Source organism: Podarcis tiliguerta (assembly GCF_965153285.1).
Source record: "Podarcis tiliguerta genome assembly, chromosome: 6".
Taxonomy (NCBI): Eukaryota; Metazoa; Chordata; class Lepidosauria; order Squamata; family Lacertidae; genus Podarcis; species Podarcis tiliguerta.
In genome coordinates, this window is record NC_139539.1 from 75,139,245 (window position 1) to 76,154,244 (window position 1,015,000).

Consider the following 1,015,000-nt stretch of genomic DNA (forward strand, 5'->3'; position numbering starts at 1 on the left):
GGATCACACTAGCTCACTCTTTGATCACCATCTGGGCTGCTGTAAACAGTCTCACTCCTCATCTTCCTGCTGCCTCTATCCTCCTTTTTGTGACACTGTTGAGGTCTTCCTCCTCGCTGCCCTTTCTCTCTCCTCCTGCTTCTTTTCTCCTCCTTCTGCACGAGCTGTAGCAGTATCAACAGTTTTCCCACTGGCCCATCCAACTCCTTCTCCTGCCCTAGTGTCTCCTGCTGTGGAAGAGTTAAGGGGGAGTCAACATCCTTTCAGCAAACAGAATCAAACCCCAACTGCCTTTGGTGGCATGGAGGGAAATTTGTAACTTGTGACCAGGTCCCCAGTGGTGAAAGTTTAGCTTGTGGATTTGAAGGGAAACCTTTGTTTACAGAGGAGTAAACTGCTTCTTGGGAGAAAAGCAATGACAAACCTAGACAGCACCTTAAAAAGTAGAGACATCACCTTGCCAACAAAGGTCCGTATAGTTAAAGCTATGGTTTTCACAGTAGTGATGTATGGAAGTGAGAGCTGGACCATAAAGAAGGCCAAATAATTGATGCTTTTGAATTATGGTGCTGGAGGAGACTCTTGAGAGTCCCATGGACTGCAAGAAGATCAAACCACTCCATTCTCAAGGAAATCAGCCCTGGGTGCTCACTGGAAGGACAGATCCTGAAGCCTGGGCTCCATTACTTTGGCCACCTCATGAGAAGAGAAGACTCCCTGGAAAAGACCCTGATGTTGGGAAAGATGGAGGGCACAAGGAGAAGGGGACGACAGAGGACGAGATGGTTGGACAGTGTTCTTGAAGCTACCAGCATGAGTTTGACCAAACTGCGGGAGGCAGTGGAAGTCAGGAGTGCCTGGCGTGCTCTGGTCCATGGGGTCACAAAGAGTCGGACACGACTAAATGACTAAACAACAACAAACTGGGCCAGTGAAAATGTGGGCTTAGAAATAAATGGAAGGGGGGCAGATTGGAGGGTCATCCTGTTTGAAGAATCAAATAAAATCCCTTTCATCCGTTGCCCCAACCTGCCTGCCCTCCTTGCATAGATGGCCGTGGCTGTATAATTGATGCTGCAGTGTAGTCTGAAGGATTCTGTCAAGACTGGCAGGACGGATGCCACTCAGCCCTAGCTTTTGGGCCATTGCCTCATTGTCAGAAGTGACACTTTCACGAGCTCATTTATTGCATTGTTGCTCCCCTAAGTGATTGCCAATGATGGGATTTATAGGTGCGCGTTCAGAGTGGCTAGATGAGATGGGCTTTCTTTTCTCTTCTCTTCTCCACCCCCCCGCCACCTCCACCTTCACTCGTATTAATTCCAAAGTTACTGCCAATGAATAGTTGTATCCAGATTGATGGGCAGCGTACTATAATTACCTGTCAGAGACATGGACCACTTGATGCTGGAAGCTGGACTTTGATGGAGGCGCTACAGGGGAGGCGAGGAGGGCGAAACTTAAATTGACAACACTGCAGCTCTGCTTGCATCTGCTTATTTCTTTGCAGATAAGCTGTTTGTGTTAACCTGAGCATTATTTTTTTAATGGAAAAAACAAAAAACCCAGCACCTTACATTTTGCTATCTACAATTCCCCCACCGCCGGACTTAATTATAGGATTATAATTGCCAATTAAGCGATAAGTCTTGTATTCCTGGGTCACTGTGCATGAATCAGATGCAATGTGCATGGGGGGGGGGGGGGAAAGAGAATCAGACCGAATGCACTCTCCAATATTTCTAAGTCATTCTCAGCTAATCTAGTTTTTAGTTGAGAGCCGGTGTGGTTAGATGATCTGACTAAGATGGAGGAAACTCAGCCATTGCACTTGTTGGGTGATTTTGGGTGAATCGCCATTGTTCACAGGGTTGTTGGGAGGGTAAAATGGAATGTGGAAGAACCATCTTTGGTGCCTTGAGATCCTTGAAAGAAAAGTGGAATATAAAATGTGCTACATAAATAAATACAAGGGCTGTGCATGGAACCCTCAATCAACCTTGTATCTATACTCCCCCCCCCATCCAGGGGTAGCGTATCCTGTTTTGCCACCAGCAGAGAAGCAAAGCTGGCACCAGCACCTATTTCAGGTGAGATTCCTGAGGTCTCAGTGCTCCACAAGATGTTGCATGATTTTGGCGAGATCTTGATGGTAATCAGCACGATCATGTCCAAAACTGGCTCTACTGCCAGCACTGCTTCCCCATGGGTGGTGGAGGTGGCAGGGCAGGTGGGGCACCCATGGGGGGGGGGCTCATCCCACCTAATGGCTGCACTGCCCCCCTCCATCTGTTAATTTCCAATCTCTTTCTTTGTTGTTCTCTCTGCTTCGATTTGTGATCCGCATTTTGAGGCACTCGTCGTAAAATGAAGCTGTTTGTTGCCTATTCAATCTTACAAGGAATCCTTAAAATTACTATCATTTCCCTCCTTTTGCCAGAATCAGAAGCTTACAGGCTCAGGAGCCCCTCCAGAGTGGATTAAAGCTGCCAAATTGCAGGTTCAGGGATTTATTTATTTTGGGGAGGGAGGAGAAGTAAAAGGAAGCCACTTTCCTCCATAACCTATATTAAGGCAATACTTTTATTAAGCCGACTGAAAGTCCAAACTCCATATTAGTTTCATACTTTTAAGGGGAGGAGTGAGGGTTCTCTCTTGCTCTTCTATGCCTTAGAAATAATTTAAAAGTCTTTGCGTGTACTTAAATAAGACAAAACATTAGCAGCTTCTCACTTGCTGGCTTAGAATTTTGGTATTTGCTGTGATAGGGAGGCATACCCTCCAAAAGGCATTGCAATTGGAGGCTCCACTTAGTATTGCCTTCAAAATGTTGAAGAGCTCTGGAGTTTTTCTTTTTTCTCAAATAGAGCGGTCATCTTTAACAGGGGTGGGGTGAGGAATCATCCAATGCTTTTCAGAATTTTGCTAAATCCGCTCCATCTCACTGTGGGGCGAATTTGCAGTGGACCGCATGGCCACCTCCTCTCTCTGGGGGCGGGGGACGAAGTCCCGCGTTGCCCAGGGATCCCAGCCACGTCAGCCACCAACTGGCCAATCCGCTGGCTGCTGGGGGCGTGGTCGGGACTGTTAAAATCTCAGGCGTGAGCCAGGGGGCTTCCTCTTGGCTCGCTTCTTCCATATCCCATCCTATTTGCAGGTTTTCTTCCTTGGCCTTGCTATGGACCTCGGTTGGTCGCCGTTGAGGGACCTGGTAGGAATTTTTCCACTTGGCAAAATTGGTATGGGACCATTTAGTTTTCGCCTACCTCGTAGCAATCGTCACAATTTTGTAAGGTTGGCGGATACGCATTGTTTGACCTTATGAAGGGGAGGGGAGGTGTGGCCATCACCTGCCCCTCCAAGCTTAAGGGTATTCCATTAAAGGAATCCGGGGGTGTCAATCCTGTCTGAAGTCTGGGGCGGGGCTAGGGCCAAGACACAACCCCATCGGGAACACCTGGGGGAGCTCAAGTTGGTCTGCATCGACGGGGCTCCCCCTTCTGGTGGTTTACCCTTACCAGACTCCCTGAGCAACGGGCAGGAGTCAGATATGGTCGGGTCCATTCAATGCCTAAGCCAATACCGTTCACATTCTGTAATCAATAAAGTTGTGGCCAAAATTTGCCCAATAACAATTAACCTCATTTCTGTGTCCTAGTGTGTTGATTTGCTTATAGCTCAATGAGGGGGTGGTTGCGGGGTCTAGACATGCAAGAGTATTTCAATAGCTTCACTGTCAGGGACTGGCTGGATGAAGAGGAGCGATACCAGGCACCAGCCGGAGACCCCCCCCCCCAGGGAAGCCTCAGAGGAAGACCCAGAGCCCGGGGAGTGGTGGTGGGACACCGAGGACAGGTCAGAGGATGAAAGAGGGGGGCAGAATGGTGGGAGGCTGAAGAAGCAACAGGTTTGAGTGAGAGAGAAGAGCCAGATGCAGAAAGCAGTGCAGACTCAAGACATGAAGCAGAGAAGGAGGAGGCAGAGGTTATAGAAACATCCACAGAGCTTGCCTTTCCTACTGTAGCAAGCTTCGCTCCCCTTTGTCTCCAAGAGCACAGAGAGCTTTCCATATAACAGAACAAACAGCCCGTGTGGCCCCTCCCTGTGTAGTTTAAGGCTGCTTGGAAGACATCTGGCTGGGGAGGAGACTTAATGGGAAGTAGAAGGCAAAGACCTTCAGTATGGCAACTGTTTCACTGGGGCCAGTCCTCTTTGCAGGCATTGCTGCCTGGTATGCTGTTTCTTTGAAGAAAGAGCTGACTTTTCTGCTTGTCTCTGCATCTCGAGTGCTGACCTGCATCTGAACCAGCCGTGACATTCACTTCTTGCAAAGTCCATGGATTACGAGCACAGAAACACAGAGACATAGAACCGACAGGGCTATGATACAGAAAACCAGAGCAACACAGTGGCAGACGACTTTGTGGGGGCCTTGATCTGATTAGGGGCGTTTTGTTGACCACAGGAGCATAAACATCATTCCTCATCACCATAGCTGTCAACTTTTCCCTTTTCTTGCGAGGAATCCTATTCGGAATAAGGGAATTTCCCTTTAAAATAGGGAAACGTTGACAGCTATGCTCATCACCCCAACTTGCCTCATTATTTGACCCCAGCACAGAGCAATTGCACATGCCTAGGGAATATATTTTGTGGGAAAACCCTGCCCCTCCAAGAAAGGGTTTGGGGGTTCAAAATGCAGAGTACTATAGCTCCACTATATTACTTTCCCTGTGAACACAAAACTCCATCCTAATCTTTGCAGAGATCTTATTTTCATTAATGACCACACTTTTTTAAAACTGTGGTTTTAGCATGATGTTTATTTTGCAGCACCTTGGAGCTTTAGTCACAGACACAATTAAAACACGAATTAAGTAGGATGCAAACTGAGCATGATTGCCGATTTATGCCAAGCTCGCTGTCAGAGTCCAGCTGTGTATCTTTCTGAACTTTCCTTGCACTTGGGGTTGTAGTACCATGGGGGAAAAAAAGCTGTGAAGTGTTCAGAACCTTTTAGATTTCTTTTGGAATTTCAGCAGCCGTAGCACTAAGAGTTTGCCTTTTAGCCTTTGCTGAATGAATCAACCTTTCTGCTGGAAGTTCAAGTGCGGGAGACGTAATCTTTTACAAAATGTATTCCTTTTGCGAGAGAAAGTCAAGGGAACATTATGTACGGCCAGTCCCACTGTTTCACTTTGCTAAGTGCATTCCAGAATTCTTGCTGTATTTATCAGAAGACACCAGCGATGCATTGCTTTTTGTAGCAAAATGGCAGGCTGCCGATCTTCTGCTTTTTTGGTTTTATTGTTTTAACATCTGGGAATCTCTGCAGAACCCTGCAAAGCATTTCAAAAGAAAACATTACCAAAGGAAATTAAGTATATTGAAAACAGCATGGTTAGCAAGAGAATAAAATATTTTCATAAGTATTGAACGTATCTGCTGCTGTTGCTGCCAGTGGTTCTCATCCTGCCATCCTTCCCAGCCTGCCATGATGGGTGGTAGCTGTGGATGATGACCTGGGTCTGCCCTAAGAGACAGCCTAGTGTAGGAAGGAAACACTAAGGAAATGGGACACCATGATGCATGGAATTTGCATGCCAGTTTGCATACACCTCCACCGGGCAAACATCTGCCATGGCAGGGTTTCCCAAACTTGAGTTTCCAACTGCTTGGGGACTACAATTCCCATCATCCCTGACCACTGGTCCTGCTAGCTAACGATGATGGGAATTGTAGTCCAAGAACAGCTAGAGACCTAAGTCTGGAAAACCCTATCCTATGGTAAGGCTGGGGATAGCCCAGGTGTCATACAGCTCTGTCTCTGTCTCATATTTTGTGTGTGTGTGTGTGTGTGTATGTAGTAGGTGCTGATTCAGCTCATTTAAGACCCAGTGTCCTCCTTCTCCATGTAAAGCCAATCTACAACGTCTCGGTGGCTACTCAAAACCCTTGAGCATGTTGCAGCATGAATTTAATGGGCAGTTACTGATCCACATCAGCAGAACTGGGCATGGTGATCACAGCAGATGCTTTTGGTAGCAGCAGCTATGGATGATGTCACTCAAGTTGCAGCTTGATGGGATATGTATGAGGAAGCAATTCGGACACATTTTCCCCAGTACATTGGCCTGTAACTTTTTATTTTACTGGATGTGGTTGACTAAGGTTTACCTGATGCCCTTTAAAATGAATGAATATACAGTAATAAAAAGCAAGACTCACTACGTCTTTCCTTTTCCCAGCAATTGACAGTCACCTTGTTTATAACACAAATGGCACACAGAACGAAAAGAGTCACGATATCCCTTTTGGCTACACTAACAGTATTAAGAATGGGATAAAAGTCATTGCCTGTAAGGGAAAGGGCGGATCAAGGAGATAACCCAAATGTTTCTCGCTACAATCATGGCACAGTTATTGAGTTAGACGGGCAGCAAATCTGTTACGGAAGAGAAGTAGGTTGTCAAAAATACAACACCTAGACTCCAGGTGCCATTGTTAGTTAACTCATTCGCTTTGCCATATTTCGTAGTTTTGAAGGTGTAAATGCCACAATTGATTGCCTCTTGTCTCAACTTGCTTATCAAGAACTGCCTTGAATGGGTTTTATTAAGCAAAGGTAGAAGTGAAAGATAGGATAAAGAGAGGGGGTCATGGCACCCTAATCTCTGCACCTTGCTTCCCCTGAATATAAATAGGCAGGTATCTACGTACAGAGCAGAAGTACTGAAAGCCCTTTAAAGATAAGGAACCAGTTCTTTTGCTATCTTCTCCAGGTGCAGGTAGGAGATCTGATAATGATTCTATGCATGGCTCCAAATTGGAGGGCTTTCATGTGAGGTTTTTTTTTTTGGCCTTGGTTTTCAAAGCTAACTGATTAACCACCTGCCCTTTTTAATGGATGGATTTAGGTGCAGTGCAATGGAGTTCAATGGGACTTGCTTCCTGGGCAAGCGTGTGTAGAAATTGAAACTTAAATAGAAATGCATTTGCTTCTTCCCAGTATAGATGCAGTTTTGACATACTGAGGAAGTGCCACTTAATAAAATGAAAGAGGCAAAACATCGCTATAGGGAAAGCCACATCCTAATGTGTTTGTGCATCTATTCCTTGTTATAGTCATACAATTATACTCCACAACCAACAGAGCCTCAAAGCAATAATGTGTGTGTGGAAAGTTTTTACTGATCAGATGAACGCACCAGTAATAGAAATTATATATAGCATAGGTTCGCCTTTCCTTTTTAAAAAAATAATATTTTATTAAGATTTTCACAAAATGACAGAAAAAACGAACAAAAGAGAAAAAGATAAATACAAAAATACAAAAAATAGAATAAAAACAATTAAAAACAATTCCATCTTTCAGAACATATCTTACATTTGCTTGTTTCTCGGACTTCCCCACACCTCCCCTCTTTGTATTCCAATTCAATTGTTTGTTCAGCAAATCCTTTCCCTCTTTACCTTCCTCTTAATTTTGATCTTAATAAATTTTTACTTTACCTTTCCATCTGATAACGTTCCATTTTTACATATTCTTTCAAACATTACTGCTAAAAACCCCTTATCCTCAATCCAGACATCATTCTATCATTCATTAATTTTGCAGTGTTTCTGTAAATAATCTTTAAATTTCTTCCAATCTTCTTCCACCAACTCTTCTCCCTGGTCTCGGATTCTACCAGTCATTTCTGCTAGTTCCATATAGTCCATAGGTTCGCCTTTCCTGTTGCATACTGTGGAATGTGCTTAACCCACATCCCTCATGTCCCCTTACCCTTTCCCTTGCATGGGAAGATAGGCTACAGAGGATTGAGTGGATGAGACCAATAGTTGTTCCAATGGTCAAGAAGGCAGTTTCTGCACATGCTGTTGAGGAAATGAGGGGCAGGTGGAGCTTGTCTGCCCCAGAAGGCTAAGGAGTAAACCCTACACATATCTGGAGTGGATTCCCTAAGAACAGTTGGATGGTGTCTTGCACGCCTCCTTCCAACCAAGATGATGCTCTGCTTTCCTTTTAATCACATCAGTGAGGCCAAGGGGTTGTGGTCTTGTCATCTGGGCAGCTCAGGACCTCAATATGGCTCAGGGCCTTCTCTGCAGTGGCTCCCCATCTGTGGAATGCTCTCCCCAGGGAAGTTCGCCTGGCGCCTTCATTATACACCTTTAGCCACCAGGCAAAAACAAGCCTTGGGCTGACCTGATCAACATCCTATACCTTTTTAAAATGTGGCTCTTTGGAGGGGGGGTATTATTGGGTTTTTGTTTTTATTTTATATATTGCAATCTTTTTTGTGAACCTCTCTGAGACCTCCGCATATAGGGTGGTATATAAATTCAATAAAAATAAATTTTAAAAGAACTTGATTAAAAGGATGCCAACCTGCCCTGATAATGCTCTGGGAAACTGCAGCAATTCCCAGGGACTCAAGTTGTCGATGCAGCACAGATTTTGTGTGTGACTATTTAGAAATTGCTTGCCTAGCATGCAGCACATGGACAAATGTGCTCCATGAAGATACATGCCCGTGCCACATGTAATACAAGTAGAACCCAACTGCGGAGGACTTGATGAAGGATTCCTGTTGAAAGCCCTCCCAGCAACATAGGAATTTTTGCAATAGCTTTCCACTTAAGCAAGCTGTCGGGTCCATGCACAAGGGTGTTGATCGATGGATATTCACAAGGCACCAATTCATTATAAAACTCTTGTGCTTAGAAGTAGTTGCCATTTGTAAATGGCATTCAGCTTTCTCTCTCTCTCTCTCTCTCTCTCTCTCTCTCTCTCTCTCTGTTTCTTAAAGGTATGGGGCATTTATCAAGCAGACATTTTCTCATGAACAAACCAGCAAAAGAAATTCTATATACTGTGTAATGTACTTCTGAAAGGAACACGAGCAGCAAGGAAACAGATGGCCCCAACTTGGTCAGGTGAACAGCACCATAATAGGTAGCCTGAGGCAACGAAAGAGAGGGGGGCACGTGGGTGGGGTGGGTGGTTGAAAAGCAGTAGATGCTGCTCTATTTTTCAGAGATTCATTTCCCCATTGTCCTGTTACATTGCCTCAAATGGCCAGCTGTTTTACCATTGCTTGCCTGAGCAAAAACTGGGTTATAATGAGCCTGAAATGTCTGGATAATATATAGGCTTTAGCTATATAGTGCTTTGGGACGCAGGTGGCGCTGTGGGTAAAACCTCAGCGCCTAGGACTTGCCAATCGCATGGTCGGCGGTTCGAATCCCCGCAGCAGGGTGCGCTCCTGTCGTTCGGTCCCAGCACCTGCCAACCTAGCAGTTCGAAAGCACCTCCGGGTGCAAGTAGATAAATAGGGACCGCTTACCAGCGGGAAGGTAAACGGCGTTCCGTGTGCTGCGCTGGCTCGCCAGATGCAGCTTGTCACGCTGGCCACGTGAAGCGGAAGTGTCTGCGGACAGCGCTGGCTCCCGGCCTATAGAGTGAGATGAGCGCACAACCCTAGAGTCTGGCAAGACTGGCCTGTACGGGCAGGGGTACCTTTACCTTTATATAGTGCTTTGCGTCTAGGAGGTCTAAGGTTCAGAGTTGGGCATCTCCAGTCAAAAGATCTTGAAGGCAGCAAGGTTAAACCCTGAAAGGTCCTGCCAGTGAGGGCAAACAGATACCCTGCTTACGATGCCAGTTCTGATCAGCAGATGCCCCTCCTGGTTTCACTTCTCTGGTTTTTGGAAAAGAGCAAAATGAATTTATTCTGCTCTGCGAAAATTCACATTTCCACAAAATTCACTTGGATCTGGGTAAAGGCAACATGCTGGACCAGGTGTTTGGGTGTGTGCTGTGTGTCCTGGAAAGCAGACACAAAGTTGAAGGTTGGTGCAGCTCAGAGATCTGAACTTCATTTCTACCCTGCTTCACCCTGTCCAAGGCCTCTAAGCTAGCAAGAAGCAAAGGAAAAGATCTCTCCGTCCCAATTTTGGAAACCTCCCTCTACTTCTGGAGTGGGCTCGGAACCTGTTGGAAAGGAGAACGTCCTGGGCCTGTTCTGGAAATGCTTTGGCAGCCATGGTTCTTGCACAGATGGGGGAGAACGCTGCTTCCGTTCTATGTTTGAGCTGCCAGCAATATCTGTGGCAGGCTGCTGTGTCAGAAAGAGTGTTGGACTAGGTGGACCTTTCCCTCTGTGTGTTCCAACAAGACAATTCGTAGGGTTTTAAATTAGGACTCTAAATGAAGTGTACACAGAATAGAAAGATGGTAATGGAACATTACTATTTTCATTTATCATCCTTTTCATTCGCACCACCCAATATTTCAGCAAGCAGAGGTTTAGGCAAGTGCTAAATGAAAACTTTCATCAGAGCATAAGAGCTGTCTTGCTACATCACACCTAACATCCATTACACCAAAAGTCAGCTATGGCCCAGCAGATGCCCTGTGGTAGTTCAAATATCTGCTGAAATGTTGACTGGAGTGAATAAAATGGGTGGAAAATGAAAAAAGAGAGGTTATGTTCCATTAACATGTTTCTATTTTCTTCATACTTTGGGGGGGGGGGGGAGGAATCCTAAAATAAGACCCTACAAATAATGGCAATAATCATTCTTTAATGTTTGCATCAACATTACTGACTACGTGATTTGGTTTGGATCTTGAATCAGAAAATAAGAATAAGCTATAACCATTTTTCCTTTTGGCAGAAGTGCATGAAATTTGCAGGTGTATCATCCCCTCCAGAGTGAATAAAGCATGGCAAAAAAAGGTCTAGGGACTTTGGGACTGGCTACATTTAAAGTTAGGTTGTAGTTTTTTTAAGCAAATGTCTATAACTTTTAACAAAAAGTTATTTTGAGGCAAGATATTATGAAATTTGCAGGCAATGTCACCTCTTCTAACACCTTAAATCCTAGTCAATTTCAGAAAGATAGCTGTAACAGTTTTTTTAACAAGGGCCATGATTACAGTTTTGGGGTAAAGGTAAAGGTAAAGGTACCCCTGCCCGTACGGGCCAGTCTTGCCAGACTCTAGGGTTGTGCGCTCATCTCACTCTAGAGGCCGGGAGCCAGCGCTGTCCGCAGACACTTCCGGGTCACGTGGCCAGCATGACAAGCTGCATCTGGCGAGCCAGCGCAGCACACGGAACACCGTTTACCTTCCCGCTGGTAAGCGGTCCCTATTTATCTACTTGCACTTAGGGGTGCTTTTGAACTGCTAGGTTGGCAGGCGCCAGGACCAAACGACGGGAGCGCACTCCGCCGCAGGGATTCGAATCGCCGACCTTTCGATTGGCAAGTCCTAGGTGCTGAGGCTTTAACCCACAGCGCCACCCGCGTCCCAGTTTTGGGGTAGGTAAAAACAAAAACAACCTTAATCACCATTGATTTATGGGCAATTGTTCTGCAGCTATGAATAAGGTGAGCCTGGGTAAGAAATTTGTCAAATTGTGGTCAAATAAATCCAGACGCTTTTGAGCTAGGTAGCTTTAATGGGTCCCCCCCGGGGGGGGGGCCAAGAAGAGAACCAAAGGGATTCACTTTCTAGGTAAAACCATTCCCTCTGATTACTTTTATTTGCTGTGCCTTGCAAAAGATCTGACTTTACCTGCTCAACTTGAGGCTCGGTTAAACAAATTCTCTCTTCAGATATTCCGTGCATCTGAAAAGATCTGATTCAGTGGATAAGATCAGATTTTTGCAAGGCATAGCCATGGAACAACGGTGAAAGCTCTTGGACCTTGGGGAATTAATTGGCACACAATACAATCAAAATATGGATTGAGCAAAAGTGTGGAGGATCCTTTAATTGCTTGAATTCTTTATGTGGGTAGCACGAACAACAGAACCAGGTAATGAAGCACAATGTTTATTTTGATATATTTCTAAATGTATCTTGGGGAGAAATGAACTGAATCCCAGATACTTCTTTCTGTGAGCACCTATTTATGTGCTACAATGACTTCCTTTTCAGTGCCCCCTCCCTCTGGAGACGAGGCTGGGTGCCCCCTCCTTCCTTCTTTTGGTCAATTGAGTATGGCACAAGGGTAATAAGCAGTCTAATAGATGCTGTAAACCACCCCTTTTTAATGCATAATGTAATTGAGTCAGAAAATAGTGCCTATGCTGATAGTATCCCTGGTGCTTTAACGGCTGGAATTATGATTAGACAGAAGCAGATAATGCTGACTTCTAATACATTAAGCTGCAACATTATACAATTTGCCTTCCGCGGTGCAGTCGCTTTTCACTGCTTTTGAATTATGTAGCGCCATCTTAAACGAGTTTATTATTGTACTGCAACAGAATGCTAAATCCAAGTGAGGGCTCTGCCATTGTCGTCAGGTGAACCGTACACAGGCTATGTTTCTAGGAGCCATTTGCGATGCTTAGATATTTCTGCCAACCTTGGGCTGCATTTGAAACACGGGGTGTGGGGTACGTGGGCAGAAGGTGCCACCAAGGGGGTGATTTGGAGCGGGGAAATGCCATTGACGATTCCCTTCTCCCCACACTTCTCCATTCTAAACCACCTCTGCCACAAAGTAGCAGTACAGTGGTACCCCACAAGACGAATGCCTCGGAAGACGAAAAACCCACTAGACGAAAGGGTTTTTCGTTTTCTGAGGTGCTTCGCAAGACGGATTTTCCTAAGGGCTTGCTTCGCTAGACGAAACAGCCCTGCCTCTCCTGTCATGGCGACGATCGCACGCTCGCTTCCCCGCTCCTCCGGCTCCCTCCCACCTTCCTGCAGACGGCTCCTCCGGCTCCCTCCCACCTTCCGGCCGACCTTCCGACCTTCCAGCTGCCTCGCGCCGCTGCCCACCGCCCTCGCTCGCTCCCCTCAGGAGCCGTTGCCGCCAGCAGCCAGCGTTGCAGCCGGAGTCATGCTCCTGAGCCCCACCGCCCTCCAGCAGCCACGTCGCGCGGTGTCCACAAGGCGCGGGTGAGTCCAAGGACCGGCTGCGGCAGCTGCCCTGCTTCTCCCCACCCCTCCCCGCCGTGGTGCTTCGCAAGACGAAAAAACTCGCAGAACGAATTAATTTCGTCTTGCGAGGCACCACTGTAATGGCTATTGCCTATTGTGGCTGGTCGGAAGGGAAGGAAGGAGGCCAGCAGTAGGCGGAGTTAGAGCTCATCATGGGCGGAGCCAAGAAATTATAGCTTTGTCCCCAACCTTCTCTCTGATGAGTTCTACAAAAGCAACACGGAGGCTGAGGAGGAGGAAGCCGGTGACACCCCAATGGGGGCTGTTTCAGAGACAGGTGGGGTCTGGATGAGGGCAGACTGAGGTTTGTGAGGCAGTGCCCCATTTGCCCTAATGGACCATCCTTTACCGCAAAACAGATTTTTTTTTTTTTAAATGCCGACACTGTAACACACGTTAATGAGAGTAACATGTAGTTCTCCTTCCATCTGCAGCTGTGATCCAGACAATTAGCTGTGTGACTAAGGGGAGGGGACCTGCGTTTTTCAAACAGCAACCCTTGATGCCAGAGGAACCTTATAGCTGACTTTCACAAACATTTTAGGATTGCTGAAGGCCATTGGAGGAGAAGCTGAAGCCAGGCAGCCCCACCCCAACAAGTGTCCATTTTGAGTTCCAGCGGAGAACTGCTTCTCCTGCAGACTCAGGATGAGTGCTGTCATGATGGCAACTAGGCAGCTACATAGGGGCAGATCTCAGAGGGGCAGAGTACTGACCTTTGAGGGATTTTTTTTGTATACAGATTAGTTTTTGTTCTATCTTATACGTTTCTGATAATATTTTACTTTTATTTTGCCGGCACTGCTTGCAGTTGGCTACTCCCATTGCTGGAGGAAAGACACCACCGTGTCTGGATCCGACCCCAGTTGAGAACCCCCCAGCATTCCAGATGCTATTTATGCATCGCATAAACGCACTGCGTTGCATTTTAAGTGCTGTTTATGTCGGACTTTAATTGCTGTGAACTGCTCTGGGAGTGACGTTTTGGCTGGAAACAGGATATTTGAATACCGGCGATCCTAATTGGAAGTTTGCTTTCCAAAGAAAAAATAAAAATTAAATCCTACCAGGCATACCCAAGCCCTTGGATGCATCTCAAGCAGGTCTTTGGATCTCAGCCGGTATGTGCATTGCAGTGGGATGCAATCTGGAGATGTTGTTCCCAGTCTAGCAAAGGGATTCATGCATAAAAGAACCTTCTATGCCAGGACATCTCTTGCTGGATTAGGGTGTTTGCTTAAAGCTTTTTCTCTCTTTTTTTGCCAGTGGCCGAATTGGAGAGACAATATTGGCGAGGCAACAGCTCCCGAACGGAATAGCAATCAGAGGTGGTTGTGCGTGTATGTTCACCTACGCTCTCCCTCCCCAGATGGTATGATTACTCTGCCCTCTTGTTTTCCCTTTGCTTTATCAAGAGTGCAAAGTCAGGAGACTCTCCGCAGATAGCAGTGGATTGTGGAAGTTACTCGGAAAAAGACTGAAAGCCCCATAACTCATAGACGCAGTGAGGTGTGAGTGAAAGATGTTCTGCACTCACACTTAGGAATTCAGCTCATCAATTACAGCCGACTGTCAAGATACTTTCAGGAGACATTCCAATGGGTAATCTAGAAAATATGTTAGGATTTTTTTTTAATTTTCTTTTTCCAACCCAGCTACATTATGAATATATATATATATATATATATATATATATATATATATATACATACACACAGTGGTACCTCGGGTTAAGTACTTAATTTGTTCCGGAGGTTTGTACTTAACTGAAACTGTTCTTAACCTGAAGCACCACTTTAGCTAAAGGGGCCTCCTGCTGCCGCCGCGCCGGCGGAGCCTGATTTCTGTTCTCAACCTGAAGCAAAGTTCTTAACCTGAGGTACTATTTCTGGGTTAGCGGAGTCTGTAACCTGAAGCGTATGTCACTTTAGCTAATGGGGCCTTCTGCTGCCGCTGCGCCGCCGGAGCACGATTTCTGTTCTCATCCTGAAGCAAAGTTTTTAACCTGAAGCACTATTTCTGGGTTAGCGGAGTCTGTAACCTGAAGCGTATGTAACCTGAAGCATATGTAACTTGAGGTACCACTGTGTATGTGTGTGTGTGTGTGTGTGTGTGTGTGTGTGTGTGTATATATATATATATATATATATATATATATATATATCTCCACTGATGGTTTTCTTACTATCCAGATGGCTTCTGCATAGTACATAGGATAGAGTCATTCAGAGGGGCTTTAAAAATGATGGTTAGAGAGCTTTTCCCCCTCCTCTTGCTTCTCTTCTTCTCTTCTGACAAAATGACCACAAATATTTTTATGGCATTTTGGTTGCACCGTCGATATCTAGATGTTATTGTAATCTAAAAGCAATCTAATAATTAGGGCTGCCACTCCACCCCATTATAGGAGTCTTAGTCAATTAATTGCATGAGTTGGCTATTCCATTAATTTGATAGTCCAATCTGCATAAATTCATGTGGGAGAATCAACAATGTGTTCTAAAGCAAAAAAAAATAAAAATAAAAAATAAAATAAAATTTTAAAGCCTTTCTTTGGGTTGTAGCCAATGGTGGTCCTTATGCAGATGGTAGAAGTCTTTCTGTTTGCAGAAGAGTCTTTGATCTTTGCTTATAGGAGGTGAGGTGATTTTCACTCATTTCTCCTGCAATTCCCCCACCAGCTTCCAGGCTATTTTTGGAGGGTCTCTGAACTCTTGAGGAAAGATTTTTAGGGGGCACTGGAAGAATGGGGAATGGGGGCGATGCCTTCCCTCTGCTTTCATTAGTGGGGGCAACTACTGGTTCAAAAGCCTGTTTGCAAATGGAAAGGCTCTGTTTAATCCAACCCATTGTTTTCAGGTAAGGAACATTGTTTGGATGTGCATTTTTAGCTTATTAAGCTGAGATGTGCATGAGTATTGTGCATGTGTTCTCTGCCTTCCCTTCCTCCCTTCTTTGCAGGCCAGTTAGTCCAGGAAGTCTTCAGCTAACCATAGTTTTCCTGTTGTGTCTCAGCCAGTAAACCATGGCTGGAAGGATCTTAAAATGGCCATTTGAAGTTGGAGGAGAGGAGGGGCAGCATGAAGGTGGAGCGAATGGGCAAAAAGCTCATGCATAACTTGGCTTAATAAGTCAAGATGTGTACATCCAAGACCGTTGTTTTGCATCTTGTAGAAGCCGCTTTTTAATATGCAGAATGATTTCTTGCCTCAAGATTGACACTTCTTTCATTTCAAAAGCCCTGTAAAACAGGCTTTCTTTTTTTATCTCTCTTCTTTATTTTTCTTCTTTTTATTTTTTTCTTTGGAGTCCTATGTCTGGGGCCTTTCTTCAGGTCCAGACATTGTATATGTCGGTGATATGTCAAGATGCTATGATGTCAATAATAATAATAATAATAATAATAATAATAATAATTTATTACTTATACCCCGCATATCTGGCTGAGTTCCCCCAGCCACTCTGGGCAGCTTCCAATCGAGTGTTAAAAACAATACAGCATTAAATATTAAAAACTTCCCTAAACAGGGCTGCCTTCAGATGTCTTTTAAAGAGAAGATAGCGGCTTCTTTCCTTGACATCTGAAGAGAGGGCGTTCTACAGGGCAGGTGCCACTACTGAGAAGGCCCTCTGTCCAGTTCCCTGTAACCTCACTTATCGCAATGATGAAACCGCCAGAAGGCCCTCGGCACTGGATCTCAGTGTCCGGGCTGAACAATGGGGATGTAGACGCTCCTTCAGGTATACAGGACCGAGGCCGTTTAGGGCTTTAAAGGTCAGCACCAACACTTTGAATTGTGCTCGGAAACGTACTGGGAGCCAATGCAGATCTCTCAGGACTGGTGTTATGTGCTTCAGCAGCCACTCCCAGTCACCAGTCTAGCTGCCGCATTCTGGATTAATTGCAGTTTCCAGGTCACCTTCAAAGTTAGCCCCACATAGAGCGCATTGCAGTAGTCCAAGCCATTCAAAGCAAATGAATGCAGTGCGTCTCAGATTTTACCCCTGAAGAAGAGGGTGTGTCCTGGAAAAAGAGGACACACGTGGCAACCCTGCTTTTAAGGGAGGACTTCATAGTCAGCTTATTCCATTTGCATTTTGGGTAGCTGCTATTTTATTGCATTATGAAAAAGTTTAATAAAAATTGCATTATATATATAAAAAAGCAGACTTTATGCTCTGAAATAAAGTTAGCTCCTCCCCACCCTTTCCTGTCATCAAAACATTGCTACATTTGTATGTTCACCGAGCAACTGAAGCAGCCATTTTGTCAGGATGGCAGCGGCGGCTGGGGTGGTGGAATTAATTCTGAAAATGTTACATCTGTATGTAGCCAAAGATGCCTCTGCTCTTTATGGAGCCATTGTAACTTTCCCATTGTAGTTTAATGAGTATGATATATGTGCCTGGCCTAGGTAGCGTTTTATAACACCCAAACTGCACTTTTGTTCTGAGCTTTTGTGCTGAGAGGGAGAGTGATCAATTCCATAGACCTACTGGACCGGCTGCTGAGTGATCTATGATGAAATGAGCAGGGAGAATACCCTTTTGCAGTGCCGCCAAAACTTCTTCTTTATTACCTCAGTTTCTCTGGATTCTAGTGTGAAACGGTTCCACAAATAAAGGGGAGATATAAGTCGAGGAACAAAATTCTCAGCTCAAGTTCTCTGAATTCCCAGAGATGAAAAGCATGGGATATGCATCCTAATTTTGAATGAGAATACTCTGAAATTATGTGTGTGTGTACACGTATACTAGGGGCTACTGCCCCAGCTTGCTCCACTCAAGAATACTGATCCCAGCACAGTTAAAATATCTTCGGTTATGAATATCTTCCATCCTTTCCAAACAGCCTCCATTAGCCTGAGGCTGTCTGCCTGGAGAGAGAATGAGCTTATCCTTTCTTTTCAGTAGCTTCAGAACAAAGAGCTAACACACCCAAGATGCAGACCTGCAGATTAGCATATGCATAGACTTTTAACAGTACATTTTTTCGTGTGATTGAGCCAGCATAGATACAGCCCCACTTAATCATTAACTGTTAGGCTCTCTGCAACTCTTGTTTCCGTGCCTGCTGCGCTGTCTACAAACAGGCACATACAGAGTTATTTTCCATTTCAATGTACAATTAAACAATTACTGTATACTTAGCAGCTGTGGTAGAGTCCTACTGCTCTGTGTTCAGTAGGCGATGGTAGCTCTGTACTGGGCTATTCAGTTGTGGGTTTAATACTGGCCTCAAAGGTGGGGCATTTAGATGTCAGCAAACCAGTCTTTTCAGGAACTGCTGGGGGTTGCCAGGCATATGGACTCTGTTACAGACCCCCCATCACATCTACCGAAGAGTGGGAAAGGCCACGATAACACCAGTCTGCACCTCAGGATTTGAATATTTTGCTGGCAAGAGAGCCATCGCTTCCATATCAATTGGACAGCCTGACGACAGGGCTGGAAGGCATTTGACCTATGTCAGGGACAATTAGAGAAGCTGTTCCATGCTGTGCTGGTAAATTGTCCTTGCGGGCTGCAGTGAAGGTCTAAATGAGACTTTAACTGGTGGACAATCTTAATTTGTTGCAAACTAAGTGGATACAGGTGTGTTGACAGCATTGCACATTCATTGCACAAAAGCATGGGACATCCATAATGATTTGTGTGTGGACAACTTGATTCAATTCACTGTTTAGTACATCTGGGGCTGCAAATTGCCTCTCTATTTGTGTTCAGCATCCGCATCCCAGTGCAGATGGCATTTTCAGGCTCCCCCCCGCCCCTGAAGGTTTCTTGTACTTTAAGGAATATTTTGACTCATCGTCTCTGCCCCAAAAGATTTCCTTTGTAAATCCTTGCTATTTCTCCCCCGCATCTTCATCTTAGCAGCTTTTGTTTATTTGTGGCAAGGAATTCTCCTGATGAAAATGATCGTTTCTTCATTTTTTAAAAAAAACTAATCTACCAGCATTATAGCCAGGCCAGATTGACAGGTAGGCTTTTCCCTGGACTCCAAAAGATCTTAAAATGCTATATAGCTAAAACACAATGATGGAAACAAGTGTCAGGAAAGCAAAACAGCATGGAGAAACCTGCAATGGCTGAAATAAATTGTAATGTTTTCATAGGAGGGAGCTAGTAAAGGGGTGGGGGCAGGGGGCATCTATGGATGCTATCCAGCCAAAAATATATAGCTTTATATCAGGGTGGTAACCTCAGGTTTTCAGAGCATCTTTACATAGCTTTGGGACTTCTCCAGGGCAAACCCCTTTCTCAACCACACAGCCTACTGAACCTTGTGTCAGGAACTGGCTGGATGAAAAGGAGTGGTAGGAGGCATCAGCCAGAGAACCCCCTAGGGAAGCCTCAGGGGACAAAGGCTCAGCGCTTGGGGAGTGGTGGGTGGTGAGACAGCTCAAAGGATGAAGGGAGGGGGTGGGCAGAATGGTTGGATGCTGAACAAGCAACAGGCTTGAGCGAGAGAGAGGAGCCAGATGCAGAAAGCAATGCAGACCCAGGACATGAAGCAGAAAAGGCTGCAACAGATTCACAGAAGCTTGCAGGTCTTTCGGTAATCAGCTCTCCAAGAGCACAGAGGGCTTTGCATGTGGCAGAGAGCATAGAGTTTAAGACTGCTGGACGGGGAGGAGATTTAGTGGAAAGGAGGAAACACAGATCGTCAGTTCTGGCAATTGTTTTACTGGGACCTTTCTTGCTACAAACCAAGGTTTCTTGGTTTGTATTTTGTTTCCTTGAATAAAGAATGAAATTTACTCCTTGTCTGGCACCCTGCTTTACATCTTCCTTGAGTGTTTCTGCCTGGCTGGAATGTACCCTTGAACTCTGATAATATCTCTTTCTTCCCTGAATGGAGAGTTGAGAGGGTGTGTGTTTGGATTTGATATCCCGCCTTTCACTCCCCTTCAGGAGTCTCAAAGCGGCTAACACTCACCTTTCCCTTCCTCCCCCACAACAAACACTCTGTGAGGTGAGTGGGGCTGAGAGACTTCAGAGAAGTGTGACTAGCCCAAGGTCACCCAGAAGCTGCATGTGGAGGAGCGGAGACGCGAACCCGGTTCCCCAGATTACGAGACTTAACCACTACACCACACTCTGTGTGTGTGTGTTTGTAGAAACAAGCCTTGTCAACAAAGGTAAACTTTGCCACCCACATTTGCCTCTGGCCCTGCCCACCACTGGAATGTGGCCCCCAGAATATTTCCTAGAAGCACACGTAGTCCTTAGGCTGGAAAAAAGTACCTCATGTCATACGTTCCATTGATTCCAGTGACTCCTGTTAAAATAAATGGGGCTCAACTTTGGCTCAAACATGGCCTATATTTATAACTGGTAAATGTAAAGCAATGGCCTTCCCACTTTCTACCTGCATTGATGAAGCCCTTGTGCCCTGTAGAAGATTCTGCAGAGTGTTTTAGACTGAACGCTTGGTCCATGCAAAGTCTCATTGTCGTTTCCAACTGACCTGACTGTGTCCTAGTACTCCTGAATGCTCTCCTGGGGGCTGCACATTGTGATGGAGGGTTAAGCTGTCATTCTGGGAAGCTTTTATGTTATTCCTGCTCTTGAGGTGTTGTTGTTTAGTCGTTTAGTCATGTCCGACTCTTCGTGACCCCCTGGACCAGAGCACGCCAGGCACTTCTGTCTTCCACTGCCTCCCACAGTTTGGTCAAACTCATGCTGGTAGCTTCAAGAACACTATCCAACCATCTCGTCCTCTGTTGTCCCCTTCTCCTTGTGTCCTCCATCTTTCCCAACATCAGGGTCTTTTCCAGGGAGTCTTCTCTTCTCATGAGGTGGCCAAAATATTGGAGTCTCAGCTTCAGGATCTGTCCTTCCAGTGAGCACTCAGGGCTGATTTCCTTAAGAATGGATAGGTTTGATCTTCTTGCAGTCCATGGGACTCTCAAGAGTTTCCTCCAGCACCATAATTCAAAAGCATCAATTCTTTGGCGATCAGCCCTCTTTATGGTCCAGCTCTCACTTCCATACATCACTACTGGGAAAACCATGGCTTTAACTATACGGACCTTTGTTGGCAAGGTGATGTCTTAAGGTATCTGTGAGCTCTCAGGGTTCTTTCATAGTATAAATACAGGGTCAGTCCTTCCATTAGACTGAATGAGGGAGGTGGCTCAGGCAGTTGGTGTTAGGGAGGTGGCAGAAGTCCTCACACATAAGCTGAGTTCCCTAAGCTCATTTGCTATGAAACTTCTAAGGTAACCTGCTGTCCGCATGGCGGAGAATTTTGTCCTATTTCTAACATTGAAGTAGGATTCAGCTGCCAGTCTGGTTGGATTCTATGTGTGGAACAGGGCGGGCGCCATTTTGCCTTTCACCTCAGGCACCAAAATGTCTTGGTCCAGCTCCATATTGACATGTAAAACCAAAACCCCCAAACCATCAACATTGTTTCTGATATAATGAATTGGCCTTGCTTTGCGCCAGCTATTTTCCATGCCTCTTTCCAGGCTTCCTCTTTTGCTCAGCCTTGGGCTCTGGCTGCTCCTATAACTGTGCTGGCAAGCTCCGATACGTGATAAACCACCCTGCAACAATCTGGATTTGTTGAAAGAGGATTCCTGTGGCCTGCATTGTTCCACTTAGTGCCAGAATGAATAAGTTGCTATTGGACTCCACCTCCTGTCAGCTGTAGCCAGCATGGTGAATGGCTGGGAATGAAGGGAGCCATAGTTCAATACCATTTGGAGGGCTACATCTTCAGCACCTTCATTCACATAACCACCTGTCTCCACCTCAACAGGTGCTCATGGCTGTGTGTGCAGAACGTGTGATCCAGGGCAGGTAATGGAGCCAGGAGTCTGTTCACTAAAGCTCATGTTACTTGATGAAACCCAGCTGGGCCATTGGGAACTATGTGTAGCCCTACCATTAGCTGGTACAGGGACGCAGGTGGTGCTGTGGGTTAAATCACAGAGCCTAGGGCTTGCTGATCAGAAGGTCGGCGGTTCAAATCCCTGTGACGGGGTGAGCTCCTGCTGCTCGGTCCCAGCTCCTGGCCACCTAGCAGTTTGAAAGCACGTCAAAGTGCAAGTAGATAAATAGGTACCGCTCCGGCGGGAAGGTAAACAGTGTTTCTGTGCGCTGCTCTGGTTCGCCAGAAGCGGCTTAGTCATGCTGGCCACATGACCTGGAAGCTGTACGCCGGCTCCCTCGGCCAATAAAGCGAGATGAGCGCCACAACCCCAGAGTCAGCCACGACTGGACCTAGTGATCAGGGGTCCCTTTACCATTAGCTGGAGGTGCTATTTGCACCTGTAGCCATGGTTGTACACTGAGCGGGGGGAAAGACACTGCTGTTAAGCAGTATGGGACTGGATCTACACTGACTTATTTAATGTTATTTCCCTCCTCTTAGAACGATATTAGATATGTTGCTCTAAAAGTCATAGGACATACTTGTTAACTAAAATGTTAACAATGGCTTTTCCCATCAAATGTATGTAATACCCAGCCACACCACTTTCCAAAATGCTGTTTCTTTCTTGCTGCTGGTTGCTCTGCTCCACCCTCTGGTGTCTCGTTTTAATACTTCCTCCCTCCCTTCCTACCTGAACACAGCCCCTCAAATACCATTGGAGGGGGGTTGGAGTTAGAATGCAGTAAAGAAAAGTAAGACGCTACTTAGGGTCATATGAGCAGTGTTTCACCAATATAGCAGCATAAAATGATTAAAAATTAAGTGATGAAAAAGACAAGGTAATAACGCATCATGAACATTAAAAGGAGGACGTCATATGTCCATCTACGTTATCAAAACCCTTTTTTAACATTAAAAACCATGAGTGTAGATCTGCCCTGGGATTCTTCTGGAGAACCTGGCCAAGGGAGTTGATGGCTCACCCAACAGGATTTATTTCCAGTGTGTCTAGAAGACGAGCGGCACTCAGGTAAAGGTAAAAAAAGGTAAAGGACCTCTGGACGGTTAAGTCCAGTCAAAGGCGACTATGGGGTGTGGCGCTCATCTTGCTTCAGGCCGAGGGAGCCAGTGTTTGCCCACAGACAGCTTTCCGGGTCAAGTGGCCAGCATGACTAAACCGCTTGTGATGCAACGGAACACCGTGAAGAGTGCCAGAGCTCACGGAAATGCTGTTTACCTTCCCACCCCAGTGGTACCTATTTATCTACTTGCACTGGTATGTTTTCGAACTGCTAGTTTGGCAGGAGCTGGGACAGAGCAATGGGAGCTCACCCTGTCACGGGGATTCGAACCGCTGACCTTCCGATCGGCAAGCCCAAGAGGCTCAGTGGTTTATACCACAGCGCCACCTGCGTCCTTAGCACTCAGGGTGGCTATTTGAAAGGCTGTTTGAAAGGCTATTTGAAAGGACAACTCTCTTGGGACAGGTCCTCTGTTTGAAGGATTGCCCAACCTAAGCCTGGCTTAACAATAACTATGCAGAAGGAGGGAGAGCAGGAGGGGCCTTGAAGTCGTTCACCCAGAGCAGACTCAGGTCGCCCGGCCACAGTCTTCTCCACTTCCAATTCAATTACAGCAGTTATTTCTAAGTGTGCATCGTGACGTATAAATGAGCATGTAAATCTGTGCTCTCTTTTTGCCCTCTTTTTTTCCTGGCACTGTGTAACTGTCCTAATGGCACTGCCAACGCATTGTCTGATACGACGATAAGGTCATGTAGAAGCCCTTTCTTAAGGGTGCAGAGCCGTGTCCCGCTTTTAATATACGCTTTGCACCGGAAACCTTTTCAAAACACATTTAATTAAAACGGGGGGCTTGGGAGATCTCAGGCTCTTCTCCTGCTCATCCTGCTTTCTTTCTTGCCCACAGCAGAGAGACACAATGGCTTGTCCTGATTTATGACAGCCGAACGAGGCATCCAAAGAGGAAGCTCCCTTTTTATAGCTTGTTTAAGGGTCGCCTTCTCTAAAGTCAACGCATGTTCCCAAGCATGAAAAAGAGAATGTGGCGGCGGTGGTGGTGAGGAGGAGGAGGGGACGGAGTCGGGAATATGGGAGGGGAAAAAAACAAATAAAAGAATTGTGCACCATTTTCCTTTTATTGTTTGTTGCTGTGTTCCCTCAGGGCACACAAAGCTTATTTCACTGTAAGATTAGAAGACTTGCTGAGTGCAAAGATGTCTGCCTGGCAGGAAGTTGCGAGGCAGGATTTCTTCAGTCGTTCCACAGTGCCACACCAGGGATTCCTTCCTTGCCTTTGTGCTGCTTCGCTTTGGCGGCTGTGGTCTCCTCTGATGTTTCGGCACAGCGCAGAGGTGATTCATTTGGCTAGGTGGTAACCCTCAAGCTCTTAGCTCTCGGCAGTTTCTCATTAGTGTGCCAAAGTTTGCGGAAGAACTTGTGTGCTTCCTTCCGCCTATTGCTCTCTTCTGAGGAACATACAATGCCATCTTTCTATATTTTTCATGACGCACACAGATACTTGCAATGACAGACGCAGTTAAGCACTTTAAAGTCTCCTTGATTTCAGTGGCATGTTCTTTACTCCCCAGTTGCTACGGATGGGATTTCACAGGGCTTAATTTGGGCTAGATTGGGCCCATTTCTGCACTTTTATGCAGTGTGGTGTAGTGGTTAAGAGCAGTGGACTCGTAATCTGGTGAACTGGGTTCGATTCCCCTCTCTTCCACATGCAGTTGCTGGATGACCTTGGGCTAGTCACACTTCTCTGAAGTCTCTCAGCCCCACTCACCTCACAGAGTGTTTGTTGTGGGGGAGGAAGGGAAAGGAGAATGTTAGCCGCTTTGAGACTCCTTAGGGTAGATAAAGTGGGATATCAAATCCAAAACTCTCTAAAAGCTCCCTGGTTCCATTCCCAGCATCTTCAGCTTGGACTTGGAGAGACCCCTGTAGCTCAGTGGTGTTGCATCCTTTCCTGGTGCAGAAGGTCAACAGAACCCACCACACCAGTCCCGTCCTTGCTGCCAACGCAGCTGGAGTGTGGAGGGTTTATGGAGCTTGCCTGCCAGCTCAGTCCTGGCCACAGGAACCTTACTGCACCCCTGCCCACCGTGCGGCGAACAACTTGGCCGGCCAATGCTGCCCTTTGTGGGCAAATCTCTCCCCTCCCAATGCTGGCCAGGCGGCTATTCAGTGAGGGGGCTGGAGATGCGGCAGTGAGGCCAGGCCAGGCTTCGGGGCCCAGACCCCTGGTGGCAGAATGGGGATCCCTGCATGATGGTTGGCCCGTGCCCCCTAAAATTTGTGTGTCCGAGGCTACGGCCCCCAGACTTTCTCCAGCTTTGTTCCTGCTGTAGCTGCAACCCTTGGGAGCTACTTCCAGCCAGTGTTGACAAGCTTCCGTGGTTTGGAGTTGGCTTCTATGGATCTCTCTGCCTTAACTACACAATATGTTGTGCCTGCTTAAAACGTTTTTGTTTAGGCATGCCAACCCAGACTTGCATAAGTTTTATGAGCTTTTAACTTGATTTTAATTAGTTTTTAAATGTGTGCGTTTTTTTTAAAAATAATAATACAGTGGGGATTATGGAATAGCTCACAAAATGCCGCTCCGCTTGCCATGCTGGCATTTCTCCGTGGGTCAGAGCACTGACCTGGCACACTGACCATAATGTCCACCCCAATTGCTTATTGGGTAGCCTTCTGGCCCACAGAACTGGCCTTTCACTATTTCCATGGGTAGATCTGGAAATTATTTTAAACACCACCGACTGTTGATAAGCTAATGGCTATTAGCAACGGCAAATAAATTGGCTAGGTGTTTCGTGTTGTTTTAACAGCTTCGCCAGACAGCTGCCTTGGATTGAGACAATATTCCGTAACTCTGTTTACCAGGTTACTCTTTCAGCTTGCCATTTACTTTATGTCTGTGTCAGGAGAGCAAATTTTTATTGACTCTGATCCACGGCTCAGGGACTCAATTCCCCATTGTTATTAGAAATGCAGAGGGCTGTTCCTTTAAAAACACACACCATTGAAAGACGTATTTGTTTGGCTTGGCTTATTAATATTTGATTCCAGTTATTTTCTACTGTGACTTTGTTCGGTGCCCTGGAATGTCTGCACAAAGGACACTTTATAATGCAAATGTTGATTTGATTGAAAGTTCTCAGGGAAACCAGATGCGGGCGTTTTTGTTTTTTGTTTTGGAATTGATTGCAGTGCCATGCGTCCTTAAGGAAAGCTACAATAGGCAAAACAATGAGAAAGGTTGTTGTTCTGGAGATTCTATCGTTGCTTTTGTTTGGGAGTTCTATCATGCGAATAGAAGCTGATTCTCATTCATCCCCCCATTTCTTCCCATTGTGTGGGCCTGTTGTACCCTTCATTTATCTACTTGCCTCAGAGATTAGCTACTTCATTTTGCTACAGGTGCTTCCCAGTGTCATGGCGAGAAGCAACCATAGCAAGACAACCCTAAAACAATAGGTGCTCCATTAAAAAAAAAAGTACTTCCTATTGCAAGGGTTTTTGAACTACCGCTGCTGTGATCTATGCATGAAATCTCCCCGCTGCGCAAATCTTAGTAGCCCAGGTAGATTTGCAATGGTTGCAATTGCCTTCTCCCAATTCTGCCAGATGAAAGTATTGTTGATAGAGTGATCGGTTCACAGAATCTGCACACCTGTCATCACACCTGGTGGAAGCAAACATTCGGAAGCAATGGAAAGCAGCACAGTCAATGTACTCTTACTGAAGAAACTTTCCCGAATAAATTAATTGGTGGAACTAAAAAGTAAATAAAAATCCATGTCTTAGTCTTGAAGTTGAGAATTAGGTCTCATCACTTCAGTGTTGTTGTTTAGTCGTTTAGTCATGTCCGACTCTTCATGACCCCATGGACCAGAGCACGCCAGGCTCTCCTGTCTTCCACTGCCTCCCGCAGTTTGGTCAGACTCATGCTGGTAGCTTCGAGAACATCGTCCAACCATCTCGTCCTCTTGTCATCCCCTTCTCCTTGTGCCCTCCATCTTTCCCAACATCAGGGTCTTTTCCAGGGAGTCTTCTCTTCTCATGAGGTGGCCAAAGTATTGGAGCCTCAGCTTCACGATCTGTCCTTCCAGTGAGCACTCAGGGCTGATTTCCATCAGAATGGATAGGTTTGATGTTCTTGCAGTCCACGGGACTCTCAAGAGTCTCCTCCAGCACCATAATTCAAAAGCATCAATTCTTCGGCGATCAGCCAAACTCTCCACTATGACCTGTTCATCTTGGGTGCCCTGCATGGCATAGTTCATAGCTTCTCTGAGTTATTCATGTCCCTTCGCCACGGCAAGGCAGTGATCCATGAAGGGGGTCACTTCAATAATGGAAGCTTAATGGAAGTTTTTCCCAACCCAAGCTCAGGCAAGAAGTTCAGTACCTGGGCTTGGGTTTTGTTGGTATTAATATTACTTCTGCATTGAGTGATCGTCCTTTCTCAGGAATGGGAAGACAATGTTGGCTTATACATAGTTGGCTTACATCAAGGTGGATCACTGCTCCATCTAGCAATTGTGGTGCTCTCCAACTGTTTGTTGGATTCCAGCATTCATCATCCCTTGCCATCGGTCATGCTGGCTGAGGCTGATGGCAGCAGAGTCCAGTGATATCCAGTGGGCACCACATTGGCCACCCCTTCCCTACACAGACTGGCAGTGGCTCTTCATGATTTCAGACAAGTGGCCTCTCTCGGCTCTACCGGGAGATGTCAGGATTGAAGCTGGGCCTCTGCACACAAACAGACTCTCCAAATGTCCCTATTTTCCAGGGATAGTCCCGGATTTACAGACGCTGTTCCAGTTTCCGATTTGATCCTGGAAATCTCCCACCTTTCCTTAGGACGTCCCCATTTTCATTGCAGAAATGTTGGAGGGTATGGAGTTACGCGACCCCTGAGCCAAGAAGATAAGTAATTATACAACTGTTAGAAGACATCTCAAGGCAGCCCTGTATAGGGAAGGTTTTTATAAAAAAAAGTTTAATGTATTATTATGTGTTTATATATATCGGAAGCCACCCAGAGTGAGTGGGACAATCCAGTCAGATGGGTGGGGTATAAATAATGAAATTACTGTTGCTATTGCTATTACTATTGAATAAAAGGTACCCCTGCCCGTACGGGCCAGTCGTGTCCGACTCTGGGGTTGCGTGCTCATCTCGCTCTAGAGGCCGTGAGCCGGCGCGTCCTAAGACACTTCCGGGTCACGTGGCCAGTGTGACGGAGCTGCAGCTGGTGAGCCAGCACCAGTGCAGCACACGGAAACGCCGTTTACCTTCCCGCTATAAAGCGGTACCTATTTATCTACTTGCACTTAAGAGTGCTTTCGAACTGCTAGGTGGGCAGGAGCTGGGACCGAACGACGGGAGCTCACCCCGCCGCGGGGATTTGAACCACCAACCATACGATCGGCAAGTCCTAGGCACTGAGGTTTTACCCACAGCGCCACCCGCGTCCCTACTATTGAATAGAATGCCCCTATTTTCATAGGATAAATGTTGGAGGGTATGTGTAAAGCAAATGCTCTACCTGCTCTAATACTGAGCTATGGCCCTTTCTGTTAAGGATTCCAGGTTAGATCTCTCCTAGATAGCACAGTTGGTTGGAGTGTGGTGCTGATAATGCCAATGTTGTGGGTTCAATCCCCGTATGGGACAGCTGCATATTCCTGCATTGCAGGGGGTTGGACTAGATGATCCTCAGGGTCCCTTCCAACTCTACAATTCTATGATTCTATATCAGACAGGTAACATCTCAACAGAATATTAACCAGGGGTTCCATGCTTTCCTTGCACAATAGCTGAAGGCTGCCAGTTCTTGTCTCTGTCAAATTGGATGTAAACTCTATTTCTCTTCCACCTCAAAATGCAGCAATTCTCACACTGAACGGTGACAGTTACAGAAACTGTCTCGACTCCTTTTAACACAGCAATCTGAGGAGGTAGGTTTTTTCCTAGGTCAGGCTACTTTGGAATGAGTTTCTTCTCTAGGGCTGCAATGGGTCTTGCGATGTTTCTTCCCATTAGCAACTCTGCCGGGCTATGTAACTAGTAGCTATCAGCAGTGTTGACCTGTAACTTAAAAGGGCAACTATGTAGGTCACTCTTCCTCAAGATTTCCTTTGCTGTCTGTCTCCACTCTGCCTGCATGCTCGCTGAAGGTAGTGAGGGCTAGTGGTAATCTGGTGGAAATAGAGGTCCGGGACAACTGCTGTAAAATTGAGTTGCATTGTCTGTCTTTGAGTTCATCTGTTGCTCTTTAAAAGGCCACCCAACACGAAACTTCGTTCACAGTAATATCTTCTTTGAGCAAGCTGAGCGCCAGTGTCATAGGGAATGGGTAGAGGGGGAAAATGCCTTGGGGAATGATTGCTTCACTGCCTTTTTTTTTACTAATAGGATTAGAAACAGCTTATGGCCTGAAAATGAAAAGATAAAGCATCACCAAGTTGAGGAAGAAGAAGAAAAAGCCCTAACTACTTACCAAATGCCCAGGTTTTACAAGCGATTTCCTGTTGAAGGTTTTTGTTAAGTTTGCCATGGTAACATGTTGTGTCATAAATAAGTGTTAATCTTTAAAGCTACTTAAGGAGGACAGGAGAGCCGCTGTAATCCTTTCCTTGCCACCACATTTCTCAATTTCCCTAACTCCTCAGGAGAGTCTTAACTTGAAGGAGGTAATGGCTGCGCTGTTAGATTCCCCAGGCAGAGCCTGCTTGCAAAGCTTCTGCAGCCATTATATTACGTGGATCTGCATTAATGCCATTCTGCCACAAATTGTGAGCCGCATCACCCGTGAGAAATACTATTCTTTATAAGGGAAGGGCCACGGAACCCTGCTAGAGCATCTGCTTTGCAATGCAGGAGGTTCCAGGTTAACCCCCAGCAACTGGGAGCAGAGGCGCTGAATTGTGTCCAACAGTGGGGTGTGTGTGTGTTTCCTGCCGTGTGTGTGTCTGTGAGATGTTACACACACGCCGCCCCCCTGAGGCTGTCTCCTCCCCCTCCAAAAGGCCTGCTGAGGCACTTTGGCAGTTTCCTTTGAGATCGCCTTCCTGGAAGGTGCCCTGGCAATCGTGAAAAAGACGCACCGAGGCAAAGACGCTTCGCCCCATCGTGTCCCTGCCAGAGGATGTACCGTATTTTTTGCTCTATAAGACTCACTTTTTCCCTCCTAAAAAGTAAGGGGAAATGAGTGTGCGTCTTAAGGAGCGAATGCAGGCTGTGCAGCTATCCCTGAAGCCAGAACAGCAAGAGGAATTGCTGCTTTCGCTGCGCAGCGATCCCTCTTGCTGTTGTGGCTTCTGGGATTCAGAATATTTCTTTTCTTGTTTTCCTCCTCCAAAAACTAGGTGAGCCTTATGGTCTGGTGCGTCTTATAGAGCGAAAAATATGGTATTAAGGCACCTTCAGTGTGCATGGTTGTCACAGAATTTTGAGGGGGCCCAGTACTCTCCTAGAAAATTGTGGGTGCTCCTTTGCTCCCCCCCCCCAGATGGTACCCCTGACTGGGATGCCATCTGACTATGCCATCCCTCTGTTTCCCTTTCCCTCCAGTGAAATCCCCATGGAGAATGAATCACGAGCAACAGGTTGCAAACAAACTTTATTATAACAGATGTAAACAAGGAGATTTGGTTCTTCTTCTTCCACAGAAATGTAACAAACAGTGAGGTTATTCACGGCGCAGTGCTGTTGCTTTTTACTAAAACGTATACTGCTTCAAGTTATAGGCTGTATGCTGTTCAGGCTTAAGGTTTCTTTCTTTTACACATCTTTCATACATCAGACTTCTCCACACACACGTCAGGAACTTAGGATTTTAACTGGACTGTTTCCTTACAGACCCCCAAATCATCCTTGGCCTCGGAATCACTCCTGCCCTTTCCTGTCAGAGTATTCCCTCTGAGGACCCCTTTTTCCTGTAAACACCGTGTGGGACTAAGTCCTTTCTATTTTAACAGTGTTCTACGATCCAGAACCTTACAGCATATGCTGAGAGTTCTCAGCTCTGCTCAGCTCTACCACCTGTCAGAACGAACTCTCCTGACAGAATCCAACTCATAGACCAAATGAATCTCTCACATAGTCTCTCACTCCACCCCAAGTGCCTCCCTTTGAACTCTGGCCAATCAGGAGTCATTGCTAGATAACTGTAACACCCACACTTTCCAAAATGAAATTTAGAACTGTATAACAAAGCTCATTAACTGTTTTATTAGAAATGAGGATTGAGTTGACTTCTTCGTGAGTTTTGATTTCTTTCTTTCTTGGGAACAAGCTCAAGAGAGTTGTTTTTTTTTTTTTGCAAAGCTCCTGTCGATCTAGGACTTGAACAAAAAACCCAGCATTTTTCTTCTGGGACATTCTGCAAACACATTTAAAAAGGTATTTTTTTAATAACAATGAAACCAAAAATATAATAATAATTATGCCTCACCTTACTTTGGAGTGACTGTGGCAGACTTTTCAACATCATGCCCATGTAGTACCAGCAGTGGGTTACATTGTTCATTTCAGTGGAGGGAGCCAATCTGAGCATGCTGAGGAGCATGGTATCTCCAAATATTCCCACAGTAATCAGTGTTCAACCATGCATGTGCATATTACAACTCATCCAGTTCCCAGCTGTCCATTTTTACATTCGTCTCTTCCTCATTGCACGGTTTCATTCAGATTGCAAAAGCTGGTGTGTGGGTTAAGAACAAGTTTTAACGTGCTTTGCATTAAGTTTTCATCCATGTGTCATGTCTTATATTTTTACAGAGATAAGTAATCCCCCTACAACACACGATGACAAATAAACATTTAAAGCCATAGCGTCGTTTCTGATTGGTATAGGCAGGGGCGACATGCCATGTTTTGCTGCCTGAGGTGCAGTGGAAATGTGTTGTGGAGCTGTACCACTGTCTCTCCTACCTGGGCTGTGTGGTGGCTGCCTCACATTGCCTCAATGTGGGCCGGCTCTGGGATAGGGATAGTGAATACGCAGACTTTCAGGTGTTGTTGAACTACAACTCTCATCTGCCCTGACAACTGACCATTGTGCTGAAGCTGATGGGAGGTAGATTCCAGCAATAGCTGAAAGGCACCATGTGGTCTACCCCTGAGTAAAGGAACGTCCTACGGATCACACCGATTCAGAACAGAAGAAGAGAATTGCAATGTTTACTGCCGTTATTCTGAGAAAGCAAGCGTGAGCCTGTCCATCTCAGTTCTCAGAATGAGCACGGACATTATCTGGAAGCAATTAATTCCTGTGGTATGAAAAGCATTTGCAAAAGACAAGAAGATGAGGCTGCCATTACACATTATGTTCTTGAGAGGTGAAGCTAATTTGAGGTAAACTATGAATAGATTGTCTTTTCTATCTCTGGCGAGCCCACTCTAGAAGACAACAAAAGAAGTGGGTCACTCTGAGAATCTAAAAATATTGCACAGGGAAAGCATGGGTTTTGCAGTCAGAGCTTTTTGTCGTACTGAATTGCTTTTCATATTAGGAGGGGTTAAGAAAGTACGTTCAGGTGTAACATTAGCGTGCTAAAATAAGTAAAGGGTACAAATGGCGGAGTCCCCCAAGTACCCTTGTGGCAGTTATATGCTGGAGATGTAGTAGTTCTTTGTAGTGAAAATTAACATCTTATCAAATTTAACTGATTCAAACTACTGGGTCTGTATGCACACCATATATTTAAAGCACCCCTTCTAAAAGAATCCTAGAAACTGTAGTTCATTCTTCACAGATGTATAATTCCTAGCACCCTTAACAAACTATAGTTATCAGGGTTCTTTGTGTGGTGTGGGTGCTTTAAATTTGTGGCATTGTATGCAGCCTAAAGGACACGGGTGGTGCTGTGGTCTAAACCACTGAGCCTAGGGCTTGCCAATCAGAAGGTTGGCGGTGAGCTCCATTGCTCGGTCCCAGCTCCTGCCAACCTAGCAGTTCAAAAGCACGTCAAAGTGCAAGGAGATAAATAGATAGTGCTCCAGTGGAAAGGTAAATGGCGTTTCCGTGCACTGCTCTGGTTTCACCAGAAGCAGCTTAGTCATGCTGGCCACATGACCTGGAAAAACTGTCTGCAGACAAACATCGTCTCTCTCGGCCAGTAAAGCGAGATGAGTGCCGCAACTCCAGAGTCATCCGCGACTGGACTTAACTGTCAGGGGTCCTTTACCTTTACCTTTTTATGCAGCCTAAGACAGTTTAATTTTGTCTCGACTGAAAAGCTATGTGTGAGAGGGCTCAACCTGACCCTCTGAAAACTAAAGGGGCAATTTCCCTGGAACTCTGAAGCACTCCAAACCCTCTGAATGCATATAGTTGTCCTGGTCATCTGTGTTGCCCTGCTAAGTCAGATTTGGAGAACCTGTGTGACTTCCAGATGTTGTTAATCTCCAACTCCCATTGGCCCCAGTCAATGTTGGCTAATGTTATGGGATGATCACTCTAAACCAGTGTTTCCCTAACTTAGGCCTCCGGCTGTTTTTGGACTACAACTCCCACCACTCCCATCATCCTTAGCTAGCAGGACCAGTGGTGTCAGGCTTCAGGGAATCCTATCCCTCCAACGGTGGGATGCTAAGAAGCAGATAAACAAGAAGAGTTCTTACCAAGTAGTTTATTCAATATTCACAGAGAGTCTCTCTTAGATAATGGCATTGCTCTAAGTAAAGTCCCACCCACTCAGTCCCTCCTATTCTACGTCATCCCTTCATTGGCTGATCTGTGCTTTCTACCTCTAAGCTTTCTGTTCTACTACTCTCAATGCACACCTGGTCCTGGGGTGGGGTCAGGAATGCTTTCTAGAGACACTGAGTCTGTCAGCTGTCTCTCCCCGGTGCTTCTTCTTCCTGCTGTTCCTCTCCCAATATTTCCCAGCTTTCCCCTCTGCAACCTCTGAACTATGACCTTCTACAAACCACTGTTCTAAATCTATACTGTCTTCCTCTTCTCAGGAATGTGCAGAAAGGGGGGGGGGGGAGGTCCCCACCATCCCTTCTCAGTCCAGCCCCTGACAAGTGGTCAGGGACAATGGGAATTGTAATCCAAAAACAGCCGGAGACACAAGTTTGGGAAACGCTGCTCTAAACAGAGCCTATCAGAAGCTGAGCTGGGGAGGGCAGCCATTTGTATGTATCTTCCTTTCCTGCTCCTTTCCTGCTGCTTCTTGCTAAACTGTACAACTTGGGAATAATCCCAATTGTTTGGACATGCAGTATGCACAGATGACGGCAGTTGCCAGGGACAAACAGCAGAAAAGGTCTATTTCCTTCATGTCCAGCTTGTGAGCTTACAGAGTCAGGATTCTGGATGATGAGCCTTTGGTCTGATGCCGAAAGTTTCTTCTTATGATTCCCATCACTCTCTCCTGGGTTAAGACTAGAGGAAGTCAAACCAGTGGGGATTCAGAGATGAGAAGGAGTGGCAAACCCACAGGAATGAGGGATGGATTAGCAGGCCATATTTCCTGGCAGGGGTGCTGTTAGGGGCTGGGCAGAGGAGGGGGAGGAATGGTCAGCCTGAACCTTCCAGAGAAGAGGGAGGCAGTATAGATTTAGAACAGTGGTTTGTGGAAGGTCAGAGGCTGCAGAGGGGAGATGCTGGGAAATATTGGGAGAGGAGCAGGAACAAGAAGAAGCACCGGGGAGAGACAGCTGACAGACCCAGTGTCTTTAGAAAGCATCCCAGACCCTCCCTCTCCCAGAGCCTGGTGATCATTGAAAGTATGAGAACAGAGGCAGAAAGCACAGATCGGCCAGTGTAGGGATGATGTATAATAGGAAAGGTGGAGGGGGTGGGGTTTTACTTGGAACAACACCATTACTGCAAGAGAGTCACCTTTTCTAAGCCTCTGTGAATATTGAATAAAAGACTTGGTAAGAACTCTTGTTTATCTAATTCTTGGCTGCCAACTGTGGGATGGATCAGATTCTCTGAAGCTAGACATGTGCCAACTTGAATAAAATATTTGAGGGGCCAGATAAGCCCTGCCCCTTGTAATTAATCACAAGATGTAGCATGCATGCATGCACGCACGCACGCACGCACACACACACACACACCATTTGAATACCAATGCCCATTACCTTTGGGGCCTCCACCCCCTCAAATAATTTATGGGGGGGGGGGTCCCACAGTGACCTTGGCCCCTAGGATGCTCAATGCTGCACACCACCTGACTGAGGCAGCAGCTTGTTTTGCATTATCAGAGGATTCATCCCCCCCCCATAATTTCTAACTTTAGGCATATAAATCAGCATATGCAGACGTCTATGCAAATGTATGTCCTCTTTTGGAGCGATGCTTTCCTTCTCCTTTTCGATGATGTGTAAGTGGCTTCCTTTGTTAGGAGGGAAGGGTCCAGGTATGTTAGTTTGGATGGAAATAACTATTGCCCACTCCCTGCGATGTTAACAACAGGTGATGGCAAAAGGAGGGGCACCATTTTTTGTCTCCATCTGACTTCCTGTCAGGTTTAGCGCTTCTCCCACACAAGACACGGAACGCTGGCAGTTTAAGTAAGGTAAAGGTAAAGGGACCCCTGACCATTAGGTCCAGTCGTGACTGACTCTGGGGTTACAGTACTCATCTCGCTTTATTGGCCAAGGGAGCCGGCGTACATGTGGCCAGCATGTCTAAGCTGCTTCTGGTGAACCAGAGCAGCACATGGAAATGCCATTTACCTTCCCGCCAGAGCGGTACCTATTTATCTACTTGCACTTTGAGGTGCTTTCGAACTGCTAGGTTGGCAGGAGCAGGGACTGAACAACGGGAGCTCACCCCGTTGCTGGGATTCGAACTGCCAACCTTCCAAACGGCAAGCCCTAGGCTCAGTAGTTTAGACCACAGCGCCACCAGTGTCCCCTTTAGGTAGTTTAACTGTCCAGTTTAAGTAGCTGAGGTTTATTTCTCAACAACAGGCTTACAGCAGTCTAAGCTTCCACAACTCATCCTTCACTGTTGGAGTCAGTTGACTTGACTGGGTTCTGACCCTTCCCAAGACCAGATATACACCACGCCCTCCCCTGCCTCCTGCTGGCCCGCCTCTGCTCTAATCACTTGCTCTGCCTCCTACTTCTTGGCGACTCAGCCAATTGCAGCCAATTCCTCCTCCTCTGAAGGTGGAGACTCAGGTGCAGCCAATTCCTCTGTCTCTGAAGATTCCTCTCTGCTGGGCTTGTCTCTGACACTTTCATTTCTCACCCATCTCAAAATAAGCATGGCTCCACACTTCTTACATTTCTCAATTGACAATGAACTTCCCTTTCATCTGACTCCAGGCTAGTGGCCTGACATTTGGCAGTACAAAGTCAAGGACACAACTCCCCTCCTGTTTTTGCTTTCTTTCCTGTTTGAATTTTGCCGTTATTCAACTTCGCTGCTGCTTTTCTCAATCAAAAGGAGTTCTTTGTAGTTTATAAGGCACATTCTTAAGACGCTTGCTTCTTTCAGAAAGGGAATGGTTTCTGAGGCTGGGGGAAAAGCTCTCCTGTGAGTTTGTTAAATATAACATATTAAATGACTTTACGGCGGTTAATAAAAGGAAACATGAGTGTTTTGCTTCTCAAAAAGGAATTCATGCCTCATCAATGGACACCTACAGATGATCTGTCAAAAGTGCTGCTGATGCTGAGGTCTAAGAGTATATTCTGGCCCATAATGTGTATAGGAGGCACTTAGCTCCCTGCGATGCTGCATTTTCCTGATCTAAGTGGATTAATTCCTGGAGGAATCCTAAACGCTGGATAAATGATCTCAGTGTGTGCATATTAAGTAACTTTGTTAAAATGCCATTGAGGGACTGATCTTGCTGTTTTTTTTATAATGCAATTGGGCATAACATGGCCAGAAACAGCAATGAAGCAATGACAGCTTATTGTCTGGCCCTATTAAACCAACATTGATTGAACAGTAAACAGAGCTAAGGCAAAACAGGGCAGGGAGGGGGGTGGTACTCCTGCAATTTAATCTGAAGCTGTCAAGCAAGGAATGTTTTGAAGGTCTTGTGCATTCCACAGTTCTATGTCCTCTTTCCCCCCTGCAGGGGGAGCCCTAGAGCTGAGGAAGGGATGGAAGCTGGACGGTATTGGTCCCCCAATATGAGACTGTGAGCGGGTAGCTCACTGGAGTCGTATCATGGTCCTTTCTCCCTACCTCTAAAGGTTATGGTCATGGGATTTCCAGCCAGAATCACAAACGCATGATTGCTAGACAGGCACATGAGTGGTTGACACTCATAGAGTTCCCGAATCAATATGGAAGGGACTGGATGAGGTCACTTCCTTAATGCTTTGACGGGAATTTCCAACATCCCAATTGCATTTGGTGCCCATGATGATGGTTGAATTTGCAGTGGGAGTAGGCAGAAATTTAGTTCTCATTAAAAAGCAAACCTACAATTCACACTTTCCCAAACAATATGTGAACAAAAACACAGCCATCCATCGAAATCCACACTTTGTAGATACAGAGGTGGTTTTAGGGTAGTGCGATTGGTTCAGGTGCACTGGGCACTGGGCTGCAGGGGGTACCGCAACAGTGCTCTAGAACCGAGTGCGAGAGGCGAGGGGGTGCACTGAAAAGGGGGCCACTGAAATTTGAGAGCCCCACATCTGTCACTGGTAGATAGATCAGTCTTAGCATGTTTTTGAAGAAAGCCCTGCCTCTTTCAGCGTAAGGCTTTACTGTTGCAGGATCAGCAAGCACGTGTTTAAAAAAATAAAAACCTCCTAATATCCTCATCCGTAAAAGAAACACCGCATAAATAAAAAAATTAATAAGTTTATTTTACAAACAAGAGACTCACAGTGTGTCCAGTAGTGGTCCTTCGCACAAAAAGGCAACGGGCATGAAGCAAACAACAGGGAACAATCCTGCTCTTGGGACCTGTCTGTGCAGGTGTGGCCTTCAAGGAAACAGATCCAAGCATGCTCAGAACAGATGTCTAGTGGTACCTTGGGTTAATTCGTTCCGGAGGTCCGTTCTTAACCTAAAACTGTTCTTAACCTGAAGCACCACTTTAGCTAATGGGGCCTCCTGCTGCTGCTGCGCCACCGGAGCATGATTTCTCTTCTCATCCTGAAGCAAAGTTCTTAACCCGAGTACTATTTCTGGGTCAGTGGAGTCTGTAACCTGAAGTGTCTGTAACCCGAGGTACCACTGTATTGGCTCTTGGGTCTCCCCTACCAGTATACCTGGTAAAGTTAGATTTAATGGCTAGATTGCCAACATGACGACAGGAGGAAAAACTTTACAACCGCAGCTAAGAGTCAGTAGCTCTAAAAAGATTTTTTTAAAAAACAAAACAAAACAATCATATACTTTTTCTGCTTGGTGGGGACCTTCTGGCCATAGCATCACTTTTGGATGGGGATTGGCTAAGCAGTGCTGAAAACTAATGGGAGATTGGCAGAAAGGGCCTCTCTCAGTTAACTGGATGTGTGGGACAGAAAAGGAATATGACATTGAGATTTTGGAGAAAACATTAGAAAAACTTGTTGGTGTTTCGCTTGCCCTAGCAGGCCAGTCTCCACTGATCAGCTTCCACACCAAACTTGTAAGAAGGGCATGAGCTGGCTCTGGTAACTTTAACAGAGACTGCAGCAGATTCCTTCCTCCTGTGCCATTTCTCCCTAAACTCTCCATGGGAAAAAAAAGCTACGGCTTGTATAGACAATTTATCATATTTGACAAACAGATTTTTTTTTTAAAAAAAAAATGATGTCAGGCAGACTGCACTTGTGAAAAGGATATTGATAACAGGTTGTTATGTTCTTTAATAAGGTCACCCCACAAGATTTTGTCGATCACTGAAGCAGTGCAAGCCTTGATTATGATTGCCTAGGCTAACCTATGGCTACCTCTAATTTCATTTTAATTAAAGTTTACAAAGACCCACCATTTGGTATTCCCACAAGAAGTCCATGTTTCTTAAATTACCCCATGATGATAAATGTAATCAATCAATGGAGAACGTGCCCCTAGGAATTAATTGTTGTCAGCCAACGTGCTTAATGGGATATCACACTTCATTAGCTCAGCTAACTCATTAAGATAGTAAAGGGGGGGGTAAGTTACTGAACAAAGTTAAAAAGACTAAAATGTCAAATTCCTCCATTTCCACAAGAGGCCTTGCTCTTGGCACTGCCGGACTGATTTTTATATGGATGTAAGAATCCCACTGACGTCGCTGGAGCCACGCCAGAATCCATGACTGCCACAGCCTGCAGAATCAGGACCACAAATTAGCATTTACACAGCATTGATTTAGGGCATTATTTATAGCAAGAGACAGAAGGCTACAGTTTTCTGCTCTTTACACTTGTGCCAAGCCACGAAACTCTCATGGGGCTGTATTGGCCATAAATCAGATAAAGTAAAAATTGCCTGTAGAGTCTTGTGCAAAGGGAGAAAATATTAGATCTCTCCAGAGCAAAGAGCAAGTACAATATTTCACAGAAAGAAAGCAATATGTTTTGTGGGCGTTATGACCCAACACAATCAGTAAATTGCTGAAGTAAATGGCAAAATACTATATAATTCCAGCATGAGCAGAAGAAGGTTGCATTCTCATCACGTATTCCCGAAACCACAGGATAATCCCGGTTTTGGTCTCGGAGCTGCCATTTCAGATTTCAGAAGGCAGGTAGGGTGGAAAAAGATTTCAGCAAGGGAAGGGAGAAGGCTCAGCAAGTTGGGACAAAAGTTTGAAAGAAAATTCATAGAATCATAGAATCATAGAGTTGGAAGAGACCACAAGGGCCATCGAGTCCAACCCCCTGCCAAGCAGCGGACACCATCAGAGCACTCCTGACATATGGTTGTCAAGCCTTTGCTTAAAGACCTCCAAAGAAGGAGACTCCACCACACTCCTTGGCAGCAAATTCCACTGTCAAACAGCTCTTACTGTCAGGAAGTTCTTCCTAATGTTTAGGTGGAATCTTCTTGTAGTTTGGATCCATTGCTCCGTGTCCGCTTCTCTGGAGCAGCAGAAAACAACCTTTCTCCCTCCTCTATGTGACATCCTTTTATATATTCGAACATGGCTATCATATCACCCCTTAACCTCCTCTTCTCCAAGCTAAACATGCCCAGCTCCCTTAGCCGTTCCTCATAAGGCATCGTTTCCAGGCCTTTGACCATTTTGGTTGCCCTCCTCTGGACACGTTCCAGTTTGTCAGTGTCCTTCTTGAACTGTGGTGCCCAGAACTGGACACAGTACTCCAGGTGAGGTCTGACCAGAGCAGAATACAGTGGCACTATTACTTCCCTTGATCTAGATGCTATACTCCTATTGATGCAGCCCAGAATTGCATTGGCTTTTTTAGCTGCCGCGTCACATTGTGGTTACTTTGTTGTTAACCTAGTTAGTAGGTTACTAGGTTTGGATATTGTTTAGGGGGGTTGTTGGGGGTTCTGTTACTGTTATTATCAGGGCTTTCCCCCCCCCCAGAAAATGAGGTGTTGGAACCAAAGCTGTTGAGTTCTTAAGGTGCTGTGAGTTCTGGCTGAACCCCCCCCCCCGGTTATTATTGCCCTAATTGTTTAAACTCTTTGAAATTCTTATAGCTGCTTTTAAAGTTTCTAAATATCATGCGAAAGGCTGGGCTGGATGAATCCCAAGCTGGAATTAAGATTGCTGGAAGAAATATCAACAACCTCAGATATGCAGATGACACAACCTTAATGGCAGAAAATGAGGAGGAATTAAAGAATCTTTTAATGAGGGTGAAAGAGGAGAGCACAAAATATGATCTGAAGCTCAACATCAAAAAAACGAAGATCATGGCCACTGGTCCCATCACCTCCTGGCAAACAGAAGGGGAAGAAATGGAGGCAGTGAGAGATTTTACTTTCTTGGGCTCCATGATCACTGCAGATGGTGACAGCAGTCACGAAATTAAGAGACGCCTGCTTCTTGGGAGGAAAGCAATGACAAACCTAGACAGCATCTTAAAAAGCAGAGACATCACCTTGCCAACAAAGGTCCATATAGTTAAAGCCATGGTTTTCCCGTAGTGATGTATGGAAGTGAGAGCCGGACCATAAAGAAGGATGATTGCTGAAGAATTGATGCTTTTGAATTATGGTGCTGGAGGAGACTCTTGAGAGTCCCATGGACTGCAAGAAGATCAAACCTATCCATTCTGATGGAAATCAGCCCTGAGTGCTCACTGGAAGGACAGATCCTGAAGCTGAGGCTCCAATACTTTGGCCACCTCATGAGAAGAGAAGACTCCCTGGAAAAGACCCTGATGTTGGGAAAGATGGAGGACACAAGGAGAAGGGGACGACAGAGGATGAGATTGTTGGACAGTGTTCTCGAAGCTACCAGCATGAGTTTGACCAAACTGCGGGAGGCAGTGGAAGACAGGAGTGTCTGGTGTGCTCTGGTCCATGGGGTCACAAAGAGTCGGACACGACTAAACAACTAAACAACAACAACATATGTGATTTCAGAAGCTGTAGGACAGTTTCAAATAAAGATGTGCTCTCCCAAGCCCACATTCCCAGCATGTTCACACTCCTGTCTCAGTGACATCTATGCTGGCTTGGTCATGTTCACGGAATGGAAGATGGAAGGATCTGCAAGGACGTGATCCAGAATTGCGTGCTGCAGAGACCTGGCTACTACCTCCATCTTAAGGATGCTGGGAGTTGTAGTCCGACAACGTTTGCATATCACTATGTTGGCTATCTCTGAACGGGGGGTGGGGGGTATTCTTTCAGCTTCAACTTCCCAGCTCACATTCTTAGGCAGCACTCGAGACTATGCTATAAATATATGATTATTTTATATTGTGGGCATCTGCGCATCACAAATGGTAACACTATTATGTGAAATGAGTTATGTTATGGCACTGGTGTGGCTGCTGTGGCTGAATGTCTGGTCACCTCTGAGTAAGACTTCCCTCATCCATGATCTGATTAGGGATGATGCTGATCTGACCTGCATCACTGAGACCTGGGTGGGTGAGCATGGTGGAGTTGGTCTCACACAGTTGTGACCACCTGGGTATTCGGTGCAGCATCAAGGCAGACTTGAAGGTGAGGAAGAGGGATTTGCTGTCATCTATAGAGATTTCATCTCTCTCTCTCCAGGCACTCAGTTGGAGGGAAATCTAGAGTGTGTGTTCCTGGTGTTGGGCAATCTGGACAGATTAGGGATTCTGCTGGTTTACCACCCGCCTCACTGCCCAGTTGTCTCCTTGTCTGAGCTGACACAGCTGGTCTCGAGAACTCCCAGAAGGTTGGTTTTGGGAGAACTTGACCTCCCTGCTGAGACCACTGGCTCTGGGGCAGCTTAGGACTTCATGGCTGCCATGATGACCATGGGGCTGTCCCAACATCTCACCAGCCCAAGACATGTGACAGGCTACACTCTGGACTTTGTTTTCTCAACTGGGCAGGAAGAGGGTGGTCTGAAAGTTGGGGGAGGTATTGACATCAGTCCCTTGTCATGCTCAGATCACTTTCTGTGGAGATTTAGACTTTCCACACCTTTTCCCTCTGCAGAGGTAGGGGATGGTATGCCCTCATGGAGATCTTCCATTGCCTTGCAAGGAAGTTTCATGTCCATGCCACCTGAGTCTTTTGCTAAATGCGTCATAAGAGCATGAAGTTACTTTATGCAATTCTGGGTGGGTGGGTGGAAAAATACATAACCTGTGCCCATCACTGATATTTGCTAGAACGTGAAAACATGATTTTATTAAAAGTCATATTTAATGTGACAAGCTTGGGGGTTACTATCTGCTGTCATTAGCTGGCTTACCAACCTTTAGTGATATTTACAAATTTGGTGTTACTTTGACTTGTGGCCTTCTGGGTCATTTTACATGAGATGATTTAGAGTCCAAGTGACGGACATGAAAATGAGTAGGAAATACTATTACCATTGAGGAAGAAGGAGCATTTGTTAATCAATCTGGGGGGAAAAACTACACCAGACCCTCCAAATGTCCCTATTTCCCAGGGACAGATTTACAGAAGCTGTTCTGGTTTCTGGTCCCGGAATGTCCCGCTTTTCCTTAGGATGTCCCTATTTTCACTGGAGAAATCTTGGAGGGTATGGAATTATGCGACCCCAAGCCAAGGAGATAAGAAACTATACATCCTTCAGAAGACATTTGAAAGCAGCCCTGTATGGGGAAGCTTTTTAATGTTTAATTTTTTATTATATATGTTGGCAGCTGTCCAGAGTGGCTGGGGCAACCCAGTCAGATGGACAGCGTATAAATAATAACAGGCAGTGTACTACTGTTGCTGCTGCTGCTGCTGCTACTACTACTACTAATGGAATAGAATGTCCCTATTTTCCTTGCACAAATGTTGGAGGGACTGCTATATAGGCACTGTGATGCAGAAAGAAGATTGGCCTCCCATTCAACAAAAATTCTTCAGGCAGAGTAGTTGTTCCAGCTGGTTGAAAACAGAGAATGAACACACACACACACACACACACACACAGTCAGTCCACCCATGAGGCAGACTGAAGCAGCTGCCTCAGGTGGTGAAATCCCATAGGGCAGTGCCAGGCACCTTGCCCAGTCCCCCCTACTATTGGTGGAACTTTCATGAGATCTCATGCAGTGGCATAGCTAATTGCTTGGGTGCCCAGGACAGTGTGCACACCCTGTGCGCATGTGCCATGCACAGGAGCAGGGCAAGCTGCTCCAGGTAGCAGGAGTGGGGCAGGGCACGCTGCTGGAATCACGCTGCTCAAGCACAGTTTGAAAGCACACCAGTGCAGGTAGACAAATAGGTACCGGTGCAGTGGTTTCCGTCACGGTGTCTCATTGCACCAGAAGGGGTTTAGTCCTGCTGGCCACATGACCTGGAAAGCTGTCTGCAGACAAACGCCGGCCCTCAGCCTGAAAAGTGAGATAGCTCCGCACCCCATAGTTGCCTTGCACTGGACGTAACCATCCAGGGGTCCTTTACCTTTAGCTTACCTTTACATGTACCCACAGAACTTAGCTTTCACTGTCACCTAACCATAACTGGTCAGTTTCACGATCTTCAATACCAGAATCACATCCAGCACCGGCTTGCGGCTGCAAACTTCCAATGTGAATTACTGAGCTCTGAATTTGTGCCATCATGACCACACACACATAGATCCAGACAGGCCAGAGCAAGATACAGGTTTCTGAAATAACCTGTTACTTAGCCTCTGCCTAATGAAATGATGTGAAGGAGATGTCTGTGATGAATGACTGCAATGGTGCAAATTCAGCATAAAGATTAAATGTGGGTGGCTTTTTTGGTCTTATAAAAACAAACTACCATCATTGCTATGGATTACAGTCGTACCTCCACTTACGTATCCCTCCGCTTACGTAAACTTCGGGATACGTGAGCGGCAAACCCGGAAGTATATTTCTGGGTTTTTGCTGCGCGTGCATGCGCAGAAGTGCTCTACCGCTGCATGCACTCACACAGAAGTGAAGTGGCCCCTCCGGTTGTGGAAACCTCAGGATCTGACCAGAGTTCTGGAACAGATTCCGTCTGTAACCGGAGGTACCACTGTACAGGTTTGTTCGTGATAAATGTGCTGTGTACTGAAGACGACACAAGCTCTCCTCTGAGACTGTAATTCACAGAAATGTCACAATTCCACTTTTTGCTTTTGCTCAGCTTCTGCAGAGTTGTTTGCTTGTTTCCCCATCCTCGTAATTGGCTGTGTTCCCATTTTTTTTGTCATTTCCGATGAATCTTTCACCAATTCTTATACAGATTTTTATCACTTTGTACTTTTTTCTCCTATTCTGAACTTGACGGTTTCTCATATTTCATTCTCTTGCATTTCCTTTTTGACACATCAGATTCCTTTTGCAAGGAATTCCTTTTACGGCAGGTATTATTATTATTATTATTATTATTATTATTATTATTATTATTATTATTAAAAAGCCTGTTGCTGCTAGGGATGACCCGATGGACATCTTTGATGGTATTTGAGTCATTTCAAGTTGTTTTTATGTAACTCGATAGGAGTATGTTAGTCTATGAATGTATTTATATCTAGTTATATTATTAAGTAATTTAAAAACAACAACCTGGTCTGTTTGAGGTTCGCTTTTGTTTTCTTGCATGCCTGTAAAAATACTGCTATTCTTGCATGCTTGTAAAAATACCACCACCCCACTTTGTTACTGAAATTATGTCAAATACATCAGAAGCATTGATTATCTGCTGAGCAACAGAATATTGAATAGGCAGTTAATATTGAATAGGCAGTTAATATTGAATAGGCAGTTTTAGATCAAGTGGTGTAAACTGTAGTCTGTACCATTGCAACTCAATGCAACAATTCCATACTCCCTGGCTTCCTGGGAAGGTGGCTGAGGGGGTCATAGGATGCTGCAGGCCTCATATTCTGTAGAGGGACATCTGTGGGCAGAGAATTCAGTGCAGCAAAAGAAAGCGCCACCGCTATTGCTGTTCTACTGGTAATGCTCTGAGGGCAGTAGTGCCATAAGTTGGCCGTTATGGGTGGGTGGTCCGAGTGGAATCTTGGGAGGCACAGAATCCCAAGCTCCCTTATTCTGTTGACACACCCCTGGAAATGCAAAACAAACAAACAAACAAACAAACAACACTAGGGCAAATGAAAAGGTTGTACAGGGAGATTGAAAATCCTGGTGGAACTTCTACCCTGACTGGTGTGAGATGGCAGGATAGCAGGCTTTGGGGACTTGGCTTCCTTTGGCCGTAGATAAGCAGGACAAAGTGAAAAGAGTTGCTTACCATTTAAAGAGTCTTTAATGATCACAGCAAAAGAACAAAGCATCCATTCTTGGAACAAAGGTGTTCTCACTTAAGGTTTCCCCCCCCTTCCCCCCATGTCACTTCCAAGTCTTGCAACCTGATCTCACAACCACCATGCCTTTTGTGTCGCCACCTTATCTGCTCTACCTGACCTTGGGCTGATAGGCTGGACCCTTTCCAGTGAGAGAGTCTGTTAGCTCTCTCTCTTCCAGTTCTTCTTCACTTTGCTGTTCACAACCCAGTTCTTCCCAACTTTTGTCTTCAGAACTATGCCCCTCTGCAAACCACTGTTCCAAATCTATACCGCTCCACTGCTCCTGGGTAGCTTGAGGATCCTGTTCAGGAGCAGGGGGATGGGGAGGCTCCCACCATTCCTCATCAGAGCAGTACTCCTCAGCCTGGTCTCTGACACAGGCCTTAGGAAGCAGAATTTTCCTTGTCATGGAATCCAACCTGGTGGTTCCTGACACCTGTGATGTTTGGTTGCCCCCCACTAGGGACTGAGTTTTTAGTGTAGGAGGCCATGCCCTGGCTGCAGAACTTTAGCATACCCTCCAACATTTCTGCAATGAAAATAGGGACGTTCTATTCCTCAACAACAACAAGAAGAACAATTTTATTATTTATACCCTTTCCATATGACTGGGTTGCCCCAGCCACTCTGGTTGGCTTCCAACATATATAAAAATATAATAAACATCAAACATTTTTTTAAAAAAACTTCCCTGCCTTCAGATGTCTTCTAAAATTGTATAGTTACTTATCTCCTTGGCTCAGAGGGTTGATGATGTAGCATAACTCCATGACTGATGAAAATAGGGACTTCCTACCATACCCTCCCATGGCGCTGTGGGTTAAACCACAGAGCCTAGGACTTGCCGATCAGAAGGTCGGCGGTTCGAATCCCCGTGATGGGGTGAGCTCCCATTGCTCAGTCCCTACTCCTGCCAACCTAGCAGTTCAAAAGCACATCAAAGCGCAAGTAGATAAATAGGTACCACTCCAGTGGGAAGGTAAACAGTGTTTCCGTGCGCTGCTCTGGTTCATTAGAAGCAGCTTAGTCATGCTGGCCACATGACCCGGAAGCTGTACGCCGGCTCCCTCGGCCAATAAAGCGAGATGAGTGCTGCAACCCCAGAGTCGGCCACGACTGGACCTAATGGTCAGGGGTCCCTTTACCTTTACCTTTAAGGAAAAGAGGGGCATTCTGAGATCAAATAAAAAACCAGGACAGCTTCCTTAAATCCAGGACTGTCCCCGGAAAATAGGGACACTTGGAGGATCTGCTTTAGCAGAGACAGACTGATGTCTTCTGAAACCTGTACTATTTAGACAGGCCTTCACGATAGATTTCTCTCTCTAAAACAACCCATATCTGCTGCTGTTTTAAATTGCATTTTATATAGATTTATAGATTGATATTATTGTATTTTATTTGTAAGCCATCTTGTTATGTTTCAGAAAAGAGCAGATCAAACTTTGAAATAAATAAGTAGAATAAATCTTTTATCCCACTCTTAAGTTGAAGAAATAGAGGCTCCCACAGCGACTTACATATATCAGTGATCTGACTGCTCCTGCCCTCAGGCTTAAATCTAAGATGCACCACACAAAAGGAAATGGAACTGGGAGGGTGGAGGGTGGGAAAACAACCTCAGGCACTGTTGGTTACAGAGTCCTTGTAGTGACCACCAGCTGGGATGGAAAGGTTTGGTGAGAAAGAGCCAAACATTGCTGGAATCACTTGCAAGATTTTCAAGCTCCCTCCATACAAAGGATCCTGAGGCCGGCTGCAAACAGCTATAAAAAGAAGATGATGTTGTTTGCTAAGGAATCTTATGCCTTAAGAGCAGGGCAGGTAACACATACCTTATTTCTGTCAACTGCTTGCTTGTTGGGCAAAGAGGTTTTAGTGAGTGTTTCAGAACCCCCTCCCCAGTCCTGCAAAAAAACAAAAGCAAAACCACCCCTCCTATATAATACATAAGAAATGTGTTTGTACTGAGGGAAGTGAAATCTCTCAAAGCATTTTCAGTCATCTTGGAAACTGTTGCTAATGAGTAAGGATGGATGAACTTGTCTAGTTTGGGTTCTCTCCGTTTTCCCAAACTGAAGTTCGCTTCACATTTCTGCACCAATCCGCGTTGTTTTTTTTTTATTTAATTCTTTTTATTAGGTTCTTCTTTAAGACAAAACCATACAAAAAACAAAACAAAAACAGGAACACACAAACAAACAATAAATACAAAGAGAATAAAGAGAAAATAAGAAGAAAGAGAAAACAACATATCACAAACAAACCAAGATCAATTCATAGCCACACATTGATTGACTTCCCTTCATCTCAGTTTCGGCTATATAACCACACTACCTTTCTGCGGTATCGTATTTCACCCTCTATCTATACATCACAAGTTTTATGTTACACCTACTGTGATTTTGATATTTCCTAAATTTGTTTCTATATATGTTATGAATTTATTCCAATCGTTAATAAATTTTTCACTTTTTTGATGCCTGATTTTTTGTGTCATCTTTGCTAATTCAATATACTCGAATAATTTGATTTGCCATTGTCTAACCGTTGGGATATTAGAGGTTTTCCAGTTTTGCGCTAGCAATATCCTGGCTGCTACTGTTGAGTATTGGAACATTATTTGGTCTTCTTTTTTGATCTCCTCTCCAACCATTCCCAGCAAAAAGGCTTCGGGTTTTTTGGAGAAAGTATATTTCAAGATTTTTTTTAATTCATCATAAATAAGTCCCCAAAACCTTTTCACTTTTTCACAGGTCCACGACATGTGGTAGAAATCACCCTCTTTTGTTTTGCATTTCCAGCATGTTTTGTCTCCGGTCTTATACATTTTTTCCAATTTCACAGGGGTGATGTACCAACGTTTTTTTTTTTTTTAATATAAAAATTAAAAAGTCCTCATGAGAATCCCACATTTTCCCAAAGATCTAAATTTTGTATGCAATTTTGCCTAATGCGCAGATTTTGGCAAGCAATTTCCCGTAACAGAATGCGCTTTCGCCTGTCATTTTTGTGAACAGATGCCTAATGTACACTCTCCTCTAATGCACAGATTGGGAGTTTCAAAGGATAACTGCATTTTGGTTTGTGTATTGGGTTTTTTTTTTGGGGGGGGGAGTGTAGATGTGTGACGTGCTCCATTTGAATGTCTTAGGATTCTCGGTAGATCATCAAGAGGTATTTGTTCCTGTTTTGATGAAGTTTTCTCTTTGGGCGAGAAAAGAAAAAGTGGGTCTGTTGGAGTTCATTTTTCACATTAATATTGAGAGCTGTAAGTACAAAACTGCCAGAGGGGTCAGGAAAACCAACAAAGTGTACTATTTTGGGCTGAGCGCAGCTCGTCTCCAGCCCTCTGCAGATCCACTGAGACACATTTTTGATCTTGAAGGAGGTTAATTACTAATTCTGTCTAATCCCTTTGCAGCAGTATCCTTATTATAATGTGAGATCATATACTCGTGTGTCCCTTATCTAATGTGACTGGCTAATTATTAAAATCCTCCATTTTTCTCCAGCTGTTGTCTTCGCGGGTAAACAAATTGCTAAGTTCAATTGGCTTCCATTTGCACTTCATTGCTTCTTGACAGCAAACACTCTGCAAAAACGAGCTGCCTGGGGGTGTTCAAAATCTCCATTGGCAGGAGAAACAAATTTATGCATAATTTCTCTAGATATTTTTTTTTAAATACTAGCTTACTCAAAACATAGCTGTTAAGAAGTCCTTTGCACATTAAAAAAGCCTTTGTTCCTTGCAAGGAGTGACGTTGAAGGACAAGCAGGTCCCAGTTTCTCTGTGGTGCAGGAATCCCGAGGGCTGGTGGAGCATGTTCTACAAATTGCCTTGCAGAAAGGCTGAGATTCTATAAAGGTCAGAACAAGGGCAAAGAGCACAAGGAAGAACCATAGCTCAGTGGCAGAACATCTGTCTTGCATGCAGAACGTCTCAGGTTCAATCCTCAACATCTCCAGGTACAGCTGGAAGAGGTAAAGGTAAAGGACCCCTGGATGCTTATGTCCAGTCAAAGGCAACTACAGTGGTACCTCGGGTTAAGTACTTAATTCGTTCCGGAGGTCTGTACTTAACCTGAAACCGTTCTTAACCTGAAGCACCACTTTAGCTAGTGGGGCCTCCTGCCACTGCTGCGCCGCCAGAGCACAATTTCTGTTCTCATCCTGAAGCAAAGTTCTTAACCTGAAGCACTATTTCTGGGTTAGCGGAGTCTGTAACCTGAAGCGTATGTAACCTGAAACGTATGTAACCTTAGGTACCATTGTATGGGATTGTGGCACTTATCTCACTTTCAGGCCGAGGGAGCTGACATTTGTCCATGGACGGCTTTCTGGGTCATGTGGTCAGCATGACTAAATTGCTTCTGGCGCAACAGAACACCGTGATGGAAGCCAGAGCACACAGAAACGTCACTTACCTTCCCGCCACAGTGGTACCTCTTTATCTACTTGCACAGGTGTGCTTTTGAACTGCTAGGTTGGCAGGAGCTGGGACAGAGCAATGGGAACTCACCCCATCGCGGGGATTCGAACCGCCAACCTTCTGATAGGCAAGCCCAAGAGACTCAGTGGTTTAGACCACAGCGCCACCCATGTTCTATGGCTGAAAGAAACCCTTTTGGAAACCCCAGGGAACCACTGAGCTAGATGAACGAGCAATCTGACTTGATATATGATAGCTTCCTATTTTCCTATGAGGTGCGATTTGAAATTTGCCAAATGATCCTTCCCCCCCTTTTAAGGGACAACTAGATCAGATTTGGGTTGATGTCTCTCCGTTGCAGCATGCTGGCCATTTGGCAGAAGGGAAAAGCATGGTTGGTAAAGAGATGACCTTTCTTTCTGTGGCCATATTGAATGATATCGAAGATGTAGACAACTGTGATACAAGTCTATGCAAGATTAACAGCTGCTTTTCCCAAGTGTCAAGGAGCTGCCAACGAGCCAGGTCATCCATAGGGCAGGCACACACACGGAAGGCATGGAATGCAATTAGCTTTTTATCAGCAGAAAAGCAACAAGACAGCAATGCCTGTGGTTTGTCTTAACTCAATGAAGGTGTTGCTGAAATGAAGCTCTAGTTTTGCTCCTCCCTTCTAGCCTCTCACTCTGGATCCCTCCCAAGGAGATGAAGGCTGCATGTTGGGGGTGAGCTCTTCCTCTGGGCCTGTCTGGCTTGTTGATCAGCAATGTGCAGGATCCTCTTTGAGTCTCAGATCAGAGGGGGAGGAGGGTCAGCAGGACAGAAAGTATCTGTGTGCACACTGTGACTCCCAGCTTCTAATCCTGTCCTGGAAGACCTCTGGCTCCTGAACACCTCCTTGATCACTCAAGTCTCCTACTTGTAACAGCTCCCAGTTCATCTCTTCTGCTGACTGCTCCTCAATGTCCCACCACCAGGCTCCAGGTTCTGTGTCATCTTCCTTTGTGTGTGTGTGTGTGGGGTTGTCTTGGGAGGAAGGCTCCCATCACTCTTCTTCATCCAACCAGTCCCTGACACCAAAGAACCTTGAGAGTTGTTGTGACGTTCGTCCGGAGCCCCCGGTCGTCTCACAGACTATTGACCCGTACACCACTAATCCGCTGCCACCAACCAGGTCCTCCCTGGTAAAATCACTTCAGTCTCAGTCAGGTTCTCAAGTAAATAAAGAAGAGTGTAGTTTATTGCAGACACAAACAATCTTTAACTGCATTCCAAACGTTGTTACTCTTTACCTTCTTAGTCTTATTTTATCCTGTCTTTATCTCTTCTACCTCCCCTCACACAAGAAGCCACTGCACTAACAGTCTCTCTATTGCCAACTGCCTGCCAACTGCTTCTACAACTGCCTTTCCCAACCAGCCAACCCACTAAAACCAACCAACTACCCACCAACAACTAACTCAAACGTCGGGCTAAGCCCTTTTATACACAGGTAGGCTCCGCCTCCAGCTTTCCTATTGGTCTCTCCCCCCTGTCCAAACATTTTCTAAACGAACAGGCAAATGCCACATCTGTAATGCAGGGAAAGGGCTTAAGAGCATTCTCAACAACTCTGCAAAATTCGAGTTCCAGAGTCCATTTAGGCGAAGGGTGGTGAAACCTTTTCAGCCTGAGGGTCTCATTCTTGTATTGGTAACCTCTTGAGGGCCATATTCTGGTAGTGCCCAATGCTTTGGTTGTACATTTTTGGAGATGATTAGATATGTGTGTGTGTGTGTGTGTGTGTGTAGCTAAGCCTTTCATGGAAACTTATTTTGTCATTACGAATCTACTAGGTTTCCCAGAACACAGTCTGAAAACTTCTGCCACAGGAACAGTAAGCACAAAGGTGAACATGGAAGTCCTTTGTTATATAGTCTTATGAGCCGCCAACATGAAAGCTGGCTGGCTTCTCGGATTGCTGTATTCTTGGGGCTAAGCATATGTAGCTGAAGCGAGAGCTAGGAACTTTTTCTCTCAGTTCTGTCTCGCCTTTTCCATTTTTGAACAAGCTGTCATAATAAGGGCATGGTACATGCTCAGCCTTATGTTAACAAATTTCTGGAGCTGAAATACTATTCCCTCAGGGTGGCCCGCATGCCAGCATTTGGCATATGCACAAAAAAAAGCAATCGAGGAAAGGAGGACATTTCTGTGATGTGGGCCTACATTTCGAAAAGAACATGACAGCATTTCCTATGAACACAATAGAATGACATTTTTTCAAAAAAATGCAAAGGTAGTCCAACACATTTTTCTGTTTTTACCTCTCTGCCTCGAACGCAGCATCTTTTTATTTATTTATTTTAAAACCCTGACATGATAAGTATAAGAGCCCTCTAACTTGAGCTGTCTCAGTAAGGTTTTTATTCTGAAATCTTCTATGAAATTGTGACTTGCTTTGAGGCTATTGAATCTTAGCACGCTGTGCATTGTAAGTGAAATGTGCATTCGGTTATGTATTTGGGCTGGCATCAAGAGGCTGATCCTTCAACAGGAATAATAATTTATTCATTTGACAAAATTTCTATGCCACTAAGTTGTAAATAAAATCTCTAAGCAGTTTACAAAGAAGATAAAACATGCTTTAAAATCGTCGATGAAAATCAAAGTTACAAGAATTTTTAAAGAAATCAAGACACAAATAAAATCCCTTAGTTAGAAATATACAGTATAAGCTAAAATTACATAAAATACACAACAACTTTATGTTTGGCTAGCCTAAGGTTACCAGATGTCCCCGTTTCCTGGGGACAGTCCCCGGATTTACAAATCAGTCCCCATACAAAATCCTATCATTCCTACTGAAGTTGAAAAGTGTCCCCAGAATCATTGAAAAAAATCTGGTAAACTTAGGGTAAAGGTAAAGGAACCCCTGCCTGTACGGGCCAGTCTTGCCAGACTCTAGGGTTGTGCGCTCATCTCACTCTAGAGGCCGGGAGCCAGCGCTGTCCGCAGACACTTCCGGGTCACGTGGCCAGCGTGACATCGCTGCTCTGGCGAGCCAGAGCCGCACACGGAAACGCCGTTTACCTTCCCACTAGTAAGCGGTCCCTATTTATCTACTTGCACCCGAGAGTGCTTTCGAACTGCTAGGTAGGCAGGAGCTGGGACCAAACAACGGGAGCGCACCCCGCCGCGGGGATTCGAACCGCCGACCTTTCGATCGGCAAGCCCTAGGCGCTGAGGCTTTTACCCACAGCACCACCCGCGTCCCATAAACTTAGGGTAGCCTTGCCAAAAAACAGGCACCAAAAGGAATACAGTGAAGATGCCTGAGCAGACAATTCAAGAGTGTAGGAACTGCCACTCTAAAAGACTGTTTCCTTACAAGGGCAGAATGAACATTTTATGGGACTTGTCAAAACGCCAGTTTTTCAGACTGAAGTGGTCAAATGGGCATATATGGGGTAAGGTGATCCTTCAAGCAAACTGGTTCCAGGCTGTTAAAGGCTTTTGACAATGATGATGGTGATGATATTAGCTGAAACAAATTCAGAACATTGATTTATTTTTATTTTTACATAAAGGCTGTACAGATCTGAATGTGTGTACAGTCTTCATCTTCCGCTCAGGGAGATGAAAGATAAGGTGTTGCCTCACAGTGCACCAGACTGCCGATAAGTAACAACAACAACAACAATTTATTTATATGCCACCCACCTGACTGGGTTACCCCAGCCACTATGGGCGGCTTCCAACAAATGAAAACACAGTAAGACATCAAACATTAAAAACTTCCTGATACAGGGCTGCCTTCAGATGTCTTCCAAAAGTCAGATAGTTGTTCATTTCCTTGACATCTGATGGGAGGGCATTCCACAGGTTGGGTGCCACTACCGAGAAGGCCTGGTTCCCTGTAGCTTCACGTTTCACTGTGTGGGAACCACCAGAAGACCCTCAGAGCTGGATCTCAATGTCCAGGCTGAACGATGAGATTGGTGATGCTCCTGCAGGTATATAGGGTCAAGGGCATTTAGGGCTTTAAAGGTCAGCACCGACACTGACTTAGACTCAGAAATGTACTGGGAGCCAATGTAGATCCTTTAAGATTGGTGTCATATGGTCCTGGCAGCCGCTCCCAGTCACCCATCTGGCAGCTGCATAGTGGATTACTTGTAGTTTCTAAGTTACCTTCAAAGATAGCCCCACTTAGAGCGCATCTCAGTAGTCCAATGACTACACTGGCTGGCATTTGCTCTCCAAAATTGAACCTGTAACCTTCACTTTGCAAAACAGTAGCCCTATTAGAAAAGCAGCAGTAAAAAGCTAGGTTTAAGTCCTCTTGCCTCTTATCAACAAACAGCTGGCTGGGGCGCTTGCTGATTGTTTGACATAGCTACAAACACAGACACAATCCTGGTTGCTAGCCTAAGGCCCATGGAATATAGAATTTATAGAGTCAGACCAATGTTCCACCAAGCTGAGACTTTCTATCTGAGTGGCAGTGACTTTCCAGAATACCATCCCCAGCTGGAGAGATTACACTAGGGATCTCCTGCATGTACAGCATATGGTCCCCTCTTGTGTAGACAGGATCTCCCACTATCACTGTTGGAACTGGCCCTAGGGAAGCACAGAACTAAGGGATTTATTTAAAAAAATAAAATAAAATAAATTCCAGAAGAAGTCTTTATAGCGCAGCTTCTTTGCCAATGGTAATAACGGCACTTCAAAATGCTCGACAAGCACTACTGCAGTGAACCGTAGCAAAAGCTGTGAAAAACAGGTGAGCCTTTTGATTTATTAATTTATTTTAATCCATTTATATCCCACTTAAAAAAAATTAATTGGCTCCAAAGTGGCTAACAAATCAAGAGCGGCCATAACGATAGGACAACAATGGAAATCAATCACGCATCTGCATGCGTCAGCATAAAACTGGCAAAACCAATATAAAAAGTGCATAAATCAGGCATTGGAAAAAGTCTTCCAGAAAAGAAAAGTTTCCAAAGTCCGTCTAAAAATGAAGTCAGAGGGTTTGGTGGATTGCAGGAACCGGGGTGGGGCGCTTAGTTTGAGAGAAGAGCCCCCCAGATCAGGGACAGCCTGTGTTTATGTGTGTGTATTTGTGTATATGCCACTGGTCCCATCACCTCCTGGCAAACAGAAGGGGAAGAAATGGAGGCAGTGAGAGATTCTACTTTCTTGGGCTCCATGATCACTGCAGATGGTGACAGCAGTCACAAAATTAAAAGATGCCTTCTCCTTGGGAGAAAGGCGATGGCAAACCTAGACAGCATCTTAAAAAGCAAAGACATCACCTTACCAACAAAGGTCCGTATAGTTAAAGCCATGGTTTTCCCAGTAGTGATGTATGGACATGAGAGCTGGACCATAAAGAAGGCTGATCGCCAAATAATTGATGCTTTTGAATTATGGTGCTGGAGGAGACTCTTGAGAGTCCCATGGACTGCAAGAAGATCAAACCTCTCCATTCTTAAGGAAATCAGCCCTGAGTGCTCACTGGAAGGACAGATCCTGAAGCTGAAGCTCCAATTCTTTGGCCACCTCATGAGAAGAGAAGACTCCCTGGAAAAGACCCTAATGTTGGGAAAGATGGAGGGCACAAGGAGAAGGGGACGACAGAGGACGAGATGGTTAGACAGTGTTCTTGAAGCTACAAACATGAATCTGACCAAACTGCGGGAGGCAGTGGAAGACAGGAGTGCCTGGTGTGCTCTGGTCCATGGGGTCACGAAGAGTCGGACACGACTAAATGACTAAACCACCACAACAACATATGTGACTTCAGAAGCTGTAGGACAATTTCAAACAAGATGTGCTCTCCCAAGCCCACATACCCAGCATGTTCACACTCCTGTCTCAGTGACATCTATGCTGGCTTGGTCATGTTCACGGAATGGAAGATGGAAGGATCCGCAAGGACGTGATCCAGAATTGCGTGCTGCAGAGACCTGGCTACTATCTCCGTCTTAAGGATGATGGGAGTTGTAGTCCAACAACATTTGCATATTGGCTATCTCTGAATGGGGGTGGGGGATATTCTTTCATCTTCAACTTCCCAGCTCACAGTCTTAGGCAGCACTCGAGCCTATGCTATAAATATATGATTATTTTGTATCGTGGGCACCTGCGCATCACAAACGGTAACACTATTATGTGAAATGAGTTATGTTAGAAGGTAAGTGTCCTGATTTCTAAGACCGAACTTTAAGTACAAAGACACTTACGTTCAGAATGGCAAACACTCTGGTTAACGCAGCAGCTCTCATGTGTGACCAGATTACTCCGAAGGGCACTTGAAAATTGGTGCTTGTTAGTGGGATTCAAGCCTCCCATACTAAAAAGAGAAACCAGAGGAAGATCTCAGAAAGTGCAGCTCTGCCGAGAATTAATAAGAGACAGGGTGTTGTGGCCGAGTTTATTGTGTTAACAAGGTGACCTTCACAAAAGCACATCTAATTGTTAATTGCGGAGAGAAACCATACACATATACCCCCATTGAAATTAATTACGTGGCCCCCCCTCATCGCTTGATTGTTCTGTGTCATGGGCATCTCCACAAATAATCAATGATACGATCGGCTGATATGAATAAGTTGTGTAGAGGTTTCCAAGATTGTCACTTTTGTTATCTTTCCTTAGGGTAGGGTATTAGCTCACCCCTTCCTACTGCATAATGATTTATTTATTTTAAAAGAAATGATTAGAGGCAAGGATCAGCAGAATAAGAGTTGGGGGGGGGATATATCTGGGAAGACAGATTCCAGAATAAAATATTATCTTCTCACACAGGAGGGTTAGTCTTGGAGGAGTGGCAAATTTGGCAGAGTTGAAGATGATACAACATAGCATTTGTGTGTGTCTGGAGGGAAGGGGTTAGTTTCAGGTCCAACTCTATCCTGCAGTAGGCTATCTTAGGGTCCAGATTAGGGGACACTATTAAAGGGCAGCTGATTCTTTACTTTATTATCACAACTTTGCCACCATGAGGGGAAGGTCTATTTAGATTTCCTGCCTCAGGTGCCAAAACTCCTTGGACCATTTCCTAGTTAGCAGTGGACATGTCTCTCTCCACCAGAAATCAGTAGTTGCTTCAGACTTTACTTCTGATTTTCTGAGTTCCTCCCCCTCCAGTTGGCACAGAGGACCACTGTGGGTTTAAGGGTTATGAATCCACTAAATCGAGACTGCGGACTCATCATGCCAGGGGTGGGGGCCGTAATATAACCTAGATCTGCTGCTGGGTTCCAATTCTTTCCTGCCAAGTAAGACTTCATGGAATTGTCATTTGAGGGTTTTATTAGCCCTAGTCATATGCTCACCTCTTTGCTTAGACCAAACACATGGAGGGCTAACAGGGGATTAGGACCATATGAGAGCCAAAATACATTATGGCATTATCTTTCACCATTGGTCATGCTGGGTGGAGCTGATGGGAGTTGTAGTTCAACAACTACTGCAGGGCCACAGGTTTCCCATTCATCTTCCATTACCAAATTTAAGCTTAAATCTCCTCTACATTGCTTCCCCTGCTGTTCGCTGTCCAAGGTGCTGATTTACAATGATACTGAATCAGGAGAGAAAGATCAAGTGCTCAGATGGTCTTTCACAGAAAGAAGCTCTCCTCTAAATTCAAGGAGTGTCAACAAGTAGGAACCAAGGATTCTGGAGTGACACATTATGGGCAAACACAGATAACCATTTGCCAATGACTAACTTCCCACAGTGTGTGTGGTAGCAGTTGTTAGGCCGCTTGCCTGTAAGTGGAAGAATGAATTTTGCCATTTACACTGGTCAGAAATCGGGGTGAAGTAGTGGAGAGGTTAAAGAAATATGTTAAGGGAGGCAAGAGCAAGATATAACAGGTATTAGGACCCGTGTGTGTGTGTGTGTGGTTTCATAGGGCTGTCTGTTATTAAAACTTCAGGTGTCAGTGGGAGAGAAGTATATAAGGCGGAGGAAGCAACCATTGTCCTATGCTGGGACAAGAAGAGACTGTGAACTTCAGTTGAGAGTGATGCACTGCTGAGTCCTTGGTTCAAGAGGACTCAGAAACCCTGAATGTAGGATAGCAGGATAGAATGCTCCTGACGGAAACAGGTCTCCCTGTTTCAGGTTGTAAATATAGTCTCACTGCTGGCTAGACCAGCCTTTCCATAGCTGCTGCCCTCCAAGTATTGCTAGATTACAACTACCATCAGCCACACAGTCAGAACAGTCAATTGCCAGGGATGATGGGAGTTGCAATGCCCATCAGTAGGGCACGAGAGTATAAATGATAAGTAATTGTCAGGCTTCGAGAAATTCTATCCCTCCCCTGGTGGCAGCAAGAAGCAGAGAAAAACAAAGAAGAGTTCTTACTGAGTTTATTCAATCATCACGGAGAGAGACAAAGGAATGCCATCTGTATCCCATTAATGACGTCTGTATCCCATTAATGCCATCTGTATCCCATTAATGACCCTAACCCTAACCCCCCTCCCTTCCTAGCAACGACACTTCCCCTTACGGTGGCCACCAGGGGCTATTTGTCTCTGAGTCCTTTGCTCTTGTACTCTCAGGGAACACCGAGTTCTGCTCTGACTCTGTCTCTGCCTTCTCTTCTCCCACACCTTCCAACTCTTCTGTTCTCCTGTCTCTGAGCTGTGACCTTCCTCAAGCCACTGCTATAATTCAATACTGCCTTCCTCTTCTCTGGAAGCATCAAAAGGTGTGTGTGTTTGATGTCCACCATTTCTCCTCCATCTCGTCCCCTTCAGTCCAGTCCCTGACAGTAGCTTAGCATGTAAAAGGTCACCTATATTCATCAGGAAAAAAGAAAACCTCCGTTTGTTATTGTGCTGTACATCATTTCCATTTCTTGTTCTGCAGCAGCAAATACTATACAAGGTTTGAGACGGAGGGGATGGAGCGAACTTCTAGCCCGTCCTCTAGACATCAGCTGACAAAGTCAAGCCTTTTCTTCTCATATCCGCCATATTTGCACTTCCAGAAATAGAAATGACCCCCATCACCAAAGACTTCCTTGAACGCCTCTCTCCCCGACAACCAGCCTCTGTAATGTAATGCAATCATCTCTTACAACTGTTCTTCAACTTTCAAACAGCTTGAAGTAACAATTTCACTTAGGTGGACAGTATATATTATCAAGTGCTCCTCTTGCTGTTTGTCTCAGTGTGAATCTTCCTGTCTGAGGAGTGTGTAAAATAGAGAACAGGGGAACAGATGGGTCTTGCCATAAATATGAAAATCCTTTTTTAAACACACACACACAAACCAAAAACCTAGAAATGAAAAGTTTCATGAGAATGTGGAACCAAATCCTGTATAGCTCATGCTGATAATTCTCATCCCTTCATCCTGTGCAAAGTCCCACTGCTTTGTACAGCTCTCGCAAACCTGAGCGTGGAGAACATATATGAGGAAGGCTTAGAGGATCATGCTGGCATAGGAAGGGATGCAAAGAGAAGAAGGAAAAAAGTCAACAAGGAGGCAACAGGATCCTATTTGCAATTCAAATCTGATGCTGTGTTTGTAATGTCGCAGCTACAGACATCCTACATTGGCAGGGAATGAAATCTCATGAAAATGCAAATTCTTTTGACACAGTGATAGTGCTGAAACCTACCTCTATTGTAGGAAGGGAAAAAGAATGCACAATGCAATATCTCTGGTATACAAATACCAAATGTCCCATCCCTACCTGCCTCAGTAGAGCCATTTAATTTCATAACCTGCTTCCTTAAAAGAAAAAAGAAGTCCAGGTGCCATTCTCTTCATGGAAACATAATGGTCTGCCATTATTATTATTATTATTATTATTATTATTATTATTATTATTATTTCTGAATTGTTTCCTCTGAGGCTTATTGCAGTGATTTACATTGCTATAAACTTTGGATAAAACAATGACATTTCTAAAATAAATTTCAAATCCAGTACTGTTACCACCTGGGATAGCAAGGCTTGTTTTAGTGCCAATTGATCCTGTTGCATTAACAACAACAACAACAACAACAACAACAACAATTTATTTATACCCCGCCCTTTCCAGTTCAAAAACTGGGCTCAGGGTGGCTAACAACAAATTTAAAACACTTTAAAACACTTAATTATAAAAAGCAGCATAAAATACAGTATAAAAACATGAATAACAATAAAATTCAAAATTCAAAAATCGATTAGATAATCCCCAGGGCTAGCTGGCTGAATTGGTCCTACTTAGGCCAGCGAGGAGGTCAGGGGAGAATTAGCTGTGGGGTCTCAGAGTGGGTGATCTTCATAAAAAGGGAGGGGGAGGGACGAGAAGGGAAATAAAAGATCAGGCTGAATTCAAATTAAAGGACAGGCAGAATAGCTCTGTCTTAAAGGAGGAGGTAAAATCCTGAAGGGCTCTAGTCTCATAGGACAGAGCATTCCGCCAGGTCAGAGCCATCACTGAAAAGGCCCTGGCCCTGGCGGAGGATAGTCTGACTTCCTTAGGGCCCGGGACTTCTAAACTATGGTTATTCATGGACCTTAAGGTCCTCTGTGGGGCATACCAGGAGAGGCGGTTCCGTAGATACGGTGGCCCTAAGCCACAAAGGGCTTTAAAGATCAAGACCAGCACATCGAACCTGACCCATTAGGGGAAGCTCCTTAGTTAAATCCCTCCCACAGAGCTTGAAAACATAAGGCCAATGCCTTGTTTCATGCCAGTTTGGTCCTTGGCCAATCATCCACTTCAACCAGGCTGCTATAATGGCTCCTTGGGTGGCTTAAGACCTAGGTCAGGGGTGGAGAACCTGCAGCCCTTCAGTTGTTGCTGAATCTCAGCATGCATCACCCTCGTCCGTTTGTCATGCCACCTATGGCTGATGGGAACTGGAGGTTCCCTTTCCTTATCCAGTTGTGGGTTTTAGCAGGCTGTCCTTTTAACCCACCCCCATTTTTATCTGTTGACTTTTGTTATATTATTTGCAATGGTACATTTCTGCTTTTCGTCTCATTGAGTGCTCAACGAAGAAAGGCAAGATGCATATTTATATATTAAAAAAATACATAGGTGAATGTTGCTGCTAGGAACCCATAGCAGAGCTTATACCCAGTGGTGCTGATGGTCCGATTTGCATTCAGGTCTTCCGGAATTGTCTGTTATGCCGACGGGATTGAAAGGTCACTTCTGAGCAAATGAAAGACATTGTCTTTTTAAAAACCAGCATCCTCTGTTCTCAAGGCCTTGAGTCCCTGAAGATATTCATACTGAATGCAACACTTCCTGAATAATAAATAGCTGTGCTGTTCCCAGAGGGGGTGGGGAGGGGGGAGAAACCAAATGGCAAAAAATTGGACTGTTTCCATGTTTTTCTCTTCTCTCTGTGATTCCAGCTGAGAGTTCTTAAAAAGATGCAGTGTACTTTCTGTCTCCCTGCTCCATTCCCCTAAATCTAATACTTGCCATCTCGGGACCTTTGGACACCATGCAGGGCTAGTTCAGGTCAGCCACTGCTTTCTTCTGTCTACAGGAAGTGTGAAGAACCTTTGACCCTCCAGATGTTGCTGAACTCCCCCAACCAATGGCCAGGGAAGATGGACACCATAGTTTAGCAACATCTGGAGGGTCAAAGGTTCCTCACACCTGCTCCACAAGGTGCATGTTTGCTATCAAATGCGATGGAAAATTCCCTGTTGACCAAGAATAAGGTGGTGCCCACCATTCTATCACCACTGGGTCCTATAAGGAACAGTCTTTATGAGAGGGGCAGCTTGAAGAACATAAGAGCAGCACACCTAGATCAAGTCAAAGGCTCATTTACTCCAATATTGCATTCTCACAGTGGCCACCTAGATGCCTCTTATGTTCTTATGATTAAATTTTATTGAGAAACCAACTGCCAAGAACTTTATTATACTTGTACAATTTAAGGGGGATGCACAGGAATGATGATTTAAAAAACCCCGATCTTTGGCTTCTAAATGGAATATTTAATTTTAAGAACATAACATGTATTTCTCCACATAGTTAACAGGAACTTCATCTGACCTCGGTGACTAATGCCCTGACTTGTATTGCACCACACTCCATCTTGAGGAATGGCAGAGGTATGGAGAGGGGCCCAGAGCAAATCTAGGTGCTCTCTCCAATTTTGAAACAGGGCAGTGTGGTCCTTGGTGTCCATCATGGCTCTGTGCTGTTATCCACCGGCTATGTACCTCTCCCAACATCCTTGGTCCAGCTTTTCTGCTTATGGCAATGTTTCAAGCCAGTCCGTGGCATTTGCTGGAACACTCAATTTTCCCTTTTCCCTTTTTATTGACAAGCTGTGAACATCAGGGCAGTCAATGTCTAAAAACGAGCTAGCGGTACTTTGGCCATCTTCCTTATACATCCATGACATGCTGGCTTGGGTCAAGCTATGGATCTCACTAGGTTCTCAATCTATCAAACTTTATCCTCATCCTCACGATTGCGAAGTCCTTACGCAAATCATCCTCTCAACTGGATGCCTTGGTAATAGTGGGTTGTAGCCACTGTTAGTTCCACTCAGAGTGGGACAACTCCGAATGGAACAAAACAGGATACAACCCACATTTTGCTTTCCTCATTAAGAAAGTTATAGTCTCCTTTGTAGTTTCTTGATATTTACAATACGGCATCTATTTATTTTTTAAAAAGCAAACTCAAAACCAGCTTTGCTAATGTATTGTATTTATGGTAACAACTCACAATGAATGCAGAATTGTACGTGCGCTCTCTCCTAAGACGAACTAAAATGAGAAATAAATAAACATGCTCTCCTTTAATTTCCATTCATCTCACTTTTCTGTGAGAAGGTCCTGGTGGGTTATGTCCACAATACCGTTTCATCGCATGAAGAATACCTGCTTCATGCTTTCAATTCTTGCCACTCTTTAAAAGTTTTTGTTCCAAGAACTGTAATTTACTATGTTTTATTGTTGCATGTAGCGGGAGCAGACTTTTGTTCTTCACACTAAAGGTAAAGGTAAAGGTACCCCTGCCCATACGGGCCAGTCTTGACAGACTCTAGGGTTGTGCGCCCATCTCACTCAAGAGGCCGGGGGCCAGCGCTGTCCGGAGACACTTCCGGGTCACGTGGCCAGCGTGACATCGCTGCTCTGGCGAGCCAGAGCCGCACACAGAAACGCTGTTTACCTTCCCGCTAGTAAGCGGTCCCTATTTATCTACTTGCACCCGGGAGTGCTTTTGAACTGCTAGGTTGGCAGGCGCTGGGACCGAACAACGGGAGCGCACCCCGCCGCGGGGATTCGAACCGCCGACCTTTCGATTGGCAAGCCCTAGGCACTGAGGCTTTTACCCACAGCGCCACCCGCGTCCCGTTCTTCACACTAGGGGTATGAAAAATGAAGCAGGTGATATCATGAACCCTAAAAATAGAGGACGTGACTGGATGCAGACAGGACTTAATTTAGACAGTGTGGCTTAGACTGAACTATGACACGTAGAAATATGGGTGGAGGAAATAGCCTGTGACCTGCCCACCTGCAGCATCTTGCAGACAAGCACCTGAAACTCAGAGTCCATAGGTAGCAATTACGGATCAGAAGCATGAGGGATGATATCATATAACTCACCCGTCAGATCTTCCTGCTCTTCCTGTCTCTTCTGATTTTATGAAACAATAATCTAACTAAAACTCAGCTGAACCTACTGACTGTTTTCTGAACACTTTCAGCAGTCCAAAAAACCACCTCCTTTCCCCAACATTTATTTTTTGGGGGGAACAATTCCTTTGTGAACATGTTCACTTAGTAACCTCCCTGCTTCCCCCCTCCTTCTCTCAGTTGATGTCATGAGACAGACACATCTGATTGGCTACTTGGTCTTATGACATCATTCCATTTGCTATGTGATTCCTTACTGGCAAGATCAACCACGTGACTGAGCTAGAAAGCAAGAGGAAATGGTATCTGTGGCGAAATGTAATTAAAGCAGCAACATGACCCCAATAGCATGAAACAGGATAAAGATATAAAAACATTATTTAATATTACTAAGGCAAGCAATACACATAGAACAGCCCACACAATTAATAAATCAGAAGCAGTACTTTTGTGTACCGTGTTGCTCATCACATGGTCACATCATCATAAGTACAATCTCTGCTACTGTTGCTTTTGAACTGTATTTTAATGTTGCATATTTTTAAATTTTTAATACGTCATATAGCATTGTGTTTCAAAATTGTCGTAAGCTGCAAGAGCACTAGAAAGGCAGGAAATAATGTTTTCACACAAGTAAATTCAGATAAAGCCATCAAGCACTTTTTTGGAGGGCTGCAAACTGGTAGCGAGGTTCTGAGGAGAATATAATGGCAGCCAATTCTGGGCTAATCTGATGAAATCTCAGGTAAGACATAACCCCTCAATGTTCAAAATGCCAAGCTACAGCAAAGGACAAGGGTGCCAACTCTATGTGGCTAAGGTGTTTTAAAGGTAAAGGGACCCCTGACCATTAGGTCCAGTCGTGGCCGACTGTGGGGTGGCAGCGCTCATCTCGCTTTATTGGCCGAGGGAGCCGGGATTTGTCTGCAGACAGCTTCCGGGTCATGTGGCCAGCATGACTAAGCTGTTTCTGGCTAACCAGAGCAGCACACGGAAATGCTGTTTATCTTCCCACCGGAGTGCTACCTATTTATCTACTTGCACTTTGATGTGCTTTCAAACTGCTAGGTTGGCAGGAGCAGGGACTGAGCAGCGGGAGCTCACCGCATCGTGGAGATTTGAACCGCTGACCTTCTGATAGGCAAGTCCTAGCATCTGTGGTTTAACCCACAGCGCCACCAGTGTCCCAAGGTGTTTTAGGGCTCCCCAATATCTGTTGGGAAGGGACTGGGCCCCCTCAGTGTTGAGGGGGATGGAACAGGCTAAGTGTGGAGCAGAGCACAATGTGGCTTCTGTGGCTGGCTCCTCCTGAGCATGAGAGAGGAGGAGCTCCACGCTCAGCCCCCTCCTGATAATGCGATGTTGCGCATGCTGGGCGCATGACATCACACACACACACACAATGCGCATTGCACACGATATCATGCATGCACATTGTGCACCAGGCCCCCTCAATCTTGGGTGCAAGTTGCGCCTCTCGTAAAGGATAAGGGCCTGCCTGGCCTTTGAATTTGGTCTCCACTGGGCTCCACGGCCAACTTGCTCAAATGTTCATCACGGATTGACTGATTAAGATGTTGTAAGCTTTGCAGAGACCTAGGAGAAAACCCAAACTGTGCACTGTGAGGAGATAGTGCCACAAAAACAGATGGGGGAGTAAGGAAGGGCAGGGTGAATGGGGAAAACACCTTGTTTATGTACTACCACAGATTTTAAGTGGCGTTGAAGAGGGATATACCATAGAATCAGTTAAAATTAACCATAAAATGAGAAAAAATAACTGGAAATGCCTGTTGAAATTTAAAAAGTCTGCAATAAGTGCTGGAATTTCAAGAGGGTAGGGGTCTGTCCAATCTCAACCAAGAGAGAGTTCCTCAGAATTGGGCCACAATCAGTGCTGGATTTACGTATAAGCTAAACAAGCTATAACTTAGGGCCCCACTCTCTTGCCCCCCCCCCCAATATACTTCTTAATTGTATTTCACTGTTAATATACTTCTTCCTTAAATGTATTTCAGGTCGGTGATTTGAATCTCACGACGGGGTGAGCTCCCATTGCTTAGTCCCTGCTCCTGCCAACCTAGCAGTTCAAAAGCATGTCAAAGGGCAAGTAGATAAATAGGTACCACCCCGGCGGGAAGGTAAACGGCGTTTCCATGCGCTGCTCTGGTTTGCCAGAAGCGGCTTAGTCATGCTGGCCACATGACCTGGAAGCTGTACGCTGGCTCCCTCGGCCAATAAAGCGAGATGAGCACTGCCACCCCAGAGTCGGCCACGACTGGACCTAATGGTCAGGGGTCCCTTTACCCTTTACCTTATAAGGAATCAGGCAGCCAAGATCTTGGATCCAAGTTGTTAAGGCCCTTGTAAATTAATACAACACTCTTAAACTTGCCCAGGTATCACAAACTGGCACTGGCTGCCCCCCTCCCTCCCTCCCTCCCTCCCTCCCTCCCTCCCTCCCTCCCTCCCTCTATAACTTTCACTCCACTTTGATTTGAAATGGCCCAAGTGTAACTCTCCAGAATTGGATCTAAAACTGTTAAAGGGTGATAGAGAAAATGTGACATCGCTGCAATTGAGCGGTGATGAAAAGTACCGGGTGCTTTTTTATCTCATATTTTTTGCTTTCAACAGTAAAGTACTCCTGTTGATGTTGCCACAAACTGAAGACAATTATTCTTTAATGCCATGTATTTGCTAGACCGGGACAGGAGAAGAATTCATAGCCTATTTCACTCAATTACTGCTCCCAGCAATATTCTTATCAGGATATTGCTTTGCAGCCACTAAAGCAAACCGAAATAAGATTGGGTTGTTTGCGAGGTGGATAGTAAAGGGGAAAAAATAGTTATTAGGTGTGTGGGTGTGGGTATATATATATATATATAGAAATATATATAACCAAACAAACCTGTAAACGGACAACATAATGCTTTCTTTCTGAAAGGCTGCTTCACAAACTAGTTAAGCTAGAATACTTGGGTTTTACTTGATAGGTACTTCATCATAAATGTTGGCTTTAGCGTTCTTGCCATAAACATTGACTCTGCTGCTTCTGTCTGTCATAGTGCTTGTGAGATCACATTGGAAAGCTGGCATCCTGTCATGTTTTGTGACGTCTCTCTTGTGCATGCCATCTTAAGTGAACTCTGAGGAACTGGTGAACTACCCAGCTTTAATTTATTAGGACCCCTGTTTGTGCAGAAGATTGTGGTAAGTCAAGAATGGCTGGTGGTCTTTGTGGGTCAGGACAGTTAAATATAATTGATTTAATTCACACAATAATGAAAAATGTATGTATATTAATAAAGGTTTAAAATGGAAAATGGCTAAATGTGTATTGCTAACATTGGGGGTTTTCCACAATTGTTTTCTAAAGAACTCCGAGCGTCTAAATGGGTTAATGATTACCTGTTGATTGCTTTCTGTTACTCTAAACTGCGTGTAACTTTTGATCACTTGACGAGGGTATTGAGTTACAAATTCGCCATCCTGAAAGGGTGGTGGCTGTCAATCTTTCTCTGAACATGACAGAGAACAGAAAGATGTAAATGAAGCTCTCCTGAAGGGAGAATAAACAGCCTAAGGCCAATGGAATCTGGAATGCAGTCTGTGGGAAGAGATGATCCTCTGCTTCTAGGTCTGTTTGGATTATTTCATATCTTCTAAGATGCTGAGCCTGTGCCAGGTAGCACAAGACATTGTATAGATATTTTGGTTGTATCTTTGATACTTACATTTTGTTTTGAAAAGTTCTCCCAGCAAAAGTTTGAATAATATTTTTATGGGCCTGGACAATGAAGCGTCTCAACAGCAGTTATTTAAAATTACTTTCTTTTGAACCTAGACACTTAGAAAAATCTGAAAATCTTTAGTCATTTGAAAACTAATAAGTTAATTTAAAAAACAAACAAACACTGAGGTGTACCTTTCATGCGGTTAATGAGTATTTTCCCCCCAAAATTACAAAGAAGGCACCTTTTCCATCTTATTTTTAAAAAAATCTAAACTAAAACAAGTTTTCTTGGATTTGCTGAAAACCTTTTTAGCACCTCTTTCTCAAATTCCTACTTTTTTCCAGTGCAGTTTTGCTGTGCACACTCAGTAAGCATAGCTCATTGATAGCTGACTGAGCATTCAATTTCAAATGTTCTGATTATTTCTACTTTTAGTTAAGTATTTTTATTTATTTACAGTCATACCTTGGTTCTCAAATGCCTTGGTGCTAGTACATTTTGGCTCCTGAAGCCGAACGTCCGACGTGGCTTCCACTTGAGTGCAGTAAACTCCTGGAGCCAATCAGAAGCTGCGCCTTGGTTTTCGAACAGTTTCGGGAGTCAAATGGACTTCCGGAATGGATTAAGTTCAAGAACCAAAGAACCACTGTACTTGGCTATGCTCTTGATGGAGCTCCTATCCTCCAGGATCACCAGCACCAAGCTAAGCATTACGTTTCAGAGGAACCATGGGACCGTCAGGTTTATTGATTGCTAACCACTGGGATATAGAACTGGTTCTTGAAACGCTCAATTTCAAGCTGGTTTAGGCTTGACCTGCGCTTACAGTGGAGTGAGGTGGTAGAGTTGAGGTGAATCAGCAGTACCATTTCAGATTATAGCCTAACATCAAAAACACTCTCTCTCGTGTGCTAATTAATTTTGTTCTTTCTGCTTTGCCAGGAATTTTCAATCTCAAGGTGCACTACAAAATGGCACCTCCCACCTGTATGGTATAGCCCAGGGGTCTGCAACCTTTAAGACAAAAAGAGCCACTTGGACCCATTTCCGAAGAAAAAAACAAACTGGGAGCCACAAAACTCGTCATTATAAAAATAACTTTTTTGTCACTTTTTTATTATTTCTTTGTTTGACCGCTCAGAATTACTCCTCCTCATAGAAATAAACGTTAAATTAACAAGATACCTTTTTGTGTGTGTGTGTGTTCTTCACTCCCCTTCAAAACAGTGACCAGCATACATGCCCCCTTTCAATGCAGTGACCAGCGTACATGCCCCTTACAATGTAGCGGGCGGGCGGGAAGGTGACGTCGGGACGGTGCGTGACTAACACACGCACCGCCCCCATGCGACGTCACAGCCAGTACAGTGCCCGCCACAGTGGGGAGTGTCGGGACACACAATGCGCCTCCTCCCCTCGCTAGTACCCGCCCCGGAGCTGCGGCAAAGGTGTAAAAGAGCCACATGCGGCTCCGGAGCCGCGGGTTGCTGACCCCTGGTATAGCCCTCTCGTCCCATGTTAGCATTCGTTCATCTCATTCTGCTGTATGTGTAGACTTGATCCCTAGCTCAACTTGATTGTAGATTGAACACATTTGCTGATTTGATGGGCTGCCTCCAACGATGCTACTTGAGAACACTTGTGCAATGTTAGACTCATTAAACTGCACAGAAGCAGCTTTTTATGTATTTCAAAACACAGATGTGTTTTTTTTAGATTAAGAACAAATTAATCCCATTTGTTCTTAAGTACCACAGAAACCCCTGGGTAACAAGCAAACAAAAGTCTACATCTGCCACGATTTACATTAATTTCCGCTGCAGAGATTGTACACATTGGCTTCTTACTGTTAAGAAAACAATACTCCCTTCTAAGATGAAAAATGCAAATAAGATTTTATCAGCATCACATGCTGACAGTGCCTGTAACATATTTGCCTGAAAAGCCTGTAGATCTCCAATGAGACTATTGCAGTTCATCATACATTAAAAATTCAATGTCCAGCCATAAAAAACAGCAGGGAATATAAAGTCTTTATAAATCCTTGTGGCTTTAAATTGAATGGTTAATGTTATAGATTCTGAAATCCAGTGGAGTGGATGGGAATGTGCCATTTGATTACACCAGGCAGGGCTGATGATAAGGAGCTACACACAAACTCAGCTCCAGTTCAACAGAGGCCCTAGTCTTTTAGCTTTCCGTTGTTGTTTTTTTAAATAAATAAGGGCCTCTTTATCCTGGCTTTTCACACTTGAGGTGTATGTCTTTAGGACCCAGCTAATGTTTATGGTTGTAAATTGTTTCAAATGGCTTTTAAGACTGTAACCTGCTCTGGAACCTTAAGACGAAGGCTGAGTAATCCATAAATAAATAGTCAATGAGTCCTGTCCTTCTCATCAGAATTTGGACAGGCAGTGAAAGTGGTGATCTGGGGTCTGGAGGCAGTTTTTATTTTACGATTGGACACTGCACTTGAAGCCATGGGAAAAAGAGTGGCCTAGAAGAGCTTTAAAATAAGCAAAAATCAAAACAGCAGCAGCTTAATCCAGCTATAAAAAATTGCACGAAGAGAAACAATGTGCGTTTGTATTAATCATGGCAGCTACAGTAACCATAACACACAGGAGAGAGAGAGAAATAGTGAAGACAGGGAGAGCGAAAGAGATTGTGAGGAAGCAGAGAGAGATACAAGGAGAGAGGGAGAGGAGGAGAAAGAGAGTCGTTTTATCAGTTAGGGAGCCATTTGATTAGTTAGGAGGTTATTGTGTTAGCTTGGGGGTTAGAGAGTGTTAGAGACAAATGGGATCCTCTTTAGTGAGGGTCCTGGTTGAGCACGGGCCCCTAAGGCACCCCCGCTGGGAGAATTGTTGGTGGGTGTGGCCCAAGCCTTAACTGTTAGGTCCCAGGATCATGCCAGGCTGTTTGGGCCAATCAGGGCGGTTGGCGCGATTCCTGGGGCCTATAAAAGCGGCAGCGCAATGTAACTGGGGGCGCTTGCTTCGCTCTGCCGAACACCCACCCTCCCTCCCTAATTTTAGGTGCTGCTGCTTTGGCCTTGCTTTGGATTGGGTCACCTGCTTTGGAGCAGGGGCTGGGTAGGATTTTTTTCCATTTGGCAGATTGGCTGTAGCTTCTTGGTTTTTGCCTACCCCTTTAGCAATCGTCACAACTTTGTAAGGTTTGGCGGTTAGGCATTGGCTTGTTGAAGTGTGTGGGAGGGGAGGTGTGGCCATCACCTGCCCCTCCATGAATAAGGGTATTCCAGTAAAGGAATCTGGGGGTCTTGGATCTTGTCCGAAGTCCTCTTGAGGGGCTAGGGCCATGCCAGGACTACAGGAACCCCAGGGTGAGCTTCGATGTTGCTCCCTTGTTTGGTGTTTACCCTTCAGACTTTCAGCCAGAGAGGCAGGAGTCAGTTATAGTCTGTTGCCCATGCCTAAGCCAATACCGCTCACTTTGCTGTAATCAATAAAGTTGTGGCCTAAATTTTGCCCAATAACTTAAACTAAAATTACGTGTCAGTATGAAGTTATTTTCAGAGAAGGGCTTGGGGGCCTCGAAGCGCAATGCCATTTTCTTAGCTAAAGAGTCATTTTATTAGTTAGGGGGTTATAGTGCTGTGGAGGAGTAAGTAGGATTTCTTAGTACTTTTTACTAGTGAAATTACTATCAAGCATAAGAGCTCTTTGGGACAACCCAGCCACAGTCATGGCTTGATTATTCTCAAATGGTTATGTTCAGGACCAGTTTAAATGCTTCAAGTGGCTTGCCTTTTCCTCTTGTGGGTTATGATTACAAGAAGGCCGTCTCCAGGTTTTGGAGAGTTGTTTGACAGTATTTACACACTGGGTCCTACGCTTGCCCACAAGATGCTCATGATAGCAATTTCTTGCCAAGTGGAGGTCAGAAACCTCAGGTTTCATGCAGGTGCTACAACCCAGCAAATCTGCCATTTTCAGTCTCTCTCCATGTCCCTAGAGTTCAGTTCTTAACAGTTAAGAACGGAACTCTAGAGTTCAGTGATTTTAAAATAGTCCTCCTGAAAATTCACCAGCATTTAAATGCAAATTTCTCATAATATTTGTGTATGGAATTTTGCCTAATATGCACATTGGTGAAAATCCATTGTCCCTCATTGATAGCATTTTTGCATTTACCTTCCCCTATATGTGTATTTTAGTTGGCTGAATAATTGCCTTGCAAAATTCAGAGAAGTGACGATTTCAAAGGTTTTCTCTGTTTTAGTTTGTGTATTGTTTCGGAACATGCAGATTAGGTAGTTTAGGTAGATTCACCTTTAGATGAGAACTCAGTCAACTTTCTTCCCCATCCCTATGCTCAACGCAGCAAGTGTCTTGTCTAAACTGTCCTGAGTTGGATGTGGTTTGTAATGGTTTCATGGCAAACCCCCCTCCACCTACCCACACATATTTATCCATTGACTGAAGGGGTTAGTTTTGTGTAGAATATCAGATCCAGAGAACCATTAATGAGTGAGCACAGTAGAAGTGGAAAGTAAAATTGCAGTGAGTGGGAAGATGACTGTTCTGTACATCTCTGTGATGAAATGTGTTTATCCTTCTGCTGTCTATTTACTTAGCAACTTCTCCTGTTCACTAGATAATGGCATGGATTTACTTTAAGCTACTCTAATATGGGTTTAACACATTCCCAGTAGTGACTCAAATTGCTTCTCAGAATATAATATAGCAATCCAGGGAGGCTATGTTGAACTGCATGGCATTGGTGCCCTTTTTTGACTCGCTTCAGTGATAGTCACTTTGCTGGGCAGTAATAACTTAAAATGGCTTGGATAATCACAGGCGTTCCAGCCAGCATCAACATGACATCATAAATCTGTCGCATTTGCAGTATATAGGCTGGCCAAAGTATTTCCACTTTCTTGTGGAGTGGGGTCAGAAACTATGGAAAATGAGGCCGTCCAAATTTGGAAACTGTATGCAGTTGAGGATCTGCTCAGAAGAACATAGAAGCAGCATTCTGAAGTGAGAAGGACCATATCTTAATGATACAGCCCATCATTTGTACCCCCAACCCCACCAGTTTCTGGACAGGGACAACCTGATTGCAGTACTGGTAACCTCAAGACAGGACTTCTGCTCTAAGCTCTATGTGGGATGTCAGGGAACTGCCATCAGAGCTGGAGGCGGAGAGGAGGCTCCAGAGGGATGCCGGAGAGAGTCCCAGTAGGGAGAGAGGTAGCCCATCCGCTGGGGAAGGATATCAGTGTAACACCAGTGGAGAAGGGGGGCAGATGGGGGAATCAGAGAGGTGGCTCCAGGACTCTTCGCCGGAGACCAGCGGAGAGGGCACGAGTACTCCTCTGCCCACACCCACTTTGCGCAGAAGACTTCCGCGCAGGCAGAGTAGGAGGAGACTGGGTGTCAAACAGCTTCTATGCTGGAAGAGGTTCAAGAAACGCCCACTGACGGATTCTGCCAGCGACTGAGGCAGCCACGGAACTTGAGGCTGTACAGACAAGAAGGGTTCAACCAGGCAACCTAGCCAGGAGTAACGGCAACTTACGCACGAGCAACCCCTAGAACCATTACATGGGGTTACCTTTAGGTCTAATCTGGAAGCTTCAGCTACTGCAAGTTGTCTGGTGATGGGAACAGGGTACCGCCAACAAATAACATCAATGTCAAAAGGCCTGCATTGGCCTCCCATCTACCACCAAATAAGGTTCAGGGTCCTTGTATTAGTGTACAAAGCTCTGAACAACTTAGGCCCAGGATATTGCCCCTTACATCCCAAGCAAATCAGTGATTGGGGGGGCACTATTTGTTGTCCGCCATGGTCCAGAAACACAACTTGGATCACCAAGGAGTCATGTTAGTGGACCAAACTCTAGGGAACTCCTTCCCAGTAGAAACCAGGCAGGCATCTTCACTGAAAAGATTCAGATGTCAGGTCAAAACAGTTTTATTTCAGGAGGACTTGACTCCAGGAGGATTTTGCTCTAGTATTCTTATTTTCTGAAGTTTAAATCTATGTTTCAAATTATGTACGCATTGTGTAAGCCGCATTGACAAGTGTTTCAAATTCTGTGCACGTCATGTAAGTATATTTTGTGAAAAAAGAAAGGAAATAGATAGGATTAGACAGCAGGTAATGAGAAAGTCCTCTGTCTGAGGCAATGAATGTTTGATGTATCACAGTATTTTAATATTCTTTTGGAAGCCGCCCAGAGTGGCTGGGGAAACCCAGCCAGATGGGCGGGGTATAAATAATAAATTATTATTATTATTATTATTATTATTATTATTATTATTATTATTATTAAGACAGCTACTAGTCACAGGATACAATACTGAACCGACCTGGTTCAAGACAGCTTTCTATGTATCTTAAGTGGAGCTTGGTTGTGCAATAGCACAACCCTGATGCTTACTTCCTGGGAAGCCCAGCATTGCCTTTTCAACACAGGTGGAACTTATTTCCATGGAGTTTATAAAAGGAGACAGCAACAGAAATGAAAGGAAGCAAAGCAAAGCAGAAGGCAAAGCTTTAAGAATGTACTGGACAATCTTTTTGGGCCTTTGGTCTCTCACAGTACTTTGCTAGTCTGGCACAGGAGCCCATGGATCCAATGAGACGCACACATCTTCAGTCCAAAGGGTTGACTCTTTAAGAGAATCTACTGGTCCACTCAAGGGGACAGAGCATAGAAGAGATAGACTGGAGGCAGTGGCTCAAAAGTCCCAGCTTTACTTCCAGCCAGCACGAGGAGCTCTCCTTGGTGCTGTGAGAACCAACCCACCTTGGCTCATGGGCTCCTCCTTGGGACCAGAACTAAGGAGTTATCCTTGGTTTAAACTAGGGTTTGTTTGGGGGGGGGGACCATGTTAAGGAACCATTGTTTGATACTGGCTATAATGGGCCACAGTTTAAACTAACTGCAGTTTGTTGTAGTTAGCTGTAACCACAAATAACGGTTAGTGTAACCCTGGAAGCACTGCTTCTGATCTCTTTGTCATGGCTGCATCAGAAGAAAGGGAAGAAGTCAGTGTCCAAGCCTGCAATTCACCCAAGCGCCTTCCTATCCCGCTAAATCAGACATAGGCAAACTCGGCCCTCCAGATGTTTTGGGACTACAACTCCCATCATCCCTAGCTAACAGGACCAGTGGTCAGTGATGATGGGAATTGTAGTTTGCCTATGCCTGCACTAAATCACGTCCTTGAGAAATATAAGCTTTGTGAATTCCAGTATGAACTAACCTGATCCATAGCTCTCACACTAACATGCAATTGGAATGTAACTATTCATTAGATTTCACTCTGTGTGTGAATGGAAAGACGTGTTTTGATGGGCTGTGTAGATGTGAATGGATGGATTGCATGGCGAGTTCCCGCCCTCCCCCAGTGGAAATGAAGACACATGACACAATTAATTAAGGTTAATGGGCTAAATAAGGCCACAACTTTATTGGTTACAGGTGATGAACGGTATAAGCTTAGGCATTGGCCCTAACCGACTATCCGCTTCAGCCCATTTGCTTGAAATCCAAGAAGGGTTAACCACCCGCAGGGGGAGTCCTGCTGATGCACATCAACTAAGATCTCCCCTGGGGTCCCCGCTCGGGGGCGTGCCTTAGGCCCACACCTCCATAGGCTTTGGACAGGGCCACGCCCCCTAGAATCCTTTATCGGACTACCCTTCAATATGCGGGGAAGGTGATAGCGCTTCCTCCCCCCTTCATCTACACAACAATACCAATACCAATGCCTAACCGCCAATACCAAGGACATTGTGACGATTTGCTACGAGGTTGGTGAAAAACCAAGTGGCTGCTGCCAATTTGCCAAGTGGAAAAAAATCCTACCAGGCCCCTTAATGGCAACCAACCACGGTCCATAGCAATGTCAAAGACGAAACCTTAAAGGGTGGGTGGGTGGGAAACCGGAGCAGTTGGAGGCGGCAATAGAGGGAGATCCCCGGCCGCCCTTGTGTTAAATTGGGCAGGCCACCCCCCCCGAGCCAGCCGATTGGCTGTCCAAAGGAAGATGCGGCCGAGGATTCCCTCAATCGCATGGAGGCTGAGAGGCAGCCAGCGTGCTTGTGGTGGGGGCGTGCAGCCCGCAATCCCACCTCCTCTGAAGGTGGAAGTGGCTTTGTGTAACTGAGTTGTGTATGAGTGTGTGTGAACAGATGAAATATTTATATGGCTTTGACTCCACCTACTTTTGATCCCACCCACTTTTTGATTGGGTCACTCCCACTGTTGGCATGCAGCCCTCAGAAAGTTACACAAAGGGGAATGTGGCCTTTGGTTTGAAAACTTTCCTCGCCTCTGATCTCACCAGAGAAACTAGACTTACAAGCCAGGATACAACATGTCAAGAGCCTGAAGCAACCTTCCACCTCTGTGCATTCTAGATTTAATCAGGTTTCACAAGCAGGTATACAAGCAATTTACCTGTAGTACATTTAAGACATGGGGTATTGTTTGTAATATGTTGTTAAATATTCTTCCCCCCTTTACCTTTTATTTCCTTAGGCAAAACATTTATCCTGAGGTTTGCAGCTATTCTCATAAAATGAGCATCTAACATTTCATTCAGCTATGCAAACGAAGAAGGGATGAATAAACATTGCATATGAATGCAAAAGATACTTTGCATTATCACATTAGACATGGAGGAGGCATAAAACGTTCCCATAATTATTGTCGGCATCTGTGAATTTATAGGAAAGATGCAAATTGGAGGAAATGAGAAAGCACCAACAAGAGAGTCTGTTGCTTTTTATTTTTAAAAGAATTGTTGGCTGTGAATTCTTTGAACGCTTAAAAAATACATCCATACCTATAGTCCTACAACTAATAGTCCCCCCTCCCACTGTGAAACAAACAAAAGGAAAGGTCTAAATTAATGAAACTATTGTGCATTTGAATTTTTACACTGCCATTGGAGAGAGGGGAAAAAAATCATTGGCGGGCATCCCAGTATTGAAGAAATAATCATACTCAACGTGCTGAATTATTGTTAGCTAAATGCTCTGAAGGACTTTGGAGTAAATTAGAAGTTGTTAAATTAAGAGAGTCACAGTGCAAGCCTATGCATGTTTACTCAGAAGTAAGTCTTATTTAATTCAATAGGACTTACTCCTCTATTGTGGCTTCAGAAATTCTTATAGCAGCCATTTCTAGATTTTTTTTTCAGTTTCCATTTTTCCAAAGGACAAGTATTCAATCGAATGGCGTGGTGGGGAGGAAAGGATAATTACATTGTCAAGTTTATCCTCTAATGACAACGATGTTTAGTTCGGCCAGATAGATACCCCGGTTGTGAATATATTGGGACTATTTAATTAGTTTAGGACTGCAACCTTTAATTGGTGGGATCAGTAGATAAATCAGGTAAAGCTCTCTTGATCTTTTGGGAAACAATTATCTTGGCGGAGCTGAAGAAAGGGCACACTTGTTTATTTTTTGAGGCTGTTTTGATCCTGGTAAAGCAGGCTGCCAGGTGTGGATTCAAACACATTCCATGGAAAGTAAACTATAAAGTACAATAAATAACTGAGATAATTGTCCCTATGAATATCTAATGTGAATATGCCTCAGACCATCTCAATGAAGGCTGTGGACCATTGGCAGTCTACAGACCAGTTTGGGTACCTACTGAGTTCAATGTGGTTGTCTTCTAGGCTTAGGGAGTGGCAAGGAACTCTGTATGGCACTGAAACGTCCCCCTTCTAGCCACAGGAAATCTTGTTTAACAACTGTGGGGTGTTCTGAAATTTCTCTAGGCATTGACACACACACAGAGAGAAACAAACAAACACACTTACATATAAGAAGGAAGGGGATTCCCATTGCACAAGCAGGATTTCCATTGTGCAAATGGGGAGGGCATTATAGATGATTTTCTTCCCTTACAGCCACATACATGTTTAAAATGTGCATTCTAAAAAGTACTCACAGATTTACTCAAGGGTGAACCATAAGAAATGAGGTACTGTAAAAATTAATTTATTTAGAATATGTGGAAAGGATATGCTGTAGTCTATCTTCATTTTTGTCTTCCTTGAACCAAAACGAGAAAAGGAACTTCACATCACTAAAAAAAACACGTGCCTTGATTTAAAAAGTTCTTGTAGAAAACTATTTGGGGGGAGAAACTATCATATTCCATTGATATAATAAAACTGTATTCAGGCTACATACATAATAAAAAAGCTGGTCTTTCTTGATTTTCCAAATCAGGCATTTAAACATTGTACTGGAGCATTTATAATTAGTTTTTTCCCCATAGTGTGCAATTTTGTGGACTCTTGTTTTCTTTTGACATAATTTGAAGCATTTTTAAAAAATAAAAAACCGTCTGCAGTCTTGAGTCTCTGTAAAAAGACAATCAAACAGCAGCTTTAGTTTGTCAGTGGAAAAAAACCCTATATATTTTGACTCTACATGTTGATACTTTGGAAACTAAGCCTCAATTACAATGATACATGTCAGAGGAAAATCCCAATACAGTCACTATTTTATCTAAAGGAAATCCATTTCTAATTAACTGGATTTTCCTGCAATCTAGTCTGTCATTGCAAATTTGTTTTCCTCAATGGAAAGATGTTGCACCAGAATCCTTGTGGGTTTAAGTACATGCATATCCAGAGAGAGATATTTTTCATAGTGGGCGAGAAGGATGAAGAGTAAAACTCTGCCAGAGTAAAAGTTACCGGTATGGCTGTTTGTATGCTGCAATTTGGTACAAACACAGGGTGAGGTGTGACATTACATACAGAATTCAGTTATCGGGAACAAATGCCTGTTCACATTACATTGGTCCTCACCTCAAGTTTTCTGTAATCATCACAAATTATTTTCTCCCCAAGTTATAGATTTTACTAGATTTCAAAGCCAATTCACCACACTGTCAGGACAGTGCAACCTTGCTTGTTTTCCTTGTACTCTTGGCAGCTGACCACTGTGCTTCAGGTTTTCCACTCCTCTCTCCAAACCCACTTCTAAAAACGGACCAACCTGGTAGTTCCATTGCCCTCAGAAATTCAGGAGTGGTGGTAGTGGCCAGGGAAAGGGCATTCTCTGTATTTAATGCCTAGCATTCTGGAATTCTAATCTTGTGGAAATATAACAGATTAGAAGGGGAATTCTTGTGGTGACCCTGGTTACCATGAAGAAATTTCATCTGCTTTCTAATGTTTGCTGTCATGGGCAATGCTTTGACTTAATGCTACTGTTTCTATCTGCTGTATCTCTCTAAACTGAGCTCACATACTGACAACTTGCACCGGTCAGAGGCAAGTGGCCCAAACAAAGCCCACCAACCCCCACTCCCTACACAGTGAAACTGGGACACGCCACCAAGGGCGTTGTGTCCTGTTTCACTGCCTGAGGCAAAACGGGGAGGTTCTGTGCTGCCTTGCCTGGCTGAAAACTTCCCTTGCCTGAGTTACACAGTGGTGCCCGCGAAGTGGCATCAGCAGGTTCCTACGAGATCTCACGAGATTTCTGTCATGGAATTCTACTCAATATTGATCCAGAGCAGATTCCAATGTACAGTTAGCAGAGTAAAAACTTAAATACGTTGCAGGATCCCCCCAAAATAGACCAGAGGCAATTATAATAAATAATAATAATATTTTTTTATTTATACCCCGCCCTTCCCGGTTCAAAAACCGGGCTCAGGGCGGCTAACAACAAATTTAAAACACTTAATTGTAAAAGTAGCATAAAATACAGTATAAAAACATGAATAACAATAAAATTCAAAGTTCAGAAATCAATTTAGGGGAAATCCATCTCATAAGCATTTGATAATCACCAGGGCTAGCTGGCTGAATTTGTCCTACTTGGGCCAGCAAGGAGGCCAGGGGGTCTCAGAGAGGGTAATCTTGATACATGGGGAGAGCGGTAGAGAAGAGAGGGGAAATAAAAGATCAGGAAGAATTCAAATTAAAGGCCAGGTAGAATAGCTCTGTCTTACAGGCTCAATGGAAGGAGGTTAAACCCTGAAGGGCCCTAGTCTCATGGGACAGAGCATTCCACCAGGTCAGAGCCATCACTGAGAAGGCTCTGGCCCTGGTGGAGGATAGTCTGACTTCCTTAGGGCCCGGGACCTCTAAACTATGGTTATTCATGGACCTTAAGGTAATATTTCATCCAGCAGAGCTTTGCTGCTACTGAAGGCAAATGAGCATAATGGTCACAAATCCAATACATTCAGGATTGGCACAGTCCATAAGATATCCAGTTGCAGCAGACTTACCGTACTTTTCCATCTATAAGACACCTCCTTGTATAAGACTCCCCTCCATTTTGGGGGACTAAATTTAAAGAAAATGAGGGGAGATGACCCAAAGTTGTTGAGCCTCTCCCCCCACGCAGCTGCGGGCAGAAAACACTCCCTAGATCGTTTCCCGCATGCAGTGACACTGGGTAAATTTGGACACCCTCCAGCCATCTAGTTTGAAGAGCTCAACCTCCCCTGATACTGCCATGCACGGGAAACGATCCATGCTTCCCAGGCATCGGGTGAATGCGTGCTCCCCCCAAAAAGCTGGCTGGTGGCATGCAGCTTCTCCCCCCCCCCAGCTGTGGGCAGGAAACACCCCCCAGATCGCTCCCCACTCGCTATGGCATTTAGGGAAGTCGTGCTCCCGCCAACTCAATGGCTGGTGGCGCGGTGCTTCTCCGCCCCCCCATACTGCTATCCGTGTATTAGACGAGCCCAGTTTTCTGAGGTGATTTTTGAGTCAAAAAACCTCGTACAATACACGAACAAATGTGGTAATTGAAACTTACAATAACTTATAAGACTAAATCTTAACACTATACACAGAACACCACGCCAGAAGGAAAAGAGGTAGAAAAAGAAAGTGAAACCCAGGCTTCTTCTGGCCTTACTTCTATCGTCAGTATGACCTTGACAGAAAGAGATAAGAGAACCAGTTTAAACCAGCTCTATTCAGCTTCTGTGAAGGAATAACCCAAACATCATGAACCTTCTGCTTGTTTCTTTCATACAGAGAAGCTTCCAGAACTCTTTTGAATTAATTAGAATAGGAAAGAGCTCTACACATCAAATCAATACTTTCTGTACTAAGAAATGCAGACTGACAATTTCAGCAAGATCTTGCATATTTTGGCAAAATCTCATGAGATCTCACTGGAAACTGCCACCGCTATCAGTGGCAGAGGCAGTGGGATGGAAAGAGTGCCTGCAGGGGTGCTGCCTCATGGGCTTCCACCGCCTGAGGCAGCAGCCTCCACCTGCCTCATGGACTGGCCGGCCTTGCATGGCACATAAATTAATATACTGAGGATCCATTCTGGATCTTTCACAAAAGTCAGATTGTTTTGTGGTAGAATAAAAACATTAATATTTAAAGTGCATCCTTCCAGAATACTAGCTGAATAATGGCAACATTGTGTGGAAGCATGCCATTTTTTTAATTAAAAAAACCCTAGCAACTAAGTGTATCAATGGCAAGTATAGAAAGCCCCCAAATCGCAATAAAAGTGGGACAAAAATGGGCCCAGAACATTTGTGATAGAAAAAGTTGCAGGATTCCAGCAGGAAGCTATGGGAGAGGCACTCTGTGGTAATGAAGCAATACGTTCACCACAAAACCTTTTGCAGGTGTAGTATTAAAAACAGTATTGCCTATAGCCATCTCAGAATCACCAGGAGCACAAATCCTCATGAATGAATAACAAAAAGTATATCTGGAAGGGTCTACGGTGAAAGAAGCTACACTGTTTGTTTTAGGAGGAAAACACATCTAAGGCCCAAAGCCTTCAACTTCAGTCAGCCATCTAAACCACAAGAGCTCTCTTCCTCACACTTGGGAGGCAGACAGAGAGTAACTCTCTGCTCATCATAGTACTGTTTGCATAGGGGTGCCATATTCCCCAAAGTGAAAATCCAGACAAAGTTGATGAGCTTTTTTTTTTTGACATTTTGCTGACTTGACGAAAATCTGCCCAGATGCCATTTTCCGGCCAAATTCCTGGACATGTCCAGGGAATGTATGGCAGCCCCGGTTTTTATGTACCGCATTTTTCAGTCTATAAGACGCACTTTCCCCCTCCTAATAAGTAAGGGGAAATGTGTGTGCGTCTTATGGAGTGAATGCAGGCTGCGCAGCTATCCCAGAAGCTATCCCAGCTATTCTGGCTTTTGGGATAGCCATGCGAAGCCTCTTCGGGGCAGGGGGAGCGTTCCTCCTGCTGCCCTGAAGAGGCTTTGTGTTGCTTTCGCTGAAGCCAGAACAGCAAGAGGGATCACTGTGCAGCAATCCCTCTTGCTGTTCTGGCTTCTGGGATTCAGAGGATTTTTTTCTTGTTTTCCTCCTCCAAAAATTAGGTGCGTCTTATGGTCTGGTGCATCTTATAGAGCGAAAAATATAGTACTTCCCTGCATTTAATTGAGCTTCCTGTTGCTTGCTTTGGAATAAATATGCTTAGGATTGGGCTTCCAGTTTGCACATTTAAGCAGTAGCCCCTCCAACTTTTTAAACACAGTTTGATCCTGCTAAAATTCTTCTGTAAGGCATTAGCACGAACTTTTTTTGAAAAAGCTGCTTTGTCAATATCCTCTTGACTCAGGAAGCTTAAAGCGAACTTTTCAAAGAATCAGCAAGTTCTTTTGCTGGTAACGGATGAAGTGACGAGGCTAGCTTAGGCTCCTTTCCCCCAGCATAATCCCTTATAGCATTATTTCTGTCTATATATGCACAGAGCTACTGATGACTGAGTGAAAATAGGATTTAGCAGGATTTAGTGACACTTTCAATAAAAGGCTTGAACTTAATGCAAGAATTCTAGGGGGAATTTCTTTCCGAAAGACATTTCCAGCAAGCATTTACACTTGAAATCTCTGGCATATAGGAAAATAAAGTGAGGCCTGGCTCCAGGCTGAGTAGACGAAACCCAGAAATGTATGCCACAAATTAATTGTTATGTATACCTTTGTAAAAGTTCATGTTCTGAATACAGAGTGAGCATATGCATGCACCGAGGTGCCCGTGGCCTTTGAAGTTCTTCTATTCTCCCCCACCCCATATCGACTTTTCAAAAATATGTTCTGTGAATTTACGCTTGAAGGACCTGGCAAAGCAGAGCACAATTAACCACTGCTTAGGTCAGCTGTCAAGAAGGATAGAACGTCTGTCAGGTGTAAGGCGTTCGGAACCCACCAAGGACCAGTCTTCTTCAAGTCTTTACAGTCTACATTTTCTGTTCAACGGTGGGTACATTGACTTCATTTAGAAGGTGATTTCCCAGCCACGCTCCATCTGCTTTCCTCTAAATGAATGCTTTGAAGTGAGGAGGTAAACCGGGGGCATGCCAGAATTTCACAGTCAGGAGAAACCAAACCTGCTTTCGGTTTTTCTGCCACGAGAAAGGTGGAATGCCACAAACTTAAATTCTCCACCTTTCTCTTTTAAAAATCTGGTGACAAGGATAACAATGAGAGGCACTGATGCATAATAGGGTCACCCAATTTTTCTCAAAGGGCCCCTGCAGAACTATATGACAAAGAGAAATACAAGAGACAGGAGGAGGAAATAGAGTCTGATCTTATTTAAAGGCAAAGCTACCTAATTCCCACTTTCTGAAACAATATATATAGCGAAACACAGAATTTCCACTTCTATGAATTTTGCAATGCAGTTCTCCCACCAAATAATGTATATGAAAACTGCGTATACTGAGGTACTGTGTCCATAGATGTGCACATGTTGGTGAAAATGGCTTTAATTAAAGACACAGTAGCCCTAGAAAGCCTCAGCGCTCCTTATGAGTCTTCAGCAGACAGGTTGGAACTGCTACTGTGTTTTACATTAAAAAAATGAATAAATCACAACAAAACAAAAAGTAAGGAGAGCAAAACAGGTAAGCGCTGGAATGCAAGGACATCGTCTGAATTCTCTATCAAAAGTAAGTGAACAAGGATGTCAATTCCAGACTAAACAACTAGTCTAGTAGCATCCCCAGAAATATTCTTTGGAGTTGACAAAAATCCTCTTGCTGCTAGAATGCACCTGAGATCCATTAACGTATGGCAATGTATGCATCTTGTAAAAATGGGTGTCAGCCCTTTTGTGTTTCTTCCTTGTCACTTTATGCCCATGAAAAGTTTCCCTTGCTCTGCATCTGTACGTCAGACTGCAGTCAGACACAGGAACAATTAGACAGCTGGCAGCTCCAGATAGAGAGACCTTCATTTTGGAATAGCAGGGGATGTCACTAAACCAAACTCCACAAATCATACATTTCCCCCAAAGCTTCACACTTTACAGCTTTCCCATGCCTTGCTACTAACCAGAACATAATGTATCTTTCTGCTTAATAGACGAATGGCTTGTTTGCCGCCCTAAGTGTTTGTAATCGTGATTCATGCCGCGCTTGTAAACAAGAGTTACTGACAGGAGGCGACTCTGCTTTTAATTATCCCAAGTAGGTTATTTGGCTGAGAAATTTCAAAAGCTTAATCGCCAGTGGCTTGTGTGGAAAGGCCAAATGGTGAGGAAGTGATTAGCTATTGAAACCCTACCCTCATAATCAAAAAGACAGACCATAAAATAACCATTTGCTTTGAATCAGGAGCACCTGACTTTTGAATAATGCTAAGTGACGAATATTTCTTTAGCAAAGGTCCCACAAACAAGGCCTGATCAACTTTGAACAGCAGTATGACTATCCTGTAATTAGAGAAGGGTCCATATTAATTTTGTTTTTAATCTTTGGAGCTCTTCTTTTTCTCCTTTAAAGGTTGCGTGGAATAATATTGGGAAATGGGGAGGCAGGATCTAAGGATTGAAGTTTTCACAACTTCTGAAAGTTGGAACACAGCTCTCTTCTGTCAGGAATAAAACTGAAGATTCGGTTTACATCAGGACTGGCTAATCCCCAGTCTGCAGGCCAGAGCAGGCCTCCCAAGCAACGTTTTTGTCCCTCCCCTCCAAGACCCCTCTCATGGGAGTTTATAAAACTAGGGCGAGATGGGGCAGAGCCCTGCCAGTTTTTTTTCCTTCAGCCCCAAATCCAGCAGTCCTATTCACAATTGTGGTTGTTGTTTAGTCGTTTAGTCGTGTCCGACTCTTTGTGAGCCCATGGACCAGAGCACGCCAGGCACTTCTGTCTTCCACTGCCTCCCGCAGTTTGGTCAAATTCATGCTGGTAGCCTCGAGAATACTATCCAACCATCTCGTCCTCTGTCGTCCCCTTCTCCTTGTGCCCTCCATCTTTCCCAACATCAGGGTCTTTTCCAGGGAGTCTTCTCTTCTCATGAGGTGGCCAAAATATTGGAGTCTCAGCTTCAGGATCTGTCCTTCCAGTGAGCACTCAGGGCTGATTTCCTTAAGAATGGATAGGTTTGATCTTCTTGCAGTCCATGGCACACTCAAGAGTCTCCATCAGCACCATAATTCAAAAGCATCAATTCTTCGGCGATCAGCCTTCTTTATGGTCCAGCTCTCACTTCCATACATCACTACTGGGAAAACCATAGTTTCAACTATACGGTCATTTGTTGGCAAGGTGATGTCTCTGCTTTTTAAGATGCTGTCTAGGTTTGTCATTGCTTTTCTCCCAAGAAGCAGGCGTCTTTTAATTTCGTGGCTGCTGTCACCACCTGCAGTGATCATGGAGCCCAAGAAAGTAAAATCTCTCACTGCCTCCATTTCATCCCCTTCTATTTGCCAGGAGGTGATGGGACCAGTGGCCATGATCTTCGTTTTTTTGATATTGTGAATTGTACCACCATCCAAAGACTCCCTGAAGTCTTTTCTGTTCTTCTCTGCTAAAAAAATATGTATGATCACATTTAGCTCTAGAATGCAAACAGGGGCTGAAGATGAATGCATTTCGGGACCAAACTGTACATCATATTCAATGCATCACTGTATTTAATTTAATTACAACCCGGGTGGTTCTAAAACTAAAGACAGCTGCTGCAAGGTCCTTTGCCCCATCTTGATCAGGAATGTGGTGCAAAGGGAGTTTTCTCAAAATATTGCACTCTCACCTATTCATGCCTTTCAGGAGATTTGACTGGATGACCCACAGGGCACCTTCTAGCTTGACAACTCTATGATTCTACCCCAATATTGATAAAAATGCAGCAAATCATCTCAGGAGAGAATCTGCTAACCAAGGCTTACAGAGCTACAGATGCTTGATATAGTTCATAATTTTTGTAGGTTCCATCTTCACTATACATTTAAAGCAGTACCATGCTACTGTAAACAGTCATAGCTTCCCTCAAAGAATTATGGGAACTTCATTTAGTGGGAATAATTAACCCTTCCTAAAACAGTTGTTCAGGAATGAGAATTCGGATGGTTAAGTCTAGTGAATTCAGCCTAGAGAATTGGAGTGCTTAAGCCATTTGATTCATTAGCCTTGGATATTTGCCTTGCTCTGGTGTCAAGGAAGACCAAAGCGAGCTGCTCCTGCTGCTCACTGGAGTTGGAGAAGATCCTACGCCAGCCTGCCAGTGTGACCAATTTGTGTGTCAATGTATGTCAACGTATCCTAATTTGAAAAGAGTGGCTTGGCAGGCCACAGGAAAACCGGTTTAGCAGTAAATGAGCAATGACTCTCATCAATACAAACTTGGATAAAATTACACAACTGCCTGCTTCCCCCCCAAGTAGGCTTGCCATGGCCACTTGCTTGTTTATCTCACTTGTTATTGGGATCAGTTGTCTTGCTCCTCATCCTCCTAATCTGCTGATATGCCTTATGACAAGCATTTGCGGTCTTAGCCAGGAGGACAACTACACTAGAGCATTCCAATAGAGAAATGAACTGAATCTTTGGTATGTGTGGTGGTTCACCTGAGCAGGAGCTGATACAGAAGAGAATTGAGGTTACTAGCTGCGAGTAGGGATGGATAAGGGACGCAGGTGATGCTGTGGTCTAAACCACTGAGCCTCTTGGGCTTGCTGATCAGAAGGTTGGCGGTTCGAATCCCCGCAATGGGGTGAGCTCCCTTTGCTGTGTCCCAGCTCCTGCCAACCTAGCAGTTCAAAAGCACACCAGTGTGAGTAGATAAATAGGTACTGCTGCAGCAGGAAGGTAAACGGCGTTCCTGTGCACTCTGGTTTCTGTCATGGTGTCCCGTTGTACCAGAAGCAGTTTCGTCCTGCTGGCCACATGACCTGGAAAGCTGTCTGTGGACAAACCCCAACCCCATAGTTGCCTTTGACTAGACTTAACTGTCCAAAGGTCCTTTACTTTTACCTTTAGGGGGTGGATAGTAGTAGTAGTAGTACTAATAATAATAGTACCCCACCCATCTGACTGGGTTGCCTTGGCCACTCTGGGAAGCTTCCAACAAATTAAAACACAATACGACATCAAACATTAAAAACTTCCCTATACACGGCTGCCTTCAGACGTCTTCTAAAAGTCAGATAGTTTTTTATTTCCTTGACATCTGATGGGAGGGCGTTCCACAGGGCAGGCACAACTACCGAGAAGGCCCTCTGTAAATTCAGTATTATGGCTCTGTTACCTTGTTTGCCTTGTGCACTTTTTTAAAAGTATTCTAACACATCTGCCAGTTTTTGCCTTGAAGAATCGACTCAGGATTTTTGCACCCTTTTTGTTTCTAGGGTGATTATAGTTTTGACCACATCAGGATTGATCTGCACCACTTTCCCCGATATTTTCACCTGAATTATTTCTCTCGTTCTGAGCTTACCCTTTTGCCTGTTCAGTTTTCTCCCTTTTATTCTGTCTCTTCCCGGTGCTCCCCCCCCCATTTCTGATCATGTTCTTCAATGGTCTTTCCTCAGGCCAGTTTATCATCGACGTATGCCGTAGCCCATGGAAACATGCAGTCACATATTTGTTGAACTTTCCTGTGAAAGACTTCAAATGCATTCTGCAAACCAAAGGGAAGCCTTTGGAAGTATTGCCTTCCCAACGAGATGTGTTGAAGGTGCATCCCTTTATACTATTCTGCTCTGAGTTAACTTCCCAGGACCCTGAACAGGCATCAAAAGTTGAAAAGAATCTGGCTTCTGCCACATCTTTAGAGATCTCTTTTGTCGCAGCAACTGGGAAGTTTTTAATGCACTATTTATTTTATTTTACAAAGGATCTAAATACAGTCTTACAGACCCAGTCTTTCCTACAATAAATAGTGAATTGACCCTCCTGGCTCTTCTGTTCCCCCCTCCCCATAATGTCTACAGCTGCCAGCTTTATCTTTTTTTCCATTTTCTCATGTGAAAATTATACAGTGATGTGCAGTCAGTAGGCTAGGGGGACTAGGCTAAAGGTAAACGTAAAGGGACCCCTGACCGTTAAGTCCAGTCGTGGATGACTCTGGGGTTGCGGCGCTCATTTCGCTTTATTGGCCGAGGGAGCCGGCGTACAGCTTCCGGGTCATGTGGCCAGCATGACTAGGCCACTTCTGGTGAACCAGAGCAGCGCACAGAAACGCCGTTTACCTTCCTGCTGGAGCGGTACCTATTTATCTACTTGCACTTTGACATGCTTTCGAACTGCTAGGTTGGCAGGATCAGGGACCAAGCAACGGGAGTTCACCCCGTCATGGGGATTCGATCCACCGACCTTCTGATCGTCAAGCCCTAGGCTCTGTGGTTCAGACCACAGTGCCACCTGTGTCCCACAGGGGTACTAGGCTAGTCCCCCAATATTCCCTTGGTGCCCAAAGCCCAGGAAGCTTCTGCCTGGCTTAGGGAGGGAGCTGTGATACTCTGGTGGGTCTAAGAGTTTTCCCACCAGCTTCCCAGAGTCCAGGAAGCTTCTACCAAGCTTAGTGAGGCAGGGCATGATGCTCACAAGCACATCGCCCTCACAAGCTTGTATCTCTAGCACTAAGTGTTCCCCCATGAAAAATTTCACCACATATCACCATAGATATACCTCCAGCACTCTCCCTTATTTTTGGAATACGGTATTCTTCAAACTTTTCCTTTGCTATATTTAAAAGTTTGCTCTTCTTTTCCTGAGGGCTGCAAACTATTGCAAATGCAGCCTTGCAGTGCTGAAAAAGATGATTTTAAACCTTCTTTTTTGGCTGTCCCTTGGCCAGCATTTACATTTCATCCCGTGTTCACGACATTGATTAGCTCAGCTCTTTGCATGTTTTTCTGTGTTCCTCTTTTTTCTTCCTTTTCTTCAGATCCTTCTAAGATTCCCCTTTCTGCATATCATGCACTCGGTAATAAGTAATGTGGGGTTCATAAAGAGCTAACAAGTGAAGATTTATTTAACATAATATTGAGAGGAAGGAATTAAGTTAACCATAAAGCCATGTTAATAGTTCCAAATGGACTCCTCATATTCAGTAATATAACAAGCCTCCACTTCCTCCCAAACCCCAGGTAAATGTATATATAGGAGCACATTAATAAAGCTGTATCAGTGCTGCAGCGGCAACAGCTTTGCCAGACTGAACCAAATTAGAGTGTAGTGCCAGAACAAAGTGGAGTTATTAAAATGTTAGGCCTAAAATTCCTCCAGGGGTTGATTTTGAGATCCTGAAACTGGAAGGGGCCTATTTTGGATATGGGGTGTGGGCAAAAATTTCAAGTGGTTTGAAAAAAAATAATTAAAAATATTATCATTTTTTAAACTGTATTTTTCTCCCCCCACCCCGTTTTTAGTGTTGTTTACAGTTTATAAAAAGGAATGGGGGGCATATTGGAAGAATGAAAACTGCTGTTTTTAGCCCCCTCACAAATGTTTGCCTCACCCCTGAAAACTGACCATGCTTTCCAAATATGGTAAGAAATTGGGAGTGGGTGCATGCCAGATCTCGTTTTTTAATCCATCTATGAATTTTCTTGGCCATTTCCCAGTTCTATGGCCTGTGAGGGCTATCAAACTGACAGGTCAATAGCTTCCTTGTGGGCTACATCCTGCCCCTTACAAAGCTACTTAATTTTCCTATAGGGCCAAATACTTTAACCTGGACTTTGTTACTTTTGGTGGGATGGGGAGAGAGAAAACCGCCCCTTGAACATTAGATTAATCTTCATGGGTGAGCAAAATCTAGATACTTTTGGGTGGTTGGAAGGCTAATGCTTCTGTCCTGGTTTCTGATTACCTGTAGTGTTATGGAAAAGTGTTTCTCCCCCATCAACACACCATGTTGTGCTAAATTGCATTCACACCAATGGCCGTGGTGTGACACAACAGCAGATGTCATTGGGCATGTCACCACCCGCCACATGGCATCATCTTCCTTCCTTCCTTCCTTCCTTCCTTCCTTCCTTCCTTCCTTCTTGCCTGCCTGCCTGCCTGCCTGCAAGCAATTAACATGGAATGAACACTAAACTCCTGCTAGATTACACTAGAGTCCCAGAAGTGGCTTTTACATTGTGTAAAATATCACATAAAACACAGAAATTATAAGGTAAGGTAGCACTGGAGAAATAGAATAAAGTGCTGTCTGTATGAAGCCTAGATGTGAGAGGGTTTTTGTTTGTTTGTTTGTTTTTAGGGGGTGTAGTTTTTTTTAAAGAAAGTTTTGCCACAGCTTCAAACAACAGCTTTGCTGCCCCCCAGCAGGCAATCACCATTCCCTTTATAATTAAAATCAGAAAGTCCCATGGGATCAACACTATTTCCCTCATGAGCCAATGGGTAAAGTATCAAGGGCAGAGTGTTTTGCTTTTTAGGAAGCTTACTCATACAAGGCCAGATTATTTGCCCTTCTAATTCAGTATTTGACCTGCAGCAACTTTCCTGAGTCTTAAGCAGAGAGAGATCTTTAATCTCCAAGCGGTGTGAAATTTCAGAAGTTCCAGGGGCCTACCTGGGATTCACTATTCCTTTGGAAATGAGGCACAGTGGAGACTGTCTTTAGGATATATGGTTTATTTACACATATATACAACCTGAGCCTACAATGGAAGAGTCCACAACATTACACTCCAGACGATTCTTGCTTCTCCCGTAGCTGCAGCCTTGGATCTAAAGCAACCTCAGCCATGGCTCTGAGTCTCTCCCTCCTACTTGCCACTTACAGACGGAAATTATTTTCCCCCAGCCCACATCATGCTATGACCCCCTTTCTCCAGTTTGCCGCATTTAACTGACTGACACCTTTTTCTTTGGCTTGCATCATCTCCAAGTGAAAGCCAAAAACTCTGCTCTCCTTTTGTCTCTCCTAGTGGAAGGAGGGGCTCACACCACTCTGCTGTCTGGCACAGAGGAACTGCTTTGTTAATCACCTGTTACTTTTCCTTTCTTCTACATGATGGTTCTTCTCCCAGACGGTCTCCTAGGCTCCAGCAAACTGGTTCGGCCAGTATTTTGACACTGCTAAATTTAGCATCTGGCACCCAGGAATTAGAAGGGGGAGGTCCATAAATTAGAAGGGGAGTCTAGGCACCCCACAAACATAACAATATCAGCCACATTTAAATAAATATCAGCCACATTTTCTGGGGGTACTCAAGGGTAGGCAGTACTGGCACCTTTTTTTCCTAGAAGAAAAGCACTGGATATGCTGGGAATCTAACCTGTGGCTTCTGTATTCAAGGCATGTATACAGCCCCTGAGCTGTACTCCCTCCTCACCCACAAATGTTATGGTCGATACAGATTTCAAGCAGCCTCCTTGTTTTTCCACGATCTCCTGCAGATGGGTATTCAGGTAAATGCCAGCAGAGAGGGGAATATAGGTTCCCCTATTTAAAATGTTGGTGATGTATTAACTGTCCTAATTGGCATGACTCATTTTCTTAGAGTACAGCGGTAATCGGAACCTACCAGCGACTATCAATAGGATCGTTCATAGATCTCACAATGCTTTCAATTTTAAGTCTGTTATCGATCCGATCGTTTTCCCCACCCCACCGAACTCCTCTAGATATCGATTTCCCTGGGGCTGCATCGACGGCACTGAAATGGCAGGTGTTATGCATTGATTTCTGTAAAGCCCTTCGCTCTGAGTGCAGCTGCAGTGTTCTTTGCTGCAAAATGAATTGCTCGTGCAGAAACCAAATCGGTGGATTCTATACATACGGCTGTATCATTCAGGTGAGCAGGCTTTTCACCACTTACTCCAGTACAACCTCACTGGGTATAGTTGCAAATCCTGAGGCTAAGAAGAACCTTGAAATGATGTAGACAAGAGTCCCGTTATTGGTGCAATCCATGAGAGTTCAGCGAGCAGTTGTCTATATCGAACAAAATCTGGAAATAATTTGCCACAATTTTTCTGAAAATAGGACGTAGGGTTTAGAAACATGGGAAGTTTCTTATACCAAGTCAGACTATTGGTCTATATGACTGGCAGTAATTCTCCAGGGTTTCAGATAGGGCACATTCTCAGCCCTACCTGGAGATTCCAGGATTGATCCTGCTGCTATTATTAAAGGTAAAAAGGTAAAGGACCCCTGGGTGGAGAGCCAGTGTGGTGTAGCGGTTAAGAGCAGTGGACTCGTAATCTGGTGAACCAGGTTCGTGTCCCCGCTCCTCCACATGCAGCTGCTGGGCTAGTCACACTTCTTTGAAGTCTCTCAGCCTCACTCACCTCACAGGGGTGTTTGTTGTGGGGGAGGAAGGAAAAGGAGATTGTTAGCTGCTTTGAGACTCCTTAGGGTAGTGATAAAGAAGGATATCAAATCTGAACTCCTCCTCCTCCTCCTCCTCCTCCACTTCTTCTCCTTCTTCTTCTGTACAATCAAAGGCAACTATGGGGTTGTGGTGCTCATCTTGCTTTCAAGCCGAGGGAGCCGGCGTTTGTCCATAGACAGCTTTTTGGGTCATGTGGCTGGCATGACTAAACTGCTTCTGGTGCAATGGGACACCGTGACAGAAACCAGAGCACACAGAAACACATTTACCTTCCCACCTCAGTGGTACCTATTTATCTACTTGCACTGGTGTGCTTTCGAACTGCTAGGTTGGGAGGAGCTGGGACAGAGCAACGGGAGCTCACTCCGTCGAAGGGATTCGAACAGCTGACCTTCCAATTGGGAAGCCCAAGAGGCTCAGTGGTTTAGACCACAGCGCCACTTGCACCCCTACCTATTATTATTAGTATTTGTATTAGCATTACAGTGGTGCCTCGCAAGACGAAAAGAATCCGTTCCGCGAGTCTCTTCGTCTAGCGGTTTTTTTGTCTTGCAAAGCAACCCCATTAGTGGATTAGCGGATTAGCGCTATTAGCGGTTTAGTGGCTATTAGCAGCTATTAAAGGCTTAAGGGATTAGTGGATTAGCTGCTAAAAGACTATTAGCAGCTTAGTGCCTTAGAAAAAGGGGGTGGGGAGCGAAAAAAAATCGCAAGAATTGCAAGACATTTTCGTCTTGCGAAGCAAGCCCATAGAGAAATTCATCCTGCGAAGCGCATTGAAAAATGGAAAACCCTTTCGTCTAGCGGGTTTTCCGTCTTGCGAGGCATATTTACATTTGTTAGACACCTTACTCAAAGATAGCCTCAAAATGACTTAAAGAGATAAAATATAGCAAATGAAATCAATAAGAAGTCAAACATTTCAAAAAAATGTACAGCGTGAAATTCCTTAACTAGGCTGGGTAAATGAACCCAGGACTTTTTGAATGCAAAGCAGATGAATTGTCACTGAGCTACTACCCTTTCCTTTGCAAAAGCAGTGGGCAGCCCCATTCTTATCTGAAAGGTTGATGGCTTATCTTAATGCGGATCTCCGACAGGAGACAAGAGGCATATTGTTCAGCTCCTCTTGAATGGCATCACTCGAGAGTGCAAGCGGGTGATTGCACATTTGAATGCTCCTCTACGTAAAAACTAAACAAAACACAACTCAATTACCTGTCTGTGACAAGCAAACATACTGTAGGGAGCTGTTCCAGTCGAGTTCCTAAGCTTTATACTTGTGATGTGAGAATGTGGGTGTTTATGGTGGTTTTGTTTTTTTAGGTATTCAAATATGTAATGACCTTACTTGCACTTGAAGTGGCACAGTCACTGCACCTTGTAATTTTTCTGAAAGTGTTGATCAGGAATAAGAACATCTCGGAATCTTAATTTGAAGAAAGATTAGCGCATTGAGCGCTTCAACACATGTTCTGTGGAGGACCCTTTTCCTGGGCACTGCTAACTGGTCAATTAATGCAGTACATGGCTGTCACTCAATTGCTGGTTTCTTGTGGCTGGATCACAAGAACATAAGAAGAGACTTGCTGGCAGGGACGTACGATCATGTCTCAAAATCTTTCATTGGCCCTTTCATCTGCTATTTTCCTTTTCACTGCAGTTGGCTTCTTTTCCCCGAATCAGTCTTCTGTTTTTTTTGGTCTGTTAATACGGAAATATATGTATTTTTATGTACATGGTAGCACATGATAGGCATGCATATCTCAGCTGCCAACATATATCTACAAATCAATTGCCTCCCCTAAGTTAGTGCATTTCTAGAAGGGCAGCCCTATTATTCTTTTGTAGTAAAACCAACACAGCTTGTGGTACCTTGCTGGCATCCATCTATGTCGGGAGACAATGGAGGAGTGTGCCTTTGGGGGTGAGGTCAAGCTGTTAGAAGGTTGCAGCACTTGCTGTGGCTGTAGAGACCGATGCGGGAGAGACATGTTTTGTTGCAGCCGGGGCAGATGAAGGCATCCAGTTGTGCAGATGTAGATGCACCATGGCATTTCTTCTTCTCTCTGCGTTCCTCCCAGTGGTCATTTCTCCTCTGGCCAGTGCTGTGGATACACAGCTTGAAGACAAAGTTAATGAAGTGACTAATGGTCCATCACAAAACTATAGCTATATATGAATGTCATACTATGTCCTTTCAGGGGTTAGTTTTGTTAAATTCAATTGGGCGTACTCCTAAGTAAGTGGGGGATGCAGGTGGCGCTGTGGGTTAAACCACAGAGCCTAGGACTTGCTGATCAGAAGGTCGGTGGTTTGAATCACCGCGACGGGGTGCTCAGTCCCTGCTCCTGACAACCTAGCAGTTCGAAAGCACGTCAAAGTGCAAGTAGATAAATAGGTACTGCTCCAGCGGGAAGGTAAACGGTGTTTCCGTGCGCTGCTCTGGTTCGCCAGAAGTGGCTTGGGCATGCTGGCCACATGACCCAGAAGCTGTACGCTGGCTCCCTTGGCCGATAAAGCGAAATGAGCGCCACAACCCCAGAGTAGGTCACGACTAGACCTAATGGTCAGGGGTCCCTTTACCTTTTTTTACCCAAGTAAGTGGAGTGAGGATGGCCGTCAATCTCACTGGTTTGTTTTTGCAGTTCAGTATGAACTTGCCATCCATCCTGTCTCATTTCTCTCACTTAGGCATCAGGGAAGGATGGCTTAACACTCTCTCTATATTTTGCACTTTGTGTCCTGTGGTCTATGAATTCCTGTGGTCATATTAAACATTTTATAGGCAGCCTAATGCCACTCATAAAAGGCATTTTTGTAATGCAGCGTTTTATTTCCCAAATGCATATTTTATACAGAGAATGGTTATGCATGTGCATTTGCTGAAACATCACGTTCAATCTAATGTATGTTTTTAAACATTTGTAGTAAACATGTTATCATGTTTGACAGCTTGAATTCCTCAAACCTTCAAGTGAGGAGCGCAGATGAAGACATTCCATGTGAAAAGAACAATAATGAACAATGTGTTCCACTGGTTTTTACAATTCACGGTAGGAAGCACATTATGTCTACTATCACAGCCCCACTGAACTGAGTAGACACGATTAGGATTGGTGCCTATAAGCTGACTACAGTAGCAAACAAGTTATTCACACACAAAGTCAAGAAAAAACACTTCAGGAAAAAAGAAAGAAAAACAATGAGGCTCCCAGATTGAATTCAAGCCACAGTGTGTATTTGTGTGTGTGTGTGTGTTTGTGTGTGTGTGTGTTCTTTTGCATCCTTGGCTTGAAATCAAGTCAGGGTTGCAAAGGAGGAATCAGGATTGCATTCTAAGTGTGCTCCAGGTATTTCCTTTGCTGCCAAAAATTGGCGCCTGCAATTGGCACCTTTTTCTGTTAACTGTGCAGGGCAACAAAAAAAGAGGCCAAAAGGAAAAAGGAAAAGGAAAAGGAAAGAAAGCACCAATTTTTGGCTCAGCTCAGAACAGAACTGCACTTTGATTATGCTTCCCCTTCTTCCTCCTTTTAGCTGCAGCTTGAAATTTCAATCTGTGGCTCAAACATTCCTGTATCCAATATATTATGCATTGTCAGGACAAGGAAAGGTGGGCATGGTTTGGCATCACGTTCTGGCTGACTCACCTCTGAAGCCTGGTGGGCTTAATTAGGCCCACGAACCAGAGGTTCCCCACCACCGATTTATTCTTACTCTCTGCTTCCTGTTCCTTAACCAGTTATGGATCCTTCCTGCCAATGCTTGGCTAACTGAATAATCCATGCCTAGGTCACAGGCAAAGTTCCCATGTCTATACTGTATTGCTAGACGGCTGGCGATGTGAACGTTTCTTGCACCATTCACTCTATGGTTCAGTTTTCAGGAAGTGGCAACAATGAGCTACTAGTACCTAGGTTTGGTGTTAGCACCTGACATGGTGGGGCAAATGTCAGAGCCCATGAGCATGGGGCTGATGCTGCCATCCCATTTTTGTTTCTTTTTCCAGCAGAGAAGAGATACAGTCTCCACCCCCCTTTACTATGCAATGCCCTCTCTGTCCACCCCCAGGGTAATGAGAGTAGTGAAAGTGGCTACAGCTGCTTTGCCCAATGCTTCTCTTCTCATTTCTAGGCTGAGCACTGCTGCTTGTCTGCCCTGCTGCCTCCCAGAAGGCCGGGCTACAGAGGAGCCAGATGGTGATCCTTAGCTTGGCCTGGTGTCCTGGACTTCCTGGATGCAGAGGGGTGGTGGGAGGCTGGGAAACCCACAAGAGAAGAAGGCTCAGAGCCCAGGGAGTGGTGGTGGAATGTCAATGAGGGAGGAGAGGGGGCAGACTGGGGGGGAAGAAGCGTCAGAAGCTGGAGAGGCAACAGGTTTTCATGAGCGGGAAGAATCTGTGGCAGAGAGCAGTTCAGAATCAGAGGCAGAAGTGGAGGCTGGAGAAGCCAGGAGGTCTCCCCCTCCTGCTGTGATCAGCTCCCCTCCTCACTGGTCTACCAGAACTCAGAGAGGTATGAAGAGGGCAGAGCAAAGACAGATAAGCCGAAGGAGCCTCAGGTTGCTCAGAAAGGACCTAGGGGAAGAGGAGACTTAGAGAGTTGTGGGAAGGCAGAGACTGTCATTGAAATTCTACTCAGTATTGATCCAAAGTAGATTTCAATGTATAGTTAGCAGAGTAATAACTTAAACACATTGCAGGATTCCTCAAAAATAGACCAGAGGCATTTCATCCAGCAGAGCTTTATTTCTACTGAAGGCAAATGAGCATAATGGTCACAAAATCAATACAAAAAAATAATAATATTTCTACCAGTAGCACCTTAGAGACCAACTAAGTTTGTTTTTGGTATGAGCTTTCGTGTGATGCACACTTCTTCAGATACGACAAATCCAATACATTCAGGACTGGCACTGTCCATAAAAAATCCAGTTCTAGCAGGCTTAACTTAAACTTACAACTTATAGGAGGCTAAACCTTAACATTACATACAGAACATCACACCAGAAAGAAAGAGAGACAGAGAGAATGAGACCCAGGCTCCTTCTGGCCTCACTATTATAGTCAGCATGACCTTGACAAAAAGAAATAACAAAACCAGTTTAAACCAGCTCTACTCAGCTTCTCAGAAAGAATAACCCAAACATCATGAAGTTTCTTCCACACAGAGAAGCTTTCAGAACCCCCTTGTATTAAGTAGAATAGAAAAGATCTGTACACATCAGATCAATACTTTCTGTACAGTGGTACCTCGGGTTACAGATGCTTCAGGTTACAGACTCTGCTAACCCAGAAATAGTACCTCGGGTTAAGAACTTTGCTTCAGGATGAGAACAGAAATCGTGTGGCGGCAGCGGGAGGCCCCATTAGCTAAAGTGGTACCTCAGGTTAAGAATAGTTTCAGGTTAAGAATGGACCTCCAGAACGATTTAAGTTCTTAACCCAAGGTACCACTGTACTAAGAAATGCAAACTGACAGAGACCCTCAGACATTGCAACTGCCTCATTGGGGTAAGACCTACCACGAAAGTTGCTGTACTCACTAGGCCTGAGCTGTTTTGTTCCTTTGAATAAAAAAATAACTTTACAGGCACCTTGTGAGTTATTGAGGAGGGCCCCGAGGGCACGGTGTGCCCTCTCCAATAGCCAATGAACTGGCTCTGTGTTCCTGGCATCACAGATGAGAGCCTGACATGTGAATCATGGCCAGATACCACCTGCTTATTAAGCAACTGTGTTTTGCCATGCAACACCATTCTTCCTCAAAGCAAATCAGCACAAGGCACAAATGATGAGAGAAAGGTGTTGGGAGTCTCCCACACCTGCTCAGTATGCAGCGCCAATTGCTGAAACGTGAAGGAAGAGAAGGGAAACTGCAGGCAAAGTGGAAAGTGCTAGGGCGGCTGGGGGTGGGAAGAGCATGATGTTTCTTGATTGAATTGGAGAGGAGGACAATGATACAGCTCCTTGTTTATAAAGTCTGTTAGTGGCGCATGACTGCAGTGCGCGAGATGACGGCTTGCCGTTCCCCCATCCTTCTGTATTTTCAGAGCACCAATTAATGGGGACTGTGTAGCAAGTCTTTAATGAGCAGGGAGAAATCCATAGCCGGTTCAGGCATACTTAATGGGCTGAAACACATCTGGCTATTTTGTAAAATGTTCCCTAAAAATATGATGCTGGCAATCTTCTTCTTTTTTTTTAAGACTTCTTATGATTTCCCTGTTTCAAATGCAGGAAGTGACATTCATAATTTTTTCATGGCTAGATCGCTAAGTAATTCCTGACACACCACTTAGGCTGCCCTCCTAAACATGCTCACTGGGAAGTAAAGCCCACTGAACACTGTAGACACACTTCTGAGTCACTATGCGCAATACGGAGGGCTCTATAAGGACTGTGGGTCTTTGCTGCTGCCCAGTGAGGGACTCACCTGCTCCTGAGGGCCTGAAGGGCCTTGCCAGGCTCCTTCCATCTGGGCAGTGAGGGCTCTGTGTTTTTTTTAAATTGCTTTTGTTTTTTATCTATGTCATTTTAAATTATAATTGATATCAATGCTGTATTCTTAGTTTTAGATTTTATGATTTATGTGGAAATTGTTTTCCATTTGGTTGTGTTTTTTTTATTGCTTATGACTTTTATTACCTTGCTTATTATGTAAATCTTGTCATGTTGTAAGCAGTCTTGGGCATTGTTTTAACTATGGAAAGGCGCCATACAAATAAAATGATGATGATATTTCATACTCTTTGTTTGAGCATGGTCAGCTGCTCAAAAACTGCCTGCTGTTAAAAAACCCATATACCAGGGATGTCCAACAGGTCGATCACGATCTACTGGTTGATCCCTGCGAGGTTTTGGTTGATCGTGATTGATCGCTGGCCCCCTTCCAGCCCTGCCCTCTCACCTCACCCCACCCCACCCTCCATTGTTGGAGAACGGAAGACAGAGTTTACAAATCAAGGCTGTTTCCCCCCCAGCAATCCTTGGATGAGTTGCTGTTCCTCTTTGACCCCCAAATAATGTAAAAACATTGCCCCTCCTCACAAAGCTAAGCAACTTATGCTTCCCGAAGCCCCTTAAAATGGGGCTTTCCCCCACCCAACTTTGACCTAAACCCCTAAAAAACGAGGGTAGATCACTGCCAGTTTTTAATTCTGTGAGTAGATCACAGTCTCTCTTGGAAGTTGGCCACCCCTGCCACATACCATCATCTGGAATGCCAAAATTCATTAAAAGTCTGAGTTAACTAATGGTATGAGAAGAGTAGGATATCTTTGTTGAAAAAATTCAGCAGTGGTAATGGAATTTGAGAAAACAGAACAATTGCATCCCCCCTCTCCGATTTTCAGAAATTACACATCCTGGAGGGAGGACAAGGTATTATTGTTTTTTAAAGTGATAAATTGGAGCAAAGCTTTACTTTGCTGTCCAGTTTTATGTCTGCCTGGATCAGTGCTATTTTTCTAGAAAAAGAGATGCCAGAACTCATGAATGCCTCCCTTGTTCTCCTATAATGGCAAGGTGCCCACCTCATACCCTCCAACATTTCTCCAATGAAAATAGGGACGTCCCATTCTATAATGATAATTTTACTATTTATACCCCGCACAGCTTACTGGGTTGCCCAGCTACTCTGGGCAGTTTCCAACATATATAAATCATAAGAAAGCATTAAACATTCAAAAAATACTTCCCTAAACAGGATTGCCTTCAGACGGCTTGGGGAGTCAGATAACTCCATACCCTCCAATGAAAACAGGGACATCCTACCATACCCTCCAACATTTCTCCAATGAAAATAGGGACATTCTAAGGAAAAGTGGGACATTCTGGGATCAAATCAGAAACTGCGACGGCTTCTCTTAACCAGGGATGCCCCTGGAAAATAGGGACACTTGAAGGGTCTGCCACCTGAGAGGCGCTGGAACTGAGTTCTGGTGAGTTCCAGCTGGAAAAAAAAAGCCCTGGCCTGTATTAGACACTTCTGAGCAGGACCCTGTTAATTATTGCTATATTATAGCTTTATGGTTTTAAGTGCTCTAGAAATAATCTCTGATAATGCTGAGAACCTATGAAGTTGCCTTAATAGAAGGACAATGGACAAACTGAAACTCTAGAATGACAGAAAGCTGCAATACCAACTTAGCCTATTTATTGGTCTATTTACCTCAGTATGACGCAGGTGGCGCTGTGGGTTAAACCACAGAGCCTAGGATTTGCTGATCAGAAGGTCAGCGGTTCGAATCCCCGCGACGGGGTGAGCTCCCGTTGCTCGGTCCCTGCTCCTGCCAACCTAGCAGTTCGAAAGCACGTCAAAGTGCAAGTAGATAAATAGGTACCGCTCTGGCGGGAAGGTAAGCAGCATTTCCGTGCGCTGCTCTGGTTCGCCAGAAGCGGCGTAGTCATGCTGGCCACATGACCCGGAAGCTATACGCCGCGTCCCTTGGCCAATAAAGCGAGATGAGCGCCGCAACCCCAGAGTCAGTCATGACTGGACCTAATGGTCAAGGGTCCCTTTACCTTTTTTTTACCTCAGTATACAACTCTCAACACCCTGAACAATATACAGTTCTGAGATATATATATATATTTGCGTAACTGTTTAAAGTGGTAAGATACTGCTTTAAATGAAGGTTGCAGATGGGGTCTCAAACAAAGGCTTCCCTCGACTCTGATGCTTGAGATCCTTTCAACTAGAAACTTCAGGGAGAAGGATGGTGGTAATAAAATGCTTGGCAAGATGTTACAAATGTGTGACTTACCAACTGTTGTGAAGGACCAAACGGTTCAGCAACAAGAAGACATGATAAAGGAAAGGGAATGAAAGGAAAGGGAAGACGATAGGCACGCCTTTTCCAGCCTCCTGTGGAGAGAAAGCAGGGAACATTACTGGACCAAGATATTTTTTTTTGCAAGACATTTTTGTGGCTCCAGACCACAATCAGAGTAATACAACCCCAAATCCCTTGCTACATATAACAGTTTGTGCAAACTGACAGTTGTAAAACATAGTTGAAGGTATACATTGCAGCATCTCCTACTTAGAATCATAGAATCATAGAGTTGGAAGAGACCACAACTTGAGGACAGGGGAGGCTTCCTAGAAACATCTGGCGGACCGCTCTGTGAAAGAGGATGGGGCAAAAAGGCCTTTGGTCTTTTCCGACAGAACCATTCTTAAGTGAGATGTTTCAGTTACATGCTGGGACGTTCCCCTTATATCATGTGTAATATTGGCACATTTATTGAGTGCTGCATTAGGGAAACTATTACCAGCGGAAGGTTTTGTGACTGAAGATAGTTTGGGAATAGGACCCCTATTCATTTGAGGTGAGAGGCAGACATTCGCTACCCCCCTTTGTGGACTGCGTTACTGCTGAAAGCAGCTAACCTCGCTCAGCAATTATTCTGCTTTTCTTTTTTGTTTATTGGTTAAATTCACAAGAACGTAATTGTATATAATTGTGTGCAGTTAGGTAGGTAGTTGCGTGCCATAATAATAGAATATAATTATATGGGATAATAATAATAATAATAGGCCTGTGGATCAGCTCCAAGTTCCTTCTAGCATAGGGGCAGGGCAAAACACTCCAAACCAAGCCTCCCTCATTATTTGTTCCTCAGGAGAAAGGAAGAAAAACCATTGTGTTAAAAACAACAACCAGGAATTTTCCAAACCTAAATGTGCTTTCTTAGCAATTGATGGAGTCTCCATACAGTTTTTCATTACCATATGTTTTTTGTTCTTTGTTTTTACTTTGCTATGTGTAGCCTGGCACAAAAAGGTGAAAATTAGCTTTGCGTCAATTTTATGTCATTAAACCCAGCCATGTCGTCCTTTCTGTTGCCCAGTTCCACTGCACAGAACCCACTTTCTAAAAAAAGGCAGTGAATATTATCCCTCCCCCTGTCAGGAGACAAAATCCTTCCTAACAAAAGATTACCTGCAGGGCAGGGGGTTCTATTTGTCCCACCTGACAGGTGTGACCCATCATGTGGGAAACTGGAGCAGGGCTTTCTTTGTGGTGGCTCCCCCACCTGTAGAACCCTCTCTCCTTGAAGTCCTGGAGGATGGCTCTGACACTGAAAGATTTCTGGCACATGGGGAAGTCTCACCTGATTCCCCAGTGCCTTTGGAGGCCATGTTTAGAAGGTAATGTTTAGATTAGTATGTCATTAGTGTTTTACTCTTGGCTTTAATTTGTAGTTTATCGTTTCCTATAAATCTTATTGTTATGTTTAGGTGCACTGGCTTGAAGTCAAAAAGTGGTAAACAAGAAGTCCAAATAGATAAAAATATAAATGAATAAATTGACTGAGTTTTCTAACGAGCTTGTTGGAAAGGAGCCATAGCTTACTTTTCCTGGATTTTAAAACACACAATTTTATTATAACCCAGACAAAGCAAAAATAAAATATTGTAATTTGTCCATTGTTAATTAGTGAATACATGTGCCTTCATGTGGTGAGACCATGAATTTCAGCCATTTACTGCATGAATGCTGTGGCTTACCTCTGGTGTATTGTAGTATGTATACACCCGGGATGTGGGTGGCGCTGTGGTCTAAACCACTGAGCCTCTTGGGCCTGCCAATCAGAAGGTTGGCGGTTCAAATCCCCATGACAGGGTGAGCTCCCATTGCTCTGTCCCAGCTCCTGCCAACCTAGCAGTTCGAAAGCACACCAGTGCAAGCAGATAAATAGTTACCACTGTGGCGGGAAGGTAAGTGGCGTTTCTGTGCACTCTGGTTTCCGTCACAGTGTTCTGTTGCACCAGAAGCAGTTTAGTCATGCTGGCCACATGACCCAGAAAGCTGTCTGTGGACAAATGCCAGCTCCCTTGGCCTGAAGCAAGATGAGCACAACACCCTTAGTCTTCTTTGACTGGACTTAACCAGGAGTCCTTTAGCTTACCTTTACCTAGTATGTATAAAAGCATTAACCATGGAAGAACCTCAGAATGCTTTTAAGCTCTTGCACAGAAGCACCCAATGAAAATGATGATGCCAGCTCCCCCAAAGACTTGGTCCAACGAGGTTTGCAAAAACAATTTGATGTCCTTAGGTGGCAGACTCTGCCCAGGAGTCTGTGCTGCTGTTGTTTTCTCTCCCTCTTCCTTTTAGCATCACAGAATGAATTAACACTTGTTTCCTCAGAAATGTTTCCTGGCCTTTCAAGTGGGGCTGTGCAACAGTGATGCTTCCAAGCAACTGCTAATCAATAATGTTCTTCAAGGTTACGATAAGTCCCGCGTGCTTGGATGAGGCACGCCGGAATAATTGGCTTGTCTGCGTGGCCTGACACACAGCAGTGACTTAACTAGAGAGAAAGACTCTTGACAGGACACCCAGGCTGCAGTCCAGTAAAGTTCATTGTGACAAGTGAATGACTGATGGAGTTTATTTGTGGAGCAATCATATGGATCGCAGTAGAGTCATAATTCTAACAAGGCACGTATGCCACAAATATAGTGCAAAGAGCCATAAAATATATCAGAATTAATCATCCAAACAATATATCACATGTGCAGTTAAAACATTTAAACATACTCTTGTTGCGGCAATAATAATGATCAGCTTTTTTCCTGGTTTGCCCAATAGTTCATCGGCTGGAACTGAAGGAATATGAATGCACAAATGCTAATGGAATGCTCAATAAGTTCTGAATGAAATCATTTCGAGCTGTGGTATAATAATAATAATAATAATAATAATAATAATAATAATAATAATAAATAATAATAATAATAATACTCCACCCATCTGGCTGTGTTTCCCCGGCCACTCTAATTGTTAGACTAAGTGTAGACACCCACACCCAAACTCTCTATTGGTCACAAGGCTCAGTGCATAACTGTGAGCTAGTCACCATGTCTCAGTCGAATCTACTTCACAGAATTGTTGCGAGGATAAAATGGGGGGGGGCACCCACCCACTAGGTATGCCACTTTGAATGCCTTGAAGGACAGATGAGATCATGGCAGAATTCCATCACAATACCAGGATGTCAATTTCACACATTTAAGAACTGCATTTTGTAGCATTGCGCTTCTAATTTCAGTGAACCGCACTAATCAGGTCCCATGCTGGGATATCAAATCTGGGCAGCCCAATTTCCATATCATGCCCGTTGTCTGATAATTATGCAAATATTACTTTGACTTTGTGTGAAGCAGTGGACTTTGTGAGCTAATAAACAAGCAAAAATGCAATGGTGTGAAATGGGACTTACCTTTTGCTAGGAGTAACTGCTTTCGGAATATTAGAATTGTAGATTTGGAAGGGACCCCCAAGGGCCAAATGCTTCTGTTCCCCACAATGCAGCAACTCCTTGCAATGCACAAGCAACTTGGTGCTGTGCATGTTTACTCTCAAGCAGTGCAATCCTATAAATGACTGCTCAGATGTAAGTCCCATTAAGTTCAGTGGGGCTTACTTCCAAGTAAGTGGGTACAGCAGGGCTGGAAAACCTCAGACATGTGTGGAAGAATGCAGCCCTCAAGTCTCTCTTTTTGACCCTTGGGTGTCTCCCCACACCAGGCCCCTGCCTCATCTACACATGGATCATGTTCTTAAACCCTGAGGATGCCATTTGCTTGCCTGGAGGAAGGGGGCGGGAGAGAGTAAATGTATGTATAGAAACTAATCTATTGCAGAAGGGCAAAATTTACCTTCACTTTTATCTTTGGCCTTGCTTTCCACTTGCATGAGATATTGCAGATATTAATATTGTACAGTTTGAAGCAACTGGATGCATAAAAGACTGTTCCTTTTGGAAATAAAGCATTGTCCAGAACCCATAAAAATTTTAATCAAAGTTTTACTTGCAGAACTCTTCAAAAACAAAACAGAAACAGTAACGATGCACCCAAAATATCCAAGCATAGACTCAGCAGCTTACAAAATACGAAATAATCCCAACAGACCTAGAAGTGGAGGTCTGTCTCTTCCCACATCATCGGTTTCCCCTGAAGCTGTTTCCCTCCCTTCCAGAGAGACTTTTACATGAGTTTGCTCCTGTGGCCATCTAAGAAAAACTAACAGCCACCACCCTTTCAAGCTGGCGAATTTGCAACTCAATATCTTCGTCACCTGATCTAAGGTTACAATCCTCACAGGTAACAATTAGTTAGTTATCAACTCAGCAAGAGCTCAGAGAGCACTCAGAAAACTACTGTGGAAAACCCCCAGTGTTAGCAATACACATTTAGCCATTTTCCATGTTAAACTTTCATTAATACACACAGGCATTTCTGAGTGAATTATATCAATTACATTTAACACCCCAGACGGTTGCTCAGAAAAATGATGGGGCCTTTGGGCTAAAGGAAGGTTCCCCACCAACTCAATTGCAGCAGTAGACTCCTGAATTTCAATCCCAAGCAGCCTTTGCCAGACTGGGATTTCCACTTGCTGTTGTCATCGACAAGGAGCTGCTGTAGACCATTCTGTGACATTGCTGGGTGGGTGGCACGATTCCAGAAGTGGGAAATTAATGGCAGCCACCCCAGCTCCAGTGAAAGATGATCCTAATCTAATTTTGTGCTGCCAGTGGAACAAAATATTTCCTTAAAAAAAAATTAAATACAAGAGAGTGGGGTGGGGGGAGCCCTCTCAAACCTGCCTTAAATCATTCCTATGGAGCAGGCAGTGAAATACATCCATTGTTGCTTCCAGGCAGTTTTACAGGCACGCGAGAGCTAAATTTTACATAACTGGGAAAATAAATTAAGTCCTCCTCTGAGCCACGCTCCCTTGTGTTATAAATCTCCTTTGTGGTTTCTAATTCTACCCAGAGAAGCCCCGCGTTAAAATTCATTTGGCAAGATAAGCCGGGCAAGAGCAGGTGTAAGCGGTGATCAGGAAGATTAACACGGAAAGAAAGGAAGAAAAGCAAAAACTAATGAAAATCAGAAGGAAGTATCGGTGCCTCTTTGCAGGAGACGCAGTGTGGGAGAAAGGAGGGCCATGATTTATTCAAAGAGTTAAGTGAATCGGAAGGAGTTACGGAAAAGTGCTGATGGTACAGCAGGGCGCATTTTGGTTCCAGGTCACTTAAGCGCACACTTCTTTGGGAAAAACGTTGAAGGTCAGATCCACACTAGGGGCTTGAAATGGACTCAGCGGTTATCCCCTCTTCTCTCACTTGGAACTGCCCTACCATTAGGCAGAGTGAGGCGGGTGCCTCAGGCGGCAGATGCGGAGGGACCCAACGCCAGTAAAGTTAGCTAAAATGTATAGAAAAAGAGAAAGGAAATGTTGGAAATGTAAAAAAGTAGATGGGGATTATTTCCGTTTGTGGTGGACCTGTGACAAGGTTAAAAAATTTTGGGAATTTATAGTGAACTTAAAAAAATATTTAGGTATATTTTCCCCAAAAGACCGGAAGCGTGTCTATTAGGTTTGATAGGAATGGAAATCAAAATGGGAGACCAAAATCTGTTCATGTATTCTACGGCCGCCGCAAGACCCCTCCTGGCCCAAAGATGGAAAACACAAGACATACCAACCATCCAGGAGTGGCAGGTGAAGTTGACAGAATACACAGAACTTGCCAAATTGTCAGGGAGGATCTGGGACCAGGAAGACCAAAGATACCAAAATAACTGGAGCAAATTTATTGAATATTTAAAGGAGAATTGTAAAGAGGTCAAGACACTAGCAGGATTGACATAATACCTTCATTGTATAATAGTACTATTGTGAGAATGATGTGCGCGATAGAAAGGGGTTAAATATACCAATTGCAGGGAGGGGGGGAGTCGCAACTCAGCAGAGTCAAAGCAAATGTATGGCATTAATATGGTTTGTTGGAAAAGATTATGTATGAACTGAAATGAACTCAGCAGTTGTTCCCTCTTCTCTCACCGGGAACTGCCCTACCATTAGGCAGAGTGAGGCGGGTGCCTCAGGCGGCAGATGCAGAGGAACCCAAGCAAGACAGAGCAGTGGGAGCCACACAACCTGCACAACCTTTGCCCCCTAGGCTAGCCTGAGATACTCAGGTGAAACAGAGGATGCTGTCCTGTTGGCAGTATTTATGTAAGACTCAGCTGCCAATCTGGTCAACTTTTGTACATGGAATGGAGAAAGGCCTCATCTTGTGTTTCATTTCAGGCACCCAAACGACTCAGGCCAGTTCTGCTATTCATCCCAGGAATTGCAGTTCTGTGAGGAGGAAAAGCTATAAGTACTTTAATATGAAATGAACATGGTGATTTGGGAGGGAGGGGGGGGACCCCCTAATCCCTATAAATTAATAATTGGTAGGATTTCGATTATTCGGAATGAGAAGGGAGAAATACAAGCTGCAGAGGAATTCCTGGGCTAGTCTATGCAGAATGACTTGGCCAAGCTGGGGCCTTGAAGGAACAATATAGGGCCATTGAGAGCCATCAGCAATGCAAGAGAACTGTCCTTTCCCCTGCCTTTGGGGGTGAACAGAGGGAGGGGATTTGGAAGGTTGCCAGGGGAGCTGGGTGTGAGGTGACAGGAAAAGAGTGTATTTAGCAAGGTGTTCTGGAAAGAGGAAGGGAGATCCATCTTGGGCAGGTTGGCTGAAGGCAGGTGGGGAGAGATGCCTTGGACTCCAGCACTGCACTGCTATGGAGAACAAGACCCTCTTGTGATAACCAAGCTGTAAGATCTGGACTCCCTCCATCTAAATCAGGCATAAATATGTGAATAAATCACATTTCTTAAAGCTATGGCAGCCTCTGCTATCTCTTCAATTCTCCAAAGGAACACAGACCCTAGTTGAGGGCCATGACCCCTGGAATCCCAATGTATAGATTACCTAGGAAGATTAAAAATTGGAGAAGTATTGATATGCAGCTGAAAATAGGATTTATAAGACCCATGGAAGGGATGTGGGGGGGGGGAGTCAGGAGATTCAGAGTAATCTCGATAATTAGATTTGGAATTGGTTTTGTTGTATGTTTATGATTTTGAAAAATCAATTTTTTTTAAAAAAAAAGACCCCTGGAATCCTGTGAGTAGCTCAGCAGGGATGGGGGAGGGGGGCTGGCAACACTAATTTAATATAAAAACAATTGAAAGCATTCCAACCGTGAACTTCCTAGGCATGGAAGGCATTGAGCTGGTTGCACACGGTGCCCTGAAATAAACTTATGTTCAGTGGAGCAACACTAGGATTTAGGAACCACACAGACCTTGGGGGATTAGGACTCAAAACCCCTTTTGTATGATTGAGGGTGACCAAGTGATCAAGTAGAGCAGGCACAACCCAACTCTAAAACAATGTTTAGGCTCTTTGGGTCCTTAAACTAAAATGGGGGTTAGCAGCCACACCCTTTCTTAGGATCAGGGTGAAGGAGATAAACATGCAGATGGTGTATCATCTCAAGGGTTAGAGGGCTAGGGCAGCAGACAAGGAGGCAGACCTATTGACCAGAGAGAAGGCTATCAAGAAGTGACACAGCACATACCAGTAAAATAGCAAAAATGTATAAAACAGGGTCAAATATATGTTGGAAATGTAAGGAAGAAGAAGGCACCTTTTATCATATGTGGTGGACATGTAAGGTAGTAAAAGAATGTTGGTAAATGATATACAATGAACTGAAAAAAATGTATAAAATAACTTTTTCTTTAAAACCCCGCAGCCTTTCTTTTAGGAATTCTAGGTGCTAAAATCCCAAGGGAGCAGAAAAGACTATTTATTTATGTGACCATTGCCGCACAGATACTACTAGCCCAGAGATGGGAAGGAGATCAAGTCCCTACCAGAGAAGAATGGCAGTTTAAGGTTTTTTTTAAAAAAAATTAATCATTATTCATTTTCGTTCTTTACATACATCTCAAATTCTTAACATTTGCTATGTATTCCTCCCTCCCTCCCCTCCAAGACTTCCCCCAACTTGCGTTTCTGGTTTGTTTCTATTTTCACCCTCTTTGCTGTCTCTCAACAGAAAAAGTTATTAATAACATAACATCAAACCTTAAAAACATAAAAATAAAATTAAATACATCATCTTATTTCACTATCTTCCAAATGTTTTCTGATGCTAATAATGTGAATGTTTCTTTAAATCCTAGAATGGCAGTTGATGGACTATGCCGAAATGTCAAAAACAATTGGAAGAATCAGAAATCAGGAAGATCAAAACTTTAATAAGGAATGGGGGAAATTTATAATTTATCTTAAAAACCATTCTAAACAGTTAAAACTTGTAGAGTATTCCCTGTCCTGTGTGACTAGAATGTGGCCTTCCTGTGTTCTCTTCTCTACAAAAACTGTTAGCAGGACTGGAATAACACTTACAGTTTAATGGTGGATTTTGGACATAAGGGTGATGTAAAAGATTGGATTATTATGAAAGATGCAGGAGGAAATGATTAACAATAGGATCCACAAAGGGGACAAGGGAAGTCCAGGAGATTCCTTGGAATCTTGTTTTTATGTTATACATTGGATATGTGATTGTAAAACTCTGATTTGAAAACCATATATATATATATATGAGAGACACAGCACAAACATGACAGGTGGAAACCATTTTGCATGGGGGTCTCATTCCTGCTCCCAGTGCACACTGGCAGAGAGTGCATAAGCCCCCCCCCCCCATTCCAGATCCTCAATCATCTTGGTCACCCTCCTCTGCACAAGTATATGAACAATTCAATACCAAAAAGGAAGAATCCTAAATCTGTGATGACTCAATTAGTGCCAACAATTTCTCTCCAGTGATTATATAAATGAATTGAGGAACTCGAGTAAATAAAAGATCCTATCATATTCATTAGCGAAGCTACAGTTCTTGCAGAGGAACACCTAATCAAACATTAATTGGGACTGTTTATGATGAAGTGATTCAATTCATTGGTTCAAAGCAGTTTAATTCAATCGAAAGCAATTCAATTCCTTAATTTAAGATGCTAATAAATCATTAAATTGAATTATAGCTATTTGTTGGAGAATTATTTGTTGGAGTTTGTGCCTATCTTTATGGAACCCAGAACTGTGTATCATGTTGCTTAAGTAGGGACTCAACAGTCATTTATAAATTACAGATAAAATACAAAAGGTGTTCCCAAGAAAGTGATGCAATTAAGTCCAGCCTGAAGATTATATGATCACTTATTGCAATTTGCTAGCTATCTAAATTCCAGGCTTTCCCCTCTTGCTGGGGGTTCCCTTTTAGCTTTTGACATTTCATTGAGTTTGTGGGCAGTGGTGCATGGTACCCTTTGGTGATTGGTAGAGCAAAGTGAATGAGACTAACGGTAGGTTGACATACCTGCCAAGTGTCCCCATTTTCCAGGGACACTCCTGGAATTTCAAAAGCTACCCCAGCTTCTGATTTGAGCCTGCCATGTCCTCATTTCCCCCATCAGCACCACCGCGACTGAGCTCAGAGAGGAGAATGGGTGTCCACATCTAATCTTGCTCCTTTCTAAAATTTGTTTATCGGTGTGTGTTTTTCTTTTTGCAAATCTACCAAATAATAAAATAAAATTGGGAATAAGGGGTTTTCTCAGCATGGTGGATGTTGTGTGTGCTGTGTCCCATTGGTGGAGTGGTGGTGGCCCTTGCCCTTCTTCTAATTGGAAATGCTCTGGGGGGGGGGGGACGACGACCAAAAAGGGGGGATTGAGGAGGGTCAGTTGGGTAGGGGAGGGAGCTATTCTAAGTCCCTATTTTCACCTGAGGAATGTCGGAGGGTATGGGTTGAACCAGAGCCAATGACATAGTCTCCTTAGGCTTTTCCTCCATAGTATCTGAATTGCCTCTTGTAGGATGGAGACAAAACAATAATTAATTGGCTCTGCCTGTCATTGGCATTAAATTGATTAGAAAAAGCCTTCCTCTATCTCTAGTCACAAGCAATGTGTTTGTGGGACCTGGTGGTTCCAGGTTTGTGGTGTGCTTCTTCATCAGCATCAACAAATGAATGCATCCTGTCAGGTTAGAAGTTTCCAGTTTCTCAGAGGGAGAAAGCTTTCTCCAAGGGAATTTAATTCCCCAAGCAGTGAATCTAATAGAAGAGAGCAAGAGGAACAACAGGGAGGGACAGGATGTTCCCAGGAAAGGCAAGGGTTAAGTTCTAGCTCAGATTCGGAGGAGGGGAGATACAAGCCAGCTCTAGTGAGGAGGTTAGAAAAAAGAGCGGGAAAGAAGAAGAAGAAGAAGAAGAAGAAGAAGAAGAAGAGTTTGGATTTGATATCCTGCCTTTCACTCCCTTTAAGGAGTCTCAAAGCGGCTAACATTCTCCTTTCCCTTCCTCCCCCACAACAAACACTCTGTGAGGTGAGTGGGGCTGAGAGACTTCAAGGAAGTGTGACTGGCCCAAGGTCACCCAGCAGCTGCATGTGGAGGAGCGGAGACGTGAACCCGGTTCCCCAGATTACAAGACTACCGCTCTCAACCACTACACCACAGCGAGGGGAAGGGGGCATTCGCCATTTTGAGAGTGGCTGGTCACGGAGAAGCAGAGCTCAGAAGGTATCTGAAATAAGTGACTCTGCGGAATAGTAGTTAAAGATAAGAACCATTTATAAGTTTCTTAATATGCAAGTTATAAAAAGTTATAAAAGAACAAGAAGCGTTTGTGTGGTGATCTGAAGAGGACAACGACCAGTCCTGACACATCCATCCTGTGTTTCTTGTGTATGTGGATGACTGCTTCCACCTGCAACTCTTCCACAGCTGGACTGAATGGGTTTACAGCTATAAGATGGCAAAGGCAACATCATGTGAACTAAAAACCTTCTATGAACCGTTCATCTGCATCTCTTTCCCCCAATTCTTCTTTGGACTTGTGAGCATCTGTTATCCAGTGTTCTGTTTTAGCTAGTGATTGCCGCATGAACTTAGCGGATCTGGCCTAGTGAGCTGAAAAGCATTTAGCACCACCAAGCTGGCCTGGAAATAAATATTATCCGGGAGAGAGTGAAGCGACTCGGGGATTAAGCTGCTGCATTATCCTGCCACACTCATCTCTTGGGGGAATTGATTATTGTCTTCAACTTGGAGTCACTTCAGTGCCAAGAAGACACTCAAGCAAGCTGCTCTTCCCATGGTTGGCTTGGCATGCTGTGACAGATGACATCCGTGGAGCAACAATCATAATCTTAAGTGTCTCGAGCAAGAACTGCCAAAAAGGAGTTATGCTAAAAGGATGGGGGGGGGGAGAAGAAAGCATTTTGAGTTCACAAACAGAATCTGCAGACATCGTGATCCCTGATATGGTTGTGTGGCTTTGGATTACCACAAACAGCTGGAGATCTGTTTATATTATTAGGAATCTTGTTGGGAAGCTTCCTTATGTGTATAGATGTGCATGCATGTGCCCTCACGCATGTGTCCATGTGCACACATGCACACACACACCCTTTCCATGCTACAGGTGAAGAGATGGAGGCGATATTTGATTCAGTTCACGTTTCAAGGCGTACTTACCTAATCAACGCTTTCTGAGTCAAGATATGAACAGAGACGCAAACCCTCCTTTGCAATCTGCACTTACCAAAAATTTTGTAATGCAGTTCTCTGGTCAAGTAATGGGTTAAAAAATGTGTGTATTAGGGTAAAGTGTGCATAGAAATGCATGTATAAGTAAAAGTTATATACACAAATGCTTTTTTAAAAAAAAAGTTTTGCAAAATTGTATAGGCAAAATTGTTACATAAGGAAGAGTTCAGGCTGAAATGCTGCTGAATTTTCATGTGGTCTTTTTTAAAAATAAATCACATACTGATGTGGAGATTTGAATTTCAGATTGGAAAAATAAGAAGCAGGGAGAAAATAAAATCAATATATTCAGCCATCCCTAGTACACCATTGTGGTGTTCTTGAGATATTGTGGACTACACCTCCCATCATCTCAGACTAACCATGCATTCTTTGGTTCAAGGATTGTGAATAATGCAAGGCTGTGGATGTTTTGCTAATTGGAAAAAGAAGTAATAGAGGACGGATATCTGGCCATTCTTTGCTGAAGTCAATGGTAAAAGACCCCACCTCTCTCTCTTTCCCGCCCTCTCTCCCTGCTCTTGTCTCTGTGTTCTTGGCAATATTCTCTGACCCTTTGGAAATAAATAAGATAGAACGCATTACTATTCCATTATTGAGAATAACCCCCCCCCCCCAATGCTGAGAATGTTTCAGAAATCTGCAAGATGGGCACAATTCAAAGTGTTGGTGCTGACCTTTAAAGCCCTAAACAGCCTCGGTCCAGTATACCAGAAGGAGCGTCTCCACCCCCACCATTTTACCTGGACACTGAGGTCCAGCGCTGAGGGCCTTCTGGTGATTCCCTCACTGCGAGAAGCCAAGTTACAGGGAAGCAGGCAGAGGGCCTTTTCGGTAGTGGCACCCACCCTGTGGAATGCCCTCCCACCAGATGTCAAAGAGAACAACAACTACCAGACATCTGAAGGCAGCCCTGTTTAGGGAAGCTTTTAATGTTTGATGCATTACTGCATTTTAATATTGTGTTGAAAGCCACCCAGAGTGGCTGGGGAAGCCCAGCCAGATGGGCGGTGTATTAATACTAAATTATTATTATTATAAATTATATTGGTCTTCTGACTGCCGTCGTCACAGAAGCCTTTCTTTCTGCATTTACAGAGTCCTGCTGGGTCTAGTAGGAAATGGCATTTGAGTCCCTTCCCACCAATGGGTGCCAAGAGGAAATTGTAGGGCTGTGGAGCCAGAGTCAATGACAGGCAGAACCAAAAAGTTCTATTTTTGTGTCCATCCTGCTCCCAGCTGAATTATACAAGGGACAGCCCTGAGACTAAGGAGAAGGCCCTGCCACCCTCTGGACTGGCTGTCAGAAAGCAGGTTCAGGCGTGGGGTTATTGAGAGCAGGCTAAGGTTGGTGGGGCAGTGCCCCAATTTGCCTTCCCCATTTACTTTTCTTGTGTCATCACCATTTTGCTGTTTTGATGAAACAGTTCAGGAGATGGAAGCAGCTCTCCCCAGCACTCATGTGTTTATAGACAATCATCTGGGACATTATTACTGAGATTTCCTTTATGCTCATTATATGCAATAGACACATTTTGACTTCAAAGGTGCAATAGGGCATCTTTATAACTGTAATGCGAGAGACAGGTGAAGTGTGCACAGATGTGCCTTAGGGCTGGCTTATCACATGATATCTTTACTTTTGGGTTATGTACACTTGCAGACTGGCGACTAAATGTGTGCCCTGACTCCCATTCATTGACTAGGAAGGCAGATGACTGCTTCCACCAATATTCATGAGTGCAACACAGAACCGTGAATTCCCTCCAACTTTCCTCCGATGAAAATAGGGATGTCTTATTTCATACTTTCCAACATTTCTCCAATGAAAATAGGGAGGTCCTATTTCATATCCTCCAGCGTTTCTCCAATGAAAATAGGTATGTCCTATTCCATGCCCTCCAGCATTTCTCCGATGAAAATAGGGACGTCCTAAAGAAAAGTGGGACATTCCAGGGTCAAATCATAACCCAGGATGGCTTCTGTAAATCTGGGACTGTCCCTGGAAAATAAGGACACTTGGAGGGTCTGGGAACCATAGATGGGAGTCGCTGTATTTCAAATCTACTGCATTTTCCAAGGACTGCAAACATGATGCTCTCCAAAGGTTGTTGAGCTACAACTCCCATCATCCCAAGTCAGTTTGGCCAACCAGGGATGATGGGAGCTGCAGTCCAATACAGCTGTATTGGAATACACAGAAGAGAATTGCACGACGAGGAGTTAGATTGATGTCCAGCAGTTTCCCCCTTCTAACGCCCCTGGCTTACCAAGTTTGCATTTATCATGGCCGGCTACTCTCATCAACACGATGAGAGTTAATATGATTTCTTTGTACTCAGCATTCCTTCAGTAGAAATGCTTAAGGCTCTAAAAAGGATCAAAGGCTTGTGATCTGTTACAGATAAGCCAAGACAGGGTCTCATACCCTCCGACTAGGGAATGCAGCAGCTTTCTGTCTGCGTTAGCATTTCTTTTCCCGTACTTGAAAGCGTAAGGAAGGTATAGACCAGGCACGTCCAACTCCCAAGAGACTGCGATCTACTCAAAGTATAAAAAGGCTGACTGTGACCTACCCATTGTCATTGCTAGGGGACGGTTGACCAAAGTTGTTGAGTGGGGAGGGGGGTGGAACACAAAGGCAATCACTAACTTAATACCCCAATCGACCTGAGACACTCCCACGATCGACCGGTCATGTTGGACATGCCTGGTATAGACCATGGGAATGCCACAGTTTGGTTAATCTCCTTTTTAATAGTGCATGTTGTTAGGGCCAATAACGTACAACCCAGGTGGGTGTGATTAATATACACTTTGCCCTCCCCAGTTTAAGACAACTGCATAAACCTGAGGGAGGAAGGCACTGCCCTGAGAATCCAGTGTAAGACCAGCCCAGGGCAGCGCTGCCCATCATCCAGCTTCAGCTATGAGCCCACTGCTATGTCTATATGGGTTTCCAAGCAGCAGCAAGAGCCTGAGTTATGCAATTTAGGTGGTCTCCTTGAGTTCTGTCTGGCTGTAATGTGCCTGCTGAAAACGTTTTTGTTGAGTAGGCTTGCCTACTCAACAGTGTATGGTTGACATGCATTCTATTAATTACCGTATTTTTCGCTCTATAAGACGCACCAGACCATAAGACACACCTAGTTTTTGGAAGCGGAAAAGAAAAGAAATATTCTGAATCCCAGAAGCCAGGACAGCCAGCAGGATCGCAGTGCAGCGATCCCGCTGGCTGTTCTGGCTTATGGGATAGCCGTGCGCAGCCTCTCCCAGGCAAGGGGAGCCTTCATCCCCTGCCCAGGAGAGGCTGTGCATGGCTAAGGCTCCCCCAAGAGCCACGCTCCCTTTAAAGAGCGCTTGGAGTGTGTGTGTGGCTCTTGGGGGCTTTTCCTCAGGGAAAAGCCCCCAAGAGCCACACACACACTCCACGTGGCTCTTTAAAGGGAGCGCTGAGCAGAGCCTCCTGTCTGCATTCACTCCATAAGACACACATACATTTCCCCTTACTTTTTGGGAGGGGAAAAGTGTGACTTATAGAGCGAAAAATACGGTACTTTTCTTGTTTTCAAATGATGCATATTTTTAACTATTGGTTTTATGTGTACTTTGAATTTTTTCTTAGGTCTTGTTTTTACCTTCTACCTTCAATGGGTAATTTTGATGTATATTTTATGTTTTATGTAGACCATGGTTTTGCCAGTTAAGCAGTATTTACATTTTTAAAACGGGCAAACAAATAAATTCATGTATGTAGTTCGGAATTGAGGACCTTGATGACTGCAGAATTTTCATATCCACACCATTCCAAAATGGACCCATCAGACCATCAAACTTCAATATATTTTATAAAAAATAGTTGACTTTCACAGAAGTGAAGAGATACAATTGCACAATGGTGGACACAATGGTATAAATACATATCACTGAGAAATTGCTTGCAAGAAGTTTAAAAACAGACTGTACAGCACCGCATCTGAAATTGTGTAACAGCCAATAGAATTTTACTTCTTTTCACCTCTAAAGAAATCTGATTCTTAAGTATTTGACTTTAGAAGAGAGTGTGGTTGTTGTTGTTTTAAAGAGAAACCCAAATAATATTGATGCACATTCTATTTCAGATTACTGTCCAAATATATTTTGATGTTGAGCAATTAGACAGATTGCTTTTGTTTAAAAAAATGATATATGGTAGAAAAAGACATTCATGCAGTTAAGCCACCATTAGTCTCTGACTCTAATATAAGGCAGATCATTAATCTTTTTTATTTTATTTTTTTAAACAATGTCTTTAGCCACTGAAATAAACTTTAGTGCTTTCCATGACAAAGTCATGGCAGGCCTGGTGTAGAGTTAAGAAAGTTACCTCTAATCCCATCCAGATAATTTTAAATAAAGGCTCCGCCATATTTGGAATACATTATACTGTAGAAAAAAGCTTCCCCCCCCCAATTTCCTTTTCTTAATTCTTACTGGAAAAAAGAGAACTTAAGAGAAACCCAGTAGAATGCTTTTGAGTTCAGCACAAATGACACTGCTTTCAGGTGGCCGGAATATCAAGGTTGAGTTTATGTGTCATCCTCAGTCTTAATTATGTGGAAAAGAGTGACATTGAACAGGACTTGGTGCCCATTATTCCAGGCATACAGAGCTCGATCTCTGGCATTGTAGTCAAGCATGGATATATGAAAATATTGATTATGAAAGGGGATATCCGTGTATTCGTACGTGGAGGTTTTCGTGGAATAGGAGTAGTACACCTTGGCTCCAGTTAAGTGAGAATTGGTGACGTACAAGGTGCCACAGATCATGAAGGATTCGCCAGCACTTCTCTTTGGGTAGCCAGTGCTCCAGCTTTTCATCACTTCCAACGTGTCCTGGTTCAGCTGGCTGATGACGATGTTGCCCGCGTTCTGATTGGTTGCGTAGACGGCCCACAAGCCAATTTCGTCTGCCATCAGGTCGATATCCGAGAAGCCGCCCCAAGTGTATGGGTAGACGTTGTGGAAGCCGGCGTACTCCAGGCTACGCTGAGCCAGCACCCGACCCGTATCAAAGCTGTACTTGATGATGATGTTGCTCTGGTATTTGTTGAAGAAGAGGGAGCCGTTGTAGACAACGTGGTTGGTTCCTGCCCACTTGAAAGGGAGGTTGTATGTCCTCGACTCGGCTCCGCTGACAAAGTCTGCTATCGATTTGTATTCACGGACTATTTTGTTGTTGGTGTAACTGTCCATATACCAGACCTGAAAGCAAGCAAGAAAGAAAGAAAGAAAGAAAGAAAGGAAGGAAGGAAGGAAGGAAGGATAAGCTGTGAACTTTGGACAGAAGCATAATTTGCAAGTCGGCCTATCATTTTAAATACATTTGCTATTTACCCTTTCACTGGAGTCTTTCCATTTGCCACGCAGATCGAGCAAAGGAAAATCACATCTGATCGGGTTTTGTTGATTGCTGGGTTTAGAAAAAGGGGAGAGGCCCATCTGCACACACCAGGGCTCTGCATTTCTCAGACTACCATTTCTCAGACTATGTTCCACAGAACCCCGAGGTTCCGTGAAGCGGTCCAAGGGGGTTCCTCTGAGAAAAGAACGGTATTGGCAGGCAAGCACACACAATGTGTGAATTCTGTTGAGCTGTCACCATGGGAATTAAATGCACCATTCAAGCAATTTCCCTGGGATTTCCTTCCCTTTCCCCCCTTCCCTTGCTGGGCTCTCCAAGGTTTAAGTCAGTAGAAGAATTTGGATTTGATATCCCACTTTATCACTACCCGAAGGAGTCTCAAAGTGGCTAACAATCTCCTTTCCCTTCCTCCCCCACAACAAACACTCTGTGAGGTGAGTGGGGCTGAGAGACTTCAGAGAAGTGTGACTAGCCCAAGGTCGCCCAGCAACTGCATGTGGAGGAATGGGGAAGCGAACCCGGTTCACCAGACTATGAGACTACCGCTCTTAACCACTACATCACACTGGCTAAAGTGCAGGAGTGCCGGCTTCTAGGGGCGGAGTCCTTTTGAGTCCTTCTTGGCTAGTGATTTAAATCATGATTTAAATTGATTTATATCAAATCTACTCTGGTCTCAAACTTGCTGCGTTTAAAAGTTGCGCCTCTGTTGTGAGCTCTCCTAATAATCAACTCTGCCCCCTTTTAATTCATTTAAATATATTCTACCATAAGTGTTCTGCTGAAGTTTTCTTTAAAGTAAAGGGTTCCACCGCAAGCAAAAAGATTGAGATCCACTGCTTTGGACAATAAGGAGAATGATGTCTAGGTCATGGCAATATTAGACCCTTCACTGACATGGCTGTCATGTCTCCATGTTGATCCACCCCATGTGGTTTGCCCTGATTTCATGTTTATTAAAAGGGAAGGGTTGTGTACTGCATTCAGATAGACCCCAAACTAAATTGGGCTGATTTGGGGGGAATCTGGACATAGCTAAGTCAGGTTGAGACAGCCCTGCATAGGGCTGGGCAGGCCAGAGAGATCCAGGGCTGTCATGGGGCAGGGCATGGGAAGTAGAGGCAGGCATAGGTGGGAAGGCAAAACCGTAGAAAGGTGGGACCGAACAGCTGGCTGCACCTCTGCGGCAGAAGGTAGGGGTGGGTGTGAGTGGATGCCGTTCTGGCCTCATCTCTCCTTCCTGCCTCCTGAAGCAGCACCGCACAGGATTGAATCCTAAGCAAAAGATTCGATTCTGCATTATGCTGGTTGCTACTCCTTCCCATGGGGCAGCAGCACCCTGCAGGATCCAGTCCTTCCACTTGTAAGCAGATGATGATGATAATAATAATAATAATAATAATAATAATAATAATAATATATTATTTGTACCCCGCCCATCTGGCTGGGTTTCCCCAGCTACTATGGGTGGCTTCCAACAAAGATTAAAAATACATCAAAATGTCACACATTAAAAACTTCCCTAAACAGGGCTGCCTTCAGATGTTTTCTAAATGTCAGGTAGTTGTTTATCTCTTTAACATCTGATGAGAGGGCGTTCCACAGGGCGGGCGCCACTACCGAGAAGGCCCTCTGCCCGGTTCCCTGTAGCTTAGCTTCTCGCAATGAGGGAACTGCCAGAAGGCCCTCAGCACTGGACCTCGGCGTCCGGACAGAATGATGGGGGTGGAGACGCTCCTTCAGGTATACTGGGCCGAGTTGTAGAGCAGATGTATTGCATTTAGAAGACCCTAAGTTTAGTCCCCAACATGTCCAGCCAAAACATTCTCAGGTAGTAGGTGCTCAGAAAGACTTCTGCCTGACGCCTTGGAGAGAGCTGATAACTGGGCTGAATGGACCTACGCTGTGACCCAAGTATAAGGCAGCTTCACATCTTTCATTGACCAACTGGTAGAATTCCTGCCCGGCTCCCAGCAAGAAATAATAAAAGTTACGTACTCTGTTATTTTTCTCGGGTGCTAATGGATCCGTCATCCAAGCGCCAAACCGGGTTCCCGATGTCTTGACTGTAATAGGGCCAGTGATCTTCATCAATTTGCCACAAGCTGAAATGATAAGAAACCAAAATGACTCTATGAAAATCCCTTCCAAACCACAAGGTTGGCTGACTGTGCTCTTCTTCCAGATATAAGTGCTGTGAAAGAAGACTGAGTAAGAAATAAAAACAAACAAACGCTGGTGATGCCCGAGTGCTTTTGGTGCCGTCCAAAAAAGGATACTTTGTTCAAGTTCTTTAAATGAAGAGTTAGGTTATTTGAAGGATGCAAAGAAGACATGGTGTAAGGATTTGAAATAAATAGCACTTCAGTGGTATATCATTCTTTCTTATTGTTTTATGTAGAATGCATGTAATAAAACCAACACATGAAACACTGCTTTTTCAGGGAACATTTAGGTTGATTAAAAAGTAGCATATGGGATACAGGTGGTGTTGTGGGCTAAACCATTGAGCCTCTTGGGCTTGCTGATCAGAAGGCTGGCGGTTTGAATCCCCGCGATGGGGTGAGCTCCTGTTGCTCGGTCCCTGCACCAGCCAACCTAGCAGGTCAAAAGCACGCCAAAAAGTGCAAGTAGATAAATAGGTACCGCTCCAGCAGGAAGGTAAACGGCGTTTCCGTGTGCTGCTCTGGTTTCGCCAGAAGTGGCTTAGTCATGCTAAGGACCCGGAAAATCTGTCTGCGGACAAATGTCAGCTCCCTCAGCCAGTAAAGTGAGATGAGAACCGCAACCCCAGAGCCTTCTGTGACTGGATTTAACTGTCAGGGGTCCTTTAAAGGTAAAGGTAAAGGGACACCTGACCATTAGGTCCAGTCGTGACCAACTGTGGGGTTGTGGCGCTCATCTCGCTTTATTGGCTGAGGGAGCCAGCATACAGCTTCCGGGTCATGTGGCCAGCATGACTAAGCCACTTCTGGCGAACCAGAGTAGGACACAGAAATGCCGTTTACCTTCCCACCGGAGCAGTACCTATTTATCGACTTGCACGTTGATGTGCTTTTGAACTGCTAGTTTGTCAGGAGCAGGGACTGTACAACGAGAGCTCACCCCGTTGCGGGGATTCAAACCGCCGACCTTCTGATCGGCAAGTCCTAGGCTCTGTGGTTTAACCCACAGCGCCACCCGCGTCCTGTTACCTTTACCTTTAAAAAGTAGCATATAATGTTGCTGGTTCTTCGCTATTGTTGTGTTGCAACTTTTTAATGCATTGTCTTATTTGATTGGTGTTTTATTACATATTGAGATTTTACCTTACCGCTAGTGATCTATATGGCTCAAAAGAAAGGATACAAATATATGATATACACATATATACAGTGGTACCTCTGGTTGCGAACGGGATCTGTTCCAGAGGCCCGTTTGCAACATGAAAGGAACGCAACCTGCAGTGGTGTGTCTGCGCATGCACGGGTTGTGATCTGCCACTTTTGTGCATGCGCTTGACGCCATTTTGCGCATCTGTGCATGCGCGAGCGGCGAAACCCGGAAGTAACCCTTTCCGGTACTTCCGAGTCACCTTAGGACACAACCTGAAGAAACGTATCATGAAGCAAACATAACATGAGGAATGACTGTATGTGTGTATATATTTGTATGTGGTATCATGCCTGAACGCATGGGCCCATACCCAGGAAGCCTGTACAGCTATCATTGGGTTTTTCTACTTGTAAGAGACTCTGCTTCCACCCAAAAATAAGGTTCTGGCCTTTGGACCACTGGCTGAAGAATAGTATGCATCTTCTTCTTCCCCCTGCCTCCTGATCACACGTTTATACCCTTATTACATACCTAAATCCTAAGTAGAGGTTTACATCCTAGTTAAGAAACAATGCAAGGCCCCTTTCTCAGGGGCCAGATCCAGGATCATCCTGGGTGAGATTTAATTTTTATTGTTTTGTATTTATTTATTAAATGGGAAGAAACAAGTGCGGTCCTCCTCTGAGGGTACTGCAAGATGCTATCACAGAGGGTTTTTCCTCTGATCATAGCTATCAACTTTTCCCTTTTCTTGCGAGGAATCCTATTCAGAATAAGAGAATTTCCCTTAGAAAAAGGGAAACATTGACAGCTATGTGCTAGATCAGGCCTTGGATCAGGGAGCCATCTACAGCCCTAGAATTCATGGATTTCCTTTTTTGGGTGAAGTATGTAAAAAATGCACCTTATTTTCATCAAAGTGACTAGGATTCCGTTGGGCGAATTTGAACAAGGTTGAGTGATTTGTAGACGACAAGACGACAAGTTGCCCTTCCACGTGAATGAAAATGCTTAAATGGAAGTTAGTTTTAGGAATGCTTTGTTCAATCTGCATATAAGTAAGTAGGTCAGATTGGAGACAAGCAGAACAGGCTGTGTGTTCTGACTGCACCGGCCAAGTTATGACTTCATTTCCTACACTTAAGTTACTGGAAATGAATGAGCTATATCATCCGAGCCTATTCTCATTCTGTTATAATGGGGCAAGTGCTTTGATAAGCTGCCTTGAGGCACTGAATCCATTGCTGGGCTAAATGGATATAATGGAAATATGTACAAAGTGAATAGGCACTCAAGTCAATCAACTACATTGGACGAAAGTAGATGTTGCAGGAGCATCCGTCCTGTGTGTGTGTGTCTCTCCCTTCTCCCTGGAAACATCTAGTATAGGGATGGGGAATCTGTGGCAGTCCAGATGTAGCTGGATTTTATCTCCTTCCCATTTGAAGCTAGGCCAGTAGTGAGAGAGAAGAGGGAGTTCTCAGTCACAACACTCCATTTGTGGAGTTCTTGTTATCTAGATGTTCCCCTCAATCCATCTTTTGGGAGATGTTTCTTTATGACTATTTTCTTGGATTAGGTCGGGTTAAAATATATATGGCATAATAACAACATTTTACTTAATCGGAAGCGGTTTGTAAAATTAAATCAAATAGTCCTGTTTTCCTCCATTTCAGAGCAAGTCGGTAGGCTTGCCCAGAAATATAGGTCTTTTCGAGAATCAACAGGTGCACAAAATATGGGGGGAAATGTAACTTTCGATGTAAATAGGGAATTGATTTCAGCATCACAATCTCTACAACAGAGAGGACTTGGATGTATCAGAACATAGCAAAAAGACTGTATCTGCCACTCTTAAATCTTTCATAAAATGAGATCTTGAGGGTACCTATTCTCTCTCTCTCTCTCTCTCTCTCTCTCTCTCTCTCTCTCTGCAGGGGGTGGGGATTACAGAAGGAAAAGTACTGGAAGTGTTAAACCCAACGGGGAGCTTTAATACATATATTTTGGGTTCTGCCCTCCTGTCAAACCATTTTGGAAAGAAGTTATGGAAGTAATAAAAAAGATGAACAGACATGGTATAATGTTAAATCCTGAAATATTGCTTTGGGGTTATCTGAAGGATCGCATCTTGCAGGGGGACTTAGAAAAGGTGAACAGTTTACTTAAAGTAGCAATACATAAGTGATGGCAGCGACAAGAATTTCTTTAATATCCTCCTGGACTGAGCAAATTTTGACTGACTCTAACCAAAATTGGCGTATTATGTGAGGTTTAAAGAAGACTGTTTGGAATAATAGTTCATTGAAAAGTGAAGTTTTTTTTAAAAAAAATCAGTAGAATATGAAATAGCAATATAATATTCAACCACATATATTACTTGTCACATATGAAGACAAGAACGAGCCGTCTTAAGAACAGCTTCTTCTCCAGAGCGGTCTCAGCCCTGAATGGGAAACCCGGACTTTGAAAGTCATCTAATCTCTGTTGCTGTATTATACTGTATTGTTTAATTAGTGTTTTTATGGAGCAATCAAGTAATTTCGTTGTCCCCGAAGGGGGCAATGACAATAAAGATGATATTATTATTATTATTATTATTATTATTATTATTATTATTATTATTATTATTATTATTTTAATTGCAGCTTTGATCTTGCCAGTGGTAGGGTGGAAGGCAGGGAGGCCAACAGTAGGTGGAGCTAGAGCCAATAAGAGGCAGCACCAACTCCTTCTAATTCTACCTCCTTCCTCCTCCTGGCTGAGTTTTACAAGGTGCAACACTGAGACTAAGAAGGAGGAAGCTTCTTAGTAAGGAAAGATAATAAGAATATATAGATGATTTGAGAAGGTTGTAGAATGCAAAGATTATTGTAAATTGTATAATGTGGAGGAAATCGAGTGGAGGCGGAGTGAAGTGGGAAGAAGGAGAAAAGAATAATATGATAGATTGAGGAAATAGAAATGTAAATGTATGGGTGGGTGTGGAGGAAATAGTGTTGGCTTCGGTATATATGTATTGTAAAGTAATATGTGAAAACCAATTTATAAAAAAGGGGGGGGGGGAGAATAAAGCAGGAGGACTATAGGTCTGGAAATCCTGTTTTCCTTATCTTCAATATCCTCAAACCAATGTCCTCATACAAATGTCAGCTTGCATTTGCAAAGCATGCAGTTTAAGATAAATGTGGTGGTTTGAAAAAATAAAACACTCTTTGTCAAACTCAAAAAAGAAAAAGAAAAAAAAGAAGAAGAACGAAGGAGGAAGGAGGAAGGTGACAGGCCACGCCACCCCCTGGACTTGTTGCAAGTAGGAGGGTAGGTAGTCAAGCGGGCATTTGCTGAAGCACATTGCGCATGCTGTAGTGGTGCCTGGGAGCCCAAGAAGTCATGTCCAAGGCCCCATGGTGCAGGGGCTGAGCACCCACCACAATTTTTGGGTGGGTGCCCAGGCCCCTAGGACCTCCTGGTGCTGGCGCCAGTGTGTTTGTGGGTGGACATTACTACTTTGTTATAAACGGCTCCTGATGGCCTGCATGAAATGGTTTCAAATTTTATTTACAGTGGTACCTCAGGTTCCATACGCGTCAGGTTCCATACGCTTCAGGTTACAGACTCTGCTAACCCAGAAATAGTGCTTCAGGTTAAGTACTTTGCTTCAGAATGAGAACAGAAACCGTGCTCTGGTGGCGCAGCAGCAGCAGGAGGCCCCATTAGCTAAAGTGGTGCTTCAGGTTAAGCACAGTTTTAGGTTAAGTACGGACCTCCGGAACGAATGAAGCACGTAACCTGAGGTACCACTGTATTTAATTTAAATACACTGCACTTCCAGTTACACACAGATACAAGCACCAAAACCCCTGCAAAGCCATCTTCTGAAGTGGCTATGATGCCTCTCCCACTGAGGCATCTGATCAAAGATCTGTATTTTAAAATAAGCTTAAAAATATATTTGTAGATGCTTGCTCCAAATGCTTGCTCCAGGCCAGGCAGAAGCCAGCTGGCTGAGAACCTTTTGTTTATTCTCCTGAATAAGGGCCCCTCATTGATTTGTTGCAGTACCTCAAAGTTGTAAAAAGGAGCAAAAGCTGGGAACAAAAGGTCATACGAATTACAGAATACAATCCAAGCTGCAAAAACACTAATTAGAGTTGGTAAATAATGCCTCCCGTCAAACATGGTTTAAGGTATCCTGAGAAGGTTAAAAGGCAAAGATGCCTCCCGTCAAACATGGTTTAAGGTATCCTGAGAAGGTTAAAAGGCAAAGAGCTAAAAGCAACAACAGCTGGCGGGGGGGGTGTAAATTGAAGGGTTTGCTTTAGAAACTGCTTAAGTTCTTTATTCTTCTAAAAATCTATGTGCTATATGTACTGACTTTAATGTATATTTAATGTATAATGTACTTTAAGTATATATGTACTGACTTTAATATAACTATACAAAAGAATGTAAAAAGTAAGAAATGTTAGATTCTTATGTTAGATTCTTATTTCATTGATGGTGTGTGAGAAGGTGAACCCAAGACCTCTGTTTATATGACAAAATTTGAAACCATGAGCCATCTGTTTTAGCCATTTGCCCCTGTTGCCAAGGGCAGAAGAGCAAAGAGCAGAAGAGCAAAGGGCATAGGGTGATCTGATATTTAAGATGGCTTGTCAAGGCAAATGTAAGATATTGATAGAAGGAAATATAGCTCTTTGTCTCCCATAAAAGGTAATAGGAAATGGGTGTATCTTTTATGATTGGTTCTAGCAAACAGCCAATAGGAATTTCAATCAGGCTGATTGGACAGAGGCAGCCAAAGGAGGAGTAAGGAGGCTGGGCTGAGGGAATATAAGTGCTGGTCACCAGGGCTGGAGTGTGCAGAGCTTTTGGTAAATATACCACTGTGCCAATCATTTATTTGTCTGACAAATAAATTATTATTTTAATTTCTCTATTGCTGCGTTGAATATTTCATTCCAGCTAAGCGTTAACCACAAGCAGGGTGCTACATTTTATGGTGCCTCTGTGACTCGGATAAGTGGTCTGCTGGAACGCAGCCCCTTCGCCTTAGTGGGCAGGGTACCAGAGGGAGGACACTAACTGTTTACCCAGCGCGCACTGGAACCTTTTTTTCTCCAGGGGAACGCAGCAGTCTCGTCTGTCTACTACCCTGCTCACTGAACGGCGACGGAACCGGGGGGAACCAGAGAAATTAACAGGGAACCAGCTAAGGGTAAGTGCACAAAAGGGATTGTGGCCCTCCAATTAATTGGGAGGAAGAGAAGTCTTGATCAAACTTCTGCGTCTCAGTAAAGGGGAACTGAGTACGCTAGGTGGTTGGGTACATCAGATGCTGGTCTGGTGGAGGGAAAGGGAAATATTGGGAGGTAGAGTGTGGTGAAGTATCCAGTGCATTGTATGTGTGAGAAAGTACTATTTGTAGCTGACCTGAGTGTGGAGTGGGTAGTACTTCGTTTCCCAGTAAGGCGACTTCACTGGGCAAGGAACCCCACGAAGCGAGTGTGTGAGTGACTGAGTGGATACTTCACAGGGCCATACAATGGGAGTTGGAGGTTCAAAGGGGGGAAATACACCTCTTGAATGTATGTTAAATAACTTTAAGAAAGCCTTCTCAGGAGCATATGGAGTCAAAATGACCCCAGAGCGCTTGAGAACGTTATGTGAATTAGACTGGCCGAAACAAAATACTGGATGGCCGTCTCAAGGAACTTTTGATATAAATTTAGCAAGCAAACTTTGGTCTAACATCACCAAAGAAACTGGAGGGTGCCCAGAACAATTTTCATATATAGACTCTTGGCTGAGCACATTAAATAATAATCCTCCATGGATAAGGGAATGCAAAGTCCAACAATGCAAATTATTGGCTGTAAAAGCCGAAGCTAGGAAAGGAATCTTGCCAAATAAACTCAAACCCATTTTTGAGGGACCAGAGGAAGAGGTGCTTTCACCTCCACCCTATGCTCCACGTCGGGGGGAGCCTAATCCAAACACTCCACCAGTTGTAACCCCAAGGCAAGAAAGTGGAATGAGTAATGGAGCTGAAGTCACAGACCTTGATTCCTTGATAGATTATGATAAATATCTTCAGGAGGCATTGGAGTCCTATAATAAAGCCCAAGCAGAAGTGGTTGTTCCACCTGTGAGTCCCAGTAGAACTCCATCTACAGTCTCCTTTAGTGGAACAACTGATTGCCCACCCCAAACCCCTGTACATCCAAGTCCTAGAGAATTATTACAGAAGTTACAGGGAGACCTTGAACGGTCAGCAAGCAATACAGCCAGGCGTATAAAGCTGCTAAAAGAACGCCTTGGGACAGATACCATCCCCTATGATTTGAGGCCCCTAGAGCAAAGTGAAGAGAAAGGTCACGTAGTAGCCCCTCTTAGAAGAGTATTTGATGCACTTGAGGAGCCTGTGCTGGTTAACGGGCAACCCGGACCACGGCCACCTCGAACTTCGACCCTCCAATACATTCCATTCACGACTACGGATCTGATGAATTGGAAAACACACACCCCGACTTTTGCAGAAAAACCTCAGGCTATGATGGACTTGGTGACTTCAATAGTAAATACTCATAGTCCTACTTGGACAGATTGCCGCCAGCTCCTCAATACTCTTTTCACCACTGAGGAAAGGAGAGACATAATTGAAAAAGCACAGATATATTTGCGTGAGCAGGCCAGAGTGGGAAATATTTTTAATATTGACCGTCATCTCCAGGACAACTTCCCCTTGGAAGATCCTAATTGGGATCCAAACAATGCAATTCACCTGGCCAGGCTTACTACCTACCGCCAGACGCTTGTGCAAGGTATCCGCAGGGCATGCCAGAAGCCCACTAATATGTCTAAAGTTTCAGAAGTAGAACAGAAACCAAATGAGAGTCCAGGAGACTTTTTAGAGAGGCTGCAGGAAGCCTATCGTATATGGACTCCTTTTGACCCTGAAGCCCCTGAAAACAGCAGAATGATTACTGCTACATTTGTGGCCCAGTGCGCTTCTGACATTCGTAAGAAAATTCAGAAATCAGAAGGATGGGAAGGGATGCTGATGAGCCAAATCATGGCCATTGCACGCCGAGTTTATCGGAATAGGGATGAGGCTGAGAAACAAGAGAAGAAGAAGTGGCAGAAGGAAAAGATGGTAATGCTGGCCACAGCAGTGAAACAAGAGTACCGCCCCTTAAATGGAGGGAGAGGGCGGGGAAGGAATCCACCCCTGGGAAGGAATCAATGTGCGAATTGCAAGAAGGAGGGTCATTGGAAGCGAGAGTGTCCTGAACCCCTGAGGTTGGAAGAAGTACGCCCAGGCCCAGGCCCAGGCTCAGGCTCCGGCCCAAGAAACCAGGGACGAGGACGGGGAATGATCCGAGATGGAAGATATCAGAGACCGGGACAAGGACGGAGTAGAGACAATTTTATTGGACTGGCAGAGGAGGATTTTACCCAAGACTAGGAACGACCGGACTCCATAAAGTTAGGCTTCCAGGAGCCCACGGTCACGATTCAATTAGGGAGCCATTTAATAGACTTTATGATAGATACTGGGGCTGAATACTCAGTACTCCCAGAACTATTGCAGAAAAAGGCATCCAAAAGTGTAGTCATTAAAAGTGCCACTGGTCAGTCAGCTAAGAGGTCTTTCCTCCAACCTTTGGAATGCCAGATTGGGGGACATCGTTTAACCCATCAGTTTTTGTATATACCTGAGTGTCCAATACCTCTCTTGGGTAGAGATATGCTGTCCAAATTGCAGGCCCAAATTACCTTCACTCCTCGAGGTCCAGAAATGAAATTGCCATCAAAGGCAGCAGGAATAATTACCCTCTCAGTACCTAAGGAACAATCATGGCGCCTAATGTCAGCCCTGCAAGTCCAACCTACATTGGATACAGAATTAAACAAGCTCCTCCGAACCCTACAGGTGCCACCAGGAGTATGGGCCGAAAATAGCCCACCAGGAATGGCTAAGAATATAGCTCCAATTGTAGTAACCCTAAAACCTATGGCTACCCCTGTATCTGTAAAGCAATATCCTTTACCCCGGCGAGCAGCGGAGGGCATCCAGAAACATTTGGACCGCCTATTAAAATATGGTCTGCTTAAGCCCTGCCAATCAGAATGGAACACACCCCTTTTGCCTGTTCGGAAACCTGGGACAGATGACTACAGGCCAGTACAGGACTTGAGGCTCGTAAACCAGGCTATTGAAACCTTGCACCCAAATGTACCAAACCCATATACCCTGCTGAGTTTGATCCCACCAGAAGCAACATTTTTTACTGTATTGGACTTGAAAGATGCATTCTTCTGTTGCCGGTTGGCACCACAGAGCCAACCTATATTTGCCTTCCAGTGGGAAAACCCTTTGACAGGAACAAAAGGCCAGCTAACCTGGACAAGATTGCCCCAGGGATTCAAAAATTCCCCAACTTTATTTGGCACTGCCTTGGCGAAGGATCTAACAAGCTACCCCTCAATACCTGGAGAAAAGGTGGTTCTGCAATATGTAGATGACCTTATACTAGCGGCAAAGGATTTTGATACCTGTAAAGAAGGGACAGAGGAACTGCTCCACTTGCTCTGGGAAGCTGGCTACCGAGTTTCCCAGAAAAAGGCACAGTTATGTTTAGAAAAGGTCAAATATTTGGGCTTTGACATCTCACACCAACAACGAGCATTGAGACCAGAGAGGAAAGAAGCTATTTGCCTTATCAAGGAACCTACCACAAGGAAACAACTCAGAGGATTCCTGGGAACAGCAGGGTTTTGTAGACTATGGATACCTGATTTCAGCAGTCTGGCCAAGCCCTTACATGAAAGCACTCGAGGTGCAGAAAAGGACCCATTTGTATGGGGACCTGAGCAGCAACAAGCCTTTTTAGTTATCAAACAACGACTTATGGAGGCCCCAGCCCTTGGACTGCCTAATTCGGAAAAACCCTTTCAGCTGTATGTACATGAACAGAATGGGATTGCAGCGGCAGTCCTGACCCAGAGATTAGGGAGTTGGAACCGTCCAGTAGCTTATTTGTCTAAACAATTGGACTCAGTAGCAAAAGGATGGCCTCCATGCCTAAGGGCAGTAGCGGCCACTGCAAGCCTTGTCAAAGAAGCTGATAAATTTACCTTCGGCCAGACGATGTATGTGAATGTACCTCATGCTGTTCTGACACTCATGGAATATAAGGGTAGTTATTGGCTAACAAACCCAAGGATGGCTAGATACCAAGGCCTATTGTGTGAAAATCCCAGGATTCATCTACGAGTAGTGAATATGCTCAATCCAGCAACTTTGCTGCCCCTACCAGAGGTAGATGATGAGGAATCACATGATTGTCTCCAAATAATGGATGAAGTTTATTCCAGTAGACCTGATCTGAAAGATGAACCATTGAAAAATCCAGATGTTGTATATTATACTGATGGTAGCAGTTACCTGCATGAAGGTGCCAGACGAGCAGGATATGCTGTGGTCACCAATGAGGAAGTTGTGGAAGCTGAAGCTTTGCCTGCTGGAACCTCAGCACAAAAAGCTGAACTTATAGGTTTAACTAGAGCTTTGCAGTTGGCAGCCGGATGTAAGGCAAATATCTATACTGACTCTAAATATGCCTTCTTAACCCTGCATGCACATGGAGCTCTATGGAAAGAAAGAGGTCTAATCGGAGCCCACGGGAAGGCCTTGAAATATGGACCTGAAGTAGAAATCCTGTTGGAAGCAGTATGGGCTCCAGAACAGATTGCTGTAATGCACTGCAAAGGTCATGGACGTGGAAGGGATCCAATAACCAGAGGAAATCATGCTGCTGACAAAGCAGCCCGAGAGGCAGCCCAAAAGCCTGTGGGAGGCTTTATAGCAGCCCTCATACCAGAGGTAGTTCCAGAAGAAGTTAAACCTCACTATACCCCAGAAGAGAGGAAGTGGGCTGAACAGGAAGGAGCGGTTGTGAAGGACGGTTGGATGATCCTGCCGGACAATAGGATTTATGTACCTCATCACCTAGCAGGCACAATTGTAAGAAATTATCATGAATCTACTCATCTTGGCGGTACTGCAACCAGAGAGAGTCTCAGTCGGAAGTTGTATATTATTAACCTATCACAATTAGCAACTCGCATTTCACAGAAATGTGTTCTTTGTGCTAAAAACAATCCTAGGCAGGGACCGGTACAACCTCCTGGAATCCAACATGTGGGATACGTCCCCATGGAAAGCCTAATTGTGGACTTCACAGAGCTAGTCCCTTCTAAGGGATTCAAGTATCTCCTTGTGTTTGTAGATACTCTTACCGGATGGGTTGAAGCTTTTCCCACCCGAACTGAAAAGGCGCGAGAGGTAACTAAGAGACTCCTCACTGAATTGATCCCAAGGTTTGGATTACCTAGATGCATTGGAAGTGATAATGGGCCAGCGTTCATTGATCAAGTAGTACAAGAAGTATGTCGAGTCCTACAAGTGAAATGGAGACTGCATGCAGCATATAGGCCTCAGAGTTCAGGGAAAACTGAAAGAATGAATCGGACTCTGAAAACCCAATTGGCAAAGTTAACCCAGGAAACAGGATTGGGATGGGTAGATGTGCTACCCATAACACTGTTTCGTGTTCGGTGTGCACCCACAAAAAGACTTAAGTTGTCACCTTTTGAGCTCCTGTATGGGAGGCCACCCTCCTTTGTTCAGGATATTCCAGCTGACCTCAAACAAATAGGAGACCATGTGACACAGGGACAAGTGCAATCTCTCTCCCGTGTTTTTGTTTCTCTTAACAGGTGGGCCCTCGAGCGCACGCCGTGCAGCATTGCCGAGCCGATTCATCAGTTCCAGGCTGGCGATAGCGTATGGGTGAAAGAGTGGAAACGTGATCCACTTGCACCTAAGTGGCGTGGGCCTTACACCGTCTTGCTCTCTACTCCAACAGCGGTGAAGGTAGCTGAGGTGACCCCCTGGATTCATCACTCCCGTTTGAAGAAGTCCGAAGGCAGTTGGACGTGCAAAGGTGACCCCTCTAATCCTTTAAAACTGACTCTCTCCAAAAACCCCTGTATCTAGCCCTACGGGGAACGGGCTAGGTCACGGGCAACATTGAGACGACCGGCCTGCTGCAGCCACAACCTGGAAGCTGGCTGACCTGCGCACGCCTGAAGCTTGAGGAGCGTCTAAACCAGCGATTGTGAACGGGAAGATTCTCTGACTGCCCCCCCCCCTTGTGGAACAATTATCAGGGATATTACTCATTGGGGATCCTCGGGATATATGTTTTGGTCTTGGTGGTTTCCCATTTCTGTCACTGGGGGAATTATATTGGGGCTAATATTTTTTTGCTATCACAATAAGGTAATCTTTTGTGGGAGGAATGCATATACTAGACATCAACATGATTTTATTATTAATCCTGATCCCTTGGGAAGGGGAAGGGTCCTTGAATCTGACCAAATTTGCTAAATATGGATTCCGCCATGACCACAATATGTGGGTAGGCTTAGCTGAAATGGTAGCCAATGCTACAAATAAGACTAATTGCCTTGTTTGCTCTCTTGGGCCAGATGATTCAGAGGGAGGTATGCCCTTATTACCGATACCATTAAATGCCATTGGTATGGTAAGCGAAATGCCACATCAAACAGAAGTACAGAATTTCCCTGGATGGAACTCACCTAAACCAATACGAGTTATACCTGTACAAGGGGAATTCTGTGTACATAAATCATCAGATACAGCTGATTCTACCATGGTAGGCTCTTCTCGTTGCCACTATACTTGGAATTATATTGAGAATAATCAAACCTGGGCAGACGGTACTTCCTATCGAACTCGGAATACCTTGCCCTGTGCACCTCCTTTTATTCATGCATGGAAAATGGTGTGGAACAAAACTGTGACAGCAAAAGGCAATCTAACATACTGTATTGTGAACTCTTTACCCCTTGTGATATTTCGCCATATGCACTCCACGTTCCAAAAATCTCAGACCCGATGGTTGTGGTGGATATGTGGAGAATGGGCATACAAGCAACTCCCTTCTAAATGGAGTGGGACTTGTTTCCTGGGATGGGTATTACCACCAATGTGGGTTATGCCCACTAGTTCAGTCAAACGTACACGAAGAAATGCTGATATTTCTCATATAGCAGGAGGAAGTACCCAGAGTTGGAGCGATACTAACGATTGGCCACCAGAGCGCATTATAGCCTATTATGATCCTGCCTCCTGGAATCCTGATGAGCTGATACAAGGGGCACGGGATCCTATTTATAATCTAAACAGAATAATTCGATTGCAAGCAGTAGTGGAACTTGTAACCAATGCAACGGCCCAGAGTTTGAGACTTATTGCAAAACAGTTGGATGAAAGTAGAGCCGCTATTTTGCAGCTAAAATTGGGAATGGATTATGTACTTGCCAGGCAAGGAGGCCTATGTGGAGTCTTGAACTTGACGGGGAATGCCTGTTGCTTTAACATTTCTGATAATGGTGAGGCAATCCGTGTGTTGGCCACAAAGATGGAGAGTATAGCACATGTCCCAGTACAAACATGGGAAGGATGGGATATGGGATGGCTCACCAATTGGTTACCAAATGTTGCAGGACTCAAAGGGATACTATTGTCTTGCTTGTTTTTCTTGACGGTAGTAGTCATGGTTTTATGTATGGTGCCATGTATCTTTTCATGTTTTAGAAGTACAATTAGCAAGATGATTTCAAATGAAACTCTACCTCATATCATGGCCCTATACAGAGCTTTACCTCAGGAATATGATGAAGGTCAAGCTATCAAGGACACTTGGGATGAAGGTCCTTGAGCTTGAAAGGGGGGAATGAGGCATCTGATCAAAGATCTGTATTTTAAAATAAGCTTAAAAATATATTTGTAGATGCTTGCTCCAAATGCTTGCTCCAGGCCAGGCAGAAGCCAGCTGGCTGAGAACCTTTTGTTTATTCTCCTGAATAAGGGCCCCTCATTGATTTGTTGCAGTACCTCAAAGTTGTAAAAAGGAGCAAAAGCTGGGAACAAAAGGTCATACGAATTACAGAATACAATCCAAGCTGCAAAAACACTAATTAGAGTTGGTAAATAATGCCTCCCGTCAAACATGGTTTAAGGTATCCTGAGAAGGTTAAAAGGCAAAGATGCCTCCCGTCAAACATGGTTTAAGGTATCCTGAGAAGGTTAAAAGGCAAAGAGCTAAAAGCAACAACAGCTGGCGGGGGGGGTGTAAATTGAAGGGTTTGCTTTAGAAACTGCTTAAGTTCTTTATTCTTCTAAAAATCTATGTGCTATATGTACTGACTTTAATGTATATTTAATGTATAATGTACTTTAAGTATATATGTACTGACTTTAATATAACTATACAAAAGAATGTAAAAAGTAAGAAATGTTAGATTCTTATGTTAGATTCTTATTTCATTGATGGTGTGTGAGAAGGTGAACCCAAGACCTCTGTTTATATGACAAAATTTGAAACCATGAGCCATCTGTTTTAGCCATTTGCCCCTGTTGCCAAGGGCAGAAGAGCAAAGAGCAGAAGAGCAAAGGGCATAGGGTGATCTGATATTTAAGATGGCTTGTCAAGGCAAATGTAAGATATTGATAGAAGGAAATATAGCTCTTTGTCTCCCATAAAAGGTAATAGGAAATGGGTGTATCTTTTATGATTGGTTCTAGCAAACAGCCAATAGGAATTTCAATCAGGCTGATTGGACAGAGGCAGCCAAAGGAGGAGTAAGGAGGCTGGGCTGAGGGAATATAAGTGCTGGTCACCAGGGCTGGAGTGTGCAGAGCTTTTGGTAAATATACCACTGTGCCAATCATTTATTTGTCTGACAAATAAATTATTATTTTAATTTCTCTATTGCTGCGTTGAATATTTCATTCCAGCTAAGCGTTAACCACAAGCAGGGTGCTACACCACAACAAAGGCTTTGAAAAGAACCAACTCTTTAAAAAAAACCCAAAAACTTTGTCAGGAGCCAATTCTTCCAAACTGCTTGGGTTGATAATCAAGGGGGGGAATCGCAGAAAAGAAAGTGAGCTTGATTAATGAGCCTTCACAGCACTCTGAGTTTCGGCAGCTGCGGACCCTGCATTTGCATGCAGGGAACGGCTCAGGATGACAAGGTAGGCCCTGAAGCACGTCTCTTTGTGAGTGGTGAGAATGATGGATCAGCCTGTACTATTTTGAGCCGCTTAAGACCTACACTGGAAACTGCTGGGAGAGAAAATGACTTGGAGAAGAACACCCAGTGATTGACCCACGAAATACTTGACCTTGGGAACATATCAAGGGATGGATCGGCACTGATGGATGAATCAGGCAGGAACTGTAAGTTCAGGGCAGGAAAGAAACGGAGGAATTGCAGGGTCCCAGTTGATTCTTGCTGAAATTCTCCCCAATGATTGACTTCTTCCTCAAGAGTCAACCCACCCAGAATTCCACGTCAAATGTCTTTTTCGCTCACTATTGCACGCACCAAGAAGCTGATCAATGTGACTTAAGGGGAAATTAAAACTAAGTCGATCACTTCTTACAGAGAAACCCTAGTAATCCCCCTCTCCAGTTTATAACAGTAATAATGTGCACACAATTCTTCCCCTGTCCCTGACTGTCTAGATTTCTTACTATTTGCACCAAGGTAAGTACAAATTAAAGGTCCGTATAGCTAAAGGTATGGTTTTCCCACTAGTGATGTATGGAAGTGAGAGCTGGACCATAAAGAAGGCTGATCGCCGAAGAATTGATGCCTTTGAATTATGGTGCTGGAGGAGACTCTTGAGAGTCCCATGGATGCAAGAAGATCAAACCTATCCATTCTTAAGGAAATCGGCCCTGAGTGCTCACTGGAAGGACAGATCCTGAAGCTGAGGCTTCAATACTTTGGCCACCTCATGAGAAGAGAAGACTCCCTGGAAAAGACCCTGATGTTGGGAAAGATGGAGGGCACAAGGAGAAGGGGACGACAGAGGATGAGATGGTTGGACAGTGTTCTCGAAGCTACCAGCATGAGTTTGACCAAACTGTGGGAGGCAGTGGAAGACAGGAGTGCCTGGCGTGCTCTGGTCCATGGGGTCACGAAGAGTCAGACATGACTAAACGCCTAAACAACAACAACAAGTACAAGTGTGTTTGTATGGATGTTCACAGAGTGTAACATCCATATACTCCTATAGTTATCTTAGCCAAGCCACTCATAATTGCCCATGTGGTACTGGTAGGACCTTAATTCTTTCACCGTTTCAAATAAACTGAACCAATTAGTGTTGTCGTCCAACAAAGTCCTTGGATCCTGTGTTGTTCTCCGTTGCCTTTAGCTGTTTCATTAATTTCCCCACAAGTGCCAGTTTTAAAATGGCTTTTTAGAACGAGACGTACTTAAAAACAAGCCGCACAGTGCAAATGATTCCTCTGTGGAAAAGGAACCCAGTCTTCAAACTGTTCTGTGTGTGGAACCTTTCTGAACAGAGTGGTCAAACATGAGCTGTGAATTATTGGGGCTTGAAATTGCACCTCAGCCACGAACTCATTCACATCTGGCATCCTTGGGCAGATGCCAGGGCCCCAGCACCCAAGTGGGTCCCACTACTAATAAGAGTTGGAAGGGACCCCAGGGGTCATCTAGTCCAACCCCCTGTAATGCAGGAATCTCGACTAAAGCATCCATGACAGATGACCACCCAACCTCTGCTTAAAAACCTACAAGGAAGGAGAGACTACAATCTCCCAAGGGAGACTGTTCCACTGTCAAACAGCTGCTACTGTCAGAATTCCACCCCCCCCCCCATGTTTAGTCAGAATCTCCTTTCTTGTAACACTGGTTCAAGTCCAACCCTCCAGAGCAGGAGAAAACAAGCTTGTACCCTCTTCCATGCGACAGCCCTTGGAATATTTGAAGATATTTAATACAGTGGTACATTGGTTCTCAAACTTAACCCGTTCTGGAAGTCCGTTCCAAAACCAAAGCATTCCAAAACCAAGGTGCGATTTCCCATAGCAAGTAATGCAAAATGGATAATCCGTTCCAGACTTTTAAAAACAACTCCTAAAACAGCAATTAAACATGAATTTTACTCTCTAACGAGACCACCGATCCATAAAACGAAAACAATAAACAATGTACTGCAGTCACACACACAAACAATCAATCAGTAGCTGAACTGGGCTCCACACAGTCACAAAAACAAAACAAAAAGAGCCGCAAAAACAAAACCACCAAATAAATAGCAAAAAACCAGACAGACCTCAGTGTAACACTCAAAACGGAAGTGTGCCACTCAAACCGGAGCATGTTTGGCTTCCGAAAAAAGTTTGCAAACTGGAACACTTACTTCCGGTTTGGGTTTGCAGTGTTTGGGTTCTAAGTTCTTTGAGAACCAAGGCGTTTGAGAACCAAGGTACCACTGTACCTGCCCTAGGCCCTCTTAACTTTCCCCCAAGCTTCAAACTCTTGAGCAGCACCTGGGGGCTGGATCTAGCCATTTCCCACAATATCCCTGACTGAGCCTCACTTTAGGGCTTTGCGGGGAATTTCAAGGATGGCCACCACAGGCAGGTAAGCCCAAGTCTCACTGAAAGAGGAAGGGTCCCACCAGAGAGAATGTTGCTGAGGTACCTCTGCTGAGGTACTTCTACAGAGATATTTAGTTGTAAAGTAATACTACTGTTGCTGTTGCTAACACAATTCCTCTGGAAAACAGATAGAAAGAGATCATTTTTAAAAGCTGCACAAGGCTGCCATGCTAGCAGGGGTGAAGGCAGTAGAGGAAATGAAGGAATCCTCCCCTGCTATGCCCTTCTGTCACCTCTGAAATGAACGGCAAATATTAGCAATTCTGAATGCATTAGTAACAGGTCGGCTTTCTTCTGACTCTCCTGCTAGCTGAAAGGGACTCCTTTAACATCACTAATATGCGACTCATACCAATGTTTGGGTAGCAAAGGACTGTCAGGAAGACAAATGCCTTTGCTGCCTGTGCCTATTAGGGACATAATTCGGGATGTGCAGCTACAGTTTTGAGGAAGAGCAGTGTGGGCTGTAAAAGCCAGCTGCCCAGTACATTTTCTACAAGAGCAGAGATGGTCAGACTTTAATTGGAAACAAGAGCTGAGCCCCACATCTTGCAGCAGAGAAAACGCTGGTCCACCCTCTGTGGGCATATTTGACAGGTGGGGTGGGGCTCACCTGACGTAATATGATGTCAGGTGATTACACTTCAAAGGAAAAAGCAGCTGTATGGTTGTGCTGCTTTCCTTGGCAAAAGCGGAGCTTGTTTTTGATGGTGAATTCAGTGCCAAATGCAATACCCCCTTGCGCCAGGGATGGATGGCGCTCGAGAATGCTGTAAGAACATGCTAGCTCTGACTGGGAGATCCTAAATGCAGCTGATACTGGGGGGGGGGGTGTGCATTTGGTGCTGAGTTTAAAAATGGGGCAGGAGCAAGCATTCAAGTACTAGCTGCACTTCATATCTTCCTGTTCTGATGGAGTCCCCATTCATGATGAGGTTTTTATGTGCATTTACACGTGGGTGGCACTGTGGGTTAAACCGCAGAGCCTAGGACTTGCCGATCAGAAGGTTGGCGGTTCGAATCCCCGTGACGGGGTGAGCTCCCATTGTTCGGTCCCTGCTCCTGCCAACCTAGCAGTTCAAAAGCACGTCAAAGTGCAACTAGATAAATGGGTACCGCTGCGGTGGGAAGGTAAACGGCGTTTCCGTGCACTGCTCTGGTTCGCCACAAGCGGCTTAGTCATGCTGGCCACATGACCCAGAAGCTGTCTGTGGACAAATGCCGGCTCCCTCGGCCAATAAAGCGAGATGAGTGCCGCAACCCCAGAGTCGGCCACGACTGGACCTAATGGTCAGGGGTCCCTTTACCTTACTCAAACACAATCGACCAACTCTGCTTCAGGCCTTCCCTGTTGATGCAGACAAGTCTGAAGTGGAGCTGGCGTATTCGGTGTTGGAAGTGAGGCTTGCATATTCACACCTGTCCTCTTCCCACTTCATGCATTCAGGCAAACACCAAAATGGAGCAGAAGCCCTAAAGAGGTATTACTTATGATTACAGTGGTACCTCCGGTTGCGCACAGGATCCATTCCGGAGCACCGGTCGGATCCTGAGGTTTGCTTATCCAGAGGTGTTGCTTCTGTGCATGTGCACAGCGCGTAGAGTGCTCCTGCGCATGCGCGCAAGGGCAAAACCTGGAAAAAGACTTCTGGGTTTGCCGTGCACGTATCCCGAAGGATACGTAACCAGAGGTGAACGTAAGTAGAGGTACCACTGTATATTCATATCTTACTTTTCTTCCAGCTCATCCCTTTCCCCGTTTTATCCTCACAGCTCTGTGAGGTAGGTGGTTATCATCATCATCTTCATCTATAAGATTTATATACCACCCTTCAGGCCGGTTCACAAGATGAAAATACAAGATAAAACAGAAACGAGAAAACAACAACCTCTCCTCTCACCTCCTTGAGAGGCGTTGACTGGCCCAAGGTCAGCCAGTGAGCTTCCTGGCTGAGTCAGGATTTGATCAGTCCTTAGTCTAGCACTCTGATCACTTGCATGCTGGTTAGATTTCCACTAGACAATTCCTTTCTGTTCATGTGTTGTTGTTTTTTTTGCTTTCTCTCTTTCACTGTGTTATTTCTAGTTTCAAAGGAAGACTCTGAGAATGAATTATTGAAAGGATAACTCAATCTAGAGATCATCTTTTATCTCAGACCCAGTTCATTTGCCTCCAGGATCCTCTAGGATTCATGATATTGAGAAATATCTATACAGTTTTTCAGTTACTACGCAGTTTACTGCAGCAGATTCCACTTGGTAGGAGAGTGACACAATCTAGAAGACAGTGATGTGGATAATCCTGCTATTCCCCATCTTTGACTAATTATTTCTTTCAGCTAATTGGGCTCTTTCTAAAGATGCACGGTTGACAGAAATGAAGGGTGAATGTTCTTCTTCAGAAACTTTGTAAGTTAATTCTTTTTTTATATATATAATTAATTTTTATTCAGTTTCCAATAATCATTTTATCCAAATTTAACATTCGCTTTGTACATAGACATCTTTTGGACTTCCCTCAGCCTATCTGACAATTCTCCATATTCTCACTACATCTCACATTTCTTGAATTTATATTGCACTTTACCACTCTTAATCTTAACCTATCTTTCAAACAACATTTCAATCAGTCTTTTTCACAAAGCTTCTTGAAAGCCAGCAAGCGTTAGTTGCTCCTCACATACATTTTTGATATATTCTGTGAATTTGTTCCAGTCCTTGGAAAATCTCTGATCGTGTTGGTTCCTTATTTTCCCAGTCAATTTGTCCATCTTTGCTTTGTAAGTTAATTCTTATGCACTTGCAGTTCTTGTGAAGTTAGTTCAAGTGATCTTCCTTCCCCCCTTTCATTAACTTACTAAGTTCACCGAACTTTAAAATTCATGCTGCTTTTTATCTTGGATAGGACTGATCAATATGATGCAATGGAGTGCTTGCATGAATGGGAGAGAGGCCCCCTTTGAGGAAACAAGGCAGACTTCACCAACCCTTGTTTGGGGCTATAACTCCTACCAGCCCCAGCCAGGCTGAAATAAGGGGTGAGCCTTTACATAAGAGAAGTGGCGGACATGGAGACGGCTCAGGCAGCAGTCCCAAGACGATGCTTACTTGTAATTAAGTTCCACAGGAATCAGTGAGATTTACAAGAAAAATGTGTTTGGGGTTAGAGCCATAACTTCCAGCCTATTTTCAGGAGCAATCCTGTTGAATTTAACAGAACTACCCTAGTACATAAGGGTGTCGTAGTTTTACATCGTGGAAATTTGGCATATCGATTCCTTAAACACAGTGGTACCTTGGTTTGCAAACAGTCTGGTTTGCATACGTTTTGGATTACAAACACGTCAAACCCGGAAGTGATGTGTCCCGGTTTGTGAACCTTTTTTGAATTACAACCCCCCTTTTTTCGGATTACAAACAATTTTTGGGGGGTGAAAGTGCGCCTTGGGTTACAACTTGTTTTGGTTTATGAACGGACCTCCGGAACGGATTATGGTTGTAAAGCAAGGTACCACTGTAAATGAAAGTGAAGGAAACAGAAACTAAGCCACAAATCAGAATCTAGAAATACCTGGATTTAAGCCATTTTGAGGAAGGTTCAGACATTAAAAGATGCGCCGATAAGTGGAACTGCTGTGTCCCACACTTCAGCATTCAGCTTTCACCTCCTAACAAGCGGAATCATTTAATGGGCACAGAAGTCTTACTGTGTTGGAACTGAAGATGGATGAACTACCTTTTCCAGTGCATGTGTGTGTGTGTGTGTGTGTGTGTAAACGAGCAATGGTTTCCCACAGCAATCTGGACACAAAAACCGAAAATGTAAAAATGTATGAAGGCTTGGCATCAGAGAGCAAATAATTTGCACTAGGGGGATAAAATGTGGGACTAGAACTGATGGGAACAAAGGGGAAGTATTGAGGAACAGCTGATAGAATGGACTGATACGTGAGCAGTCCTGTATATTCCCACTTCAAAAGAGAGCATTGCATAGCGGTAGAACATGAGACTCTTAATCTCAGGGTTATGGGTTTGAGCCCCATGTTGGGCAAAAGATTCCAGCATTGCCGGGGGTTGGACTAGATAACCCTCGTGGTCCCTCCTAACTCTACAATTCAATTCAACTCTACAATTCTACTCCATCTCCTCAGACTATTGCGAAAGAACAATGTCAATCAACATTTGATTATCTCCTTCTACCGGTCCACAGTAGAAAGTGTCCTTTCATACTGCATCACAGTGTTGTATGCTGGTTTGACATCAACGGATAGGAAGTGCCTACAGAGGGTGGTGAATACAGCACAAGATATTATGGGCTGTCCCGTGAATCCACTGGATGAAATAGCGGAAGAACGTTGCCTCAGGAGAGTGAGGAAAATTCTCAGGGATGATTCATACCCTGGCCAGCACTTTCTTGATCTCCTGCCCTCAGGCAGAAGATATAGAAACATGACTAGTCGCACCAACAGGGTAAAGAACAGCTTCTATTTGTGGGCTGTTAGGCTGCTGAATCAAAAGATAACAACAGGGCAACTGACTTTTGGGTTTGGTGGGTGTGCGTCAGTAAACGAGGGGAATTAAGACTAAGAGAGTTGAGTGGGGGGTGTTCGTGTAATCTCACTGTATACAAGTTGTACAAGTGACAATAAAGTATTTCAAATGCATGCTTAATGTGTCAGTGGGATTTTGCTGCATGCACATGCAATAAAACAGAGGTGTATAGATGGGCCATTACTATTTGAAATTGTGCTTACCCACCAAGCAGGTGGTGTTCCGAGTACGTGTATTTACATGAAAAATTGTCTTTGGCTGAAAGAGGAAGAGCCGAGACCCTTGGATTTTGCAAGGGGATCTATTGAATCAAAGTACATTTTAGCATCTGATTCCCTCTTAGAAAGTAAACGAAAAATAAAAATGCCAAAGATAAGCTACAAAGCAAAGGAAATTGGACTATAAGACTATTGCTTTTCCCGAGCTGAGCTCCATGCCCTTCCCACTCCTAGTCTGTGGGAAAGCACTGCGATCAGAGGCCATGTTCATCTATTGCCACAGGAGTGTGCAGCAGGATGCCAACCTGTGCCCCTCACCCGGTGTGTCGGATTACAACTCTGCAATTCCAGATGGCTTGAAACCGCATTCACACCCACATGCAGCGGGACGAAATGGGCCATGAAATTGTGAACTTACTAAGCTTTTTCATGCAGTCTCGAAGCCTGGTTTCCAAACTGAGCACTCGCTGGTGGAGTTCCTCATAATCATAGGCGCCAATTTCCTCCTGGATCCCGGTGAGGACTGAAGACAGATTTCTAATTTCCTCTTTGAACTGGGTGATTAACTTAGCATCAGTTTTGTACTGTTCCAGGACTGGTATCAGTGGCAGGAGCTCATCCATCTTTTCTTTCAGCTCCTGCGAAAAAAGCGGCGAAGTGCGCATTAGGGAAGTCTAAAAATGTTACGTCCTCTAAGTTCTTTAATAAAATTCTTTTATGCTTCTTATCAAATCTATGCCTGAAATTCCTATTGATCGTAGTATCAAAATGAGTGTCCCACGAGAGGTTTAGAAGCCCCGAGATGAATGGCTTTAAAGCTTTGGATAAATTGTATGTTCTTAAATAATGTTCTTAAAGAGAAACCATTTTCTTTTAAATCAAACCTTTCCCAGTATAGAATAAGAAGAACAGGAATATTATTTTTAAAGCTAGTTTGGTCAGAAACATACATCCATTTAGTCCAAATAATGACAGAACGCTTAGCTATATACATGCATTCCACTATTATCATTGTGGTGTGTGAGAAAGCTAGTGAATTGATTTGATTTTTCTATTTAGAAGAGGCGATTGGTTGATCCGTACAGAACTAAGAGCATCCTGGGCACTTCAATAAGTGTTCAACACTGTCAAAGGTGACATCCTTGTCCACATGAAGACCCCTGAATCTAGGCTGGTGTGTTGATAAACAACCCCTCCTACCTGACTGATTCTTTTGCCAATATTTTAACCATGTACAAAACTGGCTATACCTGCCATTTGGCCAATCAAGACATGTATCAATAAAATGATTATTCCTCTAAAACTCCTCACAAAGCAGTTTCCCAGAGGAAAGGCTTTTGATTACACCCAAGTGTGTGGTTTGACCTTTATGCTAAAACATTTGGATTCTTCACCCACAGATAGTTTGTTTCTTCCAGATTTCTGTTAAGTACAGGCCTCCCCAGACCCCAAACTGATTCCGAAACTGTTTCCTTAGCCCACTGTACTAGTTTGGTCAATACTTTAACCTTGCGTTAAACGAGTTCCATCAATCATTTTGCCTATCACCTGGTTTTGAAAGGTGATTTGGAAACACATACACCCCTTCTCCAATCCATTAAGAAAAGGTCTCAGCTTCTAAATCTGCAACAACAAAAATGGACTGGCCAGTTCATCTGCGTAGGAGGCAAATGCAGAAGAATGGAAAGATAACACGGAAGTATGAAAATGGTAGGTGGGTCCTAAGCGAACAATAATATTGGGGTTGTATCCAATGCAAGTCCTCCTCAGATGAGACCCATTGAAATTAATGAACACAGCTAACTTAGGTCTAGGGATGCGGGTGGTGTTGTGGGTTAAACCACAAAGCCTAGGGCTTGGTGATCAGAAGGTCGGTGGTTCGAATCCCTGCGACGGGGTGAGCTCCAGTTGCTTGGCCCTTGCTCCTGCCAACCTAGCAGTTTGAAAGCACGTTAAAGTGCAAGTAGATAAATAGGTACGGCTCCGGCGGGAAGGTAAACGGCATTTCCGTGCGCTGCCCTGGTTCACCAGAAGCGGCTTAGTCATGCTGGCCATATGACCCGGAAACTGTACGCCGGCTCCCTCGGCCAATAAAGCGAGATGAATGCCGCAACCCCAGAGTCGTCCGTGACTGGACCTAATGGTCAGGGGTCCCTTTACCCTTTACCTTAGGTCTATTAATTTCAATGATTTTACTCAAAGTGAATCTTGGTTTGCGGCAACCAATAAGCAAGCAAGCTCACAAAAAAGGATAATCTGGATAGGACATGACTTGGTTCCACTGACTCCAGCAGAAATCATTGCCTGCCTGCCTGCCTGCCTGCCTGCCTGCCTGCCTGCATTGGGTTTTGGCATTTGCTCATTTGGAATAAAGAGAATCGCTACATTTCATGATACATTACTAAAGTGGTTCTAATAAGAAAGCTTTGCCTATGATGGTTGAGAAATGCCCTCATGATGTTGAGAGAAATGAGCTGATATTGTAAAATCAGTCTTCAGCTCAGTGAATGGGTTTATCCCTTGAGGTGTTTTTGTTAGCACTGTACCATGTTGCATAATAATGATGATAGTGGTTCCAGTGTTTCGACAAAAGTACATTTAAATTAATTGTATCAACCATTTCAATTTAATGAATTTTTTAAGGGGGGGGGGGATATCACCTGGGAAATATTAATTCCGGTGATGAGGTGGGGTAAAAATCCACAGGCAATGTCAAAAGGCATGTTTTACATATAGCTAATTTAAATAGATGTAAATTGCATTTTTAAATTACATGCAGAAATGTTATTACCATAAATGCATTAGAGTAACTAGAGCCCCCTTTGCAGTTCTCTTATATAATGGTATACTCATGAGGAAAATTCCACTTTTTGTTGATGCCCAGAAATCTTGAAATGATATCCGCTCGGAAAGGATGAATCGAGGGAGTGTTTTGTTAGACACAGAACCATAAACTCACACAGACCTTCACAAATGGGACATTAAATCCTCTTTCTGTTCCAGAGATATTAATTTATGAACACAGTGACATGACTATGCACATTGTTGGGCTTCGTTTCAATAGTGGTTTCGATATGGGCAAAAGGAAAGAACTATAGACCTCAGACTCCATTTCCTGAAGCAACTTACAGCAGTCCCTTACTCTATGAGGCAAATGGGCTTAATTTGTTCACGGTTGTTCTTCCTTTAACAAAACTTGAACAATATATATGTCAAGGGAGACATAAGATGGGCAGTTCATGTGCGTAACAACCAGCCATTGTGCATTATTCACCTGGCCTCTTGGAACAGGGGTCAGCAAACTTTTTCAGCAGGGGACCAGTCCACTGTCCCTCAGACCTTGTGGGGTGTTGAACTATTTTGAAACAATATATGAACGAATTCCTATGCCCCATAAATAACCCCACAAATTCCTATGCCCCACAAATAAAAGCACACATTATACTCATGTAAAAACATCAGGCACGCTCCACAAATAACCCAGAGACCCATTTTAAATAAAAGGACACATTCTACTCATGTAAAAACACGCTGATTCCCGGACTGTCTGCGGGCTGGATTTAGAAGGTGATTGGGCCGGATCTGGCCCCCAGGCCTTAGGTTGCCTACCCATGTCTTGGAAGGATTCTCCATGAAGTCCAGTGAATGTTTACAATGGCTGGCTGATATGCACACTAACTGCTCAATTTATAATCCTCTTAACATATGCATGAACACTCATCTTTAAACATTTGTGTACATGCAGATAGGTGCTCTGGTCCATGGGGTCACGAAGAGTCGGACACGATTAAACAACTAAACAACAACTCTGGTCCAGGGTCTTTTACAGCATAGTGTGGCAGCAATCAGACTCGGGAGGAGTGCTGTGGCTGTGAATTTTGCTCTGGGAAGCTGCATGTTTGCTTATTTGCACCAAGCCATGATTTGGCACCTGGGCCAAAGTAGTACTTATTGCCTGCAGTTAGATGAGCATGAAGGCTGTGGTTTAAGATCTGAAGATTGTATTTTTTAAAGAAAAGAAAAGAAAAGGAACCGAATGGACTGGTACACTTTTATGCCTGAGAATTTTTTTTACAAAGATCCAAAATGATCCAAATGCAGCCTTGTATTTCATCCTGGTAGCCAAAGCCAAGCGAATGGGATCCTGTGCAGTTGAGCGAGTGGACTGGCAAAGGAGGAATGGAGCAATCTCTCCCTCCTTTATGCCCCAAACAGAACCATGTAGGCTGCCAGAAGAAATGAAAATATCTGCATTCAGCAGGCTACTGAAGAAGGGGCAGCACTCTTCATCCCTCTGCTGTCAGCTCACAGCAGGTTGGTGTTGGGTTGTTGTTTTTTTTGGTTTTTTTTGCAGCTAATAACTTTCATGGCGCTAATAACTTTCCTGGACGTGGGTGGCGCCGTGGGTTAAACCACAGAGCCTAGGACTTGTTGATCAGAAGGTCGGCGGTTCAAATCCTAGTGACGGGGTGAGCTCCCGTTGCTCGGTCCCTGCTCCTGCCAACCTAGCAGTTCAAAAGCACATCAAAGTGCAAGTAGATAAATAGGTACCGCTCCGGCGGGAAGGTAAACGGCGTTTCTGTGCGCTGCTCTGGTTCTCCAGAAGTCGCTTAGTCATGCTTGCCACATGACCCGGAAGCTGTACGCCGGCTCCCTCGGCCAGTATAGCGAGATGAGCGCCGCAACCCCAGAGTCGGTCACGACTGGACCTAATGGTCAGGGGTCCCTTTACCTTTACCTTTATTTTTTGTGGGCATCCCTACAGATGAGGAATGTCTACCCAGTGTACTCGATTCTGCTCTCCAGTTCAGGAACTGCAATTCTCAGTTGGATGCACAGACTCAATGGCAAAGCTGACATCACTTAGCAGGGAAAGCTTCATAAGTAGGGAACACATGAGTGCTCAGATTGTCTGTAATAATCAATGGGTAGAAATGCATTTTCTAAAAGATCCTCCCATTTCCTGCACACACTCTAAGAGGCAGATCAGCCTTTTCAGAATGTGAACGAGATAAAAACACCGTAATGTGAATATGATATCCACAGGGCGACAGATTGCTTCTTTTTCTCCACAAGTGAAATAGGCTTTTTATAAAAAAACAACCCACCTCTTGATTGAAATTTGTTTGAGCTAATTCAGTTGCTTAAGATGTCTGATCAAGCATATGCCAGTAAAAGGAAAACTGAACCTCTATTTTACAAGTTTTCAAAAGTGGGCCATATTGGTGACTGATAAGAAATGTGTTCACTGCATTCTAACACAACTAGGAAGCATATAAATTGCACTTTGGTCATTGTGCATACAAAGCCTGCTCTGTACCATTGTGCTCAGTCCCCAGTTTAAGCATGAAGTGCAATGAGCAATCTCACAGATTGCTCTTCCAAAAGAAAGAAGCACGGCCTGTTATTCTGACCTTTTAAAATTACTGAGTAATATGATTGCTTTGCACTCCTTTTAAAATGCCAGTCAAAGGACCCAATGAAAGCTGAAGGTCCAGCCAATCCAAATATCGGGTCTTTTAAAAGGTTACAGTGTTCAGAACATGATGTTGCCCTTGACAGCTCTCATTGGAACTGCTGGATGCTGACCTTAACGCTAGGGCCACGAAAAGTGTAATGACAATACAAAATACTTGAATGGCACAATACAAGCTTCCCATTATTGCCAATGATGATAGGAATCGTTTTTGAGTCTTGGACATATCCTATAGTTACACCATTCTGAACCTTTCTTGGGCAGGAAAAGAACATCTTAAAGGGAGCGTTTCTCCAACCGAGACAACCTGGTTTTGTTTTTGAATTGCTCTCGTCCTTAGGTTAGATAGTGGGGAGCATTTCTGAAAGCTACCTGTCAGAGCAGGTGGGTGAGAGGAGGTGAAGCAAGGCAGCCAGAGGAGTCTAGAAGAAAGGTGAGTTGACTTGTTGACAGAATGGGGAGCCATGAATGGCAACTTGGCTTTTGTTGGAAAGTCAAGTTGCTCTGACTGAGCAGGAGCCAGACTCATTGTAGAGCCATGTAAAATGCTATTGGCTCCGTTGTGTCATTTGATCTCTTTTCTGGCCCTCTGCAGTACTGGCACAATGCATTGCAGAGAGTAGGCCAGAAGGTCCCTCTTCTGCCAAGTTACCATATTGGTGCAGTGAGAAAGGAGCTGGGGTCTAATGGCCCTGGTTAGGGATGAGCTAGTTGTCTCCTCTAGTGACCTATAACCTCACTCTATTCTGGTGAAACCTGTATAAACTCTAAAATTGGTTCCAGTCTAGATTTCAGAACTGGAGCATGTGCAGTTTGTCCTAGTTTTCCATTTCTTTGGTTCATTTGTAGCTTCTCTGACTCTCCTGCCTTGGCAAAGTGCACAACTGCATTGCTGTTTGTTTGTTTTAACTCTTCCAAAAAGAAATCAGAAGCCAGCTTGGATTGTTACTTATTGCTCGCTTTCGTTCCTCTACATTAGAACACCACACAAAAAGAATCAAAAGGTGCAATCACAAATTACAAGCATATCAAAACACTTTTTTGCAGAGGGTTGTGGTGTCTTTTCCACTGTGCACATGCATGTAAACTAGACAAGGGAGAGAGAGAAGACGGATACAGATTGCAGCACTCCGTACAAATGTCAGGGGAAAAAATGGATTTGAAATGTAAAGATCTTTCATTCTGCAGAATTATCTTCTTCAGCAATTGTATATAGTGACAAAGTTGTGTGTGGTATGTAATTGGAAGTCTCCAAAGCAATCAGAATGGTTTGTATTCAGCGCTGTCTTTAGCATATGTGCTGCCAGGGTGCAAAGATCCGCCCAGCGCCCCCAAATTAACTTTTATTATGCTTATGTCAGACACCACGCTTAGGCCTTATCTCTTGTTTACAAAAGAAGGGAGGAAAAAGAAACAAACTTTTTAATTTGCTCGTTCATTTATACACAACACCACCACACTTAAACTTGTAAGTATTGTTTAGGCACCTACTTAGGAGAAACATCAAGGGACGCGGGTGGCGCTGTGGGTTAAAGCCTCAGCGCCTAGGGCTTGCCGATCGAAAGGTCGGCGGTTCGAATCCCCGCCACGGGGTGCGCTCCCGTTGTTCGGTCCCAGCGCCTGCCAACCTAGCAGTTCGAAAGCACCCTCGGGTGCAAGTAGATAGATAGGGACCGCTTACTAGCGGGAAGGTAAACGGCGTTTCCGTGTGCGGCTCTGGCTCGCCAGAGCAGCGATGTCACGCTGGCCACGTGACCCGGAAGTGTCTTCGGACAGCGCTGGCCCTTGGCCTCTTTGAGTGAGATGGGCGCACAACCCTAGAGTCTGTCAAGACTGGCCCGTACGGGCAGGGGTACCTTTACCTTTAGGAGAAACATCAGTCGTGTCAAAGGTGCCATTGACCCTGCTGCCGCATAGCAGCTCAACACGATACGTAACATAATATTTTGATGTAAGAGTTAATTTCGTGTGCATGGCACAGTTGTGAATGACAAGCGCCAACATTGTGAATGACAAGCGCTGCCGCGTGTCTTTGGTAAATTCCCATCATCCCTGACCACTGGTCCTGTTAGCTAGGGATGATGGGAATTGTAGTCCCAAACATCTGGAGGACCGGAGTTTGCCTATGCCTGAATTAAAGCAACATGAACTTCTCTCCTTATAAACTTTCCCACCCTGGAAAGTACAGAATGTCAGAGTTTAAAGGGACACTATGGCTCCTTGCTCTTTTCTTATTAATTCTGCCGGGTGTGCTTCATTTATCACAAGCAGAGGCTGTTTTGCATCTAAATCTCCTGGTGGGAACCCCATCATGGATGCCGCGAAAATAGGATTCTGTTCTGCAGTGGTGACATTCCCCCCCCCCACTATTGTGTCAGTAATTAATGGTCACTTCCCATCACAGCGAAACGCTGCAGCGAGAGGGATGATCACGGCAGAAACAAGGGGGTTCATTATGCGCTTACCGACAAACGTTTCAAGTCGACAGCTTTGCCGGCCGCACATTGTTTCTCACAAGCACATCACTTCTGGCAGTCATTCAAGTGATCATTAAAAGAAGAGAAAAGTCAAACATACTTGAAAATGCTTTGTCATTAGTGTCTTCCGGTCATCTTCAATTTGCCGGAACTTGGCCTTCAGCCCTTTCATTTGTGTTTCCATCCTTAAAACGTACTGGAAATCTCTCTGAGTCCGTAGGTTTAAAACTTCAATGGACTGGGACATATTCTGAACCTGTTAAGGAAGAACATCAATTATGCTCTCAGAATATACCGTCTATCTATATACTTAAGTTTCTGTTCTCACACATAAAAATGCTGTTATATCAAACGCTGAATGATACGCTGGCATGTGTCAGCATTCAGATTTGCTAGGCATTTTGCTGAGCTCTGAAATTCACAAGAACAGAGAATTGGAAACACAGTCTCGTTTTGTACAGGTACGACCCCTTCTAAAATTAATGAGACTGTGGAGGTACAGAATTTGAACCTGTCCCTTTACCCCATCAAACAATGCCTGCAAAAAAAGAACATATTGTGGTAACTCAGCAAAAGAGGAACATCGATGCTGAGGCAGAGCTGCATATTTTTGCACATATATATATTAAATACTGTAGTAGCCTGAAGCAAGGTGTGTGTGTTGCTTTTAGGTCAGTTCAGGACAATGCTGGGGATTAGTAATAACCACAGGCTGATATGGAAGCAGTCTCTTATGGCTGCTTCATACATGACATAGTTTAAAGTGCACACCTAAGTAGGTGTGAGTGTATGGCTAAAAGATGTAAATGCTGTGAACACACACACACACACACACACACACACACGTGTGCGTGTGTGTGTCTATCTGTCTATCATCTATCTATATCTATCTATCTATCTATCATCTATCTATCTATCTATCTATCATCTATCTATCTATCTATCTATCTATCTATCTATCATCATCATCTATCTATCTATCTATCATCTATCTATAACATTGGCTTAAGCTCCTGCTTCGGGATGCTTGAGGATTACATGCAGTCTGTATTTTTAAATAAAATGACTGGACTCACATCTCCCAGACTGATAGGGATATCCAAATGCAGTTACCTTTGGTATTGATACTTAAAAGTCATACCGAAATGCATATAAAAGCCAGAGTAAAGGTAAAGGGACCCCTGACCATTAGGTCCACTCGTGACCAACTCTGGGGTTGCGGCGCTCATCTTGCTTTATTGGCCAAGGGAGCCGGCGTACAGCTTAGCCAGCATGACTAAGCCGCTTCTGGTGAACCAGAGCAGCACGCGGAAACACTGTTTACCTTCCCGCAGGAACGGTACCTATTTATCAACTTGCACTTTGACGTGCTTTCGAACTGCTAGGTTGGCAGGAGCAGGGACCGAGCAACGGGAGCTCACCCCGTCGCGGGGATTCAAACTGCCGACCTTCTGATCGGCAAGTCCTAGGCTCTGTGATTTAACCCACAGTGCCACCCGCGTCCCTATAAAAGTCATACTTTAGTGTAAAATGCCAAAGTAATGCATATTTCATGAAAAATATGTACAAAAATAATGCACTTTTAAAAGTTCCCAGGCTGATACAGAAACAAAATGGAATGGGTTTAAGAACAGATGTGAAAGCAACGCAGATCAAAAATAGACTGACCCATCCATCTCTGTTCCTGGTCAAATAAGCACCTGGCAAACTTTGTTTGCTGTCATCAGTGGTATGGCTCTGTCACTCTCCCGATCTCCAATTGGTTGCATTGCTGCATACCAGGTGGTACTTTGGTTGCCACAGTGCAAACGCACCTGCAGGAGCATTGCCTTGCCTCTGCCACTGTGTTTGCACCCTGTCAACCTCCCCTTCCCAGTAAGCGGAAGCGGTCAGGTGAGTGCCACTGCTGTCATACACATCTTCTGGGTGTGCCTCAAGCTTTTCATGTTTTAGCTCCTGCCTCTTTCCCACTGTATAATTGCTAAATGTTCCCCTTTCCCCGAGCTTCAGATACATGTAGGTTGTTGAGGAATGCAGGATGGAGGGGAAGGCGGAGCCTCTGCTGTTCTCACAGAGCTTGCTGGGCAGCCTTTGGGCATCATCTATAGTGGTTAACTGAGGAATGAAGACCAAAGAGTTCAGGGGTCTAGAACCAGATACAGCCTCAGAAATACAAAAACAAAATAAAACAGGGTGGCATATGAATGTGGAATTTTCAGGTGCACCAAAGAGAAGAGTAACTGCTTTTTTGAGTACAACACTTGACTTTGGATGGATGTTTTCTCGTGCTAATTTGAAGTCACTCAAGAACTCAGGGCTCTCAGCAACCAATTCGTCACTTTCAGTGTGCTTTCTTGATTGCATCAGGACACTGGGCCTTTGCTCAACCAAGAACTCTTTAGCCTAGGGAATCAATTGGATTGTACACTTCAAATTCTGTGATGCAGTTTTGGTTCAAACAAAAACACACTATTTTATGGGGGAAATGTGCGCACAAAATGAATAGTTTAAAGGGAAATGTATTGAAACACAAAACATGCATTTTAAGGCTGGAATGTGTACCAAAACGCATAAGATGTGGATAATAAATTCTAATAATAATAATAATAATAATAATAGCACATTTTTGTGCATTAAAAAATCCAAAATAATGGGATGGAAGGGACCTATGATTGAGAGAAAATGACATGGAACAGAAACAGGCTTCCCTATTTAGCTGCCACTGTTTTAAAAGAGAGTACATATCAGATGGTTTCCGTGTGCGGCTCTGGCTTGCCAGAGCAGCGATGTCATGCTGGCCACGTGACCCGGAAGTGTCTTCGGACAGCGCTGGCCCCCGGCCTCTTGAGTGAGATGGGCGCACAACCCTAGAGTCTGTCAAGACTGGCCCGTACGGGCAGGGGTACCTTTACCTTTACCTTTTATATATCAAGGGACGCAGGTGGCGCTGTGGGTTAAAGCCTCAGCGCCTAGGGCTTGCCGATCGAAAGGTCGGCGGTTCGAATCCCCGCGGCGGGGTGCGCTCCCGTTGTTCAGTCCCAGCGCCTGCCAACCTAGCAGTTCGAAAGCACTCCCGGGTGCAAGTAGATATATAGGGACCACTTATTAGCGGGAAGGTAAACGGTGTTTCTGTGTGCGGCTCTGGCTCGCCAGAGCAGCGATGTCACGCTGGCCACGTGACCCGGAAGTGTCTTCGGACAGCGCTGGCCCCCGGCCTCTTTGAGTGAGATGGGCGCACAACCCTAGAGTCTGTCAAGACTGGCCTGTACGGGCAGGGGTAGCTTTACCTTTACCTTTTATATATCAGATGACACAAAAATGTTAAGTATTCTAGTTCAGGAATTGGCAAATTTGATTTCATTACTTCTCAATTCATAATCCCAAAATACTGTGCAAAAGAAATGTCTAGATGGGATTTTCAATAGGGGAGAAAATAAAACGAAGTAGGGAGGCTGAAAAGACCAGAAATGTGGGGGTTGGGGGGGGGAATAAAATATAGCATGCTTCTGCTAATGTTTCAGGTGCTGTGAACCATATTAAGTGGCTTCTCAGAAGTATGGCATCTTCTTGATGGGGGGGTTGCCACCATCCTTTGAAAGGATGTATTGTGAGGGTGGTTCCATCAATATTCAGACCTCAGGGGCCTTAGAACCACTAAAAGAAAAAAAAAAGAAAAAAGGATGACCATAAGTGCAACCACCTTCTTTGCTGAGGAGCAGAACTGCTGACATAAATGGCTATTCTGCATCAAGTTCACCCCCACCTATCCTATCAATTCTGGGCGATCTTAGTGCTGGTGTGACATCACCACATCACGTACTTCCCCACTCTGCCAGATTTGTTGAAACACTGGGATCAGGGTCTTTGATGTGGGGTCAGGGTTTTAGTTCAGCCCTGACTCTTGATACATTGGAGTGCATTTATTTATTTTTCTTTCAAAGTCCCCGATTTCTATACTTTCCTGATACTTTCCTTTTTGATGTGTCTGTGCTTTGGAAGATGCAAGACAGCGATATTTGTTCAAGTACAAAGCGTCTCATCCCCCGCCTTCCCTGAACTATGCTAGTGTTTTCTTCTGCAAATACTTGGAAGTGCAACCTGCACATTGGATCTCCTTCTCACTGAAATAAAAGGAGAAACAAGAAGAAGAAGAAGAAGAAGAAGAAGAAGAAGAAGAAGAAGAAGAAGAAGAAGAAGAAGAAGAAACAGAAGCAGCAGCAGCAAGCCCTGGTGTCCAGACATATACCCACAAATGTCTCAACATTTCCTTTTGCAATCAGCCTTCCTCACACTGTACTGGAAGCAGCTTCCTCCAGCCCCTTGAGACTGGGTGCACTCTTCCCACCTTGGATCAAATCTATGCTTCCAGGTGTCATAAGAAAGCTGCAGAGATAGTGCAGGATAGCGCGCACCCCAGAAATGATCTCTTTTAGCTTCTGCCTTCTGGAAGAAGGTACAGGGTTATAAAGACTAGGACTAGCCACCTGAGAAACAGTTTCTATCCAAATGCAATTTTGGTTTTAAACGCAGTGTAAGGTAGTCTCTATGGGAGTATATTGTATTTAATTATGGGGTATCAGAGTTTTTAGGGGGATAACCAGGCAGGGATAGTGGGGATAGTAGGCTTGTTGGTTTTTGAATGTCCAATGTAGATTTTTTCAATTTCATTGTTCCAGTGGCGTAGCGTGGGTTGTCAGCACCCGGGGCAAGGCAAGTAATTTGCGCCCCCTAACCCGTGGATTTTAGCACTCGAGTCTCTTCTTCGTGCCCCCCCCCAGATGTTGCACCTGGTGCGGCCGGCCCCCCCTGCACCCCCACGCTATGCCACTGCATTGTTCTGTATGGGACAATGACAATAAAGATTATCGTATCGTATTGTATCGTATTCAAGAGTGAATTGTTGTGGTATAAACTGCAGAGTGCAGAGCCATGGTGCCCACATGGAAGTCTGTCCATGGTGCTTTAGTTCCAACCTTTGCCAACTGACTCCCTGGCTTCATCTTCACAAATGGCTGTTTTATCAGGAGAAAGCTCCATATTGAAATGCATAATACCTTGGAATACTTTCATAGTCTGCTTGTGAGCTTCCAGTGGCATCTTTCAGTGCTAGAACAAGATGCAGATGGCCATCAGCAATTAGAAGCTGGACAGCAGGTAAAGGTAAAGAAAGGAAAAGGTGTGGGCATGTTGAGGGTGGCAAGGAGAGGATATATTGATTATTAATATCCTTCCTAACTTGCGCTAGGAGGTTTCTTCACTCCCCCCCCTTACGCAGCAGAAAACCGGTTGTAGACTTGTGTGAACCTTTTAAGACAACAAACAATTCAATCTGGCTTGCCTAGATTGAGATATGTTCTATTATTCCTGGTAAGACCCCTTTGATCCCTCCTAAAAGAATAAAGACATAAGTAACAAAAAGTAGTTTTACTCATGATCAGGCAGAGCACAGTGTGATCCCTGAAGGCAAACTTTAGGCTGTACAAACAGGTTTACCCTATATGGGAGATAACCTGGGGGACTGCTGGCTTGCAGCAGTCCAGGCCAGGTGAATCAGGAATTTGGCAGGATGAAAAAGAAGACCGAAGAGAGGGAGGTGGCTGAGTGACTTGGCCTTTCCCAAGGTCTGGAAAGGTCACACCCACCTACTAGTCACATGCGAAGAAGGATGCTCCAGGTCAGGAGGAACAGGATGTTTCGACTGGCTGGACTAACATTCCCTGCATGACCACTCTAGCAAAACAGGTAATGTTGTACTTGACTGCTCCCAGTGGATTACATCCCACAAAAGGACCCCTGGATGGTTAAGTCCAGTCAAAGGCGACTATGGGGTTGTGGTGCTCATCACACTTTCAGGCTGAGGGAGCCAATGTTTGTCCACAGACAGCTTTATGAGTCATGTGGCCAGCATGACTTAACTGCTTCTGGTGCAACGGAACTCCATGGCGGAAACCAGAGCGCATGGAAATGCTGTTTATGTTCCCGCTGCAGCGGTACCTATTTATCTACTTGCACTGGTGTGCTTTCGATCTGCGAGGTTGGCAGGAGCTGGGACCAGAGTGACAGGAGCTCACCCTGTTATGGGGATCCGAACCACCGACCTTCTGATCAGCAAGCCCAAGGGGCTCAGTGGTTTAGACCATAGCACCACCCGTGCCCTATAGGACAGCAGGACTGAGCAAGCACACAGCTCACCCAGTCACAGTCTTCTCCATTGGGGTAAGGTATATGTTATTTCTGTTTAAGTTATAGCAATGAATCCATGTGCAAATTGTATGCAGGTGGGTGCCTTCTTCTTTGGTAGGTGTAGAGAGCCAGTGTGGTGTAGTGGTTAAGAGCGGTAGATTCGTAATCTGGGGAACCGGGTTCGCGTCTCCGCTCCTCCACATGCAGCTGCTGGGTGACCTTGGGCCAGTCACACTTCTTTGAAGTCTCTCAGCCCCACTCACCCCACAGAGTGTTTGTTGTGGGGGAGGAAGGGAAAGGAGAATGTTAGCCGCTTTGAGACTCCTTCGGGTAGTGATAAAGCGGGATATCAAATCCAAACTCTTCTTCTTCTTCTTCTTCTTCTTCTTCTTCTTCTTCTTCGGTAATGCATTTCCTCATTTTTGGTGCTGCTTAAATGACCAGCCTAGAGTAGGTGGACCTCTGACCTGATGCAGCAAGGCGTACTTTAAACTTTTAAATTTGTAAACCAACTCAGCCCTGAGGGATAGGTTGGGTCAGAAGTTCCCACAGATGCAGACAACAATGCTATGGATTTGTGATTACTTAATCTTCTGTAACTCTGCTCCTAGTTTAAAAAGACTGCAAAGCTGGTATTTCATCAAAATGCAGATTTGCTACTTATCTAGCTCTTAGCGCTTTTTGAGAAACTGCCAGTGATAATAGCAAATCCACAACTTTTATTATCCTTGTCGCTATGCAAGTCAAGCAAATAAAACACCCCTTAGAACTGTGACAAAACTAGGGCTGTTTGTTTTGCTAGAGTTGCTGTTAATCTGAATCTGTAAGAAGATTCAATGCGACATAAAAGGGAAATTCCTTGCATACTCAATGTGATTAAATTAAAATAATTTTATTAGGGCTGTACTCAATATCATTCAGATTTGCTTTTGTGGCTGAAAATACTATGGGGAAGAAATAGTTCCAGAAACACTGACTGTGTGAATAGTATTTTTTCTGAATATTGTTCAGAAAAACTGAGTAATAGTCATTATTCTACCCCCCTGAGCTTAAGGAGCATTAATTCCAAAGGGCCTACTTTGAGTAAAATTTAGTTGAATACAACCCACTGTTTCCCATCATTGCTGCCACTACTTTGGCGCCATTTTGTTTCCCAGGCCGTTCCTTCTGCCTACTTCCTAGATTAGTCACATGATTGATTCCTCACAATCTGGGATCATACAGGGAATAGGATAATGTCACATGGCTAAGTAGCCAATCAGATTTGCCTACATGATGTTGTCACTGAGAGCAAGCAAAGTCAATGAAGAGTGAGAGCAAGCTAGTATGTTTTTTTGTGAGGAGTGCCAAAATATACTGTTGAAAAGGGGAGGGTTGGGGGTTTTTTTGCCACTACACGTTCATAAAAATACAGGAGCAGTCTGAGTTTGTGCAGAATATTTTGGGGTTTTTAAGCAAGACCTGTGGCAAGGGTGGGGCTTATGGTAAAAATCACAAAACACACTACAATTTGATTTAATGTCTGGACTCGACAAATTCATGGAGAAAAGGTCAGGTTTTAACTAATGGGCAGTTAATCCTTTAAAAACTGTATTGATTACAGTCACAGACCAATATAATTTGTTACACTCGAATAATATGCATTAAAAAGATATGGATGAATTTACCGAAGAACCAAAAAATGAACTTCTCACTTTACCATCTGCTTCCACATTTATATTAAAGAGACAAGGAATTTAGCTACCTTATACGTAACATAAATAGAATTGACGATTACGCAAAAAGATATCACAGTTTCAGTGGATCTTCTTGTTGAGTTCTTAATAAAGGGGGTGGAGACACAGGCTCTTTGGGCTCCGTATACAAATTGCAGTGTCTTTCTGATTTCACAAAGATGAAGTCACTCACCAAGAAGAGTCTTATTGAACTGGAGGGCAGAGCCAAGAAAAACTACATGGCCAGAGGCTGAACAGCTCTGAGAACTAGTTTCTGGGAGATAAATAATGGTGAAGCACTGTTGCCTTTCTGCCTTTCCAGAGAAGCAGCCTAGAGATGTCTGACTGGCTACTCTACCAACAGGAAATACTGGGTGAGGTAGATTCAGAAGGCCCCATATTATGCTTTTGTTATTCTGGAAGGGATCTCCTTTACTTCAATAGGTTGTCTATCAAGGATGCGGTTTATAGCTACGGCTATGGAAAACATCAGTGCTGCGAAATTGCCGGAAAGCCTTGAGAGCATTTTAGTGCAAGAGTGTAAATGGCATGGTCCCTTTGTTAACAAACAAACCCGGAACAGGAGCAGCTACACAAATATTCCCTTATTATTTTAAAACTGAAGTCTATAACCCCACCCTCCACAACCGTGCTCATGAATTCTTTTATTCTGGAAGACAGTTTGCTTTTATTTCACAATGCCTGAGCCAATGTAACATCTGAAACTTCGAGGAACAGCAGCACGACAACCCAGCTGTTTTCAAAAGCCTTGTGGCTCTGTGTGCCTATTGATGTGGAATATTGCCTTTCTCCTGGTTTGCCCTCATGTTGTGATTTCTTAGAACTGGTCCACACATATGGATCCCTTGCCTACTTTTCTGCACTTGATTACTGCACAATTGATGACTAGCCTTGAATCACACCTTATCTCTGGAGCCAGTTGTGGGTTTCTCTGTGGAGAAACTCTACTGTGGAGAGAAGGATTCCATGCTTTGATGTATCATATGAAAACAAACACTGCATTCATTCATTCATTTGATCGTTTGTTTGTTGGTAGTAGGCCACTCTCTTTATTCTGCATAAATTTACTGCCACTCCTACCCATAATCTTATTAATTGGGTGTATGAAAGAGAAACGTTAAAAAACCTGCAGAAACAGTTCAATAATATCAGATTCCAGATATTCAACAGGGATAGCCTACCATGTTAGGTAAAGGTAAAGGTACCCCTGACCATTAGGTCCAGTCGTGACCGACTCTGGGGTTGCGGCGCTCATCTCGCTCTATGGGCCGAGGGAGCCGGCGTACAGCTTCCAGGTCATGTGGCCAGCATGACTAAGCCACTTCTGGCGAATCAGAGCAGCGCACGGAAACGGCGTTTACCTTCCCGCCGGAGCGGTACCTATTTATCTACTTGCACTTGGATGTGCTTTCGAACTGCTAGGTTGGCAGGAGCAGGGACTGAGCAACGGGAGCTCACCCCGTCGCGGTGATTCAAACCACCGACCTTCTGATCAGCAAGTCCTAGGCTCTGTGGTTTAACCCACAGCGCCACCCGCGTGTAGGCTATTTCAAGAGCATTTCTTTAAGCTGAATTGATGAGGGTTTCTCATTTCCTGAGTGTAGACACTAGCCACCAAAACAAGGACTTTTGACTTGTAAAAAGGTATTACAGAAAGGTCATAGGGTTGCCAACTTTTCACATGGCAAATTGTGGACAATTCAGACTGCAGCCTTAAGCTCACTTACCTGGGAGTAAGTCCCACTGAAAACTCTGGGACTTACTACTGAGCACTTATGTGTAAGTCTGTCAGGAACCATGTCAGTCAGCACAACAAGAAGAACATCAAGGGGCTTATTATTTATCAGCAAGTATTATAATAACAGAAGTACAGAGTTGACAAAACATCTAAAATACCTGCCTGCAAAGGGGTGGGGAGCTCTTGCTGCCTGGAAGCAGTGGCTCATGAAGAGATACAATATGTAGCCTCCTCTACAGGTTATTTTTCTCTCTGCCATGCCCCAACATTTCATTCTGTCAGGACTAACTCAGAATGAGAGACCACTTCCTCTGACAGTATCCCTGACTCTCACCTAGGGCCATTGGTTATAGACAACTGAGCCTGAGACCAAAAGCCCAGGAAATTTTAAAATAAAAAATAATTTAAAAAATAGTCCAGGAAATGATGGCCCATCAGAGCTGGCAGCCAATCTGGGGTATAACAATAAAATAATGAACAGGGTGGTGATACAATGACCACTGCAATCAACACAAGATAACATCACCAAGGCAACTATCTGTAAACAAACAATGAACATGCATAAAAATGGATGAACTCTTTATTTACTGTGTTTGCTATTGTTTAAGATAAAAACTCTCCTTCATGGATCAATGTATGGAAGTGAGAGCTGGACCATAAAGAAGGCTGATCGCCAAAGAATTGATGTTTTTGAATTATGGTGCTGGAGGAGACTCTTGAGGGTCCCATGGACTGCAAGAAGATCCAACCTATCCATTCTTAAGGAAATCAGCCCTGAGTGCTCACTGGAAGGACAGATCCTGAAGCTGAGACTCCAATACTTTGGCCACCTCATGAGAAGACTCCCTGGAAAAGACCCTGATGCTGGGAAAGATGGAGGGCACAAGGAGAAGGGGACGACAGAGGACGAGATGGTTGGACAGTGTTACAGAAGCTACCAGCATGAATTTGATGAAACTCTGGGAGACAGGAGTGTCTGGTCCATGGGGTCACGAAGAGTCGGACATGACTAAACGACTAAACAACAGCAAAGATAAAAACTAGTTGGGAAATAAACTACTTTGCCATTTTTATGCACATTTATTGTTTGTTTACAGATAGTTGGCTTGGTGATATTACCTTGTGTTGACTGCCAATCTGGGGGGCAGTGTACCCTTGACCACTCTTCAGCACCACCTCCATACCCTCTAATATCTCCCCTAAAAAATTACTCTGTGCAGAAGCCCAGAGCCAAAGGGATAATGACCATGTAGCAGCAGGAAGCGTCATATTCTGGAGACTGTTTGGAGGGAGGAAGACAGAGCCACATGCTCCAGAGCAAGCTTAACACTCCAAAAAAAGGGATAGGCAGCAGAGTGAGTAATAAAATGGCACAATTTGTGCTTAGCAGTCACAGGTGCAACATCTACTTCTCCTCAGCAATTAGAGATCCTTTAGATCTGCTGGACAGCTCCCTGTCATCAGTAAGAAGACAGGCATCTGAGCCAAACAACAGTGGTGTCCAGGGTTGAGTTCTTTCCACATCAGTAAGGATTGAATGACCCCAAACACCACCTTAGACAGAGATGTGGGTGACTGGAAGCAAACAAGGTCTAGTGAATCAGTCAAAGATATGGCAGGCAAGATGTCACTATGATGTTGAGCTGGGGTACAGAATGGGTGCTTCATTATAAATTCATTTCTCACAGCAGTTCTTTCATGGCACTCAGTCTGCGAATTACTAAGTTGGCTGAGGCAATTATGTAGCAGGGAGCATCACCATTTGTCTTTAGATTATTAAAAGCTAAAATTGGAAAACCGGCCACTAATGCCTGATTATCTTTAGAACTCTTTATTATCTAGTGCAACAATTTCTGTTTTCAGCATGGCACACAAAATTATAATATAAATTGCAAATCTACAAAAGAGATTACGGTGATTATTAAAAAGTTCTTTTTTTGTTGCCCACAGAAGCTCTTTTTCTCAAAACACTTATTTGGGACACTGTCAGCACCACTAATTGCAATTTGTGAGGAAACATAAATGCTGCTTTTGCAGAAATTATGGGCAGACTTTGTCTCTGTAGTATGTTTGCTACATATTGTCACCCTCTGTGTCAGGTGCTCATTGCCCTGTGTTGTTTAACATTAAGAAGAGAAAGTGGATGTCAATAACTTTTAAAATGGAAAATAAAAATATTATTTAAAAGGGAGTGAAAGAACATATTTTCATGAGCATCTTAATAGGCAAAAGGAAGGTTGACCATACTCACCTTTTCCAGTAGTTGTCTAAGCTGCTTGCTTTTGGCATCTCTGGAGCAAAGGTTTTGTTCTGGAGCAACCACAGTGCAAATACATCTTCCATCTGGGTCTTGGGCGGAACTATAGACTTGCCAGCCTTCTTTGGGGCTGATTTGAGTCTGTGAACAAGAAATAATGGGACACTATAATAAACAAGCAGAGAACGTAGAGAAAGTGAAATGGGGTTTCATTTGCAGATGACCATTTACCGTATTTTTTGCTCCATAAGATGCACCTAGTTTTTAGAGGGGGAATGCAAGGAAAAAAAAATTCTTTAAACGGAGCGCTGAGCAGAGCGTGACGGGCTGCCCTTCTCCCTCCTTGGGGAAAAGCCTCTGTACGGCTCCGTGCGGCTCTTTAAAGGGAGCGTGGCTCTTGCTGACTTTTGCGGGAGGTGGGGGAAGGGACAGAGCGCGGCTAAGCCAGAAGCTAGAACAGTGAGAGGGAGCTCAGCGATCCCTCTCTGTACAGCTGTACAGCCTCTTCAGGGCAACGGGATGAAGGCTCCCCCTCTGCCCTGAAGAGGCTGCGTGTGGCTAAGCCAGAAGCTAGAACAGTGAGAGGGAGTGCTGTTCTGGCTTCTGGGATAGCTGCGCAGCCTGCATTTGCTCCATAACACACACACACATTTCCCCTTACTTTTTAGGAGGGAAAAAGTGCGTCTTATAGAGTGAAAAATATGGTATTTATTAATTAAATAAATAGAATCTGTACAGTGTTCCATTGCACAAAATCTCTTAAGTAGTTTGCATAAAATTGGATTGACCAAAGTTGTTGAACTTTTTTTGTGGGAAGACCCAAAGTTGTATTGACCTGTTGGACAGCCCTGACTTAGTGGGTACTTTGCTGCATTCAGCAAGAGGATGTTCTGATGTCAGAGGCATGGCAAAGAGGCACCAGTTGTGCCTCTTGTGCCTCATTAGTGCTGTGGTTGGCAGGGCTTGAAGCTGGGACCTTGTGTTTGCAAAGCATTTATTCTCCCACCAAGCTATGGTGTCTCCTTACTTCCATCAGAGGAACCAGATGACCATAGATGACCTAGAAGAGCAGAGATACGAAGCTTTCACATGGAATGGAAATCTCTAAAATCTTTACACCCCAACACCTATAAAAAGAAAATGAAACAATCCACCCTTTGTGCCTTTTTAATTTCTTTTCAGAAAGGGCAGAGGTCCTGATCCAGCAAGGATATCTGAATGCACACAGCTTACTTATAGTCTGTTTATGTGGGCTAAGATATGAGAGGTTACTGTTTCTCCTCTCACTGCTCACTAAGGGCCAAAGCAGACCTTACTTTAATTGTGTTAGTAATCATGCTTCACCCTGATTTTGACCCTGGGGATGGAGCCACGGTGAACAGGGCAGTTTTTCATTGGATGGGACTGGATATTCCACTATGTGAATATCTGTGCAAGGATTTGGACACTAAACCCTGTTTTGCTGGATACGTTTGCAGAGCACAATTTACCCCAAGTGGAATGATGGCTGGATCAGAACTTTACTTCAACTTGGCCAATGGAGCTTATCTGCTGAAAGGCACAGTGCAAAGCTGATAATAAATAAAGAATAAAATAAAATAAATGGCAGGCCATGCATGTCATGCAAAGCTAATCCTGACTTTGGCCTATGATTGACATTCATGCCCACACAAGATGCAAGGCGTGATGTTTTTCTAACTGCAGAAGAGGAACCACAACCTCACAAGTGTCTTCTTCTGTGATGTTACCACGTTAACTACTGATGGATAATTATTCTCTGGTAACTTTGGCATCACTCCCGGACATACAAGAAATGCAGACTAAGTTGCAGCCTTCACAACTACCAACTGTCCACAGACACAAAAGTGACAGCACAACACAGACCCAGAACAAATTGCCTAATAAAAGCATTAGAGAAAACCATTCAACACATCCAAGACACAACAGCGAAAGCATGCATTGGGCTAGAAGTTAGCTTTTAAGTGACACAGTACAGTATTTCTAGCACAGATGTGCAGTTATGTTTTAATTGTTTTAGCAAAAAGATAGCATTGACATCTTTTGTTTTAAAAAAACGAAGAAGAAAGGTTTATATGTCTACAATTATTGAATTGCACACTGCTTGGCTTTTCTCTAGGGTTAATCTCATGCAGCCCTCCCCAGACACAAGGTAGCAAAGGCTTTGAACGAGATGCAAGAGAGTTAATAATTTTTTTAAAAAAATAATCGCAGAAATATGAAGAAACAAGACTGCAAGGCATTTTTCTACCTCCAAAACCTTTCAAGCCTCAGAGGACTTTGTGAGGTAGAGAGTAGATATTGCAAAGCAGACTAGTCATTAGCAGAGCTGAAAATAGATCTGGGAAGCACGCTGGTTTTGAAAAAGTCAGTGTCAAATTAAAATGTCTCACCTAGACTGGATATGCAGAGGCAGCAGAAAGTGAGGCTAGAATCCTAGTGGCAGTGGAACAGATGGAACGACTCTGGACTGTGGTGATAACAACAGCTTTTAATGTTCCTCTACAATTAAAACCAAACTCCCTCACTGCGCAGTAGTTGGAGGGAGAGGCAAGCTCCTCCTTCCTGATGTGCTAGATATCTACTTGCAGGGAGCTTTTACATGAGGGAACATGCAAAACCTGCACCCTTCACCTCCAGTCTGAAATGCCACAGCGCATTACACCACCGTTGGGCTTTACCACCCAATTCCTACCCATATGCAAAGCCAGTAGGTCCTCTAAGGATGTGCTCTGTCTTTACTTTATAGGTGGAGGGGAGTAAGAGGAGCAGGCAACACTTTCAAGCCCTATGCTTTGTGGATATCCATGGTACTGGACATATGACATAAATCGAGAATATACATACTGACAATTACAACCAAGGAAATAGGGTGGCTCCTAAAATACATATCTCAGGTGTCAACAGCCAATGTTAAAAGGTGCATCTTCAGCCAGAGCCGCACACGGAAACGCCGTTTACCTTCCCGCTAGTAAGCGGTCCCTATTTATCTACTTGCACCCGAGAGTGCTTTCGAACTGCTAGGTTGGCAGGCGCTGGGACCGAACAACGGGAGCGCACCCCGCCATGGGGATTCGAACCGCTGCCCTTCGATCGGCAAGCCCTAGGCGCTGAGGCTTTAACCCACAGCGCCACCCGTGTCCCTGACACAGCATAATTTTCATTTATTGTCATTCCGTCCTTAAGCTATTGCTTATGTAGCCAAAATGGCAAGAACCACACACAGAAGGGAGGTATCAGCAGACTTGGGTTAACCTTGTTTGCAGAAGTACTTTTTTCTTTTTAAGAAAAAAACTACCCTTGGGATTGGGGATCCCCCAAAACAGCCCCATGAGCCCCCTCACTGTCCATGGAATTCTGCCATACTGCTGAGAGAGGAAAAACAGAAAACTATGTGGAAGGGAAATGGAATGGGCTACTTAGAAAAGGAGGACATAGATATTTAAAGGTGGAGAGAACAATCCCATTGTCTGAATTGGTCATTTCCTGGTCACAATGTAAAGCTATTTTTATAGGTCCCCAGGGAAGGGAAGTGAGACCTGCCAAAGATTAAATCAATGGAGAAATCAAAGATTTTAATTTAGTTATTACAGATGTCGGAAAATTCTGCCAAAAATGGAAAAGGAAGCAGAAATGGCTGCAACTTACAGCAATAGTCAGGAACAGAAAACTGTCAAATGAATACAGTGGGTATTCATTCGCACTGTTGTTTCAAGTCTGCAAATAGTGCATAATTAGTAACTTTTTTTTTTACGGTGCCCTGACACTTTTTTTACATTGAAATGAATGTAAGTCACATAAGTCATGTAAATAGTTATGTAACTTACATTGAACAGCAGACATTGAGACCTATAACATAGTGTTTGGTAGAAACCAAACTGCAGTGGAATGAAAATGGTGCTAATTGTGACAAATACAGGTCAGAATGGATAATGCTGCCTTATGTAGTAGTTATGACTGAGTACTAACGTGTCTACCCCACCCAATTCCTCTGAGGCAGACTGGATTGAAGTGCCTGGAACCCTGAACAGAAACAACATTTTGTTTCAGGGCTTTACCTAAGACATTAAAAAATAAGATTGACTTATAATTTTCTAAAATAATTCAAATGCTGAAAAGGTAACAAATACAATCTATTTTGTCACATTTTTTTTTATTAAATACACGTTGCAAAGGGGGATTCAAACCATAGCATGCACGACAATCACGTTAACTCAAAATGCATTTTCTGGAGCAAGAAAAGCTGCAGTTTCCCAGTAGCAAAATACTTCAGCACAAAGGCTGGGAAATTGCAACACTCCCACCGCAGAAAAGTGCAGCCTCAAAGAAAGATGTCTGGATCCTCCATAAAAAAGGAATAAGAAAGGTGTATTTATTATTTGGAAAGGTCTGTGGAAAGACTTGCCTTAGGGCTTTCTGGAAAAAAAGGTTTAGTGCTGAATTATATGAAGTCCACAATGCTCTTTTATCCATTGGGTTTATTATTGTTATGGCGGAGGGCATGTGGTATAACAAGAACAATAAAAGCAAAACAAAACAGAGCCAAAGGGACCAATTTTGATGGGTTTTGAATAGCTAGAAGCATTGGAAGCTGGAATAAGCCCAGCTTATCAAAGCTACAACTGTTTGTAACATAAATAAAATGTGGGCCAGTGACATCTCCATTCCGTTACCTCCTGGTATATTAAAGCTGATGTCTTGCAGTAAGAAGACACTGTTGCTGGTCTGTACAACCTACCAAGTCACATGCAGCCCAGTGGTCATCTATGGTGGCTGGGCAACCGGCCCTATCATTAGGCAGAATGAGGTAGCTGCCTCAGGTGGAAGATGCGGAGGTGTACAGAGCAGCAGAGTACAGGTTGTACTACAGAGGTGTATGAGCCATGCGGCTTCCCCACTAAGCTAGCTTGGTGCCATCAGGTGCAGGGGAATATGTTTCCCCATTTACAGCATTGAAAGGACTCAGCTGCCAGTATGGTTGGTTTTTGCACATGTAATGGAAGAGAGGCAACATCTTTGCCTAGGGTAGTAAAACACCTTGGGCTGCTACTGCCTATCAAATACTTGACAATCCCACAGCTCCTCCTCCCTGCTAGGGTTTTGTAGTCCTTTGCTGTTGTTGTTGTTTAGTCGTTTAGTCATTTAGCCGTGTCCGACTCTTCGTGACCCCATGGACCAGAGCAAGCCAGGCACTCCTGTCTTCTGCTGCCTCCCGCAATTTAGTCAAACTCATGTTGGTAGCTTCGAGAACACTGTCCAACCATCTCGTCCTCTGTTGTCCCCTTCTCCTTGTGCCCTCAATCTTTCCCAACATCAGGGTCTTTTCCAGGGAGTCTTCTCTTCTCAGGAGGTGGCCAAAGTATTGGAGCCTCAGCTTCACGATCTGTCCTTCCAGTGAGCACTCAGGGCTGATTTCCTTAAGAATGGATAGGTTTGATCTTCCGGGTCTGAACGCGATCTGAAGATGGCTGCTTTCCTCTGATGTCTCAGAGGAAGAGCTCTGAGAAGGACGGGGTTTTACTGCTTCGACGACGCAGAAACTCCATAAAACCGCAGGCGGGGAAAGCCTACGGCCGTGGGACTCAGCGGGCACCGAAAGCGCAGCTCCAGATCGTCTCCGGGTCGTAAATAGCCCCGGGGAACGGAGGGGGGGCCGGCGTGGTGCTGTGAGGCTATCGCTACCTTCTCAGAGCGACGTCGCACTGCCAATCAGAAAGCGTTCGACCTCTTCTTGTTACAATTTGGATTACAAAACAGAATAATCGTGAGTAAACTACAGTAAATTTGAAGGACTTTAATTTGGAAAACCTGAATTGGAAAAGAATCGGGACTTTAAATTTCTTTAAGAATGATCGGAACAGAGGCGGGAAGGTCTAAACAGGAAGTCAGCCTTCCGCTTTGTATATAGTAGAAAGTAAAGACTATGCTTTTAACATTCTAAAATAAGAGATTGAAAAAGCTACTCTGAAGCCATAGAAAGGATTGCAACCCCCCTCCCAAGAACTGGAAGGAGGGGGAGTATTTTGGGAAAGACTAAATCCCCCGGAGAAAGAGGCTGCGGTAACAAAAACATCGCTCTGACTCCCAGGTCCTGAGCTGTCGAATTTGAAGATACTAGCCTCATAAAGGGGATAGTGGACGGCGCTTGACTAATGAGAGTTAAAGGTGCTATAAAACTGTTATAAAGGTGTTAGAACCATAAAACTGTCGCCAAAAGGATTGATGATACAATTCGGTCTTGACTGTAAACCAAAGGACATTTTGTTTCTTCTGATCGTGGAATCTTAGAGTCCCCCTAGTGGGCATTGACATCGTTACAAGTCTATTGGTAATTTTCCACTGTAATATCTTACTGCAATTTCTTATCGGACTGTCGGTTTGTGCCACAAGCCTAGCTGCAGCTGCAGTCTGACCGTGGGAAAGCTTGGCTTATGGCTGAGAAAGAGAGTTACCAGAGTTATCAGGAAAAGACAACAAGATCGGGCAAATCCTTTCTTCCAGGAAGAAGAGGCTCTCTAGACCCTACAGGAGGCATTGCCTTACAGCAGAAAGGGAAAGGAATGTCTACTACAGATGAACTGATAAGTTCTGGCTTTTCAAAACTACAAGGGGCCATTGATAAACTTACAGCTGAGGTGTCAGGGACGAAGAAGGAGATTGCAGAAATCAAAAATCAGGTGGTAGAAACGAACAGAGGGATTGCAGATGCATCTTCAAAAACAGATCAAAATACGCTGAGCATCCGGCAAAATACAGCTGCAATAGAGAAATTATTGGGCGACTCCGATAAAACGCGAAAGATTGCAGAAGAAGCTCGACAGGTCGCAGCTGCCACGGAGGAGAAATTACCATCGATGACCAGACAGCTGGAGGACTACAAGGTTAAGTTTTCTCTATTGGACTTGAAAGAACGAGAGGCAAATCTCAGGATTAGAGGTTTGCCTGAAATTGAGAAGGAGAGCCTGCGGGACTACCTGTCACAAGAGTTTGTGAAATTTTGGGAATTAGATCCAGAAAAGGAAGAAATAAAAATTTTGAGTGCCTTCCGACTGGGAAGAGCAAGTAAAAAGATTAAAACCAGAGATTGTCTGATCACATTAAGATCCAAGGAGGAGAGGGATAAGATCCTAGGTCTGCATTTTCACAAACCTTTGGAAATTTCTCAATCGAGAGCTGAAATTTTTAAAGACATCCCCAAACTTTTGCTCGATCTCAGAGCCAGATATAAAGACTTGGTGACCTTGCTGAGAAGAAATAATATCATCTTCAGGTGGGAATTCCCAGAAGGACTCTCCTTTAGTTTCAAAGGACGAAAGATTAAAATAAAGTCAGTGGAAGACAGAGACAGTTTTTTGGAGGCCTGCGGGGAGGACCTACAGAAAGGGACAGCAGACCTACTAGAGGAAAGAAGGAAGAAGACAGCAGAGGCAATATTGAATCTAAATCTAAATTTGGATGGAAAGACTCCACCAGGAGCAGAAGAAGACAAGTTATCAGAAGCAACGGGAGGAACAGAATAACAATAATACAACATGTCTCTGCAGCTTTTGAGTTGGAATTGTAATGGTTTGAACATTTCTCGGAAGAGGAAATCCATTTTTCACATATTAAAAAAAGAACATGTGGATTTGATTTGCTTGCAAGAAACACATGTGACCAGGCTTCACAGAAAAATTTTAATTAACAAAAAGTTGGGACAAGAATTTATCTCATCGGACAAAGTTAAAAAAAGAGGAGTTGTAATTTATGCTAAAGAAGGCCTGGCGCCAAAATTTGTCTTTAAAGATGAGCAAGGAAGATACTTGGCTATTGAAATACAGTATCATGGACAGAAATATTTGATGGTGGGCGTATACGCGCCCAATGAAGGAAAATCAGAATTTTTTAAAAGACTGCATGAGACATTGTTGGATTATATGGAGTACAATGTGATTCTAATGGGAGATATGAACGGAGTAGTCTCAACGAATATGGATAAGGCACAAAGACAGGTAGTTACCAAAGATGGGAGACTACCGAAAACCTTTTTTGAAATGACTGATAACTTGGATTTGATTGACATTTGGAGAACGAAACATCCCCTGGAAAGAGAGGGAACCTTCTTTTCTGAAGCCCAAAAGACTTGGACTAGAATTGACCAAATTTGGACCACTAGAGAACTGGCCCCAAAGATAAATAAGGTGGAAATCTGCCCAAAGACTTGCTCCGACCATAACGCTATTAAGATGGTAATGAACTTACAACCAACTGGATCCTTCAGATGGAGGATGAATGACTCTCTTTTTAGAGATGCGGAATTTGTGAAGAAAGCCCAGAAAACTCTGAAAGATTATTTTGAAATAAATTTGAACACTACGGTGGAGAAAAGAATTATATGGGACGCAAGTAAGGCTGTTATGAGAGGTTTTTTGATCCAACAAAATGCACTCAAGAGAAGATTACAACAGGAAAAAAGAGAAAAGATTTTGGATAAGATCAAGGAAGGTGAAAAGAGATTGAGAACAAACCCAAAATCACAGGAAATATTAAGAGAGATAAAGTTGTATCAAGTACAATACATGCAACTAATAAACCAAGAGATTGAATGGAAAATCAAACAGATGAGACAAAGAACATTTGATTCGGCAAATAAGTGTGGAAAGTTATTGGCATGGCAAATAAAGAAGAGACAAAAAATGAACACTATTACAAGTGTGGAGGTTGAAGGAAGAATGTTGCAATATCCCAACGAGATCAGGAGTGCTTTTCAAAAATATTTTAAAAAGCTCTACTCTCAACAACCACAGAAAGAAACAGAGATAGAAGAATTTTTGAAAGTGAATGGGCTACCAAAAATATCGCAAGAAAACAAACTTAAACTGAGCAGTAGGATAACAGAACAAGAGATAGAGAGTGCCATCCAAAATATGCAACTAGGCAAAGCTCCGGGACCTGATGGGCTGACTGCAAGATATTATAAATCATTGAAAGACTGGCTAACTCAACCCTTAAAAGAAATATGTAATGAAATACTTCAGGGGAAAAAGGCTCCAGAATCGTGGAAAGAAGCTTTTGTGACTCTTATACCAAAGACAGACGTTGAAAAACATCAACTTAGGAATTACCGGCCTATATCATTGTTAAATGTGGATTACAAAATATTTGCGGATATCTTGGCGAGAAGATTGAAGAAGGTACTAACAGAGGAGATTCATAAAGATCAAGCAGGCTTTCTCCCAGGAAGACATCTATCAGAGAACGTAAGAAATATAATTGATATTTTGGAACTTTTACAGGAAAATATAAATACAAAAGCGGCGCTGATATTTGTGGATGCGGAGAAAGCCTTTGACAATATCTCTTGGAGTTTTATGAAGAAGAATCTCCAAGGCATGGGGGTAGGCCAAGAATTTGAAAATGGTATAGGGGCAATCTATTCTGAACAAAAAGCTAAATTAATAGTAAATAATGTTTTGACAGAAGAGTTCAGAATAGAAAAAGGAACACGACAAGGGTGCCCAATTTCCCCACTACTTTTTATATCGGTCCTGGAGGTGTTGCTGAATACGATCAGAAAGGACCAATTGGTCAAAGGGATACAGGTCGGAGCTAAACAATATAAATTAAGAGCTTTTGCAGATGACCTGGTTTTGACGTTGCAGGAGCCAGAATCTAGTGGAAAAAAAGTTTTAGAACTGATTCAAGAATTTGGCCAATTGGCAGGCTTTAAATTAAATAAAACAAAAACTAAGGTTTTGACAAAAAATCTGACAGAAATTGAAAATGAAAGGTTTCAGAAAGAAACAGGTTTAACAGTAGTGAAGAAAGTTAAATATTTGGGAATAACTATGACAGCAAAAAATGGGAACTTATTTAAAGACAACTATGAGAAATGCTGGACGGAGATAAAAAAGGATCTAGATACGTGGTCTAGCTTGAAACTCTCACTACTGGGGCGCATTGCTGTAATTAAGATGAATGTATTGCCAAGAATGCTGTTTTTGTTTCATACACTGCAGATTATTGATAAAACTGACTGTTTCAAGAAGTGGCAAAAAGATCTATCTAAATTTGTCTGGCAGGGCAAAAAGCCAAGGATAAAATTTAAAATATTAACAGACGTTAAAGAAAGAGGGGGCTTTGCCCTGCCAGACCTAAAACTCTATTATGAAGCAGCAGCTTTCTGCTGGTTGAAGGAATGGCTACTTCTTGAAAACACAGATATATTGGATTTAGAAGGGTTCAATAATGCATTTGGCTGGCATGCATATCTATGGTATGACAAAGTTAAAGTGCATAGAATGTTCAAAATTCACATTGTCAGAAAAGCACTGTTCAATGTCTGGATTAGATATAAAGATCTTTTGGAAAACAAAACTCCAAGGTGGTTGTCTTCAATGGAAGCTAAGGCAGTAAAGAGACTCAATATGGAGGCAAATTGGCCGAAGTATTGGGAGATTTTAGAACAGGATGGTGACAAACTGAAACTGCAGAGTTTTGATAAACTAAAAAGTAAAGTCCGAGATTGGCTTCATTATTATCAAATAATGGAGGTATTTAAAATGGACAGAAAAATTGGCTTCCAGGTGGAAAAATCAAAATTGGAAACAGAACTATTAGAACCTAAAACAAAAATATTATCTAGAATGTATAATTTGCTGCTGAAATGGAACACACAGGATGAGGAAGTGAAATCGGCTATGATTAAATGGGCTCAAGACGTTGGCCATAACATAATGTTTGCTGACTGGGAAAGGTTGTGGACCACTGGAATAAAGTTTACGGCATGTAATGCCTTAAGAGAGAACATAATGAAAATGATATATAGGTGGTACATGACACCAGTCAAGCTTGCAAAAATGTATCATATGCCTGATAACAAATGCTGGAAATGTAAAGAAGCAGAAGGTACCTTTTTTCACCTTTGGTGGACGTGCCCAAGGATTAAGGTTTTCTGGGAAATGATTTATAATGAATTGAAAAAAATATTTAAATACACATTTAGAAAGACCCCAGAAGCCTTTCTCCTGGGTATGGTAAACCAACAGGTTCAAGTGAAGGATAGAACTTTTTTTATGTACGCTACAACAGCAGCAAGAATACTCATCGCGCAATATTGGAAGACGCAAGATCTACCCATGCTGGAAGAATGGCAAACGAAGCTCATCGACTATATGGAACTTGCAGAAATGACCGGCAGAATCAGAGACCAGGGAGAAGAGATGGTGAAGGAAGACTGGAGGAAATTTAAAGACTATTTACAGAAGCATTATAAAATTACGAACGTTTGAGGTTATCAGATTGAATGTAAAAGAATGTTATTATAAAAATGACAATGTTAAAGAAAGCATATTTAATAAGACATAGGGAAATGTAAGGATAAATAAGACAATAATATTAATCTGAACCAAAGATACGCCAGAGGGAAAGAGTTTACTACCAGAATATAAGACCTAGAATACAGAGTGGGAAGGCATGGGGAAGTCGCAGACCTAAGTTAATGCTGAAGAATATAATGATATAATATTTGTTTTTAACTCTTTTATTCTTACCGTTTTCATTTTTCTTTATGTTTTTGTATAATGTATGTATTGTTTTTCTTTTGCTTTTTTCCTTTTGATGTGTTTGTCGATTTGTTCTTTTTTTTGTTTATTGAATGTGGAAAATAAAATATTATATATATATAAAAAAAGAATGGATAGGTTTGATCTTCTTGCAGTCCGTGAGACTCTCAAGAGTTTCCTCCAGCACCATAATTCAAAAGCATCAATTCTTCGGTGATCAGCCTTCTTTATGGTCCAGCTCTCACTTCCATACATCACTACTGGGAAAACCATAGCTTTAACTATAGGCAAGCAGTAAAGGAAGGAACTTTCTCAAGCCGGTAGAAGGCCACCGTAAATGTACAGTGGACTGTGTTCACATTTGGGAATTGCAAATGGTGCAGGTTACACAAATATATCAGTTAGTAGCCAAATGGTGCTGTGGGAAGACTGTGATTTGGGGCCTGCCTCCATTTTGCTTTCAGCGGTGTTATATTTAAGTCATCCAAAAGTCCCGATGTGGTGGTGTAAATAATGGTGGGGATGAGCACTATTTTGCAGAACTGATTATGGTTCTGCTAGCCACAGAGAGAAGGAACACACAGGTTGCCACCCCTGGCCACTAGAAGCTGGGCTTCCTGCTCAGCACCCTTTTAGCTTCTGAAGTTCTGCCAGGAACCTTGTCGGTACTTTACAGCCACATCGGCAAGAGAACAAATTCTGAGCAAGCGCTGTTTTGGAAGTGTGCTCATACACAGCAGTTAAGCAGGTAAGTAGAGCCCCTACCCCACCCTCAAAGCCACCTCACGTGTGACATTTTCAAAAGGTGCACGGAAGACATTGTTGTTTGATATGTACACCCACAAAAGTAATGTGTGAATGCAATAAAAAACCTGTTTGCAATATGCAGGTGCGTCAATCAGGGAGCCTTGTTTGGCTGCAGGTCCCTGTTGAGTGCATGTTTGGTGGCAACCCTGGGTTTGCTGCCATGTCATGTATGAAATATCACCGGAGAGAAAGGAATCGGCTGCAAAACCCCTGTACTCTGACTAGCAGCAGCTGAAAGGGGGGCTGTGCCACTCAGCTGCCTCAAGCCACCCAGAGTGGCTGGGGAAACCCAGCCAGATGGGCAGGGTATAATAATAATAATAATAATAATAATAATAATAATAATAATAATAACAACAACAATAATAAACTGGAGGTGCCAGATATTGATATGTGGACCTTCTTCAGGCAGAGCTTGTGTTCTGCAACTGGGCTCTGCCTCCTCCCCAGCTCCGCTGCTGAGTAATCAAGGGATGATCAATCAGGTGATAAACACGAATTTGTGACCAATCCCAACATATGCTCATGTTGTATCCATGTCTCATTCACATTTGCGCCATTCTCCGAGCTATTAAAATGTGGGTTGCTTATTTATTTATGACACTTATCTACCACCTTGCTGCCAAAGCACTTAAGGCAGTTTATATTTTATAATAATGACTCAGTAATGGATCACAAGCTTGCTGTGGCATTGGCACATCTGAGGCACGAGATGGGGAGCTGTGGTGCTGGTTCCCGCACAGAACGAATAAGCAAACAGTTTGAGGGCGAGTAACAAACTCAACTGCAGATGTAAAGTTACTGAAAAGCTAACGAGGGGGGAAAGAATTCTCACAGGTCTAAGCTAGACTTATTCTTGCTAAGCAACAGCTTTGGACCCAGGAACTATGGGTAAAAATTCTTGCTCAGCATTAGACTCAGTTGGGCATCTTTTAGCCTCAGTTCCACATTTGGAAACTGGGTCACCATTATTGTACAGATGAGGCTAAGAGATAGGACAGCTACATATCACATACAAATCATAGAACATACTGTGATGATGTTTATTCAATCCAAAACGAATATTCATATCACAATCCTATACAAGTCTATTCAGAAGTAAATTCCATGGAGGTCAGAGAGACTTATTCCCAGTTTATGGAGCAATCCGAACTCTGGGAAGCCAGCATAATTTAAAGTGGCTTAAGATACGACAGCATAAAGTATACCAGATCCAAACTCCATTCAGATATGAGGCTATTGCTAACTGAGCTGGTGTAAGCCCAGCAGAGGGAAAACTGAAATAGAATTTGACTTATGCCACCCATTTTGCTGGATTATCAGGTCATGCGATTGAGCTAGGAATTAGGATCCAGCATAAGTGTATCCCTGCCCCCAGTTTGACGCCTGTGACACTGCAGAATGCCTCTTTTTTTGGGGGGGGGGAGGGGAGACTAATACAAGCCTCAGCTGAGCTAGCTTCAGATGAGCCAGGGTTGGGGGGGTCAGTCTTACAGTGAACCAGAGATTCACTACATCCTAACTCACTTATTCCTCAGAGAACCTTGGGTTTGGATTGCCTCCTAAGTGGGTATAGGATTGCAGCTTTCTTATTAATTTATACAGGGTAATCTATGTAGCTAATGGAGTGAACCCCCATCGTTCAGCCCAGATACTGAGATCCAGCTCTGGGGGCCTTCTGGCAATTTCCTCACTGCAAAAAGTGAGGTGACAGGGAACCAGGAAGAGGGCCTTCTCAGCAGCTGTGTCTGCCCTGTGGAACACCCTCCTATCATATGTTAAGGAAATAAACAACTTTTAGAAGACATCTGAAGACAGCCCTGTAGAAGGAAGTTTTCAATATTTTGATGTCTTGCTGTGTGTTAATTTGTTGGAAGCTGCCCAGAGTGGCTGGGGCAACAGTCAGAAGGGTGGCATAGTAGTAGTAGTAGTAGTAGTAGTAGTAGTAGTAATAATAACGCTGAACAGGATAGCATAAGCAGAATGGGAAAGTTCCTTTCCCTGAAGGTATGACAATCTACATTTAGACAGTGAGGGAGACAATAAATAGGACGAGAAGAAGGATGGATTCTCAAAACCTTCCCTAAACCCAAAGGACATCAAGCATATTATGTATGAGATATGATGTGCTGGAAGAGTCCTCAGCATGTTGCATGCTGAACTAGTGCTATTCTAAAAGTAATCACTACAAGACATTTTTAAAAATATCTTCCTGTTCATCTGATGCATATTTAGCACAAAGAAAATTCCTTAGGCACAGTGGAAGGGCATTGTGATTGGCTACCCAGGCTTAAATGATTGATGATATTAGGCTATATTTAGGCCACAGTGCTCTTGTGCCTTCTGTTTTTCCTTTATTATTTCCGGCATCTTTTGTGATTTTAGAAGGGCTGTCGTTTCTAGGAGAAATGGCACAGCAACAAACAGGTAAAGCTGGATTTTCATTTTCGAAAAGCATTGATGCACTTGTTTTGCATCAAAGAGCCATGGCTCATTGGCAGAGCATCTTGTTTGCATGCAGAAGATATTCAGGTTGAATACCTGGCATGTACAGGTGGGACTGCCCGAAACCCTGCAGAACTTCTGCCAGTCTGGGTAGACAATACTGAGCTAGCTGCCCTCATCACCACACCTAACAAAAACTAACAAAAGCCACAGGTGTGTCTCCTGCAAATGCAGGTTTGCTGCTTGCTGGTCTGATAAAAATCAAGGAAGCTGGGGGAAATCTCTCTTCATGCAAAGGAAAAAGGATGCCTGCAAATCTTTAGGGCTGGACACACTGCAGGAAACAGAGTTATGAACAAGTAGGTCCCTGCCCCCAAATAGATTACATTCTAAAGGTAGAATAAGAACTGCTAAAGGTAGTAAGTGATGAATGAGAACAAATGGGTGAGCTTCCTCTCCATGCAAGTTCATGTTGGATTACCAACAGAGCCAAATTATTTCTGAACTAGGCTGATTTCCTGAGCAAATCCAACATTTCGAAAAGCAGAATACCATTCCCTCTCAAATCTCCAGAAAGGCCCTCCGTGCTAGCTGAGACCTTCCAAACAACTTATTCCTTCCCCTTATATTAACAGCTAGTTGTGGGAGTTGTGGACATCAGGGAAAGTGCCAGGACATCAGGGAAAGGAAGGAGGAACTTGTCTCCCTTTCCCTCCTTTCTTCATGTGATGCTATGCTGCTGCCAACCACTATGTCTTTAAGGGAGGATGGGGGAAGAGTGTTTTGGTTATCAGGATAAGGTGGAGGAGGATGGAGATCAGGGCTGGGTATTCTTCTCAGGCTTAGATTTCAGCCAGATCTGGAGCTTGCAATCTCACTTCTCTTTTGAGATGATATTTATGAAACTGCAGGTCCCAGATATGACATTCTCTTTAGAGCTGACATAAAATGAAGGGGTTACACCAAAACAGGCAGGTTTTGAAGAAAGATCTGAAAGAAGACAGAAAGACTGCCATGTATATGTAGATATTATGGTGATGACTGTTATGTTTATTTCTGCAGTGCTGTCCATGCCCTTGATGCTTTGCCAGGAACTAAAGGAAGACTGAGAAGTGGGGCATGAAAGATAAACTTCAGAGGGAAGTGGGGGAGGAGAGACAAGGGAAACAAACTAGCAGACGGAGGGGAAGAGAGTTGAGACGAGGGCAACATGAGATGAATGGGGGTGAATGAAGTTACTTTGCCTTTGTTTGAAGGGGTTTGGGGTTGCTGGTACAATGGATTAATAAAGCAGAATGCAGTATCAAAACTCACTGAAATATAAGTGAGAAGGACAAGAAGCCAAGAACAATTAAGATGCACCAGACCACAAGACGCACCTAGTTTTTGGAGGAGGAAAACAAGAAAAAAAATATTCTGAATCTCAGAAGCCAGAACAGCACGAGGGATTGCTGCGCAGTGAAAGCAGCAATCCCTCTTGCTGTTCAGTCTTCTGGGATAGCTGGGCAGCCTGCATTTGCTCCATAAGACGCACACACATTTCCCCTTACTTTTTAGGAGGGAAAAAGTGAGTCTTATAGAGCAAAAAATACGGTATTTATCTGAAACACGAGTACGATTCAGAATGCATGTAAAGCAATCTTGCTGCTAATTATATATCAAGTTGTTGTCATGGTTATTTAATTAAAGTTTGTATACTGCCCTATACTCACAGGATAAAATCGCAATATAAAAACACAAAATACACAATCAAAATAAAAACAAGAACAACCCAATAACCCCCTGCAACACATTTTAAAAAGGGCATTGAATGTCAGTCAACCCAAGGCCTGGTTAAAGAGGAACATTTTTGCCTGGTGCCTAAAGATTTACAATGGGCCTATGGACCGTAAGAAAGCTGTGTGTGTATAATGAAGGCGCCAGGCGAACTTCCCTGGGGAGAGCATTTCACAAGTTATGATTCATAGATGCAATGGTGAAGGGTTATACGTTGATCTATTCAAATGGTGAATATGTGAGTACATTCTATATGTTGCATGTTTGTAATATAGATGCCAATGTACGTGTGTTGAGTGTGTGTGTGTGTGTGTGTGTGTGTAGATATAAATACATAGTTGCGGAATAGCTGTACTCCAGCCAAGCTGTTTATGTTTCTCATTGTCTGATGATAACACGGTAACATGTTTTTAGTTGCAATTGCTGGAGTTCAGATCTCTAAGTGGAAAAATTTCCTGCACAGATTCCACTGAATTGAAAGCAGGAGGGATGACAACAATGAATGCAAAATTTCTATTGAAACAGCCTAATTTGTTTCAATAGAAGACTGGCTACTCAATATATACTGGCCAGGTTTTTTGGGGGTGGGGGTGGGCATCAAATTCCATCAAGTTCAATAAAAGCAGCAACTGAAAAAAGGGAAAAAGAGGATATTTCTCCAGCCCAGTTGGGGAAATAATAAAGGAAAGTGGATTTACTGCTCTTCCTTTATGATACAGTATGTGCAGCAAAATATCTGAAAAGGTACCAAGCTTCATAAAAAGACAACTCTCCGCTTCACATTTGATAGTTTACTTCGAGTTTATCTATGGCGGATTCATAATCACCACCCAGTGCCTTCTACATACAGAGAACATATTGCTAACTGGTCCACAGTAAGACAGACATGCTATTATTTCCTTATCATTCGCCTGAAGTATGAGGATTCCATTACTGTTGTAGGGGCTGCTTCTGCAGGGATTGCTGAAAGGATGGAGGCGAAGTGTGTTGGAATGTGCCAAACAAATGCTAGCTGTGAGCACAGATTATTTCTTGGGTCATAAGGTTTAGGACAGAGCGGTACAGAGCGGGATGTGTGATATCTGGAGATATTGTGTGCCGGACACCCTACACAGACACACAATCAAATACAAGCTGCTGAAAAAAGAAGGAAAGAAAAAAGAAGAGAGTGAGAAAAGAGTGACTAAGGGGTGGGATCCAAACTTTGTTTCTATCTGGGGAATGGAAACTCACCAGCCTACTCTAAAGTATATTGGCCCAGGTTCTGATCAGGTTGTCCTGACTTCTGTCTCTACATTTGTCTCTTAGATTCATCACAGGAGTTCTCTCACACAGTGGTACACAGTAGGACATTTTAGACTCAACTTAATGGTCCCTTTAGATGGCAAGGTATATCACTTTGCTTCCTTTACATGATCTCACACAGCCACCCTCTCTTTAAAGAGGAAGGAGTTTTGCTAGACTTACTTCAAAAGCCAACCTGCTGTGCTCTGTGGCCCTCTGTGCTCATTCTGTTGAATTTCTGCCCCCAACTACTTTCCTGATGCTACCACTGCTTTTAGGGTCTGGGAACAAGGCCTGCCCTTGGATCAAATTCCAAAAATTTTAAATTTTGAAATGAAGACAAATCATATATTAAAGCTAATTTATTGTAGGTTCTACCCTCTTCCTGGCTTCATATGTCTCCCAGTTTCTTTTTTTTGGGGGGGGGGGGACCCTGATAAATCATCTGGATCTATTAATCTATCTAACACCCATCCTCAAATATGTTTGGACAACGCATATCACATCAACCTTGCAAGGCTGGTTGGGCTGAGATTGGTTCAAGGCCAGCCAGTTACTTTTGTGGCTAAGAAAGAATTTGAACTCAGATACTCTCTGTCTTCCGACGTATCCTTTACACCACACAGGTTTTCCAAATTTGCAAAAATTAATAATCTTAATCTTAATCTTAATCATTCAACATATAACTGAGAGAAACAGTGACACTTCGTCCTCGTCCTTCTAGCTGTAACCTTAACTAAACCCAATTAGTTTTTTTCATCTTACTGCAGTCAAACATAAGGACACACACACACACACACAATGTATAGCCTCAATCCTTAGCTCGATACAGCTCATTTGAGGTCTAAAGAGCTACATACACTAGTTTACCTTAGGTGAAGAGCTGATCCATCAAGTTTAGTAAGTCAAACTGGGTGCACGGTTCAGATAAACTCACATCTTCCCAGAGCCCCAGTAGGTACAAAGGTGGGCAATAATTCAGTTGTATTTCTTGAAAATAATCAGAATTGTCTCCCTTCTACCCACAGTCTCCCTGAAATCAATAGGGCTACATTAGAAGGTCTTTAAAAATAGCAAAACAAGGAGTCTAAATGAACAGCACTGGAAGCTAACTACTATAATTATCTTCCTCTGTTCACAGGCTTTTGGCAAATTCAACATCGATCAGTAAATTAATCACATCTTTTAGTTTTTAAGTGAAATTTAGCCCCAAGCTGTTCTTGCCCTGATATTTGATTGCAATTACACTGCATGTTAGCACAGGTATGGAGGAATGATTCCTCACAGATATTTAGTTTAAGTGCCCTCTCTTCAAACTTTCATTAGCTCCTCTCTCATCAAATGAGATGGCAAAGAACCCAGGGTTCACCCCTTCCACCAAGCTATTAAGCCAATATTAAGACCACAGAACGAGACAGATAAAAGCAATTTTGAGCTGGCTGCTTATGCTGGAACAAAATTTCCTGGCATGCATCATATATGAACTGCAAGTAGTCATAAACGGGAGATTAAATCCATAAGGAAAAGTAGCAGAACATCAATAGCTGGTAAACTGGGAATAAGAATTGGCATTCTTTCCTCACCGAATTGCTTGCAAGTATGTGTTTGTTTTCTGGCCAACCGGTAAAACTCCTACTTTTAAAATATTATTTTGTGGTATTTACATGCTGCATTGAAACCTGGCAGAAGCAGGAAGGGGGTGAGGAGGGAGAAATTATTCTGCTCTGCTGCATATGATAGTTTTTACAATAAAATAAACATAAAAATAAACAACTCTGACAGTCTAATCTATTTTACTCCACATAACCACGACAAGATTTTTTTGTTTGTTTTTGGAATAATAATAATCCTGCATAGGAAAACAACCCCAAACTCAACATCTAGAAACATCTTGCATATTGCATACAACACCCAGGGTTTTAAACAAGTATTCGACAAGCCCACTTCAAAACCTTCTCCTGCAAAGATCCTTTCCAGATGTTCTGAGGTTCTAGGGTCCAGCTCGCAACATACATCCATTAAGAGCCTGGGGAGGTTTCCTACTTAAAACAGATTTAAAAGAGGAGATGAAAAACTTTACGAAGAAGGACTTCCCAGTCTCTTAAAAAAGAAATTGCTGAATGTCTCTCCCCCCTCCCTAGCCCTCCTCCAAACGAAGCCTTTCAAGAGATTGCAGTTACTTACTAGAGTATTGGAAGTGGACAGCCTGGTGGTGTTTAGTCCTACCAGTGATGGGAGCGTTTGGGACATCCAGTTAGAAATCATTGCCATGGTACTAAGGACAGCACCAAGCTTGAGCAGTGGAGGACTCATTGCTGTGGAGGCTAATGAGTTTTCATAGTGACTGATTATCATCCTAGTGCAGGCTGGCAGGGAGAGGCGTTTCTGCAGCTCACAACATCCTCAGCATGAAAGGGGATCAGCCTCCCCAGATTTAATCATCCACTAAAACACACATCCAGGCAGCCTCTCTCTCTCTCTCTCTCTTCCCCCCTCCAGTGCAGCTCCTAGTCTCCTTTCTTATATCACCACACACTAAAGCAGGCTGGCCACAGACACACAATCCTTTTTATATGCCTGTAATTATTACAGCTTCCCTGTGGAGCGAAGGAAAGGGAGAGGGAGTGGGGGATGAGAGTGGAAGGTTCTAAGGAATCTGTTAAAATCTAGTTAGCTCAACCAGTGGGAGATGACTAATGGTGGCTAATAAAGCTGCCGCACTCAGGACAGGCACCGGAAAAATAACCCGATACAGCTAGCTGATGGATATGCAAGGAAGCCTCTTCTGATTCACAGACAATTATTTGGGTGGGCATATAACCACTGGAGAAACTGTGAACTTATGGTCGAAAGTGGTCCCGAATGCTTGCCTGTGTAATCATTTAAGGGTGCTGGGTTCTGTGGCTCTGATTTCCAAATAAACAGGAATAGGGTCAGGCTGCATATTTGGCTCTGCCAATGATGGCAGATTTCATATGTGCACAAATGGATAATGTGCATATACAAACCCATGATGGAGAAGGGATGGAAGGAGGAAGACCTGTACACCTAGGGTCCAATGAATCACACACCTGCAACACTTGTTGGCAGTTGACATTGGGCAAGTTGGACTCTTTATGCTGGTTTTAAATACAGGATGGGAAATGTAATGTACATAATTTCAAATGAGGACAAAGGGGTTACTGTAAAACCGGCTACCAAAACTTCTGCTTGTGATGTGGTGGAATAAGTGTTGTAACTTCCTTGCTATCTAGGACAGTCATAAATACTTGTATCTTTAGTCCTCACAGATAGCAATGAAGTCTAGGTATATGTAACTGCTTTCCCAATATTCTTTCCTTGCCTCTTCTATCGATATTTAGATGGTTTAGATTGTTATCTCCCTGGGGCAGAGATGCTATTTAGTTACATTTGTCTGTAAAATATTGTCTATCCAATGGCAACGTACAAATAAAACACATCATCATTGGCAACAACAACCCCATAATCAACCACAGTTTCCCATGATTTCCACAATTTTCTGTTGTGACTCATGATATCGCAATTTATCTAAGGAAACTATTGTACAAATAAAGAAGTTACCTAAGAACAATATTATAGATTTCTTATTTCCTAAGGGTGTAATAGGTTGGTCCCTGCGTATGAGAAAGTATTTCCTGCTAGCTGATCAGGACTCGCTTTTCCTCAGTCTTAGAATGAAGGCTCACCTGAGGCCACCTGGGCTAGAACAACCCTTTAAAAAGATGCTGTTGGCAGGTAAAGGTTTTGAAATATCTACAGCTGAAACTTCCATTGAGCTCAGTAGCAAAGCATGTGCCGAAGGCCTTGGGTTCAACCCCATGTGTCTCCAGGTAAGCCTCCTGTCTGAAACCCTGGAGAACTTCTGCCATTCAGTGCTGAGAGAGCTAAGCAAAGAAGACCAATGGTTTGACTTGGTATTTTGTCTCTGCTTTTATTTTGGCTGTGCCGCTCTTTGCTAATAGGTTTTCAGCTCCTATGAGATTTTTTCAGCTGCCCATGTGACCACATGAATTCGAGGGGGGTTGCAGTTAGCTTGTTTATCTGTGCTGTTTTTGGATTTTATTATGTGGGTTTATTTTTTTAGTGTATCTCTGCCTTTTATAAAGCGTGTTAAGCTATTAATTGGACATTGCCCAGGGAACCATGCCATGGAGTGATGAAGAAATAAAAATAAGGCAGTTGCCTATGACCTTCTCTATCTCTTTGGTATCCCAGAATATTATCACCACATGAAATGCCTTAGTAACCAGCAGTATGTATGGGCTTGGATCTTAAACACCCTTAATTGGCAAAGAGTTCCATTTTAATAACGGATTGGATGTAAGTTGCTTCTGGGAAACTTTGTATGAAATTCAAGTAACTTTTCCATATGCTCTATTTACCTTAGAGAAAGTAAAAGATAAAACACAAAAAGCTTGCTTCTGGCTCCAATTTGCTGCAGCCATCATCCAACCTGTTCACCAAGGCTCAGGTGAACACTACTACGACTTGGGCAGGGATGTCCATGTGATGAACATCTGAAGCATCCAGTGTGTGTGGAAGGCCATTTACAGGCATCACATGGCTGCTTATGCATGCAGATCTTTCTTGCTGGCAAGTAGAGCCCACTGGAACTGGTAGGGCAGGAGGAAGGAAGACCAACAATATGTTGAGCCAGTGCCAATGGCAGGCAGAGACACCCCCTGGCTGGTTGTGGGAGGAAAGGCAGGCAGGAGTTGGCTGAAGATAGACTAAGGTTGGTAGGGAAGTGCCCCATTTGCCCTCATGGACTAGCCTCCATCATTTGTTACGAGTGGGACATTTGTTACCGAGAGCAATGAGGTCTGAAGGTAGGAGATTGGATATCACACAATGCTAAATAAATGGGATGAGTTGACAAAGTAAGATTGTGTGTGTGTGTGTGTGTGCACACGCATCACATATGCTACTTTCAAAGTGAATATAAAAATGAGAGAATATTTGGCACAACCATCCTACGCATCCCCCTGAATCTGTGCTCCAAATGCAAACCAAAGCTCCTCTTTCCCCTTATGCATTTCAAATTATTTCAGCCTATCTCTTTGATTTAGCCAAGATGTACAGAAAAATCAATCAATGCCTATTTCAAAACACAGTGTGATCTGCTGTATAATTTTATGAGGGACTTGGAGGCTTGGCCACATATATACAAAAGAGATCCCTCGCTTCTAAATATTGAATTATTTCTTGGAAATACTGAGTTTAACGGAATATTATTTTGCAGAACTATTCCTGTGAAGTATGCCCTTGAAAATTGGCTAAGTTTTAGTCCACAGGCAAATGAGGGAAACCAAAATTCCATTTGAAATTTGTAGCTCTCTGCTCCATGGAAAATCACCAGCCAGTAGTTAATATAAAATATATGAACTAGAATATGCCTCGTAGCTACCTTACTACATGAAGAATGGCACTGGAAAGGCGGGCACTGCCACACAGTAAAATGTGCTGTAGTCAATATAAGGAAACAGTGCATTTCCAATTGATTATAGGTGGATGCAGATATCTGTTTATCAAATAGTAATTTATCACAGGGAGCATGTGGCCTCTTTCTAAGATATATTCCTGGTTTAGTTCAAAGCAGCAGCAGAAGACATAGCTAGACTGTTCCTGGACTGCATCACTCCAGACTGCAAGTGGGGCAAATCACATTATTGAATACAAGGATGGGGAATCGTTGGCCCTCTTGGTGTTGCTGTACTGCAACTCCCATCATCCCCATCCAGCATGGCCAATAGTCAGGGATGATGGGAATTGGAGTTCAACAACAGGTGCCGAGCCACAGCTTCCCCACCCCAGATTTTGCATTTCCACGTTTAACAAGTTCTCCCCAAATCTACAAGCCTAGCCTTCTCACTGACAGGTACCTTTTGTATGTGCAGCAGGAATTTTAATTTAGTTTATGTATAACATGGAGGAGAACATCAATCACATGAGCCCCACAAGTGCTGTCTGAAACGCTACAGTCCAGGCACAATTTCACTGCCTCATCTGAGTCTTCTTCAGCCCTCTTGCCAAGGATAAGGAGAATTTTACTTCTCATCAGATGCAGGTGTCTAAATAAAATGTGGAGCAAGGTGCTCTTCCCATATCTGTCCTCTGATTTCCATTGCTGAAGTTTCTCTTCGGACTTACTGTGGTGAGCATGGAATGGCTTGATAAGCTGGCTTTCTGTATCAACTTACCAAGGGTCGAGTAGGACCCTCGTACCTAAGGGACTGCCTCTCCTTGTATGTCCCACTGAGGACCTAACGGTCTTCAAATAAAAACATCTTGGAGATCCTGGGCCACAGGGAGGTTGGGTTGGCCTCAACCAGAGCCAGGGCTTTTCTGGCCATGGCCCTGATCTGGTGGAACGCTCTGTCACAAGAGACTAGGGCCCTGCGGGACTTGACATCTTTCCACAGGGCCTGCAAGACAGAGCTGTTCCACCAGGCCTTTGACCAAGGCAAAGTCTGACCCCCTCTCTCCTTCTGTAATCTTCATAGAATTCTAGCCCAATGGTTGCCATTAATTTGATTTTAGAATGTATTTCAATTAATTGATTGTGATTTTATGTAAATTGTGCTATTTTTACTGTTGTTAGCCGCTCTGAGCCCTGCTTTGGCTGGGGAGGGCGGGATATAAATAAATTATTATTATTATTATTATTATTATTATTATTATTAATAATAATAATTGCTGGTGCAGAAGTGTGAGAAAACAGTTCTTCAGGTCCACTAAACCAGAACCAGCACCTGTTTTGGCTCCTCCTTGATTCCCACCCCTTCTGGCCCAGCATTCCAAGCCACACCAGGTGGCTGAGTCTAGCTGCCATTCTGATTTCAGACAATGCCCCTAGAGTGGCATCATTCCTGGACATTGGTGATACCCAGCCACCTTCTACTGCCTGCTCCTTCCTGTACTGCTTCCAGGAAGCCTACTAGAGGAAGGGCCCCATCAGCAGGTGGACACTGTGCTCAGGGCCCTTGCAGACTGGAGGCAACCCTGAAACCAACTTTCCAGCCATCCAGCGATGTGAATGAACACATGTGGCTATTATTGAAGTGATAACTTGGTACTGGTTGCAGGTGGGGGCATCAGGGCTCACCCGGGCTCCAGGGAGTTGAGTCACTGCCTCTTGCCAGAATGGAGAAGCAAAGTCGCAGGGAAGTTGGCCTGGTGAAGGTATTGTGGCAGGAGCACCAGATTAGCTCTGCCAGTGAACCTCTAAGCTCTGGAGATGTCACCAGAAAATGGTCCGCTTCTTTTCAAGCCTAGAGGGGCTAGAAATTTGTTTCTTTAAAAGTAAAGACAAGCTTTGGCGGTTGCTGTGTGCTACATCCAATGGCCACAAGCTGCCTTAATTGAAACTGCTCTCTTTCCAGAAGCTCTGGTTTAGCTCTACCTGTGTTTTTGGGCTTCATTTCTTCTGATAATCTCAAGCCACACAAAGGAACAGGTGTAGAAATACTGTGATGCTTTGAGATATAACTAAACTCCTCCTCCAGTGTTGTCCTCAAACCACTTAAGAACCTAAGAAGAGCTTTCTGGAACAGGACAATGACCCCTCTAGTTCAGCATCCCATAGTCAAGGAAGTGGCCAAAATCATCCCTCAGGTTCCTCTCAGGCAGGGAATACAATAAGAAACGCAACCAAGATTCCAGAAAGACAATACCCTTTAACTAACTTCACTGCAGTAAAGGACAGTCCCGTAAGTGATGGGTACTGCAACGATCACAGGTTTCACACGGTTTATGTACCTTTTACAAACAGCATAAAAGGTAAAGGGACCCCTGACTGTTAGGTCCAGTCATGGATGTCTCTGGGGTTGTGGTGCTCATTTCGCTTTACTGGCCTCCGAATCATCTGGCCAGCATGACTAAGCCACTTCTGGTGAACCAGAGCAGCGCACGGAAATGCCACTTAGCTTCCCGCTGGAGTGGTACCTATTTATCTACTTGCACTTTGACGTGCTTTCAAACTGCTAGGTTGGCAGGAGCAGGGACCGAGTAATGGGAGCTCACCCTGTTGCGGGGATTCGAACTGCAGACCTTCTGATTGGCAAGCCCTAGACCACAGCGCCACCCGCGTCCCTACAAACAGCATACATCAGGCTAATTACACAGCTACTTTCACATTGTTAATTCCATGTCAGCCAACAACATTACAAGTCATCCCAGTACAATAAATTAACAATAGTAACAGTAACAACAAAGAAAAGCACAAAGGTTAATCATCAAACTTAAACATACAGAACCTTCAACTTCCTTGCCTCTAATATGCATAGTACAAAATTAGTGAAGGCCTCTATACCTCTTCTATAATCAGGTTCAAGCTAACTAAGACTTAGCAAATATCAATGCAGACAGAGCTTTTTATTTTTGCTGGAACTCAACAGAACTCAGTTCTGACACCTCTCAAGTAGGTGCCATTGCCATTCTAAGAGAACAAGGGTGAGTTTCAGTTCCTCTTTTTCTAGAAAAATAGCACTGTACGAATGAAAGTATTTCAAGCAACAAGAATATATGCTCGTGCATTGTACCTGAAATATCAACATCCCTTAATGACTTTTATTGCTAGGCCTATTCACTACCTTATTAGCTCATTCACTACCATTTGCCCATCGCGTTGTATCTGCAGTATACAGGGAACTGAATCAACAACTCTTTACCCATCAGTGCATCAGCATAAGAGCAAAAGAAAAAAAGCAAACATCCTCAGACTTTGTCCTGAGCAAGGTCAATCCAATACTTTTCGTTGCTTGTGTTTCATGTGTACACTATCCTAGGGGCTTTTAAGGTAAGTTGGGGAGCAATAACAAAGGGTAAAGCATGTTTTCCTTTTCTCACAGCCTACCAAGTTTTGTTGTTTGGTTGTTCAGTCGTGTCCGACTCTTCGTGACCCCATGGACCAGAGCACGCCAGGCACCCCTGTCTTCCACTGCCACCTGCAGTTTGGTCAGATTCATGTTTGTAGCTTCGAGAATACTGTCTAACCATCTCCTCCTCTGTCGTCCCCTTCTCCTTGTGCCCTCCATCTTTCCCAACATCGGGGTCTTTTCCAGGGAGTCTTCTCTTCTCATGAGGTGGCCAAAGTATTGGAGCCTCAGCTTCACGATCTGTCCTTCCAGTGAGCACTCAGGGCTGATTTCCTTAAGAATGGATGCGTTTGATCTTCTTGCAGTCCATGGGACTCTCAAGAGTCTCCTCCAGCACCATAATTCAAAAGCGTCAATTCTTCAGCAATCAGCCTTCTTTATGGTCCAGCTCTCACTTCCATACGTCACTACTGGGAAAACCATAGCTTTTACTATACGGACCTTTGTTGGCAAGGTGATGTCTCTACTTTTTACCAAGTACCCATGGGAAATCCACAAGCAGAATATGAGTGCAACATCCTGCACCTCTCAGCAACTGGTATTCAGAGGCATAATAATAATAATAATAATAATAATAATAATAATAATAATTTATACCCCGCCTATCTGGCTGGGCTTCCCCAGCCACTCTGGGCAGCTTCCAATAAAATATTAAAATACAGTAATGCATCAAACATTAAAAGCTTCCCTAAACATGGCTGCCTTCAGATGTCTTCTAAAAGTCTGGTAGTTGTTGTTCTCTTTGAGATCTGGTGGGAGGGCGTTCCACAGGGTGGGTGCCACTACCGAGAAGGCCCTCTGCCTGGTTCCCTGTAACTTGGCTTCTCTCAGTGAGGGAACCACCAGAAGGCCCTCAGCACTGGACCTCAGTGTCCAGGTAGAATGATGGGGGTGGAGACACTCCTTCAGACATACTGGACCATAAAGGTCAGCACCAACACTTTAAAGGCTATCAACACTTTAAGGCCATCAACTCAGTGCTGAGAAGATGAGAGGAAATCTATCTCTCAAGGAGGGTATTGCCACAAGCAGAACAATGCCATCAGAACAGCCCTATCCCTAAAATGGTGGTGGGTAGGGAAACCTGGAGAAGGAGATGATGAAGGAACGGACAAGTCCCCATGGCAGTAGGCAGTCTTCCTTCAGACACTGCAGCCTCAAGTAACTCATAGCTTTCTAGACCCTAGTAGACAGCATCTTTTAGTCTACTAAGAAATGAACTGGGGACCAACTGGAATTCTTTAGATACTGGAAGAACGTTTCCTGGCTGGACATAGCCCCATTTAACAACCAGGCTGCATATTCTGGAAATGGCTGGGGAAAAACAACAACGGCACACAAACAAAAAAATCTGAGGTGGAGGAAGTACAAAAAAAGGCGTTGGAACGTAATTTGAAATCTAAAAAGCCATGGGCAAATGGTGTGATTTGGCCTGGAAGCCTCTGTGGTGATTAGCTCAAGATATATTACCCAAGGGTGTGTTCTGGTAGCCCCCAGGAGCAAGCAGCTATTTCGACATTACTGGGAGATGGAATGCTTTAAATTCTGCCCTGCCACCGACTCCCTCAGTGATCTCTGTAGGAGGGCTAACCTTATAAAATGTGGTAGAAGCAGCACATCCAACTCAGTCTGAATGCCGGGAGGATTAATTAGTCAGTGTTTGTAAAGACTATTGAAGATGAAAAGAGCCATATATCTGTACTAACCTGGGGCTATATGAGTGGTATGAAGCCAAATTAGAATTTGGGCCTCTTTTGTCAGGCATTTGTTTGAGTTGGAGAGGTTTAAAAAGTTGCTGTAACTTATTTTAAAAGAGAAAAAGAAAAGATCGGTGTCTCTGCTCACTCCCTCTGACAAAGGATTTATGGTGAGCCAGAGCCTTGCTCTGAGGGGAAATGGGGAAGCTGGCAGCAGTAAAATGAGAAAAAATGCCTCAACATGTAAAACTATATTACATTTATATATATATCACATTCGCAGCTGAAGCAAAATAAATAACCGGGAGCCGTTGGTGCAATACACAAAGTGAGCTTTAATAACTCGCTACTGTTGCTGACATGCATCCACCTTTTCTTTTCTAACCTGTCAGTGTGTCTGCTCAGTGTTACAGATGGAAATTTCCACACAGGCAGAGTCTGATGTGCTGCAGAATAAAGAGAGTTCGCCTAGGCCTGGTGGATTGATTCTCCTGCAGACAAAGCAGGCAACTGGGGTTTTGCTTTCTTGAGAAAAACAACAGTTTCCTAAACCACCAGGGACAATAACCAACGGATGTGCTGCAGAACCATGCGAGAGCATAAGCAAATCATATCCCTGCGAGCGACAGGCAAAACTCAGCCGGCTCTTTTGTTCAGATGAAAGGCAAACAAGTTCCACATCATCTGGGCCAGTCTGGGACCTCTACTTGAGCCACTATTGTGTGAGTGGACCCATCTCCACGTTCATGAGATAAGACATGACTGAAGCCTTGAGCATCTCATTATATATTATGCAGTCAGACCTAGTTGAGACTGGGCAAAATATCCCATTCCAACAACCTTCTGGCCTCACCTCTCTAGTTAACTCTCTCTGTGCCCTTGAGGTGGTTCCTTCAGGTTGCTGCCCTGAGTGAAGGATCCACCAGCAGATGTATTTTGGAGTGTCTAAAAGGGGAGCGTCTACCTCCGAAGAGTCTCCAATCTCAATATATGGAGATGCTTCTTGACTCACATGTAATCTCCTCCTCAATTTGAGTCCCACTTGACCCTCTTTGTATCCCTCCCTCCACTCCAATGACACAGTCAAGGATCTGCTCCTCACTCCTCACCTTCCAAGGCATTCTCCCCATAGGCTCAACTTACAGCCTATGGATGCTCCTGAATGGCATCGTGCTCAGATGTATCCCGCTGCAGCCAAAGGTAGAGATGCATGGTAAAAGATTGTTGAGTTGGCTGCTGGAAGTTAGTGACACAAGCACATTGACATTCTCTGTTTTGCCTGGATTAGCTTTCCATGTTGCTTTAGGTGAGCTTTGCAGACAAATCTGACTTCTATTGACTTTTATCTGGGGCGGTGGAGGAGCAAGTAAGCGTAAAACACTCATCTGACCTCACACCAGATATAAACCTGGGGTTCGAGGCTCAAGTGCAAAGGTTCTTTGGTTTACATGGTTTGAATATTATTTTGCTTTTGCTTTTTGGTTTACATTGGTGTGTCTCCTTGCATTATGTCATGAAGAGAAGGAAGGAAAAGAAGGAAGGAAAGAAGGAAGGAAGGGAAAGAAGGAAGAAGGAAGGAAGGGGCTTAACAATTAAAATGCTTAGTTCACTAGCTAAAGCAAAGGAAGGTGCTTCCCAGGTTAATTGGAAACTAAGAAGCCTCAGACAGACAATCTTTGGACTTTACTAAGACAGAGCTGAAGATTTCAGTGCTATGCAAATGGGCTAGAGGAGCTATACAGTATCCCCTAGAGTATTCTGCATGAACACACACCGCTAATTATCCAGGAGACCAGTTGCAAAAGCACATGCACAAAACTAATTATAAAACTTTATAAAAGATTGTTCTATGAAAGACATGCCAGCAAAAGGAGAGAGTGTTACAGCTAGGTAAGTGGGTGGGTGGGGAAATGTTTCTTGGGACACATTTTGCTGCAAACCTACCTAACAGGCACTTCTAGAGACAATAAGCAAACCGAAATACAGTTATTCTATGAAATTCACACTTCTCTGAATTTTGTGACGGCCATGCATACAAAATGCATTCATTAGCGAAAGTAGCATTAAAAAAAGGCATTGTGTCAGGGGAAATTGCTTGCAAAAAAGGTGTGTAGTAGGAAAAAATCACATATAAAAATGTTCATGTTAGGAGAAATGTGCACATAAATGCTGACAAATTTACATGAGAACTAAAAAAAAAAAAAGTTTGCCAATTGATGCAGAAAGTGGCAAATGGAACTTTGGGTTGGAACAAATAAGAAACAGAAATGGGCATATTTGCTCACTCAGCTGCAGAGCAATCCTATGCATATCTACTAAAAAACTGGACCATCTAAGTTTATTGAGGTTGACTCCCAGGCAAGTGTGCAGAGAACTGCAGCCTTATTGCATATATGAACCTTGAATCTGGACAAGTTCTAACAAAGCTGTAATGGGGAGAGAAAGTATTGAGTTCTCATCGCTAATGGATATTGCTATGGTTTGGGGGAAACATAAACTTTGGAGGAGTCTTGGGTCTCTAGATTCCCAGAACTAATAATCTTACAGGGTGATGCTTAAAGAGGTAACTGGGTTTTGCAAAGCTATTTTGAGCACTATCCACAATCTGTATGTTTTGATGTAATAAAGATGTAGGCTACGCCGCTAGAAAGCTTTGCATGCCTTATTGCAAAGCAGGGCCATTCTAAACTTGGCAGAAGAAGAAATAAAGGGTGGGATGGTAGCACTGATTGTGCTCTTAAAACGATGAAGGTCTAAAGATAAATGGCCAGGAATGGGGAGAGGAGGATTGAGAGAACCATGGATGTGGTTCTGTAAGCACAAGGCAGTTTTAGATTTGTTTTCCTTGAACAGTAGCCTTAAGAACATAAGAAGTCTCCTGCTGGATCAGCTCAATGGTCCATCTAGTCCGGCATTCTGTTATCACAGCGGCCAACCAAATGCTTGTGGGAAAACCATTGGCAGGACCAGTGCTTCAGGGTTAGCAAACCTGGGTAGTCCCAGCACCTCAGAAAGTCCCCCTGCTGCTGACTTGAGACTCCACCAGTGCTGCTGCTCCATGGCAAGCTGATGAAGAAGAAGAGTTTGGATTTGATATCCCACTTTATCACTACCTGAAGGAGTTTCAAAGCGGCTAACATTCTCCTTTCCCTTCCTCCCCCACAACAAACACTGTGTGAGGTGAGTGGGGCTGAGAGACTTCAGAGAAGTGTGACTAGCCCAAGGTCACCCAGCAGCTGCATGTGGAGGAGCGGGGATGCGAACCCGGTTCACCAGATTACGAGTCTACCACTCTTAACCACTATACCACACTGGCGTAGAGGAGGAAAAGAAAGGGTGAGGGTTGGCACTGGAGTGGGAGCTCATTGCTTGTCTGGGTCCCCCCAAACCTGGAGGTGGCCGCATGGTGCTCCAAGAAGAAAACAAAGCCAGTCATTCCATTGGGCTAGCTAGCTCATGTCTTTCATGTGAATCTGAGTCGTTCCATGGATCCTGGCCAATTAAGTTTTTCTTCGTTTTTAGAAATATAATTAAAGTGAGAAAGACTCCTACATACATGGAGGCTTGTTTCAGGAAAGGAGGGAGAGCTTCTTAAGTGTACAAGCAGCCCAACAGTGCGACTCTGCTCTGAGAAGGCTTGTCAGGATTAACTCCCATTTCAGCAGCTGGAATGAAGCAGCCTTGGTGAAAAGCTTCTTGATCTGTTCTGCCCATTAAGCAAAGGGGTGCTTCTCCCCTGCAGTGCCACTTCCAAACATTTGTGGTGACTGAGGAGCTCAGAATCACGCTGCAGCCTTCAGTAATTGGCACAGGCTGGAGTTGTGAAAACAGTGTGCAAGTGGAAGGTCAGTGTACAGAGTGCTCTAACAACCACATCTGCTTCAAATGTTTGGAGGCACCTTGATGGAGTGCTCAGCAAGACGTGACATTAACCATGCAATTAAGTGACTGCATGAATGGATTTTTAAAAGCCATGGTGGCAGTGAACCCTTTGCTCCCTCAGCAGATCTGATCTCTGTTGGGTCCTCACAGCTGGTATTTGCACTGAGAGGAAAGATTCCATTGCCATTATTAGTTTCAATTGGCATCAGAACCCCGGTTTATAAGTTGAGAGAGACCAAGAACTGGCTTGCACACAACAGTAAGCCCAAGTATGGCTTAGTGCAAATGAATGAGCAGGCAGGGTATCGAAGAGGAGATTGTGGGCACTGTGATCCTCTCCTGATCCTCCTCCTGCTGCTATGAGCCACACCTAGAATGCTGGCCAAACCCAGGCCCATGGTTTGTCTCACTCCAGACAAACCACAAGCTGTGATCCATGTTGGTCTTTAGTTTACATTGCATAGTTTGTCTAATGGAGGCAAACTCCAGACTCAGACAACACACTAAGCCACTCTATGGCTTATCTCACATCAGAGCTTGGAGGAGGAGTGCAGCAACATGTGTTTTAAATCAGGGCTTGGCTTTTTGACTCATCTCCCTGCTCAAAAACATAGTGAGCCAATTTCCCCTTGATAAATAAATGTAAAACGATTGAAGAGAAGCCCTTTCCAAGGGGGTAGGTCTTGAACAAACCCAACAAAGGCCATTTTTAGTGCCCTTGTCAAGTACCAGATGACATATATTTACAAAATGTGAATTTATGTGTGATAGTGATACGGTTTACACTGCACCTTGGCGGAAATGACTGGCAGAATCCAAGACCAGGGAGAAGAGTCGGTGGAAGAAGACTGGAAAAAATTCAAAGTATATTTACAGAAATACCGCAAAATTAATGAATGTTAGAAGAATGCTGGAATGAAGTTATATGGTTTTAGCAGAAATGTTATAAAGAATTAAGCAAAAACTGATTGTTAATGGGCCAAAGTGGAAAATTTAAAGTTAGATTGTGTTAAGATAAATTATAGAACAAAAAATTGAGAAAGATGGAAAGGATTTGCTGAAATAGCTAACTGAACTAGAATACAAAAAAGGGATGTGTGAGGAGGTCGATGAAACAAGTAAATGAAAGGTAAAGCTATGGAAATATTGGATTTGTTTTTTAAATGTTTTTGTTTTTCTTGTTGTTTTGATGTATTGTTTGTTAATTTTTTTATTCCCCCCTTTTTTCCCTGTAACTACTAAACTTCTAATAAATATTATTTTTAAAAAAATACACTGCACCTGACTAGGTAAGGAAGAGTTCAAGGGCAAATTCCAGCCAGGCAGAAAGCACTGCAGGAGGGTGTGAGGTATGGCTGGTAAGGGATTTGGCCTGGGGAAGAGAGTGGCCTCTGGAGAGTCTCAAGGGCCAGATAGACTATAAGATTTGCGGTTATTACTTATGTATCTGGGACATAGGTAAAGGTAAAGGGACCCCTGACCATTAGGTCCAGTCGTGACCGACTCTGGGGTTGCGGTGCTCATCTTGCTTTATTGGCCGAAGGAGACGACATACAGCTTCTGGGTCATGTGGCCAGCATGACTAAGCCGCTTCTGGAGAACCAGAGCAGCGCACGGAAACACCATTTACCTTCCCGCTGGAGCGGTACCTATTTATCTACTCGCACTTTGATGTGCTTTTCGAACTGCTAGGTAGGCAGGAGCACGGACCGAGCAATAGGAGCTCACCCCATCGCGGGGATTCGAACCACCGACCTTCTGATCGGCAAGCCCTAGGCTCTGTGGTTTAACCCACAGCGCCACCCGTGTCCCATCTGGGACATAGCCTACCCAAAATGGCACACTGAACCATAAATACACACAGACAATCTAAAAACTATCTAAAATTAACAAAGGACGGATCATTTAGAAAAAGGTCCAGTTGAACCAAATAACAATGAGTAAGATAGCACTTACTACAGCTTTATTGGGCATAAAGTGAAAAGCAAACTGGACAATAAGTTACCAACATAAAACAACAAAACCACAAACTTTAAGGGCATTCCATCAATCTGCCAGTAAGACTTTCCCCAATTCATTCCCAACTTGAGCTGCTTTTTTTATTATTATTTCAATACCTGGAAAACATATTTGGAGGCTAGCTCTGTATTTCTGAGGCTCAGGCTGAAATCAATGGGATTTACTACTATATAAATTTGTTGACGCTTGAAATGAAAAAGGCAGAATTGTTAACCGTAAGTCCCCCGCAAAAGAAATAGGAAACAAATAAAGGACAAGTTCATGCATACTGTGGTCTCTATGAGATCAGCTCCAGACTACATGTGGCCATTGCTGAGATTGTGAAGAGCAGGGGTCAGCAAACTTTTTCAGCAGGGGACCAGTCCACTGTCCCTCAGACCTTTGGGGGGGGGGGAGAATGAATTCCTTTGCCCCACAAATAACCCAGAGATGCATTTTAAATAAAAGCACACAATCTACTCATGTCAAAACACCAGGAGGGTCCACAAATAACCCAGAGATGCATTTTAAATAAAAGGGCACATTCTACTCATGTAAAAACACACTGATTCCTGGACTGTCCACAGGCCAGATTTGGAAGGCGATTGGTCCGAATCCGGCCCCTGGGCCTTAGTTTGCCTACGGTGAAGATTAATCACAGAGAAGAACATACGAAGCTATCGTAAAATGAATCAGACCATTGGTTCATCTAGCCCAGAGTCCTGCCTGCTTTGATTAGCAGGAACTCTCTGGCACGGATCCATCTCAGGAGATTTTGAGTGCTGGACCTCCTTCATGCAAAGCAGGTGCCCTCCTATGTCTGAGCTGGGGGAAGGAGCTAGGATTCTTGCTCCCCTTTCAAAAACAGCGTGAGGGACAATGAGGAGAACCTCCCTCCCCCAACTCCAGTTCCTGCCAATCAGATGCCCCTCTGTTTCTGCCGCCTCCTCCAGTTCCCAACCCAAGCCTGATTCTGACAGCGCTTTGGGGATGATGTCTCTCCACCCACCCTCCTTTCAATTAAACTTACCTAGGACTGTCTGGTACTCAGCAAGGTGTAACTGCTAAGAGTTCAAACACATGGTGCATTCAGGCATGGGGAATATCGCATTGGGCTTCCTGCTAGCACTTCTGTTCTTGTTTTCTATTGCTCCTTTCACACTGGGGCATTATAGAACTGTGGCCTTATGACCGGCAGCTCATGCTAACTTTCTTTCATACCAGTGAGCATGGTGCGACCCAACGAGGAATGCCATTGAACAATGTTGCTATCCCCTCCCACCCGCCATTCCGCACATGCGTGCTTTTGTACCCCCACAATTCCCCCACAAAAGCAGCAGGAAAAAACTCTATGCCGGTATACCGCCCCAAATTTAATCATTTTTACTCCCACAATTTTCAGGGTCACGTGGTCTGCAAACAGATCCCCCCCCCGGAATAAAATAGAATGGAAATGAACACTGAACATGTGCTATGTTCCATTAGTTTTCATGAACTGGCTTTTACGTCGCATGAAAGCTGAAATATAATGCAGAAATTAACTGTCCGGGGAGCGTTGAGGAAAGGGAATAAGATGCCGTGCGAACGCAGCCACGTATAGAATAATGGTTTCTCTCCCATGCTCTATTTAATATCCAATTTCCGATCCAATAACTTACTCTGTGTGTTTTTAACCTTATCTTAGCCAGTCGTTACTTCAGTAGTTGACAGTATTACCAGTTCAGCCCGAACTACTCATTGCACAGGAACACACGAAGCTGTCTTATACTGAGTCAGACCTTTGGTCCATTTTGCTTCATATGGTCTACACTGATTAGAAGCAGCTGTCTAGGAATTTAAGTAGGGAGATGCAAAGGATTGAACTTCAGACCTTTTGCTTGAAAAGGCAGACACTCTACCACTGAGCCACAGTCCTTCCCTTAATTGCACTTTGGGTTAATTTGTTCCCCCACCTTCCTTCCAGACCCTTTTGGCTGCAGTCCTCATTTTTACATAGAGCTCTGCTGGTTTCAAATGCATCGCAGGTCCGATTTAAATGTGATGGCATTTAAAAATAAATCATTACCCATACAGGGGTTCCATATGGACACTGTCACGTCTAATCCAAGTTGCTGGCACCGAGGTGTGCAGCATTTGCACACCACGTATCTGTGGTCCACGAGTACCCTGTCACTTGCATGCTGCTATTAAACAAGTAGACATGGCAACCAAATTTAGATGTCATGATTCCCACACCAGGAAGCTTTGTATACCTGCCTAGCTTGAGATTTAAACTGGGTCTCAGTTTTCAAATTATATACAGCAGCTCTGATTCACATTCCAGTATTATATGCAATGTCTATGTGATGGCAAGGGGGGGGGGTAGCTTTGATCTAGAGCCCTGGGAAATGGAAGCCTTCTTGCCAAGCATACCTGTAACTAGGAATGGGGTAAATCTGTTGATTCGGGTACTTTTGGGTTCCTTATTTTTCCAGTGTGACGTTCTGTTTTCCATATTTTTTTTAAAAAAAATGCTGAAGAAAATCACAAGCATTTTGTGCTGATAGATCCTAATCTTCACAATTGCTCCTAGTATAATGCATTTCGGTATGTTATTTTTGCCAATGTATACATCCTTATACACACTTTATCCTAGTGTATGCGTTCAGAGAAGGACGCAGGTGGCGCTGTGGGTTAAACCACAGAGCCTAGGGCTTGCCGATCAGAAGGTTGGCGGTTCGAATCCCCACCACGGAGTGAGCTCCCGTTGCTCAGTCCCTGCTCCTGCCAACCTAGCAGTTCAAAAGCACATCAAAGTGCAAGTAGATAAATAGGTACCGCTCCAGCGGGAAGGTAAACGGTGTTTCTGTGCGCTGCTCTGGTTCTCCAGAAGCGGCTTAGTCATGCTGGCCACATGACCCAAAAGCTGTACGCCGGCTCCCTCCGTCAATAAAGCGAGATGAGCGCCGCAACCCCAGAGTTGTCCGTGACTGGACCTAATGGTCAGGGGTCCCTTTACCTTTATGCACTCAGGGGCATATTATTTGGCCATGCAGGGTGAATGGGGTGTTAGGGGAGGGGGGGGCATGTCACGCTCCTTCTGGGGTAGTTTGTCCACTTTTGATCCCCACCAGCACTTAGCTCTCACCTGTGGCTCCTAGAAGCTGTAACAGTGCCTACATCCTGGGAACGGCTTTGATTGGCCAGCTAAATCAGGTGAGGATAGCCAGTGTGTCTCAATAGGGGCTTTCTCTATTGGGCTCTGGTGGATTGAGTAGGCGAGACCAATAGTGGGTCCAACAGTCAAGAAGGTGGTTTCTGCATGTGCTGTAGAGGCAAGTGAGGAGCAGATGGGACTCATCAACCTGGGAAGGTTGCCCACCTAGGAGAAGGAGAACTCTTGATCCTAAACCTCCGCTGCCTACAGTAAACTACATTTTTGTGGCCAATGGGATTTTATAGAGGTGTTCCTTGGCCAGTACAAACTTCTTGTGCAATCTCTGAGGGGGACAGTGGTTGGATTTCTCTTGGGTAACTTCTAAAAGGTACAAGAGAGCCTTCAGAAAAGCGGAGATATTTAGGGGGCAACTGTGTGGTTCTGCGTGGTTCATCTGCCAATTTCCCTCGTTTTCTATTGCAACCTTTAATGGCTAGACTTGCCAGTTGACCTGAAAAGCCCGTTTGGCCTTTTTTTGTGCCTTTCAAAATCATGCAGTGTGCAAAACTAAGTCAGGGCAATTGTCAAGCATGAAAACCAACGTGACCCCCTCCAAATTGCCAAAAGAACCAATGGTTATAGGCAGAGAAGCAGAAAGTTAGTAAAATATGGCAACCCTTTTAAAGACACAGGGGTCTGGTGGGGGGTGGAATGGGAGCCCTTATTTCTAGGCTCATTTCACTTAATAAATTAGCCGCTTAATAAGGTTAAGATAATTCTTATGTGGATTCTTGCCCTTCTAAATGGTACATGGTTTCTTCTTAATGATATATCTGCCTTTCTTCTTCTGTTGAGTTTCTCACTTTCAGTTGCAAGCATAGCCTTCTCCAAAAGTAATTAAATTCCATTAATGAAAAAACCTTTCATTGTAACATGTTGCATCAAGGGATTTTCATGTGCACTCAGGCTCCAAAATACTGGGAATTACTGCTAGGGGTCAAACCCTTAACATATGTGTTATTTTGGCAATGTTGATACAGTATAGAATCCTATCCTGTGGGTAGTTCCAGTTTTTCCACTGGCTGCCAATTAGTTACCAGCCTTAACTTAAAGCTGCTGTTTTTGTTGTATAAAAGCCCTACACATTCTGGGAACAAGTTACCTGCACATGGCCTCCTGCAGGTACCATTTTATCAGGAGGTCTGTTCCACAGAATAGGGCCTGTAGTGCCCAGCTAAATATTAGACTCTTTTGCCTTACTGGAACTTACTTTCCTCTTCTAACAAGCCTTTTAGGGACAGATTTCCCCAGTCTGCATCTGCATTGAAATGGCTTTTATGATTTTTTTTAGCTGCTTCTTGTTTGTGCGTTTGCCACCCTGGGCTCCTTCGGGAGGAAGGGCAGGATATAAATTTAATAAATAATACAATAATGCATTGGAGTTTGATGGCCACAGGCAGCAGAATGGTCCCAGATTTGTATGGTCAAATCAAATGGATATACTGAGTCTACGGAATTTAAGCTATCATGCAACAGAGGCTACCATTTCACATCACACAGTTGTCAATTGATGCCATCAAGACAAAATAACAGCCAAGATAATGCATGTGAACTGATTTGGACACGTTAGAAATATGTCGCCTTATTACCGATGGCAGCTAATCATGAACAAAGCCTCTTTTCTGTGCTCCCTTCTGTGACATCACCTGAATGTTTTAGAAATTGTATTTTCACAGCGCAATCCTATACTTGCCTACTGGGATATAAGTCCCATTGATTTCAATGAGCCCTACTACCAGATAAGTGGGTCTAGGATTGCAGCCTAAATGTCTTTTTGAACTCTATCCAACTACTAGCCTTTTCGTTCTGCTGGTTTTGAAAACTTCAGCTGGATAGCTAAGCTATTTTTTTTCCAGATCGTGTGTTTACACTGTGTTGGGGTCACTGGCAAGAAACTGTACTTTCAGGCATTTAAATAAAGTACATAATTCATTCTGCAAACACTACATTCAATTTGTTCTTCACTTCAGTCTGCTAGGAAATTTATCTGGGTTACATAAATTTCAGATCTATATTACCATTTAAATAATTCAATGGGCAAATGATAATTTGTGCCTTCCATTGCAAAACGAGCAGTCCTTGTGAACTGCTCTTACGTAGACCGTGCCACACTTGCGTAATGAACTTCCTTTAATGCATTCATTCATTATGTAGACATATTAATATTCCACCACTAGAGAGCACTTCAACAGAAACAATATGCATGGAAATTAGAATCTGGCTTCCATTATGGACCTATACATTTTCTTCTCTGTGGACTTTTCTCAGGATTGAGCAAACGACAACCCCCATCCCCAACTCTCTCATTGAATGTTGGTAGAACACACAGTGCTGTGTGACTGAATGGATGTCCAGAAACAATGAGGGAACTGGTACATTTGTATTAGCAGCACAGGTCCCCCCCCCTCCCCTGCTCACTGAAGAAGAAGAAGAAGAAGAAGAAGAAGAAGAAGAAGAAGAAGAAGAAGAAGAGTTTGGATTTGATATCCCGCCTTTCACTACCTGAAGGAGTCTCAAAGCGGCTAACATTCTCCTTTCCCTTCCTCCCCCACAACAAACACTCTGTGAGGTGAGTGGGGCTGAGAGACTTCAAAGAAGTGTGACTGGCCCAAGGTCACCCAGCAGCTGCATGTGGAGGAGCGGAGACGCGAACCCGGTTCCCTAGATTACAAGACTACCGCTCTTAACCACTACACCACACTGGCTCTCTGAAGGAATCACCCAAGGGGTTGCTACTGAGTGCATCTCTAACTGCTGCAAGGATCGTGCTTGACTAATGGGAGTCCAGTACTGAATTATCCCTGATACATTTACAAGTAATTTCAGGAATCTCAATAAAAGAAGAGGTCAATGGGGATGGTTCTGAGCTAGAGAATAGGATTGAACAACTCTATACACATTCCCCCAAGACTAAGTCCCATTGTAATCAGTGGGGCTGATTTCTAAGTAGACATGTATAGGGCTGCGTAGTTAGTCAATAAAATATTCTGCACTATCTCTAGGAATTCCTGGGAACTGTAGTTGGGTGTGCGAGGGATCTTTACCAGTGAACACGCAGCACAAAATTACATTTCTTAGTATTGCTGGAGTGAGCCAGGACAGTTAAAATAATATCAGAGCTACAGTATTCTTACAGGACACAACCCATCCAAGTACAGTGGTGCCTCGCAAGACGAAATTAATGCGTTCCGCGAGTCTCTTCGTCTAGAGTTTTTTTCGTCTTGCGAAGCAACCCTATTAGCAGCTTAGCGGATTAGCGCTATTAGCGGTTTAGCGGCTATTAGCGGCTATTAAAGGCTTAAGGGATTAGCGGATTAGCGGCTAAAAGGCTATTAGCGGTTTAGCGGCTTAAAAAAGGGGTTGGGGAGTGAAAAAAAATCTCAAGACTCGCAAGACATTTTCGTCTTGCGAAGCAAGCCCATAGGGAAATTCGTCCTGCGAAGCGCATTGAAAAACGGGAAACCCTTTTGTCTAGCGGGTTTTCCGTCTTGCGAGGCATTCGTCTTGCGGGGCACCACTGTAGTAGTGTGCCCAACATAGGGATAGGTGACATCTTGTTTTCAACATCATGACATATCACCAGCTAAATATCACGATATACCAATATATCACGATATCTGAAATAAGGATGGGGCTGCGTAGAGGCAACTGGCTGGCTTCATGGTTTTCCCCACATTGTGATTTTTGCTGGCGTCTGTTCGTGATTCACTGCCCCTTGCAGGAGGCAGGGGGAAGAGCCGGGCCAGCAGAGATAACAAGGGCTGCAGGAATCAAGAGAATCATTGGCTGGCTTCATAGTTTCCCCCACATTTAGATTTTTGCATAGCACATGCACACACACACACACACACACACACCATGATTCATGATATATTGCCAGGTCAAAAATTATGAAACTGATACCACAATAGGAACCGCAACCGGTTTTGGCCGATATACCAATATACCTCGGGTTAAGAACTTAATTCATTCTGCAGGTCTGTTTTTAACCTGAAACGGTTCTTAACCTAACAGCCTCGGCCCAGTATACCTGAAGGAGCGTCTCCACCCCCATCGTTCTGCCCAGACACTGAGGTCCAGCTCCGAGGGCCTTCTGGCGGTTCCCTCATTGCGAGAAGCAAAGCTACAGGGAACCAGGCAGAGGGCCTTCTCGGTAGTGGCGCCCACCCTGTGGAACGCTCTCCCATCAGATGTCAAAGCGATAAATAACTACCTGACATTTAGAAGACATCTTAAGGCAGCCCTGTTCAGGGAAGTTTTTAATCTGTGATATTTTACTGTATTTTTTGTTTCTATGGAAGCTGCCCAGAGTGGCTGGGGAAACCCAGCCAGATGGGCGGGGTACAAATAATAAATTATTATTATTATTATTATTAACCTGAGGTACCACTTTAGCTAATGGGGCCTTCTGCTGCTGCCGCGCCACCACCACATGATTTCTGTTCTCATCCTGAAGCAAAGTTCTTAACCTGAGGTACTATTTCTGGGTTAGCGGAGTCTGTAACCTGAAGCGTCTGTAACCTGAAGCATCTGTAACCCGAGGTACCACTGTATCTCCCAGCCCTAGTGCAGACCATATATCCAAAGAGGCCCCTGTTTTCTCCCTCTCCCTATTACACAGGCACCCAGCATGCTGGGCCATTATAGTGATTAGGTAGTCCATATGCAGTTTCCATATGTTCAAACATATCACCTTTTGCTTAACTAGTGGAAGGTCAGCTACAAGGCTGAACAACCCTGCTCCCCCAAAATCTCTCTCTCTCTCTGTGTCACACCTATTTTCATATGCACCCCCCTCCCAAGTGTTGACTAATGTGATCCTTGCCTGCCAAAAATTAGCCACTCTTGTTCTACAGAATACAAATCCATTGTGCTAGGGATCAGAGTACTTAGAACCTGGAGTGTGTGTCTGGGTAGGGGATACTCTGAGGAAAACAACCCTGCTGACATGCTATACACAAGGCAGTTGTTGTTGCTGTTGTTGTGATGCAGACTGACGAGAGGGTCTTCTGTCTTTGAAATGTGACCCTCTCTGTGTTGCATTACCATTTGTCTGACATGATGCCAAGTCTATTTCAATTAGCGAGTCGAACCATGACATTATGTACAAGAGAGAAGCTGTAAAACGTTTTAACGAGATGTTGAGGTTTCTGTATGCTGGCTTCTAGGGTGATAGGAGGGTTAGGTTTGTGAAGGTGAAAAAAGAATATATATATATATATATATATATATATATATATATATATATATATATTCTTCGATCCCTACAAAGTAGAACCCACTGTTCTGGGAGAGAAAGAAAGAAATGAATGTAGTGAGTCTTTTAAACCTGTCTACAAACAATTATTTTACTGAACCAAGATGGTCCCCAAGTGATGCACCTGGAAAATTCAGAGAAAGGGCCAGTGAAGCAATTTGACAAGCCTCCCGAGACAATAAACTGATTTTTTTCTTATTTCTTCCCATCTCCTAATAGGTTGTGAGAGACTTGCAATAACCACTGCTTGTGGTTACCAGATGCTTCTCGGGGTTTTTTTTAGAAGCATGTAACGCGCCTCAAAAGTTATTGCTTTGTGTGTGTTCTGTTACCATCAATCTAACTTCAAATAGAATTGACTTTTCAAAAAGGAAAGGAAAACAAAACTGCAACTTCTTTTTCAAGCAATGCTTTGTTATAGAAATAGCTGAACCCACACCCACACCCTTGGTTCAGTTCTGAGTCATCTCACTATTTGTGAAGCTTTCTGGTTCATTTTTCTTATGGCATTTGTATCCCACCTTTCCTCCAAGAAATTCAAGGGGGGCTTACACAATCCCCTTCCTTCCTGTTTTGTCCTCACAACAACCCTGTGAGGTACGTTAGGCTGAGAGGCTGTGAAATTACCTATGTCCAAGGTTAGCAGTGAGCATCATGGCTTCCATGGGGATTTGAGCCTTGGCCTCCCAGGTCATCTTCAAAGAATTCTGGGAGTTGTAGTTTGTTAAGGGTACTGAGAGTTGTTAAAGGTAAAGGTAAAGGGACCCCGGACCATTAGGTCCAGTCATGACTGACTCTGGGGTTGTGGCGCTCATCTCACTTTATTGGCCGAGGGAGCTGGCGTACAGCTTCCGGGTCATGAGGCCAGCATGACAAAGCTGCTTCTGGTGAACCAGAGCAGCGCACGGAAATGCCGTTTACCTTCCCGCCGGAGCGGTACCTATTTATCTACTTGCACTTTGATGTGCTTTCGAACTGCTAGGTTGGCAGGAGCAGGGACTGAGCAATGGGAGCTCACCCTGTCATGGGGATTCGAACCGCCGACCTTCTGATCGGCAAGTCCTAGGCTCTGTGGTTTAACCCACAGCGCCACTTAGGAGACCTCTATTTCCCACACAGAGCTGCAGTGCCTAGCTGGTTTAACTGTCAAGCCCTTGCCTCAGGCAAAGGAGCTGATTTTTTTTTTTAAGGGTGTATAAAAGAAATGGAAGGCAGGGCAGGTCCCTATGGACAAGTAGAGTTGAGAAGCTCAGACAGTGTCAGGAAAGCTGAAGCTTAGAACACACAGAGGATGGTGAGAGATGCTACAAGCATTTTCCAAGGTTTTCAGCCTTTGATTGATATGTTTTCTTCCAATGATTGTTGATATTATTTCTATGCTGCTTTTATTGACATGCTGTTTCTTATTTTTATGGATTAGCAGGGACAGCTGGAGGGGCAGGGTGGTGACACTCATCTGGCCGCCACCTGGCAACAGTGACCCAATGGCTTATGGGGAGGGAGAGGTGGCTGGGAGCTTGGATGCATTGGCGAGAGCAACAGATTGGCTCCAGTGGGGCCTCTGCACCATACTGACCTCTTTGCCCCCTTCTCCCTCTTCCTTCCGGTAAGCTGCAGCAATACTGGTGCTGGGATGTAAGTACTATTGCCCCTTTCCACCTATTGCTTCTGTGTATTAGTTATTTTACAGTGTGTTTTCTAGTAGGGTAATTTGTCCTGGTAATGATCTGGAAAGGTAGAGAGAGATATATAGGTATATACAACAAAACATTAACCAAGTAATACAAGACAGGGTAAAACAATATAAGACTGTAGAAAGCTGAATATACAATAAGCTTGCAAGCACTGCTTACTTATGCCCATAGTTCTAGTTACAGGTAGGTAGCCAGGTATCTGAAGAAGTGTGCATGCACAAGAAAGCTCAACCCAATAACAAACTTAGTTGGTCTCTAAGGTGCTACTGGAAGGATTTTTTTTATTACAAATAATTTTTTTTTTTTTTTTACAAATGCTGGCACCATTCACATCGTTCGTTAAGCCCTTCCAAAATCTTAAGAATGAATGAAATTCTTTAGAAGTGCCAGAAGCCACCAAACAAGATGACAGAAAGGATTTCTAATTCAGCCTGTAATTTGGTCCTGCTAGCTCCTTGATTAGAAAACCGCCTACTGGAAGTTCAAACCAATAACCCTTTAAAGCATGATCATACCACTTTAAGCAGTCATGGTTTCCCACTGCAAAGAATCCTGGGAACTGTGGTTGTTAAGGGTGCTGAAAGTTGTTAGGAAATCTCTGCCCCCCCCCCAAGCTACAATTTTCAGAGGACTTAACGATTAATCCATCTTCCAGTGAACTGGGAATTGTAGCTAGGAGATCAAGGAAGACTAAATATGGCATTTAACTGGCCAAACATTAATTGGGCTTCAGCTTCCTGAAGACAAATCAAAGCTATGTCATGAACAGGTCTGAAATCAGGCGTCATGTCTTGGAGCAGCCCACCACCACTGAAGTGCTGAAGTTAAGAGATCAGCTACTTCCACTGCCACCTGCCTGCTCTCTTTCTGGTTTGGGTCCCTGGGGAGGATCCTTTCCACCCCCATCCCTGCATTGAACTGTGCTGATCCTTGCAGAAGGGACTCCTCCTTTCTAGCTTATGAACACATTCAGATGACAGCTGCTGGTGGCAGCTCTTTCTCTTTAGCACTACCATTCCCACTTGGTTGCTTTTCTGTGAGCAAAAGAGAGGCAACAGTGACAACAAACTGGCCACATGCAGAAGAGGACAGCACTCCCGTGCTAGCAGACATTGCAGCTTATGTGAATTGGAGTGAAAAAAATCACTTACATTTTTCTGGAGTTCAAAGGCTTTATTCATGCAGGAATTATTTACAGGATGAGTGGTTATGAGAGAAAGAACATTGTGTCTCAACAAGTTGGGAGAGAGCAATAAACAAAATGACTCAGCTTTTAGGGGTGGAGTTACCTTAGAAAAGCAAAGATTATAAACAAGTGGTGGCTAGATTGCTAGACAAATAGTGCCCTCATGTGGTTTAAAGTAACACATGCATTAATTCAAGTTCAGGAAAAGGAAATGTATTTGCTTTTCTCCAAATCCTGCGTCTTTAATAGCTACACAGAAGAGGAGCCCTGTCCTCTTTAGCATCTGGGTTCTTTAAGTTAGCTCCTGCCACCTGCTCACCTGTTCAAGTGGCAGTGGTGATAAAGAGCCTTAGGCTACCTTACCCTTCTTTGCAGCAAGAATCAGTAGAATCCCAGGACCCTGACAGGGGAAACAGCATTTTCAACTTTCAATTGTTGAAAACAAGGTAGCTTTTGCCCTGGCTTTTCTTTTGCAAAAGAACACCATTTGACATTTGAATCGGCAAAAGCTGATGGATATGACATTTCTCTGCAAATATACAGCGTGCCTATAAGTTTACTTCAAAGCTGCCAACCTTCATTGGCTGAAACGTGCAGCAGTCTGAATAAACCAGGGAAAAGAAACATTTTAAATTTATTTTTCTTTTGTTCTCTCTGAAGGTGTCAAAAATAATAAATGTTTCATGCCCCTAATAGCCCACTTCAGCTTCTGATTATATCTCATTGAAATCGAAAGCTTGACTATAAGCATAATGTCATGAGGATTAGAATTTATTTTCTCTCTCATACCCACATCAAAGTTGCTTGTGAAAGTATTTTTAAATAGTCAAAATTGCTTAAAAAAACAACAGCCAACCAAACCAATTTCTTTGGCTTTTTGAATATTACCGGGTCTCATATACACTTTGCATTTAAAGCCACATTTAAAGCAATATTGTTCCATTTCAAACAGATCTCCAATTCTGCGCACTGAGCTACAATTCCCACAGTATTCCTAGTGTGGTTGCAGCTACATTATGACTGAACAAGAACTGAACAAGGATTGAATCCTGTCATATGAAGCATATTCTCACTGAGCTATGGTCTTTCACCAAACATATATCCATGAATTTGAAAAGGAAAGCCAAGTTCCTCAGGATTTCATTTTAGGTAAATTTTTGGAGGATTAGCTTTCAATGATTACTTGGTGACTACATTTACTGCCAATAAGGGAACGGGTGGTGCTGTGGTCTAAACCACTGAGCCTCTTGGACTTGCTGATCAGAAGGTCGGTGGTTCAAATCCATGCAACGGGTCAGCTCCTGTTGCTCTGTCCCGGCTCCTGCCAACCTAACAGTTCGAAAGCATGCCGGTGCAAGTAGATAAATAGGTATTGCTGCAGAGGGAAGGTAAACAGTGTTTCTGTGCTCTCTGGCACTCGTCATGGTGTCCTGTTGCACCAGAAGCGGTTTAGTCATGCTGGCCACATGACCCGGAAAGCTGTTTGTGGACAAACACTGGCTCCCTTGGCCTGAAAAACGAGATGAGTGCTGCATCCCATAGTCGCCGTTGACGGGACTTAACCATCCAGGGGTCCTTTACCTTTACTGCCAATATCAGAGGCAGTATACCTCTGAATATCAATTTCTGGCAATCATGAGTGGAAGAGAGCTATTATGCTCATGTGCTGTTAGTGGGCTTCCTAGAGACATCAGATTGATGATGGTGAAAATGGAATGCTGGAATAGATGGGCCTTTATTCTGAACCAGCACAGTTCTTCTTATGATCTTATAGTCATCTCAGTCTAATGGAAGAGATATGGAAGAAATCCTATACAGTGGTAACTTGGGTTAAGAACTTAATTCATTCTGGAGGTCCATTCTTAACCTGAAACTGTTCTTAACCTGAGGTACCACTTTAGCTAATGGGGCCTCCTGATGCTCCCGCCGTTTGATTTCTGTTCTCATCCTGAAGCAAAGTTCTTAACCCGAGGTACTATTTCTGGGTTAGCAGAGTCTGTAACCTGAAGCATCTGCAACCTGAAGCATCTGTAACCCGAGGTACCACTGCATTCAGATCCACTTCAGGTTCAGGATCCCATCAGCAGACAGGGCTAGACAGAGCCATTTTGCTCCACATCCTGCTCCGAGTAGCGCAACAATATCTTCATTGCCTCTCTTCCCAAAGCTCAGAAAAAAGTGTGAGTTCTTATACAGCCAAAATGGCTGCCTTCGTGCACATGAGGGAACCCAAAGGTTTGCAGAATAGCAAGAGTGCACTTTTTTTTTTAAAGGAGGGGGGAACCCTATGATGATTGAACCACAGAATGTTGACTGGCCATGAGTATGGGAGGAAGGGTGGAAAACTGTCAGGGTGGAGAAATGCCATAGAGCAGTGGTGTCCAAACTTGGCATTCCAGCTGTTTTGGGACAACAGTTCCCATCATCCCTGACCACTGGTCCTGTTAGCTAGGGATGATGGGAGTTGTAGTCCAAAAACAGCTGGAAGGCCAAGTTTGGCCACCACTGGCATAGAGGAACCTGGCAGAAGGTATAACTGGCTGAATGGAATGCTGCACACTGCAACGTTTTGTTATGTTCTATCTGCCACGTTAAGCTTTCGAGGGTTAACAGGTGGGGTGCTATATTCTTAATACAGCTTGGGACCAGGATACCTGGAAGATCATCTCACTCCCTATATACCCAGTTGATCACTGTGTTCTGCAGGTGAGGGCCTCTTGCAGATACCATCTTATCAGCAGGTGCATTCCACACAATAAAGGAATCAGCCCTATCGTGTCATGGCACCTACCCTTTGGAATTCCCTCCTGTTAAATATAAGGTAGGGGCTGTCTCTGTTGTCTTTTCAGCACTTACTGAAAATCTTCCTCTTCCATCAAGCCTTTTAAGCAGAGATCTTCCCAAGCCTGTACTCGATTGGGAATTGTTTTAGAGACATTTTTTGTTGTTCTTTACGCCTTTGACACCCTGGGATTCCTTTGAGATGAAGGCCAGGATTTAAATTTAGTAAGTACAAATAAAAGAATACATTGGAGCTTGAGGACAGTCAGCGGCAGAGTGGTCCCAGATTTGTGCGGTCACTGAAATGGACACATGGAGTCTACCCAACTGAAGCTACCATTTCATGTTAGGTAAAGGTAAAGGTAAAGGTACCCCTGCCCGTACGGGCCAGTCTTGACAGACTCTAGGGTTGTGCGCCCATCTCACTCAAAGAGGCCGAGGGCCAGCGCTGTCCGGAGTCACTTCCGGGTCACGTGGCCAGCGTGACATCGCTGCTCTGGCGAGCCAGAGCCGCACATGGAAATGCCGTTTGCCTTCCTGCTGGTAAGCGGTCCCTATTTATCTACTTGCACCCGGGAGTGCTTTCGAACTGCTAGGTTGGCAGGCGCTGGGACCGAACAGCGGGAGTGCACCCCGCCGTGGGGATTCGAACCGCCGACCTTTCGATCGGCAAGCCCTAGGCGCTGAGGCTTTAACCCACAGCGCCACCCGCGTACCATTTCATGTTGCAAGTACGCAAATGTCAATCAGGGGTTTAATCTTGTGGAACCCTTTGGAGTTCCTTCCCATTAAATATTAGATAGGCATCATCACTGTTGTCTTTTAGGTGCCTACTGAAGACTATCCTCTGACTCAGGGGATGAGAACCATTTTCTGCTTTGCCTTGGGCAGCAGAATGACCTGGAACAACTCTGCCAGCACCCAGAGCTATGGATTGTCCCTGCCAAATCAGGATTGCCTGCACCTTATTTTATGGCTTTGCCCCCTTCTCTGGCCCTCCAGAGAAGGAGAAATCAAATGCAGTTCCCACCTGCTCCTCCAAACATTCGGCCGTGATGGATGGCCAAATGAATGGTGCTGACTAGAGGGAAAAATAATAATTTTTAAGTCCAACTGCAACAGCCCTAAATTTAAGCGCTGGCTTCTTAACCTGCCCATTTGCATGTAAACAGTACACCGCCGAATTAGCAGAATCCTATCCCTTTGCCAGCTTTCAGAATTACACCAGCAAAACCAAATTCATTGCCGTAATTTGGGTAAGTGCTGCAAAATTGATTTTATTTGCATAGCAAAATGATTTAGCTTGGTTTGAAGCACAATTCATCAACCACTCTATAAGGCATTTGCATAAATGACTGCATTTCACACAGGCAGAAACCAAATCTATCAGAATCCAACACAGCAGAGAATTGTTCCGTTGAATTTATTTCAAAGAAAGGTCTAAATAGGAGGGTGGTGTATGAAGATTCTCTAACAGCTTAAGTTCAAACGGTCTCTCTTCTTTTCCATCTCCTCAATCTTCCCCAGGAAAATAAAAATATCAAAAGCAACTCACTGTTAATTTAGAAACATTTTAGCACAGCCAGATATTAATTCACTTTGGGGCAGTTTTCAGCACTCTGAGTTATGTTTTCCTTTTCTTCTTTTATTATTGTATTGTCAGATTCGTAGCCAATTCTTCAGCTTGGAGGTCCCCTTCCATTGCCTTCCTTTGCCCTCTCTCTCAAATGTCCTCACTTGCCTACGGTAATGTCATAATGTGGCTTAATCAGACTGGATGCAGCAGTCAAAGCACCTTACTAGCACCTTACAGGATAAAGATGAATATTTGCACAGTTTAGGTGTGTGGGTAGTTCTTTCGGAGAGTCTTTTGGGGGGCAAAAAATGCCCACTCACTAAATATTGCAAGTTTCTATTGGCAAAACCTATTGGTGTTTCGCAACTTTCTGACTAGTTGCAGGACCTTAGCCAGACCTAGCAGAGGACACGCAGAATCCACGGAAGCAATTGGCGACTTGGCTGCAGACAGGATAGTCGAAGCAGGAACCAAGAACTTGTAGTTAGGTGTTTATTATATACAGTGGACTATTTACGGGAACAGAACACAGATCTTATGCTAGCTCTCTCTGACACGACTCTCAACTCCCACACTGACACAGAATTCTGAACTCAAACTCTGAACACTGAACCAACAGGTTAGTAGGCCATTAATTATCACTCCCTTGAGAGAGCTTGACCAATCAGGGAACGGTCTCCATGTCTCTGTTATCTCCAGGCAGACTTACTCCTTCAGATTGCCTTCTGGCTGTCTGCCAAACCTTAATTGACTCTGTGTGAGTAGCTGCACGTACACAGTTTCCCAACAGTTTCTACCCCAAAATCAAAACTGGAGAATATTTGGCATAGCCCAGCACATCGGCTGAAACTCTGATGCAGACGTCCAGCGTATTAAGTTCAACAAGAAGTATTTTAAGTTCCTACTATATGTAGATGCTGCTGCATCATTTCCCCAGACTTGAACAAAGATATCCACTTCTAAACTACTTACATGTATCAAATAGTGCTGCTCCTTTTAGAATGTGATGTAAAAGGGATGCCCAATCAGTGGTTCTCCAGAAAATGTTGACCTACCAACTCCCACTATTCTGACCACTGGACTGTGCTGGCTTGGTAACAAATGAGCCTCACTCCAGCGACATCTGAAGGACCACAGATTCCTCCCTGGTGTTCACTCAAACTCAGTTCCGTCACCTTTTTTTCTAGAAAAATAGCATTGATTCTAAACATGGCATTTTTACTGTCAACCATTCCAAATTCCTAGGGTTTCAAGCTTTAACTAATTCATTCCATAACTGACACTTTGATTAATTGTTAAGACTGAAATAGAATGGCACAGTTGTGAATTTTTCGGGGGCTACTATGGCTCTCCTGATGTCACTGTAATAGATAATCTTCCTTTCCAACCATGTGTGGCAGTTTTACTTCTCAGCAAGAGACTTGTATTGAGGAGTTGAAGCTATGCAAATTTATTTAAATAGAATCAATCAGTTAGAATGATGCTTAACCACCCCGAGTTTCTTTATTTGGTTGGCAGCCTTACAAATTGTCTATCTTGGTATGTAGGTTTCTTTGAAAACTAAATCTGTGGTTAAGAGTAATCGATGATATCCTGCTTCAAATCATCCTAGACACGGATAAATCTTTCAGAGCACGAACATATCAGTGTTATAAAAAATGAATGTTCTACCATGGCCATTTATCTCCTTCACAATCTACCTCCATCCATCTTTCCAGTCTATTTTAAAAGATTGGGTCAATTATTTAAAGCTTTTTTTATGGGGCTGAAACAGCAGGTCAAAGATGCACTTGCCAAGCTTTAAAGGAGCTTTAAAACCCCCACGGACCATTCTTTAATCTTAGGTCTCTCAAACTAACCTGTTGAAAGGGGAGGACCTGGTCAGGGATTGATCACCTAACTGGACTGAGTGCTACTCAAGCATCTAGCAGGCCAGTCAATTTTAAGTTATACTTTTCATAGCTCTGAAATGTTAACGCCTCCCTGGTCATTGTCAGCTGCTCTTCAGCTGTATAACTGTAGGCTGCAGGTGATAATCTCAAAGCTCAGTGCATAATGCATACCTCCTTGCACATAGAAAACTGGGTGCCAATGAGAATAAACATAGTATTGCTTTCTCCCCAATATGCCAGCTTTGTGTGTACATGTAATGCTCCCCCACCTCCCAAATGGGGAAGCATTCAGCAATTAAGACTTCGACCTGCAGCCTGCAGGAACCATTTTAACATCTTATTTGCTTTAGGTAGATTATCTGCAGAGACGCAGGTGGCGCCGTGGTCTAAACCACTGAGCCTCTTGGGCTTGCTGATCAGAAGGTTGGCGGTTCGAATCTCTGCGACAGGGTGAGCTCCCATTGCTCTGTCCCAGCTCCTGCCAACCTAGCAGATCGGCCTGAAAGCGAGATGAGCACCGCAACCCCATAGTCGCCTTTGACTGGACTTAACCATCCAGGGGTCCTTTACCTTTACCTTTTAGATTATTTGCCTTGCATGCAAAACGTCCCAGGTTCAATCTGTTGGTATCTCCAGGTAGGGAAGGGAGAGAACCCTGCCTGAAATCTTGGACAGCTCCTGTCAGTCAGGATAGACAATACTGAGACAGATAGCCCAATGGTCTGACTCTGTATAAGACAGCTTCCTCTACTCCTGTCAGCATGCTGGGCGAATCCCAAGGTTACAGAATTACAACAAATTTGTTTTTAATTTTTTTTTAACTTAAGGGAGCAACTGTCCCCTCAAAATAGCTCACTTTCTCCATGCCAGGCCTAATTTTATATGCTTCTATGATTTTGTCTCTTACCTTTGCTCTAAAATAAAAAAGGCTCTAATTTTGTAACCTTTGTTGCCCATTTCTGAACCTTTTCTAATTCTCCTGTGTCCAGTTGTGTGCTTGGTGGCAGTGCAATGTTGACTATCCACTGGAAAAGAAAAACACACAGGGAGAACTCTAGTTGGTTGGGGAAGAGAATGGCCTGATTTCCTCCCAGTTTATCATATTCTGGAGGACACCAGAAGAGCCCACTGAGGACTGAGCATGCTCAGTTGCCTCAGAATGCTGACTGTTAGGTGGCATGGCTGATGGAAAACCCGGCAACAGCTGAAATGGCTTGCTGGCAGGCAGGCAGGCACCCTGAACAGAGACACCCCTTTGAGGAACTGAGGATGTACTGCAACATTTTCTTGCACGTCCCACTATTGCAGAAATATGTGCCTGCTGCATATCTTTGTGTCTAGTTGGGAGAGAGAATTACCACCTCTTTCACGTGATGGACCTGTGAAGTGAGTCCCAGACTCAAAGCTGCATGGCAGGTCAGTGCAAGCTGGTAGCTCTGTTCTCAGAGAAGGTATGTAAACTGTGTCCTTAGAGCTGTGGCTCAGCGGCAGAAGGTCCTAGGTTTAATCCCCAGCATCTCCAGGTAGAGCTGGGGAGAGACTCTATGCCTGAAATCCTGGCGGTCAGTGTAGACAGCTAGATAGACCCAAGGATCTTACTCAGTATAAAGCAGCTTAAGGTAAAGGGACCCCTGACCATTAGGTCCAGTCGTGGCCGACTCTGGGGTTGCGGCGCTCATCTCACTGGCCAAGGGAGCCGGCGTGCAGCTTCCGGGTCATGTGGCCAGCATGACTAAGCCGCTTCTGGCGAACCAGAGCAGTGCACGGAAACACTGTTTACCTTCCCGCTGGAGCGGTACCTATTTATCTACTTGCACTTTGATGTGCTTTCGAACTGCTAGGTGGGCAGGAGCAGGGACCGAGCAACGGGAGCTCACCCCGTCGTGGGGATTCGAACCACTGACCTTCTGATCGGCAAGTCCTAGGCTCTGTGGTTTAACCCACAGCGCCACCCGTGTCCCATAAAGCAGCTTACTAAGCTCCTAATAATGCTTTGTAACTTAACTTTTGCATAGTAAAACGATAGGTTACCCTCCCTGATTTATGCTGGCTCTGAAAACCACCAGAAGGTATGTATTTTCAGCATTTTGCTGGGCTGCCAAATACCTTTAATTGTGTACATGGAAGGAGGCCATGCCAGCCAATGTAGGCATGCTGGCTGCCTTCTTCTGCAGCCCACAAGTAAGTGATGTGTAAGAAAGAGACTTGGTGAACTGATTAGAACAGAAGCAATCTGACATCTCTTCCTGGCTTGCTATCCCTTGTAATATAATCTGGGTCGTGCAGAATGAGGAATTGGACAGGGGAAAGGGAGTGATTGCTCACCTCTCCCGTATTATTTTAATGTTTTGCTTCCCGTTCCCTTGAGATAGAACTAAGAATCGAATTTGAGCTAGGGGCTAGGGGAGGAAGACACAATGTTATTAAGGATTTCAACAAGACTTTATATGCAAGTGATTTTCTCCTGTGTTGAATGACAGAAGCCTCAATGAAATTGATGGGAGAAAAGGGCATGTCTATCAACAAACTGACTGCGTCAATTTTTAACCAAGTCAATGGTTTGTAAGTGATTATCTAGGTAGGTCATACATTTGCAAAATCTTTAGATTCAGGGTAAATAACAATCATTTGTAAAACTTCTTTTACGATAAAGTCATAGCAAAAGAAAGGCATAAATCAGTGGTTCTCAAACTTTTTTCCCTGGGCCACACTTTCAGAATAAAAATTTGCTTGTGCCACACCAATTTTTTTATCAATAAGAAATACATTGGAAAACAAAAAGAAGCTACTCCTGGAAGTGCTTGATTTATAACACAGAACACGACTACTTTATAATATGATCATGAGACCATCCAGGAAGTATAAAAAATGCAGCTACATGAGAACATGAATCATTCCCAAAATATATTTATAAACGAGCCTCTTACATATGTACCTTAAGTATGTATACAACCTTAATAAGAGGTGTGGGCACAATAGCTGGGTAAGCTATTGTAAGTAGATCGAATCTGAAACAAACTCTCATCTCCTCGTTGATGCAAAGAATCCCTTCTCTTTTTTGATCTTTCATATTTGTCAGAGTTGGAAATCCCTGTTCACAACAATATGTCATGGAGACCCGTAGAAGAATGGCCAATGCTCTTGAAAGGAGGCAGGGATGTTGTATCTGGTTGTGTGTGTATATATAATGTTTAAATGTTTCTTTGATTGTCCTTGAATCTTCCCACTCCACTTCCCACCCTCTCCTGCCACACCGGAGTGATGTGCTGCACCCTTCCAGAATCGTTGGCAAAAATCATTCTATTTCTGATCAATGTTTCTGCAGCAAAAATGGTACTACCATCGCAAAACTCTAAGCTGACCCATTAGAATCGATGGGTGTGACTAACTCATCTCCTTTTAAGTAGTAACACTGGATACAGCCCAGTGTGCATGTATACTACTTGCATCCCAGCCTTTTTGTTGAAACTCGAAAGGTTTCAACACCTTTTTAATAAAGAAGGCCATGATAGCAGGAAGTGAAATGTTCGTTGAGTATGGATGGAAGCAGTTCTGAGAACCTTCCCAAGGTGAAACCTAACGTGGCAGTAGCCATACTGACATCAGCAGCCACAGCCCAAGCCGCACAATGTTAAGTAGGGTTTGTTTGATCCACACTTTGGTCTCCCGTGGAATCATTAAAAAATAAAAATAAAATAAAGTATTGTTAGCCCAGAAATGGAAACAAGAAGAAATTCCGACGAAAAAAGAATGGCAGACGAAATTAATGGACTATGCAGAATTGGACAAAATGACAGGAAGGATTCGAAACCTGCGGGACTAGAGATTTACAGAAGATTGGAAGAAGTATATGAATTATTTGAAGAGTAACTGTAATCAGCAAATTACGCTAGTAGGACTACAAGAAGTTTTGTAAGGAGAACTATACGAAGTGTTACAAAGTAGAAAAAGATAGAGATATTGGTTATGAGTTTGAAATGTAATAGGGAAGATAGGAAATGCATACTGAGAGATTAGATTGGAAAATTTCCAGACAGGATTGATGGAAGTCAAAAATTTGAATAAGATGTAAAAGTATGTTTAATTACTGTGATGGGATGAAGAGCTGCTTGTGCGTAAACTGCCAGTCCCTCAGAGTTTGATCAAGTTCTCAAACCTCTGCCTGTGACGGAGCCCCTCCAGCATGGCTGCGTCAATCGCTAGCAGAATCCGAAAGTGGTTGCTTTCGGAATCGTTTCCAACATAAAAGCTCCTTAACGGAAACACGTCTTCTGGACTCTCGGCGTGACAGTTTCCGGCGAGGAATAGGTGTCCCTATAGGAGGTCCTGAGACCTCCCCGCTGTTTTCGCTGGAAGCGTCTCTGAGCCATTCCTCCGACTCATCTTCCCTTGAAGTTCCTGCTCTCCCCCTACTGGTTCCCTCTTCCGCTGCTGCGTCTCTCTCAGCCTCAGAGAGCCCTTGCACCTCCTGTCCTTCCGATGGCAGTTCCCTGACAATTACTGTTGAAAATGATATGTTAAAAAAACTAATAAAAATTATATATATAAAATAAAATAAATAAAATAAAAAGGCTGCTGCAGCAAATCTTGCACAGAGCATCCTCTGTGGCCATTAGGCCCACAATGGATCAGCTTATGAATGAATTGGAAGCGGGGGCTTCACTACTCCAGGAACTGCTTGAAGCTAATGGAAACATAATTCAAAGGGGAACCGGAGCTGCAACGAGCCAAAGGAAAAAGCTTTTGTTTTCCATTAGGTCCTGTAGCTTCCCTTTCTCATTACATGCTACATCAGAGTCTCAATGAACTCCCCAACTCTATTTCCTATTCTAGCAGGTCCGTTTAAATCAACGAGCAAAATGACCCACTAATCCTCCTAATTGGAGAAATTCCATTTAGCAGACGTATCCTATTTCTACCACCAAAGCTGTCTTTCCTTGACAAAATTTACAGTCAGCTCAACCTGTCTTAATAACGTTATTTCACTGAAGCAAGATGCGTGCCTTGTAAAAGCTGGGTGTCATTTACAAGCTTTTTAAAGCTTACGCTATAAAAAAAACCTCGGCCAAGTCAATGCAAACTTGTCAGGTTTCCCAAAAGGTCGCCTCGGAGCGAGGTGCTCCCAGTCGGTTTTTCTGCTATACAACATAGAATGCGGACTGGAATATAAAAGGGGTGCACTCGGTCATTTCCACCTAGTCCAATATAGCCGGTGAATTCTTTTAACCAGGCTGACTCGTAACTGGGCGTGACCTGCTGTTTCACAACAAGCCCTGTTTATTGTCATGAACAAGCACCGGATCATGGATTGCTTGAAGGTTCACTGCATCATTCAAAACTAATAATGCATGGCATGTGAATTCAGCAGTCACAGAACCAGGGTGTACGAGGCATGTTTTTCCATAAGGGTGGCAATTTATGCATTGTCAAAACAGGGATGAAATGCACCCACTGATCCCCCGACTATGACCAGGTGATGTGTGTGCCTGCTTGGTCTGTTGCCCAGGTGTCAAATGCAGAGGGGCCACTGCAGAAGGACCCCTGATCTCACTTCATAGGGTTCTTTTTGCTTTCAACTAGACTTGTTCAAAAGGGCCCTCCAGATGTTGTTTGACTTCAGCTCCCATCAGCCTCAATCAGCATTACCACTGGTCAGGAATGATGGGAATTGTAATCCAGCAACATTGGGATGGTGGGGCATATGTTCTCCACTCCACTTCAACAGCTTAAATGTAATTTCACAGTTATCTTACTGCACACAGAAGAACTCACATTACAAATTTATCATATTGCCATTATCAATAATTAAAAGTTCATCTAACATATATAAATATTTACTCAAGTGTAGAGTTTACTGATAGAAGAAGTCAAGTCCAAGCTATCTCTTGAATAAGTAATGGTATTTCATAAGCCTAGCCAGACAGGACTCATGTTGTGGTGATAGCAGTGAATTTGAATGGCTCTATAAATGACTATTAGACAGGGTGGCTAAATGGAACTTTCATCTTAAGATGAAAATACCTGTGAATACCAGATATTGGGATAGGCAATGGGGAGAATGATGCTCCCATGACCTACCTGAATTTTTTCCATTGTTCCATTGGATTGAGCCTCATTCTGAACCATGATATTTAGTTTGAAGGAAGGAAGGAAGCATTGTAATGTGTCCTGCATTCCAAATAGTATGAACCAAGTATGCACATGCCATGTTTATTCACAAAGGATTGTTTCGTATGAAATACCCTTGCTTGGGGAAGACATGATATCTTTAATATAGATCTGTCACCCAGCTGAAGAAATCTGAGCTGATTAATTGTGTGAGTTGTAGTTGGCCGATTGGTTGGTTCATGTTAAATCTGCTTATCTCAACATATATTGACAACCAGCAGTTCTGAATTGGCCTGGGGGAAATATCATTTCTGCATCACGGTTCTGTGATGGAAATCCTACTGATTTCAAGGGGGCCTAACCCCAAATACAACTGTTAAAGAGCGGAGCCTCACACTCTGTTTGGAAATGCCCTGTGCAAAATCTTGGCTTTGTGTCATGGGGAGATAAACTTAATTTCCCCTTGCTAAATTAACTTCTGTAAGAGTTGTGGTAAGGATTGGTCACAGAACAGGCATGTGAGAGAACTCTGACCTTCTGTGCCTTCCAGTGGCATAGCGTGGGGGGTGCAGGGGGGGGCGGCCGCACTGGGCGCAACATCTGGGGGGGGGCGCTCGCACTCGCAGTGCTAAAATCAGTGCTAAAATCCACGGGTTAGGGGGCGCAAATTATTTGCCTTGCCCTGGGTGCTGACAACCCACGCTACGCCACTGGTGCCTTCATCAATCTTACTTTCCTTTTCACCCAAATGTGTTGGGGAAGAGTAAGGGGAGATAATAGGAGACCCAACCGAAAGTGAAGAAGATGAGATGCTCCTCTAAAATGGCACTCAATTAACTGAGGGGAGGAACAGCATTTTTAATTGTTTGGAAGATCTTTAATGAACAATTTCATTTGATTAATCGGTTAAACATTGCAGCTTTGCCAAGTTTTCTCTGGATCCACACCTAATGGCATAAATCTATGACTGACTGCAAAGTCAGCTCCCAATGAAACAGTCTTCCTGGATGAAGCAAGGTGAGGTGGAAATGCAACCATTCTTTTTTGATCCTGAATTTCAAAAATTGTCATCTTGGGAGACTTGCTTTGTCCAAAGCAAAGCACAACCACTATTGAGACAGCTCTTCATTAAGAATAACAAGCATTCCCCAGAGATGTTAATCATTACCAACAACTGTGATTCCCCAACTGCATAAATGCATTATCGCCCCTTTATACATCTCCCAGACAATAATGAGACAATATCCTTCCAGCGTAAGACCTTGGACCTCCAATGGATAATAAGTGATTCTTCAATGATTACCAGAATCCAGGCTACTGCAGAAGTGGTACAGGCACACAGAAATGATGTGATTAGGCTTTGTGCTGCTCAGCAGAGCCTTGGCTAGGTCTCCAATATTTTAAGCTATTGTAATGGAGCAGAGCAAGCCTTTTATATCACAGTAAACAGTTCTGACATCAAGCTGATGGATCATTCTCCCCCCCCCCCCTCTGCAAAAGGGCTCACAGCTTTCAAATGCAAACGAGTCTAGAAACCTTGGTGCACATTATGTCATATTAGAAGTATTCATCCGAAGTAACATCTTATAACCAAGGGAAGGGAAAAAGCTATTTTCTTCTTACAGAGGGTTGCTTTTGGAAGACTTTGGTAAGCCTAGAAAAAGCTTAGAATCCAATGCAGACTTGCAGCAGACTGACCTATAGTCCTTCACTAATCTTTTGAAGGCTGAAGGTCCAACGATATGTACAGATTGTAACATTATTATGTCCTTTAAGCAAGTTCTCAAATAGATGAAGGACTGCAATACTTATTTATTATTTATCTATTTCCAGTATGGATAGACAGCTATGCTCCAGGGATGGTCAGAAAGAAGTTTACACGACCAATAGGAAAAAGAGTTCATAAACCAAAATAATGCAGTCTTTAAGGCAAACAGCTGCCACAAAGTAAGTTCAGTAAATAGGCAAAGTATAACTTGCTTAAACAGAAATGTATTTTTCAAGTGCCCAAAATTCCAAGGGTTAAGCAGCTCAGTTCCTAATCTCTCCACTACAAAGCAGCTTTTCGTGTTTTTTAAAAAAGGGTTATTAGGAAACGCAGACAGTCTAAAAATGTAAGTGGTACCAAACTACACGTCATATGGCCCACAGGACCTAGGTTTGTGTGTAATATGTAGCTTAGCCCACTTCTATGCAGGCAACCTAAATTTCCAGACTTAACTACAAAAGGCAGTAGGACTTTAAATGGATTGAAACCTGATTTGATTGCAAATAATGGAATTCACAGCTTCCTATAGTCAATTTGTAATGTGCTCTTCCAGACTTAATGTTAAAGCCGTTATTGTTATATGATAAGCCCCGAAGTCGTTTACTAGAGCAAAGGATCTTTTTACCAGGCTTTCCTGCATGAGTTCAGGTTTTACAATAACAATTTGCTATGGCACCATTAGAAAATGGAGAAGGAAATTTATCCCTCTAAAATTCTACAAATCCTGTGTGGCTTATTTTGGTTTCTCAACTAATCCAGTGGCACAGAAAAGAGAATGAGTCTGAGGACTGTCAGATGCCATTTTAGATATAAATGTTAGGCAGAAATCTCCTGAAAGGATCTAAACTCGGTATCTAAAAGGCAAGGTGAGGGGTTCCTGCTGTCAAAAATCATGCTGTGCTTTGAAAGGAGTGGAAACTCACTGCTTGCTTCAGATGAGTTACTGACACAAGCCGAGAGATAATTTATTTCTGCTGAGATAATAGAAGAGGGCTATCTAATTTCTTTGTGCATATGAGTACACCTGTCACATAAACTGAATTCCTCATGAGTAATCCATTTGTAATCCATGCATAGGGGAGCACCTGGGGGCTTAGGGTGAAGGGCAGGAAAAAATAAAAAAATAATGTGCTATAACCATCATCTAGCAAAAGACACCCTCCGTCTATTTTGATTATTAATGCACATTGATGTTTTCTTTGAGAAACATGTAGGAATGAACAGACTGCACCTCCTTCTCCAAAGTTTCTTTCAAACTCTTTTTTTAAATCTCTGCATTTGCTTTGAAACTTTACTTCAAAAAGTAAAGTTGAAATTTGGGGGTAACTGCAGTCATACCATGGCCCTCCTTATTTTGCCCTACTCTCATGGGCAATGGCTGAAGCATTGACAATTGGGCAGGTTAAGAGGTGGCAATTCTACCTAAATCATTGCTGTCCATCTTGTGTCAAACTGGTGCCAGCAAGTCCAGAGCAATGTAAGTTAGGAAAGTTAGAAAACTCCAGGAGTGCCCCTGAGTTTCACGTCAGGTAGAACGTAAAATGAAATGCCATGTGCTGCTTGGATTTTGCAGTGAGAACAGGACCCATCTCCTTACACACATACATGGATTCTAACCCCTTCTGAAAATGCCTGGGATATCAAGCACTGTGAGCAGTCAATGCCGGCCGTTAATTTGGCTAGCTCCTACAGCTTCCCAGCACATCCCAGGGATACTCTGGAAGGCTGCCTCATGTGCCCTGATCACATCCACTGCAGCCAGTGGGTTGGTATAACACGGTCCATTCACTACACTGAAAGCTTGACACATGTGAGATGGTCACCAGGCATGACATCCCAAGAAGACCTGGAAGCCATTTCACAAAGTGGGACAAGATGATCACATCATCTAGGGACCATGATGCTCAGGACTTGCGAGACAGCCTCCAATATTCCCTTTGGGATGCCCTTCGATTCCATAGGACGTCACCTTGCACGACCCAACTGCACGCAATAAAATGAGAAGAGTGTGTGTCCACTACCATTGGCTGCACCAGAGGCTGGAGCATGCCAGGTGGACTTACGGAGTGGTCATGCGCAAACAGGTGATATGCAAACAGGGCATGTGGATATATCCAAGTTAAACTACAGAAGCAATTCTGACATCCACAAATCCACACTGGTACGATGGGGGTGCACTCATCCCTTGTAATTGCTTGTGTCAGGAAGTCAAAAAAATATATAGCCACCTGATCCATGAGCTGAAGATTGTTAGAGCCATTAAAAAATAACGGGGTGAAATTTAACAACCCTCCATTCATTTAATCTGTGCAGACATTTCCAGATGGAATGATCCTCTCTCTCCTAACACCATGCGCTGTTCTGGGGGTTCTCACGAGAGAGGTAAGGAAAGCCCCATTGTGCAAGCAGAAGTTATTGAACAGGGCTTCCACTGAAGGGGCTGGTTTAGCGTATCCCGTCATATAAAACAATAATTATCATTGTCACATCATCAAGGATGGAGATCGGTTTGAGATATGGAGATGTTGTAGTGTAAAAGCTGCAGAAGGCCAGGTGGTCTGAAATACTAAGAACTCAAGAAAATAATGCAGAGTTCAAAAATGAAAATATTTTCAGAGAAATTTATTCTCCTGCTTTTCTCTGCTGCTGCTGACAGGAAAACGTAATTGTGACTTGCTTCACTGTTGAGAGTTACAATGCTTGAGTCAGGAAGCTGGACAGAGCTTGACTACTGTGTATCAAAAGGAATGAAAGCCGCATTTTGCTGGGAGTGCATTCAATAAATACATTTCCATGGACCGTTTTGATTCTCTCTACTTTAAAACTATGAGCTACCTTTCTCTACTTCGTTTTTGATTTGATCAGTTCTTCAGTAAGGTCGCTTTCTCATCTAGCCCAGTATTATTATCATTATTTTCCTGCCTGGAGATCCCTAAGGTTGAACCTGAGATCTTCTACATGAAAAGCTCATGAAAAGGTCTTAGCACTGAGCCACAGCCCATCCCAAGGGAGAATGTGTGATCATGTCATTTACATGTACATTGACTTACTTGCAATTGGGTGTTGGGAAATGTGTGCTTTGAGAAGGAAGGAAGGAAGGAAGGAAGGAAGGAAGGAATTCTACAGAGGTAATCTGCTCCAGAAGGCTCCAGAGCAGGTGTGTGGGGCCCACAGGAGAAGGAGAGGAAGGGGAAGTCCCATTGCAGGAGCAGACTTCCACTTCAGCAGGATTGTATTATATTACAGTGGTACCTTGGGTTACAAACACCTCAGGTTACAAACACTTCAGGTTACAGACTCCACTAACCCGGAAGTAGTACCTAGGGTTCTGTTCTCAGGCTGAGAACAGAAATTGTGCAGTGGCAGCGGGAGGCCCCATTAGCTAAAGCGGTACCTCAGGTTAAGAATGGTTTCAGGTTAAGAACAGATCTCCGGAACGAATTAAGTTCTTAACCAGAGGAACCACTGTATACTCCTCCTGTCCACTCCTGGTTGTTTTTCATGTTTAACTTCAAAACTTTCCATAGTCTTGATCCCTCTTACCACTTCACGCCTATATCCTATCCCATTTCCCCTTGTGACTTTTCTGCCTTCAGCTCCACCACCTCAGTCATCCAAAAGCCCCCATTTTCCCCAAACACCACAACCTGTTTCTCCCTCACTTCCCCACCACCGCACTACCACCGATGATGTTGATCACAGCAGGCATGGAGGAGGAAAGGGTTAAATTCACACACACACACACACACACACACACACAATCCCATTTTCATTAAACAAGACATCCCTGGCACATTAAATGCAAAGATAAAGGGTGGTCTTCAACTAAGTTTTGTTCAAGGTAAAGGTAAAGGTAAAGGTACCCCTGCCCGTACGGGCCAGTCTTGACAGACTCTAGGGTTGTGCGCCCATCTCACTCAAAGAGGCCGGGGGCCAGCGCTGTCCAAAGACACTTCCGGGTCACGTGGCCAGCGCGACAACGCTGCTCTGGCGAGCCAGAGCCGCACACGGAAACGCCGTTTACCTTCCCGCTAGTAAGCGGTCCCTATTTATCTACTTGCACCCGAGAGTGCTTTCGAACTGCTAGGTTGGCAGACGCTGGGACCGAACAACGGGAGCGCACCCCGCCGCGGGGATTCGAACCGCCGACCTTTCGATCGGCAAGCCCTAGGTGCTGAGGCTTTAACCCACAGCGCCACCCGCGTCCCTCTTGTTCAAGGTAGGCCCACTGCAATTAATGGGCCTAACTAATTTCAGTGGACCTACTCTGTGTAAAATGGAATGCTACCCACTGTTTGTGCTGAAGAGATAAGTTCTACTCAAAGGGAATATCTCTCTCTCTCTCACTCACTCACTCTCTCTCTCTCTCAAACACACGTTCTGCACTTCTGAAATATGAGCAAAGCACTGCTCCTCAATATTCTGCAAGAACGTTAAATTAGATTGCATACATTATCGGTGCCTTGCCTTTTTCCCATGGCTATGGATTTTTCATAAGCCTTGAAGATTTTCAAACTTGACAAGTGGGAAACTAATGGGGAATTGGCAGAGTAACAATCGAGCCGCCAAGTTAAAGCAGGCAAGTTGTAATACAAGCTAACTCCCCCCCCCCCTTTTCCCAAGAAGGACTGTTCATTGTGTTGTTCTCAAATTTCCCCCACTGGGAGACCCTTTTGCTCCTCCACCCACACAAGCCTATTTCCACCCCCCTCTCCTGCATATGGTGTTTCTCTTGCTGCAGAAGGCTTCGACAAAGCTCAAGCCGTCACATCTGTGCAGCACTTATTTCTTTTTGGAAAGATGTTGCCTGAATGTTAAGTTAATGGGCCAAATTCGTCGGCGATGCAAATCCCTTCAGAGTCGCCCGTTAACTTCAACAGAACTGAGTCCGGGGGAAACGTGGTTATTTATATTTAAATAACCAGATTCCATTGGTATGCAAGCAGAGACTTGCGTCAAAGGAGAAATTAGCAGATTTTCGGTTGTGTCAGCTGAACGACTCTGCTTCCCCTCCCTCTGCTGATGAGCAAAAAGAAAAGAGGGAGAAGAGAACATTCGCTGTGGACCACAGAAACCTTCGTTCATATCTAATTGGCATTCACACGCAGAACACGCTGCCATTTAAGCAAATTTGTAGGGTGCTGAAGGTTTGAAGTGGGCAACAATTTTAAACATGCATAAATAAACAATCGGCATCACGTGGTAAATTGCCCCTCCCACGCTTTAAGCTCCCTGCCTTATGATTGATGCCGTTCTACAATGTAACATAGGCAAGGTAAAGTTAAGGGTTTTACTTCAAAGACTCGAGTTCTGGAGTCCTCAGTCGAGTGACTGTGAGCACGAGAGATCCCTCAAACAAACCCCTCCGTGTACTGGCACTGTATCCGGTGCCACACAGAACTCAAGCTTTTAGTGTGGGATGTGGGTGGCGCTGTGGGTTAAACCACAGAGCCTAGGGCTTGCCGATCAGAAGGTCAGCGGTTCGAATCCCCGCGACGAGGTGGGCTCCCATTGCTCGGTCCCTGCTCCTGCCAACCTAGCAGTTCGAAAGCACGTCAAAGTGTAAGTAGATAAATAGGTACCGCTCCGGCGGGAAGGTCAACGGCGTTTCTGTGCACAACTCTGGCTCGCCAGAAGCGGCTTAGTCATGCTGGCCACATGATCCGGAAGCTGTACGCCGGCTCCCTTTGCCAATAAAGCGAGATGAGCGCCGCAACCCCAGAGTTGGCCACGACTGGACCTGATGGTCAGGGGTCCCTTTACCTTTACCTTACCTTCATTTTGAAACTCCCTGCCTACTGATATGAGGCAAGCATCCTAAAAGCATGTTTGCTGAGACAAGACTTTCCAGATGTTTAGAAAGTTTTAATCTAGTTTTAGTTTCAATTTCTGGGAATGGAGTTGAGACATGACCTAATCTGGGGAGAAAACAGCAAAGACCTGGTGAAGAGAGCACAGCAGAAGTTATATTTTCTGAGAATCCTCCAGAAAAACAATCTCTCAGGACCTGTTGATGGCATTTTACCATTGTACTGTTGAGAGTGTATTAACTTATGGTCTGTGTGTGTGGTTTGGGAGCTGCATGGTCAGGGGAAAAAACAATGCTGTCCAGGGTTGTAAAGATTGCGGAGACAATAATTGGGTGCACTTTTCTCACCTTGGATCAAATCTATGCTTCCAGGTGCCATAAGAAAGCTGCAGAGATAGCGTAGAATAGTGCGCACCCCGGAAATTATCTCTTTCAGCTTCTGCCTTCTGGAACAAGGTACAGGGTTATAAAGACTAGGACTAGCCACCTGAGAAACAGTTTCTATCCAAATGCAATTTTGGTTTTAAACGCAGTGTAAGGGGTCTCTTTGGGAGTATATTGTATTTTAAAAATGGGGTATCAGAGTTTTTAGGGGGCTAACCAGGTTGGGATAGCAGGCTTGCTGGTTTTGAATGTCTTATGTAGATTTTTTTTCAATTTTCTTGTTCTGTATGGGACAATGACAAAAAAGATTATCATATCGTATCGTACTATTGATAACTTTATAGGTTTCCCCCCCTGTAAACTGCTTTGAGGCTTTTCTTCTTAACAATCAAACAGTGTACTCATTTTATGAAACAAACAAATTGTAGCCCCTTTCCCATTTTCTTTAGTTGTGTATTTTGTTGATTTTTGGTTGGGAGGGTTGACTGTTTTTCCCCCTTCTTTGACAGGGGACTGTTTTTTTGTCTCCATTTTATTTCTTGGGGGGGCGGGGTAGGTGATTGCCTGATTGATGGGGCCTCACCAGTTTTTCTTCCGTGAAATGGGCATTTTGAAGTGTTCATGACAGATTTCCAAACGTATCCCAGGCTTCCCAAATGGAATGGCTTTGTCAAACAACACCATCAGTACAAGTCATTTTGTGTCTACAGACTGTCAAATACTTATTTTAGTTGTTCAATGTGACTGTTAGTTTGGGAGGGTTTTTCTTTTTTCTTTTTTTTAAGCTGACTTCTCTCTTTTAATCATAAAATATTTCCATGCTGCCTTTTGGTTCCAAAAAGAGCTCCCGATATAATTTCAAATGTCAAATAAGAATCAAATATCAAAGCAATTAAAAGGAGTTTTCAAAGCCAAAAACAGATAAATAAAAACCATAATGAGGTAAAATGAAAGAGCATTAAAAAGTGCAGGGGAACAAAAATGTCTAACTGCTTTTCTACAGGACATCGAAGAGGGAGGGAGTTCCACAGTTGGGACTCTTGAAAAGGCCTTGTCCTACAACCCAAGTAACACCTAGGATTGAAACCCCCCCTTCCAAAATGGGTCTCTTGCCTCTCCTTCCTGCCCAGTGATTCACCCCTGGGTCTCTGGACCTGACTCAGGGCTGTCTTGACCCAACTCAGTGTTGGGCTATTACCAGGGAGACAAAGGCCATCATGTAGCCTACACGTCGTCTCCAGACGTTCCATCGATCTCCCATAAAACAGCATCAGTCAATTAGCGACACAAGCATCAGACACATTCCAAGACTCAGGCCCTTTTCAGCAGACTCCACAACAGAAGATGCACCCAGAAGAGCATAACTGCAGCTTTATTCAACATTGGTCAGAACAAAAGAAAAACATGACTGCCTGCCTTTGTGTCGAGGCAACAGACAGAAACAAAAGCTATATACAAAACGGAAACTCCCTGTGAGCAGGAAGTACGCAGGCTTGTGACACACAACAGCCTACTCCCTTTTTAAGGAGGAATGGAAATATCCTAACATCCTCCCCCTTTCCGTGTAACCTGTCGTACCTGTGGTTCAACCCAATGGCAACCTCTGTACATAAACCATAAGTTGTTCTCTGTTAACAACCTAAGACAACAGATCAGCAGGAATTTCATTTCCTGGCATGTAGGACACCTGAATGAGTCCTTTCTGAATACACTCTCTTGCACGATGTAGCTTAATCTGCAAGTACTTGGTTCTTTGCTTGCAACTCTCTGAGTTCAGCAAAGCCAAACAGGATCTATAGTCTTAATACACTTGTATAGGACATTTCACAGAAACTCTGATGTCCTGAAACAGTTGCATCAACCATTCACAATCCATGAGTGAAAATGACAGAGCATTGAGTTCTGCTTCACAGGAACTTAGGCTTACTGTCGTCTGCTTCTTGCACAACCAGTCAAACAGACAGTGGTTGTACATGTAGCATACTCCAGAAGTGCTTGTACCATCCGTGGTGTCACTTCCAAAACTAGCATCTGCAAAGATTTTAAGACCTCCAGTCTTCTGACTGGTGAACCTCAGCCTGTAGTGCAAAGTCCCTTTCAAAAGGCGGGTTATGCGCTTCAGAGCTTTCCAATCCTGAACAGTAGAATTGTTGGCATGTCTGCTAAGCAGGTTAGTGCTTACAGCTATGTCAGGTCTTGAACAGCTAGCAATGAAATTCAGCTTGCCTAGAATGCACCTGTACAGTGTGGTATCAGAAAACGCTTCAGCAGTACTATCTACCTGGTAACCTGTCACCATTGGTGTGTCTGCCAGACATAGCCCATGTCCTTCCCTCCACCAAATCGACCCGATTCAATTTGGTATCCATGCTTCAGCTGAATTCGGTGCAGAGCCCGAGTAACCACACCTGATAGGCAGCATCTTGTAGGAAGAGGTGGTCCTCCCAATTTCAGGGCCAGAAGCCATTCAGGGCTTTCCCCCCAGGTTAGATGCTGATTTGCATTAAAAATACATAACCTTGTTTGATGTTTGAGGAACGGTCATGTATTAATATATTTATTTTAGGCAATTTCTGCCCTGCCTGCCTACCCAAAGTGTACTCAGAGACAGCCTGAGATAAAACAAGAGTGACAGATTGTAAAATAAAAAGCCATAAACACAAACCAGCAGTAACGCAGTAAGCAGTATCAGATTTCTCTTTGGAGAACTGTTTTGGTTTTTTTATCTGATGTTACTTGTCGGATTTTTAGTGGTGTCGCGCACCGCTATGGTGTTTTGTAATGCTCAGTGGCTTAGGCGGAACAACAACCAAGAAGGAAATAAATCCCGACCATCTGCAGATGTGATAAAGAAAAGTAATTGGGATCAAAAAGTTGGCTATTACAAACTGATGTAAACTGATCAGACAGATAAATAAGTTTTACATGGAATCTAAAACAATTTTTAAAAAAGATTTGATTTGATTAATTATATTTCTATGCCACTTTTCATAGGATCAAAGAATTGTAGAGTTGGTTGGGACCCGAGGGTCATCTAGTCCAACCCCTGCAATTCATTTCCATTCAAATGAATCCCAGAGTGGTTTACAAACAATAAATAACAGATACGTAATAGAATATCACAAATATGGCATCTATCATACATTATAATTATAAAAATGCACTAAATTGTTTCAAAAATATATGAAGGGCGACAGTGCGTATTGACAAAATGTAAACTAAACCCACAACCTTGTGAACAGTTATGACTCACAAGATATTAACAGAAGCCCCTTGCATTTTTACTTTAGTCTTCTTCAGTGAGGTAGGTTAGACTGAAAGACAGTGAATGGCCCAAGTTCACCCAGCAAGAAACTGGAATCCTGGTTTCCTAGGTCCTAGTCCAGCACTCTGACTACTACACCACACATAAATTAAAAATACAACATTGAAATCACTCAAAACAATTTTTTATAAAGTGAATAGGGCAAATCTTTAAAAACATCCAACGATAGCTCAGCTAGTTACAGGTTCCAAGGTTACAGGTTTGTTCCTCTGTAGGACAGCTGCATATTCCTGTATTGGACTAGATCATGGGTAGGCAAACTAAGGCCTGGGGGCCTAATCCGGGCCAATCGCCTTCTAAATCCGGCCCGTGGACGGTCTGGGAATCAGTGTGTTTTTACATGAGTAGAATGTGTGCTTTTATTTAAAATGCATCTCTGGGTTATTTGTGGGGCACAGGAATTTGTTCATCCCCCCCCCAAAAAAAATATAGTCCGGCCCCCCACAAGTTCTGAGGGACAGTGGACCGGCCCCCTGCTGAAAAAGGGTCATTTTCGAATCTACGATTCTGTGATCTCAGGTTTCAAAGGCCAGGGTAAAGAGCTGTGTCTTCAGCAGGTGTAATAATGTCAATTCGAAATGTGTATGTATTAATTAATATATTAATTACGATTACACGTAAATAGCAAATATAAATAATGATTTGGGATGAATTAAACCATCTCAGGAGTCACTTTGCAGCTAGCGGGAGAAATATAGGCCAGCCAATTTGGTGGCAATATAAAAGGGGGAATCCTCATTCAAATCGGGTCTCTGTAATTGACCATTCTTACATAGCATTTGATGTGGAATTGCATTCCAAATTAACAACGGAGATATGAAAATGAAACTTTAGAAGGACTATTTCACAGGCTTAACTTCCAAGGATATGCAAACTATGTTTTAATAAGCCCTTCTTACAATCAAGGGTGAGGACTGGGAATAGACGTACTACTTTTCAAAGGAGACACAGATACCGGCACCATTTTATATGGGGGATTTGTATTGCAGAAGGAAAATCCAATTAAAATTAAAGTGTCATAAATGTACATCTTGCAAATGTCAGAGATACAGATGTGGAAGTGGACAAAGCATTGCATTAACTAGCTCAATAAACTTCCAATGAGAGGACAAGCACCAGCTATGATTTTGACTTAATCCAGCCTGAAGATAAAATAGCATATTGCCAGACAGTGGCGTAGCGTGGGTTGTCAGCACCCGGGGCAAGGCAAGTAATTTGCGCCCCCTAACCCGTGGATTTGCGCCCCCTAACCCGTGGATTTGAGCCCCCTAACCCGTGGATTTGCGCCCCCTAACCCGTGGATTTGCGCCCCCTAACCCGTGGATTTGAGCCCCCTAATCCTAACCCCCAGATGTTGCGCCTGGTGTGGCTGGCCCCCCCTGCACCCCCCACGCTACGCCACTGTTGGCAGAGTGTGTTCTGAGAGTGGATTCTGATCACACAGAAGAGGAATGAGTATTTCTTTTCACCGAAGACTATTGCTAAATATATTGTTTAAGGCAGATTTAATAATAGAAAAAATATGTTTCCAAAAAGCTACCTTTTCATTGTTAATACACATTTTGAAGAGGCAATCATCGCAGTTTGATGTTCAGAAGGGCTGCAAGTCAGAGCGTGACAGTAATCAGAATGGATCTTTGGGGCTGCAAAGCTGATTTTCCATTCAAAGGTTTTAGGATAAAAACCTGTTTGTCCAGACATCTTAATTGTTTGCGGTGAACTTTTTAATGACTTGGAACAAGCTTAGCTAATTGCTAACCAATGTGCTGAGTCTTGGATGCTTCCAGGCTTTGAGAACAGACAGGAATCGATAGCAAACTGATTTAGGATCTCAAGTGTCCAGGCTATAAAAGCTGCGGTCAAATGGGGAAATGAGAAGCAATTTTATTAGATCATAGAATCATAGAACTGTAGAGTTGGAAGGGACCCAGAGGGTCATCTAGTCCAACACCCTGCAGTGCAAGAGTCTCAGCTAAAGCATTCATGGCAGATGGCCATCCAACCTCTGCTTAAAAGCCTCCAAAGAAGGAGAGTCCACCTCCTCTCATGGAAGTCTGTTCCATGGTCAAACAGCTCTTAGTGTCAGAAACATCTTCCTGATGTTCTGCCAGAATCTCCTTTCTTGTAACTTGAAGCCATTGGTTCAGTTCCAACCCTCCAGAACAGAAGAAAACAAGCTAGACCTATTTCCCATGTGATAGCCCTTTAGATATTTGAAGCTGGGTCCCTGGAGAAGACCCTGATGTTGGGAAAGATTGAGGGCACAAGGAGAAGGGGACGACAGAGGACGAGATGGTTGGACAGTGTTCTTGAAGCTACCAGCATGAGTTTGACCAAACTGCGGGAGGCAGTGGAAGACAGGATTGCCTGGCGTGCTCTGGTCCATGGGGTCACGAAGAGTCAGACACGACTAAACGACTAAACAACAACAACAACAAAAATCAGATCTCCTCTCAGTCTCCTGTTTTCCAGGCTAAACATGCCCAGCTCCCTTAGCTGTTCCTCGTAAGGCTTGGTGTCCAAATCCTTGATAATCTTGGCCACCCTCCTCTGCACACGTTCCAGCTTGTCAATGCCCTTCTTAAACTGTGGTGCCAGAACTAGACACAGTATTCCAGGTGTGGTTTGACCAAGGCAGAATACAGCAGCAGTATTGCTATTACTTCCGTTGATGCAGCCTAGAATAACATTATCTAGTATACAGTGGTACCTCGGGTTACCTACGCTTCAGGTTACAGACGCTTCAGGTTACGACTCCGCTAATCCAGAAATAGTACCTCGGGTTAAGAACTTTGCTTCAGGATGAGAACAGAAACCGTGCTTTGGCGGCGCGGCAGCAGCGGGAGGCCCCATTAGCTAAAGTGGTGCTTCAGGTTAAGAACAGTTTCAGGTTAAGAACGGACCTCCAGAACGAATTAAGTTATCAACCTGAGGTACCACTGTACATTATAGTTTTATCCTGTTATTCTTCTAAGGAACCATGGTGTGAGATATATTATTTCTAAAGCTGCTTCTACACATATAAATTATTAGCATATTACAAGGGCATGCAAATTTGGCAACCTCTTGCATCCCCTGCTCTTCCTATTTAGGGTTCTTAAACCTGAAATGGGAGAGTCCCTCAAACAGAGAACTATCTGACAGTCCTTCAAATAGAGAATTGCCCTCCACAAACAAGGGCATGCGTCCACCCTAGTTCTGTATGGCAGACTTGCAGGTGGAGCATTATGTTGTGGGTGGAGCCAGTAATTTCTGCTTCCCTTAAACTCTGGATGATTGGGTATAATTCAGTAATATGGATTCAGTGCTGGCCAAATGTCAAAATGACATCTTTATAAAAAAATAAAATAAAAAAATTACAGAAAGGCAGAAGGGAAACACTCATCCCTTTAGAAATGTCTAGAATCCCAAAGCAGTGGTGTCACCTTGCTCCATGGCAAGGCTTGTCCTGCCTGGGTGTACCTTCCAATGCAGTACAGTGGTACCTCGGGTTACATACATTTCAGGTTACATACGCTTCAGGTTACAGACTCCACTAACCCAGAAATAGTACCTCGGGTTAAGAACTTTGCTTCAGGATGAGAACAGAAATCGTGCTCCGGTGGTGCGGCAGCAGCAGGAGGCCCCGTTAGCTAAAGTGGTGCTTCAGGTTAAGAACAGTTTCAGGTTAAGTACAGACCTCCAGAACGAATTAAGTACAGTGGTACCTCGCAAGACGAATGCCTCGCAAGACGAAAAACTCGCAAGACAAAAGAGTTTTTTGTTTTTTGAGTTGCTTCGCAAGACGAATTTCCCTATGGGCTTGCTTCGCAAGATGAAAACGTCTTGCGCCTTTTTCAATTCATTCCTATGGGAAACCATCAATGCATTTCCTATGGGAAACTGCTTCGCAAGACAAAAAATTCACAAGATGAAAAAACTCGCAGAACGAATTAATTTCGTCTTGCGAGGCATCACTGTACTTAACCCGAGGTACCACTGTACTCTGATATCTCACTTGGTCACCATGGCTATTGTCAAATACCTGAACTCCCCCCCCACCCCAAGCCTTGTGAGGATCAGCACATTGTTTCATGTTGCTTCAGGACATTTCCCAAACATCGGCCCCCCAATAAATAACTCAATGTGACAAGGCAACGAAAGATCTCCCTATTAACATCTAGCCCCATGTGCAAATTTTCCTGCTCCTCCAAAATCCTACCAATTTTTGGTGACTGTGGCCAAAAGGAAAATAAATAATAATGTAGATGGTTGTAGGGTGGCCAGAAAGGTTTAGACCTGATGCAAATCATTCCCCACCCCAGCTCATTAAAACAGCCATTTGAGGAGTGGTGAGGAGATAACAAATTAGCTTGGGGGCACTATGTGTGGTGTATGTGTACATAGGTAGCCACACACACCTCAATGGATGTCTTGATCATGTGGGTGGGGTGTTCCCGTGTAGCAATGTAAGAGTGTTTGCATCTGACTGCACACCATGTTCTACAAATGAGAAAGCACATGAAAGTCTTTGACATGCTCCTGATTCCCAAGGTGTGAGGAATTGATCATGTGCACGAGCAGACTGTAGGCTTGAAGGAACTTTTCCTCATCTCTCCTTGAGTGGGGTGAAGTTACAGAGGCACCCAGAGGAGGAGATTGTCAAACACGGTCAGGGGCTGCAGTTGAAATGTCCACCATTTTTCTCCTCTCCCTGACTTCCCCCTTGAGAAGGCCTGACTTGATAAGAAGGAGTTCCATGCGTGTTCACTGGTCCAGCCTGACGTTTATTTTACAAGGCATTACAAATGGCTCAGAAGGAAATTAGATGGGATGAAACTGCCCTCTGACAGTGAATGAGAAGGATACTATCTCGGAAAACAGCAAATACCCCTGTGGGGGAAAGTGGCACGTCAAGACGCTGATGAGCAGGTGAAAAATTCAAGATTACCTTGCTCAAGGCTGTTCTGTATAATAGGAAGGCTGGAACTTCCTCACACAAACACATCAGGATGCAAATAAAAACAGGGGAAGTCAAAATAAGCATCAATAGCCATAATGGATTGCTTTTGGACTTCCTAGCAGCTAAAACAGATTGACTTAGCACATTAGAGTAGCTGCCTGTATTTGACTCTGGAAGCAATCAGCCAATATAAAGTAATTGCAGCTCGCCGTAGTTTTACAGATCTCTATTTCAGAAAGTAGTAAAGAAAGGCAGGCAAGAGATTTGGTATGCCTCTCTTTCCCTGAATGTGTCTGTGTGAGAGACGGCTAGAGGTTGTTTCTGTTAAGTTGTGGGTGAACATATCAGATGACACTGCGATTCTCCAAACAGCTCTTGTTTATTCACAGGTCAGAACGGAACTGAACTGAAGGGTTCAGCCAGCCTGCTTATATAGAGCTCCAGTACAACGTAACTGTAACAACTTTCTGTAACTATCCAATCACTGAACGTCACTTTCGATCGCTTATTTGCATATGTGGACCTGAACTATCTACAGTATCCCCCTGCTGGCCCAGGGTGAGAACTTCAGTACATAACAGCTTCGACCAGTAAGCACATCTGCCCAGAACAGTGCACTAACTCTCCTGTAAACATCTATTCTCTGTGAAGCTTTTGGCTCAGCCCTTAACCTATATACACAAACAATAACCAAAGTATTTGGTTATCCCACCTTAGGGCCATTCAGAAATGCCTGCACTCATTTTACAAACATGTGGAAGTGGAGCATGCTAGCAAAACGGAATGCCTTATGAGTGTTTGACCCAAGGTCTGGACAGCAAGCCAGTACTCATACAAGCTCTAGTTTCCGCCATGTGAACTGGGAGCCTCAGACATGCAGCTTTCCTGATCATGTGGAAGGAGAACTCATGGGCATGTGGGGTACAGGGCTAGTGGGGTGTAGTCACCCCCCCCCACACACACTTGACACACGCAATGGAGAGGTGGAGGGCACTTCTGAATTCCTCTTTTGTGTCTTCCCTCTCTCTCTTCTCAGTGTTGCCTTACCCACTGCCAAAATGTAGACTATAGACTCCTTGGAGGCAGGAGCTATCCCTGTCCCATATGCACAAACAATGTGCCTCAACCAGAGCCAGGGCTTTTTCAGCCATGGCCCCGATCTGGTGGAACGCTCTGTCACAAGAGACTAGGGCCCTGCGGGACTTGACATCTTTCTTGCAAGACAGAGCTGTTCCACCAGGCCTTAGGCCAAGGCACAGCCTGACCCCCTTCTTCTGTAATCCTCATGGAACTCTGTGGCCCAATGGTTCCCATTAATTTGACTCTGAATTGATTTTAGAATTGAATTGATTTTAGAATGTATTTCAATTAACTGATTGTGATTTTATGTAAACTGTGTTATTTTTACTGTTGTTAGTTTTTACTGTTTTTTGTTTTTTTTTTACTGTTTTACTGTCTGAGCCCAGCTTCGGCTGGGGAGGGCGGGATATAACTAAAATTTTATTTATTTATTATTATTCACTGGTGGCTGTTAGCAGAATGCCATCATAGTACACCACGTTATAGTGAACGTGTCCCTCCTGAAAACCATGGATCTCAGTGAATCAACCATGCAAGGCCTTAGTATCCAACAGAGCCTCATATGCAATGGTAATCTGATGTACCGTATTCACTCATTGCTTCTATTAGTATCCTTCTGTTTAAGCAGTAAAAGAACAGAATGATGCCATCTGCTGGCTGGAGGTACTATATACCTAAGAATCGGGGTAGAATTTGTTTGCTCCCACTGTCTTTCTGGGGAACATCGCTGCAATCTTGGCTGATTTGGTGTGATTTCCTTTGCTGTGGGCATTTTTGAATCATTTGCTTACAAGCTGGACTGCAGATAGCTTTCTGTTCCTTTGTAGCCCTCACACTTTCAAAACAAATCAAATGTTTGTCACCTACATAAATCAAAACTACATATCCTGAAGATCACCGAGACCCAAGCATGGTAGGTTGAAAGACTAATGTCAATTTCCATTAAATGTGTGGATGGATTTTTCTTTTTCTTAAAAAAAAATTAAACACACTTATCTGGGAAATATGACTCATTCAGAAGCTGTCCGTCTCTTAGCTATTAAAGCAATTTGATTTTTCCTGAGTGGTATTGACAATCAATTAAGAGCTATTTCTGCTTTTCTTCCACCTTTCAGCAATGCTATCAACTAAAATTATTTCCTCTCCTGTACATTTCCATTCTCATTTGGTCAAAAAAATATATATATTGATCAAGCCCTCAAAGCCTACCAGACATTATATGCTCTTGAAGAGCTGACTTTTTTCTTCTTCTAAACGCTAGCTTGGATAGTTAAGAGATTCTTATAACTGAGCTGCAGTATTTGAAATATTTCTGTTCTGCCTTTCAGCTCCCCATGGGATGCTGAGGTGGCTCACAACAAACATTTAAAAACAATATGCAAGGCAAACAATTTTTTTCAAGTGTCAAATCACAAATCAGAGTTAATATGCATCAAGTAAAGACAGAAGGATAGTTTTACAGTGGTACCTCGGGTTACATACGTTTCAGGTTACATACGCTTCAGGTTACAGACTCCGCTAACCCAGAAATAGTGCTTCAGGTTAAGAACTTTGCTTCAGAATGAGAACAGAAATCATGCTCCGGCGGTGCGGCAGCAGCAGGAGGCCCCATTAGCTAAAGTGGTGCTTCAGGTTAAGAACAGTTTCAGGTTAAGAACGGCCCTCCAGAACGAATTAAGTACTTAACCCGAGGTACCACTGTATTTACCATTCACAGGCCATGTTCACACAATACATTTAATGTAATATCAAACAGTCATGGCTTCCCCCAGAGAATTCTGGGAGCTATAGTTTGCTAAGGGTGCTGAGAATTGTTAGGAGACCAACTATTCCCCTCCCAAAGCTACAGTTCCTGTAGAATTGTAACTCTAGGATGGGAAGAGGGGTCTCCTAACGACTCTCAGCTCCCAGAATTTTGGGGGGGTGGGAGCCAGGGGTGTTTAAAGTGGTATTGTAGTGCTTTAAAAGTATGGTGTCAATGTGGAGACACCAAGGCCTATGACATCCTCATTACATTTTGAAGATGGGATACTTGGACCACCATCCTATAGAAACCCATTTACCTGTGAACTGAATGTGACAGGACTTCTGAGAAGATATGTAAAAGACAGTACTGCTTGCGCTGTTTTAAATCTGATGTCCTCAGAAGCAGATGAGGATGCAATGGCATTGCCAGACTGTAGAATTGAAGTGTGGAGGGCAGGATCCTTCACATCAGGCAGCAAAATGGGTTGGGTTAACCTTGAGTTTACAGGAAAATATAAAAGTTTTTGGGGTGATGTGGGGTTAGAAGGGGAAATTCAGAAACATCTGGCTAGGCCACTGTTGGAAGCCTAACTTTTGGCCCAAAACTGAGAGGATCCCTGGACTATTGATGGATTGATCCAGCAAGGCATTGCTGTTGTTTTGAAGGAGATCTCAGCTGGCTGAAAGTGGCATAGAAAAGAATCTGTTTGTTATAGCTGCACTGCTGAGTTATCTGGGGAAATTAATTAGGCTTTCTTATTTCACATTCACCCAACTCTCCCTGAGGCCTTACCCCAAGCAGAGAGATGGCGAGGGAGTGCATTGTTTTACGAATCTTTTTGGAGCATCTTCAGAGAAAACAAAGGAAAGAAAAGAAAATGCTTGATTAAAAAAAGAAAGGAAGGAAGATTAAGCTGAATGGAGATTTGCCAACCTCTCGAAGCATACAAGGCAGTGTTGTCTCCCTATTGTGCTAGGAAAGTATCTTCTGATCTTGTCTCAATAATGGAGTGGCTTCTTTGTGGCTTTGTGTGGAAAGGTATTGTGTCTACCATCACCCCAATGTGACAGCCAGTGGGTGGGGGAAAGAAGTCAGGCAAGAGCACCCTATTGTCTCATTCATGGCTGCTAGAACTCGAAGGCATGAATCAAAGTAAGAAAGGAAGGGATGCTTTTGAACATAAAGATATGATTCCCCTCCGCATCTCATTTCAGCTTGGCAATGCCTGCAAATCGAAGACCATTAAGAATATTCAATACAATCATACTGTTGGAGGAATTCGGGGGAAATCTTATTATTCCCATCTCAGCTCCTTCCGCTCTGCCCTGACTGCTAATCTTTTGGCATAATACGGTCATATCTGAACAATCTTTTAATTAATCAGTTGTTCTTAATTATAGCTATAGGGATAGGGATGTGTAAGTCTTGGGCCACTTACCCATCTTCACGAGCCAAATCAGATGACAAGAAAAACACCTCAATACCATGAAACCAAAACCGTATGATATGGGTGTCCACGTGTTCTACATAAGCAGCCTCTTTCACCTCAGTCCTCCACTCAAACAGGCACCTCCCCATGGCTGATTTTCAGTTAGTAAAAACAACAACATCTTAAAAAGCAGAGACATCACCTTGCCAACAAAGGTCCGTATAGTTAAACCTATGGTTTTCCCAGTAGTGATGTATGGATGTGAGAGCTGGACCATAAAGAAGGCTGATCACCGAAGAATTGATGCTTTTGAATTATGGTGCTGGAGGAGACTCTTGAGAGTCCCATGGACTGCAAGAAGATCAAACCTCTCCATTCTGAAGGAAATCAGCCCTGAGTGCTCACTGGAAGGACAGATCCTGAAGCTGAGGCTCCAATACTTTGGCCACATCATGAGAAGAGAAGACTCCCTGGAAAAGACCCTGATGCTGGGAAAGATGGAGGGCACAAGGAGAAGGGGACGACAGAGGACGAGATGGTTGGACAGTGTTCTCGAAGCTACCAGCATGAGTTTGACTAAACTGCGGGAGGCAGTGGAAGACAGAAGTGCCTGGCGTGCTCTGGTCCATGGGGTCACGAAGAGTCGGACACGACTAAACAACAGCAACAAAAACAAACAAGCCTTTAAGACTATAGGGAGACTGATCATTCACCTGTCTGATGCCATCAGTAAGTAATGCAAGTGAACTAGCCAGGAAAAGATGAACTTTCGAGGATGTGAGGTGAGCGATGCCTTCATTTTTTAACCTGTACACATTTTTGCATGCTTTTTTTCAATGCCTTTCATGATATTCCTAAAATATACATTTTAAATCACACATTTTCCAATGCTGCGCAACACATTTTTCATATTATTTTTTTAAGGAAAAGCACACTTTTCCCTCCAATGCTTTCCCAAATATTTTCCTCATAAAGTATTTTGCATGCCTGTCTGTGTAAAATAAGTATTTTTTTTTGCACCACCTTTTGGTGCACACTGCAAAATCCAAGGAAATGTGTGACCCAAATGGGGCCTTCTGTTCTGATCCACAAGCAAGTTCAAAAGTGTCAGGCCTGGTTGGTCTGCTGTGAAAAGGAGACCAGATCAATTCTTTCTTCATTCCTACCGGCAGATCCCTAGGTAGCAAGCCCATATATTCCTTACAATAATAATTACATCTCAGGAAGGGCTTGCTGGTCATGCTCTAGTAAATAGATGCCCTGGGAAGAAAGAGCCACAATCACTGTGGGAAGTGACCTAAGGAAGCCAGTTTCTCTACTTCCTGCCTGGGGTCTCAAGAGCATTTATATAGTTGCCTCCCGGGTCCCAAGGCAGCTTCCTCCACCTCTTAACAGATTGGTTCATATTAGAGCCATTAAACTGAGCCATAAGCTTGATTCACAAGATGCACAAGACTGAAAGGTGCATTATTTCAATGGTGCCTGGGAGACAGGAAATAAGAAATGAATGCAGAAGGCTCAAGCACACTGTTAATTAAGCCATGTTTCATATTACAGGGGAAGACCCACAAATAGCTTGATATAGACTTCAGCTTGCCGTAACATTAATGTATGTGAATGAATGAGCAATGGCCCTTTTTAAAATGGATCCCTAAATCACACTAAATTATTTCCCCCAAAAAAATTAATCATAAGGGCATCAGTTCGTTCTTGGCATTCCACGATACCCTTTAAAGCTGTCATGTTTCTTTACTCCTGGGACGCCTTTAAGTTTATGTGCTGTGATGTGCTCAGTATTTTGACAAGGGAAGATAAAAAAGAAGGATTGGCTACTCTCCACCAGCTACTCTTTCAAGTTTCGCTATCAGATTTATAGAGATGCCTTTTCACCTTTCTCTGCTAGCTCTGCAACATTTCATACGCTCAGCCCTTTCGATTCCATCAGTGCGTCTCGAGTACCAGGTCAGAGTTTGTCAAACTTTCTTTTTCTCTTGCCATTCTGGTGAGAATAGAAATGAGGACCAATGTGACAAGCATAGGAACTACCCCTCATTTTATCCCACAAGCCTGCGTGTAGATTAGGTCAAGAGATACTGATTTGCCCAAGGCCACCATATGGTTTCAGGGTACAGGGGAGATTTGAAACCTTGTCGGATGCTTCATCCATTTCACCACACTGTTTTCTCAGATCTACATGCTTAATGTTTGGCAGTGGTTAGTTTTAAGGCTAGTTATTAAAATGTACACACAGTACACCAAGATGATTGCATCCTATGTGCTTTCTACTGGATGAGAGTGTCACGGTCTGGTCTACGGGTAATCAAAGTCCCAGCTGAGGACGTCGGGACCGGGGGCAAGATGGCGGGGTGGGAGCAGGAACAAGAATCCAGAAGCCAGAAGTCCAAGGGTCAGGAAGCAAGAAGTCAAGGGTCCGAGGATCAAGAAGCAGGGAGTCAAGAAGCTGAGGTCCGAGGATCAGGAAGCAAGAAGCCAAAAGCAGCAAGGCAGGAAGTGTGTTGCTGTGGCAAAGAGCCGAAGGGAGATGCTGACCTTATATCCCTTCCCGGCTCTTGCCACCAGCTGCACTGAGTTACCAAGCAGCCTCACCTGTGCGGCCGCACCTTGCCTCTCCAGAACAAACTTAGGAAGGCCCCAGTCCTGCAAAGCCCAACTGGTCATGGGGCCTGGCTCCTGCACACACTCCTGACAGCGAGTAAGGTAGATAAGATGATGGTAGGAGACAGAGAATATACTATGTCATGTATTCAGTCCCCAGCCTTTTGAGGTATGCCTGGGAAAGAGCTCTGATTGAAACCATGGGGAATGGCCACCCTTCAGTGAAGACAACATTGAGTTGGATAGATCAGTGGTCTGACTCCACATAGAATCGAAGAATTGGAAGGGACACCAAGGGCCCAGTGTTTCCCAACCTTTTTCCAACCATGGCCCACTTCCAAGCTTCTTTCCTGCCTGTGGCCCACCCCCAGGCATGGCCCGGGGGGCAAGGGGGCAGCTGCCCCCCAAATAATTGAAAATCAATACAAATCTGAGATTCTGCCCCCCTAACAAAAGCCTGGCTACGCCCATGCCTCCCCCTGTCCCACCGGCAGAAAGGTAGCTATTTAAATGTGTGTGTTTTTGTAAACAGAACATGTTTTATTTACATATTTTTTTATAATTTATACAAAATACAATTACATAAAATGATAGAAACATAATGAAAGATTGTTGAAGCAGAAAAACATAGGATCATAGAGCTGGAAGGGACCCAAATGGTATTTTTTTTGGTAGGAAATAAATGTAGGAAACTCAGCTAAAGTATCAATGACAGAAGGTCACCCAACCTCTGCTTAGAAACCTCCAAGGAAGGAACGTCCAGAACCTTCTGAGAGAGATCCATCTTCCATGTGTTATAAAAAGTAAACGGCACTTATTTGACGCTAGTTATTTGACACAGAGGGAGAAACCTACAGATACAGTCCCAAAGGTGCACAGATAGTTCTCTCCCCCCGCCGTTTTTACTTTCTTATTCCACTCTGAGTGGTAGTCAGGACATTGGTTTTCGATGAATAGTGCTCCTCGAGGAACAATTTCTTTCTTTTCTTTTCTTCAAAGATCATTATTGAAACTTAACATATATACATAATAATAATAATAATAATAATAATAATAATAATAATAATAATGGGGTTGTTTTTTTTAGGTAGCTCTGTATATATGGGAGAATTTAAAAAAGCAAGTGGTCCTCACTGACCTGGTGCAAAAAGATATTGTCATCCAGAGGAGCTCTGGCTGCCTAGATAAAACACTATAGCCCCCCCCCCCTTACAGTGGGAGTAAGGCCCACTGAACTCAGTGCTCCTTTCTACTGAGTAAACACTTACAGTGGTACCTCAGGTTACAGACGCTTCAGGTTACAGACTCCGCTAACCCAGAAATAGTACCTTGGGTTAAGAACTTTGCTTCAGGATGAGAACAGAAATCAGGCAGTGGCGGCGCGGTGGCAGCAGGAGGCCCCATTAACTAAAGTGTTACCTCAGGTTAAGAACAGTTTCATGTTAAGAATGGAACTCCAGAATGAATTAAGTTCGTAACCCGAGGTACCACTTTAGTCAGCATCTGATCCACTAGGTGCTGGGGTGGACTGCACCTTGTGCCTTGCAGAATCAGGCCCAGGCTGCCACTGGGCCCAGCACTGGCGGCAGCAACAAGCAGCTCCAGCTCACCCAGCCTTACTCATTGCCACCCCACCACTACACTTAACTGACCTGGGGGTTCTGGATCACAGGCTCTACTGGTCAAAACAGGAGCCTCAGTGATCACCCTGTACCACCGGAAACAAACCAGGATTGCTCCAAGAAAATGCACGTGGCAAAAAGGAGCGCTAGGCCCTAGTGGGCTACCCCCTTACCCGCTTGTGATTGGCCAAATGGATAGTAAGCCAATCAGGTTTTTTTTTTTTTTTTAGGATTTTCTTCTTCAGTTCTCACTTCCCTTTGTGCCCCCCTATCCTCATGTTGTGGCCCCCATTTATGCATTTTTCACCTGTGGCCCCCTTGGAATATCCTGAGGTGGGGGGCATATGGCCCCTGGTTGGGAAACACTGATCTAGTCCAATCACTTGCAATGCAGGAATCTCAACTAAAGCATCCATGACAGATGGCCATCCCACCTCTGATAATTTTGTGTGGATAATTATATGGATATCTGGAGGGCTTCTATTAAATGATAGGTCTACCTTAAGATGTATGTGAAAATGGTTGTTGCATTCACATTGCAAACGGATAATGGCTTTTTTTGTTACTCTCAGGACTATTTATGTACTCCCCCTCCCTTTTTGAATTTTATTGGCTTCATTTCCCCCCCTCTTCTCTCTTTTATTTTCTTTGTTAACTTTGCAAATAGAAAAGACACGAAGGAGGGGACTGTCATATTAGTTAAAATGAAGAATGAGTTGCAAAATACACAAACAGACATCTGGAAATAGTGTTTTCAAATTCCAGTTTGCATATTAGTGGTGGAAAGTTTGTGCAGAGAGAATCAGAAATATGATATTCTACAGCGAAGTATGGCTTTTGAAGAACCAAACACTGTCTTCACAACAAAGAAAATAAGTTTGGTGACTTTTTCCTGACCTCCATGGAATCTGTATCACAGCTACATGCCCAATGATGCTCTCTTTGATATTATTTTATCTTTGGTGCTGTCTGATCTTTACAGCTGAGTCTATGGATTCAATCAATATCTTTGTGCCAGACATCTTCTACCAATACCTGTACCAAGGATAACACAGGCTGGCCTATATCAATGATAAAAAACACACACAAAGCAGAGGGTGTTCAAAGTGTAGGAATAACCCTCAAAGAATGCCAACCTTTCAGGCATTTCAGTGAAGTATGTATGAATGAATACAGTTATTTATAATATTTCTAACCATTCCTTCATCATCAGTAATATCAGGGTAGAGGGAAATTCAATTAAAACCCATTCAATCTTTTTCTAAGGGAAGTTAAAAATCTTGATTATTAACAAGAGCAAGTAAGACAAATATGATTATAATGAACAATCCATAATATAAAGGTAAAGGGACCCCTGACCATTAGGTCCAGTTGTGGCCGACTCTGGGGTTGCAGTGCTCATCTCACTTTATTGGCCGAGGGAGCCGGCGTGCAGCTTCCGGGTCATGTGGCCAGCATGACTAAGCCGCTTCTGGCAAACCAGAGCAGTGCACGGAAACGCCGTTTACCTTCCCGCCGGAGCGGTACCTATTGATATACTTGCACTTTGAGGTGCTTTCGAACTGCTAGGTTGGCAGGAGCTGGGACCGAGCAATGGGAGCTCACCCCGTGGCAGGGATTCGAACTACCGACCTCCTGATTGGCAAGTCCTAGGCTCTGTGGTTTAACCCACAGTGCCACCCGCGTCCCTGTATAAAGCTTACATGTCTGCAAATTGTCCACATGTAAATGCACAGTCAGAGATCATGCATAGGGGACTGCCACATATTCAGCTTCTACATGAATAGGCTCTGTGCAGTAGAGATTGATCAGTGACAAATGGAGTTCAAAGACAAAGGGGAGCCAGTGTAGACAATCTTGAACATCCACACACCCACACCCCATTTTGAAAGTGTTCCAACTTCTTGAATTCAAACCTTCCCTACACAGGAATCAGATTTAATTTACATTTAGTTTGGAGTCCAAAACAATCTGTCCTCAATTACAGCTTGTCCTTCTTAATGCAAAGCATATTGTATTTATGCCTAAAACATTACCTGCGGGAACTGGCATTCACAGTATAATTTATAATGTACCTGGTGCCATTTTCATATTTTTATACTTAAACGTGTAGTAGAGAGCTTCCAACTGGCATTGATGTGGTGCTACAATATAAGCATATAACTTGATTGCATATTAATGGCACAGTATTAGGAAAAACAACAACCACGGCCTTCTTCCTCCATTAGAAGTTGACTGCAGGTCACTGCTGAGTTGGAGTTTAAGCAACAGCTGGCCTCAAGCATTTGAAAACATCTGGGAACTGCTCTAGGCACTGCCAAACATTGCGTTTTCATTATAGAGGTTGAACTGCACTGAAGAAGGGAAATGTATGCTATGGGTCAACAAGGCATTGCCTGTGGGTTCACAGTCTCACAGGTGTCACCCCTGCTGCCCATAGGATCCTGCCCCCACTTCAGGGAGCTTAAAACTGGGGAGGGAAAAAAATGTAACTCTCCTTCCTCAGTTGTGACCACCCTACCAAAAACACCCACCCACACCACAATTAGGTTTGGAGGGAAGCAGGTTTAGAGCAAATAAGGGTGGATTTGATTTAAATCAGATTGATTTCAATCACGATTTCAATCACTAGTCAGTAAGACTTGATTTAAATCAATTTTTTTTAAAAAAAGAGAAATCCATTTTTTTATTTTTTAAAAAATCATCATTGATTTTTATCCACCTTGAACAAATAGAAGGCTTTTTTCAAGCCTATTAGCTTTGCATGTGTGTTCTCTCTGGAGAATGTAGTTGGAAAGGAAATGTTAACTCTTGCCTCCCCAGCTGCACTCTCCAGGTAGATCAAACCCACCTCCTCCAATTTCCTCAAGCCTAACTGCTGATGTGTGTGTAGCACAAACAACCACATCTCCAACTCACAGATGATCCCACAAGCCTGAAAAGGTTTGGCGGCTCAATGCATGAAGAAGGGCATTGATTTAACTGTATTATTTCTCAATACAATGCCTGAATTTTCACGGAATGAGTTTGCCTTTGGGTTTTCCTTGCGCGGCTAGTTCTTCTATGTGGCTGAACGGAGTGGCAGGCTTTCAGGTGCCACAGAAGGTCAGTACATTGTGAATAAGGTCATCAACTCTTATGTTATTTCCAATGGAGTGTAATCCAAATGCACGATAGAGAAGCTCATTACTTTGTCAACACAATAAGCAGAGAAAATGACTTTGCCAGGGGTAGCTTTCTTGGAGGTTTATATAACAGCCCCCCAATATACTGCAAAAGATGCTATAAGTCAAAGGGGTAGGATTTGTGGTCTTCCCGATGTTCCCATTATCCCTAACCATTCCTTGGCCATGCTAGCTGGAGCTGATGGAATGTAAAAGTCCAATAACATCTGGAGGGGCAGAGCCTGACATTTTCCTGTAATATTTTTTTTTTAAAAAAGGTAAAGGACACCTGACGGTTAAGCGCAGTCACAGACGACTCTGGGGTTGTGGCGCTTATCTCAATTTACAGGCCGAGGGAGCTGGCGTTTGTCCACAGACAGCTTTTCTGGGTCATGTGGCTAGCATGACTAAGCTGCTTCTGGTGCAACGGAACACCAAAACAAGAGCAGAGCACAGAAATGCTGTTTACCTTCCCGCCGGAGCAGTACCTATATATCTACTTGCACTTTTTGGTGTGCTTTGAACTGCTAGGTTGACAGTAGCTGGGAACGAGCAATGGGAGCTCACCCCGTCGCAGTGATTCGAACCTGTAAGATTGGAAGAGTTAACAAACATGGGGAGGGAGGTGGGGAGGTGCAGACGCAAACATCCTGGAAACTGAACTACTAGGATGCAAATTTAAACCTAGAATGGAATTCTCCCAGTAATGTTTAGTGGGCTTGTAAAGGGCGGGGAATGGTTTGTCCAGTGACTATGGATAGCTAAAGGGCCTGAGAACAAAGTGGGAACCCTACAGTTCAGGGTCAATGTAATGCGGGGTAGCTGTTGCTGGAATATAACCAGTGAAGGTAGGCCTGTTACTACTGTGCTCTGCTTTAGAGTTTCCAGGAGGGATTTTGATAGGCCATGTCGAAAATAGCACCATGGGCTAAGACGAATGGCGGGGGGGGGGGAGTCCCTGCTAGATGAGGCATCTCCCATCTAGCTGGGACCCCCACCACCAATTCTGTTTTGAGAGCATATCTTTCCCAAGCTGGTGCCCTCCAGAGCTTTTGGACTCCCATAAGCCCCAGCATCTTAAAAAGCAGAGACATCACCTTGCCAACAAAGGTCTGTATAGTTAAAGCTATGGTTTTCCCAGTAGTGATATATGGAAGTAAGAGCTGGACCATAAAGAAGGCTGATCGCTGAAGAATTGATGCTTTTGAATTATGGTGCTGGAGGAGACTCTTGAGAGTCCCATGGACTGCGAGAAGATCAGACCTATCCATTCTGAAGGAAATCAGCCCTGAGTGCTCACTGGAAGGACAGATCCAGAAGCTGAGGCTCCAATACTTTAGCCACCTCATGAGAAGAGAAGACTCCCTGGAAAAGACCCTGATGTTGGGAAAGATTGAGGGCACAAGGAGAAGGGGATGGCAGAGGACGAGATGGTTGGACAGTGTTCTCAAAGCTACCAGCATGAGTTTGACTAAACTGCGGGAGGCAGTGGAAGACAGGAGTGCCTGGCGTGCTCTGGTCCATGGGGTCACGAAGAGTCGGACACGACTAAACAACAGCAACAAAAACAAACAAGCCTTTAAGACTATAGGGAGACTGATCATTCACCTGTCTGATGCCATCAGTAAGTAATGCAAGTGAACTAGCCAGGAAAAGATGAACTTTTGAGGATGTGAGGTTAGTGATGCCTTCATCTTTTAACCTGTACACATTTTTGCATGCCTTTTTTCAATGCCTTTCATGCTATTCCTAAAATATACATTTTAATGTAAATCACACATTTTCCAATGCTGTGCAATCATTTTTCAGATTATTTTTGTGTGCTCTGGTCCATGGGGCCACGAAGAGTCGGACACGACTAAACAACAACAAAGCCCCAGCCAGCATGGCCCAAAGGTCAGGGACGATGCGAGTTGTAGCCCAAAACAACTGAATGGAGTCAGGTTGGAGAAAGGCTGCAATAGATGACTCATTAACCTTGAGTAGCCCTGGAGTACTTTTGAACGAAGGTTGGCATACACGGCTGTGGGTTTTAGCCTTAATGCACTCTTCAAGTTAAGAGTGCACTCTGCAGTCTGTTGAAGTGCATTTCAAACATCTCATTGATTTTTATAGATGTGTACACACAGAGCAGTAAACAAATAAATACATTGGAGTAGCTTAGTCCTATTGAAATCAATGGGCTGTACAGAATGTTTACTCAGAAGGAAACAGCACGCAATTACAAGTTCGTCCAGGCTTGCAGCCTCAGAGTACGTAACACGCTGAATTCAGTAGTAGCTATTTTGGAATTGATATGCATGTCCCTTTTGCAATCCCAGGTTTGCAGAAGCAGGTGTACTGAGCCCCCAGTGGCCCTTGCTCTGTATGTGGCTTGCCTTTGTCTTATTGGGGTTAAAGTCATTCACACATACCTGCTACCTCTACTGAAATGAATGGTACAGTCTGAGCACAACAGCTGCATGCAGGCTTTGTGATGAGCATGCTAAAGCTCTGTTGAAATTCAGCCCTTTAGTTAAGGACTCTCTTATAGAAGGCTTCTTCTCCCTAAAATGTAAATGAAAGTTCATATTCCCCTTTATAGCGCAGACGAGTTAATGAGTCCAATACTTGATTTGACTTGCCCCACCACCACACACCTGCTTCTTCCCCTTCTCTCCTGCGACTACAAAGATGTGAAAAACTGGAACATTGCCATGCAGCGAACGGTAAAGTGAAAGTTAATGGAGCTCTGAGATTGAGGTAATTCACATGAATTAGAAATAACACACTGAAGCGCTGCAGTTTCAACAAAAAATCACTTCTAAAATATTCTGCGCAGAGTTCAGGACAGGCTAAATCAGACTTCCGAAAGGTCTTGAGAAATAGCTTGATATGCTGAAATGAAATATATTGCATGCAAGTGCCAAGTAACAAGAAAGGAGGGGGCATCTAGCATTCCCAATGTTTTAAAAATTGAGATACATTTCTAGTAACAGTTTGGGCTGCTGAAGTTTAACACCACAAATGCTGAACAAGAAATGAGAACTTCATATTATGCACGTACCTTCCTGGATATAATATAAGGATTCCTGTTAGGAACGGGCCAGGAGTCAGTGTAATAAAATCCAAAACTGTGGTGCGTGCGCTCTAGCTTATGGTCTTTGCAATCAGGTAGGGGGTAGCAATCAGAATGCATTAAAGAGAAGGTACTGCCCTACCCAGAAAATGAGGAGGAATTAAAGAACCTCTTAATGAGAGTGAAAGAGGAGAGCGCAAAATATGGTCTGAAGCTCAACATCAAAAACCAGTCTGTGAACGCTCTTATGGACCCCAACGTCCAACAGGCTGGGCATCCGCAGCTTCTGAATGGCTGCAGGAGCTTCCTGCGGCCAATTGGAAGTCGCGCTTTGGTTTCCAAACATTTTGGAAGTTGAACGGCCTTCCAGAACGGATTCCGTACAGCTTCTGATGTATGACTGTACAGTACCTTTGGGAGCCAATGTTGGGGTCTGTGGAAACATGAATTGAGAAGCGGGTAACAGAGGAAGCCACTGGGCACTTGTTTGAAAACATGCTCACCTGTGTGTGTCATAGCTGCCACATTAGATGACAGTATTGCTAAGGTGTGTACAATTGCAAACCGCTGCACACTGTGAAAAGGCAACTCTTCCACATTTCAAAAGCCACATGGGTTCACAGTGACAGTCACTTGGGTATCTTCAGCTTGCTGAGCAGGTCACGAAGGCTGCAAGCTGGTCCACGCCTTGCCTGGAAGCAAGCCCCACTGAATTCAACAGGGCTGACTTCTGAGTACATGCAGTCAGGGTTGCGCTGTAAATTGATAAAATATAACCTCGTGGTGGCAATTTATCCTTGCTGAATTATAACAGCTCTGTTTATTGTTTCAGGGAAAGGAAAACATTTTACAAGCTTGGTCACCTCAGAGCAAATCATAATAACGGACAAGTGTTTGTCAGAGTATGTTGATTTTATTCCAGTATGAAGGGCCTGCTGTAATGAAATATTTATGTGGCGTTTTTATTTAACTGATGATGAATGGGGTATAAACAGCAACACGGTCGCCTTTCTTAAAGATCTCTCAGGCAGAAAAGAGACGTGATCCCTTGATCTTCCTGTTGGCGGCTCACCTGGGCAGCTCTTCAGTATCAGGATTTGGGGCAGAACTCTCTGGGAGCACAGCAATTAGGAATTGGACCCAGCATAAAAGTTATCCATCTAAATGCAGGCATTGGGATCCTGAGACCTTCTGGCACCTCCTGCCATCTTTCACACTTGGTGTGGGCTCATGGGAGTTGGAGTCCAGCAATATCTAGAGGGCCATAGGTTAGCCACCCCTGATGTATTGTACTACCAACCTTACTGTATGCTTGTGAAACATGAACCACTTATAAACACCAACTCCTTGAAAGATTCCATCAATGGTGTCTCTGAAAAATTCTACACATCATCTACACTAATGCCAGTGTACTGGAAGAAGCAAAGATCACCAGTGTCAAAGTGATAATTTTTCAACATCAACTTGTTGGACTGGTCATGTGGTGCAGATGCCTGATTATCGTCTTCCAAAGTGGTACCTCGGGTTACATATGCTTCAGGTTACAGACTCCGTTAACCCAGAAATAATACATCAGGTTAAGAACTTTGCTTCAGGATGAGAACAGAAATCGTGCTCTGGCGGTGCGGCAGCAGCAGGAGGCCCCATTAGCTAAAGTGGTGCTTCAGGTTACGAACAGTTTCAGGTTAAGAATGGACCTCTGGAACAAATTAAGTACTTAACCCGAGGTACCACTGTACTCTATTCCGAATTTAAAAATGGAAAGCGTAATGCTGGTGGTCAACAAAAGAGGTTTAAAGACTCTCTCAAGGCCAACCTAAAAAAATGTAGTATAAACACCGACAACTGGGAAACACTGGCATGCGAGCGCTCCAACTGGAGAACAGTCTTTACCAAAGGTGTCATGGGCTTTGAAGACTCTCGAACTCAGGATGAAAGGGAGAATTATGCTAAGAGGAAGGCACGTTTGGCAAACCCTCACTGTGATCAACTCCCACCCGGAAACCAATGTCACCAGTGTGGATCCAGAACTGGCCTCCGCAGTCACTTATGGACTCACTTTTAAAACCATGTTTATGGAAGACAATCTTACTTGGCTACAAGTGATCGCCAAAGAAGAAAGAAGAAGAAGAAAGTATACAGCTTTTTAAAAAGCGAGAGGAGTCAGATATATTTGCCCTTTGCTCTGCTAGCCATAGGCCCCAAAACAAGAAAAACCCCACAAAACGCTATGACTGCAATTCAACAGTGTGCTGTTATAACTGTTCTATCAGTGCAAGCATTATTGTTTGCAAATTGGAACAATCTCCCCTCTCCTCCTTTCCCAATGTGCTACTTTTTTTTTGGGGGGGGAGGTTTCTCTCGACTCTCCAGTTGGTTTGCAATCCTGTACATCAATGGCATCAGAATACTGCCTGATCTCTTTGTACAGCAGTGTTGTAATATATGGGGCAAATGAAAGAAAGATCTTGGGTGTCATTTACAGGCATATTTGTTTAATAAAAAAATGGAACTATGGTAGCTCATATCAAGATTAGGAGATTAGTACTTGGTTTGTTATAGGGACGTGGGTGGCGCTGTGGGTTAAACCACAGAGCCTAGGACTTGCCGATCAGAAGGTCGGCGGTTCGAATCCCCATGACTGGGTGAGCTCCCGTTGCTCGGTCCCTGCTCCTGCCAACCTAGCAGTTCGAAAGCACGCCAAAGTGCAAGTAGATAAATAGGTACCGCTCCGGCGGGAAGGTAAACGGCGTTTCCGTGCGCTGCTCTGGTTCACCAGAAGCCGCTTAGCCATGCTGGCCACATGACCCGGAAGCTTCCTCGGCCAATAAAGCGAGATGAGTGCTGCAACCCCAGAGTCAGTCACGACTAGACATAATGGTCAGGGGTCCCTTTACCTTTACTTGGTTTGTAGCTCCATCAGAGATTGGGGACCTGGTTCTGCTTGCGAGTGCTGGATCCTTACCTCCCCGCCACCAAGCCAATTTTGACAGGTGGGGTTTTGTTTTGTTTTGATGAAAAGGAAAATGCTTTCAAATGTATATGCATTTATTATAAATTGCTGTATTCTCTCTGGGAGCTTTTTGGGAGTTCAATGCAGATTTTTCAGACAGAAAATGAATATGGCCTTGTTACTTGGCAGCATGAATAAATAAAAGGGGCAAAATAGCTGAGGCTCTCACTCCCCTCGGGCTGATTGCTCTTTTAAGAACACATTCATTTGTGATAGAGGCTGATCATCCTACCAAGACTCTCCTGCTGCCTTGCTCTGCCTGTGCTGCTGTGTTGAAAACAACTGAGCGATAGCTGTGTTGAGCTAAGAAAAGGCAAGAGAGATTTTTAGGCTGTGTAATTGTTTAATTTGCCTTCATCACACAATAGTGCCGAAGAAAACGGCGCCTTTGCCCCAAGTCAAAGAGATGGGTTGTGACCTTAAAGGGTATGCGTGTGATGAGGATTGCTGAGTTTTTATTGCTTCTGTGGCAGGGAATCTGTTTCCGTAGTGAGCTGTATTTATTGAAAGAAAAATGAAAGAAAAAATAATTGGAGTAGGAGACGGCACAGGGACGTTCCTTTCTCCAGAAGGTCAAGAGTGTTTGCAAAGGTTTCTTCAAAGCTTTAGTTGAATACTCATCACCACCACAATGGCTGGTACACATGCATCTATATGGAAGGAAGGTTCTGTATATTGCGAGAATACTGAGCAGGATGTATGTTGTGGTGCCTCTCTGCAAGCTAAGCAAGACATGAAATTAATTATGTGATTGCAGTTATGTGACTTGGTTTTTGGTTACTTAAATAGCAGGCACAAGGGGAGGCTGAATAAAACTTGGACTGTGGCACACAGGGAGAGGGTTAACTCTTTCCTCCAGTAATATCACCCCCTCCCCACCTTGGCATTACCCCACCCAGGATGGGAAGCTACGGTTGGTGCCAATGGAAGCTTCTACCTTAGGGTGATTAGTAGTTTAAGTCAGGGACAATTATCCTCAGGCCCATGGCACACAGGTACCATAGCCACACACCACAGTCATGACCACCCTTAATTATTTTTTTAAAAAATGAGATATGTTGATTGCAACCATCCAATTGACATCATGTCTAGTTTGGCCCTGTGTGCCCAAAGATATTTTTCTCTGAGTGCCTGGGTGGAAGGCGCATCTTTCCCCACAAGTGGAGCACATTGATTTTCTCCACAGATGTGAATTCCAGCCTTTCACTTGTATGGGAGAAGGTGCAGCAGTGTGCTTAGAGAGCATCATGAAAGCAATGGCTTCCCTGTGATCTCTGCTCCTGGCAGCCCCAACCGTTAATACAGTGGTAAGGTAAAGGTAAAGGTACCCCTGCCCATATGGGCCAGTCTTGCCAGACTCTAGGGTTGTGCGCCCATCTCACTCAAGAGGCCGGGGGCCAGCGCTGTCCGCAGACACTTCCGGGTCACGTGGCCAGCGTGACATCGCTGCTCTGGCGAGCCAGAGCCGCACACGGAAACGCCGTTTACCTTCCCGCTAGTAAGCGGTCCCTATTTATCTACTTGCACCCGAGGGTGCTTTCGAACTGCTAGGTTGGCAGGCACTGGGACCGAACGACGGGAGCACACCCCGCCGCGGGGATTCGAACCGCTGACCTTTCGATTGGCAAGTCCTAGGTGCTGAGGCTTTAACCCACAGCGCCACCCGCGTACCAGTACAGTGGTACCTCGGGTTAAAAACTTAATTCGTTCTGGTGGTCCGTTCTTAACCTGAAACTGTTCTTAACCTGAGGTACCACTTTAGCTAATGGGGCCTCCCGCTGCTACCACGCCGTCGCCAGCCGATTTCTGTTCTCATCCTGAAGCAAAGTTCTTAACCCGAGGTACTATTTCTGGGTTAGGGGAGTCTGTAACCTGAAGCGTCTGTAACCTGAAGCGTCTGTAACCTGAAGCATCTGTAACCCGAGGTACCACTGTATCAAAAATGGCTCCTATCTGCATAGCTCCATCTTGAAATTATGTTTCGTGGTCACTCTGCATTGTGCCAGAATGTCAGGACGGTGACATAGAAGGCCAGCGACTGGCTTTCATACATAGATGATTGTTTTCATTTATTTACTCTCGCTTCTGCAGTGCCGTGAAAGGCAATTTCAGCAAAGCCTGTGAGGGGGCAGGCAGCATACAGGAAGGATATTAATCATCTTCTTCTTAACAGGCAATCCAGCCAGGCTAATTCAGAGGCCGTTTAGCATTCAAGGGAACACACTCCTGAACTTCTGCTTCCTTCTAGTTTCCAAAACGCCCTCCTGCCAATTCGGTACATCATTGCTGCTCTTATTCATTTCACAACTTCTCGACTCCTTCTGATGTCAACCATCAAGCGGCTTGATCCTGCCATGTTATCAGTGTCAGGCCTGAGGTCTCTCAGCAGGGAAGTGACAGCCGGCAGGTATGCTGCACTTATCTCACAGTCTCCTGAAAATGCCACCCTCAAATCAGTCCATGAGAAATCTGATGAACTAAGAGACTTCTTTAAACTTGCTCCTTTGACTCTGAGCACTTTCTTGGGGGGTGGGTGGCGTGGACCATGCTCTCAACTTTATCATTACCTCCATGAGGACTAAAAGCACACAAACACAAAAAGGTAATCAGGATTCCACCTGTGGGCAGTGTCACTGCTTATGAGCAAGGACTGAGGCCACATTCACAAGTTCCTTTTAAAGCACCATGATACCATTTTAAACCACCATTGCTTCCTCCAAAAGATTTATGGGAGCTGTAGTTTGTTAATGGTGCCAAGAATTGTTAGGAGACCCCTATTCCCCCCCCCCCCAAGCTACAATCTCTGAGTTCCCTGTGAAAAAGGATTGGCTGAGGAACTCTGCCAAGAAATATAGGGGGCATTGTGACAACTTTCAATACCCTTATCAAAGTGTATCCGTTACACCTCCAAAATTGAAAATCTCAAGAAAAGAAAACAAGAACATGGGGAAAGCGTCCAGGGTGCAAGGACCTCCTGAAATAAAACACTTTTGGCCAAGCATCTCAGCAGGGACAGTGCCTGTCTAATTTCTTGTGGGAAGGCATTCCAAAGAGTTGGCCCCACAATGCTGAAGGCACAATTGCTCATTGGCATGAGTTGTGCTTCTAACCCATAAGGGACCCCTGACCATTACGTCCAGTCGTGGCTGACTCTGGGGTTGCAGCGCTCATTTCGCTTTATTGGCCGAGGGAGCCAGTGTACAGCTTCTGGGTCATGTGGCCAGCATGACTAAGCCGCTTCTGGTGAACCAGAGCAGCACATGGAAATGCTGTTTACCTTCCTGCTGGAGCGGTACCTATTTATCTACTTGCACTTTGATGTGCATTCAAACTGCTAGGTTGGCAGGAGCAGGGACCGAGCAATGGGAGCTCACCCCGTTGCGGGGATTCGAACCACCGACCTTCTGATCGACAAGTCCTAGGCTCTGTGGTTTAACCCACAGCGCCACCCGAGTCCCTCTTCTAACCCATGTTGTTGTTGTTTAGTCGTTTAGTCGTGTCCGACTCTTTGTGACCCCATGAACCAGAGCAAGCCAGGCAACACCCTGGCGTGCTTCTAACCCATAGGGAACCACTAATAGTGCTCCTGTTGCCCAGATAATATCAATGAGGGTATCCAGGGTAAGACCTAAGGTATACATGTTAACTCAGAAGGAAGACTCAGTGCATAAGATGCTCAGTATATTGGGTGTGACCTGACAACCTATGTGCCTTCTCAGTCTGCTGCCCAAGTGCTGCTACCTACTGGGGGTCAACTTCAAGGCCCCTTTGCTTCCCCTTCTTGGGATGCTTTTCTTTTAAACTGGACAAATAGAAGACTCTCCTATGAAAAGTAGGATGCATACGAACCCTCCAAGCTTCTCTCACAATAGAGTGGAGTGGTTGTACCGAAGGACCCTGTGAGTTGCTAGCAATCCAGACCTTGCTATATCTAGGTCCATGCCTGAAATGCTGGTGGTTGATGTTCTTGAGCACCAGGCAACTTTCCCACTTACACCCCAAGAGTGTGTGTGTGTGTGTGTGTGTGTGTAGCCTTCAGGTATGTTGAAACAGTCCTTTGGGCCTGACCAGTTTCTCATGGCACCTCTAAGTCCATTTTTAAAGTTAGACAAACACTGAGCAGTACCGTACTGAGCTGCTTGAAGGAAGAATGGGATATGCAACATGTAAACAGCAACTGTGCACAGCGGGCTGGCATCCTACAGTGTAAGCAGCAGAAGTAGCTTATTTTGTTAATTCTAGTTGCAAAAAAAATGTGGAGTGAATGGCAGCCCTGTGGGGAGCCATGCGGCTTTCAAATAGCTATACTTCCAAATTAAGAAAAGTAGCACAATGGCTTATTTTACCCGCTGACATGCTTCTCAGGTACACGTCGCAAAAGCGTATTTGTCACAGTCTCTTTGCCTTTTCCTCCACTCCCTGTCCCTGAAATCTGCTGTGAAACTCTTGGGCCAAAGGTCTGTTGGCCGATTACCTCCCTTCATTTGCCACCTCCTAGGTAAAGGTAAAGGTAAAGGGACCCCTGACCATTAGGTCCAGTCGTGGCCAACTCTGGGGTTGCTTTATGGTTGCTTTCTGAAGAGTAAGAGCCATTTATCTCAATCTCTCATTCATCTGAGATGGAGGATGTTGGTATTAATCCATTAGTGGTTGCAGTACACCTAGCAAAATCTCTTTAGAAGCATATACCTTATTCTTAAAGGTAAAGGGACCCCTGACTATTAGGTCCAGTCGTGACCGACTCTGGGGTTGCGGCGCTCATCTCTCTTTATTGGCCGAGGGAGCCGGCGTACAGCTTCCAGGTCATGTGGCCTGCATGACTAAGCCGCTTCTGGCGAACCAGAGCAGCACATGGAAACGCCGTTTACCTTCCTGCCAGAGTGGTACCTATTTATCTACTTGCACTTTGACATGCTTTCAAACTGCTAGGTTGGGAGGAGCAGTGACTGAGCTAAGGGAGCTCACCCCGTCGTGGGGATTCGAACCACTGACCTCCTGATCGGCAAGCCCTAGGCTCTGCAGTTTAACCCACAGCGCCACCCGCGTCCCTTAGGCCTCAGCTACATTGGTCAAAAAACGACGTTTTGAATGAGTTATCAACATGCAACACCAGATGGCGACGGAGAGCAAATAAATTCTATGCAATTTTTACACAGCGTTCTCTCTCTCTCCCCCCCCTTTTGTTATAATGATTTAATTTCTGCAGATGGGCCATACAGTCACCCATTAGGAATCAGCCATGCAGTCATGTTTGGATGTGCTAGGGTTGGGTAATATGTTGATATAGCAACCAAAACCTGTTTGAAGTCCGTATCATGATATCAGTTTCATAACTTTTGTCCTGGCAATATATAGCGAACCATGATGTGTATGTGTGTGGACTATGCAAAAAATCACCATGTGGAAAAAACTGTTAAACCAGACAATGTTTCTCTCAAATCTTGTTAACTCTGCCGGCTCAGCTCTCCCCTGCCTCATGCAGGAAAAACTGTGGAGACAGCAATAGCTCCATCGTTATTTCAGACATCGTATATCGCAATGTTTGGCTGGTGATACATTGCGATGTTGAAAACCAGATATCAACCAGGCCTACTGCATGCACACGCACACACACACACACCTGTAGGGCAACATGGAATTTCACCATGGTTAAGTAGCTCCCATTCAAAATGTGACTTTGAACGTGATATGGGAGTCATTTCTCCATGCCTTCACCCTACACCATCATGAAAACGGGTGGTAGCCCGAGGGCAAACCCTAACTCAGGGTGACCATTTGCCGTACCTTACAGAAGAAAGCCCTTTATTTCAAGGAGTCTTTTTCAAGGAGTGGTCCATGTCCTGTTTAAAGATACAATACAGTGGTACCTCAGGTTAAGTACTTAATTCATTCTGGAGGTCCGTTCTTAACCTGAAACTGTTCTTAACCTGAAGCACCACTTTAGCTAATGGGGCCTCCTGCTGCTGCTGCGCCGCCGGAGCACGATTTCTGTTCTCACCCTGAAGCAAAGTTCTTAACCCGAGGTAGGGTTAGCGAAGTGTATGTAACCTGAGGTACCACTGTAACTCTAATAAGGGAGAGAGACCCATGCAGTTCAACTGGTCAGTCTTCCTCAATGTAGTGAAATCTACTGTATTTCTGTTTAAATTATTATTATATATGAATAATCTCTGTGTCTCTGTCTGTTTGTCTGTCTCAGATGTGGAGGAACCTTTGGCCCTCCAGTTATTGCTGAACTACAACTCCCATCATCCCTTGCCATTGACCATGCTTGCTCCGGCTGATGGGAGATGTAGTTCAGCAACATCTGGAGAGCCAAAGGTTCTGCACATATTACCACACACAATTGCATGCAACTCTACATCCTCCGTTCTCTTCTTTTTTGGGAAACGGCTAAATACCCACCCTAATTCCAGCCACAGCTAAGTTTGAGAGCCCTTCTGAAGAAGAGGAACCTAAGACCCTAAAGCAAGAAAACCCTGTTAAAGAAAGAAGAATCTCTGTAAAGCAACAAAATATTGAGAGGGACCAAAATAAATAAGAATTTGGTGCTAAATTAAATTGGCATGGTCGTTTTTTAAAAAAAGTCAAATAAATCAAATAACACCTAAACTAGAAAAGTTTGGATTACAGAAGCACAAGTATATGCCAGATGAATACTTTCAAACTTTGCAGGGCTGGAGTTTAAAGAGATTGGATTTGCTCATATCTGCCTTTAAAAAATGGGAAAATGGCATTTGAATAAGCTTCAGTCTCAAGGGAATGTAGCTGGGTAATTAGGAAGTGAATGGATAACATCTTTTGGTTCTTTAAACGTTGCAGACCATTAAAACTGACAAATCACCAGGTTCCAACAGCACACATATCACAGCTAAGGGAAGGCAGAGAGAAAAGATTTGCTGATAGCTTCTTGACTGCCAATCCTCTGTGTGTGTGTGAGAGAGTGAGTGTGTGAGTGTGTGTGTGTGTTGGAGAGTTGGGGAGAAGGGGGGGGGGACAGCATAACGTTTCTATGAACTAAAATGGCTGGTCACTTAGTATTCATCAGGAAGCTGTTCAAGAACAACAAAGTCCAGAAAATTATCCATGTGGTCCATTGAAAACACATTGATGTACACTCTCTTTCTTGGCAAGGAGAATTAGATGGCTACAGTCAGATATTTTTCATCTATACTTGTAATTAAGCCTACTTTGCAATGTAGTGGGGAGGCGAGATTTGCACATAAGAAATATTCAGAATGAATAGGAGCGGGTTTCGGGGTTTTGTTTTGTTTTTTAAAAAGAAAAGTCATCAGTTACTAACATTTTACCAGCGGTCAGCCACTGAACATATCTGAAGTCCCCATCTATTTGGCAGAAGGTATGTTAGGGGTGGGGAAGGAAAGCCTTAATTGAAAATGCAGAGGTGTGGGGGAACAGGGAGAAGTCAATCTATGTTTTTGTTAACGCAGACTTTAAATATGCAGGATTTATCAGCAATGAAGGGAAATCAAAGTGGAGAAACCTCAGTTGTTAATGATTGCTGGAAAGATGAAGAAATCATCTTTGTATGTATTAACCACTCTGAATTTTACAGGTGGACTGCCATCTGTCCAGATTTTAATTTGCTCTGAACTAATTTTAAGATGTATTTCAATTAATTGATTGCCTGTTTTTATGTTCTTTGTATACTGTGTTAGTTTTATGATGTTAGCCGCCCTGAGCCCGGCTCTGGCCAGGGTGCAAATATATTATTATTATTATTACTACTACTACTACTACTACTACTACTACTACTACTACTACTGCAGTGCTAAGAGTTCATCCTATGCCACCATGAAAATGGGTGGTATCTTCGGAGTAAACCCAGTGTTCTCTCTCTGTATGTGTGTGGTTCCTTGCCATTTCATTGCACCTTCTGCTACTCCCTCTGGAAGATGTGCAGGGAAACAAATCACAAAAGGGATGAAGTTATGGTGAGTGGCGAGCATTTGGGGGAAGCATAACACTGCCTGGGGACCATCTGTCAATCTAAACATTCTCCTTAAGTGCCATACTGGAAGTAGTCAGCATGGAGAGAATCCTCATTGTCATGGATTTGCCTGTCTTGGAACCGGGATGGCAGATAGATGAAGCTATTCAGCTACTGGATTTAAGAGCAGTTCAGTCATCTGCCATTGCATTTGTCTGATGGGCTGATGCTTTTGTGCCAAGATCCATTCTCTGGGCTGAACAGCAATATGTATATAACCTGAAATAGGTTGGGTTTCCACAATGCAAGCTTTGGTTCAATTAGAGGTGGCCACACTTCAGTTCTAGAGAAACCTCTGGGACAAATTAGGCACAACCAACCATTGGGAAGGACGGTAGTAGTAGTAGTAGTAGTAGTAGTAGTAATAATAATAATAATAATAATAATAATAATAATAATAATTTATTATTTATACCCCGCCTATCTGGCTGAGTTTCGACAGCCACTCTGGGCGGCTTCCAATCAAGCGTTAAAAACAATACAGCATTAAATATTAAAAACTTCCCTAAACAGGGCTGCCTTCAGATGTCTTTTAAAAAGAAGATAGCTGCTTATTTCCTTCACATCTGAAGGGAGGGTGTTCCACAGGGCAGACGCCACTACCAAGAAGGCCCTCTGTCTAGTTCCCTGTAACCTTACTTCTCGCAATGAGGGAACTGCCAGAAGGCCCTCGGCGCTGGATCTGAATGTGTCCGGGCTGAATGATGGGGTGGAGACGCTCCTTCAGGTATACAGGACCGAGGCCATTTAGGGATTTACAGGTCAGCACCAACCCTTTGAATTGTGCTCGGAAACGTACTGGGAGCCAATGCAGATCTCTCAGGACCGGTGTTATGTGGTCCCGGCGGCCAGTCCCAATCACCAGTCTAGCTGCCACATTCTGGATTAATTGCAGTTTCTGGGTCACCTTCAAAGGTAGCCCCATGTAGAGCGCATTGCAGTAGTCCAAGTACTACCATAGCTCACTGGTAGAGCATCAGCTTTTTATGCAGGTTCCAGGTTCAATACCTGGCCTCTGTGGAAATGGTTGGGAGAGACCCATGCCTGGAGAGCTGCTGCTGATATTGAGCTAGATGGATCAATGGTCTGACTCAGTATAAAGCAACTTCCCTTATTTCAATGATTTCAGTGGGGCTTGAGCAAGACTTATTTTAGCTGGATTTGGACCACTATTTCTTTTTTATAATTATTAAAGATTTCTTTAATTTACAAAAGTGTGTACAATGTCTCTCTCTCGTATTTTTCCCCCATGTAATATTTTTACAAATCAGTTTCACTTGTTGAGACATTAGGAAGAAAAGGGGGGGAAAGGTGGAGGGGGGGGAAATGGATGGGGGTGGGGTCGGGTGGCAATGTTTCTATTTTACTTACTATATGTATGGTTTGGTGTCAGCGTTGCTTGTGCAGGTTCTTTGCTGTTCATTTGTGTTCCTTAGGTGGTGAGAGAGGCTGGGGTTGGCCTAGGGTGTGGTTGTTCATTTGTGGTTGGCTGTGGTGGTCTTTGTTTTCATGTGTGAGTGAGGTGAGTGGGTGTTTTGGATCAGGTTAGCCATATTGATTTGTATTTTTGTCGTTGTCCTATTGGGCTGTGTATGTGATAAAGCCCCTTCATGGATGACTGCCTTGCCGTGGCGAAGATTTTACTTTCTTGGGCTCCATGATCATTGCAGATGGTGACAGCAGCCACGAAATTAAAAAATGCCTGCTTCTTGGGAGAAAAGCAATGACAAACCTAGACAGCATCTTAAAAAGTAGAGACATCACCTTGCCAACAAAGGTCCGTATAGTAAAAGCTATGGTTTTCCCAGTAGTGATGTATGGAAGTGAGAGCTGGACCATAAAGAAGGCTGATCGCCGAAGAATTGATGCTTTTGAATTATGGTGCTGGAGGAGACTCTTGAGAGTCCCATGGACTGCAAGAAGATCAAACCTCTCCATTCTTAAGGAAATCAGCCCTGAGTGCTCACTGGAAGGACAGATCCTGAAGCTGAGGCTCCAATACTTTGGCCACCTCATGAGAAGAGAAAACTCCCTGGAAAAGACCCTGATGTTGGGAAAGATTGAGGGCACAAGGAGAAGGGGATGACAGAGAATGAGATGGTTGGACAGTGTTCTCGAAGCTACCAGCATGAGTTTGACCAAACTGCGGGAGGCAGTGGAAGACAGAAGTGCCTGGCGTGCTCTGGTCCATGGGGTCACGAAGCGTCGGACACGACTAAACGACTAAACAACAACAACATGTGATAAAGGGGAGCCAGACCAGGGCGAAGGTGTCTTCTTCTATTTGTCCCCATGTCAGTTTCAGTTTATTGGTTAATTTTTCTAGTAGGGCTGTTTCCCAGACTATTTGGTACCATTGGTCCCTGCTTACTCCTGACAGGTATTATTTCTGATAGCAGAATTCATATTCATACTCAGTTGCTGACTGTGGGTTATACCCAATGCTGTTGTTGTTCTGCTTGTGCAGAACAGACTTCCATTTGACCAATGGAGCTTCCCTATCCTCTCTCCTGTAACCCCCTCACGCACACCCTCAAAATCTGTTCCAGGGGGTTGGAGGGACCCTTCAGAGCAGAGCTTGGGGACATGTTGGGAGAGGAAGAGAAGCCCACTACACAAGTGGAGCTCTGTGCACACAGTGTTGGCTTCAACCATATGCCTTTACTCTAGCATCAATCATGTGGATGGAACAACCTCCTCCAGCCTGGCTTCCCTTCCTAGCCACTCTCTGCAGAACTGGGCAAGCCACACGTGTGGCAATCTGTCCAAGCCACATGCAGCTTGAGGGGACCTGATGTACGTTGTGCCAGCCATTTGTTGAAGGTTGCATCCAACACGGAAAATATATTTGCTCAAATATTAGTTGGCACTGGTGACTTGAATGTGTGTGGCTCATGAACCATGGGAAGCTCTTTAAAAGCTGAAGAAAACCTCAAAAGAGAATTCTGAAAAATTTAGTGGTATCTCTAATCCTTTGAAGAAGGAGGGGGGTAGCAATTCTTGAGAGGCCACTGGGGTGCCATAGTGGGATATAAGCCTGGTAATTGGAATCTATCCCGTTGCATTTTTTCCCATTAATAGCTATATAGATATGTATCTTCAAATGCGCTATCTGTACATGTAATGGAATATGTGCATGGCCTAATAGGAAAATAAGTCTGGTGAGGGGAAATACATCAGCAAAGAATTGTGCCTTAGGCACATAAATGTGGACCCAGGATGCATGCAGGAAATACGGAAGGGTGGTTTTCAGTATCCATCAGAAAATACTATTCATTTTGTGGATCCATTATTTATAATAAAATGTCTATCCCGCCTTTCTCTGCAATGCAGGCGCAAGGCAGCAATGAAGTAATTTAGACCGCCATAACAGCAAAAAGAAGCAAAAATAGAAATAAGATTTTTTTCCTGCCTTTCATCCATCATGGAAATCATAGACAATCTCCACACCCAAGCACTGACCAGACCCAAACCTGCTTAGCTGCATCATGCCCTGCTATAAAGAGAGAGAGATTGGAGCACTAATAACTATCCCAAATGGTATTAACTAATTTTGCCCATTGAATCAGAACTGTCAGAAGTGTTGGGTACTTTTTAGATGTGGGAACAAACAACAGGGATGTTGTGAGCATCAGATGCATCTGGTAGGCAGCTTTTGAAAAGAGACCTGTTGGACTAGCTATTAGTTTGGTCTGCTCCAAGAAGACTATACTTCCATTCTTTCAATCTGTACCCTCAATTACTAGTACTGTACACTGGCAGTGCAAAGTTTAAAAGCCCTCAATACATTTTTCAAGTGATCATTTAGACTTATCTCTTTAGAATTTTTTATTCTTTGTTTTTTTGTTTTAATATTTATACCATTTTGTTTCATGGATGTTGTTTAATGGCTGCTGTCATAATCTTTTAAAGATGTTTTGAGTGCTTCATAGATTGTAGTTTTATGGTCTGAAATACGTTAAGAATGAATGCAATGCTTTTAAATATTTGTGAGCCACCTTGCAAGAGTTAACTCTGAAAGGCGGCCTAGAAATACTGGAATGAATGAATGAATTCCATTGTTTCCAATGGAACCTTGCTCCCAGCAAAGGTATCTATTATTGTGGCATAACCCTTAATCATCCCAAATGCTCGATCTCATGATAATATCTTGTGATTAGCACTCTCAATAGTGCAGAGCAAATTGGGAAATACAAATTAATCTCCTAATGGCTATAGGATAAGAGTTTCTAAAGTAGAAAAATCAATAGGAGCACTTCAAGGCTCTGATAATGAAACAAATAATAAGATTATGTCTCCCAAGTCTCAGCTGTCTGCTGTTATTCACAACAGCGTGGCACTGCGCTGACATGTAGAAAATTCAGAAAATGACTTTTAAGTGCTTATATTTCCATACCGAAAACTTCATAATATTTCTTCACGGAGAAGTCAATTGCCTATTATTTCTGAATGTTTAAGGCATATCTGAAGGAATTATGAGAACAAAGTTGAAAGTATTTCCAAACCCAGCAAAAATTGTGTTAGTTACTAGTGAGAGTCTAATGTTAATATATCCTCTTTTGTCATAAATGTCCTTTTAGTGCCTATTCCAAGGCCTCGGTCAAAGGCCCTAATCCTGGGATTAGGAGCAGGTGCGCTGTGGTCTAAACCACTGAGCCTCTTGGGCTTGCTGATCAAAAGGTCAGCGGTTCAAATCCCTGCAACGGGGTGAGTTCCCGTTGTGCTGTCCCAGCTCCTGCCAACCTAGCAGTTCAAAAGCACACCATTGCAAGTAGATAAATAGTTATGGCTGCAGAGGGAAGGTAAACGGTGTTTCTGTGCACTTTGGCTTCCATCATGGTGCCCTGTTGCACCAGAAGCGGTTTAGTCATGCTGGCCACATGACCCAGAAAGCTGTCTGTGGACAAAGATCAGCTTTCTCGCCCTGAAACAAGCTGAGCGCAGCAACTCCATAGTCACCTTTGACTGGACTTAACCGTCCAGGCGTCCTTTACCTTTTTTTAAAAAAAAAAACACCTTTATTTTCCAGCATGGCATCCATGAGCACCATATCACCCCCAGGCACCCCCTTGATACCCCCTGCCCTGTTCAGTTTTTTATATATATATAAAAAATTGAAGTTGCAATTGGCTTTTCAAAATTGTTATTTGGTTTGGGGTTGTCTCTTTTGATGGTGAGCATTTCCTGAGTTTTTGCATTTGGGGAGTATGAGTGTTTTGCTAGTTTGTGGTGTATGTATGTGTGGGAGAGAACCATCAGTCGTGCCCCCCTGCCCGTGAAATGGGTACATTGTGATGCCCACTGTGATTTCTTAGGTTTCCAAATGTGTTGCTGGGACACAGAAAAGGTTGGGAACTCATGATAATCAATTTACTGCAAATGCCGCAGACTGAAGTAACATGACCCTAATATAGTGGAAGAGACTGCACCACCATTAGAAGAATGGCATTTTTAAATGTTCCACGTTCTGAAACAACTCCCTGCAAATTAGATGAAACAACAGCAGCACATTAGGAACCAGGCAGAGGGCCTTCTCGGTAGTGGCGCCTGCCCTGTGGAACGCCCTCCCATCAGATGTCAAAGAGATAAACAACTACCTGACATTTAGAAGACATCTGAAGGCTGTTCAGGGAAGTTTTTAATGTGTGACATATTAGTGTATTTTTAATCTTTGTTGGAAGCCGCCCAGAGTGGCTGGGGAAGCCCAGCCAGATGGGTGGGGTACAAATAAATTATTATTATTTAGTAGTAGTAGTAGTAGTAGTAGTAGTAGTAGTAGTAGTAGTAGAGAAATTAAAAATCCCCTTTAAAAACATTAACAAGTGTCAAAATGAAAATATACAGTGTTCAGGTGTGATGTTGTCTGCAGCCCACATTCAGTACCATGGACAGAGCCCTGGCTGCTGCTAGTGGGCTCCTACAAAAGCAGTAAAGGATTCAGAGAGATTTTCAATGAGTTAGCAACTGCAGCAGCAAAAAAATTAAGGGTCTGCTACAACGGTAGAAAGGCAACTTTCCACATTATGAAACAGCATCACTGTCTGAAGTTTGATTGAATAGCTGACTGATTATAATGTTTGATGATACTCAGCTTAGTAAATAGCAGTTGAAATGAAGTGCTTTGGTTTGGGCTTTTTAAAAGATGAAGGTTGTTGAGCAAAAATAAATCAGGAATCAAAGTACTCCATCTTAACTGGGCTGTGGATTGTGCTGCTAATGCTCATTTGTGATCAGCCAATTAAATCCAGGAAGAAGCCATTAATATGAGGAAGTTATAGAGGACATGTGGTACAGTCAACCCGAAACCCAAAATAAATTTCTTGTTTCAAAGCAAATATACTTCTCACCATCTTTGGTGCATTTGAATAGTAATAATCAATAATTTCACATCCTCCCCCCAAGAGCTTTTGTGTGCATGTCTCTTGAGTTTTCAAAAGGTTTATGGTATCAGAAAGAGCATTTGATCTTTTTCAAAGATTGTCATTTTATGGTTGCTTTCTGAAGAGTAAGAGCCATTTATCTCAATCTCTCATTCATCTGAGATGGAGGATGTTGGCATTAATCCATTAGTGGTTGATGCACACCAAGCAAAATCTCTTTAGAAGCATATACCGTATTCTTAAAGGTAAAGGTAAAGGGACCCCTGACTATTAGATCCAGTCGTGACCAACTCTGGGGTTGCGGCGCTCATCTCACTTTATTGGCCAAGGGAGCCGCGTACAGCTTCCGGGTTATGTAGCCAGCATGACTTAGCCGCTTCTGGTGAACCAGAGCAGCACACGGAAATGCCGTCCCTTCCCGCCGGAGTGGTACCTATTTATCTACTTGCACTTTGACATGCTTTAGAACTGCTAGGGTGGCAGGAGCAGGGACTGAGCAACAGGAGCTCACTCCATGGTGGGGATTCGAACCGCTGACCTTCTGATCAGCAAGTCCTAGGCTCTGTGGTTTAACCCACAGCGCCACCCGCATCCACCTTATTCTTAAGTAGATGTCAATTACACACATACGAGTGTCAGCATTGCCCTTGAGCCAGTGCCACCAACTGGACTCATCCACTTCAGCCCCGACTGGGCTAGGTGAGCTGGGTAGCACTTCCAGAGACCACCTTCTGCACAGGAACAGGTCAAAGTGCTGTGGACTCACAGCTTAGAGTTGTGAGCACCGGATTCACTTCCACAAGAAGACAGTCGTCGCACAGCAGAGTATAACAGAGTACAGCAGAGCATAAACGACTCGGAGAGCAGCTCTGTAGAATATCTTCTATATTCTATCTACAACTATAATACACAACTATGTACAGAGCTAAATGAGGTCTAAGCAAAAATGCTGAACTGCACTGAGTGTCTGCAGCTGCTCTTAGCAGCAACCTTATCTATACACACGATCACTCTCTAACACTCAGTCTCCCTCTCTCTGACACTTTGATGTGAGGCTGGAGCGGAATAAGTAGAGAGCAGAAACCGCCCCCTCCTCTCTGGAGAATCAGCAGAGAACATCAGCAGATTCTTGGATATGGGAGGAGTGAAATCTCCTCAACACGCATATTGTGTGTGTGTGTGTGTGTGTGTGTGTGTGTCTGTGTGTGTCTGTGTCCGTGTCCATGTCCATGTCCACTAGTTATATGTCAAGGATAGGAGCAGAACCTGTGTATTATAGGACAACATAAGGGCAAATATGCGGAGAATAGTATGACATTAGAACAAACTATGACATGTGCTAGATAACATTTGGTTGTTTTTTAATTTTCACATTGGCTTCCACCAATGGCATTCTAATCCTTTTAAAAAATTGCTCCAGCTTACCTGAAAGGGCATAGTTGGACTACATTCCCAGTGAGTGAAACATCATATCTGGTCACATTATTTAAAGGATTTCCTTCACCCATACAAGCTTGTCTCTGGAGGCCCTACATGTTGCTTGCTATGAAGGTTAGCTAGTTTGGTGAGCACAAGGGATGGGATCTTCTCAGTGTTGGCTCTTAACAATATGGAACTCTTTCACTAGGGATATATGAATTACAGCAGCCTTTTTAAACAAACAAACAAATAAATAAATATATATATAAATAAGCCTTAAAACTCCACATGTTCTAGCTGGCTTTTAGTCAGGATGATTTTCAAGTCACTGCTGTTTTAGAAAATTAGTTTCAATCCACTGGTTTTAGATTTTATGCTGGTTTACATATTGTTTCAATTTGTGGTTAATGCTCTTTGGTTGCAAAATCTGTAGGTTTTTAGCTGTGTTTTTACTTTTGTAAGCCCCGTAGAGAGGACATTTGCCCATAAAGCTGTCTAGAAATAGTTCAAATAATCAAGCAAAATAATTATCCTAATTTGAATAGTGAGAGTTCCTTAATTTCTAATATTATTATTTATTGTTACTGATACTGAAACAGAAGCTTCAATACATTTCTGAGTGAGAAAAAAAAGTCTGTTGACTCTGTTTTAATGTCAATGTTGGCATGCTCAAGCCAAATTCTGACAAGCACACGACAGCCCATAGCATCTTTCTCTCCCTCAAGCTACATCACTCCCTGCTTCTGAAATGCCCCAAAGTTTCAAACGTAGATTATTCTGAAGCATGGAAAGGTTGCTGTTCAAGAAACACAACTTCTAAGATGCCACGGGCATGGGGAACTGGTTGCATGGTTAACTTCGCATCCAAAAAAATCACAGAGCACCCCCCCCCATAAATAAATAAATAAATTAAAACCACTATTTTGAACAGAATTGCTGATACCTTACATCTTATTAAACCAACTTGCATCTTATTACAGACTTTTGCTCATTTCCCATGAATGGCTGCACAGTCAAACCTCATGCACAGAAGCGGTCCTCAGGTTGTGGAAACCTCGGGATCCGACCGGACCTCTGGAACAGATCCTGTCCACAACCAGAGGTACCACTGTAATTTGGGAAGAGGGGAGGAGCAAAACAGGAAAGCTGAGAGAGTCAGCCAGTTAGCTTCAATCATTGTTACGGCCACATTTTCATACACATCCCTGCCATTTGATGGACACCTGGCTAGTAAATCATCACACATGAAAAAGTGTCATATAGTAGTCTGAAGATACAGGGGAATTCTCCTTAAGAGAATCACATGATACTACATGAATGAGCAAGCATTGGTGTAAGTAACTGTAAAATGAGCAAACTATAAAGAACTGTTTCCAGAGAGTTGACAGAAACTAAAACAAATGCCCCACAGCCGTTGATGCAATATTAAATAATAATTTGCTATTAAATCTTTTTTATTATTTATGCCAAGGGGGGGGGCTTTTTTTTATAAAAAAGAATTCCCAAATGCACCATAAAAGCCTTTTGAAATTAAAACATTGGTTGTAAAATTACGATGCTAAATGCCCCTGAATGAGCCTAGCCAGCCATGATTCAAGAAAAAGTCATTACCAAGGACAGCACTTGAAGAGATGCCAAGAGCAAGTATATATCTGAAGAGCTGTCCTCGATTGCTGTGGACCTAAATGCAAAGGGCCTCCCTTTCAAGTGCTTTTAAAAAGCATCCTCATGAATTTTTATGTGGAGATGCTTTTATTTATCTGCAAAATGTATTAGTCATTTTTCTACCATCATCTGGACATTTATACATCAGTAGAGTCCTGGAGTAGGGGATGTGGGTGGTGCTGTGGGTTAAACCACAGAGCCTAGGGCTTGCCGATCAGAAGGTTAGCAGTTCAAAGCCCCACAATGGGGTGAGCTCCTGTTGCTCGGTCCCTGCTCCTAGCAGTTCGAAAGCACAACAAGTACAAGTAGATAAATAGGTACCGCTCTGGCAGGAAGGTAAACGGCGTTTCTGTGCGCTGCTCTGGCTTGCCAGAAGCGGTTTAGTCATGCTGGCCACATGACCTGGAAGCTGTACGCTGGATCCCTCAGCCAATAAAGCGAGATGAGCGCCGCAACCCCAGAGTCGGTCACGACTGGGCCTAACGTTCAGGGGTCCCTTTACCTTTAGAGTCCTGGAGTAATGAGGCTGCAAGACAATCACTTCCACACCATACATTGAAAACACTCTTACACCACTTTAACAGCCACAGCATCCCTCAAATAATCATGGGAACTGTTGTCAAGAGACCCCCTCGCAGATCTATAATTCCCAGCAACCTTAAAGGTAAAGGTAAAGGTACCCCTGCCCGTACGGGCCAGTTGTGTCCGACTCTAGGGTTGTGCGCCCATCTCACTTAATAGGCCGGGGGCCAGCGCTGTCCGGAGACACTTCCGGGTCACGTGGCTAGCGTGCCGAAGCTGCTCTGGCGAGCCAGCACCAGTGCAGCACACGGAAACGCCATTTACCTTCCCTCTATAAAGCGGTACCTATTTATCTACTTGCACTTAAGGGTGCTTTCGAACTGCTAGGTGGGCAGGAGCTGGGACCGAAAGACGGGAGCTCACCCCACCGCGGGGATTCGAACTGCCGACCATGCGATCGGCAAGCCCTAGGCACTGAGGTTTTACCCACAGCGCCACCCGCGTCCCTTTCCAGCAACCTTAATGAACTACAATTCCCAGGATTCTCTAGGAGGAGGCTAGGAGAGGTCGGGATACATGGTGTAGATGTGAGCCATCTCAGCAAGCAACTCCTGGGACAACCTTGCTGCCAGGATTTGCACAGATTTTCTGCTCAGAAAATATTGCAGCTCTGGGTTTCTGACCTTCTTCACCACATCAGGCAACAGAAGATACCAAAGATCTAAGGCAAGGGTGAGCAGAAGTTAGCTTGGGCTCTCTGTCTGAAACTCTGGAGGGCTGCTGGTGGTCCCTGTAGACAATACTGTATGGTGCTAGATGGACTAAGGGTCTGACTCAATATAAGGCAGTTTCCTATTGACAAATCTCTGGGTTATTTGAAGTAGATCAGCAAGGATTTCTGTACAAAAAGTACACACCCAAGGTGCAAAGTTTATCCTTCAAGGACAACGCAATCCCATTCCAAACAAGCAATCCCACTACAGTGGTACCTCTGGTTAAGAACTTAATTTGTTCCGGAGGCCAGCTCTTAACCTGAAACTGTTCTTATCCTGAGGTACCACTTTAGCTAATGGGGCCTCCCGCTGCCGCCACCACCGCGTGATTTCTGTTCTCATCCTGAAGCAAAGTTCTTAACTTGGGGTACTATTTCTGGGTTTGTAGAGTCTGTAACATGAAGCGTCCGTAACCTGAAGCATCTCTAACCCAAGGTACCACTGTATCCTCAAATGGCCAGATCTGCTGACCACCCATCCTGTCATGTCAATTCAGTTTCTGTTTCTCCGCACTGAACATATAAATGTCGTTTTAGTGCTGTCACTCTCCCCAAACCTTCAGGATGGTGCCAGTTAGAAATATGGCAAAATTAAAATGAACATAGAACAAGATACTTCATTTCTGCTTGAAAACTGTACCTATACAAATACAGTGGTACCTCGGGTTACATACACTTCAGGTTACATACGCTTCAGGTTACAGACTCCGCTAAAGCAGAAATAATGCTTCAGGTTAAGAACTTTGCTTCAGGATGAGAACAGAAATCATGCTCTGGAGGCACAGCAGCAGCAGGAGGCCCCATTAGCTAAAGTGCTGCTTCAGGTTAAGAACAGTTTCAGATTAAGTACGGACCTCCAGAACGAATTAAGTACTTAACCTGAGGTAACACTGTATGAAACCATGTATAATTCATGAGATGTGCTCTGTGTTAGTTCTTTTGGAACTTATGGAAACAATTCAAAAGAAAGTCAACACCAACAAGTGCACAATAAGATCCGAAGTGTATATTCCAAGCCCTGTTTTGCCAGTGACAGGAAGGAATCACATGGTGCTCAAAACCCCTTTTTCATGAAATGAGCATAGATGCGTCTCCAGACATGCATCAGTGTCACAAAATCTGTCATCTTTTCTGACACCTTGGTTGGCTGTCCTGGCAGAGACTGAATAGACACAGACAGTGAATTATTTTCTCATGTTTTCCAGTGACCTCTCAAAGTCAGCCATGTGATATGGAGAAGCCTAGAATACTCTTTCTCTCACTATAGTACTACTGTGCATGAATAAAACCAGGGGTCAGCAAACTTTTTCAGCAGGGGGCCGGTCCACTGTCCCTCAGACCTTGTGGGGGGCTGGACTATATTTTGAAGAAGAAAAATGAACGAATTCCTATGCCCCACAAATAACCCAGAGATACTGTTATGTACTGAGTTGAATAGGATCCAAAATGCAACAGTCTGATTGGTCCTAGAAGAATAGGATCCAAAATGCAGCAGTCTGATTGGTCCTAGAACAATGCAGCAGTATGATTGGTCTGCAGAAGTCACCCAATCCAGCTCCAGATGGAAGTGAATCCACAACCTGATTGGCCTACAGGAAAATTCCAGAATTAGCCAATCACATGCAGCCCATTGTGTAAATAATGTATATAAATCAGATACTTTGGGGGAACTTTCATTCCTCCTCCCACTATGAGCTGAATAAAGAGCATAAAATCCACTCTCGACTCTGAGTATATTTCAGATGCATTTTAAATAAAAGGACACATTCTGCTCATGTAAAAACACACTGATTCCCAGACTGTCTGTGGGCCGGATTTAGAAGGCGATTGGGCCAGCTCCAGCTCCTGGGCCTTAGTTTGCCTACCCATGAATAAAACACTCTCACGTATAACTCTCATGTGTTGCAACACATTGGAGATAGTCATTTTATGGTATTTGCCTATCACCATCTAGTAATGGATGCATTTTAAGTTTGTGTGTGTGTGTGTGTGTGTGTGTGTGTGGCCAATGATGTGGCTGCTTGTTACATCAGTATTAGGATCACTTTCCTATGCCAAGTCAACTAGCAACAGCCTTCTACCACTCTATAGACTCCACTACTGAGCTTTGGCCCATTCCTATTTAGTCCTTCTACAGATCAGCTACTGATCTGGTTTTCCCAGTAGTGATGTATGGAAGTGAAAGCTGGACCATAAAGAAGGCTGATCGCCGAAGAATTGATGCTTTTGAATTATGGTGCTGGAGGAGACTCTTGAGAGTCCCATGGACTGCAAGAAGATCAAACCTTTCCATTCTGAAGGAAATCAGCCCTGAGTGCTCACTGGAAGGACAGATCCTGAAGCTGAGGCTCCAATACTTTGGCCACCTCATGAGAAGAGAAGACTCCCTGGAAAAGATGCTGATGTTGGGAAAGATGGAGGGCACAAGGAGACGGGGACAATAGAGGGTGAGATGGTTGGATAGTGCTTTCGGAGCTACCAACATGAGTTTGACCAAACTGCGGGAGGCAGTGGAAGACAGAAGTGCCTGGTGTGCTTTGGTCCATGGGGTCACAAAGAGTCAGACACGATTAAACGACTAAACAACAACAACAGATCAGCCTGGCTTCTCTAACAGAAGCACAGCAGTGCATAGTTAACAGGAAAGATCATGAGAATTCACATCCTGTGACTCCGGAGCTGTCATGGAACTAAATCTAAGGTAGAGATACAGCTTAAACAGAACACCTTAAGTCAAAGGATGCTACAGGTTTCTGTGGGAGGACATGTCGTTAGTTTTGAAACAGCTTCACTTCTTTCTTGTTCATCTCAGCACACAATTCAAACAGCTGGTCTTAACCTTTAAAACATTTTACAGCTTTGGGCATGGATACTGCCCAGAGTGGCTGGGGCAACCTAGTCAGATGGGTGACATATAAGTAAATAGTCACCAATGAAGCAACTGCTCTGATGCCCAGGGTTCCTCCAGCAAAGCAGAATGAAGCCTAGCCAGTGGCGTAGCGTGGGTTGTCAGCACCCGGGGCAAGGCAAGTAATTTGCGCCCCCTAACCCGTGGATTTGCGCCCCCTAACCCTAACCCCCAGATGTTGCGCCCGGTGCGGCCGGCCCCCCCTGCACCCCCCACGCTACGCCACTGAGCCTAGCCAATGTTTTAATTAAAGGTAACCTGGTTCCATGCCACTGCTAGAGATTCTCTGTGTTAAACTTTTCATATCTGCATATCTGCATGAGACAACCACAAGCATACAAAGCAGCCTTAGAACGACTTCATCTAGATAGCGATGAGGATAAATTTTTTCAGTCTGCATTTTAGAGGAAACTGGCCTATTTAAGGATCCTGGACTTATACATGGATCGGAACAAACACAGTTATAAATTACACACATCTCCAAATTCTGAAGCTCCAGTTCTAAAAATGCACACAAAAATGCATATTTTAAAAGGAATAATATGGGGGGGGGGATGCAATGAAAAACCAAGAAACATGCATATTTTAGGGGAAGAAAAAATTAACACAGATTGGGATGGAACAGACCTGTGGATGAATATGTGCAGAAAACAACAACACAGCAATAGAACGGAATTAGGCTGATCCACCCATCCCTATATTTATCCCAGAATAGTCTTTTCTGACTGGCAGTTGTGCTACCTGAGATCCTTTCCCCTGTAGATTTCAGGGACTTAACCTGGGACCCTTCCTGCATGACAAACATGTGCTCTGTCCTTGAATCCCTTAACTTCACAGGGGCCCCCTCTGTCTCCTTGTTCAGCTGCACTGCTAGAGACTGTCCCTCAGGGGCTCAGAGTAAGCACTGCCTTCTTCTTTGGTCATGGCATAAGTAAGTAAAGGTAAAGGGACCCCTGACCATTAGGTCCAGTCATGACCGACTCTGGGGTTGCGGCGCTCATCTCACTTTATTAGCTGAGGGAGCCGGCATGCAGCTTCCGGGTCATTTGGCCAGCATGACTAAGCTGCTTCTGGCGAACCAGAGCAACGCATGGAAATGCCGTTTACCTTCCAGCCGGAGCGGTACATATTTATCTACTTGCACTTTGACGTGCTTTCGAACTGCTAGGTTGGCAGGAGCAGGGACTGAGCAACGGGAGCTCAGCCCGTCGCGGGGATTCAAACTGCTGACCTTCTCATCGGCAAGTCCTAGGCTCTGTGGTTTAACCCACAGCGCCACCCGCGTCCCTTCTTTACTTACTTACCAAATCAAATCCCTCCTAACAAGACCACAGGAGACACTGATAAAAAATGGTCTACAACAGGCCTTCTCAAGCTGTGACCCACTAAGCCCAACACAGACCACCAGTCAAATATTGTGATCTATCATACACCATTTTCACCACCACCCCAGGTAGCAAAAACAATTTTTTATACTGAACTCCTAGTGGCTGGTAGACTCTGTTCATGTTATGCAAAGGCACAACAGAAATATAGACATGTATTAGAAATAGGGTAGAGCCAAATTTTGAGCTGCTTTTAATAAAATCTTAATAATAATAATAATAATAATAATAATAATAATTACTACAGTGGTACATCGGGTTAAGTACTTAATTCGTTCCAGAGGTCTGTTCTTAACCTGAAACTGCTCTTAACCTGAAGCACCACTTTAGCTAATGGGGCCTCCCGCTGCCACCGCGCCGCCAGAGCATGATTTCTGTTCTCATCCTGAAGCAAAGTTCTTAACCCGAGGTACTATTTATGGGTTAGCAGAGTCTGTAACCTGAAGCTTATGTAACCTGAAGCATATGTAACCCGAGGTACCACTGTAATAATAATACGTTTTATTTATACCCCGCCCTCCCCAGCCAAGGGCGGCTGGGGAGGGCGGGGGTTGCAAAAAGCGTTGCCCTCACTCCGAACTGGCATTAGAGTGTGGTCACTATAGCCAGATCTGATTGGTTACATGGTATCCTGAATTTATCACACACACACAATGTGATCCCCAATTGTCTGCAACTGCTACTCTCAGGAAGAAGGCACAGGGTGGGGGCAGGGAAGGAGCAATTAATGCAACTGGTAGATTCATCTGTTGTTTGCATTGCAATTACAGAATTACTCCCATGCATATGTTGTAATAGCTGACTTATGAGGTTTTTTAATCATCAGGGGTAATGTGTGACAATTGCAATTGCTGCATTATAAACATAGCCACACACATCCACTGCATAGGCAACATCCATTAAAAAAAAGAATAAAAAGGTAACATTTTAAACTTATTGGGGTGGAGGAGATGTTTCTCGGGCTCCTGTATTAAAAGATGCTTGTACTGTTGTGTCTGTTTGTCATAGTTAAGTTATTCAGTGGCTGATGGGGGCACAATATTCTGACAAGATGAATTGAAGACACCTATTTTGAAAAACAGTCCAGTGCAACTCTGTAAGCCTATCTTAGCAAGGAGCCACCTGACTCTCAAATAGAATGGTCTCATACGTTATGCATTGACAACCTAACCAGACATTATCTCATATCGCTCAACAAACACGCTCCTGCAGCACGGCACAAAATGTTCAGTAGCCAGCAGCTCTGTGGCCTCCCTAGCACCCCATTGGGAATGTAAGGCAAGCGAGCCAAATTAAAATACATCCTCCAGTCTTACTACTTCTGGGCATCTAGACTCAATGCCTCCATGTTAGCAGTGAGAAATAGGTAAAAATAACCCAAGTGCCAATTTTGGTGTGTGGCGGCCATGTTTCTAATAATACCAATAATAATGCTTTATGCAGCATTTTCCAAGTGTTCAAAGAGCTTCATGTGCATTTTTAAAAGATGTAAAAGTGAGGGGTTATGGGTGTGTTTTGTTTCTGTTATTGTTCTTATTGTGTATTTTAATTTTGTATTTATATGTTGTGAACCACCCTGAGATCTTCAGGTGAAGTTTAATCAATAAAATAAGACAAATAATCCCTGGCAACAACCTGGTAAGCAAAGTTGGCGTCCTTGTTGCCCATTCTGCAGATGGAAGGGCTGAGGCTGAGAGAGAAGTACCTATTGATGGCAGATTCAAACCAGCAACTTCCCAGTCAATCGTTCAAGCTCTTAGACACCACATCAGTTTTCAGTTCAACTTTGCTTAACAAAGGTAATTGTTTCACAGCCATCATAGGGGAGAGCTGGATGCAAGTTAAACAAAACATTTGGCCCAAGAAAAGGAAAAGGGCATTAGTAATCTCTGGCGCTCCATCACTTTCCTTATACTAGGTTCAAGCTGAGGCACAAAGCTGAAATGGTTGTAGAGTATGTGCTTTGAAAGCAGAAAGTCTCAGGTCTCCATGCTACAATCCCTAGAAGGAAGGATGGGAAAGCTCAGCAACAGGGAAGGGGTGTTTCTAAGACTAGGGTGAAACTGTGAAGCTCTCTTGTTATTTTTGCTATTGCTACATGTTTAAACTAGGGACGCGGGTGGCACTGTGGGTTAAACCACAGAGCCTAGGACTTGCTGATCAGAAGGTTGGCGGTTTGAATCCCCGCCACGGGGTGAGCTCCCGTTGCTCGGTCTCTGCTCCTGCCAAACCTAGCAGTTCGAAAGCACATCAAAGTGCAAGTAGATAAATAGGTACCGCTCCAGCGGGAAGGTAAACGGTGTATCCGTGCACTGCTTTGGTTCGCCAGAAGCGGCTTAGTCGTGCTTGCCACATGACCTGAAAGCTGTACGCCGGCTCCCTCGGCCAATAAAGCGAGATGAGCACCGCAACCCCAGAGTCGGCCACGACTGGACCTAATGGTCAGGGGTCCCTTTACCTTTACATATTTAAACTAGTTATATTTATAATACTGAAGTGTGGAGGGGGGGTTTGGTATGTTATTATAGTTTTGTTTTGCCATGTTATCATGAAATGTTACAATTTTACTGTTTTGCCATGCTGCTATGAAATTGTTACTACGTTACTATTGTTTTGCTAAGTTATACTGACACTGTTACTAAGTGACTATCGTTTTGCCAAGTTATTATGAAATTGTCACTAGGTTACTGTGTTGCCATGCTATTATGGAATTGCTTTTGTCGTGTTTGTTTCAAACACATCCCTGTTTCTTTGTTGTAAGCCGTTTTGAGCAGGATTTATTTTTTTTGCCGGGGGGGGGGGGAGCGGCATACAATTAAAATGAATGAATGAGAGGTTCTTGCATGAGACTAGGACGCAAGCCTGCCATTTAGAGTAGTTGATGACACTGGTGTGACTTCATACCTTTAAGTACCTGTATGAGCTTTAATACTGGCAGCCCTGTATAGGGAATTTTTTTATGATGGATGTTTGACTGTTTTGGATATTTTTGGTTACTGTTTGCTCTAGTTATCTCCCGCTTGGACTACTGCAATACGCTCTACGTGGGGCTACCTTTGAAGGTGACCCGGAAACTGCAATTAATCCAGAATGTGGCAGCTAGACTGGTGACTGGGAGTGGCCACTGGGACCACATAACACCGGTCCTGAGAGATCTACATTGGCTCCCAGCACGTTTCCGAGCACAAGTCAAAGTGTTGGTGCTGACCTTTAAAGCCCTAAACGGCCTTAGTCCTGTATACCTGAAGGAGCATCTCCACCCCCATCGTTCAGCCCAGACACTGAGGTCCAGCTCTGAGGGCCTTCTGGCGGTTCCCTCATTGCGAGAAGTGAGGTTACAGGGAACCAGACAGAGGGTCTTCTTGGTAGTGGTGCCTGCCCTGTAGAAAGCCCTCCCACCAGATGTCAAGGAAATAAGCAGCTATCCTATTTTTAAAAGACATCTGAAGGCAGCCCTGTTTAGGGAAGTTTTCAATATTTAATGCTGTATTGTTTTTAACACTCAACTGGGAGCCGCCCAGAGTGGCTGGGGAAACTCAGCCAGATGGGCGGGGTATAAATAAAAAATTATTATTATTATTATTATTATTATTATTCAATTGTGAATCCCACTCCATGGTGTTAAATGGGCACAGGCTTTGTCAAGCATCTACCCATATGTTTATCATGGTATGTTTACCTATAGGTCCCAACATTCAAGTTGTGCTACTCAAGATCTGAGCAGGGAGCCTGCTAAGTAGTTCTGAGTAAAGGGGAAAAAGCATGTGTACCATTCCTCAGCATTAATATTCATCCCTACAAACAAACTGCAAGATAACAGCCTCACTTAATCACTACGATAGGAAGCTGGAACAATCTAGTGTCACACACCATCATTGCTTGGTTTAGGGGAAATGAGACTTTTATTTCCCCAAAGACAAATCTTACTTTGTTATTTTCTGGCCTTAAAACCCCCAAATCACATTGTCACACATTTTATATCAGTTTGCTCATAGATCTGCTCTATTTGATTATACTTAGCACACTAACAGCGCAGTCCTATACACAGTGCGGTCCTGTACTCAGAAGCAAGTTCTATGAAATGCAATGGGTTTTATTCCAGGTAAATGGGCAACTGAGAGAACGATTCACTGTGCAGAGTAGGTCTGCATAAAAGTGCACAGGATTGCCCTGCATGTCACGGTTTATTCCAGACCTGTACACTTTATGACTCACCAGGCCAAATGCTGTCCAAAAGCCATTTGTTGATTTAGTGTTCTTGTACACTGCTAGGGGGAAAGCTGTAGTTCAGAGGGTCTCAGGTTCAATCTCTGGTGTCAGGCTTCGGGGAATCAGCTTCTCCCCCTCCCCCCCAGATCAAACAAAAGGAAAGTCTTATCAGTTAGTTTCTTTAATAAACACAGTGAGAGACAAAAAAAAAAAAAAGCATCTACCCAGAATGGTGGTGCTCCCAATTAAGGCTTAAAGGTAAAGGGACTCCTGACCATTAGGTCCATTTGTGGCTGTCTCTGGGGTTACGGCGCTCATCTCGCTTTATTGGCTGAGGGAGCAGGTGTACAGCGTCCGGGTCATGTGGCCAACATGACTAAGCCACTTCTGCTGAACCAAAGCAGCGCACAGAAACGCCATTTACCTTCCCGCCAGAGTGATACCTATTTATCTACTTGCACTTTGACGTGCTTTGGAACTGCTAGGTTGGCAGGAGCAACTGAGCAATGGGAGGTCACCCCGTCGTGGGATTCGAACCATTGATCCTCTGATCGACAAGTCCTGGGCTCTGTGGTTTAACCCACAGCACCACCCACGTTCCAATTAAGGCTTACCCCCATTAAACTACGTCTTGTCATCTGAATTTATACCGTCTGTGCTTTCTGTTCTGAGACTTCCTGAGCTCTTCTTGACCTTGGGGAGAGTGGTTGAGGAATGCAGTCAAATGACTGTGAATCTGTTAACCCCCTCTCTCCCAGTGTTGTTTCTTCTAGCAGTTCCCCATCCAGTATTTCCTAGCTTCTGCTTTCTGAACTATGCCCCTCTGCAAACCACTGTTCCAAATCTATATTGTCCTCCTGCTCCTGGGAAGATGCAGAAGCAGGGGAGGGGGTAGCTCCCACTATTCCTCCTCAGTGCAGCCCTCCTCAGCACGGTCCCTGACACCTGGCAGGTCCAGCTAAGATTAAAACTCTTGGTTTGAAGCTCTGGAGAGCCTCTGTCAATCAGTGTAGACAATACTGAGCTAGATAGACCAATAGTCTGACTCAGTACAAGGCTGCTCCTCATATTCCCTTACTCAAAGAAGCTAATGACGCACATACTCCTGAAACATTTTATTTGCATGTTGTTGTTGGACTACAACTTCCATCAGTCTGAAAGAACATGGCCGATGGTCAGGGATGATGGAAGATGCAGTCCAATAACATCTGGGGAGTCAAAGTTTCCCACCCTTGTTTTAAAGGAACAGTACTAGATGTGGTCAAAGATGCAAAGATGTAAGCAAGAAGTTTGCACACTGGAATAAATAGGAGCTATACAAGATCTACTAGTTATCTGAGTTGACTCGCTCATGTTAAACAAGCCTATGGAGGCTTATGCAAATTCAGTTAACTCAGGTAACTAGTAGAACCCTTGAATAAAAGGTAAAGGGACCCCTGACCATTAGGTCCAGTCGTGGCCGACTCTGGGGTTGCGGTGCTCATCTCGCTTTACTGGCCAAGGGAGCCGGCATACAGCTTCCGGGTCAAGTGGCCAGCATGACTAAGCCGCTTCTGGTGAACCAGAGCAGCGCATGGAAATGCCGTTTACCTTCCTGCCGGAAGGTATTTATTTACTTGCACTTTGACGTGTTTTCAAACTGCTAGGTTGGCAGGAGCAGGGACGGAGCAACGGGAGCTCACCCCATCGTGGGGATTCGACCTTCTGACCTTCTGATTGGCAAGTCCTAGGCTCTGTGGTTTAACCCACAGCGCCACCCGCATCCCTGAACTCTTGAATAGCTCCTATTTATTTCTGTATGTACAAATGGTTGCCAGTAAGGGAAGTCCCATAGTGGCACCATTTAGGGAGAAGAGAGAGGTCAGTTCCCATTCACTGTGTTTCAGACCATGGTGTGATTATTCTTCAGAAGAACCTAACATCAGATCCTTATGAAGCATACAAACAACCACAGCAAAGTATCTTAAATGCATGGGGTTGGTTTCAGACTAGGTCAATTAAATTTAGGTTCCATTGGGACATGCTTGGTATGACTCATATCCCATTGACTTTTAGTGGGATCCCAGTTCAACTAACTTAGTCTGGATCCAAGGTGATCCAAAGCTTTTCGTAATGCTATCCTGTCCATATCTAAGACCATATCCAAGTCACTCAAAGGCTTTTTGCAATGTAATCTTGACTGTTTTGAAACTTGCTGAGGGTCCTAGCCTCTCCTCACTTACTAATCATGAGCCGAGAAGGATGCAGGCAATCAAAGCAGATTTAGAAAGCCAGCTGTGATAGAAACAAAAATGTAAAATTAAACCTTTCAGGGTCTTCAACTGTGAGTCTTTCTCATGTGCTTCAACATGGGTAGCTGATGGGTCAGGTGACATTGAAAGAGACAAAGCTGGTGGCTAGCTCTGATTTAGGACATTGGGCCATGCTAATCCAAATACTATGCACTTGGGTTCTTAACTGCACCTAGCAGTTAATGCAGGAATACATACAAGATATGTCAACACTGGCCTGGAGCAACTGCTAGGGTTTATAGGCTGGCATGGAGAGTCAGTCTCAAAACTCCATTAATTCAAGTTCTGCATCTGCCCATCTTATGGGGCCAGTAACATTTTAGAAAAAGGGTAAAGTTTGGAGTTATGGTGACTTCATTAAGGAACATTCTTCAGGGCTTTCCCATTCCTTGGAGAAGTCTAAAGCATGTTCCTCAAGAGTCTGAGGGGTAGCAGTACTTCCCTGAGATTCAGGGGGCAGGGTGTAGAATCTAGGGTGAGCTTCCCTATTCAGGAAAGACTGGAGAGTGAGTTGAACTTTTCCTTGGAAATCAGTCACTTTGAGGAACCACCTCCAAAGGGTCTCCAAATGGAGCCAATGTGGTGTAGTGGTTAAGAGCGGTGGACTCATAATCTGGCAATCCAGGTTCACTACCCCACTCCTCCACATGCAGCTGCTGGGTGACCTTGGGCCAGTCACACTTCTCTGAAGTCTCTCAACCTCACTCACCTCAGAGTGTTTGTTGTGGGGGAGGAAGGGAAGGAAGATTGTTGGCCGCTTTGAGACTCCTTAAGGAGAGTGAAAGGTGAGATATCAAGTCCAAACTCCTCCTCCCCCTCCCCCTCCCCCTCCTCTTCCTCTTCTCTTGGTTGAGGCCCATGATACCAGGTGGGTCAACCTTCTACATTCATTGAGCCATAAATAAAACTTGAAGTGGCACTATTCATAAAAACTGAAGACATGGAGTAGATTTCACATGCCCATGCACACACCACTATGGAATGGAAGGGGCCGCTGCACGCTCATTTGTTTCCCCCTTCTCTCTGAGAAAAGGTATAGACTAAACCCAGAGAAAAATGAGAGTGACTGTAAAGATGGGAAGAGGTGCCTGCCCACTAAGGATCTCTTGCAAGGCTCCCTCTAAAACCTGGAGCTGGTCCTGTTTCCAGGACAGAGTTTTGCCATCTGCCTTGGAAGTCCCTAGCTACTAGTGCCCAGATTAATATTTTGCAAAGAAGGCTACCACCTAGTCCCGGAAGTTTGGTGGTGTTTCAGCGTTGTATACTGAAGAGGTGCAGGCCTCGTTCATTCACTTCAAAGGAAGCAGTGTCTCTGTACACACACATCCACTTGTGTACATGCAACAACCCTTCGACTGAAATGCATGGAAAACCTCTCGCAGGCAGAGGAATTAAGCACTGGAAAACTCCTCACTTGCAAGGGCTGGGAAGACTGTAATAACCCTTCTACATGGCAATATTTCCCTTTGCAGCTTGGTGTTACTCAACTTAGAAACGTTTCCTTCTGTTTGCCCAGAGTGACGAATTGGTTATGATTGAATGATGGCTTGCCTTGAGTGATCTCCGTAGCTCGAGCCTATGTACTGTACCAAGGTCAGAAGTAGCATTCTGCTTTCCAAAAAATAGCACAGAGATGCCATCTAGCAGTGACACTTAGGAATTTCCAGATCTTGAACATTTCCTTCCTTCGATATATATCAAATCATTGTGTAAAAGACTAGCATCCCCACCTCCAATCTCAGTATCCCACCCCTTCCAGTATCTCAACAGCATGTAGGGGAGGGGAATGAGTCCCTGAAGTGCATCATCAAATGAGAAATATATATATACTTCCATATATATTATTCTAAAAATGGAAATTCTAATCAGTGGCTAATTAATACACACTGCATTTCAGCCGGAGTATCGAAATAAAACTGGTGCGCATTCATCAGCATTAAAAAAACCTGCAGAATTAATTAGTGCTTCTTTTTCATTAATGTCTAAGTGCAGTCAATAGTTTGCTGTGCTGAAATAGGTGATTTAACCTAGCCCTGAAATCACACCTCTCTAGAAAATAAGTTAACTCAATAAAAATGGAGCCAGTGTGCAAAGACCTTAATTAGGGTCCCCCCCTCACCCGCCCCAGTAACATAGATCACCATGAGGTGGCGATACACAAACACTTTCCTACTGTTTAACCTTAAAGGACCTAAAACTTTGCCAGCACTGAAGCATTTAGACACCTTATTCTGCTGACTTCTTGGAAATTATTGCAGGGTTCTAAGAATCCAGCTGATGCCTCTTGATGAAGAACAACGATGGATTCAGAGTGATGATTCTTGATGCACCTTCAAAGAGCAATGCCATCCAACAAAGCACACACGTTCTCTGATGTGACACGCATCTGGGTAAGGCTGCAAGTGGATTATGTCAGGCAGTGAGTTAGGCATAGATACTATTTGCAGATAAGTGCAAGTTTATCTGATGATCTGACACTGTCTTTGGGGGATTTGTGTATCACTGTCACTACTTCCCCTTATCTCCCACGGTGCTGTAAAGTATTGTTATGAGTATAGGAGGCAGGGGGTGGGGGCTTGAGAGAAGCTGTATGTGAGATCCTTCTAACCCTTAAGTGTCAAAATGTAAACCAGACAGTGTTAGAAACTCAGATATATAAGATAGGTGCCAAGGTAAAGGTAAAGGTAAAGGTACCCCTGCCCGTACGGGCCAGTCTTGACAGACTCTAGGGTTGTGCGCCCATCTCACTCAAGAGGCCGGGGGCCAGCGCTGTCCGAAGACACTTCCGGGTCACGTGGCCAGCGTGACATCGCTGCTCTGGCGAGCCAGAGCCGCACACGGAAACGCCGTTTACCTTCCCGCTAGTAAGCGGTCCCTATTTATCTACTTGCACCCAGGGGTGCTTTCGAACTGCTAGGTTGGCAGGCGCCGGGACCGAACAGCGGGAAGGTACCCCGCCGCGGGGATTCGAACCGCCGACCTTTCGATTGGCAAGCCCTAGGCACTGAGGCTTTAACCCGCAGCACCACCCGCGTCCCAAAGGGCTCCTTAAACCCAGGTTACAGTCACCAAAATGGAATGTCTAGCTGCCATTTTGAGACAAAATGGCCCTAAAGTCTTATTTTTCAAATGATGGACTGACTGTGATTGATTCTCAGTTCAACATGTGGTTAGTTCAGATTACAAAATTGAGCTAGGTTGAGAGCTTTGAGGACTTAAAGGAGAAAAGTCTCTTGATCCAGGGGCAGTTGGAATATTGGCCCATTCTAACCTCTTTTTCTTAATGGTGACTGCTCCTGCTCAGGCTGCACAGAGAGAAAGCATTTTGGTTCCAGAAATCCATTCCGGTTTTCCAGATAAAATACAATTGATAGAATTACACAGGATGGGGCATTAGTGTACAAAAACGGTCCAGATCCAACAATCTCCAGGCATGCACCTTGGAATGGTGGAGATGTCAGGGGCCATTCTGGCTCCCAGGTATCTTCACTTGGTTGCACTGAAGCCAGGCTATATCCCTATGCTGAAATGAAGGGCAATTAAGAAAACAAAGCAAAGGGGGCTCTGTGCGAGATGGGAAATGGGTGTGGCCCCTCCCTCAACTCAGAGAGAATTAGAAGGACAAAGTCTTGAGTTGAGAGTTGAGAGTTTGCAGTGATGTGAGAGAGTCAGAGCAACACCTGAGGCCGGTTTGACTTCTGTTTGAATCCCATTGTATATATGTGTAAATAAACCATGTATCATTAGGACACCACAGTCTCCGCTGTGTCTCATTGCAAAAGGAAACACAAACTCTGGTTTAGCGCCTGGAATCTCGCACTGCTCAGAGATTGGGGTGGCATGCAACAGTATAATAATTCTAAAGGGAGAAGATTTGCACCCAGGAAAAGAAAGTGATTTGATAAGCGTTGCTGACTTAGAAAGAAAGAAAGAAAGAAAGAAAGAAAGAAAGAAAGAAAGAAGAAAAGCAAACTCTTTCTCAACTCTGTCCATTTGACGTCTGAGATGTCTCTCTTGGAAACTCACTGGAAAACTTGCATTCACGAATTCAGTAAGAAACTTGAGAAAGGCATTTTGCTTCAAGAAGCTTGCAAATTACATATATATCTAGGTTTCCTGCATTGCAGGGGGTGGACTGGATGATCCTCAGGGTCCCTTCCAACACTACACTTCTATGATTCTATGTATTTTCTCTACTTCGGTTCAGAAAATTCCAGGAGAGCTATGTTAAAGTGAAAACTTTAATCTTAGAGAATCTTATTTTTGTATTAGGATTCCATTTCACCATTTGCATCCAGAAGGATCCTCAAGGCACGATGTTCAGACTGATATTCCCCTTCTGGCATGTAAAAATAGTTTTCACCTAAGTCGTCGTCTTCTTCTTCTTCTTCTTCTTCTTCTTCTGATACCCCCCTAAAGCCCCTGTGTACAGAACGGAAAGTCGTTGCCATCACCTCCGCGTGGCAAGAAAATGCTACCACAAAGGTTTGAAACAGTCCGAAAAGTTTGTCCTGACCTCCCACTTCCAGTCTCATTTTGGCTCATCGAAACAGGTGGCTTACTAACATAGGCGTGGAGACTTTTTGCCAATGGCCACACTAGACATTGTAAGAGAAATGTTAAATAAACAAATACACGCAGCTGCAGGAGGCTGCCCTCAGGATGCAAATGTGGCAGGTGGGAAGGATCTAGCACTTATCCTCCGGCTTTTCTGCTCAAAATGGCAAAAGCTGGTTTTTCACTTGTGGGGAGGGGGCAGAGCTGCATTCCAGTCTCTTTTCCCCTGTGGGTGCAAAAGTAGCAGAGAGGAGGCAATTTTTAGTAACCCCCCCCAAAAAAGCATGCAGTGAAGCAGTCCCTCCCTCCACCATTCCTCTGCATAAACTTGCAACCTGCAGTAGGAATTGGTTTTCAGTTAGAAATGAAACATTAGGAGACTGTTCCATGCATGTCGACACTGACCTTGAGTTTTGCTGAAACAAACAAACAAACCTGATCTGACTGCATCTTGAATCCACTGGTGTTCTGCACGGATCAGGTCACGCCTGTTCCTAACTGTTGCAGTTCCTTTGTTTTTCAGCCTCCTCTCCCTCCCTCCCTCTCCTCTCCCATATTTTGGGGGTGGGGAACAGGGAGCAAAAGATTTTCTGTCCACTTAATTTGTTTGATGAAATGGGCAGCAGCTCCTGAAAGCTCATGCCAAAATAACTGTATCAATTTCAAGATGCCACAGAACTCTTGAGGTTGGGGTTTTGTTGTTGTTTACTAAAACAGACTCAGCACAGTTTCTAGAGGTAACTTTGGAAGATTTGGTTCTGCCCTAGCTCTCAGACCTCATATTCTGGAGCAATCCTGTACTTTGTTGTTAATCGTATTCACTTTTAGAAAATATTGATTTGCCACCTGAAGAACTGTGTGAAATAGAGAACATTAAGTGCCATTTTACCATAGCTGTCAACTTTTCCCTTTTCTTGCGAGGAATCCTATTCGGAATAAAGGAATTTCCCTTTAAAAAAGGGAAAAGTTGACAGCTATGCATTTTACAGGTGAGGAAAGTGAGGACAACCAGTTGTACTGGGCATTTAAGCTCTTCCCCTCCTTTCCTTTCCTTTTTTTTTTTGAGGGGGAGGGGGCCCTGATCAGAAACACACTTGACATTATTAATATCATCATCGGGATCATTAGCATTTCACCTTTTACGTATGTCGCTAACAAGAGCAAAAATAAAAAAGTTTTTCAAACAGTTCAGGAAAAACCCTAAAGATAACCTTAAAAACAAGACAAGGCAAAGACACCAGCTGACTGTGGAACTTCTCCAAAGAAAATAAGTTTATGTTTGTGGCCCAACGACTAATCTTCTAAAAGGGGGGGGGGGTCCAGTCCAGTTTTGCCTCTAACTCTTCTTTTAAAGGAACACATTGATTGGAAGGAAAACAGGATGGCTTTCTTCCATATATATATATATCTTACAGAGATGTAACTCAACACAGGCATCTGAGAAGCTGTGGGCACAATTTCTGCCCATTCACCCAGAGGCTAAGTCTATTGATAAAATGTTCACCAGGTTGGAATCCCTAAACTCTTTTTCAGTATACCGAGACTCAACACACATGAAGAGATCCTAAAAGTACAACTAGAGAGAGTACGATCAAGACAATCCTGAGCTGCTCTTCGTTTTAACCTTAAACATAGAATGAATCAATAGTCACTTTTATCAAAACTGTTTCTACAAATTGCTTGCAAAAGGACTCCATGCTTTCATAAAATCAGCACTACTGCAAACACACATTTTCTACAAGAAACGTTTGTGCGGTATTTACAATTCATGGCTTTTCCCATGCCCCCATACCTAAATCGTGTTCCCCCCAGTAAACCAATCTGAAGTTTCAGCTCAATCGCCAGTTTGAAGATTGTTTCTATATTTAAGCTGAACACCCTAGATTACATGCTTTTGATGTGAGCAATTCTGACATCCATCAAAACACAAAATGCTGTTTACAAGCCCCGAAAATAGTCCACACTCCTTGTTTGGCACTTCAATGCCTCCGTAAAGCATTCGCCGGCATGCAGTGTGGAGACCACACACACCACGGAAGGCCCACAATGGGTATTTTATATCAGCAGATAGGCATCAAGTCATCCAGAGGTGGCACACAATGCAAATCTTCCACTCCATGGCTTCAGGTTTGTGCTGAACAGCACATGCAGTCTCCAGGCCTACTGGACTTCACTCATCTCTTACTAATGGCTTTCGACAAGTCTCATTTTCAAGGTCTGATGGAATGGTTTTTCAAATTCCCAGCCCAAGCCAGGCAGCATTGTTTTTTGTGTGTGTTTTAAGGGGCTGTCATTCAACTGCAGAGCAAAGCTTATTTGCTCTCACAAATGTAACTGGGGGAAAATAATGGTGATGATGATGCTTCTCTGCAACCTGAGGGCAATTGCAATTGCACATGACTAGTGGAAGGGAGAAGCCCAACCTTCCCCCCCCCTTCCTCTTCTGCAATATAAAGGCACGTGCCTTTATTCTTCCTCTGGAGGGATGCTTCTCCCCATGATTCCACAGATTTTATGCATCCCCTGATCGCTATGAATAAACCCATCCCTTGTCCACGGCTAGGCTGTTCTGGTGTCATTTCCAGCTAAGGCTGGGACAGCTTCCAGAGTTCAACAGATAAGACATTGTCCATGGGGAAAGCCAATCGCAGCATTCCTGGTGTTCTAACCTATACCCATCACCCGTCTCCTTTCCATGTGGGTGATCGTCAACAAAACTTGTATAGTAAGATTTGGGGGAGGGGGAGGGAGAGGGAGGGGTACCCAACAACGCAACCAGAGCAAGTCATCCAGGAAGAAAGGGTGCAAGCCAACATTAGCCGTATTCGCGGGAGACCCTCTGAATCCAAGGGGCTTCCTTCAAGGGGTCTCCTCTGAGCAGGATTGGGCTGGGTACCACCCAGTGTCCGCTTTGTTATTAGACTGGATAGGATGTTTGTCTCTGTGTGTGTGTGAGAGAGAGAGAGAGAGAGAGAGAGAGAACGCACATCCTCATCCTTCCAACTGTTTGGGGGAAGGCAGCCTGCAGTGCCCCTCTGCTGTTTGCCTTATTGACCACTTTCCAACATTGCAAGGTGAACGCGCGCGTACACACACACACACACACACACACTGCCTTTTCAAACAAGACGGAAAAAAGCAGCCCCGGCTGTGTTTGCGGAAAGCCCCGCTCCATCCATTCCCCTCCCCTTCTGGCAAAAACTACAGCGCACCCATGGCTAGGAAGACAAAAAGGATGCGCTGGGAAGCAAAGAAGCAGGAATATATACAGTATATACAATCCCCTTCCTCCCCCAAATCCCCCATTGCCTGCCCCATGAAAACAGTGGGGGTATGGTTATGATTTTAAGAACTTAAGGAAATATCGCAGGAAGGGGGTCAACTAGTAGTTCCAGAAGCGAGAAAGAGAAGGGGCAATGTTTGCGGAGGGTCCTTCCTCCTGCATCTCCTACCTTGGAAGGGTCCAAGCCGGCCAAGAGAGCCACGAGCAAGAGGTTGAGGATGCTGGCGGAGGGCTGCATGCTGCTCCCGGGGCTGCTGGGCTGCTGCTGCTGCTGCTCTTCCTCTTCTTCCTCTTCTTCTTCTCCTCCTCCTCCTCCCTGCTCAGCCTCTCCTTCATCAGTCACTGCAGGGACCCCTCTCGTCAGTGCCACTTTCTGCACGCCCGCCTGCCACAGCCAGGAGAAGGCGGCAGCGGGAGGCGGCGGCAGCAGCAGCAGCAGCAGCAGCCCGGGGGACGCTCATTCATTCCGCAGGCATCCTTCTCGGAGCGAGGAGGGAGCGCGGCGGCGGGAGGGGGCGCCCAGTCCAGGCGGAGGGAGAGAGATGGAGAGAGCCAGCCGGCGAGAGGGCAGGGGGAAGCGGGCGGGCCGCGTCGCGCACGCCCCGCCACAGCCGCCTCTCCGCCGCCTCCTCCCTCCGCCGTCACAGCGGCCAGCCCACCCTGCCAGGGGGAGAAAGAGGAGGGAGAAGAAAAGTTTGCCGGTCCCCTCCTGACTCCGAAGAGCGCGGAGCCAGGCGGGCGCTGCGCAGGGCTGACCGGCGGATGTGACATCACCGAGCCCTGGGGGCGGGGGTGGGGGTCAGGGAGGCAGCCGGTCAGCGCCAGAGGCCGTGGTTAGGGGGGGGGTGCGCAGAGGGACGGTGTGGGGTGGGCGCTGAGGGGTCAGCCCTGACTTCTTAGCCCACCCACAACCCCTCTGGAGACCTCGAGGTGCCTTCCAACATTTCTCCCATGCAAATAGGGATGTCCTAAGGAAAAGTGGGACGTTCTGGGATCAAGTCAGAAAACGGGATGGCTTATGCGGATCCAGAACTCCCTAGAAAATTGGGACACTCCAACATCTCCCCGATGAAAGTAGGGACGTTCCATTACATTCCCTCCAATCTTTATCCCATGAAAATAGGGATGTCCATATCCACTCTTGCCAATCCTTGCTACAATTTCAGGGTCTCCCTACCATTAGGCAGAACAGAGGGCAGTCATTCCAGGTAGGAGATGCTGCGAAGATGAGGGTAGTAGTGAGATGTTGGATGACAGGTAAATTTAAATGAGGATTAGACACATTCATGCATACCCTCCAACATCTCCCCGATGAAAATAGGGACTTTCCATTCCATTCCCTCCAACATTTTCCTGATGAAAACAGGGACGCCCTATTCCATCTCCTCCAACATTTCTCCCATGAAAATAGGGGTGTCCTATGCTGCTGCTGCTGCTGCTTCTGTTTTATTCATACCCTGCCCATTTGACTGGGTTGCCCCCAGTGGTGTAGCGTGGGTTGTCAGCACCCGGGGCAAGGCAAGTAATTTGCGCCCCCTAACCCATGGATTTGCGCCCCCTAACCCTAACCCCCAGATGTTGCGCCCAGTGCGGCCGGCCCCCCCTGCACCCCCCACACTACACCACTGGTTGCCCCAACCACTCGAGGCAGCTTCCAACATATATAAAAACACAACAAAACATTAAACATTAAAAAACCCCATCCCTATACAGGGCTGCCTTCAAATGTATTCTAAAGTTTGTATAGTTACCTATCTCCTTGGCTGAGGGGTCACATAACTCGATAACCCCCACTATTTCTCCAATGAAAACAGGGGCATCCTCCAACATTTCTCTGATGAAAATAGGGACATTCTAAGGAAAAGCGGGTCATTTCAGGATCAAGTCAGAAAACTGGACGGCTTCTGTAGATCTGGGACTGTCCCTAGAAAATAGGGACACATGTAGGATCTGCTCATCATGTGCAGGGAGAGGGGTCAGTTTCAATCACACTTGTGATTTCAGCAAAAGTGCTGGGCCCCACTAAGTGCTGCCCCCTGAGAGATACGTTTCCTCATGCTCTTTGTTTTCCATATGGATTTCTCGCTCCACAACTGTAACAAGAACAAAATCTGAGGTATTTATTGCTACATACTATCCAGCAAATGCCTTGTTTGGCCCTGAGGTGGTCAACTTTAGTCCCAGGTGTAACATTTCAGACCACATGTGCTTTCTTGGCTGAATCCAGTTCCACAGGGAGAGGAAACAAATATCTCCAAACAAATATCTGGATGGTTTGGGGTGAGGCGCCCACATTTTCTTTGCGGGAAGATTCTTTCTTTCTTGAGGAGTATTCAGTCATTCAGCTATGCTCTGAAGTTGTACAGTCAAGAAACACATCTTCCACCTCAGTGAGAACTAGGCCCTTAGGTACAAGCTGAACAAGTGAAAAGGAAGAGATGGAACTAAGGTATATCAGTATCAGTGAGAAGTGTGGGATAAGGTTATTTATGTTGTCTTCTGTGTCCTGAAATGAATTCATTGAATGTAAGATGGAGCCACAAGAGAGAGATCACTGGTGTCCACAATTTGCCATGCAAAGAATTGCTTAGATAAGTTGGTTATCCACAGCATTCTGCCAAGTGGTGAAATTTCAATGGGTACAAAAGATTTCTGGGGATCCATCCTAGTGTTGACCCTCCTGGTGAGGTTGCACCATGCAGAAGAATCATGTGTATTATTGCAGTGTGAAGGAAAAAATCTCTTCCCACTTGCGATTTCAGCAAAAGCACTGTGCCCTACAAAGTGCTGTCCTGGGTGGATTTTCATGTGGGGTTGCTTGGCTGATAAGCCTCTGTTTACCAGCAAGTTGCAAAGGATTCTGGGCAGTGTTTTAGGGCACAACACTCAGTTCTCTTACCCAACCTGTTGCCCTCCAGATGTTTTGGACTGCAACTGCTATCATCTCCATGACCAATGGTCCAAAACTCACTGTTGTTTCCTAAGCACATGAAACTATTTGCTGACTCTCTGCATTTTAGGGGCTATTCATTTGGTGTGGAAAAACTGTTTCTCTTGAATGCTAGTCTGTCACTGTGTGTCCACTCATTGAGGAATCCCCAATAATTTCATCGAGGACCTCCCCCCCCCCCACTGCTGCCCAACAAATGTGAAAAACATTGATCTAGTTGGAATCTTGGTTTTGTTCTATTATTCAGAAATGGCACTTTTCAAAAAATTGGATATGACAACATCTCCTGGCCAATTTTAAGGTGCTGTCAGCAGGACAAGTAAAATGTTTAGCCCTGGGCATCAGACTGAACACAGAAAACAAATTATCAACTCATGGCTAGTTTTCAAAATTTGATTTTAAAGCTTCAAAACTCTGTTAGTGTTTGGGATATGTGCCCAAATACCTACCATTGAAGAAACCAACTTGTTTAAATTGCATGGGCATATTAAGTAAAAGAAATACAGTGAGTTAAATACAGGGAAGGTTTTTTTAATGTTTGAGGTTTTATTATGCATTTATTATTTTGCTGGGAGCAGCCCAGAGTGGCTGGGGAAACCAAGTCCGATGGGCAGCGTATAAATAATAAAAAACATTGTTTATTATTATTAAATATGAATGAAATGATTCTTTAAAATGAGAATATTATTTAGGCAGCAAAATCTTGTGATTTGTTTCATGAACGTACGTTTTTACCTTCCTAGTCAAATAGGACCATAATGATCAATCCCTGGAAAAATAATAAAACTGGCAAAGGAACAGGGGTCAAGATGTTGTATGATAAAATACAAGTGGGAGATCTAGTGTGCCTTTGGAATCTTAAAGTGGAGAATAACTGCTATTCCCAATGAGATAGGCTGTGAGCAAAGAAGTTCTTCTGAAGGAATGGCGAAATAATGGGCAAGGGGCACAAAAGGAAGACTTTCCAGAGAGGTAGCCATATTTTCTTGCAGGAAAAAATACCACTAGCAGCCCATGTAGCAGGATGGAGCTGTGGAGCTGTTCTCCTGACCTCACTGAAGATTACCTGGATGGGTTTACACAGATGGGGTCAAGACAAGAGTCCAAGAACATCTTGAGGTCACCACCCTGACTGCACCTGACTTAGAGGCATGTGATTTGCCACTGCTGGAAGTACAAAGCTGAACTAAATGGACCCAAATCTTTACTCAGTTGCACCATGCGTGGGATCCACTTAGTGGCTGCAGAATGACATTTGATCCAGCAGATTCCTCTGGTAATGGAAGAGTGGGGAAGCAACTTTCGCTGATTTTCTATTCCTCCCTGCGGCAACCAGTGCCCTCCAAAACTCAGCTCATGAGAGTTTCCACCCAGAAAAGGGTGGAAGGTGGCCTGGGGGTATGCAGTAGAAAAGAGGAATAGGCAGAACTCCACTCCACTCCTCTTCTGTCAGCTCAGAAGCCCTTTCATGAGTGCAGGGGCACCTATTAGATTCTGCACAATTATTACAATCCTACGCAGGAGTGGTTATTTCCCCCACAACAATGTAGTGCTGTGATGGGCAAAGCTTCATTTGATAGTTGAGCTGCAGTTATTAAGAAGAGGGAAGAAAGCAAACTTCCCTACAGGCCAGGAGATGGCAACCCTAGTAAACGGGAATAACTTCTTTGAAACAGCACATAAATCAATTCTTTCAGTTCTCAAATTGGTTAGCATTGCATAAAGCACGCTGTTTAAGCCATAATGGTTGATATTTTACAGCTGGAGTATATACTCCTAGAGATAAACTAAACTATTGTGATGATAATGTATCTGAGACATTATTAGCATTTCAGTGTCAGTAAATAGCTAATCTGGAGAGAAAAAAATTGGCATGGCAGATGCTTATTCTTTTGCCCCCTTGATAGATGGGTGCATTGTGTGGAATTCTGAATGCTGATGTGAGATTACAGCTGTCAAGGCTCATATGAAAGTGTACTTTCTGAAATCAATGTAAGCAAGGGGACGTGAGAAGGAACCTTTGTTCTGTAAGCAGGGAACCATTTCTGGAGAACACCAGCAGATACCTGAACCTAATGGACATATTGGCTGTAGTAAGCATTCCACAAGTAAAATTCTGCATGCAGAACCTCATGTCTCTGCAGCTGCTGCCAGTGGCAAGTCCAATCATCCCATGCTGGCTGAAGATGGAGTGCAACACCTGAGTTCTCCATGCTTGCAGTAATGGGTAGGGGGCAGCTTTCCCCCTCTCCTATCCCTTTCAGCAGGTGTGAGAAATCTGTGGCCCCCCAGAAGCTGCTGAATTACAACTCCCTTTGCTGGGGCTCATGGGTGTTCAGCAACATTTGGAGGGCCAGAGGTTGTCCAGAGACATCCCTCCTCAAACATCCTCCCATCTCCATCAATGAGAAGGGACAAAGCATGTAGGACTTGGTCCAGTAAATGTCCTATAGAAGTGAAGCAATTAGAGACCATCCCCCGGGGCTTCAGCATACCTGCAAATTTTCACACATCCTTTGCTTCTGATTGGATGCTGAACACACACACCCCTCCCATATCCTGGCAAGCAGCTTTAAAAGTGATAGCTTTCATATATGCTTCTGTTTTCAGAGGATCACTGCTACACTAATCTACAAAGAAGTCACAATCCCCTTGCTCATTAATGAAAGCCATCAGAGGGGGTGGCGGGAGAGGGTTGTTTTGTTCTTGTTTTATTGTGTATTATGCATTATGCATTTATTTTTATTTAAGAACTTTCCAAAATTTAAATGCATACAAATTTAAATACCTTTGTCTGTCTAATGTAAGGTTACTAGATGTCCCCGTTACCTGGGGACAGTCCCCGGATTTACAAATAAGTCCACATACAAAATCAATTGAAGTTGAAGTTTGTCCGCGGATTCATTGAAAAAAATCTGGTAATCTTAGTCTAATGCCTCTAGGCTTCCCATCCCATCCCTCCATGGCTTCCCATTTCTTCCTTGTTGTACTGCATATCCTCTTAAACCACTCACTTTCACTTTATTTGTTGTTTAGTTGTTTCGTTGTGTCCGACTCTTCGTGACCCAATGGTCCAGAGCACGCCAGGCACTCCTGTCTTCCACTGCAATATGCAACTGTCCCTTATGGGCATCGAACCTGCAACCTTGATGTTATCTAAACCAACTGAGCTAACCCCTTTGCTCTCTCATTGTGGAAGTGAAGAAGACAGGACAGTAAGTGATATTTTCACCAACTGAGAATAAAGATATGGCGGTGGGATGAGGTGGGAGAGAATCAAGCTTTGATCAGTAAATCTGAAACACACCAGCCTGACTGAAGCCAGCTGCTGGCAGAGTAGGATTGGGAAGTTGTGTGAACCAGCCATTAAAGATTGACTAGCATGTGGCAGCCTGTGAAGTTGTGCGCCAGATTGCTGAGAAACACCAAAGGTCAAATTACATGTCACAATTAGCAAGCTGTGTTTTTTAAAAAAACACACCCTGCACTTAAACAGTGTAGACCATTATTTTGAAGAAAAAGAAGCTATGGGCTCCAATCCAGAATGGGCATTTGGAACTCACACCAGCAGGACAGGAAACTTGAGAAGTCAGCAATAGGCTAGTAGTAGCATCAGCATCAGATGAAGCTAAGCTCTACCATGATGAACAAGCTTAGGATCTTTTTCTGGGACCAGAAAGAAGAAAGTTTGTTGAACTGCGTGAAGCATTTTAAGGACTGAACTGCATTGCCTGCTACTTGAGTGCAGTGGCGTAGAGTGGGGGGTGCAGGGGGGGCCGGCCGCATCGGGCGCAACATCTGGGCGGGGCGCGCTCGCACTCGCAGCTCTCTGCCCCTACCTGGCTCACTCACTCTCTCTCACTGCAGTGCTGGCTGTGCGAATCCGATCCGAGCCGCCGGGTCGCCGCCCACTGTGGAGGGGAGGGTGCCAGGCGTGCGGTGCGGTGCGGAGAGAGAGCGAGGGACTATCTGGGGGAGGGACAGTGCAGCACGGGGGGGGGCGCAAATTACTTGCCTTGCCCCGGGTTAGGGGGCGCAAATTACTTGCCTTGCCCCGGGTGCTGACAACCCACGCTACGCCACTGCTTGAGTGCAATGTGTTACTTTGTTTCTTCGTAACATTTATTTTTTCTAACCAGCATTTAAGACTGTTCTGCAGTAAAGCTTTGAAACTCATTCTTCTGGCGTGAAACTCTTTTATTTCTACACAAGATCCAGATCAGCGATTCTGCCGAAGGCCATCTGTCATGGATGCTTTAGCTGAGATTCCTGCATTGCAGGGGCCTGGATTAGATGACCCCTGGCGTCCCTTCCAATTCCATGATTCTGTGAAATGGGTCCATTTCCCAGGCATAAGATCCAGCTGCATGACAAATCCCAGGGCTGCTGCCACGCTGCAGCTTCTTGTAAGCTGCTCGGCAGACAACGAGAAAAGTTCTTCAATAATGCCAAAAAGGAAACACAATAAATGGAATATTCATCATCTGAGACAACACATCTTGCTCAAATTGCCAATACATTGTTGAGCAGGGGTAATCGATGCATGTTTATGGATGTTAGGCACTGCCTTTTACTATGACATCATAAAAAGAAAACGAGGATACATTGACAGGGAAAGTGGATTTCTCTGTGATTTGTGTTTCACACCAGACTCATTTGATTGAGGAAACAATGCAGTAACGTGTGGCTTTATTCTAGCTCTGCTAATTGACCAGAAAAAAATCGGGCTCATCCTCTTTTGGTGCTTTTTAACCACAGTTTGATTGGCAGAAATCTGCGGTATGTGAAGCAATGTTACATTAAGTCAGATCACTGGTCTATGAGGCATAAGATTTCCTCCCCACTATGACTGACAGTGACTGTCTAAGGGTTCAGGCAGGGAGATTTTCCCCAGCATGTCTCCTTGTGATCCTTTTAGGCAGCCATGTCAAGGACCGAACCTGATATCAATATTTAAAGCCTATGCTTTGCCACAGAGTAGCAGCTTCTCTCTGTGAGACTTTGCACAGCATAGAGGTAAGCATCATCTCCTCATGTCTGAAGATCAAGCTCCTGTTAGAATCAGAGGAGCAAAGGAGAGGTGAAAAAGTTGACATCCTATTTAATGAAGTCTCCACAAATGACAGGAAGGAGGGATTATACCAGGGGTAGGCAACCTAAGGCCCAGGGGCTGGATGCGGCCCAATCACCTTCTCAATCTACCCCATGGACAGTCTGGGAATCAGCATGTTTTTACATGAGTAGAATGTGTGCTTTTATTTAAAATCTCTGTGTTATTTGTGGGGCATAGGAATTCGTTCATCCCGCCCCCCCAAAAAAAATATAGTCCGGCCCCCCACAAGGTCTGAGGGACTGTGGACTGGCCCCCTGCTGAAAAAGTTTGCTGACCCCTGGATTATACTTTTCTTCCTGTTTAAACATGAGAGAGAGAGATTATAATTTAAGAAACTCTTTAGGTTTCGAATGTGCCTGAAATCTAAATGTTCCCATCAGGTTTAAAATAAACATGACAATGTGCTATTAAGGCAACTGAAATAAATATAATATAAGACAGGGGCAGAAGCAGTAGGTAGTCTTTTCAAACAGCACATGCTCTATTATAGTAAGGCAAAAAATAACTGTAATAGCGGCAAAACCAAGAAGTCTGACAAAATGAAGCATATTGTCATTTTAAAAACCACCAACTTAGAGGCTCCATTCCAAAGATCCATAGGAGTTCGAACAAACACAGTTATGACCAGATAATACTGAAAATAAATTAAAATTAACTCATATAATTATGTTAGTGTATCAAAAGTATACATAGCTATATTGTGGTTAAGTTATTATTCTGCCACTCAACCTGAGGCTCTGATTTTTTAAAAAAAGAAAGAAAGAAGAAGAAACTCTATTTCTAGAATGAGGAGGAACCTTGTCAGTGAACAGGATATTTGTTTGAATCCTCCACAAAACACAAAAAAGCAAAAATAGAAATGTAGAACTTTTTCAGGAATTGTGTGCAAGGATTTACCTACCTTTACATGCCCCAATCTCTTAATGAACTCTGAACTTCTCATTCTAGATTATATCATCACAAAAAATAATAATTTAAAAAAGACTTGAGTATTATAATTAATAACTACCCACCGTTCACCCCAATGTCCCAGGGTGGGTTATACAATTAAAACACAATATTAAAAACAACTTGCAATCACAGAAATAAGTGCTATATGACATCTCAATGGAAACCCAGTTTCATTTTGGATCCATTGACATTTTCAAGTCATCTTCAAGGGCAGCCCCACATAGCAGGGGTGAACTGAGGCACTTCAGCACCTGAGGTGAAATGCTCCACTGCCGCCCCCTGCGAGGGCAGTGCAAATTCTGTAAAGGGTCTCTCCCACTGGAGGGGGGGGATCTCCTTTCTGGATCTGCCTTCCCCTATATAATCCAGAAGTCTGATTTAATTCCTCATTTAGTCCACGAGGCACCAGAGTCTTCAGGGGGGAGGAGATCCAGAAGAGTTCTCTTCTCAACTTTGCTTCCGGTTGTTTTCCAGATCCCATTATTTCCTCAACAGCCCACAATTTTAAATCCTTTTATGTATGCCCAGAATTCACAAAGTGTTTCACTACAGGGGCAGGAAGTCTCTTGTTTCTTTTTATGTTTGCATATTCTCTTCTTTAATTTTTCTAGTAGTCATGCCAACACGCATGAGATTACTTGGGCAATGTGCCACATATATTCCTCCTTTGCTATTGCTGTTATAAACATTTTCCAGGACATACTTCCTTTTTACCAACCTGACTGAGCAAGTCCTTAAGCTTCGCGCAATTCATACACGCGCTACATTGCTTACAGGGAAAATTACCTTTGGCTTTCTTGAACAGAGCCAAATGGGTTGTTACAACCTTAGTTTTTCTTAAGTTACTGTGCACTAGAAGGTCCCTCAAATTCTGAGCATGTTTAAATACCAACAGGCTTCTTCTCACACCTAGGGAAATCTGCTAGTAGACCCCAATATTTTAATCTCACTTGCTGAATCTGCCAATTGAACCCATCAAACACTGAGGGTGCCATCTTTCTACAGTAGTTTCAATTGTCTTACTCCTGTAGGGTTTCAGCAAGAAACCCTATCTTTAAACAAAGCCTGTTTAAGAACCCTTGTTTCTGCAATTGTGTTTTTTTTTAATCATTTGGCTTGTTTGTGGAAGCCCAGCAGATCACTCCTTAATCGAGACCGCAGTATCTCAGGGACTGCCTCTTTCCATGTGAACTTACCTGGACCCAGCAATCATCTTCAGAGGCCCTTCTTCATGTGCCTCCTCCATGAGAAGTCCAGAAAGTAGCAACACAAGCAAGGGCCTTTTCTGTGGAAGCTCTCAATTTGTGGAATATCCACTCCTGGGAGTTCTGCCTGGTGCCTTCATTATACACCTTTAAGTGCCCAGCAAAAACAATCCTCTTCAACCAGGTCTTTGGTTGCTGTGGAAGGAGGGATTATTGGGTTGTCTATGTTTTTGTTGTGTATCCTGTTTCCCCCCCCTATTGTGATTTAGTCCTGTTGAATCACCCTGAGATTTATGGGTATAGGATGGAATACAAAATTAAACAAACTTACTTACTTGCCAGTGTGGTTGAAATCTCCTTGTGTAAAGTGAGAATGAACACAAATGGCCAGAGCATAATGTAAGAACACAGGAAGAGTTTCTTATCGTCCTTTTTCATTTCAAGCTTTACAGAGAAAGGCTGTAGAACACAGCCTCTTGGAGAATGGCGTTGTCCCGAGTGAGTCTCCACCTCCCCATATCATTCATCATTCTCATCATCTCCTTTACAGGTGCTGCTACATGCCCTCTGTCTTTGAGCTCTTTGCTCTCCTACTTTTAAGGCTCGCCGGGTTCTGGGAGATGGAGGGTCTGGAATGCTTTCTAATGATGTGTCGGCCGGGTGTTGCTCTGGCTCTCCCATGATTTCCCAGCTTTCCCCCTCATCTGCCTCTGAGCTGCTACCTCCTTCAAACCCCTGTTGTCAAGCTATACTGTCTTCCTCTTCCTCCTCCCTGGAAGGGTCAGGATGAGGAGGCGGTCTCCACCATTCCTCCTTTGCCCAGTCCCTGACAATGCCCCTCTATCTGGCCTTCCCTAGGCCACAGCCCTCCCTGGCCCTGTTTTGTACCCGGAGTGTTTGTGCCTGACTGGAATGTGTCTTTGAACTCTGATAATGCCTCTTGCTTACCTGGAGAGAGGAAAGAGGAATGTGTGTGTGTGTGTGTGTGTGTGTGTGTGTGTGTAGAAACAGGCTTGTTGTACAAAGGTAAAATTAACTTCCATTGCTCTTCTCACTTCTGTTTCTGACGCCACTCACTATTTGCCTGTGGCCCTCAAAAGGCTGTCCAGAATTTGTCTTCCTAGCTAGCTGGAAAAGGGTCCCCATCTCTGTTTTTCGGAATGGTCAACATATTTTCTGCTGCTCCTGGAATAAATATTTCAGTTCATTTTGAAAGTTAATAATGGGCAGAGTAGCCATGTTGTATTTTGAATCAAGTAATGAATAAACCACTGCTTCCTTTTCCTTCTGAATTCATTGCTCTCTTTTCTTCATAAATTCATGATGTTCTTCCTCTGTGTCCTTAAAAAAAAAAGCGCTGCAGAAATTACTACAGGCAGACAAATATTCTGAGGCACATTTCCATTTGTATAAAGTAGTCATATATATTTAAGCAGCCAGATTCAGAATGAATCCTTCATCCAAGCTGAAAAAGCAATAAGCTTCCTCGACGTTGCTGGCTGTTTCTTAATTGGCAATTCAATATTTGTTCACATCATTATTGATTCAGCCATTCATTACTTTATTTTTAAAATCCCATACGGCATTTCATATTTGACACATGATGGGAATGGTGTGAGAAATCAACAAAATGGAGTACTGTCACATAAAATACTAAATTATTACATACCACCGTGATGAAGTGTAAGGGTTGACTAACAGTGCATTCCTATATGTATACACTTAGAAGTAAGCCCAAATGAGTTCACTGGGACTTACTCCCAGGAAAATGATTATGGGCCAACAGCCTTGAGCACACAAATGCCACGAGATAATTGACTAATCTGCTCATTTATTTTCAAAAAAAGGTTTATCTTGCCCACTATTTAATTAGGCATGTTCAATTATTTTCAGAAAAAATTCCTTCCTGGTGCAGAGAGGTTACAGTAAGAGCTCTGAGGAACGTTGAGCACAGATCTCTTTGATTTTAATTCCAGTTATGGTGATTTTAAATTGGTAACATCGTAAGGCCCCTATGCACCCTCCTCTGAGAACCGAACATGACTTTTTAAGGAAGAATGGCAGATGTTTATTGCATACATACAGAAGCAATGTACACAGCTTAATACATTACCAGGGTTTTTAAGATTACTTGTAATTTTGTTATGAATGGATAACAGGGATTTAAATAGGTTAAAAATTTAATAATACACATGCAGTATGTTGATAAATAATAGAACCAAGGAAGGGATTAGAGGGAAGTCAATTTGTTTTATTTTGTTTTTGTGTTGTTGTTGTTTTTATTTTGCAAAATAAAAAAATGTTATATATAAAATGTTATATATAAAAGCGTTTTGCAGTTGTACCTTGGTTCTGGAACGCCTTGTGACTTGAACATTTTGGCTCCTGAACACCACAAACCCAGAAGTAAGTGTTCCGGTTTGCAAATGTTTTTTGGAAGCCGAACATCTGACGTGGCTTCCGAGGCTTCCAGTTGGGTGCAGGAAGCTCCTGCAGCCAATCAGAAGCCATGCCTTGATTTTCGAATGTTTTCGGAAGTCGAACGGACTTTCCATTCGAGAACCAAGGTACGACTGTATATGCATTGTATGTGCGATATAGCATTGTGCCACCAGATGATGACATGGAGTCCTGTTTTTCCTCTACCTGTTTTCATTGTTTAAATTTACAGCGCTTTTATACTGAAACGCTTCTTTGAAGTGTCTAGATCCAGCCATGGTTAGGGGAGCAGGGTATGTTTAGTCTGAGAAGAGGAGGCTGAGAGGAGATACAAGAGACATCTTCTGATATGTAAAGGGCTGTCACATGGAAGATGGAGCAAGCTTGTTTTCTGCTGCTCTGGAGGGTAGGCCCTGAACCAATGGCTTCAGGTTAGAAGAAAAAAATATTCTGAGTAAACATCAGGAAGAACCTTCTGACCATAAGAGCTGATCGATCTGCAGTGGAACAGACTCCCTTGGGAGGTGGTGGACTCTCCTTCATTGGAGGTTTTCAAGCAGAGATTGGACAGCCTTCTGACATGGATGCTTTAGTTGAGATTCCTGCATTGCAGTGGGTTGGACTAGATGACCCTCAGGGTCCCTTCCAACTCTATGATTACCTGATTCTACCATTCTTTAATCTGTGCACCATCCTCAACACCACCCATTGACATAAGGTAGAATCATAGAATCATAGAGTTGGAAGAGACCACAAGGGCCATTGAGTCCAACCCCCTGCCAAGCAGGAAACACCATCAGAGCACTCCTGACATATGGTTGTCTAGCCTCTGCTTAAAGACCTCCAAAGAAGGAGACTCCACCACACTCCTTGGCAGCAAATTCCACTGTCGAACAGCTCTTACTGTCAGGAAGGTCTTCCTAATGTTTAGGTGGAATCTTCTTTCTTGTAGTTTGGATCCATTGCTCCGTGTCCGCTTCTCTGGAGCAGCAGAAAACAACCTTTCTCCCTCCTCTATGTGACATATTTTTATATATTTGAACATGGCTATCATATAACCCCTTAACCTCCTCTTCTCCAGGCTAAACATGCCCAGCTCCCTTAGCCGTTCCTCATAAGGCATCGTTTCCAGGCCTTTGACCATTTTGGTTGCCCTCCTATTGATGCAGCCCAGAATTGAATTGGCTTTTTTAGCTGCCGCGTCACAATGTTGGCTCATGTCAAGTTTGTGGTCAACCAAGACTCCTAGATCCTTTTCACATGTACTGCTCTCAAGCCAGGTGTCACCCATCTTGTATTTGTGCCTCTCATTTTTTTTGCCCAAGTGCAATACTTTACATTTCTCCCTGTTAAAATTCATCTTGTTTGTTTTGGCCCAGTTCTCTAATCTGTCAAGGTCGTTTTGAAGTGTGATCCTGTCCTCTGGGGTGTTAGCCACCCCTCCCAGTTTGGTGTCATCTGCAAATTTGATCAGGATGCCCTTGAGTCCATCATCCAAGTCGTTGATAAAGATGTTGAATAAGACCGGGCCCAAGACAGAACCCTGTGGCACCCCACTAGTCACTCTTCTCCAGGATGAAGAGGAAGAGGTGTGGAAGGCCAGTTAGGACTAGACTCTAAAACCTCCTTTTCTAAAGGAATAGTAGCACAGTGGTACCTCGGGTTAAGTACTTAATTCATTCTGGAGGTCCATTCTTAACCTGAAACTGTTCTTAACCTGAAGCACCACTTTAGCAAATGGGGCCTCCTGCTGCCGCTGCACCACCGGAGCACGATTTCTGTTCTTATCCTGAAGCAAAGTTCTTAACCTGAAGCACTATTCCTGGGTTAGCGGAGTCTGTAACCTGAAGCGTATGTAACCTGAAGTGAATGTAACCCGAGGTACCACTGTACTGTGATTTAGTGTAATAAACAAAAATCTGCCCTTATTCCCTTATTGGGAACACAAGAGCCCTTATAGAGTCCTTTGTAGGTTCTCCATTGGTCGGAGAAAATAACAGAGGCCAACCAGAGAATGTTGAGAAGCAAAGCAGCTCGTAAGCCTGATCTTTATTGAACTGTTGCAACAGGGTGCTCCCCTCACATGCAGTAAAGGAGGAAGACCCCGAACAAAGGTGTGCCCGCCCTTATATAGACATTTTAAATTGCCTGTCCTGGAGTCCAAGACCACCCCCCAGATACATCATATCTACATCACAGAAAAGGCGGTCTACAACACAAATCTGAGTGTGTAGTTTATCTCCTGTCTGGCAGTTTACCTGTTAATGGTCACTTGATTGGATACCCTGGGGAGCCTGGCCAGTCTTTTGTAATGACAAATACTTAGTCCCTGAGTCTCAGCCTATTCATACACAGACATACCCTTAAGACAGGATTTGTGAACAAAAAGACAATGGGGAGGCTTTTCCATTTTCCTTCTACCTTGCAGAGAAATATTTGAGGTCAATTTGGGAGGGACAAAATGGTTTCAGGACGTTTTCTGTGGGGTTTCAGACATGTGGTTTATATATGCAGTTATGAACTTTTATCCTATATATAAAAGACCTTAATTTTTTTTATTTCATTAGTAATTGGGTTTTGGTCATACCCCTTGTCCTGTTCAAAATCACACATAACGATAGAGGAAATGTTCACCAAACTATAATGTAACAAAACTTGTCTCTCTCCCGTTACCCTCTACCAAATATTGTTCTTTGTGAAAAGCTCAGGGAATGAGATTGGATCGCAAGAAGCATTATTTTGAAAATCTTATTAATCTTGTCCCCAAATGAATGGATTTGCATCCAGCACACATCTCATTACAGAAGAGAGATTAAACTTTTGCAATACTATTCCTATATGAAAAATGCAAAGGTTATAACGAGCAAAGGTACTGAACCTCACCTTAATCAGAAATAGACCTGGAAATAGGCGCTGGATTTAATTAGATCACCATCATCGCCATACACAAGGAATGGACATTTTTCGCTTACTGGTGGTTCAGAAATAAAAACTTAACTAGCGCAGGAATGGGGAACCTGAGGGCCTCTAGGAGTGTTGGACTACAACTTCCATCAGCTCTAGCCAGCATAGCTAAATCAGGAAGGATGGAAGTTGTGTTACAGCTACATCTGGAGGGCCACCATCCCTGATCAAGAGCAGTGTTTCCCAAATTTGAGTCTCCAGTTGTTTTTGGACTACAGTTCCCACGATCACTGCCCACTGCTTGTGCTAGCTAGGGATGATGGGAGTTGTAGTCCAAAATCAGTTGGAGACCCAAGTTTGGGAAACACTATTCTAGAGGATGATTTTTTTTAAAGAATAAAAGGCTTAGGCCTTCTAGAGATAACATTCCCTTCACCTGGAAGCTCTATTTCCCTAAACCTGGATGGATTTACATGCATTTTCATGCCACGGTTACTTGGTTTGGGGGTGAATTCATCATGCACACAGTCAAATTGAAATGTGTCTTTCATTTCATAGGTTCCAGAGCCACACCCTGACATTTAATACATACCCCAGGTTGGAAAAATAAAGATTTTATTGGAAAAATAAAGATATGGTACCCTTCAATCAATGGACTAATGATATGATATCATTGGCAAATTTATAAATTGACTGCTTACAGGCACAGATTCTGCATGGAAAGAGATGATAACATTTGGAATGAGTTTGTAGAAAATTTGGTAGGTCATTAGCATTTACATAAGCACTAGGACAATAACACTATACCAATTTATACATGAATGTATGGAAATACTGTATATTGCTTTTCTTTTGTATATTTTTGTTTTTATATGTATCTTTGTTGTTTTTCACCTTCTCACTTTTCCTTCTTTTTTCCTGTTATCACTTTATTTCTTTTAACTGAAATATAAATCTTTTTTTTAAAAAAAACCCATCCCAGGTCTGGATCCTGTATTGATGAGTTGATTTATATTTATTTGTACAGTCTTTCCTTGGATTAGAGTAATTTCATATGCCATAAAATAGTAAGTGCATCATGTACCCCTCCCCCAGTATTTCTTATAGGGCCTGAGAATCCCTCTCCCCATCTCTTACGGACTAGGGGACTATACAGTCACAAATGACTGTAGGTCTGATGAAAATAGGGATTTCCCATTCCATAAGAATAGTTTTACTATTTATACCCCACCCATCTGACTGGGTTACCCCAGCCAATCTGGGCAGCTTCCAACATATATAAAGGTAAAGGTACCCCTGCCCGTACGGGCCAGTCTTGACAGACTCTAGGGTTGTGCGCTCATCTCACTCAAGAGGCCAGGGGCCAGCGCTGTCCGGAGACACTTCCGGGTCACGTGGCCAGCGTGACATCGCTGCTCTGGCAAGCCAGAGCCGCACATGGAAACGCCGTTTACCTTCCCGCTAGTAAGCGGTCCCTATTTATCTACTTGCACCCGGGGGTGCTTTCGAACTGCTAGGTTGACAGGCGCTGGGACCAAACAGCGGGAGCGCACCCCGCCGCGGGGATTCGAACCGCCGACCTTTCGATCGGCAAGCCCTAGGCGCTGAGGCTTTAACCCACAGCGCCACCCGCGTCCCAGTCCAACATATATAAAAACATAATAAAACATTAAACATTTAAAAAAACCTTCCTTATACAGGGCTGCCTTCAGATGGCTCAGGTGTTGGATAACTCCATACCCTCCAACATTTCTCCGATAAAAATAGGGACACCCTACCACATGTTCCGATATTTCTCTGATTAAAATATGGACATCCTAAGGAAAAGTGGGACGTTCCGGGGTCAAACCAGAAACCAGGATAGTTTCTCTAAATCGGGGACTGTCCCTGGAAAATGGGGGCACTTGGAGTTCTGCCCATGGTTAAAAGAAAATATGGCTCTCACAAATTTACAGGGAACCCTGGAATCAAGGTGGTATGCAGACTGACTCATTCCCCAAGTGTACCACATTTAGGGCCAAAAAAACTGTATTTGACAGTCACATTACACTATTGCTTTTTCTGAGTCCTCGGGACAGGTTGCGGTACGAGTCAAAACAGGGACAATTTAAACGTCAGGTACCAAGCCAAATCAACTTTGTCCAAGATATATGCTCATGTCTCTTTGAATATCAGCTCTCCGAGTGGTTCTGTTTAAATTGCACGGTGGACTTGACAGTTGTGACAGATGCCGAGGAACCCTCAGTGCTTGCAATTAATGACTTCAAGGAATAGCTTTAATCATGTAGAAGATCTATGCAGGCTTAAGATAAGTAAGCCAGGTTTGGAGGATGTCTGGTGTGTGCGTTCGGTCGGTGCTGATGAATTTCCTGGCAGCCATCCAGTAGGGATGCCTGAGGAATTTGATCTTAGAGAATCCCTGTACAAAAATGACCTCCCGGATTCACGCGCAGATCAAAACTTACCTCCCCACTCAGTTTTGTGCTGATCCAAATGTTGTGACACAGTTTAAATGTATCAAAATGACATTTCAATGTGTATTTCAAGAGGGAAAGAAACATTTCAACATTTGTTTAAAAATCTTGAAATCAATAATGTACATAATACCTTGGAATTTGCTGTTGCTGTGCATTGCATCCCACTGTCATTTGTTGTTGTTGTTGCTGCTACTATTATTTCAATTTCTTACTCATCCTACAACAAAAGATCCCAGGATGGTTTACAGCAATTTACAGTTTTTTACAGTCAAGAGAATAGGGTAGGTTGTAAAAATATATGTCCAAATGTTAGGCTATGGTAAAGGTACTCATACTCTAAGTAGACTCATTGAAATAAATGGCTAACTAAAATCCATTGCTCTCAATGAATCTACTCTGAGTAGGAATTAGTTGGCTAGAGCCTTGCTTTATTTCTCTTGCTTTTTCATGATTTTAATTGTTTTACTCTTTCAAAACCCCAGTTTTGAGTACAGTGGTACCTCTGGTTACGTACTTAATTCGTTCCGGAGGTCCATTCTTAACCTGAAACTGTTCTTAACCTGAAGCACCACTTTAGCTAATGGGGCCTCCCACTGCTGCCGCGCTGCTGGAGCACGATTTCTGTTCTTATCCTGAAGCAAAGTTCTCAACCCAAGGTACTATTTCTGGGTTAGCGGAGTCTGTAACTTGAAGCATATGTAATCTGAAGCATATGTAACCCGAGGTACCACTGTACATGGCTCTGTGTGAGAGCCTCTTCCTCATATGAAAAATCTCTCAGGTGCAACCCTGAGGAGTCACTGCTAGCCCATGTCAGCATTTTGGAGCTCAAATGAAACAATTATCTGATTTGGTGTAAGGCAGTATCCTCTGTTCTACGCCTGGGTAGCCAACATGGTGCTTTAAAAATGTTGCTGGATTACAATTCCCACCATCCTTTGCTGACTTATGATGATGGGAGTTGTAGTCTAACAAATTTCTGGAAGGCATCAAGCTGGTAACCCATGTTCTATGCACAGCTGTTTGGGAGCAAGTCCTTCTGAAGTCCATGGGACTTTCTTAAGAACCTAAGAAGAACCCAGTGGATCAGGGAATGGCCCATCTAGTCCAGCATTGTGTTCTCACAGTGGTCAACCAGATATGCTTCTCTGAATGCCCATGGTGAGGTTGTATGCATTGGATACTAGTGGTTTATAAAGATAAAGGGACCTTTGACTGTTAGGTCCAGTCACAGACAACTCTGGGGTTGCGGCGCTCCTCTTGCTTTACTGGCTGAGGGAGCCAGCATACAGCTTCCGGGTCATGTGGCCAGCATGACTAAGCCACTTCTAGCGAACCAGAGCAGTGCACGGAAACGTCGTTTACCTTCCCGCCAGAACGGTACCTATTTATCTACTTGCACTTTGACGTTCTTTCGAACTGCTAGGTTAGCAGGAGCAGGGACCGAGCAACGGGAGCTCACCCCGTGGCGGGGATTCGAACGCCAACCTTCTGATCGGCAAGCCCTAGGCTCTGTGGTTTAGACCACAGCCCCACCTGCACCCCACTAGTGGTTATAGTCAGTACTTAATTTCTAAAATGTGAGACTTTGGGGCTCAAAGTTGAAATTTTAACATGCTTTTTTTGAGGGGATTGCTTCAAAGGTTATGCAGAAACACCAGTGAAAGTTAAAGGAGAGATTGTTGCCTAAAACTTTATTACCTGTGTGGTGTGATGGATTGGGTGTCAGACAAGGCCTAGAGAGACCCAAGTTCAAACCCTCATCCATCCTTGGGTCAATCTCTATCTCTCAGTCAAACCTGAGCCAGTGTGGTGTAGTGGTTAAGAGCGGTAGTCTCATAATCTGGGGAACCGGGTTCGTGTCTCCGCCCCTCCACATGCAGCTGCTGGGTGACCTTGGGCCAGTCACACTTCTGTGAAGTCTCTCAGCCTCACTCACCTCACAGAGTGTTTGTTGTGGGGGAGGAAGGGAAAGGAGAATGTTAGCCGCTTTGAGACTCCTTAAAGGGAGTGAAAGGCGGGATATCAAATCCAAAAAACTCTTCTACCTACTTTACAGGGTTCTTATGAAGATAAGGTGGTGGTTGGAGTACTGTTGCCCTGGTTGACTGATGCCCTGGTTACATGGAAGAAAGGTGGGATGTACTGTAAATGTTAAAATAAATCAAAGTCTTATTCCTTACAAGGCCCTGGTTCATGTGCTCCTGCTACGCTTTGATGACCCTGAAAGGATGTGTAGAAATACAAATTTCACTTCATTGTCACAGGCTATCCTTGCCCCTCCATTCAGCAGACAAAAGGAATTCTATCACACTCAAGTGAGAAGTGGAAACTATGGAGGGCTGGTAATATAGGAAGGCTAAGCATTTTCCTCATTTGATTAAAGACATTTGTAATCCACTGTCTTAGAGAGTAATTGTAGCGATCTCAGAGGAGTAAGAGGAATATCTGGGAGGAATAAGACAATTTGGGGTTTTTTTGCTTCCAAGTGAATGGAATCACTGAAAATGTAATTAAATTACACTGTAAAACTGAAAAATTAGACTTGATGGGAACAAGCAATCCTTCTTCGGAGAGGTGAAAGTCACACAGAGCGTGCGGCATGGAAATGTCCCTGAAAAAGGACTGTGATGTAATAAAGGTGTGAGGTTTTTCACCAGCCTGACATGTGGCTCAGTAGCTGGTGAAGCTTATCATAGGATGATGTCATGCAATGGGGGCAGGGGATGAGATGACATTTTGGCAGCATGCCTGTGACATGTGTAATGTTGCAGCCTGAGAATGTCCTGGAAATAACTAAAGGAGGGTCCATGGCACAGTAATATAGCATATGTTTTTCATACAGAAGGTCTTCGATTCAATCCCTGGTAGATCCAGGTGTGTGTTTTTTTAAGTACAGTGGTACCATGATTCTCAAATGCCTCAGTTCTCAAACGCCTTGGTTCCCAAACACCGAAAACCCAGAAGGAAGTGTTCCAGTTTTTAAACGTTTTTCAGAAGCCGAATGTCCGATGTGGCTGTTGGCTATTGTTTCCAGGGCGCCTGGACCAATTAGAAGCTGCGCCTTGGTTTTTGAACATGTCAGAAGTCAAACGGACTTCCTGAATGGATTAAGTTCGACGCTTTTGTTTTTGCTATTTATTTTGCGTTTTATTTTTTGAGGCTTTTTCGGTTAATTTGTTTTTGTGACTGTGTGGAACCCAGTTCAGCTACTGATTGACTGTGACTGCAGAAATGGATAAAAGCCCCCTTTCCAAACAATGACTATCATCAGTGCAGGTAAGAAAATAAACAATAATTTTAATTTTTATCATCTAAATACTGTCTTATTTATTTCATAGTACAGTACATTGATCATTGCTTTCATTTTATGGATCAATGGTCTTCTTAGATAGTAAAATTCATGTTAAATTGCTGTTTTAGGGGTTGTTTTTAAAAGTCTGGAACGGATTGATCCATTTTGCATTACTTTCTATGGGAAAGCGCGCCTTGGTTTTGGAACGCTTTGGTTTTGGAAAGGACTTCCGGAATGGATTAAGTCTGACAACCAAGGTACCACTGTATCAGGTAGCAGGTGATGTGAAAAACTATCTGCCTAGGACACTGCTATCCTCTACCCGTGAGAGTCAGCGATAATGGACTGGGTTGACAAATTCTCTGACCTGGTATAAAGGAGCTTCTAACATCCAGTCACTTTTACTTTGTAGGCTTCCCTCCATGGAGTAGCTCCATGGGTGGCTGAGCTATTTCCAAGGCAATCTGGGAAGTGTCAATGCTGCGTATTTCAATTTCGCCATTTTAAAATGGCTTCCTACTGCTCTGTCACAAGAGCCTGTGATTGAAAGCCATTTTGAATCGGATTGAGGCAGCCTTTGTGTTTCCTCCCTGGGGGGTGGGGGTGGAGGAAATTAAGCTTTATATCTTTTTGTCTGAAAATTACACATTGCTTTTAGCACCGTGTCAAATGTAGTGCAATCCAATATGAGGTTGGGATGCTAAGTGTCCTCTTTGTGTCTTGTCCGTAGCATACAAACTGGCTGGCTACAGGAAGCTGGGGAGCCTAGTTGGCTGTTTAGCTCATACTGGTGCTGTGAGATACAGCTGCCCCCTTCTCTCTCCAGCTTGCCAATCAGGTGGCAGCTATCACCGTGACAATATAATTTGTGGCTTTTCCCTTTGCCTGATGATATACAAGATATTTCAAGTCACCGCTTGCCATAGCCTGCGCCTGTTTCCGAGATTTAGATCTCACAACCAGTATACTAGCTGGCTCTCCTGGAAAGGAAAAACACTTTTGGCGTATGCCGTTACAGGGAGAAGTCACAGCTTATTGTGAGCAGATTAATTGCTGATTCATACAGCTCTGCAAGTGGGCTGAAATATGGAGGAATAACGATGAATAAATGTGGCATGTTTGGGATAATGTAACTTCACTGTGCTCTTAAATCCATTTTCTCCTGAATGCATACCTTCCAGAATTTCTCTGATGAAAACTGGAACGTCCTATTCAACAACAACAACAACAACAACAACAACAAGAACTGTTTATTTATACCCCACCCATCTGACTGGGTTGCCCCAGCCACTTTGGGCAGCTTCCATCATATATAAAAGCATTATAAAGCAATGAACATGATAAAGCTTCCCTATACAGCCAGTATGGTGTAGTGGTTAAGAGCGGTAGTCTCGTAATCTGGGGAACCGGGTTCGCGTCTCCGCTCCTCCACATGCAGCTGCTGGGTGACCTTGGGCCAGTCACACTTCTTTGAAGTCTCTCAGCCCCACTCACCTCACAGAGTGTTTGTTGTGGGGGAGGAAGGGAAAGGAGAATGTTAGCCGCTTTGAGACTCCTTAAAGGGAGTGAAAGGCGGGATATCAAATCCAAACTCTTCTTCTTCTTCTTCTGCTTTCAGATGTCTTCTAAAGGTTGCATAGTTACTTATATCCTTGGCTTGGGAGTTGCATAACTCCAAACCCTCCAACATTTCTCTGATGATAAAAGGGATGTCTTAAGGAAAAGGGACATTCTGGGATCAAATCAGAAACCAGAATGGCTTTCGGGACTGTCCCTGGAAAATAGGGACACTTGGCGGGTCTGTGATTGTGGACTGCTTCTTTGCTGTGACTATTGGCCAACTCTTGTTACTAGTAAAAGGGCAAAAAAATTAGCTGGCGTCAGAATTTGGACGTAGGGTTGGCTTACAAGGGCATGTTCACTACGATGCCAGTCACCTTGAGCAATGGTTTGCATGTGTGAATGAGCCATCATGGATCAAACACCACCTGACCTCCAACACAGTGCCTTTTCAAGTGAGTCAGTTTGCACATCTCATATCCACCTACTAAGTGATGGGAATTGATGTATGCAAAGTGGCCCTTGAACATGTGGCAAAGCAATTACATGTCAACAACACCGTTCGTATACTTTCAGAGACAAGCTCTGCAAGCGGCTCCTTCCTGCCTGTTTTATACTTGAGTAAAAAGTGTTCAGGGACGCGGGTGGCACTGTGGGTTGAACCACAGAGCCTAGGACTTGCCGATCAGAAGGTCGGCTGTTCGAATCCCTGAGATGGAGTGAACTCACATTGCTCGGTCCCTGCTCCTGCCAACCTAGCAGTTAGAAAGCACGTCAAGTACAAGTAGATAAATAGGTACCACTCCGGTGGGAAGGTAAACGGTGTTTCTGTGCGCTGCTCTGGTTCACCAGAAGTGGCTTAGTCATGCTGGCCACATGACCCAGAAGCTGTACGCCAGCTCCCTTGGCCAATCAAGTGAGATGAGCGCCACAACCCCAGAGTCGGTCATGACTGGACCTAATGGTCAGGGGTCCCTTTACCTTTACCTAAAAAGTGGTCAGCCAAGCTTCAAGACAAGCCATGTGACTGAAGATTTTGTTGGTCCTTCTCAGAACCAGCCTGAGGCTATGAAGTCTGTACTGTCCAACTCTGGGGCCCTGAGGTTCATTGCTGGCACTTGAGGGTAGGGCCAAAACTAGAGCCTGGATCTGTTCCAGTAACTCGAAGGGCCGATATTCAGAGCTTTTAAATTTTAAGCAAGACCTAACAAATCCAGAGGCTTCATATAGGCTACCAAGCACAGGGCCCAATGTTGCATAAACAGCTGGGAACAAGCTCTGGAACTCTCAAAAGCTTGACTCATCATTATAGGGAGCCCTGCACCAAAAGAGGGAGAGGGAAGTGGGAAATGATATATAATGAAATGAAAAGGTTGTTTAAAATAACCTTTGTAAAAAACAAACAAAGCAGAAGATTTACTTTTGGGAATTATAGGGACAGAACTACATAAAATGTACAGAAATTTATTTATGTATGCTACTACAGTGGCAAGAATGTTACTTGCCCCAAATGGAAAGAAACAGAAGTCCCAGTAAAGGAAGAATGGATACAAAAACTTATGGAATATGAAGAAATGGCGAAACTTACCAGAAGAATAAGAAATCAAGATTACCATTTCTTAAAATAAAAAAATGGAAATGGTTTATTGAATATTTCCAGGTAAGTTATAAACAGATAAAAACATTGTCAGGATTATTGTAACAACGTGCAGTTTTATAAGAGTATATATTTAAATAAGATGAATAAATGAGCAAATTTAGTTAATTTGGATATGCAGAAGATATTAAAAACAAATTTAAGGAACCGCGGAAACGGGGATGGAAGTCAAGTTTTGAAATGTCAAAATGAATGTAAAATTAGTGAAATGTATAAAACTTTTGAAATGTATAAACTTGAAAATTATAAATAAATAAATGAGAAAAGTAAAAAGAAGAGGGAGAGGGAACTGCTTGCCCTCTTTCTCATTCCAGGTAGGTATGTGTGTGTGCCAGTTTTGAGGGCATAGACATTTTGAAGGGAGCATTTATTAATTTAGCTACTGAGGGCTTGTTTGCAAAGGTGTGGCTGATGTTTCGTTTGGCAATGGCACAATGCAGTGGATGGGACTGAAGGATAAACGGAAGATGGAGGAAGCAGGATAAAGACTACAGTGGGCAGGGAGGGAGGTTAACCATTTCCCCTCCATACCACGATCCCAATGAAAATTATCTCCTGCTCCCATCCTCACCTTCTCTTAACCAGAAAAGGGTTATTGAAGCTGGGGGTGGGATTTCACTGAGATCATGGTGTGTGCTAGGGAAAGGGTTAACCTCTCTCCATCAACTAAATACTGAATGTGCACACCCCTCCTATGGTGACAATTTATGTTATCAAAAAGCCAAAAACCAAAACAGGAGCATCAATTGCTTTCACACAATTAATGCTAAGTTTAGTCTGGCCTTTATCTAGATCCCAGCGTGAAGCAGCTGATATTTCAGTAATCGGTGGCGTTCAGCTGATAAATCCAAAAGGACCAGGCAGCATGTTACTTTCTTATTTTCTTACCCATGGGAAGGTGTACTTAAAGTCGCAAGTAAATAAGCGAGTAATAACTCACGTTTCACACATTAACAATATAAAAGAGTTATTCCCTATCTAGCAGAAGAGTCGTGTTGTGCTAGGGGCTGCAATAAACTGTCTCATTAGTCTTTTTCTTTCCTGAGAAATGTGCTCAATTTTGAATCGTTCCCCCCTTCACCCCGCAAGCCCACAAACGAAGGAAAACAGTTATTTCTAAGAGGGGAAAGACCTAGTGCCGGCAAAGTCACGACAAGTCTGTTTGGAAGAAAAATATTTTATTAGTATTTTATTAGTAATTTTGTATTAGTAAAAGATCACACTGTTTAAATGGATTTGCTTGAGTTTCAGCCCTACACACACTAACCTGAGAGTAAACTCCATTGAACTGCACTGGGCTGAAACCTACCTTTGGAATAATTACCTGAGTGCGGACGCGGCAGGAAATTTACCTTTCATGTGCTGTACTGGAAAGGTCAACTGAATAAAGTTCTTTTCACAAGCACCACCAATGGCTGGTAAATCATGTATTTGTGCGCTCATAAAAGAAGACAGAAACTACCCCAGCTTCCTTGTTAGACTTTATGGGATTGAATGGGAAGCCGTGGACTCCTGTGTTATTAGATGCTATGAAAATTTTTGCAAGTGCTGCATGCAGTAACAGTAAATACTACATCTGCTCCACAGTGAGACAATATGAATGCACTTGTCTGAGAAAAGTGTCCTTTTAAAGGATCTTAAAAGTGTATGTGTGGGTGGGGGGATATATCTAGTGTGAGTGTCTATTTCTTTAGAAATTGCTTTTATTTTCTGTTAGTATAGGGTTAGTATAGGTAAAGGACCCCTGACCATTAGGTCCAGTCGTGGCCGACTCTGGGGTTGCGGTGCTCATCTCACTTTATTGGCCGAGGGAGCTGGTGTACAGCTTCCGGGTCATGTGGCCAGCATGACTAAGCCGCTTCTGGCGAACTAGAGCAGAGCACGGAAATGCCGTTTACCTTCCCACCGGAGTGGTACCTATTTATCTACTTGCACATTGACATGCTTTCGAACTGCTAGGTTGGCAGGAGCAGGGACTGAGCAATGGGAGCTCACTCCGTCATGGGGATTTGAACAGCCGACCTTCTGATCGGCAAGCCCTAGGCTCTGTGGTTTATCCCACAGCGCGACCCGTGTCCAGGGTTAGTATAGGGTTGTGCTTTTTTGGTCTGGTTTTGACTCATGGCAAGTCTGGAACATACTACACTGAAGTGGGATACCACACTACATTGAGGTGGGATAAACTGGCAATGTATCACTGATGTCTACTTTTCCAATCTGTCCAAACTTCAGCTGGGGCAGATGCTTCAGCCTGGTGGCATTCTTGACAAAGAATAAAATCTAGATGATGGAGGCCACGGGTGGAGAACCTGTATGCCCTCCAGATGTGGCTGAACTCCAGCTCCCATCAGCCCCAGCTGGTATAATCAATGGTCAGGGATGATGGGAATTATAGTTTTCTTGTGACAGAATTAAAAGGACGCTGGTCGGCTACAAGATCTTGGAGGAGGAGTCTGGAAGGGCAAGAGTTAGCATCCACCTGACCTTAAGGTTTAATCAATTTAAACCTTTTGTAAATTTATAAAGTTTAATAAACTGTTCTGTGCACGCTGTGAACAATGTTCACGAAATTGTAAACATGAGCCCAAATACTTTCATGTGGCAAGTGAGGGAGCAGTGTGTATTATTCTTTTGTTGTTGAAAGTTAAAACATTGCTCCTAGCAATATATCGCAGCTTCTATAGCCTACATATAGTAGGGGTATTTAAACTGAGAGTCGTCATAGCGATCCGTAGTTAGAAGTTGTTGTTGTTTAGTCGTTTAGTCGTGTCCGACTCTTCGTGACCCCACGGACCAGAGCATGCCAGGCACTCCTGTCTTCCACTGCCTCCCGCAGTTTGGTCAAACTCATGCTGGTAGCTTCGAGAACACTGTCCAACCATCTCACACTTGCCCTCCCAACATCAGGGTCTTTTCCAGGGAGTCTTCTCTTCTCATGAAGCGGCCAAAGTATTGGAGTCTCAGCTTCAGAATCTATCCTTCCAGTGAGCACTCAGGGCTGATTTCCTTAAGAATGGATAGGTTTGATCTTCTTGCATCCATGGGACTCTCAAGAGTCTCCTCCAGCACCATAATTCAAAAGCATCAATTCTTCGGCGACCAGCCTTCTTTATGGTCCAGCTCTCACTTCCATACATCACTACTGGGAGAACCATAGCCTTAACTATACGGACCTTTGTTGGCAAGATGATGTCTCTGCTTTTTAAGATGCTGTCTAGGTTTGTCATTGCTTTTCTCCCAAGAAGCAGGCATAGTTAGAAGTAGAAGTCTGCAAATGTGTCCTCTTTTCTCCTCTTCAGACTATGGCAGCCGTAGGTTTTGTGATATTTTTGATGATGATGATACAGCGAAAGTATTTCCCTAATGTGGATTTTGGTTCCCCACCCCCAGTTATGGGTCAACACGACTACCTTTATTTTATCTGTTTCTAAAAATATTTTTATTTGTTCAAGTGGGGCAAGTCTCACTCTGAAGCTGACTGAGCGCATAATTGTGCCTAACCCTGTGGCAGCATCTTCTGTGAAGAAGGCTCATTTTGCAGCTTGCATCGCATCCTCTGGAATCTGGCCGGTGGAGTAATTTCAGGTCTTCCGCTGGGACCTCTGGAGCATTCAGCTCGGTTATTATGTCCTTAGGCGATTATTGCATACAAAGGTGGTCTTTCTCCACATGGAAACGTGTTAAGTTGCTTGAAATATCTTTATCCCTCCCCCACACCACACCACACACTTAAAAAAAAAATTTCACTTGTCCAGTGTGGTGTTATTTTTAAAAATAAAATACAAAGTGACCATTTTGTTAACTTTTGCTGAACTTGTCATTGCCAAAGGGGGGGAAACGTTACTGAAAATCGTCCTCCGCAGTGCTAGCAATGCCAACACCAGCATGTCCTATGCTATACATTTTTTCACCTCTAAAAATAGTATGATAATCTCACAATGCTCTCTTCCCCATCCCTGCAACTTTCTTGGCAGTAGTTAGCCTACATGAGTTGTATTTGCCAAAGGTATTATCTATGGTAATCGTGGCTTATTCCTTTCCTCCCACTATAGGCCCATGCCCTCCAACATTTCTCTGATGAAAATTGGGATGTCCTGTTCCATAATAATAATTTTACTGGGTTGCCCCAGCCGCTCTGGGTGGCCTCCAACACATATAAAATTATAATAAAACATTAAACATTTTAAAACTTCCGTATACAGGACTGCCTTCAGATAGTTTGAGAGTCAGATAACTCCAGACCCTGTGAACCACCCTGAGATCCTGTGAACTGCCCTGAGTAGTTATATAAATTTAATAAATAATAATAACAATACCCGCCAACATTTCTCCAATGAAAATCCTTAGGGAATCCTAAGGAAAAGTGGGATGTTCCGGGATCAAATCAGAAACTGGGATGGCTTCTGTAAATCTGGAAAATAGGGACACTTGGAGGGTCTGTAGGCCTATCAGGAGACACCTGAGCTGGCTCATCAGTTCTACCCAGCATGCACCAGGAGTATTGTTTTGGGAGAGGAAGGTGAGCTGCCTTCCCTATGTCAGCTCATACCGAAGCATTTGGATTTTTCTTCTGGCAATGGGAACATAGGTAGATGCCTCCCTATACTGAATCAGAATGTTGGTTTAACTAGCTCGGTATGGCCCCCACTGACCGGTTTCAAATAGGGGCTATTCCCAGCCCTATCTCACACTGCCTTCCCAAAGGTGAGTAAGGAGGCACCAGGCTTTGGGAAGGAGGTGCATGGGCTCTGGCAGGGTCCTAAATAATAATAATAATAATAATAATAATAATAATAATAATAATATATTATTTGTACCTCGCCCATCTGGCTGGGTTTCTCCAGCCACTCTGGGTGGCTTCCAACAAAGATTAAAAATACATTAAAATGTCACACATTAAAAACTTCCCTGAACAGGGCTCCCACCTCCTTCCCAAAGCTGGGATAGCACTAACTAGGCTTTGGGAATGAGGTAGGAGGATTCTAGGACTCTGTCACAGCCTCCCGCCTCCTTCCCTAAACCCAGTGCTTTGCTTACTGGAATTTGAGATGGCATCCCCTTGGCTCATCACTGAGTGTGTCCATACCACTCACTTAGCCCTAAATCCATCCCTGCCCTTCGCCGTTATTCCAAAGAAGTCATTCCTTTATTGTGAGGCATAAGAAGGAAGACATAATCAATGCACTTGGAATGCACAGGTTTACTAACAACCGTACATACATCTAAAGAGCAGTCTATTGAGCTTTACTGCAGATATCCGCCACCAATACCTTTTTCACTTTTCTGCCACTGTGCTGCCTGGTAGGGCAGATAGTAGGTAGAGCAAGGATCGGCAGAGTGAAATAACTCTACTTTTGTTGTCCTTCTCCTCCTCCTCCCTTCTGAGTTCTACAAGCACAATTAAAAAACCAGTGCTATTTTTTCTAGAAAAAGAGGTGTCGGAACTCACCACGAACACCTCCTTCATTCTCTTACAATGGCAATGGCAGCCACCTGAGAGGTGCTGGAACTGAGTTCCAGTGAGTTCTGGCTGAGAAAAATGCCCTGGAAAACTATGATGTTTTGAACTGAAATCGAGCGGCTGTCAATATCTCCAAGTTGAGAATTGGATTCAATGATTCTTTGGTTCCCTGAAGGAGACAAAAGTGGGGGTGGATAGAGAAAAAGGAGAGGAACAGCCTAAAGTACTTAGCAGTTGAGTGCAAAAACTGTGGGGTGAAAGAGGCGTCCCATGTGTACAATTTGGGTGGAGATTCCTCAACCAGATGGATGCAATTCAAGTACCTATGTTGCATTTACTGGTGCCCCTGAAAGGACTCTAATCAGGTCAAATCAGGGTGTGCCTTGGATGGCTTCATTAAGTTTGAGGCCAGGCAAAGTTGAAGGCATTTGCATACTATTATGGAAAACTGGCAAGAGTCCCACCTGCTGATTAAAGTAAATAGAGGTCAGCAAGTACGCCCTGCAATTTTTTTTGGCCTTGTGTGCTTTGGATAATTCAGTGGGAAAGTTGGCGATTCTGCTAGGAACACACTGGAAACGACGCTTTGATTTCGGTTACCATTTTGAGTTGTACAGTGGTACCTTGGTTCTCAAACTTAATTCGCTCTGGAAGTCCATTCCAAAACCAAAGCGTTCCAAAACCAAGGCGTGCTTTCCCATAGAAAGCAATGCAAAATGGATTAATCTGTTCCATACTTTTAAAAACAACCCCTAAAACAGCAATTTAACATGAATTTTACTATCTAATGAGACCATTGATTCATAAAATGAAAGCAATGTACTGCAGTCACACAATCAATCAATCAGTAGCTGAACTGGGTTGCACACTGTCACAAAAACAAAACAAAAAAAAGCCACAAAAACGCAAAAGAAATATCAAAAACATACAGACCTCAGTGTAACACTCAAAATGGAAGTGTGGCACTCAAAACGGAAGTGTGGCACTCAAAATGGAAGCGTAACACTCAAAACGGAAGTGTGGCACTCAAAATGGAAGTGTAACACTCAAAACAGAGCACGTTCGGCTTCCGGAAAAAGTTTGCAAAGCGGAACACTGACTTCCAGGTTTGCAGTGTTTGGGTTCCAAGTTGTTTGAGTACCAAGGCGTTTGAGAACCAAGGTACCACTGTACTGTATTGTATTGTGGGTGGGGGCAGGAGTGCACCTGCAAGTCCTGCATCCACATATATGCCAAGTTGCCTTTCTGACATTTGCACAATTAGTGTGAAGGCCTGTTAGAGAGCTTTAGGTGCATTTGATTGAAGATGCTGAGAAACGTTCTCCACATCAGGGGACCCTGCTAAGACAAGGGCTCCTGATCATGGATGAGGGCTTGGTGAGTAGCATTGTATAAGTCTTGCATTTTGTGTATCGCTATGAAGCTCCAGTGTGTGTACTTGTTGAGGTTGAGAATCGCCCTTTGAGCTATAGGCACTGGCTAAATTGTGCTGTAAAATTTGCGACAGCCTGTGGTTTGAAGCCAATAAACCTGAACTGAATACTGCACAAATGTTTGGAATGGTGTGGCCTGGAAATTCAAAGAAAAATAAATAGCAACAAAGGTACTGGTAAACGTTGATTCCAGGCAATTTAAAGCTTTTCCAGCTCAATGCAAAGCTGTTTAAATGCAATGGGATTGGGGAATAGCCATTTAAGAGAAGTAACAGAAATATAAAAGAGAAATATTGCATGCTCTAATATTTGATGGTTAAAATAAAAAATGAGCCGACCCAAATTGCTCCAAATGGAATTGTATTTATGAAGGAAACACACAAAGCAGCTACAGTGGCTCTCTGGTTTGAGAACACTCTAATTAGTTTTATACTTGCATATGTTGTGATGTTATGATTCTGTCCTCCAGACCTCTGTTCACTTTATCAGAGCTTTTCAGAATACAGTAGCTGTTCACCACAAAGCAGCAGAAAACAAAATGGCTGGAATATCAGAAAACATTATTATTTTTATTATTTATTAAATTTGTATACTGCCCTAGATCCCCAGCAGGTCTCAGGGTGGTTCACAACATAAAATCACAACATAAAACCACAAATTGCATAATAAAAACAAGAACAAGAACAACCCAATAACCCCCAACCCACTCCACAAAACATGGCTGCGATACTGGCTTGGCTCCCAAGCACTACCTTAGATGAATGAACATTATGTATTCATTGAGAGCCAGTGTGGTGTAGTGGTTAAGAGTGGTAGACTCGTAATCTGGTGAACTGGGTTCGATTCCCCGCTTCTCCACATGCAGCTGCTGGGTGACCTTGAGCTAGTCACACTTCTCTGAAGTCTCTCACCTCACAAAGTGTTTGTTGTGGGGGAGGAAGGGAAAGAAGATTGTTGGCCGCTTTGAGACTCCTTAGGGTAGTGATAAAGCGGGATATCAAATCCAAACTCCTCTTCTTCTTATGTCAGTGTAACAATGGCTCAGGGCTGGTGTCAGAGGTTGGCATCACTGAGGACCATTGCAGAGGTAGTTATTTCAAGGTCTGCTGCTGTTTGCATGTCAATTCTAGGGAGACTTGTTTATTGTGTTACATTTATATCTCATTCTCCTTCTGCCTTGGGGACCAAGGTGGTTTTGATGTGGTTCCACCTAACTGTATGGAATTGGCTTCTAAAGTCTGTTAACACTGATTGGCTATATCAAGTTCAAACTTACCATTGGATGGTGTCAACAATGGCAAAGATCCTGCACTGGAAGTTTACAGTTTTGCCTGCATTTCTCTCCTCCCTCCCCCATTGCAGCAATCCTAAGGCCACTCCTTCAGGATGTAGTTGTATCATCACAACCTTCCACTGCAAGCAAATTGAAATGTGTTTGAAGTATCCTCTGAAGAAAGTACAAAGGGAGCTCCCATTTCAGAGCTCCTATCTGTCTCTCTCTCTCTCTCTTTCTCTTTTTAAAAAGACAGAAGACATTTATTAGCAATTCCATAAGAAAGCAAATTCTTGTAGGGGAGCTGAGATTACCCTACAGGCTTAACCTTTTACAATTAATTAACATACTATTATCTAGGCAATAACCCCCTTCTGCCTTCTTCCATTCCATGGACTTGCCTCACTAATTTAATATAAATCTCTCATTCGTCATTACCAATGCTCTGTTTAAATAAGAAGTGGGGTCCATAAATGACATGATTTGCATAGTTCAGCTCCGAGGAGCCAGGGTCCATTTGTCCCCCTTCAGTATAATGCTGAAGTGGAAATGGCCGGTTCTGTATTATTCTGGCCCTTTTATCCTGGGAATTCTGAAGCCAAGCTTTCTCCTGACAGGTATTGTCTGTCTTAAAGACAAGTAGCAATTTCCTGAACAAGAAGTTGTGAAGTAATTACTCCGTAAAATTCTCCAGCTAAAAAAGTGGAGATAGAGAAACCTATTCACACGGGCCATTTCTGTGGTCTCCATGCGGTGAGATCCATATAGAAAGAGATGAAATGGTTTTGCCTTCAATGTAATCTTGGCTGAGGCAGGAGTTTCATGGCAATTTATTCCTCCCCATCCAAACTGCCATGCGCATCAGGGACATTTTGTAAGGCGTTCTTGTTATTTTAACTCCCCTAATGTGATGAATTCCCTGTGGTAAGTTTTCAAAGAAATGTTTGAGGAGGGTGGGGGTTCAAATGCAACTGAGACCCACAGCCTTGGATAGGAAGACTCTGCTCCTAACTTTGGAGATGTAGCTCTCTGGAATCAGGGCCTCTGAGATGAATTTGATCAGGGGCTACAAAGCTTCTTTGGGGCACCTTCTTGTCATCATCATCATCATCATCATCATCATCATCATAATTTATTTATATACCACCCATCTGGCTGGGCTTCCCCAGCCACTCTGGGCGGCTTCCAACAAAGTATTAAAATGCAGTAATGCATCAAACATTAAAAGCTTCCCTAAACATTCTGCCAGGGACGCGGGTGGCGCTGTGGGTTAAAGCCTCAGTGCCTAGGGCTTGCTGATCGAAAGGTCGGCGGTTCGAATCCCCGCAGCGGGGTGCGCTCCCGCTCTTCGGTCCCAGCGCCTGCCAACCTAGCAGTTCGAAAGCACCCCTGGGTGCAAGTAGATAAATAGGGACCGCTTACTAGCGGGAAGGTAAACGGCGTTTCCGTGTGCGGCTCTGGCTCGCCAGAGCAGCGATGTCACGCTGGCCACGTGACCTGGAAGTGTCTTCCAACAGCGCTGGCCCCTGGCCTCTTTGAGTGAGATGGGTGCACAACCCTAGAGTCTGTCAAGACTGGCCCGTACGGGCAGGGGTACCTTTACCTTTACCTTTAAACATTCTGCCATGGCATTTTAAGTAGGCTTGAACAAGATGTAAATGCTAGTCTTCACACAATATATGCAAATGTTTTCTGAGGTCCCACAAAATTTCTGGCTCCCCTCCTTTGGCTCCTGGGCCCCCCTTTTGACCCTGTGGAATATATCTCCTGCACCCCCCTCCTGTGGGCCCTGGCGGTAATGGTCAAATGATAAAGATTATTTGTGGTATTACCTTTGTCACTGCTTACAGTATTTGAAATTTACATATGCTGCAGCTAAGTAGTTACAGGTTGGATTTACATGTGCAGCAGAGTGAGGTAGAAATGATGTGATGGGGAAGAATAGATGATGCTGTCTCAGACTGAAGATGTAAAATGAGTTGCACAGAGGGCTTATGAATGTGCCTCACCTGCCATCCAAAGTAGTACTGTCCACGGTAGCATTTAAGGATTCTACAACTTGTTCAGCTGGGTTTGTAGATTGGGGCACAGTCAAAATAGGTTATTGGACCAAATCTCCATGGATTCTGGTACTGTGTCAGGGCTGTGGCAGAAATCCAAAAAAAGCCTGCACAATTAGATTAATTCCAAGAGGGTTTTGGCCTCGAACTCTTTGAACACCTTCTCCATGCTGAACAGTAACCTACATTTGAAACTAAGAAGACTTTCAAAAGCTGTTGTTCTTTTGACATGAGTCTCCTGCTCAAAGTAAAAGAGAGAAACACATGTCACTAGGTATGCCCAAGCCCAAGAGTATTCCTTATGAAGTTTTAACAACCACTCGTGGTGCATAATGGCCTCAATATTCACTTTGTATCTGTACGTTTTTAAAAGTCTGATCTGTTTCTGAGTCACACGGTGCTCTCTCTACATCAGTCCATGATTTGGGTTTCAAGCCACTCTGTATGAAATGAATCTCTGCGCTCCCCATTTACTATAATGAGGAATCTAAAAATGTCTATAACCTTTGGCCAAAGTGGATGAAATTTGCAGGCACGGGAGCCCATGCAGAGTGAATTAAGCCATCCAAATTGCACACAGGTCATTCCAGATGATGTTGTACATGACACGGTTTTTGCTTATACATTTTTTAAAACTTTGCAGCTTCACACTGGACTTCCTTTCTTTGCAAAACTTTGCAGCTTCATATTGGACAAGACAAAGTATTAATCTGAACTTTGAAAAAAAAATGAAGCTTTCGTCTTAAGAAAGAAAAGTATTTCTCTGCCACTGTGCATTAACAACCCCCCCTCAACACTCTTCAATGTTCTATAGACAATATGTGCTGGTCCTGAGGGTTAACTGTGCGGCGAGATCCGAGTCCAATCCGAGGTCAAGGGTGTGGTATGGAGGCTGTCCGTCAAAGCTGAAGCTGGGTCCAAGGCAGGGAGTCGGGTGAGGAAGTCTGGCCGAAGAGCAGAACAGGGTGCAGGCAGGAAAAGGCTACCAACAATGTTGCTCCCACAACCCGGGACTGGGGCTGGCTGGCTTTTATCTGCCCGAGGCATAGGGCAGCTCCGGTCCACAGGTGAGTCGCCTCTCCTGGCCTGGAGGCGAGCACTCCTCCTGTGGGAACTTAGTTCCCTCTGCCTCTCTGCCCTGAGCCTCTGCAGCTCAGGAGAGGCTGGAGGGTTACCGGACCCAGAGGCAACCTCAGCCTCCCCTGACGGGGCTGAGAGTGGAGCACCTGCAGGCAATGGGTCCTCCATCACCTCAGGAGCCAGAGCAGACTCAGCTGATGCCTGCACCTGAGGACCCAGCACAGGTGAGGACCCTTCAGGCTCAAGCCCCAGCCCTGGCTCAGCTGGTTCTGGAGGCGGGGGATCCTGTGCAGGCTGGGATTCCTCAGGTTCAGCCCCCGAGTCCAAATCCCAGGCCATCACACAATATTTTAGACAGCTCCTGTTTTTGTAGAACCCATGGACCCAGAGAAACAAAAAAATACTGGCGGCTCCCCACTAGTGTGTGATCAGCACACATGCGGCCACTGAAATGCACACTGTTTTCAGAGCCAAAAGGGGGTGGGGCAGGGATGGAACGGGGTGGAACGGGACAGATGCCCCTGTATAAGCAACACATTTAGCTTTAAGGCATAGAAGCAAGAGAGCAACACAAGGCATTGTGGAGGCCCTGATCTGATTTGGGGTGTTGACAAGGCACTTGGCCTCATTTTCATTGCTAGTATTTGCTGGGGATGTACAGCAGCTTTATGCATTGGCAAAATTATGAGACAAAGTGGGATGGTTTGGAGTGCTTTCCTTTCTGAGGAGAGCACCTCAAATCATCCCAATTTATCTCATTATCTGACAGACAGGGCCACTGCACACCCCTAAATAACGGACTGTGAAACCAGCATCAAATTGCATGAGGGCTTAGTTTGAAAATTTTATAATGCTCCCAGTCTTAAGCATCATGCATCGCCTTGGTTTTTATCTTCCCCAGTTTTCTTGGCACTTCTAGTTAGTTTCTGCCATCTCCCAAGCTTCCCCTAACTGGACTATTTATATTTATTGCCCATTTTATGCTTATTACTGATATTAATTTTATTTTAATGTATTGCTCTCTGGTGAGTTTATGTTTAGATTTTACCTTGGTTTAATTATTAGTGCATTCCATCCTGAAGAGGTTGTACTACACATCAGCAGAACTCAAATTATTGCAACAGAGGAAGAGAGAGAGAGAGAGAGAGAATGGACCTAGAATCCTGACTTTTTGTGACAGCCTTCTTAGCTTCTGCTTTTATAAATCTATGGGGGATTTTTGGTTAAAATTGGAGGAAGTCAGAGGATGGGGATTGCACATTTATTTTCTTTAAGGGTCAACTATATTTTCCCTGAAAATTGAAGCACTGTACTATATACCTGGCTAGGAAATGGTTTGTGTCCCCCCCCCCCCCATAGGTTGAAATTAAGGAAAAAAACAAACTAACGTGTGATGTCCTCTGAGCTGAACTAAATGTTTGTTATCATCACTTCACAAGATGGTCTGGCTAGAAAATGCAGATGAATGAGTTACAGACTGTTACACTGTCAAGGGTTTTTGCCATGACTGCAATAAAGTGGCAGTGGTGCAAAGAGCTCTCTTTGGTCACCTCAACCACAATGCCTTGCACTGAGGGAGGATCCCTACTTCAGAGTGAGCAGTGGTGGCCTGAACAACTCTCTTAGACTGCAGTTTCTTTCCTTCAGTGGCCACAGAAGGAATCCATAGCCTGTGGTGGAAGCTGCCATCCCAGCATCCATAATAACAGCAGCTGCAACGAGTTGGTGGATGATGGGCTGGCTGCTGGCCTACAGTGGCAGATAGACCTGTGGCCAGCCACCACCACTTGTGATCCACCACCTGAGGCATGTATTGCACCGTGCCTCAACACAGGGCTGGCCCTGACCAGCTTGTTCAAGAGTAACAAGCCGTTGGCTGTCTCCTATCCTGTAGCAGCTAGAAGAAACATTACTTGCGGAAAGTGAAATGCCTCATAAAATATAATTCAGTACAACACAGACTATCATAACCAGGATCCCACACTTTGCATCATTTGAATGTATGCAATTAAAGTGGCTAATTTACAGGACTAGCTTTTATCATGCATCACGTCTTGCATAATACAACAAACACCACTAAAACCCAGTAGGTAAACAGATAGATCTTACTAGGCATGGTGCGTGACAGTGCCTCAAATGCATTGCCAGAAATAATTTCCTGACAAAAAGCTTTCTTAAAAATAACACACCAATATTATTAAAATGTTAGGCTGTTAAATAACACACTGATCCAGGGTTAGCTAATTTGGTACTCAGCCCAGATGTGAGTCTTGAAATCATTCTTGAGCATTGCCCGCACTGGCTGTGCTATTTTCCTAGAAAAATAGATGCTGGAACTCACCAAGAACATCTGCCTCGTGAAGGCCACCTGAGAGGTTCTGTAACTGAGTTCTGGCGAATTCTGGCTGAAAACCAAACCAAACCCTGGTTGTGGTCCAAAACATAAGGAAGGCATCAAACTGGAGAGGGCTACTATGGTCTATGGACACATACCTGCACATATATTAGAAGCTATGTGTGTGGCCTATTGACTGACCCAGGACTACTGATGCTGACTCATCAACAAATATGCTGATCCACTACAGCAGGAATAAGAATAAAAATAAGATATTTATATGCCACCCATCTGACTGGTTTTCCCCAGCCACTCTGGGCAGCTTCCAACAAATTAAAACTCAATTGAAACACAGGATGGTAACCTGTGGCAGTCAAGATGTGGCTGGACTACAACTCCTGTCAACCCTGACCATTGGCTGTGCTGACTAGGGCTGATGGGAGCTGTAGTCTAACAACATTGGGAGGGCCAAAGGATCCTCTCCTTGCACTACAGGCTTGCAGGATGCATGGGCCCCTAAGAAATTGATTTCTTTGAATCCAAGCCTTGAGACTGAGAAGTTCAAAAGGCATATAGTGTATCATGGACCTGCGGTTTGCAAGAAGGCCTTTGGAAGTTCTCTGGAACCCAACTGACATTTACGGGCAGCATATTCTGGGCAAGAGTCACAGTTCCATTATACAAAATGGAGCTTTCCCTGCTTAATTGAGCAAAACCTAGATCGAATTCCAGCCTCTCTGAAAAGTATGCATATTACAGTAACGGCTTCATTTAGGGAAGAGATTGAAATTGGCAGAACAATCCCAAGCCCTGATGAACTAAAGGGCAGTTTCCATAGAATTAAAGGGCTGTATGGGGCATACTATGGGTAATCTGACATAGGCGGTTTAATTAATGGACACTACTGTAGTGTGTTTACTGTAGTGTGTTTACTGCATATATCTATTGCATTAGCAATTAAGGGGGGGGGGGGAATCACACCACATTGTCCATCAGTAGCAGATATTACCTTTATTTGAGGAACATATTTAAGCTGCCTGTCCTGAACTGCATGACAGGGATGTGGTAGGTTAACTAAATCTTGAGTCAATTAATCAGCAGAGTCCCATTTCCATTGTTTGAATCATAACTTGTTAATTTGAGGTTCTTTTGTTAACATAATAGAACAGCCATTGCCCTCCAGATATTCTTTACTACAACTCCCATCAGTCAATGCTGTGTTAGACAGGGTGATGGAAGTTGTTGTCCAAAACATTTGGAGGCGGCCATGTTGCTACAGGGTGCAATAGGGAATGAAAAAGTAAATATGCATCTGCATGTTAAAAAGTCTATTCTCCCTCTGAGACAGGAATGCGCATTTCTTCAGGCTGAAGGGACAGATCATCCCAGTGTTCATGTGCTATGAACACTGTGTGCTTGGATTTCACCACAAATCTCCTTTTTGACACTTTGAATAGGCATCTTCTCAACCTCTAGGCTAGTGAAGACTCCTTACACTGCCAGACCCTCCCAGTGTCCCTATTGTCCAGGGACAATTCAGGATTTACAGAAGCTGTCCCTGTTTCTGATTTGATCCCAGAATGCCTGACTTTTCCTCAGGACATCCCTATTTTCACTGGAGAAATGTTGGAGGGTATGGACTTATGCGACCCCCAAGCCAAGGAGATAAGTAATTATACAACCTTTAGAAGACATCTGAGGGTAGTTGTGTACAAAGGTAAAGGGTAAAGGGTCCAGTCGTGACCGACTCTGGGGTTGCGGCGCTCATCTCGCTTTATTGGCCGAGGGAGCTGGCATACAGCTTCTGGGTCATGTGGCCAGCATGACAAAGCCACTTCTGGAGAACCAGATCAGCGCACGGAAACGCTGTTTACCTTCCCTCTGGAGTGGTACCTATTTATCTACTTGCACTTTGATGTGCTTTCGAACTGCTAGGTTGGCAGGAGCAGGGACCGAGCAATGGGAGCTCACCCCATCGCAGGGATTCAAACCGCTGACCTTCTGATCGGCAAGTCCTAGGCTCTGTGGTTTAACCCACAGCACCATCTGCGTCCCTAGTTGTGTACAGGGAAGTTTTTAAATGTTTAATGTTTTATTATATTTTTATATATGTTGGAAGCTGCCCAGAGTGGCTGGGGCAACTCAGTCAGATGGGCATAATAATAATAATAGTAATAATAGTAATAATAAATTTATATGCCACCTAACTGACTGGGTTCCCTCAGCCACTCTGGACAGCTTCCAACAAATTAAAACACAAATTAAAGCACAGGAACCACACTATAGATTGTACTGCATATTTTAGTTCAGTCTAGACCACACAAGCTATCAAGTAGTGGATCATTTTTCACTGTTCAGTGATGCCATATTAAAATAGTATTCAGACAAAGATGGGTGGGGGGGGGCAGGGGAGACATGCAAGTGACTTCTGAAAGCTCTATTTGAATAGACATCTTCAAAGCCTGAATCACATAATAGGACTCTGCGTTCTCCAGGCTACTCAGAGCACAAAATGGAACTGTGAGGAGCTGTCATTTTCCTGCCCCTAAACGTCTGTTAGACTCACACCCCCAACTTTGTCTAGCAGGGATCAAATAATTAGAAGAGAATGTTGTCACAGGATTAAATGGCCTTGCATTAGAAGGGAAGCTTTTCTAGGAAGCACATTGATGCATACTGTACTGTTATTTTAACATGGTTGACTACATTATGTAAACGATAGGTTGGATGCGCTGACAATTGTAGCTCTGTGAGGAGAAAAGGGGTCTTTTAAGAGCTCTCAACACCCTTAAAAAAAAACCCAGCAGTTTCCCAGGATTCATTTGGGGAAAACCATGATGGTTTAAAGTAGGGCTGCCATATTTCAAGAGGTAAAATCCAGACACAAAAAGTTGTTGAGCTTTTTTAGGACAATCGCCTAATAGACCCTCTGCCGACAGAGCCACCCGCACACAAATGTGCGTGCGTGTGTGTGACAACTAACTTAAGTCCAAATAATTTCAATGGATCTACATGAAACATGTCTAATTCTGCATCAAACCCAGTGTTTAACCATTTAGGTATGTATGTGTTTGCATTAGAGGGCCAAGTTTGCTCCTTAGCTGGGGGAACCTCAATGAGCTTGCAAACTTTTTAAAAAAAGTTTAATATAAAACCGCTGTGATAGGTACTGGACTTAAGAACATAATAAGAGCTTGCTGGATCAGGCCAATGGCCTATCTAGTCCAGCATCCTGTTCTCACAGTTGTCAACATGTAGGAAAATGGCAAGCCTGACTGAGATCATAGCTGCTCACTGTACAATTACAGCTCCCAGTCCTTTGGCTCCCAGTCTTCTGTTCTGCTAATACAGTGGTACATCGAGGTACAAACACCTCAGGTTACAAACGCTTCAGGTTACAAACTCTGCTAACCTGGAAGAGTTACCTCGAGTTGAGAACTTTGCCCCAGGATGAGAATGGAAATCATGTCCCGGCGGCGCAGCGGCAGCAAGAGGCCCCATTAGCGAAAGCACGCCTCTAGTTCAGAACAGTTTCAGGTTAAGAACGGACCTCCAAAACTAATTAAGTTCGTAACTAGAGGTACCACTGTACTGAGTTTGTCACTCAAAGGTCTACACACACACACACGCACACACACACACACACACACACAGGATTGATACAACTAAAGACCACCATACTGAAGCACACATTTTGTTCTTGTACTGATGGCAAGTAGAGTTAAATAAACAAGTTTCAACAGATTTATCGATCAATCCTGTTCATGTTTCCTTGGCCCTAAATAAATATGCATAAGTCTTCCAGCCCAGATTTTGTTGCAGTTAAAGCATGAATGTTCACAGGGACCTGATCATTATACTTGCAAGTAGAAGCAACAGAGACTGGTTGGTGAATATTTGGGAAGGATCAGTCTGGGAAAGCGGGAGAACAGTTTCGACTCAGCCTGCCTTGTTCCAAATGGGGTCTTTTATCTCCTGGTGCAAAATCTGCAAAGCTGTAGCATCATAATGCACAGCACCAGATGCTCTAGTATACAAAAGCAAGACACAGGTAATGAACAATCGTCGCCTCAAGAAAATTGCTTTATTCCTCTCTGGAGAGTGGGGGAAAGTGGAAACATTAATAGCAACATTATCTACCAGGCCTTGCCAAATTGCTGTCACTTGGTAAATATGCAAGAGAATTAGGTAATAAAAGCTTCATTAATCAAAGTTCAGAGGTATCATTAAATCGGAATCTTGCATTCATCATTCAGGAGCAACATGCAGGTATCAAAGGGGGACGGGCCTTCTGTTCTTATTTGCACAGATGTAAGTCCACTGTGAATGGTATTCCACTCAGTAACTTTACCCACTATGTAAAAATGATGTACCTGAGAAGAGAATCTGAGCAAATGGAAGAATTACATAATGTCTCAAGGACTGGCTGCATACACCAAACACACACATTGTGTGTGTGTGTGTGTCACGAGTTTTTGTGGCATTATGTAATTCTTTGTTCCATATGTACAGTATCTGTGTGCTTGTGTGTGTGTACTCTCTCTTTCTTTCTCTCCCTCCCTCTCTCTACACCCCCTATGTGTGCATACACACACAAACACCACACACAAATATGTACATATATATGCACACACGTGTGTGTCCATATATTTGTTGTTGTTTAGTCGTTTAGTCATGTCCGACTCTTCGTGACCCCATGGACCAGAGCACGCCAGGCACTTCTGTCCTCCACTGCCTCCCACAGTTTAGTCAAACTCATGCTGGTAGCTTCAAGAACACTATCCAACCATCTCGTCCTCTGTCGTCCCCTTCTCCTTGTGCCTTCCATCTTTCCCAACATCAGGGTCTTTTCCAGGGAGTCTTCTCTTCTCATGAGGTGGCCAAAGTATTGGAGTCTCAGCTTCACAATCTGTCCATATATACCCTCAGGCAATTCATGTTCAGCTAAGTCTAAATTTAAAATGGTCAAAATGTGCAGCAAACTACATCTCTGAAGGGCTGTACAGTACTCTTTTATAAAAGTTATTTCAAGACCTGTATGTGTAGGAGTTTGGATAACAATGAGGATTAAAATCCACAGAGAAATGAATCACAAAGACAAAAACCTTTTTTTTAAAAAAAAAAACATTGATTGCAACTTTGCTACCGACATTAAAATTAATGAGGTACTACCAGCATCCTTTATATTAAAAATACTTCAAAATACTTGTTCACACAGGAGAATGAGTTAAGATGCCTCTGAAGCTGGCCATTTCACAGGGCTGGGTGGTCACAGCAAAGAGACACTGCAGTTGCAGTGGAAGTTTCAGGCAAAGGTAAAAAAGGCTGATGAAGAGAAATTGAGTCAGCAACTGTGTGTATGTGTTTGTTTTAAAAGATGAACACGCAGACACACAGCCATAGGAGTGGAGAAATCTACCTTATATTTGTTGCAGATATTAATACCGTGCAGTTTGAAGCAACTGGAAGCATAGGAGTCCAGGCCCATATAAGTATTATTCAAAGTTTCACTGGCAGAATGCTTCAAAATAAAACAGAAACATCAAATGATACATCCAAAAATATACATACAATGTCTTATGCTGTCCAGCACAGGCTCAGCATCTTACAACATATGAAATAATCCAAAGAGATTTAGAAGCAGAGGTCTGTCTCTTTCCACAGTCTGCTTTCCATTGGCCTTAGGCTGTTTAGTCTCCCTTCAGGAGAGCTTCATTTACATCTTTACTTCATGGAGTTCGGGAAACAAAAGACTAAAGGCAGCTCCCTTTCAAAATTGAGGTTTGCAACTCAATACCTTCATCACAAGATCTAAGATTACAACCAGAGCTCTTTTTCAGCTGGAACTCACTGGAACTCAGTTCTGGCACTCCTCAGGTGGGCGCCATTGCCATTATAACAGAACAAGGGAGGCGCTCATGGTGAGTTACAGCACCTTTCCCCCCAGAAAAATATCACTGGTTACAACACTCACATGTTAGCTACCAGAGAACAACAAAGAGATAACCATTAACTCAGTAAGAGCTCTTAGAAAACTCTTAGAAAACTACTACGTAAAACCCCCAGTGTTAGCATTTAGCCACTTTCCATTTTAAACCTTCACAATACATATACATTTTTCATTTCTGTGTGAATTAAATCAATTATACTTAACAATATTGAGACAGGCCATTGGTCCATCTAACTTGGTACTGTCAGTGGCTTTCAAAGGTTTCTCACGCATATGCAGATCAGGTGCTCATTCAGTGAGCTATGGTCCATCATCTATCAGTCTTGGTGAAAGCCAACACCAGCTAGATTTCCTGTTAAGTATAGTTTAAAACCTAGAGTCTGTCAAGACTGGCCCGTACGGGCAGGGGTACCTTTACCTTTACCTTATAGTTTAAAATGGGGAAAAAATGGCTAAATATGTATTGCTGACATGGGTTTTTCCCCACAGTAGTTTTCTAAGGGTCTCTAAGCTCCTAAGTTGGTTAATTGTTGATTGTTTTCTGTTACTCTAAATGGAATGTAACCTTTGATCATGTGATGAGGCTATTGAGTTGCAAATTCACCATCTTGAAAGGGTGGCTGTAAGTCTTTCTCTGGATGCCACAGAGAACAAAAGGATGTGGTGATAGCTCTCCAAGAAGCCTTTAATTTTGGAGTTATCTTTTATTTCTAAGAGCCTGTGCTGGACATCTCAAGACATTGTATACGGTATATGTTTGGGATGTATCATTTGATGTTTCTGTTTTGTTGCAAAGAAAGTTCTGCAAGTAAACTTTGAATAATATTTTTATAGGTCTGGACAATGTTTTCTTCCAAAAGGAGTCAGTTCTCACGCATCTAGTCACTTCAAACTGCACAATATCAATACCTGCAATACTTCCTGTCACACAACGCTTCTTTCCTCTGCATTTGGCAACTTGCATGGCATAAAGAGATAACATAAGGCCCATGATAACACAACAAGTTTGCCACATTTCTGGCCTTTTTCCAGTGGCTGCCAAACAGAATCTTAAACAGTGAACGCTTTCCTAGAATCTAAATAAAGGGTCAAATGTTTATTTTCTGCATGTCAGGCTGCTCAAGAAGGAGCAAATTTCCTCGTAGGGAATTTTAGCAGTTGCCTACCTATCCTCATAATCAGCCCTCAGCTACAACGCTCACATAGATGGTATAAAGTGCAAACTCTTCCTTTGGAAGAAATTTATGGCACTTAGGTGAACAAAACGAGTGAATGGAAACCAGAGAATCATATTAAGACAAATTGTGCCTTGAAGTAACCTAACATGCTCCCATATGTTATTGCTTTTGATGAAGATAATGACTTTAAAGCTGAATCGTGGCTCCCACCGTAACACTCTTATTAGTGAACTGCCTGGATCTAGGAAGGCATACAAATGATAATTCTACACACATGCCATTCACAGTGTATAAGAGAATAGGCTGTGGGACAACAAGATTTTGGATGCCGCAAGCCAAATGGGGAAGTAATGGATGTTGTGTTGCTTTATTCCACCTCTCTCTCTCTCTCTCTCTCCCGTATCTGTTAGGCATATATATGTAGTGACCTTGCTGAATGACTGCAGTGGGTGGTGAATAATGTATGAAATGCAAAGCTGCGGCCCAGTGCAGAGAGAATACAGATTGTGAGGGGACTTCCTGCTGGTGTTTGGCTGCATCTCGCTGTACATTGATTGCCGTCTTGCCCTCTAGCGCAGGGCAACCTGAGTTAGTCTACAACCAGAGGTGAGAAGATCAAAATAGTCATTAACATCTTAAAATGTTATTTCTGCGGGCAACTTTCTGTGTAAAAGAACTTGGAAAACTGACCACCTTTTCCCTTTCATAGCATTCACGGTTAAGCAGTCACTAATCCTTTTAAACAATATTGAAATATTTCTTATTTATTTAAGCAAGAACATGTACTTCAGTAACACACAAGCATAAAGAATGAAGACGACAACAGAACTGAATGGAAATGGAAATTAAACGCAAAATGCAAATTTATGTAGCTTCATTCAGAATCCCGAGGAGCGGGATATTATCAGTGTTAGGAGGGCAGTACATTTTTTTAAAAAATATTTGTTTTATTTATAAATATAGGGATATTATGATATTCTCACATAAAGTTGAAAAGTTACTAAGAATTCCAAATTGTAGCATATTTCACAGGAGGAATTTAACCCTATGATTCTACACACACACACACACACACGGTGTATATATATATATTCTACTGCCTTGCAGCCAAAGTTGTAAATCTGAATCTAAATATATCTCTACAAAGGGTATTACAAATCTGGTGCCATTTAATTGACTTTAGACAGGTTTCACGTGAATAAGCAATTGTAAGTATGGACTACGAGATGGATTGGTCTTGGGAGGCCTGTGCCTTTACGAACTGGCAACACTCCCGTTTATTAATGAAATAATCAAACAGTTATGTCTATTAAAGATTGCTTTGGCCTAGAAACCAAATATTGGATTCAGAAAGTAAACTTTAAGTATAATCCATAGTTAACATTGTTTGCGGGGGGAGGTGGGAACCCTCCAAGACGACATGCTCTAGAGGGGATGCATTCTGATTAAAATTCATACAGAGCGAGGCCACCGGAAAGAAAAAAGAAGAAGAATCTTTGATAATAGCAGGACTGCTACACATACATTGCAGCTAAAACCTCCTCTCTTGCTCTCTAGCATTTACATTCTGGGCATTATATATTGAATTTAAGAGACTTCATAAGTAGAACGTTCAATATGGTTGGAACACTAATAGGAACAATATTTGCTTTTTTAAAAAAAACACCACACACACACACAAACCCACAGTGTGGTAATCTGTTTTAAATTCAAAGTGCACACAGCCAGCCCAAGTCATTTTGCTGCCTGTGGGGAAAGATAAGATGGTGCCCTCCTCAGTCCACATTTCACATTCAAAGCTGACTGGGCTTGCAAATCTGCTCCACTTCACCATGGGGAGGTGTTGCAGTGGACCACGTGGCCACCCACTCCCCTCCAGGGGCGGGGACGAAGTCCCACGTTGCCTGGAGGATCCTGGCTACATCAGCCACTGGCCAGCCAATCTGCTGGCTGGTGGTGGGCGTGGCCAGGACTGTTTAAATCTGTGGCATGAGCCAGAGGGCTTCCTCTGGGGGAGCTTGAGTTGGTCTGCATCGATGGGGCTCCCCCTTCTGGTGGTTTACCCTTACCGGATTCTCTGCGCAACCGGCAGGAGTCAGGTCCATTCAATGCCTAAGCCAATACTGCTCACATTCTGTAATCAATAAAGTTGTGGCCAAAATTTGCCCAATAACAATTAACCTAATATCTATGACCTAGTGTGTTTTATTTTCCAAAGAGGGGTGGTTGTGGTGTCTAGACACGCAATTCAATCTTGCTTTATCACAGGCAACAGGGCAATGCTTTCCACCACACCCAAGAGCAGCAGGTAGGCTTACAGATGTGTGGTGGACACAGGCCTATGTCAGAACATAAGAAGGGCCTGCTGCACCAGGCGCCTGGCTCATCCAGGCCAGCATTCTGCTCTCACAGTGGCCAAGCGGATGTCTGTGGGAAGTCCATAAGCAGGAACTTGGCACAACAGCACTCCCACTTCCTGCAGTTTACAGCCACTGGTATTCAGAAGTACATTGCCTCCAAAGGTGGAGCTAGAACACAGCCATTGGTGTTAGCAGCTGTCTTCAATAAAGATGACATCCCTATTTTAATGGGAGATATGTTGGAGGGGATGGAATAGAATGACCCCATTTTCATCAAAGAAATGTTGGAGGGAATGGAATAGGACATCCCTATTTTCATGGGATAAATGTTGGAGGGAATGGAATAGAATGTCCCTATTTTCATGGGAGAACTATTGGAGGGGATGGAATAGGAAGTCCCCATTTTCATGGGAGAAATGTTGGAGGAGATGGAATAGGATGTCCCTATTTTCATGAGAGAAATGTTGGAGGGAATGGAATAGAACGTCCCCAGTTTCATCAGAGAAATGTTGGGGGGTATGCATGAATGTGTCTAATCCTCATTTAAATTTACCTTTCATTCAACATCTCACTATTACCCTCATCTTCGCAGCATCTACTGCCTGGAACGACTGCCCTCTGTTCTGCCTAATGGTAGGGAGCGTCTCCTCCCCCATCGTTTTGCCCGGACACTGAGGTCCAGCTCCGAGGGCCTTCTGGCGGTTCCCTCACTGCGAAAGGCCAAGTTACAGGGAACCAGGCAGAGGGCCTTCTCGGTAGTGGCGCCCGCCCTGTGGAACGCCCTCCCATCAGATGTCAAAGCGATAAACAACTACCTGACATTCAGAAGACATCTGAAGGCAGCCCTGTTCAGGGAAGTTTTTAATATGTGACATTTTAGTGTATTTTTCATCTTTGTTGGAAGCCGCCCAGAGTGGCTGGGGAAACCCAGCCAGATGGGTGGGGTACAAATAATAAATTATTATTATTATTATTATTATTATTATTATTATTATTATTATACCCTGAAATTGTAGCAAGGATTGGCAAGAGTGGAGAAATCACTGACGTGACGACGACACAAGGACACAGGACAAGCTTTACTAGAAGGGGAGAACTTGACACAGGGGTGTTAATTTTAGTGGCAGCCCCATGTTCCTTGTAATGCAGAGTTCCGCCATAGTGGCCAGAGATTCAACCTGAGCACATATCAGTTACAGCGGTTTCATGCCACATCTTCTGCAAAGTGAGTGGCACGTAATAGCCTATCAAAGATGCACAAATTGCTGCCATAGGCTCTGGATATTCAGGACCCCTTTGAACTCATTCAGAAACAACTAAAATGGCATTCTTCTGTTGCAGAGATGTAACACTATAACCTTAGGCTTTATGGCTAATGAAACAACTTCAAATTAGTCCATCTCCTGCCGTTCCAATATTTCTACTGACAATATCACAGTTTTGATTTCTTTTAGCAGTGATCACACTGCACCAGGCCTCCCTTTTAATGCTGCTTCAAAGGGACTTCTTCCATTTATCAGGGCAGTGAACTGCAAAATCTGAAGACTTTTAAAAAAGTCTGATTTTTTTTTTAACCTATTGCTGGAAATCACAAAAAGCTAAATAATAATGTCCTTTGCTATCACTATCAGAATGTCCCTGCCACTATTTACCACTTTGCTGTTTCTTCTTTTTTTGACTACTATATCATGGGTAGGCAAACTAAGGCCCAGGGGCTGGATCCGGCCCAATCGCCTTCTAAATCTGGCCTGTGGATGGTCTGGGAATTAGAGTGGTTTTTATATGAGTGGAATGTGCCCTTTTATCTAAAATGCATCTCTGGGTTATTTGTGGGACATAGGAATTCATTCACCCCCCCCCCCCAATATAGTCCAGCCCCCCACAAGGTCTGAGGAACAGTAGTAGTAGTAGTAGTAGTAGTAGTAGTAGTAGTAAACCTTTTATTGGCATCACATACAACATCCAAAACAAATCAATACAGAATTACCACTTCCCCAGTGGCATAAAAAACATTTGCTAAAAGAAAGAAGGCAGAGCATTCTATCATCACATCTCTTGGTCTCCAGGGAGATCAGACGTCTGCAGTGTATTTCGACGACAAAAAACCAAATAGAGATATTTAGCCACTAACTTGGTGAGCTCCTGATCATACCCCAGTAATAGAAAATATATGACCTCTGACTCTGGTTTCCTTTTGGGGTACAGAGTTGATCTACAAATTGCTGCTGGAGATCAGCATATAGTTTACACTGAGGGACGGTGGACCGGCTCCCTGCTGAAAAAGTTTGCTGACCCCTGTACTATACTGATATTCTGTAACATCAGAAATGGTGCGGTCACATGGAAGGACAGTACCACCCCCAAAACTCCATATTTGAATTGGCTCTTAACTGTATAGTTAAAAGCTTCTCAGGACCTTATTGTGCTCTGTTGAATAACGAGGCGAAAGGTGAATAGGACAGAAGACAATAGTGCAAACTCTGGAATAGCCATGTACAACTTGTAATCTGGCAAGCTGAATGTGGTCCATGAGTAATGTGCTCTATTATGGACTCCATGTGGAATGGAGGCTCGAAATACACACACACACACACACACACACACACACACACAAAACCCCCTCAAATCTTGTTCGTACTGCCTGCCAGATACTGCAAAATTTTTAGGGCAACAGTGGCACTGCCAGATTTGAAGGAACCTGCCATTACAGCCACTCAGCCTCATCACTTGCTCCCCTCCCCCTGTGTCACCAGGCAGGGGAAAGGAAAAGGGTTCTGTTCATTCCCTTTCCTCTAACCTCTGTAAAATATTTTGATGAAGGAAAACTCTTTGCACTGACAGGTCAGTCTTTGGTCTTCAATCTTCTCCCTCCACATACCAGGTGGTCTTCAAAGCTGTTGCCATATCTTTCTTCTTAAACTGTTTGCCTGTTTACAGAGTGGGCACACTGCTATGGAGCAAAGCTTTCAAGGTTTATGCCTGCCATCTTCTTTTTCCCAGAGTGCCCCTGGGCCCATGAGAAGAACCCACATGAAATCTCCTTACGCCGCTCCCAGCTAAGTATGGATTCAGCCTTGAACTCACCCTGCAGCCTTTCTACATTGCTAACATTATTTCTTTAGATCGCTTTTATATTATTCCTCAGTTAAAATGCATTTTAGGGCTTATACATACAGTGAGATACAAATCTGGTGAATATAGAGAATTAGATTTTAACAAAACAAAACTATCATGTTTTCAGGTAGCTGAAAACGAACTTTGACCCATCAAAGATTTAAGATATACAAATACTATTCAGGAACCTTTGTTTTCAAACATCAGTTCTGTTACACAACTCCTCAAAGTGCTGTTCTGAAAGAAACTGTTGAAAACCACGGGGTCTTTGTACCAATTTTGTGTTTTTATGATGGCAATTATTTTAAAAAATGTTAGCTACAGAGATGTACATGGGAAATGTATTTGGCTCTAATTCAAAATCCACCTAATCGAAGCTGTACCGCTGATTTTAATGGGACTTCTCTACAGAGTAAATGAACTGTGGATTGCAGCTTTTTAAAAAGTGAAGGTCAGTTAATTGCTGTTCCTAGAAATTGTTGTGAGCACCAGCTTAAATAAAATAGTCTTGCCACTGCTGTTTATCCTCTGCTCGGCACTAGGAAAGTTATATAGTTGTCTTGCTCCCTAATATACCTACTAACGAAGCTGAACAAGAACTAAAGGAAAAAAAGATCTTCAAATACAACATGTGGTAAATTGATTTAGTTTTAAGTTGGATAGTTAAAAAAAAGAAGTTAGGGTATATATAGCCCATAGCTTGTCCCCAGTTCTCCAAATCATTTGATTTGTACCTATTTTCTGTCTCTTGAAGGGCCCTTCTTCCTTCCCTTTCCATTCTGTGATCGAAAATAGTGCTTGAGGGTTGCATGTGGAAATTTGAACCCTTCTCTGCAGGGATCCCTGAGGACCGGAGATAGTGGAGCTGTTGCTGGCTTTGCCACTGTAGCTCATTGAGCTACATTGACATTTTCATTTTGTCTGTTGTGTGTGTGTTGATGGCAGGGAGATAGACTGTGGAGGGGGGAGGGATGTCCCCATTTGACTTTGCTTTGCTGGCTTCCTCCATATGCAGGCGGCACATGGGTGTCACTGCTGGCCAAGCCCTGATACGTGGGTTTTGCCTGTGTTTCCATGGAAGTGAAGGTGTGGCTGCCATTGTTGCATCATTTTTGGATTCCCCCCCCCCCACCGCAAGTAGTGTGTTTTCCCCTTTCCTCTGAGATGAGCACCTCTAAGATACAGCAGCTGTTTCTGTGTTGCAGTGGTGGCATAGCTCTGCTTACCCCCCCCCCCCATGTAATTAAAGTTTAGGATTGCCTGGTAAAGCACTTTGAAGCCTGGGATGAAGGGAGGGTACTCTGGAGGCTCTGAAAGTTATTACTGATGCAGAAACTCTTTGGTAAAATTGATTGGGGTTGGCATAATTCCCAGGTCTTCCAATTTATCCCTTGTATGTGGTCTTATTTTAATTTGAATCCGAAGTGACAGAAGGTGAAGCTGGGTTTTTTAAAAAAGAAATATAGGAAGTTGCCTTTTCTCAAGGCAGACCATGGGTCTATCTCATTCAGAGTAGACACTGACCAGCAGAAACTCCCCAGGCGATATTTGCAGCCCTATCTGGAAAATGTGGAGACTGAACCTGGGACGTTCTGCGTGCAGAATGTGGAATGTGAAACACAAGAGCAGTCAAGTACAACATTCCTAGAGTGAACATGTTTACACATGGGGAGGAATGTTTGTCCAGCCAGCAGGTAAACTTCCTGTTTCCTTCTGGACTGGGACAGACTTCCTCTGCATGTGACTGGAGGTGGGTGTGGCCTCACCTGTGCAGGTAATGACAAAAGCACAGGGCAGGGCAGCCATCTCTCTCTCTTTCACCACATGCAACGAAGAAACAACATCTACTAAGCCAAAGATGCCCTCTTGGCTTCCAGCCAAGAGAGGACAGAGGGACTGTCTTCTTATGAGATTCCAAGTGTATGTTACTTCATTAAGCTAAGTCTGCCTTCTGGGATCTGATTGTGAACAGAGTGTGAGTAAACTCTTTTTATACTTTTGTAAAAGACTGTGTCGTCTCTTCTATTTTATGAGGGAATAAGGGGAAAATACCAGAACAGTTATTATAGAGGCTTTAGCGAGCCTGAGCAAACACATCCGTTGCAAAGTTTAAAATTAAGGGGAATGTTACTCTGCTGAAATTGTGGAACTTGTTAACACAAGTTGGATAAGGATATAATCAGACAATATATCCTCTCCTGCATTCCTGAACATTCCCACACAGAACATGGGCTCTACCACTGAGCTACAGACCCCTTTCTGACTCAGAAGGAAAAATCAGGAAACAAACAAATGGCAGGAAACCGTATAGTTTTACTGTGTTTGCACAAGTGTGGAAATGTCACTGACGCTTTTTAACTTGGCTGACTTTAATAAAAGGTGCTTCAGAACTGAGTAAAAATAATTTATTTAGCTCTGTTTTCATTTTGTTACTGTTGTTGAGAAATGGAAGCATATGACAAAGCACCGGAAAGCGGAAGAGTTAACATCACGTTCTCATTGTGCCAGAGACCTCTGGGTATAGGGAATGAGCATGTTGTGGCTGAGGGACAGCCTGGGCACCATTCAGTCCTGTCCCATGACAGCCCAGAACCTCTGTAGAAAGTGGCAGGGGTTCGATAGGCCTGTTGTAGAAGAGCTTCTGGCCCTGGCATCAGCCCAAAGTCCATTTAGGGTTGAACTCTCTTCCTTTCCTTTTTACGGAACCTGAACAATGACCAATTGACTGGAGCGTTCATCAGAAGCTTGAACTTTTCACCTGCAGTTCTCATAGTAGTGAAGTGAAAACTTCAGCCTCTTCAACAATCGTTATATCCAGAATATGTCAGAGATGATAAAAAAGTCATCCAAATTTACTCCTTTTATAAGAACACAAAAAGAGCCTTGCTAGAACAAGCCAAAGCCCAACTAGTTCAGCATTCTGTTCCCACAGTGGTCAGCCAAATGTGTATCGGAACCCCATAAGTAGGACCTGAGTGGAGCAGTATTCAAGCCACTTGTGATCCCCATAAATTGGTATTCAGAGGCTAGTAGTCATTGATAGCCTTCTCCTCCATGAATTTGTCTAATCCCATTTCAAAGCCATCCAGGTTGATACCCATCACAGCCCCCTATCGGAGTGTGTTCCATAGTTTAAGGATGCACTGCCAAGGAGCTGTCAACGAGCCAGGTCATCCACAGGGCAGGCACACACACAGAAAGGCACAGAATGCAATTAGCTTTTTATTAGCAGAAAAACAACAACAATATAGCAATGTCACTGGTCCGTCTTAACTCAACAAAGGCATTGCAGAAACGGAGCTCTAGGCATGCCCTTCCCCTTCTAACCTCTCACTCTGGATGCTTCCCAAGCAGACAAAGGTTGCATTAGGGTGGGTGTGGGTGGTCTTCTTCTCTGGGCATGTCTGGTGCATTGCTCAGCAATGTGCAGGATCCTCCGTAAGCGGGGAGTCAGAGGGGGAGGAGAGTCAGCAGGACTGATACTGTCTGTGCACATGCTGTGACTCTCAGCTTCTAATCCTGTCCTAGAAGGCCCTCTGTCTCCTGAGCACCCCCTTGATCACTCCAGTCTCCTGCTTCTATCAGCTCCAAGCTCATGCCTTCTGCTGACTGCTTCTCAGTGTCCCACTAAAGGTAAAGATAAAGGTACCCCTGCCCGTACGGGCCAGTCTTGACAGACTCTAGGGTTGTGCGCCCATCTCACTCAAAGAGGCTGGAGGCCAGCGCTGTCCGAAGACACTTCCGGGTCACGTGGCCAGTGTGACATCGCTGCTCTGGCGAGCCAGCGCAGCACACGGAACGCCATTTACCTTCCCGCTAGTAAGCGGTCCCTATTTATCTACTTGCACCCGAGAGTGCTTTCAAACTGCTAGGTTGGCAGGCGCTGGGACCGAACAACGGGAGCGCACCCCGCCGCGGGGATTCGAACCGCCAACCTTTCGATCGGCAAGCCCTAGGCACTGAGGCTTTTACCCACAGCGCCACCCGCGTCCCTTTTCAGTGTCCCACTACCAGGATCCAAACTCTAAGTTGTTATCTTCTGAGCCCTCTCTGGGGGGGCTCATGGGCTCTGACCACTCCTCCTCATCCAGCTTATCTCTAACATGCACCGTGTGAAGAATTACTCCCTTTTGTCTTTCTTGACTCTTCGGTTGTTCTGCTCCACTGGATGTCTTCATGTATTATGTATGAGTGATGGGGGAAAAAGACATCCATGTTCTAAACACCATACATAATCATAAAATCATATAATCTTAGAATCTTAGAGTTGGAAGGGACCCAAGGGTCATCTAGTCGAACGCAAGATTTTCAGCTAAAGCATCCATGACAGATGGCCATCAGACCTCTGCTTCTATCATGTCCCACTTTGTATTCATTTACTGCTAAACTAAGAAGCGCAAAACATTGGAACTTTGCCCCATGAGGGATTTATTCCAGCTCCTTGATAAAATAACAACAACAGCAATTTTATTATTTATACCCTGCCCATCTGGCTGGGTTTCCCCAGCCATTCTGGGTGGCTTACAGCACATTAAAAATGGTAAAACATTAAGAATGGAAAAAAATCCCTAAACAGGGTTGCCTTCAGATGTCTTCTAAAAGTCAGATAGTTGTTTATTTCCTTGACATCGGATGCGAGGGCGTTCCATAGGGTGGGCGCCACTACTGAGAAGGCCCTCTGCCCAGTTCCCTGTAACCTCACTTCTCGCAGGGAGGGAACTGCCAGAAGGCCCTCGGAGCTGGATCTCAGTGTCTGGGCTAAACAATGGGGGTGGAGATGCTCCTTCAGGTATACTGGGCTGAGGCTCTTTAGGGCTTTAAAGATCAGAACCAACACTTTGAATTGTGCTCGGAAATGTCCCAGAAGTCTTTCAGGACCAGTGTTATATGGTCTCGGCGGCCACTCCCGGTCACCAGTCTAGCTGCCGTATTCTGGATTAGTTGTAGTTTCTGGGTCACCTTCAAAAGTAGCCCCACATAGAGCACATTGCAGTTGTCCAAGCGGGAGATAACTAGAGCATGCACCACTCTGTGGGCTGATCGTTTTAGCTACCCTTTTCTGAAGGTACTTCAAGCTCTGCAATTTACTTTTTGAGGTGAGGTTTTTCCATACAAACAATCTCACTTGCAAACCTCTCCGTTCTACAACGCCTTAATCTGCTACTACTGTGATTGGCTGTCCCCTTGAACTACGCTGACCTATGTCAACAAGAGTGGGGCAGGGAATCTCCCCTGTAGTCAAATTATATGACAAATCCTCAGTCCACAAGACTGAAATGACTTAAGCCAGAAGACTACTTGAGTTCAATTGTTTTGGCCAAACTGAAAATGAGACAAAGGCATAAGATTTAAATGAGCAAATGCAGTTCGAAATGGACAGCTTGCATAGCTGGTTATAAGTGCCGGGGATCTCAAAATTCTAGATCTTCAATGGAAGCTGAGGCCATTGCATATTTTCCAGACTGTTTTCTACTTTGCATTGAAAATGCAGGAGGCTATAATTCTAACAGGCATATATCAGCAAAACTATGACAAACAGGAAAACAGAAATCTTGATTTATGGCCATTTTGTACTCAAATACGCTACTGGAGAAGTTCATTCCTTATATCCATGATTATGCATCACATATATTATTCTCAAAATCGCAAACCTTTGGCATATATTTAACATCAAGGGGGAAAGATCAAATGCCCCTTAGAGAACTGGCAGTGACTATGCCATACATCAGCTGTTCCGTTTTGAACTTATTCCTACTTATTAAGATAGGATTATGACAGATCCCATCAGTTGTGTCTCATACACATGCCATGCCATGAATTGTGAAGATAGAAGAAGATGTAGGAGCGAACCATATTTTGAATGGCAGTTTCCAATTTTATAGGGGTGGGCACAGGTACTTAAGAGGTCAGCAATTTTGTGAAGCCAGTGAACTACAAATCAATGTCACCCTCTAAGTAATCTTGGAAGAGGTTTGCATCTTGATCAATGGGGTGAATCTTAGGGCAGGCTACAAGAAGTTCTTGCTTGTGCCATACTGAGCCATTCACTGCTGGACTTTTTGAAGCCCCCCTTTTGGATTATGATCCTTGAAGTCACAGAGGTGGATCGCATGATGAAGTTAGTAAGCTACATCAGGAATGGGGTGCAGAGATCCCCCAAAGCAAAAATGGGGGGGGGGGAATTGTAAAGCTTTCAAATGAAAACCAGTCTAAACAATTGGAGTGCCTCCAAGTACGTTAGAGATGGGGAAGAAATTAGAGCCAGAACATCTTTAAAGGTGAACCTACCTAATTCACACTTTTTGATACAATTTCAGAACTGAAACACAGCCATCCTTTCATATTTGCACTTCTCTGAATTTTGCAATTCAGTTCTCCTGCCATGTAATATACAGTGGTACCTCGGGTTAAGTACTTAATTCATTCTAGAGGTCTGTTCTTAACCTGAAACTGTTCTTAACCTGAAACACCACTTTAGTTAACGGGGCTTCCTGCTGCTGCTGCGCCACCGGAGCATGATTTCTGTTCTCATCCTGGAGCAAAGTTCTTAACCCGAGGTAATATTTCTGGGTTAGCGGAGTCTGTAACCTGAAGCGTATGTAACCTGAAGCGTATGTAACTCGAGGTACCACTGTATATAAAAATGCACGTGCTAGGGTTAATTGTGCATATAGAGGCAAAAATGTTCATTGTAGGAAAAATTGCACACGAACATTCGGAGAAATTGGCACTAAAACACTGACGAGTTTTCACATGAGAACTTAAAAGAAAAACTGGTATGTAAATGTAAAGAAGAACTTCAGATTGGAAAAATGAGAAACTGAGAGAAACTGAAAGTGACAGATTTGATTTTTAATGGGAATGTGTAGATGAATAGATGGTAAAACGAGCTTCCAAAAGTAATTTATTGATATGTTTAGACTGAAATCCACAAAGTTATGGTAAAAGAGGCCCCCCTTTTTTTGGTTAACATGCAAAGAATATTGATTAATCACAGAGTAAAGGATAATGTAAATAATTTAATGATGCCAAACACAGGTGGAGGGAGGTCACAGGGACACAAAAGGGTGAAAATGAACAATGATATTTGGATACATGTATATAGAAAGCTTTGTAAAACGTTAAAATGTGTTTTTATTTTGATTGAAGTATTGTAATAATGTAAGAACTAATTAAAATTTGAAAAAAGAGAAAGTGATAGATTTGACCAACCCGATGTATACAGTAAGCCCGCAACTTGCGCACATTTAACTTGTGTGCATTCAGTTTTATGTGTTCGGCAAAACATTTATTTTAAAAATTAAAATTAGGGCGGAAAGGGGGCAGGTGTCAGAGAAAAAAAGATGCTGGCAATTCCATGCACAACTGAACACAATATGTTTTGACTATACACAATTTTGGCTTTAGGTGTGATCCCTGGAATGTAACCCCTGTGTAAGTTGCAGGCTTATTATAAATAGGGTGGGTCCAGAGACCCCACCATGACTGTCAATGTCAGTGAGAAGATATGCCCTATTTTCTGCTTCCCAAACAAAACAGAGCAATAATAACACTCTTTGGACATGTGTTTTCTGGGAAGACTAGAAAGTTTCCAGATTAATAATAATAATAATAATAATAATAATAATTTTTATTTATACTCCGCCCTCCCTAGCCAAGGCCGGGCTCAGGGCAGCTAACAAGCAATAATAAAAACAAGTTGAATGAATACAACTTAAAAACAAGATTAAAATACAACAGTTAAAATATTGAAACATTAAAATATTAACATGCAGCCTCATCACAGGAGGAGAGAGGAAAAAGGAAAAAGAAAGAGGGGGAGGGAATCAAATTGGTTCCAAGCCAAAGACCAGGCAGAACAACTCTGTCTTACAGGCCCTGCGGAAAGAAATCAGACCCTGCAGGGCCCTGGTCTCATGAGGCAGAGCGTTCCACCAGGCTGGAGCCAGAGCTGAAAAGGCCCTGGCTCTGGTTGAAGCTAATCTAACTTCCTTAGGGCCCGGGACCACTAGGGTGTTGCTATTTATGGACCTTGAGGCTCTCCGTGGGGCATACCGGGAGAGGCGGAAATATGTGGGTTATGCTTTTTATGGTGGCAATGATGTTTTATTTAATTACCTTGGGTACAGGGGGAAAAATTACCAGCCTTAAAAATGATCCATATGACAGAAAAGTGGCTGCATTTCATTACTTATTATGAAAGAAGGGGCATGTTTAGAAGGTCAATGCTCTTGGTGAACTTTTCCAATATTCTGTGTGCTTTCGTTTGCTACAGATGATGTATGCCTTACGATATGCACTTGGCAGTTTGACCTCAGTGACTGCCGCATTGTCTGCTTTGTCCTTGTCACACTCTTGAGCGTTCCTCCTGGAACTGTACAGTTTTTGCATTGCCCTGAAAATATAACCATCAAGTGTGGTTTAGATGCACTATCTGGAAATAATGCACCGAAGGACTTCAGCATCAATTTCTTATAGTGCTTTGTATCCATTAAGATATGGGTGAATTTTATAGGAGTAGAACTTGTGTGGCAAAGAAGCTCAAGGTTCACATCCCTGCTGAGCCATGAAGATCACCAGGTGGCCTTAGGCAATCCAGAGCCTTTGTTTACATGCAGTTTCAAGGTGGTATCATTCAACTTGTCACAATGTCTGAAATAAGGATGGAGCTATGCAAAAGCATTGGCTGGCTTCACAGTTTCCCCCCACATTGTGATTTTTGCACAGCACACACACAAACAAAAACATCACGATTCACAGTATATTGCCAGGTCAAAAATTATGAAACCAATATCATGATTTGGACTTGAAACCAGTTTGGGACGATATACCACCCAGCCCTAACACACATCATGATTTGCGATATATTGTCAGGTCAAAAACTATGAAACTGATATCACAATGGGGACTTCAAACCTGTTTTGGATGATATATTGATATATGGCCCAGCCCTAGTTGTGAGCAGATAAAATGGTGGGGAGGATGGGACAAATTCACTGAATTTCTCCAATCATGCTGGGTTCTTGATCATAGGGCGGCTCATAAGCACACGAGACAAACTGTTTTCCAACCTACAAGCCCTATTCAGAACTTACCAGCATGCCTTGATCCATGCCTCCTACACACTTGGACAACTAAAGCGGGCTTTTACATGGGTGTTAGGTGCATTGAGCACCATTGGGTAGAAAGGTGGAATATACGGTAAATGTGGCAAATAAAGAAACACGATGTTCAGTGAAGGTCTTCGGCCTTGTACTTCATCTTCAATAATAATAATAATAATAATAATAATAATAATAATAATTTTTATACCCCACCCTCCGCAGCCAAGGCTGGGCTCAGGGTGGCTAACAAGCAATAATAAAAACAAGTTGAATGAATACAAGATTAAACAAGATTAAAATACAACAATTAAAATATTGAAACATTAAAATATTAAAATGCAGCCTCATCACAGGAGGAGAAAGGAAAAAGAAAAAAGAAAGAGGTTGAGGGAATCAAATTGGCTCCAAGCCAATGGCCAGGCAGAACAACTCTGTCTTACAGGCCCTGCGGAAAGAAATCAGATCCTGCAGGGCCCTGGTCTCATGAGGCAGAGCATTCCACCAGGCCGGAGCCAGTGTTGAAAAGACCCTGGCTCTGGTTAAAGCTAATCTAACTTCCTTAGGGCCCGGGACCACTAGGGTGTTGCTGTTTATGGACCTTGAGGCTTTCCGTGGGGCATACCGGGAGAGGCGGTACGAGGTATGAGGGTCCTAGGCCGTGAAGGGCTTTAAAGGTCAAAAGCAGCACCTTAAATCTGACCCTGTACTCCACCGGGCACCAGTGCACCTGGAAAAGCACTGGGTGAATATGCTCCCATGGCAGAGACCCTGTGAGGAGCCTCGCTGCAGCATTCTGCACCCGCTGGAGTTTCTGGGACAGCTTCAAGGGCAGCCCCGCGTAGAGCGAATTACAGTAGTCAAGCCTGGAGGTGACCGTTGCATGGATCACTGTAGTGGCTAAGCGTCTGAGATACATGTTTATAAAATTATGCATTGCGCGCGCGCACACACACACACACACAAACACACACACAGAGGATAGACAAAAGAAAGCACTTCCCCAAGCAGCACATAACCCTCCAGGATTACAGGCCCTGAAGCTTAAGTTTCATTAGTTTCATAGTGAATCTGCCCCTGGGCTATGGGTTGCCCATAAGTAGGACAGGAGCACAGTAGGCACACTGCCTTTTATACTGAAGGCAACATATAACCATAATGACTAGTTGCCCCTGAAAGCCTTATCCACCATGGGGATGTGCCAACAATGGCATGATTTGGTATAACTTAGCTTCTTATATCATCACCATCGCTTTGTAGAGGTATAATAGCAAAATCCCATTTTCTTTCCCTTCAACAACCTCTGCATGAATTGACTTTCAAATTGCTGACTCATGTCAACCTAAATATGACACAATTACTGTTGTCAGTAACCACCGGGTACAATGGAGGTTTTTCAGAGTGACAGCCTTTTAAAAAATCCCATTGTTGTGCTAATGGAACGAACGCATGGTTCATGAGTCAGGGGCTGATGTGTAACTAAAAAAGAAAGAATAGAAAGTTAATAATTTGTAAATAAGAGAGTATTATACCCACATGAAACATAGCGTGAACTCTCTAACTCTCTCTCTCCCTCTCTCTTTCTTTTAATGAAGGTTCATTTTCGCTTGTGTCACTCTAGAAGAGAATGCATGACATCTTATTATCTAGTCAATCATGTGGGGAATAATGAAGCCAAGAGAATTCTGCAAAGCTCAAAAATGACACCGATGTATAGGAAATGGAGATGCAGCAAGGCTATCTGTACACAGCACTGCATGTGGAATAGCACATTGTTCACTGCTGGAGCCTCAGAAGAAGATGGTTCCAAATGTTTGAAACTCGTCAGAGAATCAGTTCTCCATCCCCTCCACCCCCCAAATCACCCTTTGGTGTTGGCCAAAGGCTCTGCTGTTTCAGAGGGCAGCGGAGAGCCCCTTAATTGGTTCTGCTTCTTTCTTGGATGCTGACTATTTGTTCTCTGACAATTTCTTTTTTTCAGCTGTTTAATTGATTTCTCGGTTGTTTGCACTTTTGTGGTTTATGCTCCACGTTAATACGTATTTGATTTTAACGTTTTGTTTGCCTGCTCAGAGATCCCTGTTGGTTCTAAAGGCATTTAAAGAATGCAGCTCTTCAGAGCTTCAGGCTGCTTGGCAGCAAGTCTCCTGTAACTCAGTGGGCCTTACTTCTGAGTAGACATGCACAGAATTGTGTTGTTAGTGGGAGTTTTTTTTTTAAAGAATATTTCTAGTTCCCATACTTATGGAGATACATTTGAAAATAGGTTTTGAAAATTTTGCTTTTAAAAAAGTACAATATCTTGCAGGGAGCACATGGTAGACCACCGCAAAAGTACACAAGGGAGGAGAAGGAGGTTGCTCCATCTGGCAAGCAGAAACGCTTGCAACGACACAACAATGTCAGGAGAAGGTGTCAGGTACAGGTCAGCAAAGAATCACATGGGATCAGTGAAGTTAACTCTTTCTTCAAGGAAACAAGGCCAACTCAGGAGGCCAGGTCTGGTGAGCACAGCAACTAGTCCCAGTAGATCTTGCCCATGTGAAGCAGTTGTGGGGACTGAAGGTCCCCAGCCTTTCCAAGGTTGTATAAGTCTCCTCTTCCCCATGGTCCTTCCCAATCAATCTGAGACTTCGTCACCATGCCTGTCTTTGCTCTTCTCTCTTCATTCGTCTTCTGGTTCTGAGAGACCAGGGGAGCTGGTCACAGCAGGCTGAAGAGACACCCTGGTTTCTTCAGCAACTTACCTGATCACTGTTTCTTGGCCCTGCTCCTCTCCAGCCTCCACTTCTGCCTCAGATTCTGAACTTCTCTCTGCCACGGACTCTTCCTGCTCACTAAACCCGGTTGCCTCTTCAGCTTCTAACACCTCCTCCGCTCAGTCTTCTCCTGCTGACCACTCATCATCATTCAACCACCAGTCTGCAGCCTGTGAGCCTTCTGCCCTTCTTCCCCAGCTAGTGCCTCCCACCCCTCCTCAGCATCCAGTCAGGCCACAACAGCAATGATCACAGTGTTGAATTCCTGCCTTTGTGTGGATGTGATGTTGCCTTATGTACTGAGGCAAGAGTCACATTGATATTGTTCCGAACACATTTGCTTGGGTTTGTGGCCCCTGGAAGGTTCCCCATGAAGAAATGTTGCCCTTTGGCTGAAAAGGGCTTCCCACTTCTGAAAGAAACAAACTGCCCAAGCGTAGGTTTTTGAGACTAGAAATTGTTAATCAGGGAAGCCCATGAAAGCAAACCACGCATCCCTGTGATAATCATTTAGGTGAAGAGAGAAGCTTCCCACTGAAGCCAACACACTTATGTTTTATGTCTGTTTTATGGCTGCAAGGATTTTCATTTGTGTAAAATTAGCTTCTTGGCCACCTCAGTAACATCTCATCATCCATCTTTCATCATCCGTGTTCAGATAGCTTTGTGTTGAGAGTGACTTGCTTGGATAAATGGTGCCGGGTCATGAAGAGGAGTAAATCCTAGCACTAAGTGGATTCCTTCAGTTTTCACTTCCCAGAAATATTTAATCTTGTCACACAATCCCAGATAATATGTAACGGCCTCGGTGATTCAACACCTCAAACTTTTGTTGTTGTTATAGTTTTTATAGAAACGCATAATCAGAAGATGTTTATGGGTTCTGTTATGGTGCCCATCACATATTCTTTATTTTCCCTCAGATTCAAAACCAGTCCCTTCCGTACCTACAAGACCACAGGGCACTTTACATTGTGTGTGCAACAACCATCCTGTGAGATAAGGCTGCACTTTGCCAACAGCAATTTTCACAGGGATACCCAATTTTTGCCTGAGGAAGTTTCTGAATGTTGATCTCTCAGGACCCCCAGCCAAACTCTCAATGTTTTTATATTTCTCAATAGCTGTGTCTATCAAACTAGACATTAGACCTCAAATGGGTCCTGAATAATGAATGTCATATTGTGAGGTCATGACATGCAACATTTTCCCCACTCCTGGCCAATCTTATGAGTGAGTAAGGTAAAAAAAGAAAAGAAAAGGTAAAGGACCCCTGGACAGTTAAGTCTAGTCAAAGGTGACTATGGGGTTGCGGCACTCATCTTGCTTTCAGGCTGAGGGAACCGGTGTTTGTCCACAGACAGCTTTCCAGGTCATGTGGCCAGCATGATTGAACCACTTCTGGTGTAACGGGACACCGTGATGAAGCCAGAGTGCGCGGAAACACCATTTACCATCCCGCTGCAGCAGTACCTATTTATCTACTTGCACTGGTGTGCTTTTGAACAGCTAGGATGGCAGGAGCTGGGACAGAGCAATGGGAGCTCATTCCATCACAGGGATTCAAACTGCCGACCTTCTGATCAGCAAGCCCAAGAGGCTCTGTGGCTCAGAGCACCACCCGCGCCACATTAGATATGGGTGAACTTTTCTCATGATGTGGTACAGAAATTCAGCCAATAAAGAATGAACAAATCAACCAGGTGTTTAGCTGGCATTTTGAGGAGGACCCTGGTGTGTATGAACTGGGAGCATCAACCATGCAAAAATGCCTTTCCATAAAACAATACCTTCATGGGATTCAGAACAGGCAGCAAGCACACCTGATGAGGTGCACAATCTGAATAAGATGGCTCCATCTAACAGAAAGGGGTTCACAAATATGGAAGCCACAGTGGTGTTGGACCAGGTCCTGGGAAACCAGGGTTGAAATCCCCACTCATCTTTGAAGCTTGATGGGTGACTTTGGGCCAGCATGCTGTCTCTCTCAGCCTAACCTACCTCACAGGGTTGTTGTGAGTATAAAATGGAGAGGGGTAGAACCAGGCAGACCACCTTGAGCTCCTTGGAAGAAAGGTGGGGTATAAAAGTAGGGCTGTATGCATCCAATGTTAGACTTAGCCAGAATACACTCAGATTAATCAACATGACTAACTTAAAGGCAAAGGTACCCCTGACCGTTAGGTCCAGTCGCGGACGACACTGGGGTTGCATGCTCATTTCACTCTATAGGCCGAGGGAGCTGGCATTTGTCCTCAGATAGCTTCTGGGTCACGTGGCCAGCATGACTAAGCCGCTTCTGGCGAACCAGAGCAGCGCACGGAAACACTGTTTACCTTCCTGCCGGAGTGGTACCTATTTATCTACTTGCGCTTGACGTGCTTTTGAATTGCTAGGTGGACAGGAGCTGGGACCAAACAACAGGAGTTCACCCCATTGCGGGGATTCGAACCGGGACCTTCTGATCGGCAAGCCCTAGGCTCTGTGGTTTAGACCACAACACCACCCATGTCCCTATGACTAACTTAGGTCCATTCATTTCAGTAGGTCCCTTCCTGCCAGAGTGGTACCTATTTATCTACTTGCGCTTGACGTGCTTTTGAATTGCTAGGTGGGCAGGAGCTGGGACCAAACAACAGGAGCTCACCCCATTGCGGGGATTCGAACCGTGACCTTCTGATCGGCAAGCCCTAGGCTCTGTGGTTTAGACCACAGCATCACCCATGTCCCTATGACTAACTTAAAGGTAAAGGTAAAGGTACCCCTGCCAGTACGGGCCAGTCTTGACAGACTCTAGGGTTGTGCGCCCATCTCACTCAAAGAGGCCGAGGGCCAGCGCTGTCCGAAGACACTTCCGGGTCACGTGGCCAGCGTGACATCGCTTCTCTGGAGAGCCAGAGCCGCACACGGAAATGCCGTTTACCTTCCCGCTAGTAAGCGGTCCCTATTTATCTACTTGCACCCGAGAGTGCTTTCGAACTGCTAGGTTGACAGGCGCTGGGACCGAACAGCGGGAGCGCACCCCGCCGCGGGGATTCGAACCGCCAACCTTTCGATCGGCAAGCCCTAGGCGCTGAGGCTTTAACCCACAGCGCCACCCGCGTCCCTGTATGACTAACTTAGGTCCATTCATTTCAGTAGGTCCCTTTAATTTTTTTGGCTACAACTCCCAATATATAAAAAAGAGGTTTGGGTCATCAGTTGTAACTAAGGCATTACATATAAAATCAACATGTGGGATAAGTCTTCTCAAATGGGGATATAGCTCATAGGTCAAGAGCTCAATAGTAAGACTTGAAGCTCACCACAATTACTGTGTGGTTCTTTCATTTTAGTTTCAGGACTGCAATACCTCAAGGACTACCTCTTTCCATATGAACCTACCCTTAGATCATCTTCTGAGGCCCTCCTTCATGTGGCTTTTTCATGAGAGGTCCAGAGGGTGGCAAAATGAGAATGGGACTTTTCTGTAGTGGCTCCCCATTTGAGGAATACTCTCCCCAGGGAAGTTCATCAGGTGCCCTCATTATACAACTTTAGGCACCAGGCAGAAACATTCCTTTTTAACTAGGCTTTGGCTGATTGACACCCAATGCCCTTTTAAAATGTGTTGTGGAGGGGGGATTAGTTGGTTGTTCTTGTCCTTATTTTTATTACGCATTTTGTGTTTTTATATTGTGTTTTTATGTTGTGAACCACCCCGAGACCAGCGAGGATAGGGTGGCATACATTTTTAAATCATCATCATCACCTTGATTAAAAAATGTGGTAGTTTCCCAGGTAGCATTACTTTGTGGGTCACAACCACTGCCAAATTTTCCATTCCTGTGTTGTAATAATGATCTCCGTAGCCTGTCGCTCTGTCTTTGGCTGCCTGATGCTGCAGGGGGAAAATCACAAGCACTGGTAAGAAACATTTTGTTCCCACTTGCAAGGGAATATTTGTTTGGCCGTCACTTTGATTGGAAGCCATACTTGCCCTGAATCCATATAAATATGAGTGGGCATATGGGGAAGAGACACGTTGTTCTAAGATCACGGAAGTGAATGTGTTAACTTCCAATAGGATCAGCTCTATCTTGGCTTCTTCCAAAAACCACTTCAGCTGATTAGATTGACCCAAGAATGTTTTCAAGCCAATGCTGTTTTTAGAAACTTTATCATTCTGGAGGAAAAATAAACTGATTTGACAGGGATGCTATTGCGTGGCATCTTCATATCTTAATGTCGTGATGATATATTGCAACGGTGGTGTGTTTTTCCCTCCTCTTCCCCTCAGCAAATCTAAAAGAGGGGGAAAATGTTGTTAAATATAAGACCATTGGGATAAACAGAAGAAAGAGGTAAACTCTGGATTGGCTACCTAATTTTTGCATAAAGCAATTCAGATCTAACCAGATCAGTTGTGTCAAAGCTGCCACAGTAATGCCTTAAACTTTTGAAAGCTGCCACAGCATTGCTTCAGTAATAACTTTTCTGCAGTTTAAATGTAGTAGAGCAGGAGATTCTTAATCTCAGGGTAATGAGTTGAAGCCCCACGGTGAACAAAAGATTCCTGCATTGCAGGAGGTTGGACTAGACTTGTAGTCTGATTCAGTATAAGGTATGTTCCTGAATCTTGAAGAACTTGAAGAACTTGAAGAACTACCGTATTTTTCGCTCTATAAGACGCACCAGACCACAAGACGCACCTAGTTTTTGGAGGAGGAAAACAAGAAAAAAAATATTCTGAATCTCAGAAGCCAGAACAGCAAGAGGGATCGCTAGGCAGTGAAAGCAGCAATCCCTCTTGCTGTTCTGGCTACTGGGATAGCTGCGCAGCCTGGGCTACTGGGATAGCTGCATTCGCTCCATAAGAGGAGGGGAAAAGTGAGTCTTATAGAGCAAAAAATACGGTACATAGAATTTCAACAGCATCTCCAGTGACTCCTTCAGAGGCTAAGGATTCCTTCTTTCTTTCTGGATGTGGCCTTCTCAGAGGAGAGAGACTTGAGTTTGAATCTTTAAACTGGACTCCCAAATATCTTTCACTGTAACACTAAACGTCCCCCCGTATTCATCCCTGTGCGGTGACCTTTCGAAAAATATTAGTCGCATAAAAAAGAGCATAATGTCAGATGGAGAGAGGATATTTCAAATGGCAAATCCAAGGAGCCTCATGCTTCTGGTGGAAACTTACCCTGGTTGACTGTGCAGAGGGGTGCAGGGAAAGATGATAATGAGGTAGACAAAGTAGCCAATTTGAATCCATAAAGCAGAAAAGAGAGAGAATAATGTGAGCAGGAAGCAGACAACTGTGTGGAGGAGGAAGCAATGTTTAATTTAAGAAAACTGTTTTCAAGCACTATGTGGGAAGTGAAAGACAATTGAACAGAAGAGTTGGTTTTTACGATCTGTAATTGAAGAGGCGGAAGCTCACATTCTGCTCATCTCTGCCTGACTGTGTAGGGAAAGAAACTTAGCAAAACTATTTACAGCTATGAATGACTGGGCAGCAGCCAGAAAGGACCATCTCTGTGCCGTCCCTGCACCTGTGCCTTTAACAGTCACTTGAGGTGCAAACATTAAGGTAAAGATAAAGATAAAGGACCCCTGGATGGTTAAGTCCAGTCAAAGGTGACTATGGGGTTGCGGTACTTTCAGGCCAAGGGAGCCGGTCTTTGTCCACAGACAGCTTTTCCAGGTCACGTGGCACAACGGGACACTGTGATGGAAACCAGAGTGCACAGAAACTTTGTTTATCTTCCCGCCACAGTGGTACCTATTTATTTACTTGCATTGGTGTGCTTTTGAACTGCTAGGTTGGCAGAAGCTGGGACAAAGCAACGGGAGCTCACTCCATTACTGGTATTCGCAACGCCTTCTGATTGGCAAGCCCAAGAGGCTCAGTGGTTTAGACCACAGCACCACTCATGTCCCATTATCAACTGATCATACTTTTCTCCATGCTGTGAAAATGTCAACCTACTGATTTATACAGATGAAGGAATAAGAGAAGGATGGGCTACGTTTTCCTTACAGGTTGGTTGGCAAACACCTCACAATCGTTGGATATTAGCACTGACTTTTTCTGTTGCAGCTACAATAAAACTGAGTCTGAGACTAGAGACAACAAGAGCTTGACAGAGCCATCACCTTTTGTGCTACACCTGCTCACCCCACACTTGTACACCATGGGCACAGGTGGTTTTGCTCTAGACTGCAACCTTCAACCAGAGGCACCGACTTCAGCCCCAGACTGTGGGTGCCCGGTGGCACATTCACACGACATGACATCATGACGTCACGTTATCATGTATTGTGGTAAGGCAGCGGGCAGAGGCAGAGGTGGTGTGCGGAGGCCAGGCACCCACAGTGAAAATACTGTGGGTGTCCAGGCACCCAGGGCCCCCTGAAGTTGGCCTCAACTCTTAAAAAGCAAGGTCTACCCAGTTCCATATACCAATCAGCCCTTTCCCCTCTGTTGACGTGCATCTGATACAAAGCTGTCTTACAGCAGGATAGGCTCTCAATGGGCTCAGGCAATGAGGTGGGGGCATCTTTCCCACAACATGGCCAGATTCAAAATTGGGCAGGGCTCCTGTACCTTCAATAGTTGGACAGAACAGGGGATTTCAGCAGGACACAACTATTAAAGATACAAGAGTGTTCTCCCCTCTTCTGCCACCTACCTGAGCACCTTGATATTCTTGTTGATTAAATTTAGATACCACCTTTCAGCGGAAGATGGATATACTTCTAGATAAACTTGTGTAGAAATGGGAAGAAGCTGGAAAATCTCATGACTTCCCAGCTGTATAGCCCTAGACAACTTTTCCAGTTCTGTCAACTTTTATGCAATGCAAAAATTACACCCAGTACTCAAGCCAGAGGCAATGTTGGCAGCTTTGATTTAAACAAGGTCATGAATTGTACCAGTAACTGGCTCCCCTGTGAGCAAACTTAGGATAGAGCTAGACAGTGTGGCATCTTGGATAGCGTGTTGAACCTCAGTTGGTTAAACTTGGATATGATTCCCAACTCACTCATAAATCTTAGGGGATGATCTTGGGCCAGTATCATCTCTCAGCTGGCCTATCTCACCAGTATTGTGAAGATTAAATGGGGAACACTGCCCAAAACTTGTAGGAAGAATGGCTTAATAAAAATGTAAACTAAAAAAAAGACATGAAACATAGCCGCACCACCATATTTCCCCGCCTTTCTCCATGTGATGTGACATTAAAATGCTATAATCTTCCTTCTCCTGCTAGCCAGTTCTGCAAAGCAACAACATGGCCAGTGCAGTTACATCATCTCATATGTGTTATAAAGGTAAAGGGACCCCTGACCATTAGGTCCAGTCGTGGCCGACTCTAGGGTTGCGGCACTCATCTTGCTTTATTGGCCGAGGGAGCCAGCGTATAGCTTCCGGGTCATGTGGCCAGCATGACTAAGCCGTTTCTGGCGAACCACAGCAGTGCACGGAAATGCCGTTTACCTTCCCGCCAGAGCGGTACCTATTTATCTACTTGCACTTTGACGTGCTTTTGAACTGCTAGATTGGCAGGAGCAGGGACTGAGCAATGGGAGCTCACTCCGTCGCGGGGATTCGAGCCATTGACCTTCTGATCAGCAAGTCCTAGGCTCTGTGGTTTAACCCACAGCACCACACGCATTCCTTATACCCTTATAGGTAGACCCTATAAGGAATGGTTGGAGCAAGAAAGATGGAGCTGTGGCTGCTGTTTTTCTCTGGTTGCAAGAGCTTTGGCTATGCATGCAGTAGGTGCCAGGTTCAATTCTTGGTGTCTCTGGGTTGGGTTAAGAAAAGGTCCTGTCTGAAACCTTTCTGTTGCCACTCTGTATAGGCAATATTGAGCTAGATGGACTGAGTAAAAGCCAGCTTCCTGTGTTCCTGTAATGTCCATTTCTGCCTTGTGATTTCAGAACCTCCAAAGAACAAAAGGTTGCTGCTGACTAGACTGTGGAGAAACTCCCCCCTCCCGCTCCACAGTTCCTAAAGATAATCTCTCACCTAGTCATGAAGGCCACAAACCTGCCCTTTTGTATTATATTGCTCACTGTCTAATTCCCCTGGGGAAAGGTTCTTGAAAGAGATTCTTTCCGACAGTTTCCTTTTTGAATAGTAAGGAGAACATCTTTTTCCAACCAGTTGATAGGGGTAAATATGCTACATATAAGTTTCCTAGGTTTTCTCTAGCAGCCCAATGGCTCAAACAAAAAAACAAACGAACAAAATGGGGTCCAGTAGTCCGCAAATCATCTATGTTTGGAGGTCACCAGCTTTTTTAGGCCCATAAACACGTTTGGATAACACCCCTTCTGGTCATTACTTCCCCCCAAAGTACAGTGGTACCTTGGGTTAAGAACTTAATTCGTTCTGGAGGTCTGTTCTTAACCTGAAACTGTTCTTAACCTGAGGTACCACTTTAGCTAATGGGGCCTCCCGCTGCCGCCACACGATTTCTGTTCTCATCCTGAAGCAAAGTCCTTAACACGAGGTACTATTTCTGGGTTGGCGGAGTCTGTAACCTGAAGCGTCTGTAACCTGAAGTATCTGTAACCCGAGGTACCACTGGAATGTGATCAGCTCAATGTGTTTTTCAAAGATGCAGAAAGGATCCATCTCATGACCAACAGGCAGTGTGTGTGTGTGTGTGTGTGTGTGTATTCAGAGGCTTTGTGGACATTCAGGAAAGACCTCAAGAGCACCCTTGCACCCATGGGTGCAATGTTGGCAGCCCCAATCTATGTTAAAATGTACCTCTCAGCTTGATTGCGGTTTTGTAATTACCCTTGGTTTTTCACAGATATATGTGACTAAAGTACTATCCTTTTGTTAGCTATGTGGGAAGAAGGAAGTACAAGGCAGAGCGGGTTGGGGAGCATATCTGGTAAATGCTACAGTATGAGTGCTTTACTCCTATCTGAGATCAAGGAAGTAGATTGCCTGCTTTTTGCTTGTTCTCCCCCCCTTAACAGTAGCTTGTTGATGGAGTCTGGCAGGGGGTCTGGAGGCAATTAACTATCTTGCTTTTGCTTGCTGTTGAAATGGCAATTTATAAGAGAAGAAAATTTAAAGCCCGTGGAACAAAGTCCCCAAATGAGGATTTCTTATTTTTCAATGGGAATGATGGAAAGTCTCATTCAGAGCTTGGTGAATTTTAACATGTTTATTTCAGGGTTAAGATTAGGGATGGAGGAATTGACCTGTTTCCTATCTGTGCCATCTAAACCAGTTTTTAGCCATAGTCCTATTCCATCATGCTTCTGCATTCATCTGAGAACTTCGAAAAACAAAACCTCCCCAAACACATACTTAAAATATGTGCATTTCCTTGCAGGAGGTGGGCTTAAACCTGCATTTCTTTCACTAAAATACATATTTGAATGCATACTTTGATAGGTTTAAACCTCTGAGAACTGCAGCTCAAGATTTGGATAAGAGGGGAAACTTATGGTAGGCTCCGAAAATCAGCTTCAATATGAAAAGTGAAGATCAGGTTGTTCCATTCAGGAATTTGCATCCCACCCCCAAGGCACTTGCTGCTTTCAAAACTGGATAGGGCAGGACAATTCCACAAGTATAATATGTTTTATATGTGGAACACCCTCCCATCAGATGTTAAGGAAATGAATAACTATCTGAGTGGAAAACTAGGAACCTTGGAGAACTGAAATTAGCAGTTCCTTCCATCCCTAGTGCTGTTCACCCCGAATTTAGAATGGGGAAACCTTCCAGTTGGTGAACTACACATCCCATCATCCTTGATCATAGGCCATAGTGGCTGGGGCTGAAGGCAGCTGGTGGCCAAAAACATGTGGAGGACCCTGACCTCTTCATCCCTTCCAAAACTGAAGCACCCAGCTAGATGAAAAGGTATTTGCCTTAGATGTTCATTTAATATGGTGTTTTAACCCATCTTCAGTTATTTTTGCCCTGAAAGACCTACATTGGCTCCCAGTGTTGGTGCTGACCTTTAAAGCCCTAAACGGCCTTGGCCCAGTATACCTGAAGGAGTGACTCCACCCCCATCGTTCAGTGGTCCAGCGGTGAGGGCCTTCTGGCGGTTCCCTCACTCCGAGAAGCGAAGCTATAGGAAACCAGGCAGAGGGCCTTCTCGGTAGTGGCGGCCGCATGGTGGAATGCCCTCGCATCAGATGTCAAAGAAATAAACAACTATCTGACTTTTAGAAGACATCTGAAGGCAGACCTGTTTAGGGAAGTTTTTAATGTTTTGTTTGATGTTTTATTCTGTTTTTTATCTGTTGGGAGCTGCCCAGAGTGGCGGGGGAAACCAAGCCAGATGGGCAGGGTATAAATAATAATAATAATAATAATAATAATAATAATAATAATAATAATAATTATCACCATCATCATCATTTTAAAAATGAGAGTATTTTTATCTGCTTTAATGCTATTTATTAATCACTTGGACACACATGGAAAAGGCAATGTATACATTAATAATAATAATAAGAAACACTTTTTTTGCATATTTCTCTTTTGCAGAATGGCTCATTTTGCAACATCGAATGACTTTCTTTGCATCCTGGTCTCGTTCTGCAATTCATTAACCACCTTGTGAACAAGAAAAGCCTGCCCTATATAAGGAAGCTCAGGTATATAGACTGTCTCAGTACAATTCTTTCCCCTCCTGGCTCCTGGGGCTTTTATCTTCTTCTTCTTTTGCTCATTGACTAGGATGTGGAATTGGCTTTTTTTTTTTGCTTCTCATGTCTAAGCTGCTGCCAGAGTGTGATAACTTCATTACATCTTACAGCACTTTTTCACACATGCTTCACTGCAGGCTCAAGAATTTCCCACATTAAAATTGCACTGAAGCATTACCCAGAGTGGTGGAAACAGCCACACTGCTTGCTGGTGGAAAGTATGAAAAATATTATTCCCCTCATGACCTTCACTATCCTTACAAAAGAAGGAAGGGATCACTGGTTGTGGCTACCCAACAGAGTCCTGTAAAAGAACAGAAGTAATTCTGTTCCTGCCTCATCCTGAATAAAAACCAGCTCCCTGAAAGCAGACCCTCCAAGCAAGGTGGATAAAAATCAATGATTTAAATAAAAAAAATTTAAAAAATCAGATTATTTATTTATTTAAATCTGATTTTTTAAAATTTAAATTGGATTTTTAAAATAAAATTCTTTTGTAGGGAAATTCTTTCTAAAGATAGTTTTCTATTTAAGTTACATTATAGTCCGAAGGCTATTCATCAGGAAATAAGGATTTGTTTTAAGTTTTTCATGTGTGCTAAAACTCAGTCTAAGGTTTTTTTGTTTTTTTAAATCGTTTAACCACATGAGTTAACAAACATGGATACATGTGCTATAATGTTATTGCTTTAGTTAAATAAATTGTTTAACTTGTTATTAAGGAAATGATTATTTTTCTCCATCCAATAAAGTACAGCAGAAAAGTTGTGCAAATATAAACAGTTAACAGTTATTAAACCTCACAATAATTCCGTAATTATCTGTCAATGTATTTCTAATAGTATAACCAAATCAGTAATTTTTCATCTATCTGTAAAAACTACTCTGAAAATTTATTATTCCAAAAATGAAACCTTCATCTGGTTGTAAATATTAAGATTATACCAGCAAGAATGTATCTTTCTGTAAATTAATGATTTAAATCAAGCTTTACTGACTAGTGATTTAAATCAAGTCTTACTGACTAGTGATTTAGATTGTGATTTAAATCAATTTGATTTTAATCAAATCCACCCTGCCTCCAAGTGTCTCCATTTTCCAGGGACAGTCCTGGATTTACAGAAGCCTGTCCTGTTTCTGATTTGATCCCGGAATGTCCCACTTTTCCTTAGAAAGTCCCTATTTTCATTGGAGAAATGTTGTTGGGTATGGAGTTATGTGACTCCTGAGCCAAGGAAATACGTAACTATACAACCTTTAGAAGACATCTGAAGGCAGCCCTGTATAGGGATGTTTTTAAATGTTTAATGGGTGGCATAGAAATAATAAAATTATTATTTCTATTATTATGGAACAGGGCATCCTTACTTCTATCGGAGGGTATGTGAAAGTAAGAACTAACTTTTCAGAGGAAGCAAGCAGTTTGCTCTAAGTGATGTTGGAGTGGAGTGTTTCACTGCGTCTATGAGCATTATATTTCAATTTGTGACTCCTACCCTGCCCACAACGCTCTAACCACTACATAACACTGCCCCTGAGATTTCAAGTCTGAGACTTTTACAACACATTTACTGAACTCCTACTGAAGGAATATTATCCACGCCATAATTCCTCTCCGTATTTCACAAGTGGTTACTTTGAAGTAATATCAAATTGCGTGTGGCACAATTCTCCCCTCCCCCTCCACATCTTTTAAGAGAGTCATGTAATGCAGTGAGCTTCCCCTTCATAGTACTTTCAGGCGCAAGATGCATAATTCATCGAAAAAGGACAGAGGAAGTGGCCCTCTGGTGCTGTAAAGTCTGTTTGATTACATGCCTTCCAACTGCTCAAAGATCTACAAGCCCTTCTCCCCTTATTGTTAAATCTAAGATGTTCCAAATGCTTTCCCTTATGGCTTGATCCACAGCATTGGTTAAAGGAAAGGAGCCATGACCTATATTCATTACAAAGGAAATTCCAATCACTAAGGAAACAGCCACCAAACGTTGGGAAGGTGTAGAAGGAAATGGGACAATGCAGAAGGACTGTACCTGAATTCCTGAATTAAGGTGGTCACTGATGCCCTAAAAAGAGGATAAAATAGGACAAAAAACGATAGTGGATTTGCATAATATTTGCATGCAGCAATTGATATTCATACACACACATTTAGAAATACAGTGGATGCTCGGGTTGCGAACGTGATCTCTGTGGGATGCACGTTCGCAACCCGCAGCGTTCCCAACCCGCGTCTGCGAACCTGCGGGTTGCGATTCAGCGCTTCTGCACATGCATAAAGTGCGATTTAGCGCTTCTGCGCATGTGTGAGCGCCGAAACCCAGAAGTCACCCATTGAGGTACTTCTGGGTTTCGGCGGTCCGTAACCCAAAAAAACGCAACTTGAAGCATCTGTAACCCGAGGTATGATTGTAATTACTATAAACAGTAAAAAACAATACAGGTGACTTGTGTCACATCCACACCATAGTTTTAAAGAACTTGTATGTGATTTTAGCAGTCATGGCACCTCCCAAGGAATCTTGGGAACTTTCATTAGTTAAGTGTGCTAACAACTGTAGCCCTGTGAGGAGTCTCACAACAACACTCAATATCCTTAACAAACTACAGTTCCCAGAATCCTTTGGCAGAAGCCATGACCATTAAAGTGGTATAAGATTGCTTTAAATGTATGGTGTGGATGTGCTTAACTGCTGATGGCCAACTTTAAGGCCCCTTGTGCAGTGATGGCTTTTTACTGAATGATTATTTGCTGTCTGCATATTTGCAAACCTGCTGTCTAAAGCAGCACCCATATGCTCTGTCCCTTTCGATTCTGTGTAAGAAACCGATCTTTCCCTGGTGTGACAAGTTCTTTAATAGGTAAGGTAAAGGTAAAGGACCCCTGGACAGTTAAGTCCAGTCAAAGATGACTATGGCGTTGCAACGCTCATCTCGCTTTCAGGCCGAGGCAGCCAGCATTTGTCCACAGACAGCTTTCCGGGTCATGTGGTCAGCATGGCTAAACCGCTTCTGGCACAATGGGACACCGTGACAGAAGCCAGAGTGTGCGGAAACACTGTTTGCCTTCCCGTCAGAGTGGTACCTATTTATCTACTTGCACTGGTATACTTTTGAATTGCTAGGCTGGCAGGAGCTGGGACAGAGTGACGGAAGCTCACCCCGTCGCGCGCATTCGAACCGCCGACCTTCCGATCGGCAAGCCCAAGAGGCTCAGTGGTTTAGACCACAGCTCCACCCACGTCCCATATTAGGTATAAGGCTCCACACAAAAGTTTCCATTCTTCTTAGTAGTGTACGTTGTTCAGCCTACACTCGAGTAGGACCCTGGCAGAAACACATGCCTGACCGGCATGTTCTCTCTCTCCTGGTCGATCCTTCAGGAGCTTCAAAAGTTTTCTTCAGCCTGAACATCACAGTGACCGATGCCGACCAACACCGGCACACTTCGGGATCCGCAGGGTTTGAGCAGTTGCGTAACAGACCTCAGCAACTCAGCATTTTGGCTAATCTACTTTATTTACATATAAACACACCCGGAGCACCGCAACATGGCTCCCTCTCTCTCTAGCATCAGACAGCAAAGAGAAAAAGAACAAAGGACAATAGTCCCACTTCACGGAACACAAACATCCTGTTTCCGTCACTTCACACTCTGTGGAGTCAAAACACATACTGTCATGTGAAAGATAACAATCCAATTACTGCAATCATGGAGCAGGAATTCTAACACATAGTGGGAACACATGTTGTTTCAGACATATACCTGCTGCTCCTTCTTAGAGTTATTTCTCTTTGGACTGGACAGCTCTTCAGACGGAGGACAACTTCAGAGAGAGGTCTGTCCTCCACAAAGCAGGACACACAGCCATCCTGAGCTGAGTGGGTAAGTGCTGGTTGCTGCTCACCTGTGTGAGCCCAGATTCATTCTCTGTGCTGTTTCCAGACCTGTTTTAGTTTTTCTAAATCTACAATATGTTCGCACTGCATTCCACGAAAACTTCTTGAGATGGCTTTAAGCAGCAATTTGGAAACACCACCACACACAAACAAAATCTTTAAGCAGCCCAGCCCCCCCAGTAATAAATAAATATTAGAAACAGCATAAAATGAATATTCATCTTCCAAAAGTTTGGTAGAATAATTTTATTTTATTTTTTACTTGCTTACATAGGGAAACATGATAAGAAGATGAATGGGCTGCCTCTCACCAGCAGTCATTTGTGTGTGTGTGTGTGTGTGCCATTGCCATTTCCCCTCCGAAAATGACATAGTGAGGGGAAAGCAGACTGCTTCTGGCAGGAGAGTTTGGCAGTTCAAAAGTTTTGAACTGGGGCTCGCAACCAGTGAAGTTGTTTTAAACCTCCTGGTACAATCTATTTGTGGTGTACTATTCCAATTGATCACCAGGGAGCTACATAGTGGACCAGCTGGAGTTGCCTAGCTGTCTTACAAGATTTGAAGTTATGCAGGCCATTATTATATAAGGCGTCTTCCAGGATTAATTTAAAGAGGGGAGCCAGGTGTGTAGTGTAAAGTCTCTTTCAATATGCAGCATTATCTCGTGTTAAGTAGTCAGTCACCTTGTATTGTCCTTGTATCTGACCAAGTAATGAGTCAGTAAGAAGGTCGCCTTTTAATTTTCTGCGAGTGTATGTCTTTGCTTCAGCGAAAGTTAGAAAACAGCCACTTTTTCATAGTTGCTGCTGGAGATTTCAGTCAGCAGGCTGGGCACAATTCTCTCTTTTTTATTCTGAGTATTAAAAGGTGAAATGTCTTTAACCCTAGCTGCATTTCCTAAATGCATCAAATCCATCTTCTGGCCACAACATATACACCCCATTGACTTTTTCCTGAGAGTTTCATAGGTACATTTTAATGGCACAACTGGACTCCCAAACTGCCCATTCCATATTTGTAAAACCTTTCTGGGCTTTTTCAGAGGCAGGTAACGCAGCCTTAGCTGACAGCAGAGTCCATCTTTTGCCATCGAATGAAGTAGAGATTTAGAAGACTAGGAAAGAGAACTGGGCTACAGTTCTGTACACATTTAATTGGAAGTAAACACCATTAAGAGGGTAAGAATAGCCTGTTGGATCAGCCCAAATGCCCATCTAGTCCAGCAGTCTATTCCAGTTTAATAAAGCTAACATGGGGAGGCACCTCTGCTCTGGAGAACCAAGCTGCCTCCCCCCTTCAAAAAACAACAACAAAAAACACCTTACCACTCTAGGAAGCTGTCTCTGTAACTTAACCCTTAGAAGGCCAAGCAGCACAAATAGATAACCATCTGGGAATTTAAGCTTGCACAAACCTTTGCTGTTTTGAAATGTTGTTATCTCTCTCTCTCTCTCTCTCTCTCTCTCTGTACTTCTTTTTGTAACTCTGTAAAGTACTTATTTGGAAACTTTTTTATTGTATGGTATATAAGTTGTCTAAAGAAGTGTTTTCTTAATTTTAGTTTATTTTTTAAAATGATATAAACTGCTTGGGGACTGATTTTCATTGCACAGTACATACATTCGTTTTATGTTTTGACTACTACGTTCTGTAAAATATGTTTTTAGTGCTGTACACGACTCAGATCTTTTGATAAAGGGCAGTATAGAAATCAATCAATCAAACAAACAAATAAATAAAACCACAACATTAGTAGGTATGCAGCTACACAAGCAATTAACGCTGAGCTCCTTTTGAGTGAATAGGCAGAGTATAAATCCAATAAACAACAACAACATAGACAATTTAATGTGGGCAGAACTCTTTCCCACAATACCAGGTATGAGAATATTCATTCACCTGGGTTTCTTATGTAATAAATGAAGATTTATGATCCGGTGGTGAAGAGCTCTGCGAGAAAGCTTTGCTTTTGATGTCTTGATGAGAAGCCACTGGGCAATTTTCACATGACATCAGTGTAACAGTCACAGGCCTGATGAGGGAAAGTGCCTTTTGTCTGCTGCTCATGATGCTAATTAAAATCTGATATCCTATTTTGAACTGACCTCGCAGACACAAATCTCAAACAATAGGAAAAAGATGAATGATTTGATATCCCTGGCGGAGAAATGTACAGCTTCTGATGTAGACTAACCCTGCGAGAAGCTTCCCTCTTCTTCTTACAACTGGTCCTTTGTGAAAGCTGAACTAATTATAAAGGAAAGCTAGAGCTTTGAGATTGGAGGCAGGGATCCTTATAGCTTTTGGCTAGTCTCAGCGTTTCCATGCAATTCCGATAACCAATTAATCATACTGACAGGTAGGCTTCCAATGATTTAAGTAGCTGCAAAAATCTCACCCCCATCTGCAAATATCTCAGGTTGGGCCAACACAGACAGGAGAAGGAAGCAGAAGAATGGGCTGCACCATTTCTGACCACAGGCGTGGGGAGAGATACCGGGGTTTTTTGTTTTTTAAAGTACCCTCATATTTAAAAAGTCCTTGCATGCAACTAGAAATCTAGCACACAAGGGAGATGTTCTCCATCCCACCCCTTTTTTTGGCTGGGAACATTTCCTATTTGCAAGGAGTTGTGATCATAGTCAAGTATTTGAAAATGTGGCCTCCTCTCAAAGTGGTACAGTCCATTTTGTCACCTCATTCTACCCCAAGCACATCTCAGGTATTACTCTTGCTCTTCATTTTTTAGATTTGGAAAGCCTGATCATGCGCACATTTATTTTGGGCAGTTTGTTGCGTAGGACTGGGTGGTGGTGGAGGCCATGATGCTCTTTAAGGAAAAGAAACTTCAGGTTCACTATCCCTGACTTAGAACTTACCGTATGTTGGTTTGTACATCACCTTTGAGGCCTCATTAGAATAGGAAACAAAGGATAACTGAGAAATAACATCAATCTCAGGGCCAGGAATCTGTCAGAGGATAGGGGATGAGTGACAGGCAGGCTAGAACCCAGAATTACTCATTGTAGTAATTATGTGCTGAGATCTAGCCTGGTAAGTAACAATCATGCTATCACACTGTTGACACTGGGTGAACATTAATAATATTTATTTTAAACAAATTCATGGAGGTTTGGTAAAATGATTAGGTTTCTTCTTTTTTAATTCTTGAGATATGATGATTACAGTACATATTAATGGAAAATGTTGCTTGCAGGTAATTATCGCATTCAGGCAGGCGAGGAAATGAATATGTGTAATTATCTTATCGGCTCCTGTTCAAGATGTACTTCAGAAAATGGTCCTTCTGGGTCAGAGAAGGCCCCATGCCCTGTGGTTAAAAAAGTAATTTGTGAATGTCTTGTAAAAACTTAGAGCTTGTGTGCACATTATGTTTTAGTGCCTTCACATTTAGGTTAGAACAGTGGTTCTTAAAACTTTTATTGCATTGAGGACCATCCTTCTGGTTTGCTCGTGGATTACCATGTTTTCTTCTTTTATGGCCAGAAAACAGGAAAACACATTTACGGCTATCCAGTTTTTGTGTGTGTGTTTTTTTAAATCAACAATTGTGTTGTCTGTGTCAAAGAAGGGTCTTCAGAATTTCTGGTACAACTACCTAAGCTGCTCAGAAGACAAAGCATTTTCATTTTATCTTGACAACCAGCATGCCCATGGAGACTTATTATTCCTCTGCTGGGAATGCGTTGGTTGAGCTACAATGCCCATGCTGGGTTAAGACATTTTTCTGACTGTACCATTGTTTAAATTGTGGTTTTTATTGTAATTGAATGGGATTTTAAACCAGGAATAGGCAAACCTGGCCCTCCAGATGTTTTGGGACTACAACTCCCATCATCCCTGACCACTGGTCCTGTTAGCTAGGGATGATGGGAGTTGTAGTCCCAAAACATCTGGAGGGCCGCGTTTGCCTATGCCTGTTTTAAACCATCCAGAGAGCTGTGTTGTAGGCAGGGGTGCCAACTTGAATAAAATATTGAGGTGGCCCAGGGAAGCCCCGCCCTGCATAATCAATCACAAGATGTGGCACATGCACACCAATTGAATGACGATAGTAATCAACTTGGGGGGGGGGGGAGAGGCTCGGCCCTCTCAAATATTTTATTGGGGCATGGGGACCTCAGCCCCAGGAGCTGGCTCCTATGGAACGTGCTAGCTGGGGCTGGTGTGTTTTGTGTTACAGAAATTTCTGGTGGGTGCCAGATTGCCCAAAGCCAATGTAACTAGTTAGGACTGGGGGCACAATGCTAGCCTAGAAATTTCATCCACTATCGAAAAGGATATTGTAGAGTTGGAAAAGGTTCAGGAAAGGACAACGAACATGATCAAGAGGGTGGAACACGTCAGCTATGAAGAAAGGTGGCAGAATTTGGGACTCCTAGGGGGCTGAGGTCCCTTTAAAGGTAAAGCGACCCCTGACCATTAGGTCCAGGCGTGGCTGACCCTGGGGTTGGGCCACTCATCTCGCTTTATTGGCCGAGGGAGCCGGCGTACAGTTTCTGGGTCATGTGGCCAGCATGACTAAGCTGTTTCTGGCGAACCAGAGCAGCGCACGGAAACGCCGTTTACCTCCCCCCGGAGCGGTGCCTATTTATCTACTTGCACTTTGACGTGCTTTCGAACTGCTAGGTTGGCAGGAGCTGGGCCCGAGCAATGGGAGTTCACCCCGTCACTAGGATTTGAACCGCCGACCTTCTGATCAGCAAGTCCTAGGCTCTGTGGTTTTACCCACAGCGCCACCCGTGTCCCTTTACCCCCCCCCCATAAAATATTTGAGGGGGCACCTTCAAATGGTGCCATTAAGATGGTGTGTGTGTACTTCATATTGTGATCGATTATGTGGGGAAGGGTTTACCTGTTCCCCCCAATATTTTATTCAAGTTAGCACCCTTGGCACAGTCAATGGGCTGATGGGAGTCCACCAATATCTGGATTATACCAGGTCTCTGGAACCTGAGTTACACACCTACAAGCAGACCAGGAAAGCAAATAGGCATCCCTCCTGCTGTCTCCAGCGTACGGTAGACTCAGAGGTTTTTGCTGTCAGTAGAGACTATTCCGCCAGTCTAACACAAGAACAGGTCCTAACATGGCTACTCTTCTGTAATATTCCAGAAGGAATTTAATAATGCGTGTGATATAGTTTCACAGTTAGAAAAGTTCAGTCCTCTGTCAAGAAAAGAAGCCGTGTACAGGATTCAGAAAGGAAAGGATGAAACAGAAAGCAGAGCACATTGTCCTCCTCAGTTCGTGTAAGGTGAAAGATGAAAATATATTAATACAGACAGGGAGTGTATCGCAGACAAGGACAGAGTGGGCTTTCAAGCAACAAGTAGAGTGAGGCATGGATATGAGAGCACTGCCAGAAAAGCACTGTGGCTGCAAGGCTTAATTAGGGGATATACCTGATCATCTACGTGCTGCTTTGGTTTCTTCTGTCCTGCAAGAGAATGGCAGAATGGGGGAGGGAGGGAGGGGGAAGGGAGAAGGCATAGAGCACCCTCCCACACCTGAGTTGATTAGAGGAGCAGGCTAACTACACCCAAGGAAGCAATTCACTGCAAAGGAAAGATTCCCTGCTGCTAGAGACTTACTTCTCTCAGAGAATCTCACTCCACTTCCTCAAGCTTATGTGAAATAGCAAAGCTGGTATAATGGAGAGGGCATCAAATGTGACTTGGCCGTGATGCCTCGGACAACCCAAGGCTGATTCTACTTTATAAGGCTCAGGATAAAATAGAATATCCTCATTTAGGCACCCCAAGCTCTTTGGAAGAAGGAATGCAATACAACATAAATGAGAACGTACAGCTGGGCGCATGAGTCTCATCCCATTTATAGTGATAGCCAAAAAGCAAGTCTCTTGCAAGAACTGGGATTTCATGCACACTCTCTCCAGATTTTAAAATAATGGTTTTAGTTTACTTAATCACTTTATTTATTTTAAAGCATTTATATGCTCAGTGCCATTTTTCTAGAGAAAGAGGTGCCGGAACTCACCATGAACGCCTCCCTTGTTCTCTTATAATGGCAATGACTCCCACCTGAGAGGTGCCGGAACTGAGTTCTGGTGAGTTCTTGCTGGAATTTTTTTTCTGTATACAGTAATACCTCCGTGAACGTCTGCCTTGTCTGGCGTCCATTCTGGCGAATGTCTGCAGCAAACCCGGAAGTACCGGAACGGGTTACTTCCGGGTTTGCCACTCACGCATGTGCAGAAGCGCCAACCGCTCCGTGTGCATGCGCAGACGTGGCACTTTGCCCTGCGTCCTTTTCAGCTAGCGGCTGGGACTCCGGAACAGATCCCGTCCGCAAAACGAGGTACGACTGTATACCGCTTACTATTTCAAAAATCTCAAAGTGACATGCAGCCTAAAAAGAAACTTGTTAAAGCTCAGAACATACCTCCGCTTTTCTCTCTCGTTTTCTCTCACACAATCTCCCCTTCCTTCTCCCCCCCACAAATCTCTCACACTACAAATGCGAAAACATTTGTGAAAATAACTCATCTCCTCTTTCCCCACCTACTGTTAAGAAGCAGAAATACGGAGACCCAAGGGATTCAAGGCAGATTTCATACTCGGCCCTGGAATCGCGGCAGTCTCATCAACAACAGTGAGGAAGAAGAGAGAGCTCAGATAGTATGTGTGTATTACATCTTTAGAGTAAAGGTGTGGGGTAGGTCTATCCCAATACTAGATACAATGGTGCCTCGCAAGACGAAATTAATTCGTTCCGCGAGTTCTTTCGTTGAGCGAGTTTTTTTATCTTGCGAAGCACCACTGCAGTTAAACACTAACAACGGCGGGGAGGGGCGGGGAGAAGCAGGACAGCTGCCGCAGTCGGTACCTCAGACTCACCTGCGCGTTGTGGCCACCGTGCGACATGGCTGCTGGAGGGCGGCGGGTCTCAGGAGCACGGCTCCAGGGAGAGAGAGGCGCTGGCGGCAACGGCTCTCTGAGGGGAGCGCGCGAGGGGGGTGAGCAGCGGCGCAAGGCACTAACCATCAGCCGGAAGGTGGGAGGGAGCCGGAGGAGCCGTCAGCAGGAAGGTGGAAGGAGCCGGAGGAGCGGGGAAGCGAGCGTGCGTGCGTGCAGTGACCGTTGCCATGACAGGAGAGGCAGGGCTGTTTCGTCTAGCGAAGCAAGCCCTTAGGAAAATCCGTCTTGCGAAGCACCTCAGAAAATGAAAAACCCTTTCGTCTAGCGAGTTTTTCGTCTTCCGAGGCATTCGTCTTGTGGGGTACCACTGTACTTAAACGTTATGTGCTGTCTTTGTTCTAGCATTACATTGCAATAACAAGTAGAGTATTGGGTGTGGGGGGCTGTAGGGGTTAAGTACACTCCCCTTGTCATAAACATGGGTGCAGCCAGGGTTTATGGTAGTGGGGCAGGACACCCTCCTAACGCCATCCTCTGTCTGGCTCTGTCTAGCGGATTTGGAATGAAATGTCCCAGCAACAGTTGTTTTAAATTACTTTCTTTGGACCCCAAGTGTTCAGAAAAATCTGTCAAAATCTTTCTACAATTTCTACTTTTAAGTATTTATATTTATTTACTTGATGGGGAGGAGTAGCCCTCCTCTGCCCCCTGGCTATGCCCATGGTCATAAATAACTCTGCCAATTCCCACCTCCTTGTCTTCCTCTCCCCCATTCTCCCTCCTTCCCTTCCTTCTTCTCTTTCCTTTATACCTGGTCCTGCCTCCCCCTTTTATTTTATTTTATTTAATAATGACAGAAACCACCACAAAGAAAAATAACATGCTTTACAAAGCAGCAGATGCAGATATATCACAGAATAAAAGGTTAGACAATGTGCGTAATGCATTTCTGTGCCAATGCAGATCTCTGTTTCTCTCTCTCTCTCTCTCTCTCTCTCTCTCTCTCTCTCTTTCTCAGGTGTTCATCAGAGTTTACCAAGGATCAATGTTGCCTGCGGATGTTCTGAGTGGCAAAACAAACCTTGTAACACAAACCTGCTATGAATATGAAATCATGACTTCCCCGTCTGAATCAGAAGTTTCAAATACTGGTCTCTCTTGTTAACAAGACTAATAAAGACATACCAGAATGCCACAGATTTATTTGTTTTGCCTCTGGTCTGTTTTGCCTCTTTCTTCATTCAAAGCCCATCTTTCTGTGAAGCCTTTGACTGACTCTTGTAATCATCACCCCATGCCCTGCTCTGCAACCAAAAGGAAACCTAATGTTTGTGCAACATTTCCCCACATTCAGACCTCATTCCCCTTACTTCTCCCATTCCGCTTTCTTATTAAAGAATTAATTGCAAGGGTTTCTGCCTCATCTTTCTGCAACAAGCGCACCCAATTTGTCACCCTTATCTCTGCCCATGGGTGTCTGCAGAAATAATTTTGGTGGGCGGGATGGAAGGGTTATGGCATATTTACTCTTTCTATGACTCAGCCCCACACAACATAACATGGTGCTGATGAGAAGCAATGAGAAACGTTAGTGGGCTGTGTCTATTTGTGATTTACTGTATTATGTGGGATTACACCTTTCAGGACCAACTCCTAGCAAATTGCCTTATTTGCCCATTTAACCATAACAGAGTAAACCACAAGAAAAACATACAGCTTCAATTTGTCCATTGAACAGTATTGGAGGTCCCTGAACCTAATTTAAAAAACCTCAAGGATAAGTTTCATACCTTTTACACAGAATCTGCTTTGTATGTAGTGAATGCCAGACATTTTTGCTAATGCTTGCTTATTGGTAACATAAAGGAAAGTATGATATGATGTGGATCATTCTTTAAACAAGAACTGGAGTTGTTGAGGGTCTTGGTCTCAATGTTCAATCATGTCTTTTATAAATTTCCCCATAGGATAGGCCATCATCTTTTCTCCATGGGCACTCAACAAACACAAGCTAGACAATCAATCTCCGTTCATTGTTGAACAGGGCCATGTCTTCACCCTGTACAAAGTGCTAAAGCGCCGTTCAATTATGCATGTTGTAGCTGGAAGTGAAAGTGCTGTAACAGTGGGAAAGTAGCAGGAAACAATTGGGTGTGTTCCAATAGTTCAGTAAGGTTCTCCTTGCATATGTCACACAATCATGGCTGTATTTATTTGGTATTTTTGGCCACAACTCATGCCAAGCAACAGATCCATCTCCAAAGCTTTCAAAGACTGGATAGCTCAGTTGCTTAGAGCATGGTGCTGATAATGCCAAGGTCACAGGTTTGATCCCCTCATGGGACAACTGCATATTCCTGCATTGCAGGGAGTTGGATGAGATGATCCTCAGGATCCCTTCCAACTCCACAATTCTATGATTCTGTGAACTTTGCAAAATTCTTGAAGAGAATTGGCACAGCCTTGAAAGCGCATCAGTGTGGTACATCTGAGACAGATGTAGTTTCAGCAAACTGTAAACATGTTGGTCTTCTTCCCGGGAACAAGACTTAAGCAAACCCAAATAGGGAATGTAGAGGACTGCAGGGTGAACTCTTCTGTGGGTTGGTTGGCACTTTCCCCCCTGTTTTGGGTTTGTCTGGGTGCTTCAACTTCAACATCATCTGCCAGTTTCTTGCTCTTCTATATTATTGTGCTAAAAGTCCCTCCTTTGCTTCCCTGAGTTGTTCCATTATCCACAACAATTCATACATGTGAAAATTTGAGCTGCTTACATCCCTACAGAAAGTTATGACTTCAGGCATGATAATACAGGTCTAAGAGCATTTCACTATACACAGTTTTCTAAAATATTCTCATTGGTTAGTATACACTGATATTTTTTGAAAGGACTTGTATATTGTTCTCTTCTCTGGCCACTAATATGAGGGGTACAGGACAATGAGGCCTGCCAACTCCTATTTAATTCTCACAGTAGCCCTGTGAGATATAGCACCTGCCTGAGACCCTGAAGTCTGCCCTATTTTGGAATCTCCTGGTATAGACTAAAACCCTCGCAGTTGTTGCTTGCATCGTTCTGAACCATTGCCCAGCGGAGAAAGGTAAAATTGGCAACATGACTTAAAAGGCTATCCATTAGGATCATCAAGTGGAATGCAGGCAGGATTAATAAGGTATGATCCATTACAGTAATATGACAAGGGAAGATGGAATATATTGTGTAATGCTCTGTACATGAATTATACACTGTTCATTAGGGGACCGGTCTAAAGCTATGAAGTCAATGGAAAGACTCATTGACCTCTTTGGGAGTCTGGACAAGTTCTGTAACATCACTAGATTCATAGCTACTGGGGGAAGTGTGTCTAGAGTTATACAATGGAAGCAGTGTTTTTAAAATGTATGATCATTGCTTTTAAATCACTGGGATATAATTAGGTAGTCTGGCTAAATGCTTTCAATACTGTATTGATTTTAAATTTCCTGCAAGACATTTTTACTATGCTACATACAATTATACAGCTAGATATCGTCATTCTCTCAGGTTAACTGTGTTGAGTACCTGAGGTTCCCCTGTTTTCCCTTAGTTAAATCTATGAGTAGGTTTGGTTTAGTTATGGATCTATTATATTTGCATCTCAACCTTCCATCCAAGATCGAGTATCTTGCAGAAACCGTATACTTCCAGATGTTGTTGGACTACAACTTCCATCACCTCTGACCATTAGCCATGCTGACTGCATCTGATGGGAGCTGGAGTCCAGTAGCATCTGAAGGGCTGTAATATCCTCACCTCTGGTATATGGTTGTCTCATTTTATCTGATGATGACAACCCTGTGAGATCGCTGAAGGCCAACCTTGAACCTTGTCTCCCAGTTTAGCACTCCAAACACTAAACTGAACTAGTTTTCTGGATGTAAAGTCTTGGAAAAGACTTGTGTATAGATGTTGTTTCTGTTGGGAGTCAAGCAGCAACACTTATAATAAGTTACACAAACCAGTCAGGGTGATAGGCAGAAAGACAGCCTATTCTTTCCTCACAAATTCCTTCATAAGTAACTTCATGTTTTTATACCCTGCCTTTTTCCCTGACGAGACTCAAGATATGCCAAACTCTTGACAGTTTCTGTATGAGGTATGATGTGAACACCAATTGGTTCATCTGCGAGTGATGGCTGTTCTGAGTATAATGTCATTTAGCTACCTTCTTGCATGGGCCCATGTGGGGCATTGGGAGCGGGCAAGACATTGCAGAATCAAATCCCACCTCTTCCTTCATTTTGCAATGACATTCCACAGAACATTCTACAGCTAAATCGCAAGCATGTTTTACTCTTAAGTAAATAGCACCAAGTACAACAGGACAAGTGTCCTTACAGATAAATCTGTTTGTGACATGTCAACCAGGTTTTTTGTTGCTTGCTTGCTTGGTTTTTGATTCCTAGAACTGGGATTTTACTTCATTTATTTACTGAATGCTCCACTAGAATGTTGAATGGCAGCCTGTCTCATTCTCTGGCACAGATAAGAAGGAGGGACAGATATTCCCAAATCCCATTAAGGAACCGAGTCTACTTTTCCTCCCAAAGTATTTAGCTAGTCCATGGAATCAAGACTGCACATCTTGCAGCACCATGATCTGCCTTGTGTCTATTAAGCTAATCTCAGCTCTTATGATTTTCTTGCCTGCAGCAGCCTTGATGCATTCATTATATTTGGGGGCTGTGTAGAGTCCATGCTAAAAATAAATTAGTGCATCCAAATCCTACACCAACACCCCCCACAAGAATCCCGCTTTTAAAAAATTATGCAGTCAAGCAAACGTGGTGCATGTATTTGCTTATCTTACATAAATCTTTTTCTGCCCTTTTTGCTCCTGTGCATAAAACTCTGAAAATCTAATAACAAGAGAAACCTTTTTTAACAGATCTGTCTTTCCAGCAGAAAATCACCTACTGTGACAGGGAACAGATTTCTAGGTCCTCCAGCAGAAGGTGTCCAACATCACCTCATAGCTGGAGATACCAGCGACTGTACTGGGGCCCTTTGCATACAAAATGTGCTCCACTACTAAGCTATGGTCTCTCCCCTAGTTAACTACACCTCTTGCCCCAGTCACTGAAAATGCTAAGGAAGGATTGTGTTTTCATGGAAAAGGTCCCAGTTAAAAATGGAAGAAGAAGAAGAAGAAGAAGAAGAAGAAGAAGAAGAAGAGGAGGAGGAGGAGGAGGAGTTTGGATTTGATATCCCGCTTTATCACTACCCGAAGGAGTCTCAAAGTGGCTAACATTCTCCTTTCCCTTCCTCCCCCACAACAAACATTCTGTGAGGTGAGTGAGGCTGAGAGACTTCAGAGAAGTGTGACTGGCCCAAAGTCACCCAGCAGCTGCATGTGGAGGAGCGGGGACGCGAACCCGGTTCACCAGATTATGAGTCCACTGCTCTTAACCACTACACCGCACTGGATCTCCAGGACAAACTGGAACAGACCCCTATCTGAGAGTAGCTGCCAGAGAGAGTAGGCAATAGTGAGTTAAATAGATGAATGGTCTGACTTAGTTGAATACAGACTCATGTCCTTATGTGCTACTCAGTCACTGCCCCCTGTCCAGGCCTTTGTAGGTGGATGTAGTATTTCAACCACCAACTCAGTTTTTGCCAGTTTTTTAACATTCCTCAGATAAAAATAAGGACATTTCCAGCTCCCCCCCCATAACTGACCCTCCTTGACCCTTGTTATGTATTCGGTGGTCTGTGTTTGCCTGAGCTTGAGTCTGGACCGAGGATTCTGAGCCCCTGTGTTCTGATTTGGTACATGATATCCAATCACAGAACATTTTAGGATTTGGCCCTCTGCCATGGGCCCTGAACCTGAGAGTCTTGGAAGTTTAGACAGCCAATCAGCTTGGGAGTAAGAGTGGCCCAGGCCTTCGGAAATGTATATAAGCAGTTGCTTTGTCCCTGTTGTTCAGTTCTGTTAATTCAAATCAGTGGTACCTCAGGTTAAGTACTTAATTCATTCCGAAGGTCCATTCTTAACCTGAAACTGTTCTTAACCTGAAGCACCACTTTAGCTAATGGGGCCTCCCGCTGCCTCTGTGCCGCCGGAGCACGATTTCTGTTCTCATCCTGAAGCAAAGTTTTTAACCTGAAGCACTATTTCTGGGTTAGCGGAGTCTGTAACCTGAAGCGTATGTAACCTGAGGTACCACTGTAAACGTTCTTGCTGTTATCACTGTGTCTTGCCTCATGGGAACCCACCTACACTTAAACAAAAAACACCCCGTTTTTGTGTGTGTCCCCCAAGCACGGTAAATGCCACTGCCACTGCTCTAAGGGGACACAGCACACACGTCCTCCACTGTCCTGAGAAAACCCATTAATCCCAATTTCATTTCATTTTATTCTTTGGTAGATTTACAAAAAACAAAAACAGATAACAATAAATAAATTTTAGAAAGCAGCAAAATTAGATGCGGATGCACAAAGCTTTTTTTATTATTATCAAGTTTTCCACTCTGCTCCCCCTTTCTTCCTGTCCCGGGTGGCACTGCCCTCTGCCTGCCCCTCAAAGCTGGCACATCCCATAGGCCTGGGCTGCAGCTCCTCCTTTTCTTCTCCCACTCTGCAACAGCTGCTACTAGCTGCCCAAGGGAGGAGCACTCACGGAAAGGCCATGGTGTTGGAGTTGATGGAGTCAACGGAATCAGTTCACTGTCTTATCCATCTCCAAGCAACTCCCTGGATGTGTGTGCGAATGTTCTTTGCTGGCAGGAGGCAACGTTCAAGTCATGCCAGTGGCACTGAGACAGGCTTTGCCCCTGACACTTGGCTCTTTCCCTCCCCTGGATCTGGCTCAATGCCTGTAGGACTCTCCTCAGGATCAAATCCTCCGCTTCCAGATTCTCATCCCAATCCTCTCCCCCCTCTGACCGATCCTAGCATGGAAGTCACAACACTTTCCTTCTTTTGAGATTTCACCAGGTATTGCTCACTCTCATGCTTATCTCTTCAATCTTAGAAGCTGGAAACTTACACCAATGTTGGGATTCTGAAGATGCTGAACGCCACACCAGACTTGTATTCTCCTCTCTGTGCAGCAGGGCTGAAGAACTGTGGAACAGAGATAGCCTTGCTTCTATATAAAAAAAGCACACAGTTGAACACTGCCCTTTTGTGCTTGTTCACAATCCCATTCTTTAGGGAGGAAATGTGTTTTAAAGCCTCAAATAATTATGTTCCTCTAATTGCCCCGTTTCAGCATTATGCATTTTCTCATGACACCCTGTTATTAAATTAAGAGCGCACTTGACAGTATTCAGACAATGCCTCTAATTTGCACAGAAAGTCTTCTGCAAGGTAGTCCTTTTTTAAAAAACAACGGATGAAGAAGTCTTTCATACAAATGAACTTTTAGCAGCCTCTGGACAATAAGCAGGGGCAAGGCTCATATCTTACTGTTCTCAGCCAATCAGTCAAGAGACATGGAAAACAACCTGATGCAAATTAACAGTTCCAGAAATAAAGGGAATAGGTTTAGAGGCATACTTTCCTTTTGGAGAAAAATCAGTTGCAAAGCATGCTGCTGCCGTGTTTAGGAAACACGCCTGCAGTATCATAAGTTGGGACTAGTCTTTCTGGATCAGAACGAAGGTCCATTCTGTTTCCAAACAGATGCCCCTCAGGACTTAGCATGCAGCAATGTGTTAAAACAGGGGTTGCCAAACTTTTCAGGCCCGGGGCACATTTGCAAACTGTTGAAAATTCTATGGATACTACACCCATCAACACCACAACTAAGTGCACATCTCAACTTTATTGGACACAATAGAATATCTCTGTGAGCATGGGAGCCAACTCCTAGCAGCTGAGGTCCCTTCGCACCCCCCATCAAATATTTGAGAGATCTGGGCTTCCTCAGAATTGATGGGCATTGCTATTCAAGTGGTGTGTGTGCACTGTGTCTTGTGATTGATTTTGTGGGGTGGGGCATACTTGCCCCTCCTCCAATATTTTTTTCAAGCTGGCCCCCTGTCCTTCAGGCATAATTGCAGCAGGGGTAGGGGGACCCTGTGGTTGCCACATGAGATCTCCTTGGGCACAGATGCATCCCTGGGCAGTGCTAAGGCAACATGACACTAGGCATCTGGTATGCTGTTGTACTGTTATGTACTGAGCCTGGATCCTAGAACAATAGGGAGGTAGGATCCTAGAAGGCAGCAACCTGATTGGTCTGCAGGAGCCGCCCAATCTGGCTCCAGGAGGGGAGTTGAATCAGCCAATCACGCGGGACCCATTGTGTAAATAATGTATATATAGCCAGAGGTTTTTGGGGAAAACACACTCACTCACTGTTTACCATGAGCTGAAATAAAGAGCATGAAATCAACACGCAACTCCAAGTATACTTCATGTACCAAACATTTATTCTGCTTTTTTATTATTCTACAAAAGATAATGAGAATAATTTGTTTTTAGAAATGGTGTTTGGAAATTATTAAAGAGGAGAGGAAATGTGGGTAATATCCTCCTGGGTGGGTTTGTCTTAATTTCAAGGTATCATTTTAGCAGCCTCACCTCACAGAGCATTTCAGAATGTTAAAATGTGGACAAAGATGAGGAAGCATAAGAGAAAATGGAAGATAAGCTAGGAAGGACAAATTAGAAGGGAGGGACAGGCCGGAGAGGCTGGAAAACCACCTAGGAAAGCCTCAGAAGAGGATGGCTCTGAGCCAGGAGATGGTGGTGTGACATGGAAGATAAGTCAGAGGAGGGTTGGGGGAAGAATGGCTGGATGCTGAATAAGCAACAGGCTTGAGTGAGAGAGAGGAAGAAGAGGCAGAAAACCCTGCAGATGTAGGCCAGGCAGCTGAGGAGGTGAGGGCTGAGGCTGCAGCAGATTCACAGGAGCCTGGCAGTCCTACTGTATTCAGCTCCCCTTGTCTCCAAGGACTCAGAGTCTTTTGCATGTAGCAGAACAATGAGCCCAGAGGTCTCAGGGCTCCCCTCCCCGATGGAGTTTAAGACTGCGGGGGAAACAGCCAGACAGGGAGGAGACTTAGGGGAAAGTGGGCGGCTCAGATCATCAGTTCTGGCAACTGCCTTACTGCTGTCAGTCTTATCGTAGATTTCTATGTTGGTATTCTGTTTCCTTGAATAAAGAACCAACTTATCTGCTCGTCTCTGAGTCTCCATGCTGACCTGCAGCTGAACCAGCCCTGTCAGTCAGGCAGACTAGATGAGAGCTTTAAAATATATTTTTCCACTGCCTGACCTTTTACTTTTGGCCGTGTTCTTCACCTGAACCCATGGAGTCCTCATCTTCATCTCAGCAATTCAAGTTGGATCAAATGATCCAACTTGATGATAGGAAGATATTTGCTATATCCATCCATCAGCTGGATTTTTTTTTAATGTCAAATGTGTTGATTAGAATGATTTCTGGTGCTATTTGGTGGCAGCAGAAAGTCGTGATGGCACTCTGTATTTCCTTAGGTGGTAATTCTGGGCACTCTTAGGGATCTCATCGAGGTTTTTATTCATTCATTCATTCATTCATTCATTCATTCATTAAAGCACCCTTACAGTACTCACAACTGAAACTTTGACTCCGGGAAGTATTTGTGGAATGTCTGCTACTGCAGAAACTGATTTCCCACCAGGCAGCTGAGACTGTAACACAGACTGACTTTGAGTAGGTGCTAATGGAGCACAACACGTCCTCTCTTATGGTAAGGGAAGCTGAAGGATTTCATTTGATCTACATTTTGATGTGGGCCAAACTGATTTGCTCCCTTGAAAAGTATGGTGTGGAATTTATTACAGAAATCTGTCAGATACCACATTATGTGATGTGGTTCACAATGAAAAAATGCACAGGCATACATTAATATATGCACTGACTTGCATTAAAATATAAAAAATGCATAGAATATATATATATATATATATATATATATATATATATATATATATATATGTAATTGGTGTTTAGTGCAGGAAAAGGATAGGACTGATTAATGAAAGGTGATGTAAGAAACAGTATGGTGCCCTACATGTGGTGCCCTGCTATGAACATGTATGTGTGAACTGACAACAGAAATGCCACAAAGAAGCTTGCCATTTCTCTGGCTAAGAGGTTCATTTCCCTGAGATCTTCTGATCTGTAATTCTATGGCGGTGAGGTAATGAATGCATTACATAGATTCCGTCCCTGTCTAAGTGCCAATGATAATCTATAGCCTAATAATTAGGCGAATGATCCCCAGTCAGTTGAAGTTCTATCAACTTCAGGAGATAATAAAAGCGCCCGAGAGGGAACAGTACCCATGTGACTAAATTAGGGCTAATGATCACGAGCACTTTGCCTGTGATGAGCTGTTTTGTATCCCCACTCCCAACCAAAACTAGAGCATTCCTATATGCAGTTTGTGGCGAGGAAGCCATGTGGTAATTCACCATGGAATCAGACCTTGATCTTGTCACCACACCGGTCAAAAATGGCAGAGTGGGGAGAGTAGGGTGTTCCAAATAATAATGAAGTATAAGGATGGAAACCCCCCCAAATAAGTTGCCGACCACTTTATATAATTAAGAAGTATTCTATATATAACTGACGGTGATTAAATATATCATGTAATCCTCTACAGTTAGAATTATGAAGGATAGACAGTCACCGCATGAAAGGTTTTAGAGTTCAGTTTATTAATTACAGCAAATTTGTGACAGACTAATAGAGACTTATGGATATATACGAGTTGTGAAGGATCACAGTAGATACTTGAGGCATTTTTGGACTTCCTACATTGAATGCTTGCCATAGTCTATACAATGAGTGGCATCCGTCTAAGCCATATTCAGAGTAGACCCACTGAAATCAATAATCTTTAATTAATTACTTACCACTAATTTTGGTGGATCCTGCCCTTGAGTATCTAAGCAAGGTCCATCAGACCCAGTCAGAATGGCCAATGGTCAGGAATGGTGGGGTCTGAAGTTCAACAACATCTGAAGGGCATTTTGCTCCATCACAGATTACTGATTCCATGTGTCTAATGTTCATATGCAAGCGCGTGCACACACACACACTGTATATATTTGTTGTTTGGAAATCTTTCAGCTTCCCTTACCATAAGAGAGGACAGAATAAGCAACTGACTCTTCCTTCCCGACCAACATAGTGCATTTGCCTCTGTGGAATACACCATTTAGGAAGGAGAAACATTTCTAATACTCTTCTGCCTACTCCCAAATAAAACAAAATACAGTTAAAAACATTGATTTTTAACTGGGATGGCAAAATAGAGTGAGCCAGTCTCCTAGGACTTCCATGAAGGAATTTGTTGCCCTTAATGTTAGCGAAGTCACTCAAATAATGTTGCTCAGAGAGAAAAGTTCTAATAACACTTTTGTCTTTCTGCTTAGCAAGGAGACATGAGACCAAACATACAGAGAAAAAACTCCCTCAGAACTACACAGCCAATTAAAGCATGTGCCACCTCAGTGAAGACTGTGCTAATTTGCTTGGTTGCTAAGCAACACGTCTGCTTGCCCACATCTTGGCTAGTTGACACTAACAGAATTAACTCTTACATTACAAACTGAATGAACCTTGCTGTTGCATCTACAGCATTTCATTCTGCTTCTAGGGCCTTTATTTGCGGTCCAGTGTATCGAATTCAGCCATTAAGTTCACATTTTCTTCTCGAGATGGAACAAACACCTACATGACTAAACCTAAACACAATGGGGTAGCGTGGCCCTCCAGATGTTGTTGAACTCCAACAGTCCGTGTGTGTTGTGAAGAATGTTCCAAAATCATGATTCCATTCCTAATTCAATTACCGGGCATGCCAGAGAACATTGTTGAACTACGTGTGTAGGGTAAATGCTTGAGCAGACCTCAACTATAATGGTGCCTTTAGGGGGTTTTCTTAGCTTAAAATATTCAGAATCAGTTGCCACTCTGAGCCATTTTAATGACTGAACATATAGATAATTACAGCGAAATGTGACAAGCCCCTTGCTTAAGTGTTATAAACGGCCCCCCATGAGAAACAATAAAAAATGAGGGTGGTGTTGTACAATACAAAAGGCAAAGTGAGTAAAAAATAGATTCAGCTCCTCATTTAGAGGAAATTGCCCATACTCAACTCTGGGCAAGTGCCAGAGCCTTGGTCCGCTTACACAAACGACATTGAGAGAATAGCTGGAGAAGCAATTAGTGACAGGGTTCCTTTGCAAATACAATGGGTTCTTAATGGAGGTTACAACCTTAATGATGTTTGACTTTAATTATTCAAGAGCATCAACAGTTGTGTGAGCAAAAAGAAAAAGGGGAAAAAAGCACACCCCACCACCTTTCGGTTTTTTTGGACAACGCTTTCTGATCTGGATGCAAAAGTGCTCTTACAGTTCATGAGATAGCTTTTGTTTGGATGAGATCAATGATCAGAGCAATCAAAGCTGGGGTTATAGCCAATTTTCGAGATGCTGGATTCGGGCATCAAATTCTGAAGCGGAAGCATTGTTTCGCCAACGCAAACCATTTGGAAAGCTGATCTTTTAACTGTTCTGCTTCATTTTACAAAAGAATGCTTTTTCCCTACTGCCATCCTCCAATGGGGTCGTAGAAACAATGAAATATTAGTGACTTCTGGTGGCCAGGCCCCCAAATGAGGCAACCAAAGACTGAGCACAATAGAGATTTGGGGTTGGGAGATCTATCCCTTGTTCGATATTATCCTGCGTGAGGGCTGTGGATTTCCTCAAACAAAAGTATATGCCTCTATGTCCCGATCTGATGAATGCAAGGTGATGATTACGGACTTTATAAGGGCTGCCTGTGAAGACGGTTTGGAAACTTCAGTTGGTGCAGAATTCAGCAGCCAGGTTGCTCACCAGAGCAAGACAGTTTGAGCATAGTACACCGATCCTGGTACAACTGCATTGGATACCAGTTCATTTCTGGGCCCAATTCAAAGTGCTGGTTTTGACCTATAAAGCCTTAAACAGCAATACCTAAAGGACTGCCTCTTTCCATATGAACCTACCCGGACCCTGAGATCATCTTCTGAGGCCCTTCTTCATGTGCCTCCTCTTCGAGGGTGGCAACACGAGAACAGGCCTTGTCTGCAGTGGCTCCCTATCTGTGGAATGCCCTCCCCAGGGAAGTTCGCCTGGCGCCTTCATTATACACCTTTAGACACCAGGCAAAAACATTCCTTTTTAACCAGGCCTTTGGTTGATCTGATTTACATCCTATGCCCTTTTAAAATGAGTTTCGGGGGGGGGGGCTATTGGGTTGCTGTTTTTATTTTATTATGTATTTTGTGGTTTTATATCTTGATTTTATTCTGTGAACTGCCCTGAGACCTCCAGGTATAGGGTGGTATATAAATTATTATTATTATTATTATTATTATTATTATTATTATTATTATTAAATGAGTCACTTCTCTAGGTTTCACTGTTGCTGCTATCAGTTTCCCCCCCACCTACCGGTCTAAATTTGCTTGTGGCTGTGTTAGTAGCAGTATCCACAGAGCAAGAATGTCCGGGAAGCTTTCAAGTCGGTCACTCATATGCCTGTGTCTCTGGGTGTGCAAATCCATATGATTTTATTTGTCACGCCTGATCTACATTATCTTCAGTAGTAAGTAATGTGGTGCCCTACAAATGTTGTTGAACTACAACTCCCATCATCCTTGATCACTGGGTGTGGCAGCTGGAGTTGATGGCAATTGTAACCCAGCAACACAGGAAAGGAATGAGGTTAGCTATTCATGGTATAGAGATTTGTGTAGATCCCTGTGATCCAAGGCGGTAACACCCATGGTGTGAACTTTTTAGGAGAAACTGGACTGCTTCCTAGGGAGAGTATACCGTATTTCTCCATGTATAAGACGACCCCCTATTTTATTTTGTTTTTGAGCTTTTGGGGGGCAATTGTTCTCTCAAAATTGTCAAGCTTTTTTGGGTTGAATGACCCCCTCCCAACCTGGACATTTGCTAAAAAATGGGGAAAACAACAACCGGCAGTCAGCCAGCAATGGTTGGTGGAGCCACAGCAGCCACAGGAAGGTAAGTTCTTCTTCTTCTTCTTCTTCTTCTTCTTCTTCTTCTTCATCTTCATCTTCATCTTCATCTTCTTCTTCTCCCCTGTGCATTCAGCATGTGTGTATAAGACGACCCCCAATTTTTGACTAAATTTTTAAAGAAAAAACATCATCTTATACACGGAAAAATACAGTATTTCAGGGGAACTGCTCTTGGCCTCCTCTTTATTTTAAGCTTTTGTTGATGCCTGTGGTGAGGCTAAAGTGTTTTGACCCTTGAGTGAGGACATGATACACTGTAAAGAGAGAGACTCTGGAGTGAGTCCTTGAACTCTTTTTTCCATGCTGTGTTAGTGCTATTACCTTGGAGCGGCGAAAGAGCACAGGTGTGTCACAGCCAAGTTTTGGCATTCCTTTTTGAGTTCTTCTGCTGAGGTTAGAAATATAACAAATTCCAGAAGGATAGGTGCAGCAGGGACAGTTGTTGCTCTAGGTAAAGCTGATTTTGGGTAGAGGGATTCAGTTCTCTCCCTGTTGTTTTATGAACAATGATTTCAGTAGGAAAATATATACATATATTGTAGAGGTGCCCCTAGGAAAGCAACCTGAGAAATTTCAAATAGAGGACATATCAGATATTAAACTGATAAGAACAGATACTACACTTGATTTTAGCCAAAAGGCCGAGAAATTTCAGAAGGATGGCTGTAGGGACTAGCAAATAGAAATTAATGAAGAAATTATTCAGGCTCATTTTCTGCTCAGTTGGCACCAAATGCCACAGAAAGTGCAAAGCTGAACTGACAGGAGTGGGTGTATGGACATGGGTTACAGCTACAGAAGGGTTTGAATATCCAGCAAGCACCATTAGCAGACCTAGCAATGGTCACATGCACAGAACACATAGGGACAAGATGATACACTACAGTGGTGCCCCGCAGGATGAATGCCTCGCAAGATGGAAAACCCGCTAGACGAAAGGGTTTTCCGTTTTGGAGGTGGTTCGCAAAACGAATTTGCTATGGGCTTGCTTCGCAAGACGAAAATGTTTTGCAAGTTCCTGCGATTTTTTTTCGCTCCCCAACCCCTTTTTCTAAGGCACTAAGCTGCTAATAGCCTTTTAGCAGCTAATCCGCTAATCCCTTAAGCCTTTAATAGCCGCTAATAGCCGCTAAACCGCTAATAGCGCTAATCCGCTAATCCGCTAATGGGGTTGCTTCGCAAGACGAAAAAACTGCTAGACGAAGAGACCCGCGGAACTGATTCTTTTCGTCTTGTGAGGCACCACTGTACTTCAACATCCCTTCCTCAAAGCAGTGAGACTGGAGAGCCCAATTCTATTCATTTCCTCAGATTAGAAGCGAGACCTGCCAGCCACACCCACTCACAAAACCCCTTTCCACACCCTTCCAAACTTAAGAATAAAGGATTCGCTTTTGGCAAAAACATTGGCTGCAGTGGTTTTTTTAGCATCCACATCTCTAAGCATCCCAAATTCTTTCAGTGGTCCATTATTTTCCCTCTGAGGTTTTCAGGATGATACCATTTTGGTTCAGACAAGCCCAAATCTTTCATGAGCAGCCAGCTTCAGCTAAGGATTTGGAATTCACCTGAATCCAACACGCAGCCTTAAATTCAAAGTACAGTGGTACCTCTGGTTATGGACTTAATTCGTTCCGGAGGTCTGTTCTTAACCTGAAACTGTTCTTAACCTGAGGTACCACTTTAGCTAATGGGGCATCCCGCTGCTGCTGTGCCCCCGGTGCACAGTTTCTGCTCTCATCCTGAGGTAAAGTTCTTAAACTGAGGCACTACTTATGGGTCTGTAACATGAAGTGTTTGTAACCCGAGGTGTTTGTAACCCAAGGTACCACTGTACGTTCCATCTTTTTCTCATGTGATGCTTTCTTTCTCTGACACTCTGTGGGATGAAATGTGAAGCAATTCCCAGGTCCCCCTCCACATGTTGGAACACAGAGAGCAAAAAAGAGAGGTCTCTGTGGATTCATGTCTTCCTTTACATCCTCCAATTGCATCAGGCAAACTGTTAGTGTCTGAAACAGACCTGTGTCTGGACTTTTCCCCTTAGGAGATTGATTCCAGTGTTCTCTTTTCACACACACACACACACACACACACACACACAAAACAGCACGACACAACACAATACATGGTTGTACAAAAGGTGAGAGCAGTGCTTCTATTCTGGGGGTACACAGGGGTACACATACCCCTTAGCATTTTGTGAATCTAAGTTTGGCCTCACTGAAGGGCAGTATTTCAATATGAGTAGGAAAATGAGAGTACCCCTAAACATTTTTTTTTAGGAAAAAAAGCACTGGGTGGGTGGGAGTGAGACTGGTGGCTTATTTGTTCAGAAATTCACATTTTGCCACATAAAGAAAAGGCAAGAGTGTTTTTATTCTCTAGTATGTTTGTTAACAAAGAGACAGCAAAAGACATTTTCAGTGGTGCAAAATCCAAATTGAAGAAATACCCGAGATTCCTTTGAGGTAAAGTGCAGAAAGCTTAGAGGCTCCTTTTCCTCATTCGCTTTATCCTTGCTTCCACCCAGTTGTTCGACCTCCACTTCTTCCATACAGGACAACTGGCTGATACAACCTGAATACAATACATCAGCTGAAGGCCATCAGTGATGTTTTGATGAAGTATTATAACATAGCTCATTAAATCTCTATTGCTCTGATGATGCATTTGTCATATTCTCTTGAATTGATGGGATTTCATACATATTCCAAGGAGCCTCGGGGAATGAAGATGAGAGAAAAAAATGGAGGCCTGGAAAGTTAGTAAGCTGAAAAGTCGCATAATTTTAAAAAGAATTTTAAGACTTATGGTGATTATAAAGGATTCTTCTCTTGAGAAAGGGGAAGAATTAGGTTACTTAATATTGCCTGAAATGTTGTATTAGTGGGCATCATGATGATAATAATAAGCAGGTATATTCTATTAAGAATTAGAAAAGATCAATGCTAACAAAATAGGAGGGGTATGACTGTTAAGAAATGCAATGAGGCTTTAACTGCATGACAATTAAATAGAAGTCTCCTAGTCCATCTAGGAAAATTGCTGAAACGTAAATTGCCATTCTGTTTTCAAACTTGAATTTTCCCCAAGACTGAATTAAAAATGTTTGCCTCTTATGGACAGGCTGTTGTAGGAAAAAATGTGGAAGAGAGATTCTTATTCTCTTGTAGCAGAGTTGGCACAATGATGATTGCTCCAAGCACATTAAAACTTGGTTAGATTTACATCTGGCCTCACCCACCCTTAAACAAATGTTCCCCATGTAAATACTAAGGCTAGAATAACTCACAGGCACTTAGCTTTCCAAATAAGCGGAGATTTTACTCACAGAGTTTCCAGAAGTTACATCAAACAGGTCTCCTTCCATTGGCATTAAAACAAAGATGTAAGAAGATTCCAGACAAGGAGAAGAAGAGCTTGGTTTCCTTGGAAAAGGAACCATGCAATCTTTAGGTTAGCAAAGATGCAGGCTTTAAAACCTCCTTTTAGAACAGATTCAGTTCATTTAGTTTTTCTTGCAGCTGGGAGCCATTGGCCACATGGCTCCTTCTTTGCTTGCTCCAGGAAGCAGGAAGAGAAAAAGACTGAGAAGATGAGGGAGCAGAGGCTGCTGAGAGACTGCTGAGTCACAGCCACTTGCAACCTGAGCTCAGGTTAACACTTTCATGCACACAAGTGTGAGTCAGTAACTGCGTATTACAACATATTTGTCTGGGTGTGAACCTTTCCCTTTTGCCCTCATTTGTGACCTTTAAGCAAGGTAAATATTGTTCTGGCTTAAAATCATGCTCTACCTGAGACTGCAGTCCCATACCTAAAGGTAAAGGGACCCCTAACCGTTAAGTCCAGTCGCAGACGACTGGGGTTGCAGTGCTCATCATCCCCTATGCAACGTTGTGTTAAGAATATAGAAATGTTTCTGATTCCTGAATCAGAACATGCTGCATGCCTCAGCAGGACACAGGTACAAAATGAACACTGTTGGCAACCTGCCATTTTGAACGTGATTAATCTTTCAATGGGAGTCAGATATGAATGGATCGTGTACACATCTCCATCTCTTCTGCCTCACCCTTACACTCACACTTCTTCAGTTGTAAGTCACAGATCTCTGCAACTTGCAATTATTTTTACCTGACATTGTCAATTATGGCAGCAACACTGATGAGAAAGGGGTAAGTTGCACTGAGATGCCAAACCCCATTATTTTAACTTTATTTAGAGCTGTCAAGCGCTAATAATTTCAGAGCCATTATAGGGCAAAGAAGCACGAAGGAGGTCTTCATAGCAATCTAAAAACCATTATAGCCTGTCACAATGTAAATGGGTTATGAATTAGCAAATGCCTAATTTTTATAACTTTTGCTTTTAAATTATATGTCCCACTCATCTAATGACACAACAAATGCCAGAAAACTCTTACGCAGCATGTTGAAAATTCTAATTATGGGCTGCTCTGTTGTACAGTTGTGACTTACGGAAGTACTTAACCTGGGATGCTTGTGTTAAGCTTAATGGGTTGACAGCAACGTGCCTCAATTTATTGCTTTATCCTCTTACAGAAATCTGTGATGGAAACTCACATCACTTTTGAAGAACAGTAGCCTGTACTGGACATTTCTGAGTGTACATCTATATCTGTATATCATAGTTTCATGAAACCCAACATATATACATACTAATCCTTAGATGCTGACCCTTTTAGAGAAGATGGGTTTTGTCTAAATAAAAATAGCCTGTGCAAAATTGCTCATTTACAGTGCTATTTCACCCTCTTTTTGTTATGGGTGGACCAATGAACAATAATAATCTTCCTAGCAAGACTCTGATTCTCCATATTCAGAAGAAGAATATCTGTGGATTCCACAGATATGCTTCCTTTTCTGAACATGGAGATTCCAGATGTTGAGGGGTTAACATTGGCTCCCAGTATGTTTCCGAACACAATTCAAAGTGTTGATGCTAACCTTTAAAGCCATGAATGGCCTTGGCCTAGTATAACTGAAGGAGCGTCTCCACCCCCAATTGTTCAGCCCGGACACTGAGGTCCAGCTCCGAGGGCCTTATGGCAGTTCCCTCACTGCGAAAAGTGAAGCTACAGGGAACCAGGCAGAGGGCCTTCTCGGTAGTGGCACCTGTCCTGTGGAACGCCCTCCCATCAAGGAAATAAACAACTATTTGACTTTTAGAAGACATCTGAAGGCAGCTCTGTTTAGGGAAGTTTTTAATGTTTGATGTTTTGTTGCTGATTACGATTATGATTATGATGATGTTGGGAGCCACCCAGAGTGGCCGGGGAAACTCTGCAAGATGGATGGTGTTTAAACAAATTTATTATTATTATTATTATTATTATTATTATTATTATTATTATTATTATTAACAGCAGGAAAAATCCATTGCTGGTACAGCCTGCTGTTACAGTTTTTGGTGGCATCTAGCAGCACATTGTCGGAAACAGAATGCTGAACCAGTTGGACCTTTACTTTGAGCACTCTGGAGTCATCTTGAGGCAACTAGGTTTTATACCAGAGAAGGGGAACCTTCAATGAGGCATAGAAAGCTACCCTATACTGAGTCAAGCAGATGCTCCATTCAACTCAATATAATCTACACAAGGGGTGAGAATCTCTTGTCTGAGGACCAGATTTGGCCCACCAGAGGCTGTAATATGATTCATAATTTGACTTCCCCAAACCACTCCCATCTGCTACTTAAAAAGGTAAAGGGACCCCTGACCATTAGGTCCAGTCGTGGCCGACTCTGGGGTTGCGGTGCTCATCTCGCTTTATTGGCCGAGGGAGCCGGCGTACAGCTTCCGGGTCATGTGGCCAGCATGACTAAGCTGCTTCTGGCGAACCAGAGCAGCACACGGAAACGCCGTTTACCTTCCCACCAGAGCGGTACCTATTTATCTACTTGCACTTCGACAGGCTTTCAAACTGCTAGGTTGGCAGGAGCAGAGACCGAGCAACGGGAGCTCACCCCATCACGGGGATTTGAACCACCAACCCTCTGATCGGCAAGCCCTAGGCTCAGTGGTTTAACCCATAGCGCCACCCGTGTCCCCTTTTATATGCTACTTACCTGATGCCATATGTAACATCAGGTGCAGTACAGGTAGAAATGTGGATGGCAATGCATAATGGGGAGCTTTGAAGTGTGTCCCCAATAGTGTATTGCCAAGGGTGAGCAGACTTTGGCTCACCTCGATTGGGTTGTTGGGTGTATGCACCATGGAAACTTAGTCCAGCAGTTGAGCTCACCACAAAAGAACCCAGCCATTTAGCAGAGTTGTCTTTAGTAGGCCAACACAAACACACAACACTATACATACGAGACACGATTTCACAGATATTATAAGTAGTCTTCTCTCTCTGAGCCCACAGAGGGTTAGAATCGTAGAGTTGGAAGGAACCAGTAGGATAATGGGACTTGAACCCAATACGTTTCCGAACACAATTCAAAATGTCGGTGCTGACCTTTAAAGCCCTAAACGGCCTCGGTCCAGTATATCTGAAGGAGTGTTTCCACCCCCATCGTTCTACCCGGACACTGAGGTCCAGCACTGAGGGCCTTCTGGTGGTTCCCTCACTGCGAGAAGCCAAGTTATAGGGAACCAGGCAGAGGGCCTTCTCGGCAGTGGCGCCCGCCCTGTGGAATGCCCTCCCACCAGATGTCAAAGAGAACAACTACCAGACTTTTAGAAGACATCTGAAGGCAGCCCTGTTTAGGGAAGCTTTTAATGTTTGATGTAGTATAGTATTTTAATATTTTTTTGGAAGCTGCCCAGAGTGGCTGGGGAGGCCCAGCCAGATGGGCGGGGTATAAATAAATTATATTATTATTATTATTATTATTATTATTATTATTATTATTAAACCCACAACTCTGAGACTAAGAGTCTCATGTTCTACCAGCTGACAGAGTTCTCTGACTTCTGACAATTTCCCAACTCCTTCCTCAGTCAATCTCTTCACAAAGTCTTCACTCAAATCCACAGTTCCAACAGACGGCCTCTAAAAATTCATGCAATCTCCTACATTGACCCACACATCATGCTGGAACCCACACTCTTTAATACACAAAGTAACTTGCCAGTAACACAGATAAGAGAGTCACAAGATGCCTGCAGGTGCATTTTTGGTCATCTCTGCTGACTCATGGAGAAGTAACCCATTAGCTGCATTCCTTAACATCCTGCCCATTGGCTGATGGATGGCAAAACTGAGGCCTACTGGATTGGCTGTGCAAGTGAGCTCCTCACAGGGAACTCACTCACATAATCAGTGCCTGAAAAAAGGCAAGCCTGGTGAGCGGGAGAACCAGAGCCGGCAGAATCAGTTGTGCAGGGCTTGCAATGCACTTTGTGCAAAGGTCCTCAAACGACCATACTGGAGGTGGTTGTAATAATCAACCCTCCGAAGGCACATAAGCCATGCACTATTGCGCAATGTTCTTTGTAGTGACCTGTCGATTAATCCTAGGGCAGTCATTGTCTAAAGATGGCAGAGGTGAATAGGTTTGTTTCTATTAGTGGAAATCTCGCTTGATATTTTGGCTCTTTGCTGAAACAGCAGGCTTTCTTTTGTCGGCATTGATTTCCTTGCTCAAAAATAACGAAGCCAAATAGGACCCTTTATCTGCTGACTACTTGGTTGAATGGTAAATGGCCCAAAGAAAGAAAGTGATCAATAAAATAAATGATTTGGGTATCCTTTTAATAACAAAATCAGCATTGTGTATTTCTACCGGGGGCGGGGAGTATTTGTCCAACACGTGCTGGTTCAGCAACATATTTTTGTTCATTTCTAGGTAGGGACCTGGCCTTTGAATGGAATTCATTGGGGAGGCTGGGCTGGTTTAGTTGGTTAGAGCATAGTGCTAATAATGCCAAGGTCAAAGGTTTGATCCCTGTATGGGCCAGCTGTGTATTCCTGCATTGCACGGGGTTGGACTAGATGATTCTCAGGATCATCTTCCAACTCTACAATTCTACGATTCTTCTTCCTGAGGTGGAGCAGCAAAAGTCAAGGTGTATTAGCCTTTATATTTTGCACCTACGACAAGAGCCCCACAAAGGCCTCTCCTCTTCTCTGGGAGAAAACAACAACAACCCTACAACGATCTTGCCATACTTTCATGACATCCAGAATTGGCTGCCTAAAGTGCCCCCTTGCCTCATGGTAGGGCTGGGCCTGATTCAGCACCAATCATGCCCACCAGTTAAGCATTTAAAGCTAGCAGTGGTGTAGCGTGGGGGGTGCAGGGGGGGGCCGGCCGCACCGGGCGCAACATCTGGGGGTTAGGGTTAGGGGGCGCAAATCCACAGGTTAGGGGGCGCAAATTACCTGCCTTGCCTCGGGTGCTGACAACCCACGCTACGCCACTGAAAGCTAGGAGCTGTCAGAAATACAGGTGCACCTGAAGAATAATCGCTTGCAATCTGAAACACACAATGGGAGGCTGCCCCTAAACAAACATGGTCTCCTCCTGCAAACGTGCAGCGCAGATAGTAGAGGAAACCCAACTCTTAATATAGTGTGTGTATATAAAACAGGAAAGTAAGAAATTTCACGGCGTATTCAGAATTGCAGTTGAAAAGCAAAGGCTAATCAATATTGCTTCATCACCTTTCGGTTTGCAAAACAAGCAAGCCAGAGCAAGGTTTCCAAGTGAACAAATAACACAATTTCTTACAGTGCACAGTACAGCAGGAGAATTAAGTATAGTGTGTCACGCTTGTGGATGCGATACTCAGAGGGAAAGGTCTTGCGAGAGGACAGATCTGATGTTGAAATGAAGTCTGGTGTCCCACGCTCTAGGCCTGACTTACTCTTCTCATTCTAGACTGGATTGCTTCCAATCCAATGTGTGAGAGTCGGTGTAAACCCAAAAGAACACAGATTTGAATCAAATTGTGTGTTTCTCACTCAGTTATTCTGCGTTTCAGGGAATTGGGATTTGACCCTTTTTCCCTTCCAGGAAGAGAAAGTGTGGGTATGATGAGATAGGAGGAGATTGCTGTCCAATCCTCTTCAGACAGCATAATTAGAGTTTTTATAAGGAAGGTAGAAGATATACTGCAGGGCTCGATATATATGGAGTGACGTGACATTGGAGCTTATGGGACTGTACTCTGCAACTGCAGAGGGATTTGCCTCAGTTTGCATTACTGTCAGACCCCTGCCTATCCCATGCATTCCCCCCCTCCAGTTTCTCATTAATAGTTATTTTTATCTTCAATTTGTCAAGAAGCAAAGCTGGCACTCTTCTCTGGCCCTCCTGACAACTCTGCATCTTTCACCCATCTCAGTGTCTTGCTTTGCTTCTGGGCTCGCTAGAAATGATTGCTTTGCGGCTGACTGTTGCTGTTTTGCTTAGAATTTTCAGCCAGCTAACTCCTCTGCCAGCTTCCCAGTAATTTGTTGCCATGACTGTTGGATAATATCCCTTGCTTTGTGTGTGTTCTAATGAGCTCAATGGTTCAATTTGAGCTTCTGCATCTGGTACAGATAATAAGCATGACAACTCCCTTAGTCACATCCATGACTGAATGAGTGGGGTACAGGAGGCTCAATGGTTTAAAATAGATCTCTGTAGACTGTGCCTGCTTCAGACCCGGAGCAAAATAGCTAAACAATATGTTCTTACACCGCAAATAAATTCTACCTGGGCAAATGACAACTCTTAAGAGACGGATGGTATTTCAACACAAAATGTATTTCTAAGTATGGAGCTGCTTTATTCCCTGGCAGTAAGTGGGACTTACTTTCTTATTAGGTAGCTATTTGTTTCTGTGTCTGCAAATCCTAAAAAGATTTGCATTGGGCTCCTCTGATTCCGAAACAATTTCCAACGTGACAAAACTTTCTCAAAAGTTTTCTTCTGCTGTGAGAGAGTCTTCTGGCTCCTCTGCCTCATTTGCACGGCATATTGAACTGGTTAAGGGCTCGACAGACAATAAAAGGAGGCAGAGTTATAAAGATAGTTATAAAACTGCTCACCTTTGCTAAGCAGGGTGCCCACAGGGGAATAATATTGATAATATACTCCCTACTTTTACATTTGCAATTTTCAGCCAACGATTGACTTAGGTAGGTATGGGGGTCAGATCTTGAGGACCAACCTGATGTGTCTCAGTGGACAAAGCTCTGGTCCACTCACCCTTTTAAGACCAGTTTCTGCCACCACAAGGGATAATTCTTTAAAGGTCATCCATTGGTGATATTTTACCCAAATAGGTCTGGCTTATATTACAAGATCAGGATCGCTTTTGCACTGGTGGATCTAGAGGTAGTGGAGATCCTATTGGCATATGTGTTGGAGTTGTGACAAAGTTCATAAATTCTGGAAATAAGTGATTGCAAAAGCTAGTATACTTATGGGTAAAAATGTGATCTTGGATCCTAGACCATGTATTTCATCTCTTTTTAATCAAGGTAATTGTATATCTCCTGGTAGCCCCTCAATTAGTAATCCTTCAAGGATGGAAAGATGTCTCATGTTATACCCTAGATAACTGGTTCAAGAAAGTTATGTCCATTGCTATCTCAGAGAAACTGACCCATACTCTTCGTAAGGCTAGGGGTGATGCTGATTCTTCTCACTTTAGCTCTGTTTGGGGGCTATATGACAACACAATCACCCGGGTGGCAAATCCCCTCGAAATATAATAATAATAATAATAATAATAATAATAATAATAATAATAATAATTTATACCCCGTCCATCTGGCTGGGTTTCTCCAGCCACTCTGGGCGGCTTCCAACAGAATATTAAAATACAATAACCTATTAACCATTAAAAGCTTCCCTAAATATGATTTCACTTGGCAGTATCTATAAACCGGCAAGACCTTTATCATAGAATCATAGAACTGTAGAGTTGGAAGCGACCTCAACCCATTACAATGCAGGAATCTTAACTGAAGCATCTACGAAAAGATGGCCATCCAACCTCTGTTTCAGAAAGTGCAGAATAGTTTTATTTGTCTTTAAATATGAATGAATCAAATTTCTCTTGCATCCTTCCATTGCCTTAATCTAGCTGGCATCCTCAGCTTTATCAAGTTCTCGTGGCTTATCCTTTGCAAGGACCCAGCATTCTATGCCTTGAAGCCATGCCCTGGGAATATCTCTGATGAAGAATGGCTACATGAGAGACATGGGGGATTTGTGTATGTTTTACATTCTGAAGAGAAAATGCGTCACAGAGTGAACTATTATGGGTCATATTTCTTTTTGCTTACTTTGTTGTTCCCAAGAGATCCATAGAGAACAGCTGTCTCTTTTTCTATTTCTTGAAAGTGCTCTATGTGTGTGTGTGTGTGTGTGTGTGTGTGTGAGAGAGAGAGAGAGAGAGAGAGAAAGAGCGAGGGAACAAAAACTGCCTAAAGTAGTATTTTGTCAAAGCTCTCCTTTGGCTTGAGATTTCTACACAGCAGAATGTGTCTTAATAAATAAAATCTTTAATTTACTGCAAAACTTATTTTTATTTTTTTAATATAAAATTTATATGTATAGTACTATTGCCCTTACTTTCACCATTTATCTTGAAATTCAAGGCATTCACTTATGTAGCAACATAGAAATATATACTACCCAGATTTTATATGCTGCATTTTGGCTTAACTGGCAATGTTAGAGAGTTAACAAAGCTGTGTAGTGGAATGTATGTCAAACCTGGAATGTCTAAAACTGGTAAATTAAAAACTAAGTAACTCCTTCAAAAACATACTTCTCAGATTTGAAAATGGTGAATAAAAATGTCACAGACTTGAGAAGTGCGAATAATGTCTGTCATGCATGAAAAGCAGAAGCTCTAGTCTTCAGTCTACTAAAAAGATCAAGACAATAGCCTTGCTATTTATTCCATTATATTTGATTTTCACAATCTCAGGCTGGAATATGGCAACTGATTGTCCTGTATATTTTAGCAGATGTACAAACATTATATTAGAGGTTACTGTCCACACACTTTTGTTTGCAGATACCGGTGGTTAGGTAAACCTCTTTCTAATCTGTTTAGCAGAGCTTTTCTTTCTCTCCCGCGTGTGCAGAAGTGGTGAACAATGATGAAGTTGTTTTAAAGATGACTCACCAAACTGTGAAGTCTCGGTCAAGACATTTTATTCCCAGACTGGGTACAGGCATAAAGGTTGCAAAAGAAATATTTCAACTGTTAACATAAAGAGTACACTATCAAACGAAAGTCATATCTCTAGCATGTTGTAAATCACAGCAACAGTCTTTCACAGGCAGCACTCTTTGGTCAGACAGCTGCCACCTAACATCAGCAAACATGAGGCTGAGTGGTCTTCTTTTTATTAGCACTTCAGCTGACTCTGATTAAGCTCAGAGTGCCACTCCCAAATTTAAGGGAAAAAACTCTGGAACCTTCTCAGAAACTTCTACTTGTTTCTTTGCAGAATGATTGTGGTTCGAGGACCCGAGCCCCGCAAAGTGGAATGAATACACAAGGACACGTGATATAAGGTTTAGGGGCAAGGAAAGGCCACAACTTTATTGGTTACAGCAGTGAAAAGGTATTGGCTTAGGCATTGGATGTCCACAACAGAGGGGGTTTATTCACCAGTAGGTGGAGCCTGTTGATGCCAATCCAACTATAGGCTCTCCCCTGATGTCACCGAGGGTCGTGCCATGGCCTCCCGCCAAGCAGGCATCGGACAGAATACACGACCGCCAGATTCCTTTAACGGAATACCCAAAAATTGAAGGCATAGGCGATGGCCACACCTAGCCCTTCAACACACCACAACACATTAATCCAATGCTTAACCTACCCACCAATACCACGAAAGTTGTGACAATTGCTATGAGGTAGGCGAAAAAACCAAAAGGCCTAATGCCAAATGGAAAAATTCCTACCAGCCCCCCCCCCCCGGACAACCAGGTACGATGGAGAATGAGGCTGAGGGGAGGGCTGGCGCTGCAGCATATAGGCTGCAGAACACGCCCCCTCGGCGGCACCTGGTTGGGTGCCCGCCGATGGGCGTGGGCGCCAGCCAGGTGAATGGGAGAGGCAGGGGGCTGACGCCCCCTGCTAGGGGCGGTGCTTGGGCTCCCGCCCACAACCACTCCCCTCTCTTCCAGGGAGGAGAGTCTTTCCCTGACACATTAGGTAAAAATTCATTTGAAAATACTGAAGACTAGAGTGATTCAGAGGACAGTAGAAGAGTTCACTAGAACTGTTTAGCTTACAAGACCAGGGTGAAGGCTAAACTAGAACTCTTTTGCCCGACCTCTAGTTTTGCGCTGAAGACCAGTAACAAGACAGTCCCTGCTTGCTATCTAAAAGAAAAGGGAGTACAAGGGAAAGAGAGACAGAGCAGCAATGGTGGTGGCAGCAGCAGGGGGGCAAGTGCCCTCCAAGCAAGGAGCTCCCCCTGTACTCACTCCCCCACTGCTGGGCTCCCGTCATGTACCATATTTCCCTGTGTATAAGACAATGCTTTTTGCTTAAAAAGTAAGGCAAAAATTGCGTGTCATCTATAGACTGATAGTGAATGCGGGGTGGGGGAAGACAAGTGATTAATGGCAGCAGCAAGCAGGAGATTGGCAGCTGCGACTGGACAGGTGATTGGTGGCTGCGGCAAGGCCTGCTGGTGATTGGCTGTGGCCGCAGCAATTGGGCAGGCGACTGGCAGCTGCGGCGTGTGCGATCGGCAGTATTGGGCAGGCAGGTGAGTGATTGGCGGAAGTGACCACCCCCACTCCCAAAAAAGCTAAACAACTTCATTTCTTAAATCTGGGTTAAAAAAAAATAGGGGTCGTCTTACACATGGGGGCGTCTTATACACGGAAAAATACGGTATGTTTATTTTTCTTTCAGTGATCTTATCAAGAGCAGTACAACTCACTCACATTGAAATATGCTGTGCATGTTCTGTGTCCCACATCCTGGATGTGCCACTAATTGAAAGGAAATGTGTAGACAAATTCTTACCAAAAATTGTATAATAGCTGGATGGAGTAGACTTAAGGTGCGGAGGACAAGCCCAAAGGAAATGATGTAACGGCCCTGCTTTCCATTCTCTCTCTTTGATGACATGGCAGATGATAGTAACTATGAAACCTTTAGAAGACATCTGAAGACAGGCCCCTATAGGGAAGGGTTTTTTTAATATATATTTTTTAATGTATTAGTATATGCTGGAAGCTATCCAGAGTGTCTGGGGCAACCCAGTCAGATAGGCAAGGAACAAAATTCCAAAAATCTCTTCCCAAGTAGAAACAAAAATAAAGCAGATCACTAGCATGGAAAGATTCAAGTTCACAAGGATCATGGGCTTCTTAAAAATGAAAGCTTTTTTTAAAAAATACAGACTCGGTTAACAGGAGACAGATGTTCTATGCACTAATCTTCCTACATGGGCATGGATATCCAGGGAGAAAGCTACAAGAATAAACTCACTTAAATGAACATACAAAATGATTTGGCTTTATAATGGATTAGCAGCCATCGGCACAATGCCCATTTCTTTCAGGAAGCTGAATAATCTTTGTAAAAATAACTCTCAGAAATGCAATCCTCTTTTGTTTGCCTTGGACTCTGTGCTCCCAGTAACCCAAAATGGTCTCCGTGAGACTTAGAGAATAGGGTAAATTGTCTGACTACTATGAACAAGGCCCAAATAATTACTGGCAACTTGACTAGGCTGTTGCCAGAAGTATCGTCAGGAAAATGGCCCTGCTGGTTCTTTGCTTGCCAAACCATCATGTGAGATGGGAGATCTATGATCAGACTGAGGGTCATCTCCGTCTAAGGCTGGGAAAAATAAAGTGAAAGAAAACATTCTTTTCCTGTAGCATCTGCATTGTGGCGAAGAGGCAGAAAGCATTAATCAAAGCTGCATTAAATACAGAACATGGTATAATCACCAGATTACCAACCTGAATGGATTAATATCATCATGCTTTGTCTTTTAAAGGCTTTTACGATTGAAATGAAATGACCTTTCCATCCCCACCACCTGGCGGCCCACCATTTTGAGAGCATTTCTCTTAGAATTTGCCCAAGACATAAATAAAAAATTAAAAAATGAAATAACATGCTGTCTTCTCTCCATTTTTGAACACAATCGTTTATTTTTCTTCCACTTCTAATCCCCCCCCCCCCCGCCGGCGATTTACAGCTACCCTGAGAAAGAAGCAGAATCTGATTGCTCCATATATATATATATATATATATATATATCCCGCCCTCCCCAGCTGAAGCCGGGCTCAGGGCGGCTAACAACAATAAAATAGTACAACATTCTAAGATCATTTCATTATAAAATTAATTCAACTCAAATTGATGGCAACCATTAGGCTAAAGTTCTGTGAAGATTGCCAAAGGAGGGAGTCAGGCTGTGCCCTGACCAAAGGCCTGGTGGAACAGCTCTGTCTTGCAAGCCTTGTGGAAAGATGTCAAGTCCCGCAGGGCCCTAGTCTCTTGTGACAGAGCGTTCCACCAGATTGGAGCCACAGCCGAAAAAGCCCTGGCTCTAGTTGAGGTCAGCCTAAGCTCCCTGTGGCCTGGGACCTTCAGGATGTTTTTGTTTGAAGACTGTAAGTTCCTCTGTGGGACATACCAGGAGAGGCGGTCCTGTAGGTATGAGGGTCCTAGGCCGTATAGGTTATAAAGGTTAAAACCAGCACCTTAAACCTGATCCTGTACCCCACCGGGAGCCAGTGCAGCTGGTATAGTACCGGATGAATGTGATCTCGCAGCGAAGACCCCGTAAGGAGTCTCGCCGCGGCATTCTGCACCCGCTGGAGTTTCTGGGTCAGTCTCAAGGGCAGCCCCACGTAAAGTGAGTTACAATAATCCAGTCTGGAGGTGACCGTCGCGTGGATCACAGTGCTAGGTCAGGGCGAGAAAGGTCATACCAGCAGAAATGTTTTCTCAAGGTGTAAGTCCCTAACAGCTTTCATTTTTATCTCTACCCTATCCCAGTGGCATAGCATATGCGGGTGTGGGTGTGCAGGGGCAGTTGCCTCAGCACAAAATTGTTAGCGCCCAGTGCTTCCTCAATGCAGCTGCTTGCTTTTGTTGCTGAGCTCTCTTGAAAACTGCTTCTCCATGCGGACCAGGAAGTGAGCTCTTCAGGAAACAGAACAACTCATCTTTTCTTATCTCGGCAGCTGCAATATCCAGGGTGATGTGGGACAGCATTAAGCAGTTGAATGCATGTGCGTATTCTATCCATTTTCTTCCCTCCCATCCACCTTCTCCGCATGGCCCTAGGTACTGGCAACCCACGTTACGCCACTGCATTATCCAAATATGAAAGGGTTTACTATGCAAAGAGAAGGCAAAAAATAGACTTAATAAGCTCTGTAAATCTGTCAGAAGTGGACAGGCAATGGCTTTCTCCTTATTTAGTTTTTCACTGCTTAAGAAATGGAGATTTCTGCCATGTGGAACTTCTGCAGGCTGGTGTCAAATACCTTCCTCCCAAAAAATGCTGAAAGAATATGAAAATGCAAAGCCATTAGGAGACGTAGAGCCTTTTGCAATCCTTTAGTACTTTCTAAGGTTTTTCATTCTGGGTCTCCTAAATTGGATGCAATGGAGTAGGCGAAACGAAAGAAGCATTTGTCTTCTTGGGTTATCATTGAAGACTATTGACTTTTCCCTCTCACTTATGGACCATTAGTGGTGATCCCTACAGAGGAGACATTCAATAAACAGACACTTGTATTGAACACAGAGATTTTAGCTTCATCACCAGCTTTTGCAATGACAGTGTTATTTACCGCTTGCTTCTGCCATTGAAAATAGTAATAAGGAATGTTTCCTGCTGCGTACCAGCCCTGTGTGTTATTTCAACCATTTAAGAACGTGAGGAGGTTTGGGGAAGGAATAGACTATTGAACAGGGACAATGACCTAAATGCAACACAGTTCAAGAAGACAACCATGGAAGTAATCCATTTGACACTCAGAATGGCACGTGACTGTTAGAAAGCACTATCCATTAGCACACACACCCCCGGTGTGTGTGTGTGTGTGTGTGTGTGTGTGTGAAATATATATATTGTCAAAATATATCCGGTATCAAAATATGTCCAGTACAGGTTAGAGAAAATATGCTGAAGCTAGCTCACAGGTGGTATATAACCCAAAGGCAACTTCCATTCTCTCAGTAGCTTCATGAAGAAGAAGAAGAAGAAGAAGAAGAAGAAGAAGAAGAAGAAGAAGAAGAAGAAGAAGAAGAATTTGGATTTGATATCCTGCTTTATCACTACTCGAAGGAGTCTCAAAGCGGCTAACATTCTCCTTTCCCTTCCTCCCCCACAACAAACACTCTGTGAGGTGAGTGGGGCTGAGAGACTTCAAAGAAGTGTGACTGGCCCAAGGTCACCCAGCAGCTGCATGTGGAGGAGCGGAGACGCGAACCCTGTTCCCCAGATTATGAGTCTACCGCTCTTAACCACTACACCACACTGGCTTTAGGCTTTAACTTAGGCATAGTTCCCACTGAAGAGCGAACATTGCACTTCATTGCAGGTGGGGACTTCCATGGCTGCATGCACCTCCATACAAAGGGCGTGCGGGGAGGGGGAATGCTTGAACATGGAAAAAAGAGTGTCTAGACTAGGCTAGAACCCTCCTCCAGTCATCTCCTACATGTACTCAGAGGGAAATTCGAACCATGTCAGACCCCACCTACAGTCTGAGGTCATATAATCAAAACCAGGGATGGGGAACCTCTGAGCCTTCAGATGTTAGATTCGAAATCCCATCAGCACCAGCAGACCTCACCAGAAGTCAGGGATGATGGGAGTTATAGTTCAACAACATCTGGAGGTCCACAGTATCCCTATCCCTTGCAAAGACACTGCTATACGCAGTGAGGACTAGGCCTAAACGTGTGAGATGTTGAGCTACCACCACTCCTTGCCTCTTTTGCCCTCAGTCTAATAGGCCTCACAGTGCATGACATGATGTTATCTTGCTGTGCATTGCTCCATCTCATAACAGAGAGCTAATGCTGAGGGAAGGCAGGGGGTGATGATGTTATACCAAACATTGTGTTTATATAAGTGAATGTTATGATGAAGAGCTGGAGATGTGGGAGTAAAAATGCGAACTTAGTACATATGATGATAAGATCATTTTGGTGCCAGGTGAGGATATTTATAGCAAGAATAATAAAAAGAAATTGTCGTTTAAGGGAATTGAATTTAATTCTAAATTATATTCCGGAAACGTAGGAGGTTACAAGGGGTAAAAAAAAAAAAAGGATGTACTGTGCTATATTAGAAACAAAAAACCTTGTTTTGATGAACTGGAAGAGCCGCAAAAAGATTCCATGGAGCACATGGATTGATAATATGGACAGATTACCTACATACGAATGAATTACATGTCGATGCAAATTAAGAATGGATAAATATAAAGAAATCTGGAAGGAATATTTAAGCGATAAGGCGGATAGTGGTGGGAAGTGAGGGGAGGAGAGAGAGGTGGGAAAATATTGTTTAAAATAGGGATATCAGTGTATTCAAATCTGAATTGTCAAATTGTGTTATTAGTGTTATGGTTTTCGTTGTATGTGTTTTTTTTGCAGTTGTTGTTTGTATTGAAAAAATAATTAAATAAATTTTAAAAAATAAAAATGTTATGATGAAGAGCAGAAAAGAGACATGGACTGGCAGTAGATCTGTACCTTTATGAATGCCCAGTAAGGCCTCTTTCACATGCTTTGGCCTAGGCTCCCCTCTTTCTTTCAGTTAATTCAATTTATTCATCATCCTGTTCACTAAGGTCTTCCAGGAAAATAAAAGGACTGGTTTTATATTCCTTCTATTATCTCTAATAAATATCATATTGAAAAGGGTTGGACCAGATTGGACATAATCTACCACATTATGAACAGGCAAGGTATTCTTTTAATTTCTTCGTTTACCTGGGCATGATCTCTAATGAACAAAATGGGATTTATTTTGTAGTAGATTTGTACAGGATTGTGCTGTCAGATACAGTGGTGCCCCACAAGACGAATGCCTCGCAAGACGGAAAACCCGCTAGACGAAAGGGTTTTCCGTTTTGGAGGTGCTTCGCAGAACGAATTTGCTATGGGCTTGCTTCGCAAGACGAAAATGTCTTGCGATTCCTGGGGTTTTTTTCCCCGCTCCCCACCCCCTTTTTCTAAGGCACTAAGCTGCTAATAGCAGCTAATCCACTAATCCCTTAAGCCTTTAATAGCCGCTAATCCGCTAATAGCGCTAATCCGCTAATCCGCTAATGGGGTTGCTTCGCAAGACGAAAAAACTGCTAGACGAAGAGACTCACGGAATGGATTCTTTTCGTCTTGCGAGGCACCACTGTACCTGAGTCTCAAGACTGTATTCCTCAAAAGCTCGCCTTCTGGTTTTTCAAAGTCTTATTTGTCCATTGCAAGTTACTGCCTTGCTTCCTCTGTGTCGCTCATGAAATATTTCTTGTTAAATGTTAACTTCATGTAGGTTCGATTAGATCCCTTTTACATATCATACGCATCAGAGCTATTCTCTTGTCAAGCTTCCTGCTTTTCTGTTCTACTGTTTTTCTGTATTGTCTCCTTTGTGTTTTCAACAGCACATGTAAACAAACTTATTCTAGCCTTGCAGCCATTGATGTAAATTTCTTGTGACTACTGATTCCTAAAATTGCATACTCTTCCTATAAATTCCAGGTTTTTCCACCTTGTGACTGTAATTGAAACTGACAGGGGAAAGAGAGAGAGAGAGAATAGAGGAGAGACAGAGAAAGATCAAGTATCATTTTCCTGCCTGTGAGCACTTTGGCTGAAAACCAGGCTGTTTATATATATATATATATGTTTTAAAAATCTATTTGTCTGCATATTCTTTTGTAAAGCTCTGAATTGCCTGTGACATTGTAAATGGCTTTGGTGATAGTTGTGGCTTGAGATGTTTTCAATGTACTGCTGTGAATTGCCATTATAGTTCTTCCCCTATTCTGCAAAAAGCCTGCATTGCAAATGGAAACGAATGGACAGGAAATGTGCAGCGGGTCTGGTTCACACATACATGCTCATCACTCATGATCAGTGGCTACTGTTGGGGGCAGAATGCCTTTGAATGCTGGGAATCATAACCGGGGAGAGTCCTGTTGCAGGCTTCTCATATGTAGCTGGTTGGCATTGCAAGAACAAGATACTGGACTACATGGGTCTTGGGTCTGATCCAGTAGACTCTTCTTTGGTTCTCAGAACATCAGGTATGCTATATATTTTCTTCTCTTGTTGCTAAGGTTGCACCACTGGTATTCCATAATTTCAATATTTCCTTCAAAGATAGCATGCAGCCAAACTTTGGGGAGCCTACTGCTGTGCTCAGATTCTGTTTGTGGGCTTCCAACGTTGGCCAGGGTGCATTCTTATATTCTTCTGCTCACACAATGGACCCTCCATCTATCTCCTTCCCTGACATGCCCTGGCAAGCCCCACTCATCTCTGTTTCCCAAACTGCAAAGTCTCCAGCTGTTTTCGGACTGCAACTCCCATCAACCCTAGCTAGCAAGACCAGTGGTCAGGGATGAAGGGAACTGTAGTCTGAAAAACAGTTCCAGATGAAGATCTCAGAGTCAACTTAGGTGGGTCTGCAGGGTGTTGTATGAAGGCTGGGGAGGAAGTCTGGTTGTGCAAGCAGAAGTGGTCCATACAATCCTGGACCTCAGTGTGCCCCGCACACCCCAAAAGGAGCCCCTGGACTGCGTGTGCTGGGAGGATCTTCAGAAGTAGAAAATATTTAATTATTTGTTAGAGTTATATGCAATTTGTCAATTCAGCTATTCAAAGTGGCTCATGACATTTTGTTTGTTTGTTTGATTGATTGATTAATATGCCGCTCTTCATCATGAGATTTTAGGGCAGTTCACAGAAAAAGATAGAGGATGAAAACATGTAAATAAGTAAAACAAAACAAAGAAATGCCTACAAAAATGTCTACAAATGTCTACAAAAATGTCTACAATGTCTACAAAAGAGAAAATCATTTTGATTAGCCAATGACATAACAGTTACATGTACTTTTTAAATGTCATGTATTTCTTTTTTAAAAAAAATGATGATGATGATGTTTTATGTTTTAGCAGTGCCCACCATCTTGATATTTTATGATGCAGTGGTCTAGAAATGCTGCTATAAATAAACCAACCAATTGCAATGGATGCACCAAGAACCATTCCCTAAAAAAATAAAAAATAAAATAAAAAAATCAATACCACTTACAGATATTGCTGGACTTCAGCTCTCATAAGGCCCAGCCAGCATGGCCAGTGAACAGGGATGATAGGAATTATATTCTCACAGTAGGACCATTTGGTTTTGTTCTTGTGGGGATGTGTGAGGTAGACGAAAGTTGCATCTCTTTGAAAGGGTGGCCTGTCTTTCATATTATGCTGCTTTCTCCTTCTGTCTGCCTTTAAGGTTTTCTGCTTCTAAATTGCATTAAAGAGAGAGTCGCGGGAAGCCGTATTTTGCATATACACGAGGCCTAACCCCATTAGGCTCTCTCTGGTAATTCGCATAAAAAGTGCATACAAATTCACTGCACTGATGCTCTGAGCTTTGAAAATACCTAGAGTGTGTGTCAACGCAGCAGCTGAAATAATAATAAGTATGGATTTTCCTTTCTGAATAATGAAGTCAGTAAAGCACTCATAAACTCCTGAATATAAATTACCACTGCCTAAGGCTACTGTGGCTTAATCTCTTTTATATAAAAAGGATCCTTTGTGTTGTGTGTGTGTTTTTCCTTTTGGTTTTTTTATTGTTTAGGAGCTTCGTAGGCAGAAGTTGGGGTTCCATGTGTCACTTTTCTTTTTTCATACACCCAGGAGTCACTTAGGCTGGCCATGTGTCCAGTTCTGGGAACCACAGTTCAAGAAGGACACTGACAAACTGGAACGTGTCCAGAGGAGGGCAACCAAAATGGTCAAAGGCCTGGAAACGATGCCTTATGAGGAACGGCTAAGGGAGCTGGGCATGTTTAGCCTGGAGAAGAGGAGGTTAAGGGGTGATATGATAGCCATGTTCAAATATATAAAAGGATGTCACATAGAGGAGGGAGAAAGTTTGTTTTCTGCTGCTCCAGAGAAGCGGACACGGAGCAATGGATCCAAACTACAAGAAAGAAGATTCCACCTAAACATTAGGAAGAACTTCCTGACAGTAAGAGCTGTTCGACAGTGGAATTTGCTGCCAGGGAGTGTGGTGGAGTCTCCTTCTTTGGAGGTCTTTAAGCAGAGGCTTGACAACCATATGTCAGGAGTGCTCTGATGGTGTTTCCTGCTTGGCAGGGGATTGGACTCGATGGCCCTTGTGGTCTCTTCCAACTCTATGATTCTATGATATCACTCTCATGCACTTTATATTGTGCCTTAGGCTTCAATAGACCCATCTTAGAAGTGTGGCATGTAAGGGACGCGGGTGGCGCTGTGGGTAAAACCTCAATGCCTAGGACCTGCTGATCGTATGGTCGGCGGTTCGAATCCCTGCGGCGGGGTGAGCTCCCGTCTTCGGTCCCAGCTCCTGCCCACCTAGCAGCTCGAAAGCACAATTAAGTGCAAGTAGATAAATAGGTACCGCTTTCTAGCGGGAAGGTAAACAGCGTTTCTTTGTCACGCTGGCCACGTGACCCGTAAGTGTCTCTGGACAGCGCTGGCCCCTGGCCTCTTAAGTGAGATGGGCGCACAACCCTAGAGTCTGTCAAGACTGGCCCGTAAGGGCAGGGGTACCTTTACCTTTAGAAGTGTGGCATAGGAAGCCAGACTAGAACCCAGGAAACTCAAATCTCCACTCAATAAGTGAAGCTCACTGGGTAGTGTCTAGTCACTGTCTTTCAGCCTACCAGTGCTATTTCTCTAGAAAAAGAGGTGACAGATCTCATTGTGAATGCTTCCCTTAATCTCTTACATTGGCAATGATGCCCCCCTGAGAGGGGCTGGAACTGAGTTTGGCTGGGGGGGAAAGCACTGCCTACATCACATGGTTGTTGGGAAGATAAAATGGGGAGGGGAGAAGTAGGTGATGTCATTGGAGGAAAAGTGGTATATAAAATTAATATTTCCAAAAAATAATAATTAACCTATAAAAAAACACAGAACACCCCATTGGGCAAAAGAGAGTGGAAGAATTCCAGTTAAGCAAGAGGAACCACTGAGGACCAAGCCAGACATTATGGAGGTAGTGTGGCCATCTCCATCACCCACATGTGGTGCCTCCCTAGATCAGCCTCCTCCAATCTGCTACCCTCCAGATGTTCAGGGCTACAATTCCCATCAGTCACAGCGAGCTCTGTGCATGCTGGCATGGATAGGTGCTGTAGTCCAAAATCTGACAGGGCACCGGGTTAGGGAAGAAAACTCTATATTTACAACTGATAGACAATATACATGGCAAACAACACTAGGACATTTGGTATTTCCCTAACACTTGCAAAAAAAGCTGGAGTTTCAATAAGGAGCACTGGACATGACATAATATCACATATTTCTTTTACCACATGTATGTACTACTTTTTTTTTTTACTGCATGTGAATGGGCAGGCACAGGTTAGGCCTAAGCATGAGAAGACTTCTATTCCATTCGTTTCCTGTTCCCTTTGTCCTATATTCCCCCTGAATTCCAGGCTAGTGAGAAATTCCTCGCATTAATTCCAGATCTGGAGCATGTGCACATTGCAACAACTTTCAGTTCATTTGCACCGTTTAGGAATGAGCATGTGTGCACTGATAAAACAGGACAAGGAAGCATTCTGTCTATGTAATTGCATGCATTTTTGTATCAATATACTTTTTGTGCTGAGTGTTACTGGTGCATGCATGCATTCCTCCACTCTTTATAAATACCACATTTAAAGAACCTTGATACAACCATATCACATATATGATCAAATCAAGTTAGCTTTGAATTTTGCATGAGGGTTTTAGAAACATCTGTATACATATCCCAACGTGTCTTTGCAAATGTGTATGTAAGTCCTGTTGGGACTTGGACTTCTAACATCTCCATAGGATAGGGTAAAAGGTAAAGGTAAAGGATTCCTTGATGGCTAAGTCCAGTCAAAGGCAACTATGGGGTGCAGCACTCTTCCTCTTTCCAGGACATGTGGCCAGCATGCCTGGCACAACGGGATACCATGACAGAAGCCAGAGCATGTAAAATGCTGTTTACCTTCCTGCTGCAGCAGTACCTATTTATCTACTCGTGCTGGTGTGCTTTCAAGCTGCTGGCTTGGCAGGAGCTGGGACAGAGCAGCAGGAGGTCAAACCACCAACCTTGCAATTGGCAATCCCAAGAGGCTCAATGGTTTAGACCACAGTGCCACCTGTGTCCCTTCTATCGGATAGGAGACTGGTTTGGACGAAATGGTAAACCATAGTTTAGCATTATGAGAATGAAGATGTGTGAATGCTCAGTAAATAGCGGCCATCATCTAACCTCCCAGCAAACACTGTGCAAAGAAATCAGGATGAATGCTCACTAAACAGGTGACCTGGAAGTGACCTGGCATTATGGTGAATTAGATTGAGCCTCTTCACAAATGAGATCAGGCTCCACTTTCACCCTATTTCTGCTTTTTTAAGAAATTGGTCTTCCCAGGTCACACAATTGATGTTCAGCCACATAACACAAACAAGAAGCCATGTAATTTATGTGTCCTCTTCTTACAATGAACTCGAAATCTGGTCCTGCAAAACCCTGGGCAAATAGGAAAGGACAGTTAGGAAGGCAATACAGGAAATCTTGATAGGAATATGATATAGAACCGTTCCCAGGAGGAACGCAAAGGTTTTGCACAGTGATCAGTAATGCAAACTCCTCTCCTGGGAGCGAAAGGAAGGCAATTTGGGGAGAAGTAAAGTCCTCATTTTAAGGCAAAGCTGGATTATTGCAGAGGCACAGTCAGTCTCATTATGTTCGGCCCAATGACCACACATATTTCTGGCAGGGTTTGTTGTGAAAACTCCTTCAGCCACCCCAAAGTATTGCTTCGCCAAAGTGTGCAGAAGGGCTGACCTTAATAGAAGGAGAGTGGAGGACCTATCATGAGGCCTAGCTGCTTGTGCAGAAAATGCTTCTGACAGTTCATAGCCCCTGCCAGATACATGCTGGGATATTTATATTAAGACACACATCCAGTAAAGCATATTGCCTGGCCGGCCAGTGCACTGACCCTGCACTCTGGTAACCTCAGCTTCTAAGTAAACCAAGCACAGTGGAATGTGAAACTCTCACCCGCTTCCTACAATAACCTTTGGGAAATTTTAATAGGGTCTTTTGCTTAAAAATCAATGTCCTGTTCACCTAAGGCAGGGATAGGAAGCCTATGACAGACCTTCCAAGTGCCCCTGTTTTCCAGGAACAGTCCCGGATTTACAGAAGCCATCCTGGTTGTTGATTTGATCCTATAATGCCCCTCTTTTCCTTAGGACAACCCTATTTTCATCATAGAAATGTTGGAGGATATGGGGTTTAATGTTTTATTAAGTTTTTATATATGTTGGGAGCCACCCAAAGTGGCTGGGGCAACCCTGTCAGATGGGCAGGGTATAAATAATAAAGTTGTTGTTGTTGAAAATAGGATGTCCCTATTTTCATCAGAGAAATATTGGAGGGTATGCTATGACTCTCCAGATGTTGCTAAACCACAATTCCCATCATCCTTAGAGCCAGTCACCAGCTCTCAGCCTAATGTACTTCACATGTCTCATCTTAATCTAGAGTGATAATTGACTATTTGCTTAGATCAGGGGTTGGGTGGGGAATGTACAGGCTGCAGGCCAAATTAGGTTGGCTGGCTGCCTCATTTGCCCTGTCTTTGATGTGCTGCAGGGGCTTGCTAGTCCTTTGCAGCACTTGACCTTTCAGTAGAGGCTGATCGTCACTTCCAAGCACCAACCAGGCAGTGGCTCCTAAGAGGAACATATTTGAGCAATGCCTGAACACTCTGCCTGTGCTTGAAGGAATGGGGCAGGGCCCTCTTGCCCAAGGGAAGGTGTACAGCTGCAGGGAATGAAGGCTGGGGAAACCTGGAGATTACAAAGAGCCTCCAAAAGGGAGAAGAGAGGCAATGGGAGCTTAGAGAACAGGTAGGAATTTCTAGGCATATAACCCTTAAATACCTGTTGGTAGAGCATGAGACTCTCAGGGTTGTGGTTTCAAGTCCCACGTTGGGCAAAAGATTCCTGCATTGCAAGGGGTTGAACTAGGTGACCTTGTGGTTGCTTCCAGCTCTACAATTCTATGATTCTAAGTGCATACCCTCCAACATTTGGCTGATGAAAATTGGGATACCCGTCTTTTGGCTCCTGGCACCAAAGGTAAAAGCCCCCTGACCGTTAAGTCCAGTCACGGATGACTCTGGGATTGTGGAGCTCATCTCACTTTACTGGCAGAGGGAGCCAACGTTTGTCCGCAGACAGTTTTTCCGGGTCATGTGGCCAGCATGACTAAGCCGCTTCTGGCAAAACCAGAGCAGCACACGGAAACACTGTTTACCTTCCCGCCGGAGTGGTACCTATTTTCTTGCACTTTGACGTGCTTTTGAACTGTGAGGTTGGCAAGAGCAGGAACCAAGCAACAGGAGCTCACCCCGTTGGGGGGATTCGAACCACTGACCTTCCAATCTGCAAGCCCTAGGCTCAGTGGTTTAGACCACAGCACAACCGCATCCCTCAGCACCAAAAGATGCATGTTAATTTTCAGGTGGCATTTGACTCCCTCACCTCGGCCCTAGCCAACTCCAATCCCTGCACCATCCTCGTAGCACAGCAGACTTGAGTCTGTTCCTCCTCCTATCCCTTAGTCAGGTATGGACCCATATGGAGCATCACCCCTGGGGTGATGTGTGGAACAGGTAGAGATGCAGCTTGATCAGCTGCCCCTGCAGTGAATCCCTGCAGAAACAGGACTGAATGCTCTGCACATCAGGCAAAGGAGCCTTTGACATATGGTAACACTTTGTTGTTGATTTTGTGTTTTCTTAAAAACCTGTATCCCGTGAAGTTATTGTTAGGATATTTCCATTCCACCTTAAAAGGGAGCAGGCTTTGTGTCACAGCTTGCGTATTTCCTGTTTCACAGGATGTTTATGTTGTGTCTTTTCTTTCGTTTTTCGTCTCTCTCGGAGCCAGAACACTGAAGCAGGCAGTCATGTTTTTCTTTGTTCTGATCAACGCAGAAATAAACTTGTAAATAATGCTCTCCTAAGTGCATCTTTCGCTGTGCATTATCTGCTGATAGAGTGTGCACGGCTCTGGAATGTGGCAAGCTATTTCTGGAGCTCATGTCACTAATTGCTGATACTGCGTGTCTACGGGAGATCAATGGACGTCCGGAGACGACGTGGAGTCAAGATGGACTTTGTCTCCCTGGCAGTATCCCAACAGTTATTGTACACATAACTTCAGTGCATGCACACACATGCATGTGCACTCACGCAAACACACACAGCTCTGCTCTGGGGTCCCCCCCCAACCCTTTGGAGCAGAACTGGGACAAATGGGGAAGGGCAGGGAATTGATTGCAGGAGCAGAAGTCATTCGGCTCACTCAATTACTTCATTGGATTCGACCTATAGGTTCTCATTAGCTGCGCTTCAACACACGGTTTTGTTTTACAGTTTATATGTGCTCATCATGACAATACTGAAGTACTTATAGCTCATTGTGACAAATTGCAAGGACACCAACTTTTAAATCTTCCTTTAATCATGTGGTTATAGGTAGGCAGGCAGGCCTAGTTACCTGCCTCGTTCCTTCTATTAATGTGGGTTATATTATCTTTCCAAAAGTCTTGAGAGAATTGAACTTTCTATGAAGATTAATGCCACATTCACTTCACTGCACATTGATGTAGAAGACACTATTACTTTGAGCTCCAGGAATCCCCAGTGGCAAAGGGTATTAAGTCAAAACATCTACGGAGAGCCTCACCATCTATCCTAACATGTTAGCCTCTGCGCTGCTGCAAATTCACCAGTGACATTACGTTGCAACTTCATGCCTGCAGTCTGATGAGATTTTCTATTTTTTGTAAAGTTTTCTTGGGGGGGAAATACATGTTTCCCCCCGATTTCATTATAGTGTTTCTATGGAAACCCTAGAGAAATCAAAATACTTCATTTTGGATGGCAATCAAGACAAAATTACGAGGGTTACATTCGCTTCTTATTTTGACATACGACTAATGTTTCTTGTTATAGTATATTCATCCAATTAAAAAACAACCCACTTGATATTGAGGGGCACTAATGTTTAATCTGTTAAATCTTTCATTCTCCTGAAATTATCAAGTTATATACTGAGCATCACCATAGATTCTGGCTAGCACAGAGAAACAGGGAGATATAGAGAGATTTCATCATTAGCATTGGTTTTAAAACTGGGGTATGAGGAAAGCCTCGGCTTCTTATGACCATGAATGGCATTTCTAATTCATCATTTCCATAGTTCTTTTTGGTGTGCAAAGCACTTTATAGTTCTTATCTCATCTACCCTCACAAGCTTTTAAACAAATTTGTAATGTTATCAGCATTCCCCCTGAGAGTCGTAGTACCTTGCCACTTTATCTAATCTATGCTTGATGGGATAGAGCGGTGGGGGTCGAATCAAACAAAACAGCCAAGCATTTCTTCCTGAAGTAGCATACTATAAAATGTCACACAGATAACTGTTTGTAAAAAGCGATAATTCATATATTCTGCTAAAGGTCTTGTGACCTCTATCTTCTCAGTAGCCATTACTCTGTACAAATATTCTCCTTTGTGAAAATAGATACTCTGGCTTGTGTTGCCAATAATCCACTTGACGATTTGGAGGTGAATTTGAAAGACACAATCTATTCTGAAAACTGACAGGCTCAGTCTTGCGATTGTTTCCAGCTCTAATCTACTTGGGAAAAGCCTGGAATTGTATTGTAACTCATGTCATCTTTGTGGTCCTTAAAAAAAAAAAAGCTGAAAAGGTAAACTTGGAAGTTGCTATGAAGCTTAAAATTTCTCTTATTAAGTGGAAATGAGGATCAGATTGGGTTGGGCCATCACATTAGACTGGTTCACAAGGCTATTCAGTAAATTATTATTATTTGTATTATTCAGTATTATTCTTCTTATTATTTATATATTCCATTTAAATCCTACCCTTGCTTCAAGGGGTTTTGGCTGTTTACAGACAATATCTTTAAAGCACATTCAGCCAAAATTTCCCACCCATCCCTTGAAAAAAACTGCAGTTTCCCCCTCACAATCCCCAGCACTTTTAACAAACTGTCGTGCCCAGAATGCTTTGAGGGAGAAAATGTGATTCGAATGTGCTTTAAAGGTATATTGCATAGACAGCCTAAGACATGGTTCCTCTCCTCCATTTTTCTTCACAACAGCCCTGTGAGATACTTAGCTTGAGAGATGGTGAGTGGCCCAAGTTAAGCCAGTGAACTTCATGACTGAATGGGGATATGAGCCCAAGTCTTCCTGGTACCAGTTGAAAACTCTTAACAACTACACCAAGGACAGGAAGCCAGTGACCTTCACATAATGTTGGACTGCAGTTCAAATCAGCTTTAGCCAGCATGACCAACAGTCAGGGAAGATGAGAACTATAATCCAACAACATTTGGAGGACCACAGGCCCCCATCCCTGCTTTTGTATTCCATCTTTCTTCCAAGGAAATCGGGGCAACATGCCATGATTCTCCCCTCCTTTGATCCTCACAAGAACCCTGTGAGGTAAATTAGACCCAAGGTTGCCCAATGAGCTTCATGGTTGAGCAAGGATTTGAATCTGGGTTTTCCTGGTTCTAGGCTAACAGTAGCCAATACACCACGCTGGCCCTCCTGTGCTATTAATGTCAGAGTTTCTAACCAAGCCTTTGTATGAGTAGCTCTGGCTGATGGATTGATCCCTATTCACTTAAGAATACATGTGAGCAGGGCTTTTTTTCAGCTGGAACTCATTGGCACCTTCAGGTGGGCGCCATTGCCATTGTAAGAGACAAAGGGAGGCATTCATGCTGAATTGTGGCACCTGTTTTTGTGTGTGTGTGGTTTTTTAAAGAAAAAATAGCACTGCATGTGAGGAAATGTTCTACATGGGTTAACTCCACTTCTCTCCCAAGCTTGACTCAGTGCACTTTAATAATGCTCTGTTTCAGGGAGCGGGAACCTGAGTCTTTCCAGATGTTACGGGACTATATATAACTTCCATCATCCTTGACTATTGGTTGCATTGGATTGGGCTGATGGGAGTAATAATCCAACAGCATCCGAAGACTTTCAAGTTTTCCTGGTTTATTTCCAGGTCAGAATAGCTAGTAAAATGCAGAAACTGCTGATCATTTAATTTGTTCTCTGATATGCAGGCGTGAGATTGACACTGCATATTTATGATTCTATGGTCACACTCTCTCTATTTTATTTTATTTTACTTTTTTTGGAGACACAACCTTACATCTTTCCCAGGGAGTATTTTTCCTTATTTGGGCAATCATTTTCACAAGGAACAGATTGCTGATGATTATTTACAGTTCATTCATCACACAGAGAAAGCAGAATGTATGGCCTGGTAGGAGTAATTGAATCAGTTCCTCATCTTGATGCAAAATTTTGATCCCCAGGAGGATAAAATTGTTTGAATAGCATTGGAGCATGCTATGAAGTGGAGATGTAATAGTTTCAGATTAAAAATTAAGTCAGAGAGACTTTACACCTAATATCATAAAGCAAATTGGTGACCTGGTTAATTATTTCCAGAAGTTATGGGGGGGCATCAAATAATTTGATGGGATCAAAGTCTTTTAGCAGTTGTTAAGTACAATGATTAGAAAAAGTGTTGAAGAAACAAGTTTATAGATACCGAGGAAAGAAAATGGAAGAACAGCTAATATTAGGTAGGCCTCAATCCAGAAAGTGCATCCAATCTCCAAATCACTTTTCAAACTGCAAAAAGTTTTTTTTTCTTCAAAAAGAAGAAGTGGGTTTCTTGTGTTATATGTTAATCCACTTCGACTGCAGATGCTTAAAGTTCCAGGAGGTGCTTAGCTTTCTCCCAGAAAATAGTGACAGTCTGGAGGCATCCATAGAGTATTTCTTCTGGTGCAGTTAAAATAACGAAAAATTGCATGCAGGGTGATAAAAAAACACTAACACAATACAGAGCCTAGGCAATTAGTTACAGAATGTGACTATCTCTGAGAATCCTTCTGCAGCTTCATATTTCCATGCTTTACTTTGTACAATGTCTGGTGAGTAATTATTTACTTAATTGAGTTGTTGATGATGATAATGACCCGTTTCCCATACGTTGCCCAGTAACCAGCAGGCAAATCAGATGCTCAAGTTACTTTCAAATCTTTAATCCTAGATTGAGTCTTCTTAAATGAGAGTGAATGATGCAGACAGGGGACAAATCCTCAGACTGTTTCCTTTCTTCTGAAGATTTTCTGCAGGAGACAAGTCAAAGAGGTCCAGTGATTGGAGAGGGAATTGAGCTTTAACGCTACCACTTCTAGGGACACCCACCCACCCCTGTGGTTCCTGTATGGTGAGGCTAATACATTTTGTATGCATCCAAAACCTCTGTCTTGAGAATAAACTCAATGATTCAGAGTAAAGATTCAGGTGCATAAATGTTTGGATAAAATGGAAGTCCTATGTCTTATTTTGAAAGCATCCTAGATCATTTGAGAGTTCTGAGCTCATGATCAAATTATTGGAGTTATCCATGGTTTACAGACAACCCACTGATGGAGTTGTATTGCTTTCTTGCTTTCAGTTTGGTTTCTGACTCCCACCCCCCAATTCCAGTTTGTTGTGCAAGCCAATCTCAATACTTGTGGCAAGCAGGCTGCCCACACCTACCTACTTGATGCTAGGAGTCAATGGTGACACCTGGGGGCTGTCATGAGCATAAAAAATGACAACTCTCCATCTGTTTCTTCAAACAAAACTGTAGGTCAAGAGTGGGGAATCAGTGACCTGCCCCCAGATATTGCGAGGTCACCCTCCCATCAACCCCAACCAGGATGCCCAATAGGCAGGGATGGTGGAGTTAAAGTCCAGCAACATTTGGAGGACCACAATGAATGCAGGTGGCAATAGATAAAGTTGTTATCCCTAAAATTTCTGCCCATTCAGAATAGTTGACTTTAACATTAACAGAACTAACCATTAAGGTGCACAATGAATTATCCCTGCCGTTGCACCTTTAACAGTAACTGTGTTAGTCTTTTGCAACAAAAATGACAGAGCTTTGTAGCACATAAAGACTAACACATTTATTATGAAATAAGCTTTCATAGAATACAGTTCACTTCATCAGAGGTGCATCCATTTAGGAATATTCAATTTTGGTATATTGACATCCGAAAGCCTCAGTTCTTCCTTAAAAATTGAGCAGCATCCTAGCTCCTTTAAAATCAATGCAGTTTTGCCTTTGATTCAAAGGGATGCTCTTCAAAGAGAAAACCAAAAATATTTTGCAACTAGGAAGAGGAAAGCATGCTCTGAATGTAAACAAAGTATCAGATACATAATGTAGTCAATGAAACCCCACTTAAAGGAAAGAGCAAGTTATGACCCTGGGATAGAAAACAGTTGAAATGCATGACCTGATTTCATGTGATCAACCTCTTTTGGCAATTGTACCTCAAGACAAATATGTTGCAAATGGTGGGAATGTGCATAAAATATGCTCACAGAGATGTACATGAGTGCAGGTTTCTGACTTGTGCACTCAACTCACAGCTCAGCTTTGATTGGTGGGCCTGTAAATAGGTGATCAACCTCTTTTGGCAATTGTACCTCAAGACAAATATGTTGCAAATGGTGGGAATGTGCATAAAATATGCTCACAAATAGGTTGGAGTTGAAGGATGGGGTTGTTGCAATGGCTGTCAATGTCACATCCACTGATGTTCCGTAGGTGATGCTCTCATCAAGACATTCTTACAGGATAGAAGTTTTTGTTGTTTTTGCTATTGTTTTAATGTGGACACTTGCTCCTAAAAGAAAGGTTGTAGATTCTCCAAAGACAATGTCATGTTTGCTTTACTTAAGCTTAAAACCATAGAAGCACATTCCTGCACTTCTAGCTTTGTAGTGGCACATGTTCCACCCAAACCAGTACTCAGGAGGAGAAGGTGGACAATACAGACAGACACTTGTAGCTTGCAGGACATTGGTGTCAGTGATTATAATATGAAAGTGCTAACTTAACCAATTAAGCTCTGCAAAACTAAACAAAAAATATATTGAAGGTGTATTGACTGAAATAATGGTATCCTTGTCAATGAAGAGTGGTGAAATAGAGCAGGCATTTACGTATCTGAAATTGTGTGCACCCCCCATGCTTGGGAGAGGAGAGCAATAATACACTGTGCATCAGCTCTGGATCTGCATGTGTATATTTGCTAGTTTAGGATTAGGTGGAGTAGTATTATCAGGATTTGACATTTGCGACATTTGCAATGTTTCCCTTTCTTCCCATCTATTTCCTTGACAGCATGTGCCAGGCGACTGTGCTCTTCTGTTAAAACAGATTTATAAATTTTATACCTCATTACTTCTGTGCAAGGACCTTGACTTTCGATATGACTTTTGTGTTTTGCAGTATAAATCATGTTATGTGTAATGGTTTTATTGTTGAGTTCTTTTCCTTTTATTTTATTTTGGCGTACCTTTGTTAGCATTCTGTGGGAAGCCAAAATGATATCCTGCTCTCTCGTTGCTGGAAATAGAGATTGGGTGACAGGGGGAGCCCTTTCATCAGATCTGTTTCATAGTAACATAGCCCTTTAAACAAGCAGAATGTTTCCTTAGCATTGGGCTCCTGGGCCCATATTTCATTGGTGTTGTTTGGGCAGCACACTATGTACCAACAGCTGCATTCTCACCGTGGCCACAACAACAACCAAAAACAGGTCTGAGGATGAAGCAGATGGGTGAGAAGGAGAAACACCTTCTTTACACCTTGAAAGATCCATGAATTCAATTTCCATAGGCAATTACTCAATTGCCATAGGCATAAAGCATAGGCTTTAGAACTTAAGTCTAGATCTCTGTCCAGGGTCCTGAAAAGCTTTGGTCTCTGAATGTCTGATACAACACCCGGTGTTGACATCAGCAGAAGCCATTTTTTGGAGTATGCACATCCAAAGAAAGGGTTTTCTTATAGGTGGTGAATATTTCATCAGAATAACAGACAAGGAGGCAAATAAAAAACCCAACCTCCTCTTTTCCAATTTAAACTCTGTGCTGCCTGCTGATACCCCACGGAACTGCTTGTGATTCTCACCTGTGCAGCTGAAGTCAGTGAAAACTTTCTACCGCGATGGGCATAGGATTTTGCTGCCTATAAGTTTTATTACAGGATTTAATCTTCAGATCTAAGGGATGGAGCCAAGAGGGAGCTTCCTACATAAAGCATTCTAACCACATATTTATTAAGACAGTTATAGTGATTATTTGTTTCAAAGGTTTGCTGAGCCTCTGCAAAATGCAAAATCAATGAGGGGACCTCAGTGATTCTGACCTCTTTCTAATTACCACTGGGGTTACCTTTACTGACTGCTCAGAGATCTGTCAATGTAACTTAATTTATTTCTCTGTTAAACCAAGGCTGACCTTAGGAATCTTTGTTTTAAATGCCATTCATTACTGTGCCAAGAGCACTCTTCAGGGCAGTTCTTGCGAGCTATCTAATGAAAGTGTCAGCTTTGTTCTATAATCATTGTACAAATTAAGTGAGAAAATTTTACATGTGTAAATTAGCAGAAGGTTAGATGGCACCTTTAAAAAAATATGGCACTAATAATTCCCATGGGGGGGGGGGCTATAAAACCAGTTGTAATCACATCTGTTTACAAGTCAAAAAGGTTTCACTTCAATATAGCATCACAGCCAATATATAGGAAAAGAGATATTATCAAATGATGATCTGCATGTCTTTTTTTGTTTTGTTTTTCTGCTCTGCATAATATGTTTTCCTGTAAGTTCAACTAATGCAGTTAGTCAAGGATGCTGCATCACAATGATTGACAAGAGTGAGATTATGTCAGCATCTTCCACCTGTGTTCAAAGATCTGCAACAGGGCTGCGCAAGATCCCTCAGTCTGATTTGGGGCCCAGTTCAGTAATTTGGATCCGGCCACCATCAGACACAAAGCATTCAGAAACACAAAACTTTGGTATGCCATTTCATTTGCATTGGGAAACAAAATCACCACAGCATTTTTACTTTTTCATATATGTGCATGAAATGTGGAGGTATGATAGCCGCTAAGAGAAGAATAAATATGCCAAATGTTAGACACGTAGATCCTGGGAGGTTTGTGTTAGTTCTCTTTAAAATGTCTCTGCCCACCCAAAAAAAAGTGAATTCTTTTTACAAAGTCAGTTGAGTGCTCGGTCTTGTCGGTTCGCATGCTCCTATTTGGCCTGTTCGGTTGCGTTTCAGGCCCCATCTGCATTATACATTTAAAGCTGTATCATACCACTTTAAATAGGCATGACTTCCCAGAAAGAACTACAATTCCCAGAGTTCCCTGGGAAGAGGGATTGATTATTCAACCCTCCAAGAATTGTAGTTCTGTGTGGGGGTGGGGATAGGAATCTCTTAACAAAGGCTAAAGCCATTAACAAACTACACACCCCGTGATTCTTTGAGGCAAGCCATGACTATTTAAAGTGGTATCATCCTGCTTTAAATACATAGTGCAGATGGGACTTCCATAGTTCAATTCTCCTTACTGTTTCACCACCACCACATATGGTCTGCTTGTGCCAGCCTGGCAAGGGTATTTTTCCTGCTTGTCTGCCTGCCTGCCTCTCTCTGCCACTGTTTCCCTGCCTGCCTGGGGCTGGCTGACTGCCCAAAGTTTTTGATATGATACATTTATCCCACAAGACTTATTGGCAGACACATCAGACAAACTGCTCATGAAGACAGACACAGGAAACAGAACACAGTGTATATTCCTCTCTCCCAACACTGTTATTGGATGGTATTTTGTAAGAGTCCATCCTTGGATCAGACTGAAGGAGTCCCAACGAGCGAAGTCCACCGTACAATTAAGGAGGAGGCTATACAGTGGTACCTCGGGTTACAGACGCTTCAGGTTACAGACTCCGCTAACCCAGAAATAGTACCTCGGGTTAAGAATTTTGTTTCAGGATGAGAACAGAAATCGCGGCACCGCGGCAGCAGGAGGCCCCATTAGTTAAAGTGGTACCTCAGATTAAGAACAGTTTCAGGTTAAGAACAGACCTCCAGAATGAATTAAGTTCTTAACCTGAGGTACCACTGTAGCTCCCTTTTAGAGCAATGTTTTGTATGGAGAAAGGCCACAAATTCAGTCCCTGGGAAAGATTTCTGTCTGAGACCCTGAAGAGCTATGGCTGGACAGTTTTGGCAGTACAGTGTTACCTCGGGTTAAGTACTTCATTTGCTCCGGAGGTCCGTTCTTAACCTGAAACTGTTCTTAACCTGAAGCACCACTTTAGCTAATGGGGCCTCCTGCTGCCGCCATGCCACCCCCGGAGCACAATTTCTGTTCTTATCCTGAAGCAGAGTTCTTAACCTGAAGCACTATTTCTGGGTTAGCGGAGTCTGTAACCTGAAGCGTATGTAACCTGAAGTGTATGTAACCCGAGGTACCACTGTACTGGGCGGGACCAGCTGAAGAATGGTCTGACTGATTTTAAAGCCCTTCCTGTGTTCCAATGAAACTGACTTGGTTTCCCTTGAATTTGCTTAGAAGCTTCTTCTGAGGAGGAATGGTCTCGGCCCTGTATACCTGAAGGAGCGTCTCTGCCCCCATTGGGCAGCCCTGACACTGAGATCCAGCTCTGAGGGCCTTCTAGTAGTTCCCTCATTGTGAGGTTACAGTACAGGGAACCAAGCAGAGAGTTTTCTTGGTAGTGGTGCCCACCCTGTGGAATGCCCTCCCATCATATATCAAAGAGATGAATAATTATACGACCTTCTGTACACAGCTGAAAACAGCCCTGTATTGGAAAGCTTTTAATGTGTGGTGTTTTGTTGTGTTTTTGTATATTCTGCTGCAAGCTGCCCAGAGTGACTGGGTGGGGTCAGTCAGATGGGTGGGGTACAAAAAATAAATCATTATCATCATCATCTTTATCTGCTCCCAGTTTTGGATGTCAATATGTGACAACCTGAGGAGTCCTAATGTACCTTTTGAACAATTGATTTGAAGCATTTTGTCATCTTTTTGCCATGTGCAGATCTCAGAAAAAGGAGGCAAAGAACCAATACAAAAAGAAACAATAGATTAGAAACAATAGTGATGGGATTTATTCTCGTTGTGTTAATTTCAGTCCTGCATTAACCAACCATTTCTTGTTTCTTCTTCTGTTCTGTTAGAGATTACAAACCTGCCTTTTTCTTTCCCCTGGAGTCAATTATTTGACCATGTCCATTCCTCTACAGTCCATGCTTTTGATATTTTAAATCAATGCTATTTATGCATGCCTTTCTTTAATATGCACGGTGCTTTAAACTATATTACGGAAAACTGAAAAGGCTATTATGTCCAGCTGTTATTACTCAATAAATGATTTGCATTGCTTTGAAAACGCAGGTTTTTGTTGTGCAATTCTTTGTGGCCAAATGATAGCATTGTATTGGTAATGAAATTAGACTTTCCGATATTGCACTGTATTTAATTTATATTTTTACTTCTCGGTTGTTGCATAAGCACAAAAAGGAATATTTATTGTAAACATATTAAAAGGTTTAAAACATATTAAAATATTTATGCGTTTCTTGAAATGTTAGGATCCTTGAAGTGGGTATGGCATGGTAATTTCCTGTCTCAAAATGGGCTGCTACCCATCAGATTAGCCCTTCACAGATTCTGGTGCACAAATGTAACTATTGCCTGCCAGCTATTCCTTCTTGTGTTCTATGTCTATCTATATTATTTGATTACATTAATATCCCACCTTCTCCTGAAGAAGTTCAAGATGGTATGCATTGTTCCCCCCTCTCATCCTTATCCTCAAAGCATCCCTGCAAGGTAGGTTAGACTAAGAAACAGTGACTGTTTCAAAGTCAGTTCATGAGCTTCATGAGTGAGTGGTGATTTGAACTCAGGTCTCCCAGCTTCTAGTCCAACATTCCAACCACTCTACTGACTCTTCATAGGGAAGTCTTTTGGTTTTTCTAGCCTGGTTGGGCACCCATGTTAGCATCTGTTTAAATTAGTTCTGCACAATGTATGAACCACCAAGTTAGATGCAATCATGTATAGTGGCCCTGAATCACCCCTTCTCCCCATCGGTGTTCTGTACCTAAATTCAGGGTACCTCAGTCACGGGACCTTGCAGAAAAACCAAGTAAAGTACATTTTGTTATTTATTTTATTTCCTGTAGCAGGATCAATTGCAGATTTCATGCCTCCTTTCCCCTGGTCCTTCAATTTGTAAAAAATTCAAGAAGCATCAATTAGTTTAGTGGCACCTTCTGGAGTGATTCCATTTCAACATGTCCAAATGCATCCTGTACTCTAAAAGAATTTGAATCCCTTCAGTTTTGCAGCCACTATTTGCTTTTGTGCATCCACAAGTTCTTACAAGTCAGGAAAGGAAAACAGGAACCTAAAAAGCATCCAAATTAGAACTGACACACTTAGCATAATTATGCAGCCTTGATATTGTGCTATGTCTAGTGAGTATTCAGATATCTCCTCTTACTGCAATGGGCATTAATGATACCCAATATTCAGGAAGTCCTCCTATATTCTTATTTAATCTGGCAATTTGCACAAATGTACTATTTTCCTACTGACAGACCTGTTCTGGACTAAATCAAAGTTCTAATGGGGGGGGGGGGGACTAGGGAAATAAGCTTAGCCTGCAAGCTTAGCTTAGCTATACCCAATCACTTGGCAGTAAGTCCATTTGGACTTGTTCCCTTCCAAGGATTGCAGAGTTGTGTGTCAAGCCCCCATGACCCACAGTTCACTAGTAGATAAATAAACACATGGATGAATGGATTTTGTTTTATGGGTTTGAATAGGCCACAACTTTATTGGCTATAGATGTGAGCGGTTTGGCTTAGACCAGGGGTTGGCAACCTAAGGCCCATAGGCTACAAGTGGCCCATGGGGGTCGTTTAATTGACCCACAAGCCGCCCCCAAACTGAGCGGCCTGCTCAGCGATTCCCATGTGCTGTGCTTAACCGGCACAGCGTGGCGCAGGGACTCGCTTCTGCAGCGCCGGAAATTGCATCTGCACAGACGCAGACACAGGAAATCGCAGATGAAGACACAGGAAATTGCAGGTGCCAGTGCTCATGCGCACGCACGGTCCAGCCCACAGAGCGATCTCCGCTGGGGTGAACCAGCCCAGGTGAGATAAACCTTGCTGACCTCTGGGCTTAGGCATTGGGTGAAGCCAACTGCAGGGAGTCCAACTAAGGGTAAACCACCAATAGGGGTAACCCTATGACTTACATCAAATAGGGGCCCCCCAAGGGGTCCCTGTTGGGGTCATGGCATGGTCCTGGCCCACGTCTGGGCATCAGACAGAATTCACACCCCCAGATCCCTTTAACAGGATACCCTTAATGAGGAGGGGCAGGCGGAGGCTACAACCTCCCCTCCATCTGAACAAAGGCCTACCCAACGCCTAACTGCCCACCAGAAAAGATAAGCGGACTTACCAAAATCAACAATAGAAAAATACATTGAAAAGCCTTGACTTATATATGCTACACAATGCTATTTTTCTAGAAAAGAGGTGCAAGAACTCACCAGGAACACCTCCCTTTTTCTCTTCTAATGGAGATGGTGCCCACCTGAGAGGCACTGGAACTGAGTTCTGGTGAGTTCCGGCTGAAAAAAGAATCCCAGATTTTACATATAAATATATAAGAAGAAAAGAAACACTACCATTACAAAGGCTGTACATTATTTAACAGGATCTTTGCCTTCACATGTGTATATTACATGCTTTCAAAACAGTCACAAATGTCAAAACAAATTCAGGAAATCCAAATGTTGATGTATCATGACAGTGGTGTTGCATCATTATCAGATTTGGTAACATGCTAAGATGAAGTCTATCCACCCCATGTCAAATTTATCTTTCTTTCTCATTCCCCTAGCTAAGAGTATTTTAATCACCAGGTTTTCTATCATCACAATTGTTGTTGTTGATGATTTATTAATCACATTCTAAACAACCATCTCAGGTTGACCTTCACTGAAGATAATTAAAAACAGTGAAAACACACACACACAAAAACCAGCAAATACATTAAAAACAAAATGGAAACCATATGAGGTAGATGCTCACGGCAAAACCAACTTGTCCAGGTGAGAAAGCCTGTTGAAACAAAAATATATTCCAGATAGTGGGTACCTCTCGTATATGAACAGGAATGCTATTCCACTAGTGCTATGCTCTAGATCAGTGTTTCCCAGAGTAGACAATACCACCCCCTGGGGGGTGCTGGAACATTCCAGGGGGCAGTAGTAGCCTCAGGTACAATGGGGGGGGGCATTGAATAAAAATAAGGGGGCAGTGGAAGAAGAAATAAGAGAAGATTTTTTTGAAAACTGTTTGTACAAGTTTTATCTTTTGTGTAATGACATTTACCACTAGGTTGGGCACCATTGCGGGATGGCGACATCGCGGAGGTTGTGCTGCAGGCAAGGGGTTTCCCTGGGCTCTGGTGAACCTTTTTGGCTTCACCCAGACCTGGGAAGTGAATCGCAGTTAGCCTGCCTATTTATAATTTCAAGCTTCAAGGGGTCTTACAGTGGTACCTAGGGTTATAGGTACCTACGCTTCAGGTTACATACGCTTCAGGTTACAGACTCCGCTAACCCAGAAATAGTACCTCGGGTTAAGAACTTTGCTTCAGGATGAGAACAGAAATTGTGCTCCGGCGGCACGGCAGCAGCAGGAGGCCCCATTAGCTAAAGGGGTGCTTCAGGTTAAGAACAGTTTCAGGTTAAGAACAGACCTCTGGAATGAATTAAGTACTTAACCCAAGGTAACACTGTATTTACAACATCTTTCTTTACTATGTTGTAGGATGTAGGTAGAAATATAGATTCAGTCGTACCTCAGAAGTCGAACGCCTTGTAACTCGAACGTTTTGGCTCCCGAATGCTGCAAATCCGGTACAGTGGTACTTCGTGTTACAGACACTTCAGGTTACAGACTCCGCTAACCCAGAAATAGTACCTTGGGTTAAGAACTTTACTTCAGGATGGGAAAAGAAATCGCATAGCAGCAGCGGGAGGCCCCATTAGCTAAAATGCGCCTCAGGTTAAGAACAGTTTCAGGTTAAGAACGAACCTCCAGAACGAATTCAGTTCTTAACCCGAGGTACCACTGTAGTGAGTGTTCCGGTTTGTGAACATTCTTTGGAACCCAAACGTCCAGTGTGGGTTCCATGGCTTCTGATTGGCTGCGTGAGCCGTGCCTTGGTTTCCAAATGTTTTGGAAGTTGAACAGACTTTGGGAATGGATTCCGTTCAATTTCCGAGGTACAACTTTACATAAATTTGTCACTGCATCTTTTTGTTTTTTTGTTTAAAGACTGTAGATTTCCAAGTGGGCACTGAGTATTTGCTTTTTTCTGAAGAGGGGGTGGTAGGCCAAACAAGTTTGCGAAACTCTGCTCCAGATCTTTTTGAACCTATGGTCTTTTTTCTTTTAAAAGCAATTCTCTGTCACTGGAGACCTTTGCTAGCTTTTTTCTGCATTTTTCTTATTTTCTTATTTTTCAGCATTTGCTACACATTCTCCCCCCCAACCCCCCCAACCCTCATTGCATTTTCACTGAAGTAAGATAAATATTACCTGATATCTGAAGTGACACTCAGTATATATGGAATATTGTCTAAAAAGCAGCCCCCTGTTAATCTGTGTGGCAGTAGTATGATGAAATGGCAACAAAGCAGGTTTCAACAGCCCAGAGACCTAGCGCTTGTCAGAAACAAGTGTGTCAATGTACTATGACAGCCTTTGATTAAAAATATTGATTAATCCTGCATCTTACTTCCAGGGCCCAAGGATCATGGGAAATTGCTGAAAACCCACCACGATCCTTGTTTGTAATTCATCAAGGCATCCACCACACTCTGAAAACCCAAGCCAATGCAGCTGCCCTAAAAAGTAAGCATGTGAACCACTGAACTGAATAGAATAATACCAGGAATAAGATTCAGCAGTGCCTAAATTCTGAAGCTGACGTCCAAAAGCAATGAGCTGGCAAACAATAAAAATCTGCAACAACACCTCTTTGTTTCAACAGTTGAGGCTGCTATGTGGATTTTTAAAAAGAGGGATCTGAACTCAAGTAAAAATAATAAATAAATACAAGGAAGTGAGTGTTCAGCATGCAGATCATATTTGCATAAAATTGTCCAGCACTGCGAAAGTCCTCCCATCTAGTTTCAAAAGACTGAACAAGCAGACCCAGTCCCCAAGGGTTTGGGGGTATTTTTCGTATGGGGGGTGGTGGAAATTGGACATGCTACTTTCAGTGGACCCTCTTGAAGCTTGCTTTGCTGCCCCCAGGCTGGTTAACTTCCAAGGTGCCTGCTGATTGCAATCGCACAACAATAGCCCTGCTGTCTTAATGATGGCAGCCCCACCCCTGACATAGTCTGCTACTAACAGTAGCAGAATTAAAATGATGGGACTAAAGTGTTTGGGCATGCAGCCCCTAGCTCTGATGAGTGCCAGGCTGCACTTCCACTATCTACCACTGGTGGGCAGTATCTCTACCTGCCCCATAGAGGCAGCAGCAATGGTGTCTCACCCTTGGTGCTGATTTGAGATCCAGACCAAGCACACGGGCTCAGACTCTGCCATCTTAATCACCCCATCCTTTATGTATGCTGGCTGTGTCTGAGCCAGCATCATTAAGAAGGCAGGCCTAGCAAGTTTCGGCAGCCGGCTCAGAGCTGCAGTCAACATCTGTTCTTCATCCTTGCCAGTTACAATTCTGGCAAGCCAAACCGTTGGGTGAATACCATGAAAGTGGGCCTGACAGCAACAGTGTTTGCCTCACTGTACCACATGTTGAACTTGGACTACTAACAAGTAGACTCTATTTGTATCCAACAAAGTAGTTCTGTTCTTCCCTCTCATCTCTCTACATGCCCCCTGAGCCCCTTACCCCAATCTGATCCAGTTGTTTTTTGAGGAAACCTAGAACATGGAGTGGGAGAGAGGGAGGGGAAATTGGTTGCACAGCTGGAAGTCTTTGTATGAATGGAACAATGTCATTGGATGCAACCCTCAGTTATAATAAGCCACGTGGAATGAGTGGGGATATTATGAATTAACTGGGATTTTATGTATCCTACTGCACACTCCATGCAGCAGATATTAAATATTGCACGGTTTGAAGTGACTGGAAGCAAAATAACTGACTCCTTTGCAAATGAAGCATTGTCCAGACCCATGAAATATTATTTAAACTTATTCTGGCAGAACTTTCTTCAAAACAGAATTTAAACATCAAAAATATCCATACAATATTTTGTGCTGTCCAGGTTTATAACCCTCACGTGTTAACCACCAGAGAACAACAATCAGTTAGTTACTCATTAACTGTTCAAAGAGTTCAGAGTCCTTCAGAAAAACTCTTGTGGGAAAACCCCAGTGTTAGCAAGGCACATTTAGCCATTTTGCATTTTAAAACCTTCATTGATACATTTACATCCTTCATTTCTGTGTGAATTAAACCGTTATAATTAACACTCCACAATCAGAACTTTCCCCACTACTGAAAGGAACTCTCTGTGTTCATTGTCCCTCTGTCATTTTACGAAAGTTGCTGTCCGTCCTTTCACCCCTCAGATGGAAATGAACCCTGTTAGCCCTTTCAGTAAGACAGGGGGAAATCTATGCTAAGGCGGCTAACAGAGAATCCCTCCAGTGCAGTCCACACCTTACCACAAATGTTAACAATATGTTAGCATGGCATTCCTGAGTGTTGGAACCTCCTCACCTACATTGCCTTGCTACAATTTTTTTCAACAACACCGTGAAGTCAATCAGGATCATAATATACCCCTGTGTCAAGATGCTGTCAGTGGCCCCCGGCTGGTTGCCCAGGAAAGTATAAAGACAAGAAAAGTTTTTTACAGTCCTTTTTTTCTTCCAAACTTTACAGAGAGAGGCTATAGAACCCAGCCTCTTGGATAATGGTGTTCTCCCGAGTGAATCTCCACCCCACATCTTTCCCCCTTCCTCATTCATCATCCTTATTACCTCCTCTACAGGTGCTGCTAGGTGCCCTCTGTCTTTGAGCTCTTTGCTCTCCTACTTTTAAGGCTCACCGGGTTCTGGGAGATGATGGGTCTGGAATGCTTTCTAGTGACACCATGTCAGCCACTGCTGTTCCGACTCTGCCTGCTCCTCCTCTCCCATTATTTCCCAACTTTCCCCCTCATCTGCCTCTGAGCTGTTACCTCCCACAAACCACTGTTGTCAATTTATACTGTCTTCCTCTTCCTCCTCCCTGGAAGGGTCAGGACGGGGAGGCAGTCTCCACCACTCTTCCTCCTCTGCCCAGCCATAACACCCTATTGCAGATGAGGGTGGGGGTGAGAAAAATGCCTTGCCTAAGTCCACCAATGAGTTTATAGCAAAGGCAAGATCTGAACAGGCGGCTTCCCGATTCTTAGCTCTGCCTCCTTAGCTGCCACTCTTTTACTTTTTTAATTGCTTGCTAACTGCAACATCAAGGCATGACTTGCATTAGTGAAAAGAGCCACTACAGATCAAACAACATTATTTTGACCTGGCACCTCCACCAATATACATATCCCGGGGAGTCAGTTATATTCATTGGGGGAGCTGCTCCAGATGCTACATTTGCCAAAGGTATCAGCAACCCGATGGCAAATGCATTTGCACTAATGATTAACACATCATTGTAATGTCAATACTTCTTGAAAACATATGGAGAATCAGTAGGTATTTGTACGAAAATATTTTTTTAAAGATAAAACAAGGCAACAGCCTCAGAAATCTTTTAGATTGCCTAGATGCCATTTGCAGCATGAGTGAATGTTGAACATGGGTTTATGTTCTTGGGATATTCTTGATCACAAAAAGTAGCTTGGGGAAATGAGCCAATTTTTTTTTTTTTTTTACTTTGGTATGATTTGAAATGAGAATCTTATTTCATTTTCTTCTTCTTCTGTGTTCCTTTTGGAAAACAAAATGCCCTGGGATGAATCAATCCAAAGAAGGAAATCTAGAGGTGTTTGATGAAGTGGTTTGTGAGCACAGAATAGGTGAGTCTATTACTGATTGTAATGAAGGCCGAAAAATCACTTCAAATTCCTGATGGATCTCTAGCTCCAATTGCTTTCAACTCTTGAGAATTTACCAAAGGAGAATTGTGATGATCACATCCCATTAGTCTTTGTAGGAAAGTGTTGCAAATCACTAAGTTTACACAAGTGGGGGGGGGGGGAGACTGTGATATCTTTCTGTACTCCAAGTGCTCACCCCAAAGTTTTGTGCTGCCTTATCTATCTCTGAAGGGACGCGGGTGGCGCTGTGGGTTAAAGCCTCAGCGCCTAGGGCTTGCTGATCGAAAGGTCGGCGGTTCGAATCCCCGCGGCGGGGTGCGCTCCCGTTGTTCGGTCCCAGCGCCTGCCAACCTAGCAGTTCGAAAGCACTCTCGGGTGCAAGTAGATAAATAGGGACCTCTTACTAGCGGGAAGGTAAACGGTGTTTCCGTGTGCGGCTCTGGCTCGCCAGAGCAGCGTTGTCACGCTGGCCACGTGACCTGGAAGTGTCTTTGGACAGCGCTGGCCCCCGGCCTCTTTGAGTGAGATGGGCGCACAACCCTAGAGTCTGTCAAGACTGGCCCGTACGGGCAGGGGTACCTTTACCTTTATCTTATCTATCTCTGAGGCAGGACCTGCATAATAATAGGCAACCACAGAGCATTCAACCTCATGCTTTCATCCTATTACATAAGGCAGAATGGGAGGGGGCATTATTTGTGCAGGAGAATCTGTGGGTGGGGAAAATTGGCCTACGGTGCATTTGTAGAGAGGGTTCGGTTGACAAGGGAGATGTTAAACACCCCTCTGTCCCACTTGCCTCCCAGTTGCCTCCCACACATTCTCTTGCACTTGTGTTACCTTAGCAAGTGCTGGTTTGGGAACGTGTAGTCCTAGTCTCTTCACATACCAAATATAACAAACATAACAGAGCAATGTTGCCATTGTCCACAGATCTCGACAGGCTGGTTGATATAATTATTACCTGCCGAGTAAAAGATGAACAAAGCAGGCACATTTTAAGTAAAGTTAGCGCAGTTCAGTTTTTCCCCTCAGTAGTCAACAGGTAGAAATTTGCTTGTTAAATTTCTCATCCAGCATTCCTCCAAGGAGCTCAAGACCAAACATGTGGGAGTTTCCCCACTCTTACCCTCTGCAAACTAGACTAGGAGATGAAGTGACCAGCCAAAGGCCACCCAATCAGCTTCATGGATGAATGAGGATCTGAACCTGGGTCTCATCGCACTGGAACTCAAATTTAGGAAGGATAGTTGCTAAGTTGCATGAGCAAAATGAAATCTGCTTGCACAACAGGACCTCCTCCTCTTGTACTCCACCCCCCCATGCCTTCTGTGCCCCCAAAATCTGCTCTGAAGCATTGGAGGAAAACCTGGAACAAGTTTAAGGGCCTATGGGGGGGCATGTGGAGATGAGGGGAGCCATTTTCCTCACAGGATTGCTTTTTCTCTTTTTGAATTACATGTGGTTTTTAATAAAATTCTGACCATAAAAAGAGAGAATATGAAAAAAATGAATATTGCATCACTTGCGTCGTGCCGAAAACCTACAACAACAATGTGATAAATTTCATGAAAACAATACTTCTAGGTGTCTTGTCCTAATAATGTTAGGTGTCTTGTCCTCACAATGTTAGCATTGCTGCTGCATGCTGGATTTAACTGTTATTTGATTGATGGAGTGCTAGGTTCTCTAGAATGTTAACCTTGACTTATTAATAAACATTCACGTAGAAGTGGTAAGGCTGATATGTGGCCTTACATGGATTTTCATTCTGGATAGGGATTGCATGGTGTGGATCCAGGTATGCACCTGCTTTGTGACAAATGGCTATAGGTAAGGCACCCAATGTCTCTCATTTGCTATGCAGTGCTACCTTGGTTTTCAAACGTAATCCATTCTGGAAGTTTGTTCTAAAATCAAGGTGTGATTTCCCATAGAAAGTAATTCAAAACGGATTAATCTGTTCCAAAACAACCCCTAAAACAGCAACTTAACATAGATTTTACTATCTAATGAGACCATTGATGCATAAAATGAAAGTAATAATCAATATACTGTACTATAAAATAAATATGACAGTACTGTAGATGATAAAAATTAAAATTAATTTTTTATTACCTGCACTGATGATAGTCATTGTTTGGATGGGGGCCTTTTATCCATTTCCGCAGTCACACAATCAATCAGTCAGTAGCTGAACTAGGTTCCACACAGTCACAAAAACAAATTAACCGAAAAAGCCTCAAAAACAAACAACTCAAAATAAAAAGCAAAAACAAAAGCGCCATACTTAATCCGTTCCGGAAATGTTTGAAAACCAAGGCGCACCTTCTGATTGGTGCAGGCACCCCGAAAACAATAGTCGATGGCTGCATTGGATGTTTGCCTTCCGAAAAACGTTCGAAAACTGGAACACTTACTTCCGAGTTTTCGGAATTTGGGAACCAAGGCGTTTGAGAACCAAGGTACCACTGTACTGTATTGAGAGGGAAGCACATTTTCACCCCCATTTCAATGCAAATAAGAATGTATGTCCACATTTATTGCACTGGGCTGAGCACTCATCATTGTTCATAATTATATTTGGACCCAGGGCTCCTTATGACAACACTTTTAATGTTTTAAACATTATTTATACTATGATTTTCAAAAATCTCCATATACACTATAGTGAGATTTTGCAATTTTGCAAATTAGTATGGACACATACTCTCACTGTATAATCTGAAGACGATGCTGAACAATATCTATTACTACATTTATCTTTGCACGGATACATGTCTAGGTTTGTGTGTACACACATTCCAGATACGGAGAGTGTGTGCATTTATTGGAGAAAAGGGGAAGGTCAAAAATAACACACATACACACGCATTTATATTTCCAACTTTTGCTCTGACTTATCCTGTGTGCATTCATTTCCTGGTGGCTGCTTAAGTGCTTCTAACATGAATTTATGCATTTGTTCCAGGAGTCAAATAATTTTTCCAGATTGCCATCTAGACTTCTAGAGGCCTAAAGAGACTGTTTGACCGATATGTCACTATTATAAAAACATATCTTTATTATTTAGGAAGCTGGAGTTTAAGCTAAAATATTGCAAGTGAAAGGTCAGCCGTCAGACTTTAAAAGGAGAAGGAAGAAATCACATCTCTCTATGGTTTAAATTTTTTTTATGGAGGAAATTTATGTTGTAAGAACACATATCAGCGGGATTTCCATAGATGGCTTGGTAGCCGAAGTTTATTCATTACATGTATTCAGTTGATGAAACAGGACAAGATTATTTGGCTGGTATCCTAAAACTGACATTGATCCATTAACTCACAGGTATGCAAACAGATTTTTAAGTTTTTAAGTAGGATCTCTCTGGTCAGACTGAATATTAAATACATTGCAAAAGCTGTGTGAAATTTTACAAGATGATGATGATGATGATTATTATTTAATCTTTCCTGCACAAACCTGCAATCTCAGACAGTCAAGAGAAACCTTTGACCAGATGTTGCTGAACTACATATCCATAAACTGTCCCAAACTGATCAGGACATCCAGGAATTACAGAAGCCATCCTGGCCCCTGATTGAATCATAGAATCATAGAGTTGGAAGAGACCAAGGCCTTTGACTATTTTGGTTGCCCTCCTCTGGACACATTCCAGTTTATCAGTGTCCTTCTTGAACTGTGGTGCCCAGAACTGGACACAGTACTCCAGGTGAGGTCTGACCAGAGCAGAATACAGTGGCACTATTACTTCCCTTGATCTAGATGCTAGATCAAGTCCGGGCCCAAGACAGAACCCTGTGGCACCCCACTAGTCACTCTTCTCCAGGATGAAGAGGAACCATTGGATTCCAGGATGTCCTGTTTTTGCTCCCAGAAGAGCATGGCTCCAAAAGATGCCTTTTGTATTTTTGGGGGGTGCTCTTGTGTGAGTCACCTGGCTCCTATGACAGCATGGCACCAAAGGATGCATGCCCCCCCAAAAAACATCAATTTTCTTCTGCTACATGTTGGAGGGTATGGAACTAAGACTCTGATCATCCATGGCCATTGGCCACATTTGCTGGGGCTCATGGAAGTTCAGCATCCTCTGGAGAGCTGAAGGTTCTCTTAAACCTGCTCCAAGACATGATTTAAGAGCACATGAGGTAACCATCATACTGAAACTTAACTTGTTTGGGGCTGTTGAGAGCCTAGATGGATCTAGGAGCGCCATGTATGCCATCTTGAATACAATAATGAAGAAAGACTGGGTGTGAATGTGCTAGATAAAAATGGAAATTTGATAGGAGCAGCAGAACAGGCACAATGAAGAAGAAAGAGGGGATATCTGTCAAAATCTGGGACACAGGAAGGCTCATATCTTATACTCTGCCATCTTGGTAGGATCACTGTGAGATGCAGTTCATAGGTTATGTGGGAGTGTTGTCACAGCTAGAAAAAATGCACTACCCCAATTGCACCCCATGTTGATAATGTGTGGAAGGCTAAAAATCTGGAAGTCACCCTGCTGACACTGATACTTTCCAGTGGATTATTGTGGCAGGTGCTGGTGGCATGGGAAAATCACCCCTAGATAGGCAGGGCACCATGTGATCTCACTTTCAATACATCACAATGTGAAGCTTTGAGTGACACTTCACTGTGGTTCTTAGTAATCACACAAAGTAATCATACAAAGAAAAGCATGGTTAGTTTATTGTTGGGTTCTGATATTTCAGACTGTGCTCTAGGAAGTGCTTAAACCATAACGAGCCTGCTTTATAGGCATTGTAGTTGATGAGCTGTGCCTGTGTGCATCATACGGCTCTGATTCTAGAGAGAGAGGGGAATATCCCATTTATTTTTGCTTGGCAAATGAAGACTGTTCATCCATCAACAATGACTTTTCCGTGACATTTTCCTGCTATTTTCAGCTGCAGAAGCTCCTGTGTGACCTGCTGCAACAGCTGCTTACCCTCAGGAAAATTAACATATGGGGCACAGCCTTTTCTCAAATTGTGAGAATCCAGTGTAGCTTGGCTGAAAACCATTGCCTACTCTGGATTATGTCACTTGATGAAGCATTTGTCTTTCGCAATGCTGGTCTGGAATCTCCTCATTTGTTCCTCCTTGTTAAGTAGACCACTTCCTTCCAGGCTTTCCTTCCTTCCTGCTTCTTTTCCCAGTTCAGTCAGTATCAGTATGAGCTAGCATTTGCCAGTGTTTACTTCTTGGCTCCGTCGTGGCCACAGGTGAAACCTCTACTCAAAATGACCTTTGTGTTCCACGAGTAATAAACCTTATGTTTTCTTCATCCCTTCACCCGGCAGTCTTGCCAGACTATTTCTCTCTGCACATTGCTGCAATGTTTTTTTTTAATAATATTTTTATTAAGATTTTTACATAAAAAGAAGAAACAACAGAAAAATACAAAAATACAAAACGACAAAAACAACAACACAAAAAAGAAACAAATAAAAACAATTCCATTTTCATAATATTCCTTGTGTTTACTTATTTCCCAGACTTCCCCACACCTCCCTTCACCGTATTCCAGTTCATATATTTAATCAGCAAATCCCTTCCCTCTATCTTAACTTAATCTTTATCTTAATCTTAATATCTTACTATATCTTGGTCTTTTCTTAATATCTTAATATGTTGAACCTTTTGATTTTACACCTTTTAACCTTCGAGTTTTCTATACTCCTTCACCACTTTGTCACTAATAACCTTTTACACTCCATCCGATGTCATTCTAACATTCATTAATCTTATAATATTTCTGTAGGTAGTCTTTAAATTTCTTCCAATCTTCTTCCACCATCTCTTCTCCCTGGTCTCTGATTCTGCCAGTCATTTCTGCCAATTCCATGTAGTCCATCACCTTCATCTGCCATTCTTCCAGTGGGTAGTTCTTGCGTCTTCCAATACTGTGCGATGAGTGTTCTTGCTGCTGTTGTGGCATATATAAAGAAAGTTCTATCCTTCTTTCGCACCCGTTGGCCAACCATGCCCAGGAGAAAGGCCTCTGGTTTCTTTGGGAAGGTGTATTTAAACACCTTTTTCATTTCATTGCTGCAATATTTTTACCGAACTCCAACAACCCCCAAAATCAGGTGCAAGAACCCTTACCCCCCCCCCCATGGGTGGAACCCATCCATCTAAAGAATCATGTCAGTGCAATGATTTCTGCTCATGCAACAGGACGTCCCCCTCTCCTTCCCCTGCATGTGCCCCATACCTACTTCAATTCTGCTTCAGAGTGTTAGGGAACCCCCAGAACAAATTTAGGGGTGCGCAGTGGAAGGAGCGAGGGGGTGTCTCAGTGCAGAAGCAAAAATCCTTGCAGTGGCAGAACACATTACTCATCACTACCCTGGATACAAACCTAGTAGCTAGGACCATTTCCATTACAGTGGTACCTCAGGTTAAGTACTTAATTCGTTCCGGAGGTCCATTCTTAACCTGAAGCACGACTTTAGCTAATAGGGCCTCCTGCTGCTGCCGCGCTGCCGGAGCCCGATTTTTGTTCTCATCCTGAAGCAAAGTTCTTAACCTGAAGCACTATTTCTGGGTTAGCGGAGTCTGTAACCTGAAGCGTCTCTAAACGGAGGTACCACTGTATACACATAGCTTGTTTCCTTTGTAATGCTCCAGTACAGTGTACCTCGGGTTACATTCACTTCAGGTTACATACGCTTCAGGTTACAGACTCCGCTAACCCAGAAATAGTGCTTCAGGTTAAGAACTTTGCTTCAGGACGAGAACAAAAATTGTGCGGCGGCAGCGGGAGGCCCCATTAGCTAAAGTGGTACCTCAGGTTAAGAACAGTTTCAGGTTAAGAATGGACCTCTGGAACAAATTAAGTTCTTAACTCGAGGTACTACTGTATATGAGTACGCACATGCTCGTGCGCACACAAACACAAACACACACACACACTCATGCCATAAATTACTGTGCTTAGCAACAGTGTGACTGTTCCTTCAGCTAATTATTTTTTAACAAGCTTTTTATTTGATTTATAACTTCAAGATTCCTGCATGGCAGAAAAGAGCGTGGTGCTTTCTGGGAACGTTCAGAACGTTCAGCGTCTTTGACTACAATACTATGATGGGGGAAGCCACTCAGAATAATTCTGTTATTAGATTAATGCCTGATAGTTACTTCAGAACCTCCTGATGAGATATTAAAATATGGCGACAATAAATATCTTTTTTCCCAAATATACGGCTTCTTTTCAAATATACGGCTTCAATTTCGTTCTGAATGCACTCGAGAGAATATCCCTTCTGAACCATGCTGTGATCCTTGCTTCATCGAAACCTGAAATAGCACCCCTGTTCATGTTCCCCAGACCAATGGAGCTATTGATGAGAAAGAGGGGCACCGGCTCACAGATTCCTTTGGGTCCTTTGCAGGGATGCAGGGGGATTTTGTTCAGTCAGCATTTTTTAAGCAAAGCAACCTCATTTGCACTTCTGCAACTTATATGCTATCACCCTTCAGATGGCATGCTTCTTTGAATTGTATGATGCACTGCTTTGGCTCAAAACAGTGAATATTTTAGCAGGGAAATGCATACAGTTTAAAAGCATTTTTTAAAAGCATTAATGAAACAAAAGCATTAATGTAACAAAATTAAAAAATTCCTTCCAGTAGCACCTTAGAGACCTTTTTTTAAAATTTTGTTTCGACTATATCAGACCAACACGGCTACCTACCTGTAACTATTAAAGATTAATGGCTCATTATTGAAATGCTGTGTTTCTTTATCACTTTTTATCTTTCCTCTTCTTCAAAGGAGCTTTGAGCAGCATATATCGTGTTACTTTGGGCTAGAAACGATGGCTGCCCCCATGGTTAGGTCTGTCAGAAGGCATCAGTTTCCATTCTAACTTGTGTTCACTGTATGCAGTGCTGTTTCTGTTCCACTGCAGTTCAGCTTCTGACAAAAACTGGGCTATTTGCCTCGCTGTCTGCTGTGGCAGGATTGTGCATACGTAATTATTCCTTTTATTACAGTGGTACCTCAGGTTACATACGCTTCAGGTTACATACGCTTCAGGTTACAGACTCCGCTGACCCAGAAATAGTGCTTCAGGTTAAGAACTTTGCTTCAGGATGAGAACAGAAATTGTGCTCTGGCAAGGCAGCAGCAGCAGGAGGCCCCATTAGCTAAAGTGGTGCTTCAGGTTAAGAACAGTTTCAGGTTAAGAACAGACCTCCGGAACGAATTAAGTACTTAACCCGAGGTACCACTGTATTATGCCATTCCACTCCATTCATTTCAATTCAAAGGAAACACAATTCAAATGGAGAGTGAGTGATCAGTTTGGTCACCCGTATATTTTCTGGATTTATTTCTATTCCAGATTTGGGACAAATAAGCAACATCAGCAATTCTCAACCCCATTTCCAGCAGAATTCTGTGACATTCCTACCCACAGTTAAGTTTCATGACTAAGGAGTGATTTCAACTCAACTGGCTCAGGTATAACATTTTATCTATTACACTGTACTGGTTCTCTCTAGCTGATGGGTTATTTAAATACATGGTTGGCCAACCGGTGAAACCATTGTCAAATGTACTGCACTGTTAAGGTACTGTTCCTGATAGGAGCCAGAGAGATATGTGATTCTGTTTTAAACACAGAGCCAGTTTTAAACACCTGCCACCACCTCCTTAACTCTGCTGTTCACTACTCTAGAGGTAAAATCCCATCAAGATCCTTGAGTAGAACTAATAATAATAATAATAATAATAATAATAATAATAATTTCCCAGCCACTTTGGGTGGCTCCCAACAGAACATTAAAAACACAGTAAAAGATCAAACATTAAAAACTTCCCTAAACAGAGCTGCTTTCAGATGTCTTCTAAAAGTCAGATAGTTGCTTATTTCCTTGACATCTGATGGGAGTGTGTTCCACAGGGCAGGTGCCACCACCAAGAAGGCCCTCTGCCTGGTTCCCTGTCACCTCACTTCTTGCAGGGAGGGAACTGCCAGAAGGCCCTTGGTGCTGGACCTCAGCGTCCAGGCTGAACGATGGAGGTGGAGATGCTCCTTCAAGTATACTGGGCCGAGGCCAGTTAGGGCTTTAAAGGTCAGCACCAAGATTTTGAATTGTGCTCGGAAACGTACTGGGAGCCAATGTAGGTCTTTCAGGAACGGTGTTATATGGTCTCAGCTTTGCACTTAACTTGTGAAACACTCACAGAAATTCTGTGCTACCACTAGCATAATACATTATTTCAATAGAGGAAGCAGACCCTGTCATGGCTAAATTACATAGCCATCCTCCCACAGTGCCTAGCTCAATATTTGCACATAGGCTGTGCGCTGAAATTCATCTTCCTTCTTCCAAGTCATTAGCAATTATGTTAATGGATCCTAACACTGACCTTTTTTAGTTGTCTGCAATTTTCCTGTCGCTGACTCCCGCCCCCCACCCTGCCATAATTCCTATGCAATTCGCCCAGTGATATGTTGCCGTGCACTCCAAATCTCCAGAGTTATTTTATTCACTTTCTAGTTCCTTGGTGTAGAAACTATATTGGGAATATGCATTTGAGTCACTATTTTGCCTTTGCATATGACCCCTTGTTTCATGGAGTTGACTGCTCAGACTTCAGTAACATTTTATGGAGTTGACTGCTCAGACTTGAGTAACCTGGGAGGACTTCTGAAAACAGCTTGGCAGGGTGGAGCCAGGGCAGTAGGCTCCCAGCAGCACAGAATTGCTGTCATTTATGGACAGTGATATGTGTAAGGTGGTGGTGAGGCTGGAGCTGCATGTCTACCCAAGCCGGACTGCTGGATTGACTTTGCCAATGCACCAATGCAATGCTGACCTCGCCTCCATCTCTTTGCCCCTCTGCTAAGTGGAGCAACTCTGCTACCAGGAGGCTATCTCTGTGTCTTTGTCCCACAAGGCAAACTATTGGGAACCAGATCCTGTTAGGCCTTGCACTGCGGGTTGTTTACACATGAGGATGAATAGTGTATTGAGGTTGCCATCCCATACCCACCTTCCTGGGGTTCCATAAGGATTTCGTTTTGCCCGGACACTGAGGTCCAGCTCCGAGGGCCTTCTGGCAGTTCCCTCACTGCAAGAGGCCAAGTTACAGGGAACCAGGCAGAGGGACTTCTCGGTAGTGGCGCCCGCCCTGTGGAACGCCCTCCCACCAGATGTCAAAGAGATAAACAACTACCTGACATTCAGAAGACATCTGAAGGCAGCTCTGTTCATGGAAGGTTTTAATATGTGACATTTTAGTGTATTTTTCATCTTTGTTAGAAGCCGCCCAGAGTGGCTGGGGAAATCCCAGCCAGATGGGGGGGTACACATAATAAATTATTATTATTATTATTATTTATGGTCCATAGCTGTAATTCCTTTCTCCAGGGATTGTGATTGCAACAACCCAAGTTTGTATCTTATGCATATCCTTAATTTTAATTTCCATTCAGTTGTCTTTTATTTCCTTATTCTTTATTTTATTGAATTATATGTGTGTGACTGAACTTCCCCCCGCCCCTCAGCTTTTGTTAGAGGAAGATATTTTAACATACCCAGAAATGATAGACATTGTGGATGTTCTTTGAATGTGCCGGACACTGTAGAACATATCCTTTCCTACTGTCCAATGTATATCCAGCTACGCAAACATGTGCCACCCCCATTTTTTGGTAGACTAACATCACAGCACAATGAAAATATCAGATTCTATCTGTCTGACATTAACCCAGAAGTATCTGCAAAGGTGCTGAGTTTTTGTCAATAGTATTTCTTAGAGTGGTGAATGGCACTATTTAGCGGGAAGAAATCCCAATGAAAACCCTCATTATATATATTACATGGCCGTATGTGTGTGTGTGTGTGTATATATATATATATATATATATATATATGCAGGTTTTGGTGTCCTCGGGTGTCTTCCCGTGTAAAAGTTGGGGTGTCTAGGCGACGTTTCGACGAGGTCTCACTCGTCATCTTCAGGCTGGTGCTTTCGGCTTCTTGTTACTGGAACAGAGCAGGATCTCAGTGTTTGAGTTCCTATAAATACTGTTGAGGAGGTGTGGTGTATAGCCTCCAATGTTCTGGGCAGAGAGGAGGTTCCCAGGCTAGTGTGCCTTTTCTTCTTTTGTTCCTTAATTACTTGAGGGATATCTTGAGTGATTTCTTGAGTGATTTCCTGAATCCCACTTAGGTGGGTCATTAGGTGTGGATTAGTTGCTAAAGCCTTCGTGTCTTGAACTCTTGAACTTTGTGAAGAGTTTTTCTGAGAAGATGGCTGTACTGCACTTGGTTGTGCTCTGGCTTGGCTTCGTGTATAGATCTGGCTGGCACAGATCTACACAGATCTGGCTGGCACAGGCCACAAAACCACAGCTCGCCCCTATACACGAAGCCAAGCCAGAGCACAACCAAGTGCAGTACAGCCATCTTCTCAGAAAAACTCTTCACAAAGTTCAAGAGTTCAAGACACGAAGGCTTTAGCAACTAATCCACACCTAATGACCCACCTAAGTGGGATTCAGGAAATCACTCAAGAAATCACTCAAGATATCCCTCAAGTAATTAAGGAACAAAAGAAGAAAAGGCACACTAGCCTGGGAACCTCCTCTCTGCCCAGAACATTGGAGGCTATACACCACACCTCCTCAACAGTATTTATAGGAACTCAAACACTGAGATCCTGCTCTGTTCCAGTAACAAGAAGCCGAAAGCACCAGCCTGAAGATGACGAGTGAGACCTCGTCGAAACGTCGCCTAGACACCCCAACTTTTACACGGGAAGACACCCGAGGACACCAAAACCTGCATTCCTGTACCCGTGAAAATCTACGAAAGCATATATATATATATATATATATATATATGGATGTTTTATGATGTTTAATGACGGCCTATACTTGTAATGCATAATAAAGGTTGGGCGAAGTAAATAAGTAGTAAAGGTAAAGGGACCCCTGACTGTTAAGTCCAGTCGCGGACGACTCTGGGGTTGGGGCGCTCATCTCGCTTTAGGCTGCAGACAGCTTCCGGGTCATGTAGCCAGTATGACTAAGCCACTTCTGGCGAAGCAGAGCAGCGCACAGAAATGCCGTTTACCTTCCCACTGGAGTGGTACCTATTTATCTACTTGCACTTTGATGTGCTTTCAAACTGCTAGGTGGGCAGGAGCTGGGACAGAGCAACGGGAACTCACCGTCACGGGGATTCGAACCACCAGTGCCACCCGCGTCCCTAAGTAAGTAGCAAGTAAAACTAAAAAAAGAGGAATATTTACATAATAACACAAATATGTCAGCACTTTAGCATGCCTTTCTCCTATACCTATTTTGTATGCAGTTTTACTTATTGTACATATTGCACAATTTTACATTTTATTTCACATATTCCTGCAAGCAATTCCCTGCCATTATAACACATTTCTGTATGTTATTTTCACTTGTATATGCATTTTTTATCTGCCCATTCCCCTAATACATAGATTTTTGTAAGAGAACTGCCTCACAAAACTCAGAATTCCAACGGATAGCTTTGTGCATGCATTGTTTAGGGAAGAACAAATTGGGTAGCTTGTGTTAAAACATGTGCTGAACCATTTCCCCTTCCATCCTTAGTGGCAGCATCAGAAACACTCACACATTTCCCGAAACACTCTAGGACGAGGATTTCCACGGAATCTGGAAATCCTCATCCAGTTAGAAAATGTAGAACAGGGAGCCCACTTAAGTCATAAAAAGCTTTTAAGATGCCTTGAATCAAATTGGGTTTCAATATATTATTAAGAAATGATCATAAGAGTCATCATAGGGGAAAATGATACAGAAAGGTTCTTATCAAAGAATGAGCCAGTCAAGCTGAACGTAGAGGCCTGCTCAATGTGATTGCTTTCCAGCTTAGCAGATCAGCTGAGAAAGTCCTCCGCTGTCACATACAGCTCAAATGTCAAGCTGATTGCTACAGCCTTCATGTCAATTTACATAAATTATCCATAATACTCATATTTTATTTCTAAAAATGATGTTTGCCCGTATTCATAATCTAATTAAAGGAAGACTACAGTAGCGGTTACAGTTGATTGCATCTTTCGGAAGCCTATCAGTTCTTCATGACAATGCCAGACAGTCATTCTCCTTATTTCCACGGGTCCCCCCGCCTCCCGCCCTGCTTTCAGTAGATGAAATCCAAGCAGGAGATGCCTGGGAGTGTGACACAGTTTCTCCCATTTTTAACGCATTTTAAAACAGTCCCCAGCATTCATTAACTGCAGAAATTCGTTAGCCATTTAGAGATTGGGAGGAATAATGACCCACAGACTCCAAAAAGATTAAATTCTCAATCGGTTGATTATTAACCTTCATTAGTAGTAAAGAACTAGCTAATTGAGAATGCAACTCTATGCAGACTTGCTTGGCAGTAAATGCCATTGAACTCGATAGAATTTTTAAATGAGTGGTATTCAATGGTTCTGTGATGTCAGCGGAACAAGGGAAGTAGGCCATTTCCCACAATTCCCCCTTGCAACAGAACCTCCCAATGGCTCCTCAAAATCTGCTGTGATGCATTGGTGGGTCCTTCAGAGCACATTTGGAGTTAGCATGCAAGGAGGATAAAGGAGAGGGAGGATAATCAATAAATTCTCCCTTGTTTCACTGACAGATATCTTCAATCAGTGGAGGAAAAGCACTGGACAATACTCTGCTGCTATTACTACTATTTCAACCCCCCCAAATAAAGGGTGGACACAATGGCGGAGGAAGGGGGTGCAGGGGGGTATGGGCCACCCCAGGTGTCATCAATGAGGGGGATGACAAAATGAGAAAAATATGAGTTGACAATAATAATATTGGGCTCACGAAACTGTTTACAGTGGTACCTCGCAAGACGAATGCCTCGCAAGACGAAAAACTCGCAAGAAGAAAGAGTTTTTCATTTTTTGAGTTGCTTCGCAAGACGAATTTCCCTATGGGCTTGCTTCGCAAGACGAAAACGTCTTGCGCCTTTTTCTTAAAACCGTCAGTGCATTCCTATGGGAAACCATCAATGCATTTCCTATGGGAAACTGTGCTTCACAAGACAAAAAATTCACAAGACGAAAAAACTCGCAGAACGAATTAATTTCGTCTTGCGGGGGCCGGCACTCCTCGCATTTCTCCTGGGAGTGATGTGGTGGCTTGGGCACTTGTAGGCTCTGCGCTGCCTGAAACAGCAGTGTGGGACTTGTGTCTGCCCTTTGCCTCTCCCTCAGCCACCCTACAGCTAAGGGGGAGGCAGCAGAGAGGTCCCATGCAGTGCGCCCTGCCCCGCCCCCATGGGTGGCATGCCCCTCCCCCGACTGCAGGACACTTGTACCGCACCTGGCGCCCAAGCGGTGAGCTACGCCGCTGGGTGGACAGACTTCAGGCTTGCAGGATCTGGTTTGTGTTTTATTATAACCTTGAGATCCACCAACTGGAGCAAGCTGCAAAATACATAGACTGAAAGCTGGGAAACCCTGAGCATAGGAATTTGTTCTGAGTCCTTGAACTGAATGTCATTAAGTAGACAGTTATTATTATTTATTAAATTTATATACCGCCCTTCATCAAAAGATCTCAGGGCAGTTCACATAATAAAATAAAGGATAAAACATAGTAAGTAATTAAACCAAAACAGCAATACAATACTCCCCCCCTTCCCACAGATACATCTAAAAGGCTGTAGGATATTAATCAGCCAAAGGCTGATTTCACCTGGCGCCTAAAAATATATAATGAAGGCGCCAGGCGAACTTCCTTGAGGAGTGCATCTCACAAATGGGGGGCCACTATAGAAAAGGCCAGTTCTTGTGTTGTCACCCTCCAAACCTCACGTGGGCCTGTGATGATGAACACAGAGCCTGGTTTATATGGAGAAAGGCAGCCCTTGAGGTATTGCGGTCCTAGGCAATATTCTACAACCAAGCAGTATATAAAAAAACCCCAGGACATCCCAGTTGACATTGGTTGCTGAGGAAATGTTCAATCTATGTCTTGAAAGAGTTTGGATAGTTTCCACCCAAAAGGAACACCAGCCCTGGAACAGTTAACTGGCAAAGGAGAAAGACACTTGAAATTCTCAATTATTCTACTTTGGTATATATCAGTACTTCTCTTGTTTAATAGCAACTGTCATCTTGCTGGTGTTTCTTGTGTTTCCTTCATGTGGGCTATTACAGCCAAGCTATCGAATGGAAAGAGTAAAGCTATTGAAAGAAAAGAGTAAGTGACCAATTTGCAACAGTGAAGTATGGAAGTAATAACCTGCTAATGTTATCTTCCTGCTATTCATGCTGATTTATCAAGCTTTAGAGAAAACGAAGAGAACTTTGCTTAATGGATTTGCTACTCTCTCTGTTGGAAAAGTCAGCACACTCGAAAGTGATAAGTTTCTCCAGCACAAACGTATCACAGTCTTAAGGGGGTGACTAGCACTTACCTTCCTATAGTACAGTGCGGATTAATCAAAGTACATTTCAAGTCGGTGAGGTTGGGGATGGGTAGATCAGGCTATTTCCGGTCTGTATCAATTTCTCATGCATTTCTTTCATAAATCCATTAAGCATTAAGCAGTGTGAAAATTCATACTTAATAATGCATTTGAAAGTAAATTTTAACACAAAATGCAAGCCTTAAAGCACAATGTATGCCTTTCTAAACCTATTTTATCCCAAAATACACATTTTGTAGTTGTTGGGGTTGGGTTTTTTTTTGGGGGGGGGGTGTTTTTGAGCTGATGAATGTATCAGCTCAAAATTTACAAAATTCAGAGAAGTGCAATGTCCAAGGAATAATTGCTTTCAAGTACATGTATTAGTATGGGAGGTGCTAATTAGGCTGGTTCACTTCAAAATGCAGGCAAATGAAACTCTCCACCATCCTTATAGTGCCGTGAATTCATGGAGCCAGAGCCAGCATGAGATAGCCTGTAAAATGGGCAGGTTTTTTGAAATGCAAAAGAAGATGTCTTAGCAGCCTAAGACACATCAACTAACTGGACCCTGAAGATTGAGGGGCCTCCCCACCCCTCCTCTTCCCAGACCTGTAGTAGAAAACTGATCAAAATGTTCCTGCATGAAGCAAATAGATTTCTGCAGTATCTTTCCAGTTCTATAGTGCTATGTAATACTGGCAAAGGTAAAGGGACACGGGTGGTGCTGTGGTGTAAACCACTGAGCCTCTTGGGCTTGCTGATCGGAAGGTCGGTGGTTCAAATCCCTGCAGTGGGGTGAGTTCCCATTGCTCAGTCCCAGCTCCTGCCAACCTAGCAGTTCGAAAGCATGTCAGTGCAAGTAGATTAATAGGTACCGCTCCAGTGGGAAGGTAAACGACGTTTCTGTGCACTCTGGTTTCTGTCATGGTGATCTGTTGTGCCAGAGGTGGCTTAGTCATGCTGGCCACATGACCCAGAAAGCTGTCTGTGAACAAACACCGGCTCCCTCGGCCTGAAAAGCAAGATGAGCTCCGCACCCCATACTTGCCTTTGAGTGGACTTAACTGCAGAACTGGCTAAATTGACATACAAATTGCGAGACAAGGACAACTGTGACTTCAAGGAGTAATGGGAACTTTACACAAATTATTTAAAAACACAACAAAATGAACTGGACTCCTTGGCAGGTTTTGAATAAACATACACAAATTTATTGTTGATAACATGATGGACAGATATGTAAGGATATATACAATTGTATAATATGCAGCAAAAATATGTGCAGTGAAATCAGGGAGAGGAGCTGAGGGAAGTCCTTGGTGAGGGAGGAGGGAGGGTAGGGGAAAAATAAAAGGGGGGGGGATTATGTAGATGATTATATGATTTGATAATTTGTTATGTGGAAATGAGCAATATTTTTTTTTTAAAGGTACCACTATGACAGGAAGGTAAATGGCGTTTCCATGTGCTCTGGCACTTGTCATGGAGTAGCAGTAGCAGTTTAGCTATGCTGGCCAGTAGCAGTTTAGCTATGCTGGCCACATGACCCGGAAAACTGTCTGTGGACAAACGCCGGCCCCCTCAGCCTGAAAGTGAGATGAGCGCCACAACCCCAGAGTCACCTTTGACTGGACTTAACCACCCAGGAGTCCTTTACCTTTACCTTTATGTGATATTGGTAGGGTGGTGGGATGTGCTAGACATTTTCTAAATGCTAAAAAACATTTCTACCAGAAGTAGGTCCATGGTATACACAGAGGATAAAATATGAAGTGATCGGTTTACAAACGTAGGAAAGGGAATCAAGCCATCTATGGGACTGCGTCTGTGACTGTGAGCAACATTAGGACTCAATAAAATTGAAGCAAGGGGGGAAAATGGCCTCCCTGTTAGAGGGCTCGCTGAACGGAGAACAATGTTTAGCAAAGCGTGAGGGATTTATAGTTAGCCTCCGAGGCAAAATGTTGGTCATGAATTGCTATAACAAATTTATCACCACGAACACAAATGCTGACAAATGTCAGGCTGTATCTGCTACTGAACTGTCCAAATGTCAGTTGCTCACATCAAGTAGCAAAAAAATTAGCACCTCAAACAAATTTGCTCAACAATGAAAGCTTAAATCTGAAAGGACTTAATCTCAATATAAATCACAACCTGCTTTGGAAATGATATGGTTCACACTCTGACAATAAAACAGACAGAAATATGTGTTTGGCTATTTATATCTATTAACAAAATGGAGGGAAAGCGAAAGTAAAACGATGGGCATTCTACATTTTCAAAACATCCTGCAAGTGGCCAGCCACACAACCCATTTCACACACAATCTTTTTCTGAAGTATAAAAATAAGCAGGCACAAACAGGGCTGGCTCTTCAGATTTCAGTACCACAGGGGTGGGGGGATACATAGAAAGAACTTTCTAACATGTGAAGATCATTGGCAGGTGCAAAGATTTGATTGTAACTATGGTCAAAATTTAAATTTCAACGAAACAATGGGTTGGATTAGACTAAATAGGACTCTGTGAACAGTGCCTTTGGACAAACTTTTGATGACTTACTTAAACTTGTTGGTTTCAATGAATCTACTCTGAGTGTAACTCAGTTGGATATCACTCAACCTTTTTCTTTATTTCAGAATTTATAAACTACTCTGCTTTCATGGAAATCCCAAATGGTTTACCGAAGTACAGAAAAACAACTATTGTCCCATACAATAATTTATTTTATTTATTTTATTACATTTATAATTCCCCCTCCTCATTTCATCCCCACAACAACCTTGTGAGATAGGTTGGACTGGGAGGCAGTGACTGGCCCCAGTAAACTTCAAATGCCAAATGCATATTTGAACCCTGGTCTCCAGGGTCCTAGTCTGACACTCTAACAACCACTGATCAGATTCCCCAAGCATCCCTTGGGGGTGACTCCAATGTGCTGACTCCAATCATAAGTTTTGTTCTTCACATTGGTGAATTTAGTTTTGTTTTTAAAATGCTCATGAAAATTCACCAGCTTTTACATGTAAATTTCTCCTAATGTACAAAATTTTAAATGAAATTTCTGCCAGTTTTCCCCACGTAATTTTTGTATGCTCTTTTCACTAATATATACATTTTTATGCATGCTTTGTCCTAGTACATGCACTATCGTGGAGATCACTCGGCTGAAGAACTACATAACAAAATTCACAACGTGCGAATTTTGAAGGATTGCTGTGTTTCAGGTCTTGCATTCTTTTGGAAAGTTCAAATTAGGCAAGTTCCCCTTTAAATGTAACCTGAACTGAATTTCTTCCCCATCCCCAACTCCAAGTAGCATAAAGTAGTGGGCACATGCATCTTGAAGAAGAAGAAGAAGAGGAGTTTGGATTTGATATCCCGCCTTTCACTCCCCTTCAGGAGTCTCAAAGCGGCTAACATTCTCCTTTCCCTTCCTCCCCCACAACAAACACTCTGTGAGGTGAGTGGGGCTGAGAGACTTCAAAGAAGTGTGACTGGCCCAAGGTCACCCAGCAGCTGCATGTGGAGGAGCGGGGAATCGAACCCGGTTCCCCAGATTACGAGACTACCGCTCTTAACCACTACACCACACTGGCTCTCTCCACACTCTTGGACTCTTCGTTTCTTCAAGACATGCTCTTTTGTGGTGTATGTGTATTTTGGTGCACAAATTGGGCACCACTGAAATGAGAGCAGCACAGTTCTTCGCCTTTTTGTGACCCAGTTAACTGAACACACACCTGCAGATGGTGTATTGGCAGACCACCTGTTTTTGCTGCCTGCCTAGGACTGAAGAAACAAGTAGCAATGCCCAACACCTGTAAGGCATGGCTGTCTTTAGCCTACTGGGGCACAAACAGTTCAAGCAGCAGCAACCAGTATAGGCTAAATGCTGAGCGTCTTCAGAAACAGCAAGCCGTACTATGCAAGATTGTGGCAAGCTTAAAGGTAAAGGTAAAGGTACCCCTGCCCGTACGGGCCAGTCTTGACAGACTCTAGGGTTGTGCGCCCATCTCACTCAAGAGGCCGGGGGCCAGCGCTGTCCGAAGACCCTTCCGGGTCACGTGGCCAGCGTGACATCGCTGCTCTGGCGAGCCAGAGCCGCACACGGAAACGCCGTTTACCTTCCCGCTAGTAAGCGGTCCCTATTTATCTACTCGTACCCGAGAGTGCTTTCGAACTGCTAGGTTGGCAGGCGCTGGGACCGAACAACGGGAGCGCACCCCGCCGCGGGGATTCGAACCGCCGACCTTTCGATCGGCAAGCCCTAGGCACTGAGGCTTTTACCCACAGCGCCACCCGCGTCCCCGTGGCAAGCTTAGGTTACAGCACATTCCACCCTGCACATCTCACATTAGAAGTCACTGTGTACGAGAAATTCCTTAATGCTGTATCTATCATGTAGTCGAATCCCCTTTCTGCTAACAGGGGTGGGAGAAGAGAGAGGGCTCCCTGTTTTCAAAATAGCACAGCGATCCTGGTGACAGCATCACGCCCCTCGGGAGAACTGCCACCTCAGAATGCGGCCCAGGGGAAGCCAAATCAAATTGCCCCATATTTTGTGCATGAAGTGGGCATGTGGCAGGCGTGACTGAATGTTTTCTGACAGCTCCGTTAATTCAGGGCCCATCAGATGACAGAGAGAATGATTTCTGTAATTATTTTTAGGCCTAAGATCCATAGTCAGCTCTGTTAGTGCGTGCTTTTGTAACTGCTTGACATGAAATACTGTTAGGAGTTTGAGGAGGGGGGGAAGTAGGTTGCATGTGAGATTCTCCTAACTTCTGGATCCAGCAGGTGTTAAAATATAAGCCCAGCTGGCTTCCTGTGTTGAGGTGAAGCAGCAAGATGGAGAGAGAGAGAGAGAGAGAGAGAGAGAGAGAGAGAGAAATGTTTGATTTCTGTTTGAATCCAAGGCTGTAGTTATGGGGAAAACAGGACCCTTTGTGAACCCCTCCATTGTAGGCTCAGGTTGTGTGTGTGTGTATATATATATATATATATATATATATACACCATATGTCCTAAGGACATCACAATCTCTGATGTGCATTTCCAAAAGGAAACACGAACCCTAGGTAAGTGGAACCCCCAGAATCTCGCACTATTCAGAGATCAGGTTGGTGTGCAGCAATACACATGGATAGTTTATGTGCTACCCCTCTGGATAAAGCCTTTGAAAGACAACATGTCTGACTGCATGAACTTCTACTGTATTATTGTGGGGTGGGAATGAGGCAAAGATATGCAACTGGCTGATTCTCATCCAAGACATCTCACTGGAGTGCAATCTCAGTCAAAGCCTTGCATAAGCAGGCTTTCTCTTCCCTGTAGCTAAATCGAGTCTGTCTTGGATTTGCTTCGGTGTTAAAACTTTGATCGGTTGCTTTTGTAAACCAAGATACAGTCAAAGATTCCAGGAACATGTGCTAGCAGAAACTCTATCTATCTATCTATCTATCTATCATCTATCTATCTATCATCTATCTATCATCTATATCTATCATCTATATCTATCATCTATCTATCTATCTATCATCTATCTATCTATCTATCTATCATCTATCATCTATCATCTATCATCTATCTATATCTATCATCTATCTAGCTATCTATCTATCTATCTATCATCTATCATCTATATCTATCATCTATCTATCTATCATCTATCATCTATATCATCTATCTATCTATCTATCTATCTATCTATCTATCTATCATCTATCTATCATCTATCTATCTATCCCTGTCCATGCTAAAATATTTCTTGATCTGCTGTTGATGGGGCGTTATATTTCTGGGTGGCAGGCTGAGAGGAGCACCCCTTCTCCATTCATGATATTTGACCTTATCCTTATATGCTGCTTGCTTCAGCATTTAATTGCTCATTTACTAAACACAGCATCACCCCAACTTTCCCTTCTTTCTTAACTTGCCATGCCATCCACTTTGGGATCTGGCATTGGAACAGAACATGACCCAAGCAGTCCTTCTGACTCCCATTCACCCTTGTCTATGCAAGGTGATACCTTCACTCCAACCAGATAGTAAGCCTTTGAAAATAAAATGCTCCGGCAGCGTTGCGATGAATTCGAAGCTACCAGGAACTAGCTACAATTGATAAATTAGCTGTTCCTTCATTGGTGGCATATCTGGAAAACAAAACTGTAGATCACTTCCTGATGTCGGCATTCCCAGAGATGATAGTTACAGACCTGGAAGCAAAATGCATAATACAGTTTCAGTGGGGTGGGGGTACATTTGTAGCAGAGCCGACAGAAACCTTTTACAGATGCAGCTGTCTACTCTGATTGAGGAGCTTCTTAGAACATCGTAAGACAAATTCAGAGGCTATGTAGTTTCATTTTTCTCAAGTCTCAGAAATGTTTTGATGCTTGCCCATCTGTCCCTGGAGCCTTAAAAATCCCCCTTAGGTATGAATGCCTAGCCCTGTTTGAGCTGAAATTAGCGCCTGGGACTTGGACTAACAAAGGTTGGCTTTTTACTAATGTTAAAAAGCAAGGTCTGAGCATGTGCAGAACCTTTTAAGAGCTAGTGTTTAATTCATATTGAATCTGAGTAGGGTGAGCTGAATTATTCATTCGTTAGTTCGTTCAAAACATTTCATCCCACCTTTCCAAAATCCAAGGCAGACTACATAAAACTTGTAAAACAACAGAAGAAAATGTAAATGATATAAAAAGAAGACACTTTTTTTAAAAAAATCACAAAATAGCAAAAGCAGCCACTGTGAAAGTGGGCTCCTAGTCCTTATGCCTGCAAAGATACTATTGGGAAAGAGACACAGTAGTAAAGGTGCAATTGTGTGAACACTTTCTTGGCAGTAAGCCTGATTGTACTGGATGGGACCTAGTAACTATACCGTATTTTTTTGCTCTATAGGACACACTTTTTCCCCTCCCAAAATGAAGGGGAAATGTGTGCGCGTCCTATGGAGCGAATGCAGGGGGGAGGCAGGCAGGAAAAGCCCCCAAAAGCCGCACACAAGCTCTGTGCGGCTCTTGCGGGTTTTTCCTCAGTCCCTTCTCTCTCCTGGTAGAAAAGCCCACAAGAGCTGCATGCTCCTTAAAGGGTGCATGGCTCCTGTGGGCTTTTGTGGGAGGTGGGGGTATTGCCATAGCCACGCGCAGCCTCTCCTGGCTGGAGAGGTTGTGCGCGGCTATGGCAGAAGCCTCTTTAGCCGTGCGCAACCTCTCCAGCCGGGAGAGGGTGTGCGTGGCTAAAGAAGCCATAGCCCCGTTCAGCCTCTCCCGGCTGGAGAGGTTGTACGCAGGTATGGCAGAAGCCTCTTTAGCCGCGCACAATCTCTCCAGCCGGGAGAGGGTGCGCGGGGCTAAAGAAGCCATAGCCCTGCTCAGGCTCTCCCGGCTGGAGGGGCTGCACAGAGCTATGGCAGAAGCTAAAACAGCGAGTGGGATGCGTTCCACTCGCTGTCTTGGCTTCTTTGCTCTTTGGGGCTGGCAGTGGGGGAAAGCAGCGCCTCCCCCCACCGCCAGCCCCACAAGCTCGGGGAGCAGCGGAAGGCTGCACGCCTTTCCACTGCTCCCTGACCTGCTCTTTGGGGCTGGCGGTGGGCTTCCCCCCACCAGCCCCAAAGAGCAGGTCGAAAGGAACCCAAAGCCTCCGGAGCGCACCGACCCCTCTCGCTCTCCAGGCTTCCAAGGTAGCCGCCTGAAGGCGACTGAATGCACCTTGAATGGCACCTTGTTTTAGAGGGGGAGAACAAGGGGAAAAATTCTCCCCCTCTCTGTGCAGCGCCTCCTGCCGCTTTGCTGAAGGGGCGCTGGGCAGAGAGGGGGAAAATTTTTTTTCTTGTTCTCCCCCTCTAAAACAAGGTGCGTCCTATGGTCGGCTGCGTCCTATAGAGTGAAATATACGGTACATAAGATTGTGTTGTCAGTATCTTTCTGGGTGTCAGATGTTTCAGCACAGAGGCACCAGCTTGCCAGGGTGATAGGGCACAACGTTGTGTGTGTGATGTCACGTGTGACATCAGGACAGTGGGAGAAACCAGGGGCAGAGCTGAAAGTGGTGGCCACACGGCTTCAATGGGTGACAACCCCTCCTTCTCCTCCTGGTGCCACCACCGGCAGGAGGAGGAGGAGGAGAAGGATCCATTGTTGTTATTGGGGTGTAGGGGGTGTTAGAGGAGAGGTGGGGAACACAACCCTGCTCCTTCTGGGGTAGCTTGCCCACCTTTGGTCCAGAAACTGTCAGCATGAGACAGAAGCCACACCTTGGGGATGGTTTCAACTGGCCGACTAAACCAGGTGAAGGTACTCAATGGGTCTTAAAGCCTTGGTGAGTTAGGGACTTCCCCTGTGTGCAAAGAGAGGCTCTGGTGCAGTGACCAGACAAGACCTACCGTGATAATCTCTGCTTCTGATTAAAAGATATTCCATGTTGCTACAGAATATTGATACTTTTGCAAAAGTTTTTTATCCTTCCCCAGTTACTCTATACGTATGCCAGAACAACAGATGGCATCTAGCATAAACCTCACATTGTAGACAGAGAGAAAAGTGAGGCTGAGGGCTGCTTTGATGTATCATGGCTCAAGTAGAGTTATCACATGAAAAGGCCTGTTTGAGAATCCTCATCATATCTATATCTATATCTATATCTATATCTATATCTATATCTATATCTATATCTATATCTATATCTATATCTATCATCTATCTATCTATCTATCTATCTATCTATCTATCTATCTATCTATCTATCTATCATCTATCTATCCATTTTTGTTTATTTGTCAGAAGCCTGACATTCCGGGCTCCTTCTGATGGGCCTGTCTAGTTGCATTCCTTTGAGCAGGCAGGGTTTTGAAGAGAGAGTTTTGGAATGGGTAGCAAATGCCAAACGTAGTTTCAAAAATGCATACGGGAAAGTGTTTGCATACAGTTGGGAAGAAACAGGGGATCCTGGTGTGGTCTTACGGCACCAGCCACATTCAGAGAAAATGTGGTGGCTCTGCATCTGTGGAATTCTTTAGCCAGAAAAACATGATTGGCCCTTCAATTTGAGGTTTTGTTTTTTTTAAGAGAGGAGCTTTAAAACCTCATTTATTCTTATTTCCTTTTTCTTGATGGTTTTATGATGCTGCTTTTGACATTATTTTAAATCTTGTAGCTGAGGTATAATGAAAAGATGTCAGTTTGTTGCGTTTTGAAACAGTTGTTTTTATTCTGTCTCCTTTATGATACTTTTTTTTTAAAAAAGTATTGTCATCTGCCTTGGGATGACAGCCTAAAAATACTATAATGAACCAATAAATAAACAGATTTGTAACAAAACAGATGCCCCAATCAGCTCTATATTGGATTCTAACAACAACACTCATTTTCAGAATATATATCTATCCTTGGTTGTTTCAGCATTATGGAAAAATCAGGAAGTTATTTTACCAAAGAGCAACTGTAATTACTGTGCTAGAGATGCCTACTCTACTGCCTCTTTGGTAGCACTTAGATTCGTCTACTTTAAAAACTGCATTTTGAGAGTCAAACTGAGATCCAATCCGCATATATCACATTTGAGCTGCATATTTTACTCACAGGACTCATACCCACACAAGTCAATGGAAATAATTCTTCAGCAGGCTGTTGCTGTTGTTGAAACAATAATCAGGACTTGGGGGATACCACAGTGCTTCCATCTGTGCTTAACAGATGCTGATTTCTACAGGAGTCTTGCATTTTAGGGAACTCCTGCAGAAACAAAACCTGGGATCTTGAAAGCCTGTGAAGGCTCCCTTGTCTGGGATTTTGCATCACACCTAATTGGGATGCTGAGGAATACTAAGAAAGGATATTATCTACTCTTCGTATTTATTCCCTGGTTAAGCAATGGAGGGAGTGTGTGGCAGTTGCCAGGATCTGCTGAATTTGTTCGTCTGAGGTTGATTTCTCCCCTGTTGTCACAAGTTTTTATGGAATTATTTTTTCAGTCATTTCATTCCTTAAAAAAAAAAAAGCCCAAAGTTTCTTCTTGTTTTTTGTTGCTCTCAAAGAGTAAATCCAAGCAACTTGCACTGCCAGCCTGACAGATGGGAGTGATTGTTGGCGTTTACAAAAATTTGCAAAATATAAGACTCCAGTGTATCTCGTTGGAACAAGAGAAATACTCCCCACTGCAATCTGGAAGGCTGGGGGAGTGGCTAGCAGATGGTGAACTCATGTGATACATGCATCACCTATGGGGTTGGACAGGTTTTGCCCAAATTTAAGCCATCCCATCCAATACCCATTTACAGCATTGCTTGACCCGAAATTCCTGCCTTCATTTCTAAAAGTCTCTAGCCCTTGTAGAACCAGGAATCTGAGGCAAGAGGCACAGGAACTATTCTTCAATGAAAACACTTGTGTTTATAGGGCTTCCTGTGGTGGAGGAGATTGCAAAATATCTTGCTCTTAACACTTAACACTATGCAGACAGGAGCACGGAAATTCAGAGTGACTGTGGTTGTTTGCTAGGCAAACAAACAAAGCAGTTAGCTTTTGCCTTATTCCGCGTTCTTTCCCAAGCTGGAGACCATGTTTCTAAGCACGCCTCGTTTGCCAGGTGAAAAAGAGAAGCAGCTATGATACATCCGGCACTTCATGGTAAAGTCTGGCCATTTCACGGTCAAAGTTTCTGCTCAAACTCCTGGCTCAGTTTTGTGAATTTCTAATTGAATTGTGTCTCACCAGACATCTCCCACCATCAGGAAAGCAGTGAAGACCAGACAAGCTGCCTCTCCACCACCCTGGCAGGCAGCTTCCCCCTTTTCACCTCAAAGCAAGTCGTGGTCTTTGTAGCTTGTTGCCAGTCAGCAGCCCAGTAGGCAACACCTCTTGCTCTGCATTCCAAATTGGCTAGGTAAAGGAAACAGGTCTCTCTGCCCCACACTACAAAGTCTAATAGGCTTTGAAACCAGGATTTGTCCATATGAAGGCAGACAAGTCCATCAAGTCCAGCGTGCTGTTTTCACAATTTCTTACAGGATGACTATGAGAAGCACACAAGAAGGACTTGAGTAGAACAGCAACTGGCATTCAGAAGTAAAGGGCCTCCAGCAGTGGTGGTAGCGCATAGCCATTGTGGCTAGTAATCCATGAATTCATCCAGTCCTCTTTCAAAGTCCTCTTTTTCTTTCCTTTGTCCTTTTGTTCCTCCTCTCCTTTTTGGTGCTAACCATGCTTCGTGTCATAGCTGCACAGTGTTGTTGTTTAGTCATTTAGTTGTGTCTGACTCTTTGTGATCCCATGGACCAGAGCACGCCAGGCACTCCTGTCTTCCACTGCCTTCCACAGTTTGGTCAAATTCATGCTGGTAGCTTCAAGAACACTGTCCAAACATCTTGTCCTCTGTCGTCCCCTTCTCCTTGTGCCCTCCATCTTTCCCAACATCAGGGTCTTTTCCAGGGAGGAAAAGACTCTTCTCATGAGGTGGCCAAAGTAGTGGAGCCTCAGCTTCAGGATCTGTCCTTCCAGTGAGCACTCAGGGCTGATTTCCTTAAGAATGGATAGGTTTGATCTTCTTGCAGTCCATGGGACTCTCAAGAGTCTCCTCCAGCACCATAATTAAAAAGGATCAATTCTTCGGCGATCAGCCTTCTTTATGGTCCAGCTCTCTGCACAGTACTTTAGCTAAAACCACACTTGACAAGCCTTCTTCTTCTTCTTCTTCTTCTTCTTCTTCTTCTTCTTCTTCTTCTTCTTCTTCTTCTTCTTATGTTTGAGAACCATCATTTGTCATTAACCCTGGCCAGCTAAAATGCTAGCGCAGATACACAAACGGTCATGGTTAGCTGTGAGAGATGGAAAGGGGCATAGAATTTGCATACAGGAGTGGAGGAGGAGACAAGGCGTATGTACTACAAGGCCACTTTGATTAGGTGATCAAGCAGCCTTACATCCCCGTTGGGCTTGTGACATCTTCCTACCTTGGCAAAAGGATACCGCTGGCGAGTTATGTGTTAAGCAAGAGTGTTTCTAATCCGTTTTAATCATGTAGGCATTCCCTCCTCAACGCCTGAAGCTATTAGGTAAGGCAAGAACAATGCTTCTTTTAAATTAAGATGGTTTCATTTCAGACTGCGTTAAGCCCCGAGATCTGATGGGCTATAAATAGAGACAGGCAAGCCATTAGATAACAAGCAGAAATGACATTCATAGCAGGCAGTTCCACATCCTCATCAAAAATGTGCTGAAATGACAACAGCGAATGTGTATTAGGAATTTAATGTAACTTGCTAGTGAATTGTTATTGACCTTGGCCTTAAGGTCCGAGCTGCCTCTGAGTTTGCATTTTATTCTGCCTCTCGAGCATGCGGTGCAATGCCTGGAGCTGAAGAGGGGGGGGGGGGAGTCTCAAGCCCACAATCCCCTTAAGGAGAACAATGTGAATGTAAAAGGGGACGGAGGAGATAAGGTCACCTGTGATTTCAAATTTAATTTTCTAATTTTAAGGCACAGTTAAGTCAGAGGCTTAGCTCTTCCTGCTGAGGGGCAAACCTTTGTCTGAGCTGCATACTCTTGGAAAAAAAGAAATCCCTTTTACAAAGACAAGAAGATGTTGGGCAGAAGAGCTCTGTTTTAGCCTTTCCCCCCAACATGCTGGCTTTTTGTATGTGAAGGGATTTTTATCCACACTGAAGAGAATTCAAAGTTGCAGACAGAGTTAACAGTGACTTGAGATGAAATCCTACCCCAGGCAGACATTTCATTGCAGAATTTAACTGCAAGGAAACTTACAACATAATCCTTCTAGGACAGGGGGTCTATAACCTTTTGGCCTCATGGCACATTTGAAAACTGGAGGAACTGTCACGAGTGACACACACATGCAGATGCCACAGCCAGGCACACACAACAACCACTTCTGTTGATTGCTTATCTCAAGTTTAATGTCAACAAGAGGAGATGAAGCCTATGAGCACCAAAGCAGGTCTCTGTGGTAACACGAGCAGGCATGGACACCACACTGATAAACTCTGTTCTGTGATATTGTCACTAGTAAACAATGTCCCCCAAATCTAGCTACTTACTTTTTCCATAGTTGCCCCCTTCTATATACAAGAAAAAGGCTCGGGCAAAAAAAAAAAAAAATACCCATAGGCACATACCTCAAATCCCAACTGAATCTGGTTTTGAAGTATTTTTGTCCTGATCAATGTAGCTACTTGGGTTAACTCCCCACCAAAAATATGTAACAAATATTCCATAGGGAAGCACCTTTCACCAAAAAGAGGCTGGGATAAAACATATCCCAAAATTTTTTAACTGATTTCTGTGGCTGGGACACTTTTTTCTCTCAATAGAAAGTACTGAGGGGTTTTTTTATTATTAAAAAAAGTTCCAATGGTTTTTTCAGACACAATTGACCCACAGTAATAAACTTAAGTGCCTTTCAAACACAGGTTGTTTGAAGACATGGAATTTGCCTTTGGGTAGGAAAATGTCTTCCAGTAAACACCATCTGTTGGTTAAAAGAAAGTGGAGTGTTTTTTTTTACATATACAACACAAAGTTTATAACTGATGTCAATTTGTTTAGATGGCTTTGTGAAGGATTGGTCAACAGATACTTCTAAACTTCTGTGTTTGGAGATAGTATACCTTTGTGTTTCAGATGTAGGCAATGGGCAATAGGGCAGTGATGGTTCTCCATATGTTCTTGGACTCGCTGGTGGCTGGTGCCCATTGGGGTTGGTAGGGCTGAAGGCAAGGAGACCAATAACCAGTGGTACCTGAGTCACTGACAAGCAGAGCCTGGGCCAATCATAGGTGGAGACTGAATCAAGTAATTCTAGACCTGCCCCCATCCGTCTCCCTAAGGAGGAGAAAACTTACAGGCAGTCCCAGTGAGGCAGATTGAGGGTGGTGGGGCAATGTCCAGTGGTTCAGGGATGTTTGGAGTTCTAGTAATGCAATATCTAGAGGGCCACAGCTTTCCCATCCCCACAAGAGAGGATGGCTCTCCCTGATACATTCTCCTCCTCTCCTGGTTTTTTAGAAGTATTTGGCTGGCCATTACTGGAGACAGTCTAATGTCATATGAGATGGGCCTTCATCTGTCCCAGCAAGGCTGTTATTACACTTATGCAGTTTATCCAAAGAAACGAAGAAGAAGAAGAAGAAGAAGAAGAAGAAGAAGAAGAAGAAAGTTTTATGGGCCTCAAGACTTTCTCCCATTTTAGAAATGTAAGCATTTTGGGGAGACAATTGCAATAGGTGGAGCTGTGTTTTTTTAAAATTTCTTATTATTGATCATTTCTAGAAACGCTATTACAGCTCATAATCTATTCTCTATTTGGTATGGCCCAATCTACTGGGTATTACACACATTCTTTCAACAGTAGAATGGTAAGGCTTTGTTTTTCCCCCTTGAAATTATGCACAGTTCCCAGGTGTGGCTCTGTATTCTCTTACAGCTAAAACAAAGGAGAAGCAAATTTCAACTTCCTGTCCTTTTGCTTTTGCTTTAGAAATGGCAGAGAAGTGCCAATAGGTTTATGGGCCTCTGAGGATCTGGGAAACAATGGGGGCGGGGGACAAGAATTTCATTTTCGCTGAAGCAGAATGGAACTGTTTATTTCATATAGAGAAACTCGTATTGAGTTTTGATTTAAAGGGAGGCCTTCCAAAAAGTACAGAGTGCAATCAGAGGCTGGAAACAATCAATAGTTCCAATTACCCCACCCAAATAAGTGTTATGATGGAAGCACAGTAGCAGAGGTGGGGAACCCTTGGCTTTCCAGATGATGCTGAACTTCAGGCATCACCATCCCTGGCCATTGGTCATGCTTGCTAGGGTTGATGGGAGTTCTAGCTCAGCAATGACTGAAGGACCAAAGGTTCCACACTGCTGGCCTACAATGTATCTTTTCATCTGGTGATTCATAGGGGCGATGCCACCCTGTATGCAGCCCTAAACTTCTGTTTCCATAAGACTCAGCCCTGGTCTGCCTTCTCATGTGGCAATTCTGTGAAAGATGTCTGAGGAAGAATTATTTCACCTCTTCACAACCTGCTTGCCTCCTGGTCTTCTTCAGCATCCATTCTGAACAGTGTCCCTTTCACCTCTAGAGATGGACAGGTCACGAGTTTCTTTATTTGGGGGCAGATTTTGTGTGTGAGGGACACAATGGAACAGATACACCATATGACATCTGTCCCACCTATGCATCTTTCTGATCATGCCACAGGAGCACAGGTAAGATGTTTTGCAGGGGTTCAAAAGCACGTGAGTTCAATTCTCTTTATTGTCATCTTGAAGTTATATAGTGAAGGGGTATGCGTGGGAGGTGAGTGATAATGTCAATGGTCCAATCTTTAACTTAAACATATTCTAGCATAGGTGTCCAACATTTTGACAGGTCTTCTTTCCAGGCAGAATCCTCCAATCACAGTGGCCTGGGGGAGGGGCTTGTGGAAACATGAAAGAGAGGGACAGGGAGTCGCCATTTGCCTGTGCTTGCTCTTTTCTGTTCGGAAACAGAACACATGCAGGTTTCTCTGTGTTTTGCCATTCTGCAGAACAGCAGCAAAAACACACACCATCTTCTCAGCCATCTGACAGTTCCTTTAAGTATTTTAAATATATTCTACACTGTTTCTACCAAACCCACCTTCTCCCTCTTAGATTAGATAGGAGTCAGGCTGTGTCCATAGGCCTTTTAATTGCCCACAAAGCAAGAATGCTTCCCCCCCCCCATCTGTCTGAAATTTGGCAAAGCCTGAATATGTCATGCCAAATTGGATGGAAAACACAAAAGGTAGAGGCAGCAGAAGAGCAGCTGGGTCTCTGTTGAAATCCATGGTAAACAAAAACAAATAACAATGTGCATAAGGATAATTAACAGGATTTGTTATGAAAAAAATTCAATTCCAACAAATTGGACTAGGGAACCCAGTCAGATGGGCAGGGTACAAATAAAATAAGAATAAGAATAAGAATAAGAATGAAACAAATGAAGTAATAAAACAACTGCACTCCCTTTGATTTTTTTTTTATAATATTTTATTAAGATTTTCACAAAATAACAAAGAAAGCAAACAAGCAAAAAAGAAAAAGAAAAATATCAAAAAATACAAAAAATAGTAACAATTAAAAACAATTCCATATTTCAGAACATATCTTACATTAGCTTGTTTCTCGGACTTCCCCACACCTCCCCCCATTGTATTCCAGTTCAATTGTTTGTTCAGCAAATCCTTTCCCTCTTTACCTTTATCTTAATTTTGGCCTTAATATTTTTGGCTTTACCTTTCCCTCTATTAACATTCCATTTTTCCTAATCTTTCAAACATTATTGCTAAAAACCCCTTAGCCTCAATCCAACATCATTCCATCGTTCAATAATTTTACAGTGTTTCTGTAGATAATCTTTAAATTTCTTCCAATCTTCTTCCACCAACTCTTCTCCCTGGTCTCGGATTCTGCCGGTCATTTCTGCTAATTCCATATAGTCCATCACCTTCATCTGCCATTCTTCCAGAGTGGGTAGTTCTTGTGTCTTCCACAACTGCACTCCCTTTGAATACCCCTTCAAAGAGTGGGTATTCCATGGGCAATCATAGCTTTATTGCAGCCTTTTCCACTTTGTTGTCCTCTGCCTCCTAGTGTTTTTGGAGTACAGGCTCCTATTATCCCTGCTCATTGGCCATGCTTGCTGGGATGGATGTGAGTTAGAGGCCACCATGAGAAGAGCCTGCTGGATCAGGCCAATGGCCCATCTAGTCCCCATCCTGTTCTCACAGTGACCCACCAGATGCCATTGAGAAACCTGTAAGAAGGATTTGAGCACAGGAGCACTCTTACTTGCTGCCATTTCCAGCAACCAGTACTCAGAAGCTTTGCACCTCTGTTTACAATGGAGGAGCAATGTGCCAGGAAGCATACAGTGCCAACATTTTGATGTTTTGTGCCAAGGAAATTCCCATTTTGTGGAATGGGGCTATAGAGGGGTTTGGAGCTCCGGTCCTTCGGCATCAGGCATATACAAATACTTTATATTCTCGAAGCAAGTGATCTCCTTAATGCTGCAACTGCCCAATTCCTGAGGAAATGACATCCTCTGACAGAGCGTCAGTGATAACCATTTCTATTTCTCAGTTTCCCACTAGGATTTAAATTAGAATCTGTTTTGCAGATAGCTGCTTCGGAGCCGACATTCCTAAGGCAAGCTCAGTCCTGCAGTAATTGCACTGGCTCGGATTTGTTTCTCTGTACCACCTGCCACTCTGGCTCCTTCTTTATTTATTTTTCCTGGTGGTGGTGGGAGAGATGGCAGATTATTTCCTCTCTGACATCAGCTATCTTATGAAATACCCCCAGTGTGTGCCTAAGCACGAGGTCCTTCAGGCAAGCAAACTCGCACAAGTTAAGCAAACAGGAAGCGCGATGAAAGGGAACTGTGTGATCGCGTCTCATTACAGCGAACTAGCTATTTCATTCATAGACACCACTTCACTTTTTAAAAAGTAGCCAGCTTTTGCGCTGGCTTTTTGTAAAGAGGCATGTAGTGCCCAGATGCTCTGCAAATGTGGGTGTATCCAGCTCTTTCTGTGTTAGTCAAAAGAGCAAAATGAGCAGCATTTGACCACATCAAAACCATCTGAGTGCTTGTATCGAGGAGGAACTAAGAGACTGAGCTGTGACTCAGGAAGCCTTTGATTCAAAGCTCAAACACTTCCAGGAGCTCACTAGCACCTAAAAGGTAAAGGTACCCCTGCCCGTAGGGGCCAGTCTTGACAGACTCTAGGGTTGTGCGCCCATCTCACTCAAAGAGGCCAAGGGCCAGCGCTGTCCGAAGACACGTCCGGGTCACGTGGCCAGCGTGACATTGCTGCTCTGGCAAGCCAGAGCTGCACACGGAAACGCTGTTTACCTTCCCGCTAGTAAGCGGTCCCTATTTATCTACTTGCACCCAAGAGTGCTTTCAAACTGCTAGGTTGGCAGGCGCTGGGACCGAACAGCGGGAGCGCACCCCGCCGCGGGGATTCGAACCGCCGACCTTTCGATCGGCAAGCCCTAGGTGCTGAGGCTTTAACCCACAGCGCCACCCGCGTCCTAGTAACTAGCTAGTAAGCAAATCCCTCTCAGCTTCAGCCCCCATCAGCAATATTGGGAATAATAACACTGATCTACCATAGAGGTAGATCAAAGGTTCATTGGCCAGGAATGACTGCATGTGTGGAGTCATTAAGAAGCTGGAACCAGGCCAGACAGTAGTTTTCTGGCTGCCCAGCAAAAATGGAAGCCACGGAAGACCACTGCCAATCTGTTCTCCCAACTGGAAAAGTTTGGCATAATCCCCAGCATTTCATAAGCTTCAAAAGAATTGCACAGATCCCATTGTATAGGTCCGTAGCTCATGCCTTCTCTTCTCACTTGCAGGAAATTGTTGCAATACTTACTAGTGCAAGCGCAAGAGAGCAAGCTTTGCTTAGAAACAGTGTGGTATGTTTATAGACATTGGCAAAGTCTTTTCCTTTTCTGCCTGTGTGAAGACTAGAAACCAAAATGTTCTGAAAGTATGCATGTAGACATGGTAAAACCACTTATTTCCAACATGGGTGGGAAGACGAGAAGCCCCCACCCCCGCAATGCACTGTGCCCAGGTTTTATCCAAGAGCATCTATACACTCACAAAGGTTTATGAGCTCTTTACTGCTGCCACGATCAATCAGTGCGGGTGCTTAAGGACATACATGGCACTTTAATGAAGCATATAATTGTACCGGTCATCTGGGCAGAGATGATTTTTCCATACGCAATGAATTATGTTAAAGTAGGGGAACATACTACATTTAATTTCAGAAGATCATCAATCAATGGGGTTTAATGTTATTCATTCGTGTTTTTTTCCCTGGAAGGAGGAAAAGTTGTCTGAGTTGACTGACTGTGCCAGCAAAATCCAGACTAAGCCAGCCAAACATAGAAAATCATGACACTCAGAGGTCACACCAGAGCACTGAAGGCCCAGCACTCTCATGCAACCCTCTGATGAACCCAGACTGCCAGTGCAGGACAAGGAGGTCCCCTGGGCTCAAAAACAGGATTGTGCCAGAGGTCTAGCACTCTGGCACAACCCTTTGAGGAGCCCAGCGTGCCAGTGTTGTGTGTATGTGATGTCATACACATGTGACATCACACACACACGGCGACGACCCCCCCCCCCCATGTTGGGTGCAATTCAGCGTCTCTGTGCTCCACCCACTTTTGCCTCAATTGCATAAATGATGACAAAAATACTTATAGCTGCAAAGAGACTGTAAACAGATAAGCCGCCGGGTTCTCTGCAGGCCTCCTCAGAAGTCAATCTCACTGCACTTAACAGGGACTCTAATCAGCCTTCGCTAACCTCATGCCCTCTAGATGTGTTTGACCGCAGCTCCCATGTTGGCTAGGCCTGAGAGGAATTGCAGTACATTCACAGGACACCAGAAGGCTGGCTTAAGTTTACAGTATGAATGTGTTTTTCGCAGCCCATATTCTGCCAATTATGCCAGTTCTTTTTTTTTGAAAAAAAGAAGTGTATATGAAACTGTATTCCTGTGGCTAAAAGCTGGCTTTTGACACAGTTGAATTACCATCGAAGACATCTCCTTGGAGAGAGAAGCAGAAGATGGCATGTCAAGTATGAGGGCATTTCGTAGTGTGCATTATAGATGAGCACTTATGGCGAGCAGGTCGAAAGGGCACCATTATAATGTACTGCGTTCCATACCATCTTTTCAGAGCTTTTGCTTTCGGGCTTTTCTTTATATTATCTACCTGCGCCTGCTCTAACACAAAGGCGGCTGCCAGGCCATTTCCTTGCACGTGTTACTGACTCAAAGCTGACTTCCACCATATTTCCTCATCTGTAGGGGTGAGCTGTCATGGCACTCAATGGTGCGGGAGGCAGAGAGCCTCTGGAACATGAGGCAAAAGGCCATAAGCTGACATTTTACTGGGCATCTATCCCACCTCCTCAGTTCACATAGAATTTTCTCCGAAGGGCTACATTGCTCGACTCACCTTGCATTTTGATGGCTTGGGTACCTCTGACCTCAGACGAGCAACCTGTTATTAGCTAGCTGTCTGAGAGCTGCAGAGTCGCTGTTCTTCACTATTTTCCCTTCAATATGTTTCAAAGCCTGCAGGGAACGAATAAGGTTGAGAGTCACTGTTGTATTTTCAAGTAGCTTAATGAGGTTAGTGACAGACTTGGGAAGAGGTCACTCGACTGGAGCTTTCTTTTCTTTTTAATAATCTTTTCATTTTGTACCAAAATATCCAATGCTGTTCACACCCAAGAATGAATGGGCACTTAAACCAAGTATTAAGATACCCCTTCTATCTCAGAGATGGGGGAGGGGGGAACCTTCTTTTTGCAGACTTGGAAAGCGGTCACTTGACTAATAATAATAATTGAAATTGAAACTGGCATTGAAATACTTTATTGTCACTTGTACAACTTGTATACAGTGAGATTACATGAGTACTCCCCACTCAGCTCTCTTAGTCTTAATTCCCCTCGTCTACTGACGCACACCCACCAAACCCAAAAGTCAGTTGCCATGTTGCTATCTTTTCATTCAGCAGCCTAACAGCACATGGATAGAAGCTGTTCTTTACCCTGTTGGTGCGACTAATCATGCTTCTGTATCTTCTGCCTGAGGGCAGGAGATCAAGAAAGTGCCGGCCAGGGTGTGAATCATCCCTGAGAATTTTCCTCACTCTCCTGTGGCAACGATCTTCTGCAATGCCATCCAGTGGATTCACGGGACAGCCCATAATATCTTGTGCTGTATTCACCACCCTCTGTAGGCACTTCCTATCAGTTGATGTCAAACCGGCGTACCACACCGTGATGCAGTATGAAAGGACACTTTCTATTGTGGACCGGTAGAAGGAGATAATCAAATGTTGATTGACATCGTTCTTTTGCAATACTCTGAGGAGATGGAGTCACTGTTGGGCTTTCTTAAACAACTGGGTTGTATTGATCTTCCAAGTAAGGTCTTCACTGAGATAAACTCCTAGGAATTAAAGGAAGACTCTCCACACAGCCCTCCCCGATGTACAGAATAAATCATCATCATCATCATCATCATCATCATCATATTTATATACTGCCCATCGGACCAGGTTGCCCTGATCACTCTCATTAAAAAGGTAAAGGTACCCCTGCCCGTACGGGCCAGTCTTGACAGACTCTAGGGTTGTGCGCCCATCTCACTTAAAGAGGCCAAGGGCCAGCGCTGTCCGAAGACACTTCCAGGTCACGTGGCCAGCGTGACATTGCTGCTCTGGCGAGCCAGAGCTGCACACGGAAACGCCGTTTACCTTCCCGCTAGTAAGCGGTCCCTATTTATCTACTTGCACCCGGGGGTGCTTTCAAACTGCTAGGTTGGCAGGCGCTGGGACCGAACAGCGGGAGCGCACCCCGCCGCGGGGATTCGAACCGCCGACCTTTCGATCGGCAAGCCCTAGGCACTGAGGCTTTAACCCACAGCGCCACCCGCGTCCCATCACTCTCATTGGCTGCCAGCAAATTAAAGCATCAAACCCACTAAAGGGTTCTTTTCTTTTTAGTAAGCTTTTGGTTTTGTATCAGTCGTGTATCAACAAATACCGGTGAAATATCCAATACTATTCATTTTGAAGTATGATCTGGCCCTTAAGCACAATAATAAATAGTCCCTTCTCTCTCAGCAGTGGAGAAGCATGTTTTCCCTCTGCAGAGGGGCATATTCCCTCAGTGTTAATCTGTCTGGAGTTGCATGCTGGCAGTGGGTGGGGCCAGAACCCAAAATGGTCTCCCTCTCTTTCTGCCACTCACTCTCTGCCGCATCTTGACAGCCACATGCAGTTAACCCAAAGCTGCCTATATAGAGAAAGAGAACTATGAAAACTACCAAACCCAAACTGTTTGTGTGCAGTGCCAAAGCTTTCAGTGAGGGTGGAGGGGGAAGGGGAAAGCACATTCTTTATAAAAAGAAACAAATTGTATACTATTTTTGTTGTCTCTCTTAACTGTGTCTGTTTTATAGATATTGATCCTCCCAAAGGGCAATGAAATTTCTCAGTTGCTCCATAACAACTCACAAAAAGGCTGTCGCTAGGGTCAAATATAATTGTTTTCTGACTTATGGTTTTCTGTTTCAGCCACCAAGTTCTTCAAATATTGTAGCTTAAATATCCTAAAGGGACTTGAAGGTCTCCTCCTTGATAAGCATGATATTTTTCATGACGCATTTTTGAAGCAGTGCATTTCAGGGGCTGTCTTTGAATTTTTCCAGTAGTGTATTCTTTCGATAAAAGTCAGTGTAAATATATGTTATATGCTTCCCAACATGTATTGGCCAGTCCCACAGGCACGTTTACACTCTATAACTCATTTCAAAGACAATTTCAGCATGATGTGCTATCTATTTAGGAGTTTTTATAAAGCTGCATGAGAGCTTACTTTCCTTTAGGTTGCTTTGTGTAGACCATAGCAGAACAAAATTTGGGGACATGTCAAGGCTTGAGAATAATCGAATAACACAACTAAGAAATGGTTAAATCAAAATAAAACATACTTAGGAAAAACAAAATATACATTTAAGAAAACATGAAAATGGGAGAAAGATGATTGAGGCTCAAATCCTAGGCCAACTTATGGGAAGCAAGCCGCTCTAAACTCAGTGGGTCTTCTGAGACGTCTAACAATTCTCAGCACCCTTAACAAACTATAGTCCTCAGATATGATACTGCTTAAAATTCATAGTGCACATAGGGCCTTAATACAGTGATCCACCCAGTGGTGTAGCATTGGGGGGGGGGGAGCTAACAGGGGGTGATTACCCCGTTCTCAAAATTGTTAGGGGGCACAAAATTTCAAACCTGCTGCTGCCTTAATACAGATGCATACAGTGGTACCTCTGGTTACGTTCTGCGAGTTTTTTCGTCTTGTGAATTTTTTCGTCTTGCGAAGCACCAATGTGTATTGACAGTTTCCCATAGGAATGCATTGGCGAAGCAAGCCCATAGGGAAATCCGTCTTGCGAAGCAACTCAGAAAATGAAAAACTCCTTCGTCTTGCGAGTTTTTCATCTTCCGAGGCATTCGTCTTGCGAGGTACCACTGTACGTGGCAAACCTGAAAGTATTTTTCCGGGTTTCGTCGCACGCGCATGCGCAGAAGCACTCTTTGCGCTGTGCGCATGCACAGAAATGGCACCTCTGGTTGCGAATTCCTCGGGATGCAACCGGAGCTCCGGAACGGATCCTGTTCGCAACCGGAGGTACCACTGTACTTCAGTTGCTGGGCTCTGTTGAAAACTACTTCTTCATGCGAACCAATAAGTGACATCTCCAGACAACATGTGCACATACTCCATCCATTTCTTTCCCACCCTCTACACATGGCCTCGGGTGTGAGCAACCCATGCTACGCCACTGGACCCACCCATTCCCTAGTCAATGAGACTTGTTCCCATCAAACCATGTATAGGATCCCAGCTTTACTTATTTACCTGCATTGCGTGGTCTCAAAGAAGGAGATTCTCTGTTTGGTCCTCTTGCTCCACCAGTGCAGCTATCTTTGCAAAGTGGATACAGGTAGTTTGCTTGGGCAGCAACCAATTAGGGAGCAGCAGCTGCTGGAACAGATGACAAATGGTTTATTTGCAAAGAGTGCTGCAGCAGCTGATGACCAGATGAATCAATGGTGGAAGAGATCAGTGGTGCCTTCTTGTTCATTTCTCTTCTGGAAAGCTAGCAAGGCAGGTGCAAGTCACTCTGTATCACATGGGAGTAAGCCTCACTGAATAGCCAAGTTTCTCTCATAAAGGCCTCCATCTCCCTCTTCCTAGGCTGTCACATGCACTGTTTTGGAGTGAGGCTTTACTGCCATGGAAGATGCTGTGGACTGGTGTGTTCCTGCTAAATTTCATAAGCAGAAAACTTTGATTGGTAGATCCTTTTTTTCAAGCTATTTAAATGTAGCAGAAACCTTGCATTTTGCAATATGCAATTCAATAGCAACTGAAATCTGGATTATTATTTTTAAAAATAGTTCAATGTAAGAAGATGAGCTGTAGATTATTTTGTTGATGATATAATGTCTTTTTGTATTTTTGATACATACTTATTTATGCAGATCTACTATTCTATTTTTTAAATACAGAAGAACTCACTATCAGCACCATGTTCACATTTACAACATTCCGGTTTTAGTGACTGAAACAGAATGACCGTTGCATGTGTGCCAGGGGTATGGGAACTGGTACAAACTGATATGTTGGAGAGTTATCTTTTTCTAGGGTTGGATGGTGTTCAATTAGCAATTACCAGCTCCAAAATAGTTTCATTGCACAATCACACCTTACAAATGCCAACTCAGTGTGCCACAGCCATCAAAAAGATAAAAGAGAATCCTCTGATTTATTATGGAAAATAATAGTGCAAAGCTTCTAATTACATGAAATGTTGAGTGCTTTCATAACTGAAGAGGACATATTCCTAGGATTTATGAACAACTTCAATGTTACTTCTTCTTTTTTTAGTTTACAAAGTCCCCCCCCCCCTGTTTTCTGCAGTGCCATTTGTTCTCAGAAAAGAGTCCTATGAGGTAGGTCATAATCACCATTTTCCAGATGGAGAACTGACAGTAGCTAGCAATGATTTTCACATGGATACTTAACAATATGATGAATAAATTGGAAATTGAGCCCATCTTTCCCAATCCTGTGTCCAATAATCTAACCAATAGGGGGCTTGTGGCACATATGGCTGACTGCTGCCAGGAGCCTTGCAAGATACTGACTTCCCTTACCTCATCGGTTCTTGGATCCACCCGCTGCCAGCAAAAATCTGACTTCACTGCTTCCAGCCTTGGCTGTTTCTGAGTTTGTTGTGTAGATGTTAACATCTCTTTGGTTAATGCACTGAAGCTTAAGACGCAGCAGCTGCTGCTTCTGGTAAGGTCAGGCTCTGAGCCAAGGGTTTCAACGGCAACCGCAGCAGCATTAAGACAGAACAGCTTCCATAACCTGACACTCAGTGATGATGATCTATGCCTGCAGTCACAAGAGATGCTGAAGGAAGGAAGGAAAGCTCAGTGAAGCTGAGAGAGGCAACAAAGACTAGACATCACAGGATCCAGGTATGCTCAATACTCAGATTCAAATTCCAGACTTGCTTTCCTGGAAGCAAGTCCCCTTAAACCTAATGAGACGTGTAGGGTTGTGCTGACAGCCATTCATCTTGCCTCTAGCACAGCCTTCCTCTACTTGATGTCTCCCAGATGTCTTGGACTTCAACTCCCATCAGCCCCAACCAGCATAGACAATGGTCAGGGTTGATGCGAGCTGTGGTCTCACAGCAGGTGAAGGACACCAGGTTGGGAAGGCTGCTCTAGCACAGAAGGAAGTAAGTACCTGAAGATACACATGGAAATGGATTTGGTTCCCTTATGGTTGGCAAGAATTGCTCTTCTACAGCCCTGGAACACTCCCCAAGGCTGCAGAAACCACAGAATTCTGGATGGTGACATAGCATGGGTTGCCCACGTCCAGGACTGTGCAGAGTGGTGGGTGAGAGGGAGGGAAACAGACAGAGTACACATGTGCATTTGACTGTCAACAGCATCCACGTCACCCAGGAGATCACAGCTGCAGATGTAAGAAAAGAAGTTGTTTCATTTGTCTGGAGAGGTCACTTCCTGGTTTGCATGGAAAAGCCATTTTCAATGGAGCCCAGTGATGGCAGTGTGCAGCTGCTTTGAGGTAGTACTGGATGTTGAAATTTTGCACTGAAAGGGGTGGTAGTGCGAGGGGAAAACTGCTCAGACCCATGCCTAGAAAGTCCGGGACAAGCAGAAGTATGGGTGTGCCCATGGACGCGGGTGGCGCTGTGGGTTAAACCACAGAGCCTAGGGCTTGCCGATCAGAAGGTCGGCGGTTCAAAACCCCGCGATGGGGTGAGCTCCCATTTCTCAGTCCCTGCTCCTGCCAACCTAGCAGTTCAAAGTGCAAGTAGATAAATAGGTACTGCTCCAGCAGGAAGGTAAACGGCGTTTTCGTGTGCTGCTCTGGCTTGCCAGAAGCGGCTTAGTCATGCTGGCCACATGACCCAGAAGCTGTACGCCGGCTCCCTCAGCCAATAAAGCGAGATGAGTGCGGCAACCCCAGAGTCATCCGTGACTGGACCTAACGGTCAGGGGTCCCTTTACCCTTTACCTTTATGATCAAGGTGAGCTGGCATGCTTGAGGTGGCATGTGTGCTTGCCTCCATTCTGCTTGCAATGATTCTAATGTTGCTGAGCACCTCTGCTCAACTTTGTGTTCCCTCTCTACTTCCTTGTAACATGTAAAGCTGGGCATTTTAACAATTTTTTCTGAGCTTTTGTCATTGCCATCCTTGAAGTTCCACATGCCCCAGTTTACCTTGATGGACCGTGGCTTTCATGAAATAAATAACAGAATAATCAAAGATGGGTTTGTTTGTTTTTGCCTTGAATTAGCTGCAGTTTGAAGATTCAGAGCTGCTTAAGCATTTCTTCCATGGGAACTAATTAAAAAGGAGCGAAAATGACTGCTTAACATATGTGCACAGCCACAAATCCAAATGGCTTCTTGATCCTTAGCTCCTTCTAAATGTCCTTTGTGGAAATTAGATCTAACAAAAGTATGGATCCACTTTATATTGGAGCTGCTAAATCCATCAAATGCTCTAAGCCAAGCCAGTTTTCATCTGCTCAGTGGCAAAGCTAATTGATGGATGCTACAATATGCATTTAGGCATGCTGCTTTTGCAGTGTTGAAGGCTTTGAGTATCATACTAAGCTGAATGCCAATGTTATTATCCAAAATTCAGTATAAAATATGAAGGAATGGCAGAACATATAGGCCAAATACTAAATAGCATATTGACAAGCAATTCAACTTGTTATTGTTTATGATGAGAAATAGCTTGAAGCTTATTTGCATTATCCTGTTCTGCTGATGCAATGGATATCAAGAAAAGCTCTCTCTTTTTTTGCATGGAGACCGCGCTGTGGATAGGAATGCAAAATTACCTTCTTATAACAGAAGATTTGTGTGCCCTCATTTGCAAGAGTTCCTTTAGTGACAGAAGAGCTACAGCAGAGTGGCTTCATGTCTGCTAGTTAATGCAGCAGCCTCTAGGAGTCCAAGCTGTGGCTCTTTCCTACCAAAGCATAGGGCAGGGATGGGAAATGTGTGGGACTTCAGATGCTGATGGATGTCAACTCCCGTCAGCCCCACTCAGCATGGTCAGTGGTCAAGGATTATGAGATATATAGTCCAGCAACAACTGGAGGGTCACAGGTTCTCCATTCATTCCTGACATAAGGGTTGGGCTGGGAAAACACTGTGACATGGATTCCTCCTACATGACCTCAGAACATATGGAGAGCAGGGATAGATCAGCCCAAAGGTCCATTTAGTCCAGAATCCTTTCTCCCACGGTGGCCAAAGAAGGTAATAGTCCTCTTCCATTCAGGGCTGTCTTAAGCATATGTGGTGCCGGAGTGCAAAGATCCCCCCCCCCAGGTTGCCCAGTCGCAGGTGCGCAGAAGGGCGGAGCTGGCCGGCCGCATCAGCATCTCTGTGATGGCCTGGGATTCGGACTCGGAGGCTGAACCTGAGGAATCCCAGCCGCACAGGAGGCAGAACCAGCTGAGCCAGGGCTGGGGCATGAGCTTGAAGGGTCCTCACCTGTGCTGGATCCTCAGGTGCAGGCACCAGCTGAGTCTGCTCTGGCTCCTGAGGTGATGGAGGACCCATTGCCTGCAGGTGCTCCACTCTTAGCCCTGTCAGAGGAAGCTGGGGTTGCCTCTGGATCCGGTAACCCTCCAGCCTCTCCTGAGCTGCAGAGGCTCAGGGCAGAGAGGCGGAGGGAACTAAGTTCCCACAGGAGGGGTGCTCGCCTCCAGGCCAGGAGAGTCGAGTCACCTGTGGACCGGGGCCGCCCTATGCCTCGGGGCAGATAAAGCCAGCCAGCCCCAGTCCCAAGTTGCGGGAGCAACGTTGTTGCTAGCCTATTCCTGCCTGCACCCTGTTCTGCTCTTCTGCCAGAGTTCCTGACCTTACCCGACTCCCTGCCTTGGACCCTGCTTCAGCTTTGACGGACTGCCTCCATATCGCACCCTTGACCTCAGACTGGACTCGGACCTCGCCTCATGGTTAACCCTCGGCACCAGCACAATCTCGCTGGCTTAGTCGCCCCTGAACTCACGGCGCAGAGCTGCCTGCAGCAGAAGAGCCCATCACGGCACTCCGACCGATGGGTGGGCTCTTCCCCAGACTCAGCTCTCAGGCCTGGTGCCCCTGAGAGCCCGGCACCCAGGTGCCCAGCACTTGTAGCTCCTATGGGTAAGAAGGCCCTGCTTCCATTATCCCCTGTCCTTTTGGCCACGATGGCTGAAGCTGATGGAAATTGCAGCCACTGAAGGCTAGTTCATTAGGGCAAACAGAGCATTGCCCCACCAACCTCAGTCTGCCCTTAGATAGACCCACCATGCCTGCCTGCTTACTTACTTACAACACTGACGGTCAACTTCCTTCTCTTTCATCTCAGATTTGTCCCTATTAGAATTCAGCAGGGAGAAGGATGGGGACAAAACTTGAATTAGTTGGCTCTGCCAGTCATTGGCTCTGGTGCCACCCACTGTTGGTCTTCCAGTGTGGTGTAGTGGTTAAGAGCAGTAGACTCGTAATCTGGGGAACCGGGTTCGCGTCCCCGCTCCTCCACATGCAGCTGCTGGGTGACCTTGGGCCAGTCACACTTCTCTGAAGTCTCTCAACCCCACTCCCCTCACAGAGTGTTTGTTGTGGGGGAGGAAGGGAAAGGAGAATGTTAGCCGCTTTGAAACTCCTTCGGGTAGTGATAAAGCGGGATTTCAAATCCAAACTCTTCTTCCTACTTTTGGCTCTACCAGTCTCAATAGGCACCAGCCACCACTGGTTGCAGTTCACCAACATCTGAAGGACAATATGTTGGCTATTCCTGCCCTATGCCCATATATTCTCTACTTCTTTTAAAGCTCATCATCTGAGCTGGGGAGAAAACATTACATTTCTGGCTCAATTGTATAACGTTATAATACAAAGAGAAGGTCAAGGTTTCAGTTTGAGTGATGTGCTTCATAACTTCTTCCTTGGACTTAAAAGGTTTTTCTAAAATGGCAGTACCTGTTGACTGAACTGTTTCAAAGCATTCTGAGAACATTAAACATAAGGCAAGAGTGCTCATTTGATTTAGTAAGTAATGAGTTCAGTAAAGCCACCTTTTTGTATGTATTTTTCTTTTAAGTACATGACATAAAATGAAAATTTTTTATTGCCGTACCAAATTAGATTACCTAAGGTAGTCTGTTAATAAAACAATGCGAGACAATACGTGGTGCATTCCTTAGACGCAATATAGAGAAAATGTCTGAAAATCTATGGGACTGCCAGTGCCACATCCATAAATACATATGTGGTTATAATAACAATAATAATTTATTATTCATACCCCATCCATCTAGCTGGGTTTCCCCAGCCACTATGGGTAGCTCCCAACAGAATATTTAAAACACGATAAAACATCAAACATTAACAACTTCCCTAAACCGGGCAGCCTTCAGATGTCTTCTATAAGTCAGATAGTTGTTTATTTCCTTGACATCTGATGGGAGGGCGTTCCAAAGGGCGGGTGCCACTACTGAGAAGGCCCTCTGCCCAGTGGCATAGCGTGGGTTGTCAGCACCCGGGGCAAGGCAAGTAATTTGCGCCCCCTAACCCGGGGCAAGGCAAGTAATTTGCGCCCCCCCCCGCTGCACTGTCCCTCCCTCGATAGTCCCTCGCTCTCTCTCTGCTCCGCACCGCACCGCACGCCTGGCACCCTCCCCTCCACAGTGGGCGGCGACCCGGCGGCTCGGATCGGATTCACACAGCCAGCACTGCAGTGAGAGAGAGTGAGTGAGCCAGGTAGGGGCAGAGAGCTGCGAGTGCGAGCACGCCCCCACCCAGATGTTGCGCCCGGTGCGGCCGGCCCCCGGGCACCCCCCACGCTACGCCACTGCCTCTGCCTGGTTCCCTGTAGCCTCACTTCTCACAGCGAAGGAACCGCCAGAAGGCCCTCAGAGCTGGACCTCAGTGGTTCAACTGGTAAAGGAAACCTGTAACACCAGCAGCTCCTGCCTCTCCCTACTAGATAACAAAACGCCTGTGTCTTGGAAAGGTGCTACCTGAAGGCAAAGAGCTCGATTTCTGGTTTGCAAAATGGTCAAGATATGATAATCAGTATAATTAATCACCTGCCTAACATTATACTACATTTTATATTGCCTTCTGGCTATATACAGCTAGTACAGTATGGTGTGGTTTGATCCAAAGTATTCTCTCCTTGGTCTGAATTGGACTCCAAACCCTTTTTAAAAAAAGTCTTTCTTCCTTGTATTTCCTTTCACCTAGATTTTCTTCCCCTTTTATGATCTCTCATCCATTTAATTATACATGCCATAATCACACCCAGCAGCCTTATAATTCAGCATTGCCATCTATTTCCTGCTCTTTAACTTTATACTAAAATGATTTTTGTTTTTGTTTTGTTTAAGGGTTGGTACATTAGAACTGCTTATGATTTCTGTCGCACTTATTTATTGCCACGCTTTGATCATACATTTGGATCTGAATATCAGCCTTTTTCATAACTGAGCTTTCCAGACACTTCAATCAAGGGCTGAATATTCCTCCCTCCCTAACAAGAGATATCTTTTTATTAAATTTCTAAATTTAATTGTAAACGAATGCGCCAATTTCACCACAAACTGCAATTCGTTCCGTAAAGAAGGGTTTCTGGGAGTTTTGAATGCTGATTGGGGGCCGGGCAGGGATGAAGTGGGTTAGTTATTGTTGTTGTTTTTTGCTCTTTCTTTGGATCTTTTAATTGACAGATGAAAACTGCACTAGAAGATGCAAATGACTCCATATAGGAATACTCCTGGGAGAATGCTGTCTCCTGGGTGTTATCTACTGAGAGCCACTTTGCATAGCAATCAGGTATGAAATGGCTATACTGGTTCTGCAGTGCTGTCTCCCACAGCATACATGGAAATTAAAACAGAGGCTGTACTTTGCTCCCCATGCCCTGCTCTTAAAGTAATTACAGTCAAGGGACTGAGCCTCATTTGGTATGACCTAATGGCAGGAGTTTAGGCCGGTGGTCCCCAGGCATGGGAACAGCTTGCCTTCCAACATGAGATAGAGCCCGTCTCTGCCTATTTTCCATTAGGGCTATTTCTTTCTATATTTCAGCAAGGATTTGATTTCATTAATAGCATGGGGAGCATTTTCATAACTAATGCTGGATGTTTTGTTTTATTGTATTATCTTAATATGTTGACTTTGAATAGCATACACCATTTCAAACAGGTGGGAAAGGAATCTACAAATATTTAAAGTAATAAAAGAAATAAAAGAAAAGAAAGATGGAAATATTACATGTGGTTTAAGGGTGCTTAATGACTTCATTACTGAGTCATTTGCAGTTCAACAGATCACTCTCCTTTCCAGGCTGAGAGGGAAAATGGCAAAAACAGGTTATTTATTGGAACAGTGTGATTTTTGCAGCTGCAAAACAAAGAAGCATGGGACAGAGCAAAGGAGAATTTCTGGAACAACAATGGGATATTAGCTCCGCCTAATGTATGATGGAGAACAGCAACAAAGCTAGACATAACATTTTACAGGGACAGGAAAAAAGATCACAGAAAGAATAATTGCCACACATAGGAAGAATAAGGATATAGTTTGAGTGCCTCACCTGTAGTTTTGTGAATCATTTAATGTGTTAATATGAATGGATGTTGTGAATATTGCAGTTGTTGTATAAGGAATTGTTATCTTGACTGGAGTGTAATTGAAATGAATAAGATGATGGAACGCAGAAATAAAGAAAATCATCAAACCATCAATTCTAGCACACGGGGGGGGGGTGTCACCTAAATTATGTAATTTGGTATCTGAATGATTGGTATTTGTAATTGTGTTATAATTTGGCATTGCTGTAATGAGACTATTATTGGACTGTAATTGAAAACAAATAAACATTATTATCAAAAACCAAAAAAGGATGCTACTAGTAGTGTCAATAGTGATGATAATACTGATGGTAATAATAGTGATCTGAATACTATTTACAATGACTACTGGTAGTAATAATAATGATAGCTGTATTAGTGGCACAGCACCGTGACCTAAGTACTCCTGAAAACACTACACACTGCAATAAACCCTGCAAAGAGGACTTAGGTTGGTCAATGCAGGTGTGGAGCTGATAGGGACTCAAAAATGAGCTTTCAAGATAGTTTGGGGGGAAAACAGAGGCGATAGAGGAACACAAAAAGTGACGCTCAGAGAAAGAAAGAAAAAGGAAGGGTAAGAGGTGTCTGATATGGATAGAATATAGGAAAATATGTTTATACTACACATCAAACATTTATTAGTTTTCTACACCTACAGAGGGGCATTCATTTTATGAGCTTATTAAATTGCTCTGGCTATATATGAGGTCTGTATACCCAGATGATTAAAATATGGCTCTTTTCATTTTCCAGGTGATTTAAAAGAATTAACAATGCAAGTTTATTTTCTTCTGAATAAGAAGATGAAGATCATCGTAACACATTAAAAATGAATAAATAAGAGTTAATGTGCAGCTGATTGGATTTGCAGGGACTTAATGACTAGCTCAAATGCCCAAGGTCATAGATTTAAAAGGGAAGCTAATATACTGTCTGCCTTATGCTTTCACACAAACTGGTTCAGTCCACTGCAGTTCTCAAAGAAGGGGGGCATCACAGATTGGGAATGAAATCTGAAAATGTTCCTTTTGTAACAGTAAATGCTTGTCATTTGATGAATAAACACAGAATGTGACATCCTTCCATAATGTGTTTGCTGATTTCTGTGGAACTGCTATGTTAAATGAGTCGGGAACAAAAAAAGTAGTCCAATAGCATTTGTTAAAATCACACGAGGAGAATGGATACATTTAGATTTTTCAGAGCCAACTGATGTCAGAAGAACTTGCTCTCAGGTTGCCCTCCAAAAATCCTGCCACTTTGAGATACTAAACAGAAGGTGGGACTACACAATTCAACTCTTTTGTGTAAAGTGCCTGAAACATCTAAAACATGGCAGGTACAGTACGCTGCAGTTGTGATGTATAAGGAACCACCAAATGTTCTTGGTTGTTATTGTTCCTGATTTACAACCAATTTTTGCCCCTGGAAAGACTCCTTGTTCCATGCTGTCATATGATGCCTGATTTGTCCCTGCTGAACCATTTGCCCTGGTCAACTGTCCCAAACTGGCCTTATCTTAGTAATTATATGTATACATAAAAGTACACAGAAAGGACTATTATGATGAAAATGTAAGAAGTAACCTAATTGAAATTAGGGGGCTTCAAGTGACTTGCCCATCAACACAAATTGTTGACTTGCCAAACTGACAAACAACCACACCTATCAACAGGTGCCTGTTTTGAGAGGAACCTGGGCAATGCCACCCTTGTGAGTCTCCCAGGCATGGCAGGTGGCAGCAGTGTGGGCAGTGCCACTACAGTGAGCAGCAGTCAGAACAGGTGGAAGTGCACAGTATGGCCCTCTGAAGAGAGGCCCAGAGGAATTGTGGGAAAATCAAGGTGGCATCACTGCCATCTTGCCTGCTTCTTTTCTTTGGAATGCTGGACCATTATAAGAAGAAGGCTGGCACTGGCAGCTATGGGCCCTGCAGGACCCATGGCATTTGGCATTTGCCATCTTATCTTTTTTTAGGTACTGATGCTGAGTCTGTGAGTAATGAATCAATCTGAAGCACACACATGATTATCCATGTAACCAAGTTGGCTCGCAGGATTTTGATCACTGGGCCGTTTTAGGTTGAGTTTTCTTTTGGAACGTCTTGAAATATCTATAGCAGCTCCTGCTTGCACTGACCCACATTTATTTTACTTTAGCAAAAATAGAAAAGAGATGGGCTTTTGGAAACAATAGAAAACTATAACGTACAATCCACTACCCCTTCTCTTCCTTTTTGTTCTCCATGGCAATAGTTAAGCATCTGTTGGTGACATAAATGGATGACTTTTGTGTGCAACAGTGCTTTGACATGATTGGTTGGAAGATGAAAGGTGAAGGACGGTTGTTGCTGAGCAGTACAGATTTGGGGGTGGGGGAGGGAACTTTTAACTTATGGCCAACTGAGAAGAACAAAGGCTTAGGTGGGAAGGGAGACTATATAAAATATTGATACAAGGAGGAAGCCTATATTTTACTTACTTATCTCCCTCTTCCTATTATATAAGGCTTCCCAGTTATAGAATAAAGCATAATAGATGCCCTTGAACTGAAGGTGTATATGGGAAAAGGGTATTAATCCATCATCTTCCATTAGGATTGCAATCAATTTCCACCTAACATGAAATTTGAGGTAAATTTGCAGGGTCCTGGCTGGACAACATTCCAAAGGAATTATGAAGGAAGCTAAATATGGGGGCAGGGTTTGAAAACAAAGTGGGTTTTCAAACTTAGGCTGCTACTGAATTGTCCTGAAAGCAAAATTCAATTTGAATGTTAGAGGTTCCTGCTTCAGCAAAAGCGCTAGTGGAATTTATCAGAATGCTTCCATACTTTCTTAGTTGTCATACGCGTGAGGAAACAGAAAACTAGAGAGTTATGCTTACAGTCGCAGCAGAGAGCATTAGAGGTTTTCAGTTGTAATAACACCACCAGAAACATGGACATAATCATGTTACACTTAGGTGATTTACAAACTGACATAACCTAATGACTGGGATGCAAGGAGCTACCAGTACTTAGGCTCACACGAGAGTATTGCATCTTGAACTTATTTGTTTTGTTTAACAGAGGAGCCCTCTGTCACCTCCCAAACAGCTTTTGAAGCATTCTCCAGTTTCATGGAGCGTACCACACCACATTTTGTGGGGGTGTGTGGCTGCTGCTTGAGAAAACACATCCAAGGCCTTATTGGACTCATGGAACTGGTTTCACAATTCTTTGGCTCCTGGGCAATGTCAACAATACACACTTTAATTTGATTGTGCTTGTTTAATTTCTAAGATTAAATCACTGAATGGGTTATTGGGAATAATGGAAGAAATAAATGCATGGCATTATGACATCTTCATATAAGAAATTAAAGATTGTTTATTTCTTCTCTTTGCTGTGTTTGGAAGTTCATACTGCTGATTGCTGACAGTCATATCAGGAGTGGGGGAGAGAGAGAGAATATATGTCTATGTATATGTGTAGATAGAGAGATGATAAATAGATAGATGATAGATAGATAGATGATAGATAGATAGATATAGATAGATAGATAGATAGATGATATAGATAGATCTTCATTAAGTTTGCTGTGTGGTGCCAAAACCAGGCATAGGGCAATAAAAAACCATCATCTAAATATAACAGACCGAGTGTGCATATAGTTCAAATACCCGTTTAATCACATCAGATTGGAGAGAAACTACAAAGACAATGACAGTGAGCCAAGCTGCGAGCTTCAGCTTGGAGACTGAGAACAGCGATAAGTTCAAGATGTAAAGTTTATGAAAAGGTTGGTATCAAAGACTGTGATCCCTTGCATGTAAGACAGGGGATTGGTTTCTGCATGAGCCTGCAAGCTTTGATGGAGTTTGCTCTTTTGCTCACTTTTAATGAACTTTGTCACCATCCCTAATGAGGAAAGCTTACAGCATTTGAGGCTTTGTGGTTTGGAACAAAAGTGGAGTAAAAGGGGACATGTTAGAAGGATATAAATTATACATATTGTGAAGAAAGTGGCCAGAATTTTTCTCCCTCTTTCATAATATTAGAATCTGGGACTCACTTGCTCCTTGTGAGTTTCCCATACACATCAGGTTGGTCACTATGAGAAAAGGATGATGGATTAGATGAGTGATGCAGCAGGGCTCTTATTATGTTGTGATTCAAATATTTCATGCCACAAATACTACACCAGCATAATTGGGACTAAACCCCATTGAACTTAATGGGACTTATTTCTGAGTCAACATTATTCCATTGATTTCAAATTTCTTCAATCTCACCCACTAAAATGCTTAGACTTAAAAAGTGCTTAAGTTTGGTTAAGTGGTGCCAATTTTTAAAGACTCCTCTTCTTCTGTTAAATTAAAAATGACCTCCAAATCAATAGAAAACACAAGCAGCTCGTAAGTAACACTAGGCTGCGGGCACTGATGGATGCTAAAGAAGAAGAAGAAGAAGAAGAAGAAGAAGAAGAAAAAGAAGAAGAAGAAGAAGAAGAAGAACCCAACAGGAAACTCCTGCTGAGGATTTTATTATTTGAACTGGAACACGCATAGAGAGACATGGACACACCCACATGATCCCCCCACCCTTTTTAGAGTATTTTTTATTTTATTTAAAAGCACAAATGCAAAATTTCAGAAAGAAGATGAATTGAGAACAAATAAAAGTTATTTATTCTCTCCCTCAAAGACTGGAGGTAGACATTCTGGGATCCACATGACCGCTAACATGAAGCAACAGCCAAATCTTCTTCCTCTCCCCTTGGCATCCCATAATATCGAATGCTACACCATGTGTGACACACAGGACATCACCATACTTGATTTCCCAGTGGGAATCAAACGCTCTCATAGGAGGGGAAAGGACCTGCTCTGAATCACACTGGGCAGGTTCAGAGCCCAGGAGACCCCTGAGGGCAGCCCCCATCATTTCCTCCCTAGGGGTGAGAGGTGAGCAACAGCACCCCCAATTCACTGAGAGGCCACTGTAGAGGCGATATTATGGGAGCTGCCGAGGAGGCATTGCGGTTGTCACTGCCACCACAACAGTAATGCATTCCTTGGAAGCTGAATCTTCTGCCCATGTGGATCCTGCCACCTGAGGCAGTCACTTCACCTTGCCTTACAGGTGGGCCGGTCTCGAGCCTTAGGTAGATGCTGCAAGGTGCAGCTCTGGAGCTCACCACAAGGTGAAGCCACAAGCAAACCTGAAGGCTGCTAGTCTGACCTGTCAAGCAAGGAGTTTGTATTGAAACTAATAAGTATATAGCAGCAAAGTGATAGCGTCAAGCTTTAATCGAAGGCAAATGCCCACAAAAGCACTTCAGTAAGGGAAAATATGATACCTTTGGTCCACAAGTGGGCAAACAATCAATTATAGTACTGGGAAGCTGAACTGAAGCCTATCTTTGTGCTAAACCACATGTTTATTTAAATCTAAAGTTAACTTTTAAAGGACATCCCCATGTTGCTTCAACTGATGGCAATAATAGGAAGAACCACATGAGTTTTGGCAAGAATCAAGAAAAGGATGACCCAGCAGAGAGATGCCTGCTGGAAGGAAACCCTGGAAGAACTGAGTTAACAATTGCTTCCTGTGGATGAGGAACAAAGGCTGGAAGTTCATTTTTTTGTGCTGGCTATTATTTGAATTTAGAACTTCCTCCTGATGCCCTCAAAATAAGAATGAGTTATTTGTAAATGCTTTCTGGGCTATTTAATTAATGATGACAAGCTCCAAATGGCAGAGCAGAAGACAGTTTTTCAATCTAATCCTGGCATGGTCCATTCAACCAGGAACATGTCACTTTGTGGCTGGAACAACACAACCTATTTGTTTCTGGACCCAATTCAAAGTGCTGGTTTTGACCTTTAAAGAGTTTAATGGCTTGAAGGACACCCTTACCCCACATGAGCTGCCAGCATATTAAGATGATCTATGGAGGTTGTCCTCTCAGATTGGAACCAATTTCTGGTTAGTCTGAGGAAGAGGGTCTTTTCTGTTGACCTGCTCAACTTTGGACTCAACCTTATTGATCTTCCATTGTATTGTCAAAAACTTTTTGTTTTGAAAGGCTTTAAAGACTGGACTTTACCACCTGGCTTTTGTTACTCCCTTGGGGAATGACGACAACAATGATTTAGGAAATATTGATTGCTGGTTTCTTAATTGTTTTTATTTCTTGGTCTGCTCTCCTGTTTTGTGGTTTTGTTGTATTTTATGGTTCTTGTGGTGAGTCTCCTTGAGGTTTTGTAAGGAAACGAGCAGTGGAGACTTCTTGATTCAGGCAAATGAGGCACTGCCCCACCAACTTCAGTCTGGCCTTGGCCAGCCCCCATGTTCCTGCCTTCTTAATGACAACTAGTCCAGGCAGGGACAATGGCTGTCAGCTTCCTTCTCCTTAGTCTCAGGTCTTGCCCTGGTACCACTTAGCAGGGAGGAGGATGGGAACAAAACTAGAAATAGTTTCTGCCTATCATTGGTTTTGACTCCACCTTCTGCCCCTCTAGTCCCAAAGGGCACCAGCCACCACCGAAAACGGATTAAAACAAATAAAAGTGCACTACTCAAATAAGCAACTTCCACCTATGTGAGGATGGAGAATAAGGGTTTTGGATGCAGAAAGAGGAACACATCTACAAAAGAAAACAAGCCATTTACTTAGAAGGAGTGGGACTCATTCAAGAGCGGGCAGCATAGTGGAAGATGCCCTCCCAAGAGCGGCGTTGCTGCTGCTTACCTTGATACTGCAAAGACGTGGTGGGAAAGTGGCAAATTTGAGCTTGCCAGGTTCACTGGCAGAGACAGTCTGGCACTGCCACAAGCACACAGACACAGCCCTGAACTAACCATCACCCTGCTCCCTCCCGGCACTGTCCAACTAAGCTGCAGTGGTGCTGCCATTGGGATAGCTTCCCCCGAGAGCAACAAATGTCATCCTACAACACACCTTTCCATTGAGTGAAGATGCAGGGCTTAAAGTTGGGTTGGATGCCACCCCACTCATTTTCAGGTAGACCTACAAGCATACTAGAGGGACATGGGTGGCGCTGTGGTCTAAACCACTGAGCCTAGGGCTTGCTGATCAGAAGGTTGGCAGTTCAAATCCCCACGATGGGGTGAGCTCCTCTTACTCGGTCCCAGCTCCTGCCAACCTAGCAGTTTGAAAGCATGTCAAAGTGCAAGTAGATAAATAGGTACTGCTCCGGTGGGAAGGTAATGCCGTTTCCGTGCACTGCTCTGGTTCACCAGAAGCGGCTTAGTCATGCTGGCCACATGACCCGGAAGCTGTCAGCGGACAAACGCTGGCTCCCTCAGCCTATAGAGCAAGATGAGCGCCGCAACCCCAGAGTCAGCCACAACTGGACCTAATGGTCAGGGGTCCCTTTACCTTTACAACCATACTGCACCTTTCCAGGTAGAGAGAATTATGTCTGGCCAGAACATCCCATGCCCTCTTCTGTCTCTCACTTTGTAACCCTCCCGCTTCTCTTTTTCTCCCGCTTCAGGCACGGTGGGGTTGTGCAGTTGTGTGGTGCGGCTGAGAAAAGAAAGGCTTGAGATCACAAGCCCCAAAGCTTCAAATACATGAGTTCTAGACTAGTGAACCCATTTCTCCCTTGGTTGGTTAAATCTTACTAAAACCCACGAGCATGATTGAAGTTCATGCATATTTGCACAAGTTTGTATTGCTTCGACAAACAATTCTTCTATCAGAAAGGGTTAGAAACAAAAACGGGGAGAGAACCAGCCTGGAGATATTTATGAGCTTGCAAAGCTAAAGGGGGAAAAATAATTATATACATCTTTTAGCAAAATGAACAAAAAAATTAATCACCTCTTTTTCCTGCTGACAAACATTGATGAATTCTTAAGCAAGGTTGCTTCTGACTATTTTTTATGTTTGATATTGAACATTATGTCCCCTGCTCCTACAAATGGTTTCCCTCCACTCTTTCCCCAGGCTTTTCTGATACGCTTGTTTGAATGAGTGTATGTTCTTCTGACATGTCGCTACTTTAAAGGGGAAATAAAATTTCAGTGACTAGACAGCTAGGTGAGGCAAAAATAATACATTTTTGGGGTTTGTGCATATCTGTTGTTATTAGAGAAAAAACTACATGCAGACTTTATGACTGACCTGCTGGTTATTAGAGAAAACCTGAAACGCAACCATCTATATTAGATTTTTTAAAGACAGACTTACATACAGGGCTGGCATGATTGTGAGGCATGCTCACACAGATGCTAGGACCTATGTGTCCTTGGAGGATCAGCTTTTGATACCCATATCTGGGCCACCTTTAAACTAAAATAGTACAGTACCTTTAAAAATATTCAGAACCAAGGTGCTGGACAGCTCCCAGATTGGAATCACCCTTTATGCTTCAGAGGTTGAGTCACTTGAGAGCAATGTGTGAGAGATGGGGGGAGATGGTGAACACAGACAGGCACCCAGAAAATATAGTGCCCATCATTTTATCAATTGCAAACAAATGCAGCAATGGCCATCTTTCCTCCACTACCATGGGACAAAACAAAGCTAGCAGTGGAAGCTTCTTAGCAGCAAAACTCTTCTCTTTTTTTCTTTTTACAAGTTTTGTGAGTTGAGGAACCTAACCTGTGTGATGGTAAATAAGAGACAAGTACGCAAGAATTTAGGTTAATAGGCTGAAAAAGGCCACAACTTTTATTGGTTACAGCATGTGAGTGGTATTGGCTTAGGCATTGGATAAAACAACCTATACATGACCCCACCCGTGCAGCTGGGGGTCTTTTTAAGGTTAACAAACAGTGGGAGGAGCTTGTTGATGCAAATACAACTGAAAATTTCCCCTGATGTCACCGGAGGTTGTGCCATGGCCCTAGCCACCGACAGGGCATCGGACATGATCCACAACTGTTGGATTCCTTTAACAGAATACCCTACAAGGGGCGGGGTAGGTGATGGCCAAACCCCGCCCACCAACGCACAACACATATTCCAATGCCTAGCCACCAATACCAGAAAAGTGGTGATGAATTGCTACGAGGTAGACGAAAAACCAAGAGGCTGGTGCCAATTAGCCAAATGGATAAAAACTCCTATCAGGCCCCCTGGACAACCAAGGCGACCAACCAAAGTCCATAGCAATGTCAGAAACATTAACCTAGCCTAAAGGGCGGGTGGGTGGGTGATCTGTCATCTTCTGAGGGCTGAATGAGGCGTGGAGGCTGCTGCGGCCGTTTGAATGCGGCTAAGCCCCTCCCCCAGACCAGCCCTATTGGCTGGCCAGCCAAGGGGGCGGCACAGCAGCCGGGAGATGACTCAGGGGGCCGAACACCCCCCCCTGCTGCCGTGGGAATGGTTCCTTCTTACAATACCTCCCCTCTGTGAGGAGGAGAGGCTTTCCCCACCTCTCTTTCTTTCTACAAATGTGGGGTAGTGGGCGGGCATTAACAATGGCATAGTGCTCTTTTGTAAACCCTCTCACATAGTGCTACTAAATCATATCCTGATGCTACTTGTTTAATAAGACTGCATATGATCATTTGGCAACAGCTCAGTTGGTAGAGCATGAGACTATTAATTTGAGGGTCATGGGTTCAAGCCCCACGTTGGGCAAAATATTCCTGCATCGCTGAAGTGAAGGACATGAGGCAGGAGTTGAAAATGCAGGTGAGCTCCGCACAGGTGAGCTGCCGGCCAGCTCTGTGGAGGCTCCTTTTATTGACACAATAAGCAAACCCAGGCAGATACACATCTTCCAGTCCCGAGATCGTGGGGTGGTACAAAGCTATTTTGGCACCTGTTTCACCGCATCATTTCCCCCTTGCATAGTGTATGATGAAGGAGACAAAGGTCTCAGAGACAAAGGTTACAGATAGGACACCGCAGACTACTGAGACTGCAAAAGGTTAGGCAGAGGGCAAAATGTTCAGATAGCTGTGGCTTTATCTGTGAGAGGTCACGTGTGCAGGCAGCTGAGGCTGCCTGCGGGTGGGGAGTGTGCTCCACACCCAGCAATCATCCCTACACATTGCATAAGCTTTGACTAGCTGACCCTTGTGGTCCCTTCCAGCTCTGTAATTCTATGATTCTATGAATAGCCTTTTGGTGTTCCTTTAACCTCCAGAGAAAGAAGAACCGAGTTTAAAGAAAATAGCATTAATATATTTCTGTGTTTCACTTGTATTAATGTGCACTTTTATTATTATTAGTTGTTATAAAATGTTATAAGTCTCCGTTGATTGCAAATAAATTATCTACCAGTGACCACACACAATACAACAGGCCACTAACAACAATTAACAGTATATTTAGCATAACTCAAAATTTAAGCATAAGGCTCACCAATCGGTTGGGGGAAATATCCAATAAGTTAGCATCCCCAAATAGCCCCAGGGCTGATGACATTAGTACCTAGTAACTCCTTCCCCAATTGTTAAAACCTTAACCCCAAAGGCCAGGACACCCCTTAGAGAGTTCTTCTGGAAGTAGCTCCCTTGTGAAGGCTCTCAGGGATGAAGGGTGGGGCAAGGAAGTAGAACACGAGAATATGTTTTGAAATCACACATAGTTTGTGTACAGTATGCAACCACTATTCTTACGTTAAATAAACTATTTTTCCGAGAGCAAAAACACCTCCCATGCACCATCTTCAAACTCCACTTTGTTCTGGGTGTAAACAAGGAGACAAATGAACTATATACAGTAGGAATTCTTGTGAAAATATGTGCTTCCAACCCTTGCATGGAGCTGAATTGTTCCCATTAAATCTGGATATACCAAGTTCGATTTTCTTAGGAAATCTGTTTTTCCTGCTTTATCTCTGCAATGTTGGTTCTAGTTGGAGATAGGAGTTTGATTTTTTCTTTTATTTCTTTGCTGCATTTATATCTCACCTCTTTCTCTAAGGAGCTCAAGGTGGCATAAATAGTCCCCCCCCCATAACTTAACCCCACAACAATCCTGAGAGACTGTGACTGGCCTCAGGTGAGCTTCATGGCTGAGTGGGGTTTGAACCTTGGTCTCCCCGGATCTAGTCCAAAATTCTAACCCAGTGGTTCTCAACCTGTGGGTCCCCAGATGTTGTTGGTCTACAACTCCCATCATCCCTGAGCTCTGGCCTTGCTAGTTAGGAGTGATGGGAGTTGCAGTTCAACAACATCTGGGGACCCACAGGTTGAGAAAGGCTGCTCTAACCACTACAGTGAAGATCTAGCTACCTATAGGAGTAGCAAAGTCCCTTCTTGCCTCTCCACTGTCTCTCCATGTGTGTTTGTAGTTCTGTAAGCTCATATTAGGAAGCGCTGCAGGTGTCTGTAATACAATAAAGGGGAGAATGGCTCTTGCAAAGTCTACAGTTGCTCAATTATGCACATCACCAGTTTTCAATTGGAGGATCTCTACAAAGGAGAGATGTTAAGTTGGCATGTAAAATCTGCTGCCAATTTAGTTCCCCTCTGTGAAGGACGGAGGGGGAGGGAGATGAATAAGGTGCTACAGGCTAGCAGCTTGTCAAAATATCTCTTGAAACGGTAGGTTCCAAGCCATTAAATCCCAGCTTATGCTATACCCCAGAGATTCCTGAAATAGCTCCACAGTATGCATGAGTAGGTATGAAAGATAAAAAAAAGACAGATGCTGTATTGACCTCCGCTCATTGGAACCTGGTCTGCTACAATATTAGTGGCATAAAAGACAGTGCTAGAGCTTTTCTTTGGACCACGCTATGTCTGACAGTGTGTGTGTGTGTGGAATTTATTAGAGTAATATTGCCCAATGTGTGTTTTCACAGGGAAAATTAATGCCATAATCCCACTGGGACGTTGAATTTCCTTTCTAGAAACCAGTTCACGGAGCCAATTAATATTGATCAAGTCACTCTCCTGGACAAGAGAATTCTTCCTAAGAATTCCTAAAATGAAGAAATTGATGTTCATAAATTATCAGGCAGGTGCAATTCAAGCAACGTTGAATAATTTGTGTATTCCCACAAAGAAAAGTGAGAGAAAACTAATAAGGCATTCACATGCATTGAAATCTGGGGATGAAACAGCTAATATATAGTTAATGCTGTGCAGCTTTACTAAATGTTGGCTCAAATAAAACATGCACAGTATGAATTTGACCTGATATAGTAGTTTACATTGCCACCACTGTGTACTTTGGTTGGTGTTGAGCTGTGACAGGGCCTTCTCAGTTGTGGTTCCTCATTTGCGGAATGCCTTGCCAGGAGGAAGTTAAAAACATCTCTATTCACCAATGCTTTCAATGGCTGATAAAGATTGCTCCTGGGAGCCTTGAAAGTATCAACTCTGAGAGTATGCAACTGTTGTTAGATCTTCTTAATGTTTATAAACGTTTTAAATATGGGGAAGGGCAGGTTATAAATTTAACAAATATATAAACATCTTGTCCAAGGAAACTAGTACGCTATTTCTCAATTTGTTTTTCAAATCAAAAATAGCTATTTAACGAGACAGAAATGCTTCCTGTAGCACTTAAATTGCACAAATAGTCACACTGGGAGCCAGTGTGGTGTAGTGGTTAAGAGCGGTAGTCTTGTAATCTGGGGAACAGGGTTCGATTCCCTGCTCCTCCACATGCAGCTGCTGGGTGACCTTGGGCCAGTCACACTTCTTTGAAGTCCCTCAGCCCCACTCACCTCACAGAGTGTTTGTTGTGGGGGAGGAAGGGAAAGGAGAATGTTAGCTGCTTTGAGATTCCTGAAGGGGAGTGAAAGGCGGTAATATCAAATCCAAACTCTTCTTCTTCTTCTTCTTCTTCTTCTTCTTCTTCTTCATCTTTTCTTTATTTCTTTTTAACCCTGTTTAATAACAGTGTTTCTCCTGGCTGTTGTATCTGCATCCTTTTCTTTCTTGAATTTTAGCCCTAATCGACCCTGCCCCCTCTCCCTCCCTCCCTTTCTTACTTTGCAGGGCTGGGAAATAGATTCTCAAAAAAATGGCAACTAATTTCAGCTTAGTTCTGCTACACTACTATAGGTGTAAGGTCTGTAGGTTTGAACCCAGGATCCTCTGGTGCCTTAAATACATTGGAGGGGGGCATTCAGCACTCATTTGTCTCCTATCCCTGAATACTTAGCCCATTCTCTCCCAACCCTGCCTATCTCCCAACACTGTTGTAAAACTCTCATCAATAGCAAACTCTAGACGGTTGCAACATGGAACTTTTCAGCTAACTTACAGTCCCTTCAAATCCTTCCAATTCTGCAAAGGCTGATGTGATCCTCTGTTATACCTGGGTAGATTAAAATATAAATATTTTTTGTCATTTTTTTTTGCTACCCAGTCACAGGAGATTTTGGTCCTAGGATACTGTCAAATTATCCTAATTAATGTTGTGCAAAGTGCTTTGCTTGCTGAATGGGGCTCCAAATGCCCTGTCAACCTCTTCAGGGAAAGCCGAGAAACAGAAAACTAATGGCAATGCAGCAAACAAAGCAAATGTTGCTTCTCTTTTATTTTCCAACATGCGTCCCAGTTTTATGATAATCAACAATTGCTCTGACTCAAGGATTTTCCAGTTTAATCCACAATTGTTTTCTGGCTTGTTTGGCCGCCTCCCACCACCCCCACCCCGGCAACCCACTCTGTCCCTGCTCTGGTGTTTTTCTGAAGACACCTCTCACTGTGGGCATGCCATATGGCATATACCATCTGGGGTACCTATTCAGCAGTGGTAGATGATCATTAGCCTTAATTAAACCAATTATACCTACATCACATGAATGCCACGAATGATGAATTGGAGCCCAAGTGTAGGTTGTCTTACATATACAATATGCACAAACATCTTGAGGGAGCGGGAAGGAACTTTGAGAATTTTTCTGAATAAAAAATACTCTAAGAAACCAGGTAGAATGCTGGGAGGGCAAAGGTAAGCAACAGTACTACATATACCTGTTAGTATCTGTAGAATAGATGGCATTAGGGAAAAGAGGTGGCAGTTGGCAATTGGCAGTAGGCAATTGACAGTTAGGAGTTGGTTGCAGGGATGCCAACAGGAATAAAATATTGGGGAGGCCCAGGTTTAAAAAAAAAAAAGGTAAAGGACCCCTGGATGGTTAAGTCCAGTCAAAGGTGACTATGGGGTTGTGGTTCTCATCTTTCAGGCCAAGGGAGCCGGCATTTGTCCACAGACAGCTTTCTGGGTCATGTGGCCATGACTAAACTGCTTCTGGCACAACAGAACACTGTAACGGAAACCAGAGCGCATGGAAATGCTGTTTACCTTCCCGCCACAGCGGTGCCTAATTATCTACTTGCACTTTGACATGCTTTCGAACTGCTAGGTTGGCAGGAGTTGGGACAGAGCAACAGGAGCTCACCCCATCACATGGATTCAAACCACCGACCTTCCGATTGGCAATCCCAAGAAGCTCAGCGCCATCCACATCCCCTCTGTAGGGCCAGGTAAGACCCACCCTACATAATTGTTCACATGACACAGTGCACCCACCCACCATTTAAATAGCAATGCCCACCAACTTTGGGGAGCCCAGCCCCCTCAGATATTTTATTGGGGGGCTGAAGTCCTCTCAGCCCCCAAGAGTTGGCTCCTGTGGTTGGCTGGCTATATTCTGTGCCTTCTGCCTTGACTGTTAATGTGAGAGGTGTGGGGACTTCCTGCAGATGTTGTCTGGAGGAGTTTGTAAATTACACCTGTTGCCAGCCTGACAAGTAAACAGAAAACTATTTCTGTAAGGCATATATGTTTGTCAGGTTTAGCGCTTCTTCCAAACAAGACATGAAACGCTGGCAGTTTAAGCAGCTGAGGTTTATTTCTCAATAACAGACTTACAGCAAGCTTCTACAACTCATCCTTTGCTGCCAGTCAGTTGACTCGACTGGCTTCTGACCCCTCCCAAGGCCAGATATACGCCACATCTTCCCCCACCTCTGCTCTAATCACTTGCTCCGTGTGGCGTTTGCCTCCTAGGTGGGTCATAAGGAAAGGGTTAAAATGAGTGTGATGTGATTGGCCAGTGGAAACTAATAGGAGGAGTTAGGGTTACAGGGAGAGTTGTGTGAGAGTCAGTTGAGAGTTGGGAGTTGAAGAAGGAGGAGGGAGGAATAGTCTGTGGGTTGGTCGAGTTGTGTGATGAGAGAGTGAGAGGAATTGTTAGGTGGAGTCAGATAGATAGTTGGAATGATCAGTTTGAAGTTGTTAGGAACAAATAAGACAGTTAAGGAACTAAGATTAAGAAACTGCCAAGAAAAATTAACTGAAACCATAAGCTTGTTCATGCCTATAAAAAACTTGATTATGTGTTAATGTTACCAACTGACTGGACTCCGTGAGAAACGGGTTGGTGGCAGCGAAGAACGCAATTACAGTGGTGGCACAGGGTCAATAGACCGTCAAACGTCTGGGGGCCCTGTGTGATCACCTCCTACTTCTTGGAGACTCAGGTGCAGATGTCACGGTCTGGTTCACGGGCGATAAAAATCCCGACAGGGGACGTCAGGACCAGGGGCAAGATGGCAGGGTGGGAGCAGGAACGGGGGTCCAGAAGCCAGGAGTCAGGAAGTCAAGGGTCTGAGGATCAAGAAGCAAGGAGTCATGAAGCTGAGGTTCAAGGATCAGGAAGCAAGAAGCCAAACGCAGCAAGGCAGGAAACAAGTTGCTGTGGCAAAGAGCCGAAGGGAAATGCTGACCTTATATCCCTTCCCAGCTCTTGCCACCATGTGCTGTGAGTTACCAATCAGCCTCACCTGTGAGGCTGCACCTTGCCTCTTCAGAACAAACTTAGGAAGGCCCCAGTCCTGCAAAGTCCTATTGGTCACAGGGCCTGGCTCCTGCACGCACACCTGACAGCAGCCAATTTCTCCTCCTCTGGAGATGGAGACTCAGGTGCAGCCAATTCCTCTTCCTCTGGAGATTCCTCTCTGCTGGACGTGTCCCTGACAAGGTTCCTCACAAATAGCTAACAATACCTTCCTACAGATAAGGAAGTTAGATTGGCTTCAACCAGAGCCAGGGCCTTTTCAACTCTGGCTCCGGCCTGGTGGAACGCTCTGCCTCATGAGACCAGGGCCCTGCAGGATCTGATTTCTTTCCGCAGGGTCTGTAAGACAGAGTTGTTCCGCCCGGCCTTTGGCTTGGAGCCAACTTGATTCCCTCCCTCTCTTTCTTTTTTCCTTTCCTTCTCCTCCTGCGATGAGGCTACATTTTAATATTTTAATGTTCCATTATTTTAATGTTGTATTTTATTTTTGTTTTTAAGTTGTAATCATTCATCTTGTTTTTATTATTGCTTGTAAGCTGCTCTGAGCCCGGCCTTGGCTGGGGAGGGCGGGGTATAAATAAAATATTATTATTATTATTATTATTATTATTACAGATAATGGGATGGATCCAGTGTTCCTTTCATTCAGAGAAGGAACTGAAATCCTGCAGAGGCCCCTATCATAGGGAAGGAGGGGTGATTTTAATCAGTTCCTCCTTTTCCCTATAGCCCCTCCGTTCTGGGTGGTCCCACAACCTTCCAGAGTAGCTTTGCTGCAGGAGATAGCAAAAGATGGCAAACCCCCTCATTTTCCTCCACCAGGAATGTCTCGTGACCTTCTCCTGAACCCCATTCAATGCAGCAGCCACACATCTCATGGGAGGACGGGACCCATCGCTCAATATCCGAGGAGCGCATGCTTTGCCTCCAGAAACATTTGATCAAAATGCACCTCAGAAGGGCCATTAGCATATTTGTTTATCTCTTTTAGCCACAAGTCGGTAACGAAAACGCTTGTTAAAGACGCTCACTTTGATTTATATTGCACCCAATAAATTCACCTACAAGTGGATTGTCTTGGAAATATAATTACACATTTATTTCCTCTACAGTGCACTTTTGGGTGGAAAGCAAGACATTAACGGTGCTGTGGAAAGCCTGGAGGTGCCAGAGCTCTTTGCAGGCTCTTGGCTTGCCCGCCTGGCTTCCTTCTTCCTTCTTTTAGTCAAAGAGCCAGCTTCTCCGTAGAAGGAACAGCATGTGCCACAGATAGGAAGATGCCCAGAATGGCAAACTTAATTTTGAGAGTGAGAAATCCCTCAAACTTTGTGCAGTTTGATTAAAAAAGAAGAAAATATAAACTAACAGAGCTAACTTGCCGCCTTTCAGTTTATTCCCCCCCCCCCCCATGGAAAGCAGATTAATTTAGCTTTCCATCATTTCCCCCCAAGAAACTTGTAACATTGACATTATACATTAATTATTGTGTTTTCTCTGAAATAGCTGTTGAGGGTGTTCTATGCAGACACTGCTCCCAGCTTTGCCATGAGTCGTCTTCTGCTTGTAGGCATGAGCCAGCCAAAATAGAGCACTAAGTTTTCAATAACTTTACTCATCTGCAAATCTATGCACACTTACTTTTGTTGTTGGTTTTCCTTCTCTTGGCCTCTTCTCACTATCGTGGGAGTCACTCTGGATATTCACTGGATGCTGAAGCAGCCCAGTGTCCACCTCTCTACTTGTCCTTGTCCTGCTCCCCAGATATGGTCTCGTTCTTATGGTTAAGGGCCATAAAGACTGAAAGCCACACACTTGCATAGAGATCCAACCAATGCCAAACTGGGCCTTGCATATGATGAAGGGCATGAACAGTTTGCAGGAATGGGCTTTGAGTGCCAGGAACCAGAATAGTTAAGAATAAGGGTTTTTGAAGGGTTTTGATGGGAAAATGTGCAGCTCTTACATATATGTGTGTGTGTGTGTGTGTGTGTGTGTGTGTGTTTTACATAACAAATTTAAATTCAAATACACCATTCACCTCTTCATTTAGGATTCTCCATATCCTTTGACCGCCCTTCCATGGTTACCATTATCAATCTTCCCCACCCCCACCCCCGAACTGCTTATCTTATTTTCTCTAATTTGTAAAAAAAGAAAGAAAAAGTAATCCATTTTTCCATGGTTTTTCATACATTACAAGCATGACTCAAATCCTGCCAAAGTTTTTAGTTGTTTACAGTGTTCTCTTAAATACATTATAAATTTTCCCCATTCCTGCTTAAAATTCTCCTCGTCCTGGTCTCTGATTTTCCCAGCCGATTTCGCCATTTCGGTATAGTCCATCATCTTCATTAGCCATTCGTCTCTGGTTGGAACCTTGTCTTCTTTCCATCTCTGGGCCAGTGGTATTGTTGCTGCTGTTGTCGCGTACATGAATAGTCAGAAGGTGTGCAGCTCTAATCCCATGCCATTTTAGCCACTTGAATGACTGCAGTGACCATCCTCATAAGGCCACTGTCTGTGGAGACTGGATTGTTAGGGCATCATCCACCCAACTTTTATCCTTCTCCTCCCTATGCACACCCACATAATCTGTTCTGGGTCAATTCCCCTCCACCCTGCTCCAGTCCTCTGGAGCAGATTTGAAGAGGGGAATACAGAGGGACTGGAGGGCCTGTTCCATTGCACAAGCTGAGGGAATGAGTTATTTCATGCTACATTTGATACTTCTCTTTTAACAGACCCCCGAACCGCTCCACATAATACTCTTCTCTATTCTCTAGCACACATATCCCAGTCCAAAGTGGTCACAGATTCAACAAGTCTCTGAGAACGATTTCTTCATCCCTCTGCAAAGCTCACAACACAGCTGCCTGGGGGCTTCAGAAGAGTAAAGGTGAGGAAGTATTGGTTGGTTTTATTACCCCAATTTTGATTGGTCGGTTAATATCACCAGGGTGAAAACACATGGCATGTTTACTGAAGAAATCCCACGAGTTCATTGGCAGCCATAACTGACACGGACAGATCCACAGCAAAACATGATCAGCCTTCGTGATGTTCCCATTGAAACACCTTTTGAAAAAGGTACAACACATATAACAATACGCGACTTACCCTCTGCTCTGTGAAGTCAGGGAAACAGGAAGGATGGCCAATGGCGATGACTGCCACAACAGGCTCAAATCAAAATATCCTTTCATCTGTTTTGAATCTGACACTTTTGACATTATTTAATGTTGGCTTTTCCCCGATATCAAAAGTTCCCGATCCACCTTCTTAATGTCATTTGCTGCTTTGTGTGCACTTTGATCACATCTCCTCCTCCTCTCCTCCCTCCGTCTAAAGCAAACTATTCCAATCTGTTTGTTCTGTCACCATGCAAAACCCTTTTATCCATGGCCTTCATAATTGATTGTTGTTTTTTTCACTGAAACTCCTGCAGCAGTATGCTTGCCGGCAATGGACAGAAAGAAAAGCAGACTTTTAAATTCTGCAGAGCATTGAAAGATAAACTCAGAACTGTGAGTCTAGTGTGGAGCTTCAGACTGCAGTTTTGAGAGCACACAGGAAGTGAGAACAGACCTGAGAGACCTCTCAAAAAATGGAAGACCCTTTTGAGTATGCTTTCATTCTAGGTAAAGCAATCATAGAGGGCCTTTCAGATGATGATAGATTACAGTTCCCATCAGCTCCACCTTTCTCTTTCTCTCTCTTTCCCTTTCCAGTAGCCTGCCATGGGAGGCACAGGCTGCTCTGGCCTCAAGTCTGAACTGATCACGTGTAGAAGGCTTTTGAAATTAAGCCGCAGGCTACAGAAAATTAGGCTGATGGTTGCAGAAGGCCCTAGAGCCACAGGCTGTCCAGCTCTGCTTCATACAACGGTCTAGCTGTTAAACTGAAAGCAGGGTACCACTTCCAACCTGCACATCCCATGCAAATTTTTGCCTGCCACCTGCACAGTCAGCTTCTCAAAAAGAAAAAGAAAAATCTAAATAAGCCGATATACTCAACCCTGTGCTCTTTAGGGGTGTCTTGTGATGGATTAGATACAAATGTGTAATAAGTAATTAATTTAGAAAGGTGGAGGCCACAATTGGGAGGAGGGATCATATTCTGATCTGATATGCCTAGAGTCACACAGTTGGATTTGGGTTTCACTGGACCAAGGCCAAGACTCAGTTCCAATTGACTATTTCAGAGAAAGCGATGCTGTGGCTGAATGTTTGTGGATTTGAATGTGTGTGCATTTCTTTCCCGGGTTTTTTCTTTCAGCTCTGTGATTAATACACCCATATGTAAGTATTTCTTACATGTGAAGGTTGTGATCTTCTGGAAGGAAGCACCGTAGTTTAATCTAACCTTGGGTTATGACATGCCGTTAAATCCAGAGCTATCGTTCATAGAATCACAGAACTGGAGAGTTGAAGGCACTGTGAGAGTCATCTGGTCCAGCCCCCTGCCATTCAAGAACCTTTTTGCCCAACGTGGGGCTTGAACTCATGACTTTGAGATTAAGAGTCTCACGCTCTACCAACTGAGCATTGCTTAACTAGAATGAGGGATTGCTTAAAGGAGAAAAACCTGGACTTGTAGCAGTTTTTATTGCCATAAGATTGCCAGGATTGAAATGACTAGTAAATGGAAAGTATGGACAGGAGTCATATTTGATTCCAAATAATAATAATAAAAATAATAAAAATGATTCAGTTATGTACAAATGAAATTGACAAATTTAATTAGATTTAGAGAAGTATGAAAGATACATGATCTAATCTATATGAAATGGTCTCTGTTCACTTTTGGGATTTATATTAGCATCCATATGGTAAGAACTGGAATGCCCAGTCCGGGGCAAAGAGCAGAAAGAGCTGCATGCTTATAACCTTGCATACTGTCCAAGTGTCCCGACTTTCCAGGAACAGTCCTGGAATTATGAAAGCTATCCCAGCTTCTAATTTGATCCCGAAATGTCCCTATTTCCCCTGCCAGTGCCGCCACTGCCAACCTCAGAGAGGAGGAGGTGCTTGTTCCGAGCAGCAGCTGCGACTGCGAGGAAGCATCCCATTGCATCTCCATGGCTGCCGCTGCTGGCCTCCTCCCTTGGGCAGTTCATAGCTGCTGCTGGAGTGTGAGCAAGGGGGAGGAGAGGTTCCTGCCAGCCCTATGTTATACACTGGCTCTGAGGGACAGAGCTGCCCTGGGCAGAAAGAAAGGGGTAGCAGAGCAGAGTGCAAGGGGTCTTGGTTATGGGGGGTGGGAATTACTTTGTGCATCTGTGTCTAATCTTCCCCCTTTTCTACAATTTATTTCTTGGTGTGTGTTTTTCTTTTTGTATTTCTGCCAAAGAATAAAATAGAATAAATTTGGGATTAAGAGGTTTTCTCAGGCCGTGTCCCATCGGTGAAGTGGTCATGGCACTTACCCTTCTTTCAATAGGAGATGCTCTGTGGAGAGGGGAACAAAAAATGGGGAGTCAAGGAGGGTTAGTTGGGGGGGGGATGAGAAATGTCCCTATTTTCACCTGAGGAATTTTGGGGGGTATGTTCAGCAGTGTAGCATGGGTTGCTGGTGCCTGGGACAGGCAAGCTGCTGACATGACTGGAGCACCCCACCACCACAAGAGTCAAGTGGGGCCATGCTGCACTGGCTGCATGGGGGGGGGGGGAATGAGAAACGTCCCTATTTTCACCTGAGGAATTTTGGAGGGTATGTTCAGCAGTGTAGCATAGGTTGCTAGTGCCCGGGGCAGGCAAGCTGCTGACACCACTGCAGCACCCCACCACCACAAGAGCCAAGTGAGGCCATGCTGCACCACCTGCCTGCCTGCCTGTGCAGGGGGGGAGCCTGGCCAGCTGACACAACCCTTGGTGAGCAAATCCCCCCCCCCATGCCCACAAAGAGGAGCACCATTCCATGCTGTGCTGGGGTCGCTCTTTGCTCACATACCTCTGTATGTGCTTGTTCACCGTGGGCCTGGGCTGTTCTGCCACCTTTGCCGGGGTGGGGCAGGCCAGTGGCGTAGCGTGGGGGGTGCAGGGGGTCCCGGCCGCACCGGGTGCAACATCTGGGGGGGGGCGCTCGCACTCACAGCTCTCTGCCCCTACCTGGCTCACTCACTCTCTCTCACTGCAGTGCTGGCTGTGCGAATCTGATCTGAGCCGCCGGGTCGCCGCCCACTGTGGAGGGGGGGTGCCAGGCGTGCGGTGCGGTGCGGTGCGGAGAGAGAGCGAGGGACTATCTGGGGGAGGGACAGTGCAGCGGGGGGGGGTGTGTGTGCAAATTACTTGCCTTGCCCTGGGTTAGGGGGCGCAAATTACTTGCCTTGCCCCGGGTGCTGACAACTCACGCTACGCCACTGGGGCAGGCATCCCCATGGAAGCTGGCTCCTGCATGGGGGTGCCTGGTTGCACAACCTCAGAATTTTGTGCCTGAGGCCATGGCCCCCTGGCCCCCCCCACAAATAGCATTAGTCCACTTCGTGGAGGCGGAAAGAATTGGGAGGAACGATTAGTGCTGCTTCCCCATTCTTTCCTCTGAAAGCTGGTTGAAGCTACGATTAATTTTCTAACTGGGTTTCTATGTGCATAGCCCCAACAGCCAGACAGGGCTGAGGATAACCCACACATGAGGTTTTTCATTTACGGTTTCTAAGGAACAGGCTCAGCATATCTGAATCAGGGTCATGGGTTTAAATTTAGATACTATTTTGTTACATTGCTGAACTTTATTGCTTTGTGTCAACTGACCAATAATTATACTAGTTAGAGGTTTCTTAAAAGGTGTTTAAAAAGTGTACTCTCAGACTACGCAAATGCACTTCCCTGAGGATAGCGATAACTACTTAATGCGACCAAATCTTTTTTCCTCCTTTTATTGATGATGCTTTCTTTAATGTACTTACTCACAGAAAACCACATGCAGGGGAGAAAATATATGGTTCCCTCCCCCCATAATATCTGTTAATATAGAGAGAAAATTATATATATCACTACCGTGGGTCTTTTGTGCACTTTTAAACAAAATACTGAGCACTTTAATCTTTCCAAAATCAACTGAGCTTAATATTCATCAATCATCCCTGCTAAAGAATAGCATTTGTTTCACACAAGAGGAGTCATTAAAACTTGCAATTAATTGCCCGTGACCCAAATTCCTACTGTGTCCCAGCTGGCATGAAAAACACTACGGTTTGCAAACAATCTTTTCCCTTTCTTTAACCTTTGGCACGCAAAATGTATTACCCAAGTGTTATTAATTAAACCAGGTCAGCAACGCCAGAGCACTGCCCGCTGTTCATCACAGTGGGGAAGAGTGATCCATAGCATTCTTAATCCGCAGCACCGAAGTGCGCGAGCTTAGAAAATTTACACCAGAGCCTCTCAAAGCATAGTTAATTTGTTCACATTTTCCTAAGATCAATTAACAGCAGGGAGGCATTTTAATGAAATAAAGTTGTGATTCCCACAGGGACTATTTGGAAAGAACATTACAAAGCAGCGTGTGCGTTACGCTTTTACATTAAGACATGATTAATAACACCGCTGTTAAGCTCCACATCAGCTTACATATAGCAGGGAGTTAATAGATGCCGCTAATTAAGTAATCATATTCTTTAGCATATACCCCCGCCAAAATGTCTTCCTCCCATCGCTTAAGTTCGTCCTTCAGGACCAGTAGAAATGGGCATCAGTAAAAGAAGCCATTAGGTTTTCTTCTGTGTTGTGGTTTCCCAATAAAAGCTAAAATCCCCTCAGAACATTACAGAAGCGTTAATCGATGGAGGCAGTTCTTCGCTGAAACATCCAAAGGCAACACAAAGCATCTATAAAGGAATGAATCCAGGACACTCCAGAATGGGGGACCAATGAGCCCCACAACCACACACCTCTGTATTTGGTGCTTGAGACTCTCACTAGGTGAGCCTCCCTCTCCAGGCCACACCCCTTATTCATCCTGCTCTGCACCCTTCTTAGCTTCTTAGCTGCTTTCATCTGGCTGGAACATTTCTTTGGGATGCTTTCCTAGATGGAATATACAGAGCTATGTGTGTGTGCGCACGCAGGAACCTCTGAATTTCACGTGGGCGGAAGGTAGACCACTTTATTTATTTATTTATTTATTTATTTATTTATTTTATTGGTTTTCACATATTACATGACAATACAGATGTACCAAAGCCAACCCCATTTCTTTCCCATCCCTCCATACGTTTACATTTATATTTTCTCAATCCATCATATTATTCTTTTCTCCTTCCTCCCACTTCCCTCCGCCCCCACTCGATTTCCTCGGCATTATACAATTTACAATAATCTTGGCATTCCACAATCTTCTCAAATCATCTACATGTTCTTATTAGCTTTCCTTACTAATTTTCTTCCATCCAGTACGTCATATTTTAATCTAGACATATTAGCGTATCATTTTTTGAACAATATTTTGCCATATATTCATCAAAACATTTCCACTACTTTTTTAAATTTTTGATTCGGCTGATTTCTTATTACAGGAGTTAATTTTGCCAAAATTAAGTATTCATTTAGTTTACAAATCCATTTCTGAAGGTAGACCACTATAAAAAGGTAAGAGCAACACCTATTGGTTCCATCTACTTTGTCAGTGGTTGGCAGGGCCAGAGGCAAAAAAAAGTAGATGGAATAAAAGGTAAGAGCAACACCAATTGGTACCATCTAGAAGAAGAAGAAGAAGAAGAGTTTGGATTTGATATCCCGCCTTTCACTCCCTTTTTAAGGAGTCTCAAAGCGGCTAACATTCTCCTTTCCCTTCCTCCCCCACAACAAACACTCTGTGAGATGAGTGAAGCTGAGAGACTTCAGAGAAGTGTGATTAGCCCAAGGTCACCCAGCAGCTGCATGTGGAGGAGCGGGGAAGCGAACCCGGTTCCCCAGATTAGGAGTCTACCGCTCTTAACCACTACACCACACTGGCTACTTTTTTTACATCTGGCCCTGCCAACCACTGACATGTGCCCCCTCTCCCTAGGACACTGGCCACAAGGGAATTTGGACCTCTGGCTGAAATTCATTCTCAACCCTGAAATAAATTATATTTAGGGCAGAGTTAACCTAGAACATATTGGCCCAGTATAAAACTTGAAAATAATGCAACATAATATTACCTAATGAGAACCTGTGATCACATACAAACTGCATGATTCTGTGGGTAAGGAGGATTAGAGATTGAAGTGTATAATAATAATAATAATAATAATAATAATATCCTGCCCATCTGGCCGGCTTGCCCGCTGGCATCCCCCACACTACACCCCTGATCAGAGTTCCCTGGAAAGAGGGATTGATTGTTAAACTACTTTAATAATTTTAGCTCTGTGGGGGGGAATAGAGGTTTCTCAACAATAGGCATAGGCAAACTCGGCCCTCCAGATGTTTTGGGACTACAACTCCCATTATCCCTGACCACTGGTCCTGTTAGCTAGGGATGATGGGAGCTGTAGTCCCTAAACAACTGGAGGGCTGAGTTTGCCTATGCCTGTTCAACAACCTTCAGCACCCTTAACAAGCTATAGTTCCCAGGATTCTTTGGGGGAAGCCGTACTGTTTGGCCTCACCTTCAGCCAAGACCTGATGGAGACTTGGAGAACAGCAGGAAGCACAGTCCTGCAACCTTAGGAGAAACCTGAATCTTGTGTCTCTGGTGCAGGTTTTGATCAACCAAAATGCACTGAGCACTTTTCTCCCATTTAGACTACAGTTACGGACAGAGATAGCTTTCAGCACCTTTCTGAGGTTTTGCCTGTTCTTCTGTTCCCTCTGGTCATTTGGTGCTACCTCCTTTATATCCCTTTCTTGTTTCAGTATAAGGGAGCTTCATGTGTTATTAAATTAATTGTTCAATTCTGAAAGAGTTTTCAATGCGGTTTTATGATAAGTTAAAGTCTAATATATACAGCCCCAACTAGATTGTATGTATTATGCATTTCATGCATTATGCATCTAATCATCTAATGACCTCTTAAGTAAGGTGGCCTATGCTCAGTCAGATATGCACCTTAGTTTAAATTCAGTGCCACGTTGAGGTACCAGAATGGGCAAGGGGTGCAGAACTTAATGTTAAAGAGAGCAAACGGGTCATCTGTGCCACCACATCTATAGGCAACCCAGCCTACCAACTAGGCTCCTAACACCTGTGGGTTTTTCTTTGGTGATTCATACAGTCATGTGTCTTTTTAGACCATAAATACCATGGTTGACCATAAATACCATGGTTAACCATGGTTTAACTGTTAATTTGTGAATGCTTCACCCCTCCCCTGCTCCTGCTGCTGCATTATGTCCTAACTCTGGCCCCTGGCTTCTTTCTGTCAGTGACAAACTACAAGCTGTAATGAAGCTTAGAGCACTGGCTCATCGCTCATGGTTTGTTGGGTGGGGGGGTGGGGAATGAACCACAAGTCTTGGTTTGGACTTAATGCATCTTTAAACCATAGTTTAGTGCAACTAGGGTTTAAACTGGCACATGAACAAAGCAAGTGAGCGACTAAATCTTGGTTGCAATCCAAAAGGTAAGGTTTAGCTAGGGAAAGTTAGAATGGAGGTGTCTGAGAAAGGTGTACCATTCGTTGGGTCAGATAGAGAGAGAAAAGGAATATTCTGTGCTAATCAGGGATCATCTTTCTTGACTTTGCTCCATGTTTGTTTGTTTTAGTAGGGAAGGCTGTCTGTCCTGTGGTGACCTTTCCTCTCTGCCATTATCTCACCATCCCTTCCACCTGCCTCTCGTTCATTTCAGAGGGCCAGTGTGGTGCAGTGGTTAAGAGCGGTAGACTCATAATCTGGTGAACCGGGTTCGCTTCCCCGCTCCTCCAAAAGCAGCTGCTGAGTGACCTTGGGCCAGTCACACTTCTTTGAAGTCTCTCAGCCCCACTCACCTCACAGAGTGTTTGTTGTGGGGGAGGAAGGGAAAGGAGAATGTTAGCCACTTTGAGACTCCTTTGGGTAGTGATAAAGCAGGATATCAAATCCAAACTCTTCTTCTTCTTCTTCAAGTCTAGCTGAGCATGCCCCAGGAATGTTTCAGGGATTCAGCCTTTACAAATTCCTGAATGAAACATCCACACCTCTCTGACTAATGTGTCACTCGGAACCCAACATCTTTTCAACCTTATTCAGATATTGTGAAACTGCACTTTGTGGTTCAAACCTGTCAAACTAAATGTTTAAAAAGGATCTTGAGAGAAGCTGGGGCATATAAAATATCAGAAATCAGGAATTCCTTATTTTAATAAGGAATGGGGGAAATTTATAAATTATCTTAAAGACCATTGTAAACAGTTAAAATCGTTAGTAGGATTGGAATATCACTTGTAGTTTAAAGGTGAATTTTGGATACAATGGAGAGATTAAAGATTTGGATTATTATAAAAGATTCAGGAGGAAATGATTAACAATAGGACCCACAAAGGGGAGGAGGGAAGAGATTAATTGGAATGTTGTTTTTATGTTGTATGTTGAGCATGTGACTGTAAAATTTTAATCCAAATAAATAAATTTATTTTTAAAAATAAAATAAAATATGTATATTTAAATATGAAGAAAGGACTCTGTTTGCAGTTGTTCATCTCTGGGATGAGATTTTTAAATGGCACTATTACAGACATGCAAGGCTGGCTCTAGACATTTTGCCACCTAAGGCAGAAGAGCAAATGACACCCCCTCCCCCATCAGAACTAAAGACTGAGCATATTATTTTGGCACCTGAGGCAGAAAATCTTACAAATGCCTCATCCCTTTTTAATCAATAAATTAAATAACTAGCAACATCCTGTTCTACAGCAACACATAAAATCAGCTGCCAGAGGCAGCCGATACGTTTGACCTAATAGTGGGCACATAAACTTTTGTCTCCTTCTTAGATAACCATGCATAAGACTGTGGGTATCAGTGAGCTTACGTGTTTACCCACCCCATCATGTCACACAGGTATTTCAAAATAGTTTCAAAACAAACTAGGGTTAGTACTACATGTGCCACTGTGTTTTCACCAAGCGTACTTGGGATCAGATGAAAGGCTGCTACCATGGTTTGAAATGGGTTTGCCTATTGTGCCTTGCTTGGGGGTTAAATGGCCCACATGTTATAGTAACCATTGTTATTGTTTAGTCGTTTAGTCATGTCCGACTTCATGACCCCATGGACCAGAGCACGCCAGGCACTCCTGTCTTCCACTGCCTCCCACAGTTTGGTAAAACTCATGCTGGCAGCTTCGAGAACACTGTCCAACCATCTCGTCCTCTGTCGTCCCCTTCTCCTTGTGCCCTCCATCTTTCCCAACATCAGGGTCTTTTCCAGGGAGTCTTCTCTTCTCATGAGGTGGCCAAATTATTGGAGCCTCAACTTCAGGATCTGACCTTCCAGTGAGCACCCAGAGTTGATTTCCTTCAGAATGGAGAGGTTTGATCTTCTTGCAGTCCATGGGACTCTCAAGAGTCTCCTCCAGCACCATAATTCAAAAGCATCAATTCTTCGGCGATCAGCCTTCTTTATGGTCCAGCTCTCACTTCCATACATCACTACTGGGAAAACCATAGCTTTAACTATACGGACCTTTGTTGGCAAGGTGATCTCTGCTTTTTAAGATGCTGTCTAGTATCTTAAAAGGTGATGTCTCTGCTTTTAAAGATGCTGTCTATAGTAACCATAGTTAGCTCCAAAACTGAAAAAGAGCGAGAAATGCCCACACAATTTATTCCTTGCACGATTTCTGTGCCACATCTTCAGCGGCCATTTTGTGTTCCCAGGGAGGCTCTGTTCCCATGGGATACTCCCTATCCCTTAACCATGGATGGTTAAGCAACTGAGCAATGTTATGTCTGCAGCAGGACATTAAAGCCAGGGGAGAACATCTCATTGACTGTAGTGAATAAAAGCAGCAGTCAAATGTAATGGGGGCTACAGTAAAATACCCTGTGGGCAAGGTGATAGGAAGAAAAAAGTATGACAATTTGGTTCACGTAAAGCGTGGGTGGTGCTGTGGTCTAAACCACTGAGCCTAGGGCTTGCTGATCGGAAGGTCAGTGATTCGAATCCCCACAATGGGGTGAGCTCCCATTGCTCAGTCCCAGCTACTGCCAACCTAGCAGTTCGAAAGCACGGCAACGTGCAAGTAGATAAATAGGTACCGCTCCGGCGGGAAGGTAAATGGTGTTTCTGTGCGCTGCTCTGGTTTTGCCAGAAGCGGCTTAGTCATGCTGGCCACATGACCCAGAAAAACTGTCTGCGGACAAACGTTGGCTCCCTCGGCCAGTAAAGTGAGATGAGCGCCGCAACCCCAGAGTCGTTCGCAACTGGACTTAACTGTCAGGGCTGCTTTACCTTTTTAAAGTTAAATAACAAAGAGCAGAATGTTTTGAAATTGGAAGCCAGATCCTTCTTTTTGTTGGGATGATGGAATGTAGTTCTGGGAAGATTCATGGCCTAAGAAGTGCTTTTTCTTTAAACCTTAACTGTACTGTCTTTTCATCCATTGAATGATGGCTTGGTCATGCTTTGAAACACATTCTCCCTTTTGCAGTATGGTCAATTGACAGAAGCTTGGCTTCATTCAAGAAATCCTGATATCAAGATTTAGTTTCAGAGATGCAGTATTTTTTTCTCTGATACCTCGAATATATTCTTGTATGGTTAGACCTGTTTTACTTATCTTTGATACTGCATTTTTAATTTGTTGTAAACCACGCTGGAGTGGTGTTGTTAAGGGTGGCAGGGAATCTAACTTATAAGAATGAAAATAATAGTATAAAGAAAACATCACTTGTTAATAAATATGCAATCCACCAACGAAGATGGCAATATTGTTATTTTTATCATTATCGTCATCTTCCTCATCATCAGTGGATGGCTTCATTCTATTGTACATTTATTAAGAGATGTTATCATTCACCTATGGTTTATATGACTTTTTGTTATGTTAGTGAATTATATATAAACTTTTATTGTGAGTCAAATAGAGCAGGGTTTACCATGGGAAAATAGCATCACCCTCCAGAACCCAGCTGTCACATTGCACACACACACACAAAACAGGTGTTCTACCTGTCACATTCCACCCTCAGCCAATCAGCATACAACACATAAGACACACAGCAACATTCCATCCTTCTCTCACTCCCCACTTTGCACTCATGTCAGTGACACATTTCCAAATGGGGTAGTCAGTTATCATGGTACCTAAGCAAACAATCTAACTTAATCCTATGAATGGAAGTTTACAAATGTTACCGGGAGTGGTACAGGGAACGCCTGAGGGATCTCTTATGCAGAATAATAATAATAATAATAATAATAATAATAATAATAATAATAATAATAATTTATATCCCGCCCTCCCCAACCGAAGCCAGGCTCAGGGCGGCTAACAACAATAAAATAGTACAACATTCTAAAATCATTTCATTATAAAATTAATTCATCTCAAATTGATGGCAACCATTAGTCTAAAGTTCTGTGAGGATTGCCAGAGGAGGGAGTCAGGCTGTGCCCTGACCAAAGGCCTGGTGGAACAGCTCTGTCTTGCAGGCCCTGCGGAAAGATGTCAAGTCCCGAAAGATTCTCAAGATCCCTTTAAAAGGAGCACAAACACAAAGGGTTGTATCCAACACTGCAAAGGCAGAATTCTATTTGTGTAATGGGACTTCTTCTCCCCTCACACCCCAAAAATCTTCTCTAGAGGGTCCCCCAGGGCTTAGTTTTGAGGGTGCAGTAGGGGGCTAGAGGGGAAAGGAGAAAAGGAAGGGGAAAGGAAGATGTACACATAGAAGTCTGCTGAGTGAGTGGAGCTGCAGCGTTGGATATAGCCAAGAGTTTTCCATTTTTTTTTATCCTCATTGGGCTGTTCTTTATTTTTATGGTGTGTGTTGTTTTTTTAATGTAGTGTCATATGCACCCCAACCTCCAAGCCATAAGAGACTCCAGGGGTGCCAGCGCTTACCCAGGGTTCACTTTTCTTGGAATGAAGGTCATTGGAGACTGTGGTGTCTTTTGGATATAGGGCTTTATGCACACATATGTTCAACCACAGCACAGGATGGAAGGGCTCACAGCATTAACACTCCAACAGCTTTTGCTTCCCATTAGGTTTCTAATGGGGTGGTCCTTCAATTGCTTTGGATTCAAGCCTCAGTGTCCCCTTCCAGCTTCATCCCATACTAAAAACCAAGACTAGCTCTACCTACCTACAAGATGATGTGGTCTCCAGCCACCAGCCAGTTGTTCCCATGGCAACACATCTATACTTGGTTGTCAGGATGCTGTCAGAGGCTCCCATCTGGTTGCACAGAAATTAAAAAGACAAAAGTTTCTTACTGTCCTTTTTTATTTCAATACAGGTATTTCAATACCCAATACCTTGGGTTAAGTACTTAATTCGTTCCGGAGGTCTGTTCTTAACCTGAAACACCACTTTAGCTAACGGGGCCTCCTGCTGCCGCCGCGCCACCGGAACACAATTTCTGTTCTCATCCTGAAGCAGAGTTCTTAACCCGAGGTACTATTTCTGGGTTAGCAGAGTCTGTAACCTGAAGCGTATGTAACCCGAGGTACCACTGTATTTACAGAGGGAGGCTATAGAACTCAGCCTCTTGGATAATGGTGTTGTCCCAAGTGAATCCCACCCCCCCGTCTCTCCCACTTCCTCATTTGTCTCCTCTACGGGTGCTGCTACGTGCCCTCTGTCTTCAAGCTCTTTGCTCTCCTACTTTTAATGCTCACCGGCTTCTGGGAGATGGAGGGTCCAGAATGCTTTCTAATGACAATGCATCAGTCAGGTGTTGCTCTGGCTCTTCCATGATTTCCCAGCTTTCCCCCTCATCTGCCTCTAAGCTGCGACCTCCCTCAAAGTATAGTTGTAAATCTATACTGCCTTCCTCTTCCTCCTCCCTGGAAGGGTCAGGATGGGGAGGCGGTCTCCACCATTCCTCCTCTGCCCACCCCCTGACATCGGCCAACCTTTTAGACATGTAAATAGGGTGCTTAACAGGCCCAGCTGGGTCCATTAATTTAACAAAGAAAGTGATCTGACCATTTCAGCAGCTCCTTTTACTGCACACTACAATTTTACAGATACTAAATCGCAGGCTTGGCTGGAAGCTATAGGCATCATACAAATCAACCCTCAGTACTTTTGCAAACCTTGGTGATCCCCCAGGCATGCTGATTCCTTCCCCTTGCTTTTTGCTGGCACCACTTCCATCTGCCTGCCCCACCTGAGTTCACTGCTAAAGGGAGTGATGAATACATGCTTATTTTTCAGTAGCTTCACATGCTTAGTATCATAGCCTCATAAATCAGAGCGGGTGGGTTATACCCTAATCTAATATTCATGTTCAGGTCATTCATGCCCATAATATCCACTTTATTCTTTTCTGGCTTTTGATTAACTTCAAAAAAATTAATAAATGATAAAGTAAGTCAAGAACAATTCTGAGGAGACAAGGTTAAATCATAAACATTCAGATTTACATAACTGTTGAAATATTTAAAACATCATTTCTAATGAACTCATGTCAGTGCAATTAAGCACAAAGTCTCTGCAAAGAATAAATATGGGTTTTTATTATTATCAGCGCTGCTAAGCCTTTAGCACATCTGTGGCTCCATTTTGAATTCCTTCCTTATAAAATTGTGGGAGCCAACATGCCTTCTGATTAGCCCATTTCCATTATATACATATTCAACACATAATTAGAACATTTCAAAACTATTCTATAGAACACACAATAAAAGGCGAGCAAAATTAGAAATGGAACGTGCATATTATGAGTTTTCAAATGCCTTCTGTGTGGAACTATCTACCAATATTATTACAAGACATTTTTCCTAGAAGTAATTTTGTTGTACAATGTACTGACATGGGCTGTGATCCTCAGCTCCCATGGTGAAATGTGGATCTTCAGACCTCCCAGTTTGTCCCTCAGGTCCCTCACTAAACCACACTCCCTTCCCAGGCTGTACTAGGCCTCTCCAGGCCACATTTGTCCATACTCTCCTTGAGTGCTGTTGCTTGATGAAAAGTGAAAGATAGAGAGATGTTTGCATGTATGGGGTGTATGAGATAAACAAATGGTAAGAAGATGAGGTGCCAGGATTCATAATGTGCTAAAACTGCCATGGGTGCCAGCACAAAATGGCCATCAGAAAAAAATAAAGGTGATGGTACTGTACCATCTCTTTCACACACAAAGATTTGTCTGTGATTGGAATGTGCCAAGGTAAGAATCATAGCAAATGCATATCCTCCAACATTTCTTCAATGAAAATAGAGACATCCTATTCCATCATCACCATTTTATTATTTATACCCTACTCATCTGACTCTGGATAGCTTCCAACCTATATAAAAACATTAAAAAAAATGTTAAACATAAAAAAACACCTTTCCTATACAGAGCAGCCTTCAGATGTCTTCTAAAGATTGTATAGTTAGTTATCTTCTTGGTTTAGGGGTAGCATAACTCCACACCCTCCAACATTTATCCGATGAAAATAGGGACGTCCTAAGGAAAAGTGGAACATTCCAGGATCAAATCAGAAACAGGGGTGGCTTCTGTAAATCCGGGGATGTCTTTGGAAAACAGGGACACTTGGAGGGTCTGCAGTTATTCCACCCACTTGTGCCTGTGGCCTTATCTAACACTGCCCTGTGGCCCTGGTTGGTAGCCCACAAGGGAACACAGCTTTCAAACTGGAACAAAATCTCCTGCTCCGCCTTCAGAACCTATAAAATGGAACCTCATTTTTATACCTTTAAAATAATGTTTATCATTTAAAATAATTCATTTCATTCCACCGTACATGCTTATAAGGGTTGCTGCTAAAATCGGACAAAGTATATAACCTACATATAGCAGTAAGATGAATTGCCTAATTCAGGAAGGGACCTCTGCACCTGAATAGATGTGAAATGCTGGGAAATTGTCAAAAAGAAGGAGCATAGCACCACTAAATTGCCGTAGATCAGTTCGTGAGTATCAATATTTTTACGAGTGTATTTTAATAACTTGAAGGCACTGAGGTATCGGTGTTGCCAAAAGCATTTGTGAAAAACTGCGAACAGTTTCAGGACCATGCTTATTTTATTATTTATTCCTTAAACTTATTTTTAACTTGCCTTTCAGGATACAAATAGCTCCATGGTACCTTACAAGAAACACTAAACCACATTTTCTAAACTCTTCCCACATAAATAAAACCACCAGGATCCTTTACACAAGGCAGTTGGTGGGATAATAACCCTCTGGTGGGGAAGGGATAGTCCCAGTAATGCAGACTCTGAGGTGGTCTCTGCTTGCCTCCCATTTTCTTCTGGAATCCATCCCACAGGACAGTTGATGGCAGCTCCCCCTGTGGGTGGGAGGACAGGAAACTCTTGCAGAAACAGGCCCCGAGGAGGCTTTCTTCAATGCTTTTTGACATTCTTCCAGAGCTTCAGTACCTGCTCTGGAAAATGGCATACATTTATTAAAACACGCTGAAACAAAATATTACTTATTGGCATTGATACTTATGAAGTGATTTAGTGGTGCCATGTTCTTTCAGTGGGAACAGTGTTAATGGAATCCTTTGTTAAAAGAGTTTACTTGGATCACAAGCCATGATTTACATTGTTTAAAATTGTTCAGGACAGCAGATTTAAATCTAAGAAAGCATTAAGTGAGCCCCTGCTCCTCTTGCCAGCTTGTTTAAATTACATGCATGGCAACAATTTTCCATCTCTTGTGTTATTATGTTGAAATTCTCTTCCAAAACAATTCTGCATTTTCTCTAGAAACCTCAGCTGTGCTCAGTTCACTATGAAGTGAGATTCTCCTTGGTTTTCTGATCATGTAAGGAAGGGCTGTCTGTCAGCAACAAATGCAAATTTTGGAGGGAAGTTAAACAAGTAAGCAACCTATTGATCCCATTGGCAGCCCTTGGCCTGACCTTCAATACTAAAAACAAACAAACACTGAAAGCACCTTCTAATGGACAATATGCACTGAAATCTCAAAAGACAATTATAGACGTTTTGTGAGCATGCTATCTACCACATGGTGAGGCTCATTTACCCCAGGAAAGTGCATGAACCTTAATTGGCTGAATTCTGCTAATTGCCATAGTTAATAACGCTAATAATGTGGGTTTTTCTTTTGATGCTGTGACTTCTTCAAGAATGAAGCACTTACCTGCAACAACAAAAAATAAAAAATAAAACTGTGTAAGTGGTATTTATAAGCCTGTAGTAGAATGAACATTTGCATTAGTAGAAAGCAGATGATTGGGCAAAGCTCAGAGTAAGGATGAGGGAGAGATTTGCTTACTTCACTTTAATGCAGACATACTTAGTTCTTTAATGAGTATGTGAACTGAAAATTCAGGTATTATTTGAAATTTGCACTTTGCATGAATTTTGCAATGTAGTTCTCTGACCAAAAAAAGTGTAGGAAAAGCATATGTTAGGGGACAGTGTCCACAAAATATGCATAGTACACAAATCCTTTATATTAGGGGAAATTGTTTGTGAAAATGCATGTTTGGAGAAATGCAAACAAACATGTATGTGAATTTTTACGCAGACTTTGAAAGTCATTAAACAATTCTACTACATGATCTAAAAATGGAACAAACAGAGGACTAGAAAAGTGAGAAATGGAGGGAAGCCAAAAATAGACAGATTTATCCATCCTTAGCCCAGACCTCAGCATTGCAATGCCCTTCTTAAAATGGATTGTAGGGCTTGGCACACGTGCTCAAGACACACCGTATACATGGGGAGGAGGGAATTGACTGAAATGGGCAATCAACAGTATTATGTGTCTGGAGAACCTTTCCTACAAAGGCTGGCCAGAAACATTTGAGGATTTCTAATTCAGATGTATAGGGTGTTTCAGTTTCTAAAAAGGCAAGGAAGAGGATGAAAGTAGAGCCGTATAAAGTAACTCTGAAAGTGGATAAATAAATGCTTTCCTCCCTCTCAAAATACTAGAATCTGGACTTATCCAATGAATCTGAATGTTGGAAGATTCAGGAAAGGCAAAAGAAAGTGCTTCTTCAATTTTATAGCTGAACTATAAAATTCATTCCCACAAGATGTAAGGATGACCACCAAACTGAATGGCTTTTGGAGGGAATTAGACAAATTAAGAGGAAAAGGCTAGCAATGGCTTACAGGTATGATGGCTATACAGTGGTACCTCGGGTTACATACGCTTCGGGTTACATACGCTTCAGGTTACAGACTCCGCTAACTCAGAAATAGTGCCTCGGGTTAAGAACTTTGTTTCAGGAATGACTGTGCAGCAGTGGCACAGTGGCAGCAGGAGGCCCCATTAGCTAAAGAGGTGCTTCAGGTTAACAACAGTTTCAGGTTAAGAACAGACTTCTGGAACGAATCTAGTACTTAACCCGAGGTACTACTGTATTACCTCCAACATCCACATGCCTCTGAATACCAATTCCTGGGGATTTCAAGCGCGAAGGGTGCTGTTGAATTCATTTCTGCTGTTGAGCTGCTGATAGGCATCTGCTTGGCTATTGCAAGGTTCGAATGCTAAATCTGATGGGCCTTGGGTATGCTTTGGCAGGGCTCATCTTATGTCCTTGAATGTACTGAATAAAATCAATGAACAAAAAGTTCCAATTACTTAGAACGTTTACTGTTGACAAGGCAACAGTGTTTGCTAGAAACATTTTTTCATCATGAGAATTAGCACAGGTTCATTGGGGATTCAAGACCTCAAACGTAACATGACTTGGCCAATAGTGAAATCCGTAACTGGGGGAGGGGGGGGGGGAGAAGGGAGAGCATTTGTTTCATTAAAACCCTCTTCCAAGTAAGGCTGAAACAAGGTATTTTGGTGAAACACTAGTGTTTCCCAAACTTAGGTCTCCAGCTGTTTTTTTTTTACTACAACTCCCATCATCCCTACTTAAGCAAGACCATCGGTGAGGGATGATGGGAATGTTGAATGGTCGCTTTAAAATGTGAAGGTTCATTATTGTTTCACAAGTTGTGTATGCCTTTAAGGGCCAGGGCCAGGGCAAATAACGAGACCCAGTCTTACAGCTGTGAAACATAGCAGGTGCTGCTGAGTTGTGCTAATCAAACTGTGTCAGCAATTGGGTATAGTATATAAGGAGCAGCACCTAGCTCTCCCATCACCCTGGGGGATGGGTTGGTGGTTGGGTCATGGTTGTTTGTTGTTATCTTTAGTGTAAATGGAGTTTTTGTTTTTGTTATTAAAACCTTGTTTAAGTACTTTTTGAGTCCCTTTTTAATGCATGGTCTCCCCATCAAGCTCTCTGCAGCGCTACTAAACTGCAAACAGCCAACAGGGAATTGTAGACCAAAAACAGCTGGAGACCCAAGTTTGGGAAACACTGGTCTGCACCAAAAGCAGCAGCTTCATATCTTCTCCTCTTCCCTCCCAGCCCCTCCAGTATCAAGTAATCTGACTCAGCTCCACTCCATTGGCTACCATGTGCAACAGTATCCAATGTTTCCGTCTATTAGATATTACTGGAGGAGGAGGGAGATACTTTCAGCAGCGGCCTCACAATCTCCTTAATGTCTGTTCCATCCAATGCATGCATGGCACAGCAGCCTAAGCAAATATATTTTAAATTATTTCCCTAGGGGGATTTCTCTCTTTTTCTTTTTTGCATTGCTCATATTTGCCCTTTAGACACTTGGAAGCCCTGCAAGCCAGCTTGCTGTGCTTTGTGTGCTCCTAATGATTAAGGCAGAATAAAAAAAGCCTGCAGATGGAACGTGGTTGGACCTGACATTTCAACTCCGGATCTGACGAGGGAATTCATCTATCCTAAGTAAACCTTTTCTCCTACAGTGGGAGCTCCTCCATTTGAGCCTGCATGAACTTGACTAAAGCTTTGTTAGACGTCCCCTCGGACAATGCTGACACTCTCTCAGGTTGCTGACAGCAAAACCCTGCAGATTGCTCCAGGGCTTTTCTGCATCGCTTCATCTGCTGCTATGATCAGGTTTTTTAAAGTTCGCCTTGAAGTTTTTGCCTGTGAGGCTCTGAAAGGCAAATACTTCTAAAAGCATATTCGGCAGTTTTGATGGAAAATCGCACTGATAGCCTTAATGAGGAGGGGGTGAAGCACTCGAATCAACTACAAAGCAGATTTTGAAAGAGTTATATGGTGCTTCATTACATTAAAAGGTAGCGCAGTGCATTCTCGAATGATTGGTTTACTGCTCGATAGGACGTCTTACTCCTTCTGCAGCCAATGGCCTTGGTTCAAAGCTACATAGCTAAGCCTTGCCTGGAGCACCTACTGAGCACATCAGCTGTTTGACAGGCAGGGGGCAGCAGGTAAGGAATAAATGCAGCACCCTCTTTCAGACAGCTGATTGGTGCTACTCAGAGGCTCTGACGGGGCGTATATTTGCACCACACTGCTGAGAATCTCAGTGACAGCAGCCATTTTGTATACACAAGGCCTACTTATGATTGTGGATAATAATTGCATAATGCCCCCTAGCTCCATCAGGGTGCATAGATAATAACTTCAGTTACATATTCTGGTAAATATATTATAGCAGGTATAGTCAACATGGTGTCCCCAAGATGTTGTTGGACTCCAACTCCCATCAGCCCCAGTCAGCATAGCCAATGGCCAGGGGCAGCGGGAGTTGTAGTCCAACAACCCTGAGACAGCAATACCTCTCAATGGCTACCTCTTCTTTATAGAGTTACTCACTAGAGCTTGATTCCTCCCAGGTCCTGAGTTGTATTTGCGTTGCAGTTGTGTGAATGTATCGCTGTAGCCTGAAATATACAATCAAATATTCCTTCTGCTAATATGAAGGTAAGGGAGGTATTTACTTACAGTATCTATAATAAGAAAATCCAACTTCCACTCCAATGCTTTTCCTAAACCCATGTCACGGCCATCTTTAAATCTCACTTTTTCCTGTTAAAACCCTAACTTTCCAACATCCCGGTAACTGTGGGGTATAGAAGTGGTACAAAGTCAGTCAGATACATATATTATATCTAACAATGGCTTACATTTATTTATGACAAGATAATTAAGTGTGTAAGCTTATCTGGCTACTTTAAAATAGCAATATGTCCTTAAATGAGTGTGCACTTTATCAACTTGTGGCTGTCACTATTTATTATTTAACAAAATTTATATACTGCTTGATGGTATTAAACTATTTAGGTGGTTTAAAAGATATATTGAAATTGGCAATAAAAAACAGCAAAAATCATAATTAATATTAACTGTAAACAAGACTAAAACACATCAACATCTGCATATACTATTATACTAAAGGAGCTTTAATGAAGCAGTTAATTAAAATCCTTTAACCAAATTGCCCTTTTTATTCTCTCTGTCTCAGTTAAGTTTCATTAACACTATAACTGAAAACTATGCTGGAAGCCCCTTGTTCCAACCCTTTGCTGGCCCACTGCAGTGCAAGTTTGCCTTCCTGTCCTGGCCTGGAAATCTTCCTTCTGGTATTCTGCTGTCATCTTCTTCTGGCTGACTCCATAGATACCAAGAACCAACAACTCTAATTCATTCCAGTCAACTAGCCAACTCCAACACTCCTCTGATGACCAGCACCCAATCAGCACCACTTCTTCTGGCCTCACTAATCCAGCTCTAGCCAATCATATTGTCTAACCGAGCATTCTAAACCTGCACCTACCAATCAAAATACGCATATTGTCTGTCTCTCTTTGGCATACTGAGAATTCTAACTCACCCCTGCCAGTTACAGCCCCACATTAACAGTTAAACTAACTCTCAACAAACCAAACAGAAAATGTTCCTCATCAAACACATTGCAATGTACATTATAATTCATATGTCACAACACATTGCACAATACCCGTTACAACGCAATTCAGGTAAACAGGATTCTTTTCACAGTTACAAGCTTAGAAATATCCGATCAGCAACTTGGAAAAAAATTTTGCAGAATATTTTTCCTCATAGGAAAACACAAGAACCAGCCATTAGTCCATCCAATGCCTATATTAAAAGCCCACCTGGGTTTCAGATGGGGGTATTTCACATGGAGAGGTCTTCTGCATTGAAAGCAAGGGATGGATAAACTGTTGCCCTTCAGATGTTACTGGACTACAACTCCCATCTTCTCTGACACAGGCCATTCTGGCTGTGGATGATAGCAGTTGGAGTCTATAAAGACTCTAAGCAGTATTAGTAGGAAATATATGGCACTGGGTGGTTTTCCTGTTGGACTTAGCAAAGGCTGTAGATGTGCTTCCTGTTCAAACAGAAGTTCCTAAAACATTCACCATGAAATCCCCCTTTAAAAAAAATTAGTGGACAAATATTTTCTGAATATTCTCTGGGTGCATGGAAATTCGCCTAATGCTCATATTAATTGCACTCTTGTATATGTTTTTCTCTTCTCTCTCCCCAGTATTGCTTTTGCAAAGTAAAAGCTACAGTAGATTCCTCCACTGCAGCTACCCAGGGGATATGTTCCTTCCTATTCAAAACAACAGGCCTTTTCCTGTAATCTATACAGGATTCACATTCACAAGTAGCCATCATCAAAGCAAGAAAATTCGGCTGAAAAGGCTAATGTTCTGGATGTTCTGTATGCTTCTCACCATGCTATAGAATTTCTGCTTCTTCAATTAGCAATCATTCCCCGTAGAAATTGATAGCTGAAGGACTGATGGCCAATAATGTCCCAGAGAATGCAATACCCATTTGATTCTTGAATGAAAGAACTTATCAGCTGGAATGATCCCACATGTCATCTTTACAGCTGCCGAGAGAGCATGACTGTAAAGAGTCTGGTGTGGCAGTAACAATATTCATTGCACTAATGGAAGAGTTGGAGTTTGTATTTCGGTGTGACTCATCAGCACTCATCACACTACTTATTCATTTCAATATATACATATGTGCATTTCTGTATCTACACACACATAGTGGAAAAGATTGGTGGCTTGGTGAGCTGCAGCGGGGAGGATACGTTCCTGAAAATGGCCCTCCCTCCAGTTTCCCTGATGGGTGCCTTCATTCAGTAGAGGGGGCATCATTGGTAACCATCTACAGTGATACTTTGGGTTACAGATGCTTCAGGTTACAGACTCCGCTAACCCAGAAATAGCACCTCGGGTTAAGAACTTTGTTTCAGGATGAGAACAGAAATTGCAAGGTGGCAGCAGCGGGAGGCCCCATTAGCTAAAGTGGTACCTCAGGTTAAGAACAGTTTCAGGTTAAGAACGGACCTCCAGAACGAATTAAGTTCTTAACCTGAGGTACCACTGTACTATTTCTCAGTAACATGGGTTCAATAGCATGACAGCAGGATGTGTGGTAGAGCAGAGCTGCTCTCCCAATCCTGGGGCCATTGCTACTTACCTGGATGGTAAGAAGCCCGAGCAGTGTGGATGTACCTATAGGACCTAGGGGAGCAGGTGGCTCAGTGGCTTGCTGATCAGAAGGTTGGCAGTTCAAATCCACGTGATGGGGTGATCTCCCGTTGCTCTGTCCCAGCTCCTGCCAACCTAGCAGTTCGAAAGCACACCAGTGCAAATAGATAAATAGGTACCACTGTGGTAGGAAGGTAAACGGCATTTCCGTGCGCTCCAGGGGTCCTTTACCGTCCAGGGGTCCCTTACCTTTACCTTTTTTTTAACCTACCTATAGGACCACCACCATCAATCCAGGACTCCCACTGGTAATGGGGTGCAAACACAAATAATGGTATGGATCCAGGTAAGCAGCAGTGTCACCAGTGGTGAGGGGGTGGCTCTGCAGCTGTACCCAACCACATGTGCCACTGCTAGTCTTGAATATGAAGACCAGGAACCAGATCGTTCCTGAGCTCTCAGAATGCTGCCGACACAACAGGCCAATTTAGCTCAACAGTGGAGAAGTGCATGTTTAGTAGCTCAGGATCTGCCTCTTGATGTCAGGATTCAAAGAATCCGATCCCTCCCATGGTGACAGCCAAGAAGCAGATAAACAAGAAGAGTTATTGCCAAGTAGTTTATTCAGTATTCACAGAGACGAAGGAATGTAGTCTCTATTAAATAATGGCGTTGCTCTGAGTAAAGTCCCATCCCCTCTGTCTCATCTATTCTAGGTCATGCCTGTGTTGGCTGATCTGAGCTTTCTGCTTCTGACCTCTCTGTTCTACTACTTTCAATGCCTGCCTGGTCCCAGGAGAGGGGGGGTCAGGAATGCTTTCCAAAGACACTGAGTCTGTCAGCTGTCTCTCTCCTGGTGATTCTTCTTCCTGCTGTTCCTCTCCCAATATTTCCCAGCTTCTCCCCTCTGCAGCCTCTGAACTATGACCTTCTGCAAACCACTGTTCTAAATCTATACTGTCCTCCTGTTCTCAGGAAGGTTCAGGAGAAGGGGGGCGGTCCCCACCATTCCTCCTCGGTCCAGCCCCTGACACTTGAACAAGCTACAATATCTGCATGTCCTAGAGCATTGCTGATGCCACTCCCCAACCCACAATCATCAGATGACGCTGGGAAAGAGAGGTGCCAATTTCTCCCCCCTTAGCCCTTATTTGGAACCTTCTTCAGAACTCTTGTTCTTCAGCTGCTAGAGCATTTTGATCCAGAACACCCCGTGGACCTCAGTGCTGCACCTGCCCAGTGTTCAACAATGCCAAAGCGGCCCTCCTCTTTTCACAGATGGAGAATTGTAAAAATCAAAACAAATTTGCACATCATAGCATCATGGTGCTAACACAGAGAAGTATGACGGTTGCTATCCACTGTGAACCACAGGAGTACTTCCAGATGGAGGTTTATTGTGGAATCAGTGCTGCTCTTGCAGGCAAGCCTTTCATACCATCCGCATGATGTCGTGATCATCAAAATGCCTACTCCTACTTAATTGAAATAATAATTTTAAAATCCTGATTTCCTCTTACTACAGAAAATCTATTAAGTAAAAATAAAACTCTTAAGCCTCTGGATCATTGCTGTGTGGAAGCTCTTTAACCCTTTTTTTTGGGGGGGGGAGGTGATTTCAACAAGCCAGTTTGGAGCAGCTTTTCTCTTAAGATCTCAAAGCATGTGGAGAATTACAATGAAATTCCATCCAGACCGAAATAAAAATGCAAAAGGCTTTCACAATACCTCTTTATTTTAATTTTGCTATACCTAAGGTTGTGCACACATGGCCAATGGAGCCTATGTCATCCACACAGAAGCTAGATCTGTTGCATTTTTTTTCTGCCCCTGAAAAGTGCTTCTTGAGAAACTGGTTTCATTCGAAAAGCAAAATATCTTAGCTGATTGATTCTGCATTACCTTACAGCGTGTCTCTTTAAAAACAGATGAAAACTGGTGTAGGTGGTCCTAGCAATGAGGGCTGTATCTTTCAGGAACTCATCCTACTCTCGAGTAGGACCCTGGCAGAGACACATGCCTGACTGGCATGTTCCCTCCCTCCTGGTCGATCATTCGGGAGCTTCAAAAGCTTTCTTCAGCCTGAACATTACAGCGACCAATTCCAACAGGCATTGGCACACTTAGGGATCCACAGAGTTTGCGCAGCTTGCATAACAGACCTCAGCAACTCAGCATTTTGGCTAATCCACTTTATTGACATATAAACACACACGGAGCACTGCAACATGGCTCCCTCTCTCTCTAGCATCAGACAGCAAAGAGAAAGAACAAAGGACAATGGCCCCACTTCATGGAACACAGTAACACAAACATCCTGTCTCTGTCACTTCCCACTCTGTGGAGTCAAAACATACACCATCATGTGATAGACAAAAATCCCATGACCTCAATCACGGAGCAGGAATTCTAACAGTATCCACACCTGACCAAAGACATTGTGGGTGGTCATATACCAAGATCACAATAATCATTCACCTGGGGCATGCGAAGGGGGGAGAGGCAGGGATAACCTAAGCAAGGAGAGGTTTTTCAATGTGTGTCAAGTAAGTACACCCAGCCTTCTGGATAGCAGGATCTGGACTGAAAGGAATATGCTGAGGATGAGTACAAATGGCTCCAGGTTGTTGGGAACAAACCCATACATTTTTGCACAATAGCCTATATATCAATGTTTCACAACTTTCTGGTGGCGGCGTTTTCAAAAAGCCTCTCCAAAAGCACAAAGCTCTGTTTGCCCCTTGTGATACATGATAACTAGGCACTGGCAGTGGTAACATATGCTCTTGAACTCTTGTATCCCTTCCTGTGGGGGAAGAAGAAAACATTTTAAAAGATGTGCCTGCAGAGGTATAGAAATACCTGTGTGCTTGGTCCAGATTGGGGGAAAGGGAGTGGAGGGCGGTTGAGTAGTGATTGATGGGAGAGGCAGAAAACACAGGACAGGAACATTTCATCAAGGACTGTCCAGTGATGTGGATGGGGAATAACTGGAGTACCTCTGAAAAATCTAAAGCTAATAAACAGAGTTTGTGGATGACTGAGTATGAATCGTGCGCAGAGAAAAACCAGAGATGAATGATTCATTTGCAATGTAAAACTGTTGAGGCGCCCTTAGTCTAGCTACATGTCTGGTGTATTCTTATCAAGTTGACAATTTTCATTTTAAAATGCTGGGTTCTCAGTGCAACCTGTTGACCTTTTCACTTATTTAATATGTGTTGAGTGTAAATTTGCTTCTCCCTACAATCCAGGCAACCCTTTACTAGTCCAACTCCCCACTGCAATCCACACAACCTTGACTAGTTTTGATATTACTCAGGCAACCCTTTATTATAATGTATATATGTTCTAGAATGCAAAGCATTTGCACTTTCTATCATTCCCCTATTTCTAATGTGCTCCTTCACAAAGATACTTAGCCATATTAAAAAACAAGGCTGTGTGCTTAGCAAACCTGCATCCTTCAGATCAAGGGTATTATTACTGCAGCCTGACTGCATCACATTCCTATTTTCTCCGCAGTGCTATTACTGACGGGTGTTTCTTCAGAGCCTGCTAAAATTACTTTCTTTTAATGTGTGATAGTGAGAAAACTTTTGACATTTTATATCTAGTATGACCTGGTATCTCAGAGAATAGATTTACGGACTCGTTTCCCCACCCCACCATTCCTCCCACCCCCTCCAAACTTCCTGTGGTCATCTATAAAGATTTCCCTCCAAAAAATTCTCCATCCCTGGAGATTTCAATGCGCCTAATTATCCAGTTTCCAAAACGCAATCAGAGCATTGGAAATTCTTTACTGTTCATGGTTTGTTTGTTTTTAACTTCCAACCTGGGCTCATGCCCAGTTTTGTGTTTTCAGTTATCCTAGGTAATTCAAATCTACTCTCTCATCCATTACAAATATACAACACTCCTTCTGACAATAAGTTACACTTAAAAAAATTGCACAGGAATTGGGTGGCCTCTGTCCTGCTTCATTATTTCGTATTGTTGTTGCCTCTCAATTTTGTTGTCATCTTACGAATACTGCGTTGTTTTGCTACATCCCATTTTTATAACAGACAATACACTGAAAGTCTTTAGATGAAGTGTTCTAGAATGTGTTTAAATCACAATTAAAAAATTTAACTTATTGAGAGCTATAAAAATTAGCATGAAGAAGAACAATGTGCACTGTTGACCAAAACTGCTATGGTAACAGTGACATGCCTGGCATTGTGACACGTCCCCCTGCTGGGTTAGCTACCAGGGAACTTTGGCAACTGCAAGTATGGGAAGTGTAAGACAAGGAGAGAGAGGGAGATGAGAGAAGGAAAGCAAGAAAAGTGTGTTTTATTAGCTAGGGAGACATTTTATTGGTTAGGGGCTATAGGATTCAGTTGGGTGTTAAAGAGGGAGCTATGTTATTAGCTAGGGTGATATAGCTTCAAGGAGTTACTATGAAAGAGGAAATCTTTTAAAATGTAAGTTGGATTTCCAAGTGGCTCCCCCCCCCCCCCCAGTTCTATAATTAACCATCAAGATTTAGAACCCTCCAGTCATGGCTGGATTATCCCCAAATGACTGTGCTCTGGGACAGTTTAAATGCTTTAGACTTGCCTTATTCCTTTGTGGGTATAATTACAGCAAGGCCATCTCCATGTTTTGGAGGGTCTTTTGGCAAGATTTTCTTGTTGAGACCTACTCCTCTCCACAAGATGCTTATGGCAACAAATTCATCTTTCTCTTGGAAGTGTCAGGGGGCCCTAAATTCAGTTTTTTAACTTTCCCCCATTCTATCTTTGGCTGAAAAGGGTACACAGTCAGTTCAGGATATGCTGCAGGCGATGCAAAGTCTATCCCTTTGCTTCCAAGAAGGAACCAGAAATCAAAGTATCCAAGGCCTGGTGACCAAAGGATGGACACAACTTCTTGACTGTGAGTCCTGTTTCCTGTTTTGTAGGCCTTTCCTATCTGGCCTGGGAGGGTGAGGCCATGACTAATTCCAGCTACAAAACTGAGGCTGAACAAACTATTGGGCTAGGGTGTTTTTGTTGCTGGGGGGTGCTCTTGGTTTTTCATATCTTTATTTTGGAACTGGTAATTTATGTGGAAATTGTTCAGTTTGGTTGTGTACTTTTTGATGTTTAATTTATTGTTCACGACTACTTCTGTTATGTTTGTAATTAAGTATTTTTCATGTTATCTGCTGCCTTGAGCATGGTTTCAACTATGGAAAGGTGGCATACATAAACCATGTTATTTGTATGATATATGTAACTTCATCAGATAATTCAGGTGAGCAAATGTGAGGTCAGTGAGAATCTCACTACTTGGATAAGAAGGAGGCAGTTGTCTGATTCAAGAAAATTTTTGGAGGGGTGCCTTTGTAAGAAGGAAGATGAGAATTATTTTTCTTTTCTTCTTACCTTTCTTGTTGTTTCAGTAACAATCTCTATGAAGATAATACACTTTCTGAAGCAATAGGAAAGTGTTGACAACTTAAAGCCACAACACCTTGGATGTTAGAGCAGGGGTCAGCAAACTTTTTCAGACCTTGTGGGGGGCCAGACTATATTTTGAAAAAAATAAAAAAAGAACGAATTCCTATGGCCCCACAAATAACCCAGAGATGCATTTTAAATAAAAGGACACGTTCTACTCATGTAAAAACACGCTGATTCCTGGACCGTCCGCGTGCCGGATTTAGAAGGTGATTGGGCCAGATCTGGCCCCTGGGCCTTAGTTTGCCTACCCATGTGTTAGAGCATCTTCATAGGGTCGCCAGTTCGGGTCAGAATCCACCCATTTCTCCATTCATGACTGAGAATTAAACAAAAACACCCATAAACCCTTGGCCTCATCACAAGCTAAGCTGAATCCTGCACCCTCAGAAATTCTAAATAAATTCTAGAGCTCCTTGTGAATGAGGCAGAAAAACAAAATGTTCCTTTATGAGGGGAAATGTTGGAAAACTGGCAGACAGGGATCAGTACAACACTACTTCCAAGCTGCAGCTTTAATTGTGCTTACCTTGTGCTTGCCTGATAATAGTATTTTATCTTCTTTCTTTAAAAAAAATGTATCTTATCGTTTCCATTACTACATCAAAGACAATGGTGTTAGGTAAGATGTAGCAGCAAAACATAAACAGAAATTATCACTGCCATCAGAAAGAAATGTGTACTGCTATAAAACTTAGGAGTGGAAATGTCACTTTTGGTATATTGTGGAGAAATAACTGCTGTCTTCTTTAATTCTAAAAATGGGAGGCTCAGGGGAATATATCTTTTTGCTTGTTGGGACAAAAGAAGAGGTTATGAAAACTATCAGATGCAAGGAAATGAGCCCCACTTCTGTGGCATCATCACAGAAGTACACTTGATCAACATTCACCAGCAAAGGGTGTACTGGGAAGCCCTGGGACCCACACGCATGTCAGAGACAACAGGAAATGGGAACACACAGAGAAAGCTGGTCCAGCATAGGAGAAATGTTGCACATTCAAGGTCATTGACTGACTCGAGAGAGCATTCACTGATGAAGGAAGATCGAAGGACAGCTTGAGGGGGGATACTGGTTTGGTTCAACTGCATGGTGACACATCTCTGGGAACAGCTGTGGGAAAACAAGTCCTCTGCATCAAAGAGGCAAAATAAAGTAGGTGAAGCGACTGTGAGCGGACGGCTGGGATTTTATACCAACTCAGCAGAACGCGGATGAAAGATTAATGATTTAAAAGCAAGGACAGGGGGAAGGAATGTGACGAGGAAGGTCTTCTGTAGCTGTAGAAGAGGATGCTCAGCGAGGGGAGTGACAGTTAATAATTGAAGAGATTAGGAGTTTCATAATGCAATGAGGAAAGTTCCTGGAGGAGCCTAAAGCCCAAGGGCCTGCGACAGAAAAGCACAAACACCTTATGGTTTTCTTTTGGGTAGCATACTGGCCATGATCCAAAGGCTTCCAGTACTTGTTAAGTATAGTGATTTAATTTACTGAAATTGGGAATGCTGAGATGCATTACTGTGTGTTTAATTCTGGAATGTTCCCCAGTAACTCTCACGTGACTGGTTAGCTTTGGTCACATGACAAGTATCTTACTACATTCTCCATTTTGTTTTGTGTGCGAGTGACTTGGCCGTAATGGCTGCATCTCCATGAACACTGATGAAGAGACGGTGTTAGTTAAGTCTCTCTCTAAATGCAATAGAGGAGAGGAGTGCTAATGTTTCTGTGTGAGAGTGTGTGGCGAAAGAAGCACAAAAGTCGATGATCTCCCAAAGAAGCAGTAAGGAGAAGGAAACCTCTCCGAAAGAATTGCATGGCCCAGCTGGGTATTTCACAGAAGGCTGAGTGCAAGTACTGAGAGAAAAACACAGTTTGTTTGAATGTTTAAGGAAGAAGCTGTAATCTTCAACTAAGCCCATGCCTGGATGAGCATGTGAATGTAAAGACTTTGCATATATTCTTCTTTATCTATATGTTCCGCAAGCAAAAGCTTTCTGAATATCTTAACAAGTGTTTGGACATTCTTTTAATTTCAAGAAAAGAGTCAGCATTGCACATGATTTGGCTTCCCAACTACGATTTAGCTACTCTACCAACATTGTTCGCATGGAGTTTTTCAACAGCTGTGAGTTTTTCCTCAATTTAATTGAGTAGCCGTTACACATTCAGGATGCTCTGTGTCCAGGTAAGCCTTTGCATGTGTGAAAGGACAGCAGAATCAGAGCTTTTGAAGCTTTCAGAAGGTTCTGACTGTTTAGCATCTCCTGGCTTTCCCAGTGATTATTTCTTTTTCACATTTTCGGATTTCTCACGTAAGAAATTCCAACAGCCCTTATGGTATTGGTTTCTTTGGAAGAGGACCACCTTTATTGCCTTTGCAAAAACCTGCTTATTTACAAATGATTATCACATGGTGTGTGATCAAGCACACAGGCAAGCAGATTCAGATCAACATCACTCCTTTGAAATGGTTAGAGCCAGCTGGTTTGTTTTTTTTAGCTGCCTCTATTTCTGTTTATTTATGTGTGGCATTACTCTTTATGTACAAAGTTGGTTCTTTTGCTTTGTAGTTTAGTTTTTGTTATGCCTTGTCCAGTATTATAAATCTTTTAAATGAAAGAATGAATATAATACACTCTGTAAGCCAACTCCAAAGCACAACAGCCACTTGTCGTTCCAAGCAATCAAACCTACATGATATACAAAAGTGGCTTACCAGGTTGGGCAGAGCTGCTGCACTAGCTTTCTGGCAGGTGGAACTGCAATTTACCAGGAGAGTATAGTGGTAGGGAGGGACGTGGGTGGCGCTGTGGGTTAAATCACAGAGCCTAGGACTTGCCGACCAGAAAGTCGGCAGTTTGAATCCCCGCGACGGGGTGAGCATCCGTTGATCGGTCCCTGCTCCCGCCAACCTAGCAGTTCGAAAGCACATCAAAGTGCAAGTAGATAAATAGGTAGCGCTCTGGAGGGAAGGTAAATGGCATTTGCGTGTGCTGCTCTGGTTCACCAGAAGCAGCTTTGTCATGCTGGCCACATGCCCCGGAAGCTGTACGCCGGCTCCCTCGGCCAATAAAGCGAGATGAGTGCCGCAACCCCAGAGTCGGTTACAACTGGACCTAATGGTCAGGGGTCCCTTTACCTTTACCTTTAAAGTGGTGGGGAAGTTGGCATGTTGTAAACACACCAGACACCTGATCCGGCATTCCTGCCAATGCATTTGCACCTTGCCAACCTCCCCACCCCCTCGCCCCTTTCCCCCTTCCTACCAGTAAGCAACAGTGACCTAATTGCTGGGAAACTAGCATAGGGGCTCTGCCACACTTGGTGAGCTGCTTCTCATGTATTACATGGGGAAATATGTAGAATAGTGGAAACATCTTCCAAGGTATTGTCATGTTCACACTTGTAAGAATCTGTAACTGATGAGAGAATGAAAATTCAGGGGACGAACTCACTGAAATTAAGCACTTTTCAGTCCCATTGATTCCAATGGTAGAATTAAGTACATGTTTAAATCTTTTCTGCTGAAATCAATGCGACTTAAAAGTGCTTAACCTTGGCTGAATCATGTCCTAATACATTTGCCAGAAACTGCTATGCGACGTTCCATTTAAATGTGCAATAAATCTCTCTCCCCCGCCCCTTAGCGTCCCAGTAAAATGAACTGCAATGAAAAAACCACAAATAAATTATGCATGTAATTACATTTTTATCTGGTCATCATAATTTAGCAAATAAGACTTGAAAATATCATCACGGGAAGAAAACACAAGTCAAAGTTCAAAACTCATTATCATTTTTCCAGCCCTCAATTAAAATTAGCATTTGCTTTCCACATGTAGAACCCCTATATATATATCCTGGTTTTTTTTCGATATTTCCTTCTAGAAACACATATCTTTGTTGATGCTTGAGTGGCTGGGTTTATTTGTGGGGGGAGGCCAAAGTAAGGAAGAGAATACTTATCTTTATTTAAAAGTTGTTGTATTTTTCTACTTTAGGGCTTTCAGAAGCCTCCAATGTCAATATACCTTTCTGCTGATAAAATGGGATTTTGTTTACTAGACGTTTTTACAGCCAAGTAATAAAAACCCGAATATCAGGAGAGGCAGGCGCACATGCATTTAAACAGTGATATGTTCAAATGCTTGGCACTGGCATTCAGAAGCATATTTTATTGTGACACGGCAAAATGCCAGCCGTTACGACAGGTAGACTGTGTCAGGAAAGAGGAGTTGCATATTGGAAGGGAAAATGGGAAACTGTCCAGTTTGAGGCCAGGCTATCAGAGGCACGCCAGAATCGCAAGGAGGAGTTTGTTTTAGGGTTGTTGGCTTTTTGCATCATTTGCTGCAGGATCTTTTAAAACTAGATTTGCCAGAGATTGAACCATCTGACATTGAGGCATCCCTTGGAAAGATGCTATGTACTAATACCCACTGTGAAATCTCTTGCCAGGGATAGTGAAGCGTCCCAAGGGTAGAGGCTAAGTTCTGCCCTCCTTTTACTAGTGCCCATCAGTATAATTCCATACAGGGCAAATTTTATACATGCCTATTCAAGTGCCCCCACTTTGCCTGAGTATGCTGGGAGTTCCATTAAACTCAAAGTTGCCCCCATTTGAGTTTAACGAAACTCCCAATGAAGACATCCTGCTTATTTGAACTGAGCTATAATGGGTAATGGGTAACGCATTCTGACACCTGTGTTGTAATGTATATCATCGTGTATTTGATGGGCAAAGTTTTCTCTCTGGTCAGGCGAAAGTCGGTTTAACTGTCATGTGGAGCTTTAACTAGTGGCGGTGAGTTAGAATTCTCAGTATGCAAAAGATAGAAGGTATGCATATTTTGATTGGTGGGTGCAGTTTTAGAATATTCAATTAGACAGTGTGATTGGCTGGGGCTGGACTAGTCGGAATAAAAGTATACATGTGGCTGGGTGCTTGCCAGCAGTAAGTCAGTTTGAATTGTGAATTGCGGTTAATGGGTCTTTTAGTTTTGGGTCATGTGGGAATAACAAGGCAGATCACATGCCTAAGAAAAGCTTTGAGACTTAGTGACATTGTCTTTGTGTTGCTACTGTCCATTTTCAAACTGAAACTTAGACCTTTCAGAGTTTTGAATGGGACACTGGGCTCTTCAGAATGGTTTAGGAGCAATGACTGAGGTGTTTATGGGGTGGAGTAAGCAGTTGATCATGTTGTTGATCATGTTGATCAACCTGACACTTTTCCACGCCAAGACAAAAAGTGTGTGAGATGTTGTTTGCAGATTATGTAGTATTGACAGCGTACTCCAAGGAAACTCTACAGAGACTCATCAACCATTTTGCCCAAGTCTGCATGGAGTTCGGCCTTAGCATCAGCCAGATGAAGACTAACATCCTGGTCCATTATGTTGCCAAGGAGCTCTAGGGAAACTGGCTTCAGGCACCAGAGTCGTTGGCAGACCAATTCTGCATTACAAAGCTGTGGGAATCCCTTGCAGATGACTGCAGTGCTTGGAGACAATCAGTCAGGCTGTGTATCACCAGCAGTGACCAGAGGACGAATGACCACTGGGAGGAGGGCAGAAAGAGGAAATGCCATGGTCCAGTCTCCACAACCACAGCAGACACTGTCACTCTCCAAAGGTTTAACTTCACCCTTGAAGGTATATTCTTCCATTGCCTCCCAAGACAGATGGGTGGCAACCATAGCCTCATCCTGGCAAGTCTTTCTTGGACACATAATAGCATAATTTAACATTGGAAGCTGTGTTTGCTTCAAATATCTTTAACAATGCTACAAATGCCTAACATCATGCAGTGGCTCTCAATTATTGCAGGCATGTCCTTTAAGAATAAATGCTTCAAGCAGAAAAAAACAACTGCCTTTTCAATGGGGGAAACAAATTATATTGGCATCTAACGCTGAGACCAAATTATAGCTAAGGAGTAAGAAGAAGAATTTTCCCAGTGGTGAAAAGCCACAATCATTGATAGGTACCCATTGAAAATATGGGCGACGAAAGAGAAGATTCAGACATATTGTGGTTGCTGTGGAAACCTCTGGCTTTCAGACTGGAAGAATATGCCCAACAAGAATAGGGAGGGACAAAAAGGTAAATTTTGGGTTCTTTCGCTTGCTTCCCCAGTCTTTCATTCAGTTGGCCTCATTTCCACATCAGCTTCTGGGGATGAGGATTAAAAGCCCACATAAATATTTTCATGCATTTCTGCGACATTTCTCCTAATATATACAATTAGTATGCCTTCATAGCCTATAATTTCTTTTTTGCCGAACTAATGTCCATAATACAGTGCCTTTTTGTATGTTGTTTTCCCTTTCTCCTAATACATACCTTTTAAAATGTGAACTGCATGGGAGTACAAATGGCAAATGATGGCTGGATTTTTATTCATGGTTTAATTGAGGAAATACACATTAGGTGAGTTTGCATTAAAATGCAACCCAAATGAATTCTTCCCCATCTTTAAAGGAGTGTCGGGCTGCTGGGCACACCACACCATCAAAACATGATGGTGGTCTTCTCCAAAGAGCTGAGGGCTGTGTATATTGGGGTTGTGAATTTGTGGCCTTCCAGCTGTTGTTGGACTCTTCCATCCAAGCAAGCCAGCATGTCTAGTGGATAGGGATGCTGGGAATTGTAGTTCGTCAACATCTGGAAGGCCACATGTTCCTGGTGTATATGATCTATGTGTTCATCTGTGAATAGACAAAACTTACATTTACACAGTAGAGTTCAGATTTCTAACTGAGCACAAAAATCAGCTTGATGAGAATAAAGAAAATGTTTCATAGCAAAGGACACAAAAGACCCACAACTGTTTGAATGGCTCAGTTTTTTAAGCTGCCAAATAGGCAATGGCACCTCCCATTTTGTGGAGGAAATCAATATGACGCCTCTAAGTAAAATCTGCAAGCAGAAAAAGAGTTCAGGCACCTTACAGGGTTGCCATTGTTTCTAGTTGCTGTAGCAGTTAATGAGTAAATCATCCCATTGTCATGAAGTTTGCAAGAAGTAGAAGGGATATGTCAAAGATAAAAGGGAAAAAGTAGTATGTGTGGCATGTTTACTATCTAGATTTCTCTTAACGGGAAGAGAGGCACCCTGTTGCTATGACTTCTTTGTATCCCGTCAAGCTAGATGTACACGGCACATTATTTTCACACCACCAGTTCTTTCTTGTCCAAAATGCACTGCAGCCCCTCCCCCCGGCATTCAGAATGGAAAACCACACTGGACTTCTAATTAGATTGCCACTCATTTCTGCAAGCACTAACTCGAAACCAGAAGTGTTTGTCAAATGACCACCACACAACTCTGAAAGTAATTGCTAGAGATTGGAATGGTGTCTTTTTTCGAGAAATCAAAAACTCGGCACACTATGACAGTGTGGGCCTTCTATCCCATTCTCATGTGCCAGTGTGGTGTAGTGGTTAAGAGCGGTAGTTTCGTAATCTGGGGAACCGGGTTCGCGTCTCCGCTCTTCCACATGCAATTGCTGGGTGACCTTGGGCCAGTCACACTTCTTTGAAGTCTCTCAGCCCCACTCACCACACAGAGTGTTTGTTGTGGGGGAGGAAGGGAAAGGAGAATGTTAGCCGCTTTGAGACTCCTGAAGGGGAGTGAAAGGCGGGATATCAAATCCAAACTCTTCTTCTTCATGTTCTAACCTGCATGTTTGAGGCCACTAGAAATGCTTCAATTTAGTGGACTCTGAGGTCCAGCTCCAAAGGCCTTCTGGTGGTTCCCTTGCTGTGAGAAGTGAAGTTATAGGGAACCAGACAGAAGGCCTTCTTGGTAGTGGCGCCCACACTGTGGAATGCCCTCCCACCAGATGTCAAGGAAATAAACATCTTACTTTTAGAAGACATCTGAAGGCAACTCTGTATAGGGAGGCTTTTAGTGTTTGGTGTTTTATTGTGTTTTAATATTCTATTGAGAGCCACCCAGAGTGCCTGGGTTGGCATATTAATCTTATTCTTATTCTTATAATATGGGTTTCCATAGGCATCAGGCTGGCCACTGTGAGAACAGGACACTAGACTGGATCGGCCTTTGTCTTGATCGACCAGGGCTCTTATCTTCTTATGTTCAATGTGTCCATACTGTAAACAGGAACTTGAAAGAGCTGCTCATCATCTGATTTCACCCCAGAGAGCCAGTGTGGTGTAGTGGTTGAGAGCGGTAGTCTTGTAATCTGGGAAACCGGGTTCGTGTCTCCGCTCCTCCACACGCAGCTGCTGGGTGACCTTGGGCCAGTCACACTTCTCTGAAGTCTCTCAGCCCCACTCACCTCACAGAGTGTTTGTTGTGGGGGAGGAAGGGAAAGGAGAATGTTAGCCGCTTTGAGACTCCTGAAGGGGAGTGAAAGGCGGGATATCAAATCCAAACTCTTCTTCTTCTTCTTCATTACCTGAAGGTCACTGGCACTATTAGGAAGAATCACAAATGGTCATGAGGACTGGTGGCAGCGTGGCTTCTTCCTCTCTGGTGCTCAGCTTCCTCCTCCTCCTGCCACTGACCAGGGACTGCTTCCTCTGTCTTTCCCTTACACGGCAGGAGGCGAAGGAGCTGTTGGCCACTGAAACTGTGTCATACTCTGCTCGACTCCACAATTGGACTCTCTTCCTCCTCCTGCCACCACCACAGGACGTGATGCTGGACAGAACACTGGTTGATGAGAGGTAGAATGGGTGGTCCTTTCTGGACAGTGTGCTACAGCCTCTGCAGGCCAGGAAGGATCCTTGCAACAGACCTTCCAAGTATCCCTATTTTAGAGAAACTACCCCGGTTTCTGATTTGATCCCAGAATGTGCCGTTGTTCCTTAGGATGTCCCTATTTTCATTGGAAAATTTTTGGAGAGTATGGTAGGATGTCCCTATTTTCATTGTAGAAATGTTGGAGGGTATAGTGTTCTTCAACCCCTGAGCCAACTGAAGGCAATCCTGTACAGGCAAGTTTTTTTAAATGTTTAATGTTTTATTATGATTTTATATATGTTGGAAGCTGCCCAGAGTGGCTGGGGCATCCCAGTAAAATGTGTAGGGTATAGATACTGTAGTAAAAATATCATTATGGAATGGGATGTCCCTATTTTCATTGGAGAAAGTTGGAGGGTATGTTGCATATCCCTGAACCATAAAGTCTGCAATCCTAGCTACATATTAACACAGAGTTTGAAATTTGGATTAAGACTCCCACTTCACAGCATCCTCATGTAAATCATGCTTGGGCACCTCACATAGCTCCTGTATACTAACTACAGCACAGGGGAATTCTCAGTTGGTAGAGCATGAAACTCTTAATCTCAGGCTAATGAGTTTGAGCCCTATGTTGGGTAAAAGATTCCTGCATTGCAGAGGAATGGACTAGATAACCCTCGTGGTCCCTTCTAACTATGATTCTATGATTAATTCTATGATTTGAATGGTACAAAAGTGTATGCCACAAATATTTGTTTATTAGTCTCATGGCCACCAGGGGGCATTGCTTACTGGGATCAATATATATATATGTCCGGCATGGGTTAATATAGGAGTGTGTCAAGTTTCATTTTTAAGCACAAAGTACATTATTTTCGGCTGAACCTTCTCCTTTTGCTTTCTTAATTGCATGATTCAGATTTGAACCCCAAGAATACATGAGGCTATTTCTCAAAGGTTGATTCCTGGCAATGCTTCTGAAATTGGGCACATAGCTCAATATCAGACCTTATTATGCTGCGTATGTATAGAAGATACATTGGAGGAAGGACTTAATTAATTGACTTGCTAACATGCCCTTCTAAAAATAAATAAATACTTCAGAGTCCAACTTTCATTCTCATTAAGAAATGCCATTATGACAAACAAGAAAAATCGATCATTTGTGGTAGCAGAGCAACAATTACAGTTTTTGGTTTCGACAAAAGATGCCCTTTTTCTGTGCACCTTTGATCTGTTTTTAAAAATCCCCATTCAGTCCAAAGAGATTTAAGCAGTCTGACTGTGGGCAGGACAGCAGTGCAAATCGCTAAGAATATTTTGGCATTCATCTATACCTGAAGATTTAAAGAAGTCGAGAATATATGATTTAATTGAAAACCAAGTTTCTCTGAATGATGCAGACAATAGGATTAGATAAAGGTGAAATCTGAGCTTTCTCCACCTCAAGTCTTAGTGGTGTAGGTTTTATGCTGCAAAAGCGTCTTAAGAGTGACAAAAATAAAAAGCCAGCTTACCTTAAGTAGGTTCTCTCCTGAATGACGTGCTTTCCTTGATAGATATATATTGCACATCTTCCCCTCCTGTTGCAGTGCTCATTTTTGACATCTTCTTTGAAGTCATTGGATATAAGGACACTACAGCCAAAAGCAGACTTTAATCCCTACAAAAGAAACTTATGGTGAAGTCAAAATGCAGTTGTGTATTGGTACTGCATTTAGTAGATGGAGACGGTGTAAATAAGATAAGGTAGACAGAAGAGAGGGCAAAAAGGACAACTGAATAAGGCCAAAGATAAGAGGCAAGCTTCTGAAGTTTAGCCCAGTTGAGTCTTGATCAGTCAAGCTGGGCCTCTTGACAAAGTACTAAGGATTGTGGCAAAATCGTTTTGTCTTCTGGGTGCATCACATCCTGGCCACATTTGGGGGGGGGGGTGACAATATGTACTACTTTTCACTCCCTGATACTGGGGGTGATAGCTTCATTGATGCACAGGAAACTGAGGTAGTGCTACAGAAACCTGCTAAAGGGCAGAAACTACAAGAAGAAAGCAGCTGCAGGTTTCAGTTGTCTCTAAACTAATGCGCACAGTATGGGAAACAAGCAAGATGAATTGGAGCTCTTAATACAGGGTGACAAATATGACCTAATAGGCATTACTGAAACCTGGTAGGATGAGACTCCTAACTAGAATGTAGAAACCGAGGGATATAACCTCTGCAAAAGGAATAGACCAAACAGGAAGGGGGGAGTAGTAGCATAATATGTGGGGAGATCCATGACTTGGAGCATGGAGGGCAGATTGAGAGTATATGGATAAAAACTGTAGGAGAAGGAAAGAACAGTGACCTTACTGTGGGTATCTGCTATAGACTTTCAAGCCAGACTGTTGTTCAAAGTCTTTATAAACAACAAGGAAGAAGGAATTGAGGGGATGCTCATCAAATCTGCAGATGACATCAAACTGGTAGGGGTAGCTAATGCTGCAGAAGACAGAATGTAACAGGATGGAGAACTGGGCCCAAACCAACAAAATGAATTTAAATAGGGACAAAATCCTTGGGCAGGAATGACCAGCTGCACAAATATAAAACAGAGGACACCTGGCTTGCCAGTAGTACATATGAAAAGGAAACATGAGTCAACAATGTGATGCAGCAGCAGAAAGAGCTAATGCTATTCAAGGCTACATCAACAGAGGTACAGGGTCCAGATCAAGGGAAGTCATAGTACTACTCTATTCTGCCTTGGTTAGACCACATCTGGTCTGTGTCCAGTTCTGGTACCACAGTTGAAGAAGGATTTTGATAAGCTGGAACATGTGTAGAGGAGGGTGATCAAGATGATCAAGGATCTGGAAACCCAGCCTTATGAGGAACTGTTGAGGGACTTGGGTATGTTTAGCCTGGAAAAGAGAAGACTGAGAGGAGAAATGATAACCATACTCAGATATGCTAAAGAGCTCTCACATGGAAGATGGAGCAAGCTTGTTTTCTCCTGCTCCGGAGGGTAGGACCCGAACCAATAGATTCAAGTTACAAGGAAAAGAGATTGCAACTAAATATCAGGAAGAGCTTTTTGACAGTGAGAGTTTGACAGTGGAATGGACTCCCCCAGGAAGCTGTGGACTCTCCTTACTTGGAGGTTTTTAAGCAAAGGTTGGATGGCCATCTCTCATGAATGCCTTGTTTGAGATTCCCACATTAGGGGGGTTAGACAAGATGACCCATGGGGTCCCTTCCAACTCTATGATACTTTCCCCCACACCAATGGGAGCTTTTTAAAAGTAACCGTTGTAGCCACATGCGAGGCTATATTTGTGAAAGGCCAACATTTGTGAGAGGCAACACCCTTTCTATTGTATTAGTGAAATACTCACTTTGTTGTTGTTGTTTAGTTGTTTAGTCATGTCCGACTCTTCGTGACCCCATGGACCAGAGCACGCCAGGCACTTCTGTCTTCCACCGCCTCCCGCAGCTTGGTCAAACTCATGCTGGTAGCTTCAAGAACACTGTCCAACCATCTCATCCTCTGTCATCCCCTTCTCCTTGTGCCCTCCATCTTTCCCAACATCAGGGTCTTTTCCAGGAGTCTTCTCTTCTCATGAGGTGGCCAAAGTATTGGAGCCTCAGCTTCACGACCTGTCCTTCCAGTGAGCACTCAGGGCTGATTACCTTAAAAATGGATAGGTTTGATCTTCTTGCAATCCATGGGACTCTCAAGAGTCTCCTCCAGCACCATAGTTCAAAAGCATCAATTCTTCGGCGATCAGCCTTCTTTATGGTCCAGCTCTCACTTCCATACATCACTACTGGGAAAAGCATAGCTGGAACTGGTTTTATGTGTGCACTTTTGTGTATGTGCATATATATGTGTATGTGTGTGTATTGTTTTTTATATACAAGTGTGTGTGTAAATTTTAAACATAGGCTTCTGTTGTTGTTTAGTCGTTTAGTCATGTCCGACTCTTTGTGACCCCATGGACCAGAGCATGCCAGGCACTCCTGTCTTCCACTGCCTCCCACAGTTTGGTCAAGCTCATGTTCGTAGCTTCGAGAACACTGTCCAACCATCTGGTCCTCTGTCGGCCCCTTCTCCTTGTGCCCAAAGTATTGGAGCCTCAGCTTCAGGATCTATCCTTCCAGTGATCACTCAGGGCTGATTTCCTTAAGAATGGATAGGGGTCACATAACTCTATACCCTCCAACATTTCTCCAATGAAAATAGGGATGTTCTAAGGAAAAGCGGGACTTTCCAGGATCAAATCAGAAACCAGGATCGCCTCTGTAAATTTGAGACTGTCCCTTGAAAATAGGGACACTTGGCAGGTCTGCAGTCTGTTCCTAGGAATTTTACAGATAACAAGATGGCTGTTCCCATTTACTTATGCTGGCAGCCATATTTTTCCCTGTACAATGTGTCTGGTAGTCTTAGTGGAGATATGGGGATATAGCCGTTTATGCTAAGAAAGCCTTTCCCTTGCTGTCTTTCAGTATTCTTCATGTTAAATGTTTCCAACTGGCAACACACACACCCTCTCTGGTGTGAGTGTTTGCACATAAGTAATCTGAACCCCCGAATAGGGCAAGTCCCTGTTTGAATAAATTATGCAATTGAACACAGGTTGGAGGAGAAGAGAGGGGGGAAGTCGCCTGCCGCAGGCTTTCGTACAAGAGCACAGCAGACCTAACAGCTCAAATCAGAGTGAATACATAAAAATGTCAATACCTTTGCAGGGAGATTTTGACAACACTGCTCTTGGGAGGAGTGTGCAGCCTTCAAGGCCCCTCGGATTCTGCTGTTGCTGAATAAGTCTTCCCCACCACCTTCCAAGCTGGGCCACCTTCTTGATGAGGTGAAGAGCCCCGGAAGAAGCCGACCCCAGTTCTTTATTTCATTTATTATTTACTTACCTAAAACATTTATGGGACGCGGGTGGCGCTGTGGGTAAAGGCCTCAGCGCCTAGGGCTTGCTGATTGAAAGGTCGGTGGTTCGAATCCCCGCAGCGGGGTGCGCTCCCGTTGCTCGGTCCCAGCGCCTGCCAACCTAGCAGTTCGAAAGCACTCCCGGGTGCAAGTAGATAAATAGGGACCGCTTACTAGCGGGAAGGTAAACGGCGTTTCCGTGTGCGGCTCTGGCTCGCCAGAGCAGCGATGTCACGCTGGCCACGTGACCCGGAAGTGTCTTCGGACAGCGCTGGCCCCCGGCCTCTTGAGTGAGATGGGCGCACAACCCTAGAGTCTGTCAAGACTGGCCGTACGGGCAGGGGTACCTTTACCTTTACCTTTTAAAACATTTATATCCCACCTTTCCAAAAACGGCAAGGCAGCTAACCATGAGAAAGGAATACAATACCTGGAGTTCTTGTTGTTGCTGTTTTTTGTTTGCTTGTTTGTTTTAAAAGCCATTCAAAGCAATCAAGATACAGTGGTACCTCGGATTAAAGAAACATCAGGTTACAGACGCTTCAGGTTACAGACTCTTCTAACCCAGAAATAGTACCTCGGGTTAAGAACTTTACCTCAGGATGAGAACAGAAATTGCACGCCAGCGGCTTGGTGGCAGCAGGAGGCCCCATTAGCTCAAGTGGTACCTCAGGTTAAGAACAGTTTCAGGTTAAGAACAGACCTCTGGAACGAATTACGTTCTTAACGTTCTTAACCCAAGGTACCACTGTACAGTGGTACCTCCGCTTATGGAAACTTCGGGACACGTAAGCAGCAAACCCGGAAGTATTTTTCTGGGTTTTTGCTGCGCGTGTGCAGAAGCGGTCTCTTCAGTTGTGAAAACCTAAGGATCCAGCCGTACCTCTGGAACGGATCCTGTCCACAACTAGAGGTACCACTGTATAGTTGAACACTAAAGGCTGCAGGCATAAGGTGAAGTAAGGTGGAGGTGGTTTAATCATCAGATTCAAAGCCCTCATTGACTTGAGCAATGTTGTGGAACTCTCCGCTTTGACATTTGTTGTGTAGTGGAAAACTATAACCAGGCAATAGGGAGCAAAGCAAGAAAAGGATTTCTTCTTATAAAGACTGATGTCTCATTCACCTCATGGTGCAGAAAAGAGCCAGGTTAAGCAAATACTTTCATAGTTCTCTACAAGCAGCCTGATAGCTGTGCCACTTATTCTAGCAGCCCCCATTTCACCCCATGGCAAATGTCCTCACCCCCCAACTTGTAGTAGTTATAAGTAACCTTACCTATGCATTCAGGGGACTTTCCGTTACTCCTCTCTGCTCCCACTTAGTTTTCCCTAACTTCTTTTGTTCTTCTAACTTGTCATTAGCACAATCTACTTAATGCCTAGCTCACCCGCAAGCTTGATCCCTTACCTTGTGGTTAAGCAAGTGTCCTGATGTTACCTGGAACAAGGTGTTCAGAGATGCAACTGCTAGCAGCTTACAAGCAAACATTACTGCATTTCCTAGAAACAGGTCCTAAATTTAGCCTAAGGTGCTTTCTTAAAACGAGAAAAGAAACTATTGTTTCTGCTTTAGCTTATTTCTCTTGACCAGAGTGCCTCCACTTCCCAACACAAATCCAGCACAGCAGGCAGGGCAGAAGTGAAGGCTGGGAAACCATCCTCAGTTCTTCCATTTCCTTGCTGTTGTTGTTTTGTTGTTACCACTTCTACTGCCATCACCACGTAACATATGGGCACCTTCCCTGCCCCCTGGCACCTGCTAAAGATGGTCTTCTTTCAGCAAGCCTTCTAAATGGAGATCTTTATCCCAGTTGACATCTGCATCAGATTTGAACTGGTTTTATGTGTGCACTTTTGTGTATGTGCATATATATGTGTATGTGTGTGTATTGTTTTTTATATACAAGTGTGTGTGTAAATTTTAAACATAGGCTTCTGTTGTTGTTTAGTCGTTTAGTCATGTCCGACTCTTTGTGACCCCATGGACCAGAGTATGCTGTCTTCCACTGCCTCCCGCAGTTTGGTCAAACTCATGCTGGTAACTTCGAGAACACTGTCCAACCATCTGGTCCTCTGTCGGCCCCTTCTCCTTGTGCCCTCCATCTTTCCCAACATCAGGGTCTTTTTCAAGGAGTCTTCTCTTCTCATGAGGTGGCCAAAGTATTGGAGCCCCAGCTTCACGACCTGTCCTTCCACTGAGCACTCAGGGCTGATTTCCTTAAGAATGGATAGGTCTGATCTTCTTGCAGTCCATGAGACTATCAAGAGTCTCCTCCAGCACCATAATTCAAAAGCATCAATTCTTTGGCGATCAACCTTCTTTATGGTCTAGCTCTCACTTCCATACATCACTACTGGGGAAAACCATAGCTTTAACTATACGGACCTTTGTTGGCAAGGTGATGTCTCTGCTTTTTAAGATGCTGTCTAGGTTTGTCATTGCTTTTCTCCCAAGAAGCAGGCGTCTTTTAATTTTGTGACTGCTGTCACCATCTGCAGTGATCATGGAACCCAAGAAAGTAAAATCTCTCACTGCCTCCATTTCTTCCCCTTGTATTTGCCAGGAGGTGATGGGACCAGTGGCCATGATCTTCATTTTTTTATGTTGAGCTTCAGACCATATTTTGCACTCTCCTCTTTCACCCTCATTAAAAGGTTCTTTAATTCCTCCTCACTTTCTGCCATCAAGGTTGTGTCATCTGCATATCTGAGGTTGTTGATATGCTTCTATTATATTGCAAAATGCTTCAGGAGGCCTCATGGAAAGTGATTCATAAATGACAACACATTTTACCTCCTAATGGAAGCATGTCTAAATTTCTTCCTGGTTTAGGGCTTGCCCAGTTTGTTGTCCACCCTGGCACATTTCCCCATTGCGCCCAGGACACACCTGTTATTTGCCATACAAATGCTAGACTTGCAACTTTAGTTGGGCAAGGAGTACAGAAGCTTCAGTGAGGAACCTTACGTCACATCTCTTCTCCAGTGTAGGAGTTCTGCCTCCAACTTTGAAGAGGAATGTTTTCCCCCTTCCTAGGATTCCTTCTTAGCAGACCACAGAAGTGTACTATAAATCACCATTACTTAAAAGAAGAAACCAGGCAATTTTCCAGTCACTGATAGTGATAATCTGAGGAGTCCCTCCCGGGTTTTTTTCTGCCAAGAAAGGCTTCTAAAGCACTAAACATGTTAATACAAGACCAAATCAACAACTAGGCTTTGCTTAGCTGTGGGATTTAATTCAGGCAGAAAAGTAAACCAGCAGGCCCCAAGTCTATTAATATATTTCTGGCCTAACAACAGCCCAGCTTGTTCCATCTGCCACCAAGATCTAAAAATTAATGTATTTTAATTAAAGAGGGGACTGGAGGTCAGTAAGTATTTCCTCCCATTGAAGAAGTTGCCAGTTCCCATGTGAGTTATTTAGACAAAGCATTGGGAGGGAGTCTAAGCTCATTCACATGAGAACAGACCTTGACTAAATTACGCCGGCACAGAATGAGGGATAGGTTTGGGAGATAAAGAGGCTAGCAAAAGTGGAACGCAATCATCTTCACTCAAACCCAATGAACATCTTTAAAGAAGAAAAGGGGGTTGGTATATGAAATAAAGGAATAATAATGAGAAAACTCCCTATAGGCTCTGCCTTTTTTTAATGGGCTTCATCAGAAAAGTCTCGCTATCTAGATAACACATTCCCATCCCAACTCGCTTCAGTATTATTTTATGAATCCGTCATGTCTCTAATGTCTAAATTAGCAGCATTTCAAACTTTACTTTCTAGTTACAGAATAGAATGCCAATTTTCTTCTTAAATTATTTATTCTTGCATAATGTACCATTAAGCCTGCGGAAAGTGCCCTTTGCCACTGTGAAATACATTTTGAAATGATCTGACAAGAGACGGCTTGATTCTAGCCTTACACCTTCAGTAATGATCTCTGGGTGATATTTTTTTCTCTTTCTAAATGCCACAAAGCAGGTTCCTTTTGTAAAGTCTGTGACAGACTTGTAATAATTTTTCAGTTCATCACACACACACAAATGGGTGGGGGATATATTTTGCATAAAAGAAGTCAACTGACTGCACTAAAAAAAACAAAACCCAGGCTCTTAAAATATAAACCACATGCTAGAAAATGAAAACATTAACGTGAGTATATGGCTAGTGTTTTCAGCTGATGTTTTACATTTTATAAATGCCATCATGAAATTGAAGCTGTCCATCTAAGGCTGTTTCATCCATGGTTAACAGTATAATCTCATGGCCACTTCACTCAATACAGTCATCACAAAGATATATTTTGAAACTGCCTCCGGCCAGGGAAATTCAGATGTGGAAACCTGTTTCCAGGATTTCTGTCATTCATCTGGAACAATTATTGTGCTTGCCTTCAGAACAACCTTGGAAGATACCTCTGTGTTATTCTTACGGGGATGCAGAATAAGTTCGTAATTGGGTATGGTGATGCTTCAGAAACAAAGTCCCCCAGTTCAGAAACAAACGGATCTGCATTCCTCTCAAAATTTCACCTTGGTTCCTAATGAGCACCAGTATGCTATACACTCCAACAATTTTCCGATGAAAATAGGGACATCCTATTCAATTATCTATCTATATCTATCTATCTACCTATCTATCTATCTATCTATCTATCTATCTATCTATCTATCTATCTATCATCTATCTATCTATATCTATCTATCTATCTATCTATCTATCTATCTATCTATCTATACCCCACCCATCTGACTGGGCAGCTTCCAACATATATAAAACATAATAAAACATTAAATATTAAAGAACATCACTATACAGGGCTGCCTTCAGATGTCTTCTAAAGATTGTATAGTTACCTATCTCCTTGGCTTGGAGGTCACATAACTCCATACTGTTCAACATTTCTACCATGAAAATGGGGACATTCTAAGGACGTCTAAACCACAGAGCCTAGGGCTTGCTGATCAGAAGGTCGGCGGTTCGAATCCCCGCAACAGGGTGAGCACCCGTTGCTCGGTCCCTGCTCCTGCCAACCTAGCAGTTCAAAAGCACGTCAAGTGCAAGTAGATAAATAGGTACCGCTCCAGCGGGAAGGTAAACAGTGTTTCCGTGTGCTGCTCTGGTTCGCCAGAAGCGGCTTAGTCATGCTGGCCACATGACCCGGAAGCTGTACGCTGGCTCCCTCGGCCAATAAAGCGAGATGAGCGCCGCAACCCCAGAGTCATCCACGACTGGACCTAATGGTCAGGGGTCCCTTTACCTTTAAGGAAAAGTGGGACATTCCAGCTCAAATCGGAAACTGGGATGACTTCTGTTAATCCAGGACTGTCCATGGAAGCAGGGACTGTCATGATATTATCATGTCTATTAAACAGTTGAGGAGTAGTGATTGAGTAATAGCAAAACAGTAAAACAAAGTACTTTGTTCAGCTGCATATGCAAGCCTCATTAATGTGACACCACAAGACATACGAATTACAGTACCCCTGGAGGCATGCAAATAGGAACTTGGTGACGAGCAGCGATTAAAAGTGGCAGTATTTTAAAGAGCCATATCCACTGGGTAAGTGCAGCACTGTCAGGAGGACTGAAAACAATAACACTGTTTTCACAAATGGTAATCAGGTGGAGATCGTGTAAGTTTAATGAAATGCGAACGGCAACTGGGTTTCCGTTACAATAACACGATAAAAAAATGCACCATCAAACTCCATCCCTAACATGAAATGACAAATGTTGAGTCCAGGCCCAGCGCAACTGTTGAAATACCTTTAATATACTGACCGTTAAAATGGTCTGCCTAGGTCAAGCCATCCTAGTCTGTAGACAGAGATTGCAACCATGTGAGATGCAGCCCTTAGCTTTTCTGTATGGTTCATCTCAAGGATATATGACTTCATGACTTCTTACTGGCTGACACAAAGACTACCTGAAGTCTCCAGGTATGTATTCAGTGAAAGAACACCTGCAACAATTGAGGCAATATGTTCTCTCTTATGTTTCAGTCTCCCAGCAGACCCTCCAGAAGGAAACAGGAAATACCGTATATTTTTTGCTCTGTAAGACTCACTTTTTCCCTCCTAAAAATTAAGGGGAAATGTGTGTGCGTCTTATGGAGCGAATGCAGACTGCACAGCTATCACAGAAGCCAGAACAGCAAGAGGGATTGCTGCTTTCACAAGCGATCCCTCTTGCTGTTCTGGCTTCTGAGATTCAGAATATTTTTCTTTCTTTTATTCCTCCTCCAAAAACTTGTATTCCTCCAGTCTTGTGGTCTGGTGCGTCTTTTAGAGCGAAAAATACGGTAACTGTTTACAGGTTGGTCAACAGCATCAGTTTAGAACTCATTAGCTGTGCTTCACCTTAAGGGTGTACCTTGAACCTGCAGGTTTCGTCTTCTCTTTCCGTTCCTTCCTCTGTCCCAACCTTCCCTAAAAATATACAGTCCCCGAATCCAACTTGTCTGTTTGACTGTTCCTTGCTCCCTTAGTTTTTCCTCATCTTTCCTGAGCTTCTTTTTACATCCCCTTTAAACTGGCTATGCAGTCCACATTATGACTTGTCCCCATAATGGCACCTATGTCCCTCTGTTCCCGATCCTTAATAAATATGCTAAATAACAATAAACCTGTTTATTGTGAATAAACCTGTTAAATAATGGTGCCTGGATTGACATCTCAGAGCAATCCGCACTTTCCTTGGCTGACTCTTAAGACCATTAACACCATCTATTAAACATTCATGTGGGTCTTAGTGCTTAATTCTTCTCTTTGATTTTTAAAGCGGGCAGAGGAAAGGAATCAAAGTGCCTGTGTTTAATAATGTCAACACTGCAGTGGTTCCAATTACATTCTGAAGTTGACAGTTAATGCTGAATTGAGAGCAGTGGTCTTTTAATTAGGTGCCATGTTCTAGGTTCACACGCTACCCTGTTATCTCCTTCCCAGGGGAATCAGCCAGGATTTGTTGAATTAGGGATAAAAAGATTCAATATCTTTAATGGTGCAACTGAAATGAATTTTCCGCCATGTAACATGATGGCCGCAGCAAAGCTTGGTGGCTGCTACTTTGAAATGCTATACAGAGCTACAATTTTGTTTTTATGTTTTGCTCCACTTAGAGGAGACTTCACTACAGAGGATCTTCAGAGGAGGCTTGACGGTCGTGGGGGAATGATTGGTTGGGATGCAGGAGAGGGTTTTCTCTCTAGACGTGTCCAAAGAATGGAATTCACTTTCCTACGCAGTCTAGTTGCCCCCTTCTTCCTTGACTTTCTGCCGTGTGGTTAAGACACATGGCAGAAGGTCTAGCAGACATTTTCACTGTCAGGCTGATTGTCCCATGTATATATGTATATATGTATATATGTATATATAGGTTGTCCCATGTATATATGTGTACACACATACAGTGGTACCTCGGGTTAAGAACCGTTTTTAACCTGAGGTACCACTTTAGCTAACGGGGCCTCCTGCTGCCACCGTGCCACCACCACACGATTTCTGTTCTCATCCTGAAGCAAAGTTCTTAACCTGAGGTACTATTTCTGGGTTAGCGGAGTCTGTAACCTGAAGCGTCTGTAACCCGAGGTACCACTGTATATGGAAAACCAACAGTACCATAGAGCAAGTAAGGCCTAATTGTCTCTTTCAGACTCAAGCTCCAACACTACCAGTCATTCATTCATCCTCTTTCACACAGAGACCCCCTTTGATGACATCACTTCCAGCCAGGGAATGGAGTGGGGAGAATGACATATTGTCTTTCAGAAGGCTCTCCAACCATTAGCTCCTACGACAATACTTCATCTGTCCTTGGCCATCATGTTAGTTATGCAAAGGCCCAACAAAGGGGCATTCATGAGCCTGCTTGTTATACTAGTTTGACCTCTTTAGCAGCCTCTTTCTACAACAAGAGTTTAGAGAGTTAGGAGCCATCCAAACATAGATGAAAATCTGCTCTATTTTAAAATCATTTCAAAATGCCTCCCTCCAAAAAAATGATGATGTTTATTATTATTTTTTAAAAAAGCAAAAACAAAACTTGATTCTCCCTCCTTCATTCCCCACCTAAGTTCATTTTAGATCATTTTTGCCTGTGGACAAAGGGTGTTTTAAGGAATTCATTAGAAATTAAGTTAGCCCTCTGAAATTCTGAAAATAGCCTGGGAAAACTCAGTTAATCCTCATATTAATGTATTTTGGGATCTGTGACTAAATATTGTATTCTGGGATAATCTCAGTTGTGTGCCAACACTGAATATTGAAATGCCTAAGCACTGGAACAGTATCAACACGTTTTTGTTTCTTTTTCTACATTACTTTGCACATTAAACAGATTGATTGCACAAACCTTTCCCAAAGACAGTGTGAAAACAGAGTGGTGGTTCTCAGCCATATAGCTGTGGACAGCAGCACAATGCAAAGCCAAGATTTTCGAGTATGAGAGAGTTTAGATTGGGTGGATCTTGTGCTTTCCTGATTTATTCTATGCCTATGTAAGCCCCTCACCCTGAATGAGCCAGAAATATGGTGGCATAAGTTTCTGACCCTAGCTCAATCAGGGCTCAGCTGGTGGAACTTAGGCTGGTGGAATTTACAGTGGTGTAAGTAATCCAGCTCCTGCCAACCTAGCAGTTCGAAAGCACGTCAAAGTGCAAGTAGATAAATAGGTACCGCTCTGGTGGGAAGGTAAACAGCGTTTCCGTGCGCTGCTCTGGTTTCTTAGTCATGCTGGCCACATGACCTGGAAAAAACTGTCTGCAGACAAACATCGGCTCCCTCAGCCAGTAAAACGAGATGAGCGCTGCAACCCCAGAGTCGTTCGCAACTGGACCTAACTGTCAGGGGTCCTTTACCTTTTTAAGTAATCCAAAGCATTGTGTGGCAGGAGCGGGACATTCAGGACCCTGATATTGGGTTATGTTGTGGGGCACATGGTCAGTGCAGGGCCAAGGTTTGTCTGTGGAAACCCACTACCTTGGATAAAGGGCAGCATATAAATAAAATGGGACGCGGGTGGCACTGTGGATTAAACCACAGAGCCTAGGACTTGCCTAGGACTTGCCAATCAGAAGGTCGGCCGTTCAAATCCCCGCAACGGGGTGAGCTCCTGTTGCTCGGTCCCTGCTCCTGCCAACCTAGCAGTTCGAAAGCACCTCAAAGTGCAAGTAGATAAATAGGAAAGTAAACGGCGTTTCCGTGCGCTGCTCTGGTTCGCCAGAAGCGGCTTAGTCATGCTGGCCACATGACCCAGAAGATGTATGCCGGCTCCCTCGGCCAATAAAGCGAGATGAGCACCGCAGCCCCAGAGTCGGTTACGACTGGACCTAATGGTCAGGGGTCCCTTTACCTTTTATAAATAAAATAGATGAATAAATACCTCCAACACACCTTCTTCCAATGTATGTTGGGATTCAGCTCCTCATCACTGCTCAAGTGATGGACAAAGCTGAAGAGGCCTGGAACAAGATCTGTTCTCAAAAGTGAAACCTCACAACTCCAAACAGGAGGCTTTGCTTTGAGTGAAATAGCCAAACAATTTCTCAGGAAGCAAACAGAGGTTGGATAAGACAATGACCATTTTGCAGAGGCTCTAAATACAATCACGACTTTTCAGCATTCCACAGGGGTTTCGTGCGGCTGTCACAAATGCATTCGTTTAATTCATTACTCCGATCTGACAATATTACAGTATGTTCTTGAGATAATATGCTACTACTGATCCTTCTCTTGCCCTGCAATAGCATTTTTTTAAAAAGACTTCTGTGGAAATTCAAGGGGGATTTTGTCCTATTCCAGTCAGGCAGCACGAGGCAACTCAGAAAGTCATGCTAATTAAGTTTCCTGCCACTGTTTTAGACCTAGCTCCCAATACACACCAAAAATAAATCTTAAAGCCTTGCTAAAATCACTGTGGTCACTGATTGGGTCAGTTAGATGTGTGCAGAATGAAGGCCTAAAATTGCAACTACGTATATTAACAAGGTCAGAGGCTATGTTCACATATTAGCATTGATAGAAGAACCAGTATTAGATGACATGATGATGTGGCAGTGTGACGCAGTCTTTTAATGTGAGCTATATACAAGTATTTACAAAAGCAGTTCATACAGAGTACCTTAAGGCAAACAAATACTCTCCACCACCACACCACAACCACCACAGTTGCTGTTGAACAGGCTTTCCTTTTAAAACAGGTGATAGCCAATCACATTCCTGCTGAGTCACTCTGACCCAGCACTTCACAGAGTATTGCATCAGCCTGTTGAAGCCTGCAGACTGCGAATCCCAATACCGTGCTCCTGATAGCTGAGTCACTGCTGCTGACCAGGAAGGAGATGGGGAGTGAGGAGGCAGCAGGGAAGTCAGGATGGTGCAAACACACTGGCAGATCCATTCCAGTGGTCCTGCAGTGTGTTTTCACTATGTTGAGCTCCTTGCTATCTCAACCTGCCCCCTCTCGTTCCTGGTCAGTAGCAGTGACTCAGCTGTCAGGAGGTCAGGTGAATACCACACCATGCCTTCTGCTACTGAGAATAATCTAGTTTTTAGTAACACACACCAAAAAATGCCAGCCCAACAATTCATCTTTCTTTCTTTTCTTTCTGTTACCTTGGATTCCTAATGATATTTTGGGACAAAGATGACATAGTTAGAGCGTAGAAGTTTTGTGACATAAAGAAAGAAAATGCTTTGGAAATGAGTTTGTTATTATCTTTTAAGCCAAATGAAGTATAGCTTCACATTAACATGTTTCTCTGCCGCAGAAGAGAAATGAGTTTGCTTGCTTTTAATAACTTATCATGGCAAAGAAATAGAGCAAAGTTAAAAAAACAACAACCTTGTGTTAAGGCAGTGCAAATTAGCATGGTGGTTCCCTGCTTTTGTAAAGTAAAAAATAAAAACGAACCAGTTCCCACATGTCATCATTAAACAGCGATATTTCAATGCAGTGAAAGAAAGCAAAACCCTTGAATATCAATTGAGTCCTAACTGTTGCAAGCACAGTGCAGAAGATATGTAGTCAGTCCCACTTACGGCAGTTACAGAAACAAGCAAAGAATATTATGGTGAGGTGTCTGAAGAATGACGTGGGCAAGAAATCAAAGGATCGTGTGAGAATTTAACAAAGTATCAAGTATTATTATGGGTGTCAAGTTGACGGACGTCCACATAAGGAACTGCCCACAAATAGGAAAAATGGATCTAGGTGAAGTACAGCACGACAAAAAGGCCCAGGTAAATCTACTTATTGTTTTGTATGCCTTCTGAGGCCAACAATAGGTTTAACCCAGTATAAAGATGCAATCATGAAGCATTGAACATGATTTGAAGCCAGCCAGGTGGAATGTATTAACGTTGTGGACTAGTTATTATGACATTCCATAAAACTGTCCCAAGTAGTTTTGCTTTCCTGAGGGAAATAAAGTATGACCTGGGTATCTCGGAATTAGTATCCCTCCAGTTACACTTGGGTCATAAATTACTGCCCAAACCTTTCTTTTAAAAACAGTGCTAGAAATTGTCTTGAGTTGTATTTCAGGAGGCAGAGCAGCTGGAAGGCTCCGCGCCTCCATGCATAACACCTGCCAGATCAAGTTGCCAGATGTTATTTTTGCAACATATTTTCCCCGCACAGTTGGACGGAGGTTTGCTTGGTTTTGTTTTCTTCCAGTTGGCATTAGCTTGTCGGCATTGCAACCTGCAATTTTATCATAACACTCTTCATGTAGCTTTGGAAGGAGCTGCAGCAGAGCCCGGAGCAACCACCCTAGAACAAGGGATCCCCAAGTCCCATTTACTTTTTGTAGCACTTGCAAAATATTGTATTGCATTCACAAGAGAAACACCTGCCAACAGCTCATGATGGAGAGAAAAACAGAAGGTGTGTCTGCGCATACGTGTATGGGGTGGCCAATGTGGTGCCATTTATAACAACAACAACAACAACAGTAGTAATAGTAATAATGATGATGATGATGCTGGTGGCACTGTGGTCTAAACCACTGAGCCTCTTGGGCTTGCTAATCAGAAGGTTGGTGGTTCGAATTCCTTGACGGGGTGAGCTTACATTGCTCTCTCCCAGCTCCTGCCAACCTAGCAGTTTGAAAGCACAGCAGTGCAAGTAGATAAATAAGTACTGTTGCCGCCGGAAGGTAAACAGTGTTTCCGTGCACTCTGGTTTCTGTCACGGTTTTCCGTTGCACCAGAAGTGGTTTAGTCATTCTGGCCACATAACTTGGAAAGTTGTCTGTGGACAAATGCCGGCTCCCTCGGCTGAAAGTGAGATGAGCACCACAACCCCATAATCACCTTTGACTGGACTTAATCATCCAGGGATCCTTTATCTTTACCTTTACCATCTTTAATAACATGATCCCATGTCTGTCTGTTCAGAAGTCTCCTTGAGTTTAGAGAGAGTTATTGCCAGCTAAGTGTGTTTAAGAGTGCAGTGTAAATATCCTGTCTCTGTGGAGTTGGTTCCCTCCAACAGATAGCTGAAGAGCGAAAAGTCAAGGGATTCTGCAGAGAACTCCACAACCTTTTATGGAGGAGACGGGACTCTAGTTTCAGTTTCAGTCCTGGGATTCATGAAATAAACCATGGGTAGGCAAACTAAGGCCCGGGGCCCAGAACCGGCCCAATTGCCTTCTAAATCCGGCCCGTGGATGGTCCGGGAATCAGCATGTTTTCACATGAGTAGAATGTGTCCTTTTATTTAAAATGCATCTCTGGGTTATTTGTGGGGCATAGGAATTCGTTCATCCCCCCAAAAAAAATATAGTCCGGCCACCCACAAGGTCTTAGGGACAGTGGACCGGCCCCCTGCTGAAAAAGTTTGCTGACTCCTGAAATAAACCATGGTACGATGTACCCCTGGTGGGGGCAGAGAATTTGTCCGTGGAGGAATAAGAAGGCAGTGTTTCAGGTCCTTAAAAGGGGTATAAATATAACGTTGCAACAAATATACAGAATTAAATGGCCACCTTTTTTTAAAAAAGGGTATTCTATCCAGATATGGCCAGAGAACTTTGCTTCAGTATGGGGGCATGTGGCTAGCTTGCAATCCCAAGGCTACTCAACTAGGTCAGGGAGGCTCTCTGAGATTCTTTTTAAACTCGGTGACATCCACATTTTAGCATCAAACTTTAGATGTCTTCAGATGAATGCAGGAAATGCGGACTGGGGCAGGGGTGCTCAAGCAGGATCCACCCCTTATGTCGTGATCTACACCGCATGCCCAAGCAGGAACACATCAGTCCTCATCCTCTCCAGTGTTGAGTAAACACCTTGCAGACCATTCTTGCACAACACAAGAAAGGTCAGGGACACGCAGCGCAAATGAGGGGAGGTCTGCAGGCAGCTTCCATTTACATTCACATAAAAGAGAGTAGAGCTCTCTACATTTGGAAGGAAACACGTGTGGTTCCCCTGCAGACCTTTCCAGCACCACACAGGAAAGGTCACAAACTGAGGCAGATGCAACACCTAAGAGGATGTTGTGGGTTCGGCTTGCATCTGTACCCCGGTCCCCACCCACACGTTCACTGTTCATGCGAAAAATTTAGAGCATGAAATTGCTCTAAATTTGCACATTAGCCCTTCCCATAAATACATCACTTTAATCCCTATGGATTTATCATTTAGGCTAAGTTGAACTGTAGCTAATATGGGCCAAATATGATACAACATAAAATGCATCCTTGTTTTTAACATTCAAGTTTTTGAAAAGACAGAGAGCACCAGCTGATAATTATGAGGCTCACAGTGGGTGTGGAGGAGTAAATTAACCAGGGTTGCCAGAATACGGCAGTTGAAAACAGTGTCTGGGCCGGAAATCACTGAAATAACTGGGGAAATCCAGGCGTATGGCAACCCAAAACTACAAAAAAGCTGAACAACTTTGTCCCCCCCCCAAAAAAAGAAACCCTAAAATTAACTATTTCTGTTCCAGGTGTGGTCCCTGAGGTAAACTGTTCCTCTGAAGCTGGTTATTTGCCTTGGAAGAAAATCCTCTGCTGGTACCAACAAGGGATTTGCTTTCAGTGCAAATTTCAGCTGCAGGGGAGCAATTTCCTTCAGGATCGCAACAGGGGAGGAATGGATTAAATTCTCCTACCACACTTGTTCTGATCCCAACAGAGATAAGCTTCTCAGCTGATGCCATTTGCATCTTCATGTTGTTAGCTGCTCTGAGCCCAGCTTCGGCTGGGGAGGGCGGGATATAAATAATTTATTATTATTATTATTATTATTATTCATCAATCTGCACAGTTAAATGCAAAATTGCAGTTAGTGCTAAGGCCAAATTGGCCTTCAGACTTAGCAGCCACCAGCAGAGCTACCTGTGGATTGGAAAGCTGAACCTGAGTGAAACTTCCCCAGTGCCAGAATGATTGCAGAGCTAAGGAGATCTTATCTTGTACTTTCCTGGGTCTGTGCAGGTTAAACAGAGTAGAAAAATCAACAGTCTGGAAATGATAGATGCCAAAGGAAACGTGATGTGTTCTTTTTGTCCTTTGCTGTCCTGTCCTCCCCCACCCTCACTTCCTTTTATTCTCAATTTTCAGTCAATTGACTTGAACTTCTTTCTGTCAGCTACAAACCGCTTTATCTGTTTGTGATCTCTCTTGCTTAGTAAATTAAAAGATAATTTGTTCCACAAGACTGTTTTCACTGCACTATTTCTGTATTTTCTCCTTTGGCCACTCCTGCGGCCGTTAAACACCAACTAGATACATGGCAAGGGATCATTAGAAGGTGCTTTTAAGATTGAGTTTGTGATCTTCCCAGAAACTGTCTTTGCTGCGTTAGGAAACCACTTATCATTGAATGAATATTGCTGTCCTCAAATTAATAAGAAATATGAGTAAGCAGAGCCTACACATACGCACACACACACACGTCACATCAACCTTGTAAAATATAGTTTTGGGTTTCCCCCCTTTATTTTCCCTTCTACGTGGGTTCTGTTTCTCTTTTTCTTTCTCTCTCTTTTATTTACATCTCACTGTGTTTAATGAACATATAATTATGTACTTTTTGAATTTTCAAGTTTTTTTAAAAAAAACACATTATTTGTGGTTTATTTGTTTTCTATACCGCCCTATACCCAAAGGTCTCAGGGTGGTTCAGATTGTTCTGTCAACACTGGTGGAAGAAGATTGAAAGAAATTTAAAGACTATTTACAGAAATATTGCAAAATTAATGAATGTTACAATGATGTTGGATTGAGGTTAAGGGGTTTTTAGCAATAATGTTATGAAAGAATATGCAAAAATGGAATGTTAACAGGTGAAAAGTTAAAGCTATAATATGTTAAGACCAAGATAAGGATAAAAGTAAAGAGGGAAAGGATTTGCTGAATAAATAAATTGAACTGGAATACAAAGAGGGGAGGTGTGGGGAGGTCCGGGAAACAAGCAAATGCAAGATATGTTATGAAAGATCTAACTGTTTTTAATTGTTTTTTATTATTTTTTTCATTTTTTTTTCTTTGTGATGCTAAGTAAAATCTTAATAAAATATTATTAAAAAACAACAACCAGATTCTTCTGTCAACTCAACTGACACCCCTCCCCCCAATAGTGGATCAATACTTGCTTAGTGAATTGCCCCAGCAATTGTGAATTATACCCAGTCTTGGTACAAGCAGAGGTCCTTGTAGAATTGCTTTATTCTGTCTCCAAGACCCATTTGCAAGTGCTTCCTTTAACCCACAGTTTGGCCCCTTCTTGTAACCAATTCACATAACAAGTGGGAGTGAAGTGGGCTCAGGAAAAGCTGAGGTGTGACGGGCGGGCCTTGGGTCAGCCTCCTGGAGCTGCAGAAGCCAACCATAGCTGGGTGGTGCAACATCCAATTAGAGTGGAGAATTTCAAGTTAAACTCCCAAACAGGGCTTGACTGCCAGATAGGGATTAAATTAGAGCCTGGAAAGAAGTTTGGTTAGGAGTTAGCTAGGCAAGGCAACCCAAATTATTTCCTTGAGGGGATGGAAAAGATCTTAAGTACTTAGAAGTGGTCTGTCTAGTCTAGCTCAAGGTTTTCCATAAAACTTAGATATACAGGCTTGACTCTGCACATCAATAATTACACATTCAGATACTCCTTTAATCATGGGTAATGTGTTCCTTGATTAACTAATATTGCCAAATATTGGTTAATGAATGCATACATCATTAAGAAGATGGAGAGTCTGTACTTGAAGTCTATTGGGAAGCAGCTCAGCAGGTTGCAAAACAGCATCTTCAGCAATCAACCTTGACCTGAAGTTTGAGCACTTATTAGTTGCCATGACAATAAGAGCACTACGATGATAGGAAAGAGAAATTAGCTAGATTCCATTTAAAATTACTCCGGGAGAGGCAATGTTTGGGAGAAGATTTATAGAGCAGGCAAAGATGGATAGCGCTTGCTTTTGTTAGAGCTCAGTGTTTTGAAAAATCAGTCTGTATGATGAATGTGAGTTTCTTATTATCTAATATAGTTTTATCTAACTTTGTATTTGCCAGAAGAGTCACATGGATTGAAAAAATCTTGTGGTTTTTTTTTAAAAAGTACCACCGAGTAGTAAAATCACATATCAATCAAATTAAATGTGAATTCTCCCCAGCTCCTGGTAAGGGGGGAAAATATAAGAAATTGTAAGGAAAAAAGAGAAAGAATAAGAAAGCCAAGGGAGATTAAAGTATGAATGCTGCTGGAAATATTTCTTCTAAGGGAACGGTGAAAGTAAGGGTTACTTAGTCTACATAAGACACTACTTCATGCCAAGATTGAATAAGCAATGCAAAATTGTTTACACAGACTAGAGGAGCTCCCAGGATTTTCAGACATCAGCTCTACCTGGAACAGCTACAGGATGAACCTGAGCCATGGTTCTTCCATATAGCCTGGAGGATCTAAGCCAAACGGATTTAACACTACTGTGATTAGCTGCTTCAACTGATCTGCAAGCCCTGAGATGCCCCTGTGCATTGAAATATCACAGACACAGAAACGAAGCATGGAGAAAAGTAAAAGCGCAAGGTGAGTGAGCCACCTGTCTCAGAAGAAGGCAAGTTTCTATCTTATCAAGAGAAAGCAAGAGTGTTCCATAGGAAAGGCATTTTGTAACAATTCCCAGTCTCATACTATATTCCTATATTTTAAAGATAGATTGTAGACTTTTATAGACACCATCTGAGTAGTCTGTCAAATTAGACTCCTTCTGGTTTACTTTAGATTTTTGGAATACTGGTGAAGAATTGGGCCCCTGGTTTTCTTCTCCTAGTAAAAGTGACACATGTAGCACAGCTCCCTATGAGGGACTGTGGAAGTTGTTGTCCCATTCACATCCTCTGAAGGGAATGATGCTCTGCTGGGGCCTCCTTGCCTCTTCCCCATGCCTCAAGGTGAGCTACTGAACCCTGGGGCAGGGAAAGGAAGAAGCACTTGTGGTGGCATTCTGAGGAGCAAGCACATAGCCCACTTATCTCAGTCTGGCTCATAAGCATTCAAGTGTGGACCATCACTTTTGCAAGCATATTTACTTGGACGCTCACAAAACACCTAAAATCCACATGTGCCAAAGAAAGACATGCACTAGGAGCAGATAACTGGTTTGTTGTTGTTGTTGTTGTTGTTATGTATTTTGTGTTATTTTATCTTGTATTTTTGTGTTGTGAACCGTTCTGAGATCTACAGATGGATGGCAGTATACAATTTTTAATAATAATAATAATAATAATAATAATAATAATAATAATAATAATAATAATAATAATAATAATATGTTTGGGTGGTCCATCATAACACTGTACAGATTACTACAGGGTGTTGAGAGGGGTTATTTTTAACTATTAAGTGGAAAAAAGCAGTTGTAGTCTAGGCCAGAAGTGTTTTCCCTTGGTGACCCCGCCATGTTGAAAAGTGTGTGTGTTTGCAAGGTGTTTCCTGTCCTGTCCAGAAATGCACTGTGCAGGATGAAGCCAGCTTTAGATCTTTTCTAAATAAATTGAATAAAACCGCTTAACTCACTGAAAGATACATTTGAAAAACGAATGTTAAGGGGAACAATGCCAATTGTTAAGCAAGATAGCTAAAGTAACGGGGTCATGTCCTCCATTGCGACTTGCCCTCCTCACAGTGGTGATGCTGCCACGTATCAGGATAGAGGGGCAGGGTGGAGACAGGGTTGCAGCTGTGTGGTCACATGGGCAGGAATACCACATTGGGAGACCACACGGCCTTGATGTTGCTGCCATCTTGCCCCATCTCAATAGCTGTGGTGCCACCGCTGTCAGGCAGCATCAGCATGGCAGAGACCCCCTGTGCCCACCACTCCTGCCACTCCTGGAGCTGCCACTACCAGTCAAGATATGTGGTTCCTGTCCATGATGTGGATGAACATCAGCCACTAAGAGGAAAACAAGCTCTAATATAGGGAAGTAAATCACAGTGAATGGTATTGTTAGCATAATGTGCACTAGGCACATTGCCCTGTAGACCTACAATTTGTATAAATGCCTACTGGATAAGATCTCAGTTTGGGGTAGGGAAGTTGTGGATCTTCAGATGTAGATGGATAGGAAGTCACATGACCTCTTCCTATTTGCTCTGCTGGCAGGGGCTGATGGGGCTTGGAGTCCAGCAACATCCATAGGCTCACAGAGGGTTTCCATCCCTGCTCTTAGGTGAATCTATCCTATTACAATGGTACCTCAGGTTAAGAACTTAATTCATTCCAGAGGTCTATTCTTAACCTAAAATGGTTCTTAACCTGAGGCGTGCTTTTGCTAATGGGGCCTCCTGCTGCTGCTGCACTGCTGGCGCACAATTTCCATTCTTATCCTGGAGCAAAGTTCTTAACCTGGAGCAACCACTTCCTGGTTAGCGGAGTTTGTAACCCAAAGTGTCTGTAACCCAAGGTACCACTGTAATATCTTTGAACTTGTTCCTTTGTGCATTTTGTTTTAAGATGAGCAGGAAATTATTTTGGGGAGTTTTATCATGAAGAGGAAGAAATCAAAGTGAAGTTGAAACTGTGATAAGAAATCCTTTTTTACAAAGAAAACAGGAACTAAGGCTTAGTGACAAGACAGCAGGCTACATGACTAGCAAGCAGGTTCATTGTAAAGTTGGGCAAAACGAAGTGGGTGAGATCTCTAGAGGAGAAAGAGAGAAAGAGAGAGAAGGAAAAATAACTATTGCATGGATAGACTGGAAATCTTATTAGACCAGCTAAAAGGATAGAGAAATGGAGCAGATAGCACAAGGAAGAGCTAATATCTTGAGGTTTATGAGTAGAAGGAGACATGTCAGTAGTTAAAATAAGCACACAATGAGAAAGAAATCTTTGTACCAGGGAAATGAAAATGATTAGCACACAGAAAAAGAAGTTTAATTTACCTGCCAGAGGTGGAGAAGAGGTGGGAGGGTGGCAACGTGGACATCAAAGAAATATAAAAGTGTAGCCAGTAGCAAAGAAAATGCTCATTAGATCTAGAAACATGATATTGCCTTTTGAATGGAAGATAAAATTAATTTCTTAATTAATAAATAATATTCTTTAGATGGCTGCAAGGGTAGACCTGCTTGTAATTATAAATTGGGTTTGGTTAGAGACTTTTTGCCAATAAGATCCTTCTGCCCCTTCTGCCATAAATTCCATTCATTTCCACAGGGATTAATAGCAGCAGTAAAGAGCTTTGAAGAACTGAACAACATAGGTATAGTTTCTGTCAAGGTATGACCCTGGCTGGAAACTTTTGAGGGGGAAAGGGTGTAAATTTGTTTAGCTTCTCAATTTTGATATTAGCATGGCCATCAAAATTCACCAGCATCAAATATTTGGATGAAATCTTTGGGGTTGTCAGTATCAAAGTGGGCCTGAGGATCCTCCCCAGCCCTGTGTAGCAACAAGTATTGTAATAATAAAGGAAATAGTGGATGCAGCTCTTTTGAATAGCAGCAGACACTTCCTAGCTGTGGTTGCCACAATTTTAAATATAGCTGTCTCCCTTTGGAGTGGCAAAATAGTTTGAAGCATCATGTGGTGGGGGAAAATAAATAACTGTGACCAGTTCCTCTGTAGTTCCATTGTAGAATAATTGCCTTGAAGTATAAAGGAAGCCTCTGTGTGTTTCACATAGATTATATAGACCTGAAAATAAGAGGGAAAGCAACAGTCAAGTAATTCCAAACACAAGCAAATCAACACGTTGTTTCCTTCGTTCTGGAAACATCAGTGAGATAAATTTAATGGATGCAGGTTTTCTTAAGAAGGTTTTAGTTCAACTGTTGTCCCAGGAGGTGCAAGTATCCTCTACTGCTGGTACAAGGCCTCCCTACCTCTTCAGTCTTTCTTCATAAACTGAAAAGCACATCCTTAGGCAATATCCCTTGATGTACAAATGAAAATGTCTCATTCCCACAGTAGACTTCTGTGTCTCAAGCTTCACCAAGAGAGCTCCAGGCAAACACTGGAAGAGAGAGTATTGATCATGAGGGATTTTGGTCCTAATGACCAGCAAGCCCAGGGTCCAATGGAGCCTCATTAAAAAGCTTCCTGTATCTGCTGGGTATGTGACTGCAGAACATTGCGTTTGTTTCAGCAGATCCCGGAAATAAGGCATTCAGCAGTATGATGGGGAAAACATCTGTGTGTCAATTAGTGAGCTGCCGTTCAATAGCTCGCCTGCTGATGGTTACAAACAGCTATTGCTTAGCTCTTGGGGTCACTCCCAAGGGCTGTTGAGTCTTGTTTATGAAGCTGGAAGAACTTTTTGTATCATGAAGAGATTCCCCACAACAGGGCAGTTAAGATTCAGGGAAGGAATAACTACCAGATGGTTGTATTGTCTGTTTTGGGATGGTGTTAGTTGATAGTTGGGGATGTTTGTTTTGTTTTGTTGTTGTTTTTTTGCTAGGTAGCAAATAGCCAACCATTCTTTTGCAGTATTGAAAATATATTGTGGTATTTGAAGGTCTTCATTACTCCGTTCTTGACTCCTATCAAAACATGATAATGTTGTCATCCTTTTCTGGTCTCCATCGAGACCAGAGTTCCCAAACTTGGGTGGATCTCCAGCTGTTTTTGGACTATAACTTCTATCACCCCTCGCTAACAGGACCAGTAGTCAGGAATAATGGGAACTGTAGTCCAAACACAGCTGGAGATCCACCCAAGTTTGGGAAACCCTGATCTAGACAGTAATTGGGTCCACATTTAAGTCCTGTTTTTCAGGTGACAGAACACGTGGAAGGAAATGCTGGTTCCACTTCAACATTTTGTGCCTCATGTCAACTCAGCTCTGCCTGGGAATGCACAGTAATAAAGTTATTATGTAACTAATTATATAAGATTCTGCCACAGCAAACATCAATACAAATAACAGGGGTTTTTTTTTTTTTGTTGGAAGCAGAACTGCAGCAGAACAGAAACAGCACTACATGCAGCAAACATGGGTTGGAATGGAAATGGATTCCTTCTTACATCCCTAAACATCAACTAGACTTGCTCTCATTTAATTCATGACAAGTCATTGTTTCTCACTCCATTGGGGGATTTTCCTGTGTCACTAGTGACCTTTGCAAGCTCTTGCAGTGGCACAGGAAGTCTTCCTATGCTTGAAAATGAAAATTTACCTCTGCAGTGAAGCAATCTCATGACAGAAATGGAATCATTCATCTACCCTGCAAGTCTCTGGTAATATTGCTGTGGAGGTGGAGGAAGGCATTTCTGTGAAGTTACAATCTATTTCAGCTTTGCAGAGATTGTATGCACAAAAGTTTACAGGGTCTGAGTAGTGAGAAGTCATGCAACTAAAAGATTGTTGCATCAAACTGTGTTTTGGTTTTTTGGGGAGAAAGAGTGTGTATACTATAAAAGAGCAGTATCAATGGTGAGGAATGTTTTCTGTCCAATGTAAGCAGGAAGCAAACAGATTTAAGTTTACAAATGGAAAAGGAAACAACGAGGAAGTAAATTTCATCAAAATGAAAAGGATTCAGATCATATCTTTCCTAACATTGTATGCCAATAAATCATCTTGCTGTGCACCCAAAATATTAAGGCTGATAAAACTGTCCAGTTTTCAGGAAAAAAATAGATATATTTTTGTTTGTGTTTGCTTTATGAAGATTTTTGAACTTTCTGTTAAGAACTTTCTAAGCACTTCTTTTTTTTAAAAGGAAAGTAAAATAACAATTCAGTCAACAGTCTTGCTAAGGTAACAACAGTTGTGTTGTGAATCTGTATCATTCTCAAGTTACATGTCAAGGCAGCCACCTTTGAAGTTCCTTCAGGAGATCCCAGATAAGTCAACAGTCTTGAGAGAGGAGGAGGGGGTAAGAAAATTATTAAGCTGAACCCTCCTCTTCCTTTCCCACACTCCACAGCCTGCTGAATCAGAGAGGAGTTTCCACCTTAGCCTCTTGCCTTACTCCCAATAAAGTAGGTGGACCAAATATATTTGAGGCTGCCAAGGAGGGAGGGATGAGTTTGCCAATTTGTTATTTTTCCAATCTTAAATTCCATTCTTCACACTTCCACATCAATTTGCAATTTTTTAAAAAGTCCTTATATTTATTTATTTATTGCTTCCCATGCAACAACCATTAAAAAAAAAATCAACAATGCAAACATAAAACAATTTGAAATTCAACATAGATGCAGATTGGGGGGGGGGGAGAAAACCAATCAGCATTTTTTTAAAAAATGCACATTTATCTTAGCATACATATTTGTGTATGCACTTTGGCCCAATCTATTTTTCGAAAGCAGCTTCCTCTAATATAATGCACTTTTGCATGCGATTTTCAGTAATATTTGCATTTGTGTGCTCACTTTCCCCTCATATATACAGTTTTAGACTAAGTTAGGTCCCACTGATTTCACATTTGGTGTTATTGAGTCTGGATCCAACCCATTGCCTCTGCACTTGCTTCAAATATGGAAACAGAAGAGGCTCACCAGGTGGTGGGCTGCACAGGACTAGCTGCCCGGTAGGTTGCTTGCTGTTGCTTACTGGGAGGGTGAGGGGCAAGGAGCTTGTCCTACACTCGAGTAGGACCCTGGTAGAGTCACATGCCCAACTGGCATGTTCTCTCCCTCCTGATCGTTCGGGAGCTTCAAAAGCTTTCTTCAGCCCGAACATCACAGTGATCGATCGCAACCGACATTGGAATACTTAGGGATCTGCAGAGTCTTTGTAGCTTGTGTAACAGACCTCAGCAACTCAGCATTTTGGCTAATCTACTTTATTTACATATAAACACACACGGAGCACTGCAACATGGCTCCCTCTCTCTCTCTCTAGCATCAGACAGCAAAGAGAAAAAGAACAAAGGACAATAGTCCCACTTCATGGAACACAGTAACACAAACATCCTGTCCCTGTCACTTCCCACTCTGTGGAGTCAAAACATACACCGTCACGTGAAAGACAACAATCCCATGACTGCAATCTTGGAGAAGGAATTCTAACAGGTAGCAGGGAGGTCTGTGTGGTGCAAACGAACCAGCAGGAACACCACATTTTGTGCCACTGGAGTGTTTGCACCATGCCAAACTCCCCGCCACCACCTTACCAATCCTCCCCATCTTTCCCAGTAAGCAACAGTGACCCGCTGTCAGAGAATACTATGAAGACGAGGATTGGGGAAGGCAGGGAGATCAGCTTCTAACAGAAGAGTAGGGGGACTATTCGCCCCCATTGCTTTCACTGTTTCTGGAAGCAGAGAGACAGGCAGACACAGAGCTACGCAGCTTTGAGATAGTTGCTGAGCACCCAGAAGGGAGGGAGTAGCTGGGTGATACATCAGTAGAGAGTGGGGAGAACCCTCTCCTTCCTCCCAAAGTAGGAGGTCTGAGCATGTCAGAGAACAAAAGAGACACAGGGGAAGACAGACATCCCACTGGCGTTCTACTTGCTGCGGAAAGGGGGGGGGGAGTCAGAGTGAGCAACCCCGATCCTTGCAGAGAGATGCCGATCTGTGATCGCAACATCATACTGTAATAAAAATACTATAAATCTACCAGATGCTCATTAATTCTTATTGGTGAGCTACCAGAAGGGAGAGGCGAACTCCCGTACTTGACACCCACCTGCTGGGAAGCTAGCATAGTGGCTCTGCTAGGAGTCGCCATATGTCTGGGAATTCCCAGACATGGCCTCTTTTGGGGGTACTACATGACCGTTCGGGGGGAATTTTACAAGCAAATGTCCTGGGTTTAGGGTTTATAATTTTTGTGCGTGTGCGTGCACACAGGCGGCTCTGGTTCAGGCTCTGGTGCTGTTGCCGGCGACTAACGCTGTGGCTCGGTTGTAGCAACATGGCTATCAGGCAATTGCCCTCAAAAAGTTCAACAGCTTTTTGTGTCCAGCATTTTGCCTTTTGAAATATGGCAACCCTAGGCCGCACCCAGTGAGTTGTAATTAACTGCTAATATGAGAAGCTAAAGCTGATAACTTTTCATAATAACTTCTGAAAGCTTTCCAAGGGAAGGGAGGATACCTATTGATCTTGTCTTGGGCTCAGAGGTGCTTCTTTTGGGAGAACTGAGCTCTTATCACCCACCACAGGTTGTTGATTAATGAGGCAAGGTGTGAGATTCCGACTTCTGAAGATAATTAAATGCCAAGATGCCATTCAAACGAGTGGACATAGTGGAAAGAAGCTTCAAAAAGAGTCACAACCCTCCCCAGCTTTGAGAGGCAGTTTCGCCATCATCACAGGAAAGCAGATGACGTCCCCCCAAGGTGCCAAATGCCATCAAAATTTAAACAAAGAGATGCCAGATTGTTCCGCATCCTGGCAGTCTTCCCTCCTTCCATGAGAAATGGCTTGCCCCCCCACCCCCGCACTTCTAATGTTCAAATATGCCTCATACTGCCTTTTATCTCTCCTCCCCTTTCAGTATCACAGATTTAAGACAAGTCTGACTTGATACGGAATAAAAACAGGCACAAAGAAAACTTAGTCATGCCAAAATTCTCAAGGTCAGGGAAAAATCCATTTCAAAGAGGTATTGCTGTAATTCTGTCAAAGCAGCCCCTTCATTTGTCTTCAGGCCTACAGATCGTGTGCCGTCGTCTACTCAACTGTAGGTAAGGGCCGGGGAAGAAGATTTCTCTTTCAGTATTTATTGCCTTTCCTTTATAGTGATTGATTAGCTGGGAGTCCAAGAAACAGCAGACTATTCACCTGCGGCGCTACTTAAAAAGCTAACGACTTGTGCAGTCAGTGGGATTACGCCAGCCCAGGTGATGCTAAACGCTGTCAGGTGGAACATTCCATTTTGAACTAGACCTTTTGGAATTACCGTAAAGGGTTTACAGGCTGGCACCAGTTTAGGTTTAGCGTTTGGCAGTTCCTGGCTCGTTCTGTCCTGACGGCCCCTCTTTTCTGGATGATTGCGTGGAAGCTGGCGTTTTTAAGCGAGCACTTCAATCAGAAGAGCAGCTGTCACTCGACACTTGTGGCTCTTCTAAAGACCAGCTGGATGGGGCACATTTGTTTTATGCCGCTGCGTGCTGTGGCCAGTTTGACAAATTCTCCTCGTCCCTTGCTTTGACCTGCAATGAATATTCTGCTCTCTCCCTCTTCCCTTCACTTCCACTTCACATCTGGCCCGTGTGTCCTCATTTGTTCACTTAGTGTTGCCCTTCTGCTTTAGAAGAAATAAAAGTGCACATGTTGACACAGCTTCAAAATGAAACCTAAAAAAAAGAAAAAAGAAAAAAGAAAAAAACATTGGAAATGTGAGGACAACTCTGGAGCAGAAGGAATATGGAGGCTGAGGCCAGTTTGGCAGCATATACAGTGTTGCAGGGTCTCAAGAACTGAGGATGAGGACCAAGAGTCACACTAAGCAATGATGCTACATGCATCTGTATCGAGTATTCATATCTATCTATCTAGCTGCATCTTTGAAGTTATTTATTTAATATATATATTATAATCAGAGAAATATAAGAGACTTCCTATATTTATTTTTCATGGTTTGGATCCAAACAGTCATGCACAGACGAGACCCATTGAAATGAATTGGACTTAGTTGGGGATAAATTAATTCCCACTGATTTCAAATAGGTCTATTCTAAGTCTGAATTTACAGAAATGGGGGAGGGGGGTTCCCTCCCTAGGGGTGGTTAGTTTAAACAAGTGAGGAAGTGGAAAATACAATGCATGGATCAGGGCCTGCTCCAGGTTTGAGGCAATCCTCTGATAGTCCTCCAGCAGTCTTAGCTAGTGGCAGCAGTTAGTAGCCAGCATTACAATCAGTGCAACCTTTTACATTTCCAAGAATGTGTCAAGTATAGTGGAGTTCTTGGGCATTCTGGGAAAGTTAACATGATTGTTCCAAGATGGAGGGAAGCAGGTGGGCCTCCACAGAGTGGCGGACTATATTGGGATCTTTGGGAACCAGCAACTGCCAAAGGATGCTATGTGTTCTTGCTAACTCTGCATGGAATTTTGAAGAGGTGATGAATATATCATCCAATTTGATGATGTCTATCTCCCTCTCTCTCCTGTCAAAGCCTTCCGTGTCTCATCTTCCTGATGAGGAACCCAGGGAACTCTGAACCTATTTGCTGGGCTCTTTCCCTTGCATTCCTCCAGAGTTTGAGCTGTTTTCCCCCCTACCTGAGTCTTGTGAATCTGACCATGCATACCCTGCTTTTCTCAATCCTGAGTGTACCCAACCTGGGCTTGAAATTGCACCCTTATGCAGCTTGGGCTATGCTTCCATGGCAGCAAGTCTCCACTTCAATGGAAGAGGACGTCATAATTCTGGAAAGGGATGTGGGCACTGCTCTTCCTCTCCTTGCAGACATGAGAGGGGCAACCCACCTGTGTGAGAGAGCTGTGAAAGCATCATAGATGCTGGCAAACACTGAAGTGGGGGTGTTTGTGTGAAAGGGAGAAGGGTGAACCGCAGGTGAAAAGGGAATTACAGTTCCAAGGGTCTTAGATCAAAGTTTTATACATTTCAATTTCATAGCGTTTTATTTTAATTGTTCTTATTTCACCTGACCTTTGTAGTCTGCAGCTTCTGCTGACCTGCATTTTTCATTTTGTCTTCAGCTAGTTTGCAGTGTTTTCATACCAAGCCAGAGAATTTCGAATGAGGAACATTCACTGTTCCGCAGCCTCTCTCATGGACTCATTTACGTTAAACAACAAGCAGTGCTCCATTGTGCGAGAAGCCGCAATTATAAAGACGAAGCACTTTGATAAAATAATTATCAGGAATCCATAACAAAGGCGGTGTCGCTTTCAGTTACAAAGTTTCTTCAGGCAATGCAAACATGTGCGGAAGGGTATTAGTTATTTATGAAGATTTTGTAAAAGCAAAGCCAAAGTTAGGGGACGATGATTGTAGGTGGCATCTCAAAAGCAGCAACAGAGAGAAATATCTTTTCTTTCTTTCTTTCTTTCTTTCTTTCTTTCTTTCTTTCTTTCTTTACTCAGCATTTGGAGACGGCAGCCATTATGAAAACAGAGATTGTTAAATTGGGCCATGTGTGTGTGGAGAGTAATGGAAGCAGACTCATGACTTTAGTTGCCCTAACCCAGCAAAACTGACCTAGAATTATATCAGCTTCAGATTCACAGAAGGCAAAGCATTATACATATCTGCCCTTTGCTGTGCAGCCTTAAACGGGGCATGGCTGTTTGGTGGAGTAGCGGGGACGTTGTCATGAAGTGTTCATGCACTGCCAAATTTACTACTACTGTGTCACTGGAAAAGACACTCATTTGTTTTCTTTTCCTTTCCTTTTTAATTTTTTAAAATTCATTCTCAGAATCCCCAAACTTCCCTCTACCCCTCCATGGTTTCTCCAGATATTCTTTTCAAACCTCATGGTATCATATTCTCCATATTTTCTTAAATCTCAATTCTTATCATAATTCTCGCTTCATTACAAGTGTTTTGAAAATCTTGCCAATGTTTTCAATTGTTTACAGTACAGTGTTCTTTCAAGTAACTTAATAAATTTCACCATTCTTTATTAAATTTATTGTCCTCTTGATCTCTAATTTCCCCAGTCATTTTCGCCAGTTCGGCATGGTCCATCATCTTTATCAGCCATTCTTCTTTTGTAGGTAAATTGTTCTCCTTCCATCTTTGGGCAAGTAGCATCCACACAGCTGTTGTAGCATACATAAATAGTCTCTTCTGATCCTTAGGTATTTCTGGACGTAAAATTCCTAGTAAGAAAGCTTCAGGGTTGTTTTTTTTTTTTTTTACAAAAGTTATTTTAACATTGTTTTCAAATCATCATAAATCATTTCCCAATATGCTCTTTTTTTGCACTTCCACCACATGTGGTAAAATGTGCCTTCCTTCTCTTTACACTTCCAACATCTATCTGTAACAGTTCTCTACATTTTTGCTAGTTTAGTAGGAGTTAGGTACCAGTTACACTCATTTGTTTTTCATGCTCAATTTCAGTGGTGTGCAGTCAGTGGACTAGGCAGACTAGGCTAGTACCCTAAATGTTCCTCTAGCATCTTCTTTCCTAAGCTGGGGAAGCTCTGCCTGGCTTGGGGGGGGGGCACGATGCTCACACCAGCTTCCCCCCTCCAATCACCCTTGCAAGCTGGCGATTTCACCACATGCCACTGCTCAGTTCTATCCCATTGTGATTATCCCAGTGTTGGGGAAAGCACGACAGTCAGTAACAGTCCATCCATCTCCTATCCTACCCGCCTCATTGTAGATCCCTTGTTTTCTGTATCATCTCAACATGGATTACAACTCCCTCAGAATCAAACCATATATTATCGAGATTAAATAACTCATTTTTGTCTTACAGGTAGAACAAAGATAAAGATATACGGGGCAGCACATCGTTCTTAATTAACTCAGCCTGGATAATTAGGAATCTTTTGTCACAAGCCTGTTAATAAATTGTAGTTTGACAGCTTTAAGAGAGTGTAGCTTCATTACCACCAGGCAAGATGCAAATAGTTGGCTGTTCTGCGTACTCGAAGGAGATGGATAATACATATTGAAGAAGGCAACAAAAATATAACCGATGTACAAAATTTTGTGAGCAACTTTCATTTACTACCCCAGCAGTCTAAAAAGTGAGCAGATTCTAATGTGGAATGTTAATTATCACAAAAGCCTAGTCTGGTGAGGGGAAATGCTGAAATATTGATCTTCATCATAAGATGTTTCTTATGTAGTTGATTCTTTCCCCTAATGTGACATATTGATAGTAAATGTTCAAAGAGCCGATCTATTAAAAACACCTACCTTCATAAGTAGCTCTCAATTAACATTCATTCTGTAGTCTTCAGTACAGTATTGTTCTCCAGGGTTTCTTTAGTATGAAGATGCAGTTGTTATACAAAAACAACACTAACAAATGGTTGCGATAAATCCATCAACAGGAATTCCTATGGGGCTGGTAGGATGAGTAGATCTGCCCTTGTGAATTGCTCTTCATTGTTCTTTGGTGTGTGTCTGCTAGAGGGCTGCATATTTACAAGGCTATAAATACAGGCGGTGGGATAATTCTTTCAGCAGCTGGGAAACAGCCATTAGACTTAAAAACTTTTGGCAAGAAAGCTGCTACAGGCCTTCAAAAATACGGCTCTGTTGATTTGAATGTTGGGTTTAAAAAAAACAAATGCCAAGAAAGGGGTAAAAACACGGCAGGAAAAGGCACAGAATGAACCTGATGTGGAATCTAATCCATTTTGAACATGAAATTGACTTCATTTCTGGATAAATAAAGCATATCTATTTGGATGGCCTATCCTTATTATTGTCCCACCAGCAGGCACGACTCATCGTGCAGTGGTACAGAACACTTGTGTGTCAACACTGAATGGATCCTGCGCTGGTCCTAAACAATGCTTAAAGTTTGAGCTGTGTCTGATCTGCTGCCTTTTTGCGTCTAAAGGTTTAATATTTGATTCCCCTTTGGTATTTGCAATTGCTTGGTTTTAGGCTGAATTACGTTTCGTATGTTTACGTTGGAAAGCACTTTGCAATGACTATGCAATGAAGGGCAGTCTATAAATCTGGTGAACAAACAAACAATGCTTGGGTGTTTTGTGTTTAAGAATTTCCACTTCTGGAGAACTTAAACTCAATATTTATTAGCTTTGACCTTTTTCAGTATATTATAATTCTATTATCTTTCGGGCATAAGCCAGCTAAAATAGATTAAGTAAAAAGATCACAGATCGGTTGATGTGACAGTGAGTAATAAATTCTACGATGTACTCCATACTAAATATTGGAGTTGTGAGGTATCTACCTCTGCTCAAATACAGGCATTGATTACACATTACATGGGAGATCTGTGACTGGATTGATTGATGCTTTCTTTCTTTTAATGAAATGCAGTGATGGAGGGCTTCCATTTTTTAAAAAAGAAGCTCTTGGTGTGTGAGAGGGAGAGAAAGAGAAAGCGAGGGACACTGGCGGAGGAACAGGGGGCGGGAGAGCACATCGCCCCTGGCACCATTGGGGGGTACCATCACGGCTGCCCCCCCCAACCAGCACCACACACACACACACCCCGCCCCGGGTGCCAAGCTCCTGCGACAGGCACACCATGCCCAGGGGATGCACACCATGCCCCATGGGCGGCATGCCGCATCCTTGGGATGCATGCCAGCCACACCCCCACCTGCTCTCTGCCCCCCCCTGCTGGAGCATGCAGCTTCACCACTGGTGAGGGACACCCTTTCCCATCATGCCAATTTCAAAATCACTTCCCAAACTGATGTTTTACCTATGAGCCTTCAGAGCTTAGCTGCAGGCTAACTGGATTGCCTGAGTTTAGTCTACACATGAGCAGGTTCCTCTTACTCCCAATGAGTTCTTTTTCTTCAGATTGACATTTCATCATCAGGCAGTTGACTGGACCTGCACTGCTGCTCCCTCGGACTCTGGTGTTTCTCTTCCTCTACTTAAAATGCCATACAGAAGCCATCTGTGTTTTGCGAAGGAGATTGAGGTGTCATGACCCCCGAATGCTCTGAATCCCCCTGTTCTGTCTTACTCTCCTCCTTTGAAGATGATCCCTAAAGCAGGGGCATGACAGTTACAGTATCTTAAGAGGTATCCAAACCAGCAGAGCTTGAAACAATTTGGCCTGCCATCTTGATTCAAAATGGTGTCCCATAGTTTCCAAACACAGACCAAAATCAAATCTGGTGATGAGATAGCCAGAGATGGGAGACTTCTGGTCTTCCAGCAGCTGCTGGAGTACAATTCCCATCATCCCTGACCACCAGCCTTTTCAAAAAGAGTGAAGTGCCTTTTCAAGGTTGGAGCTGACCTATTTGGTTGAGCATTGTCATTGCATGGTTCCTTCAGGGGCCAACAAGAAGAAGATTCATGAAACAGAGATTGAAATCCAGTTATCTCATTGTCAGAGTTCCATCAGAATCGCACCAGCAACAAGCTGTGGTCTAAACCACTGAGCCTCTTGGGCTTGCCGATCACAAGGTTGGTGGTTCGAATCCCTTCAACAGGGTGAGCTCCCATTGCTCTGTCCAAGCTCCTGCCAACCTAGCAGTTCGAAAGCATGCTACTTTGAGTAGATAAATAGGTACCACTGCAGCAGGAAGGTAAACGGTATTTCCATGTGCTCTGGTTTCTCTCACAGTGTTCTGTTGCGCCAGAAGTGGTTTAGTCATGCTGGCCACATAACCCAGAAAGCTGTCTATGGACAAACGCTGGCTCCCTCAGCCTGGAAGCGAGATGAGTGCCGCAACCATAGTCGCCTTTGACTGGACTTAACCATCCAGGGGTCGTTTACCTTTTCCATTATACACATAGAGAGTTATTCTCTTGGACTCATTGCAGGAATATCTGGACTGTTTGGCTTTGAGATATGGTGTTGTGTTTGTCATTATTTTGGCATTGTAAATATCATTTCAGACACTAAAGTATCAGAAGGTGTTGAATTTTTGTACATTGCTGTTAATGAATTTTTGTAAACCACATACAGAGTTCTTTAGTTTGTGGAGTACAACTCCCATCATCCCTGACCATTGGTCATGCTAGCAGGTGCTGATGAGTGCTGAAGTCTAGCAATATCTAGGCATTAATTCAGTTACGATTGCATGGTTGATAAGTAATTGCCAAGGCATTAACTTATCATATTTCCCGGCAGAAGAATGGCACTCAAAAATAGTTGAAAAATACAAAAAGTGGAGTCCTGTATCTTATTTTACATGGATTGTAGTATTATTATTCTTGGATGGAAGGACAAAAGGCATTTATCTGTCGAGCAAAAATGAAGATATATATTCAGATTACATAACATTTTATCCCATTCGGCTGAGGGTTGTCACATTTGAGGTGAAGGTCAAATCTCTTTCTCTCTGATGGATTCTACAATGCTGAGGATAATAAGATGGAAAATTCTACCTGTCATATGTGGTGAAGCTCTGACTCAAAAGTACTTGGCACAAAGCAAATCTTCACCTTTGCTAGACGGAACAGTTCCTTTCTCATATATAAAAGAACATTTTTAAAGACTATTGACTGACATCTCTGGAATGGTTCTTTGTTTATCCATGAACAGGACGCCAAATTTATGCAAACTTTATTCAGATAGGAATTGAATGGGTGGTCTTGTCTGTGTGTTTTACAGTATCCTCCAACAGGAAACCTTTCCACATTTTGCCAGGGATAGCATCTCTTTTTTCTTGACTGACAATTAAGGGTTGGGCTTCATGTTTACCATGACAGATCACATAACAGATCTGTGTGGGAAGCAGGGTTGAAGTCACCACTCACCAGCTGATGGGCAATGTCTTCAAGGCTACCAGATCAGCTGTGTGACAGAGTCCCCCATGGGGAACTCAATTGGGCAACCAGTCCCTGCAGAGGGCAACTTTGCCAGCCCTATGCTCAGCATTTAGGAAGCACCGAGCATAGGGCTTGCACAACATTTTATACAATGCTTCCGAAACATTGGGAAGCACTGTGGAAGGGACTTTGACTAGTGGATGAGGTGCCTGTCAATCACCGGGTGCAAAAATAATGCCAGCTGATTGACAGTGAGATTGAGGGCAGATATGGATCTGGCCCACCATTCCAAAAATGTTCCTGTTATACATATACAATTGCAGTGCTATCAGGGAAGGAGCAGAGATGAGGATCCTGGGACAGCAGTTTCCACCTTTCCAAGTTTCAGATCATACAAATGTGTTTGATTATAACACAGTTTCTTTTTCTTTTCTTTTTCAATCGCAGAAATGCTGGGAAAATATGCAGTTTTTTCAACTATTCTTTAAAGTAAAAATTTAAATCAGAATAATAGATTATTTATTTACAAAAAGAACTCAAAACACATATTTATCTAACTCTAAATGAACTTATTTGACCTACTCTATATTGGTTAATGAGACGCAAGTGGTGCTGTGGTCTAAACCACTGAGCCTAGGGCTTGCTAATCAGAAGGTGGGCGGTTCGAATCCCCATGGCAGGGTGAGCTCCCATTGCTTGGTCCCTGCTCCTGCCGACCTAGCAGTTCGAAAGCACGTCAAAGTGCAAGTATATAAATAGGTACCAGTCAGGCAGGAAGGTAAACGGTGTTTCCGTGCACTGCTCTGGTTCGCCAGAAGCGGCTTAGTCATGCTGGCCACATGACCTGGAAGCTGTACACCGACTCCCTCGGCCAGTAAAGCGTTATGAGCGCTGCAACCCCAGAGTCGTCTGTGACTGGACCTAACGGTCAGGGGTCCCTTTACCTTTACCTATATTGGTTAATATTACCAGATTTTGTATCCCTGGTATAACAGTGCAGAAATCAGGCATTGAAATCACTGCAGTTTTGAAAGATTTTGTCTTCCATATTGATTAAAAATGGTATCCAATGGTAGGTGAACATATTCCAAAACCTGCTTCTTCATCTCAGGAAACCCAATCAGAACTGGGTTACGGCATCTTGACAGGTATCCAAATCAATGCTCCTTTAACAGATTTGGCCCACTACCTTGATTCAAAATGGTGCGTGATGCTATCCAGACATAGACCAAAACCTACACCTCAATCTCAGGAACCACCATGCCACATTTGGTTAGAATCTCTTAAGAGGCGTCTCAATGCTTAGAGAACTCATAGACAACTTTCCAAAAAGACAGATAATTATTCGCGCAATATGCGATGAAAAGATTCCAATTCACTCCAAAGATATCCTACCTCTGTGTTGTTGCTGCTTTCAATTAAATTTGCCCTCCATCAGGTAAACCTTCCTTCCACAATAGCACTGTGCCCATGAGAGAGAACAGACTAAACTGCTACACCTGCAATATGCTTGGACCCCATGCCCCCTTATAGCCATTCTGTCATCGAACACTCTACAAATCAATCCCACAAATTTGTGTAAAGCTGGCTACAATGTGCATAATGTACCTAGTCTTACTCCGATGCAAGTAACCCTGAATTAGGACACAGGACTTTATTCCAGGGTGGCGGTGTGTATGTGTGTGATCAGTGGAAGAAAGGAGATTTTAAAGATGTCAATGCATAGCTGCAGGAATTTGGGATTATGCTCCCAACGTCTGCAGTATATAGCATAATAGCCCACGAAAAGGCAGGCGCAGGATGGATACTACTTCTGTGGCTGTAATCAGTTCCTGCTGCAATCACTGAGTGGCAGAGGGCCTTGTCAGGCGCTAATGAGAGAGACAGAAGGTGCTAAAATTGAACACGAAGGCTTCTCGGCCTATTAGTATCTCCGCCAAGTGAACAACTTTACTGCCCAAGCTTTTAAGAGGCTCATGTAGTTAAATGGCTCTGTCACATAATCCTCGTCTTGAGAGCCCCAGCAGAGGACGATTCGTTGGCTGTGAAAATTTCAGACACATTCCTTGCTGTTTTAGAGTCGCTTTTCACTTGAAAATTTTGTATGTACGTGTGTGTGTGCGCGCACGCTGCATGAATATGCATATCAATCACCACTTTCCTCAGTAAAATGCACAGGGTTGGAATCTATAGGACTACATGTGCTGTTCCATGTATGGATCATCACCAGTGATAGAAATCACCCCAAATAATTAACACACCCATCTTTCATTTTATCACTGCTTGCTTTTGTCCCCTTCTCCCCCCCAACCCCCCCCCCCAAACACACTCCTGAATGTTAGGGGAGAGACTCTTTGAAACACCTTGTCCACTTTGCAGCAATAATCTTGATTACATGCTGAGTGTTCATTTCAGCTCCTTCCCATCGTATCATTTGCTCACTTGTGTTACTCATCCTAGTGAGCAACATTTGGATACAAAAACAGGATGCCAATTTTAGATATATATTTTTAAAAAATTCTCATGCCTTCATGCTATTTGCCTTGCGGTAAGAACCTAAAACAAACCGAGGGGAATCCAGATGATTGCTCCATCTTGTCCAGCGCTCTGTCTGTCAGTCACATGCATCTGAGAAACCTTACAAACAGAGCCTGAAAGCAGTTGCCCACCGTCATTCTTTGGATGTGGTACGGAGAGTTGGAGAATCCATTTTGCTTGGCCACAGGTAGAGCCATCACCCATATATTTGTCCAAGCACTTGTTAAAGCTATCAAAGCTGGGCGAATGTTGACCAACAGTTTTGTGTGGTAAGTGAAGTCTACAAGTTCATTACACCTGACGTGAAATGGTACTTTGTTTTGTCCATTCTCCCAGTCAGTTTCATTAGGCAAACTCAGCCCTCCAGATGTTTGGGGACTATAATTCCCATCATCCCTGACCACTGCTCCTGTTAGCTAGGGATGGTGGGAGTTGTAGTCCCAAAACATCTGGAGGGCCGAGTTTGCCTATGCCTGCATTAGGTAACTCTGAGTTTGGGTATTAGTCTGCCGCAGGAATAGGGAACTCGTGGCCCTCCAGATGTTGTTGGAACTCTCATCAACCCAGTCATCATGGCCAATGGCCAGGGATTATGGGAGATGTTGTTGAATGTTATGGGAGATGTCGAAGTATGCATACATGGTGAGTCCCTGCAGACATGTATAACACAGGGTCTTCCATACAACTCTTGGCAACTTGAGAATCAAGAGGACTTTTTCAATAACAGCTCATGAGAAGGCAATCTCTTGTACAGTGGTGCCCCGCAAGACGAATGCCTCGCAAGACGGAAAACCCGCTAGACGAAAGGGTTTTCCGTTTTGGAGGTGCTTCGCAGGACGAATTTCTCTATGGGCTTGCTTCGCAAGACGAAAATGTCTTGCGATTCCTGGGGTTTTTTCCCGCTCCCCACCCCCTTTTTCTAAGGCACTAACCTGCTAATAGCCTTTTAGCAGCTAATCCGCTAATCCCTTAAGCCTTTAATAGCCGCTAATAGCGCTAATCCGCTAATCCGCTAATGGGCTTGCTTCGCAAGACGAAAAAACCGCAAGACGAAGAGACTCACGGAACGGATTCTTTTCGTCTTGCGAGGCACCACTGTATTACATTTTAAAATGCAGATTCTTAAAAATATGTGCCCAAAGATATGGAATGTCCAAAATGGTCAGAAAACTGTTTCTGGATTAAGGAGGAAAATTAATATACAGATGCCCCCAACAACAAAAATCATTTATCTGTTTCCTTGCCCTTTAACTGATTTAGGTTAAGTAAGGTAAAGGGACCCCTGACCATTAGGTCCAGTTGCGACCGACTCTGGGGTTGCGGCGCTCATCTTGCTTTATTGGCCAAGGGAGCTGGCATACAGTTTCTGGGTCATGTGGCCAGCATGACTAAGCCACTTCTGGTGAACCAGAGCAGTGCACAGTTTACCTTCCCGCCAGAGCGGTACTTATTTATCTAATTGCACTTTGATGTGCTTTCGAATTGCTAGGTTGGCAGGAGCTGGGACCAAACAACAGAAGCTCACCCCTCCATGGGGATTCAAACCACCAACCTTCTGATCAGCAAGTCCTAAGCCCTGTGGTTTAACCCACATCACCACCCGTGTCCCATTAGGTTAAGTACCTGGCTACATATTGCAAAGCCACAATGGAGATGTAATTTGAAGTATGCTGATTGAAGGGAGCTGATTTAGTTAATATGAGATATGACACAATGTAATAAAACAAAAGATCTTCTGACTGTTAGAAAGGAAGAGTGGTTTTTTTTTTTGGGGGGGGCATTATTTCTGATTCTCAATAAATGTAGGAGTCTGGAATGCATCATATTGCATTTACTCACCAGAGCCAAACTAGCTTTAAAAATAGACAGGTTTTGTAGAAGATCCAGATTGAAAGGTTAATTGTTTTCAGCTGAGCCATTTCAGCTTCTGTTGCCTGTGGTTCTTATGAATATTGACACTGCCTTCTATCGACTCAACCCAGTACTTTCTATTTATGACTGACAGGGACTCTCTGAGGTCTCGGGCTGAGGTCTTGCACAGTCCTATTATTCAAGTTTTCACAAGACAGACCAAGAATTGGACCCCAGATCTTCAGTAGGCAGAACACGTATTCTTAAACCGAGCTAGGGGTCTTCCTCTCCCCCTTCTGTCATGGAAAGCCAGAGGATTTAAGCCCTGGGAGGAAAAAGCCTGATAGTCTGGGATACAAAGTAAAAGGAAAAATCCATTTTCAGGGAGCTATTTTTAAAAAAATAAAAATTAAAAAATCAATTTTGGCAGCAGCAGATGCGCTAGCCATCTGTACAGCTTTCAAGGCAGTTAGTTCTTTTTAGAGGTTGCAGCCCCAAAGTCTCTACAACCCATCAACTCAGAAGGCCAGTTCCAATCTGAGGGATTTTTCTGCCCAGTTGGTGCCCACCTGCACAAGGGAAAACAAATAGTCTTGCCGCACCAATCAGCTACCAATTCTTGCTTGAATCTGTCCTACTTCCACACATACTGCAGGCCAGCTGAGTCAGAGAGGCTGAATTTTGACCTGGTCCATTCAACCTCGCAGATCTAGACCCTAAGATGCATCAAGCACCCTGATCACAAGGGCTGCTTGGATTATACACAAAGACGGGGTGGCTGGTGCTGGTTGGGATTGGTAGGGTGGAATGCAGGGAGCCCAACAGTAGGTGGCGCCAAAACCAATGTCTGACAAATGCTAGATTCATCTCCATCCTTCTTCCTGTCAGGAACTAAGGAAGAAGAGGAAGCTGATATGGAGTGCCACCACCTTCTGGACTGGTAGTAAGCAGGCAGGAAGACTGAGGTTGGTGGGGCAGTGCCACCTTTGCCCTTATTCAGCAGCCTCCACTGGCAGGGATGCAATAGATTGCACAACTAGTTCATTGTGCATCCAAGGGAGATTTGGATTTGGGTTTAGCCACATAAGGTGGATATTCAGAAAGTTTCCCCCTGCCACAACAGAAGTAGCTTGCTGGGTTGGGGGGGGGAATTACTACGCCAGTGTTTCCCAAGCTTGGGTCTCCAAGGCTGTTTTTGGACTACAACTCCCATGATCCCTAGCTAGCAAGACCAGTGGTCAGGGATGGTGGGAATTGTAGTCCAAAAGCAGCTGGAGACCCAAGCTTGGGAAACAATGCACTATGCAAACTTCCAGGCAGGTGGGTCACGTTTCCTTATGGGGAAGAAGAAGAAGAAGAGTTTGGATTTGATATCCCACTTTATCACTACCTAAAGGAGTCTCAAAGTGGCTAACAATCTCCTTTCCCTTCCTCCCCCACAACAAACACTTTGTGAGGTGAGTGGGGCTGAGAGACTTCAGAGAAGTGTGACTAGCCCAAGGTCACCCAGCAGCTGCATGTGGAGGAGCAGGGAATCGAACCCAGTTCACCAGATTACGAGTCCACCGCTCTTAACCACCAAACCATGCTGGGAGAGAAGAGGTGCTGGGGAGGTTTTTTTCAGTGTAAACATATGGGGGGCACCAATGGTGGATTGAGATTCATTCTGGGTCCTGCCCAACATTCACACATTGAACTCCCATGTTTGCAAAAACCCACCTGTATGAATACCAGTGTATCTAGGTAGGTCTCATACACACCATGTCTGTAGACTCCCATGAACACCTGAAGTCCAATATGTCCAGTCTGATTCTGTTAACTTGATGCTGCTGAAACACCAACGGACAACAGCTCCAGTTTCTCCTACACACTCTACCCAGCCCAGGCCAGCTTTGTAACAGAGTGGCTTTCACTGAAGTCATTAATGAGAAGACTTAAGCATCATCTAGTGCAGCATTCTCTTTTCCGAGCCTCCAGGAATGTCTCAGGAATGGCACAGAGGCTATAGCTCTCCCATCCTGTTGCCAACGCCTACCCAACATCTGATACCCAGTGACATTTAACCATTGAACATGTCGACTCCATGCTACCATTATGACTAACAGCTAGCCTAGCCAAGCCTCCGTAAAAGTATCCCTTCAGTTTCTTGAGCCACAGTTCACTACTGAAATGGAAGGGACTTTCAGAAGCACCTTGTGGAACAGCACGGGAGATACTGTTCAAACTGAAGAGGTCAAAAGCTGCAGTGGGCATGTTTGAAGTCTTCACTTTAGTGTCTACAGTTAAGTAGCTCTTTGGCAAAGGAAAAAAGGCTTCCTTAGAAGTCGAGACTCTGCTTCTGAGAAAGGAACTCTGAGGAAGGAACAGGAGCTAGCTAGAGCTACCTATCGTACCATTACTTCCCTAAGAACCGAACAGTGAAAGGTTCATTGCATCCAATAGCATTACACAGCACTCATGCCTGTAAAAACCTAATTTGACTCTTGGGTAATCACTCAGACTAACTCAGTCAAATTTATTTTATTGCCGTATGTTTAGTGAGGGGACACGGCGTGGGCATCACATTTGGCCTAGAAGAGACCAATAATATTGGCTTCCCAATAATATTTAAAAACAAAAAAACAGACTCTCAGAATTCCCTAGAAGCAGAAATAGCAGATAAGAGAAGGAAGATTTAGCTAAATAGGCCCGGCTTCCCCATATGTTTATGAAGCCCATAGCCTCTCTCGCTTCATTTCCACAAGTGTAATTCTAAAAGATTTGGAACACTGTTAAGGAATACATCTGCTTACCTTCTGAAGTTTGGTAGGAAATAATTAGTTTCATTCCTGCCTCCGTTTTATCTATTTATTTTGGAACCTGCATCACTACAAATTCATTAAAGTTGTAAACCTACGCAGGACATATTAACGATGTGATTAGTAGTCACATTGTGTGTCGTTTTTCTTTTTTTAAAAAAAATAATAAATCCCAGGCACGGTAGGGTGGGGCAGTTTTATTATCAGAGCGGCAATGGGAGGGGAGGTTTCACTGCTGTTAATTACATCATATAGTCAATTAGTACAATTAGAGCAGCAGCTGCTGCTTTCGCTGTTTCTCAGTTTGTTGCTTCTGGCCTCTGTTTTTGAGTTTCATTCCTCTTCACTGGCTGAAAACCGGCCCCTGCTTCTTTTCTGGGGCCACACCCACATCAGACATCCAAGGTACTGGGATGGAACATTCTCCCTAGCACCGTGGTGAATACAACCCAATGTCCTTGTTCAGATGTTCCAATAAACGCAGGTATAAGTTGTCATAGAATGGTAGAGTTTGAAGGGACCCAGAGCATAATCTAGTCCCACCCCCTGCAATGCAGGAATATACAACTGTCCAATATAGGACTCTGAACTGCAACCTTGGTATTATCAGCACCACACTCTAATCAACTGAGCTATCCACTTGTGTTTGTGTGAAAGAGTGCACATTTGTTGATTTGTACAGTTCAACTATCATGTACATTATGGTTACCAGATTTTTTTTCAATGAATCCGGGAACACTTTTTTTTTTTTTTTAATTAAGCTGAGTAGCAACAGGGAGTCAGTAGTGGGGATGGTGATTCAAAAGACACTGGGCCCAAGCACACATGCATATTGTATAAAGGTGTGTCAGGGAACTGCCATCGGAGCTGGAAGCGGAGAGGAGGCTCCAGAGGGATGGCGGTGAGGGTCCCAGTAGGGAGAGAGGTAGCCCATCTGCTGGGGAAGGAAATCAGCGTAACCCCAGTGGAGAAGGGGGGCAGATGGGGGAATCGGAGAGGTGGCTCCAGGACTCTTCGCCGGAGACCAGCGGAGAGGGCACAAGTACTCCGCTGCCCACACCCACTTTGCGCAGAAGACTTCCGCACAGGCAAAGTAGGAGGAGACTGGGCATCAAACAGCTTCTATGCTGGAAGAGGTTCAAGAAACGCCCACTGACGGATTCTGCCAGCGACTGAGGCAGCCACAGAACTTGAGGCTGTCCGGACAGAAAGGGTTCAACCAGGCAACCTAGCCAGGAGTAACGGCAACTTACGCACGAGCAACCCCTAGAACCTTTACAAGGTGCAAAGCCCTTCTTTCACACCCTGTGAAACATAAATGCGCAGAGTTCTTTTAAAAACTGGGCAACGGCATGCTGCCCACCCATGACTCCCGAGCCTCCCCCCAATCTCCTGCCCCCTTCCCCCTTTGTTTTGATAGATCAGTGGAGGCTCGGGAGTCAGAAGTGGACAGCTGTTGCCCAGGAGGGGCGCAAGGCACACTGTTTCTCTGCCAGGCAAGGTGCAAAGCCCTTCCTTCGCACCCTGTGAAACATAAATGCACAGAGTTTTTAAAAAATTGGGCAATGGCCGGCCGGCCATGACTTCCGAGCCTGCTTTGATCAGTCAAAACAAAGGGGGAAGGGGGCAGGAGATCTGTACCGCCAGACGCCCCCGGTTCCCCTTCAGCAGTGTCAGCAGCAGGTCAGCAGCCCGGACCTAGCCTGGTAGTGCAGTTGGCTCTGGTTTCAGGAGCTGCTCGCTGCCATGGCGCCCGCCATTTTTCCTCACTGGAAGTCCCCATATAATGTGTCTTGTGTGCAACACATCATATGGGAAATTCCAGTGAGGAAAAGTGCCACGGCAGCGAGCAGCTCCTGAAGCCAGCCAGAGCCAACTGCGCTACCAGGCTGGCTCCAGGCTGCTGAGGCTGCCACTGCCACGTTTCCCCGGGACAGATTTGCAAATCCGGGGACTGGGACGTCTAGTAACCCTAATGTACATAGGTAGAAAAGGATGCGCATGGCGCTGTGGTATAAACCACCGAGCCTCTTGGGCTTGCCGATCAGAAGGTCAGCGGTTCAAATCCCCACGATGGGTGAGCTCAGTCCCAGCTCCTGCCAACCTAGCAGTTCAAAAGCACACCAGAGCAAGTAGATAAATAGGTACCACTGGGGCAGGAAGGTAAATGGCATTTTTGTGCACTCTGGTTTCTGTCATGGTGTTCTGTAGCACCAGAAGCAGTTCAGTCATGCTAGCCACATGACCCGGAAAGCGGTCTGTGGACAAACGGCAGCTCCCTTGGCCTGAAAATCAAGATGAGCTCCACACCCCATACTCGCCTTTGAGTGGACTTAACTGTCCAGGGGTCCTTTACCTTTTTTTACCTTTTACACAGGTAGACAGATGGTACCCTCATTAATTGTTACATCTGAATCACTGGATGAGTGTGCAGCTCAACTGCTTGGGTACACAGATGGTTTGTTCATTTGCAGAATGGAATGTGTGCTGGAAAAGGGGAGCCTTTTCTCACTGCAGCGATAAAACACAAGCCAAAGGGTGGGTGGCAGGGAATGAGGTGAAACTGATGCATGTGGGAGAATGGGATGGATTTGTGTTTTCACAACTTCTCCTCAAGCCAGCTATGAAAGAGTAGAGTAAACAGCATAAAATTTAAACAGGATAAGAAAATATATTTGAATTTTGTATTTATTGTCAAGTTCAGCTTCTGTTCTTTGGCATCAGCAATTTCCCCTTTAATAGTTATCTTAATGAATATATGCATTTTCATGTACCCTTTCCCATGATGTCTGAGTTTTATTTTATTTTTACACAAATTCTGTGTTTGGAGAACTGTCTCACATAATTGGTTGATGTGCAAATTTGGAAGGATAACTGCAGACACAGCTACACAGCTGCAAACAGAATGTTTTAAGCACGTTTTAAGTGCATTATACAAACGTGACACTAGATGGCGATGGTGAGCTTATGACAAACTCAAGATATTTTTAAAAACTTTTTTCTTAAAAACAGCATTTTCACTGCATTTTAAAAAATGTGTCTAGATTCCACCTGCATCTCAGTTTGTGTACTGGTTTAGCATCATAGAATCATAGTGGGCGGGAACCTAAGGGCCATCTAGTCCACCCCTGCAATGCAGGAATCTTTTGCCCAAGGTAGGGCTTGAACCCACGACCCTGAGATTAGCCATCTTATGCTCTACTGACTGAGAAGTGCAAATTAGGCAGGTCTGCAATAAAAAACGAATATGATGAAGAAGGGGGGGGGGGACTGAACTGTGTTCCTGTTGCTAGCACTAACCAATTTCTGATTCATAGCTTCTGAGTCAATGTTTTTGTTGTTGCTGCTGTTGTTTAAAAGAAACAAAACTAATCAAAGCTGTTAGTATGGCTTGAGAAGCTGCCTCGGCAAAACAAAAACATCACATTAGCTTCTTCTGTACAGTGAACACAAGTCTCAGCGTGCCTCCCCCCCCCCTTCTAACAAGCAGCTGCCTCTTGACATCTTTGACAACACACTCAGAATGACTACAACATGTGCTAATGATGGAGAACTGTGGCAAACCCACAAACTAATGATTGTAACAGATTTTGGGATTCCCCACAAGGGCCCCTTCACACACCAACCCATTGCCCCTTCCTGGACATACTCGGCTTCGCTTTAAAAGTGATTGTGGGAGATGCCGGTGACATGGTTCATGTTGCTCTGCTGGTTGGCTGGACCATTTCCTCCTCCTGCCTGCAGAATCATGTAGGGCACTAACCCAGCCAGCAGGCAGTCCTTAGCTCTTAGCATCTGTTTTGCGTGCAAAAAGTCCCCATCTTCAGGCAGGGCTGGGAATGCCCCTTACCTGAAGCCCTGGAGAAATGCTACCAGGCAGTGTGGGTAATACCAAGCTAGACTTGGCCTAATGGTCTGACTTGGCCTAATGGTCCGACAAGGAAGCTTTCTGGGCTCCAAGTTGGGGAGATGAGTGGAGACAAAGGGAGACAAAAAGATGGAGACAAGGAGAGCAGCAAAGGAAGTTTTTAATGGCTGGTGTTTTATTGTGTTTTTAATACAGTGGTACCTCGGGTTACATCTGCTTCAGGTTACAGACTCCTCTAACCCAGAAATAGTACCTCGGGTTAAGAACTTTGCTTCAGGATGAGAAAAGAAATTGTGCGGCGGCAGCAGCAGCAGGAGGCCCCATTAGCTAAAGTGGTGCTTCAGGTTAAGAACAGTTTCGGGTTAAGAACGGACCTCCGGAACGAATTAAGTACTTAACCCGAGGTACCACTGTATTTTGTTGGGAGCTGCCCAGCGTGGCTGGGACAACCTAGTCAAATGGGTGGCATATAAAATATAACAACAACAACAACAACAACAACAACAACAACAACAACAGAATATGTTTTCTGGAACGCTCTGAAAAAATGCTATCTTAATGGGAGGATGAAATTCCCCAATGAAGAAACAACAAAATCTAAGTACCCAAGTAGCTCGCTCAGTACAGTGGTACCTCGGGTTACATACGCTTCAGGTTAAAGACTCCGCTAACACAGAAATAGTGCTTCAGGTTAAGAACTTTGCTTCAGGATGAGAACAGAAATTGTGCTCCGGCGGCACGGCAGCAGCAGGAGGCCCCATTAGCTAAAGTGGTGCTTCAGGTTAAGAACAGTTTCAGGTTAAGTACGGACCTCCGGAACAAATTAAGTACTTAACCCGAGGTACCACTGTACAGCATGAGACTCATAATCTCAGGTTCATGGATTCGAGCCCCACCTTGGGTACAAGATTCCTGCATTGCAGGGGTTTGGGCTAAATGACCCTCACGGTCTCTTTCAGCTCTACAATTCTATGATTCTGTAACCTGTTTGGCATTCCTTACCTATGACTTTTGGCGGCAGGAGTTTCCAAATTTCAGTACAGTGGTGCCTCGCAAGACGAAATTAATTCGTTCTGTGAGTTTTTTCGTCTTGTGAATTTTTTCGTCTTGCGAAGCACCACTGTGTATTGACGGTTTCCCATAGGAATGCATTGACGGCTTTAAAAAAAGGCGCAAGACGTTTTCGTCTTGCGAAGCAAGCCCATAGGGAAATTCTTCTTGTGAAGCAACTCAGAAAACGAAAAACTGTTTCGTCTTGCGAGTTTTTCGTCTTGCAAGGCATTCGTCTTGCGAGGTACCACTGTATTAGGGACCATTCTTGGTATTGGAGCACTAGGGAATATGGAAAGAAGAAATAAATATCACTTATTCATGTAGCTAACAGCATCTGTGTGCATGGCCCTTTAAAGAGTCCAAGAGCACAGGTCTTGCCCCAAAGAGCTTAAATATATTGCCCCTCCTCTGCAGCTGTGGTCATGAAAAGCATTATATCTGCCCACTTCTCCTTTGTCGTTTAGTTAATGACATAGACTTCATCTGAGATGAGGGTCTGGAGACCTGGAAAGGTAAGGTGTTTCCTCACCACTGTCTTTATTCATTATTATTATTCAGAAGTTATCTTCAATGCACAAGGCAACAAAGTAGCTAAGACATGCTACATAAAGAAGGCTAAGGCTACAACTACTTCCCAGTTAACTAAGGGAGAATCACATCCAATGTGGGATATTTACAATGCAGTCAAACCAACAGTGCATGTTTGCTAGATAGGCGCCTGAGAGGAGCTGAAGCTCACAGACTTTTCCGGTAACCTCGCTAGAGAGAACTCTGAGAGCCACTCCTGCTGTGCCCTGACAGGGAGTGTGTAGCCATATATAATTTCCTCACCTGGCCAGGCACTTGCTCTTTGCTCTTTCACCTCATTTCAGTAACGCAGAACACCTGCTAAGCCTGAGCCACAGACTCCATTTTAAACTAGTCTAAAGTATGCCTCTGTAACCGGGTTGCCATTTTAAGCCTGCCTGAACAAAGCTGCTGTTGTCTGTTATTTCCACTTCAACAAGAAATTCTGAGTGAGTAAATGTCATTTTGACCTTTTACAAGACTGTTTCTGGGGCAGGGAGGGAGAACAGGGGGGACCAGGAAAATCCAGTCTACTTTAAAACAAATCCTGGATTACTTAAACTAAAAGGCTAAAACTAGCCTATCTAAACTTCCCTTTTAAGCTGCAAATGGATGGCACTCTGCTGAACTCACAAACATGAGAAAGGAACGAAGGGTAATATCTAATAAATTTATAATCTCCTAGCATCTATTCCTACAGAGGGGACATACCAGGTATGTCTCTTAAAGAGACAGGCCCCACAAACTACAACCATAACTACTGATGCCCACACATACCGAGTGGTACCTCAGGTTAAGTACATAATTCGTTCCGGTGGTCTGTTCTTAACCTGAAAGTGTTCTTAACCTGAAGCACTGCGCCGCGCCGCCAGAGCCCGATTTCTGTTCTCATCCTGAAGCAAAATTCTTAACCTGAAGCACTATTTCTGTGTTAGCAGAGTCTGTAACCTGAAGCGTATGTAACCTGAAGCGTATGTAACCTGAGGTACCACTGTATCTGCAAAATGACAAGTGGTTTTCAGACAGTTGCCCAACCACAACGATGTCCAAACTGGAGCTAGGGAAACAGTACCATTGTGATTAAGTTTGCTTTTTAAATGAGCCCTTTTCTATTACTGTTCAGCATATGGTGTAAATATTTCATTTGGATGTTTGTGAGTGCATGTAAGGTGTGCCCTCTTAAGCTCCTAAAATGTACAGCATCGACTGCTGTCCTCACGGTGACATTTCTGCCCCCAAAGTTAATCCTTGGAGAGCAAAAACACAAGACTGCCCAGAATGTTTCTCTTCCTTTCCACAGACGTCAGGCTCACGGGAGGAACACTTGTCCAAAGGCTTTATTTAGCCTCTGGGGTCAATTCCCCATATGATCTATGGGGCTTAGTCTCTCGGATGTGTGCCTCTGATCTAGAGGTGTTGAAAGAAAGATAGAGAGAGAGGTTGCATCTGTCTTCCGTTTAACTCGCAGGAATTTGGGATGCAGCAGGAACCTCTTTAAAATTAGTGCACACAGGAATGCATGGATGCCAATTGGATTCAATTTATCCCGACTTAATTTGAATGAACGTGATGGGTCTTTTGACACAAGCTGTACTGACTAATTGTTGCCTGTTTGGTGCACTAAATCAGCCGGCGCAGCAATCACGAGAAGGGAGCCAGATGTTTGGAGTTTCTTTGATTGCCCACAGCCTTAAGGTTGGGAAGAAGATGTGTTCTGCTGATTGACTTTATTAGCATCTGTCAAGGCACCGCGTGCATCCGAGACACAACTGTCAAAATAAGCAGTCTGGCTCGTATTCTCCCCTCATGCTCCGTTTCCCCTAAGATGGAGCGAAGTGGAGGAAGCGCAACAGCATAAGCTAAGATTCCCAGAGAACATTGAAACCCTGTGCTGTTCTGAGCACCTGAAATTGCCCTGCGGAGGGGAAAGAATGTCTATTTATTTACACCCAGTGGTTCTCCTTGCTAGTGATTTGTAAGAACAATCACAGCACCAAGTCCACTCATCCAGAAAAGCAAATGGCTTTGTTTTCCATTGTTATTGCACATTGATATGGATTTCCCTGGTGGAGGGGTTGTACTGGCACAGAAAATTTGAGGGTCAGAAAAATAAACCACCAGTAATCCACAAACCTGGGTCTCCATCTGTTTCTGGACTACAATTCCTGTCATCTCTGACCACTGGTCCTGCTAGCTAGGGATGATGGGAGTTGTAGTCCAAAAACAGCATTGGAGACCCAGGTTTGGGAAACCCCTGCTGTAAGGTTTGCCAGGACAATGCACAGAAAGTATAAAACAGCAAAATCATTCTTCTTTCAGTGACAGTCTAGTAAAGTCTCAGCTTGGAAGACACAAGCATGAGCAAGAATGATACCATGGTTTTTCTCCAGTGTGTATGTCTATAAGCACACAGGGATATCATGGTACAAGTGCTTAGCGCCCTTGCAGGAAGAAATCTTGCTCATTGATCCTAGATGAGTGACTATGTGGTTGTTCTTGCTTAACACAGAACAGCAAAATACTCTCGCTATGCTCAAAGGCACAACATCCAGCATAATCTTTTTCATAGAGCCTTCTAAGTGCTTATCACAGTCTGTTATTTGTATTGGATTTGAAATGGTTTTTATTTGTGTTTCGTGGGAGCGATTCCATGGGAAGCTGCTGCTCCCAAGTAAGTGTGTGCAGAGTTACAGCCTTAATAGTAGCCAGCCGCATTAAGGCGTGAGGTTCAGTTGCATACCACATAATTGATTTAACTCACACTGAAATGAAAAATGTATTAATGAAGGTTTAAAATGGAAAATGGCTAAACATGTGTTGCTAACATCGGGGTTTCCCCACAGCAGTTTTTCTAAGAGACTCTGAGCTCTTGTTGATGGTTATTTAATTGTTGTTCTCTGGTATCTAACATGTAACCTTAGATCATGTGGTGAAGGTATGGAGTTGCAAATTTCCATTTTCAAAGGGAGTTAGTTGCCTTTTGTCCTTTTTTCTCTCCCAAACTCCATGGAGTGAGGATGTAAAGGAAGCTCTCCTGAAGGGAGAGGGAGCAGCCTGGAGGCTGGACTGCAGGCTGGGGAGACAGAGAAAGAGAGAGAGGGGGGGACCTTTGCTTATAGATTTGTTTGGATTATTTCTTATTTTCTAAGACGATGAGCCTGTTCTGGACAGCACAAGACATTGCATGGTTATTTTTGGATGTATCATTTGATGTTTCTGTTTTATTTTGAAGAGTTCTGCTTGTAAAATTTGAATAATAATTTCATGGGTCTGGACAATGCTTTGTTTCCAAAAGGAGTCAGTTCTTATGCTTCCATTCACTTCAAACTGTGCAATATTAATATCTGCAAGAGTGTTGTGGGAGCAGCTTTTGCTGAGTTCATCAGATGAAACTGCTATAACATGTGAAAGCCCACAGTCATTTGACAGCGCCAGTCCCAAAGATCAGTGCAATTGGCTTTATTCACATGGCTCATTTTGTTTATCGACAGCATAATCCTAACCAAGTTTACCCAGAAGTAAGTCCTGTTGAATTCAACAGGGCATTTAAGTGAGGCTAGGATTGTTTTGAGGGACGCGGGTGGCGCTGTGGGTTAAACCACAGAGCCTAGGACTTGCCGATCAGAAGGTCGGCGGTTCGAATCCCCGTGACAGGGTGAGCTCCCATTGCTTGGTCCCAGCACCTGCCAACCTAGCAGTTTGAAAGTACGTCAAAGTGCAAGTAAATAGGTACCGCTCCGGCGGGAAGGTAAACGGGGTTTCCGTGCGCTGCTCTGGTTCGCCAGAAGCAGCTTAGTCATGCTGGCCATATGACCTGGAAGCTGTACGCCGGCTCCCTCAGCCAATAAAGCGAGATGGGCACGCAACCCCAGAGTCAGCCATGACTGGACCTAACGGTCAGGGGAACTTTTACCTAGGATTGTTTTGAGGATATTTAACCTTCTTTTCAATACAGCAGGTTTTCTCAAAGAGAGAGTATGTTCTCCTTGTGTGTATACACACATGTACATACATTAAATGTGCTTGAGGAGTTCAATTTTTTCCAGATTCCAGCTTGAACTGGCCTGATCCACACCTCCCAGATGCAGATCAAAGCTCAGCTATTTATCATGTTTTACATTCCTCTGCATGCTGCAAGCAGTTCTCAGCTCAAGGAATGTCTCAAACTGTGCTTTAAAATGCATACTTTCAAAGATACATTTATAAATGCACATTTTGAAAGGAAAATATGTTCAAAATACTATTCGGAAATTGGATGAACCACTCTGTAGTGAAACCTTGGTGGAGGAGAATACAAATGAAATCAGTAGCGTTAGATCAGCCGTAGCACAACTGTACGGCAAAAGCTTCCTAATCCCTGGTCTAGACACAGCTGCAGAGATGGTTCTCTCCTGCTTCGTAGCCAATTAGCTATGATACAACTTATCTAGCAAACCCTAATGAGTGCACAGGCTCATGTGCGGTCCTTTAGATGTCCTGGTCCCTGGCTGTTCAGGGATTGAAAGGCAAATATCAACATTTGGAACTGGGCCCAGAAACAGACTAGAAACCAGAGAGGCTAGAGCAAGTAAGGTTACAAGCTTCCAAAACCTAGCTCCCATCAGAACTCTAGCTGCCAGATTTTGAAGAAGCATTGTCTGTGACAGCCGCTCAATTGTGGAACTGCCTCCCTGCACCTTCATTGTACAGTAAATACTGAAGATGCACCCCTATGCCCTGGCTTTTGACACCTACGCTGTAAATTTTTATTGCCCACCTTATTTCTGTGATTGTCAGTTGTTTCAAACTGTTTCTAATGTATTTTAATTGTGTGTTGAGGTCCCCAAGCCACCCCACAAAATAACTCACAACTCACACATAATTTTTGTTTAAGGTTTTTGGCATAATTTTGGCCACAACTTTATTAAATTACATACCTGTGAGTGGTTGCTTAGGCATTGGTTAAGAATATCTGTCCCCCCGCCTGGGACAGAACTGACTTCCGAACTCCCTCAGAAGCCAGTAAAGGGAAAACAATATTGGGGAGCAATGGAGCTGAGTCGCAAGCCTTCACCGCTCACCCACATGCTCCCCAGGGCTTGCCGGCCCTAGCCCCATTTCAGGGGTTCGGACGAAATCGTGGCAAGCCCCTGGATTCCTTTAACAGAATTCTCTTCTGCACCAGCACTGGAGGGGCAGGCCCAGCCAATGCTTACCCCTCCTCCAACCAATTTATAACCAATGCCTAAACGCAACCTTACAAGTTGTGACGATTTGCTGCGTAGTAGGCAAAAACCAAATGGCTCAACCAATCAGCCATATGGACAAAATTCCTACCAGGCCCCTGCCCCAACGGCAGATGACCCCATGACAGGCATAGCAAGGTCAACCAAAACATCCTGAACTCAGGGCGGGCAGGCGGGTGATCCGATGCACTCAGCGAAAGAGAAAGCAATATGCTGAGTGCCCCAGTATTTAAAACCTTTGATCCCACCCACCACATTGCAACATGCAATTTGCCCCAGCAACCCAGCAATCCAATCAATTGCCCCAGGTCAGCATATTCAACCCTGCCTTGCAACAAAGGGATGGCTCGGCGGACCCCACCGCAACATGCGCTCTCATTTTAGGGAGAACACGCTTTGTTTTAATCCATTCTGAGACCTTAGGGTGAAGGCTGGGTAAATGGTGAGGATGTTACTAGGTGCAGCTGGTTGGGTGTGGGATTATTGCCATGCATTTGATTTTGTTCTTAAACAGGCATAGGCAAACTCGGCCCTCCAGATGTTTTGGGACTACAACTCCCAGCATCCCTAGCTAACAGGACCGGTGGTCATGGATGGTGGGAATTGTAGTCTCAAAACTTCTGGAGGGCCAAGTTTGCCTATGCCTATTCTTAAACTACCAGAATAAGTATGCTTAATTTTATGGTTGAGAATATGGCACTTCACATCTGCTCTAATATCCTTCCCCCAAAACCTTTCTCCCTCTTAGCCTTCAAACCCCACATGATTCTTAATTCAGTGTTATCATTTCTCAACACTAATTCTGCTCCTTTTTTCAACAAACAAAAATTTAGCTTTTTGTGGTGGTGAAGAAGTCCACACAAGCTCCCTATCACCCCAAATTAAACTCGCAACTAGGGATGAACGGTTGTGGCAGGTGATGTCACCCTCATTTTCACTGGGAGATGGAATTGTTACATACAAAATGTGGCATATATTAGCAGGGTCATGTTCTGTCGTTTCAGTTCTTGTATTAGGCGGCAGTCCCTTGTCATGTTGCTTCTAAAGTGATTTCTGGAAGCAAAATGTCTTGTGTCTGTGTGTGTTCGAGTTGGGGAATCGTTAATTCCTCCTAAAATTTCATTAGCACTTAGCCAAATAAAAAGTTGACTCTTATTTTCAGGAAAGCCATTGACTGCTTTCATGGCAAAACAACCTACAATGACTGAAATGCAGAGAGAATCAGAACCATTAAACGTAATAGTGTGGCTCCCCTCCCTCCCTCTGGCTAATGTAGCTCCTGTTCTTCTCTTCTTACACTGTTTAGCAACTCCAATGTCGAAAAGATAAATTTAACTTGACAGCGCAAGATAATGGGGGAAGGATTCTGGAAACATTACTATGGGTGATGAGCTGTAACATCAATTAATTTGGGAATTAAGTTTACTGAACTAAACTTCTACCATACCATATTATGTATACCTCCAATCTTCAGGGAAAGCTGTTTGGAGATAAAGATTCACTGGAAGTGGTTCCACCATAAAATAGTTTGCATGTTTATGAGAGAGAGAGAGAGAGAGAGAGAGAGAGAGAGAGAGAGAGAGAGAGAACTATAAGGGATCAGAAGTAAATGAAAAGCTTCTTCTCACCAACCAGGGATTTAAACCGGAGTGGGAATGAAGGTACTAGTAGGATACCCCACAGGCATCTGTTTGGTGACTGTGAGAACAATGTTTTGCTAGATGGACCATTGGTCGGATCCAGCAAGTTTTTATTAGGTTTCCAATGTGTCTACAAAAGCCCAGAGTCAGCTCTGTATAATACCATCTAAATCGGGGCTTCCCAAGCTTAGGTCACCAGCTATTTTTGGACTACAATCCCCATAATCTCTGACCACTGGTCCTGCTAGCTAGGGTTGATGGGAGTTGTAGTCTAACAACAGCTGGAGACCCAAGTTTGGGAAACTCTGATTTAATTGGTGGGTAGGGGGAAATGTAAAACCGTTAAGTACAGAATCTAAACTTACCAAACCCATCAACAGAGAAAAAGGAGGTAGAATGAAAATTGATGTTTCTTCGAGTTGTTTTCCAAAACATCTGGAAGGCAGCAGGGCAGCGAAGACTGATCAAAGAGATCCCGCGACAGGGCCTTCTTAGTGGTGGGTTTGTAACTGCAGATTTATCTCCCAGTTGGCGTTCTTCTGGCCCCTTCAGTTCTGGCATTCAGGAAGGCCTTGAAAGCTTAGCTTTTGCCATTTCTTAAGCGTTTGGATGATCCAATTCACTCTTGCTTACATGTTTATTTTTCCGTATCCCTTCAGTGTTTCATACTCTGCCTCATGTCATTTTGATTTCTGCGTGTACGTTGCTCTTGTGAGGGTGTAGCCCTGAGAAGCCATTGATAAATAACTGGAATGAATAAATTAAATAACCTTTTAAAAAATACTGACGCTGCATTCACACTGTACCTTTCAAAGCACATTTGAAATACATCTATCCCCTAAATAATTCTGGGCACTGTAGTTTATCTGTCCCAGAATTACAATTACCAGCAACGCTTAACAAAATACAGTACCCAGGGGACTTTGAAGGGGAAAATGTGTTTCGAATGTGCTTTAAAAGTATAGTGTGTACGCAGCCCCAAACTCTCCACAGAAAGCAAAATACGGAAGAAATCAGGACTGTAATTAACTAGGAATGGTTATCTGATACCCAGGATAACACATACAAGAAACATCAAAACATATGTGAATCCACAAAGTAGAATATATTCACGGCTTTAGAGTTAAATGTATCATTTCTTCCACAATTGCCATTGTGTTTCACTTGAGTAACATGCCTGGAAGTCTCCTGCGGATTCCCCAATTTGTCTTTAGCCACCATGAAACTGTTCACAGGTCATTATGTGACTAATTGGTCTTGCATATGTTTCATTCAACTTCCAGCACAGTTTTCAAAGGTGTGATTTTTGCTTTCATCTTATTTTCCAGAGTAGCTAATTCTAACCTGCTCGTTAAATTTAATGAGCAATCACACCAGCTAGCTGCTGTTTTCTCACCGAGACCTTTGTGTCGCGGGCGCCAGAAAGATTACGCAGAGCATGAAAGCAAGGCACATGCGCAAACCTACAAACACATTTAATCCTCTGAAATGCTGGGAAATTATTGAATCAAGGCCAGGCTATGTCTGGCAGTTTAATCTTCCCTTTATCATTCCTCTGTAAATATTCTGGGGATGGAACAGGAAGCACGGATGTGTGATGCTTCCTGTTTCCTGGCATATTCATCCATCTCTCCTTACTTGGGAAATGTGAAAATTCTTGATGGAGTGGGGTGCAGGAAATTTGTACATCTCCCTTGGTGGGAGATACACACTTTCTCTGAGTTGTCATGCTGTTCTAATGCCATAGAGAGAGGATAACAAACAGGGAAAAAAATCACAACAGCTAAAGGCAGGAATATAAAGGCAGTCTAGTTCACAAACTTTGAAATGGACACCCATGGGGCACAAAGCATGCTGCCAGCGGCATGCAGTGATTTTTTTCTTAAGGCAATAGTTAGGGCTGAATGTAGAGTTGGGAACCCCAAGAATCACCTAGTCCAACTGCCTGCAAGGTAGGAATCTCCACTCAAGCGTTTCTTGTTGTTGTTGTTTAGTCGTTCAGTCATGTCCGACTCTTCGTGACCCCATGGACCAGAGCATGCCAGGCACTCCTGTCTTCCACTGCCACCCGCAGTTTGGTCAGATTCATGTTTGTAGCTTCGAGAACACTGTCTAACCATCTCGTCCTCTGTCGTCCCCTTCTCCTTGTGCCCTCCATCTTTCCCAACATCAGGGTCTTTTCCAGGGAGTCTTCTCTTCTCATGAGGTGGCCAAAGTATTGGAGCCTCAGCTTCACAATCTGTCCTTCCAGTGAGCACTCAGGGCTGATTTCCTTAAGAATGGATGCGTTTGATCTTCTTGCAGTCCATGGGACTCTCAAGAGTCTCCTCCAGCACCATAATTCAAAAGCGTCAATTCTTCGGCGATCAGCCTTCTTTATGGTCCAGCTCTCACTTCCATACATCACTTTTGCAGCTTGCAAAAAGAAGAAAAGTTTGGCTTTGCTTTGTTTTTGTTTGTTAGACATCTCCAGGTGGAAGTGTGGATTCCACCCCCCCCCCAATTAAAAAACAACAACATTTTAAACACCCCTCCCTTTCTTCACCATTTCCCTTTCTATGATTGTGTTGTTGTTGGTTGGTGCGTATTGCTGTTGATCCTTCAGGAAAATTGAAATAACACACACACCAGATTTCCCCCCATTTTCCTCATTTTTCCCAAAGCTGTTTCCACCCCAGAAAAATCGGGAAAAAACCCCAGTTTGATATAGTCTGAATATTCCACACACTCCCTCCCCCCATTTGCTTTGGGGAAAAACGGGGGCGGACCTGCCCCCCCCAATTTTTTCAGTTTTTTCCAGGCCTCCCCATCTCTGCCTGGGGGTTTATTATATTAAAATACCGTACTTTCAAAACACTCACACACAGTGGCTGAAAGAGAGGAGGGAGGAACTGAGATATTCAGGTTGCACAGATCTTGTCTTCCACCCCACTGTTGGGATACTGCCAGGGAGACAAAGTCCATCTTGACCTCCACGTCGTCTCCAGACATCCATTGATCTCCCGTAGACACGCAGTATCAGCAATTAGCGACATGAGCTCTAGAAATAGCTTCCCACATTCTAGAACTGATGCACGCTCTATCAGCAGATATGCACAGCAAAAGATGCACCCAGGAGAGCATTATATAGAAGTTTATTCAGCGTTGATCAGAACAAAGAAAAACCATGACTGCCTGCTTGAGAGTTTCCGGCAGTGAGAGAGAAATGAAAGCAAAAGACACAACAGAAACATGCTGTAAAAACAGGAAATACGCAGGCTGTGACACAAACATCCTGCTCCTTTTTAAGGTGGAACGGAAATATCCTAACACCCACCCCATAGGAACTTCAGGCTTTCCGACTGCTCCTCCTTAAAAATTTAAAGAGAAGGGGCTGCAGTTCTGATTGAAGCAGCCACTTCCTGCTCATGTGTGTGTATTGCTCTACAGGGTCCTGCAGTTTTGCAGCCTTCACGGAGGTACTCAGAGAGAGAGAGAGAGAGAGAGAGAGAGATGTGCATGCACACACACATACATGGAGCCTGGAGACACAGGCTAAGCAGGTACACGGAAATGTCTTGCCAGGAACATTAAGGGGACTAGGCTCGTCCCACTAGCCATGGACGACTTGCCACTGCACGCTGCCCATTGTGCAACAGAGATGTGTGGATCTGCAACTTTTGATTTTTTGCAATCTTACGTTACAATCTCCAGACTTCTGCATCAGTTCATTTTTAAAATAAAAAGTCCTCACAAAAAATTGCCGTCACTTTATTTTTATTTTTTAAATATATCTTTATTAATTTAAAATAAATACATGTATGAGAAAACAGACGTACATACAAGTAAACAAACATACATACAAACAAACAAACAAATAACAGAAAAATCAAACAAACCACCATACTATAAGATACAAGAAGATTAATATAATTATCATCATATATACTCCTGATACTGAACACAATTATAAAACTTACAGAGAAGAAATTTAAAACTGACTTCCAGTTAACCTCACTGTACTTTATTTATCCATTACTTTAGTTTGTATTTCTCCTCAGACGATTTTTGCAAACACATTTCCCTAATACAATGCACTATATGTTCTTTTCACTAATGTATGGGTTTTAAGTACACTCCCCTTTAGCATCCATATCTTTTGTACACTTTTTTTTTAAAAAAAGAACTCCTTTGTAAAATGGGAGGATTTGGAAGGCTTAAACCAATCTGGCTGTGCTCAAATTGTCAATCTCCTATGGAGATGTCATCTACTGTGACCAAAAAGGGAGAAGTTAAAGCATGTTTAGATTCCCCAATATATTGAACACAGAGCTTTATTTTATATGTAATGGCTCAGTAAACGAGACATAGATTAAAGTGGGGAGAGAACAGTGTGGAGCAGATCAGAATTTTTTTTAACTACACAAGCACAAATACAAGGTAAATTTTTTGGGGCCTGAGCACACCTAAGGTTTTTAGACTCAGTCATATTCCATATAATGTAATTGGGAGTGCAGCAGGATCCAAATTTTGGAATTGGACTCAGGAGAAATAAAGCTGTTTTCCCATTTATTTGGAAGATACCTCCTTTTCCCAAGCCCAATTCCAAATCAAGCCATGGGGTGGCATTTAGCAGTTACTAGATAAAGTATTGTATTTGTATTTCACGTTGGTTTGATTGAATCAGGTTTCCTGCAAAATGCAATTGCTCATAGTAAACAATGAACGGGCAATTTTAAGTGTAATTTTTCATGAGCTCTTAGACGCCTGTGATAGAGGCAGGTTTGGGATGTGAGGGGATTACATGGAAGAAAAGCAATAATATAATACCAAATTGTCGGTTTTAATGAATATGAGCAGAGGAACGCCTGCAGCAGCCAGTATTTCTTTACCAAAATAAATACAGAAAGGGGTACTGAAATATGAAAATAAATAGGAAAGTGCATTTTGAATCATACACATACAAATGTACTTAGGCCTTCCTGGTGTGTGAGTCTGTGAATTCCTTTCAGCAACACCGAAGCAATGCTGAACCACACTTTCAGATGAACTGTCTTTGAGAAATCTAATCTAACAAGAATGAGGCTTCTGAAGCTGTAGCAGGATGGGGTTGCAAAGCCTCCTGTAGCTCAGTAATTGTTATCTTATCAGGATAAGTTTCAGAGAATGTACTATTCACTCTGAATCTTCCCATTCTGTGGGCCAGCTCAGTCTGAAGTGGCTGAGAAGGAAAGGCTGAAGGTAATGGACCATTGCACCATCGGTTTTTTATTGTGTTTTTTTTTTGGGGGGGGTTGCTATAAAAGGCCACTAATCATGGTGGCCATGTGTCCAACCCCAGTACTCCAGCAATTTCCCTCTGAATAGCAAGAGCTGGAGATCATGAGTAGAGAGGGCTATCCTACTCACTGTCTGCTTATGTCATTCCCATAGGCACCGAGGGAACAGAATTCTGGACTAGGCTGCCGTTTGCCTTATCTGGAAAGGCACTTATTAGGTTCAGGTCATGGGAATAAAAGTGTGTCGTCACATCTGGCTTGCCTGTGATCAGAGTACTGGTCTGGCATCAGAGTGACAAGCAGTGGGACTGGGGGAGGGGCACCAATTCCCCCCCCCTGCCCACCATTTGAGATTTTTGCATCATTTTGCCCAATGGCAGGGCCGGCCCTGGTCAAGGGCCCTCAGACCATGTCCTATTGTATGCCTCTGGAGTCAGGTTGGGCAACGGGTCCACGGGTACGTGATTGTGGATGTTGCATGGGGACCATAATTAGTTAGCTGAATGTGGGGAGGAAATGAATATACAAATTGGTCTGTATAACGTAATCAGGAAAGCTGTGCTGTGGTTCCTTAAGGCCTTATTTAAAGCTTTTTAAAAAAGAAAATCTGTATTTGAGTACAGGAGGACTCTTGTCTAATTCAGTGGTTTCTGGATAATTTCTTTTGGGCATTTCACATGCAACATAGAAAACGGAGCTGCTGATAAATATTCAATCACTCTTGTTCACATGCTATCAAATTTTCACATGCTATCAAAGGTTATGTACCTTTGCGGGTGCACATATAAAATACATGCACCAGATTCACACTCTTTTGCAGCAGTCTACCATCTCTTTTGAGGGATGTTGGTGGCACTGTGGGTTAAACCACAGAGCCTAGGACTTGCTGATCAGAAGGTCGGCGGTTCAAATCCCCGCGACGGGGTGAGCTCCCGTTGCTCAGTCCCTGCTCTTGCCAACCTAGCAGTTCGAAAGCACTTCAAAGTGCAAGTAGATAAATAGGTACCACTCCGGCGGGAAGGTAAACGGCATTTCCGTGTGCTGCTCTGCTTCGCCAGAAGTGGCTTAGTCATGCTGGCCACATGACCCGGAAGCTGTACGCCGGCTCCCTCGGCCAATAAAGCGAGATGAGCGCCGCAACCCCAGAGTTGGCCACGACTGGACCTAATGGTCAGGGGTCCCTTTACCTTTACCATCTCTTTAGGATACTCCTGGGATCATTTTATTTTTGTATCGGTGAGGCATGTGGCGATTCCTCTGTTGAGCTATCCAAGACTCTTGTGGAGTCCTAGGAGTCAGTCTCACTGAATTCAATGAGTCTACTCTCCCAAAACAGTGCCTAGGAATACAACCCTACTGTTGGCAAGGATGATCTGCAAGAGCTTTCTATTTCTAGGCAATTTTGCACTTGGAGCAAGCAAGCTTCCTTCTTTAAATTGGCAGGCAATTTACCTTCCATGCCCTGGTCCCTCCCCCACTGAGATGGTAATACCTTAGCTTCCTCTCTCAGTGACAGCTCTGCTTTCACTGTTATTTAAGGACCCAGGCTGGCTGCCTTCTGCAGGAAGCATCAATTTGATGACTCCTGGGTGCTCCAAGTCGTTTAGGCTACTGCAGTATCCAGAGCGAAGGGCATCATTTTAGCAAAAGAAAGCCGGATCATTTCCCTTTGCCACATTTAATTGGCAAAACGGAAGGCTAGTATTTGAGAACCAATGAAAACTTTATTTTATTCTCTTTCTTTATTAGAAAGGGGTAGGGAATACTGGGAAAGTAATTAAGCTCACTCTCCCCTAAAGTAAGCAGGAGGCAGAATGGTGATAAATGTTCTACCCAGCCTTGTGTTTACAGTATACTTAGGCAAGTGATTAATTTCTCATTTTTGTGTTATCTGACTACAGCTTCTCAGCACAGATGTTTTTGTTTTAAAATCACGAAGAAGCTGGAATGATTATCCTCCCCCTGCTTGGCGCTATGCAGAAAATACAAGATGAGTCTGAGCAACATCCCCCCCCCCCAGCCACCAGGGAGTGTAATGTCTGGCAATCAGAATGTTATTTTTTTAAAAAAGCAGCTAAGTCAGTATATAAATGGTGACACTGCATGAAATATAATCCGAGCTTTCCAAAGCTTGACATTAGTCAGTATCAATCACTTGCGCAGAATGTGACAAAAGCTGCAGTGCCGAATCCCTCTCTTGAATTCAGTGCCTCTGAATTAAGTTGGACTCCTGATTAGACTGGGTTAGGATTGTGGCTAAGGTAATTCCTATTGAACTCAATAGGTCTGGCTGTTTAATAGGATTGTTTAGGATCCTGTGTATACATGTGGCACTGTGGGTTAAACCACAGAGCCCAGGACTTGCCGATCAGAAGGTCGGCGGTTCGAATCCCTGCGACGGGGTGAGCTCCCGTTGCTCGGTCCCAGCTCCTGCCAACCTAGCAGTTCGAAAGCATGTCAAGGTGCAAGTAGATAAATAAGTACTGCTCTGGCGGGAAGGTAAACGGCGTTTCTGTGTGCTGCTCTGGTTCACCAGAAGCGGCTTAGTCATGCTGGCCACATGACCCGGAAGCTGTATGCTGGCTCCCTCGGCCAATAAAGCGAGATGAGCACCGCAACCCCAGAGTTGGCCACGACTGGACCTAATGGTCAGGGGTCCCTTTACCTTTACCTTTAATTCAGTGCTACATAATTCCCCCCCCCATGCGCCACATGAAAATTGCTGAGGGTCTTGACAGACCACTTAATCATTTTTCTGCCTTATTTAGCCATTGTAATGTGCTAGAAACTGTATGATTTTTTTTTTTAAAAAAAGTGATATTTTTATTGCTTCGTTTATTTCACCTGTTGTGCTTTATTGTACTGCAAATTGAATTCAAGCTGAAAGTGTTCTTCAGACATGTGATACACCACCTTATTGAGGACAACAGTCTGGGAATGCCTGGCGTAGTGTTTGTGTGTGGAGAGGTGAGAGGATTGCACTGAAAACTAAAATGAATGATTAAAATGAATGGAAATTGATGCTGTTGTTTAATATGGCTGCTACTCCTGCAGCTACTTATATTCATAAAACAGGAATATAAGAAGCTGCTCATACTAGGTCAGACTATCGATCCCCCAAGCCCTGAATTCTCTATTTTGACTGACTGGTCTCAGGCAAAGAGGGGTCTTTGACACCATCTGCTTCCTGATTATTACTTTAAAATAGAGTTTCCAGGGACCTTATGTGTGCAGTGAAGCATGTGCTCTATCACTGAGCTATTTTCCCAGAAGAATGTGGTTTCTGCCTAGTTTAGGCACTGGTTAAAGGATGGGTGGGGAGGCAGACCTTGGATTACATTGGGAACCCCCCCCCCCCAAAAAAAAAAAATCTGTTTTGCAAGGAGATAAATTTGGGGAGTCCCTCATCCAGTCCAAGCGGGATTCTTTATTATGGATGATTTTGCATTTCTTCTCAAACTCTCAGAATACTTATATCAAGGACCCTTATAATCACCAGTCAGAACTAGCCATGCTTTGTGCTTTTGTGGGAGGTAGTTTGAACTGAACTATAATTATCCTAAGACATCTGTGTTGAATTCCAGGCTGTGGTGACAAACCCAAGTGTAGTTTTCCAGCAGGACTTCTGATTTTGACAGAACCTTGGACAGCTCCAAGTGAAGCTCAGGCTGGCAACTCACATGTAAACCCAAGAAGCTCATACCTGTTTTCAGCAGGATAGACCTCTAGATAGATTCATAATTAGGGCTGAATGGCTAGCCCCACCTGAACTTGGAGAAATCTCTTGTGGTTGAAAGCCTTGCTCAATTTAGTAACTGTTTGCTTGGACATCATGGGTGAGGGTGTGTGGCTTTGTTGTGGTTCAACAGGAGTCAGTCACCGCCCTTCCAGATCCTTGGTTGTTAGTGCTCTTGCAGGAACCCTGGCATCCCGCCAAGATGTTTGAGATAGTGATAGCACAATACACTGTGGTTTCTTATGGAGATAGATAATTGAGGGTTGGTGTTGAGGGACAGCTCCATCGCTCACTACATCGCCTCCTCATAGCTCATGGGCTTAGCCCCTAAAGGTGAGGAGTGCAGCCCTAGGTCCACTAGAGCCCAGGTCACAAATTCATGGATGCTTTCTGGATACAATGCTAAAAAAACTATACAGCGTTACCTCGAGTTAAGTACTTAATTCGTTCCGGAGGTCCGTTCTTAACCTGAAACTGTTCTTAACCTGAAGCACCACTTTAGCTAATGGGGCCTCCTGCTGCTGCCACGCTGCCGGAGCATGATTTCTGTTCTCATTCTGAAGCAGAGTTCTTAATCCGAGGTATTATTTTTGGGTTAGCGGAGTCTGTAACCTGAAGCATATGTAACCTGAAGCGTATGTAACCCGAGGTACCACTGTACTTGAGATTCCCTGAGTATCAGGTTAAACAATGAACTTTTTATTAATATGACACCACTGAGCCAATCCTAAGTACCTTTAAGCTATTGGGCTTCAATATTGGGTCAAATCCATTTACAGTGATACCTCGGGTTAAGAACTTAATTCGTTCTGCAGCTCCGCTCTTAACCTGAAACTGTTCTTAACCTGAGGTACCACTTTAACTAATGGGGCCTCTCACTGCTGCCGCTCCGCCACGCGATTTCTTTTCTCATCCTGAAGCAAAGTTCTTAACCTGAGGTACTATTTCTGGGTTAGCGGAGTCTGTAACCTGAAGCGTCTGTAACCCGAGGTACCACTGTAAATCGTACTCAGGGTAAACTTAATGTGATTTACTTGGATTCACCCCATTCTTGTCCCATCCCCCCTCCTATTTATGTTGGAATCTTTTGCTGTTTGTAGTCGTAATCATTACCATTCTGTAATGCACAGGAAAAGTTACCTCAAGTCTCTTGAGTTTTTATAGTGTGTTCTGCATTTGACGTTCTGTGGTTTGTTTAAATTTGTAAAGCTTTGTAATTCTACTCTCTCTGTGTTTGCTACTATCTAAATTTAATGAACTGTAACCAAACTTCAAATTGGGGTATTGTTTAATCCTTAAAATATTGGTCTCAGCTGGGGTTTACCATTTCAGAGCAATAAATGCAAATTAGAGTATTGCAAATATATTCCGAACATTGACTACAATATCCCCATGTTTACACGGTCTCCTTTGATTCTAGAAGGGAACAGAAACATATACATAAAAGAGCAGAGGAAGTCCCCATATACAGGATGATCTGTATACAATTCAAAGCCATTAGACTGAAGCCAACCTAGTGATATGTACATATCTACTTTTGTTTCAAATGGGAAACACACATGTTAATCAGAAATATAAACACAGAACCTCAGCCTTGGGTTCAGCTTTGCCAGTCACCATATCATCTGGACCAAATCAACATTACCCAGGGAGGAGCTCCATTGTCAATATGGAGCTCCCTCACCCTGAAAGATCATTACACCCACTTTAGTGGAAATAGCATTCAATGTTGCTTAAGGGATGTGTGTTTGGAGATGCTCTCCTTGGGGATGGTTCAGGGATTCAGACTTTGAAAATCCCAGTACAAAATGTCCCATTCTCTATCTGTTGGGTGAATCTGCAGATCAGACCATGGCTGTTTTGTACTTCTCTGAATCTTCTGACCAGCTCAGGATTGCAAGCCAATGTTCCCAGGGCAATGGGGTCATTCCAGGAGCCATAGGATAAATTGAACACCCCTCTCCAGCACTGGAAATAGCATTCTCACACTGGAGAGGGAGATCCAATATCTGATTTCCCCCTCTTAACTGCTAACCTCCAAAATATTGGCTCAGCAGATGTTTGGCATGGGCAGATCCCCAAAGGAGGGACAGTTTGGTGGAGTATCATGGAGGAGTGGGAAATGGCTGGAATCCAAAGCTATCCTGATCCCCTGATATGCCCCCAAACAAAATCTCTCTTTCTACCCTACTATTTTTAAGTGGAAGGCTAAATGTTTTTTTTTTTTGGGGGGGGGGGGGGGAGAAACCCAGCCTAGAAGTGGATGGAAATACATTTTTTTTTTCTTAGAACCTCCCGTTTGGCCATCTTGAACCTGACAAAGATTTGGATATCATGGCTGAACCATCTTCAGATTCTGCCCCCATAATAGGACTGCAGCCTAAATGTGTCAAAATTTGTGTTTTGGTAACCCCCCCCCCCCCAAAAAAAAACAACTTGCATATTTATGTGGAAACGAAGGGTAGTAGCCAAGTAATGCATCCCAACAGCCCAAGGAATTTCTGCTTGGGTAAAATAACTTTCCCCTCTCTTTTCCCCACCTGAGTACCACCCACCCTCCCCAAATCATCTCTGGAAGCTTGAGAGGACATCTAAAAAAAAAGATTGTGGCGATGGTGTGGGAGAGAGGTAGGAAGTCCTGTTGCCCAAGCAGAAATGCTTGTAATGATGGAACCCTGACTTATTGCTACTTTGCTACTCATAAGTAAAGGTGCTATGGGTAAAAGTGTGAAATAGATCCATCCGGTCCTACCCTTCTCCCCCACTGCAGTAAATCCAGAATCATCCTTTCAGAAGAACACCAGGCACACATTGGAGTGCACAGGGTTCTGAATTGGAGAGAGTGAGTTAATAAAATATGTAAGGTGATATAAAAATGGCATTAATGATTTTTCTTCTGCTACACAGCTGAAAATGCTTCTCTGCCCCCTCTAATAATTGTGAAAATCTTAATTACAGTCATTGTGAAAAGGTTAGGGATTAAGCTCCATCTAACTCTGGAAAAGTCAATTTAATTTTGACACAGTATTTCATGAAGCCAGGATTTCTCAATAAGAATTAACAATTCCACTTTGAAGCCTTTTTTTTTAAAAAAAACAACAACCCAAACTAGTATCTCTTTTTGGCAAGTGAAACAGTTCTGCTGACACTTTCAGGTTTAGTCAATACAATTTTGTTTTCCAGACTGTGACCAAAAGCTATGTTTGCAACCAAGCTTGCTGAAATTTAATGATGACCACCCTTATGGCGGACAAAATCAATAAATTGGGTTTTTTTTATTATGAAAAAAATCAGTTGATTATCATCATGACCAGGAACATTGTTTAATTGATTTGTTTAGGTTTTAAACAGAGAAAAAATATACTAATATAGGTGTGTAGATGGAGAACACAGTCCCCTTCACAAAATAATGAGGATGTGTGTATGGGCCATTTAGTTCAGTCTATGCCAACCTGGTGCCTTCCATATTTTTGGACTACAGCTCCCATCATTCCTGGCTATTGCCCATGCTGGCTTGGGCTGTTGTCCAAAACATCTAGAGGGCTCTAGGTTGGTGAAGTTTGACCTAATCTCCACAGCATTTTGACCAGCCAGACTATCTCAGCAGCTTTTTGCATCTAGGGAGCTGTCCCCTCAACAGTGGAATGAATATGAAGTAGAGGTTGGATGGCCACCTATCATGGATTGTTTAGTTGAGATTCCTACATTGCAGGGGTTAAACTAGATAACCGCCAGGGTCCTTTCCAACTCTATGATTTTAAGTAATCTAGGTGTATCTAAGCACTGGTGGACCTCTGGATCATGGGCAGAATATGTAGCTCTTGTACTTGCAGTAAGTATGCTGGTAGCTGTCATAATGAAACCGCCTCACTGAAAATCGAGGGTTGTAGCCAACAAAGCTGTACTCAGAGTAGACCTGTTGAATATAATGACCCTAAGTTAGCCATGCTCATTAACCCTAAATCAACCCATGCTCGATGGGTTGACTCTGTAGGACTAACAGTGCATAAAGCCCACATTTTTGGCTTGGAAGGTGAATTACATGCAGAAAATTGTATGAATTTATTGTATAGTTTTACTCAGTGTACAAATGGCTTAAAAGCCGCAACCCGCTAAAGAGGAAGAATCTGTGTAGGCCATGTTGAGTAACTTGGGAGACTGGTGCAAGGAGGAGACAGCAGATAGAATCAGATGGAATAAAATAAAGACCCAAACTCCAGTTTTGAAGCTGAGAATTTGGAGATTTTGAGGGTTGTTGTTTTTTTAATTGCCTTTGCTGTGGTATTTAGGAATGTTTTTGATCTGTATTCCTTGGTACATGTGATGGATTATCTAGAACCAGAATATTACTGTGTTACTGAAGTAGAGATAACATTTCCTATATGTCTAAGAAACAGAATGATCAGTCCAGGTAGACAAGACTTGATTTTATTAATAAAATGTATATTTTTCCCTCTTTGAGGTGAAAGTTACAAACTTTGGTTTTTTTAAAAAAAGGAATTCTGAACAGCAAACTGTTGACTTTAAAATCTGTTGTACATATAAAATGTATGCATGATTTAAAAAAAACAGCTGAAAACGAGCTAGTTGAATCTGATATCAATTAATTTAAACAAATTTATATAAGAAATAGTAACAAACATTTATTTTTCAAGTCTTACATATATTATGAAAAATAAGTACAAAAGGATTTGCGTTTTTAAGTTAATATCTATGTCTGACTACCTGGAGAGAGAAAAATGTGTTGAGGCCAGGGCAGATTAGCCACGGGGTGGTTGTGGGGTGGGGGATGCATTGCAAATTATGACTGTTAGGGTCAGAAAATAAGTTCTATAGCTAGCTGTTTCCTCATTGGTTGCTTGGCAGCTAGGTAGAATCACATGACCTGGACTTAATTTGCCACAGTCCAGCAAAGGGTATTCATGAGTAGACCCATATTTCTACTCCTGCATCTCCTTTACTGAGGGGGTAACAGATTCTAGGACTACATATCCAGAACATGGAGCATGTGCATGGGGTGGTCTTCCTCCTCTTCCTGCAAACCACTGAAAGGATGATCAGTACTGACAGTATTCAGCACCAATTGGCCAAAACAACCCCACAAGCAATAACTTGAACTGGTCTACTAGCACCTTTAACAAGCAGCTGGGTCTGCAGAAATCAACAGGTGAAGCTTTTCATGCTAATATCTGCTCATCAAGCTCATCAACGTCTTAAAAGACACATCTACTGGAGCTGGTATAAATATTGGCAATCCTACACACACCTGTGAGATGACTCTCACCATCTTACTTTCTTGATAAACAGCTTTCTTTTGGGCTCCAATATTCCTCGACTGGGACTCAAGAAAATAAATACTGATGGGGATGAGATGATAGAATCTGAGACTTCTTATATTGAATGATGTCCAGGGCAGGAAATATTAATCTTGGCTCACATATAATGGTGTAATTCCATCAGACAACTGATGGGGACACAATCCATAAATAATGGTTTAGAATCTGGTTTCAGTATCTATGCGACAAAATCCAGGTGAGGTACAAGAAACGGAACGGCCATAGGCTTCTCCGAGTATTCAAAAATAATGCATGTGGGCTCAGTTGGGGTGGGTTAGACATGCACACTGGCTGTTTCCCTGATGTTCCTATTTGCATTGGAAATACATGCTCCCCCTCTCAGCTTTCTTGCATTTTCAGGGTTCCACGTTGCAAGGAGTCTGCTAAGCATGTACACACTTAGAAGGCCCCTTCAGAAAGCTTGGAGGTGGATCCACATGCACCTAATGCCCACATCCTGCCCCAGTTTGAGCCTCATATATTCTTTCTGAATGTCTGAAGATGACTCCCATGACAGGTTATTTGAGGGCCTCTTTTTGATGCTGCCTGTAGGGCATGGCAGGCAGAGCATGCATGCTTCTCCACCTAGCTCTGGTAACATCTCTCCACGTGAGAGGAGATCATGGGGCAGTTCCTCTACATAGCCATGTTGCTCCAGTTTGGGGGATGAGCAGTAACACTGATGTAGCAAGGAGCCACAGAAAAGACTCCTCCTACATGGCCACAGCCTCCCAATATTACCAGAGAGGAACAAGAAGATCTCATGCACCAACAGCTCCCACACCAGCGGTTCTCAACCTGTGGGTCCCCAGATGTTGTTGGACTACCTCCCATCATCCCTGAGCTCTGGCCTTGCTAGATAGGGGTGATGGGAGTTGTAGTTCAACAACATCCGGGGACCCACAGGTTGAGAAAGGCTGTCCCACACCCTAAAAGTAGCATCAGAAGAGGCCCTGCATCACAATTTCATTTTAACCATACATGTTTCCCATTCCCAAACATAAAACTTGCTTATTTTAGGCATATATCAATATATATATTCTTGAAATTCCCTGGCATCAGAAAAGGAAAAGGGAAAAAGTCTGAGGTATAGCACCACGGAACAGCACCTCAATTGGTACTTTCCTTCTTGGAGTTCTTTATCACAAAGCAGTAACAGTAGAGACGTGTGTTACTAAAATGTTTCCAGTTCTGCCACCTGAGCTTTTCCTGGTGACTACAAATAACAGAGCTCTTGAACAGCAATATATACAAAGGGTTTTTTTATTATTAATATTATTATTATTAATCAGGAAAAAAATATGGGATTGGATTCACTGGAAATTACAACTTTATTTTTTCATAATACATACGCAGTATTGACAACATAGTTTTGAAATCATTATAACAGAAGAGCCAGTTGCGATTCAGGGACACATGCAAGTTTTGGAAATGGACACAGAAAGGACAGCGTTGTACTGTACATAGAATAATTACAGTTTATTAAACATACCTTCTTAGCACCTCTTATGTTGTAATGGAAGGAGCACCATGACATTCAATTTTACAGCACCAAAATATCAAGGGAGGGGCAGGTGGCTTGGGGCGGAATGGAAGGTTGGAGGATTTTCAGATAATTTACCCCCGTTGTCTGTCTCTGCCGCAGGATCCTTCATAATGGGCCAAACAAGTTTAAGTCATGTGAATCTGGTCCTACTGGGGCAACAGGTGTTTTCTAGAGAAGACATACATACATGGTGAGACATATTTTTCTATTCCAATCTTATTCAAAACTTGCATGTGGCATCAAGTGGGGTTGGTGGGTAGCACCAAGGTGCATTTTTTCTTTGTTGACGATCTTCTCTTTGTTTCTAAGCTTAACCAAGGAAACAGACGGGGCCAATTTCAAATCCAAACTTCTGATTCTGATCACCAAAGTCATTAATCATCACATCAAAAATAGGCACTTGGTCAATTTTGGGAGTATCAATTTCCAGAACAGTCTTTGCATAGCCTTTTCGTGTCTGTAAAAAAACACACAAACCAAAATGAAAGTAAGTTGTCAGTTAATGCAGTAAAGACCTGTAAATTTCTCCTAGCTTGTCTGTAATAGGGCTGGGGAACCTTCCTTATGTCAAGGGCTATATGCAGTGCTCCCTTGCTTCTCAAACTTAAGCCGTTTCGGAAGTCCATTCTAAAACCAAAGCGTTCCAAAACCAAGGCGTGCTTTTCCATAGAAAGTAATGCGAAATGAATTAATCCGTTCCAGACTTTTAAAAACAACCTCTAAAACAGCAATTTAACATGAATTTTACTATCTAACAAGACCATTTCTGGGTTAGGGTTAACTTTTTGGATTGGGTTAGTGTTAGGGTAAGGATTAGAATTAGGGTTCGGGTCAGTGATGTTTTCTTGTGATTTTGATTCATTTGTGGTTGGTTTCCTTTTTTCAATTTGTTGTGTTGCTGCCTTTTCATGAGTTGCAAGTTTGTTGGCTTTGTGGTTTTCTGGATAGTTTCAGTTTTAATTTTAAATGCTCAGCTGAGAGATCCCTGCCCCTGCTCCTGCTTGCACACGAGTAGGAGCTGGATGGGGCAGCTCAGCTGGGGAGGTGCAGGCTCCATCACACTTTCCATTGAGGGGTTCGCGGCTGGGCCTCAGCATCAGAGCCCCTGCACCACCTGAAGGCAGCCAGGTGGAATAGTTGCTGGGTTGGCGAAGGTGGAGGCAGCCTGGCAGCTGCATCTGAGAGCCCCTAAACTGCCACTGAGGCAGCCTCCACATTGCCACCCGATGCTCCTTTAAACTTCTCTGTTGAGGTGAACACAGCCATGCACCCCTCAATGGAAAAGTGTGACGGAGCCTCGACCTCTCCAAGTGAGCAGCCCCAATCCAGCTCCTACTCGCATGCAAGCAGGAGCGGGACTGGGAAGTGGAGGCTTCGTATTCCCCAGCTGAGCTGCCCCAATCCCGCTACCACTCCCGTGCAAGAAGGAGCAGGGGCACTCAAAATGGAACAGTTCGGATTCCGAAAAAGTTCGCAAACCGGAACCCCTACTTCCAGGTTTGCGGCATTCGAATTCCAAGTTGTTCATGAACTAAGCTGTTCAAAAACCGAGGTACCACTGTACATGGAATGGGTGGGCCTGGTGGTTTGGGTTAGAACCAGCAGAGAACAGGACCATCACCATTTTCTTGGTGAAAATCAAGGCATTAATGGTGATTAGACTTAGGGAAAAAGCTCCCATGGCACCAAACTGCTGTGTGCATATGGGTCTTTTTAAAGGGGGCTCACAGCAGGGGAAGGACGGATTCAGCCTCCCCTCCCCATGCACTATGATCTCCTCAGATTGCTCCACATATGGTAATTAGTCTTACAGAAAAGCTTCCTTTACTGCCAATGGGATGCGGGTGGCGCTGTGGGTTAAAGCCTCAGTGCCTAGGGCTTGCCGATCGAAAGGTCGGCGGTTCGAATCCCCGCGGCGGGGTGCGCTCCCGCTGTTCGGTCCCAGCGCCTGCCAACCTAGCAGTTCGAAAGCACCCCTGGGTGCAAGTAGATAAATAGGGACCGCTTACTAGCGGGAAGGTAAACGGCGTTTCCGTGTGCGGCTCTGGCTCGCCAGAGCAGCGATGTCACGCTGGCCACGTGACCTGGAAGTGTCTTCGGACAGCGCTGGCCCTTGGCCTCTTTGAGTGAGATGGGCGCACATCCCTAAAGTCTGTCAAGACTGGCCCGTACGGGCAGGGGTACCTTTACCTTTACCTTTACTGCCAATGGGAGCTTCTCCACCTCACTCCCATACCCAAGCCTAATTGCTGCCAAGGTTGGATCTGAAGGCACTATGAGCTGGCAATTTCCATGGTCTAGAATCAAGTAGGCTATGGGTTACAGTGAAAGAGACCAGAAAGCAAACCTGGAGATTATCCTCGTTGAGTACCAACACCAAGAATGTAGGCGTTGACCATCTGGCAAAGAGACACAGCTGCAACTTGGTAATGGAAAAGCAGGTAGGACTTTCAGGTGCCTCAGACAGTTAAGTCCAGTTGCGGATGACTCTGGGGTTGCGGCGCTCATCTCGCTTTACTGGCCGAGGGAGCCGGCATTTGTCCGCAGACAGCTTCCGGGTCAAGAGGCCAGCATGACTAAGCCACTTCTGGCGAAACCAGAGCAGCGCATGGAAATGCTGTTTGCCTTCGCACCGGAGTGGTACTTATTTATCTACTTGTACTTTGACATGCTTTCGAACTGCTAGGTTGGCAGGAGCTGGGACTGAGCAATGCGAGCTCACCCCGTCGCAGAGATTCAAACTGCTGACCTTCTGATCGGCAAGCCCTAGGCTCAGTGGTTTAGACCACAGCGCCACCTGCATCCCATACACATTTAATAAGCTGATGCATAAAATGCTACTTTTTTGCACATCTTAATGCTCAAATGACAGCCTGCATTTTGATTGAAAAACACTGCCACTATGGAAAATTTTTCAAGTGGCTATCACTAGTATCTATTTATCACACCCAGTCTTTCTCTGAGCAATGTGGTGCATTAGATAATGTTCTAGACTCATTTTGTGGGGGAAGCCAATGTGCTGGAGATGAATTGCCTTCTCACCCAACCATGGTCTAATGTGGAGGGACAGAAAAGGAAGGATGACGTCTTGCGTCCTCCAGGAACCATGATGCCATGTCTGGCTGGAGTTCCCACCAAATGCAGGCACTGCTGCAGCTAACAATGCAAATTATGGGAGCTGGGGAAACAGGATGGGCAGAGGAAGGACTGTGGGTGACAGGGGCAGTGTAGTCATGGGTAAGGACAAAGGAAGAGCCCATCTAGTCCAGCATTCTCTTCTCATAGTGACCAACCAGTTTCCTAGGGTGAAGCCCAGAAGCCAAACATTAGGGTAATAACTACAGCAATGGCATTCTTCCATGGGGTGAGGGAGGCAGATTGGTGGAGCGGGTGGGTTGTGGGATCATCAGAGATGGTAAAGAAGGTAAGGACACATTTAAAAAGGGAATTGCTTTGAATAAATAGAACCAGGGGTCAAGGAGAAGCAAATCACAAGGGTGGCCATCAAGCCAATGTTATGAAACCCACAGGCTTCTTGAGGTTACGTCAGTAACGTCTCAATACTTGTGAAACTTCTCAGACACACTTTCCTTAATACCATTCTATCCGTATCAGATTTCAGTGCCACTTCAAACGGCAGCTCGTCGGATAAGAAGAGGAGGAGATAAAAAAAAGAAAGAAAGCTTCGGTATTGCTTTCACTTGGCATTTTCTGCTTTAGGGAGAAATTATATTAAAATGGTAGAAGGGGGCCTTCCATTTGCAGCATTATTCTTATTCATCTTTTTCTGCAGCACACTGTAGAGTACAAATGCTTTCCCATTACTATCTTATATCTCAATCCTCTTTCTCCAGTGACTTGGCTTGTCAGTGCATATAGAACAGCTTACTGTCTGATTTTATTTTATTCTTTTGGTCTTTCCTTAAGTTATGGGCTAACATTACTTTCCCATCTTCCAAAGTTTAAAAGTGTTCTAATTATTGCTATTTTAAAAAGAGACGACACTGCGTAGGTGAAGAACTAACTACAGAAACGAAATATGGTTTTGTTTTTTGTTTTTAAAGAAAGGTCTTGGGAGACATGCATGATAGCATTAAACTGAACTCATTTGATTAAGGTGGCAGGTTAGCTTAGGAAAGCAGAAAAGCGTATCGAGGGCTTATACTTACCGCACAGCCATCGTGAAGAACTTTGATGTAAGGACTGTTGTCATAAGACATCTCTTCATCGTTTGAGCCTAAGAACCTCAGTGCTTTGTCATAGCTGTCAGAAGACACGTCATGCCATGCCACTGACTGATGGCAGTTATAAGTGAAGTTCTGTCGGGCAGAGGCACTCAGTAGTTTAAGGAATGTCATTTGGACCATATTAATGGAATTGCCTTCAGCATCCACGTAGGAAAGCTGAGGAGTAAAAACAAAGGAAAATATAGACCCCATGAAACAGGCGCATAAACATGTGGTCGGTTCTCCTTTTAAAGTGCAAAACAAGATTACACTTGACACAAAAACACATTAACTGGCTTCTCTATAAATCAACTGACACAATCCTGTTTGCTGTCCCATTAAGAATGCAGTCAAGCTATGAATCAGTAAACAGAGCCTCTTTGGGCAGCGCTACATGATTACGCATTTGGGCCACAAACTATTACCAGAAGCCGAAAACCACCGCAAATGGTGACCTGCAACCTTGCAACAAACAAACAAACGTCATTCTGCAGACACAACTTCAGTTTGCTACAACTCTGTGGCCTGGTTTAGATGCTTCCCCAAGTCAAAGGTGCAGCTGTGTGCTTCCTTCCAACACCAGTCATGCCATTGCTGGTTCCAACAATGAATTTTGTAATAATGCTTTTCTAGCCTTCTATAACTGTGAGAATGTATCACATTTAGGTCCAATGTGCAGAAAAACAAGCTGGGAAACTTATCAAATGCTAAAAACTTAACAAGTGTCAAAATCCTAGGCTCTCCTCTTTGGTCCTGCTTTCTCCTTGACATTTTAGCTGTCTTCATGCAAGGAGATTCTGAGGTAAATTTACTTAGTCCTTAACTTGTGCCTACTAGTGCCCTTCTGAATTCCCTGTATCTGGAAGATTTTAATGTCTGGTGTTTTATTATGTTTTTATATGTGCTGGAAACCCTCCAGAGTGGCTGGGGTATAAATAACAATATTATTATTACATACTTGACCATGCTAACTGAAGTTTTGCAACCTGAAGCTAGAGTAACGGCTGAAAAGAAGTTTAAATCTGAACATCTTTTTTCATCTTCAGCAACATGCTGTTCTGTATGTGTCACACACACAAAACTCCTGCTTATCATAAAATAGTTTTGTTCTCAAAAGACTTTTTTCATTAGCACTTCAGATCAGTTACAGGTTTTTGTACATCACTTTAGCTGAACTTAGCATCTGAAGAAAAGAAAAAGGATTTTACTTGTACTGTATTTCTTTTACCCGTACTACGTTTTCAATAACTTAACTTTCGTAGTGGGAATGTGTTTTGATAGTCAGCAACACATTCTCCAGCAAGGACATGGTGAAAATAAAGTCCTCACCAGAATACCTATTTGGAATTTAATAATATTGCTTCTTACGCTGAGAGAATAAGTGGGGAAAAAACTCATGAAAACAAAACAGTTGCTTTTTGTTGGGAATAAGATGAAAATTGTTTTATGCAATATAAAATATTTTTGGTCTCCCCCCCCCAAAAAAATAAAGAAATCCAAATTTGCCTTCATTTTAAAATATGCTTCCTCATTCCATTTAAGCGATTGACATTTGCATTCAGAGTTGACTGCTAAATTGAGAATTTATATCATGTGTTGGAAACTAACTTCGAATGCATCTTTGTAGCTACTGAAGTTAGTAAAATATGTCCATTTTTCTATTAATTGTTTAGGACATAACAATGAAAACATTATCAAGAATTCAACCTACTACTACATGACATAATATTAAAGAACAGGTCCAGCTGAGGGCCGGATTTAGGTTTGACGAGGCCCTAAGCTACTGAAGGTAATGGGGCCCTTTATACCGTATTTTTCACTCTATTGGACGCAGTTTTTCCCCTCCAAAAATTGAGGGGAAATGTGTGTGCGTCCTATGGAGCAAATGCAGGCTTGTGCCATAGCCACGCGCAACCCCTCCGGCAGGGAGAGGCTGCACGGGGCTAAAGGGGAAGGCCTTGCCTTCTTCCATAGCTGCGTGCAACCCCTCCGGCAAGGAGAGGCTGCACGGGGCTATGGCTTCTTTAGCCCCACGCAGCGTCTCCCAGCAAGGAGAGGCTGCACGGGGCTAAAGGGGAAGGCAAAACAGCGAGCAGGATCCATCCCGCTCGCTGCTTTGGCTTGTTCCATAGCTGCACGCAACCCCTCTGGCAGGGAGAGGTTGTGTGCAGCCTGTACGCTGCTCTTTGGGGCTGGGGGGGGGGAATTTTTTTTCTTGATTCCCCCCCCCCCCTCAAAACTGGGTGTGCCCTATGGTCCGGTGCGCCCAATGGTGCGAAAAATACGGTATGTCCAGCTGTCCTTTGTCAACAACAAATTGTCGCTGTTTTTTGTGTTGAATATATGCTATATGGTAATTTATGGAACTAATAGGTATCTAAAGCCATTTGCACATGCAGAATGTAGGCACCATATATACAGAAATGAGCAAACCAGTGATATTTTAGGGAGCAGGCTAGCAGGCGGGGCCCATTACTTACATCATAGGAGCCTATACAACACAAAACACTGTTGCTGTATGTAGGTTTTACTTTATCTGTTTTTATCTTATATTTTGGAAATGTACATCCAGGTTTTTTTCCCTTTAATTTTTTGGGGGGCTATAGCTTGTTTAGCTCATACAGTTGTACCTCTGGTTAAGAGGTCCGTTCTTAACCTGAAATTGTTCTTAACCTGAATTACCACTTTAGCTAATGGGGCCTCCCGCTGCCGCCGCGCAATTTTGTTCTCATCCTGAAGCAAAGTTCTTAACCCGAGGTACTATTTCTGGGTTAGCGGAGTCTGTAACCTGAAGCGTCTGTAACCCGAGGTACCACTGTATGTAAATCCAGCATTGGTCTAGCTGGAACCTTATTCAGTCAGCTTTGGGTTTACATGCAGTCGCCACCAGGTTTGCAGACTGAGGCATCCACAGATAACACGATGAGGTGCTGACTAACACTAAAAAGGGTTCATCCACTTGATACCAGAGTCTGAAAGCTTTGTGAATGCACTCTTCTGGAAACAAATGAAAGCAAATGAATGTATGAGCCAGTGCATGCAAAAAATGTATAGGGGTGTCTTTAGTGCAAACTGAAGCTCCAACGCTAGAGTCTCTGCAGCAGTGTTGCTGCTGCGTAGTGGAAGGCCAAACATGGCAGGGAAGTTAGTGTGGTGTGGGCATGACTGCAGTTCCAACCCAGTGCTCCCACTGCTATGCTTGCACTGCGACCCACCTACACATTGCCTCACTCCTCTCCCTTCCAGTAAGTTGTCACAACAACACTGACAGGAAGCCAGCATTTTTGGATAAGTTCTCAGCAACAACTTATTAAGAAATCCTTCCCACTGCTCTTTTTCAATGCCTCTAGCTTAGACACGCTCCGGATTTTGCCATCTGTATATCAAGGATGCACAGAGAGATTCTCCCAGGAGCTGTCCCTCAACTGTGGAATTTGTTTCCTCCAAAGATACAGCAAAGCTTGAGCCTGATGATCTGTCATCTGCCCCAAGTCCTGGAGATGGAGTGGACTATAATATAAACCAGCTGCAACGACGAGCAAGGGAAAGAAGAGGCCTTGCAGGCAGCAGAGAGCTGCTTGCGTACACTTTGGTCCTGACCCCTGAGCACCAGAAAGGAAACTACGGGCAAATGACTGACTGTGGCGATGAAAGTCGCTCAGAACAAACTTGCACGCAGATTGCCCATGGTGGGGATCAAAAGGGATGCAGTCAAAATGTCAAATACGTTGCTGGCGTGTTGTATCTTGTGTAATTCCCAGAAAAGTAAACCTACATGCAGAGACCATGTTTTTTGCACACTGATTGAGATTAATTTTGTGCTATGCTTTCAGAGCCCCACCTCCACAGAGGGTTTGTGCGTCCTGAGTTCAATTCATTTTTGTGTGTCTCGTTCTTGAGTGTGGTTGCAAAAGGCCAATTGTCTTTTGCGCCAGACCCAGAAAAAGTAAACCTGCATGTTTTTCACTCACCGACTGATTTTGCTGGATCTGGGCACGCGAGTATGGACTCAGTTGCCTATTAATTCCAGAGTAAAGAAATTATGACTTACCAGCTTGCCTCTCTTAAATTCACTAAACCAGGTTCCTGGATTCTCCTTTGGCCATGATGAAATCCTTACCTGCAAGAGAAGATCAGATACGGCAAGTGTTAATTATGTCAGCAAGAAATGAGTGGGAATTAACAGAGTTTTACATAAACACTGCTAAATTAATCTCCCTTTTTTAAAAAAAAGAAGACGACAACGCCTGGGCTCTGTGCCTAGTTCTAATCATATTTGCAGTTCTGCAGATAGAAATTTATATCCAATTCTCAGATTACATATTAAATAACCAGATACATTAATTGGATTGTTCAGACAGATCTGTGGAAAACCAGTTGCAAGTACTTTGTCTCTTGGCAGAGGGTCTGCCCAGATGGTCTTGGGCTCCCTTCAAATGTTATATAGTCTTGTGATCCTAATTGAAACAGTTATGTCTTCCTGCAAGGTAGAGGGATGGACCATTAAAAGCTAACATAGATTTCAGCTGTACAGTCTGATCAGTGCCTGGTAGGGAAGATGTCCTGGGTCCTCATGGAAGATGCTTAGAGCTTTCCTTTGGAGTTTAAATGGAATTTCCTCCTTCAGCTTCTCCTCTGTGAATTGAACTGCCCATATCCTCTGAATATTTATCAGGGACAGGCAGGAATCCTAGGGGTGGGCAGAGGAGCAGGAGGATGATCCAGGGGAAGGGGGCGGCAATATGTGGGGTTCTGTGCCACCCATGAGGCTGCCGGTAGAATAAGAGGAAGAATCTAGGCAGTCAGAGATGGGGGAAGAGCTGTAGGAAGGCACAGAGCTGGAAGGGACAGTCCCTAAGAGAGTTGGGCCATTAGAATCTCCTCCATCCTCCTCCCCCCATCTCTGAGGATGGGCTTAAAGCACATGAGCTGCTGGAGCTGCCACACAGCAGAAATTGACAGTTTCTGAGCACAATTCAAAGTGTTGGTGCTGACCTTTAAAGCCCTAAACAGCCTCGGTCCATTATACCTGAAGGAGCGTCTCCACCCCCATCGTTCTGCCCGGACACTGAGGTCCAGCACCGAGGGCCTTCTGGCGGTTCTCTCACTGTGAGAAGCCAAGTTACAGGGAACCAGAATCTGATTTCAATACATATTTCGTAGTAGGAGAAGAACAGCCCTGTTGGATATGGCCAAAGTTGTCTATCCTGCCCAACAGTCCTTTGGGCACACATTTAATTTGTGCTCATGGCTCTCCATCCAAGAAGAATGTCAGATTTGGAGAAAAGATAACTTTAGAAATATGTAACTCAAAATCATTTCTCATGCATATTCTCCATCTTACCTTAATGACACATGTTAATGTATCATTAATAGAATTTATACTGTTAAAATGGAAAGGGGTCAAGCCATTGCAAGAGGTGTTCAAATTTGGGGAGGTTGGATAGTTACAATGGAATGGCCCTCATTGGTGGGGTGCACATTTTTATTTTTATTTATTTATGGTTATTAGTTTGTCAAAATAAATAATAATATATAAAAATGTGCATTCTGAGATAAACTTAAAATTCTGTATTTAAATACAGATTAAAATGTGAACTTTCATGTAGATTTTAAAAAATAAAAAATAGTAATTATGGAATAGTGTAGGAACAGGACAGAGCAGAACCAGAACGAGTGAACGCATTGGACCAGAAATAAAATTAGCTTTCCACCCTTAGCAAAGTAATGCAGAGATCTGATTCTGTGCCTGAATCCCTTCAGCAGGATTTGGGCTTGAGTGTGGAGATGCCCCATGTAAACTGTAGTCAGACAAGGAGATCGAGCGAGAAGAGTTGTCGCCTGCTTTCTGTGAGAAGGAGCAAGAAGCAGCTCGCACGCACACACTGAAATGGTCCTCCAGAAAGGGTTAAGAAAAATAAAAACTGAAAGAAAAACATGACTTTATTTTCCAGGATGGAGCCTGAGCTTCATGCCCTCGTTAGAAATGGCTACACAGCTGTGGTGTGAGAAGGAAAAGAAATGTTGCTGGCAAGCAGGTGCAGTCAGCTTACATCTGCGCTGCATGAGGGACTGGGGAGGGCCTCCGATCTCTGCTAACACTGTATTATCACTTCACTGCTTTGTTCAAATTTATGTAAATGTAATGGAGTAATTATCCTGCAAGGAAAGGCACATGAACAAAAATGTGACAGGATTCCCCCCCCCCCCTGTTTTAGTCACAATCTTGAAGCAACACAGTAGGAACCATCAACAACAAATGCGGGGAAGATGGGTACTTACTCCTTCTGACTTCTTATCTGGATATATGCAAGTTTCTCCTCCTGCTGTGAAATTACAGTACACTTTGAAAGAGTCCCCGGAACAGCCCTGGTTAGGATCAATCCAATACTCTCCTGTGAAATGAAGAAGAAGGGGAATTACTTCCAATAATTCATTAAGCCGATGCTCAGCCTTTACTGCCATCTAAATAAGGTTGTAAAAAAAATAGGCAGTGATGAGATTAGACATTTTGTACCTTTGCACAGAATAAAATGCCCTCCCTATTATTTTCTGTTCTCGCAATATAGGCTTGCACATTTATCTTGTGCTTCAGAAAACACAGGCAACAATTTTTGAAGGACTTTACAGCGACACTGCGTGGGAGTCAGAACCACAGCAGACAAACACACTGGTCAACAAAGACTTTTTCCTCAGGGGCACAACACCCGTGGAGTGAGAAACCGGCTAAGTAGGTTGAACAGCAGGTCCAGAATCGAACCTCTATCAGGCATACAGTCGGGGGGGGGGGGGAGGGAGATCTGTGATACACACATAAATCAGCACCACTGTAATGAGCAAGAATTGCTTTACACATTTATAAATATGGTTTGCTCTCCCAGGACTGTGCTACTTTAGAATGTAAAGGAGGAATCACATTCTTGAATAGTTCTCATGTATTTGAATGCTCCCTGTATGTAGAAAACCAGCATGTCAGGAAGGAGGCTAGATGCTCCCTGATGTGCTAGCTTTCTATGGACAAGGGATTTTTGACACGGGTAAATAAGCAACCATATGATATCCTTAACAAGAAGTGGTGCAGTTCCAACAGAAAGATACAAAGAGTAAAGTGGAAGAGGGGGGAAGCTGAGTCTGAAGGAAATATCACCCTTCAGGTGATATTTATTGACACAATAAAAACAATATTGCCTTTGAGGATATCAAAACCTAAGACTGGGTCAATAAGCAATAAAATATAACTGTTATAAACTGTTTGAATTTTTGTGTGGTGATTATTATGAACTGCTGGCTCTGTTCACCTTATGCAGCCTCTCATAAGACCTGCTTAATTCCTCCTCAAGACCACATCTCTTTTTTCTTTGCAATGAAACGAACATGTTCTATACAGTAACTAAAATATACTTGATAAAAGGGGGGAAAAGGAATATGAAAGCAGAAAGACAGCGTGAATGCTAGTCTCTTCATTTAAGCCTTGCCATAGGGTTAAAGAAAATTCCAGCTAAGACAGAGAATTATAAATCAGATTCCTCTTGAACAACATGGCCTGTTTTCTATTGCTCTACAACCTACTGCAGCCGAACGTAGTAAATATTAGGGATATAAATGCTATTTAAATGCAAGTATATATTTGCTGTTTAATGTGGGGCTGTCGTTAGGTCTGGAAGCTTCAGCTATAGCTGGTGCAGAAATCTGAGGGTGGACTGGAGATGGGAACAGACTACTGCCAGCACATTTTACTGCTTTTAGAGACCTGCACTAGCTTCCAAACTGCTTCTTGAACCAGGTTCAAAGTTCCTGTACTAGTGTACAAAGCCTTGAACAACTTGGGCTCAGGATACCTTAAAGACTGCCCTTGCCTGACTGTCCCACATCAATCACAGAGATGATCTGGGGTAGAACCATGAGTTGGTCCCTCATAGACCAGAAGTATGAATCATGTCAAGAAGGAGACACACAATACCTTAGTATAGGAGACCCTACTCTATGCAATTCCTTCCCACTAGAAATCAGGCAGACACCGTCTCTGCTAAGTTTCAGACCTCAGGTTAAAACAGCATTATTTCAGGAAACCTTTCCATCATGAATGTTGCTCTAGAGTTCTACTATGCATTTTAAATTCAGTATGTTTTCTTCTTTCTGTAAGCTGCTTTGGGACATATGCCACTGCCTGACCCCTGCATGTCAATCCTGGCCCACTCAGCCATTTTTTCTGTTATATTTTATTACATTTTCACATATACACTCCAATACAGAATATTTCTTTTCTTTTGCTGACTTCCTACCTCATTCTCCATGGTGTTTTCCATTTCTCCCCCTTTGCCACACCCTATCTTCTATCTCTTGGACCATAACAACAATTCAATAGTCTCTAATTCCTTCCGTTGCTCATAGTTGAAATCCTGCTTACGAGATCATCATTATATAGTATTTCTTTAAGTGGTCCCCCCCAAAGGCTTCCATTCTCCCACAAAACAATCCTCATTAGGTTTTCTTCTTTTGGCTGCTAACTTTGCCAACTGTGCATAGTCTACCATCTTTCTTATCCATTCTTCCTACTCAGCCATTTTAGTGGTTCCAGGGAAATAAAAGGCTGAGTTTAGGGGGTTGCACACCCTATTCAGTTTGTTAATGCCCTTCTCTTGGGCCCAACAAAACCATCGCCTCAGCTGAAGCAGGAACAAAGCTGAGTCAGGTGACTTATTCATGCGGTAATTATTTCATCATCGCCACCACTACCACCAATCTCCCACCATCAATACCACCATTGGCTGGTCTCGGAAGACCTCTCTGCAGATGCCCCATGATAATGTCTGGACAATCAATGGCAACAATCCCTGGTAAGTACGCAATCCCCTTTCCTCTTCTGAAATTGCTCTTCAGCCATGCTGCCAAGTTTTGCATTCTCCTCCTTTATCACCATTGTGTGAAGTTATAATCCCTGAACACTTGGAGTGTCTGTCTTTGATCATGCTATTTAAAACAAATTGATATTCACAGTACCACGTAGCACTTTTCCTGCACAGTAAAGGTGAATTATTTTTACTTCTTCAGCAAATATTTCATAAGGGGAGATGCCATCCTCCCTCGTCCACTCATAAACAAGCTAACAGTCCCGTCCCGTCCCCCCCGCTCAGAAACAAAGTTTCTTCAGGTGGTGCTAAAGTACTAAGGGCTTTTTTAAAAAAAAAACCCCTGCATGAATGGATTTAATAGGCATTTTATTTAGTTCTTTTTAGAGGCTTTATTAGCCATATAACTAGAATAAATGACCTGACATTATAGTTTAGCAAATCACAACTTCAGCGCATTTGCCTTTTGTCATGTAACATTAACATACCATCTGGGAAGTCTGGGTGACAAAGCTGGAGATCCTTGCATGTTCGGGCTGGGTTGTTCTGAGTCCCCATTGGGTATTTCATGTGCTCAATGTCCTGCTTCAGAGAGTTAAGTGAGCCAAAGATCTCCTCCATGCCGTCAGTGTAATCCAGGATGCTGTCGGCTGCATCAGACATCATGGCATCTGAAGATCTTCTGGTCTTTTGGGGTGACTGGATTGGCAAAGGTTGAATCACCTCACCCGGAGGGCCCTGGGGAAAGCAAAAGCAATGACCTTTCTCTGCCACTTTTTTTTTTAGAAAGTCACACAAGATTGGGTAAAAAGCCTAAGGGATATTAAGCTAGTCACTTGGATCCAGGGTGTGAAAACAAAATCCTCTTAAAAGCAAGACTGCGGCATCAAGGTGGCAATTGGAAGCCCACACATCACAGGGGATTTCCAGGGTTTCTCTGCAGGGGATTGGCTTCCCCCTTCTGATTTTTGGCCCTTCAAACTTCCACATTCAGTTGGCAAAAGAAGTACATTTGTCTCATTCCGGGCCATGTTGAGCCTTTGACAGCCAAGGGAAGGGGGAGGCCTCAAAACCTCCACTTTCTCTGTTGGTCAACAGCTTTGCGTAGCTAGAGGGTGCAGCTTTGAATGTGGACTCATTCAGAACAGGATCAAGCTACTTTCTGGTGGTTTAGTATTTTTCTTGCTACTAAAAAATAAATAAAATGCTTTGGCTTATTTCCGAGCTATAATGGCTCACTCATTTATACTTGTGGCCCACTGAGCTGCCTTCAGTCCTATCAGGGAAAAAGGTGCGGTAAAAAATAAATATAGGAGGAGGAGGAAAGGAGAAGGAAAACCCAACAGCTACATATTGTGGCCTGGCAACTCCCTTGTATTTGCAGAGACAGACAGACAGAGAGACAGACAGACAGGAGTTTTACTGAGCCACTGTTTGGCTTCCATAGCTAATACTTATGATTATTAAAATTATAATAACTGACAGCTGAGTTGCATTTGGTCTGTGTCACACATTAGGCCCATAGACAAAGAGCTGATGAGGGTAATTGCTGTTTTGTATTTACAAACAAGTTGCACTTAAAAATCAGGCCAGAGTCAATGCTGCGTATCAGAAAATCAGTGCGTTCTTTATTTCACACCAATTTGATAACTTAGCCTGATATTACTGCTGCAGCATTTGACTATGAAGTATGTGCTTCAAGTAGGCCTGATCAAATATTCACACACGGAAATGTGGACATTGACAGATTACCTATTAGTGTAACTTATAAAAGCCAATTTAAATGTTGGGTTTAAAATGTCAATAATTGCAAAGAGGGAGAGGGAGAAATCTTATGAGACTGCAAGCTCCGCGTGAAACTCTAGCCAATCCCTTCTATTTGATGTGTATCTAGTGTTCCCTGATTAAGCAAGTAAAGTTTTCCACCCAGGCAATCCTAAAAATAAACAATAAATTTGGGTGACCTGTACGAATCAGGGAAATTTTCACCATTTCACTATTTTTTTCCATAAGTTGTTTACTGTTTTGCTATTTGTAGAAAGGGGCAAGGAGCTATAGATACACAGAACATGAATCCTCATCAAGAGGATGTGGCTTTCACCCAATAACTAGCATAACACTTGCAAAATTCATTAGGTAAGTATCCATTTTACTTACAGGAGGTCCAGGGGGTCCAGGTAAGCCGCCATCACCCTTCTGACCACCAGGACCCTATGAAGGAGTACAAGGGACACCGTATTAGTGGTCATTTTGTAACCAAGTGGAAGAAATAACAATCAGAAAGATGAATTTGAGAACAAAGTGACTTACTGTTGAGCCTTTAGAGCCTTTGGGTCCTTGGGGTCCCTAAAAGAAAAAAGAAAAAGGTAGATATCATTAACACGATGTTGCATTTGCCAAGGTGCAAATGTCAAAACTGATGGGCATGGCAGGAGACATGCTGGGTGCGGCTACTTACAGGTAAGCCAGGTGGACCAGGAGGACCAAGTGGGCCAGCAGCACCAGGAATTCCCTTGAAAAAGAAGATGTACAAAGTCAAGTTATTCTAGACACCCTCTGAAAGCTGAGAACCTGACTATTGGTGCTAAAAATTACATAGACAGCAAGTTGCAAGTGAAACTGCTGGAGTTCTATCAAGCCAAGAATGCAGGCTTGCTTGCTTGTTTTGTTTTGCATAATATGGATGAGAAATATTGAAAAACAGGGTGGTTGTTTTCTGTAAGTATCAAAAGGATCGTAAGAACTGAGATTTCATTTAACCCACAAATCTCTTAAACAATTTGAAGGGTTGCACGAGAAAGCAAGCAGAAATTTGTTGGGTGTCGTTAGCAACATTGTGGCAAATGAGTGGGAAAATAAAGAGATATCTTCAAAACAGGCATAGGGTTAGGAAAAATTGGTATGTCACACTAATGAATAAGCCAATAGCGTTTAATCAGACAGAAATAATTAACACAGGCTCCCAATTACTGGCTTATGGGGATGAGGGATGCTCCTAAATCTACTGTGATGATATGAGATCACTATTACTATTAAGGCTTTAATTTAACGGAAGGTACATTTGCAAACATCTTGTATACTAGTCTTCTGTGTTTTGAGCTCACAGTTTTCTTTTTCTCTCTGTTGGTGTGGTCTTCTACAATTATTTTTGAACTATGTTTTCCAAAGTGGTTGTTTTCCCCCCTCAGTAACTGCACAAAAAAGTAGACACAACCCAAAAGGAAATTCTCCCATGCAAGCCCTGCAGAAATGAAAAAGAGCTGAGCTGCCCCTGAGTATTTAACTGACATCTTTTAAAAGGAAAATGGCTCAGTAGTAAAATATAGGAGCTCACATTTCCCTGCTTTCCTTATTTAAAGAGTTTCCATTGTCAGAGCAGATTGTGGTTCTGCTATTCATCTGCCCTCATAAATCTAATTTTTCCCCCCAGTGCTGAACAGATTTGTTCTATATACCCAGAACCATGCAAGAAAATGCTAGTTTGGAGAGAGGCTGGTCGGTTAACAGGAACGAAACCAATAAGAAAAGTGTGTGTGTGTTTTACTAACTCCATCTCCTTTTGCTCCAGTTGCTCCCTGGGGGCCCGGCAGACCCCTGTCACCCTTTTCTCCCTGTTCTCCTGGAGGTCCGATCAGACCAATCAAACCAGGATGCCCCTGGAAAATATCCAAATTAAAGATTGCAGTTAATTTCATATTATTTTTAAAAAAAACAGCTTTAAAAAAATGAATGAGCTACATCAAATTTAAAACAAACAAATCACTACATTATGAGAGTTAATGGATGCATCAAGTACTTTTTGTTTGGGTTGCATATAATAATAATAATAATAATAATAATAATAATAATAATAATTTATTTATACCCCGCCCTCCCCAGCCAAGGCTGGGCTCAGAGCGGCTTACAAGCAATAATAAAAACATATAAAAGACAAATTTTCACACACCTTTTCACCCTTGGAACCGGGATCTCCTTTCAAGCCAGGCAAGCCAGGTGGACCCTACGGATATCAAGGACAAGCACGTTAAATGGAGGCATGACTTTATTTTGTAATTTTGTGATATTTACCTGAACCACGAAAAGGCCCTGCTGTGCAAGCAGAATCGCATCTTGCAGCATTCAATGGGCAATGTTGGAGCACGCACCTCAGGGCAAAAGGTGACCTTAAGCAAAGTGACCTTACAATGAGCGCAGATCGGAGTAGTTCATTGCACTAATGGCGTACACCAATTTGAACCCACCTTAAATGGCATTTAAAGGTCCCAGTCTGGTTCTGAAGAGAGACTCACTGATGCACAAACCATTTGAACAAGTTTTCGATGTTCCTGTTTGCTTAGTTTTGCTTTTGGGCAGTTTTACCCACCCACCAACCGAGTGAATGGGGTGCATATTCAATGCTCCTCAACCCTGAGAGCAGAACTCAACATTAAGGGCAGTGACAGGATTTAAGCAGTGGAAATAGGATATGGGATGCCCTACAGAGGAACCTACGGTCTGCAAATAAAAACATCCTGAAGGTCCCAGGCCTCAGAGAGGTTAGGCTGGCCTCAACTAGAGCCAGGGCTTTCTCGGCTGCGGCTCCAATCTGGTGGAACGCTCCGTCACAAGAGACTAGGGCCCTGCAGGACCTGACATCTTTCCGCAAGGCCTGCAAGACAGAGTTGTTCCACCAGGCCTTTGGTCAGGGCCCAGCCTGACTCCCTCCTCTGGCAACCTGCACAGAATTTTGCGTAACGGTTGCCATTAATTTGATTTTAATTAATTTTTATAATGAAATGTTTTTAGAATGTTGGATTATTTTATTGTTTGATTATTTGATTGTTGCTAGCCACCCTGAGCCCAGCTTCGGCTGGGGAGGGCGGGATATAAATAAAATTTATTATTATTATTATTATTATTATTATTATTATTATTATTAAATATGGGAAATCGGCAAAATGTCCAGGATCTCTTGATCGATTTCTGCAAAAAAGCTCAACCACCTTTGTGCCCTGAATTTTAGAAATAGGAATTTTAGAAACAAAATCCATGTTCTCATCTCTGGCAATGCTGATTGCCTGCCAGGGAAATGGAATCCAGTTGCAAACTCCCTCCCAGGGTCTCCTCCAACAGGTGATCAGCATTGTTGGATGACAGCATTGATCAAATGTTCATCGAGGTGAAAAGAGGGAGACTGTTGAGTGTAACAGTGTGTGTATGCAACTTGATCTAAGACATCGAAGTCTGCATAAGTTCCCTCTAAGGATAGATGGTTTGAGACGTTGTGGGACATTGCTTTGTCTGAAAATTTAAACCATCGTAAGATGGTTCTAAGAGGGGTTACAAAATGAGTCTATTTGGATGTTTTATGGTTTCCATTTATATCTACTATTTGTTTTGGAAAATGGTTTGTCTGTACGTTTGTTTACTACAGGTTTTGCTGCCTCCTGAGATATTGTCACCAAACTTGGCATGAGGGTTCTAGAGGTGGGAGCAGTGGCCATCAATGTTTGGATGCTGCCTGCCATTTTGAATCAAGATGAGGATTGAAAACTAACTTTGGTGTGATTTTACCCCCCTTTTTTGGCATTGGTTTGGCTGCCTCTCAAGATATCATTCCCAAACTTGCCAGACGGGTTCCCAAGGTGGAGGTGGGGACCTACATTAAGATTTGGTTGCTGGCTGTCATTTTGAATCAAGATGGTGGACCAAAACATGACTTTGGTGTGACTTTACCCAATTTTTGGCATGGCTTCAACTGCCTCTCAAGACGTTCCTGACACGAAAGTTTGTGGGGAGAGGGTGGAGAACAGTCTTTGTTCATGTTTGGTCACCAAGAACCATTTTGATTCAAGAAAGCAGGCTGATGGCAGGCTTTGGTGTGACTTCGTCCATTTTTTTGGCTAAGGTTTGGCCGACTCTCAAGTTATTGTTGTCAAATTTCCCACAAAGGTTCCCAAAGTGGGGATGGAGGCCTGCCTCAACCTGGACCAAAATATAACTATGGATTGACTTCACCTGCTCTTTGATGGGATAGGCCCAAACTCATCATCCATTTAAATACCACAATAGTTTTTGGTTTCTAAACATACCCAGGAAGCACTAATGCTTTATAAATAGAAACCATGTCCTGCATGTACCCCCAATGACACATGTCTCTATAATAATAAATTTCATTTATACCCCACGCTCCCCAGCCAAGGCTGGGCTCAGGGCAGCTAACAAGCAATTATAAAAACAAGTTGAATGAATACAACTTAAAAACAAGATTAAAATACAACATTAAGACGTTGAGACATTCTAAAATGTCCCTTCAAAGAATCTATTTTATTATGAGGTCTGCAAAAATGTATTGAACCTTTTGTTAATTTTATTCCCACCGCACTAATGTGTTCCACACAGTTATTGTTCATTGTTTCACTGTTGTTTGTCTTGCTTGTTGTCTTCGAAAACTTAATAAATGCATCTTAATTTTTTCCTCAGTCTGTAGAAGGAATGCTATTGATATTATTTGTATGGAATAATATTGGGGAAAGCCAAACTCAGGTCTACTAAGCTGCAACCCTAGACACACTTATAAGAATGTATGATAAGGACTCATTGAGCACCTGCTTGTAGAGATCTGAGGGACTGGGGATAGGGATCTGAAATGACTTGGGCTGCAATCATATACAAGCTTACCTGGAAGTAACCCCACTGAATTCAGTGGGACTTACTTCAAAGTAAGCATACATAGGGTTGGGCTCTCAGTGCATTCTGACTGCTGGTTGCCTGCTGGCAGCAGACATCTGTGAAATCATTGTATGGTTAGGAATGGTAAGTGACCCCTTCAACCAAGTGCAGATTGAAAACAGCCCTAACTCTTCATGTGCAAAAACATTATTCAGTGTGTATCTTTTCCATTTCTTCTTTAGGATATCATTAGATGCAGAAAGCCCAGGCAAATACATAATTCATGGACAAAAAGTGAAATAGCGATGGTACATTTTCTTTTTTTAAAGGCTTCTGAGATGCAGAACACAATTTTCACCTGCAGCATGTTCTGTCCTCCTACTTTATCTTAGGTTTGGTATTCCCCTCACAGATGCAGTCCATTGGAAATAGCATGGAGTCAGCATCTACGGCAAAGTTCAATCTGAACTTTAAGAGCAACCAAAGTTTAAATTTTTCAGGATGTGTGACAAATCATTAATACTTCTCCCCTCGCCGTTTCCAGCTACAAAATCCAGCAGAAATGCCCAACTTGGTCTGTAACAGTTAGCATCCCTAAGGACACTTTGTTTAATCAAAAGCCCCATAAGGACAGGTGCTCACCATGGGACCTGGAGGACCATCTTGACCTGGTGCTCCAGGTAGACCTTGTTCTCCCTATAGGAAAGACAAATTAGAATTTTTTAGGTAAGAGCATATCATAGAATGCAAGAAGCGAGAGATGCTAACATGTTGCAGTCAGTGTACTCACCACGGGGCCAGGAATACCCCGAAGACCTTCTGGGCCAGGTTTCCCTGAAGGGCCTTGAGGTCCAACTGGGCCTGTTTTTCCTGGAGCACCTTCTGAACCAGGTTCCCCCTACAAAACAGGTAAAGTGATGTCAATGGATTGTTTGGCCATTGCATTTAAAGATGAAAAAACAGAGTGTGAGAAGAGAGTAAAGGGATTGGTCAGCCTGTGTTCTTAGGCGTTCAAAGGATCAGGGTACAATGTATTGGCCCAGTTTCTTTCCATTTTTCTGTCCAAATTCTCTGCCCTAGGTAACCTTGCTTGTCCCAAATGTAACTGGAAGGAAGCCCCATTGTATAAGTTCTCTTTAAACTTCAGAAGAACTGTGACTGGGCAAAACAGGTACAGTGGTACCTCGGGTTAAGTACTTAATTCGTTCTGGAGGTCCGTTCTTAACCTGAAACTGTTCTTAACCTGAAGCACCACTTTAGCTAATGGGGCCTCCTGCTGCCACCGCCGGAACACGATTTCTGTTCTCATCCTGAAGCAAAGTTCTTAATCCGAGGTACTATTTCTGGGTTAGCGGAGTCTGTAACCTGAAGCATATGTAACCTGAAGCATATGTAACCCGAGGTACCACTGTATTTGAAAACATGTATCTCCTGTGCACACTTTCAATGTGTCCATGACTGGCTGTGGTTCAAATGCATCTAGAGCCATGCATCTTAAAGTATGGTGCACTTTTCAAACAAAAGGAAGGGCACTGGGCATTCTTTCATGGCCGCTCCTCCCCATTCCTCAATTTGTATGCATTTTTAGATCAAAACAAGATGGGTGTGAATATGGAGGATTTCCTGCCAGTTACAATGATCTTTTGAGTTACTGCCTTTGTGGAACTGCTGCAGGAAGGAGCTTTCTTCTCTGTGTTGTGGAGGTGCAGAAATGCTGTGTGTCAGTCCACATAGTCCTGCTCTTTTTATTTTCTTCTAGCATGCCTAGCCCAAGATGTGGGTTAACTGTGAACACCGCCAGTCAGGTGTCAATCTTTATTTTGTCGCCAGAACCCTGTTTATGATTTGGTAATTGCAAATTCAATTGCAAATACAGTGTGGAACATGGATACAATGTGCGCAGGCTTCTTATCATGTGGCCACTAATAAGGGGCAAACTGACACTGCAATAAGCCTCTGGCTTTATAATTACCAGCTCATCTTTTCATGTGCATTGGCCCCGTGCACAGTTAGAAAAGAAAGTAAGCAAATATCATTTACACTTGACTTAGGATGCTAAGGGGCAGAAGCTAGGAGCATGAAAAGAAAAGGCAATTTCTCTGCAGCTGACACCAACCACAGCATGCACTTTGGAGGAAAAAACAACACACTATTTTTGTAGCATAAAATGCATCAATTTTACCTTTGCTCCTTTTTCACCCTGCCTTCCTTCGGCACCAGCTGCTCCTGGAGGTCCCTGTCACAACAGGATAAAAGTTATGTGTGTAGGATATCTGCCGGCTCACAAATAGAGTTGGTTATAAAACATACATCAAACTGAAGAAAAGTATGAGCAGAAGATTTGTTTAGACTTGGTAAAACACTAGTGAATGATAAAAGTAAGGAAATGAATCAACTGCAAAACTGAGCTGGTCGCTTTGCTAAAAATCCAAATTACAATTGTTGCTGGAAGTTCAAAGGCTTGATAAAATTATAAATACTTCTCTTTGTACATTTTTAAATAATCCACTTTCCTATAAAACACACAGACCCAAAGTGCATTACAAGAAAGGTACTGGATAAAATAAGTAGTTGTAGCAGTAGTAAAAAAAATAAAATAAGATCTCAAGCTTACACTTCAGTTTAAAGCAACCACAATCAACAAACAGAGGTGGAGGAGCAGATAAAACAAACATAAAATCAGTAATTAAAAACCCCAGACAGCCTACTATGGCTCCCATTGCAGTGGCAAATTAAAATCCTACAAAGGGTTAAGCAAACAGTTAAGTTTTTATTTGATGCTGAAATGCTAGCCATATCTGTGCCAGTCATGCTTCCAGAAGGAGGGCATTCTGTAATCAGGGTGCCACCATGCAGAAGACACTGCCTCATGTTATCACTTGATGTGACCCCATGGATAGCATCCTTCTAGAACTATGAGCCCAGGGAGGCTAACCCTGGAAGAGGCTTTGCTTCAGATAACTGGGTCCCAAGTTGTTTACGGCTAATTAAAGGTTGATACCTGCACTTTAAATTCCACCCAGAAACATATAGGTAGCCAATGGAGATCTTTCAGAAAGAACTGAAGGCAGTTCTTCATTCCAAATTCTATCCTTCCTTCTGAGCAATTGTACAGTGGTATTGAATGGAGCCTGACGAAGGCTGTGTGATAATTCCTGGTCCACGTTTTTCAGCCTGGGAAATTTGCTTGCCGCGCTTTACACACAAATCTCCCAAGGAGGCATTATCTGATCAGGTACGAGCCTGTATCTCCTCGGGGAAGCAGCCAACCCCGGGCACATTAGGGCAGCCCACTGCCAACCCCTGGACCTGCTGTCAATCCTCACCATGCTTGCTTGACTGTAAGCGGGAAAGAAAGTGAGAGGCAGAAGTATTGCCTGCTCACTTGTCTACTATGTCCCTCTGAGCAGCAATGATAACTTTGGGTGCCTGAATGGAGGGGTGGCTGCAGAGGGAGGAGGAGATGCTTCTGTCAATGCCACATTTGGCAAGGCGCTGGAGGGCAGCAGGTCCCACTAAGGAAATCGCCAAAACCTTTGTTGTACTATCCCACATAGTTAAATTCTAGAAAACCAACACAACCAGTCTTTGTCGGCAAAAACACGAAACAGTGCTGGGGTGTCTTAAAGACGAATTGATGGATAACATTGCAGCATGCATTATTTTATTTTATTTTTTTTGCAGGGAACAGCTTGCTCCACACACAATGAATTTAAAATATGTAAAGGAAGTAAGACGATCTCCGCAGCACAAATGAAATGAAAAGCGGCTCTTTCGTAAGGAAGGAGAAAACAGCCGTCCATCCATCTTCAAATGGAAAATACACGGGGGTGCCATCGCAGCGAATGAGCAAACACATTTAAAATAAGGGACCACTTCTAAGAGTATGACTTTTAGAATGGATGTCCAATAATTGCCTATTCTTATCATGACAATGTCAGCCAGGGCCGGATTTAGGTTTGATGAGGCCCTGAGCTACTGAAGGTAATGGGGCCCTTTATATGTCCAGCTGTCCTTTGTCAACAACAAATTGTCGCTGTTTTTTGCGTTGAATATATGCTATATGGTAATTTATGGACCTAAGAGGTATCTAAAGCCATTTGCACATAACAAAATATGGATTTCATCAAAGTAATTGTTGAACTGAAATATAATTAAGAACTATATTAATAGTGAAATGCGATAATTATTAAGCTCCAACTGTATGTAGGTTTTATTTCTTTTTTATCTTATATTTTGGAAATGTACATCCAGTTTTTTCCCCTTTAATTTTTTTTGGGGGGGCCCCAAGAGAGTGGGGCCCTAAGCTATAGCTTGTTTAGCTTATCCATAAATCCAGCACTGATGTCACCGCTGATGCCGGTGCTGAGTTCAATGAGATTTTGCAATCTCTAAAGTCTTCTCCCTTGGATGCATGCATGCATCTGGACAGCTGGATAGAGCTAGTGGCACTGCAGTTCTTAAAAGACTTCAAAGAGTGGGATTGTTTCATTCCTTCCATGATGCATACACTGTAGTAAAGCTGACGAGTCCAACATCTTATCAATAAGATCACTTTTAATGAGCAGTGGCTGCATCGGGGCCTTTCGTCTTTGATACTCCTGAAAGGTTACACTGAGCAATTGGTGAAGAAGGCCATAGGACATGTGATATGACATCAACAATAGCCCCTTCTTAAAATTAAACGAATTCTTGTCCGCCATGCTGTATCTAAAGCCTGGTTCACACAAGCAAGCATTGGTGTCGTGAATCCCTTTAAATGCAGCCACATGAAAACTGTTCCATGCAACAACAACAACAACAACAACAACAATAATTAATAATAATTATTTATACCCCGCCCATCTGGCTGGGTTTCCCCAGCCACTCTGGGCAGCTTCCAACAACTGTTCATGTGTAACATTTTAATGGTTTCAGCTGCTGCATAAGAATGGAGCTCCCACACTTCTGCATTTAATGTGTCCATCAATCTGCCGCTGATTTGTATGAATCAGGTGCCTTCATTATCATTGTTTCTATGCTGAATTGATCTAAATGCATTCCCCTTCTGAAATTCAGAATTCCTCCCACTACAAGACATGCTTCACACATTACAGCAGGACAACAGGTCCTCACTTTAACCCTAATTCTCTTGTCAGTTTCTCAGATTGCTTTGCACCGTCCATAGTCACGCCTCACACTACATCAGAAAGGTCTGGTGATCTGCATTGCAAAAATTGCTTAGATCATGTGGAAACTTTCCATGTAAGCCCCACCACAGCAGATGCCAGGATGAAAAGAACCTACAGGATCCTAGAGACCTATGTCAGACATTAGTCATGTAATTTGGGAACCATGACCAAGACCTGCATGTGAGAGGCTGCTGGTTTCCCATGTTGCATGTACCTTCATTGGAAAGCTGAGGTTGGCTAAAGATCCTTGGTGTACATCCAGCAGCAAAACCCAGCAAACAAATGCGATACCAATAATCCAGATCTCCTGAGTGTGTGTTTCTCTGTCTGCAGCATGTACTGCGAATGGCTCTATATAAAGTTGCCCATGAAACAGAACCACCACCACCCAACATTGTAGTCAATGTCTTTAGCATATGTGCCGCTGGGGTGCAAAGATCCGCCCAGCAACCCCAAATTTAGTTTAGCCTCCAAATTAACTTTTACTATGCCTTATGTCACTATTATCATTTGATGAATAGCACTCACGCCTGCACGGCTCCAAAAGGAGTTTTCTCTGTGTGTTTTGTTTAAAACCAGCTTTTCCAAAGAAGACAAAGAACACATTGGGAGTCGGTGTAAAGACTCCAAGCATGTGCTTACGGTCGTAGGGGGGTGTCTGAAAGATGAGATGAGCGGGCATTGTGAGCATGTCCCGTGGAGGACCTTAAGGTCCATAAATAGCAACACCCTAGAGGTCCCAGGCCCTATGGAAGTCAGATTAGCCTCAACCAGAGCCAGGGCCTTTTCAACACTGGCTCCGGTCTGGTGGAACGCTCTGTCTCATGAGACCAGGGCCCTGCGGGATCTGATTTCTTTCTGCAGGGCCTGTAAGACAGAGTTGTTCTGAAGGCCTTTGGCTTGGAACCAGCCTGATCCCCTCCCTCTCTTTCCCTTTCCTTCTGTGATGGAACCCCTATTTGGGGACTTCCCTGGCTTTTCTGGCCCACGTAGGACCAGTCTAGATAGTTGGCCTTGGTGAAGATCTGACTTTTTTCTCCCCAGTTTTTGATCTGGGCTTCCACTGAAATGGGGATGCATTTTAGGTAGTATTTTAATCTTGTTTTTAAGTTCTATTTTAATCAATTGTTTTTATACCTGATGTTAGCTGCCCTGAGCCCAGTCTTGGCCAGGGAGAGCGGGGTATAAATAAAATAAAATAATAAATAAATAATAATAATAATAATGTGTGGGACAGCTGTCTTGGGCAGCCTTTCATTGTGGGGGCAACCTTATTTCTAGAGGAGCTGGGAGGGCCCTCGTGAGCACGCATATACAAGTTCTTCTTCCATAGCCTGTGCGTGCTCCCATCGCTAGAAAGACGCATTCTCTTTCTGTCTGTCTCTCCCTCTTTCCTGTCACTCCCCCTCCTCCTGGCTTTGGTGAGCGAGACTTTCCAGAGAGCTCTCCCTGCAGCAGCATTAGCAGGCAGGCGGTGCAAGATCAGTCGTGTCCAAGGTGCCACTGACCCCACTGGCGCGTAGCAGCTCAACACAATACGCTTAGGCGGCTTCAGCTGCGGGTGCCTGGCGCCCGCCAGATTTCGACACCCAGGTGCCCCCCACCCCTTGTACCCCCAGGTAAAGACGGCCCTGGTCAATGGAGAAGCCTTGGCTCCCCCCAACTCCAGACTCACAATGGGTGGTCAGTAGGATTTAATAAGAGCTTAGCAAAAAAATAATTCCTTTAATGCACTGACCATTCCAATTGCATTTGCTTACCAAGAGCAACAACGTAAATCTCCCCAAATTGGATTAACCCATATAGGGATACCCTGGGGGCAATAATAAGGGGACATAGGAGTCAACTCCCAGGGGATGTGGGGGCTTTGACCCCCACAATAAAATATTTGAGGAGGCTGAGCCCCCACAAACTTTGTGGGCATTCCCATTCAAATGTTGTGTATACACTGCGTTATGTAATCAATTGCATTGGGCGGGGCCTACCTGGGCCCCCATAATATTTTATTCAAGTTGGCACCCCTGCAAGAGGGAGAACATTTTCTCTTAAGGCTTTGCCACATATTTAGTTACTTAGGCATCTATTTTTTAAAAAAAATGTAAACTTAACAATGTAAAGTGTGACTATGGAAAATGGAAGTGTACAGTATGTGCACCGTGCGCATACATGCACACTTGTCAGATGGCTAGCAAGAGGTGCCCTCTGTCTTTGTGGTCCTCTGGGAGCAAACCCAGATTTGTTAGTGTGTAACACACAAAAGGTCCCTTTGTGAGAAGGCAATTAATGAGTTCTATTACTACACAGGACCCACTCCGAGCAAGCTTGTAAAATGGTTAAAACCAATTCTCTTCTGGTGGGAGAAGCTGTGAAAGAACTTCATTATAACTAGAAATATGTTTCTTGCATAATCTCGGAATGCAGCTGCAACATTAATTAGCAGAGCTTAAGAACACTGTGATCGCTAAATTATAAGCACAATGAATCGTGATTGCTAAACAAAAGGGGTGCATTCGTTATCAAACAGTGCCAATTCTGCATTGAATGCAAAGTGGGTAAATGAACGGCTCTCGTTAACACCCTGTGATTGCCGGCATTGCACAGATGGTGCTTCTACAAAGAAAAGATGGCTAATTGTTATTTATCTTACTTTCCTCGGCTTGAGTTTTGTAGTATTGCAGGCTTAAAAAAACACAAAAAAACTGGCACAAAAGATCTCAGCAACAAGAAGGACACGGAATTAATGTATGTCCTCCACCCCCAGGCTCTGATTTAGCTGCAGTTGAAGCTCACTGGGTCACCCTGGGCTTGTTTCTCCTCTCGCTCTCTCTCTCTGAGACAGAGAGAAAAAGGGAGGTGGAGAAACATTAATTCCTTGGAAGTGTGGTGGAATAAAAATGTGATGAAATAAATACATGAATAGAAAGCTACAGGCAACTAGTCTGGCATAACAACCCATGTCTTCCAATATGCATTGCCCTTTGCCTCAAAAGAGGCATCTGGAAACTCCATGGGATGTTGCCATATGAATCCAGATGTGAACGTGCAGTTTTCCCATTGCCAGGGGCTGCTTACACATCTGGATCACTCTCGCCGAGCCCAGCCACTGTTTCATTGCCTATTTATGATTTTATCTTACGCTCTGAAGGGAACGCATTTATCAAATGCAAATAATTCCATGAGTCGACAAAGTGGCCAAAGAGGCAACTTTTCTCAGTCTGCCTGATTGCCGGCAAACGTTGGGTAGCAGTTTATCTTCATTTCATTCCTCAACCTGAAGGCTTCCCTTTGAAAAACATGTTCGAAACGCTATTTGGAGTCATCAGTCAGCTGATGGAAAATATGCTTGTTTGTCTTTTAAGCAAAGTGCCATTCATTATTTATCAGGCACATAAACATGACGTGGCCGTTTGTTAGGATGAAAAAAGCAGCCACACCTGTTTGCTATACTACTAGCCTTTCTGTGTAGATGTGCTCAGAGGGGAAGAAAGGAATTCCACCCTCATTTACAAGTCCACGGGGAATCCTGCCGAGAAAGCGAAATGCTTTGCCCATAATGGGAAAACAAAGGCAGCATAAATCATTGTTAGATTCCAGCTCTCGTCCCCCTTTTTTTTTTAAAAAAAATTGTTTTACATGACATTTAAAGAAGCCTCACAGTTACCTGGTCAAGCATTTTACCTTTACGGTGGGAAGGCCCATTCTACATATGGATGTGAATGTCTTTGTGTAAAGTAGCTGATTCTGGCAACCCAGTCAGATAGCCAGCTAATAATAATAATAATAATAATAATAATATAATGTCTCCACCAAGTATAAATGGCCAGCTCCATGTTTAAGGAGACCCCTGCCAAAATACTCTCCCTTGGCTCCCACCTAGCCACTGTTTTTTTAAAAAAATCCCACAACATCCCAGAGCTGGACCCTTGTGGTGCTGGGGAAAATTCAAAATGGTGGCTTGTAGCAGGGCAGGGCATCAGCCTTCATGGGACTCAATATTCCTGATCACATGACAGCTTCTAAGTACCTTCAGCTGGAAGTCTATGAGAAAGTCTGAGAGGAACCTTAGAGGAGCCAACACTGGGGCAGGGCTTCTGTACCCCCAACTCTTCTTCAGACTTTGAATCCTTATTTGTTCAGGCATATAGGGTCTAAGTAACATTAGAGTCATGGTAAAAGAATGAGAGGCTCTCCTTCATTAAACAAAAAACAAAAAAAACCTCATGATCGATGACAGCTGATTCACATGCTACTTTTTTAGATGGTGAAGTCACCATGAAGTAGTTTTAGCAGATCAATTTTTGCCTGGCAAATAGATTGTGGAAAGGAATCCTCTTACGACAAGAGCTGGAATTTCACATTGTGGTGCAAAGCACAGATGATTAGCATTTTGGCTAAAACAACAAGATTCTTGAGCTTGAATTGGTGCATACAACAGGTCAGGTTGGGGATGGTGCTGAAAGCTTTAAGCCAACTGTTTTACAGAGAGAATTTCATGGGGAAAGATACTATTTCCTCACCCCCCAGCATTTTTTGTTAGTTGGATAGAAACACTAACAAATTCTTGAAGTTTTGAGGAGACAGAATTTAATTGCCGAATGCAGCACCGTTGATTTAAAGTCTTCCTGGAATGACCAATTGACTGTTGTGGTGGAAGAAGAAACTAATTTGGAAAGACACTCCAGAGTGTGAATGAGAAAAAAGGGAAGGGAGGAGGGCTTCTGCCTGGGAAAATGTGAGGGGTGAAATAAGGTGAAAACACACACCAGAGATGGGAGTGCAAGAGTGAAAGGAGAAAGGGCAACGGATATGTTAGTCAACATGATTGTGGAGCCCAGGGGGCTTCTGCTTCCAAGCAATGAATCTGCACTCAATCTCCCTGTTACTGTGTAGGTGGAAATATAAATTCATAGTGGCATTGCTTTCCAGAAGGGTTCTGGAGTCACAGCACCATAAGAAAAACCAGCAGTGTCGCTTGTGAAATGTAGCTTGTACCACAGAATTGTCACTGCAGCTTCTAGGAGAAACACGTACTGCTCTTTTGAGAAATGATCCCACCGAAAGTCAAACATTTTTTTTATGCCACCAGTGTCAACAGGAGAGGTTTAGAACACACGCCTAACTGTGTCTAAAGGTAAAGGGACCCCTGACCATTAGGTCCAGTCGTGGACGACTCTGGGGTTGCGGTGCTCATCTCGCTTTATTGGCCAAGGGAGCCGGCGTACAGCTCTGGCAAACCAGAGCAGTGCACGGAAACGCCGTATACCTTCCAACCAGAGTAGCTATTTATCTACTTGCACTTTGATGTGCTTTTGAACTGCTTGGTTGGCAGGAGCTGGGACTGAATAACGGGAGCTCACCCCGTTGTGGGGATTCGAACTGCTGCCCTTCTGATTGGCAAGTCCTAGGCTCTGTGGTTTAACCCACAGCGCCATCCGCTACTGAGGCATAAATGCTATTGAATTCTATGGGGCTTACTACCAGGTAAGTAGAAATGGGGCTGCAGCCTTAGTCAGGGGAAGAGCTCAATGGCAGAACACCTGCTTTGCATGCAGAAGGTCCTAAATTTAATCCCTGTGCATCTCCAGTTACCACTGAGAAACTTCTGTGTCTGAAACGCTGGACAGCTACCAGTCTGTGTAGATATTGAGCTAGATCATCCAGTGGTCTGATTCAGTATGAGGTAGCTTTCTATGCTTCTCAGTTTCCCAGGGATATCGCTAGAGACCGTAGCTGAGTGTTAGGACAGATGTTTTGCATGGAGAAGATCCAGGTTTCATCTCCAGCACCTCCTGTTTTAATAAAGGATCTGATAGTAGGTGATAGTGATGACCTTGGTCTTAGAATCTGGAGAGCCGCTGCTGGTCATACCTTGGTTGTCAAACAGAATCCGTTCCCAAAGTCTGTTTGACTTCCGAAAATGTTCTACAACCAAGGTGTGGCTTCCGATTGGCCGCAGGAGCTTCCTGCACTCAATCAGAAGCCATGTTGGATGTTCAGGTTCCAAACAACGTTTGCAAACCGGAACACTCACTTCCGAGTTTGTGGCATTCAGGAGCCAAAACGTTCGACTTGCAAGGCGTTCAGGATCCAAGGTACGACTGTATATACAAAACTGAGTTTGGTGGATAAACAGTAGACGGACAAATGGTATGAGGCTGCTTCCTATGATGTTAGCATGTTAAGCCCAATTCCACACATAGGCTTACGCAAGTAATTTGTGATGGACTGATGATCTAGGAGTGGGGGGAGGACCAACATTCTTTCATTTCCCAAAGGGTTTCCCAAAAAAGTTTGTTTGGGAAAGTGTGGATTTGGTAGGTTCATATTTAATGGGAACCTAAATTTCTTCCTCATCCCTAAATAAGATTAAACTACCATTCTAGATAGCATTTGGACTAGGGAGGGGTGGCCACCATCTTGTACTTCAGCTGATGGGACAAAATGACCAAAATGAGTGAGTGAGCTTCCCCGGGCTTGGGGAGCTTATGTCTATGACATGTAAAGCTCCTTTGCTCCCAAGGATTAGAACTGTCTACTCATTCCCCCCCCCCCTTTTTAAAGCCTCTGGGAGGTATTGCACACTTGCTTCAAGTGTGTTGTGCTTGGATGAAACAAAGTTACAATGGCAAAAAGCCTTTCCCCTCAGCTCTAATAAACTTATTCATTGTTGAATCTTCGACCGAGTCACACCCCACTTCTAGTGGAAAGATTACTAATGCCACAGTAATCGTTTTCAGCATTATAAATGTGCAGTAAGTTGGTGGAACAAATAGATTATTGTGTAAAATAGATAAAACTAATTAAGCATGTCAGCTCACTCAAGCCTATTATATAGAACAGTTTATCTCATTTTGTTAAATAGATTATGGCTTACATTTAATGCTGCTGTATGTTTAAAAAACTGTTAAAAATTCAACTAATTAGTTGAGAAAGAGGGTTTAGATGATCATACATCTGCATAGATTATTGTGTATCTGCAAAGCATCAAAAGACTAATGATAGTAGGATAATTACAGACCTATCAACTTTTTGAAGGTTACTAAAACATTGCTATTTTTTTTCTGAAGACACTGCTTTTTATTTGACACTGAACATTATTCTATCTTAAAACGTATTACTTGGGAGTAAGCTTCACTCAATGAATTTAGAACTATAGTGTTTTCTAAGCAACAGAATATAAAGTAGTGATATGTGGTTGTTTTCTGAGCAAGGCCAAATCGAATTATTGCCACAGACAATCAACTTACTTTTTAAAAATAGAAAAGAAAGAGTATTTTTATTTAATTTAAGTTATTATTATTATTATTGGCAGGCATTTATGCAGGCTTATGGATATACAAACGAAACAGAAAAAAATAAAATATCTTGGCCATTCTTGCTGTTCCATGATAAAACTCCTCTGAAAAATGCATTTTTGTTTTGGCTGTCACCGAATCAAATAATTTTTAGTTCATTAACCTGCCTTTTCAACCAGTTAACCAATTTAATTTCAATGAATTTGTATTTTACCAACACTTCCATAACTTTCTGGTACATTGAAAAGGGGCATGATAATAAACTGAGAAATAAGAGCTAGAGGTGACTCCTGAGAATGATGCAGATAATTCATAGCATTGCAAACCTCAGAATTGCTTTTCTTAATAGCTCTGTGTATATGTAGAATGTGATATAGGCAAACAGGAGTCGCACAATAATTTGGTAGCAATTTTGTTGTTGTTGTTGTTGTTGTTGTTGTTGTTGTTGTTGTTGTAAAGAAGTAGAAGTAGAAGGCTCATTTTACCATATGTGGTGAACATGGAGAATAGCTTTTGGGAGATGATTTATAATTAGTTGAAAAAGATATTTAAAGGAACTTTCCTAAAAAGACCAGAAGCTTTATTACTAGGGATAACTGGAGCCGATATCCATCCCCAAAGATAAATATTTTTCTTTACGAAACGATGGCAAAACAAATACTATGCACACAAAAATGGCGCAGTGAGGTGGCACCTACCAAGGAAGAATGGCAGCTGAAACTGATAAAATATGTAGAATTGGCAAGTTTGACATGTAAAATTAGAGATCAGAGAGAGACTGGTTTTTCAAAAGATTGGGAAATGTTTTCAGAATACTTAAAAACTCAGTGTAAATATGTTAAAACACAAATAGGTTTTGAGTAAGAACAGCAGTGGGGGTGAACTTTTTGTTTTTCTTTTGTAAAAAGGTGAAAGTATAGTGTAACGATAATATGCAGCATAAATTGAAATTTTGGGGGGACCATGAAGGGAGGGAGGGGAAGCCATAGGTGGAATGATTGTTAAATTTGAAATGTTGTTGAATTGTTTATTTGTTTAAAAATCTATAAATTATAGAAAATAAAGAAATTTGGATGTAATAAACTGTGGTTTAACGGGGATTATAGTTTCTTTGGACATTTAAAAATTTCAGAATACTACTACTGATAAAACAACAGGATTCCCATCCTATTTAACCGACTCTCAATCTTGCTTTCCCTAGTTCCAGCTCAGCCAACTGAAGCAGTTGGTTGTCAGCTACAAAAGCTGATGTCATTTTGTAATAAAAAGGTGATTAAAAGTTAGTCTCAAGGTGCCATCAAACACATTTCTTTCATCACGGAAGACTAGCACATGGCTTTTATATTGTATTAATATTTTAGCTTTCACTCTCTGTTGCTGGAACACACCAGAACAAAAACAGCCCTAAAAAAACCCAAGCTACTGTGCCCTTAAGCCACAGGCTTGCTGATTAAAATTTGTCCCAATTAAATTGATCAAAGCTTGCTGCACTAGTTTCAATGAATTAGCATATAATAATGAGCAATGGAGGGTTTTTTTTTCCTTTTGGAAAAATGGCAATTCTAGGGGAAAAAAACAACAGAATCGGAAGAGCTGAATAATGCATTTGCACTAGGGTCTCTTAAAATAATAATAATAATAAAAATGACCACGCACTCATTACAAAATGCACTCAAGATGTATTATAGCCATTCTGACCCTGTTCTAACATACAGTAATTGCTTATCATCACCAACTCTATGATCCACAACTCAGGTACAATGATGAACTTAAGTCTATTTATACCCCTAAAGGTCATTGGTCTCTGTAAGTAAGGAAACAACATATCTTTCCAAATATGGTACATTTCTGTTTAAACTGTTTACTGTGTACAAGTTGGATCTTGAAGCTACACAGAGAGAGAAAATATCATATCAATGGATTACCATCAGTGGCGTAGCGTGGGGGGTGCAGGGGGGCTGGCCGCACCGGGCGCAACATCTGGGGGGGGGCGTGCTTGCACTTGCAGCTCTCTGCCCCTACCTGGCTCACTCACTCTCTCTCACTGCAGTGCTGGCTGTGCGAATCCGATCCGAGCCGCCGGGTCGCCGCCCACTGTGGAGGGGGGGGGTGCCAGGCGTGCGGTGCGGTGTGGTGCGGAGAGAGAGCGAGGGACTATCTGGGGGAGGGACAGTGCAGCGGGGGGGGGGCGCAAATTACTTGCCTTGCCCCGGGTGCTGACAACCCACGCTACGCCACTGATTACCATAAACTTGATCTTTGACATTATTATGCCTTCCTATGAGACTGATCCCAGATTGTGGATGTGTAAGACAAATCAACTTAATTACTTCACTGAAGCATTGCAGAAAAAGTTGCAGTCAAAACTCCACCTTTAGAGGTCAAACCTTGGTCATTGGTCTTAATCCGCTCCAGAAGCATGTTCGACTTCCAAAATGTTTGACAACCAAGCCGTGGCTTTTGATTGGTTGCAGGAGCATCCAATCAAAAGCTGCATTGGACACTCAGCTTCCGAAAAATATTTGAAAACCGGAGCATTTACTTCCCGGTTTTTGGCGTTCAGGAGCCGAAATGTTTCAGACAGTGGAATTTGCTGCCAAGGAGTGTGGTGGAGTCTCCTTCTTTGGAGGTCTTTAAGCAGAGGCTTGACAACCATATGTCAGGAGTGCTCTGATGGTGTTTCCTGCTTGGCAGGGGGTTGGACTCGATGGCCCTTGTGGTCTCTTCCAACTCTATGATTCTATGATTCAAAATGGAGGCATTCGGGATCCAAGGTTTGATTGTAACTTGAAGTTGAAATGTGCTATACCAGAAGTATCCATGAATTATGGCAGAAAAGACTTCAGCTTGTGTGGTGGGAATTTTCCCCTACCTTTCCACATGCACCTTGCTCTAACCCCCAAAACTGTCTTGGGGTGGTTTGGGGGTCAGGATAGTCCCCAGAACAGCACATGGGGGAAGGAAGGAAGGAGGAGAAGGGGCAATTGGGTTCTTTATGCTATTTTTTAATAGGAAAACAAGCCCACACAAACCTGAACTTGGAGCGGGGGGCACAATGTTAGGGAAATGATGTTGAGGTAAAATGCCAGAGAAAAACTTGCATAGAGAAACATGACTTACTCTCTTCCCAGGAGGGCCAGGGGGTCCTGCTTCACCTGAAGGACCTGGTGGGCCCTGGAAAAATAAAAATATATGTATGAATACCCTTGGTGCGTGCCACTGAAGATCAGGAAGTATTGTATTGACACAGAACAGTCCTTGACACTTTCAGATATATTTGATCAGGGATCCTTTGTGGTGACAGTTGTACGAATGGACAGCTCTCAAACAGTTTCTGCATCAATTACCATTAAAAAAAAAAAAATGTCCGCATGAAAATTCGTATGAATTTACATGTGCATTACTCCTAATATACACATTTCTGTATGGACGTTTTCCTAATATATGCTCTTTTTTGTGCAAACGATTCTCCCCTGATGTAATGCACTTTGCATTTTATTTCTCTAAATATGTGCATTTTTGTGTGCACCGTCCCCTAATATTTTCACTCAAGAAGTGCATCACCCCCCCCCCCCAATTCCTAGATAGTAATTACTCATTCACCTCTATTATAAATGAATAACTGGAAAGGCCAGCAAGCTTTTACCTCAGGATGCCCCTGTCTTTTCACATCTAGGTTCTGTTATCAGTGGAATTAATAAAGTTTAAACACTTATTTAAAAACCTATTACAGAGGCACCACTGGACATTCTTCTGGAACTTCTTTGTATTGTTATTTTAGATCTAATGCGGAAATTGTTCAATTTGGTTGTGTACTTCTGTTTGTTTTAAATTTTTGTCTGTGATTATTTGCAATTATGCAATTATGTGATTTTGATATGTTGTAAGCTGCCTTGAGCACGGTTTTAACTTTGGAAAGGCCGCTCACAAATAAAATTATTGTTTGACTGATATTGGAAAGATGTTTTGATCTGATGTGGTGAGCTGGAATTCAGGCATGCCTAAAATTCCCAGTCCCCACTAACTTTGTCCAAAGTAGCTCTTTAAATTCCTGGTAGCTGCCTGTCCACATAACCATTTTATATATCACTTTCTTCATAGGGTCTGCCTTGCTGCTCATTCAAAGAATACACACAACATAAATTCATTCCCAAATGGCCATGTCATGCAGTTGGTCTTAGGACAGCCCTGTGTAAGTCCAAGCAAAGTTTAATTTGGAAGTACTGTATTTTTCCGTGTATAAGACTAGGTTTTTCTTACCAATTTTAAGTTTTAGGTTTAAAATTGGGGCTCATCTTATACATGGGTAGTACTGAGGGGTGTTTTCTTAATTTGGGTTCCCCAAAATAAGGGGCATCTTATACATGGGGGCGCCTTATACACGGAAAAATACGGTAACCTATTAATTGTTCTGGATCTCAGCTAATTACTTCCTCTGGTCCTTATTCATCCACTTCCAGCACTTGTTTCCCACTGAGAAAAGATTGAAATTTGAGAAGAAAAGGAATCTATGGTTGCATTATTTTGCTTTCATTTGGTGTGTGTGTCCTCATATGGTCTAGGAATGCAACCTGCAATTTTTCAGTGAAAATTCCACATTCCAAATACTACAGGGCTATTAGAGATATTTTACTTACGGGTTGGCCTGGGTCACCATCTTCACCTTTCTCCCCTCCTGTGCCATCAGTCCCCTAGGATGAAAAAGACAATGTTAACCCTGCCTGAATTTTGTATCCTGTACAGAAAAATGACGTTCGTTTAGAAGAATTACTACAGACTTGCAGAAAAGATTGCTCATGTAAATCCCACATTTCATCTAATTGCTCTCAAGAGGGACTTGCATATGGTTCTCGGGCAGCCTCTCCTATAGGCAGTTTTGCAGGGCCAATCCTAATTAGCTGTAGCAGCATTCATTCTCAGACACTTGCTTGGGCTGGGCAAAGTAACCAACTAGAACAAAAATTCAATGTATAATAGTTCGAATATTGGACTAAGGGTGTGGAGATCCAGATTCCAATCCTCAGTCATTGAGTTCCTGGTTCACCTTGGGCCACCCTCACAGGGTTGTTGTGAGCGTAACCTGTGACCTCCTTGGTAGGATTCATATAAAATGGACATAAAACAATTGTCCAGATGAAATGATCTACTTATGTTTAGAACTGCATGCAAAGAATATGGCTTCTCTTCCATTAAAAGCAAAATTGGGCCAGTCCCTGAATCAGAGCTTTTTGCTCAAAGCATATCTTCACAAACAAGACTCTCCAACCACAGGCCTCTACCAAGCCACATCCAACATCGGTTGAAGCCGCAGGAATGTCACTTAGGTGTGAAAATAAATGCAGCCCGGTTAGAGCATGGTGCTGATAATGCCAAGGCTGCAGGTTCAATCCCCACATGGCACAGCTACATATTCCTGCTTTGAGAGCCAGTGTGGTGTAGTGGTTAAGAGCGGTGGACTTGTAATCCGGGGAACCGGGTTCGCTTCCCCGCTCCTCCACATGCAGCTGCTGGGTGACCTTGGGCCAGTCACACTCCTCTGAAGTCTCTCAGCCCCACTCACCTCACAGAGTGTTTGTTGTGGGGGAGGAAGGGAAAAGGAGAATGTTAGCCGCTTTGAGACTCCTTAAAGGGAGTGGAAGGCGGGATATCAAATCCAAACTCTTCTTCTTCTTCTTCTTCTTTGCAGGGGGCTGGGCTAGATGACCCCCAGTGTCCCATACAATTCTATGATACAGTGCAATCATATCTGCGTCTACAGAGAAGCCGTCTCACAGAGTTTGACGTGACTCATTCCCGGGTAAGTGTCTACAGGATTGCTACTAGCCATCTGAATTGTCAAGATACTCACAGCAGGCCCAGGTTCACCAGGGGGGCCAGGGTCACCAGGAAAGCCAACAGGACCCTACAGAGACAGAAAGCAAGTTAAGGCTGGTATCGTCAACTAAAGACAGGAACCAGTAACAACAACCAACCAAGTTATTAATGGCAGACACAGTGTAGAAATAACTAAGACCGAGGTGCTGGAGCAGGTGGGAATGCCTTTTTTGCTGATGTGTGGGCAAGGCTGAAGTCAGACGTGGGTGGGGGCAGAGCCAAAAGTGGGAGTATTTCCCCATTTTTCTTTGTATTTCTATCACCCCTTCCTCGCTCTCTGTCCTTCTGTATGGGCAATCTATCCGGAAGATATTTGTATTTTGAGGAGTTAGTGATCTAACATGGTTATCCTTCCTGCCCCCTGTTCCTTCCTTTCCCCCTATCTTTTAAGGTGTGAGAACCTTTTCTGATGTCCTAATCAGTTGGGAGGAGATGAAGGCCCACCCTCAGCTGCCTTAATTAGTCTGGGAGGATAGTGCTAGAAACCTTCTTTGATGTTGGAAATTGTTAAATGGAGGCATTGGGAGGAGGTGGCTATCTATAAAATCAGATGGTTTGGGCAGAGTTTCTCTGAAGCTCGTGTACAGACTGATCGGCCGCAGGGCCATGCAAGCAGAGGCTACCTGGGGGAGTCACTTCGCCACTTCTTGAGGGCTTCCAAGTGGCAGATAGAAGTGCATGCTGTGTGTGTGTGTGTGTGTGTGCGGTACCTCGGGTTAAGTACTTAATTCATTCTGGAGGTCCGTTCCTAACCTGAAACTGTTCTTAACCTGAAGCACCACTTTAGCTAATGGGCCTCCTGCTGCTGCTGCTGTGCCGCCGGAGCACGATTTCTGTTCTCATCCTGAAGCAAGGTTCTTAACCCGAGGTACTATTTCTGGGTTAGTGGAGTCTGTAACCTGAAGCATATGTAACCTGAAGCGTATGTAGCCCAAGGTACCACTGTGTGTGTGTATTGCTTGCTGTTTACGAATAAAATCTTCTTCTCACCCACTTGTGTTATGTATTGCTTCTCAATCTCTTTTAAAAGAACCGCCTTGCATTTGGCAAGACAAATGCCCAATTCTCTCTCTGCCTTCTCACCCACTGGGCTGCTAGGGGTAGGACTAGAGGTGTTGGACTGGGCTTCTGAAATAAGTCTGAGGGTTGTATAGAGTTACCCTCATGGCTGCTTTGGCTCTAGCGGGGCAGCAGAACATGTCAGAAAGAATAAACTCATGGAACAGGGCTGTATTGCATTATAAATCCATTGCCTTATTGTATTTTTTTTTTTAAAAATGATAGGGTCACTTACCGGGTTACCCTTAGGTCCGTCATCACCTGGAGGTCCTTTAATACCTGCTGGTCCAGCTGCCCCTGGTGGTCCAGCCTCACCCTTTTCACCCCTTTCCCCTTTTGGACCCTGTGAAGGACAAACACAATTGTCAGGGCATGATGTAAACTGACAGAGGGGCAGAAAAGGAAATCAGCTGTAGAACGTTCTGAAGAGATAATCGCCACATTTTAATGGGGAAAGATTTGTAACATATTGAACTCCGCACCCACAAAAAATATCTTTAGAACACCTGGAAGGTCCAGATCAGCCTCCAGTTTGGAAAGTAGTCCCGCTGCCAATTACGTTTTGACATCATTTATTTTTCCGATTGCAAGAATGCAGAGAAGGGGCAAGAAATGAGAAAGAAATTTATTGGTGTGCACACCTTCCCATCAGATGTCAAGGAAGCAGGCATCAATCAGACTTTTTGAAGACATCTGAAGGCAGCCCTGTACAGGAAAGGTTTTTAATGTTTGAAGTTTTTGTGTTTTAATATTTTGTTGGTAGATACCCAGAGTGGTTGGGGCAACCCTGTCAGATGTGTGGTATATAAATGAAATCATCATCATTGAATTATCCTCTGTAAAGCAAGGGCTATTGGATAAATGTTGGTAGAACTCAGTCCCTAATCTGTAGGCCAATAAAATCTTGATGGACACGTATGAGTCCTTCCAGAATGAAACCCCAGGGAAGCCAATTGGGGCCAGGGCAGCTCTCCAAATCAACAGGCAAGAGGACCCGGCAGATCAGCTGAGTCAGAAAAATAGGCAGACAGGGTCTATTCCATTGAGGAATCCAGGAACTGGGGTGAACTGGAGAGCTGCAGAGAAAGATGTAGCCTAATTTCCTAACCAGCAACCCCCAATATTTGAAAGGCTGAGCTTCCAGAGCCCATTGAGTATGTCCAGGCAGTTGAGCTGTGTAGGTTTACTAGCCAATCAGATTGTAGCTAATGACCAAAACTCTTTGGACTGAGTCCAAGGGCTCTTTCTCTCATTCATATACCTAGGGAACAGCTATAACCCCTGATGCAATGAAATAAAGACATAGTATCCCTTGAAGTTGTAGAACGCTTAAGGCTACATTACAATAACACTTTATCAAATGTCATTTAAAAAACATAAACACTTACCCCTGTTCCAGCTTCTCCAGGGGGGCCAGGGTTACCAGCTTCCCCAGGTTCGCCCTACAAGAGTCCAGAATTATTTCAGAAAAATCAAACATTGTTTTCTACTATTACCTGAATTCTCATCAAACAGTATTTCTCTCTATCTCTTTCCCCCGCCCCTCACTTTGTCTGAAAGTAAATCCCAGAGAATTAGGAAATGCTAATGGAAAACTACTTCAAAGTGATTTACTTTAATTGAAAGTGATGTCAGGCGCTCAAACTAGGGAAAGAATGATAAATAAACATAGCGACAAATAATGAAATAACATGCAGACGAATAATAAAATCTTCACTGCAGGCCTCAAATGCAAACACGGCACAATTTATCGGCGATGATAGCTGTTTAGTACACCAGATGGCTTGCAAGCCATATGTAAACGATCTGTGCAAATGCAACATTTATACAGTATTAAAGAAATGTTTAAGTAAATTTATTCTTCTCTTGAGCCCAAAACCCAGAATCACACAAAACCTAAATATATCATTTCAGTAATGAGCAGTGATGGGTGAGCTCCCTTCGGCTTGATTTGGAATTGGCTGGGAACTTATGAGGTTTATTGGCAAAGCATTTGGGAAAAGCTTGTTTGGGGAAAGCTCAGTGCTTCCTCTTTTTGTCCGTAATGTTGGTGTGAGCATGCTGAGGGTGCTAGGCGCATATGCATCATCACACTGCCCACTTAGAAAATTGTGATTTGGCTTGGTACCACCAGTGTGATTGAAGTTGTAATGAACACAAATGGCACAGCAAAGGGCTCAGACATTCCCCCAGTTTATTTGCTCAAGCAGCTCAGTAAATTAAAAGGTCATGAAGTTCCACAGCAGTCAATGACATTTTAGAAACCCAACAAGCTTCCTTATTCCAAGTCAGACTATTTGTTTGTCTAGTTCTGCCTTGTCAACTTTGATTGTCACTGTCTCTCCAGCATCTCAGTAGAAGTCCCTGTGTAGGCCGTACAACCCAATCCTTTTAACTGTGGGAGCCATGGATTGAAGGAAGGACTTTCTACATGAGATGCATATGGGCTATAACACTAAGCTTCCCCTTTCATTGAAAGTCAGGAGTTAACATTAAGGAACTTCTGTGAATGCATCTAGAAAGCAGCTTCCTTTCAGTTACCTGATCTGTTGCAAGCTGCTGGCCACATGTGCGCAGAATCTCATTTAACATTCCAAGCTGGACCAAAATCTCCAGGGGAAACAGTGCTCAATTCCTAATAAACCTGAGCATTATGAATTGCATAAATTTGCATACTGAACCAGGTAATTATGGGCCACTACTTATGACTGATTGCATTCTAGCAACCTGATCCTTTGTTTCCAAGCAAATGGCAGCTACTCTAAATAATGAGTCGCATGGTATCAATACTTCTGACGTCAACACTCCACTCTGTTGGCAAAAGCTCATCAAGGGAAACTTGAGTAGAAAAGGGTTGAGGGACATGCCTTTGCATCAAGCAGATTATTCCAGCTTCTCCACATCCTAGTCCTTTTTTTCTATTCACAGAGGCTTCCCACACAATTAAGAACCCTATTCAATTCAGATGCCTATTTTAAACTTTTCTGCTGTACTCAGTGCAATCTGCTGCTCATAAAGCAATATGTTACCTGAGACAGAGAGCTGCCACTACAACAGCACCTCATCTCGGGTTTCTCCCAGCTCTTTCAAGAACACAGGGATGGATGTTGCCTTGGCATCAAATAAATAAGGTTGAGTCCAGAGTCTCACTCTGTGCCGCAAAAGATTGGATAAAGGTCCGAGACTAGAATAGTTTCACGTCTCCAGGAATGGCAACTGGGTAAACACAGACCCATCCACAGCTGATGGGTCTTATCATCAAGATATGGACATATAAAACTGCCTTATACGGAAGCAGGCCATTGTTGACCACTTTGACTGGTAGTGAGTCCCCAAGGCATCAGGCTGTGGCCAGTGGTGTGCAGTCAATTTTTTTGTGGTAGAACAGTTAGGGCCAGAGGTGCCAACTTGCAAGGCTGATTGGCGGTGGGTGACATTGCGACACTGTGCACATGAGCATCATGCATCACGGCGGGGCTTTGGGAAGATGGCAGGAGGGCTCTTGGACCCATCAGAGCATCGCACCTCCCTCCCTAAGCCAAGCAGAAGCTTACTGGGCTTTGGGAAGGAGGCACCAGGGGAACATTTAGGGGGTTAAACCACAGAGCCTAGGACTTGCTGATCAGAAGGTCGGCGGTTCGAATCCCCGCGACGGGGTGAGCTCCTGTTGCTCGGTCCCTGCTCCTGCCAACCTAGCAGTTTGAAAGCACGTCAAAGTGCAAGTAGATAAATAGGTACCGCTCTGGCGGGAAGGTAAACGGCGTTTCCATGCACTGCTCTGGTTCGTCAGAAGCGGCTTAGTCATGCTGGCCACATGACCCGGAAGCTGTACGCCGGCTCCCTCAGCCAATAAAGCGAGATGAGCGCCGCAACCCCAGAGTTGGTCACAGACTGGACCTAATGGTCAGGGGTCCCTTTACCTTTACCTAGTCCCCCAGTCCACTGACAACACACCACTGGCTGCAGTCCTCTTCAGGCCCATTACCTGGAGATTCTACTCACTTGTAGATGTGAAAGTCTGAACCGAACACTCTTTGCAAACATACTGCTGAAGTGCTATATGCTCTCATTTCAAGGCAGCCATTTCAGAGTCCATTTAGAAATGGGCAACAAGCCCACAAGCCAAGCCAGGCTTTGTATGGTCGGATTTGAAACAAGAGCACCTCAGCAATGATGGCCAGTATTCCTTCTTCCCTTTCATACAGCGGTCAAGAGTTTCCCCTCACCACTTCGAAATGCAGTCACTGTGTTTTCTTTGAAGCTTTCCTTTCTCCTCCCTTCATTAATTGCAAAGGCTGCTCTATTTTTTTATTTTTTTTAAAGCAGAGTACTTTGGGGAGAAGTTGGCTTTTAAGCGGTTTGTGCTTGAGTGTAACAGAAACCCGTTAGAGTTCCAGTCTTTTCTGAGGAGACTGGAATCATTAATCATTCAGCATTGCACAGGACATTTTCACAGCAGCTGCCTTTGATCACTTTGGCCAACACAACAGCATGCATGGCAGAAATAAGAAACAACAAGGTAGTTAACTGGAACAAAATATATATGGAGTTTGCATAGATAGGTAAAGGTCAAGGTCAAGGACCCCATGACGGTTAAGTCCAGTCAAAGGCAACTATGGGGTTATGCTGCTCATCTTGCTTTGCAGGCCGAGGGAGCCAGCGTTTGTCCACAGACAGCTTTCTGGGTCATGTGGCCAGCATGACTAAACCGTGTCTGGCACAACGGGACACCACAAGAGAAACCAGAGTGCACGGAAACATCATTTACCTTCCTGCCACAGCAGTACCTATTTATCTACTTGCATTGGCATGCTTTCGAACTGCTAGGTTGGCAGGAGCTGGGACAGAGCAACAGGAGCTCACTTCGTTGTGGGGATTGGAACCGCTGACCTTCCGATTGGCAAGCCCAAGAGACTCAGTGGTTTAAACCACAGTGACATCCATGTCCATTTGCATAGATAGATAGATAGATAGATAGATGATAGATAGGGTTTGAACATTGGTTTCAGTGACTGAATGTGATCAAATGCTGCTAACTTTCAAAATTTGGCTTGTTTCCCCCCCCCCTAACTGTTATAGATTGTAATCCCACTATTGCCTTGCTTGAAAACTGAGCAGAGAATATTTGTTGATGGGTGGCTATAGACACCGTATTAACAGGAACAATAGAGACATGCAGAAATGCACTATGTACAGTGAGCTGCAAATTCTAGGATGCTGAGTGCCACCTGAGGATAACTTTACTTTAGGTCAAAAAATGCTTCCAACCAAAACACCATGGAAAGGAAACAAAGATCAGACATAGAACTATATAGTGTGGTTTTATTATTTTTATCCTTACTGTTCCTAGAGGATGAGAATTCAGAATTTTCCTTGCACGGTTTACATATTTTCTTTGCATAGTTTCTAAATCCGAATTAAGTCCAATTCACGCAGTGTTGTGTTTTTTTTCTTCCAAAAAATGGAAGACCTAGGAAGTCCCTATGTGAAGTATCAATAAGTGCCTTTCCTGAAACTTAAAAAGCTTGTCAGGGGAAATGAAAACCCGAGATACGGTGAGGTGAGCTACAGTTCTTTTTATTTATCTTATTGGCATAGAAAAAGAAAGGAAATAAAATTGGAAGTACCCAAAATAAGTGGGTGAATCTTCCTTTGGATAGGAAGGAGGAGCACCTGGGGCTGTGAGCGAAAGAACTTCACCGCCTCATTTTCTGGGAGTGATTAAGAAGTGGCCCATGACAAACCCAAATGATTTTGACTGACCTGTGACTTCAGTCAGTGTTTCTGAATGCAAAGCTGTGACAGATCTGCACCTAGAGGGATAAGATCTGTGTAGCGTACCAAAAAGAATATGGAAAGGACTCTTGGTGCTCCAAGGCAAAACAATTTAGAAAGGGCTTCAGCTATGAAAAGTGGAAAGGGAAAGTTCAAGAGGGCTCCATCTTTTTAGCCAACTGCTGGGTCAAGAAAGCAAAGGAAAATTGGAAATCTTCTGAAGAGGCCTTCAGAATACCTGACTTGTTTTGTCATACAAATCCCAATATTCACAAGCAAACAAACCTGCCCAATTTTGAATTATCTGAATAACCAAAAACAAACAAACAAACAAAAAACACCCAAGTTATAACTGCAAAACCATGTCTTCTCCTTTTTGTTCAATTACGCCGTACATGCATCAGAATAAATTATACCTCTCCTGAACATGCCTCAGCATTTTTCAATATACAGTGGTACCTCTACTTACGTTCATCTCTGGTTACGTACCCTTCGGGATACGTGTGCAGCAAACCTGGAAATATTTTTCCGGATTTTGCCGTGCACGCCTGTGCAGAAGTGGCACCTCCAGATATGCACACCTCAGGATCCGACCAGCTTTGGAACGGATCCCGTGCTCAACCGGAGGTACCACTGTATATTACATGGTCACTAGTACTGAATAATTTGAGGCAGCGATGAATACAGACCATGGCCAGACCCCATCAGTATAGACAGATATATTGAGTGTGCATAATTAAAAGCATAGAATTATCTTAGATTTAATTTGATAAAGACTTGAAATAAATCTTCTCAATTTGCAGATTCTTTGAGATCTTAAAATTTCAACCATATGGAAAACTTTGGTCTTTAAATCTGTAAAATTCGATTTCTGTTGAATTTACCCTAATAGGAGAGAGGTGGAACTCAGATGAGAGAAGTGAGATTGAACCAAAGGTAGTTGAATTTTGTCAAACGTGTAAGTTTTTGGTTTATGTATTTAAGAAATTCTGAATTCGACAATTTCACGTATGAGACATTAGTTGCTGGATTTAGATACAATCATAAAGGTTCTTAGAGTGGAGCCTGTGGCACAATGGGCCAGCGTGTTTGTCTGTTAACCAGAAGGCTGATGGTTTTTGTGCACCTAGGGATGGTTATGGCAGGATTCTTGCATCTCAGGGGGTTGAATGAGATGACCCTCAGGCTCCCTTCCAACTCTACAACATATGATTCTCATGCTTGTTTTTGACATGTCCATGCCACACAATATGTAATTTCCCTTTCATATTAATGGGTGAAAATTTCTTCTGAAATGTGCCCTACAGGAGTGGCTGGGAAACCCAGCCAGATGGGCAGGGTATAAATAATAAATTATTATTATAATAAATTATTATGGTACAGTTGTGCCTTGCAAGATGAAATTAATTCGTTCCGCGAGTCTCTTTGTCTAGCGGTTTTTTCGTCTTGCGAAACAACCCTATTAGCGGATTAGCGCTATTAGCGGTTTAGTGGCTATTAGCGGCTATTAAAGGCTTAAGGGATTAGCGGATTAGCTGATAAAAGGCTATTAGCAGTTTAGCGGCTTAGAAAAAGGGGGTGGGGAGCGGAAAAAAATCTCAAGACTCGCAAGACATTTTCGTCTTGTGAAGCAAGCCCATAGGGAAATTCGTCCTGCAAAGCGCATCGAAAAACGGAAAACCCTTTCGTCTAGCAGGTTTTCCGTCTTGCGAGGCATTCGTCTTGCGGGGTACCACTGTACTTATCATCTACCCATTAAGATCTAAAATTCTTGGGTAAACCATTATCTAGCAGGGAGAACCAAATGGAACCAGGATTTGAATGTGCCATTGACTCTGGAGTTCCCATGGTTTGGACAGTGCAAAAAACTAACTCAGTGAAACCATAGTATTACTAAAGTCCACCTCACTGTGGACTCCTTCATATAACCTACTTTGCATAATCCACAGGATTTCTAACACCCATGACAGGTAAAGTTAAATCTGGTAAATGAGGTAAATCCAAGGTGTACAGATTGCCTCATATTTTCAAGAAATGAAAGTCCTGCAGTGTTTTGTCTTCTCAAAACTAATTTTTGTTTTTATGTTAGATCATTACATTAAAATGGTATGTGTGTGGTTCTATTCAACTGAAGAGAACCAACAGGAATAAATTGCATTACATAAACATGTCCTTTCCTACATATAACGGGATGGAAAAGGTCTAATCTGGATGCTGATCTTCCCAACAAAAAGTTAATAAAATACATCAGATAGTAAAAGAAGTTGGAAGAGTCTTAATTCTGGTGAAATAGCATTTAAGTCAATGTTAAGTCTACAATAAACTTAACATAGTATCAAAAACAGAATCATCCCATATACTATTGCTGTTGAAATATCAGCTTGGGAGGAAGACCGGTTCTTTGGCATTCTCTCATTATTTTGTAAAAGTAACAGAGATTCTTGTGGCACCTTAAAGACTTACAGATTTATTATGGCATAAATATTTAGTGAGTCTGATGATGTGAACTCCAGCCCACCGAACTCCAGTCTATGCCATAATAAAAGTATTGCAGTGCAAGCCTACTCAAAGGTAAATACCAATGATTTCAATGGCATTTACTAAAATGAAAGTAGGTATGGAATTGTAGTCTTAGTCTTTACCACACATGATTTACCACATGATTCTTTGTAGATTTTGCTCAACAGACTAACGTGACTATATCTGAGGACAAGGTAAAAATGGCTATTTTGAGACATGGTAAATTTGTGCTGGAATGAGCTTGCTGTGCCATTTTAGGTGAAGTATCCTTCTGGGAAAAATTAGAAAAACCTCTGTTTTCGAACGTAACCCATTCCGGAAGACCGTTTGACTTCCAAAATGTTCGCAAACTGAAGATCAATGGGTGGTTGGCAGAATCAGTTGAACAAAGGGAGAAATGTGCCTCAGAAGCTGTTCGACATCTGAGTCGTGTACAAAAACGAAAGCAATTACTTTCCGGGTTTTGGCGTTCAGGTTCCGACTCATTCATCAACGGAGACGTTCGAGAACCGAGATTCCACTGTATGGATATAATTTTGAAGTTTGGCATAGATGCATATTTCTGCCTCTCCAACTTGGCACCACATATATTTGGCAAATGTATGCCAAGCTGAATGCCTGTTCGTCCTCAAAGAATTAGATTCTGCAATAGTTACTGGCCTGTGCTTGAGTTAGACATTACTTTGTGTGCATGGGGGAAGTGTGCCTGTCCTGGATCCCTGGAGTAGGAATGTATTCACTAGCTTTTAGTTTCCCAATGAGCTAATTCTAGTAGCTCTTTGAAGCTCTTGAGTTTTAGCAGTGTTGCATGATATATATCCAAGTGTTGCAAAGGTCCTAATGAAATCATGTAAGGAGAGCAGTCTGAATTGTATGCTACTCTTTTAATCAAGCTGCATGCACACAGAATAAATCATGCAAATTGCACATAATGCCGTATTTCACTTTGCACAATTTAATCTGGTTCTAGATATGGAATGTTGAGATGAAACACGAGGCTCAACTAGGATCCACTTACTCTTGGAGTATCTACTCATGCTGCTTCTCTGCAAGATGAAGAATGAGATGGAGGAGTGCATTCATCTGACCATTAGACCTTCCTCATTGGGCAGATAAGCAAATAATGCTTAGGAGCAATCCTGAACCTCATATTTTGTTCTTTTCCTACCTTGCACATCTTTGCTTGGTACAGCTAAAAAGCTTGACTGATTACAATGAGAATGAACACGCTGTGCCGCTTCTGATTCTCCACCAGACCTAACCACACATTTCCAAAATTCTCACCAACCATGAAATACAGTAATTTGGATCTGTTGGTTGTTAAACATAACAAGAAGAAACCAAGGGCACTCCCCAATTATCTATGTATTGAACATTCATCCTGGTTTGTTTGCTGGGAGATTAGACAATGGTTGTGTACACACCATATATTTAAAGCACATGACTTCTTCCAAAGAATCCTGGGAAATGTTTATTCAGAGTGCTGGGAATTATAGTTTCTAGGGTTCTTTGAAGGAAGTCATGTGCTTTGTGTCAAAGGGCCTGTTTGTTTTGGATTTCCCAGTGTAGTCCCATCACTTTTCTTATCACAAAGTCTGATCTTTTGGGTTAGCGGGCTTTCTACGGAAGACCTCCCTTGTCAACTCTAATTGTATATCCTGAATTTGTATCTGAATTCCACCTGAAAACAGCAACAGTCTTGAAGCATCCAAACTAATCGGAATATGTATACAGCTGTACATCCTAAAGCATAACATTAAAATCACTTGTGTGTGTGTCCTTTGCCACACCATTCATTGTTGTTCTTTTTAAGTTTGTTCACTTACTTACCTTGTCACCAACACCTCCAACAGAGCCAACAGATCCTGGTGGACCTTGAGGACCCTGGGATGACAAAAAAGATGTCAGTTAAATCATGTGTTTTGCTTATTTGTTTAAAAATGGGGAAATATTAATGTAAAAACTGTTCAAAGGGTGTGTTTCTTACATCAGCTCCACTTGGACCCTGCGGACCTCTTGGGCCAGGGGGACCAGGGGGACCCTGTAGGAAACAAATACAAAATACAAATTAATCAGGTTTACATTTGTTAAAGCCAGCACAAGGGCCATTAGCTTAGCATTATACAGAACTAGCTAAGAGCTTCTAATGTATGACAAAGGGAGTCACAATTACAGTGAATGTGCCAATTCTAGTATCGATTCTTGGAGCGTCTGTACAGCCATATTGGGCTGGTTTCTAAACTCAGTTGGCTATCTTACCACTAACAGTAATGATGTCTGGAGCAAGACTCATCTGAAGATCTCATGACCAAGGGATAGGAGGAGAGAGCAAGAAGAAGGAAAGACCTTCTATTTTTGTGTAATACTCTATGTCATTCGCGTATTGAACCCTGAATAGCAGAGGAGAAGGACTTACCATTGGACCAACGTCACCATTTTCACCTTTTTCCCCTGGTGGGCCAGGAAGACCCTAGGAACAAAAAAAAAAGAACGGGTTTATATATTTAATTATCTCAGATTCTCTCAATGCAAATCACAATCCCCAATACATACATCTTTAAATGTAAGAACATTTCATTCCTGGCCGGCCAGCGAGTACCTTCAGGGACAGACAGCAGAAGGGTTTTCAAATGTGCATTTAGCAGAATATGTTGTGTGGCCCTTCACCTTGTTCAGACCAGTTTGTAATGAAGTAATGAAGCATTTTGTTCTTGGCAAGTCTGCAGTGCTTAGTAGTAACTTTGTTCAACCCCCTTGAGAAGGGGATTTGCAGGTTCTCCAGTCCTTTGTTGGAAAATGAGCCATGGAGCAAGAAAAAAAGCCAACCAACTAAACAGCATCAGAATACTTGTGCTTTCCTGTTTTATCATCTAATGCATAAATGAGACAGCCTCGCTTTCCTTTATTGTACTGTTTTGTCCATTTTGATGTTTAATAGACTATGCTGCATTCAGACGGAAGGCTGTAACAGATAGTAAGACGCATCATGAAATCTATTCATTGATTGCAATAGATGAAGGAAGGTAGAGGAGTTGCATTTTTGTCTCATTACCGCTTTCTAAATAATGACAGGTATTTTCCGTTATCTAGAGCTGCACTAAATGTGGGATGTACAACGGTAATTCCTGACATTGAGATGCTTGGATTGTGCACCAAATTTATTCAGAACCCCAGCATGCCTGGACACTGTGCCATTTGGAAGAACCTGTCTTGATGTATAAATTTATTACCGTATTTTTCGCCCTATAGGACGCACATTTTCCCCTCCAAAAATGAAGGGAAAATGTGTGCGCGTCCTATGGGGCGAATGCAGGCTTTCGCTGAAGCCTGGAGAGCGAGAGGGGTCGGTGCGCACTGACCCCTCTCGCTCTCCAGGCTTCAGGAAGCTCTGCGCAACCCTCGGGAGACCGGCTCAGAGGGTTGCGCAGAGCTGCCTGCAGTCCTGGGCTCAGCGCAGCTCTGCACGGCCATCGGGAGCCGGGCGCAAAGTCCCGCCCTGCTCCCGATGGCTGCGCAGAGCTGCCTGCAGTCCCGTGCTCAGCTCACTTCTCCCCATCGCCAGCCCCACAAGCTCGGGGGACAGCGGGGAGGCGGAGCGCGCCTTCCCACTGTTCCCCGACCTGGTTCTTCCAGCCCCGCACCTGGGGGGGGGATAATTTTTTTTTCTTTATTTCCCCCCCAAAAAACTAGGTGCGTCCTATGGGCTGGTGCGTCCTATGGGGTGCAAAATACGGTAAGCTGTTTTACTCTCAAGAATTCACAAACTTTTGCTATTTTTCTTTTTCTTCTGAGTGGTACACTTTCTCAGAGGCAATCTGTTGGGGTCACATACCGGAGGTGAGCAGTCCCAGATATAGTGGGCAGACCAGACACAGTGGTGTGGGCAGGACCCCTTACCCTTCTCTGCCATCCCCATTTTCTCTCTATGTAGTAGCAGAGGAAGCCGTTTGGGTGCCTGGGGCGGCACACCCAGGGGCGGGGTGAGCCACCCATAGAGGCAGGGCGCACTGGAGGGCCTCCAGAGTCTGCCTGCCTCCTCCCACTCAGCAGGTGGACCGTTGGGGCAGCGCGGAGCCTGCACGCACCCAAGCCACCATGTCTCTCCCACCATGTCTCTCCCACCATGTCTCTCCCGCACCCCCTTCCTCTGCCCCTGTCTCTACGCCAGCCCCATTCTGCCATTCCCCTCTTGAACACCAGCTGCCTACCACTGTAATACAGCCTAATGACTGGTTCCTTTTTTGAACTGAAAGCATTATAATTACTCTCTCCAACATCTCAACACTGGTCCTTATTGGAAAGAAGGAAAAACAAACCCACAGTCCTGTGCCTATAGGGAAATTTTTGCAGGGGCCAATGGAACATTCCTGGGTGGGCAAAGTAGGGATGGATGGGAAACAAAAGAGGCAGGCTTCCTATTTAGAGTATAGGACTGTGCAGATCCTAAGGAGGAAGATGCCATTTGTCTCCATGGCGATCCCTCCACTTCTACACAGCTGAACATCCACGGGGGCAGAAATTGGGCTCCAAGTTTTAAATGAAAATCTTACATGATTTCACCAGTAGGTATATATATCATTCCGAGCAGAGAATGCATTATACAGTATGTGCAAATTCACTACCTTTTCAGGACTACATGGCCTCTTTTGAAGCAGACTGAAAATGTAATTTTAAGGAACCATCCAAAGTGTAGTATCCCATTTTGTTTAAATTACCCATTTAGGCTGCAGCCCACAATGGAAGCCTTGCCACACACTTCAATAGGAGCGGCAGCTCACCCTTAGTGATCTCATTCTCTAGAAAAAGGTAAAATCACGAGCTATTTATGATGGACCATCTCTGAAGGGAAATTTGATATCAATTTGCTCGGTCAATAACCAATATGCTCAGCTGCTGAAATCCTCCACTTTACAAAACTGGAAAAAATTGGGCTTCACAGCCTCAATGATAATGTGTCAGTTACAGGTGACATCAATTTCATATTGATAGTTTAAAAGTGGGTGACGTGCAGCCTGATCCTCTCTATAGTTAAATTGGTAACCTTGGATTTAAACTGATTAGAGCCCCATTGAAGTCAACGGTACTACAATTGGCTTAAATGGTAGTACTTTGATTTAACTGGGTTGCAGAACAGACTGCAAGTTACTTAGATATATCCACTTCATGACTTGCTTTGGAATAACTCTGTGGGATTTAACCCTCTAAAACAGCCTACTCTCAACCTTGGGTCCCCAGAGGTTGCTGAACTACAAATCCCATCATCCCTGACCACTGGTGTCCCTAGCTAGGGATGATAGGAGTTGCAGTCCAACAACCTCTGGGCAGCCAAGGTTGAGAAAGGCTGTTCTAGTGTGTGTGTGTGTGTGTGTGTGTATAATTATAATGTCCATGATATAGTGTGGTAGCCTTGTGAAATTAAGCAAGCCTTCCCTATTGTCACCTACAAAAGAGTAAAGCATAATTTTTGTTTGTAGCGCTCCATCCTTGAGGTAGAAGTGGGAGGACACCAAAAGTGCCTAACTTTGGTTGGACTGCATCATTTTGTTTAGCCACACAATAAATATCTGAGGATAGCAGAGGTGCACTGATGACAGAAGGGTTAGGATAATTGCAGCTTAAACGTCTTGGATGAATAATTGCCTACAAATCTGCTCATTTGTAGGTGTGACTGTAGAAAAGGTAAAGACCTCTGTGTTGCAGATGCAAGTATTTCATCAATTACAATTTGCTGTCATGACAGATACTAACAACGTACCCAACAGTTTGTTATTAAGATTTATTGAGCCATAAACCTGCCTTTAGTAATTCAAATTTAGGCCCTCAATTATGTTGAAAGTTACATACGGGTTCAACTTTAAAAACCTGTAAGTGGTTCTATTAACGGCCATGGGAGAACAGATAAGCCTAAGGTTAAGTATGCTGCTCTTTGCCAAATCGCAATCTTCAAATACAACCTTGCAAATAATTGCAGTGACATATTTCCACCCCTGAAACTAGTGGGAGCTTTGCCACTTTGGTTTCAATGGAGCCAAGGTTTTCTTCCAACTCGCAAGCAGCAGCTTTGCCAAATCAAAACTTATTTCTCTAGCTTCAGATAGCCCTCTTCCAATATCTCAAGGGCTGTCACACAGAAGATGGAGCAAGCTTGTCTTCTCCTGCTCTGGAGGGTAGGACTCGGACCAAGTTACAAGAAAGGAGATTCCAACTAAATATTCGGATGAACTTTCTGACAGTAAGTGCTGTTCAACATTGGAACAGACTCCCTCGGAAAAGTTGTGGTCTCTCCCTTCCTTGCAGGTTTTTAAGCAGACATTGGATGGCCATCTGTCATGGATGCTTTAGCTGAGATTCCTGCATTGCAGGGGGTTGGACTAGATAATCCCTGGGATCCCTTCCAGCCCTACAGTTCTATGATTCTATACAGTGCCAGGAAAGGAAGCTCCTCTATTCTGGGCACCTTGGGGAAGGAAGGAACATTGCAAGAGTATAAGGAAAATGCCAGGATGTGAAGGGGAGAGGCGAAGGGAGATCACAAACAGCATAAAAATGTGGCATCATTAGTATATCTGATGGGATTTGATAAGATTGAAATATTATAAGCAACAAAAGGGGGGGAGCTGTGTAAGGTTTTCATTTTTACTATGCATTAGCAACAAATACAGAGCTCTTGATTGCTCAATGGCCCTTTATTATCACCAGCATCTTTGGCATCCTTAACACACTTGAAGGTTTAATGAAATGTAATTCCACTAGAGCTCAACGTTCATTCGTTTAAGCCTCTAAACAGTGTGTGGTTACCCTTATGCAGCGTTTCAGTAAATCAAAACACACAAAGGTGAAATATATTTCTCTTTTCGACGCAGACCAAATCGAAACTGCATTTCCATTCCTAAACACCTATACAGAGTCCCTGACATTTCCACTACCTTTCGATGCTACACCAAGTTTGAATGATCACGTATTAAAAATCGAGTCTCTTCACTTAGAAATAAAGAAAAAGAAATCGCGTTAAATTTTCTAGCCCCAAACGCATTAATGGTAATTCAAGGAGAGAAGAGGGCTCTAAATAGGGCACTTGCTTCAAATGTTCCACCCTGTACATGTTGCTATGTGAACTATTCAGCAGATTGGCTGTGAAGTAAATTGGTTGAGTGGTGCTATCCCTGGACCTTTGCTGCTGAAGGGCCCAGGGCTCATGAAGCTAATGCTCACGGAAGTGCAATGCCTATAAGAATGAGCCATGAGCCACAGGAAAATGAAAAGAATCCTGTTCAAACAAGATGAGGGTCCATGCAGCCCAGCATTCCGTCATCTGACCAGCCAGATGTTCCACTAGCAAGGCCATTCCCTCAGTGAAATGATGGCCTTCCTTGGTCAGGAAGAAAAACATTGTTTGTTGAAGGCAGAAATGGCATTGGAAAGGATCAATATAGTATAGGGGCGGGATTGACCATGACACCCCCAGGCTCAGGTTGGGGTATCTACCTGGTTGGAATCTGCACTCTGGTCACCCAGTGAGACCTTGCTTCTTTGGCTTGCACCACGGCAAGGTTCAACACTGGCCGATCCTCATGGAACTGGCTTGGAGAGGTCCAAACCCGGTGGATCCAGTCAACAGGGAATGATGACCTGATCCTGACCCTAATGCCATGCCTACCCTCACCCTGCCTGCTTCCGCCAATAAAGATTTGGCGTGGTTAACAGTATCCTACCACCATTGTACAACCTGGTTATTTTGCTGCTCTCATGGGTCACCTAATGCGCAATATTTATGGTATTTCAGCAGGAAGTTACAGGATATGCACTGATTGGAAATGAAGCAATGTGACCAACCCAGCACTTCAGTATTGAAATCAAGATGAGATGTGACCTCCCTAATAGTATCATGAGCCCACATCATCACAAATGTGCAATAAAAAGAATGTCTGGAGGGGTCCAAAGACTGGTCATTTTTAAACTATGAAACCCAGAATAAGGATACGCCCATTTTGTTGTGGGGAAGGAAGGTGGGAAGCAAATAAAATGATGAAACATACCTGAAGACCAATGGGACCTGGAGGACCAGGGAAGCCTCGTGGGCCTTCATCGCCTTTTTGCCCAAACATCCCTTGCTGTCCTCTTGGACCAGGTTCTCCATCACCCCCCTAGTAGATTAAAACAGGGACAACTACTGTCAGACTTTTACAGCCACTTTTTAAAAAGAAACATCCCAAGTTAATGATTACACACACAAACACACACACACACAACTTGTGTTCTGATCCAAAATTATGTGCATTGAAATTAATGAGATCTAATTCTACATAATGTGATTGGGACACAATTTTGCATTTGTAAGAAGAGAGCTACATTGTGCGAACACATTCATTCAACAATTACGGTGAACTTAGCTTGTGTTCTCCAAATACAATTAAAGTAAGTGGCCCAGTCATAATAAAGTCACCCAATGCGATTTTGTTGTGCATTGATCAATGCAGCTACTGTGCTTAACAGCTGGCAGATGCCGCTTAATTCTCATTTGGGAATATTTATGCTGACAGAACAATAGTTTCCAATAGGTTGGTTTGAATTTTCGATTACTTAATGATCTATACTGCTGCTGGTTTTTCACATTGTTTCCACTAAATGGTTTAAATTGGTTTTATGCGAGTGTTGTGCTGGACTATGAAATGTTTTTAAAGTACTGTTTTAGTGGGATATGCCTTGAATGGCATTGCATAATTTTTTTTAAACAAATGAATGAATGAATTAAGAAAACCATATGGATACTTTTTAGCTACATTAGTTTTGCAAAAAGGTCTGCCCAGACAATGGGTGAAAAGAAAACAGCACAGATTTTGACTGCAGCTCTGTAGGCTATATAAATTCCATTGACTTCAGTTACATTTAAGCAGCTAACAGTGTACAAGTTTGCAACCTTAAGTCCATCCTTGCAAATAAGTCCATAAAAGTTACTAGCTTGCAAAACAGACATTTTTAAAGAGGTCATAAAATGGCGTCGGACTTCAGGTGCTTGTTGCAAGAATGTCATAGGTACCACTCAGCAAAGTACATTCCATACAACAGTATCACAACTGATGTAGTGTTCTGGGAAATGACAAAGTATTCTGGTCTGAGTGAAGGAAAATGCAAATAAATCCATGGTGTATGCCAGAGCTGTCCATAGTGCTCACAAAAGTTGTGCATTTACTACTCAGAAATTGACTCTAAAAGGCACCTAAATGAAGACTCAAATACCCAGCTCCTAAGAATGTTGCCTCAGAAGTAAGTCCTCACTGAATTGAAAGGGCCTTAGTCCCAGGCAAGTGGGCTAGGATTGCTGTTTGTCATATGTACATTCTTATTATTTAAAGGGAAAACAAACAAGGCAGGTCCCGACAGTCTCTGGCTTCCAGAGCCAGTGTGGTGTAGTGGTTAGGAGCAGTGGACTTGTAATCTGGTGAACCGGGTTCACGTCCCCGCTCCTCCACATGCAGCTGCTGGGTGACCTTGGGCTAGTCACACTTCTCTGAAGTTTCTCAGCCCCACACACCTCACAGAGTGTTTGTTGTGGAAGAGGAAGGGAAAGGAAAATATTAGCCACTTTGAGACTCCTTAGGGTAGTGAGAAAGTGGAATATCAAATCCAAACTCCTCCTCCTCCTCCTCCTCCTCCTCCTCCTCCTCCTCCTCCTCCTCCTCCTCCGTCTTCATATTCCTCTTTTTGTGGGCTTATTCCGTATCTCTTACCATGTGGCCCTAATGTTGGCTACAACCCCCCCCCCCCAATTGAAATGCTGTCACACAGACATCTGCAGCAAATACCAGCAAATGTGGGGGTGATTTTACACCTGTATTGTTGAAGAATGCAACATGGAGTGATGGTTTGAATATGTAAATGAGCCATTAAGAATGTAACAATACAGACAGAACTTCCAGATTGCCAATGTCATTTCTTTTCAAGGGAGTCAGATCACACATTCAACTGGGAGCCATCAAGTAAATGAGTAATTAAGTGATGAGAAGCAAAGTTACCGTTGTCTAAATGAATATTCTAAATTATAAAACAGAAAATTTAATTAAAATTGTGTGTGTGTGTGTGTGTGTGTAGTGGACCCTCCGGATACGAACTTAATTCATTCCGGGGGTCCTTATGTACCCCGAAAAGTCCACAACATGAGGCGCTGCTTCTGCGCACACGCGCGTCATCATAGAGCACTTCTGTGCATGTGTGTGTGGCAAAACCCGGAAGTATAAACTTCTGGGTTTGCCTCATTCACAACCCGAAAGTTACGTTACCAGAACGTAACTTAACCCAAGGGTGCACTGTACAGTGGTACCTCGCAAGACGAATGCCTCGGAAGACGAAAGAGTTTTTCGTTTTCTGAGTTGCTTCGCAAGACGGATTTCCCTCTGGGCTTGCTTCGCAAGACGAAAACGTCTTGCGCCTTTTTTTAAAAACCGCCAATGCATTCCTATGGGAAACCGTCAATGCACAGTGGTGCTTCGCAAGATGAAAAAATTCACAGGACGAAAAAACTCGCAGAACAAATTAATTTCGTCTTGCGAGGCACCACTGTATAATAAAAAAAGAGAAACTAAGTTATCAAGTGGACCTGTTCTTGGAAACGCCACTCCAGCTTCCATACGCATAAACAAATCTTGGAATGAACGGAGCCAAAGCATTTTCCCAATGTTTTGTTCATTCCTTTTGAATTGTTGCACTCGTGGAAGACTGAAGCAGCAGAGCACTGACCCAAGACTGGAGCCTGCGGTAAGCAGAACAGTGCATAGACACGGATGCCTTGAGGATAGGATTTAAGATCTTTCTCATTTTAAGCAACATAAATTATGCCTGAATCTTCGGTATAACTAATGAGAATTCGGGGGGGAAGGCACTCGTTAGTTATGCATAACAAGCAGAAACTTACAGCTATACCAGGAGCTCCGACGGGACCTTGAAGACCTGGTGGTCCAGGAGGACCCTGAAAGGAGGAGGAAAGAAGGTAATGTTGGCATCTAAAGTCAGACGAGCAGCATCTCCACAGGAGGGCATTTTGCATTATTCAGGCCTAATAAGCATTTCCACATTTCTTTGGAGAGATGGTGCTGTTACTCCAAGGTCTTTTACATTCAAGGCAGTCAAGCATTATTTGTTCATCTCCCCAAATCTTAGACTTGCTTATCTACAATACGTTTGAAACTGACATTTATCAAAGGTAATTATGCTTGCAGTATTTTCAGGATATTTAAAAGTGGATTTCTGTTCAAACATGAACATGAATCACAACCTGCCCTGGCTTTTACAGAACTAAAAATATACCAGACCTTTCTGAGGAGATTTACAGAGGGGAAAAAATCAACTAAAGTTTCACTATCCATATCGCAAACGAATGCTTCTTGTTGGAATTGTATTTCCCCAAAGAGACTGTAAGTTGCTCTTGCAATTGGACAATTCTTCCTAGACAGTCTTAAATATTAAATATGTGCAACTGCATTGCACACCCTGAAAAAAAAAGTTCCAGGACGTATTTTAGATTAAATCTATTTATGCTGCCCCAGGAAAAGGCATTACTGACAGAGCTGATTTTCAGTTAGCCATGCTTGAACATACAAATAAAATGGAATTTAAAATTACATAAAACAACCTGTTCTCACATGCCAAACAAGTCTAAATAATTTCTTCCCAGAGGAGTTTTCATGTTATAAACTATATATAGTTCTTGAAAATATTCCCTTGTGATTACTAGTTTTGAGTTTGATAAAATTAAATGAAGAATTGCTTTAATCAAAGCAGAGGACCTTTTTAACCACATAAGAAATCTGAAACGTTGGTTTATATGAAAAAGATTATTGAATGATATATTATTAATAATATAATATAATATAATATAATATAATATAATATAATATAATATATAGCTTTCCTGCAAGCAAACAAAATGGACCTAGGTGAAAGGAAACTAAGCAAAACAGCGACAGACAATTGTGGAGGAAAATATGTTAACATATCTTGGAACAAAGAAGTTGATCAATTACTATCATCATTTAAAGGCATTATAAAGTAACATTGAACCCAATTCCTCTGAGGGTTTTTTGGTTTCAAATGTGAATATCTCTGCAAAATGCAGGCCTCTTTCCTGCTTGCTCAGCATGTTGGTTTTTGATTCATGTTTTCATTCTTTAATTCCCCAGCAATAAGGAATTGCAGTAAGCAATATAGTGAAGGAAGTAGTCAGAAAAAGAAAGAAAGAAAAGAAAACTCACATTTTCTCCTTTGTCACCTTTGCTCCCTTTCTGACCTGGTTCTCCAATTTCACCCTGTAATAGAAGGGAAGACATTGTTAAATTGGTACTTTTAAGGAGCCTGCCTTTCCGTTCGCTGTGGCGAAGTGTCTATAAATGTCACCTTATTATTCTCTTTACCTCATAGCACCATTTTACAAGTAAAGGCCTGGAGGGGGCAATTTTGCATTGATCAATCACATTTCGGTGTGACAGATTAGTGCATGTATCGACTATTACAGTTCAAAGCACAACATGGCCTCCTATTGAAACCCACTTTAATTGGATTTTGAATGAAGGAAATTGTTTTGTTTTTGTTTATATTCTCCATGTCTCCTTCAATATAAAGTGACTGTAATTGCAATCAACTGAAGAGCAGCTTCGTGCTTCTGTGAATGTATCACAATTCTTATTATGAGCAGACATACCAGAGAATTACGGTTGACTCTATAAGACAGTGGTAATGTTCAGGCCATCTGGCTTAATTCAGAATATATTTTGGAAAGATGTTTGCTCACTATGCCTTTGGACACATGTTAAGATGCTGTAACCTAATTTTGCAAGATGCTTGCTGATACTTAGGAGTAGGTTTTTTTCAATGTTTAAATACAATTGAATAACATTTTGAATCAAAATGGTAGACTGAAACTTTCAAAACTGCAGGGTTATTTGGGGTTTCTTAAATTCCCATGCAATGATAGGTGCAAAACTGAGATATAAGACAAGTTATCAGACAATGCAACCCATCCACTTATCCTTTCATGCAAGCCACAATTAATCTAGGAAGCATCTAATTAAACATAACTTTTCATTTCATCCATATCCAAAGTTACCAGGTTGAGGATAAGACTGGGTCTAAATAACGAGGCTGGTTCAGAGACAAAACTGTGGTTAAGGAAAAACTTTTGCATTGTTTCAGGCATGCTATGGAGGGAGGAGAAAATGGATTGTGTATGAGGGCGAGAAGGCACATTAATGAATTGGGAGAAAGGGCAAAGGGCTCATTCCTATTTTGGCATATTAAGCAAAGACTATGGACTGGCCCAGTGAGAATGAGCTGCATAACTGAACAGGTATGCAGTGAAACGATGGGAAGTTTGCCAGCACATAAAGGAGTAGCGGGGGATATTTTTTAGGGAGAAGCAGTGGGCAACTGGGAATAGTAGCCAAGACAAAGGTATCTGGAATTAAAAAAAAAATCCTGATGGAATGTTTCTGGACGAGAAAAGGGTAACACCCTCCCCTCTCACTCAGCACATTTCTCTTGTAAGTATGGCCTCCTATTTTGCATGTCAGTGCCAAACGATGAATTGAGAATAATGCTTCCTCCTAAACATTTGCTTCCACCCTGTAATTATCATAAGTTTTTCTAACTATTGGAAACCCATGAAACCCATGAAAGTGTCTTTGCCTGATTGAAGAGAGTTGCTCCCCAAGTTCCCTGTGTTGCATTATTTCTGACACCTGCTGCTCATGGGTCAAATTTGACATTTAAGTAAATAAATGTTTGCCCCAGCTCCCATACGCTGATCTTCTCTAGTGGCTCATAATCACAAATAGTACGTATTCCAAGAGAGCAAAACTGTCATCACCGTTGCTTCTAACACAGCACTTCTTGTGCAATATTAGACAATATCACAGTGATTGCTCTTGCTGATGGGTCACCCCCTTCTTATCTTGTATACATTTGGGTCCTGCATAGAAAGGTGACACACCTATTTCTCCAACTTCTATTGCATGGCCCTAACTTCTTGCCCCACTGCTTATGACTCCGCTCTCTCTCTCTTTCTCTGCATCTCTCTATATTGGCCAACTGAAGATAACACTTCATGCTTCTGATGAAGAGGGTACTAGTCTACAAAAGATGATGGCACAATAAATCTGTTCTTCAAGTGCCTCAAGATTCTTTCTTGGGTGATCCCACATAAAGCAAGCAAACAAATAGCTCTTGGAGTTTTGAAAACTAGCCAATCACCGGACAATCATCACTGCAGTTAACAGCAACTGACCTTGTCACCATCTTCTCCAGGAGAACCAGCTGGACCGGCAGGGCCAGGAAGTCCTACAGGCCCTTGTACTCCATCACGTCCGGCTGGGCCTTGGGGACCTTTTTCACCCTGTTTTCAATGCCAAAACATTATTCAAACTATGACTGGTGAATAATTGAGAGTGCAGAATATTGAAGTCACATTTCACTATTTACAAGCGTCAGACTGGTCCAGTGCATGGTTAAAGCTTGTCACAGCTAGGAACCTTTGGAGGGGCCCTAAGCAATTTATTCTCTCTCAAAACCATCTCTGTAATGTTGTGGTCATCTATGGAGGTCCTGCTTTGGGAGGGCCTTCTCTCCGAAGGACCTTCTCTGCCATCTGAAGCGGACAGGTAGTGACTTGAGAGAAAGCGAATTTTGGGTTGTCATTCTCCACCTTTGGAATACCTTCTCAGAGATGCTCTCCATGCACAAATTCTGATGTCATTTCAAGGCAAGATGAAGAACTTTTTATTCCACTGGGCTTCATCTGTAAGCTACAATTCTGGGGTGTTGCCTACCATGTGGCTCTGCACAACTGTATGACCTATGTCTCTGATCCATACCCTTTTGAGTGGTACACCTGTGTTTTCATTCATTACTACCAGACAGCTGTATGTTAATTATATACCTTAGTCAATATTATTTTCTTTCACAAACTATTTTAAAAAGCAATTCACAGGTAATGATTTCACAACCCAGCATTTGGGTTTCGTTTTGTTTAAAAAAAAGGGTCGAGGTCCTCCTGTATCACCCCTCTTGTCTCCATTTACACCTTTTCTCTGTTTATCCCACATAACTGTTGTCTGCTTATGAGTAACACCCTAGTCTTTTGTCACTCTCACTTCCATGCCTTCAACAGTCCTGCTTCCTCTATCTACTCATCAATCCATTATCCTACTCTCCTTTGAGTGTTTTGCAAAGGCTAGAATGCAATTGATATCTGTGATTTTCATTTTGGCAACCGACACCAAGTGTTGATAGCTGCAAAACAAGCTTTCCAAAGGGTTATCTCTCTCCCTCTCCCCTTCCTTCCATCACACACCTTGTTGCACAATTAAATCTAGCAGACGAAGAGCTGTGTGAGAAACACATCTGCTCGGTACTTTGTGCATGAAGAAACTTGATGTGTAATATCTTGGTACAACAGTGAGTCCTCCCCATCCACCCAAAAGTACGAAATCAGCTGCTCATTCTCAAAGCAGAAACAATGTACAATTGATCCCAGTCACCTATGACTTTAATTCACAAACTAGGCACATCTCTCATTTACTTGCACCTGAATCTCACAACGCCAACCTCCACTTCCTATTTGCCATCTCTGACCTCTCTCTCTGCAAAGTAAAAACCTCTGAGCAATGCTATATAGTGATACCTGTAGCATCAGAACAATCACATTAAAGGAAAAAGAAATACTATAGAATTTATCCATTGCTTTTTGACACATGGATGCCCAAAGCCGGTAACATAAAGGCTTTGAGGATTTTCTTTACATACAAGTGGTATATAATTTTTATGAAAAAAAATACACACCTAAAATATTTAAAAACAGAAACGCAAACAGCCAAACAGTAATAAAAATGGCATCAAATAGAGGAGTGAAGAAACAAAAGAATAAATCTCAGTTGACAGGACCACAGAAATAAAAAGGTCTTTCTTGGACCAAAATGACATCAGAATAAACAAATGGGTAGTGTGTTTTAGAGATGAAATACCACAAATGAAAGGTAAAAGGTAAAGGTAAAGGACCCCTGGATGGTTAAGTCCAATCAAAGGTGACTAGGGGGTTGCGGCGCTCATCTCACTTCAGGCTGAGGGAGGAGGCATTTGTCCACAGACAGCTTTCTGGGTCATGTGACTAAACTGCTTCTGGTGCAACAGGACACTGTGACAGAAACCAGAGTGCACCGAAACACCGTTTACCTTTCCGCTGCAGCAGTACCTGTTTATCTACTTGCACTGGTGTGCTTTCAAACTGCTAGGTTGGAAGGAGCTGGGACAGAGCAACAGGCGCTCACTCTGTCGTGGGGATTCAAACCACCAACCTTCTGATAGGCAGGCCCAAGAGGCTCAGTGGTTTAGACCACAGCGCCACCCGCGTCCCTTTTTCACAAATGAAAAGGCACCCTGTCAAGTCACTGCCCACTGCATCTCTAGAGATCTGAATGGATGACCAGGACCACAGGGAAGAAGACTCTTCAGGTACTCTCAGCCCACATTTTGTAGGTTAGCACCAGCGTAACCAACCATTGTTGGAAATGGACCAGTGGTGTTGTTTTAAAACAGTGCAATATGCTTTGCACTGAAATTTCTGCACTGTTTCCAAAGGCAGTCCCAGGTACAATACACTGTAGCAGTCTAGGCTGGAGGTATTTAGCAGATCCTGTCCTTACACTGCACCTGACTGCCTATGGCAGACAAAGTCAAACATGTGAGCTACAAAGAGCAGAGTTTCAGGTCACTGATTGGCTACAGTGGGATTATCTCCAATTTTCTTCAGAGCTTGACTTCTGAAACCTTCTGAACACTATGTTCACGGGTTCATTTTGGTAGCTTCAAGGTCACAGCGTTCAATTTTTCTAAGAACCCAGCTCCAAGTGGCTCACTCAGTCACGATAAGGACTCATACATATAAATTACAAAACTCAGAACGGTACATTGCAAAGCAGCTTAAGTTGTTATAGTAACCATTGTCTGCATTTCAGAATTTCAATACATTTTTATGATAAGTGCATGATAAATAACAGACAGAAAACAGAAATGAAAATACAGATAACATAACCTGCTGGAGACTCTGCAGACAGATAAATTAAATATACCGAAGCAGGTGAAGAAATGAAAAATCTCAGGAATACAGTCTTCTATGTTAATGAGTTATATGTTGCCAATATCATGTAGTTAGCATAATGTCAATACTTATTTGGAGGCAGGGAACAATATGATCATATAGGGAGGGAAAGTGGAGCTTAGAACACTGGCAAAATATGTATTGATAGGATTTTGTGAGAGATTAATGAAATCAATTTACAGCACAATTCTGTACATATATACTCAGGCAGAAGACTCACTGGGTTTATTGCGACTCCCATGTAAATGCACATTGGACTACACAGCTTCAGATTCATACTGAAGAATGGTGTACTAATATGGCAGATGTAGCCAGCATGGTGCCTTCCAGAAGTTGTTGCACTACAATTCCCACCATCCGTGACCATTCACCATGTTGGTGGTAATCAATGGCATCATTTGCACATAATGCTAAGCCATGCTTGATTAAATCATGGCTTAGCTTTCAGTGTAATTCCTGGCCCATGGCTTAATTATAGTTTCTTTACTGTCAACTAACCATGATCAAAAGCCATGGTTTGCTGTTGGCTTATGAAACTTGGTTTGTTTTAACTATGACTAGGTGTTATGTGCAACCCAGCACCCGCAATTAATAGCAGTTTGATTTGCCACGCTGCCACAGTTGCTTACCAAAATGCAAAGGCAATAAGACAAGAGCTGCTGGAAAACGAACCCAACTATGGAGAAACAATCCATGGTTTGTTTGATTGTCTGTGGAGCAACTTGTGGTTAACTCACGGTTTCATGGTATGTGTGAACCAGGTCAGTGCTGTGGATTGGAGGCAAGGAAGCACTTGATTCAAAGTTCTATGTTACATAGCGGGAGCTCTGTGCTGTTTTCAGCACCAGCCAGGCATTTCATTTCATATTGTAATTTTTAATTCCATTCTCACACGCTGCAAACCCAGTGGAATTATTGAACATTTTTTCCTTTGAACTGTAGACCTCCTTGGCATACCATGGATGCACTTTTTGAAAATATCCTCAGTTTCAAAAGCTGATTGTCATTCAGTGTAGCAGGAAAAAAACAGGACCCTCTTGCGTTCACATAACTTGTTTGATGTGCCCTGCCCACAGGTTTCCTTTGCGACATCTGTTGGAGTTTTCCACGAGGACTAAAACTCTGCTTACTTTTGAACTCTGTAGTTTAGTAATTCTTAGATAATACACAATATTTACCTTTTAGATATACCATAATTAAGATACAGAGGCACTGTCTATAACATGGCATTGAACCTGGGTCGGGGAAGAGTCATATGAAGATGACAAAAGCTACTCCCCTATATCTGAGGAGCATTTCCATCTATGTATAGCAGGAATGGGGCACCAGTTTGCCCTTCTGATATTTCTGGACTCCAGCTCCCATCAGTCCCAGCTAGCATGGCCAGTGACCAAGAATGATGGTTTGGGGGGGGGGGTCTAACAACATCAGGAGGTCTGAAAGTTCCCACCCGTGATGTTTTCATTTAAAAGTTGCACTTGACTAGAAAGGTAGCAGAGAGCAGGAGTAGGTGACGATGGAATCTGATACGAAAATGGGAAATAAAGGCATACTTTGTAAAGCAGAGCATTAGGGCACTAAGGTTAAATCAAAGCTACGGCGTGACAAACTATTTTATCATCAGAGGCAGCCACTATTGTGTTCACGATGATCAGCTTTGTTTAACCCCTCTCCCTGGGCCTTAGGGCTTGATAAAGTGTGCCAAAAAATGTCATCGAGTTTAATTAAATTTCTGCAGTGCTCTATTGTAAATAGAGAGGGAGTATGCCAGGCACATATGCAATAGAAAGGTATTGGAGTGTGAAGAGCTAACATTATTGGATATGAAAAGTAATAATTTCTGTAATATTACTTCTCGCTTTCTTTAGAATTACTCACCGGAGCTCCCTTTTCTCCCGCCGGCCCAGGAGGACCCTGGGGACCAGGACGTCCCGGCAAACCAATTGGGCCAGCGGTACCTGCTGGACCACGTTCACCAGGTGAACCCTGCAATTAAAAGAAAAGACCACTGAATAAACTATTTAATAACCAGCGACATTGCACAGTTTAGGACAAAGACTGCTAAAAGATTGGCAAGTGGCCTAATTCTTCTAGTGAGATGTCCCCCACATCTCTGCTTTAAAAGACAGGTGGAGAACCTCCAGCCCATTCCAGTGGGCCCAATTTGGTCCATAACATTGTTTCTCCCAAGCCTTGGCTACCTGCCCCATACCTGAAGTTATACAACGTGAGGGCAGGTAAAGCTGTGGGTGCAGAGGAACAATGGGGAACCTTAGAATGTCCTCCTGGTTGTTCTTCCACAAGCAGGGCTTGCATTCATTCAATGCCTTTAAATTTGGCACCAAATGCAAGCCTGGTTCCACTTGGAAGCTCCTTGTCCAAGTCTTGCCATTGCCTGGGAAAAGCAGGGTTTGCAAGCTCTGCTAGGACAGTCTCCTCTAGGTCCAGGAAGTGCCAGAAAGCAGTGGAGTCTGGGCTCACTCCAGCAGTGCTTTTTTCTCCTCTGGAAATCATGCTTTCTGGCTCAGATTCAGGGACGGTATTTCACCACATCTCTTAAGATTTGCCTCTGAGTATATATTAGATGTCACAGTCACACCTGATTCCTGAATTGATGTCATTCTATGGTTGCAAAGATTTATCTGTCACATTCATATTCAAAAGTTTTAGGTATACAACTGAAAGAGCTAACAGCCAAAATACACACGGCACTTTTGCTGATGTTATTGCCTTGCTCCCTGGTTTCCCTGCTTCTTCTCCCTGGTTTCGGTGGCTGGAACATAGGAAACTGTTTTCTGTTGAGTTAGCCCATTGACCCATCTGGCTCAGTTCTATCTCCATGTGGGTCTCTATACCTTCAGAGAGGAGTCTTCCTTGGCTTTACCCAGACATGCTAGGGACTTGGGACTTTTTGCAGGCAGATCATGGGCTCAACCACTGAGCTACACCCCTTCTCCAGGGGTCTATATTTAGTGAGTTTAATGAGTGAAGACACCCTACTAAAACACATGGGGCTTCTGAGGCAGTTGAAGTCTCTACACCTGGAGAAAAACAGGTGTGAATGTCTGGAGAAACTACCCATAATTCAGCGTTGCATATAGTTTGGCCCTCAGGTGGAATTTAATATGTGAAGGAGTCTTTAGCACGGGGGGGGGGGGGGCTAATCTTCAGATGTTGTTAGTTTACCGCTCTTATCATAGATGATGGGAGCTGTAATCCAACATTTGGAGTGTCATGTGTCCTGACCCCTGTTTATGTCGACCAAGCCAATGTTATTATGAAATTTGGCATACAAAAAATGTGAAATTCGCTCAACTGACTAAAAAAAAGTTGTTGACTTCTGTGTTAATGTCCATGGACTCAGCTACATTAGTCAAAAAACAGTGTTTTGAATGCAACATCAGACGGCACTGGAGAGCAAAAAAAAACATTTCTAAGCAATTTTCCTCAGTGCTTTTTATCCTTTGTTATAACAATTTAATTTCTGACTTATTTATAGAGTTTTTCTCCCCTGTGTGTAGATACACCCTATTTGTGGGTAACACAAACTTGCTGATGCTTCTAGCAAGTTCCAAACATACTTGTATTCAAAAGACTTTTCTTTTTGTGTTTGGGCTCTTTGAATTTAAAATGCTCTTTTTGTCTGAGGGAAGCGTGTTCTAAAACACACATAATGAAAAAGGATGTTTGTTTGTTTGTTTGCTTGTTTGTTTGTTTGCTTGCTTGCCCCTGGGCTCTCTTTCCCCCCTGACCCAGTTGATCACATGCCTGAAATACCCAAGCCAGAATGGCAGGGGATGAGGGCTGGCCTTAAATATTCACACGGCATGACTGAGAAGCATAGAAAAGGATTAATGCTGCTTTGCTTTGATTAGGATTCCCAGGGAGTGAGAATTAAATTTCATGGCAATTAGAATCTTACCCCACAGAGGGGAGCTGGTTTGTTTTCACAAGTTGGTTGAGAAATGAATATACATGTGCAAGACTTCAAAATCAAGCAGAAGTATTCCCCCAATGGAAGTTAAAAATAAAACCAATGAGGTAGTGGTCTTACAGCATCCTCTTTGCCCTGTGTGTATTTTACCGAGGTTTACTGGGAACTGACAGCTAAGCTACATGATCAAGAAACTCACAGCATGACACTTGCCTATTCAGGTGTCTAAACAGGAAATACCTACATAGGAGGACTGGGGCCATGAGGCCCTGCCTTCAATATCCCAATGCACACAAGTCAATCCCTCTCTGTTCCCGGCCTTCCCATGTTGAGTGAGGAATGTCTGAAGGGACTTCTCTCTACCCACATTCAGTTGAACATGAGCTGATCCATCCACAAAATTGGGAACGCAACTGCTCAGAAGCTTCTACTCATCTTCCAACTGAACAGAGCAGGACTTCCCTTTCAAGCTTTCTCCAGGCCCCTGCCCCAAAAGCAGGTGACCCCATGACAGGCATAGCAAGGTCAAGCGCAAATTCCCCAGTTCAGGGAGGGTAGGCGGGTGATCTGGTGCACGCGGCAAAAGAGAACACCCAAAGCTGTGTGCCCAACTTTGAGCCCAACCCACAAATTGGCAACATCGAAATCTCCCCAGAAACACAAGTACCCAATCACAGCCTGTGGCCAACCAACAGATCTGCCCAGCAACATTGGGGTGGCCTGCTAGACCCCACCGCAACATGTGCTCTCTATTAAGGAGAACACGCTTTGTGTCACTCTGCTTTTACTCTCGTTGTACTGGGAAAGGAGGGAGGAAATGTCTACTGTACTCTACTCGGATGTAGCAATTTCACACCACACCTCTCTAATATTGGAGGAAACCCAGCTCTTTACCACAGACCAGAAGATTTGGTACAACTTTCGATGTACAACAGCTTTTCCTGGTTTCCTGCCCTTCAGACTTTCTGGGCAGGAATAAAGGCACACATGAGAGAGAAGCACCATCTGTTGTGACCAACATCTGCAATGATGGCAGAACCATTAGATCAATGCTGAAGTGTCTTATTGTGAAAGTAACTTCACCTGCCATGAGGTTGTCATGAGCACAATGATTTTCAGCATGCAACTGGTGCAGGATTCTGATCCAGACTGGGAGCATGTTCCAGATCAGGACCCCCTCTGCTTTTTCTTGAAAACAAAAGTGGACAATTTAAGAACACTCCTAATCTGGATCAGGGCCCTGACCAGTTTCTTGCTTTCCCTCTGTGTGCGCATCTGTGTTTTAAAAGAGTGTGTAACATAACTTGTAGTTTGGGCCAAACTTCTATGTATTACAGAACGAAAGGAAGGCTGGACAGAATTTCACAGCAGTCTTTCAGTACAGTAGACTTTTCATTTTCCTGCAGTAGAGGCTTCTTATCTCTCCCCCCACCCCTTTATAATTTCTAATAAAACAAGAAAACAAGAAAATACCATTTGTCTCCTGCTGATAACAGCAGGTTTCAGATGGGCCAATATGTTTGTGTTGATAGTTCCTTCTGTTTGTCGACTCATAATTACTAGGGAATGGCTATTGACAGAACTGAATGACATTCATTTAGATACTGTTCACAAGAGCACATACACATAAATAAAAAAGGAAGTCATTTTTTCATACTAATGTTTTTTTCATTGTCCTTCAAGCTATTCTACTTACAATGGGCCCCGGTGGACCTTGTGGACCTTCTCCTCCTTTCAGACCAGCTCCACCCTACCAAAAGAAGGCATTATGTGTCATTATTACCATTGTCACTATTTGAAGAGTGACGCACAGCATTTCAAAGCGTTTTATTTCATCTGTTCTATCTACAGAACATGAATAGTCTATGGGCTATTTACTGCAGAACCCTTTGCTTGTTCTACTTTACGGCAATAGAAAGAAAGAAAGAAAGAAAGAAAGAAAGAAAGAAAGAAAGAAGAGAGGAGCGATGTTTACTCCCAGGAAAGTGTATACTGGACTGCAGGCCTCCCTAGAGCAGCTGAAAGTAAAATAAAAATAGATCACTCCTCCTCTCTCCTCTAAAAGTCAAAATCTTTTTTTTCCTAAGCTTTTAACAAAATATGCATTAATTAACAATTTTCTGTCTCTTACCACTTCTGACAATTACTTAACCACTAACCAAGCCTTTAAGACAGGCTTCCTCAAACTTGGTCCTCCAAATGTTTTTGGCCTACAACTCCCATGATCCCTAGCTAACAAGACCAGTGGTCAGAAATGATGGGAATTGTAGTCTCAAAATATCTGGAGTGCCAAGTTTGAGGAAGCCTTCTTTAAGAGCTAAGCAGTCAGTATATTGTAAACTGGTGTTTAGGACCTATTGAGCCTGAGGTGTTGGATCTTCCCTGGCAAATCAAGTCAGGAGATGTCACCTCCTGATTAACCATATCATCCTCGTCTCCTCCCCATCAACGGGGAGGACAGGACAGGAAATGGCACCTCAAGAAACTGACAGAGAGCAATGCCTGAAGACACAATTAGTGCTGTACATTTCATAGACATTCGTAAATTGATTTTTAAATGTCAGAAGATAATCTGTACTGTACTTTTTATATTTTTTTAAAAAAACACTTAAGCAATCTGTGTGGACATTGTTCTCTTAACAGTTAATATAACAATGTGCAGACACCAGAAGTAACTCCTACTGAGGACTTAATCCCATGCAAATAGGGTTAGGAACACGTCCTTAATACTGCACCTGAGCTCCTGGCAGGCCCCTTTCACCTGGGAAACCACGGAGTCCTGGAGGTCCATCTTTCCCAGAGATGCCTTGAGGACCTGGATCACCCTAAGGAAACAGATCAAAAACAAATTGCAGGCAGTTCAGCCATGATTTCTCACACATGTTGGATTTTAATGGCAGTGAGATTCTGTATCCACTCACATGGCAAGTTCTGAAAATCCTGTCAAATTTAAAAGAGCTGATGTTCTTTTTTTTACTAACCAATAAAGATCTGAGACGTGAACATATGCTAAGGCATTGACTTTTATGAGTAAACTCTCTTCCTGAACTTGTTTATCATTGTTCTTTTGATCAAAGAAGCAGTTACATGACTTTGCATCTCAGCCATAATCAATCCAATGCTAGCTTACCTTTTACGTGAGGTTCGGCACTCCTAAGCACACAGTCTCAATCTTCAGTGCACCCAGGCAGCTTCATTAACTGCACTTGCCACTGTTGGACATTTCGGACCATTACAATGTAGACCCATTGGATGCTAGGGAGCATCATTCTTCCAGCATTGAAGGCCATTCCCTGCATTAATTCCCACCGCCAGGGGCTGATCTACTATGAAACTAATGAAACTTAAGCTTCATGGCCCCTAATCCCAGAGAGCCCCCAGAAGCTATTTTCGTTTGCTTTGCTTAAATCTCGGGGGTCTAGTAGAGTTGCACTGATTTAAGTCAAATTGACAGATTTTGTCATTGCATATATTTCCATCCCAGAGTTTGAGAGTCAGTAGCACAGACATTGTGACGGTATGGTGATCTGTCATGGAACAACCCCACTGAAGAAGACAACAGTGGCTAGCTAGACCTCATTGCTGGTTGCCAAGGGGTCCCCAGAATGTAGGTCCACCACTACCCACCACTCAACAAAGTTAGATCTGAAGTGAAGTAACACATCCCATGTGTATCTCTGAAGCTGTGGCAAACTGCCCATTCAGATCAAGAAACAAGAAAATATTAGTGTGTTTTCATGCATCCAACAGAAGTGCACACACGCCAGCACTGATACCTTAGCACCTTCTTTCCCAGCAGCCCCTGGAAGACCTTGTTCACCTGGTGGGCCTGGAGGACCAGGATGACCTCTCTCACCTATTGGGCCAGTCTCGCCAGTGGGGCCCTAAGAAACCAAAACAGCAGCATTAATTATCCCGTGCCACTGACGTATTCCCTGACCTCCACTTCCAAGAGGAATACAGTTAACCAATTTTCTTGTCATGTTCAAATGGTCTTCAGCATTTAAGATCTCCAAACACAGTTGTACCACGATAGCATCCTACTCCCAAAATGGTCAGGACGTGGTAGTGCTATGATGGGATAGGGGAGAAATGAGATTCAAAGGTGAGTCTTCCTAATTTGCACCTTCTGAAACAATGCACAAACCAAAACGCAGCCAACCTTTGAAATTTTGCAACGCAGTTCTCCGGCCAAGTAATGTGTACAAAATGCATATATCAGTGGCCAAAAATGTGCATATAGTTCCCTAGGAAGGGACTGCGCTTCCACCAAGCATTTTAAAGGGGCTTTCAGCCACATGGCACTGAAGTTACTAGTTTTGAAATGCTGTTTTTGGAAAGGAAGAAGGCAAAAGGCAACACTTGGACCATCTCATGAAGTATGTTATCAAGTTTGTACCATGAGATTATTGTTATGTTTTAGGATTTTCACTTTAAAATCTGCATGAAAACAGGTATATTACACCAGTGAAATTAGCCAAAATGTATAAAATAAGTAATAAATGTTGGAAATGTAAAGAAAAGGAAGGATCTTTTTATCACATGTGGTGGGAATGTAAGAAAGTGAAAAGCTTCTGGGAAATGATATATAATGAGATGAAAAAGATGTTGAAATATACATTTATATGAAAAAACACCAGAAGCATTTGTACTTGGCATTGTAGGGGAGGATATTAATAGACAGAATAATAAACTGTTTTTATATGCAATAATGGCAGCAAGGGTACTGTTGGCACAGAAATGGAAACTGGAAGAATTACCGACGAAAGACAAATGGCAGACGAAATTAATGGACTATGCAGAATTAGACAAGATGACAGGAAGGATTCGAAACCTGAGGGATCAGAAATTCTCAGAGGACTGGAGTAAATATGTGAACTATTTGAAAAGCAATTGTAATCAACAGATTACGCTAGTAGGATTGCAAAAGGTTTTGTAAGGAGGACTATGTGAAATATTGCAGAGGAAAGTATGAAGAGAATTATTAGTGAAGGACTATTAAAAGTAATAGTAAAATTAATGAAATGCAGATTAAGTGATAAAGATTGAAAAATCTTCAGATGTGGTTGATGGAAGTCCAAAACACCGAATAAAATAAGAAAATATCTTGTATGTTTTTTGGAAATTTCATGTAAAAACTAATAAAAATATTTTTTAAAAAGAAAGAAAGAAAACAGGTAAGTTGGACCAATTCCCAAAGGTACTGGCACAGAACAGAGATGGGCTGATCTGTCCATATCAAGCTGTGATTGCTGAATGGTAAGAATTTGAGGGGAGATGGGTCTTTAGCGCTGTGGCACCTTTCCTGCTCACTGGAAACTCCACATCCCAGTTTCTGCCATTCTTCATGTGGTGGTGAGTGGTCTACACCCTTCCTTTCTGATGCACATGGCCCAAGTGTCGAGCAAATGTGGCTAATAGCATTGGCTTCGAGTTACAAGAAAGGAGATTCTGACAAAACACCAGGAAGAACTTTCTAACGGTAAGAGCTGTTAGACAGTCAAACGGTCTCCCTCGGGAGATGGTGAAATGTCCTTCAGTGGAGGTTTCAAAGCAGAGGTTGGATGGTCATCTTTCATGGATGCTTCTGTTGGGATTCCTGCATTGCAGGGGGCTGGACTAGATGACTCTTTGAACTCTACAAGGCTATGATTCTGTGTTGCCCTTGGTCCGGCAAGTTGGCAAACTGGTGTACAGTTACGAGGAAGTGTGTGGAGATATATTGTTTCTATTGTCTTGGGGTGGACCGTAAAGAAGGCTGATCGCCGAAGAATTGATGCTTTTGAATTATGGTGCTGGAGGAGACTCTTGAGAGTCCCATGGACTGCAAGAAGATCAAATGCATCCATTCTTAAGGAAATCAGCCCTGAGTGCTCACTGGAAGGTCAGATCGTGAAGCTGAGGCTCCACTACTTTGGCCACCTCATGAGAAGAGAAGACTCCCTGGAAAAGACCCTGATGTTGGGAAAGAAGGAGGGCACTAGGAGAAGGGGACGACAGAGGACGAGATGGTTGGACAGTGTTCTCGAAGCTATGAACATGAGTCTGACCAAACTGCGGGAGGCAGTGGAAGACAGGAGTGCCTGGCGTGCTCTGGTCCATGGGGTCACGAAGAGTCGGACACGACTAAACGACTAAACAACAGCAACAAATTGTCTTGGGGTAATAGGAAGCCTAGCTAATTATGCAGGCTCTCTCTTATCTGGGAAGGACTCCATCAAGTAGCACTGCAAAACCCTGATTAATAGGCCTTGCTTGGATTCTGATGAGGCAATGCAAATTCAGCTCACTGCCCTCAGATATACATTTGGTAGTAAAGCAGAAACAAATGCCATTGATTCCAAAGTGTACTAAGCACTCTGTAAGACATTAGTTGAAAGGAAATTTAACGCCGTGTTTTGCCACTACACTTCCATTACTCCTATTTAAAGATAAAAATCAGAAACATCAACACAGAATGATAATGGTGTTCATGATACAAATTCATGTGGAAGCTCCTTCCAAGTTTGGCTGTACATGGTGCAATGCATTTTTTTTTTCCTGGTGACAGAAAGCAATGGGCTATTTTTCTTTTTAAAAAGAAAGAAAATAAAATGCTAATGTGATACAAATAAATTAAAAACCCTCGCAAAGAAAGCCAATGCACAATATACCAGTCCTGAGATGGGATTTCAGTTACCTTTACTAACATTCAAAGGCAGCCTGGTCAGGCATTGGAAATTAAGCTTAGTCAATAAAAGTCGAGAAGGAGACACACGGTAATTCAGATAAAATGGGCACTCAGTAAGATGCCCGCTGTTTCACTTCACTGAAGTGTTGGAAGAAACACAACAAAAATGATTCATACGACGGCTGTAGCTAAACCAGAGTAGAGAGAAATTCAGAGAGGTCTGGCCACCTAAAAACTTTTCTTTAAGAGCTTGTTGCCAGTACGTTTCTGAGCACAATTCAAAGTGTTGGTGCTGACCTTTAAAGCCCTAAACGGCCTCGGTCCAGTATACCTGAAGGAGCGTCTCCACCCCCATCGTTCTGCCCGGACACTGAGGTCCAGCGCCAACGGCCTTCTGGCGGTTCCCTCACTGCAAGAAGCCAAGTTACAGGGAACCAGGCAGAGGGCCTTCTCGGTAGTGGCGCCCGCCCTGTGGAACGCCCTCCCACCAGATGTCAAAGAGAACAACAACTACCAGACTTTTAGAAGACATCTGAAGGCAGCCCTGTTCAGGGAAGTTTTTGACGTGTGATATTTTACTGTATTTTTGGTTTCTATGGAAGTCGCCCAGAGTTGCTGGGGAGGCCCAGCCAGATGGGCGGGGTATAAATAATTTATTATTATTATTATTATTATTATTATTATTATTATTATTATTATTATTATTATTGGTATTATTACATTTCTAGTCAAGCCACACTCTGTGATTCCTAAATAAAATACTATGGGTTGGATCCAGAGTTCCCCTAAGTTGAAGTAAGTTCATAGCACCCTTCTACAGAAGGAAGGGTGGAAGGTGGTTTTTTTAGGGCGGGGAGGTGGGCATTTCTTCCTTTTCCCTGCAGCCCTGGTCTGGAAGGGTTGGAGAAACTCTTGAACACCACATAAAGTAGCATGGTATGCTTCTGGAAAAAGGGCATGTCAGGGTAAATTGACTCCCCACAGTCCTCCCTCCAGAGGGAGCTACTACTAGATAGAAGTGCCTTCCACAAATTAAAGGTGCCCTTCCATTTGTAGAAGGACAAGTCTGACTCTGACCTCCTAAACTGAGCATGTATAGGTCTCCCCGAACCTTCCATAATCTCTCGTAGGGTTGCTAACAATCCCATGGTACGTTTTTTAAACTTCTCCACTAATGTGAGCAGGGTTTCCCATGATTTACAGATCCCACAGATTTCTTTTCAGGCAAATTTCTGATAAACATGCAAACCTCATCTGCTCCAAAGCAAGTCCACCCTGTCTCAGTCCCGACTCTTGAACCAGGACACACCATGGGACAGATCTGTGATTTACTGCAAGCACTGGGTTCAATCAATCACATTCTCTGTCTCACAGTTTGCTGCAAGGGATAAACATGCTTTCTAACATGATCCAAAGAGTGGCCACACAGATCTTACTGGGTAACTGTACATAAAATGGGATATACAAAACAACATTGTGCAGAATAGAAGATGGCTGTCACCATTAATACATGGGGACAGCCATCTTCTCTATTATTATTATTATTTAAAAAATTATATCGTACTTCATTTATAGATCTCAGGGCAGCTCATGACATAAAAATACAAGATAAAAAACAGTTACCCAGGAAGTGACAGCACATCATGATGTGTGATAAAAAAGCATTTTTTATCCAGTGTGGCAGGTGCCACACTTTGAAGCTGCTCTTAGCAGCTTTATGCTGTTAAACAAAGAGAGAAAGAGAGAGAAAGAAAGAAAGAAAGAAAGAAAGAAAGAAAGAGAGGGAGGGAGGGAGGGAGGGAGGGATGCCTTGGACCAGGCATAGAAGAAGAAGAGTTTGGATTTGATATCCCGCCTTTCACTCCCTTTAAGGAGTCTCAAAGCGGCTAACATTCTCCTTTCCCTTCCTCCCCCACAACAAACCCTCTGTGAGGTGAGTGGGGCTGAGAGACTTCAGAGAAGTGTGACTAGCCCAAGGTCACCCAGCAGCTGCATGTGGAGGAGCGGAGACGCGAACCCGGTTCCCCAGATTGCGAGACTACCACTCTTAACCACTACACCACACTGGCTCTCTACACCTTCAGCCCTCCAGATGTTTTGGACTACAATTCCCATCATCCCTGAGCACTGGTCCTGTTAGCTAGTGATCATGGGAGTTGTAGGCCAAAACATCTGGAGGGCCGAAGGTTGCCCATGCCTGCCTTGGACCATCTCATAAGTAGCAGCTGCCATTTCTTACTTTAAAAAAACAGCAGTAATTTCAAAAAAAAAATCTGTGTATTTCCTCCCCGTTTAAAACTCCACATGGAATAGTGACAAAACAGACTTGCTTGAGGGCACATGTGGGCACGAGGCAAAAACAGTCTTGGTCTGAACATCCACCCCATTGGTAGACTGTGTCATGGGTCAGCTTGAAAGAGGTTGCTGTGCGACAGGCACGGCCAAACTAAAGGCTCCCTTCACATTTGGTAAAGCTAAAGTTAGGCAGAAACATCATACCTGAGGTCCAACCACGCCACCGGGACCTGGGGGGCCAGTCTTGCCTTGGAAACCCTAAAAAACAAAGCAGACAATGGTTACTAATACTGACACTTCTGCACATTCACAAACGGCTTTTAACTGCTGTAGAGATGAGAAGCATGAAGCACGGTGTCAGGGGAATCGTCTTTCTCCCAAGAATAAAGACTGCCATTTCTGTTATTACTGCACGCACTTGAATGTAAAATATTGAAGACTCTTTCAAAGATCTATCATTTCCAATCATTGCGAGCTTGGCTCTTCCGCTAGCGCGGTTCAAGGTGGCAGCATTCGCAGGTCGCACTTTCTGCAAAACTGATTAGGGGGCTGTGATTGCACAAATGATATTGCTCAGATTCAGTTCAAATATATGTTGCAGACATCCGCACAGATGTGTTAAGAGCAGACAAGCAAGAACAGCTATACATAGATACACTTAAAATCAGACTGGGACCGACAGATAGATGATGCCTTAAAGGCATGGAAGGAATACCAAATGGAGGTAGTAACTGAGATGAGAAATCAAGATGTTGATTTCCCCCCTCTTCCCTCCTTTATAAAAGGGGACCAACAGCTTGTTTAACTGTTTTCTGTGAGAGGAATTATCTCAAGTAGGAATGAGAGGAATTATCTCAAGAGAAATTCCATTGGTCTAATCAAAGCCCTTCTTGTTCCACCCCACAAAATTCATTTGCATGTTTCACCAATGTAGGAACATCCAATTTGGCCTTGAAATTTTGCCGTGGGCAAAATCCAGCACCACCTCTGAGATATTTGGTGCAAATGCAACTGCAGATAGCGCTGCAAGATGGATGCTCTCCCGCAGCAGAGTGGCGAGCCGCACATTTAAAAGAGCTCAGCAATGCTACAAAGTGATGGATTATATATAAAAAGAGGGGGGAAGCTCACAAAGACTCCCTAAGGCATGTTTGAAGGCACATTGAGTGTCTTGATGATCCTTTTAAGGAAAAGTTTTTGCAAAAGAAGCAAACGGCCCCCTGAGAATTGCCGGGAGCCAGAGGATCCACTGCGCTAATGCTCACTCAAAGCTGCTACTTCAGTAAAGCTGCACTGTGACCTTCCAAGAACAGTCCCAGGCATTTAGCAGCCAACAAGGAATTGACAGACCTCCACTGCTGGCAGGTACAGAGTGCAATCTGCACTGGAGACGCCATGGGCAGAAAACGAGCTGTGTTGCTTTCCCTGAGCAATTGATCTTCCCCAATCCCATTTTTGTTAAGTATAACAGTTTAATGGACACTGAAATGAGAATGCTTAAATGTGTATTGGTGAAAAGGTTTGACGTGGGGTTTTTCCATGGGGCTATATTAAAGCCAAGGAGAGCACTCTGAGTTCTTGCTGAGTTGTTAATTAACTCACCGTTGTTCTCTGGTAGCTAACCTGTGAGTGTTGTAACCTTAGATCATATGTTGAAGGTATTGGGCTGCAAATCTCCATTTTAAAAGGGAGTGGCCATTGAGTCTTGTTCTCCCAAACTCCATGGAGCGAGGATGTAAATGAAGCTCTCCTGAAGGGAGACTAAACAGCCTAAGGCCAATGGAGGCTGGAACGGAGGCTGAGGAGAGAGAGATCTATATCTTTGCTTATAGAGCTATTTGGATTATTTCATATTTTGTAAGATGCTGAGCCTGTGCTGGACAGCACAAGTCATTGTATGGATATTTTGGTTGTATCTTTGATGCTTATATTTTGTTTTGAAGAGTTCTGCCAGTAAAAATTTGAATAATATTTTTATGGGCTGGGATGATGATTTTTTCCAAAAGGAGCTAGTTCTTATGCTTCCAGTCACTTCAAACTGTGCAATATTAATCTCTGCAACATAAACATTTGTTACATTGTGGGGAAAAGTGAAGGGGTGGGGGAAAGCAGCCTGGAGGAAGGATTAAGCATCTTCTGCACAACCTGCTCAGGTCTTCACTGGAAATCACAGCCGCTTCCTTGCTTTGCAGCAGGGCTGGATTGAGACCTTTAGAAGCCCTAAACACTTAGAATATTTTGGTGCCACCATATATATCTAATTCAAAATATATCATTGATCTATACTATTACCTCTGTTATTACTATTTCATTATATATGTGTGTATGTGTGTGACAATGTAATTTTTTCCTTTATCGTGGGAGCCTTCTTTTTTTTAGGAACCTGGTTCAGCTGCACTATAGTAATAATAGCAATATGGTCCATGGTAAATCTGGCAATGGAAAATAACCACGGAGCCCCCTCTTCCCTTGATACCCTAAGTGTGTGCTTATTGTGCTTAACAGTTAATCCAGTCCTGCTTTGTAGCTGGGATTAGGATTCCATGTTGATTGCCAAGTGTCAAGTTCTATCCAAGAGGAATGAGCAGTTTGCTAAAAACAAAACAAAACACCATACTGAAGAAACAGATAATGCACTTACAGTTTCACCCCTCTGCCCTGGGTGTCCGGGCAAGCCATCCTTCCCTGGTGGACCCTGCAATGGGAAACATAAGCAATCAAATTATAGCTCTGAGAAGCAGATGCTAACCAAGTCTAGCAATCTTTGTGATAGCTCTAATCCGACAAGCTGGCTTTCAAGCATCCCACCGTGAATGCCGGCTGAGTGGCCAACCATTATTAAGCTGACTGCTCATGGTCAGGGATGTTCAGTTAATATTTGCTGAATGGGAGTTAATGACTGGAAATCTCTCTCTCTCTTGTCTGCCTTTGGAAGGGAACACCCTTTAGCCAATGCAACACAGGCACAGCGTCATTGCATCTTGGATGGGAAGGCAGAGAGAGTGAATCAGAGAGCCAGAGGGGGTTTCTTGGGGTTGGAGTTTAGCTGGACTGGAAGCAGCTAGGGCAAGGGGCTGCAGGGGGCCTGAGCAATTGCTTCCTTAAGGAATCTAATGCACATTCTGTGCCTTTGTGCGCTGCCAGCTGTGCAGGCCCATAGCTTCTAATGTGACCTACTTCTGTATCTGTAAATAAGTCAAACAGTAAAGAAGGTACCAGAAAAACCCTGGTGCCCTCTGATCCAAAAGAGACAAAATAGTACATTTCTGCTGCCTGCTCCTCATTAATTTATTACCTCTCCCCAATTGCACAACGATTTATCCTAAGGCAATCCAAATTCACAAGAATGCTGGTATCTTTGAAAATTGTACTTCGCTCAACCCCGATTTGATAGAAACTGTTTTAAAAATGAAAACTTGTGGAATTTATCAGCACGATAAGGGTGGGGGTCTGTGATATTAAAATATCCAAAACGAATGCAAAAAGCACCCCAACATTATGCAAGGAACCAAGTGTGGTTGATGGCATCTGAACATGTTACACACCAGCATGCCATAATGGAACTCTGGCAATTCTTTCTTTCTTTGCAATAAAAATCTGTTTTAGGAGCTTTGGAAAGCATTTCTGCTTAATCTTTTTACTGACAGCCCCTTCTCCACTCCTACCCCTCTAATTGCTCCCGCCACCCACCCACTTTGGTTCCATAGGGCAAACGCAGATTTTTGCTCTGGGATGTAGTGATGGACATATAGATCCCTAGAGTGGGAAGTAATAAAAGTGAAGCTGGGGAATTACGTCTCCATGTGACATTCTGTCAAGCAAGGATAATAAGAGCAAGGGATGCTGGATCAATATGGTTCAGTACATTCTGCACACCAGGACAAACCTGGTCTACAAGCAAAGCTCAAACAAAGGCTGAAGGGTTGTATTAGGCAGAAACAAGCAGTGCAGCCATTGATTCCATTGGAGCTGATCAATTCCACTAAGGTAAATGGGACCCTAAAACCTTTGAAAGCCTCTACATTATTCCAGGCTGGTGGATACTTCAGTTCCATTTATGAATGCAACATTTTAAAGACAATAACCCAGTTAGTGCCTGTCGTACACTTGTTTTGGTAATAGTCTGCCAATAGCGGATATAACTTTCCCATTAACTTCAGCATTTTTCTTTCCTTTTGGGACTGGGATCCACGCAAGATGGAGAGAGACCTCTAGTGGCGTCTGGTCATCCCTACAGAGAAAAACATTCTGCAGATACTAAAGCGGCTGCCACCTGGTTGGGATGATGACAAGTTTTCAATGGACGCCTTTACCCTGCAAACTGCCTTGTTGAGAGCTTGCACAAAATTTCCAGCAGCAAACCAGGTGTGCACAATGAAGGCTACAAATTGCATTGTCAGGGTTATGTTACACAGAATGAGGAAAAACGCATTTCAGCTAAGGTTGCAGGAAAAGCAGGAGTCATATAGCACACTTTTTAATACACTGTAGCCACACAGAACAGAAACTCACCTTATATACGCTTCTGATTTTTTTATTTATTTATGCAGCTTCAGTTGTTTGTTCCCAGACATGTCCTATCATTGTTATCAGATTTCCCAGCAAACGCTTTTGCCTTTAATGTTTGTTTCATTGTAGCAGCAGGTTGATGGGAGCTACAGTACTTGCTAAACAGTTTTACCTACTTCATATACAGTGGTACCTCGGGTTAAGAACTTAATTCGTTCCGGAGGTCCGTTCTTAACCTGAAACTGCTCTTAACCTGAAGCACCACTTTAGCTAATGGGGCCTCCCGCTGCCACTGCGCCGCCACCGCATGATTTCTGTTCTCATCCTGAAGCAAAGTTCTTAACCCAAGGTACTATTTCTGGGTTAGCGGAGTCTGTAACCTGAAGTGTCTGTAACCCGAGGTACCAGTGTACCAGGAAAAGCACTATTGAGCTGCTCTGAGCTGATTTTTCTTGAGGAGCAACTGTGCACAAATAACACAAGCTGCAAACTTTGGAGAGGCAATAACCTTTAAATTCAGCGGGGCATAGGGAACATTCCTAAGTCTCTCCACATGGCTTTATGGAGTGGCGGGGCTACTGCCATGTCTGCAGCCCTGGTGGGGTGGAAAGTGGATGAGGGGCAGCTGGGAGCTGGCACAGTGATCAGCTTCAAATTGGACCAATGCTGTCATATGATAGCAGCTGGGACATCTTGGGATCCCTGCCCCCAAAAGCCTCTTTGGCAGATGGAAGAGAGAGCTCTGCATCAGGTCTGGCAGCAGATAGAGAAGCCAACAAGGCTAGGTGGAGGGATGCCTCTACTCAATCCAACTGTCCAGCCTTGCACAAAGGGGGTTTAGATCGTTCTGCCATTCTGTGCAAGGATGCCCAGGGATCGTTATGTATCCATCTAGAAGAGAAGATATGTGAAAAACTGGCAACCTGGAGACTGGAATTGGAATAAGGAATCTTCTGGCCATTGTTCTTCACAAACACTTCTGATTGTGCTTAACAACCAGTCTTTATTTCTGCATCCCATTTGCTGAATAAGCATTGCATTTATTTTGAGAAAATACTCACAGGAGGTCCCTTTGGTCCAGGAAATCCAACAGGCCCCTGGGGTCCTTGTGGGCCCTGAAATTGATCAGAAAAGCAAAAGCAAAACAAAAATGTTAGCAGCAGCAGCAGCAGCGGTGCTATGGAAAGAGCACAAACATTTTGGAGAGAAACTTGTGATGCAACCAACCTGTGGGAAATGTTAAACTAATGTCTGCCCGTGGCTGTTGACAAGGTGGGGGCCTCAGTGAAAAACGTTTTTGTCTCCGCAAATATATTTAAACACACACCTAAACATCTGGGCAAAATTACTTGTATACAGATGAGACAGTGCAAGGCTTGTCTCGCTCTGTTTAGCATAGGACGTGTCCTTTCAGTACAATGCCAGTGGCCAAATTTCTGTAAGCAATCCCAGTTATTAATTTGGTTACAAAAATAAATATTACCTAGGATCAGCATTACAGCACAATCCTATGTATGTCTGCTGAGAAGTGAGCCCTACTGAATGCCAAGAGACTTAGGCAGTGCACACCATACATTCAAAGCACACACGTACTGTACAAAATCCTGGGAGCTGTAGTGTGTTAAGGGTGCTGGTAACTGTACCTCTGTGAGCAACTGAACTACAGTTCCCAGGATTCTTTTGGCAAAACCATGTCCTTTAAATAGGTATTTTATTATGTTTTTCTATATGTTGGAAGCCGTCCAGAGTGGGTGGGGCAATCCAGTCAGATGGGCGGGGTACAAATAACAAAATTATTATTATATGGTGTGTGTTCAGCCTTCCTCCCAAGTAATTTATTCTGTATCCAGGGTACTCCCACCACTGGTTTGGGAAGCAGCATATATACAAAGTTAGCCATAATCCATATCTATGTTGTTGTTCCTTATGAAATACTGTGTTTTGAGGCATTTCCCCAAAAACCAGCTTCCACCTGAATCGAGAAAAACCAACAAACTAGCTTCATTTTAAGCCAGGAATGTGTATGCAGCCCACATACAGAAGCACAGGTTATTTTCGACATGTCTGCACCTGAGGCAAAATATGTCAAAATTATATACCTTCCTGCTATTTATTTTTTAAGTTAAGGTTCATGGGAAAGTCAGCCCTGTGACTGCAATTCCTTGTGAAGTGTTTCTCTGCTCCTCTGGTGAAGAGGACAGAATATCTCAGAGTTCTTTGAAGTTCTCTTGTTGCAGCCTGGCATTGAATGAAATTCATGGTGAGAGTCAAATTTCAGCTGCCTCTTGCAGCAACTGTAGAAACTCTTATGAGGAATGTACATGGAAAGGATTCTGCATGCATATGGCCTAGGACCCTCGTACCTACGGGACTGCCTCTCCTGGTATAATAACACCCTGAAGATCCCAGGCCCCAGGGAGATTAGATTTGCCTCGACCAGAGCCAGGGCCTTTTCGGCTGTGGCCCCGGCCTGGTGGAATGCTCTCTCACAAGAGACCAGGGCCCTGCGGGATTTGACATCTTTCCGCAAAGACTGCAAGACGGAGCTGCTCTGCTAGGCCTTTGGTAGGGGTTCAGTCTGATTCTTTTCTTTCTGTATAAGAACAAGCATTAAAGAGGCCTCCTAGACTGCTCACAGGTCCTTTATAAGACCAGTGGTAACAGTTGGTCCTGGAGAATGTTAACCACTCTCAATTTTACCAGTGGACTGCCATCTGTCCAGATTTTAATTTGCTTTGAACTAATTTTAAGATGTATTTTAACTAATTGATTGCCTGTTTTAATGTTCTGATGTTCTTTGTATACTGCCTTGGTTTCATGATATTAGTCGCCCTGAGCCCGGCTCTGGCTGGGGAGGACGGGGTACAAATAAATTATTATTATTATTATTATTATTATTATTATTATTATTATTATTATTAGATGAAACAACAAAAAAGACAGGAAGCAGACCTGGATCCTTGTGATAGTACAGCTAGCATCTATATTTGGTTCATGCTCAGCCAGGTGGCGGCTAGGCAGAGCTTTTATGGCGAGATCTACAATTCCTACTCTCAGCTGACAGCATTACAGCTCAAAACAAATTAAGGTTCAGAAAACTGCTTATGAAGGAAAAACAAACCAACAAACAAAAAACACATTTGCCTGAAGTTAGAATCACCTGAAAAGAGGAAGCGCATATATATATATATATATATATATATATATATATAATTGCTCAGATTGTTGTTGTTTATGTATTTCCGTTTTATGTTTTTGATCATCAAAGTATGACACTTCTTAAATATAATTGGTCTTAATTCACAAGTGTTTACTGATTTCTGGTCCTTGGGATGGATGGGTTACATTCATTCATTACATTTATACTCTATCTTTGTACCTAGGAAATTCAAGGCAGTATACATAGCTCCCTCTCCTTTCCAATGTTATTCATCACAACAGTCCTGCAAAGTAGACAAGGCTGAGAGCTAAGGTTGCCTAGTGAGTTTCATGGAAATTTGAACCTGAGTCTTCTCAGTCCTAGCCTGACACCTTAACCATTACACTACGCTACCTCTACAAAACAATAGGAAAACAATGATTTGAAATACCAGTTTCACATTGTATTATATTTTATGCCATTTATTTTCTGCCTGTCCTTTACACCTCATCTGATTTCTTCATTCCTGAGTGGTTCAACAAGAGACAGAAACCATTCAACTACTGATAAAAGTGCCCTTTAAAAATTGGGTGGGTTTTTCTGCTTTTGTATGTGAACAGTCTCTTCTAGCAATATGTAGTGACTAAGGACTATTTTCCTATCAATGATTTTTTTACTACATCTTGTTATCTCTGCCTTCCATTTTTCCTTATACACCAGAGTGCCTTATTTAGTTCTTCAGCTCTATCACACCCAGTGTTTATATACTTGTAAATACAAACATGAAACAACATGAGAGGGGTAAGTTGTGATTTTGTTTTGGTATCTTTTTCCTTGTTTGTACTGGTTGTTATACACTGAATAATTTAAAAAGAAGAAAAAGAAAATAAAAAATATAAACATGAGGCATGGTAAGTGTAAAGAACTGTATACTTGCTCTGCATTGGAAAGGAAAGGTCAATGTTACGTGGATATTTTGTCTACTTTGTATTTGTAACCCTCGTTAAGTTATGTTACGTATAATGTGAATGCCTAAATGTGTATTGGTGAAAAGGTTTAACATGGGGTTTTTCCACAGAGCTATATTAAAGCCAAGGAGAGCGCTCTGAGCTCTTGCTGAGTTGATAATTAACTGATTGTTGTTCTCTGGTAGCTAACCTTTGAGTGTTGTAACCTTAGCTCATGTGGTGAAAGCATTGGGTTGCAAATCTCTATTTTAAAGGGAGTTGCCTTCATGCCTTTTGTCTCAGGGCTCTGTGAAGTAAGGACATGTAAAAGACCCTCCCTGACTGAGAGAGAGAAAACAGTTCCAGGCTAAAAATAGATGCTGTAGGAAGAGATAGACCTCTGCTTCTAGGTCTGTGGGAATTATGTCACATTTTGTAAGATGCTGAGTCTCTGCTAGACAGTGCAAGACATTGTATAGATATTTTGGACATATCATTTGATGTTTCTGTTTTGTTCTGAAGAGTTCTGCTAGTCAAATTTGAACAATATTTTTATTAGACATCCTTCCTTCCTTCCTCAAACTTGGTGGATCAGGGGAATGCTGTTGAAATAGTGTATGTAAGGGGTTTATAGGGGTTTATAAGCAGAGGTTGGATGGCCAACTGTCATGCATGCTTTAGTTGAGATTCCTGCATTGCAGGGGTTTGGATTAGATGACTCTTGGGGTTCCTTCCAACTCTATAATTCCTTCCTTCCTTCCTTCCTTCCTTCCTTCCTTCCTTCTTTCAATATTCTCTCTCTTTTCCTTTCTCTTTCCTTTTGTCCTTTATCCCTTCTCTACGTCTCTATCCTTTTCTATTCTCTCTTTTCTTTTCTTTTCTTTTCGGTTTGTGTTTTTATTTAGGTTAATGTTTTAATTTTGATAAAAAAAGAGATATTAGTAACAATAATTTGAGACAAGCTGCTTTATAAAATTCACATGAAAATTCTTTGCAAACGTGCCTACAGATGAATAAAAATACAGTTCCTCAACAAGCATACCTGCATGATACATGTGCTTGCACGTACACACACACACACAATTCCCACATTCACACTTGTGTCAATCTTCTCACTTAGCCTCCTTGCAGGACATCCATTGCCCATAGGGACCACAAAGAATTATGACTGGGACCATAAATCGTAGGTGCTATGTCAGTCTTTGCCAAGCTGGTGCTCACCAGGAGTTTGGGAGTTGTAATCCAAAAACCCCGGAGAGCACAGGCTTGGCGAAAGATGAGCTGTGTTGAAAACTGAAGAATGGCCTATTAACCAGATACCAGATTTTCCATGGGTTTCTCTAATGCATTTCTCTATGTAAATAAAAGGCTTCCTAAACCAAAGTGTTAGCATTCACTTTTGTGAAATGATCTTTTACAGCAGGGCTTTGATGTTTACCTTTGAATATTAATGCAAAACCGCACAGATTTTATTATAGGGCTGAGGGAGATGTTTATGGAAAAGCTTATACAGTGTTTTGATAGCACTCGAGTAGGAAGAAGCAAATTGAATACAGAACGGAGGGGAGAGAAAAAAATCTCCCTTGATTGGTTCATTGTCAGTTTTTCTGTTGATGCTCAGTCTATTGCCAGCTGGAGCCCGGATTATCGCAACATGAGGCACAACAGGGTGATGCAATTAGTGCGAGGGAAGCTGTTACTTTCAACAGACGATCTTTCAGTGCGTGAGTCTGTTAATTCAAATGGCAGCGAGTGAGCTGGATCCAGTCTCGACAGTGGCACTGTCTGCCATGTGTTTACTGTGGTTCATCTATAGGCAATATGGTTTGGCAACTGCATGTGAAATGAGAAAATGTTCACATGGAATTGCAGTTGGCAGACTGGATATGTTCATTCTAAGTCTACAGGGGGCAATCTCAGACCCTCCAAGTGTACCTAATTTTCAGGGACACTCCCAGATTTACAGAAGCCGTCCCAGTTTCTGATTTGATCCCAGAATGTCTCTCCTTTTCTTAGGATGTCCCTATTTTCATTGGAGAAATGTTGGAGGGTAGGGAGTTATGTGACCCCAAGCCAAGGAGATAAGTAACCTTTAGAAGACATCTGAGGGCAGCCTTGTTTAGGGAAGTTTTTTTAATGTTTAATGTTTTATCATGTTTTATATATTTCGGAAGCCTCCTAGAGTGGCTGGGGTAACCTAAACAGATGGCTGGGGTATTATTATTATTGAATAGGACGTCCCTATTTTTATGGGGGAAATGTTGGAGGGTATATCATTGGGTGTATACCGGGGCCTAGAGATCTCAGGTGCAGATCCAAAAACCTGGGTTAATTTCAGAACATTCAGTGGATCAGATAATTCTGGATCAGATTAGGGAAATCTGCCCATTGCCAGTTGGTTGGTTATTGCCAAAAACTGCTTTTGTGTGGTAGGCTTTATTGGGATCATATGGATTGTTTCCCATTTATATAGTGTGGAACATCTCCCAGTAGCACAGAACTTCCCCCAGAGTTGCTTATAGGGAGGTCCATGGGATAAGGGTTATGTGATAAGCAATGCCTGCCTGCTACATCAATGCCTGCTGCTGGAACTTGTAAATGAGGCCTAGTTCCTTGTGTATTGCAATTGGAAATCACAGTCCACTGTATAATAAATCTTCCAAGGTACCATTTATTACATGGCAATGTGTGTTTACTGCAGTGTGGATGACTTGCAGTTTAATAATAAGCAGCCCATTCAAAAGCAGGTAATTTTGAGCCAACAAAAATGTATTTGGCCAGTGTGTTGTTTTTTAAAAGAAATTACATCTTGTCAGTTGGTATACAAGATCCTAGATGGCTAGTTTGTAAAGCCCTATTTGGTGATAACAGTTCTGCTGGCAAAAGCACTTTTTATTAGCTTCGGTTCAGAAAGCCAAAAACATTTCAAAAATCTAATTAGTTTTACTTGGGGAAACCCTCAGAACCTGCTGCGCTTAAAATCTCTTAGCAAATGCTCTACACACACACATACACTCACTCACACACACACACTCACACACACAATAATAATAATAAACAATAAAAACTCTACAAATTCCTCTTAAAAGGAACCCCCACGGTAAGTATATGAAAAGATTACTTAAAAGGTATTAACTGATATGAGGACAATAGATTATGCTAACATTCTTTGATGCACATAATCAACAGCATTAAGTTGACTGATAGGATTTTCCAAATGTCCCACAAGCAGGCACTGTGATAGCTAAAAGCTGTTCTGTGTTAATAGCTCTCAAGATCACAATAAGCATGTGGAATCCTCATTGGGTACAGGAGAACATGGCAACAAGCCTCCTTGCTAATGCGGGTCAATAATACCCATTGAATTTGCCTTCCCCACTAGACCTTGCTTATTCACTTCAGTGGAGAGGAATCTCCCTGTGGAAAAAGATGAGGATATGTGGAGCTGAAGAGAATAGGAAGCCCAGGCTGAACTTTGCACCAGAAGTCCTTGGCCTCACTTAGCCAAATGAATGGGAGGGAGCCCAAATTGCAGAAGGGCTGGCTTACCACATTTTGAAGTAAGTTACCACATTACCATCAAAAGATGTCCCTTTCCACAAGACCACTAAGTACAAAGTCTAAAATTATCTAAATGTACCACAAGGATGTGTTCTCAGCAATAGAGAAGAACAGCTAAGACTAGTCCTATGATGGAATATTATGCTTGTAGCAAGTGCAATCCCCAGAGTAAGGAGGTTACTTTGAATTCCACAAATATCTACAACTTAACAATAGCACTGGGATTCCAACAAGGAGACACTTGATCTGATTTATTTATTTTTGAGGTGCATGGCCCTCACTAATTTCCAATAAGGTTGTATCTGGCTTCAACTTCAGACCCTCATCATGTCAGATCACGCTCTGTTTGCTGAAGCCTCCCAGGTATTCACTATTCAGAAACGAAAAGCAGGTTCCAAACAGTCTTCATCTACTCATGGCTAACTTTCCAAATTGATTTCAATGGGACTTCACTGCAGTCCAAAGCATTAGCAATGTTTTGGACTATATGCAGATTTATACAGCTGAACGGTGCAAGCCAATGCATAATTATGCAGGAGTTATTCGCACTGGTTTTGATGGTGTTTACTCTCAGGTAAGTGCACACAAGATTGCAGCCTCAATAGACAAATGAATTTCTTGATTAAATGCACATTTCCCTGCAATCCTAAGCACACGAGCAAGTCCCGCTGACCTCAGTGGGACTGACGTCTCAGCAGACATGCACAGATAAATTGTACTGTTAGCATCTATGACAACCTTCATTTTTATGTGCTTTAATTTGTCCCAAGTGGTAAGTTACAAACAGAAATAATTAAGAAAATTAAAGGGTTGGTGGCAAAATAGAGTTTAGTATATTCACAAATGGAAAAGGGTGTGAATCGAATAAAGGGTGGTGGTGGGGAGTACATAAATACTTCACTCGGAAGTAGCGAAGACCCAACTTTCATCCATTTGAGTATCGGTTCTCATACAAAAACACTTTTCCGCCTCGCAGGAAGGGTATACGCCTTCCTTGCAATTCCAACCAGGGAAGGTGCTGACTAGAGAAAGAGAGATGGAAATGAAATCTAAATTGTTCCTTGCCTACCCTTTCACCTGGTGGGCCAGGGGGTCCATCACTGCCAGCCGTGCCCTGGAAAAGAGCAAATCGTTCAGAGATGAAATGCACGCTTTCATTAAGAGGAAGAGCTAGAAGTGAAATTGCTTCCTCGATTCGGTCACGTTACCTTGGGGCCAGGTTTCCCAGTTGGGCCTCTCGGGCCTCTTGACCCACGTGGTCCCTATTGAGTCACAAAAGATATGCAATTCGTTATTTTTCATTATCGTGTGCTACAGCGGCAAAGGATATAAAGGCAACCTTCTGAATATGGCCAGGATAGCAATTAATATGGAAATGCATGAGATAACATTAAAGGGGAGGTGTAGGGAAAATGCACAGTACGTACAGTTGGTCCTCGCTGTCCCCTTGGGCCAGGTTTTCCGTGCAAGCCCTGCCAAAGAAAGTTCACACAAATTAATCTTATCGTTCGATGGAGAGGTGTTTTCGTTTTTTGGTCGAGAAGGTGGTTTTGCTACTTCAAAAGGGCACAGCAGAACTCTACTACAGGATCAAAAGCTACACAGGACATCTGACGACTTGCCTTGCATTTTAAGTTTTCATAAATAGCTTCTTCAAATATTTATCTCTCTTCTTAAAGGGCAGAATTACAAGTCATAAGGGAAACATGCCGCAACCCAGGTTTGTCTTGCCATGCTCACATGGGAGCAGGGAGCATCGCAGGAGAGATTGGGTATATTGCAGCGAGTGCTTAACCCTTCCCCTTCTCTCCTGCAACCCACCCCCTGCCTCCGCCACCTGAGCACTCTTGGGGCAACAGGAGGGGCAGCAGGGTGAGGTGAAGGAGTTTAACTCTTTCTTTCCTTGCCATAGGCCCAGAAAACCACATCTTGGAAGCTGCTGTATGCATCTCCTAGCTGTAAATCTATTCACTGCAGTAATCAGTTGGAAGGGGGTGGGGAGTATAGTAAGGAAGCTTGTGAGAATGCTGTAAACACAATTGTCTCTCATCAGTTTCAGATTTAAACTGGTGAATCTGCATGCCTGTTTTTCTGCTTCATAAAATGTAGTGGTCGGCAGAGTAATGATATACATTACTTCAGTTTTACTTAATGGCACACTAAGCTGCCATCAAGCACAATTTCCAAGCCATCCTTTCCCCTTTGATAACTTCATCACATTTCAACCACAAGTGATCAGCCACGTCCAGTTGAGCTTTATAGATAGTGATGCAGTGACCTTCTAGAGCTTGCAGACTCTGCATTATAAATTCCACCCACCAGCTTCAAATAAACAAAGCAGCTATGTCTTGACTTTCTACATCCATTTAAATAGGTATTCTTCAGCATCCTTGCTGTTGATTTGCCGCTTCGACCACAAATGTTTTTGGGGTGGTTTGGTTCTGTATATGAAAAGAGTACTGGGGAATTAGAATGCATAGAAGATGCCAGAGAAATCCCCCTGAGGATAGATTGCAGTCTAGCTGGATAATTCACAGAATATAGGAAGAACTCTCTCTTGTTTACTCCCTTCCTCCCCCACTGTATAAGTATACAGTATTCTTACCAGCCCCAGATGCTTAAGGGGAAAGGTGGTGGCATTCCACCCAGTGCATATGAACCCACATTCAAGTGCCTCCGGTGAAACTGTCAAAACTTTATTTATTTCCTCCTTTACTTATACTTTTTCATCAGACAATGGGCTGCTTCCCAGATTTCTATTCATCATTAGATGACTGCAGCATCGAGTGGGGACTTGATTGAGCGGAAGCGATCGTCACAGGTATAATGACACCTTCATTTTGCTTCCCTGTCACTTCAGACATAACACTTTTTCAACTGAGTCAGGGCCAACCCGGATGTGGAAATAAATGCATCTTTGCATTAACTGCATTTTTTCTTTCTTTTTAAAAAATAAAATAGGATGAGCTGGTGTCAGGGATTGGCTGGATGAGGAAGAATGGTGGAGGCCAAGAGCCCCCCCAGGGAAAACACAGAAGATGATGAGTTAGATTCTGGATCCTGGTGATGGGATACCAGCCACACCTCAGAGGAGGGGACAAGCTGGAAGCTACTAAAAGGAGGAAGCTTGAAGGATCACAAAGAGGCAGAAGCAGGCAAGTGGCCCAGCACAGGGCAGGGTGAGGTGGTTTCCAGTTTGGATGCAGGCTCCGACAGAGACAACAGAGGAGAACCAGACTCTACATCTCTCCCGCATCTCCGTCATGACAGTTTCTCTGCCGACGGTTCTCTAGCCCCACTTGCTCCTAGAATGCGAAGGATTGATACCTATTGCCAAGCAATGAGCCAGACAGGCACAGAGAGAGGCTTTCTGGGGCTCCCTGTAGCAGAAGATTACAGGGGAGGAGCCCTGGCTCAGAAAACTAGAGAGCAAAGGAGGGGATGCAAGCCAGTTTGAGGAACTTCTTCATTAGGGGGTGTGGCATTTGCCTCCTAGGTGGGTCACAAGGAAAGGGTTAAAAATGAGTGTGATGTGATTGGCCAGTGGAAACTGATAGGAGGAGTTAGAGTAAGAGTTGGTGTTGTGTGAAAGTTAGTTGAGAGTTGGGAGTTGAAGAAGGAAGAGGGAGGTTACGTCTGTGGGTTGGTCGAGTTGTGAGGTGAGGGAGTGAGAAGAATTGTTAGGTGGAGTCAGATAGATAGCTGGAATGATCAGTTTGAAGTTGTTAGGAACGCATAGAACAGTTACGGAACTAGGATTAAGAAACTGCTAAGAAAAATTAACTGAAACCATAAGCGTGTTCATGCCTATAAATAAACTTGATTGTTTGTTAATGTTAACAACTGTCTGGACTCCGCGATTACCCGTGAGGAGAAACGGCTTGGTGGCAGCGAAGAAAGCAATCACAGTGGTGGCACAGGGTCAATAGTCCGTCAAATGTCTGGGGGCCCTGTGTGATCGCCATGGGGGCTTTGCCTTTCATTGAATCATAGAACTGTAGAGTTGGAGGGGACCCTGAGGACCATGTAGTCCACCCCCTGCAATGCAGGAATATGCAGTTGTCTGCAACCTTGGCATTATCAGCACCATGCTCTAACCAGTGTCCCCCCGCCTTTCCTTAATAACGAAACTAACTGCAAGTTAGCCTCAAGTCTCTCTCTCTCTCTCTCTCTCTCTCTGGGATTTCCCCAAAAGCAAATACCAGTTTCATAGGAAGGGCTTTCAACAAGGGAGGAAAGTGTTAAACTGAAGCTACATGTCTGATGTGATCCTCATGTGATCCGCAGCCTCCAGATGATATTACTTTCATTTTTCTTTTAAAAAATCTCTTCATTAAATATAAAGACATATTTAACAACATGCATTTTGACCCTCAGATTACATCTTATTTATCCGCTTTTGGGCAAGTATAGGAAAAATATATATCCATTGACGTATGTACTGTGTGAACAGGGCCAGCAGCTTGCAGCTACATCTCACTGTTTCACTGAACACTTGTGAATAACAGAATTAATGGGGAGCCACTGCTGCTATGGAGCTGCGCGTTGTTCTGATAATGGGAAGCTGGTGAATAGATTTCCTTGTGGGGAAATTACTATTTAATCTTGTTGAGCAACAGTCTTCTTATTCCTTATTTCTTTTGGTTGCTATCAAGAATGTACAATGTTCTTATTGCATTAGCAGTTAAATTCCCAATCCTGCCTGTCCTTTGAATTCACTTAGCAATGAGTTCCGCATATTAATAAAACACGTTAAGAAGAATATTATATCATACCCTTGCGCCTTTCTCTCCGTTGGAACCCGGAAATCCAGGGAACCCAGTTGAGCCCTGTAAGGGGGGAGGACACACAGTCATATGGTTTACTCAAAGCCTACTTAGATATTGAATAAACTTCTAAGTTGCTTTTTTATGGGGGGGGGAGCACCCGCCCCCTCAAGTGCTTTATATATTAAAAGTCCGTATCCTTCAAAAAAACTTTTAAAGCCAAAATAAAGCATGCAATAACAATAACTGGGTGTATGGCCCATTATCACAAAACCATTTCTACAACGCAGGTCATAACTAACTCCTAAAGTCCATGGTGAAAAGCTGAGTCTTTCAGGCCCACGCCGAGGGATCAGCCTTGCCTGGTTTCACTCAGAATCATATTCCATAATTGTAGGATCAACAGAGAAAAGGCCCATTTCTGCATGCCCACCAACCAGAAAGAATAGCAACAGATGAATCATTGACACACTATGAATTACAGTAGTTTATAAAGTATTTTTTTCCTAGACATCACACAAAACAACAACAACAACAACATGAAAGCTACATAGTGTGTTGCAATATAACACATTATACTATTCAGTTGAAGCAATTGATGTGGAAATGGTTATTAATAGATGGCGGTCTGGTAGCTTACCAAAATGCTTCATGTCCGGAATGCATTGAAACATCAAGAGTGGTACAGTTAAAAACAACAACACCCCAAGCAACCTTACGACAAGCAGAGGGTGGGATTCATTGCTGTGCTTTTCCAATCCTTCCATCTGCCCAAGCGCTAAAGCTTGCCAGATGGAATGACCACTCTCCTCTCTTCTCCCATGTGCTCAGAGCCAACTTCTCTAGGGGAAGGGAATAAGAAGGGGAGAGGGTCTGTTGCACTGGTGGAAGTCCTTGAGCAGGGCTTCTAGTGACAGGGCTCATTAGGTCAATCCTGCCCCAAGTCACTGGGTGATAGCTAGCTGAGGACACCCTCCAGAAGAATGGACTTCTGCTAGCACTACACAACTTCTCTTTCCATCCTCTGTGCATCATCGAAATCTGCTCCAGAGAGTTGAGATACCATTTGGAGCAGGTTTGGCGAGGGGGCAGAGGAGTGGAAGTTCCATTCCCTGAGTTGAGCTCCAGTCACACAACATTATATATCACATATTATCAAGTGGAAACAAGACATACAGAATTCTCAAAAAGGTCAAAGCATGTCCATTACAATCAGGTTGTCACCAGTCTGTAAAGCTGATGTGTTTAATCAGAGAAAAATCACTGTCAATATTTACTAAAAGTTGAAACTCCTTGTAGACTGTTTGCATGAAAAATAAAATGAACCTATGATATCTGGGTTTGAGGATCAAAGGAAATATTCATGTACAGAAAGTGGCATTGTTGGGTGTTAACTTGGAGTGGATGTTTTGAATAATTTTCTATATATAGCTGACCAATGATGAATCTGATGTTCTCTTTTTTTTCTTTTCTCTTTCTTCTTTTTTGTTTTCCTTTTCCTATTTCTGGTTTGTGTTTTTATTTAGATTAGTTTTCTTTATTTTTGATAAAAATATATTCAATATATTATATTAACCCCTCCTATAATTTCTTTCAAACTTTAATAAAATTTAGTGGAGGTGGAGAAAACAAACTTGTTGTCATCAGTCTGAACAATGTGGACAAAATATCAAATAGAGAGCAGGTGCTCCACAGAAAGGTGCTTTTAGAACAAATAGCACCATTTTAACCATAAAAGAAAATGAGTTTTCAGTGATTAAGAGTTGTATCCAGTGATGGTTCTAATCATAGCAGACCTGATGAAATTAATGGATATGACTAACTTGCATACAATGATTTCAATGGGTCTACACTGAGTAGAAAACTCAGTTGGCTGCTACTACCCTAAGTTCATAAATTCCATTATGTCAGTTCACGCATGCATGTCTGTATGTTCAAGTGAACACACCTATAAAATAGACATTCAATTTTTTTCTTGGTTTTGGATTAGTTTTAGATGTACAAACCAGACCTGATTTTCCGGTAATTTAAAAACAGTGTCCATAACACTGATGAAGGCAGAAGAAAGTCTGTTTGAAAATAATGACAATTTCATTTGGAAAAATGTTTGCAATGTCTCATTTCAGTAATTGTTGAAACAGCCCCTTCAACAAAAATGGCTACTAGATGAAACTTGTAGAAATACTAAGAAATAATTGTAAGCAATTTATTTTCTGAATGACTATATGAGATAATACTTGCTGGGTGATAATAATTGGGTTTTGGCATGGAACAATAGGAAGACTGATAAAGAATATTTGTGCTCAGACATTAACTTGCAGTATTCTACTCCTAGGAGATATTTTTGTTACTGCTGCAAAAGAGTTTACGTTATCCAATTTCCATGGGCAATTGAGGAAAAGGACATTAACAGCCAACATAATCATTGCAAATATCTCTGTCTATATATTTGTATTTGTCTGTCATCACACATTAGTTCACATGGCTGCCAATAGATGGCGCTGTGACTTGCAACATGATGAGCGGCACTGGATGGGCAGCCTAGGTAAACTGGAGAGGGGCAGCCAAAACAGGCTGCACTAGCAGTCCCCAGATCTACTGGCTCTTCTGCCTGCCAGTCTTGGGGCACCTGCCACCTGCCACCAGGATCCAGATCCCCAGGCCACCTGCCACCACTACTGGCTACCACCTTCTGCTCGACTGGCCTGGGGATCTGCTGCTGCCATTGCTGCTGCTGATTAAGATGTAGAGTTGGCCCGGGAGGCAACAGGAGTAGCGTGGGAAGAAAGAAGGTGCCCGGCACTGACAGCCACCCTGAGATCTGCTGTAGTGACTCCTAAGTGGCCCTGCAACTATCACTACAATTCTAATATACTTCTTCTGTCTGGGTGGTTTGGTTTGGTTTGGTTTGGTTTTTGTTTTTTTGGAGAAGGGGAGCTTCGAATTCTTTATGATGAATTTCCAGACCCAGACCTGTTTTGCTATAGGAGCCACCTGAGTGTGACCTATAATCATGTTGTTGTCGGTGGATAAACTGGGGTGGCTTATATTCAGATCAGTTCAGTAGCTACACTAACAAGTATGGGATGGGGCCCATTGACTAGTCCAGGGGTCCGCAAACTTTTTCAGCAGGGGGCCGGTCCACTGTCCCTCAGACCTTGTGGGGGGCTGGACTATATGGGGGGGGGGGCTAATGAACAAATTCCTATGCCCCGCAAATAACCCAGAGATGAATTTTAAATAAAAGGACACATTCTCCTCATGTAAAAACACACTGATTCCTGGACTGTCCACGGGCCGGATTTAGAAGGTGATTGGGCCGGATCCAGCCCCCGGGCCTTAGTTTGCCTACCCATGGATTAGTCTATTGTGCAAGCCTTGATGTTATACCAGAGCTGTAGCCAATAACATGCACTGAAGGCATTTGACTAGTGAAAAGCTTTGGCCCCCTTCATCTTAAGCATCAGGGCTACTATACATTAGGGCTAAGAAAATCACAGAAATTTAAATATGGGTGGTTTTCCTCCAAGCAGAAGTTAAATCAGTACCTGAAAAATGGAATGATTTCACTAAACTCAGGAGGGGGGGGGGGTAGCTGAATTTGCTTCCAGTGGGATGGGCGTACCCTTAGATGTAATAGCGGAATTTCTTTCCTTCATTGTTGTTTGGTGTTGGCCAAAAAGGTAAAGGAAAAGGACCCCAGGACAGTTAAGTCCAGTCAAAGGCAACTATGGGGTTGCAGCGATCATCTCGCTTTCAGGCTGAGGAAGCCAGTGTTTGTCCACAGACAGCTTTCTGGGTCATGTGGCCAGCATGACTAAACCACTTCTGGCACAATGGAACACCGTGATGGAAACCAGCGTGCGCGGAAACACCGTTTACCTACCCGCCGCAGCGATGCTTTTGAACTGCTAGGTTGGCAGAAGCCAGGACAGAGCAACAAGAGCTAACCCCGTCACGGGGATTCGAACCATCAAACTTCTGATCGGTAAGCCCAAGAGCCTCAGTGGTTTAGACCACAGCGCCACCCGTGTTCCATGCGTTAGTGGGGGCAATACCACAGGCAGCTGTGGCAACAACACTCCTTCTCTCTCAACAGCCATTGTTTTCTTCCTCTATATGCAGCATCACTGGACTGCCACACACACACAAAAGCTATTGCCGCTCTCCCACCCCATTCCAAGCATTCTGAAGAAAAGCATTCTGGGAAATATGAAATAGCTCTAGAGTGATGAGGGCAACAGGAGAAGGTGTGGTTTTGAGCATACAGGGCCATCATGGTTATGTCGGGCATCACTGTCAAATGTCATCATGATGGCAGCCAGCTTGCCAAGGCCATTGTTTCTGAGCTTTTGCTTCTACTGCTATTCTCAAGCTTTTGACTGCTGATGGCAAGTGACCAATGGACTGCAACTTAAGTAGCGCAGCTCCGGCACTGCAGCCACTTAGTAGAGGAGAGCCAGAAGATTGGGAGGTCCTGCAGCCATCCTTCTAATCTAATGCCAATACAGTGGAACCTCGGGTTGCGAATGTGATCTGTGCAGGATGCATACGTGCAGGTCACCATTCAGCACTTCTGCGCATGCGCAAAGAGCGATTTAGTGATTCTGCGCATGCGCACGCGCTGAAACCCGGAAGTAACCCATTCCAGTACTTCCAGGTTCAGCGCGGTGCGCAACCCGAATACACATAACCTGAAGCATCTGAGGTACCACTGTACACTGTTGAAAGAATTTAATGCTGAATACGGCTTGCAAACTAATTCCATTTTTAGTATAATTGAGACTCAGCTTAGTAAAATTCATGCCAACATCTCCATTTTGTGAGAGGAAGGCCACGCATTTTCTTTGACGTTCGTGCATGTCATTTGTGTTCATGCTTCTGAATAAAGTAAGATCTCTTTGATCTTAAGAAATTTCCAAATAGCGTTTTGAAGCATTGACAGACAAGGGAGAGAGATGGGGAGGGAGAGAGACTGCAATCTCAGACGTTTAGGTTAAAAGGCAGGTGCATCAAAGACCTACTTCTGAATTCTTGATGAACACTTTCCTTAGCTGTAACCCTATATCGCATTAACACAGAGTGTTTACTGAAAAAACGAAACACCTTGGAATTCACCCAGGTGAAATGGAAACAAAGCAAAATAAGCACAGACTCCCAGTATTTTAAAAAGCCAAGAAAAATCAATGTTACTTTACAATTTAAAGTAATACTTTTCTAAAATGTATTGGCAATGATACCTTACACAATGTAAACATGTTGGGGGGGACCCCTAGATAGTTGTTCAAGTTGTTAATCCCAGAAATTGACAGGGTTTTTTTGTTTTTTACATGCATTGCACTGTCAAAAAAGTTGTACAGATTCCTTGTTAATCACAAATTGGGAACAGCATTAAAAATGCATATTCCCTTTTGCAGATAATGCTACCCTTTATCAAGGATACGGATCCAACCACAGTTTCAGTCTTTTTGCTTATTTCAATGGAGCATGTAGTGGAGAATATTCTGTAGGACTGCCCCAAGTAAACACAAAAACTCTCATGGACTCACATCTGAAATCACACAGAGGGGCTGAGTCTGATAAGCTATTCGAAGCTCTGGGGAGTCATCCTGGAAGCATTTAACCTGTGGAGAACTTACATCAAAACTATTTGCCTATATCGTCTTTCGAGAGCAGACATGATATTGTGATTTAGGATTCTCCTAAAGGGAAAAATTAGGCTACTCATTCTGATTTTAAGGTTTTCATGTGTGCTTGCTCCACAGATGACTTCCAAATGCAATCACATGAGTAAAAATTGTTGCATAAGAACTAGAACAATGCATAAAATCCAGTATGAACACAGTGATTACGGTTCTCTGCTTTCTTTCTTTTATAAAAAATTTATAATAATTTGATGTATAATGGCATAAATTCACGGAGCAGGGGAGCAACATTTATTACGGCTGAGCATCACTTTGTACCTAATTGTATCAGTGCATCTGTGCTTTCCTTTTCTAGATGTGTAAATTACACAAAGTTATAACCCAGAAACAAAGAAAGATGCCCAGCGAAGTGGACCAATGAACCAGAATGACATTTTAAAAAATCTGATCATTTGACAAGCAATGATCCAGATGCGTGGGGAGCATTACGTATATCATTGCAAATGCCTTTTGAGTAGTTGTCAATATCAAACACGGTTGATATTTATAACACTCACCACCCATCATGTTGTAGGTTATTCATTTACATGGCAACTGTGGCTGATGGAGGAAACTGCCAAATCCAAGATCCATATCTGTATGAATGTCTTAGGCTACCAAAATGATCATCACAATTAGGGCATCAAAACTGAATTATGTCATTGAACCAGACTCACAATTTTGTCAGGAAAATGCATATAACCTTTGGACTTCTAATAGTTACAAGTGACTATCCAAGCATTTGCTTTAAACTGATGTTCCAAGTAAGACCAAAACAACAACAAAAAAACCTAGAATATTCTGCTAATCAAAGCTGTACATTTTTCAACACAAGAGCAAATTCACCTTTGGACCTTGTCGTCCTGGATATCCTGGTAATCCGGGAACGCCAAGTTTACCCTGTAATTTAAAAAGAAGTTTTAATGCATTTCTCATTTGTTTCCTGATGGCTACCACTCTGTCTATGTTCCATTTCCCTCAGAAGAATCATGTAGTTTGTAAAGTTAGAAGGAAACCTTTTGCTGGGATGTAGGCTTTTTTTTAAAAAAAAATCCTGTTTATTCAGCTTTGCAAATACAAAGTTATTAAAAAAAAAACTTTAGATAAATATCCATGTACAGAGATTATTCTGAATCTCAGGACTCCCCCCCCCATCCCCTCCATGGGATCCCATTTTAAACATTTATTGCTACATATTCTTCAAAACTCCAACTTTTATATCAATCCACTTTATCCATGATAATTGCTACACTACAAGTGAAATCAAAATCCTGCTAATGTTTCCACCTGCTTACAGTGGTCTCCTAAATAACTTATAATTTCCCCCCATTCTTTTATAAAGTTTTTTTGTGTGGATGTGTTTTTTAATGCGCAGATGTATTATTCTGTCACTAAAGAATGATGTGCCTCATTGTTTCCAGGGCTTTATGCAAGGTCTGGCTGTGTAAACAGTTCTCCTGAATATCTCATAAACATCTCTTCAGCGACACATCTCAACTATACTTTCTTGAGTTTGTTAGATGACCTAGTTCACAAAACACTTACATTTGACATAAATAATAATCATTTGGCATTTTCAATTGTGCAGGTGGAGAACAGAGCCACCAACCATTGTGAACCTTGCTGGTTTTGCTTCCCCATACTGGGGCAGGGGGTATCTGTAAATGTCACACTTCCTTAGACCTTTACTTCTGCTTACAGTTTTTGGATCCAATCCTATACTTGTCATGGTGTTTCCCTGCTTTCAGCCCAGAATGAAGAAGCTCAACAGTTGAGTTTTTTGGGGGGAAACGTTGCTCATTTATTCTTGTTTTAATGGGATTGGAATTTAATTGGAATTCAGTGATGACATTCCAATTATGCTTCCATTCATCCATAATTATAATATTGGCTTTCTTGATTCATGACCTTGTTAACAGCTGGGAAGATGTCTCACAACACTGTGGGGATCATTAATTCTGAAATAGCTCCCCATAGTTAAGCGAGGCTGAAAGGAACACTTTCTGGAATGAATGAAGTGACTTTTAAAGTATTTTTATGATAGCTTAAAAGGTCGCTAGCATCAAATCATAACTACAACGCTTCCATTCCCTCCTCTCAGTCCATAAATTGTTCTTCCTCAAAGGAGTGTGTGTGCAAAACACAGAAAGGGTCACTGAGGGAGATCCCTTCAAAAGATCTTTACAAGCAAACTGGACTTCAGACAGGCTGACCAAGTACCTAAGTAGGAACATGCTTGAATGAAATATTATCTCAATAACTAGGTTTTGCTAGTGGAGAGGGGGGTATAATTTGTGGAACATGGACGTTCTTGCCTAGTTGCCTACATGGGATTCTTATTCAGAGGCACAATCCAACAGAGCTAATTAAGGAATGGTGGCCTTACTCTAGGCCCATTTATGCACTTTACTCATGAGTAAGTAGTAAGTGGTGTGAGTGGGGATGAGGACACTGGCTCCACTCACGTCAGAGGGTGATTATGAGTGGGGAACCAACTCCACTCATTAAGGCTCCCAGCACAATACAGAACCCTAGAACTTTGGAAGGTTCCCTGTTGCAGACAGTCATCCTCCAACTTATGGAAGGTAACAGGGATGGTAGGACAGAACTTATTTACTTGTCCTCCATTCATGCATGTTCTACTTGTTCATGAGTATAATGCATGAGTATAATGCCTTCTGTTCTGTTCAGAGTAGACGTGCATTCTCTCCTATAAAAGGGTATGCATATTCAACACCACCTTTAAAGGTACAGTGGTGCCTCGCAAGACGAAATTAATTCGTTCTGCGAGTTTTTTTGTTATGCGAGTTTTTTCGTCTTGCGAAGCACCACTGTGTATTGACGGTTTCCCATAGGAATGCATTGGCGGTTTTTAAAAAAAGGAGCAAGACGTTCCGTCTTGAGAAGCAAGCCCATAGGGAAATCCGTCTTGCGAAGCAACTCAGAAAATGAAAAACTCTTTCGTCTTGTGAGTTTTTCGTCTTCCGAGGCATTTGTCTTGCGAGGTACCACTGTAAAGGTAAAGGGACCACTGACCATTAGGTCCAGTCGTGACCGACTCTGGGGTTGCAGCGCTCATCTCGCTTTATTGGCCGAGGGAGCCAGCGTACAGCTTCCGGGTCATGTGGCCAGCATGACTAAGCCGCTTCTGGCAAACCAGAACAGTGCAAGGAAATACTGTTTACCTTCCCGCCAGAGCGGTAACTATTTATCTACTTGCACTTTGACGTGCTTTCAAACTGGTTGGCAGGAGCAGGGACTGAGCAACGGGAGCTCACCTTCTGATTGGCAAGTCCTAGACTTTGTGATTTAACCCACAGCGCCACCCGTGTCCCATATCACCTTTAGGCATGCATTAAAAATATTCTGCCTTTCTGCTCTGTATTTCAAAATATTACAAACAGAGACATGTAACGCCAACAGTAAGATGGAGGCTGGAGGTTGGAGGCAGGGAAATGGTTCTTACTTTAGGATCTGCAATCCAAAGGGAGCCATTCACAATGCTATGTGGTAAAGTCTGCCCCCTGCTCTGCCCTTTTCCTTATTTCATCTTATGTTTTCAGTGAAATAAATCACCGTCAACATTTATATGGTGCCTTCCAAATACTCAGACCACTTCAACTGCATTGTTAGGGTGCTTTTTTTAACTTGTAAGCAGTATTGTTTATGCCCGAGGAGAAGACACAGTGGCTCTGAGTTCGTGGCTGAGGTAAGATTTAAAACTAGAGACTTCCCAGTTCACTCTTCCCCCCTGGTGTAGCCCCAAATCTACAAAAGCGAAAGATGAGCTGTAATGTATTACAGATAGGATGGAAAAGCTGGTCTTATAAAGCTTCAGTAAATTTTTAGGAAAATACGTGTCTGGGATCTACACGTGTCCCACACGATAGTCCTATTCGGACGCAACAAACACTGAAAGAAAAAGGGAATCATTTGTCATTTGCTTTTTATGCAACATGTGAATTTGCAGCCTCTAAAACTACACCAAGATGATCTCATGATACCCCTCCCCCCAAAAACCTGTTGTATGATTGAGTGACTAACCTTTTCTCCAGCTTGACCAGCCCCGCCTGGGTCTCCTGTTGGGCCAGAACGGCCTTTGGGACCTTCAGGGCCATCTTCTCCTCGTGGACCAAGAGGGCCAACTTCACCCTTTAAAAAAAATTGAAGGATGTAAACCAAGGATGTACAAACCAAGTCACCTGCTTCTGCAAATGGGATGCAAAAACTGCTGAAATTATTGGATTGGCTGTTGATGAAAACCTCAGGTCTGCCCCTATTCCTAATTTTAGCCCAACCATAGCCTCACTGTAGCTTTCTAAATCCAGTATTAAGGAGAGAACAGGCACAGAACATAAGCAGGCTGGATCCCGACTGGCCTCCCTGTAATTTGAGCACTGAGTGTAACCAAAGGTCTAGTTGTTGCTTGTGGCTTAGCCACAAAAGCCGACAGTTTAACTAAAAGAACCACATCTCTCATGCGGAAAGAAATCCACATTCAGATTTGCAACATTTTTTCGCTGTTGTTACAGCAGGCTTTTAATCTTCAGTTGTAACCTTGGCTGTATTGTTTCTGGCCACTACATTTTGCTACAAATTTTTAGCAATTATATCGTTATTGAAATTTTATGCAACTTTTAATGTGGCCTACCCTTTAACTGATTAAAATATAGTTAGACAAGCTAACTATTTAAATGCCACAAATAAATAAAAATTATTGTTTGCTAGTATGAAATTGTATCTGAGTTTTACAGACTTTTGTGAACAGTGGAGACACACACAGGTTGATAATGATGAATAAAACCCTCTGGCTTTGTTGGATCCCATCCATTATTCCATTGTCTCAAACCCTTCTAAATAATCTTTTCTGAAGTCCCATGCACTTTTGAAGACTAGGTCCAATTTATTCAAACTGTATGTGGTCTGGGTACATAATTTATCCACTTGGAAGAGTGCATGAAAGAAGCTTGCATGGGCATTCCTATAATGAGAACCAATGACCACAAACCTGATCACATCAGAGAGTTGGTGCTCATTGGTCTCATCTAGCTTCCTAGCAGGTGAGTCACTGTCATTTGTTGACAAGGAAAGGCAAAGTTTCAGGGGGCTCATTGTGGGGCAAATGTATCTGCGGAGCCAATCCAGAATTCCTGCTGGTGTGCTTGCACTGCACTGCACTGCACCAACCTCCCTCCTGGTAAACAACACTGACCCTGCTACTGGAAAGCTAGCATAGTGATCCCCATCACACACACACACACACACAACCTTGACAAGCTATTTCTGGATGTAACGCAGAAATTGAGATACTGTAGGCATCATCAGTATACCGCTGATTCCATACTCCAGATTTCCCAATGACTATTCTGAACAACTTCATATAGATAGCACTGGGAACAACTGTGGCTCTCTATAACAAAAATGTAAGGGGCTGACAAACAGCCACCCAAGGCTGTTCTCTGGTACCAATCTCAAAAAATGAGCATTGAAGCACTGTAACACCGTGCCCCCAACTGGATCTTGTAGAGCCAATCCAGGTGGATACCAGGGTCGATGGTATCAAAAGCCAAAGAGAGATCCATCAAGATATACAGGGTCAGCACAGCAACCAAGGCTAATTCAGTCCCTAAACTAGGCCTGAACTCAGTTTGAAGTGAGGTTAGGTAAGCCATTTCCTCCTTATGTGCCTGGAGCTGGGCCATCGTTTGCCAATATTAAGCTATACATTATATTATGAAGTACATATTGTAGACTCAATAATACTTGTATGCATCATTTTGTTAGTTTGAATTCTGTTCAGGGTGTGATAAACAGCTTCCACCCTACTCGTGTTATACAGTCTTAATTTATCCTTGCCCACCCATGTTTGCTTAATTGCAAGCAAATTTACTTTAGGAGAATTTGATTGATAACTTTCCTCCAAATTAGTTTTAGCTCTGGTACGGAGCCATAACAAAACATTTCAGGGAAATGTGTTCAACTCTTTTCTCTAACCTACAGGGGAAATGACTTGTTTGTGGTTGTTTATGGCTGCTTCATTGTGCTGTTTTAATTTGTGTAATGTCACAAGACTGGCTGACTTAGGGCCTAAGTAGTACCTCAGAGGAGCATCAGGAAAGATTTACAAATAAATAAAAATAGTAGATGAATAATGAGAAAAACCAACCTGTTCTAAGAGAACCTAGGTGGAATGAGAGCCAATGGCTGGGATCTAGTGCAAAAAGGTCTCTTGAATTAGATTAGGCAGCCCATTGCAGAGAGTGAGAAACTGACAGGATAGATCTTCAAGAAGACTGAAAGGCCTGACCTTGAATATTATTCATTTATTTATTTCATAAAATTTAAACACCACTCGATTGTAAAAACAACAACAACACTCAAAGCAGTTTACAAAGGAAATAAAACAATAAAATTATTGGGGGGGGGGGAGAAACTATTTAAAACATTCAAAAGATTAAAATAAATGATAAACCAAAAAGGGTATGGGAGGACCAGCTTTTATACTGCAAAGCCTTCTGGGAAAGTAAGATGAACATTCACTTGGAACCCCAGTAAATGTGAGCCAAACGACTCAGAATTAAAACAAGGCTGGTTTGCCTAACTTTGAATGATGGCATCAGGTCCCATGCTTTAATTTCCCCTGGCAATGGATGGTAGCCAACCATTCGCTCGGAATTGAGTTTTTCTAAGCCTGTTCCCTGATTTCAGCCTTCTTCATCTGAAAGCTCCAACTTGGATCCTTGCTCTCGCTAGAAAGGAATGGGGTGGGGTATCAGGTATGGAGATACAGTGGTACCTCGGGTTAAGAACTTAATTCACTCTGGAGGTCCGTTCTTAATAACCTGAAACTGTTCTTAACCTGAGGTACCACTTTAGCTAATGGGGCCTCCCGCTGCTGCTGTGACATGATTTCTGTTCTCATCCTGAAGCAAAGTTCTTAACCCGAGGTACTATTTCTGGGTTAGCGGAGTCTGTAACCTGAAGCGCCTGTAACCTGAAGCGTCTGTAACCCGAGGTACCGCTGTAATATGAATAAGAGAGAAAAATACTTACTCTGTCACCTTTAAGGCCCATGTCACCTTTAAATCCAGGGAAACCATCTTCACCCTGATAAAGGAAAAAAATGACACATTATAGTGTTATTGTTGACAGTTATTAAAGAATCTTAATGCATGCATGATTTTAATGCATATAGTAGCTGCACCTATTTTGCTGCAAGTCACAGCAATTTACACTACTAAAAGTGGAGCATAACAAGTCAAATAATTTAGTACAGCGGCTTCTCTATCAGAGGGGGGAAAGAACACATATTGCCACAGCTGTATTGAATTATTTTTCAGCTTTAAAAGGGAGAATGAATGATGAGAAAGGTGCTTAAGGCAACAGACAAATTCATTTCTTAATTCATCAAGGAGCTCTTCATTATGACATTATTCTTCTGAATTAAATTTCTTTCTCATATGTTCAGGGTTTTTTTAAAGGGCTCCCCCCCCCACACACACCATCAAATGCCTCATGTTCAAAAGTCAATTAGGATATGGTCTCAAAGACACCAGCTAGTGATTAAGGGTTGATTAACACAGCCATATATCCTCATGTGACAGTCATGTAGCGATGGTGGTGGTGCAGTTAGGAATTGGGAGTTTCAGAAATTAAATTTCCTGCATGCAGAACTCTATGAGCCAATCTGAGATGAAGCCCATGCTCCATAAATCTGATCTCAGCTCAGGATGAAGACATCCTGTCATCACCCCTTATTTCTACCTGTCACCTGACTTACGACCAGCAGTCGCAGAAGAGGTTGAGATGGTGCCTTTGTGAAGCTCTGGGATGTTGTTAGAGTGTGCTCTGGGTATCAGCAGCCTTGGGAGATATTATTCCCAAGGCTGCTGGCATCCTTTCTAGGGATGTTCACAGCCTATAAAGTACATTTCTCAGAATTCCTGAAATCTAGGATGCTTTACAGATGCTCACAATCAAACCCTAGATATCAAGAAACCAGAGAAATGAAGTTCTCAGCCCACGTGACCCACCATTAAAGGAATGAGGCATTCCTTTTCAAATATATTGTTACAGATTCAGGGTACCAGAGTTTTTGGGTGCAAAGGCATCCATAATTAGATTTAGTAAATGTTATAAATTGCTAAATGCTTGGAGTCTTCACCTGGGAAAGAGACAGCTTTTCAATGTTAAAAAAAAATAAAATATGCAGATTAAGCTTGTCTGCCAGACCAGGGTATCACCTGGAATGGAAATTTTTAAGCATGACAAAAGTGTTGATGGCCCATCAAAGGAATTTGGTCTTTGAAATAGAAGTTGCCAGGGGAGTATGGGCACAGAAAAAAATGTGTTTTGATTTCCAAACAGAAAACATAACCCTGGAAGCCCCTGGAATCTTGCTACCACTTGGCAGAGATTGGGGGGGTGACATGAAACAATATGGAAGTATTTTGGAGCTTAAAGCAATACCGTACACAAAATTGGAAGTCAATTTTACACTTAAGAGCAGATTCTGAGGGGATGAGGAGCACACCTGAGCAGATGTGAAGCCATTCCTGTGGGGAAGGGAAGTTCCACAGCACTCATGGAAATTGTTCCACGTGGGCAATGTTTAGCTAAGCTACAGCCCAACAGAACCAGTCATCCACATGGGGAACATCGGCTTCTCTATTCTGAGGGCTGCTCCATTCTCCACACAGCTTTTTGGTAGCTGTACTGACAAAACAATCCCCACACAAGGGGATGAGGCTCTGTAATACATTTGGCAGCATCTAGCAAGAAGGGAATAACGATTGCATAAGATGTGCACCGAGGCATAGCTGACTCATTACTTACAACCCCCAAAGAGAGATGCTTTATTTTAAAGTGCAGAATCTCTCTCTCAACAACTTCTGTTCCTTAGAAATGAAAAGAATGGGGAAGCTTTTCTATGACACCTCCAAGAGAAATCGAGCCACGGGGGTCAGATAAAATTGCTCCTAGGTAACGAATCGTTCCACGAAAGGTGAGTGCAAGCAGGTCTGTGTCAAAATCATCTTTATACTGACGAAGACGCTATCTCTGAGCCGAACGAGCTTGTAGCAAAATGGCCTGCAAAAATGTTTGCCTGCTTCTTCTGAGTGATTTATAAAGTGGAGTCGTATGGCTTGCTGTCATGTAAGAAGGTCCCAGCTGAATGACTGGCAGTAAGTTGTTGTTGTTAAGAAAACAGCACGAGTGTTTCACCTCTCCAGTTTGTAGGAGCTGTCTATAGTCAGAAATGTCTTCATTTCCATTGGTAGCTGAAGACCAAACGTATAGCTCAGTCATGGGATGCTGAATCTTAGGGTTGTGGGTTTGAATCCCATGTTAGGCAAAAATATTCCTGTTTTGCAGGGGGGTGGACTAGGTGACCCCTGTGGCCCCTTCCAACTCTATGATTCTATTAATCTGTGTAACAGTTGGCAAGAAAATCAAAGAATGGAATTCAACATTGCACTCTGAGAATCATATGATCATAGAATTGCAGAGTTGGAAGGATCTGAGGATCATCTACTCCAACCCCCTGAGATGCAAAAATATGCAGTTGCCCCATATGGGGATCAAACCTGCAACCTTGGCATTATCACAACCACATTCTAACTAATTGAGCTATCCAGGCCTTTAGAGTGAACGTCCCACCAGAGAAAGCATTGCTACTTGCCAGACATAATTATCCCCCTCTGTCCTCCCCATATGCACTATTATGGGGCTTCTCCTGATCCCTGCAGAGCCAATTTCAGGGGGCACTGGTAGGGAAAGGATAGGAAGGGGGAAGCCCCTTTGCCAATGTAGGTTTAGAGTTCATACAATATTTTGCAATAAGGGTGTTAATTAAATAATTCCATCCTGCTCTTCCTCCCAAAGGAGCCCAGGGTCGCAAACAATGAAACAGCAAAACAATTTAACAAATACCTAAAAAAATAATAATTCTGAAAGTATTTAAAAGTAATCAAATACCCACACACTTTGATCTGCCCTAGTCTTTTGCAGATTTATTCTGCTTCTACTTTTCATGATCATCACTGTAGCTATTTATATCGCACCATCAATATACATGGTGCCTGATTTTCAATTAGATTTTCCATTAATGAGTTGAGTCCTTTTAGTACTAAAATATAAACGATAAAAACTAAGCACCATAAAGAGATTACCTTTTCACCTTTGCCACCTTTGAGACCGCGGACACCGTCAGCGCCCTGTTAGAAAACGGCAGCAATGACAAAGTTACCGGATTGGTTAACGGAAAGAAAACCCACAGGTCTCATTGCGTTTATCAAATATGAGCAAAGATATTATGCTTACCTTTACCCCACGGGGGCCAGGATACCCAATTGGGCCTTGAGGACCTGGAGGCCCCTAAAAGATAATGAAGGATATCTAGATCATATTGCTTTTAAATAATATGCCTACAGCACACAGCTGTAGGTTAACACACATTTATCTCAAAGGTGATCAGGTTTATCTGAGCAGAAACATAACAATAAGTTCATAACTGACCCTGTACCTGGGTATTTCTGTGGATTTGTTGGTGTGGTGAAATGGTGGACATCAAAAACATGGTTTAATGCATGTCTGTGAGTTATATGTGGATTCTGCCTTCTGGAAGAAGGTACATGGTTATAAAGAATAGGACTAGCCGTGTGAGAAACAGTTTCTATCCAAATGCGATTTTGATTTTAAATGCAGTGTAAGGTAGTCTCTGTGGGAGTATACTGGATTTAATTAAGGGGTGTCAGAGTTTTTAGGGGGTTAACCAGGCTGGGATAGCTGGGATAGCAGGCTTGTTGGTTTTTGAATGTCTAATGTAGATTTTTTCAGTTTTGTGGTTCTATATGGGACAATGACAATAAAGATTATGGTAAACGTAATAGTAAAAATGTAAAATGAAGTGTTGCATGAGTTCAATAGCAATTATGGGCAAATGTGGATCTCATTTAATTTGTTCCTAGAAAGTCACATCAGAACCATGTTGACTTTTTCTGCCCCAAGGGTGTCACCAAATGTCACATATAAGTATTTTATCTAGAGCACAGTATTGGCTGACATCTCTGGGCAAAGCTGAAGAAAGTAGATGCATTTGTTGTTTGATGCTTACTGAACTGATATCCCCAACCATTGCCCACAGATGATGATGATGATGATGATAACTACTAGTAGTAGTAGTTATACCCCACTTTTCCCCCTGACAGGATTCAAGGTGACCCATCCCCTCTTCCCAATCTCAAGAAATTATGAGCTTTGTTTCATTTAAGAGACTAGGGAAGGAATTCAAGTTCACACTGTTACATACATATTGTCAGTGTAAGCATTTCTGCCTGCCTAACAAAATGCTCCCCTAGCTCCCCCCATTGCATGCTGTTCCAGGGATTCTTCACACAGAAACACCCCGAGCCAATCTGAGGGTGGGGGAGAGGAGAAGGGAGAAAGCCCCATTGTACTCGTGGTCATCCTTGCTTGTGTTGGCTTTCACTAGTGGGACCAGATAGCTGCGTCTGGCTCAAAGCTATTGGTGTGCGTTCAGGACAATATACCCTCAGACACGAGTTTGGAATTATTTAGGGTAGTCAACCATCAGATTTAAAAACAACGCTTGACAAAATGGGCAGAGGGAGTAAATAAATCAAAGGTGCACTCTGATCTCATCTGAACTCAGTGCATCGAGGCTGCACTCCATAGACTGAGAGATGATGTCCCGGAAACTACAACTAATCCAGAATGCGGCAGCTAGACTGGTGACTGGGAGCGGCCGCCGAGACCATATAACACCGGTCTTGAAAGACCTACATTGGCTCCCAGTACGTTTCCGAGCACAATTCAAAGTGTTGGTGCTGACCTTTAAAACCCTAAACGGCCTCAGTCCAGTATATCTGAAGGAGCGTCTCCACCCCCATCGTTCTGCCCGGACACTGAGGTCCAGCTCCGAGGGCCTTCTGGCAGTTCCCTCACTGCGAGAGGCCAAGTTACAGGGAACCAGGCAGAGGGCCTTCTCGGTAGTGGCACCCGCCCTGTGGAACGCCCTCCCATCAGATGTCAAAGGGATAAACAACTACCTGACATTCAGAAGACATCTGAAGGCAGCCTGTTCAGGGAAGTTTTTAATATGTGACATTTTAGTGTATTTTTCATCTTGGTTGGAAGCCGCCCAGAGTGGCTGGGGAAACCCAGCCAGATGGACGGGGTACAAATAATAAATTATTATTATTATTATTATTATTATTATTATTATTATTATGAGCCATGTCAATTTCTTTAATGCATTGAAGGGAATCCAAGGTAGCATTTATTTCCCACCTATCCATAGGTTGAATTGTGGAAATGGAGTTGCGAGTGGGGCAATACCTGTGTAGATTGCAACCGAAATCTGTCCCCATTCACTGCGTTGTTAGCCAAGCTCCTAATGTACTTTATTTTGAAGACAGTCTGAGGGGAATTAGTGCAGCTGAGTGTGACGAAATGTGCCTTGACAACACGGATGCCGTACCAGGTGAAGATTCAAAATCATTCAGGTGGATCAATATGTAAGTCCTCAAACAGGCAGAGGGTGGTGAGACTTCGCTGGTCTGCTTAAACCTTGAGCATCTCTCAGAAAGATCTTTTTAGAATGGCAAATTCACTCTAACTGCTTTGTTATTTCATTTTCAGAATATTTCATGGGCACAGAATTGGGAGGCTTAGGTTACTCCGATACACAGAGTATACAAAATATTCTATTCCTCGCACACATTCCCTTTATTTTGAGCACTTTTGCTTCATACTTAAACACAAAGGAGCCTGTTGACAGAAGAGCCATCAATAAATGTCTGGTGGTGCCTACTGGAGGAAAGTTTTTTACAGGAAAGGGAGGGGGGGAGCCACAGGTTCGGTTTGCAGCAAAAGAGATTTTACTTGGATTTCTAGAAATTCTCCTTGACTTTAACATGAGCTGGCAGGTGGAAGGAGTTGCCTGGAGAAAATACGCAAATCCCTTCCCAGGGTTGCAGTTTTTTAAAAGGAGAAGTCTGATAAACATTTCTAATGTGTGTCTTAAATCCAGGATTATTTGGGCAGGGTGCTTTAAATAGTTGGTGCACCCACAAGTTCCAAGAAAGGAAGTGTGGAAATAGCAGGTACCAAGGGGAGAGGAAGCTCACAGTTCAGTACGCATTCCATCTACCTATGCCCAAAATAATTCGTACCTTCCTCAGCGGAGAAAAAAAAAATGTTCTTAGTTGGGACTTTAATCCCAATTTTCAGCGTGTCAACGTTTTGTTGTGCTCTTTCCTAAAGGCATAATAATATGTTCATTCCATTCTAAATGTTACGAGAATTATCCACAGGCTTATGTCAAGAAAACGCAAACATACCAGAGAACCTTTCTCTCCCGACTGTCCTTCTTTGCCTGGGTGACCCTATGGGCAAAAATATATATCGGGGGAAACGCTTAGTTTGTGAACAGTAACATCTCATTATACAGATTCAATTGAATTTATACTCTTCTACATATGTACAAATTCAGCCTTCTTCTCAAACTCTCCCATCAGCTCCAGGTATCATGGCCTATAATGACAGATGATGCGAGCTGGAGTCTAAAAACATCTAGGGAACATTGCATTGGCTGCCCCTGCCCTGGAGCATTTTGAAAAGCCTATGGGAAATGAAGAGATTGATCTGATTACATTGGCAGTATTACGTCTCTTCAGTGCCTTTCCTTGAAATGATGAATCACTAGCTGGAGTAAAAAGTATTTTTTTTTTTTCTTCTGAAGCTGCTGTTTTGTTTTAGGTCCAAAGCACTCTAGGAAAAGAATGCAAGAGCATGTAAACCAATCCAGAGTTTCCCCATTCCATGCATTTTCTCTGGAAGATGGGAATTGATTATTTTTATCTTGTCACCGAACATTACACTAAGCACGCCATTAAAGTTATGACACAACAAAATGAAAGCAAACAGTAATGGAAATATTTTATAGCATGTGGAAATCAATAGCCAGGAGGCTTTTTTTCCAGTTGGGCAAAACCCACATGCGGTTGAAGAGCATAATCAATCTTTCGCGTCAGCGTCCATATAGCTATCTTCAAAATATCAGAATAATTATTAGTTTTATGTGACTCAGACATCCACAGCTGCCTATGGATGCTTTCTCAGTTCAATCCACTCCTTTCCTTTACTCTAATATGTATGTCGCATCACCTCTCGTGTCCTTCAAATCCCCTCAAAATCTCCTTCAGCCCATAAAAGCAACAACAAAAGCACAGGTAACCTTCAGATTCAGGGTGCAACCCTAAATAGACTTACCTGGAAATAAGTCGCATTGAATTTCAGAAGAGAAATGCCTAGGAATGCACTGGTTACGTTTTATGTTTACAGTCATACCTTGTGTTATGTTTGCTTCACGTTGTGGCTTTTCAGGTTACGAACATGGCAAACCCAGAAGTGTTTACTTCCGGGTTCGGCGCATGCGCAGAAGTGATCTGTGCTGTTTGCGTATGCGCAGTAGCAATGCTCTACTTATGGACTTTTCGGGGTGCAAACGGCACCCCGAAACGGATCGCGTTCGTAAGTGGAGGTACCACTGTATTCAATTTATGCATTGCTTGCCACTAACAAAAAAAGTCCCAAAGCGTGCTTTACAATCAGAGTTGAAAAGACAACAAAAATCCCATAAATATTATAAAAACAGACTTAACAATACAGCATCATATTAAATGCCTGGGGGGAACAAAAGGATTTGCCTGGCACTGAAACAATGACAAAGTTGTCACCCCGGGAGAGCAGTCCATAAACTGTTTATGGGGCTAGGAATCTGTAGCAAAGAATTCTCAACACACCTAATCAGGGGTGGACTTTGGTAATATGGCTCCCTAAGCAAGGACAAAAATTGGTGCCCCCCTGCCAAACATTTCTTGTTTCCACAAGTCCGCCTACTCCCTATTGGGCAGACCGTGCTGAGGTCTGGCACTGTTCTGCCCTTTGCCACCCTGTGGTGGCGCGGGGTGTGGGGCCTGGTTGGATTGTAGCCTGCCTACAAACTGGCCAATCGCAGGCAGGTTGCTGTGCAGGACCTCCCCCAGGGGCAGGGCCAACTGTGCCGCCATGTGTCGCTTGGGTCCGCTCCCAGGGAATAAACAGAGGGCTTGCCCAGGCCTCTTCACCCAGAATTTGTTAAATCACCCTCTCCCCTCTCGCTCTGCATGTGCTCTCAAGTGCGCTATTTTTCACCTCCTCAGCTCAACACTCTGTGCATGGCAACAGTTCTCACTGCCACAAATCTGGTGCTGACTTAATGAACCAAAATGCCCAGGATTCTTTGGGAGAAGTGAAAAGGTAAAGGACCCCTGACAGTTAAGTCCAGTCGCAGACAACTCTGGGGTTGCGGAGCTCATCTCGCTTTACAGGCACAGGGAGTCGGCGTTTGTCCACAGGCAGTTTTTCCAGGTCATGTGGCCAGCATGACTAAGCCGCTTCTGGTGCAACGGAACACCAAAACCAGAGCAGTGCACGGAAATGCCGTTTACCTTCCTGCTGCAGTGGTACCTATTTATCTACTTTCACTTTTTGGCATGCTTTGAACTGTTAGGTTGGCAGGAGCTGGGACTGAGCAATGCGCGCTCACCCCGTCACAATTCGAACTGCCGACCTTCTGATCGGCAAGCCCAAGAGGCTCAGTGGTTTAGACAACTAAACTGGTGCATATTGCATTGTAGCACAGCTATACCCTAAATAATTCTGGCATACCTATGTGTCACACAAAGACGAAATGTTTTAAAGAAAGAAAGAAACAACAGCCTCCATATCTATCCAATTTAATGGCCACTTTGTGTTTTATGAAGGTGCTTTTTCCCATGAGAATTTTTACTACATTGTATGTGCTTGTCAACCTTTAAAGGTGTGGAAAGACACTTCACTGTGATTGCCTCATTTTCCTCATTTCAATTTAACATTTCTCCTGTTTCGGATCGTAGCATGAAAGCAATCCTGAGCACCAGAAAGTTAAAGCTACACCCTCTCCCTGCACCCTGCAATAAGGAGTCCGGTGAACTAATTCTGCCAACAGAGTTAAAATTCACATTTAATTGAAACGACAGCTCTATCCTAACAATTCCATCATGTTCATTTCCGAGTGTTTGCATCTGTGCAAGAGAAAACAGGTTAGACACCTAAATGCTCTTCCTTTCTTTATTTTTTAAAAAAGAATCAGTATCACTGCAATTTCTTATCTGCTGTTTCAGTGGCTCCTTTTGAAAATTAAAGCCCTTGATGAGAACCATGAATCAAGTTCCAATAATAAAACTGGGTATGCTTTATAAGGTCTGCTCCAACTATCAGTGATGCAATTTCCTTGCTGAAATTCAGGAACCTGGAACCGTGAAGTGATTTATATATAAAAATAATTGAAATAAAAATGGGCAAAACTTTATTCCACTTACGGGAGGGCCATCAGCACCAGCAAGCCCTGCAAGGCCAGGCTTGCCCGGAGGTCCCTGGAGAGAGATGAAAACACATTTTTGAGAAGGCAATCAACAGATAAGGCGTCTCGGGCTTCAAATGTCTAAAAGCCAAAGGATTACTTATGAATGAAGCAGAAATGTGATCTGTAAGCAGGAAATGAGATAATACTCCAAAATTCAAACCGAGCAAAATGCAATCTGGATGCACCACCCAAGTAAAAGCAACCTTATTACATTTACTTTTATTTATTTATTCCAGAATTTGTATCCCACTCTTCTTTCCCAAATGGAAACGTTGAAACATTGGTAAATGTCAGTGTTCACATGCGACTGCTAACAACCCCAAATACATTTCTGTGACTGTCTGAAAGCAGGAATATATATCCAGTCTTTAGAAACCTATCAGTGAATGCAGAATATTTCATGTGTTTTTGTGTTCTCTCTGTGTCAGTTTGTTTGTGGGATGAGCAGGAATTCTCTTCACCAAATGTAGCAGATACATCAAAGTGACTAACATTTAGTCTGAAAAACCATGCACATAAAATCTACAAATACTTAAGATAACGGGGGGGGGGGGGGAATAGTTGGGAAGCCTGAGAAAAATGCCATTCTGGATAAAAAAAATCATTTGCATTTGTCTGTGAAATGAATACAGCAAAGGGAATCGGAAGACCTCACTGATAAGGACATTCATAATCAACAACAATAGCAGCATCTGTGCATGCAGATCTTAATCTGTGGGAATACAGTGTAGGGGTGTATATATTTGCAATGGTGGATTACTTCAGTTACTCTGAAGTGTAAATAAAGTAGAGTCTGGTCCACAAAGTTTGTGCTCTAATATATTTGGTAGTCTTTAAGGTGCCACAAGACTACAGTGGTACCTCGGGTTAAGTACTTAATTCGTTCCGGCGGTCCGTACTTAACCTGAAACTGTTCTTAACCTAAAGCACCACTTTAGCTAATGGGGCCTCCTGCTGCCGCCAGAGCACGATTTCTGTTCTCATCCTGAAGCAAAGTTCTTAACCTGAAGCACTATTTCTGGGTTAGCGGAGTCTGTAACCTGAAGCGTATGTAACCTGAAGCGTATGTAACCCGAGGTACCACTGTATTTGCTTTTGGAGTTGACCAAAGGTCATGTGCACCTAGCAATGCCTACAAATAAATTTGAGAGGATTGAAGAGTAATAGTCTAGCCAACTGATTAGATGCAACTGATTAGATCTAAAGCTTTCCATGTTCCTGATTTGGCACATGCTGGCAGTGCCTTTACGTTGAAGATCAGGTGCCCTTTTAAACGCATTTAGGAAAGAAGAGAGAAAGAGCTGTTCTGCTCAAAGAGCCAGGTAAATTTTAACATGGTGAGCTAGGGAGCTCAGGGATGGCTGTCTACTGTCTATGGGTTTGATTTGCCCTTCAATGTAGAAAAGAAACCTTATTCCGTGGGCCATTTGTAATTATCACAAGACGGAATGTAACTTTTGGAAATCAAATGTTCCCCCATACAGAGTACCTGGCAAGAGCATGCATGCTAATAAAACTCCCCTCAGGAGACAGAGGAAAATGGTCCTTGAAATTAAAATGAGTGAATACATGAATGAAGGAATGCAGGTGCAAAAGACTGAAAGTGTAATCCTGAGGATATCGACTCAGAAGTGGGTCCCCTCTCAGTACAATGGGGATTAATCCTCAGTAAGCAGGAATAAGGTTGCAGTCAGAATTAAGTATGTGCCTAGAATACGCTCAACTCCAAAATTTCAATCCGCGTTGTAAGAGAGAGTAACAGGAAAAGTGGAAATCCAATGGTTAGAGAAGTCCCTTCCAATTCTGCCCCCACACAAATTCTTATTAGAAAAAGACTCACTAAAACACAAGTCACTCAAGTCTTTTAAAAAATCAGGAGACCCAATTAAAATTAGTAACCATTAAGCAACTGAGAAGAAGAAATGTATAGATATTTTCGGCTACCTAATATTCTGCCATCTGTCCTTGCAAGTTTTATCTTCTGCAGTAAGTTACAAAAGCCAACAGGCTCTCAAATAATTTTTTTCCTGCTCACACGTTTTTGCAAAAATGTTCAGAACTGCCATAGCACAAATGCTAAGGCTAGAATGATATTATGAGTTCTTGAAGGAGTGTCTCCACCCCCATCGTTCTGCCTGGACACTGAGGTCCAGTGCCGAGGGCCTTCTGGTGGTTCCCTCACTGCGAGAAGCAGAGTTACAGGGAAGCAGGCAGAGGGCCTTCTTGGTAGTGGCACCTGCCCTGTGGAACGCCCTCCCATCAAATGTCAAGGAAACAGACAACTATCTGCCATTTAGAAGACATCTGAAGGCAACCCTGTTTAGGGAAGTTTTTAATGACTGATGCTTTAATGTATTTTTAATCTTCTGTTGGAAGTGGCCCAGAGAGGCTGGGGAAACCCAGCCAGATAGGTGGGGTATGTATGTATGCATGCATGCATGCATGTATGTATGTATGTATAAATAAATAATTCTTATTCTTATTCTATGTAGCAGCTGAAAACAGCGTTCTGCATCTCTTTCTCCCTTGCTGATGCTGAAAATCAAGCAAAATTTGTGATGCGGCCCCTTGTAAGAGCAAGAAGATGTGATCCAGCCTCGTGTATCACCCTACTCATAAGCCCAGCATTGGAGCTCAGCTTCTTGGGCTCCTGTTGAGGCTCATGCCCTAGCAGGGCCTCCACTGTTGATCTCCAGAGCCTCCTCCTTGTCCTTGCTGTTGCTCTTCATTCACCTGTTTGGCCCTGTCATGTGCATTAGGTGAACGTTGGCCAATGGTGCACATGTCAGGTTCATATACCCAAGGACCACGTAGTGACAGGGGAGGAGTTTCCTTAGGCCTTGCTGTGTGGTGACAGTGTGTGGCTGGCTCAGGAAATGGCTAAAATCCTCCCATAAATGCACCTCACCACCCAGACCTCATTGGCTTTGGATAATTTGACTGAATTATTGTGATTGTCAGATTCTATATTTGCTATATATAAATATAACCTAACACCCATCTTTCTTGCCTTGACCCTTCTTGGGTGTGTTGACAAAGAACAGTCATGTTATTGAAATAGGGCAAGGAAAATGTTGTGGATATTAGATAAAAATTGGTTAGTATTATGATCCCAAAAGTCTCTAGGCAAGTGCCTAATGAATCACTTAACTTAGTTTAAAAATAACTGTGTGATTTCCTGAGGTCTGAAAAGCTTGTCTGGTGATTTGGTTTCATGAGTAGATTGTTGCATATTAATATGCATATTTCTTGTAGAAATGTTAAGAAAATTGGTGAAAATATGAATTATATTTACTCATATTAAGCTTGATGTAGGCAACCTCTTGGCCTCCCCCCCCCCATCATGTTGTTTACAACCTGTTGCTTCCACTTATCTAAGACTTTATGAATCTGCATCTCCCAACATGATTAGATACCTGCTCATCTACATTTCATCCGCTTTATTCTTATCTCCAGAAAAGTAAAGACCTTTAAGTAAACTAGGAGGAAGGAACTTGTTTAAGCTAGTCTTGCTAAAATTGCTTGCTAGTGCAACAATATTTATACGTAGTGGAAATATTTTTGGAGTGTCAAACCAATTCTATTGAAGGTCATGGGTGGGGAATTCATGCCTAACCTAAAGTCATATATTTTGTTTTAAATGTTAGTGAAAACTCGTTGTTTAGGAAATGATGGCATACAGATAAACTGGTCACCAAAACATTGTTTAAGAATGATGGTCCAATACATTTTTTTAAAATTAGAGATTATTCCTAATCTGTATAAATTTGAAGGTACTACAGCCAGTTTAGAGAAAAATTCAGGAAGCTTTTGACAACTTAGCCAGTCATATCATCTTCTCTTAACACTTGGGAGAGATTGTGGTTAAGACTTTGCACCAAACCAAAGGCTTGCTCCTTCAGAATTCTTAGAAAGCTTTTGAAATGTGTTTTCTAATATGTGAGGGACAGGATTCAACCCTTCTCCATGCTGAAGAAACCCCCAGGGTGGCATCTAAGTTGTAATCAGTGGACTTAGCCATGATACCACCCCACACTATTTATAAATGAGTTATGAGACCTTATAGGGAGAGCAGCCACATTCAAGACAACAGTGGTACCTGGGTTGTTGAACTTAATCCATCCCAGGAGTCCATTCGACTCCCGGAACCGTTTGAAAACCAAGGTGTGTGTCAGGGAACTGCCATCGGAGCAGGAGGAGGTGAGAGGGCTCCCGGATGATGGTGGAGAGGGTCCCAGTAGGAGGAGGGATAGCCCATACGCTGGGGAAGGAAATCAGCATAACACCAGTGGAGAAGGGGAGGAGATAGAGGAAGCGGAAAGGTGGCTCCAGGACTCTTCGCAGGAGACAAGCGGAGAGGGGACAAGTGCTCCTTTGCCCACACCCACCCTGCGCAGAAAGCTTTTGCACAGGCAACGGGGGAGGAGACTGGGCGTCAAGCAGCCTTTATGTTGGAAGCGGTTTAAGAAACACCCACTGACGGATTCTGCCAGCGACTGAGGCAGCCACAGAATAGAGGGCTGTCTAGTCAGAAAGGGTTCAACCATGCAACCTAGCCAGGAGTAAAGGCTACTTACGCACAAGCAATCCCTAGAACCATTACAGTGTGGCTTCTGATTGGCTGCAGGAGCTTCCTGAACTCAATCGAAAGCCATGTCGGAAATTTGGCTTCCGAAATTTTTTTGCAAACTGAACACTTCCAGGTTTGCGGCATTTGGGAGCCGATTTATTCGGTTACTAAGCGGTTCGAGATCCAAGGTACGACTATACTTGCAATTCCTATGTGACACCCATACTAGTACCCCCACACATGTACATAACCAAGGATAGTTACCCAAATTCAGTGGTAACTCTTCAATGGGATGCTACTTACTTTTTCGCCAGGAACGCCAATTGGGCCTTGTGGACCTGGAAGACCCTATTAAAAAGAACACAGAGCATAAGGAATCAAAGGCAACAACTGGCATATTTTGCCGATTTAGATGATTCATTAGGGTTCTTTTCAACAAGTCCCCAAGAACCAGAGGGTGCAGAAGTTGTTTTGAGAACGTTTACACTGGTAATGAACAGTGTAATATGATCCAGTTCCAGTGTAATATGATCCAGTTCAGAACCTTCTTGACAGGTTCTTGTTGGCATTCAGGAAGCTCTGAATGAGTCTTCTCTCTCTCTCCAAAGGATGAAGAGAGAAGTGTGTGCAAGTTTGTTGTATTTGTGTGTGTGTGGTGGGGGGGTATTTTCAAGGTAGTTTATGAAAGCTCACAAGCAAGAATAAGCTCCCTGTGGCTTGAAAGCATACACCGTTCTTGTTCTGTATGTTAACTTTTTTTAAAAAAAAGTTTGCATATTATGGGTTGCTGAGCACTTACTTGTGGACCTGTGATTCCTTGTTGGCCAGGGGGTCCTGGTTCACCTTGAGGGCCCTGTTGTGTAAGAAGTACAGAGAGATAATATGAATTATGGATAGAAACCTTCTTGATGTCATTGTAATTCCACCACCACTTGATAAACTAGTGTATGTGACCTATTTTGACCTTTTGTATTTTCCCTGATGACAACTAGAAAAAAAGCATTTATGATCAGTCAATAATTCCACGTTCTCACTTGTACCCCCCGATAAATTCACTGAAGCCTCAAAGAGGAACCTCTAAAGACTTCTGCAGAGGACGAAATTAACTTTTTAGCCTTCTATACTCAAGGAATACAAAATTAGGTTTAAGATACTTAAGATGCTAATGTGAGAACAAAGAACAATAAATCCAGAAATGTTAATTTAATTGGTATTGTTTTATGTTGATTTATATTTTCTCGAATATATAACTGTACAAACTGTACACTGCCATGTTATCGTGTATAAAGTAGTGGTATAGAAACACTTATTTAAAAAATGTTAACTTAAAAATACAGTACACATGGAAAGGAGTAGGCTGAAGGTGACTTTTCTGGGAGGGACGGGGACTCCCGACTCTTCTGAATGGAAAAGTATGTGGCATGGGAACCTAGAGGAGGAGGAGCGATGACCAAAAATGGCACACACAACTTCCATGAGTGGGAGTGGGATCCAGCCCAATTTAGTTAGTTAGTTATTGCCATGTCCCTTTGAAAAAATTCTTGCTGTCCCTCCCCCCAATAATAGATAGATAGATGATAGATAGATAGATGATAGACAGATAGATATAGATGATAGATAGATAGATATGGACTACATGGAATCCGCAGAAATGACTGGCAGAATCAGAGACCAGGGAGAAGAGACGGTGGAGGAAGATTGGAAGAAATTTAAAGACTATCTACAGAAACACTACAAGATTAATGAATGTTAAAATAACATCAGATTGAATGTATAAGGTTATTGGAGTAAAACTCTAAAGACTAGAAGACCCAACATTTTAAGTTCTATGTATTGAACAAGCTATATTAAAACATTTAAATTAAGAAAGGAGGTTTAATATGACAGAGGGAAAGGATTTGTTGTTTAACTGTATGAACTGGAATACAGGGAAGGGAGACTTGGGGAAGTCAGAGAAACAAGTTAATGCAAGATCAATATGAAGATAAGATTGTTTTTATATATGTTGTTTGTAGTATGTGATGTTTGTGCAATTCTGTATGTTTTTGGTGTATTGTTTGTTGTTTTTGTTTTGTTTTGTCATTTCTTATGTAAAACTGAGTAAAATATTTATAAAAAAAAGATAGATAGATAGATAGATAGATAGATATAGATAGATTAGATAGATAGATAGATAGATAGATAGATAGATAGATAGATAGATGATAGATAGATAGATAGATAGATATAGATAGATAGATATAGATAGATAGATTATAGATAGATAGATAGATAGATGATAGATAGATAGATAGATAGATAGATAGATAGATATAGATAGATAGATGATAGATAGATAGATAGATATAGATAGATATAGATAGATAGATGATAGATAGATAGATAGATAGATAGATGATGATAGATAGATAGATAGATAGATAGATAGATAGATAGATGATAGATAGATAGAGTGATAGAGAGATATAGATAGATAGATCTACGTACCAAGTTTCCTTTTGGTCCTTGTGGGCCATCAATACCTGAGATTCCCTATATGAAAGAAGAGAGCAAAACCAATACTTGTCACTGCCACAGTTGTGGGGAAATTTGAAATGTAATCTACTGCATTTCTTTCTGAACGACATACGGGCTGTCCTGGTGGACCGGGTGTTCCTCTTGGTCCCAGCAACCCTCGTGGACCCTGCAGAAGGAAAAATGTAACTTAGTCTTTAGTTCACAAAGCAGATGGAAAGAAAATATGGCAGAAAGAGGTCTCCAGAAAGGCCAATGATAGAAAATGGTACGTTGTTTCATCCCGCCAGTTCTTGAGTGAAATCGGAGTTCAGCTCACTTCTCCTTCCTGTCTCCCACAGTAGAAAGACAGAACTTGGAATGGGAAAGAAGCATCCTGTTTCATCTCAGGTAGGATTCAGTCTTAGTAGCCCGTTCCCCCTGCTTTCCCCCTTATGGGACAGGTGAAACAGGATGGTTCCCAAGGGCCCCACAGGGAGTTGTAATTTGGCTTCCCTTCATTTGGTGTACCTGAGGGCTCGGTAACCTGTGGCCCTCCAACCTGTGGGACTCCAACTCCCATCAGCCCCAGACAGCATGGCCAATGGTCCAAACAGCATCTACAGGATCACAGGTCCCCAGCCCTGATGTACATTGGCAACATACTGAATGTTTAAAATGATAGCCTTTTCAAGCTTTGTTTCCATTTCCCATCCATGTTTCAAGAGCCAATTCCATTTCTAACTGGAATGATAGCTAACAATGGTGCTTAAGTGACCTGGGAGATACATTTTCAAAGACAAAATGGGTAGCTTCCATTGAAATTCAAGGAGATAAAAGAATGTATGTTTCTGATCCATGAGCACTAAGGCTGACTTTTTTTTTTTTTTAGTCCATCTCTGCTCAACCTTGGCCTATGATGCTCTGGTGATTATTTTCTTTTTCTAGTGGAAGTTACATGCAGAATGTTACATCATCCATAAATTGCCCCCCATGATAAAAATCTTAACAATGGAAGGACTGAAATTTATACACAGGTACACTAGAAACTCCAGAAACAGGACAAATGAGTGTTTTGTTGGTAGTGAAGCAAAAATGTCACTGTCCGTAGAACAATTTTTACAGACAAAGGCAGTTGCGGGCTGTATTTATCCCTGGGGTATATTTCATTTAGAAATAGTCTTCAAAGCAGAGAATAGCTTTAGAGGGACCAATAGATTAACAAAAGAAAACTCCCTGCAGACTACACATGGCAAGTACTAAACAATAAGAAATCTTTGCTTACAGCTTCACCTGGGAGACCTCTTGGTCCAACTTCGCCATCTTCTCCCTGTTGTTATTAGAACAAAATCAAAGGCTCAGCGTGTGGAATAAACACTTCCTTTAAATTTTACCGTGCATGTTAAAAGAGAGCAAAAACCATGAGTAACGTACTCTCATTCCATCTTCACCGGGAGAACCAGGAGATCCTTGTGGGCCACGATCTCCCTGGAGATAAGAGAAACCATGTTAAAGTCAAACTGATTATTACTATTATATTTATTTATTTATACCCCGCCTTGTCCCCTGACAGGATTCAAGGCAGCTTACAGCTGGAAATCAGAACTGCGAAAAACATAGAAAAGCAAAAATTAAAAAAGCAATTGAGCATGGATAGAATTAAAGCTGCACGCACATATCAAACATATTAAAACCACACCAATAATTGCAAATAAAAACATCACAGCGCTAGCCCTTTCAGGCAAAGCAGTCAGTGTTGTTATATTTACTTGTGGGAAAGCTATGGTGGTCTGCTGATGCGTATAGAATAGGAAAGTGGGCTCCGTGCAAACACTGGAGTTTCATACCAACATGTCACGACACATCTGCACTGAACAGATACTAATTTCTATATCGCTCTTCACAGAAGCTTCCATTCAAGACTGGGATTTTAAATGTTGGCCACAATCCAGCATGGAGCTAGCTAGTGAAATGAAGGATTCCTAACTCCGCTCTTGATTGTGGCTTCTGCAGATTTGCTATCAACAAAGGAGAATATTGAAAAGACTGCATAATCTCGTCCTGTTTGCTGGCTGTTTTCATGGGTAGCCAGAAATGTGAGAAATGTTCTGTACGAGAAGCATTTTCCTGGATATATTAAAGCTGATTTACATATAGAGCCCCATCACTTGAGCCCTTTTGGGGTATTAAAAAACATGTGTGGGGTGGGATAAAGTGTAGGGGTCACATCTTAGCCCCATTCCTGACTTCCTCATGTTCACCCCAACATTTCCATGTTGAAATCTCCTCATAATTTGGGAGCTGGGCAATTTGGGCTTCCACTCACAAGAAGGATACTCAGAGTGTTCAGCCAATCACATTAAGAACCCCCCTTCAGACCTTCTGCTCAACATGCAAAGATTGTGGGGGTGGTGGGACTAACAAGTGTGAGCCTGCTCCTCCCTCAACACAGACAAATGCCTGAATATAGCTTTGGTGACTGCAACATCAAATGATGGCCTGCGCTTTTGAATGACCAGTCACAAACTTGACTCTGCAAATAGAAATTTCAGCTTCACCTGACATCATCAAACACAATGTTGTTCTGGCAAGGTGTTGCAAGTCTTCTTCCTGTGTTGAAGACCAGATGAGAAGGTCATCCAGGTAAGGATAAATATGGATGCCTGGGAGGCTAAGGTGAACCTCCAGGGCAATCATGATATTGGTCAAAAGTTGTATTGTATTGAAAGTAGTCGTGTCCTACTTCAAATCTGATATATTTGCAATGGGTGAGAATATGGAGGGTTGTGTCCTGGAGGCTGACGGATGTGAGGAAGTCATTGTGGTGAACCACCTCCCTGACGAAGGGAACAGACTCCATCCTGAACTTTTTGTCGGCTACCCATTGACCTGGGAATTTGAGGTCCAGGGCTGCTCTCCAGGAATGTCGTTCCTTCTTCAGCACCACAAATAATATAGAGTATTATTTGCCATAGAAAGACTCTTCAGTTTGGTGGCTGCCATGTTGAGCAGGGGTTGGACGCACTCCCACTGTCAAGGTGATGTCTGCTCTTCGCAATAAACACCCTCTGCTCACTCAGAGAGATATTTACAGTTCTTTATTTACACATGTACAAACAGCTACAGTTCCAAATCATGCCTCTGAATCCGACGAGACAGATTCGGGGAGTGGCTTCCTTCGGTTCCTTCTCCAACACAGCAGGAGTGAGACGTCTTTGATCCCTGCGTTTTAACTCACTCCTTGCCTGTGCCGAAGGCACCACTTCCCCTTCTGTTCCTGAACTTCCTGGTTGGTGACAGGGCTTTTCAGCATCAGAGAGCCCTGACGCCACTTGACTGCTCTCCGCCTCCTCCTTCCCAGTTCCTCCCATCATTTCCCTGTGTTCCCCTTCTGATTCTCCTTGCTCTGATACTCCCCCTTCCTTTGCCCCAAGGGCGTTCTCTGTCTGTCCCGCGACACCCACAAAAGGTGCTGCTTGGTGAGGCAGGTGAAGATCAGTGAGGGTACAAATCTGCGTGGAGGTGGTGAAATCAGTTATATCCAGCACCCCTGAGAGATGGTGGTGAGGGTCCAGTGGTCTTTCATTTTCTCTTGCCAAGAGCAGAAGGAGGACTGCAACCTGATATCCACTTGTTGAATGTTGCTGTCATTTGGGCTGTTGGAGGATCCAAAACTGGGTCCCAATTTCTTGCAATGCTGGGGTTTGAGGAGTAGCAAAGCTTGTTCAAGGAGCACTTTGTTTTGTATTTCCAGTATCTGCCCTGGGGCAGCAATTCCGAAATGGCTGGTTAGATGGATAAGGAGAATAGCAGCATGAGCAATGTTTCCCATCCTGAAGTGTAACCAATACCTTTCTCTTCTCCTCTGGTTCGGTGAGGATATCTTCAAGGCCTCTTCACTGAATAGCTTGCTGCAGTGGGGCCTTGAAGAAGCCAGTCACTTGGGAAGGGATAGGTATATATAGCTAAAATGGAGGGGACAGAGAAGCCAAGATCGGGAAGATGGAAAGTAGGGTGAAAAGCTGTTGCTCTAAGGGGAGAGAGGCTTCAGAGAGGGAAAGGGAGAGAAACGAGACTAAACAGCAGGAACAAATGGGGCAAAAAATAGTCTGAAAAGACGAGAGAGCGGGAACCAAGAGTGACATGACTCCTTTGTTCAGGCAAAGACAAAAATACTGACTGGGGACTTTCTTCTCCTGCTTCATTATCAGGGTGGAGTCAGAGCCCTAACTCAGTGACTCTATGATGCCAGCTGGAAATTGGACTGTGACCATTGTGGGCTCCTATTTCAAAAATGTGTCTATAAGAGTGTACAGTGGTACCTTGGGTTAAGTACTTAATTCTTTCTGGAGGTCGGTTCTTAACCTGAAACTGTTCTTAACCTGAAGCACCAACTTTAGCTAATGGGGCCTCCCGCTGCCGCCGCGCAGCCAGAGCACAATTTCTGTTCTCATCCTGAAGCAAAGTTCTTAACCCGAGGTAATATTTCTGGGTTAGAGGAGTCTGTAACCTGAAGTGTATGTAACCCGAGGTACTACTGTATTCATGGATGTCTTCATACCAGCTCCCTTACTAAAAAAATATAACTAGTGTATAAAGCCATTTAGTTCCTACTTCCCAGCCCCACCTTTTATCCTGTTCAATTCAGAGTTAAATCCTCTTCCAAGCATTATATTGCGAATGGATCTTGAATTCAGAGTTTGTGGTAGGACACTTGATTTCAACTGAACTGCAATCTTTTGTGTTCTATTATGAAACAATGGCTGTCATTCTTTTTGCATTTGAAATGCTTTGGTTTAAAAATAACTATCACGAATCGAGAGGAATGTGTCAGAAGTCCTTACTGCAAGGTATTATTAGTGTGGATGGTTCCATATTTGTATAAGAAACATGTCAGCAATATCCAAGGCTTTGAGAAAGAGAATGTGAGGTAAAGGTGCTTTCATCTCACACCTAAAGGTCACAAAAATATTAACTCAGCCACACCATAGATCCCCCCCCCAAGACATTTTGAAAAGGTTTACTAAGCCATAGAGTAGCACATGCCATATGTACAACTAGTGCTGAATTTACAGTGCCCTCTGCTGGTCACCCACATTGTTGATTTTATCTTAAAAATGCATATTTCTCAACCCCCGAATTTTCTGTATTTCACGTACCCCATATTTGGGGGTCACTGAAACATAAAGTTTCCATTGCTAAATGTTTAATACATTGATATGGAGAATGATATTGAAAATCTCTAGCACCATCCATAAAGCAAAACACACATAAGCTACAACACTTTTTCTCTTTTACTAATATTGTGCCAAACAGAAAATACAATGTCTGATTCATCCTAAAAAGTCACACCCTTTTGTGAGAGGATAATGGTTTGCCAGATACAAATGCTCCTTGTTAAAATAAAATAAAAATGATTTTCTTTGAATGTGTGTCTTTCAGTGTCACTGAATCTTCATCCTCCACTGGCATCATGTATCATCTATTAATGAAATTTCACACTCTGAAAATTCACAAGGACTATATACTTTGATAGTTTTCCATCAAGAACTTGACACAGTGGAGTAGTGGATCACATCACTTTATCAGTTAACATAGTGATATGGATCTACTTGGCCAATAAGGTGTGACTTAGGTTTGGCCTATTTTTGCTCACAGAAAATACTGTGCAGTGGAGCATTAGGCCAGGACTATTTTGAGATGAGTGTGAAATGTATCTCAAAGGTAGAAGTTTGACAGCAATAATGAAAGCAAATTTAAAAGTGAGTAAGTACTTTTGGAGCAATTTTAACCATACAGGTATGCCCTTCTTATTTCAGCATGCTATTTTGTCCTGGGGGGGGGGGACACACACAAATTTTAGGAATGAAGCCCTGTATGCCAAATTATCAGGTACACACGAGAGTTGAACTGGGAAATTCATAGTGTCTGCCCCAGGCTAGTAAGTCGCATATACTTTCAGCAATATCAGCCCCTGTGATTGGCAAGCTGTATGATGCTTCTGGATTGGCTAAGATGCAAACCAGTGCTGGAAGCAAGCCCTTCTGTATTTGCCTAGTCAACAGAACAGTGCTTTCTTCTTGTTTCACTTCAAACTCCAGGTTCCACTTCAGGCTGGTGACTTCAGGTTGTAGTCAATTTGGCTATTAGTGACTTCCCTTAAGCATAAATTGTAGTCTGGCTAGCAGGAAGGATGCCAAGACAGTCATGCAGAAAGCTTCAATTGCCTGCAGTCCTATACATACCTGGGCATTGAATTCAATGGCCTTTGTGCCAGAATAGGGTGGCATTGGAAAGGTATCGGGTCCGGGGAAAATTGCAATTGCTTTGGACAATAGCTTCAGGTGAAATTTTACTATGCCCACATTCTTACAGGCTTTCAGATAAATGTGCATCTTTTCTTACCCTGTTACCTTTTTCACCAGGTAGACCAGGAAGGCCATCAAAACCTCTGTCACCCTGGTGGAGAAAACAAATAATAGTTTTAGCAATTTGCTGTTCCATTTTGTAAGGGTCTGCAAATCTATTTAACTGTGGGAAACAGTTGCCTTCAAGTTGGATGTTGCTCGAAGCTGCATGCATACACCTGGAATCTAAACTTGATCTATAGAACTGAAGGTCTACACCATCCTCAATAGACACAGGTATCCTATTTGAGAGCTGAAATATACTCAGAGTCGCAAAGTGATTTCGTGCTCTTTATTCAGCTCATAGTGGTGAGGAGGAATGAATGGAAGTCCCCTCAAAGTATCTGCTTTATATACATTATTTACACAATGGGCTGCACATGATTGGCTAATTCTGGAATTCTACTGTAAGCCAATCAGGTTGTGGATTCACTTCTATCTGGAGCATGATTGGGTGGTTCCTGCCAACCAATCATACTGCTGCATTGTTCTAGAACCAATCAGACTGCTGCATTCTGAATCCTATTGTTCTAGGACCAATCAGACTGCTGCAGTTTGGATCCTGCTGCAGTACATAACAAGAGCACTATCCATTTCATCTGATTTCATTGTCACATGGTGTGTATGGGAAGCAATACATAGGAATGCATCCGAAGCTAAGCAAGGATTTCTGTTTGTGCAATGGGACCGTCCCTCCTCTCCTATGATTGCATGCACCTCTCACCCTCCCCTCCTTCAGACTGTTGGGGGGGGGAGAACAAATTTAGGGGGGATGTGGGAGGAGGGCAGAAAGCCCCGTTGCACAAGCGTATAACCTTGCAGAGGATGCTTACTTAGCACTGCATTGGATACAAGCCACTGAAGCAAACAAAATAGTACTTTAAAATCAACCAAGACAAGCAATTTAGGATACTATTTATCCCCAAGTGGGCACAATGTTGTGCAAGGGAAGGGAACAGCCTGGGGCTTAATGGAGACTTCTTCCCTCCATTTCTCTCCTTTGGGTGAGTGCGCACGACTGTATGTATGCTACAGTGAGCCAGTTGTTACTCTCATGAAAGACTCATGTGTGTTGCCCCAGGCAACATTTTAATTCCTGTCATGAGCATGAATGACTCGTGACCTAGGGCTACAGTGTGAGAGAGCTTGGCAGAGCATGAGACTCTTAATCTCACAGTCGTGGGTTCAAGCCCCACATTGGGTGAAAGATTGCAGGGGGTTGGACTAGATGATCCTTGTGGTCCCTTTCAACTCTACTTGTCTGTGAATTTGTGATTATATGGAAAGTAAGAATGGGACTGTCCTTTAAAGGAGTGACTATTGAAATGTGCCATACTCCCAAGGACCACACAAGGAATGGAAGGGACCAAAGAGTATACACAACGGAGCCTCTATTCCAGGGGTAGGCAACCTAATGCCCCTGGGCCGGATGTGGCCCAATCGCTTTCTCAATCAGGCCCGCAGGCGGTCTGGGAATCAGTGTGTTTTTACATGAGTAGAATGTGTCCTTTTATTTAAAATGCATCTCTCGGTTATTTGTGGGGCATAGGAATTCGTTCATTTTTTCCTTCAAAATATAGTCCGACCCACCACATGGTTTGAGGGACGGTGGACCGGCCCACGGCTGAAAAAGGTTGCTGACCCCTGCTCTAAACCATGGGTAGGCAAGCTAAGGCCTGGGGGCTGGATCCGGCCCAATCACCTTCTAAATTCGGCCCGCGAACGGTCCAGGAATCAGCCTGTTTTTACATGAGTAGAATATGTCCTTTTATTTAAAATGCATCTCTGGATTATTTGTGCGGCATTGGAATTAATTCATTTCCTCACCCCCCCCCCAAAAAAAAAATACATCGGCCCACCACAAGGTCTGAGAGACAGTGGACCGGCCCCCTCCTGAAAAAGTTTACTGACCCCTGCTCTACGCAAATCCCTTCATCTACGCAGTTGGTCCTAGGTGGGGAAAAAGCAGAGGCAGCCAACAAGGGTACTGTCCAATTGCTGTGGACTACATCCCCCATCACCCCCGACTGTTGCTGACTGAGAATGATGGGAATTGTACCAAAAAAAAATAAAAATGGGTGGAGACATTGTCTACCCAGTGCTAGATTGTGCCCATCCAAAGATAGTTTTTTGACTGCCTTAAACTTGATTCACATTTCAACGGCATGAGAAACACATTCAATTATGGTGAGCACGGCTGAACCTGTCTAGCAACAGCCTCTTTGCACAAGGAAATGATATAAACCAAAACCCATCCATGCCATCCCCACAAGTTCCAGCTCCAACTAGTGTTGTGTGAAAAGTCCGTCAGATTTGATCCCCATTTGTAAGTTTTCAATGAAGGCATTTAGCACAGGTACAACCCTGGAGAAAACGCATGCAAAATTGTTTTGAATGTATACCGACTCACCTTGGAACCAGGTTCCCCTGGCATCCCTCTGGCTCCATCGGCACCTGGACGACCCTGAAACATTTTTGCAAAAGGCAGAAGTTTAATACCAAACCCGAAGTGTCAAGAGTTAATTTGCTGTCATTCTGGGATTCAGTGAGACTTCCTTTCACCAAATGAGAGCTGCCTCGAAGCACTCAATACCTACCCTTTTGCCAGGTTTTCCAGGCAAACCAGCTGGACCTTGTATACCCCGAGGACCCTGAAAGAAAGACATATTCACTATAAGCACTAAAGATAAATTACAAGCACCATGAAGGCTTTATGATTAATTACCATCCACCTCAAATTGAAGCCCTAATGTATAGTCCCTCTGACATGTACTAGAAGGCCACTGAAGGCTGCAAAAAAAATAAAAACATTTTTTAAAAAATCAATTTCTAGTAAAAGAAAATAAGAAGGAATAATTTATAAAAAAATCTTCCAGTAATAACTATCTATAAAATATTTGGCTGCAGGTGTAGCAGGATTCATAATTTGTTTCCAGGGCTAAAAACCTGTACAGTGGGATTCTTTGACATTGCTTAACGGTGAGTAACAGAGATGCGGGTGGCGCTGTGGTCTAAACCACAGAGCCGAGGGCTTGCCGATCGGAAGGTCAGCGGTTCGAATCCCCGCGACAGGGTGAGCTCCCGTTGTTCGGTCCCTGCTCCTGCCAACTTGGCAGTTTGAAAGCACGTCAAAGTGCAAGTAGATAAATAGGTATCACTCCAGGGGGAAAGTAAACGGCGTTTCCGTGCACTGCTCTGGTTTGCCAGAAGTGGCTTAGTCATGCTGGTCACATGATGCGGAAGCTGTGTGCAGACAAATGTCAGCTCCCTCGGCCTACAGAGCGAGATGAGCACTGCAACCCCAGAGTCATCCGCGACTGGACCTAACGGTCAGGGGTACCTTTACCTTTAACAGTGAGCAGCAGGGCTGAGTTGCAGCCAACATGACATCACACGTGTGCCACTGCCCCCCCCCCCCAACCTGGCCAGGCCGACTCAGCCTGCCATCCCCTACCCACCCACCATCAGCCGGCTTCCTTTTCTCCGGGACGAAGATGCTCCACACTGTGCATCCCTGGAGAACCTCAAAACAATGGAGCAGGGCCAAGCATCTTCATCCCTGTCCGTCCTTTTGAGGATTGCCATGGAATTAGGTGGGGAGGCAACCTTCAATAAAATATTGGGGAGTTACCCCCACACAGGCCCCCATAGATGACTCTCCTGACAGTGAGAGCCCGCTTTGAAGTTCCTAATCCACAATAATGTAGTTTAGGATCAGGTTCTATGAGCTGGCATGTTGAAGCAGCTGGCATGTCGAACCCAGTGCTACGGTTGTGGGACAATCAAACTTCAGCACCTAGCTATGACAACCATGGAGGGAAGAGTGGACAGTGTTCTGTTTTGGGATATTGTAACCATGGCCAAATTGATGTCTTATACTTAAAGCAAGTGGCAGACTCCACAAAATCTGAATTTGAGGAATCTGTCACCTGTAGTTTCATTTCCAATTGTGCTCTATACCTAGAAATAGACAAATCAGCTTATTACTGTCCTGTGTCATCAGTTCTGTCCCATCTTTTGTAGGTTTATTTTTTTTTAATGCACCAAAAGAGGAACCCTCACATTTAAATTGATTGCATTTTGTATGCATTTTACATACGGCCTTCCCCCCAAATCATATGCATTTTCCTATAAAAAATTATTTTCTGTGCACATTTTTTTAAAAAATCTGAAGCTACATTGAAAAATTTGGAAGCTGAGCAAGCGATAGCTGTGTTCCGATCTGCATTTAAGTTTAGTTTGGTTCACTTCAAAATGTGGAGGAAAAAAAATTCTCTTCCATCTCTAATCTGACCCATGTCTATCCCTTACTCTTGCTTGGCAGAACCTCAGTTTATAAAACAGAATTCCTGTTTTAATAGTGGCATTTAATCTTCTCAGTGTGGTATTTCATAAGATCACAGCCTGAGGTTATGCGACAGCAAAAGAGAGAGACTCCACATAGGAATACAGCAAGCATTTATTATATTCCACACCCAAAAGAAACATTCCACATTTACTCTTGTGGATAAGCGTCCCAGGCGAGTAATACATTTGCAAAAGTAATATCAAGCCCACAAAGGGGTTAAGAAGAGCAATAGCACAGGACAATGGAAAAGAGGGCTTTGAATGGGAAACGTACAAGAAATAGGCCAGCACGAACTTTACTAGCTAGCTGGTGCTTTGAATGGGGAGCAAAAACTGTGATGATAGGTAATGTTAGTATTCAGGAAGGCAGGAATACGTGCGATGGGGTGGGCTGGAAAGATCTCACATCTTTAATTATCCGAGACCAAAGTAACATGATCTGTCTATTGATTGAGATAAATGCCTGTTGTAAACATGTACTGGACAAACAAGGCTTTGAAATGTCAGCCTTAAAGGACAATTCCCTCAACTGTTGGGCTCAGAGTAGCCACCTCAAATTGCTGCCGCCGCCACCCTCTGGAACAAGGCTTTTTCCAGGCCACTGCAAATCCCCAGAAAGAGGAAGAGAAATGGTGGGCTGGCCGTAACGTAGACTTACCTGGGGACCTGGGTCTCCACTGTCACCTTTGGCTCCTGAACCACCAGGACCACCCTGTATGACAAAATCAAAGGACTGTTTCAGCTTAACCTGCCACATTTTGGAAGCCAGAAAAGTATTGCTTTTGCACGGCTGACCACAATGGTTTGGGACACTTTTGAACACATAATTAAAGTGCTAACAACCAAATTGAGATTATGGTCCTATTTAGCTCAAAGCAAGTAGCATCCAAAACCTAAGGCTAGCTCTGCCAGCAAGCATATATGTTGGGAGTGCTGTTCATACCTCCTTTTCTGTTTTATTTGAACAGGACTTTATAAATATGTCCTGTGTCACAAACACCTTGAATTTGGTTCAATATTGAAATGCTTTAAGAATTGGTGTTGTATGCCCCCAGCAGGCTGCCCCTCTTGGCAACCTAAAAGCCACATTTTTCACCAGCTACAGCTTCCAATGTGGGTGGCGCTGTGGGTTAAACCACAGAGCCTAGGGCTTGCTGATCAGAAGGTTGGCAGTTCGAATCCCCGCGACGGGGTGAGCTCCCATTGCTCGGTCCCTGCTCCTGCCAACCTAGCAGTTTGAAAGCACGTCAAAGTGCAAGTAGATAAATGGGTACCACTCCGGCGGGAAGGTACCTATTTTGTCTGGTTTGCCAGAAGCGGCTTAGTCATGCTGGCCACATGACCCGGAAGCTGTACACCGGCTCCCTCAGCCAATAAAGCGAGATGAGCGCCGCAACCCCAGAGTCGATCCCAACTGGACCTAATGGTCACGGGTCCCTTTACCTTTACAGCTTCCAAACTGACCATTACTGCATAATAGTAAGCCAGCAAATAGGTCCTGTGGTCAGTCTATCGCTGCCAATGAAAGCTACTGCTAGTGAATAAACTGTGGCTTGCAAAAGGCATTCCTTACCATAGACGCCACTTGCACCTCCAGAAACAGTGCTGGATTTCAGAGCAACCTCACATTATGCACCTGATCCTTTTGAGTGAGTGCAACCCCATCCAGAAAAGGCCACCCACACTAGTAGCGAAAATTGTGGAAACCTTTTGGGAAAAGTGTATTTCTGAGGTTTTGTGGCTCGCTAAACACTCATGCTCATTGGCTACATTCAAATGAAGGAAAGCTAGTGCTTATGAAACTAAGCAAGTTGTGCTTCCTTTTCCTGGTTATTTGGCTATAACTTTTTATAGAATAAAGATAATTGAACAAACTTTGTTGCATTACATTCTTCATTAAATTATCTTTCCATAGATATATAATTTTATGGTATTACTCCCAAAAAGTGGTGTTATGAGCCATCAAATCTCAAAAATACACTTTCCCCAAAAGGTTTCCACAGTTGTGGCCACTAGTGTAACTTGTTCCTGGACCTAAGAACAACCCATTTGCAAGATCTTTGCCTTGTCAGGATGTAGTCTCCTTTCATCAGCCCCCATTCAGCCTACCAGATGAAATGGAGAAATATAGTTGAGTTCCATCATCATACTGATGACAAAATCCCCAAACAACTACTCCCAGTGGAGTACCGGACAGTATGTGGAACAAAATAAAATCCTGTGGAATTTTGCAACACAAGTGCCAAAGATCTGAGGAATAGCCCCCCAATGCTACTTTTTGGAAACGGCCCTGTGAGTAGTAGAGGAAGCACTAGGTATTTGTACCTCCAACTTCTAGCATGTAGAGCTGATCTATCAGGATACCACCGTTGATGGTACTGCTGAGAGATCAAAGGGAAGGAAGAGAATTGCACTCCACCCTTTTTCTTGAAGACCCCTGATCAGGGTGACCGAGGCTGTTTTTGTCCCAAACCCAGGCCTAAATAATGGGTCCAGATTATTTTGCCCTTACAAGAGTGTCTGAAGCTGAAGAACCACCACATCCATAAATATAAACTATTTGTGACTGGGTGGTAGATATCACAAACTTCTGAATTCAAAGTAAGGTTTCTGAGAAGTCATCACGCTACAGCCTCTTTTAGAACAGCAGGCATCACCTGCTGGTGCAAAGATGCATCCCACACACCCATAAGGTGGGTATTGATGGAAGCCCTCCCCTGCCTGCTTTCTCCCCTCTTCCCAAAAGTGAGGTATTTCCCCACCCTTGAGGAAGCAGCAGAGACAAGGCACAAGCCATAAATGGAGCAAAGCAGAAAGTGCAGGTTGAGGATGGGAGTAGGAGCCCATCTTCACAGGTGCTTTTAAAAGCACATGACAAGATCTGGATTTTCAAAAGCATAATCATAGTTGATTTACAGGCATATAATACTCATAGCTTTGCTTAGGAAGAAACTCCTTCAATGCTTTCTTATTGGAAATTCAGGCATGTATTTATGTTTCTGATAGTGTATTACAAAGTGTACTGAGAGGAAAATGAAAGCTTTAAAAAAAATCACATCACATCATTTTTGCTGTTGTTCCAAATCAGAACAGCTGGATTTCTACAGCCTCCTAGTGGCTTAAATGGAAAATGGCAAAATACCACAATTTCTTTGCTAACCTTTTTAATACAACCCTTGACTCACATTAAGCTCTGGCTGAGATTTTGGCTGTGTCTTATAGCTTGCTAAATAAATTCCACTGAAATCAACAGGTTATACTTCTGATCAGATAAATGTATTTGGGATAGGGATATTTAACTGGATGTAGGGCTTCAATATATTACGTGATCTGCAATGTTCAGCACAGCACAATATGCATTACACTAAATCAGCTCAGCCAATTGGGTGGAGCTCTTATGCTAGGTTTCCAGAGGTGGATCAGTGTTGCTTCTTGGGAGGAAGAGGGATAAGCAGGCAGGGAGGTTGGCATGGTGCAAATTCACCAGCAGGAATGTTTGGTTGGCTCTACCAATGCATTTCACAGAATCATAAAATCATAACATTGTAGAGCTGGAAGATAGCCCGAGGGTCATCTAGTCCAATCCCCTGTGATGCAAGAATCTTAGCTCGTGGTCTCCCATCCAATTTGAAACCATAACGGACCCTGCTTAGCTTTGCAAATGTGCTAGCAGTTTTATAGCTGCACCACTGCCCTGTGCCAACATCCCTCCACCTTGCCTCCTGGTAAGCAACCATCATCCATCCACCTGTCAGGAAGCTAGCATAGCCTCTCTGCCACTTCTGATGATACATGTGGTGGTTCATCAGGAGTTTGATGAACCTCTTGTTTTTATTTTCCTGTCCAGGACTGAAAATGAGGGAAATGTCAAGTCTTTGATAAGCCACTCTGCATGCCTGGTAGAATACAGACTACCCATGCATTGGGATCTTTAGATGAGTTCCTTCACAGAGTACTATCACTGTGTATTTTGTGTGCAAGGGAGAGGACCTTTTCGTGGTGGCAGGGAGGCTTCTTGACTATGGAACACACTATGTAACCGGAGCTGGCACTACAGTCTTTTCTGCACCAGGTCAAGACAGTTTTATTTGCTCAGGTCTTTAAACTAGCTTTATGACCGCTGTCCGCTTTTCAGTTGTGCGATCTGTTGCCTCTCAGTTCTGAAAAATGCAAGGACGTAAGAAGAATTCTATGGGACGTGGGTGGCGCTGTGGGTAAAAGCCTAGTGCCTAGGGCTTGCCGATCGAAAGGTCGGCGGTTCGAATCCCTGCGGCGGGGTGCGCTCCCGTTGCTCGGTCCCAGCGCCTGCCAACCTAGCAGTTCGAAAGCACCCCCAGGGGCAAGTAGATAAATAGGGACCGCTTACTAGCGGGAAGGTAAACGGCGTTCCGTGTGCGGCTCTGGCTCGCCAGAGCAGCGATGTCACGCTGGCCACGTGACCCGGAAGTGTCTCTGGACAGTGCTGGCCCCCGGCCTCTTGAGTGAGATGGGTGCACAACCCTAGAGTCTGTCAAGACTGGCCCGTACGGGCAGGGGTACCTTTACCTTTTTAAGAAGAATTCTGCTAGATAAGACCAAATACCCAATCTAGTACAGTGTCCTTTTCTCACAGTGCCCAACCATATGCCCATGGGAAGTCCACAAACAGAATATGACCATAATAGCTCTCTCACCACTTGCGAGTCCCAGCAATGGGGATTTACAGGCATTCTCTCTATAACATTGTTGATGTCTTTATTGTACTGTATTGGAAACTATCAGGATGAAGGGTGGTTCAAAAAATAAATAAATACTCTCACGCAAGCTTGGTAGGCCTCCTTTGAAACCCTTAGTCCACACAATGCCTTGCTTTGAAAAAGAAAATTGTATTTCGGCATTAAGTAATAATAAAATAGGTCATTCAGCTTCCTTGGGATGCGTAGGCACTTTCAGTGATGGATTGCAGAGAGGCTGCCAGGGTGGAAGACATCATCCAACACAAGATACCTGGAGGTTAAGCTCTGCTATCAGCAAGTACCCACAAGGTTATCCTGATAGTTCAGGACTGAAACGATAAAGGGTGCCAGAAGGCTCTGTTTCTCCCACTCCAGGAAATTATTTTATGCAGCATGAGCTGGTAGTGTAGCTACATGGGTATAGGCCAGAAATATTGGGATGGAGAGCTTCATCTCACTAATCAGCATTTGTACTGATTTTACAGAAGTGCAACAGCAGAGGGTTGGAACAGTGGGTGAAACACTATTCTGATGTCTCACATTTACATTTCCCACAAAATGGGCCATGTGATGTTAGGGATCTTGGCAGGGGACAAACAGAAGGAAGCACAGTGCTTCCACTTCCTCCTGCTGTGCTATAATAACATTTGTGTCTAGGGCTTTAGAACAGGCTCAAGAACAAGCCAAGTCCACATCAGGACTGGCTTTGCGGGTGAAATTCGATAGGTAGGCGGGGCCATCCACCTGTCAATCACATGATGTCATTATAATATCACATGAGTCACAGGTGGGCAACCCAACTGACCTCTCAAAATCCCTTGTGTGGGGTTTCCAAATGACGGACAACCAGCTGGCTGTCAGGTGCTTGGAAACCTGCAACCACTTCAAAATATTTTGGTATTTGCAAAGGGCTTTAATACAGCCATGACCCTCCATTCCAAAACGACACATGAGAGTGACGTGGGAGCTGTCTGAAAGCCATTGCAAAAACACTCTTTGAAGCAGCTTTCCCTGCTTCAAACATCACTCCAGCTATTTTTTAAATAAGGGTGAGGCAGCTGAAAGCACTTTGCAAAATCGCTGTTTGAAGCAAAGCCCCCTTTAAGAATTTTTTGAGGCTGCCTCAAAGAGTGAATTTGCAAAGTGCTTAGTGACAGTTTCTTTTCCTCCATCTGAGCAGATTAGAGGGGAGTGTGCAGCTGCCTTAAAGCACTGAAGGGAACACAACACTTGTTTCTCCTCTGTTGCCTTGTTTATAAAGGTAACCCCCCACTTTGGAAATCAGTAAAAATTGCCAGAGATTAATCCAATTTGACGGCCATATTTTTCCTTTACTCGTGTGAACCCAGAGAAGAAAGTCTGGGCTAAATACTTCAGCCTAGCGCTATCATTTTCCTTTCACTGAAATCTCACAGGGATGATCAGAATAACAACTGAGGCACTGTGCTAGCCAACCTGCCTTTGCCGGTCAGAAACACTGCCTACCACATTAAAAACTAAATATATCCTTTCACTCTGAATGTTGAACTTCCTCTTGGCCTTTATGTCTATGTATTATATATATATATCCCAGGAGACTGAAGGCTTTATGCGAAGCCTGTAATCTTGGTTGTACTAACCATCATTTTATATTGTTGTAAATACACTTGGATAGCTTCTAAAGAGATAGTAACTGCTTAACTGCAGCATTTAGGTGAATCATTTGATTATCTCTCTCAGCAGAGTATCATTTTTGTAAAAGAGGAAACCATCATTAGGGGGAAATTGCTCAGGTGATTTGGCAACTGCAGGTCTAGTGCTCTGCTTTTGTCATTTAAACATTTAAAACAATGGCAAAACTCAGCCCTGTATGACTCTGGCAAAGAAGCCTGTAATCTTGCTCCACTTGTTATCTAAACTAGATATTTGGCCGAGACCTTCCAGGGTTTTTTTTTATTACTATTTAAATCTCTGCATTGAAATGAGTATCCTTCATATTTCTGAATGAATATAAGCAGTTAGAAAAATGCCAGTGATTGTGATAGACAGAGACAGCTCAAATTTTCATTATAAAGACACTCAGATGATAACTGTGGACAATGATTATTTGTTTCGTAGTTTAACATACCACAGGACCTGGTCTTCCAGTGAGTCCCATAGGGCCTGGAGGTCCCCTCATGGCAATCTGTGGTTTGAACAAAAACCAAAAAAAAACATTCAGACATTCTACATGCAAACTATGACATGGTCCCTATGCAAAATCCAAAAACTTGTGTGCATGCAGTCCTAGGAATCTCAATCCATTTTTACAAAATCCACATCTAATGCTGTGTTTCTCAAACTTGGGTCTCCAGCTGTTGTTGGACTACAGCTCCCATCATCCCTAGCTAGCAGGGATGATGGGAGTTGTAGTCCAGCAACACTGGAGACCCAAGTTTGAGAAACGCTGAAATTCATTTTTGTACAAAACCATCCCTCTTTCCAGGAACTTAGGAGGAGAGCCATCTCTCTCATTGTCTCTCTGTCTCTGTCTCCCTCTCTTTCTTTCTCTCTCACAAATTTCTCCCCATTTAATCCTCAGACCAAATCTGAAAGGCAGTGGTGGACAATCTGTGTCCCAAGGGACGAAGCAGGAGAGAGGGGTAGCAGAGAGGTAAAGAAAAAGGGATGGTAGAAAGAGAGGGGGAGAGAGAGAGAGAAATGACAGAAAGAGAGAGAAGGTGAGGAAGAGTTTTGGTTCTGTACCCACCCACTCTGGCCTGCCCACAACTGGTTTTGGTACTGGTCACTGCTGGCATGTTGCACCTCACAGATTTGCACACACATGCTGCCACCCCAAGGTGGACTTTGATAAAGAAAAATATCCCCCGCTGTAAGGAAATTCTAGCTTTCTCAAAAGAAAGTATGGGGGAGGGGAAATGTTGGGAACACAAGTGGCCTGTGAGGATTTATGGAGAAGAAGGACAGAGCTTCTCTCAAAGGACAATAACCCATCACCTTTAGTTTCTTAGGCTGCGTACACACTGTACATTTAAAGCACATATCCCCTCCCCACAAATAATTGCGGGTTCTGTGGTTTACCCCTCACAGCACTACAGTTGCTGGGACCCCTAACAAGCTACAGTTCCGAAGGCCTTTGTGTGCTTCACTCTTACCCTGGCTTGCTGAAGAATAGCTTGTGCTTGAGCTTCCTGTGCCGAGATGGCTGGGCCTTTGTCGCCGCCACCGCCACCAAAGCGGAACTGTATATAGGAGGACAGAATTTGTCAGAAAAACGCATCTATCAAAATCAAACAGGTTAGACATAAGCCGTAATTGCCCAAGCTCTTATAGAACCTGGCTTCTTCAATCAAAAGGTGGTTATTTGTACAGTGGTGCCCCGCAAGACGAATGCCTCGCAAGACGGAAAACCCGCTAGACGAAAGGGTTTTCCGTTTTCAGAGGTGCTTCGCAGGACGAATTTCTCTATGGGCTTACTTCGCAAGACAAAAATGTCTTGCGATTCTTGAGGGGGTTTTTTGCTCCCCACCCCCTTTTTCTAAGGCGCTAAGATGCTAATAGTGTTTTAGCAGCTAATCCGCTAATCCCTTAAGCCTTTAATAGCCACTAATAGTCGCTAATAGCCGCTAAACCGCTAATAGCGCTAATCCGCTAATAGGGTTGCTTCGCAAGATGAAAAAACCGCTAGACGAAGAGACTCGCAGAACGGATTAATTTCGTCTTGCGAGGCACCACTGTATGCCACTTGGTCTGAAAGCTTCAGAAACTGTTACAAAAAATAGCATTGTTGTGGAGGTCGGACCCACATTAAGCTCATTCGAAAACGGGACTCATTCTGAGCACCAGGCATCATCATGACCCTGGGGATGATGCAGGGAATGTGGTAAAGCTTGGGGGCTCTACAACCACAAGCCCATCCCATGTTCCTCCTTGGCTATTACATATCTTCCAGCTGCAGCGACGATAAAGCAGGGGTAGCCATTGTGATGCGGTCTAAATGTTCTTCCACTACAACTCCCATCCATCCTATTCCACAGGTCCAGTGGCCAAAGATCATGGACGTTGCGGTCCAAGAACCCCTTGCGGGAGCCATGTTAGCTAGCTGTACCCTAAAGCCTTATTAAAAGGAGCAAAGATCTCTGGGAATTGAGTCCTTACTGAGGACCTAGTAGAGCTCAAGCTTTGCCCTGAGAAGCTTCTCAGGTAAGACTTATGTAGTCCCAGACAGCAGCTATCTCCAAATGCCTCTCACTGCCATCACCACTGCTGGTAAGTTTTAGGGATGCCAGACTAGGCCAGAGTTTATGTAGGAGCTGAGTTGGAATCCAAGTTGAGTTTGGCTTAATAAGCTCAGTATTTAGCATGGGATCTTTCCTTTCTTTTCACTGTTCAGTTTAACTTGTTACAGGTTCAGTTATGGACCGACTAAGTTGCTAACGTAAGATAGCTGATGGTTACTAATACTGATTTGTAGCGTTGTTATCAGGAGAACTGCAAGGCTCCTGCTTCTTTACCTCCCCATCCCTTTATTTATCAAAGTAGCAGCGACAGCAGGGGAAGAATCGAGAATGGAAAGGCTGACAAGCTGTACGAATATGAATTCTCGTTTAAAAATTGCAAATTTCATTCCTAAAGCACTCAGAACAAAGGGAAAGCTTTTGTTGAATCTAGCCGAAGGCATCGCCATAAAGCCTTTTTCTTTGTTACTACAACACATCATCGTGAACAATGGGTTAAGTGTTGTTTTTGTTCTATGGTTTGAATACAATGAAGGTTTCTGGCACAGTGCCAAGGAGGCTGAGCCTCCAAGGAGGAATTCTGCCATTACTATTATCTGACTCTTCAATTTTTACTATCTATCCAGCAGCCTGGATGTAGATGAAGGAGAAGGAGCTTCTGGCCAATGGGAGTTGAAGAGCTGCAACATCAGGATGGAACCTGCTTCCCCATCCCTGAACTAGGTGACCCATTCAGAAAAAAATGTCAGTGGTTAATCTACACCACTATCTCCATTTGCTTCTGGTAAGGATAGTGTTTACAAAGCAAAACAAGACTTACCGGTAACATTAACATGGTACCTGGAGGTCCAGCTAAACCATCAGCTCCTGGGAGACCAGGACGTCCAGGTGGGCCCTAGGAGATGCAAACGAGATGTAGAGATTTAAATAATTGGTTGTAAATATCTAGCTAGCCATGGGACATATATTCTCAACTGCAGCCTCTTGCACATTGAAAACAGCCGCTAAGCGGTGCATTTCCCTCTATAATTATTTAACATTGTCTAAATTGCAGGAGCCACAGAAATGCAGAAGGCAAGGATTAGGACGTTCATTGTTCCTCAGCAGTGAAATTCTCCTTCCACAATGCTCTGCGATCATTATCATCAGACCCATGATCCACCTTTAAGAAGTACAGAATACATAGTTCCTTGCACAAGTTATTTCAGTTCCCAGCCAGATGGGCAATGTATAGTTGTTGTCGTTTACTCAATTTCACATACACTTTCATACACAATTGGGACTAAAAGGAAACCAGGAACCAGCTTCGCCACCTGTCTCCCATCCAACTGCTTTCTTTCTCCATGATTACAAGTTTTATAAATTACTAATATTTCCAGAACACCTAGTACTATCTCGGTGTAGGGTGGCATTTTTTATCAGAAGGAAAAGAGCTGGGAATATCCCTTGCCTGAAACCCCGGAGAGCCTCCGTCAGTGCCACTTGGTGTAGAAAATACTGTTTCAATGTGGCACAGAAGTTCTGGGAATATATCTATATATATTTAAAAACTTGACTAGATATCAGGAGTGTTAGAAGAAGGAATTATTTTAATATTTTAAAAATAGTAATGCAAGACGGGAAGATGTACACTAAGGATGTAGTACATCCTTTCATGGAGATAGGCCTATCCTTATTAAAGCAGGTATGTCAAAAGCTACAAGGTGCTTTTAGGTCAGTTGCAGACACTGTGGATATATCCGTCAAGCATTTCAGGTATATAGGCTGGTGCATATGTTTAGGAATAGGCTATGTCTATGCCTTTTCCAGACATGTCAGAAACACTCTTCCATAACTTTGGCTAAATAGCTTTCCTGGTATACGTGAGAATAGGACAAATTATTCAGGTTGCATGTTGTTTGGTTAAATTTGCTTCAGAACAGGAAGCTACGCCTTTTGTTTGGGCTGCCCTCCTTAGGAGACTCTTGAGAGTCCCATGGACTGCAAGATCAAACCTATCTATTCTTAAGGAAATCAGCCCTGAGTGCTCCCTGGAAGGACAGATCCTGAAGCTGAGGCTCCAATACTTTGGCCACTTCATGAGAAGAGAAGACTCCCTGGAAAAGACCCTGATGTTGGGAAAGATGGAGGGCACAAGGAGAAGGGGACGACAGAGGACGAGATGGTTGGATAGTGTTCCCGAATCTACCAGCCTGAGTTTGACCAAACTGCGGGAGGCAGTGGAAGACAGGAGTGCCTGGCGTGCTCTGGTCCATGGAGTCACAAAGAGTCGGATACGACTAAATGACTAAACAACAACAGCCCTCCTTATCATTCTGATCATTTCAGCCAAATTCTATGAGCTGGCGCATGAGCTGGCGGCATGGGGTGTGCATGAACTACTTCAGCAACACAACCTTGCAAACCGGTAATGTTGTGCCAATAAAGTGAGCATACTCACAATGGGGCAGAGGGATTGTAGTCTATGCCACTGATATTGTAACAAGAGCAGCCACTGTTGTCAATATGAAATAGGAACAATAAGCAAAGCCATTCCATTCCATAGAGACAAAGAGACATGATTGGGACAGGACAATGGGGAGACCCATCAAATCACACTAAAAGATGCTTTAATGACTACTGGGTGCCAATGGGCTGTCTATCCTGATACCTTTCATTCTCACTCAGTGTGGTGTAGTGGTTAAGAGCGGTAGACTCGTAATCTGGTGAACCGGGTTCAATTCCCCGCTCCTCCACATGCAGCTGCTGGGTGACCTTGGGCTAGGCACACTTCTCTGAAGTCTCTCAGCCCCACTCACCTCACAGAGTGTTTTGTTGTGGGGAAGGAAGGGAAAGGAGAATGTTAGCCGCTTTGAGACTCCTTTGGGTAGTGATAAAGGGGGATATCAAATCCAAACTCTTCATCTTCTTCTCTTCTTCTCAGTCAGAAGAAAAGTTATCACACTTCACCAAGCACAAGCTGCCCCTGCAGCAAGTCTTTCTGCAACTCTCCACTTGGGGAGATGTGAAAAGTTCCCCTTCCATCAGATGCAATGGGAAGCAATTCCATCAGATGCACTTCCTGTTCACCCGCTCATTACTATGTTTCCCACACTGCTCAAGGATATCCAGGGCACCTGTGGAAGAAGCCTTGAGGCCCTCGAGACATAAATTGACCCCTCTCTACTGTTTCCACCATCTCCACTGAATCCACCAGGTCATCTAGAGAGGGCAGGAGTGGCACAGAGGGCCTCATTTGTTAACTTTTGCAATGTGCTCTTAAGCCTCAGAGTCCTGGACATACTGGTACAAAGGAGACCTACTGCTATCCAGCAGCCTTTGTCCAATTCCACCTTTTCAGTTCAGTTCTAATGCGTCTGAAGTCCGACCTGCGACGGGCCCAGCAAAAACTGTCAAAACCACCATCAGAGCGAGTCCCACCTCCCTCAGATTTCAGAAAATTCTACTATGCGCCTGAGGCACCAAAGTTAACTGTTGCAATGAGATTCAGGTTTCCTAAGGCGTCAGACCTGATGTCCTTGCCTTAGCTGATATTACCAAGGTTTGGGAAGTTTATTTCATAAACCGGATTATATGCTTCTAACCACCCAGTTTGGGACATAATGCTTTCCTCGTGCTCATTTATAACCCACACCAACTTACCCTATCGCCTGGGTCACCAGGAGGTCCTGTGGGGCCCTGTGTTCCTGAGGGACCCATAAGACCCTGTGAATTAAAAAACAACAACATTGAGTGGTTGTGCTGAATCACTTTCTATAGTAGTGGTTCAGACTGTGGCCAGTTTTGGATCAAGGACCAGCAAAGTGCTTTCTATCTGAGCCAATTATCGGTTCCTCAAAAAGAAATGCACAACGATGTAAGCAGCCCACTTTCCAAAAGCCCCAATCTATTTTCATCAAAAAAACCACGTCTTAAGTGGGACTCATGAGCTGCTATGCAAAATATCTGCATTCATTTTATTACGGTGGTATTGAACACAGTTAATACTACCCCCCCAAAAAAATATTTTGTTTTCTTTGGGATTTTTTTTTTTAAAAAAAGAGAAATTTAAAAATCACATATATACCGGAGGTCCTGGAGGTCCTGGTGGTCCTTCAATAAGCATCCCCTATGGAAAGAGAAAAGAAAAGATTATACAATTTTGATTGGATAAAGGGCAAAAAGCAAAGAGTACATCACTAATAATTAGCACAAAATCCACACAAATAAATCAATTTAACTTCCATATCTGACATGTGTTAATTATTTTGCAGTTATTAAAGGGCCATTGCTCTAGTTTGCACATCACATTAAACCATAGTTTAAAAAGAAGTTGCATTTTAGTATATGCTGCTGAAATTTAAGGATGTGTTGCTCCTCCCCCGCTCCTCTCCTCAATAATCTGGCTTGTTGTTAAGTGCAAACCCAGGCTCATTGTCTGCTTTCCCACAAAACAAACCACAAACTGTAAGGGGGGGGGGGAGGCTTTTGCTCATTCACATTAAATCACAGCTTCTGCTCTAACGTGACATGTGAGCCAGGTCCACTTCACAGCATTTCCCATGCAACACATCAGATGCGTGTTTTCAGTACAACTATGCATTAAAAAGCATTTTTCACAAATCCAGTTGGGACGCAATACTTAAAATGAAGCACCACTTCATAAATCCACTTTATGGTAAATTCTGCCCTTTCTCAACAGGAAGGTTATAAAGTGCTTGTTTGAATATTCTTGGTCCCCAATGCAATTGCCTATGAAAGCACACAGGACAACTGATGAGAGCTCGTAACAGTCAGGGGTTGCAGAGCAACCAGGGGTTTATAAACTGGGTCTTTCAGTGTGGGTGCACTGATGCTGCAGTACAGTTCTGCAATTCTCCAACAGATGGAATTGGTCAAATTATGGCGCTGTAAGTCCAATATCCAATTTCCTGTCCCTTCACACAATCTTGCCTTGACTGTGATTCAGGATTCAACAAATATCTGCCCAAGTTGATCTTCAGGCTGAAAAAAACGTGTTTTGGAGGTACTAATTTTCTAAACTTGCAACATTAATAATGTTTTCTTTAAAAAAAATAATCCTTAATTTGTTTGCTGCCATTGACCAACATATCCTTTAGTGCTCTGGCACCATCCCCCCCCCCCGGATTTTTCCTGTTTGGGGTGATTGCATCCAGTCAAACAACATCATTAAGCACCCATCAGATTGGCTATGTGCCAAAATTGCCAAAATCAAATAAGAGTAGAATAAGAACAGTGCTTCCTGGACTGGTCACATGGCTCCTCCTGGCCAGTCAGTGCAATGGTTTCTGAAAAAGGCAAACATTTTCGTTGCCCTTAAAAATCTTGGCATGTCTTTCAGTGCAGTTTGAAGTCTTCATGAAAATCAATTCCACTTTCAGTTCAGTCTCAAGTTACAAGCTCCCACGAGCAATCATATGAGAGACCAAGAATTCTTCTGAACTATGTATGATAGCATATTCAGACAAACAACTCCCTGCATGGCCAATCTGTTGTTGGAGTATACTGCATCAAACTGGTAGGAAATGGGTTGCAGGACTGAAAGCTTCAGCATGGAAACCAACATTCATACATTAAACAACTCTGTTAGGGAAGGGAAGGCCACAATCTTACTCCCTTGACCTCTTGGATTCTATACATAAGGTCCCCCCCCCCCTTATATAGGCATTCAGTACCACGCTTTACCCACTGCAGTTTTAAGTGACACACTACAGGACAGTTTTGCCATGGGATGAGCTGTTTTTACTGAGACCTCCTGTTATCCATCATGGGCTTTTTTTTCCTGGTATGTCATCTGCCTTCAGAAGCTGTCACAACAGACAGAAATCCAACAGGTTCAGCATTTTCAAACACAAAGTGTAACCATGCAGAAAGCTACCCCTGTTGAATTTCTGCCTGTGTACAATTGTTTGTAATGTGTCAATAGCACTCTATTATGCATGTGTATTTAAAAATAAGTTATGCTAAGTGCAGGGTAGGTTATTATCAGACAGAAATCCTATCTACAGTTGCCTCTGGGGCTTACTTATGAGTAGCATGTGTGGGATCAGACCACAAGTCTGATTGATTTGTAGTAGTGCCACTCTATTTTCTCAAAAATAAGGCTTGTTGAGCTTAATGGGACTCTCTGCCTGCTAAGTATGTACAGAATCGCAGCCTCAATCGCTTTGCAGATTTGGAGGAAATACTGCAGGCACGAAACTGTTGAAGGAGCTGCTTTGTGGACATCCTTTGGGCTTTGAAAATCTTTCTTGCAGAAACTGAACCACAACTAGACACTTATTGCTTCAGTAGTATTTTGTGTTGCTTCAGAACCTGCCTTACACTCACAGTTGTGTTGGTTTAGAGTGGTTGTGTTTGCATTGCCTTCCTCACACTGTTAGGGAGCGACTTTGCATGTGTCGCAGTATAGGGCTTACAACAGCTAGGAGACCCAGACGTTCTGCGGGGCACTTTCGTGCAAATGTCTTCCCTTATTATTGACAGCATGTTTCATCTCTGGCTTCTGACTCGACTGCTGTTTCAGCTGCACCATCATCATCTGTCACCAGTACAAAACTATCCATGCTTCTTCTGTAGGAGATGCTGCAGAAGGCCAGCTCCTGGCCAGCCATGGAGCCATCATTTAGAATTAAGAGGGTGGTGAATTTGAAAGTGAACTCAGTTTGGGGGGGGGGGGCAGAACAGAGCCAAAGCCAAGCCTTCCTCAAAATTCAAGCCGGGCTTGCACCTTCCTAAAAACATGCCTTGCCAAGAAGGAGGTCCCAGTGGCTGGGAAAGGTTGCAGCAGCAATGGAGCTCTAATATTTTAAAGACTTGCCTGTTTGGGTGGAGTGTCTATTAATGTCAAGATAGGGGCCTGTAGCCTACAGTGCCTCCTGTAAAACCACTGAGCTGGGAAAATACTGAAAACTACAGCATTTTCCAGCATTCTCATGTGGATCCTGCAGCTTAAAGATGAACCAGCAATGGAGCACTCATACCCAGACAGAGGGAGTTACTTCCAAGTAAGCTTGCACAGGACGTGGGTGGTGCTGAGGTCTAAACCACTGAGCCTAGGGCTTGCTGAGTGGAAGGTTGGCGGTTCGAATCCCCACGATGGGCTGAGCTCCTGTTGCTCGGTCCCTGCTCCTGCCAACCTAGCAGTTCGAAAGCATGTCAAAGTGCAAGTAGATAAATAGGTACCGCTTTGGTGGGAAGGTAAACGGCGTTTCCGTGTGCTGCTCTGGTTTGTCAGAAGCGGCTTAGTCATGCTGGCCACATGACCCGGAAGCTGTACGCCGGCTCCCTCGGCCAATAAAGCGAGATGAGTGCCGCAAACCCAGAGTCGGCCACGACTGGAACTAATGGTCAGGGGTCTCTTTACCCTTTACCTTTTAAGCTTGCACAGGAAGTTAAGTCCTGCTGAGCTCTGCATGGTTTATTTCTGAAAATAACACAGAAACCTGCCTTCTACTGAGCCAGACCACTGACCCATGTAGCTCAATACTCCTTACATCACCTTTCTTCAATTTGAGGTCCTCCGGGAATTTTGAGATCCAGCTTCTATCAATCCCAGCCAGCACGGGCAATGGCTAGGAATGATGAGATTTGCAGTGCAAAACATCTGGCACCAGGTTGGGGAAGGGTTATTGGCAATGATTTCACTCAAAAGACCAGGGGAACTTCAGCATGCAACACATGTGCTCTATGGCCTTTCCCCAGTGCATAAGATTGCATTCTGAGATAAAACTGTCAGATGTAAAAGGCCAGGATGTTTTTTTAAAAGGACTTTGTGCCCTATTCGCACCCAACAAACTCACTACTTGATCAAGAGCTGAACATGCAGGTGGAAACCGACCCACGAAACGTCACAGTCGCTCACTTCTAAAATACTCACAGGTTCAATCACAGCTGCTTCACCCTTCTGTCCTTTTTCCCCATAGGCTCCATGGCCATTCACCTGTGGAGGGAAGATACCGAGAGGCAAATATATTAGAATGTATGTCAGGCCCAAAGTCCCCTGCTACTGTGAAGGCAGGAGCATGCAGTGCTCTTTTGCCAGAATTTGCAGCTCTTTATCTGGAGATATGCCTGTCTGGCCAGTCATGACAGTGGCCAGTGCCCATCCATCCAGCAACTTGGACCCCATAACTTGGGCCCTGAATGGCCCGTTTGAACCTGGCTCACTGGCCAGGCAGTCACATCCCCATGGCCACAAAAGTTGGGGGAATTCTATTATCAGCTGTCAGGAAGGAGGCGGTGAGCAATGGTCTGCAACTGATGCCCACTGGGAAAACGGTGAGCATCCATTGTGTGGCATTGTGGAGATCAGCATAAGCCTTTGGATCATGAGCCCAAAAATAAATATGGAGGAGGACCCTGAAAGTGCTCAATTCTCACCACAGCTGCATTGGTTATTTCCTGCATTATACCTTCACAAACCAAGGCTGAGATTAGTTTCCAACGTGGGTCAGAATGGATTTTAAATGTGTCAAATGATGTTTAGATTGCCCGCATATATCTCCAGATGAAAACTTGACACCAGAAAATAGTGTGAGTGAAGTTACAGTTCCCATGGGCTATGGCTTTTGTCTGGCAGTTGTGGAGGAGGGGGAGGAGGAGGAGGAGGAGGAGGAGGAGGAGGAGGAGGAGAGCAGGAACCTGCAAACCTGTTTCGAGTTAGCCATGTCTATTATTTTCAATGGGTCTTCTATGAGTAGAACTAACACTGGCTTTTGTCCTGTCTTTGACTAAACTGAAATATACGCTTACAAGTTCAGGACGAGATCTTGCGGTGCAAATGAAGAGCTGTAGCCACCAATTTATTTATTTATTTAGATATCCAAGCAACTATATTCCCTTACAAATGGCAATCTGCCATTTTTTTTTTCATTCCTGCAAGCATAATTGAGAAAGCTGCTTGTTTATCTCGAACAGATTAAACATGAGTAGAAGTTCTTTATTTTTTAAACCCCACCCCCTCCGCCTCACCCCAGGATTGTTCCATGAATTCAAAGAAAAAAAATTGCTTTGGGCCTTGGCTGTCTTCCATATGACAGCCTTGACTGAGAACAGATCAGTTACAAGATGTAGATAATATTGCAAATAGGACTGTAGGTGCCAAGCTGTTTTTAGGTCAGAGGGTGGGATTTGAAGACAAAACTTATTGAGGGCTCCTTTAATGTAAGGATGCAATTCCCATCATCCGTGGCCATTGTCCATGCTGGGTGGGAATGACAGGAGATGGAGTCCACCCACACAGTTTTCATTCATCCTTGTTTTAGTGGGCCTCCTCAATGAGATATATGGAAACTGACTAGGATGAGGTTTGCCTCCTCCTCTACTTCAATCTGAAATCTTAGTGAACATTATTGCTTCTGGAACCTCACGACTCCTTTCTGGTTTAGTTGGCCCTCAGGTTAACTGGACATAGGAAGCAAAGACTGGTAACACAATTATTGTGTGGTGTGAAGGAGGAATTCTCAAGTTTAAGGGAAAGGAAGAAAAGTTCATGACAGTTGGTGCCAATTTGGATCTTGTCACTCTGTCCTGGCAACAAATTCCTAAGTCTTGAGATGAGGTGTATGAGTGTAACCATAAGGTATTAATAATAATAATAATTTTTTATTTATACCCTGCCCTTCCCAGTTCAGAAAACTGGACTCAGGGTGGCTATCAACAAATTTAAAACATTTAATTGATGCAACAAAAAACAGCATAAAATACAGTATAAAACGTGAATAACAATAAATTCAGAATTCAAAAATTAATTTGGGGGGGAAATCCATCCAATAAACATTAGATGATCACCAGGGCTAGCCGGCTAAACTAGTCCTATTTGGGCCAGTGAGGAGACCAGGGGAGAATTAGCTGTGGGATCCCAGAGTGGGTAATCTTCATAAAAAGGGGAGAAGGAGAGAAGGAAGGGGAATAAAAGATCAGGCTAAGTTCAAATTGAAAACCAGGCGGAATAGTTCTGTCTTACAGGCCCTGTGGAAGGAAGTTAAATCCTGCAGGGCCCTGGTCTCATGGGACAGAGCATTTCACCAGGTCGGAGCCATCACTGAGAAGGCCCTGGCCCTGCTGGAGGATAATCTGACTTCCTTAGGGCCCGGGACCTCTAAACTATGATTATTCATGGACCTTAAGGTCATCAGTGGGGCATAACCAGGAGAGGCTGTCCCGTAAATCCCTCTTTCATTTTTATGAAGCATCTACACATGCAACACCCCTCCCCGCTGTATAAACTGCCAATAAAGTCCCTACACCAGTGGTTCCCAACCTTTTTTTGGCCACACCCCACCTAAGCATCTCTGATGCCCCCCCATGACAATAATAATTCTTATTATTCAAAAAGTGAACACCTGTTCACGTGGAGGAAGCCTAAAAGGCCATTCACTGTTAATAACTCATTCCCAAATTGCCCCCCTTAAAAATCAAATTGCCCCCCTGTGGGGCGTGTGCCCCATGTTGGGAATCATGGCCCTACACCCACCACACAGAGGTGTCATGTTGCCTATAGGTTTTTTGTACCCCTCCTAATTGTTCAAAACCAATTAATATATATTTTTAAGGGGGCAGGGGATAATATTTCTATAGGTACTGCATCGCGATGGCAAAATATTTTTTTGTCCCCGCAATGCCCTCAAATCTTGTTTTGATTTTTTAACTAGTTCAAACTAACCACTCCCATGGGTCTCGCTCTGTGACTCTGTGATTCCTCCACACCTAAAATGTGTCCTTAAAAAAAATAAAATAAAAGGCTATACCCGCTTCAGCCATACTCACTCTCACATGTGGGTCCCATAGGGCTGCCCATGGGTCAGTGCAAATGTTGGCCTGAAAAGGTTTAACCACCACTGTCAGAAAATGCAGACAGCTATGTTTTGCTACGAACCACTTGCCACAGTTAAACAGCAGCTTGGATGTCCCCAACTTACGCTTGTTTCTGTGATATCGGTCTCTGCTGGAACACCAGGCCCAAACTCCTCGTTAGTAGGGTTGGTTGGCTTCTCTTCATATTCTTTATATTCATAAAAATCATATTCGCCTACTTCTCCATCTACCACAACTTCAGATTCACTGCGGTCTACTCCTCTGTTTCCATAATCTGTTTCCTCAGTTTTTTTAGTCTCAGAGTTATACTCCTCTCCTGTTACGTATTCTTCAGCAAATACTTCTTCAACAGGATTTTGCTATTCACATAAGCAGCAAAGGTTTTGGGAATAGGATGAATATGTGGATTACTGTTAGTAAAGCAATATAAGCATTCAGTAGATTTGAATATAATGGCTGGTGAAATAACACAAGAGCGCTGGAATCTTTTAATTTACTCCTGAAAGACTGGAAGCCAGAGTTTCAGGGGTATTAAAAGATCACCCAATGCACATACCTGTGTGCAATGAAATCAATGCTTTCATAAACATTCATTATTATTATTATTTCATGTGCAAAACCGTTAAATGAAACCCTGGTTCCACTGAACTATTTAGAAATATTCAGTTCAGTATGACCATCAATCCAGACTTTTACTCACTGATTTTGCAGTATATGCCAAAGCACAGACGCTAACACTGTAATGTGACATCTTTATGCTAGGTACATCATAGTTTTCATACTTGGCTTCACACACTTTTTAACATCAGCCTCGCTGTTGAAAAATACATGAGGGTTTGCATCCAATGGTGTTACTCAGTTAACAGAAAGGCTTCCATCACTGGAACAGAGAGAAAAGCAATTTTCAGAGACATCTCTCCTTCCTATGAACTCCCACCACTCCCATTTCAATGTGACCTGGAGGACTATGTGGGGGAGGGGAGACAGAGATCACTGAAATTTGCTCCCTTCCCCACTTCAGGGGGAGGGAGTAAAGCCAGAAACTGATTCCCTCTCCTTCCCTTGGTCCTGTATACCTGAAGGAGCGTCTCCACCCCCATCGTTCAACCCAGACACTGAGATCCAGTGCCGAGGGCTTTCTGGCGGTTCCCTCACTGCGAGAAGCCAAGTTACAGGGAACCAGGCAGAGGGCCTTCTTGCTAGTGGCGCCCGATCTGTGGAACGCCCTCCCGTCAGACGTCAAGGAAATAAGCAGCTATCCTATTTTTAAAAGACATCTGAAGGCAGCCCTATTTAGGGAAGTTTTTAATATTTAATGCTGTATTGTTTTTTACACTCGATTGGGAGCTGCCCAGAGTGTCTGGGGAAACTCAGCCAGATGGGCGGGGTATAAATAATAAATTATTATTATTAATTATTATTATTATTATTAAAAAGTCTTGCAGTCAGCTGACCAACACCACCGGATACAATACAACCCCTGGAGTACAAATTAAAGGGGAAAGCACAAAAAGCTGCAGATTAATCATATGTGGTTAAATAACTTTCTGGTTTTAATGTGCGAAGATTTCATTTGCTAACATATGATGAACACTACTATCTCATGGAAATTTTAAAACGAGAGAACAGAAAAAAGAAATATTTCTAATAAATAGCTATTTTGTAGCATTGCATTGTTTGTACACTTAAAAGTGGATGTGTCTCACAGACAGAAAATGGTTTACAATGTTTCTACATGTAACGTTCAATACATCTTGCAGGCTCAGGACTTCCTTTCTTTTCTCTGTTATGACAACTGTGTGAAACCAAGCAGTTAGCTTTTATGCACCAGCATTATCTGAATAGCATTTTCTTCAAGATGCCCAGCCCACAAAAAAAAAAGACCCAACTATGGAGGCAACAGGTTTGGGTCATGGTTAGGGATATAGAAATGTTTTGGAAAGCAAACAATCCATTTGAAGAACTTCCTATGTGAAGCCTTTGGGGAAATGAATGGGAGGTATAGAAAACTACAGATGTGTTGCTGGGTAGAAGACATAAGGCATAATAGGAAATGGAAACTTTCCAGTCTCCATATATTTCAAAGCAGCGGTGGGACCCATTGTGCTTTCATACAACTCTCATTTATCTAAATGGAGGCTCCACAAAAAAGGAGGGTGTTGTTTATTTCACTGATGTAATTAACAGGAGATGTAATTAACAGGAGAAGCCACAAGTTAGTCACTCCATTTGCCTACTGATACAGACACAAAGTGTCAATGCATGGATTTAATAATAGAAAATCTCAATATTTCTTCGAAGTACATTTTGAAACTGCTTGGATTTTGCCTCTACCAAGATAACAGGATTTTGTACATATTAAAAGCATTGCATGCTGACTGAAATCTATTTCTTTCTTTAGAAAAAAAAAATACTGTGCCTTGCTAGCTAAAAGTATGTTTGTCTGTTATGAATGTGTGTATATATGTTTGTGCATGCAGAAACACATGCACACACACACACAAAAACATTGGCTTTTTGTTTTATGAAAGCATTTAAATCCACTTTCCAAAGTAATAACCTTTGCATTTTGTCATTATGTACTTGAAACATGAAATTGTTTACAAGAGCAGCAAATAACTTGCAGCATAATGCAAAACCTTTGGAAAACCATGGTTTTATAGCAAGTCAATATTTACGAAGCAAAATATCCACATTCATAAATGTCAGTTGATTGCACACTCCAAATTTCAACAGAAAATGAAGGACATTTTTGGACAGTTTCCAATAAACCTTTCCATTCAGGATCAAAAGAAAAGGCGTATTGGAAATCCTAAGGTACATCTTTGCAATGCAACTTGATTCTGTGGAGTAGACCTCCCACTCTAGTAAAAGAGATCTGCATATGAAAGTATATTGGGAGCCAATGGGAACTGACCAGGTATGGATGGATCTGCATATGGATGCTCATCCACACTGTGTGGTTGATCCAGATGGCGATTCATGCATCCAATTCATCCCCATTCACTATATGGCATGAATGAGGTGCATGTTTCCATTCACAGTGCTATGTGTGTGGGAAAATGCATCCTGGCCACCATCTTGGAAGAGTACACATTGTTGTACATGACTATATGTATGTTGGGGCTTTGGAAATTATGGAGGATAGAGTTAAAAGCATTATCAGTAGGGTAGGGAATCAAAGACCAAGTTCAAGGCCACCTGCTTATGACCTTTCTCTACCTCCACTCACCATCCAGTCACTGTATTCTTTTCCATTAAATAATTGGCCTTGTTTGGGCAATGCCAACAGACACTAAACTAACTCTTCCTTTCATCCTCCACTAGGGAAATCACAAATATGGGCAAGATCTTGTGTCAGGTTTGTGCTGGGTGAATACTGCACAACATCAAAACATGTATATGATTAAACTCTGAGAGCTACATTTTTGCAGTCTCTAGGAGTCATTTCTCAAGCAGAACTGAAAGACGAAATGCCAGATATTGGAGTAAAACTGTGCATTTCAGGACCGTGGCACAAGCCACTTTGGTCTTTAGAGGATCTCTCATAAGACTAAATGAGGGCAACCGATTACGACTTGGTAAAAGTTATTGACTAAGATCTTTTGAAGTATCCTTGCCTGTATACTTTTCCATTCCTCATTACCTCATTTGGTCCCGTCGTTCGGCTCGGAGTCTCAGTCTGGTAGCCCTCAGAGGTCCCATAGTCAGTTTCAGCCACATTATATTCATTATATTCATCGACAATGTTGGCCTGACAGGAAAGAGAACACAGGACATTAACCACAAAAGAGTAAGGCAAATGGGCAGGAGGAATCTCAGTTCAATTGGGTTGTGGTATTAGCCAAAGGTGAATTCATCTACTGGGGGTTAGAGGCAAGCTACTCATTTCTCAACATCACAGATCTTCCAGGCTTGGTCGAGGAAAGATCTTGATTATTTTTTTGGCTACCTTTACCCCTAGTTTGCTTTTTGCTGAGGCTTGATAGCTTTTCTTCTTCTTGGATGAAAATGATTCATATTTTTTGAGTGTGAACTTTGGGGAGTTGCTCTTTGAGTTAGCAGCCACTGTCCTCTTCTTCTTTGGGGCTTTTTTCTTTTTCTGAAAAAAGGTGTTGAAAGATGGAATGGGAAAACATAAATGAATGAAAAGGGAACAGCAGTGAGGTAGGAAAGGAAGCAGAGTAAGTCAAAAGGCTTAAAACAAACAAATAAATAGATAGGTGGGCAATTGCTGGTGGTCTTCTGCTCTTCCACTGTTGAATTAAAATGAGATTTAGGGACAAACAGGAAGGCAAGAGGTGAAAAGGAACAAAAGGCTTAGCTAACACAAGACACCACATGACAAGACCACAAGGGAGATGACAGGGACGTCACACAACACACACAGCACATGCCGTTACCTCAGTCTGTGTGACAATCTCGTCGTACAGTGGGGGTCCCTCTGTTACAGAGTCAAGGTCTTTATAATCTTTATAATCTGGATCTCCATAGTCATAGTCATATTCAATTAAATCTTCAGTTCCATACTAAATTGTGAAAGGAAACATACCAGGCGTGGCTGTGTTAGTGGCCGCAAACTATATTAGCAGTCATGGAAAGCTTTTTTACTCGCTTGGAAGAAAAAATTAAGAGAAGTAAAGCACCAAACTTATTTTAGTAAGATTGCTTTATTTTCTTATTTTCTTTCAGATTTATATAAAATAAACATGAAGGTAATGAAAAAGCAAGGAATAGTTGCATAAAAATGTTATCTTTTACCAGTGCTATTTTTTCTAGAAAAAGAGGTGCCGGAACTCACCATGAACACCTCAGAATGGCACACCTGAGAGGTGCCGGATCTGAGTTCCGGCAAGTTCCAGATGGGAAAAAAAGTCCTGATTTTACAGCAATGCAACCAAAGGATGGTGGTTTATGACCTGGTTTAGAATTGGCCAATATTTAGTTACATAGAACACCTGTGAAAGTTTTTGAAACTTTGAAACTTTTTGAAATTGAAAAGTTTTTCTTATGTTTCTTTACTGGTGTTAGTTAGCTGGCAGGTCCTATTGACTACCTGTAAGAAACATATTGTCAAAAATGTCCTTCAGTTCCCACCACTAAGAAGGGTCAATCAAAATGATGCTGGGTATGCAACAGACAAATCATTACTCAGTGGGGAGGGCAAACATTTAAATTGGAATAGCAGCCTCTAAGGCAGTGCTAGCATGCCAACAAAGTTATCTGACATCCTAGCAGTGCAGGCAAAAAGAGAGTGGACCAAGTGAGATGTTTCAATTCATGATGTATGTCCAGAAGACTTAAATTGAGTGTAATAAGGGAAATGGCAGAAAATCACTTCAGACTGCAGGTAGAGGATTGCAGTGTGAATCCTCACACACATAATAACTCTATTCAGTGTCATGCTATTGAATCACAAGAAGAGGGAGCACAGATTGGGTTTGCTTAGGGTTGCCGTATTTCAAAAATCTGGAAACAATTTTTTTTGTCTAAAGTTGTCGAGCTTTCGCCCAGAGTTGTTGATGCCTAGACATTGTTTCCGATGGCTGAATCCTGGAAATGTCCGGAAAATTCCAGACGTATGGCAACCCTAGGTTTGCTGGCCTGGCACCACCCCCTCCACTAAACCTTTCCATGTTTTGGAAGGGGAACATCTGAAGATGGGAGTCTCCTGTACCCATGAAGGCTCCTTGCCTCATTAAGAACTCTGTGTGATCAGCTCTCAGAATGAAGAAAGCCTCCACCATGGCTTCTCAACTTCAGAAATTGTCCCTCCAGCATGTGATGGGGACTCAATGGAAGGGTGGGGTGGGGGTCAGTGAGCACAGATAGAGAGCCTTAGTTAACCCTGGTTAAGAAACTGGAGGGCAAATGTTTAAAATGCACTATGTCAATATCTCTTGCTTTTTCATAAAATGCAATGACTATGTAAGAAAGCTTGCATTTCTAAAAAGAAAATATGGATTATTTTTCAATAATTCAGCAATTTTACTCTAATGCGCATATTGTTAATTCCCAGGCAAAAATAAAACAGAACACTTTCCCCAGACTTAATTATTAAGCTGCGTTTTAAATAAATGCTGCATAAGTAAACATTTATGTGAGGAAAACACTGGGTGGGCTCACAGATGTGTATGTATGTGTGTGAAACTGATTTAATTTTATTCAAATACAGAATGCTTTTTAAAACCATGTTGACGTCCAACAGTGAATACCCTGTCACTATTGTCAAAATGGAATGCCATACTCTGAAACAGCACCACCCAATTATCCACAAAATATGTCCACAAAATTAGGAATGAACATAAGCCCTGGTCACTTTTTCATTGATGTAGACCTGAAGTGGGGATTGGGGATTGTGCTCACTTGCTTCACCCTTTAATCTCCACGAGTTCATCTGATTTGGGATCATCTTTTAGGGATAGCACATTAAGTTCATCAAAAGTTGGCAGGTCTTGGCCTCACAGTTGCACTCTGTCAATTGAGTATGTGCTTTAGGCGGAAATCAGCTTGGATGGAGTTGCATAGAAATCTCTTGATATTTTGCATGGCTGGGATACTGCACTGTTGGGAGTCTTAGGTGGGATACCCACACAAGACCAGAGTGAAGACTTCTCCATTCCAGTCTGCCACTCTTGCCCCGCCCATTTAAACTGCCATGATTGGCTGGTTTTAAATAAAAGTTTTGGTGGGCAATCCCACAAGGCTCCATGGCCGGTTGAAAAGGATTCCAATGACCATCCACAAGGGGAAATGGTCTATTCTGTGCCCCGAAGGGGAAAGCTGGGCTGGGCTGCAGCCAAAGTCCACCTGCAACTCAGGTGAGCGACCATTTGGCACAGAGGCAGCATTCCTGTGTGCAGTAGCTTATTGTTTCCCTCGGGGCCCTTCAAACTCTACAAGCCTATGAGTCTATGAAATCATTTGCCTGTGGAATTTCTGCCTGCTGCTATATTGTTAAAGGCTCAGAAGCCTTGCTGAGAAATTTTGGCATGCCCTGTCTTGCTAGTATATAATCAATGTTGAGCAGTTGTAGCTATAAGATGATTATAGTTATAATGAGGGTGGTAGTTGTGGCATTTGCTCTGGGGCCTGTATTTTTCACTCTGTAGGACGCACTTTTCCCGCTCATAAATGAAGGGGAAATGTGTGTGCGTCCTATGGAGCGAATACAGGCTTTCACTGAAGCCTGGAGAGTGAGAGGGGTCGGTGTGCACCGCCCCTCTTGCTCCCCAGGCTTCAGGAAGCTATCTGCAAGCCGGGTTCCAAAGGCTTGCAGATTGCAGCCTGTGAGTGCCAACTCACACTGCGCTCCCCGGGCTTCAGGCAGCTATCCCCAAACCTTTGGAGCGCTCCCCCAGCCCGCAAGCTCCGGGAGCGGGGGCAAGGCTGTGCAACCTTGCCTCTGCTCCCAGAGCTGTTCTGGAGGCTGGGGTCTTGGGAAGCTCAGGCTTCTCCTGCCCCAGCCCAGCAGCTAAAAACGAAGCAGCGTGCAGCCTCTTCCGGCTGGAGAGGTTGTGCGTGGCTAAAGAGGAAGCCAAGACAGCCAGAGGGATGGATAATTTTTTCCCCTTTATTCCCCCCCCCCCCTAAAAACTAGGTGCGCCCTATGGTCCGGTGCACCTTATGGAGCAGTAAATACCATCACAAGCCTGCCTATAGAGTCTGAAGTCTAGCCCCAAAAGACTTGTCACCTTTTTATGGTCCCAAGGAACAGGCAGCTAAAACTACATGGGCCCACAGATATTATAAAACTGGCCAAAACCTGCCAACCCTCAACCAAGTCAAGATGTAATGAAATCAGAATCTATCAACCCTAAATAAAATCAAAAGAGGAAAATGCATCTTTCCCCGCCATGCTCTTCAATGGTACTTAACGAATTATAATGCATAGGTCTGAAAGTTTCAATGTCAAATTAAAATATGCAAAGGAGACGTCTTTACACCCGGCACATTTCCCTGAAGGTGATTTTTGAAAAGCACAACTCCATAAGAAATAGTTCCTCTTGTGTCGCAGCCTCTCTGAAAGCTCTATTGATAGAGAACAAATAGGTTGTGTCTGCAGAGGAATGTAACACCTCAATGTCTGTCTCCTCTGACTAGTCAGCCAAAGAGGTTCAATTGCACGCATTCATGTGCCTCTCTGGGCAAACAAACAAAAATGAATGAAAATTTGTCACTGACGAAAACTACATTGAGTACACTACAATCGTTTTATGATGGAGAAAAGCATTTAAGTGTGACAAACAGATATAGTACTTTTTTTATGGCCGGGGTCAGATATTCTAAATTATGCAATCAAATTGTAAAGGCTTTCTACTGAAAGGCTTAGATTGCAATCTGTCCAGATTTTGACTAGTCTTGCTGGTGCGCCCTTCTTAAAAATGCCCCAGCTTAAAACAAAATAGAGGGCAGAGGTTTGGCCTTAGCACCAAGCATCCCAAAGCATCACCCCTGGTGGCTGGGGATGGCAGTAGCTGGACATTTGAACAAGGTTTGTGCTTCAGAGTAATTCCTCTGAGTTTCACAGCTCCTGTAATGCAACGGCTAAGAATGTGGATGTTGTGCATGGAAACACCTGGTTAAAATCACCTCCCTCGGCTATCTCTCAGGGTGGGTAACTGGGAAAAATAAATGTGATAATGGGTCTCTCTTTCTCTCTCTCTCTTTTCTATACAATTGTGTTTTGTAAGGATCGTATTTTTAAACATATTTTCTTTTTCTTTATTCTTTTTCGCTTTTGATACATTGCTTTTTAATTATCTTTTTATAAATGTGCCTAAATTCTAAATTATTTGTATAGAAATACAAAGACGGCTTGTAGGACACATGGCCTGAGTTTGGAACAACTAGACCAGACCTCCTTATTTGCAGGAGTTCACATGGTAGAATGGAAGAACAAAGGCTTAATAACCCTTCTTCCTAAAGTGAGGGGGAATGACCCACTGTAACTAAGCCTGGCAGGGCAGCCCACTCTATGGTCTTAACCCCTTCCATGCATTCATTAGACTTAAGCATGTTGGTTATATGAGACTGGATATCCCACAATTACGTTAGAAGTTGCCTTGTATCAGGTCAAGCTGTTTGTCCAAGGCCAGTATTGTTCTCTATCTTGACTAGTTGCATTTCTCCAAGGTTCCAGACAGAGATCTATCCCATCTCTTGATTTTTTTCATGTATGTATTTTTACGGGAGATGCCAGGTATTGAACTCACAATCTTCTGCATGCTTGCAAAGCAGGCACTGTGCCATTGAGCTAAGTGACAAGCATTATTATTTATTTCTAGCACTCAGCCGATCAGTTACTCAGCATTTAAAATAGGACTGCGTACCGTTTAATAATATTTCTATTTAGTTAAAAATAATGATAGGATCAGTCTGACAGCAAAATTAGTGACTGCTCTGGACTGTGCCAATCCTGTGGCTAATTCAATCGCTAAGGGCAGGTTAGAAAAAGTTCTTCAGAGACCACAAAACAAACAGAAACATTGACTGAATCAAAAAAACTGTGCCAAGTATGCTAGAATTTTTTTTTAAAAAAAGGCACACAGACAGTGAGTAAATTGATATTTATGCTAAGCATTGCCAAAGGCACAGTTTGAAAAGCCCGTCATTCATGAATGAGAAACTGCAGAGGCACATATAAAAAGCAAGTATATTTAGCGGGTTGAATTGCATCATACACGATCAACTGGAAAATATTTTAGTTCTTCTAGGATGTTGCCTTTGACATTTCAACTAAATGTAAGGTCACTAAAACAAGGCTGCATTTTGGATGCACATTCTATTCACGGAGCAGAAATATAAAGTCCTCGTGATAAAATGTGGCTGTAATTTTCCTTCCGTTTCACATGATTCTGAATTTGTGTAGCGGTCCTTGGTAAACACTTTTAGGAAAGAATTCAGTGGGCTGCTGAAATCTAATATCTCAGGATATTGGGGCAAAGCCACCACGGTTTAATGGATGTTTAATGTGGTCCAATGTCTAGCGCGTTGGATTTGGGTCAAAAGAAAGTGTTTGTGAACTCCTTGGGCGTTATTAGGAATGCCATGATTCATCAAGATTCACATTCTCATCTGTACAAAAGTAATAACTGCCGTTCACATAGGATATTTTCAGGATCACTAATATTGGTGACAAATCTAACTTAACAACAAAACTTATGCTCAACCCCTTAACAGGAGTGTTTCTGCTCAGGATTCTTGCCAACGAGGCAACAGCAGATGATGGAGTGAGTCAGCTGTGCTTTCCAAGCCTCTGTATATCTGGTTGGGAGAGCAGCAGCAGCAAGGTCAGTGCAGTGCAAACACACCAGTGGGAGAACTGGATCAGCTCTGCCAGTGCATTTGCACTGCACCAACAACATGCCCACCACTTCCCAGCCTGCAGCAGAAACGGAAGCAACCAGAGATCAAGTGAGTGGCACCTCCCTGCCACCCACTTTTGTCTCCAAGGTACAGTGGTACCTCAGGTTACATACACTTCAGGTTACATACGCTTCAGGTTACAGACTCCGCTAACCCAGAAATAATACCTCAGGTTAAGAACTTTGCTTCAGGATGAGAACAGAAATCGTGCGGCAGCAGCGGGAGGCCCCATTGGCTAAAGTGGTGCTTCAGGTTAAGAACAGTTTCAGGTTAGGAACGGACCTCTGGAATGAATTAAGTACGTAACCAGAGGTACCACTGTACTATAAGCTGTGGAGGCCGAAAGAAAAATGTCTCCATTTCCAGTTTTCTTTTTCAATTGACACTCAACCATCTGTGACTACAGAGCATGCTCAGTTCTTACTTGGGATTTGTTGTTTTTTGTTATTTTCCAAGGGGGGGGGGCATTGCTCCCATAGGTTTTTTTTGTTTAATAAAATGTACTTCTGCAAAACTCAGGATTTCTCACACCATACCTCTCTGTTGTTTCACAGGGGCCCCATTTTGTCCCCAATCCTTTCAGCATTCACCGCTTGAGTTCACTATCTGAGAGAATGATGTACTGATTCACCTGTGCTAGGTAAGATAGACATCCTGCACTTTGTCGATTCCATAGCATTGCTTCCTTTGTGGAAGATAGCCCCATTGAAAGATATTTGTACACAAGGAAGCCACTACTAGTTCCCACTCAATTCTCACAGAGGTAGCAAATTTTATGGCCAGTATGGCAATAATCAAATGACCTTCTGAATTACATGATCCATGTGTAGGCTGCAAATTTGGGGTGGGGCATTTCTCCCAGTTGAACAGGGGGTGGTAGCAGAGTTAGTTTATTTGTTCATTTTAAAAAAACAAAAACTTTTAACTTCAACTTTATGCCATCACCACCAGAGGTGGCAGCAGTGCCAACAATAAGGCCCCATTCCCTGTGGCCCAGTCACCAGCTTCTTAATTCTAAAGTCCTCTCCTCACCCCCCAAAAATCCAAATTCTGTTCCTGCCCAGAGAGAATCACTTAAACAATTAACACAGGTAATATTTTTGCATTATCTTAGCCAAAAGGCTGAGAAGCCATCACTTGAGCTATATTTTCAGACAACCATCATCGCAACCCTAGTGGACAGGTCTCTTTCACCTTTAATAGATGTGTAGAAGAAGAAGAAAGCAAGCTTATATGACAGAGTTACAGCAACACCTGTAGAAATTCTCTCTTCTACACAGCTATTAAAAGTGCAATTTAGGGACAAAGGGAAGGTCTACAGTGAAGCGTCAGCAGTGAAGATCTCCTGAGCAAAAACGTAAAGGGTGTCAAGGATGAGTCAAGATAGTTGGGGGCGGGGAATCCAAGCCATTCATCTGCAAATGTTAAGAATGAGTAAGAAGTAAGATAGTTACAGGTTATTCAAGAGGCAGTTATACTTGAAGACAACTCAGGTAATCTGTTGCTCAGATTATGCAGCAGGAGCCAACCGCCCTCCTTTGGCATTACACTATGTTAAGGAAAATGGCTAATCCTACAGCCAAGATGGTGACACGAATACCACAGCAATCTGTCAGAAGCAAGGGCCTTGGATGAAACCTTCACATGCCTGACACTGGGCTCACCTCAACACCCTCTGATTGCACTTTGAGCTGCCTGCTGCTTTGTGATTCTGTATAGCAGAATTCAGCAGGCAACAACTGCTTCCTAGCCCAGAGAACCGGAGCCACATTTGTTTCTGATTTAATGTCAAAGTTCTTTTTTTATGTCCATGTATTTTATATTTTATGGGGTGTGTGTTTTATTTAAAAAATAGTTCTCTGCACCACCCGGATAAGGTTTTGTTAATGGGTGGTCTAAAAATGTTGTCAATAACTAATAAGTTCTGGGATCTTCCCTGCTTTCCTTTTCCTTTCTTTTCTTTTCTTTTCTTTTTCTTTTTTTTTTTTTTGTTTGTTTGTTAATGCAAGATGGACTGAACTTATACTGGGGTGGAGTGGGGAGTACAGGCGAGAGAGAAGCCCCAAGAGAAAGCTTATAGCCCCTTCACATTTCTGAAGTGATGCAGGTTATTTAACACCTTGCAAAAGCAATTGCCATAGCAAATTAATCATCATCATCATCATCTCAACTAGGGATGCTTGAGGAATTTGTCCTGATCTCCTTCTCTTTGCCCCTCTTTGCCTCGCAGAGCTACAATTCCCAGAATTCCATGGAAAGAAGGACTGATTGTTAACCACTCTGAGAATTATAGCTCTATGAAGGGAATGGGACTCTCCTAAGAACTCTCAGCACTCTTTCACAAATTAAACTTCCCAAGATTTTTTGGGGGAGGCCATGACTGTTTGAAGTGGTATGATTCTGCTTTAACTTTATAGTGCAGACAGGGTTTCAGAACAAACTTGTGGAAATATGGATATGGCTAACTTATGTCCACTTATTACTGTGAGTAGAAATTGTTTGAAAGCAATCTATTGGCTTTATGTTATAGCTTATGTCATGATGCTTTTGTAATTTTTAATTTCTTCGTATACTGTCCTGAAATTGATTCCTGGATGACAGGCAGTTTGCTTCTGAGAGAGAGAAAGTGTGTGTGTGTGTGTGTGTGTGTGTGTGGCAGAAGACAGTTTTTGTTTGCATTTCTGAACTCTGAGACCTCTACTGAGACTTTTCTGGGGATTACTTTGAAATCTGCCCAGGCGGGCAGCTTCACTCTTCCCATTCCTTCTCATCCTGCACATCTTTAAATAAACAGGCTGTTTTTGTTTTTCTTCTCTGATAACGAGACTATGCACTCTGTGGCTTCCCAGCTCCAAATGAAAGAGAACTGGCGCAGCCAAACTGTCCCACTGTTTAAGGAAGGGCAGAGGAACAGCAGGAGCACATTCCAAGGACCAAGTAGCTCCATGGTTGATCACGGCTTGCAGCTACCGTCTGACATGTCACACACATATTCCGAGGCTCAGCAGATGAGATGGTAAGCATATCTAGCTGGAAGTGGGAGGACACACATGCTGGAATTCATAAGATAGATAGACGAATGAATGCTGGCTACAGTGGAAGATCTTGGGGTTTCAAATTTCAATGGCGCCCTGTGCGACCACCAAATTTGATGCCCCTTGCCTCGCGTCTACATAACAGTTGCGGGGCCTCCAATGCTCTGCTCCCCTGAATCTGCCTCTGCTGCCCACAGAAAACTAGATGTCAAAGGAACCTGTTCTAGCCTAGCCTTACTCCAACTCATCCAGCTTCTAGTTGTCTATGTGCAGAGATTTTGTTGCTACGTTGAGCTTGTTTGCAGAGGGGAACATTCAACCATAGAAATTCAGGTGGTGTCTGGAATGAAGTTTGCCACCTCATCTGCTGTTTGCCACAACTGGGCCCAAAACTGTTTCCCAGGTTGATAGAAATTTGAAATAGATAGGACCATATTCATTACTCATGATCAAATTAGTATTCATTTGAATGATTTGATTTCTTTCCCACTCCAGCCTGTGGGCTCAGAGCTGTTTACAGCAAGGTTGTTTCTTTTTTTCATATTTAGTGCAGGTGTGAATTAACAATACATTTAGAATGTTTACATTTTTTAATATTAATTCAGTATTTATTATGCTATATTAATTAACAAATATTCTAAATTAACTCACATCTACACTAAAGATTAATTTGCACTGTGACTTTCATTATAAAGTTCCCCTGGAAGACATTTTTACTTACACTTAGCGGGAAGGTAGAAAATAAAAAATGTGCTTTCCTTGCGCTGGCTCACTATGTTCCGTTAAAACAAATTGCATTTCTAAGCAGGTACTGCAGGCAAGGTTGAACTGGAAACAGGGATGGTCAGTGTGATGATGTAGCCAACAGCTCCCATCATCTCTTACTGTTGACCACATAGGCTGCGGCTATTAGGAGATGGGGTCCACAACTTCTGGAGAACACTATGGTGCTATCTTTGAATAAAAAGATATGGGTAGCTTCCTTATACTGAATCAGACCCTTGGTCCATCTAGCTCAGCATGGTCTACACTGATGGCAGTGGCTCTCCAGCACTTCAGACTGTGTCCATGACTAGTGAATTCAGAAACGTTGGGAGCCATGGAAACTTGCATTTCCCTTGGTCCCAGCATCCTTGGACACATGCATGGGTAGCTCAGTTGATTAGAGCATGGTGCTATTAGAACCAAGGTTGCAGCCTCAATCCCCATAAGGGACAGCTACATATTCCTGCATTGCAGGGGGTTGGACTAGAATCACTAAATGGTCCTCATGGTCCCTTTCCAACCCTATGTCTATGATTCTAGATGAGCTTTAGCCTTTTTCTTTTGCCAGGAATGGATCCTTCCTTGCTTTCTCAGTGGCAGTGTAGTGTGCCAAAAAAAACCCATCCATAGCAAGTCTTTGGTCTCAAGGTCTGACACACAGAAATGTTGTCGCTAAGCACCAAGGCTTGAAGACACATCAAGCTCAGTCTGGATACAAGTGGCAGACTGCCCCAAACTGGGTTTGAAATCCTGGACAGGAATTGCAGGGAAGTTGTACAATGCTTCCCGCGTAACTCCCAATAATACAGTTGAAGGGGAGGATACTATCCCAGCTCCAGCTGCAGAAACAATTTGCATAAACCCTCCATGCGATTTCCTTTTCTAACATGACATCAGAACGATGGAAGCGTATTTCCTCTCCTGTCCCTTTTTGGGGGGAACATCTGAAGTTACAATAAGGCTACGTATGTGTTCCTAGTAGTGCTCCAGTCCTGATGAGTATTGCACATGGATGGGTGTTTTGATATAAACTTCAGGACGAAGAAAACCTGGCATTCTTTGATGAAACACGATATTTCCATTGTGACCTCATGCTTTCTTTACCAGAGAGAAAAGCACATTTATATGACACAACCTGATCAACATGCAGTCCCAATGGAAAGGACTGGTTTCTTCATTAAATCCTCATTTTGGGAGCACCACTTCACAACTTCAAAAGAAACTGAGCTGTAGGGAATATGCCAAGTGGAAAAAGTATCCTCTCTCTTTGAAAGTGCATTATTTTCTGGGTATTGCAAGAGGGAAAATATTCTGAACTTCTGATTTGACTTTGCTTTTGCAAAGGTTTCTTATAAGAAACATGCTTAAGACAGAAGACAATCTAATATAAGGGTTTTTTTTTAAAGGTTGTGGATTTGCTAAACAATTCAAAAGGGTTTTATATACTAGTCTATGTGTGATAGGATTGCCATATATAAAAAGAGGACAGCTTGCGCCACTGCTAGTCTGAGCCAGGGAAAGAGGTGTGGCACAGACAACAAACCCAGACATTTCCTTTAAAATGTAAAAATCCACCCGGATGAGTATGTTGGCTCCCCAAAACAGGACATGTCAGGGTTTTCCCTGACGTATGGCAACTCTAAGATGTGACAGCATGTGAGGGAGGGGAGAGTTGTCTTGCAGCATGCAATTAATGTAATTTCTTTTTTTGGGGGGGGGGTTATGTCTGAACATCCACACAGAGTGCTTGCTCCTTACATTATGGTTATGGTGGAGAGAAAGCACAAGACAACAAACACAAGCTTAATTTGAGGGTGATAATAAGGCTGCCTGTACCTGGACTCTAAGATCAAGATCAGAGGTCCTCCTGGCTGTGCGACAAGCTGCAGATATCCCTCTAGGAACAACTAGGAAAAGGGTCTTTTCTGTGATGCCACCCATACTCTGGAATGACCTCCCCACCACCCCCAGAAACAGGACATGTACTGACTTGGATACAATTTCAGCGCTTGCCTAAAGGCTATCTTGTTCACCGTGGCCTTTGCTGGATGTTGATGATGTAGAATTTTAAGTGATTTTCCCGATTGCTTCATTCAACTTGAGTTTAATTTCATTTGCATATTTTGCATTGCGCTTTATGATATGACTGTACAGCACTGTGCAATGCCCACATAACATGCAGTATTCAAGAATATTAATAAATAAACAATAAAGCATGTTCTAAGTTAATTGTTGCATGCTTCTGTTTTCTGCCATTTTCTATGGTGGGGGAATGGTCATATCTTAGGGATACTTGAGGTATCCAATCTTTATAATTCCAGTGCTAACCAACCTGATCCAAACATCTCCAAGTAATTTGGAGATTGCAGTGTTGCTATCCACCAGATTTCACACTTCTATGTGTGCTGTGGCATAGTTCTTGGCTCAAAAAGTATCAAAAATCCATGCAGAAATGCATATTTTGAGAGAAAATACATTTTTGGCATACATATTGGAATGCAATTTTTAGTGCAGTTTTGAAATAATTATAATAATAATGACAGATTAATATGGAAATGGGTCAGGAGAGACTTATGAGCAAAGATGTGCAGAAGTTACATGGACTTCAACAAGACTGAACCACCCATCACCCTAGGTGGAGAAACAGCTGCTATTTCTGTCTATGGCAGCCTTTCCCAAACTGGTGCCCTCCACATGGTTGGACTACAACTCCTATCGGACCCTGCCAGCATCAGGAATGATCAGGGATGATGGGAGTTGTAGTCCAAAACATCTGGCCAGCATCAGCTTGGGGAATGTGAGGATACATAATGAGTAACAGCAAAGGACAACTTGCGCCTATGGTATATCCCTGTCACTCTAATTACATACCAGCAATTTTACAGACTTTTTCTAATGTTCTGGTTTGACCATATTTGGAAAGAAAAGTTGCAAATAACAGATGCTACTGAATTTTGGAAATGTTTGGAATTAGCAATGGATTTGGGTTCTGACTGAATCATGACAGGGCTGCCCTGGAACACATATTTATGAATAAAGTCATCCCGCGTGCAAAGTCCTAGATAACAGAGAAGACAGAAAGCAGACTTTTGTAAGACCAAATGAAAATTAAATCAAAACTGATGGGATTCACCTATTTGTATTTGCCACAGACTTTAGGCAAGTTTCTGAAAGAGGGGCCCTTTCAGCCAATTGCCTCCATGCTATTCCAAGTGGCACAACTCTGAGGCAAAATCCTTATCACGTTAAATAATTTGAGGCAAAGCTGCATTGAAGAGGTCAGTTCTCAAGGACTGTACCAAAATCAATGGTTACTGGAATATTTATGAGTTTCATTACTCTAATTGCCCCTGGGAAACACAGTAAAATGCTTTCCTAACTAGAAAGTTTATTATCTCTACAGATTTCAGCCCTGCAGGTACAGCTAAATCCTGCATGCCAGACATGAAAACGGTGCCTCATACAATCTGTGTCTCAAAGGAAGCATAGATTTAGCAAGTCAGCAAGTCTTTGGAGGGGAAAAAAAGGGGGGGGGGAGCAAATTAGCATCGTAAAAAATAAAAATAAAATGATGCACAGAGTTCCTCAAGAGAGTACGGCTAGGCTTCGCTTGGATCTTCTCTTCTAAAAGGTATTTCATTTAAAAGCATCTCTTTTATTTCTTTTGCATAATCCTTGCAGTTGGGATCCGGCCAAAACAAATGCAGCAGAGCTCCCATTTGGGAGCAATTTCTCCATCTCCAGTCAGGCTGTGAGATTTATGAGGCTGTGGGATACCGTTCCAAGCAAAGAACTGAAGGGCCTTTGCTACGAGGCCTTTTCGAAGCAGACTGGACTGCTCACGAGAATATATTCTACGGGGAACAATCCAACTTTGAGTAGGCCAGGAGGGTACATGACTAAATAGGTCTCTCTCCCCCCTCCCCACATCTCCAGCTTCTGAAATGTGATTTGTCTGGACACAGCTCAGCACATTTGAGTTTACAGTGCAGAGGGAATATTTACAAAAGTCGATGTTGAGATTTCCCCCTCAATAGGCTTCTAAGGGAGAGAGAGGCTCACAGTCATTCAAAAGATTATTATTATGAGGAGCAGGAGTAGGATTCCTTTTAACCTGGAAAAGTATGGTGTGCTGCACGGCTGCCATACTATAAATGAGATAAAGAGGACAGGATGGTGTGTTCCTCATTCTGTGCACCAAATCTTACTTCAGCACAGGTGATGAAGCAGAGTTCTCCACTACACGCTAGAACAGCAACTGGCTTGGGGGCTGCAGGACAGATCACATGACACAAAATTTCTTGCCACTTTTAGCCCCTCACAATTTGCCACCTGAGGCAGATACCTCAGTCTGTCTCATGGAAAGGCCGGTCCTGCTACTAATCTGCTGACCAATATGATAGCTAAAAATAAATAAAATGCCTGCTAGTTGCACAAACCTCTTGCAGACCTTACTGAGGTCTGAAGGCACAGTCAGACCCTCCAAATGTCCGGATTCTCCAGGGACTGTCCCGGAATTACAAAAGCCATCCCGGTTTCTGATTTGATCCCAGAACGTCCCAGTTTTCCTTTCTCCTCCCCTCCTCGTCTCCGAGAACACTTAAAAATGGTGGGTGTGTACGTGTAGGTGCAAAAACGGAGTCCTGTTTATACTGAAAATAATATTCCTGCACCAAATGAAGGCATACAAAGCCCTTCCTATAATTTCGCAAGAAAAGGTAACCAATCCAGTTTAAATTCTTTCACTACAATGTTTAAGCAGCCAGCTTAATGGTTATCCTGAATTTCTCTGGTTTATGCAGTGATGTTTGAAATGTACATAGATCTGCGCTAGATTTTTGGCAGCTTAATGAGGCATAAACCTAATTCTCAGTGTGACAGCCTGTCATTAGCAAGAATTTTTCTATACTCACTTTTTTCTTGTTTATTAATAGTCAAATAATAATTTTATCAATTAATACCACTCAATACTTCCTCAATTGGTATTACACTAAGCCTTCAGATCACGTCAATCAGATTCACACATCACATAGATGTACAGAAGCACAAGTGACCATGCTTATAATTTTCATGCATCAGCTGTAAGGTGAAAAGCGAAGACGCATCAATCTAGTGAGATTCATAAGCCTCAGGTGATTCTAGAGCTTATTAATGTGCCCCCAAGGGGACCATCAATCCCACTCTGTGCATTAATGCAGAAGTAAATGTTTGGCTTATGGGCTCTAGGACTCTTAGTATACCGTCTCAGTTAACCACTATAATGACTCGTATGGGGAATGGCCATAGCTTAGTGGTTGTGCCTATTCTTTGCTTGTAGAAGATCCCAGCTGCAATCCTGACAACTCTAGTTCAGACTTGGGAAAACTCCTGTCTGAAAGCTCCAGAAGATGGCTAATAGAACTGAGCTACATGGACCAACTGTCTGGCTTTCTATGAGGCAGCAAGTGGTCCTCTTTCTCATTTCCTCCCTCGTCCTTCATCGGTAAAGACCCTTCTCCATCACGAACATCTTCCTTGCCTTTCACCTTCTTTCCACACTACGAGGACCTCATGGTCTTCTAAGGGTATAGCACTTGCACACTGACCAAGCAAAAAGATAGCTAAGGCCAACTCCTTCAGATGTGGTGGCATTCACAAGGGCTTTTTTTCCTTTCTGATGAAGATTGCCCCAATGAAAGTCTCAGCCAACGGGTTTTCCAGTGCATTCTCAGTCACTACCATAGTCACCGTATAGAAAGCCATCACTCGGACACAGACTGTACCAATTGCTGCGTGTGCACAGCTCAGTAAACTCAACTGGTAAGTGCCAATAGGACTGCAGCCAGAACAAGGCTACTAATAAACAAGACAGAGACACCTGCATGCCTAGGGAAAGTTCAAGGTTTGCAAGAATAATATATATATATAATACAACCATAACAACCCAAAACAATCTAAAGAAGAATGAGCATGCTCACCAGCCACAGAATGGTGGGGTGGGTGAAAACATCAGGCAGAGGATGGAATGGATAGAAGCATTCACACCACAACATTGCATTACGGATGCTAATTGTCTTATACTAAAGTATTTACTATGTTTGTGGTATGGTTTTTTTGCTTTCTTTTGCAATTCTCCAAACCTAGGGCCATGTCTTGGGAAGATCAGAATTGCACATTTGAGCTGCAAAATTTGACCCCTGTGGTTGTGTACAAGACCAGAGCAAGGCTGAAACATTGCTGCATGAGTAGGTGCGGCAGCCCACAGCTCAAAGTGGGATGTTTCCATGCCTACCAAGCAGTGGCGGTAGCAATGCATCTGTTTGAAGAAGTGAGAAAATGCTAAGGCACAAACTTGAATCAGGCATTCACTGCCCCATGGCAAAATCCAAAAGCAGAGCACTGTTCTCTTGCATGGCTGAGAGATGCATTCTACAAGAAAGCTGGTATATACAAGGCTGCATATACAGGGGTAGCGGGAGAGAAATCCTATTCTTGCTGGTGATTGCTGGGCCCTCCTATATATTCACAACACATGAATCTCAAGTTCTGTTGCAGTTCTCAACCTGTGGGTCCCCAGATGTTGTTGGACTACAACTCCCATCATCCCTGAGCTCTGGCCTTGCTAGCTAGGAGTGATGGGAGCATAGCTGTCAGCTTTCAGATTTGAAAATAAGGGACCAACAGCCTCAAAAATAAGGGATCAGCAGGCTCACCTGTCCCAGGGACAGTCTACAGGATATCTAACAATCCGGGATAGCAGCGGGAAGCAGCGGGAAATGGCGCTGGAATAAGGGAATTTCCCGCCAAAAAAAGGGAAGGTTGACAGCTATGGATGGGAGTTGTAGTTCAACAACATCTGGGGACCCACTGGCTGAGAAAGGCTGATTTAGGGGAAGCAAGCCTTTCATTCTTCATGCGGCAGGTAGATATTAAACAGAGCGTGCCTTTTGAGATATGGAACTACAATTACGTGAATATTCTGTTGGTTGGACACTCCCCCCCCCCCCTTCTGCAAAAGGCATGGGACAAAGTCTGTACAAATTTTACGCAAGTCCAGCATCGAGCCCCAGAAAATCCTGTTGGCAGTCCTGTTGGCACTAGGCCTGATACAGGTCTAATCGCTGCCCCAGCTACAGGCTGGCATGGCTGTCTGCCTGCAACTCCCCCCCCCCCTTCTACTCCAGCTTACATGCATGGCAGGGCTGCGAATGAAGTAAATGCCCTACTGTTTCTTAAAACCCTGCAAGGCTGGGGAGGAGGAAAGCATTTGAACTCTTTGTTAGCCCTTCCAAGCCACCACAAATTTCTGTCCAAGCAATCTGTGGCCATTTGTGCAACTGAAGCAATACAAGATCCAGAGCCTGGAAAGCTCTTGATCCCAGTTCTTCAAAATGCACAATGGAAATTATGGAGGTTTCATGGGCATTGTGCTCCCTTCCAGCCTCGCTGCATTCAGAGGGGCAGAACACAGTGACAACCAACAGCAGTGCAGCAAGAGAATAGAGGTCCCATTACCATATGCCAATGGCTGCTTATGTGTCAGAGGTGGACTGAGGTCAGATCCAGGCATAAAGGCACTAATTGTGGCAGCCCCATCCTATCTTATTCTGAGGTCAAGTATGCATGCTCCCAGCCACCCACTGCCTCATGTTGCTCACTGGAAAGGATCCAAGCTGTCTTCCCTCTCAACAGCAGTGGCTAATATCTACCCATCCCGGCACCTCACAGGCCACTTCTAATTCATCCTTAATAAATTGTGTTGAAATTCATATTGTGAAAATGTGAAGGATCAGTTTTGAGTCTCTCGAGACAAATAATCTTAATAATTTATGGCTAGGCACCTAGAAAACACAAGCACTTCACACCTTCTAAACAAGAGTGGTTAAGTACACTCGTATCTTGGAAGTCAAACAGAATCCATTCCGGAAGTCCGTTCAATTTCCAAAGCATTCAAAAACCAAAGCGCGGCTTCTGATTGGCTGCAGAAAACTCCTGCACCCAATCGGAAGCTACAGAAGCCCCATCGGACATTCAGCTTCCAAAAGAACATTAGAAAACCAGAACAGTGACTTCTGGGCTTTGATTGTTTGGGAGCCAAAAGGTTCGAGAACTAGGCTGTTCGAAAACCAAGGTATGACTGTACTGTATAGGAAGCCATGGAAGCTGCTGTCAGAATGTAAAAGCTTTCAGAAAGGTGGTTCTTAGGTGGTCCTGGGCATAGTTGAATAAACATTCTTGTAAAAACCTTCTGCTAGGACTCACCAGTCTGGCCTTCACGGTGTGGGGGACATCGCGCAAAGCATGTCGCATGCATGATGTCACACATGTGTGACGCATGACACACACAATCTTGGTGGCAACCCAGCACCTCTGTCTAAGGCATGAGGATAGTGGATGTGCACCTCCTTTAGCCAAATAAAAAGAAAGGTATTCCTCTAGATTAAATGTCTTTAGTGATATAGGTGAACAGAACCGTACTCTTTAATGGAAACAGTGATGTATCACTGTTCTTTTAGAAACAATCTATAGAAAGAAATGTTAAAACATGTGTCTGAGCATTTGAGACAGATGGCTAAGCGCATGTATTAGTAAGGAAGGCATTATCTTTCACTGTAAACAAACTCTCCGATAGCATGAACCCAGCATACCAGTTAAATGCGCAATAAATCTAGTAGAACATGACTCATTACTCACCTCATCAACCTGAGGTTCCTGAGCTTGAGGAGCATTGGGCACAGGGGAACCACAGTCTGGGCTATAATGTTCACAATAGTCATAGGCTGCTCTGGGATCACCGACAATCAACAGCTGCTGGATATCACCCTGCCGGGAAACATAAGATGATTATAAATTAGCAACTCTTGCAGGTCACAGGGAGTAATGAAAAGGAATCCTTCTTCTCTGCAAAACCAGCCTGGTTAAGTAAGATGCATCGAACAGAGGTTTAATTATTCTGCAGAGCCCATTAATTTATCGGAGTAATTTATATTTGTCTATTATGGCTTCAACATGACTTGTTAATGGGTTTCGCTGTGTACAAATAGGTGTTTTATTGGGAGGTGAAATCATTTTGTGGCAAGAGCCAAATGTTTAAGCCTTTATGTACAAAGTGGTTGTATGTAGGCTGCTGCTGTCTTCTTGTGATTTGATAAATGGTAACAATGCCACTCATATATTATCAGACAACTGGGATGAGAGGCGAGGCATTTTTGATGGCTGACTCTTTGGGCAAGAAGAGAGTTTGAAGTTTAAGCAATTACATTTTTTAAGAATTCAAACTGGATTTTAAATAAACTGCAACAGCATATTTAATAGCTGATGGCATGACTCCACCAAAGTCAGGCACATCAAACAGCACAATCCTATATATGCCTACTCAGAAATAAGGCCTACTGAGTTCAGTGGGGCTCCCTCCCAGATAAGTGGTTAAACAAGTGATGCCTAAATCCCACTAACTTCAAGGAGAAACAGTTAAGCATATCCACCGGAAAGAAAGAAAAAGTTAACCTCAAAAAATTTTGATCAGAACAATTAAGCTTCTCTTCTTCCTGTTAAAATATGTTGGGTTTACTTGGGTTGAAACAGATTCTTATTTTGGAGAAACAGCAAATAACAAGTAACAATATAATACACACACAAAATGAAATTAGAAAATGAAAAGAATTGAAAATAAATAGCTAAATATTCCAGTTTTCCAGGCAAGGAAAATGAGTACAGGCAACAGCTGTTTTGTGCAGGGGTTGTGTTCCTGACCCATGTGTGCACTGGCAGAGCACATACAAGCCCGCTTTGCCCTTTTTCCTTCCCCTTTTCTGGTCCAGTATTTTGAACTGAAATATTTTGAACTGAAATCATAGAAAAACCTCCTAATCCTGTTGAAAAGAAGCAAATGCTTTCAACCCCTCATTTCCAGGGTTTTTGACTATATACACAGCAGCAACAAATTTATTTAGGGTGTGCTCGCAAGTTTGTTTGTTTGTTTTTGTTCATTTCAAAGAAGGAAGGGGGCAGAATGACAAGATAGACAAATACAGTCATACCTCAGGTTAAATATGCTTCAGGTTGAGTGTTTTCAGGTTACGCTCCGTGGCGACCCGGAAGTAACGGAACGTGCTACTTGCGGGTTTTGCCGCTCGTGCATGCGCTCAAAAGGATGTCACACACATGCGCAGAAGTGGCGAAATGTGACCCGCGCACGTGCAGACACGCAATCGTGTGTTATGTTCTACTCAGGATGTGAACGGGGCTCCGGAACAGATCCCGTTCGCATCCAGAGGTACCACTGTAAGGGCAAGCAAAAGGTAAAGAGGCAAAAAGCTTGCAAAACAGCCATAATATGAGAAGTCAGTAAGTCAAAACAGGAGAATTCTGTCGCAGAGAAAAAGACCTGTGCCAAAGTGATTAGTGGCAGAGGAGATCTGGAGTGCTTTGGGCAGGATGACTCCTCCTCCTCCTCCTTGTTTGTGCACTCCAAAGTAGCCCCTGATCCCCATATATATATATATATATATATATATATATATATATATGGATCAGGATATATATGGATATATATATTGGATGCAACAAAGTCATAAGAAAGAGACAAATGTCGGCAGAAGAAAAAGGCTGGAGTGGATCTGCAGCTTTTGCCTGTGGAGAAGGGAATCTCCTCCTCCCTTGCTACCATAGCTGGAGAGAATCACCCCAGTGCCACTTCCAGAGCCAGAGCCAGGCAGAAGTTGCAAATCTATTTCATATCCATTCCAGCATTTTTCTTCTGCCTCTCTCTCTCTCTCTCTCTCTCTCTCTCTCTCTCTCTCTCTTTCTCTCCCCATTAGTTCCCTTGATACTAGATATTTATTTTTTTTGAAACATTAGGATGTGCCTGGGCACACCTATGATGCCCAGTGTAGACTTGTACACCATGTACAACCCCACTCTCCCCACCCACCTTCCCATCAATTCCATGTCTTGTGCATTGGTGTGCATTAATCCGTAGTGAGTCAGCCACCCTATTAGTGTGCCAGAACCTGTGATCCTAGTAATAGCTGCCAATATGCCACATGCAAAGCCCTCTTCACATTAACCTTTCTCTGTGTGGTCATGTAGCCATCATGTGAAGGAATTTACACATGCACACCTGCTCTCTGAGGTCTCAAGATTGGATGACCCTTGGGTCCCTTCCAATTCTACGACTCTGTGATTCTGTGATAAATCAAAATAAAATCATAAAGCAAGGCAGGGACTGCATCACTGTCAACAACTGGCCTCAGTGCATTAAGTTCACTGTTGGACTGTGGCCACAACAGCAACCAACCACCTATCACAAGTTAGGCTACAGAAAGAGAATAATTTTTGTGAGAGCTGGAAGTAGTTTTGCTTGCAATGGTGTGCAGAAGTCCAACATTCTGAATCGAAATGTGGCTGAAAGGGAGCAGAGATAGGATGCATGCAGACACCAGAAGGAATAAACCCTCTTTCAACCTGCTTTCAACACCCTTTTAAAAAGTTGCGATAATGACTGACGCTTCCCCTGCATGTTGTGGGAATATTAATGAAATTTTTACTTGCATATTAAAAACAGACTTAGCTTCGCTACAACACCCGAAAAGCAATGAAGAAATCAACCCCTGGGCTATTATTATGATTTGTTCTGTATTTAATCCTCTTGTTAATCGAGCGCATAGAAGACTAATGCTTTAATCTTATTTTACTTACACTGGTGCAATTGACTCACAGTTATTCCTATTACCCTTTCCCCCATTCGGATGTTTTATAATCTAATAATCATCCAGAAGCAACAGACAGTACTTTACAGTCACGCTTAAGATTCCTTGACTTTAATTATGTTTGCTTATGAATACTGCTTCGGCTGTTCCAAAGTGATGACTTTTAACACGATCATTCTTCCCCCCACCCCTTCCTTCACATTCACATACAGCTTCAGAAATATACATGAACTGAACTGGAAAAGCTACAAGCCTCTGCTTGAACATTTTCTCCCTCTTTCTTTTGAGAGGAGGGAGAGGAGGTGGGGAAGGGGGTTGTAAGCTGCGATTCCTGCTTGAATTTTTATTCATTGGGAACTAATCTGAAATTCCTAGGGGGCACGATTCAGGACACATCGCTCTGCTAGCATTTAAGCCAGCATGTCAAGTATGTGCAACCCTATGTGCAGGTTCACACATGCATTCTCATCCCTCAGCAACAACAGGGAGGTTCACTCAAAGCCCCTCCTGCGCTGAGAGACTCTTCCTACACCTGGGCCAATGTGGGGCCCCTTTCCTGATGAAATGTGTAGCTGGTGGGGTTGCAGCTGTGCAGTGTGACCCACTCACATTCTTCCAGCTCACGGAGGAGTCTGAATGAGTTCCCTTCATGACGCCAAGCGATGGTGCCCACAGCGAAGAGGCAGTCACAAAAATAACACCGCCGGCAGAACTTCATACTCACCCTTCAGATGAAAATAGGGGCGTGTCTCACTCCCCCTCACCAGCTGGCCCTCCCTGACCCCCCATTATTGTGTCCCCCACCCACAGAGCATTTCCTGTCATTTTCCCGACACCACTTCACCAAGGTGACACAGCACACACAGTGCCAGATTTACTTATAAGCTAAACAAGCTATAGCTTAGGGGCCCACACTCTACTGGGCCCCGCAAAAAAATTAAAGGAAAAAAACAACTGGATGTACATTTCCAGAATATAAGATAAAAAAACAAATGAAATAAAATCCACATACAGCAACAGTGTTTTGTGTTGTGTAGGCTCCTGTGATGTAAGTTATGGGCCCCGCCTGCTGGCCTGCTCCCTAAAATATCACTGGTTGCTCATTTCTATATATAGGGTGCCTACATTCTGCCTGGACTGGTTGCATGGCAACATGTGCAAATGGCTTTAGATACCTATTAGGTCCATAAATTACCATATAGCATATATTCAACACACAAAAACAGCGACAATTTGTTGTTGACAAAGGACAGCTGGAAGGGCCCCATTACCTTCAATAGCTTAGGGCCTCATCAAACCTAAATCCGGCCCCGAGCACACACACCCTCCACCGGTCCTGAGAAAATGCTTTAATCCCAATTTTACCTTATTCTTTGGTAGATTTACAAAAAAGGAAAAAACACACCGATAAATAATTTTTAGAAAGGGCCAGGTTTAGACATGGATGCACAAAGTATTAAAAAAAAGGGGGGGGAGAGAGAATCAAGACTGCTTGCACTCTGCTCCCTTTCATCCTGCCCTGAGAGGCCTTCCCCACAGCCTCTCTGGGCAGGATGAAAGGGAGCAAGGTTGGGCTTCAAGCTACCACAACCTCTCCTCCTCCTCGCCCAGTCTCCAGCAGCCGCTACAAGCTTTCCAAGGGAGCGGTGGCCATGGAGAGACAATGGAGAGGTCAGAAGATGCTCCCTCACAGCTGCTCGGGGCAAGCGCCAGCTTATCCTTGTCCCTGAGCTTGGCAGTGGCAGCACTGGTGGGGGAAACAGCAGAACAGCAGTGGCGTAGCGTGGGGGGTGCAGGGGGGCCGGCCGCACCGGGCGCAACATCTGGGGGGGGGGCACACTCACACTCGCATCTGGGGGGGGGCACACTCACACTCCGATCCGAGCCGCCGGGTCGCCGCCCACTGTGGAGGGGAGGGTGCCAGGCGTGTGGTGCGGTGCGGAGAGAGAGCGAGGGACTATCTGGGGGAGGGACAGTGCAGCGGGGGGGGGGCGCAAATTACTTGCCTTGCCCCGGGTGCTGACAACCCACGCTACGCCACTGGGAAACAGGGACATTCCAGGATACAATCAGAAGCCGGGAAAGCTTTCATCATTCTGGGATTGTCCCTGGAAAATCAGGACACTTGGAGGGTAGGGAACTTTCACATTGTCAGACTCCATACCCTCCAACATTTCTCTAATGAAAACAGGGGCATCCTATTCCATAATAAAAATAATAAGAACTTTTATACCCCACCCATCTGACCGGGTTGCCACTCTGGGTGGCTTCCAACATATATAAAACACAATTAAACATTAAAAAAACTTCCTATGCAGGGCTGCCTTCAGATGGCTCGCTTAACTCCATACCCTCCAGCATTTCTCTGATGAAAATAGTAACCCTACCATACCCTCCAACCATTCTCCAATGAAAATAGGGATGTCCTAAGGAAAAGCGGGATGTTCTGGGATCAAATCAGAAACTGGGGTGGCATGTGGAAATCAGGGACATCTCTGGAAAATAGGGACACTTGGAGGGTCTGAGGCTCCTGGTCTATATTCCTCTGCCCCATGCGGACAGCTGATTTAGACTTTTCAGCGTAACTATGTCCACAATGCTGCACAAACACAGTCTCTTAATTTGTGTGTTAAAGCCTTAAAGGGTGCTAGCAATGAGGCCACATGGACTAGACCTGCTTGCCAGCACCATCCACTATTTGTATGTTCAGTCAACAAGTGAGGCAGTTCTGTGCTCATACTGGTGTCCACACCAAAGTTTTCCCTACACGAGGGGGAATCTGCAGACCAGAATCTGCTCTTGCATGAAGGAGCCCTGCTTGTACAGTGGACCATGTACACAGGCCCTTCACACGTCGGTTGCATGGACAGCGGAGGGCGTTACTTTTCATTTTTTAAACCCAAAGCAGTTTATGACAGTGGATTTAAATGGTATCAACACAATAAAGCAATTGTGTTCAAACACAGATGTACAGACATTTTGTTTCATTGTTCATTTCACTTTTAATTTGTATACCGCCATTCTGTATTACTATAAAGAAGGCTGTTTACAAGCTGAAGAAACAACAAAATAGACAGCAAATATCAAACACGTAATAACAATCTCATCCGATACAAAAAAACCCTCACAGTAACTTTAAAATAAACGACTTTTATCAAATGAAGCAATATAATCCATTAGATTAACTATAATAGTAAACAGTAAAATTAAATACCAGCAAATAATAATTAACAGCTATGTCCTTCCCCACTTCATTGAACTGCTTCAATATAACTCTGCAAACTATTAAAACAAAATTTCCATTAAAACAACTACTTGCTTAGCCTTGAAATATATGTTAAACTGGAAGTGTAAGTCTCTCTCTCTATATATATTACCGCTCTCTCTAGGTATTCATTGTTCTGGAATATTTCTCCTGGAATTTGGGTGTTTCACTTATTTTTCATACACAGAACAGGGATAGCCAAAGCGGTGGCCTCCAGAACTTGCTGACCTTCAGATGTTGTCCTGTCAGACCCAGGCAGTATCGCCAATGGTTAGAGATGGTGGGAATTGTAATTTGAAACATCTAGAAGGCACTACTTTGGCTATGCCTGTTCTAACATGATAAAAGGCCGCCTTTCAAAATACAGTGGTACCTCAGGTTAAGTACTTAATTCGTTCCGGAGTGCGTACTTAACCTGAAACTGTTCTTAACCTGAAGCACCACTTTAGCAAATGGGGCCTCCTGCTGCCACTGCACCACCGGAGCACGATTTCTGTTCTCATCCTGAAGCAAAGTTCTTAACCTGAAGCACTATTTCTGGGTTAGCAGAGTCCGTAACCTGAAGCGTATGTAACCTGAAGTGTATGTAACCTGAAGCGTATGTAACCTGAGATACCACTGTAAATTCAGGTTTACTAATACAGTGCGCCTATTTAACTAAGCGGCTCCTGCATTTCTTAAAAACACATCTTTCTTTAAAATGCAAGTAGTTATAAAAGCTGTAGCTGGAAAATGCTGTTTGTGAGAGAAGGAAAGATGCCTTCTCTTAAGAGGATGTTTGCTGTGACTAGAGATATTGCTCACACCCAATCAAGGCCCCGATAATAAATTGGCATGCCTAGTTACGTGCAGGTTGAGTTTTCTAAAAAGCCTTGAGGGACGTTTCAAGTGATTGATCTGCAGTTTAAAATGCCAGATTAGCTATCCTTCCCTGCTTCCTCAAAGCACAAACAAATTCTTACCTAGGGGAAGGGGTAGCAGGCAGCCGAGGGCTTGCTCAGCACAGGAATGGCCAGATGGGAACTTCTCCTTGGGAGAATATGAAGGACGGAGGGTTTTTCCCAACAGGGATTTTTTTTGGGGGGGGGGGGGGGCTTTGACTATGCCCAGCTTGCACATTTGAGCCTCCCCACATCAAATAATTGCTCCCCCATCTTTTTTTCTCTCCTGTAAAAATATTTACAGATTTTATGAACTGGCTGGCATTTCCTTAACTAAGTGACAGCCATGGTAAATATGAATAAAGATGCAAGACATCTCTGTTTGCAAGAAATCCATTTAATTCAGTTCCAAAACCCATAAAAAGGTAAAGGGACCCCTGACCATGAGGTCTAGTCGTGGCCGACTCTGGGGTTGCGGCGCTCATCTCCCTTTACTGGCCGAGGGAGCCGGCGTACAGCTTCCGGGTCATGTGGCCAGCATGACTAAGCCGCTTCTGGCAAACCAGAGCAGCACACAGAAATGCCTTCCCGCTGGAATGGTACCTATTTATCTACTTTGATGTGCTTTCGAACTGCTAGGTTGGCAGGAGCAGGGACCAAGAACGGGAGCTCACCCCGTCGCAGGGATTCGAACCACTGACCTTCTGATTGGCAAGCTCTAGGCTCTGCGGTTTAACCCACAGTGCCACCTGTGTCCACGTTCAGTGATTGGATAGTTACAGAAAGTTGTTACAGTTGCATTGTAGTGGAGCTCTATATAAGCAGGCTGGCTGAACCCTTCAGTTCAGTTCTGTTCTGTGATTAAACAAGAGCTGTTTGAAGAATCGCTGTGTCGTCTGAAATGTTCACCCACAACTTAACAGTCACACTGCCCAAAATTCGGCTCTGACCCTTTTCTGCCACCCCTGCTACCCCTGTCTCTCCTTCTTTCTGCCACCACCTTTGACCTCTTTTTCTCCTCTGCGCTGCTAAAATACGACTGAGTCTGCCCAGCTCGCTCGTCCCACAATGGAAAATGGATGCACACAAGAAATACGGGGTGCATATATCTCTATTTTTTATATGGAGGATAGATGTATCTGAAGTCTTGCCATTTTCCAGAGAAGCTTAAGGAAAAAGTAATGATGATGGGAAACCTGGCACACTTAGAACATAACTAGAAGTTCCAGGGGGGAAATGGAAAGGTAAGAAACTTCAGAACGTTTTTCTTCAGCGGATTTCAATAGAACTGCACTAAGTTTTGAAAATAAACTCCAGTACCAAATGTGGATCTGGGAGGAAATTGTGCACTTCCTCAAAACTGCAGGGTAAGACTCCAACCTTTGGGGAATCATTGCTGCTCAATGGATGTTCCAAAATTTGCAAGCTATCAATGAGCCCAGAGGATGGAAGCAAAAGAAAAGACTTCCTAAAGTGATCCCTATAATTCGTTCTGCTGCTTCTAATTTTGCTTCCCTCTTCAGTGAAAACTCAGAGGGCAGGAGTGAGGGGAAGAAGTTAAAAAAAGAAAAAAAGTTCTTATTTGCCTAGGAACAGAGCGGCTTCTTGTAGGGCTCTCTCCCTCTCTCTCCCCTCTGATACTTTTGGATCTTGGCCAGCTTCACTCCATGCTCTTTGTCTTGGGTGAAAAAAGCAAGGACCCTGAAGGACTCCATAGCTCTGCCTGCCTGCTGAGGCCTTGTTCTCGTGCTTGAGATGCTCATATCCGTCAGCATCTGCACTGAGGCAGCTGTTGGGTGTATTCCCAGGGGGAATAGCCTGGCGATCACTTTCTGTTTAGTTAGGCAGTTGTATTTGTGAAAGCCTGTTGAGGCTGGGCCGCCTCGACGCTGGAGTTTTGCTGTGCGCTGCACTTAAAGCTGTGGATTTCTGGCAAGGGCTGGCTCTCGCTTGGACCATGTGTTTGCAAGAAGCACACAGGGTCTTGTTACGGTTTGGCACCACATGTAGAAAATTACTTAAAGCTGCTGCTGTTTCCCTGGCCGCAACTTCCAGACCCTCCCTTCTGCCAGCACTGGGACTGAAGAAATGGGAAACTGTGTTAATAAGTATCCACATTCAAGCAGAACTGCAAGGGTCACATCCTGAGGCTTCAGGACCTGATAAAGGTGGAAATAATGTTGGTTGTTAGCTGATTGCTCCTATGCAGTCTCTATTTATTATTTACAACATTCCTCGTTGCCTCTACTTCTTCAGTGGCTCCAAACTTTATCCAGCAATTGTGTTTACTATCGGGGCAAATGGCAGACCAGAGATTTTGTCACTTTCTCCCCAGTTCAGGCTTTTAGGTCAGCAATAATGCAGGCCACAAAACCTCCTCAGAAAAAACAAACAAACACCTTCTATGAGCCAGGAGATGGTGCATATGAATGTATCCCTTTGAGGGTGTATGTCTGATTTGTACATTAAAAAACTGGAAAATGTGCAGATAATGGTGACCAGGCAGTGGTCTGGAAAGCAAGTCCTATGAGGAATGGACACTGTTAGCTTGAGGAAGGCAAGATTAAGGGAAGACATTATATTTGTCTCATACCCGCCAAGGGTCCCAGTTTTACAGGGACAGTCCTGGAATTACGAAAGCCAACCGAGCTTCTCATTTGATCCCAGAAAGTCCCTATTTCCCTCACCAGTGCTACCGCCACTGAGTTCAGGTCGGATCCTGTGTTTCTCCCAAGTAGAGGCTGCAACAAGGAAGCATCCCATGACCTCTCCATGGCCACTGCTGCCAGCCTCCTCCCTTGGGACAGCTCATAGTGGCTGCTGGAGAGTGAGGAAGGAGGAGGAAAAGCTGTCGCTGTCAAGGCCCAGCCCCTTGTGGCATGTTGGCTCTGAGGGGCAAGCAGATGGCAGAGCTGCCCGGGGTGGGAGGAAAGGGGGTACGTGTACCACACTTTGGGGAATACTTTGCTCCAAAGGACTGGAATGAATGGGAAAAAATTACAAGGTTGCATATTTCTGCTAAGAATTAGGGCTGTGTGGTGCTGGAGGAGACTCTTGAGAGTCCCATGGACTGCAAGAAGATCAAATCTATCTGTTCTTAAGGAAATCAGCCCTGAGTGCTCACTGGAAGGACAGATCCTGAAGCTGAGGCTCCAATACTTTGGCTGTCTCATGAGAAAAGAAGACTCCCTGGAAAAGACCCTGATGTTGGGAAAGATGGAGGGCACAAGGAGAAGGGGACGACAGAGGACGAGATGGTTGGATAGTGTTCTCAAAGCTACAAACATGAATCTGACCAAACTGCAGGAGGCAGTGGAAGACAGGAGTGCCTGGCGTGCTCTGGTCCATGGGGTCACCAAGAGCCGGACACGACTAAACGACTAAACAACAAGCACACCTCATGCATTTAAAGCACAACTTCCAATCTAAAACAAACGTTAAAACATTTTGTTTTTTCCATTCCATGGGTAGCAGTGAGCAATCACGCTTAAATAAAGGAACTGATTTTTCCCCCCTTCTTTTTTTCAAAGAATGGCTTCAGTGCCTCTACCCCTTCAAAATGACCACTCAGGTCAGGAAAAATGTAACATTCCTGTGGCAGCTATGCCAGACCCACTGATGTGGGCAGAATATTGCAGAACGAACATCCAGTATCATCAATATCCCTTACCATGAGAAAAGCGAGTTGCAGTTCCACATTTAGTTTATAGCCGAAGAGCAATGAGCCACGCATCTGGAAGCAGTTGGGGAACAACACTGGTAGGTTCTATGCTCTGGCTAAGTATCAGGAGTCCAAGGTGCTTATTGTAACTATTCTCCTAACAGCAGAATCTCCACTGATTCAAATAAAAAAGGCTGGGTAAGTGCCAAGTGCTTCTAATTAGTTGGTTGACATTAAAACCATAGACTGAAAATAACAGCAGTCTAGACAGCCTGGATATCATTACTATAGAATTTGGAATAACCTGCTGCAGAATTCATCTAATCTTCCTGCAAAATCACTAGGGGACTGAAGATTTCCAGCAGCCGTTTAATACAATCTATCCCTCTGCCCAAAGTCTGCTGCAGACAATAACTGCAGAAAGACATTTTTTACACCAAGCACCTGCCAGGTTTCTCAAATGCTGGGAAAGCAATACGTGATGAAACCAAAACTTTCTCTGCCCGCTATAGAAATCACTGACACCAGGCACTTGATACTTTAACCCCAGAAGCTGGGTTCAAATGAGAAGCAGGTGTTGCAAAGACTGCGGGAAATGGATTTAACTTGTGATCAGAAGAAGTGGGAAGTAAGAACCAAAGGGCTCTTCTCCTACCTTTGCCCCCCCTACCTTTGCCCCACAAAACCTACTCTTTCACACTCTCAGCGATCCATGGAAAACCAGAATTGCCATTTGTTCGCATTCAATGTTAAAAAGCTGATTTCCTGGAGAAAGTGGAAGGGGAGGGAAACGGTTTAGATGTGGACTGGAAAAGTGTGGACCTGTACCTAGAAAGTAGGGGGTAAAAGTTAAGTGTGGATTAGGCCTCAATTGTAGAAATGTAGAGTTGGAAGGGACCCTAAGAATCATCTAGTCCACCCAATATGCAGCTGCCCCATATGGGAATCAAACCTGCAACCTTGATGTTATCAGCACCATGCTCTAACCAACTGCGCTATCAGAATGAATCCTTGGAGGTTTCTCCGAGTCCAGTTTGTTAAAGTCAGCCAGCTGGAAAGAGGGTCAGAGCCACATTTTGAAGCATGTTTGCTTTGTGTTTGAATCTTAGGCTGTGACTATGGGAAAACCATGACCCTATTTAGGGCATCAGCTGTGAGCCCCTCCATCATGGGCTCAGGTTGTATATATTTACTGGAAAATCAAAGGTGTCTTTGGGGTCTTCCTAAAAAAAAAGCTCAACATGGGACAAGTTAGTTGTTTGCTTCAATTCCTGAGAGTTCTTATTTTTAAAAATTAGGTTGATCCAATACTTCATCCACACCTATGTGTCTTTATTTCCCTCTATGATAGCTTATTATCGTGGTCAGGTATGATTATACACAGGAATGTAAAGATATAATTAAGAACAACCCTCCCATTAAAAAAAATAGTGAGAACTCAGAGGAAGTTATGTTTTCTGTTGTTCCAGATTTATTTAATTATTGCTTCTTTCTAACTTTTTGACAAAGTACTAGCAATTGCCTCGGGGAATTTTCTCTTCCCGAGATTCCTAGACAGGCTGTACACTTTATAGTTGGAATCCCCCACCCTGCAATGAAAGGAAACAACTGTTCCAGGTCTTGACCAATGGGAAATTTCCAAGTACTCCCATATACAAATAATTGGTCCCAATGGCATTACTAAAGTGCAAACTAGCAAGAGGTATTAGGTGGGAGTGAACCATATAGGCCACAGATTCCCTAATCAGAACATAGCAACCACCAGATCTCATGAAAAGATGTGTATTTACTTCTCAAAGCACATGGGGAGTAAATAAATACAGTATTTATTTAGATGACCCAGAAAGCTTTTTTTTTTTTGCTCACAAATGAAATCCTGACGTCACTGAACTGGACAGCGGGGATTTTGCCTTAGGCAAAAGATGAGTGACATTATTTCTTATTAACACCGGGGAAGGGGAGGAAACCCATTTGCAGAGACTAAACATTAGTCCAACAATTTTCCACTAATTGACCTTCATTAGTTTATTTTTATTTTGCTCTATAAACACAAGTCCAACTATGCTGGTTTAGACCAAAGGTCCGTCTATTCCAGTATCAAACAAATCCTAAAAACGAGCCTTCCAGGAAGACCATGGAGAAAGCAGACCTCACATATTATTTGTTCCCAGCATCTGGTAACCCAAGGTATATTGCTTCTAAACATGTTCCCTTTTTTGCCCTTAGTTATAGCTGTTAATAAAACTGCCCTCCATGGATGCATCTTTTTTTTTAAAAAAAATGCATTGTTACAAAGAAGCTTGGCTCAGCTGGAACTTTGCACATGCCAGAAGTCTAGGTGCTCATTTTGATAAGCTCTTGAGGTTCTCAAGCTAAATATCCTTCCATCAGGGGAAGCCCTAATAGTTCCGGGGGGGGGGGGGATATTCTCCATGGTAAATGACATGCAGGGGGACTTCCCTGCAATAACCAACAGACATAAAGAATTGTGTAAGTGCAAGCCGGGACGCGGGTGGCGCTGTGGGTAAAAGCCTCAGTGCCTAGGGCTTGCCGATCGAAAGATCGGCGGTTCGAATCCCCGCGGCGGGGTGCGCTCCCGTTGTTGGGTCCCAGCGCCTGCCAACCTAGCAGTTCGAAAGCACTCTCGGGTGCAAGTAGATAAATAGGGACTGCTTACTAGCGGGAAGGTAAACGGCGTTTCCGTGTGCGGCTCTGGCTCGCCAGAGCAGCGATGTCACGCTGGCCACGTGACCCGGAAGTGTCTTCGGACAGCGCTGGCCCACCGGCCTCTTTGAGTGAGATGGGCGCACAACCCTAGAGTCTGTCAAGACTGGCCCGTACGGGCAGGGGTACCTTTACCTTTAAGTGCAAGCCTAATTAGTCTCTGGAAGCTCTACCATATCTATTGCATCTTATTTCGGCATTAATTACTCCTAGCGGAGTGACAATACAATACGTATTCTCCAGCAAGCACACACGCACCCAAATTGGATTAAGTCTCTTTACAGCCTTTAGGAAAAGCCTCCATCTTTCCATGGAACAGATGTGCCTTGGACAACTGACCGTGAGTTTTGATTGGCCAGAGATGCTTCCCACTTGAGTCAATTAACATTTAATGTCCCTTCCACCCAGCCCTGTCTTTAATGGGTTCAGGAAATCTTTTCCATATAACCAAGGACCTCTGAGTCCCCACATTGTTTGGTCTTCTGTCAAGGAGATTGTTCCATTTCATTGTCTTTTGCCAGTGGTCTTCCCCACTCATGGTTTAATGGTCTATCCCATTAAGTATTGCATTGACTGAAATGCTCATCCTTTCCAAGCCTGTTCCTGACCTGGGAATGTCTATCAGAGCACACCTTTTCCTTCGCCTTAGCCCTGCCTCCATACTTCTCAGCTTTGTTGTTTTTCATTTTGGTTAGTCACAGCAGCACAGCAAGCTGACCAGGTACCCAGGAGAGATGCGTGTCTCAGGCGCCCTGCAGGCCCTGTGGTGAGTGCCACCCCCTATTTTGTCACCCCCCTCAGTGGTGACACCCAGGTTGCACCACCCCCACCGCACACACCCTTCCTCCACCCCTGGTTAGTTAGGACCCATGTGGGAAGTGCAAGCCAGTTTCATGCCAAAAATGGAAATTTACATTTTTGAACCATATTTGGAGGGTTCTAACAGGATCAAATGTTGCCTCAGGGTCTTAATATCTAGACTTGCCTACCTTTGATGGCCTCACCACATCCTGACCCTACTGGTTTCCTTTTCAGGAGACAGCAGCAAGTACCTGTCTCTATATACTGAGAAGACCCACCACCCACTTTATAGAATCTGTTCCATAGCACATAGATCCAGTTGTTACCACGTAAACATAGTTTGTGGCAGGGCTATTTTTCTAGAGGTGCCGGAACTCCCCTTGTTCTCTTATAATGGCAATGGTGCCCACCTGAGAGGTGCCGGAGCTGAGTTCCGGTGAGTTCCGGCTGAAAAAAGTCCTGGTTTGTGAGAAAACTTGGGAGACAGCTTTCCGTTGCCCTTTCTTCCTCAGGACAGGTAATTATTAGTGTCTCAGTCCTTCTTTCTACATTTCTTATTTTCCTAATTTCAATATCTCTGAATTCTCATGCAAGTTTAAACCCTATGCATTTGTATCTCTGAAGGCAACATGTTGAAGCATTCAAGATAGACCATAGTTTGTCAGGCTATGTACAGATGGTACCATTAAAACACATTCAAAGCACATTCTTTCCCCTCCAAGAATTCTGGACACTGTAATTTCTTAGTGGCTTCTAGGAGTTGTAACTTGATGAGGCATAAACTATCATGTCCAGAATTCTAGGAGGGGAAAATGTGTTTCAAATGAGCTTCAAATGCATATTGTGTGCACAGGTTAAGTGTTGAGTGTGAACCAGCTCAGTAAAACCAACAAAGGCCACCCACCCCCTCTGAGAAACCCTTCATTTTGTACATCTGTCTGAAGACCTGGATTAACTAAGAAGTGACGAGGGAGATTTCTAAAGAGACACAAATGTACAACACACTTATGAACCACAGGATTTCATTTGCTCTTTTATTGCCCGCTGCCAGCTTAGCCCAACCTTTGAAGTGAGAGGCAGAGTGTTATTTGAGCCATCCAACTATGTAATAAACACATAAGATAATATGCATGTGTTTACTGCCACAAATCTTTGGTGCCTCATGTGCAACATTTCTTCAAAAATGTTAAACGATCAATTATCACACTAGATCAAAGCGGAGGATTTAATGAATCCCATACCCAGGATTTGCCAAGCTTCAACAGCAGGCTACAACTGAGATGTTATAATGCTAACATATAAATTAAATTATAAACACTCTGGCTACACGCAGTGTTTTGGAACTGTAAGAAAATGCAAATTATTCCCAGATTCCTAAAAAACCAGACTGAAGGCAGAGCAATTACCAGAAGCTTTCTTCTCATCTTGCTCTTTTCTTTTTTAAAAAAATAAAATAAACAAACCAAGAGGGAAACAGAAATTAATTTTCCCCACACCCCATACCATCTCATCGTGCTTAGATAGCTTTGAATAAAGAAGGCATTTATTTTTTCAAATTCTTTCCTAGTACTCTATACAGTTGGCCCAGTTCGGTTCCAAGGGCACCACGATTACACATAAATAGCATATAGCCAAAATTGTGTTACCCTTGGAGCTCAGCTAGCCATCCTGCCTTCTGTAATGCAACCAGTGACAGGGCAGGGGAGACGAGAGCATCTTTACCAGTCCCAGAGGCAGTGCCAAATTCTCCAGTGCTCTGGGAATGGGACTGAAAAAATACCATCCACTTTCACAAAGGAAGAAAACAACTAAGTAATTGGATGAGAGATTTCATAATTCCACTAGATTGGATAACAACTCCCAGCAGCCCCAGCTAGCATGACCAATGCTCAGAGATGATGGGAGTTGTAGTCTGAAATATCTAAAGGGCATGAAGTTGCAGAAAGGTGAACTAAATTTTTCTAATGAGCAAAAGATCAGATGTGAGAACTACTGAACTGGCTGACCAGTCTTTGGAAACAGTGTGTGAATACTATTTTTTGAGTACAAGAATTCCTACAATTTGACTTGTCTTCTTAATATGACAAATCAGACCACAAATTATACTTAATACTTCATTTATTGCAATCATGCATTCCCAGGATGCACGATTATGCTTGTAAAAGCTTTACAGAGAAAGAAAGAAAAAGTAGCATTTGGATGGATTTCCTGAATCAGAATAGAAGTTTGCAGCCAAAACTGGGATTTTGGCAATTTACTGAAGAAAGAGAGTTTGGGAATTTAAAGGATTTCTCGTAGCTATTAGGAAACACGGAAACAAGGGACATATTAAGAAACAAGGGCGAGTGTAATCAGGAAGAGGAATAATGCAACCTAAACGAAAAACAATTATTTCTGCAAGAGGAAGCATTGCTGGGAAAAATACTCTTTCTGCAAATTGTTCTAGTGGGATTTTACTAATATGTTGCTGGAGAGGACACGTTCTCTATTCTCGCAGCTGAGTCTTATGTTATTCACACCATCTGTAGTAAATAAAGAGTGACAAATCCTTAAAGTTGGCAAAGTATTAAAGAGTACCACTTTTTACCAACCCTTTAAGCTACTGATAGTTCACTGGGAATATTCAAGAAATTCTTGCATGAAGGCCACAGGCAAGTAAACAATGCTACCCCTTTCTTCTGTGCTTTTGTAACATGGTAATGTCCTTTCTTTGTTATCCTATAATGAAGTAGTCAGCATAGCAGGTACCCGAATCATTTTAAATAAAACTTTGGAAACCAAGAAAAGATTGAGTCACCACCTTTATATTACTCATACAGTGGAAGCTTGGGTTGCGAAGGTGATCCATGCGGGATGCACATTCGCAACCCGCAGCATTCACAATCTGCAGCGACACATCTGCGCAGTGGCGTAGCGTGGGTTGTCAGCACCCGGGGCAAGGCAAGTAATTTGCGCCCCCCCCCACTGCACTGTCCCTCCCCCAGATAGTCCCTTGCTCTCTCTCCGCACCGCACGCCTGGCACCCTCCCCTCCACAGTGGGTGGTGACCCGGCGGCTTGGATCGGATTCGCACAGCCAGCACTGCAGTGAGAGAGAGTGAGCCAGGTAGGGGCAGAGAGCTGCGAGTGCGAGTGCGAGCGCGCTCCCCCAGATGTTGCGCCCAGTGCGGCCGGTCCCCCCTGCACCCCCCCATGCTACGCCACTGCATCTGCGTATGTGCGGGTTGCAATTTGGCACTTCTGCATATGCGCAAAGCACAATTTAGTGCTTCTGCGCATGCACGACCGCCGAAACCCAGAAGTAACCCGTTCCTGTACTTTCGGGTTTCGGCGGTCCACAACCTGAAAAAATGCAACCTGAAGCGTCTGTAACCTGAGGTATGACTGTACTACTATTAAAATTATTAATGTTTATATAGCACAATTTCTTGAATTTGCTCGTAAAGTGGACAGGGGTGTGGGCAGCGGTGGTGCATACAAGCCCTGGCCTCAATGTCCTCACCTATGTCATGTACCTTCTGAATCCCCAGTCCCCTCATGTGTTTCAGACCCTCCAAGTATCCCTATTTCCCAGGGACAGTCGTGGATTTACAAAAGCCGTCCTCATTTCTGATTTGATCCTGGAATGTCCCGCTTCTTTCAGGACATCCCTATTTTCATTGGAGACATGTTGGAGGGATCGGAGCTACGTGACTCCTAAGCAAAGGAGATAACTAACTAGACAATCTTTAGAAGACATCTAAAGGCAGCCCTGTAAATGGGATCTTTAATGTTTAACGGTTTTTTATGTTTTTATATATGTTGAAAGCCATGTTGGAAGCTGTCCAAAGTGGCTGGGGCAACCCAGTCAGATGGGTGGGGTATAAACAAGTAAATTATTATTAGTAGTAGTAGTATTGACATTGGAGAAATGTAGGAGAAGGTCTGCATGGGCTTCTAATTGCATTTGCCTAAACATGAGTAGACGCATTTAGGCTGTTAGAGCCCATGATTCACCCTGCTTTGTCAACATGGGAAAGTTGTGGGATGATGGGAATAAGGACATGGGGTTGGGGCCTGAATGTGTCTGTGTTCCTTAAGGTTTAATTAGACATTTCCCCACTAATGGGTGGTGACAATCCCTGTTCTAATAATGGGGGGGGGGGGAGAGAGATAAGCCTCTTCTCCCTTGGTCTTCTCAAGGCTGTAATCCTATACCCAATCAAATGGAAGTCCTACTGAATTCTGGCAGACACATTACATAGGATCATGCTGTTTCAACCAGAAGCAGGATGCCCGGTGGGGCAGAGTCTCTACGATAGTTTCCCAGTAGGTGGATCGCTGCTGTTTCCTGGGAGGTAGAGGCAGGTTAGCAGGGAGGTCGCAGAGATGCAAAGTCACCAGCAGAGTCAATCCAGCACTCACGTCAGTGTGTTTGCTCCATGCCAACCTCCCCACCATCTCACCGCTCTCCATCTATTGGTAAGCAACAAGGACTAATCTCGCTGGGAATTATCGTGGTGGCTCTGCTGCCGTCACCACCCCAACAACTTACTTCTGGTAATGAGTTCATCAATATGCGGATGATACCCAGCTCTACCTCTCTTTTAAATCAGAACCAGTGAAGGCAGTGAAAGTCCTGTGTGAGTGCCTGGAGGCGGATGGAGGATGGATGGTGGCTAACGGATTGAGGTTGAATCCTGACAAGACAGAAGAACTGTTCTTGGGAGAAAGGGGGAGGGCTGGTGTAGAGGACTCCCTGGTCCTGAATGGGGTAACTGTGCCCCTGAAGGTGCCCCAGGTGTGCAGCCTGGGAGTCATTTTGGATTCACAGCTGTCCATGGAGGCACAGGTCAATTCTGTATCCAGGGCAGCTGTCTACCAGCTTCATCTGGTACACAGGCTGAGACCCTACCTACCCGCAGACTGTCTTGCCAGAGTGGTGGATGCTCTAGTTATCTCCCGCTTGGACTACTGCAATGCGCTCTCCATGGGGCTACCTTTGAAGGTGACTCGGAAACTGCAATTAATCCAGAATGTGGCACCTAGACTGGTGACTGGGAGTGGCTGCCAAGACCATACAACACCGGTCCTGAGAGATCTGCATTGGCTCCCAGTACGTTTCCGCGGATAATTCAGATTGTTAGTGCTGACCTTTAAAGCCCTAAACGGCCTTGGTCCTGAAGGAGCGTCTCCACCTCCATCATCCATCCCAGATACTGAGGTCCAGCGCTGAGGGCCTTCTGGCGGTTCCCTCACTGTGAGAAGTGAGGTTACAGGGAACCAGGAAGAGGGCCTTCTTGGTAGTGGTGTTTGCCTTGTGGAATGCCCTCCCAGCAAGGCAATAAGCAACTATTTTACTTTTAAAAGACAACTGAAGGCGGCCCTGTTTAGGGAAGTTTTTAATGTTTGATGCTGTATTGTGTTTTCAATATTCAGTTGGAGGCCACCCAGAGTGGCTGGGGAAACCCAGCCAGATGAGTGGGGTATAAATAATATATTATTATTGTTGTTGTTGTTGTTGTTGTTGTTGTTGTTGTTATGTAGCATTGTGGGTCCTACTGCATCCAGAAAGGCAAAATAAACAAACAAACAAGGCATAAAACTGTGAGTGAGAAGTACGATTTCATAAAACATGGGTGTGGGGAGGGAACCAAAATGGAGCAATTTAGTCTCATTGGTTTGGAAGGAAGAATTAAGAAGACATCTCTCTTGCTTTCAGTTCAGCAAGACCAAAGAGTGTCTAACTTTAGCTCGCTCAGAGTTTACCTAGCCTTTGCCACGGGGAGCCAAACATTACGATCCATTCAGCCCCGCAAGCCTGGTTTTTCAGAATACTGTGAATTACTCCAGTCATGCATTTTCCTAGCTGTGCAGTGCTGCTTGCACAGGGTCAAGGAAGAGCACGTCCCTTTCTGAACTCTTGTTATGTTCAGCTCACTGAAGCCTAAGATTTGATTAGCCCTATAACAGGGCTCATTACTGTCTAGCATTGATTAAAGTGTTATTAGTAGGAGTTAAGAGCATTCAGCACCTGACTGGATCAGGTCCATCACTTACATAAGTATAATTGGTATTATTGCCCATATGACTGCCAGATCATTCCAAAATCTACCTATACAATTGACCCTATTTGACCTGCTGGGGTGGTCAATTGCAGTAAGGTGCTTATGTTCATTAAGTCTTCCATCTACCCTTTTTCCAGTGCTGCATCTCCATGCACGTATGTGCGTAAATCAGCCCATTTGTCCTTTACATTTTATTTGACCTCTCATATTGAAAATTTCAAACTAAATCTTCTCTGGGGCCTCTCATGCATGTTCAGCAGAATAAGGAGGTGGAATCCAAAGGGTGGACTATAAAACTTTGGATTGTTTTTGATTGCTGGAAACATGAAAACCCTCTGCAAAAGTGTGGGGGAGAGATGAAAATATCTGGGTCAGAGATTCTAACCATTGCTCTGCACCTACTTTCTGTCCTATCTCACTGACCACATCAGCCAATTTATAGGCAAAAGCATTCACTGGGTTGTTGGTTTATCACACCAAACAACAGCACTTTTCAAAGCTACTTTTAACCCAGCAGGTATCTTATAACTGAATCTGAAGAACTGAGGTTCAGACTAAAGCCAAATCAACACTTTGAAACACCATTGTTTAGGTCCCATTGAAAGCAATCGAGCATATGGCTCAATCTGATGAAATGTTTACACTGAAGTAAATCACACTGTATTCAGTGAGAATTACTCCCAAATAAGAACATGCAAGAATGCAGCTTTATGTTGCTTAACTTTGGGCTGGATCAAGTCCCCCAAAAAGAGTAAGTAGAAGAAAGGTACCCTATATTCTGCTGGGCTAAATGTCCAGCTTTTCTGCTTGTTGACATAAATACAAAATACTGTGGTACCTCAGGTTACAGACTCTTCAAGTTACATACACTTCAGGTTACAGACTCCACTAACCCAGAAATAGTTAAGAACTTTGGGTTAAGGACTTTGCTTCAGGATGAGAACAAAAATCACGCAGCAGCGGGAGGCCCAATTAGCTAAATTGGTCCTTCAGGTTAAGAACAGTTTCAGGTTAAGAACGGACCTCCAGAATGAATTAAGTTATTAACCTGAGGTACCACTGTAACCAGATTGTGTGATGCATGTTTAACACTCAAGATTATAAATTCTGCTAAACCAGGCATAGGCAAACTTGGCCCTCCAGATGTTTTGGGACTACAAATCCCATTATCCCTAGCTAACAGGACCAGTGGTCAGGGATGATGGGAGTTGTAGTCCCAAAACATCCAGAGGGCCGAGTTTGCCTATGCCTGCGCTAAACAATCATGACACAATCGTGGTCCATTCCCTAAGCACGCCTTCTCAACAGCTAAGTCCTATTAATTCTAATCGGGCTTACTTCAAGGAAGGTATTCTTGAGATCATTGTATAATAATAATAATAATAATAATAATAATTATTATTATTATTATTATTATTATTTATTATTTGTACCCCGCCCATCTGGCTGGGTTTCCCCAGCCTCTCTGGGCGGCTTCCATAGAAACAAAAAATACACTAAAATATCACACATGAAAAACTTCCCTGAACAGGGCTGCCTTAAGATGTCTTCTGAATGTCAGGTAGTTTTGACATCTGATGGGAGGGCGTTCCACAGGGCGGGCACCACTACCGAGAAGGCCCTCTGCCTGGTTCCCTGTAGCTTTGCTTCTCGCAATGAGGGAACCGCCAGAAGGCCCTCGGAGCTGGACCTCAGTGTCCAGGCAGAACGATGGGGGTGGAGACGCTCCTTCAGGTATACTGGGCCGAGGCTGTTTAAGGCTTTAAAGGTCAACACCAGCACTCTGAATTGTGCTCGGAAACGTACTAGGAGCCAATGTAGGTATTTCAAGACTGGTGTTATGTGGTCTCGGTGGCTGCCCCCCAGTCACCAGTCTAGCTGCCGCATTCTGGATTAGTTGTAGTTTCCGAGTCACCTTCAAAGGTAGCCCCACGTAGAGCGCATTGTAGTAGTCCAAGCGGGAGTATGAATGCCATACAACACTAACTTAAGTGTTAGATGCAGGGTTTTTCCTTTGGGGGGGGGATTTAGTGGGGGGGGGGTTCTTGTTTTTGTTTTGTTTTGTATTGCACCCTACTGGAATCTTGTACATTTGCCCATAAAGGTTTGAGAATCAGTCTTAGGATACAATTTTGTATTCATTCACCTGTTACTGAGCCCCAGTGAGCTGAACATAAGTTACTCCTGAGAAGACAATGTGTGAGATTGTGCTTTACAGAGATGTCACAAATCTCACCCATTGTCTACAAGAGAACTGACGCTTCTGACAGGGTGCGTGGAGAACCTGAGGTACACCGTGACACACATTTGCTACGAACCATGCTCTTAGATTCATAGAGATGCCTGGAGACTGTTCTAGTACAAAGGAAGCTTAGAGAAGTTGGACAATGCAAGCTGATCATATTTCACTGATTTGCATTTTGCCTGTCCCAGATTCACAAACAATGGGTCTGAAGAAAAATAAAATAATACAAATAATAAAACAGGCTTCCCCTCACCACCACAATTCAATGGCGGTCCTAGATAAAACGAATCTGTATTTTGGTTATACATAAAATGTTGATTTTGTTGTTGCTGCTGCTGCTGCTTCTCATCACCAAAGGCTCTTCAGTGATATTACCACAGTTAATACCACAAGGAAAGCTCTTTTGCATATGAGGGGAAGTCAAATGAAGGCAGGGAGGGAAAGGGAGACCTAAGAGCAGGTCACATTTCCTCCTTTCACACTTCCACTGTCATGTTTCTCCCCAATGAGGCATGCATCAGCTCTAGAGGAAAATACAAAAACACGCACCTCACACATTTCCCCATGGAGGAAATACAGTGGTGCCTCGCAAGATGAAAAGAATCCATTCAGCGAGCCTCTTCGTCTAGCGGTTTTTTTGTCTTGCAAAGCAACCCTATTAGCGGATTAGCGCTATTAGCGGTTTAGTGGCTATTAGCGGCTATTAAAGGCTTAAGGGATTAGCGGATTAGCTGCTAAAAGGCTATTAGCAGCTTAGTGCCTTAGAAAAAGGGGGTGGGGAGCGGAAAAAAATCGCAAGAATCGCAAGACATTTTCGTCTTGCGAAGCAAGCCCATAGAGAAATTCGTCCTGCGAAGCACCTCAGAAAACGGAAAACCCTTTCGTCTAGCGGGTTTTCCGTCTTGCGAGGCATTCATCTTGCGGGGCACCACTGTAAATGAATTCAAGCCTTAATGAATTGCTGCAGAAGCCCGAAAGAAAGAAGAACAAATTGGTCGTGATTTCTTTCTCATTGTGTCCTGTAACGTGAGAAAGATCCTGGAGAAACAGACTCATAACATGAGCTGCTTCTCTATATTTAAGGTTCAAAGTTGCATTCCATTCACCACATGCATACATTCGCGAGCATACATCATAGTCGCCCAGAAAACCACAGCAACGGGGGTGGGGGAGGGAGAACAAATAGAGTTGCATCTGGAAGAAATATTTGATGGAAACATCTCAAGTGCATTTTTTTTTCATCCCCAGTGGCAATACTGTCAGAACAGTAGTTCCCCTGGTATTTTTGGCACTCCCTATTCCACTCCCAGCCAAACCCTAGATGTCATAGTGTGGAAAATCAAATAAAGTGTTTGAGACACAGTGGACAAGTTTCCAGTGAAATCTGGTTCAGGAGAACGTGTTAAGAACGGGGTGGGTTCAAGCTCATTGGAAAATACTTTCCCTTCTGCTCCTAGTAAGGTTTGATTTTGGCCATCGATGTAACTACTACTTCCTTGAATTCTGAAATATACTCAGAGTCGAATGTGAATTTCACACTCTTTATTCAGCTCATAGTAGCAATGAATGAAACTTTACCCAAAACATCTAGCTATATATACACACATTATTTACACAATGGGCCCCGCATGATTGGCTATTTCCGGGCTGCTCCTGTAGGCCAACCAGGTTGCGGATTCACCTCCTCCAGAAGCCTGATTGGCTGCTCCTGCAGGCCAATCAGGTTGCTGATTCACTTCATCCAGGAGCCTGATTGGCTGCTCCTGCAGGCCAATCAGGTCACTGATTCACTTCCACATGGAGCTGGATTGGGTGGCTCCTGCAGACCAATCAGATTGCTGCATTCTGGATCCTATTGTTCTAGGATTCAGCTCAGTACATAGCAAATTCACTTGCCATTCTAATAGGTAGCTTTGACCTGGGTTACAGCAGTGCTCTGGGGTGGCATTATACGAGCTGGGGCAAGAAGATACAGTGGTACCTCTGGATGTGAACAGGATCCATTCCAGAGGCCCATTCGCATCCTGAGTAGAACGTAACATGCGACTGCATATCTGTGCGTGTGCGGATTACGTTTTGCTGCTTCCGCGCATGCACGTGATGTCATTTTGAGCATCTACGCATGCACGAGCGGCAAAACCTGGAAGTAACGCACTCCATTACTTCTGGGTCGCCGCGGAGGGTAACTTGAAAACGCTCAACCTGAAGCATATTTAACCCGAAGTATGACTGTATTCTTGCGCACACAGAAAGCACATGCTACAGTGAGAGCTATGGAGAATGCATTTCACTGGAGATATTAAGATGGACCCATAAAGCGATGTGGCATTAATGCAAGGCCACTACAGTTGAGAATCGCTGAACTCCTAAAGTATCACTCAATCCACTTAACCCAACGTATACCTCCATCTACCTTGCTGAGATGTACATCCTCTCCTATTTGTTCATTCCCTCTTTAATTTTTCATTACATCCTGGATTTCCTTAGTTGTGTCAGTCACCTGTAAACGGAATAGCCATATGAGGGAGAATGTGTTGCTGCTGCTCACCTTAATTTATCAGATGGCCAACAGCTCAAAAAGGAAGGGACTGTGAAGTATTTTTTAAAGCCCTTAAAAGCTTAAACAGCCAATTGGAACTTAGAGGGACAACTCTATTCAGTCACAACAAAGCTGGCCAAGTTCACAATTTTCCATAGCCAGTTTTGAGCTGTAAGTGGGTGAGTAGAAAGAATAAGTTGCTTCTCAGGGAGTTATAGCATTTAGAGTGAGCTTGAGGGTAAAATGCACAAAGACTCACCTTATGCCCAGTTGTGAAATGCCCTGAACAGATGGGTCACCTAAATTCTTCTATTTTTTAGACCAGCACACCAATGGCTCACTATTCCAATAAGTATTTACCTCATACCAAAACCACTACATTCTTTCTAGGTAAAGGGTAAAGGGACCCCTGACCATTAGGTCTAGTCGTGACCGACTCTGGGGTTGTGGCACTCATCTCGCTTTATTGGCCGAGGGAGCCAGCATGACCAAGCTGCTTCTGGCGAATCAGAGCAACACACGGAAACACCATTTACCTTCCCGCCAGAGCGGTACCTATTTATCTACGTGCTTTCAAACTGCTAGGTGGGCAGGAGCAGGGACCGAGCAACAGGAGCTCACCCCGTCGCGGGGATTCGAACCGCCGACCTTCCAATTGGATTCCTAGGCTCTGTGGTTTAACCCACAGCACCATTCTTTCTACATGTCTGTAAATTCCTACAGCTATTCTTAATCCTATGAAAATGCTGCTGTTCTCAGTGCTGAATAGTTGCATCCAAAATAAAGCATTTACAGGCAGTTACGTTGTTTCTCTAATGAGTCACTGGCAATTTTGCTTCCTCCTTTTCTGTTTAGCAGTGGTACTATTCAGCTCTACTATACTAAGCTCCAAATTTTGCTGGAATGCTTCGCTCCGTACCGCACGTATCATTTCCCCCCATACTTTTTAGAACTCAGATTCCACTGAAAGTTGGGTAGAAAAATACACCTCAAGTGTTTGAATAACAACATATGTATAATAGATTATATACTAGGGTACTGAAGCCACACTAATTATATACTTGGGTACTGAAGCCCTTCTGAGATAGATATTCTTAATGCCTATTTTCTTCAGCCAATATGTGGAACAATATTTCTTTATTATTCAAACACAAGAAATCCATTAGTACCTGGAATGTGTTTGGGGAAGATGAATTCCAGTTCTAAGGAATTATGCTTAAATCTCCCTCTGCTAGTCATCAAACCCAATGATTATATTTTCAGAGTCAACATAATACTGTAGAACGAAACAGCAGAAGCAAATCAAACCTGTAGTCTTCATCCTGTTCTCCCATTCTCAAATAATTATGTCTTTTGAAAATTGAGTCTCACTAATATTAGCATGCTGCTTATTTAACTTATACACAGAATTCATCATGCGAAAGGCTGGGCTGGATGAATCCCTAGCCGGAATTAAGATTGCTGGAAGAAATATCAACAACCTCAGATATGCAGATGACACAACCTTGATGGCAGAAAGTGAGGAGGAATTAAAAAACCTTTTATTGAGGGTGAAAGAGGAGAGCGCAAAATATGGTCTGAAGCTCAACATAAAAAAAAACGAAGATCATGGCCACTGGTCCCATCACCTCCTGGCAAATAGAAGGGGAGGAAATGGAGGCAGTGAGAGATTTTACTTTCTTGGGCTCCATGAACACTGCAGATGGTGACAGCAGCCATGAAATTAAGAGACGCCTGCTTCTTGGGAGGAAAGCAATGACAAACCTAGACAGCATTTTAAAAAGTAGAGACATCACCTTGCCAACAAAGGTCCGTATAGTAAAAGCTATGGTTTTCCCAGTAGTGATGTATGGAAGTGAGAGCTGGACCATCAAGAAGGCTGATCGCCGAAGAATTGACGCTTTTGAATTATGGTGCTGGAGGAGACTCTTGAGAGTCCCATGGACTGCAAGAAGATCAAACGCATCCATTCTTAAGGAAATCAGCCCTGAGTGCTCACTGGAAGGACAGATCGTGAAGCTGAGGCTCCAATACTTTGGCCACCTCATGAGAAGAGAAGACTCCCTGGAAAAGACCCTGATGTTGGGAAAGATGGAGGGCACAAGGAGAAGAGGACGACAGAGGACAAGATCGTTAGACACTGTTCTCGAAGCTACAAACATGAATCTGACCAAACTGCGGGTGGCAGTGGAAGACAGGAGTGCCTGGCGTGCTCTGGTCCATGGGGTCACGAAGAGTCGGACACGACTGAACGACTAAACAACAACAACATCAGTGAGGCTGTGAGTTCATTTGTGTATCATGTGTGTGCTTGATAACTACATCTTCCAAATCCTGTTCAGATGTTATAACTGAACATAGAGCATAACAAGAGCTGAAAGTAGAGTCATGACACCAAGTACAGGTGACTCCCCATTTATGCAGGAGTTATGTTCCGGGCCAGAGTCTGCCTAAGTGAAATGCATGTAATTGAGGAGCCTGCTACAGTAAATACAGCTTCTCACCCAACAGCTGTTGACCGGGGTAGTGTGGCAGCAGTGAGAGCTCCCACATGCCATTTTGAAGCACTTGGAGTCTTTTTCCTGGACTTTTGGCTCACTGATGTCCTCTTTGAACTCTGAGAGTGCCTCCTCATGAGCCACAAGGCTCTCATCTGCCATTTCAGTTAAGCATTCATTTTTTCTTGCTTCTTTGTTTGTTTACCAGCACCACGTGTATATGCATTCACACACAAGACAACCGTGTGCAAGTAAGGGAATGCCTGTAGTCACACCCTAGATATCTCATGCAGCAGCTAGCCCTAACCCTTGCCATCCACACATAAAGTGAACATCAACAGGGAAGAGGCCTTTGCGTGTTGAAATGTACGTCCTACATGTGGGTGCCAGGAAGCACATATTCGTAGCATGACCCCACTCCATGCTCCTGAGTTTGTCAAAATGGGAGCTATGTTGCCTGAATAGGGTTGAACTGATGGTCTGCATGTGTGATATGGGCACCACAGTTCAAATATCACAGGCAAAGGGGTGAGGAACCTGCGCCCCACCAGATGTTGTTGGACTACAACTCTCATCAGTCCCAGCCATAATGGTCAATGGTCAGGGATTATGGGAAATGGCAGTCCAACAACATCTGAAGGACCACAAGTTCCCCATCCCTGCATCACATCAAGCTCAATCATTTTGATTGGTACAGCTCTCAAATGTCGCTGTGATGAGATACCAAGTGATGCTGGTTTTCAACAGCTCTACCACTGCAACCAATCACAGAGAGCCAAACTTATTGTTGGATAATGAATTGGATCCCAAACACTTGTGAGCCTCTCCAGGGCCCTCCTATAAGAACCAATAAGGAATAATGTGGAAACCCGCCGAGATAAATTTCACTACATTTATCCAGTCTTCCAGTTTCCCTCAAAACTCCTCAGATGTTCCACCTGAGGCAGAACCTCCCAATTCACTTCAAATTTCACTTTGGGAGAGAGGACCCTACAACAGCCAGAACACCACTGAGGATTGTTGCTAGCCTTTTGTGGCTGTGTTTTACCACCAAAGGATAGTGCTCAAATTCGCCTTGAATTTTTGAGGGCAACTTAGAATGTGTGGGATTCATAAGGATGAAGTAACTGTATACTTTCCAGGAATTAATGTGGCTCCAAACCAAAGGAGGACACATTGTTGTTGATGATGATGATGCACGACTTGTCTCCAGGCACTGCGGCCATCTACAAGGCATTCCTACATAGCAGGGCTGATTTTGCCAGCTTTCATGTTTGCAGACATCCTTGTAACACAGTTCTGGTTTGCCAATGGGCCTGGTGCCTGAAGCCAGCTCCCCGTACATCACGTCCTTGGGGATCTTGCCATCTTCCATTACTACTACTACTACTACTACTACTGCTACTACTATTATTGTTATTATTATTAGCCTTGCTCATGACCTCTGTGTGAAGCAAAAAGACTTAACTAAGCACCACCACATCTATTCTTACAGCCTTTCTTTTCAGCTTGGAATATTTTCACTGGCAGATGATAGGCTTGTAAAAATCAGATGTCTGAAAACATAAATGTCCTCCAGCAGTCTGTTAAAATAATATTTCTAGGCAATACCTCCTATATAGAGTTCAGTCACCCATATACATTTCTCTAAACAGATGTGTTTCAGTCTTCGGTATAATCCTTCTTCCTGGCTTTTAAATAGTGGAAAAATATACTTCCTTTTGCCAAATCCTCTCTAGTTACTGGAAAGATTTATGAAATAAATAAACTTCAGAAGGCCAGAGTCATAAACAAGAGTTCTTTCAGGGCCACCTTCGCCTCAACTGCAAGGAAGGCTGCAATCCTGCACTTATTTACAGACATGGACACTTCTATCTTATACATATTTTCCTAGAAGTCAAGAGCCAGCACACATGTTATAGGCATCATATGAAAACTGCTGGAAATGGCTTCCTTGTGATGATTTAGCCATGCTGTGGCCATAACATGTAATGGGAGCTATCAAGTGACTCTGGTGCCGGGCCCAGAGAATTTCTATACCAATGTGAGGCCTTTTAGTAGGTGACTGACACGTAAAAACACTGCATACCAGGAACAGAAATGACACGATGGTCCATGCTATATTTTGTTGGCATGTTGGAGACAAATGATCACACGGGCTGTTTCCAGCAAGCTCCCTGAGATGTCTGCAAGGAGTGTTCTCAGTCTCTGTGTGCCACAGATTAAGGCAAAATAAGCTTCCACGTAATTCAGCTTTGGATCACAGTCATACAGCCAGTGTGATTTATCTAGAAAAAGAGGTGCCAGAACTCACCATGAATGCCTCCCTTGTTCCCTTATAATGGCAATGGCACCCATCTGAGAGGTGCCAAAACTGAGTTCCAGTGACTTCTGGCTGAAAAAAGGCCCTGCTTACAGCCCAATCTTAAGTTTACTTAGACGTAACACCAGCTTTGAACATTCAAAACAAACAGAAGGAAAGGAAGCGCAAGAGGCCCATGCATATTCCACACGCAAAATGCACCTCCACAGAGGAATATTCTTGTGCCATTTTTACCTCTGCATTGCATGCAGCACCCTGTAAAGGAAGATATAGAGGCTGAAAGTTGGATATTCAAAGGTGCTGTGCATCCCTCTCCCCCTGTTTGTTCTGAATGTTGAAAGCCAGCTAGCAGACAGTCCATACCAACTGCCAAAGAATCGCAGGGAGAGTTCTCATTTTAACCCAAATAAAATCCAGTCTACTGTGTCATATTGCCAAGAGGCAAGGAGAATTATGCCACACGTCATGCACCTGTGAGGTATAAAATGGGTGATAAAATGGCTGTCTCCATTTATTGAATTGGACGGGTGTAAAATACTATCTATATGGAACCTTAAAGTGATTCTCTCTATGGTTAGTTGAGATTGAAAGACATTTCACTTAGAAAGATCAATCCTCTTTTTTTCTGAGATATTTCCTTCCACAAGCTTCCCTCTGTCCTTTATTTTCTCTGTGTGTTCCACATCTCCATTTACCTAGTTTATTAATGAGTAGCAAATGTTTGAGAGAAGCCCCTTTACTGGCTGGTAGCCAACAGTATGCAATCTATTCAAACTGAGTTGCATTGTGTTCAGTGGGACTAAGTTCAGTGCCAGCCCCAGGTAAGTATATAATGATTAATATATTTTTGAAGGACGTTAGGGTGGCGCTGTGGTCTAAACCACTGAGCTTCTTGGGCTTGCCAATCAGAAGGTCGGCGGTTCGAATCCCCACCATGGGGTGAGCTCCCATTGCTTGGTCCCAGCTCCTGCCAACCTAGCAGTTTGAAAGCATGTCAAGTGCAAGTAGATAAATAGGTACCACTCCAGTGGGAAGGTAAATGGCGTTTCCGTGCACTGCTCTGGTTTTGGTGTTCCATTGCACCAGAAGCGGCTTAATCATGCTGGCCACATGACCTGGAAAAATTATCTGCGGACAAACACTGTCTCCCTCGGCCTGTAAAGTGATATGAGCACCGCAACCCCAGAGTCATTCGCGACTGGCCTTAACTGTCAGGCGTCCTTTACTTTTACCTTTAGGCTCCTATTAACCTCATGATAGGCTATCAACCACCCTCAAAAAAGAGTGAAATAACTGATATATTATATATTGCTAATTTCCTCCTATCTCACTCTAATAAGAACAAGCAGGAAACCAAGACCCCAAAACAACAGGAAGATTACCGGTAAATCAAAAGGAATAAATGAAAAAAAAAGAAGCGTAGAATTTTCCAAAATAAAAAAGGAAAATAAAGTATTTAGGACTCATGCAAATGAAAAGTCTCTCTTAGAACTCCTTTAATGATATTCCTGCTCCAAAGAGATAGAACTTGCAAAACAGAAAGAAGTTCATGAGACCAGAGCTATTTATTTACTTCAACATATCTTTCCCAAAGCCCTGGGATTGGTCAGTCCAGGTAGTATCAGTTTCTCTTATTACAATCTTGACTTATCAATCACAACAGTGTTTTCCCTTCTCTCTGCCTTGGTATTTTCCTTATATGGTGTGCTTAGAGATATTACCGTATTTTTCGTCCCATAGGACGCTCCGTCCCATAGGACGCACCTAGTTTTTTGGGGGGGAAATAAAGGGAAAATTTTTTTCCTTTATTTCCCCCCCAAAAGCAGGTCGGGGAAACCGAACCAGGTCGAGGAACAGCGGGATGGCGGCGCTGCGCCTCCCTGCTGTCCCCCGAGCTTGTGGGGCTGGCCGATGTCTGCCCGGTGGGCGGTAGGCTGCTATCTGCAGAGTGGGGAGCCCTGCGGGGAACTCCTGGAGGGCTCCCCACGTTGCGGGTGTCTGCCTGGCGTGAGGGGCGCCCTGAAGCAGAGCGCCCCTCGCGCCAGGCAGCAGGCTGCTATCCGCAGCGTGGGGAGCACTGCGGGAAACTCCTGGAGGGCTCCCCACGCTGCGGGTGTCTGCCCGGTGCGAGGGGCGCTCTGCTTCAGGGCGCCCCACCCGCCCGGCGGCAGGCTGCTATCCGCAGCGTGGGGAGCGCTGCGGGGAACTCCTGGAGGGCTCCCCACGTTGCGGGTGTCTGCCTGGCGTGAGGGGCGCTCTGCTTCAGGGCGCCCCTCGTGCCAGGCAGCAGGCTGCTATCCGCAGCGTGGGGAGCGCTGCAGGGAACTCCTGGAGGGCTCCCGACGCTGCAGATGTATGCCTGGCGTGAGGGGCGCCCTGAAGCAGAGCGCCCCTCGCGCCAGGCAGCAGGCTGCTATCCGCAGTGTGGGGAGCGCTGCGGGGAACTCCTGGAGGGCTCCCCACATTGCGGGTGTCTGCCTGGCGTGAGGGGCGCCCTGAAGCAGAGCGCCCCTCGTGCCAGGCAGCAGGCTGCTATCCGCAGCGTGGGGAGCGCTGCAGGGAACTCCTGGAGGGCTCCCGACGCTGCGGATGTATGCCTGGCGTGAGGGGCACCCTGAAGCAGAGCGCCCCTCGCGCCAGGCAGCAGGCTGCTATCCGCAGCGTGGGGAGCGCTGCGGGAAACTCCTGGAGGGCTCCCCACGCTGCGGGTGTCTGCCCGGCGCAAGGGGCGCTCTGCTTCAGGGCGCCCCACCCGCCAGGCAGCAGGCTGCTATCCGCAGCGTGGGGAGCCCTGCGGGGACCTCCCGCAGGGCTGCCTAGGGTGCGGATGTGTTCCCGAAGCGCCAGGCGCTCTGCTTTCAGGGCGCCCGACGCTCTGGGAAGCAGGCTGCTATCCGCAGCCTAGACATCCCTGCGGGACCTCCTGCAGGGCTGCCTAGGCTGCGGATGTTTTCCTGAAGCCTGGAGAGCAAGAGGGGTCGCTGCGCACCGACCCCTCTCGCTCTCCACGCTTCAGCGAAAGCCTGCATTCGCCCCATAGGACGCACCCAGATTTCCCCTTCATTTTTGGAGGGGAAAAAGTGCGTCCTATAGGGCGAAAAATACGGTAGTTTTGTTTTTAGCATATACTTGCCTGCAGTGAATTTTTTTATGTCTAAATCACCAAGGTGCCACAAAGCTTTGGGGATCTCAACTTTGCCTTGGGCACCATATACAGATTCCGCTTCACCTCAGACAAGTCCAGAATCTCTCAGAAGCACCCAGATTCACCCAAATCCACTGTGCACCCCTAATGAATATCCAGTCTTAGTTGTGGGAAGTCTCCAATTAGCAGGAGTGCAAATTCAAGTTACCTTAACAAATTGTTTTGTTTTTTTTAAAAAAGATCCTTATGCCTAGGCCACTGTGAAAGAAGACCCTATCAGTTTCTCACAGCAACAGAAACTTTTGAAATTGGTTCAGTAGGAAACAAAGACATGAGCTATTGAGAAAGATATTTTTGGCCAAAACGTGTTGGGCACATTGTATAAATAAAGAACTCATCCCTTTTGGGGCATCTGTGAGATTAATTTCTCTTTTTTTGCACATCAGCCATGAAAGAAAGCCAAGCGTTCTTTTCAAAGTAAGCCGGCCTTCTAAATGTGATTTCCATAAGCCTTAAACTGATATAGTCCTAGACAGTTGAGATGAATGCCTGCAGTTTTCTTCTTTTGCAAGTATTGCATTCACAGACAGAATCCGCTGTCTGAACACTTACCTCAAAAACTTCCTCATCAAGAATCCTTGTTCCAAAGACTGTGATGCCATTGGTGTCAACAATTGCTCTGTCACTCCTGCCAAGTGGTTTCGTGGTTTTCTTCTTACAATCCACAATCAGAGTGACGGATTTCTTCTCCACACTAATGGCTACCCGATGCCACCTAGCACAAGAACATAACTGATTTTGGTAAAATAGGAATGATTTTGTTCCCAGATAATATTTGCAAATACAGTGGAACCTCGGTTGTTGAACATAATCCATTCTGGAAGACTGCTTGACTTCCAAAATGTTCAACAACTGAGGCGCAATTGCTGGTTGGCAGCTGCAATGGAGAAAATGGAGAAACATGCTTTGGAAGCTGTTCAACTTCCAAGGCACATTCGAAAATGGAAGCGTTCACTTCCGGGTTGTTGGCGTTCAGAAGCTGAAATGTTTGACTTCTGAAACATTTGACAACCAAGGTTCCACTGTACCAAAAGTTAATAGGTGACCTATTATATTTATTCAAAATATTTATTTTCCATCCTACTCAGCAGGTGAGGCCTGCTGAACTTCACTGTCAACCACCCTACATTCACTGAATGTCTACATTCAATGGTAAAGGACCCCTGACAGTTAAGTCCAGTCGCGAACGATTCTGGGGTTGCGGCGCTCATCTCCCTTTATAGGCCGAGGGAGCCAGCGTTTGTCTGCAGTCAGTTTTTCTGGGTCATGTGGCCAGCATGACTAAGCCGCTTCTGGCAAAACCAGAGCAGCACACAGAAATGCCATTTACCTTCCCGCCAGAGTGGTACCTATTTATATACTTGCACTTTGACGTGCTTTCGAACTGCTAGGTTGGCAGGAGCAGGGACCGAGCAACCGGAGCTCACCCGGTTGCAGGGATTCGAACCACTGAACTTCCGACTGGCAAGCCGAAGAGGCTCAGTGCTTTAGACCACAGTGCCACCAGCGTCCCTGCATTCAATGGTACCACCCACCAAACACTCTACTGTAGCTGTGCATTGAATGGGAAGATCAGCAGTGGTGGAAATCTGGCTTTCAAGGAAATTTGTTTGCAATTACTGAACTTGTTGTTGAGGAATTCCTGATAAGCTTCCAGTTTTCTATAGAACACAATTTGGGGAGCGGGGGGTGGAATCCTGGTTTGGATCATCTGGCTGCAGGTATTAGTTCTGTTCACCATCTTAAATGCCACATCCACCTTCATTTTTCACTTACTTTCCATCCGCAATGTTGACCGTTCTGAAGAGGGGATAATCTTCCGGCGCAGGCTTCCCATTTTGATCCTCATACAGGAAGACAGGCGATCTGCCCACCTCAACACCAACTTGCTGGATGCCTTGTTCGTTGTAGACAGAAAAAAGAAAGGACTGGATCCCTTTTTTAGGTTTCACTGTAAATAGTATCGAAAAGTCTTCAGGGAAGTTTCCACCTGTCGAGAGAAAAATGCAGAGTCACTAATCTTGCGGAGAAGAAACGTCCTACACCTTAGGACTGCTTGGTCACATCCCATGCCAGTGGCATAGCGTGGGGGGTGCAGGGGGGGCCGGCCGTGCAGGGGGGGCCGGCCGCACCGGGCGCAACATCTGGGGGGGGGGCGCGCTCGCACTCGCAGCTCTCTGCCCCTACCTGGCTCACTCACTCTCTCTCACTGCAGTGCTGGCTGTGCGAATCCGATCCAAACCGCCGGGTCGCCACCCACTGTGGAGGGGAGGGTGCCAGGCGTGCGGTGCGGTGCGGAGAGAGAGAGAGGGACTATCTGGGGGAGGGACAGTGCAGCGGGGGGGGCGCAAATTATTTGCCTTGCCCCGGGTTAGGGGGTGCAAATTACTTGCCTTGCCCTGGGTGCTGACAACCCACGCTACGCCACTGTCCCATGCCCAGGCAACTCTCTGGCCCTACTCTGTGACCTCCTCAAGTGCTTTTGCCTTCCGGGATATGTCCTTCATATGCGATTACACCTCTCGCTTGCGTGCCTGGATTGAGATTTACGCATCTGAATTTTGTATGGTTGGAATATAGTCAGTTTACAGAGGTAGAAGTCAATGCAGTTGCCCCATCAACTTTTTGCCTCTGGCCCTAACCTCTGCTGCCATGCGGCCCCCAGAAGATTGTGTACAAGGGAATGATAACCTTGGACTGAAAAAGGCTCCCAGCTCCTGACCAAAGTGAATCAAACTTTCTATTACTTCTCTTGAAAACAAGTGCTACAAATTACGGGATGCTTCTTTCTCTTAAAGCATTGTACTTTCCTTCCTATTCATTCCGCTCTACAAGCAGTTAATTGTATGGCCACTTCTGAACCTCAGTCACGATTTCTTTAAGTGCTGCAAAGGGAGAATAATGAAATCCCAAGTCCCATTAAAACCAATTGGGCTGAGAAACTCATTTAGATGAAGACTCACATGATGAGATTTTACATCACCGCCTTTATTGCTTGTTCCTTCTTATTCTGCGATATGATACATGTAACCTGTAACTCCTTTTGTTCTCTATTCAGTTGCAGTTGTTACTAGTTGTTATCTGACAATGAAAATTAACTTTAAAAAGCAATGGGGCTCCAATACCATTCTTGATTTTATTCACATGAAGGCCCCTCAAGTTCAGTAGACCTCACCTTTAATCAAGTAGGCTGCAATGAAACTGTGTCACGACAAAATAAATGGAACTTACTTGTGAGTAAGCATGATTAGGACTCGAGTGTTGGTCTCACTGATTTTAGTGTGGCTTGGGCAAGCCTAATATTGGTCACAATCATCCGTCTTCTGATAACCTAGATCACTGTAATGCACTCTACATGGGACTACTCTTGAAGACAGTCAAGAAGCTGCCATAATGTTGCATGGTGCAAATTTGCAGAAGCTGCACTTACTACCTATATGCTACCAAACCCAAGTCAAGTTGTTGGTGTTAAATTATACAACCCTAAATATATGGGGACCCATATAGTTGAAGGAGCATTCAGAGGTCATATTCCTTGTCTTTGCATGTGTGATAGATGCATGTGTGCTCATATGATTTGTATTTGTGTGTGTGTGTGTATAGGAGAGTGAAACTGTGTGTGTGTGCTTATGAAAGGTTGTGAGATCAAGTTTCTGTGTATGCCTGGTGTACACCTTTGGTTATTTAGATGTTTCTGAACTCCAACTCCCACCAGCTCCAGGCAAGTGTGGCCAATAGCCAGGAATAATGAGAACTGTAGTTCAACAACATCTGGAGGGCCAGATATTCCCCATACCTGGGTTTATGCATTTGAGCATAAAGTCGAGCATTTATTTATTGCTAAGCAGCAAACTGGCTCGACTGCTTAACACCGAAAAAACATATTAAGCGGCAAACGGTAAAAGATATAGCATGGTGTAAAAGCAAACTATCTTGCTGGTTTCCTTTCTGCCCAATATTCCAGCCTACCATGATAATTTTGAATGCCGTTTCAATCTTCCATAGCATTAAGCTAAGTGTCATTTGCAAATTTGGTAAGCACCCCCTCTACACCATGTGAGTCAGGGGACCTGTAGATGAATGAAATAGTTGTGGAGAGAGAGCTATTCCTGTTTTAGACACTTGAAGCCCTTAGTGCATCTAGGAAAAAGAGGAGTAAAGCGAGTTCATTTTTAAAGCCCAAATTAGAACCGCTTAGCATCCCGGTGGGATGGGCTCCAAAGTAATTTGCATTTGAGCGATATAAAACTGCTGGGGCTGAATCACAAAGTGGCTTTGTGGAGCTTAAACAACATTAGATGCTCTACAGGTTTCAAATTGCTTAAGCTCCTTAAAACTGCTGTAAGTGAGAGAGGGTTTAAACAGATTATGCTCACGGAAGGTTTTGAAATATTCCAAGCCATTTGAATCTGTCTCTAACCTTGGATACAATTCTGGAAATTTGACTTGTAAAACCTTTCAGAAAGAAAGGCAAATTTAAGGGCCGAAGCTACAGGAGGTGGGAACGGCTTGCTTGATGAACTGAGGCCATCGTTTCAAAAAACCTATGGATTTCTTTCTAACCCTGTTTCTTTTCACCTGTTTATTCATGATGCATAATTGTAATTATTTATTAATGCATGCATTTTCTCCATTTTGATCTGTTTTGTTTATTTCAACAACAAAAAACCACAAAAAACCCAACAGCCTAACTTTATTACGATAGCATGGCCATTTGTGAGCTACCCCAATATGGAAGCATTCAATCACAGAAGTTATATGAAAGTTCCTGTTAATTGGAAGGAATTTATTTGAGGACTCCTCAAGGCTTAAAAGGGCTGCCAGTCTCTGACTTATTCAAAATAAGAATGAAAGCCAGGTATTGTGTGTAGGGCTTGCAGGAAGGTGGTTCTTATCAACTGTAAGCTGAAGGATTTTATAATTTGTATGGGGGGGTTCAGAACCATTTCCATTATATGTGGTACATCAGCGCCCTCTCCTCCTTCCCCTAAATATTTGTTATACCTGAAGAAGTGTCTCTCCACCCCCCCATCGTTCTGCCCGGACACTGAGATCCAGCGCCGAGGGCCTTCTGGCGGCTCCCTCATTGTGAGAAGCAAAGCTACAGGGAACCAGGCAGAGGGTCTTCTCGGTAGTGGTGCCCGCCCTGTGGAATGCCCTTCCATCAGATGTCAAAGCAATAAACAACTACCTGACATTCAGAAGACATCTTAAGGCAGCCCTGTTCAGGGAAGTTTTTAATGTGTGACATTTTAGTGTATTTTTGGTCTCTGTGGAAGCCGCCCAGAGTGGTTGGGGAAGCCCAGTCAGATGGGTGGGGTACAAATAAATTATTATAAAATTATTTCTCCAAACCACCCCCTCTTCCCCTTACAGCTCACCCCACAATACCCAGTACAGCTTGTCCAACCCCCACCTCTTTACACCAACATTTTTTCCCCAACCTTGGGTTCCCAGATATTGTTGGACTACAACTCCCATCTCTCCCAGACAGCTTAGGCAGCAGCCATGGATGACAGGAGTTGTAGTCCAACGACGTCTCGGGAGCCAAGTCTGAAGAACACAGCTTTACACCAACCGCACATTAAGTGACAACAAAGAAACAAATGTGCATTGTATTGGAAGCACTTTCTGTCGACACATACAACAACAGAGCATCCTACGTGTGCAAGCTATTTTGTTCGCAGCTGAAAATGGATATGCTCAGCATCCTACATTTTGGCACAAGTGACTGCAAAAAGGAAGAAAAAGCTCAGACCTGCACGAATGAGGGCCAGATGGACGGAGAGCTTCAGACTTGAAAGGAACTGAACACCTGCCTTGTCTGAACTGTTAATCTAATCTAAAGGATATGCTGAGAATGTTTAAGGCAGGTGGCACTAATTCATCTAGTCTGGGCATGTGCTTTCAGGCTGCTAAAACAAACTGCAGATAGAAAACCCTGTGGGAAGGTCATGGATAGAGGTTTTGAAGCGTTCTCCCAAATTGGGCAGTGGATAGCATTATCTTTACTAGATTGAGTTTAAAAAAACAACAACTCCCAGCTGCTTACTGTGGAAAACAAGCCTTTATGTATTCCTCCAAGCTCAAGTGAGTATCTGTAAATATTAGCATCCTTCGGCCACCAAAATATTAAATGCAATGTTATTCAAAAGCTGAATGCATTTATCTCAGCCTTAAGTTCACTGATTTCAACTTTGAGTATGTCCTGCCAACCTAGCAGTTCGAAAGCCTGTCAAAGTGCAAGTAGATGAACAGGTACCGCTCCAGCGGGAAGGTAAATGGTGTTTCCGTGTGCTGCTCTGGTTCGCCAGAAGCGGCTTAGTCATGCTGGCCACATGACCTGGAAGCTGTCTGTGGACAAACACCGGCTCCCGCGGCCTATAGAGTGAGATGAGCAGGCAACCCCAGAGTTGGTCACGACTGGACCTAATGGTCAGGGGTCCCTTTACCTTTACTTTAACCCTGCATATCATCCATTATCTTTACTGTACAGTGGTACCTTGGGTTACAGATGCTTCAGGTTACAGATGCTTCAGGTTACAGACTCCGCTAACCCAGAAATGGTACCTCGGGTTAAGAACTTTGCTTCAGGATGAGAACAGAAATTGTGCGGCGCAGCAGCAGCGGGAGGCCCCATTCGATAAAGTGGTACCTCAGGTTAAGAACAGTTTCAGGTTAAGAACGGACCTCCAGAACAAATTAAGTTCTTCACCCGAGGTACCACTGTACAGACTTAAAGGGAAAAAACCAAACATAAACACACAATCCTCTCAGTGTCTTCCTGTAAAAAAGCAACTTTGGTCCTCAAATGGTCTTCAGAAAAACAACTTGATACAGCTCTTCAAGCTGAAGCAAGTTAACTGCAAATATAAGCATTCTTTTGCCAGCCACATATTAAATGTGACAGTTTTCATTTGAGAGTTTGAAGGCATCGCTTGAGCATCATATCTCAAACTTTGAAATGTGAATGAAATTTCATTTCGTGTATCCAGTGCACCCAGGCTGGATTGAGAGGGGATGCAGGTGAGCGTATGCCCCAGGCAGCAAATTAAGGGGTGGGGGTGGCCGAATGGAATCTGCCTGGCAGAGAGCAGGCATGCTGAGCATGCCCAGGACTGACTCCTCTTTCACGTTCCTTTGAAGGCTAGAATGCTCCATCCATTCTCAGCCAGCCTACTCACTTTCCTGCATGCAATACCTTCCTGCCTATGTGAAATATACTCGGAGTCGAGAGTGGATTTCATGCTCTTTATTCAGCTCATAGTGGTGAGGAGGAATAGAAGTTCCCCCAAAATATCTGCTTTATATACATTATTTACACAATGGGCTGCACGTGATTGGCTAATTCCGGGATTCTCTTGTAGGCCAATCAGGTTGTGGATTCACTTCCACCTGGAGCTGGATTGGGTGGCTCTTGCGGACCAATCATACTGCTGCATTGTTCTAGGACCAATCAGACTGCTGCATTTTGGATCCTATTGTTCTAGGACCAATCAGACTGCTGCATTCTGAATCCTATTGTTCTAGGACCAATCAGACTGCTGCATTTTGGATCCTATTGTTCTAGGACCAATCAGACTGCTGCATTTTGGATCCTATTCAACTCAGTACATAACACTATGGCTGCAAGACCAGTGCTAACATACTAGGCTGCTGTGATTACCACTGTATACAAAATCCACATCACTATTAAATACAATTGCATCTCACCTGCCAAACATTACTGAATGTGCTGTCAAATATCAAATACTAAAATCAGGTACCATGGTACCAGAACTGCAAATATAAAATATTCTAAGATATTCAGGAAATATTTTATTTTTTAAAACTCATTTTTATTTCAATTTTACTGCACAAACACCCACATGCCCAGATGAAAATGAAAGTTATAAATGAACATACAAAAAGAAGAAAAAAATGAAAATTACAGACACAAATATGAATAACTAAAAAGAAGAAAAGATAAATATATCGTATAGTACTAAGGTCCAGTATAAATAAGAAAAACAATATAATGGAATGGAAAGTCAACCACAATAAAAGATGAAAGATTTTAGTGATATGCCTTGGCTTAGCTCAGCACTGCAGCAGACTGACCAAACAAACAAATAAACATATAAAATGGTTGGTTGACTGAAAACAACAGCAGTCCCCTTCCCAGAAGCCCACAAGTTTGTTTGTTCATACTAGGTCCTGAATTGGCTTAGCATGATGTGCTCATGAGGACAGTATCAGATTTTGTGAAGTTCTATGACAAACTGAGCTGGTTTGCACGTAATGATAAACCACAGTTATCAAGTAGTTGTAGTTTAATGAAAACGAGAAGCATAGTGGTGCACACAACTGATTAGCACTCACTTCACTCCTTCCTCTCTTCTGTCTTCATGAGGCAAGAAATCAGAGACATTGTATATGAACAAGCACACACACACACACACACACACACACTATGGTTTAACATTATGCACAAACCAAGGCTTTGTCAGGTTTGGGTGACATGACAAGCAACAGTTAATTTTTTAAAAAGGAAGAAGACTCTTCCAAATGCTTCCTCACGGCCACACCAGAGAAGGACAGGGGTTAGTCACAAGACCTGGGGAAGACTAGGCTCAGCCACATAACAATAAACCATGGCTTGTCATGTTTTAGTTTACCTTGGGTATTAACATTATTTTGCCCTCCACTTCCTTGTAGCTATTATTCTGCCTGCCATAAGACTATCCTGTACTGGAGTTTAGTGCTCTCCAGTTACATAATTGTTTTTAAAGGTAGAATAATTTGTTCAGGTAACAGGGGAAGCAAACTCACTGACAACCTTAAAGTGATAATGCTGTGTTCACAGACGGTTTTGTGCTCAGTTCATTAAGGCATTCACATTCTCTCCACTTCTTTTGTTCAAGTGGAGAACTCTCTCTCTCTCTCTCTCTCTCTCTCTCTGTTTTCTCTTTTCTTCCGCTGTTCAAATGCCCCCCCCCCCACTTCTTCACCTGCATTCCCAGAGAGAAAAGCTCTTGAGGCCGTCTGGGGGGGGCAGAAATGTTAGTTCCTCAGATTAGTTCTAACACTAGAAATCCTACAAATGTCACAAGAAGAAAGGGCGGGGAGTGAGGAAGACAGAGCCAAAGGCTATTTTAATTTAGGCAACTGCCAACACACCGCATAATGAGCGTGTTTACTCTGGCAACCAAAACACACACACACACACACAAAACCCCAAAAATGAGCAGCTTCCATATCACTGCCAAACCTACCAACTATATTACAGTGCCGTTCTGAAAAAATAAAAGCCGCCACCACCAGCCTAACTGCAAGTTAACACAAGACTTATTTCCCCTCAAGGGAATGTCTGTTCTGCACTCTCCAGCCCTGGCTTTGGCAGAGGGCATTTTATTCTCTGCTAACAGCTTCTAAAAGGCAACGGTCCAATGACCATTCAAGAGCTTTCAATGGCAAGGTCACTGTGATTTAAGACTGAGTGACAGCTCCGCTCTACCATCAGTTCTTATTTGTGTAAGCGAGCCTCTTCTCAAAAAAGAGAGAGAAAAGCTCTCTAGCTAGGGCATTAGGTGGCAGGAAAACCCTGATAAAGCAAGGGAGTTTTTTAATACTGTCGAAGAGTGACCCTGAAGAGAGTGCCATTCTTCCCGAGCGACTCAGAGCTCCTTTTCAAGGGCAGCTGCTGCACAGGCCGGCCGAGAGATGCTGCTTCCTCAGGAGGAGACAGTTGTCAGGTGGCCAACACTGAGAGAGGAACTCCGCTCGCATAGGGCCAGGAAGGCTGACTGTTTAAATCCCATTGGAATGAATGGGATTTCAGTAGCAACCACCGTGCAGGACCGCAGCCACTAAGTTGTAAATTCCAGCGTGTTTGGAGATCCAGAATCTCATTTTTCCTCTCCTCAGGCTCGCCAACTGCTCCTTATTTCAAGACTAATATAGTGGTACCTCGGGTTAAGTATTTAATTCGTTCCAGAGGTCCGTTCTTAACCTGAGACTGTTCTTAACCTGAAGCACTACTTTAGCTAATGGGGCCTCCTGCTGCTGCCATGCCGCCGGAGCATGATTTCTGTTCTCATCCTGAAGCAAAGTTCTTAACCCGAGGTAATATTTCTGGGTTAGCGGAGTCTGTAACCTGAAGCGTCTGTAACCTGAAGCGTTTGTAACCCGAGGTACCCCAGTTCCTTCTTTAAAAATAAAAAAAGTTAATACTATCTCTGTACTTCAGGCAGATATACTTCCTGGTCTGGTTACTACTGACAAGGTGACCCTCTGTGTCACAAAAGCTTATCCCCTGCTAAGGCATACCCTCCAACATTTATCTGATGAAAATAGGATAAAGGTAAAGGACTGCTGGACGGTTAAGTCCAGTCAAAGGCAACTATGGGGTTGCGGTGTTCATCTCGCTTCAGGTCGAGGGAGTCGGCGTTTGTCCACAGACAGCTTTCTGGGTCATGTGGGCAGAATGACTAAACCACTTCTTGCACAATGGAACATCGTGATGTAAGCCAGAGCACATGGAAACAACGTCTACCTTCCTGCCACAGTGGCACTATTTATTTACTTGCACTGGCATGCTTTTGAACGGCTAGGTTGGCAGAAGCTAGGACACAGCAACAGGAGCTCACCCCCTTCCAGGGATTTGAACCACCAACCTTCTTATTGGCAAGACCCAAAGGCTCAGTGTTTAGACCACAGTGCCACCTGCATCTGATGAAAATAGGGATATCCTATCCATAGCCTCCAACATTTCTCTGATGTCCAGTTCTATTTTTCTAGAAAAGGAGGTGCCAGAACTTACCATGAACACCACCCTTGTTCTCTTAGAATGGCAATGGCACCCTTTGTGGCCCTCCATATACTATTGGACTACAGCTGGCTGGTGCAGATGGGTCTTGAAGCTCAACATCATCTGAGAAACTATGTGTTCCTTACTCCTGACATCATATCCTAGTCTATAATCTGAAAACAGTACAATCCTATAGATCTCTACCCCATAGGAAGCCACAATGAAATCACTGGTGCTTAAGAATAGAGGCTAAACCAGTTTTCCAGTTCCGTTACAATGGGAAACTATGATTTAATTAAAAAATCCGGAAGCCTTCTGCTGCAAAGGGAAGGGTTGGTGGTTCTAATTTACATTATTTGTTTCTAAATTGTCTGCAATCTACAACGTAATTTGTCGTGGTGCCTGGATAACTTTACCAGAAAGAAAATGAACTTTCTATGCCATCACTTCCTGTGATGCTTTAATGTACTTCCTAAGGAGGGGTTGGGAACTGTTCCATGGTAAAATGTAGCCACACAAGCCCCTCTGCCTGGCCTTTGGGACTCTCCCCAGGCTACACATCAGACCTGCATGCTCCTTGAGTGCTTTCATTTGCCAGGAAGCTGCTTCTTGTTTTCCTGAATTGAGGCTGGACAGGGGATGAATGAGTCTACTGTACGAAGGTCAAATTCACATTTGGCGCTCTGCTCACTTTGGCCTTTGGCCCTATCTACTACTCATATGGTGCACCTGAAAAGCTGTCCAGAAGAGACTGTGGTCCTCAGTTTGAAAACAGGTTCCTCACCCCTGTTCTAAAGTGTTGTTTGATGAAATGAAGTATTGGTAAATGAAATCATAACCATCGTTTTGGGGTGTCATAAGCTTAAAGACCAAGCCAAGAGCCAGTAAAAACATAAAAGATCAACTTCGCCCAAAAATAAATATTGCAACTCACAAACAGCTCCCCTCACCTGGGTACAATTGTTTGGTTGGAGCACTGAGTTGTGCATTTTTTGAAACTCTGTAGGCAACATCCGATCCTTTGGAATTCCTTCTGTTTATGCAAATCCCTGCTGTTTTTGATATTCCTTCCGGTGAATTGTGAAACTCTAATGCTTTGAGCACGTCGACTGGTTCAGCTGAAAAACAAAGAGAAAAAAGACATTATTCACACTCCCTCCAAAATATTGCATATGCTCACTTCTTAGAAACTGAACTGATGTATTCAGGAGCATGTTCAGGGATTAAACATCATTTTGGGTCTCCCCCCCCCCCCTCAATAAAGCTCTGGTGGTACAAAGCCTATTAGCAAATGTCCAATAAGCCCAACAGCCCTTGAACTCCCTTGCTTGTGCTAGCAGAAGTTAGGATCTCATGAAATAAGACTGGTCAGAGTCACAACAAATGCAGGAGGCCACTATCCCTCCAATCCACTAATCTCCAACCTCTCTGTCTTTTTCTCTAGAAACAGATGCAGCAGAAGGAAGGTTATCAGGAAATCAGATGTGGAGTTAGGAAGATATGACTGTGCATACTCCAAACTAATATGGCAGAGGTGGCTGGAGGAGGGAGGAAGTCTAAGGCAAGAGTCTGAAGGCAGCCCTGTTTAGGGAAGCTTTTAATGTTTAATAGGTTATTGTATTTTAGTGTTCTGTTGGAAGCCGCCCAGAGTGGCTGGGGAAACCCAGCCAGATGGGCAGGGTATAAATAATAAATTATTATTATTATTATTATTATTATTATTATTATTAATGCAACAGAAAGAAGGAAGGAAGGAGTAATCAAAGGGTGACAAAGGTCCCCTGGATTTAAGAAATCTCTCTTTATTTTAAAGGTGAAGGTCTTTAATCCAAATACACCACTTTTAAAGCATTTTTGCTTAGACCTCATGAGAAGGATGTTTTATGATGTACCACAAACTTTACATTTGTCAGGGTGCCATGAAGCAGGAGCCATGTAGAATCTGTGCCTCAAAGAGGTGAAGTCAAAGAGACAAATTTACCTCCGCCACAAACTTCAGCAGTTTTTAGACCAGGAGCATTCCATGGGAAAACAGAGAAAGGATCAGGGAGGTGCTAAGGCACTCCTAAGATGAGCAAATTGCCATATGGGTGCAACACTGTGGAACCGCTCAGATTTGGAAGCTGCACTCCTGGCCCTGGGCAACAACACAGGTTGTGTTGCCACCACAAGACAATCAACTCTTACAAACTGTTGGGCAAGGAGCATGCATGACTAGCGCCATCTTTTGTACGGCAACTACAATTTATTTATTATTTATTAATTGAATTTACACACCATCCTTCTTCAGAATATCACAGGGCAGTTTACAGTATAAAAACACAAAAATACATCACATATAAACACCCCCACCACCACACACATTGTTTAATTAGCCAAAGGCCTGGGAGAAGAGGAATGTTTTTCACTGATGCCTAAAGATATGCAACGAAGGCTCCATTTGAAAACCAAGGCACAGCTTCCAATTGGCTGCAGGAGCTTCCTACACTCAAGCGGAAGCCGCGTTGGATGTTCAGTTTCCAAAAAACGTTCACAAACCGGAACACTTACTTCCGGGTTTGCAGTGCTCGGGAGCCGATTTGTTTGACAACTAAGCCATTTGAGAACCAAAGTACCACTGTATAAGGATTTCTTAACGCTAAAATGTTAACGAGGAGGAAGACAAGTAGTCATAGATTTGCCTTTGCAATGCAATGATAGCTAACATCCTTGACCATTGGCCATGCCAGCCAACATTTAGAGGGTACCACATTGGAACAGAAACCTGGCACAGAAGAAAATCAAACTGAGAAGAGCTGAGAAGAGACACAGCTACAACAACCAGGAACCCAACTTTGGTAAACCACAGAAAGAAGTGTATACAGAAAACATTTCCTCAGTGAAAAAGAGGAAACTTTAAACAAGTTACGTAGCATGCTATCAGTTTGATCAAAAGTTGGATTTCATTTAGCAGTCCACCCTTCTGCTCACCACCCTTACCAAAATGACATTTTTATCATGCTTTGTCGTGGTTTTCTCTCTAGCTTGAAGCTGAGGGCAAGTCATGGATTATCTCACCACTGCACTAAGCAAAATCCCTCCAAATGTAGCCAGGAGGATAGGGGTGATTTCCAGCAAGAAATTGGTGCATTTCCTCATCAGAATCCAGAGCACATTCTGAAGAAAGAATAGCTGCTTTTTTCTAAAAAATGCAAGTAGATAGGAAAACCAGAAGCTGCCTGCATGTAGACAGTATTCTTCAACCTTGGGTCCCCAGATGTCATTGGACTACAGCTCCCAGCATCTTAGACCATTGGATAAGCTGGCTGAGGATGATGGGAGCTGTAGTCCAACAATGGCTGGGGACCCAAAGTTGAAGAACACTGAAGGGAAATAGTATGTCAGATCACTGGAACTTGAAAGATAGTGTTCTCTTGGTCTTTCCCTAGTCTGCCACAACTTAAGATGTTTCAGGGTTTCTTCTGGCAGCAGAAACATATGTGTAAACCATGTGCACCCACATTTGTCACTCACCAACATTAAGCACCAAACTACATGCCACAATAAAACCCACTGTTAAAAATGTATGGACTTGATATCCCCTCTTTCACTCCTCTTAAGGAGTCTCAAAGTGGCTGACAATCTCCTTTCCTTTCCTCCCCCACAACAAACACTCTGTGAGGTGAGTGGGGCTGAGAGTCTTCAAAGAAGTGTGACTAGCCCAAGGTCACCCAGCAGCTGCATGTGGAGGAGTGGGGAAGCGAACCTGGTTCACCAGATCACGAGTCCACCACTCTTAACCACTACACCATGCTGGCAGAAAGACCTGTATCTGACACCATGGAGAGCTCCTGTGGCTGGTGAGCATAGGCAACTGGTGCAATATATATTCTGACCACCTGGCTCCTGAATGGCTGAATAAATGAGCAACACTTGCTAAACAGGACTCTGAATATATATATATATATATATATATATATATATATTTGCTTTCGTAGATTTTCACGGGTACAGGAATGCAGGTTTTGGTGTCCTCGGGTGTCTTCCCGTGTAAAAGTTGGGGTGTCTAGGCGACGTTTCGACGAGGTCTCACTCGTCATCTTCAGGCTGGTGCTTTCGGCTTCTTGTTACTGGAACAGAGCAGGATCTCAGTGTTTGAGTTCCTATAAATACTGTTGAGGAGGTGTGGTGTATAGCCTCCAATGTTCTGGGCAGAGAGGAGGTTCCCAGGCTAGTGTGCCTTTTCTTCTTTTGTTCCTTAATTACTTGAGGGATATCTTGAGTGATTTCTTGAGTGATTTCCTGAATCCCACTTAGGTGGGTCATTAGGTGTGGATTAGTTGCTAAAGCCTTCGTGTCTTGAACTCTTGAACTTTGTGAAGAGTTTTTCTGAGAAGATGGCTGTACAGCACTTGGTTGTGCTCTGGCTTGGCTTCGTGTATAGGGGCGAGCTGTGGTTTTGTGGCCTGTGCCAGCCAGATCTGTGTAGGGATTGCAGGGGGGTGCAGCATCCGGAGGTGCCACCCTGGTTTGGCTACTGGATGGTGTCTGTAATTTATCTGTGGAGAGGGTCTGGGTTTGGGTCTGGTGTGGTTGATTGGTGATGGCGTTCTGTGTGCCTCTGGATCTGGTGTCAGATTTTGTGGGGAGGGCTAATTTCCAGATGTCTGGCAAGCGGGATGTGTCGTCACGCTTGTTCATGTTGTGAGGGTGTTTCTCTATCTCGATGGCTTCCATGATTATTCTCTTGTGGTGATGTTCCATGTTAAAGAGCAATTTGGAATCTGCAAAATTAATTTCGTGTCCTGTTTCTTTCATGTGTTGGAAAAGAGAGGAAGTTTTTTCTTCTTTTTTGACGGCATTCTTGTGTTCTGCGATCCGTGCATTTATTCGTCTGTTTGTTTGTCCAATGTACGTGGCTGGGCAGACTTTGCAGGGTATTTCATAGACCCCTTGGTTTTCCAACTGAATTTTATCCTTGGGGTTTCTGAGGATATTGGCTATTTTTTGGTTGGTGCAAAAGGCTGTTTTGATATTGTGTTTATGGAGGATTTTGCTAATTTTATCTGTAGTGCCCTTGATATAAGGAAGGAGGGCTATGCCATTGTTTTCTTCTGTGTCTTGGTTTTTGGGGGGTGTTTCTTTTTGGATTAGCTTCGTAACCCTGTTTTGCTGGTATCCATTGGCAATTAACACATTTGAGAGATTCTGTAACTCAGTTGTCAAGTGGTCTTCGTCAGCCAGGCGTTTGGTTCTGGAGATGAGAGTCTTGGCTACGGAGTTTATTTGTGCAGGGTGGTGGTGTGATTGTGCATGTAAGTAGCGGTTGGTGTGTGTTTTTTTCCGGTAGATAGTGTGTCCTAGGGAGCCATCAGGTTTTTTGTAGATTAGGACGTCAAGGAAGGGAAGTTGGTTGTTGGCTTCTATTTCCATAGTGAATTGTATTTTGGGGTGTAGGCTGTTGAGATGTGTGAGGAAGCTATCCAGTTTTTCCTTCCCGTGTGGCCAAATTACAAAGGTGTCGTCAACATATCTGAGCCAAAGTTTGGGTTTGTGTTCTGACTTGTCTAAAGCATTGGTTTCAAAGTGTTCCATGTACAGGTTAGCGATGACCGGTGAGAGGGGTGATCCCATAGGTGCTCCTTCTATCTGTTTGTATCTTTGTCCATTGTGGATGAAGTACGTGTTGGTTAGGCAGTGGTTGGTCAGGTCCAAGATGTATTCGGGGGGATTGTATTTGTTTTGAATGGCTGTCAAGGCTTCATTAATGGGCACTTGTGTGAAGAGAGATACAACATCGAAGCTCACAAGTAGGTCATTGGGTTGTAGGTTTTGCTTCTTTATTGTTTCTATGAACTGGAAGGAGTTTGGAACGTGTGAAGAGATGGATTCTGCATAGGGCTGAAGTTGCTTGGCGAGAAATTTAGCGAGATTTTGTAGAGGTGAGCCTATGGAGCTGACTATTGGTCTGAGTGGTGTTCCTTCTTTGTGTATCTTGGGGAGGCCGTAGAGTTTGGGGCATCTGGATGATTTTTCTCTGGGGATGATTCTTAGCTGGATTTCTTCACTGATAGGAGAGGCTTTTATTTTGGATTTGGTGGTTTTTTCCAGATAGGTGGTGGGATCTGTTTTTATAGGTTGGCTACCAACCTATAAAAACAGATCCCACCACCTATCTGGAAAAAACCACCAAATCCAAAATAAAAGCCTCTCCTATCAGTGAAGAAATCCAGCTAAGAATCATCCCCAGAGAAAAATCATCCAGATGCCCCAAACTCTACGGCCTCCCCAAGATACACAAAGAAGGAACACCACTCAGACCAATAGTCAGCTCCATAGGCTCACCTCTACAAAATCTCGCTAAATTTCTCGCCAAGCAACTTCAGCCCTATGCAGAATCCATCTCTTCACACGTTCCAAACTCCTTCCAGTTCATAGAAACAATAAAGAAGCAAAACCTACAACCCAATGACCTACTTGTGAGCTTCGATGTTGTATCTCTCTTCACACAAGTGCCCATTAATGAAGCCTTGACAGCCATTCAAAACAAATACAATCCCCCCGAATACATCTTGGACCTGACCAACCACTGCCTAACCAACACGTACTTCATCCACAATGGACAAAGATACAAACAGATAGAAGGAGCACCTATGGGATCACCCCTCTCACCGGTCATCGCTAACCTGTACATGGAACACTTTGAAACCAATGCTTTAGACAAGTCAGAACACAAACCCAAACTTTGGCTCAGATATGTTGACGACACCTTTGTAATTTGGCCACACGGGAAGGAAAAACTGGATAGCTTCCTCACACATCTCAACAGCCTACACCCCAAAATACAATTCACTATGGAAATAGAAGCCAACAACCAACTTCCCTTCCTTGACGTCCTAATCTACAAAAAACCTGATGGCTCCCTAGGACACACTATCTACCGGAAAAAAACACACACCAACCGCTACTTACATGCACAATCACACCACCACCCTGCACAAATAAACTCCGTAGCCAAGACTCTCATCTCCAGAACCAAACGCCTGGCTGACGAAGACCACTTGACAACTGAGTTACAGAATCTCTCAAATGTGTTAATTGCCAATGGATACCAGCAAACTACCAACCTATAAAAACAGATCCCACCACCTATCTGGAAAAAACCACCAAATCCAAAATAAAAGCCTCTCCTATCAGTGAAGAAATCCAGCTAAGAATCATCCCCAGAGAAAAATCATCCAGATGCCCCAAACTCTACGGCCTCCCCAAGATACACAAAGAAGGAACACCACTCAGACCAATAGTCAGCTCCATAGGCTCACCTCTACAAAATCTCGCTAAATTTCTCGCCAAGCAACTTCAGCCCTATGCAGAATCCATCTCTTCACACGTTCCAAACTCCTTCCAGTTCATAGAAACAATAAAGAAGCAAAACCTACAACCCAATGACCTACTTGTGAGCTTCGATGTTGTATCTCTCTTCACACAAGTGCCCATTAATGAAGCCTTGACAGCCATTCAAAACAAATACAATCCCCCCGAATACATCTTGGACCTGACCAACCACTGCCTAACCAACACGTACTTCATCCACAATGGACAAAGATACAAACAGATAGAAGGAGCACCTATGGGATCACCCCTCTCACCGGTCATCGCTAACCTGTACATGGAACACTTTGAAACCAATGCTTTAGACAAGTCAGAACACAAACCCAAACTTTGGCTCAGATATGTTGACGACACCTTTGTAATTTGGCCACACGGGAAGGAAAAACTGGATAGCTTCCTCACACATCTCAACAGCCTACACCCCAAAATACAATTCACTATGGAAATAGAAGCCAACAACCAACTTCCCTTCCTTGACGTCCTAATCTACAAAAAACCTGATGGCTCCCTAGGACACACTATCTACCGAAAAAAACACACACCAACCGCTACTTACATGCACAATCACACCACCACCCTGCACAAATAAACTCCGTAGCCAAGACTCTCATCTCCAGAACCAAACGCCTGGCTGACGAAGACCACTTGACAACTGAGTTACAGAATCTCTCAAATGTGTTAATTGCCAATGGATACCAGCAAAACAGGGTTACGAAGCTAATCCAAAAAGAAACACCCCCCAAAAACCAAGACACAGAAGAAAACAATGGCATAGCCCTCCTTCCTTATATCAAGGGCACTACAGATAAAATTAGCAAAATCCTCCATAAACACAATATCAAAACAGCCTTTTGCACCAACCAAAAAATAGCCAATATCCTCAGAAACCCCAAGGATAAAATTCAGTTGGAAAACCAAGGGGTCTATGAAATACCCTGCAAAGTCTGCCCAGCCACGTACATTGGACAAACAAACAGACGAATAAATGCACGGATCGCAGAACACAAGAATGCCGTCAAAAAAGAAGAAAAAACTTCCTCTCTTTTCCAACACATGAAAGAAACAGGACACGAAATTAATTTTGCAGATTCCAAATTGCTCTTTAACATGGAACATCACCACAAGAGAATAATCATGGAAGCCATCGAGATAGAGAAACACCCTCACAACATGAACAAGCGTGACGACACATCCCGCTTGCCAGACATCTGGAAATTAGCCCTCCCCACAAAATCTGACACCAGATCCAGAGGCACACAGAACGCCATCACCAATCAACCACACCAGACCCAAACCCAGACCCTCTCCACAGATAAATTACAGACACCATCCAGTAGCCAAACCAGGGTGGCACCTCCGGATGCTGCACCCCCCTGCAATCCCTACACAGATCTGGCTGGCACAGGCCACAAAACCACAGCTCGCCCCTATACACGAAGCCAAGCCAGAGCACAACCAAGTGCTGTACAGCCATCTTCTCAGAAAAACTCTTCACAAAGTTCAAGAGTTCAAGACACGAAGGCTTTAGCAACTAATCCACACCTAATGACCCACCTAAGTGGGATTCAGGAAATCACTCAAGAAATCACTCAAGATATCCCTCAAGTAATTAAGGAACAAAAGAAGAAAAGGCACACTAGCCTGGGAACCTCCTCTCTGCCCAGAACATTGGAGGCTATACACCACACCTCCTCAACAGTATTTATAGGAACTCAAACACTGAGATCCTGCTCTGTTCCAGTAACAAGAAGCCGAAAGCACCAGCCTGAAGATGACGAGTGAGACCTCGTCGAAACGTCGCCTAGACACCCCAACTTTTACACGGGAAGACACCCGAGGACACCAAAACCTGCATATATATATATATATATATATATGTAACTGCAAGGTTAGTGTATCCTGTCTAAGGATGGATATATCTGTCGATTTTGGTTCTCATTTTTCCAATCTTAAATTCTGTTTGCCCCATTATCATGTCAGTTTGACATTTTGGTAATATATGCACTTTTACATGATTTTGACTATAGTTCACAGCTTACAAGCAATTCTTTCCAATGTACTGTATGCCAGTATGCTATTTTCTCTAATATGCACATTTTTGTGTGAACCTTTCTCTAATATACACATTTTGTACTCCCCTTTTAAAACCGAAGAACTGCACCACAAAATTCTAAGGAGGACAAATTTCAAAGCATAACTGTGTTTCTGTTAGCATATTGGTTCAAGAAGTGAAAATTCCCTGAACCCCTATCTCCCATCCACCAGTTAGAAATAAGCTCTTAGAAGAAAGCAGGTGGCAGCAAATCCTATAACCAAACTAAAGTCCTTTCTGTTCCCATTACTCATCACAACCGGCTTCTTTCACAACAAAAGGAGGTATCACCTTGGGTCCCATGGCAAACTCGAGAGTTTAACCAATTTTATCCCCAGAGCAACCCTGTGGAGTAGACTAGGCCTAGAGAAAGTGGCAAACCCAATGCCATCCAGTGATATTCATGGCTGAGTGGCAATCTGAAGACAAATCTTTCTAGCTGAATTCCAGCAGTCCATTGGTTATTTGGCTTTCAATTCTGTAAACAGGTACTGAAAATTGTCCCAAAGCACAATTGCTTTCTGCAGCTCCCCCTGCATAAGAAGATTTAACTGACTGATTAATTAATACTGGCTTAGGGGGATTGTAGTATTTTTACAAGGAATATGCATGTACATTAACTAGGGGTAACATTTTTATGGATTCTTAATCTGGAGACTGGATTAGGAAATTCTCAAGAGACATTCCATCTTTATGATACTATGACTGTGTTTATAAAAGCCAGGCTCTGTAGCTTTGATCCCTTTAGATATATTGCATCTAACCAACATTCAAACCAACCAAGTTAACCACTGACTAGATAACGTTGCATAAAATTAAGTGAAGCCTTATCCTAGGCAGGACATAGAAACCTTATTATTTATACATCAACATTCATTTGCCAGAGATATGGGGAAGCAGTGGCCCTCCAGATGTTGTTGAACTCCAACTCCTATCAGCCCAGTCAACATAGACAATGATGGAGTTGCAGGTAACAGAATCATAATATCATAAAACAGAGAATCAATGCCAGAATCTTAACTAAATCATACAGGACTGATGGCCATCCAACCTCTGCTTAAAAACCTCCAGTGAAGGAGAGTCTACAACATGTTTCCTCAACCTCGGCCCTCCAAATTTTTTTGGCCTACAACTCCCATGATCCCTAGCTAGCAGGACCAGTGGTCAGGGATGATGGGAATTGTAGTCTCAAAACATCTGGAGGGCCGAGGTTGAGGAAGCCTGGTCTACAACCTCCTGAAGGAATCCATTCAGCTATCAAACAGTTCTCACTATCAGAAAGTTTTTCATTATGTTTAGTCAGAATCTCCTTTCTTGTATCTTGAAGCCATTGGCTTACCCTCCAGAGCAGGAGAAAACAAGCTTGCTCCATCTTCTATGTGGCAATTGTAAATATACTTGAAAATAGCTATCACATCGCTGTGGTCTAAACCACAGAGCCTATTCACAGTTTGAATACCCACAACAGGGTGAGCTCCTGTTGTTCGGTCCCAGCTCCTGCCAACCTAGCAGGTCGAAAGCATGTCAACTGCAAGTAGATAAATAGGTACCGCTCTGGCAGGAAGGTAAATGGCGTTTTCATGCACTGCTCTGGTTCTCCAGAAGTGGCTTAGTCATGCTGGCCACATGACCCGGAAGCTGTCTGTGGATAAAAACCGGCTCCCTCGGCCTATAGAGTGAGATGAGTGCTGCATCCCCAGAGTCGTCCATGACTGGACCTAACGGTCAGGGGTACGTTTACCACATCTCCTCTCAGTCTCCCCTTTGCCAGTCAAAACATACCCAACTCCCTCATAAGGCTTGGTTTCTAGATCCTTGATCATCTTGGTCTGCTGGAGAACCACATGTTCCCCATCCCAGTTTTAGTGGCTCGCTTTATTCCCTCAGCAGAGATGTCAAGCACCAGTTAAGTGAGAGGCTGGAGGGGCACTCCACACAACCAAGTTCAGATGGCAATGAATATGGAAAGTATTATTTTTCATCACCCGTAATGGTTGTGTAATGGTAATCATAACTCGTGTTCCTACTTGCTTGCAACTACAAAGGTCTATGGAGTATAAATATATGTTCTATGTTGCATAGATCCCATTCACATAGAAACTGATGGTTTATCTGTACCTAAATATATGCCCTATACGTTTTGATCAAAAACAAACTCATTCACACCACACCCACTGGTGGCAAATGAAATTTAGTATTGTTATAGCAGCATATTGACCTAAAAGTCACAGTTCCTTAACATAGCAGGTACTGCAGTGTAACAGGGGCACTGGTAATTGGACAAACTAATGCAATCAGCTCTATGTCTGAATGCAGCCTAAGTGTGCAAGCATACAAATAAATTAGTACTTTTTTGTTCTCTTTTCTGGCCAGAAGCCATGATTTTTTGAGACGAGGGGTAGCCTCCTTATGAGATAGCATTCCCATACCTCACTCCTCTCAGTGGCCTATTTGTGATTTCATTCATGTTGAAATTCACCACCTGAGCTCACTAGAAGAGGATAATAATAATAATAATAATAATAATGGTAACAGTAATTTACTGGTACTACGATAGAACAATCCTAGGCATGTTTACTCAAGATTAAGTTTGTGTTGCCATAAAGAAAACAACCAGAACTAAATGGCAAGCAGTTTTCTGAGCACCAGCTCACTGTAGCAAACAAAGAAAAGATCTCTTTTCTCTTTTGCCTTGCAACTATACTAAAAGCAGTTGTCAAACTTCAAGTGAGGCTCAGACAGGTTGTTTTCTTCATACACTTTTAAAAGACATCATCATTTGCCTTAAACTTGAATTAAAACAGAGCAAACAATTGCTTAGAATCCTAACACTTCATAAAATAGTTGAAAAGAGTACAAATGCTTTTTCTCTCTTAGCTTAGATCTGATATCAAAATTATTATGCATTTTTCTCCCCCCCCCCCCTTTCCATTCTAGCATTTCATAAATCTGCATGTCCTCTGTTAGGAACACATGGCGGCAAACCTGGAATTATTCAGCACAGTGCAGCGTATAAGCCAGCCTGAAGGCTGATATCAAAAGCTGCTGAATTTGTGGCCAAACCTCATATTGCCCTGTGAATGTTCTAAAGACACATGTTCCAGGTTTTCCCTATCTGTCAATAGATTTTTATGCAGTTCCTTCCATCTGGAAATAACAAATGCAGAAACAAACAAACACAAAAAACCATAAAGTAACTCAGAAGGTTTTGCATGATTCCCAATGAAAAGTTGAGTAACGGAGGGCAAGTTTTCCTGAAAGATGATTTGGGCAGCTCTACCCATCTTCCCGGTGCAGTATGTAGCTATGGGAAAGATGGGGTGGGTGGCCCTCTGCTGTGTATTCTCAGTTCACGCAAGTTCAGTTGCTGAGGTCCATTGAGGAAGGGTCATTGGAAATGTCAGGGATAAGAGGGCACCTTTCATCATATGTGGTGGAATTGTAAAAAGATAAAGGAATTCTGGGAAATGATAGATAATGAACTTTAAAAAAATGTTGGCATTTGATAAAAGACCAGAAGCCTTTCTCCTAGGAATTATAGGTGCAGATATACCAAAAGATATGAGAAGAATATTCATGTATGCAACTACAGCTGCAAGACTGCTGCTTGCCCAGCAGTGGAAAGAGGAGAAAAAGCCGACAAAAGTGGACTGGCAGATGAAATTATTAGAATATGTAGAGATGGCAAGATTGACATGGAAAATCAGAATTTGGGAGGACCAAAGCTTCAAAAGGGAATGGGACAAATATAGACTGTATTTAAAAGAACACTGTAATCATTTGAGTTCTTTGGCAGGCTTTCAGTAACTTGCAGTGTTACAAAGACTTTGGATATTTTGGAGGACCATAATGCGGAAGAATTATAATATGCAGTTAATTTAGATATATAAAGGATCCATGGAGAGGAGGAGGGAAGTCCTAAGATTTGGAAGAACCTTGGTTGATTTTGAAATTGAAATGTGGTAAATATGAAATTTATTTTGTAAATTTAATAAAAAATATTTCCAAAAAAGAAAGAGAGGAAGGGTCGTAGTTCAGTGGTAGAGCATCCTGTTCACATGAAGGCCCAGGCACAATCCCTGGCATATCCAGTTGGGGCTGAAAAAACACCCCTGTCTTGAAACTCTGCCACCAGTCAGGGACACCAGTACGGAGATAGATGGACCAGTGGTCTGATGTGGTATAAGACAGTTCCCTATGTGTCCATGCACACCGTCAAGCTCATTCTCATTTAATCCAAATTAGATCATTTCCAAAGAGGAGGTGCAATTTCAAGAGTGTGCGATGAAACCGTTGGCTTCATTTCAGAATAGAGTAAGCGTTACCATTAGCACAGGGACTTGAGGGGGGATGGAGACCGGTGACCAGAAGTCTCTGCCACTACAGCATTTTTAAAGTATGTGCAGAATGAATTTAAGGAGGATATTGGACAAGCTGGAACGTGCACAGAGGAGGGTGGTCAAGATAATAAAGGATCCGAAAACCAAGCCTTTTGAGGAACAGGTGAGGGGGTTGGGTATGTTTCTACCGGTAAAGAGGAGACTGGGTGGATATGTGATAACCATCTTCAAATATCTTTAAAACTGCCACATGGAAGATGGAGCAAGCTTGTTCCCCCCTGCTGTGGAGGGTAGGACTCCAACCAATGGCTTCAAGATACAAGAAAGGCGATTCTGACTAAACATCAGGAAGAACTTTCTGACAGTGAGAGCTGTTTGACAGTGAAACAGACTCCGTAGGAAGGTTATAGACTCTCCTTCACTTGGAGGTTTTTAAAGCAGAGGTTGGATGGTCATCAGTCCTGTATGATCTAGTTGAGATTCCGCCATTGCAGGGGGCTGTGCTAGATGACCCTCAAGGTCCTTTGCAACTCTACAATTCTTTGATTTTATGAAAGTGTAAGAAGAACAAAAGGAGCTTCTGCTGCCATGCCAACACCCATCTGCACAAACTCTCACCTCGCCTTTGAAAGCTGATGAAACATCCCTCCTCGTCCCATTTTCCACCTGCCAATGTGTGGCAAATTGGAGGCAAGAGGGGATGTTTTGGGTCAGCCCTACTTCAACCATTCTTCAAAATCCTCTGCATTATGTTATGATTCTATGTGCTCTAGCAGAAAGGCTGCCCACAGGTAGAAAACGTAACCCCCTCAACCACCTTTAGGCAATTTTAATCATCAGTTCCTTTTTCTACCAGAGTCCACAGACATAAAAACAAATGAGGCACCACCAGAAATCAAACAGATGAATTTTAAAAAACCAAGCGGCAATGCATCAAAGGAATGTTGGGAGACAGAAAAGATCTAATATGGAAACTCAAACGCCCAGACTACATCATCACTAAGAATTAACAGAATACTGATTGTGCCAAAAAGTCAATGCCTCATGAGCTACGTCCAATACTCTCTTTCTCTCTCATATATGTATCTGCTGCAAAGATTTTGAACATCAACATCAGGCATCCCCAAACTGAGATGTTTTGGGACTACAATTCCCATCATCCCTGACCACTGGTCCTGTTAGCTAGGGATGATGGGAGTTGTAGTCCCAAAACATCTGGAGGGCTGAGTTTGGGGATGCCTGATCAACACATTTTGAGCATCAACATTAAACCATCAGAATCACACCAAGGCAGTCATCAAATCACTGAATGCAGATCTCTGATAATGGCTTTCATTCATTACATTCAACAAGCGTACAACCTGTGTACACAATACTGGATCCATGCATTTTTAGTTATTCACATGTTATGTTCAAACGGTATACAGTCTGTACACCTGAACATGTGATAGTTCAGTTGTACATCTACAGTGGTACCTCGGGTTACATACACTTCAGGTTACATAAGCTTCAGGTTACACACTCCACTAACCCAGAAATAGTGCTTCAGGTTAAGAACTTTGCTTCAGGATGAGAACAGAAATTGTGCTCTGGCTGCACGGCAGCAGCAGGAGGCCCCATTAGCTAAAGTGGTGCTTCAGGTTAAGAACAGTTTCAGGTTAAGTATGGACCTCCAGAACGAATTAAGTACTTAATCCGAGGTACCACTGTACAAGCTTACACTCTTTCACACTTAGACATGTGTACAGAGTGCGTATACCTATGCTCATTATAATGGGTGAGAAAGCCTTGTGTGGCAAACAATAGAGCAATTTATAAATCCAGTGAATTACCCCTATGCATGTTTACTTAGAAGAAACATCAGTCGGGTTTTCTGCAGTAAATGGTGAGTTTTTCTGGGGGAAGTGGCTGGACAAAAGAAAAATACTCTTGGACCTGTGTCTAGATATCATGGGAGAAACTGAAGTAATCATGGGACAAAGGGAAGTGTGGATGAGCCCTTGCTGGGGAGAAAATAACAATGAACACAATGGGAACTACTTGAAAATAGACCTGCACAGAATTGGGCTGCAAGAATAGACAGGCATGGTTGTGTATCAGAGTGAGAGCCACAGGGTTGGTTAGTTGTATGATCCCTACCATACATACACATTCAGGTCTGAAGGTATAATTCCCTCAATTTCTGATGCTTAGGTGGTGAGTGCCATTGTTCATGTAGTCAAAACAGCAGCACCCACTCATAACTGGAAGATAACTGGAATGTGGGGAGGACCCTGAACTTTGCAGAAATGTTGCTGCTGCTGCTGTTGTTGTTAGAACAAACCCTAGTAAAAGGTAAAGGGACCCCTGAGCATTAGGTCCAGTTGTGGCCAACTCTGGGGTTGCGGCGCTCATCTCCCTTTATTGGCTGAGGGAGCCGGTGTACAGCTTCTGGGTCATGTGGCCAGCATGACTTAGCCGCTTCTGGTGAACCAGAGCAGTGCACGGATACACTGTTTACCTTCCCACTGGAACGGTACCTATTTATCTACTTGCACTTTGATGTGCTTTCGAACTGCTAGGTGGGCAGGAGCAGGGACCGAGCAACGGGAGCTCACCCCGTCGCGGGGATTCGAACAGTCAGCCTTCTGATCGGCAAGTCCTAGGCTCTGTGGTTTAACCCACAACACCACCTGCGTCCCTAGAACAAAGCCTAAAGGGGCGCAAAAACAGTCCAATGAGGTCTGAGCATGCTCAAGGGCTACTGAACACTTCCAAACTGTGAGGAGGAAATGGAAAACCAGGGGCGCCTGGAAATGGAAGAACTGGAATCCTGAACAGGGAATGCTTCACTTTGCAACATGCAGCAGACAGCATAGTGGGTTGGTGGTGTTTACCTGACCTCCCAGCAGGTGAGTCACTGCTGCTTACCAGGAGAGGAAGGTACAAGGCAGTAGGGCAGGTGGTGTCGTACAAACACATCAGCTGGAGCACCATATTGGCTCAGCCGGTGTGTTTGCACCGCACCAACCTCACAGGCACCTTGTTCCTCCCAGAAAGCAGAAGCAACTTACCTGTTGGGAGGTCAGGGCAGTGTTTGTGCCCCTTCCCTCATTCATTTGCTACTGCCCATCCCAATTATCATTTATGCCATCTACCCCAACCAAGTACTGCAATTGTTTTTCTTTGGTGTCTCTATGTGAATGGTCAGAAATTGCCATCGTCCCTGAATTGAATTGGGCAGTTTAATAACAACTGGAAGACCACAGATTCCCCATTCTTCTATACTTCTCATTGGAACTGAAAGTATGCAACTCTTCTAGAAAATGCAGGCATGTGCAAGCTCACCCTTAATGAGAATTGTTACTGTATTTCGTAAAAGCATTCCTGCATTATCTTCAATCAATACGAGCATTTGTTGAGTCTTTAATCACAGACACACAACACCTTTCCAAAGATGGAGAAAGAAATGGCCAAAGCGGGGGGGTGGGGTGGGTGTTTCCCTAATAAATGATAGCAGGTTTTTGAAAGTGTGTGCACAATATCACAGCCGATTAAATCCTTCCAAATTATTCTGTTTCCAAATGGCTGCACGGTTGACTCATAGTTCAAGCTCCCTTTGTTTACTGCTCACAATTTTTCTGTCACAATTAATGGCTGGCTAGAATTAGGAAAAGAGAACCTCTATCAGGAGGAAGAGTCCTTTGCTAGACAGTTCAAGGAGAGACAGAGCAGTATACATCCCTAAGCGTATTTCAGAGGATACAGGCCTGGTCTCACACCAAACGTCCTAGCCAATAAGAGGATACTCATTAGGGAAGCAGACACTGTTTCATCCTTGGCATGGCCACTGAAGCCTCAGCCTTGCTCCAAGTTGTAACTTGCTGACACTGGCCCGTAGTGTAGCTGAAGACCTATCAGCAAAATACCTTAGCAATGAGAAGGGAGTTTTTCCAGGGTGGTGGTTGATGACTCCAGGTTGTGGAGATCTAATATTATAAGACCCATTTCAGCAATCCAGGTTAAAAAAAAAAATTGTTTTAGGGAATGGATAACGCCTCTCCAGATGTTTGTTGCCTCTGCCATAGCTTGCCAACCACCTCTGTTTTGCATACGTTACTGGGAATGGCTGGGTGGTGATGGAGAATTCACTTACCCATAGATCTTTGATGCTACCATGCACATGCATTGTGACCAAGGCTCTTAGTTTAGACATCCTCTTAATCAATCTTGTATTTTCCAATACTCTTGGCTGGAACAGCACTAGAATCATGAGTTGGGAGAGGACAGGGGAGAGTCCTCCTTCCTCCATACTTTCAGTCACGGAAGGAGAATCATCAAAAAAAGCAGGCAAATAAGTGGGTAAGGGGGTAAGGGGAATGAGTTGCAGAGCCATGGGTGGTGAGCTGAGTGGAAGCAAGCAGGTGAGTGGAACTGAATTCTTCCCCAGCTTGACTTAAAATCCAAGCCAAATAAGAACTGAGGGGATGGTGGGAGTTCATGATGCTCACGTTATATTTCAGTGTAATGAATCACCAGGGTTCATATTCTGAAGCAAGGAATTACAGATCCTCAGCAACATACTTATTTATTCAGTTAAGCCTTTTCTTTGCCCAGTACCAATTTACACAGCCCATCATTTGAAGCAGATGTGCTAGTAAACCGGCCAGAAACATTTCCTTGTTGTTGTTGTTTTTATATTAAAAAAGCATCTCAGAATTGTTTTATTAGTAGCTATTATTCAGTCTTAAAAGGAGAGCGGCACTAGTAAATCCTAATGCTATAAAATGAAGCATACTAATGAAAAGCAAAAATAACAAAAAAATTAAAGCAGCAAATGGAATTTAATATCAGAATTGAACTGGTTGTACTTAACTATTGCATAACTCCAAGCATCTCAGATGCATTCAGAAATGCCTAGTTACTGAACAGTCAGCCACAACAGAATACTATACAGAAGGAAACTTGCATACTACACAACACAAGCTAAAGGAATTCACATCATCACATCAAAAAGGGCAAAATAGAGCAATGTTTTATAGAGCATGTGGGGGTTGGGGTGGTTGTTCCCTGATATAAATCAAAAGTTGGGAGAATTTAATAGAAATGCCTGCCCTGTTTACAGTAACCTTAACCCATTCTCCTTTACCCATCCTGGGAATGGGTCCTGTGCCATCAGCAAACTTGTTCCTATATTTCAGTAGGTGTCTGCACTTCCCCCACTTGCTAGCATAACATGTGTGAACCATCCTTTAGGTTCCTTGCCTTAGCCTACCCAATCCAGAGAGAGGAGGGGAAATACTTTGCCAAGCAAAAGAACTCTAACATGAAACCCAATAGGCATGGGTGCCGTGGGACCACAACTCCCATCATGCCTGACCAGTGGCTGTGCTGACTGGGGTTGATGAGAGCTGGAGTCCCACAACATGCAAAGGGCCACAGCTTCCCCTTCTATGACGTACCCTAAAACCAACCCATGTGTGCTTGATCTGGGCCACTGTAGGCCATCCCTGACACAAAGTTCAGGCATTGCTCCTAGGATACATAGTCACATAAACATCACCTTGTTGGACAGGACCAAGGTCCATCTAATCCATCATTTTCAACCATGGTCCAGAATCATGGCCAATAGGGCCACCATCTCTTTCCTTGTTCCCACCATACGTTTATGTGTTTAAATTCAAACTCAACAAGTCTGATTTCCCAAGGGGAAAGCCCTTACTCATCAGCATGCCAGGTGGTTCCCATCTCTTTTTAAATGCTTTGACTACTTCATATGCTGGCCCATATGCTAGCTTAAACTTCTGTTCCCTGGCTCCTTGCTGGCAGGAGGAGCAGCTGCTGGAGAGACAGCCTCCTTGTGAGGAGAGTGTATGAGCAATTTGTGGTGTTTTTTTTCTTCTAAATGAAAGTGATGTCAACTGTGATGGGTCGGGCGTGTGCCCCACCTGCCTCTTGCCTGCAGAACTGCTGATTTACACATGTAAATGTGCAGGTGGGGCTGTGGGTTAAACCAGAATCTAGCACTTGCCGATCAGAAGGTCGGTGGTTTGAATCCCCGTGACGGGGTGAGCTCCCGTTGCTCGGTCCCAGCTCCTGCCCACCTAGCAGTTCAAAAGCACATCATAGTACAAGTAGATAAATAGGTACCGCTTTGGCGGGAAGGTAAACGGCATTTCCGTGCGCCGCTCTGGTTCTCCAGAAGTGGCTTAGTCATGCTGGCCATATGACCCGGAAGCTGTACGCCAGCTCCCTCGGCCAGTAAAGCGAGATGAGTGCCGCAACCCCAGAGTCGGTCACAACTGGACCTAATGGTCAGGGGTCCCTTTACCTGCCACTAGGCCAGATCTGATTCCCCTGCCCCCATGGGCCATCTTCGGACCAGTAGGCATGGCTGTCTAGCTGTCAATCACCCAACATCTCAAGTGACAACTGATTGGTGCCGAGACCAAGTGCTTTTGGAGTCGCTTTTCAGGTGCAGTTGGGATTCACACTTTTGGCTCCTGACTGATGCTTTGCAACTGCATTTTTAAATGCTTCACACATGAGGGCGCACAGGACATCAGGCGTGGGGAAGGTGGACTTGGTTCAGGGGAAAATGCTGACTGGAAGGCCTCCATCTCTGAATTAATGGTTGCAACTGTTACGGCAAAGAGATACTGCTTTTTAAAGAAAATGTAACACAAGCATTGTATTGCTTCGGTTTCATAGCAGAGGAGGCTTGCCTGGGTTCCACAAGGGAAGAATTTTCCTGAGTCAGTGAATACAGAAATAACCTATTTCCAAAATTGTTGTATTCTATGTTGTGGGGGTTGGAAGATTTTGTGCGAGAGCAGGATAATAAATCCTGCTTAGACAACACCAGTGGCCCATCACTATACAGGGGATCAGCCAATAGCCCTCTCTCAACTAAACCACTGAGGTGAGACAAAAGGTATGAATCAAAGTATCACTCTCTCTGCTTCCTGCTAGACAAAATAACACTTTGTATATTTGGAATAGGGAGCGCATTGGTTTGCTTAGAAGATTATGGCTGAGGAGGGTGTCTATGGAAAGAAAACGGAAGTTCGGGAGCAGGTATGCAGGAGGAATCTGTTTTAAATGGGTTTAGACATGGGATTTAGCAGAGTCAACTTTTGTTATGCTTGCAGAGGATCACCTCTTTTATCAAGCGCCCCCTTATATGGTGGTTTTGATGTATAAAGCCTTTAACAACCACAATACCTCAAGGACTGCCTTTCTTTTTCGTGTTCCTCTTCTGCAACACAAGAATGGGACTTTTCTGCAGTGGCTCCCCACCCTAGTCCTACTCAGAGTAGACCCACTGTAATTAGTGGGCCTGATGAAGTTAGGGCCATTCATTTCAGAGAATCTACTCAGAGCAAAACTTAGTTATGGACAACCATATGAACATAATATATATAAGCCTTACGCTGTACTGCATTTGTGAAACATGATTGGTAAGCATATTAATACACACAGCTGTACGCAGTGTTGCATATATCTGGTTACTTTAGGAAACGAGCAGGGTATACCCATATAACATGCATATGATATTATAACTGTTACAATGTGTTTGACAACTTGTATAATAATGCATTGCTTGTATTTTTGGTGGAACCATTGGTGGAGGAGCAACTCGCTGCTCATAGACATTATGGGGTGAAATTGGAATGTGGGGGGTGGAGAGCTGTGCATATAAGCTCCACACCTGCATTCAGAGGGAAGGTGCACTTGCGGAAATGGACTGGAAGGTAGAATGAAGAGGTGCTTCACCTCTGCTATGAGCATCAATTCTCCTAAGGTTCTTTCAACACCTTTCCTCTTCCTAATCTGGTGTTAAAGATGTCAAGGGATTAAAAACGAAGTAGGGTCGTTTGTTGGAGAATCAGCAGGTGGGGCAAGGGTGGAGTATATCTCCCACCCATGATTTCACTCTGCAGTCCCACCCCCCACCCCCCACCCCCTGCATCATAAGAACATAAGAAGAGCCTGCAGGCCCATCTGGTTCTCACAATGGCCAACCAGATGCCTATGGAAAGCCTGCAAGCAGGATTCAAGCAATCTCCCCTACTGGTGATCAGAAGCATTGTTGCCTCTAACTGTGGAGGCAGAACATAGCAATCAAGGTCTTTAACATCTAATAAATTGTCTAAAATGTATAAGAAGGTTCCTAATAACTGCTGGAAGTGTAACCACATAGATGGACCCCCTTTTTCATATGTGGCAGACTTGCAAGAAAGCAAGGGTAATTTGGGAGACGATATATAATGAGATTTTTAAAAAAATGTTTAACATGACTATACCCCCCCCCCCAAAAAAAACTTGAAGCGTTTCTTTTAGGGATTATAGGGACAGAATTCCCCCCAAAAATGGTTCTGTTGTTTATGTATGTTACAACTGCAGCTAAGACTCTCTATGCACAAAAATGGAAAGAAGCAGAAATGCCCTCTAAAGAAGAATGAATAGGCAAGGTGATGGATTATGCAGAATGGCAAAGTTAACAGCTAAAATAAGAAATGAAAGCTTTGTGGAAGAACGGAAACCCTTTCTGGATTGTTTAAAGAAATATTACATGACGAACACACAAGCAGGATTTGAACTATGAGCAACAGACGGGATTAAAGATTACAGTAGTTCTGTTGAGGTTTAAGAGGTAGAAGGCAGGGTGTGACACAGGAAAAAAACCAGAAACACCATAGAAAAGGGGGTGGGACGTTGGGGGGGGGGTTTCTTATGTACTGAAATGTATGTGTGGAATTTTGGAAAACTTAATAAAAAAAAACCTTCACAAAAAAGGGCATAGCCCTCATAGTTTAAATAGTCATCAATAGCTCTCTCCTTCCCCCTTGACCCCACATTTGCCTTGCCTGCACACCATGGGGTTCCCCACAGTTTTCTCACCATGCCTAGTGTCACACTACATTTGAATACAATGGTGGCAGATAGCGAGTTCAGCGATGGTGACTCTTCTTATTTGCATGACTAAAAGCATTGTTTCTTTTACAGCAGTTTGTTTTAAAATCTTTTTGTAACTGATACTCTCAGAGGTGAAATGCTGGAGCCAAGTTAAACTCCTGGAATGTGTTTGCTTCATGATTGTATCTGAGAATATGGTAACCCAAGAATTGGTTGAAGCGGTGCAAGAAACGCGATGTGCTCTCCGCTCGGGGGATGCACGTATCGCGATCAAATGAAGAATGAGAAAATGTGAAACGGCAGCTCTGTTGCTCACCAAATTATAGTGAACATGTACATGCCACACTCCTACAGATGTTTACAGCAGCTTCCAAACCACAGTCTATGTGCCACACAATGAACACAAATCCCAAGCACAGCTAGTCAACTGAAGGATTCACACGGGGTTTCCTGCTGGACCTTTTTGAAAACAAAAGGAGAACTTTAAACTTTAGACGGGTTCAAGTTCTTTGGCCTTCTGTCTACTGGAAATTGGAAGCTGTAGAGCAATGTAGCTTTCTAGGCTATGAATATAATCCAATTTTCATCTCTTCCCCTGAAAGGGCAAAAGAGTTTCCAGCCCTGCAGAAGTTCTGTCTAAAACGTTATATTGTTATACTTCATTTTAAAAGTCGGGCACAATTTTGTGGGAACGTCACATACACATAAACATGAACCCCCCAAAAGAGGAGCATGAAGTAGGTATGCACACAGAAGGGTGGGAGAAGCAGCCAGCTGCGTGTCACTAGTAATAGAGGGGTGTAAGATACCTGGTGGTTTCAAACCAGGGACTCCAGTGGCAAAGCCCAGGCATCTTCTTCAGGCACTTACAACTTGCACAACTAGCTTACAAAGGAGGAAAATACTGGCGCAACTTTTCTTGCACAGCCACTCATGTTTGGCCACACCCACTGCTGGTATGTGGCCTCCAGAGGGTTGGCCAAAGTTGAACGCAATCCTCAGGCCAGAAAGATAACTCACCTATAAGTGCCCTCCACATATTGTTAGATGATGGTGCCTTGACCACTGGCTATGCTGGCTGGCTGATGGGAGCTGTCATTCAGCAACATCAGAGGATGATCACATTGGCTACCCCAGATCTAGCAGGACAAGGGTCAGATACTGGGATCATATGATGTAACTGATATAGCAAATTTTAATCAATGTATGAAACAGTTGCTCACTTTTTTGTTTTATAAGAAAAAGAAACAGGTGTGATATGGGTACAGTGGTACCTCGGGTTAAGTACTTAATTCGTTCTGGAGGTCCGTGCTTAACCTGAAACTGTTCTTAACCTGAAGCACCACTTTAGCTAATGGGGCCTCCTGCTGCGGCGCACAATTTCTGTTCTCATCCTGAAGCAAAGTTCTTAACCTGAAGCACTATTTCTGGGTTAGTGGAGTCTGTAACCTGAAGCGTCTGTAACCTGAAACATCTGTAACCCGAGGTACCACTGTATTGTAAGTTTTATCATTTTACTGCATCATTCCGGAACTGCTGCCAGTTTACCAAAGTGAGAAAAAGTGTCAGAAAGCATAGGTCTCTCACAAATGATGACGTCCTCGCATCTGAGTTTATACTTCCAAAGTCTTTACTTAGTGCTCAGTGATGCTACCTTTATAAAAGAGGATTGTTCCTGCCTCCAGAATACTGGCTGAATAGTACAATGGCTCCTGAGAATACAGAATATGGTCCTCCTTCATATAAATAATACATGTTAAGAAATGGAGGACTTTTAGCTGTACATGGCCCGGAAGCTGTATGCCGGCTCCCTCGGCCAATAAAGCGAGATGAGTGCCGCAACCCCAGAGTCGGCCACGACTGGACCTAATGGTCAGGGGTCCCTTTACCTTTACTTTTAGACCATAGAATCTAGGTCAGAGTATTAGATCAATGCCCGATCCTAAGGTTCACAAAGCAAGCACATAGGTTCTTAGCATCTACAACCGCCCTTCTGGTGTAATTCTCAGAAGACTATTACTGCTACTAATTGAAGCTGGTTCATGCATTCATGTTTATCAATGGTTGGCTGTGGCATCTATCCAAAAGTCATCACAGAGCTCAAATTAAAGGGTTTTCCTAACACTTCACATCACCATAACACAATGCTTCTCCAAGGATCCCAGTTTGCACATTGAGCCAGTGGCAGACCTACATTTTGGGAACCCTGAAGCTTGAATGTCATGGGGGCCCTTCACAACCAGCAACGAGATTTGTTACCTTCTTCAGTGGGGTTGTTCCATGACAGATCAGCACACTTTTATAACCTCTGTGCTACTGACGCTCAAACTTTGAGATTGTTGAAATATATACAACCAAAAATTAATCAATTTGGGGCGTGCAACTCAACTCGAGTCTAAGGTAAAGGTAAAGGTAAAGGGACCCCTGACCATTAGATCCAGTCGTGATCCACTCTGGGGTTGTGACGCTCATCTCGCTTTATTGGCCGAGGGAGCATATAGCTTCTGGGTCATGTGGCCAGCATGACTAAGCCACTTCTGGTGAACCAGAGCAGCGCACGAAAACGCCGTTTACCTTCCCCCTGGAGCGGTACCTATTTATCTACTTGCACTGGCATGCTTTCGAACTGCTAGGTTTGCAGGAGCAAGGACCGAGCAACGGGAGCTCACCTCGTCACAGGGATTTGAACCGCCAACCATCCGATTGGCAAGTCCTAGGCTCTGTGATTTAACCCACAGCACCACCCGCGTCCCCAACTCGAGTCTACTAGACCCAAAATTTTAAAGGAATGTGGACTAAAGTCGCTTCTGGGGCTCTCCAGAATTCGGGGCCCTGAAGTTTAAGCTTATGAGTTTCATAGTATATCCACCCTGCATTGAGCTGCAGGTCACCAACAGCTCAGTTAGTAATCATGCAATGAAAATAAAGTTATGTATGTCTATGTGGTAATCATCTTACATGGCCCTGGCAATGTTCAGGACGCAAGGGAGAAACGTGCTAAGAGGAAGGCACACTTGGCAAATCCATACCATGATCAACTCCCGCCTGGGAACCAATGTCCTCACTGTGGAAGGACGTGTGGGTCCAGAATTGGCCTTCACAGTCACTTATGGACTCTTTGTTAAAACCGTGTTTATGGAAGACAATCTTACTCGGCTACGAGTGATCGCCAAAGAAGACGACGAATGTCAGATGTGGGGAACCTTTGGCTTTCCAGATGTTGTTGAACCACAACTTCCATCACCCCAGGCAAATAGTCATGCTTGCTGGGGCTGATAGGAGCTGTAGCTTGGCGACATCTGAAAATCCAAAAGTTCCCCATGCCTGTCCTGGGTGCAATGCAGCACTTTGGGGGTACTGGAGAACTATTCTAGGCTGATATACCAACTCAAAGACTTTAGACTGCTTGATGGAGTCTAAATGAAGCTCCTTGATGGCAAAAGGAAAGGAAAGCACAATCTAACTCAAAAGGGCTGCTAGGGAGTTTAGCCCCTTCCCGGTTGGGGAAAAAAGCCTAACAACTGCAAGCAGCTTTCAGAATATCTGTTGTAATGCAACAGGTATTTTAGATGTGCTCATGGTAAAAAGAGGGGGGAAACAACCCATTTCTTAGGCAAAGAGGATTGCCCCATCTTTAAAGCAATTAAAATATTTGTAGGAACTACTCAGAGCCTTTGGAATGAAGGGGGGGGGGTCTAAATTAAATACATACACGTGTGGCAGCTGTGTTGCGTCTCACCAACTACACAGGACTGCCTGAAACCCAAAACTGTCTCACGGACAATCCTATTGCCTTGCATGATGACACCAGCCTCGGTGAGGTTACAAACCCCTGATGCTTCAAGTGCAACCCCCATAAGGCAGCTCATTTGGACTAGTCGGCAGAGTTACTGGGTCTGCTGTGGAAGGAAATGCTTTGTGGGGTACAGTAAGTGCTACGGACAGGCATTCAGCAGCAGCAAACTAGCACAACTGCACTAAGCAGAAAATGTCACGCCAACTTCCATTCTGAAGAACCCAATCTCACGTTCTTTTGAAGCTTCTCACACATTTTCTACTGGCAAAGCAGCCAAGCAGATCAAATTTCCAGTTTGGCATTCTAGGATTTTGAACAGATATGAAGTGGAAGAGGAGACATAGCCAGTTGTTGGGAGACCTTTAGTCTTGGCCACTGCTTCATCAAGGCAAGACCTGAGTTGCTGTACTCATTAGGCCTGACCCTCCTGGGCACACCCTGCTTTAAAGAGTTAACTCCAGCTTGCTCTGTGTGATTTACTGCTGGCTTGCTGCTGTCAGACACGTTATTCTTTGTTTCTATATAAATCGGTTCCACCTCCATGTGGGGATGCTTTGTGGTTGGACCACTCAGCCCCCCCCCCCCCAGTGTGGGATCTCATCCAAAGCCCAGGGAGCAGCAAGGGGCCATGCCATGCCCCCTTCTAGGGAACCCAAGGGATGCTCGAGTTGATCCACATCGGCGGGGCTCCCCCTACTGGTGGTTTGCCTAAGCCAATACCACGCTCACATTCTGTAACCCATAAAGTTGTGGCCTAAATTTGCCCATTAACATTAACCTAAAATTCTGTGTCCTGGTCTTTATTTCTCCTAGGGGCCTTGACACACAAATGCAAGCCTTACAAAATGCAGACAATGCACTGTTGCTTGGGAAGCTATGGACCAAGTTCAGTGGCCCTAGGTTCTGTCCCTGGCATGAACAATCCCTCATGTACAGACATTAATGCATGCATTTTGGAGAGCATGATGTGTTTTCAAAACACAAACACAAGTTTAAATAAAATGGGCAGTGATTGTGCAAGCAGAACTTCAGCTTGTGCAATGGGAGCCTCCTCCCACCATGTGCACCCTGCATTGACCCCAAATCTGTTCTGGAGGCTGCGGAGGGAGGGGGGAATCCAGAACAGATTTAGGGGGCACACAGAGGGATGGGGTGGGAGAAAGACCCACTGCACAATCAGAAGTCGTTCTGCTCATGCGAAGTGCTACTTTGTCCTACATTGAATACAACCCAATCTCTTGCCATCTATTCTGGCTTCTACTGGCACTGCAATGAATAGGTTGGCCCACCCAGGCACTGCCCAATCAATCTCTGTCTGCCCTCAGCCAGGCTCCTCTCCCATCTGCCTGTTTTCTTACTTACATCCAGTCCAGAGGATGGCCATGGCTTTCAGCTTCCTCTTTCTGGGTCCCCATCTACTGCACATATAAAGCAGCATCATGCTACACAGTCATGGCTTACCCCCAGGGGCAGAGTGTGGGGAGGTCCAGGGGGGCCGTAGCCCTGGGCACATGATTTGGGGTATGTGAGCCAGACGCCCCCATACAGGGATCCCTGCCCTGCCTGCCACCGGAGGTCTCTGGTCCTAGAGTCCGGCCTGGCCTTACTGTCATGCCTCCAGCCCCCTCTCTGAATGACCGCCCAGCCAATATTGGGGAGATGCATCCATCAAGAACTGCATTGGCCACCAGGCTACCTGCTGCTACCAGGCAGGCAGGAGGCACAGCCCACCCCAGTGAACCCTCTGTGCCTTATGCCTGCCCAATGGCTATGGCAAGGGTTGGGCTGGCACAGCGGGTTTTGTTTACCCTCTGTGCCCAGCCCCACCTGGTCCCACCATAAGCATGGGCACAGTGGGCGCCAGCAAAGGACGCAACACCACTGCCTCTCCCTTAAAGCCCTAGGAACAGTAGTTTGTTAAGGGTTCTGAAGGTTGTTAGCAGACCCCCCCCCCCCCATTCCCCTCACAGAGCTATAATTTCCAGAGTTCACTGGGAAGAGGGACTGATCATTAAGCCACTCTGGGAAACGTAGCTCTGCAAAGGGAACAGAGGTCTCCTAACAACTCTCAGTCAAACACAGTCAAACCTACCCATTCTTAAGGAAATCAGCCCTGAGTGCTCACTGGAAGGACAGATCCTGAAGCTGAGACTCCAGTACTTTGGCCACCTCAGGAGAAGAGAAGACTCCCTGGGAAAGACCCTGATGTTGGGAAAGATTGAGGGCACAAGGAGAAGGGGATGACAGGGGATGACAGGGGACGAGATGGTTGGACAGTGTTCTCAAAGCTACCAGCATGAGTTTGACCAAACTGCAGGAGGCAGTGGAAGACAGGAGTGCCTGGTGTGCTCTGGTCCACGGGGTCACGAAGAGTCGGACACGCCTAAATGACTAAACAACAACTCCTCCTCTCAGGACCTTTAGCAAACTACAGCCCTATACAAACTTGCATGATATTCCCTGATAGTTCCCCTGTATTTCCCTATAGTTCTGGAAGTCACATTTCCATTGTTTGAAAGTTCAAACATAATGCAGAAATTAACGGGGGGGGGGGGGAGTTGTGAAAACTGCCATGCAAATGCAGTCTGGGTTCCTTTTAGGAGTGCAATGTGCAGTTAATTCACTGCACCTGAAAACAAGACGAAGCTGGGAGTGGTTTGTGGGCTTGCTCCAAGGAGCCATGTGTATTCTACATTTCAGTTCTTAGCCACCAGCACTGAATAATCTCGCTTCCATTTCTCAAGCTGAATGCACTGTCGATTTGGCTTACATTGGGTACCCCAGCCTTGTGCTCACAAGAGGGTTTCTTTTTTTCTTTTCTTTTCAAGCCACGTCTTAGGGGTGATTATGTGCTGAAAGAATTCCACAATTGCCGGCTCCTGCTCCGACGTGAATAAGAAGGTCAACAATTCCTCTATTAACATGTGCAGTTTGCAAACGTTACATTGAAGAACTCGATACTGTAATTATGATCACGGGTAATGTGCCTTTCTCTGCTTGTCTAGAATCTGTAAATAGACGAGGTTTTTCTTTTCTCTTCTCTACCCCCTGCCCCCAGCCTGTCTTTGGGGCTGGCTGTGCTCATCCCCCCCCCAAAAAAAACCCCTAAACCTTGATAGCTTTGCAAGAGTCTGTTTTCTTTCTCAAAAGCACAAGAGATGTCTCCTGCGCTCCATTTACTTTATTTGTGCCCTGTTATCCTCAAACAGCCAGCCGAACAGTAAATTAGCAAACGGTATGAGGATTTCTTATGAAAGGAAGTTGAAGGGGGGGGGGCAGGGAGAGAAAGAAACATTTTAATCACGCTGGCAGGTGGAAACCCTACTGTTCTGGACTGTTCAAAACAAAACACACCGAAAGAAAAATAATGATAATATTTGAGGAGCATAGACTTGTTCCAGTCTTTTAGGTATTGTGTCAGTTTTAGCATTATTATTTTTGGGGTTTTATGTTGCAATTCCACCTACCCCTCCCCCTTCTGGCAGATAGGGTAGTGCCTGGACAAGGCCAGAAAGCCACAGGGCAGGAAAACTGCTGTGTCAAATTTGTGGTTTCCTTTCCTGTAGTTCCTAATAGGGGTCAGAAAAAACTGGAGGTGCCAGGTCAAAATCCAGCCTCCTCAGCTTTGCTGACTGCTTTCCCGGCCGGAAGTGCCCTCCAGGACATCAGAACTAGCCAGATATACACTTGCAGGGGCTGGGAGTTGAAGTACAGCCCCACCATCTCTTCATAGCTTTGCAATTAGTTGCCAGTTAAGGGCTTATAATTATTGATGCAGAATATTTGAAAAAGGCAAGGCATTTCAGATTTAATTGCAGGGAGGAAGAGATTTTGGTAGCAGGGAAGTGAAGAACGAGGAAAGTCTTCTCCAGAAGATACTCAAAATTAATCCTGGAATCTCAGAGTTGGAAAGGACCCCAAGGTCTTCTAGTCCACCCCCCTGCAATGCAATTAAACTGTGGGGAACAATGAAAGTTGACCTATATCATGTCAGACTTTGTCTTGCTAGGCCAATTGCCACATTCCTCAGCCTTTGGGTCCACAGATGTTGCTAGTACTGCAATTCCCATCACCCCTGACCATTGGGCTAAGCTGGTTGGGGAAGATGAGAGTTGTAACCCAACGACTGGGGACCCAGGGTTGAAGAATGCTGGTTTAATCTGCTCACCTGCAAATCCTTGGAGTCTCCGGAAGAAAGACATCTTCCACTGGCTACCTGGTTCTTAGATGATAATATCATGGTCTGGATCTGAGATCCACTGCATGCAAAACACATATTCTACCACTGAACTCTGACACCCTCCTAAAAGCAGTGTATTTTATTAACATCTGTTGTGCAAACATCTATCTATTATAAGAACTACAGGGATGTTAGTGTTGCATTGTTTACTGCAGTGGTTCTCAAAGGGTGCGCCACAGGAGAAGAGGAGGGATTGGAACCACTCTGGAAATTTTAAACTCTGAGTTAACTCTCCTAACAATTATCAGCATCCTTAAACTACAGTTCCCAGGATTCCTTGGGGGAAAGCCATTGACTGTTGAAAGTGGTGTACTAATGGGGCCCAAGAGAAAACATCTAAGGGGGAGATATGGTTTAGGGAGGAAGTCACTCCTCAATACACACTTTAGCAACAACAACACCACTATTAATAGTGGCTAAAAAACCCAATGTGCATTGTTTATATGTAACAGAAGAGAGAGATTTCCCTTCCCCACAAAATATTTTAAAATATAAAGACAAAGACTAGAAGTATAAAAACCTTTCCCCACAAACACACAGAAGGACTGGCTTTTGGGTGAGGGGAATCCACCTTCTTTTCATTCAGGGGTCTTTCTCAAGCTTTCTGGTGAAGGACAAGGCAAGGACTGCACAACCTACACAACATACCAGGCATATTTCTGTATCAGCTGCCAAAGCAGGGGGTGGGAAGGGGAGGAATCAGCACTCAGCCACAGGTCTGTCATAGAAATGCTTAATTTTAACAGCCAATTGTTTGACAGGCCCCTGATTCTTTCTACCTCCAGGGTTGGGATATGCACTGAGGAAGACATGGCCATTTTGCCTGGCAATCCTTGGGACACAACTGTAAATTGAGACCATTTCGACTCATTCCCAATCACCTCCCTTGTTTCTCTGATTTGACTGTCTGTTCTAATTTATTTGAAACATGGGGAACTCTTGGAAGATATTGCATATTGACAATAACAGTTTCGCAGTATCCCCATTCCTCACAGATCATCTAGTATTGGCCCTGATGTTTTGGGACTACAATTCCCATCATCCCTGACCACTGGTCCTGTTAGCTAGGGATGACGGGAGTTGTAGTCCCAAAACGTCTGGAGGGCCACGTTTGGCCATGCCTGAAGTATTGCACACACATAAACATGCAATGGATTGGATGCAGTGGAAAGGAAGGATTGCAGGTCAGTGCTATAACACTTGCCTGGCATGTAGAAGGCCTCAGGTTTGAACCTTGGCATCTCCAGGAGCAGGAGTGCCAACTTGGCCCCACAACCATGGGTGCCTGGGGCCATGGGTGCCATGCTGCGTGCATGGCCATGGCACTGAAATTTGTGGGTGTCCTACCCCTTCATGGGTAATTTTGTGGGTTCTCGGGCACCCAGGGCCCCGGGGACTTGGCACCTATGCCAGGTAGGACTGTGAGAGAGACCCCTGTCTGAAACCCTGGTGAGCTCCTGCTCCTCTGCATAGACACTGCCGAGCTAGATGACCCCATGGTCCAATCCTGTCCAAGAGAACTTCCCACAAACCTAGTCAACCCCCAGCCCCATTGAAATCAATGCAGAAAGTTGTCAAGGCTTCCCACTGATTTCAATGATGCCATGAACTGGCAGGGCAACAGGGAGGAGGAAGAGGATCCCAGCAAGGGGTATAGTCATGACTGGGGCAGAGGAGGGCAGGCCAGGGATGGAGGAGAAGTTGCTGTAGAAAGTACTCACAAGACAACGGAAGATGGCATGGGGGATGGAAGTCAATGCACAGGAACCAGAAAAGCAGGGCCCATCACCAGAGTCAGAGGGACCCCTGTCTCCACAAACACGGTGGGCTCTGAGGCATAGGGAGCAGCAGGAAAGAAGCACTGGGAGGTTGAGGCAGGCAAGGGCCCACAGCCCAGGTGAAGTGTGTTAGCTTTGGGAGGAGGTGTTTTTCCTCAGCTACAGTAGGCTCAGGACAGGTGAGGGTCATCTGCCTCATCAAGCCCAGATGCTGCAATCAGCATGCAAAGTATTAAAGGGAAGCAGAGCTGAAATGCTGTGGCTGCTCAACTTCCCACATTGGTTGGACCATGGCTAGGATGTTCCAGGGAGGTCTTTGCAACTGTGCTTGTGTGGGACTGACTCTCAGGTGCCCTGATGCCTTGATTGGCTGCAGGAACTGGGCCTGACAGGACTTTCGACCTGTTGGCCTGCCCAGGGGCGAAGGATGGCATCATGCCACCCGGGGTGGATACCATGACGTAGGGCACATGTGCGGCGTCACACATGTGCTGTACATAGTGATGCTGCACATGCGCTGTATAGCGGTTTGCCGAGGAGGAGGAGGAGGAGTTGGAGTTTGGATTTGATATCCCGCTTTATCACTACCCTAAGGAGTCTCAAAGCGGCTAACATTCTCCTTTCCCTTCCTCCCCCACAACAAACACTCTGTGAGGTGAGTGGGGCTGAGAGACTTCAAAGAAGTGTGACTGGCCCAAGGTCACCCAGCAGCTGCATGTGGAGGAGCGGAGACGTGAACCCGGTTCCCCAGATTACGAGTCTATCGCTCTTAACCACTACACCACACTGGCTCTCACGGTGATGGTGGGATCCCATCACTGTCCCTACGGCACTGGAGTGGTGCTGGCAGCAAACCGCTATACAGTGCATGTGCGGCGTCGCTACATACAGTGCATGCATGTGGCGACGCACATGGACTGTACTTAGTGGTTTGCTGCCACCGCCGGGATCCTCTACTCGCGGCTGCAACTGCGAACGAAGGTTCCTCCAAGGGCGGTTGCGGCGGCACGATGGCTGCTCACGCTGCTGCAAGCCCCTGCAGGGTGAATCTTTGTCACCCCCACAGGCATGGAACCTGGGGCGTACCACCCCCCCCACCACGCCCCCTGTTGCGATGCCACTGGGCCTGCCAGACCGTCCACTAGCGTCTGCTGTGAGATCGTGCGCTCCTGCAGGACTTTCCACCGGGTACCCCGTGGTTCACGAAAACATTGGAAGCAATCCTAGCCCCGCATACCTGGGAGTCAGGCCCATAGAATTCAGCGAGACATTTGAGTGGAGATGGTGAGGATTGCAGCCTAACTGGGTGTCAGCCCAACCCAATGTTGCCCTTCTTCTGAAAGCAGCTTACACCACAAAAATGTAGCATAGCCAAACTTTTCCCAACACTCATCTGCATGTGGAGGAAAGTTCCACCTGTTTAATTCCTGGGTTTCACAGAGACCAGGCCAGTTTTTTTGTTTTAAAGTTGGCAGTGACATTTAATACACTGGCATATTGGCCAATGCTAGAGTGAAAGGACACAAAGCCAAATAAAAGCCACACAGAAATATGAAGAACTCTTGCACTCTGCAACCAGTGACATTTACACATAGGGGAACAAATGAGTAGTGTGTCTGTTTAGCTGAAGGATATGCAAATTCCAGTTCTGAAATCAGCAAGTTGGAAAGAAATATAAGAAGTCATCTTACACTGAGGTAGACCACTCAGGTCCATTCAGGTTTCCCCAAACTTGGGTCTCCAGCTGTTTTTGGACTACAGCTCCCATCATCCCTAGCTAGCAGGACAAGTGGTCAGGGATGATGGGAATTGTAGTCCCAAACCAGCTGGAGGCCAAGTTTGGGAAAGCCTGATCTAGCTCATTATTGTACACACAGACTGGGCATCACTTTCCTGGTTTTCAGGCAGGATTCTCTCTCATCTGCACCCAGAGATGCCAGGGAACTGAACCCAGAACCCTTTCTGCAATCTTCTGCCACTAGCTAAGGCCCTTCCCCTTCAACACGCAAGTGGTTTTCTGCATGTAGCTCCAGAGGGGAACTGAAATTGTTTCTTATTTCTTATAGACTAGCATGGTACTTGCAATGAAATAAGAAACAATTCAAATTCCTCTCTCGGATAGAAATTCTATTCCCATTCTGTCCCTATTTTCATACAATCAGGGTTGTGTTTCCATTTTGTGGTTTCTGTGAAGAGCTTCATATTTTATTTTAATTTTTTTAAAAAACTAACTGGATTTTTTTTAAAAAATGTGAATTTAGACATATCCAGCCAAGAAAAGTAGGCCCAATTTTTCTACTATTTTTCATTCAGGAGTTGCATTAGCATATATATATATATATATAGCACAACAAATCCCCTTGTTGCTTCTTGAAGGTGTTTTCCGTTCATTAGACTTGCAAATATATCCGCAGAAGTCACTAACCCATAATTTCCCCCTAGTCTGCTTTGCCACACTCCCCTATGGATAGCCATTGGTGTGCGATGTCTGTAGCCCATAAGGGAAGGGGGGAAGAATCAACTCTCTTTCCATTTACAAACGCTTCCCTGATTGGTCGCCTAGAGGAGGCTGTTTCTTACACTAGGTGATCAGGCGATTGGCTATTTATAACCTTCCTCTAAATTCCTTCTCAGTATGTTTACTGCTTATTCTTGTAAAGCTGAGCAGATCTAGCCATCTGAGAACCCTATGCACACAACCTTCGGTTTCATCATGGGAAAAAGGCACCAAATCGCTATTTTTTATATAGTCATGTCAGAATGAATAGAACTGTAGAGTTGGAAGAGACCACAAGGGTCATCTAGCCCAACTGCCTGCAAGGCAGGAATCTCTTGCCCAACGTAGAACTCGAACCCACAACTCTGAGATTATGGATCAGGGGCGTGGATCTTGTCCGAAGCCCAGGGAGGGGGCCATGCCACAACCCCATCGGGAACCCAGGGGTAAGCGTGAGTTGATTCTCATTGACAGTGCTCCCCCTACTGGTGGTTGACCCTTACAGGACTCCCTGCATGGTGGGCAGAAGTCAGATATAGTTGGGACAATTCCAATGCCTAAGCCAATACTGCTCACATTCTGTAACCAATAAAGTTGTGGCCTAAATTTGCCCAATAACCAGTAACCTAATATCTGTGTCCCTGTGTCTTATTCATAAACGGGGGTGGCCTTGGGGTCTTGACACGCAAGACTTGGGTGTTATGAGGTTTGACACCAAGTGAATATTTCATTTTATTTCCCATTCACTATCACGGTGGGGCATTAATACAAGGGACCCTCACAAAACTGGATTGTAAATTACTCGTCTTCTATAGCTACTTTGAAAAAAGCCGCTCCTTCGTCCCAATCATCCCTGCCAACAGATGTCATATTTAAAAGGTGATGTGAATCAAAGAAAGTCTTAGATATCTGACTTGCAATGAAAGGAAGTATTTTCTGCCAAAGGTTGCATAAATCAGAGAGGGACAGATTCTCTGTCGTAAGAGGAGAGCCCTAAGAGAATGAATGGGAATTCTCCACTGATAGTCCCATTGCGGGAAATATCATATTATAAAATATTGAAGTGGGAATTAGAATTCTGCCGAGGTTATTTTGCAATTGCAGTTCTATGCATGCTTACTTGGGAGTAACCCCACTGATTCAGTGGAACTTACTTTCATGTAAGCATACATAACATTGGGTTGAGGCTCTGTGAATGCAAGCAAACCCATGCGTATTTAACTAAGAAGTTATTTTCAAAACTTTTGACAGATTTATTTGATTTCTATCTTGTCCTTCCTGATTCCCCCACCCAAAAATTCTGCGGAGGGTTGCAGAATTATTGGAAGTTAATTACTAAGTTCTAAGGAGAGCTGTTTAAGATGGCGTGAAGGCTTGCTTGATAGAAAATGGTACAAGATTTGTCCAATATTAAACCATTTTATTCATTTTCAAGTAAAAAAGAAAAGCCTTTCACAGCAGAGGCAGAAATTCTAATGTTAATAATTGCAGTTTACCACATATGGCATACATTGGATTTTCCCCCTCCACCCCTCTTCTGCATTATCTTGCTGGAGTGAAGATCCCTATCTATAACGTTGAGGACTTATTAGCTGAAAGAAATGAGCAGATAAAGGATGCAACTGCTTATCAATGATTTTGTGGAAATGCGAGGTGAGATCCAACTCTTACTGGGATTTAATTCCCACTGAAACGACCAAGCAATGTGCTCCAAACTTTTACAACGGCACAGAAAGCTGCTTAATGATTTCTCTAGGCAAAGAAACAAAGGACAGAATGTTTAGGGACCGCATGGACTCCCATAAGGTGTTTGCAGGGATTTGACAAAAGCTCGATTTTTTTTTTTTTATGAACTTGTCAGTTTACCGTGTGATCTGAGATTTAAGCACATGCACTTGGAAGGAAACCCTTCCAGTTTCGACAGAGCTTTCTCCCAGGCTAAGTGCGCTTAAGAGGATCACAGCCCCAGAGAGATCGGCACCATGCAGCAAAACCCTTGCCAACATATTTTTTCAGTCATCTGAGCTTCATTTGGAGAAAGTGAGCTTGATCCCATCTGAAACAAGCTACAACCCTCAGCTTTTTAGCATTCTCATTTCCTAAGGAGATCTGGGAAACAAAGTAGATAGCCAGGGGGTGTGGAAGGGGAAAAAAAGAAAGTTAAGAAACCAATAACTGTGCTTTCATCTTTACAATTCCTTAAATCGCTTTGCTTTGCTTGGAATAAGATGTATATATTTCCCGGACATGTTATGGCCCCCAAGGAATGGGGAGACCAGGGTGGAAGTAATTCATGGCTCAAGGTAAGAGGTGAGCATGGATTGACTGGTCCTCCCCACTTCGAAGACCCAAATCGAGCCAGCAGGGGGCAGAAAGACTGAGGGATGTGACTGACAAGTCCAAGAGGTGATCAGGCACCCAGAGGCTGAGAGGGAGCTCTCTGAAAGCACCTTTCTCTCTTCCACAGTCGATTTGCATCGTGAGCCAGACCAACAGATCTACAAAACCGAGAACCACGAGAGGAGGAGGAGGAGGAGGAGGAGGAGGAGGAGGAGGAGGAGAAGAAGAAGAAGAAGAAGAAGAAGAAGAAGAAGAAGAAGAAGAAGAAGAAGAAAGCAGCCATCCTAGGGATTTCCTTGAAAAACAACTCAAGATTTGCGTGCTTTTGGAGGCCAGGCTGCAAAGGCTGCAGGAGATGGACCAAAAAGAACCACCACAACAAAACGACCCAGTCACTTCAAGGGATTCCACTATATGGGAGAAAGTGACAAAGACCTGCTGATGCTGGAGAAGGGAAACTCAGCGCACTGCCAGGCAGTGATACAAGCAGATCTCTGTCCTGTGCAGAGATGCAGATTTATTTCCAAGGCGCATTTCCCGTATTGCTGGTATCTTAGCTGCTGCTGCTGCTTCCCAGCTGTGGGGTGGCTCCGCTGCTATTCTGATGGAGCAGTGGGGTTGCGCCCTCCGGAGCAATTCTCCCCTTGGGGTCACACACACACACCAGATACGGAGAAAGGGAGGCACCTTCCCTGTCATGGCCCCCTTTGACTCCCCCGCCTCCTCCTCCTCCTCCTCCCGCGGGAACTCTCTGAAGTTTCAAACTTCCTTCTAGACTCTGCAAACGCCCAGGAATAGGACCCTGCTCACAAGTGGCCACAGACACCTAACGGACCACTCAGTCAGCCCCGCTCTTTCCTGCCCAGGGATGCACCTAAGGGGAGGGGAGGAGAAAGGGAGGAGATTCCTTCTGCGCTATGCATTGAGCTCCTGTCAGAGGCTTGCCACGTAAGCTGGAAAGAGCCCGTTGGGGCTCTGGCGTTTGTGCGTGTGTGTTTGGTCACAGGTCGGAGATGCAAAACAGGTAAGGCGATATCTTGGGCTGTCTAACTGCTGCGCTCTCCGAACGCGCAAGCTTGAGGGCTCCACAGAAGACTTCCTACGTACTCTTCTCTCTTTCCCCATAAACAGTGGTTGAAGACCTCTGTGCCAAAAAGTCCCACGCTACAGCAGCTCAAAAATGTCAGTCCCTTTACTGCTTATTTCTCGCCAGCCAAAAAGAGAGCCGCACTCACATACTCAGAGGGCGCCAGTCGGTTCCTGATACCTGAGAGAGACATTTAGGATCGAAGGGGGTTTACTGCTGTAAAGAATCCCCTGCTGATCTAATTTTTTATTTTAACATTTATTTATTCCACCCCGCTTTGAGAAAGTGGCATGACTTAAAGTCTACAGACAGTGTCTCCCACCTCCTATTTCAAGTATTCACAAAGCCCCCGCTCCCTTTCCTTCCAGCCTCTCTCTCTTTGGCCAAGATTTTGTGAACTTGATCGGCTTAATGACTTCGGCAAGTTCAAGAGGCGCTGCGCTGGTGGTGAGAGTTTGCAGAAACCAATTTCCCCAAGCGTTTCCAAAAAATTTGGCCGGGCGCACAAAGAAAAGTAGCTTTGTTCCGAAAGTGTCCCGCATTCCTTCCCAGTTTTAGCACCTTCCCACCGCCGCTGCTCCACGACTCCCTGAAAGCCTCAAGAAGCTGGAGCGGAGGAGACTCGCAGCCTCATCCTATGGATATTACGCTGAAACTGACCTGAGTTCAGTGTAAATTTAGTACTCCCAAGCAAGCAGCAAGGTAGAAGCCTGCGACTAAGAGAATCTGAGCAGAAGCATCACCAAACCCACCACTGGTCACAGGGGGTGGGTAGGAAAACTTTCCCCCCCGGGGGACTTCATGGAAATGTCATGCCTCCCCCCGCCCTAAAGTCCGAAGGAGCTCAAAGTTGGGGTCAGGGATTAGCTCAAGCGCCTGGCTTCTACGCAACAATCAGAAGAGGCAAGGAATCCTCTAAGCGCGCACAGAGTGCCTTCCACCACTCCAGAGATGTGAGCGGACTTGTGAGCCCGGGTACCTTTGGCTAGACAAGTCAGGGGCTTCCCTGCCTGCTATCTTCTCCCCCCGCTCCCTCACCACCACCCCGTTCCCAAACGGGGCACGGGAGAAAGCGGCGATGGCAGCCCGGCTGGCCTCCTTCCTTACCTCCCCTGACCTCCGCCGCCTCCAGCAGGAGCATCCAAGCGACGAGTAGCGCGGGCCAAGCGGAGTCCCAGAACCACCGTTTCGTTTTCCACCTTGTGGACCATGTCCGCCTCGTCTCCATGGAGAGGGGTGCCTCCACCGCCGAGCGTGCCAAAAAAAAACTCGACGCGCGCGCCCCCCTGCCCAACCTCCGGGGCGCCTTGGCCCCCTGCGCGCTGCTGGCTCGCTCGCCTGGCCCGCCGTCGCCTCCTCCGCGCCACTTATATTCCCAAAGGCGCCGCGCCGTCTTCTCTAGAGATCCATCCGATCCGGTGTGCCAAAGCGGGGAGTGGGGAAAATGAAAAGAAAGGTGCCTGGAGAGGGTCCGAGCGAGAGAGAGAGAAAGAGGATGGTCCCTCGCTGCCGGCTGGGTCTCGACAGCCCGGCTCCAGGCCCTTCCGATGCGCCCTGCTTTCCCAACTGCAGGGCAATGAGGGGCTTCAGTCCAAAGGCGGAGAGCGCAGCATCCCCCCTCAAGGCTGCATCCTGAAAAGAGGGCTGGCCCAGAAGCGCACGGGGAGAACAGCAGCCAGAGAGCGAGCGAGCGAGCGAGCGGACAGCCTCCCTCCTCCGCCTCCTCCCGTCCTTCTTTTCTCCCACCCCCTCCTGCTCCCCCACCCACCCACCCAAACTGACAAGGAGGCTGCCGGCCAGAAGCCAATAGCTCGCCTCCTTCCGCACCCGAAGCCTCGCCCACTCCCTCCCCTCCCCCTGGCCCAAGGAGACCCGGAGCAGAATGCGTGCCAAAAAGCGCTAAGTTTAAGGTGAGCAGGAAAAGTGGAAAGGGGAGACCATGGATAGCAGCGTTTCCAACACACAGCGGGGATTAAAAGAAATAGCGGAAGTGTAATACCCCCCACCCCCCACCCAAAAAAAGGATTGATTCGAGGGCTTCACTTACATCTCCCAAACTTTTGGGGTGGTCCATAAACGCATACACAGGGGCCCCAATTAAAGGCATTGTTCAAAATAGTGGTTTGCACCACTCACTAAGGAAGACAACAGCACACTGAAATTCAAACAGTAAATTAATGGCACTTTTATTCAAAATCCCTTTAAAACTATTTAGTTTAATTCATTCAGCAAAATTGATGAACTTGACCCAGTGATATCAACTTCAATTACACCTTCAGCACACCCACCCTGCCCCTTGTCTCTTAGGGGCTGCCATTTCCCAGGGGTGGTACGGCCCCTTTGGGAGCCACTGATTTACACAGTGCTCTCCGAAGTTGAGCCTGACTTTTGGAAATAGTTGCACAAAGGTTACTAGAGTGGGGTGGGGTGTTAGTCTCTCTGAATGTGCAACAGCTCTTTGTATGAATATTGACCTCAAAGAAGAAAAGGACCAGTATTATAAAGTACAGTGGTACCTTGGGTTAAGTACTTAATTCGTTCCAAAGGCCCGTTCTTAACCTGAAACTGTTCTTAACCTGAAGCACCACTGTAGCTAATGGGGCCTCCCGCTGCTGCCACCACGCCGCCGCAGCGCGATTTCTGTTCTCATCCTGAAGCAAAGTTCTTAATCCGAGGTACTATTCCTGAGTTAGCAGCGTCTGTAACCTGAAGCGTATGTAACCCGAGGTACCACTGTATCTGTGCTTAGGAGATGGCTCTGGCTCACCACAGGTGACCAAGCAGGTGGCTAATAGAGAGCCTGCTTGAATCTCAACTAGAGCTATCCCTCCATGGAAAAGGTAGTCTAATAAAGTCAGCCTCTTTGAGACTAGGCTCCTGCTGCTATTGCATAAGGTGAAGTGGAAGAGCAGGATGAGGTCAAATGGCAAACCAAGCAGAAATGGCAAAAGAAATCTTCATCCCTGTACAATTTGCCCCCCCCCCCAAAAAAAAATATTTGTTCTGAGCACAAGATGGAGCTGCATGTGACTGATCAATCGTCATTCAGAGTGAAGCTCTTCTTCTCAAACTGAATACATGGCCGCCACCTCCCCTCTCCCAGCTAAAATAAACCCACTAAAGAAACACATCAGTTTGCATCCCTGCCACTGCTGAGGAAGGTGCTTATCTCCAAACCAAATTTCTAGTTGATTTTTATGATCTTCATCCATTCTCCCCATAAAAACCCAGGTCAGCTTTTGCAAAATCCAACAGAAAACACACATGGCTTCTTTAGCATGCCTAACTATGGATTGGATTTTGTCCACCCAGCTCTCCTGACCAGTGGTGCTAAGGAGAGGTGGCAGATTTTGGCCATTACGGGTAAGGGGGAGACTCATCGATCTGTTCCATGGACACACTCTGCGAGGACACTGCCTGGTGCAACCCACACGGAGGACCACCACTAGACATGGAAGAGCAGCGCCAATTCTTTAATTGTGGCAGCACTAGTGAAGGTAGTCCAAGGAATCCAATTTACCAACTAAAGGGGAGCAGATGTGAAGAGCGGCAAATCCCCCCCCCCCCCCGGCTTACATGCAATTGGGATTAACTAGAGGGGTTTAAGCACCAAATGGAGAAGGTTCCATCCTTTCTACTCTGGAAATTGGAACCCCAACCTTCGCTTTGGAGGTGGAAGCATAGGAAATTGACATTTATCAAGTCAGTCCCATAGATCAATCTAGCTCAATATGGCAATGGATCCCTGGGCTTTCAGACTAGTCTCTCTTGGAGATGGCAGGGATTGAACCTGTGAACTTCTGCATGCAAGACGGATGATGTACTATTGAGCTACAACCTTTCCCCTGCTGTGTAATAGAGATCTGAGTTTAAAAAGGGTACCCTGCTGTGCCATGTCCATTTGATGATGTGGATTTCAATCCACAAAAGCTGATGTGTGTTCTAATAAAACTTCCTGTTTTAGGGTGCAATGGGACTTTTTTGTTGTTCGGCTGCAGGCCCTGTCCTTCCTCTGGAAAAACAAAGACACAGCTTCTAGAACCACAGTACAGTGGTACCTCGGGTTACATACGCTTCAGGTTACATAGGCTTCAGGTTACAGACTCTGCTAACCCAGAAATATTACCTCAGGTTAAGAACTCTGCTTCAGGATGAGAACAGAAATCGTGTGGCGGCAGCCGGAGGCCCCATTAGCGAAAGTGGTGCTTCAGGTTAAGAACAGTTTCAGGTTAAGAACAGACCCCCAGAATGAATTAAGTTCTTAACCCGAGGTACCACTGTACTCGGAAAGGATTCATCTTCCACGTGCAATCCCATGGCCAACGTGATTTCCCCCACTTGGTAGCAATTGTTTTAATAATTGTTCTGTGGCCTCTCTACGTCCCTGTGTATTAAGAACTTCATCCAGGCAGCCAACAGAATTTCATATTTGCAGTGCTGAATAAGAGTGGAGACAACTTTATATGACCAGCTCATGTTGAAAATAATGAAAGGGATATTTCATTACTTAAAAAAAGACATCCAAACAGAGTTTGGTCTGTTATCTGATCCTGGATGGAAAAAGACATTGCTTGCATAGTCAGGAAAAAATAATCCTGTCTGGCTCCACCCTGAGCAACAGATGATCACACCCTTGCTTCTGAATGAAGCAAAGAGACAAGCGCATATAGAATTGGATGCCTTCCTGGATGCTGGGAAGAAGCGTGAAAGAGCACATTTCTTAGAATGTACCACAATACTTACACATTACAGGCAGTTCAAAGAGCACCAGTTAGGATCAGATTTGTATTTCGCCAAAGTTAAATTTGGAGGCTAGAATTAATCACCCACCTCTGCAAATAAGTTCTCGAAACTTACTAGCCCACAAAAATGTTTTACTGCTACCCACACATTCCTGTGTTAATCATTCTTGGCCCAAAAGAAAACACAGAAACAGTGGCTGTCTGCTTACCGAGCAGTGAGTCTTGCCACAGGTAACCAGGTGAAGGTCGATTTTAAAAGAGTTACAGTGCAATTTTAATCACACTTTCTCTGAAATAAGCCCTGCTATGTTCAGTGGGACTTGGTTCAAGGGAAAATGCACAAACAAACTGCCTTTTTGGTGCAACCCTAAGCACAACTACTCAGGAGTAAATTCTACTGAGCTTAATGTGGTTTATTCTTATAAGGATTTCTAGGATTGCTGCCCTACAGTACAGTCCCATACATGCATACTCAGAATTAGCTGAGATGGCAGATATGGGCAAATCTGTCAATTTTGATTTCTCTTAGTTTCTCATTTCTCATGTCTTATGTTCAGTTTTCCACATTTCCATGTCAGTTTGTGATTAAAAAAGCCTTGGGGAAAACATAGTCACATTTTTGTGTGAATTTCTCCTAACTGACACATCTCTATGCTTGCTTGCCTCAAAATACATCCTGCAAAACAATTTTACCTAAAATATTGTATTTTTTGTATTCTGTTTCCACTGATATATGGATTTTATCTACACTTTTACCCTCATATATGCATTTTTGTACACATTATTTGGCTGGAGAAATGCATTGCAAAATTCAGAGAAATGCGAATTTCAAGGGATGGCTGGGTTTCAGTTCACATATTGTTTTGGAAACTGCAAGATTTAGTGGGTTTGCCTTTAAATGCGAACCAATTTTTTAAAAAAAAAATCCCCATCCTTATCTGTCTTCTGATGCAGTGTCATGTGACTCAGAATCTGAACTATCAATAGTGAGCCAGAAAGTTCATGGTCAGCAGGTGAATTAACCACATGCTCCAACTTGTTTTAGACAAATCCCCACCCCACCCCCTACAAGAGTCCTATGAGGGAATAATACTGTCATGCAAGGATTACCAAAATAATATAAATGATACACTCTGAAAACATTCTGTGCAGCAGAGGACCAGGTGCATTATCTATCTCACCGGCCACTATATATAAAACATCTAAGGCAGGATTTATTTATGACCACCTGACTAAAGTTACTAAGCAACTGGACTCAAGATAGTGCCCAGAAAACTTCTCATCTTTGCACACAGCTAGAGTATTGTAACATATAGACAGCTCTGTTTGCTAAACTGCCGAGAACCTTAGAACTAAGGCGGTGAGGATTTTTGCTACCTTTTCTTCAAAGGGGGGTGGGGAATCTGAGGCTTTCTAGATTTTGTTGGACGCGAACACCCACCAGTGCCATCCAGCATGACCAGTGAACAGGATGATCTGTAGTTCTGCAGCATCTGGAGAGCCACAAGATCCCAAGCCTTGCTGTGGTTTTTGTGGTCAATCTAGTCCTTTGTAAAATATTGTTGGCATCTGTCTGTCTTCGGAGTGCTCCTCCAGGGGTGACATCACATCGCTGAGTTAGCAGCACTGAAATTATCTCCCTGGGGCGAGAGCCTGGGCAGTGTGTATGGAGGTCCTGGGTTGCCTTCAAAATTTGGCCTTGCTGATATGGTTCAAAGGAAAGCAGAGCACAAGTTGCCAGAAGGAGGCATACAAGGTGCCTTCCAACTGCCTTAGGGACTCCACTCTGGATTTGTGTAGGGCTTACTCCTTAGCCTTTTCTTGAAATACTTTATTGTCACTTGTACAACTTGTATCCAGTGAGATTATATGAACACCCCCCACTCAGCTCTCTTAGTCAATTCCCCTCGTTTACTGACGCACACCCACCAAACCCAAAAGTCAGTTGCCCTGTTGTTATCTTTTCATTCAGCAGTCTAACAGCCAACAGATAGAAGCTGTTCTTTACCCTGTTGGTGTGACTAATCATGCTTCTATATCTTCTGCCCAAGATTGACAAGATCAAGAAAGTGCCGGCCAGGGTGTGAATCATCCCTGAGAATTTTCTTCACTCTTCTGAGGCAACGTTCTTCCGCTATTTCGTCCAGTGGATTCACAGGACAGCCCATAATATCTTGTGCTGTATTCACCACCCTCTGTAGGCACTTCCTATCAGATGATGTCAAACCAGCGTACCACACCGTGATGCAGTATGAAAGGACACTTTCTATTGTTGAGCGGTAGACGGAGATCATCAAATGTAGATTGACATCGTCCTTTCGCAATACTCTGAGGAGATGGAGTCTCTTTTGGGCTTTCTTAACCACTTGGGTTGTATTTATTTTCCAAGTAAGGTCTTCACTGAGATAAACTCCTAGGAATTTAAAGGAAGAGACTGTCTCTACACTGCCCTCCCCGATGTACTGCGGGGCTAGTTCTCTTCTCTTCCTCCAAAAGTCCAACACCATCTCCTTTGTCTTGCTGATATTAAGGTGAAAGTTGTTTCCTAGGCACCATCTAGATATTTTTTGGACCTCCCCTCTTCTCCCAAAGATAGCCCACAGGGCAGTGGAGGTTTAGGATCAGAGTTTTTCTTCTCTTCAATGGGCTACATTCCCAGGTTGATGAGCCCCATCTGCCCTTCACTTCTCTCTACAGTACATGCAGTAACCACCTTCTTGACAATTGGTCTCATCCGTTCACTCCACCAGAGCCTGTCTTTACAGGCAGGGGAAGTTCCTACCTCACTGAGGGTCTGACACCTATCGGCTACTCTCACCTGGTTTAGCCAGCATTCCTGGGGTGTGGCTACTGTCACATGCTGACAAATTAGGTGCAGTGCAGGTGGGGGTTGACCCAAGTTGACTTGTGCCAATCTGGAACTGAAAACCTTGCCCCTCATGGCTGATAAAAACTAGCAGGGAGAGGACAGTAGGATGGCCCATAGAGGTGATTGATGTCTCCTTGTGAGAGGGGTGCTCCCTGCCTGCTTAAAGGAGGCACTGATAAGACGACTCCTCAAGCATTTCCCTGCATTGAGATAATCTAAGTTATTACTGGCCAGTCTCTAATCTCCCCTTCTTGGGCGAGGTTCTTGAGTAAGTGGTTGCACTTGCACACCAGATCCAGACTCTTTTGGATGAAACCAATGTTCTAGATCCATTTCAATCAGGGTTTAGGCCCAGTTTTGGCATGAAAACTGCTTTGGTGTATGATGACCTCTGTTGGGAGAGAGTTGGAAAATGTGTCGCTGTTGATTCCCCTTGGTCTTGTAGCAGCTTTTGGTACCATTGACCATTGTATCCTTCTGCAGTAGCTGTCTTGGGATAGGCAACATCACTTTGCTCTTGTTTCAGTCCTACCTGGATGGTCGTTTTCAGAGGGTGATGCTTGGAGAGCATCGTTCGGCCCCATGGAACCATCATTGTGGGGTTCCACAGGGTTTTAGTTCATCCACCACATTGTTAAACATCTAAATGGAACTGCTGAGTAGGGTCCTCTGGAGTTTGCACCCCATATGTTGGAGATTTCTCCTTCTTGAGAAAAGTTCATTCCTACCTCCCACCATGTGTAGTGAGTGTGGCTTCCCCAAAACAGCCTTGTGTGCCAAATGGGGAGGCATGGCGAGTGGTTTCCTATTCCTGGATTACACATGTTTGGAACCGACAGAACCCTCCCCTCCCATCTTTTTCTGTGTACAGTCATAGCTTGGATCTCAAATGACTTAGTAGCTAAACAAATTGGCTCCCAGACTCCACAAACCTGGAAGTAGATGTTTCGGTTTGCAAACGTTTTTCGGAAGCTGAACTTCCGACTTGAGTTCCGCGGCTTCTGATTGAGTGCAGGAAGCTCCTGCAGCCAGTTAGAAGTTGTGTATTCATTAATGAACGGTTCTGGGAGCCAAACGGACTCCCAGAATGGATTAAGTTTGACAACCAAGGTACCACTGTATAATATTCTCAGCTTCATTCTCACTTATTATTTTTCCAAAAGAAATTTAATACCAACTGTTGCCATTTATTTCCTTGTTGCCTTGGTAATAACTGAAGCAGGAAATTTTGGTTAAGCAATAATATCATTTTAACAGTGGACATCCCTGCAAAAAAGGATAAATGTGGTTTCCCTCCCCCCCCCATTGAAATACGAGTTAGCATGCAGCCTCTTACAGTTTTCACACAGTCCCTTCATATTATATCATAGTCTAATCCCTAGATATTTACTAGTCTTTCCCCCCATTCATTCTTAAATTTCTCCTTTATTTTTTTACCTTCACATTTATTACAAGTTTCACATCATCTTGAACAATACTATTGCCAGGCCAGTAGTGGGTTAGAAAATCTCCGTCAAAAAAGCCAAAAATATCAATTCAGAGCCCGTCTTCCTTTAACCCTCAACCACAGAGGGTTAAAAGCTTTCAAACAGGCATAAGGTATTTTAAAGAATTCCCTGACTGTTGTATGTTTCAAGGAAGCAGGAAAAAGGCTACAAAACATAATTGCTTCAGCAGCCTAATACAGAGTAGGGGGAGAGCTGTCTGCTAGCGAGAAGTCCCTCTGTGACCTGCCTTCGTCCAGTGTGTAGGGTATGTGTTTGCAATCCATATTATCCAACAGGAGGCAAAAGCATTCAGCAAGGAATAATCACCTGGCAAAATACCATACAAGGAATTGGCACTAGACAAGCTGAAGTCACTCAGAATTGAAAACCCTCTGCGGTCGCTGCCTGGAATCGGAGTGACTTAGCATGCATAACAACCATCAGGAACGTATCCACCATGTGTGACTTTCCCATATTTCACTGTGAGTACCACTCATTGCCCCATTTCAAGCATCCTACAACGATATTCAGATAAAGGAAATGTCAGCTATTTGCTAAGCCAGTCGTGCAAATCCCATTCTCCGGTTTTATTTGAACGTTTGATCCACGCAGCTGAGGCATTTCATAGAAATGTTAAGGCTGGAAATCCAGGCACGTTCGCTAGGAAGTAAGTCCCACTAAATTCCAGATTTCCTTCTGAATGAACTCGCTTAAAGGATTGGGCTGCAAAAAAAACCCCCAGCTTTTGTTTTGAGCACTAATAGGAATACAGTGTAGGCAGGGTCAGTTCGAGATATTGAGGAGAACCACAAAATGGCACTCTCCCCTCCAGACAAGAAGGGATGACTGAAGATTTATGTCAGGAACAAGAGGGGGAATGAAGATCTGTATCGAGAACAAGGGTTCAGAGAGATCAGCAGTGCCTCCTATTCATCAAGAAGCCACTGTAGAGGCAGCACTAGGGGGGAAAGGGTCACTGAAGAGGAGGCAGGTCCATTCTCCAGGGAACACACTGCAGTTGTTGCTGCCATTATGGCAGTGGCAGCAGTGGGTGACACACTCCTTGAAGGCTGGATCTCATGCCCCTGTGGATCCTGCCTCCCAAAGAAGTTGCTTCACCTTGCCTCATGGGTGTGAGTGTAGGCAGTGGCGTAGCGTGGGTTGTCAGCACCCAGGGCAAGGCGCCCCCCCCCCTCGCTGCACTGTCCCTTCCCCAGATAGTCCCTCGCTCTCTCTCCGCACCACACCGCACGCCTGGCACCCTCCCCTCCACAGTGGGCGGCGACCCGGCGGCTTGGATCGGATTCACACAGCCAGCACTGCAGTGAGAGTGAGTGAGTGAGTGAGCCAGGTAGGGGCAGAGAGCTGCGAGTCCGAGCGTGCGCCCCCCCCGATGTTGCACCTGGTGCGGCCGGCCCCCCCTGCACCCCCCACGCTACGCCACTGAGTGTAGGCCATGCATAGGCAAACTAAGGCCCGAGGGCTGGACCCAGCCCAATCGCCTTCTCAATCCGGCTCAAGGATGGGCCGGGAATCAGTGTGTTTTTGCATGAGTAGAATGTGTGCTTTTATTTAAAATGCATCTCTGGGTTATTTGTGGGGCATAGGAATTTGTTGTTTCCCCCAATATATATATATATTCCGGCCCCCCACAAGGTTGTCACTGTTTCCCAGAGTGGGAGCCCGATTTTATTTATTTATTTATAAAAATATTTATATACCACTATGTCATTTTGTGCTTTTCTTTTTTAATGTTTTTATTTATACTTTTCAAATTTATACATTTCATTAATTTTACAATCATTTTAACATTCCAAAGTTTGACTTCCTTCCCCCACTTTCTGTGGTTCCTTGAATTTATATATATATATACAGTGGTACCTCGGGTTACATACGCTTCAGGTTACATACGCTTCAGGTTACAGACTCCGCTAACCCAGAAATAGTGCTTCAGGTTAAGAACTTTGCTTCAGGATGAGAACAGAAATCGTGCTCCGGCGGCGCAGCAGCAGCAGGAGGCCCCATTAGCTAAAGTGGTGCTTCAGGTTAAGAACAGTTTCAGGTTAAGTACGGACCTCCGGAACGAATTAAGTACTTAACCCGTGGTACCACTGTATATATATCTTCTGCATATCCAAATTCATTTAATTAGCTTCCTTAAATATATACTCTTATGAAACTGCAGGTTATTACAATAACCCTGCAAATGTTTTTATCTGTTTGCAATTTATCTGTAAATATTCAATAAACCACTTTCATTCTTTCATAAAAAGTTTGTTATCTTGATTTCTTATTCTTCCGGTAAGTTTTGCCATTTCCATAAGTTTTTGTGCTTTTATCCTGTATTTTTACCCTGAGATTTTCAGATGAATGGTGGTATATAAATTTAATAAACATGAAACAATAAAAATAATAAAGCGGTTGACATCGATAAAACTATACAATAAAAACCATAATAGTGTGTTGTTGTTTTTCAAGGCATCAATTAACCTTTTAAATTTTGGCACAAAAGACACCTGCTGAATCTCCATATGCAGAGTAATACACAAGGCTGGGCTGATGACACAAAAAGCCCAATTTCTTCTTGTTGTCAAATAAGCCTCACTGACGCGGGGATCGACCTACAATGTTCCTACAGATTATCTCAGTGAGGCAATCCTCCAGATGCCTTGGACTGAAATTCTTCAGAGCTTTGCAAATTAATCAGTTGTTTTATTCATTGTTTTTTGTTGTTGTTGATTACAGTGCATTATTTTATTATTGCACTGTATGCTGCTCTTTGTACTGTCAGCGGAACACTGGGATATTGAGAAACTATTGTTGCGCATGACGAGTTGTAACTGAATATTCAGGGAACTACTAAATTTTATAGCCAGGGATAGAGAACCCACGGCAGTATCAACATGCGAGCTGACTCTTACTAGTTTAAGGCTGCCACCAATATAAGATGGACCATTTTATGACACAGATTTTTTTCATGGACTAGCAAAAAATGTAATTATATCCGCAAGCCTACTTGGCCTGTTGTGTTTCAGGTTCAGGGAGAAAATTGAAGAATATATCTCAGTAGGATTAGGTTTTGGGTATTTTACCTAACCACTGATTTCTAAGGACCAAGGCTTAAGAATGCAGTTTAGCCCTAATTTATTATTTTGAGGGTGGGACTTTTTCTGATACTCACACCTCCTGTGTTGGTTTCTTGAGATGGGTACACCTGGATTTTACAATTACTGAACTCTTACCAGCTAATGTTATTCCTGCAACAGAATGTAAAATAGAAGGCTCACGAAGCATAGGGTGGCACTAAGAAATTTGCCTTGTTTTTTTTATGTTGCCGGTATCATTTACAATAAATTCATCTTCATCTCGACCAGCTTCTTGTCTGTGTTTTGTTTGGGAAGGTTTCCGCCGGCGCTCTTGACCTCATTAGATGTCAGATCTTCATTTCAGCTTGAGGTCCTCACTAAACATTGTGTAGTCGTCATTACTGTCTTTGCAGCATAAGCAGAAGAGCCCCTGCCTAAATGTTAGTTGCTTTCGTCTGTCTACACAGATGGGTCATTGTTGTATTTTCAGGCAGTGGGGGAAGGGTTAAGGAGAAGTGAGTTGAGAATGCAGTCATCCCCCTCACCCCTTAGCCGAAGAAGCTCATTGTAGCTCTTCTACATTCTTTTGTTTGTAGGCTCTGAGAAGAGGATACAGCTTTACTGTTGGTAAGATCAACCCTGCGCCTCCTTATTAAGAAACATGTCCCACTGAACTCCATAGGACTTAGTCTCACGCCAGGGGGCATAGGATCGCAACCACTGGTGAATTTGTTTGAATGATCACGATTACCTACGGACAAATCCCACCCTCTTTCAAATACAGAGAATGACTCCTTAAAAAATAACACAGATCTAATGAAAGCAGAAGGCCCCTGACTCTCCAAAATATCCCAGCATTCATTAGAGACTGACTGGCCTCTAGAAAGAGGATCAGATTTCTACAACTCCTCTGGAAAAGGAATGAAAGCCTAATCCTAAACAGAATTAGACTTCTTTGGGGGAACTGAAAGCAATGAAGTTGCAACTCTACATGGGTCAGGGAGGGAATATGAGGAAATGGGAAGTTCTCATGAAAGAGAACTTTTATGGGGAACTATGTTGCTATTTAACTTGTTCATAAACGATCAAGAGTTCGTGGGGAACAGTGAAAGCAGCTAAATTTATGGATGACACTAAATTATCCAGAATAGTGAAAACCTAAGCAAAGGTTGAAAGGTTCCAAAGGGTTCTCTCCAAAATTAGTAAATGGGCAAGAAAACAGCAAATGAGCTTGAATACAAATATCACACAGGATTCACATAGGACAAATACTCTCATTTTCATAACAGGGACAGAGGAGGAATTTGATTTCATTCATGTTTAAAGGTGAGCCTACCTAATCCTCCATTTCTGGAAAAATAAAAATACACAAACCAAAACACAACCATCTTTCAAAATTCACACTTCTCTTAATTTTGCAATGCGACTATCCGGTCAAGTAATGTGTACAAAAAAGTGTGTATTTCCAAAAGGAACATACAAGAATACATTATATTCGAGAAAACTGCTTTGTAAAATTGTGTATATTAGGGGAAAAATAACGTGGTGAACCCCTGAAAACGTAGGCGGAGGAAGCCTACGTCCGTGGGACTCGGCGGGCACCAACAGCGATCCCCTAAAACGTTTCTGGGGCTCAGGAAGAGCTCCGGAGTGTGGAGGGGGTAACGCGGTGCTGAGAGTCAATCGCTTCTTTTTCGGAGAGACGTCGCACAGCTGTGATCGGAGGAGCGCTCAACTTCTTCTTGGGACAAATTGGATTATAAAAGAACTTTCCGTGAGTAGGAGAATTACAAATTTTAAAAGGGAAAGAAACAAATTAAGGAACTTTTGGATTTGGCAAGTTAAAAAAGCAAGCTAAATTAGAACCGAAGCGGTAAGGTTTAACCAGGAAGTCAGCCTTCCGCTCTGTATATAGCTGGAAACAAAGACTTTTGCGTGCCAAACCTTTAAAAGTGCTTTTGAAGAAACGGAATCTGGCGTTTTGATAAGGATCTTTTCCCCCCCTAAGTGGCAGGGAAAAGGGGGGGAAGGACTGGAAACTGTATTGCCTGCGTAAGAAAGAGCTGACTGTGGGGGAACCACCGCCCGGCGCGCCCGGCGCGCCCAGAACCACCGCCCGGCGCGCCCGGCTCTGATCTGTCAATCTGAAAACACAGGGTAAAGGAGGGACTGCGGAGAGAGACTCTGAGATTTTAAGCTCTGCAAACTGGATTATACTGTTAAAAGCTGAGACTGTTTAAGTCTTGTTACTGGGAGGAATTAGCTGCAAAGTTGCTGGGAAGGAGAAGGAGAAGACGGGAGCCATTGTTCCCAGGGGCTATTGCATCCCCCTGGTGGACATAAGGATTGTTACAAAGACTGATACAAAGAAACAGAAAGCAACTGGGAATTTTCCACTGTTTGGTTTTAAAATCTGACAGCTTGCTGCAGCTGGGAAAGTGACTGGGGACTTTCCACTGTTTTGACTTCAAGTCTGACAGCTAGCCTCAGCTGAGAGTGACCTTGAAATAAGTTGCTGTGGTATGGCAAGTGATAAGGGAAAAGTAGACCAGCTGCAGGAGAAGACTACAAGATCTGGGAAAACCTTTTACTCAGGAAGAAGAGCCTCTATACCTGACCCAATTGGAGGTGCATCTGTACAACCTAAACCAAAAGCTATGTCTTCAACTGAGGACCTTTTCAATACAGGATTTGCAAAAATTCAAGAATCATTAAATAAATTGACAGAGGAGGTTGTAGAAACAAACAAAAAGGTGTCAGAGACATCTTCTAAAATAGATCAAAATACAGCTTGTATTAAACAAAATACGAATTTAATTCAGCAATTATTGCAGGAATCATCAAAAACAAGGAAAATTGCAGAAGAAGCTAAAGCAGCTGCAGAGGCCACAGAAGAAAAAATACCACCGATTAACAGGCAACTTGAGGACTATAGAACAAGATTTTCCATGCTTGAATTAAAAGATAAACAAACGAATCTCAGGATCAGATCCTTGCCAGAAATTGAAAAAGAAGGTCTTAAGGAATTTCTTGCACAGGAATTTGCAGATTTCTGGAAACTGGATCTGGATAAAGAAGAAATCAAAATAGTAAGTGCTTTCCGACTGGGTAAAACAAGCAGGAGAATCAAGACAAGAGACTGTTTGGTCACCTTTGGATCTAAAGAGGAGAGAGATAAAATTTTGGGACTACATTTCCAAAGGCCTTTGAAAGTTGGTGAATCAAGAGTGGAATTGTTCAGGGACATCCCCAAACATCTCTTAGACCTCAGATCTAGCTACAGAGACTTGGTCACACAGCTGAGAAAGAACAACATCATCTTTAGGTGGGAGTTCCCTGAAGGGCTTTCGTTTAGTATAAAAGGAAGGAAAATAAAAATAAAATCAGTGGAAGATAAAGACAGATTTTTAAAGGACTACGAGGAGGACTTACAGAAGGAATTCTTTAAAGACCAAGACCCGTCCGATACACAAGAGAGAAAAAGGAGAGATATAGCTAAAGCAATCTTGGATTTGGACAAGACGACACCACCGGGACCAGAAGAGAAAGAAGACACATTGGGAGCTTCTGGAGGAATATAGCAGACCAATTTCAAGATGTCTCTGCAACTATTAAGCTGGAACTGCAACGGTCTAAACGTGGTTTCTAAGAGAAAATCAATTTTTCACATTTTAAAAAAAGAACAATTGGACTTGATTTGTTTACAGGAAACACATGTAACTAGGCTCCATAGAAAAATTCTAATTAATAAAAGACTAGGTCAAGAGTTTATTTCATCGGACAAAGTTAAAAAAAGAGGAGTGGTGGTATATGCAAAAGAGAGCCTAGCACCAAAATTAATTTTTAAAGATGAACAAGGAAGATATTTGGCAATTGAAATTCAACACCATGGACAGAAATATCTGATTGTTGGCGTATACGCACCGAACGAAGGAAAATCGGAATTTTTCAAAAAGTTACATGAGACATTGATGGACTATCTGGAGTACAATGTGATCTTGATGGGAGATATGAATGGAGTTGTTTCTACAAATATGGACAAGGCACAACGGCAGGTAGTCACCAAAGATGGGAGACTACCGAAAACCTTTTTTGAACTGACTGATAACCTGGACTTGGTGGATATCTGGAGAACCAAAAATCCTTTAGAAAGAGAAGGAACCTTCTTTTCTGAAGCCAAAAAGACATGGACAAGAATTGACCAAATCTGGATCACAAGAGGACTGGCACCAAAGACAAAAAAAGTAGAAATCTGCCCAAAGACTTACTCCGACCACAATGCTGTAAAGATGGTAATGAACTTACAACCAACTGGTTCTTTCAGATGGAGGATGAATGACTCTCTGTTTAGAGATGAGGAAATAACCAAGAAGGCCCAGAAAACTCTGAAAGACTATTTTGAGATAAATTTAAACACTACGGTGGAAAAAAGAACTGTATGGGACGCAAGTAAAGCTGTTATGAGAGGATTTTTGATACAACAGAACGCACTCAAGAAGAGATTACAACAGGAAAAAAGAGAAAAGATATTGGAAAAGATTAAGGAAGGTGAAAAAAGACTGAGATCAAATCCAAAATCACAACAAATCTTGAGAGAGATAAAGTTATATCAAGTACAATACATGCAAATGATAAATCAAGAGATTGAATGGAAGGTCAGACAAATGAGACAAAGAACTTTCGAATCAGCAAACAAATGTGGAAAGTTATTGGCATGGCAAATAAAGAAGAGACAGAAAATGAATACAATAACAAATTTAGAAGAGGAAGGAAGAATTATTCAGAACCCAGTGGAAATTAGGAGTGCCTTTCAAAGATACTTTAAACAGCTTTATTCACAACAACCACAGAAGGAAGCAGATATGGAGGAATTCTTGAAAGAAAATGGGCTACCGGAAATATCTCAAGAAAGTAAATTTAAATTGAGCTGCAGGATAACAGAACAAGAGGTAGAGAGCGCCATCCAAAATATGAAACTTGGCAAGTCCCCAGGACCTGATGGGTTGACGGCAAGATATTATAAATCAATGAAAGACTGGCTAATTCAACCCTTGAAGGATATATGTAATGACATATTACAGGGGAAAAGGACACCAGAAACGTGGAAAGAAGCTTTTGTGACTCTCATACCAAAGACAGAATCGGAAAAACACCAACTTAAGAACTATCGGCCTATATCATTACTTAATGTGGATTATAAAATTTTTGCTGACATTTTGGCTAGAAGATTAAAGAGGGTTTTAGCGGAGGAGATTCACAAGGACCAAGCAGGCTTTCTCCCAGGAAGGCACCTATCTGATAATGTAAGGAATATAATTGACATTTTGGAACTTTTACAGGAAAGAATAAACACAAAAGCAGCTTTAGTATTTGTGGACGCGGAGAAAGCCTTTGATAACATTTCTTGGGGTTTTATGAAAAAGAATCTCCATAGTATGGGGGTAGGCCAAGAGTTCGAAAATGGTATAGGTGCAATCTATTCTGAACAAAAAGCAAAATTAATTGTTAACAATGTTTTGACTGAAGAGTTCAGAATAGAAAAAGGAACACGACAAGGTTGTCCTATTTCCCCTCTGCTTTTTATATCGGTCCTGGAGGTGTTGCTGAATATGATTAGAAAGGACCAGATGGTAAGAGGGATACAGGTCGGAGTTAAACAATTTAAATTAAGAGCATTTGCAGATGACTTGGTTTTGACACTGCAGGAGCCAGAGTCCAGTGTGAAGAGGGTTTTAGAACTGATTCAAGAGTTTGGTCGATTAGCAGGTTTTAAACTCAACAAAACAAAAACTAAGGTTTTGACAAAGAATCTAACAGAAAAAGAGAAAGAAAGGTTTCAGAATGAGACAGGTTTGACAGTGGTGAAAAAAGTGAAATATCTGGGAATTATTATGACCTCAAAAAATGGGAACTTATATAAGGATAACTACGAAAAATGTTGGATGGAGATAAAAAAAAGATCTAGATATATGGTCTAATCTAAAACTCTCACTGTTAGGTCGTATTGCTGTGATAAAGATGAATGTATTGCCAAAAATGTTATTTTTGTTCCAGACACTGCAGATTATTGATAAAATGGACTGTTTCAAGAAGTGGCAGAAAGATATATCCAGATTTGTCTGGCAGGGCAAAAAGCCAAGAATAAAATTTAAAATATTAACAGATGCAAAGGAAAGAGGAGGCTTTGCCCTGCCAGACTTGAAACTTTACTATGAAGCAGCAGCTTTTTGCTGGCTGAAAGAATGGCTACTTCTTGAAAATACAGATATACTGGACTTAGAAGGATTCAATAATGCGTTTGGGTGGCATGCTTACTTATGGTATGACAAGGTTAAAGTTCACAGAATGTTTAAGATTCACATTGTCAGGAAAGCATTGTTTAATGTATGGATTAGATATAAGGATTTCTTTGAAAACAAGACTCCAAGGTGGTTATCTCCGATGGAAGCAAAAGCAGTCAAAAAACTCAATATGGAGGCCAATTGGCCAAAATATTGGGAGATACTAGAACAAGATGGAGATAAATTGAAACTGCAGAGTTTTGACAAACTAAAAAGTAAAGTCCGTGATTGGCTCCACTATCATCAGATAATGGAGGCATATAAATTGGATAGAAAAATTGGCTTCCAGGTGGAAAAATCAAAATTGGAAACAGAATTGCTAGAACCCAAAACTAAGGTATTGTCAAGAATGTATAATCTGCTGCTGAAATGGAATACACAGGATGAGGAAGTGAAATCAGTAATGATTAAATGGGCACAAGATGTGGGTCACAACATAATGCTAGCCGACTGGGAACGGTTATGGACCACTGGGCTAAAGTTTACGGCATGTAATGCCCTAAGAGAAAATATTATGAAAATGATATACAGATGGTACATAACACCAGTCAAACTAGCAAAAATTTATCATATGCCCGATAACAAATGTTGGAAATGTAAAGAAACTGAAGGTACCTTTTTTCATCTCTGGTGGACATGCCCAAGGATTAAGACCTTTTGGGAGATGATCTATAATGAACTGAAGAAAGTATTTAAATACACATTCCCAAAGAAACCGGAGGCCTTTCTCCTGGGCATGGTCAACCAAGAGGTACGTATGAAAGACAGGATATTTTTTATGTACGCCACAACAGCAGCAAGAATACTTATTGCAAAGTATTGGAAGACACAAGAATTACCCACGCTGGAGGAATGGCAGATGAAAGTCATGGACTATATGGAATCCGCAGAAATGACTGGCAGAATCAGAGACCAGGGTGAAGAGACGGTGGAGGAAGATTGGAAGAAATTTAAAGACTATTTACAGAAACACTACAAGATTAATGAATGTTAAAATAACATCAGATTGAATGTAGAAGGTTATTGGAGTAAAATTTTAAGGATCAGAAGACCCAACATTCTAAGTTCTAAGCATTGAATAAGCTATATTAAGACATTCAAATCAGAAAAGAGGTTAATTATGACAGAGGGAAGGGATTTGTTGTTTAATTGTATGAATTGGAATACAGGGAAGGGAGACTTGGGGAAGTCAGAGAAACAAGTTAATGCAAGATTAATATGAAGATAAGATTGTTTTTATTTCTGTTTTTTGTAGTATGTTATGTTTGTGTAATTCTGTATGTTATTGGTGTATTGTTTGTTGCTTTGTTTTGCTTTGTTGTCTTTTATGCAAAAACGAATAAAATATTTATTAAAAAAAAATATTAGGGGAAAAATACATACAAATGTATCAATTAGAAGAAATTTGTACTGAAATGTTGGTGAATTTTCATGAGAACTTTTTATTTTTGAAGCAAACTGATGCGGAAATGTAGAAAACTGAACTTATGACTGGGAAAATGAGAAACTTACATTCAAAGAACCACCCAACTTTGCTTAAGAAAAACACTGAAGGGATCTAAACTGACTATGACTCCCCAGGAACGAGAGGGACCTTTGGTGTGATCTAGCAGCGCTCTCCCACATTCTTATACCTTTAGGTCAGTCTCCATACTGAAGATCTTGTGTATGTGCAGAAAGATGAACACCCTCCAGATCTGTGAGATGGTGTCCTGCCAAAGGCCACCTACGGGGTGGCTTCAAACAGGACAACCAAGTGGTGGCATGGGATTGGCTGCCTCTGCACCTGCTTTTTGAATGTTTGGTGTGGAATGCAAAAAGGGAAGACACACTTCTTCGGTGGTCACTCAGGCATTATGAAGAGCAGGTTTTTGAGCCACTCCAATTATAGTTACAAGACTTCCAATTAAGCAGCAATGTGGGGTGGATTTTTCTCTCTCTCCAGTGCTTCATTTTTTTTGCAGACAATTTTCCATTCCATAACTTCATTAGTAACAATGGATGGCTGTCAGTTGCAAATGAAATATTAGACCAGCTTGGCAATTTCAAGGTTTTTAGTTTCGTTCATTAAACAGAAATGAATGTACTAAATTAGATCACTCCCTAGGACATCAGATCCCCCCCCAAAAAAGCAAATTGAAAAAATTACAATGTCCATAACCCTAAATTGTGAAAATTTGAATTGCACAATATTCAAACTTTTTCAAAAAATGCACATTTTGGCTACTTAAGTAGAAGAGTTTGGATTTGATATCCCGCTTTATCACTACCCTAAGGAGTCTCAAAGCGGCTAACATTCTCCTTTCCCTTCCTCCCTCAAAACAAACACTCTGTGAGGTGAGTGAGGCTGAGAGACCTCAGAGAACTGTGACTAGCCCAAGGTCACCCAGCAGCTGCATGTGGAGGAGCGGAGATGCGAACCCAGTTCACCAGATTACGAGACTACCACTCTTAATCACTACTCCATACTGGTTCACCATACTGTAAGTGTAGAGCACTTACAATTTTCAAAGCCTGCTAAATGCTTCACCAAAGACCATTCTGATATCCAACTAGAAACAACTAATTAACAGAAGTTCTTAACAACATTGAGTTGCACATACATGTGCAATAGTATCTTTTTATTCATCTAAAACAAACTTTTGAAGATGGGAACTAGTTTGCAGTCAGTTACAAATCTTGCAGTTATTTCACCTGGCCTGGAGAATGTCTGTGTTAGTGGAGCCCAATCCTACTTGTGTGGGTGATGGAAACATCCCACGCCCACTGGAAGAATTGCATAATGACCAGAGCTATACATGCCATGGTATGCATCACAAAGAGGCCATTTTTTACTTATTCGACATGATAAAGGTAGCAAGTTGAGACCGTGGTGATAATAAACTACAGAGTTTTAAAAATGATGTTTATTGTATCTATTTAAATACAAGATAGCTCAGCCGGTAGAGCATGAGAATCTTAATCTCAGAGTTTTGGGTTCGAGCTCCACATTCCATAAGAGAGGGTTGTACCAGATGACCCTCACAGTTCCTTCCAACCCTACAATTCTTTGATTCTCTGTTTATATTCAAGTTAATGCTGTGATTTCACAGCTTTTCTGATTTGATCAACCCTGCACTGTGGGTTAAACCTGATCAGAAAGTCAGTGGTTTGAATCCCCGTGACAGGGTGAGCTCCTGTTGCTCGGTCCCTGCTCCTGCCCACCTAGCAGTTTGAAAGCATGTCAAAGTGCAAGTAGATAAATAGGTACCGCTCTGGCAGGAAGGTAAACGGCGTTTCCGTATGCTGCTCTGGTTCGCCAGAAGTAGCTTAGTCATGCTGGCCACATGACCTGGAAGCTGTACACTGGCTCCCTCGGCCTATAGAGCGAGATGAGTGCCGCAACCCCAGAGTTGGTCACGACTAGACCTAATGGTCAGGGGCCCTTTACCTTTACCTGCCACAGATAAATCTCATTACTGTGTTGCCACACTTTGGAGATCAAGGAACTTAAGGTGAAGAGCAGGTAACAAATTTAAATCATCATCATCATCACCATCATCTCTGCTTGCCGTTGGGTACCAAATGTCAGGTGTGCTTAAGCCTCACTGATATCTTCCATGTGGATTAGTGAGATAGGTCCCACTGATTTCATGGTATGCTAAGCTGTGCAGATGTGGATCCATATCAGCAGACTACACCTGGAGAATATACAGTAACTGAATGCTGAAATACTTTGTACTTCAGCTCAGTATACCTGAAGGGAGTGTCTCTATCCCTATCATGCAGCCTGGACACTGAGGTCCAGCTCTGGGGGCCTTATGGCTGTTACCTCATTGCAAGGTTACAGAGAAACAGAGGACCTTCTCAGTAGTGGTGTCCACCCTGTGGAACACCTTCCCGTCAGAAATAAACAACTATCTGACTTTTAGAAGACATCTGAAGGCAGCCCTGTATAGGGAAGTTTTTGATGCTTGATCCTCAGGGTCTCTTCCAACTCTACAATTCAATGATTCTACGTTTTACTGTGCTCGATGTTTTAATGGAAGCCACCCAGAGTGATTGGGACAACCCAGCCAGATGGGTGGCATAGAAATATCACCATCATAATCATCTCCATCTAGTTCATTCTTCTGTTTCTGACAGGGGCTAGCCAGGATGCCTCTGGGAAACTAACAAGCACCACATAAAAATGGCCTTCTAGCATTTTTGTTGACATTCATGCTTCTCAGCAGTCACTGCTGAACACCGCTCTTCATAGATATACTGTCCCTGCACATGGATGTTCCATTTAACCATCTAGGTGGATAGCTATTAATAGATCTATGGATCCTCTAGGAATTTCATCTGGTTAAGAGCCATCCAGGCTAGTGGCCATCTCCACATCCCAAGGTAGTAAATTCTGTAAGTTAATTACCCTTTTACTACCCAAGGAAGCCCCAGTTTTTCCTTCAGAGAAGGGACGAGGAACATAGGGATGTAGCAAGCCACCTTATACAGAGTCAGTCCATTGGCTGATCAAGTTTAGCATTGTTTACACTGACTGTCAGCTGGTTTTCATTATTTCAGGCAAAGGGCATTCTCAGCCCTACCTGTAGATTCCAGGGACTGAACCTGGGGCTTCCTGCATTCGAAGCAGACCCTCTACCACTAATCAGGTCAAGGACATGAAAGCAGGCTTGAGTATGACTGTTCTTGGCCCTTCACCCTGACAGGTCCATTCGAGAACTATGGGAAAGAAAACGTTACATTGCTGCACAAAGGTGGTCACTGCAGTTACTCAAGTGAGACATCTGGCTAGCTCAGGTGAGTTCTTTGCTCGTCTTTGTGACAGCTTTGGTTTCTTGGAGCACAGTATCAAAGGCAGTACTTGATACATAACAAAGTACACTTGGATGTTTCACTGACACGCTTCAGCTATCCCGCTGTGCTGCTCAGATTTCCTGCAACAGCATGGCTTAGCTTCCTGTGAAAGGCTCCAGTAGCCTTGTCAGATCCACTACTGGCATTGAATGCAAGAGGAGCAGCAAGCAGCACTCAAAATATTTTTTCAACCATCTGTCTATGTGCTTAATATGAGTCGCTTGTAGTTCCTTGACTACTAGGATCAGCTTACCAAAAAATGAACGGCAGACATTGATCAGCACAAAATACTTGATTATCTTCAGGGTTTCCCAAAATTGGGTCTCCAGCTGTTTTTGGACTACAATTCCCATCGTCCCTGACAACTGTTCCTGCTAGCTAGGGATGATAGGAGTTGTAGTCTAAAAACAGCTTGAGGCCCAAGTTTGGGAAACATTTAATTATTAGAGCAAAGAGTGAGTGCCTCAAGTCTGCATGAGAGCCATGTTAGGGACCAGCCCAAGACATTTTGTCACCTGAGATAGAACAAAAACAAAAAAGAAGGATTTGCCATTGGTGGGTGACAGGGCAGTGTTTTTCCTTTTCCCTCCTTTGAACCTTTTGACATATGTGGTAGCCAAACTCCTTATGGAAGCCATTCTCCCCCAGAATGCTCCGAGAACAGGCTACACAAAGACCACATCATTCTGAGAGAAGTTTTTGGTGCCCCTTTCTCAAGTTCAAAAAAAAAAGAGGAGAAAATAAGCAGGAAAAACTATCGGCAAGTTTTTGGTCAATAGTAAGCATGCCTCTAGATATTGTCACAATCCCCATTCACTTGGGTGTTTGAGTGGGCAGTGTTTGGTGCCTGGCGTGGCTGTGGCCAAGTCACAGGGGGGCATCTTCTTCTGGCATGGCTGCAGGGGACGCACCATGCCTCCCCTTCCGGATGGTCTGGTCTGGACTGGCTTGCGCCAAAATAGGCCAATCAGGATGGCAGTAGAGAGGACTGAACCAGCCCCATCTCCACAGTATTTAATAGGGCAACCTGCAAAGGATTGCCCTCTTACAATGTACCTCACCACAAACTCTCCCTCCTCTTCAGTTTCAGCAGTCCTCAAAAACACAAGCCAAAAGTTTGAGACCTTGCTTAGTACCAACCTCTCTTGTGTGCTAAGGGACACGGGTGGCGCTGTGGGTTAAACCACAGAGCCTAGGACTTGCCGATCAGAAGGTTGGTGGTTCGAATCCCCATGACAGAGTGAGCTCCCGTTGCTCGGTCCCTGCTCCTGCCATCCTATCAGTTCGAAAGCAAGCCAGTGCAAGTAGATAAATAGGTAGGGAGGGAAGGTCCGGAGGGAAGGCAAACGGCGTTTCCGTGTGCTGCTCTGGTTCGCCAGAAGCGGCTTAGTCATGCTGGCCACATGACCCAGAAGCTGTATGCCGGCTCCCTCGGCCAATAAAGCGAGATGAGCGCCGCAACCCCAGAGTCAGCCATGACTGGACCTAATGGTCAGGGGTCCCTTTACCTTTTACTCTGGTGTGCTATTTTTTTAAACCAACCAACCAACTTGTAAGCTTGGTATACCGAGAACAATCAGAAAGATATCACCTACCTGCCGTTAGGGATGGAGGAATCTACCTGCTTCTGTTTCTCATTTCTCCAATCTTGAAGTCAGTTCTTCATATTTCTGCAGGAATTTGTAATTTAAAAAAGAGAAAAATCCTCATCAACATTTTAGTGCAGATTTCTTCTAACATACATATCTCTGTATGCAGTTTTGGCTAATATGCACATTTTTGCCAGTTCATCTTCAATCAAGAAGAGGATTCCACCAGCTCTTTGCTTCTCCATGAAAATACTTTGTGCTCTATAAACCGATGGCGACAATCTGCATCCCACCTGTGTCAGTAGCAAGCTTCCCTTTGATTTTTCCAAACAGCTGCATGAGTTCTGTGGTTAATTTGCACCCAGATTTCATAGACAGTGAGGTTTGTCCATAAAGCCCATCTTCAAAAAGCTACAAAAACCATGAACAAATTAACAACAATGTGTGTGGATGTAAGGTGTGGGTATGTTTTCAACCACTTACTCATCTCTTTCTATGCTTTGGCAATAAAACAAGTTCTTTGATAATAGCTGTGTGTGATTTAAGAGCCACTCAGTAAGCACACTGAAATGTTAGGCACTAGTCATCTGTCACAATGCCCATTCTTAATCTCATCAGAATAATGCTTATGATGAATGCTTCTGTTCTATTTTTTAAAAACAAACAAACAAACAAACAAACAAACAACACACAACAACACATTTTAATTGATTTTACAAAATATGGAAGAAATCATTATTGAAATTACACAAGAACAAAGGCACACAAACCCCTGAGGCATTGATAATCATCTAGCAAAGAAGAACAAAGAAAGAAGGGGAAACAAAACCCAAAAAATAAACATGCTCTGATTTCAGAGTCCATTCTGTTGTTGTTGACAAAGTTGGGGCAAATCCACCTCATACTTTTAAAGCACAACCAACACACATTTAAAGCAAACGATGCCTCCTAAAGAATCCTGGAAACTGTAGTTTGTAAAGGGTACTGGGAATTATAGGTCTTTGAGGAGGAAAGGCAATTTCCATTTTTCTTTGGAGAACGTCACTTGTTTTAAATGTATGGATGGTGTGGTAATTCTAGGAATACTGGAGACCCGGGTCAACTATGGATTTTTCCATATGCTTGCGTATCTCACCAGGGTTACTGGAACTTCTAATTCTTCATTATTACATTTAATAAAACCAAACTGTGTCGAATAAGACATGTCTTCCTCCGACAAGCCTCTATACAAACAAACCTTTTTTCTATGTGGCCCCTGCAGCACCATGATAATTTAATAGGTGTCAAATGCCATCAAAATACAGAACTGTTGCTTTAGCTAGAGCTGAAATCAAATAATGAATGCTTATATGTACCGTATTTTTTGCTCTATAAGACTCACTTTTCCCCTCCTAAAAAGTAAGGGGAAATGTGTGTGCGTCTTATGGAGCGAATGCAGGCTGCGCAGCTATCCCAGAAGCCTGAACAGCAAGAGGGATCGCTGCTTTCGCTGCACAGTGATCCCTCTTGCTGTTCTGGCTTCTGGGATTCAGAATATTTTTTTCTTGTTTTCCTCCTGCAAAAACTAGGTGCGTCTCATGGTCTGGTGCGTCTTATAGAGCGAAAAATATGGTATATAACACATTTCCTCTGGATATTCTTCTTTCCTAGTTAACCTCTTTTCCTCCCCAAAGTGGAAGGGATACACACGCACACACACACACGGTGCCAGCAGTACCCCCAAAACGCTCATCTTTGCTGGGGGAAAAAATCTGAAGTCAACACATGTCTGCAAGGCAGCGGCAGCTGTCCAAGTCCTGCAGTCTAGCAGGCAGGCTGCCCAGGCTATAAAATAATTAGTTTCATTTGTAGCAGTTTGTACTGAAGCAAAGAATAATAAGGTCTACATGACTTATGGCAGTGCAGGAAGTGCAAAAACATACAAATGAATTTTGAGAACTAATCTGCATAAGAAAAGACAGTGGTGTGTGTGTGTGTGTGTGTGTGTGTGTGTGTGTGTGTGTCTCCACATCTGGAATGTCTTTCATGATCAGCTCCATCCAGGCAATGGAAGAAGACGATGGTTATGTTCTATTTTCACTGCAGAGGCAGTATAACAGTTCCTGTTAATCACAAGCAATGGATTCCCAAAGGCACCCGGCTTGCTACTGTGAGGATGCTGAATTATAATGGGCTTTTGGCCTGATCCAGCAGGGCCTTGTTATGTTCTTAATAATCATAATAATAAGAGAGCTAAGGACTCAGCTACATTAGTAAAGAAAAAGCGTTTTACATGCGTCATAACACTGAGACACCAGATGGCACTGTGGAGTCCTGCCTTTCACCAACATGATTTCCCACTATGAAGGTTACAACATGTTTTCCTGAAATGTTTTTGGTTTTTTTTTTAATGTGTCTAGATCCAGCCCTTTCCCAGTAGTGATGTATGGAAGTAAGAGCTGGACCATAAAGAAGGCTGACCGCCGAAGAATTGATGCTTTTGAATTATGGTGCTGGAGGAGACTCTTGAGAGTCCCATGGACTGCAAGAAGATCAAACCTATCCATTCTGAAGGAAATCAGCCCTGAGTGCTCACTGGAAGGACAGATCCTGAAGTTGAGGCTCCAGTATTTTGGCCACCTCATGAGAAGAGGAGACTCCCTGGAAAAGACCCTGATGTTGGGAAAGATGGAGGGCACTAGGAGAAGGGGACGACAGAGGATGAGATGGTTGGACAGTGCTCTCGAAGCTACCAGCATGAGTTTGACCAAACTGTGGGAGGCAGTGGAAGACAGGAGTGCCTGGCGTGCTCTGGTCCATGGGGTCACGAAGAGTCGGACACGACTAAACGACTAAACAACAACAGATCCAGCCAAAATCAACACAGTAATGTGTGAGGGAGGTAATGTATGCGCGGACACAACCAGCTACAGTTTGCATTCTGCAAGCATCACTCTATTCCAAACCACCCCTGGAAATCTGCCTTCAATGACATAAAGATTGCTATGAAGAGGGGCAGTTCCACACCCTCACATCCCATGGCATTTGTTACTTGCTGGTTTTTCTCAGACGTAGCATTCCTGGTAGGCACTGTAAGACTCTGCTCCTCTCCAAATTTTGATTCTTAAAGTTTGTGAAAAGAACAGCACCAGAACCTACTCTATTGTGGTTGTAACCTGGTTTGTTGCCTCTTGGAATTCAACCGGATATCAGTAGTAGACTTCGTATTGTAGATTCCATGTGAGATACAGGAAAATGGCCGTTCTCAGTGACTTCCCAATAACTATGGCATTTCCATCTCCCAGAGGTTTGCTGAAGTCCAAACCCTGCTCATCTTTTGGAAGAGTTGTGTTTGGTGTGTGTTTGCTCTTTATAATGCAGGGCTAATGCTGATACAGGTTTTGTTTTATCTGGATCTTTGTTTAGTGTCCTCACAGAGCAAGAACCACCCTGAGACCTCCGAGTATAGGGTGGTATATAAACTCAATAATTAATAAATTCAAGAAGCAGGAGGAGGAGGAGGAGGAGGAGGAGATATGCTGGCAGGAAGGAGTTCAAAATGGGCAAAAGGAGTCTTCTCCTGATGTAAAGGAGCTAGATCACCAAGTGGTACCTCCAGCCCAGAAGGCTTGGTATGCTCAGAGAAAGTTCACTAGATGTAAATCTAGCACCGATGATGTTTCTACCAGTGGTAGGATGCAGAATGGGTGTGAAGCATGGGCAGGTAAGAGATGGGCTAGAATTTGTGGGATCCAAAGCCCCTTTATTCCCACCAGAGACTCCAGGAACAGGCTAGAACTGGCAGAGTTATGCACATTGTAACTACTAGCCATGAAAGCTATGCTCTGCCTCCACAGCCGGAGGCAGCAATGCTTCTGAATACCAGATGATGGAAGCCACAAGAAGTGAGAGTCTTCTTGTGCTTGACTTTTGCTTGCATGATTTGGTTGGTTACTGTGTGAGAAGGATCCCAGACTAGATGGGCCATTCACCTTATCTGGCCGGCTTTTCGCTTGTTCTTATGCTCTTCTTGAAACAGATTTCCTCTAGAACAGGCTTCCTCAAACTCAGCCCTCCAGATGTTTTGAGATTACAATTCCCATCATCCCTGACCACTGGTCCTGCTAGCTAGGGATCATGGGAGTTGTAGGCCAAAAACATCTGGAGGGCCGAGGTTGAGGAAGCCTGCTCTAGAATGCAGCTAGAGAAGGAGGAGAGAACTGTTAGGATATAGTTCCGTTCCACCTTAAAAGGGACAGGCATGACTGTTGTGTGTCACATGCCTGTTTACATTTCCAGCACAGGCTTGCTGGGAACTTCCGTTTGTATATTGCTTTTGATTTTGTTGTTTTGCTGGACACGAAGGGAAGCAGACATGTTTTTTTTCCTTTGTTCCTGAACTATACTGAATAAATGCTGTAAATATACTTACACATGTCTCTGTCCGCCACTTCCGTTGTGAGAAGATTTATTCATTCTGCTGATAGAGAGTGCCAAGTCTCTAAACATATCTGAGGCTCGTGTCGCTGTTTGATGCTGTTCCAAGAGAGACCGGTGATCGCCCAGCTGCCGGCCGGTGGCTGGAGCCAGCTGGGGGCCTGCCTGATGCCCCTGTCTCCCTGGCAGTATCTCAACAAGGACATAGGGTGAAGAAAGAGCTGTGAGTGGAGAGAGAGGTCCTCTTCCCATCCTCTGGGCCACCTGGGAAACTCAACAAACCTGCTGCACCTGGACCTGGGTGTGGAGTGTGCTTCTGAATGAGACACAGCTGTGAGTAGCTTACCATCCACCTTGAGTCCGCCCATAAAAAGCAAGTTTAGAATGAGAAACTAGGGTTTCCAGAAAATCTTCTCATTGTGAGACTTTTGTGGGGGAGCTGAGAGTTTGTTGGAGGCTGAGTGAGAACGTGGAAGTAGAGAGGGAGGGTGTGTCAGAAGGAAAATGGATGGATATTGATTTATAAATATTTGTATTTTTTATTAATGTAACATGTTTATATGTAACTGTGCATTTTTTTGTAACATTTTGTTTGAGTTTTCTGTTGTTGCTTCAGTTTTTTGTACCCTGCCTAGGGATATCATTTGATATATTAGGCAGTATAGAAATAAAATCATCAATTAAAAGGAAACAAGAATTGTGAGAGCAAAGAAAAAGACGTTGAAAGTGGTGGCTCATCTGCCACTTCAACCCCATCCTCCAAACACACCCAATTTAGGCTTGCTCTGCCCACTTGTTATTATGAACTGTATACAACTGGGAACCCTAAGGAACTGGCAGGCTTGAGGGCCCTCCAGACCACTTATTTTTGAGTAGTCATGCAGATTTTCTCGCACAAAACTTACATAGAGGTTGGGCTGTATCTGGCAGTGGACAGTGCAGTGGAATCATAGAATCATAGAGTTGGAAGAGACCACAAGGGCCATCGAGTCCAACCCCCTGCCAAGCAGGAAACACCATCAGAGCACTCCTGACATATGGTTGTCAAGCCTCTGCTTAAAGACCTCCAAAGAAGGAGACTCCACCACACTCCTTGGCAGCAAATTCCACTGTCAGGAAGTTCTTCCTAATGTTTAGGTGGAATCTTCTTTCTTGTAGTTTGGATCCATTGCTCCGTGTCCGCTTCTCTGGAGCAGCAGAAAACAACCTTTCTCCCTCCTCTATGTGACATCCTTTTATATATTTGAACATGGCTATCATATCACCCCTTAACCTCCTCTTCTCCAGGCTAAACATGCCCAGCTCCCTTAGCCGTTCCTCATAAGGCATCGTTTCCAGGCCTTTGACCATTTTGGTTGCCCTCCTCTGGACACGTTCCAGTTTGTCAGTGTCCTTCTTGAACTGTGGTGCCCAGAACTGGACACAGTACTCCAGGTGAGGTCTGACCAGAGCAGAATACAGTGGCACTATTACTTCCCTTGATCTAGATGCTATACTCCTATTGATGCAGCCCAGAATTGCATTGGCTTTTTTAGCTGCCACGTCACACTGTTGGCTCATGTCAAGTTTGTGGTCAACCAAGACTCCTAGATCCTTTTCACATGTACTGCTCTCAAGCCAGGTGTCACCCATCTTGTATTTGTGCCTCTCATTTTTTTTGCCCAGGTGCAATACTTTACATTTCTCCCTGTTAAAATTCATCTTGTTTGTTTTGGCCCAGTTCTCTAATCTGCCAAGGTTGTTTTGAAGTGTGATCCTGTCCTCTGGGGTGTTAGCCACCCCTCCCAGTTTGGTGTCATCTGCAAATTTGATCAGGATGCCCTTGAGTATGGTAGCACTCACCTGACCTCCCTCTATCTGCTTACTGGGAAAGAGAGGACTAGGCAATTGGGAGGTTGGTGTGGTGCAAATGCACCAGATTGGCACTGCTGGTGCATTCACACCCTGCTGACCTCCCTGCTGCCTTCCCCTTCCCATCTCCTTCCCAATAAGGAGCAGCCACTCGGCTTTCAGGTCATCAGGTCAGCGTCAACCCCACCCTCATCTGCTACTGATTATATCTTATCTTATCATTAATTTGGCTTTGTTATCTGGGCAATGACCATTTATCCTGCATTTATTTTGGTTTGCTGGCGGGCTCTTTAGACGTCTTCCCATTAGTCCTTTTGTGTGTGTGTGTGTGTGTGTGTGTGTGTGTGTGTGTGTGGATTTGTTGCCCTAGGGAGACACGGCCCTTTAATTCCCTTTAAATGCACAAACCCAGTCCGTTCTAGAATCTCTCCTGCAAAACAGTGATGAGCCTAGAGGTGCCCTAAAAATGCCGCTTAAAAATATAAAGACACAAACCAAGAAAGATCCAGAAATATACTCTGAAAAAGTAGACGGTACATCTGCTTCCATTTTGCAGTATGTTAAAATAGTCCTGAATTGTTTCTTCAAGTTATTTTTCCAGATGATATATACAGAAAACGCATTGTATATACCCACTTTGTCCAATCCCCATGCCATATAAAATTCAGAGCCACCCCACCCCCGAATATACTTCATCCAACTTTCCCCAGCTGTTCTCTATATCCTTTTCTATACTGGCAGATTTGAATTGTACTCTTTCTGGCAGTTACTGAGGAGGTCTGTCTATACTGCAAGCCTTAGCTGAGTGGCCATATTCAAAGTAAATCTGAAACTTGCAATAAGGATCTCAAACTAAGAATCAGTGTGTTCATTCTTCCTGGGCATCCTCTGGCAAATTGCCATTATTTGGTGTAGCCTCCTAGAACCTCAGTCACTTGCTACTCCAGCCTTGACCTTCTCTGAGTTGTGAAGATTTATTTATTACTAAGATTTGCCCTCTACTCCTGAATCAAGTTATCTTGGCGGCTAACAATAAAATACGGAGTGCGAGAAGCCATTTAGCTGATTTTTAATTCATAAAAATAAGCTAAAATCACAAATCTAGCACAGACGTGAGTCTTTCAGTTCATCCCTTTGCTGATTCCACCACACCTTCTGTCCTATCTTTTTGCAAGGCAATAGCAATCTCAACCTTTTCTAATTAATAAATAATCAGATAATAAAGTTGAAACAACAGAAATCACTTGCAGTTAATTTTGCACATGTTCAATATACCTCATTCTGTGCCAAGGGGCACTGCAACGTATGGGGCCTCTGTTTGGCTCTCACCCCACACATAAAACAAGGGGCATTTTGCCAGTACCTTCCCCCCCCCCTCACTGAAAAAGAGAGCACAGGCTGCCTCAGAAAGGAAAGCTTCCTATAAGCATGAAATCCATATAGATCGCCAATTAAAACCACTTTGACACGAGTTTAGTTTGCAGGCCAGCGTGCCAGAACTGCTTGATTCCATTTGCTTCATGCACCAAACCAGGTGTGGGGAAACTTTGCCTCTCCAGAAGTTGCTGAACAACAGCTCCCATTATCCTTGGCCACTGGCCACGCTTGCTGGGGCTGTAGTTCAGTAATATCTGGAAGGGCCAAAGATTCCCCACTTGAGAGGATGGTGTCCAAATATGCTCGATTTGGCTTGGGCCTCGGCTTATCCCTATCTTGTATGAGAGGCCAATTTAGTAATGTCTCCCTGGTTTCATTCACACCATACATTTAAAGCACACTGCTTCCTCACTGCTACAATTCTCAGCACCCTTTTTAAAAACATCTTTATTGAAAATTCAAAAAAGTACAAAGTTATATGGGCACTAAACATGGTGAGAAGTAAATAAAAGAGAGAAAAAGAGAAAGAGAAACAGAACCCATGTAGAAGAGAAAATAAAGGGGGGAGGGGGGAAAACTTGTATATTTTACAAAGTTGTTATTGTACTTCACCAGATCTTAACCTACTACAGTATTTGTAAGAACGGATTCCAAATATTATTGAATTTGTCCATGGCAAGTCTGTGTTTATCTGCAGGTTGTTCAAATGTTGCAAGTTTGTACAGTGCTGCCTCGCAAGACGAAATTAATTCGTTCCGCGAGTTTTTTTGTTGTGCGAGTTTTTTCATCTTGTGAAGCACCACTGCATTTAAACACTAACAACGGCGGGGGGGGGGAGAGAAGCAGGGCAGCTGCCGCAGCCGGTATCTCACACTCACCCGCACGTTGTGGCCATCGCGCGACGCGGCTGCTGGAGGGCGGCGGGGCTCAGGAGTGCGACTCTGGCTGCAACGCTGGCTGCTGGCGGCAACGGCTCCTGAGGGGAGCGCGTGAGGGGGGTGGGCAGTGGCGCAAGGCAGCCGGAAGGTCGGCCGTCAGCCGGAAGGTCGGAGGGAGCCAGAGGAGCCGTCAGCCGGAAGGTGGGAGGGAGCCGGAGGAGCGGGGAAGCGAGCGTGCGTGCGTGCAGTGCACGTCGCCATGACACAAGAGGCAGGGCTGTTTTGTCTAGTGAAGCAAGTCCTTAGGAAAATCCGTCTTGCGAAGCACCTCAGAAAACAAAAAACCCTTTCGTCTTGCGAGTATTTCGTCTTCGGAGGCATTCGTCTTGCGGGGTACCACTGTATAAGTCTTCAATCCAACCGTAGAAGGGAGCTGCATCCCCCCCCCCCAATTCATCAATATCGGTCTTTTTGCTGTAGTAAGGGCATGGAGAGTCCACTCGTATTGTGCTTTTGTAAGCTTTCATGTGCTGGGTATTCAAGAGGATACTTTGCTCTGTAGATATAAGGTTGTTCTGTACAGTTCTGTTGATAATTTCAGTTACCTTCTGCCAAAAAAATTTCAATATGGGACAATGAAAAAACATATATTTTAGAGAAGCACTCCCAGCACCCTTAACAAACTATGTTTCCCAGGACTGTTTGGAGGAAGCCATGTGCTTTCAATGTATTGCGGTGTGTACACAGCCCACACCCACGTTCCTCAAAGCACAAGGCGGAACGAAGAACGGCTCCCTACGGAGGCACACACATCTGCTAGAAAAGAGGCTTCTCCTGGGTATCTCTGCTTTTTCATAGAGGCAAATCTAGGTTTGCTACCAAATGTGCTTTAACTGAGAAACTGTGGCCAATTATAGCTCCCTGCTGAATGTACCTGCATGATAATGATATAAACTTCTGTTTTCCATATTCACAATTTATATTTTTTATGTGTACGCTTCAAACATCTAAGTTAAATGCATGGGGGTACAGGACGGGACAACATCATGCTGTGTATTGTTCTGTTTAGTGTGATTATTGGATTAGGATTGAGAAAGAGATTGACATTTTGCACAGGTCCATTTGCGTGGTCATTCCAGGCAGTGTGTATTTATCCTGGGCTATTGGCCTTCCCATGTGGTTCTTCTTTCTTCCCTTCCCTTTTTGTCTTCTAGTCATAAACCCAGGAAAGAAAGTGAGCATCACCAGTTGAGGCCTCTTAATCTTGGGGAGCTTCAGTCTTTTCCCTTGACTCAAGGCACATTCTTTTTTTCTTTCCTTTACACAGAGCTTGGCGAAAAGTGCTTCTACATGACGGCACTCTGCACAGTGAGATGCGATGTTTGCTTTGACGTTGCCCCACTGCAGTGGGGCAGAGACGTCGTCGTCACACTGGCACAGCCACTGCCTGGGGACTGTGGATGTATTCCACACAGGTGGGCTAACTCGTACCGTTGAAGTACTACACAAGACCAGAACTCCCCCACCCAAGCACACGTACTCCATTTACAATTGTAGCCCTGTTTGCTGCTGGCATATTTGAGGTCACCTTTACACACACACACACACACACACACACACACAGTGGTACCTCGGGTTACAGATGCTTCAGGTTACAGATGCTTCAGGTTACAGACTCTGCTAACTCAGAAATAGTACTTCGGGTTAAGAAATTTGCTTCCAGATGAGAACAGAAATTGGGCAGCGGCGGTGAGGCGGCAGTGGGAGGCCCGATTAGCTAAAGTGGTGCTTCAGGTTAAGAACAGTTTCAGGTTAAGAATGGATCTCCAGAACGAATTAAGTTCTTAACCTGAGGTACCACTGTGTGTGTGTGTGTGTGTGTGTGTGTGTGTGTGTGTGTGTGTATATATATATATATATATATATATATATATATAGAATTTTTACATATCATTCCCAACAATCATATAACATATTTTCTTATCTTATACAATGTTTTGGACTTCCATCAACCGCATCTGAAGATTTTTCGATCTTTATCACTTAATCTACATTTCTTAATTTTTTAATCTTAATTTAATCTTAATTTCTCTATTACTTTTAATTGTCCTTAACTAATAACTCTCTTCATAATCTTCTCTGCAATATTTCGCATAATCCTCCTTACAAAACTTCTTGCAATCCTACTAGCGTAATCTGTTTATTACAATTGCTTTTCAAATAGTTCAAATATTTACTCCAGTTCTCTGAGAATCTCTGGTCCCACAGGTCTCGGATCCTTCCTGTCATCTTATCTAATTCTGCATAGTCCATTAATTTCGTGAGGTCACCTTTCCAGCAGCAGAAGTGCTCCCCTTGTGGCTCAGCATCATGCCAGAGCAATGGGGTGGGATGAAATTGTGCTGGTAAGTTCCCCACATGAACTCTGGTGGTGATTTATTTCATTGCCCTTGCAAGAATCACTCCTTCCACCCCCAAACTCAACCATAATAGCAATCCGAACTTGAGCTGGATACCTCCATGTGGAAACATTTTTGCTGGTTTCTTCAGCGAGGGGTAAATATTCTCCGATATTTTTCAGAACAAACAGGGACACATGCGCCAAGTACTTAAAACACAGCCCATGCTCCCAGTGGCGTAGCGTGGGGGGTGCAGGGGGGGCCATCTGCACCGGGCGCAACATCTGGGGGGGGGCGCTCGCACTCGCAGCTCTCTGCCCCTACCTGGCTCACTCACTCTCTCTCACTGCAGTGCTGGCTGTGCGAATCTGATCCGAGCCGCCGGGTCGCCGCCCACTGTGGAGGGGAGGGTGCCAGGCGTGCGGTGCGGTGCGGTGCGGAGAGAGAGCGAGGGACTATCTGGGGGAGGGACAGTGCAGTGGGGGGGGGCGCAAATTACTTGCCTTGCCCCGGGTTAGGGGGCGCAAATTACTTGCCTTGCCCCGGGTGCTGACAACCCACGCTACGCCACTGCATGCTCCCACACCAGACATTGTTCCTTCCCACACTTGCTGTGAAACATCACTGAAGGATCTTGTCTGTTTACTATACATTGTATTCATTCGCTCTGTAAAAGCCAGTTGACAGGTCTTCCTTAAAAGTTCAACATTTGTTGCCTGGGGTGAAGCAACTGCTCCCCGCTCCCTCAAACTGCATTATTTGCAATAGTGGAGGTTGATGCTACAGAAATGTACCAGTCTCCCCAACCCACCATCCATTACGGATAATATCTAAGGCAGGCCAAGTCATCTTTGCAACTAAGACTGAAGAGGAGGAAGAGTTTGGATTTGATATCTCGCTTTATCACTACCCAAAGGAGTCTCAAAGCGGCCAACATTCTCCTTTCCCTTCCTCCCCCACAACAAACACTCTGTGAGGTGAATGAGGCTGAGAGACTTCAGAGAAGTGTGACTAGCCCAAGGTCACCCAGCAGCTGCATGTGGAGGAGCGGGGACGCAAACCCGGTTCACCAGATTACGAGTCCACTGCTTTTAACCACTATACCACACTGTTGTAGTGATCCCAAAGGAACTTCTCTCTTTCCCTAGAAGCAAAAATGCAATAACAATAAGCTGGAAAACTATTTGCTGACCTTTCATGACACCCAAGTTTAGCCATCTGAGGCAGTCTCCTCCCTCTCCATAATGGTAAGACAGTTCATTCTCCCCCAGAAGGCAGAACAGGGACAAATTCTGGATAGCGAATTATCAGGGACAGGTGCCAGAAAACAGGTTCTGTGAACTCCAGACTTCAAAATGCAGAATGGCACGTTCTAGAAATGAGGTGCTTACAGGAGTGAAGCCTTTCTTTCTTTTCTTATTTTCCCCAGGAATGTGAGAAATGAAATACCCGTGAGGCAGATGTTAAATACCTGGGCATGTTATGCTTCATGGCAGGCTTCACAAGTTTTGGAGCTGCTGACATGTGAGGTACCTCTGGCCATCATTTTCCTTGCTTTCATCAGAGCTGTTTCCCCCCTCCTCTGGCTGGCCACATCTGAACTGCTTTGACTTTCAGATCAATGTTTCTCCTCATGACTTTCCATAGCCTGTGAAGAATATGTCTGCCTTTGCTGCTCTTAATATAATGTCTTCACATTCCCAAAGGAACTACCTTTTGATTATTAAGGTAAAGGGACCCCTGACTGTTAGGTCCAGTCGTGACTGACTCTGGGGTTGCGGCGCTCATCTCGCTTTATTGGCCAAGGGAGCTGGCATACAGCTTCTGGGTCATGTGGCCAGCATGACAAAGCCGCTTCTGGCGAACCAGAGCAGCACACGGAAACGCCGTTTACCTTCCTGCAGGAGCGGTACCTATTTATCTACTTGCACTTTGAGGTGCTTTTGAACTGCTAGGTTGGAAGGAGCAGGGACCGAGCAACGGGAACTCACTCTGTCGCAGGGATTCGAACCGCCAACCTTCTGATCAGCAAGTCCTAGGCTCTGTGGTTTAACCTGTGGCCCTGACAAGGAAAGCTGCAACTAAATGTTGCTGTGCTACTGTTCAAGGTTATCACTGTGGCATAGATTACCAAACCATTACCTTATCCAATGCCTATGGCGAGATGAATTCTCTAGCCTTTGGTCTAGTAGAATTCATGCCAAACTCTTGAGCTATGGAATCTCTCCCGCAGATTCCCTAAAATTAGATCAAATCACAGCTCAAAGACTGATCCGCCAAAGACTGGATGATATCGACTTACAGCGAAATTATATGCTGGGGGGAGGTGTTTGTTCGCCCCAGAGCATTGGTATCACTTTAACTTACTGCGTCCCATCATACCTCTCCTCCCTTTCGACTGTTGCCCATAGACTGGCCTTCACCAAAGCGAGGTTTAACGTTTTCCCCTCCAATGTCCTGAGACATAGATTCTCAAAGGGCCAAGTCCCCGCCATGTGCGAATGTGATAAGGTGACGCCGGAGTCGCTCCAGCACATTATGTTTTCTTGCCCCTTGTTCAATGTGTTACGAGCAAATCTGCTGGGATCAATCATACAGAAACTAGCGGGTACCCCTCCAACATTCCACCTTGCCCAAATCTTGCAGGATAAGGATACCCATACGACCCTGAAAGTGGCTAGGTTCCTGGTCGCGGTCCTTACCCAAAAGCGACGCCAAGGAGCACTACAAGCTAATTAAGGCGTAGGATGCCATTCTATCTTATAGTATTTTATTGTTATAGCGGTGTTTTAGCGGCTGTTTTTTTCTTTTTTTGTTCCCTTCCCTATTTTTTTCTTTCTTTCTTTCTTTTTTCCCCACGTGCACAAGTTGTTATTTATGTTTTTTCTTGTATGGGCCTATGGCCGTAATAAATAAATTGTTGTTGTTGTGGTTTAACCCACAGTGCCACCCACGTCCCACCTTTGATAATCACTTTAGCCTTATTTGTCATGGGGAAGGGCAGTTAAAAGGATTTCAGGTAGCAGGGTTGGGGAAGTGGATGTTCATCAGAGGAGACAATACTGAGTTAGACAAAGGTCTCATCTGCACTATACATTTAAAGTAGTATTGTGTCACTTTAAGCACTCATGGCTTCCCCCAAAGAATCATGGGAACTGTAGTTACGAGTGCTCAGAATTATTAGGAGAGCCCAATTATTAGGAGAGCCCAATTCACCTAACAGAATTATAATTCCCAGAGTTCCCAGGGAAAAAGAATTCACTGTTCAACCACTCTGGGAAGTCTCAGAAATTTTCTCAGGAAAAAAATGTGTTCTGGGAGATTTTGACTTGGCTTTGTCTACCCCTAGGTAAAGGTAAAGGGACCCCTGACCATTAGGTCCAATCATGACCGACTCTGCGGTTGCGGCGCTCATCTCACTTTATTGGTCGAGGGAGCCGGCGTACAGCTTCCGGGTCATGTGACTAGCATGACTAAGCCGCTTCTGGCAAACCAGTTCAGTGCACGGAAACGCCGTTTACCTTCCCGCTGGAGTGGTACCTATTTATCTACTTGCACTTTGACGTGCTTTCGAACTGCTAGGTTGGCAGCAGCAGGGACTGAGCAATGGAAGCTCACCCCATCGTGGGGATTCGGCAAGTCCTAGGCTCTATGGTTTAACCCACGGCGCCACCCGCGTCCCTTTTGTCTACCCCTACTGCAGGTCAAAGCAGGTCAGTTAGTGACAGCCAGGGGCTCTTCCACCTTCTTCTGTGACATCATGGCAATTCAACCAGCTGCCAGAAGCTTATCATCACCACCACCACAGTGGGATTGGAACCATGTGGGCTGATCTCCAATGTTAGGGCTTATCCACTCTTACCTTCTCTCTACTTTTTCCAGGCACGGTCTATGAGTTAAAGATCTGTGTCCGAACATCCTTTTTCTTGCTCCAGAGCTTTCCCCATGAAAACCCATTCTTTATAGTTCAGATGGAGCAAATATCCTTGGAATACCTGAATTGATGTTTCCTCTGATTCAGTTCAGGGCAAAAGAAATCCCCAAACCCCACGATTACACACTGGGTGTTAAATCACAGACCTCTTCCTGGAATGAGTTGGACAAAGGGGAAGCGTGGCTAAGCCCTTAGTCATACTCAAAGAGTTACAACCATTGGCACTTAAGCCCATTGATTCCAGTGGGTCTACTCTGAGTTTAGATGGATTACCTGCCTGTAGTGTTTCATTACACATTGATTTTATGAACTTGAGCATTTTGAGTACTCTACCCAATCGTCTGTTTGTAATTCTAAGTCAAATTGGTTTGCAATTTCCCAGTCCTGTTTCTCATTATTGCTATATCCATAAAAGTAAAAACTGCTTATTTTTAAATGATAGTTTATTTACGTATTGTGCTCCAGCTGCTTTGGTGGGGTGACCTTAATAGATTTAAATCTTACAAAGACTTGGGTCTCCCTGGACACACTTTGCTTCCCAAGCCACATTAGTTACTCATGAATTTTAATGGACTGGGTCTACTGAGCTGGCAAGGTTCAAAAAACAGAAAGAATGCAAGAAGCCATTTGAAACAAAGCAAAACAGTAAAGTCTACTGATTCTTCAGTACTGACCACAAGACTACATTATCCTTTTTTCTGTTTAGCTTCCAGCTGCTGGAACCACAGGAATGGGAAGCAGGCAGAGAACTGGGCCCTGCAGCAAGGTTGAATCCTGCCCTTCCCTCCCTCCCTTGGAATGGTCCACCCCTGAAAAACACAGAGGTTGCTTTCTACTCTAGAGAAGACAGCAGGAAGCCACTGCTGGTTTATTTTGTGCCTGCAGATTTCCTTTGAAAGAGATGCATTTCAAAGAATCTGTCATATACTTGTTTGCTCACTTGCTTGTCCATTTTGTAGCCAAGAAGTGTTCAACGATCAGCATCCACAAAGAAGCAGAGATGGGAGGAGTATAGAAGCTTTACAATTAATTACTGATGGTCACAGTGATTACGCTGTAGGGCAAGTGGAATAAATGTGAAAATTGATCACAGCCGTGACTAGCACCTTGACAGGAAAGTTAACAGGGTTGTGAACTACTGCTTTGAAAGCAGAATGTGTGTCTTCTTCTTCTTCTTCTTCTTCTTCTTCTTCTTCTTCTTCTTCTTCTTCTTCTTCTTCTTCCCCACCAATCTGGCTGGATTTCTCCCATCACTCTTGGTGGCTTACAGCATATCTAAAAACATAACAAAAACATCAAGCATTAAAAACCTCCCAATACAGGGCTGCCTTCAGATGTCTTCTAAAAGTTGTGTCATTCTTTTTCTCCTTGACATCTGAAGGGAGGGCGTTCCACAAGGAGGGCATCACTACTGAGAAGGACCTCTGCCTGGTTCCCTGTAACTTCACTTCTCACAGTGAGAGAACCAGCAGAAGACCCTTGGAGGAGGACCTGAGTATCTGGGCTAAGCGATGGGGACGGAGACACTCCTTCAGGTGGCTGCAATGCATGGAGAGATCTTTACAAAGTATGAGGCAAGATGTAGTGTCGGGTGTGAGAAGTCAAGCCTGCCAAACTTTACTCAGCTTCACAAACTTTACCCCCTTGCATGAATAATAATAATAATAATAATAATTTATTATTTGTACCCCGCCCATCTGGCTGGGTTTCCCCAGCCACTCTGGGCGGCTTCCATAGAAACAAAAAATACAGTAAAATATCACAGATTAAAAACTTCCCTGAACAAGGCTGAACAGGGGGCAGACAAATCACTGCTCTGGTACACCAAATTAGAGCTGCCACGGTGATCAGGCACAGATTAGATTGTGATGCCAGTGGGGCTGGCTCAGGATCCAGAGGTGTTTTGTTTTTTTCTTGAGCTACCAAATAGGGAATTGAGATGAATGTATATTTGTGTATGTATGTGTCCGTCCCCCCACCTGATAGATCTGACGTAGACCCTCTGAGCTGAATTAGGCTGGTCCAAGCTGAATCAGCCTGCTTTGCAAAGTGTGGGATTGGGGTCCAAGTAGAATCTTGTGGTCACTGCAGACCTCATAAGCATGTTACAGCGCCAAGCAAAAGCAGCTGGCTTGTATATTACTGAGCAAAATTGGCCTCCCAAAAAATTGCCGTGGAATTTGTAAGTGGAGAAACTTGGGGGGGGGGTAAAGGAAGTTGCCCACTGTTCTTGGGGAGAGGTGAAATTCTCCCATAGTTTTGTGTTTTTTAAAATAAAATTCTCTTCCTGATTTCAGAAATGAGAAAACGAATAAGTTCCTACTAAAGGAGAAAGGGTAAGCAGAGATATGGACTATACTGAATCAATAAGGCTAACAACTAAAATAAGAGAATCAAATAATATTTTTTAAAAAAATAAATAATTGAAGAATGGAAGCCCTTTTCAGATTATTTTTCAGATTATTTGAAAAAATATAATTTGGAGAATCCATGACCAGGATTTGAATTATGAGCAATTAGAGACTATTGTGTTATGATTATGATGTACAAAGAGGGGAAACAGGGTGCATCAAAGGAAAACATCATGGAAAATGGGGTGAGAAGTCAATAATATAAAAAATATATACGCATTGTATGTGGAATTTCTGGAAGTCTAATAAAATTAATTTGAAAAAAAAAAATCTCTTCCTGAAAAATTCCTGCTTACTATTCTTTCTTCATATTGGTAGATGATGGAAGGAGTAGGTTAAGAGAGGAGGGCTGGAATTGTTAATCTTCAAGTTGTCAAGGTGTAAATTCTTAGCTTAGTCTCCTCTTAATGGGAAGAGGACCGTATCAGTACAGATCCCACAAGCCTTGCTCAAATCTGACTCTGCTTGAAAATTAGGTGCTGAACAAGATGTTGTTGCTATTTAGAATTAAAGCTTTCCAGTTCTGAGGAGCTCTCTGTTGCTAACTCATATGCTATGCCCACACTCAGTTTTGTGGAGAGAGATGTGCAGCTGTCATCCAATTCCTCTCCTGAACCCAGTACCCCAGGATCCCAGTTCCACCCCAAATTGACAAGCATCCTGCTTAATATCACTTCATTTGTTAGAATAAATTGCTTGGTACTTGGTATGCTGCGGCTACATCTGGCTAGTTTCAAAATGGATAGCATTTTGTTCTCTCTCTCTTTTTATTGATTTAGAAGTCAGGATCCAATAGATGGTTCTTTTGATTTTGATTAGTAATTGCTTCTTTCTTCCCGGTGTTATTGTAAGGACTGGCAGGCAATCACACAGACAGTTTAAGACAGAAAGTCGTACACTGCTCGGTCTGTTCCCAGTTGCAATGTGTCTGATGGTTCATTGCATACAGTCAGAGTACTTTTTCGCTTGAGGACTTGAAGAGGGCTACTGTTCATTGACCAAAGTCTTATGCTCAAGCCAAGTCAGTTTATTATGACAGCTACCACCGGGAATTCACTCCAGCATTCATGGATATTTAGCATGCAGGGCCTTCTTGATTTTGATGACTAATTGAAAATGAGGAAACGAAGTGGTAGCTGGTCCTAGGGAAGAGATGGATAAGCCTGTCAATTTCAGTCACTTTCAGTCACATAGTTCTCCACATTTCCACACCAGCTTGTGAATTTTGTTTTTAAAGTCCGTGTGAAATCATATCAGCATTTCAGAGCAAATTTATCTTAATATTCATATTTTTGTTTGTAAATTCCCCTAATACAATGCATTTTTGTATACTGTTATCAGGAATTATGCACTTTGGGCACAATTTGCCCTAGTTATACACATTATTGTACATGCTACTTTGCTGGAGAACCACATTGGAAAATTCAGAGTTGTGGGGATTTTGAAGGATGACTATGTTTCGGTTTGCACGTTGTTAGAGAAAGTATTAATTAGATAAGTTCACTTTCAAATGCAAAGTGAATAATACCCCCCCCCCAACTGTATCCTAGATTATTATGAGGATCTTGCTTCTGCTACCAGGAAATCCTGTGCAGCTTTCAGTGTTGCTGAAAACTCCCCCCCCCCCCCGATAATCTGGTATGTGAGGGACTCACCAATAAACCAGGAATTGCCGGGGGGGGGCAGAATGCCTGTAGACACATTGCTCTATGCTTCCTGGTTTTCACTGACTGGCAATGGCTGCCAATCACAAATCCCAAGAAAGATGGATGCCAGCAGTAAGAGCTTTGGATGTGGACTGGTATCAAAAGATGCATTCAGCAAGGGCTGTGGAGCCCTGCATGAGGTTCATATGAAGATGCATCTCTTCTGTAGCCAAGCCCATGGAAGGGCAGCTTCTGCATGATGAGACCTCCCAACCCCTTGCAGAAGCATGCTCAAATGGCAGGGTCATTCCAAGACATTCCATGGTCTGAGGTGAAGGACGAGAAGGTTCCTCCTCCTCATTTCACATGCAGAATATGAAATGTACCGAATCGGCGGCACATGCCCTTCTGGCTTGCACTTTTTATAAAGACTTGAGGAATAAGATTATCACCGCCTCTTTTATTGTCCATTCCGGGTCAGTCAAGCACTGCCACAGTGTCCTTTCTCTTGGGATATCAAGATGAGCAGTTGACAGCAAAGGTTGCAAGGTTTTCAGCTGGGGCAATCAGAGTAAGATCCACCATTTGACTATTGATTCCCAACCCCAAAATGTATTTTATATAATTGACTCCCCCCCCCATTCTTTATATACAGTGGCGTAGCGTGGGGGGTGGGGGACACGGGTGGTGCTGTGGGTTAAAGCCTCAGTGCCTAGGGCTTGCCGATCGAAAGGTCGGCGGTTCGAATCCCCGCGGCGGGGTGCGTTCCCGCTGTTTGGTCCCAGCGCCTGCCAACCTAGCAGTTCGAAAGCACCCCTGGGTGCGAGTAGATAAATAGGGACCGCTTACTAGCGGGAAGGTAAACGGCGTTTCCGTGTGCGGCTCTGGCTCGCCAGAGCAGCTTGTCACGCTGGCCACGTGACCCGGAAGTGTCTTCAGACAGCGCTGGCCTTTGGCCTCTTTGAGTGAGATGGGCGCACAACCCTAGAGTCTGTCAAGACTGGCCCGTATGGGCAGGGGTACCTTTACCTTTACCTTTAGCGTGGGGGGTGCAGGGGGGGCGGCCGCACCGGGCGCAACATCTGGGGGTTAGGGTTAGGGGGCGCAAATCCACGGGTTAGGGGGTGCAAATTACTTGCTTTGCCCCGGGTGCTGACAACCCACGCTACACCACTGTTTATATATCCTATTGTTTATTGCTATGACCGATGGCTGACGCAAATAAAGATGCATGCATGCAGAATCTGACCAAAATTGGCAGATGACTCTTACTTCCACACTGGTGACAGGACTGTGTCTTTCACTGCACCTAAAGCAACTAACTACTTTGTATAGCAGGCAAATGGGAATCAGAAACACTTGCTACTCTACTGTGAATAACCCAGACCTACCAGTAGATTCCCAATCCACCTTCTGCTCACCCTTGACTAGAATTTCCAGTAGATAAATTAAATGCAAGGAGCATTTTTACCCAGGCATGGTATTTTAGAGGGAATCGCACTCTCATCTCCTTAATTTTTTGTGCCTGACTTTGATCTTGTTGTTTGTTGTTGGTAGCGATGTCAGTGAATTCCAACAAAAACAGAAACGGGAGCAGAAACTGACGTTGTTTGCTTAGTCGTCCCATGTCTGGAACAAAACTCAATCCAGAGAATACAATCGGTATTCACGGTTGTTGTTGCTTCTTTCTGTCTGAAAACGATACGTAATAGATTGCACACTGCCCCCAATTGTATTGTGTTTCCTTTGCATCGAAATGAACAGGGTGGACTAACTTACACAATTTATTTAATTATGACGTAAGTCACATAATTTCTCCAAAGCTGACAGTTAGACAAATGACGTAGGTTTTGGCAGAATATGAACTGCATTGAGGTGGAAACAGTGCTGCATGTAACGACTACAGGGTGGAAGCATTGCCTTAATAAGGCTTGAGTGTTGGTATTTTACAATATTGTATACATGCCTTATGCTAATAGCTTTTGCACAGCGCCCTGGAATCTTCTAATAAGGGGCAATTGAGTACTATTTTAATAGTACTCAGCTCCACCAATTTTGTGTCAGCTCCACCAATTTACTGTGAAATACGCTGACAACATTTTGGCTCTGCAATTGGCTATGAGGAAATGCTGCTGTTTACACAGTATTCTTTTAAGAAAAGACAAGCCCCCTTTAGCTTCAAATGGTGCCAATAAATGCGACTTTCTCCAATTTAAGTGAGCAACAGCAATATATATCGGCAGGCTCCACCAGCCACCTCAAATGCGGAATATGTGAAAAGCCTGACACAGAATTAATTCATTTGCAACATTTTGCCACTGTGTCTCTCTCATTTCAGAAACAAGAGTTCCGTTATGGAGCCAAAGAAACAGCTCTCTTAACTCAGGCTGGCTGAGTTTATATTATCGTCAGCCCAGACTGCTTTACAACCAATAATTCTTTCAGGCTGTATACAGTGGCTCCCTCCTTTTTTTCTTCTTCCAGGAGACTGATTGTATTTGACCATCCATTCAACTTATGCTTCATGTTTAAGTGGAACTGGTGGTGCCAAGTATGGCAAGTTGATCATTACAGCACTTTGATAGTGCTCTTTTCAGGCAGCCAAAGCAAACATTATCAAACTCCACAATTATGGATTACCAGCCTCGCCATTCAAGCCCCACATCCTACAGCGTAACGTAGTCATTTATATGCACAAAGGCAGGATTTAGCATATCACAATCATATCATTATGAACACTCCCGGCAGCTACTTTTGTAAAGAAAGGGGGAGGATATTGGCAAATTGCAGGGGGATTTTGGAAAACGAGGGGACATCCTTTCATGACTTGAGGAACTTTTCCTTATAATAGGACTAGGCAATCTATGCGAAGGTACTTCCTGACAGTAAGAGCTGTTCGACAGTGGAATTTGCTGCCAAGGAGTGTGGTGGAGTCTCCTTCTTTGGAGGTCTTTAAGCAGAGGCTTGACAACCATATGTCAGGAGTGCTCTGATGGTGTTTCCTGCTTGGCAGGGGGTTGGACTCGATGGGCCTTGTGGTCTCTTCCAACTCTATGATTCTATGATTCTACATGAAGTTTCACCAACTCACTCACTGACAGGAGTGTACTTCCACATTAGACAGATTAAAATGAAACATCATGTTTTACTAAAATAATAAAAGTCACACTCCCATTTTCTACAAACTTTCCCCTGATACTTCTCAAGCCCTGGAGTCCAAATACAGCATCCAGTATTGATGAGAGTCACAACAAAGCTTGACCAAAATAAAAAAAATAAAAATATGCATTGATACTTTTTGTGGAAGCTAGGTGGAGACAAGGATAATTCCTGGAGAATTTAGACAGTTTTATTAAAATCTCTCTTGAAATTATTTTGATGTTCTGTCCAAGCAGGAACTTGTAAATTTGGCTGAAAATAGTACATTAGGTGACGTTTTGGTGGCTAGACTAAACAGGAAGGATGGCTTCACTATGCAGGACATCTCTATATATTTTGAAGGATAGCTTAGTAAAAGAAAAGTTGCACTGCACTAAATGGTTTCTTGGGAACCACAAGAGAAACCCAACACGATTCCCTATACAGTATCAACTTTGCAATGTCTTCACCCCACCCCTTCCACCCTGGCCATAAAGCCCCATTGGCCATGCTCACAATGTATTTCCTATTCTCAACCCCCATTAAAGCAGCATTTGCTCTGTATGTTCCAAGTTGCCACACACAGCACCTGTTAGAAGTGTCATTGTTTTGGCTATTCTCACTGAGAGCTTGGCGTTTTAGATGACTTGTTTAGCGGAGGGAGAGAAAGAATGGGAGACAGCTGGTTCTTTAAACTCTTTGCCGGTTTACTTAACGTTGCATCCAAATAGCCAGCGACCAAAGGCCAAAAGGTCATACTGCCCTTCAGGATTGGAGGGTGCCCCAGCTTCCAAAATCTGTTTTCTCCCACCCACAAAACACACATCCATTTCAACGGGGTATGATTTCAGCTGGGTGGAGATGAGACATATGGCCAACATCCCTGCGGTTTGGGGAGGGGGTGTGTGGAAACCCACAGAGAGTTGAGAACATGTGCCTGAGAGTCAGAAGACCTCATCGAAATCCTATAAAAGTCCACGGAAATATTCCTCCTTGCATTCTTTGGCGGTAGCCAGCCCTGAGAGTCATGAGCATAAAAAGAAGGGAAAGTTTCCATCCCACCTGGACTTCTGGAAGAGTCGCAAAACAAAAATAACCATTTATCACCGAGAACAGAGCTAGACACCTCAGGCAAGAAGCCGAACCAGGGAATCATGGGAGACTCGCCGTTGTCAGATAACCGGGCAAGTGAGAAAGAGGAATTGCTATGGGCAGCAGTAAATTCTGATGGATCAAGGCAAGAGAATGAGATCATTGAAATGAAAAGGAAAAATCAGAGGAAAGAAACCACTGAAGTGTCTGAAGAGGAATTGGCTTGCTTTGTTTTTTTATCTACTGACAATGGTCCTAACGCTTGCGGATACTGGGGCAGAGATGCCCCGAAAGGTGCTCAGCAAGTATGATATATCAGCAGTGCAGTGACATCACACCAGCAAGCAGTCTGCACTGCTCTATAGTACCAGGATGCTAGGTTTCTAAGCTATAGCATGCTTCTCTTATACAGGATGCAGAGAGGCTTATAATGGGAAAGAAAAATAATCCCTGGGTCATGGTTTGGAATGGCTTAATCCTTCTGTTTATTATCCTTGTTCTCTTTGGGTCAAAGGAAAAATGTCACCATTCATGTACATGATTATTGCAATGTGCAATGCGCACATAGCAGCAGAGAGGTGCGTAACTTTTGTGCTTCTTTTTGTACCTAAATAAGCAAAATATCCTAGGAAACATATTGGAAGCATCAGAAGAAGTCTAAATTAGAATGCATCTTGGAAGCATCAGGAACGGTATAAATTAGAATACAAAACGATAATTAAAAAATTATAGCAGAGCCAGTTCTGACGATGCTTCGGAAAAATATTGACTTCTGAATGAAGAACAAATTTGCAAAAAGCAATATAATTGCTGTAGCAATTGAACATAGGATATAGCTGTACTCTACAGATTTGACATTTATTCTCTCTCCTCTAGGAACTTCAGTTCTGTGAGGGGATGCTTAGGGATCACTAACAAATTATGTTCTTCACCCCAACCACAGTATATTTCCCAGGGTTTTGTGGTGGGGTGGGAGTAGGAGGTGAAATCCATCATAAACAAAACTGTCACCGGCTGTAGATATCAAATTATGAACAGATTGAAAGGACAACTTTGAAGAATTTTGTTTTTGGATAGTGCTGCTGAATATTTTTCACAATCATTATGAAATAGGCATGACCCCAGCACTGTCCCTGTAATCTGGACACAACCAAATACTAAGTAGCTTTTGGTGGTAGTGAGAACCACAACGATACACTTAAGACTACTTGGCTATGGGAGCCAACCAAGTATCTGCAAGAGGACCTTTTGAAATACTAGCTGACTTCATCCCTAAGACTGAGGAAGGTCCCTAGCAGGAGTTGTGCTTTGGAGACATTCAAAAGTTGGTGGCATCCCAATTTTGGAACACCCTGCAGAAGCTACACAGGTCCTCTGTTGTTTTTGCATTCAGACTTCTCTTGAGAAAGCTCTTTGAAGAGTGGTAGTTTGTTGTCTTTAATCTCTTTATTTTAATGGTTTCCTTATTTTATAGATATTTAATAATAATAATAATAATAATAATAATAATAATAATAATAATAATATATCTTTATTGTCATTGCCCCCTTCGGGGGACAATGAAATTACTTGACTGCTCCATAAAAACACTAACTAAACAATACAGTATGATACAGCAAGGGAGATTAGTTGACTTTCAAAGTCCGGGCTTCCCATTCAGGGCCGAGATCGCTCTGGAGAAGAAGCTGTTCTTAAGACAGCTCGTTCTTGTCTTCATCGTCCTGTATCTCCGTCCCGATGGCAAAAGCTCGAAGAGACAGTGACCAGGATGCGATGGATCTTTTACTATGTCCAGTGCCTTCCTATGGCACCTTGTGGTATAAATCTGCTCTAAGGTGGAGAGTGGGCAGCCAACAATGCTCTCTGCTGCCTTAACAACCCTGCACAACCCCATCCTGTCCTGGGTAGTACAGCTTCCGTACCACACACATAAGCCATAAGTGAGCACGCGCTCAATGGCACAGTGATAGAAGGCAAGCAGCAGTTTCTGTGGAAGATGGTTTTTCCTTAGTATTCTCAGAAAGTATAGTCTCTGCTGCGCCTTCTTCACAAGCCCCCTTGTGTTGACAGTCCAAAATTTACAAAATGTTTTTGATTTATGGATGGATGTTGTTGTTTTACCTGTTATTGTACACCATGCTGGGCTCCCTCTGGAAGAAGGGCAGTTCATAAATGCAACTGATTCCATAAATAATGGTCCCAATATATAACCAACAGCCTGTCCATGACTCACTCATTCCATCAGTTTACAATACGATACGATACAATAATCTTTATTGTCATTGTCCCATATAGAACAACGAAATTGAAAAAAAATCTACACCAGACATTCAAAAACCAACAAGCCTGCTATCCCAACTATCCTAGCCTGGTTAGCCCCTAAAAAACTCTGATACCCCATAATTGAATACAATATATTCACATAGAGACTACCTTACACTGTGTTTAAAACGAAAATCGCATTTGGATAGAAACTGTTTCTCAGGCAGCTAGTCCTAGTCTTTATAACCCTGTACCTTCTTCCACAAGGCAGAAGCTGAAAGAGATAATTTCCGGGGTGCGCACTATCCTGCACTATCTCTGCAGCTTTCTTATCACACCTGGAAGCATAGATTTGATCCAAGGTGGGAAGAGTGCACCCAATTATGCTCTCTGCAGCTTCAGCCTGAGTTGAGTGTCATCCAATGGTATTTGGCACAAACGTGACTGCTTACTCTCTAGCATCATCTGCCTTGGGTCCTTTGTAAACAGGTGTGTGTGTGTGTGTGTGTGTTTCTGTGTCAACAATTGCCATACTTTGCATACTTTGCTACATTGCTATACTTTGCTACTCTGTCAATCGTTAAAGTCAACCTGTTGTTCAACTGTGCAACCAAACCATCCATGGAACAGTTCTCAAGGTCAGTGGGAATAGTTCCATACAGACCATGGTTTTCATACAGACTCCCTGGAACAGCCTTCATCAACCTAGCCTCTCCAGATGTACTGAACTACAACTGCAATCCCCCCCATGATGACTGAACTGATGGGAATTGACTCCCAAACATCTACAAGTCACCAGGTTAGTGAGAGTCTCTTTAGAAGCCTTTTCATTTGAAAAAAATATATATGGAAATGCCCAGGTTTTTTAAGGATTCTCTTCTGGATGTGTCTCTGTGACTACAATTATTTCCCTAACCATTTATCACCCTTATGTCTCTTGCTGCTGCCATGTTGTTGTTTGGGGTGCGGTGGGGCTAATTGGCAACTGACTGAGGAAAGTGGTTCAGAATACTAGCAGTTCCATGTGGATTCCCAAAAGAGCCTTGGGATCCAATTGGACTCCTCAGTTGTTGTGGGATTTTTTTTTTTGGGGGGGGTACAGTTGCCTAGAGGTTGTAGTAACTAAGGGGTAGGGCATATTGAAGGCTTACTGCTGCATAACTGTCATAGACAACTTCAGACAAGAAAGCAAGACGTATGACTCAAAGACACAAAAGGATTTCCTTGACCCTTTTGTTGCATCATCAGAACCATAGAAAGTCTTTTAAGACAGAGAAGAGCAGCACCCCCTGCTGGAACAATCAGTTATTTTTTTTTCTTCTAAGACAGGAATTTGCCCTTCCAGATACAAAGCCTTTTCTGCAGATTTCAGCTCTGCCTTCCCAATATTTGGATCTCATCGGGCAGGCTTCCAGAAGGTGAAGTTTCTTGCCATGAATTGCAGTTTTTTGTGTCTTCCAGAGGACATGAGAGAGGCTTTGGGAGAGCTCCTCCCTCTGGACAAGGAATAAAGGTAAAGGTACCCCTGCCCATATGGGCCAGTCTTGCCAGACTCTAGGGTTGTGCGCTCAACTCACTCTATAGGCCGGGAGCCAGCGCTGTCCGCAGACACTTCCGGGTCACGTGGCCAGCATGACAAGCTGCATCTGGTGAGCCAGCGCAGCGCGCGGAACACCATTTACCTTCCCGCTGGTAAGCAGTCCCTATTTATCTACTTGCACCCAGAGGTGCTTTCGAACTGCTAGGTTGGCAGGCGCTGGGACCGAACGACGGGAGCGCACCCCGCCACGGGGATTCAAACCGCCGACCATGCGATCGGCAAGTCCTAGGTGCTGAGGTTTTACCCACAGTGCCACCCACGTCCTGGACAAGGAATAGGATCTAGTTAAATAGATCTCCTCCAGAGGCACTTCCCTGCATCTTCAGACAGGACTGGTAAATGCAAAGGCAACCCTTTATGGATCCTTACAGCTCAGGACCCCAATAGCTTCCGGAATTACTCTCTCAATCTACCCAGACCCTTAGATCTTCTGAGGCCCTTCTCCAGGTTCCCAGTCTAAGGGAGGCTCACAGAGCAGAGATAAGGGAGAGGGCCTTTTCAGTTGTGGCTCCCCATTTGTTGAACACTTTCTGCAGGACAGTCTGTCTTGTGCCTTTGTTGACATCTTTTGGTAAAGAAATACCTATCCTCCGCAGGCTTTTAATAGACTGAAATTACCATGTTTTGTTATTATTATGCTGACAGGCTTCCCATGACTGTTATGGGAAGCTATTTAGTGTTGTTGGTTTTTTTTGTGTGTGTGTATGTGTAGTAGGGATGTTATATGAATTAGTTTAATGGTTTAATGGTATAATGTATTTAAGTTTATGTTTTTAAATCTGCTGTCAGTCACTGGGAGACATTTGGTTTACCAACAACTAAGAAGTCTAATAAATAAGCATATATAAAAATTAGTAGTGTTATGAACCCCTCTAATCAGCTTCCACCAGGAATGTAGGACCAAAAATCTTCTCAGGCAGCCCCTACTGCACAACATGCCCTGTGTACAAGAGAAAGGAGGAAAGAAAATAATCTATTATTAAGTGCATTCAGTTTTAACTGGCTTGTCCATTCTTTATAGACTGGGTTTTGGAATCTGTTGACTCTAACTCCCATCATCCTTTGGCCATTGCCCACACTGGCTGGGGCGGATGCAAGTTGAAGCCCAACAACCCCACTCCCTGTTCTAGACAGATGCAAGGATCTGAGTAAATTTTATGATGTGCTGCTGAATCTTCCTTTTAATAGCATCTGAGAAAAACAGACTAGATTCAACAAGCTGGGAGGGCAAATATAGAAAATCTCAAATATTCTGAGCCATATCTCATTAGGCCGCAGGATAACAAAACAAATAAGGTAGAAAGTCTTCCCAAGTTGAATTAAGCTGGAGGATTACTTCTTAATAAAATGTGTGTAGATATTATCGTCATCATTTTTATTTAATCATTAATCACTTTCCTTCATAGACGTTCCTCTGAGTTTGCAAGCTCTGGGTCTCATTAAGCAGGAAAGAGTTTCCATGGATCGAAATGAAATGATATACCTTATTTTCCTTTCTGGAAGACTGCCCTGCTAATCTGCTTCTGATGTTCAGCACTACCAAAGCACATGAGGACTTTTCCATGAACAACAACGGAAAAGCATATGCGTCTTCAATTAGTTAGCACACTAATGCTTGCAAAGTGCCTATAGGAAACCAGGTGTGAGCTGTTGCAAAGTGTCTACAGGGAGCCGTGTGGGCTATAAGGCACAAGTTCTCTATTCCCTATGGCAGTAGGTTTGCTGGCCATAACAGGGACTGCAGCCAGCTCAGACTAGGGCACAATCACCACGCCTCTGAACCTTCCTCCTCTTAGAAATCATGTGACAACCAATCCCAAGTCAACACCTTCCATAACTCTCCAAGATCTGTTACTCTCCCCTTCTTTTAGTTTTGGACACATTGTGAAAGGAGCCTGGGGCTTATCTGGCCCTTTGTGTCAATTACTGAGTCAGACAGCTGGCTTGTTGGCTTCCTGACATGTGGATGCACTTTCCCATGTCTGTTCAGTTCAGGCACTTGCCAGGCCTTGGAGCTGAGCACATGACAGGGAGGACCAGGGAGAGCAAAAATGAATGATTCTGTATATTTCAAAGTGGGGTGTTTTTGCTATTACTTTTAATTGAAGATGACCCGGAAACTACAACTAATCCAGAATGCAGCAGCTAGACTGGTGACTGAGAGCAGCTGCTGAGACCACATAACACCAGTCTTGAAAGACCTACATTGGCTCCCAGTACGTTTCCGAGCACAATTCAAAGTGTTGGTGCTGACCTTTAAAGCCCTAAACGGCCTCGGTCCAGTATATCTGAAGGAGTGTCTCCACCTCCATCGTTCTACCCAGACACTGAGGTCCAGAGCCGAGGGCATTCTGGCGGTTCCCTCACTGCGAGAAGCCAAGTTACAGGGAGCCAGGCAGAGGGCCTTCTTGGTAGTGGCACCCACCCTGTGGAACGCCCTCCCACCAGATGTCAAAGAGAACAACAGCTACTAGACTTTTAGAAGACATCTGAAGGCAGCCCTGTTTAGGGAACCTTTTAATGTTTGATGCATTATTGTATTTTAATATTTTGTTGGAAGCCTCCCAGAGTGGCTGGGGAAGCCCAGCCAGATGGGCAAGGTATAAATAATAAATTATCATTATATTATTATTATTATTTTAAAAAATCCTAATTTTGGCTCATTTCCTTAGGAGGATACCACAAGACATAGCACGCTCCCACTAAGGAAATCAGTTGGGGGAAATGGCTGGTTCTGCTGTGTAGATGACAGGTGGACTTGGGGCTTTCTTGTGTGTGCTTGCAACTGTATGATGCAATGAAACAACCAGTACTCTGGGTCCCACCTTGCTGATTCATCCATCAGTGTTCTTCAGCCACCGAGAATATTTCCAGGAATCTTCCAGATCAGCACTGGCAAATGCTGGCAGAGCGATAGCACCGAGCAACAGTAGGGCTGAGGAGAACACAGTGTTTGGAACAATTGCTTCCATAGCAAACAGGGAGGGGGGGAACAGAGATGATCTGCTACAATGTTCTTGGCTCCATATCAGCCAGCAGTTCTGTCTTGGGTCTATTTCCACTTGCACTTCATAAATGAAGAGAACATAATGGAAAAATACATTGTGAATGCTTCATACTGCCAAAGCAGGACAATGGGCCGTATTCAGTTTGCATTATTCATTAAAGTAGCTGTCTCTTCTCACAGAGTCTGAGGCAAGCTGTATCTGGCATGCTATCTCATAGGTGTATAGGAAACTGCCGTAAGCGGAATCAGACCATTGGCCTATCTAGTCTAGTATTAGCTATACTCACGGACAATGGCTTTCCAGGGTTTCGGGCATCCCTGCCTAGAGACAGAACCTAGGACGTTCTTGTCATCGACAAACTGAGCTCCAGCCCTTGCCAAATGTGAACAAGATTCAGTTCAGATCTTACTTCAACATCTCAGAGAGCAGAAACATTTTCTCAGACCACCCTGGGCACAACCTACTCCAGCTTGGATAAGAATTGCCTCGGACAATGTGGGGTTCAGTATAGTCCCATTGGTTATAATAGGTTATCAATGGCTGTAACTTTTTATACTTGCTCACAGAAATAGATGAAATGTCCAGGTATAGTAGCTCATTCTGTGTAGCAAAAGCCTGTCAGATATCAGACAAAGAGGTGTGGATATTTTTCTGGTTGGTGCCTTTGGACGTTTTAAAAACGGTACCTTATTTGTTTCTGTGCAGAACTTGATTAAATTTGCAGGTTGGCTTATCTCAGGGGATGAACCTTACTAAATTTCAGACAGTTGGGAGCAAGGGTTCTGGTGGGAGGTGGGTCTTTAAAGACGGTGGGTAAAAAAGGATTTGCTCACCCTCCCACCATGATGTTGGAGGCAAATTATATTGAAATGACATTCATCATAAAGGTGTCCTTGGTAAGCAACTTAAGAAATTTCAGAAGCATAGTTGTGGTTTTGTGCAAGTGAAGAGGGAAGGACTTTTCCATTTTCTTTGGAGGGGGTTAGTTTTGGGGCAATTCAAAAAGGGGGGGAGATACATGGTAGTAGTACCATAGGTTAAATAACTTGTAAAATATTAGAAGAATGAACACAGAGGTGTCATGAAATTATGTTGACTGAAAAACAGTAAGCATTACATGTCAGCTATTTTTAAAACACATTTTAAGGTGGACACTAATAAATCTTGCCTAGGGGCAGATTAAGATGGCACGTTACAGTTTAATTAGTTTCTTGGACTGTGCATTAAATAATTTTGTGCAGTCAGCTTTCTTCTTTGGCATGTGGGATGACTGAATGAGAAGACAGCTATGGAAACAAACAGAAACAGAAAATGAAGATAAACAGAAACAGAAAATGAAGATAAAAGATTCTGAAGAAATAAAGTTTCTCTTAACAGATTGGTTACAATACCACCAACTAAATGACATATTCAGAAGTGATAAGGAGAGAGACTTTGGGAAGGAATTCTCAAGGTTTGAAAAAGATTTGTTGGAAAATATTGAAAAATCATTAACAAAAATGTATAAGCTACTGTTGGAATGGGAAACAAAAGATGAACAGGTTAAAGATGTTATGATAAAATGGGCAAAAGATTTGGGACACAATATCCCACTCAAGTCATGGGAAAGGCTGTGGAAGGAAGATTTAAAATTTACTGCATGTAGCTCGTTAAAGGAAAACTACATGAAAATGATGTATTGTTGGTACATAACCCCAGTTAAGATTGCAAAGCTGTATAAAAACTCCACCAAAACGTGTTGGAAATGTAAAGACAATGATGGTATGTTTTTGCAAATGTGGTGGACTTGTAGAAGGGCAAAAGACTTATGGGAAATGATTTATAATGAGTTAAAAAAATGTTTAAGATAACCTTTCATAAAAAAACCAGAAGCCTTTCTGCTCAGAATTGGGGGGAAGAGATACCAAAGAACCTAAAGTGATTGTTTATGTATGCTACCATTGCCACCAGAATGATGTTTGCCCAAAAATGGAAAGAAGAAGGTACACCAACAAAAGAAGAATGGATAATGAAGATGATAGACTATGCCAAAATGGCAAAACTTACCGTGAGGATCAGGCAACAAGATGAGGAGAAATTTTCATAAGTTCAGATAAAATTTATAGAATATGTTAAAGAACACTGTAAATATGTTAAAACATTAGCAGGGTTGTTGTAACATTTATGATGGGTTAAATTTAGACAATTTATTAATTAATAAGATTTGAAATTTATAGAGGAAAAACAATGATATGCAAGATGACAGTTGGTTGAATTTAGGAGCTGGGGGGGTCAAACAAGATGAATTTGGTGAACAATTGAATGTAAAAATGTTGTTATCAAAACTTTTTGTATGTGTGTATATATATATATATATATGCAGGTTTTGGTGTCCTCGGGTGTCTTCCCGTGTAAAAGTTGGGGTGTCTAGGCGACGTTTCGACGAGGTCTCACTCGTCATCTTCAGGCTGGTGCTTTCGGCTTCTTGTTACTGGAACAGAGCAGGATCTCAGTGTTTGAGTTCCTATAAATACTGTTGAGGAGGTGTGGTGTATAGCTTCCAATGTTCTGGGCAGAGAGGAGGTTCCCAGGCTGGTGTGCCTTTTCTTCTTTTGTTCCTTAATTACTTGAGGGATATCTTGAGTGATTTCTTGAGTGATTTCCTGAATCCCACTTAGGTGGGTCATTAGGTGTGGATTAGTTGCTAAAGCCTTCGTGTCTTGAACTCTTGAACTTTGTGAAGAGTTTTTCTGAGAAGATGGCTGTACTGCACTTGGTTGTGCTCTGGCTTGGCTTCGTGTATAGGGGCGAGCTGTGGTTTTGTGGCCTGTGCCAGCCAGATCTGTGTAGGGATTGCAGGGGGGTGCAGCATCCGGAGGTGCCACCCTGGTTTGGCTACTGGATGGTGTCTGTAATTTATCTGTGGAGAGGGTCTGGGTTTGGGTCTGGTGTGGTTGATTGGTGATGGCGTTCTGTGTGCCTCTGGATCTGGTGTCAGATTTTGTGGGGAGGGCTAATTTCCAGATGTCTGGCAAGCGGGATGTGTCGTCACGCTTGTTCATGTTGTGAGGGTGTTTCTCTATCTCGATGGCTTCCATGATTATTCTCTTGTGGTGATGTTCCATGTTAAAGAGCAATTTGGAATCTGCAAAATTAATTTCGTGTCCTGTTTCTTTCATGTGTTGGAAAAGAGAGGAAGTTTTTTCTTCTTTTTTGACGGCATTCTTGTGTTCTGCGATCCGTGCATTTATTCGTCTGTTTGTTTGTCCAATGTACGTGGCTGGGCAGACTTTGCAGGGTATTTCATAGACCCCTTGGTTTTCCAACTGAATTTTATCCTTGGGGTTTCTGAGGATATTGGCTATTTTTTGGTTGGTGCAAAAGGCTGTTTTGATATTGTGTTTATGGAGGATTTTGCTAATTTTATCTGTAGTGCCCTTGATATAAGGAAGGAGGGCTATGCCATTGTTTTCTTCTGTGTCTTGGTTTTTGGGGGGTGTTTCTTTTTGGATTAGCTTCGTAACCCTGTTTTGCTGGTATCCATTGGCAATTAACACATTTGAGAGATTCTGTAACTCAGTTGTCAAGTGGTCTTCGTCAGCCAGGCGTTTGGTTCTGGAGATGAGAGTCTTGGCTACGGAGTTTATTTGTGCAGGGTGGTGGTGTGATTGTGCATGTAAGTAGCGGTTGGTGTGTGTTTTTTTCCGGTAGATAGTGTGTCCTAGGGAGCCATCAGGTTTTTTGTAGATTAGGACGTCAAGGAAGGGAAGTTGGTTGTTGGTTTCTATTTCCATAGTGAATTGTATTTTGGGGTGTAGGCTGTTGAGATGTGTGAGGAAGCTATCCAGTTTTTCCTTCCCGTGTGGCCAAATTACAAAGGTGTCGTCAACATATCTGAGCCAAAGTTTGGGTTTGTGTTCTGACTTGTCTAAAGCATTGGTTTCAAAGTGTTCCATGTACAGGTTAGCGATGACCGGTGAGAGGGGTGATCCCATAGGTGCTCCTTCTATCTGTTTGTATCTTTGTCCATTGTGGATGAAGTACGTGTTGGTTAGGCAGTGGTTGGTCAGGTCCAAGATGTATTCGGGGGGATTGTATTTGTTTTGAATGGCTGTCAAGGCTTCATTAATGGGCACTTGTGTGAAGAGAGATACAACATCGAAGCTCACAAGTAGGTCATTGGGTTGTAGGTTTTGCTTCTTTATTGTTTCTATGAACTGGAAGGAGTTTGGAACGTGTGAAGAGATGGATTCTGCATAGGGCTGAAGTTGCTTGGCGAGAAATTTAGCGAGATTTTGTAGAGGTGAGCCTATGGAGCTGACTATTGGTCTGAGTGGTGTTCCTTCTTTGTGTATCTTGGGGAGGCCGTAGAGTTTGGGGCATCTGGATGATTTTTCTCTGGGGATGATTCTTAGCTGGATTTCTTCACTGATAGGAGAGGCTTTTATTTTGGATTTGGTGGTTTTTTCCAGATAGGTGGTGGGATCTGTTTTTATAGGTTGGTAGGTAGGGTCTTGGAGTAGATTTGATAGTTTTGCTTGGTAGTCCGATGTGTTCATCACAACAGTGGCATTACCTTTGTCTGCTGGGAGAATGATTATGTTGTTGTCTTTCCTCAGGTTGGTGAGTGCTTTCTGTTCTTCTTTGTGTAAATTGCTTCTGGGTGGTTTGCTGGAGCAGAGGATGTTGGTGACTTCAAGTCTGATTTTATTGGCTTCATCTGGATTGATTTTGGTTAGGCTAGCTTCGACTCCGCATATGATGTTTTCCGTGGGGATGCGTCTCGGGGCGACTGCAAAGTTGAAACCTTTGGAGAGTACTTTGGTTTCAGTTGAGGTGAGGATCCTGTCTGATATGTTATGTACTGTTTGTTTCATGGGTTGTTGTGGAGGGTGGCTGGGCTTCTGGCGTTTCTCTAGTTTGTGGAGTTTGTTGGTGTGTGTGTCTGTCTTGTGTGAGGTCTCCGTTTCAGCTCTCCAGACGGCTAGTTGTTTGCATTTGTCCCAGAGTGCAGGGTGGATTTTGTTACAGAGTTTGAGGTGAAGAGTGAGTAGATCTTTGTTGGTTTGGTTTAGTAGGTATCTTTTCTTGTGTAGTTCGTTTCTGATTAGAGATAGTTCAGTTCGTTTCAGGATCCTTTCGGTAGCTGGGGTTTTAGAGTGGAATTTAAGTTGGAAGCATGTGGGAATTAAGTTGTTGTCTCGGCAGTTGCGTAGGAACAAGAGATCACATAAGATGGTGGCTCTTCGGATTTCTAGTTTCTCGTAGGTTCTTGTCAGCTGGAAGGTTTCCTCCCCGTAGAGGTGAGATATTTGCTTTCGTAGATTTTCACGGGTACAGGAATGCAGGTTTTGGTGTCCTCGGGTGTCTTCCCGTGTAAAAGTTGGGGTGTCTAGGCGACGTTTCGACGAGGTCTCACTCGTCATCTTCAGGCTGGTGCTTTCGGCTTCTTGTTACTGGAACAGAGCAGGATCTCAGTGTTTGAGTTCCTATAAATACTGTTGAGGAGGTGTGGTGTATAGCTTCCAATGTTCTGGGCAGAGAGGAGGTTCCCAGGCTGGTGTGCCTTTTCTTCTTTTGTTCCTTAATTACTTGAGGGATATCTTGAGTGATTTCTTGAGTGATTTCCTGAATCCCACTTAGGTGGGTCATTAGGTGTGGATTAGTTGCTAAAGCCTTCGTGTCTTGAACTCTTGAACTTTGTGAAGAGTTTTTCTGAGAAGATGGCTGTACTGCACTTGGTTGTGCTCTGGCTTGGCTTCGTGTATAGGGGCGAGCTGTGGTTTTGTGGCCTGTGCCAGCCAGATCTGTGTAGGGATTGCAGGGGGGTGCAGCATCCGGAGGTGCCACCCTGGTTTGGCTACTGGATGGTGTCTGTAATTTATCTGTGGAGAGGGTCTGGGTTTGGGTCTGGTGTGGTTGATTGGTGATGGCGTTCTGTGTGCCTCTGGATCTGGTGTCAGATTTTGTGGGGAGGGCTAATTTCCAGATGTCTGGCAAGCGGGATGTGTCGTCACGCTTGTTCATGTTGTGAGGGTGTTTCTCTATCTCGATGGCTTCCATGATTATTCTCTTGTGGTGATGTTCCATGTTAAAGAGCAATTTGGAATCTGCAAAATTAATTTCGTGTCCTGTTTCTTTCATGTGTTGGAAAAGAGAGGAAGTTTTTTCTTCTTTTTTGACGGCATTCTTGTGTTCTGCGATCCGTGCATTTATTCGTCTGTTTGTTTGTCCAATGTACGTGGCTGGGCAGACTTTGCAGGGTATTTCATAGACCCCTTGGTTTTCCAACTGAATTTTATCCTTGGGGTTTCTGAGGATATTGGCTATTTTTTGGTTGGTGCAGTACAGCCATCTTCTCAGAAAAACTCTTCACAAAGTTCAAGAGTTCAAGACACGAAGGCTTTAGCAACTAATCCACACCTAATGACCCACCTAAGTGGGATTCAGGAAATCACTCAAGAAATCACTCAAGATATCCCTCAAGTAATTAAGGAACAAAAGAAGAAAAGGCACACCAGCCTGGGAACCTCCTCTCTGCCCAGAACATTGGAAGCTATACACCACACCTCCTCAACAGTATTTATAGGAACTCAAACACTGAGATCCTGCTCTGTTCCAGTAACAAGAAGCCGAAAGCACCAGCCTGAAGATGACGAGTGAGACCTCGTCGAAACGTCGCCTAGACACCCCAACTTTTACACGGGAAGACACCCGAGGACACCAAAACCTGCATTCCTGTACCCGTGAAAATCTACGAAAGCAAATATATATATATATATATATATATATATATATGAATATGAAAAGACAGCTATGGAATATTTATTGCTAAGCATACTTCTTGCTACTAAAGCCTCGTCAATGCTTCCCCACTCAACTACATTTCCCCACATTCAAGTTACGTTTGTTTTGGTACTAGGAATGGCCAAGCTATGAATAGAATGGAATACAGTTGGACCCTGTGATATTTGAAAAGGAAATGTTTGGCATTCTTGATCGTATAGCAAGACCAAAACAGTGCTGTAGGATTTCCTCTTCAGCATCTTTCCTTCTGCTTTTGCAAAGGCTTTCACATCACGGATGAATACAGACAACCAAAACCTCATTAGGTTGCATAACACTGGGTGAATACCAAGTTATCAGTAAGTTATCTAGAAGCACACCTTGATGTGCAGGTAGCCCCTAGGTAAGCTGGCCATCATATTGCCCTACCCAGTGGTGAGGGGGGAAAACTTTGTGATTTCCTTACTTCCCCAAATTTCTGATCAGAAGCAGAAGTAAAATTGTGGCAAGATTTGCCCCACCAGTGGGCAGAGCAATATGAGGGCTGGCATAATGTCTGATGTTTCATTGTGTTCTTTTATATTCTGTTGGAAGCCACCCAGAGTGGCTGGGGCAACCCAGAAAGATGGGTGGAGTGAAAGTTGTTGTTGATAATGCTGTTGTCAATATTATTATTATAGCATACCAGTTAGTTATATACATGTAAATTACCACTTAGGTAGCATCCATTATTGCTTAGAACTCTTGCATCCTTTTAATTTCTTAATATATTTCCTACTGATTTTAAATAAACATTTGGAAGGTGTCTGTAAAAAAGTGAGCGTCTGCCCCAACACAAAGTTCTAATCTGCCTTGGATTCACAGTATCGTTCCTTTCGAGTTTGTCAGCCACCCAAACTAAAGCAGAACCAAGAAGTTATAGACATTTCTCCTGGTTCTTGTTTGTGCACTTTTAAATCCAAAAGTGGCAGCCAAGCCCAGGAGGCAATGAAGCCAACTGGATCAGTGTTTGGGGATGTCTTCTGCGCCGAGAGAACCATACTGAAAGTTGTTTGGCTTCACTTTTGATGCATGTGAAACTTCACAAGCAAGGCGGATCCTGAGTTGGCTGCAGATCCTCCAGCAGCCTCCTACTGCTGCCTCCCTGACTGCTGAGAAAGCACCAATGAATGAAGTCCTTTTCAGATGATATTGCACATAGCATGAACATATGTAGAAAGAAGTTGAGATTGCACCCACACAGTCAAGTGCACAAGGCAACATATAAGCAGTATGTATCCATGCAGGGCTGTTCCTAGTAAGGGAACATCTAACCTCCCAAGCTAGCAGGAGACAATGAAACCATGCCTTCTGTTGCCCTCTTCTCCCTGGCACTGTTGTCCCACCCATGAGTATAAAGAACTGTTGGAAATGCACTGTAAAAGGGGGGAATTTTCTCCACATGTGGTGGTTGTGTGACAAGGTGAATACTTTGGGGGATAGTGTGTATAATGAGTTTAAAAAAGATATTTAGGTACACCTTTTATAAAAAAACACCAGAGGCATTTTTGCTACGAATGGTTGGAGAAGACATTAAAAAGGAAGATCAGAAATTCTTCCTGTATGCCACAACAGCAGGAAGACTACTCCTCGCACAGAGATGGAAACAACAGGATATTCCGACAATTGAAGAATGGCAACAGAAAGTATTGGAGTATGTGAAAATAGCAAGGAAGAGTCCGACAGCAGGACGATCAGAAATTCCAAAAAGAATGGTCCAAATTTATGGTATACTTAGAGAAAACTGTACACAAATAAAGACACTCACAGGACTGAAATAAAACTCATAACGTTTATTGTAAACATTTGGTTAGATCACAAGATGTAATGCTGGAATATAAAAAGGAATGTATGTCTAAAGTATCATACAAAAATTTATTAAGGTATTATAGACATTTATAGAATGTATATATATAGTAATCACGCTTAAGTAAGAGCAATGTAGAGAAGCCAGAAGAGGCGTGGAGGGGAGATAATTCAGATAAGATATAGATTTAAAGGAGAATAGGATTGTTAAGCTGTATTGTGTTTAAGATATTTGAAAAAATAAAATAACAATTATTGGAGGGGATTATAAAGGTTCCCCCACCTGCTATAAGTGACCAGGGCTTTTCCCCACAGCACATCTCAGGTGGGTGCCATTGCCATTCTGAGAGAATGGGGGAGGTGTTCAGAGTGAGTTCCAGCACTTCTTTTTCTAGAAAAACAGCATTGGTTCCAGATACATACTCCTCTTTATCTTCAAACCAGGCAAGCCAAAGGCATATAGTCAGAGTTCCAAGCACCCATTCCAGCCAGGCAAAAATGCACAAGGAAAGTAAGACTGGGTAGGGCATGTGGCCGGCAGAGAGCTCTGAGGGACAAACAGAGAAGCGTTGAGGGCCAACTCATATGGCTGCCAGACCTCTGGTTCCCCACTTCTAATCTGGTCTATGTAGAAAGCACTATCTGAAGATAGGAAATCCGAAATCCATTGCTCTGTATCGAGGCGATTGATAAATCTGCTTCCCTGTGGTGGATATGGAACCCTGCATAACCTCTCTGAAGGCAATGAGGCTACTCATACAAGTAATAGCATGCAGGATAGAATCCCTTAGTAACTGATCTCACAGACATTGTAATGTCTGCAGCACCACCGTTGAAGCCAAATGGCAAAACTAATTACAGCAGAGTGTAAAAAACCCAGTCAACCGAAAGGGATTAAGACGTTTTAAAAATAGTGAGTATGCAATAACATGGATCCATTCCAAACACATCAGTGGATTCTTGCTAGCATTTATGAAAGGGTGATAAATGGAGGTCAAAGGAGAAAGATCTGGAGAACCTTCCTGAGGAAACTTTGGTTTATTTTTAGGTATGCAGCCGCCGAGCTCTAGTCATTTGAACCAATAGTGCTGTTAAATTATGACCCTTCCTCAGGTCCTCTGGCAAGATTTTCTCCTCGGCTGAGGCTGCTGTGAACAGAACAGACATTCCCAGCAGAGGTAGTTCAGAGCCCCTCGTGGTCAAAAACAAAGACAGCAGTAGTTCTGTTTGTCTTGAAAATCTTGGCAGGAAGCAGAAAGGTCTTACACACAAGCAAGATATCCCATTCCTTTAGATTAACCCTTCTAAAAGAAGTAACTTGATAGGCCAGAGGGGTGGAGTGTGTTGGTATTATAATGTACAGTGGTACCTCGGGTTAAGAACTTAATTCATTCTGGAGGTCCGTTCTTAACCTGAAACTGTTCTTAACCTGAAGCACCACTTTAGCTAATGGGGCCTCCTGCTGCCGCCGCGCCGCCAGAGCACGATTTCTGTTCTCATCCTGAAGCAAAGTTCTTAACCCGAGGTACTATTTCTGGGTTGGCGGGGTCTGTAACCTGAAGCGTCTGTAACCTAAAGCGCCTGTAACCCGAGGTACCACTGTATTTCTTTCTGTGGGGGAAAAAAAGGATAGCCCTCACATATAGCCTTGGACAAAGTCCACAGGCTTGTTCACACCAGGCCCTTGAGTAGACAATCTAGGCATGGTGACTGAGCCTTTGGACTGGACTCAACCTTTGCCCACACTAACACATGCGCCACAGTTGAACATTTAATGTGAACGTTCAATCAAGTAATCTCTCTGACCCTAGGAACTCTCCCCAAGCCACTCCCCCTCCCTAACCACACCCTCTTTTTAAAAGGCCACACCCCTTATGCCAGCCCTGCTCTTTGATGGTTTCTGCCTGGCTGGAATGTGTCCTTGAATGACTCGTGTTTCCCTGAGCAGAGGAGAGAGAGGGGTGTGTGAATGTGTGTGCAGACCTGAGCCTATTGAGGGATGTCTACCTTCTCTTTCAGTCCTGTTCCCTAAGTCAGACCTGCATCCAAACCTGCCTGCCATTGGCCAATCAGGCAGGCAGACTGTGATACAGCGCCTAATAGGTGGAAGGGGCATTATGCTCCCTCCATCTGCCCAGGTAGGGCTCCAAACACTGGATCTTCCTTGTTGAGTCCACAGAAGCATTTGCCATCCCACATTGCCTCTGCACCTACAGGATGAACAGTCTTGTACAAAGGCAACACTGACAGGAATTGCTCTAACCAATTTCATCTCTGGAGTCTCCCACCACTGGATTAAACAGATGAGGCAGTGGCTTGTGTGCATATAAAGGTGTTGTGTACTGAGTTGAATAGGATCCAAATTGCAGCAGTCTGATTGGTCCTAGAACAATAGGATTCAGAATGCAGCAGTCTGATTGGTCCCAGAACAATAGGATTCAGAATGCAGCAGTCTGATTGGTCCCAGAACAATAGAATCCAGAATGCAGCAGTCTGATTGGTCCGCAGGAGCCACCCAATCCAACTCCAGGTGGAAGTGAATCCACAACCTGATTGACCTACAGGAGAATCCTGGAAACAGCCAGACACGTGGGGCCCATTGTGTAAATAATGTATATAAAGCAGACATTTCGGGGGAACTTCCATTCCTCACTACTATGAGCTGAATAAAGAGCATGAAATCCATACTCGACTCCGAGTATATTTCAAAAGGCTTAGCTTCACAGTACATTTCCTACATGTGATGAACTCAAGACATGCCCTCAGACTCCCCATTGCATACTGAACCAACATGTTATGGCCCCAGACCAAGACATTTTGCTGCCCGAGGCAAAGGGCAGGCTGCTGCCTCCCTCCATTCTGGACTGGCAGTTGAATCTTGCTTCAACCCTCCTCCACCACTACACCCAAAGACAGCAGTCTACCTTAGAGGGCACATGTCAGGGACTGGCTGGATGAAGAGGAGTGGTGGGAGAAGCGGGGAACCCCCAAGGGAACCCCCAGATCCATGGGATTGGTGTTGGGACACTGAGGAGAGGTCAGAAGGGGAAGGTTGGGAGGAGGGGTTGGATGCTGAAGGGACAACAGGGTTTAGTGAGCAGGGAGAGCCTGTGAGAGGGAGCGTTTCAGACTCAGGGGCTGAAGCAGTGGGGGGGGGTCAAGAGGCAGCTGAAATAGGGTTGCCATATGTCCTCTTTTTCCAGGACACACCCTTGCTTTCATGGTCAAATAGCGATCCATAGTTAAAAGTAGAAGTTGGCAAATGTGTCGAATGTGCAGAATAACGAGGAGAGCAGAACAGAGACCAGAGGTTCACAGATGCAGTTTGAGACTGCTTTGGAAACATCCGTGGGAGGAGGAGCCTTGGAGATGTGTGGAAAGCAGGGACCTTGAGTCCTGGCAACTGCTCCATAGGCGCAAGACCTGCTGGGAAGTGTTTTGTTTCCTTGAATAAAGAGTTAACTTCACTGACAACATGTTCTGCATCTGAGGAGGAGAATCAGAATAAATTGAGACCTTGTGTTGGTCAAAGTTCCAGGGTGATGATTTGAATAAGGATCAAGGTCTGAAATGGAACCAGTGTACAAACCAAAGCCCACTTATATTGACTTCTTCTATCCGAATGAAATGTTGTCACATTCTGATCTCATCTCTATCCAAAGAAGCTCAGGGCAGGCAGCATGGTCCATTTCCCACTCTATTTTGTCCATACAACAACTCTGTGATGTAGGCTGGGCTGATTGCCCAGGGAACTTCATGGCTCACTAGGAAATTGAACTGAGATTTCCCTACTCTTAGCCCGATGCCTTAATTATGATACCACAATGCCTCAACTAAGGAGCAAATGCTGTTCATATCCTCTAAGTACAGATTTGCATAAGCATTTTTAAAGGATTACTGTCTCGATATTTTATTTTTTAAAAAAGAGCTGAGAGTACACTTTGTAGAGGGAGGGGATTAAAAAAAAAAGATACATCACCCACTGTTAGGTAAGGACGCTGTATATTTAGTGTGCCTGTGGTTTTTGCAACTACTGTATGTATGTTATCCTAATTTAAAACAGATTCGCCACTACTTTCAACTATAATGGGGATGTGAGCTAAGCATACGAGTCAGAAAAGACTGTACAAAATGTGAAATTCTGATGCTAGACATTCCAGCTAACCCTTTGCAGACAGGAATGTGGCTTTGTCTGGGCAAGCCTGAGAGAGCTAGGGGTGTTCAAGTTATTCAATAAGGATTGGTAGCACAGAGGCCTGAAGCCCAGATTTACCCCCAAATTTTGCCACCTGGCCCCTAGTATTTATTTATTTATTATTATTTATTTCATGAAATTTATACGCCACTTGATTGCCGTTGTTTTTAAAAATACGCCAAGTAGAGCTCTTGGTGGCCCCAAATTACCATGCAACACAGCCATTGTCTGCCAAGGTGAGAAACAAATGGTTCTTTCTTTCCCTCTTCTGCAATGCAGAGATTGTGGACTGTCCTTCCTTGCAGGTTTTTAAGCAGAGGTTGGATGGCCATCTGTCAGGGACGATTTAGTTGAGATTCCTGCATTTTGCAGGGGGTTGGACTACACCCCACGAATCTGGCAGCCCAAACTGATGACAATGAGTGTAGTCAAGCTAAATTGACAGACATACCAAATGCTGCTGGAATGAGCAGCAAGCTAAAACCTTCGGAGCAAATGCCCAGCATATTAATCTATGTTATGGTCGAACATTAGATATTGAAATGATATGCTTTATAAAAACACTCGTTTTATTCAAACCCAAAGGGCAATGTTATTTCCTGACCCACATCATTTCCCACTGTGCTAAGTTCCACGAGGGTAAGAAAAAAATGTAAGAATATTGCTTGTATCTTAAAAGATACAAAAGTAATATCTTTATTGCCACATGATTGCCCCTCCATTAATACACTTCCGATCATTCCATGGTCATTACACAGAACAGCATGGGAGTCTTCTCTCTGCTTCTAGCAAAAAACAAAAAGGGAAAGAACTTGATCTTGTTTTTCTTTCTTTTCTTTTTTTTAAAAAAGAAAGTTTTATAAAGCGGTTTGAAAAATAATTCATGAGAAAAAATGTCCTGGCATAAATATATGGCTGGTGACCAAAGGTCAGGCCCATAAGGGTATGTAGAGGGGTGTTCTCAGTGTCCTTCCATCAGTTTTGGAATGTGCTTATTCTGATGGTTCTTCAGGTGTTACTGGACTGCAATCTCCATCATCCCCAACTGCTGGTCATGTATGCTTTTGGCTGATGGCATGCAGCAACATCTGGGTGGTTGCCGATGCCTCAGCTCTGCTATAAATAATTGCCAACGGCTGAGCCTGAATATCTTCTGGAAGTGATCTCTCTCTCTCTCTCTCTCTCTCTCTCTCTCTCTCTCTCACACACACACACACACACACATACACACACACACACTGCTCTTCAATGTCTGTTCAGTGTCTGGTGGCTGTGGAAAAAGGCAAATCCCATGCTAGAGATCAGGGAAGATTTTAATGTGTGACATTGTAATGTATTGTTAATCTTTGTTAGAAGCCGCCCAGAGTGGCTGGGGAAACCCAGCCAGATGGGCGGGGTACAAATAAATTATTATTATTATTATTATTATTATTATTACTATTATTATTATTATTACTATTACTATTACTATTACTATTACTATTATTATTATTATTATGAAAGGGATTGGAAATAAAACTTGAAATATTAAAATGCCATTACACAACTCTTCGGTGCACCTGTGCTTGGAATAATGTGTACGGTTGTAGTTGCCTCACCACGAAAATGTAAATGGGGGAAAGATGGATAAAAGGGCAACAAAAATTATCAAAGGGCTGGAAGCAACTTCCCTGTGAGAAAAGGTTTGGAGCTTTAACAACAACAACAACAACAACAACAACAACAACAACAACAACAATGCCTCCCATCTGACTGGGTTGCCCCAGCCACTTCGGGCAGCTTCCAACAAAATATTAAAAACACAATCAAACATTTAAAACTTCCCTATACAGGGCTGCCTTTATATGTCTTCTGAATGTCATATAGCTGTTTATCTCCTTAGCATATGCTGGGAGGGCATTGCACAGGGTGGGCGCCACTACCGAGAAGGCCCTCTGTCTGGTTCCCTATAACTTCACTTCTCACAGAGAGGGAACAACAACCAGAAGGCCCTCAGAGCTGGATCTCCATGTCCGGGCTGGATGATGGGGGTGGAGATGCTCCTTCAGGTACCAAGACCATTTAGGGCTTTAAAGGTAAGCACTAACACTTTGAATTGTGCTAGAAAAAAAGACACATGATAGAGATGTATATGCTTGGTGTGGGAAAAGTGGAGAGAGTCTGTCCCCCCATAATATTAAAACCTGGGGATAGCCAATGAAGCTGAATATTGGAAGAGTCAGAGCAGACAAAAGGAAGTGCTTCCCCACACTGTGCCCAGGTGTAGCAATGCTGACCAATGTGGACAGCTTTAAAAGGGGGTTAGACAAATCCCTGTATAAGGTTACCAAAGGCTATTTGTCATCCAGGATGTGTGCCTCTGGTATCAGAGGCAGTTATGCCCTGGTATCAGAGGCAGTTATGCCCTCGTTCCACAAGTGGGGATAGTGTTGCTGTGGTCACATCCTGCTTCCGGGAATCCCACAGGCATCCTGTTCTGAGAGCAGAATACTGGTCTCAATGGGCCTTTGTTCAGGCCCCACAGACTAACGTGGTTCTGGATTCTACCCTCAGCAATCATGTTCATGAACATTCCAATATTCAGTGTGAGGGAACAAATGCCAGCACACAATGCATAGATGTCAGGGACTGGGCAGAGGAGGGGGACCAATGGTGGATACCACCTCCTCAGCCTGAACCTTCCAGAGAAGAGAGAGACAATATAGATTTACAACAGTGGTTTGTGGAAGGTCATAGCTCAGAGGCTGCAGAGGGGAGAAGCTGGGAAATATTGGGAGAGGAGCAGGAAGAAGAAGACACACCAGGGGAGAGACAGCTGACAGACTCAGTGTCTCTAGAAAGCATTCCTGACCCTCCCTCTCCCAGAACCCGGTGAGCATTGAAAGTAGGAGAACAGAAAGCTCAGAGGCAGAAAGCACAGCTCAGCCAATGTAGGGATGGCGTATAATAGGAGAGGCGGAGGGGGTGGGGCTTCACTTGGAGCGATGCCATTAACCTGAGAGGCAATGTTCCTAAGCCTCTCTCTGTGAACATTGAATGGTAAGAACTTCTTGTCTATCTGTTACTGGAAGCCTGCCGTGAGCAGGGAGGGATCAGATTCCCTGAAGACTGACAAAGGAAAGCCTTGGCCAATTAATTTGAATGGAACAAGGAGGTGGGGAATGGCTTTCTTCTTTGTGTATGGTTTGGAAGCCATATCTCACTTGTGCTGTCAGAGGAGATCTTCCCTCCCGTGTTTACATTTGCAGCATTATGTTTGATGTTTAGAGATGCGTCACTCAAACAACAGTGAAACACGGCCCCATTAACAATTCTCTTTGGCTGTGTTTAGATTTTTAGCATCAGTAACACACTGCTGTAAATCGACATTTACCTTGGCAATGACGGCCTGGGATTCGTGATTTGCTACAAATTCAAGATCAAAGTACTTGAAGGCAAAATGATTGCAATCAAGATAGCTTTCCATTCATGATCTGCTTTTCAGAGGCTGCCTTTTGCATTTTGTTGTTGTTGTATATACAAAATGAGATGAATGCTTTGGGATTCCCAGCTTCTACCTGGGAGGTGATATAGCTAACTTTGAGAAGCTATGCCCTTAACAAATGCAATACAGGGCTCATCCAGACTTCCTGGATCGAATTCAAGCAGTAATTTACTGCTATTTTTACACCAAATAATTTGGCTAAACAGTGGTACCTCAGGTTACAAACTTAATTTGTTCTGGAGGTCTGTTCTTAACCCGAAACCATTATTAACCTGAGGCACGCTTTTGCTAATGGGGCCTCCCGCTGCGGCCGCGCTGCCGGCATGCGATTTCTGTTCTCAGCCTGGGACAAAGTTCGCAACCCAGAACAACTACTTCCAGGTTAGCGGAGTTTGTAACCCGAAGTGTTTGTAACCCGAGGTACCACTGTATTCACTGTAGGTGAAAACATCAGGAAGAATATAATTTTGAGTATGTATGTTCCCTTCCCATTCCTTCTTATATTCCACACAACCTTCTTGCCCCGATCATCAAAGCTCTCCATAGCATTGACTTAACATTTTGTCCTTTATATCTTGTCTTCCTGCCTGCGGCTTCTGCTCTTACAACTCTAGAATTTTCTGTCACATGAAGATCTTGGAATCTCTTAAAGGACTTCACCCATTCACCCATTCATTGCATTTCTGTACCACCCTTCATCTGAGGATCTCAGGGCAGTCTGAAATATAAAAACAGGAAAATGTATAACCCAGTAACAAACAAAACAATAACCTGAGATGCACACTTTGAAAGCCATAGATTATTTAATCAGCCAAAGACCTGGGGAAATGGGCACATTTTTGACTGGCGCCTAAAGATATGTAATGATGTCAGGTGAGTCTCCCTGAAGAGAGCATTCTGCAAATGGGGAGCCACTGCAGAATAGGCCCTTTTTCATGTTACCACCCTCTGAACCTCTTATAGAGGGGACACACAAAGAAGGGCCTCAGATGATGATCACAGGGTCTGCGTCGGTTCACTTGTTGGTTTGCTGCCTGTACAAAAGTACACAACCTGTACACTTGTTGGCTGTTACATGCAAATAACCATACGAGTATAGTGATCAGCTATTTGTGCGCTAAGGGGACACACAACAACTGTAACATATGAACACCCTCTGTGGATCTGTGAATGTTTTATAATGTACCATATGCCTTTCCTGCTTTTGTATGCTGTCTTACACTTTTTACACATTAAAGCAGTTCATAAATATGTTCATTCTTGAAATGCATTTGGGCAGGGTTGGCTCCATAGTCGACATCCTCAGGAAAGTGCTTTCGGTCGGCTCCAGGAAATTTCAGTGATGTGGCGGCAGCAACAGACAACTGCAGCACTGCAACAGGCACTAGATGGCTTGCAGCTCCCTTTTTAATTCCTCACAATGCTCTCTACATAATGTTGCTTCAGGACATTGTGAGGAATTTTAATGATAGCCTCCATACCTAAGAACTGGAAGGTAACACCATATATATTAACCAATCTGTATCGTCTCTGCTAAGTGATACAGATATCAGGTTGCACACCCAGGATTCTGGAATGAAGAAGAAAATTCTGCTCTCTACTTTTGAGAAAATTAAGCCTGGCTAGAGCCCAGATCTGTCTCGTGCCTTAAGCAAAACACTCAGGTTCCTGGTTAGGCAGAGAACAGAACAAAAGAGAAACATGACAGAATCTATATTGGCAAAGCCAGAGATTAATTTGATGTACAAGGTTATCAAAGAGTCATCTGAAATCTACAAAATGACGCAAAAAAGATTTTTTTAAAAAAGGTAAAGGACCCCTGGATGGTTAAGTCTAGTCAAAGACAACTCTGGGGTTGTGGCGCTCATCTCGCTTTCAGGCTGAGGGAGCCGGCGTTTGTCCACAGACAGCTTTCCGGGTCATGTGGCCAGCATGACTAAACAGCTTCTGGCACAATAGAACACTGTGACAGAAACCAGAAATGCCGTTTACCTTCCTGCTGCAGTGGTACCTATTTATCTACTCGCACTGGTGTGCTTTTGAACTGCTAGGTTGGCTGGGACAGAGCAACACGAGCTCACCACATCACAGGGATTCAAACCGCTGACCTTCCAATCGACAAGCCCAAGAGGCTCCGTGGTTTAGACCACAGCGCCACCTGCATCCCACAAAATGATGCATAGCTCGGAGAAAGTGGATTGAGAAAGATTTTCCTCCCTTCTTCTTCATATGAAGCTGAATGTTGGAAGATTCGGATCAAAGCACACTCTCACTTCCACAGTCGGCAGACAGGGCCACCAAATTGGGTGGCTTTAAAATAATAATAATAATAATAATAATAATAATAATAATAATAATAATTTATTATTTATACCCCACCCATCTGGCTGGGTTTCCCCAGCCACTCTGGGCGGCTTCCAAAAGAATATTAAAATACTGTGATACATCAAACATTAAAAGCTTCCCTAAACAGGGCTGCCTTCAGATGTCTTCTAAAAGTCTGGTAGTTGTTGTTCTCTTTGACATCTGGTGGGAGGGCGTTCCACAGGGAGGGCGCCACTACCGAGAAGGTCCTCTGCCTGGTTCCCTGTAACTTGGCTTCTCACAGTGAGGGAACCGCCAGAAGGCCCTCAGTGCTGGACCTCAGTGTCCGGGTAGAACGATGGGGGTGGAGACGCTCCTTCAGGTATACAAATTCTTAGAGGGCAAGGCTACCAGAGGCAACTAGCCATGATGATTATATTCTACCTCCACGGTCGGAGGTAGTATGTTTCTGAATACCAGTTGCTAGGTCTGCCTGCTCTTGGTAACTGGTGGCAAGAAACTGGGTGAATCAAAATGGCTGTGCCAAGCACTAATGTACAACGCAGGGAGCATTTAAGCATTTTGCAAGAGAATTGGATTAGGATCAGAAAGGTAGCTTTGGTGGAACAATACAGATGAGTTAGCATATAGTACTAGACACCACCCAATTAAGTTACCACCTGGCAAATAGGCATCTATGTATACCCAATGTCAAACTGAGTTGTGTAACGAATGTATGGCACTAAGAACTGTGGGAAATTTGCATTCCGAGTGGGAAGCAATGAAACTTGATGCGTAACTGGATCAAGCAACTCAATTTCTGGCACTCTAGAATGCCCTTTCACGGAACCTGTACAACCCATCTCAAGTGTGAGGTGGAACCCTAGGCCTACTTCCTCCTGAAAGGTCTTGGAACAAACCACTACCACTTCCATTTAATTGTCTCCTGCTATGAAGCCTCTATCATTGAACCTGTGTGTTAGGTCTTTTAAGTACTTGTTTACCCCAGTTGCTAGGAATCACACTCCTGTCTGCTTGCCTAGCTTGCCAACTTCCCATAGACATCTGGTTGGCTACTGTGAGAACAGCATGCCGGATTAGATGGGCCATTGCCCTGATCCAGCAGTCTCGTCTTAGGTTCTTATATTCACATTTTTTGAATGTTACCTGGTCTTTTTTTAATTTTTATTTTTGGAATAAATGTTATTAAGGTTTATAGAGAAAAAGACAAAAGTCGACATCAAATATATTTTCCCTGTTTTTGTTTAAACTAAGACAAATACAAATAAATAAAAACTGTAAAGAGAAGGAGGGAAAGAAAGGAATAAAGAAAGAGAAAGAAAAAGAAAAGAAAGAAATAGAAATAGAAATAGAAATAGAAATAGAAATAGAAAAGAATTTAAGAGAGAAAGAGAGAGAGAGAGAGAGAGAGAGAGAGAGAAATGAAGTTCAGAAGGTAAGGGACTCTCGATTCTTCATCAGTCCTCTCTATATAAACAATATTCACTTCATCCACTCCAGTATAACACCCAACAAAGCCACTTTCTATAAACAAACAGTATCTTCAATCCTCAAATCCAAATGTCATTATTATTTTTCTTTTTCACACCAAAATTCTGTGAGAGGTTTCCAATCTGCAAATGTTAACAATGACTTTTCTCTAATTACCTAAGTGCTTTGAGGGGATGTAACTTTCGAAATGCAAGGACTGTATTCAGGTGGTTGACTATTGTTCTCCTCTGGTTATAGATCCGACACTGAAAAGCCAAATTCGGTGTTCTTCAAGGCAGGCAAAGAGCAAAGGTTGATCCATAAAGGCGAGCGGAAACCCCATTTTGTACATTGCCCTGTGCACTGATTGCTAGAAAGCTGGAAAAAATGAAAATAAACCAGCAGCCTGAGGGTGACAATGCCACCTGCTGTGCTGATACCTGCCTTATGATCCTCTTGGGCGACTGAAAGAAGAAGAAAAAGCAGAGTCCATGTATTCTGGGATGTGCCTCTACTCTAAGCTGCATTTGGTCTTGTCTGAATAGTGGGAACAACTCTGTCATCCTGCCATACATATATGTGGGGCGTGGGGGCGGGGGCGGGCGGAGGAAGGATAGGATATATATGAATCACCATTTGGAAACTATTGCAAGAGATTATAAGAAAGTAGGACTGCTGAAAGTATTTGATCTGTAAACCACAGGAGCTATATTCAAGAATATTACTGTACATTTTTCTCTTTCTTTTCTATTATTATTCTGTTAGTCACAGTCAGTGAGGGGATTTATCTTGCCCTAGAGGTCCTGGAATACAGTAGCTGCTCTGCTAATGATTGACATATGTTCCAGCCTGGACTGCCCCAAAGATGACCTATAGACTAAACAAACTATTCGGAATGCTGAGATGAATCAAAATAATCTCATTTCCCCCCCAAAAAACCATTGTATGGATGTGAAGCCTTCTTCCTCTGCTTAATGGTTGCTTTTTTCTTGCTTGTTTAACTGCAGTTTTATTTGTTTGTGACCCTTTGCATCACCCACATAAGGAGGTGCTGCTGGCAGCCTTGTGCTGTGGTGAGGCATAGGACTCAGCTACATTAGTAAAGAAAAAGCATTTTAAATGCGTTATAACACTGTGACACCAGATGGCGCTGTGGAGTTCAGTCTTTTGACAACGCGATTTGCTGTTATGAGGTTTACAATGCGTTTTCCTGAAACATTTCTTTGTGTGTCTAGATTCAGCCATACATTCTGAGAAAGTTACCAGCAGTTTCCAGAAATGTTTTATGGATGTTCTATAAATCTGTTCATTTTCCCTCTGTCTCTCTCTGTGATATAATTTGCAAGTTTAATTAATGCTCTTGGGTTCCAGTTTCCCCTCAAGCCAATCCGAAATGAATGGTACTAAGCTTTTCTCACATGCTTCATGAAGAGGTACTATAGGAAGTTAAACAATGACATTCGCTCCTTCAGCCACCGATTAATAATAATAATAATAATAATAATAATAATAATAATAATTTATTATTTATACCCTGCCCATCTGGCTAGGCTTTCCCAGCCACTCTGGGCGGCTTCCAAAAAAATATTAAAATACTGTAATACATCAAACATTAAAAGCTTCCCTAAACAGGGCTGCCTTCAGATGTCTTCTAAAAGTATGGTAGTTGTTGTTCTCTTTGACATCTGGTGGGAGGGCGTTCCACAGGGAGAGTGCCACTACCGAGAAGACCCTCTGCCTGGTTCCCTGTAACTTGGCTTCTTGCAGTGAGGGAACCACCAATTTAGATGGTTTTAAAGATGCATTTGACAGATTCATGGAACGTGAGACTGTCAGTGTCTACCAGACTTAACAGCTATCAGCTCTCTTCAGGATGAGAGGCAAAATGTCTCTAAATGCCAGTTGCAGGGGAAAATGAGAGAAGGCACCTGCTTGACCATTTCTGGAAACAAGGGTGGAATCTAAAAAAAACACTGTGAAAATGCTTTTTTAACAGCATTTTTTTTGGGGGGGGGGTGAATTTGCCTAAAAGAGTATGACAAGGCTGTATATTGTCTTCCTGCTTATTTAACTTATATGCAGAATTTATCATGCGAAAGTCTAGGCTGGATGAATCCCAAACCGGAATTAAGATTGCCGGAAGAAATATCAACAACCTCAGATATGCAGATGACAAAACCTTGATGGCAGAAAGTGAGGAGGAATTAAAGAACCTTTTAATGAGGGTGAAAGAGGAGAGCGCAAAATATGGTCTGAAGCTCAACATCAAAAAAATGAAGATCATGGCCACTGGTCCCATCACCTCCTGGCAAATAGAAGGGGAAGAAATGGAGGCAGTGAGAGATTTTACTTTCTTGGGCTCCATGATCACTGCAGATGGGGACAGCAGTCACGAAATTAAAAGACGCCTGCTCCTTGGGATAAAGGCGATGGCAAACCTAGACAGCATCTTAAAAAGCAGAAACATCACCTTGCCAACAAACGTCCGTATAGTTAAAGCCATGGTTTTCCCAGTAGTGATGTATGGAAATGAGAGCTGGACCATCAAGAAGGCTGATCACCGAAGAATTGATGCTTTTGAATTATGGTGCTGGAGGAAACTCTTGAGAGTCCCATGGACTGCAAGAAGATCAAACCTCTCCATTCTGAAGGAAATCAGCCCTGAGTGCTCACTGGAAGGACAGATCCTGAAGCTGTGGCTCCAACTCTTTGGCCACCTAATGAGAAGAGAAGACTCCCTGGAAAAGATCCTGATGATGGGAAAGATTGAGAAGTGGGTGACAGAGGACGAGATGGTTGGACAGTGTTCTCGAAGCTACCAGCATGAGTTTGACCAAACTGCGGGAGGCAGTGGAAGACAGGAGTGCCTGGAGTGCTCTGGTCCATGGGGGTCACGAAGAGTCGGACACGACTAAACGACTAAGCAACAACAAATGAATTTACCATAAGCTCACCATTGCCATCTAGTGTCACATTTGTATAATGCACTTAAAACACACTTAAAATGTTATATTTGCAGCTGCATAGCCAAGTCCAACAAGTCTGAACCAGCAGACATCTCCTTATGTTCTTATTGTATCATCTTCATTATGGTATTACATATCACTTTGCATCTACCGTCTGCTAGCTTCAATAAGACCACAAAGGCTTGAAAAGAATAGTGTGGTTATTGGTTACAGATCTCAATAACAGCTTGATCACTTGTCAGCTTTCCCAATGGAGTGGCTCAACAATGTGGATAAAAACAAAACTATAGCAGATCCAGGTGAGGAGAGAGGAAAGCAGATAAGAGATTGGAGTTGTGGGAATCTCAGTGTTATGACCTTTTCATGAGTGGCCAATAGTGACTTTTGGGTTTTCAGGAGATTCTGCCCCCCCCCCCCAAAGTAAACAGTGCATAATGTTGAGTCTCCACTACATTTCACACTTTTAGTCGAGGTTTAGAACGTGCTTTGATCTAAAACTAGAGGCGGTGTTTGTGTTTATGTGTGTAACATGACATCTAAGACAATAGAATCTCATCCCAGGCCCCCACAGTCATGCTACTCAGATTGCAGTTTCTCCTTTACCTAAGAAGCCTCAGGGCCATTTTTCTCATACGATTTTATGAACAAACCTGCACAGACCCGTTTCAGGATTTATCATGTCAGCAGAGGTAGGAAACCTTCAAACTTTCTGTTTCTGTGCCATCTTTTGATGTACAGAGCAGACAAGAGCCTTCACCTCCTCTATTCCTTCCACGGTAATTTGGATTAACAGGATGAAATTTGGATTAACCGAATTTACGAAGCTGCCTTATATGAGTCAAACCACTGGTCCATTTAGCCCAGGACTGTCTACACTGACCAGAGTAGACCCATTGAAATTGAGATACCTACATTACTTGTGTACATTCATCTACAAAAAATACTGCAGACAACCTGCTGGTAATGGTGAGGGTGATATTGTAGCTGAAGGCGCTCACTGCTAATATACATACATCCTGCATACATCATTTTATTTGCATGCCTCCAGGCAGCTTACAATGTGGGGGGGGAAATGCATTACAACATAAAAAATTTAATCATGAACAATAAATAAAACAAGAAAAAGTGCACAACCAAATTGAACGATTCCCCACATAAAACATAATATGATCTCAAATAAAGATACAAAACATGAATATCAACGATAGTAACACACCCGCCCCCCAACAAAAAACTGTAAACAATACCATACCCCAGTAGTATATTTTGCCTTTTCAAACAAGGCTACCACCTTTAATTGATTTTATGTGGTTTACTGAGGAATGGTCAATATGAAAAAGTGAAGTCATATTATAATCAGCGGGTATAAAAGTTAAAAGGGTCCTTGTTTGTTTGTTTTTATCTCCCACACTGTTTTGGTTTTGATGTGTTGCTGCAAATAGGGAATTAAGAGGGGAAATCTGTTTATTAAATTGCAAATCGTCTCACTCAAAAATTCATCACCTGTGTTGACTTTTTGAGTAATATGCAAATGTGCATTAATTGAATGGAATAAGTCACTGATTAAATGGTTAAAAGGCAAGTGATTAGTCAACTGAAATTATTTAATGAGTTGGGAGAGGGAAGGAAGAGTTTCTTCATCAAAGAGGAGTTGTGTTTTTTGTGTGGATAAGAGACAGCGTCAAGGGGGTGTTATTAGGCAGAAATACTTGGTTCAGGCAAGGCACGGCACCTCTATGTTCACAACTCTCTTGCATTTATTTGTTTTTGCCTTTGGAAAAAAAAAAGCCTTGACTTGACTTATTTTTTCCTCTTGGCAGCGTTAATCCATATCACTGACTAATCAATCACCTTGTCAGAGTGAAACATCTGTGGTTTTACTGTATTCTATTCAGGCAGTGTTACTTTTATCCTCGGATTCAGTTCAGTTAATTATATCATAACACGGTGTCAGTTGTTCTTTGAGTAAACTTGAGTGTTCTCTTCTAAGGCAGTAAAAATATTGGAGGTTGACATCTTAGTGCATTTAGGGAGGCACTGTAAATGCAACATGGAGTGATTTTAGTAGTTCGGAATGGAAACTGGTTTGACTGAGTTGGTGGACGATGATCATCAAGAATGGCACGGGGGGAGACACAGGAACTACCCACGCTGGAAGAATGGCAGATGAAAGTTATCGACTATATGGAATTAGCAGAAATGACTGGCAGAATTAGAGACCAGGGAGAAGAGACGGTGAAGGAAGACTGGAGGAAGTTCAAAGACTATCTACAGAAATACTACAAGATAACGAATGTTTGTTGACACCAGATTGAAACTAAAAGACTATTAGCATAAAAATTTAAAGATTAAGAAAGACTGATATTTTTAAGTATATGGGAATGTAACTATATTAAGACACTAAGATCATGCTGAGTTAAAGTTATGACAGAGGGAAGGAATTTACTGTCAGAATATAAGATCTGGAATACAGAGTGGGAAGGTCTGGGGAAGTCGCAGAACCAAGTTAATGTAAAAAAATATAAGGACACAATGATTGATTTTAACTTTCTTTTTATTTTTTTATATTTTCTCTTTTATATCTGTTGTCGTATTGTATACATGTTGTTGTATTGTCTTTTTTGTATTTGTTTATTTGTATTGCGTGTTTATTGATTGTAAAACCCAATAAAATATCATTTTTTTAAAAAAGAATGGCACGGGGGGGAGTGTTTGTTGGGTCCACAGAACCTCTATGCACTGGCGGAGGAACGGGGGTGTGGAGGGAGTGAACCGCCCCTGGCACCACTATCCCTGTAGTGTGCCATTGCGGCTCCCCCCCCCCGATACGCGCCACTGAGCCCCACGGGCGCCAGGCCCTCACAGGCTGTGCGCCACACCCCCAGAACACGCGCCATGCCCCCAGGATGCACACAATGCCATCCAGGGTGATCATCGCACATCCCAGGGGGCGCCAGCCACCCCCGCCTGCTGTCCGCCCCCGGTAGTTGAGCATTCAGCTTTGCTACTGCCTCCATGTGGCTTTCTCTTTTTCTCTTTTTTTTATTTTCAGTGCATATTACAACCAAAATTACAAACATTGAATCCAAAATAAAACAGTACAAAAAAGGAAAAAAACACACAAGAGGGGGGAAATGCAAAAAAACAAAAAAAACACATCTACAAATAAAACCATATCATCATTTTAATCTAATAATTATGTACATATACATATTGTTTTCCTTCCTTTGTTCTAAGACCTCAGAATTTTTACTCTTTCTAAATTGTTGTGCCTAGCATAGATTACCTCTATCTTTATACTTTTTGCATCATTTTTCTCTTTCTTTAACCCTGCAAAGTTTCATTCGTTACATACCGATATGCTTACTCCGGAACAATGTTTTTTCATATACTCTTTAGCACACATTATTCTTTTAATAATTTTTGGTCTGATTGTCCCCTTATGAATGCTGAGAGTCTTGCCAGATGTAAATATTTACAAAATTTAATTTGCCATTCTTTCATTGATTGAATTTTTCTCCCATTCCAATTTTTTGCTATGAGCATCCTGGTAGCTGTCGTCGCAAAGAGGAATACTTTCCTTTAATTGTCAGGAATATCGTTTGTGATTATACCTAAAAGGAATGCCTCCGGTTTTTTAATAAAATATATTTTAAACATCTTTTTGATTTCTCCATATATTTCATTCCAAAATTGTTTAATAGGTCAGCATTCCCACCACATGTGAAACTCTATGTGGCTCTCAATGCCATCACTGACCACCATTTTCTTCTGGAACTGAATCCGGTCCTCCTGGAACAACCAGGTTTAGAAAACAATGAGCTTCCCTAGAAACTACTGTCAAAAAGCTCTGCCCTAGATAACTGTCCACTGTACAGTGGAAACTTGGTTCCCAAACGGCTTAGTTACTGAACAAATCGGCTCCTGAATGCCGCAAACCCGGAAGTAAGTCTTCCAGTTTTTGAACAATTTTTGGATGCTGAACGTCCAGCGTGGCTCCCATGGCTTCCTGCAGCCAATTGGAAGCCGCGCCTTGGTTTTCGGATGGTTTTGGGAGTCGAACGGACTCCCGGAATGGATTAAGTTCGAGAACCAAGGTACCACTGTACTGCAAATGGACGGACTTTCCATAAGGCCTCTGAGAACATCTCAGTGAATGCATAAGGTGTGAACTCTACCCCTGTGAAGAAGCTGTTATGTACATAAGGAGTTCACAAATCTCACCCACAGCAAAGCCTAGAACTCCATCAATCTTATAAATTGGCCACTACAGACACTGCAGAGAGTGATCACCAATGTTGTATGTTGATTGGGCAAAGTGCCGGTTGTCTGTGAGTGACGAAAGGAGACTAAGACCCTCCAGAGAACTCCATGAGATCCTTTTCCCCACTACCTCTTTGCTACGACTTGAAGAAAACTAGTTTCCAAAACACCCACCCACCTCACTCACACACGAAAACAAAGATCACCACAGCCAATCACAAGCAAACAATCACACCCTAGGCCAACCCCAACCTCTCTCACCACCAAAGGAACACAAGTGAACAACACACGCAACGCTGACACCAAACTCTACATACATTAAACACAATAGAAACACCGCCACCCGACCCCACCCCCTTCCATTTTCCCTCTCTCCACCCCCCCTTTTCTTTTTTCTTTTCTTCTCCCCCTAATGCCTCAACAAATGAAATGGATTTGTAAAAATGTTACATGGAAAAACAACAACGAGGCATTACACTTACTTCTGTAAAACAAGAAAACCCTTAATAATAATAAAAAAAAACTAGTTTCCGGATGCTCACATACAATGTAAAGTCAGACTTGTTTTTCCAGATGTTTCTCAGCATCCTTTCTACGCAATATGGTGGGGATCCAAAAACCCGTTGAGATTGTTTCCCCATAATGTTGGGTTTCTTATGCATTCTGGTATTTTATTAACATATTCCCAAGCAGGCTTACATGTGTTTATTTATTAGACATTATTACTATTCAGTCTTCTTCCACTGAAAGTTCTTTTTGAGACATCGCAGGTCTCTTGGGGGGCCTTTCATGTTTATTCTGTGCAATTTCCATAAATATGTGCTGTGAAGGGACAGCTATTTCTGGAGCAGAATTACTTGTTCAAATGTGTCAGGGAGGTTATCAAAACATCTTCTCTATCTCTGTCTGGATTCTCCATCCTCCCCCCTTTCTTGTGGTGCAGTGACATACAGTATCTCGGGTTTACTAGTTGAGCATGTGTTCTGCATTTGGGTCAAATGTGTATTCAAAAAAATCAGCTGCTGACTGATGAAAGAAATCTGACTTTTAATGCAATTTACATATTAGCAAGCTTTTTAATATAGGCTTGTTTTTAAGGTGCTGAAGTAAGTGTGAAAACATACAGAGATTTTAAACATCAAAATCTCCCACTTCTTTTAAAGAGGAAAGACAATAGTTAAGACCTTCCTTTTAGTTTCCTTTCATATGTTGGAGGGTATGGAATTATCCAACCGCTGAGCCATCTGAAGGCAATCCTGTATAGGGAAGGGTTTTTAATGTTTAATGTTTTATTACGTTTTTATATATGTTAGAAGCTGCCCAGAGTGCTGGGGCAACCCAATAACATCTGTGGGGTATAAATAGTAAAATTGCCCTTATGAATGCCGACTAGGGAAGAATGGAGAATGAAGCTGATGGAATATGCAGAGATGGACAAATTGACGGGGAAAATTCGGAACCAACGCGATCAGAGATTTACCGAGGACTGGAATAAATTTACAGAGTATATCAAAAATGTATGTGAGGAGCAACTAACGCTTGTTGGCTTTCAAGAAGCTTTGTGAAAAAGATTGATTGAAATGTTGCTTGAAAGATATGATAAGATTAAGATTGGTAAAGTGCAATATAAATTTAAGAAATGTGAGTAGTAGTGATAATATGGAAAATTGTCAGATAGGCGGAGGGAAGTCCAAAAGATATATATGTAAGAGATGAAAGTTAAATATGGATGGAATGTATATTGGAAACTGAATAAAAATTAATTATAAAAAAAAGTAAAATTGCCCTTATGGAATGGGACATCCTGATTTTCATCAAATAAATGTTGGAGGCTGTGCTGCCTCTTGTTTAAGTGATCTTGTTATATTTATAGTATTGAAATATGGGGTTTTTTGTATGTTATTATATTTTTGCTATGCTATGCTATTATGCAAGGGACGCGAGTGGCGTTGTGGTGTAAACCACTGAGCCTTGGTCTTGTCAGTTGAAAAGTTAGCGGTTTGAATCCCCGCGACAGAGTGAGCACCTGTTGCTCAGTCCCAGCTCCTGCCCACCTAGCAGTTCAAAAGCACATCAAAGTGCAAGTAGATAAATAGGTACCACTCCGGTGGGGAGGTAAATGGCGTTTCCATGCACTGCTCTGGTTTCACCAGAAGTGGCTTAGTCATGCTGGCCACATGACCTGGAAAAACTGTGGACAAACGTCAGCTCCCTCAGCCAGGAAAGCAAGACGAGCGCCACAACCCCAGAGTTGTTCGCGACTGGACTTAACTGTCAGGGGTCCTTTACCTTTTTTATGCTATTATGCAATTATTATTATGCTATTGCTTTTCAATGTTATCATGAAACTGTTTTTGTAGTGTTTGAAATCTATCCTGTTTCCCTCTGGTAAGCTGCTTTGAGCATGATTTGTGTGTGTGAGAGAGTGTAAAGCCAGCATAGAAATAAAATGAATGGATAAATAAAATATATATATGTCCATTTCTCCCTTTTTACACTAAGGTCAAATGCATGGCTAGAAGGGGTGTTTGATCAGCAAACCTGTCACTACCAGGGATGTGGTGAGTGGGCTCATTTGCTGAATATATGCATGTATTTAGGGTATCTGAAGAGAGGGAAATAATATCATTAAATTTTAGTATTAGTTATAGATATGAATAAAATTCTGCAGAGCCATAAACCTACTACAAATCTTGCCTGTAGTGTTGAACCGCTGCTACTGGAGCAGAAAGGTATGTAAACAGAACAAATCTCACATTTTGGCCATGCAAACCACTCTCTGCCCATAATTTCTCTTGCTTTTTAGGGCTTTTGCAAAATATCAGACTACAAAATCACTCGCGATTTCTTTTTCTGTCCCTGAAAATAAGTTCCTGCCCCCTATCTGTCTATTCTGGCTCTACAAAGATGCTATATTTAGAGCTTGGATTCATAAAATGAGGGGGGAAATAGTGAACAATCAGAAATAGTTAAGAAAAGGGCTTCTACTTTTGCTGGAGCACGGACAAAATGGAAGTCTTATTCTATAGAATATAACCTTCTCAAAATGGCTTCATGGAAAGAATTTCAGGAAGAAGGGGGGAGAGCACTTATTATTTTATTTTATTTAAACACACACACACACAACCATAGCATATAATAAGCAACCACTGCACTGAAGAGGTTTTCCCTTGATATGCATCTAGCAGTAAAATCCTGACTTCTGTCTGGAAATTCAATTTTATTATGTAATATATTTTGGAGCAAAGCTGCAGCTACGGAGCCAAGACACAAGTGCTATAATAAATGGAATTTTCATTACTGCAAAACCCAGTGCTGTAACGTTCGACGACTTTAAATAAATCACCAAAACCAAAAAAAGGGGAGTGGGGCGGAGGGAGGAGAAGAGACGTAAATACAAGTGTAAGTGGCAATGTATTATAATTAAACTTGCATCCTGCCCCATTGGGTGGATGCAATTGCTAACCACATCCCCCAACCCCCTCGAGACATGTGCTCCTTTTCGAAAATCTGTTTCCTTCCATTGACACACTCCCCCCTCCTGCACCCCCTGGCAGCCTATTCACTCCAAGTCTGCAGCTCCATAACTAGGCATGAAAGGGACCAACCAGATTTTCCTCTTCTGTTAAATTAATAAATATTTTTTTTTTAATAACTTTGCTTCACCTCCGATAGAACAACCTGAGCCCACGTGCTGTGTATTTCTCTGGGAAAGCATATTTCGAAGTAATATAAGCTTGGGTGTTGGTTCCTTCATTTGAAAGTTGGAAAACGGCCCGTTCTCTGTCATTTCCCACAGTCCCGCATGAACTTCTATGTCCATTAATTCCATTTTTTCCTCCTAAAGTACTAATATTTTTTTTTAAAAAAAATATTTTTTATTAAATTTTCCATTTTAACAATCCAATCAAATCACATTAAATATTCCAAATTATACAGATGCATATAATATAGTCCCTATATTCTGTCAAAGTATAAATTTTTATTGGGACCTCCCATGCATCAAATTCAGGGGGGCTCTGATCATCTTATATCTCTACTGCCTTCAGTTTCCAATAGTTCCTTTTAAATCTTCCTGTTGTTGACCTTCCTTCTTTCATGGCCTCTGAGTTGTTTCCACAGGCGAGTTGAAGTAAGCAATGATGTGCTTCTGTGTGAATTTTGTATGCTTGACTCTCCTATTGTTGCACCCTAAAGTACTAATAATAAGGACCCACCATAGCTTATATTCTCAAACAACTGTATTTTAAGGAACAATCTTCACGAAAGTAGATGTATGGTTATCACCAGTGCTTTTTTCTGGGGGGACACATTGTCAGGAGCTCGTCCTACACTCGAGTAGGATCCTGGCAAAGACACAAGTCTGACTGGCATGTTCTCTCCCTCCTGGTCGATCATTCCAGAGCTTCAAAAGCTTTCTTCTGCCAGAACATCACAGAGACCAATGCCAACAGACATCGGCACACTTAGGAATCCGCAGAGTCTTCGCAGCTTGCATGACAGACCTCAGCAACTCAGCATTTTGGCTAATCTACTTTATTTACATATAAACACACACAAAGCACTGCAACATGGCTCCCTCTCTCTCTAGCATCAGACAGCAAAGAGAAAGAACAAACTTCATGGAACACAGTAACACAAACATCCTGTCTCCGTCACTTCCCACTTTGTGGAGTCAAAACATATACCATTATGTGATAGACAACAATCCCATGACTGCAATCATGGAGCAGGAATTCTAACATGCATACCCCTAAACATAATGTGAATCTAAATTAGGCCTCATTGAGGGGCAGTATTTCAATATGAGTAGGAAAATGAGAGTACCTCTAAACATGTTTTTTTTTAGAAAAAAATGCACTGGTTATCACAGGAGAATCTAAAAAAATTGCAGCCATTCCCACGGGAATAACAGAAAACAAAAGTTCTGGGAGCATTCAGATATTAACAACCCCCGTCTCCTCAGTATTTTGCCGATTTTTCTTGCAGTATTTGCACCTCAGGGAGTAAAATATGTGTTACAATGTATATATGCACCAGCATAATTGCTTCTTCAATGCTATATGGTCCCCAAGACCACAGAAGTTTGTCACTGTACTAAAAATATAGGCTCGTCTGTCTGTCAAGCGCTCTGTAACAATTTACTGACTGAAGTGTCCACTTGTTACATTTAACAAAGGTTATTTAATGGAGTTGGCACCATATGCCAACATTTATGGGCCCTGGTTTCCTTGTTAAGGACAAGCACACATACGGATTTTTCGATGTAGTCTGAGGTTTCCCCCCGTTTCTGAGCATATATATGAAGTGGTTTTATGATCGCTTTAGCATGAACCTAAAACCTGGTTCACCACACAATGACAAATCTTTGGAAAAGGGATTGAACCGTTGCCTGTTCAAATGTGTCTGCAGAGCAAAACCATGGAGGTCAAGGCATGATTTGGGAAATTCCCATCTAAAACCATGTCAACTCACTTAAAATCTTAGGATTTCATGCCGTGGTCATTCTTCTGGGACCAGATACACATTGAGATACCTATTTGTGAACCTCAGGATGTTTTATTCAGCATGCACTGTTCCTGTGTTAGGCTGCATCACAGATTAGGGTGGAAGATCAGTTGTTCTTTCTGTTTGTCATGTAGCATGTGGGAGTAGCAAAAGCACCAGGAATAAACCCTTGCAAATAAGCTTGGTTAGCAACCAGCTCATTTGCAAGCTAACTCTGCCAATGGACTCTCGCCACCAAAATTCTGCCTCAAATTAAATCTGTGGCAAAATGTCAATAATGAGAAATCATGTCCCCAAAGTAAGGACGATGAAGGAACCAACTAGTCAAACCCACATTGCTATCAGTAGATCTACTGAGAATCCAGGAAGTGTTCCACTCTTTATGCAGCTGTAACACTACAAAACCCTTAGTGCAGTGTGAGTGCGAGCAAAAGATGCATCCAGCAAGTAAGGGATTTTGTAAAAGAATGCCTTCAGGGCTGCTCGTCCCTAAAAGGAATTGGACAGAGATGTAGGATATAAGAATTTGGAGGAAGAAAATCCTAACAGTTTGACTCCATGCATTTTGCTGCTTGGCTGCTACAACTCTTCGCATTTATTATCCTCAGACTCTCTCATTTTAATGCCAGACTGTAAGGCTGGAAGTTAAGGAGTCTGTTTCATGTTGTGCTTTAAGAAAATTCCCCATTCAGTTTGGAGCTAATCATCTGGCTTCAAAGCAAACAGTAGTCTAAGATGCCTGACTAACGCTTCTAGAAAGATTTATGTACTGGGGGTAGAGGGAGTAGCCAGCTGAATCTCTGGGGTGTAACAAGTTCGTTAAAATTCACACACTCACACACGTAATTAAATTTTGTGTTTTGAAAATATCAACACCAAATGTTTAAGTGGAAGTGTAAGACACCCTATGATTAGAAACATTACGGAAACCATCACAATCTGCAATCTTCTATATATCAACCGCACAAAAGGGAAAGTATATTCCCCCCAAACACTTTCCCCCTCATTACGTGTTGCTGTGAGCTTTCTTTGCCTGACCTCCTGCCATGTTGTTGATAGAAGAATCATATTCCCTGGCACAAAACTGCAACTCCTTTTCTTTCTGGCTCCAGAAGTTATTGGCTGCGTGAAGTGAGCTTCACTCACCCGCTTGCCATTTCAGTTGTTCGTAAGTTTTTCTATTCGTTAACGTAGTAGCGTACCACACCGCTGGAATGAAATAGGACACGCACGTGTGGCAGACCTCATTCTACACTTCACGTCTCAACCTGAGTTTGACACTCACATCCATTTTCAAAGGAGAAGAAAATGTAAACGGGTGGAATTTAGTATTGCGCTATTACAGATTTGCCATCCTTGCAAGCATTTCAGTTTGCCAGGCAGAACGATTGTTTTTTTCCTCCTCCTCCTATCTGCTTTGGGGGCTCTCCTGACCTCCCCACAAGCCAATTTTGGGGGCACAGGGGGAGGGGGAGCCCCATTGCATAAGCAGAAGTCCTTGCATAGGGCTTCTGCTGAAGAGCTCCTTAGGTGAATTTTGCTGATCGTCTTTATTTCATTTTGATTTGTACGGTTTTCTTTTTCAATTACATAAAGTAGCCCCATATAAATATCAGAAATTACCCTATATATTTTCCTTCTTTGGTGAGTCATTAAGCCTGTACAAAACTCACTGGGAGAATTAGTTCTGTTTCTTCATCCTGCAGAAAATCAGGCTGGGGATGCCAGTTCCAGGAAAAAGAAAAGAAAACCAAGTCTGTTCATTCAACATTACCAATTGTTTAAACTTGCATGCCGTCACTCCTGTCACACTGCATCATGTGCTTTGTAGTTCTAAGTTGCATAAACAATTAATTTTTCTCTTACTTTCCCCCCTCCCCTTTTGTATACCAGTATAATGCTTTTTTTAAAAAAATACCATGCAGATAAGGAAGTGTTGGCGCTAGAGGATTAAAATAGTGACAAAAATGCAAAGGATTTGGTGAGAAACATTTAAATATCCTCAGATATGTAGCCCTATAATGCTTAGCTATTGACCTCTTTGCTGAAGTGGGATTCCATTGGCATGAGAGCTGGTATTTTTCATGCTCCAGCAAACCCAAAGAACAACTGTCCAAAAAGAGGCATTGTGGGGAGGGGGGAGGCTAATCTAGCATTCTGCCTTAGTGCGTGAACTCTTGTAGCTTCCAAGAACACAAGTTGTAATGCGCCTTTCAGAAGAGTTGGTACAATTCAGAAATGATTTCCTCAACTGTATACGTTACGCCCTCTCTCTAGGGACAACCATAGTAGCCGCAAATATTTTGAGGACTGTAGCCTTCGAAAGTGCCGACGTTTGCCTCAGCTGAGCTGTGCCAATCAAATAATCTCTGGGAAAACCATTTTTCTCTATGAAAGCCAGCTCCCAAATATTCCGTCTCACTTGCCCAACATTCTGTCATCCTTCACTGTGTGATCAAGGAACAGAGTCAGGGATGGAACTATGCAGAAGGGGAAAAACATGACTTAAGTTCACCAGGAACTGAGAATGGGTTTGGTGTCCTCCAAAGGCACCCCTTTATTTTCTCCTAGATATGTATTTATTACAGCAGTGTCAAACCCAACATTGCTTGGGAATTTTAAGAAACCCAACCATCAGAGCAGTTTGGAAAGGTTCCGTCAACCATCTTGATTCAAAATGCAGTCCAGTCGTTCCCCAAAATTAATGAAAGACTGCTCTGTGAATCTACTACCCTTAATATCACAAGACTGTCATGAGAGCGCTTGGACTAAAATTGTCAACCAACACTTTTACTTTTCTGGTTTATCACCACAACTGGACTTCAGTAAAGCAAATAATTTGATTAGACACCACCTATATGATATTGAGGGATGCGGGTGGCGCTGTGGGTTAAGCCACAGAGCCTAGGACTTGCCGATCAGAAGGTTGGTGGTTCGAATCCCTGCGACCGGGTGAGCTCCTGTTGCTTGGTCCCAGCTCCTGCCAACCTAGCAGTTCAAAAGGACATCAAAGTGCAAGTAGATAAATAGGTACCGCTCTGGCAGGAAGGTAAACTGTGTTTCCGTGCGCTGCTCTAGTTCGCCAGAAGCAGCTTAGTCATGCTGGCCACATGACCCGGAAGCTGTACGCCGGCTCCCTCGGCCAGTAAAGCGAGATGAGCGCCGCAACCCCAGAGTTGGTCACAACTGGACCTAATGGTCAGGGGTCCCTTTATCTTATATGATATTGAGCGACAGAATAATTTGGCCATGATAAGGAAGTTTTGTTGATGGTATGATTATTTTCCACCTAGTCATTTTGACACCTTTGGCACCCTATTTGCAAAATTCAAGAATTCCAAAACACAGACACGCTTTCACTTACTCAAGATTAAATATACTGCCTTTAGTCATACTTGAGGGGAGATTTCAAAAAATTCCGCTGGAGAAACAGTTATGTCCCTGTGGAGATGGCAGTATTGAGTCAGTAGCTCATGTGCTTCTGACTTACACTCTTTATAAAGATTTGAGGAGTGAGGTTATTACCCCTCTATTATTGTCCATGCCGGGTCGCTCAACCATTGCTACTGTGTCCTTTCTTCTAGCAGATCAAGATAACCAGGTGACAACAAAAACTGCAATTTTTTTAGCAGGGGCAATTAGAAAAGGATCTATTATTTGATTATTGAGGTAAACCTCCAGAATGTATTTTGTACAGTTAAGTTTTCACCTCTCTCTTCAGTGCATTTTTAATTTATTTTATTGCTATGGTTAGTGGCTGATGCACATAAAGATTCTTCAGCTCTGTGATGTCTGGAACCATCATGTAATATTTGGTAATGATATTTTAAAAGGTGCCAAAATGCTCAGAGAGCAGGCAAACAACTTTTCCTCGAACCAATTCTGGGGCCTTGCATAGTTATGAAATTCAGGGTGTGGAGAGAAGGCAGTGCCTGGGGCGGAGGAAGGGGTGTGGTCTGCCCCGGATGTCACCACTGAGGGGGGTGACAAAATGGCGGGCGGCACTCATTGCGGGGCCTGCTGTGCACCCGAGCTGCATGTCTCTCCTGCCCAAACGGTCCCCCCCGCTGCCTCCCTCCAGCTGTAGGGGGGCTGAGTGGAAGGAGGCAGGCAGACTCTGGAGACCTATGGGCGGTGCGCACCGCCCCAGACACCCGAGTGGCTTCCTCCGCCGCTGGGTTGTGCCTGCCCTTGCTGCCAGCCTGCTTCATTTTGAAAGCCCTGGACCAGAAACATTCTCAAATGAACAGAGTATTTAATGTCATAATCCATTTAATTTTTAGGCACAATTTTTAACCAGGTGCTTGGAATTTTCTTCATGGAGTGTTGTGTTGGGTTTAATTATTGCTCGCTTTAGGTCATTGCAAATTAAACAATGGGTGGTTGGATGTTTGGATTGTGCATGCTGCACTTGGGGATGGGCGAACCTGTCACTCTCTGAATATTACTGTACTCCAATGGGTGGGTCACTGTGCTCCACATTCCTGGTGTACATAAACATGAAATGGAGTCATAATGGGAGGCATTTAAACAATAATTGGGGACTCAGTTTAATGTTTAGTTACATGTTTAATTTCCATACACAAGTCCCTTAAAGCAGTGGCGTAGCTTGGGTTGTCAGCACCCGGGGCAAGGCAAGTAATTTGCGCCCCCTAACCCGTGGATTTGCGCCCCCTAACCTGTGGATTTGCGCCCCCTAACCCTAACCCGCAGATGTTGCGGCCGGCCCGCCCTGCACCCCCCACGCTACGCCACTGCCTTAAAGTAAGTTAAATCTCTGGGGAAACAAACTGCTACATGAGATATGATCTTGTCTTTAATTCCTCCTGTCCCCCACCTCTCCAATATTGTTTGTGGAACTCCTTCCTATTGCTTGATATTTATTTTTCCACTGAGTTCTTTCCTTCCACACTGTACACACACACACACACACACCTCAGTGTCTTCAACCCAACACCTAGCAAAACTGAGAGATAAATACTCCAAGCAAGTCAGCTTCTTTGTGCTTTCATTTTACTTGGGGAGGCACAAACACTTGTCCCTAGCATTCATCTGTTTTCCAGTAATAGGCAATGCTGTGGCTAACTAACAAGCAAGCAACGCTCATGAATTTGATCCAATGCATTCACCTTCAACAGGTTGGTTTTTTTGCAGCAAGACTGCAGGAGATTGATCAAAGCTTTCCCTGATCATTTTAACCCACCATGCCCTGGACTAATCCTTTGAGGAGCCTTAATTCTCTCCTCCTGCTCTTTTTGTTTCCAGCCCCATACTTAGGCCTACATCCAGTTACTTATTCTATTTCCAGCAAGGAGGAAGGAAAGAATTTGATGGATTAAATGTTCCATGGAAAAATATTTTCCTATGCTTTAGATTGCTGAGTTTCTGTAGGTTACTCTCTCTCTCTAGGATTTTCTGTCTTTTATTGAACCCATACAGACCCCCACTGCCACCGTTGCATCATTACTGATGTATGAATATTTTATTCTTCTCTCCTTTCTGTCCCTACCTAAGGAATGCACAATTTCTGTGGTTCCCCCCCCCAATTGTGAAATATTTCTCTCTCTCTCTCTCTCTCTCACACACACACACACACACACAAACAGAGAGAGAGAGAGAGCAGACCTTCCAAGTCTCCCTAATTTCTAGAGACAGTCCCAGATTTAAAGAAGCCGTCCCAGTTTTTTATTTGAACCCGGTGTGTCCCACTTTTCCTTACAACCTCCCTATTTTCATCAGAGAAGTGTTGGAAAATATAGAATTATCTGACCCCAGAACCAAGGAGATAAGTAATTATACAACCTTTAGAAGACATCTGAAGGCGGCCCTCTATAGGGAAGCTTTTTAAGGTTTAATGATTTACTATGTTTTCATATATGCGGAAAGTCACCCAGAGTGGCTGGGGCAACCCAGTCAGTTGGGTGGGGTACAAATAAATAAATTATTATTATTATTGTTGTTGTTGTTGTTGTTGTTGTTGTTGTTGTTGTTGTTTTTGTTTTTGTTTTTGTTGTTGTTGTTGTTTCAAACTTATTGTTTATAAGCATATATTGTTTCATTTTACACATTTTCATGCAGTTTATTTTTCTTTCATTTTTTCTCTTTTTCTTTGCATCATTTTATTTCTTTATAATTGAAGCATTTTCAATAAAGAAATATTAATATTAAAAAGGAATGTGCACCACTCTGGCCTCCCCTTTCATCCCCATAGCTGTGTGCCCTGCTACATTGTTTGCTATTGCCCAGTCCAATTCAGCAGCAGAGGGTGGGGCCATGTAGCACGAACCCTTGAGCTTCTCGTGCATTCTTACAACACATCTTTTTGTAAGCTGCTTTAAAAAGCAAAAACAATCAAGCAGTGTATTTATTTTACGAAATAAGCACATGAGGAGGTTCAAGTTAACCCACCATCCACTTCATGTAAAAAAAAAAAAAAAAAGTAATGCATTTTATTATAGAATCATACAGTTACTAACTGGGAGTATGGTTGCACACCCAGCAGCTGCCTTTAAAGGTAAAGGTAAAGGGACCCCTGACCATTAGGTCCAGTCATGGCCAACTGGGGTTGCGGCGCTCATCTCGCTTTATTGGCTGAGGGAGCCGGCGTACAGCTTCCGGGTCATGTGGCCAGCACGACTAAGCCACTTCTGGTGAACCAGAGCAGCGCATGGAAACGCCGTTTACCTTCTCGCCGGAACGGTACCTATTTATCTACTTGCACTTTGACGTGCTTTGGAACTGCTAGGTTGGCAGGAGCAGGGACCGAACAATGGGAGCTCACCCCGTCGAGGGGAATCGAACCGCCGACCTTCTGATTGGCAAGCCCTAGGCTCTGTGGTTTAACCCACAGCGCCACCTGCGTCCCAGCAGCTGCCTTTACTGCATCATAAGTGCATTGTGTATCTAAGTGCATCTGACAGAAATTTGAAAGCAGTAAGGGAACGCAAACATTTCTAGCAACCTGAGGAATGCTGAGACACTAAAGGCTCCAGGATCAGAGCTGGCCAGGCCAAAATATAGTCCTTAAAGTTAGCCAAGTTGCTGTGGCTCCCCAAGGAGCCTTGTAAAACTCTAACACATAGTTATACAGCGATCAGCAATATTGCAATGACTCTCAGAACAGAAAAGACTGTCATTTTGTACCATTTGGTGGCTGTTGTTGTTGTTGTTGTTGTTGTTGTTGTTGTTGTTGTTGTGTGCAGTCATTCTTATTCTAGACCCTCATTCTTGAAAGAAGCCCACTTCCCCAAAATATGGCTCAAGGACACTTCTACAAGATTTCTGGGCATTAGCTAACCACAACCTGTGTGGAGGACTAGCACAGCTGGTTCTGAGGACTGGCCAAATTTCTGCACAACGGAATGGTTAAAAAAAGTAACAATAGACCTGTATATGGGAGCCAACAAAGGTTGCAGCCAATGCTGTAAATAATCCATAATATATGTAATTTACATGAAGCCAGAAGGTTGCTGGGTCCAGGCCTCAAGCCAATGGAAAACTCTGCTCATCGGACAAAACTTTGCCCATCTTTAGTTTCTGCTTTAAAAACAGAGACATGGTCATTGGATGCTCTAAGAAGCTGTACAGCAGCCAGAATCCAGTTCCCAACAGGTTGGTCAATTTCAGACAGTATAATAGTCAGTTACATGTCCTAGTAGTTAGGGGTGCCATTTGAGATTTAAGTGATGGGAGGTTTGAGATGCATGAGACCACATTCCCAGCAAGGTTTAAAGGACTTGTACACGGGTGGCGCTGTGGTCTAAACCACAGAGCCTAGGGCTTGCCGATCGGAAGGTTGGCAGTTTGAATCCTCGCGATGTGGTGAGCTCCCGTTGCTCGGTCCCTGCTCCTGCCAACCTAGCAGTTTGAAAGCACGTCAAAGTGCAAGTAGATAAATAGGTACCGCTCTGGCAGGAAGGTAAACGGCATTTCAGTGTGCTGCTCTGGTTCACCAGAAGCGGCTTAGTCATGCTGGCCACATGACCCAGAAGCTGTCTGCGGACAAATGCTGGCTCCCTCAGCCAGTAATGCGAGATGAGCACTGCAACCCCAGAGTTGTCCACAACTGGACTTAACGGTCAGGGGTCCCTTTACCTTTACCTTTACAGATAGATGTTGTCAGAGCTGGCTCCAGGTCCCAGCTCACAGAGGACCAACGCTAGCCGGTAGTAATGTACAAAGGTCTTTATTGAAGTACAGTTTCCATTTTCAAGCCGGAGCGCCCCAGCTCTACGTCTAGGGTTTAGATCGGCGAAGCTCCATCTGAATCTCCGCCCCCTGTACACCAGTTTAAGATTCTAGCCTTACTCCACCTCTTCCGTCTCTCCTTTCTCCTCTGGGTCCTGCTACCCCCCAGGGTCCCTTCCTTCCTGGATTCTTCCGACGCTGACGTTGACCCCCCTGACTCCTCCCGCTCTTTTCGGCGGGCTTTGGGACCTGGCTCCCTATCCGGGCTGCCAACCGCGCCGCCCTCCTGTACATTTGAACTTGGCGCGCGCGCCCAGCCTTCAACCTTCCTCTCGACCGTTTCCTCGCTCCCCGATGGAGGCGTGGCCAATCCTGACTCATGTCCTCCCGCTGGCAGTGCGCCACCTGATCCCGATGCCTGGGACTCCTCCCCCCTACTGCACTCTGGTGTGGACGCTGGTCCTGATTTCCGACTGCTGCTCTCCGAGTCCCCTCTGGCCCCTTCTTCCTGGGGTGCCCCCCTAGGCACCCCCCTTGCTCTGACCATGGGCGCCCCTTTCTGTGAATCTTCCGATTCGCTGGAAAGACTAAGAGACCTCGGACCGCTGTCATCGCTAACATTTCCTTCGGACTCCTCCCCCTCGCTCTCTATTTCCTCCCTTTCTTGTGCCTCTGCTCCTGAACCCCTGACAGATGTGTTTTCAAGGTACTTGTTGCTGTTACTTTTTAAACCTCAGAATTGCTATCCATGCATGTCAGTTGCTCTTTAACACACACACACACACATTTTATTTTTATCCCCCCCAATAGTATTTATTAAGTTTCTTACACATATAAAACAAATGAGACAAAAATAAAAAAGAACAAGTAGGAAATGAAACAAATACAACAAATCACAATAAAAAAATTTAAACAATACAGATTAATTAATTAAAATTCCAACCTCATAAACATATTGCTTGACTTCCTCTAATCCTTCCTATCTGAATTTCCTTGTAACTGAATGTCGCAGTTTTCCAATATCATGTTTCAAAAACAATATTCTAATTACAGTCAAATTCTAATTATAGTCAAATTCCTTAACATTCTACACACACACACACACGCGCATGCGCGCGCACACACACACACACATGTTTTATTCCATTGGTGTGCTTGGTATAACTAGTAACTATCTTTGAGAGCGAAACACATCTCGGGAGTAAGTCACAAAATTTACTGTATATGTGTAGAAGTATTGAACTGGCTAGAATTAGATGCTGATGTTCCTGAGCAATGATCATAAGTGGTTTGGAAAACAGGGGGCAAAACACACATACATACATGCATGTATTTACATGTCAGGGACTGGACTGAAGGGGAAGGCTGGGAATTGCCCCCTCCTTCTCCTCTGCTTCCCTTGGGGGAGGAGGAGGAGTGGGGGTGGTCACACGCACACCCTTCTCCAGTAGTTTCAAGAGAAGAGGGATACAGGACTGAATTGCAGCAGAATTCAGAGCTGCCAAGTTATGGCGTGTTAGGAGAAGGAGGGGTGGGTGGGACAACTGCCAGCAGAGACGTCCTTGGAAACCATAGGACCCCCACCATCCCTGGGTACGTGCCGCTCACTTAGCACTCAAGAGCAAAGGGCCCAAAGACATTTGATTCCTGAGGCCACCCATAGCTATTTCTGGGAAAAGAAGGGGAGTAGCTCAGAGTAAGCAACGTCACTATGGAGTTGATGACTGGATTCTTTGTCTTGCACCATGATAACTGAATAAAACCATAAATACAAACTTTCTTGCTTCTTCCTTGATGCTACCGGGGGGAAGAGAGACTCCCTCAAGCCTGACATTACACATGTCTTGCTCTTCCTAAATGATACTCCTCTCATTCAGTTTACACCCAGTAAATCCATTGGCCCTTCTAGTTTTGGATTGTCAACAATGACTGACTGTGGTTCTCCAGGCTTCCAAGATGCTAGGGATTGAACCTCAGATCTACATGCAAAGAAGAATTTTGTGTCTGGTCCCACTAGCCGCCCAACTGAGGATTGCCTCATCAGGAAAAGTAGGGGATTTGGTGCTAGATGACACCCATGGGTGGTGCTAATGTAAAAAGAAAAAGACCCTCAAAACCTTGCCCACACATCAAATTTCAATCCATCGACAGTTAAGTAACATGTGACTATGTTGGATTTTCCCTCTCTTGCTGCATTATCCACAGACTGGGAAAATCCAAATTAAATTTGAGGAAAGAGAGGCCAACATTGTGCAAATGGCATGAAAACATGGGATATATTAAATCTGCTTTCAGGTTCCGTGTGTGCTCACCCCATCTTGATGGTTGACTTTGTTTTAAACTTTATTGCTTTTGCCCTTGTTACTTGCCGTGAGATTTTATGGTGAAGGGTGCGTAAGAAACCTAATTCATCGCCATCGCCATCCAGAACACAGTGCGCCATAAAGGAAACAGCAGGTGCATCAGCAGCTAAGCCGCCTACTATACTGCAGTTGGAAAAAGCATTGTCACGGCTGTCAATATTTTGTGGCACACCCTAGAAACCTTGGGAGTTCTCATTTGATTCTGCGGCGCCAGGCGCGTCTACAAAAGATAGTGATTCTTAGATGTTTCTCCACATCCATCTGGTCTCACACCAGTCTCATAAAAGTTCTTGCAAATTTAATAACTCTGGAAGCAAACCAGAAGTCATCATGGGATGCACACCACCCCAATTTATAATTTTATTTACAAGCCCAGATGTTGACTGACGTAGTTGCCTACTAATGATTCCACTCTCTCCCCCTTCCTCGTTCTCCTTTCACATGATGCAGTAATGATAGACTTCCCCTTAGAAGGGGGAGGAAAACTGCTCACAATCACATACTAGGTATGGGAAACCAAGAAGGGTTGGCTGTTGCTTTGGAAGAAAGAGTTACATCTTCCTGACAAGACACATTGGCAGGACTTGCAAAGGAGCTTGCCAGTCAATGTGATTTCATGAAGCCTCGAAGGTCAGACGGTAACACCCAGGAAAATCTTGACCAAATAATTTACTGCCTCCCCCAGAGTTTATATGTAATTCAATTATGTGTTTAATCATACTTTCAGTTTACAGAATTTCTGAACTTTTGCTCAGTCCATTGCATCTGGATAGCTGTGTGATGCAAGCCTTCTGAACCTTTGTTCTGTGACTTCTGATTTGAGTGTTATGGTCAAGACAAGAATACTTGGAAGCAGGGACCTGTTGAAGCCAAAGTCTTGCATAACACAGATGGTTGCCTCCTGATGACAAGGATTGAAATTGGACACTGTGAGTAAGTTACTCCCCTGCTTTCTGGACCAATCAAGACACGAAGAGGAGGGAAGAGAAAATATCTCACACCTTCTCAGCATAATACTTCTACTTGTAGGAAGAGCCACATTTCACTTTTGAATGATATTTTTATCTGATAAAACTGAGATTGATTTTTTCTTCACTCACTATTGCTCGGCAAAATCATTACATGTTAGCAAGTCACAGAGAAGAGAGAGGTAGACAGACACCTAGACAGTAGTAGAGAGCCTTAGGCTGAGGTGAAGAACTTACTTGGCTTCCAGCTGGTCATTGTTGCTGCTTACTGGGAGATGGGGGGATAGGCAGGGGCAAGGGCAGAACAGTGCAAACAAAACCAGTGGGGCCAATCTGGCATTCCTGCCAATGTGTTTGCACCACACTGACCTCACTACCACTTTGCTCCTACCCCTCTGCTGCCCAGAAAGCAGTAGGAATGTGATCAGGTGAGCCCCACCACACCATCTGCTATAGATAGACCGACTGAACAATTCTCTCTAGAGTGGGTTTTCCCTTCTTCACGGCTTAGAAAAAGTTATTTATTGATCATCTGGACTTTAGCACCAGGGATGACAGATGTTCTCAACATCTCTAACGAGAATGTATCCCATGATTCATTATGCATGCACTGATTCTGAGCCATTTTTCTTTGTTTACCAAGTTTTTATGTGCTTCCTTGAGGGATCAGCAATTAATAGAAGCTGGCCAGGGAGAGATGTGTACATTTGTATTACTACATGCCTTGCTAGGTTGTCCAACATGTCTTTAGTCACTGTGGCATTCAAAAGAATGAGATAATGACATGTGCAAATTGAAATAAAGACAACGTAGAAAGCTAAGGGGGAAATACAAACACAATATCCCTCTTTCCCATGTGCATAATTTTAAGACGCTCTAGCAAGCACAAAATGCTTTCCGAGCCATAAATGGTCCAAGTATCTCCTCCACAGCTGGAGGTTCAAGGTGAATTCACAGGGTGACTTATTTCCCATTAAAATGTTCAGTTTTGGAATCCCATACATGGAGGTCCTCACAGAGCTCAGAAGCATATTGTGAAAGGGGACACTGCTTCAGCTGGAACCGACTGAATGGGAATGTTCAACATCCGTAATGATTTCTAATCTGAATGTTCAGTTTTACTGCAGGCTCTGAGTGCATTTGACTTGTGGTCAACTCATGATTGCCTTGATTAGTTAGATAGTAAATAAGATATTCCCAATGCCAAATAGAATGTTGACCTCTTCCTTTCATTTCATAAAAACTGCTCTCTTGTGGATGGGGGTGTGTGTATTCTTTCCTTTTGCTTTTCTCCTTCTTGATTGTAAACTGTTAATCTGAAAAATTATACCGGTAACTATTTTTTTAAAAAACCAACAACAGCAACAAATACATAGACATAGACATATATCACAGTGCTTTTTTTCTGGGGGTACGCAGGGGTACACATACCCCTAAACATTTTGTGAATGTAACAGGAGAAGAAAATGTTTTTTAAAAAATAATCATAATAGTTTCTTCTCTAGCACGGTGAATCATCAGTTCCATTGAATAGCATAGTGAATCGTCAGTTCCGTTGTTAGCCCCCGGTGGTGGCCTCATTTCCTGTCACACTGTTTCCTGAGTCTCAGACAGAAACGAGTGTTTAATGAGAGTACTCCTAAACGATTTCAGGTCCTATACAGATGGAGTCAAAACTCTCTGCTTAAAAGACTTATTGCAAAAGGAAGGCCTTAGATAGGTGCCAAAAAGATAATAGAAATAATAATATATTTTTTTGGGGGGGGGGTTCCAAAGGAAAGGTGCCACCATGCCACAGGGCTGCTTCCTACATGATTAGAATTGACCTCCTGGTGAGATGATACTTTCAGGAGACCCTTTCGTATAGACCACAATGATTAATTGGGTATATAACTGGCAGGATATTTTTGTGCATGGCATGTCACAGTATAGAGTACCAGACCTCTTTTTTCATCTATCTATATCTCTATCTATCTATCTATCTATCTATCTATCTATCTATCTCTCTATCTATTTATCTATCATCTATCATCATCTATCACTGATCGGGGTGAGGAGATCTTTTTGATATCCTGGCCCCAGGGTGCAGAAAGAGCTCTTAAGACCAGTACCAGCGCCTTGAACTTAGCCTGCTAGCGAACTGGCAGTCAATGCTACAGGTTCCACTTGCATGTTCAGACCCAGAAACCTCTGCCCTAAATAAATTCACACATGACCCAAATTTGGGTTTTGGTTTTTGGCCACAACTTTATTGATTACATAAAGTGATTGGTTGCATAGGCTCTGGTTCGACCAGCTCTCTGCCATGCAGGTAGTGCTGACCCAGGGCACCAGCATAGGTCAGCCAAGGGTGAACACCTGGATAAGCAGAAAGCTGGGAACGGGCTAACTCCGCCACCCAAATGTCCCCCTGGACTCAGGCATGGGCACAACCCCCTCTCAGGGGTTGACCAAACCACTGAGTCCCTGGATTCCTTTAATTGAATACCCTTCACATAGGGATGGTGAGAGCCTTCTCCCATCCCTATCACCTGAACCAGTGCCTATCTGCAACCTTACAAGTTGTGATGATTTGCTATACAGCAGGCAAAACCCAAATGGCAACAGCCAATCAGCCAAGTGGGGGAAATTTCTGCCGTGCCCCTGTCCCATCAACAGACGACAGACGGCATAGCAAGGTCAAGCACACAAGCCCTAAAAGTAGGGAGAGGTGGGCGGGTGTTCTGAATGCACATGCCCAAAAAGGAAGCTCTGGGTCACATGCATGGGCATATATAGGTCCCTCAATCCATTTGGACTGCACCCCATTGGCCAGATTAAACCCAGCATCAAGGGACCTACCAATCAGGTGTTGTGGATGACCAGTGTTACCCACCCGCAACACAGGGGATCGGTTTCCAGGTCTCACCACCATATGTGCCCTCTTTAAGGGAGGATCCAATTTGTGTCCGTTATTTACTTGTTATTACTATGCAGTTTCTCCTCTGGATACGGTGTCAGAAAAGCAAGCAAGAACTACTTCTAAAATAAATAAACATCATCTTGAAGTTTCAAAATCTTTCTCAGACATTTTTCTCTCAGCAAATGATCTGTGGACAGCCAATTCCTCCTCAGACAGCTGTGAACCCTATATCTAAAAGGGATCTGCATTATGTGACAGCATGCTTTGAAAGCCAGGAAGCTTTTCTTAGACAACGGGACTCTGGATGTAAACATGGATATGGGGATTGAATCCTTAGAAGTGATTATGGCTTCTAGGATAGATATTTACAGTACATTTGGGTTCAAAGAAAACATGAATGGGTGTGTTTCTATGGCATGGGAGAGGCAAAATGAAACACTGAATGGAAGCCTCTGATTTTGATACAGTCGCTGCCAATCAAACTGCATCGTGTTCCCAAAGTAGCCACACTGGTTTCAATGGACCCTCTCTTCTGCAAGGGCACATGAATGAATAAGCGCCTTTATATTTCTATTTCAGTATGGAATGCTTTTGGAATAGCAGATTTTAAATCCAGAGGCAGCTGCCCATGCCCTAATTTCAGAAAGCTGAAAGTAAGGATGTTTCTCTCAGAGCTGTATCGCTCAATAAAGTTGATGTGAGTGCATTTCAGTGTTGGGGGAAAATATTTGTTTAAATGTTATGGTAAGTTGTGGAGGAAAAGAGCAGCCATTTAACTTCAATGGTTGGATCCAGGCTAAGAATGCAGTCCTATTGCCTCAACATTTGAAGCTGGAACGTGCCACTGTGTCAATGTGGGCAGGAAGCTACTACCAGCAAATGTCCCCCAGGAGTAGCAGATGAAAAGCGCCCAAATTTGGTGTTTGCGGGAAATGGGATATCCAAAGGATCCTCAACCATGCTTTGGGGTGGGTGGGTTCCTCATGCTTACCTGAAGCCGCTATAGAGAAAATTAAAACCATGCTCCCACCACCTCCTCTCCTGGATAGTGTCATCTGGCAGGGCTTGGGGTGAGATGGTGGATCCACCACTCAGGTCCTCTTGGCCTCCATTTTGGATTGCTCTGGCCGTTAGTTTGTTGCAGATATTAACACAGAGCAGTTTGAAGCCACGATATGCATGGAAACTGAGTCATTTTGGATATGAAGCATTGTCCAGTCCAATTATAATATTGTTCAAATTTTACTAGCAGAACTTTAATAATAATGATGATGATGATGATGATGATGAAGCAATAAAACAAACATAAAAAACTTCCCTAAACAAGGCTGCATTCAGATGTCTTCTAAAAGTCAGATAGTTGTTTATTTCCTTGGCATCTGATGGGAGGCCGTTCCACAGGATGGGTGCCACAACCGAAAAGGCGCTCTGCCTGGTTCCCTGTAACCTCGCTTCTTGCAGTGAGGGAACCTCCAGAAGACCCTCGCTGGAGGACCTCAGTGTCCAGGCTGAGCAATGGGGGAGGAGACGCTCCTTCAGGTATACTGGGCCAAGACCATTTAGGGCTTTAAAGGTCAGCACTAACACTTTGAATTGTGCTCAGAAAGATACTGGGAGCCAACGTTGCACAGTTTTAAGCGATTGGATGCATGAAAACTGACTCTGAAACTCCTTTTGGAAATGAAACATTGTCCAGACCCATGATAATATTGTTCAAATTTTACCAGCAGAACTTTCTTTAAAAAAGAACACAAGCATCAAAGATACATCCAAGAATATCCAAGCAATATACTGTACTGTCCAGCACAGCCTAAATATCTTAGAAAACATGAAATAATCCAAACAGATATATAAGAAAGATCTCTTTCTCTCTTTCTCCACAGCCTGCATTCTTGCCTTCATTGCCCTTAGGCTGGTTCCTCTCCCTTCAGGACAGCATCATTTGACATCCTCACTCAGTAGTGGCACCCACCCTGTGGAGCTTCCTCCCATCAGATGTCAAGGAGATGACTAACTATATAACTTTCTGAAGGCAGTCCTGTATAGGGAAGCTTTTTAAGGTTTAAGGTTTTATTATGTTTTTGTATATGCTGGAAGCCACCCAGAGTGGCTGGGACAACCCAGTGAGATAGGAGGGGTAAAAATAAATTATTATTATTATTATTATTATTACTCCATTGAGTTTGGGAGATTTCCTTCAAATTGGAGATTTTCAACCCAATACATCTCACATGATCTAAGGTTACAGCACTTACATGTTAGCTACCAGAGAACAACAATCAGTTAGTTACTTATCAACTCAGCAAGAGCTCAGAGTAGTCTCCTTGGCTTTACTATAACCTCATGGAGAAACACCATGTTAAACCTTCCACATTATACTTTCAGCCATTTTTCATTTCTGTGTCTGTTAAGCCATAATACTTCACATAGTTGAACTTTATTCCTATTGCCTTGTCCTGTTGATTTCAATGGGAATCAAGTTCAACTAACTTAGCCTCACTTGCAAGTCCTCACATAAAGCATCAGTTTAGAGATGAGAATGCAATTCTGAACCGATTCTTCTTGACATCTACAGCTTGAAATTGTCTAGGTCTGGTTATCTGAGGGCACTTCCCAGACTATCAGTATTTTTGTGGGATTCAGGTGCATAAAGGGAACCTTAGATTTGTTCAATGAAAACAAATTAAATGCTCTGTCGCCTGAAAAAGAACAAGTCCACTTCAAAACAAAACAGACTTTTTGCTGGTAGGAAAGTGACGGGGAAATGCATTGGATGCATTGGAAAGTGTAGGAGAATGAATGGGAAGACATATAAATGCAAGATGGAAGCTCATGGTTTTCTAAGAACTCCATAAACAAAGCAAAACAATTCTCAGTAAAACTGCATATAAACTTTAGGAAGGGGCAGTTGAGAGCAACAAGACTTTGCAACAGGGTGCTGGATAGTTGGGATGAAGGTATAACAGAACGGCAGAGGAGGAAATAGTTTTATAGTCTAGGCAAGGATCAATGAAGATGTGGACCATCTGGGAAAACAAAGGGATGAGGGGAGACAAAGATACATCTAAGGCTCTGTGGCTGTTCAACAAGGTGGCCGGTAACATTGTTCATGGTTAAGGAAAGCATATGAAGAAAGGAGGACTAGGGTCATTTTGAAAGCATATGATAAGGAGTGGAATATGCATGGAAAATAGTGAAATGAAAATTATACTTTGGCCATCAGACTGTGGTCCTGTGAAGGTTTACTTGGAGGTAGGCTCAACAAACACTACCGAGACTTCGTTCTGATTGAAAATGTATCATATTTTAGTGGGGAAGTGTTGCTTCATCTGAGTCGAGGTGTGATTTTTGAAGTTCTCGGAACTGGCGGTATGTCCGGTTACCTGTTCTTGAAGCCAAACATTCCAGAGCCCGGGCAACGCCAATGGGAGATGGAGTAGAAAGTCAGTCGAGGAGAGGAACTGAGTAGTTTTTGGCAGATCTGGGAGGTGGAACCTAGTACAAGGGCTGCCTATTCATCTAAGGCATTCAACTTTTTTGCAAAAAGAAAAAACAACAACACAGAGAGGGGGGGGGGAGGGGGAGGGCTGTATCCCTTGCTGCTTTTCTGGTAAATGGCCAAAAAGCCAGAAAGAGAGAAAGTTTAGCTAGTCTATTTTCAGATCAGTGGTCAACTGCAAAGGACATACAACTCTACGATTTGTTTATAATGCTTCATTAAGATACTTTCTGTAATACTTGACAGTGTATGACAGCATGAAGGTGGATCTTTTTGAAACCAGCATTTTTCTGCTCATTCCGTATATGCTATATAGGACTTTTTGTTTTGTTTTTAATGCTTTGGAAGCTGCCTTCTTACTTCTTGAGTAAATATGAATCCATGACAACTTTGCTGAGTTTCCTTTGGCAGGAATGCCATTTGCTGCAATAGAAATGTACACAGCTCCTCTGGCACGTTGCGGAAAAACAGTCAATTAAATGACATCTACCTCCAAGGCTTAAGGCGACCTTATAAGATGGAAGCCGGGTCTTGTGCAAACACTGCTGTAAGAAGAGCTCCCTGCTCCTAGCATTAGCTGCCTACAGTCATCTGGAAGTAGACTCAGGGCAGGCTTCAACCAGAGTCAAGCCAGAATCTGCATCCCTGAAGCAACAAGGCAGGCAATGGTGGCACTAGAGGGAATCTAGCATCAGAGCAACACCAGAGTAAATCATGGAGATGAGTAGGGATGGGCAAATCTGGGTCCATTTTGGGTTTTCTCCATTTCTCTTCCCTGCTCCCTGCCCCAATCTAAAATCCAGTTCCCCACATTTCCACATCAATTTGCATTTTTCATTTTATTTTTCAAGTCCTATTGAAAATTCATCAGCATTTCAGTATGAATTTCTCCTTAGCTGAGATAGCGAAATTGACATGTTTAATCAGAGAAAGGTCGTGTTAACATTTGTCAGAGATTGGAAACTTCTCCTAGACTTTTTGTGTGAAAGAGAAAATGAAATAATGACATTTGGAACTGAGGATGGAATATAATGTTTGTTTATAGAAAGTGGCTTTGTAGGGTGTTGAAGTGAATATTGTTTATATACAGCGGTCAGACGAAGAGCCAGAAGTTCTTTAACTTCTGGGCTTTATTTTCTCTCTGTCTCTTTTTAATCTCTTGTCTATTTCTTCGTCTTTATTTCTCTATCTATATTCCTTGCTTTCTTTTTCTCTCATTTTCTCTTTGTTTTTAATGTATCCAGATCAATGGTTTAGTTTTGGAAGAAAAAAAGGAGAGAGAGATGATACTAAGCTTTGTACTTATATATCTTACTAAAATTTATTCAAAAATTATAGAATGAATTTGTCTTCATATACACATATCTATACACTCATGTCCAATAGTCACATTTTTGCAGATCAATTTTTCCTCATACACACATTATTTTCACTAATAAATGCACTGTATTGCATGCTTTTCCTCATTATCTAGATTTTTCATGTACATGTTAGTTTGCTGGAGAACTGCCTTGCAAAATCTGGAGAATTGTGAATTTCAAAGGATGCCTGTGTTTCAGTTTTCATTTTCTTTCAAAAAGTGTAAGTTAGGTAGGTTTATCTTTCAGTGCAAGTAGACTCAAAGTTCTCCCACATCCCTAGAGGCAAGGAAAGCATTTCTCCTCACAGATGCATTTTTAACGGACAGTGTACTTTTTCTGAAGAAAGATGGCCATAATGGACTTGAGCGATGCAGGCAACTGCTGCCTAAAACTGTCTGAGGTAATTGCAGTGTTAACAAGAAATCCCAGAAAATAGTCCCAACGCTCCTGATGTCGTTCCTTGTTTGAAGCTAAGTCGGGTTAAAGCTGGCCAGTCCTTGAATAAGAGACTCTGTTGAGTGGGGAGCTTCCATTGTGTTCCTCTCAGTTCCTTGGAGTGAGGGTGGGATACAAATGAAGGAAATAAATACTAAAAAATGAATATGTAGTCTGAGCAAATGTACGGGATAATTGGAAACATAAGAGTAACTTCTGCTGTCCAAGAATCTCCGCTTTTATTTCATTTTCTTGACATGAACTGTTCAAGCCAATGGGCAGGATTTAATGGCAATAATGGAAAACGGTAGTTTGGACTGGACTGTGGAACCTAAACTTGCAACTCTATGTTTGGCATCACTGACAGAGGGATGGAGTTGGACGGAAAGGAAGTTGCCATTCTGATGTTCCTGCAATGCTCTGGAGTGACATTCAAATAGCAGGCAGTTTTTAGGTATTGGCTGAAGATCGTGGCAGTGCTGCTGCCAAGGGGGGGGGGGGACACTGGGTAGGTGGAATGCACTGGCTGGCACTGGAGGCAGTCTTGAATTGTTGGCATCCGTCTGTCTCAAGAAACAATGGATGTGCCTCTGGGGATGAAGTCAAACTAGTGGAGAATCATATTTGCCTGCTGTGACGGCATGGGATTCGGAGTCGGATGCTGAACCTGAGGAATCCCAGCCTGCACAGATTTCCCACTTCCAGAACCAGCTGAGCCGGGGCTGGGGCATGAGCCTGAAGGGTCCTCACTTGTGCTGGATCCTCAGGTGCTGGCACCAGCTGAGTCTGCTCTGGCTGCTGAGGTGATGGAGGACCCATTGCCTGCAGGTGCTCCACTCTCAACCCCGACAGAGGAAGCTCTGGCAGGAAGGTAAATGGCGTTTCCGTGCGCTGCTCTGGTTCGCCAGAAGCAGCTTAGTCATGCTGGTCACATGACCCAGAAGCTGTACACCGACTCCCTCGGCCAATAAAGTGAGATGAGCACCGCAACTCCAGAGTCGGCCATGACTGGACCTAATGGTCAGGGGTCCCTTTACCTTTACCTTTATGCCACAGATATATTTCAATAATGTTAAAAGAACCTTTTGCATTCTGCAAACCTTTTGCAATGAGCATTCTGGTGTGTGCCAGAACATCTCAGTTTTGGAGAGAGGTGTTCTTGTATCCTATGAACTGGATGAATAACCAAAAGATACCTTGTAAATACGCAGTAAAATATATGCACCCTATTCAGAACTACAAGTTATGTCTCCAAATATTTGTTTTGGCTTCCTTGCATCCTTGTGCTTCATCTGAAATAGCTTTTCGCTAGTCCAGAACTCAGACTCCCCCTTCTTCCTACCGAGCCCATAGTCTAGGACTAAGATCTAATGGTGGTGATTCACTTAAACCAGCAGATATGCTTCTATATACAGAGTAGCCAATTGACTTCACACTGAAGGAATGGGGAAGTTGATGCCAATCCTTAATTCAAACGGCTTCGTCCATTTAGTTTGTTTAGTGCCCAGAACCCCAGTCAATTTGGCATCCTTCAGATATCGATTCCATCTCTAAACATAAGCAAGTGTCACAGATGTTTTAGTAGCAGAAAATATGATGATATATTTCAAAAGAGAAAAAAGCAGATAAGCAAAAATTGAACTATGAACAATCTAGCAAACTGCATCACTAAAAATACATTTACAGTAGCACCAAACTTTCTGCAGTCAAAGTCTTAGTGGACAGAAAAGTGGGAATCTACAGTCATTACCATCATTATCTACCTTTTAGATGTCAGGCCATTTTAGACAGTATCTCTAGACTAGAGATTGCCAATACAGTACACTGAAGAATATTATCTTCATGCAGCCCACTCAACCTCTTGGTCCATATTGAGGAACATCTGTCTGACTGAGGATATGCACAGCTTTCTGCCGATGTTGCTATGGTATTTTAATGGAATATGTTATTTTTAATTTTATATTGCAGTCTTTCTCTTCCAGATACATGATGACTCCTTCCTCTCATTTGTTCTTTCATGAACCCACAAATGACTAGCTGAAGAAACCCAACTTATCCTCTTTGGCTAACCCAGTGATTTCCAAGAGTTACATTCCTTTTTACACAAGAATAGCGCATCATGAGATCCAACTGTGCTTAGATATTAATATATGGCAAATTGGCACTGTGCACAAAAGCATATGTGCCATTTTAATCCAAAACCATATATTCTGACTATGCATTTCATGGTAGGATGTCAAAAGCCTTCGTTTGTGAAATCAGATAACAGGGAAACTCAGGACCAATCTCGGTTTTTATTTTTTTAAATGTATATCTTGTCATTTCTCCCAAAGGAGCTCAGGGCAGCAACCACTACACGAGGAAAAAATAATTAAAAATGAAACAAAGCTTGTTAGAAGTGTCTAATAATTATTAAACACATTAAAACACCTGAAGCAAATTTAAGAAAACATATAACCAAATCTTGTGTCTGGATAGGCCCACTAAAATGGAAAAGTTTTCAGCAGGTCTCTGAAGGAGTACAGTGATTCTGCCTGCCTAATGTCAAGAGGCAGGGAGTTCCAAGGTCCAGGAGCTGCCACACTAAAGGCAGTGGCGTAGCGTGGGTTGTCAGCACCCGGGGCAAGGCAAGTAATTTGCGGGGGCCCCCCCGCTGCACTGTCCCTCCCCCAGATAGTCCCTCGCTCTCCGCACTAAACCGCACCGCACCGCACGCCTGGCACCCTCCCCTCCACAGTGGGTGGTGACCTGGCGGCTCGGATCGGATTCGCACAGCCAGCACTGCAGTGAGAGAGAGTGAGTGAGCCAGGTAGGGGCAGAGAGCTGCGAGTGCGAGCGCCCCCCCGATGTTGCGCCCGGTGCGGCCGGCCCCCCCCTGCACCCCCCACGCTACGCCACTGACTAAAGGAATAACTCTTTGTGAGTTGAGGCCCTGCCCCTTGCTTGGTGAAGAAATAAGACACATGGACACAAGTATTTTAGGTTAACAGGCAAGGGAGATCTCGTGGGCCTGTGGCCTTTTAAATCCAGCTAAACCACACACCTCACCCAGCCGGATTGGCTGGTTGAGGGGCATGATGTGGGCCCAGGGTTCCAGTGACACAGGGGGCCTGGCCATGCCCTCCTGTGAGCGCAGGAAGCGATTCCTGCTCACAACCCCTCCCCTCTGGGAAGAGGAGAGGCTTTACAAACAACAGTAGACATCAAAGTGATTGAATAGGCATATATGGGTTACGGCGATTACTCAGGTAAACTGGCCCCAAGTGGTTGAATGCTGTATATTTCCCAATAATAGCACCTTGAAATCAGCCCAGCAGTGAACTGGCAGCCAGGGCAGATCTTTGAGCACAGGTGTAATACACTGGATGCTCGGGTTGCAAACGTGATCCATGCAGGAGGCACGTTCGCAACCCGCAGCGTTCGCAACCTGCAGTGCTGCGTCTGCGCATGCGCAGGTTGCGATTTGGCACTTCTGCGCATGTGCGAGACCAAAACCTGGAAGTAACCCATTCCTGTACTTCCGGGTTCCGCGTGGTGCGCAACCCGAAAACGCGCAACCTGAAGCGTCTGTAACCCGAGGTATGACTGTATTGCTGACAAACCCTCACAATTGTCCTGCAGCATTTAGCAGCAACTGCAACTTCTGGACTAAGCACAAGGGAAGCCTTGTGTAAAGTGCTTTGCTGTATTTCAGCCTTGATGTGACCAATTATTATTTTTTTAAAAATGTGGATGTGTTTGCTGCCCTGGACTCCTTTGGGAGGAAAGGCAGGACATAAATTCAACATGGGGTGCTTCCCAAAGAGGTAGCAGTTTAGTCACGGTGGGAACAGGATACTGTCCTAGATAAGCCTTCAGTCTAATCCAGAAGGACTCTTCTTAAATTCAGTGCAGATGAGAATGTCAGAATGTGAATGGCGTAGTCTGGATGCAAAGCTGACTGTCTAAAATAGCCCACCATAATGCAGACGAGACTGCCCCATATATTTAGCAAGAAATAGCAGGAATAGAGAAACTTTCTAAACTTATAATCTGCTGCCCAGGTCAACGCCCTCTGCTCCATCCCTTTTGGAAGCAGTTCATAGAACGACGTTTCTTTGTCCACCTCCAGTAATGACAAGCTTTGGTGTCGGACACATGCTAGATGCTTGTTTGTGGTTCCTGTAGCTGGCGGGAGGAGGGGAGGTAGAAATATAAATAAAAATAGCACCGTACCTTTTGTCAAAGCTGCAATTTGCAATATGTAATCTTGAGTTTATTTAAACGATTGTTTCCTTTTTCGGGCTTAATATTTAGCAACCAACAATTTAATGCCTGTGGCGAGGCCAAACAGCTGGGGAGACTTGTCCCTCTGCACGTGTGGGTTGCTACCCCCCTCCAGAAGCACAAGCTTGTTGTACGCCAAATGACAGGATTGAGTTCCTATGCTGGAGGCTCAATGGAGAGCGTCCTTGGAAATTCAGGCAAGCTTGGGAGAGCAATGAATTTGTTGGTTTAGAGTTCCAGGATGATTTCCATCCTGACCTCCTTGTCCGACTGCCCTCTCTGTCCTTGAAAGCTGGCACTGTATGTTTAGAATTCTAGTTTTGGATTGCTTCTAAGAGCTCCTTAGAACATCATTCTGCAGGGAATGTCAGCTGTGCTTGGAGACTCTCATTCATAAAGATTTATTTGGGGCCTAGGATGAGCCCTGGCTCTTGGTTCTGAAGCTGAGTTCTCCCGGTGTATACTATCATTAACATAATAATGGTACAGTTGACAAGGGAGGTAAAGGTAAAGGGACCCCTGACCATTAGGTCCAGTCATGGCCGACTCTGGGGTTGCAGACCTCATCTCGCTTTATTGGCTGAGGGAGCCGGCGTACAGCTTCCGGGTCATGTGGCCAGCATGACTAAGCCACTTCTGGTGAACCAGAGCAGCGCACGGAAACGCCATTTACCTTCCTGCTGGAGCAGTACCTATTTATCTACTTGCACTTTGACATGCTTTCGAACTGCTAGGTTGGCAGGAGCAGGGACCGAGCAACAGGAGCTCACCCCGTTGCACGGATTCGAACAGCCTACCTTCTGTTCAGAAAGTCCTAGGCTCTGTGGTTTAACCTGTGGCCCTGACAAGGGAAGCTGCAACTAAATGTTGCTGTGCTACTGTTCGAGCTTCCAGCTTGCAACTGGAATGAAAGCCACAGCTACTGAGTCCATGGAAGTTCCCAGCACACGGCTTAAACTTAGCCACTATGCCACTCCAGGACGTTTTACTAAAATCTCCTAGCACCTTTTTCTTTACATTTCCAACAAGTTTTTGATCCCTTTTTTATACATTTTGACCACATTTGGAATAGGCAGAACAGGCAAAACTAACAGAAGAATTACATGAAAAGGACAACAAAGAGAATGGGAAGCATTTGCAACATATATGAAGAGGCAACATAAAGAAATGGACTCATTGGCAGGGTTTGAGTAAACCATCACAACTGTATAGAAAAAAAAGAAAGGCTATATGTATCGAGAACATTTTGGGAAAACAATACGCAGGGTGAACAATATGGAAATAAAACAAAACGGGAGTGTGAGGGAAGTCCAGGGGAGGAGGGTTGAAATATGAAAAATTGTTAAATATATATTGTTAAAAGAAGTATACATGGAAAAATCAATAAAAAATATTAAAAATAAAAAAAAATCTCCTAGCACCTTAGCACCCTCACCAACATGCTTGGGATGTTGCAGCACATGCATTGGAGCATGCAATACTTCCATTTTGGTCAGCAAAACGTTTGGAGGTGGCACAGTTAAAAATACTTTCAGTAACAAAATTTGATGTGCTCCGGACATAGTTATAAGCCTCTGGGTTTGTAGCTGGCCTGTGACCGTATTAATAAATTCATTCATTCATTCAAGCCTCTGGGTTCTCCTAGGTCTAAAGAGATGGAACCAAATTATAGCCGTCGTCCTCTTTAGGCTTCTGATCTGAGATCAGAGTTTTCAGCATCTTTAGCAAATCTAAATAGTTTGCAGTCTTGTGCTTTTGACCATTTATACTGGTAAGAGTCCAGAAGAATTCTAAGCATTAACTCGGTCATACCCCAACTAATATTTTCTCAGTTGGATAAACTGTGCTACACACTGATAGTTCTTGTTACAAATACACCCAATTTTCTGCATTAACCAGATCCTACTTATTCCCAAGCTCCATCCTGGATGCCTGTGGCTTTTATGTTATGCAGACATTTGCTGAGCACAGTGTCAATGAAAGCCTTTCTGATAACTCACACCAGCCTAAATAGAATGTAACAGGGCTGCTAAACCTCCATGTGGATGGAAACGAAGGGCAGAAAAATTGCTGCTAATCCTTTGCAGTGCTTGCTAATATGGGGTTGGATGCAGAAAAAGAGTTGTACCCAACTTAGTTCTACCCAGACTAGATCCACTGAAGTTAATGGCCTGAGGTTATTTGTGTCCATTAGTTTCATGGATCTACTCTGAATATGTCCAGCATTGGCTACAACCCAGTTTACCTGAACTTAGTTTCTATTTAAAACAGTGGGACTTATGGGACTAATGTCCCAGGGATAGCAATGAGAATTAAGCGAGCTTAGTTTGGATCCAACCCATAGCTTGAAAAGAGGATGCATCAAAAAACCACCCCAGCTCCCAAATCCACAGATGGGCAATACCTTGATTGAGGCCAACTAAAATATCTCAGAAGTATGGCTAGCTTCTGAGTCTACCAGAACTCCTCACCAGACAAGATATTACACAAAGCAAGGGTAATGGTGGTGGTGAAGTAGGACCAGGGGAAAAAAAATTAAAGCTAGAAAAATACAAAAATTCAGCTGGGTAAGGTCAGTATGTCACCTCATTTCCAATATGGAGATTCCAGGCTGAATAACTCCCTCTAAGATGCTACTGATATCAGCTTACACACCTGGTATTCTGGGATAAAGAAGCAATGGTGACTCCCTATCTCTGAGAAATTAAAGTGTGACTTGGAGACTGATTCCCCCCCCCCTAATAATAATAATAATAATAATAATAATAATAATATTTGGAGTATTTGTGTAACTCTTTGCTTGAAGCTGATGGGACTGAAAACTCATTCACCCTGCCTCCATACATAATATTCAGTTCATGCATGAAAACTAAGGTTGCAATCCTGTACCCACCTCCCTGAGAATATGCCCCACTGGGAGTAAGCATGTATAGAATTGTGCTTTATGTGCTGTGATAAAAAAAAGCACGACTCACCTAATAAAACACATGTGCACACACCAACACAAAAGGAGGAGAAGAGGGGAGAGGGGGAAAGGAAAGAAAGAGAAAATGAATTAGGAAAAAATGGGTGAAATGTTGGGTTACTTTAAAATGATCTATATATGCGTAAACATAAAGGGAAAGTAGAGAACATTTCGTTCCTGCTACAGAAAATGCATAGCTTTTCTTCTGTCGTGGAATTACAGTCTTTGAATGGCAAAGCTCATGCGAGGACAGATTTTAAAAAGAACAGGGTGGAAATACAATCCCCATATGAGCTCGGTTTGTCATTTCAAAAGCCTCAAACATTATGTAGCAGCAAACATCTCTATTCATCTCCTAACCACCCAAAAACGTGCCTAAGCTAGTATCACAATACCATCAATTAGGGTTTCTTCCTATGGCTTTAACTGTATAAAATCAGTGCCATGAAAGGCTAGGACATCCCAGCTGGTTGGCATGATATAGGGGTAAGACTGGGAATTTGGAAATCCTTTATCTCAGTAACTGCAGCCTTCTGATCCAGCTCTCCAAACCAGGACATGGTGGATTTCAGCTATAGGTTTAGCAGCTGTGCTTCTGTGGGGATGTCTTGCAAACACTGATCTGTACTTCACTGTCCCTAGAAATAAATATCCCTAGAACGTTTCTGCAAAGGAACTTCAAAGGGAGGCTGCAATGTGAAATTGCTGAATTATAATGCATCAAGCGTTCAGTGTTATCATTTGGGGATCAAAGTGAGAGACTTTTGGTTTCTGGGCATGGATCTGTGAGGTTTTCCCCCCCACCCCCACCCCCCGCTACTTTCTCTGGGGAAACCAGAGAAATTCTCTGAAATTTCTCTCTCTCTATGAAAAGCACGGCTCCAAGGCTTTTGGCTTAAAACTGGTCTCAGAATCAGTCCTGATTCCTTGTGCTTAAGTGGTTTGGAGAGAGAAGGAAAAACATGATTTAGCATGTGCTGGCTAAGCATTACATGCTACTAGATAAAATACTTTTACTCACCTATTCAAGACATGTGTGTTCAAGGCAGCAGCTGCAGGATGTTTGACCAGAGTGTTCATGCAAGTCTTTTTGGGTTCAGAATCCACCTCTTAGTCTCACTTTTGCTCAGCAGATAAGGAGATGTCTCCACTTACCATTGGCCTCTCTGGTTTTCATCCCACCAGTCCCAATGGTCACCAGCGGGCACTGCCATCCAGCCCCCTGCACAGAAACAGGAAATATGGTTCACTCATGGAGTGGGTAAACAGGATGGCATTTTGACAAGGACCACTGGCGGAGCTTCATGCTCTGGCACTGGGGGCGGAAAGCAGGTGGGGGCGTGGCTGGCATGTCCCAGGGGCATGACGGGCATCCTGGGGCCATGGTATGCTACCCGCAGCAGTGTGGCATGGGTCCTGGGGGCGTGGTGTGCCGCCTGTGGGGGCGTGGCACCCAGTACGGGAGGGGCAGCCGCGATGGCACCCTACCAGGATCGTGGTGCCGGGGGCGGTGCGCTCCCCCCATCCACCTCTTCCTGTGCCAGTGACCAGGATATCATTGTGTGAATGCTGCACAAAACCTGCATGCATGAGTAGCACCAAGTCTACAATAAACTACAGTGGTACCTCGGGTTACATATGCTTCAGATTACATACACTTCAGGTTACAGACTCTGCTAACCCAGAAGTAGTGCTTCAGGTTAAGAACTTTGCTTCAGGATAAGAACAGAAATCGGGCTCCGGCGGTGCGGCAGCAGCAGGAGGCCCCATTAGCTAAAGTGGTGCTTCAGGTTAAGAACAGTTTCAGGTTAAGAACGGACCTCCGGAACGAATTAAGTACTTAGCCTGAGGTACCACTGTAATGTATGAAAGTGTCCATATCTCGTTTAATGGGATGTGCTTTAATGGGATATGTAGGAAACCCCATGGCGATCAATGGATCATAGAATTGTAGAGTTGGAAGAGATCCTGAGGATCAAATAGTCCAACTCCCTGCAATGCAGGAAAATGCAGCTGTCCCATACGGGGATCAAACTTGTGACCTTGGCATTATGAGCACCGTGCTCTAAAAAGCTGACCTGCCCAAGGTACTCTGTCATCTAGAAATAACACCAGCAAATCAGAAGCATGGTGTGCAACATGAGAGAAATCTGTTCTATGCATGTTGTTGTTGTTTAGTTGTTTAGTGATGTCTGACTCTTCGTGAGCCCATGGACCAGAGCATGCCAGACACTCCTGTCTTCCACTGCCTCCCACAACTTGGTCAAACTCATGCTGGTAGCTTCGAGAACACTATCCAACCATCTCGTCTTCTGTCGTCCCCTTCTCCTTGTGCCCTCAATCTTTCCCAGCATCAGGATCTTTTCCAGGGAGTCTTCTCTTCTCATGAGGTGGCCAAAGTATTGGAGCCTCAGCTTCACGATCTGTCCTTCCAGTGAGCACTCAGGGCTGATATCCTTCAGAATGGAGAGGTTTGATCTTCTTGCAGTCCATGGGACTCTCAAGAGTCTCCTCCAGCACCAGAATTCAAAAGCATCAATTCTTCGGCGATCAGCCTTCTTGATGGTCCAGCTCTCACTTCCATACATCACTACTGGGAAAACCATGGCTTTAACTATACGGACCTTTGTTGGCAAGGTGATGTCTCTGCTTTTTAAGATGTTGCCTAGGTTTGTCATTGCTTTTCTCCCAAGAAGCAGGTGTCTTTTAATTTCGTGGCCGCTGTCACCATCTGCAGTGATCATGGAGCCCAAGAAAGTAAAATCTCTCACTGCCTCCATTTCTTCCCCTTCTATTTGCCAGGAGGTGATGGGACCAGCTATGCATAGCTGTCAACTTTTCCCTTTTCTTGCGAGGAATCCTATTCGGAATAAGGGAATTTCCCTTTTACAAAGGGAAACGTTGACAGCTATGGTTCTATGTCCATTTTTCATCTTCATTAGCTAGGTTCCAGGCATTGCAAGGCATCTGCAGTTGCTGAAAGGGAAGAGAAAATGTCACACATACATAGAGCTTGTGGTGCTGGTGGTGTCAAAATTCCTTCCAGGTGGCCTGTTTTCTACCCAAATATCATTTTAAGTTGGGGGGGGGAGAATTCCATGGGGGGGGTGCAGAGTGACCAAGGAAATTTCATTCCACACACTTGGGGGGGGGGGAGAGAAATCCTGAGATGACAGGTTTCTTATTTCAACAAGAAATTCCGGCACTCAGTCCCAGCCCTTTCTTTTTTGCAAGTTTGAAAGGAAAATAAAATTAGAAGGGATTCAGACTTCCCCACTGGGCAGGAAATCCATTTTGATCTACTCCACTACAAATGGGTCTCTTCGGAGAGATGAGCCAAAATCAAGTGCCCAGAAAAAGCCCACAAATGACTATTAAGTATGCAGAAAATGAATGGTATATTAAAAAGAAATTGCCGGAGTTTCTTGTCTCAGCAAAATAATTAAAGCCTTCAGGAAATTGCCACTGTGTAGTGTGTGTGTGAGGGAGAAAGCGAGAGAGACAGAGAGAGAATGAAATGAGATCACTGTTACATTGCATAACAGTGTTCAAAACTTTCAAGCAGAAAAAGTGACTTTAGTGTAACCAAAAAAAATAAAAAATCCTACAACTAAATCCCTACAACTTCCTGTACAGGCAACTGACCACTTATTTGTGGGTACATTCCGGGCCCCTCCATGCATAATCGAAATGAGCGTCCACCCTCTAGATACCTGTTTTTACCTGCTCTCCGTGCTCTTTTTCTTTTATAAGTTCATTTGCCTCTGGATCACCAGAAAAGGCAGGGAACTGCATGTCTGAGCCTGCCACAATACAGCTTCCCACCCAACAGCTATCAAGCGAGGTAGCGCAGCAGGAGGGAGAGCTCCTGCATGCCATTTTGGAGCCCATAAGGTTGTTTAAAAAGCCTTCTAAGCATTTATTTATGGACTTTTGGCTCACTGGCATCCTCTTCAGGCTCTTGGGAGGGTCTCCTCACGAGCCACGAGGACTTTCCAGCTCTCTCCCACTGCTTCCGGTTTTGAATTATTTATTTACTTCGCACATGCAAGTGGTTGTGTGTGAGATCACGTGCAAGTGGGGAGTTGCCTGTACTAGTAAATAATGGTATATATATGACTTGTAAAGGTAAAGGGACCCCTGACCATTAGTTCCAGCCATGACCGTCTCTGGGGTTGTGGCGCTCATCTCACTTTATTGGCCAAGGGAGCCGGCATACAGCTTCCAGGTCATGTGGCCAGCATGACTAAGCTGCTTCTGGCGAACAAGAGCAGCGCACGGAAACGCCGTTTACCTTCCCGCCGGAGCGGTACCTATTTATCTACTTGCATTTTGACATGCTTTCGAACTGCTAGGTTGACAGGAGCCGGGACCGAGCAACGGGAGCTCAGCCCGTCGCAGGGATTCGAACCGCCGATCGGCAAGCCCTAGGCTCTGTGGTTTAACCCACAGCGCCACCCGCGTCCCTGTATGACTTGTAGTGGGATGTTATACTGCCGTTGCAAGAGTGTTCTCACTAGTGTGGCAGACTGATTCGGCAAAGCAAATCTTCGGAACTCAAGTTGACAACTCATTTTGCCACAGGCATCTTTAGAGGACGTGATCGGCTAGATTTCTCTTCCTCTCAAACTGCCCTGCTAAATGGGTCCCACATCCCATCACTCCACACGTTTGCAAAATTTGACAGGCTTTTAGCAGTTTCTTTTCAAGAGTCAGTGTTGGTTGATTAATGAAGTGTTTGGATACTCCTATTATTTCGGCCTTGCTGCGTATAAAGTTATTCAGCATAAAAATTGTCCAAGAAGCACTTAATTCCAAACACTTTTGCATTTTCTCCTCCACACATTTGCAGATGTTCTTCCCTGGTGTGTGTGTTTTTTATTTGCTTTGTTCTCATAATTTAACTTTCAGCATCGACTAATAAGTAGTGTGGTGCAGGAAGAATTCAGAAGTGGACCAAAATCTGGAAAGAGTTTCCATTCTATTTTGGAAAACCATTGATGTCTCAATAGCCTTCTCAGAATTGGTGTTTGCCTTAAAACGTTCGTTACGTCTGAAACAAATTCAGAGTACATAATATTCCAGGGCCATCCCACAAAATAGGTGCATTTCACAATTGTTGGCCAGGGATAAAGACGATGAAGAAACGGAGCTGGGGTCTGTTTTAGATTTTTCCAGTAGCGGTGAAACAATTGCACAGTGGGGAAGGCGACCCAGCATAACTCTTCCTTTCAGTTCCACCTAAAAATATATATGTGCCATTAGCACTCTACATACCCCAACCGCCCAGAGTGGCTGGGGAAACCCAGCCAGATGGGCGGAGTATAAATAATAAATTATAAAATGATTATTATTACTGTATCTGAAGCATTATGTAAGGCTTATTAACTCTACACAGAGATCTGTAAGTGATGGATCAATTTGTCATTATTATTTATTTACATTTAAATTATATACCACTTAATGACCGAATAGGCTCCTGAGCCTACTGCTGTCTAAATATACAGTGGTACCTCAGGTTAAGTACTTAATTCATTCCGGAGGTCCATTCTTAACCTGAAGCTGTTCATAACCTGAAGCACCATTTTAGCTAATGGGGCCTCCTGCTGCTGCCGCGCCGCCAGAGCACGATTTCTGTTCTCATCCTGAAGCAAAGTTCTTAACCCGAGGTACTATTTCTGGGTTAGCGGAATCTATAACCTGAAGCATATGTAACCTGAAGCGTATGTAACCCGAGGTACCACTGTATTTCTGTTTGCCAACTGACATTTTGGGGGGGAAGGCAGAAAAATGGGGTACCAAGCAGTTCCCAGTCATAGAGCCAGTTTTCTTTTCCTTCTCTTTTTTTCTTATCCCATTATTATTATTATTACTATTATTATTATGGCTTTTTTCATCCGGAACTCACAGGAACTCAGTTCCGGCACCTCTCAGATGGGCAGCATTGCCATTATAAGAAAACATAGGAGGAGTTTGTGGTGAGTTCTGGCACCTCTTTTCATAGAAAAATAGCACTGATTATTAATACTATTATTTACATTTGTTAGTTACTTTATCTTGCCCAGGGCAACCCAAAGCGACAAACAACCAAACAGACTCCACATAGATACATTAAAACCAAGAGGAAACAGAACTACATTAAAAACATTCCACACTCTTCTAAAAGGCTACAGGTAGTTAACAGTTATAAAAATTTTGCCTGGTGCCTGTAGATATGTAATGAAGGCACCAGGAGAGTCTCACTGGGGAGAGCATTCCACAAGTGGGGGCCACCACTGAAAAATCCTGTTCTTGTGTTGCCACCCTCTGGATCTCTTGGTGAGGAGGCACATGAAGAGGGGCCTCAGAGGACGATCACAGGGTCCGGGTCGGTTCAAATGGGGAGGGAAGAACTTGAGGTACTGCAGTTGGCCCCCAAAACAAATTGGCAGCCAGTGCAGTTGGGCCAGAACTGATCATTTTGATCATTTTGTCCACGCACACTGAACAGGGGGAGGTGTGAGTGCACATACCACCAACTGTCTACAGCCATGAAATTTAATTTGGCTGGCTCAGTCATTCTTACCAGGGTTTCTCTACTGGAGGAGAAGATGAGCAGCAGAACAAAACCTAGACTTTTTATTTTTAAAAAACAAAATAAACCTCGGGTCTAGCACTTCCTTCTTTCTGATTGTAACATGGTGACACCCTGAATTGTGTTAATCTGTGAACAGATAGCATGTGTGGCTAGCACGGCTCTGCGGCCGGGGACTTGGAAGCACATGCCTCAAGTATTCACCTCAAATGAACAGAACATATTGTGCAGCCTCCATCCCCAAGGGCATAACCGATCTGCCACCTGACCTGCAAGTCCCTGTTTTCAGATCCCACCCATCAGTCAACTTTTTCTTATTGGCAACCTTAGGTGAAACCTCCAAACCAGGCCCGATACTTCATGAAAGTTCTTTGCTACATTTTACTACTTCTTGTCTTTTCTAATGCCAGTGACAAATTAGCTACTGAAGCAAGGCATATGTTTAAAATTATACGCTCGTATATCAACCTTGTTGCTGAGCCGTTCCTTTCTGCAGGCCCATACAGAATGTTACTATCATGTTTCTTCATTAGAAATGTTCCAGAAAACACCACCTCTCTCTACTCTGCTGCTCTTTCCTTCTACAAACAATAATTGAAAAGTTTTCTGCATAGGCTCAAGGGAACTTACCTCCTGGTCAGTATAGAACTGCAGCCTCTTTTATAGCAGCACCTCACAACTTCCGTCATAAATCACTGTATTGATACAAGGGACCTTGAACCAACATATAACATGGACCTTATATCTCTTGATTGCCAAAGTAGACGAAGAATATGAAAAGCAATTACCAGACCCTCCAAGTGTCTCTATTTTCCAGGGGCAGTCCCGGAGTTATAGAAACCATCCTGATTTCTGATTTGATCCTGGAAAGTCCCACTTTTCCTTAGGACATTCCTATTTTCACTGGAGAAATGTTGGAGGGTATGGAGCTATCCGACTCCCGAGCCATCTGAAGGCAGCCCTCTATAGGGAAGTTTTTTTTCAAAAAATGTTTAATGTTTTATTATGTTTTTATATATGTTGGAAGCTGCCCAGAGTGGCTGGAGCAACCTATTCAGATTGGTGGGGCATGAGTATTATCATTATCAAATAGAACATCCCTTTTTTCATCAGAGAAATGTTGGACGGTATGCAGATGTTGTTGTGCCCCAGCCAGCATGACTAGTGGTTAATGATGATGGGAGTTGTAGTCTAATAACTTGGGCATCATAGGTTCCCCATTCCTGCTGCAGAAGAGCCATTGGCCATTTTAGCCTTCCAAAGTGGCCAGATCCTAGAAGACTAGAGAAATGTAATGATTTCTTGGAAACATTGAGATTATTTAAACGGTGCTACGGAATCTATATGCAACCACAGGAGAAACCATAATGCGTTTCCCATTGTGGTTGTATCTTGATTCCACCATGCAGGGAGCCCCTGTACAAGAGCAGATAATCAGAAAAAGGTGGGGAAATTTCAGTGACATCCTCTTATCAAAAGAAGATCAGTCCCGTTTGTTTAGGTAAGCCTACCCAGACGTGTAATTTAATTATGTTCATTTGTTTTTCTTATTTAAAAAATCTGTAGGTTTTATCTATATTTTGATAATGTTAGTGTGTCTACTGTTTTTAAAGTCTGCTGTTATGGCTTTGAGTTGGGTTTTGAAACAAAAACAGACACATGTGAACTAGCTAACATGCCCCCATCACCAGTCCAATAGCAGCATTTTCAACCAGCTAACGTTTCTGAATATTCTTCAAAAACATTCAAAGGCATAACACTTGTTTGATTTGCATGATGTATACATGTCACAGAATTCATGTTTTTTTTTTCTTGGCACAGATTTTAGATTTACCTTGCTGCAGAATTTCAAATGAATTAGACCACAGTCCTACTTGTGAGTACAGAATGGAATTAAGAAGCAGTAGAGGATTCTTGCTATTTCAGAAAGTAAGGGCTCTTTATTTTCTCCTCGCTGTGGTGGTGGAAAGCTAGAGGAGGGACCCAACTCAGGGTGCATTAGCCACAAGATTTGACCAAAAAGTCTCTCTTTCCCAGAAGGTAGGCAGCACTGAGTTCTATTAACAACTAGCTCCTTGTTCTTTTTATGTTGGAGCATAGAGATTCCATTGAGTTTGCTGCAGAAAGGTTTTTCTTCCTCTGTTTTCGTGCTGGACCACATCTGCCCTGACTTGCAAATCCTAAACCTCAATGCCTTACTTCAGAAGGTTGCGTAGGGATAAACTAACGGTTCAGGTCTATTGACTTTCATTAGGGGGGTGGGAAATGCTTCTAACTAGGAAAGTTGCTGTTTTATTTTTATCTTTTTGCTCTGGAGCTATATTAAGGGTGGCAGAACCGCATGACTTGTAAGACACGTCTCCAAAGTATTTCAGCCATAGCTTCTAGATTGTCTAAGGAAGTGAATACAATGGTACCTCAGGTTACATACGCTTCAGGTTACAGACTCCGCTAACCCAGAAATGGTACCTCAGGTTAAGAACTTTGCTTCAAGATGAGAACAGAAATCGTGCAGCGGCGGTGCGGCACTGGCGGGAGGCCCCAATAGCTAAAGTGGTGCTTCAGGTTAAGAACAGTTTCAGGTTAAGAACAGACCTCCAGAACGAATTAAGTTCTTAACCCGAGTTACCACTGTATAAGAAAACTGAAACAGCAATGTGTATGTCTGAATTTGAGACTTCAAAACAATGCTCAGTGAAGAAGCTCGGTGAGGTTTGTATTCAATGTTAGTCCTATGCAGAACAGATACACTGAAAATAGCAGAAGTCATGTGTATATTTTTTTAATTCAAAGAAACAGAGCCTATTGCTCATAGAACAGGAAAGTGAGAGTATCTTGGTGGATCATGGGCAAAGCCAAGCAGAGTCTGGTAGATCTGGAGTGGAGCCAGAATCACATAGGACTAGAATAATGTCAGTTGCACGACTCGTTACTCAGTCTGTCTCGATGGTTTACTGGCTTTTCTGATCTATAGGAACCTGTGGCTTTCCTAATGTTGTTGGACTTCAACTCCCAACAGCCTTAGCCAACATTGCCAATGGTGATAGATGATAGGAGCTGTACCCCACAACAACATATGGAAGGGCACAGGCTACTCAGCCCAGTATACCTGAAGGAGCACCTCTACCCCCATCATTCAGCCCGGGCACTGAGGTCCAGCTCTGAGGGCCTTCTGGCAGTTCCCTTCCTGCAAGAAGTGAGGTTACAGGCAGAGGGCCTTCTAGGTAGTGGTGCCTGCCCTGTGGAATGCCCTTCCATCAGATGTCAAAGAAATAGACAACTATCTGACTTTTAGAAGGCATCTGAAGGCAACCCTGTTTAGGGAAGTTGTTAATGTTTGATGTTTTATTCTGCTTTTATTTCTGCTGGGAGTGGCTGGGGAAACTCAGCCAGATGGGCGGGGTATAAATAATAAATTATCATTATTGTTATTTATAGGGATGGAGAGGCAGTCCTCGGATTATGCCATCTCCCAAGAAGACACCCCTGCACTGCTGGAAAAGGTCTGCTCCATACCTGAGGGCCTCTCTGGCTGTTGCTGTTGCCCATCTTGAAGCCCTCCTGGCTTTGCTATGTTTCCCCAACCATGATGCTGAAAATCTAGATTGCAGAGGAGAATCTTTCTCTTCTGTGGTGACAAATCTCTCTCTCTCTCTCTCTCTCTCTCTCTCTCTCTCTCTCTCTCTCATTTATTGGAATATAGAAAAGGAAAAAAGGAAAAGGAAAAAACCCACAATGGCCAGAACTTTAGTCCATCACCTCTTCACAAAGATATCCTTCCTGGAACTTTCTGGGGGTGGTTGACCTCTGTTTGCCTTCCTTTATGACTTATGAGCCCCATGATGATGAACTATGCTACATGAGGCATTTAACTTAATAAAGACATTTCACCTAAATAAACCTTAACTTAATGAAGTTCAAATAAAGTAAAACTTTGTTTAACCAAACCTAATGCAACTTTATTAAAAACTCCAAACTTTCATAAAGGCGTTTCACTTTTCTTTCTATTGCACGGTATGTTAGAGCTACGTCCGTAAAACCTACATCAACAAAAAGATGCAAGTTTTGCTTTTGTTACTGGAACACGAAGACTTATCAGAAGAGTCCTGCTGGATCAGAGCAAAGACTTGTCTAGTCAAGCATCCTGTTTCCCACAGTGGCTAACCAGGTGCCTCTGGGAAGTTCATAAGTAAGCCTTCTCCTGCTATTGATCCCCAGCTACAGTCATTGTTATGTTTGGTTCAGGTTACGTCTTTTCAGGTTGTGTCCCACGGTGACCTGGAAGTACCAGAAAGGGTTACTTCCGGGTTTCGCCGCTTGCGCATGCGCAGATGTGCAAAATGATGTCACGCGCATGCGCAGAAGTGGCAAATCGTGACCCGTGCGTGTGCAGACACGGGTTGCGTTCCTTCCAGGTTGCGAATGGGGCTCCGGAACGCAACCCGTTCGCAACCAGAGGTACCACTGTACTGGTACATTCTGCCTCTTAATACTGTGATTCCATTAAATGACCATAGGCAGGACCAGCCCAAGATATTTTGACACCTGAGGCAAACCACAAAAGTAAGTGAGTGAAAATCTACATCTGGAGCAAGGGTGGGAATCAAATCAACCACAGCCAATGGTTGAACTGGGAATCAAAGGTCATCATGAGATGGGAAGGGGTATGCTTGGAATCACCCCAGTTAGGTGCAAAGCCCAAGAGGCCCCAGAGGGCAACCCCAGCCACTTCCTCGCTAGGGGTGGGAAGAGACCAGCAGCACCTCCTACTTGTTGAGAGGCCACTGTAGAGGTGGCATGGGAGGAAAGGAGCTGCTGAGGAGGCAACAGATCCGGACTCCAAGGAGCTGGCAGCAGCAGGTGATGCATTCCTTGGAGGCCAGACCTGACACCCCTGTGGATCCTGCTGCCTGAGGTAGTCACCTCACCTTGCCTCATGGGTGGGTCGGCCCTGACCATGGCTGATAGCCACTGGCAGGTGTAGGTTGCTTCCAGATGAGTGTTTTGTTGAGCATTCATTCTGATTTGTTGATACAAAGGGTGCTTCCAGACTGTGTGATTCAGTCACATACCAGCAAATTCACATTGCACAATTATGGGTGCTTGGGAGTTCTTGCACAACATAACTGCCCTCACCACCCCACTCCAAAATCAGACTTAGTTGTGCTAAGGAAAGTAGTGAGGAAATGCACTGGGAGGTGTGGGGTAACAATGACTTGAGCTCCCCTCAAATAAATCAGAACGGATGCTCAGGAAATAGCCGAGGCTGGCTAACTTCCCCACCAAGTTTTCAGGGAACTTATACATGGTTCACTTTGATAGCATTTATTCTGATTGGTTATACGATGTTGAGTCAAGCAGTTGTCACCCCCCACTTTTCAGCTCATTTCCCTAGAAAAGGCCTTACTGCAAAAGTCTGACTTTCGAAAATAAACCTGCTTTTGAGGGTCCAGTTGTAAATGGTTCCACTTCCAGCCCCATGGATTCTTATGGGCAAAAGAAAGCATTGTATTTTACTAATGCACCTGGAATGCACAGAGGGAACTGTGTACCTTCATCGCTTAGGAGCAAAGAAGCGATTGTGTTATGTACCTTGAGGGTTGTCAAACCAAGGATCTATCTGCCTTAAGTCTATGTACCCTCGCTGGCAAATGGTCTCATGCAAATGTCCATCTGAGCTCGACTTATATTGAGACCCTTTTTAGCAGAGGTCCCAAACACTGAAGTCAGGGTTTTCTTTATGTGCATCTGTGACCAAACCCTTCTTCACCATTTCCTATGGACTATTCTATTTATATCTCAGTCTACCACCAAAAGACAAGCATTTCAGACCATCCAAGTGTCCCTATTTCCAGTCCTGGATTTCCAGAAGCCATCCTAGTTTCTGATTTGACCCTAGAATGTCCCGCTTTTCTTTAGGACGTCCTTATTTTCACCAGAGAAATGCTGGAGGGTATGGCAGGATATCCTTATTTTCATTGGGAGAATGTTGGCAGATATGGAATAGGACACCCCGATTTTCATTGGAGAAATGTTGGAGGAAGCATCTCTGATTTCATCAGAGAAATGTTGGAGGGTATAGAATAGGATGTCTCTATTTCAATTGGAGAAATGTTGGAGGATATGGTACCTAGTCCCCATGTTTGCATCCCTTACAACAGGATCCATTGAAGATTTGGGTGTGAACGGCAGTGAGGGCTTACAGCAATTGATCAGGACAGCTATCTCTTACAGAGCAAAGGGAGCACTGTACTTCTTTTCAACTCGCCGAGGAAGATACTTCTCATAGTATAAGGAACCTGCACAAAAAGGACACAGAAATGAAACAATTAACAAGAGACCGAAACACCCTAAACAATGAAAAAAGCAGGCCTAGCTCTTTCCCTCTGTAAAACTGGTGTCTATTGTAGGAGGTATGTAAATGGACTGAGGGCTCTTTTTGAAAGGCCACAGAGTGTATGAATAGACTTATTCATTTCAATGGAACTTTTGTACGCTCCAGGGCTGGGAGGCAGTGTTCCAGGTAGAAAACGCGGGGAGTATCCTGTTTTATATTTAAGTATTTATTTAATCTTCTATCCTACTTAGGCGACCTGAACTAGGCACCGATAAACACAGCTCTGTGTGTGTGTGTGTGCAAGTATGCATGCATCCATCTAGAACTGTAGATCTAGAAGACAATATTAATCCTCAGGGCAAGACAGAGGTTGTGAGTCTCTCTCTCACACACACACACGGTTTGGGAGATCCTTAGCAATACATACCTATAAATCACCCCTGCCCCCCCCCTCAAAAAAATGTAAAAAGAGCAGGCACAGCTTTATTTATTTAGAAAATGTTTTATCTCCTCTTGGTCAAAAATAACCCCAGAGTGGGGATTATTCATATGCTTTTTATTTATTTATTTTGATATTGAATTTAAGCAATCTTTTTTGTTTTCTAGATAGGGCTAGGTCTGGCCAAGAGATAAATGTTTTCTGGTTTTGCAGATGGGGAGGAGACCTAAATTTCCCAGCATTGTGCCATATACTCTAAGCCCGTGCTCAACCAGGGCAAAGGGGCTCAAAATTCAAACACCCCATTAATTTCACTTCCTGTTTGGAGAAACAGACTGACACTGAAATGAACATTGGTTAGCTGACATTGGTTAGCTGAGCTAGTCTGATGTGATGCTATGGAATGTTTGTGAATATTCCAGTTTCACAGGGCACAAAGCAATCAGAATTGCAAGCGCTTCAGCTCTTTACTTCTATCAAGCAGTCCCACTCCCATTTTCATTCCCCCCGTTTGGTCTCCCTATAAGTACAGGGAAAATATGACCTCCTTTCTAGTTTCCTTTCTGGGTTTTAGTCTTCCCTATTCTTTTGTGCCTGGCAGTGGGAGGTTTCATACATGCGAATTTTCACATACACACCTATGACTTCATAAATACAGAATGAAGTGATTGCTTGCATGTTCAAAGGACATAACACAGAGTTTCTCATTACCTCAACTGCATTCTTCAATGGAACAAGTTGGTTCATTCAGCTGCATCAAGTGATCAAGGGTTGAGGAACTATGTGGCATAAACGCCTGTGCAAACCAGCTCAAGGGGGACAATATTTCTCCCTATATGCAGAGTGTGTTTACTTTACAATGGAATATTGACCTGCAAAGCTGTAAATGAGACATCAGGGCAGGGCCTTTGGCTGAGAGAGAGGAACTGATAATCTCCAACTGAGATAAAGTTGGCAGAGTGCAGTGTGAAGGATGTGGCAGTTCAAATGAATATCCAACAATTCTGCGGCCTCTTGGAGCCTTAAGAAGTTCCACACAGGGCACTGTCAAAGGCAGCAGCCTGCTGCCTGTGCTTCATGCCTCAGTAATGTCTGAGAATCCTCAGTGCATGCTGTGACATCATCACACTACATGTTTTTCTGCCAATGAGTTACCTCCAATTTATTGGGTCCATCTTCTTCGGATTTTTTATTTTTTTTTATTTTTTTTAATTCACCGCCCTTCATCAAAAGATTTAAGGGCAGTTCACAGAATAAAATACAAGATAAAACACAAGTAAATAATTACACCAAACCAACAAAACAATAGCCCCCCTTTCCACAGACACATTTAAAAGGCTGTAAGATATCAATCAGCTTCTGCCATGTTTGCCATGACATGCTAAAGGTAAAGGTAAAGGTACCCCTGACCATCAGGTCCAGTCGTGACCGACTCTGGGGTTGCGTGCTCATCTCGCTCAAGAGGCCGGGAGCTGGCGCTTGTCCGCAGACAGCTTCTGGGTCACGTGACCAGCATGACTAAGCCGCTGCTGGCGAACCAGCGCAGCACACGGAAACGCCGTTTACCTTCCCGCTGGAGAGCGGTCCCTATTTATCTACTTGCACTTTGAGGTGCTTTCGAACTGCTAGGTTGGCAGGAGCTGGGACCGAGCAATGGGAGCTCACCCCGTCGCAGTGATTCGAACCGCCGACCTTTCGATCAGCAAGTCCTAGGCTCTGTGGTTTAACCCACAGCGCCACCCGCTTCCCGCCCATGACATGCTAGTTCCATCCTAAGTTGGGTGGGGTGTTAAAAAATCCCTTTCCTGCTTGCATCACTGTATGTTTCAGCAACTTGGCCATTCCTGTGCTCTTCATGGTGATATCCGTATTTTATTTTGTTTGCCAAAACGAAGGCTGCATTCTTTCGCTGAAGCACTCTTTAGCCCCGAGCCCCTTTTGTCAAGACAAGTCAGAACATCCATCTGAGCACTGAAAGGGTATTCAGGAAATGGGAATAATTTCGGCTAATCGTGAACTGAAAACTGCTCAAGCTTAAAAACTGCTTCATATGTACCCCTGGGCTGCACAAAGCAGGCTAGCAAGAAAGAAGAGTGTAACTTAGGTCAAGAGTTAAGGACTATCTTGGAGCAAATTTCAGCTTTTTCTCCACACAAGTATTCCAGTGCCTCGTTCAAAATTGTACCTGACAGGGGGCATAAGATGGCCGACATATCAAGTATACACAGCCATGAAGTGAGCACTTTATGTGAACTGAAGACACTGCTTATTCTACAGCCCCACCACAAGGTAAGATTGACACAAACATGCAATTATTATTTTTAGTGGTTCAACTACTGAAATTGCAATATGGCTATTAAGCAGAAAAGGAAGAGCACAGCTCATTGGTAGAACACAAGCTTTGCATGCAAATGAGCCAAGGTCTTGACATCTCTAATAGACTTCTATCGGGCATCTCTGGATAGGACTGGGACAGATGAAATCAGGGACAACTTTCATTCTTTAGGGTAGACCATGTTGCAGATATTAATATCACACAGTTTGAAGTGATTGGATGCATAACAATGGACTCCTTTTAGAAGAAATTATTGGTTAATTATAATATTCAAAGTTTTACTGGCAGAACTTTCTTCTAATAGAATTTAGACATCAAATGTACATCAAAAAATATCCATGCAATGTCTTGTGCTGTCCAGCACAGGCTCAGAATCTTAAAAAATATGAAATAATCCAAACAGACTAACGAGCAAAGGTCTCTCTCTCTGTCTCTCTGTCTCTCTCTCTCTCTGTCTCTCTGTCTCTCTCTGTCTCTCTCTCTCTCAGCATCCATTTCCCTGGTGCTGTTTTCCTTGAGTGTGTCATTTACATCTTCTGTTCCTCGTGGCATTCAGAGTAACAGTTGCCATCCTTTCAAGATGGTGAATTTGCAGCTCAATACCTTTGCCACCTGATCTAAGGTTACAACAGTTTAGAGTAACAGACAAAAATTAACAGGTAATCATTAAGCTATAACCCCGCCCAGTGAACTGAAACACAGTCATCCTGCGAAAATCCTGCTTCTCTGAATTTTGCAATGCTTTTCTCCATCCAATTAATGTGTATAAAAATGCATATATTATGGTGAAGTGCATATATATTTATGAATATAGCATTAAACATGAATTATATTAGAAAAATTGCTTTGCAAAAAGTGTATATGAAGCATATGGGTATAATAAAGAGATTTTCTGCCAAATTTTCAGGAGGACTTTAAAAAAAACCATTACAAACAGATAGAGAAATGTCATGAACTGAATTTCATATCAGAAATATGAAAAAGTGAGAAGCCAAAATTGGCAGATTTTCCTGTCCCTCCTTTGGGCAGATGAGATGATTCTAGAAAGAGTTTAACTTCAGTGTGTTGTGTTCAGTTGGTGCAGAAACAAAACAGGCAGTATCTATTGTTATTGAGACCTGCATTCAGGAGTCAAAAGTGCAGGGCTGCTTCAGAGCTTCCCTTAAAAATCCTTTTTAAATTCCTCAAAAAAAAAAAAAAAGTATTTTACAATCCCCTGCACTTGACATCTTGCTTTGAAATCTGGTAACCTAACGGTAAAGGGCCAAACATTGCTTCCTTGTCAAGTTCCGGCACCTGAATGAAAATACTTTTAAAAGCTGAGCTTGCCCACAATATTCCGCTTCTTCTAACCCAAATAGTCGTTTGATATATTGCATTCCAGTCTACAGTGGTAACATTTTCCTCCCCAGCCCTGCTCTTAAGCAACTGGGAGGAGGGGTGGCCAGGGGGATGGGGGAAGGCTACCAAAATGTGACCACACTTGTAAAATATATTTCACATTCGAGCATAATCCTCTCAGCTACAGAGAACAGTGTGCTGATTTTTAAAGTCTGTTTCCACTCAAGGATTCCAACCTTTCATTTTGCAAAGCCTTCTGGGAATAGCTTTTCCCAGCCCGCATTCCAGTAGCCTTTTTTATTTCCTGTAGCTGTGTCAAAAGCAGTAATAGTGAGTCTCAAGAATGGAACAGGTTACTCCTTTTGTGTGTGTGTGCGTGTGTAATATCTGTACCATATGGGTCTGTGTAGGGTTCATTTTTTGAGAGGCGGGGAATTGTGGCAGAGGCTCAGAATGATGCCATTTGCTAATTGCTCTTCCAATTAGTGCGAAGTTTGCACAGGCGAGCCGATTTTACACATTCTTTTCGAGGGCACCCCTTTGATTGCGTCGTGATCAAGTCGCAAAAATTTCTAGAATTGCAAATATTTATAGAACTCTCAGCAGCAACGTCCTTTGGAACAGTGTCAACTCTGGGCACATTGTTACTCACTGTATGCTTTCAATCAGCTCCAGAGAAAATGCCTAATTTTCCTTTCACCAAGTGCTGCTAGCCAGGCACAGAGTTTGATTATCCAGAGCTTGCTAAGGAATGAACTGGGTGGAGAAAAGCATTATTTCCACCAGGAGAAGCAAATTGCCCTTGTCAAAACAGAGGTATGCAAACTGCAGTTGGCCACAGAGGGACTCATCCTTTAAAATATTTTGTTTTCAGGAAATAATTGGCTGGATGTTCATTTTTTTGCAATAAAAGGGGAAAATACGACTGCACAAGTTGATCCAACCTGAACTTTGAGCTTTGGGTTTTTGCCATTCCCAGATTCAGGCTACGTTTTGGTTGAAAAACCCACATGTAGAGTCTCCTTAACCTACTGAAAATATGGTGAATATTGGGACAGACAAGCTGGCATCCCCCAGATCTTGCTAAACTATACTTCTTTTGCTGAATCTATATTTTCTGCTCTGATCTAAGGATTTTACTTTTTAATAAATGTAACTGTTCAATTATTCTTACAACTATATATTTTGTTGCAACAAGGGGTGGGGTGGGAGTGGGGGAGAAATCCAATTTGGTTTGCATTTTAAGGCAGATCTACATAACTCACACTTTCTGGAGCATTGAGTGAACCGAAACACAGCCGTCCTTCAAAATTCACATTTCTCTGACGTTTGCAATGCCGTTTCCCCTCCAGGCAACGCTTCCAAAAGTGTGCATTAAAATGTATGTTTGTGAAAGCAACATACAAAATGCAGTACATTAGGAAGCACTGCTTACAAAAACATGTATATCAGTCAAAATATACATTTAAAATATATCTATTAAGAGGAATTTGTGCTGAAAAACTGATGAGGGTTTTTGTGTGTGTGTGTTTTTAATCACCAATTTATTTCGCAATGTGGGGAACTTGAGTCTAGGGTTGGAAAAATGAGAAACGGAGAGAAATCAAACTTGACATCCATTTCCTGAGAACAGGTAAGGTGAAGGACAGCTCAGAAATTTTATAAACAAACAAACAAACCCCCATCAGCCCCAGCCAGCTGGTCAGGGATGGTGGAAGCTGTAGCGGCATGTGGAATACCACAGGTTCTCCACTCCTGAGCGATATAATCAGCTTGCTTGGTGTTATGCTACAAAGAACGTCAGAAGTATGGGGATGCTGAGGGCACTGCAACAAACCCAGCATGTGCAGCCCAGAGGCTATAATGTAATAGGCTGGGAAGTGCCTGGTCTGTGTCTGACAGGGACAAAACTAATAACTGAGCCAGCGTTTGATTTGCTGCGAAGTATATTTGTCATTTCGCTTGCAAAGCCAGGAGGAAGCAAGGCTTACCCAGGGGCAGACAGACATGCTATGGACTCTCTCTTTTTTACATTACATCTGTCTTAACTTTAAAAATCCACTCAGACTGCCTCAAGAACTACTCCTTTCCTAACAAGTGAAGGAGATAAGACAGAAAACCGACCAAAGTAAACATGTAAATAAATGTCATATTGGAAAGGGGCGGCGGCGGGGGGGGAGAGATTCTTTCCTAGCTTCTTCCGCAGACATCTGCAAAACACATTGTACTGCCGAATGGCAATGAAGAGGATCTATAACTTGAAATAAGCACTGACTCACTGAGATGGTCCTCATTATACTGATACAGAGGCACAACTCGCTCTTCAGTAAATGTGATCCATGCAGTCACAGCCTGCCAGACATTGATTTTTCAATTGCCAGCAAACTTCAGCTTGATTTATGCACACAAACAGTGGTTCGCTTCCACTGGGAAATGACAGTGCCGAGAGGAAGGTATGAGAGAGGACTGCAATTGCAATGCAATAACCAAATCAGAAATGTGCTTATTTCTTGCATTGATTCACAAGGCATTGCTTTCAGAGTTATTTTTATTTAATGAGCCACAGTGCATACAGCAGTCAAAGAGCACAGGTTCAGATATGTGTGTTCATCCCTTGACCAGTCAGTTGACTCTCCTATACATGGAGAGGGCTATAAAATCCATGAGATCTTACTCCTGGCTTGGTTCCTTGGTTTTGACTCTGTGGCTTAATCTCTTACTCCTACTTCAGCTATGACACTGACCCAGAGTTGGCACAACACATTTAGGCACCTGAGGTAAACAACCAAACAGTGCCTCCCCCACTGCCAGAGAAGATGGAGAGAGTGAAGAACAAGGGAGAAAAAAAGATCTACATCAGGATCTGCTGCACCTCTAAATCTTGCCGCCTGAGGCAGTCACCTCACCTTGCCTCATGGGTGGGCCGGGCCAGCCCAGACAATGCATACAATGCATGCACCATCCCATTTGTATGGGCCTGTATGGATGTAGTAGTGAATGTTTGTGGATTGGGACAGGTTTTTTCTGCTGTGAGCCTGATCTCTCCTGCATGGGATCACTTTATGCATATTACTCATATTTGTGAAGCTCAGGTTATGTCTTTCATGTGTGATCAAGTTAATTTCATGTGCGATCAAGTCAATTTCCTGTGTGATCACAATTCAAACATGCGTGTCACCTCATATAATGTTTTCCAGCAAAATCAGTTCGCCCATTCAACTAAATTTTGGAGTCTTCAAGGGCTAGGAAACCAAGTCTACATGTAAACTGGTCCATAGCTTTAGTATAAGATTGTCCACTTGCTCAGTGGATGATGATGATGTTGCCCATCTGACATACCCTCCAACATTTCTCTGATAAAAATAGGGATGCCCCATTCCATAATGATAATTTTACTATTTATACCCCACACATCTTACTCGGTGGCCCCAACCACTTTGTACGGCTTCCAACATATATAAAAACATAATAAAACATTAAACATTAAAAAAACTTCCCTATACAGGATTGCCTTCAGACAGCTTGGGGGTCAGATGATTCCATACCCTCCAACATTTCTCCAATGAAAATAGGAATAGCCTAAGGAAAAGTGGGACATTCCAGGATCAAATCAGAAACCGGGATGGCTTCTCTAAATCAGGAATGTCCCTGGAAAATAGGGACCCTTTGGACTGGGTTGCCCCAGCCCCAGGAAATTAAAACATCAAACATAGTAAAACATCAAACATTAAAAACTGTCTTCTATGTTCAGGGAAGCCCTAAATTAAGGAAGGGATGTCTTGTGCAAGTACAGGCCTATGTTTCAAGCCACATGGGACAGTTTCTAAGGAACTCTTATACTTCTGGTTGCTACAAGGATTAAAAATTAACCACAACGCATGCGGATAAAATGCACTTTTGCCATTTATTTCTTGCTATTTAAGAAATCTGTACATCGTTTGCACTGCGCTGACCTCACTGCTGCCCCACTCCTCCCTTTCTACCTGCTGGTAAGCAGCAGAGACATGACCAACCAGAGGTCACCAGGCTGTCTACCACGGGAGTATATCTAGCACAAGACGTACTGAACATCATACCCTTTTTCCCTTCCACCTACCCATGGAGAACATAAAGGCCTTACTGTTTCAAACTTGCATTGTTCCCACTCACCTCTTTGTACAATTTATGGTTTTTTCATCCTTTTCCATGTGGAACTAATTGGTGAAAAATCCAAAACCACATGAAAGGTGGCTTGGGGTCAGATGGAGAAGTTAAATTAATCGGTCATTAACAGGAAGAGATTCTTTTATTGGGGGAGTACAGCTTGTAGAATTCCTTCTTCTGAAAGGCTGAGGAAACCGAAAAGTTATGTCACTCACTCATAGCATCAAGAACACAGCTGACTTTGCTGTAAGTGTCAAACTGGGTCTCTGAAGGCTCTGTTGTGCAATGTGGCCTTATTTTGGTTGCTTTAAGAAGCAGAAAGGGACCTTTGTTAATCAGAATACATGCTTAGGAGCTGGGTCACAAATGCTGATAAAACTTTTACAAAATCTGGTTTGGAACTGAGTAGGCGCTTCCCTGCACTTTCCCTTCCTTCTGAGTAGCCCCTCATGCAGTTAGCCAGGCTTTGAAACTCCTGCCTCGTTCACCATCCTGTAGCCTTGAGGAAGATGAGGTAGGTCTACAAGCCAATCAGGAACCCAAGCAGTTGAGTGGAAACATTCAGAGTCACTGTCAGGAGACCCCTGCTTTGAGGTCTGGGCAATAATGAACACGTGGTCATTTTTCTTCATGCAAAGCACACTACCTTCTGTCATCATCAGCATCAGTATTGCCCAGCTGATGTGAGAAAATAAGGTAGAGTTAAGGACCTTTATGCATCTCTAGTTGTAGGCAATTATGCACAAATAACAACCGGTAGCCTTGACTGACGATGCTCATCCCCTTTGAAAAGATGCCTCCAGACAGTTTAATGAGACCAAAATTAGCACTGCGATGTGCATGCAAATGAAGATGCACATCAATTTGCATCCCCATTAGCTGCACAAATGTAACCCAGCTTCTGTGAGTTGATCTCTCTTGCTGGAATTGGGTGATTAACTAGAATTAGCCTGTCATCTTTACCATCTTTGCTGCAGTTTGATCAACAATTTTGTGTGCGGTGGATAGGCTTACTTGGCTATCGTTTCTTCTGTTCTTCCTTCAGAGTGCCAAATCATTATTTCTCGCATAATGCATGGTTATGCTCTGGCTGTAACTCTGAAAGATATTCACTTTGGCATACAGGATACAGGTCCCATTAAAAATTGCCAGTGCTTTCCATAACATTATCCTGCAATCAGTTCAATGGAATTTTGATTGTCCAAGAGGCTTGTGTAGGCATCATGGGACACAGAACTAATTGAGTTTCAGATGAAGGGCAGCTTAGGATTTGTCAGCTGTGTAATATGATACAACTGGGTAGCATTCCATGGGGAATTCATAATTCAAAACAGCTGATCAATACTGACAGTGCTAATCAGATGTTTAGTGTCAGCTTGCTCAATATGGCTGAGATGTGTATATCCAAATACACTTCATTAAGAAATATCCACTCTCATTTTCAGTATCAAGTCCAAATGTTGAATGTTAGCAAATTTGTAGGGAAACAAATATTGACATAAGTGAATATAGGATTGCAGAGGTTTTACCGTATCTCTAAGTCCCCGCTATATATTACTGAAATGTAATGTTAAGCTCAAAGGTCCGTATAGTAAAAGCCATGGTTTTCCCAGTAGTGATGTATGGAAGTGAGAGCTGGACCATAAAGAAGGCTGATCGCCGAAGAATTGCTTTTGAATTATGGTGCTGGAGGAGACTCTTGAGAGTCCCATGGACTGCAAGAAGATCAAACACATCCATTCTTAAGGAAATCAGCCCTGAGTGCTCACTGGAAGGACAGATCGTGAAGCTGAGGCTCCAATACTTTGGCCACCTCATGAGAAGAGAAGACTCCCTGGAAAAGACCCTGATGTTGGGAAAGATGGAGGGCACAAGGAGAAGGGGACGACAGAGGACGAGATGGTTAGACAGTGTTCTCGAAGCTACAAACATGAATCTGACCAAACTGCGGGTGGCAGTGGAAGAAGGGGGGCGTGCTGTGGTCCATGGGGTCACGAAGAGTCGGACACGACTGAACGACTAAACAACAATGTTAAGCTAAACGTGTACTTTGGTACTGCAAAACAAATCTCACTTTCGGCTTTCGGGTAGACTGACATTTGCTGATGGACAAAGATTAATTTGTTCTCAGCAATTCTGAGTCCTCATATACCAGTAACCCCCCCCCCCCTATTTACAGTATATGCATAGAGTTATTGGCCGAATGTTAATTTGCTGACATACTCTATCAGAAGTGCACTTAGTATACTCCAGTGGAATTTTCCAATGTTAAATCTTTCAGCAATACTCAGACATTCCCATTTCATTACTTATCGCATCGTGCACCAGAGAAGAAAACCACTAATGGGTGTATTCCAACTGCTATTAAACACAACGGCAAAAATCACTTAGATTTTAATGGAACCAAATTGCATTTAAAACATGTTTGAGATCAGGATTCAAAAGCAGAGTGTATGTATGAAAGAACTTTAGGGCACGCACAGAGGATTCCTTGTTTTGCACCCAGTTGCTAATTCATTTTGCCAAGCATCACCACCAAATACACTCCATGAAGAATGGTATTAAACAATTTAAGCTTGTCATTCTAACCTCATTTTGGCCCATCTGCACTGTACATTCAAAGCAGTATCATATCACTTTCAACAGTCATGGATTCTGCCAGAGAATCCTGAAAACAACAGCTTGTTCTGGGTGCTGAGAGGTGATAGGAGAACCCTAGCCGTTCACATTTCACCGAATGATTTAACTATCAAACCCTCTTCCCTGTACAGTTGTACCTTGGAATTCAAATGGCTTAGTTGCCAAACGTTTTGGCTCCTGAACAATTGGAAACCAGAAGTTATTGTTCCAGTTTTTGAACGTTTTTTGGAAGCCGAATGTCCGGTGGGGCTTCAGCGGCTTCCAACTGGCTGCAGGAACTTCCTGCAGCCATTTGGAAGCCACACTTTGGAAGTCAAATGTTTTGGAAGTTGAACGGACTTACTGAACGGATTCTGTTCGACTTCCAAGGTACATCTGTACACTCTGGGAATTGAAGCTCTGTGAAGGAAGGAAACAGGGGTCTCCTAATCATTCTCAGCACCCTTAGACTACAGTTCACAGGATGCGTGGGAGGGAGGCCATGACTGTTTAAAGTGATATGATAAAGTACGTTTCCGATTACAATTCAAAGTGTTGGTGCTGACCTTTAAAGCCCTAAACGGCCTCGGTCCTGTATACCTGAAGGAGCATCTCCATCCCCATCATTCAGCCCGGACACTGAGATCCAGCACCGAGGGCCTTCTGGCGGTTCCCTCATTGTGAGAAGTGAGATTACAGGGAACCAGACAGAGGGCCTTCTTGGTAGTGGCGCCCGCCCTGTGGAATGCCCTCCCTTCAGACGTGAAGGAAATAAGTAGCTATCTTATCTTTAAAAGACATCTGAAGGCAGCCCTGTTTAGGGAAGTTTTTAATATTTAATGCTGTTTTAACACTCGATTGGAAGCCGCCCACAGTGGCTGGGTAAACTCAGTCAGATGGGCGGGGTATAAATATATTATTATTATTATTATTATTATTATTATTATTATTATTATACTTTAAATGTATAGTGCAGATGAGACCTTAGCTGGAAACAAATTATATAGGTCTTGCTTCTAAATATAAAAATGAGGGAATAGCATTTGATATTTTACTCTCTGTCTACTGAACAGGACACAGAATGATCCAGGCCAGCAGACTGCATTAGAAGCAACATCTCTTACCACACCACGGAAATAAAAATATGAATCTAGATTTTGGCAGATCCATGATCTTTCAACTATAAGAAAGAAAGAGTTGAAAGTATGCATGCTGTCTAATAATAACTAGCATTTTTTTTAAAGCCAGCTCTTTATTGTCCTTCAATTCTGGAAGCCTTCAGGGCAAGAGTTTGGTTTAGCTTTTAACACAACAACAACAACAATAACAAAAGTCAAATAGTTATTTTATTAAAACACAATGCATAATAGGCTCACGAACCTCTGTTTATTGTCCTGCAATTTTAAAATGTATAATTCTAAAGAGTTTGCCTAAACTTGACTAAGAATCTTACAAATGCAAATAAACAAAAGCTCCCACATGCTGGAGAAGCAGAAGAGATGAAAGAGTTCAATAAACGGGTTTTGTGGAATCGCCTTCAGAAAAACAGTTGGAATTGACTGTATAAACAAGAGAGGGTGAAATAAGAGAGGATTCCAAAAAGTGTCCACAACTGTGATGAGGTCAGAAATTTCAGAAGCAAGCTGACACGTATATAATAGTCTCTGGTTCCCTAATTTAGGCTTTCCAAATAGGAGAAAGTAAACATGCAAGGAGGGGGAAGTGGGGACCACATGAGCATGCTAGCTCCACCCCATTCCATCACCATTTCCATTGGGTTGCAACTTGGGGGAAGGTGACTGTCTGCTGTAGAGAGTATCCTTTGTATTCATGAAGGCTCCCTGTGAATTTTGGAAGCTAGGTGTGGCGTTTGCCCTCCTAGGTGACATCATGCTGGGTCATAAGGAAAGGGTTAAATGAGTGTGAAGTGATTGGCAAGTGGGAGCCCAAGGGGAGGAGTTAGAGTTAGAGTTAGAGTTAGAGTTAGAGTTAGAGTTAGAGTTAGAGTTAGAGTTAGTTAGAGTTAGAGTTAGAGTTAGAGTTAGAGTTAGAGTTAGAGTTAGAGTTAGTGTTGTTAATGAGTCAGTCGGGTGTTAGAGAAGAGAAAAGGAGGATAAGTCTGTGGATTGGGATAATTTGATGTGAGAGAGTGAAAGAATCTGTTAAGAGGAGTCAGATAGACAGTTGGGATAATCAGTTAGGAGTTATTAAGAAGGTATAGGCCAGTAAAGAAACTAAGACTAAGAAAGTAAAGAGCAACAACGTTTGGAATGCTGTAAAAGTTTTGTTTGTGTCTAAATAAAATACACTCTTCTTTATTAATTGAGAAGCTGACTGAGACTGAAGTAATTTTACAAGGGAGGACCTAGTTGGTGGCAGGAGATTAGTGGTGTACGGGTCAATAGTCCGTGAGACGACCGGGGGCTCCGTACGAACGCCACAAAATGGGTGGCAGAGGTGGGATGCAATCACAGTGGTGGCACAGGGATCAATAGACCGTCAAACGTCCGGGGACTCTGTGTGATCACCACACTAGGGAATGGTGGAGTTTGTGTCCTTGACCCCAATGTCCCCCACATGTTTGCTTTCACCCACTCTGAATTTCAGGACACACAATCAATCCATGCATTTCACACCAACAAACCTGGAGTTCATTCTAACAGTGGTCATTGGGTTCTTGAAGGCAGGGTAGCATTGCATCCCAGTGGTGAAAGTGACCGCTCTCCCCAGCAACTGGAGGGCGCCCTTTGCGTGGCCGTTACACAGCACTCCCAATCCTCAGAGACTCCCGGCAGAACGCTCCTGGTCCACCTCCCCATGTCACGGCCCTTGAGGTTCCTGCCAAACCTCAGTTCAGAATGAACCAATCGTGACGGGCGGAGGCGGAGCCAGGAAAGCAGACCAAGAGGGATAGTCTTCACTCTGGTCCACTCTTTGTGTATGTAAGGGGGCTCCTGCTGCATCAGCACTACACTAAGCTCCCCACTCTTCATGCCTCCCTCACTCAGCAAGTCACAGTGACTCCCAATGCCAGGAAGCCAGATGCACAATGCCTCGTTGCCTTCCCCACTGCACAAACCACTGCTGGTTGATACAGATCAATAGGTATGGATTGGGGGATAACTTTGACACAAATGTAGTTTTAAAAAGCAAACCAACATGCAGCATGCAAACCAAAACGTCTTTTAGAATTTGCAAGTTTCCAAATTTCTCTTCTTAAATATGATAGCTATGCTATTCATATACCCCAAACAACTGAAGGAAAGTGATGCTGATATATACCAGATGGAAAGTTCCATGCTGAAGTGCTTTAATCAAGCAATGCACGCCACAATATAGGAGAACAGAAAGTGAAGAACACAATACCCATTGTGTCTCTTCTTGGATTTGAAATAAGAGCAATTACGTGTATTCCAATTGGCAGACTTTTGGTACAGCTCTCCTATGCGGATGCAGATATTTAAAACTCTGCACTATTCAAGTCAAGTTTTCAAACTTGGCACCTGGAAACAGATGGCGTTCATCTAGAGAATTCATGTGCTATAGTTCTGGTCCATTCGAAAACACATACACAAACCACTGTTTCTGTAAAGTGCCCAATGAAATTAGTAGATGTTGCCATTTTGGAATGAAACAGACACATGGTGTACAACTTAAATAGGCACACTAATCCAAGATAGGAGCATGCATCACTCCTACTGTTGATGACTTTGTTGACAATTTGAAATCAGCCATGAGAGGAAAGACAGTCTTCATTCACTGGAGTTCCAGCAAAGGTGACTAACATTTAAACTGTAAACCATGCGTTCAAAATTTGGAGTCATTTTCAGAAATTCAATTAGTATCTAGTATGCCTCAAAATAGGGACGCGGGTGGCGCTGTGGGTTAAAGCTTCAGCGCCTAGGGCTTGCCGATCGAAAGGTCGGCGGTTCGAATCCCCGTGGTGGGGTGCGCTCCCGTTGTTCGGTCCCAGCGCCTGCCAACCTAGCAGTTCGAAAGCACCCCCGGGGCAAGTAGATAAATAGGGACCGCTTACTGGCGGGAAGGTAAACAGCGTTTCCGTGTGCGGCTCTGGCTCGCCAGAGCAGCGATGTCACGCTGGCCATGTGACCCGGAAGTGTCTTCGGACAGCGCTGGCCCCCGGCCTATAGAGTGAGATGGGCGCACAACCCTAGAGTCTGTCAAGACTGGCCCGTACGGGCAGGGGTACCTTTACCTTTACCTTATGCCTCAAAATAATCTGTCAAAATAAAATATGAATGTGATCAAACAAGTACATTAAAATTTATATAAAATCTTGAATCCCTTTCTCCAGTGGAAGGAGTTTCCTTTTAATAGAGGAAGACATCCTTCCATGAAGAAAATAGAGGAAGCTGTTTTCATTGAAGGAAGGGAACACGTGGATCTGATCCATACAGCTCTTTTAAAACACACTGAAGCCTGCATTTCTATCAGTCGTCCAATGCAGTGTAAATGGGTATGTTGCCACATGAGAGGTGGAGAGATTAAACAAGCTACCTTCACCAGCTCTCCAGGTCCATTTATGTCACCTTCTATGATCTGGAAGTCAACTTTCTGCAGTGGTGATCCCCTTTGTAATCCTATCTAAGATATAAGAGGCTTCAGAGGTCAGATTGCCTTCCAACTCATGAAAGGTGACAAAAATGGCCATAGCTAGTGTGCTCATCCCCCCTGTCCTTCACGTAATAATTGACCAGCTTACATAACACCTGAAGGTGATCACTATAAAAATATGAACAAGAGCTAAGATATCTGACTTTTGAGAATAACTGCATTGTGTTTATTATTGTGTGAATTATTGCTATTTAAACCCAACTTACACAGCAGGATTTCAACTGTAAATCATGATGTTATTTCATAGAACTACAGTGGTACCTCGGGTTAAGAACTTAATTCGTTCCGGAGGTCCGTTCTTAACCTGAAACTGTTCCTAACCTGAGGCACCACTTTAGCTAATGGGGCCTCCTGCCTCTGCCACGCAATTTCTGTTCTCATACTGAAGTAAAGTTCTTAATCCGAGGTACTATTTCTGGGTTAGAGGAGTCTGTAACCTGAAGCGTCTGTAACCCGAGGTACCACTGTATTCTGCCTAGCGAGTTGGGTGTTCTCCAAGTGTCTTTATCTAATACACAATGAAACTGGTGAGACAGAACTACGTAGAATTTATCTGAATAAGGAGCTGGCCATAGGAAGGCCAAGGATCTGTATTACGTTTTTTGGAATAGGAAATTATTCTTTAAGGTTCAAAAACTGCATGAAAATAGCAAAGATTTTTAATGACTTCCATACATTTAGGAAATATTGGCGGTTATTGTGTGCTTAGTGGGTGGCTTTGGATCTGATGCAAAACATGATGCAAAATCCAAATAAGAAAAGAAAACTTAATCCCGTGTATTCCTCCCACCACACATTCAGTAGTGGCAAGAGGACATTGAGCAAGGTTTCTGGAGTTTATTAAACAATTATTTCTGAGAGGAAAGGCTTGCACTTTCCTCTAACTGAGAAATAAAAGTGGGGAAACAGAAATATATCTATTTCATTTACATTGTTTCCGCCTCCATTCAAACCTGCCATCTGCCTGAAATGGAAAAAGCAGCATTCTTCTCAAGGACTGATACAAAGACACATATTTTTTACTGGGTACCTGCTGCATTTGGGGCATTCCAGGATAGAGAGAGAGAGAGAGAGAGAGAGAGAGAGAGAGAGAGAGAGAGAGAGAGAGAGAATTGCTAGCACCATCTGACAGTCACCAACAATCATGAGTGGCAAGACAAATGGAAACATTAT

General features: G+C 43.5%; 2 protein-coding genes and 3 long non-coding RNA genes across 16 annotated transcripts; 2 read left to right on the forward strand and 3 right to left on the reverse strand.

Moving 5' to 3' along the window:
- Positions 1–116,413: 116,413 nt before the first annotated feature.
- Positions 116,414–292,649, reverse strand: OLFM3 (olfactomedin 3). Of its 3 annotated transcripts, none has more exons than XM_083445220.1 (6): positions 292,085–292,649; positions 162,514–162,660; positions 150,706–150,861; positions 143,071–143,290; positions 119,987–120,093; positions 116,414–117,828 (listed from the first exon to the last, which is right to left on the reverse strand). In XM_083445220.1, exons 1-6 carry the CDS (start codon positions 292,151–292,153, stop codon positions 117,151–117,153), a joined length of 1,377 nt encoding a protein of 458 aa, XP_083301346.1. In that variant the 5' UTR covers positions 292,154–292,649; the 3' UTR covers positions 116,414–117,150. The 3 variants fall into 3 exon arrangements, with proteins under 3 accessions (XP_083301346.1, XP_083301345.1, XP_083301347.1); XM_083445219.1 differs by lacking the exon at positions 292,085–292,649 and adding an exon at positions 182,577–182,925; XM_083445221.1 differs by lacking the exon at positions 292,085–292,649 and adding an exon at positions 181,263–181,441.
- A 66,173-nt stretch (positions 292,650–358,822) lies between these two features.
- LOC310679681 lies at positions 358,823–496,802 on the reverse strand. Of its 4 annotated transcripts, XR_014512465.1 has the most exons (5): positions 496,717–496,802; positions 496,001–496,054; positions 470,989–471,107; positions 383,090–383,191; positions 358,823–358,854 (listed from the first exon to the last, which is right to left on the reverse strand). It is a non-coding gene; the product is annotated as an uncharacterized lncRNA (long non-coding RNA). The 4 variants fall into 4 exon arrangements; XR_014512466.1 differs by lacking the exons at positions 358,823–358,854; positions 383,090–383,191 and adding an exon at positions 456,763–457,170; XR_014512467.1 differs by lacking the exons at positions 358,823–358,854; positions 383,090–383,191; positions 496,717–496,802 and adding exons at positions 456,763–457,170; positions 496,536–496,585.
- A 327-nt stretch (positions 496,803–497,129) lies between these two features.
- LOC310679680 lies at positions 497,130–619,563 on the forward strand. 4 transcript variants are annotated; one of them, XR_014512461.1, is made up of 5 exons: positions 497,130–497,229; positions 501,329–501,441; positions 528,759–528,882; positions 559,907–560,128; positions 570,173–572,985. It is a non-coding gene; the product is annotated as an uncharacterized lncRNA (long non-coding RNA). The 4 variants fall into 4 exon arrangements; XR_014512463.1 differs by lacking the exons at positions 497,130–497,229; positions 501,329–501,441; positions 570,173–572,985 and adding exons at positions 528,237–528,290; positions 617,192–617,307; positions 618,869–619,563; XR_014512462.1 differs by lacking the exons at positions 497,130–497,229; positions 501,329–501,441 and adding an exon at positions 502,140–502,183.
- On the reverse strand, positions 608,817–872,381 carry COL11A1 (collagen type XI alpha 1 chain). Of its 4 annotated transcripts, XM_083445148.1 has the most exons (68): positions 871,777–872,356; positions 833,181–833,348; positions 823,218–823,431; positions 821,994–822,156; positions 788,237–788,365; positions 769,799–769,924; positions 769,354–769,497; positions 769,042–769,149; positions 765,500–765,754; positions 762,457–762,519; positions 758,644–758,685; positions 758,220–758,282; positions 755,398–755,472; positions 753,495–753,581; positions 752,468–752,524; positions 746,304–746,357; positions 743,896–743,949; positions 743,709–743,762; positions 741,297–741,350; positions 736,326–736,379; positions 736,177–736,221; positions 735,028–735,081; positions 734,886–734,930; positions 733,198–733,251; positions 732,702–732,746; positions 727,785–727,838; positions 724,722–724,766; positions 721,681–721,734; positions 721,530–721,574; positions 718,411–718,464; positions 715,402–715,509; positions 712,204–712,257; positions 705,683–705,736; positions 702,335–702,379; positions 702,116–702,169; positions 701,977–702,021; positions 694,322–694,375; positions 691,393–691,446; positions 688,956–689,009; positions 683,563–683,670; positions 682,522–682,611; positions 681,483–681,536; positions 677,731–677,838; positions 672,985–673,092; positions 670,958–671,011; positions 669,622–669,675; positions 666,749–666,856; positions 661,129–661,182; positions 660,700–660,753; positions 660,543–660,596; positions 651,806–651,859; positions 650,653–650,760; positions 649,333–649,386; positions 648,122–648,175; positions 646,605–646,658; positions 633,201–633,254; positions 631,809–631,916; positions 631,661–631,714; positions 628,314–628,367; positions 627,916–628,023; positions 626,826–626,879; positions 626,678–626,713; positions 626,525–626,578; positions 624,856–625,105; positions 621,801–621,913; positions 619,570–619,638; positions 615,462–615,695; positions 610,994–611,749 (listed from the first exon to the last, which is right to left on the reverse strand). In XM_083445148.1, exons 1-68 carry the CDS (start codon positions 871,895–871,897, stop codon positions 611,603–611,605), a joined length of 5,607 nt encoding a protein of 1,868 aa, XP_083301274.1. In that variant the 5' UTR covers positions 871,898–872,356; the 3' UTR covers positions 610,994–611,602. The 4 variants fall into 4 exon arrangements, with proteins under 4 accessions (XP_083301272.1, XP_083301271.1, XP_083301273.1 ...); XM_083445146.1 differs by lacking the exon at positions 769,354–769,497 and having other exon boundaries at positions 608,817–611,749; positions 871,777–872,381; XM_083445145.1 differs by lacking the exon at positions 769,799–769,924 and having other exon boundaries at positions 608,817–611,749.
- Positions 675,745–681,548, forward strand: LOC310679685. Its single transcript, XR_014512472.1, has 3 exons — positions 675,745–675,831; positions 677,721–677,831; positions 681,470–681,548. It is a non-coding gene; the product is annotated as an uncharacterized lncRNA (long non-coding RNA).
- Positions 872,382–1,015,000: the final 142,619 nt, after the last annotated feature.

Coding starts and splice junctions, on each gene's coding strand:
- OLFM3 (XM_083445219.1), bottom strand. CDS start 182,747: ATGATAATCAGTCACTATGAAAACTCATTAGCCTCCACAGCAATGAGT. Junction 150,862..162,513: donor TTAGACAACTACTGGAAAAG/GTGAGTATGGTC, acceptor CTTCCTTAACAG/GTTCAGAATATGTCCCAGTC. Junction 117,829..119,986: donor CACCCGAGAAAAATAACAGA/GTACGTAACTTT, acceptor GCTTGCTTTCAG/GTCTGGTATATGGACAGTTA.
- COL11A1 (XM_083445148.1), bottom strand. CDS start 871,897: ATGGAGACGAGGCGGACATGGTCCACAAGGTGGAAAACGAAACGGTGG. Junction 769,498..769,798: donor AGATTGTCACACAGACTGAG/GTAACGGCATGT, acceptor ACCTTTTTTCAG/AAAAAGAAAAAAGCCCCAAA. Junction 736,222..736,325: donor CCGGTGAAGATGGAATGAGA/GTACGTTACTCA, acceptor TAATAACAACAG/GGAGAAGATGGCGAAGTTGG.